This window comes from Alternaria rosae, assembly GCF_020736505.1.
Source record: "Alternaria rosae strain MPI-PUGE-AT-0040 chromosome Unknown BKA58scaffold_11, whole genome shotgun sequence".
In the NCBI taxonomy this organism is placed as follows: Eukaryota; Fungi; Ascomycota; class Dothideomycetes; order Pleosporales; family Pleosporaceae; genus Alternaria; species Alternaria rosae.
The window spans coordinates 1-939,425 of record NW_025763580.1 but is presented as its reverse complement, the minus strand read 5'-3'; the positions used below and the strand labels follow the sequence as shown (position 1 = coordinate 939,425).

The 939,425-nt window shown below is 52.2% G+C and overlaps 365 protein-coding genes and 2 non-coding genes across 367 annotated transcripts; 192 read left to right on the top strand and 175 right to left on the bottom strand.

Annotated features, from left to right (window-relative positions):
• Window positions 1-1,125: 1,125 nt before the first annotated feature.
• BKA58DRAFT_55001 (uncharacterized protein) lies at window positions 1,126-2,872 on the bottom strand. The gene is made up of 2 exons (XM_046175510.1): window positions 2,402-2,872; window positions 1,126-2,341 (listed from the first exon to the last, which is right to left on the bottom strand). The coding sequence occupies exons 1-2, from the start codon at window positions 2,439-2,441 to the stop codon at window positions 1,320-1,322; spliced, it is 1,062 nt and encodes a 353-aa protein (XP_046021036.1). The 5' UTR covers window positions 2,442-2,872; the 3' UTR covers window positions 1,126-1,319.
• A 108-nt stretch (window positions 2,873-2,980) lies between these two features.
• BKA58DRAFT_444342 (uncharacterized protein) lies at window positions 2,981-4,015 on the bottom strand (the record flags this gene model as incomplete). The annotated part of the gene is made up of 5 exons (XM_046174058.1): window positions 2,981-3,253; window positions 3,303-3,342; window positions 3,388-3,497; window positions 3,550-3,893; window positions 4,006-4,015. The coding sequence occupies 5 exons, from the start codon at window positions 4,013-4,015 to the stop codon at window positions 2,981-2,983; spliced, it is 777 nt and encodes a 258-aa protein (XP_046021035.1).
• Window positions 4,016-4,212: 197 nt separating this feature from the next.
• BKA58DRAFT_55015 (cytochrome oxidase c assembly-domain-containing protein) lies at window positions 4,213-5,430 on the top strand. The gene is made up of 2 exons (XM_046175511.1): window positions 4,213-4,606; window positions 4,687-5,430. Exons 1-2 carry the CDS (start codon window positions 4,339-4,341, stop codon window positions 5,208-5,210), a joined length of 792 nt encoding a protein of 263 aa, XP_046021034.1. The 5' UTR covers window positions 4,213-4,338; the 3' UTR covers window positions 5,211-5,430.
• On the bottom strand, window positions 5,413-5,943 carry BKA58DRAFT_298974 (uncharacterized protein; the record flags this gene model as incomplete). Its single annotated transcript, XM_046166905.1, has 3 exons — window positions 5,413-5,463; window positions 5,514-5,824; window positions 5,871-5,943. 3 exons carry the CDS (start codon window positions 5,941-5,943, stop codon window positions 5,413-5,415), a joined length of 435 nt encoding a protein of 144 aa, XP_046021033.1.
• A 344-nt stretch (window positions 5,944-6,287) lies between these two features.
• On the top strand, window positions 6,288-7,942 carry BKA58DRAFT_449654 (uncharacterized protein; the record flags this gene model as incomplete). Its single annotated transcript, XM_046174323.1, has 4 exons — window positions 6,288-6,961; window positions 7,018-7,156; window positions 7,224-7,571; window positions 7,634-7,942. 4 exons carry the CDS (start codon window positions 6,288-6,290, stop codon window positions 7,940-7,942), a joined length of 1,470 nt encoding a protein of 489 aa, XP_046021032.1.
• A 1,685-nt stretch (window positions 7,943-9,627) lies between these two features.
• BKA58DRAFT_54904 (uncharacterized protein) lies at window positions 9,628-11,162 on the bottom strand. The gene has a single exon (XM_046175508.1). The coding sequence runs from the start codon at window positions 10,777-10,779 to the stop codon at window positions 9,922-9,924; it is 858 nt and encodes a 285-aa protein (XP_046021031.1). The 5' UTR covers window positions 10,780-11,162; the 3' UTR covers window positions 9,628-9,921.
• A 384-nt stretch (window positions 11,163-11,546) lies between these two features.
• BKA58DRAFT_444337 (eukaryotic translation initiation factor 3) lies at window positions 11,547-13,086 on the bottom strand (the record flags this gene model as incomplete). Its single annotated transcript, XM_046174057.1, has 4 exons — window positions 11,547-11,627; window positions 11,676-12,500; window positions 12,559-12,714; window positions 12,766-13,086. The coding sequence occupies 4 exons, from the start codon at window positions 13,084-13,086 to the stop codon at window positions 11,547-11,549; spliced, it is 1,383 nt and encodes a 460-aa protein (XP_046021030.1).
• Window positions 13,087-13,377: 291 nt separating this feature from the next.
• Window positions 13,378-14,477, top strand: BKA58DRAFT_54910 (EthD domain-containing protein). Its single transcript, XM_046175509.1, has one exon. The coding sequence runs from the start codon at window positions 13,670-13,672 to the stop codon at window positions 14,156-14,158; it is 489 nt and encodes a 162-aa protein (XP_046021029.1). The 5' UTR covers window positions 13,378-13,669; the 3' UTR covers window positions 14,159-14,477.
• Window positions 14,478-14,764: 287 nt separating this feature from the next.
• BKA58DRAFT_324357 (carbon-nitrogen hydrolase) lies at window positions 14,765-17,938 on the bottom strand (the record flags this gene model as incomplete). Its single annotated transcript, XM_046167959.1, has 9 exons — window positions 14,765-15,405; window positions 15,473-15,671; window positions 15,759-15,803; window positions 16,117-16,274; window positions 16,413-16,890; window positions 16,939-17,483; window positions 17,536-17,557; window positions 17,675-17,774; window positions 17,889-17,938. 9 exons carry the CDS (start codon window positions 17,936-17,938, stop codon window positions 14,765-14,767), a joined length of 2,238 nt encoding a protein of 745 aa, XP_046021028.1.
• Window positions 17,939-18,202: 264 nt separating this feature from the next.
• Window positions 18,203-20,049, top strand: BKA58DRAFT_54874 (26S protease regulatory subunit 8). Its single transcript, XM_046175507.1, has 2 exons — window positions 18,203-18,509; window positions 18,569-20,049. Exons 1-2 carry the CDS (start codon window positions 18,396-18,398, stop codon window positions 19,910-19,912), a joined length of 1,458 nt encoding a protein of 485 aa, XP_046021027.1. The 5' UTR covers window positions 18,203-18,395; the 3' UTR covers window positions 19,913-20,049.
• Window positions 20,050-20,124: 75 nt separating this feature from the next.
• BKA58DRAFT_347326 (OPT oligopeptide transporter protein-domain-containing protein) lies at window positions 20,125-23,926 on the top strand. Its single transcript, XM_046168455.1, has 6 exons — window positions 20,125-20,649; window positions 20,782-21,596; window positions 21,643-22,002; window positions 22,049-22,202; window positions 22,249-23,597; window positions 23,656-23,926. Exons 1-6 carry the CDS (start codon window positions 20,364-20,366, stop codon window positions 23,725-23,727), a joined length of 3,036 nt encoding a protein of 1,011 aa, XP_046021026.1. The 5' UTR covers window positions 20,125-20,363; the 3' UTR covers window positions 23,728-23,926.
• Window positions 23,927-24,871: 945 nt separating this feature from the next.
• On the bottom strand, window positions 24,872-25,605 carry BKA58DRAFT_414765 (uncharacterized protein; the record flags this gene model as incomplete). Its single annotated transcript, XM_046172510.1, has 2 exons — window positions 24,872-25,162; window positions 25,213-25,605. 2 exons carry the CDS (start codon window positions 25,603-25,605, stop codon window positions 24,872-24,874), a joined length of 684 nt encoding a protein of 227 aa, XP_046021025.1.
• A 772-nt stretch (window positions 25,606-26,377) lies between these two features.
• BKA58DRAFT_449645 (uncharacterized protein) lies at window positions 26,378-27,133 on the bottom strand (the record flags this gene model as incomplete). The annotated part of the gene is made up of 2 exons (XM_046174321.1): window positions 26,378-26,693; window positions 26,762-27,133. 2 exons carry the CDS (start codon window positions 27,131-27,133, stop codon window positions 26,385-26,387), a joined length of 681 nt encoding a protein of 226 aa, XP_046021024.1. The 3' UTR covers window positions 26,378-26,384.
• Window positions 27,134-28,529: 1,396 nt separating this feature from the next.
• BKA58DRAFT_347325 (Lactonase, 7-bladed beta-propeller-domain-containing protein) lies at window positions 28,530-29,874 on the bottom strand. The gene is made up of 2 exons (XM_046168454.1): window positions 29,462-29,874; window positions 28,530-29,412 (listed from the first exon to the last, which is right to left on the bottom strand). Exons 1-2 carry the CDS (start codon window positions 29,827-29,829, stop codon window positions 28,602-28,604), a joined length of 1,179 nt encoding a protein of 392 aa, XP_046021023.1. The 5' UTR covers window positions 29,830-29,874; the 3' UTR covers window positions 28,530-28,601.
• A 705-nt stretch (window positions 29,875-30,579) lies between these two features.
• BKA58DRAFT_432407 (glucooligosaccharide oxidase) lies at window positions 30,580-32,281 on the top strand (the record flags this gene model as incomplete). Its single annotated transcript, XM_046173128.1, has 3 exons — window positions 30,580-30,619; window positions 30,781-31,213; window positions 31,267-32,281. 3 exons carry the CDS (start codon window positions 30,580-30,582, stop codon window positions 32,279-32,281), a joined length of 1,488 nt encoding a protein of 495 aa, XP_046021022.1.
• Window positions 32,262-34,176, bottom strand: BKA58DRAFT_393702 (surface antigen-domain-containing protein). Its single transcript, XM_046171114.1, has 4 exons — window positions 34,085-34,176; window positions 33,915-34,031; window positions 33,680-33,866; window positions 32,262-33,630 (listed from the first exon to the last, which is right to left on the bottom strand). Exons 1-4 carry the CDS (start codon window positions 34,106-34,108, stop codon window positions 32,423-32,425), a joined length of 1,536 nt encoding a protein of 511 aa, XP_046021021.1. The 5' UTR covers window positions 34,109-34,176; the 3' UTR covers window positions 32,262-32,422.
• A 285-nt stretch (window positions 34,177-34,461) lies between these two features.
• Window positions 34,462-35,299, top strand: BKA58DRAFT_414761 (ubiquitin-conjugating enzyme E2 6; the record flags this gene model as incomplete). Its single annotated transcript, XM_046172509.1, has 2 exons — window positions 34,462-34,718; window positions 34,750-35,299. The coding sequence occupies 2 exons, from the start codon at window positions 34,462-34,464 to the stop codon at window positions 35,297-35,299; spliced, it is 807 nt and encodes a 268-aa protein (XP_046021020.1).
• A 984-nt stretch (window positions 35,300-36,283) lies between these two features.
• BKA58DRAFT_54763 (uncharacterized protein) lies at window positions 36,284-37,211 on the top strand. The gene is made up of 2 exons (XM_046175506.1): window positions 36,284-36,542; window positions 36,600-37,211. Exons 1-2 carry the CDS (start codon window positions 36,384-36,386, stop codon window positions 36,957-36,959), a joined length of 519 nt encoding a protein of 172 aa, XP_046021019.1. The 5' UTR covers window positions 36,284-36,383; the 3' UTR covers window positions 36,960-37,211.
• Window positions 37,212-40,797: 3,586 nt separating this feature from the next.
• Window positions 40,798-42,499, top strand: BKA58DRAFT_324410 (high affinity glucose transporter; the record flags this gene model as incomplete). The annotated part of the gene is made up of 3 exons (XM_046167962.1): window positions 40,798-41,238; window positions 41,288-42,067; window positions 42,128-42,499. 3 exons carry the CDS (start codon window positions 40,798-40,800, stop codon window positions 42,497-42,499), a joined length of 1,593 nt encoding a protein of 530 aa, XP_046021018.1.
• A 1,420-nt stretch (window positions 42,500-43,919) lies between these two features.
• Window positions 43,920-45,210, top strand: BKA58DRAFT_54718 (uncharacterized protein). Its single transcript, XM_046175505.1, has 2 exons — window positions 43,920-44,519; window positions 44,577-45,210. The coding sequence occupies exons 1-2, from the start codon at window positions 44,012-44,014 to the stop codon at window positions 45,137-45,139; spliced, it is 1,071 nt and encodes a 356-aa protein (XP_046021017.1). The 5' UTR covers window positions 43,920-44,011; the 3' UTR covers window positions 45,140-45,210.
• Window positions 45,211-45,621: 411 nt separating this feature from the next.
• On the top strand, window positions 45,622-47,023 carry BKA58DRAFT_449634 (uncharacterized protein; the record flags this gene model as incomplete). Its single annotated transcript, XM_046174320.1, has 2 exons — window positions 45,622-45,731; window positions 45,781-47,023. 2 exons carry the CDS (start codon window positions 45,622-45,624, stop codon window positions 47,021-47,023), a joined length of 1,353 nt encoding a protein of 450 aa, XP_046021016.1.
• Window positions 47,024-47,178: 155 nt separating this feature from the next.
• On the bottom strand, window positions 47,179-49,835 carry BKA58DRAFT_369364 (uncharacterized protein). Its single transcript, XM_046168961.1, has 2 exons — window positions 47,922-49,835; window positions 47,179-47,873 (listed from the first exon to the last, which is right to left on the bottom strand). The coding sequence occupies exons 1-2, from the start codon at window positions 49,773-49,775 to the stop codon at window positions 47,334-47,336; spliced, it is 2,394 nt and encodes a 797-aa protein (XP_046021015.1). The 5' UTR covers window positions 49,776-49,835; the 3' UTR covers window positions 47,179-47,333.
• A 349-nt stretch (window positions 49,836-50,184) lies between these two features.
• Window positions 50,185-54,359, bottom strand: BKA58DRAFT_54672 (putative serine esterase-domain-containing protein). Its single transcript, XM_046175503.1, has 2 exons — window positions 54,009-54,359; window positions 50,185-53,888 (listed from the first exon to the last, which is right to left on the bottom strand). The coding sequence occupies exons 1-2, from the start codon at window positions 54,188-54,190 to the stop codon at window positions 50,594-50,596; spliced, it is 3,477 nt and encodes a 1,158-aa protein (XP_046021014.1). The 5' UTR covers window positions 54,191-54,359; the 3' UTR covers window positions 50,185-50,593.
• Window positions 54,360-55,004: 645 nt separating this feature from the next.
• BKA58DRAFT_54676 (uncharacterized protein) lies at window positions 55,005-56,274 on the bottom strand. The gene is made up of 3 exons (XM_046175504.1): window positions 55,626-56,274; window positions 55,496-55,573; window positions 55,005-55,437 (listed from the first exon to the last, which is right to left on the bottom strand). The coding sequence occupies exons 1-3, from the start codon at window positions 55,981-55,983 to the stop codon at window positions 55,271-55,273; spliced, it is 603 nt and encodes a 200-aa protein (XP_046021013.1). The 5' UTR covers window positions 55,984-56,274; the 3' UTR covers window positions 55,005-55,270.
• A 441-nt stretch (window positions 56,275-56,715) lies between these two features.
• BKA58DRAFT_347301 (acetyl-lysine deacetylase) lies at window positions 56,716-58,238 on the bottom strand. The gene is made up of 2 exons (XM_046168453.1): window positions 57,706-58,238; window positions 56,716-57,650 (listed from the first exon to the last, which is right to left on the bottom strand). The coding sequence occupies exons 1-2, from the start codon at window positions 58,069-58,071 to the stop codon at window positions 56,781-56,783; spliced, it is 1,236 nt and encodes a 411-aa protein (XP_046021012.1). The 5' UTR covers window positions 58,072-58,238; the 3' UTR covers window positions 56,716-56,780.
• Window positions 58,239-59,292: 1,054 nt separating this feature from the next.
• Window positions 59,293-60,882, top strand: BKA58DRAFT_54662 (TB2/DP1, HVA22 family-domain-containing protein). The gene is made up of 2 exons (XM_046175502.1): window positions 59,293-59,496; window positions 59,668-60,882. The coding sequence occupies exons 1-2, from the start codon at window positions 59,468-59,470 to the stop codon at window positions 60,677-60,679; spliced, it is 1,041 nt and encodes a 346-aa protein (XP_046021011.1). The 5' UTR covers window positions 59,293-59,467; the 3' UTR covers window positions 60,680-60,882.
• On the bottom strand, window positions 60,819-62,023 carry BKA58DRAFT_54653 (mitochondrial genome maintenance protein MGM101). The gene is made up of 2 exons (XM_046175501.1): window positions 61,289-62,023; window positions 60,819-61,228 (listed from the first exon to the last, which is right to left on the bottom strand). Exons 1-2 carry the CDS (start codon window positions 61,942-61,944, stop codon window positions 60,958-60,960), a joined length of 927 nt encoding a protein of 308 aa, XP_046021010.1. The 5' UTR covers window positions 61,945-62,023; the 3' UTR covers window positions 60,819-60,957.
• A 754-nt stretch (window positions 62,024-62,777) lies between these two features.
• On the top strand, window positions 62,778-64,858 carry BKA58DRAFT_54634 (cytochrome P450). The gene is made up of 4 exons (XM_046175500.1): window positions 62,778-63,076; window positions 63,136-63,360; window positions 63,496-64,562; window positions 64,618-64,858. Exons 1-4 carry the CDS (start codon window positions 62,984-62,986, stop codon window positions 64,769-64,771), a joined length of 1,539 nt encoding a protein of 512 aa, XP_046021009.1. The 5' UTR covers window positions 62,778-62,983; the 3' UTR covers window positions 64,772-64,858.
• Window positions 64,838-67,541, bottom strand: BKA58DRAFT_393679 (uncharacterized protein). The gene is made up of 2 exons (XM_046171113.1): window positions 67,502-67,541; window positions 64,838-67,308 (listed from the first exon to the last, which is right to left on the bottom strand). The coding sequence occupies exons 1-2, from the start codon at window positions 67,509-67,511 to the stop codon at window positions 64,946-64,948; spliced, it is 2,373 nt and encodes a 790-aa protein (XP_046021008.1). The 5' UTR covers window positions 67,512-67,541; the 3' UTR covers window positions 64,838-64,945.
• Window positions 67,542-68,808: 1,267 nt separating this feature from the next.
• BKA58DRAFT_449623 (uncharacterized protein) lies at window positions 68,809-69,537 on the bottom strand (the record flags this gene model as incomplete). The annotated part of the gene is made up of 3 exons (XM_046174319.1): window positions 68,809-68,864; window positions 68,916-68,975; window positions 69,024-69,537. 3 exons carry the CDS (start codon window positions 69,535-69,537, stop codon window positions 68,809-68,811), a joined length of 630 nt encoding a protein of 209 aa, XP_046021007.1.
• Window positions 69,538-71,164: 1,627 nt separating this feature from the next.
• Window positions 71,165-78,001, bottom strand: BKA58DRAFT_347285 (uncharacterized protein). Its single transcript, XM_046168452.1, has 2 exons — window positions 77,712-78,001; window positions 71,165-77,663 (listed from the first exon to the last, which is right to left on the bottom strand). The coding sequence occupies exons 1-2, from the start codon at window positions 77,712-77,714 to the stop codon at window positions 71,589-71,591; spliced, it is 6,078 nt and encodes a 2,025-aa protein (XP_046021006.1). The 5' UTR covers window positions 77,715-78,001; the 3' UTR covers window positions 71,165-71,588.
• A 2-nt stretch (window positions 78,002-78,003) lies between these two features.
• Window positions 78,004-80,905, top strand: BKA58DRAFT_54561 (Chs5p-Arf1p-binding proteins-domain-containing protein). The gene is made up of 6 exons (XM_046175498.1): window positions 78,004-78,157; window positions 78,292-78,418; window positions 78,475-78,599; window positions 78,646-78,926; window positions 78,973-80,324; window positions 80,386-80,905. Exons 1-6 carry the CDS (start codon window positions 78,132-78,134, stop codon window positions 80,551-80,553), a joined length of 2,079 nt encoding a protein of 692 aa, XP_046021005.1. The 5' UTR covers window positions 78,004-78,131; the 3' UTR covers window positions 80,554-80,905.
• On the top strand, window positions 80,612-81,225 carry BKA58DRAFT_54565 (uncharacterized protein). Its single transcript, XM_046175499.1, has one exon. It carries the CDS (start codon window positions 80,692-80,694, stop codon window positions 81,001-81,003), a length of 312 nt encoding a protein of 103 aa, XP_046021004.1. The 5' UTR covers window positions 80,612-80,691; the 3' UTR covers window positions 81,004-81,225.
• BKA58DRAFT_324894 (ribosomal protein S9) lies at window positions 81,112-81,741 on the bottom strand (the record flags this gene model as incomplete). Its single annotated transcript, XM_046167983.1, has 4 exons — window positions 81,112-81,362; window positions 81,434-81,545; window positions 81,608-81,624; window positions 81,693-81,741. 4 exons carry the CDS (start codon window positions 81,739-81,741, stop codon window positions 81,112-81,114), a joined length of 429 nt encoding a protein of 142 aa, XP_046021003.1.
• A 185-nt stretch (window positions 81,742-81,926) lies between these two features.
• BKA58DRAFT_54534 (regulator of chromosome condensation 1/beta-lactamase-inhibitor protein II) lies at window positions 81,927-83,831 on the top strand. The gene is made up of 2 exons (XM_046175497.1): window positions 81,927-82,080; window positions 82,138-83,831. The coding sequence occupies exon 2, from the start codon at window positions 82,298-82,300 to the stop codon at window positions 83,432-83,434; it is 1,137 nt and encodes a 378-aa protein (XP_046021002.1). The 5' UTR covers window positions 81,927-82,080; window positions 82,138-82,297; the 3' UTR covers window positions 83,435-83,831.
• Window positions 83,485-86,945, bottom strand: BKA58DRAFT_54490 (acid trehalase). Its single transcript, XM_046175496.1, has 2 exons — window positions 84,733-86,945; window positions 83,485-84,677 (listed from the first exon to the last, which is right to left on the bottom strand). The coding sequence occupies exons 1-2, from the start codon at window positions 86,639-86,641 to the stop codon at window positions 83,536-83,538; spliced, it is 3,051 nt and encodes a 1,016-aa protein (XP_046021001.1). The 5' UTR covers window positions 86,642-86,945; the 3' UTR covers window positions 83,485-83,535.
• Window positions 86,946-87,319: 374 nt separating this feature from the next.
• On the top strand, window positions 87,320-89,504 carry BKA58DRAFT_414747 (heterokaryon incompatibility protein-domain-containing protein; the record flags this gene model as incomplete). Its single annotated transcript, XM_046172508.1, has 2 exons — window positions 87,320-88,147; window positions 88,200-89,504. The coding sequence occupies 2 exons, from the start codon at window positions 87,320-87,322 to the stop codon at window positions 89,502-89,504; spliced, it is 2,133 nt and encodes a 710-aa protein (XP_046021000.1).
• A 100-nt stretch (window positions 89,505-89,604) lies between these two features.
• Window positions 89,605-90,994, bottom strand: BKA58DRAFT_54486 (uncharacterized protein). Its single transcript, XM_046175495.1, has 2 exons — window positions 89,888-90,994; window positions 89,605-89,839 (listed from the first exon to the last, which is right to left on the bottom strand). Exons 1-2 carry the CDS (start codon window positions 90,663-90,665, stop codon window positions 89,706-89,708), a joined length of 912 nt encoding a protein of 303 aa, XP_046020999.1. The 5' UTR covers window positions 90,666-90,994; the 3' UTR covers window positions 89,605-89,705.
• Window positions 90,995-91,685: 691 nt separating this feature from the next.
• Window positions 91,686-93,075, top strand: BKA58DRAFT_393661 (S-adenosyl-L-methionine-dependent methyltransferase). The gene has a single exon (XM_046171112.1). It carries the CDS (start codon window positions 92,060-92,062, stop codon window positions 92,957-92,959), a length of 900 nt encoding a protein of 299 aa, XP_046020998.1. The 5' UTR covers window positions 91,686-92,059; the 3' UTR covers window positions 92,960-93,075.
• A 533-nt stretch (window positions 93,076-93,608) lies between these two features.
• Window positions 93,609-94,907, top strand: BKA58DRAFT_54461 (heterokaryon incompatibility protein-domain-containing protein). The gene has a single exon (XM_046175494.1). The coding sequence runs from the start codon at window positions 93,706-93,708 to the stop codon at window positions 94,813-94,815; it is 1,110 nt and encodes a 369-aa protein (XP_046020997.1). The 5' UTR covers window positions 93,609-93,705; the 3' UTR covers window positions 94,816-94,907.
• Window positions 94,908-94,999: 92 nt separating this feature from the next.
• Window positions 95,000-96,466, bottom strand: BKA58DRAFT_444302 (uncharacterized protein; the record flags this gene model as incomplete). The annotated part of the gene is made up of 3 exons (XM_046174056.1): window positions 95,000-95,431; window positions 95,481-96,061; window positions 96,112-96,466. The coding sequence occupies 3 exons, from the start codon at window positions 96,464-96,466 to the stop codon at window positions 95,000-95,002; spliced, it is 1,368 nt and encodes a 455-aa protein (XP_046020996.1).
• A 227-nt stretch (window positions 96,467-96,693) lies between these two features.
• On the bottom strand, window positions 96,694-98,569 carry BKA58DRAFT_393656 (uncharacterized protein). The gene has a single exon (XM_046171111.1). The coding sequence runs from the start codon at window positions 98,395-98,397 to the stop codon at window positions 96,901-96,903; it is 1,497 nt and encodes a 498-aa protein (XP_046020995.1). The 5' UTR covers window positions 98,398-98,569; the 3' UTR covers window positions 96,694-96,900.
• On the bottom strand, window positions 98,570-101,111 carry BKA58DRAFT_473225 (actin-domain-containing protein). Its single transcript, XM_046175307.1, has 3 exons — window positions 101,028-101,111; window positions 99,544-100,978; window positions 98,570-99,488 (listed from the first exon to the last, which is right to left on the bottom strand). Exons 1-3 carry the CDS (start codon window positions 101,055-101,057, stop codon window positions 99,019-99,021), a joined length of 1,935 nt encoding a protein of 644 aa, XP_046020994.1. The 5' UTR covers window positions 101,058-101,111; the 3' UTR covers window positions 98,570-99,018.
• A 93-nt stretch (window positions 101,112-101,204) lies between these two features.
• On the top strand, window positions 101,205-106,327 carry BKA58DRAFT_393654 (uncharacterized protein). The gene is made up of 4 exons (XM_046171110.1): window positions 101,205-101,634; window positions 101,680-105,282; window positions 105,329-105,900; window positions 105,957-106,327. Exons 1-4 carry the CDS (start codon window positions 101,354-101,356, stop codon window positions 106,067-106,069), a joined length of 4,569 nt encoding a protein of 1,522 aa, XP_046020993.1. The 5' UTR covers window positions 101,205-101,353; the 3' UTR covers window positions 106,070-106,327.
• On the top strand, window positions 106,328-110,165 carry BKA58DRAFT_347262 (glycine dehydrogenase). The gene is made up of 2 exons (XM_046168451.1): window positions 106,328-109,727; window positions 109,782-110,165. Exons 1-2 carry the CDS (start codon window positions 106,592-106,594, stop codon window positions 109,871-109,873), a joined length of 3,228 nt encoding a protein of 1,075 aa, XP_046020992.1. The 5' UTR covers window positions 106,328-106,591; the 3' UTR covers window positions 109,874-110,165.
• Window positions 110,166-111,555: 1,390 nt separating this feature from the next.
• On the bottom strand, window positions 111,556-112,747 carry BKA58DRAFT_393650 (uncharacterized protein). Its single transcript, XM_046171109.1, has one exon. The coding sequence runs from the start codon at window positions 112,714-112,716 to the stop codon at window positions 111,853-111,855; it is 864 nt and encodes a 287-aa protein (XP_046020991.1). The 5' UTR covers window positions 112,717-112,747; the 3' UTR covers window positions 111,556-111,852.
• Window positions 112,748-112,998: 251 nt separating this feature from the next.
• BKA58DRAFT_444296 (uncharacterized protein) lies at window positions 112,999-113,637 on the top strand (the record flags this gene model as incomplete). The annotated part of the gene is made up of 2 exons (XM_046174055.1): window positions 112,999-113,237; window positions 113,298-113,637. 2 exons carry the CDS (start codon window positions 112,999-113,001, stop codon window positions 113,635-113,637), a joined length of 579 nt encoding a protein of 192 aa, XP_046020990.1.
• Window positions 113,638-117,170: 3,533 nt separating this feature from the next.
• Window positions 117,171-118,636, bottom strand: BKA58DRAFT_324601 (uncharacterized protein; the record flags this gene model as incomplete). The annotated part of the gene is made up of 3 exons (XM_046167968.1): window positions 117,171-117,805; window positions 118,086-118,488; window positions 118,592-118,636. The coding sequence occupies 3 exons, from the start codon at window positions 118,634-118,636 to the stop codon at window positions 117,171-117,173; spliced, it is 1,083 nt and encodes a 360-aa protein (XP_046020989.1).
• A 577-nt stretch (window positions 118,637-119,213) lies between these two features.
• BKA58DRAFT_347257 (uncharacterized protein) lies at window positions 119,214-121,095 on the bottom strand. Its single transcript, XM_046168450.1, has 6 exons — window positions 120,980-121,095; window positions 120,546-120,919; window positions 120,296-120,488; window positions 120,211-120,240; window positions 119,778-120,156; window positions 119,214-119,726 (listed from the first exon to the last, which is right to left on the bottom strand). Exons 1-6 carry the CDS (start codon window positions 121,003-121,005, stop codon window positions 119,649-119,651), a joined length of 1,080 nt encoding a protein of 359 aa, XP_046020988.1. The 5' UTR covers window positions 121,006-121,095; the 3' UTR covers window positions 119,214-119,648.
• Window positions 121,096-121,644: 549 nt separating this feature from the next.
• Window positions 121,645-122,967, bottom strand: BKA58DRAFT_54248 (uncharacterized protein). The gene is made up of 3 exons (XM_046175493.1): window positions 122,677-122,967; window positions 122,338-122,570; window positions 121,645-122,290 (listed from the first exon to the last, which is right to left on the bottom strand). The coding sequence occupies exons 1-3, from the start codon at window positions 122,858-122,860 to the stop codon at window positions 121,883-121,885; spliced, it is 825 nt and encodes a 274-aa protein (XP_046020987.1). The 5' UTR covers window positions 122,861-122,967; the 3' UTR covers window positions 121,645-121,882.
• On the top strand, window positions 122,923-125,302 carry BKA58DRAFT_393639 (uncharacterized protein). Its single transcript, XM_046171108.1, has one exon. The coding sequence runs from the start codon at window positions 123,215-123,217 to the stop codon at window positions 125,075-125,077; it is 1,863 nt and encodes a 620-aa protein (XP_046020986.1). The 5' UTR covers window positions 122,923-123,214; the 3' UTR covers window positions 125,078-125,302.
• A 354-nt stretch (window positions 125,303-125,656) lies between these two features.
• BKA58DRAFT_54203 (streptomycin biosynthesis protein StrI) lies at window positions 125,657-127,620 on the top strand. The gene is made up of 2 exons (XM_046175492.1): window positions 125,657-126,436; window positions 126,486-127,620. Exons 1-2 carry the CDS (start codon window positions 125,787-125,789, stop codon window positions 127,453-127,455), a joined length of 1,620 nt encoding a protein of 539 aa, XP_046020985.1. The 5' UTR covers window positions 125,657-125,786; the 3' UTR covers window positions 127,456-127,620.
• A 1,312-nt stretch (window positions 127,621-128,932) lies between these two features.
• BKA58DRAFT_54190 (uncharacterized protein) lies at window positions 128,933-131,230 on the top strand. The gene is made up of 2 exons (XM_046175491.1): window positions 128,933-129,104; window positions 129,158-131,230. The coding sequence occupies exon 2, from the start codon at window positions 129,182-129,184 to the stop codon at window positions 130,976-130,978; it is 1,797 nt and encodes a 598-aa protein (XP_046020984.1). The 5' UTR covers window positions 128,933-129,104; window positions 129,158-129,181; the 3' UTR covers window positions 130,979-131,230.
• A 4,024-nt stretch (window positions 131,231-135,254) lies between these two features.
• Window positions 135,255-139,117, top strand: BKA58DRAFT_54100 (armadillo-type protein). Its single transcript, XM_046175489.1, has 10 exons — window positions 135,255-135,424; window positions 135,481-135,559; window positions 135,617-136,077; window positions 136,127-136,311; window positions 136,364-137,553; window positions 137,606-137,737; window positions 137,789-138,334; window positions 138,386-138,549; window positions 138,598-138,715; window positions 138,766-139,117. The coding sequence occupies exons 1-10, from the start codon at window positions 135,335-135,337 to the stop codon at window positions 138,933-138,935; spliced, it is 3,135 nt and encodes a 1,044-aa protein (XP_046020983.1). The 5' UTR covers window positions 135,255-135,334; the 3' UTR covers window positions 138,936-139,117.
• A 539-nt stretch (window positions 139,118-139,656) lies between these two features.
• Window positions 139,657-140,175, bottom strand: BKA58DRAFT_393633 (uncharacterized protein). Its single transcript, XM_046171107.1, has one exon. The coding sequence runs from the start codon at window positions 139,973-139,975 to the stop codon at window positions 139,703-139,705; it is 273 nt and encodes a 90-aa protein (XP_046020982.1). The 5' UTR covers window positions 139,976-140,175; the 3' UTR covers window positions 139,657-139,702.
• Window positions 140,176-140,207: 32 nt separating this feature from the next.
• Window positions 140,208-142,538, top strand: BKA58DRAFT_54110 (uncharacterized protein). Its single transcript, XM_046175490.1, has 4 exons — window positions 140,208-140,517; window positions 140,567-140,577; window positions 140,639-141,646; window positions 141,695-142,538. Exons 1-4 carry the CDS (start codon window positions 140,424-140,426, stop codon window positions 142,454-142,456), a joined length of 1,875 nt encoding a protein of 624 aa, XP_046020981.1. The 5' UTR covers window positions 140,208-140,423; the 3' UTR covers window positions 142,457-142,538.
• Window positions 142,539-142,930: 392 nt separating this feature from the next.
• Window positions 142,931-150,521, top strand: BKA58DRAFT_54088 (armadillo-type protein). Its single transcript, XM_046175488.1, has 4 exons — window positions 142,931-143,088; window positions 143,138-143,202; window positions 143,258-149,988; window positions 150,046-150,521. The coding sequence occupies exons 1-4, from the start codon at window positions 143,027-143,029 to the stop codon at window positions 150,436-150,438; spliced, it is 7,251 nt and encodes a 2,416-aa protein (XP_046020980.1). The 5' UTR covers window positions 142,931-143,026; the 3' UTR covers window positions 150,439-150,521.
• A 2,045-nt stretch (window positions 150,522-152,566) lies between these two features.
• BKA58DRAFT_369293 (voltage-dependent anion channel-domain-containing protein) lies at window positions 152,567-154,752 on the top strand. Its single transcript, XM_046168960.1, has 2 exons — window positions 152,567-153,620; window positions 153,671-154,752. The coding sequence occupies exons 1-2, from the start codon at window positions 152,752-152,754 to the stop codon at window positions 154,593-154,595; spliced, it is 1,794 nt and encodes a 597-aa protein (XP_046020979.1). The 5' UTR covers window positions 152,567-152,751; the 3' UTR covers window positions 154,596-154,752.
• Window positions 154,753-155,813: 1,061 nt separating this feature from the next.
• On the top strand, window positions 155,814-156,521 carry BKA58DRAFT_299458 (kinase-like domain-containing protein; the record flags this gene model as incomplete). Its single annotated transcript, XM_046166907.1, has 1 exon — window positions 155,814-156,521. A coding segment is annotated over one exon (708 nt), but the record flags the coding sequence as incomplete, so codon positions are not given.
• Window positions 156,522-156,885: 364 nt separating this feature from the next.
• BKA58DRAFT_414732 (uncharacterized protein) lies at window positions 156,886-158,282 on the bottom strand (the record flags this gene model as incomplete). Its single annotated transcript, XM_046172507.1, has 7 exons — window positions 156,886-157,194; window positions 157,250-157,397; window positions 157,448-157,516; window positions 157,569-157,696; window positions 157,748-157,844; window positions 157,895-157,974; window positions 158,028-158,282. 7 exons carry the CDS (start codon window positions 158,280-158,282, stop codon window positions 156,886-156,888), a joined length of 1,086 nt encoding a protein of 361 aa, XP_046020977.1.
• A 518-nt stretch (window positions 158,283-158,800) lies between these two features.
• Window positions 158,801-159,910, bottom strand: BKA58DRAFT_54034 (SGNH hydrolase-type esterase domain-containing protein). The gene is made up of 3 exons (XM_046175487.1): window positions 159,625-159,910; window positions 158,975-159,572; window positions 158,801-158,923 (listed from the first exon to the last, which is right to left on the bottom strand). The coding sequence occupies exons 1-3, from the start codon at window positions 159,677-159,679 to the stop codon at window positions 158,839-158,841; spliced, it is 738 nt and encodes a 245-aa protein (XP_046020976.1). The 5' UTR covers window positions 159,680-159,910; the 3' UTR covers window positions 158,801-158,838.
• Window positions 159,911-160,465: 555 nt separating this feature from the next.
• Window positions 160,466-162,727, top strand: BKA58DRAFT_405928 (heterokaryon incompatibility protein-domain-containing protein; the record flags this gene model as incomplete). Its single annotated transcript, XM_046171930.1, has 3 exons — window positions 160,466-160,916; window positions 161,001-162,358; window positions 162,404-162,727. The coding sequence occupies 3 exons, from the start codon at window positions 160,466-160,468 to the stop codon at window positions 162,725-162,727; spliced, it is 2,133 nt and encodes a 710-aa protein (XP_046020975.1).
• Window positions 162,728-162,899: 172 nt separating this feature from the next.
• Window positions 162,900-164,947, bottom strand: BKA58DRAFT_393615 (uncharacterized protein). Its single transcript, XM_046171106.1, has one exon. It carries the CDS (start codon window positions 164,739-164,741, stop codon window positions 163,107-163,109), a length of 1,635 nt encoding a protein of 544 aa, XP_046020974.1. The 5' UTR covers window positions 164,742-164,947; the 3' UTR covers window positions 162,900-163,106.
• Window positions 164,948-165,400: 453 nt separating this feature from the next.
• BKA58DRAFT_473205 (uncharacterized protein) lies at window positions 165,401-168,071 on the top strand (the record flags this gene model as incomplete). Its single annotated transcript, XM_046175306.1, has 10 exons — window positions 165,401-165,422; window positions 165,522-165,707; window positions 165,871-165,952; window positions 166,008-166,614; window positions 166,668-166,734; window positions 166,789-167,056; window positions 167,114-167,213; window positions 167,260-167,369; window positions 167,429-167,681; window positions 167,736-168,071. The coding sequence occupies exons 3-10, from the start codon at window positions 165,885-165,887 to the stop codon at window positions 168,069-168,071; spliced, it is 1,809 nt and encodes a 602-aa protein (XP_046020973.1). The 5' UTR covers window positions 165,401-165,422; window positions 165,522-165,707; window positions 165,871-165,884.
• Window positions 168,072-168,711: 640 nt separating this feature from the next.
• On the top strand, window positions 168,712-169,922 carry BKA58DRAFT_53993 (uncharacterized protein). The gene is made up of 2 exons (XM_046175486.1): window positions 168,712-169,260; window positions 169,314-169,922. The coding sequence occupies exons 1-2, from the start codon at window positions 168,909-168,911 to the stop codon at window positions 169,715-169,717; spliced, it is 756 nt and encodes a 251-aa protein (XP_046020972.1). The 5' UTR covers window positions 168,712-168,908; the 3' UTR covers window positions 169,718-169,922.
• Window positions 169,922-171,360, bottom strand: BKA58DRAFT_53902 (phosphotransferase enzyme family protein). The gene is made up of 2 exons (XM_046175484.1): window positions 170,534-171,360; window positions 169,922-170,476 (listed from the first exon to the last, which is right to left on the bottom strand). The coding sequence occupies exons 1-2, from the start codon at window positions 171,039-171,041 to the stop codon at window positions 170,127-170,129; spliced, it is 858 nt and encodes a 285-aa protein (XP_046020971.1). The 5' UTR covers window positions 171,042-171,360; the 3' UTR covers window positions 169,922-170,126.
• Window positions 171,361-172,370: 1,010 nt separating this feature from the next.
• BKA58DRAFT_53954 (uncharacterized protein) lies at window positions 172,371-173,885 on the top strand. Its single transcript, XM_046175485.1, has 3 exons — window positions 172,371-172,667; window positions 172,762-173,381; window positions 173,433-173,885. Exons 1-3 carry the CDS (start codon window positions 172,603-172,605, stop codon window positions 173,726-173,728), a joined length of 981 nt encoding a protein of 326 aa, XP_046020970.1. The 5' UTR covers window positions 172,371-172,602; the 3' UTR covers window positions 173,729-173,885.
• BKA58DRAFT_414728 (uncharacterized protein) lies at window positions 173,856-175,373 on the bottom strand (the record flags this gene model as incomplete). The annotated part of the gene is made up of 4 exons (XM_046172506.1): window positions 173,856-174,024; window positions 174,068-174,743; window positions 174,799-175,155; window positions 175,241-175,373. 4 exons carry the CDS (start codon window positions 175,371-175,373, stop codon window positions 173,856-173,858), a joined length of 1,335 nt encoding a protein of 444 aa, XP_046020969.1.
• A 3,478-nt stretch (window positions 175,374-178,851) lies between these two features.
• BKA58DRAFT_53856 (uncharacterized protein) lies at window positions 178,852-180,626 on the bottom strand. The gene is made up of 3 exons (XM_046175483.1): window positions 179,919-180,626; window positions 179,744-179,860; window positions 178,852-179,599 (listed from the first exon to the last, which is right to left on the bottom strand). The coding sequence occupies exons 1-3, from the start codon at window positions 180,274-180,276 to the stop codon at window positions 178,986-178,988; spliced, it is 1,089 nt and encodes a 362-aa protein (XP_046020968.1). The 5' UTR covers window positions 180,277-180,626; the 3' UTR covers window positions 178,852-178,985.
• A 523-nt stretch (window positions 180,627-181,149) lies between these two features.
• Window positions 181,150-183,281, bottom strand: BKA58DRAFT_393570 (choline dehydrogenase). Its single transcript, XM_046171105.1, has 2 exons — window positions 183,101-183,281; window positions 181,150-183,048 (listed from the first exon to the last, which is right to left on the bottom strand). Exons 1-2 carry the CDS (start codon window positions 183,212-183,214, stop codon window positions 181,228-181,230), a joined length of 1,935 nt encoding a protein of 644 aa, XP_046020967.1. The 5' UTR covers window positions 183,215-183,281; the 3' UTR covers window positions 181,150-181,227.
• Window positions 183,282-184,022: 741 nt separating this feature from the next.
• On the bottom strand, window positions 184,023-185,783 carry BKA58DRAFT_53846 (5-methyltetrahydropteroyltriglutamate-homocysteine methyltransferase). The gene is made up of 3 exons (XM_046175482.1): window positions 185,411-185,783; window positions 184,702-185,359; window positions 184,023-184,654 (listed from the first exon to the last, which is right to left on the bottom strand). The coding sequence occupies exons 1-3, from the start codon at window positions 185,620-185,622 to the stop codon at window positions 184,304-184,306; spliced, it is 1,221 nt and encodes a 406-aa protein (XP_046020966.1). The 5' UTR covers window positions 185,623-185,783; the 3' UTR covers window positions 184,023-184,303.
• Window positions 185,784-186,322: 539 nt separating this feature from the next.
• Window positions 186,323-188,096, top strand: BKA58DRAFT_53513 (uncharacterized protein). The gene is made up of 4 exons (XM_046175479.1): window positions 186,323-186,826; window positions 186,878-186,940; window positions 186,998-187,252; window positions 187,301-188,096. The coding sequence occupies exons 1-4, from the start codon at window positions 186,536-186,538 to the stop codon at window positions 187,724-187,726; spliced, it is 1,035 nt and encodes a 344-aa protein (XP_046020965.1). The 5' UTR covers window positions 186,323-186,535; the 3' UTR covers window positions 187,727-188,096.
• Window positions 188,097-188,174: 78 nt separating this feature from the next.
• BKA58DRAFT_393567 (putative nuclear transport factor 2) lies at window positions 188,175-189,401 on the top strand. The gene is made up of 6 exons (XM_046171104.1): window positions 188,175-188,348; window positions 188,526-188,546; window positions 188,638-188,702; window positions 188,758-188,829; window positions 188,879-188,977; window positions 189,029-189,401. Exons 1-6 carry the CDS (start codon window positions 188,345-188,347, stop codon window positions 189,140-189,142), a joined length of 375 nt encoding a protein of 124 aa, XP_046020964.1. The 5' UTR covers window positions 188,175-188,344; the 3' UTR covers window positions 189,143-189,401.
• A 174-nt stretch (window positions 189,402-189,575) lies between these two features.
• Window positions 189,576-191,040, top strand: BKA58DRAFT_369266 (3-ketoacyl-CoA thiolase B). The gene is made up of 2 exons (XM_046168959.1): window positions 189,576-189,863; window positions 189,919-191,040. Exons 1-2 carry the CDS (start codon window positions 189,720-189,722, stop codon window positions 191,014-191,016), a joined length of 1,242 nt encoding a protein of 413 aa, XP_046020963.1. The 5' UTR covers window positions 189,576-189,719; the 3' UTR covers window positions 191,017-191,040.
• BKA58DRAFT_393564 (uncharacterized protein) lies at window positions 191,041-191,974 on the bottom strand. Its single transcript, XM_046171103.1, has 2 exons — window positions 191,754-191,974; window positions 191,041-191,703 (listed from the first exon to the last, which is right to left on the bottom strand). The coding sequence occupies exons 1-2, from the start codon at window positions 191,936-191,938 to the stop codon at window positions 191,157-191,159; spliced, it is 732 nt and encodes a 243-aa protein (XP_046020962.1). The 5' UTR covers window positions 191,939-191,974; the 3' UTR covers window positions 191,041-191,156.
• A 186-nt stretch (window positions 191,975-192,160) lies between these two features.
• BKA58DRAFT_324813 (uncharacterized protein) lies at window positions 192,161-193,806 on the top strand (the record flags this gene model as incomplete). The annotated part of the gene is made up of 6 exons (XM_046167979.1): window positions 192,161-192,214; window positions 192,303-192,386; window positions 192,450-192,522; window positions 192,571-192,670; window positions 192,727-193,612; window positions 193,672-193,806. 6 exons carry the CDS (start codon window positions 192,161-192,163, stop codon window positions 193,804-193,806), a joined length of 1,332 nt encoding a protein of 443 aa, XP_046020961.1.
• A 3,215-nt stretch (window positions 193,807-197,021) lies between these two features.
• Window positions 197,022-198,424, bottom strand: BKA58DRAFT_393561 (short-chain dehydrogenase/reductase-like protein). Its single transcript, XM_046171102.1, has 3 exons — window positions 197,977-198,424; window positions 197,604-197,891; window positions 197,022-197,528 (listed from the first exon to the last, which is right to left on the bottom strand). Exons 1-3 carry the CDS (start codon window positions 198,142-198,144, stop codon window positions 197,079-197,081), a joined length of 906 nt encoding a protein of 301 aa, XP_046020960.1. The 5' UTR covers window positions 198,145-198,424; the 3' UTR covers window positions 197,022-197,078.
• Window positions 198,425-198,866: 442 nt separating this feature from the next.
• Window positions 198,867-200,820, top strand: BKA58DRAFT_53500 (uncharacterized protein). The gene is made up of 8 exons (XM_046175478.1): window positions 198,867-199,092; window positions 199,142-199,276; window positions 199,331-199,447; window positions 199,501-199,691; window positions 199,747-199,869; window positions 199,918-199,998; window positions 200,049-200,116; window positions 200,168-200,820. Exons 1-8 carry the CDS (start codon window positions 199,078-199,080, stop codon window positions 200,554-200,556), a joined length of 1,119 nt encoding a protein of 372 aa, XP_046020959.1. The 5' UTR covers window positions 198,867-199,077; the 3' UTR covers window positions 200,557-200,820.
• A 642-nt stretch (window positions 200,821-201,462) lies between these two features.
• On the bottom strand, window positions 201,463-202,594 carry BKA58DRAFT_405911 (uncharacterized protein; the record flags this gene model as incomplete). Its single annotated transcript, XM_046171929.1, has 2 exons — window positions 201,463-201,840; window positions 202,241-202,594. 2 exons carry the CDS (start codon window positions 202,592-202,594, stop codon window positions 201,463-201,465), a joined length of 732 nt encoding a protein of 243 aa, XP_046020958.1.
• A 67-nt stretch (window positions 202,595-202,661) lies between these two features.
• BKA58DRAFT_473193 (uncharacterized protein) lies at window positions 202,662-203,704 on the bottom strand. Its single transcript, XM_046175305.1, has 3 exons — window positions 203,297-203,704; window positions 203,082-203,228; window positions 202,662-203,011 (listed from the first exon to the last, which is right to left on the bottom strand). The coding sequence occupies exons 1-3, from the start codon at window positions 203,352-203,354 to the stop codon at window positions 202,923-202,925; spliced, it is 294 nt and encodes a 97-aa protein (XP_046020957.1). The 5' UTR covers window positions 203,355-203,704; the 3' UTR covers window positions 202,662-202,922.
• A 430-nt stretch (window positions 203,705-204,134) lies between these two features.
• Window positions 204,135-209,221, bottom strand: BKA58DRAFT_53414 (uncharacterized protein). Its single transcript, XM_046175477.1, has 5 exons — window positions 208,424-209,221; window positions 207,977-208,360; window positions 207,349-207,727; window positions 204,564-207,297; window positions 204,135-204,512 (listed from the first exon to the last, which is right to left on the bottom strand). The coding sequence occupies exons 1-5, from the start codon at window positions 209,033-209,035 to the stop codon at window positions 204,410-204,412; spliced, it is 4,212 nt and encodes a 1,403-aa protein (XP_046020956.1). The 5' UTR covers window positions 209,036-209,221; the 3' UTR covers window positions 204,135-204,409.
• A 7,153-nt stretch (window positions 209,222-216,374) lies between these two features.
• Window positions 216,375-218,106, bottom strand: BKA58DRAFT_444266 (uncharacterized protein; the record flags this gene model as incomplete). The annotated part of the gene is made up of 3 exons (XM_046174054.1): window positions 216,375-216,721; window positions 216,771-217,384; window positions 217,436-218,106. The coding sequence occupies 3 exons, from the start codon at window positions 218,104-218,106 to the stop codon at window positions 216,375-216,377; spliced, it is 1,632 nt and encodes a 543-aa protein (XP_046020955.1).
• Window positions 218,107-221,338: 3,232 nt separating this feature from the next.
• BKA58DRAFT_53318 (nuclear matrix protein) lies at window positions 221,339-223,864 on the bottom strand. The gene is made up of 7 exons (XM_046175475.1): window positions 223,401-223,864; window positions 223,272-223,350; window positions 223,107-223,225; window positions 222,448-223,059; window positions 222,246-222,398; window positions 221,832-222,145; window positions 221,339-221,775 (listed from the first exon to the last, which is right to left on the bottom strand). Exons 1-7 carry the CDS (start codon window positions 223,623-223,625, stop codon window positions 221,421-221,423), a joined length of 1,857 nt encoding a protein of 618 aa, XP_046020954.1. The 5' UTR covers window positions 223,626-223,864; the 3' UTR covers window positions 221,339-221,420.
• A 1-nt stretch (window position 223,865) lies between these two features.
• Window positions 223,866-225,198, top strand: BKA58DRAFT_53311 (replication fork protection component Swi3). The gene is made up of 2 exons (XM_046175474.1): window positions 223,866-224,283; window positions 224,331-225,198. Exons 1-2 carry the CDS (start codon window positions 223,999-224,001, stop codon window positions 224,829-224,831), a joined length of 786 nt encoding a protein of 261 aa, XP_046020953.1. The 5' UTR covers window positions 223,866-223,998; the 3' UTR covers window positions 224,832-225,198.
• A 22-nt stretch (window positions 225,199-225,220) lies between these two features.
• BKA58DRAFT_393546 (NUC185 domain-containing protein) lies at window positions 225,221-229,418 on the top strand. Its single transcript, XM_046171101.1, has 5 exons — window positions 225,221-227,974; window positions 228,025-228,301; window positions 228,350-228,537; window positions 228,587-228,766; window positions 228,817-229,418. Exons 1-5 carry the CDS (start codon window positions 225,275-225,277, stop codon window positions 229,378-229,380), a joined length of 3,909 nt encoding a protein of 1,302 aa, XP_046020952.1. The 5' UTR covers window positions 225,221-225,274; the 3' UTR covers window positions 229,381-229,418.
• Window positions 229,419-233,222: 3,804 nt separating this feature from the next.
• Window positions 233,223-237,989, bottom strand: BKA58DRAFT_424442 (uncharacterized protein). Its single transcript, XM_046172892.1, has 3 exons — window positions 237,492-237,989; window positions 233,953-237,441; window positions 233,223-233,896 (listed from the first exon to the last, which is right to left on the bottom strand). The coding sequence occupies exons 1-3, from the start codon at window positions 237,895-237,897 to the stop codon at window positions 233,403-233,405; spliced, it is 4,389 nt and encodes a 1,462-aa protein (XP_046020951.1). The 5' UTR covers window positions 237,898-237,989; the 3' UTR covers window positions 233,223-233,402.
• A 145-nt stretch (window positions 237,990-238,134) lies between these two features.
• Window positions 238,135-238,873, top strand: BKA58DRAFT_444261 (C-terminal of NADH-ubiquinone oxidoreductase 21 kDa subunit-domain-containing protein; the record flags this gene model as incomplete). Its single annotated transcript, XM_046174053.1, has 4 exons — window positions 238,135-238,206; window positions 238,266-238,282; window positions 238,334-238,539; window positions 238,599-238,873. The coding sequence occupies 4 exons, from the start codon at window positions 238,135-238,137 to the stop codon at window positions 238,871-238,873; spliced, it is 570 nt and encodes a 189-aa protein (XP_046020950.1).
• Window positions 238,874-238,920: 47 nt separating this feature from the next.
• On the bottom strand, window positions 238,921-240,831 carry BKA58DRAFT_53284 (uncharacterized protein). Its single transcript, XM_046175473.1, has 2 exons — window positions 240,582-240,831; window positions 238,921-240,532 (listed from the first exon to the last, which is right to left on the bottom strand). Exons 1-2 carry the CDS (start codon window positions 240,660-240,662, stop codon window positions 239,075-239,077), a joined length of 1,539 nt encoding a protein of 512 aa, XP_046020949.1. The 5' UTR covers window positions 240,663-240,831; the 3' UTR covers window positions 238,921-239,074.
• Window positions 240,832-241,025: 194 nt separating this feature from the next.
• On the bottom strand, window positions 241,026-241,097 carry BKA58DRAFT_t87. Its single transcript has one exon. It is a non-coding gene; the product is annotated as a tRNA-Arg (tRNA).
• A 424-nt stretch (window positions 241,098-241,521) lies between these two features.
• Window positions 241,522-243,545, top strand: BKA58DRAFT_53267 (26S protease regulatory subunit 6A). Its single transcript, XM_046175472.1, has 3 exons — window positions 241,522-242,021; window positions 242,102-242,517; window positions 242,565-243,545. Exons 1-3 carry the CDS (start codon window positions 241,711-241,713, stop codon window positions 243,218-243,220), a joined length of 1,383 nt encoding a protein of 460 aa, XP_046020948.1. The 5' UTR covers window positions 241,522-241,710; the 3' UTR covers window positions 243,221-243,545.
• Window positions 243,546-246,101: 2,556 nt separating this feature from the next.
• On the top strand, window positions 246,102-249,311 carry BKA58DRAFT_53228 (uncharacterized protein). Its single transcript, XM_046175471.1, has 7 exons — window positions 246,102-246,506; window positions 246,556-246,705; window positions 246,754-246,776; window positions 246,827-246,879; window positions 246,926-247,380; window positions 247,428-248,977; window positions 249,036-249,311. Exons 1-7 carry the CDS (start codon window positions 246,285-246,287, stop codon window positions 249,166-249,168), a joined length of 2,586 nt encoding a protein of 861 aa, XP_046020947.1. The 5' UTR covers window positions 246,102-246,284; the 3' UTR covers window positions 249,169-249,311.
• Window positions 249,312-249,326: 15 nt separating this feature from the next.
• BKA58DRAFT_432358 (rer1 protein-like protein) lies at window positions 249,327-250,316 on the bottom strand. The gene is made up of 2 exons (XM_046173127.1): window positions 249,725-250,316; window positions 249,327-249,673 (listed from the first exon to the last, which is right to left on the bottom strand). Exons 1-2 carry the CDS (start codon window positions 250,203-250,205, stop codon window positions 249,591-249,593), a joined length of 564 nt encoding a protein of 187 aa, XP_046020946.1. The 5' UTR covers window positions 250,206-250,316; the 3' UTR covers window positions 249,327-249,590.
• A 126-nt stretch (window positions 250,317-250,442) lies between these two features.
• Window positions 250,443-251,748, top strand: BKA58DRAFT_347172 (enoyl-CoA hydratase mitochondrial precursor). The gene is made up of 2 exons (XM_046168448.1): window positions 250,443-250,729; window positions 250,807-251,748. Exons 1-2 carry the CDS (start codon window positions 250,591-250,593, stop codon window positions 251,535-251,537), a joined length of 870 nt encoding a protein of 289 aa, XP_046020945.1. The 5' UTR covers window positions 250,443-250,590; the 3' UTR covers window positions 251,538-251,748.
• A 119-nt stretch (window positions 251,749-251,867) lies between these two features.
• On the top strand, window positions 251,868-254,005 carry BKA58DRAFT_53190 (uncharacterized protein). Its single transcript, XM_046175470.1, has one exon. It carries the CDS (start codon window positions 251,942-251,944, stop codon window positions 253,907-253,909), a length of 1,968 nt encoding a protein of 655 aa, XP_046020944.1. The 5' UTR covers window positions 251,868-251,941; the 3' UTR covers window positions 253,910-254,005.
• Window positions 254,006-254,343: 338 nt separating this feature from the next.
• On the bottom strand, window positions 254,344-256,061 carry BKA58DRAFT_53188 (transcription factor Tfb2-domain-containing protein). The gene is made up of 3 exons (XM_046175469.1): window positions 255,846-256,061; window positions 255,251-255,798; window positions 254,344-255,160 (listed from the first exon to the last, which is right to left on the bottom strand). The coding sequence occupies exons 1-3, from the start codon at window positions 255,970-255,972 to the stop codon at window positions 254,384-254,386; spliced, it is 1,452 nt and encodes a 483-aa protein (XP_046020943.1). The 5' UTR covers window positions 255,973-256,061; the 3' UTR covers window positions 254,344-254,383.
• A 65-nt stretch (window positions 256,062-256,126) lies between these two features.
• On the top strand, window positions 256,127-257,250 carry BKA58DRAFT_53165 (acyl-coenzyme A thioesterase-like protein 13). The gene is made up of 7 exons (XM_046175468.1): window positions 256,127-256,286; window positions 256,343-256,383; window positions 256,438-256,450; window positions 256,502-256,567; window positions 256,625-256,667; window positions 256,725-256,862; window positions 256,925-257,250. The coding sequence occupies exons 1-7, from the start codon at window positions 256,260-256,262 to the stop codon at window positions 257,077-257,079; spliced, it is 483 nt and encodes a 160-aa protein (XP_046020942.1). The 5' UTR covers window positions 256,127-256,259; the 3' UTR covers window positions 257,080-257,250.
• A 505-nt stretch (window positions 257,251-257,755) lies between these two features.
• Window positions 257,756-260,090, bottom strand: BKA58DRAFT_324915 (uncharacterized protein; the record flags this gene model as incomplete). Its single annotated transcript, XM_046167984.1, has 2 exons — window positions 257,756-258,013; window positions 258,066-260,090. The coding sequence occupies 2 exons, from the start codon at window positions 260,088-260,090 to the stop codon at window positions 257,756-257,758; spliced, it is 2,283 nt and encodes a 760-aa protein (XP_046020941.1).
• A 384-nt stretch (window positions 260,091-260,474) lies between these two features.
• BKA58DRAFT_53161 (timeless protein-domain-containing protein) lies at window positions 260,475-264,253 on the bottom strand. The gene is made up of 4 exons (XM_046175467.1): window positions 264,118-264,253; window positions 263,839-264,070; window positions 261,621-263,792; window positions 260,475-261,573 (listed from the first exon to the last, which is right to left on the bottom strand). Exons 1-4 carry the CDS (start codon window positions 264,199-264,201, stop codon window positions 260,537-260,539), a joined length of 3,525 nt encoding a protein of 1,174 aa, XP_046020940.1. The 5' UTR covers window positions 264,202-264,253; the 3' UTR covers window positions 260,475-260,536.
• Window positions 264,254-264,461: 208 nt separating this feature from the next.
• On the top strand, window positions 264,462-265,471 carry BKA58DRAFT_324271 (3-hydroxybutyryl-CoA dehydrogenase; the record flags this gene model as incomplete). The annotated part of the gene is made up of 2 exons (XM_046167956.1): window positions 264,462-264,593; window positions 264,641-265,471. The coding sequence occupies 2 exons, from the start codon at window positions 264,462-264,464 to the stop codon at window positions 265,469-265,471; spliced, it is 963 nt and encodes a 320-aa protein (XP_046020939.1).
• A 169-nt stretch (window positions 265,472-265,640) lies between these two features.
• On the bottom strand, window positions 265,641-266,327 carry BKA58DRAFT_444250 (uncharacterized protein; the record flags this gene model as incomplete). The annotated part of the gene is made up of 1 exon (XM_046174052.1): window positions 265,641-266,327. One exon carries the CDS (start codon window positions 266,325-266,327, stop codon window positions 265,641-265,643), a length of 687 nt encoding a protein of 228 aa, XP_046020938.1.
• Window positions 266,328-266,928: 601 nt separating this feature from the next.
• Window positions 266,929-267,605, bottom strand: BKA58DRAFT_393523 (uncharacterized protein). The gene has a single exon (XM_046171100.1). The coding sequence runs from the start codon at window positions 267,554-267,556 to the stop codon at window positions 266,966-266,968; it is 591 nt and encodes a 196-aa protein (XP_046020937.1). The 5' UTR covers window positions 267,557-267,605; the 3' UTR covers window positions 266,929-266,965.
• Window positions 267,606-268,475: 870 nt separating this feature from the next.
• On the bottom strand, window positions 268,476-270,096 carry BKA58DRAFT_444247 (uncharacterized protein; the record flags this gene model as incomplete). Its single annotated transcript, XM_046174051.1, has 3 exons — window positions 268,476-268,846; window positions 269,017-269,553; window positions 269,607-270,096. The coding sequence occupies 3 exons, from the start codon at window positions 270,094-270,096 to the stop codon at window positions 268,476-268,478; spliced, it is 1,398 nt and encodes a 465-aa protein (XP_046020936.1).
• A 1,148-nt stretch (window positions 270,097-271,244) lies between these two features.
• On the top strand, window positions 271,245-272,869 carry BKA58DRAFT_369212 (peroxisomal membrane anchor protein). Its single transcript, XM_046168958.1, has 3 exons — window positions 271,245-271,362; window positions 271,412-271,658; window positions 271,707-272,869. Exons 1-3 carry the CDS (start codon window positions 271,326-271,328, stop codon window positions 272,530-272,532), a joined length of 1,110 nt encoding a protein of 369 aa, XP_046020935.1. The 5' UTR covers window positions 271,245-271,325; the 3' UTR covers window positions 272,533-272,869.
• An 893-nt stretch (window positions 272,870-273,762) lies between these two features.
• Window positions 273,763-274,286, top strand: BKA58DRAFT_53115 (uncharacterized protein). Its single transcript, XM_046175466.1, has 2 exons — window positions 273,763-274,013; window positions 274,067-274,286. Exons 1-2 carry the CDS (start codon window positions 273,866-273,868, stop codon window positions 274,219-274,221), a joined length of 303 nt encoding a protein of 100 aa, XP_046020934.1. The 5' UTR covers window positions 273,763-273,865; the 3' UTR covers window positions 274,222-274,286.
• Window positions 274,287-274,909: 623 nt separating this feature from the next.
• On the top strand, window positions 274,910-277,285 carry BKA58DRAFT_449489 (uncharacterized protein; the record flags this gene model as incomplete). Its single annotated transcript, XM_046174317.1, has 2 exons — window positions 274,910-274,946; window positions 275,057-277,285. The coding sequence occupies 2 exons, from the start codon at window positions 274,910-274,912 to the stop codon at window positions 276,985-276,987; spliced, it is 1,968 nt and encodes a 655-aa protein (XP_046020933.1). The 3' UTR covers window positions 276,988-277,285.
• Window positions 277,218-278,814, bottom strand: BKA58DRAFT_53096 (uncharacterized protein). The gene is made up of 6 exons (XM_046175465.1): window positions 278,630-278,814; window positions 278,390-278,525; window positions 278,184-278,340; window positions 277,716-278,123; window positions 277,534-277,601; window positions 277,218-277,482 (listed from the first exon to the last, which is right to left on the bottom strand). Exons 1-6 carry the CDS (start codon window positions 278,646-278,648, stop codon window positions 277,449-277,451), a joined length of 822 nt encoding a protein of 273 aa, XP_046020932.1. The 5' UTR covers window positions 278,649-278,814; the 3' UTR covers window positions 277,218-277,448.
• A 137-nt stretch (window positions 278,815-278,951) lies between these two features.
• BKA58DRAFT_53084 (uncharacterized protein) lies at window positions 278,952-282,179 on the top strand. Its single transcript, XM_046175464.1, has one exon. The coding sequence runs from the start codon at window positions 279,002-279,004 to the stop codon at window positions 281,993-281,995; it is 2,994 nt and encodes a 997-aa protein (XP_046020931.1). The 5' UTR covers window positions 278,952-279,001; the 3' UTR covers window positions 281,996-282,179.
• Window positions 282,180-284,467: 2,288 nt separating this feature from the next.
• BKA58DRAFT_405886 (uncharacterized protein) lies at window positions 284,468-286,842 on the top strand (the record flags this gene model as incomplete). The annotated part of the gene is made up of 2 exons (XM_046171928.1): window positions 284,468-285,686; window positions 285,740-286,842. 2 exons carry the CDS (start codon window positions 284,468-284,470, stop codon window positions 286,840-286,842), a joined length of 2,322 nt encoding a protein of 773 aa, XP_046020930.1.
• Window positions 286,843-287,775: 933 nt separating this feature from the next.
• Window positions 287,776-289,240, top strand: BKA58DRAFT_324600 (putative adipose-regulatory protein-domain-containing protein; the record flags this gene model as incomplete). The annotated part of the gene is made up of 2 exons (XM_046167967.1): window positions 287,776-287,832; window positions 287,912-289,240. 2 exons carry the CDS (start codon window positions 287,776-287,778, stop codon window positions 289,238-289,240), a joined length of 1,386 nt encoding a protein of 461 aa, XP_046020929.1.
• Window positions 289,224-290,632, bottom strand: BKA58DRAFT_393508 (uncharacterized protein). The gene is made up of 4 exons (XM_046171099.1): window positions 290,480-290,632; window positions 290,109-290,431; window positions 289,718-290,008; window positions 289,224-289,621 (listed from the first exon to the last, which is right to left on the bottom strand). The coding sequence occupies exons 2-4, from the start codon at window positions 290,286-290,288 to the stop codon at window positions 289,574-289,576; spliced, it is 519 nt and encodes a 172-aa protein (XP_046020928.1). The 5' UTR covers window positions 290,289-290,431; window positions 290,480-290,632; the 3' UTR covers window positions 289,224-289,573.
• Window positions 290,633-290,801: 169 nt separating this feature from the next.
• On the bottom strand, window positions 290,802-292,608 carry BKA58DRAFT_53021 (acetyl-hydrolase). Its single transcript, XM_046175462.1, has one exon. It carries the CDS (start codon window positions 292,428-292,430, stop codon window positions 290,961-290,963), a length of 1,470 nt encoding a protein of 489 aa, XP_046020927.1. The 5' UTR covers window positions 292,431-292,608; the 3' UTR covers window positions 290,802-290,960.
• Window positions 292,609-293,297: 689 nt separating this feature from the next.
• Window positions 293,298-294,350, bottom strand: BKA58DRAFT_324695 (cyclin Pch1; the record flags this gene model as incomplete). Its single annotated transcript, XM_046167974.1, has 2 exons — window positions 293,298-293,984; window positions 294,036-294,350. 2 exons carry the CDS (start codon window positions 294,348-294,350, stop codon window positions 293,298-293,300), a joined length of 1,002 nt encoding a protein of 333 aa, XP_046020926.1.
• A 332-nt stretch (window positions 294,351-294,682) lies between these two features.
• BKA58DRAFT_393506 (transmembrane protein PFT27) lies at window positions 294,683-297,110 on the bottom strand. Its single transcript, XM_046171098.1, has 3 exons — window positions 296,100-297,110; window positions 295,167-296,049; window positions 294,683-295,117 (listed from the first exon to the last, which is right to left on the bottom strand). Exons 1-3 carry the CDS (start codon window positions 296,700-296,702, stop codon window positions 295,044-295,046), a joined length of 1,560 nt encoding a protein of 519 aa, XP_046020925.1. The 5' UTR covers window positions 296,703-297,110; the 3' UTR covers window positions 294,683-295,043.
• Window positions 297,021-300,345, top strand: BKA58DRAFT_52991 (uncharacterized protein). Its single transcript, XM_046175461.1, has 3 exons — window positions 297,021-297,609; window positions 297,708-300,069; window positions 300,122-300,345. The coding sequence occupies exons 1-3, from the start codon at window positions 297,339-297,341 to the stop codon at window positions 300,243-300,245; spliced, it is 2,757 nt and encodes a 918-aa protein (XP_046020924.1). The 5' UTR covers window positions 297,021-297,338; the 3' UTR covers window positions 300,246-300,345.
• Window positions 300,346-300,445: 100 nt separating this feature from the next.
• Window positions 300,446-301,489, bottom strand: BKA58DRAFT_444234 (uncharacterized protein; the record flags this gene model as incomplete). The annotated part of the gene is made up of 1 exon (XM_046174050.1): window positions 300,446-301,489. One exon carries the CDS (start codon window positions 301,487-301,489, stop codon window positions 300,446-300,448), a length of 1,044 nt encoding a protein of 347 aa, XP_046020923.1.
• An 879-nt stretch (window positions 301,490-302,368) lies between these two features.
• Window positions 302,369-303,939, top strand: BKA58DRAFT_324787 (fumble-domain-containing protein; the record flags this gene model as incomplete). The annotated part of the gene is made up of 3 exons (XM_046167978.1): window positions 302,369-302,659; window positions 302,772-303,054; window positions 303,116-303,939. The coding sequence occupies 3 exons, from the start codon at window positions 302,369-302,371 to the stop codon at window positions 303,937-303,939; spliced, it is 1,398 nt and encodes a 465-aa protein (XP_046020922.1).
• A 3,121-nt stretch (window positions 303,940-307,060) lies between these two features.
• BKA58DRAFT_414712 (fungal-specific transcription factor domain-containing protein) lies at window positions 307,061-308,010 on the bottom strand (the record flags this gene model as incomplete). Its single annotated transcript, XM_046172505.1, has 2 exons — window positions 307,061-307,891; window positions 307,951-308,010. 2 exons carry the CDS (start codon window positions 308,008-308,010, stop codon window positions 307,061-307,063), a joined length of 891 nt encoding a protein of 296 aa, XP_046020921.1.
• Window positions 308,011-309,090: 1,080 nt separating this feature from the next.
• Window positions 309,091-310,397, top strand: BKA58DRAFT_432340 (uncharacterized protein). Its single transcript, XM_046173126.1, has 2 exons — window positions 309,091-309,748; window positions 309,799-310,397. The coding sequence occupies exons 1-2, from the start codon at window positions 309,453-309,455 to the stop codon at window positions 310,307-310,309; spliced, it is 807 nt and encodes a 268-aa protein (XP_046020920.1). The 5' UTR covers window positions 309,091-309,452; the 3' UTR covers window positions 310,310-310,397.
• A 23-nt stretch (window positions 310,398-310,420) lies between these two features.
• On the bottom strand, window positions 310,421-311,619 carry BKA58DRAFT_449479 (SGNH hydrolase-type esterase domain-containing protein; the record flags this gene model as incomplete). Its single annotated transcript, XM_046174316.1, has 2 exons — window positions 311,137-311,619; window positions 310,421-311,079 (listed from the first exon to the last, which is right to left on the bottom strand). The coding sequence occupies exons 1-2, from the start codon at window positions 311,276-311,278 to the stop codon at window positions 310,421-310,423; spliced, it is 801 nt and encodes a 266-aa protein (XP_046020919.1). The 5' UTR covers window positions 311,279-311,619.
• A 325-nt stretch (window positions 311,620-311,944) lies between these two features.
• BKA58DRAFT_347121 (uncharacterized protein) lies at window positions 311,945-316,274 on the bottom strand. The gene is made up of 3 exons (XM_046168447.1): window positions 314,937-316,274; window positions 313,326-314,888; window positions 311,945-313,274 (listed from the first exon to the last, which is right to left on the bottom strand). The coding sequence occupies exons 1-3, from the start codon at window positions 315,917-315,919 to the stop codon at window positions 312,404-312,406; spliced, it is 3,417 nt and encodes a 1,138-aa protein (XP_046020918.1). The 5' UTR covers window positions 315,920-316,274; the 3' UTR covers window positions 311,945-312,403.
• Window positions 316,275-317,796: 1,522 nt separating this feature from the next.
• Window positions 317,797-318,288, bottom strand: BKA58DRAFT_324546 (ATP synthase complex subunit H-domain-containing protein; the record flags this gene model as incomplete). Its single annotated transcript, XM_046167965.1, has 3 exons — window positions 317,797-318,071; window positions 318,128-318,212; window positions 318,262-318,288. 3 exons carry the CDS (start codon window positions 318,286-318,288, stop codon window positions 317,797-317,799), a joined length of 387 nt encoding a protein of 128 aa, XP_046020917.1.
• A 318-nt stretch (window positions 318,289-318,606) lies between these two features.
• BKA58DRAFT_414685 (cyclin-like protein) lies at window positions 318,607-319,773 on the top strand (the record flags this gene model as incomplete). Its single annotated transcript, XM_046172504.1, has 2 exons — window positions 318,607-318,826; window positions 318,923-319,773. 2 exons carry the CDS (start codon window positions 318,607-318,609, stop codon window positions 319,771-319,773), a joined length of 1,071 nt encoding a protein of 356 aa, XP_046020916.1.
• Window positions 319,774-320,807: 1,034 nt separating this feature from the next.
• Window positions 320,808-323,018, top strand: BKA58DRAFT_405872 (ribosomal protein S28e-domain-containing protein; the record flags this gene model as incomplete). Its single annotated transcript, XM_046171927.1, has 7 exons — window positions 320,808-321,192; window positions 321,243-321,416; window positions 321,477-321,617; window positions 321,675-322,008; window positions 322,545-322,708; window positions 322,814-322,897; window positions 322,957-323,018. The coding sequence occupies 7 exons, from the start codon at window positions 320,808-320,810 to the stop codon at window positions 323,016-323,018; spliced, it is 1,344 nt and encodes a 447-aa protein (XP_046020915.1).
• Window positions 323,019-324,521: 1,503 nt separating this feature from the next.
• BKA58DRAFT_473154 (uncharacterized protein) lies at window positions 324,522-326,017 on the top strand (the record flags this gene model as incomplete). Its single annotated transcript, XM_046175304.1, has 2 exons — window positions 324,522-325,451; window positions 325,538-326,017. 2 exons carry the CDS (start codon window positions 324,522-324,524, stop codon window positions 326,015-326,017), a joined length of 1,410 nt encoding a protein of 469 aa, XP_046020914.1.
• Window positions 326,018-326,210: 193 nt separating this feature from the next.
• BKA58DRAFT_52769 (HAD-type phosphatase) lies at window positions 326,211-328,183 on the bottom strand. The gene has a single exon (XM_046175457.1). It carries the CDS (start codon window positions 327,853-327,855, stop codon window positions 326,404-326,406), a length of 1,452 nt encoding a protein of 483 aa, XP_046020913.1. The 5' UTR covers window positions 327,856-328,183; the 3' UTR covers window positions 326,211-326,403.
• Window positions 328,184-329,055: 872 nt separating this feature from the next.
• On the top strand, window positions 329,056-330,232 carry BKA58DRAFT_393484 (aldehyde reductase 1). The gene has a single exon (XM_046171097.1). It carries the CDS (start codon window positions 329,149-329,151, stop codon window positions 330,136-330,138), a length of 990 nt encoding a protein of 329 aa, XP_046020912.1. The 5' UTR covers window positions 329,056-329,148; the 3' UTR covers window positions 330,139-330,232.
• On the bottom strand, window positions 330,233-331,955 carry BKA58DRAFT_393483 (uncharacterized protein). Its single transcript, XM_046171096.1, has one exon. It carries the CDS (start codon window positions 331,771-331,773, stop codon window positions 330,490-330,492), a length of 1,284 nt encoding a protein of 427 aa, XP_046020911.1. The 5' UTR covers window positions 331,774-331,955; the 3' UTR covers window positions 330,233-330,489.
• Window positions 331,956-332,182: 227 nt separating this feature from the next.
• BKA58DRAFT_324241 (uncharacterized protein) lies at window positions 332,183-335,182 on the top strand (the record flags this gene model as incomplete). Its single annotated transcript, XM_046167954.1, is given in 3 exon segments — window positions 332,183-332,465; window positions 332,523-334,338; window positions 334,351-335,182. 3 exon segments carry the CDS (start codon window positions 332,183-332,185, stop codon window positions 335,180-335,182), a joined length of 2,931 nt encoding a protein of 976 aa, XP_046020910.1.
• A 1,305-nt stretch (window positions 335,183-336,487) lies between these two features.
• BKA58DRAFT_52775 (uncharacterized protein) lies at window positions 336,488-338,368 on the top strand. Its single transcript, XM_046175458.1, has 2 exons — window positions 336,488-337,174; window positions 337,274-338,368. The coding sequence occupies exons 1-2, from the start codon at window positions 336,889-336,891 to the stop codon at window positions 337,957-337,959; spliced, it is 972 nt and encodes a 323-aa protein (XP_046020909.1). The 5' UTR covers window positions 336,488-336,888; the 3' UTR covers window positions 337,960-338,368.
• A 284-nt stretch (window positions 338,369-338,652) lies between these two features.
• On the bottom strand, window positions 338,653-340,337 carry BKA58DRAFT_393477 (hemolysin-III related-domain-containing protein). Its single transcript, XM_046171095.1, has 3 exons — window positions 339,640-340,337; window positions 339,347-339,577; window positions 338,653-339,278 (listed from the first exon to the last, which is right to left on the bottom strand). Exons 1-3 carry the CDS (start codon window positions 340,150-340,152, stop codon window positions 339,117-339,119), a joined length of 906 nt encoding a protein of 301 aa, XP_046020908.1. The 5' UTR covers window positions 340,153-340,337; the 3' UTR covers window positions 338,653-339,116.
• A 1,474-nt stretch (window positions 340,338-341,811) lies between these two features.
• BKA58DRAFT_405864 (uncharacterized protein) lies at window positions 341,812-342,150 on the top strand (the record flags this gene model as incomplete). Its single annotated transcript, XM_046171926.1, has 1 exon — window positions 341,812-342,150. The coding sequence occupies one exon, from the start codon at window positions 341,812-341,814 to the stop codon at window positions 342,148-342,150; it is 339 nt and encodes a 112-aa protein (XP_046020907.1).
• A 715-nt stretch (window positions 342,151-342,865) lies between these two features.
• Window positions 342,866-343,556, top strand: BKA58DRAFT_52753 (uncharacterized protein). The gene is made up of 2 exons (XM_046175456.1): window positions 342,866-343,137; window positions 343,196-343,556. Exons 1-2 carry the CDS (start codon window positions 342,991-342,993, stop codon window positions 343,520-343,522), a joined length of 474 nt encoding a protein of 157 aa, XP_046020906.1. The 5' UTR covers window positions 342,866-342,990; the 3' UTR covers window positions 343,523-343,556.
• A 2,224-nt stretch (window positions 343,557-345,780) lies between these two features.
• Window positions 345,781-346,733, top strand: BKA58DRAFT_473146 (uncharacterized protein). Its single transcript, XM_046175303.1, has 2 exons — window positions 345,781-345,861; window positions 345,933-346,733. The coding sequence occupies exon 2, from the start codon at window positions 345,968-345,970 to the stop codon at window positions 346,382-346,384; it is 417 nt and encodes a 138-aa protein (XP_046020905.1). The 5' UTR covers window positions 345,781-345,861; window positions 345,933-345,967; the 3' UTR covers window positions 346,385-346,733.
• Window positions 346,734-347,042: 309 nt separating this feature from the next.
• Window positions 347,043-347,560, bottom strand: BKA58DRAFT_52715 (uncharacterized protein). The gene is made up of 3 exons (XM_046175455.1): window positions 347,279-347,560; window positions 347,113-347,212; window positions 347,043-347,059 (listed from the first exon to the last, which is right to left on the bottom strand). Exons 1-2 carry the CDS (start codon window positions 347,431-347,433, stop codon window positions 347,143-347,145), a joined length of 225 nt encoding a protein of 74 aa, XP_046020904.1. The 5' UTR covers window positions 347,434-347,560; the 3' UTR covers window positions 347,043-347,059; window positions 347,113-347,142.
• Window positions 347,561-348,490: 930 nt separating this feature from the next.
• BKA58DRAFT_52668 (RNA polymerase II-associated) lies at window positions 348,491-350,288 on the bottom strand. Its single transcript, XM_046175454.1, has 2 exons — window positions 349,825-350,288; window positions 348,491-349,771 (listed from the first exon to the last, which is right to left on the bottom strand). Exons 1-2 carry the CDS (start codon window positions 350,078-350,080, stop codon window positions 348,678-348,680), a joined length of 1,350 nt encoding a protein of 449 aa, XP_046020903.1. The 5' UTR covers window positions 350,081-350,288; the 3' UTR covers window positions 348,491-348,677.
• A 359-nt stretch (window positions 350,289-350,647) lies between these two features.
• BKA58DRAFT_324393 (fatty acid hydroxylase superfamily-domain-containing protein) lies at window positions 350,648-351,584 on the bottom strand (the record flags this gene model as incomplete). The annotated part of the gene is made up of 2 exons (XM_046167961.1): window positions 350,648-351,304; window positions 351,357-351,584. 2 exons carry the CDS (start codon window positions 351,582-351,584, stop codon window positions 350,648-350,650), a joined length of 885 nt encoding a protein of 294 aa, XP_046020902.1.
• A 1,230-nt stretch (window positions 351,585-352,814) lies between these two features.
• On the bottom strand, window positions 352,815-353,831 carry BKA58DRAFT_52547 (uncharacterized protein). Its single transcript, XM_046175453.1, has 2 exons — window positions 353,172-353,831; window positions 352,815-353,076 (listed from the first exon to the last, which is right to left on the bottom strand). Exons 1-2 carry the CDS (start codon window positions 353,604-353,606, stop codon window positions 352,942-352,944), a joined length of 570 nt encoding a protein of 189 aa, XP_046020901.1. The 5' UTR covers window positions 353,607-353,831; the 3' UTR covers window positions 352,815-352,941.
• A 3-nt stretch (window positions 353,832-353,834) lies between these two features.
• Window positions 353,835-355,294, bottom strand: BKA58DRAFT_324340 (uncharacterized protein; the record flags this gene model as incomplete). The annotated part of the gene is made up of 6 exons (XM_046167958.1): window positions 353,835-354,601; window positions 354,764-354,875; window positions 354,926-354,983; window positions 355,044-355,054; window positions 355,102-355,168; window positions 355,218-355,294. The coding sequence occupies 6 exons, from the start codon at window positions 355,292-355,294 to the stop codon at window positions 353,835-353,837; spliced, it is 1,092 nt and encodes a 363-aa protein (XP_046020900.1).
• Window positions 355,295-356,933: 1,639 nt separating this feature from the next.
• On the top strand, window positions 356,934-361,171 carry BKA58DRAFT_52355 (SNF2 family N-terminal domain-containing protein). The gene has a single exon (XM_046175451.1). It carries the CDS (start codon window positions 357,220-357,222, stop codon window positions 360,943-360,945), a length of 3,726 nt encoding a protein of 1,241 aa, XP_046020899.1. The 5' UTR covers window positions 356,934-357,219; the 3' UTR covers window positions 360,946-361,171.
• Window positions 361,172-362,525: 1,354 nt separating this feature from the next.
• BKA58DRAFT_393451 (FAD dependent oxidoreductase) lies at window positions 362,526-364,589 on the bottom strand. Its single transcript, XM_046171094.1, has 3 exons — window positions 364,194-364,589; window positions 362,729-364,072; window positions 362,526-362,672 (listed from the first exon to the last, which is right to left on the bottom strand). Exons 1-2 carry the CDS (start codon window positions 364,377-364,379, stop codon window positions 362,903-362,905), a joined length of 1,356 nt encoding a protein of 451 aa, XP_046020898.1. The 5' UTR covers window positions 364,380-364,589; the 3' UTR covers window positions 362,526-362,672; window positions 362,729-362,902.
• Window positions 364,590-364,593: 4 nt separating this feature from the next.
• On the top strand, window positions 364,594-366,118 carry BKA58DRAFT_52386 (S-adenosyl-L-methionine-dependent methyltransferase). The gene has a single exon (XM_046175452.1). The coding sequence runs from the start codon at window positions 364,678-364,680 to the stop codon at window positions 365,779-365,781; it is 1,104 nt and encodes a 367-aa protein (XP_046020897.1). The 5' UTR covers window positions 364,594-364,677; the 3' UTR covers window positions 365,782-366,118.
• Window positions 366,119-368,173: 2,055 nt separating this feature from the next.
• On the top strand, window positions 368,174-369,442 carry BKA58DRAFT_444210 (uncharacterized protein; the record flags this gene model as incomplete). Its single annotated transcript, XM_046174049.1, has 2 exons — window positions 368,174-368,580; window positions 368,644-369,442. The coding sequence occupies 2 exons, from the start codon at window positions 368,174-368,176 to the stop codon at window positions 369,440-369,442; spliced, it is 1,206 nt and encodes a 401-aa protein (XP_046020896.1).
• A 1,302-nt stretch (window positions 369,443-370,744) lies between these two features.
• BKA58DRAFT_52324 (uncharacterized protein) lies at window positions 370,745-373,108 on the top strand. Its single transcript, XM_046175450.1, has 2 exons — window positions 370,745-372,230; window positions 372,283-373,108. Exons 1-2 carry the CDS (start codon window positions 370,995-370,997, stop codon window positions 372,955-372,957), a joined length of 1,911 nt encoding a protein of 636 aa, XP_046020895.1. The 5' UTR covers window positions 370,745-370,994; the 3' UTR covers window positions 372,958-373,108.
• A 1,217-nt stretch (window positions 373,109-374,325) lies between these two features.
• On the top strand, window positions 374,326-375,599 carry BKA58DRAFT_52312 (uncharacterized protein). The gene is made up of 2 exons (XM_046175449.1): window positions 374,326-374,562; window positions 374,618-375,599. The coding sequence occupies exons 1-2, from the start codon at window positions 374,427-374,429 to the stop codon at window positions 375,364-375,366; spliced, it is 885 nt and encodes a 294-aa protein (XP_046020894.1). The 5' UTR covers window positions 374,326-374,426; the 3' UTR covers window positions 375,367-375,599.
• Window positions 375,600-377,841: 2,242 nt separating this feature from the next.
• BKA58DRAFT_52279 (glycoside hydrolase family 5 protein) lies at window positions 377,842-379,612 on the bottom strand. Its single transcript, XM_046175446.1, has one exon. It carries the CDS (start codon window positions 379,186-379,188, stop codon window positions 377,932-377,934), a length of 1,257 nt encoding a protein of 418 aa, XP_046020893.1. The 5' UTR covers window positions 379,189-379,612; the 3' UTR covers window positions 377,842-377,931.
• Window positions 379,613-380,736: 1,124 nt separating this feature from the next.
• BKA58DRAFT_52281 (dihydroflavonol-4-reductase) lies at window positions 380,737-382,641 on the top strand. The gene is made up of 3 exons (XM_046175447.1): window positions 380,737-381,332; window positions 381,396-381,745; window positions 381,796-382,641. The coding sequence occupies exons 1-3, from the start codon at window positions 381,089-381,091 to the stop codon at window positions 382,222-382,224; spliced, it is 1,023 nt and encodes a 340-aa protein (XP_046020892.1). The 5' UTR covers window positions 380,737-381,088; the 3' UTR covers window positions 382,225-382,641.
• Window positions 382,642-383,058: 417 nt separating this feature from the next.
• BKA58DRAFT_473137 (pectin lyase fold/virulence factor) lies at window positions 383,059-384,310 on the top strand (the record flags this gene model as incomplete). The annotated part of the gene is made up of 3 exons (XM_046175302.1): window positions 383,059-383,461; window positions 383,515-383,774; window positions 383,829-384,310. 3 exons carry the CDS (start codon window positions 383,059-383,061, stop codon window positions 384,096-384,098), a joined length of 933 nt encoding a protein of 310 aa, XP_046020891.1. The 3' UTR covers window positions 384,099-384,310.
• Window positions 384,311-385,763: 1,453 nt separating this feature from the next.
• BKA58DRAFT_405850 (uncharacterized protein) lies at window positions 385,764-386,194 on the top strand (the record flags this gene model as incomplete). Its single annotated transcript, XM_046171925.1, has 2 exons — window positions 385,764-385,851; window positions 385,908-386,194. 2 exons carry the CDS (start codon window positions 385,764-385,766, stop codon window positions 386,192-386,194), a joined length of 375 nt encoding a protein of 124 aa, XP_046020890.1.
• On the top strand, window positions 386,015-387,129 carry BKA58DRAFT_52236 (uncharacterized protein). Its single transcript, XM_046175445.1, has 3 exons — window positions 386,015-386,354; window positions 386,492-386,770; window positions 386,824-387,129. Exons 1-3 carry the CDS (start codon window positions 386,218-386,220, stop codon window positions 386,969-386,971), a joined length of 564 nt encoding a protein of 187 aa, XP_046020889.1. The 5' UTR covers window positions 386,015-386,217; the 3' UTR covers window positions 386,972-387,129.
• Window positions 387,031-389,548, bottom strand: BKA58DRAFT_52220 (uncharacterized protein). The gene has a single exon (XM_046175443.1). The coding sequence runs from the start codon at window positions 389,147-389,149 to the stop codon at window positions 387,287-387,289; it is 1,863 nt and encodes a 620-aa protein (XP_046020888.1). The 5' UTR covers window positions 389,150-389,548; the 3' UTR covers window positions 387,031-387,286.
• BKA58DRAFT_432318 (DNA-directed RNA polymerase III, subunit Rpc31) lies at window positions 389,514-390,777 on the top strand (the record flags this gene model as incomplete). Its single annotated transcript, XM_046173125.1, has 3 exons — window positions 389,514-389,833; window positions 390,071-390,335; window positions 390,392-390,777. Exons 1-3 carry the CDS (start codon window positions 389,678-389,680, stop codon window positions 390,775-390,777), a joined length of 807 nt encoding a protein of 268 aa, XP_046020887.1. The 5' UTR covers window positions 389,514-389,677.
• Window positions 390,778-391,305: 528 nt separating this feature from the next.
• On the bottom strand, window positions 391,306-395,398 carry BKA58DRAFT_52226 (SH3 domain-containing protein). The gene is made up of 3 exons (XM_046175444.1): window positions 395,141-395,398; window positions 391,552-395,091; window positions 391,306-391,485 (listed from the first exon to the last, which is right to left on the bottom strand). The coding sequence occupies exons 1-3, from the start codon at window positions 395,181-395,183 to the stop codon at window positions 391,316-391,318; spliced, it is 3,753 nt and encodes a 1,250-aa protein (XP_046020886.1). The 5' UTR covers window positions 395,184-395,398; the 3' UTR covers window positions 391,306-391,315.
• A 776-nt stretch (window positions 395,399-396,174) lies between these two features.
• On the top strand, window positions 396,175-403,234 carry BKA58DRAFT_432316 (CCR4-Not complex component, Not1-domain-containing protein; the record flags this gene model as incomplete). The annotated part of the gene is made up of 5 exons (XM_046173124.1): window positions 396,175-396,831; window positions 396,905-397,220; window positions 397,292-398,844; window positions 398,906-400,558; window positions 400,589-403,234. Exons 1-5 carry the CDS (start codon window positions 396,238-396,240, stop codon window positions 403,232-403,234), a joined length of 6,762 nt encoding a protein of 2,253 aa, XP_046020885.1. The 5' UTR covers window positions 396,175-396,237.
• Window positions 403,235-404,254: 1,020 nt separating this feature from the next.
• BKA58DRAFT_405845 (uncharacterized protein) lies at window positions 404,255-405,704 on the top strand (the record flags this gene model as incomplete). Its single annotated transcript, XM_046171924.1, has 3 exons — window positions 404,255-404,386; window positions 404,451-404,762; window positions 404,838-405,704. 3 exons carry the CDS (start codon window positions 404,255-404,257, stop codon window positions 405,702-405,704), a joined length of 1,311 nt encoding a protein of 436 aa, XP_046020884.1.
• Window positions 405,705-407,945: 2,241 nt separating this feature from the next.
• On the bottom strand, window positions 407,946-408,257 carry BKA58DRAFT_444200 (uncharacterized protein; the record flags this gene model as incomplete). The annotated part of the gene is made up of 1 exon (XM_046174048.1): window positions 407,946-408,257. The coding sequence occupies one exon, from the start codon at window positions 408,255-408,257 to the stop codon at window positions 407,946-407,948; it is 312 nt and encodes a 103-aa protein (XP_046020883.1).
• A 1,921-nt stretch (window positions 408,258-410,178) lies between these two features.
• Window positions 410,179-410,949, top strand: BKA58DRAFT_52108 (uncharacterized protein). Its single transcript, XM_046175440.1, has 2 exons — window positions 410,179-410,418; window positions 410,469-410,949. The coding sequence occupies exons 1-2, from the start codon at window positions 410,367-410,369 to the stop codon at window positions 410,870-410,872; spliced, it is 456 nt and encodes a 151-aa protein (XP_046020882.1). The 5' UTR covers window positions 410,179-410,366; the 3' UTR covers window positions 410,873-410,949.
• A 510-nt stretch (window positions 410,950-411,459) lies between these two features.
• BKA58DRAFT_52110 (uncharacterized protein) lies at window positions 411,460-412,261 on the top strand. Its single transcript, XM_046175441.1, has one exon. The coding sequence runs from the start codon at window positions 411,652-411,654 to the stop codon at window positions 412,108-412,110; it is 459 nt and encodes a 152-aa protein (XP_046020881.1). The 5' UTR covers window positions 411,460-411,651; the 3' UTR covers window positions 412,111-412,261.
• Window positions 412,261-413,726, bottom strand: BKA58DRAFT_52131 (uncharacterized protein). Its single transcript, XM_046175442.1, has 3 exons — window positions 413,367-413,726; window positions 413,227-413,315; window positions 412,261-413,173 (listed from the first exon to the last, which is right to left on the bottom strand). Exons 1-3 carry the CDS (start codon window positions 413,374-413,376, stop codon window positions 412,412-412,414), a joined length of 861 nt encoding a protein of 286 aa, XP_046020880.1. The 5' UTR covers window positions 413,377-413,726; the 3' UTR covers window positions 412,261-412,411.
• Window positions 413,727-414,301: 575 nt separating this feature from the next.
• On the top strand, window positions 414,302-415,189 carry BKA58DRAFT_414661 (uncharacterized protein; the record flags this gene model as incomplete). Its single annotated transcript, XM_046172503.1, has 1 exon — window positions 414,302-415,189. The coding sequence occupies one exon, from the start codon at window positions 414,302-414,304 to the stop codon at window positions 415,187-415,189; it is 888 nt and encodes a 295-aa protein (XP_046020879.1).
• A 164-nt stretch (window positions 415,190-415,353) lies between these two features.
• On the top strand, window positions 415,354-417,488 carry BKA58DRAFT_449428 (major facilitator superfamily domain-containing protein; the record flags this gene model as incomplete). The annotated part of the gene is made up of 4 exons (XM_046174313.1): window positions 415,354-415,903; window positions 415,957-416,989; window positions 417,070-417,328; window positions 417,415-417,488. Exons 1-4 carry the CDS (start codon window positions 415,650-415,652, stop codon window positions 417,486-417,488), a joined length of 1,620 nt encoding a protein of 539 aa, XP_046020878.1. The 5' UTR covers window positions 415,354-415,649.
• An 8,352-nt stretch (window positions 417,489-425,840) lies between these two features.
• Window positions 425,841-427,364, top strand: BKA58DRAFT_51903 (negative regulator of sexual conjugation and meiosis). Its single transcript, XM_046175434.1, has 2 exons — window positions 425,841-426,513; window positions 426,566-427,364. The coding sequence occupies exons 1-2, from the start codon at window positions 425,925-425,927 to the stop codon at window positions 427,285-427,287; spliced, it is 1,311 nt and encodes a 436-aa protein (XP_046020877.1). The 5' UTR covers window positions 425,841-425,924; the 3' UTR covers window positions 427,288-427,364.
• A 4,056-nt stretch (window positions 427,365-431,420) lies between these two features.
• BKA58DRAFT_51944 (uncharacterized protein) lies at window positions 431,421-432,547 on the bottom strand. Its single transcript, XM_046175437.1, has one exon. The coding sequence runs from the start codon at window positions 432,126-432,128 to the stop codon at window positions 431,547-431,549; it is 582 nt and encodes a 193-aa protein (XP_046020876.1). The 5' UTR covers window positions 432,129-432,547; the 3' UTR covers window positions 431,421-431,546.
• Window positions 432,548-434,512, top strand: BKA58DRAFT_51943 (heterokaryon incompatibility protein-domain-containing protein). Its single transcript, XM_046175436.1, has one exon. The coding sequence runs from the start codon at window positions 432,967-432,969 to the stop codon at window positions 434,437-434,439; it is 1,473 nt and encodes a 490-aa protein (XP_046020875.1). The 5' UTR covers window positions 432,548-432,966; the 3' UTR covers window positions 434,440-434,512.
• On the bottom strand, window positions 434,166-435,599 carry BKA58DRAFT_52014 (uncharacterized protein). The gene has a single exon (XM_046175438.1). It carries the CDS (start codon window positions 435,411-435,413, stop codon window positions 434,586-434,588), a length of 828 nt encoding a protein of 275 aa, XP_046020874.1. The 5' UTR covers window positions 435,414-435,599; the 3' UTR covers window positions 434,166-434,585.
• BKA58DRAFT_51941 (uncharacterized protein) lies at window positions 435,599-437,477 on the bottom strand. The gene is made up of 2 exons (XM_046175435.1): window positions 436,717-437,477; window positions 435,599-436,664 (listed from the first exon to the last, which is right to left on the bottom strand). Exons 1-2 carry the CDS (start codon window positions 437,361-437,363, stop codon window positions 435,785-435,787), a joined length of 1,527 nt encoding a protein of 508 aa, XP_046020873.1. The 5' UTR covers window positions 437,364-437,477; the 3' UTR covers window positions 435,599-435,784.
• Window positions 437,478-437,697: 220 nt separating this feature from the next.
• On the top strand, window positions 437,698-438,512 carry BKA58DRAFT_324302 (oxidoreductase-like protein; the record flags this gene model as incomplete). Its single annotated transcript, XM_046167957.1, has 2 exons — window positions 437,698-437,899; window positions 437,950-438,512. 2 exons carry the CDS (start codon window positions 437,698-437,700, stop codon window positions 438,510-438,512), a joined length of 765 nt encoding a protein of 254 aa, XP_046020872.1.
• Window positions 438,513-438,576: 64 nt separating this feature from the next.
• BKA58DRAFT_51664 (dolichol-phosphate mannosyltransferase subunit 3) lies at window positions 438,577-439,257 on the bottom strand. The gene is made up of 3 exons (XM_046175432.1): window positions 438,993-439,257; window positions 438,872-438,940; window positions 438,577-438,809 (listed from the first exon to the last, which is right to left on the bottom strand). The coding sequence occupies exons 1-3, from the start codon at window positions 439,038-439,040 to the stop codon at window positions 438,642-438,644; spliced, it is 285 nt and encodes a 94-aa protein (XP_046020871.1). The 5' UTR covers window positions 439,041-439,257; the 3' UTR covers window positions 438,577-438,641.
• A 9-nt stretch (window positions 439,258-439,266) lies between these two features.
• Window positions 439,267-442,098, top strand: BKA58DRAFT_393402 (armadillo-type protein). Its single transcript, XM_046171093.1, has 4 exons — window positions 439,267-439,665; window positions 439,712-439,843; window positions 439,899-440,012; window positions 440,060-442,098. Exons 1-4 carry the CDS (start codon window positions 439,476-439,478, stop codon window positions 441,853-441,855), a joined length of 2,232 nt encoding a protein of 743 aa, XP_046020870.1. The 5' UTR covers window positions 439,267-439,475; the 3' UTR covers window positions 441,856-442,098.
• On the top strand, window positions 442,099-442,929 carry BKA58DRAFT_393399 (uncharacterized protein). The gene is made up of 2 exons (XM_046171092.1): window positions 442,099-442,555; window positions 442,637-442,929. Exons 1-2 carry the CDS (start codon window positions 442,423-442,425, stop codon window positions 442,780-442,782), a joined length of 279 nt encoding a protein of 92 aa, XP_046020869.1. The 5' UTR covers window positions 442,099-442,422; the 3' UTR covers window positions 442,783-442,929.
• A 478-nt stretch (window positions 442,930-443,407) lies between these two features.
• On the top strand, window positions 443,408-447,360 carry BKA58DRAFT_393396 (adaptin N terminal region-domain-containing protein). The gene is made up of 8 exons (XM_046171091.1): window positions 443,408-443,812; window positions 443,864-443,951; window positions 444,006-444,019; window positions 444,076-444,119; window positions 444,169-444,458; window positions 444,505-444,839; window positions 444,886-446,828; window positions 446,879-447,360. The coding sequence occupies exons 1-8, from the start codon at window positions 443,722-443,724 to the stop codon at window positions 446,978-446,980; spliced, it is 2,907 nt and encodes a 968-aa protein (XP_046020868.1). The 5' UTR covers window positions 443,408-443,721; the 3' UTR covers window positions 446,981-447,360.
• A 629-nt stretch (window positions 447,361-447,989) lies between these two features.
• On the top strand, window positions 447,990-449,393 carry BKA58DRAFT_51878 (uncharacterized protein). The gene is made up of 3 exons (XM_046175433.1): window positions 447,990-448,108; window positions 448,163-448,741; window positions 448,796-449,393. The coding sequence occupies exons 2-3, from the start codon at window positions 448,298-448,300 to the stop codon at window positions 449,285-449,287; spliced, it is 936 nt and encodes a 311-aa protein (XP_046020867.1). The 5' UTR covers window positions 447,990-448,108; window positions 448,163-448,297; the 3' UTR covers window positions 449,288-449,393.
• Window positions 449,394-449,428: 35 nt separating this feature from the next.
• BKA58DRAFT_432309 (fungal-specific transcription factor domain-containing protein) lies at window positions 449,429-451,927 on the bottom strand. Its single transcript, XM_046173123.1, has 4 exons — window positions 451,753-451,927; window positions 451,660-451,697; window positions 450,386-451,604; window positions 449,429-450,338 (listed from the first exon to the last, which is right to left on the bottom strand). The coding sequence occupies exons 1-4, from the start codon at window positions 451,805-451,807 to the stop codon at window positions 449,500-449,502; spliced, it is 2,151 nt and encodes a 716-aa protein (XP_046020866.1). The 5' UTR covers window positions 451,808-451,927; the 3' UTR covers window positions 449,429-449,499.
• A 1,069-nt stretch (window positions 451,928-452,996) lies between these two features.
• Window positions 452,997-453,883, top strand: BKA58DRAFT_444183 (uncharacterized protein; the record flags this gene model as incomplete). Its single annotated transcript, XM_046174047.1, has 2 exons — window positions 452,997-453,237; window positions 453,306-453,883. 2 exons carry the CDS (start codon window positions 452,997-452,999, stop codon window positions 453,881-453,883), a joined length of 819 nt encoding a protein of 272 aa, XP_046020865.1.
• Window positions 453,884-453,962: 79 nt separating this feature from the next.
• Window positions 453,963-455,017, bottom strand: BKA58DRAFT_51632 (uncharacterized protein). The gene is made up of 4 exons (XM_046175431.1): window positions 454,977-455,017; window positions 454,869-454,916; window positions 454,347-454,795; window positions 453,963-454,289 (listed from the first exon to the last, which is right to left on the bottom strand). Exons 3-4 carry the CDS (start codon window positions 454,648-454,650, stop codon window positions 454,042-454,044), a joined length of 552 nt encoding a protein of 183 aa, XP_046020864.1. The 5' UTR covers window positions 454,651-454,795; window positions 454,869-454,916; window positions 454,977-455,017; the 3' UTR covers window positions 453,963-454,041.
• A 781-nt stretch (window positions 455,018-455,798) lies between these two features.
• BKA58DRAFT_324690 (heterokaryon incompatibility protein-domain-containing protein) lies at window positions 455,799-456,965 on the top strand (the record flags this gene model as incomplete). The annotated part of the gene is made up of 2 exons (XM_046167973.1): window positions 455,799-456,207; window positions 456,280-456,965. The coding sequence occupies 2 exons, from the start codon at window positions 455,799-455,801 to the stop codon at window positions 456,963-456,965; spliced, it is 1,095 nt and encodes a 364-aa protein (XP_046020863.1).
• Window positions 456,966-458,148: 1,183 nt separating this feature from the next.
• On the bottom strand, window positions 458,149-459,245 carry BKA58DRAFT_51618 (uncharacterized protein). The gene is made up of 2 exons (XM_046175430.1): window positions 459,039-459,245; window positions 458,149-458,974 (listed from the first exon to the last, which is right to left on the bottom strand). The coding sequence occupies exons 1-2, from the start codon at window positions 459,141-459,143 to the stop codon at window positions 458,231-458,233; spliced, it is 849 nt and encodes a 282-aa protein (XP_046020862.1). The 5' UTR covers window positions 459,144-459,245; the 3' UTR covers window positions 458,149-458,230.
• Window positions 459,246-459,292: 47 nt separating this feature from the next.
• Window positions 459,293-460,286, bottom strand: BKA58DRAFT_393384 (uncharacterized protein). The gene has a single exon (XM_046171090.1). It carries the CDS (start codon window positions 460,212-460,214, stop codon window positions 459,348-459,350), a length of 867 nt encoding a protein of 288 aa, XP_046020861.1. The 5' UTR covers window positions 460,215-460,286; the 3' UTR covers window positions 459,293-459,347.
• An 821-nt stretch (window positions 460,287-461,107) lies between these two features.
• On the top strand, window positions 461,108-463,215 carry BKA58DRAFT_393382 (aldose 1-epimerase). The gene is made up of 5 exons (XM_046171089.1): window positions 461,108-461,610; window positions 461,658-461,714; window positions 461,762-462,265; window positions 462,318-462,648; window positions 462,699-463,215. Exons 1-5 carry the CDS (start codon window positions 461,445-461,447, stop codon window positions 462,784-462,786), a joined length of 1,146 nt encoding a protein of 381 aa, XP_046020860.1. The 5' UTR covers window positions 461,108-461,444; the 3' UTR covers window positions 462,787-463,215.
• A 256-nt stretch (window positions 463,216-463,471) lies between these two features.
• BKA58DRAFT_51530 (C2H2 zinc finger protein) lies at window positions 463,472-466,558 on the top strand. The gene is made up of 2 exons (XM_046175428.1): window positions 463,472-464,192; window positions 464,239-466,558. The coding sequence occupies exons 1-2, from the start codon at window positions 463,782-463,784 to the stop codon at window positions 466,411-466,413; spliced, it is 2,586 nt and encodes an 861-aa protein (XP_046020859.1). The 5' UTR covers window positions 463,472-463,781; the 3' UTR covers window positions 466,414-466,558.
• A 2,798-nt stretch (window positions 466,559-469,356) lies between these two features.
• Window positions 469,357-471,245, top strand: BKA58DRAFT_51535 (PLC-like phosphodiesterase). Its single transcript, XM_046175429.1, has 3 exons — window positions 469,357-469,469; window positions 469,661-469,996; window positions 470,043-471,245. The coding sequence occupies exons 2-3, from the start codon at window positions 469,668-469,670 to the stop codon at window positions 471,010-471,012; spliced, it is 1,299 nt and encodes a 432-aa protein (XP_046020858.1). The 5' UTR covers window positions 469,357-469,469; window positions 469,661-469,667; the 3' UTR covers window positions 471,013-471,245.
• A 1,444-nt stretch (window positions 471,246-472,689) lies between these two features.
• Window positions 472,690-475,478, top strand: BKA58DRAFT_405819 (uncharacterized protein; the record flags this gene model as incomplete). The annotated part of the gene is made up of 2 exons (XM_046171923.1): window positions 472,690-473,244; window positions 473,295-475,478. 2 exons carry the CDS (start codon window positions 472,690-472,692, stop codon window positions 475,476-475,478), a joined length of 2,739 nt encoding a protein of 912 aa, XP_046020857.1.
• Window positions 475,479-476,201: 723 nt separating this feature from the next.
• BKA58DRAFT_444175 (uncharacterized protein) lies at window positions 476,202-476,532 on the bottom strand (the record flags this gene model as incomplete). Its single annotated transcript, XM_046174046.1, has 2 exons — window positions 476,202-476,410; window positions 476,463-476,532. 2 exons carry the CDS (start codon window positions 476,530-476,532, stop codon window positions 476,202-476,204), a joined length of 279 nt encoding a protein of 92 aa, XP_046020856.1.
• Window positions 476,533-476,679: 147 nt separating this feature from the next.
• Window positions 476,680-477,939, top strand: BKA58DRAFT_51480 (uncharacterized protein). The gene is made up of 3 exons (XM_046175427.1): window positions 476,680-476,819; window positions 476,876-477,244; window positions 477,297-477,939. The coding sequence occupies exons 2-3, from the start codon at window positions 477,022-477,024 to the stop codon at window positions 477,884-477,886; spliced, it is 813 nt and encodes a 270-aa protein (XP_046020855.1). The 5' UTR covers window positions 476,680-476,819; window positions 476,876-477,021; the 3' UTR covers window positions 477,887-477,939.
• A 2,699-nt stretch (window positions 477,940-480,638) lies between these two features.
• BKA58DRAFT_369074 (uncharacterized protein) lies at window positions 480,639-483,994 on the top strand. Its single transcript, XM_046168956.1, has 2 exons — window positions 480,639-483,675; window positions 483,754-483,994. Exons 1-2 carry the CDS (start codon window positions 480,816-480,818, stop codon window positions 483,933-483,935), a joined length of 3,042 nt encoding a protein of 1,013 aa, XP_046020854.1. The 5' UTR covers window positions 480,639-480,815; the 3' UTR covers window positions 483,936-483,994.
• A 190-nt stretch (window positions 483,995-484,184) lies between these two features.
• On the top strand, window positions 484,185-485,781 carry BKA58DRAFT_324624 (cytochrome P450; the record flags this gene model as incomplete). Its single annotated transcript, XM_046167969.1, has 2 exons — window positions 484,185-485,277; window positions 485,363-485,781. 2 exons carry the CDS (start codon window positions 484,185-484,187, stop codon window positions 485,779-485,781), a joined length of 1,512 nt encoding a protein of 503 aa, XP_046020853.1.
• Window positions 485,782-486,862: 1,081 nt separating this feature from the next.
• Window positions 486,863-488,420, bottom strand: BKA58DRAFT_51407 (uncharacterized protein). The gene is made up of 3 exons (XM_046175425.1): window positions 488,399-488,420; window positions 488,043-488,302; window positions 486,863-487,966 (listed from the first exon to the last, which is right to left on the bottom strand). The coding sequence occupies exons 2-3, from the start codon at window positions 488,148-488,150 to the stop codon at window positions 486,953-486,955; spliced, it is 1,122 nt and encodes a 373-aa protein (XP_046020852.1). The 5' UTR covers window positions 488,151-488,302; window positions 488,399-488,420; the 3' UTR covers window positions 486,863-486,952.
• Window positions 488,221-489,782, bottom strand: BKA58DRAFT_51415 (uncharacterized protein). The gene is made up of 2 exons (XM_046175426.1): window positions 488,399-489,782; window positions 488,221-488,302 (listed from the first exon to the last, which is right to left on the bottom strand). The coding sequence occupies exon 1, from the start codon at window positions 489,628-489,630 to the stop codon at window positions 488,596-488,598; it is 1,035 nt and encodes a 344-aa protein (XP_046020851.1). The 5' UTR covers window positions 489,631-489,782; the 3' UTR covers window positions 488,221-488,302; window positions 488,399-488,595.
• A 267-nt stretch (window positions 489,783-490,049) lies between these two features.
• BKA58DRAFT_324488 (cation efflux family protein family) lies at window positions 490,050-491,442 on the top strand (the record flags this gene model as incomplete). The annotated part of the gene is made up of 2 exons (XM_046167963.1): window positions 490,050-490,325; window positions 490,372-491,442. The coding sequence occupies 2 exons, from the start codon at window positions 490,050-490,052 to the stop codon at window positions 491,440-491,442; spliced, it is 1,347 nt and encodes a 448-aa protein (XP_046020850.1).
• Window positions 491,443-492,019: 577 nt separating this feature from the next.
• On the top strand, window positions 492,020-494,199 carry BKA58DRAFT_405811 (IBR domain-containing protein; the record flags this gene model as incomplete). Its single annotated transcript, XM_046171922.1, has 3 exons — window positions 492,020-492,852; window positions 492,899-493,417; window positions 493,467-494,199. The coding sequence occupies 3 exons, from the start codon at window positions 492,020-492,022 to the stop codon at window positions 494,197-494,199; spliced, it is 2,085 nt and encodes a 694-aa protein (XP_046020849.1).
• Window positions 494,200-495,364: 1,165 nt separating this feature from the next.
• Window positions 495,365-495,451, bottom strand: BKA58DRAFT_t86. Its single transcript has one exon. It is a non-coding gene; the product is annotated as a tRNA-Phe (tRNA).
• A 278-nt stretch (window positions 495,452-495,729) lies between these two features.
• On the top strand, window positions 495,730-496,620 carry BKA58DRAFT_324738 (cyclin-like protein; the record flags this gene model as incomplete). Its single annotated transcript, XM_046167977.1, has 1 exon — window positions 495,730-496,620. One exon carries the CDS (start codon window positions 495,730-495,732, stop codon window positions 496,618-496,620), a length of 891 nt encoding a protein of 296 aa, XP_046020848.1.
• BKA58DRAFT_51388 (uncharacterized protein) lies at window positions 496,315-497,873 on the top strand. The gene has a single exon (XM_046175424.1). The coding sequence runs from the start codon at window positions 496,670-496,672 to the stop codon at window positions 497,672-497,674; it is 1,005 nt and encodes a 334-aa protein (XP_046020847.1). The 5' UTR covers window positions 496,315-496,669; the 3' UTR covers window positions 497,675-497,873.
• Window positions 497,874-498,932: 1,059 nt separating this feature from the next.
• Window positions 498,933-499,782, bottom strand: BKA58DRAFT_444166 (ankyrin repeat-containing domain protein; the record flags this gene model as incomplete). The annotated part of the gene is made up of 2 exons (XM_046174045.1): window positions 498,933-499,488; window positions 499,562-499,782. 2 exons carry the CDS (start codon window positions 499,780-499,782, stop codon window positions 498,933-498,935), a joined length of 777 nt encoding a protein of 258 aa, XP_046020846.1.
• An 840-nt stretch (window positions 499,783-500,622) lies between these two features.
• BKA58DRAFT_51372 (uncharacterized protein) lies at window positions 500,623-502,090 on the top strand. Its single transcript, XM_046175423.1, has 2 exons — window positions 500,623-501,577; window positions 501,715-502,090. Exons 1-2 carry the CDS (start codon window positions 500,745-500,747, stop codon window positions 501,719-501,721), a joined length of 840 nt encoding a protein of 279 aa, XP_046020845.1. The 5' UTR covers window positions 500,623-500,744; the 3' UTR covers window positions 501,722-502,090.
• On the top strand, window positions 501,234-504,315 carry BKA58DRAFT_51369 (uncharacterized protein). The gene is made up of 3 exons (XM_046175422.1): window positions 501,234-501,577; window positions 501,715-502,428; window positions 502,523-504,315. The coding sequence occupies exons 2-3, from the start codon at window positions 501,723-501,725 to the stop codon at window positions 504,031-504,033; spliced, it is 2,217 nt and encodes a 738-aa protein (XP_046020844.1). The 5' UTR covers window positions 501,234-501,577; window positions 501,715-501,722; the 3' UTR covers window positions 504,034-504,315.
• Window positions 504,316-504,630: 315 nt separating this feature from the next.
• On the top strand, window positions 504,631-505,470 carry BKA58DRAFT_369057 (uncharacterized protein). The gene is made up of 2 exons (XM_046168955.1): window positions 504,631-505,283; window positions 505,336-505,470. Exons 1-2 carry the CDS (start codon window positions 504,704-504,706, stop codon window positions 505,374-505,376), a joined length of 621 nt encoding a protein of 206 aa, XP_046020843.1. The 5' UTR covers window positions 504,631-504,703; the 3' UTR covers window positions 505,377-505,470.
• Window positions 505,471-505,644: 174 nt separating this feature from the next.
• Window positions 505,645-507,775, top strand: BKA58DRAFT_393354 (uncharacterized protein). Its single transcript, XM_046171088.1, has 3 exons — window positions 505,645-506,166; window positions 506,248-506,560; window positions 506,609-507,775. The coding sequence occupies exons 1-3, from the start codon at window positions 506,088-506,090 to the stop codon at window positions 507,504-507,506; spliced, it is 1,290 nt and encodes a 429-aa protein (XP_046020842.1). The 5' UTR covers window positions 505,645-506,087; the 3' UTR covers window positions 507,507-507,775.
• Window positions 507,776-510,077: 2,302 nt separating this feature from the next.
• Window positions 510,078-510,942, top strand: BKA58DRAFT_51350 (uncharacterized protein). The gene is made up of 2 exons (XM_046175421.1): window positions 510,078-510,544; window positions 510,595-510,942. The coding sequence occupies exons 1-2, from the start codon at window positions 510,306-510,308 to the stop codon at window positions 510,908-510,910; spliced, it is 555 nt and encodes a 184-aa protein (XP_046020841.1). The 5' UTR covers window positions 510,078-510,305; the 3' UTR covers window positions 510,911-510,942.
• Window positions 510,943-511,795: 853 nt separating this feature from the next.
• BKA58DRAFT_393350 (uncharacterized protein) lies at window positions 511,796-512,582 on the bottom strand. Its single transcript, XM_046171087.1, has 5 exons — window positions 512,320-512,582; window positions 512,226-512,240; window positions 512,059-512,163; window positions 511,989-512,000; window positions 511,796-511,939 (listed from the first exon to the last, which is right to left on the bottom strand). Exons 1-5 carry the CDS (start codon window positions 512,425-512,427, stop codon window positions 511,931-511,933), a joined length of 249 nt encoding a protein of 82 aa, XP_046020840.1. The 5' UTR covers window positions 512,428-512,582; the 3' UTR covers window positions 511,796-511,930.
• A 1,198-nt stretch (window positions 512,583-513,780) lies between these two features.
• BKA58DRAFT_324826 (uncharacterized protein) lies at window positions 513,781-515,468 on the bottom strand (the record flags this gene model as incomplete). The annotated part of the gene is made up of 2 exons (XM_046167980.1): window positions 513,781-515,387; window positions 515,441-515,468. 2 exons carry the CDS (start codon window positions 515,466-515,468, stop codon window positions 513,781-513,783), a joined length of 1,635 nt encoding a protein of 544 aa, XP_046020839.1.
• Window positions 515,469-516,399: 931 nt separating this feature from the next.
• On the bottom strand, window positions 516,400-519,099 carry BKA58DRAFT_51290 (uncharacterized protein). The gene is made up of 3 exons (XM_046175420.1): window positions 518,558-519,099; window positions 518,376-518,502; window positions 516,400-518,327 (listed from the first exon to the last, which is right to left on the bottom strand). Exons 1-3 carry the CDS (start codon window positions 518,986-518,988, stop codon window positions 516,498-516,500), a joined length of 2,388 nt encoding a protein of 795 aa, XP_046020838.1. The 5' UTR covers window positions 518,989-519,099; the 3' UTR covers window positions 516,400-516,497.
• Window positions 519,100-520,229: 1,130 nt separating this feature from the next.
• Window positions 520,230-522,725, bottom strand: BKA58DRAFT_393345 (uncharacterized protein). Its single transcript, XM_046171086.1, has 3 exons — window positions 521,993-522,725; window positions 521,017-521,909; window positions 520,230-520,961 (listed from the first exon to the last, which is right to left on the bottom strand). The coding sequence occupies exons 1-3, from the start codon at window positions 522,400-522,402 to the stop codon at window positions 520,627-520,629; spliced, it is 1,638 nt and encodes a 545-aa protein (XP_046020837.1). The 5' UTR covers window positions 522,403-522,725; the 3' UTR covers window positions 520,230-520,626.
• Window positions 522,726-524,149: 1,424 nt separating this feature from the next.
• BKA58DRAFT_51143 (uncharacterized protein) lies at window positions 524,150-525,549 on the bottom strand. Its single transcript, XM_046175418.1, has 3 exons — window positions 524,624-525,549; window positions 524,452-524,565; window positions 524,150-524,388 (listed from the first exon to the last, which is right to left on the bottom strand). Exons 1-3 carry the CDS (start codon window positions 525,257-525,259, stop codon window positions 524,245-524,247), a joined length of 894 nt encoding a protein of 297 aa, XP_046020836.1. The 5' UTR covers window positions 525,260-525,549; the 3' UTR covers window positions 524,150-524,244.
• A 220-nt stretch (window positions 525,550-525,769) lies between these two features.
• BKA58DRAFT_444157 (uncharacterized protein) lies at window positions 525,770-526,906 on the top strand (the record flags this gene model as incomplete). Its single annotated transcript, XM_046174044.1, has 2 exons — window positions 525,770-526,152; window positions 526,276-526,906. 2 exons carry the CDS (start codon window positions 525,770-525,772, stop codon window positions 526,904-526,906), a joined length of 1,014 nt encoding a protein of 337 aa, XP_046020835.1.
• Window positions 526,907-527,194: 288 nt separating this feature from the next.
• BKA58DRAFT_444156 (uncharacterized protein) lies at window positions 527,195-528,650 on the bottom strand (the record flags this gene model as incomplete). Its single annotated transcript, XM_046174043.1, has 4 exons — window positions 527,195-527,947; window positions 528,013-528,233; window positions 528,289-528,473; window positions 528,619-528,650. 4 exons carry the CDS (start codon window positions 528,648-528,650, stop codon window positions 527,195-527,197), a joined length of 1,191 nt encoding a protein of 396 aa, XP_046020834.1.
• A 1,690-nt stretch (window positions 528,651-530,340) lies between these two features.
• On the top strand, window positions 530,341-532,851 carry BKA58DRAFT_51231 (cytochrome P450). The gene is made up of 3 exons (XM_046175419.1): window positions 530,341-530,879; window positions 530,934-531,388; window positions 531,438-532,851. Exons 1-3 carry the CDS (start codon window positions 530,651-530,653, stop codon window positions 532,380-532,382), a joined length of 1,629 nt encoding a protein of 542 aa, XP_046020833.1. The 5' UTR covers window positions 530,341-530,650; the 3' UTR covers window positions 532,383-532,851.
• Window positions 532,852-533,539: 688 nt separating this feature from the next.
• Window positions 533,540-536,301, top strand: BKA58DRAFT_414634 (uncharacterized protein; the record flags this gene model as incomplete). Its single annotated transcript, XM_046172502.1, has 2 exons — window positions 533,540-534,554; window positions 534,608-536,301. The coding sequence occupies 2 exons, from the start codon at window positions 533,540-533,542 to the stop codon at window positions 536,299-536,301; spliced, it is 2,709 nt and encodes a 902-aa protein (XP_046020832.1).
• Window positions 536,302-536,340: 39 nt separating this feature from the next.
• On the bottom strand, window positions 536,341-537,526 carry BKA58DRAFT_393337 (ADP-ribosylation factor family-domain-containing protein). The gene is made up of 4 exons (XM_046171085.1): window positions 537,187-537,526; window positions 537,092-537,130; window positions 536,971-537,005; window positions 536,341-536,911 (listed from the first exon to the last, which is right to left on the bottom strand). Exons 1-4 carry the CDS (start codon window positions 537,259-537,261, stop codon window positions 536,518-536,520), a joined length of 543 nt encoding a protein of 180 aa, XP_046020831.1. The 5' UTR covers window positions 537,262-537,526; the 3' UTR covers window positions 536,341-536,517.
• A 97-nt stretch (window positions 537,527-537,623) lies between these two features.
• BKA58DRAFT_444152 (uncharacterized protein) lies at window positions 537,624-538,566 on the top strand (the record flags this gene model as incomplete). The annotated part of the gene is made up of 3 exons (XM_046174042.1): window positions 537,624-538,029; window positions 538,080-538,291; window positions 538,348-538,566. The coding sequence occupies 3 exons, from the start codon at window positions 537,624-537,626 to the stop codon at window positions 538,564-538,566; spliced, it is 837 nt and encodes a 278-aa protein (XP_046020830.1).
• Window positions 538,567-538,678: 112 nt separating this feature from the next.
• Window positions 538,679-540,807, bottom strand: BKA58DRAFT_405795 (LysM domain-containing protein; the record flags this gene model as incomplete). Its single annotated transcript, XM_046171921.1, has 4 exons — window positions 538,679-539,525; window positions 539,585-539,710; window positions 539,766-540,611; window positions 540,665-540,807. 4 exons carry the CDS (start codon window positions 540,805-540,807, stop codon window positions 538,679-538,681), a joined length of 1,962 nt encoding a protein of 653 aa, XP_046020829.1.
• A 536-nt stretch (window positions 540,808-541,343) lies between these two features.
• On the top strand, window positions 541,344-545,665 carry BKA58DRAFT_51088 (glycoside hydrolase family 18 protein). Its single transcript, XM_046175417.1, has 9 exons — window positions 541,344-541,947; window positions 541,994-542,136; window positions 542,190-542,548; window positions 542,601-542,738; window positions 542,792-543,118; window positions 543,173-543,361; window positions 543,417-543,506; window positions 543,559-544,161; window positions 544,214-545,665. The coding sequence occupies exons 1-9, from the start codon at window positions 541,675-541,677 to the stop codon at window positions 545,554-545,556; spliced, it is 3,465 nt and encodes a 1,154-aa protein (XP_046020828.1). The 5' UTR covers window positions 541,344-541,674; the 3' UTR covers window positions 545,557-545,665.
• A 944-nt stretch (window positions 545,666-546,609) lies between these two features.
• BKA58DRAFT_449324 (uncharacterized protein) lies at window positions 546,610-548,666 on the top strand (the record flags this gene model as incomplete). The annotated part of the gene is made up of 4 exons (XM_046174311.1): window positions 546,610-547,066; window positions 547,137-547,377; window positions 547,766-548,141; window positions 548,208-548,666. 4 exons carry the CDS (start codon window positions 546,610-546,612, stop codon window positions 548,664-548,666), a joined length of 1,533 nt encoding a protein of 510 aa, XP_046020827.1.
• Window positions 548,667-549,480: 814 nt separating this feature from the next.
• Window positions 549,481-550,642, top strand: BKA58DRAFT_369034 (uncharacterized protein; the record flags this gene model as incomplete). Its single annotated transcript, XM_046168954.1, has 2 exons — window positions 549,481-549,958; window positions 550,094-550,642. 2 exons carry the CDS (start codon window positions 549,481-549,483, stop codon window positions 550,474-550,476), a joined length of 861 nt encoding a protein of 286 aa, XP_046020826.1. The 3' UTR covers window positions 550,477-550,642.
• Window positions 550,643-552,292: 1,650 nt separating this feature from the next.
• Window positions 552,293-552,711, top strand: BKA58DRAFT_449321 (uncharacterized protein; the record flags this gene model as incomplete). Its single annotated transcript, XM_046174310.1, has 1 exon — window positions 552,293-552,711. One exon carries the CDS (start codon window positions 552,293-552,295, stop codon window positions 552,707-552,709), a length of 417 nt encoding a protein of 138 aa, XP_046020825.1.
• A 717-nt stretch (window positions 552,712-553,428) lies between these two features.
• On the bottom strand, window positions 553,429-555,854 carry BKA58DRAFT_449317 (FAD/FMN-containing isoamyl alcohol oxidase-like protein MreA). The gene is made up of 4 exons (XM_046174309.1): window positions 555,334-555,854; window positions 555,085-555,282; window positions 554,649-555,040; window positions 553,429-554,593 (listed from the first exon to the last, which is right to left on the bottom strand). The coding sequence occupies exons 1-4, from the start codon at window positions 555,669-555,671 to the stop codon at window positions 553,638-553,640; spliced, it is 1,884 nt and encodes a 627-aa protein (XP_046020824.1). The 5' UTR covers window positions 555,672-555,854; the 3' UTR covers window positions 553,429-553,637.
• A 551-nt stretch (window positions 555,855-556,405) lies between these two features.
• BKA58DRAFT_369029 (quinate permease) lies at window positions 556,406-558,785 on the bottom strand. The gene is made up of 5 exons (XM_046168953.1): window positions 558,364-558,785; window positions 557,616-558,314; window positions 557,464-557,565; window positions 556,967-557,414; window positions 556,406-556,908 (listed from the first exon to the last, which is right to left on the bottom strand). Exons 1-5 carry the CDS (start codon window positions 558,437-558,439, stop codon window positions 556,671-556,673), a joined length of 1,563 nt encoding a protein of 520 aa, XP_046020823.1. The 5' UTR covers window positions 558,440-558,785; the 3' UTR covers window positions 556,406-556,670.
• Window positions 558,786-559,537: 752 nt separating this feature from the next.
• Window positions 559,538-561,249, top strand: BKA58DRAFT_393322 (S-adenosyl-L-methionine-dependent methyltransferase). The gene is made up of 2 exons (XM_046171084.1): window positions 559,538-560,139; window positions 560,186-561,249. The coding sequence occupies exons 1-2, from the start codon at window positions 559,999-560,001 to the stop codon at window positions 561,188-561,190; spliced, it is 1,146 nt and encodes a 381-aa protein (XP_046020822.1). The 5' UTR covers window positions 559,538-559,998; the 3' UTR covers window positions 561,191-561,249.
• Window positions 561,250-561,596: 347 nt separating this feature from the next.
• BKA58DRAFT_51027 (major facilitator superfamily domain-containing protein) lies at window positions 561,597-563,546 on the top strand. Its single transcript, XM_046175415.1, has one exon. It carries the CDS (start codon window positions 561,826-561,828, stop codon window positions 563,317-563,319), a length of 1,494 nt encoding a protein of 497 aa, XP_046020821.1. The 5' UTR covers window positions 561,597-561,825; the 3' UTR covers window positions 563,320-563,546.
• A 319-nt stretch (window positions 563,547-563,865) lies between these two features.
• BKA58DRAFT_405785 (amino acid permease-like protein) lies at window positions 563,866-565,533 on the top strand (the record flags this gene model as incomplete). The annotated part of the gene is made up of 2 exons (XM_046171920.1): window positions 563,866-565,437; window positions 565,486-565,533. 2 exons carry the CDS (start codon window positions 563,866-563,868, stop codon window positions 565,531-565,533), a joined length of 1,620 nt encoding a protein of 539 aa, XP_046020820.1.
• Window positions 565,534-567,015: 1,482 nt separating this feature from the next.
• Window positions 567,016-567,708, bottom strand: BKA58DRAFT_299134 (heterokaryon incompatibility protein-domain-containing protein; the record flags this gene model as incomplete). The annotated part of the gene is made up of 1 exon (XM_046166906.1): window positions 567,016-567,708. A coding segment is annotated over one exon (693 nt), but the record flags the coding sequence as incomplete, so codon positions are not given.
• A 769-nt stretch (window positions 567,709-568,477) lies between these two features.
• BKA58DRAFT_50977 (uncharacterized protein) lies at window positions 568,478-570,100 on the bottom strand. The gene is made up of 2 exons (XM_046175412.1): window positions 569,821-570,100; window positions 568,478-569,638 (listed from the first exon to the last, which is right to left on the bottom strand). The coding sequence occupies exons 1-2, from the start codon at window positions 569,852-569,854 to the stop codon at window positions 568,851-568,853; spliced, it is 822 nt and encodes a 273-aa protein (XP_046020818.1). The 5' UTR covers window positions 569,855-570,100; the 3' UTR covers window positions 568,478-568,850.
• A 247-nt stretch (window positions 570,101-570,347) lies between these two features.
• Window positions 570,348-571,292, bottom strand: BKA58DRAFT_324380 (hemolysin-III related-domain-containing protein; the record flags this gene model as incomplete). The annotated part of the gene is made up of 1 exon (XM_046167960.1): window positions 570,348-571,292. One exon carries the CDS (start codon window positions 571,290-571,292, stop codon window positions 570,348-570,350), a length of 945 nt encoding a protein of 314 aa, XP_046020817.1.
• Window positions 571,293-571,533: 241 nt separating this feature from the next.
• On the top strand, window positions 571,534-572,978 carry BKA58DRAFT_50985 (uncharacterized protein). Its single transcript, XM_046175413.1, has 2 exons — window positions 571,534-571,899; window positions 571,949-572,978. Exons 1-2 carry the CDS (start codon window positions 571,775-571,777, stop codon window positions 572,856-572,858), a joined length of 1,035 nt encoding a protein of 344 aa, XP_046020816.1. The 5' UTR covers window positions 571,534-571,774; the 3' UTR covers window positions 572,859-572,978.
• A 13-nt stretch (window positions 572,979-572,991) lies between these two features.
• Window positions 572,992-574,514, bottom strand: BKA58DRAFT_324697 (Brix domain-containing protein; the record flags this gene model as incomplete). The annotated part of the gene is made up of 4 exons (XM_046167975.1): window positions 572,992-573,588; window positions 573,643-574,197; window positions 574,246-574,345; window positions 574,399-574,514. The coding sequence occupies 4 exons, from the start codon at window positions 574,512-574,514 to the stop codon at window positions 572,992-572,994; spliced, it is 1,368 nt and encodes a 455-aa protein (XP_046020815.1).
• Window positions 574,515-574,776: 262 nt separating this feature from the next.
• BKA58DRAFT_346952 (ATP-dependent rRNA helicase RRP3) lies at window positions 574,777-576,815 on the top strand. The gene is made up of 2 exons (XM_046168446.1): window positions 574,777-575,488; window positions 575,548-576,815. The coding sequence occupies exons 1-2, from the start codon at window positions 574,801-574,803 to the stop codon at window positions 576,447-576,449; spliced, it is 1,590 nt and encodes a 529-aa protein (XP_046020814.1). The 5' UTR covers window positions 574,777-574,800; the 3' UTR covers window positions 576,450-576,815.
• A 1,882-nt stretch (window positions 576,816-578,697) lies between these two features.
• BKA58DRAFT_393316 (uncharacterized protein) lies at window positions 578,698-579,589 on the bottom strand. The gene is made up of 2 exons (XM_046171083.1): window positions 579,187-579,589; window positions 578,698-579,110 (listed from the first exon to the last, which is right to left on the bottom strand). Exons 1-2 carry the CDS (start codon window positions 579,412-579,414, stop codon window positions 578,778-578,780), a joined length of 561 nt encoding a protein of 186 aa, XP_046020813.1. The 5' UTR covers window positions 579,415-579,589; the 3' UTR covers window positions 578,698-578,777.
• Window positions 579,590-580,463: 874 nt separating this feature from the next.
• BKA58DRAFT_50960 (peptidase S8/S53 domain-containing protein) lies at window positions 580,464-583,114 on the top strand. The gene is made up of 5 exons (XM_046175411.1): window positions 580,464-581,886; window positions 581,941-582,290; window positions 582,342-582,547; window positions 582,598-582,727; window positions 582,781-583,114. Exons 1-5 carry the CDS (start codon window positions 580,860-580,862, stop codon window positions 583,093-583,095), a joined length of 2,028 nt encoding a protein of 675 aa, XP_046020812.1. The 5' UTR covers window positions 580,464-580,859; the 3' UTR covers window positions 583,096-583,114.
• Window positions 583,115-584,344: 1,230 nt separating this feature from the next.
• On the top strand, window positions 584,345-586,109 carry BKA58DRAFT_369008 (GDSL-like Lipase/Acylhydrolase). Its single transcript, XM_046168952.1, has 5 exons — window positions 584,345-585,003; window positions 585,079-585,260; window positions 585,319-585,486; window positions 585,575-585,731; window positions 585,830-586,109. Exons 1-5 carry the CDS (start codon window positions 584,746-584,748, stop codon window positions 585,959-585,961), a joined length of 897 nt encoding a protein of 298 aa, XP_046020811.1. The 5' UTR covers window positions 584,345-584,745; the 3' UTR covers window positions 585,962-586,109.
• Window positions 586,110-587,658: 1,549 nt separating this feature from the next.
• On the bottom strand, window positions 587,659-588,790 carry BKA58DRAFT_393312 (uncharacterized protein). Its single transcript, XM_046171082.1, has one exon. It carries the CDS (start codon window positions 588,713-588,715, stop codon window positions 587,804-587,806), a length of 912 nt encoding a protein of 303 aa, XP_046020810.1. The 5' UTR covers window positions 588,716-588,790; the 3' UTR covers window positions 587,659-587,803.
• A 1,517-nt stretch (window positions 588,791-590,307) lies between these two features.
• Window positions 590,308-592,765, bottom strand: BKA58DRAFT_50940 (S-adenosyl-L-methionine-dependent methyltransferase). The gene has a single exon (XM_046175410.1). The coding sequence runs from the start codon at window positions 592,513-592,515 to the stop codon at window positions 590,440-590,442; it is 2,076 nt and encodes a 691-aa protein (XP_046020809.1). The 5' UTR covers window positions 592,516-592,765; the 3' UTR covers window positions 590,308-590,439.
• A 244-nt stretch (window positions 592,766-593,009) lies between these two features.
• BKA58DRAFT_50853 (uncharacterized protein) lies at window positions 593,010-594,479 on the top strand. Its single transcript, XM_046175408.1, has one exon. It carries the CDS (start codon window positions 593,128-593,130, stop codon window positions 594,364-594,366), a length of 1,239 nt encoding a protein of 412 aa, XP_046020808.1. The 5' UTR covers window positions 593,010-593,127; the 3' UTR covers window positions 594,367-594,479.
• On the bottom strand, window positions 594,480-596,302 carry BKA58DRAFT_50911 (uncharacterized protein). Its single transcript, XM_046175409.1, has 3 exons — window positions 596,076-596,302; window positions 595,871-595,923; window positions 594,480-595,801 (listed from the first exon to the last, which is right to left on the bottom strand). Exons 1-3 carry the CDS (start codon window positions 596,173-596,175, stop codon window positions 594,593-594,595), a joined length of 1,362 nt encoding a protein of 453 aa, XP_046020807.1. The 5' UTR covers window positions 596,176-596,302; the 3' UTR covers window positions 594,480-594,592.
• BKA58DRAFT_393304 (ribosomal protein L13e) lies at window positions 596,249-597,622 on the bottom strand. The gene is made up of 5 exons (XM_046171081.1): window positions 597,565-597,622; window positions 597,381-597,446; window positions 597,293-597,323; window positions 597,068-597,227; window positions 596,249-597,020 (listed from the first exon to the last, which is right to left on the bottom strand). The coding sequence occupies exons 2-5, from the start codon at window positions 597,431-597,433 to the stop codon at window positions 596,617-596,619; spliced, it is 648 nt and encodes a 215-aa protein (XP_046020806.1). The 5' UTR covers window positions 597,434-597,446; window positions 597,565-597,622; the 3' UTR covers window positions 596,249-596,616.
• Window positions 597,623-601,925: 4,303 nt separating this feature from the next.
• BKA58DRAFT_393297 (uncharacterized protein) lies at window positions 601,926-604,188 on the top strand. Its single transcript, XM_046171080.1, has 2 exons — window positions 601,926-603,763; window positions 603,830-604,188. Exons 1-2 carry the CDS (start codon window positions 602,264-602,266, stop codon window positions 603,848-603,850), a joined length of 1,521 nt encoding a protein of 506 aa, XP_046020805.1. The 5' UTR covers window positions 601,926-602,263; the 3' UTR covers window positions 603,851-604,188.
• Window positions 604,189-604,229: 41 nt separating this feature from the next.
• BKA58DRAFT_444124 (NAD-P-binding protein) lies at window positions 604,230-605,434 on the bottom strand (the record flags this gene model as incomplete). The annotated part of the gene is made up of 2 exons (XM_046174041.1): window positions 604,230-605,295; window positions 605,352-605,434. The coding sequence occupies 2 exons, from the start codon at window positions 605,432-605,434 to the stop codon at window positions 604,230-604,232; spliced, it is 1,149 nt and encodes a 382-aa protein (XP_046020804.1).
• Window positions 605,435-606,149: 715 nt separating this feature from the next.
• Window positions 606,150-607,782, top strand: BKA58DRAFT_50794 (2-nitropropane dioxygenase precursor). Its single transcript, XM_046175407.1, has 2 exons — window positions 606,150-607,566; window positions 607,662-607,782. The coding sequence occupies exon 1, from the start codon at window positions 606,384-606,386 to the stop codon at window positions 607,479-607,481; it is 1,098 nt and encodes a 365-aa protein (XP_046020803.1). The 5' UTR covers window positions 606,150-606,383; the 3' UTR covers window positions 607,482-607,566; window positions 607,662-607,782.
• Window positions 607,783-608,918: 1,136 nt separating this feature from the next.
• Window positions 608,919-609,701, top strand: BKA58DRAFT_473070 (uncharacterized protein; the record flags this gene model as incomplete). The annotated part of the gene is made up of 1 exon (XM_046175301.1): window positions 608,919-609,701. Exon 1 carries the CDS (start codon window positions 609,117-609,119, stop codon window positions 609,699-609,701), a length of 585 nt encoding a protein of 194 aa, XP_046020802.1. The 5' UTR covers window positions 608,919-609,116.
• A 1,778-nt stretch (window positions 609,702-611,479) lies between these two features.
• BKA58DRAFT_414610 (uncharacterized protein) lies at window positions 611,480-612,150 on the bottom strand (the record flags this gene model as incomplete). The annotated part of the gene is made up of 2 exons (XM_046172501.1): window positions 611,480-612,088; window positions 612,142-612,150. The coding sequence occupies 2 exons, from the start codon at window positions 612,148-612,150 to the stop codon at window positions 611,480-611,482; spliced, it is 618 nt and encodes a 205-aa protein (XP_046020801.1).
• A 289-nt stretch (window positions 612,151-612,439) lies between these two features.
• On the top strand, window positions 612,440-613,466 carry BKA58DRAFT_444120 (uncharacterized protein; the record flags this gene model as incomplete). The annotated part of the gene is made up of 2 exons (XM_046174040.1): window positions 612,440-612,668; window positions 612,724-613,466. 2 exons carry the CDS (start codon window positions 612,440-612,442, stop codon window positions 613,464-613,466), a joined length of 972 nt encoding a protein of 323 aa, XP_046020800.1.
• A 49-nt stretch (window positions 613,467-613,515) lies between these two features.
• On the bottom strand, window positions 613,516-615,617 carry BKA58DRAFT_50781 (alpha-glucosidase-like protein maltase). The gene is made up of 2 exons (XM_046175406.1): window positions 615,185-615,617; window positions 613,516-615,119 (listed from the first exon to the last, which is right to left on the bottom strand). The coding sequence occupies exons 1-2, from the start codon at window positions 615,392-615,394 to the stop codon at window positions 613,566-613,568; spliced, it is 1,764 nt and encodes a 587-aa protein (XP_046020799.1). The 5' UTR covers window positions 615,395-615,617; the 3' UTR covers window positions 613,516-613,565.
• A 495-nt stretch (window positions 615,618-616,112) lies between these two features.
• Window positions 616,113-619,899, top strand: BKA58DRAFT_414606 (uncharacterized protein; the record flags this gene model as incomplete). The annotated part of the gene is made up of 7 exons (XM_046172500.1): window positions 616,113-616,402; window positions 616,455-616,727; window positions 616,779-617,186; window positions 617,237-617,777; window positions 618,148-618,893; window positions 619,092-619,527; window positions 619,573-619,899. 7 exons carry the CDS (start codon window positions 616,113-616,115, stop codon window positions 619,897-619,899), a joined length of 3,021 nt encoding a protein of 1,006 aa, XP_046020798.1.
• Window positions 619,900-620,142: 243 nt separating this feature from the next.
• BKA58DRAFT_414605 (uncharacterized protein) lies at window positions 620,143-620,838 on the bottom strand (the record flags this gene model as incomplete). The annotated part of the gene is made up of 2 exons (XM_046172499.1): window positions 620,143-620,291; window positions 620,328-620,838. The coding sequence occupies 2 exons, from the start codon at window positions 620,836-620,838 to the stop codon at window positions 620,143-620,145; spliced, it is 660 nt and encodes a 219-aa protein (XP_046020797.1).
• A 241-nt stretch (window positions 620,839-621,079) lies between these two features.
• Window positions 621,080-622,323, bottom strand: BKA58DRAFT_449293 (uncharacterized protein; the record flags this gene model as incomplete). The annotated part of the gene is made up of 2 exons (XM_046174308.1): window positions 621,080-622,185; window positions 622,306-622,323. 2 exons carry the CDS (start codon window positions 622,321-622,323, stop codon window positions 621,322-621,324), a joined length of 882 nt encoding a protein of 293 aa, XP_046020796.1. The 3' UTR covers window positions 621,080-621,321.
• A 427-nt stretch (window positions 622,324-622,750) lies between these two features.
• On the bottom strand, window positions 622,751-623,631 carry BKA58DRAFT_444115 (uncharacterized protein; the record flags this gene model as incomplete). The annotated part of the gene is made up of 3 exons (XM_046174039.1): window positions 622,751-623,023; window positions 623,072-623,410; window positions 623,467-623,631. 3 exons carry the CDS (start codon window positions 623,629-623,631, stop codon window positions 622,751-622,753), a joined length of 777 nt encoding a protein of 258 aa, XP_046020795.1.
• Window positions 623,632-624,279: 648 nt separating this feature from the next.
• On the bottom strand, window positions 624,280-625,461 carry BKA58DRAFT_50674 (uncharacterized protein). The gene is made up of 2 exons (XM_046175405.1): window positions 625,231-625,461; window positions 624,280-625,169 (listed from the first exon to the last, which is right to left on the bottom strand). The coding sequence occupies exons 1-2, from the start codon at window positions 625,312-625,314 to the stop codon at window positions 624,489-624,491; spliced, it is 765 nt and encodes a 254-aa protein (XP_046020794.1). The 5' UTR covers window positions 625,315-625,461; the 3' UTR covers window positions 624,280-624,488.
• A 554-nt stretch (window positions 625,462-626,015) lies between these two features.
• BKA58DRAFT_50672 (pyruvate dehydrogenase E1 component subunit beta) lies at window positions 626,016-627,849 on the bottom strand. The gene is made up of 5 exons (XM_046175404.1): window positions 627,436-627,849; window positions 627,183-627,306; window positions 626,844-627,130; window positions 626,731-626,794; window positions 626,016-626,675 (listed from the first exon to the last, which is right to left on the bottom strand). The coding sequence occupies exons 1-5, from the start codon at window positions 627,675-627,677 to the stop codon at window positions 626,268-626,270; spliced, it is 1,125 nt and encodes a 374-aa protein (XP_046020793.1). The 5' UTR covers window positions 627,678-627,849; the 3' UTR covers window positions 626,016-626,267.
• Window positions 627,850-627,990: 141 nt separating this feature from the next.
• On the bottom strand, window positions 627,991-629,620 carry BKA58DRAFT_424317 (S-adenosyl-L-methionine-dependent methyltransferase). The gene is made up of 3 exons (XM_046172891.1): window positions 629,259-629,620; window positions 628,854-629,210; window positions 627,991-628,805 (listed from the first exon to the last, which is right to left on the bottom strand). The coding sequence occupies exons 1-3, from the start codon at window positions 629,460-629,462 to the stop codon at window positions 628,227-628,229; spliced, it is 1,140 nt and encodes a 379-aa protein (XP_046020792.1). The 5' UTR covers window positions 629,463-629,620; the 3' UTR covers window positions 627,991-628,226.
• A 289-nt stretch (window positions 629,621-629,909) lies between these two features.
• On the top strand, window positions 629,910-631,084 carry BKA58DRAFT_405755 (pre-mRNA-splicing factor slt11; the record flags this gene model as incomplete). The annotated part of the gene is made up of 2 exons (XM_046171919.1): window positions 629,910-629,940; window positions 629,991-631,084. 2 exons carry the CDS (start codon window positions 629,910-629,912, stop codon window positions 631,082-631,084), a joined length of 1,125 nt encoding a protein of 374 aa, XP_046020791.1.
• Window positions 631,085-631,156: 72 nt separating this feature from the next.
• Window positions 631,157-631,589, bottom strand: BKA58DRAFT_444110 (uncharacterized protein; the record flags this gene model as incomplete). Its single annotated transcript, XM_046174038.1, has 3 exons — window positions 631,157-631,257; window positions 631,306-631,488; window positions 631,535-631,589. The coding sequence occupies 3 exons, from the start codon at window positions 631,587-631,589 to the stop codon at window positions 631,157-631,159; spliced, it is 339 nt and encodes a 112-aa protein (XP_046020790.1).
• Window positions 631,590-631,634: 45 nt separating this feature from the next.
• BKA58DRAFT_50661 (uncharacterized protein) lies at window positions 631,635-633,251 on the top strand. Its single transcript, XM_046175403.1, has 3 exons — window positions 631,635-631,856; window positions 631,904-632,136; window positions 632,182-633,251. Exons 1-3 carry the CDS (start codon window positions 631,833-631,835, stop codon window positions 633,089-633,091), a joined length of 1,167 nt encoding a protein of 388 aa, XP_046020789.1. The 5' UTR covers window positions 631,635-631,832; the 3' UTR covers window positions 633,092-633,251.
• A 5,745-nt stretch (window positions 633,252-638,996) lies between these two features.
• On the bottom strand, window positions 638,997-640,571 carry BKA58DRAFT_393272 (ribonuclease H2, subunit B). Its single transcript, XM_046171079.1, has one exon. It carries the CDS (start codon window positions 640,504-640,506, stop codon window positions 639,253-639,255), a length of 1,254 nt encoding a protein of 417 aa, XP_046020788.1. The 5' UTR covers window positions 640,507-640,571; the 3' UTR covers window positions 638,997-639,252.
• Window positions 640,572-640,621: 50 nt separating this feature from the next.
• BKA58DRAFT_346899 (uncharacterized protein) lies at window positions 640,622-643,287 on the top strand. Its single transcript, XM_046168445.1, has 3 exons — window positions 640,622-640,856; window positions 640,906-642,897; window positions 642,946-643,287. Exons 1-3 carry the CDS (start codon window positions 640,826-640,828, stop codon window positions 643,203-643,205), a joined length of 2,283 nt encoding a protein of 760 aa, XP_046020787.1. The 5' UTR covers window positions 640,622-640,825; the 3' UTR covers window positions 643,206-643,287.
• A 101-nt stretch (window positions 643,288-643,388) lies between these two features.
• On the top strand, window positions 643,389-645,269 carry BKA58DRAFT_449285 (tubulin-tyrosine ligase family protein). Its single transcript, XM_046174307.1, has one exon. It carries the CDS (start codon window positions 643,571-643,573, stop codon window positions 644,951-644,953), a length of 1,383 nt encoding a protein of 460 aa, XP_046020786.1. The 5' UTR covers window positions 643,389-643,570; the 3' UTR covers window positions 644,954-645,269.
• A 281-nt stretch (window positions 645,270-645,550) lies between these two features.
• On the bottom strand, window positions 645,551-647,000 carry BKA58DRAFT_324263 (uncharacterized protein; the record flags this gene model as incomplete). The annotated part of the gene is made up of 3 exons (XM_046167955.1): window positions 645,551-645,714; window positions 645,765-646,497; window positions 646,614-647,000. 3 exons carry the CDS (start codon window positions 646,998-647,000, stop codon window positions 645,551-645,553), a joined length of 1,284 nt encoding a protein of 427 aa, XP_046020785.1.
• A 303-nt stretch (window positions 647,001-647,303) lies between these two features.
• Window positions 647,304-648,558, top strand: BKA58DRAFT_50617 (DASH complex subunit Duo1-domain-containing protein). Its single transcript, XM_046175402.1, has 2 exons — window positions 647,304-647,719; window positions 647,770-648,558. Exons 1-2 carry the CDS (start codon window positions 647,456-647,458, stop codon window positions 648,208-648,210), a joined length of 705 nt encoding a protein of 234 aa, XP_046020784.1. The 5' UTR covers window positions 647,304-647,455; the 3' UTR covers window positions 648,211-648,558.
• A 21-nt stretch (window positions 648,559-648,579) lies between these two features.
• On the top strand, window positions 648,580-650,594 carry BKA58DRAFT_346890 (galactokinase). Its single transcript, XM_046168444.1, has 3 exons — window positions 648,580-648,841; window positions 648,888-649,336; window positions 649,383-650,594. Exons 1-3 carry the CDS (start codon window positions 648,677-648,679, stop codon window positions 650,320-650,322), a joined length of 1,554 nt encoding a protein of 517 aa, XP_046020783.1. The 5' UTR covers window positions 648,580-648,676; the 3' UTR covers window positions 650,323-650,594.
• A 247-nt stretch (window positions 650,595-650,841) lies between these two features.
• BKA58DRAFT_449278 (uncharacterized protein) lies at window positions 650,842-651,663 on the top strand (the record flags this gene model as incomplete). The annotated part of the gene is made up of 2 exons (XM_046174306.1): window positions 650,842-650,977; window positions 651,038-651,663. 2 exons carry the CDS (start codon window positions 650,842-650,844, stop codon window positions 651,661-651,663), a joined length of 762 nt encoding a protein of 253 aa, XP_046020782.1.
• A 2,909-nt stretch (window positions 651,664-654,572) lies between these two features.
• BKA58DRAFT_393263 (uncharacterized protein) lies at window positions 654,573-657,244 on the top strand. The gene is made up of 4 exons (XM_046171078.1): window positions 654,573-654,677; window positions 654,841-654,977; window positions 655,031-656,533; window positions 656,582-657,244. The coding sequence occupies exons 1-4, from the start codon at window positions 654,627-654,629 to the stop codon at window positions 656,844-656,846; spliced, it is 1,956 nt and encodes a 651-aa protein (XP_046020781.1). The 5' UTR covers window positions 654,573-654,626; the 3' UTR covers window positions 656,847-657,244.
• Window positions 657,245-658,124: 880 nt separating this feature from the next.
• BKA58DRAFT_393258 (uncharacterized protein) lies at window positions 658,125-659,106 on the top strand. Its single transcript, XM_046171077.1, has 2 exons — window positions 658,125-658,375; window positions 658,435-659,106. The coding sequence occupies exons 1-2, from the start codon at window positions 658,159-658,161 to the stop codon at window positions 659,010-659,012; spliced, it is 795 nt and encodes a 264-aa protein (XP_046020780.1). The 5' UTR covers window positions 658,125-658,158; the 3' UTR covers window positions 659,013-659,106.
• A 626-nt stretch (window positions 659,107-659,732) lies between these two features.
• Window positions 659,733-661,060, top strand: BKA58DRAFT_414595 (uncharacterized protein; the record flags this gene model as incomplete). Its single annotated transcript, XM_046172498.1, has 4 exons — window positions 659,733-660,075; window positions 660,141-660,206; window positions 660,252-660,662; window positions 660,717-661,060. 4 exons carry the CDS (start codon window positions 659,733-659,735, stop codon window positions 661,058-661,060), a joined length of 1,164 nt encoding a protein of 387 aa, XP_046020779.1.
• A 546-nt stretch (window positions 661,061-661,606) lies between these two features.
• Window positions 661,607-662,298, bottom strand: BKA58DRAFT_50571 (uncharacterized protein). The gene is made up of 2 exons (XM_046175401.1): window positions 662,079-662,298; window positions 661,607-661,981 (listed from the first exon to the last, which is right to left on the bottom strand). Exons 1-2 carry the CDS (start codon window positions 662,121-662,123, stop codon window positions 661,706-661,708), a joined length of 321 nt encoding a protein of 106 aa, XP_046020778.1. The 5' UTR covers window positions 662,124-662,298; the 3' UTR covers window positions 661,607-661,705.
• On the top strand, window positions 662,299-663,641 carry BKA58DRAFT_50570 (uncharacterized protein). Its single transcript, XM_046175400.1, has one exon. The coding sequence runs from the start codon at window positions 662,474-662,476 to the stop codon at window positions 663,518-663,520; it is 1,047 nt and encodes a 348-aa protein (XP_046020777.1). The 5' UTR covers window positions 662,299-662,473; the 3' UTR covers window positions 663,521-663,641.
• Window positions 663,642-663,762: 121 nt separating this feature from the next.
• On the bottom strand, window positions 663,763-665,284 carry BKA58DRAFT_449271 (uncharacterized protein; the record flags this gene model as incomplete). The annotated part of the gene is made up of 3 exons (XM_046174305.1): window positions 664,551-665,284; window positions 664,356-664,501; window positions 663,763-664,309 (listed from the first exon to the last, which is right to left on the bottom strand). Exons 1-3 carry the CDS (start codon window positions 665,004-665,006, stop codon window positions 663,763-663,765), a joined length of 1,149 nt encoding a protein of 382 aa, XP_046020776.1. The 5' UTR covers window positions 665,007-665,284.
• On the top strand, window positions 665,285-667,255 carry BKA58DRAFT_50555 (dimethylaniline monooxygenase). The gene is made up of 5 exons (XM_046175399.1): window positions 665,285-665,692; window positions 665,743-665,865; window positions 665,923-666,193; window positions 666,247-666,393; window positions 666,450-667,255. The coding sequence occupies exons 1-5, from the start codon at window positions 665,562-665,564 to the stop codon at window positions 667,230-667,232; spliced, it is 1,455 nt and encodes a 484-aa protein (XP_046020775.1). The 5' UTR covers window positions 665,285-665,561; the 3' UTR covers window positions 667,233-667,255.
• A 403-nt stretch (window positions 667,256-667,658) lies between these two features.
• On the top strand, window positions 667,659-669,941 carry BKA58DRAFT_424305 (major facilitator superfamily domain-containing protein). The gene is made up of 4 exons (XM_046172890.1): window positions 667,659-668,009; window positions 668,057-668,195; window positions 668,247-668,840; window positions 668,893-669,941. Exons 1-4 carry the CDS (start codon window positions 667,759-667,761, stop codon window positions 669,445-669,447), a joined length of 1,539 nt encoding a protein of 512 aa, XP_046020774.1. The 5' UTR covers window positions 667,659-667,758; the 3' UTR covers window positions 669,448-669,941.
• Window positions 669,942-670,224: 283 nt separating this feature from the next.
• Window positions 670,225-671,867, top strand: BKA58DRAFT_424304 (heterokaryon incompatibility protein-domain-containing protein; the record flags this gene model as incomplete). The annotated part of the gene is made up of 2 exons (XM_046172889.1): window positions 670,225-671,713; window positions 671,785-671,867. The coding sequence occupies 2 exons, from the start codon at window positions 670,225-670,227 to the stop codon at window positions 671,832-671,834; spliced, it is 1,539 nt and encodes a 512-aa protein (XP_046020773.1). The 3' UTR covers window positions 671,835-671,867.
• On the bottom strand, window positions 671,860-674,524 carry BKA58DRAFT_393251 (heterokaryon incompatibility protein-domain-containing protein). Its single transcript, XM_046171076.1, has one exon. It carries the CDS (start codon window positions 674,146-674,148, stop codon window positions 672,190-672,192), a length of 1,959 nt encoding a protein of 652 aa, XP_046020772.1. The 5' UTR covers window positions 674,149-674,524; the 3' UTR covers window positions 671,860-672,189.
• Window positions 674,525-675,855: 1,331 nt separating this feature from the next.
• BKA58DRAFT_449256 (uncharacterized protein) lies at window positions 675,856-677,905 on the top strand (the record flags this gene model as incomplete). The annotated part of the gene is made up of 8 exons (XM_046174304.1): window positions 675,856-676,062; window positions 676,119-676,191; window positions 676,241-676,287; window positions 676,336-676,411; window positions 676,467-676,569; window positions 676,624-676,827; window positions 676,876-676,943; window positions 676,997-677,905. The coding sequence occupies 8 exons, from the start codon at window positions 675,856-675,858 to the stop codon at window positions 677,455-677,457; spliced, it is 1,239 nt and encodes a 412-aa protein (XP_046020771.1). The 3' UTR covers window positions 677,458-677,905.
• Window positions 677,906-677,947: 42 nt separating this feature from the next.
• BKA58DRAFT_405739 (heterokaryon incompatibility protein-domain-containing protein) lies at window positions 677,948-680,014 on the bottom strand (the record flags this gene model as incomplete). The annotated part of the gene is made up of 3 exons (XM_046171918.1): window positions 677,948-678,035; window positions 678,092-679,573; window positions 679,638-680,014. 3 exons carry the CDS (start codon window positions 680,012-680,014, stop codon window positions 677,948-677,950), a joined length of 1,947 nt encoding a protein of 648 aa, XP_046020770.1.
• Window positions 680,015-680,219: 205 nt separating this feature from the next.
• On the top strand, window positions 680,220-683,885 carry BKA58DRAFT_346867 (putative RNA interference and gene silencing protein). Its single transcript, XM_046168443.1, has 4 exons — window positions 680,220-680,624; window positions 680,674-681,803; window positions 681,852-682,099; window positions 682,147-683,885. Exons 1-4 carry the CDS (start codon window positions 680,404-680,406, stop codon window positions 683,647-683,649), a joined length of 3,102 nt encoding a protein of 1,033 aa, XP_046020769.1. The 5' UTR covers window positions 680,220-680,403; the 3' UTR covers window positions 683,650-683,885.
• Window positions 683,886-685,626, bottom strand: BKA58DRAFT_393242 (uncharacterized protein). The gene is made up of 2 exons (XM_046171075.1): window positions 685,234-685,626; window positions 683,886-685,176 (listed from the first exon to the last, which is right to left on the bottom strand). Exons 1-2 carry the CDS (start codon window positions 685,400-685,402, stop codon window positions 684,374-684,376), a joined length of 972 nt encoding a protein of 323 aa, XP_046020768.1. The 5' UTR covers window positions 685,403-685,626; the 3' UTR covers window positions 683,886-684,373.
• Window positions 685,627-686,261: 635 nt separating this feature from the next.
• Window positions 686,262-687,164, bottom strand: BKA58DRAFT_300182 (uncharacterized protein; the record flags this gene model as incomplete). The annotated part of the gene is made up of 2 exons (XM_046166913.1): window positions 686,262-686,745; window positions 686,968-687,164. Coding segments are annotated over 2 exons (681 nt in total), but the record flags the coding sequence as incomplete, so codon positions are not given.
• A 264-nt stretch (window positions 687,165-687,428) lies between these two features.
• On the top strand, window positions 687,429-688,529 carry BKA58DRAFT_50444 (GNAT domain-containing protein). The gene has a single exon (XM_046175398.1). The coding sequence runs from the start codon at window positions 687,792-687,794 to the stop codon at window positions 688,434-688,436; it is 645 nt and encodes a 214-aa protein (XP_046020766.1). The 5' UTR covers window positions 687,429-687,791; the 3' UTR covers window positions 688,437-688,529.
• BKA58DRAFT_50341 (permease for cytosine/purines, uracil, thiamine, allantoin-domain-containing protein) lies at window positions 688,530-690,901 on the bottom strand. Its single transcript, XM_046175395.1, has 3 exons — window positions 690,174-690,901; window positions 689,889-690,118; window positions 688,530-689,834 (listed from the first exon to the last, which is right to left on the bottom strand). Exons 1-3 carry the CDS (start codon window positions 690,430-690,432, stop codon window positions 688,623-688,625), a joined length of 1,701 nt encoding a protein of 566 aa, XP_046020765.1. The 5' UTR covers window positions 690,433-690,901; the 3' UTR covers window positions 688,530-688,622.
• Window position 690,902: 1 nt separating this feature from the next.
• On the top strand, window positions 690,903-693,246 carry BKA58DRAFT_50357 (c6 zinc finger domain-containing protein). The gene has a single exon (XM_046175396.1). The coding sequence runs from the start codon at window positions 691,107-691,109 to the stop codon at window positions 693,147-693,149; it is 2,043 nt and encodes a 680-aa protein (XP_046020764.1). The 5' UTR covers window positions 690,903-691,106; the 3' UTR covers window positions 693,150-693,246.
• BKA58DRAFT_50307 (Alpha/Beta hydrolase protein) lies at window positions 693,210-694,391 on the bottom strand. The gene is made up of 2 exons (XM_046175394.1): window positions 693,656-694,391; window positions 693,210-693,598 (listed from the first exon to the last, which is right to left on the bottom strand). Exons 1-2 carry the CDS (start codon window positions 694,189-694,191, stop codon window positions 693,271-693,273), a joined length of 864 nt encoding a protein of 287 aa, XP_046020763.1. The 5' UTR covers window positions 694,192-694,391; the 3' UTR covers window positions 693,210-693,270.
• A 124-nt stretch (window positions 694,392-694,515) lies between these two features.
• Window positions 694,516-696,114, top strand: BKA58DRAFT_393236 (TfdA family taurine catabolism dioxygenase TauD). The gene is made up of 4 exons (XM_046171074.1): window positions 694,516-694,884; window positions 694,933-695,703; window positions 695,753-695,852; window positions 695,916-696,114. The coding sequence occupies exons 1-4, from the start codon at window positions 694,592-694,594 to the stop codon at window positions 695,991-695,993; spliced, it is 1,242 nt and encodes a 413-aa protein (XP_046020762.1). The 5' UTR covers window positions 694,516-694,591; the 3' UTR covers window positions 695,994-696,114.
• A 939-nt stretch (window positions 696,115-697,053) lies between these two features.
• On the top strand, window positions 697,054-698,348 carry BKA58DRAFT_414583 (uncharacterized protein; the record flags this gene model as incomplete). Its single annotated transcript, XM_046172497.1, has 3 exons — window positions 697,054-697,174; window positions 697,231-697,412; window positions 697,464-698,348. The coding sequence occupies 3 exons, from the start codon at window positions 697,054-697,056 to the stop codon at window positions 698,346-698,348; spliced, it is 1,188 nt and encodes a 395-aa protein (XP_046020761.1).
• A 2,119-nt stretch (window positions 698,349-700,467) lies between these two features.
• On the bottom strand, window positions 700,468-701,157 carry BKA58DRAFT_393230 (uncharacterized protein). The gene has a single exon (XM_046171073.1). It carries the CDS (start codon window positions 701,072-701,074, stop codon window positions 700,751-700,753), a length of 324 nt encoding a protein of 107 aa, XP_046020760.1. The 5' UTR covers window positions 701,075-701,157; the 3' UTR covers window positions 700,468-700,750.
• A 45-nt stretch (window positions 701,158-701,202) lies between these two features.
• On the top strand, window positions 701,203-702,097 carry BKA58DRAFT_50292 (uncharacterized protein). The gene is made up of 2 exons (XM_046175393.1): window positions 701,203-701,378; window positions 701,432-702,097. Exon 2 carries the CDS (start codon window positions 701,485-701,487, stop codon window positions 701,920-701,922), a length of 438 nt encoding a protein of 145 aa, XP_046020759.1. The 5' UTR covers window positions 701,203-701,378; window positions 701,432-701,484; the 3' UTR covers window positions 701,923-702,097.
• Window positions 702,098-702,577: 480 nt separating this feature from the next.
• On the bottom strand, window positions 702,578-704,469 carry BKA58DRAFT_424293 (Abscisic acid G-protein coupled receptor-domain-containing protein; the record flags this gene model as incomplete). The annotated part of the gene is made up of 2 exons (XM_046172888.1): window positions 703,523-704,469; window positions 702,578-703,462 (listed from the first exon to the last, which is right to left on the bottom strand). The coding sequence occupies exons 1-2, from the start codon at window positions 704,243-704,245 to the stop codon at window positions 702,578-702,580; spliced, it is 1,608 nt and encodes a 535-aa protein (XP_046020758.1). The 5' UTR covers window positions 704,246-704,469.
• Window positions 704,470-704,547: 78 nt separating this feature from the next.
• BKA58DRAFT_393222 (uncharacterized protein) lies at window positions 704,548-706,871 on the bottom strand. The gene is made up of 3 exons (XM_046171072.1): window positions 706,155-706,871; window positions 705,544-705,937; window positions 704,548-705,494 (listed from the first exon to the last, which is right to left on the bottom strand). The coding sequence occupies exons 1-3, from the start codon at window positions 706,382-706,384 to the stop codon at window positions 704,808-704,810; spliced, it is 1,311 nt and encodes a 436-aa protein (XP_046020757.1). The 5' UTR covers window positions 706,385-706,871; the 3' UTR covers window positions 704,548-704,807.
• A 107-nt stretch (window positions 706,872-706,978) lies between these two features.
• BKA58DRAFT_324877 (DnaJ domain-containing protein) lies at window positions 706,979-708,411 on the bottom strand (the record flags this gene model as incomplete). Its single annotated transcript, XM_046167982.1, has 3 exons — window positions 706,979-708,022; window positions 708,071-708,211; window positions 708,262-708,411. 3 exons carry the CDS (start codon window positions 708,409-708,411, stop codon window positions 706,979-706,981), a joined length of 1,335 nt encoding a protein of 444 aa, XP_046020756.1.
• A 4,761-nt stretch (window positions 708,412-713,172) lies between these two features.
• Window positions 713,173-715,651, top strand: BKA58DRAFT_50199 (serine/threonine-protein kinase SRPK2). The gene is made up of 5 exons (XM_046175392.1): window positions 713,173-713,595; window positions 713,762-714,597; window positions 714,670-714,766; window positions 714,813-715,065; window positions 715,111-715,651. Exons 1-5 carry the CDS (start codon window positions 713,414-713,416, stop codon window positions 715,549-715,551), a joined length of 1,809 nt encoding a protein of 602 aa, XP_046020755.1. The 5' UTR covers window positions 713,173-713,413; the 3' UTR covers window positions 715,552-715,651.
• Window positions 715,652-716,696: 1,045 nt separating this feature from the next.
• Window positions 716,697-718,553, top strand: BKA58DRAFT_424289 (concanavalin A-like lectin/glucanase domain-containing protein). Its single transcript, XM_046172887.1, has 2 exons — window positions 716,697-717,566; window positions 717,628-718,553. The coding sequence occupies exons 1-2, from the start codon at window positions 717,155-717,157 to the stop codon at window positions 718,350-718,352; spliced, it is 1,137 nt and encodes a 378-aa protein (XP_046020754.1). The 5' UTR covers window positions 716,697-717,154; the 3' UTR covers window positions 718,353-718,553.
• Window positions 718,554-718,575: 22 nt separating this feature from the next.
• Window positions 718,576-719,306, bottom strand: BKA58DRAFT_444075 (uncharacterized protein; the record flags this gene model as incomplete). Its single annotated transcript, XM_046174037.1, has 2 exons — window positions 718,576-718,937; window positions 718,973-719,306. 2 exons carry the CDS (start codon window positions 719,304-719,306, stop codon window positions 718,576-718,578), a joined length of 696 nt encoding a protein of 231 aa, XP_046020753.1.
• Window positions 719,244-721,081, bottom strand: BKA58DRAFT_449234 (uncharacterized protein). The gene is made up of 4 exons (XM_046174303.1): window positions 720,714-721,081; window positions 720,419-720,659; window positions 720,078-720,350; window positions 719,244-719,840 (listed from the first exon to the last, which is right to left on the bottom strand). Exons 1-4 carry the CDS (start codon window positions 721,064-721,066, stop codon window positions 719,412-719,414), a joined length of 1,296 nt encoding a protein of 431 aa, XP_046020752.1. The 5' UTR covers window positions 721,067-721,081; the 3' UTR covers window positions 719,244-719,411.
• Window positions 721,082-723,110: 2,029 nt separating this feature from the next.
• On the top strand, window positions 723,111-725,928 carry BKA58DRAFT_405722 (heterokaryon incompatibility protein-domain-containing protein; the record flags this gene model as incomplete). The annotated part of the gene is made up of 6 exons (XM_046171917.1): window positions 723,111-723,624; window positions 723,709-723,914; window positions 724,145-724,237; window positions 724,376-724,476; window positions 724,658-725,772; window positions 725,873-725,928. 6 exons carry the CDS (start codon window positions 723,111-723,113, stop codon window positions 725,926-725,928), a joined length of 2,085 nt encoding a protein of 694 aa, XP_046020751.1.
• A 328-nt stretch (window positions 725,929-726,256) lies between these two features.
• Window positions 726,257-727,384, bottom strand: BKA58DRAFT_50113 (aflatoxin biosynthesis ketoreductase nor-1). The gene has a single exon (XM_046175391.1). It carries the CDS (start codon window positions 727,042-727,044, stop codon window positions 726,283-726,285), a length of 762 nt encoding a protein of 253 aa, XP_046020750.1. The 5' UTR covers window positions 727,045-727,384; the 3' UTR covers window positions 726,257-726,282.
• An 817-nt stretch (window positions 727,385-728,201) lies between these two features.
• BKA58DRAFT_50103 (heterokaryon incompatibility protein-domain-containing protein) lies at window positions 728,202-730,262 on the top strand. The gene has a single exon (XM_046175390.1). The coding sequence runs from the start codon at window positions 728,332-728,334 to the stop codon at window positions 729,841-729,843; it is 1,512 nt and encodes a 503-aa protein (XP_046020749.1). The 5' UTR covers window positions 728,202-728,331; the 3' UTR covers window positions 729,844-730,262.
• On the bottom strand, window positions 730,018-731,191 carry BKA58DRAFT_50031 (uncharacterized protein). Its single transcript, XM_046175388.1, has 3 exons — window positions 731,012-731,191; window positions 730,279-730,958; window positions 730,018-730,204 (listed from the first exon to the last, which is right to left on the bottom strand). Exons 1-3 carry the CDS (start codon window positions 731,079-731,081, stop codon window positions 730,193-730,195), a joined length of 762 nt encoding a protein of 253 aa, XP_046020748.1. The 5' UTR covers window positions 731,082-731,191; the 3' UTR covers window positions 730,018-730,192.
• Window positions 731,192-732,183: 992 nt separating this feature from the next.
• Window positions 732,184-732,830, bottom strand: BKA58DRAFT_444070 (uncharacterized protein; the record flags this gene model as incomplete). The annotated part of the gene is made up of 2 exons (XM_046174036.1): window positions 732,184-732,254; window positions 732,308-732,830. 2 exons carry the CDS (start codon window positions 732,828-732,830, stop codon window positions 732,184-732,186), a joined length of 594 nt encoding a protein of 197 aa, XP_046020747.1.
• Window positions 732,831-733,391: 561 nt separating this feature from the next.
• On the top strand, window positions 733,392-734,697 carry BKA58DRAFT_50084 (NRDE protein-domain-containing protein). The gene is made up of 2 exons (XM_046175389.1): window positions 733,392-733,540; window positions 733,593-734,697. Exons 1-2 carry the CDS (start codon window positions 733,475-733,477, stop codon window positions 734,484-734,486), a joined length of 960 nt encoding a protein of 319 aa, XP_046020746.1. The 5' UTR covers window positions 733,392-733,474; the 3' UTR covers window positions 734,487-734,697.
• A 1,477-nt stretch (window positions 734,698-736,174) lies between these two features.
• On the top strand, window positions 736,175-738,155 carry BKA58DRAFT_50005 (uncharacterized protein). The gene has a single exon (XM_046175386.1). It carries the CDS (start codon window positions 736,338-736,340, stop codon window positions 738,045-738,047), a length of 1,710 nt encoding a protein of 569 aa, XP_046020745.1. The 5' UTR covers window positions 736,175-736,337; the 3' UTR covers window positions 738,048-738,155.
• Window positions 738,155-739,695, bottom strand: BKA58DRAFT_50009 (uncharacterized protein). The gene is made up of 3 exons (XM_046175387.1): window positions 739,661-739,695; window positions 739,564-739,605; window positions 738,155-739,501 (listed from the first exon to the last, which is right to left on the bottom strand). The coding sequence occupies exon 3, from the start codon at window positions 739,295-739,297 to the stop codon at window positions 738,263-738,265; it is 1,035 nt and encodes a 344-aa protein (XP_046020744.1). The 5' UTR covers window positions 739,298-739,501; window positions 739,564-739,605; window positions 739,661-739,695; the 3' UTR covers window positions 738,155-738,262.
• Window positions 739,696-740,469: 774 nt separating this feature from the next.
• BKA58DRAFT_393202 (uncharacterized protein) lies at window positions 740,470-744,167 on the top strand. The gene is made up of 4 exons (XM_046171071.1): window positions 740,470-740,695; window positions 740,748-742,440; window positions 742,492-743,290; window positions 743,345-744,167. The coding sequence occupies exons 1-4, from the start codon at window positions 740,597-740,599 to the stop codon at window positions 744,057-744,059; spliced, it is 3,306 nt and encodes a 1,101-aa protein (XP_046020743.1). The 5' UTR covers window positions 740,470-740,596; the 3' UTR covers window positions 744,060-744,167.
• A 1,774-nt stretch (window positions 744,168-745,941) lies between these two features.
• On the top strand, window positions 745,942-747,205 carry BKA58DRAFT_473022 (uncharacterized protein). The gene is made up of 3 exons (XM_046175300.1): window positions 745,942-746,522; window positions 746,579-746,726; window positions 746,781-747,205. Exons 1-3 carry the CDS (start codon window positions 746,231-746,233, stop codon window positions 746,800-746,802), a joined length of 462 nt encoding a protein of 153 aa, XP_046020742.1. The 5' UTR covers window positions 745,942-746,230; the 3' UTR covers window positions 746,803-747,205.
• A 1,754-nt stretch (window positions 747,206-748,959) lies between these two features.
• BKA58DRAFT_368877 (cytochrome P450) lies at window positions 748,960-751,158 on the bottom strand. Its single transcript, XM_046168950.1, has 4 exons — window positions 750,608-751,158; window positions 750,247-750,559; window positions 749,667-750,195; window positions 748,960-749,621 (listed from the first exon to the last, which is right to left on the bottom strand). The coding sequence occupies exons 1-4, from the start codon at window positions 750,870-750,872 to the stop codon at window positions 749,181-749,183; spliced, it is 1,548 nt and encodes a 515-aa protein (XP_046020741.1). The 5' UTR covers window positions 750,873-751,158; the 3' UTR covers window positions 748,960-749,180.
• Window positions 751,159-751,197: 39 nt separating this feature from the next.
• On the bottom strand, window positions 751,198-752,669 carry BKA58DRAFT_346815 (uncharacterized protein). Its single transcript, XM_046168442.1, has 3 exons — window positions 751,982-752,669; window positions 751,668-751,936; window positions 751,198-751,606 (listed from the first exon to the last, which is right to left on the bottom strand). Exons 1-3 carry the CDS (start codon window positions 752,587-752,589, stop codon window positions 751,305-751,307), a joined length of 1,179 nt encoding a protein of 392 aa, XP_046020740.1. The 5' UTR covers window positions 752,590-752,669; the 3' UTR covers window positions 751,198-751,304.
• Window positions 752,670-753,734: 1,065 nt separating this feature from the next.
• BKA58DRAFT_449214 (uncharacterized protein) lies at window positions 753,735-754,688 on the bottom strand (the record flags this gene model as incomplete). The annotated part of the gene is made up of 3 exons (XM_046174302.1): window positions 753,735-754,340; window positions 754,440-754,500; window positions 754,552-754,688. 3 exons carry the CDS (start codon window positions 754,686-754,688, stop codon window positions 753,735-753,737), a joined length of 804 nt encoding a protein of 267 aa, XP_046020739.1.
• Window positions 754,689-754,969: 281 nt separating this feature from the next.
• On the top strand, window positions 754,970-755,599 carry BKA58DRAFT_405710 (uncharacterized protein; the record flags this gene model as incomplete). Its single annotated transcript, XM_046171916.1, has 1 exon — window positions 754,970-755,599. The coding sequence occupies one exon, from the start codon at window positions 754,970-754,972 to the stop codon at window positions 755,597-755,599; it is 630 nt and encodes a 209-aa protein (XP_046020738.1).
• An 883-nt stretch (window positions 755,600-756,482) lies between these two features.
• BKA58DRAFT_405709 (uncharacterized protein) lies at window positions 756,483-757,425 on the top strand (the record flags this gene model as incomplete). The annotated part of the gene is made up of 2 exons (XM_046171915.1): window positions 756,483-756,888; window positions 756,992-757,425. The coding sequence occupies 2 exons, from the start codon at window positions 756,483-756,485 to the stop codon at window positions 757,423-757,425; spliced, it is 840 nt and encodes a 279-aa protein (XP_046020737.1).
• Window positions 757,426-758,748: 1,323 nt separating this feature from the next.
• Window positions 758,749-759,168, top strand: BKA58DRAFT_444061 (uncharacterized protein; the record flags this gene model as incomplete). The annotated part of the gene is made up of 1 exon (XM_046174035.1): window positions 758,749-759,168. One exon carries the CDS (start codon window positions 758,749-758,751, stop codon window positions 759,166-759,168), a length of 420 nt encoding a protein of 139 aa, XP_046020736.1.
• A 103-nt stretch (window positions 759,169-759,271) lies between these two features.
• Window positions 759,272-760,707, bottom strand: BKA58DRAFT_49916 (uncharacterized protein). Its single transcript, XM_046175383.1, has one exon. It carries the CDS (start codon window positions 760,216-760,218, stop codon window positions 759,376-759,378), a length of 843 nt encoding a protein of 280 aa, XP_046020735.1. The 5' UTR covers window positions 760,219-760,707; the 3' UTR covers window positions 759,272-759,375.
• A 799-nt stretch (window positions 760,708-761,506) lies between these two features.
• On the bottom strand, window positions 761,507-761,991 carry BKA58DRAFT_444059 (uncharacterized protein; the record flags this gene model as incomplete). Its single annotated transcript, XM_046174034.1, has 2 exons — window positions 761,507-761,572; window positions 761,620-761,991. 2 exons carry the CDS (start codon window positions 761,989-761,991, stop codon window positions 761,507-761,509), a joined length of 438 nt encoding a protein of 145 aa, XP_046020734.1.
• A 183-nt stretch (window positions 761,992-762,174) lies between these two features.
• On the bottom strand, window positions 762,175-763,338 carry BKA58DRAFT_49922 (dolichol-phosphate mannosyltransferase). The gene is made up of 2 exons (XM_046175384.1): window positions 763,037-763,338; window positions 762,175-762,980 (listed from the first exon to the last, which is right to left on the bottom strand). The coding sequence occupies exons 1-2, from the start codon at window positions 763,135-763,137 to the stop codon at window positions 762,359-762,361; spliced, it is 723 nt and encodes a 240-aa protein (XP_046020733.1). The 5' UTR covers window positions 763,138-763,338; the 3' UTR covers window positions 762,175-762,358.
• A 1-nt stretch (window position 763,339) lies between these two features.
• BKA58DRAFT_49949 (haloacid dehalogenase) lies at window positions 763,340-764,951 on the top strand. Its single transcript, XM_046175385.1, has one exon. The coding sequence runs from the start codon at window positions 763,477-763,479 to the stop codon at window positions 764,566-764,568; it is 1,092 nt and encodes a 363-aa protein (XP_046020732.1). The 5' UTR covers window positions 763,340-763,476; the 3' UTR covers window positions 764,569-764,951.
• A 250-nt stretch (window positions 764,952-765,201) lies between these two features.
• Window positions 765,202-766,991, bottom strand: BKA58DRAFT_324857 (uncharacterized protein; the record flags this gene model as incomplete). The annotated part of the gene is made up of 3 exons (XM_046167981.1): window positions 765,202-765,537; window positions 765,584-765,912; window positions 765,959-766,991. The coding sequence occupies 3 exons, from the start codon at window positions 766,989-766,991 to the stop codon at window positions 765,202-765,204; spliced, it is 1,698 nt and encodes a 565-aa protein (XP_046020731.1).
• An 841-nt stretch (window positions 766,992-767,832) lies between these two features.
• On the bottom strand, window positions 767,833-770,207 carry BKA58DRAFT_49882 (uncharacterized protein). Its single transcript, XM_046175382.1, has one exon. The coding sequence runs from the start codon at window positions 770,122-770,124 to the stop codon at window positions 767,962-767,964; it is 2,163 nt and encodes a 720-aa protein (XP_046020730.1). The 5' UTR covers window positions 770,125-770,207; the 3' UTR covers window positions 767,833-767,961.
• A 101-nt stretch (window positions 770,208-770,308) lies between these two features.
• On the top strand, window positions 770,309-771,579 carry BKA58DRAFT_346804 (uncharacterized protein). The gene is made up of 2 exons (XM_046168441.1): window positions 770,309-770,453; window positions 770,509-771,579. Exons 1-2 carry the CDS (start codon window positions 770,338-770,340, stop codon window positions 771,530-771,532), a joined length of 1,140 nt encoding a protein of 379 aa, XP_046020729.1. The 5' UTR covers window positions 770,309-770,337; the 3' UTR covers window positions 771,533-771,579.
• A 1-nt stretch (window position 771,580) lies between these two features.
• BKA58DRAFT_393183 (uncharacterized protein) lies at window positions 771,581-773,054 on the bottom strand. The gene is made up of 3 exons (XM_046171070.1): window positions 772,966-773,054; window positions 772,853-772,913; window positions 771,581-772,784 (listed from the first exon to the last, which is right to left on the bottom strand). Exons 1-3 carry the CDS (start codon window positions 773,024-773,026, stop codon window positions 771,611-771,613), a joined length of 1,296 nt encoding a protein of 431 aa, XP_046020728.1. The 5' UTR covers window positions 773,027-773,054; the 3' UTR covers window positions 771,581-771,610.
• A 131-nt stretch (window positions 773,055-773,185) lies between these two features.
• BKA58DRAFT_346796 (thiamine diphosphate-binding protein) lies at window positions 773,186-775,884 on the top strand. Its single transcript, XM_046168440.1, has 3 exons — window positions 773,186-773,677; window positions 773,751-775,433; window positions 775,486-775,884. The coding sequence occupies exons 1-3, from the start codon at window positions 773,335-773,337 to the stop codon at window positions 775,533-775,535; spliced, it is 2,076 nt and encodes a 691-aa protein (XP_046020727.1). The 5' UTR covers window positions 773,186-773,334; the 3' UTR covers window positions 775,536-775,884.
• A 643-nt stretch (window positions 775,885-776,527) lies between these two features.
• BKA58DRAFT_444051 (uncharacterized protein) lies at window positions 776,528-777,364 on the top strand (the record flags this gene model as incomplete). Its single annotated transcript, XM_046174033.1, has 1 exon — window positions 776,528-777,364. One exon carries the CDS (start codon window positions 776,528-776,530, stop codon window positions 777,362-777,364), a length of 837 nt encoding a protein of 278 aa, XP_046020726.1.
• A 2,396-nt stretch (window positions 777,365-779,760) lies between these two features.
• BKA58DRAFT_444050 (uncharacterized protein) lies at window positions 779,761-780,402 on the top strand (the record flags this gene model as incomplete). The annotated part of the gene is made up of 2 exons (XM_046174032.1): window positions 779,761-779,938; window positions 780,038-780,402. 2 exons carry the CDS (start codon window positions 779,761-779,763, stop codon window positions 780,400-780,402), a joined length of 543 nt encoding a protein of 180 aa, XP_046020725.1.
• Window positions 780,403-782,379: 1,977 nt separating this feature from the next.
• BKA58DRAFT_444049 (uncharacterized protein) lies at window positions 782,380-782,790 on the top strand (the record flags this gene model as incomplete). The annotated part of the gene is made up of 1 exon (XM_046174031.1): window positions 782,380-782,790. One exon carries the CDS (start codon window positions 782,380-782,382, stop codon window positions 782,788-782,790), a length of 411 nt encoding a protein of 136 aa, XP_046020724.1.
• A 2,573-nt stretch (window positions 782,791-785,363) lies between these two features.
• On the top strand, window positions 785,364-786,167 carry BKA58DRAFT_405697 (uncharacterized protein; the record flags this gene model as incomplete). The annotated part of the gene is made up of 1 exon (XM_046171914.1): window positions 785,364-786,167. The coding sequence occupies one exon, from the start codon at window positions 785,364-785,366 to the stop codon at window positions 786,165-786,167; it is 804 nt and encodes a 267-aa protein (XP_046020723.1).
• Window positions 786,168-789,485: 3,318 nt separating this feature from the next.
• BKA58DRAFT_368855 (uncharacterized protein) lies at window positions 789,486-791,069 on the top strand. Its single transcript, XM_046168949.1, has one exon. The coding sequence runs from the start codon at window positions 789,886-789,888 to the stop codon at window positions 790,798-790,800; it is 915 nt and encodes a 304-aa protein (XP_046020722.1). The 5' UTR covers window positions 789,486-789,885; the 3' UTR covers window positions 790,801-791,069.
• A 1,008-nt stretch (window positions 791,070-792,077) lies between these two features.
• BKA58DRAFT_449188 (uncharacterized protein) lies at window positions 792,078-793,480 on the bottom strand (the record flags this gene model as incomplete). Its single annotated transcript, XM_046174301.1, has 3 exons — window positions 792,078-792,800; window positions 792,913-793,265; window positions 793,312-793,480. 3 exons carry the CDS (start codon window positions 793,478-793,480, stop codon window positions 792,207-792,209), a joined length of 1,116 nt encoding a protein of 371 aa, XP_046020721.1. The 3' UTR covers window positions 792,078-792,206.
• A 1,091-nt stretch (window positions 793,481-794,571) lies between these two features.
• BKA58DRAFT_444045 (uncharacterized protein) lies at window positions 794,572-795,183 on the top strand (the record flags this gene model as incomplete). Its single annotated transcript, XM_046174030.1, has 2 exons — window positions 794,572-794,634; window positions 794,692-795,183. 2 exons carry the CDS (start codon window positions 794,572-794,574, stop codon window positions 795,181-795,183), a joined length of 555 nt encoding a protein of 184 aa, XP_046020720.1.
• A 1,589-nt stretch (window positions 795,184-796,772) lies between these two features.
• Window positions 796,773-798,342, top strand: BKA58DRAFT_405692 (uncharacterized protein; the record flags this gene model as incomplete). The annotated part of the gene is made up of 2 exons (XM_046171913.1): window positions 796,773-796,834; window positions 797,019-798,342. The coding sequence occupies 2 exons, from the start codon at window positions 796,773-796,775 to the stop codon at window positions 798,340-798,342; spliced, it is 1,386 nt and encodes a 461-aa protein (XP_046020719.1).
• A 125-nt stretch (window positions 798,343-798,467) lies between these two features.
• Window positions 798,468-799,952, bottom strand: BKA58DRAFT_299583 (uncharacterized protein; the record flags this gene model as incomplete). The annotated part of the gene is made up of 4 exons (XM_046166908.1): window positions 798,468-798,509; window positions 798,560-798,939; window positions 799,021-799,524; window positions 799,574-799,952. Coding segments are annotated over 4 exons (1,305 nt in total), but the record flags the coding sequence as incomplete, so codon positions are not given.
• A 600-nt stretch (window positions 799,953-800,552) lies between these two features.
• BKA58DRAFT_414563 (uncharacterized protein) lies at window positions 800,553-801,695 on the bottom strand (the record flags this gene model as incomplete). Its single annotated transcript, XM_046172496.1, has 1 exon — window positions 800,553-801,695. The coding sequence occupies one exon, from the start codon at window positions 801,693-801,695 to the stop codon at window positions 800,553-800,555; it is 1,143 nt and encodes a 380-aa protein (XP_046020717.1).
• A 1,383-nt stretch (window positions 801,696-803,078) lies between these two features.
• Window positions 803,079-804,390, top strand: BKA58DRAFT_49539 (zinc finger protein-domain-containing protein). Its single transcript, XM_046175376.1, has one exon. It carries the CDS (start codon window positions 803,183-803,185, stop codon window positions 804,170-804,172), a length of 990 nt encoding a protein of 329 aa, XP_046020716.1. The 5' UTR covers window positions 803,079-803,182; the 3' UTR covers window positions 804,173-804,390.
• BKA58DRAFT_49540 (ATP-NAD kinase-like domain-containing protein) lies at window positions 804,391-806,156 on the bottom strand. The gene has a single exon (XM_046175377.1). The coding sequence runs from the start codon at window positions 805,872-805,874 to the stop codon at window positions 804,609-804,611; it is 1,266 nt and encodes a 421-aa protein (XP_046020715.1). The 5' UTR covers window positions 805,875-806,156; the 3' UTR covers window positions 804,391-804,608.
• Window position 806,157: 1 nt separating this feature from the next.
• BKA58DRAFT_49822 (uncharacterized protein) lies at window positions 806,158-807,586 on the top strand. Its single transcript, XM_046175381.1, has one exon. The coding sequence runs from the start codon at window positions 806,581-806,583 to the stop codon at window positions 807,319-807,321; it is 741 nt and encodes a 246-aa protein (XP_046020714.1). The 5' UTR covers window positions 806,158-806,580; the 3' UTR covers window positions 807,322-807,586.
• On the top strand, window positions 807,505-808,628 carry BKA58DRAFT_49566 (uncharacterized protein). Its single transcript, XM_046175379.1, has one exon. The coding sequence runs from the start codon at window positions 807,852-807,854 to the stop codon at window positions 808,569-808,571; it is 720 nt and encodes a 239-aa protein (XP_046020713.1). The 5' UTR covers window positions 807,505-807,851; the 3' UTR covers window positions 808,572-808,628.
• Window positions 808,629-811,285, bottom strand: BKA58DRAFT_49551 (uncharacterized protein). The gene is made up of 3 exons (XM_046175378.1): window positions 810,339-811,285; window positions 809,582-810,289; window positions 808,629-809,524 (listed from the first exon to the last, which is right to left on the bottom strand). The coding sequence occupies exons 1-3, from the start codon at window positions 811,019-811,021 to the stop codon at window positions 808,687-808,689; spliced, it is 2,229 nt and encodes a 742-aa protein (XP_046020712.1). The 5' UTR covers window positions 811,022-811,285; the 3' UTR covers window positions 808,629-808,686.
• Window positions 811,286-816,061: 4,776 nt separating this feature from the next.
• Window positions 816,062-817,077, top strand: BKA58DRAFT_49284 (uncharacterized protein). The gene is made up of 2 exons (XM_046175373.1): window positions 816,062-816,318; window positions 816,421-817,077. Exons 1-2 carry the CDS (start codon window positions 816,126-816,128, stop codon window positions 816,825-816,827), a joined length of 600 nt encoding a protein of 199 aa, XP_046020711.1. The 5' UTR covers window positions 816,062-816,125; the 3' UTR covers window positions 816,828-817,077.
• Window positions 817,078-817,224: 147 nt separating this feature from the next.
• On the bottom strand, window positions 817,225-818,673 carry BKA58DRAFT_49315 (GTP-binding protein rho2 precursor). The gene is made up of 3 exons (XM_046175375.1): window positions 818,489-818,673; window positions 817,927-818,005; window positions 817,225-817,872 (listed from the first exon to the last, which is right to left on the bottom strand). The coding sequence occupies exons 1-3, from the start codon at window positions 818,527-818,529 to the stop codon at window positions 817,381-817,383; spliced, it is 612 nt and encodes a 203-aa protein (XP_046020710.1). The 5' UTR covers window positions 818,530-818,673; the 3' UTR covers window positions 817,225-817,380.
• Window positions 818,674-819,552: 879 nt separating this feature from the next.
• Window positions 819,553-823,030, top strand: BKA58DRAFT_324720 (salt tolerance down-regulator-domain-containing protein; the record flags this gene model as incomplete). Its single annotated transcript, XM_046167976.1, has 3 exons — window positions 819,553-820,522; window positions 820,573-820,832; window positions 820,880-823,030. The coding sequence occupies 3 exons, from the start codon at window positions 819,553-819,555 to the stop codon at window positions 823,028-823,030; spliced, it is 3,381 nt and encodes a 1,126-aa protein (XP_046020709.1).
• A 1,214-nt stretch (window positions 823,031-824,244) lies between these two features.
• Window positions 824,245-826,468, top strand: BKA58DRAFT_49291 (uncharacterized protein). The gene is made up of 5 exons (XM_046175374.1): window positions 824,245-824,491; window positions 824,554-824,567; window positions 824,718-824,862; window positions 824,913-825,437; window positions 825,487-826,468. Exons 1-5 carry the CDS (start codon window positions 824,414-824,416, stop codon window positions 826,345-826,347), a joined length of 1,623 nt encoding a protein of 540 aa, XP_046020708.1. The 5' UTR covers window positions 824,245-824,413; the 3' UTR covers window positions 826,348-826,468.
• A 1,330-nt stretch (window positions 826,469-827,798) lies between these two features.
• BKA58DRAFT_346764 (uncharacterized protein) lies at window positions 827,799-831,428 on the top strand. Its single transcript, XM_046168439.1, has 4 exons — window positions 827,799-828,261; window positions 828,307-830,138; window positions 830,187-830,504; window positions 830,560-831,428. Exons 1-4 carry the CDS (start codon window positions 828,166-828,168, stop codon window positions 831,218-831,220), a joined length of 2,907 nt encoding a protein of 968 aa, XP_046020707.1. The 5' UTR covers window positions 827,799-828,165; the 3' UTR covers window positions 831,221-831,428.
• BKA58DRAFT_49151 (putative exoenzymes regulatory protein aepA precursor) lies at window positions 831,405-833,708 on the bottom strand. The gene has a single exon (XM_046175369.1). The coding sequence runs from the start codon at window positions 833,391-833,393 to the stop codon at window positions 831,723-831,725; it is 1,671 nt and encodes a 556-aa protein (XP_046020706.1). The 5' UTR covers window positions 833,394-833,708; the 3' UTR covers window positions 831,405-831,722.
• Window positions 833,709-836,195, bottom strand: BKA58DRAFT_49184 (XPG domain containing-domain-containing protein). Its single transcript, XM_046175370.1, has 2 exons — window positions 835,742-836,195; window positions 833,709-835,503 (listed from the first exon to the last, which is right to left on the bottom strand). Exons 1-2 carry the CDS (start codon window positions 835,966-835,968, stop codon window positions 834,024-834,026), a joined length of 1,707 nt encoding a protein of 568 aa, XP_046020705.1. The 5' UTR covers window positions 835,969-836,195; the 3' UTR covers window positions 833,709-834,023.
• Window position 836,196: 1 nt separating this feature from the next.
• On the top strand, window positions 836,197-838,332 carry BKA58DRAFT_49241 (uncharacterized protein). The gene is made up of 3 exons (XM_046175372.1): window positions 836,197-836,416; window positions 836,501-836,802; window positions 836,849-838,332. The coding sequence occupies exons 1-3, from the start codon at window positions 836,364-836,366 to the stop codon at window positions 838,156-838,158; spliced, it is 1,665 nt and encodes a 554-aa protein (XP_046020704.1). The 5' UTR covers window positions 836,197-836,363; the 3' UTR covers window positions 838,159-838,332.
• Window positions 838,333-838,532: 200 nt separating this feature from the next.
• Window positions 838,533-840,343, top strand: BKA58DRAFT_449170 (uncharacterized protein; the record flags this gene model as incomplete). The annotated part of the gene is made up of 5 exons (XM_046174300.1): window positions 838,533-838,598; window positions 838,719-838,801; window positions 838,852-839,088; window positions 839,176-839,308; window positions 839,331-840,343. 5 exons carry the CDS (start codon window positions 838,533-838,535, stop codon window positions 840,033-840,035), a joined length of 1,224 nt encoding a protein of 407 aa, XP_046020703.1. The 3' UTR covers window positions 840,036-840,343.
• A 58-nt stretch (window positions 840,344-840,401) lies between these two features.
• On the bottom strand, window positions 840,402-840,843 carry BKA58DRAFT_444027 (uncharacterized protein; the record flags this gene model as incomplete). The annotated part of the gene is made up of 3 exons (XM_046174029.1): window positions 840,402-840,473; window positions 840,588-840,684; window positions 840,776-840,843. 3 exons carry the CDS (start codon window positions 840,841-840,843, stop codon window positions 840,402-840,404), a joined length of 237 nt encoding a protein of 78 aa, XP_046020702.1.
• On the top strand, window positions 840,770-843,375 carry BKA58DRAFT_49221 (biotin-protein ligase). The gene is made up of 3 exons (XM_046175371.1): window positions 840,770-841,080; window positions 841,136-841,778; window positions 841,827-843,375. The coding sequence occupies exons 1-3, from the start codon at window positions 841,044-841,046 to the stop codon at window positions 843,316-843,318; spliced, it is 2,172 nt and encodes a 723-aa protein (XP_046020701.1). The 5' UTR covers window positions 840,770-841,043; the 3' UTR covers window positions 843,319-843,375.
• A 57-nt stretch (window positions 843,376-843,432) lies between these two features.
• BKA58DRAFT_444025 (uncharacterized protein) lies at window positions 843,433-844,242 on the bottom strand (the record flags this gene model as incomplete). Its single annotated transcript, XM_046174028.1, has 1 exon — window positions 843,433-844,242. One exon carries the CDS (start codon window positions 844,240-844,242, stop codon window positions 843,433-843,435), a length of 810 nt encoding a protein of 269 aa, XP_046020700.1.
• Window positions 844,243-844,266: 24 nt separating this feature from the next.
• BKA58DRAFT_444024 (uncharacterized protein) lies at window positions 844,267-844,797 on the bottom strand (the record flags this gene model as incomplete). Its single annotated transcript, XM_046174027.1, has 2 exons — window positions 844,267-844,424; window positions 844,473-844,797. 2 exons carry the CDS (start codon window positions 844,795-844,797, stop codon window positions 844,267-844,269), a joined length of 483 nt encoding a protein of 160 aa, XP_046020699.1.
• Window positions 844,798-845,180: 383 nt separating this feature from the next.
• Window positions 845,181-846,233, bottom strand: BKA58DRAFT_49146 (uncharacterized protein). The gene is made up of 2 exons (XM_046175368.1): window positions 845,889-846,233; window positions 845,181-845,839 (listed from the first exon to the last, which is right to left on the bottom strand). The coding sequence occupies exons 1-2, from the start codon at window positions 846,145-846,147 to the stop codon at window positions 845,226-845,228; spliced, it is 873 nt and encodes a 290-aa protein (XP_046020698.1). The 5' UTR covers window positions 846,148-846,233; the 3' UTR covers window positions 845,181-845,225.
• A 1,675-nt stretch (window positions 846,234-847,908) lies between these two features.
• On the top strand, window positions 847,909-850,297 carry BKA58DRAFT_49133 (fungal-specific transcription factor domain-containing protein). The gene is made up of 5 exons (XM_046175367.1): window positions 847,909-848,888; window positions 848,934-849,247; window positions 849,302-849,435; window positions 849,483-850,148; window positions 850,206-850,297. The coding sequence occupies exons 1-5, from the start codon at window positions 848,153-848,155 to the stop codon at window positions 850,237-850,239; spliced, it is 1,884 nt and encodes a 627-aa protein (XP_046020697.1). The 5' UTR covers window positions 847,909-848,152; the 3' UTR covers window positions 850,240-850,297.
• Window positions 850,298-851,049: 752 nt separating this feature from the next.
• Window positions 851,050-852,901, top strand: BKA58DRAFT_405672 (TAP-like protein-domain-containing protein; the record flags this gene model as incomplete). The annotated part of the gene is made up of 5 exons (XM_046171912.1): window positions 851,050-851,399; window positions 851,459-851,766; window positions 851,819-851,930; window positions 851,980-852,661; window positions 852,740-852,901. The coding sequence occupies 5 exons, from the start codon at window positions 851,050-851,052 to the stop codon at window positions 852,899-852,901; spliced, it is 1,614 nt and encodes a 537-aa protein (XP_046020696.1).
• Window positions 852,902-853,512: 611 nt separating this feature from the next.
• Window positions 853,513-854,183, bottom strand: BKA58DRAFT_444019 (uncharacterized protein; the record flags this gene model as incomplete). Its single annotated transcript, XM_046174026.1, has 2 exons — window positions 853,513-853,901; window positions 853,949-854,183. 2 exons carry the CDS (start codon window positions 854,181-854,183, stop codon window positions 853,513-853,515), a joined length of 624 nt encoding a protein of 207 aa, XP_046020695.1.
• Window positions 854,184-854,557: 374 nt separating this feature from the next.
• Window positions 854,558-855,034, bottom strand: BKA58DRAFT_414547 (uncharacterized protein; the record flags this gene model as incomplete). The annotated part of the gene is made up of 3 exons (XM_046172495.1): window positions 854,558-854,629; window positions 854,681-854,734; window positions 854,786-855,034. The coding sequence occupies 3 exons, from the start codon at window positions 855,032-855,034 to the stop codon at window positions 854,558-854,560; spliced, it is 375 nt and encodes a 124-aa protein (XP_046020694.1).
• Window positions 855,035-856,518: 1,484 nt separating this feature from the next.
• Window positions 856,519-857,752, bottom strand: BKA58DRAFT_444017 (uncharacterized protein; the record flags this gene model as incomplete). The annotated part of the gene is made up of 2 exons (XM_046174025.1): window positions 856,519-857,636; window positions 857,695-857,752. The coding sequence occupies 2 exons, from the start codon at window positions 857,750-857,752 to the stop codon at window positions 856,519-856,521; spliced, it is 1,176 nt and encodes a 391-aa protein (XP_046020693.1).
• Window positions 857,753-858,851: 1,099 nt separating this feature from the next.
• On the bottom strand, window positions 858,852-860,101 carry BKA58DRAFT_393134 (uncharacterized protein). The gene is made up of 2 exons (XM_046171069.1): window positions 860,071-860,101; window positions 858,852-860,010 (listed from the first exon to the last, which is right to left on the bottom strand). Exon 2 carries the CDS (start codon window positions 859,610-859,612, stop codon window positions 859,250-859,252), a length of 363 nt encoding a protein of 120 aa, XP_046020692.1. The 5' UTR covers window positions 859,613-860,010; window positions 860,071-860,101; the 3' UTR covers window positions 858,852-859,249.
• A 1,708-nt stretch (window positions 860,102-861,809) lies between these two features.
• Window positions 861,810-862,753, bottom strand: BKA58DRAFT_432211 (uncharacterized protein). The gene is made up of 2 exons (XM_046173121.1): window positions 862,610-862,753; window positions 861,810-862,545 (listed from the first exon to the last, which is right to left on the bottom strand). Exons 1-2 carry the CDS (start codon window positions 862,684-862,686, stop codon window positions 862,113-862,115), a joined length of 510 nt encoding a protein of 169 aa, XP_046020691.1. The 5' UTR covers window positions 862,687-862,753; the 3' UTR covers window positions 861,810-862,112.
• A 651-nt stretch (window positions 862,754-863,404) lies between these two features.
• BKA58DRAFT_393128 (uncharacterized protein) lies at window positions 863,405-864,624 on the top strand. Its single transcript, XM_046171068.1, has 3 exons — window positions 863,405-863,931; window positions 863,992-864,156; window positions 864,281-864,624. The coding sequence occupies exons 1-3, from the start codon at window positions 863,819-863,821 to the stop codon at window positions 864,522-864,524; spliced, it is 522 nt and encodes a 173-aa protein (XP_046020690.1). The 5' UTR covers window positions 863,405-863,818; the 3' UTR covers window positions 864,525-864,624.
• Window positions 864,625-864,701: 77 nt separating this feature from the next.
• On the bottom strand, window positions 864,702-867,324 carry BKA58DRAFT_346742 (choline dehydrogenase). The gene is made up of 2 exons (XM_046168438.1): window positions 865,761-867,324; window positions 864,702-865,710 (listed from the first exon to the last, which is right to left on the bottom strand). Exons 1-2 carry the CDS (start codon window positions 866,852-866,854, stop codon window positions 865,173-865,175), a joined length of 1,632 nt encoding a protein of 543 aa, XP_046020689.1. The 5' UTR covers window positions 866,855-867,324; the 3' UTR covers window positions 864,702-865,172.
• Window positions 867,325-867,780: 456 nt separating this feature from the next.
• BKA58DRAFT_49024 (betaine aldehyde dehydrogenase) lies at window positions 867,781-869,630 on the top strand. Its single transcript, XM_046175363.1, has one exon. It carries the CDS (start codon window positions 867,908-867,910, stop codon window positions 869,417-869,419), a length of 1,512 nt encoding a protein of 503 aa, XP_046020688.1. The 5' UTR covers window positions 867,781-867,907; the 3' UTR covers window positions 869,420-869,630.
• Window positions 869,631-872,328: 2,698 nt separating this feature from the next.
• BKA58DRAFT_48975 (heterokaryon incompatibility protein-domain-containing protein) lies at window positions 872,329-874,201 on the bottom strand. Its single transcript, XM_046175359.1, has 2 exons — window positions 873,677-874,201; window positions 872,329-873,630 (listed from the first exon to the last, which is right to left on the bottom strand). Exons 1-2 carry the CDS (start codon window positions 874,100-874,102, stop codon window positions 872,365-872,367), a joined length of 1,692 nt encoding a protein of 563 aa, XP_046020687.1. The 5' UTR covers window positions 874,103-874,201; the 3' UTR covers window positions 872,329-872,364.
• Window positions 874,202-874,729: 528 nt separating this feature from the next.
• On the top strand, window positions 874,730-876,848 carry BKA58DRAFT_49006 (uncharacterized protein). Its single transcript, XM_046175362.1, has one exon. The coding sequence runs from the start codon at window positions 874,989-874,991 to the stop codon at window positions 876,552-876,554; it is 1,566 nt and encodes a 521-aa protein (XP_046020686.1). The 5' UTR covers window positions 874,730-874,988; the 3' UTR covers window positions 876,555-876,848.
• Window positions 876,663-881,599, bottom strand: BKA58DRAFT_472977 (uncharacterized protein; the record flags this gene model as incomplete). The annotated part of the gene is made up of 4 exons (XM_046175299.1): window positions 881,154-881,599; window positions 880,912-881,107; window positions 878,648-880,866; window positions 876,663-878,603 (listed from the first exon to the last, which is right to left on the bottom strand). The coding sequence occupies exons 1-4, from the start codon at window positions 881,493-881,495 to the stop codon at window positions 876,663-876,665; spliced, it is 4,698 nt and encodes a 1,565-aa protein (XP_046020685.1). The 5' UTR covers window positions 881,496-881,599.
• Window positions 881,600-882,524: 925 nt separating this feature from the next.
• Window positions 882,525-884,359, top strand: BKA58DRAFT_393111 (L-galactose dehydrogenase (L-GalDH)). The gene has a single exon (XM_046171067.1). The coding sequence runs from the start codon at window positions 882,948-882,950 to the stop codon at window positions 884,322-884,324; it is 1,377 nt and encodes a 458-aa protein (XP_046020684.1). The 5' UTR covers window positions 882,525-882,947; the 3' UTR covers window positions 884,325-884,359.
• Window positions 884,360-885,430, bottom strand: BKA58DRAFT_393110 (uncharacterized protein). Its single transcript, XM_046171066.1, has one exon. The coding sequence runs from the start codon at window positions 885,077-885,079 to the stop codon at window positions 884,468-884,470; it is 612 nt and encodes a 203-aa protein (XP_046020683.1). The 5' UTR covers window positions 885,080-885,430; the 3' UTR covers window positions 884,360-884,467.
• Window positions 885,431-886,048: 618 nt separating this feature from the next.
• BKA58DRAFT_324669 (uncharacterized protein) lies at window positions 886,049-888,881 on the bottom strand (the record flags this gene model as incomplete). The annotated part of the gene is made up of 2 exons (XM_046167972.1): window positions 886,049-887,314; window positions 887,364-888,881. The coding sequence occupies 2 exons, from the start codon at window positions 888,879-888,881 to the stop codon at window positions 886,049-886,051; spliced, it is 2,784 nt and encodes a 927-aa protein (XP_046020682.1).
• A 3,894-nt stretch (window positions 888,882-892,775) lies between these two features.
• BKA58DRAFT_414542 (uncharacterized protein) lies at window positions 892,776-895,884 on the bottom strand (the record flags this gene model as incomplete). The annotated part of the gene is made up of 3 exons (XM_046172494.1): window positions 892,776-895,174; window positions 895,233-895,300; window positions 895,337-895,884. 3 exons carry the CDS (start codon window positions 895,882-895,884, stop codon window positions 892,776-892,778), a joined length of 3,015 nt encoding a protein of 1,004 aa, XP_046020681.1.
• A 408-nt stretch (window positions 895,885-896,292) lies between these two features.
• On the top strand, window positions 896,293-898,113 carry BKA58DRAFT_324505 (uncharacterized protein; the record flags this gene model as incomplete). Its single annotated transcript, XM_046167964.1, has 1 exon — window positions 896,293-898,113. The coding sequence occupies one exon, from the start codon at window positions 896,293-896,295 to the stop codon at window positions 898,111-898,113; it is 1,821 nt and encodes a 606-aa protein (XP_046020680.1).
• Window positions 898,114-900,310: 2,197 nt separating this feature from the next.
• BKA58DRAFT_368791 (uncharacterized protein) lies at window positions 900,311-901,605 on the bottom strand. The gene is made up of 4 exons (XM_046168948.1): window positions 901,435-901,605; window positions 900,960-901,385; window positions 900,457-900,903; window positions 900,311-900,384 (listed from the first exon to the last, which is right to left on the bottom strand). The coding sequence occupies exons 1-3, from the start codon at window positions 901,499-901,501 to the stop codon at window positions 900,539-900,541; spliced, it is 858 nt and encodes a 285-aa protein (XP_046020679.1). The 5' UTR covers window positions 901,502-901,605; the 3' UTR covers window positions 900,311-900,384; window positions 900,457-900,538.
• Window positions 901,606-902,770: 1,165 nt separating this feature from the next.
• BKA58DRAFT_432206 (uncharacterized protein) lies at window positions 902,771-903,810 on the top strand (the record flags this gene model as incomplete). Its single annotated transcript, XM_046173120.1, has 3 exons — window positions 902,771-902,869; window positions 902,924-902,987; window positions 903,080-903,810. Exons 1-3 carry the CDS (start codon window positions 902,831-902,833, stop codon window positions 903,808-903,810), a joined length of 834 nt encoding a protein of 277 aa, XP_046020678.1. The 5' UTR covers window positions 902,771-902,830.
• An 867-nt stretch (window positions 903,811-904,677) lies between these two features.
• On the top strand, window positions 904,678-905,730 carry BKA58DRAFT_405652 (NAD dependent epimerase/dehydratase; the record flags this gene model as incomplete). The annotated part of the gene is made up of 1 exon (XM_046171911.1): window positions 904,678-905,730. One exon carries the CDS (start codon window positions 904,678-904,680, stop codon window positions 905,728-905,730), a length of 1,053 nt encoding a protein of 350 aa, XP_046020677.1.
• Window positions 905,731-905,842: 112 nt separating this feature from the next.
• BKA58DRAFT_324572 (major facilitator superfamily domain-containing protein) lies at window positions 905,843-907,550 on the bottom strand (the record flags this gene model as incomplete). The annotated part of the gene is made up of 2 exons (XM_046167966.1): window positions 905,843-907,300; window positions 907,365-907,550. 2 exons carry the CDS (start codon window positions 907,548-907,550, stop codon window positions 905,843-905,845), a joined length of 1,644 nt encoding a protein of 547 aa, XP_046020676.1.
• Window positions 907,551-908,104: 554 nt separating this feature from the next.
• On the top strand, window positions 908,105-915,901 carry BKA58DRAFT_346728 (uncharacterized protein; the record flags this gene model as incomplete). Its single annotated transcript, XM_046168437.1, has 5 exons — window positions 908,105-908,167; window positions 908,360-913,645; window positions 913,700-913,984; window positions 914,036-914,451; window positions 914,503-915,901. Coding segments are annotated over 5 exons (7,449 nt in total), but the record flags the coding sequence as incomplete, so codon positions are not given.
• Window positions 915,902-916,568: 667 nt separating this feature from the next.
• On the bottom strand, window positions 916,569-917,433 carry BKA58DRAFT_443997 (uncharacterized protein; the record flags this gene model as incomplete). The annotated part of the gene is made up of 2 exons (XM_046174024.1): window positions 916,569-917,353; window positions 917,412-917,433. 2 exons carry the CDS (start codon window positions 917,431-917,433, stop codon window positions 916,569-916,571), a joined length of 807 nt encoding a protein of 268 aa, XP_046020674.1.
• A 916-nt stretch (window positions 917,434-918,349) lies between these two features.
• Window positions 918,350-919,872, top strand: BKA58DRAFT_405648 (8-amino-7-oxononanoate synthase; the record flags this gene model as incomplete). Its single annotated transcript, XM_046171910.1, has 3 exons — window positions 918,350-919,175; window positions 919,230-919,381; window positions 919,456-919,872. 3 exons carry the CDS (start codon window positions 918,350-918,352, stop codon window positions 919,870-919,872), a joined length of 1,395 nt encoding a protein of 464 aa, XP_046020673.1.
• A 570-nt stretch (window positions 919,873-920,442) lies between these two features.
• On the top strand, window positions 920,443-921,349 carry BKA58DRAFT_324651 (class I glutamine amidotransferase-like protein; the record flags this gene model as incomplete). Its single annotated transcript, XM_046167971.1, has 3 exons — window positions 920,443-920,680; window positions 920,755-920,990; window positions 921,062-921,349. 3 exons carry the CDS (start codon window positions 920,443-920,445, stop codon window positions 921,347-921,349), a joined length of 762 nt encoding a protein of 253 aa, XP_046020672.1.
• Window positions 921,350-939,425: the final 18,076 nt, after the last annotated feature.

Here is a 939,425-nt window from a genome sequence, read left to right as displayed (position 1 = left end):
ACTCCATTCGAGAAAATAGGCCTGGATTCTGAGGTCATTCAGTTGATAAGATCGATGCCCGCAATGCGCAGCGAAATCGTCGAAGGGTGGCAGTGGTTCGGCGTCGAAATGATCCCCCGCTCAAAAGCCGTGACATACTTCGCCGACTCCGGTGACACAGATTTCGTCGAGGATCTGCGATGGGGTGAGAGGGTGAAGCGAGATGAGGATACTAAGTTGCTGCCGCCTTACATGCTGAGGTTGACAAGCGGTGATACGCATAGCGGGCACTACGGTACTGACTTGATCTATGATACACAGGACCGTATGTTAATTGATTGCGTACCGATAGTTTAAACATTCACGGAATACAGAAACGACAATCGAGTGGTCTTCAGTTGGAACCTGACCGCGACGAATGGGAGAAAGCGCCTAGGAGACCAGTAGAGACTGTGCTCGATGAAATTATCTCAAGGTTTCAAAGCCTGGAATGGGCTCCATATTTCGATCCCCGAGAGGACGACGATCCTTCCCATCCACCCGCGCGCAAGATCTTGGAAGATCCTATTGTTATGCAGAACCTTTTTCCGGGAGGAATTCGCCTTCCTACTGATACAACCGCTGCGATCCAGCATTTGAGGCAGCAGCACGGCCCAGATGGTGCTGACTGGTTGCGGCGGGACATTAATCGAGTAAGAGCGTGGCAAAAGATCTACCGCGATTGTGGATGGAGCTCCGGGGCGTTTGACGGCGACGCCTTCGAACTGAAAAGAGCAGACTTTATTGAGGCTTTAGAAGAGCTCGATGATTTAGAGTCGAAGGCACGCAATCGCCCTTGGCTTATTTCTGTCGGTGCACAGCAGGTAGTTGGAGAAGATACTCCCACATTGGAGCAAGTTACTTTACGGCTTGATCACTTCCTTATGCAAGCTGCTGGAGAGCTCGCTGTTTGAAGTCGCTGCAGCCATCGCCGAGCCTATGCATATGGCACTCCATGTCACTTCGAAACCAAGAAGTATACATACAATCAAGCATCCATTTCCTGTGATGTCTCTATCTGCTTCAGAGGGCCGTTACACCGCCACTTCTTGCAAGAAAAAAGCCGAACAGTTCTGCGGACTACACTAGAATAAAGTGAGTAGACTGAGAAACTTTGTGGTAATGTAGGCTCCATGGCGTTCAGCTTATTCTTAGGTTGACGTGCCGCTATGATTATGTACATATTGTGTCATTCGTGAAAACACTCGACACATTGCATCGTAACACCGTCGCACGTGTAATCCAGAACATTCGTTCCTCACACTGCCATACCGCTATCCAAGAGAAGTAGCTATGCCTCCTTAGATAAGCCAGGTAGCAACCAACACGCCGAAGAACAGCGCAATGAACGAGGCCCGATTATCTCCCGCCTGGCCCTTCTTGGTCTCGGTGGCCGCAGCATGAGCGATGTCCAAGGCATGGGCAGAGTCCATGGCATGGTTAGAGGCATGGTGAGTGACCGTAGAGGTGATAGTCGTGGTGGACTTGTCGTTCCTTGCGTTCAGAGTGGGGAAGATGCCCGGGGTGTAGCTGATAGCGGTACCGTTCGCGAAAGGTGGAGCAAGATGACCACCCGACGGTAAAGCCGCCATCGAAGACGTGGAAGCAGCCGAAGACATGGGATCCAACGAAGACGTGGAAGCCGCCGAAGACGTCGAAGGTGACCAAGACGTGGAAGCCACCGAAGACGAGCTGCTAACAGTATGGCTAGGGAACAATCCAAACGACTTGCTCGTGCTAGATGACGGCGGACCGACGGACGACACTGTCGAAGGTAGCTCAATGCGAGACGCCGACGACGATCCGCCCGAGACATGAGAGGATTTGACATCGGTAGGAAGGACCGCCGTGAAGGACCAAGTGATCGATGGAGGAGGAAGAAGCGAAGACGTGGAGCTGGGGGCGACCTTGGTGACCGATCTAGTGATGGTAACCTGGACTGTTGACTGAATGATCACGGTTGTGGTGAGCTCCTCTGCGGGAGGACCTCTAGCGTCTGAAGTGGCTGAGACAGGAATGTTGGGGTTAGGCTGTCCTGAAGGAGAAGCTCCAACATCCGAGGTGGGAGCGGGAGCAACGCTAGAGGTCAGGCTCTTGTCAGCCGTGACCGTAGTCGTCCTGGTTGTAGTGACGGTGACAGTAGATGGGCCTTCGGTCTTCTCGGGACACAGGTAGGTCAGAGTCGTCTCATAGCCACGTAGCAGCACCGCATCTGTGCAGAGCTTTGGAAGCTCAGCGCAGTGGTCGTCACGTGTAGCTACAGCATGAGCGAGAACGTGGTTGATAGCGGGACTCCATTGGGCAGATTCCGCGGCAGCGCCTGCTACATTCGAGTTAGCAAGAATGATATAGTGGGTAAGTGGGCTGATTGGAAACTATTTACCGGCAACTGCGATCATGGTGAGTGCGCGTACAGTGTTCATCTTAGAGGGTGAACGTTTGTATCGGAAGGAACGACTGAGGTTGAAGTGAGTAGAGGGAAGGAGCGAGTGTGGGTAGCAAAAAGAATGTGGAATTGATCTGATACTTCAATGAGCGTGGTGAGGTGACTGGAAGCTGATGATTACAGAACAGGCGGATGTTTTGTTGTTATGAGAGTGATTGCTGCCAACAGAGACTAGCCCCATTTACCTTGAGTAGCCAATGATGTCGAGGCAATTACTTGGACCAGTGAATGGGAGATTCGCGTACGTTTGCACTCGCGCGCTCACTCTGCTCTCCACTGTTGCCGGTAACATCGCGCAGCTGACGTCATCACCATGGGCCGATGTCGCTTTATAGAAACGTTTGCAGCTAGAGGCTATCTGGGGTGGTGAATGCACGGATATGGTAAGGAAACAGAACGTTTTGGTCTAGGATCAGAAAGCTAAGTCCGAAGCCCGGCAACCACCCACCATTAGCACTGGCAGACTACTGATCGTTCTGTGGCGACGAAGCGTCTTCGTTTTGTAAAGAAGCCTCCTCAGTCCCCATACAGCTCCATCAAGTGGTTCAGCATCTTCCGCTGCAATTCGAGAAGCTGCTCTTTTGATATCTTACCACCCGTCGGTGTGGGCTGTGAGTCTCCCACTTCTGTCGGGTCGTAGCTGGAGCCTAGTACCAGATGTGGCTTTACACCGAAGAAGGGAACACCCAAAACTTTGAGTGACGATGTTTGTGATTCGACCATGGCTTTGGAAGCTCGGTATACCTTGGCGTCATACTGGTCAAGTTCTTCCTTTTCACGCTCTGGTGTCTGTGCCGCGTCAGTATTCATCCACAACGACAGATGTATTGACACATACTCGAAGCGCGGGTGTATTCTCTAAGAGACCTGGTAGAGACCTACAAACATTAGCCAGCTGTCATGGGAAGGTAGCTACAACGTACAACGCAGCTCTATGAGTTCGCTCATTCTCGCGCTTAAACTTGTGTTCATCAATGATATTCTTCCGTCCGGCCTCCCAAGACTTGACATTCGACTCTTGATCTTTCATTAACTGATTGTTTCGTAAGCATTATACGTGGGTTCATAAGAGACGTATGGCCTACCTTGCGAACTGCAGGAGCAAAGTCTGGGTTCTGAGAAGCTATCTTGCTCACACAGCGGAGACCTTGTTTCCATTCCGTGATGGTCGAAGGATCGATGAACGGAGAAGAAACTCTGTCCTGCGGTTTCGGGGGTGGCTGTCGATGTTGAAGAGACGCGCGACCAGCCAAGCGAGGATCAGTTGGTTGCTGATACTGGGTATTTTGCTGGTTCGGGTATGCCTGTTGAGTTTCTGGATATCCCTGCTGAGTCTGGTAGGGTTGGTATGGTTGTTGTTGTTGATCTTGAACCGGCTGAGCCTCCGGTTTGGGAAGGTTCGCAAGCGTAGCCAAAATTTGTTCCAAATCTAGATTTGATTGATGTTTCCCGCCATGTCTGCGACTGCACGTTTTGATGATGTCAAGGCGAATCTCCAACGCTAGGATGTTGCAAGAGTGGTGTTAATTGTAAGCGTGAACGTTGGAACATGGCGTGTTGTTTGCGCCCAGATCAAGTTGCAGAGAGAGAAGCAATCGTTGGCCTGCGATGCTCATGCTATATTTTGCTGCCCTCTAGGACTCAACGTACCAGCGACCCCCCAACCTAAACACGAGAAAGATCTGATAAGCAATCGAGCTTGGTATGGCTGGCGATGTACGTTAGCGGGCAGGTGGGCGGAAATCTCCGCATCGAACCCTAGTCCATCTCGACTTTTGGAAATCATCGAATCATTCGTTCTCCCGCTCCGATCTTCACGACATCTTCCTTCCACAACACTTGCCCCCCAAGCGCTTCTCCCACCGCCGCCCCCTATGTCAAAATCACCGAAGGAGTCGACGCGATTCACAGCCACTGGAGTATGGGCGCACACAAGACCTGGCGGGCGGGCAACGACGCTGCAATTCGCGGATCCCGCACCGAAAAACGAAACGCCACAACAGAAAGTCAAGCGGTTACGAGAGGCAGCAAACAGGGCGAAGATGGCGCAGGTGACGAGGTGGGATTACATGTACTTGTACGGTAGAATGGCGGCGGATGCGGCGCATAGATTTACCGTCTACGGCTTGATATTTGCAACGGGTATGTGGGCATACGAATAGCCAATGGCTGCACTGGCCACTGGGAAGCAATGATGCTAACTATTTAAACTATTTAAACAGGTTGCGTCGGTGTCCTCGCAGTCTTCTCAATAGGTGACATGATCGTCTACAACCGACGGAAACGAGCAATCTACTTCGCCGAAGAGGAACGGGTCCAAGCCAGGATCCTCGAAGCCGCCCGCAATGCCGTCGCATCAGGAACAGCTTCACCCGCACAAGCCGCTCTCGTCACAGGTATCGCCGAGGAGCAAGAAGCAATGGAGAGGAAGAAGGCAGAGCGAAAGGCCCCCTCTAAGCTGCTATGGTGGCTGCACGGCGACTGGAAGGAGGACCAAGCAATCGCAGAGCAGAGAAAGTTGGCGGTGGAGGAGATCAAGCGGCAAGAAGCCCAAGGCAACTCAAACCTGGGCATCGCTGCTGCGGTACAAGAAGCCAGGGCGAACGACACAACATCCACATTCACATCATCGACACCAGTAGTCGGAGGGCCGCTAGACAACACAGCAGAGAAGGCGGTGCACAAGGTGGAGGAGACCGGCAAGGGCTGGTTTGGATTCATGAAGGGTGGATCGAAGAAAGAGTAGAGAAAGGACAGCGGAGAGTGAAGCCAGACGCTTCAGTGTACTATATACGACCTCAGCCTGTACATTGCTGTCACATTAGATGTATGCATGATGGAGTTCTTCAGCAGTTACGAAGGAGTCAACGATCATCTTGGGTATCTTCGTTTCGTGTCCATATTGCACACGGAATACATGTTCAAACGATTTCCAAGCCTTCCACTCGCTAGTTCCCTTGACCAGCCACTGGTATATAGCTTCGACGTTCCCGTGCACGCTGCTTCCAGTCAGTCCCCGAGCAAGTCGGCCTCGCTCATCTACACGTACCTCTCTCCATCCCTCAACATAAGGCCGCAATGCCGCCCACCCCAATAGCCCCACCGTCGCTCCGATGAACACAAACACAACTGCCTGGTCCTTCGCAGAGTCCCTTTGAAAACAAGTTGTAAGCACGTTCTCCTCCTTCTCTCCTGCGCAGAAGCCATAACCGAGGCAGAATTGGCGGTTGCAGTCGTTACATGTCTTCTTGGAGGCGCGGGGTTTCAATTCGAGGGCGGCGGGCTTCTTCGTGCTGGGCGCGTCGAGGGCTACGATGGTGCTGTTGCCGAAGCAGGTGCATTTGCAGAAAGACGTTCGCGCTATAGTATGTAAGCAAGTGTCTGCGTATGAAGGGAGGAGACATACAGGCTGCAAGGGACAGGGAGAGGGATGAGAGAAAGGTAAGGAAAAGGAAGAGCAGGTACGGCGGTCTCCGCATCGTGGTGGTGGCAACGAGAGATAACGTATTGAGTCTGTACAAGCGACAAATCAATTGCAGTGTTAACAAGATGTCAATCTGATCTAAGTCTAGACGTCTATCGCGCGATGAACATAATAATGGTCAGAGTGGAGCTCCAAACCTCCGCCCGCATTCGCGCTAAGACCAGATAGCTGGGTCCCTTGTCGCGCTAAGCATTTTCCTTTCCCCTCCGCCCCGACACTTCTACACGACGCTTACAGGCGTCGCTCAACCTTGTAGCCCGTATTATTTGCTCCAGACGCCTTGGAGTCTTTGCGCACAGTCCTATACAACCTGTCGCACGCGCGCGAATCTGCGAACCAATGCCAGCAGCACAAGCGCCTAACTCTTCCGAAGCGCAAACCCGAAAGCAAGGTCGTCCGCCTGCATATCACGCCTTTCCGCCCCGAGCTGCTCAAGGTCTACGTCGCGCCGCTGTCCTTCCCTCTGCGCAGAATATCTCGTACCATACCGTTGCCACATTCCCCGAGAAAGGTTTCGGCTACGTAGAGCTACCCGAACCTGAAGCTCAAAAGATCAAGAAGAAGCTCAACGGCACAATCTTGAGAGGCGCGAAGGTGCGGATAGAGATGGCGAAACCAGAGAAGCGCAAGGTGCTGGCAGAAGCCGACGCGGCGAAGGAAGTGGCGGATACCGAACGCCCCTCGAAGCGCGCGAAGAAGGAGAAAAAAGAAAAGAAGGAGAAGAAAGAGAAGAAGAAGAGGGAAGAGGGCGTTCTGGAAGGTGTAGAGCTGCCAGACGACAGAAAGGTCAAGCGCGGTTGGACTGAGCCGTCGAAGAAGGACAGGAAGGATAAGAAGGATAAGAAAGACAAAAAGGACAAGCGTGGCAAGGATGAGAAGAAGGAGCGGAAGCCTTCAAAGTATACCAAAGATGCTGAGCTGCTCTTCAAGGCGAAGCTGACACCCGTGGCTGCGACCGAAGCCGCGCACAAGGACGAGAAGAAGGTGAAGAAGGAGAAAAAGGAGAAGAACAAGTCAAGATAAATGAAGTCGTTGTTCACGAGTTCGAGAAGAATATCAAGACCCCCAGCTTCCTGAAGCAACCACAGGTCGCCCTGTCAACGAAGCCTGCAGTCGACTATGTCAATGGTCAGGGTTGGGTCGACGAGGACGGTGTTGTTGTTGAGCCTGAGACTGGGAAGGCCAAGGCTAGGCGAGCTCTGGAACTGGTAGACGCCGCCCTCAGAGGCTCAAAGAGCCTGGATCGACGGCACAGGAAAGTCTACGACCACGAAGGACCAGAAGAAGAAGAAAGCTAGTCCTCCACCATCATCTTCTGAATCTGAGGACGAATCATCAGTAGTTTCGTCTTCTTCCGAAGATGAGGACTCTTCCGACTCCGAGTCTGAGTCGGAATCAGAATCAGAAGCCGAATCGTCTGCATCTTCTCCCGCTCGTCCTGTGGAAAGCAGGAAAACAACCCGAAGTCCAGCCAACTATATCCTCAGAGAAGGAGGTCCACCCCCTCGAAGCACTATTCAAGCGCGCAAGCCCGCAGATGGCGCAACGTCAACCCCCGCCAAGAAGCTCACTCCAATCGACACATCCTTCAGCTTCTTCGACAACAACGAAGACACGATGGAAGTCGACGACGAGCGCGGCCAGCCCATCGATGAAGCCCCCACTACCCCCCTTCACTCAACGAGACATTGAATGGCGCGGGCCTCCGCAGCGCGGCACCAACCCCCGACACCGCTGGCCTCGGTCGCCGCTTCTCTTCGACTGGCGCAAAGAACAGCCAAGAAGCCGACGACGACGAGGACATGGGCGACCTAGATTCCCTCGCCGAACAACGCCTATCTCAGAACACGCGCGCAAATGCCAAAGCCAAGCTAGCTGAGGTCGCAGAAGAAGACGAAGAAGAAGAGGAAGAGAATGCAGCGGCCGCTGGTGGTAAAGAGGAGAAGCCAGAGAGCGAGTTTAAGAAATGGTTCTGGAGAATCGGGGTGATTTGAATCGTGCGTGGAAGAAGAGGAGACGGGATGCGTTGAAGGCGAAGCGGCATAGTGAGAACAGGAAGATGACTGGTAGCAGGAGGGTGTGAGGAAAGACAAGGGGATTGTGATGGTATCGTTACTATTTTACGCGCTCTTCGATGTTGACGAATTGGGGCAGTTAAGAGATAGAAAGGAAGGATTCATCTCTTTCTTCCATGAAACCGAGACAAGAAAAACGTCTCTCAATCAAGACCCTCCACGTTATCGTACACCAACCCCTTCAACATACGCAATTCCAGACTCCATATCCAGACCTCACCCTATAACTCCATAACCCCTCCAACAAACCCCTAAACATCAACCCCCTTAAACATAACACACACCGCCCACCCTCCCTCTCTCCACCCACCCAACTACTCTTCCTCCCTCCCCACCACACGCCTCCTCCGCCCTCGTCAGCAACGTCCCTTCCCCGACCACATCTCTCGCCTCAGATTCATGCCCTTGGCTCGACGTCGTGGACGAGTCACTCGGTATGCAGAAGGGGGCGCCTATCATACCTTTTCCGTCGCAGTAATGATATCGGTAGGTATGCGAGGAATGGGCGGCCGTTGTGGCGCCGATGAGATGGTTGAAGGGTTGGAGGATGTGGGTGGGGGTGGTGAGACTGAAGTGGGTGGGTTATGCGCCGTAGTTGTTTTAGTTGTTGTTACCGCGCTCGGCGGGAAAGCTGAACATATAGTTAGCAAAGAAATCGCATCTCTCCGTGTCTAAATAGTTTTACATCGGCCGGGATATGTTATCCATGTACATACCATCGCTCCCGTCATCAACACGTTGGCTGCTACTCTTCCTCCTCTTCTTTTCCCCAATGCTATTCAGTTTACCGCGGAGGAGATTAGATAGCCAGTTCATATTGTATGATGGTTCTGAAAGTAGGTGTTCTGTTCCTGATTTCTTAACAAACATGATCTAAACGTCAAACACACAAATCATACCTGAGTAGTAACGGTAACAGCAGCCTCGCGCAATAATATATCTGTATCGTCCAAGAAAACCTATCGCTGCGAAACTCAAAAACTTGCAACTTCCAAACAAGCTCAGTCGTCCGCCTCACGTATATACCCCGAAATACCCCGACCTTCAGCCCCAATTTAAAACGAAACATCAGGCTCCTTCAAACCTGTGCCTCAATGTGAATGACGTACGCGGGGCTGCTTTTTTGCTTACATTCTCATGTCATGTCATCCCATGCCGTCCCATCGCATCCCATGCCAACACCGGCCCCCATGCCGATGCCCCATCCCGCCCGTCCTCCACAGCACAGCACAGCGCATCAGAGCGTTCGTAATGCGCGATGAGGGATTAAACCTGAACCTGCTTGCGCCATAAAAACACATCTCGCACATATGTCATCATCGTCACAGGATAGCCTTATCCAACTGAACGCCTCAGTCCCCTCTTTGCATCCCATCCCGCGTCCGCTGATCTGCCGGTCTGCGCTGCGAGTGTAAACTAGATCGACGGCTGGGATAGTGATGAGGGATGGGGGGTTTACGTGTACAGTTTTGGTTTAGGTTGCGTGTTGTGAGGATCAGCGGCGTTAGTCGGTAGATCTACGTATATGCCGTGGCGGGTGGAAAGAAGCAAGGTTTGTGATAATGATAAGGGGTGCAAGATGGTAACATGTGAAGTAACGGGATCTGGGGGGAAGGAGAATATAAATATTATCTAGATACATGGCCAGAGAAGGGTTTATTCAATTTGTTTGTTCATTTGATACTAATGGTAGAACTGGAATGGAAATGTTGTAAGCATGCCAATTGGCATACCCGTGCCGACTAATCGCTCAAACTCCATGTTGACAACTGATGATATGGCGGGAGCAATCATGTTCCACCCCATCGCACATGCAACTTGAGCATGACCTGCGCTATTAACACACCTTCTCAGTGCTACCCTACAAACACATCTCCTTCACCCTATTCACAGCTTTATTAGGGGACCCCTGCTGTCTCATTAGCAGGTACTTGCACAGTGTCAGAAGCGTTGCCAACCCCGCTGCTCTGCGACTGCGGTGCACCCCTCCGACCCCTCTGACCGTCAGCAGCGTCATTGCCGCCCCTGATCATGCGCTCGAGATCACGAATGCGCTGTTTCAAGGCCTCGTTTTCCTTTTTGACCTCCTCCAGCTCCGCTTTGTGTTGTGCCACTTCTTCGTAGCGTGGGGTGCTGACGACGCTCGAGCTGCGGTGACCGCGCTGGGAATCGCCCGTTGCAGGCTGCGAGGAGATCGAGTAACGGTGTGGAACGTGGCCTGGTGGTAGACCGCTGCGGGAGACGCTCGAGGAACTGCGGTGGCGGCGCGAGGATGTGGGATGCATTGGTCCGGTTGGAGCTTCGGCGTGGGCGACGGAAGAGTCGGCGGCGCTTGACATGGACGTGTTGGAGGCTACAGACGCGGAGTGCGCGCGTAGAGCCGAAAGTTCTCGCGTCAGACGGTTGACGACTGCTTCCTGCTCCTTCTCGAGCTCAAGGTGCAGCTCTGCTTGTGTCATAGGGCGTGGGTGTCTCATGGGGACGCCTGCTGAGTCGACGCTCGCCTGGATGTAGCCGCTCGCGCTGGGGCTGAGAGGCGGGAAACCGTGTACATGATGTGATGCTGACTGGGGCGGTGGTAAGGTACCTCCAGGCGATGCGAGAGGCAGCGGCGGGGGGCCCATCTGTGATGCTCGCCTAGAGCCCGGTGTAGATGCCTGACGTGACGATGTCTGACGCGACAAGGAGCCCGATGCCGGTTGCGTGCTCGACGTGTTGCCTGTGTTGGTCGGCACCTTGTTCAGATCCGGAGCCATCGTGCTTGTCTGGGTGCGAGTGTCGCGCTGGGTGTGGTTGGCGTGAAAGCGTTGACGGCTCGTGAGAGGCGCGCTGGCTTGGAATGTCTATCGAAGAAGCAGCTGGTGGCTGGTCGTGGAGGCGAGACTAATCTCGATTACTGGGCGTTGTTGTTGTGGTTTCGAGTACGTGGATGGGAGGAAAGTGCATCTGCGGAGCGCACGAGCGACCGAGAGGGGCAAGGACATTCACTCTATCGCCATGATCTTTCCGGACGTGCTTGCTCCGAACGATGCGCTTTAACTGGAATTTGCTCGTCAAGATTGTTTGGAAGGTGTTGGTCGAATAGAAGCGAAGATTACGCAGAACAGCCGTGTCCACTCAATGCGCTAGTTACTACCAGTCTGCTACGAAGGCTGAACCCTTGTTTCCCCACATGATGTGACGATGTCCAGGTGAAGTTCCAAGCATTCACACATCCACTTAGCGTCCACTTATTGATACGTGATTTGAAAGTCTGCAAAGTTTGTTGGTATTCTTCAACTCATTGTTCGTTCGCTCATCCTGTCCTTCCCCCGGCCCATTCGTCGCGCACGGCGGGCGGTATCCAGTCGTGGAATACCCTGACCTGGACCCTATATTCGCCTTCCCTATGCCTAAGCGTATCTTTAGATTTTGCAAACACGCTTTTGGATACACCCGTGAAATCCTCCAACTCCAAGCGCAATGCTCTATTGTGCGGGCCCCGAATGTGAATAGTCGCTCTCAGAAAACACTCGTGATCCGTCTAGTAAGTCCTGGCCAAGTTGCGGAGGTACCAGTCTACGAGCCTCCTGCCGACCTTTGCCTCCGAAACGTGGATAAGGTCCTGGTTTTGATTAGCTAATGTCTTGCTTCTGGGATGTGCTATACTTACACCCTCCATAGCGTAGTCGAGGTCGCTGGCCTGAATGATATCACCATCCAACAGACCACCCTCGGCCCACCTTATTTGCCTGCTCCTCTGCTTGTTGACGAGCAACCAGCACCTCAGCTTCTCTGGCTCAACCTCCAAAAATCCAGCGAGCTTCTTCAGGTCCATGGTAGTGTAGAGCTTGAGGTAGCTCTTGACGGTAGGAGACATCATGTTGTTCTTGACCTCGTCCATGAAGATGCGGAGGTGGTGCTCAACGGGGTCAATGTTGACCTCTGGGTTGTCAAAGTCGGGAGGTGTGGGGCTGATGAACTTGGGGCAGGCGGTGCGGAAGAGCTCCTCAAAGAGGGGAAGAGACTCGGGGCCGCCGCGCTGCAGCCTGTTGAACTGCTCGCCGTACTTCTCCCTCAGGGCAGTGTGGATGGTGTCGTCGAGCCTGGTGGGCTGGAAGGCTACACAGATGGCGACAAGTGCGTACATCTGGTCGTTCTTCTTGGTAATGGAATCGTACTGCGCGTTCTTCTGGAAGTTCTTTGTCCGCGAGACGTAGACGAGGATGTGGCTGAACATGCGGATGGCATCCGAGTATCGTCGCATCATCATGTAGGAGAATCCGACGTAGTAGTATGTGGTGAAGTGGGCGGCCATGACACGGGCGAACATGGCCTTCTTGTTGAGCTCGATATCGTCGAGCGTCTTGAGCGCGAGACTGAAGTCTCCGAGCAGGCAGTGCACGCGGAGCAGACCGATGATGGAGAAGTATCCCAGCATCTTGTATAGCGGCCTGTTGCCGTACTCTCCAGCGTACAGACTCGCGTCCTCGCCCCGCTTCAATCGCCGCCAGCTGCTCGCTGATCTGTGACCGCTGGATAAGCGAGTACAGAACGTTGAGGACGCTGTAGCAGCCCCATGTGTTTGGGTTCTCGCGCAGGAGCGCAATCTCCTCCTCATTCTCGTTTTTCTGGGCGACTCGTTGGCGGTAGCTGCAGAAGCTGTTGAATTGGTAGATGAACTCGTCGATGACATCCCACGCCCAGTAGTACTATGCCCAGCGTTAGCTCTGCCGTATTCCTCAGTATCCCATATTCCTTACATTTGGCACTTCCAGGTCGACGGGGCCCTCAGAGTTCAGGATGTAGTGGAAGAGGTTGCAGTAGCTGTCGTAACTCGCAAACTTGGTCTCTAGCGTGGCCTGGAATTCGAGGGGGGTGGCCGCGGCCTGCAGTTGCGCGTGGATGTCCTGGTTGCTGTTCATCGAGGGCATGCGGTCGAGGTCCTCCATGCCGTCGTATTGGACCTGCTCGCGGTAGTCGTTGGCCATGGCCTCCTCCTCGACGTCCGAGTCGTCGTCCGGGGCGCGCCTGGCAGCGTCGCCATTCTGGTACTGCGGCGGGACACGCTCGCGCAGACTCATGTTGGGTGTTCGTTCGGGCGACGGCACGGGTGCTTGTACGGGGGGTGAATGTCGTGTCGTGGTGCTGCTCCCCGCTTTGTCACGAAATTTGGCGTTCTGTGCGTTTGCTAGCGGCAGTCTGCTATCGATAGCGCGCCCAAGCAGAGGGCAGGCGCGACCGGGATCAGCGCTGTGAGGGGCAGTGCGCAACAGGCCTACTCCACTCAATCCTCGCGGCCTTCCTGCTGTTTTGACGCGTCCTGATTCGACTCACCGGCGATTTCCTCAGCGCTGGGTATCGTGACGGCGTTGAGAAAGTATGGCGAGCCCATGTCGTTTACCGGCGCCGGGTCCGTAGTCTCGCCCTAGAGCACGAGTAGCTGTGTGCATCAATAACGGAGGCTTTAGGCGCGCTCGGTGCCAGCATGATGTCTTCGCATGGAGTGTGGCTGATAAACTACAAAAGCCTGCCGTTCCTCTGTCTCTAGACGCTCTGGAAGCCACGCCGCTGTCAAAACCCTACTACTGTCCTTACCACCCACGCTACCCGTATTGTCGCAGTCAAGAGCCTCCCTGCCCTCTGACTCGCTTCCCACCCTCCAACATGACGTACACCATCGTCCTCTTCATCACGCGCAACCACGACCTTACCTCGGAAGAGTTCAGAGATCACTATGAGCACACGCACGTTCCCCTGGCCCATTCGCTGCTCGCCTCCTGCTGGCCGATCGATTTCAAACGTCGCTATCTCGCGCGGATATCGCGGAAAGGGTTCGGAGGACCGGCAAACCCCGACCGACCGCCTCTAATGCTAAGGGGCGAGATGAACGAGCTGGACTGTGACTGCATTGCAGAAATGACGTTTGACAGCGAAGCCCGCTTCCAAGAATTCTACCGAAAGATCTACGCCCCGGAGAATGCAGCCAAACTAGCAAGAGACGAAGAAAAGTTCCTGGAAAAAGGAAAAACGAGGGTCATTGTCGTTGGCGAGACCTGGAGTACGGACGAACACGGCGTCTCGACAAGGGAAATAGGCTACGTTCGCAAGGACGAGAGGTCCGACAGCGAAACCAGTGGTAGCGGCCAGAGTTGAATCAAGAGACGGATGCACACATGCGACCCGGAAATACCAGTCGACGCCCAGCATGCGATGGAGTCGAGGTATTTGCGTTAGGCGCAGGACCATAGTCGTGCTTCCGACCATAATGATCGGCGTTCAATAGTTTGGGAGAGGGGCTGGCGCTGCGCGCTACTAGGAACCCGTTCGCGCTGCGGGTAGGAGTTCACCGGTTTGCTTCCTCAAGCTTTTGTCAGATACCATGTCTTGCGACTTTGTGGCGCATTTGGACGAGCTCGATGTTGGTCGAGAGTAAATTGGATTAATCAAAATGAAGACATATTTCATTCGTTTTACTTAATTGATGCCAGCATGCGATGCCTAGATCGAGACTAGTGCTTTCCCGCTCATACATTCCAGACATGGTCACTTGATGTCAAAGGTAATACAAGAGTATCAAGTTAGAGCCTCACAATCACAATGCAGCTTCAGGATTGACTACAGCACTAATCGTACTCAACAAATTTCTCAGCATTCCCTTCTAACCAACAAACCGCTAGCAGTGTCGCTTCGACAATGAGCATCACAACAGCTTAACCTACATCCACCATATGCAATTCTCCTGAACTTTCCATCCATCCTTCAAAGCTTCCCATCCCCAGAATGCCTATAAACATAATGCCAATCTCCCCTCGCAATATCACTTCTAACCTGGTAATTGCTCTCCGCATCCTCAAGCACCTGCATATCCAAATCCACAACACACATGCCCTCCCCTGCACCCCCTAGTTTCCCCAACGCCCCAACAAACGGCACAGTAACCTGACTCAACCCCGCATACCCCATTCCGGGCGGACCCCCCGCATTCGCAAAAACAACCGCACACGTATTCTCAAATGCACGTGCCGTGAGCATAGAATCTAGGAACAGCGCCTCTGCAGCCGGATTCCGCGCAAGGCCCGCTTCGTTGCAATCGTTGAGTGTCCAGAAGGTGGGTATAATGATGATTTGCGCGCCACCTGCAATCAACTCACGGAAAGCTTCGGGGAAGGCGAGATCCCAGCAGATTAGTAGCCCGACTTTTCCGATGGGTGTGTCGAAGACTTCGTGCGGGTCGTGGCGGGAGCCGGTGAGGTGGTCGCGTTCAGGGCCCCAGAGGTTCTTTTTGATGTATTTTCCTGTTACGGCTCCTGAGGGCGAGATGTAGTAGCATACGTTGAGGAGTTTGTCTTCTGCTGCGGAGTTTTCTCTGTGGGATTCTACAATTGTGCCGGGGACGATGGCTAGATGAGAGATTAAGGAATTAGTTTTGGGGAATGTGTGGAGCTGTGAGTGGTGGGACGGTCTTACAGATGTTACATTCTTTGGCTAGAGAGCAGTATTTCTCTAGGTAGCCGGAGCATTGTTCGATGCAGTTTAGGAACTCGGGATCGTTGGGTTTCCAGCTTGTCAAGTGGTATTCGGGTAGGACGGCGAGTTGTGCGCCCTGAGCTGCTGCTGAGCGGATGAATGAAACAGCTTTGTTGAAATTGTGCTCTGGCTGTAGTGGCTAGCTGATGTTAGCAACTGATCCTGATGGTTGTAGATGTGGTCGACCATGATGGGTAATCAAGATGATGTGGGGTAGAGGAGATACCTCTGGGTAGAGTTGGATAACAGCAACTTTGATCGTCGGCGCCATCTTGATTCAACAAAGTTTGTTGGTATAGATCAACTAACTCAGGAGGATATCTGTGGTGAAGTTATGATCTAAGAAGTGAGGCTAATCAAAGGCGTATGACATAGCTGACGCATGCGCGTGGACGCAAGACTAGTGCTCGCTAAAAGTGACAAGCTTTCTGCCCAGGGGGTGAGCGAGTTCACCATCCCGGCAAAACGCTGATCATGGACTTCTCCTTCAAACGTGAAGGGATCAACGTGTTGTAAGTAAAACAATCATATTCCAGAGTAGCCGAGGGGTATCTATATAGGAAAAGAAGCATACTCCAACCAACACCTATCGAGAGCTGTACGACACGACCTTCTTCTCGAAAACATACCCATATTATTATTCTAATCGCCATGCCTTCACTCATGGTGATTCGACTTGAAGCTCTATAGCTGGCTTCCCTCTCTTCGCATGGAGAATGTAGCTTGGATAGTCGGAATTTTCCTCAGCTTGCTTTGAAACGTACCGCAACGCGAAGAAACTTGATAGAACGGAAAGGCCGGATTAAGTCACTGTAAGTCCTCGCCGACCCCACGGAATGGGCCAAGCTCTGATCCATGGGCACTGTTCATGCTACTACACCGTTAGCCCAATGGTAACCATCGACTTGCACACCGTTGGTCCTGTACAACTCCTCTTCAGACTCTGACCCATCGTCGGAGCCGGTATCCAGAAGAGCATACTGGTTGACCACAGGTGCAGGCTTCATAGGCACGCGAGTGACGGGAGTGTGGGCCTTTTTGGGCTGAGGTAGCGGTCCAGCGCATTCATCCGGATAGTACTCGATGCGCATCCCCTTGTATATAGTACGCGACATCATGCAGGTCCTGGCGAACAAAGCGTTATGGATAGAGTTGGTTGAGATGTATGCATCGCCATTCCTGAAGTAGACGTCCACCACGATGAGATTGTGGATGTGATCGAGATGGCCACGGATCTGATCTGTAGTGACCTTGCCTGCAACGCCTCGGACGACAAGATTCCGCGTAGCGCCGCCGGCGATCTTGTTAGACACATGCGGTGGTACGTGGAATTGCCGGTCGCTCCAACGGAATTCAAGCTGGCATGGTCAGCTTCTTTCATGCCTTGGGGTAGGTGCATATCTCACCCTCTTCATGTGCAGATATATGTCATTACGCTTAGCGTAAGCAAGGAATTCGGCAGCTCCTTCGATGAAGGATACCGTTGCAGATCGGTCATTGCGGAGGAAAATGTCCAGCAGTCTGCCGCCACGGACAATGCCGGCCAGGTCCTTATGTGTGGTACGCTCGGAAAGGTTGGTGATGAGCACAGTGCGCTGATCGTGGAGCGGTATACGCTGGGCTGGTCCGCGATCCCGGTCGTCATATTCGTCAGGTGGGCTGTCCAGGTCGCCTGTGAAAGACTCCGATTCCCCGTAGCTGACGACTCGACGGAACGATGCTGAAGGTCTAGGGTGGAGTCCGTGGCTGGCAGAGGTATGATCGGACCCTCTCGGGTAACGAGCTGACGCAGGCGCTGCTACAGTAGTAGCCTGCGATCTTGTATGTGTGTGTTGCGATTCATAATCGTAACTCGACGGCTCTTCGTTCGAAGCACCATTCTCGCCCTGTAGCAGTGTATCCAAGGTTTGGTTCGTCAGGCCTCCACGGAATAAAGCGCTCTTAAGAAGGTCTAGGTACGGTCAGAAACGAATAGTATTGCGCTGGAGCAGGAGTGTACGTACGGTACTCTCGCACTGCTTGGGTCTGTGGGCAAATGTATTGTTAGCATTTTTGCAGCCAAAAGCAGGAACCAGAGCGAGCTGTAGGGATGCTGAAGAAAGTTTGAAAGTGTGGAGTGATGTTGGGTGCAATAAAACGTACCATGTACTCATGTTCTGCCTTACTGATGGTGACGTTGTCCGAGAGATCAGTGCCGTAGCTGACAGGCTGGTTGGAAGTATGCTGTTGATAAGAGTCAGCTCTACAGGTGCCAAATGCATAGCTACTGCCTGAGGGACACGAACAAATTCAGCCCTAAAACTTTAATCAGCAAACAGCCCGGCGCATAGCCAAGTTCAAGATAGTGTGCACTCACTTGCGTAGAAGAGCGTCGAAATAGGATTTGCCTATGGTTACGGTGGCCATGGCGCATAGGTGAAGAAGAGCGCGGTGCTCGGGGCCGAAGATGTCTTCGCGACGTACTTTCAGGGTGTTGATCAGTGAATTGGGCAGGCTATGATAGTTATCAGTGACGGGCAGCAGGTCCAAGCTCGCCCTAGCGCTCCACAACTCCACAGGGCTGGGAAGGCGCCATGGATGGCCCTCCGCGACGCGACCCCGGATTGTTTATGCAGCCCTGTGCAGTCTGTACACGGCGATGTCAACGTCTATTTTTCTTTTTCTGTGCCGTTTGCACAACTCCCTGATGGTGTGACGAGAATAAGTCCACCAACCTTCCACGTTGCAAACGAACGCTGTACGACACCCATCGGTTGCGTGCGACATGGTGATAGGCACGAATGGGCGCGGCGTAGCGGCATCGATCCCCCGCTAGCGCCCATGGCGTATCAAATTTCTGGACAGGCGCGCCTCTCCGCCGCTCATGGAACCGAACACGCCTCAACACCAGCTGGCCAAGCAGATCGCTGCCGGCAATAGCAGCCCGGGTCTCAGCTCTCCCTGGTCGCAAATCACCGACAATCCCTTCTTCACCGCCGTATGATTCACCCTGGGGCCACTGCCTGCTTGCTGGACGTGTGCTCACTGATGCCATAGGGCTTCGGTCTCGCAGCGCTTGGGGTTGCGGCGCGGACGGGCCAGAAGGGACTCCAACATGGCGCCGCGTTTGTGCGCCGCCGCATGCTCGTCGATCTGGAAATAACTCGCCATGACGACGCCTATCCCTGGGTCCTCCAATGGATGACCAACTACCACCGCGCACAGCAAGCCGGCACCAGGCCACTCGTGCGCAACGGCGTCCTCTCCAAGGTGCTCAATCGCATCGACCCGCGCATGCACCACCTCCAAGTGCAGACGTACACGCCGCAGGATGGGCCCTCGCACGCGGCCCACTTCTCCTTCGTACCGGGGCCGGGCAAGCACTTCTTGCGCTACAAGAATGCTTTCATCCTCGTCGACCGGCAGCGAGAGCGCAACAGCCTGAACGTCAAGGATGGCGTACCCTTTGAGACGATCAATCTCACGACCCTCTACTCGCACCGCGACATCTTCGAAGACATCTTCGCCGAGGCACACCAGATATACCAGCAGTCGCAGGAGGGCAAGACTGTCATATACAACTCCATGGGCACCATGTGGCAGCCTTTTGGAGACGCCAAGCGAAAGCGACCCCTCGATTCGGTGGTCCTGGAGCGCGGTGTCAAGGAGCGCATTGTAGAGGACATGGAGGCTTTCATTGCATCACGCAAGTGGTACCTAGATCGCGGCATACCATACAGGCGAGGCTACTTGCTGTATGGGCCGCCGGGCACAGGGAAGAGCTCCTTCATCCAGGCTGTTGCAGGTCATCTCGACTTCAATATTGCCATTTTGAATGTCAGCGAGCGTGGTCTCACAGACGATAGGCTGAACCATTTGCTGACCAAGGTCCCGCGACGTACTGTAGTGCTGCTGGAAGATGTTGACGTCGCATTCATGAACCGTAAGACGCCTGGTGCAGACGGATTTGCTAGCGCCTCGGTCACCTTCTCCGGGCTGCTCAACGCTCTCGATGGTGTTGCCAGTGCTGAGGAGCGGATCATTTTCCTGACTACCAACCACGTCGAGAGACTAGACGAAGCGCTCATCCGACCTGGGCGCGTGGACATGACGGTAAGACTCGGTGAAGCAACAGAGTATCAGATCGAGCAGCTCTGGGACCGATTCTATGCAGAGTTCGATGCAGGCGGGGAAGCGAAGCAGAGATTTATGGCTAGAGTTAGAGAGTTGGGCCTCATCGACTCGGTGAGCACTGCAGCGCTACAGGGGTTGTTCCTCTACAACAAGGACGACACCGAGGGCGCTATTACTATGGTTGAGGGCCTCACCGCTGGTCGCAAAGCCGAAAACCACGTGGGGATACCCGGTCACGTTGACGTGAACGAGGTGACGTCACGTTGAGCGTTTGGATATTGTAGAAATATGTAAAACTCCGAATGCAAGCGCTGCGGCGTCCGCTCGGACGTGCAGCTGTCAATCAGTCTTGGTCTGTAAGGGTGCCGGGATTTTGAAGCATGCAGGTGTGTGATGGTATGCAGGCGGCTCGCGCGCGCGGGAGCGTGCGAGCTTTTTTCCTGGGAACTCCACATCGTCGCCCGGATCTAACCGCTTACCGTGAAGACACTGCACTCGCCATTGGATGACTCAACTAATATTCCATCATTGACCTAATTCTGGACCGCTTTCCGCGCTTCCATCTAATCAGATCATCGAAAAGAGTACGGCCCAACATATGGCTGCCGGTGGTTTTATCTGATCATCTGATTCCGACGTCGCGCGAGGCCGCTTTGGCGCGACAAACGGAGCACTTGTACACGCGCCCCTGGCCACACCCGGGCATCCACCCATACATATGGCTAACGAGGACGGGTGCGGGTCATCTTCGTCGCTTGCTCTCTCGCCTGCCCATCCTTCTGGAAACACGCGACACGACCGTCCTCCCGTCTCTCAAGGCAGCTACGAGTTGCAGCCTCTGCCTGACAAAGCAAAGAAAGCAAGGAACATAGCCACGTCCGAAACCCCTTCTGATGACGATCTTGATTCGCCAGCTGGCCGCCCCGAGACTCCTACACGATCCGTCAAGACAGCAATGTCAAGAGTACCTCTCTTGGTGAGATCGAGCCCGGCGCAGGGAACAGGTACGTAAACTACTCTTCGTTGTCAAGCGCCATGGCCATTGGTCGCCCCTCGGCCTTGGACGGGCGCACAGGAGCAACGATGCACACGGCGCACAGAACCTCATCTGCTACACGTGCTGACTCAAACCTCAGGTTCATATGGCGGCCTACCTATTCTTTCCTCCAGTCCAGAGGAGACTGATGAAAACAATGTGATTAAAAACTCAAGAAAGAAAAAAGGAAAGAGTAGACTTTCGCATAGTGAGCCCTCACTACTTTCGGATCACCATCAAAATGATTCGACACGAAGTGAGCCAATCCTTTCAGGCGCTACGAAATCACGTCACAGGACGGGTGACGCCAGTCGTAGCAGCACGACGCTCGGTGTAGCCTCTAGTGGCCAGGACTTTGAAGCTAGGTTCAACGCAAGCGGTCTTGATCCTTCTACCGCCGGCGCGCCACTGTTTGACAACTCAACCTCATCGAGCAGTACGCTAGACGATAATGAAACCTCCGAGGACGACGATTTACACGATATGAAGGGTAGCCCGTCTGATAATTCGCCCTACGCCCAAGTGAGGGCATCCGTCGCTGCTACCGATGACCTCTCCCTGTCCATTGATACCCCGCGCATGTGGTTCCTGTCGATTCTGTTTTCCATCGCCGGTTCTTCAACCAACTTGTTCTTTTCCCTACGATACCCCAGCGTTAGTCTTACTCCTATTATTGCACTACTACTCGTCCACCCTCTCGGTCTGCTTTGGGACCAACTCTTCAAACGACACGACGATCCTGAAGAAACCTTTGTCGATGGTTGCTCTCAGGCAACATCGCATCCTCCACAGGCAAAAGCCACTTGGAAACGCCGGTTACGGCTCTGGCTAGGCCAAGGCCGTTGGAATGAAAAGGAACATTGTTGCGTCTATGTCAGCAGCAATGTATCCTTTGGCTTTGCCTTCGCGACAGATGTAAGTATCATTTATGCAACCCTGTATGGTATGCTGACAATCCAAGGTCATCGTTGAGCAAGTCAAGTTTTACAAGCAAGACCTTGGCATCATGTACCAAATATTGCTTATTCTCTCCACACAAATACTTGGCTACTCCCTTGCCGGTATCACCAGACGTTACCTGGTCCGACCCAGCGGCATGATCTGGCCGAGCACACTGGTATCAACCGCCATGTTCACCGCGTTACATAAAGATGAAAACAAGCCTGCCGATGGCTGGACCATCGCTCCACGCAAGTTCTTTTCGCGCATATTCGCAGGATCCGTTGCCTTCTACTTCCTACCTGGTCTCCTATTCCCAGCATTGAGTTATTTCAATGTCATCACCTGGTTCGCGCCAAAGAGCGTTGTTGTTGCCAACCTGGTACGTTTGTTGCTTGTCTGAATGGACAGAGAGCTAACCTGAGCAGTTCGGAATCTCATCTGGTCTTGGGTTGTTCCCAGTGACTTTCGATTGGGCACAGATCGCATACATTGGCTCCCCGTTGATTACACCATTCTGGGCTGCTATGAACATTCTTGGAGGCCTTGTAGGCGTGATGTGGATTGCAGCGCCGATCATGTGTGAGTAGTTCCCGGAGGTTTGATTGCTAGTGCTGACAACTTGTAGACTACAAGAACGTCCTCTACTCTTCCTATATGCCCATCTTATCATCCGCTGTATGGGATAATCGCGGCAAGCCGTACGACGTTAGTAAGATCTTGACCGAGAACTTCCTCTTCGACGAAGAAGCGTACAAGCAATACAGTCGAGTCTACCTTCCGATTACTTACGTGCTGAGCTACGCCTTACAGTTCGCCGGTCTCACAGCTCTGCTTTCGCACACTGGCCTCTGGTACGGAAAGGACATCTGGAGACAATGGCGTCGCTCTTGGGCAGAGATCCGGAAAGAATCAGCAGCTGACTACCAGCCACTGGTGAATGGTGCCGACAACAACAGCCCCCCAACCTCGCCTGCGATATTGCGACACAGACCCAGTACGACTTCAGACCCAGACGTGGAAGACCTGCTATCTGCGGAAGATGTGCACAACCGACTTATGCGCAAATACGAGGATGTGCCGATAACATGGTACCTTTTGACTGGTATTAGCATGGCTGCTGTCGGCATGTTCGTCGTCGAGTACTATCCCGTCCATCTACCTTGGTACGGCCTCTTGCTAGCACTTGGCATCGGCGCAGTCCTCTTCGTCCCCATTGGCATCGTCATGGCCATCACAAACCAACAAAGCAGCATCTACCTCATCTGCCAACTGATTTGCGGTGTTGTGTTCCCTGGTCGACCCGTCGCAAACATGGTCTTTACGACTTTCGGCTACATCTCAGCAACCCAAGGCCTAAAGTTTGCTTCCGATCTCAAGCTAGGTCACTACATGAAGATCCCACCTAGAATCCTCTTTAAGCTCCAACTCTCCGTCACCATCATCTCAAGTCTAACACAGATCGGTGTTCTAAACTGGATGTTGAATAACATCCCCGGTATCTGCACACCCTCAGCCATTAACGGCTTCAACTGCCCCATCGCCCGCGTCCACTTCAACGGAAGTATCCTTTGGGGTGTCGTCGGACCAGGAAAGTTCTTCGGCCCTGGTGCACTCTACCAACACTTGATCTGGGCCTTCCCCATCGGCGCCATCGCACCTGTCATACTCTGGTACCTCGCTCGTGGCAACCGCAAGTCCATTCTCAGCAAAGTCAACCTCGCCGTTGTGTTTGGTAGTTTGAGTTGGATTCCGCCTGCTACCGGACTCAACTTCTCCGTTTGGGCGATTGTGTGTTATATCTTCAACTACGAGATTCGCAACCGGAGGAACGCTTGGTGGAAGAAGTACAATATGATGCTTAGCGCGGCTTTGGATTCTGGGCTTGCGTTTGGTGTTGTGGTCATCTTCTTTGGCATTGTGTACCCCGGTTGGATGAGTAACTTCAAGTGGTGGGGTACGGAAGTTTATAAGCAGGTAAGTCATCAACACATAAGCCGGCTTCATTGTATACAAGAACTAACACTATTGATAGGGTTGTGACTGGCAAGCCTGCCCATACAAAGAAGTACCCAAAGGCGGAACTTTTGGACCGGGGAGTTGGTGATTCCTTGATTACACGCGTTGAGCTTGCTTACTCACATTGGCATACGCATTAGACGACCGGCGTTCACGAGTGGAGTTTGGGGTAGACACGTTATTGGATACACTACATCGATCGTTTGAGCATTATGATCACGCTCGCGACTTGCATGTTATTTTTAGGTACTGTCGCTGGATACAATGAATCTCATTGCTATTCTCTCTTTAACGTTCTTGATGAGATTGAACGCTAGATAGGCCATTTCCATCAACGAACTCACCCACCCGCGATTCCGCCGCTCCCTTATGTCCATCCACGGCAACAACAACAACAAATACAGTAAAGCTCTTGTGTTGACGATACTTCTCTTTTTTCGAGAGGACTTGATTGGATGGGTACAAAATACAGTAAAACTACAGCACACAACACAAACATCTAGCAAAAGGTAATTGAGTACACCGCGACTTGAACGTGGACCCCCCACAATCTCGGCAAGGCTGTGTGCTATCGGTCATCTTTGACGGAAGCGGAATGAAAATGTGATACTGTAAGAGACTTTCACTTGGCGGGTCTCGTCAATGTGATACTTGCTGGGCGGAAGCTCGGACGGTTTCTCAGCCTTGTTCGTTCGCACGCTGAGAGGATGCGATGGCAGCCCTGCGCGGTTGAGATGTGGGTGTCTTACCGTTGGACTACGGGCTCCGAGGGTGGGTTTGATGGAGGAATGGGGAGTTGGAGGGGCTGTATAGTATGAGTTTTGGTATATTGGGAAAGTGGTGTTTGGAAGTTGATTGCTGGATGGGTGTGGAGGTGGTTGGATCGGTAAGGGTGCGATTGAAGAATTCGAGAAACTTTGGATAAAGATTGGGTGTAAAGGGTATGAAAAAGGGCTCCAGCACATTACCAAAAACAGATAGAAGGATCATTGGTACGTGTAACGTTCTTTATTAGATCCTATCTTCCAGTCAAAATTACTCGAGCTGACTACTAGTAGTGAAGCTCACTCGCTTTACAGTATCTCCGTCGTCGCATTACCACCGCCGTTCGCTACCTTCTCGCAAGGCCTCCAGACCCAAGAAATATCCCATATTACGCATACCAAATAGATCCCAGATTATATCCTTGCAAGCAACCTCCAGTGATCTCAATCGCCTGTGGTGGCTCCGCATCAGGTAATCTTGATATCAGTCTTCAACTCCCAGTATCTGCCACCGATCATCGCACTCGCCAAAGCCGAGGCTCGCTTCGCCATTCCCATCTCTCCAGTCTCAACCGTCATCTTCGCGACGCCACCATGGCACTCGAACTTGCCGCCCCACACATCGGGCCACTTGGGGGCGGAGTAGGCGTTGCTGGCAGTAACTTTTAGATGCCAGGATCCATCGTAGCCGATTAGGAAGCCGGCGACGTGTTCGAAGCGGTACGCCTTCATGGATGTGTGGTGCTCGAATGTGCCGATCTAAAGGGGTGTGAGCGACTGTCTGTTTGGAGGTGTATGTGATGACTTACGAAGACTTCAAGACCCTTGCGCCATACGACGAGCTGAACGTCCTTGTTACCGAATATAGCCTTGAAGGTGTTGACAGTGGGATTGACGAACGACTTGAGCGTCGCTGGCGAGATGTTGTACAGGGCGGTTACAACGGCATCTTGGAGCTTGAGGGTGGCGTCCTCTTTCATCGACGCAGCATGCTTGGCAAGATCGAGAATGTGAGCATGACTGGACGGGCCCCTTGAAGGTAGGGTCTCAAAGTCGTCGGTATAGGGAAGCGTGCTGCTATCGCTCTTGCCAGAGTCGCTCTTACCTGGCGAATCGGGACGGATGTCAGTACCAGCAGGGGACGGAAGACCGCTGCTGTCCGCGTCGATCTCCATAGGAGTGCTGTCGATATGGCTGGTCATTACAGCAGTACGGTGGATAGCTTTCGCGTGGTCTTTTGTATTTTTCCCGAGACCGTTGTCAATTTTAGAAGGCTGTAGCTGCAAGCGTTTGAATCTCGTAGTTACCGGCATGGTACAAGATATATGAGTACAACAACTAGACGCGCTAGCTTCCGGTGAGCGATGAGATCTAAGAAAGAGGAGTGGTGAGCATGAAGTTTAACGGGGAACGATGAAAGATGCCGCGGAAGAGGCTGCTCTACGTGAAGCGTGTAGACATTTGTCGTGCGGGTCACCCTAGTAGCGCTAGCGGGCGAGGTCGGTGAGGGCTGATCGAAGGCGCGACGGTGAGGAAAGAGAGGACATACCGATGATCGTACACGTTCCTAGCCGCTTCGGAGGTGATCTGGAAGCATTATTCCACGTTCTTTCAAGTCCTGCAAGCTGTAATTTTGGGATCTTGCAGTGTTGCAGAAGTGAGTGAGCCTGGTATCATAGTTTGGACAGACGTCGACAAAGGGTATGTAAGATGAAAGAGCGCCGTAAGTGAAACGTAAGACCGAATGTTGTTATTGCGAGAAACAAAATCATTGTTCAAAATGAGAACAGATTATTGTCCGTTAGCGCCACGAGAAAGTTATCGACAGTTTTGCAACAGCAGGGTCATGATGCATATTGACTACTCTAGCAGTAAGTGACAAGTCTCATCTGGATAGTCATTCGCTCAAAGTTTCCTCCATGTCAAAATGTTGAAGGAGCTTGAGTGCAGAGATTGCAGCCCAAACAAAGATGAGGATGCTTCAGTCAGCCATGGCGGTCTCGATGTTCCACTTGGAGCCCGACCCAGCGCTCCAGCACTCATTGACAATGATGTACTCGCTCAAGAGGCCTGCATACTCTGCCATTTGTTTCTCGTCACCAGCGACCAACTTTCGGTTGATACCGGTCCGTATGAACGTCTCAGACCATGCGTGCTCATGCTCTCGCCTAGTGTACCTACCGAAGCTGGCAGAATAGAGACCCCAAGATCCGTCGTAGTTGATAGTGCAACGAACGAGATTGTCCCATTCTAGACAATCCTGTTTCTCGTACTCGATGAACTGGCCAATCTAAAACGTGGAGACGATGTAAGTATGTATCTTGATGAGGTCTATCCTGTTTCATTTGGTTCACGTACCAGAACTTGAGTTCCCTGCTTCCAGATGATGAGCTGCATTTTGGATCGTCCCTCAAACGATTGAACGAGCTTGAAAGAATCAGTGACGCCGCTGAGAAACGTGTCTAGGGTGTCCTTGGAGATCTGGAACAGCAGAGTGGCCACTGCATCTTGGATCTTGAGATCGTATTGTTCTTCGCCCTCGAATAGGTCCTCCCTGAGGGGGCCAACCTTGATGATGTGTGCGTGGCTTGAGGGTAAGTGCGCGGGCAGTCGCTTGTAGACGTTGAGAAACGGCGCGGTGAGAAAATCGGGCTTGGTGTAGATGTTCCGGGCCTTGGTTGTGCTGGGAGGCTTGGGAGTGCCGCCTTCAGGGTCAGAAGTAGTAACCATGTTGTTGTCTGTAGATTGTCTGGTGAGGTTGAGGTGTTGTGGGCAAAGATAATCTTTGTTCTGGTTGGTTTGATTACGCGCAAAGAGCTTGGACCACAAAGGGTGTAAGCAAAAGGCGGTGATAGCACGCGCAAGTCGAGGTGAGCGAGGATACTCCGCTTCTGGCCGATCATGGAGAGAAACCTAGTTTGTGGCACGTGGTTAGAGATATCAGTTGGCGATCCAGATTAAGCAGTCATACTCGTATGAGCAGACATGAGCCTTACATTGATGGGCCAGTCTAGTCTTTGACGGCGTGATCCAAATCATTTGAAGACGGTTGAATGTGAAAACACACTGAAGTATTGTCAGTGACTTATGAACTCGTGACATCATGTGAGAGCCTATCGAAGCTCACGGCATCTGACGTGTGCACCGCAGGATCTCTTTCACTCACTTACTTGACTGGCAACGATATATCTCTAGCCAGTGGTGATTGCACAAGTCCATCGAGTAGTCTCCCAATACCTGCCCACCAACAAGTAGTCAGCGAACTTCCTGATCAGAGGTCCCCTGGTTGTGTCTCCCTCTGTAATCCTGTGGGGAGCAACCAACAAGTCAACATCGGTCGTCCTTCCCTCCCAGACTTCGTCCCAGTCCTGTGGAAAACAGTCGAGATAAGCTGCATACATAACCTTCCAGCCTTGGTGCGAATTAATAGTGAAACGGATAATTGTGTTGAAGTCAAATACATCTCGCGATGCATCAACGGTATATTGACCGACCTGTAAGCAGTTTCGTTAGTTATCTGTTTCTTACAGCCTTTGACCAGTTGTGACTTACTATAACCTTGTTTCCTTTCTTCATGAAAATAACACGAGTACTGCGAGGCCCAGTCTTGGATTCAAACTCGATTCGGAACGTCTACATAGATGTTAGGAAATTGATAAGAGTATTGCTGGAGACTGCATGAATAGTCGTAGCGACTGCGTCCTGTATCTGGACGCCTGTAACAACATCGCCCTCGGTTAATTTGAAGCAGCCTAGGTCGATGATGTGAGGGTGATCACGTAGAGCATTCGGGGGAAAGAGCAGGAACAACATCGACAAACTGAATGTTGTAAACTTTAACCATCGTGCTTGAATTGACTATGAAAATTCTGCTGGCGGACGCATACGCATGCATATATAGAGTAAGTTCATCTGCTTGCTTGACATAGAGTGGTTGATCTTGGGTTTCGCTTGCTCCAAGCGAAAACGCAACCAAATAAACATGAGGGTATCAAAGCTGTACTCTGTGCTCACAGTATACGGGGGGGGGGGGGGGGGGGGGGGCTCGTTTTTTCACACGCTCTTGGTTCTGCACACCTCAGTCACGAACGAACGCGTCATTGCCCAGGTGTCATATCGCAATCAGCCCGCGCAACCCTATATTTTCTACAAAAGTAATTGTATATACACAAATTTCTAATGACCAACGTGCGGACGCCTACTCGGCCCAGACAACCGCGCTGAGACCGTCCTCATTCTCCGGAATGCCGGTAGCCCCGATCCTAAGATCCGCAACACGCTCTCCCAACTTGCCAGTAGCCGGATCTCTCGGTACAATAGCCACGTTTGAAGTGGTTTGGTCGCCAATAGCGACGAAATCACCGGCCTTGTTGATGTCGAAAGTACGCGGGTATGTGCCGTAGGACGATGTGAGGGCAGTCCATGTCAGGCTTCCGTTAGGAGAGATGGTGAATTGGGTAATTGAATCGTTGGGCCTGAATTTCTTGTCGTTTCGGTTGCTGGTGTAAACAAAGTTTCCCTTGACCTTGATCTCACCAACCTTGGTACCGGAGACGGCGGTGGCGTTGCCTTGGTACGGTGTGAGCGTCTGCTTCAGAGTCAGAGACATGCAGCCTCCCGATGCGGGGTATGACACCGCCCATGCCGACACGCTGTTAGAGAGCTCGTTGGCGATGAAGAGGACTGTGCCGTCTGCAGCTCGGCGAACGCGCGAGTTCGCTCCTGATGGCGCCCAGAAGGCGCCGTGTCTTGGTCCTGTTCCAGGTGGCGGCAAAGCAGCACCGCATTCTGTAAGATTGCCGGTTGTCTGGTCAATCTTGTTAATCCTGATCTTGTCGGTTCCGAGGTCAGGTACGATCAAGAAGTCGCCAGACGGGTCCACGAAAGCATGATGTGGGTGGGGAGCTTCTTGTCGGTAAGGGTTGACACTCTTGCCAGTGTACTTGAGTGTCTGAAGCGGCTGTCCGCCAGTCAGTGGCAACTTGAAGGTCGTCAATTGCGAGGTTTGGCTTTCGTTTGATTAGCAAAGTTCGTGTCTACTCAATGATGCTGACTTACTAGTGGGCATTCGCGATGAAGCTTCGTCCATCTGGTCCACCATAGAGCGTTGTCGCAACCACACCTTGAGGTGTAGACCCCTTTCCGATTGAGCTCACGTTGCCGTTGGTGCCCACGGAGAAGGATACCAAGTTTCCGCCTCCTTGGCCCTGGAAGACCTCATCTGGGATGTAGAGCGCCTTTCCAGCACTGTCATACGTAATCCAACTAGGCAGCTTGTTGCCAGTAGAGGCCGAACTACTGAGAGTCAAGGCATTGCTGTTAAAAGACAGATAGTTGATGGTGCCGGAGTAGTGTGTCGCCCACAGGTTTGCCGCACTTGCGGCAGTGCCGAACAGCGGTAGAAGGAGTGAATGCGAATGGACCATGATGATTGTGGATGACGAGTCAGGACGTATATGTTACTGACTTTGAAGCACAGGGAAGTAGCATCGTTTGTATGTTCGACATGTGTTCTTTGGCATTTCCACCAGACCGCTTTGCGTCACGCGCCCGCACTCGACATTTCGGAGCTACCACGATGAAACACCTGACTACACCCTCTTAGACTAAACAACCGACCTCATCATGCGTCTTGCTGAAAGCGAGGGTGCCACTTCAGCCTCGGTGAGTATGCGATTTTCCAAGCCGGTTAAAGGCCGCACGTCGGACAATATATAGCAATCTACAGCCATGTTTCGAGCAGGGGTACAACGTTTCAGCCGGTTGCCGACCCCAGGTTGATCAACATGGTGAAATTACAGTAGCCTTGCATTTCGGTCTTTCATCTCGGACACACGCATCATAAGATCTCTTGGCCAGGCCTTATACCGGGAATGCAGCCGCCACGCCGCTGTCCAACGTCGGTACGTGGATGCGGCTGCCGCGCACTTGGACACGTGCGTGGGTATAGACGAGGTGGCATCTCTTAATCTTTCTGCGACCAATCTTTGCCAAGAGGTAAATAAAACTGAAGCCACCGCTTCTCACTATTGCCGTAGCTTGGAAGTCGTCGTGCGATAGAGGCAAGATCTGTTATTATCAGTACCAAATCCCCTTGGAATCTCCACGGCTCCGAAAAGGATCCAGGAAAAGAGCAAGGTTTTCACTCTGGGCATTCTCAACCGTTCATCGCAGTTATGTCTCCTGGGTCTATATGTTTTCTTCTCTTCAGCCGTAGTATATTGGGCCAATATGCACCTCATGATCACAATCCACCTCTAGGATTCAAGCAATCCATAAGTATCGCGAGGACGTTAGCGGATGAATTCTTTCTGGGCAGCCAAGCCACTTTCCGACTTCCAGAATGATGAAAGAATACTACACATGGTTGTTTGCAGCCTCCGCTCTCTTTTCTTGCACTACAGCTGCAAACTCTACATTGAGCGAATGCCTTGAGTCTCGCCAGGTTCCTGTATATGCTGCAGGCACCAAAAACTACACTCAGGCAGTCAAGCCCTTTAATCTTCGTTTACCATTCAAACCGGCTTCCTACGTTGTACCACAGACAGTCAAACATGTCCAAGATGCTGTATCTTGCGGAGTTGAGAGTGGTGTCCAAGTCACTCCCAAGTGCGGAGGCCACAGCTACGGATCACATGGTCTTGGAGGCGAAGATGGACATTTGATCGTCGACATGCGGCGCTTCAACAGTGTAACCGTTGACCAGGAAGCACACACAGCAGTCGTTGGAGCTGGTGGTAGATTGGGTAACATTGCTCTGGCACTGTACGATCAAGGCAAGCAAGCCATCAGCCACGGAACATGTCCTGGGTAGGTCCCCATCCTCACCGCCAACACCATATATATTTGCTAACACTCTCCAGCGTCGGTGTAAGCGGTCTCACTCTCCACGGAGGCTACGGCATGTCATCTCGCCTGCACGGCCTTACACTCGACCAACTCGTCTCCGCGACCGTGGTCCTCCACAACAGCAGCGTGGTAACCGCCTCACCAACCTCGTACCCAGACCTCTTCTGGGCCCTACGAGGCGCAGGCGCCGCCTTCGGCATCGTCACCGACTTCAAATTCAAGACCTTCAACGCCCCAGAGAGCAACCTAGTATTCTCCTATAGCCTCTCTCCATCCAACACATCGCAACTTGCCAACATCCTGACCGTCCTCCAAAACTTCACCATCCATGATCAGCCCCCGGAACTAAACATGCGCATGTTCCTTCCCAACCAACTAACCGGCGTATACTACGGCAACCGCAGCGCCTTTGATACCATCATGAACCCGTTGCTCACTAAATTAAACATCCCACTGGAGGGACGCGGTGCGGGTACCGTCTCAGCAAAAGGCTGGATCAACACATTGACATCTTTTTCCAACGGCCCATTGCCGCAACCGGAAATATACGACTACCATGAGAACTTCTACGCCAAGTCATTGATGCCCGAGTACCTCTCCCCCGCTGCCATGACCGCCCTCGCAGACTACTACTTCACGACCGCCCGCAACATCCGGGGTCGCTCATGGTACCTCCTCATCGACATGCACGGCGGGTCCGGCTCTGCCATTTCCAAAGTACCCGCAGACGAAACGTCATACTCGCACCGCAACGCCGTCTTCAAGATGCAATTCAACGACCGCATTTTCCCCGACAGCGCGACGTATACGCCCAAGATGATGGAGTTCTTGAACGGCTGGGTCGATGTGATTGAGAAGGCGAGTGAGGGCGAGCAGTTTGGCATGTATATCAATTATGCGGATACGAATCTTACCAAGGCGGACGCGCATTCGAGGTATTGGGGTGAGCATTACGAGAGGTTGGTGGGGATTAAGGGTGTGTATGATCCGCAGAAGGTGTTTGAGGGGCCGCAGTTGGTGGGCAGCTAGACCTTTTGGTCGTATGAGTAGATATTTGAGTTGAATACGAGACATGTGAACATGAGTATGAATGAGAAAGAAGTGATCTGCTTGCTCGAGAAGAAAGTCTATACGGCCTACAAATACACATTTACACAACTGGATTTGTGTCTACAAGAACTCGATGCCGACGCCGAAGCTCAGTCCTTTCCTGCCTTCCTCCTTGGCCCTCATAACAAGTGGGAGAGAGAAGTTGATCTCGAACCTCGCAACGGGATGTGCGTATACGAGGCCTAGACCAGCTGCCGCACTGGGAAGTTCGGCTGTCAGACTGGAGAAGGACTTTTGAATCGCGCCAGTTACGTCGCTTGAGCTGCCGAATGATCCGTCCTCTTTCTTAGAATTGGGATTCTTGAGTGCGAGGAGCCGGCCACCGTTGATGAAGGCTTGGAGACGGAGAGGTGTCTCTTTGCCGACGCGGGGGATGGGGAGGAGGAGCGATGCGCCACCAGCAGCGTAGATGTCGCCACCTAGTGCATCTGCGCCGTCACGCGGACCAAGACCAGCAATGCGGAAACCGCGGACGTTGTTGGGGCCGCCGAGCTGGAAGCGATCGTTGATGCGCGAGGCCTGTGGCTGGCTCTCTCCGCCCAGAGTCATGGGGTAGAGAAGTCCACCCCGAAGACCAGCAGTAAGCGTGATGCCTGTGTTGCCAAAGGGGAGAGCAACTTGCGACTCTGCCTCTGACTTCCAGTATGCGGTGTCGCCCTTCAATGGACCCCAACCTGCGAGTTCGGATACAGTCTTGAAGAAGTAGCCGCTGCTAGGTAGGAGAGGGTAGTCGCGCTTGTCGTTGACCCAGGTATGCGAGATGCTCGACTTGAACGAGTCACCAGCGTCTGCGCGAACAGAGGGTGATGCGTTCTCAGCCAGACTAGTCACCTGTCGCCAGATGCCGGAGTAGCCAAACTCGTGTGTCGCGCCGTTCTTCATCCTCCACAACAGCTTCGAATTTCCGCCCTTGAGGACTTCCTCATGGCTTGCCCAGCTCTTCAATGTCGAACTCGCGAATCCGTTGACCTGGAACTTGAGATCGGGGTTGCTGAGGATGGGACTGTCGAAGGCGAGGGAGTAGGCCGACCGTGTTCGCGTGCCCAGCGATCCGTGTGCATTCAGCGTCTCGGCTCCACCAAGCAAGTTTCGAAGTTCGGCGTGGACGTAGGCATCGGCTTCAGAGGCTCCAGCTTCGGTTCCAGTCTTGATGGTGTAGTTGCCGCGCTCCTGGGCCGAGATGTACACGTCGACATCAGTGGGGGAGGAAGAGGCGATGGTCTGGTTAGGACGGTCGAGGTAGACTGATATTGGTGACTTGAAGATACCTAGCCAATGTTAGACACATGCAAGCCCCTCTGTCGCGTACTGACGTACCAAAACGGTTGAGCTTATCGGTGGCTTCGCCAACTTCCTTTATCGCATCTTCGAGGGTGTATGGCTGGTCCCGGTTTGCGCTCAGCAAAGGGTCGACTACTCGCTCGAGGAAGGTCCTTCGTGTGCGGTTGGCGTGGAGGATGCGGACCGACGATATCGTCACCGGCAGGGACGAGTTGTCTTCAATCTAGCACAGCCTCAGCAACAGCCCCAATTGCATGTCCAGAATGCATACCAGCTCTCCTAGCCTCTCCTTCGACCTCTGCTGTTGGGCGTAGAGCCGCGCATTGAGCTCATCCTGCTGGCGCTTCTGCTCGTTCAGGTCCGTCTTGTTCTTGAGCCTTTCGAAGACCTTGAGGCCCAATTAGCGATGTGCCGTTACTGACATGATGCACGCCTACTCACATCGTCTTCATGCGGCGAAGCCATTGGGCTGTTTGTGTCTGCGTGCGTGATGCTTGGCGTTGTTCAGAAACCTTGAACTCTGGATCGCCGCGGGCGGCGGATGCACGTGCGCTTACTCTCCAACTGTTCCAAGGTCGTCTAGACGGGCGACCCAAACTCTTTCACTCACGACCTAATTCACCTATCGCGCCTGCCTTTGTGATTCTCGTACTTTGTCCACCGAGGGGTAGTCACTAAAAAACGTGCCACACCTCCTGCACTGTTGTCTGGCCGCCACCTATACAGCGCATCAGATAGTCGACGTCAACCATCTCCGCTCAGGAACACGTCGACGACTACAACCACCCACTCACCCTTACCCCACATTCACACACACCATGGCGACACCAGCAGCTACCAAGCGCCTTACAAGAGAATACGCTTCCATTTCCAAATCACCACCTCCATTCATTACTGCGCACCCTTCGGACAGGAACATCCTAGAATGGCACTACATCATCACTGGCCCACCAGACACACCCTATCACGGCGGCCAGTACTGGGGCACGCTGAACTTCCCGCCCGACTATCCCTTTGCGCCGCCCGCAATCCGCATGCACACACCGTCCGGTCGATTCCAGCCCAGCAGCCGGCTGTGTCTCAGCATCTCCGACTTCCATCCTAAGAGCTTCAAACCCCGCATGGGAGGTCAGCACGATTCTGACGGGCCTGCTGAGTTTCATGACCAGCGACGAGATTACTACTGGTAGCGTCCGGGCATCAGAAGCAGAGCGGAAACTCTTCGCCAAGCGCACACGGTGGTGGAACAGCACAGGCGGCGGCAGCAAAGCATCTGGGTCAGACAACGCCGGTGGTCGCCAGAACGGCAACATCAGGGCTGGAGATGGTGGCGCAAAGTTCAGACACGAGTGGCCGGACGTGGACGAGGAGAATCTCAAGTGGATGAAGGAGAACCGCATCGATCCCCTCACGGGCCTACCACGGCCGGCAGCACCAACCCCTTCGCAGCAGCCAGCCTGCTCGCCCGACGTATCTGGTCTGCGACGGCGCCCCGGCACAAGCGCAACGGTTGTTCAGGATGCAGCGCAAATAGCGCGCGATGCAGGTCAAGGCTGGCTGAGCCGCAACAAGTGGAGGATCGTTTTCGGAGCGATGATGCTGTACATCCTAGTCGCGAGGGTACTAGGCGACGGAGCAATCGCGACTCCTGCTTAGACAGACTGGTCATCACAGGATAGGGCATAGTACAAGGATAGTAGGGTAATGCGCATCAGCGGAAGACACAGATCACAATTCATTCAAATCGGCATTTACTTTGGCGTTGGTGGGCGCTCGGCATACCCAAGTTTCACTCAAGCGACCTGTATGATACCTTTGATAGTAGCAAACAAGGACAAGAATATGCTAATATTCTTTCTCCAATCCGTTCTCTTCTGGTCGGTAATGTTTGACTCTAGTGTTGCGTTACGCGGCACCAACTGCCACCGCCATGCCCTTGTATTACCCTGAGACTATCATAATGTCGACACACGGTACTCCGTACCTACCTTACTCCCTATCCACTCGAGCGGACCTGACAACCCAACCACCACAGCCTCGTCGCGTCGCCACAAGTACTGAGTGGAGCCAACCGGCAAAACTAGGCTCCTTACGGCCACGCTAGTCACGCGACAATGCGATGACGCAGTGGAGACCCCCACCAGCCACAGCATTTCCATGCCTCAATCTCAGGCAACTTCCCCATTCCAAGCCTGACGCTGAAATATTGTTTGCTCGGCCTAACATAGGATTTTACACTCGTGGTTCCAATGACACTTCTTCAGACGTCAGCAACCAGCCGACTTGGAAAGTCTAGCTCGCCCCATGTTTCGTGTCCCCCACCCATCCCCGTCCGGTTGGTCCCTAATGTTGAAAGCTCAAGCTTAACAAACGGATCTTCAGCTGTACATGCAGGGATCGCATAGCCGGTGACCAGCAGGGCCAGGGCCGGACGTGGCGAACTACGGCGACGATTGGGTGGCTGAAAAGCTTCAGGTAGGTTACGCTTTACGCGTAAACGTGCTTGATAGATCGCGCGGTGGCCTATGATGGTATGCATGCATGCTTTGTGGGACGTGGGATCGTCGTTTTTTCGTGCAGGGTTTCGGTCCCAATATCGCGGGCTCGAGGTTGAGGATATATAGGTAGGAGGGGTGGAACGCTGGTGGGTTTATTACGAAACATTTCGTCGACGTTTCTGCCGGTTTTCAAGTCATTTGTGTGTCTTTTTGTCTTGTCATCGCTGCTATTGCAATCAAGCATGCGCTTCTCATCTCTTCTCTCCTTCGCCATAGCGAGCGCATCCATCTGCGCTGCGCTGCCAACAGATTTGACCAACTTCCTTCTCGTCACCACCTCGCAGATAGATGCTAGTGCGAATACCTCCGAACTCAAAGCTGTATCCGCCACCTCGTTATTTGTAAGTCTTTACAGCGACGCTCCGAAATAACGTGTCAGAATATCTAACATCGCACAGGACCCCTTCCACCAACCCGCTCTTCTCCTCCGCTTAACAGGCCCCGGTTACGGTTCGCTCCCCAACTTCACTCTGACCGACGGGACGCTTTCCACCATCGCCTTAGCGCCTTTCGGTAACACATATCGTCGTTTCAACAGCACGGTTGTGACAACTGGGTCGGAGTTGCAGTTCCTCGCTTCGGTGCAGCCAACGGGCAATATCGCGTTGGACGAGGGATACCTCTTGACTGTCGACGGTCAGAGGGAAGGCTGGACGATATGTGAGGGTGCTTTGAGTAATGAGGTCTTGAGCTGGAGGGGCAATGCGAGTGATTGCACAAAGACGTATGTGCATGCTGTGTTGAAGGCACCGTACTAGACTCGAATATATTCGGGAGCGTGAATACCTTGGCCAATTCCAGTAAAACAGAAATGATGTCTGATGGCATAGTCCCATGAAAATTGTTTCTCATCCTGTGCCGTTGAGGAACTTGCGCCACCAGACTGTTTCCGCGTCCAGGAACCATGGACTCGCTGCTGCGATTAGTTCTTCTGGTGATGGCGCTGTTCGGGGATCCAAGTGTGCGAGAGCCATGACGAAGACGTCGCAAGTTGTTAGGCTTGTACGTGCAAAGACGCTGTTGGTAATGTGGTGTGGCATGGTGACCCTGACGCTTCTGGTGGTAATAGTGTGTTGGGATGGTATATGTTTGAGCGAAATCGTATCGGCTATACGGCGGTGGAGACCCGACGGCAGACTGAAGAAGGCGAGGGTGTTTGTCAAGATATCGGGATTTTCAAGGATGAAAAGCTCCGCAGTGTACTGAATGATATGTCTATCATCGGCCGTTGCATGGGTGATTTATTTCGTTTATGACGAGGGTCAGCCGTTCGCGCTTTCCATTCGATTCTCACAGGTGAGAGCACGGTGTAGTTCACCGCCTGTCCAGAGGGTTGTCGCCAGGTCTCGGCAGCGGCGATGCCAGCTGGAGATCCCACGCTTACTTCCTGATAGGGCAGTGCGCGATGCGTCCTCGTTGTTTGCCTCTTTCGACCTCCACTAACAGGCTGGAAGCTTGGGAGCGAGATATGTACTGTTTGCCGAGGCAAATGGCCAGTGATACCGACGTCGTGATAATTGGTGGGACTAGCACAAGCTGCGGCCCGTTGCACGCGTGCTGACAGTCCTGTGCGGTTCGCCACGGTAAGCCTCAACAAGTTGATGAAAGGCTGGCGTTGGCTTTGTCGCTTTGTTGGTTTGATGGCGGTTCGACGTCGAGAAAGCGGAAGCGAGTATATCAGAGTCGTGGTGTTGATGCGCAGTACGTACCTGCTAGTACATGTAGACATATGACATCTTGTCATGTTTATAGCAAGGGCAGCTGCCCGCGTCAGCAGGTCCACCCACGCGATCTCATGCAGGAGTATCACTCTGCCATCTCCACCAACCCAATAGTCAAGGCCCAACTAGGAAAGCAACGATGGGGTCTGGGTGCGGTACGACTCGAAAACATCGTTTTCCAAGATGATGTTGGTCTGTGACGAGGCCATAACTGTGCGATACTGTGATGCGCGTTGCGATTGGTAGGTGGTGTGGTGTCGCGTCGTGCTACTGGTTCGCTTACTCGCGGTGAGCAGCGAATAGAAGCCGAAAGCTTCAAGTTAGACACCTGAGAGGTACTCAAGTTGCTTTTTTCAGAGATGAGCGTGGAGACGACCATGGGTGGATATGCAAACTTAGGGGATGTGTGAATACTGAGGTCCGAGTTTCGTAGCGAAGCGAAGCGGATGTGGATGTCGCCGAAGATGGCGGAAGTTGGCAGGTTCAATCAAGAAGCTGGGATGCTGCTCAAGAGTGCTGACAAATGTTCCAGACTCCTCGGAGTCAGTCAAGGAGGTAATACGATAATAGAAGATTTTCATGGCGCAGTCTGAATCCAACGAGATAGGCTGTAGTATGTAGCGCGTGTGTCTGACGTTCTCTTCGAGAGTGATGCCAACATCTTCTGCTACATGGTGATGGATGAGTCCATTTTCTTACAATCCAAGGGCACCTTCAGCCTGATGGTCTGGGCTCAAGCCGAATTGGATTGGATATTGCGAGACGTGCGACTTCATTATGTCGCGACATAGCCCAACTCATGTCCTCAGCGTCAGTATATGACAAGACTTAGCTATCAAGTACCTGCAGCATAGCCCTCAAATTTCCGAAGGGTATCCGCTCGACAAATACCATCGGTTTGGTTACAAACCCCTTTCGGAAACTTCGAGAAAGACCATCCATGTCGGACAAGCCCTGTTCCCCAATGTTTAAGCTAAGCTCGGGATAGTAGAACCCTAGTAACAGTGCCTAGGACCCGCATAGGATGGCTGATGAGGGTGAGCTTATCATCACACCATATCAACGTATTGAAATGTAGTACAGGCTGGACGGTCAAAAGCGAAGCTCCGAGACCTACCTTAGATCCAGTCAGGCTGTCAAGACAACATTCGTATGCGGCCGTCGCTATACTCGGTATACTTAGCCAGCAGTCGTGTTTTTTTCCCAACTCTTACTCCCCTTATGCACTCTTGAAGCGTGGGCTCGGCAGTGGATGCCATACCGGAAAGCGAAGATACACGGCCCGGCGTTAGGAATCAGTATCATCTGGAGAACGCCCCGAATTACACAAGAGCTGCTAAGATCTCATCGACGCGAATTGCCGCCAAAAGGAGCATGCTTGTGATGCAATGGCGCGTCGTACGTCTTGCAAAGGCGGAAGCTGTAGAAGAAATGAGAAAGTTGTGGCCGCTTCTTACCATCTTGTACGGACGGAATTGCTGGTTGTGCTCAGGCTCATCCGCGCGGTGGTCATGGGTATACCTAAGGCACCTTGAAGATGCAGTAATCCTTAACGAGCCCCGCATCTTGATGGAATTGCTCTCCTTGGATCTCATCTTGGCTTCGCCGATTTCGAAACCAAGCCACAATGCTGCGCACGCCCGTCAGCAGAGAGGCCTCGGAACTGTCCTTAACTGACATCGCCGGCTGTGTTGCTCAAAACAGCACTCGATGCGCTCGTCTGTTTAGGCAGTCTTTACAGAGAAACGCCACTCCCATGGTCTAGTCGAGTTGTTCGCTGGTGTTGGTTTTTCCCAGGACGCGGAGTAAAGCCAGCCGAAAACTGGGGTCGACAGTTGGCGGCGCCGCTGCATGCTTGGCGCCTCCCGCCTCTTACGTCGCGATCGCAACCTCCTGGCCTCTCTTGCCATCTCATCTCGAAAACCACTGCACTTCCAGCGCGTTCTATGCATCACTTTGTATTCGAGGGTTGGAAAAGCATTTTCGCTTGCTGTGTACGTATTACTAATGTCAAAAATTGGCCGACAAGTATGTCCCCAAGATTTCACCTTCATTGTGCTCGTGAGAAGATCGTGCGATGCCGCGCCTCCGCCCAGGCTTGAGGCCAGCGCAGGATTCACGCTTCGGTCTATCTTTACAGTTGATGTCCAGCAACACGTGGAAAGTTGAGCGTTCGAACGTAGCGGAACCGAGTACCTGATCCTTGAATGCGGTTCGAACACGAAGGTCATCATCTGCGGATGATTTTCCATATTCAATTATGGTCCGAGATGATAACCAGTACCTGCTCATGTCCTTGTCTCTACACCTGCGGAGTGCCACACACATCAGGGCGGTTTCCATTCCACAACGTTATTGGCCTTTAGTACTTGGACGCCTTGCCAGTGCAACACCACGGGGCCGGAGTAGTATTGGCAGGTGCCATTGCACTGGGAACAAACACGGCGTGGTGTTTGCTCTTATTGGACGCCGTTATGCACAACCATTATGGAGGCCACCCATGCATGCACTACCCCAGGATGTGTTGCCGGTTTCCTGTAAGATCTGCATACGCCCTGGTTCAACACCGGTTTGCGGGGTCACAATGCTCTCACATGTAACCAACCACTTCTGCTGTCAGCAAGGCTACAATCGGGCGGTAAAGAGTGCTGTAGTGAATACTAAATCCCAAGACTTGCCGCACAGACTGCCTCCATTAGGATCACTCGCTCTCTCCGCGCTCTTGGGACCATAAATCTGCAGCTTCCCAGCTCTTGACTGTCCTCTCTCTCTCACATCGCCCCATAACTTTATCAACCCATACTCGTCACAGCGACTTGGCAAGATGAAGGTATGTCCTCGTTCTCCCAATTGCTCTGGAGTGCACTCGCTAACAATGGCGCTACAGTTCCCACAAATCTACAACGTCTACGCCATTTGCGGCTTTGCCGCGCTTGGTGGTATCCTCTTCGGTTTCGATATCTCGTCGATGTCGGGTGCGCTGGGTACTCCCGCGTACAAGAATTACTTTGGCAACCCCAGCGGCACTCGCCAAGGTGGTATCACTGCGTCGATGCCGGCGGGCTCTCTCGTCGGTGCTCTGTCTTCCTCCTTCCTCGCCGATCGCCTCTCGCGTAGGAACGCTGTCCAGATTGCTGCTCTCATTTGGATCATTGGCGCAATTCTGCAGGCCGCCTCCAACGGCGTTGCTCTCCTCTGTGTTGGTCGTCTTATCGGTGGGTACGCCATTGGTATCTGCTCCGCCATCGTCCCAGTTTACCAGGCCGAAATTGCGCCCAAAGAAATCCGCGGTAGAGTGGTGTCCTTGCAACAATGGGTATGTCACTTCTCGATACATGTATGGAACTCAGACTGACTCCAGCCAGGCCATTACCTGGGGTATTTTGATCCAGTACTTCATCCAGTACGGCTGTTCCTTCGTCGATGGAGGCGTCAACAACCCGAACCAGAGCACTGCGGCCTTCAGGATCCCATGGGGTGTACAAGCTGTTCCCGGCGCTATCCTCTTCATCGGATTCTTCTTCTTCCCTCGTTCCCCTCGATGGCTCGCCTCCAAGGACCGCTGGGAGGAGGCCCTCCATGTTCTTGCCAACCTCCACGGCGCCGGCAACGTCAACCACCCCAAGGTTCTTGCCGAATACAAGGAGATCGAAGAGGCGCTTGCGTTCGAGCGTGAGATTGCTGAGACTAGCTTCGCCGCTCTGGCCAAGCCCCGCATCGTCAAGCGTGTTATCCTTGGTATGTCCATCCAGATGTGGTCTCAACTTTGCGGTATGAACATCATGATGTATTACATCGTCTTCATCATGCGTGGAGCGGGTATCGCCGACGAGCTCCTCACTGCATCAATTCAGTACATCATCAACGTTGCCATGACCCTACCAGCTATCCTCTATCTCGACAAGTTTGGTCGTCGCCCAGCTTTACTTTGCGGATCCTTCATGATGGCTGTCTGGCTGTATACTACAGGTGCTCTGCAGGCTTCCTACGGTATTCCTAACCCAGACACTACCGATAAAGACATCTCCTGGGTGGTACCTCGCGAGCACAGCGCCGTTTCCAAGGGCATTGTCGCTTGCTCATACCTCTTTGTGGCCACGTTCGCGACCACGTGGGGCCCAACGTCATGGACGTATCCGTCCGAGGTAAGTTCCGACTGTGGGGAATCCATGTGAAACGTACGCTGACTTCGTCTACCTCTGTAGATCTTTCCTGCCAAGGTTCGCGCGAAGGCCGTGTCTCTCGCTACCGCCGCCAATTGGAGCTGGAACTGCATCCTCGCTTTTGCCGTTCCCCCTCTTCTGTGGTCGATTAACTGGAAGATGTACATGATCTTTGGTACCTTCAACGCCGTTGCCTTCATTCACATGTTCCTGACTGCCCCGGAAACCAAGGGCAAGACCCTTGAAGAGATGGACGACGTGTTCGACTCTGGTCTTCCTGCCTGGAAGGCTGGCAAGGTTGAGTCGCGTCTCGACCGTGTCACCCGCGACATCGAGGCCGGTAACCTCAAAGTTGGACGTCTCGGCCACGACCACGGTCATGTCGAGAATGTTCACACTGAGCCCAAGGTCTAAACGGACATCTTTAGCGATACCGTCTATAGAATGACGATTGCTGTATCTTGCCACCTTTGTTTCCGGGTTGCTGGGACTAGATAGGCTTTCCAGCGGTTTGTTGGGTTGCATTCGGTTATAGAGTTACGGCCATCGTCGATGACGCGGTTCACGACTCTTCCTGAGCAACTTCAAGTTATCTCTGACACGGGCAGCCACGTAGCATAGTCCGTGAATCCATTCACTAATCCCTTGTTCCCACAATCGTACCTTACTATTCGGGTTTAAAGTGTTGACAGCTTGCACTAATCACGGAAGGCCTACACATGTAGCTTAGCTGACATCGAGTGATAGGTTCGGGCTACAAGAGCGAAGCGATTATAGTCCGTCTTGGAAGGCAAAAGCGCCGACAAAGAGCCGCATATTCTTGGTGCTGCGATACTGCGTTTCGCGTCCATGCAGGGGCTGTGTGAACCAAATTCCATCGCTATCAACGATTCCCATTGCGGTTATGGGATGGCGCAAGCCCAAGATGCCGCAACACCAGGGCCAAGGGCGTTGGCGATATTAGGGCGCACGGGACCGGTGCAGCATGCTCAGCCGTCCACGGACCTCATGCTCTCGGCGAATACCGTGGCAAGGTGGTTGTAGCAAAGAGAACGAGTGGTTCGCTGTTCAGCGTAAGAATGTGAGTGAAAACCTTCTCATGCGCTGCATATGCAAGAAACGACCAGAAGCTCTTGACATGGACGCCTTATACCTGTTGATCCCTTCTGGAAATATCGCAGAACGGCACGGAGATGGACGATAATCTACCCAGGGTTTATTTCCATGATGGGGGCGACCGACAGAGTTTCGCTTCGGTTGAGTCGCCGATTTGACGCGAAAGCGAAGAAACCACTCAGGTACAGGTGCAACCCAACTGGGCAGCAAGGTAAGTTTAAACGCACGAGGGGCTGGTCGTTGGATTCCGACTGGTTGCTTTTTCGCTAAATTATGCTGATCCGATGTTATCGATGATGGGGAAGCAGATCCGGCGCCCCGTTGTGGAAATCCACGATCATGTCATGCGCCACTAGGTCCCCCGGGCCCAATCAACGATCACTAGGGACTAGCATTTGGGCTTGCAAATCCGCGCCCCCGTCTTGACCCTGTCTTCAGCTGTATGGTTCATGACATGGCCAAGTGTACCAAAAACGCCACGAACCCGTCAGGCATCCATGCACCGAGTCAGTCTCTGGGGTAGTGTCCGCAACGCCTTCTACTGTTTGCGTTCTCCTCATGGTGAACCGACTGCCACTACTGCAACCACACTGAATTATAGTTGCAACATGTTCGCTGATCAGCATCTTGCAGCCTCTGCGTCAATCAGCAAGGCCACCAACACTCTCTTTGATTGAAATACCCCAGGATTCCACGTGGATATCGGATTCTCCAGTTCAGTTCGCTATCTTAACGAATGCGCTCTTTACCTCACCCTCATTCATCTCATTACTTACAAAGGCGACGGAGAGACACCTGACTACCTTCACCATGTCAGACAAAGACTCCGAGTCCGGCGTCACTGGCGGTGTCCAGGCCAGTCTTCCTATCCTTATGACCATGTCTGCATTCCTCGCCATTGGAATGTACAACATGGTTGAGATTCTCTTCCTTATCTTCGCTGTCTTCAAACAACGCCGTGGGCTATACTTCTGGAGTATGCTCATTGCAACAGGAGGAATCGCCCCTCACGCCATCGGGTTCATCCTCAAGTTCTTCCAGGTCACGAAGCTTGACTTGCTCTCGAGCGCCATCATCGGTGTGGGCTGGGTCACCATGTGCCCGGGACAGTCTCTTGTACTGTATTCACGCCTGCATCTTGTTGTCGCGGACGCCAGGAAGATCAGATGGGTGCTCTATATGATCATCTTCACCGCGATCGCTCTCGGTGTCCCTCTATTCACCTTCGCCATGGGAGCGAACTCCAAAGACTCCGCGAAGTTTCTCCCGGGATTCGAGATCTATGACAAGGTCCAGATTGTTGCTATATCAGTCCAGGGTAAGTGTTTCTATCCAAGCCGCATGCGAGACATAAACTGACTTTGTACGCCTGTAGAAATGGCCATATCTGTCATCTACATCTATCGAACAGTAAAGATGCTCGATGGAGATTGTGGTCGACGACGGGGATCTCTACGAAAGCTTTTTATCCACTTGATCATCGTCAATGTCGCAGTCCTGGCGTTCGACATCACGCTTATCGCAGTTCAATTCTCCGGCCACTACGAAATCCAAACCACATACAAGACGGCAATTTACAGCATCAAGCTCAAGATTGAGTTCTCTGTCCTCAACCGCCTTGTCAATCTTCTACAACATAAGAACCTCTTCGGCGATGCAGCTACACGTTGCCAGGATGTGGATAGGTGGACGGACAGCAAGAGGACGTACAGTTCGAGCAACCGTGGCGGATTCACAAAGATGGAGGAGAGTAGCTCGATGGCGAATAGCGACAAACATTCTTCGGTCGTGACATGCCCGGCCAAGGTTGGTTTCCGCAGGACAGGGAAAGATGATGTGGAGTTGGACGACATCCTGGACGATGCCACGTTGTACTCGGAAGGCAGCAAGAGCCGAAACAACTCAGGTTGTCAGGGCGATTGTCGCAGTCAGTGTTGATACCCAGGTAGTGTACCCTAAAGGCGGATCGCTTACTTTATAACGAATTAAATAACGACATAATACACCCCACAACGCGTTCACTGTGCAGTTGAATGTAGCTATGGCATGTGTCTTGTCGCAAAGTATTTCTGGATCCACAGTGTATGGAGATGACCCTTAAACTTTCTCTCCCTCCCATGAGCCCGAGACAACAGCACTATTTGTCCACCAACAACTCATTGTGGTACCTGCCCTATGACATAGATATGCCGCAATATCGTCTTACCTGACCGGTCTCACCCTGATCCAGGCGAAGTTGTCTCTCACTCTCCACAGCCACGTTTGATCGCCACCCTTATCGGGTAGCTTCTTGCAATTCCGTCATGTATATAAGTCATCTATCGTGGGAGAAGCTTCTTCCATCCTCCATCAACCTGCTTGTACCTTAAAAGTCAATCCCTTCTAGCATAATTCGTTCATAAGCGACTCAAAAAGCCAGAATGGGCGTCACCGTGCAACAGCCAACCACTCTACAGCCAGCGCACGTTAGACCACCTCCACCAATGGCACCTCAGCAGAAGTTCACCTACTCTGACATGTTCCTCGAGATGTAAGCAGCTGATGTCGCAGCCTGAAGCGGCTCGTCTAACATCAATAAGGATCCAGGGCAACTCCGTCACAGTCGTCGTGGGCCAACACCCATCATCTCGGACCTACACCCTTCCTGCTGCTTTACTCTGCGTTCATTCCATTTACTTCCGCGATCAAATCGCTCGTATGAACGCCACAGAGTCAAAAGACCACGCAGCTAGCAAGAAGCGCAAACTCTCCACTTTGCAGGACGATAAGAATGCGAGAGACGATAAGGTGCTGATAAAAGAGGAAGATAGAGAGCCTTCTAAGGAAGAAACTACGAAGAATAACACAATGAACAAGGGAAATATCATCACGCTACCGGATGTGGAGCCTGCCATTTTTGGCCTCTTCCTCAAGTTCATCTACAAGGACTCATACCCACCCAACATCGACGCGAGGCCGATTTCAAGTAACTCTCATCGCTATCCACGAACAGCAGTCACAAAACTGACAACTCCCGTTCCAGCACCTCCCGTAACACCTCAGCAACTACCCTCTAAGACTCCGCTCCAAACATACGTACAATCTACTTCCATACCAGGCCACCCGCTCACCCACCTTCAAAGCCCAGTCCCAACGACCATGCCACCCCCTCCTATTCCACACAACATAACCTCTCCGCAAACCATCCCGCCCTCGATCCAAGCCTGGCTCCTCGCCCAACGCCTCGGCGCCCTCTCCTTCATGAACCACACTATCCAACACATCTACTCCGGTATAGGCTGTTACTTCGCCCTCACACCCACGCTCATCGACCACGTATGGCGGGAGACCACACCCTCATTCTCTCCCATAACGACGATCCTAACACCCTCCCCCCTCCGCAACCTCCTCCTCCACATCCTAACATCCTACTGGTCGCAACCCCCTTCTCATCAGCAGAACCCCAACTCTATTATCATGCGCTCGCTACCGGGGTACCATGCGAATGCCTCGAAGGGTCTCAAGGACGCGTGGGATAGGCTGTTTAATGAGCATAGGGATCTGAGGAATGAGTTCATTCATGGACTGCAGGCGGGTCCGGGGCAGCTGGGGGTTGTAGGGGCGTATTTTGCTAGTTCGACGCCGGTGGTCGTGAGTGGTGGAAGTGAACGTGGAGGCAGGAGTGAGGCTGCGAAGAGGAAGGAAGTCTTCAGGCCAGTGGTTCGGGAAGGAGCAAATGCTGCGGCTAGAAAAGAGAAGGGCCATGAGGACTGTGTGATTATCAAGGAGGAGAAAGATGATGAGACGAAGGTTTTGGGTGAGGCAAAGGAGTTTCAGGACTGAACGGATAGATTTCTCTGTCTTCTGGTGGATATCTTCTGGGGCGACATGAAAGGTTTTGTGAGCGGATTTGGGGTCAGAAGTATACAAAAGTGCAAAGCTCAGGCCAACTATGATTCTGGGCAAGGAAAAGTTGGCGCATCGATCATAGAGTCATTACTCCATCATATTATATCTACGGTGATCGTCGAGTGTTTACATTATCTTCTCATCTCCTCATTACTTTTACGCACCCCTTGATAACCTTACATTCCTGTCCAATCTTTTCATATGCACGTCGTCGCTTATCGCAAATACCGTGAATGTGCGACCCTTAGTGAGTCCAAGCATCAGCAACACGCTCTTGCCACTCATGTTCCATATCCTCTGCACACTGCTTACAGACTCCCATACGGCAGACACTAATGTCGCACTCCCAGAGCTCTTCTTTGACATCTTCGTCGCACCGGTCACAGAAAACAGGAACAGAGACATGCTGTTTGTAACCAACAGAGGTATGCAGGTAAGGTCGGACTTCCAAGCTGTTGATGGCGACCTCGTCGGGTACAGTCTTGAGGTTGATGGGGTGGAAGATATGGCCGTTATGGAGGCAGTAGTGCTCTCTTGACGAGGACCTGGGCGGATGAGGAGGTGTAGCGTGGTCTTCTTTGGGGAACGGGGCAGGAGGAATTTGCTGATCGGCAAGTACATCGAAGTCGAGACGTTCGGATAAAGGGCGTTGTTTGGTGTGGTCGTAGTCAGACATCCAGTCTTGGACAAGAAGACGTGACTCGTCGCGGGGCAGCTTCAATTTCTTGTCCTTGTCGAGGCGGTTGAACTCGCTAGCGGAAAGGGGGCCACACATTACGGTAGGCTGGACTTCGTTAGTTGCATTTGCAGTAGGTGAGAGATACTTACGCACCTCCACATGCTCACTGCGTTCGTTAAATGGACTGATCTTCTCGTCATGTTGAAAGTAGTACGTAGGCCTGAAGGGCGCCTTAAGCTGACTAGATAACGCCAGCATGGGCAGCGGGTTGGGCGGTGCAACCGGCGCGACTCGTGCAGGTGGTGCAGGTGGTGCAGGCGGTACAGCTGGTTTCTTCTTCCTAGGCAGAATGTCGACAAGCTTCACCATACCGGGTGTGACACGCATGAATGGTACGGACGTTGCGACATGTACGGTGGGCTCTTCGTCCAAGTCAATGCTACTGCAGATAGAGATCAAGTCATCGTCGTCGTCGCTGTCAACCTGGCTATCCGCACCACCGCAACGCTCACACTCTTCTGGGGCGGCGTTCCAACGTTGTGCGGCTGCGAAATCTGCTTTCATGGCTTCGTTAGACACCTTCAGGGTAGCGTATGTGGTGTCGAGAGTGAGTCTATCAACGTCGTTTTGGTTTTGCACAGCCTTGCTAACTGCTAGTCGCGCCTCTGCTTCGTCAAGCAAACGGTCTTCAACCATTTGCAGTGGGCCGCGGAGGCGGAACACTGTAGATTGCAGAGTTGCGCCATTTTTGACATCAATCTCGTTACCAGGATGGGCTATGAAGTCTTCTTGTTCGTCTTGAGCTGCCTCATCAATGACCTCGTCTATGAGCGAGAGGTCGTCCTCTTCCAACTCGTACCTGATATCTGTTGTGAGCAGTGACTCATTACGTGACCGAGATAGCGGTGCCTTGGGGGGAGCTTTTGCGTACTCGGAGGTAGCGTTCAGCTCAGGATCACGTTCGCCGGTTTTGTAGGAAGTGCGCAGCTCATCGTGTGAGGTCTCCGTAATGGGTGCCATCCTATCGAGCTCCTTAGGGAGCTTCTTGCGCATACGTCTTCTCGGAGCTTCGGGAACAACGGGCGGAACTGGTGGGAGCGAACGGAACTGACCATGGCGTTCGGCGTCGCTACTACGGTATGTATCAGTATGTTCTTCTGGACGTCGCGCTAGAGAAACAGCTGCGATGCGCCCCATATCAGCTTCACGGCTAGCATTGGATGGAGCAGATGGAAGTAAGCCTAACATTCGCTGAGCTTTCCGGTTAGTGTTATTCCAGAAGCCCTTGGGCTTTGATAGCTCCATGTCAAGGCCCTCTTCAGTGAATCTCGTCTGCCTATTCGATGCGCTCTTCTGAGTGGTTACTGCCGACATAGATCCTCGCCTTGTCGATACCGGGCGTATCGGTAGGCTATCGTAGCCGCCATCGTTTTGAGCTGGACGGCCTACAGAGGTACTCCGGGGTCTACCAAGGCTAGGTCCAGGGTCCACGCCCAGCAGTTGTGCAGCTTTGCTAGGTGTCAACGGCGGTAGAGGCGACAGCTGGAGAGTAGGCTCATGGGAGCTGCTCGGGCGGTCTTGATCCTTTGACTTGAAACCGAATTTGCCATGCCTCTTCTTGGCCTCCGTGACTGTTGTCGATGCGCTTCCTGTTGTGGGTGTAGGCGAATGGGCGGCCGGAATACTCGAAAAGCCATCAGATGGGCGCGATGGGAGAGGGCGATGACGATCGCCTGGAGAGCCACCGTTGTGTGCGTAGGAGTTGGCCATAGGACTTGAAGGCGCAGAAGAAGGTGAAACATGAGAATGTTCAACTTGATCCGTATGCTGTGCTGCGGTGATACCACTCGCATTCTCCCTCCCGGCGAGTGAGTCAAGACCGAGATTGGGCGTAGTGTTGGAGCGCGGTGCGTTGGAACGGCGCGTGTTGCGGCGTCTCTGACCGCCAACCATCACGGCGGCAGGGCGCATGCTCCAAGCGGGGTTGGCGGAATCAGGAACGACCATTATCCCAAAAGAGGTATCTTGTCGTGCACTGTAGGGTAGTGCCGGTTGGCGTTGGTGCAGATGCCGGAGTCGAGTGTGTCGAGGCAATCAACCCAGAACAAAACCACCGACCTAGACCAAAGAAGAAACGCGACAACTATCGGTGCATTGGGAAATCGCAATCGGGTTGTGGTTGTGGAATGTGGTGATCCGCTCAAGTGGTGACTCGACCACAACAAACCGAGCTTGGAGCTCTGTCCACCAACAAACGGAGCGTGTTGCCGCACAATAGCGGCAGTGAATGAGGAAGGCGCGGCATAAATGTGACGTGAGCGAGGAGAAACTCGAGATCAGCGAGTGAAGAAGGAAATGAGAGAATCAGTGGCTTCCGATATGTTTACTACGTACGGTGACGTCTGTTGAGAATACGCAGACTTGGGATAGAGCATGTAGCGACGGAAAGAACGACCCCGGCAAAGAGAATTATAGAGTTAATAGAGTTAAACCATGCTACGAGAAAAAGAAGACCTTTGCTCCTACAAACCATGTAATAAGATCTGGGGGTATCTTTGTGTACGCGATTGTGCTACGATCCATGACTTCGCTCGTGTAGCATCCGTCTCTGTGCATTGATCTCAAACCCAACGTCACGTAACACCCACTGCACCCGAGACCGAAAGCGCTTGACTGACCTTCAAAAGAAGTCGAAGTGTAGACGAGGGAATTTTTTTGAACGGGTGCTACACGCTAGAAACGCGGATATTGTCTCGACATTGCAACTTCGAACTCCTGCGTCTAAGGCCTGCCATCGCTTGTCTGAACCACCGACGAACTCCATGCTACGAGCCCGTTGTATGTTTGTCGCTCTTGGGGTTGCTAAGTCTCGCGACCTGCTCAGTGACAGTGCTCTCACTTCTTGCTCGCCCGGCCTCTGGCGACGCAGGAATATCGATGGAACTCCTCAACCCAACTCCGCTGATCCTACCAGCAGGGGTTACTGGTCTTGCTTCCTCAGAAGCCTTGGATGGGTCGTCAGTCGACTCCATTGAGTCCGGTTCGCGGGTCAATGTAGCTGACTTGGCCGACTTAGCCGACTTGCTGCTTGGACTTGCACCAAGACCTCGGTGAACCTCAACTGTGCTGGATCCATGGAGAAAGTCGGAGATGTCTGCATCGCTTGTGCCTCTGCCGTCCGGTGTCTTGGGTGGGCCTCCGGAAGGACTTCGAGGACTTCTGGGCATGTTAGGCTGGAAGAATTTCTGGACAGCGTTACGATCGTCCACTTCATCCTCCTCGTCGCTAGTCTCCCCAAAGTAAATACTGTCCCAATCGCCAGACCCCACACTACGGGTCGAGTCGGTCGTGTTCGATCTCTTGGGTATCCTCAGACTAGGCGGCTTGAGCGGAGCTAGTTCGTCGGCGACTTCCCTCATCTCACTATCAGTGCGCTCAATAGGCGGCTGTAATCGCTCCTGTCCCTTGACATGTTCACCGTCTTCGGTAATGGGCTTATTCACGGCTTGCGCACGGTCAAGGGCGGGCTCCTCTTCATCCCGCGTATTCGCCGAGTAAGTGTCTGCGAAATGCGTATCGCAAAGATGCTTGACGACAGGCCATCCGTAAGCATTAGCAAACATACGACGTACTATCATGTTGTTGTGAGCGTCGGGCTCAAGGCTGACAAGTACTTTACGCCAAGAAAGGTCTTTGTGGTAAGCGCGAGCGATCTTCTCTTCCACGCGCATCACACTTTCGTCGACACTTGTTGTCGATGCCTTGGAAGCAGTACTGTCACCAGAGAAATTGCGTGCTGGCTTCGTTTTCGTAGGTGGCGGTGGAATGTCTTCAGGATGGTAGATTCTGTCATGGAAGATGGTGCGTGCTCGTGTGGATGGGTCTGTGATCCAGGATTGGGGAGGAACAGGAGGGTTGATCAAGTCCCCAGCAGACTCGAAGATGGTGGTTTTGGGTGGTGCTAGATGGCTTTTGGGATTATCGACAATGGAGTCTCCTCGGGTTGCTTGAGGTCGCTTTCTTGGCTGTGCGCTATGTGACGACGTCGCGTGATCAGCTTCAGCCGGAGACAGCTCGTCTTCTTCGTCTTTGGAAATGGTCTGACTACGACTGAACATCTTCTTGTCGCGGGAAGTGTGCTTTCCAGTCGGCCTGATGTAGCTCCACCACTGCATCAAAGTATTTTGCGGTTGAAAGTACTGGTCGTTCGGCTCCTTGCCTTCTGGACTCTTTTGCCCACCTTCGATGGCCTGATGGGCTGTTGGTTCTGCAGTTGATACTTGCGCTTCGTCTTCTTGGTTTGTAACGTCGGCGCCTGGTAGAGGTACGGTGGTGTCGTTGCCGTTGTAGGTGGGCGATTCGACCCCAGAACCCTCATCATCCGAGAATCCAATTCTAGAGGGGTTGGGCGAAGAGTTTTGTCCAGTAATTTGACCGTAACCCCATACCGCCACTGTGCCGATGAGACCGTTCTCTCTGCGAGCCTTTTCAACCCGACCCAAGCCTCTCCAATCTAGAAACAGAAGGCAGCTTGTGCGTAATGGTACTATACCATCGTTGACAACATTGGAATACAAGGTACGGTTACGAAATCTTCGTAGGACTTGGTGGGCCGGACCAGTAGGAAGGATGCGCAGCAGCGGCTTTGCGCCGGGATCCTCTTGATGCTGATCCTGGGTCTGATTACCAAAAACGTTGCCCATAGCCGTCCAGCCACTCTTTGCCAACGTCGGTGCTCTCCAGGTAAGACCGAGATCCTGACCTGTCCTTCCTACTAGACCAAAGTCCAAAGCAAACTTGACATAGGTAGGATTCTCATTGCTCAGTCCCAGGAAAGGAGACGCCATAGCGATGAAGTTGATGGGCTTGATCGTGTCGAAGAAATTAGGTGAGTGCTTGTGGATGTACGCGATTGCGTACGTCTGTACCAGTCCTCCAAGAGAGTGGCCGATGAAGCTAATGCTTGTAAACTTGTATGGGCGCTTGTCGTGCCCTGAAGATGTGTGATGCACACTGCTGCCATGATGGGCCGGTATGCCTTCGTCTGGCTTGTCTTTTGTTGGGGAGAATGTATTAGACAACTTCTGTCCCATGGACTTCTTGATTGGCAGGTATGGTTGATCAGGGTAAGTCAGGTTCAACACGTACTTAGCGAGTCGCTTCCCTAGGTATTGGATGCCTCGTTCCGTACGTATTACGTTGCCGTCGAAACCACGAACAATCACATCTTCTTCGTCGTCATCCTCCTCATCATCTGGTATGTCCTCTTGACCGCCCGACAATGGTGCTGTCGACGCATCCTGATCTGACTCGGTCTTCTTGGCTCCTCTTTCCTCTCTTCGCCGCCGTCTTCGATCTTCTCGCGCTTGCTTTGCCGTCGCATCAATGCTCTCTTTCAGGTATAGCATGTCCGCGCCGAGATTGCTGTGTAGACCATGCGTTACTATCACAAGGTGTATGTTCTTCTTCTTCTGTCGGGTTTCCGTCGGACTACTGCGATCTTTCGACTTTCTTGAAGGGACCTCGTCCGCGTCTTTCCACTCGGGTAGCTCCGGTGTATTCCACAAGCTTGTAGTGTCATCAACCACTAGCTTAACCGCCTTCGAATATACCCCTTTAGGCTGTGCCGGATGGTGCGAAACATGTTTCTGACTGCCCTGTTGGTGATCCTGCACTTTCCCTGGCGTTCCATGGCTATTGCCAGTGACAGCAGTGAAGCCTAGGTCCAGCGATCGTTCGTCGCGTGCCACCAACAATTCGTAGTTTACAGACGCGGAATTGGAGAAGATGATTTGCGACGCGATCTCGATGATCCATGTGAGGCTCTTCGGGGTGCCGTCGTCCTCCTTAATGTCGCTTCTGTACTGTTCCGGAACAGTCAACTTGGTGTTCCAGTATCCGCCAGCCTTGACATTAGGCTCAAAGTCAGGCTCGCCGTAGGTTGCGTCGGACTTTTTGTTCGGGTTGAATGTTGAAGGATAGGCGGATACATGAATCGTGTATGGCCCGTGGAGGTATGCGGCGCGTAATGGTATGGCGGAAGAGTTTCGTATGCGAACGTGGAGGCAGGAAGGAGGCGGTAATATGCGGTCTTCGGAGGGGGTGTATGTGAGCGTATATCTGCATGGCGACTTAGTAACCAGTCCTATGACCTCCCTAGACGTTGTCGCGCCCTGTCCATCTCGTATAGAAAGTGCGTACAGCGTCCATGCATCCCGCCGGCAGACCCTGAGAACTTACCTCACAACCTCTCCCACCTTGACGCTCCCCTTTTGATGCAACAGCAACATCTTCAGCGCGCGCTTTTCCTCGGCTTCGCGTTCCTTCCGCGACTGTATACACACAAAGAACGAGGATTCAGGGCGTTTGCGGCCCGTGTCGGCGATGTGAGCGAGGGAGTAGGTGCGAGGCGTGAGCAGCATTTAGCGGATCCAGCGGAGACCGGTACGACCAATGGACAACAGCCACAGGCGCGTCATAGGACATGAGTAGTTGTGGCTGATCGCTCCGTACGAAATAAATATGGAGCACAGCGAATGTCGCGGAGGCCAGAAGGGATGATGTATGTCAACTGCGAAGTTTAGCAACCTGGCGATGGTCACGCACGCGCTCGTCGGAGATCGTCGCACGTCATTGCTCGCGTGGCAGGCACGCTGCACGAGGTCGCTGGCAGGTGTATCCCTCCCGAGAACGGTCCGCGTGGTTTCACCATCTTGTCAGGCTTACAGAAGCTTCACGGATATGTCAGATGCAGCATCAGATAAGCGATAATCTGTTGGTCGTATTTTACGCGTTCTCGGGTTCCAAGACACGCCCTGCGCCTTTGTCGGAACGCACCTCGGCCGCTTTCCGACCTCATTCCTTCAGCCTCCTTTCGACGCCTTCATCACGACTCATCCGCGTCATGCGTATGATACATCGAGGGATCGTAGACTTTCTTTTTGTCAATAATACCTTCAGATCTGAGTAACATGTATGCCTCATCATGCTTTCACATCGACGCGGTACCCTGCATGAGGACGCTTATGGACCCTCGGGTACTTATTAGCGCAGACACGTATTCGGCAGTTTACTTTTTAGATCATCGCAGTACGTATGCCTACGTATGCCTGAAGACCCTCGTGTACTTTCCAGGTCACGAAGTAATCACGAAAATGACGCGTGGAGAACTTCAATGAGATATCACGGAGTTGGACGCAGTCTGGCATCACATTCTTCTCACCAGCACTATCGTTTCAGGTTCGGCTTCAGATGGAAAACCAGGTGTATAATTCCGAGGTCTATCTCAAAAGTCTAGGGGTATTCGCCATTTTCCCAAACGCCTTGCTAGATCGACCCCGAATACAAGACGTCCTTCACCGACCGAGGCTCCAGAAAGCAAATATAAAGTATGATATCAGAAAACACCCTCCATCTCAAGCCGCTTCAGCGCTAGGAGAGCCAGCCGGACTCCTGCCCTTGCCGAAAGAGGGTGACGTCGGTGACTGTGGAGATCCTTGACCTCATCTGGAGCCGCCTGAGCCGCGACCTCGAGGAGTACTGGAGCCGCGACCAGCTGAACCACGGCCAGATCCTGGCTGACCGCCAGAGCTGGGGCTTTGTGGAGTTGAAGGACTGCCGCGACCGCGACCACCGGAGGGAGGAGAGATAGCTAGGTTTCCACGTGTATCTTGAAAGTATTAGCATTAGCTCGGTCTCAAGAGAGATGTGACGAGGTTGCTACTTACCTTTTGAAGGAGTCGAAGGTGCTTGTTCGACACGGTCGAACGCAGAATCTCCTGCAACCTCGTACTCTTCTTCTGCGTCTGTAACATGTCAGTATTGCTATCCTTTCCTCTTGATTAATATGGAACTAACCTTCACCCAGATCCTCTCCAGGCAAGCGATCACGCCTCACCAAGGAGGCGTGTTCCTCCATCTGAATCTCCCAGTACTGGTGGGCAAAAGCGCCGAACTGGGGACGACCAGAGCCCGTGTACTGGAACTTCACTCGGCGACCAGTAGGCGGGTCGAATACACGGTAGCCGGTGTCGTAGAACTGGAGAGCATCGCCCATGTTGCAGCGTACATAGTCTTTGCCCTGGAGTACAATGAAGCTCCTCGCGTTCTTGTTGCTGCTAGCAACCCAGGATGCCTTGTCCATGGTAGACCCATCACCGCCGTCGTTGGCACCTTGGGGTAGGGCAGTAGGACCATATTGAGGAGGGCTCGACATTTCGACTTGAACGTGTAGTAAGGAGGAAGTGTTGAAGGTCTGAAAGGTGTATATAGTAGTCGACTCGAAGGTTTGGGATAAGAGATGTGTTCGAGGTCTGAAAGAGGTATGTAGTAGTCGAAATGTACTGTATATATCAATTTATTGTTGATCAAGAAAAGAGTCAAGGAGGAACCAGATCGGCGGTTTATATGGACACATCAGTTCCGAAGACAGGAGCCCAAGACCGTTTGCTTCAGGCGTCAGGTGCATTATGGCGCCATCTCTTTCCTCTCTCACTTAGCAAAAGTGCCTCAATGAAAGGTCTGAAGGCGCGGTGAGAGAGCGTTGCGAACAGCCATCACTTGGAGAAGGGGCGATTACGGTATTAGTTCGCGGCGGAGGGCCAGGCGGTTCAAGAGCGGAGAGACATCAGGGAGGAAGCGGTGATGGTGCGCCCCTGACATCATCTCAATTTCCGCTCTGAAAGAGACGGAGTGGAGGTTGTGAGCTGATGTACTATGAGAACATCTGATGCGAGGTCATATATAGCTCTCTACGCTTACTTCTGATATGCATATGGCTTAGGCAGGCTGTTTTCCCATGTCACGCCTACGACAACCTCCTGGAGCAAGCTCACTTGGTTTCCAACATCCACATTACTGCACAAACGAGTGTAATATGATCAGTGTCACACAAGCATGTTGTCGTGGAGCAAATAGGCATCAATATGGTTGAGCGTACTGAGATACTGCACATGTATAGTACTTCAACAGTGATATCCACTTCCTACACCGGATCAATCTGATCGAATCTTCCTACTCAGAAAATAGACTCTCAAGAATCATGCCATATGCCTCCGCTGCCTGCACAAGTTCCTCCTGACTCAACATCTCATCAGGCGTATGCGCGACCTCAATAGTACCAGTGCCAAATAAATACTTCTTCTCCACTTGCGGCAAGCTGGGAATATCCGTTCCGAAGAACACAGGCGCAACCTCCAAGCCTTCAACGTCAGTGTCGAGAATGACCGCGGGGTACCTAGCATTCGAAAAGATGACTTCGAAAGTAGCATTCTCTTCCTTTGCGCGGGTTTCGAAAGGCGAGAGCATCCCAGCAATCATGTCTTGCACAACGTCGACAGCATCGTCTTCGCTACGAGCTATGCGGACGGCGATACTTGCATTAGCCTTGTCAGGAACGACATTGCTGGCGACGCCACCCGCAACAAGTCCAGCATTGAGCGTCGTTGCTCCCAACAGCTCACTCCTTGGTAGAGCCGGTTCGAGCATGTTCAGTCCGACAATGGCTTCGGCAAGATAGTTGACGGCGCTCACGCCGAGCCAGGGGTACGCGGAGTGAGAAGATCGGCCTGTAATGTCCAAGCTCACGCCTAGGTATCCTTTGTGTCCACTAGCTAGCTTGCCTTCCGTTGGTTCGCCGAAGATACCTGCTCGGAAAGTAGTGTTGGAAGCGTACTCAGCGAAGGCTCTCATTCCGGCGCCGCCAGTCTCCTCAGCGACAACGAATAGCATTCCCAGACTGGGCGTGTCAGTTCTGGATTGAAAGAGCTTATGGGATGCGATGATCATCGTTGCTACGGGGCCCTTGGCGTCGACTGAGCCACGACCAAAGTGATAGACTGTACCGTTCTCTTCCTTGCGCTCGAATGGGTAGAATGGTGGCACCTAATTTTGTGTCAGACGCTATTGTTGGAGCATGTCTCAGGTCGATTATTCTTACAGTGTCGATATGACTAGTGATCAGAACTTCCGGCCAAACCCCCTCATCTTTGAGCTCTTGAGGATAAGCGAAGACGTTGAAAGTTCCGGTGTCTCCAGCAGGGATCTCTTTGACGTAGTACCCCAAGTCCGATAGATATTTTGATATGAACTCTGCGCACTCAACCTCATCCCCAGAGATAGACGGGATATTGACTAGCTCTTCATGAAGACTAAACAGATTATCTGTCTCCTCAGTGGTAAGGGTCGCTGAGCTTGACGCCGATGGGCTAGGAGAGCTCACAGCCGATGATGATACTGGAGCCTGCGGTGCTGCAATGGTTAACCCAAAAGATGCGATAGCTGCTAGAGATTTAATGACGACCATGTCTGCGTTTGGTGTGGGTGTTGACACCTCGAGGAAGTTACTGCTACATGTGAGGCCAAGGGCATTCGCTTACTCTTATACCTTCAGCACGACCATTGGATCTCGGACATGTTCTCCAATCCGCTACGAGGAATTTCGCCCTAGTCAGTGCCTACACTGTATTGAGGTATCGTACGACAGGGTCCTACTAGAAATACGGATCCTCAAAGATTGGCATACGTCGTTCGGCCTTCTACTTCCCTCGCTTCGAGGTAGACGGGATGTTGTCTCCTGGCGAAGCCAAGAAGTCATGTCTTCTAGAGGTCCATTGGAGACGTTTCACTGGAGTATTACTCGCGGTAGAGGAACTACAAGCACAAGCCAAGAAGACCGTTGCATACTAATAGACATAGTATGATATCGGGGGAGAAGATAGCCGTTTTACGTAACCCTTGCCGCATTCCATTGTTCACGATAGCTTCTTCGTCCGCGGTTTAGAGAGGAACGGGATGATGTCAACCGCGACAACGGCCGCAAACGCGGGGTGCGGAGCTGTTATCGAGCGTAGAGCTCTGATAAGCGGTATCTTGGCGCCATGGCAGCATAAGAAGCGTCTTGGTAGTTTCCCCGGCCTGCCATTTCGGATGTTTGTAAGGCGAATATTGTAGACGCGGTACAAGTATCGGACGTAGGCGCGTGAAACGATGAATGACCGCGACAAGATTCAGAGCGCGATTAGATATGTAGACGAGCCGAACCTTCGCTAAACCTGCGGCATCTTTGTTTATCCAATCTTCGAAAAAGAGAATGATATAGTAGCTGCATCGTGCAGTCGCTAGAGAAGAGACAGTATCGTGATGATGCTATCGCGGCTACTCGCAGCTACTGCCTGTTATCAGGGCACCAGAACACGGCTGAAGACAGCCAAGCGAAAGGTATCGAAGCAAATCAAAGCAGTGGTGAATATAGGGCGATATGAAGAGATGGAGTCCGAAAAAGAGACCATATTTTGGAGTGGTAGTGGTAGCTGCTATGATCTGGTTGACACGCGTTCGCGACGTGAGTTCAATGGGGAAGTCGCAACCGCAACTACCAACAGCAGAATGCTGGGCACCCGCGTATAGCTAGTAAATGTGAGAGACCCATATCCCTGGTTATAATTCTTAGGATCGCGATTAGACTCTCTTCGCAGCAGCTGACGTTCGGAAGCTCACACACAAAGGACCGAAAGTGGATAGCGCGCCGCTCTTGACCGCCGACTGACGACTGACGTACATCGGATGGATCATCAGCCTGAGCCACTCCACACCTCCGCCCGCGTATCCGTGAGGCTTGAGCTTTCGCTACCTGTAGGTCCTGGGCCTGCATCTCTCACCTAAACACCTCCACCCAAAGAAGACGCTCAACGACTGCAATCATGTTCGGCTTTGTCGCCGACGGTTTGACGTAAGTATTACCCCGCCCCCGCCTGCAGCTGTCAATTCTCCAACAAACTTTGGGCCTGACGAGCTATCGTGAGCTCGCCGCTGGCTTTCTTGAAGCTCGCATGACTGCAATATGCAGTATTTTCTTTTTGCTGCGATGTGTTTGCAGAGCATCTAGCTAATATGGCGATAGCGTTGCAACCACCGTCTTCTTCCCTATCTTCGCCTCCTACAAAGCTCTTCACACCTCCGACCCAGCCCTTCTCGCACCTTGGCTGATCTACTTCGTCGTCCTCTCCGCTTTCACCGCCGTAGAAAACACCTTCGACTTCATTCTCAGCTGGGTGCCTTTCTACTCATGGATTCGTTTCTTCGCACACCTTTACTTGATCCTGCCCGGTTCGCAGGGCGCAAACTACCTGTACCAGGAGTACATGGAGCCTTTCCTTTACCACCATGAGCGAGAAATCGACGAGTTCATTACACAAAGTCATGATCGTGCCAAGTCGGCAGGCATGGCATATGTCGAGATGGGCATCGAGTGGGTCAAGGTGAACGTTCTGGGCTTCGCACCTGGAAAGCCGCAGTCACCAAGACCTGAAGGACAAACATACGCACAAAACCTCATGAGCAGGTTCCAGATGCCGTCGGCGAGGGGCAGCAACGATCTATACGGGCTTGTCAACCAGGCACTCAGCGGAGCCAGCGCACTTTACGGTGCTGGTAGCGCAGGCACTCGAGATGCGCAAGCCTCAGATCTGAGCCGCGGCGCCGGGAACCTCGTCCCAGACTCCATCCGCAACAACAACGACCGACTCGACTACGTTGCGTCACAACGCCAGCGCCTCGAGACCCTCCTGCAGGCATTCGACCGCGAGCAAGAAAACATCCGCACACAGCAAACAGGCGGAAGCAGATATCACGAAGTCAACAGGAGTACTGGAAGTCTCTCTGGTAGCCTCTCCCGCAACAGGAGCGAAGCGGAATTCGACAGGATCGAGCGCGACGAGCTGAGCTCGGGCTCCGACCGACCACCGTACCCCCTCACACCACCCGCACTTGGTCGAAGGACAAGCAGTGGCTGGATGCCGTGGAACTGGCAGCGTCAGGAACTCCCTCGGGACGATCCTCTGGCATATGGAAGGGAGCCAAGTGATGTGAGGAACAGATCAAGAACTTCTGGTTTCGATCTAGGCGACCGCTAGGAGAATATCCCTGGAGAACAAAATCGGGGATATGATGGTGATGTTTCACGGCGTTTGGGCAAGATAGTAGATGGCATTCTGCTAGGCTTCACAGGTACACTGAAGCTGTGTATATTTGGTATCCCAATTCATGAGTATGAGTAGGACTTGTTGTCCTGGTGATGTTACAACATAGTATACACCCACATCTGGCTGTGTGCGGGTTCTACGCCTGAGACATCTAAGATTGGGTCTATCGCCTTCCAGCCATATGCTCCCCAACGTAACTCAGAGCACATCTACAACTTCACCTCTTTGTACGGATACTTGGCTGTATCGTCCTTCCTCAGCACAATCTTCCTCTTCTTTTTCGTGCTCGTATGCTCCACCCACACTTCCTTTGTCATCTTATTCGTAAACTCCCGAATGAAGCGCGGATCCCAGAGTTCAGACGCAATACCAAGGTCTTTGCAACATCGCATCAGGGCATTTGATTTGCAGCCTTCGGTCGCAGTGGGGATGCCGTCGGGGTCGAAGTATTGTTGTTCGCCACGGGCGATGGAGACGAGACTAGAGTTTTGTTAGAATGAAGTTGGCTGAAGTATTCAAAGGGTAAGGAGAGCAACATACCGTCCCTGCACAATAAGTCCATACTCCCTCGTCACCAACTTTCCCGTGACAATACTCTCGCCTCTGGGTGCGAGTCCCCAGCCTCCAGGTCCAAACGCCTTGTTCAATATCCGCCTGTACTTGATCTCAGGTAGATATATGATACCATCGGGCTTCACTTCCACGTCATCCTGTGTAATGGGCGCAAGCAGCAATTCTCCTTGTTCCGGTGTGAAAGATACAGAGCCAAGACCGTGGTATGACCGAGTCCAGTCTATCGCTGGTACGCCTTCGAGCTCTGGTGGGGCATCGGAGAGTCCGTCGGTCAGCGAACGTTGTTTACGGGCTGCTGACGCTGCGGTCTCTGCTGTGGCATTACGTGTTGTTGGTACGGGCGGTTCTTTGGCGACAAACTGCGGTTGGACTGTTCGCTGTGTGGTAGCTGTGGTTGCAGGTTTCGCTGCGGTCGATGTTGTGGTCGTTGGTTTCGCGGCTGTGGAGGTACCGGTTGTGCTAGTCGTGCTTGTCGCTGCTGGTCTTGGTGCGGTCGCGTATGCGGCGAAGATGGGGGATGAAGAGAAGCTCCGTTGCTGTATCTGATTGGCAATTGAGGCTGTTCTGGGTGACGAGGCCGAGAGCAGGGCGGATACGCCTCTGCGTGCGGGGATCGCTGCCATTGTGACGTGCAAGGGTGGGCGGGGTCGATTTGTTGTTCTTGTCACAGAAACGCCTCAACGCGAAGTCACGACCGATAGGTGCACGGGCCAAGACTGCGCATGTGAAGGCGGTGCGCCGCACTACGTCGATTGCAGCCCAGACTAGTTCGTCACTGAACTCCATCATTCCCACGGGCGAATCATGTTGATTTGCATTAATTTTACACACTTCTAGATGATGACTACTTCTGGGCATCGCGCTCTTGCTTGAACTCTTTTCGCGAGTACCCATGGTTGTTTACGTTGGTGGTTCATGCAATCGATAACGGTGGCTGGATGACGGCACGTCGCTGCTACTAACATTTCTCGCAATATGTGCTCGATTGCGATGTTCGAATGTGCACTTTGGGAATGGCTTCTAACGAGGTGTACAGATCTGCCACTGGCCTTCTCCGAATGCGTATGCGATAGCGATTCGAAGGTCCGAAAGGGTACCCATGCTGATCACCCGATTTCCCCACAGCTACGTATGCAGAGTACAAACTTAATTCTCCGAGCGATGGGACAGTCGAGTCTTGAACGGACGAAAGTGTCCTGTGGGAACCTGCCACACTCTGAAACACATTTCCAAGGTTGGCAGGCTTCATATGTCACGTTGCGCCTGGATGTACGACACCTAAAAGCTGTGCTCAACCCCACAGTCAGCTGCCAGACCTTATTTCCGACCCTCCGAGGGAGTGCGTGCTTGGTGAACTTAATGATCCTGATTAGCCGGAGATGATCGTAGGACATATCCTCCCGTCGGATGGTCGAGTCGCTTCAAATACCTCATTAGGTGGGGCATTTGGGCTACTACAGCCCATCACTTAATACTGGGTGCCTGGCTACCAACGTCAACGACACTAGGTGAACAGGCCAGTGGCCCGTCTCGGCGTGGCACGCGCCAACCTACTCCGTTCCTTTTAGTGCGACGAATTGTAGTACTTGCGTTTCGTCTGTACTTAAAGCTTGCGCGTGCCCTTCATATGGACCATCGTGCAGTGGCTGAAGTCTAAGCATCATGTCTCCAACCTCGGCGAACGGTTCCTCAGGGCTCGCGAAAGTCTTCAACAACGCCTCGATACCGCATATCTTTGGCACTTTAATTGGTTTTGTAAGTTCTGCCTTGTATCGCTGAATCTTATCAGAGTGAAAGCTGCTAATTTGATATAGCTGGTTCTCCGCTTCATCGCTAGAGCCATCTACCGCATATACTTCCATCCTCTCCGACACTTTCCTGGACCTAAACTTTACGCTGCGACACGAATTCCATACCACATTGCTGCCTGGCAAGGAACACGAGACAAAGTCTTCCAAGACCTACATCGAAAGTATGGGCATGTTGTCCGTATCAACCACGACGAACTGAGTTTCACGGATCCAAATTCCTGGAAAGATGTAAGTTTTGCGTACCTTGATACAGATTCATCTGAATGCGCAATCGATGTTCCACGTTCGAATTGGAACTCTTTGCTGCCTACTTGGATGTTCGGCAAAGCATGCATTCTTCAACGCCGACTAACCACCTGCCAGATCTACGGTCATGGTTCGAAAGGCACGGTAGGACATGTTCCTCATAAGGCCTGGTCCAAATACGCCACACCACAGAACGGTGCAATCAGCCTCGTCGTCTCGTCCGACCAAGATCACAGTCGTCAGCGCAAAATCTTCACACCCGCGTTCTCGGATCGAGCCTTGAAACAACAAGAACCCCTCTTCGTCAAGTACGTTGACAAACTTGTCTCTGTCTTGAGGAACACCATCGAAAAGGATCCAAACGAGAAGATCGACATGGTCAGGATGTACAACTTCACCACCTTCGATGTCATGGGTGATCTGACCTTTGGTGAACCATTGCATATGCTCGACAATGCTGAATACGACCCCTGGGTCAGCATCATCTTTGGCAGTCTGAAGGTTCAATCGTACTTCGGCATCCTAATGTCGTATCCCTGGTTTTGGCAGGCATTCAAGAGATGCCTACCCGAGTCTTTCAACCAGAAGCGGGTGAACCATTTCAACCACTCCGTGACGCGCGTCACAAAGCGCCTTGAAAAAGGCCTCAATAGCGAGGGGGTCGATTTATGGGATCTGGTGCTAAGCCAAAAGGAAGGACGAGGCCTGACCCGAGGCGAAATGGACGCAAACTCCGCCCTCTTCATGATCGCCGGAACGGAAACAACAGCAACGCTAGTTTCAGGCATGACATACCTGCTCCTGCGCAACCCAGACTGCATGGAGAAGCTGAACAACGAGATCCGCAGCGCGTTCGACAGCGACGCTGACATGACCATGGAGCGACTCGCTGCGTTACCCTACCTAGCTGCCTGTATTAAAGAAGCTTTCCGTCTCTACCCGCCCGTTCCTCTTGGACTCCCGCGTCTCACACCGCAAGACGGCAGTACCGTTGTAGGCCAATACGTACCACCTGGCACTATTGTTTCGATCCCGCAACATGCCATGTACACGTCCGACAAGAATTTCAAGAAGCCTTTGGAGTTCCTTCCGCAGAGATGGTTGGGCGATTCCGAGTTTGATAGCGATGAGAAGCACTGTCTTCAGCCGTTCTCTGTTGGCTCGAGGGATTGTGTTGGCAAGAAGTAAGTTGGCTCTGGTTTCGCATGCCCGATTATAGTAAGCTAACAGTTGACTTAGCATGGCATACCACGAGATGCGCCTGCTTGCCGCCAAAGTCTTCTACAACTTCGATCTTGAGCTCTGCCCCGAGAGCCGCGATTGGATTGAGCAGAAAACATTCATCCTCTGGGAGAAACATCCTTTGATCTGCAAACTCAAGGCTGTGAATTAGATAGCGTCGTAGTCGGATTAGATTAAGGAGTTGGTGGAGCAATGCAATGTATTTTATAGAAGCCTTCGCGTCGTTCTCTCGAATTCGCACAGTGATTTGGTCCAAACAGCCCCTAGCCACTCTGTCTCATTTTCTGAGCTGCTAATACCGCAAGAGCAGCTCTACCTCTCCTTCCTAGATACCAACGTCTTCCACGCGCAACAACCCCGACGCCATACCCGCAACAGCCCACGTGCCGAATTTCAGGTTCGGGTTCCAAGCGAGCGCTGTGATAGCGGTCAGCTCTTCAAAAATACTGATTGACCTTCCCACCTCTGGATTGCCCCTCTTCGTCGCATTCGCAGATGTACTGTGCGCAATGCCTGTTTGGCCAGCCTTGTAGCCTTCGGTGATGCGGACGAGAGGTTGCGAGAGTACTTCTTGTGGCACCTTCTTGGTTCCATCAGCTGGCTCGCCAGCTTGCAATTCGGGTACGCTGTCGTTGCCAGGCTGCTCAACTGGCCCGCCTTCAGCCATAGTGACATCTCCATCCTGAGCAGGCTTGACTAGCATCCGGTCCACGGGTCCTCTCCACTCGTGGACAAACCATTTTTGCTGCCATGGCATGATTTTGTAGTTTGTAATACGCATGATAGGGTTGCTGGCTTGGATGTCTCCATCGACTCCGCCGATGAGAACGCCGGGGTGTACAGGGCTTGTCGCGACGCGTGTGATGCTGTTTTCTAATCGCATGCTGTAGAGGTTGTGGTAGTAGCGACGGATGGGTGTGTGTCTTAGTATGTAGTGTTCATCAGGCATGACGAAGGATTGTGTATGCTCGTGCCATGCTTGCGTTAAACAGAGTGTGCGGCCTCGTATCGAAGCAGTAGTGTCGGCGTTCGGGCTCCGCAGGTCGAAGAGACGCGCAAAACCATCTGCGGTGCTGATAGACAAGAATTGCGGGTTGGATGGCCATCCTGAGGATATGGTCAGGATGTATGTGTCTGCTAATTGCTGATAGAACCAGGGTCTGGGGCTTTGACGTGTGGCGTCAGGTGACCTGAGTGTGCCTGGGCGGTTCAAAGACCAGATGCCTACAGTGCCTGCTGCAGTCGCCACCGCGAGTGTATGTCCCGATAGCCAGTGTAAGCATGAAGGTACTGTTTGCGGGAACGACACTTCGAAGGCTGCGCGCGAAACATGAAGATACGTAGGAGTGTGTGTATCGGCCTGAGGAGGTGCGGATATGTCTAGGACACGCACTCGTCCATCGGACCAGATACCTGCAAGCATACCTACATGCCTGCTACTTGCGTCGTTCGTCTCTTCAGTCATATCCGTAGCAGCTACCGGGCACCACCGAAGATGTTTTGGTGCACCCCAGTCTGTGCAGATGACCAGCTCCAGTCGCGGCTCCTTCGATGCATCCAAGTCGCCTACATCGTCGGCTTCAAACGACCATATCTGAACCGACGCAGGGAATGGCTCAGTAGAGTTGAATGCAGGCGCTTTTGGCTGCTCCAGTGGCTTTGGCTGGTTGCCACCGGTAGGTCTCTGCTCGACGGCAACAGCAAGATATTGGGTAATGGAATCTTCGTTCGTCGCCCATTGAGCATCTTGCACCCAGGAGCCAAGGTTAAAAAGCCAGCCGCGTCGCTCTTGATCTCCCGGGAAGGGTTTCGCGATGTTCATGTATGAGCCTTTTGCCAAGGTGTTGACTTGGGGAGTGTTTACCGGTCCAGCCAATACGTTCATACTTTCCGATCCTGGGGTTATCATGTACTGTCTTGCTTCATCCGCAGTCAATATATTCGTCATCTGCGCTCTTGCAAAAGCAGACTTTCCGGTACTGGCATACCATGTTCTTAACACTTCATTTTCTTTCTCTCTCGCGCCTTCGGTTTCGAAGAAGCTTCTCCTCAGGCTACCCACCTCAGCGTCATCAGGTTTGTTCTTCTTATAACTCCGGATAGGAAAAGTTTCTTGTGGAAACCAATGGTCCCTCGATTCAAGCACTGGTCTAAGATGATGTCTATCTGGACCAAACAGGTTTTTCAGTCGTGGCTCATGACCACCAATCTTGTCGAAATCGGGAATACCTCGCGTCCGTAATTGGGTATCGGCATCGACGACACGTACTTTGACGCCGCCACCTTTGGCGAATATGACGGGTGATGGTATGTTGTCTGCCATGTCCTTGTATCGGGAATCATTGTACCGTCGTTTGGGAGGGACGTCTGGGGTAGCGGGGACGACGTTTGATGCACGCGCATTGCGTTTTGGAGTTGGTGCAGGACTTTCGTCGGAATTGACCTGCTCTTCCGCCGAGTCATCTTGTTCCACTACCACATCATCATCCTCTTCTTCATATTCAGCCTCTTCCTCTTGGGCATCTGGCATGAAGTCATCACCGTCGTCATCATCGCCGTTTCCAGGTGCTGGTGTCTGTGTGCCAGAGGGCGCAGAGCCGTCCTCGTCTTCATCAAGGAACGAGTATTTGTCCTCGACGCGATACGACTTGCGCGGCTTGCCTCGCGACTGCCGGGGTGATGAGTGCTCTGATGCGAGCGTTAGTGGAGTCCACTCTCGTTGAAGACGCAGGTAAAATCGCCAAATGCAGTACTAGCTCCAAGCGGTCTTTATTATGCAGAGCTCTAGCAGTCTTCAATGTCGATGAACTCACGGAAAAGCTGGAAGAGTCACGTTCTTTTAACGCGTAGCCGAGGCTGGAGAGCACTTCCAATCACATACCTATGGACATTTCGAGCACTCAGGTGTTCTGTGGTGGTTGACTGATTGGGTAAAGAAAGAGCAAGTCAGACGCGTCCTGAGAACCAGCCCCACCATTAGTGGCGAGCACAGACCTTTTGACCCCGCCATCGCGTCCAGATTTTACTGTCAGACCTCTGGTTCAGATGCCAATGGGAGACTTGACTACGGGAGTGATGGCCGTACCCACGTTTTTTAACGTCATCATATTTGCAATTTTTCTTCGTTTCTCCATCAAAACGAATCACTTCGGGTAAGCAGCTTTCCAAGCCACTCCTCGTATCACCGTACTAACGACCCTATCGTGGTATGGTCTAGTGGTATGACGTCGCGTTGTGGCTGGCGGACACTTAGTGTCCCGATCCAGATCCGCGCCAGCCTGGGTTCGAGTACGTTCATTCCCTCATTGGTGGTCCTGAGACATTCCTAACATGTCTACAGTTCCCAGTACCGCCAATTAATTGCGACATCTTTTTTGCCTTTTTCCTGGCCATGGCTGTGTGAGGTGAGGGCTATCAGCACTCGTTTTTGTCTATGCGTAGGCCACAAGTACAGCTGCAGAGGTACAAAGCAAGCAGCATGCTTTTGCTATGGTTTGCGGGTGTACTTGAGAGGATGCGCTACACGAATGCTGCGATAGAGATGCACGCGGCTTCTCTTACAGCAATGCGCTTTCCTTGCTTGACGATAGAAGAGCAAAGATAAGAGGCGTCCATGCACGTTTGTTAGATCTCTCTAGCTATTGCATAAGCTTTTACAAGTTTGTACAACTACTAAAGCACAGTGTAATTTAACGAGATCGATGTATGTATGTGAGGGTAGTAACCTACTAAGACCTGCGGAACGGGAGGACGCCAAAGATAAAGCAAGGCGGGTGGTAAGGTACCGCAGTGGATGTAAACGATACGTTGGCTCGTTGGTGGAATTACACAATAGAATCGCATCATGTCACACAACGTCTGTTTTCTCTTAGTAGTACGCACATTTTGATCGGATTTGATGTAAGAGGAAACCCAAGGATATCATGTCATCTTTCCACAGGCCATAGTCTCATTCGGTTGCCGTGTGAAGACGGAGTTCGACTCTCTATTCCATATGTTATCCTCTTCTATCCAAGGGTTATCTACCAACGCCGTGATGCCATGCAATGTCTACCATCGAAAGAGAAAACATGGAGAGTACTCCAGTCTATTCGAATTCATAGAATCCAGAAGGATGGTAGTGAAAATTGTTATGTAAAGACTCTTGGCCTTGCTTCGAAGTTAGAGCGCGGACCCGACAACCATGTCCTAATTTGTAGAGGAGGCACTATCAGAGCAGTCGTCAGACGAAGCGGAAGAAGATTCTGAGGAGTGATTAGTATGAGGTCGTCCAGTATATCATTGAACGGACTTACCAGCAGCGTCTTCCGATGAGTTACCAGTATTGAAGTTGTCGTCTACAAACGCGTCGCCGTCTACACAGTGTCAACCATGATAACGCGAGAGGGATACATCAAACTCACGGTGAGCCTGAAGCGCGTTGTAAGCATCAGTTGCTGGCCCCGAACCCGTAGCAAGAGCGTTCTCGTGCGCGAAAATCTCCTGCATCTGAGCTACGATACCCGCAGCGGGTGGCATCGACGGGTTACCAAGGGGGCCGGGAGGGATCTGAGACTCGGGGATGATCTCGTAGGTCTCACCGTCGAGGATTGTATACGACAGGCGAGCAAAGTCGCGCGCTTCATCGACACGAGTACGGCGGTAGCGAGGGAAGAGGCCAACGCCGTCGACTACATAGTTCTTGGTGATACTTGGGGGTTGGAACATGACTCCTGACCAGGCGGCGGACTGGGGAGTGCTTCCGTCTCCGGAAAGGGGGATCTTGAGGTTGGGGTACGAAGAAGTACTGTGACTAGTATTCTTGTCGACGGACTTGCCGCCAGGGGGAGGAGGAGGAGGAGAAGGAGGAGGAGGAGGAGGAGGAGGAGGAGGAGGAGGAGGAGGAGGAGGAGGAGAGGATTTGGCGGCGGCAGACATCTTTTCTTTAATCTGGATGGTTGGAGAGTAGCATATATAAATTCTGCTACACAGTTAGCAAAGTAAACAACAGCCAGTGTCTTCAAGAGAACTTACTAGGAATTAAAGTATATCATAGTGATATCTCTTCTTGTAGCAGTGGTGTATAGAAAGAAAGGACGATAAGCCCGCTCGAAACTAGTTACTTATACAACCAAGGTGGTTATACTCAGCGGTCACCTTGACCTTTACTCAAAGTCCAGGTGACGTTCGATCAAAGCCTCTCACTGCCAAAGTGAGAGAGCATATAGCGGAGTGAAGGAGCGCATTGTCGGCGAGGTAGTCAGGAGATTCGGCGATCTTAATGTGTGCTCGAAACAGCGCGGGAAACGAGGGATCTCATAATTCGAACGAGCATTTGAGTTTGCTGCTTGTGGTCGTGTGTCGTGCAAGGAAGACTTCGAATTTGCTGGGTGACGGACAAATCAACACCATGTGCTTGCGAAACGAGCAATCGCGGTTGGACATCGAGGGAGCCGGTGACTTATCGCGGAAGGCGCGACACCAAAGCCAACGATAGGAGACTCGGCGAGAAGCAGGAGCGTAATGGCACCCTGTACCGAGGCTCTTAACTTGGACACACGTTCTTTCCTTCGATTAACGCCATCCACCAATCGTACTCAGCAGACGTGCAGGTATTTGGTCACCCGTGTTAGACTTGGACGTTGATCTGCACGTTATGTGCGCAGTCATGTGTCATTGGTATTTAGATGAAACCAACGCTGACTCCAGTGACACAAAAGCGATCGGAAGCATGTCAAGGCTAAATTCCATCATGGCCTGCGGCAAGAGACAGGTCCTATTTAGGAGGTAGCGACACCAGATTTGGAAGCGGAAGCAGCACCAGCACTGACTGAACGATCGTTTTGACATGTATCGTCACCTTCTAATTGCAAACTATCAGTATGTACGTCTAGAAAGCAGCAAACACAACTTACCATCAAGCGCCTCAGATGAAGAATCTGGAATCAAGTTTCAACGCTTGGTGTACTTGGGCCTGAGGTCTTGCACATCTGGTTAGCAACTTAACACGAAATCTATCAATTCCGCGAACTTACCATCAACCTCCCCAGGAGAAAATTCTGGCGACGTGCGTCTGAAACGCTTGAAGTACTTGATCTCAGGGTCTTTGGCATATGGTTAGTAACCTCGCAAGGTACCTAGATACTTGTTGTTTTCACAATCTTACCATAGTAGATACTTTTGTGAGACGCCGCCTCCACCATAGCAGTCTTCATTTCAATGAATTCCCATTTCTGGTCGTTCAAGCGCAACAGGATTGTGCTAGCTATCCTTTGACCTTTTATCTTCATATGATAGAACCGGCCACCAGGCATAATTTGCATGCGAAGCCCGCTACTGTTGAGGATAGCGAAGGTTTCCGCTGGGTACTCAGGTACGCCCGCGTTGGTCGTCTGGATGACACCGCGAGTGGGATCCAAGATGTAGTAGCGCCGGGCAGCGGGGTCGCATTGGGCGTGGAAGTCGACTAGTGGGTTCTCGAAGGAGGTACCGGGGCTGTTGGTAGGAGCATCCAGCCAAGTGGAGAGTTGCCAAGACATCTTGTGGCTGTGTTTATATTTGACGTGTAGGTATGTGTACCCTCAACTGAGCTGTAATGATTCTAGAACAGAGAGAAGATCTCCTAATATATACGGCTCCAGCGTGCCCGCGTTTGCTGCCTAGCCATTGGGCCGCAATCGTAAAAGGCAAAGAATCTTGCAAGTGTGGTGTCAGAGCCAATATGAGACCCAAGTAAAGATGCAAAAAGTGAATAACCAAAATGACTTCGGGCCAAGGAAGGAGAGACTCACGAACAACTTCGCTTCATACTCCTGACATACACGTTATACACACAGCCCTATATGATGGGTATCTAGAAACAAACATAGTCCGACTCCTCAGTCGACGATCCTTCATAGCAACTCCAAAGGACACACCAGGTCTACAGTAGTACATAATACAGTGAGAACATTCTCCTAGGCGCCGTTCGAAACAAATGCACAAAGCCACTACTTCTTCTCACCATCAACATCCATCGCATCTTCATCCTTCTTCCCCGCACTGACATAGATAACATCGCCGTCCTCCTTCCTCGGCATAACGTGAATAATATCGCCATCATCATCCGCCGCCTCATCTCCAGCAGCAGTCTCATTCCTTTTTTCTGCGGAGCTAGCTCGATTAGCCGCCAAATTAGGAAAGAGAACCTTTCCTGCAATAGATACCGATCTACGCAAATTATCGTTTTGAACTTCCTGATGGATCTCTTCCACCTCGTCTTCGTCTAGTTCGCTGAGCTCGCTCTCGTCGTCCGCGTCGTCGTGTATAGAGGCGGGTGCGCTGCGTTCGGGCTCGTCGTTGTTTATACTGGCAGATGCAGTGCCTGTACCGCTCTTGTCGAATGAGGGATGTAGATGCTCGGTGGACGTGCCTGGTCCAGGTGCTAGTTGTGCGACGGCTTCGGGCGAGGCGGCTTGTCCGACGATGGATGGAAGCGTTGCTTCGCTGGGTGGAGGCGATCGGATTGGCATCGATGTTGGCTGAGTCGCCGTACCTGCAATCTTTTGTACACATGCTTCGGCTCGACGAGCGATTTCCCTGCGACCCACTGCCTTGGCTCTTGGTTTCGCGGGTTGCTCAGGCTGCGAGGGCATTTGCGGCATTGACGGAGGGTGCTGCGGCTGAAGCTGGTTGGGGTGATACATGTTGAATGGCGTACCGGAGCTTCCATCGACAGCACCGTCGACCTGGACTTGCATCAATGAGGATATAGGTACAGCACCTGTAACTGTTGCGGTTACACCGAAAGGCGATGGTCGAGGCTGTGCAGGCTGCAAGGGCTGCTGTGGTTGTTGCTCCGATTGCAACGGCGGTAGCGAAGGCCCAATTGAAGTGTACAACATTGCGTATGCGTCGCCAATCAGGTCGTCAATGAGAAGAGGCTTCATCATGCCGTTGTTTAGACGCTTGAGTTCAATGGCATCGCGGAGAACATCCAGCACGGGATGTTGGGTATCTGGGTTCTGACACCACGCTTCCAGCCGAAGAGCCAGCGTATTGAACTCCTCATGATTGACGGACTTGAAAGCAGAGTCTTCCTGTCCCTCAAGCACGTTGCCCATCTTTCGCAACATCCTGATGTACCGCAAGCATAGGTCTTGCCACAGCTTCTGGTGCTCGAAGAAGTCAGTCTGCTTGCGTCGTACACGCTTAGCAAGCGCCTCGAAGTTAGTCTTATCTCCAGTGAGATCCAATAGTTCGATGAAGAACTTGGTATACCGTGTAGTGTAGACAAAATGTCGGCCGGGTCGCTCATTCTCAGGTTTCCAGACCTGAACAGCCATGGTTTTTGTGAACATTTGCTGCGTAAGCTCATGTTTAGCCTCATTGGCCGATACTGGATCTCTGCCGTTGTCGTAGATAATATGGGCCACACGAGATATGATGCGATGGTGCCAACTTGATTTGTCGGCCGCTCGCAACGCTTTCAATACCGCGAGTACGTATCGCTGCCAGTCACCGTTGTTCTCTGGGGCTTTGACGTTCTGCGCGTAGGAAGTGTTCGCGAGGATCTCCGCCCCTTTCTCGTGGTCGATGGCTCCTCGCAGGAGTAGCTTGTGTGTGATGGAAACGAGCTTGTAATGCGGCTCAAGGACTGGCTCGCCGCTGCGCCCCTTCTTTCCAGGTAGTGTCTCGATCGCGCTGATGAATGCGTCCACAACTGACTCCCAAGAAGGACCGCGGGGAAGGGGTAGTGGTGCACCTATTGACTTGGCATATTGCGTCGCACCATCATTTGCTGCCCACATCTTCCAACCACACTTTCCAAGCATGAAGTGATTCCACCACTTGTTCGGATTGCCTTTGATGGCTCTCTTGTAGAGAGTGCTTGCGAATTTCCAAGCAGTGTAGGCATGCAATGGGGCAAACACGACCTCTTTGTATAAGGATGCGTTCGTTTGTAGGTTGCAGAATCGTTTTTCACTTTCCCGGATCTGGAATGCCTCCATACCAAATGGTTCTCTGGATGATGCGTACATGCGGTTTCCAAACTCAGTGTACATCTGTGCAATCTTGGTTTGATCGATCGGCGTGATGTTAGCATCGCGGGTAGCGCAGGCTACAGCCATAATGTAGCAATTGATCGCAGCACGCTGGAAGTTGACCACTTCGGCACTATTGCTGTTCATCTTATCTGCGTTCCAAGATACAGCCTCTTCAAGCTGCGTGTCGTTGGCTTGGGCAAGCCGATACCAGGTTTCCCACCGTTCAATAGAATGCTCCAAGTCCTGCACGAAGAATGCTTGGGCATAGTTGAGGTCTTCTGTTGGTCCCTGAGTCATACGTTTTTGTGATCGGAATTTGCTGAGCGCGATGTTTCCCATCATATAGTACCAGCCCTTCGACGCAGCCACGGCATCGTCAGCAGGGATATGCTTCGTAGCGAGCGAACCAACGCCTTTCAGACACCCAAACAGTGCCACTGGATTGACGGGCGATTTAAAGTAAGTGGAGATGACTTTGCGGTTAAAGGTGATATCCTCGTTCTGTTTAGGCCGACCAAGAGCAGCATGCACTTTCTCGATGGTACCTTTAAGTTCGGTCTTCGGTAGGTCCTTAAGATCGACCTTAGCAGCTTGGGACATTGCGAAAGGTAAGATGCTGAAGGCAGTCTTCTTGTCAAGGACGTCTGGGGTAGTCTGAAAGCTCTGACAGTCCAGAGGCTCGACGAACAACTTCAATCCATACAGATCGTTGAGTACCTGGCAGAGCTCGGTGGCGTGGCTGGGTCCATCAACGATGTCGTCCATGCGAAGTAGCTCGTCCTTTGCAAGCCTCAAGAATTGACGGTTGGAAAGGTGACAGAAGCCACGTACACCAGTCGCATGATGCACATGGCGAATGAAATCGAATAAGTCGTCAGAAGGAGTGGGGAAAGCTTCAGAATCTTGGGACATGCCGTCTTTGAACAGATGGTACTGTAGGATCCACAGTCGTAGGTGTATGTCATCGAGTCTTGACATCATATTGGCGAACGCCGCATTTGGCTGAGACTCAATTCGGGGCACGGTGATGTGATTAACACGAATCAGATCTCTGAGCATGTCTGCTGCTGAGATGATATGTAGCAGTTCTGCTATAGCGGACATGGACGATTGGACATGCTCATACGAGAGGCAGGCGAATGGTGTTTCGTCATCCCGGATGATGCGGATTATCTTGACGACCATGTCATCGATGACCCGATATCGGGTTAGGAGCTTGTGTTGACGGTCTAATAATGGAAGTTCCTGGAAGTTTGTAGACCTGAGGTCTTCCACAAGGGCCTCGATACTTCTAAGGAAACAGGACAAGACCTTCGAAGGATAATCGATGGCTTCGTATGCGACGCGCAGCCTGTTCCAGAGGGAGAGTCGGACATTGACATTTGCAGAGTCAAGGAACTTGCGCATTTCCAGAACGGGCGAGGCTCGATCGAGCTGCTGTTCTGAGCTAACGCTTACAGTGGGTGAGCTGCGTGTATCAACGCCGTCATGTTCTACTTCATCTGGCTTCGGAGAAGTACTAGACTCCTTTGCGTTGGCAAGCTCCAAAATTGGCTCCAAGCTTTCGATAACCGTCACTGGGTCCTGCTCTTCTTGGTCAAAGACTTTGAGGAAGAAGTCCTTCATGCTAATGCGCACTAGTTCTTGATCAATAGCGGTGACTGAAAGTTCCGGCATGACGGCGTTGTTCTGTATCTGTATGGTGTGATCGCCCAGAGGCTCGAACATTTCTTTCAACTGCGCCATGGCAGACAATACATGTTCCGGTAAAACCTCGTCGTTGACGCTCATCTGAAAGACTGTTGCCCATATATGACGCAAAACTAGATCATCATTGCCATGGCCTGGCCGGCAGTCTGACCGAAGTTGTAGAACTTCTCGTGCAAGCAAAGCCCATCGTTCTAGACGGTCGCTCTGGAGAATCTGAGTGTTGGCGTCTACTACACTTTGCGGGTGCTTGATAAGAGAGTAGACGTCGAGATGCAGCTCGAACAAGGCCTCCACCATCTCTATCTGCGACTTGTCAAAGTCAGAGAGCTCATACGTCTGAGACCGATATGTAGCGTCTAGTATCCGTCTATTGAGGCTATCGACGCGTTCAGACATGCGCTCGTATATGAACTCGTCGATACGAACGATGACTTGTACAACGTTTCGCTTGAGATCTTCCGCCCATCTAAACTGCAGGTAGCTTGACTGATCACTCGGCTGAGTCCCCACTTGGGAGCAAAAACCTGGGGTAAACAGAGATTCAATCCAGCCGAATGCGACTTCTTCGATCGAGAGCCAACCATTGTTGACAGACCTTACGAACGTGTTCAACCCTTGATTTTCCAGCAGAGGTTTGTTAGAGGCTTGACTAGAACTTGATTTGGAAAACCCCAGAAATGCATTTAGCCCGTGTTCCCTAGTCGCACCGAGGAGATCGAAAGACTCGGAGCTGAGAAGTATTTGCGCAGTTTTGACGTGCCCGCTCCTTAGTCCTGTGAAGAAATCGCAAGCCGCTTTGTCGATCGGATCTGTAGCAGTCGCGTCAGGGAGCGCCGTAACCAGCTTACGCAGCTCATCAGGGTCTTTCATGCCCTCAACACCAAGCTTCGCATACATATCCTTGAGGATCTCATAGAGGCATGAGTCTGCGTACGTGTACGGTTCAAGTTGTGCATCAAGCTGTTTACTAGCCTCCTGAGCTGCTCCACCAATGGTTGGCTCGAGTATGGACTCTCGACCCCGAATGCGTTTACTGCGTGACCTCCCACCCTCTGCGGTTTCAGGCAGGCCAGCAGAATCTGTCGAGCGTTTGCGCGATGGGACCGGTGCAACATTGGAAGGGCCAACAAGTGCAACTTCCTCGTTCTTAACTTCGCTGTCGGCCTCCTGCTCTTCCATGTTGGTATCTTCGCCATCCTTTTCCGGTACATGTTCCGATTGAGTCGCTGTGGCGTTCGGGTCTTCAATCTGTGGCGATGGAGTCGGAGCGGACGCAGGCGCGGGCATCAAGGCATCCTGTACAGGTGCGGGCGGTTCAGACTCGATGCGCTCAGGGGTCTCGCTTTCGGGCGGTATGCTGAAGACTATGTTGGAACCAGAAGGGACGTTAGGTGTCATTCCCTGTTGCTCCGAGAGGAACTGCCGTACAATGATATCACCTACTCCTGCCCAGTCCCACTTCGTCGGAGTCAAGGTCGTGCTCTCCGGTGCCACCTTCATATTGTGTAGATTTTCAGCGAGGGCGACATCGGCTGGGAGAGGCGCGAACGGAAACGGATTCAGGCGCCTCTTCAACGTCTCGGACAGCTTCTTGCGTTTGATGGAGGATAGTGGTGCCTGGCTCAGTGAGACATTGTCCTCCAAACGTTCTACAAGCTCGCGCAATTGTTGTCCGGCAAAACCCTCCTCCAGCCCAGGAAGTCGTAACAGGCTCTCCCACTGCTCGTCGTTTCCATCCAAGACTGCCTCCAGACAGTAGCGAGTAAGGCGCTTGCTGCCTAGCATAGCCGCAACAGACGCAGCACGCAACCAGAGATCTAGATCGGTGTCTTCCTTATCCAAAGCCTCGGCAAAGTAGTTCAGGGCGCCACGTGTGTTGTTCCATGCCTCCATCTGCGGTGACACGCCACTGGTAGCGATCCAATGCTGCATCGCCTCAAGCAGAAACTGGCCATGGTTCTTGTATGACAAGTGGAGTATTTGTTGGAGTGTGTTGGGGGCACTATCAGCAGCGCCTGTAGACTGGACGGGGCCTGCCTCGTAGTCATCCTCCAATATGGTGTCGAACACCAGGTCTTCGCCAAAGACCTCATGTCGCTGGTATTCGGAGAGGGATTCGGCGTATTTGAAAATTTCTGATTCGAAGAGAGCTTTGTAAGCCGCGGCGGTCTTGTCGAACGACGGAGGGCCTTCGGAGTGGTATTTGAGAGCAGTTTGATAGAGTTTCAGCGCCTCTTCAATCTGGATCTCCTGGGTATCGTCGACTTCTTCTTCGGCGGTCTCCTCAGGAAGCTCGACATTGTAGGGATGCCACGTAGAGGCCTTCGACTGCGAAATGTGAGCGGGCATGGTTGAGAATGCCGGGGTTGTACTTACCATGATGCGGAATGTGCGTGATTGTAGGCAGTTAGGAAAGGCCGACAGGCGAATGAGAGACGTTTCACAGCATTGGTAGTACAGACCCTGAGCAGCAGGCAACCATGGAGGCGCGACGATGGTTTGGGCAAAGAGGGTGGGATGCGACTGCGCTGTGGCCTATGACACGTTGTGAGGCCTCGGTGTGACGCGACGCGACAGTGAATGATGGAGCGCAGGGATGCCCCGTCTTGGCAGCTGCGGTCCTCCGCGATGAGCTACCGTGCGTGCCCTCCATGCTCAACGAGGACACCGAAGCCCTGACAAACATCCGCCTGGGCTGTGAAGTGTCTACTAGGCCCCTCCGCCAGCAATCCGCCCCCGCCATAGCATCCTTCTCACCGCCATCATCCCCCCGCATCTGCGGCGCCAATTGAAGTCATGGTCACTTCGCCAGCTGTTCCCGAGTACGCGCATCCTACTAGCTTTCAATCTATACATGTTTTACATATGCGCCCACCTGTATCCTTCCTTTTGTCACCGAGTCACAACACACCGTCATGGCGCATTCTGGCTGTGATCTCTTCTAACACGGCTCTAGGATCTACGAGGACGAGCTACACTCAGCAATCGAAGCGCGCTCAGAATCTCTGCAGACCCTACGAGAGCTGGGCCCGCCAGATCTGGTCCACCTCATAAAGCAGCCCATCAAGAATGCGACAAAACAGGTCCGTAGTACCTTCGACCGCACAGTGCCCGCGAACCCAATTTGACATGTGATTAGATTGGCGTCTACCACCACGTATCCGGCGTAGACGCTTCCTCGTCTGCCAGCTTGGCAGCCTACATCAACACCCTCACATACTCTGCGCACGACAAACAAAATAAGGTTGTCTCTGGGCTGTATTGGTAGGGGAATGTCTCCTTGCGGCGCTGGCAATTGCTGACCGAGCAGCTGCTACAATGCCTTCTCACGCTTGGATATGCGCGTGCAGGTCTACATCCCTGGCACTGTGGAGAGCTACTGCATCGATGAGCGCGGCGACAAACGAGTAGCCAGCGACGAACTTTGGCTGGAGACCTACCTGTGTAGCGTACTCCGCGCATATTCTTATGCTGACGATGGCTCCGGCGACACGATCAAGAAGATTGTTGGTGTGCGGAGATTCAATCCCATCACAAGTACCGAGAGCGAGCACAAGTTTCTGGATGCAGCAGAGCGCCTGTTCTTCAACGGTACGACACTCGCTTGCATGATGTTGTCTCCGCTAACGCAGTTTAGGTTGGCAATTAGGATCTGATCCTGAGATTCAAGTCCCAAATCTCGTCTCGAACCACTTGACTACGGGTCTTCTCGACTACATTCACACCACCGGTAGATACACTTCAGGCATTAACCTGTTCGAGAAATTGCGAACTCGCGATCCGGAGATCTCTTCCCTATTGGCGCGGGTATACATCGAGGCAGATGAAGAGGTGCAGGCAGTTCAGCTGCTACACGAGGCCATCCAAGAACTGCCCATGGACTACTCTCTGCTCGACTGCCAAGCCGAGTTTTGCAACAAGAAGGGCCGCGGCGACCTGGCGCTTGAGATTGCTAAGAGGAGCGTTGTGTCTGCACCTAGTGAGTTTGGCACATGGGCGCGCTTAGCAGAGATATACGTCAGTCTCGAACAGTGGGACATGGCGCTCTTGACCCTCAACTCATGTCCCATGTTCACCTACCAAGACAAGGACGCACCACGGATGCCGGAGCCACAGCGAGTTTTCCTGCCTGTCATGCCAGAAGCCATGTGCGACGAGATCGAAGATTCCAACGTCGACGATATGGAGCTTGTGCACCCAACTCTGAGGAAGCTGCACGCTGCAGGTTTCAAGGGTACTTTCCTCAAAGCCTACATCCTACTGACCGAGATTACAAAGAAGATTGGCTGGGATCAATTACTCAAGATACGCAGCCAAGTCTTCGTCATGGAGGAGGAATACCGTCATGAGAAGACCGCACAGCAACCGCATTCTCGCAGCGCCAGCACGACAGCACTTCGCTCTCCCTCCCCAAACACACACGCTCAGCAAACAAACGGTGATCATGGCGAAGTCGAGGAACGCTCCTCCGCAGAGATGTCCAACACGAACGGCGAACCATCGTCTGCGGCCGCCGAAGCAGTCCACGATCTCGAGAAGCCCATGCACACTGTCGCCTCTGAAGTTGTGAAAGCCGGCAGCGAAGACCCTCACGCACACGACGCCGCAAACAATGGCAACCCCTCGCAACCAAACTACACACACTTCCAGAACAAGCGCCTCTGCGAACGCTGGCTCGACAACCTCTTCATGGTCCTGTACGAGGACCTGCGCGTATACACAATCTGGCGGACTGAGATGGCGCAGTACAGGCAGCAGCAACTTCTATACAAGAAGAGCAGTGAGGAGTGGGAGATTCTGGGTGAACTCGCTGAGAGGCTGCATCACACAGAGGAGGCAGTGGAGGCGTATGAGAATTGTCTACAGATTAAGTTCTCACCAAAAGCCATGAGAGGTGTCCTAAAGCTAGGCGAGGAGAGGAGACAAGTCAGGGACGTTACCGCCGCATTGATCAGACTAGTCACCTGGCAGTACCGATGGTACTCCGAGGTAAGTCTACCCTTCATCCATTCATTCCCACAGGATAGCAAACTAACATTTAAACCCCCAGTTCTCCCCCTCCCTCCTCTACACAATCCGCAAACTCATCGAAGAAGAAGGCGCCGTCAAAATCCGCAGCATCATTCAGGGTACCTCGCTACCGCAGCACGTCCTCGATCTCACACACCAGTATGCCGCGCTGTGTGCGGCATTTAGGAGCAGCGGTAGCGATGGTTAGAAACCTTCGCCTCTCAAAATCTATGGCTATACCAACAACAGCATTGACCTCCGGGGGTCTTCTTACAAAGATGAGAAGGTGAAGTGGTTGGCTGGGGCATAGCTTTGTGTCAGTTTGTGTGTGTATGTGTGTTAATGCATGGAAGCGTTGGTGTTGGAGACGGTGAATGTTAGACCGTCAATAGAGTCCATTGCCCTCTTCATGATATGTCTTGACAGCTGTGTACTTGCTCTGCCTGTACCACTTCAGTGCCTAGGTATTCGTTGGGGGAAGAGTCGATTGACATTCATTTATCCTGCTTCACTGAGAATCTCATTACCATCCACATTCGACGTGCCGTTGTCCATGTTCTTGCAACCAATGTATTCATTTTGTATCGTCACAAGCCGGGGGATCGTACCAGGCAGCCGTTGCGCGCCATGTCACGTAACCTCGTCCTCAAGGAGATAGATAGTAGACAGTAGAAGACCCCATGTAAAAGCCCAGGATGAACACCGCTCCATGCTCCCCCATACACCGCTCCATCTTTCTCCTCTCCAAGCCCAAAAGTGATACCGCTTAACGGTAAGACTTCTGGTACCTGGCGCGCGCACCTGGACCACCGAACTTCTTGGGCTCGCACCGCCTGTTGTCGGCAACGAGCAGTGTGCGGTCGTACTGAATCAGGGCCTGCTTGAGCTGGTTCTTCGAGTGCTCGTCGACGTACTTTTGGTAGTAGGCGATGATGGATTTGGCGATGGCTTGGCGGATGGCGTAGACTTGCGAGGTGTGTCCACCACCGGAGACGCGGACGCGGATGTCGACATCGGCTGCCCATGTTGTTAGTACTCTGTCCGCAATTCCTCCGTACTTGCAGCCTGGGGGCTTCGTGTGTGCGTACCGAACTTGTCAACACCGAGGATGAGGATGGGCTCGTAGACCTTGAATCGCAAGATCTCGGGCTGGACGAGGGAAAGAGGCTTTCCGTTAACCTTGACGAGACCCTTTCCGGCCTAGAATTTTATCGTAAGTATGCTGTTCGGTTGCGCGTTCGATCGTGGCATTGCGTGTGTACCTTGCAGTGGGCGACAGCTGTGGGCGGTATTGTTAGCCTTGTTCTTCTTCTTGCTCTGGGAGGTCGGGCGGCGGGCTTTGCGTACCAGTCGCGGTCTTCTTCTTGCCGAAGCATTGCACGCTCTGGGAGGCCATGTTGGGCGACTGTGGAATGTGCGTGCGGTTAGTACGGGTGGGCGTGGTCGGTTTGGCTGTCGTCGATGGGTGGAAGTTCCCCGACGATGTTGCTTGTCGAAATTCAGTGGGCGCACGGACCCGCTATCCCTGTAAGCGATTAGCGTCGCGGCAGGCTAGCGCCGTCACCTCCAAAAGCCGCGCATCCTCAACCTCGCCACGAGCATTTTCAGATCTTCATCCGGAGCATCTTCTTCGTGGTGGTTTTGCCTTCTACGCTATCGCCTCTTATTCAACGTTGCGAGTGTGCGAGTCACTGTAGCCTGCGCAAATATATTCGCGAGGCAGCATTTAACAAAGGTAGCCGACACCATACATAATTTTAGTTCGCCAGTTGTGAGAGTAAAGGTTGCAAAGCTCGCAGCGTCGTACCTACCGAAAGCCTTTGGAAGAGTATATTGCTCTTACCCATTCTTTCTTGTTGACACTCACTCACATCGATTGTTTTCGTTACAAAACCGATTAATTATCACTCACTTGAATCTTCTGACTGGCATATAAGTGCTGAGATCCAGGCATGTCGAATCGTCTTCCACAATCTCAAGGAGCAGTTGCTGAGAATTCGTCTTTCCAACTCTATGTCTTCGGAAGCAATGGAGAAGGCCAACTAGGAATACCAGCAGCGGAGATAGTCAACACTCCAACCCGAGTTCTTCATTTTACAACCGACAGCTGCCCTTTTCCTCTTGATAAGATAAGATACATCAGAGGTGGCGATAATCACACGCTCTTTCTCACTCAGAGCGGCGTGGTCTACGGGGTTGGTGACAATCGCAAAGGTCAGCTGAGAAGGGACAAGTCCGTATCTCGACTCGAACCATTCCACGTATTGGCCCTCGATAACAGCTTCGCCGACGCTACATGCGAGTCATCAGCTTACGTCGAGCTCATCTCCGACCTTTCATCCAGCGGGGTCAAAATATACGGTTCTAACAGCTGGGGTGAGCTTGGCTCCTACGACGAAACCTCTTCCCAGCTTCTGCGCTCATCTGACGAAACCTTTGCCCACCTTCTGCTTCCAGGCAGGGTAGTTGATTTCGCCGCGGGAGTTTGGCACTATGTCGTCATAATGCAAGATGGTTCAGCCTACGGTTGGGGGAAAGGGCGGCTCGGTCAGCTCGGAGACGCGTTATCCGGCGGCAAAGTCATGGCGCCTACCAAGATCGAAGGCCTACCATTTAATCCCAAGAAGGTGGTATGTGGCAAAGACTTCACATACCTAGCCGGTGTTCCAGCCGAGGGTAAACATCATCTCCTCGGCAAAGACAAATTCAACATCATCTCGAATATGCCAGAACATGTCAAGAATTGGAAAGACATAGGCGCTACATGGCACGCCATCTTCGTGCTTTTCGATGACGGTACTCTTACCGCGTGGGGTAAAGAGAATATGTGGCAACTACTACCGCCCAATCTGCCGCTTCTGGATAAAATCGCTGTTGGGTCAGATCACATCCTCGCTGTGACAAAAGAGGGCAGATTGATATCATGGGGTTGGGGTAAACATGGGAACTGTGGCGATCTCTCAAATGTTGGGTTTGAAATGAAGAACGATATGGTCAGTGGTTTTTGGAACGAAATCAGCATACCAGGAGAGATCGAAACGATTGGAGCTGGATACTGCACCAGCTTCGTGGTTACGAAACAACGTTGAATATCCGCTAATTATGAGTCTATCATTTATAATCTACGAGTACCAACGGTGCGGTCGTTCCTTCATAGACGACAGCTTCATCAGGCACCAAACCCAACAATTCAAAATTCCTCCCTCACCAAACTCCACTCCGCAACCGTCCCCCCATCCGTGGCATTCTCTACGAAAAGATTCCCACTAATACCCAAATGCGCATACCGCCCGCTCCAAACACTCTGCTCAAGAGTGACATTCGTCTGATTACCAATGTACGTCTTGATTTCATACGCGGTAACTGGATCCCAAGGCGCACTTATCTTAACGTCTCCTACTATTACCTTCCTCACATCTTCATCGAGCTCTGAGTCGGGTTGACTTTTGAACGGTGGTAGAGTTCTGTTAGAGAAGTAGACCTGGAAGTGTGCGGGCGGCTGGTTGCCCCAATCCATTACGACCTTGTTGATAGGGTAGAATGATGAGTCGCCAAGATCTACGGTTAGGTAGCTGGTGATATTAGACCGTTCGGGTTGCCACTTCGTACTTGCGGCGCCATCGATAGCTGCGATGGGGAATTGACCAGGCTTATTGCCTTGCGGCGGGGAAAGGAGAGCTTTGCACTGCAGGATGTTGCCGCCGACTGTAGATATTTCGCCCATCGGTCGGTTGCGGACTACGAGTGGCTCATCACCGAGCTCGTACGTTACATTGTTGCGATTGCTGCGGGTACCGATCGTGACGGGGATGGGCTTATCAAAGTATGTCGTGTTCGCGGAGGGTAATGTATAATTCTCTCGTGGCAGACGTGTCAACGTTGTATGCGTCGAGTTGGAGGTAGCGTTGATACCATGACCCATCCAGTAGAAGGTGCGGTAGTTCAGATACGGGATCTGTGGCGGCAGCGTGGGATCGATATCCAATCTATCGTAGTACAAGCCGAGCCCAAGGTATCCGAAAATACCAACACGGTTGGTTCCTCCCATACCAGTCAGGAATGGGAAGGCTGGATGTGTCCCCCCGTTCTCCTCCACGTTGTCGATGAGCTGTTCGGAGTATTGGTACCACGGTGCGCGGACGTATGGCGAGGATGAGTAGACATCGTAGGTAAAGCTCGAGCATCCAGATGGTGATACTTCATTTGCAACAACGGCAAACGAAGAATATGTCATCGCAGGGCCATCGAGAGACTGTTTTGCTGCATAATAATCCAGGTTGGCTAAGCTGTATGGGTTGGGGTAATGTAGTAGGTCGTCTACCAGAACAACGTCTAATTAGAAGTTATGATTAGTGACTCAACTGTCGAAGAGTTGGATGCTACTTACCGGCCTGCTTAACCGCTACTGACCCATTCATTCCAGTATACTCAACAATGATGCCAGCATCCTCGTTAATTGGAATTCGCATCTTGGATGCCCTGTCTGCCCAGCTAGCATTGGGGCTGCGTCCAAACCAGCTGTTAAACTCATTCGTCTCGAGGAGATGGCGTTGCATGAGTGCAGTGGTAAAAGCAATGTTGTTGACCTGATTGGCGTATTCGTCCGGGTCCGTAGCATTCCAGAGCTCATATGCCCCGGATGTCTCGTTGAAGTCTAGCAACTGGCCAAAGAAATGCGCAATGGCATTCGAGATGGGTAGAAGAGTGTCGTTGAAGTATTCTCCATCTCCGGTGATGATCAAGTGATTGTTGAGCGCGAGGCTGATGTCGCCGTTGAGGTGGTACTCGTAGTCGAAGCAAGCGCCAGTCCCCGTGCAGTTGCCGAATCGCCCACTCGTCCATGGATACACAGCCCCTCCAGGCGTAAACCTACCTGTCTGGTTCTTGCTTGATTGGTACGCAGCTTCCACGTTGCGCTGCGCTTGATCGAAATGCTCTACGCGATACTTGATGACATTCTGAGCGTGTTGCGGATGCGATACTTGGACTCCCGGGGCCATCCATACGTCTGCATCCCAGAATATCATACCGCCGTAGCAGTCTGAGCCCAACCCACAGACGGGAATACTGTAGACATCGAGCTTTGTATTGTTGTTGGCTGCAGCTACAGCATTAGGTCCGACCATGTTCGATAACAAGTAGAAGGGATTGGTTCTTGCCATAATATGCAATGCTCGTACATCTGGATCCTCCGGGAGAGATCCATTCGGTAGGTGGTAGTCATCAACCGAGTCTGGTGTTAGAATGGACTCCCACTCCTCGATGTGAGAATGCAGCAGCTTGTAATAACCCTCTTCGGCACCGGATAGTGAAGCGTCGCGTGCTACACTCTGCGGGTTCAGGAAAGCATCCGTCGATGCGACTCCGATGAACTTGGTGATTTCGGTGGGACGGAAGGCGACAAGTTCGACCGGGAGAGACTGCGCAATCGTTGAACCATTGCCGTCACTGAAGATATCACCGGCTACTTCACTACGAGCAGTAAGATTGACCCAATCGCTGCCACTCAGAGTCGAATATACATAAGCCTTTACGTCGGTGATGTTTCCCGGGCTGACAGCGGACCAGATCGTAGGCGTGTCTTCTTCGAATTTCTTCTCAACGAAGTCCGAACGAACCGCACAGTCACCGTCAAGAATGTCGTACACCGTCACGTTGAGGTCGCGTGTCGCAGTGAGTCTTAGCCTGACTGCTGCTTTATTGACATAAAGCTTGTGCACGAACATCTGATAGTCCACATCAACTGTCCCATCTCCGGAACCACCAGGCCGCCAATTGTATCGCCAGCTCGCAATTCCAGCTTTTACATCTAGACTTGATACGAAATCCGATATGTGGTCGGGGTTGACTGACGCATTCAGGAATTCGCCGTTGGCCTCCACAACGATACCACTAGCATGTGGAATACCAGCAGTAAAGCTCTCCCACCCATATTGATACAGCCAAGGGTAGTTCGTTCCGTTTGTTCGTGGCTGACTATTCCAGAAGCCTGCGATGGTCGAGAAAGCTTGTCGTCTGCTGAACAGCGGCCACCCACTTATGACGTCGCCGTCCACTGGCTCATCCACTTCGAAAAAAGGTCCTGCCGATGCTACATTGATGCCAAAGTAACCGTTTGCAAGCGTTAGGCGGGACTGGTAGTGGCCTTGATCCAGGGCATGTGTCGCTATAACCCAGTTCTGGTCATCCCATGTTACGTCCTTGAATTGTTCATGTTCGCTGCTGGTGGAGCACAGAACTAAGCGAGTTGAAGCTAAAAGCGCAACGGTAGCTCGACGGAGGTTTGTCGATAGCATGTCCTGCTATCGAGAGAAGAGTAAGATCGTGATAACGGAGCAGCGCCCGACGTGTTCAAGGCACGCCGGCCTTAAAGCAGTCCTAAAACAAGGTACAAAGCCATGCCGATCAATTATTATTGGCACTAGAGACTTCCACTGGACGCCACCCGTTCGTCTCTCTTACCTTTTTCTACACCGCTAGGCACAGGCTAGCTGCTGCGATCGCTCGTCATACGCTCCTTTTGCGGGCGCTAGCTGAGCCGCCCAGCATGCTTGTGCGACAGCTTCATAGCTTCATTGAATGCTCATCAGGTAGCGAGAGAATCTGAGAAGGATGTGGTTGAACAAAGGTTTGATGCGTCAATGTGGTTCTTGGCAAACGATGAGGACGCGTCGATTTCGAGCACCGCAGGCGATTAGAGCCGAAGCCGTCGGGATCGTGCGCATATGACGTCACGGCTGACCTCTCAACGAAGACCAAACTTGTCGCCTCGTCGTTCATCGGATGCCAAATAGTGGCGATCGCATCAAACCAGCAATGTTTCCAGGATCCGTTCTATCGCGAGACTTTGAAGGTGGCCGTCAACTTTGGGGGTCAGGCCGCCCGCTCTGTGAGAGGCTGAGTCATGCTATCACGAAGCGTAAGCAGAGGGCATTTTCAGCTGGATGACAACTGTCCACGCTCCACCCGCTACCATGGCCCGGCGCATCGCGTCAAAGCTCAGAAGACGCGCCAGGAAGATTACCAAAGATATCTACCTACCTCTCGATGCTGCATCCCGTACAATCCGTGTGCTACAGCTCTACCCGGGCGCCTGGGGGGACGACATCCGCGCAGCGCTTCAGATCTCCTCTATCGACGATGTTCGAGGCCGCTACATCGCCCTTTCGTACACATGGGGTTCCGAAGGCGTCGCTCGCCAAATGCTGATACGGTGTAACGGGAAGTCAGTTTCAGTTTCTGAAAATCTTTTCACGGCTCTGCGCAGACTTCGACAACCTGACCATGAGGTCCTGCTTTGGGCGGACGCGCTATGTATCAACCAAGCAGATGCTTCGGAGAGAACCAAACAAGTTGGCATGATGGGTGATATATACAGCAACAGTCACGAGACGATCATATGGCTTGGCGAACCAGTGCCCGGTGAAGACATTGGCTCCCGCTTCTTGAAGGACAATACTTCCGAAATAGCGTGGACAGGTGATTTCAGAGACAGCGACCTGCGGGATGAGTTTATGCTAGATTTTGAGCTCTCGTGTAAGGCGGCGCCGTTGGTCGCATTGGCCGACACGCCCGCGGCGGATACAGGGCCGGATATCTTCGGTGCGTTTTGTTTAATCCAGGACTTTGCCGAAGACGTCTCGTACCCTCTACTCAAGTTGCTGGATCGCAACAAAGCCACTATATCGGAACGCATCGAATATCCCAGGAGACATGGCCTGATTGCGACAAACGGCCGTTGGCATGGGTCACAGTCTCTCAGAGTATGGGACGGTCTCGCAAAGTTAATGGATAGGGCTTGGGTGAATATGCACAGTGTCCTCGTCTGGTCTGAACTGACAATAGTACTGATAGTGGCAGCGCATTTGGGTCATTCAAGAGACCGTACTCTCAAGACACGCCACAGTACACTACGGCATGCTTTCAGCCCCCTGGTCAATGTTCGCTAGCGCTGCCGTGAGCTATGTCCAGCAGCGTCACACGTTGTGCCTGGACCTGGCTGGGACGCTCTATGGGCAAGATACCCTGGATAAGTTCAGTAACTTCGTGCTTCGAATCGAGGAGACCAGACTTTGTCACGAGAGTAGCTCCGAGAACGCGACGTTACTTGATCTACTTTGGAAGTTTCGACCCTTACAAGCGACTGACAAACGAGATAAAGTTTTTGCTCTCCTCGGATTGACTACAGACTGGCAAAACTTGCCAGCGTTGATCCCCGATTATAATAACGACGCTACAACAATCTTCACTCGAACGACTTGGGGCAACCTACGACGAGCAGGATCACTCTCAGTCCTCGCAGGAGACCTTGAAGCTGTTCTGAACCGCAAACGTCTTGAAGGCCTTCCTTCTTGGGTAATGGACTGGTCGCTACCATGTCTCCCGATTGAAATAGAAAGAGTTGGCTCATTGAACATGTACAGCGCAAGCGGTAACCGTGAAGGTCCGGTTCGGTACCATCCGGAGAACAATGCACTGGAGATCGAGGCTGTGTACATCGACTACGTGTCCACCATTGGCGAGGTTAGCCGACATACACAGATCAGCGATACATGCGCCGTCATAAAGTCCTGGAAGCTGCTCACTAATCCCTTCGTGCAAAGCTCAAAGTCATATCCTACTGGCGAGCTATATCAGGATGTCTTTTGGCGGACATTGATCGGGGATCTGATACGTGTGGGTACTGCTCCAAATACTCGTGAGATGAAGAGCTCTTATCGTCGAGCTACGAAAGACGATTACGAGTCCTTTAGGGCGTGGAGCATGTGGTCTCGATGCATCTCACGAGACACATTTTCTCGAACAGCGTCGTTTTCGCAGCGCGACCTCAACGAAGGCATATCTGGAATACATCACGCTCTCAAAACTGCGACAGCGTCCCGACGTTTTTTCCTTACCAAATCTGGATACATGGGTATTGGCCCAAGAACGACCGTCGTAGGCGATAGAGTATATGTTTTTAAGGGTGGAAATGTTCCGTTCATCGTTCGGAACGATGGATCAGTCACTACAGATGGTGACGGAAATGTCTCCAGCCTTAGCGATACTCCAGTTCGTGATGGTTTTCGCTTGATAGGTGACTGCTTCGTTTATGGATTGATGGACGGCGAGGCCTTTACGCAAACATCCCTGCAAGCTGGAAGAATCAATCTAGTTTGATCATCCTACTTAACGCTTTCTAAAGTCTCGCCATGACTTGGTGCTCCAGCGCCCCAAAGCTTATATCGCATACCAGACTAATAACAAATGTACAGGAGAACGAAATCAAAGCTTCTTACTATACCCCAGTCATCAGTACACTGAAGGAGTCCAAAGATCTAGCCATGCGCGAGGTACTGCTACTTCCACGAACATAGTAGCCTACCACTTGCGCTCCGCCTTCAACTTCCTCCACCAATCCCTCAGCATCCAAGCGTCGAACTCCGTAATCTCCATGGCGCTACCGGCCATCATGATGAAGTTGGTCTGGCCCTGAGGCACCCAATCGTAGAAGTCTAACACAGCTTTAGTGGCAATACTCACCAAATAGATGCAAAGCATACCTAGAAGACCGAAGCCGTGCCCCATTTCGTGGAGCAAGATGTGAATATTGTCCTGGTCAATATTGTTCAGGAAGTAATCCGGACCAATCTCCTCTCCCCAGTTATATCCATAGCCTCCCATTTGGCCCTCAAGACTCTTGTCAAGCCATAGGCTGATGTCGTAGCGGCTGGCGTCGCCACCGGGGCATTGGCTCATGTCGCCATCCAAATGAGCGGCGCGATAGCAGCGAGGATCGCACTCGGGTACGCCGTCACCATCGGTAGTGGTGTAGATGTCTAGATCAGCAACATCACCTTCGATGAGGTTCTTGTCCTTGACAGCATAGCCGACAACGTCGACATTGAGTTCAGTAAGTGGAAACCCTTCGAAACCGACGAGTACGTCAAACCACTTGTGCATCGAGCGCTGCAAAGCTTCGACGGTGGACGCGCGCGCACTAGCAGTGCTTTTGCCCGAGTGGTTCCAGCGAACGCAGTAGTTGATACTCCCGTTGTTGGCCATCATTTGATCGATGATCCAGTTCTTGTCTTGAAGACCTTGAGGGTTCTCCTTCATGGTTTGCTTCCATACTTGGTCTAGGCCGGTGACCATGTCGGAAGGCGGGTTCCATGTCGTCGCTTTGGGGATTGGTGCGGGCGAAGTCGGATCTTGCGAGCGAGCGAAGATGTTGCGTTGTTCGAGCGAACAAAAGCGTCGGTCGATATGCTTGATGGTCGGGTGTGCCAGCACACCCAGACCGAAAGCCGAGAATGCGATAATGGAATTGAAGGCCACCATGATGATGGTAAAAACGAGTGACAACGAAGATATAGGGATAAAGAGCACAATAAAACGAATGTAAGAGGTCGGTATCCTAGTTAACTAAGAAAAAAAAATGCACATCACGCCTGTTATACTATGAACATCGTATAAGCGTTGTTACGACGTACGCGTATAGAATCGTTGACCCTGAAGCAGTGGTGGGTCGAGTCGGACATTGCGAACCAAAGTAGGATTGTTCTCAATCCTCTGTCGCGTAATGCACACTTCGCGTTTGCGGGAACAACTACTACGTCCGTTTCGTGAATACTAAACATTTGAGGCTGAGCGTTTCAGCCGGAAGTGACTTATCGTGTGTTTGGATTAGAGGAAGGTGCACGTGGGGCTGTTGGCACGTGCGGACTAAAATTTCTCCGAAAGACGGGAGACGCGAAGGATCCCAGCACGGCATTGTGTTTCTGGCGAACATGCTCGAGTTCATACGGCATGCGCTTCGTTTGCATTGAGAGCCGGTCTAGTCTAGTATGATCAAAGAACCAGTTTGCCTTCGAAGTAGTACCTAGGTATCTGGGGACATCCGTCACATGCGGGTTATTTCCATTCTCGGTATATTCGCACACTCGGCGCATTCATTAAATCGGTGCATTACAAGACGAGTGTGGGCACGAGGTCTGTACATGTATCGCGGTAGGTTTGATAGGTTGGTGCACTTGGCGTAGTGTGAGCAAGTTAGGCGCAAGGCTGCTTTCGCCGCGATCTACGATAGATGGCCCAAGTTTGGTGAAAGTTGTAGGGCATGTCGAGAGCTGCCGTCCGGTGTAGGCTCGTCGTCTAGTTGGAATAGCTGTCTCTTTGCTGTCGATCAGGTTGAAGATACATACCGAGCGCGTTGGCATAAGTACTGCTTCAAGTGGCTGTAGGTCAAGAAAAATCTGCCAAAGTTACCCATCTTCCACTTCAAACGACAATAAATACAACATCGAGCATGACACTTACCCAGGATATTCTCGCCCTTGCCAGTAAGGGACCAGCAGGTCTCGATGAGGCTGACCGGCTCGCCTTACTGCAGGCCTCCGAGAAACTCACACAAGCCCTGGAGACTCCTATGGACAAGTTTCTACGTCATTTCTTCGTGCGTCTTTTCTATATTGGTATCCATTCTACATCCGAAATATATGCTCACTATACCATAACACAGGACTAATGATGCTAGGCAATTTACGACCCAATTGTGATCATTCTCGCCGTTGACCTCAACCTTGTCGACATCGCCATAGCAAACAATGGGCCTATCACCGCCGTCGAGCTGGCAGAGAAGAGCAAAGCAGATATCAGGTTAATCAGTAAGCTTTCTTCCATCGAAAATATCACGAGCTATCAATTACTGATCCAATCAAGACCGTATCCTCAAGATGCTCGTTCCCGAAGTCTTCACCTCCACAGCAGACTATCCACAGTGCTACACCCCAACTGCCTTCGGCCGTGCCATAGCAAAGGGTGCACCTCTTCGCAGCGCCATTATCCACTTCCATTACCACTTCCGCTCGGCTGCGAAGTTCCCCGATTACTTCGCTGCAAACGGGTACAAGCATCCCGTAGACGCCCGCGATAGCCCCTTCTGCTTCGCCTATGGCTGCAAAGGCGAGACCTATTTTGACTTCATGAACAAGCCGGAGAACGTGAAGATGTTCGACGCCTTCAACGAAACGATGACGCTGGTGAAGCCAGGTGAGCACAACAAATTTGTGCAATCGTACCCGGTCAAGGAGCGCCTCGCTATTACCGAGCCCTCGCGCCCCCTGTTCGTCGATGTCGGCGGCGGCGTAGGTCATCAAGTAGTAAAGTTCTGCGAGCGTGCAGAGGGGCTGCCAGGTGTGCGCATGCTGTTGGATCTTCCAAGCGTTATCGCACAGGCTAAGGGTCTGCCTGATGGCGTCGTAACCGTCGGACATAGTTTCTTCGATCCCTTCCCGCCGGTCGTCAAGGGCGCAAAAGCCTTTTACTTGCGCATGCTTCTACACGACTGGCCAGAGATGCAAGCCCTTACAATCTTGACAAACATTGTCAACTCGATGGCTGAGGATAGTGTAGTGCTAATTCATGAAGTCATTCTACCAGAGACGGAGACGGAGGTTGTGCATTTCGATGCCAAGATGGATTGGCAAATGATGAACTTGGGCTCTTCGGAACGCACTGAGGCGCAGTGGAAGGACTTGTTTGGAAAGGTAGGGTTGGAGATAAGAGGTCTGTGGTGGGAAGAAGAGGGTACGAAGGGTAAGAAGGCGTTGATGGAACTTGGATTGAAGAAATAAGAAAGTATTTTCTTTTTAATTGAAGTCATTACGCACGATATACAAGATGCGAAATCAAGAATCTGCTCTCAGCGTGGATGTTCTGACATGCACTGTGTCCGTGTAAAATTGTCGTGTCTTGGTATTTGTGATGCTGAGTGCTGGAGGACGTCAAGGGATCCAAGCTCGACCCCACATTAATCTCCTTGTCGAAGCCATTTCTGACTCCTTTCTCTGACTTTCACGACCAAGCATTCTACTTCGGTTCCTCGCGTGATGTTTTGATAGATTTTTCGTCGCAATTGAACCTAATTGGGTGTCTCGGTTCAGCCTGATCGCTGTGTCGCATCTGGGCATTGATACAAGCTGGCATGATTCCACCAGTAGCATTTGCGGCTGAAATGCATCTTTTCAGCCGCAGGAGGTATGTATCCCCGCACTGCATCGCTGTTGCCCCGCCCGAAAGATGCGTGCTGTCTTCGCCCATGAATCATATTTTCTCAGTGTACGACTCTCTACTCTTAATTGAATTGATGCGATATTCCTCACCTGCAAGTACCGTTCCCAGCACATTGCACAGGCGCCTTGCGATGTGTGCCGCCCCACGCACTGGCTAGGTCGACGCGATCATTCTAGCGTACCTTGTGTCCTGTATGACGTCTCACTCTGAAGTAGACCTGAGAGGTATTCAATTATCTCGACTAATGCCTCAAGGAAAATAGGGTGGACTTGCGCACGAAAGTCCAGCTTTAGTGGAAGTTGCAACCATGAACAACCCTTACGCGCCCAAGCGCAGCGCTTACGGCCCGTGGCCGCTCAATCAATTCAGCGAAGAGTTCAGGCTGCTGGAACTCCGACCCGGCAGGCTCTCTGATCCCATCAAATGCAGCACCCGAGTATACTCACTTCATTCGAGACTGCCAGAATTCACTGCGTTATCATACACGTGGGGCTCAGTCATCGCTTCCATCGATATCGAACTAAATGATGTGCCTTTCGCAGTTGGTCGCAATCTGTGGACTTTCCTAGAAGAGATGCGGTCGCAAAAGCAGTATCGTATGTACTGGATCGATGCTATCTGTATCAATCAGAGCAACGAATACGAACGAAGCCATCAGATTCCGATCATGCGCCGGATATATCGCAGAGCCACTTCAGTCTCCATCTGGCTGGGCGATTTCTACGACCTGTCCTATCTGAACCGCGGCATGGAGTTTCTCATAGAGCGCACACCTAATCCCTTTCTTATAGAACAAGAGGCAGAATTTGGCACCGAACCACAAGCAAAAGGCATCATCGAATTATGCGATAAAAGATACTGGCGTAGAGTCTGGATCATACAAGAGGTCATGCTCGCAAGACAGTGCACGATATGGTGTGGCAACATGCGTACTGAGTTGGGAAGTTTGTGGGCTCTGGCCAATCAAGTGCGAGGGTGGTATCAGCACTTCACGGGAAGTCGCTTGCGCTTACCTCGTACACTTCTTGATTCTCCGGCAGCTATCATAGTTTTTGCGAAAGCGGAGCGAGATGACCGCTATCAGAGCGTTGGTGGCTCTGGTGAACGCCAACCCGCATGCTTAATGGGCTTGCTAGAAACGTATCGCCATCAAGAAGCCACGAACGTTCTAGACAAAGTGTACGCTTTACAAGGGCTAGCACACGACGCTGAGGATATAGAGATCGACTACAGCATTTCCCCAGAGGGATTAGCCATGAAACTGCTGCGTCATGCATGCCGGACGATGGATACATTCCTCGAACTCGTTGAGAGGAGGAGGCAGCTCATGGAAATTGGCGAGATGCTTGCTCAGGTTCTAAACATTGAATGGTCTAAAGACGAGATTCGGTTTGGGGTGACGTTAATCGATGACTGAAATGTACAACGGTCAAAAGCAACAGCCATGGGATCGAGCTCTCATCATTTCCATACCACGAGACATTTCTGACATTGCATTCTATAGACGGCAACAATCCTCCAAAATTTCTGGATCCAATACCCCGCCTATACGTTCCGGTCCTCTCGAATGAATAGTATCGCAAACAAAGAAACTCGCTAGATCATAGCGCCTCAAATCCCGTGAACCATTCATGACCCTCCCAGCGACCCTTGATCACGTCAATGTTGAACATACACTGTGGCCAGTCGCCACCGTAAGGAAGGTCTTGAGCGTTGACTTCTCGCTCACCATCCTGACGGGCTCTCTTGCACTCGATTGCATTTGAGTAAACATCCTGGAGATTGAATCCGTATTTCCCAGTCATTGTATCCACCAAACTACCGTCGAGTGGGCGCATGATGTACCTGATGTCTTGTCGTTGCAGCTGTATATTGTTTCTCTCCGGGACGTGGTAGATACCCATGCACAGGTCGTTGTGCCATATGTTAGACTTTTTCTCGTCACCTACGCAATCTTCTTCCTTCTCAATACCGACATTGATGAAGACAAGGTAGCCCAATTCGCTCAGGAGACGGGTACCAAGTGCTTGTTGCTGCCACGTGTTAGCCAGAATTTGGTACAATGAGACTTTACTAACGTACCAATAGTTTATTACCAACACTGATGTAATCTTTCCATACACGGTCGACACTCGCTATAACGAACTTCCCTTCGTTGAAAGTTCGTCCCACCGGTGATTGGAAGTAGTTTCGATCACCTGATTGTCCAGCTTCGGGAAGCTTGTTTTGATCGCCTTCCCCGAACAGGTTCCGCGCCATGTCGGCAAGTGCGTTCCTGCTCTGATTGAAGTAATCAGCCAACATGGCCTCCATTGTTGCTCCGGGGTCGCTCGACTGGTACGTGGACGCGGCTACTCCAAAACCACCACTAATCACCGCAAGGGCTCCGCCGTAAGGTCCTGCGAGATTTGCGAGATTTGGGCTCCTGAGTCCCGCCATTCCGAAGACACCAGATGCCGAAGCAAAAGCACCATTAGCAACGCCATATGGATTGATTTTGGGGTCCGTAACACCGAAGTCTGTCTTGAGTTGATCAAGGCTAAGTGCGGTTAGAAGAACACTGCTATCGAGCTCCGTGTGTAGAGTCTTGAGGACGGTGTGCGCCTTGGAAACGGAGGACATGATCCAATAGTACTCCGGCCGGTCACGCGCGAAGAACTCATCTGTTGCAGTAAGTATTTGACATTCGTATTTGGCTGAGGGTAGAACTTACGGCAATCGGCGGCAGCTCCACAAATCCCATCAAGACTGGCGCAGTCCCAGGAGTCCGACTGTTGCTTATCAAAGACAGCTTGGTCCATGTTGCGAACCCAGTTGTCGTACATACCCAAGGCGATGATGTCGAGTGTGATGTCAGCGCCCGTCACACGCCAAATCTCTTCGGCGACATCAGGGTTGGCGTCGTCGGGGTCGTGCCCACAGATCTCTTCAAGGTTCTTGCGATCATCAAGCTTTTCTTGTCTGGCTTTGAGACTGACGAAAGTGTCCTCGAGCTCGGGCGAGAGGAATGGGCTGGCGAGGACTACTGAAGCGCATAGCATGGAAAGGGCGAGTTGAAGTTTTGCCATGGCGCGGAAATGTAAGAGAATGAGAGGGAAAAATTGAGGTGTAATGGGGGATGGTAAAATAACAAGACGCCTCCAGCGTAGACTAGTTATATATCTTTCGTAACGTTCTGATCTGATCGAGAACTGAAGTATACCTTGGAAGCATGTACTCGGAGTTCTCACCATCACACAGCATAGCCACGCTGACGAGGATTTCTTCCCTTTATCTTGGCGTTCACTTTGCCTAACACTCTGACTGATGTTCCGCCTTATGTTTAGTCTCATGTTGCGCGTCCTATGCTGACTCACATTCCGCCTGTCATTTGGACCCATTCTCTGCCTTACAGTGTGACCGGTATCTCACTTTCTATTTTGTCTTTTTTGTGTCTTATGATGAGAGATGATGTTAAGTGGTCTATATTGAGCACGAAAGGCAATTTGACAACTACGTCACATCAAGGCGTCGCAACCCTTTCTACACCAGTAAACCTCCCCGTCCGATGCACCAACGCCCCCTTCACCCACACCGCCACTGTATTCCGATCATCGCCACTATACACCCACTTCTCCACCAAATCCGACCAGCTCTCCCAGCCAAACACATCAACCGGCCCCTCTTCAAACGTCCCATCCTGACAACCATCCTTACTCACAACACCAAGACTAATCATCTGAGCATCCCACTCCATCCCAACCTCAAACCCACCCACTTTATCTTCCATCCCCAACACGGCTGCCCCACCCCTCGTAGCAAGAAACAACGCCTCCTCCGTCGAAAGCTTCGCGTTATCTTTCGAAGTCTGGAGACACAGATGCCGCGACACCCAAATCGCCTGCCGCACATTTTCTAATACCGACGGCGAATTACCACCCGAGACATCCGTGCCGAGACCGATGGTGTGCCCTTCATCCAGTAGATCGCGAATGGGCGCACACCCCGATGTAATCGCCGTATTCGACGCCGGACAATGCGATATTTTGCTCTTGCGCTGGAGAACTAATTTGCGCTCCTCGGGGGTGAGATGGACGGCGTGGGCTAGGATGGTTTTGTCTGTCAAGAGGCCGTGGGTGTCGTATACATCTGCATAACTCTTGCTATCAGGGAATAATTCCTTGACAAGTTCGATCTCGCCTTTATTCTCCGAGATGTGCGTTTGGACATGTGCATCTGTCTCTTTCGCCAGTCGGCCCATAGCAGACAGGCAATCCGGTGTACAACTCGGCGCAAAACGGGGTGTGATGACGGGCTTCACAATCTCGCCTTTGGGGTCGATGGAGCGGATGTAGTCGATACTGGCTTTTGAATCCGCGTAACTTGTTTCGGTGCTTGAGTCTCTGTAGTACTCGGGGCTTAAATCGCTGTTCATGCATACGCGTCCTACTAGTGCTCTCTGACCGCGTGCCAGACATATGTCTGCGAGTGCATTGGTGGCGGGGACGTGAATGGTGGCGAAGTACGCGGCTGTTGTTGTGCCGTGAGATAGGGTCCGTGAGACAAAGTTTTGGTATACGCGGTGTGCGAGGGGGAGTTTGGAGAAGGAGGATTCCATGGGGAATGTGTATTTTTGGAGCCAATCTAGTAATGTAGTTTTACCGAAGAGACCTGTGTTGGGGTGTTGGGGGGCGTGGACGTGAGTGTCTATGAAGCCGGGGAAGAAGAAGCCAGTGCCGGGTATCTCGACAATCTTCGCGTCTGTCCATGAGTCGCCTTTTTGTTGGATGAGAGTGGGGAGGTCGCCTTCTTGGATGTCTTTCTCGACGAAACGGATTATGCCGGAGGAGTCTACGAAGATGGCGCCGCGTTCCTGGATCTCGAGTGTTGAGAGTGATTTGCTGTGCACAAAGGGGCCGGTGTAAATCGTATTCGATATGGGTGTTGAAGCTGCCATGATAGTGTTTGTATGTATGTTTACTGTCTGGAAATCCTGCTTTTTAAGTACCAAGTTTCGCATTCGTGTCCCCTGGATGTGAAGACGTGTTCTAGCCGCGGCAGGAGATCGGAGCAGGTACCGAGATGCAGCCTCTAGTGTGGGACTTCGTGAACAGGGCAATTATCGAAATAAACTTATACTTCACACGACGCGTGAATGTCAGAGATTGGGCAAGATGAACAAAAAGGCAATCAAGACAAGAACGATATAAAGCGAGTGGCACTGGCGACCTTTATCAGTTGCCAGAAGTAAGAATGGCTAGATCCGGTTAGCCACTCGCTAATGCCTAGCACGTGGGGAGCGGAGCGGAGCCCCCAGGGCGATCGGCGTACTCCGATGCCTAACTACCAGAAGAAATGAGATGGGCGTTTCACTCCCACAAAGTTGGCGAGTGGAAAAGGAAAGAATGGGACGGATGGGTGGTCATGAAAATAGGATTTGGAGTAAGCATCTCGCAATACGCCGCTAGCCTATCGCGACAATCGCCTATTCCGTTTCATCAAACTTGACAGGCTTCCCTTTTTGGCAACGCCGGGATATCCATAAACCGTGCCTAAACTCCACAAATGGCGGGTTTGCAAAAGTAACACAAGGCCTTGCTTGTCAAAGCCAACTTCGTAATCCAAGGACCTAGATCTCGGATTATAGGCTGTAATCGTGGATGCCCTGTGGACCCTGGTCGTTGTAATCGGGACGGGTCATGTAACCCTTACTTTGACCCTGATCGACAACGAAGATAACCTTGGCTGCGACTTGAGCGCCTAAGAAGGCTGACTCATCGAAACCAACGTCTTTGAACTCAGGGAAGTACTCCGGCGGCTTGATGAATTTGATCGATGTGGGTGTTTGGCCGTGCGATGAGTGGGTGTTACCTCCCATGCCAGGCATGCCTCCATGTGGCATCATGTGTTGTGTCTGCGCGGTCGTTGCTGCGAGCAGAAGTGGGTTGACTTGTGAGCCGCCATGCGGGCCGAGTTGGGGCTGCGGTGTGTTCGCGCCGGTTCCCATGGGCGTTGACACGTTGGATGGGATCTCGGATGTGAAAATCGTGGCGGAGGACGGCGAGACCAGATACTTGGTCTGGATGGTTTGGAGGAGCGACTCTTTGAAACCTGTACATATGTCAGCAGATGCACGATGATCGTTCAAACGTGGCACAAGTCTTACCTCGTAGCTTGGAACCGTTACCACAGACGATGAGCTGTTCCCATAGGTCGCTTCGCTTCCCGACCTCGTCGATGGAGGATATAGCCCTGTGCACAGCGTCTGCGATCTTCTCCAGTGTGCCATCGCCATCTGCCATGAATCGCTCGGTGCCGACCTCGATCTCACGTCTTATTGATCCTGTGCGTTTACCGGTAGCACCAGATTCGCTGGTACCGTTCGCTTCGGTTGCGGATGTAGGCTCGCCGTTTTCTCCATTCTCTTGCCCCTTCCTGTTTGGCCCTTCGTCAAGAGCGCCCTTCGCATCTGCCATCTCCTGGGTATTGAGATTCATGTTCTTCAAGGTGTCCAGAAGCGCGTGGTCTTCGTATAGGAATGTGGCCTTCTCAAGTCGGGAGTTGGGTAATCTGACCGGCTTGTTGGCTGCCGGGGCCGGACCACCCTTCTTCTTCGCATTAGCCTTCTCCTGCTTCTCCTTCTCCTTCTTAGCTAGGTATTCCGACATCTTGCCGCCAGCGACGATGCTTGCCACGTCCAGAACACCTTCGCTCTCCTCAAGACTCGCGTCCTCGCCAACTTCGGTATCGATGCCAGGCCCTCTTGGCACGTTTCCGATGGAAGCTGCTGCTGCTGCGCCAGGACCTGTGGCGCCGGTTGATGCAAGTGCTGCAGGGTTGGTCGCCGCGTCTTTGGTAGGTGCATCTCCGGGGCCTGGAAGCGGAACTCCTGGGGGCAGAAGTTCACAAATTGGTGATCGCTTGAGTTGTTCGCACATGTCGCGATTAAGACCCTTGGACTTGAGCTTAGCCAAGAGCCCTTGGGTAAAGGCCTCGCCTCCACATCCTTCCAGTGAGATGACGCGACCCTGAGTGTGCGGGATGAACTCGCTGACAGCAGTGATGTCTGCCTTGTCTTTGCCAACGTCTATCACTGTCGCTGTGTGTACACCGTATGCCCATGTCGTTGCCAATGCTGCGTCCATGAGCCCAAAAGCAGGCACCTTGAACTTCTCGAAGAAGAACTGGGTGAGCTTCTCGTGCTCTCGCGGGGTCCATGCTGGTTGCGTGATGAGGAGGATCGGAGTGTGGAAGGGCGGGTTCAGAGAGTTGTAGGTGTGCGTAATGAGGGCGAAGAAGCATGGCCAGTCAACAATGCGACCTTGCTGAATGGGCCATATGGCACCTTCTTCCGAAACGCGGTCTTCTTCCCACACTACTTCATCGTCGCCCTCGGTGGGTTTCTTCTCTTGTTGCGACTCATCGGTGGGTTCGCCATTCGTCGCGGTGGGCTGATCTTGCTTTCTTCGGATCTTGTATGGTTCGAATTCACCTTCCTTCTCTGCGGGGAACATGCGCGATCTCACGCGAAGACGCGCGGGCGTGAAAGACTCGGGGAGCCCCAGCTGCGCGACCGTCGTCTCCGAGCCAGGCGCAATGATCTAACACGGTTAGCGCACGTGCGGCACGTCGAATGCACGTGAGACTCACGATTATCTGGTCATCTTTAAAAGGCGGCATCGTGGCGCAATGGGTGATGTTTACAAGCTCCGGCGCGAGTGACAGCTCCAGGCTTACCGCGGTGGAGTTTCGCGACTTCCACGCTAATCGATGCACGGGCCCGGCCTTTCACAAGCTGGCAGGCTGGCACCCCACATGCAAGCGCCCCCAGTACATACCCGCGGATTTCAACGTGCCCGCAGCACGGCACATCATGGGATTCCTGTCTTTACCGCACTAGATTAGCAACTCTAGAAACGTCTGGAAATATTGACTCGTGACGGTCCGAATTCGGCACTGATCTTTCTTCGCCCACCATGGCCACCATGGCAGTCCCGGGAACTGCCACATCTCGGTCACTGGCAGATGTTTCCAGAGCAGCTGTATATAACAAAGCAGAGGCGCTCTCCAACTCTATACTCGGCATGAAGCCCGCCGATACCACGCCGTCAACCAGCTTTGGTCTCTTGGGCCGTGTCATTCTGTCCATATTCAGTGTCCTGCCCACAGTCTTGTACTGGGTTACCTATACCCTGCCGACATGGCTGTTTACGCTCTTTTCCATGAGCTTGACCTTCACTATGAACTTCACAACTCTGTACGTTACCAGCGCTCTCTACCGATCTTAGCTAAACATTTGCAGGATGCTCGTCGTCGTCTTTGTTGTGTCTACCATCAGCTACTTCGTAAGGTACCGATACATGACCATGTACGCGCGACTACCGCCTGAGCCGCAGCGTGAAGAACCACAGGTTGAAGTCTTTCCCGACAGCGCCGAACATGATTCCAAGCGGGGGTTGTCCAACTACTTGGATGAATTTTTGAGCGCGATCAAAGTGTTCGGTTACTTGGAGCGTCCAGTCTTCCACGAATTAACACGCACTATGCAGACTCGTCGGTTGGTGGCTGGTGAGACCATTCTCTTGGAAGAAGAGAAAGGCTTTTGTCTGGTAGTAGATGGCTTGGTCCAGATCTTTGTCAAGTCAAACCGGAATGATTCAGACTCTGATGAGGATGACATGGGCGGGGAATCGTCCGGCGACTCCGCGAATCAGGGCCACCGGCAGGGCTATCAACTTCTTACTGAAGTCAAGAACGGAGCCCCAATGTCTTCGTTGTTCTCCATTCTCTCTCTGTTTACAGAAGATGTCAAGCTGCGTCATGACGATGATGAAGACCCAAGGCCAAGTGTTCCAGGGTCGCCTCAGCAAGACTTAAGGCCATCTATGTCACGGAACAGTAGCTTTGCATTCGACGATTCGAGACCGCATACACCAAACCAAGTTCCTGAGGCCAAGTTCGGGCATCGAAGAACATCTACTCTGAACAGTCCAACAGCAGACGGGCGCCTTCAAGCCGTGCCGCCTCTGTCGCTGGATCTAGACGGACTTGGTGATGAGCGACTCAAGCACAGCAAAACTCGAGGATCACCTTCGCGCCCTGCGAAGCCTAAATCTGCCCATCCAGACATTGTCGCGCGCGCGACCGTAGACACAACCATCGCTATAATCCCAGCCACTGCATTTCGTCGACTGACGCGCATATACCCCAAAGCAACGGCGCACATTGTTCAGGTCATCCTTACGCGCCTACAAAGAGTTACGCTCGCAACCAGCCATGCTTATCTCAGTTTGACGAATGAGGTCCTCCGCACGGAGAAGCTCATGAACAAGTATACTACATACGATCTTCCTGGCTTTTTGCGTGATGCTCCGCTCGAGCGACTGAAGGAGAAGTTCGCGAAGGAGACGGAGCGCATCGGCTCAGACGAGGGCATGAAAGGCATCGCGTTACACAACCCCGGCGCCGGCCGACGACGAAGGTCCAGTGTATCCCTTAGGAGAGGAACCGCTGCGCAAGCCCGCCTCGCCGCCGCTCGTGGGGCCAACGCGAACGCAAATAACGAAATATTACCCAAAATCACTTCGCCAGATCAAGGACCACGCAACGACCGAATCAGCGCAGGTGACCTGTTGACCAATTCGCAAATGGCACGGGGAACTGGTCGGAGTGGCCGCAGTAGCTTCTCTCAACCATACCAACATCAACAGGAACGTCGAGATAATCGTACACCGTTGGATGCCAGCAATTTCAACCCTTTCGCATCTCCATCGCTACGTCCGAAAACATTGCACCGACAGGAATCTATTGATGAAGCTACTGTGTTCAGGGAGTCTATACTGGGATGTATGTTCAAGGCTATTGGACTCATCAACCCAGAAAACCCCATGCCTAAGCCAACCGCGTCAGTCGAACAGTCACCTCAACTCGTCTCTTTCGATGCCAGGCGACAGAAGGCTGTGTTCACGAATGCATTTGGCTTCATGGATCCGTACGCGGGCTCTAAGGATGGAGACACAGAGTCTGTAGCATCAGCCTCTGGCATGTCGAGCATGAGCACTGCAGGGGCCCACAACATCCTGGAAGAGATCGTCAATGATGTGGAAATCGTCTTCTTCCCCAAGGATTCTGTGCTGGTGGAGCAGGGAGAAAGAAATCCTGGCCTGTACTACGTGATTGATGGGTTCTTGGACGTGAGCGTGCCTGTGGAGGAAGACTCGCCTGAGTCCAACGTACTGGGAACCCTTCCCAATGGGCCGGGCTACACCGAGGATGACCTCTTCGGCCCATCATCCCGCCCGCCCGGATCAAGCACGCCTTCGCGAACTGCTGCCGATGGTACCAAGAAGAAGCGCACAAGACGTAGTCTATTTATGACCAAGCCTGGTGGACTAGCCGGCTATCTTGGAGCAGTATCATCGAACCGCTCTTTCGTCGATGTCACAGCCAAGACCGATGTCTACGTAGGTTTCCTGCCTCGCTCAGCGATAGAGCGGATTGTCGAACGATACCCAGTTGTATTGCTCACAATCGCCAAACGTCTTACAACACTCCTACCACGGCTGATCCAGCATATTGACTTCGCCTTGGAATGGGTTCAAGTAAATGCGGGACAAGTGATCTACAACCAAGGTGATGAGAGCGATGCTATATACATCGTCTTGAACGGAAGACTGCGCGCTATCCGCGACGCCGAGAACAGCGCGGTAAAGGTCATTGGTGAATACGGTCAAGGTGACAGCGTTGGCGAACTCGAAGTACTCACAGAGTCATCACGACCGGGCTCGCTGCATGCCATCCGAGATACAGAGCTTGCGAAGTTTCCGAAGACACTATTCAACAGCCTGGCACTGGAACATCCTGGCATCACGATCAAGATCTCAAAGATCATCGCCTCCCGCATGCGAGCTTTGGTTGATGACCCACTTCATGAACAGAGTAAAGAGCGTGGGACGAAGGCCACCCGTGCGAACGTGTCCTCAACAGTTAATCTGCGCACTGTTGCCGTACTTCCAGTGACTGCTGGGATTCCGGTAGTGGACTTTGGAAGCCGACTAGTGAACGCGCTGACCCAGATTGGCATGCCACAAGGCGTGGTCTCTCTCAACCAGGCTGCCATTCTCAACCATCTCGGACGACACGCCTTCAGTCGAATGGGAAAACTCAAGCTTTCGCAATACCTCGCCGATTTGGAAGAAAGATATGGCATGGTCATCTATGTCGCCGACACGCCAGTAAAATCACCATGGACGCAGACATGCATCAACCAGGCCGATTGCATTCTTCTCGTTGGTCTAGCTGAGTCGTCTCCAAATATCGGCGAGTACGAGCGGTTCCTCTTGACAACGAAAACTACTGCGCGCAAAGAGTTGGTGCTTTTGCATTCGGAGAGATACTGTCCGTCGGGTCTCACACGGAAGTGGCTACGCAACCGCCCTTGGATCAATGGCAGTCATCATCACATCCAAATGTCGTTCCGCGCAACCTCGGAGCCAGTTCACCATGCCGGACGACGCTTTGGAAATGCTCTCAAGCAACGAGTGCAGGTAATTCAGGCGGAGATTCAGAAGTATACATCGAGAAAAGTCCGCCAGACGCCATTGTACTCGGCAGACACACCGTTCAAGGGCGATTTCCATCGCCTCGCACGACGTCTGTGCGGTCGCTCAGTCGGTCTCGTATTGGGCGGTGGCGGCGCACGTGGTATATCGCAAATCGGTATCATCCGCGCACTTGAAGAAGCTGGTATTCCAATCGATATTGTGGGCGGTACATCTATCGGTAGTTTCATAGGTGCACTGTATGCCTGGGATGCAGATGTCGTTCCCATGTATGGCCGCGCGAAGAAGTTTGCCGGTCGAATGGGTAGCATGTGGAGATTTGCACTCGATCTCACCTACCCTTCGTAAGTTTAACATGTCTACTCAAAGTTCAACGCTGACTTTCCCCAGTGCTTCGTACACCACTGGCCACGAGTTTAACCGCGGTATTTTCAAGACCTTTGGAAATTCTCAGATGGAAGACTTCTGGCTCGAATTCTACTGCAATACCACAAACATCAGCAAGTCGCGCTCAGAGATCCACACCAGTGGATACGTCTGGCGCTACGTTCGCGCATCAATGTCACTTGCAGGCTTGCTTCCTCCGCTATGTGATAATGGCAGCATGCTCTTGGATGGTGGCTATATCGACAACCTGACTGTCACACATATGAAGAGTCTTGGTGCCGACGTCATCTTCGCGGTCGACGTAGGCAGTCTTGATGACAACGCACCGCAGTCTTTCGGTGACTCATTGAGTGGTTTCTGGGCAACGTTCAATCGGTGGAATCCATTTTCTAGCTTCCCCAACCCCCCGACGTTATCGGAGATCCAGTCGCGCCTCGCATATGTGTCTAGTATCGATGCGCTGGAGCGGGCGAAGAATACGCCGGGATGCAGGTACATGCGCCCGCCAATCGATCCGTATGGCACGCTTGACTTTGCGAAATTCGAAGAGATCTACGAGGTGGGGTACAAATACGGTAAGTGAAGACGCAATCTTTGACTCTTGAAAATGTTTTGCTAACGTGGTGCACAGGCAAAGAGTACCTAGCGCAGCTCCGCGAGCAAGGAATCCTGCCCGTGACCGAAGAGACGGAGAAAGAAAAGAATCTCCGACGGACAATGGCACCGCGACGGGCGAGCATTTAGTCTGGTTGAACCGTGCCCAGAACACGCGGAGTCGAGTGCAATGCGGGTTATGTGGATATCAAGTAATAGAATGCAGCGGTGGTCAGCGTAGTTTTGCCCAATGGGTGCTAGGAATGCGTGTGGATGCAAGGACAGTCGGCTTGGGGTTTAGTGGCACGCGTCCGCTAGCTCGGCAAGGGTCAGCTTATCACCAACGCTGCGGATAATGACGGGTTAGAGTGTAGATAGCAATGAATGAAGGCGCGCTGTCACCGCTGTCAATTTCGAGCGTCTTGGGGTTTCGCGATCCAACTTCTTCTTTTCCTTGTGAATCCTCAGCTCTGCATTTTCCTGGGCTGTGAGCGTTGCACGCGTTTCCCCCGCCAACGTCACCACCATCGCAGTGGCGAGCCTCCCAGACTTTTGAGCAATCGGGCCAATTGCTCGCACAGGACTCGCTCAACAGAACACTAATCTCTCTGTTAAAAAATACTTGCTTCCTGGGGAGACTCCCCGTAGCATCACTGCACCCACACAGCCAACATGCGCACAGCGTGTCTTAGGGCAGCTAGCACTGCTAGCCGCCTCACACGATCGTCGTGTGTAGCCCAGCTACCGCGTCCCCAGCTCGCGGGCACGTCGTCGCGCGCCATCGCATACCAAACCCTGCAAACTCTCCAAAAGCGCGGGTTCCAGCAGCAGGCGCCGAATGCACAACAGGCGGCCGCAGCCGTCGAAGCCGCAGACGATGTATTCGACACCCCGCCCCAGCAGACCGACTCGGCGAGACCCTTCGATGCGCTCGACACCTTTCCCCGCCGTCACATTGGGCCATCTGCCGAGAGTGCGGAAGCCATGCTCAAGGCGCTGGATCCGCCCGTGGGCAGCCTAGACGAGTTCGTCCGCCAAGTTATACCCGCCGATATTCTGTCAGCGCGCGAGTTGAAGATTGGCAGAATGTCCGAGGGGCTGACTGTGGAGGAGTGGCAGGCCCATGGCGTGCCAGAGTCCGTCTTCCTCAACACCGCGAAGCAGATTATGAGCCAGAACAAGCCAGGCAAGAGTCTGATCGGACAGGGATACTATGGTACCAAAGTGCCCGAGGTCATCAAGAGGAATGTACTCGAGAACCCCGCTTGGTACACTAGCTATACCCCATACCAGCCTGAGATCAGTCAGGGACGTCTGGAGTCGTTGCTGAACTTCCAGACTATGGTGTCGGATCTGACTGGCCTGAGCATTGCGAATGCGTCGGTGCTGGATGAGCCTACTGCGGCGGCCGAGGCCATGACCATGTCCATGGGCATGATGCCTTTGTCCAAGCAGAAGAGCAAGAACAAGACTTTCCTCGTATCTGAAAGATGCCACCCCCAGACTCTCGCTGTTCTTTACTCGCGCGCTGAGGGTTTCGGTATCAAGATCGAGGTTGCGGATGTGCTCAAGGACAACAGCAAGAGGGTGGAGGAGCTGGGCCAGGATCTTGTCGGTGTGCTCGCGCAGTACCCAGACACTGACGGAGCTGTCAACGACTTCCGCGGACTCGCTGACAAGGTGCACAAGACTGGTGCGCTCTTCAGCGTTGCGACCGACCTCCTCGCCCTCACACTGCTTACTCCCCCGGGAGAGTTCGGTGCCGACATCGCTTTCGGAAACGCACAACGGTTCGGTGTGCCTCTGGGCTACGGTGGACCACACGCAGCCTTTTTCGCTTGCGACGAGAAGTACAAGCGCAAGATTCCAGGTCGTCTGATCGGTTTGTCGAAGGACAGGTTGGGAAACCCTGCGGCGCGACTCGCGCTGCAGACCCGAGAGCAACATATCCGCCGTGAGAAGGCTACCAGCAACATCTGCACAGCACAGGCACTGTTGGCAAACATGAGCGCCATGTATGCTGTGTACCATGGACCAAATGGCTTGACTGCCATCGCCAAGCAAGTCGTTGCAAAGGCTCGCACGATCCAACAAGCGCTCATCTCCAATGGTTACAAGACTGGTCAGCGCGGAAAGATGGACAATGCACCTGTCTTGTTCGACACAGTTGTTGTCGAGACAGGCGACAAGACCGACGCCATCATCTCCGCACTCGCGAAGAATGAAATATTTGTACGAAGAGTCGACGAACATCACGTCGGTATCTCCGTTGATGAGACCACTGGTGCGAATACGATCAACAAAGTATTGAACGTGTTCAACGGAACTCGGAACGACTGGTCTTTTGCCGAATCTGTCGACATTGAGGTTCCTGAGCCGTTCAAGAGGACTAGTGAATTCATGACCCACCCCGTATTCAACTCCCACCACTCTGAGACGGAACTTCTTCGTTACATCAACCACCTGTCTTCGAAGGATCTTTCTCTAGTACACTCGATGATTCCTCTTGGTTCCTGCACGATGAAGCTTAACTCCACCGCGGAGATGGCACCTGTCTCGTTCGATACTGTTTCCAACCTGCATCCCTTCCTGCCTCTGGACCGCGCCACCGGATATTCCGACATGATCAAGCAGCTGGAAGACGATTTGGCCGATATTACCGGTTTCCACTCGGTTTCGCTACAGCCCAACTCTGGTGCTCAGGGTGAGTTCACTGGTCTTCGTGTCATTCGTAAGTACCTCGAGCAGCAGCCTGGCAAGAAGCGCGACATCTGCTTGATTCCTGTCTCAGCCCACGGAACGAACCCTGCTAGTGCTGCCATGTGCGGTATGCGTGTTGTACCCATCAAGTGCGACCAAGCGACCGGAAACCTCGACATGGCCGACTTGAAGGCCAAGTGCGAGAAGCACAGCGAAGAGCTCGGTGCCTTCATGGTCACCTACCCCAGCACTTTCGGTGTCTTCGAGCCCAGTGTCAAGGCTGCTTGCGACCTCATCCACCAACACGGCGGCCAAGTCTACATGGACGGTGCGAACATGAACGCGCAGATCGGTCTCTGCTCACCCGGCGAGATCGGCGCCGACGTCTGCCACCTTAACCTCCACAAGACTTTCTGCATCCCCCACGGCGGCGGTGGTCCCGGTGTAGGACCCATCGGAGTAAAGGAACACCTCTCGCCCTTCCTCCCTGGCCATCTCCGCGGCGAGACCGGCGGCGCCCAAGCCATCCACCCCGTCAGCGGCGCCCCCTGGGGAAGCGCCAGCATCCTACCCATCAGCTGGGCCTACATCAAGATGATGGGCGCCGTGGGTCTTACCCAAGCGACCAAGATCACCCTCCTGAACGCAAACTACATCCTCTCCCGCCTGAAGCCGCACTACCCCATCCTCTACACCAATGACGAAGGCCGCTGCGCCCACGAATTCATCCTCGACGTCCGCGGCTTCAAGGAAACCGCTGGTATCGAAGCTATTGATATCGCCAAGCGCCTCCAAGACTACGGTTTCCACGCCCCAACTATGAGCTGGCCTGTCGCTAATACCCTCATGATTGAGCCTACCGAGTCGGAGAGCAAGGCTGAGCTAGACCGTTTCTGCGACGCGCTCATTAGCATTCGCAAGGAGATTAAGGAGGTTGAAGAGGGTGCTCAGCCCAAGGAGGGTAATGTGCTTAAGATGAGTCCGCATACGCAGCAGGATCTTATCACGGGAGAGTGGCAGAGGAGTTACTCGAGGGAGAAGGCCGCATATCCTCTGAGCTATCTCAAAGCGAAGAAGTTCTGGCCGAGTGTTGCGAGGTTGGATGATGGTAAGTTCTCTTCTGCTCTTTGGATGGTGAAGATTCGGACTAACAGTGCAATAGCATATGGCGACACAAACCTCTTCTGCACATGCGCGCCTGTTGAGGGCGAGGATAGCGATATCACGGGTGCGGCTGCGCCTACCCCGACTTAAGCCTTCCCATCCCAACTACGACAAACTACCGCCGGCGAGATCTTCTACACGATCTTTTCTTTACTCTTTGCATCAAAGGTGCGGGGCTCTATCGGATAGGCCTCTTTCTTCAACAAGCACCCCCAGCGTGGGTGTTCTGGCGTCTTGTTTACATCACCATGGCATGGCTTCAACACTTGCTGGTCGATGAATTTTTTTGTGGGCTTTATGAATGCATATGTGGCGTTTTCTTGCTGGGTATAGATAATGCTATGATAGGTATGGGAATGAGATGATACTTCATGATGCAAAACGTCGTATTTACTGAGTCTTTGTGGTTAATGTGGTTTCTGTGACGTGATGAAGATGGTTGCGAACAATCCCGGAGACCTCCGTGTCTGCATCGCGGCTAGTGTGCGGACTTCGTGGTTCACGTGCATGACCACAACTAGCTTGGCTGAATGCATATAAAAACCTCATTCAGGCTGTCGACTTGCTTCTTTCTCACATAACATCCTCCCGCGGTTTCCCAAAAAGGACCCCCGATCGAGACATGGTGCGGACAAAAACGTCGCAGTAGACGCGGTATGGCTGCTCGGTCTTTTCCTCCTCTTCGACATACCCTTGTCATAAAGTCTTGGACCTCTCTACCATGTCTCTTCCGCCCCCTTCCTTCTCAAAACATGAACCTGTTACCTGGATGGTGTCTTCGCCTGCCTTTTCTCGATACTTCAACGTCACTATGGCATCACGCATGTGCTTCGTCTGCCAGAACTCATTTGCAAACGTTTCTATGGCTGTGCGGTCTCTCTTCTCCTCTACAACATTACCAAGGTCAGCGACCAGAACATCACATCGTTGTCATCATGGTTGCTGCCTTCTCCTGATCAAAAAGAAAATCTTTGTGGGTTTGGAACATGGTGTTCTCCAACTCTCCCTGGAGTTTTCCAAAAGGGAACTCTGTATAGACTATGTGTTCGGCTCACGGAACCCACACCCCGAATGTTTCCATGGCAGGTCTTCTTTTCTTCTCTTCCCATATCTCTGAGAAGTGGCAACTAAGAATTAACTCAATATGGCCAATGATTCCTACCTCTCCTTTACCAAAAGACGAGAGACTACCGCATATGGCGTTCTTTTGCCTCTCCTGGAAAGTCAAAAAGGTTACAACGAGTACTGGATGTGCTTCCAGTATCGAAATCACCATACTATATGGCCATAGCTGTCTGCTCCTTCTTCTACCAAAATGGTCAAAGAGCATGCCAAATGGCCTCGGCGTTTCGAAAAACGTCCTTGCAGACTACATGAGTGTCTGCGCACCAAAGCAACCCTGGATCGTGGACATGTCTCCTGCAAAAATGCACCCACACCCGTTAAATGAACAGAAAGGTCATCATAGCTCACGCATGTCTGAAGGCAGTAGCGGAGAAACAACAAGGGTGTTGGGTATGCTTCATGATGGCTACATGTCCTGTGGATGTACCAAAAGATGACTGCGGTATATTTATGTCGGTAAAAGCTGAACCATCACAGCACATGACTGTGCTGCTTGCTCTTCTTATCACTCATGGCTCAACTTTGGTCGCCGGAAAGAGGCTAGTCGGCGACGAGGCCGGGTATAAAGATCGCGAGATCTTGTGCTCTCTCTTCTTTTTTATCCCTCACTGCTTCTGGCAGTTTACCAAAACGTGAACCATGTCTTCGGATGGAGTGACTGAAAGGTGAGATTACTCAACGAGGACTGCGGTGTGGAGAAAAGTTCACGATAAAAGCTAGAGACATTTCCTATATGAGTCTTCCTCTTCGGCGCCTGCTCATACTCATCTTATGACGAAGCTCAAGCTTTTCGCAGTTCATACTGAATAATCTGAGTATAAAGACGACATGTCGCGGTCAAAGTTGCGCCTTCCTCCACGATTGAAACCCACCTCACCTGCTTACATAAAGCCCATACGATGAATTCCATCATCTTGCTTGGTTCACATCTTCCGCAAACCCATCTAATCCACCTTTGGAAACAAGGCATTCCCAATCGCGGCAACCGCCTCATTACACAGCACTCTAACCTCCTCCTTCACATACAATTGTCCAGCAAAATGCTCAAACCTACTCTGCCACAATAGCCACCTTCCCCATGACAGCCCCGGTTCCCGTTCACCATTCCAAAAGTCCGTCTTCACCGCGATTCCTCTCTGCAAACCTTCTCCAAAGACTGAGTTGCCCAGACGGTACATGTGAGATGCGCCTATGATGGCCCATTTAGCAGCGGCTGTGAGGTCGTAGTTTAAAAGTTCTTCTGCGTCGATTGCAGAACGCTCGAGAAAACTCGGGCGAATATGTTTCTCGAATTCCGCCTCTCTCAATTGCCTGTTCGTCTCAAGCGTTTCCCTCAGACAGAAGAAGCCAAAAATGAAGTACCCATCGTCGAAATCCGACGTAGCCAGTTTGACAGTAAAGACGTTACAATTGACCCATCTATCACCTGGCGTAGTGGTCGCTTCCTTATCTTCTGGTTTCCAGAGATACCGTAGTCCGGATATACCGTCATAATTTTCCCGGTGCATGGATTCGAGGTGGTAGTAGACTGGATTTGGGGATGGTGATATGGCGCGGATGGCGGGAAGGAGGGCGATGATGGGGGAGTGTGAAGAGGGGAATTGAGCGACTGTGTCTAGGAGTAGGTTTGTGACTTCGAAGCCGGTATCTGCGGGTTTTGATGAGGCGTTCACAGAGTGCAGGAGGGCTTCTGCGGCTGAGGCGGGTGAGGTCTCTGTGGTGCTGGAGAGAGAATCTGAGAGAATTTTGGTGCATTCTTGGTATGTGTTATCACCGGCACTCGCCTTTTGACTGAGCCATTGTTCCATACTGGATAGTTTGGGCTGTGAAAGGTGTTGGTGTGGAAGTGATGTTGCAGCCGCGGCTCCTGCTCTCCCACCTCCGGGTACGGTACCTAGCCTCTTTGATGCGCCCTTGCTTGTTCCGGCAAGGGCAGGATGACTGCGCCACACTCGCATAGCAACATATATGCGCTCTTTCGCCCTTTAACACGACACCGTTCAATGCACCCGTGTACTCACATCAAGTCGGCCTATATCCATGCACCTGGGCGCTATTCGATATCGCCAACCGCAAATCTTCATAGGCGCATGGCAACCTTCCACCCCTTCCCCCGTCTGCCCTACGAGCTGCGCATGCAGATATGGGAGATGACAGTTGAATCCCGCATAGTAGACGTCAAAGTTTATTATGACCCAATTCCGAATGACTTCGGTCTTTCAACTACCACGCTGGTACCTCCCGTTCTCCAGGCCTGCCAAGAAGCGCGAAATCATGGACTGTATAAGAGATGTTTCTCTGAGCTAGCTCTTCCTAACTACCGAGCGCAGTAAGTATTCACATATAATAAGACAAGACGATGCATGCTAAGTAGCGATGCGGCATGTAGGTACGTGTGGGCTGACCTCAATATCGACACCATTGACATCGGAGATACCTATTTCGAAAGATACGAAAAAGTCGCCAAGTCCATCCGCTACCTCAAGTTCGCACGCGAAATGCAGTCAGAGTATTTCTACCACTCTGAGACTCACGACATTTCGCATTTCGTCAACGCAAAAGAGATTTGGATCGTGCCTCTCGATGGACTCGGTTGCTGTGTCGGAGCCGGAGAGGAGCATTATTGGCCATGTGGCCCGGAAAACTTATTTTACATCGATCCTGAAAACCCTGAGCGAGTGTTCAGAGGCTGGGATGGGGAAGTCGAGATTGATGCTCTGTATGCCTGAGGCACCAAGGTAATGCCATATTTCATCGCAAACGAGTTCGCTGATGGGCCCCTGAGCAGCGTTAATCAGTGGACTGTAGATTGGGGGCGCCGCCAGAACCGGAATGAATGACCTGCGTTCGACTGCAGAGGTAGGGGTACGAAGTCAGTATATGTCTCACATGCACTTCGTACAGCCAGAACTTACCTTGTTATGCTCAGACTCGGTATTAGTCGGGCAATGGAATTGATGCTGCGAAAAGTGAGTGCAAAATGGCTTTCGTCTGGATATGCGACGCTACACAGTGGCGACCAGAGTAAGCTCACTCTGTTCCTAAACTCGTTTCAGCGCGAAGGGTGCTTTGGAAAACTTCCTAGATGCAGACAAGCGCAGTCTTTCTGACATGGCGTACGGCTAGTAGCCTCTTGTTATCGTCTTCTCCTCGATGATATGGCCCTTGGCCGCTCAGCTCGTCCTGGCATACGTATTTCTCTGGCTCTTGCAAACGCTCAGACCTCAATCTCGTACACTGCAATGCAGTCGCTAGCACACAGCCTTTTATGCTGTACATGCCAAGCGAGGATAAAGTTGCTAACTATATGCGGCGTAGTTCTCGCGCATATACAGTAAGGGAGGTATGCGCCATGTCAAAGTCTGACCGTGCCGCACCCTGACTGTTCTGGACTTTATCGACCTTCCCGTTACGTCTACCAGATGTTGGATGTCGTGAATTCAGCATTGCACTAGGCGCTAATTACTGCCGTAACCGTTGCGCCCTTGTGACAGCTAACAATTTCCTGCGCGACTTTCAATCCAAAATTTACACTACACTCGGTTTATCCCACCAGAATCTCACCATGACTCTGTTTTTTTTTCCTACCGATCGCTCTGCTAGCCCGCGGAGTCATCTCCACAGGCTCGCCTCTATTTCAATACGACCCCAACACAGCGAAAGACTACGTAGAATGGTACGACAATGGCGAAGGCGATACCGGCGAGAATGTTCGCAAGTTCTTCGGTATCACGTCAGAGGAATTCGCAGCCTGGAATCCCTCCCTGAACCTTGACTGCGAGCCCTGGCACCCATCGGTATCATATTGCATCGTTACCGAAACAAAGCTGAACGCTACGAGCCCAACGACAACATACTCAACGACGATAGCTTCTAGTACCACCAGTACTACAACTACTGCTTCATCTCCAACTGTCTGGACGCCACTCGGCTGCTGCGTGGAGGATCCTGATATGCCAATACTCGAAGAGAACATGAGCCCGGACAGCGACTCTTCCCTTACTATACCAAAGTGAGAGGACAGCTGCTGCCGAGGTGGTTTTGCCTTCGCTGGTGTACAGAATGGCGATCAATGTTGGTGCGGCAGCTATGTTGGCGGAAACTGGGCGAGTGATCAAGCGAGCTGCAATAAGTCATGTGCTGGGAATGAGGACACCATTTGTGATGGAATTGGTTTTCTCAACATTTTTAAGGCTGAGGAAAACCGAGAAGTCATTTCAGCTACCATGTCTGCCACTGCAACTGATACTGTATCTGACACTGCCTCTGCATCCGCTGCGGTGTCTAGCGTTGCTGCCAATAAACTCGGTGTGATAGTGCTCAGTGGAGGCTTTTGGGGACTACGAGATATGTTTTAGTCGATCAATATTCTACTAGTAGCTGTTGTGATAGATACACTGAACGGTATGATCTATATCCTAATCAAACGTGAGAGCGGACGACGATGTCATTGCCTTTCGACACGAGCGCGCTCAACGTCCTCGAAATGTGTAGCCGGCTGGCACTAAGGATGAGGGTATAAAGGCCTTCATTCTGTGACCTGGATGCTGTTTCCTTATCACCTAAGCGTTCACTCGTTTCTCCAAAACAAAAGGCACCACAACGCATGGTCGTGGACTCAGAAAGACACCGGTTCAGAATCCATGTGGCTCTCTTCTCCGCTCGCCCGACACAAAACCAGTAAGGTTCATCTCTGACTCCTATGTTCCTCTCCTCTACTCTACCAAAAGGACTCAAAATACAAATCATTTGCCATGCTTTCTATGTCGGCGCACCAGAAAAGACAGGACCACACCGCCATGACTTCAACATCACAATCTGAGGCTACTAAAACCAGAGGGGGTGGGTATTATGTGTGCGCTGTCCACCCTTCTTCTCACTGATATCGAAAACTACTAGGATAAGCCGGAATGACCGTTGCTTCTCGTGTGCATAAGACCCACCGCTTCCGCTTCCTCTTCCTCTTTCCCTCTCTTACCAAGATACATCGCATCGATGTTTTACCAAAATCAAAGGCGAAATTGACGATGGCTTTGTTGCCAAAAATGGCCCGCAAACCCGCAATGTCCTTTCTCTTTCTTTCCAAAATACACAATCAAAAGCACCGTAGAATCAACGGATGCCTGTCTTCTCGCTCTTTCGTCCAGAAGCAAACGTGGAATTCAAAATCTCTTACTGGATAACCATGCAATCCGGAACCGAAAAGAAACACATTAGAGAACCATGTTGTTCGACTTCGACTCAGAATCTCATGCCAGCAGTACCATGATCTGTTCTCTCGTCACTTCAAGAGTCTAAACACACAATCCTCCGTGTTCACCTTTTATAATTAGGAACCACCAAACAACACAATCAAACGCCTGATGAAGATTTTTCCGCCCAAACAGCAGTCACTCCTTTTCATGCTCTTGCTTCCTCCTCTCCCGTCGTTACAATTAATCGATTAAACACGACATCAAACGACTCCATATCAATCGAAATCCATTGCACGATGTAATATGTGTGCCTCCGAAAAGCATCATAAACCATATGATGATGTGTTCCTAAATCTTGTTCTCCCTCGTATAAAGGATACCGAGTCCAAATAACAGGATTTCCTATCGCTTCACATCCCAAAGAGTAGCAAAAGGCGTAGGAAACCCTCTCATAGCTCCGCCTCAACACACGAGCTTAGTGCGTACTACGGAAGCAGAACAAAAGCAAGGACGTTCTTGTTCCATGTTGTTGTCATGAGCAGCGTTGAAGAATACATGTGCATTCGGTCGAGCTGAAAGAACCCTACGGTGTGGTGTATAGCTGCAGAGTTTACCGAGTACAGCTAGAAAATCTCGGAAAAAAGACATGTGACAGTCTTGCCGATATGTAGTATCGTGAGGTACCAGTATCGAGTCGATGATGCTAATCATCACCATGGTCATTCCTCGTAATTACTCGTATACGTCAATGGTTGTGGTGGCAATATCTCCAGCTTGTTCATACGACACAGATGAAGGGACAGTGAACTAGAAATACATTGTGTCATTTATGTCTCTACAGCATCACAACTGAGCTCGACATACTGCATCCGTCGCAGCCCCACTAGCACTCAACAGCCATGCCCGCTCAGCAACAATCACTCTTCTTCGACCTCTTAACCGCAGCGCGATCAACCCTAGGGTCCAATCTATTCAAGAGATCGCTTTTGTAAGGATTCCTCGTCGATCTCGGCTTGCCCCTCGAAGTGCCGGGTGGATCCACTCTTGCATCTAAAGATCACATTCTATTAGCAAAAGCTGTACGTTGAGGCTGCCACATGCTCAAAGCCTTTGCGAAAGACATGTGGCGAGCCACCTCCAACAAAAAAATGTGACAGTCTGCGGAGAATGAACTTACGGCTTCGGCGGCGAGATATGCGATGAAGTTCGTCGTCTGAGTCGGGCGAGTACCTTCCTGACTCTGGTTGTGCTGAGTTATCGGAGCCGTCATCGTACTGCGGTACGGGCTCTGCAGTAGCGCGATTCGGAGGAGGATATTGTTCTGGCTCGACATCCTCATCAAGCATGTTCAAAACGCTGCTTTGATGCGTAGGCTTCAGTTGGTGGTAGCAAGGGCCAGGTTGGCTGTAGCCAGGGCCACCAGCATATACCTCGTCAGGTGCATACGGTGCCGTCTGTTCAGGTGGGTCAAGCTTCTGAGCAGCCGCAAGACTTGAAGCGCCTCTTATCGAGCCGCGGAGACGGTGGATGTTGGGGTGATTTGTATACTTCATCGATTCCTCGTCTAACCCGACGGTGAATACAGGGTCGAGCTTGTTCGCAGTCTCTAGTCCGGATGAGCCGCCGATGGAACCGCGGTGCTCGTGTGGAGGGTTTGGGTCATGCTGGGATTCGTATGGCGGGTGCCAGGCATCGTCAAAGCCTTGTGATGGCTGCCATTCAGCAAAGTCTTTTTGATCAATATAGCATCAGCGTTGTTTTGGGCAGTGTGCTGATAAAGGAAGGTCGTATAGTATAAGTGGCCGTTCGGAATAATCAATCTCACCTGTTCCTCCTTTCTGCGCTCTATGACACAATGAGTGAACATGAGCTGTGACGTCAGCGGAAACAAGTAACAGAAGATCGGTAGGTACGAGGAAAAGGGGTATATTGATGTTGAAGCGCTCAATGTATAGTCTATCTACGCGTCTCGTAGCCCGTACCGCCAACTTTGGATGTGGGATCAGCGCGGTGGTCTACGTCCGAGTCGAAGCGCGGGTCCATCTTGTTGCCAACGTTTGTGGAATGCGGTCCAGCGTTTGTAGAGTCGGTCGCGGTACCGCTGTGGTCGAGGTCAGAGTCGTACCTGGGGTCGACCTTGTTGCCAATGTTCGAGTTATGCGAGCCGTAGTTTGTGGCCGTGGTGCCGGCCGTGTTCATGCGTTCGCGGTGGGCATCAGCGTCAGCAGGAGTAACACCGGCGTCGGCAGGGTGGCCTCGGTAGCCTCGATCCCACTCGTCGACTCCCTTGTTGGCAATCTCTTTGTTCTTGATTGCGCTCGCCTTGTCGCCGCTCGCTTCGTCGACCATGGACATGGCATTGCCTCGGATGGCCTCGCCAGTTCCCTATGTATTGTTAGTATGAGTGCGATATCGAAGTAGCTCGAGGGATTGGGATAGAGCGACGATGTAAAGCTAGGCGCGTATCGCGGTGATAGGGCTGACTTACGTGAACCATGCCCACGCCCTTACGGATGGAGTCGCCGAGAGTCATGTTGAGTGTATAGGTATTTGGTGTATCGCTAATAATCGTTGAGGGGTTTGTGTGTAGGTATGGAGAGACGCGTAAAGGTTGGTGTATCAGGGTATGTGTGGCTTAAAGCAGTGAATAGGAAGCGGGGAAGGGTGTCGAGATAAGTACTCGACGCAGGCGGTAGCTGCCACACAACCTGCTTCTGCGTTTGCCATGATTTGCATCGTTTGCGCGTAGTTTGGGAAAGCGCATTGCGACATAGGTTCGACGATGTGATGTCATGCTCGGGATTTCAGGGATTCGCTACCGGTAGGGCTGGACTAGGCCGCATTGGGGTTCCCACGTGTCGAGCATGACATCCGACACGTTGCGGTAGGCTGCATGGCTACGAGGGTATGTCATAGATGAATGCATTGAAACAGATACGGAGATCTAAATCTTTGCACTCACAGTTGAATGACAACATCTAGAGGTAACATGTCGGCCTTCGATGTCATTGTCAAGTCGGGCATGCCAACCTGCCAACTACACCCATACGCGCAAGTGGTAAGACGCTTTGTATTCGAGCACTTGAGGGGCATGAAATGACAAAGAGTTTTCGTTCTTTCATGCTACAGAACTCGATGAGAGCCAGCTTGTGGTATCAGGCTCAGCAATTTAAGTAAGGACTTTGGGAGTCATACTTTAATTGCTCTCCACTCCTGGCATTGTATACTTAGCATTTCATATCAAATATCTCCAGTATGTGATTGTACTCTTGGCTAATAGAACCATGTTGAGGCTAAAATATGGAAGGGGACAAACGTTACACCGAAGGAGCCAAGTATGGGGAAACTGAAATCGTATTCTCTCGAGGAGACTTTCGTAACGTTCATCAACATCTATGCCTAGGCATGCGACTTTTCTGTCTTCAACTCCTTGATTGCAACACCCCTAGACCGCATCCATGTCGCTGCCGTCTTCTCATGCCAATCCGCCAACGCCGTTCCCCAGTGACTGGAATCATCTCCGCTTCTTCATGTTCAGAAGCCTCTTAGGCCTTGCCGGCGGTGTAGAAGTCATCGAGTGCAGTTGTCAAGCGCTTCGACATAGTGACCTCACCAGCGCGCACCTGGCGAAGTTAGTATATGTATCACATGCACTTCGTACGATCAGAACTTACCCAGACCCTTGGGTCATAAAATTTCTTATTCGGCTTGTCCTCACCGTCCGGGTTGCCGACCTGGGTCATCAAGTAGTCCTTCTTGTTCAGGACGTAGTCGCGGACACCGGAGAGGTAAGCCCATTGCATATCGGTGTCGAGGTTCACCTTGACGACACCGTATGAGATAGCCTGACGGAAGTCATCAACAGAGCTGCCACTGCCACCGTGGAAAACGAGGAAGACGGGCTTGTCGTCCTTGGCGTTGGTCTTCTCCTTGACGAACTGCTGGTGCTTCTGGAGGAGCTCAGGGCGGAGCTTGACGTTTCCGGGCTTGTAGACACCGTGTACATTTCCGAAGCCGGCAGCAATGGAGAAGTACTTGGACACTTCCGAGAGGCTACGTACGAAGTCAGTATATGTCTTACATGCACTTCGAACGGTCAAAACTTACCTCTTGAAGATGTCGTAGATGTCCTCTGGTCTAGAGAGGAGTTAGTACGGTACTAAGGTGAGATTTGTAGAGGGGCGTGGCATACTGGGTGTACAAGCTGTTGTTGTCAACGTCCTCGTTGTTGACACCGTCCTCCTCACCACCAGTGATGCCGATTTCCATCTCGAGGAATTGCTTCATGGGGGCAGCGCGCTCCAGGTACTTGCGTGTTGTGGCGATGTTCTCCTCCTTGCTCTCCTCCGAGAGATCAATCATGTGGGAGCTGAAGAGAGGGACGCCTACAGAGATACCAAGTTAGTAGTTGTCTCCATGCACTTCGTACAGCCAGAACTTACCATTGGCCTTGAAGAACTTCTCATCCTCATCGAGCATGCCGTCCAACCATGGCAGAAGCTTCTTGGCGCAGTGGTCGGTGTGGAGGACAACTGGGATGCCGTATGCTGGAGCAATAGCGCGGATGTAGTGAGCACCAGCGATAGCACCCTGGATGGAAGCGCTCTGGTCCTTGTTGTCGACGCCCTTTCCGGCGAAGTATGCGGCACCACCCTGGCTCATCTGCAGGATGATGGGGGACTTCGCGTCTCTTGCGGCCTCTAGAGAGGCGACAACGGTCGAGGAGGAGGTGACGTTGATGGCAGGGATGGCGTAGCCCTCGGACTGGGCGTGCTTGAAGAGGTTGTAGACATCTTCACCGTAGATGACACCAGTCCTAGAGGGGGAGATGTTAGCTTCAGGTCGCGATCATGCGAGCGGGGTCGATGTAACGTACTTGCCGTTAAGGACCTTGGAAGCCATGTTGATTGTTGTATCGGGTGTGTACTGGGTTTGTGTTTGTGTGTGTAATAGAGGGTACAATTCAGTATCTGAAATTGCAGAAAGGTGTGGTATGGAGAGAGAAGTTTGCGCAGTGTTGAGAGCTATCTAGTTAAAGTTCAAACATGGTAGTGGGGTTGCCGGACCACAAAAACCACCCCGCTAATGACCGCAGCAGTGACGCAGCGTGCAGCGTCGCGCCAGCTTCCCTCACCCAAACTCGACCTACCCACGCTCGAGTAAAAGCAAACCTCACCCCACAAAAGTCCCGATACGCTATATCTGATGCGATGACTTTTGAGTCGTCAAATTCTTTCTATACCATGATGGCGCTGCGCTGTATCACTGCACTCCCGACAGTGGGTGATGGCTGTGCGCAGTGACATGCGCCTGGTCTCTTACACGATGATGCTTCACGGCCGCGCTCTGAAGTCATGGCGGGGCCGCTTTCGCTCGGCAGCGCGGAAGTAAAGTGGACTGTCTTTTTCACATTAGCTCGGTGAAGCATCATCGCAGTCCACAGGTGACATGTTGCCCGAGTCTCGCCGCAAAACGCTATCTCTTTACGCCTCGAATTACCGAGCCAGCCACTTCTTCCATGTTACTCAGCTCCGTCAGGGCAGGCGCCAGGTCCCACCAATTAAGTCGCTCTGATGATGCTGAACTAGACACATGCGCGATATCGTGATCGTGATTGAGGTGTTGTCTGATTTTTCCGATATGCGGAATTCTACATGACATGGATGGCACAGGTATATGTTTACAACGAGGCGGAGGGATCCTCGGAAGGTGTAGTTCTGGGCCTTTCCAGATGTCCGAGGTTAGGGTCTAGGACTCGTAACAACCGGCTGCTGCAGCCTCATGATTCCGATGTCTTTGCTCTAACTCGGATATTCCTCACGATAGGCTCCTCTACGCCGGGTAGCCGTATCTCCAACTTGAATGTGCCCAGCTGCTTCACACGCGATGTGTCGCCCTCCTCATGCCCTGAGAGGAACTTGACGTCCGCCTCGTTCAGTATTACGCGAGCCGCCTCATCGTTGTGGGCGAGCGCGCCTCTTATAGTTGAAACCAGATCTGCAGTCGAGACGGATCCGTAGATAGCGTCTACAGATGCCTTCTTGCCCATCGCAGCTGCGGTCAGGACGTCTGCCGCACCAGAAGCACCCATGCGATCTCTTGACTGGCTCTCCTGCTCGATTCGTTGGCGGTAGAAGTCGATCGTGGGTGGTACGAAGGCGTCGAGGAGTTCCATAGATCGTTCCGGCTGCTCTTGTTAGTATGCGTAGGAATGACGGTCGTATATGAACATACGCTGAGCACGTTGATCTCAATCGGCCGCACGTAGTGTTTCGGCTGCTTCGCGAAGTCGTCCTCCTCTTCCTCCACCTCCTCCAGATTCAGTCTGACGCCATACGAGAAGTCACGGGCAAGGTCCACGTCCTGCGCCTTGAGCTGCTTCATCTGGGTAGCGGGTACATAGTCGGCGACGCGTGCGGGAAACCATCGGTTGCGCATGAGAGACGGGTTGAGGGGAACATATGAGCCTTGATCGTATTAGCCATACTGACTGGTGATGTCTGTGGTCAGTTTGACAGCTTCAGTGGCTTGCCAGAGTGCACATGTCAAACTCGTGCAGTAGCTGCATCGTACCTGCGCGACCAAATCTTGGCACATCCTTCAGCAGCTTCACGATGATGTTGCGCTCTGCCTCCTTCGCCTTCTTTGAGATGCTGCGAGTCTGCTGGGACCCCCAAACGTCCAAATTTTGCCGCGTCACCCTCCGTATGCATGACGTGCACTGCGGGAGCAGCGTGGACGTCCTCAGCGAAGCCATTGCGCGTGTCGTGGTGAGATTGGATTAATCTCAAGAAAAATGCACGATGTTCATCAGATGTGGAGATCCTTGCGACGGAGGGCGGAAGGTGCGAGTGGCCGGTGCTACTTGCCGTAGGCTCGGCATACTTTGCGCCCGCCTCACAAGCAAACGACAGATGACGGCCAGCGCAATATCCCAAGCTGGCCAGCAGTCAGACCATGGCTTCTGCAGCAGCCAGACACACCCTACGCCTTGCCCATAGCATCTTCGCCGTACAACCTTAGCACGACCGAGCACAGCGTTCGCGACACCCTACACGACCCCAGTTTCTCCATCCAATCCCGCGGTAGCGGAAGTGACAAGCGCCGCAAGATGCCTGAGAAGCCCCTCACAATTGCAACCTACGCCGCAGGAGCCTCCCTCGCCGCCATTACCCTCGTCTATGTCTTTGGCCCGACGTATTTCCTCGACGACGACGCAAATGCAGCCAGCGGCAAGAAGAAGGGCGTAGTCGGCCTCAGCAATGCCGCCAACGACTGCTTCATCAATTCGGTGCTGCAGGCGCTCGCGGGCTTGCCAGACTTGCGCATATATCTCATAAGAGAGACGCATAGGCGCATGCTCGACGGACCCGAAGTTTATGATGTGGACCCCGACAGACTCAACGCCGAGACAGGGACCGCAAGGCCTGCAAAGCTAGAGGGTCTGCAGCGAGGCATCCTCACCCATGGACTCAAGGAGATTCTCGACCGGCTGAACGAGCGACCCATATACAAGAAGACGATATCTCCCCAGCCCTTCATCCGATCGCTCGAGCACGCATTTGGCACCCGCATCAGCCGGCAACAGCAGGATGCGCAAGAATTTCTCCAGATCGTCACCGAGCGCCTATGCGACGAGTACCACGCCGGCGGAAAGGCCAGGCGACAGGCTACACGGGCAGGCGCTACGATCACAACCGAAGACGGCGCATCAGAAAGGAGGGACATTGAACGTCAGTTCGGCGCGGCACCCCCTGAGGGTTCTGGTAGCAATGGTGCAGAGGAAGAGCCGGAGGACGATGAAGCACCCGCGGATGAGGAGGGCTTCCCGTTTGAAGGCAAGATCGAATCGCAGATTGAGTGCCAGACATGCCACTTCAAGCCGAAGCCTTCCGTATCGACCTTTGTCACCCTGACACTCAACGTACCGCAAGCCTCCTCCACCTCCCTCAACGCCTGTCTCGACGGAATGCTCAAGGTCGAATACATAGACGACTTCAAGTGCGAGCGCTGTCGGCTGGAGCATGCGCTGAGGAGCAAAGATCACCAGCTCTCGCGGGCCACCGACTCGGATGCACAAGCGCTCTTACAATCAGACATCGCGAAGATCCGACAAGCATTAGAGGACGACCCTGAGAACCCGCCTGAGGGCGTTGAACTTCCAGACTCAAGCCAGGCACCCAAGCGTCGCATAGCGCGCCACATGTACATTTCGCAATTCCCCAAGGTTCTTGCGATACATCTGTCGCGATCGACGTTCGCCATCGGTGCTGCCTCCACAAAGAATCTCGCCAAGGTCGCCTTCCCCGAAGCTCTACCATTGGGCGGAATACTACACCGGAAGAACTATCGTCTTCTTGGGATGGTCACACACAAGGGCAGCCATAACAGTGGTCACTACGAATCCTTCCGTCGTCAAGTCCAGCCTCTTCCGTTCTCCACGAATGCGACACTTGGTACTGAAGGCGCATACAGCCGACAAGCCAGCCCATACCCGTCAGCAGCACCCTCTGTAGCGCCCTCAGCTGTGCAAAGCCCTCGCATATCAGCACTAAATCTTCCCAACACCATCGACCGCGGATCGCCAGTCCCATCCACACCCACGTTGAATTCGCCTTCAACACGGTCGCTTTCCTCACAAGATACCGTACCTGCCTCGTCGAGAGGGCCAGCACCAACTTCTGCGCCGCGTATGTCCGAGTCTGATCCACTACAAATGGCATCTTCTTCCACTGAAACAGGAACCGGAAGCGATTCCTTGTCACGTACGAGAAGTGTGCGATCGCTTAAAGAGCGGGCTTCGGAGAAAGCTTCATCAATAAAAGAGTCAAATCCTCTCCGGCGAAAGTCAAAGAAGACGAGCAATAGGTGGTGGCGTATAAGTGATGACAAGATCAAGGAGAGTAAGACATCCGAGGTCTTGAACATGCAGAAGGATGTATATTTGCTATTTTATGAGTTGAACAAAGTCTGAGCTACTTCTGAGTGGCTATTGTATAAAGGAAGGACGGGCATGTGGCACTGCATCTTTGAGTGATGCCGGTGGTGACGATGTAGCAGGAAGGCTTGGATTAGATATCACTCGCTATGAAAGCGAAACACGAATGAAGACCGTGTGACATAATGCAATCGAAGCAAGCTATGACAATGTCCAGGTTTTCCCCACGTCGAAAGCTATGTGCACTTCCCCAAACCACTCATGCTGGCCATGAATGGTGGATGCTACCTCTATCTCGTGGCTTTATCAGCGATGATATCATTGGTTCAGACCCCACGTGGCGCTCCGTCCCCAACAGCAACATCCAGTAGTGAGAGTGCCTAGCCTGCAATGCAACCACGTCGATACTACACTCGTAGTTCAACCTCACATTTCCCCTCATCTGTGTTGACCAGTCACCTGAAAAGGCGATCACAGTGCGCATCTGCCAATTGGTCTGCCCTTCAAGTCGCCTAAACCCGCATTCATTACGACGAGTAGAAGGAAATAAACAAACACATAAGACACAAGCCTGATTGTTCTGCTTCTGATACCAGACTGTCGCTCATCAGGCTCACACAGACTGCGTCAAAGTTTTGAGCAACGACAGCCTTAGCAGTCCAAGTCTGCACTCCATTAGTCTCTAGTCTTACTCCGAACCGTTCCTTCCTCATCCCAATCCAATCTTCGATACTATCTCAAAAATATGCCAAGCCTCGAAGAAGACGAGAGCGCCTTCCTCCAAGCTGTGGGGAAAGAGACCTTCACCAATCCACCCCGCGTCCTCATCATCGGCGCAGGAAGTCGTGGCACAGCCTACGCTGAAGCGGCACTATCTTCAACCAACTCCATCATCGCAGCGGTATGCGAGCCTAACGATTACAAGCGCGCCGATTTAGGTCGCAAGTTCATCTGGGGCGACGGGAAAGAACCTAAAGATTGCCAAGTATTCCGCGGTTGGAAGGAATGGAAAGGGTACGAGACGAAGAGAAGAGAGCAAGAAAGTGCTGGTCATGACGTGGAGAAGGGCATCAATGCAGTGTTTGTATGCGTGCTTGATGAGATGCATGAGGAAGTCGTCTGTGGTATCGCAGATATGGGCGTGCACATCTCGTGCGAGAAACCGATGAGTACGAGATTGGATAGCTGCATGAGAATGTACAGGGCACTCAAAGCACCGGTCGGTAGAGGTGAGGCCAAAGAAACGATTTTCGGTATTTGCCACGTGTTACGGTACTCGCCTCATAACATGTTACTGAGACATTTGGTACTGGAGAAGGATGTCATTGGAGATGTTTTGAGTATTGAGCATGTTGAACCTGTGGGTTGGTGGCATTTCAGTCATTCCTACGTGAGGTACGGTGTCCATTTTCACTCCCATTTACCCTATCGCTAACGAGAGCAGAGGTAACTGGAGGAAAGAGTCCAAGACTGCGCCATCGCTGCTTACAAAGTCTTGCCACGACATCGATTTTCTAATGTGGATGCTCTGCTCGCCTGGACCGAACACTGAGAATGCGACACCTCATCTTCCATCACACATCACATCTACCGGTTCTCGTAAATTCTTCCGTAAAGATCGCAAGCCGAAAGCGGCTGGCTCAGCTACAAACTGCCTATCCTGCGCATACGAGCCGGAATGTGACTATAGTGCGAAGAAGATCTACCTCGAACGACACCTTAACAACGGCAATGCGGATTGGCCAGTGAAGATCGTAAACCCAGAGATTGAAGACATCTATAAGACCTCTGGCAAGGAAGCAGCCGGAAAGCAGCTTCTCAAAGACTTGGCCGAGGACTATAGCAATGAGAAACCGATTGGTAAAGTTGAACAGCGCCCATGGTTTGGCCGATGCGTCTGGGAGTCGGACAACGACGTTTGCGATGACCAGATGGTCACTATCACCTGGGATGATGATCCTATTGCAGAAGATGATGACGGTCTACCTATACTGCACGGTCGGGGCGCAAAGACTGCGCAATTCCACATGATCGCTTTTACAGAGAAGCAATGCGAACGACGGGGCCGCATCTACGGCACGAAGGGTGAGATTGAGTACGACAGCAAGAACATCAAAGTACACAACTTCTCAACCGGGCAGACCAAAACCCACAGCCCCCATCTCGCAGGCGGTGGTCACGGGGGCGGAGACGAGGGGCTTGCGCGACAATTCCTGGTGGCGGTTAACGCTGTCGACTCTGGCGCCATGCCCGCGTCAGACGCTCAGCGGAAGTATCTCGGATGCGACCTTGAGGAAGCGTTCCGGAGCCATGCCATGGTCTTCGCGGCCGAAGACGCTCGAACGAAGCGCCAGGTGGTCGACTGGAAGAAGTGGTGGACCGAGTCGGTGGAGTCGCAATTACACGAGCGGTAACTACCTGGCATGATGACAATTCAGGCGAGCAAGGAGAATACGAAAGCAGTTTCTTTTCGGTCGCCGAAGATGACGGCAAATGTACGTAGGCGCCTAGATCAAGGCATGACCATCATGACATCGGATGAGGCTCTTGCGAAGCTCATGAAACCGAAATGAGGGCTGCCAAACCTCGCGCCAATCCGCTGTCAGCGTTCGATGAAGCAATACTAGCCCCAGGCACGTTTGATAGTTAAGCTCCGCTTTCAGGCAATTAACGGCCATTTCTCAGCCGGTTTCGGCTCGTCTGGGCTATATTTGGTGATCATGCTAAAGGCTAATACTTCCGCTTAGGGGTGGACATGGGCGCTTAATAGACCATGAGGCTCAAGGAAGACTATGGGTAGGGCTGGAAATTTTCTCCACGAGAGCGTTTCCGGGTGCAACGTTTGATAGTACAGGCGCTTGGATTGGCAGATGGGTTGGGGCCAGTCAGATTGCCTGGTTCGTAGTACATTGGACGAGAACGACACTCGCGCTATCTTCGGGAGCGTCCGAACGTCAGTTTGCGCTGCTTCGTAGGTCATGCTCAAGACGCCGCTGGGGGCTGTGCATAGAGTCGAAGTCGCATGGCATGGTGGATGCCAGCGCAGCAGGTGGGCGAGGCCCGAGACCCGGAAGAAACTTGCTTGACAACAACGCGGTGAACGCGTCGACGTGTGGGCGGTCTAGGAAGCGTGTTATAGTCGTGAATACACTCTCTCCGCCCATTGTGAGTCACTCGTTCGTGCATGGCGGGCATGCGGGAAGACGCATATCGCTCCGCAGAAACGAAACGCTGGAGCGTCGTGGTCCAATCAAGCCACTCTCGTCCATCGATGACTCTTAACGGGCTGCAGCTGCCCCACGCAGCGCGGGACCCAGCACGGACGACACGGCAGGCGCTAAGCGGACAACACCACGACCGTCGATTCGTCCCTTCGCGCTGCCAACGTCAAACTGCCGCCCCAGCGCCCATCGAGAAAAGTCCCTCAGTGTACTACGACACTAGAAGTCTGCTATGCGGCGCCGAGGCTGCCGGTTTCAGGTTATCCAACCGCCCCATGTGCAGGCGCGTCGCTGGCCCGCTTACCGCTTCGGTATACCACTTCATCGCTGCAGCCATTGACAGCGCAGCATTCCATGCCGCCATACTACATCGAGTATGCAACACTGCAAGAATAGCAGACCCAGAGTCGTTCGCTAGCCACGTACTCGCCCAAGCCAAGCAGCAGCCACGCTATGTTTCAGGCGCCTCGTGAGGCTCGAATGCTGTAGAAGGATGCTCTGATACTGCCGCCAGACCGCCAGAACGTAGTCTACCGGTCCAAGTCCCCGGGTGCTGGCCCTTCGATGGATCGTGTTTCAGATGTTTTAGCGCGAAGTGGGCGTTGGTTCTCGTGTCTCTACGCGGGGAACAGTAAGGATAAGAAGTCTGTCTGCGCCGCAATCAGCCAGTCCATCAGCTTCTTCAAGCACTTCATTTAGAGCACTGCCCGACGAGTCGATCGTGTCTCATTTCCTTTTCTTTCTCCATCTTTTGCGCTTTTGTCTTAGACACCTAGAGCTGGCCTCTTCTATTAATCGCTATTCGATAATCTCTTCCTGTTACTATTCTCAGTCTCCACAGCGTAAGTCCTTGTTTCTACTCTCGGATTGATTCATTGGTGCTAATTAGAAGCAGTCCGGTAGCTTCACATCATTCATCATGTACAGCCGTCAAACAACACCCCCGACTGCTCCCTTCAACTACATCCCGGGCAGCGTCGGCTCGGACGTCACATACTACTCTCAGGCCTCATCACCAGAACCTCACATCTCTGGTCCTACTCCTCCACGGTCACCAGTTCGCCAATATGGACCTATCCTCCTCCCCAAGGTCCGTATGCAAGATCAGGTTGCCGAGCCCACCAGTGGCCCCATCAGACATCGCAGGACGACGTCTACTTCTTCCAGCATTGGCTATGCCTACAGCCCATACTCACGGCCGGCCTCGATGGTCCGCCGTGGATCCAGTCCTTTCAACCACAACATGCACAATGCTCACAGCCAGTTGACTTCTCCCGTGTCAACTGCTTCCTCATACGACTTCAACCTCTCCACTCTCAACTCTCCCATCACATTCGCACAGCAGCCCGAGCTTCCTCGCCGATCCTCGTATGTTGGATCGCAGTCTCGCTCCACTTCAGCTAGCCGAGCCCGCCATGATCGCTCCGGCTCTGCTGGAAGTATCGATGAGCAGGTCATCAGCCGGTATGGCTTCCCCACCTACCGCAACATGCCCAGCTATGTCACCGCTTCAAGTGCTCCCCAGTCCAACTTGAGCCTTGTCACCTCCCTTCCTTCTACATACTCCTCTGTCCAGGACATGCCCAGCTTCACCTCCACTTGCTCGCAAGACTTCACTATCCCTGAGTTTGAGGCTGCGCCAGCTGTTCAGTACCCCTCCTTCACCGATGTCAGCTTCGACAGCTTCCAGCAAGTCCCTGCTACATCTTCTCTGGTTGAGTATCTCTCCTCCACCAACCCCTCCCCATCTCTCGTTCGCCGCGTCACTAGCGCACCACGCGGCATCAACAACCATTTCTGGTGGGACATCCGCAACCTCCGCAGCTGGGAAGACTTCAACATCACCACCATCAAGTCGATTCCATCGGTGCTTCCTCTTCTGGAGGTTCCTGTCCCAGCGAACTACCTTCCCCAGCCTTGCCGCCAAAACCTGCAGCCAGAGAACGAGTCTGCGCTCCAAGACATCTGCACCAACTACTACGCCAACAAGGTCAACGCCGCTCTCAAGGTCGCTCAGGGTAACTCTCACATGGTCATGCGCGCCATCAAGCCCGTCGCCGGCCAACGCACACAACCCGAGTTCGTCTCCAACTACCCCTCCGACTACGAGAAGACTCTCTTCGGTGACAGCCGAGGCCGCGTGGTCGGTCTCGTCAAGTGCTACGATCAATGGAACACCGGCATGCGCAGCGAATCACCACCCAAGCAAGTTCTCTATCTCCAAGGTCTCGCTCACCTCCACCGTGTGATGCGCGAGCACGGCTGCCGCTATGGCTTCATCATGACCGAGATCGAGCTCCTCTGCGTCCGCTGCGGCGGCCCATCCTCATTCTCCACTCCCGACCCCACAACCGTCAATGCCCAAGCCGGTGTCCCCATCTACGGTTACCTAGAAACCTCTGCCCCCATCCGCCTCTCCACATCTGGGTCTCACCCTGAGACCGGCGACATCCAACTCACCGCCGCCCTTGCTCTTTGGTACCTCCACATGCTCGCCAAGGAGAACCCTTTCGAGGGCATGGGAACCTGGCGCATGGACGTTGGTGGCCCCGCGGCGTTGACGAGGCAGAACTACCTTGAGAAGGATACCTGGATTCCTAAGCCACAGCTTGGTGAGAAGAGGGAGGCGAAGAGGGTGAGGGGGTGGGTTTTCCCCGATGAGCCGCTCAGTAAGAGGGAGTGTGGCAAGGGCAAGAGGGGGAAGAGCATTGGTTAAGAGTTGTGTTTGGTAATTGCTTATGGGTTACGAGGTATGGCTATGAGGTATGATGGAATGACGGATGGGACATGAAAACACAGCTGCTGGTCAGCATAAGCTCTGCTTCTTTCTTGCATCGAGCGGCGTTTCTTTCTTGAGTTTAGCAGCATTGCACGGCGTTCTTCCATTGGGTAGCATTTACATGGCGCGCATTATTCTACAGATCAGATAGTATCTATTCTAGTTCAGAAGCAATGGTATTTCTCACCATCAATATCTTGGTTCTCATACTTGGTGTGACTGGTGTGACTGGTGCTTCCGAGTTGGCGCTCCTGAACGGTACCTTGGGCCCGCGGTACATCACGTGTGCTGGGGTTTGGGATGAGTCTTTGGGGTATGAATACTGCGCGGGATTCTGATACTTTGACTTCTTCATCATACTTCACATCCTGATTCACCAAAACTTCAAGTGGTGGCAACCATGAGAGTTTGGCTCCTTTCTCCAAAAGAAGCTCATGCAAGACATGTGACTGTCTTTCCGTCTTCCAAAAAGAACAGCAAGATACGCCAATGGCTACAAGTCTGCCAAACACGGCCTCCTATTACCAAAACTTCCACAAGGTCCTGCGGATGGACACGGAGAATCTGAGCGACCCCGGAAAACCAAAAATGCAGAGGATACACCAATGGCCTTCCGCCCTGCCTTGTCGCTTCCAAAAACCTACACAAACTTACGATATGTTTGGCGAACTCTCGAAAAAGTAGATCTTCGACTTGATATGACTGTGCTCTCTCCGTTGAGCTTATAAAATATCTCTCGATTACTCTGGGGTTTTCGCTTCTTCATTACACCTTCTTCTCAAAATACCGAAAACATTCTACGGTGACTCCTTGAAAATTTCCGCTGTTCAAACAACAATACAATACGAAAATATTGTCTTCTCTCCTCCTCTTCTCCACTGCGATTCTTCACCAAAAATCTGAAGGTCTTCTGGGAAGGAGAGCTCTGCGGCTCAGAATACAGCAGCGCTAACAACATGTTGTTCTTCTCGTCTCCTCCGGGCAAGAAAGATGTTCACCTTTTCCTTCGGCAAAACCCAGAAATAGGAAGCTTGAAGGACATGGAGAGATTCAGCGGTCCAAAATATAACATCGACAAATTCCATGTTGTGCTTCTCTCGTCTTCGGCCGGTAGATCAAGCGGTCAACCTTCATTGCCGCGAAACCCGAAACTTAGCACACCACATGTTATGGAGAGGTTCGTCGGTCCAAACAACAATAATGCCAACAGCATGTTGTCTTTCTTTCTTTTTTTCGCCCGGAAAGAAAGCTGATCAATTTCACTTTTGAAATTCAAAATGACAAGGCTATCTTCGTATGAGAAGCTCCTGCGACCCAAATACCAGAGACGACAATATCATGTTGTCCTCCTCTTTTTTCTCCCGGAAAGGAACTTGACAAGCATTATGTCTATGATCTGCCTGGTGCGACCAGAACCAAGATAGAGGCGTTTACATGTCTGTTGGAGAACCGACATGAAGAAAATAGTAGATCAGATCCCGACATGAAGTTGGCGTTTGGCTGATCTTGGACCAAAAATGGTTATAAGAAGCTGTGATGTCGGCGCTGCTTGTCCTGTCTGCCCTATATCTGGTCTCTTGAAACTACGCGTAAGGCTTCACATGTCTGCTAGCGCCTAGTCGACGGCCACATAACCTCCTCGCTTCTCTCGGTTTCTGGCTTTCGACATCACTTCCGCCTTTATCGTTTCCAAAATAAATCCAAAGAAAAAATGGTTCATGTGGCTGTCGGCCGTTTCAGATTCTTTCGAGAACGAACCTATGGAGTGTCGTGCGCGGTCCGAATTTCCAAAGGCATGAGAAAAGACTGGGTTGACCGAAAATCTGGAGTCGACGGATCCATGTGGGTGTGACGGAATATGCGCGTACTTTCTTAATACTACAAATCTAGCCTCCTATGATGCTGGAGTGTGCTGTCTGTCTTTCGACACAACGGAATATGCTTCAACGGAAAACAAGAATGAAGAAGTTCGTGTTGAAGCAGGAGACGTTGCGTCTCTCCACAGTCCGACTAGAGAAGCCACCGTACGCTTGTTAGCTATATAAACACCCTTACGGATCACTTCTTCTTTTCTTCGTCCCACCATCTTGAATCGAGTCCTCCAAAAAGCGCTCGAGAAAGGCCACATGTTCTCTCCTTCCTCTTCGCCTCCTTCAAAAACAAAAGATCCAAACAGCACCGTGATGGTGCTGGTCGGACTGATTTTCTGTCACTACATCAATGCGTCTGCTATGTTACTGAAAGTCTTCTGCGAGGCCGTGATGTCTTTGGCGTCTCGGCGCCTCTTTGAAATTGCGAGACAACATCCATATGGCGTCGATCGGGCGCTTCTTTCTCTCAAAAAACAACATCAGCGGCACATGGCTACTCGAAAAGCGTACTTGCGATATACGCCTGGCTTCTCCGTCCTCCGCTCAACGACCAAATGTATATCGAAACATGCCGTGATCCCCCCGGCGCATCCGATGTGGCGCTAGTATCCGTCTATCGGGTTGCGCATAAATACCACGTCTGCCAGCTCTTTTTCTCTTCATCATCTACATCCTCGATGAGATTACTAAAACTACTTTATTCAACTCCGATGACTGCGTCTGTTGCCTTTCTCCAAAATGCCCCATAGAACCATATGATGGCGCTGTCTTCCAACTTCTCTAAAACAAACATTGAGAGAATGTTGCCATGCGCGAGTCGGTCGGCAGCCCAAAAATTTCGTCAAACCACTGGACGGAACCGTATGCATGCATTAACATATTATGTTGGGTGCTGCTGTCAAGAACGACGAAGATGAAAAAGTCTGCTTCTCTGCTGCAGTTCTTACTGTACTACCTACATTCCATCGTGTTCCAAAAATGGGTTATCAGGGAAACTATGGAGAAGTTCCCTCGTCTGACCTGAAAAGGAAAATTGGTGAAGTTCATGTTCTCGCTGCCTCGTTGGGCGTTCAAAATGAAAGCATTACTGTCTGCTTTCATGTCGTTGTGCAGCTTTTGACATGCTATCATGCAGATGCTGCCGAATTTATTCAAAGTGTATGCTTCAAGAAAATGTCATCGTCTACTGGATGACTGACCGTTGCGATCTCTCAGTACGTAGATGTCCTCTTGACTCCACCTTTGCAACCTTCACACACTACATCCGTGGTTGGGATTGACAAAACAAAAAGGTACAGACCAAGGTCATGTGGCTCGTGTGAGAATCCTTCTAAAAGCATTCGAGCGTCGCTATGATGCATGTTGTGCGAATGCTAGTCACAGGTTCGCTGAACGTCTCCAATGTGTACTTGGACATTTCATGGGCAATAGCCGAGTGGCTCGATCGTGATGCCAATCAACATAACTTGAGCGTCGTGTCCATGGGGTTCATATTTTCTCGTTTCGCGGTTTCCTTGCAAAGAAGTAGCAGTCATGGATTTTGTTGACCGCGTTTTCGGACGTGACGTGCTGACATGTCGCTGGTACCTTAGCTGTGGCGCTGCGCACCCAGCGAGCATGCTTGCTGCATGTGCGAGCGCAAGCCTCGGGTGATTGTGGCAAAGATATAAGGTTGTGATGCGGATGCACTTGATCCGGCAGTGATATTATTTGCCGATAGGTTCTAGGCGCAGGCATGAAGGTCTAGATCCTGTACGAGGACGAACACGACGAATGGGTAGGAGTGTGGTTTGAGATGGGTGCTGCTTTGTGTATTGCTTCAGGGTCCTCCTCCCTATGTTAACGGTGCCTGCAGTGTACGCTACTTCGATGATGCAGGGTACTCAAGATCTAATGGTAAGTATGAGGCTGCAGGTACGGCTTTGTCTACGAGCTAAGGCGCCGCTATTCGCCGGTGAACGCTGTGCGCATTCTAAGCAGTCGGCATTTGGATGGTCGCCATGATTTCGCACGATGCACGTTGGGTCGCTGGAAGGAACGACCAAGGTCGCGTGTGGTGATGAGTAAAAGCATGCATCGTGGTGGTCAAAGACAGGGACAGTGCATTGACCGCCACGTGCGCTAACGATGCTAGGAGGGAAAGCCGCGATTCTGATCCACACAAAATTAACTACTGCCCCTCCATCATCACGTCCCGCACAAGCTGCACAAGCCCGACGAGGCGCAAAATCGAGGGAAAAAGCACGCGTGCCTTTATCCTGACACAGTCCCTCCCGCCAATTCTTACCCCAACGCGCTGCTTGCGGGTGCAAAGACAGCAGGAATCTCGCCCGAACCCCCACTGCCCTTTCTCACCGCACCCACCCGCCGTCTTGCTTAGGCCATCCCAGACCACCGCAGACGTTGACGCACATTCGCAACCATGGACGTTGCCGGCCTGCGGGACCGGATCCAGGCGACGCTTGACGCGAACGCCGCCATCAGACAGCAAGCCGAGCTCGATCTCAAGCATGTGCGTGTTGAATGCCGGAATGCTGCCTGCGAGACGGAAAACTGATAGACATATAGGCCGAAGAAAAGCCAGGCTTTGTCGATGGTCTGCTGAACGTCCTCGAGCAGGAACAGAACAACGCCGTGCGCCTGTCGAGTAAGGATGCGCCTGCTTTTGTCCCCGTAGGCCCTGGTTACTAACCTATATCCACAGCCGTCGTCTACCTCAAGAACCGCGTCTCCAAGGGCTGGTCGCCTGCCGAGGAATACAGCCAGGCCATCCCCATACCAGAAGAGGAGAAGGCCGCCTTCCGCAGTCGCCTCGTCCCTGTCCTCGTCGCCTCCCCGCCACAAGTGCGCATACAGCTCATTCCTACCCTCCAAAAGATACTCGCATACGATTTCCCCGCCAAATGGCCCGACTTCCTCGACATCACTGTACAACTGCTGAACGCGGGAAACATCGAGTCAGTCTTCGCCGGTGTCCAGTGCCTGCTAGCGATATGCAAAATCTACAGATTCAAGTCGGGCGAGAACCGGGCAGACTTCGACAAGATCGTCGCCATGACATTCCCCCAGCTGCTCAACATCGGTAACTCGCTAGCTGGCGAGACGAGTCTAGAGGCTGGAGAAATATTACGGACGGTGCTCAAGGTGTACAAGCATGCCATCTACGTACGATCCAGCAAACACAACATGTGGTCGGCAGCTAACAAGACCGCAGTTCGACCTCCCCGCATCCCTCCGCGAGCAGCAAGTCATGGTTGGTTGGTGTACACTCTTCTTGACCGTCGTCGGCAAGGAACCCCCGGAGACGTCTCTCCCCGAAGATCTCGACGATCGGGAAATAAACCACTGGTGGAAGGCGAAGAAGTGGTCGTACGCGAACTTGAACAGACTGTTCGTCAGGTACGCGACACGATACTGCACGCATCAAGCTGGCTCGGCTAACAGGGAACAGGTACGGCAACCCGTCCGCGCTCGGCAAGAACAACGAGATCGACTACACCGAAGTAGCCAAGACCTTCATCACGAACTTCGCTCCCGAGATCCTCAAGGTCTACCTCCAGCAGGTCGAGAAGTGGGTCGGGAAGCAAGTCTGGCTGTCAAAGGCCAGCTTGTACTACACACTCAACTTCCTCGACGAGTGCGTCAAGCCCAAGTCCATGTGGACTCTTCTCAAGCCACACACCGACAACCTCATCGCGCATCTCATCTTCCCAGTACTGTGCCAGTCGGACGAGGACATTGAGCTTTTCGAGGAAGAGCCACAAGAATACCTGCACCGGAAGCTGAACTTCTACGAGGACGTAACCGCACCCGATGTCGCAGCGACAAACTTCCTTGTCACACTCACGAAGAGCCGTCGTAAGCAGACGTTCACCGTGTTGAACTTTGTAAACGAGGTCGTCAACCGGTACGAGGCCGCCCCCGACAATGAGAAGAACCCACGAGAAAAGGAGGGTGCTCTGCGCATGATTGGCACACTCTCTGGTGTCATACTGGGAAAGAAGAGCCCGATCGCAGACCAGGTTGAATACTTCTTTGTCCGCCATGTCTTCCCCGAGTTCCGCAGCCCCCACGGTTTCCTTCGTGCGCGCGCATGCGACACGCTTGAGAAGTTCGAACAGCTCGATTTCAAGGACCCGAACAACCTCATCATCATCTACCGCAACATTCTCGAATCCATGGCCGACCCGACCCTCCCAGTCCGTGTCGCCGCTGCTCTGTCACTGCAGCCTCTCATCCGCCACGATGTCATTCGCACCAATATGAAGCAAAACATTCCCCAGGTCATGCAGCAACTCCTGAAGCTCGCCAACGAAGTCGATGTCGATGCGCTCGCAAACGTTATGGAGGACTTCGTCGAGGTCTTCGCCCCGGAACTTACACCCTTCGCTGTAGCGCTCAGCGAACAATTGCGTGACACCTACCTGCGTATTGTGCGGGAGTTGGTATCAAGGAACCAAGAGAAGGGCGAAGACAGCGAGTACGGCGACTTCCTTGATGAGAAGAGTATCACCGCGCTTGGTGTATTGCAGACGATTGGAACTCTTATCCTTACGCTCGAGAGCACTCCCGACGTCCTCCTGCATCTAGAGACCATTCTTATGCCTGTCATCACCATCACGCTCGAGAACAAACTCTATGGTACTTGACCCCGAAACTCAATCCTTCATCTCATATACTAATCCGATCACAGATCTATACAATGAGGTCTTTGAGATCATTGACAGCTGTACCTTCGCCGCCAAGAGCATTTCCGCCACCATGTGGCAAGCGTTTGAGCTAATACATCGGACGTTCAAGGCTGGTGCCGAGCTATATCTAGAGGGTATGCGCGATCTTCCCTGCAAACCACGATAATTTTGCTGACCATGTATAGACATGCTTCCCGCGCTCGAGAACTTCGTCAACTACGGTACCCCAACTTTGATCCAGAACCGGTCATACCTCGATGCCATTGTCGACATGGTCAGAACAATCTTCAAGGACGACAAGGTTGGCGGCGTTGATCGCATCTGCGGTTGCAAGCTGGCTGAGATCATCATGCTCAACATGCGTGGCCATGTTGATGACTACGTCCCGGAGTTCATTGGACTTACCATGCATGTCCTGATGAACGATGAACCTAAAGTTAAATCCTTGAGGATACATCTCATGGAAGTGGTCATCAACTCCATCTACTACAACCCTGCCCTGGCACTGCACGTACTGGAGACGAACGGTTGGACGAATAAGTTTTTCAGTCTCTGGTTCTCGAGCATCGACAACTTCACCCGAGTTCACGACAAGAAGCTGTGCATCTCCGCAATCTGCTCCCTCCTTACCCTATCAGCCCAGAATGTCCCTGTCAGTGTACAGCAAGGCTGGCCACGTCTATTGCAGGGTGTTACCCGGTTGTTCCAAACCCTCCCCGCAGCCTTGAAAAGTGAGTTTGCATTCTGAGTCATCCCACTCGCAATGACTAACAAGTGTACAGACCGTGAGGAAGCCAAGAAGGAAGACACCTTTGACTACTCCGCCGAATTCGAAGAAGAGGAAGACGAGGAGTGGGAACAAGAAGCCGACTGGAACAACGAGGCGGACGAGACTGAGGATGTCAAGGACGAGAGTGCCGCTTACCTGGATTTCCTTAACGAGGAGGCAAGTTCAGCATTTCTGATGTTCAAAGTTGCAAGCTGACCAAAACAGGCGCAAAAGTTCAGTTCGCTCGACGATGATGACGACGATGAGCTAGAAGAGGAGAGTCTCCTCGAGACACCGCTTGACAAAGTGGAGCCATATGGCATGTTCAAGCACGCATTGCTCCGTAAGTACTGCTCATCGAGTTACGCTAGAGCTCATACTGATCGTACTCAGGTCTTCAACAGGAGCAGCCCGCGCTTTACGAGAACCTCACCAAGAACCTCAGCGCAGAGGAGCAACAAGTGGTTCAGGGTGCTGTTCACCAAGCCGACATTATCGCCCAAGTCCACGCCGAAGCTCAAGCAGCTGCTGCCAACGGCCAGCCAGGCTTACCGCAGCAGTAGAGTTGCTCCATCGATAGCATGGCCTTCATCCTCCAGGAGTTTGCTGATCGAGCATGGGTCGCTCAAAACGCCACCCCAACAATCGCCCCAGATGCTTCTGGAGAAGCATGGCTCAAGGACGTAGCCACAAGGTTGTCTCATCCATGTTGGGACGATGTACAACTATATGGCAAAGAACTACTTGGAGCTCCGGCAAACACCACTCGGCGCACTTACAAGACCGAAAGGAGGAGGTACCACAAGTTATCTGTGGAGGGAGCTGTGCGACAGTTCAAAGAAGGGGCAAACTAAACACTGTGGAGCCTACATCGAGGCCAGATTTTTCAATTTGCATGTTTTATCTCAGTGTAGTCTGCAAACCTGTTAAGTCTCTTCTTGGTCAGGTGGGCCTACGTAGTAGCTGGACCCCCCCCCCTCCTTTTCTTTTAGCGAGCATTTTGGCGTTTTGATTCTTGCTGGGAAGAAGTTTTGGAACCGGAGGTCTGCTCCGGTGATAGTTGATGGAGGTGGTGTAGTTATGGCGTTGGTTTGGTTGGTACGAATGTTATGAAAAGAGGAGGACGATATCCACGAGAGGCACCATTGCTTTGGAATGAAATCATGTATGTGTGATGAGGTTGTTGCAAGGCCCATAGGCCACAATAGATAGTGTTTCCTCTTATAGGAGCAGATTATGTAAATCCGTTACCTTAATATGAGACTACTACCCCGTATGAGGCCGAGACTGAACAGGTGTCCTGTATCCAATGTCCAATCGTTCGATCATGTCAGTTCTGGTACGGTTTCCGCGGTACCATCTCCGTCGTGAGTTCGTGATCATGTGCTCGACGGTACCTTGGGTGTTTCTTCGCTACTATGAAGCCCTCTCCTGGCCACGTCGCGATTGCGCAGGCAGCAGCGAGCACAAAAGCAAAACCGAGTGTCTTCAATACACTGGATGACACGAATACTCCAGGCAATGTTGTATATCTTCTCGCATAGCTCTTGCCTGCTCCTTTATCCATCATCCTCATCTTCCTCATCTGAAGCTCCTCCATCATCACATACCCAACCACCCAAAGTACCACTCAAAGTCATTGCAATCAGATCATCACGAGACGAACGCGCACACAAGAAGCTCCTCCATCTTATCACTTCACTGCAACGCGAATTTCGTAATCGCCAGTGACAATCTGTACGCCAGATTGGCGAGTCGCTGTTGCCCTGCCGATCGCGAGGGAAAGTCGCGGCGCGCGCGCTATCGATAAGCCACGGGCTGGAACTATGACGCTTGTTTGATTATCGCAACCCGAAACGTGGTAACAAGCATCGCGCCCGCAGCCTCACTCGCACAACACCTATTGCTGCCTCGAAACAATTCCTCATCCCTACGCGACTCTCGAATCTCGCGACTATCTCTCCGGTCGATCTTTCCCCTTTCCTGCGACTACGCCTGGTTGAGAAGCGTGAACTAGTGAGGCACACGATTGCGCGCGCAGGAAACTAGATATGTCGCGTCCGACTGTTAGCAAGGCGAGGACGGAGTATCCGATATTCGCTGCTAATTTTGCGAGCAACAGGCCTGGGGTCCTCGTTGTAGGAGGTATGTTATCCTCATGCCGACATCGCCAACAAGACTGACTCGAACACAGGTGGTGGGGGTGTGAGTACCGACTCTATATCAAGACGCGATTGATACGCCTACTGACCACTTCTCATATCAGGCTGGACGATCCGGTGTCAAGAACCAAATCACAGCATTCGACTTCACCTCACGAGCGCCGACTGTACAACCATTCGCAGAAATCGAAGCGAGCAAGGATGACTCGATAACGTGTTTGGATAACCTGTCTACAAAAGATGGCCTCATCTTGTTCGCTGGAAACAACAGCAGTGAGAATGACCGGCTAAAGGGTAATAATGAACATCTGAGGGCATTCGAGCTGAAGTATTCGAATATTGCTGAAAAAAGAGATGGAAACGTTGAGTACCTCAGCAAGACAAAGCTCTTCACTGCACCACAATCGAGTTCCGCAAGAAAGGAAGCCTACCAACGTATCGTGAAACTCTCGAAACCACAACGATCGAACTCGAATACACCCAGCAGACGGATCGGAGCGATCGCATCAAGTCTTGGAGACGATAACGAGGTCGTGATCTTTACTGCTACATCTACGAGACCTACGGATCAGGACATAATAGGGCGGATCAGTTTACACAACGGCCAGGAAGCGAACGATTTGGACCTTTGGACACAAGAAGAAGGGAAATATCAGCTAGCTTACGTCACCGATTCGGAAGTCTTTGTGCAGGCTGTCAACTGGGATTTCGACACGAAGAAGTCCAAGGGGAAGAATGAGCACAGGAAGCTCTATACGATACCGCACATCGAGAAGGGCGCGAGGAGTAAGCTGCGGTGTGTACGATGGCTCTCGCCGAAACACTTGCTACTTCTGAAGAATAAGCCTGGCAGAACTGGTGTTGAGTTGCTTCTTATTCATATTTACGAAGAAGGCCCGGCGAGTGTCGTTTTGCGGAAAACACTGCCTAAGCATGTCAAAGCAGCTACAGACATGGACGTCAGCTTGCTAAATGCAGATAAGGATGGCGCCTATCAAATTGCGATTGCGATCGCAGCGATTGACATATCCTTGACGGTGTATACGATGGACTACCATGGACCTGCCAGAGATTCTCTGAGCTCGTTTCACGCATTCAACAGCTATGATAACGTAAGCGTAAAGACACCAGAAGAGTCCTACACATACTAACGAAAGCAGGTTCACGAGGTGCAAATGACTAAGGTTGTCTTTTCGCCATTCTACAAGCCCGAAGTGCCAGCTGGTCGTCAAGCGCCACCCCAGTATCTGCGTCTGGCGAGTACGTCTTTGGGAAACACAATCAGCGTGGAAACCTTCCAATTACAGGACATCGGATCGCGCTATGTCCTCCAGACGGCGCGTTCGAGAAACATGTTTACAGCAGCAACCTATCTCGTGATTGCGATGGTAGTCGCGGTGGCCGCTCTCCTGATTCAGTCACTCATAGATCCAGAGGGCAACCTTACCAAAGGCATACTTCCCGCCAGTCTGCAAAATGCAGCAAGCCAGCACAAGACGTTTGGTGAGACATTGCGCGAGAAACGCCACAACGCTGTCCTCAACAATGCGGACTCACCGGTAGTCAAGACATCCCATCGGATTGCCGACCTACTACATCTCCACCTCCCTCACGTTCTCACCGACACCAAGCCATCTGAGCCATCCGGTCAACAAAAGGCGCTCGTCATACATCACGACCCCGAATCTGACGGTACGCTCAGCACTGAGGTTCATGCTGGAGACGAGGATGTCCTGAAGAAGCACGCCTCTGCGAGAAAGTGGGAAGAGCTCAGCCACGAAGAGAAGAGCCAATGGAAGGAGAAGCTGAGTGATGCGGGTATGTGGGCTGTGGGTGAGGGCGAGACTATCTTGAAGTCCATATTTTTCGGACAGATCGGTGGAGTCATTGGCCATGTTGCGGAGGGTGTATTGGCTGGCTAAGACGTGTCACGGTGAAAGAACGACCGCCCAATAGCCACGGATAGCTGCTTATATGGGCTTCATAGCAAGTGATACCTAATTCCTACTACCTGACATTATGGAACTCTATCAACGTGACGGTGCTCGGTGAACGGATGTGTATTATGTTCAGCGGGAAGTGTCTCTAACACTGGAGTGTTATTGGATCATGATGTGCACAACATCGACGCCGGTACTTTGCATATACGAAAACAAGTGCAATAGATAGCATGTGGTGTGATTGACCCAAACTTTTACCTTTGATCGTGCAATAGGCCTGGCCACACTCACCCGTTATCCTCACCGCGTTGCTAATCACGGGCGCGTTGGCTTGTGTTGCGGATCCCCGGTGTGCGCTTTGGGTTAGCTCCCGAGGCTCGCGTGAGGTCCATGCGCTAGTCCGCGTTCGTGACATACGGCTGCAGCGTCCAGTAACTTTGGCAACACCAATTGTCCCCACGCGCCCCTCTACCACACTCTTTTCACTCCTTTTCATGGATGGAGTGAGACCACAAACTCTTGCTGCGAAAGGCTTCCGTTGAAGCAGTCAAGATGTCGCAGCAGGGTCCCCTTTCGGCCAACCTGGACCGTATAGTCCACGACCTACGGTCAAAGTGAGCTCTATGAAGTACAACGATTGCGACAGGCGGCTGACAAATTAAGAAATGACGAGACGCGACAGCGAGCAGCAACTGCGCTGCGACAGCAGGTTGAATCGGCGCATCGAGGTGAGAGATAACGCGAAGCACCCCGCCCAAGCTACGGGAAACTGATGTTGTGCAGAACTCGCGCCCAACGTCTTCACCACATTCAACAATGAAGTCTACACCAAGATCTCGGGCCTCATCGTCACTGGTACCGACTCAAACGAACGCATCGGCGGCATCCACGCGCTCAACGCCCTGATCGACTTCCGCGGCGACGATGCGGGCCAGAAGACGACGCGGTTCGCCTCATACCTTCGGGCGGTAATGCGGGGTCAGGACATCACAGCCATGGTGGTCGCGGCCAAGGCCCTGGGACGACTCGCGAAGCCCGGCGGTACACTCACGGCGGAGCTGGTGGAAGCAGAGGTCAAGGGCGCATTGGAGTGGCTGCAGCTGGAGCGCCTGGAGAATAGACGCTTCGCCGCTGTCCTCATCCTGCGGGAACTTGCCAAGAACTCACCTACGCTCATGTACCAATGGATTGCGCAGATCTTCGAGGTCATCTGGGTCGCCCTACGAGATCCAAAGGTCCTCATACGGGAGTCCGCCGCAGAAGCGATCAGCGCCTGCTTCGAGATCATATCCCCCCGCGACTCGCAGATGCGCCAGCTCTGGTTCGGAAAGGTCTACGACGAGATCCTACGCGGCTTTACCATCAACACGAACGAAGCGATTCACGGTTCGCTCCTCACCATGAAGGAGCTACTCGACAAGAGCGCCATGTTCATGAACGACCAGAAGTACAAGGAGACGGTTGAGCAGGTATTAAAGTACCGGGAGCACCGCGATGCGCTCGTACGGAGGGAGGTGGTGCTCATCATACCCATCCTCGCTGGTTATTCGCCAACCGAGTTTGCGACCAAGTACCTACACCAGTGCATGCTACATCTCCAGGGTCTCATTAGGAAGGACCGCGACAGGGACAAGGCATTCGTCGCCATTGGACAGATCGCAAACGCGGTCGGAGTCGCCATATCACCATACTTGGAGGGTATCCTAGGCTTCATCCAGGAAGGTCTCATTGCGAAGGCTCGGAACAAGGCTGCTATCAACGAAGCACCGATCTTCCAATGTCTCAGCATGGTCGCGGCCGCGGTTGGTCAGGCACTCACCAAGTCTGTGGAGCGATTACTGGACCCCATTTTCTCCTGCGGCTTGAGTGACGCGCTTTTCCAAGCTCTTGTGGACATGGCGCATTACGTGCCACCATCACGCCCTATGATCCAAGAAAAGCTCTTGGATCTTCTCAGCCAGATCCTTGCTGGACGACACTTCCTACCCCTCGGCAGTCCTTTCCAAATCTCACAACCTCCACAGATATGGACACGCGATCACAAGGACCCTCAGATCATCCCCCAGCGAGAAGCAGAAATCGCACTGGCACTACACACACTCGGTAGTTTTGACTTCACAGGCCACGTGCTGAACGAGTTCGTCCGCGATGTTGCTATCCGTTACGTCGAAGCCGATAACGCTGAGATCCGGAAGCGCGCCGCCCTGACGTGCTGTCAGCTTTTCGTCAAGGACCCTATTGTTCATCAGACTAGTACTCATGCGACAAAGGTGGTGGGCGACATCATCGAGAAGCTCTTGACTGTCGGTGTAGGCGATGTTGAACCCGACATCCGGTGGGATGTCCTCATGGCACTGGATGCGCGTTTCGACCGTCATCTCGGAAAGGCAGACAACGTCCGCACTCTGTTCCTCGCTCTCAATGACGAGGTCTTTGCTATTCGAGAGGCGGCCATGTCTATCATTGGTCGCCTGACGGCCGTCAACCCCGCCTACGTCTTTCCTTCCTTGCGCAAGGTCTTACTTCAGCTGCTGACTGAGGTCAACTACGCCAATAGCCCTCGCAGCAAGGAAGAGAGCGCCAAGTTGATTAGTAGTCTAGTCGGCGCCGCGGACAGCCTTATCAAACCCCTGATAGATCCCATTGTTGAGGTTCTGCTGCCCAAGTGCAAAGACTCAAACCCCGAGGTTGCTTCAACAACGCTCAAAGCTATTGGCGACCTTGCCACAGTCGGTGGCGAAGGTATGGTCAAATACATCAAGGATCTCATGCCAGTCATCCTAGACTTTATGCAAGATCAGACATCGGATGCTAAGCGTTTCTCCGCTCTGAAAGCTCTCGGACAGCTGGCGACAAATGCCGGCTATGTCATAGAGCCGTACAGGGAATATCCAGAGCTGATGAACATTCTGATGAGCATCGTCAAGACGGAACCGGAAGGTGAACTCAGAAGGGAAACTGTTAGGCTCATGGGTACCCTTGGAGCACTGGATCCAGACGAGTACCAGAAGATCATGGAACAGTCACCCGACAAGCATCTCATCCTGGAAGCGCAGGCTATCACTGATGTCTCGCTCATCATGCAGGGCACGACCCCCTCGAATGAGGAGTACTATCCGACGATCGTCATCAGCACGCTCATGGGACTACTTAAGGATCCGTCTCTTGTGCAGTATCACACTGCAATTGTCGAAGCTGTCATGAACATCTACGCGACAATGGGATTGAAGTGCGTTCCTTTCCTCAGCCAAGTTGTACCTGGCTTCCTTCACGTCATCCGATCAACGCCAGCTGGACGCTCGGAAGGCTACTTCAACCAGCTTAGCCAGCTTGTTCGAATTGTTCGCCAACACATCCGACCCTACCTGCCCAGCATCCTTGCGACAATCAAGGAGTACTGGAGTAGCAGTCCGCAGCTACAGGCGACCATTCTTTCTCTGATCGAAGCTATTGCCCGCTCGCTGGAAGGCGAGTTCAAAGTCTATCTGGCTGATGTTCTGCCTCTCATGTTGAGCGTTCTTGATTCCGACCAGACCGGCAAGCGGTTACCATCAGAGCGCGTGCTGCATGCGTTCCTCATCTTCGGCTCAAGCGCGGAAGAGTACATGCATCTCATCATTCCGGTCATGGTCACAATGTTCGACAAGCCAGGACAGCCCATTCAGATCCGGAGACATGCCATCGAAACACTAGGACGGTTATCGAAGCAAGTGAACGTCTCCGAGTTCGCTGCGCGTATCGTGCACCCCCTCTGCCGAGTACTTTCTGGTAGTGAACCAACGCTCAAGCAGACCGCGCTTGAGACGCTTTGCGCACTCATCTTCCAGCTTGGCCCAGATTACATCCACTTCGTACCGACGGTCAACAAGATTCTCATCGCGCACAAGGTACCCCATGAGAACTACGGACGCATCGTATCAAAGTTGCAGAAGGGTGAGCCGCTACCTCAAGATCTCAGTCCAGATGAGCGATACGGCGAAGACGATGAAGACTTGAACCCTGCGGAGATCCTCACTAAGAAGTTGGCGGTCAACCAGCAGCATCTTAAGCAGGCCTGGGAGGCTTCTAACAAGACCACCAAGGAAGACTGGATCGAATGGATGCGAAGGTTCAGTGTTGAGCTTCTCCGAGAGTCGCCACAGCAGGCACTACGCGCCTGCACACCACTCGGCAGCGTTTACAACCCCATCGCACGCACTTTGTTCAACTCAGCGTTCGTCTCATGTTGGACTGAGCTTTACGATCAGTATCAAGAAGAGCTCGTTCGATCCATCGAGACCGCTCTCACGTCGCCTAACATCCCACCTGAGATTCTGCAAGTCCTACTCAACTTGGCAGAATTCATGGAGCATGACGACAAAGCCCTACCCATCGATGTGCGGATACTTGGTATGTATGCTGGAAAGTGCCATGCTTTCGCCAAGGCGTTGCACTACAAGGAGCTCGAGTTCAACGCGGAACAGAATTCCAGCGCTGTAGAAGCCCTTATCAGTATCAACAACCAGCTACAGCAGACCGATGCGGCCTTCGGTATCTTGCGTAAGGCGCAAAACTACGCAGATGTAGAGTTGAAAGAGACTTGGTTCGAAAAGTTGCAAAAATGGGACGAAGCGCTTGCTGCATACCAGAGGCGTGAGCTCGAAGAACCAGACTCTTTCGACGTCACTATGGGCAAGATGCGCTGCTTGCATGCTCTGGGCGAGTGGGACCTGCTGTCCAGCTTGTCAAAGGAGAAGTGGGCCAACGCGACGCAGGAGTATCGTAAGGCGATAGCACCGCTTGCTGCGACGGCCGCCTGGGGTCTGGGTAAATTTGCAGATATGGACAACTACCTCGGTGTCATGAAGGAACAGTCGCCCGACCGCGCTTTCTTCGCCTCTATTCTCAACATCCACAACAACCGTTTCGAGATTGCTGTCGACGAGATCGCCAAGGCTAGGAAGGGCCTCGACACAGAGTTGAGCTCGCTTCTAGGAGAATCTTACCAGCGCGCCTACTTGCCGATGATTCGTGTGCAGATGCTGGCAGAGCTCGAGGAGATCATGCAGTACAAGCAGAACGAGGGCAATCTTGAGAAGCAGCGCAGCATGCGCAAGACTTGGATGAAGCGACTTAGAGGGCTGCAACCGAACCCAGAAGTCTGGCAGCGCATGATCAAGGTCCGACAGCTCGTTATCTCACCAAAGGAGGGTACCGATATGTGGATCAAGTACACCAACCTTTGCCGCAAGAGCAACAGGATGAACCTCGCGAACAAGGCGCTACAGAAGTTGCTCGACATTGAGAGTACCGGCGACAGCACTGTGGTTGAGTTTGTTCGCAACAACGCGCATGAGATCTCGCACCCAGTCGCATACACGACCTACAAGTACATGTGGGCCGATCAAAACTTCAAGCAGGAGGCTCTTGATAGTATGAAGGACTTCACCGGGCGACTATCTGAGGATCTCGCGATGCGAACTCGGGCTGCGGCGAATCCCATGATGGGGCAAAACGGAATGAACGGTATGTCCAATGGTCAGCACATGTTCACAAACATAAACCCTTTCGCTGCCACCAATGGACACAGCGGAATCAATGGTATGAATGGTTCAAGCATGCTGAACGGGTCATCGATAGGCGCTTCGCCTACTGAACTGGCCGAAAGCCATCGCCTGCTCGCCAAATGCTACCTTAAGCAAGGTGACTGGCAGCAAGAGCTACAAGACGGCGAGTGGGAGCACGAGTTCGTTCACGAAATCTTAGCGGCATATGCGGCTGCTACACGCTACAACAAGGACTGGTACAAGGCCTGGCACGCGTGGGCACTCGCCAACTTCGAAGTCATCAACTCCATCACATCCAAGTCTGACCGGGAGGCCACTGAAGTGCCTAATAACATCATTCACGACCACGTCATCCCGGCTATCCAGGGCTTCTTCAAGTCAATCGCACTGTCTTCAACTAGTTCGTTGCAGGACACGCTCAGGTTGCTTACCCTGTGGTTTAGCTATGGTGGCCGAGAAGGCGTCAATCGCACTATCACTGAGGGTACAAAGTCTGTACCTATCGATACATGGCTCGAGGTCATTCCGCAATTGCTTGCTAGGATCAACCAGCCCAACGCAGTTGTCAGACAATCAATTCATCAGCTGCTCATCGAAGTCGGCAAGGCGCATCCTCAGGCTTTGGTCTTCCCGTTGACTGTCTCGATGAAGTCAGACGTGTCGCGACGTCAGCGATCCGCCAAGGAGCTCATGGAAGCGATGCGCGAGCACTCGCCAAAGCTGGTCGAGCAAGCCGATCTCGTGAGTCACGAACTTATTCGTATTGCTGTACTATGGCACGAGCAATGGCACGAGGGTCTTGAGGAAGCCAGTAGGCTCTACTTTGGCGACCACAACATCGACGGCATGTTCGCTACTCTTGCGCCGCTCCATGCGATGCTCGACAAGGGACCCGAGACTCTACGCGAAATCTCGTTCATTCAATCATTCGGCCGCGAACTTCAAGAAGCCCGGGACTGGTGTAATACATTCAGGACATCCGGTGAAATAGGCGACCTCAATCAGGCATGGGATCTCTACTACCAGGTGTTCCGCAAGATTGCTCGCCAACTGCCGTCCTTGATGACGCTCGAATTGCAGTATGTCTCGCCAAAACTTAAGGATGCGCATGATCTTGAGCTTGCTGTTCCTGGAACGTACCAGGTTGGCAAGCCGGTCATTCGGATCATCTCGTTCGACCCTGTTGCATCCGTCATTCAGTCCAAGCAGCGACCCAGGAAGCTGGAAATGCGCGGAAGCGACGGGAAAGCACACACTCATGTTCTCAAGGGCCATGAAGACATTCGTCAAGACGAGCGTGTCATGCAACTCTTCGGTCTCTGCAACACCCTGCTCTCCAACGATGTGGAGTCTCGTAAGCGACATCTTAATATCCAAAGCTACGCCGCGGTCCCGCTTAGTACGCAATCCGGTCTGCTTGGTTGGGTCCCTAACAGCGACACTCTACATGTCCTCATCCGCGAGTATCGTGATAGTAGAAAGATTCTCCTCAACATTGAGCACCGCATCATGCTGCAGATGGCGCCTGATTACGACTGCCTTACGCTTATGCAAAAGGTCGAAGTCTTCGGCTACGCGCTCGATAACACAACAGGTCAGGATCTCTACCGCGTCTTGTGGCTCAAGTCCAAATCCTCAGAAGCCTGGCTCGACCGCCGCACAAACTACACGCGTTCGCTCGCCGTCATGTCCATGGTCGGTTACATCCTGGGTCTCGGCGATCGCCACCCTAGTAACTTGATGCTGGACCGGGTCACCGGCAACATCATCCACATTGATTTCGGCGACTGTTTCGAAGTAGCCATGCACCGGGAGAAGTACCCTGAACGCGTACCCTTCCGGCTCACGCGCATGTTGACGTATGCCATGGAAGTCAGTAATATCGAGGGTAGCTACCGGACGACTTGCGAGCATGTCATGCGCGTGTTGAGGAGTAACAAGGAGAGTGTCATGGCTGTGCTTGAAGCTGTAAGTTCTTTCCTTACCCCATATTCACAGACTTCGATTTACTAACGACCCGAACAGTTCATCCACGACCCCCTCCTAACCTGGCGCCTCAACCACCGCGACACCTCCCCCCCCGAACCAAACTACCCCTCCGAACGCCGCCAATCCATCATGGTCGCCGACCCTGCAAACCCCAACCCCAACGACCCTCACCAGATGCCCAGCATCGTCGGTCGCCCCCGCCACCGCTCCTCCATTGCTCCTCCCCAAAACAACGACGTCGATGCAAAGGAGGTGCAGAATGCGCGCGCGCTCCAGGTTCTCAGCCGTATTAAGGAGAAGTTGACGGGTAAGGACTTTGGCAAGGGCGAGGAGTTGAGGACGGAGATGCAGGTTGATCGGCTGATTAAGGAGGCGACGAATTTGGAAAATCTTTGTCAGCATTATATTGGGTGGTGTAGTTTTTGGTAGGCTGTTCGTTCTTGACATGACTTCATGGAGAGAGTTGGACGAGTGGTTTCATGGTTGGGTGTTCATTGGTAGCATTAGCGTTAGCATGGCATGGTTTGATATGGGCGTGGAGTTATAGGTCTTTCCATGGGCGAGTTTCGTGTACTATTACGAGAACCTTCTCTTTCAACCCAGCGGCATTGCACTGGTGCTTTTGGTGTTGAGGGATGTGTAACGTGTGGGGTTAATGATGAATTGCTGATTCTTCATGCTGAGGTCCAATCGTTGAGTGTGATTGTGTGGGTGGTTTGCAGTGATGTTGGACGTGAGTGAGATAGTACAGATGTTGGTATGTAGTGACTATAAGTCAAGTGTCTTGCACGTCGCTAAGACATCATGGAGTTGAGGGAATGTGGCTAACATATTGAAAACGTAGGGCGACGTGGTACATGTCATGCACCCCGCTCGCATGACAGAACGGGAGGTGAATATACTACAAGTCATACACGTCGCCAAGATGTCAGAAAAGGTAGGTGGGTATGCTCCGCACTCGTCATGCACATAGCTAAGAGATCAAAACGATAGGCGCATAATACGCTACCTTTAGTATCTTACCCTTGCCGTGTTTGCCGCCCAAGACGCCTCAGGGTCTGACTAGCCAATCCACCAGCTACGGTGATGTCTACATGAACTACTGGCCGTGCATAAAGGGTCTTTTGTGACGTTGCTTTACGTGGGGACACGCGTAGAAGGATTCGAAAGAACAGGTCCAGGTGCTGTTAAGAGTCGGTAAGAAGTTCATTGCCGAAGTGGAACGTGATTTGTGGATATAAAAGCATGGTTGCGTGTGCCTGAGAGGATACAGAGAGCGCGTAAGATCTAGATCCTCTCAGTGTGTAGCGCTTGTAGGACGGGTTCTTTTCTTTCTTGCCAGCTGCCGTGCTTGCCAGTACCCAGGCGGAACAACGGCAGATGGTGGAATGTGTTGCCAGCTGTACGGGTACGGTGTATTAGACGAGGACTGATTCAGAAATGTGTATGCCGATTGTTGTCCGCGGTCGTATGTACAACGCAAATTTCTCGGCGTTCGACAGATGTACCCTCTTCGACGGGTAAAAGTGGAGTAGATTACCGTCCTTAGCTTGGTGTTGTGTCACCACGTTCCATGCCAGTAACGTTTACGAACGGTCTGGACATCATGTCAGGGTAAAATGCTGCAGAATGTTTGACACTGCACTTCGACTGTAAGCCATTGACAAAACGATTACACATTCAAGAGTACATCATTGGATCCAACCCCCAGCCTATGTGCATTCGGGTACATGTCTCCATACGTCACGGTTCCGGACTAAGAACCGGCATGTAGCTAACGGCCTCCGCAGTGTAGTCGCAATCGAAGATGCCGTTCTTGCCAGCCCCGTTGCACGTGACAGAACAGAGATATCATAGAGAGATCTTCAGCCGTCATAACCGTAAGATCTACACCAGAACAGGCAAGAAACAGTGTTTCAAAAGCAACGGGTGAACTTGGAAGTTCACGGTCCCGCGCGCTGTTGCCCTGGGGGGTGTTTGCTAGTGAGCCTGGATGTCGTTTCCCGACAGAGACTTTCGGCACAATTACAGCAGTGATGACTCCTATATACAGCATGAACGAACTGAAATTGTAGAAGTGCTTATGTTGGGCCACTTGATGTTTTGAAATTTGGTGTTGGGCAGTAGTTCTCGGCCGGGTCGGCCCCTGGCCAGCTGAAACGTCAGAACCTCCGAGAACCCACTGGCACGTCAAATCCTTATCATGGAGGACAACTATTCCCGCCAGTAACGCGGAGGGAACGGGTGTAGAACACACTTACACAGCGATGGTGACGGTAACCTGCAGGTGGAACTTCTGAAACGCTTGGGTTTGCTCTTGAGTTATGTTCCGCTTTGCCGCTAACAACGCGTCTTCCAAGGGCACCGGCTAGATAGCCGAGATGGTGTGGCCGCTATGGCCATGTCTACGCAGTTTTGCTGGCCTCTGGTTTGTCGCGACTGGAAGTGCGGCAGATCGACGGGGTGGGGGGGCTGGTCAAAAACTGTTGTAGCGGTGCTCTTATGGGAGGCGCGTGCAGGTACATAGGGTTTCTTATCGCCGGGCTTTTTTGTTTCAGAATTCAGCAGTTCATCAGAGTGTTCTTTTTTGTGCAGTTTTTTCTTGTGTTTAGCGTCGAGCCAAAGATCTGGACACGTGCTGAAGCAAAAAGGGGTGGACATCATTGCGTCATTGCTGAACCACAATTTCCGACTGCCAATTCGCTCGCCCCGCATGTACCGCTGCGGCTTGACCTTGGCATCATGAACCGCAACACGCAGAATCTCGCGATAGGCCGCTTGCCTACTAACGACAGCTTTCCGCCTTTCTCCAGCGTCGTCCACAGACCAGCGTCGAGTTCTTCTACCGCCTCCGTGTCGAGTGCAGAGGAGAGACTGCAATGGCGCTCTCATCCGAATGTCGCGACGCCGCATCCGGATCCGACGAACCAGAATCCCTTCGATGATCCCAACCTCACCTTGGCAACGCCCCTGAGCCGCGATGAGCCCGAAGGCCTTGCCAACGACGTGCAGAAGCAGATTAAGCGCGAAGAGGAAGAGATAGAGTACCACGGCGACGAGAATGAGAGGACCGACACAAACTCTACGGAGAAGACTGACGATTCCATACGCGAGAACCCGGCGGTGTTAGCTACTGTAACCAGCAGAAGTACAAAGCGCAGCGCTCGAAATGGAGACGTACCGGAGAAGAGGACGAAGCTGAGCTTCAAGGAGCGGATACGGCATTTCACCTGGACCTGGTTCTGTCTTACCATGGCCACTGGCGGTATCGCCAACGTTCTGTATACCGTCCCATTCCGCTTCCGCGGCATCTACGCGCTTGGCTGTATCTTCTTCATCCTCAACATCGTTCTGTTCTTGTTCAACGTCGCTATGATCTCTTGCCGGTTCTACTTCTATCCGCGGACGTTCAAGGCCTCCTTTTTGCATCCTACAGAATCACTGTTTATTCCTGCCGCCATTGTCAGCTTTGGTATCATCCTGATCAATATCAGTCAGTTTGGAGTTGACATGGCTGGGGTGGGAGAGTGGTTGGAGCGATGCATGATTGTCTTGTTCTGGATGGACTGCGGTCTTGCTGTCTGCTTCTCAATCGGCATCTACCTGCTCATGTTCGTTTCTCTCTCACATCGTATGCTGACAGGTATGCTAACAATTTCAGGTGGTCCACCACAACTTTCACCATCTCTCAAATGACGCCTATTTGGATCTTCCCGGCATACCCTTTGCTCATCATCGGACCTCACGCTGGTAACCTTGCACCCAAGGTTGAAGATCCAACCATTTCCCTCACTATCATCCTGACTGGATATGTCATCCAAGGCATAGGCTTCCTCGTATCGCTCATGATCTACGCCGCCTTCATTTACCGTCTCATGACGCAGAAGCTTCCCAAGGAATCTCTTCGTCCGGGTATGTTCATTTCCGTCGGTCCGTCCGGCTTTACCATCGCCGGCGTCATCATGATGGGCCAAGAGCTCCCGAAGACCGTACCTAGCGACTTCATGGGCGAAGGCAACGGCGAGCTCGCAGGCAAGGTCGGCATGATTTGCGCAAATTACATGGGACTATGGCTCTGGGGTCTCGCACTGTGGTTCTTCTTCGTCAGCGTCGGTGCGCATTGGTCCTGTGCTAGGCGAGGAAAGATGGACTTCGCAATGACATGGTACTCCTTCATCTTCCCCAACACAGCCCTCACAACATCCACCTTCGCCATCGCCCGCGCCCTCAACGACAACAGAGCTATCGCCCTCATTGGCTGCGCAATGACCATCGCCCTCGTCATGATGTGGTTCTTCGTCATCTTCATGAACGTACGCGCTGTTCTCATTCACCAGATTCTGTGGCCAGAGAAGCAAGAGGATAGAACCGAAGGCGGATGGAAACAACAAAGTGCGGAAGAACAGCAGAGGAGGCAAAGAGAGAGGGAGTTGGCTGACGGTGGTGAGAGTATGAGAGGCAGGGCGTGGAGTCGTGCGAGAACGACGCTGACGAGGTCTGATCCTACGACTACGGCTATGCCGACGCTTGAGAGGTCGCAGACTGATATTGGGGCGAGGAGGAGGGGATGGAGCTTTAGGAGGTAGAGGCGATGGCGTGTTGGTGTGTGTGGAGAGGGTGAAAAGTATGAGAAGTTTGTTATCTGCATAGAGTTTGTCGTCGATACCCCTTAGAGCGATGCTTTGGTCGAGCGTTAGTATTAGTTTTCGGTAGATATGTATGTTAATTAGATGTTCTCTTCGGAAACCCGCATTACATTTGGCCTGAGTGTATGACTTGCTGGCAATTCATTCCCACTCGCGTAATGCCAGTAGAAAATTCAAGACTGCAACATGATGCTATTGGTGTATAGCAATTTCAGGTCTACTCTGTCGAAGTGTTCCAGCACTTGAGAGCTGCGAGTCGGGTGCGTTGGGGCTAGACCGAATCTAGTTAAAAGCCTGGGCACCTCCGAACACACGCACGCGAGTTCGTCGCGTCCCTACGTCGCACACGGCAACTTCTACGCGTGCATTCTGCTCGTCTTCATCTCTGCAAATATAAGATACACTCTCCATTGCGTTTATCACTATATTCATGTCTTTCAACATGCTGTACGCCACATTTTGTACTCACCTTGGGGCCTGTCAGGCTGTAGGGGGCGAAGCAGCGCCCATCGGACGCAGGCCAATCACTCATGCATGATGGCACTGATGACATGACCTGGCACGGCGGTCAGACTCAGCCTCCTCTCTCAATCTTTACTGCGACAGGCCACTTCTCTCGTCGCCATCTTCCGGCCTACCTTTGCGTATACATCCTCCTGCTCTGCGAAGATGGACCTCGAAAGGGAACAGGGCAGCCTGCACGGTATTCGAAGCACGCCCGCTGCCAAGCGACAACTTGGCCAAATGAACCTCGAGCACTCGTCGCAGGCCTACGATAATCGAGTAGTATCGAAGATGAATCCCCCAAGGCGTCTCCGAGATGTTTATCCTTCAAACGCCGATGATCGACCCAACGTATCTGGACCCTCTTCGATTGATCACGAATACCCGCAAATCTCTGAGCACTATTTTGACCCAGATCCTCGAGTTGGAACGATTGACCTGAGTCATGTTCCCAGAGTGCCGGGAAAATACAGACCTAGTAGTGGCATCCTCACTAAACTCGATGACGATAAGCATACCAGCATTCCCAGTCAGCTGCAGCTAGCAGCTGAGGAAAACGCCAGACCGGCGAATTTCCTCAACGTGCAGATCCCGGCCTCATACGTCACAGCTGAATCCATCCAAAATGAGGACCAAAGCAACAATGAACCAACATATCAACACATGCGTATGCTTGGCCATGGAGGAAGCGCAAGCGTGGAGCAAGTCCTCGATCTCGTCACGGGCTCGGTGTTTGCACGAAAGATTATCAGAAACGTCTATTCTCGTAATGTTGAGGACGCGAAACGAAAGCTTCTCAACGAAATTCGGATCATGCAACGCTTGCCCCATCATCACATTGTTAGGGTACACTCAACTCGTATCGAGGGGAGAGAGCTCACTATGATCCTCGACCCGGCTGCGGATGGTGGAGATCTGGCAAATTATTTGCAGAACTATCGCGACCAAGGCTTCCACTCGCTCGGCGAGGACATCAGCAAGGAGAATGCACGTCAGAATCGCGTTCTGCGTAGATCATTCGGCTGTTTAGCCTCCGCTCTGGATTTCATTCATCGTCAAACTGTCAGACACAAAGATATCAAGCCGCAAAACATATTGATCCACAAGGGAAAGGTCATGTATACCGACTTCGGCCTCTCGTACGATTTCGGGGTTACCGGGCGAAGCACGACCACTGGTAATCCACAAGGTATCACTAGGAGATACTGCGCACCGGAAGTGGCCGAGTGGGGGAGAAGGAATACCAAATCGGATGTATTTTCTCTTGGGTGTGTGTTCATCGAGATGGTTCTGGCGCTGGAGAATGATGCCTCCTATGACCAGATTTACGAAGGGAATTTCCAAGAGATTGTGCGGTCTTTTCCAGGTCGTTTATCGCTGCCATCTTTCGATTTGGAGGACGATTGGGGGATCAACGATGCCATTCAGGAGATGATGCGGACTGACTCTACATCGAGGCCTTCGGCTTCCAGGGTCACCGACATGATCCTCCAAAATGATCCTGGTCGGCAGATTCACTGTTCAAGGTGTCAGACAGCGTATTGGAATGCAAACTGAGTCTAGACAACCGCGATAGCCCTGTTTTAGGTCCAGGGGATGACTGCCAGCGTATACTCAGCGCGTTCAAAAAGAAGGATCTATTTGCCAGGAGTCTTTATCGTGTTAACATCGCAGATACAAGCAAGGAGTTGACTATGTTCATAATTTGATGTGAGGTTAAGCTTGACTACAACATCGGCATACCCTCCATACCCGGAAGCGCCGCCAACCAGCCATCGCGCTCCTCCTTTACGCGGTTGGGCACAAGACACTTGTTCCCATCAGCAGGCTGCTGCGTCTTCAAGCTACCGCAGTTGGCACCCATGCAGCCCTTGGCATCATCCATAGCCTTCTGCAGCGAGTCATCCTTCCAGCCGAAGACGTAGTCTCCATGCTGTCCATACCCAGTGTTGTCACCGGTGGAAAGGACAAACGGCTGTGAGCCATCGGCAGGCCATTCGGCTTTGTTGTTGAACTTGCTGGTGTCCCAGACGACCTGCAATCACATTAGCTTGGTCGCGATGAACAATGATGGATGTCTTGGGACTGACCTCGAGCATGACCTGTGGGATCTTCACGGGATGAGTCGATGGGCAGTTGCCACCGGTTCCGGTACCAGAGAACATAGCCGGGCCGTTGGTGGGGTATGCGACATGTGACTTGTGGTCAGGCGAGTCGAGGTTCTTTCCGTCCCAGCATCTGTTGCGAAGTCAGCTTGATGCGGAGTCATCGCGCGAAGGGTCACTTACGTTGGGTAGAGAACGTTGCTACGAATACCACCCGGGCAAGGTGTCGTAGGAAAGCCTTCAGTGTCAAGTCTTTGAGCGTTAGTATACCTAGTCATAAGTACAAGGAGACGTGCATGCTCACTTGGCATCCTGGCAAGGCGCGGCATTGTCGCCACCGAAGTTGGGCGCGTTGTAGCATCGGAAGCAAGTCTGAGTCTTCATACCCTTTGAGACGCGGTTGGTGGCATCACCAGTGAGCATGCGGAAACCCTGTATGCTGTGTTAGAGGTCGAATTTGCATGCACAGGGATGAAGGCTTACGGGCTTGAAGGCGGTGACTTGGCCCTTCCCGCCAGAGACGTAGTAGACGACGAAGCCTCCAGTAGTCTTTCCGGTGTACTTGTCGTTGAAGAGATCTCTGATTCAAGTCAGTACGAAGAACTTCGGACTTCTGACAGGAAGAAGTACCTGTTGGGAATTTGAGGTACGCGCTTGTATGTTCCGTTGCGTGCCTTGAAGTAAACGTTCGCAGTCCAGTAGTTGGAAAGCTGTCACCCAACCCGTCAGCCTCGATCGTACCCCCTTCATCATCTTGACTTACATCCTCCGAGTACCCACAAGTAGTGCATGTCGCAAGCTTGGAAATGTCTGTCGACTGCATCGTAATGTTGAATGCATTTCCGCCAACTACCTGATGCATGTGCGGCGAGGGTGCTTGGCCGGGGTTGACAAGAGGATCGATACGGTCGATGACATTCTGAGCGCACCCAAAACGCAACATGGTGAAGCCCTGAGAGCCACCGAATTGAGGCGCAGCCTGCGCGACGGCAGCGAGGAGAAGAGTGGGGAACAGCATGACGATTCGTAATGTCTCTTTACAGCAGGATGCGTAGGTGATGATGAAGTACAGAAGGATGCAAAGAAGACGCACTGGAAGATAAAGTACTCGAAAGAATGCTCTACGAAACTTTCATACGTACCCAATGCGACCCACACGCAAACGTTCGCCATCCATCTCGACTTCCACATTCGACATGCAACTGCCGACCCCGTCCGTACCAGAAAACGCATATTAGGGTCACCACAACTTCACCTAATGTGTACGACCTCGTGGCATCGAGGCAATGTCGGCAGTTGCGGAACTACTATGCTGATCCCGCATTCGGCTAAAGGCTTGAGATTACTTCACCAACACGACCACGTTCTTCGCGCGACATGTGGTACCGGAGCACGGGGATCGACGTCTCCTCGTGGAGAAGCTAGGGAACGTGCATTCAAGAACATGGGAACGGATGTGGCTTTTTCGGAAAGATCGGAGTCGTGGCATGTGGCATGAATTTATTGTTGTGTCCTACTCTACCACGCTACTACGTGTTGGCGCCTGAGCCCCACAAGTCCTTGAGTAGGAACGACTAAGCAGGCGCGGGAATCGAACCGGCAACAGCCTTGATGCCAGCATTCCAGATGTCACCCATGCGCGCATATCCAGCGACATTCCTATAAGATCAGTCAGCTGAGCGACCTCCAGAGAAACGGATCAATACTCACGGGTGCAGATTATCACTCAACTCGCTCGACGTGCTGAGGACGTTCATATCGACGATGGAAACCTTCGATCCCTTGCTAACCCTGGCGGCGACAATAGCAGGCAACGCATTGTTGAAAGTCTTGATGTTGGCGTTGAGACCCGATTGCTTCGATGGGATGATCTTAGCCACAATGACGACTGCGTTGGGGACTGCCTTCAGGACGTCATCAAGCAAAAGCCCAAGTCGTCTCGGCGCATCAGCATCTGGCTCTGAGGAAGGGTTTCCTCTGTTCAGATCGTTGGTACCGGCATGGAGCAAGACGACGTTGGGCTTCAGTGCAAGACCACCGGCAGCGACGCCGCGGATCTGGGAGATGGTGTAGCCAGGGAAACCTTGGTTGTCTTTGTCGGCCATTGTTCCGGACTTCTGCGTGCCGACGAAGTCAACGGTGTAGCCGCCAGACTTGAGGTCGGCCAGCAGCCGCTCACGGTACCCGTTTGAACCGCCGCCGTTGATGTAACCCCAGGTGATGGAGTCGCCTAGCGGCAGAATGCGGAGGTTTTTCGACTGGCGTGCGACGAGCGCATCGTGGGGAAGACCATTGACGAAGGAGAGGACTGCACCTCGTTAGTCACGTGTGCATGTGTACGATACGTGTAAGAGCCTTACAGAATGAGAGAATGGCCAATGGCAGAGCCAATCGCGTCATCATGTTTGACAGCATCGTGATCAGATATCGAGGTCCTGTCAATAACGCACAAGCGATACCATCGGAGGTAGGACGTCCTTTTGATGTAAAACGCCCAGCTTCATCGTACCCCAGATCTAGTCCATGCGTGCTTGTGCACCCTCAAAATGGCACACATGGCGTCAGTTTCTCCGTCGATTTGATGAAGCCGAGAGATTAGCGCGTGCCGATTCTGATTAATCTGCGACAGAGCTCGTGGACGCGAATTCTCCGTAGGCAGAACTACGGCTAAGATGGCGGCGGAGTGGAGCGAGGTTTGTGCGCCTTGTCGTCATCCGACGACGCGACTTCGAACGCGCGCGACATGATCACGTCTGCGGTTAGAGTCGATATTGCGACGCGCCATGCAGAGCCTCGCAATACGCATACAGTGACCACAACATCGCCGTTAACGCGCTCGGTGTCCCGGAGTCGCTTTTAGCCTCGGTTCCTCGCCTTGATGTTTCGATGTTTCAATGTGGAGAGCAATTTGGCCTTGACAGCTGTCCCTAAATCTCCCCGCATCCTAACTCGACTGGGTATGGCTCCTAAGACATTCTCCTGTCCACAACACCAAGGGCCCCTCAGCCTCATAATCTTTCGCATCGAGTGCGTGTTGCACAAGATATCCTGAACGGGTATGCGAATAGTCTTGATAGACTGCTTTGTTAGCACAACTGAAGCCTACCTGTCGGTCTCTTAGCTGAGCTTGGCAGTATCGCAATAGCTCATACTATAGCTGGAGTCGCGAATCTACCAGTTTGGTAATGCCATGGTGTAGCTATGGACATTCCATCCTATCAATACGAGAGCCTGCCTGCGCCCGATCATATCCGTCTCATCACCATCCTTCCTGGAGACTGCGGATTGACAATCAAACTTGGTATCGAGCATGCCGACATCAACTTGCATCCCAAATACGAGTGCCTGTCGTATGCCTGGGGAACAGATGACCATAAGCGGCCCGTCACGATCAACGCTTCTTCGCTACCGGTTACTGCCACTCTTCATGTCGCGCTCGAACACCTTCGCCATAGGTCACAAGAGCGCAAGATTTGGATAGACGCTATTTGTGTCAACCAAAGAGACATCGCTGAGCGCAATAGTCAAGTCGCTATCATGAGAAAGATTTACCAGAATGCGATGCGCGTGATTGTGTGGATTGGGCCAGCGACTGCGTCGAACGAAAAGGCCATGGAATTTTTGAAGATGATGGCCAAGACAAAGAAGAACCGTAATCGGAAAAGATGGCGGGACGGCTGCAGGGTAGCTAGCGAGAAGAGCTCAGAGCTGGGCCCTAAAGACTGACGGTCACCAGCAAGACTCCCTTCCCCTCCACGTGATCATGATGATCAACTAGATTTCCAAGATGGCCAGGCAGATCTTGATCATCACGATAAAGCGATGTCTAGTGATGAGAAACTCCTCTCCTTACATGTGCTCTCCCTAGAACTCGAAACTAACGAGAGGCCGCGTCCTCTACATTCTGCTGGAGCTTTGTGTAGTAGTCAGAATCGAGCTGACAGCCCAAACTACTTGAAGAAACTGAAAAGCCATCTTATGGAACTTTACAAATTACTGGGACAGACTTTCTTTCGCATCGAAGAACCTGGACTAGACCCGCACGAAGCCAAACGGCGCGAGCAACAAGAGGCGAGAGCCATAGAAGAAGCCATGAACAACGACTTTGCGGTATCGGGCTTTCCCAGACTCTATTACACACTCGTTAGACCTTATGACCAGTACTACCAGAATGCCCGGGAGCCCCATTGGAAGAGTCTAAATGAACTACTTGCTCGCCCTTGGTGGGGACGGACCTGGATAGTACAGGAAGTATGGTGTGCCTCAGATGCAGCACTTCAATGTGGTTCTACGATGATCAAATGGAAAACTTTTCAGAAGGCCATGGATTACACTGAAGCATGGGATGAGATGGGCGAAAGTGTGAAAGGCATGAAAAGACAGTTGCAGTGGGACACATTACGACGACGGTATACTTTGGCGATCCACCTAACCAAGGCCAGAGTCAATGGTAGCTCGCTTTTGTTGCTGCTCTGGAATACCTGGGATCGAGCGTCTACGGATCCAAGAGATAAGGTATTCGTTGTGCTGGGTCTAGTTGGCGACGCCGAAGGTGTCTCCATGGCGCCTGATTACCGCAAGCCGATGGAGCAGGTGTATAAGGAGACTGCGCGTGATATCATGGGAAGAGAGGGTAGGATGGACATTTTATTGACGGCAAGCGGCATCCACGGCGATGATGGTTTGCCATCATGGGTACCGGATTGGCGACGCGAGGCTAACGCAAAAGAACCAGTATTGCTTTTCATTCGGCATCTCCTGATGAAGTTGGCCCACGGAGAATCTACAGATCTGTTCGTGCTCCTAGGACACGGTTACCGTGCAGCTGGCAATTCAGAGGCGTTTGCTTCTTTCAGCGAGGGTTCGAGGGTGCTTACTGTGTTGAGCAGGAAGCTCGACAGTCTCGCGGAGGTTTGGTATGTAGACATTGTTGCGATACGTGATGATGAATTTATCAATCGAGCGTTCGACTTTATCCTACAATCAGAGTTCGTATCTACCAAGGCACGACGGAAAGTGTCGGTGGAAAGAGAGCAACCGCCTCATACCCGAGATGGTTCGCTCCTACTCATGACGCTTACTGGTGGCGGCAATGTATGATGCGATGGGTGGGCACCGATCATGAGAAACATCATGCAGCAACGGCGGCTTTTCGTGACGAAGAATGGGCACATTGGGATCTGTCCAGTAGATGCTCAGTCTCGCGACATGGTCTTCATCATCTCTGACTGTAATGTCACGATCGTATTTCGACCAAGCAACAGCATGTTCGCTGTTGTTGGTGAAGCTTACATGCACAGTTACATGGCCGGTGAGGCTCTAGCTCGCCCGTGGTACGAGAGATGGATGAGAACTTGGACGAAGATCTCGATGCTGTTAAACAAGACCAGCTTTCATCAACACCTATCCAAATGGGATAGTATGAGTTTTGTGATAGGTATGAGTGTGAGGAGCCTCGCATGATTTATGTGTTGGGTGGCAACTGGACAGTCTTGTGCCAAGCATGTGGATACACGAGGGGTTCGCCGAAGTTTGGCGTAATCTCATCGGGTCTAGGCCGTACTGTTAGTGCTCAGGTGCTATAAACGCACCTGTCTACAGCGCAAAGAGGAACATCATCATCAGCCTTCGCATCTGCTTTTTATCCCTTTCTATCGCATGAGATATTCCGTACAGGTGTCGGGAGACAGCGCGCTAGGTGATTCCGAATTTCCACGTTCTCCCTTTACACGCGGATTGAATAGCATCAATGACGTCAACGACTCCTCCACTACCCGCTCTCGAGGAAAGCCGAAACGACAAAAAGCCAGGTGAATGCCGTCTGTCTAAATATACCGTGAGATTACAGGCGAGATACAGATTTCTCACATGAGACCTCCATCTTCAACAAACATACGCTTGATTCAAAGCCCTCGCCAGTCGACTTGCCTTGCTTGATCACCCCCGGAGAGATCACTAACGTCACTTCCGAGTTTGGAATGAATGGTTCCCCTTTTCTGAGCTCCATGGTTGCAAGATCGAGAGTCTGCATACCGTTCCCAAAACCGAATGTCCATTCCACCCGGGAAACCTGCCTGCTGATCTCCTCATCGATCTTGACTGCCCCGTCAATGATGTCGAGGAAGTCCTGTTTACAACCTTTCTGATCCTTTGGCTTTAGAAGACGGAGGTTTCTGTGCATGTCATTGTGAAGCTCGACCTGCCACCTCTGGAGCTCGTTATCGGCTTGACGCCGCTTCAGCTGGCCCATGGAATCCAACAAAAGACTGACAGTAGTGGCCCTCCAGGTGTGCAATTTCTTCGTGGCCTCGGCATCAGCAGGAGATGATCCTCCTCCATGAAGGCACGATTCCAATTCTCTGAAAAGGTTCGTGATCGGGGATGACGCTGGTCCAGCCCATCTGAACTTGGAAAAGACCTCGTGAACGATCACTCTCCATAGGAAGGCTTGTATGACGCTGGGACGGGTTTCTGGATAGTTGACAAAATCCGCATAGCTTTCATCCCTCGTAGTAGACGCCATGTGCTCTTTCCATACCCAATTTTGTTCGAACTTGGGGCGCTTGGGAAGCTTCTCGGAGAAGTACTGGATACCGAAATCTCGGATCTTGTACCTCAGCTGTGTGATCAAACCACAGAGGTAATTGTCAGTGACTTGGTGATGGCCTTGACCTTGGGCTATCAGCCCATTGAGCTGTTTTGCCGCTTTCTTCCATTGAAACGTCAAGTCTCTTATATCGGCGGCGTACTGATTCTCTTTTGACTTCCACTCTTGCCTTTCAAACTCCCACTGTTGTCTATCAGACTCTTGCTGCTGCTTTTCGGCTATCCACTGCTCTCTCTCGTTGTCCAGCTGCTTTTCCTTGAGCTTCGTTTGCTCAAGGACGCTTGCCAAGTCTTTCGCTTTATTTTGCAGCTCATCCTCCAACAACTTGTGTATCTGACTGGTGCTCTGTGTATGAGCATCTAGATGAGAATTCCTTTCAGCGAAATCTTTCTCTGCCTTTGCCCTCCATTCAGTCGCAGCCGCCGGATGGATCTCAAACAATTGATGCGACTCTTGCAAGGCTATCGACCTGTCTTCCACATTCCTTGTGCGATCTTGCTCACGTTTGTACCTGTGATGATCGTCGTCGTCTCCATGGTCTCGCGCGAATCGATTCGGTGTGCCGTTTGCCGAGATTACCGACGCGTGCGGATCCTGCCTTGTATGCACAGACTGCCAAATTTGTGTGGTTTCGCATGTAGCGTGGGACGTATGGCTGTGGTCGTACATCTCCATAGTTTGAACATGGTTGTCGTTCTTACAAACATCCTGTGTTGTCTCTACGCTTCCATGTCTGTATTCAAGTTTTCGCGGTCGAAGCCGTGGGGGCCAAGGTGACTCTCTTGGCGGTGCGTCAACCATGTCAACATCTTGTCTTGCTGTACGCATCTGAGTAGATCTCTCGCCTTTTCGAGGGTCGTAAGTTGTCATAGCTGTACGTCTCGGCACTGACTACTCTATAAGATGATAACGACGTGGATGAGCAGGTTTAGATTGCCACCCAAGAAAATGCGTGCAGGATGGTATGCGACAGAATGGAGCAACTTCGTGGATGCGCGAAACTCAGCGTGCAGGAAGAGGCTCCTGCCTGCGACAATCCTACGCTATGTCGGGCTTGGGGACGAGGAACCACCAACACTCATCGTTTCGCTTTGCCGTCCCCACGAAAAGGATTAATGCAACTCGGCACCGGTCGGGGAAGAGACGGGAGATACCATGCAGCTCCAGCCAGCATGAGTGATCAGGGAGCAAATCATTCACGTAGCCCCGTGCAGATTTGGCTACGTGCAGCTTCTCAATACAACGCTAGGCTAAACCCGGCGCCAAGATTTCAGGCGTTCACCCATCACTACGCCTTTGCGTCTCAACGCCATGTATCTAAGCGCTATGGCTAGCAAGCGGACCAATTTGGAATCTGAAAGCAGAGTGACTTGTTCCCCAGCCAAGTTCAATCATGCTATAGTGTTACCTTAAACGTTCCAACCCCCACTCGGAACGCGAGGTTGAGAACAGATCACATTACACCCCTATTCAGTAGCACAAAGGCTCAGCACAAAATCTCAGCACAAAGGTTCAACACAGCCTTGTCCCAAGAGCTTTCGAAGTCATCGTGTGAGTGATGCCATAGCTTGCGAATAGTATAGGGAGGACGGTAATACCCGTTGTCCAAGGTGGTACTGGGCCGAGGCTGTCTAACTTGCTGGTGAACAGGTATCATTCATGAGACATGGAGTCATTCTAAGCGGCTTACTTATGAGAAACCTCTGATGAAGCTGAGACTCTATCATTTGATAGCGGTTTCAATACATTTAAATCCCAGGATTGCTTCCCGATCTTGCGCATACTCCGCCGGCATTACCGCCCGCCATCATCATCCTGCTTCAGCCTGATGCTAATGTGAGTCTGCCGCACGGGATCTGGAATTTCCTAATAAGGCTCCTCCTCAATCCCACCCAAAGCTCGAGATTCTAGCTCTTTTCTTGTTGCTCTCATTCCCCTTGTCTATCACCGCAAAACTATCAGGCGTTTGTTACTCGTTTACTCACAATGTCGTTTCAAGAAGACTTTCGCAAGATGATGAGGATTACTGCAGACGAGGATGATGATGACATCTTGGTCATCGGTATTGACTTTGGCACAACGTAAGCCTGTATCTGCCCTTACTACGCTTCACGACTGACAAAATCGTTTATGCAGTTACTCTGGTGTTGCCTGGGCTACCTTCGCCGACTTCGAGAGTGATCAGGTCAACCTCATTACTACCTGGCCTGGTACGGGCAGAGAAGAGGGTAAAGTACCGACCGAGTTGTTTTACGAAGATGGCGAGATGATGTGGGGCTACGAAATCCCGGTCGACGGCGATCCCATCCGTTGGTTCAAGCTCCTCTTGCTGAGAGACGAAGATTTAGCTGAAGAGTTGCGCTCCTCTGAATTCGTTCTCCGCGGCCGCAAGATGCTGAAAGAAAACAACAAGATGGCGACTGAACTCATCGCCGATTATCTCCGAGCACTATACACATACAGCCTTCAGCAGATCGTAAAGTCTCGCGGAGTCTCGGTAGTGGACGCTCTGAGATTTCACGTGGTCATCACAATACCCGCAATCTGGAAGGGATATGCTAGACAGAGTATGGTAGAGGCCGTAAAGAAATCTGGTATACTCAGGCGACGACTTGCCGGAGAAACAACACTGAGCTTTGCGCCGGAGCCTGAGGCCGCTGCTTTATCAACACTGTCTGAACCAGGTCGCAAGACAAAGCAAGGCGATGTATATATGATATGTGATGCCGGAGGCGGCACTGTGGTACGTATATTAACGTCTGAGATCTACTAGATTAATACATCTAATGAAAGAAGGACCTAATAAGTTATGAGGTCAATCAGACCAATCCAGTCAAGATGGGTGAGGCAGTCGAGGGCACAGGTACGCAAGGAGACACACCAGAAGTGATTCAACATGTCACTAACATGTATGCAGGTGGCCTTTACGGAGGTATCTTTATCGATGAAGGGTTTGAAGCCATGTGCAAAGCCCGGCTCGGTAGAAGATGGGATCGTTTGAGCAAAGCAGGCATCAAAGAGGTTTTGAAAGGCGAATGGGAACATGCCATCAAGCCTCAATTCAAGCAAGGCAACGATGGAAAGGAATACATCGTCGGAATCCCAGCTGAAGCCTTTGGGAAGACCAGTCTGGATGACGACAGCCGAGAGCCATTCATCAAGAGAGGACGCATTCATTTCAAAAGGTTGGTACCGCACATCAGGTTATATGGATAATAAGAAGACTGACCACGCCCGTGTAGTTCACACATACAGCAGGCATTTGTCTCCTCGTTCACTGGTATCGATCGTCTTGTAGACGAGCAAATTGGTAAAGCAGCACAGAAGGGTCTGAAGATGACGGTGAGCGACCAAAAGCATTCTGAAAACGGCCAGCTAATGAAATCAGGGGATCATACTTGTTGGGGGTCTGGGCGCAAGTCCATACTTGTATGATCATCTGCAGGCCAAGCATGCAAAGGCAGGAATGAGCGTATTGCAATCCGGTGGGATGAGGCCGTACGTGATTTTCACCCGATTTGATCCTGAACGCGGGACTTTGTTAACACTCATGCCAGTCGAACCGCTATTTGTCGCGGCGCGGTCTTCAAGGGCTTCCTCGATGGGGTCTGCAAAGGCGATCTCACCACTCCAAGCGGCGATATACTGGAAACCCCCATCATGATCTCGTCGACGGTTTCGAGAGCTAGCTTCGGGAGCGTGTTCAGATCCACATTTGATGCGACCGAGCATCTTCAAGAGGACAAAGTATGGTCTTCGGAAGAGCTCGAATGGAAAGCCGACAACCAGATGAGATGGTATCTCAAAAGGGTGTGTTTCACTGTGGCCTTCTTCTTGACCGAGAACGTGACTGATCTAATGTAGGGCGAAAACGTGTCCAAGAAGGACCCAGTTCAATCAAAATTCTACAAACTGCATAGAACAGATCCCGGACGCGACTTAACCATCGAATTCTTCCAATGTCACGACAGAGATGCGCCAACTCGGCGTACATCGAGCGTCGTTCCACTGTGTGCGTTGAACTGCACAATCGACAAACCCTTCTCGGAGTGGGACGACTTCGTCAATTCGAAAGGCGAGGTCATGAAGAAATTCGACTATATGGTCGAGATGACACCATCGGGTGCAGCTGTTGAGTTCGTGGTGTATCATGGCCAGAAGAAATTAGGTACGCAGAATATGAAGGTTTTGTTTCAGTGATTGGGCCGATTGTTCGTAGGGTAGACAGATATACTGGAAATGGGTCTCGATACTTCAGACACGACAGTTCACGGTCAGTGCTGTCCCAGCTTCAAGCGTAGAGGTTTTTGCCAGGTGTTCAAAATTCTCCCCATGGTTCTCCCTCTAACCCATGTTGGGTTTCTTACGTATATGAATGGCCTTCCCTTCGCATACAATCACAAGCTTTACCAACCAAGAACCTGACAAGTAGTACAAATCTGCTTGCGCGAATGTGAAGCCACATTTAGGCTACCTAGGTATGATTCTGACGACGACAATGTATGTTTTCGAGCGGGCGTGGTGGCTGTGTGAGGTCCTCCATGTGATCAGCTTCCCGCTTTGCCGACGGGCGCAGCGCCCTCAATACTTTCCTTCCCATCTTGAACAAAAAAAAAAGGATCACCTTCAGCAGGTACGACATCTCGCATCGCGATAAGGAATGATAGATCGAGATAAATAGCAACCGACGGTAAGGTGAGGGTTGAAGATGTGTTGATGTCTGCACGCGCAAAGAAGAGCGTTACGCCCATGCTCACCGAAATTTCGCGACTGCCTCTCTCGGATCAGCGCAAGCCACCACACATGCACAACAACACGTCCAACAGCCACACCAACTCAACGCGACGCAGCTCAGCCTCGAAGTTGGCTCCGTTATCGGTAACTAGGAAGATGCATGTGCCGACGTGTCCAGAAGGTTCTCACAGGCCGTCGAGGCGCAGCGCGCGAGTAGTCATGTACATACACACGCGCAAAGTATGGGTAACACGAATCTTCGTGCTATCTATATGACTTGTTACTCCTCAACAGTCACGACATATGCCGTTCTTCATCCGCCCCCTTTCTTCCATCTCTCTTGTAGACGGCATGGCGTCGCAGAGCGTCTCGCCACTTTTGGCCTTCGTCGCTTTCGCGCTCCTGTTCGCTCGCGCCTTCGGTACCACCAGCAGTTGCTACACAGGCGATGGAGACCTAGACACCAGTTCACAGCCCTGTCCCGGATCAAACATGTGTTGTTACCTAAACCGAAACGACGGCTACGCAGACGACGTGTGCATACAAGGCGCCTGTTACAGCAACTACTGGACAGGGCAGTACTTCGTGATCGGATGCACTTATCAAGACTGGGATGAGCCGGGCAGTAGTTGCAGTCCGTTATGGGACGCTTGCGGTACATACCGTCTTCCAACCCTACTGCGACGGACCCTTGACTGTAAATGCTAGGTCGTCAATCAGGATACACGCATGTTTCGCGCTGTGGGGATGGCAGTTTTTGCTGCGGCGAAGGGAACACTACGTGTTGTAGTGACTATTCTGGGATATATCTGAACGTATACGGGACGAAGATCCTGCAGCCAGACTCAGCGGAGATCGAGGACACCACGACATCGTCGTCATACGCGCCACACAGCAGTCCGATTCCAACATCGTTGGAAACACGAATCTCCACACCGACCCGTACACCAACAGCAAGCCAATCTCCTCAGATAGCCACAGCGACTACTGCACCGACTTCAGATACGCCAAAAGAGGGACTGAAGACAGCGGAAAAAGTTGGCATCGGGATTAGTGTGTCTGCTCTAGTCGTTGCAGTTCTTGGAGTTTGGAAGCAATACAGGAAGAGATGAAACACGTATCGTATCGACCGTTAACTTCGACATCACTGATTGCTTCATGCTTTCAGGCGCCGCCAATAGGAATACGCATGACCACGATGGCACCCAGATCGCGAAGGTCGCCCGCTACGATGCATTCACACCACCGGCTCCTAGCACCGCGGATTGCTGATCCGAGTTCCATCTGCGTGTCTAATCAACCGCCATAGCGAAATGACTGTACATGATTCACTGTAGAAGACGAACTCCTACATGATGCTTAGACACGTATGTTGCGCAAGTTGGAAGAGATGAGTGGTAGGAGAAGCACTGTTACCCCAAGATGAACCGAAATTGTGCCACCCGCCCTCAACCAGGCGATTATGGATCGCATTGGATTTACTCTAAGTCTTTCTATCTTTCACGGTAGGTATATCATCAGCTACCATAGTACTTCCATCAATCTGGCATGTATCAACTGCTCACAATAATAAGGTGTGAGCACCCCAAGTAAATGTGAACCCCAGTCATCAGCAAAGGCTTCGATATAAAATGCCTTGGCAAACTCCCAATATTCCGGGTACCATCCTGACAGCTCCCAGTCAATGATTGCTGCTACGAGACCATCTTTGACAATGATGTTGTCGGGTCTGAGATCTCCATGAGTAAAGACAATTCCATGCGTGTGTGTATCGACCATGCCACGAATGTACGGGCCGGCCTGGGTTTTGGATCTGGCAATGAAGGTTTCTACGATTGTAGCATTAAATTCCTCTAGACTTTTAAACGGACCTAGGTATCTGGTCAGAAACTCGCCATCCATTCTCTCACATGCGTGCGATGACTGACCTCGGGCAGATGTTGACCATTCTAACATAAGATCAGTGACTGGTCCTTCGTCCACTGATCCAATGTAGTTGGCTGGGGGAAGAGATCGAAGCTCAGTCATGTGCTTCTTGAGATCCGTCGAGATTGTTTGCTTCTCAGCAGCGCTGTACTTGCCCCATGACTTTCTTAGATCTTCGCCTTCGATGAACTCCATGAATATATATGTATCGTAGACACTCCCATAGTCATCGAGGTCTCGATCTAACGGTCCGTATGCGTATGCCGCATATAGTTTTGGGACGGGAATTGATGTCCTTTCAGCCACATACAGCATGTTCTTAGCTTCGATAAGAGAAGCATGGTTCCCCCATTTTACTACCATCGTTGGTGACATTTTCGCCAGCATACTTCCGATACTCTCTGGTTTTGATGCGTGGAATTGTTCTGGAGTGATGAGTTCTTGACCTGGGGCCAGATATTGCACATGGATCTGTGGACTGGAAGGCATCGAACTGTAAAGCTCGGGCATTGCGGCTGCTTGAATCGCAACGATAGGCTAGTAACTTACATGAGTAATACAATACACATTACAAATTTTCACTTACATGATGCATCTCTTCTTTTAACACTGCCATTCTTGGAGCGGCTTATGATAGCTTGCATCAGAAAAGGTCAGCTGTTCCTCTATTTGCTCAATGCAGCACCATAGATAATGTCGATTTTATTGTACGAAGCTTTGGCAGCGAAGGAACAAGCATCAGATAATTGACGTTAGTGCGGCGACGTTTTCTAGGTACTCCGTAATGCGCAGTCTAGGAAAAGACAAGAGAAGGTACGCTACGCTGCACGAGGTGCCGGTGCGGGGCAGCCTTCTTGCCTAGTTTACCCGAGGAATTACCGCGCCACGGCAGATTCAGTACGCCCACTCTTAAACCATCTAAATCAACACTCACAAAGTCCACAGATAGTAAGAGTGAATGAGAAATGCCGTCCGCAATTACATGAACCGAAGCGCTCTATACATTGTGGCAGCATGGGCCTCGGCGACTAATACACGGGGAGATGTACTGGAAAGATCTCCGAGAAAACAGCGAAGGAAGGGCACGCAAGGGCCGCCAACATGCATTGTTCTCATACAAGAACCGTTACTGCTCTTGCTCTACTCAGTCATACCTAGGTAGGGATATCGCATGTCACTCAGAGATGAGCGTCGCGTGCCTCATACAACGCCTACGTAGATGCATTTCTACGACAAACATGTTACCTCATACCATTTCAAACAACCAAGGACGAGCTGCTACAGAAGGAATATCTCCCACCATCAAGAAGGCATCGCGATGTAATAAAGAACGGTATAATTGTGGTTCCAGACGTCGCCCATCATTATGCCTTGGAGCTCATGAGCTATTAGCAGTGCGCTTTGCGCAGCTGAAGTCCAGCAATGCTTTCGAATCGCGTGAGAATGTGGACTTTTGGAACGGGAACATTCGTTATCTGGAAGGGCACCCCTTGCAGCAGACATACCGGTCGTACTCCAACTGTCGACCGCGCCCTTGCTTAACGCATGTATGATTATCTGGTAAAATGTATGCTCCCGCCAACCAGTCCGCTTTGGACGAATTACCGTATGTATCATGCTGAGGTCAGATCTACCAGAGTCCAGTCTGACAGGCCCCAGACTTTCGTCTTCGTCGGTCGCGGCACGTTCCAAACGCTTATAATGGGTGCTATCCCCTGTCCAGCGGCCTCTGGATTGCCGTGTGCAAACGCATCTAGTCGAGCAGCTCGCACGACAGCCCACTCTGCAGCTATGGGGAAACGACAGGCTGCCAGGGCGGCCCTTCACTGGACGATTCAGGCTACTCTTTGCCACAGCCGTTGCAACTGCGGCACAACAGCAGCGTCTTATCCTGGGTTGCAATATCTTGGCTTTCTTGGACCTGCAATTGCGAGCTGTTAAGTATGCCAGATGCCTCAGAGTTGCATGGCGCACATGTGTGCCTCAGTCCGATCCCTTGTTACATTATCTTCAGCGACCTTGAGTTGCTGCAAGTTTGTCGTTCTCCCACACTCCAAAACAGGAATTCGACATGACAGATCCCAGCTACGCAGCAGCTGAGCCGGGAGACTTCTTCTGTCCAGCCGGTGGTACTTGGTGCGTCAACAATCCGACATCAGAACGAACATGATCTTCAACGACCAAACCGTGACATCATAGCGGCACCAAGTAAGGAACTGACAGCCCCCAGGTACGTGTGCGAGACAGGCACAAAGTTTGTCGGATGCTGCATGTCGGATCCGTGCCAGCATGCCTGCTTCGGTGATGCTCTACGACCAGCGGGTCGCGATCCCAGACTCAACAATATATCACCCGGCGCATCCTGTGGTGGTACGACACCCTTCTGGACTTGTTCGATGGCTCCGACATTCTATGGATGTTGCAACGAAGATGCGTGCATGAACAATTCGACATGTCCAGAGGGGCAGCTAGAGCCAGCGTTCTGGGATCGACCAGACCAGTACTACTACTTCCATGACTTGAACGTTGCGCTTTCGTCCACTTTTCCTGCGCCCACGGCATTTTCAACTGCTGTCAGCACATCTACGCCCGCCAGTGATACGCCTACAGCCACAGCTTCCGCCAGTTCCGATGGAGTCTCTGGCGGGGTCATCGGAGGTGGCGTTGGAGGTTCACTGGCTGGTCTTATTGTTATCGCTGCTGTCGTTTTCTTTCTATTCCGCCGCCGCCGCCGCCGCAACAAGAAAGTCAATGCCGAAGCAGAGGCAGCGAACGGCCAGGTGATACCAAAAGCTGAACTGGCGTCGCCTACAACAACTACTGGTCTCGCACCGTCAAACGGATTCTCACGTACGCTTCTAGAACATGGAACAAATGAGCCTCATTACTGACTGTGTATAGCCCCTCCCACATATTCTTGGGACACTTCCGGCCACGAACAGAAATGGACACGACACCAAATTGGCACTGGGGAAATGATGAGAGACACAAGAAACCGTGAGGTTAATGCGAAATGCGCCGATGGTCATGGGCCTGCCGAGCTGTATGGGGCTCTGCCGGCAAATGAGCTTGAGTCGTCAGAGTATACTCCAAAAGTCGCGCGGGGAAAGTCCGCCCAGGACATGTCGGAGCAGCAACCACATGGCTCGGGTGTCACTGGTGATGAGAAAGCGGCGTCTGTGAATGCGCAAACGTAGAGGGTTTTTAGCTATCCGCAAAACGTGAGACTGAAGCCTTGCGGGGCTTTGTGTACCAAGATTCTGTAGGCCAGTATGTAATCGACTCCAACCCACCCATACGCGACGCTTCTACGTTCTTGGTTCATCACGACCGATCCAAGTACGGCCATATGCTCCTCATCTTCTCCGGCGTCATGCCAAATTCACTACTCCTGCGCACGAATTCTTCTAGTAGTTCTTGGTTTTGCTGTTGTTTCGCAGAGAAGTCCAGTCGCGGATTGATCCAACCTTCGAAATCCGTGCCAATGATCCCTCTCGCAAATTCGTGTACCTTATGGTAGTTGCTGTATTTCGAACTGTTGCTCGTGCTTTTGCAGGTCGTCTTCGCTAAAGTTGAGTGGGCATTCGCCTTTGAAGCTGATTCTGTTCCATACTGCGGCAACCTCGATGAGACATGCGCGAAGTGGTATCTCGCCCTCTTCCGAGGCTTCTGCACATCGTGTGAAGAGCTCCCGGAGGAATGCCGGTAATTTCAACGCCTTCCAAGCCGTTGTGTTCTGAGCTGCGCAGTTCATTTCATACGTCTTTGTTGCTTTTGCTTGCTCGTACTTGTACTCTGCTAATCTTTTGTCGCCAGCGTCCATCTTGTCCAGATCAAGCGGTGGCGGTGGGAGCTCCATAGTGCCTAATTCGTAGTCTTCGTCAACTGTTAGGAATTCCGGAAAGCGTGCCTGCAGGAACAATGGCGAGACTACAATTGATTGCCAATCAATGATCGACGTTATTTGGGGTGGATCTTGCCCTAAGACGTAGATGTTACCCATATGGAGGTCAGTGTGCCATAGCACTGGATTGGAGACCTTGCTAACGAGTGTGCGCTCGTGCAGTCGAGACATGACCTCTCTAGTCATATTAAGAACATCGATCTGCTCATCGAGAATTCCTCGTGGTGAACCAGATGTTGCGTTGGAGGAGCGATTTCGCAGAATCGCAAGCTCTCGGTCGGCTAGAGCGGTTCCGAAAGAAGATAAATCTGGCCCTGCGAAGTAAGATCAGCTACGGTATGGACTGTTCAGGATTGCACTCACATGGTCCTCGGTTGAAATGGCGGGATAGATTTGCACTTTCGTCGGGAACATGCCATCCTCGCTCGCACGATGGACCTATACAAAACTCTCCAGAAGGATCCATCTCTCGATTCAAAGAGACATGTGCATCATTTTCTGCCATGGATTCAGAAAGGTAAAGACTTCCGTTCGCTGGAAGGCGGATCTTCGTCATTTCGCCCTCGAATCTGGCCAATTGGCGTAGGAGGCATAACTGGTGCAAGTCATTCAGATCATCCCATACGTTAAATAGCTGAACCCCGGGGGCCATTTCCATTATGATGTACTCAGCACCGACCGGGTTTGACCGATCGGCGTTCCATGCTAAAACTTTCGGTACTGGGACTTGAGTGCATTTATTTACTGCCGACAGCGATAGGATGAGCCGATGTCCCGCAGGCTTTCCAGAATAACGAGGACGTACGGTATTTGAGAACAGCCACTTCCGACGCTGTGGTATACTTTGGTGGCCCTGCAATAGGAAAGGGTATTTTCGCAACAATCTCGCTACCATCCTCTTTGCGTAACAGGAGTCCTTTGCTGAACCCTCCTTCCATCTTGTCGATTGCGCAGACGGGTGAGTGCCGCGCACCGGTAGTCGCAGCTACGGCGCAAAGCTGATCTACGTCGAACGTTACATATCTGCGATCAACCGCTTTCTTCTCGTTTGCTAAGAAACGTCCGTTCGTGTATTTGAACAATTCTTCGCGGTTGATTGGTTTGCCTGCTTTTGTTGGCTTATTGACGAGGCTGGGGCCACGCAGTAGTTACCCCGACATGTTATGGTGAGGGCTCGAGAGGCCTGGGTCGCGGCAAGACGTGCATCGATCCTGAACGAATGTCGCTGTGTGATGTTGGGTCGAAGCGCGAACAGCATGACTGCATCGCGATGTAGTTTCGAGGAAGACCAGAGAGTACCGGCTGCGCTGGGTGACGCGCTCACGTGTCCCCCGCGCTAGCCCCGCGTCGCGAAGCCGCGCACTCTCGCTCGGCTGGTGGCCCGCCTGCGCAGCTGCGCAAAAGAAGAACGGGGAACGCGGGTTTTAGCTATACAACGAGAGACGAGAAGCGATTGCAATGAAAGTTACGTGAAACACTTACCGAAAAGAACATTAGGCAAAGATGATCAAAAGAATTGGTGAATTTCCCGAGGTTATGACGATAATCGTAAGTGCGCTAAAAGATACAGTAGCAACAACACCGAAAAAGACCAAACGACTGACACCTTACATCCGAACCCAGCCCGTCATAGCCTGACCTCTGCGAAAATGTTGTGCGACATGATTCATCCTCTTCGCGGTAGTCTCAAGCATACATCCGCAAAACCCACACCAGCGTGAGCCAGGTCCACCAGGCGAGACATCCAACCCTCTTGACCATTCCGTGGGTACCTCGAATGTCTTTTTGATCGACGGAGGTGCACCCGCGAGATGCGCAAGCAAGACGTGCTGTTTGAGAAGATCCTTGCGAGGAAAACTACGTTCGGCGGTGCATTTGTTCGAGCATGGATCGATTGCATGCTTGTCAAGATGATGGATCGAGTCCATTGGCTCCAAGCAGAAGACACATTCAGACTGCAGCTTGAATGCGTCCGTCAACACGCAGACCCACTCGCGATCGTTGTAGCCGTGTACACTAGCCTCATGTCTCTTCCACTCGGAAGCGTTCTTGAAGGCCTTGAAACATACAGTGCAGGGAAACCTGTTCTCTGGTTCCTGGGAACTAGGAGAAGACGGGTTCCTCTGTGTGGCAAAAGGCAGGTGCTCACTCGTGCCGTGTTCGGGTCGCTGAGCGTGATACCTCCGGCCTTTGCGCTTTGGCACGGCAGCTTCCCGCAGAGCGGAAACATTGGAGGGTATTTGATGCGCTGATCCTACCTCAGCGTATCGGTAGACCTGAGTTTCAGCGCCTTGACTGTTATCTGGCGTAGGATAGCCAAGGTCGGACGGTGAAGGCCGTGAATTGCTGTCGCTCGTCCCCATTGTAGGCGGAGAGATAACATTGCCAGGCGACGCATCGAGAGCGAAATCCGTGAAGCGCGACTGCGAGTAGCTTGAATCCACCCATATGCCGTCGTCCAGTCCTATGTTGGTCGTAGTCCTATCGTTACGTACAATGGGATTGCCGTCAAATACTAGGTGCATTATCAGAGCGGTAGTAGAAACATGATTCCACGAGCTTACAGTGCTTCTCGCGGGCTCGCATGTTTCTAAAACAGATGCTGAGTTGATCCACAGGGCATCCGGCAGATTCAGCAAGCTTTTCCTTTTCTGTTGGTGAAGGATAAGGCCGAGATACATGATCGGAAAGCCAGCGCCGAACAATTTGTCGCAGTCTTTGAGATTCAGTCGATCTGGAAAAGTTACGACACGGGCTGCGTTGTGACGTCGAGCTTTGCAGATGATCCTCTGATTGCTGGATGAGGCCTGCATGGATGAATCTTGCATCTTGTGTCCATGGACCAAACTCTGGTAGCCCTGCATGCATACAGTCCACGACATCAGCTTGATCAGTAGAGAAGCCATGCAGAGACCAGAGGTTAGTCAGGTCGCTTTTGTCTTGCACATCTCTGCAATACTGCCCGTCAAAGAGAGACTGAGGCAGCTGCGTATCGGTCACAGAAACACTAACCGTGTTGTCGATTTCCATATCACTAAGGGAAACGTAGCCGCCACGCGGATGATTTTGAGCAAACTCGCTGATAAAGCTGTCGGCGTGAGCGACATGATCATCGACATCGAAGACATGATCGGACAGAAAATGTGATACAACCGCGTTACGATGGAAGACTATATCGGTGTCCACGTCCAGTAAGGCTTCATCCCATATTTGTCTGTTACTAAGTATGATTAGCTGTGTACAAAAGGATTTCAAAGGTGTGAACGTGTTTGACAGTGTGCATACAGCCTTGGACAGGTCAGCCGCGATGAAGTGCGCGCGCAACGTCATACGCGAAGCTAGGAAAGCGATGATGCGATAATAAGATCGCTAGCGATACCTTTGTTCCTTGCAGTTTGCAGTATCAGAGTAACTACGTAATGTTATAGTATCATTCTGCTGGGAACCCTGGTGCGTTGTTAGAGTGTTCAATTGTAGATCCCTTCGAGGCGGCTCCAGGAACCTTGGAAGGGGCTCAGCGGGGCATGAGCCTGACGTACGCTGGTAGGGTCGGCCATCGTAGGCGAGAGGTCCATGCTCAGGTGGGTCCGTCGCCAAGCCTTTGCTATCCGAGTACAGAAGTGATTTTAGCACAGCAACAACCAACGTCCAGAAAAGTATTTCGAAAACGGGGAAAAGGTGACAGAGTCTCAGACGGCTTTCGAAACATGTTATGAGCATTTAGAACGAGTTTCAAGGCATCGCAGAAAACTTCTGTGTAAAGACCTTGAAGAGTTCAAATCTGGTTAGACGACATGCGATGACCTCCACCGCCATTCAAAGCCAGGCGGTGTCCAGATCACGTGCACATCAACCACCTCTACTTTGCTGATTCTGGTACTGCCTCACGTTTGGGAATTCCGTAAAGATGGCCGTACCCGGGTATTCAGCGTGGCGCGAGCAATCCACAAGAGAGACTGCTCTGGATAAGCTGCCTCTCCTCATCTACCGGCCCCTGTATCGCAGCAGTAGGCCCAAAGATCTCATCTGATCAACTGTGCGAAGTGTACCTAGGTATATCACAAAGGTAAGAGCAGTAGATCTCTGGAACGAGTCAACCAATTGTGTATCGGATATCATGTTCTTCTCATGACCAAGTCACTACACCATCAATACATACAGGCGATCTTATCCTATTCCATCCTGATCTAAGCCTCAGCAGCAGCCAGGATAATATCCGCCTCGTTTTCCTCAACCATGTAAGTGACCTCGGGGATGAACGTCTCAGATCAGGCACCTCCATTTTCTTACAAATGTTAGGTAGCACCCCCAGGTTATTCGCATGAATCAATTGGTCTTGTATCAGGTGCGTCCAGCCATAGCTGCGCAAAGTCGCGATCAAAATTGTTGCAAAGAGAGTACGAGACAGTCGCTTAAACCTACTTCATCGAAACAAGTCGCTCATAATGGTCATAACATGGGTCGGTCGCTCTATATATTCTCTGTACGCGGCCGCCCTAGAAGTGTTGATGCGAAAACAAGATACAAAGGGAAATCGTTAGTACATAAATTCAAGCCATCGCGCTGTTTGCAAGATCCAATCTTCGAACCCAGTCAACCATATCAACCCCATCCTGAAAGTGCTGTGCAACGTGTATCATCCTTTTGGCAACTGTTTCAAATGTGAGCTGACAGAAGCCACACCAGAGACCTTCAGGATTCGGCAAGAAACTGTCCTCCGTTTCTAGCCACGCGTCTGGAGGCTCAAATCCTCTTTTCGTGTAGTCGTTGGCTGAGGTGAGATGCACATACTGTACGTGCTGCTTGAGAAGGTCTTTGCGATCGAAGACTCGCTCAGCCTTGTCTTTTGCCAAGCAGATTTGGACGTTGTGTTGGTCGAAGTGGTCCATATTGTAAACGATTTCGGAGCAGAAGATGCACTTCGCACCTATCATGACTGTGCTGTCAAGTGTGCAGATCCATCGGGTACTACCGAAGCCATGAACTCCAGACTCGTGTCGCCTCCAAAGGTACGAGTTCTTGAAGGGCTTTAGACACATCGTGCAGTGAAACCGTTTGGCTGTAGTTCCACTGCTGTCGCTAGCTACGTGGGAGGAATGTCCTCGCACTAACTCCCTTACGGCAGATGAATGTCTTGATGAATACAGTCTCTTTCCCTTGCGACCTAGAAAGTCGTCAGCTCCCGGTGTACACAATGACGATAGAGGTTTGAAAAGACAATATTTGGTCGCAGCACCCGAAGCCCTTGCTATATGGTGTGCTGGTGTCGGGCTGTATGCTATCATCTCACAGACGAGAAAGGTCTTACCTTGGTGTGCATGCCCACATCCTGTTTGCGCGCTTCCGTAAAAGGGTTTTGTCCTTCTGTCGCGGCTCTCGAACCCCTGAAGCGCAGCCTCTGACTCGTTGCACAACTGGTCAAGTGCTAGAGGATAGTCAGCCCTTGATAGACGTTATGCATCGGCAAATTCGGCACTACTGACTGAGTCTCTCACGCTTCCTAAGATTAGTCAAGCGTCGCCTTAACTGGAGACTCGATAGCCCAGCTGCAGCAGCAAGGTCTGCCTTCTCCTCACGGGTAGGATATCGATCGAAGGGATGATCATGAAGCCAGCGCTTGACGGGATCCATGCGGCTATGGGGACTGCTATCCACACTGCCATCTGGCATCTCTTGCGTGTGCCATACAGGCGGTTCATCGTTGAGGGCGGCGAGGGACGAGTCATTTGTGCCGACTAAACTTGGAGGCGGAGAAGTAGAACCTGCATATACGAGGGAGTCGGCGGTATCGCAGCACTCCACAATAGGCTCAAGGGTTCCATAGTCGAACCAAGCTGGCATCAGCTCCACTTCCGGGAGCGCGATATATTCAGGCCTGATGCGCTGAGCTCGAACATGCTCATGGAACCAAGATATGTCGTCTGGCCCCAGGAACGAGGGACTTGAATGAGAGGTGTCAAAGCCATCAGGATTGACAGGTGCAGATTCAGCATGATTTGCAGACCATGGCCATGTGTATTGTTGATAGTCGGCATTGCAGGCCAGTGACGACGGCTCTTGATCGCGTGTCTCGTAACTTGAATGTGCTTAGCGGAGCTACGTAAGGAGTAAGGAAACACGCGCACCGAATGGCCGACAGTGCATAGAAAGGAATACTTACCTCAAGACAGGTTGGGTTAGTTGAGTCGAGGGAGACGTGGGCGAATGTGGTGGAAGGCCATTATGCACGAGGCTGAGGTGGCGTTCTTGGCGCCCGTCTCCTAGCTCTTCCATGTCCATGTATGTGGCCGACACCTGCGCGCGAGTTTACGCGCACGAGATCGTATTGAAACGAGCACAAAAAGTTATGGGGAGAAGAGCGAACTCAGGAGACTACTCTGACACTATTTCAGCCTGCTCAGATGAGTTTTAAGGTGCGAGTTTACATGAGAATGCTGCAGTTTTGTGGGCGCACGGACCACCTTCTATTGATCGATGAACCAAGGCCACCTACCAACATCACGGGTACTGAACCGCTCAGTGACGCAGCAGTTAATCACCATTGCTCACCAAACTCGCTAATACGTGAGAGGTATTGTGCCTCAATATTTCGAAGTCATAACCTGTCCGTAGTAACATATGTGCGAAGAAAAAGTACTGAAGTGAGGAACGCTGCAACGGATACGTTAGTGCAAGGTGCTCTGAACATTGCGGTTTATGGGAAGTCTAGGCGAATTGCAGTTGGAAACACATCATCATATTCTCTCGTCTATATACAGCAGGGTTCTTGACATGAACACATCAAACGACTTCTTAAGCCTCAACAGCAGCGAGGATAACATCCGCCGCCTTCTCCGCGACCATGTACGTAGACACAGCAGTGAAGGTACCAGGAATCTTGGGGAAGACACTGGCATCAACAACCCTCAATCCCTGAACACCACGGACCTGGAACTTCGAGTCAAGAACAGCCATCTTATCGTCATCAGCACCAATAGGGCAAGTAGACGAGCAGTGGTGGCCCCAAGCAGTGTCCTTGGCATACTGAGCAATCTTCTCGGGGGTGTTGGCGTCCTTGCCGGGGAGAACTTCGTCAATGGGGACAAGCTGGCGCTTGAAAGAGTCGCGGGCGAGGTCGACAGCCTCGGTGAGGGCAGTGAGATCCTTCTCGTAGTCGCCAACACCGGTGTCGAAGTAGTTGTAAGTGATCTCGGGGACGTCGAGAGGGTCGGCAGAGCGGAGAGCAACGGTTCCGGCGTTGTTGCGCGGGTGCGCCTTGAGGATGGCCCAGGTGAACCAGTCGTGCTCAGAGGTAGCGTTGTAGCTGTAGCCGGGGAAGTAACCACGGAAGTTGACGGGGCCACCGAAGGCGAAGATGTCGTACTCGTCGCGCTCGGAGACACTGGACTTGTAGAACATGGTGGCACCGAGACCGGGGGAAGCGTAGATGCCGCGGTTGCCGAGGATGGAGTTCTCCCAGCGGTCGATGCAAGCGTCGTCGTCGGTGTTGCCAAAGGTGCAGCCGTCCAGGGCGGAGAAGTCAGAAGGAGCCTTGCCCTGTACGTTGATCTCGTAGTGGTCTTGGAGGTTGGTTCCGACACCGGGGAGGTCAGCAACGACGGGGATGTCGAACTTGTTCAGCTCGTCGGCTGGGCCGACACCACTGAGCTTGAGGAGTTGGGGAGAGTTGTAGGTTCCTCCAGCGACAATGACCTCCTTGGAAGCGGTGGCGGAACCGGGCTCACCAGCAGCGCCGGTGTTCTTGGGGCTGGCCTTGTAGAGGTACTGGCCGTCGAGAAACTCAACACCGGTAGCGCGGGGAGGAGTAACGTCCTGGTCGAAGGTGATCTTGGTGACGTGGCAGTTGAGTCTGACATCGAGAGGGTACTGCTTGCTGCCGTCCTCGTTCTTTGCGTCGCGGACAGCGAGGACAAACTCGCGGGAACCAGTGCGCTTGCCATCGGTGGTGGAGAGAGGGATTTGGTAGAGAGCGTTGGACTTGTCACGGCTCTCAGTGTCGGCGTTAGCATCACCAGCGATGAGGGTGCCAAGGTTGACAATGGCATTGGTCATGTTGGAAAGGGCGAAAGCGGCACCGCCAACCAAGCTGAGAAGCTTGGGGTCAGAGGTAACGATGTCGATGGGTGCGTACGAGGTTCCGAGCCATCCCTCGTAACCGTGGCCCTTCTGGCCGGGGAGGAGGTAGTGGTTGGACTCGAGCTTCTCGAAGTACTTGCGCATGTTCTTGGCTGACCAGGAGTCGTCACCAGTGATGGCAGCAACATTGTCGAAGTCGGACTGGTGAGGGTAGACGGCGATGAGAGCATTGTGGGCTGTGCATCCACCGAGGGTACCAGTACGTGGGTATAGCGTACCCTTCATGGTGGAGCCCTCAGGTGGGCTGAGACCAGTGTACTCGCCTCCATCGACAGTCTCGTAGGAGGTCTTGTAGTCGCGAGCTTGGCGCTGCTCATCAGCGTAGTGCTTGACGTAGAAGTTCCAGCTCAGGTTGGGGTCTTCAGAAACCCTGGCGTTGAAAGCAGGAATGGTGTAGTTCTGGCTGGCACCTTGGTCGTCACCAGCTTCGATGAGAAGCGTCTTGTGACCGGCAAGGGCGAGGCGGGCGGCCAGAGGCTGAGACGAGGGTCAGTAATTGTTACATCCGGTCAGATCTTTTTCAACTTACACCACCACCTGCACCAGAGCCGACGACTACGTATTCATAGCCAGTCAGGTCGACAGCCACCGCAAGGGAAGCAAAGGCTGCGACTGAGTAGCCGATTAAGCGAGGGAAGAACATGGTGATTAGGTATTACTTTGCTGTTCGGGTGGGTATTTAAAGAAAGAATGACAGAGGCTGTAAATTGGCCTGCTTGATCTTACACTGAGCAGCCTTACCGAGCTTTATATCCTTTACGAACCGCGTAGGTCGTCATCCCCCTATTCTCCGGTGGTGGCTTGCAATGCCGAACGACTTCGACCTCGGACGAAAAACCATTGGTAGGATACTTACCAAACAGGTGGTGTTCAGTAGTCGCGGTGGTTGATCCCTTCTTGGTCTGGAAAACAATGCTTTCATTCGGTCCGGCACGTAGATCATACGAGTCGTTCTAGGGTACCTTGCAGGTTGCAATTTGCGCCACGGGACGGAACCATTGGGATCTGGAGAGTGACAACAGCGCTCATGGATCCGTGAGCTCAGTAGCGTCGGTAGTCGTATTTCCTTCGAAGAAACGTGTCTCATGGTGGCAGGTATACAGCTTGCTTCAACTGCCTTGGTTCTTTTGTTGTTCATCGTGCTATCTATGGATGTCGTGGCAACACGCATCCGCGGAGTGAAAACGCTTTCCCCGTTGCGTTCCGCACCGACCCAGGAGTCCAGGTCAGGAAATGATGATTTCTCCTGTCAAGGACGCTTACCCTGGTCTGTCAATTCCTAATTGCCGGACGTTCCTCCCGCTTCGGAAGGGAACTCCACGGATGTGGAGTCAACGGCCAGGGACAGCGGACGCTAGTGCCTAATGCAGGTTAGCAGCAACGTGCATTGAAAACCCTCTGGACCTGGACTTCACGATAGGCACTGCGATGTATGCGAACGGACTTAACGTGCTTCTGTAGATTGCCGACTTCTTCGCCGAGAACGATGACGGAATACCACGTGGTGCGATGCACTGCCGCAGGAACCGCCTTTTTCTTTTTCGCCACGAGGCACTGAGTGAACTGACTCAACTACGACTCCACCCACCGTACGAACGCCATGTTGAATTCGGCATTCGGCTAACTCCACAACACCTTCCAATGCTCGCTCTAGTCGCATGCGTTAAGGCTTACGTTCTGTCGCTCGGTACCTGCGCCTTCTCGAAAACTCCCCTATCAGTTATTCCCGCGTCTATGGTTGGCCCGGCCACACGGCATCGGCAATGCTCCTGACGAGTTGCAGCTTCTTCCTCATGTCTTCGTAACCGAGCGAATTGCCTTCCGCGTGTGATGCGAAACCGCATTGTGGACTGACACAGCATTGCTGAATGGCGTCCTCGCGCGATTGGCCGGTACCCTTTGCAATCCAATCAGCGGCTTGATTCACCCTGGCGATCATTTCGTCCTTGTCCTCGAGCTTGGGGAATTTTGACGTGATTACACCAAGCACGACGTTCTTGTGCTTGGGTAGATGCGCTAGCGGCTCGAATCCTCCGGCACGTGGTGTGTCGTATTCCAAATAGTATGTGTCGACGTTCAAGTCCTACAAAGATCAGCACTTCATAATTGTGCACAAGGAAACGAACATACCTGGAACATCTTCTTCGCAATGTTGTCGTATGCACCTTCAGAAAAGTGTCTGCTGCCTACGTAGTTACCGCGGCACAAGTGGATGCCGAGATGCATGTCTGCTGGACGTTCGAAACACTTGTTGTAGAACTTGACATAGGCCTCAAACATCCCGTCGGCAGTTTTCTCGTTTGTTGTGTCAGCCTTCCAGCCCGCAAGCATGTCTTCGGAGCAGAAGTAAGCGAGGTTGGGGTCATCAATCTGAATGTTCCTGATACCCTGCGAGTGGAGAATCTTAAGCTCCTCCTGGTATGCCTTTGCGACATCCTCAAAGTACTCCTCGTCATTCGCATAGACCTCCTTGGGGTATGCTCTCCCGTTCATGTAACGGAAGTGGTACCAGGATGGCGAGATCAGAGTAATCTTGATGTTCTTCCACTCGCTCTCGGGTAAAAGGCTCTTCATCAGGTCCACTTCACGCTGGTTGCTTGAAGTGCCAGGGTGTTTGATCTTGTCGACACAGACGGTGACATGGTTGGGCACCTCCTTCGCTTCCATGAAAGACTTGACGTCCGGCGCATAGGCGCGGAACATGTCCTTGTTGTAGCCCTTCAAAACGCCAAGCTGGAGTTCCTTCATGCCATGAAGTGTTTCGAAAAAGGTACCCCAGAACATGTGCCTGCATGAAAGGTCAGTCTAGACTCGGACTAGCAGCACCTGGACTATTGACCTAGTGTACTCTCCGCTGGACACAACCTTCAGTCCGCAGTCCTGCTGGAACTTGACGACCTCCGCGACAGACTTGTTCTCCAAAGGAACGAGATCCTCTGGCTTAGCTTTACCAGAGGCAACATCGTAGCGTTTTTGCACAAGCTCTTGGGGGCGGAGCAATGAGCCAACGTGCTCGGCGCGGAATGGAGGGCTTCTCTTGAGTGACGACATCTTCAATGCGATAGGTATGAATAGCTCAGGAAAGAACGAGTAATGAAAACGAAGCAATCGAACGGAAGAAAACTTTGCCCCTCATCATGTCCACTTGCCCCGCAATCACACGCCGCTCATCAAGGACCGTTGGACCCTTTCTCAGCCCCGATATATCCATGTTCAGGCGCCGGGAGCAGTTAAGCGAAGCTTAGAGTACAGAGCGGCGATGGGATTGGAAGAGTAATTGAGGGTGGCGGGTAAGCCATGTGGGAGGCATCTCGAGCTATGGTGGGGCCCTTGCTCAATAAGAGAGGCGCCACCCGATGTGACGCCGAGAGCCATGAGGTTACAAGGAAACTTGGAAGCCGCGAGCTACAAGGAGACCCTTTCCTCCCACGACTACGCCTCACACTGCGCATGCGCACTTCCAGTTCCCAAGTTTGTCGCAAAGCACGGCAAAATCCGCGAATACGTTGTTGGTGTGCAGGCGCGCAAGGCAGTTGAAGGCGGCCTCGACTTGTTGAACATGAAGATTTGGCTGTGCTGTGGGGTGTATTGGGAGGTCCACAGTCCGTTTGGAAAGCCAAAGAGACCAGAAGCTGCAGATCAGCAATTATTCGCTGTACCACGAGAAGGCGACACGAAGACGCAGTATGCCCCACCAAAAGTATCCCATCGATGAATGACGGGCATGACGCAATACTCTGGAGAACGAGCCGCGGATATAGCTACGAACGAACGCAAGTTTCGTAAGCGACGGCGGCAGTTACAACGGCGAAAGAGAGTAAATCCGAATTTCGGGGAAGCTCTACCCCGCGCTAGGTGGGATGTCATAGCTACATATATGCTGTCATTCCCTCGTAGCTTCAAGTCTAGACTTTGACGCCCAAAACACCTGAACTTTACGCCTTAACCACGCAAAAAGATTAAAATGACTCGAGTACTACTTACCGGAGGAAGCGGCTTCATCGCTGCGCATACGCTCGATATCCTCCTAGACCATGGACATAGTGTAGTCACCACGGTGCGCACCCAGGAGAAGGCGGACAAGATCAAGGAATCATACAAGAGCTACGTCGACAAGGGCCAATTGAGCTTCGCCATTGTTCCGGATATCGCTCAACCAGATGCTTTCGAGAAGGCTGTTATCTCAGACCCTCCATTCGAAGCTGTGCTTCACACTGCCAGCCCGTTCCACTTCAATGTCACTGATGTCCAGAAAGTGAGTGCGCTTGGGAAATGAAACATGGGGCAGCTGGCTAACAAGACCAAGGACCTGATTGACCCTGCTGTCATTGGAACAACTGGCATCTTGAAGTCAATCAAGAAGAGTGCGGTATGTTGAATCCGAAGAGTGTACATCTTCCATTCGCATGCTAATGATACTGTGTAGCCCTCCGTCAAGAATGTCGTCATCACATCCTCGTTCGCCGCCATTGTAAACGGAAGCAAAGGTTTCTGGCCAGGACACGCATACTCTGAGGACGACTGGAACCCGATCACACAAGAAGAAGCCACGGAGAACCCCATGATGGGATACCGTGCCAGCAAGACGTTCGCTGAGAAGGCTGCGTGGGAATTTGTTGAGAAGGAGAAGCCCAACTTCACCGTCTCCACGATTAACCCACCGATGGTATTTGGGCCAATTGTAAGTCATGCGATGCACGCTTCAATGCAATTGCTAACATAAATCAAGGTCCACGCTCTTGACAGCCTTGACAACATGAACACCTCGAACCAGCGCATTCTATCTGCGGCACAAGGCAAGTTTAAGGACGAAATCCCACCCAGTGGTGTGCATCTGTGGGTGGATGTTCGGGACGTCGCAGAGGCACACGTAGCTGCATTCGAGAAACCGGAAGCAGCCAACAAGCGCTTCTTCGTTACGGCCGGATACTTCTCCAACAAGGAGCTATGCCAGATCATTAAGAAGAACTTCCCCGACTTCAAGGACCTGCCAAGCGACTCAACACCTGGCGGCGACTACCCAGAAGGCACACCTGAGAAGGGCCTCTACACATACAACAATAAGCGCTCCATCGACATCCTTGGTCTCAAGTATAAGACTTTCGAGCAGTCGATCGTCGACTCTGTCAAGTCCTTCCAGAAGAAGGGATTGTAGATGGCCGCATCGATTATTCGGAAGGATAGATGAACGGGAACAACGGTATTCGATTGGCTATGTACCCTATTTGGATGGCGCGCTTGTTTGAGCGGCAAAGCATCGGTCGCGTGCATGGCAATCTGAAGAAGACATGTTAGCATATGCCATCTCCATGTAATAGACAATACAGAGTGTGTATGGGCAATCAGCCTGTTGAGCTTGAAATTTTTTGGACTTCACCGTCTTTGACTCGGAAGTTATCGTTTGTGTTGATCATCATAATGCAGGAGTGGAGAGAGATGGTGATAACTTACCGATGAGTATTGCGACGCGACGCTGACCACAACATAGGTGCTGCATAAAGCTGTTGATGGCCAGCGTTGATGTGAGAGAAAAGAGCAGGCGCGAAGCTTCGAAGAAAATGGCACGCTCCGGCTGAAGATCGGGCCGAGCCCTTCCAGGCCTAGCGGCTGCCCCACCAACGAAGCCCATCGATGGCGGGCAGTGACAGCAAAAGCCCAAACACTTTCTCGAGAATTCCACGTCACATCGCTCTATCGCCGTCGCGCACCTCTCAGCCACCTCGTAGCCAGCTCTTTTCTTGATCAGACAAGCCACGTTCGAGAAACCGCAAAGATGTGTAAGTTGCCTAGCACTACCCCACCACCGCCTCGATGCGCATTCGGCGGACATGTATAGCTTCCATTCGTGGGCGCACGGCTGTGTTAGGAAGATGCGGGACACCGAGGACATGATGCTATGTTCATACTCACTTCGCAACATCGTGTACTCTCTCCAGAACTGACGTTTTCTATAGCCGACTTCAACGCCATCGCTCGTATGTACCACCGCATACAGCAAGCACAACCCCGCCGACACCCTCTCCGCGATCGCTCCATCCATCAAACCGCGACTGACCCTTGCTTCAGAGCAGTTCGTCCAGTTCTACTACAAGACCTTCGATGAGAACCGCGCTGGTCTCGGTGCCCTTTACGTATGCGACCCGAAAGCGTGTGCGCAAAGCAGCAGTCGGCTGACAAATGCTATAGAAGGAGACTTCTATGCTCACCTTTGAGGCGCAAGGAACTCAGGGTTCAGCCGCCATTGTAGAGAAGCTCCAGGTAACGACGACTCTGCCCACGAAACAGGGACGGGGCTAATGCAGGGAAGAACCTGCCATTCCAGCAGATACAACACCGTACCGACACCGTCGACGCTCAGCCTTCGGCCGATGATGGTATCCTTGTGCTCGTCACTGGCGCGCTTTTGGCAAGTCGTTCTCAAATGTCGTTACACCCGGCTTTGACTAATACTGAATAGCTTGCGGGCGAGGACAAGCCAATGAGCTTCACCCAGGCCTTCCAGCTCAAGAACGCTGAGGGCAACTGGTTTGTTCTAAACGACGTTTTCCGCCTCGTATACCCCGCCGCGTAGGCCATCCACTCGCTCTTGAGCTTGACTTCACCATACCGGTGACTTCGGGGGCATGCATAGAGAGTCACTGAGTCTTAGCGACTTTGAACACGACTGACGCGATTTTCTTACGAGTTTTGAGCATTTTGGCGGAGGCAACATGGGTGCGGATGGGATCGAGGATCGATGCTTGACGCAGTCGTCTTTGGGAGTGTAGCTACTCACGAGTTCTACACAGGTAGATTGAGCTAAATCTTCAGAATCGACATTGCCTTCTTTGCACCTTTCCCTAGTATCTCAAACCCCATCAATCATCGTGCATATGCCCAGGCCTTTTCCATGCGGGTTTGTTTTCCGTGCATGACGCGGAAGAGAGCTTTGCCGCCATTCCTCCGCCCCGCGCTCACTTGCCGAAGCGAAGCTCCACGCTTTCCTCGGACCTGGAGCTTAGCTTACAACAACCATGGCCTCGTCGCGCGGCAAAAGCCAGGACATTCTGTCTTTTACTCGCAAGCATCGGCGTTACTTCACTTCGCCTCTCCTCTTTTCTTGATACCCTCCTGTCCTTTAGCGTTCCATCGCAGCCCGTCGTCTCACAATGGCTTTCATCCAGAAGGGTCTCAAGAACATTCTCCAAAAGAACCCCCACGATGTTGTCTTCTTATCAGCACTTCGGACGCCAGTCACAAGGGCAAAGAAGGGTGGACTGCGCGATGCATATGAGCATGAACTTCTAGGCGCGGTATGCCATCCTCAGCACCAGTGATGCACAGCTTCAAGTCCTAACAGCACCCCAGGTTCTCAAAGCCACGATGGCCAAATTCCCCAACCTCGACCCCGCGAAAATAGACGATATATGTGTTGGCACCGTACTTGCAGAGCTTGGTGGCTCGAAAGCTGGTCGTATGGCAGCGAACCACGTCGGAATCCCCACCACAACCTCCTTCAGCACCGTAAACCGCGCCTGCGCATCCGGTCTATCCGCTATAACTTCAATCGCAAACTCGATTGCAGTAGGACAAATAGACGTTGGTATTGCAGGAGGCATGGAAAGCATGACACGAAACTACGGCAGCAGGGCTGTACCTACAGAACTCTGGCCCGAGATGAAAGAAAGTCCCGTAAAAGAAGCCAGAGACTGCATAATGGCCATGGGTATAACATCCGAAAACGTCGCATCACGGTACGGAGTCAGTCGTGCCGACCAAGACGCCTTCGCCGCCGAATCGCAACAGCGGGCCGCCAAAGCACGGAGAAACGGCCTCTTCGACGACGAAATCGTACCCGTTACCACCCGCTGGATCGAGCCTGAAGTCCCCGAGAACACAAAGAGCATCACCGTAACAAAAGACGATGGAATCAGGCCTGGTACAACGGTCGAGAAACTCGCGGAGATGAAACCTGCGTTTATCAAAGACGGCACAAGCACAGCGGGAAACAGCAGTCAAGTCTCCGACGGCGCGTCTGCAGCGCTGATGATGCGTCGGTCCACCGCCACAACCCTCGGTCTGGAATCCCACATCATCGGTAAATGGGCGGGTACACAAGTCGTTGGCTGCTCCCCGGACGAAATGGGCATCGGACCCGCGTTAGCTATTCCCAAACTGCTCGACTACACTGGCCTGCAGACATCTGATGTGAATGTCTGGGAGATCAACGAGGCGTTTGCTAGTCAGGCGCTGCATTGCATTCGGACATTGGGGCTAGAGGGTAAGATGGACAAGGTGAATCCGAATGGAGGGGCTATCGCGTTGGGACATCCGTTGGGAGCGACGAGTGGTAGGATGTTGGCTACGCTGTTGAGTGACATGGGGAGGAGTGGGGAGCAGGTTGGTGTGCTGAGCAAGTGTATTGGGACGGGGATGGGGATGGCTAGTTTGATTGTTAGGGAGTAGAAGATGAAGGAGATAAGAAGTATAGCTTTGTTGTATTAAATTAGGGGTCCTCTGCTCAGAAGGAACTGGGTATCGAATCAAGACAAATGTTAACGCCGTGAAACATGCATCGCTCCTTCTCTCCCCGTCGCTGCTGGTCTCTATGCCTTGCCCTTCTTACTCTTCTTCTTTGACCGCTCTGCTAGAATCTCGTCGAGGAAGCTCTTTGGTTTTGTCCTCGCTTTCTTGGGTGCTGGCTGTGTGGCTTCCGCTTCATCATCATCGTCCTCCTTCTTGATAGGTTTTGCGTCTGCTTGAGCTTCTGCAGTCACTTCTTCTTTTATTACCTTCTCTTCTTCTTTCGCTGCACCGCCTTCTAACCTCTTCGCTCTCATTTCTTCATCTTCGTCATCGCTGTCCACTGACTTTGCTTCTTGCTTCACCTTCTTCTTCTGCCTTTTGGATTTGAACGTCGTAGCTCTCCCCTCTTCATCATCGTCCGACTCTTCTTTCTTTGCAGCAAGCTTCTTGTAATGTTGAGCTTTGGAGGCTGCATTCGGTCTCGCAGCTTCTTGTTTCGCAGTGATATGGGCCTTCGCCTTTTTCTTGCCGATCAGTTGTTGCAGGAGTTTGTCGTCTGATGTTCGTATCCTGCTGGTGAAGCTGCCATCTTCGATATCCTTGGGAACTATGCCGCCAACACCGATTCTAAATCCACTGTCAGAAATGCAATAGGCGACACAACAATACATATCTACCTGTCGTGAGCGTAATTTTGTTTCAGATCTTGATCATCGTCCTTATCTTGTGTTTTCGCATGACCATCCGCAGTGCCCCAGTCCGGCCGCGACCCATACAGCGATGCCAAGAGTTTCTGGCCCTTTGCCTCGAGCAGACTTATGCGATTTGCGATGACATCGCCCTCATTATCTCGCTTAGACATGGTTGCGCGATTACTTTGACGTGCATCAAGTTCCAGTCGCTTGGTGTTACAGAAGTTCCCGGCCGCGATATTTTTGAGAGGACCCGGTTCATTCTCGGCGCGCTAGCAGACGTCCGCAACAGCCCTGTGAAGCCGCAACACCAACGGAGCTGTGCACTCTAGCTCTACCCCCCTCCCAACTCCCCTCCATATACCCACACGTGTGTCTGCCGCTCAGACATCATGTACAACTTTGCCCGCGCCCGGCCGCTGGCTCGCGCTGTCCGCGCTGCTGCTGTATGTACACGGGCCTACTCCGCAAAGCTGCGAAAGCCTCTTACGCAGCGTGCACCACATTGGGGGGTCATGTACTAACACGGGCTAGGAGACACCGTTGAAGCGCTCTGTCGTCCAGCAAAGGAGAGGTCTCGCTATCCACGAATACAGGTCCGCTGCCCTGCTCGAGTCGGTACGACTACTCCACCGCATCTTCACCAATTTCGAGGGTCCAGATATCTAATGCGAATTTCAGTACGGCATCGGTGTGCCCAAGGGTGGTGTCGCTACCAGCGGCGCTGAGGCGGAGAAGATCGCCAAGGAGATTGGTATGCGACAGCAAGAGTGAATGCAGAATTGTGGGCTAATGCGCGCAGGCGGAGAGGATGCCGTTATCAAGGCCCAGGTTCTTGCTGGAGGCCGTGGAAAGGGTACCTTTGACAATGGCTTCAAGGGCGGTGTCAGAGTCGTCTACTCGTATGCTACTTCGCTACTACACATCCACGGCAGCTAGCCTCTAACACAACATGCAGTCCCCGCGAAGCCTCCATCCTCGCCGACCAGATGATCGGCCACAAGCTCATCACTAAGCAAACTGGAGCCGCCGGCCGGCTCTGCAACTCCGTCTTCATCGTCGACCGCAAGTTCGCCCGCCGCGAGTTCTACCTCGCCATCCTCATGGACCGCGCTTCACAAGGACCCGTAATCGTCGCTTCGTCGCAAGGTGGAATGGACATTGAGACTGTTGCCAAGGAGCACCCCGAGGCCATCATCACCACCCCCATTGACATCCACAAGGGTGTCACCGACGACATTGCCCGCAACATTGCGACCGAGCTCGGTTTCTCAGAGCAGTGCATCGAGGACGCCAAGGACACCATCCAGAAGCTGTACCAGGTCTTCATGGAGAAGGACGCTACCCAAATCGAGATCAACCCTCTCTCCGAGACCACCGACCACCAGGTCCTCGCCATGGACGCCAAGCTCAACTTCGACGACAACGCCGACTTCCGCCAGAAGGAGGTTTTCGACTGGAGGGACATCACCCAGGAGGACCCCGAGGAAGTCAAGGCCGCCAAGGTTGGCCTCAACTTCATCAAGCTCGACGGTGACATTGGCTGCCTCGTCAACGGTGCCGGTCTCGCCATGGCTACCATGGACATCATCAAGCTGAACGGCGGCGCGCCCGCTAACTTCCTTGACGTTGGTGGTGGTGCTACACCTGAGGCTATCAGGCAAGCGTTCGACTTGATCACCAGCGACCCCAAGGTTACTGCCATCTTCGTCAACATCTTTGGTGGTATCGTCCGTTGCGACGCTATCGCCAAGGGTCTCATCCAGGTTGTCAACGAGATGAACCTCAAGACCCCTGTCATTGCTAGGTTGCAGGGTACCAACATGGAGGCTGCTCACAAGCTCGTAAGTCACGCCAAAAGAACTAATTTAATATACATGCATGCTAACACGTTATGTTCTAGCTCAACGACTCAGGCCTCAAGATCTTCTCCATCGACGATCTCCAAGCCGCCGCCGAGAAGTCCGTCCAGTTCTCAAAGGTCGTCAAGATGGCTCGCGACATTGACGTCGGTGTCGAATTCACTCTTGGTATTTAAACTCTTTCAGCATGAACCCTTTGCTGGCTGACCACGTTTGTGCACGATAGGTTTGTAGATAGATGGAAGCCGAACTTGATCAATCGGTGTGTCTTATGAAAGCTTGTTTAGTCTTTGACTATTTTTGACTGGTGTATGGTGGTGTGTGGTGTATTTTGTCATGTGGTGTTCATGTCAAAGGAGGTGGTGCGATGCGCTTACTGCAGATTACCCCGCCGATGTGTGACCACTGACCCAGCCTGCTGCTGATGATTATCACCACCTTCACGACATCGCGTTATAGCCGAAATAACAGTTCGCAGACCTAATTATCGTGTACACGCTCATTGTTCAAGCGGACGAAACATCGGTCTAGACATGATGGCTTTTAGGAAGGGCGCGGAACGACCCAACGGACGCACCGCATCCGCTTTGTCTGTGTGGTACTTTGGACAACGGCACGACAGCACTCACCACATAGATTGAACGTCTGTGATTTTGAGAAGAACACACCTCATCCTCAGACCGGTTTGGAGTTTTGAAGAGGAGAACACAGCTCATGCCATCTCACAAAGTATTCTTGAAGAGAAGAGCACAGCTCATGTCGTGTAGGAACTGTAACTTTGGAAAGAAGCGCAGCAGACATCCCAAGCGTTGCCGTCGTTTTCTTTTGAGAAACGGAAGGAACTGTGGATGTTGAAGAGAAAGGGAGAAGAAAGTCAAGCGGAGGTTTTATTTTCCTTCACCCACGTGCCGCAGATCGTATACGCTCTCGTTCTTTTGGTAGTGAGTATATCGATGTAAGGTTTGAGAAGATGTCTCTCGTGTAAAGAGGTTGAGAAAATCTCAAGTAGGAGAGGAACAAGTCACTTCGCACCACATGAGGCTCTTGATGATTGTTTTGAAGAATTGAAGGTAGGAAGGTGTATGGAGAAGAAAGCAGAGAAGAGGCGGGAAGAGGTTTATATACCCAGGGCGCAATTTATCCGCAGCGCATGTGCTTTCCTTTGAAGTACCTTTGGTAATTGGAGTGATTTTCGAATAGTTGCGCGGGTGCTTCTCATGTTATCATATTGCACTCCTTTTGGAGTGGGGACTTTGCTCTTTGCGCAACATCCAAAGTAGATTGATCTTTTTGGAGAGAATGAGGTAAAGGTGAATGCGTTGGCGAAGGGAGGGGAAGAGCCATTTCGGAAGTAACATCTGTTTTTAACCAGCTCGCTACTCCACATCGTTGGTGTATTCAATCCTTTGTGGTACTCGATATGTTACTCGAAGGGTGGGGGAACAATCCTCACATGTCGAAACAAAGCCATGTTTGGACTTGGGGGGAACAGGGTCACATGTATAAACCTGATAGTTTTGGAAAATGCAAGAAGATCGTGGATGTGGAAAGAAGATAGAGAGAGGCGAGCGCGGCGTTTTATAATGTTTTGGTCGCTTGACGGACGCGCATACACAGTCTTTAGAAGTGTTTTGAGCACTCCATATATTTGTAGGAGCATAGAGGCAAGACTCTCATCCATCGTGTTGGATGTATTCTTAGAGAAGACGACAGCACCACAAACATTCCGCTTTGCTATGGTGACTTTGTAAAATTGGGAAGAGGCGTAGGTGGGGAGAGAAAAACGAGAGGGAGCAGCGAGCACAGACTTATATACCACGTTGCTGATGATCTTCTCGCACATGTTTGCCGCGAAGGGCACTTTTGTTGATAGTTGGTATGTAGATACAAATCGGAGAGCCGCTTTTCATGGGTAGCGTAAAGGTCACTTTGGAAGAAGCGCAGCAGTCGCGCACAGCATGTGCATATGCTACTTCGGCTTTAGAGAATGCACGAGAGGTATGGATAGTAAGAGAAGTCGTGGGACAGAGAGGGCCGAAAACGAGGTTTTAAACTGCGCGACTGAGCGTTGGGCGCACATGGCGGATGGTAGCCTGGTTTTCTTGTGTGTATTGGATATGTTCGTAGGGGTGGGAGAGACGACGCTCATCAAGTCTGCGTCGGCGATTTTTGGACAAGGAGAGAGCCAGGCGGAGCATGGAGGACTCTGCGTTTTCTTTCTAATAGTTTGAAGATTTTAGAAAGTAAAGAGGAGGGAAGTAGAAAGACTGGCAACTTCGGGTTTTATATAAGCTGGAAGAAGCGTTCACTGCGCATAAGCGCCTTGATTTTTCGATTGCTTAGATGTCAGGCAGGAAGATAGTACTCATATGGACACTTTTCATGTATACGCTGCTAGTAGTTTTTAGTCTTGCTCATGTCACGGCCTCGTTGGCAATTTTGTATGTCGCTATCTGGATCTGGCCACACGACACGAGAGTAGGCCATCAGGCAGCTGCATGTAGTTTTGAAACCAATGTATGGGCGGAGTCACAGAAAACTTTCCATGGCTCGACATTATCTGGTTTTCGAGAAAGGGTCGAAGTTGAGGTTGCGGAAGGATAAGAGTGGCAGACGATGAGGAAGTATTTACGGTTCCAACTCTCATAAGTTGAGCCACGACGACTTTTAGAGTGTCAGTGCATGGAACGGCGGGTAGTTTCGCATTTCGTCAGCGTGGCACGCTCTTGTTATTCAGACGCATGGCCATTTCGTCAAACGGAATGGCTTTTGGTAGACCGAGACTGGTTCTCGAAAACAGTCATCGAGATGTGCAGATAGGCTTTTTGGAGAAGGTAGGACAGCAAAACGCCATGGTAGCTTAGTATGGTGTTTTGGCATTCCCCGGGCAAAGTGGTGGATGGAGAAGAACAACTCTTCGAGGTGAACAACAGTTTATATACTCGTCCTCAATGGCAGTTGAACCACTCATGGACAAGAAGTCGAGATTATTGTGTGTTCTGGATGAGACTACCGCGTCCTGGGAATGCTAGTGCTTGTTGGATTTGTCTTACGTGTCTGAAATTTCACATCATCGTAGTTGTTGTAATATATTTTCGTAATGGTACCAGAGGTGATGGGCGGAATGCGTTCAACTTGTAGGTGTCGAAGCACATGAAATCTGAAAGGCGCATTTTGGAGCCGGCGGAGCTCTCACAGCCGGACACATGGTATTCAACATCTTTTTCTTTTGGGTATAGGAGGGAAAAACTGTAGAAGGAAAGCAAATAGCTCGACTGAAGGGTGTTTATACGTGGGGACGACTTCTCCGGTGCGCTAGTGCCACCCAGAGCTCTGACGTTTGGAATGACACCACTATCCATGTTCGCATGAGTCAGCACAGTAGTAAGATGGTAATAGTCATGGAATAGCATTGAAGTTCATCATACGATGCAGCTGCTTATAGAAATCATACACCGAAATCTCCTTTCAATGTCAGCTTGAGCAAATCGTCCTTCACAATCTCTTCCTTGCGACTGAGAAGATCCTCAACATCCCAGTTCGCAGCGATGAAGCGACCGCTCAAGAACTTCGCTTTCTCCTGACACAACCAAACGGCGGTACCGCCAACAAGCTCCGGGCTGTCTTGATTGAAGAGCGAGCGGAAGGGCTCACGCAGCATGTCGGTCGCGACAAGACCCGGATGCATCGACACGGCGGTAACATTCGGGTACTCAGCAGCGACGTACGTAGCCAACGCGTCGAGAATGAACTTCGACATGAAGTAGGCGCCAAGCGGCGGAACGGTAAAGAACGCCTGCCATGAGCTTACGTTGACGATCGTGGCAGGTGTATCGGGGCTAGGCAGTAGGCGAAGGAAAGAGCGGATGAGCAGATAGTTGCCTTTTCCGTTGATCTCCTACAATGGATGTATCAGTTCATACGCTTTCGACTCAGGCACTGCGGGATGAGCAGCGAACGGGACGGATCTTACGAAGTTCCTCCACCATTGATCGGGGTCCGTGTCGTGCAGTTTCGGTCCGTCTCCAGTCATGGCGCCGGCTGCGTTGACGAGGACATCCGCGTGCCCGAATTTCTGCCGGATTGCTTCGAAGGCGGCCTCGACGCCTTTCGTGTCGGAGATGTCGAGAGCGTATGTAAGCGTTTCGATGTTGGGGTTCGTCTCTTTGACCGACTTCTCAGTAGCTGCGAGCTTTTCGGCGTTGGATGCCAGCAACACAACACCCTTCACACCAGCTTTGACGAAGGCAGGTACCATTGCCTGCGAGACCAAGCCTTAGCAGACGCAATAATGACGCGAATTCATGGCGAAGGGGGAGCGTTTTCGGTCAATTGTTTCAACATACCATGGCTCCTATACCACGCGAAGCGCCCGTGATGACGGCTACCTTTCCTGCCAGGCTATGCTCTGGGATGCTGGGATCGATGGCAGGGTACGCGTCTTGGTGTGCATTCTTCGTGAACTGCATAGACGTGACATAGAAGTCTTTCGGGAGCTTGCTGAGGTCGGCCATGGTGAATGTGCTTTGGTTCCAAACGATACGAAGAATACGCTGTAGCAAGATAACGCAAAGATGCTAATCAGAGTCTAGAAGTACCACAGCCCACTGTGTTAACTTATGCGAGGCTCTGGGGACAGAGGCCCCGCATTCGGGCTGCGATAATCGCCTCGTCGTGTCTCCACTCATGGAGCACGACTTGGCCCCAGCAAACCATGTAATTAAAGCGTTGGCATGTTGACACCGGGGCGTCGGCAGTGCGGTGTTAAGGTTGCGGAACGTCCCAAGCGAAGCCGTTGGGAATGTTTGAGCGAACGAAGGCGATGATTGTCTCCGCTTAGAGATTAGCGTGGGATTGCGGACCCTGTTTTTGGCATTCACCTGAGATCGATGCAGAACACCCAATTTTCTCAGTCCGGCCCGAATCGTATCGACATCGCTATCGGCACGAAGTCATTCGTCTGGCGACTCATGTTTCCATTTGACAAGCTGAACTACACACATTCGCACGCGATATCTGTCTAACTCTGGAGATCTGCACACATCGGAATACCGAGGTGTGACGACGTCAGCAGGAATGCGGGTACCCGAAAACGATGGATCGTGATGGCAGTATCAGGGGCAGTAAGACATGTCGTGATAGCGGAACCCGTGCTGCATGTCCTTTCTCGGCGCCCTGATCGGCCGAATGCACACCCATGCGGGTGAAGGGGATGCGGGAAATTCTTTGGCGATCTTATACCAGGCTGTGAATGCAGAGTGTTCCATCCATTCTCTTGGAATCTTGGTCTCTGCAGCACTGTTTGTATACTTCAACAGCTCAAGAATGTCAAACTTCCCCCCACTCTAGCCACATTCAACTCCGCAAGTTGTTTGAGAGCACCAGCTGTAGCTCATCACGAAGAAGAAGTACTGAAAAGCAACTATAATTCACAAAGGCATCTCAGAATGACACTTCATGAGGTAAGCTGAACCAATTGAGACGCCTCGAGTGGAGCTGACTTTGATGCAGGATCTAGGCCCCAACCTCACGGCGACCGTCCTTGTGACGGGACTGCTTGCCTTCATCACGATGGGTATGCGAGCATATGTCAGAATCACCAAGCAGAGTTGGGCTCTCGAGGACTGGGTTATGGCAGTAGGATGCGTATGTATCCAACCTTCGCAGTTGTCGAGAATACACTGAGCTCACTCACCACAGTTGCCTCTCATGACACTGACCATCGTCACCACCATTGGCTCCTATTATGGCATCGGTGCCAAAGACAGTACTTTTGCTAAGCCTGGCAACCAAAAATACGTCGAGACAGCATACTTCGTGAGTCATCGTCCAGTGTATCTCGGAATTGGTCGGTCGCTAACGACATTTAGTGGTTCTTCCTCTATGAGGTCTTCTATTGCACATCAATCATCTTCGTCAAGTTGAGCATCGCCTTCATGCTGAACCGGATAGCTGGCAGGAGGATGGTTTACATCTACATCAACTACGGCATCATGGGCCTCTGCGCAGCGACCAATCTGGGAGCTATCCTGTATATCATCTTCCAGTGTTGGCCGGTCGAGTAAGTACATAATGATTCGGCGTCATGTGGGCAATGCTAACTGTATACTTTTCAGGGCTGCTTGGAGGGCTGATCTCATGGCCGAAGGGACTTACTGCCAGCCTCCAGTGTATCTGCAAAATGTCTACTTCTTCTGCACTTCGGTCAACATCTTCACAGACTGGGCTACTGCGCTCATGTAGGTCACACATGATTCTGCTATCGAATATGCGCTAACCATGACCAGGCCAATCGCTCTACTCTGGAATGTGCAAATGAACAGGAACACTAAGATCTCAGTCGGCGGCATCCTGAGCTTGGGGATTTTGTATGGCAACCCATGAATCTGATGTCTGCACACCGCTAACATTGCTGCAGCACATCTATCTCAGGCTTAGTCCGCCTGAAGTACACCGTTGGCCTGACGAGCAGCCACGACTATCTTTGTAAGCACTACCCATCCTCTCACCACACCACAACACTAACACCGCTCGCAGACGGCCTCGCCAACATCCTCATCTGGGGTTACGCCGAACCCGCCCTCGGTATGCTTGTCGGCAACATCGCAACCCTCCGCCCACTCTTCCAGCGCCTACTACACCTCGGCTCAAGCGGCTCTTACCAGCCTCGCTCGGGCACACCCCACGGTCTCAGCAACCCGGATCGCTCCCACCGCTACAAGCCTTTCGACCACGAACTCGAGCTCGGCACGGTCGCGGACAACCAGGAGACGCATATGCCGACGATCAAGGTTCATGCGGGACGCGTTAGTGTATCGAGCGATAGCGAGAGTCAGAAGGAAATTTTGGAGAAGAACGATCAGTTTCTGAGTAACAACAAGGATAGTATTGTTGTTAGTCGGCATGTGGAGATCAGCCGCTCGTAGAGACGGCTAGTTGATTATTTGAGTGTCGCGTGAGGAGAGCCAGTACGACAGGTTCATGACTGTATTATATTGTTCATATACCATGTCTCTCGTTATGATCGGAGGAATGTGAGTGTACTTATCCTGGAATTTCTACGTCATCAGCTTTAACGTAGGCACTCACTCCATTCTGGAAAGTTCCTTCACTATTTCAAAAGGATATGTATCTCGTATTCCATCTCGTGTATTACGACGACTCCCAAAGACAGTGGCCATGGAGTTGAGTCACGCTTATTTTCACCACATTGCGACATGTCACACGTGAGGAGGCTGTACTTGATCATTGCGTCAATTGAATTGAAACCAGGTGCAGTGGGGAAAGAATCACCAGATGTTCAGCCCCCCGGAAGCGGATTCCTGTGGCGTTCATCAATGTCACGACACGCCTGTCTTCTCATCTAGATAGCTCAAACCTGCAAAGAGAGAGAATCATAAAACCGCCTTCTTTTGGTTTCGTTTTGACTCCGAGAGCCGCAGCCCAACCAACTTTATGTTCATAAAAAGCTTTCGTTTTTGGATTAAAGTATAGCATTTTATTGTACAAACAACTACGTGAGGGCGTAGCTTTATACGTAAAAGAGGAAATGACACTAGTGATCTCGTCGCTAGATCCAAGAGCCAACATGAAACCGAGCTGTTGCGTTTTATTTTTGGGAAGACTGCCAGCAAAGCCAAACTGTACATCTACAAGCAGCCACCGACAACTACCTCATAAGACGTGACTACAACATCTCGCATATGCGAGCGTTCGAGTCGATGTTCACATCCTTCTACTCGTATGGTTTTTGGTGTCCACGTCCTGCCACATGGGTCGGATGTCGGGTAAATTTTGGAGAAAGGTGCTCGGCAGCATCATGAAAACGTATCTCAGCCACTGGAAGACACATGTAGTAATCGATGGCCAGTTTTAAAAGGGCAGGATACGCGCATGAGCTTATACCCGGCGAATTTGAGAAGGCGCGAGAGACAGCAGCCACGTGCCGATTCCTTTTTATCTTGGTAGATACACTCCTGGAGATGTAGAAGACGAAAGAGAACAGTCGAAGAAAAGACGCTTTGTATACAAGCAGTTCCGTGCGTCAGGGCCATCGCATAAGCTTCTTCAGTATTGAGACACGCGAAAGCAACATGACCCGATTGCTGTCGTGTTTCTTTGGTCAAATAAGGCCAGCACGTTCCTTCAACATCGATGGCTTTTTGAATGATAACAGCGGGAGAGGGTCCCTTAGAGCGCACCAGAACGCTCTAAAACGGTTTTTCGAGAACCCGACAGCGATCCATTGAGATGGAGGTGTGAGCCCTATGCGGGTGCAGAGCACTTTATAGTGCCGCAGGAAGAGAAACTCCACTCTTCCATCTAACCACTTGGGAATGACTTTTGAAAGACTTCAACTTCCATAGCCAATACGACTCGAGGTTTTTGGGAGAGAGGGCGGCACGCGGGAACATAAATGCTGCCGTGCAATCTTACAGAAAGGCGGAGGAGGCAGGACTCCATCCACCGTGGTTCTATCTTTTTTGGGAAAGGCCGAAAGGCTGTGGATATTAAGAGCAAGAATGAGGAGAACAGAGCGAAGTTTTTATACCGCCAGCGCACGGCTCGAGGATGTGATGTGAAGCCAGCGAGGTAACACACATTTCTTACATGGTTGTCATATTTGGCTCTGGTAAATATTGAGGGCTCGTACATGCGATCATGTACCAGGAGGCATCCGCTTTCAAAGATTGTGGACAGAGAGCCATGGCACTGTGCTCGGGCTCTTTTGCAAGCCATCCAAAGTTCATCACCAAGGAATTCCACATGGACAGCTTGTTGGGCCGTTTTGTTCACAGGACGGGACAAACATGCCATGCCATCGGATTCTTTTAGAGATAGCTCACTGAGAGCGTGGTTGGCAAGAAACGAGATGAAACTTGCGTTCCTAACTTTCTGGTTCAAGCAAGAACTCCATGAAAGACCTAGGACGAGCTTTTGAGTTTGGCGTCGACGCTCACCCATGGAGGGTTCTTCTGACACATTTGGAGAAATTGAACTGGAAGTAGAAGACGAAGCGAAAGGAAGGTTGGGAAAGAGGAAAGGCGGTATTTATACCCCTCAACGCGCACGGCACTCGAGCTAGCGTGGGTGATCAGTCTAGTGATGTAAGATCATGTTACGCCCAAAGAGTCCGCATGCACTGGCGCATCACGAATCTACATAGATATACTTTTCGTGTTCATATACTTTCATTGTTCATCGGCATGATACCGGCCGCAACAAAACTCGTTGGCTTTCTTCTCCTTCATGCCCGTCAACTCCGCCATCACCGTGAGGCTTCCCCATCCCCCTACTGTCCACCAGTCTGGTTATCCTTCTGCTCGATACCTACGCTCCTGCCGCCCGCCTTGGTGGTATCGCCAACGAAGTTGCCCGCCGCTGCTGCACGTTAGCCACATCTCCTCCCAACCTCGCACTTTCCACTACCGCAACACCCTGTGTTACTCACCTTTGGTAGTATCCCCAGCCCCCTGCGTAATCCCCGTGACAGCATCACCGAGTCCCTTTCCACCAGCCGCGACGACATTGCCGGTAGCGTCAGTGACGCCTTGGACGCCCTTGCCGACGGTGTTTGTTGCTGCGCCTAGGGTATTTCCTGGACTGTTAGCATATCTCCCACGGAGCTTAGGGTGCATGGGTTGAACGGGGGTTCGTAAAACGTACCAAGACCGCTGGCAGCGGTGCCGAAGAAGCCCTTTTGTTGGTTGTTCTGGTCGGACATGGTTGCTTCGTGCGATACGCTCGTACTTTGGGCTGGATCGTGATATGAGGATGTCTGAAGTTTCAAGTCAGGAAGTCGTAAGTGCAAAGTGTTGAGAGCGAGGTGTAATGTGTTTACTTCGACCAGCTTGATGTTCTGATATGTGGTTGACCACTCTGTCCTTATGACGTAGCCACTTGCGCCATCCTCACCTGCATCCCTGCGGTGCCCCTCACCTGGAAGTTGCGCAAAGACGCGCAACGCTCCTGCCGTCAGCCAACGCTACGCAGAAAGATCGACATTTGCATCACATCACATCATTGACGGAGAACGTGCGTTCAACGGTCACGGGGGCGTACGCAGACCTGCCCAGGCCGAGGCGCATTACAGACAGCATCACAGACAAAAGCAGAGTCATAAAATTTTACCAGTTTATTCTAACTAGATCAAGCTATTGCACAAAGAGTCATCTCCTCGTAAATCTTGCTCTCGTGTACGCAGGATCTTTTTCGCAAGTGCATGCCTAAGCAAGCTTGCTATCGTCGGCGGACACCGCATCACCAAGCCACCACTCTCTGTAAAAGGCACAAAGAAGGAAAGGAGGATAACATGCGCATGAAGGGGGAGCGGGATTGGAGATACCTCCACAGGAAGACACGGTACTCCTTCTACCTCTTGGTCCTCCCTACCCTAAGGAAATCGCAGCGCGAAAAAATGACGAACTGAGGAAAACTCGGCCAAAAAGCCCAACCAGGGCGCTCGTGAAAAGCGTGTGGTGTAGACCGTCCCCATCTTCAGATCCGGAACGCCGTCATGAAGCATGCGCATGAAAGAGTCGTCGGGGCTTGATCCGACCAATGGTTTGAACACCCAAACCCATTTCGTGAGACCGGCCGTCAGACAACAAGGAAACTTTTGAAATCCACCAGTCTTGAGAGTCGCAGTAATGAAACCCCGCGAAATGCAGAACAATGCGCGCGCTGATGCCCCCTTCTATGCAACGAAACAGGCGATTAGATTACCGCGTGCGGTGTGGTCTATGGGTATAACCGTCACGCGCTCGAAAGGAAAGGTAATCACTCGGAAGGCTTGGCCTCCGTGTCGGCAGCAGACTCATCTGCGGCGTTGGAAGTGGAGCCAGCCTCGCCGGCGTCTTCGTTGCTAAGAGCAGCAAGTGCACTATGACATTTGTTAGTAAAGATCTCAAGCACGATCAGTACAGGAACTTACCTGAAAGCGTTTGCATGAGCAGTGGCCTCCTTCTCCTTTTGGACTGGTGGTGTGCCGTTGCGCGAAGAGGCGTTGGAGTCTTCACGACTACCCATCATGCTGGGACCGAGGCCACGGCGGCTGCCGGTGCGGTTACCAAGCATGGACGGGCCGAGAGCTCCAGCATTGTTGAGATTGCGTCCAGAAGCACCCTTGGACAGCTTGCGGAGATCGTCCATTTGGACACGGCTGCCAGTGTCTGGAGGAGGCTGCATGCCACCACCTGAGAACGAGCGAGCGTCGCCGCGGCCCATAGGAAGACGGCCACCACCACCGCGTTGATTTGATCGTGTGCGCTCCATCTCGGCGGCCTGCTGGGCTGCCATGGCTTCTTGATGAATCTCGGCAATGGTCTTGGGGCCCTTGAGGATGTCCTTGGACTTCCAGCCGGACTTGCGCATGTCGACGGTGTCGAGCAACATGAAGTGCATACGCGAAGGAAGACCCTCCATGTTCATGACCTTCTCGATACGCTCGAAGTACATGTTGATCATCTTGGGGCCAGCCTCGGCGGACTCCATCGTGGCACCTACAGTGCGGAGCAGCTTGACCAAACTCTCAATAGCGGCCTCGTCGGGAAGACCCTCAAAGTCGAGAAGCTTGAGCACACACTCGTGCATAATGCGTAGAGTCAACATGCCTAGCTTATATAGCTCTCCGATGAACTGAATAAGACCGAGACCCTTACGCTTGGCTGCGGCGGCAACGTAGTACTCGTCCGACAGAAGCTTCGCCTCCTTCTCGCCTTCAGGCGCTTCGGGCAGGTTGACTTCCCAACCACGCTCAAACTCCTCTTGACAGCGGTTGAGGAGGTACTTACGGAAGAGAGCACCACCGACAACTGGCGCACCGTGCTTGTCGCGGACATTCTCATCCTTGATCTCGGTGCTCATAGTCTGCAACATGCGGCTGCAGAACTTGGCGTACATGGACGACCAATGAGACTCGTCACAAGCCTTCTCGAAGGTGAGCTGAATGACCTGGCGAAGAGTGCGTCCGTCAGTCTCATCCTTGGACTGTCCAGCGATCTCAAGGATTTGATCGGAGATCTTGTCGAACTTGTCGGGTGTCATCTTGTTGAGAGCGGCCTTGACCTTACGCTGTACCATGTCGGGAGCCAAGTGGCCCGCGCTCATTTGAGCCTGGACAGCAGCAGGCTGAGTAAGAGACGTAGGAACCCAACCAGTTTGCGAGCGTTGAAGTGCCTTGACTTCCTGGCCGGCGGTCAATGGCATTTGCTTGGCGTCTTGAGCGTTGCCGGGGCGACCACCGGGACGGCTGCTTTGGCTGCCGCCCTTGCGGCTGTTAACGCGAGGGGACTGGGGTCCATGCGAGCTTTGGTAGGAGCTTTGACGTCCTCCCATGCTACCGCCCATGGGGAAACCACCACGACCTCCACCTAGAACGACATGAGCAAGAGGATTCGTCATAGAGCCACCGCGTCCGCCTTGGGATTGCTGGAAACGCTGTTCGGATGTCGTACCTGCCGGGAGTGTGCGGCCGCCTGGCTGGAATCCACCACCTTGCCCAAAGGTACCCATTCCGCCGCCACCGCCTCCGCCAGGGCGAGAACCTTGACGTCCACCGGCGCCCAGATGCATAGAACCGGGACGAGCAGAAGGGGGACCGCGAGCCGATTGGGGCTCATCACCGACTGTCTCCTTGAGCTTCATGTCCCAGTCAACAGATGGCTTCTCCTTGAAGACATCCTGGAATTGCAAGAGGAAGTCCTTGTCGTACTGGCGACCCTTGCTTCGGTTACTGTTGTTGAGAGCCGGATTCGGGCTGGCTACGCCTTGAGGATACATGACCTCAGCACGAACTTCGAGGAAACGCGCAGTCTTGAGCGCCTGCATACCAGCAGTCGGCTGTGCTGGCTCGACGGACTTGTTCGTCTCGAGCTTGAGAGCAGCTGGCTTGGGCTTGGAGCCAGTGGGAGTCTTGGAAGGTGCAGGTGCGACGACAGGAGCTGCAGATTCAGCGGGAGCCGCCTCTTCCTCAGTCTGGGAGGCACCAGGACCGAACATGGTGTTCTTCTTCAGGCTTGCGAAGAGAGCTTTGTCCTTGGCCTCGCGTTCAGCCTTTTGCTCAGGAGTCTCTGCCGCGCGAGCGGCTTCAGCCTCTTCGGCTTCGCGCTCTAGCTTGCGCAGACGCTCTTCTTCCTGCTTGACCTTCTCGGCAGCGTTGGCCTTCTCAGCCTCAGCCTTCTTCGCCTTCTCCTCGGCGTAACGCTTCTCATCTTCTTCGCGCTTCTTCTCTTCTGCCTCCATCTCAGCAATCATGCGCTCCATCTCTTCGTCTTCGATGCGCTTCTTCTCAGCCTCGTCAGTCTCAGCCTTCTTGGCAGCTTCAGCATCCTCCTTCTCCTTGGCTTCAAGAGCAGCTTTAGCGTCCGCCTCTTCCTTAGCAGCAAGCTTTGCGTTGGCTTCGGCGTTGGCTTCTTCCTCTGTAGCTTCCTTGGCCTTCTTCTCGGCTTCCTCTTGGAGACGAAGCTTCTCCTGGAACTGCTTGACAAATTCGGCCTTTTTAGAAGCAGTATCTTCAGCACGAGTAGAGTCGGTGGCGCTCGGTGCGCGCGGAGGAGTGGGTGTGGCAGCAATGGCGGGAGAACGAGGGGCAGCAGGTGCAGCAGATGCTACAGCAGGCGGGGCGGGCGAGGCGCCCTTGGGCTTGAAGTCGACAACTTCACCATCAACTAGACGCTGTTAGTCTTGTGATATGATCGCATGCAGAGATCACAACTTACCAGTCTTAATCTGGATAGCCTTGCTTTGCCTCTTCGGACGTTCAAAGGTGGAGCTAGGTGCGGGGCTTGCCGACGTCATGCTAGGAGTATGCGTGTGCGAAATGTGATTGACGTTGGTCATCGCAGGTGTGGAAGGCTGAGGAACGGCTGATGACGGGCGCTCCGACATGTTGGAGGGAGTACGCGACATGCTCTGAGCCTGTGGCTGGTGACCGTAAGGAGCAACGCCGTAGGGAGACGGCTGCATCTGGGGAGGAAAGCCACGACCTGGGCTGGCGGGGACACCTGGGTAGTGGATAGACTGCTGAAGTCCGTAGCTCTGCGGGTAGAAGTTGTTGTACGGGTCTAAGCCTGGCTGGGGCATGCCTCCGTAGATGGCCTGTGAGGAAAGTTGTGTTAGGAATGATTCGATATTGGCACTTGAAAAGACTGAAACATTTGGGGACGGAACAATTTGTGTGGGGACATTTGCCGAATCCAATCGACCTTGGTTAGAAGGCCTCTCGTTCCCGACAGTAACACGGCTGGACATGGGAGAATTGGGAGAAACTCGTGATCCAGTCGATAAAACCAATCTGCAAGATGAAGAAACTGAGGGAGTAGCTAAGATAGTAGAGGGTGTACTTGCCTGTTGAGGATACTGTTGTCCCGGGTAGTATGGCATGCTCTGAGGATTAGCGAGGTGCTGCTGCTGATGCATAGTAGCAGGTGTCATAGCGGGGCTACGGTTCTGGGTGTAGGGAGAGCGCTGCGGGCCAGGAGGGTGGAATGGCGCAGCCTGGCCGCGGCCCATCTGAGGCATGGGGCGGAACGGCTGTGGCGAATGGTTTGCCATGTGCGGGTTGTATTGACCTTGGGGAGGGAACCCACCGCGGCCGCCTCGGTTGGAGTACGAGCCGCCGCGGCCCATGTTCGCGTTGCTCATGTCGCTGTGCGCTGACTGGGAGGACTCGCGACGCATGTGCTGAGGCATTGTATGGGAGTTGGGTTGAGGGGGCATGGCAGGGCGTGCCTGTGGTGGAGTCAGCATGTGAAGCGGAAAGAGGACTATATGGGGGGCAGGGCGCAAACTCACGTTAGGCTCAGTGCTTTCACCGCCCTGGCCACCGAACACAATGTTTGGCCTAGTGGGCAGTCCGTCAGGCTTGGGGCCTCCCGAGATAGGCGTAGGAATGGGCGACGGTGAATGAGCGGGTGAGGCGACGCGTGGGTTCTGCACCTGCGCCGGGTTCAGGTTTCCCTGGACTACGGGCGAGGCGTGGGCAGGCGCTGGTGAGCCGGCAAGCGATCCAAACTTGATACCAGAGGGCGGGCCGCCTGCAGTCGCAACAGGCGGGGTCTGCTTGATCTGGACAGACGACTTGCGCTCGTGGGCGCTGCCGTTGGGACCACCGCTGACGATGGTGGGCATGACGGGAATAGCAGGCTTGAGGGCGCCGTTGCCATTCACCGGGGAGACAGAGGAGCTCTTGCCATGCTGCGCATTCTGCGGTCCTCCCACTGCCACGGGCGGCGCTGCGCTAGACACGATCGTGGGTTTGGTCGCGTTGGCGTACGAGCTGCGGGCAGTGGGTTGAGCCGAACCGGCGGCCACGGTGGCGGACGATCCTGTAGAGGAGCTGTTCGCGGTCGCAGACGAGGAAGCGGCGATCGGCGGAGTTTGCGAAGTCGAGGCGGGATTACTCATGGACTCGGTGGTGGGTGAGGTGAGGTGCGGTGAGGGTGTGGAGGGCGGTCGGTAGGCTGCGCAATCGCTACCTAGCTGAGGGCGATGACGTTGGTGCTGGAATCCCAGATTCGAGCGATGGGACGAACTCTGCAGTATTAATGAGTTGCTGAGACAGCGACTCGGGTGGTGCAGAAAAGAGCGTCGTCCGCGTGGGGAAGGGAAGGTCAGAGGTCAACTCCTTGGAGAAGGGTGTTGAGGGCTGTCCGAGCGCTTCAATGAAGAGGTCTCTGAACAGGTTTCCGTGTCCGGGAGGGGGATTTCGCCGAATAAATTCGTGAAATCGACGGGGCGGCTCGTGTGAAGTTCACTGAGTCCGCTGCGTGTGTCGTGATGAGTGTTCTCGCAGTGGAGAGACGGGTGGGTGGAGGGACGGCGGTTGGGCTCTTTCGAAAATTGTTTGAGTGCCAGACTAAGCCGCAACAAGGATCTTGTCCTAGCCGAGCCCTTGAAGGCAGTCCCAACACCTCGAATTCCCACGGACAATTTGCCGCTTGCTCGTTTGGTGACTGCTTTGCTCAGGGTCACGAGATGATCATTTCACGATCGATTCATTGGTGCGCGCTCATAAACTATGGGTGCGGATTGTGCCTTCCTCGGATACATGAGGCAAGCGCGAGGGGCTGCCCACGCTGCCTCACCAATTCCATGTCGTTGATATCGTCATCACATACGCAGTAAGCAGGACATGACACATTGCTGCACTGCGCCCCAACGGCCTCGTCGTGACTCCTACTAGCAGGACGTGACTGTTGTTGCCGGAGGATGGAGACCAGGCTCTAGTACGTGGGGTGCCTTGCGCTGGGCCAGGCAGCGACAGCGAGTTGAGATACATCTTTTAGCAAACACCACCATTGCACAGACCCATATGTCTTCCGCGTACCAAACGCCCTGTTCTCACTCGCAGCATACAACCAGGTAGATGGTGACTTAATTTGACTATTATTATAGTTCAGCCCTGTGTCTCTCAGGATACACCCAGTTGCACAGCGAAGCACAGATGTAGCTATAACAAAGCAACAACAGACAAGGCGGTCCTAGTCCCACGATACTGCCAAAGTCCCGTCAGCCATACAATGTCGAGATGCATCTCCCCTCCTGCGCAGATCGAAGAAAAATGTAAACCCACTGACGTCTTGCTGCGCATCTATGCACGATGACGGCGTGTCTCGCGGAGGCGACCATTCACGTGAAAGGCACCTCCGCCTTAACTCCATTGTCATGTGCGAACCTCAGGTATCGTTGCCACAATCGATAAGGTTGATCAGACCACTCTGTGCACCACCTCCAAAGTTACTACTGACTACAAGGCCCGATTTGACTCAGGTACGGGCCTTGAGCTTTACACGGACTCTGTTCTGTTGACCGGACGATGCATCGACAATTTTGTCAGCGACATGACCGCGCTGCGCTGCGCAAGCGATGAATAATCAACAATCATGAGGCAGCGACAACATCATACTTACGACCGCTCTCAACAAAGGGTTTGTGGGGTAACAGGGTCTTTGGAAAAGCGCATGCTACGAGTGGCTTCTATCATCGCAGTACCGGTGTATGGAGTGGGTGGCAACCGACGTCGATGAAGGTGGATGCAGTGAAATATGCTCCTTCGATATTCTAGTCCCGAGATTGGTGTACTGCAGATTATGCTGTCAACTGTTGCTAGCAGTATAACTGCTGCAGCTGAAGAAGGGTGCTCGAGATGTAATGGCCCTGAACCATCGACCGCCAAGAGTGCAATCTGGACTACTTTGCTACCGTATCTTTGACAACTCCAAATCTCCCTGGTACCGGTATATGATGGGTGGTCCTTCCGTCGCAATATACAAATCTTGATTGTCACACTTGCAGAGCATACTGTAGGCCTAGCGTGTTCAGACGGTACAGACCACGTTATTACAGCGGGTAGGGCCATTCAAATCTGAGATCACCTCATGCAGGGAGAAAGTTGAGGTGCGCCGGCGTCTACATTAGTGCGAAGACACAAACTTGACAAACTCCCAAAGCAATGTAGACTCCTGGGAGATGATTGTGGAATTTCTTCCTTGTACAAGGTGGGTTTTGCTTTCGTGTGGAAGCAATGAGCTGCAACCGCGGGTCATTGCAAATGACCATGAAAATGTGGACGCATACCGCCAACAAGACGTACCCAGACAGATGCAGGCTCTCCCATTGACTATATGTCACATACCTGGAGATTACTGACATCAGTAACATGCCGCTTGGGCGGTCTACCCACCATCAATACCATCAACCCACACATCAACAGCCACCATCATTGCCCGTTACAATCCTTGACTCACACGAAACGAAACGGTGACACAACGGCACGGCATCTTCATCAACCGAGCGCAGCCAGCAGCTGCCGGAATCCTGTCATGCACACAGCCGACGGTTTTGCATGCGCCGGCAGCACAGCAGAAGCAATGTCGTGGTCGCAAAAGCAACGGACACGACCGATGCTGAAACCCTGCTGCGGGTGTAATGCAGCGGTCCGTACTGCTAGGTACCGAGGCCAGACCAAATGGCTTGGAGTCTCGGGCGGTTTGGTACAACCTCTTATACTTGCGTGTGGGCGAGTCGCCTCAGCGCTGAGGATTAAACCTCACGCGCCCTGCGAACGAAATAAAGCATGACGTCCGCTTTCTGTCGTGTTGCGACAAAAGAGGACAGCCATGTCTAATGATGCGTTGGCCATCGCAATTCCATCAATCGCATTCGCCCCACGGTTTTCGCCTCGGGATGCCGGAGATATGCAAGTCTGCGGTCTGCGCAATTCCCATAAATCTGGGGGTGTGGAGATGAAGGAGGAAACGAACGTCGCAGAGTCCCGCATACGGGCACTTGGAAGAGGAAACTTTGACCGTCAGCCGCGTCGAAAAGTTCCACCTCTCATCGTCAGCCACACCCACATTACCTCGGCGAAGTGCCACTCTTACGTTCCTGTTCAGAAAAGCCGCCGGCTGTGGCAGACCGCAGACCCTCCTCTTCGAGTAGTCCCCCAAGCCTGCATCTTGGGGCAAGCTCAGCTTTTAAAGCGTGCGCCAGCCTTCCGCATCTCGTATCTTGCTCCGGTGCCCGGACGCGTGAAAAGGCGGGTCAGAAGGTTTGTCGATGGCGCAAGCTTGCCGTCGTCCGATCGCTGGCCGCCATGGCCTCGCTCGTATCCTTCGAGGATCGCCCTGCGCCGTATCAACGCAGGTGCATAACGGCTGAGGAACCACCCTCGGGCACTAAAAGCGCCTCACAATCCTTTGGCGTTGATGGCATGTGACGGGTTGGAGTCAAAATTGACATCGTATCAAGCTGCCGTAGGATTCTTTGCTTTGCTCAAAGTACCGGCCGTGGCTGCAGATGAGGAAGTTACATGTGCGTGGGGAGATAGCAATGCAGGTGGAAGAAGAAATTTGGAAGGACGTGCTCTTCCCGTCTTTGTTGTCTGCATCATCCCGTCCCGCCCTTTGCTTCTTCTGGCATGCATCGTCATTCTCAGAGGCGCGAGAGCCTGACCCACCATGAGCGAACTTGTCCAAGAAGCATGACTGCCCAACGGCTCGCATTCTGCATCCATTCGCCATGCGTATCAGCCATTTCCAATACCTTACTGCATTTCGCTTCTCGACCGAGGCGCCGCCTTAGGTACGTATCTCTACATCATCATGGCAGCGCTACCAGAAGTCGCAGCATCCCTGCTGACCTGTGGAGCGAGACGCTGGCAGCGCAACCTCCACGTGATATGCGTCTTCCACCAATCGTCTCCCACACAGGCAATTCACTCCGCGCCAAAACAGGAAAGCGACCCTGATGCGACCTGGCCAATCGCACATCCGGAACTCAGGACCGACAACAATCACAACACGATGTCGCAGGGCTGACCCCGAGAAACCCAGTGCCCTCCATCTCGCCCGACTGCAGACTCCACGATCCTTCTCGGCTCTTGAAGTGCCAATAGGGTGTTTGTGGTGGGATAAGCCTCGAGCCTTCTCCGCACGTCACGATGGCTAAAAGTTCCTGTCGAACCAGTTCCAGCTCGTAATTCAGCCGGGATGGCAGTACCCTTACTCATCATTTCAGGCACGTCGTTCCGGACTCCTTTGACCGCGAAGGCGCGACTCATGTGTACCTTGCACCACACCACCGAGCTGACGGACAATATTTCTGGTAGCGCCATTGCCTAAGGTCCGGTCCGGTAAGCTCAGCGGCTAGCCTGCGATGCGAGGACGTTTGTGAAAGGAAGGAATGTGGAGGAACACAGTGGAGGGGCGTGGTGCAAAAGCAGCGACAGGGGACGCTAGCCAACGCTCGTCCTGCACATGATGCGCTCCGCAGGAGGTGAACGGTGGCCCTTGAGGGTTCTGTCGGAATGGCGTACCGCATTGCGGCGGCCTTACCCCATGGGTGAGCCACGATGACTTCAGCGCGGGCCTGCGTTGTTGTCAATGCCATGGTTGCTTTCGCTTGTGCTCGGTGTGGTCCGTCCTGAGTCGTGGGCCCTGGCGTGCGTTGACGTTTCTCTTACTTTCGTCTGGAGTAAGCTGCCCCGGCCCTGCCCTTGTCGATAAGTGGCCGAAGCTAGCGAGCTTAACTCGAGAATACAAGCTGCTAGAAACGTCTCTAGAGGGCGCCTATCACACCGCCGCGAAACCATGCACGGCGAGCCTCATCGCACACGTCGAGAGGCCGATCAACCTAGATCACACGCTCACGCTTCCGTACCTAGCACCGGCTGCAGCTCATCCTCTGCCCATTCACACGACGTCTCCGCTGAACCATGTACCATGGCCTTCTCGAAGACCACCGCTTGGAAGAAGGCGCTCTGTGAATCACCCAATTCGCCCGCGTAGCCCTTACCCCGGCCATGCCCAGCCTAGATTAAGCCTAAGATCTTTCTCTTGCCTTGACCAGAGCACCCGCGGCTCCTCAATCTAACAATGCCAGCAGGAGCCGTTTAATAACTCTAACAGAGTTAAGATCCACACCCAGCATTCGCTTCTTAGCGGAAACTCTCCAATCTGCCAAACCAGCCACTCAAACACGCCAGCCGCTGCAAGAAATTCATATCCAGTGTGTCACGCAGCTGCTGGCTTGTTCCCACCCTGTCTTTGTCCATCAACCCTTGGCCATAGTTCCATACTCTGTTGCTGATGTGTACACTGCAGCTCGACGTATACCGATCCTGACAACAGAGCATAACCGACCATCCATCTTCCCCGCAAAATGCACAAACCCCGATCTTCCAAAGCACACGATGAACGTCTATGCACCTGACGCGAAAAGCAGAAAGCGCATGGACCATACTATACTCTCCCTCTCTCTGCCATTTTTGCTCTCCACGTTTTTTCCTTCCATGTTGTACCACCTTGCACAAACCCACAAATAATCCTCCCGCACGTAAGGACCCATCATCCGAACCCAGCAAGTTTTCTGGTTCTGGTCCATCGGATGTCAGTATACGTAGGTCGTACTTACTTCAACCAATTTAACCACACATGCCATGGCTTTCCCTGTCACGATATGCACAAGCTATCAAGCATGTGTACATCATTTCTTCGCCCTTTTGATCCTCTCACACCACTGCGCCTTTGACACACCCTAGCTATACCCTACCCCTACCGTAGCCTGCCCTGCCTCGCGCTACCAAAAGAGTAGTAACGCACTAGAACACACACTGTACCGCACTACAACCCATGCAACCCATCGGTTCCTGAGCCTCAGAAGCCGAAATTAATCTGCTGCCAAGCCGTCCTGTACAGATACCTGCATGTAGTGACGACCAGTCCTGAGGCCATGCAGCCCACAAAGCAGGTAAAGTCTGGGGTAAAGTGTGGAGATCATGCCTTTCTTCCCCCCGTCTGTCTTCGCGTCCCTTTCCCGCCCCATTCACCCATTCCCACCACGCTATGCAGCTCGTGCGAGCAATCTAAACACGTTCGTGGTCATGTGGATGTTTGAGACTTTGATTAGGGATGGTCAGAGAGTCTGCATGGTGATGATTTCCACCAACTCCCCTCCACCTCCCCCACCCACCCGATGGCGAAATGGAAGGATCGACGGCTGGGGCGCTGAGGGGGGAAGCCGGCTTGGTGGTTTGTGGAAGCTTTTCTAGCTGAAGAAGATTCTAGTGCATGATACAGGTGGTGATGTGAAACTGTGTGTGTGGCTGCCATATGGGTGTGTGGGCGTTGACAGATGCAGTCTGCTGCTGTGGCTCACTCCCACGAGCGTCGTCACTGCCTCTTGACGAGATTAGTTGATTTCGCCTTCGCGCTGCACGCGGGAAGTTTTTCATTCGTAGGCTCAGCTCATTCGTAATCGTAGTATCCACTCCACCTGTCTAGATCTATCCGCCCAAATTTTCTCTTCGCCCGGAATTTCGGAACAAGTCCTCTACGCTGCGAGAGGTGCTCACGGCCCTTGATGTGACATCGTCCCGTTGTCCGGCCGTGTACAAGAAGTGCTTGTCAAGTTGCTTGAGCGACTACTTCTTTCTAGGCAAGCGCAGAGAGGGTATCCACATGATTTGGTGTCCGCTAGAGGCTCCGACATCGCCTCAGGTATGAGGCGGCTTGCTAGCCAGGTGATTTGGACTAGTTTCGCTTGGATATAGAGGTACATGTCGTTCGACGACGGTGGATTGCTTGGCGATGCTGCCGCCACCACCAGTGTGTCAATCGGTCCACCGTTGTGAAGTTAGTCAGGCACATGCAGGTAGTAGATCCACAGCAGCGACGGTAGCCGCCCTGCAAGATTGTATTGGAAGATGTGGGGTATCATTAACTTGTTCTGATGTGTGATCGGCCGTGTCATGTGGGTATTACTTTCGCCTCTTCGTAGTTTGTACAGGTATGGCTTTTTCCGAAGCGCCTCAAGTGTGGCCGTGTATATTAGGCATGGCAAAGTGGTGGCATGGCCAAGAAATGAGAAGTGGGCACAGTATTTGCGATGAAGAGGTTGAATTGCCACAATGAGATGTGGTGTTTGTAAGATAAGATGATACATAGAATGATAATACCAATATGCGCTGCAAACTCGAGCTGCGAAGGGTTGTTGTTGAAAGGAGACCGGAACCAAGGGGTAATCGCCTGCTTGCTATGATAAGATATGTCGAAACAACCACCGAAGAATTCGTATAGAGATGCGAGACTGGTATCGCAGAAGGTTGGTGATACAAGACAGTGGTCATGCCATCAATCCAGTCGAAACATATATCCCGTACCCATTTTTTTCTTGACAAAACATAACACGCTGTTCATAATCTTAACCGCCAAGTAAATTCAAAGTAATCAAAACATTCGAGCGCTTAGTACTGATCGTTGTGGTGGTCGTCGCTGTGTTGGCTGGTGTTCTCCATGACTTCTCCCAGGACGGAGCCGACGGCAGAATACGAGTCATTGTGCGCCGAGTCGTTCCGCATGTAGGAGTTTGGGAACGACGACATGTGGTGAGGTGCACTCATCTGAGGCATTGCATAGCTCTGAGGTGTTACGAGCGGTGAGCCAGAAAAGGATGGAAAGTGGGCTGTTTGTGGTGTCGATCCATTGCGTTGAGGGGTGTAGTGGGTGCTCAACTCAATGCGCCGGGGAACGCCGTTGGAGAAGGACCGCATTCTGTTGCCCGTGGAAGTTCCGAAGCCTGGTACTGGGGAGTCTGGTAAAGTCAGAACGATGGAAAGCCCACGTGGGTTATGTAAACTTACAGGAGTAGCCAATACCATAGGGCATCATAGAGCTCGAGTAGGACCGACTATCATGGTGGTTCTCGGAGCCATTGCTATCGTGACTACCAGTGTAGCTCATGCTAGTCCTCAATGGCGACTGCAAAGACTCGGCACGGCTTCTTGCGATTCGGTCGGCATGAAGCGAGAGGCGTGGGATGCTATGTTGTGCAGCATAAGCGGTAGGGTTGCTGACGGGCATGGAGAAAGGATTGGATGTTCTGGGGCTAGTGTCGAGCGGCGCTGAATGGAAGCCAAACGGGGATCCCTCGTGGGCTGATACCGGTGAAATGGTATCGGTTGCGGACTGGGGTGGAGTGAAGGTGAATCCGCCGAAAGCTGGGCTAATGCCCGTGGGTGACATGTGGGAATCGAGCGGCCCTCGTCGGAAGGTATCAATGCTTAGTGGTCGCATCATGTTGCCTTCGGGGAAACTTGACCCGTAAGATGCGGGTGATGCCAGCGGTGTGCCTAGACCATGGGAGTTTCCGAATGGTGAATGCAATGCTGAGGCCATATCGAAGTCGTCTGGCAAGGCTCGAGACCTCATCATACGCTCACGGTCGTCGCTTGTTAATCTCTTGAGCTTGGCACGCCTGTACATATGTCAGCAACTGCATTCTTCGGTGGTTTATGACACGACTCACCTGTTCTGGAACCAAACCTGGACCTGACGGGGGCTGAGACCGGGAATTTCTCGGGCAAGTCGTTCTCTGTGAGCCGCATCCGGGTGTGCTTGACGGGCGAATTCGCTCATGAGGAAACGAGTTTGGTTGTGGGTAAGTCTGAACCTCTTCATCTTCCGCTTGGCAGCACGTATCTCTGCGGCGGTCATGGGTTGCCTGTCTTCACCCTTGTCCTCTCCGTCGTCGCAGTCGTCCTTGTCGTCGAGGATGAGATCGTCGTCTTCTTGGTCCTCTAGCTTTTCCACATTGACACCGTCGTTGGTGGAGGGGGGTGTCAGTCTCGAGATTGGGCTGGTGGGTGCTGAACCTCCGAAGGTTACATTTGGTATGTCGTGCTGCTCGATCTCATCAAGTCCGGATGGTGTGTTGCTGCCGCTGTTCAGGTGGTTCTTACCGTCGAGTAGGTAAGGGAAGCTCTTGTGTGTTCGCATTGATGGTCGCTTCATGTCGAGGTTGTGTCCAGCGACCTCAGCTTGGAGCATGGCCATGTCGCTATCCGAATGTGGTGGGGTGTGTTCCAGAGTTCTGTATTCTGATGGTTGCCACTCGTTGTCTGCAGAAGTCGTGCTGTACGCAGACATGTGCGGCGAGCTAGGCGGAGACAAAGGAACGAGGAAGCTTCCGTCGACCATTGGCGCTTTTGAAATTGATGTAGTGGAGTAGATGTAGGCTTAACTGTATGGCTGATACCTCTCCTATGACTCGCTGTTAGTGGGAAGCGGGCCTTAAGCTGGACCGCTGCTTACCTAGTTACTGTGGTCACCAGGAAGGCCTCAAGACTGGTGATGTTGGCGTCCTTGTTCGAACTTGCACCAGACTGTTGGTTCCCCAAGGGGTAAGGATCTGATGAAGCTTGGTGTGGACAGTTGATCGTCGCTCGAACCCTGTGCGGGGTTTGATGCGAGTGATCAGCAAGAAAGAGTGAAGGCAGTCGCAGTACTTCGACGGCGAGTCCAGCACGCGTTATAGACGCGAGACTGTTACGAACGGGTGGTTCGAAGCTGGCGTGTTGGTGGGTCTAAGGATGGCGGGTATGCGAAGCCAGGCTGAAAGCTGCTGTCGTACCGACAGTAGGATTGGGGCGCGGAGTTTTGGTGCAACTTCAAGCTTGAAATAGAAGCTACCGGGGAGGTGATACTGTGAGCCAAATAAAGATAGAGGCTGACCGTGGGCGCTTGATGCTTGACAAGAAGTGAGGTGATGGACAGTCGACTTGCTTCGAAGAGTGAAAGCGTCGTCTGGTAGTCAGCGATGGGTAGGCCTTTGTAAAGAGGGTCAGGAACCGTCGGAGGCTATATCAGCGATGGCGGCAGGGGAGGGGAACAGATCATTCAGACAAAAAGGCTTGACGGTACTCTACTGACGACGATCCGGATAAAATCGAGGTTAAGACAAGTGCGAGGGACTAGGGTCAGACTACGCATGGACAGCGGTGCCTCTTAGGGAAACATGATATCCTTCGAGGATCTGGAAGCAGCTTGTTACACGACGAGAAGCGTGACTAACGTCAAGGGCTAGCAGACCCCAAAGGCTCAGGGCACAGGGATACGGTAGCTCGGGACGTGGGCCTACTACGAAGGAGAGACGGAGCGGGAACGGGCGAATCGAAAGGCTCTGGATCAGGTGTGCTGCATGCCAGGGTGCCCTCCCCTCGAAAGGGAAGGGGAGCGAGCGGTGCGTGAACATGGTGGGCTGCAGGCTACATGCATAGACCAGGGCCCGTGTAGAAAAATGGCCGACGAGCAAGGACTAATCCGTGGCGTCTCGCAGTCGAACGTCGAGGCAGGCGGCGGCGCCATTATTGGCCAGATGCGATGCGGGAAGTCCAAGGAACCCGCAGCGAGAAAGCGCAGGGATGCTACAGGGCTCGGCAACGCTTGCACGGCTTGTTGCGGGGTGTTGCTGTCAATGCTGCTTTAGTGTGGTTTATGAACGGACGAGATGGTGGTGTGGTGGTGAAGGTCGGACTTGGTGCCGCCAGGTTCGTGTACTCGATGCTACTGTCGTTGAACCACAAACCTTCACACAACGACGTCGCTCTAGCTGGTGGACCAGGCCGCCTTGGGCCGGTGGCTCCCCAGTGCTTCTTCTGGCACCTGTCAAATGTTACTGACGACGGACCGCAAATTGCGTATGCGTCAGGAACGCGGTGCATCAGCCTTGCCAGTGCCAGTGGTTTGAGCCGCCCATCGCGCCCGCTCAGATGCATGAACAACGAACCTTGGTCGTCTTCAGCCGTGACCCATGATGCTTGCCGGCACCCAAGGAACCGCGTCTAGCTACATGTGTGTTCCTGCTGCACACCTGCTTGATCCAGTGTGGTGAGTAGTCGAGCGCCTAGCAATGACGCCGTCGCCAATGAGCAGCGGGGGGTCACCAGCTCGCAACAGATCTGGCTGGGCTAACAACGATCTAACGGCCAAAAGCTCGGCCCGCGCCGGGAAAATGCTGAAGAGCACTGTTTCTCGAAGCCTGTTCTCGCTGTAGTGCGACTGTGTGCGACGCTGGTGGGCTGTCGGTAGTTGGATGACAGCGGTGGTTATCGTAACGTGTTTGGAAGGTGCGTGTCCAAGCAAGCGCGCTGAAACGGTGCTGGAGCGCGCGAATGACCTGTCAACGAGGCTGCGCGCACTGCAACTGTCTGCTCGGCCGCACTGCAGGGAAAAATGGGCGATGCGCAAGCCACCCCTGCTGCGCCGTTCCGTCGTGATCGCCATCGCCCGTGTCCAAAGCAGAAGACGAACGTGTAGCCGATACCGCGGCCAGCGCCCGTGACGAATGATGCACACTGTCCGCCTCGCGCCGTCTGCGGTCGCATTGCCTGAACCGGCGCATATTGTTTTTGGTCGCTGGCTGTGAAGCACGCGGGTAACCGCCAGCGTTTGGCTCGTTTCGCAACGACAAAAAGCACGTCTCCGGCTACGTACACGCAATCTCCAAAACGCGATGCCGGCAGGGCGTCGCGGTCGATTTCCCAAACAACGCCAAGACCGCCCGGATGGCGGATGAGGACGGCCTGTGGAAATGACAGGAGCAAGCGATAGCGAAACCGCGGATACGCTGGCGGGTCATTGGTGGGGGACGCAACATTTGTGTGGGTTTGATGAGCGCATGGGTGCCTGTCCAGTGTCGGCAGAACATGCCTGCCTCTTGTCCTTATGCTTCGGTCCCTCTCGCGAACATAATGCATTGAATATGATTGCGATCCGTTGCCAGCAGTCTGGGCCCGTGTCCGGCTGGTGGTTCGCAACTTGTCATGTCATCATGAGGTGGTCCCACCGCGTGCCAGACCACAGCAGAGAACCTCGGAGCCTCGGACTGCGTTGAACGGTCGTGTCAGGTTGTACAGGTCCCTTCATTTCGGAATCATGCAGCATCTCCCACGTAGGTGGGAATTGTGCTGACAACTCATTCAATGAGCCTGAAGACGGCCCCACCCCGGCGCATCACGGCACATCTGTGATCAGAGCATTCCTCAAGGGCCTGGACACTCCGTCATGCTTAGCCAGGGACGAGAGCCACAATCTTGCCATCGTGGTTACATCAGAGCGAGACCCGGGAAACGGCGTACATTCCCACGCGATGAGGCTATATTACGAAGACTTCTATTCATCAGCATGGGGCTCTTCATCTCCACAGCCTGCTTGCGCCGCACACAGCCTTCCGACCTCCAGTCGTGGCGTTGCAGATTGAGGGGCGCCGTTGGCGACCGGCTGTGCAGTCGCTCAGACTATGCGTGGGCTTCGATCTATCGATACGCTGAGAGTGGCTCGGGGAGATGAACCCCATGTTCTCTTCGCTTGCAGAGATAAATTCGATGGGAAAGCGCCACAATGCTCCCCATACTGCACAGTAACGTATGAGGAAAAGCTCTTGTGTTTCTCAAGAGCCGTCGATAATTCATACCAAGCTGGCGCAGGCGACAATGCCCCTGTCGCTGCCACCACTACGCCGCTGGTTCCGCAGTCACTTGACTACGCTGGTCGGGCCGCTGCTCCTCGACGCTCTGATGCTCGTCTTGCGGAATAGCCCCCTGGTCATCCGAAGCAGTGGGTGCAGCGTCAACGCCCGTCGCCTCAATGGAAGAGGTGGCCGGCTGAAGAGCCTCGAGGCCTTTGCCATGCTCGATCCTATCGAACGAGCTTAGCTGCGTCTTCGAAGCCACGCGAAGACCTCGCCAGATGTAGCTGGATTTCTTCTCCCCCGCTTGCCGCTTCTCGTCCTCTGCGTCAGTCATTTCCAGATCCAAGTCGGTCATCTTGACCTTTTTTGCATATGACTCTGCATTCGGCACATTGAACCTGACTGGACGTCAGAGGCTGTAATCGAGTGTCAGTCGGACGAGCGGAGCACGTACCTGTCGCTTTGCCGTAGCTGAGAGAGACCCTTATCCGCTTCATTGTTGTAGAGGAAATTCAAACTGCTAGGAACACCCATGGGTTTGGACGCCTTCTTACCAACAACAGCTTTCTGCGCCCCAGACTTGGCTTGTTGGAAGTCCGTTGTGGGGACTCTGTCTCTGGTGAATGGTTGGCAGTTCTCCATCTTCCATCGTACCCAGTTTTTGTCGCGGGAAAGCACGGTGTCCACCATCCGGTAGTAGAATTTGCCATCTGGGCCTTCCTGCAGGTAATTTGCAATAGCCGTCTTGATGCCCAATGCCCACTCGGTCTGTGCTTTGTGGTCAGCCGAGAAGATGATGATCACGGACAGCAACTCGAGCAAGAGAGCGTGACGGAGGTGTGAGAAGAGGCAAATGATAGGCACTTACGTCTTCCTCGCGCAGCGTGAAGCTGTATTGCATCGCTTTCTGCGCATTCTGGTAAAATGGCTTGCTCTTGGACCCCTCGGTCAGAGTCAACAAAAAGTCGATGAGAATTAGTGCTTGAACAAGGATGTGGCGTTGGAAGGCGAGATCGCTCAGCTGGAGATTGTCAGTCATAGCGCAGATTGATAGTGGCAATCTTGCGTACCTCGAGCTTGAAGAGATCACGGCTTGTGAGATACTTGGGATTAAAGGAGTTGGCGAATGCATCGTAGTCGTCATCGTCCCGCGACTTTTGTCCCTTCTTTCGTTCTGAATCTCCGGCCTGGATCACTTTTGGCACTTCCCTGAATTTGGCTAGCGTCGCCTCCAAGCTCTTCTGAAATTGCTTGAAATTATCTTCTTCGAAAAGCCTGGGTGGGTTCGAGAAAGAGTGCTGTAGTGACCAGAATACTGGATAGAGGGATTCGGTGTCAAGTGTCGTAGGTTTCGCGTCTTTGCTCTTGTCGATATCCTCAATTTGAATGACTGGTTCATCTGACTTTGATTCCTCTTTGGGAGCAGGAACAGGTCCATCAGCATCGATTTGCATAGAATCCTCGTCCGTGTTCGATTCCTTCAGGAAGTCCTCGAATGTCGTCACATTCTCCACGTGGAAATTGCCCCGCAGATTTACCGAACTCTTATCGCCCAAGGGAAAGCTCTGAAACATGAAGATGTAAACGCGGCCACAGAATACCGGATCCTCCGCGCGAGACAGCCGGCGGAGCAGCTCATTACATAGCCGCAAGATGACAAGATCCTTATTCTTGGAGTTGATCTGCGACGCGATGAGAATGATTAAAAATAGTAGCAGGGACGGCATACCGCGATAATGGTTTCTCTCCGGGATTCAAGGAAATTGAACACTGTGCGACATCCTGATATTGATTGGCTGTCAAGCAATTCTTCGATGAGCAACAGTACAAGCTGCGGATGGCAGAGGTCTGGGAAAGTCAGTCAGAATTCAGACAGTTCGGCAAAAGAACCTACCCCGATCTCCACAGTACTGGAGGATGTCGAGTAGATTCCAGACGGTTACGAAGGCCGGCTCCTCAATCTGAGTGGAACCCTGGACATGTAAGCAACTGGCGGAGGTGATACCGTAGCATAACAACTAACAAGATTGGCATAGAATACACTCTTGGCTGCACTCTCGACCGCAAGCGTTCGTACTTCCTTTCCTCCTTCGATCTCGCCGAGCAGAGGCTCGCTTTCCGGTACAAGCTCGGAAACTTGCAGTGGAGGATCGATCGCAGTACTCTGCTTGACAACACGGGCACGCCGTAATAAGTAGTCCAGCCTTGGAGCTACCGCGTCGGCGGACAGCACATCTGATGCTGCCATTGTATTGGTCTAGGGCGCGTTGGGCCTCGATCACGAGCCGGAAACCCGCTGTCGCAAAGGTAGTAGCACCACAGTACAGTTGCGATATGGGACGTCTGAGCAGCAAACGTATAGTCGCACTAGAATAAGCAATCGGAGAGGCGGTAGTTATGGTGTAAACATCTGGCCAGTGAAGGCGATGTCCGGTCGCAAAGCTCCAGTCGAGAGCTTATTTGGACCCTGCCTAGACAGAGATCTAGTTGCGCCACATGCGGCTAGTGACTCTAGGGCCCGTGCGTATGGCTGAACGCGTCAGACGCGTCGCGCGATGGGAACTCAACGATCCACGAAGACACCGACCTCGTAACACCCACAATAAACCTCACCAGATACAATGGCCACCCACGACTCCGACGATGACCTAGACGACATTCTCAAAGACGTCACGAATCCCGAAGAGCCCATTCAATCGACCGAGAACCCGCCGCAGCCGCAGTACCGAAGCAACAAGAACAGCGACACTGCGGGCGGCCTTGGCGTTGACGAAGAGATTGTCATCACAAAAAAGCGCCAGCCTGCGCCGAAACTCGATGACCAACGGTTGCTGTCCGATCCTGGCATTCCCCGCTTGCGCAGGATCTCAAAAGATCGCCTCCGCTTCAAAGGGAAGGGTCACGAGGTACGTTTATCCGGATCAAGTAGACCCACCGACTAACTCAATTGCAGTATGGAGACATTGCCCGCATGCTGAACATGTACCAGCTGTGGCTCGACGATCTCTACCCCCGCGCCAAGTTTGCAGACGCCCTAGCCATTATCGAGAAGGTCGGACATACGAAGCGCATGCAGTTGATGCGGAAGGATTGGATCGACGAGGGCAAACCGCGCCGCAACACGAGACAGGATGAAGACGACGAGGACGCAGCCCGAGAGAAGACCCCACAACAGAGCACCGAAGAGATAGACGGCGTCGAGAACGGCGGCCAAGAAGACTCGGGCAACCCAACAGGACGGGAGGCATCTACACGTAATGCAACAGGCGATGCAGCGGAACCACCAGAGAGTGGGGAACCCGACGACGACGAGTTGGATGCATTATTAGCTGAGAGCGAACAGCCCACCTACACAGCACCCAAGACACTCCCAACACGGCCGATGCCTACACAAGACGATCCTTTTGCGGACGACATGGAGGCAATGGCAGAGATGGACGACATGTGGGATTGAGCAGCTACGTGATGTAGCAGTCGGATTTGGTTAATCATAGCGCGGCGTTCGGGGATAATACCACAAGAGCGATTGCGCTCGGTCATGAAGTGACGATGAGCTATGATTCGCATTTGCAATTGGCTACCATGTAGCCTTCTATATCCAACTAGACACTATGTGCAGCTCAGAGATAGGATATCCTGCTATTCCTGGGCATACCCTACTATATCATGGTTTCATCGCAGGCTCTTCCAGGGTCCATCTTACTCGTAATGTATACGCAGGTACGACGTGTTGAATCTTACATGGTAGGAGCACCTGCGCTGTGTACACGGTAGCGGGGGAAGTGGGTCCTTTTGACACGGCTTGGCGTTCCAAACAACGTCATCCATTTTCTCACCCGGTCGCGCCACAATCCCACAGGCTCAGTACCCTACCAGATTCGCACTCGACTCGCGATCATGGAAGCTTTGTCTGGGGAATTGGAAAAGCTGCGGCTACATAGCAGCAACCTTCACGAAGATGGTATAGACTCGATAGCTGGCGAACAGCGGCCACCCAAGCGACAGCGGAAAACCAAAGAGGTCATCAAGAAGGAATTGGAGCAAGAATTTCTCACACCCTCCAAATCCTTCAACACGCAGTGGCTGAATCAGCTTCAGCAGCGCTGGGATGCACCCACCAATTACCGAAGCCTGTTCCAGATCGCCCCAACACAGACCCGGACCATCATCCGCTTCACGCGCGAGGGACTAGAAGGCCGCGTCACTGGATACAAGGAAGTTACAGTTCCAGCAAACTCAGCAACAGCCAAAAATTCAACCTCTCTTCTCAGGAAGCCTGCTAATAGAGCTGAATTCGTACGTGGTGCAGCTGGCTTCTTTCCATTCGCGCCCGGCGGCCTTGATGGCGTGGAAGCAGTAGCTGCTATCGAGGACGAAGCAATCCAGCAGCAAGAGAGTGCGAATGGAAAAAAGAGTGGCGGTCTCGACAGAGTCATCAACTTCAGTGCTGAAGGTGGCTTACTAGAAGTGCCACCTGGCTTCATGCGTGGGCTTGACTTTCAGAAGAAGCCGACTACGGACGCCAAGACTGCTCAAGAGGTCGAAGATACCTTGGGAGAAGCGTCTACAGCCCCCAAGGATACTGATGTGGATGACGAGGATGCCAACGACAAGACCGGCGCAAATGGGGAAGTACCTGATGAAGACCAGGACGCTGGAGACGAAGAGATCGATGCTTTGTTACCAGTAGAGTTTCCTGCTCTGGCGCCTCATGGTCCACTCGCCATGAGTGCTGGAAGGAAGGGTGGACGAGAGTGGGCTCACATGGTTGACATCAACCGCGACATTACTAACTTCCGGGAACTCGTTCCGGAAATGGCACGCGAGTATCCCTTTGAGCTCGATACATTCCAGAAAGAAGCAGTGTATCATCTTGAGCATGGCGATTCAGTGTTTGTAGCCGCACATACGTCCGCTGGCAAGACCGTGGTTGCGGAGTACGCCATCGCACTTGCTGCAAAGCATATGACGAAAGCTATATATACTTCTCCCATCAAAGCTCTCAGTAACCAAAAGTTCCGCGACTTTCGCCAAACGTTTGATGATGTCGGCATTCTCACGGGAGACGTGCAGATCAGGCCCGAGGCCAGTTGTCTCATCATGACTACCGAGATTCTCCGAAGTATGCTGTACCGAGGAGCAGATCTCATCAGAGACGTCGAGTTCGTCATCTTTGATGAAGTGCATTATGTAAATGATCTAGAGCGAGGTGTCGTCTGGGAGGAGGTCATCATTATGCTGCCAGAGCATGTAACACTCATTCTACTATCCGCCACTGTACCCAACACATATGAGTTTGCATCTTGGGTGGGTCGAACAAAGAAGAAGGACATTTACGTCATCTCTACTCCGAAGCGTCCAATCCCTCTGGAACATTATCTCTGGGCTGGCAAAGGCATTCACAAGATCGTCACAGCAGACAAGAAGTTCATCGATAACGGCTGGAAAGACGCGAACGATATCTTGTCCGGTAAAGACAAGGTCAAAGCACCTCCTTCAAACGATGCTCAAGCCGGCAGGGGCGGTGGTGGTCGTGGAGGCCCACCCGCTAGAGGAGGCCAGAACCAACGCGGACGAGGTCAACAAGGTGGCGGACGAGGAGGACCTCGCGGTGGAGGCCCGCCCGCTGCTAGAGGCCGAGGTAATATCGCAAGGACGGGCCGTGGTGGCGGTCGTACGACTGCCGCCCAGGATAGAAACATCTGGGTCCACCTCATACAGCATCTCCGGAGCAAGGATCTCCTGCCTGCTTGCATATTCGTCTTCTCCAAGAAGCGCTGCGAGGAAAATGCTGAAGCGCTCTCTAACATCGACTATTGCAATGCTGCGGAGAAGAGTGCGATACATATGACCATCGAGAAGTCACTGGCTAGACTTAGCAAGGAAGACCGTGAGCTTCCTCAGATCAAGCGGCTGAGAGAGCTGCTTAGTCGAGGCATTGCCGTTCATCACGGTGGCATGTTGCCGATCGTCAAGGAGGTTGTTGAGATCCTCTTTGCGAAGACGCTTGTCAAGGTTCTCTTTGCCACAGAAACTTTCGCCATGGGCCTTAATCTTCCTACCAGGACTGTTGTGTTCTCTGGGTTCCGTAAGCATGACGGCCGCGAGTTCCGTGATTTGTTGCCCGGCGAGTACACTCAGATGGCCGGTCGTGCAGGTCGGCGAGGACTTGACACTGTCGGCACTGTCATCATCTGCGCGCCCGGGGCCGATGAGGCGCCACCAGCAGCCAGACTCCGTCAGATGATGCTGGGAGAACCCACGAAGCTGAGATCACAGTTCCGTCTCACTTACAACATGATGCTGAACCTTCTACGTGTAGAAGCCCTGAAGATCGAAGAGATGATCAAGCGAAGTTTCAGTGAGAATGCCACTCAAGCATTACTGCCTGAACATCAAGGCAAGGTCAAGGTCTCGGAGGCTGAGCTGGAGAAGATCAAGCGAGAACCTTGTGACATCTGCGATGTTGATCTAGAGGCTTGCCATCAGTCCTGTGAGGACTACAAGCGACTGACCAATGAGATGCATCTGAGTCTTCTCATCAACCCTATTGGTAGGAAAGCTCTGTCAAAGAACAGGCTGATCGTATACAAGAAGGTACACGCTTCACTTTCGCTTTCAAATTGCCTCATTACTCACGCAGTCAGGACAACAAACGAACAGCGGGTATGTTAATGCAAGATGGCACTAGCAAGGGCAACGAGCCTACAGTCAAAGTCTTGGAAGTGGCGCAGCATCAAGATCGTCAGCCTGACGACCTTCTGCCGTATCTCGGTCCCTTTGCAAAGCATTTCCGCAAACTACCGAACAGCCCCAAGGACTTGATCCTGAAGGCAGCCTACGTACCCCTGAACGACATCGAGTGCTTCACCAAGACCATCATCGATGTTCCTGATTCTGTTCAGAATTTGAATCGCAAGAAGGGTAAGTGGGTGCGCTACGGTCTGGGTCCGGCGCTAACAGCCACGTCAGACACATTGAAGCTGGCTGAATCCCAATTCCTGCCCTTGTGTGGATCATGGGATTACGAAGACTGGGATGAGTACGATTACAGCAAGATCAAGAGCCTCAAGTTCCGTGAACTGGAGGAAGCCCGCAGGAAAGAAGGACTGAATGCGGTTAGCAAAGAATGTTTGAAATGCCCAAACTTCTTGAAACATGTACGTGTTCGCGTTCGGCAGTGTTCTCAACCCATGCTAATCTTCGTAGTTCACAATGGAGCACGACCAGTGGCTGATCAAGGAAAACATCCTTGCTCTCCGCCAGCTCATGTCAGACCAAAATCTACAGCTCCTCCCTGACTACGAACAGCGCATACACGTTCTCAAGGATCTCGGCTTTATTGACGAAGGTTCTCGCGTAGAGCTGAAGGGCAAGGTAGCCTGCGAGGTATGCTTGACACTGACTTCAAGCTCCACCCATCCACTGACAGCTTTCAGATCCACTCGGCCGATGAGCTGGTCCTTACCGAGCTCGTTTTAGAAAACGTCCTCGCCGAGTACGAACCGGAAGAAATCGTCGCACTACTCTCGGCGTTTGTCTTCCAAGAGAAGACCGACGTAGAGCCTACGCTAACTGCAAATCTGGAACGCGGCGTCGCAAAGATTGTTGAGATCTCCGAAAAGGTCAACAAGATACAGACTCTGCACCAGGTTATCCTCTCGGCTGATGATTCGAATGACTTTGTCAGCAAACCCCGCTTCGGTATGGTCGAAGTGGTGTACGAGTGGGCACGGGGCATGTCATTCAATCGCATAACAGACCTGACAGATGTCATGGAGGGCACCATTGTCCGCGTCATCACTCGACTAGACGAGACGTGCCGCGAAGTCAAGAACGCGGCTCGGATTATCGGTGACCCGACGCTGTTCCAAAAAATGGGAACGTGTCAGGAACTCATCAAACGGTACGTGCTCTGTTTTCTCTTGCTCCCGGATTCCGCACCGGCGGGTTATTCCTGGTGCTTGCGCCCTGGTGTTTGGGTTGTCTGGGATGTGCACTGACAAGTGTTTGAAACAGCGACATTTGCAACTGCGCAAGCTTGTACCTGTAATCGCATGTTCCAGAACATGACCAGCGATCCCGGTCTACGGGCGGGGTGGGGTAATTTGTGTTTCACGATCCTGCAGTTTTGACGGGAGGAGGTGGGGCCTCAGGACATTTGTTGCGTGACTCGCGCGTCTGGACATTGGGATCGACCGGCTTTCGCTTATCGGTTTCAGACTCCGTCTTTTAGGCTTAGCTTTTGGGCGTGGCATGAACATGACGAGAGAATTGGGCGTCTGCATAATTGGGCGCGATGGCTGCATGCGGGGAGGTGAATCGTGAAGTTTGTTGCAACATGTTCGGGTTGCAGCTGAGAAACAGTGTCTCGATGAGTACACGCGCGCGCATGCCTTCATCATATAGTGGGTTTGACTGCAACTTCAAGTATAAAAACCATCTTCTCTCTTAGCAAAGCTGTTCTTCTTTATTACACATGATATCGGTACATCTTCAAAAGTTTTGCGCTTCCACGAAGTGTGGCGGTCCTTGGGCCTGGCGCGCACTTCAAAAGACGCGAAAGCACTTTCTCATGTCTTCCTCTACCCAGACAGAACATTAAAAGCCAAACAACAACCGTGCATGTCTCTCCCAGCCGACTGAGCTCCCTCTACTATACAACATGTGTCCAAAAAAGCAAAATTTGGAATGCATGAAACACGGCGTCTTCGCACTTCTACATTTCATCTATCAGTCTTTGGCCTAAAATCCAAAAAGTCCACTACCAAAATCGACGGCTTGTCGGAGTTTGCACTTCGCACATATATATATTCATACATCAAGAATTGCTGGAGGATGTTGTATGTTTCTGTCCTTCCAAATTGAGGACACGCATCCACATGTTCCCTAAGAAGCTGGGCTTTGACTTGTATAAAGCACGCCGTGTACTCTCTTCCACTTTTCATCCACAATCATTTTGAAAAACAAACCCCCAAAACGGCTTCGGAAACCCCACATGTGCGAGTCTGTCTTCCTTGCCTTTGCACTAAAACATGATGTACGACTTTACCATCTTGCTGCTCGTGCTTCGAGGCGCCGAAAAAACAGCTCACAACAATCACATGGTGTTTTTCCCACTTGGCACGCAACGAATATATAATAGCCGATATCTGCGTCCAAAAGCGATTTCTTCTTACTTCAAATACCTTACTTATATTTCCCAAAAATGACTGGGATTCAATTTGATATTGGCGGCAGCAGTTTTGCTGCCTCTACTACAAAATCCGGGAAGTCCGCACCTAAAAGATAACAGAGTTGAAATATGTCTGCGTTCGTCGAGAGATCGGAAAAGTATTTCACGTGTTCTCATGTCTTTCGTCTCTCTGGCGAGCGATACGGTTAGACTTTCTGTCTTTAGTGCCTGGCATCGTGTATAAAAAATTCGCGGAATTCCGTCTTCCCTCGTCTACTACATCATACTACACTGTTCTCTGAAGAAGAAATCAAATTGCTCAAAAGTAACAGCATGACCTGCTGTCCCCCAGCTTTCCAAAACACGTTCGCAAAATTCCTGGTGGTTCCAGGCACTTCCTCAGCGGTCTCAAACTTCAGCCACTGGTTGATATGACTTGGCGTTTTGAGCGTTCTCTATAAAATCTCGTGTCGGTGCAGTTTACTTCTCTCTTTCGTATCACACCACCTTGTTATCCGAAAACTACTGCGCGATGAACGCATGATCTGCTGTGCCCCGTCTTCTCAAAACGCCTTCGCGTATCTTTATGACTCCGAGCACTCGCTCGGTCGCCTCAAACTTCAGCGACTCTTTGGTGTGACTTGGCGTCCCAGGCGTCGTCATGTATAAAACTTCGTGTTAGCGAGCTGAACTCCTATTCTATTTGATAGCACACATGACTACCCAGCATGAGCTGCTGTGCCTCTCCTTTCTAAAATCCGACTCGAAATTCGAAATGATACCGAGAAGTTACCCTGCTGTCTCAAATCAACGAGAATACATGACATGACTGCGCAGCTTGCTATATCAGCACATCATGTAGTACACAATAAGGTCTTACGGCGACATGCCATGTTCTCGTGCGAAAGATTTTGCTACAGTAACTTCACTGTTTCAAAGACCGGAACTACAACCACATGAAAGCTTTCCGATCTGGCTGGTGGTATGCAGATATGTGTATAAACAGCCACTCGCCGTGCTGTCTCCTGTTCTCTAGTACTCGAAAACTTCATTCTATCCACCAAATTCAGCTTTCGAGTCGCTGATGAGACTAGTAGCCTGGCCTGTCTCTACTTCCAACATCAAAAGCCGAGATCAAAAATGACCTGTTGCTTCTTTGCACCGAAGCCTTTCTTCAAGCCTACATAACCCTTAGCTTCGTATCAGCTAGTGGCACTAATGTGGAGATACAGAAGGCTACATACAACGCCATATACTCTTCATATCTACACACAGTTCTTTGTATTCTCCAAACGACAAAACTGTAGGCAACATGAAACCAAGCCTTCCCTTCCTCCTCCTCTGCCTTGACCAAAAGCCATACAGGCTCTTCAGATGTCGCTTTCCTGCACCAAAGTCCTAGTCCGCAGGACAAAAATATACCGTATGACAATGGTCATGGTTACCTGCGCTGTTCTCGACTTATGTGCACAATATGAAATTTACCTCCAAATCCCGCGACGAACAATTTGTGTGAGACGGGTGCAGTGCAACGGCGCCTACCGTATATATACAGCATCCATCTTTGCTGCTTCTCTCCTTCTATCCACACCACTCTTCTTATTCTACCTCAAAATGAGAAAGTAGTTTTCGATGAGGCGGAGTATTCCTCTGTCACCAAACTCATATTCGACAAGATCAACAATCTTCTCTATGTCGTTTCTCCGAACCAAAGCCTTCCTTTCAAAATACTGAGAACATCGAATCTTCTCTCAATGACGGCACACGCCGTCCTGTGCCTTCCTACGCACTTCGCGCTTATCCTAAAATGGAGATTGACGTTCCCATGAGATCTGCCCACGGCTTAACAGGCTGTACTACACGTGCGCTAGACGAAGACGCATATATAAACCCTCCTTCTCTTCGCCGACGACTTCTCTCCCCTCGAAAAACTTTTTGTTGTTTATTAAATTGGACATACGTACTGGCGATGGTCCAAGCCTCCCTGCCTCTTTCCTCGGAAATGCAGCGGGAATCTCTTCCATGCCGTCTTCCTGCGCGAGAAACTCAAAAAGCGCATACTCGAATACCACTTCTTCTTCTCCAAAAATGAGATCAAGACAAAATATAAGTCAGATTCTTCCTTCGCGCCTTCTCTAAAAATCACACTGTCCAGATTAGATGCTGTCTTCCGGCGCCCAAACTCGACAAAAACAGCTACAACGTTTTCTTGTCCATCAAAATTATCCTTGAACGCTTCAATGATCTGCGTCTTCCTCCTTCGCTCTGTCTTGAAGCACCGAAATTCCGACGACTTAGACATATGCCGTCTTCCTGCGCACAAGCTCTAAATCTTCAAAAATGGAAGCGCAGACGATATGAAAGATCTCTCGCTCTTCTCCAAAAAGGCTATTACGGAGTACTAATAATCGGAGTCTCCTGTGCCTTCTCTCAAAATCTAAGGCATCACCAAAACAGGTTTTCTTCCTGTGTTGTGTCTCCAAAACACGCTGACGACCTTGATGACTTCTCTCTCCTTTCGAGCCTTGGAATGAACAAAATCTATGCTGGATCGAATATTTGGCCCTGCGAAGAACGCCGGCCTTGGACAGCAAAATAGAAATTCGCACAGGTTATGAAAGCATCACAATCCCACGTAATCACATACTCAAGCAATTTTCGAGCAAAAAATGTGCATGCCACTCGGGCGATGATCGATCTGGTATCTTTCGTCTCCCTACTTCTACACTTCCAACTCATCGAAACTCCATCGAATAAGAACTAAACATACAAACATTACGCCAATTTATGCAATACCCAACCTTTCACTGCCATGCAATCCGCCTTCGAACCTTTTGACTAGCACGTTCTTCAAACCACAACCGCATCCTCCTCATCCTCATCATCGAACTCCTCATTCACCTCCTCAGGAATAAGCACATTCTCCGGGCGATCATCATCCTCATCCTCATCCTTAACCCCGCCATTCGCCTCACCCATCGTGACCTCCCTAGTGGGCATAACCCCTCCATTCGCCTTCATAGCCTCCACCTTCGCCTTGGTCATCTCATACACATATTTGCCCAAATGTTCTACATCCTGCATTTCGGCTTCACCCTCCACAGGCGCTGTTTGCTCGGCAGGTCGTTGTGTTTCGCCGAACATTTCGTTGGTGACGAGCGTGAGTTTGTCGGGGCGTTGGAGGAGGATGTCGAAGGCGGGTTTGAGCTCGAAGACGGATTCGAAGACGGAGCGGCGGCCGAGGATGTATAGGCCGAGACGCGCGCGGGAGAGCGCGACGGTTAGGCGGCGAATGTCGCGGAGGTAACCAATTGCGCGGGTGCGGACTAGGGAGAGGATGATGTCTGGACGTGATATGTTAGTACTTGTCAAGGTTGAGATGAGAGTGGGTGATACTTACAGTCATTCTGCTCACCCTGGTACTTGTCCACCGTCGCGACGATCTTTGGGCGACCGAAAAGCGGGTTGTTCTTGCACTTGTGCCCCAAGACGTCGTTAATCAGACTCTTCTGTCCCGCATAGGTGGTCAAAATAGATATCTTGTTCGCTGGGTAACCCAGTAGACGCATGTACATGAACAGCGCGACTGCATACTCAGCTTCACCCAGATTGATCATCCAGTGTGGTGTGGGTTGGTCTTCGCCCTTGCCCTTGTAGTCCTGGACGTCGATGAACTGATATTCGTGCTTGAAGCCTGGATTGGCGACTTGGAACTCGGGCTTGGTCATGACAGAGGGCAGGTTCGATAATGAGGGGTAGCGCCACTTGTAGAGTTCGGCGATTGAAGGGCGAGCACGACCTTGCTGGTCGAGCATGATGGTCGGCACGCCGAGACGGACGAGGCGCTGGAAGAGGGATTGCTCCAGGTTTGCGTACTGGCGGAAAGCGAGGTTTTGAATGACGGGCGAGTTTTGGAGATGGTCACCGCAGAGAACAATGCGCTGAAGAGGAAGTTCGCCATCCTTGGGGTTTTGCAGTGCGAGAGGAATGAAGTTCTCAATCTCGGTGATCTGGGCGGCTTCTTCCATGATGACATTGTCGTAGTGGAAGCCTAACGAAGCAATCTCTTGTCTTCGCATAGCGGCATGTGTCGATGTCATAGCAATGATACGGGCTTCCTTGATCAGCAGATAGTTTGCCTTATCCCGCGGGTTCCGCAGAATCTCAAAAGGACGAATGTCCTCAAGCTCAGTGAAGATCTTCTCGACATGGCGGTAGCACCCTTGCGCAATCTCAAGAATTTGCTCGCGATCTGCTGCTTGAGGGAAGAGAGGCTGCGGTGCGTTTGAGAAGTAGTCTCTGAATGGGAACTCAGTGATTATCTGGTCAACACTTGTGTCCTCGGTTGTAACACTATCCCAGTATTGCGTCCATGCTGGCTTCACATATACAAGGTTGAAATAGTCTGCAGTCTCGCACGAGCTACCATGAGCACCGGGCGCATTGAAGTTCTTCGCCAACCGATCAACTTCAGACAGATAGTACTGCCCTCTCTCGAGGAACGACTCTACACGTCCATGCTTGCTGTAGCTGACATCAGTCTCAAGGTCCTCTTCACCATGACCCAGACGCAGAAGATGACGCTCATCGATGTCAAGCGCAGTAATCTTTTGGAAGAGCTGGTTAAGCGCCTGATTGCTGTGCGCAACGAGCAAAGTCCGCTGGTCCGGGAAGTTATGGTATAGATTGGATATAATTTGGGTCGCAACGTCCGTCTTGCCGGTACCCGGGGGTCCGAGCACCACCGTGAGACCAGGTTGTGTGCCCGAGGTGATAGCTTCAATTTGGGCAGGTGTAAATCTGACAGCATTCAGCCTTGGCGCATCTGCAGGGTATGGTCCCATGTTCGGCGGTTTGTACGAGGATACATGAAGCGATTCATGCAAAGGTTGTGCAACCACCTTCTGGTCACGTCGCCGCTTTTTGGACGCTCGAGGAGGTGCGATGTTTGGTTCACCTGCAGCAGGGTACTCCACAACGTATGGAGGCCCAAAGGATGTCTGTGCTTCCTCGTGGGGTTCGAAAGACTTGCCGGGCATTGCCTCGATCAGGTGCTGCCAGTCTAAGAAGGTGTCCCGGAAATCTATCTTGTTCAGTCGATTTGGAAGTCGCTTGTACGTCGCCGATGCTGGATCACCATATCCTAGGAAGACCTCTTGAAGCCAAGATGGAGCTGGGATGTCTGAGAGGGTCAGGCGCTTGATGGATTCTAGGATGGGCAGGAAGTTGTTTTCCCGTCCTCTCCGACGGACAATCATGTTGATGTGCTCGTAAACGTCTGGCCTTCCTTCGGCAGTTTGGTCCATGTCTGTCTGGTACTGTTTCGCGTCGATGTTGACAAGGAGTCGACGTTGGCGCACCCGAGGTCCGAAGCCATCGTCACGGGCTTGTTCACGCAGAGGCCGCCCTTTGTCGTCCAGAACTTGTACCACCTGGGCGCATCTCATCCGGTGCAAGCCGAGTTGTTCTCCAGTTGTGACATCTTCGCTGTGACCATTGCGCATGGGAACGTCGTCTTTGCCCTCAACAGCAAGGAGGAAGACGACATCATCCGGTCTTAGCTGTTCCCAATCCCTTCGTACTGGGTGTTGCAGGCGACTGACATCCAATATGATCTCGGCACGAACGTATGCTGGGTGCTGCTCGCCTACCTTGGAAGGTGCTACGTCGACGATAGCAGGCTTCATGATAGGTAGTGACATCTTGGAAACGCCACCGAACTTAGTGTTGACGCCTTTACCCTTGGGTTTTACGCGCTTCACTACATCCTCCAGGTCCTTCCGGATACCGTAGAAAGATTCGGCGCGGTACAAAATGAAGGATCTCCACAAAAAGTCGCCCATGGTCAGGTACTGAAGGTTGAGTTTAGGTATAGCGAGCGGTCTTGATCCGTCGTATGACTCGTTCCGCAGGAATGTGGTCTCGTACAGGACCTTCTCTGTTGGCAGTACTGGCATCTCACGAACGGAGTCCTTGAAGGTAGGGCGCTTTTCTACAAGCGCGATCAGGGTCTCCATGTAGAAGGCTCGGTCGCGGACCAGGTAGGTTGAGGTGGGATACTCTGTTCGTAGACCCATGAGAGAGCAAAGCTCAACGAGCTCGGTGTCGCTCAGTGTGCGCAAATGGCCAGCTAGTTCTTCCCGGTTTCCGATGCTACTGTAGTTCGCCAAGGCCATCAACTGAAGCTTCTCTTGGAAGGCAGCATAGCCCGTCCGTTGCAACTTTGCCAGCGTGTCGTAATGCTGTTGGTCGTACTCTAGCTTGGACAACTGACGGCCTGTCTGATCCTCGATGGGGAAGTTGGTGAAGTGGCTTAGCAAGTCGAAAAGATCCCGGAAAAGGCCGTTGTCCTCGTCCGTGTACATTGGCGACAGTCGAATAGCTGGGAGCATGTTCAAGTCTTGTAGCAGCGTGTTGACATATCTCCTTGTTGGCAGTTGGCTCTGCAGATCTACCAGAAGCTCCATGAAGCGCTCGCAGTAAGCCATATTGTCCCTAACTGCTTCTCTGCTGGTGCTGTTGTATAATCTATCAATGAAGTCCAGCAGGAGTGTGTAGATCCACGATCGCTCGAAACGTAACCGAGCCTGTAGCGCTTCGTCGCCAGCATCGAATCGCTTGGACGCAGCTCTCCATGCCTTGCGCAACAGGCTGTGTTCCTCGAAGTACTGCTCGCGCACGGCGTCCGAGTGGAGGTTCTGCCATATCGATATACCGACCAGAGGTGCGCATTCTTTTCGCACAAGACCGCTGTCTAGTGATTGGAAGGCGCCGATGACGAAGGATACGAGCTGTGTTCGGATTTTGCTCGGCTGCGACGGGTCTACGGTCATGGATAGTATGCGGCGGAAGAAGGAGGAGAATTCGGCGGGCTTGCTAGCAAAGTGGTCTATATAACGTTAGTACATGTGGTGCATGCTAGGAATTGCAGCAACTCACCCCATGATGCCAGGTTCTCCCTCCTCTTGACATTTACCATAAGCGCCAACAGCAGATGGTGGTAGTTCGATGCATCCTCGGTAAAGCCAGGCCACAGATATCTCTCCAGAAGCTGTAGGTTCTCCAGAATCAAAAGCGACGAGTATGCGAAGTCGACATTCTCCAGCTCGTCCCATAGCTCTTTCTTAACCACTTCGGGTCGCACTTTCGGGGTCTTCTTGGCGGTAAGCCAGTTCTTCCTCGCTACCTGCGCGAAATGATTCTCTCCGTGCAAGTCGGCGACAGTCGGGCGGGCGTGTACGTTTGACGAGTCGGTCGCATGCGCAGCGGACGCGCCGTCGAGGCCATTTGACATTGACAAGCCCGTGGGCTTGACGTCCTCCATGTCATCCACTTTCATAGCCATGATCGCAATCTGAGTCGTTGTTGGGCGCACGTGAAGGGGCTGGCGCGCATTGTTGGCGCACGAAGTTCCGAGATGGGTGATGGGGTGTGACGCGCCAAGGAAATAAAAGTAGAGAGAATGGCGTCGCGGAAGCTCTGAGCCACTAGGCCAAAGCCCGCATGCGGCACTTGCCGCCCGTTCGAACCTCACTTCGCGATCCCGCCCAGACATCTCCGCAGTAGAGACCCCAACACCACCATGTCTGCACAGGACGCCTATGTCAGGCATCAGGCCGTTGTGCCGGACAAGATCCCCACCGGAGAGTATCCTGTGAGTCAATTGCAGCGCGATTCCATGCGCAATGGGCGGTGGTAGCTAATGCATGGCAGCTCATCGACAATGACCCGTACGCTCCTCTACGATACCGAACGCATGCGAGTACTGACTGCAGATGAAGACACTTTAAGCGAGTCATTCGCTATGCCCGTCCGTCTGACTGGGCGCAAGGTGCCGCGCTCGGAGCCTTGAGCCCCGGATTGATGCTCTACTGGGAGAAGATCTCGCCCTCCATGGTCGGCAAGGGCGGTTTCGCACCCATCATGCGATTGAGCGGTGCTGTCGGTGTTACCGGGGCCTTCCTTTTCGCCTACTCGAGGTCATGCAGTATGTGGAACCAGCCCGCATAAAGAGAAGATTGGATTGTATACTAACTTCTACGATAGTGCGCTTCTACGGTGCCCGCGAGAACCGCCGCGAGGTCGAGATGGACATGCGCGAGATGGTCGACAAGGTCAAGAAGGGCGAGTCGTTGTACGGAACTACCGAGATGACCGAGTACATGCAGGGAGTTGCACACAGGAACTCGCGTTACTCCTCCACATTTTCGCACATTCTTGCATGGCCGAACTTTGTCAACCACCCTTACCACGGTGTGGATACCGCCAAGTACTACCGCCAGGCTGAGTTGGAGCTGGAACAGGAGAAGGGTGGCCGGTAAACGTTTGATTCAAGAGAAGAGAATGGTTTCCTTGATATAGTGTGGGTGTACATAAGTTCTGAGGAACCAACATCAAGTTTCAGCACACGTTTTTTTGGTCCTTGAGACGATGTTCTATACAAACACGATCAGCGACATCCCGCGCCGTATTACGATATCTCGACACTTTCTATATCCCCATCATCCCCCTCATCTCCATCCTTAGTTTACAGCCAACCCCTTCAGCACATTCTCTTTTCCGAAATGCTGCATCTTAAACTTGCTGATCCAATCATCCCTATTGATGTACGCCCCACAAATCCTGCGCTTCCCTGTAAAGCTACTCCGCCCGTGCAACACCCTCCAGTTGTCGAAGATGAGTACTCTACCCGGCACAAGCTGTTCCCAATACTCATTTTCCTTCTTCTTGAGTATCGCGTCGAATTTGCGAGCTGCATCGTACCATGTCTCGACTTCCTCGATGGGGAGTTCAATGGATGCTCTATCTGACGAGTTCCACCGGACGCGGAGCAAGTCTCCCGTAGCGATATCGTGCTCGAGGACGGGAAAGCCGCGGTAGGGTTGTATTGAAATGCCTTCATTGCCTGAAGCGTGTCCGTGGACATTTACCGTTGAAAGGATCTCATATGCTTTGCGGTCGGTCTGCCAGAGCTCGTCCGCAGCTTTGAAGCCATCAACCAGGAGACTTGCACCGCCTTCACCGTCGGTGTGTGAGAGGAGGTGGAAAGCTTGTAGGCCGGCTGGATCGGAGAAGTAGGTAGTGTCAGTATGTGCTTCTAGTGCGATGTTGGTGTATGCGGTATCCTTGCTCGCTAGGTCGGCCGTGAAATCGTAGAAGCCGCCGTAGTGTGTTTCTCTAATGAAGGCAATCCTTTCCAGCATCTTCTTCGTGGCCTTTGGATCCTCGAAGGGCGTCTTATCGACGTAGCAGAATCCGAATTTGCGCAACCTTGAAAGTAGGTCGTTGTTCTTCTTAAGATTCATTGCGTAACGATACAGAGTCTTCGGTGGGTCCGAAGCGATGGACGAGTCCCAAAGTTTGATATCGGTAAGAGCTTGACGCTGTACGGCCTTCTCGCTCTCGTTGGCCATAGCTTGCGAGATAAAAGACCTCAAGTATTCGCTTTCATGTCCATCACTCCATTCAAGTCTGTGAATCGTCTCAGACCCTCTTGTTTCAGCCGAGTGCGACTTAATCGAGATGTCCTTGGGGATGGAAAATGTATCCAGAAGGCGTTGCTTGGTGGCGTCATGCGTGCAAACTTTGCATTGACAATTGTCCCGCAACCAGATATTTGGTATCAGTCTATCGAGAAGGAACATCTTCCCGTCTCGGACTTCAGGGTGCGTCTCAGTCTCGGCGCGCGCGTTGAACGCAGTGCGTTTAGCCCCAATTCGCACTCTGTATGGGCTTGCTTTCCGGATAATGCGTTGTCGACCATATATCCGATCAAGCTCATAGCCAAGTCTTCGAATGTCGGAGCTTAGTTGCTTGGCTTTGTTCATGTTCTTTACACCAAGGGAGGCGTTGAGACTAGGTGAATTCGGAACCAGCCGTTCAACCTCCTCCTGGTGCGGAGCCTCTGTTTGTTTATCATTTTGCGTTTTTTGCTCATTGGCCGTATCAATGGCGGACGACGAGTTCAGTCGAATTGACGCCTAGTAATTGGGTTAATATCGTGAAAAAACATAGTGTGTTTAAACCAACCTGTGGATATGGTGGGTGAAGCGCGGCACGTCGGGCGAGAGGTGTGGCATGAGCGCACCGGAGTGCTCTTGCCGTAAACATGACACTGATTCGTCAAGCACGAAAAGGAATTTATCAGAATCGCTACACACGGGATACCAAATTCAAGAGCATGTAGTGCAACAAAAGAATGTCGTGGCTTGGTGGTGAGCAGTTTGGTATGTCAGGAGCTTAGTATGGTAAGGGCGCTCTCTGCGACCTCGGATATTTGCACCACAACTTGAACACGGGAGGTTCGCTCAGTCATACGATCAAGACTATACTAGAATTGGGCTAGCTTTGATTCCAGTGAGCGGCTCGTTGGCATGCCTTACCATCCGAGGAGCGAATTCTGAGAAGGTGGGAAAGGAAGGCAAAAAGATACGGAAAGATGCAAAAAGATGCTGCTAAGAAGACGGCAAAAAACGACACCTGTGGGACTCGAACCCACAATCTTTGCCACCGGAAAGCAACGCCTTACCATTAGGCCAAGGTGCCTCGTTGGAGAGGAACGGATGGAAATTCTGAAACTTAAAAAAAATATATACGGGCCCTGCCGGTAATGGACCCCATAGAAATGTAAAGAGCAGAAGCTCAATTTCCGTAGCTGCCTTATGCTCCCCCCACCAATAACATCACTACCGGCTCTGCAGGGAGCAACCTCATTGATCCTCACTAACGTTGCTTAGCAGTCTGAACCTATTCAGTATCATTCTAGTAATCACATGTGTAGAATGCTGTCCATACCTGCAGGGCGAGCGTTCGCAAAGCTCCTTTCGTATAGTACTGCATAATCATGGAATATACTCTGTAGTACCAAGAGAATTCTCTTGATCAAGCTGCGTACAGAAAGAATGACACCTCCTATCTATCGCGCGTTGTTTCGCGCGACGGATCGGCGTTCACAGGCGCCAAGACAATCGGAGCTAGGGTCTCACTCACCGTGCGTAGTGCGTACCTTCGTAATCCATAGCTGCCTCTACAGCTCCACATCACCGCCGCATAACAACAACCTCTTTGTCGGCGTCATTCACCACCATCACTCTTGCACCGACCCACTCATCTCTATCACCCCTACACCGCGTAACTTCGCTCTCACAACACCGCCACCATGTCCACACTCGAAGATCTCGACGACCTTGAGCGCCACGAGAAGGAAGAGAAGAAGGACGATGACAAGAAAGACGGAGGCAAGGACGGGAAGAAGGCTGATGGCGATGCAGAGATGCAGGATGCGGAACCCGAGGAAGAGCAGCTCGACGAGGAGATCCTGAACTCAAGCACACGAGACATCGTCGCGCGCAGACGGTTACTGGAGAACGACATGCGCATCATGAAGAGCGAGTTCCAACGGCTCACACACGAGAAGGCTTCTATGAACGAGAAGATCAAGGACAACCTAGAGAAGATCGAGAACAACAGGTATGTCATTGATGCGACCTGTCACCCCGCAGCCCGCTGCTATGAGGCGACCTCCTGAACAACATACTGACATCTTATAGGCAACTACCATACCTTGTCGGAAACGTTGTCGAGATTCTTGATCTGGACGTCACCGAGGAGGCGGCTGAGGAGGGAGCAAACATTGACCTAGACGCCACCCGTGTCGGCAAGTCGGCAGTCATCAAGACCTCAACGCGACAAACCATCTTCTTGCCTCTCATCGGACTAGTAGACCATGAGAAGCTCAAGCCCGGTGACCTCATTGGTGTGAACAAGGACTCATATCTCGTTCTCGACACTCTGCCCGCAGAGTACGACAGTCGTGTGAAGGCTATGGAGGTCGATGAGAAGCCAACTGAGAAGTACACCGACGTTGGAGGTCTGGACAAGCAGATTGAAGAGCTCGTAGAGGCTGTAGTATGGCCCATGAAGGAGGCTGAGCGTTTCAAGAAGATTGGCATCAAGGCGCCGAAGGGTAAGCAACTCATATGCTCATCTCTAAACATGTACTAACGATCATAGGTGCACTGATGTACGGTCCCCCCGGAACCGGAAAGACCCTTCTCGCCCGAGCCTGCGCTGCCCAAACCGACGCCACATTCCTCAAGCTCGCCGGCCCACAGCTCGTACAAATGTTCATTGGAGATGGTGCAAAGTTGGTCCGTGACTGCTTCGCTCTGGCGAAAGAGAAGGCACCCTCGATCATCTTCATCGACGAATTGGATGCCGTTGGTACAAAGCGTTTCGATTCCGAGAAGTCCGGAGACAGGGAAGTGCAGCGAACCATGTTGGAGCTGCTGAACCAGCTGGACGGTTTCGCTTCCGATGACCGTGTCAAGGTTCTCGCTGCGACGAATCGAGTCGATGTCTTGGACCCCGCTCTGCTCCGTTCTGGACGTCTGGACAGGAAGATCGAGTTTCCGCTACCCAACGAGGAGGCCCGCGCACAGATCATGCGCATCCACTCGCGGAAGATGACTGTTGACGACGCTGTCAACTGGCAAGAGTTGGCTCGCAGCACTGACGAGTTTGGTGGTGCGCAGTTGAAGGCTGTGTGTGTTGAGGCTGGTATGATTGCTCTCCGGACTGGTCACCAGAAGATCAGCCACGAGCATTACGTCGATGCTATCGCTGAGGTACAGGCAAAGAAGAAGGACACCGTCAATTTCTACGCCTAAGGTGTAGTTGTGTGGTGGTGTAGTCGCTTGCATGCGTGCACTCTCATGCCGGGCTTGTAATAATACTTAGACCTTCAGCATAGTACCATAGCGGAAATGACGATTATGAACAGCAAGGGTTGGGTTTCAGTTATGTATTGTGTGAGTTGATTCAAAGATGGCATGGACATCACAGTCTGTGGAGATATCTGGGCTCTCTACAGTACGTCACCCCAATACTGATACGGATAATGGTTAAGTCGGGTTCAGGCAAGACGTCACTACCTGCAGGTGTTCAGAAACCTGAGAAACGAAGGCGGATGTTTCCAATGCCGGCCTAGATGACAGTTACCACGTGATCAAGTACGACGCCCGCGCACTACGCTTTGACGATACTGTCATTGTCGACAGGGCATTCCCATATCGTTTGAACGAGTACACTTCACCTTCACGCGCGCATCACTCAGTTTCGGTCATCGCCCCCAGGATTACACCACCGGCAGACCACTGCAGACCATCATACCCTTCCAGCAGTTTCCTGATCCGCTTTGTATCAGGCTGGATGATATTTCCGGCGTCAACGTCACGGTTGCTGTCAGCCACCGCTTGAGCGTCTGGTTGCGCTTCCTCTTGGTCTCGGCGCTGCTGTTCTCGAAACGTCCCCAGCGCTCCTACCCGGTAAGGCAGCACCATGGTTCGCAGAGCGTCCCCTGGTGTATTGAAACGTTCAATGAGCTTGCTTCGTTCGGCTGCGGTGAGGGCGCTGTGAACCGTGAGAATTTTGATGCCGATGAGGCTGAAGGTAAGGTCCCAATACCATGCGAGAAGAGAACCGTCCTCTGTGATTGGAATTCACCAGGTTTCTTATTTCTTATTTGTGACAAGACTTCATGGACAAGGCCTCTCAACATTGGCGAGCCGTCAATCGTGAAAGCTGCGTAGCCAGCTACCATCGTTGGGACGGGTTGGTTGCTCGCCCGACACATGAACTTGACGACGTCGAAGGCTGTTCACCCATGGAGTCGATGCTCGTGAAGCGTCTTAATGAGCGTATCCAGTTCAAGGTCTGCGCACATCATGTTGAACTTGCCTGCTTGGGCGGAGCGGGTGATGATGAACAGCTTCCATATCTCCGCTGTCCCGAAGATGATATTCTCAATATCCGCATGTGGTGAAAGAGTCTCTTCCCCGGTATTGGTCAGCGGCAGATGGCTTTGCTTCAAGATATCGCCTGGAGGGTTTGACTAGCAACGAACAAGGGGAGAAGCCCTACTTGCTGCGCTGCTTCGCCATGCACCCACTGGTACTTCATCTCGTCCTTTGCGCTGGCAATTTCACTGGGCTGCGCCTTTCCTGGGTGGGGGTGTTGGAGCATACGATGTGAGCTACAAGAGAGGATAACTAACCACAGAGAGTGTTACAGCATAAAATGCAATCTACAAGCTCTGAAGAAAATTTGGAAACTTCATGTAGTTGGTAAACTACTCTGTGACCTTGAGGATTTACTCGACAGTATGCCTGAAGTACATCTGGCTCTCGCGATGACACGAGGAAGGCTGGCAGGTGCTGATAAGTATATTTCTACTTCGAAATAGCTATTAATTCTTGTCTTAGGTTTGCAGATACCAAGGACGTATTGCAGGCTGACAGATTTGTAACTCGCACAAACAATTCTTAGAAGGCGTCACCAACCTGGCGACACGCAAGTTTAAGGACAGAATCAAAACAGCATAGCTATGGAGTAAGCAGCTACATTATCGAACATATCTGGCCCATTGATGACACTCGCTCTCCAGTCTACGAATACGCTCTCTGTTGGTGTGCCGTAGTGCTGGTCAAAGACTTCGGCTTGATCTGGCACCAGTGGCACGTTCAGGTCAGCCGGCATATCCACTAACTGGCAGTGCAAGAGCCCCTGAACACATGCTCATAGACGGAAATCAATATCCGCGACAGCGAGATAGTCATGATCTTCAGACACATTGAAGAGCAGCGCTACTATGTTGCGAACTTGAAGCAGCACTGGGCCGCATCAATGCTTGCGTGGCTCATGGCAGCGCGGCCGGAGTCTTTTACAGTCACTAAGGGGGATGAGATGGGGGGTCTTAGGTATGTTTGGAGCAAGAAAGTGCAGAGAGGTGCTAATAGAATGACCAGGTCTTCTAGACGAGCCGTGCGAAGTACACGAGACACTTCGCTGATCAGACGTCAACACCGCAAAGACACCAAAGTGCAACTTAAATGACCAACCAGAACCAAGACCATGCCTCAGTCTGACTCAAAGGCGGACTCTCCTCTTCTTCATCGTGAACACAACAGGTGCTGCTGGGTCCGCGCCACAGTCTCACAACCAGCCAACACAATCTTGCAAGGCTGGCAGCTGCCGACATCGTCCGGGATCATCACTTGCGCCAGATAACTCAAAGTGACTTGCATGTAGGAAACAACGCCGAGCCATGATCGCGCTCCTTCCATGCGTTCGACGTCCCTGCATTCTGGCACGCCCTCGCTCGCCCCCTCTGATTGGCCGCCGACCCCACCAAGCGCAACCTCAACCATCCCCGTCTCAACACCAACATGCCAGGCACGTCTCACCCACGCGCAACAAAACCACCACCCGATAGGTCGACTGACGTCTTCGTTCCCCCGTCTAGAGTCTTGCTATTCAAGATCTGGAGATACTTTCGGTTCTATTAGGACCCTGCATAGCCGCCTCTAGCGGTGGTGCGGTAGTCTACTCAGGGCAGTTCCGCAATGCTGATAGTAAGGAAGTAGGATTCTCTGGTAGGCTGTCTGGGCGCTGTTTGAGGATCTTCAGAACATGTGGTAAGGGTTATTGGCTGCTAGGTGACGCGAGACATGAGCACGAAGCCCTACGCAGGCTGCGCAGTGGGGTGACCTTGTCTATTGGGGCATGCGGGTATGTATGATGACCGAACCGAAGTCGGAATGATGCTTGGGGGACTCGGAATGAGGGCTCATATAACCCCTCCATGGTGTTTGTGGGGTTTCTTTTGTTTTGTTGTCGTTCCCCCCTCTCCTCTCTTGATCATTGCTTCTACTGTCCTGTTGTGAAGTCGCAGCTATGCTGAGCCTTTCAACTTTTGTTCCGAGTGACCCGTTTCACCAACTGACGGTCTCCCTTTGCGTCCTTGCTGTGTTCCTTGTGGTGACATTTGCTCTTGCGTTCAGACCGAAGAGCAAAGATCAGGCGCCTAGCACGTTCGAAGCATACCTCAAATTCATCTATGGGTGTTTCCTGAAGCCTCATACTGGAGACGGGTCTGGAAGTCAGCAAGATGCTTTGGTATGTACGAAGAAAGGAACACTAGGAAATTGTCTAATCAAACGAACAGGAAAGCTTCTACAAAGCTCAAGCCGACGTCTACGATGCCACCCGACTCAAGCTTCTTCGGGGCCGTGAGGATATGCTGGGACTAGTCGCTGCGCAGCTGAAGCACCGTACCGAAGCGGGCCTAATCTCGCAACGACCAGTCTGGGTTGATGTAGGTGACACTAGGCTTGGATGATGGTCGATGTGCTAATGATCGCAGATTGGCGGAGGAACTGGTCACAAGTAAGTAACCAGTAGCCACTATCAATATTGCCTTGCTGACGAAATCTCAGTGTTGAACAGATGAACACCTTCGTTCCTGTCGCGAGCTTCTTTCGCGCAGTCTGTAAGTCAGAAGGAATCAGTCCACAAAGCATTTCTGACACAAGAAGATGTCGTCGACCTCTCCCCCTCCCTCTGCGAGATGGCCCGGAAAAGGTTCGCCCGTCTCGGCTGGACAAACGTCAAGGTCATCTGCCAGGATGCGCGCGCATTCCGTCTCCACGAACACGAACCGCAAGCATACGAACGTAAGGAGATGATCTCTAAAGGTCAAACTGTTCGCGATCTCGACGAGAACGCGGATGCTGGGGGCGCTGAGCTCGTCACTATGAGCTATGCTCTCAGCATGATACCCGAGTTCTATCCCGTCATCGACTCGATCGATAGCTTGATGAGCCCCAACGGTGTTATCGGTGTTGTCGACTTCTACGTACAGAACCAGGTCGACTTCATGGGTAGGAACTACATGGGTGGTGCTATTGATCGTCACTGCATGTGGATTTCACGTGTGTTCTGGCGGACATGGTTTGAGATTGACCGTGTCAACCTTGAGCCTGCTCGACGAGTATGTCAAATCCCCATCAAACAAGCATAGCTTCTCACAACTTGTAGGACTACCTGGAGTACCGCTTTGGCACGGTCCTTAGTATCAACGCTCGCAACAACTTCTTCGGCACCGGTATCAAGCTTCCTTACTTCATCTGGCTCGGATGCTCGAAAGACCATGGCGCGTCTACCCAGAAACTCGCCGAGATTGATGCCGCTGCTACTGAATCGCCCTACCTTGCAGCTCTCGACCTCCAGACAGGAGCTACGCCGACTGACGTCGAGGTCCACTCGAAGGCCTACGAATCCGCGGTGGTGAACCTACAGTCTAGCCTCCCACTTCCTGCTACATGGTACCAGAACCACCACTGGCGCATCCACTACGACTCTTCCCTGCCCAAGCACACTCGCTTCAACGACTCATACATCTACGCATTCACCTGGGAAGACGACGTAGCAGACATGCGCCTCCTCAAGCCAACCTCCAACGACGTCGTGCTAGCAATCGGCTCAGCCGGCGACAACATCCTCGCCTTCTGTCTCGAGAACTGCCGCCGCGTCCACGCCGTCGACCTCAACCCATCTCAAAACCACCTCCTCGAGCTCAAAGTCGCCGCCTTCACCGCGCTCCCCTACCAAGACGTATGGAAGCTCTTCGGCGAAGGCAAGCACCCCGACTTCCACAACCTCCTGATCCAAAAGCTCAGCCCGCACCTCTCATCCGAAGCCTTCCAATTCTGGCTGCACAACGGGCCCTCTGTATTCTCATCTTCCTCCTCAAAAGGCCTCTACTACTCCGGTGGCTCCGGCAACGCCCTCTCCATCGCAGGCTGGCTCTTCCACCTCCTAGGCATGACCTCTGACGTTCAAAAACTCTGCACAGCCTCCACTCTCAACGAACAACGAGAGATCTGGCAACGCTCCATCAAAACCGTGCTCCACTCCAAGATCCTCACATGGGCTATCCTCGGCAACGAAAAGTGGCTCTGGAAAGCCCTCGGCGTCCCCCCCGCGCAGCGCGCCGTCATCGAAGCGGACTTCAAGAAAACCGACGACTTTGACGAGACAAAGACACCATCGGTGGCCAAGTCGGATGCAGCAGCAGATTACATGGCCTTCCACGAAGAGCCCTCCGACGACGCACTCAAATCGAGTTCTGGAAACGCGATTTACGAATACGTGCTCAACACCTTCGAGCCCGTCATCAACACCACGCTGCTCTCCACCTCCAACCACTACTACCTCCTCACCCTCCTGGGGCACTACACACCAACCTCCCACCCTACCTACCTCTCCCCCAAATCGCATATCAAACTAAGTAAACCCAGCGCGTTCAATGGTCTTCGCATCCACACGGATGAGATCTCCGAAGTCATTGCTAGAATGCGACCTGGTACGCTGACCATTGTCGTGGTGATGGATAGTATGGACTGGTTCCCGCCGAGTGGCCAACAAGCGCTCAAACAAATCCGGGCGTTGAACCGCGCGTTGAAGGTCAAGGGACGGGTTATGCTCAGGTCTGCGGGGTTGGAGCCGTGGTATATCAAGGTGTTTGGCGAGTGTGGGTTCGCGGTTAAGAGGGTGGCTGTTAGGGTGCCGGGAAGCTGTATTGATCGGTATGTTACCCCTTTGGATGTCCTGATGATGTGTTGATTGGCTGACTGACGATTATAGGGTTAATATGTATGCTTCTACGTGGATTTGCACAAAGGAGGTGGGGATTGAGCGTGAGGATGTCAAGGTGGGGTTGAGGAAGACGAGCTTGGCGGAGTTGAAGCTTGAGGCTCCTGCTTTGCGTATGGAGTAGAGGTCTCCTTCATCTCTTTCTTTTTGTTGCGTTGCCTTTTAGCATGGTGGCTGCTTGTCGTTCTTTTCCTTGCCCCAAAGCTGTTTTCCACATCAGTAGTTGTTGCCAGATACCTAGAATCCTCTGATTGCACGTTCATTCACCTGTGCACCTGCGTATGGTACTATTTTTCTGGTATTAAAGATATAAGCTTCTTGGCTTTCCTGCTACGTGTACACATCATAGAACATCCAACGCGTTATCGTGGCAGCACCCCCTTCCCTAAAGCAACCCCGAGTTGCGAGTAATGAAGCTCGAAGTCTATCGCGGACCGGAAAAAGACGCCCATGCCCAAAAACAGCCGTTGATGGCAACCTTCCCAAAGTTCCAGACCGTTATCCGACGAAGTGAAAGCAGATGGTCGGTCGATCGATCGACCCGACTTAGTTGGCGTTCTGGTACCGTGTCTTTCCGACGGTGAAGGGGACGTAGCGGTACTTGATCATGTGTTGAATCTGTCGTCGCACTACACCAATGTCAGCCTAGAACCCATGCGCTCATCTCAAAATCAACTTACTCGTCAAGCCAAAAAGAATCAACCAGTAAACGACCAACACTGGCCAGAAGACGGGCAAGTTGAAGATCTCGAACCAGCTGCAGAAGAAGCCAATAGCAATTGCCTTGGTGGTCGAGTACCAAAACTTGAACTCGGGCAGCCTGCGGACAAACGGCCTGAACTCCTGGTCCTCCTTGGTAGGCAAGCCGCTCGCATTGCCGTCCTCCATGCCCTCATCTTGCTCGAGCGCGGGGTCGAACTTGGGCGACAGGAAGGCGAGGAAGAGGTTCAGCAAGTAGATGCCGAGCGAGTATGCGACGATGTACCAGCCCTGGGCGAAGAAGATGCGTAGGCCAAAGAGCAGGAAGAGCGTCGCTGTGCCGCCCCATCGGTAAGGTGTGTAGGGCGTCGACTTGTCGAGGTAAGTTTGGAACAGGCGCCCGTACTTGGTCGTTTGTGCTGTTACGGCGCTGAAAGGGGTATCCGGCTCGGGGGAGTCCATGGTTGCGTCGCGGCGGGGGTGAGGAACTGCGTGGAGATGGCGGAGGGGCGAAGTAGGTGCGCCGCGTAGGAAGGCGTGGGTGGTGAATGCGGAGGCGACGTCTTGTTGAGGGAATCGTGTCAAAAAGTTGAGATGCGTCGCAAGGCTGGGGCTTAGATCGCCGGCGCCCGCCCAGAACGCGCTAGGACCAAGGTAGACGCAGCCACTAGTCGCGTCGAAGTGGGATGTTGGTACGGGCATCTTTTGGCGGGCGCGCTTTACCGAGGTGCCGATACTACCCACTTGTTGAAGCTCTGAGCTCTACCTGCTCTCTTTCGATGTAAACACTTGTTGCCTGAGCTGGACTCGTAGTCAAAGCTCAATTCTACACACACACACACACAAGATGCAGGCATTTCGATCAACACCGAGGGTAGCCTCTCAATTCCGGTCAACGGGTCTACCTAGACTTGCGAGGGGATATGCGACAGAAAGGTCATTCGAGCATTTGCTTGTATCGGTGGCCAGACCTGGTGTTGGTTTAAGTACGTTGCTATTGTCTACTTAAGTACTGTTATAGAGTCCAGAGAAATGTCCTGGCACATCAACTAACAACCTCAAGTCCAGATCAACCGTCCCAAAGCTCTCAACGCCCTGTCCACCCCCCTCATCCTCGAGATCAACCAAGCACTCCGCGACTTCCAAGCCTCCAAATCCATCGGCGCCATCGTCCTCACCGGATCGGAAAGGGCATTCGCAGCCGGTGCCGACATCAAGGAAATGAAGGACCTTACCTTCAGCGACGCATACGGCAAAGACTTTATAGAGTCCTGGTCCGACCTCATCACATTCCTTAAGAAGCCGCTCATCACTGCCGTCAACGGATACGCGCTAGGTGGAGGCTGTGAGCTCGCCATGATGGGAGACATCATGTACGCCGGACCCAAGGCCGTGTTCGGACAACCCGAGATCAAGCTAGGCGTCATACCCGGTGCAGGTGGCTCGCAGCGCCTTACCAAGGCAATTGGAAAGTCAAGAGCCATGGAAGTTATCCTCACCGGCGACAACATCACCGCGCAACAAGCAAGCGACTGGGGCCTTGTTGCCAAGGTGTTTGAGACACCCGAGGAGTGTGTTAGCGGTGCGATCAAGACGGCGGAGAAGATTGCGGGGTACAGCCAGATCGCTGTCAAGGCAGCGAAGGAGGTGGTGAATAAGAGCCAGGAACTTGGTATCAGAGAGGGTGTGGAGTATGAAAGGAGAGTGTTCCATGGTCTGTTTGGAAGCCAGGATCAGAAGATTGGTATGGCTGCTTTTGCGGCGAAGGAGCAAGCTAAGTGGACGAATAAATAGATGTTCGTAGGATAGATGAAAGAAAGCCGATGAAATGAAGTCGCCTTCATCATATTTGGTACTGCATCTGGTCTATCTACGAAGAGCTGTGTAACATAGGATACCGGATCAGGTTTAACACTCAGAGATGTGCTGAACTACGCGCTAGTTCTTCGATACAATTCCGGCATACGTATTAGAGAATAGCGACCCCAATTCCATCACTTTCGGCATGGAATGGCATCGCATCTCAATGAAGCTACGCGTGCCTCGGCAGCACCCGATAAGCTTATCGGCAGCACCTGACAACCCGCGCACGCGCGTGAGATGACGCGAGTACATGTGGGGAAACTCTGGAACACTACTCCATCTGATATGCCGCTACTCTCCTAGACATCCTCCTCTTCACATGCTCATCTCTCAAAATGGACACGACGCCTCCATGGCTACGCGACGCCCTCCGCTTCGCTCTAACAGCGACAGCATCAACTGAAGCCCCCTGGTGGGCGCACGACTACGACGCCTTTAAAGCCGCCGGCGGAGGCGATCTCGTCGATCCGGATGACCCTGGCAAAGACCCGCGGTTCCGCAAACTGGTTGAGGCCATACTGTTCAGTCGGAGATTTTTGAACACATACAACCTAGTGCTATTGGGTGTGCTGCTGGTCTTCACAGTATGGCATTGGTCCGAGAAGGTCGTGCTGCACCGGCGGAAGAGGCGCATAGTCAGTACAACGAAGGGGGGTGATGAGACGGCTCATGAAGAAGAGGCAGAGGCTTGGAGTAGCTCGAGTAGTACTATTGAAGGGAATGCGACGCCCCCCGATACCACCGGTTCGAAGAAAATAAACAATGCCGATGAAACGAGCCCTCTCCTTCCTTCGCAGCGACCCCGACGCGTGACGAGATCTGTAGTATGGCGACCTTACTACATGCTCAAGTCCGTACTGCAATACCAACCTCGCCCCATTCCTGTCGTCAACAAAACACTACCTACCAACGCCGTCTCGCTGCTCGTCGTCGCTTGGGTTGGCCTGAATATCTTCTACAACTTTTACCGCATGCCGCTCTCCTTCATGTACCTCTTCGTATTCGCCGACCGATGCGGAATCATCTTCATCACGAATCTGCCCCTGCTTTACCTCCTCGCTGCGAAGAACCAGCCGATAAAGTTGTTGACGGGATACTCGTATGAGAGTCTGAACATCTTTCATAGGAGAGTAGGAGAGCTTGTTTGTCTGGAAGCGTTCCTGCATTTCCTCGGCATGGTTGCCGTGTGGTATGGCATGTTGAGGCATCTGGGGTTTACGCTGGCGAGATTCATATTCAACCGCGTTGTGCTGTTGGGTCTAGCCGCACTAATCGCGTATGAGCTGATCTATTTCACCAGCCTGGGAAGCTTCCGAAAGCGGTGGTATGAAATCTTCCTGGGTCTGCATATCGTACTTCAGGTCGCTGGACTGGTGTTCCTCTGGTTCCATCATCACACCTCACGGCCATACGTTGGCATCTCCCTCGCCATCTTCCTCGTCGACCGACTCGTCTACCGTATGTGGTTAAAATCCAGCACCCATCCCGCCACACTAGAAATCCTCGAAGACGACGAAACGCTTCTGCTTTCAGCAAACTGGGAAGTCGATACGAAGAAATCTGCGGTCCTAGCCAAGAACATGACACAAGGCTGGAAACCAAACGAACACATCTTCATCTCCGTCCCGTCTCTCTCCCGCAAACACGGCGTCCAATCCCATCCTTTCACTATCTTCTCCGCCGCCCCAACAACGATAACGCAAGACGGCCAAGGAAAGCACGCCTGGTTCTCCCTTCTCATCCGCGCCCAATCTGAACCAGGCTTCACACACAGCCTCCTTCGCCATGCACGCGCCTCCCCAAATCCAACCACACAACTCCGCATCCGCCTCGACGGCCCCTACGGCTCATCTCATGCGCTCGATCTTCTAGAGTCCTCCTCAACAGCCATTCTCATTGCAGGAGGATCCGGCATAGCAGTCGCCTACCCCCTCCTCTACGCCCTCTTGCAACCCTCGCCCACCGACCCCGAATCCGTCGTCAGATCTGAGAGAAAAGTAAAATTACTTTGGATAACGCATTCGCTTGATCACCGCCTCTGGATCCCAGAGGATAAACTAAAGGAATTAGAAGATTGGGGTTTAGATGTCCTCATTACGCCACCGACGGCCCTTGCCGGACGACCGGATGCTGGCGGTATTGTGAGGGAGTGGATTGAAGAGGAGGATATGAATGGGAACGCGAGGAGTGGGGTTGTGGTTAGTGGACCGGATGGGTTGGTCAGGGATGTAAGGAATACGTGTGCGGAGTTGATTTGGAGCGGGAGGGATGTCGATGTGCAGGTTGAGAAGTTTGGGTGGTAGATGTCTCTCATTTCGACAACATCTGTGGAGTTGGTTGACTTTTTGGTTTTCTGGAGTTTATGATAGACTGGGTGGGTGGGAGTTCTATTGTTGCTTCTTCTAGCGTTGTCACATTCGCTTTGGTGGTCTCTTGTGAGAGAAACAGAGAGAGAGAGAGAGAGCATTTGGGGGATGACAGTGGCAATGAGTAGCCATGTCCGAGTATCCAATAGGTATTCAGCTCCAATGGAGTCGAACAGCTAGTGGATACTCGGACAGGGCATTGGGATCAGAAGATCCAACTGTCTTCAATTTCAGACCCATCAGCAAGACCCATGTCGTCTATCTTCACACAAAAGTTTCCCCACTAAACACCAATGCTTGCCCTCTCAAACGCCCGTGCCAATGCGACTAGCCAAAGCTAACTTTGTATCTCCAAGCCCTTCATGCATGCACCAAGAAAATCCGCAATAGAACTCAGTGCTCAGGGTAGAACTACCTTCCCCGAGCACTCTCCCTGTTCTCCTTCTTCTTCTTGAGATACGCACTAATCTGCTCAACATGACTCACAAAGAAACAGCGATTCGCATCGTTCTGCCAGACCAGCACACCCAGCGCACTCGCGTACCCCAACACATCTCTGTACTCCGCATCTGAGTTGAATTCCCGCATAAGGTATCCAGTCGTAGTTTCCACACGCTCGCCTTCGTATTCCCAAAGTCGGATTTGATCCATGACCGTAGGCGGGATATAAGGAATAGTCTTCTGCATCTGAGGATGCGCGTAGGTCGTCAGATAGGAGATTATTTGGCTTGACGTGATGCCTGATTGAACGGCTTTGTGAACGGATTCCTTGGTGAGTTTACCGGAAACGAGATTGGGGAAGCGATGTTGGAGTTTGGTGAAGAGGGACAAGATGGCGATTTGGATGAGGCTGTTGGTGTACGCGTAGAGGCGGTAGTTGGTTTCGATGATGATGAAGCCTTTGTTTGCGGATGCCGAAGGGCCCGCGTTGCCTTGGGAGGCTTGTGCGATGTCGTTGGAGGAGGCGGACATGGCACTGCCGGAGTCTGAGGTTAGAGTCGTGGCGAGGCGCGTGGGGTAGAAGGTTCGGGCGTTCTTGTCGGAGCGGTAGACAAGGCCCATTGAGGAGAGGTCCTCGAGCATCTGGGATTGGGTGGGGGAGAGGGTGGATGTGGAATAGTCCTGGCCTAGTTCTAGGGAACCAAGCATGAAGAGGAAGGATAAGACTTCGGTTTCGGACATGCCGAGCTGGGGGTCGATGTCAGATTCGATGTTCGTTGGCGTCGGCTGATCTCGAAGAGGACAGTCGTTGCAGGGTTCGTGGGGTTCAATACTTACTTCGTTGGTCATCTTTAGGTAGACGATGAGCAGACTCCAGACTTGGGCATTCGTCTCTTGCAGCACAAAAGAGAAGCCGTCTTTGGTAATCCTTGGACTTCCATGTACGGTCCTCACAAGATCACCGGTGTGCAGCAGCTTCTTCGTTCCAGGACCGACTTCTGCTCTCTCGATACTGTCTCTGCTGAGCCCGGCCGCACCGCTCACCAAGTAATACAATATGCCCTCCCATTGCGATCGCGAGTATTCGTCCAGGAAGTCTATGCTTAATCGCTTTCCGCCGCTCTCTTCCCTAGTCGCAGGTACACCGAACGATCGGTGCGTACCGGAGCCCTCGAGTGCGTTTCGTAGGCTGCCCTGGAAGTCTTTGCTTATTGTCCATGAGGAGGTACCGTCGTCCTGTTTCGCTGGGGCAATAATGTGTAGGCGCTCGAGGGTGAAGAGGGCCTGTTCTTTCTCTTTACGAGCGGAAGGTTTGAACCAGGCGTCTAGGTCAGCTGCGGGAAAGGATGAGGGTCTGTAGAGCATCGCCATTACTATGGATTTGGCTATGACTTGTTAGCGATAGCACGGCGAACATGAGCAGCCCACTCACCAAGATGCGGAAGCATGCAGCGGAATACCGCCAACACAGTCGAAGGCTGCTCATACAGCCTCCTGTGTGTCGCGACAGGCAGACCCTCTAGGTATTCCAGCGCCTGAGTCGAAGATGAAGCCGACATCGTGGGGGAATGTGGAGAGGAGGATGTTGGTCTACCGCCGTATTATCATGTTCGGAGAAGAAGAGTTCACGAGAACGGGCGGAAGAGACGCGTGCGTCGCGCCTTGGGTCTGCGCAAGTGGAGGTCGCAGGTCGCCAGTCGCCAAAGAAAGTAGATGACGCGCCGAGCGAGCGGAAAGCTCACCCCACAAATTCCGCTCCACCCTTGTCTAGCTTCCGAGGTACGAGAGTAACTGCCGAGCGGAACGACGACATCAATCTTCGCACATCAGGGAGTGAGTATCGAATATGCCGGCGCTGAAGTTTGTGAGATCCGTGAGTTAATCAGAGTGCCATTGACCAACCTTATGGATCTTCTGACGTGTCGCTAGGTCTGGGAATCATTCCGAGCCAACTCCGGCTTGGAGCCAAGGTACTTTCAGCGTCCAGTGGATGCCAATAGAACTAATAGACGATTACTTTAAAGGCTTCTAGACGGTGTGAGTATGCTTTGGTCAATACGAACAACTCGCGGCTGATCCTTGATCCAGCTCCGCGTGACCTCAGCAGTCCCAGGACGCGTCAAGTTTGAGCTAGACATTCAGAAAGAGCATACAGTTCGTGCTACCCCAACTACTGTCTCCTTCAATGTTCTCGCAACTCACCTATCTTAGAACCGCCTCAACATCCTCCACGGCGGAACCATAGCTAGCATGGGTAAGCCGTCTCTCCCAAAGACCCCCACTCTAACACTAGTATCTAACGAAGTCCCAGTCGACCTCGGCGGCTCCCTAGCAGTAGCCTCACGTGGGCTCTTCGCAACCGGCGTATCCACCGATCTAAACGTAACCTACCTCTCCTCCGGCGGCAAGATAGGCGACTTGATCAAGGCCGAGGTGACGTGTGATAAGTGTGAGTTGATCATGTCGGCATGCCTTGCCCAAGACACCTAGTTGCTGACTACATCACCCCAGTCGGGAAAACACTCGCTTTCACATCCATCAATTTCAGCAATAACAAGGGAGAGATCTTCGCACGGGGAAGTCATACCAAGTACGTTGCGTTGGCTTGGAAAGATCCCAACAATATCGTTGAGGAGCTATCGCCTAAGCCTGAGAAGAAGGAGTAGAGGCACAGATACGGTGATTATGATAGGTCACGGTGCATATCCTTTAATAGGACATGATGTCTGCTCATAGCACTATGAATACATACGTCTGGTCCTGGGCCTGGCGGCCCGGGATGAGCCGCTATTGAAAATCTCATCGAATTGTTGGAAGGTCAAACGATGAGGTCTTTCAACAATTCAATGGAATTTCCAATAGTGGCTCGATCCCCGATTGCTAAGCGCAAGGCTATCGACTAAGCCGTTCGAGAATGCGGGCAAGCAAGGGCCTTCTGATTCGTGAATTATATACGTGTGAAAGCTATTCAAAGCTTCAAATCTCTTGTCGTTACATCAGTTATACATATGTCATGCTCACAGCGGACAACACTTCGGTCAATGACTAACGCCGTTTCCCTGCGAGTTGGAACCCAGACTAATAATTACATTACTACTTCCTTCTGTGGATATCTAACAATGCATGCCTTCTGTGCAGATCACAAAGTTGATATCTTGACGTTCCCATGTCATGAACGAGGTCCCAAACTCTCGCACTCCCTTTTTGCCTTCGTTGTGTCTCGTAACATCTTTTACTCTTTGCAGGTTTCATATGATCGTAGCCTCATCCTCAGCTTCCGTGTTCTCGTCCAGGTCGTGACATGGCCCTCCGTCTTCAGCATGCTTCATCATCCTGGCAGGCTTACGGACCATCCGAGGACGTCTCCTGGTTTCGCTCAGTCGGGTCGCTGCTCCTCGCCTCGTCGGACTTGTTCCAGCCTTTGCCCTTCATCAGGTTGATCAGGCTAGCCTTGCGTGGGGTCAGCTTCCTCGCGGCCCTTCCAAATGCTCCGGCTCCTGCAGAAGTCGTGTTGTCGTCGTGCTTACGGAATGGCATTGGTGGAAGATCTGCGGGATTGCCGAGAAGTTTGTGATCTCTCCTGTATTTGCACTCGAACTCCTGGACGCAGTCAGTAAGACGGATTCATAATCACGAAGTAGGTACAACACACCCAAAGGCTATCTGCTGCTTGATCGGAAGTGCACAAATCGCGCAGTTGTCCGAGTATATAGCACGCCGCGAGCTTGTCTTGGTTCAATTTGCATTCTCCTAAGAGGCCGGAGGTATGATGGGCAGGGTCAAGTTCAGCTTTCATTGCATCGGTACGCCATTGATCGTATCGAGACTGGAATCTTCCAGCCCAGTAAAGCGGCGGCATATAGTCTTTGACCTGAAAGATCTCATTGTCAGCAACTTCGGACCCCTCTTGCACAGGTCTACTCCGGAAGTGGCTGGAAGAATTGGCCCACACGCTTCCAGTTGTGTTTGGTGCTCTGGTCGGAACTGTGGTTGGTACTGGGGGGAACGCCGCCAGACCGAAATTAGATCCGGTGATTTTCATGGACGACCCAAGCCCTCGTCCAGACTGACAAGGTTTATATGTCGGCGTGGCACTCAGTCTTTCTTCGTCCGTCTCCTCGGGTATCGATTCGCACGAGCTCGCGTCTGATCTGACCCCAACATGTTGAGACGGGACGGTGCTCTTCGGATCCATGCATACTGACTGGACCAAGTCCGACAAAGACGCTGTCCTGTACTGCTTCGGGATACGAGGCACTGGTGGAGCAAATTCCAAGTGGGTTCCAAAATTATGGAAGGTATGGGAATGTGGAAGTCTGCTCACCTCATGTGTAGTCATTGCCAAAGCGTGGGATGACCGCCAGACGCCACCCAAACCATTTGGTGTTCCTAGCGTTTTCCTTTGCTTTTCCCTGTCCGTGTGCGACCGGGGAAGAGCTGGCCTGGTATGATCGCTCGTATCTGGAGTTGGTGATGGAAGCTCGGTATTGCCAGGCCGCACAACTGCAGACTTTGACATCAGGGGTGATGCTGGTGATGCATCTTCCTGTTCCTCAAACTGTATCCGCTTTGCCGTCACCGGCGTCTGCTGTGCAAGCTGTGAACTCATCCTCTTCCTTACTGTAGGTAGAGTCGCGAAGCTAGGCTCCCTGCTCTGTGAATATTGTAGTCCCGGACCAAATGACCTTCTATTGTTCAGAGTACCAGGCACTGCAAGCGGTTCCCTCTTCAACGTTCTCTCTTGGATCTGCGACCGCCTGTGTGACATACGCCTATCCGTTGGTATGTTCTCTTGCAGAAGCGGCCTTTGAGCTATTGGAGATACCATAGACATCTTAGGTCCTGGCCGCCTCGGAGCCACATATCGCGCCGACTGTGGTCCGTTGGCTGTTTTGACGAGATTTGGTGTTGTACGTGAGCGCAACTGATAGGAATGCTTCACCGGAGAACCATTGTTGGCGGCCGCCAACGCGTGGGCAGTCGCGATCTGTTTGATCTGTTGAGAAGCGCGGTACGAGACATGTTGTTGAACGTGTTGGCGCGGACTAGAGCGACGGCGCTCCAGGGATGGCGGGCTGGGAGTAGGAATTTTCGAAGGTACCGAATCTGGCTCTGACTGAGGCATTACCGCAAGGGAATGGGATTTGACTGCGCCTTCTACGTCTGCGGCGAACGACTGAGGTTCAACTCTAACTGGGAGAGGGATGAAGCTCAGCGTACGCGATCGGGGTAATGGCTGCGGTATAGTATCGGTATCTGCGCTCTTGGGTAAAGTCCTGCTAAACGGGACTGTTGCGGACTCTTCGGTCGCATCGTTGGAGTGGTTGAATGGCGCAGAAATACGCATTGGCGAAAGCGCAGCTTCACATATAGGATTCGGTGTAGTAATGTCGGTTGCAGATGGTTCAGTAACAGCCAGTGACGGTACATTCACTTGATGACGTCCCGAGGTCGTCTTTCGTTGCGAGAGGGGATTTGAGATGAAAGCGAAGCCATAGCTGAGCTTCCTCCGGAATTTGCTGCCACTGTTCTCTTGAGGCTCACTACTCACCGCGTGGTGAATTGTCGGCTTTTCTCTCCAGCCCACCATCGCCGCTGTTCCGTCTTCACTTGGCCGAGCCGTCTCCCACTGAGCTCGGATTTGCTCGAATCTGTGTTGATCTGAATATGTTAGCATGGCTGTAGTGTGGTGAGCAGCGTTTGTGGAGAAGAAGGACTTACCCACTGAGTGTTGTTGTGGATGATGTTGACCTTAGGGTAGTAAACACGGAAAGCACGAAGCAGCCACCTCGGATCAACAACAACGTCATGGGACAAAAATATGCAGTCGCGGACAAACGAAACGCCCCCGGAAGCTACGATTATGTGGGTTTCTGGCGTCAAGCCTCCAATATTCTTGAAATCCTCCTCGCGTGCCTAGTCAACGGACAACTGCACTATACTCTGTATCGGCCAAGCTATGTCAATTTGGCACTTGAACCCACAACACGAACGAAATAAGACGATATTAAGATAACAAGATGATGGGTATTCAAACACTGAAAAGCACAAACCTAAGACACCATGCTATGCTATGCAATCATTTCCTTTAGATAAAACCGAAGGTGTCATCACCCGCACTCTTTACTCCGAGTCACTGTCAATTATAAAGCCAGCCCTCATGTTACGGGCCGCCGCAGGCCTGCGCGCTACCGGTGCATCGTCGTCATCATCGTCATCAGAATCTGCATCTGCCATTGTGGTATCCATCTTCTGCGTCGTACTACTTGCTGGTTTCTTGGGAGTATCGGCATCACTGACCGCCGTTGCGCCAGCGTTCTGCGATGAAAGCGGAGTATCTGTAGTTTCGTCATCGTCCTCATCTTCTTCCTCATTGCCATCAACCACGGAAAGAGCTTGGCTGCTCTCTGCATCTTCCATATCGTCGTCACTATCGGCGAATGGCGCTTTCCGTTTCGGTGGACTTTTTCTTCTCTTGCTCTTCTTCGCCGGTGCATCGGCTTTCCGTTTCTTAGAAACGGCTGGCTCCACGGTACCAAGTACAAGCGACTTCTTAAAGACTTTCATGTTTTCCTCGCGGATCGCTTGTTCTCGCGCGAAGAAGGCGGCATCCTTCTCAGCGTCCCAGTCCTCGTCGTCTGAGTCATGTACATACATAGTACTCAATGCTTTGGCTTGCTTCTCGATTTCCTTCTTGCGGCGTGCCTCAGCTCTGCGGTCCTTCTCCTCGTCGTCAAGCTCCACGGGGCTCCTCTCTCGGCGTTGTCGCTTCAGAGTCTTGCGAGGGGCGTCTGCGTCTCTCTCAGTGGGGCCACCCTTGGCGTACTCTCCGTGGTCCTCTTCCTCGTCGCGGTCTATGCCATCAGAGTCGTCGTCAAATTCGGCCCGGCGAGTAGAGCGTCGAGCTGATGCAGCCTTGCTACGAAGCAAGTCTTCTGGCGCTTTGCCGTCCTCATATGTTGGCGGATCGAACTCATACTTGCGAATGAGATCGATGGCTTCCTGCAGTTGCGTTGAAGTAAGGGATGAAGGTATGATCCATGAAGCGTCCGGATCGTGATGTTCTCCTAACCTCTCGAAGCCGACCAGGTTCATGAGCAGTCGTAGTTTGTTGTCTTTGAACATAGCGACGCGGCGTTCTTCGGTATCGTGCTTGATGACTAGACTCGGTTAGCAGACTTGTTTGCAGTGAGAGCAAGATGCTTACAGATCGATGGCGGCTTCGAGGTTTCAGTATCTGGAACCTCGGCTGCCTCGCCTTCTGGGCGCTCTTCTACGTCAGCTACCAACGCCTTTTGTGCTTCGGCCGCCTCTTCCCACGCCTTGCGCTCTTCAGCCGCTGATGTGAGCACATCTCGTACCCAGCGGAGAGCATCCGACTTTGATTGATTGACAAGAACACCAACAGCGACACCGATCTGATCGGGTAGCTCCATTCCAGGTTTGACCTCAAGCTCTGCCGGAGCTCGTGGTGCTCGAGTGTGTATCTCGCGATCATATCCGTGCTCAAGGAAGAAGATGGTTGCGGGGATCTTGTCAAACAGCATCTCCACAACCAGCTCCGGTCGTTCCTGTACTCTCTTGACTACTTGTCTGAAGAAGTGCTTGACAAAGTCATCCCACTCTCTATAAGCTGGCGACTCTGGATCAAGACCACCTGGACCTCTCATCATCTTGTTGAAAAGTGCCAGGATGTCCACCCTGCATAGCAAGACGCCAAGCTCCATCTTGAAAGCGACGCGATGGAAGAAGCGATGCGCACGCTTGAGCTGTTCGGTATCAAGATCGCTGAAATACTTGGCAAAGGCAACGAAAGTGTTGACGCTGCTTTGGTTCACAAACTTTGCCGAGAACTTCATGAAATCGAACTTCCGTTCAGAAACCGTCTTTTGGGCTTGTTGAAGATCTTCAGTTTCAGAGACGTTGCCCTCTTCCTCTCCGTCTTCGCCCTGCTTTTCAGCCTTCTTCTTCTTGATCTTTCGGGCTCGTCTTTTCGATCGGATTTGCATGTCAACGTTCTGCTTCGCATAGCGCTCGAGCATCCGCAGGAATACATGGGAAAGCTCTGTGACTGCGTCAAGGTAGCCAAAGCCTTGATCTTTGTATGACCTCAGGATCATGACTATCCTGTCATGTGTTGACTCTTCGTAGAAGATACGATTCTGAATATTCTCGGCAATCTCTTGGTCTTCCTCAAGCCCTGACTCGGACATCTCATGCACAGTGAGCAAGATTTGCGTAAAGCATTTCAGCCCAGCGTTAAGGTCTCGCCATGCCTTCTCATCTTGACTCTTCTGCATGAAGCGGTTGAGTAGAATGAAAGTCTCTTGGTTCATGACTTCGGCTACCAGTCCGTAGCTCTCGTCTTCAGCAGATAGAACTTCAGGACTCTTCGGGTCTGCGGCCCTCTCCTTCATCGTCCGCCGCCGTGCGCACTCTGCTCGTAGGAACCACGATACGAGGTAGAAGAACTGCCTGGAGTGGCGTGTTTCCACACGCTCCGTTTCGCGCTCGATAGCTTTCCGGAGATGCAGAAACAGAGGGTTAAAGGACGAGTCGAGGAACTCCTCGACGAACGCTTTGATATGTTTCCGCGCAGATGAGGTCAATGGTACCGGAAGATCGAATTCCTCCCTCTCTTCATCGCCGGCTTGCTTCTTTCCGGGACGACGGGGTTTGTTCCACTTCTTTGTATCGTCCATCTTCTGCATGCTAGCCTGAGCCTTTCCGAGCACATCCTGCCCAGATATGGTTGTGACCTTCTCGTCGTCCCGCTTCATCCAGATCATTGTTCCAAATCGGTTATGCCGGGTCGGTGCATTGCGAGCGTAGCCTGCAAGCATGGCCTTTTCTTTCTGAATCAAGCCCTTAAGCTCGTCCGTGTTCTTGGTGTTGAGTTTCTTGTCTTCCATGAACAGCTTCTCAGCATCGATGCCTTTGAGTAGGAAGAAAAGGATTTCGAGGATAACAACATCTTGGGTAACAAAGTCCTCTCCGATACTAGACGCCATACTCAGAATCACCTGAAATATGTCCTGCTCTTGGAAAGTATCAATTGTTGCAGATCGGGAGACTTCGGCTTCGTCGGTGTCCATGTGTGCGTTGTTTGGGGGCGAGAGCATGGCAATATTGCGTATGAAGTATAGCGCGATTCGGATGATACCCTCATCTCGTGGCGTACGTTCTCGGAGGGGTGCGGCCATGGAAGGGAGCGCAATCTTGACAGCAGTCTGCAGGGTTCTGTCTCGGTCGAATTGCAAAATAGCACGTTTGTAGCCAATTTGAGCGAGCCCGATATAAGGACCATGTCGGTGGTGGTTTACGGTCGCTTCGGTGGGGTCGATTTCGTTAGGCCACGTTAAAGGCACGAGAAGTTCCACTGCAATTGTCAGTACAGTCTCAGTACCTAGGAAATGCTTGCTCACGTGTCGCAACCGCAATCTTGTGCTTCCATGCGCTTTCCATGACAGTTGGCGATATCTTGGCCAGTATCTCAAGCAAGTCGCCCTTTACGAGGTTTGCTTCGGCCATGCATCGTGCTACGTCGCGCCGATTGTACTGCCCGTCGGCGAACTTTAGCCATTTTCGTAGGTCCTTAAGACACAGCAGAGCGTCGTGTCCGAGTGCATACGTGCCGTCATCGCCGATACCACCGAGCTGTTTCCATATCAGTAGCCATTATGTCAGTGAAAGAGAATACGTACGGCAGATATCAGACTGGAGACGTGGGCGCGAACTTCCGGGTTCACAGTGTCCTGCGCCCAATCGTCCAGCGTTGTCTGAGCCATTGTGGTGGTTGATGCTCAGATTGCCCGCCGGTGTCGCGATGACCCAAAAGACGCGTCGACGCGTAGAGTGCCACAAGCGGGACAAACCGCGCAAACCCGCCAAGCCAGGGCTGATCCTCGCGCCTTCCCGCCGCCAGTCAACGTCATGCCTCGGCTAGCCCGCCGCGGTTCTCATCGGCCTGGGGAAAGTCGTTTCGAATCACATGTTGATCGTCCGTATTCCACAATTTACTTGCGCTCCTTCTAGTAAACCGCATACAATGTTTTCCGTAGCCTCAAAACAAGTCGCACGATGCGCAGTGAGGCAGCAATGCCGCGCCTTCAGCTCAACTCCCTCTGTTGGTGCTGCCGCTGAGGTCAAGAAGCTGGGTGTTATTGGAGCAGGCCAAATGGTATGCATCAAAGTTTAACCCTACAGCTATGAATCTAACATGCTCAGGGTCTCGGAATAGCTCTAGTAGCAGCACAGAGAGCCTCAGTACCGGTCCGGTTGATTGACAACTCCCAAGCCTCAATCGACAAAGGCTTAAAGTTTGCGGACAAGCTCCTCGAAAAGGACGTTGGAAAAGGCAGGATCTCGAAAGATGATGCCTCCGCAGCAAGAGAGCGATTAACGTCCAGCACATCGATGGACGACCTATTGGACGTCGACTTCGTTATCGAGGCCGTACCCGAGATCCCAGACCTTAAGCACAAGATCTTCTCACAACTTGCGCAAATCTGCCCATCACACGCCATCCTGGCCACCAACACGTCGTCTATCTCGATCACTAAAATTGCGGCGAGCACTACCACCGACCCCACAGATCTCTCGGCTTCATCGCGCGTCATCAGCACACATTTCATGAACCCCGTACCCATCCAGAAGGGCGTCGAGATCATCACCGGCCTCCAGACCTCGCAGGCTACCGTCGAAACTGCAATCGCTTTTTGTGAGAAAATGGGAAAGATTCCCTCCAAGTCCGCCGACAGCCCCGGTTTCCTCGCAAACCGTATCCTCATGCCGTACATCAACGAGGCTGTCATCTGCCTGGAGACGGGTGTAGGCGCCAAGGAGGACATTGACAGCATCATGAAGAACGGAACGAATGTACCTATGGGCCCACTGCAACTAGCGGACTTCATCGGCATCGACACTTGCCTGGCGATCATGCAGGTCTTGTACCACGACACGGGTGATTCCAAGTACAGACCCGCAGTGCTGTTGAAGAAGATGGTGGATGCAGGATGGCTAGGAAAGAAGAGTGGAAAAGGATTTTACGATTACTAGAAGAAAGAATATGTAAACACAGAGGCCATCGCGCACAACCGTATACCCGAGTACCGGAATCATGCCCTGAAACCTGTCGCTGTAGTACCCTTAACCAACTGTCGTGCCCATGACATAGCCTGAAGGTGCTCTCCATCAAATCTCAGAAGCCCTCACATATCCAATCCTACTAACCATCCATCATGGCATTATCGTAAATGCCAGCGAACCTTGGAAACTCTCTTTTTGGTAACGGCCCGCCATCAATCTCGTCCTTGTTGAAGTCTTTGAAACTTGGGACCCCTCTGTGCATCACAGGTCCACCATTAATCTCCAACTCATCCTCGTCACCAAACCCCGGCACCTCCCTTCTCGCCAAACGCTCACGCTCCATCTCCATCTCCTCCTCCCTCACTCCCGTAACAGCCCAAGTCCCCTTCCCCCACAACTTCTCCTTCAACCAGATTACCTTCTTCCTCTTCCCCTCATCCTCCTCCTTCTCTAACCTCAACCCAATCCCAAACTCCTTCTCGCCCTTCTCCCCTCTCTCATCATCTTCCATCCACACGCCACTCAGTCCCAAATCGCCCATATCTTCACACTTGTGGATGAGAGGCGTAACACCTAGTTCTACGAACTCCATTTCGTTGAAGTCGCGTATGTCATTTTTGGCTTTCTTTATGCTGGGGAACCGGTAGGATTTATTGAAGGGTGTGCGTAGGTAGGTTGCTGTTGGTGGTTTTTGCTTGGGTGGATGGATGATTAGGCGGCATTTGCGTTTAGGTTTTCTGGTCCATGGTGTTGTGGGTGGTAATGAAGAGCCCATTTGGGGAGGCGATTCTGCGCACCATCGGGATGGCGATAGGATATGCTTCATGGTCTCTAATTTAGGGTTTTGTGTTGGTGTGAGATGATATAGTTGGGATTCAACTTCTTTGCGGAATCTTGATGTAGAGGTTTGGTGAGATGGTATGGCCCTTGGAAGTATTCACAGGACATGGACATATTTTCTTACATAGCTTAGCATGAAATATGTGAGAGTTCGTGCATATAATAGTGCGCATATGGTCAGCGGAACTAGTCATTACAGTACTATAGTTGGGTTGTGTGAATACGACACTTATTTGCTATATACATCCCACATCACTGGTTAGAAACGTCGAAGTGGAGACTGATGTATAACAATATCTGGTACTATAATTGCGTTGCGTGGATACTGCATTTTACTGCCATATACAATTTTTGTCACTGGTCAAAAACGTCAAAGTGGACCCTTGTGTACGGTAGTACCAAGTACCATAGTTGCCTCGACTAGTCGACATTTTTCTACCCCAACACTCAGCCAATCAACCCAACCCTTGAACAATCGCAACGTTTCCAAGCGCAACCGCCGCAATCCGCGACACCAAACACCATACTCCTCAAAACAAATGCCGCATCCCAAACAAAAATCGTAATATACGCTTCGTATCGCTGGACTCGGAGCCCTTCGCCGGACCCTGACCCCCCACCCTCCTATCCAGTGGACTTCGCGAACCGACCCGTCTTCACCTTTCTCCAGTCAGGCAACTTATTATCCTTGCCATTCCGTTCTTTCTGCATCTCCTCGACTTTCAGACCCGAAATCATCATCGAGTAGCGTTCGTGATTTTTGCGTTCTTGGTCGTTGGAGGAGAAAGCTTCCCACGCCAGCTTCTTAACGTAGTCACTTTCTGTGATGCGCTTGTTTTGCTGTAAGAGTATGGCTCGTCTGGCTTCTTCGCTGCGCTCGGCTTGTTTCTGACTGTATGACTTTTCGGATGCTTTTGCGGGTTGAAGTGGAAGGCTTGCCAGTAAGCTGTCGACTCGCGCGGATCTGTTGATCGGCGGTCTGATGAAAGTGTTTGACGGTGCTGCAGTCTCGTCGGTGTAATGCCTCATAAGCTTATTATTGTAGGCAGCGTTGATCTCTTTTAGCTGAGGCGGGGGCCTTTGGAGATTGGGGGCCCATCGTTTCGCAGCGGCTTTTTGGATTTTGAGCTTGCGCTCTTGCTCTTTGGAGATTTCGAGCTGTGGGATTTCGAGCACGTGATTCTCTGCTGCTTTCATCTCTGCTTTGCGCGGCATTGGTCTTTTGCGCTTGCGGACATCTTCTTTGGGAGTCTCTTGCTGCAGTGTTTCGAGCTTGTTCTCGTCTGCTGCGTTGCTCTCGCTTTTGCGCTTGCGGACATCCTCTTTGGCAGTCTCTTGCTGCGGTATCTCAAGCTTCAGACGCATTGTAGGCTTGTCTGGTGATGATGGTGTCTTTGACGGTGTCATCAAGCCCATGCCGCTGTCTCTTCTCGCTCCTGCCGAAGTGCGTTTGAGCGAGTGCACTGGCGTCATGCCTGAGTTGACGGCTGAGATCCCGTTTGTGCGCGAGGTGCTCATGATTTGCTCTTAGCGTATGATAATCGCTGTTGATGTAGTAGACAATGTGATTATGATTATGATTGTGACTTTGATGTCTGAGCTGATTTTGTGCCTTTGCTTAGCGCGCGAGATGTTCAGAGCGAAGACTTTGCTTTTGGCAGATGATGCTCTGTTTGTGAAGAAGAGATGAGAGATGAGTAGGAAGAGTAGAAACAGAGGGTTTATATTGCAGTAGTCCAAGTCGGGCAAGGCGTAGTGTCCGCAGTGACTTGTTACCAGAGTCCTATTTCAGCGGGCCCTTAGCGTTTGTAGTGATTGCAGGTGTCGTTATTGGTGAGGCGCCGTGGGAGAGGTAAGCGAGTGATGTAAGAAATCTCAAGCCTAGACACAGTCAGTAGGAGACTAGGAGTCTTGTACCAATATTTTCGCACACTTACCCTTAATAGGGTTTAGCATTGTGAGACATTTACAAGATATGAGCGTGGGGTGACTGACCCTTTCAGGCATCGAGTTGAAGTTTTTGAACATCTACATCTTGACCACCCGTGACCTATACATCCTTCGCATGCCGCAAGCTTCCGCATAACGATCGTGGAACATGCTTGCCGTATGCCAATAGAGATCTCCTTCACCATTACTCCTCCTCACTCTCATCCTCGTCTCTCACCTTCTCGCAGCCACAAGGCCACAAGTGGGCGACGGCATAGCCAGGGTACTTATTCGTGAACTCATCGTACCAAATTTGCCATGCATCCCATGTATCCTTGGTCTCAAGATCGAGTGGTATCCCCTGGCCCGGTTTCGGATAGTGTGGAAACTGCTCGTAAATTGTGCTGCGGAACTTTTTGAACTCTACCCATTTCAGGTGGTCGACCGGTTCAAACTGATGCCCTTCGCCCGTGCGCCGGTCGTTGTCGGCTCGAAAGTCACCTTTACGTCCGTGGTCTCCTTCTTTCAGATATGGGACGAAAGGAGATTGGTGGGCCTTGGTAGCGCGATGTGGTACTAGGTAGCTTGTTAGCGAGGTGTGCTGTATGAAGCAAGCGGAGTGAACAGCCGAGATAATTTCTGTTTCGACCGCCCCAGGAGGTATACAGATGACTACAAGGAAGTGTGCAGCGAATATAAATAACCCGAAGTATATCAGGAGTACCCAAAGGAAAGCTCTTGCTTACTTGTGGTCTCATGGAAGTAGGTCTCGCCCTTGCGAAAACCTTGGCCAGATGTGACCGTGAGTACATGATTCTCACCATCTCCACGAATGATTATCGAAGAGCGATCGGGATTGAAAGGGTTCATTCCAGTGCTTTGCGTAAACACATCTTGACGGAAGCTTCTGACGTTATATACCGTTGTTTGCCTTGCCGTTTGCGAAAGCGTTGGTATGTCGTAGTCAACTGGGGTCCTTATGAATGCATCCTTAGCCGAATGTCCGGTATTTGTAGCGGCCGTGTTTGTTAGTGCGTCACGCTTCTGAAGCTTCGCATGTAGCTGGCCGTCCGATGGACCGTCAGGTGCGCTCCTCTTCCGGTGAGTGAATTGACAGGAGGTAATACTGCCTTTGGTCGCAATTGGCGAGTCATATTTTTTGTTAATGGATGTACAGGGTGTATTGGCCTGTATTGGTGTTCTCATACTGGAAGATGTCGGGGTGGTGGGCGCCGGGAAGGAAACGGCGTCATCAGCATCATCGGCTTCTTCTTCATCTGCGACTTAGACTGTCAGTATACCTGCGCGCATTGGATACGATGGGAAAGAAACCTACTAGACAATGTCGACTTCGGATTGCGTCCAAAAGCAAGTGTCTCCTTCTCTTCGATCCAATTCGCGAGCCTTGATTTTGCTAATCCCTCGTCCTTCAGCTCTTGTCTCTTCTCCGCGCCTGCATACTGCTCTACAATGTCAAGTAATTTGTCCACGCTGTACTTGAGTAGACCCTTGGACAAGCGAGCATACGGCCTCTTCTTGTTGCCCAAGCCGTCTTTATTATATAACGGAATTTTCAAGCCGTTCGCCTCGTAAAACCTAGCCTCGGAAGCTCGCTGCGGAGTGGCAGCTGAAGTTGAGGTCGCGCTTCTCGTGGACTTTGCCTTTGCCCTCGCAGTCGGTACAGTCTTGATAATCTTCTGCTTTAGAGGACTGCTCGCGTGGGATTCAGGAGCTTTTTTCTTACCCTTTCCTTTGCCTTTGCCTGGAGAAGACAAAGCCATCACACGCGCGAGTTCGTTGCCTCCGATAATGTTCGTTCGGTCCATGTTGTTGCTGAGTTGGACGATAGCTGCAATTGCTATAGATATGCGAGAGTTTGAAGGAGATAAAACGAGGAATCTAGCAGTGTGAGATTGGTTGAGAGGCGGAGATCTGCGTTTGTCTCAAACTCCATTCACAATGAGGTGAAGGCCGTGGATACACCGCAAGAAAGCCTGAGATCCGCACAGTAAACGCCTTCACTTTCGAACCGACAAGATACCGGGCGCTCATAGTGCCACTGAACCAACCAATGAGCGGATGTTCATATGAGGGAGCGCACAGTACTCTAACTGGCCGGGCACAAAAGGGTCGCCTTATGTGGGCCATCCGAGCACAAAGCAATTGATAGACGTGATCAAACGGTAATCCTGAAAGCTGACGCAACTACAAAGAAATCGCGTTGACACAGTGCGACGATTGAAAATACCGAATATCGAGGTATGGATTCCTAAGGTACGTAGCGATATACTCTGAAGCTCTGGCAGCTTGCATGGTATCACGTGTCGAATGTCAGCCTTGGTTCCAGTGTATTGCAACCACGGTTCTCAGTAGCTTGCGTGATAATCTGTTCTTTTTCTCGTGCTGTCTGCCACGTTCTCGAAGGGACATTGCGTCGAAATATTGACAGAACATGGAATGAGACCGACATGTACCCACAATCTGTGGCCGTGATATCTCTTTTTACTGACACTATATTTGTCCCGCCCCACCTACCTGCTAAGTCAAAGTATTGTAGATGCTCTCCGGCGGGCGAAGTAATCAGAATTTCTTAAAGAGAAGAAGTAAAGAACGATAGAGTGATCGAAAAATGAACCGGTGGCATAAGTTAGTGTACAGACTTTGATGATTTCGCTAGAGCGTCTGATGCGTCACCGCAGTACCGTGTTTATTAGTGGAGGCTGACGATTTGGTGTGGCACGGCTCCCACCGTCATTTCCGTGGACATAGTGCCGATAGTGTAGACAGCTAGCATATCGTGTATTCGAAACCATAGGCCAGGGCATGTTGCGATGGAAAGTCAGAATCTGAAGTTGGGACGTCTCGCATCGCAGAGTCGAAGTTGGCAAAGAGTTGCGGTCGGCGAGCCACGTGAGACGAGGCGGAACCGACCGCCGATCTAAAGGAGCCGAGGCATACCCGCCTCCAGCTTTCGGATCGTCATTTCGCGACACTCCAGTTCCATCACCAACCTCAATCTGCGCGTGCTACTGGCATTGCGTATCGTGTAGCGAACATGGTCCGCGAGGATATAATACAGTCGGCGGTGTCTTGTAGGTCCACGCATGGCACGCTCTACGCGACGATACTAACAGCCGCCAGTCCTCCAGGACCCGTCCGTTGCCAGCGCGCCCCTTGAGAAGCGCATCGCTTTCCTCCAATCCAAGAACCTCACACAGGAAGAAGTCGATGTCTCGCTCGCGCGTGCGGCCGAAGACCCCAGCTATCCTTCATCGCCTCCACCCCAGACATCGGCAGTAGCCAGCAATGCATACAGACCACCACCGGCAGCCCCGTATGGGAGCTATCCTCCTCAACAATACTGGCAACCGCCTCCGCCGCCTCCAGAGTAAGCATGTGTATTGTACAGGTATGACTCCGATGCTGACGGATATAGACCGCCGAAACGCGACTGGCGCGACTACTTCATCATGGCGACGGTCATGGGCGGTGTAGGATACGGCCTCTACTTTACAGCGAAACGATATGTCTTGCCCCTGATACAACCACCCACGCAGCCTCAGCTGGAGCAAGACAAGGCTTCAGTCGACGAATCCTTCAAGCGCGCATTCGATCTCCTCGAGCAGCTCAACACCGACACAACCGCTCTCAAGGCATCGGAAGAGGCACGGACAACAAGACTGGATGACGCGCTCGGCGAAGTGGAGAGTGTCTTGGCGAGTCTCAAGGAGTCGTCGAAGAGACAGGGAGACGACAACAGACGTATCGAGGATGACGTTCGCGGCTTGAGGGACCTGATCCCAAAGGCATTGGACTCTCAGAAGGAGTCAACCGACAAGAGGCTGCAGGAGCTGTCTACTGAGCTGAAGAGCCTGAAGACATTGATCGGGAACAGGATGAGCTCTCCCGCACCACCACGCCCACAGAGCACCTCGGGCTACTACGGACAAGCGCAATCGCAGACACCCAACACCAACGGCACACCCGCTGCTTCGGCATCTACACCACAGCCGTCGTCCACTCCTGCGCCCAGTGAGCAGACCAACGGCACGAGCGCTACCGAGACCCAGACAAATGGTAGCGCAACATCCGCGCCTACTCCCAGCCCAGCCACCGAGAAGCCTCTCCCTGCGTACGGTAGGCCGTCGCCGGGACGCGCTGCCATCCCGGCATGGCAAATGGCCGCCGCGAAGAAGACTGAGGAGGCCAAGAAGGACACTAGCGAGAGCGGAACTGCGGTCGATGCCGGCGCCAGTGCGTAGATTGATCGTAGCTGTATTACCTGATGAACGTTGTGCATCTTTGGCGTAGTCAATTCTATTATGTATTATCTGGATAGGGACAATTTCATGGTTACGGGTTAAAAATGATATCATCTGCGAACTACAATTTAGCGTCTTGAAGATGATATACGACGTGGGCTGCACATGTATTTTCAGGCAATTCGCTACGTCTTCAAACCTATGCCCGGTAACAAAGCGAATACTCTCGGGTCTCGCCTTGACCCAGCGGAGTTTGGGGCAGCGCTGGAGAGTTGTGTCCCATGACACTGTGGCTATCATCAATAATAATAAAAACGGATGCGTATCTCAACTGCGATGATTTGATTGCCCAATTGCACACATCCCTCCCTACCCTAGTGCAGGCTAAGTCGCTTCCGGGCCAACGTGATGTCGTGACGTCGCGATGTCGCGTTTCGCGTCAATGCTCCCACCCAACGTCGACCAGCCATCTCAAAACAAACTTCCAGCCCCCAGCGTCATCGACATTGCACGAAAACCGATATCTCATGCACGATCGATCTCGCCAATCTGTGTCTCAGACAAGAGGCTCCACACTCCCCTGACACTACGCTTGTGTTGACGTCGACTGTCACCCTCTTTTGGCTGCAGGTGCGATGCTAGCTCTGGGTCCATGGGCTATCGTGCTGTCCCTTGCATGGCGGGTGTCCAGTTGCTGTCTCTCTGTGGAGGCATGACGCAGTACAGGATACGTTCTGCGAGACTACATCGACGTCTACATGGTTTCGCATAGGATCAATGGCATTGTAGGAACGCTGGCGCACTGCCAGTCACTCCGAAAGAGAAGAGATTGTGGAGGGCTGCATTTCATTCGTTGCATCCGCCTGCAGCACCACCACAGTATGACGCGGCGACTCTCACATGTGCTAGTCATTGCATCGCATACCTCCGACAAGCGCAATCAGGTCCCGCCTCTAGTAAGGGTTCCCGCTTCCCGGATCGCCATATGCCTATCCCTTTCCAGTGCACATCAAGCCCTTGCTGGTATGGTGCTTTGTGGAGGTCAGTATGGCATTCTGGACTATGCGGTCATAACTATGATCGCGGTATGGGATCTAGATCGCGGCCCTGCCTCCCTATTGTTTTGAACACCATGTTGCATCAGAGGCTTGAGAGGACATGGTTGACACCATGACGTAGCATATTTGTTCACATCGTCTACATAAAGAGGTAATCCCATCTGGTTTCTTCTACATCAGCACATCATCACATTTCAATCAACCACTCTCGTCTTCAAACACTTCCACCAACAATCCATCCACTACCCAATACCAACCACATCAACACCACCATCATGAGCTCCAACGAGATCCCCAACGGCAACGCCATGGACAACGACTACAAGTCCCGTACCGGCCAGACCGAGATTCCCGTCCAGAACGATGAGGCACCTGTTGAGGCGACCGAGTACACCAACGGTGGTGACTCTGACGCACAGTTGGGTATGTATCTCAACAAGTACTGATTTCTATGACACGGTCCTAATACAACGCAGAGCGCGATGAGAAGGACGCCATCGATGAGAGCAATATTCTCGACGAGCGCACACGTGGTGCTGCCAAGTCGGCTGGTACTTACACCGAGCCCGGTGACGAGGAGGGTCTTGGTGCCGCTGCTGACGGCTCTGACGGTACTTCTGCCACCCGATAGAGTGTGACAACCTGTAAAGAAAGAGGTGGAATTAATCGCGTGTTTTGATCAACCTGATATCCCATTTAGTTAAACATCTTCTTAATTTCAAGTTTGTGTCACTATCGCTTCTTGTTTTGCTTCATAAAAGATGTGCTGTGCTCAGTCTCCGTCCCTGACATATCCACGTGATACTATGTTGGCAAACTCATGTCTTTCGCTAAAGTCGCACATTAGGAGCCTTTTGGAAGCATACTTTCGTGCATGTCGTTCATTGTTCACCAGTCTCTCAAGTCAACTTCTACGGTTGCCTGTTTTGATACATGACACGCACGGGCGGTGTCGACTCTTGCGCGCAACTATCCTTACTATTGCTGTACTGCAAGAAAGCTGTGCCTCAATATACCAGTACCAGTTCATTCGAGATGCTCACTTTCATTTTCACCACTTCGCACACGGGGTCTTCCCGCATGGTCTTAGCTCAGCTGCCGTTTGCTGTTGGATATGTGGATCGAAAGTCACTTGCGATCACCACCAAACCACCTGATGATCATAAAGGAATAACTTTGCGACATACCTGCGCTGCTTCCGTGACTTGGTGTGATCGCTGCTTTCTCAGTCTACATCTGCGATTGTCGCGACGCTGTTGTGACATCACGTACCACCCCACCGCCAACGCATACTACTTCTCCTTCTAGCAGGCGCAAAGATGGTGGGCAGAGGATGTGCAAAGACTATCGCGAATGGTAAGTTGAGTCGAACGAGTGCGGTGTAGCGATCGCTACTTCCTGAAGTAGACACTAAGCTTGGGAAGACCCGCATGCAACATAAGATCTCTATACTGATAGTATCATAGAGCGTGCAGCCCGAATTAGAGCCACCAAACAGCGCGTCTTCATCTCCGGTCTAAAGGGTGACCACACGCTCGAAACAGGTGTCGCGTACCACTACCGAGGCCACTTCATTTATGCCTATCCGGCCGGTAACCCAATTGAGCCAGTGCCCTTCTCGACCAAAAAGGGCATCAACATCGTCGGAGTGGTTCAAGATCAAGCTCCGTTCTACGAATCCCAAAACTCAGATCTTGTGTCTGAAAACACTGTTGCTGCTTTACAGAGGTCATGCATTCACGAGTGGGAATGGCAGCAGGAACAAGAGAAGAGCAAGAAGCAAGAAACGAACGAAGCGCTAGAAGAGGAGAAATCTGGAAAGAAGAAGAAGGATAGCACGGCCGAGACTGAGGCTGTGGCAGGCAATGCAAAGGAGATTGATGCCGCTTCAACACCCGAGGCAAGCGCGCAGGACCCGTTACCCAGTCAGGCTCCTTCACGTGTCCCGTCATTCACGACACTGCTAGTACCCTCACAAGTATCTTCGAACATCGGCTCACGTCCCACCTCTCGCCCTCGACCAGTACCGCCTCACCGCACTTCATCCTCCTCAACCAACGTCCCACGCATCGGCGCCGTCGAAGCTCCTCCCACCACCAACTACACTCCGCAGACCTTCTTCCCGGTAACAAGCTACACACCGCACGACCGCGGCCACTACCTCGCCTACTCCGCTCCAGGTTCCCGCAACGCCTCCGTAGACAACACACCCTTTATCTCACGCCCTGTATCGCCAACCCACCGCCACGGTCTGAGCGTCCGCAGCGGACAGAACCATGCCTCGCTCCGATCCATAGCGAGCACCTCGCGTCTGAATCAACTTCTGGCCGCAGAAGGGATCCGGCGATCACTGAGCCCCCTCGCAGATTTTGCAGGAGGTGGAACTGGAAGTGCATCTCACCACCCTCCCCAATGGCAGGAAGAAGATATGGGAGCCAACCTCTCCGTCTCACAGGGCTGGATGCATCCCGAAGACATTTCCGCTTTCGTAGAAACTGTTTCACGCCGTCCAACTCCATCGCCATCCCGACTTTCGTCACGCTCGCACACGCGGAGCAGGTTTCGTAGCTGCAGTCCACGAGATACTTCACCCGATGATGGTGGTGAGAGTGGTTTGTATCTCCACGGTCTGGGTCATCCAGACGTGATTCGTAAGTCGAGGGCTCAGACTAGGGAGAATAGTCCGTTCCGTGCACCGGACTATCGGTCCCAGGAGAGTGCGGTGTATTTAAGGGGGTTGGCGCAGAGGGATTACGAGACGGGTGATACGGGGTATGAGTTGAATGCTCCGGCTAGACAGGATGATGGTGGGTATCCTGCGAGCACTGTTCAGCGCGATACTTCGTCATCGAGGGCGCAGACTCCCATCGGTCAGGCACCTGCCGGTCTACGCGGAGGCTCAGGTCAGCAGCGCGACATCACACCCGCATTCAGCTTTCCATCGGCCCGTCAGCCAGAAACATCCTCTTTCCCCGCGTTCATGGACCCCGTTCCGTCTCCCAGCTACATTGTACAGGCCGAGAAGAAACCTATAAACACCGGTCGACCACGCGCCGCTTCAAAAGCCCTAAACGAAGCTTACAACGCCGCGAACCCATCATCAACACCTCGACCTGTCTTCTCGTTCCCCTCACCCGACGAGCAGAAGGAAGGCAACAATACCAGCGTCGATGCCGATGTTGGCGTCAATACCGGGAACGCGGTATTCACCGCCCGTTGTCCGATCCATTCAGAGTCATGCAACGGTCAGGATGTAGTGCATACATACATCACGGAGCGTGCTAGAAATGGTGCTGGATTCAAGGATTTGTTTCCGACGATTGAGTGTGAGGATGGGAGAGTGATGGTAAATTGGGCGAGGATGAAGGATGAGGAGATGGAGAGGCTGAGGGGATGAAGTGAAGTCAGCTGATGGAGTTCATCGACTACACTGCCATGGAAAGTATTGAAGGAAGGAGCGATGTGGTAATGGAATGGAACATATGTGGAAGGGAAAACACACTGTACGATACATACACACACGAACGAGACGAAAACTGGATAGTAGCAGGCCATGTACGGACCTCATTTCAGTATAGACATACAAAGAAACAGATACCGATAGTGTAAGGAAACAAAAGCCAGCGATTATGATGCCGACATAAAAGAAAACGGCTTGCTGACATGCGCAGACAACACTGGGATTGTACTTATCCTGATTCCGCAAAATAGAACTTTTCTTTCCTCATAAACACGACGCTCTCCTGGGTATCTTTACTGTTTCAACAATACACTCCCCCATGACACCCCGCTAACGCCTCGAATCGAACTGGCTAGATTGTTCGGTAAAGCATGCTGCTCTTCGTGTGTAAGGCGAGCTTACTCGTCAGTTGCGACAGCCTTCTTGCGGCCCCTATGTACCGTTAGTAATGGGCATGTTGTTGGCTCGTTGGATCAGACGCACCTTTTCTGGGGAACCTTCTTAGGCTCAGGAGCTTCCTCGTCAACGTCACTGTTGGCCTCAGGCTCCACCTTGGCGGCTGCGACCTTCTTGCCTCGGGCCTTCTTGGGTGCCGGAGCATCCTCAGTCATCTCCTCGTCTTCGTCTACCGGCTCTTGCTTGGGCGCGACCTTCTTGCCGCGGGCCTTCTTGGGAGCGGGGGCTTCCTCTTCGCTGTCGTTGTACTTGGGGGCGTTCTTGGTCCTGCCGCTGGCCCGAGCCTTCTTAGCCGGAGGAGCTGCCTCTTCCTCGACGCCGTCTTCTTCATCAGCGACCTCCTTCTTGGCTGGCCGACCACGCTTCTTCGGGGCGGGAGCTGGCACATCCTCCTCCTCTTCATTTTTGACCTTCTTGGCTTTGGGTCCGCGCTTCTTCAGGGCTGGTGCAGGCGCGTCCTCCTCGTCTTCGTCTTTGACGGCGTTCTTCTTGGCCTTGGCTGCGGGCTTCTTCTTAGGTTTCTCGTCCGCGTCATTGCCGTCCTCCTCGTCAGTCTTCTTGGCTTTCTTCGCTCGAGGCTTCTTAGCACCTGGTCGGTTATATTCAACATCATCAGCCTGATGATGTCAGTAAAGCAATGTCTGAGTACTTAGTTGAGATGGTGTGAAAATACTTACATGCGTGCAGTCTTCATCTGGAATATGGCCGTTCTCCAGCGCGAATTTGACTTTCTCCTGAAACTCTGCAGGCAACTCGTCGTAGCCGTCGACCATGTCAGTGTCACCTCCGGACACCTCGATCAGATTCTCGATCTGCTTGGGAGTAACGCATCCCCTAGACACATTAGTAAGTGTACTGGCCAAAAGATCATGGCAGATCTTACCAATGGCGGTATTGCCAGCTGACATGCTCATGGATGGTGACCTGAACCGCAAAGCGGAACTGGCCCTTTGTGATCTTTGAGCCGGCGTCTTTGCATTCCTTGACTTGACAACCAGCGCGGTTGTTAGGGGAGGCCTCTGACATATGCTTAGTCTAGTCCTGATTGGCGTAAAACAGTATATCTTTCATGAGATAGGTAGATGATTGGCTGTGTAGTACTTGGGGTCATCCAGGCACTTACCGACGCGATAGACACCCATAGTCGCGTTATGTTAGCGTATGGTGTGGCTGGCAGAGGGTGAGTTGCAATGTATCTTGCGAAGACGTGCGGAAGTGATCTTTTATGTATGCGAATGTCTTAGACTGCAACGGTGAATTTGTTCAGTCTTGGTCCAACTGCTGGAAATGTCGCGAAATGTTTGCGCGGGTCGACGCGTGAGGTCACTGGAAGGCACTAGCGGCAGGCAGCCTGGAGCTCGGGCGCTGATCCCTGTCAGTCACTTTAGCGTGTCTCGGATCTGGAGAGTGCAGTTCGTCATGATCCCAGTCAGAAAAAGTCAAGACATGCCGCTGGCACGAGCACTCACCCTCACCCTTCACCCGCCACCCCTCAATGAGCGCTGCGCATACATGCTTTCGCAGCGCCCTCTCACAGGCTTTCCGTCCGAACCCTCGCGGAATCGCTGCTCCCTGTTCCGTTGCCGCCTTCCTCGTTCCCGCCCTCGGTAGACGCTCCAAGCGCACCTTCACATCTGGGAAACGCCGCCCCGCAGACGCTCAGTCACGAACCCAGCTTTCGACACAAGATGGAGAAGATGTGATTATCCCAGTATATCCGCCCAAGCCCAAGGAACGCATTCACTCATGCATACCCTATCCACCTCGAGAAGTCCGTGATGATGTCAACACATGGCTTGCTGCCATTGAGCCATTCCTTCCGAACCACTTGCGACAGGAGACCGATCAGAACTCGGAGAAGCCGATAACGTCACTCGACCTCGCCCTTTTCATCAACAAGGCCCAGGATGCCTCTGTGGACATTTTAAGCTACCTTGGTTTGGAGGCGGGGAAATGGCCAACGGTCATCTGGATGGTCAGGAAGCTCACGGAGGACGGGAAACGCTCGAACGACCTCACTGAACATCTCGAGCAGTATGCAAACGCTGTATTGAAAGGAGAAGAGCACCGGTCTATGAAAGAGCTGACTGAAAGTCCTATGCGCCTTCAACGAACCTTTCCGAATCGCAAGCTGCAGCGTACCCTAGACGTTGTAACCTCCGCTCCAGAGTCGATCCGATATCCGCATGTTCCTGTTAAGCGAGCCCTTGGACAGCTGTGGAGGAGCCTGGGCCACATGATATTGACAGCTGCGGAGCAAGACCGTGGCGGGCAGGAGACTGTCATGCCGCATGTCTTGGAGATGATTGCCTACCTGCACCATCTGGGTTTCATGCCTGACTCAGTCTACACATATCGAAATCCTCTGGACAAGCATGCACTCCAACAACCTCCGACCCTTCACATGCTTTCGACCAAGATCTTGACAGCCCTGTCTGACGCCACCTGGAATGCTCACGAAGCTTCCGTCAAGACTGCCAAGGATCGGGCAAATGCTCACTACTTCCTCGGTCATGAGATACCTGGGTCCCGTTACAAGGTTCAGGTCACAGAGGTGGCTCCGGAGCTGTGGCTAGAGCTTTGTTTGTGGTCATGTTTACATGGTGGTTGGACACTCGATGGTGCTTACATCCTGGAGAAAATGGCAGCCAAGGAAGGGAACCACAGCTGGGCGCTTATCAGCTGGAGGGAGATCATGGAAGCAGAGCAACAGAAAACACCAGCACCACCAAGTCCGTGGACCTTGCTTCCCATGAGCGGGAATGCTTTGCCACGTGCAGAAGACCGCGCCCGAACCCGAAGAACTATAAGCAGCGAAGTCGTTACGGCTTTTGTCGATGGGCTTGTCAACCATATGCGACTGGGAGTTGGAGCTCGTGGCGCTACACCAGAGAGCCTAGTAGCTTCTATCAAGACCTTGAAGGACTTCTTAGATAGGAACAACCTCAGTCTCGGTTCCTCAGCTTGGGATTCTATCATGGCCCGGCTTATCGAGTCCGGCGGCTTCGTACCAGAAAAGCGACCAGAGCTGCTCTTGCGCATCTTTGAGCTGGCTCCAGGGTTTGGCACTGAGGTAGGCGCTGTCAACGCGTCTGCTTCTTCAAGTACCGAAGTACCCTACTTTTATGAACCAACCACTATTCCACTCAGCATGTTGCATCGGGCCATGCGTGCTTTCATCAATAACGGTGATATCCAGGGAGCATTGACGACATTATCCATGCTTCAACAACATACTGATGACAACAAACAAAAGTCTGTACAAGAGTTCTTCGAAATCCTTCGAAATAGTCCGCAGCTACGACAAGACGAGCCATTCACAAGCCATCTTCCACCGGTTGACTTCCCAGCTTTCGATAACAAGATCCCTGTACCTCTCCTCGCGCGGTTGCTAGATTTGATTACCGAGTCGAAAACATATGATGTGGGCCGTTGGCTGCTGTTCTCCGATGACCTGGACGGTCCCCTTATCGGCCGCGAGTTGCACAGTCATCGCAACATGTCCGCGTCCGTCGTTCGCTTTGGCACAATGGCTGGGGAGAACGAACTCGTCTTGGATGTCATCAAAAGGGCTGGGATATGGAACGAGAAGCACCAGCAGCAACGTATGCCGGCTGAAATCTTGATAGCCTTGCTGTGTTCTCAGATCAAGCTTCAGAACTGGGATACCATCAGAGGCATGCAAAAGTATGTGGAAGAAGCATCTACCTTCAGGCCGCGACCTATCATCATCTCAAGCTTTGCTGCAGAACTTCTTCGAACTTCGAATGGTCCCCACGAAGCAAAGATACGTGCTCAGGACTGCTTCACTGGACTGCTCTTTGCATGGGAGCAGATGATACTCAGCAACATCCGCGAGGAATTGTACTGCACACTGTCCATACTGTCAACTGTAGATGATGAGTGGAAAGATTACTGCGCCCGCTTCCTTTCATTCTCATCCCGTCAAGCGGTCAATCTTTCCACAGATGACTTCAATCGCGTACTAAGCGGTGTGCTCGACGGATACGGCAGTGCCAAGGGCAAAGAGATCGTCGAGATATGGTGTCACCAGTTACGCAAGAATTTTGCGCCCTACAGAGCGCCTGGTGGACTACCCACAATGCCACAGTATCGCGTCACCAAGAGCAAAGAATACGAAGATCGACCAGAAGACATTGAGATTGTCCAGAATGGTGGCGCCACGCTCATCCTACAGGGGCGAATCCACCCTAACCGACAGACGATCTGGGCCATCATTCGGAAGGTCCAAAACGAGGTGGAGCTCGAAGAAAGACGTGGCAAGGGTTTAACAGAGGCCACGCGTGCAGAATTGCGCGATACGCTCAGGTGGGCTGCGCGGATGCTCTACAATCTGGGCTTCAATCACGAAGATATCATTCGTGGTCTAGGCAACCTCGCGCCGCTTGCCAAGCTTGAGGCTCTTGCCTCGCCTAGAGACATCTTCAGCATCGAAGGCGCCGAGCCGACACTGGGAGAGAATACATGAGCTGCTTACTGCCGTATTGACCAATCGCAACTGCACCGTAACCGGCTCATTTGTCCTTTCAGGGACAGAGAGCAGCTAAACGTTTGAAGTCCGCTGTTTCGGCCACTTGCATATAGCCTACCGGACTCTTGTACATACATACATTTGCGTAATGCTACCTCGAAGAAGAATGGGCCCGAAGATGATGACACCTAAAAGTATGGGGACCCCCTGTCGAGTTACCCCATTGAAGAAAGTGAAGATATGGTGCGCGTGATCCAGATTTTCCGTCCAGAAACCCTGAGTGTGTTCGTCGCTTCTAGGCTCCACCGGTACTCCACCTTGTACCAAGCAGAGCCATGTCAACGGCGGCTCGGCCAAACCGACCTTTAGGCTTCTGCTGGTTTGACCGACAACGTTGCAGCGAACAACCCAACAAAAGGAAATGTTGTCTTTTGATAACGGGCCATTCTGAAGCTACGAAAATCGCTAGATGGTGTGCAGCTGCAATAGCGTCTGGGGTATACTTGGGTGGTTAGACCAATGAAAAACCTGCTTTGCATGTATGTACTCCGTGTGTAGTGTTCACCGGCCAATGAGGAGCTTCCGACAGCCAATAGAAGCATATGCACATATGACATGTTGAAGATCTTGCAGTAAGCTCGAGAAAGAAAGTCTAGGGTGGGTGGGGGAGGCAGCGGGGAGGAGGTGTGGAGGCGGTGGAAGTCTCTTCTTTACATGTCTTCTGCATTCGGGCATGGGCTCACAGTAGAACTTGGGTGTACTCAACAGTGCATGTGAAGTTCGATGTGTTGTGTAATTTATTATTCTGATTATTGTAGTACGCAATTACGCGGCGTAGCTTTTGACGCCTACAAAGTTCGGATATACGTGGATGCCTCGAAAACATATTTGCTCTTCAGGTACATGCGCGGACGACCTATAGCCAATGAAAAGCATATGCACATGTGACTTGTCGAAGATCTGGGTATTGAATCCTGGTCCTAGGCTTAAAGAAACTCGACCCAACCGGAACGCAGTGGATCGGCCCACCAATGCATCCCAAGCAAGGTAAAGCTCAGCCTCAAAAAAAAAAAGTTGACGCAAAAGTTGACGCAAGGTGTCCAAAACAAACAAAGCGGTTCAGCGGAGAATGTTCCATAGTCATTGCACGGAAGTGGAAGATCAGAGCAAGGTAATTAATTCACGTGTGTGATACACAGACGAGTGTCTCAGGGACAGACACCTGCATTGTGACAAGCAGGAGCGGCCCGCAAGCTGCTGTACCTTTACTGTTTGAGGCGCCGGCTACGTTTGCACCTCTTCACCGCTTCTTTGCCAGCGGGCGCCAACGTCAATACCAGCCCAGTGCGTATCGATATGGGTGCATCTGGAGGGGCACAATGCCGGGCGACGTCAAGCGTGCTCCAGTTTTGGCAGATCACGATCACATCGCGAGGTCGGGGTCGCGTAGGCGCAAATTTCGTCTTGATGGGTTTACTAGGGCGGATATTAAAGATGACGATGTAAGGAGAACAAGCTCAGCGGTAATCTACTCTCTGCGTCGTGCTGTTCGTCGCAGCATGTGCAAACTCGGGGCCTGCGTCTTACTGTCAACCAATAGGCTGAAGCCGTTACCGTGTATTAGCCCCGTGTTGCCTCATCGCTGCACGCACTGCGCACGTCCAACTTAGTTTCAGTGGGCCAGTTCGGCGAGAAACCAAAATTTCCTGATGAGGGGCACGCGACAGGCGTTGGAGGACTGCGTTGGAGAGGCAATTGAAGAAGAAATTACGAAATACGTTGCGCTAGGTGTATAGAGCACCATGTCTCTGGCTGACTTGCATGTCGCATCGCCGCTGTTAATTGGTGCTGAATATGGAGTCATCGCTGCAAAGAGAACTAGACGCTCGGACATGCGATTTTACGCTAGTGCCGAACTAAAATTTGGACATATCCTCTGCCCTCGCCCGCGTTCTCTCTCCACACCAGCCCAAAGACGTCAAAGTCACACAGAAACATACCAGAAACACACAATAACCACATCCATACCCCTACAATCGTCGAGACAATGCCGCAGGCACTCGCTGAGCTCTAAACTCCTGGTGCAGCCCGCCCATGGGCTGCATCAGCCCGACAGCTCACGGAATTTCAACCTCTACGACGATACCAATATTACGACTGCGTGCAGTATCCCCTGCGCAAACTCGTCTCAACCAATTGGCAATCGTCTGGCCTGCGCCGCAAAACACCACCATTGTCATTTCTACTTGCTCAACGCTTGAAGATCGACGAAACACCAAGGGCTCAGCATAGTTCGCCAGCCCTTCCCCTCAGTACACCAAAGATCCAGTCACCGAACGCTATCACCCCTCACGATTCCCTATTCCGACCCGCCACCCACTCCGACACCACCCCGACTTGAAACCATCGCCCCGACCCTTCACCACGCCTCCATCACTATAAAGAAGAACTTCAAAGACATAACCCACCATGGCTCACTCTACGCACGCTCGGTCGCCTACTCTCGGTGGACATAACAACCAAAACCGCAAACTCGTACATGAGACCGCTACAAACACCAACGGCAGTGACCAGCGCTCTGCCTCGCCAGACACAGTCGCAGGCAGCACACCCCATACTCAAGGACGCGGCGGTGACCAGTCGGCTACCGAAGGTGCCGCGGACGAGGACGACGAAGAGGACAGTAGCACTGCCAAAGACATCGAGCTCGACGACGAGACGGATGCAGATGTACCGGCCATGCCCTATAGCTATCGCAGAGGAGGCAAGGGCAAGGGAAAGCGCCCTTCTATACGCGTCGAGCCTGCTGAGGATGACGAGTCTCACGCCGAAGACGACGAGACTGAGACAGTGCTCATGCCCAACAAGCACCCGGTAAACCAACTACTAATGAGTAACAAGAAGCGCACCTTTAGCAATCTCTCAAGCACATCAGTGCTCTTTGGTGACGATTCCACAGACCAAGAGTCGTTTCCCCGCCGCAAGCTGGCTAGGAAACTAAGCGCCGCCTCTAGCATACCGCTGTTAACCTACAAAGAGGACGACGAACCCCAAGTAAGCTATGAGAATGCTATTGAGAGCGACGATGAAGACTACAGCGGCGTCAATCTCGTCCCTGACGATGATGAGTCTGACATGGAGATGATGGAGCAACAAGAAGAGAGCTACATCCTCCAAGAAGAGCAACAAGCTACTACCCTTCTCAATGAGTATCGTGATGCTCGACGACTCAGTCTTGAGAGTTGTTTGAGCGACAACATCTTCGATGTCACTGCCCCCTTAGACGATACGTTCATGGCAGGTCTTCCAGACTATGGGTTCACTCCCTTCTTCGAGCCAGACGCTCTCCCTGCATCTCCTGTTCCCATGGCCAAGAGAAAGTTTTCAGACGGCTCAGCCAAGCGCGTCCGCTTTGACGATGACGTTCAAGTATCAGATAGTTCCAGTTCGGAATCTTCAGAACTCGACAGCAGTGTCTTCCCTGATCTCTTCATGGATCAAGATAAGATCCCTCCCAGTTTGCATCAACTTCTTGAGATGGACTACGATGATGACAACGGAGACATGGCTTCTCCGCAGTCCGACGCCTCATTCTGGGACTTTGAGCAGGGCGAGTCGCGCATCACTCAAGTCGATAACTCGGAAGAATCCGATGGCGAGTCATCTGGCGATTCCAGTGGCTATGAGTGTATGGTAGTGCCCTATAATTGCTTTTACTCAATGACTAACGTTTCTCATCAGCTGACATTGGTGACACCACTGACGAAGAAGACTTTGGCACCGACATACTACCACGCACGCCTAAGCACTCTGTTCTACAGCGACCGGCGTCAGCACCAGGCTCACGCGCTGCAACACCCAAGCCGTTTCAACGAAGCTCTCGTCCGGTTGGCCGCCAAATTCCGCCAACTCGCGGCATCTTCATCCACGACGAGTCTGACCAAGCCATTGCTGTCACTAACAGGTCGACTAAGGCTGTTGCCTTCTACCGTCCACGCACGGTAATGATTCCGTGGATTCCTTTGACCGATTACCAGAGTAGTACGAGTGGTACTGTCAACAACAGCCCTCGGAACTCCATTGCTCAACTCAACGCCTCCGACAGCGAAAACAGCAACGAAGTCTTCAACAACAATCTCAATACCGACATTATGCTTACTGGCATATTTGGGTCCGCTTCGGGCAACGACTTTGCTTTTGGAAACGAAAGTATTGGTCCCCCAGAGGCATTCTATCCCTTCGTAAGCATATCTTCCAATGGTAAAATGGGCCTCGTTGACGAAGATGAGGATGGTTCTTCGAGTGAAGAATACGATGAGGACCTCAACATCGCCGATTTCTTGGAGTTGGACGATACCGACGATACTGACGGAGATGACTTCGACGATGAATTCGAGTTTACTGATGTGCCGGCTACACCGGCAACCTCTAGCATGGCACATCACGGCTCCACCCCAGCGGCACCTTCTTCTGTCACGCCCAACGCACGCGCACGGGCTACATCAGACCTTATGCTTCAGCACTTTGACCGTGGCGTCGTTACTGCTTTCCGCAGCAACCAGAATCGTTACCGGGATGTTGCTTCTCTGCCATCGGATCCTGCAGCGCGCGCCTCCGTTTCCCGCCCGGTTCGATCTGGCAAGTCCGCCGAGGCTCTGATAACTCCTCTACGCAAGCGCACTCGGTCAAACAGAGTAGCCAAGTCGCCTTTGAAGAACGGCACGACTATGAACCGCAGCTCACCCCTCTCCGGTGTCACCAAGGCTACATCCCGGTTACAAAAGTCGGTCATGGGCTCTCCTACCAAACCCCACGGACCTCCTAAGATGGGGAAATTCTCTTGAGTGTGTCACCACTTCACAACCCGACATGCGGCAGATCGGAAGATGGAACGACGAGTATCTGGATGGAAGCATCAGTAGTCTTCCACGGGGATGTACCGACGACGTTACGATACCCACGACCTTTTGTATTCTAGCTGTTTCAGCGGCTATGTTGTTATTACGCACGTTACATGCACTTGCATATCTCTCAAAAGTTCTTGGATCTTTGTTAGATGGTCCCGGATAAAAGTTGAGCGAGGTGCCTGGCCTTAGAGCGGAACTTTCCATGCGGCAACGCGACGGCATCGTCCGGCTAGTGCAGCCTTATTTGCGTCTTCACGAATTTCCTTTGTCTGGTCGAAGCGTTCTGGTTAAGTACACTGTGTTTTTACATCGATCTTCGCTATTCACCTCGTCGCTTCCTTCGAAGGAGCTAGAGGCTTTTTGGGATGATACCATATGTTTTACGAGTACGATCTGATGGGTTCTGCTTCCTCTGGCGTTTGGGTTCACAGTTTGGCAGGCTGTTGACCTAATGGCGTTGAGGTCGATAGATGGCTCACAGTCACATCGCATTCGGGTCTCTTATGTATTTGGATTTCAACTGGACGGATATATCGTGTAGGATTATCGGCATGGCGAGGGTAGTTTCTTGCTTAATTTAAATGTGTTCATCAACTTCATCCTGAACAAACATGTGATCTGCAACACTATTTGATGTACCTTTGGATCTTCAATCACCTCCCGGCTGCTTTACAGGTTCATCCCTCTATTCCTGCATATGATGGCGCAATCATGGCGGGATTTCAGGATGCTGGCTGGGATGCTTAGCGTGGTGCTTCGTCTGTGCTCATACTACGTCACACCCTGGCCCAGCTCCTCCTGCATGTGAAGATCGACGCGCTCGACATGCCAACACCAAGCCATGTAGCCAGCCGTCCCCACTCGACTGCGATGGAGAAACTCAAGGATGACTTTCGCGAAGATAGATCATTTCTTCAGATCGCAACAGTAAGCCGCCTGCGCCACAAGCCGCGCAATCGCGTTCTGCTGCAGCACATATCCCACACGCATGCTCACCAATACCTAGGACGCCATCCTTCTACCCCTCCGTATAGCGACGTCGCCCGCCCTATTGCGAACCTATCTCCGCACCGTCCTCCTCTTCATCACCTCGACCATCCTCTTCGCCTTCGCAGTCGTCGCATACTCGTCCTTCTACTACAACTACATACCAGTGCGCGGCATCTCCGTACCCGTATACCTGCAATTCGACCACGGCCCGATAATACCCTATGCGGCCGCGCAGTCAAATGGCGTACCGACCGGCAAGCCAGCAAAATGGCCATATGGCCTCGCCAACATACCCGGTCTGGTGGACCGCCAGAAGTACGATGTCGTCGTCGAGATGGAAGTACCGCGTAGCGAAACAAACCTGAAAGCGGGGAACTGGATGGTGGGATTGGAGTTCCGGGGTCCTACGACGATCGGTCAGGGTGTCAAGCATCTACTCGGTTGGGACGAAGAATGGAGTGTCGAAGACCACAGTCAAGGCGGTACACCTGGTGCCACGGCGGAGAAGGTCGTCACGGAAGGTGCTACGAGTGAGACACCCACGGTACTAGCCAGAAGTCGGAGACCAGTTCTCTTAACGTATCGGAGTCGTATACTCGAGATCATCTACAGACTCATGCGGCTGCCATTGTATCTTATCGGCTGGCACACAGAGTCCGAACACATCGAGATTAGCATGATGGAATCCGTCATGTTCGAACCGGGATACCGCAACGTACCGTCTTCGCTCCGCTTGGAAATACGCTCAAAACTCCCTCTCGAAGTCTACCGCGCCAACGTACGCATCAGCGCCAGATTAGAAGGATTCCGCTGGCTGATGTACCGATACTGGGTCACCAGCGCCATAGTCGGCATCCTGGCCTTCTGGGGCATGGAAATGGCTGTCTTACTTTTCACATGGGGTATTTTTACCTTGCTATTCAGCAGCCCGAGTTCCAATTCTCCAGCCTCGGACACGCAACACCAGAAGATCAAGTCTGAAGAAGGTGAACCCTTTCCCAAACTCGAAAACGGAGACAACACAGAACCAGGAACGCCGTACAGCGATACAAGTCGTACTTTCCCCACTCTACCTTCCCAACAACCGCTCTCGTACAGCTCGCCTAGTCCGAAAGAAGAAGGCGGAGAGCCTAGGCTGGAAGATATTCCCACGAGAGAGGAACAGGAGGCTGATGATGAAGAGGACGATGATTTTATTCTGGAAGAGCCGGTGCCGAGGGGTGTCGAGAGGGAGGGCGTCTTTACGGATTCGGGGATTGGAACGAGCTTGGAGAGTAGTGTTGAGAGGGGGTTGGCGAGACGGAGGAGTGGGAGGGGGAGTGGGAAGGATAGGGATGGGGGTTAGTTGCCGACGAGTTGTAATGGTAGCGGTAGCGGTAGTGGGAAGGAGATTAGGTGGGTGAGGAGGTGTGGGGCTTGTGAGGCGAAGGATGCGAGGAAGGTGCGGTGAGGAAAGTTTGTATGCTGTGATAGGGGTTGTGTTGTAGGTGATACATCCATTCCTCTGTATTCATGCTATCTCTGTCCCCTGAGTACCCCCCACTATTACCTATCATTCTGCGTCAATACCCTTGCCAGCATCAGACATATCCTCTCAGCCCAGGTTCTTGCTCCTTCTCAGTCTCCCCTTCCTCTTCATCGCCCAGACATCCACTCCTCGTGGCACACACATCCTCACTTAAATGTCCTCATATACTGGTGTAACGCCCTCGGGACACATTGGCATCTATAGTCACAACTCGTTAGTTCATATCCCCATAGCGAAAAAGAAACCTTCCAGAACGATATCAAGACGAAAGCGAAGGAGAAGAGAAAAACTTACATAAACATTATCATTACACCACCTCACACACAGATCAGCCATTGGAGCTTCCTCTGGCCACCCTATCCAGCACGGGTCGCAGATGTTGTTGCATTCGAACTCGGAGCAGTAGGGTGTTGGAATGGAAAGTTTGGATGGCGGTGGGTTGGAGGTAGAATCGTCGCGGATAGGAATATGCACTTTCGCCGCGTCCTTGAGTAGATTTGAGATGGTATGATTCCGATGAATCCCAGGGAGGAAGGGGACGCGACTAGCATGTGGGGGCGTGGTGCCGATGGCGCAGAGGGGAAGCTTTGGGCATGTATTAGTATTGTTCTTCCTCTTCTTCTTCTTCTGCTTCTTCTTTTTTTTTTCTTGGTGAAGAGAAGCTTAGTTGATTAAGGTAACTTACGTCTTTGTCCCCCTGGCAGAGCGCATGACAAGCCTCTGGACTACGGAAACAGGCGGATTTGCAGTTTACAAGTGAACACGGAGTGCCGGATATGCTGCTGTGCTGTTCGGCTTGTAAGGCTAGTGGACGGGCTGCGACGGTGAGGAGGGTGAAGAGGAGGGTGGAGATTGTGAGCTTCATCTTGGTGGTTGTTTGTGTGGTTGGTGGGTTGGTGAGGGGTTGTTGAAATTTCTTTGGAATAGTTCAAAAGTTGATAGAGTTGGTCAAGTCTGCGATGTTCGGTGTAGAAGGAAGAGAGAGGGATGCGTAGGTTTATATAATTCCTTAGCGACTTAGATTAAATTTCGATGTTCATGAACGGGAAGCAGTACCGTGCCACTTAACTTTGGTTGAGTGAGTTAGCCTCATGCATTTTGCTACTACTTGCGACAAGAAGTTGTATGAATCCTCGTTCTATTGGTTGCGTTCTATGATAGACGCGTTCTGTGTGGTTGGAGAAAAGGGTGTGTGCTGAGGAACCCCGGTTTGGGTACCCGAACCAAACTTGGACTGTGGTGACGAACAACAACAACAACGGGGGCATCGAGCGGAGCGAAAAAGATTGGGCGTACTTAGTTCACGCCTTTGGAAACAAGACTGCTGCAGTGATTACTACGCAGAAAAGGTCGCTGTTGCAGACCAGAAAGGTTAAGAGCTCCATCCCGGCAGCGGGCGATGCAGTTTGTTATTTGTGTTCGACGTAGGAGTTCGGCTTGGAAATTTGATATATTACCAAAAGAAACGCTATATACAAAATCCTCACATCCACCTAAGTCCAGAGCTCAATTACCTACCACAGTCCCAACCATCAGCCTAAAGCATAGGCCTCTCACTCGCAGGATCCTGCCCCCTAGCAAACTTCCTCTCAATCCTCTCCTTCCCCTTCTGCATATACCCCTCCACCTCCTCAAACTGAATCTTCGTCAACCCAGTCTTAATATCCATCTCACTCCTCTCACAAGTCTTCGCTTTGATAAACACGCCATTACTCTCCATTTTCTTCTCTTCAACAACCTCTTTACAGAACTTAGCGTATTCGCTGAAATGCACAGCACTACTAGGATTACTCTCAAGCAGCATAGCGAAACAATGCGGCATAGCTTCAAAGTCGCGCCACACGACCGTTACACCCTGAGCGACGCACTGTTGCGCCATGACAGCATCTTCATCTCTTAGCATTTCCTCGCCCACGGAGAAGAATAACGGCGGGCTTTTGCTCCAGTCTTTTGCGATGAGAGGGGAAACAAGTGGATGCATCAGTGCACTTGCTTCCGCATAAAAGTCTGCGCGCGGGGGATCCGCCGGCCACACGCCTTCGTCTTTAGGGAATTCTCGGGCGTCGGTTGCGCTAGGCGGAGGGAGGTAATCGTACGTTACTCCACCCTCAATAGAAGGTAAGCTACGCGTGATATCGAGCCAAGGAGACGCGAGTGCTACACCAGCCGGAAGAGGGATGTCTACTTGTTTGCCGTGGAAATTGACGCGAGGGGTCTGGCCAGCGGGCGTGCTGCGGTGGATTTGAAGGAGCAGTTGGAGGAGCGCGGTGCAGCATGTTCCGCCAGCTGAGTCGCCTCCGAAGACGATTTCGCTGGCGGGAACGGGGGCGTGGAAGGAGCCCGGGGGTGGGTGCAGGAGGGTGAGGTATGCTGTGAAGCAATCTAGCAAGGCGGAGGGAAAGGGACCTTGCGGTGAGAGGCGGTATCGCACGGAGAAGACGCGGCCGCCTGTTTCTTTCGCGAGGCGACCCGTTAGGGGACGCGATGTCGCTGGGTCGAGCAGGTACATTGCGCCGCCGTGGAAATAAAGGAGCGTGACTTTGCTCGTCGTTTCTTTCATGAGGTTCTCGTATTTGTCTTTTTCGCTCATGTCGGCGGGTTCGGGTTCGTCGTCTTTTGCGGAGGCGCGGTAGCCGTCCCATTCTGCTTCTAGAGGTCGCTGTTCGGGCTTAGTCCATTGCTCTTCTCCGGTGCTCATGTCGTCGATGGCTTTGAACATTATTTGTCGGATGTCGTCTTCTGGTGGTACGTCTAGTTTGACTTTGCTGACCCAGATTTTGCCTTTGACGCCGGGGTCCTTGCAGGTTAGACGCTGCAGCTTAGAGATGGGCGTTGGTGTTGAGTTGGGGCCCATCATGTCGCGGAGCATGTTGACTGTGATTTCCGTCTTCAGATCCCATTTTGAACTTGTCGGTGACATGGATAGAGAGTGCCATAATGCTGTTTTCAACAGAAAAGGTGTTTTGGGCAGTAGAAGCTTGAGCAATGCTGAAGGTGAAGCGTCCATGTTGGTGTTGCTCCGCGGAGGGGTCGCGACTCAGGTCTCGATGACTGCGGATGTGCTCGGAAAGCTCACTCTCACTGCTTTGAAGATAGGGAACTTGAATTTTCGAGGTTTCCCAGGCTATACTCAAGGTTAAAGGAGAGAAGGAAGTCAGTTTAGTGGCAAAGAGGTAGTCTTGACGTCGCGCTACTAGACCAACGCGGCATATAACGATGCCTCGGCACGAGTCATGATCTCATGCACGATATACGGTCTATACGCCCACGTGGGGGAATCTACGAAGACCCGCAAGCCGCAACGATCAACGCTAGCGATGGTCTTTCCAGCACAACAAACTTCCCTCATATAGCTTTGGTGCAATGAGATGTCTTTGCATTTATCAGAGAGGAAACCTCCATCGTCTCCTTCACCCACCCAGAGTCGATCGCGCGACTGATCAGTCACTTGTCAACCTATCTATACGCAGTCTCCAATCCGTCAATCACAATACGAAACATCGTCTGTCAAAGAACAAGATAACACATTGCGTTATTGTCTAGTCATCAATAGTATTCAAGTACTATGCGCATCATAATAATGTGGTTATGCGGGGTTAGTGGTATCTTCCCATGTCGCCTTATACCAACCAAACGCCTAATATCTCAATTCCCCAAACAGACGATACTGTAAGCCATATCCTTCTTCTTCTTCCCAAAACGTTGTTGGTTTCCATGGCGCTCCATTTGTCAGGGGACTAGCAGTTTCGTCGGTGATCGTCGAATCACGACGAGAACGACGAGCTTCTGGGCCTGGCGATGGTGGTTTCCGATAATGGATCTTGAAGCCGGCGCGCTTGGCCAGGTTGATAATCTTCCGTCCTTGAAGTGTCTTCTAGCCATCCAATTCACCCTCTTCACTGCCCCTCTCTGTCGCGTTGCCATCGCCTGTGCCGTTGGCAGGAGGCTGACTTTGGCTTGTGGGTTGTACACCTTCCATACCATCGGGTGTGTCCCCGAAATCGATGCCGTCTTCTGGTGTCCGGAGCCCTGCGTACATGGACGGCTCTCCATCTTTGTCTGGCGACTTCTCGTACAGATCCGCCATGAGGTTGCATGCTTTCCTGATATCACGCAATTGAACGTGTTGTATTTCCCACCACGGTTTTCCATCGTCGTCCCCTAGCTCTACTTCCGCCATACGCGCGCCGGCGTACAAGGATGCTGCGGCGATCGCTCGCGATGTGAATAATAGGCACATCTGTGTAGACGTCGAGTCGGAGAGGAAGGCCCAGGCGGAGTTGCGCAGCTTCTTGTTATGCTCGACTCCATAGTATTTCATCATGTCGTACATGGTCTTGTATGGTGATTCCACGTTAAGGTCGAAGCACAAGGCTTCGAGTAGGACGTCTTCGCTGTACAGGATTGTGTCGCGCCATTTCCAAAAGTCTTTTGTCTGCTCATCGACGAGCTTGTTGGGATCCTTGAGCGCGACCCGGACGCAGGAAACGACTAGTTCTTTCATCTTGCGACAGTTTTCTTCGACTTTCGTCGCGAGGAATAACGCGGTTGCAGCGATTTGCTGGTAAAGTTAGACGCGTCCAGATCGCATCTATCCGCACGGAAGACTCACATAGTGGTGAAGTGGCTTATACCCCGGCCGTGGCTTCAAACTCATTCGCATCAGGTAACGATTGAAGAAGACGGCCGCTGTACTAAGCGTCGTTTGTGGTAATTTGAGCATCATGCCCACTTGTAGTATAAAGCCGACGCCCTTCCGCCGTAGTGTGCGCTCCTCTTCGGCGGGCATCCCATCGCATATGGAGGGCGCCAGTAGCAGTTCTTCTTCTGTGAAAATCCACTGCATCTCGGCTTCGATGACGGCCGGCGGTGGCGGTCTTGGGGGCTCACGCTGCGGCGCCATTGCGCTGGCTGCGGTCGATACCATCACCGAGGGTTGTAGCACTAGAGGTTGTGTTTCGATGCGCGATAGTGGTAGTACAGATGGCGCGCAAAGGATATGCTCCGATCTGGTATGGCGTCTCTGTCGTCGCTGCTGGGTATGATAGACGACAGTTGGAGAGTGCGATGAGGATTGTCCAACTGGCGTAAGAATTTGCGTAAGGTCGGGTGAATAGTGAAAGGTGACAATAGCAGTAGTATTGTTCGTCGAGGCGCAGCCATTGAAGCTTGAGAGCTGCAAGGGCCAACGGCTCTCTTCCGCGGCGAGTGCAGGGATCACTTCCGTCAACCTCCACCACCCCAACGCCCAAGGCTACCAGCACCACGTTCGGCAGCCCCAGAGCCGTACCGTTCCTGAAAGCTTGTATACTGTCAGATAGTCTGGGCATGGAACAACTTGAGCATGTTTCAAGCAAGGGGAACTCAAACATCGTTTCGAACTGTCAAGTCCCACATGAAACTACTATCAGATGTCAAATGTGAGAGATCTATTGTACCTTGTCCTTTGCTGTGCAGTCTAGAGAACGCCCTTGACCGTTTTCAGCCTGCTATGGTGATTTTAGGTACAATTAATATTACATAGGTAAGCCAACATGAGATAAAGATAGTTTGACTGCAACCCCGGATGTGTTTCCGTCCCGCCATGCGCGCCGTGCAATGCTGGAAGTGTGCATCCTGCTCAAGATGAGTAGAACGCTTCGAATGTGTAGATGATACCGAAAACGAGGAAAGCAATCGCTCCACCAAGCGTGACTGTCACGAGTTAGCATTACGTCAAGAACAAGGAATTGGATATGCTTACCGTTGCGCATGCTGATCTTTCCAGCAATGGCGCGGCCACCGATGACTGCACCGGCAGTACACAGACCGTGGCCAACTACAGCGCCGGCGGTGACATACCAGTAGTCAGATCCAGCAGCCATGGCAACAGTCGCAATCTGACTGCGGTCACCCCATTCTCCGAGGAAAGTCATAACAAATGTCTGTACCCACGCAGGGCTAAGGAGGAGAGAAAAAAGGTTGTTCACGGCGCCCAAAGTGCCGGACATAGAGCCTCCGCGCGGTGAGGGCATTCGATCAGGCGAGCTGGAAGGGCTTCGTGCGGGGGCAGGTAGTCGCGAGTTAGACCGGGAGCGTCGCACACCACGTCCAGACTCGAGGGCATACGGAGAGATGGAGGACTTCCGGCGGTTTTGGTGTCGGGCAAGCTGTTCCTTCTCTTCAAGTTCCTGCTCGACTTCAGCCATTTCCTCACCTACGCCATCGTCTGGGCTCATAGCGAGACCCTCTCTTATAAGGTTGACACCGAATACGAGGAAAAGAGCAGCCGCAGCGAAGTGCGTGAAGCGTTCCGAGAGGAGCGCGGGGACGGCGTGGCCCATGACAGCAGAAAGGACTGTCATGACGACCAGAGCGGAGTAGGCAGCCGAGAAGACAAGGAGTCGAGGGTGGCGCATAGCCATGAGCGCCGCCACGAGGAATGTTTTGTCCCCAATTTCGGAGACGATAATCATGGTGAAAGCAAGAATGAAGGAATGGAAAGGCTGTACGGCGCCGGCGTCGACATCGTCGAGTGTCGAAGAGGGTGTTTTGGGTGGTGAAGTGTCAAGGGGATCTTTGGTAGAGACGGAGCCTGGGACAGGAAGAGGGTTGTCGTGCAGGGAGTCGGGAAGGTCGGTGGGTTTCTGTAGTCTGGTTAATACTGAATTGACAGCACCGAAGCGTCACAACTCACCTCAAGTCCGCCAGCACCAAGTACACGAGTGGTGCTCGCAGTCTCTACGGCATCTCCACTCAGTTGCTTCTGGTCAGCAGGATGGGCGGGAGCCTCCTTTGGCGACTCGGGAACCTGTTCCATCTTCTCGCCTGTTTTCTCCTCGTGTGCCAGTCGCTCCTTGTCCTTTGCCGATACTCCTCCCTCGGTGCCTGTGCTGCCAGTGGCCGGTTTCCGTGCTGGGTCTTGCATAACGCTCTTGTCGCCATCCTTGACGTCGTCTACAAGAACAGTCTCCGTAGAAGCGCCAGGCTTCTTGGCTGCCCCGAGATCTTCCACAACATTGGGAGCCTTCTTCCCTTTGTATTTTGGGTCGTCGTCCACGTATGGCCCGGCGTGGGGCTTGCCGTCTAAACCATCGACAGGCGCATCTTTGGTTCCTTTTGGGACCGCCGTCGGGGCGAGTGAGGCATCAGGCGAGTAGGTGGCTTGCGTGTAGGCTGGCACAACGGCCCGCGCGACTGGCTTGTCGTCTGATGTGTCTACGGCAATGGATGTGGCGAGAACTCGTAAAGCGGGTAGGAGGAGAAGCAAAGTGTGCGGCCGTGGCTGTCGTAACCTCATGATGAATGCGATTCGAAGGTGAGCAGGGGTGCGGTGCGGCGAAGGTAAGAAACGTCAGCGGTAAAGGGAAGTGCCCAGAAATAATCCAAGGGCGGCAAAGAGTGACGTGAATAGAAGAGGTTGTTGTGAAGGAAACGTGGATGTTTCGCCAAGTTTATTGAACAGAACGGTGTAGGGGTCACTCTGATGTTGAGGCGTGTAAAGCAAGTCGAAGACGACCGAGATGCGCGCAAGGGGTGCGTGCAGACAGCCCACGTAATATGTCCAGGGCTACGTAAACCACAACGAGGGCTAGTTAAGGGGCCTTTCTGTCCGGAAGCCTGTGGGGAAGACCGGAAACATGGTGCAAATGCCGTGGTTCCGTCTCGAACTCAAACGCTTCGTATTCACCTCTACGCTGCAGGCCCCTTCTCCGTGCTGCGCCTTGAATGCTGAGGCCCACCCGGGCTCCGAACGGCAAAGGCGATTCACGACACCAATCACGTGAGCGCCCGTCAAGTCGCCTTAGTCAGCCACGATCGCGGAGCGTTGGCGTAAACAAGCCCGCACCCGCATCAACGCTACTGACATCACACCTTCACCCAACCTACGTCGCATGTAATACCAGCCGAGACCACGCGTTCCTACGACACTATAATGGCCGACCGCAGAAGTGTGCGGTCTGCAAACCGGCGCAAAACACCTACTCCACAACCACCGGCCAATGCGACTGCACAACTATCCGGACGCGCATCGCGAGCGAGAAGTTTGCGCAGCGCGAGCCGCGAAGTAGAAGATTTTGTCGACATCCAGAAACCCATACGTCGGAGCGCGCGACAGGCGAGCGTGACTACAAACGATGAAAGTGAACATGACGCACCAAAGGCGCGCAACACAAAGCGCAACCCCGTGAAAGAGCTCTTGGGAGGTCAGTAGCTACGGCCCAGTTGCTTGCTTGCGCAATTCCAATCAGCGCGATATTCACTACTGGCTAGAAAGAGCTCAGGCTAATTACGCATGCGCCAGACCTCACAGTGGTTGAGGAAATAGATACCGAGATTGCCCTTGAGGAAGACGAAGTCCCAGGTACACCCGCGCGTACCGAACCTGATGTAACCTTCCGCTCTCCGGGCGCCGCATCCGAGATGTCCGGAACCACCGCTATCACCTCCTTCAGTATGATAGAGGCCGAGTTTCTGGAGCCCAGATTCATCGTCAAGCATCTGCGCAAGCTATGCGAGGCTACAGAGGATTTCTTGGAGCACATCGCGCCAGATCATGCGACAATGGATGATGATGTGCGAAACATACAAGAGATGCAAAAACCCGGCTCAGTCTACGGCAAAGAATACCTGGACTTCGAATTCGACTTGAACACGCAGCTAAGGCACTACAAAGGCGAAGAATACAGCTACATACACATCAGAGCAATTCACCGCGCTCTTTTTGGGACAAGTGAGGATGTTACAGCATCGCAGAGTGGCCTCGACCTGATCCTCTACCTCGCCAATTTACTGGTGTTAGCGAAGCAGATAATGCATTCAGATCGAGATGATAAGAGTATCTGGGATGTGCTACGACAACTAGACATTTCGTTCCCAACTCAGTTCATGCAGTCGCTTGATCCGGACACACAACAGTCAGCTGCAGGAGAGAGTGCGCTATACAATGAAACCTTTGAGCTTGCGCTGGAACTGCGGACACAACTAGCAATACTCGTCCTCCAGAAGTCGGCCGGCAACCCCAGCTTTGATCCCAGAGAAACAATGGAGGAGGTTTTCTTTCGCTCTGACTCGTCACAGTCGGTAGAAGCTGGCTCGCCGATCCGTGGGTGGAGCACAGCAGCTTTGGGCGGCGACGAATCAGCGCTACCCGAGGAATTTGAAGACCGCATCGTGACCCGAGTAGAAGAGATCCGAGCATTTTTCTTTCAGGATGAGGAACATGACGAACCTGTTGACTTGCAACAACTGAAGTCAAACTTTCCGTGGGTAGCGACCGTCCTTCACTTATTAGACTGGGTGCGTCTTCGGCACAAGGAAATCAAAACGGCCATCGATAATCTTGGAGGACCAAACACGATCATGCGTAATGTCAAAGAAGCCCTAGAGGAACCTCAGCCCGTCACTCAAACAGCGCCATCAGTTCCACGCGAATCACTGCGTCGAAAACGAACTTCATTTGGACGAGAGAGGCGGCGCAGTAGCCGTAAATTCGACCCAAATGCGAAGGTGGATTTGCGTGCTATCGATGTTTTGAAAGAGAAAGAACGTGATTCGGGTGTAAATCTGGGGCTCGCGGCTTCTCAGCCTGATCGTGAAGAGACGCTTGTTCAGCCGCCAGTTGCGGAAGTGGAGAATACGCAACCGGAAATCGACGACCAACCACAAGACGAGCAACAGACCATGGTCGGAAGCGATACGGCTTCTCAGCAGGAGCGTGGGGATATCTCTCAGACAATCGAAAAAGCGCAGAACGAACAGCCAAGGACGGAAGACCGACAGGATGGAATGCAGGTGGAAGTTGAAAGCGACGTACAACAGCCCGAGGAAGAGCAGTCTGAAGAGCAGCAATCCCGACAACGACCAGTGCAAGGAACCCGGATGGAAGAGCCCGAAGAACATGTCGAAGAACCAGTCGAAGAGCAGGTCGAAGCACCTCAAGTATCGGGTCCACCGCAAAGCTCAGCGGCTCTACTAAAAGCTTTGAAAGCCCTTCCAAAGCCGCAGAAAGAGAATCGCCCAGTATCAATATTCGATCGCCAACCGACAGCACAACGCATCGAATTCGGCGACGGTTTCGACAGCACCCAGCCAACACCAGGCCCGTCAAATACAGCCAAAGGAAAGCAACCCGCATTGCCATCCCCACGCAAACGTAAGCGCGTAATCGACATCTCCGACTCCGACTCCGACTCCGACACCTTTGAAACCGCAGACCGTGGTTTTCGCGCTCCAGAACGCCGTCGCAACGCGCCGGTGGCAAAGAAACAGCGCACCGCAGAACCCATACCCTCTTCCTCCGCAGCGCCCACTAGCCACCAGCCCCCTGCCCGCGCAGAATCCGAACAGGAAGAATCAATCTCCGAAACCTCTGCGCCCTCCATGTCAGAAGAACCCCCCTCGTCCACCTGGCCCGACCAACGGCGTCTCGCAAAAGAGAACCGCGCTCTTGAAGTCACGCAGCAAGAACGAGTCGAGCGCAAAGGCCGCCAGAAGTGGTCGGACGACGAAGAAGATGCACTAATACAGTATATGAATACTTATCGGGGGAAATACGCGAAGATTCTGCAGTATGATCATGATGATCATGGGCCGCAAAGGTTGATCAATAGGAATCAGGTCAATTTGAAGGATAAGGCGAGGACTATGGCGTTGCATATGATCAGGTACGATTTACTGTTTCGGAAGACGATATGGTTATGCTGACAAAATATTTAGATCTGGCGCTGGACTAAGACCAGGTTTCGAAATGATTATCCACCCCGGCATGAAGGAAGGCAAAGCTTTAATGGCCGCTGGGTGGGTAATGCACGAAGATGGATCTTGGGAAAGGGCGCGGTGATCGCCTCAGGGATGTTCGCTTGGATACGATATCTCGGACGAAGGCGTTTTTTTGGTTGAATATTCTTGATACCCACTACCGCTATATCGGCGTCTTACTCAATCGTACAGTTGTTAGTTCTCAGACATTTGCCTTGGTTTATTAGCAATGTCCTTCACATTCGCACTTCTCCCTCCATCTACCTGTCTGTGATTAAATCATCAAACCATCTCCCTCCACCTAACCCCCCACTCCCCCTTGGCAAAACTACTCTCAACGACCACGCCCTTCATAACCGCCTCACACTTCTTCTTCTCACTTTCCCCCTCAACGCTAAACCCAAACGCACAACCCCTTCTCGCCGCCTTGCGCACCATCTCCCTCTCGTCCGCTTTCCGCTGCCCCTCCCTCCGCTTCAACTTCATCTCATCAGTTTCCTCAATGCGTTCAGCCCAACCTTTCTCTCCGCCTACGCTGCCGTTGACGTCGTTTTGCGCTTGGGGTGGGCGGATCTTTCCAGAGCCGTAGCCGTATTCTACGGTGTCTGGCAGAGCGGAGGGGTCTGCGTCAGCGTCTGCTGATGAGGCTGTTTTGGTGGGTTCGAGGACTATACCACCTTCGGCTTCGGCGTCGGAATCTGATACACTTTCCTCGTCGCTGGTGTAGTCTTGTGGGGGTTGCTGTGGTGCAGATGCTGGTGTTGCATCTGTGGCTGTAGTAGACGTAGGTTTATCGACCATGTCCACGCTCTTCCAATCCTCAGGTTTCTCGACGACAAACCGCGCTTTGCGATTCTTGCGTCGTCCGTACACCTTCTCGGGGTCTTTTTCCCGCTGGAATACTATCTCTTCAACTGTACCGCATTCGATGATGATCCTTGTTTCTCCCTTGACAGTCTTAGATGGCTTTTTCTTGTGTTGTTTCTTCTCGCCTTTGCCGAATTTGGCGTCCTCATGTGCATTCTCAGCATCTGTGTTGTTCTTGATGGGGTCTGCTCCAGCGTTTTCTTTCAGTGATTCTGGTGACGCGCCGTTGAGAAGGGCGGCGAACGTGGCTTCAATCTTGCGGTCCGTAGGACCTGGTTTGCTGTTTCGACAGCGTGATGAGCAGTACTTGACTGCCGTTGCGTTTTGAGTCTTGCGGCGCTCGCTGATTACTCGCCCGCAGCTGTGGCAGTAGGGGACTGTGTCGCCGACGGTGAGGTAGAGGGGAGGTGGGGTGACGGCGTGCTTGCTGGGCCGCGACCAGGAGTCCATCCACGACATCTTGCTGAAGTTTTTGGTAGTTTGTAGTGTCAACGATAGATATAGTTTGCTTGGGCTTAGTGTGTGAGGTTCGCGTCTTGTGAATGTGCGGTAGAAGACGGTCGTGCTTGTGAAGTTGGTAGAGAGGGTACGAGCGCACGACGTCATCGGCTTCTACTTACCTCGTACCTGGGAGTATGCAGGTACGAGACTACGAGTCGTGCCTTAAGAAGACGCAAACGGGGTGAAGCTTGAATCATGTGCATTTTGCAGCTATGAGTCGAAGTCTATAATGACGTACTCGAATTGAAGTTTCCCATCTGTGCACCTGGTGTGTCTGCACGTGTGCTTCCAGCTACTAAAAATGGCCCTTATCGTACCCTTTGCCTAATTATTACGATCGATACTTGATATCGAGTTATCCAAGTCTACTAAATGCACCGACGTTGGACAGCGGCATCCCCACAAACCTCCCCAGTCGGTCCTCGGATGTTCCCCATCACGCCTCAAGCCAGTTGCCGAGCTTAACATTGCCCCGATCTCGGTAATCAACGAGCGTCGCAAGATACACAGTCTCCATTCCGCCGACGATTATGGAGGATATATGTTCTTCTTCGGCGCTCCACCCTTTGTCGTTATATAGGGGCAGCGGGAGATTTGCATACCTTGGGCTCTATTCTGCGCAGAACTTCAGGTCACGTCTTGCCCAGGGCATAAGGTCCGTTACAAAGCGGACAAATGGAACGTCTATCGCTATCAGCAGCGACTCCAGTGCCCCATTCCCCCTTCGCACAATCGCCATCCCAACACCATCTCTCTGCTAGACGACGTCGACCTTTGAGCGTGCGCCATCGCTGTAAGAGGGCGAAGCTGCAGCCAAGACCCAGAACATCCGCATCCATGTCGCCTGCGTTGGACCCCGCGACGGGTGAAACCGGCACCAAAGGATCGCGTGCGCATCCTATAGAGACATCGTCGACACCGGAACCGGGACGCCCGAGACGGACCACCGCGCAAAGCGACATCCAAGACACGATACAACACCCGGGCAATGTGCGCATCAACGTTCAGGGGGCCTTTATCGTAGACGAAGAGCAGCCAGGGACGCCGCAGAGCGAGGACTACGAACACGACCCGCACGACATCAGACTGCCGAACCACACTTCGGTAGTCAGCCATGTAGCCGTCGATGTGAGTGTACCTGCGTGGTCGTGTGCTCGATTGGTTGTGGCACGCGACCATTCACAGCGACCAGCCCCTCGCAGAGTCACAGCAGCATGCTAATCCATCGTGCGCATCGCAGATAGGAGGCTCTTTAGCCAAACTCGTATACTTCTCGCGCGAACCTGGCGACGATGCGATTGGCGGACGCCTCAACTTCTTCAAGTTCGAGACAGATCGGATAGATGCGTGCATAGAGTTCATGCGCAAGCTCCAGGCCGACCAGAAGCACGACAATGGGTCCAGGTCGCCGGACTTGTGTATTATGGCGACTGGTGGTGGTGCGTTCAAGTACCACGATAAGATAAAGCAGGCGCTGGATGTAGAAGTCATACGGGAAGACGAGATGGAGTGCTTAATCATAGGTACGAAGATGACGTTATCTATGGTTGAAGGAACTGGCATGCTAACATGGACGTATTGTAGGCCTCGATTTCTTCATCAACGAGATACCAAACGAAGTATTCACATACAGCGAAGACAGCCCAATGACCTTCATGCCACACCCTCCCGACCCACCGAACATCTACCCCTACCTCCTCGTCAACATCGGCTCCGGCGTATCCATGATCAAAGTCTCAGGGCCGCGGCAATACGAGCGTATAGGCGGAACATCACTAGGAGGAGGAACACTCTGGGGCCTCCTATCGCTGCTCACCGGCGCACGCAGCTTCGACGACATGCTGCGACTTGCGGAGAATGGCGACAATTCGACCGTCGATTTACTCGTTGGCGACATTTACGGACAGGCGTACAATAAGATTGGGCTCAAGAGCACACACATTGCTTCGTCGTTCGGCAAGGTCTACAAGATGAAGCGCGCAGCGGAACGGGAAGCAGAAGATGGATGCAACGGCGATCTCAAGCGCAGAGAAGAAGCAGAGCACGTTGAAGGCTCCGCAGAACTCTCCCACGACCCGGGTTCTTTCCGTCCAGAAGATATGGCGCGTTCCCTCCTCTACGCCGTCTCGAACAACATCGGTCAGCTGGCGCATCTTCACGCTGAGAAACATGGGTTGCCAAGAATATACTTTGGAGGCTCCTTCATCGGCGGTCACTCACAAACTATGAATACGCTATCCTATGCTATCCGCTTCTGGTCCAAGGATACGCGGCAAGCGTACTTCTTGAGGCATGAGGGATACCTAGGCGCCGTGGGTGCGTTCTTGAAGAGGCAGCCCAGGAATTGGGGGAGGAGGGAGAGCGGCGCGGGGTCTGTTAGACCTACCTCAGTTTCTTCGCGCGCTTGAGATCTGACGACAAAGGATCTTGTCTCGGAAGAAGGTCTGGAGTCCCTTCGCGCTCTCATTTGAATGACATGGTTGATGTCTTGTCATCTTGACTTCTCTGGGTGGTAGCCAGCATATAGACGTAACGTTCTTGTTGTAGCATTGTTAATATCATGATTGATCTTGTTCAGCCCGGTGGCGCCGTGCTTGATTGACTATTTCCTAGATCCCCACTAACGAAGATAACAAGGACGGCCGCATATCTGTACACATCCTGATCAGTCACTCGCCCTAGCGAAACCAGAAGATGGTATACATACGCCGCCGTTGCACCGAACAGTTCCGCTCTGCGCGCATTCGTCAACAGGCCCACGCTCGCAGCGAACAAGGTGGTGAAAGTCGCTATCAGCCCCAGTCTCCAGTCTGGAGATGTTACTTTATAGAGCACGACAATTGCGCCTATGAGTAGTAACGCTGCTAAGAAAGTGCTGAAGTACGCTACGAAGGAGCTAATGGCGCGGTCCGAAGCGTAAGCGATGCCGTGGCGGGAGCGCTTGCGATCCTATACTCTTGTGTCAGCAAAGGCACGTCTGGTTTTGACTACGAGCCGTTCGCGCCAATGATTTCTGGGCCACATCGTACTGATCTCGGAAGCACTCAGCTTTGTATGAAGGGCTACTCACTGGAAACAAGAACGCTGAATGCTCATGCGCGAAGTTGGTCAATCGGTCTTGATCGTCTTTTACTCGCAATGCAACGATTTCCCATGAAAGCTCCAACATGGCAAAATCTAACAGCTACCAGCAATGCTCGCGCAAGGGCCCTCGTCAAAACTTTCCCGTAGACTCACTCACACGTGTCGCCTAATATCTCAACTGATCTGGCAGTCGCCTCCATGAGAATCTATAGCATTAGCGGTAGCACTTCTGAACCTATTGTATATCTGATACGACATGTAACGCCACCAATTTAATATTTGAGTGTACATCTTTATATTGCAGATGTATCTTTACAGATTTATTGACAGTGTGTCAGGATTGAACGTGGATGGGTGCGTCCGGCTTGAAGTTTTATGGAGATGACCGTAGCATACTGAGTTTCATTGAGACTGCAAAAGCTGATATGTATTCCTTAATTAAGACGCACTCAGCCTACAAATTAGCCTTGTACACTCGCCCAACCTAAATTATAGTCTCCAATCTTGACTAACATGAGGGTTGAGCTTCGTGTCCATGATTTATCGTGGCCATTGCCTGTCAACGACCGTGGGTACCTACGAGCCCACTACCTCCGAATAATAAGTTATTGTGCAGTATCTAGCTGCACGAGAAGTGAAGGAGGTGAAGTATTCAAGAGGCAGGTAGAGATGATGCGTAATGGTATTGTACATCAAAATCTGGCATTCACGTTGCTGCTCTGTGCCGCAGGATACCGACGACCCGACGGCCTTGCGCAGTAAGTCGGAGACAAGATTTTAAAATCCCTGTGTCCTGATACACTGCTAAGTCCCACGTTCTTAATAGGCGTGTTCGCGCAGATCAAGTCGACGTGAGATCGAACAATTCCAAACTCCTTGCGGCACTAGCGCATTGTGAAGAGAGGGGGAGCCGTAGGCATGATAGAAAGATAGCTGATTCTCGCCATTAACACGACTAATTACTCGGCTGAGGCCAAACCGTTTGGTACGTCCCTCGACGAGCAGTGTGTTGCGAGGCATTCCAATAGGCTTCTCAGTCTTGCGCCAGCTGTACCACTGTAACCATTGCCTCCGCCGCAATCTACAGGTGCATGAGAATAGAGGCATAACGGCCGGTAAAGCTTCTGGTTGGGCAGTGATGCGTGGCCTTCTGCCGTCCAGTAGTTTCTCATCCCGCTCGTAGCGTGCTTCTCGAGTGACACAACATATAAAGTCCATACGCTAGCCTTCCCTGACTGTTACACAACATCCTTCACGGCGGCATCTAGTCTTCTATTGGAAAGCTTATTACAAGTGCAGTCTAGCTCCCATACTTCCTGCAGCCGTACCGCCGAGGTGTTTGGCTTTGTGGTAAACCTTGTTCCTCTAATTAAGCAGCTGTTGGCGAGGGCGTTCATCGTCTTTGCCCTATTCCTAGCCGCTACATCTTTGCCATATGGCTTTCCGATATTAGATTCTCACAGTGTTTCCTGTGGCGCGCTAGTCTCGAAAGCGGATTCGCATCAGTTTCGATATGTCGCCGTCCAAAGCTTGAACACAGCTACTGGCCAAGTCTTCTCACCATTCGCTTTCGAACATGACATCAATCCGGTCATCCATCGGCCATACCTCAAGCATCTGCAGTATGTGGAAGCCACGGATCATGATCACTCAGCATCGATGGACTACTCACCGGTCCCTTTTGCCGCTCAGAACTTTGAAGCTATCTTGTCTGTACCCTCCACACCGTTAGCATCGTCCGACAACATCTCGGTTGACTGGATGGACACTCGAGCAACTAGTGTCTCAACAAACACGTCACCATATGATTCTGTCAGGGGTTCGATCACACCATCAGAAGGGCCGTACTTTGCCTGTCGCCTTTGCCGAGAGGAATTTTCTCGTCGTTGCGACCTAAAGTATGTGGTACATCCTTTCATGATCAACATCCTAGTTAACAGTGTCCCAGTAAACATGCCAACCGTATACACTACAAACGCGCTAAGTGCCCATATGAGGGTTGTACGCAAACGCCTTTTGGTTTCGAAGCAGACCTGCAGCGACACATCCAAGCAAAGCACAGTACGAAAGGAAAGACGGTGGTCAAGTGTATGGTGCACGGTTGCATGGAGAGTTTCTCAAGGAGAGACAACATGCTAAGACATATGAGAAAGAGACATCCTGAGGATTTGATGTGAGACAGTAACACTAGGGGCAGCAAAAATCCGTGTCGCATTTCTAAGGCCTACTGCATGTGTAGTATTTTATCTTAGTAAGTAAATAATCTCTGATATGATGTATACTGCTAGCAAGATAAACTCTTTGATGATGTTTTTAAAAATGCGACAGGAACTGTAGCCAACCCTAGTTACGGTAGTACGGCTAGCAACAAGTAACTTCATGAAAAGGTCATGTTTAATCATCGCTGTGTCCAATGCCTCATAAGCACTAGGACTAGTTGAAAGGCTACATGAAGCTCGGTATAACATTACGCGAGCTCAATACTAAGTTGAGCTTGTGAATATATTCAAGCCCGATCTCTGCCCCGAGGTCATGTTGAATCCAAGCAGTTTGTACCAAGCCTTTCGCTTCCAGTAAGCTATTCAAGTGAGGGCTTTGTTCCAGTCTCGTAAAGAAGTCAAGCATGACCATCCGCTCTTCGTCTGTATGAGTCTCGCAGCCGACGATGAACACAGCGAATGATGGCGGATATGTGTTCAGGCCGGCCAGTATGGAGATCGCATCTTTTTTCCAGCTGTCTAGCCTTGCAGATTCGCCTGAGAAGTTTCGAGATACACGCTCGAGGTAGATCAGGCCAGCTAGTCGGGTTAACTCTAGACAACGAGACTGGTCATCGTCTTCTCCGTCCTTGTAAATAACGTGATCAACCTCGCTCAGTCGAGTCTTGAGATCATCCAGAGACTGTTGATATTCCACCGAATGATATTGCGGGTCGGAGGCGTAAAGCTGTGTGTCTAAGACATCGGCGAGAAGTTGAACTACTGGATGAACGTATGTTGAGATAGCTGCCATATTTTTTGCAACCAATGTTCGAGCAATACGATATTGCATGACACAATGGGGGCTAGCACCATTGATGCCAAGCTCTTGCGAAGTTGCTCGAATCATATAGGTGCGCCAATGCCGGAAGCCAAAGCGCGTAAAGGTGACGAAGTAGTACAGCCACTCTAGCAGGACGGCTGCATCGCTGCCGATGTGGTATGCTTTCTGTTCGACAGTAGGAAGGACGTTTCTTGCGCCGCACAAATGACCTATCCAATCGCAGTCGAGATTTGTCTATGATTGTGACGGTAATGCGTTAGTGTCGTCCTTATCTTTTTCGGACGAGTACTCACTTCTACTAAACACAAAGTCAGACCAGTGGCAATATGCTCAATGCTGGCATCATGGTCCATTTCAGAGCTTGTGGCACTTATAAGCGCATCTATAGCTGCGTTCTTTGCACTAGCCGCATGCACCGCATCGTGTCCGCGATGACGTGAGGCCAGTGCAACAACCGATAGTAGCAAAGCCTTTGACGCTTTTGATCGACCGGATAAGGCCAGACGCAATAAAAGTCGTCCGACCGCTGTCTTCTCACGGCCCAGTGTCGGCAGGATACCGATCATAACTTTCTCAACTGCGACTAGTCAACATCGGGACAGTCATACCCCGTAAGAGGACATACAATACTGTATTAGATCCGCGTCGCTAGCAGTGATCATTTTCGGTACCGGAGCCATAGTCTGGGTAAGCCTAGGCAGTGCAAGCCTATATCTTTCAACATGCTCGCTCTTTACTAATCACATGTCAAGTCATGTCAACAGGTTGCTTCGAGACGCCGTACCTCCGCCTTTAGCATCTCTAGCAAGGATATGGAGGAGAACATCGGTCTGCGACACGTTGACCCATTGCTTAGTCCTCTGACGGCTTGTTGTGCGTTGCGTCCCCGAATTTGCGGACGCTGGCAGAGAGTTCTTTTGTTGATCCTTCTGGGACCATAGGAGACGAATGCCATAGCCACCACATGCTCGCTTGGACTTGGAACACTTGATGCATGCAGGAACAGTGCGGTCACACGAGACCTTGCGATCTACGAAGGATATTAACAAGGCAAACTACCCAAGACTTTACGAGATCAAGCGCTACCTTTGCATGTCCAACACCCCTTCGTCACAGTCATCCTAGATAGGTATCGTGTAGAGCTCGGGGCAGATAAAGGCGCGCACTGTTCGAGTAAGTGCTGCAAAGAGATCGTAACGCCGCATATTAGAAATCAAGAGTTCACGAGAGAAACACGCAAGCGAACAGCAGGCCGCTGGAAGTGCTAGGCGGGAGTTGCAGGTGGGAGATGGCCCAGCCCATATGGGCCCTAAAACGCTCCGCCCCGCACTTATCGACGAATCACACGTAAGCGACTCTAGCCGCGCCATACCAAAAATGGACGTGAAGCAACTATCTGCGAGCTCTTTGTCAGCCTCGTATACTGCCAAGCACACATCGTCAAGTCATCTCATGCAAGCCACAGGTACGATCCCTCTGGCGCATCCATCGCGGCAAGCTTAGTCGACCGCATATGCCTTCAAACAGAACTGTAGTCACAATCTGCGAGCTCAGTATCGTTGCTTACGAAGCTATGGTGGTAGAACGCTTCTGCCGCTCCAAAACGGAGGAATGGCATCGTCTCATAGTTTTGGTATAAAGGAGCTTGCTCAGCCTCGATAGTACCAGCATAAACTCACATCTCAGCATTAAACACTTCAGTCTACCAGACACTCAATCATCAACACTCTCAACCTTCAAAACACTCAATCTTCAGGACACTTCCATCTTCAGCATTCTTACTCACCAAATTAACATGCCTTCCTACCTCATCACCGGAGCCTCCCGAGGAATTGGCCTCGCCTTCCTTGAGAACATCTCCAGCAACTCCAACAACACTGTCATTGGCCTTGTCCGCAACGTAGCCGCCTCCGAAGCCAAGGTTGCCTCTTGGAACAGAAACAACATCCATTTCGTTCAGGGCGACCTCGAGGACTATGAGTCGCTAAAGAGCGCTGCCGCCGCTACAGCCAAGATCACCGGTGGAAACCTTGACTACCTGATCGCAAATGCCGGTTTGGTAGAGGGTGGTTTCGATTCTTTTTCTATGCTGTAAGTATTCCTGTAGGAATATATATTCGATTTTTCTAACACCATGATAGCGGAAAAGACCCAGAGAAGCTTACCGCCAGCCTAACCAAGTTGTTCAATGTCAATGTCACCGGCAACGTCCACCTCCTCAACCTGTTCATGCCCCTCGTTCTGAAGGGAACCGTCAAGAAGGTCGTCACCATCTCCAGCGGCATGGGCGACATGGAGCTAGTGCGCAAGTACAACATCTCCGAGGACGCACCCTACTCGATCAGTAAAGCGGCAGTCAGCATGGCCGTTGCGAAATTCAGCGCTGAATACGCCAAAGATGGAGTTTTATTCCTGAGCATGTCTCCTGGTGTTGTTGGCACGGATGTCTACGCCGATCTTTCGGAAGAAGACCAGCAAAAGCTTGGAATCATGTCGCAAAAGTTCGCAGCATATGCACCTGACTTCAAGGGCCCGATTACGCCAGAAGAGTCGGTCAAGGCTGTCTTGAGTGTTGTTGAGGCGTCCAGTGTTGCTAATGGAGATGGTGGTGCTTTTTACTCTCATCTTGGCAAGGGTGAGAAGTGGTTATAAATGAGTAGTAAGGTAGTCGTAGGATGGTACATAGACGAAGTTCAGTTAGTTTCTTCATTCGTCAATCCGATATTTACATGAGAGTCCTAACCTCTTCTCTTCCCCAACGTCTTACAAGCACTTTCCCGGAATGCTCGCAGTAGCGTTCTTAACAAAGCCATTCAAGAACCCACCACCACCACACTGCACCCCCTTAACGAAAGCCTTCGCGACCACATCCGCGCCAGCCGGGCTAGTATGCGTATGATCTTGTGGGAACAGCGCATCCACCTTCGTCTTACCCAGCGTCTTAAAGATATCCGCCGTATACGCTCCATGGTCCACATACATGGCATTGCTTCCCAGCGCCTTCGCCACATCCCTCGCATACCCAACGAACCTCCCCCCGTCCGTATACGAGAAACTACCTCCCTCCCACGGGTTGTTAGGCGTCTGACTGCTTACAATAACCTTAGCGCCCTTGGCAATAAGTTTCTTGCCCGCCTCAGTGAGGTAGTAAGGAAACGTGTGGACGGTAACCGCTTGGCCGTTGTACGTAGACTTGCACGTCTCAGATCCGGTGCCGGGGCAAACTGAGCGTCCGTTGTCGCCGCTGCCGAGACCGCCCCCGTCGTTGTGGCCGAATTCCATGATTACGACGTCGTTGGCTTTTACTAGGTTGACGATTTCGTCGAAGCGGCCTTCGACGGTGTAGGAGCGGGAGCTGCGGCCTCCGATGGCTTTGTTGACGACAGGGAGGGTGAGCGAGTTGGGGAGGAAGACGCCCCAGCCTGCGTGGGAGTTTGTTAGTCAAGGGTTTTGGTGTGGAAATGGGTGATGAGGTGTACCTGTAGTTACACCACTTGCTCGAGCCATTGTCGAGTCTCCGGCTAGGTATACGGTTTGCGCACGCTTGTCGACATGACCGCTTGGAGCACCCAAAACAGTCGCAGCCAGCGTAACCACCGTCAGTAGACTTGAAGAATGCATGACGAAGAAAATTATGATTTGATGATCTCTAAACAGAAATGTCAAGAGCGCTGAAGCCAAAACCACGTCCAAACACCCTACTATAAGCCGTACGACCAGCAGCCCTCACCTTCCCCATCCGTCTTCAACTCGACTAATCTTCCGCAAACCCCATCTCAGCACACTATCAGAAGCAACGAAGTACTACCGCGATCGACCCTGAAACATACTAATTAAAGGCTAAGTACCCCAGATTATATTACCTTGACTGCGGGGAGACATCCGGATGCGGGACCCCTTCCTACAAATAGAACAACATGTCAGGTCTCGTGGTAACCGGAGCCGGCACTTGCGGACGTCGTTTGGTGTAGATTGTTCCACCGGGGAAATACATGGCTGGGCGCGGATGAATTAGAGCCGAGGGGTACATCCGACGACGGGAGTGCGCGTGGCGGCGTGATGGTGCAGCTGTGGAGGCTCCATTATACTTCCGCTCGTGCGAAGGGTTCTGGTGAGTTAATGGTGTAGATGACGATGTGAGGATGGGTAGATCATGCTGGGCATGTATGTTACACATCGCGCTAGCGCTATGCGGGATATCTCTTTCCGAAGTGATCACCTTGACGCTAGCACATCGTGTTTGAACACCCAGACTTTGAAAGAAACACCCGTTAAAGCGCAGACATAGTAATGCAAAAGACGATATGATTCATGTATCTAATATTCGGCACATGAGGGGGTGGATGCCGTACTACAGACTCCGCGCCCCGGCACCTAAAGTGTATAATATCCCATTAAACTTTGCTCGACACGCCCACGCCAAGAGAGAAAAATCAAGACACCGAAGAGGACAAAGAAGAAGTATCAAAGTGGGGGCAATGCAAGAAGCGCACTGCCATGCATGCCAGATGTGGTGTAAACAAGAGAATGATGTGCTCGATGTGGTGGAAGAACGCCGTCGGGGGATGCTCGCGTCGAGTGTCCATATGCAATCGTCAAGGTAGGTGTGTGCTGAAGGAATGCTGAATGAGTATCGAGCCGGCCGAATGGTGTTGAAACATGACTGACGTGGCAATGCCAGTCGAAATATATACGAGATCCTGAAGTGAATGGTGTTTGCCACAAAGGCCTGCCTCCCTGTGTTGCTTAGCCAGGTCGTCGGAACGCTTCGACGTTCAACGTGGGTGTCTCGACTTGTCGGTTCGTCGGCACGCCTTCGTTCTTTCTCCTATCAAAGAAGTTCTGGCACTCGTGGCTGACAAAGGTCCATTCCGCGAGAGCACGACCGGCGTAGGTACTTGATGTTACAGCAGCGCCAGTTGGAGGGGTACTGAGGACGGGTTCCGTGTTGATGCCCTTTGCTTGTAGAAGGCTGTGTGCTGGCGCAGGAAGTTTCGGAGGTTGGAGGCGCATGTTGTGGTAGGTACCGAAGCGTTTGTCAACCCATTCTAGAGAGAAGCGGAAGTTGTACGTTCGATGAGTGGAAGGTGGCGGTGCTGGCGTAGATACGGGGGGCTGCGAAACCGCAGATGCATTGGTGGAGAGTGCCTCGGTCGACGAGTTGGCAGACGAGTTAGTAGACGATGTCTTGCTGCTATTCTCTTTCTCTTTGATCGATGCCGCAGGGCTCTTGGCTTTCGCAGTCTGCTTGGAGCCTCCACCAATGAGACTTCGCAGGATGTTCCACTTGCCCTTGCCAGGGTCTTCATCAGGAAAGTCGCTTGAATCCGCGGATAGGGCGGACGCAGGCCGGATCTCCGCTTCAGGGATGGTGGTGCTGGCAGGAGTTGGTTTTCGCTGATGGGGGTTTTGGACCACCCCGTCGAACGAAAGGAAAGGACCGTTGTTGGCCACAATAGGATTATCATTACGGATGATAAGGAAACGTCGACCTGGTGCAGGGTTGCACGCCTGCGTCGATGGGTACACGATCTGCTTACGCTCAGCTTCTTCTTGAAGCCAGAGGTAGTGAGACCAAATGGACCGAAGGCGGTCGCTCAAAGCCTTCTTAATGGCTCTGTTTCATTATTAGCATATATCATCATTATCAAGTTTCAAAGATACGTACACTTCAGTATCGGTCTCGTTTCCGTCATAGCGCGCAACCCGCCAGCAAATCAAACGCATAAAGTAAGATCGTACCATGGGACACCAATGGTTGAAGCGGCTCTCGAAGAAAGCTGGTTCCAGAAGAAAGTCAAGGCACAACCCAGCCTTTCTTCGCTCGTCCATAACTAGTGTGCACCAGCTACTGTAAAGGAAGGCATACAGCTTGATCTCAGTAGCTGTGTTGTGACTGGCGGCCATTGCCTTGAAGACAGTGAGCCAGAACGGCCAATCCATTACAGCGTGTTGATCACTGTCGTGCTGTTCGTAGCGGACCATGATGACAAGAGCCTCCTCGAGAAAGTCACAGAGTGTGTAACAGGCACTATTGTCGTATATCGAGATCTTACGCGCCTGCGCCTGTAGGAGACGAGCGAAACTGTCAGCGAACATGCGCCTGGCAATGTGAAGATGCGAGTTACGCTCAGAGAGGAAATCCCGAATTAGCATTATAAGTCGATTCTCTTGCATCATTCTTGTAGCATTCGCAGGTGGAATGGCGATACTCGATGCAGAAGCATCGGGTTCTAGAACGTCATCAAAGGTGATGTTTGCCGCGGTCGATGGATCTTCCTGCTGTTGCGGGGTAGCGTTCCTGTTGATAGTCGCATCGAGGTTGACCAAAATCTGGGCATGTACCATGATGAGTCCTGGCACACAGATGCGCTCCGCTTTGCTGGGCTCGACGGGTAGGAAATCGCTGACGAGAATATGGAAATGCTTGACAAAAACGTAGAAGAGGTCGCTCTCAGCACCAGACCAGCGCTTTGTCCAAAGACCGTACCAGTCAAGGTTCGCCATAGCGAGCGGGGGCAACACAGGCTTGTGTAATTGGCGCAGGAGTCGGTTGAGCGAAAGCAGCTTCAGCGAATGAAGCATGGGAGGGAAAGCCGCCACAACTCGATCAGAGACAGCATCTAGCCGATCAAGCTTGGACACACCAGACTCCTCCATGACGCGCTTCATCATGTCTAGAGATGGACCCCACAGGCGTACGAGAACGTCGGCCACGCCTGGACAGAAGCAAAAGGCGTACGCGCACGTCTTTCCGCAAAAGGTGACCAAGCTAGCTGCTGCGTTCCTCAACGACATCTTTTCCACGACAAAAGCCATCTGAGATTGTAGGTTCTGGGTAAAAATATTGCGAACGTTGTGGTAGACCGATTCGGCGAGGAAGTCGGAGTTGCCGGATGCGTTGGAGCTGGTCGTAGATGCAGACAGTGTCTCTACGCGGTCTGCAAGAGCACAGAAAGGGGAAGGATATAGTCTCCATTCAGGCCTCTCCATGACTGCGGCAATACCCTCCAGAATAACTGGGCGGTCCGTGCCAGAGATGGACTGGTTGTTCCGTCCTGCGACGAGTTCCAAGAGGCCGGTCCACCATCCATTGAGGATGTTCACTCGCCGATCAAGGTCTTCGGGCCTGAGCTTGTGATTCGATGGATGCGAGGAGTACTGTCGGAGGAAGGGCAATAGGGCAGTGCGGACGACGTTTGCTTTTAGGGAACTGGACTTGGATTGGAACCTGTTTTCTGTTAGCTCTGAATTCACTGTAGGAAGAGGGAGTCCTTACTTGCGCAGATCCCCGTCCAAGGTCCTGAATGCAGTCCATAGCTCGTCTTTCTTGCGGGGCTCCGTCTTGATGCCCTTGAGCTTCTCTGCAGATACGTTGCGTGGTAGTGGTGGAACAATGTGGGTCGGGCTGACTGGGTTGTGGTTCTGCGGGTAGTGGGGAAGCTTCTCTGTCGAGAAGGACTTGGGAACTGAGGGCAAGTTGGAAGCACTGCTCGACGCGGCGAAGAGACCACTAAGACGCTTGTTCTTCTTAGCGGCAGGCGCTGGTTGTTGAATTTCTTCCTTCACAGTGTCCCTGGCTTCGGACTCCTCTGAAATCCTGTCTGTGGTCGTGATTGTGGTTGTGAGTGTTTTCCGCTTGGCCGCCTCGGTAGTAGGCAGGGTCTGGTCGCCGAGACTCTTCTTCTTGAGCTTCTTTTCCTTGACCGGCGAAAGCGACTCATGCGGCTGCTCCTTCACAATCCATGACTTCCTCCGCAGGTTGGTCAAGGACCGTGAAGGGGAGCCAGCGGGCGAGTCTGATTGTTTCACAGCGTCGGTCCGGCCCCGTTCGGCCTTGCGGTCGGTCTTGCGTTCAGCGGATGGCTCTCTGCTCCTGCTGGAGAAAGGGAGAAATCGCGAGGAGCGACGCGAGAGGTTGTTGGGCCTGAGTTGCGGCATTTCCACGCCAGGGAGTTCGGGAGCCTCTTCTGAGGAGGGACTCGAGCCACCCGAGTGGCTTTCAGATGTGCGCTCTTCGCTCTTGCCGGTTTCGACATCGTCGTCAGAGCCTCCCCTCAGTTCCACCACGGGGGGCTCGTGGTCCAGATCCTTGACCTGGGGGAAGTACGTGTACGAGGCGGCCTTGGGAAGCTGGGCGCGCTCCGTATGGCTGGGGGGCTGCGGACCAGGACCAACCTCTGAGGCGGCTCTGCTCCTGCCTCGAATGGCATTCGCGAGGGAGTAGTGGCCGCGAGGAGCCGAAGCAACGGCGATGGGCATAGTGACGGGCGGGTTGGACGAGGGCGAGGCAGCAGGAAACAGCCGGGGATTCGTAAAGTTTGACGTGTTCCAGAAAGTTTACGGGCTCATGGCGGTGAATTGGGACGGTTGCGGCGTTGTGCTGTCAGGCGGGCCGTTGTGCAGCAGGCAGTGAACGGGCAAAGGTGCAGTATACTCCAGTCGGGGGCGCGCGAAGACGTCACAAACGAGGCTGTGGTACCGGAAGCGAACGGCAGCCGCTCAGAGGACGAGGGGGACTGCAAAGCGAGTGGAATCTGCTGCGATAGGATCGGGCAGTAAGTTCAGTAGCGACTGGCAGGCCTTGGGTTAGAGATTCCGCGCTCACTGACGCCGCTGGGGGCAGGTTGAGAGCTATTACTTTGACGCTTTCGCAAGCGGACGAACTGGGGCTAGCAGGGGTTGTCGCCTGCGCAGATCGCGTCGGAGCGATAATAATTCTATATTAAAAACGGGCGTATTCTTGGTATCATTTGCCTTTCGTCTACTGACCCGCGCCGCACCGTTTCTTTACATTTCCACGCTGGGAGGAGTACGAGCTTTAGCCCGCCACCCACCGCCAGCATGACGCCTTTCGGATCGTCGCAGCTGGCATGCCTGTCTGTGTGACGGTGCTGCGCATCTGATGCAGCGACACGGTCGGGGCAAGATGCGTCTGCTGCGCGGTGGGCCCCCGGCGAACCAACTTGTTTTTTCGCGACGTGAACTGTGAACACTGCAATCTCTCGCTGCCGTAATCTCCTGGCCGGTCCCTAGACATATCGCAGACCCCAGTACCTTACGGCCTCGTATAACGGCTCGAGTCTCTTGAGCTATCTTAACGTCTTGCTTGCCAGTCTACACTTCCAATACGGCTCACTACCGCAGACACTGGTGGACAGGTGCTAGTGCCTCAGGGTCAACCGAAAAAAAGTCCATGGGACGCATGGCACTAGGACGTCGATATGCAAAGCCGCAGATGCAGATGGTGCGATAGGCGACCGTGCCTGCAGCTACTGGGGCAGACTCCAATTGCGAGGCTCCTTCAGACCCACGCGTATCCTGTGCTTCGTCCGAAGTTCCGAACCGTGAGCATTGTCGGAACGGGACATGCCAGCCTGACGACTACTGTGTAGTGCACACGAGAGTGCGCAGCCCGGCTTATCTGAGGGGCCACGGTCGCTGCAGTCGCGTGTGCATGTGTGTAGCGATCATCATTCCGCGCATGCTTGTCGGAACAACGTGCATCAAGTCGGTCAGAATGCGACGCGTCGTGTGTGAATGCCATCTGAGGTAGGATTAGATGCGACATTCAGTCTCTCGTTACAGCCTGGCACGTAAAAGCAATCGGGCTGCTGCCAGAACCTCATGACGATCCTGGCACCCCACAAATCCCTCAATCCCTAACCCCTCGAGCACCCCTCTCCTGAACGTATGCCAAGTGCTAAGGTACTTGCTTCTCAAACAGCAATGCACATGCACAAAAAGTACACAGTTCAACAGCTGCGAGCCCCTCTTAGTTCCCAGAACATCAGCACGAGCACGGATGCCAGACCCTGAGCAGGCTAGTTGTACAACTCCCACGTCTCACGTATTTGTAGATCACGGTCCGCAACGAGTCAAAAAGAATCATATCCGCGAGCAGCTTAGTTCACCTTGTTGAGACAAAGACTGTGGTTTCGAACCAAGGCACTCAACCAACTAAGCTTAGCATCGATAGTCATAGCTTTATTTGTTCGTGAACCCCCACGTTGAACTCATAGTCACATCACGTGATTCACATGTTGCCGAACAGAGCTCCCGTTGGCTTCATCGCTCAATGGTATTGACACAGTCGCTAGTGTTTTGATACATGATCTCCCTCACCCGGCAACGCTCTTCTAATGGGTGGCACCGGCGGTGGTAATGCTCTCATCCTCCTCCTCGAACCAGTCCTCTTGCGGGAGCACAGCGTCGTCCTCGCCCTGAGCGCCCTCAACGTCAACTGCCTGTGTCTCGTATGACTTCAACTCGTTCGCAATGTCGGTCTCCTCGGGGGATGCGGGGGCCTTGGGGACGGTGAACTTCTGGACGTGGGCCTCAGCATCGGATGCCTTGACTTCGGGGACCTTGTAGGCCTTGAGCTCGCGGAGGTAGAGGTCCTGCACTAGGTCGGCTACGGCACCAATTGAGTCAGTACTGTCGCATCTTCAAGCATTCGGGATGAATCACCTGATCGGACGGCCGAGGGAGTGATGAAAGTGCGGCGAGCGACAAAGGCAGGTTGCTGCCGGGCAACGCGGACAAGCGCCTGGCGCTGTAGCAGGTCAGTATGTGTCCAGATTCCACCAGCAGTAGGAGCGTACCGAGGCCCTGATGGATTGCGCGATCATTGTGTAGGTGTAGTGACGTGGGGAAGCTGGCAATGGGAGCTACAGTGAAGGTCGATGTTGGGGAAAAACCGTGGACCGCCGCAGCTTGAGCGGCCACCCAAAACGGTTTAGCGTTGTGCCAAGCCTAGCAATGGTTGCCTGCGCGCCGAACTACAAGATCGTGCTCGCAGACTTTCCTTCAGTCTCGCAGCCTGTCTCATACCACCACACTCGCACATCCTGCTCCAGCCCGGACGCAGCCTACAAGTGTGTCGGTCGACCGCGCGCAATAGCTAGATAACGAAATACACTCTATAGCTTACCCGCAACTGCTCGAACATGTCGTACGCCCCCGATGGCCGTCTGCTGTCGCCTGGCGAGGTGTATGAAGCTGCACCCGCACTCGTGAAAGAAGAGGAGTGGCAGGAAGACCTGAACGTTGCCATGATCTGCCCCGACTGCAAAGAAAACCCTCCCAATCTAGTCGAAGAGTTCAGCGCTGGCGACACCATCTGCGGTTCTTGCGGTCGCGTACTCGCAGAGAGGACTATAGACACGCGTTCCGAGTGGCGCACCTTTTCCAACGACGGCAAGTACTTGCCTGCTTGTCGGAGATGCAAGTGACACACATGCTAACACTGCGCCCTGTATCTAGATCAAGGAAACGACGATCCCTCTCGTATCGGAGACGCCGCGAACCCCCTGCTACACGGCTCTCAGCTCCAGACTGAGATCAGTTTCGGTGACGGCGGTATGAGGTCCAGGGACTTGAGCCGCGCACTTAACAAGACCAACCACGACAAGGTCAACAAGGCGCTGCAGGCCGCGTATGGACAGATCTCAGCGCTCTGCGATTCACAGAACATCAGCCGCCCGACTGCTGAGACGGCCAAGATGCTGTTCAAGATGACCGACGACGCAAAACTCTTCAAGGGCAAATCACAAGACGCTATCATCGCCGGGTGCATCTTCATAGCCTGCAGAAAGCACGACCAGCAACGCAGTTTCCGCGAGATCTTCAAGATGACCAACGTGAGCAAGAAGGAAGTTGGCCGTACGTTCAAGGTGCTTGAGGCCTTCATACAAAAGTCACAGAATAACGGACCTTCAGTTGCAGGAAATGGTGCTGTCATCGATACTGTCAACCTTCTCAACCAGAAAGGAGGTACCACAGCCACCAGCGCCGCAAGTCTTATGCCCCGTGCCTGCGCCAAACTCGCCCTTGGAACACAAGTCCAGATGGTCGCAGAAGAGTGCGCGGATCAGGTCGCCCACTACGGAGTTGCAGCCGGACGCTCCCCACTCTCTATCGCGGGCGCCTGTCTCTACCTCGTCTCCCACCTCATGGGTCAGCCAAAATCGCCAAAGGAGATCGGCTTGGCTGTCGAGGTCAGCGACGGAACGATCCGTACAGCCTACAAGCTCATGCACTTGGAGCAGGACAAGCTCATCAAGGAGGAATGGATCGCCAAGGGTGGCGATCGCTCCAGGATTCCGCAAGCATGATTTTTTTGTACTGTCTTATTCTTTCCGTTCAAGTATGCATTTACACGGTAGGGCATTGCGACGGAGTTGACCAAATTGGGGCTTGATTATCAGTATTGCAAGCACGTTTTCCGCATTCCATTCAAGGAAAAAAATATTGCGAGGCCTACATTGACACTAGGTCTTCTCTTTTGCTCATTATCATCCTAATGTAGGCTTCAGGCCTGTCTAGTTTCTTCCTTGTATGGAATGCCACCTCAAATTGCTTTCGGCAGCAACACATGATACCCAATAGATAGGAAGACATCGAAAAAATTGAAATGGCGTTGGTTTGAAGAAAAAAATGGTCCCCAAAATCTACATTGCTCTCGCAATTGTATAAGCGCCTGTTTCTATGCTGATGTAGACTGCAGTATACCTGTTCGGTTTTCCTCCTTCTGTGAGGTTTTTCCTGTTGTGCTGAAGCGGCCTTTGTAGTTTGGTACCAGGGAGTTTAAGTAAGCACTGTTGAACGGATATTACCAGTACATTGTCCCAATGACAACGGCATCTGTTCCGCGACTGAGACTTCCAAAATACCACCCAGACGGTGACACGTTTTCTGTCCGTATGGTGAGAACAAGATTGAAGTTACTGTATTCCTCAAACTTAGGAGAGCCTGCGAAGAGTCATGGTCGTCACCTTCGACACTAGGGCCCGTAGTGTCTGGGACTCCATACGATACTCAAGTGACTATGATCGCGCGCATTGTTCGTTTCTACCCCTCCGGAGAAACCCGATCGACGCATCTACAGCATTTCGTGAAGCCGTAATGGATGCTCTCCCAAAGCCACTTCATTACAATGAGACCCTGAGAAGGGCCCGAACGAAGAAGACAAGCAGAAAAGAAGGGTATCTCGCACTCCCATAAAACCACACATGTCCCCTTCCTCTTCCCCGTAAAGCTCTCCTCTCGTTCATCCTCGAGCTTATCAGCAGTTACTCCCATTCTGCTCCTCTCAGAGCGTCCCACCTCATCCCATCCCTTCCCAACAACCTCGGCAACCTTCCCAACCATGAAGTCCACCGTCCATCTGACCATGCTCCTGAGCCTCACCCCCCTCGGTACCTCTGCCACATACGTCAAATTCATCAACCACTGCCCCTACAACATGTATTTTTGGGCCGTCGGCCCCCCAGCCTCGAACATTGACGGCAGCAACGCCTTCTGCAGCATGGTGCCCAGCCACGGCGGCTCCGTTATCCATGGCATGATTGACACAGAGAGGCTGGGAGGAGGGATTTCCTTGAAGATGAGAGATCTGCCGTACTATGCTGTTGCGCCTGCGGGCATCATTCAGGTCGAGTATCATCTTGAGGGGAGCAAGGGGAAGATGTGGTATGATCTTAGTGCTGTAGATTGTGATTTGAGGGTTGGGCCGGAGAATCCGAGGTATTGTCGTACGTGTTACCGTTTTTGGCGAGGAGAATTGGACTGACAGTGCTTTTAGCGCTCATTCGCGGTGGTGTGAAGCTCTACATTCCCAACGTACCCAACAAAAAGACTTGCCCAAAGGCGTACTGCAATAAGGACAAGTGTTGGAATACTTATGTCAGCCCGGGTGGGTTCCAAGACGAGCCGAGCTTCATGTGCTGGGCGGGTGCTGATATCTTTGTCGAGACTTGTAAGTCCGATGATATGTTTGAACGTCTTTGTTTGAACAGTTGCTGATGATCGATTGCAGGTACCGACAGCCCTGGAGTCCAAACGTTCTTTGGCAAGGAGCCAAAGGCTGCTGATTCCGTTCACCAGGCCATTCCTGAACAGGTTGTGCAGCCCCCTATCATCTCTCCCAATGGCCTCATTATCTCACCAAATGGTCAATGTAAGTCTTCCACCCACCTACCTCAACCTTCACACATCGCTAACCACATTCCATCAGGCGGCGGCACCACTGGCTTCACCTGCAACAGCTCGCAACACGGCGCCTGCTGCAGCCCCTACGGCTACTGCGGCGACACAGCCGCTCACTGCAACCCCGGCTGTCAATCTCCCTTCGGCTACTGCCATGATATATGGAAGATTCCTCCGATTCACCCCCGTGTTGCGGCCCCTGAGCGGTCCATTGTCACAAAGATTGCAAACGCCTTCACTTCGACGACCACTGCGACCGAGACCGAGGTCGATTGTGACACGGTTAAACATACTGTTACGAAGGTTGTGAAGGCCACGATGAAGCCGGGTGCGCAGTTTACGCCTCCGCCGCTGAGGAGGAGGTTTGCGACCATGTAGATCACGGCTGGTGAGATGGCTTGCTTCAGGTGCTTCTGCATCTTGATGGAGGAACCTGAGGTTTAGCAGGCTTGTTTACACTGAAGCCGATCCTCGGTCTGACTATGTTGGGTGCAGGCGGGCATGGCTAGAAGGGCTACGGAGGGTCGGGTGATTCCGAAGGCGTTGAACGGCGCTTTATACCCCTCTGAGCGATTTGGCGCTGGTTGGTTAGGCAGATAAATGGAATGAAAAATGTTGTTGAACACTGCTGCGCTTGATGAGTTGTGGGCGATGTCTGGTGATGGCGGCGATACCTATTCTTGCCACCTTGGTTCGAGTGAATAAGAGCCAACTGTAGCATTGCCGATGAATGATTAGTACGCAAAACTTTCGACAGCGTCGGAGCAAAGCTGCTTTCACGGTAGTGATGTTGATGTTGATGCTGCGTGCACCTCCCAAGGCAATGGACGGAGCACTAGCGCGCCGCACCCCTGCTCGCCTAACTAGCGCACTTTGCAAAATTGCCCACCGTTCGCAGCTGCCCTCACGCATCGCCAGCGACAACTCCATCTCCGAACGCCCAACCCAGCTCTTCCGCACACCGAACGACCGACTCCCGTCGAACTTCACAACCGCACAAAATGGACTCTGCTAAGGCCCCCGTCAACCTCGTCAAGGTCACCCGTGTCCTTGGCCGAACCGGTACGCGAACTTTCCGAATACCCCGAACTTTTCTGCAAGACGAGCGCATACAACAGTCGGGGGATGCACAACGTGAGAGAATGGCAGGCTGACGGATAATAACAGGCTCCCGTGGTGGTGTCACCCAATGCCGCGTCGAGTTCATGAACGACCAGACCCGTTCCATCATCCGCAACGTCAAGGGCCCAGGTACGCACGCTCTGCCTGCCTGCTGAACCAACCCCCGCATACTAACTGGGAAATCACAGTCCGCGAGAACGACATTCTCTGCCTGCTCGAGTCTGAGCGTGAGGCCAGGCGTCTGCGATAAGCGCAAGCAAACTCTCGGGGAAAAAGGGAAAGCGGCATTTTCTATTCGGTTACCGGAGTTCTTTGCGAAAGCTATGGGCATCTATACGGACTTCACGAGTATGGACAATATGATGGCGTGGTAGTTGCTCTTGCAGCGCTGCGAAGGAGGGGGATGGAGATGATGGATCTGTGGAGACCTACGATTACGACGACATATCAAGAGTCTGGGTTCTCTCCCTGAATGAATCGAAAATCTACCAACTCCCAACGAGCATCGCGTGGATGTGGATGTGATATATATGACGGCTGCTTGCAGGAATTGATAGGAATGTCGGAGATGTTGAATGAGGACTGACTCGATTGCAGGCATGTCTTGTGAGTGTTCGGCCGGTTTAAAGTCCTACTGACGCTCGAGCCACTAGGCATGCTTTCGCTCTGAGTCAAATGATAACCACCTTAGATGATACGCGACATCACGGAACGGCGTTAATGGAACCGTCTGTCAGCTTTACTGACACATACTGACAAGTGATTAGATTGAACAACTCTACAGTCACGACTGCCTAAACTTCATCATCGCCAGAACACTTCGCATCTCGCATACTCTCATTGCTGCAATAGTACTATCTCACAGTGATGCCCTACTACCTTGACTGTCATTCCTGTGGAGCCATTCACTGAAGCTGTAAGAGACATGTTTAAGGCAATCGTGAATCTGCCAGGTTCTACCGTCACTCTTATGACGAAGGCCCAATTGAGCACTCACCCTCACTGTTGCTCTTTCTCATTCCCCTTGCCTATACGCACAGCAAACGTTCCACTGTCAATACAGTCAACTTGCTAAGCTTCTTCGCTATCCCAGTACTCTTCGATCACCACCATGAAGGATAGCGACGCAGAAAAAACACTACGTGATGTACTTGCAAGGTCACACCCGAAGGCTCCTACACAACCCACGTTACAGCACCCGGAGAGTATCACACCTGTAGCATCCCCATCAGTAAACGCACAGGTATGTAGTATTCCACTCAAACCACTAGATTTGGAATACCCACGCGTTGGGGTATCTGGAAGTTCGCAATCATCAATATTGGTGCCAGCACCTCCAAGCTCGCCTAAGTCCATCTTCGGATCGGGTCTCTTTGGATGTTCGAGATCAGCTTCAAGGAAAAATCTACCGCGCTCACCGAGCAACAGTCAAAGTGAAGGCTTCTTCAACTCCCTGTTGAGTCGTTACACGGCAGACTATGGAGAAGATGGAATTGAAGACCAGGGCCACACTATCGCAGCATCAAAGCATGGCCAGTCAGTAGCTGTAGACTCGACCGCATTGTTATCGTCAAGCTCTTCGCACTATGTGGTGGGAAGTTCTATGAGCATGCTTCCAGGGCTAACATCGATCTTTCACTATGGCTCGCCTTCCAAAGTCGCTGGGGGGAATGCGCTGTTACGCGCTCGTACTCAAGATAGCATCAGTGCAAAAGACAATGATTTTGAGCATCGAAAATACTTGACCTCCAAGATGAGCAAGATCGCTCCGAGTTCACCGAAAATGCCATCGCCACGACCTGCCTCAAGACGCATTCGGACAATCAGTTGGGCGGACCAGATTCCAAAGCAAGCCGCAGAGTCACCGCCACCATCATCTGATCCCGATGTTGGGGGAGTGCAAACAAAGCACAGCTCCGAAATCGTACCACTGTTTGTGCAAGAAGACCTCGATAGCTCCCCGAGCAGCTCGACACTCTCCCTCAACTCACCTTTCTCTTCTAGCCCGCACCTCCCTACACAACCTCGCACACAACAAACCGACATCGCTAACATTATGCCAACTAGTCTCCACGACCTCTCTCCATTTAAAGGCAAATCCCTCTGGGAACCCGACGACGATGAATGGGCTGAGCTAGACGCTACCCACATCTCCTCCACTTTCAGAGCGACCTTCAAAGACTCCAGTCAAAACAGTCCGCAAAATCCAACAAACACCAGCACTCTATTCCCCTTCAGCGCCACACTGGCCTTCTTCCTCCCCTCCTCCTCCACAAAACGCGCTTCCGACGCCGTCCTCCGCGAAGAAGAAGCCCTGCGAAACAAATTGGATGAACTGCAAAATACATACTACTCCAACCCCGCCGGAGACCTCTGCGACAAAGTCATGACCTCTGTTTTCCTGCCTGGCTCCCAGTACTTCCACTATGACAAAACCGGAGATTTCGTCCGCGCTCCCCACGTCATCGACCTTGAGGCCTACTTCAATACTCAAGACCCGCTGGTCGGAGCCGCGTACCCGCGTCTCAGCGACGCTATCGCCACGGTCCTCAGTCACGCTGATAGAGAGTGTGTAGAAGCTTTTCTGGACCCCCGGGTAGACGAGTTTGTGTATCGGCGAGAGTTGGATAGGAATAAAGCGGGGAGTATTTTGGTTGTTAGGCGGAAGGGAAATGCGGTTGTCGTAAGTCCTCCCTGCATATCCGACATAACATATTATAACAACTACGACTACGACGAGGATAGAGACAAGGCTAACAGATACAACAGGCAGGCACTTACCGCAACCTAGGTTTCTCCCTCTCCTGGACCCTCTACGTCAAAGCCATGATCGGCGCAACAGGACTATGGTACGACACTTACGCGTCACCCGTAGCAGGCTCGACACCGATCGTCGATGGCGTACCGGCTTGGGACACTTTCATACCCATTGGCACCGAAGACCCATGCCTCCAACTGTCATCCGAGCCCAACCCGACTCAGCCCAACAGATCGCCCAGCAAGATTGTCCTAGCCATTCCTAGTCCGCAGAAGAAAGAGGTAGAGGATGAATATGATGACATTAGTCCGACGAATGAGAAGTTTGTGCTGTATCAAAGTAGGACGCTTGCGAGGTATCTATTGAGGGATGTTTGGGTTCGGTTCGAGGGGAGGTGGGAGTGTAAGGCTACGTGGGAGGTTGATGGGGTGGGGAAGGAGGTTAGACTGATGAGAACGTTGGTGGGGTTTGGGGAAGAAGAAGATGAGTAGTACTTTGCTTCGAGTATGAGATGTGTTACACGGAGATAGCGTCGCTTGATGAGACGGGTGATCCTGAGCATGAGCATCAAGAGCTGGTCGATAGAACAGAAGTTCATAGGTAAGCAAATTAGTCACATTTGGAGCGGAGAATGAAGAAGTTATCTAAGAGGTAGAAGACTTTTAGAATTCATAATCTATAAAAAACCGAAAACCCAGAATCCGTAGACCCAGTTGTATAGTAAACTCGTTGATCTATAAGAGTGATTTGCAAGCTTCGCTATGCAAGGATATAAACCCGAAAAAGAAACGCCAGAGAAATGCTTATGTACAAACGAACAACGACCACAGAAAAAGCAGAGCTTTTCATCGTACCGTCATTCCAACCATCAACCCACTTAAGCAATGGCAGAGACACCACCCTCAAGGTTGACAGGGTTAATCTTCTCGTCGAACTTGAACTTGAACTCCTCACCAAGCTCCTTCTTCATAGCAGTAGTAACAGCCTCGAAGACGTTCTTGAAGACACCGAAGGAAGCAGGGTTCTGCTCGTCGTTGTCACCACCCTGGAAGACACCAGTGCGGACAAGGCAAGTGTTCCAGCCGTACATGTTACCACCGACGATGTCGGAAGCGGGGTTGTCACCAATCATGTAGATGTTGGCAGGCAGCTTCTCGTCGTTGTGGATAGTCTCCATCCAGCTGGCAATGACCTCGTCGGCGTACTTGTAGGTAGCCAATTCGGGCTTGCCGTAGACGACACGCTCGAGTTCGACGCCGGTGAGCGACTTGTACATGGCCTCGAGACCAATGCGGAAGGCACCCTGGGACATGCGGGGGAAGGGGTGCTCGGTGGGGCACAGCATGTCGCCCTGGGAGAAGTAGATGGGGATGCGCTGGGAGACGGGGTCCTTGGCGCGGGTTCCGAACTTGCCGTTCTCAGACTGGAGGAGGTCCATGATGATCTGAATGTCGGTGGCGTAGTCACGGCTGTCGGAGAAGACCATGATGGCTTCGATGTTGACCTTGCTGAAGTCGCGGGGGCGGGAAGTCTTGCGCTCCTCGTCGGTGAAGACACGGTAGGGGGCGATGGTGGGGTCCCAGGCGATGATGTCGTTGGGGACGACAATGTCTTGGAAGCCGTATTGCTCAGCTACCTCACGGCACTTGTAGCCCTCACCGCCGACGACGAGGACGGTCTTGTAGTACTCGGCCAAAGCACGCATGGGAGTGTGCGACTGGATGAACTGCTCGGTCGAGATGGGGTTGTGAAGGATCTTGGAGAGCTGGTCGACACGAGCTTGCTCGGGCTTACCGGAACCGTTGGTAAGGAAGATGTGGGGGATCTTGATGCCGAGCTCGTTGTCTCCGTTCAGGATCTCGAGGACGCGCTGTCCCTCGGGGATCAGACGGTCACCGTGGACGAGGACACCGTCAATGTCGAAGACGAATGCCATGTCCTTGGCGGCGCGGACCTTCTCGCCAGCGAGATCTTGAAGCTGGGCAGCGATGATGTCGCGAGATGGCTGGATCGGGGGCATGCCAGGGCGGACAGCGGCACCACGGCCATCGGGGTAGTGAACAGACGATAGCCTCGACTGCCTCTTGGAGCGGGGGATGGGCAGGGAGGTACCGAAGGAGTTGCGGGATCCTCTCCTCTCCTTCATGGAAGGCGAGAGGGAGAGGTTGTGCATGTAGTTGGTGGTGTCGGCCATGGCACTTCGGGTTGCTGGGACTTCGACAGTGTTGTCGGTGCCATCTTGAGGATCAGCTGGGATGGGAAGCTCGACGTTCTTGTTGGAGGTAGTCTGAGCGAGAGGAGTCTCGTTCTCAACAGCGGAGGGAGACATGATGATGGTAGTTGAAGTTGGGATAAGAATGGGGTATCAGTCAAGAAAGTAGTAGTGTCAACTTCTCAGAAGCTGAATGTGAAGATGTGGAGTGTGTGATGATGAAAGAGCAGTCTCAGGGTCCTGGGGGAGGGGCTATATATCATATCACTCGTCACAGTGACAGGCAGCGACTTTCATTAACCCCAGATGCCATCATCATTCGCCAATCTCTTCTGGAAACTTTCGCAGGAGCTTTTCGCTATCCCGATTCAGGCCGGTGACACCAACCACGTTCTGGCACCCAGAGCGTTCAACAAGTACCTCTGTACCCACAGCGCGACATCATTACACTGCTGTAGTGGCCGTGCATAGCAGCACTAGTGGAGAAGTTTGCTGAACCAGAGAATGAGAACTGGATACCGTCACCGCCGTATTATCGCCGAAAACTGGGGACCGATAGCAGCGTAGTGCTGTGAGTCGCCACAACACCTGAAATGCGCGTTGTATACCCTTGGCCGATGCCGTGAAAGCTTAGCGCAGAGCCTCATTTGACCGGATGCAGAGCGCGGCCGGAAGATAAGGCACGGTACACCGCCTGTCAAAGGTGGTTGGCGTGCATACACCAAGTATGCGACATGTGGGAATCAGTAGAAACGAGTGTAGCAGAGTGTAGATGGTGCAGGTAGCTTGCAGACTGCCACGGCGGTACTTGCAGCAGCATGTGGGAGTGACGAAGGATGGGTGGGGCGAGGTAACCGCGGCTCGCCGAATTAGGGCGAAGGCAGCTAGTGATCTGCTTAAACGAGTGGCTGACAACGGCAGAGCCGCACGACTATTGGGACTACATCGTTCCACATTTTCACCTGTACGAATCTCAGGTCGGCAAAACTTCCGCGCCAGAAATTAAAATGGCAGCGCTCGGCCCGTGCTGTGGACCCTGAATCCACCGTCGACGTCATGGCTGCTGATGCAGACCAACTCTGAGGGTCTACGTGAAACTGTTGGATGGGACTATTATGGAGTTTTTTCGCAATGGGACCGATGCGTACGAGATGCTTCTGCGATCGGAATCTCTCGGTGTGAGGTCACGGCCGGCAACGTGGTTGGGGACTGTCCGAGCAGACGGGCGATGATGAAAGAGCGAAGAGATTTCAGACCAACCAAGGTTACGCTGGATATATGTAGCTTCATAGTCCCAGCACGCGCTGTTGCCGCTGTTAAAACATTTCAAAAGTTACTTGACCACTTTCATCTTTACTCTGCATTTTCAAGATACATTTTCAAACTTCAAGAATTACAAACACCGCAAATATGGCTCCCCTCGCGAACCAGAAGACGTTCAAGCTTTCCAATGGCGTCATCATGCCAGCCGTCGGATTCGGCACCTTCGCCAGCGAAGGCGCATCGGGCGAGACCTACGCCGCCGTAATGACCGCGCTCAAGACTGGCTACCGCCATCTCGACTGCGCGTGGTTCTACCAAAACGAGGGCGAAGTTGGCGACGCCGTCCGCGATTTCCTCAAGGAAAACACCAACGTCAAGCGCGAGGACCTTTTCATTGTCACAAAAGTATGGAACCACCTGCATGAGCCCGAGGAGGTCAAGTGGAGTTTTGAGTCTTCGCTGAAGAACCTGGGCGTCGACTACATCGACGCGTTCCTCGTCCACTGGCCCATTGCCGCGGAGAGCGACGACAACCACATGCCCAAGCTGGGAGCTGACGGCAAATACATCATCAAGAAGGAGCTCACCGAGAACCCGGAGCCAACATGGCGCGCCATGGAGGAGATTTACAACTCGGGCAAGGCCAAGGCCATCGGAGTTTCCAACTGGACCATCCCCGGCCTGAAGAAGCTGCTCAGCATCGCCAAGGTCAAGCCCATGATCAACCAGATCGAAGTCCACCCCTTCCTCCCCAACACCGAGCTCGTCAAGTACTGCCAGGAAAACGACATTCTCGTCGCCGCCTACTCCCCGCTCGGCTCCCAGAACCAGGTTCCCAGCACCGGCGAGAAGGTCCGCACCAACCCCAAGCTCAACGAAGTTGCCGAGCGAAGCGGCTACGACCTTGCGCAGGTTTTGCTCGCATGGGGTCTCCAGCGCGGCTACGTTGTCCTGCCCAAGAGCTCCACCCCTAAGCGCATCGAGAGCAACTGGCTCATCCCCGAGCTGAGCAAGGCCGACTTTGACGCCGTCGAGGAGGTCGCCAACGGAAGGCACACTCGTTTCGTCAACATGAAGGACACCTTCGGCTACGATGTCTGGCCAGAGGAGACCGACGGTGGTGAGCTCAAGGCATAGAGCGGGGCGATGAGATCACGATGACACGGCATATTTCGATATTTTGTTTTTAGCGATACCAAAAGTCAACGGGAGACTTATTTAGATCAGCTCATGGAGCAATGAATCGATCGTAAGATTTATTATGTCATGTCTTCGCATCTTTGCAGATCATTGTGATCGTGAGTTCGTGTGTTCGCGTGATATGACGCGGTTTGTAGGCGTTCCCCCGCACGCCCAGACCAGACCCCCGGTGCACTACCATAAGGCCTATACACAAACATAAGTATGCATGGAATCTTCGGGCTGCCTACCCAAAAATACCTGCGAACCAGTCGCGGCTATTTACAATTGATGGAATGAAGGGGTTGGTCAAGTCAGGACCAGGCGATCCAATAACCGCAGATTTTCCTGTTCCCTGCGTGCTCTCCTCTGTTCTTCCTTTGGCGGCTCAATGACTGCTTCTTTCGGTAGAACAATATCAGCGAAGTGATCCTTTGTGAACTGCATCACGATCTGCGCTTCAGCGAAATTCTCCTGCTCCATTAGCTGCCGGGCAGTCCCTAAGCAGAGCTGGACGAGGAAATTCCGTCGACTCCGGGATGCTTCAACGAATCTGACAGCGCCGTCAGGATTCTGAACGAAGTGAAGCCCAGGACCTGTGCTGGGCGCCGAAGGGTGATGTAGCCAGAGCATTGATTCGACTGCTGGACTCCATTCCCCGAGCCACCGTGGCGTTGACAACAGGAACAACTGATACAACTCGGGTTCGAGCATATCGTCGGTATTGGAGATGATCCGGTTCACCAGGTGGCCACCCGCGGATCTTAGAATATCATAAGCTGCTTCGTGTCCGGCATTCTCCACAAGGCGGAAGGCCTGCATGAACGTAGCCAGACCGCTCGCTAAGCTGTTGTCTGCCGCGAATACAACCATCTTGGCCAGTAGTTGTTGTCTGAAGGTCGCTATACGTGCCACGTCCAGCCCAGTCTCCTTGACGCGTTGTTCGTTTGGCCGGATAAACCAACGCCAGAGTGCCGTGGTCTCGCCTTCAGCCACGAACAGAGCCACCAACTTGTCCAGGAATTTACTGCCACGTCCGGTTTTCAAGATGGACATGTCGAGAAATTGCTTCGAGGTATCCGAGCCACTGGTTCGGAGCCATTCGGCGAGTACAGTTGCGGATGATCTGCCATCCTTGAGTGACGAGGTTTGGCTTGTAGTCTTCTCAAGGAGCTCTAGGCACATGGCTGCCTTTGGTAGAGTGGCAGAACCTGCAGCTATCTCATCGACGAACCAGACGAGGGGCTCTCGAAGTATATCGGAGGCAGCAGATCTCGAGCCTCTTCGACGCGGTTTGACAGCAAACAGAGGATTGTTCAAGATGGAGTCGATGTGCTGCGTCGCTGAGTCATACGAGGACGTCGGGCGGTTGGCGGAGGGGTTGCGCTGGCCATAGCCGATAGTCAACTCTCGCGTAGATTTCTTCGGGTTGCTTTCGGCGGGTGCGAGGGGGTGAGCGTGGTCGAGGTGGGCACGGAAGGAGTTGGTCAGCAGCGAGAGAAGCTGCTGACTCTCGCGCGGGGAGAGGGGAAGCTGTGGGTGGATCTTGGAGGCGAGAGTGCTCAGTACGCGTTTGCTCGCGGAAGACTGCATGGCTGCGTGTCGGTGTTGGTGTCGCAGTCGTGGGCGGTGCCTGATCGGTCGGGTGGTGGAGTGAGGCGATGACGAGAGTGGACCAGGCCCTACGGGAGCGCACGTGACAGTTTAACGCGCGCATCACGGCAGGCTGGGACAGGCACTCCAGCTATTCGTAGATCAATTGCCCTTCAGCCCTCCCCTCGCATCTGCACACCCGACAGCCTGCTCCAACCCCAGTCAACGCGACCCTGCCGCGTCCTCAGCCATTGGAAGCTCTAGCGCCAAGCCGACGTGGTCGCTTCCTTTAGCTGTTCCCCAACTTTACCTTCCCTCTACATCATCACCTCGCCTGCCCACCAATCCGCCCACATACACACACACCCAATAAGTCCCCCGCGGCTTGCCCACACATCACACACATCCAATGTCTGAAGCACAAACTCGGCCTGCGCGAGGCAGGAGCTCTGCCCGCGGCGGCAGGGCATCATACGGCTCCCGGGGCCCCAGAAAGACCAACGGCGACAGCGCGTCCTCCAACATTGACACATCGGCAGACCAGGGCGAACTGGGCGAACTTAAGAAGCGCTACCAGTCACAGCTATCCACACTGAAGGAGCTATTCCCCGACTGGACCGACGCCGATCTCGTCCTCGCAATCGAAGAATCTGACGGAGACCTGCAGACCACCATCGAGAAGATCAGTGAGGGTAAGCGACTGCATCTGCAACGTATGCATACGGCAATCATGTGACTAACTGCTACAGGCGCCGTCTCACAATTCTCAGAAGTCCCAAAGAAAGCAAAGGACAGGTCCCGCTCCAAGGCCAAGGAGAACGTCCCCCTCGATGGCGCGTCCAGCCTGCGTGGCCGGCCCGACGGAGCCCGTCGTGGAGTCGACAGCGGTCGCGGCGGCCGTGGCGGACGAGGCACTGATCGTGGTCGCGGTGGAATTCGTGGCGGTCGTGGAGGCGCCGCCGGTGGACCTCGTACGGCTGCTGGATCAGTCCCGACTACCGAGTCCGCTGCATGGGACACGCCCACAGTGCCAGAAGAGTCCAAGGAGACCAAACAGGACGACGAGACCGTACACGCGCCTGAAGCGACCCCCGAAGCCATAAAGCCTGTCGTAGAGGCTACTATGACAGCCGCGAAGAAGACTTGGGCGAGCATGTTTGCTGCACCCAAGCCCGTCCCCGCAGTCCCCAAGGCAGCTCCAAAGCCCGCCGCCGCTGCTGCCCCCGAAGTGCCCTCACAAGTACCCGACGAGACGCCCGCGCACCAAGTTGCCCAAGAGACCGCCGTGCAAGCAGAAGAACTGCCTATACCCCCAGTTGCAGATGAGGCTGTCCAGACACCGCCCATCACCGCCGAAGATACGTCCAAGATGACGCCGGACAAGAGTGTGGATGGTGCCCCTGACGTCACACTCACACCCTCCGGAGATCAACTTACACAAGAGAATGTTGAGCACCTGCCTGATACGTCCATCCCACCCAAGACGGAGACGGCTTTCAGCACTGTCGCAAGCTCGAAGGATGTTGGAAGTGCTGTAGCGACCCCCTTGAACGGTCCTACACAGGCACCCATCGGTCGCCCCGCCATTGGAGGATTCCAAACGACCGCACTAAAGGCGACTTCTGGAACCCCGAACCGAAGCGCAAGCTACCAGAGAAGGTTGATGGAGCAACAGGAGGCCGTGGTCATGCCCGGAGACCGCGCCGTGGACAGGGCAGCAGTCCAATTCGGTAGCATGGGATTGGGCGACGGCTCGGATCCAGATGTCGACGAAGACAGGGAAGAGGCGGAGACGAGAACTCAGCCGCCCCAACACTCTCCCGTCGCGCAGCCCAGGGCTTCCCTACCTCCCGCTCCCCGCCAAGCATCTCAAGATGCTCCCCAACAGGAGGTCGCTCCTACACCAAAGCAGGCCCCTGGACTGCCCCCCGTGCCCCAACATCAGCCCGGCCTACAGCAGTCTCCCTCGAATCCGCTTGCATCCCAGGCTATGCAGAACCAAGGATCCCAGTCCAACCAGCCATACAATCAGTTTGCTAGGTATGGTCAATCAGAGGCCTCCGCCCCACCGCAGAAGCCATACGATCCATTCGGCCAGCAGATCCCGCAGTCGAACCACTCGCAATCGCAAAACTACGACTACCCCGGCCAACAAAGCCAGGCCCCGTCCCAGCCTGGTGCCTTCTCGTCTGCCCCAGACGGTTACCCCTCCAACTACCTCACTGCCGAACAACGCGCGCAATACCAGAACTACTATGGAAGCTACGGTCAGCCTATCGCACAAAGCCAGCAGGAAGCTGGTTCTGCTCAGCAGCGCACTGGCAGTGCCTTTGGCTCTGGACCTACTGACTCTGCTTATTCGCAGAGCCAAATCCCACAGGTAAGTGCACTCTCTCAAGATCTGAAGAAGCTCGCCAAACTCAAAACCGATGATCTTGCCGACCAATCTGAACCATCTCATGTGAATGAGAAACTCTGGGCAGAGATGGCACATGACACGGGCAGAGTAAGGACAGCAGCTAAAATAGAACTCTATATCTTCTCCCATCATATACTAACAGAACCGTAGTCCCAGAGCCGTTACGGCGATGCTCAGAACAGCGGACACAACACTCCCAACCCCGCTGCCATGGCTGGCCAGCAAGGACACGCTGCTCAAGGCCAGCACGCGCACAACGCGCACAACGCAGGCTACCCATACAGTCACCCGTACTATGGCAGCCCCTACTACACTAACTACGTAAACCAATTCGGTGGTTATGGTCAGGGAGGAGCCGGATATGGCTCGTTCGGAAAGGGTGGCATGTACAACCAGCCTCACCACTACGGCATGTCTCCTCAGGCTTCATTTGACCAGCACTCGTCGTCCCCCGCCAATGCAGGCGGCTTCGGCGCTTCCTCTTTGCATGATCGCGGCAGCGGTATGGGCGCAGGCTTCGGCGACTATGGTCGCTCAGCCTCTGGAGCTTCTCAGAACCCCAGCGCCACTGCCGGCGCTGCTGCATTTGGCGCCATCCCCGATACCATTACCCGACCAGGGAATTTCCACCAGAGCTCCTACGGACAGCAGGGTAGCCAAGGGTTCAACGATGACGCCCTGAAGCCCTCCAGCGACTACAAGAGCGGTGGACCCAGCCCAGCGGCTCTTGGTGCTCAGCCTGGTCGCCCCGGTTCTGCCAACCAGAGCACTCCCGGACAGAGCGGTCCCCAACACTCCCAGCAAGGCTACGGCAACTACCCAAGCCACCTCGGCAACAGCCAATACGGCGGTCTCGGTGGTCTAGGTCACCAGAACTCCGGCAACCACCAGCAGCAGAGTGGCTACGGCAACTATGGCGGCTTTGGCGGAGGATATGGCGGCGGCAGCTACAACCGCGGAGGTTGGGGCGGAAACTATGGCCAGCACTAGGGTCCGTCTTCTGCAAATACAGGACGATTGAGAGGCTTGACGCGTTGTTAAGAGGAATATGGCCTATCCTTATCATCATGATGAGCTGGTACGACACGAGGTCATTGTTTTCTTTCTCACGTCCACTTTGAGTTGACTGATGGCACGAAAAGCATGTTTCCATGATACGCTTGATAGGCCTCAGATTTTGTATTATGACAATCTCCTTTCTTCTCCTCTTGTTCCTCTCCTCTTGCATCCTCTCTTTTTCCAGGTTCCATGTCACAATCCAATTGGGTCAACTTACGTGCTCAGTCGCGAGGCGTTTTGTAAATCCGCAAGGGAGGGATAAACTTAAAAAGATTCTTGTTTTGTTCTGGATTTTGCGTGTAGTCGGCTTGTTTTCCTTTCTCCGGTACTTTGAGAAAGGAAAATCTACTGTATTAGGGTATTAGTTAGGGAACTTGGGGGGCAAAGAGCAAATCTAGGTAGCTCGATGGCGTTCACAGTTGGGCTGCTACAGCTGAGCAATGCATATCGTTGAACATGACGCAATAATGTGCTTCTCTTGACTTAGATAGTGAACTCATGTCGTGCTTGTAGTAGCTTAACGGTACTCTTTAGGTCGAATACTTGGCACAGGGCCGAGCCTAGCAAATGCAGGTACGTACCGTTTGCTGGCCGCCGAGAAACCGGCGATCCTTCCTCCACTTTTTTTTCTTCCAACAACCTCGCGGATGCAACATTGACGCAAACTTGGGGACCTTGCAGGGCCTTAGCAAGGAAATTCTCTTCTCCTGACCATACGCGCGCTATGACACACATGCGCTCAGGCCAGGGCATGTATTCCGAGTCGTTTCCGAAAGGGCCGATAGAAAGCAGTTTATGCAAGCAATCGCGCGTCGGCCGGCCTTGGAACGGCATACGTTCACGTTATCAGGGTCTTGCGCGATAGCAGGCTTTTCTCATTCGATACGACGAGAGGTTCGGCGGGATGTCGTTATGCGTTGTCTTGGTGTACAGACACCGCTGCTTGCATCAACAGCACCGGCCTTGAAACTTTCCAGACACGAATGCCTGACCAAGAATAGAGATCAACGAAGAGCGCGATCAATGTCTTAAGTACAACAATAGAGGCACCGGCATATGTGTCAAAACAACGCTGCCGACATTGCTCACCGCCGCCAATATCAACGATAACGGTCTCGGAACGTCATCCATCTATCTGCGCGCTACCGGCGCCATGATCAACGACTAAGCCGTTGCAAGGATAGCAATCTGGCATCTTACCTATTACGGCAAAGCTGCCTCGGCGAATGCGTCAAGGTCATCATGGTGCTGGCGGAATTTATCTTTTGGCGAATGCACGCGTTGTTTTCAAGCGTCCATTCGCAACACCTTGATGGTCTGTCAGACACACAAGCAAAACCACATTGCGTCTACGTTGTGCGCTGATTGACTGCGTATTTCCTTTTTGAGTCGAGTCTTGTCGGTTGTGGAGTGTCCTATCTTGTTTAACTGGCTGAGGGTTTGATCAGCTGAAGATTGGGAAGACGTTTAGTTGGCTGCAGCGACACACCGATCGAGTGCAGGAGCTGAGGAACGTCAGCGACTGTACTTCAAGAAGGGAAGTGCATACAGTATCTGGAAGCGACTCGGACACGTATTGCACCTTTTTCACTCTCCATTCATATCTCGCAACTTCGACCTATTGGCAAACTTCTACCATGGAGTCATCAGCCTACCAAGCCGACGCTCTTCCAGCCTCGCCGTTACTTCGTCTTCCTTTTGAGATTCGTCTCATGATATACGAGTACCTACTTCTACCCTCGACGACCCCCACGACCGGAAACGGAACGTCAGTCGCAAACTTGATACCCGACTTTCACACATACCTTTCAGACGATACGAACAATGATGCTTTTACATTGAGCGTACGAACCATGGATCCATGGCTAGGGTCACAAGGTCCGAAGACGTGGAGACGAAGGAGTACATACCATATCAGAACCGGTACGTCGACAAAGACTGTCTTGGGGTAAACCTAGAGGAATATTCTAGGATACTGCTCCTCAAAATAGCAATACTGAATCCATACTAACAACTTCACAGGCCCCTTCTTGACAACCACAACACCAACAACCTACCGCGTCCTCCTCTCGCCCTACACATCACACCTCCGCTACACCGTCCCCTCGCTCCTATCCTTGAACCAACAAATCCACGCCGAAGCGAGCAAAATCCTCTACTCAACCTACACCTTCGCCTTCCACACCAGCATCGAAGCCGCAGTACCCTTCCTCTCTGACCTGACGCCCAGAAGCCGAGCGTCCATACGGCATATAAGCATAACGAAAAAGGCATTGCCATACAGCAAAGAATTCGATCGCGCAGAATGGGCAAGTCTATGCGAATACCTCGCTACGCCGTCTTCTCCCGTAGAAGAAGGCTCAGATGCAGCAGTACCTCCAATCTCCCTGCGCACCCTAGACCTGAACGTCATATCCGGCAAACCAGACCACGGCTGGGACGCCATCGCCCCCATCACACCCTCTGACTTCGATACCATGCTACGCATGAAGAACGAATGGCTCGGTGGGAACGGCGATTTCGGCGGCGTGGATCTAGAGTGGGTGGAGCAGGTGATGGCGATTAGAGGGTTGCAGGGGATTAATGTCAAGGCGATGGTGGAGAGGTGTGCGAGTCCTGTTAGTGAGAAGCAGGCGTTTTGGATTGCGTTTAGTAAGAGTGTTGATGAGGGGGGGTTTGGGGCGTGGGTTAGGGGGAGGATGATATGATGAGTAGAATGGGTATGATGAAGATGTGTAGGTTATGATTGGGTTTGCGGGAGTAGGTGGTTTCTTGGATTGAGTTCAGAATGCATAAATTGATCAGTCACCCTGGACTCTCACCCTATCCCACCATTCCCTCACATGTATCCACCAATTCCTCGTCATATCATCAACAAACCACACAGGACACATGGCTGATCGGTAAAGCACCCGCACACAAATACCTAGCGAACGCACGCTTAACGTAGTTCCGGCACGGGGCTGGTTCTAGCTCTGATCAAGCACCGACTTTGTTGTCCTGTCGCTAAAGGGCTATTGACGGCAACGTCGAGCCCTTTCAGTCGCCAGGAATGCTCTTTACTGAGTATCAGAGTCCGGTCGTTGGGCGTGCGAAAAGCCTGGCGAACTTAGTACTATGGGTCGCTACCACTGCTACTGATCTTGCTGAGCTATTTTGTGATGCACATCCTGGTAGGTAAGGTGAGACGGTGCAAACTGGCTCATTGATCCTACTAGGCGGTTCGTTTTGCGGGACGTGTAAGTTCGAGTCTTACTGTGTTCAGATCCAATTTCTTTTTGTTGTCTTTGATGGCGAGGGTTAGGTGGTGGCGGTGTAATGGTGGGCTGTTGGGAGGGAAACGGTAAATATGTAGTAAATGAAGACGTTTCATGTAGTAGTGAACATAAGTTGATAATCGGACAAAAGGCTTATGTTATGCTACTTTAGAACATTACTATCTCTCTCACCCTATCTACTGTCTTTCTACACATACCCAACATCTCCCCAGTCTCTCATCAAAACCCACACAGGACACATGGCCTAATGGTAAGGCGCTCACACACAGTGGCCACACGCCGCCCAGCAACCTCTAGCTCCGAGCTCTTACAAAGCTCTCCTCTAGTTCGTTGCCGGGCGTCCGGCAAGCATAGCTCCAAGCTCCAAGCTTTTCCAGCTTTAAGCTTATTGACTCAGCTCCGCTGGGTGGTTGTGGTGCGGGACATGCAAGTTCGAGTCTTGCTGTGTCCATTTATCTTTACTCTTCTTTTTTTTTTGACGACGAGGATTGGACTGTGGAGTGTGCACAGAAGCTGCGGAAGAGTAACATGTGTATCGAGGGTAAGAGGGGGTCTTGTAGTACACGGCTAATTAAGCGCGTGGGGCTTCAAGACCACTGACAGCGCTGGTTTACGTAGTTCCACTCCATAGCGCTCATGATACCGTACCAATGAGCGATAGCACTCAGAACGATGAACACATGGAACAGCTGATGTGATGCGCCCCAAATATCGTATCTCTTCGGTCTCCGAGATTCTGGGAAGTGAGTCTATTATACCAGTCAACGAAGGTTCGGTCTTGAGAAAAAGGACGTATCGATGAACATGCTAGCCTTACCGCATAGAATCCAACTCCAATCATTATCAAAATACCCTCGAGGTAATAGGACCGCAAGCCAGTTTGTCTGACAAGCTGATCATGACCGAAGATTGACATACCATGGAAGATCGGCGCAAATGCCGAAAAGCCCGTTGCGACGAATGTTGATAAACGTAAGGTCTTCCATCTCGGGCCGTGAAGACTGGGGTTGATAACCGTGGTTGCCGTCAGTGTTCCGAGGGTAATGATCTGGGGAAGTTAGTTCAGTCATACTACATCCCATCACCATCATTGTTTCCTCCACGACATACCATAGACCAGTACAGTTTCTGCAACCCGGGTTCGCAGTAGAATCCAAAATAGATGCCAGGTATAAATGATCCTATAATCTGCCCTATAATCGCGACATAGTCCGCTTTTACCCACAGACTCGCATACCCCTCCGAATGGCATATCAGCGTATGATATGCCGCCGAAGTACCAAAACAGACTACCGAGGCAGTAAGGAAGATACGGAAAACGAGTTCATCGGTCCACGTCGCTTGAGGAAATCGCGTAGTGAAGTAGCGGTCGAAGGAGTAACTGGCTAGCAGGATGAAGATGCCGGGGATGAGGTGCGTGTAGATGTTTACGGTTTCATTGTGCAGTTGGAGTAGGCTGCGAAGGCAGACAGGGATAGATTTGGTGACGGGTCGGTACCCTGTAAGAATGAAGGAGTTGTGCGCGTACCATGATGGTACCTCATGGCTATTGTGCAGTTTGACCGAGGTGTCAAGTCGCGAAGTTTCTTGAGGTTGTGAGTCTGTGGTGCCGCGCGTGGCCATGACGCAAGTACTCAACGAATAACGGTGTTGTAGCGACAAGAAAATAGACGTTGAAAAGAGAGGGGTTTGCGCGAAAATGGAATGACTTAGTATGGAAATTGAATCGCCGATAGAGATGCGAGGGTTCGGCAATTAAATCCGTCAATCATTGCGGTATCCTCACGTCGCTTGAGTCAGGACGTTGGGTGGACGGTCCGTTTGGCACGGACATGTTAGTCAGAAAACGGTGTATACACGCCTCTGCGACATCTATGCTGAGTTGCTCGTTTTCACAGAGTCAACAGTTGTGCGTTTTGGTGATAGTAATGTTGGCTGCGGAATCGCGCGGTTGTTGTGAGGGTTTAGAAATAATGACGTCAGGACACACCGGTCAGTTGTCAGGCGTCGCCACGACGCGACGGTGTTTTTCTTTTACCACCACGGATGTAGCGAATGCAGACCAACAAGGCATGTACTGTCGCGTCACACCTCCTAAGGGACGAGGCGTTTCTTCAGACCCAACGCCCCGATCATCACCCGCACGAGTGTCTGTGCGACCCAGGCGGCCTGGCGACTATTCAACGGCATGTAGCAAAGATGTGTTTACGATGATGATGATGATGATGCAGCCAACCATTACTGGGGTGGAGATTTGGTGGAAGGCTAACCATCAGACAACGACGGAGGCACGGGGCACAGCAGCCGACTAGGATGCAGTCTCAAGGCGGAACTAGGATATAGGCACTCCTGTTAGTGGTGCGCACTCTATCCGGCCTGCTGGAGACGCAGGTGCAGCTCCTGCGTCAATCTGCAGGGAGGCAGCGAGCTGTACACCAGCAAGCCTCTTTGTCCAAGTGTCTACACAGCCGACCACGCCTCCCACCAGTCAGCTCGTCATCATAGCCGGAATTCAACTGCCTGCCAACGCGCATCACCCGCATGCTAAAGGAGGGCCAGCATCGCACCCTCTAGAACCCCCACACTGCGCATGAGACCTTGTCCGTTCACACATGGGGCTAATACCCCGGTTTCACCTCGAGACCGCAGCCTAGTTGGCTGCTGTCGCTCTTCTTCTGCTATTCGCGCCTGCGCCTGAACGGTCTTCTGGCGAGGAACTTTGCTCGTATACACGAACCCCCACACTGCAAATGAGACGGCGAAGCGGTGCGACCTTTCACCCCTGCGGTCTATACCCCGGTTCCGCCTCGAGACCGCATCCTGGTCGGCTGCTACGGTCTCTTGCGTACCTTAAGTTAGATCAGTGCTTGCGGTCCTCGCATTCAACATATCGCTCGCAGCGAACTTCTGGTTGGCTTGAACTATATCTCACCGGCTGGATGTGCGATCTCCCCACCTGCTTTCAGTTAGACGAAGAGGCGTCTGGATTGGCCATCATGTACTACCGGTAGTATATATATGAACTTCTCAGTGCCGGACAAACGCTCTTGAGGAAACAAGAGCATTTTGTTCTCGGCCATATCGCAGTGGGGAGTATTCCTGAATCTGGAAGACCTTTCTGTTTTACGCGCTGCAACATATATTCCATCCTACTTTCACCAAGGTACGTAGCTTTTGCCTGGCCTTCAACAGCGCCAACAACGGCTCCATGAACCATGACGCCATGCTAACGAGGCCGGTCATGACTGGACCAAGTACTGCATCGCATCGCATCGCATCACAATGCCATTCTCCACTGGCACCACGGCTGTCGAGCAAGTCGATCAAGAAAGTGAATCTTTCAAGCTACCTAGGGACGACTTGCGACCACCTCAGCTGGTCAACGCCGATTCCACTCTGCCTACGCACATCCTACCGCCATGCAATCACACCGAGCCTCCTGCTTTCGGCATTCATCCTCTCCACAATCAAACAACAGTCTCGAGTACCAACTATACCGTGGCTACGCGTGATCAGACGAATACATGGTTCACTCATGTGAAGGAGTACGCGCCCGTCGTTGGAGTCGTTGGCACTATAATCGGTGTCGTTGTCGCTATCATTACTGTTGCGGTCAAGTGAGCCAGTAAAGAGAGCTGATTCAAACCTTCGGTCTATAGACCATTTGTTCATACCGAGAAGGCATATTCAACAAGAAAAGAAGACTGTCGGGAGTGCCTATGAAGAGTGCTCACACAATGGTAGTGGCTGGACTGATATCAATGCATAGCAGAGCGAGATCCGCAATGAAGTTTTGCGGGAAAAGAGCAAATTTGAATAATTCTACAAATACCACGAATCATCTTCGGGTACTGTACACCGGCTTATGTGAAGAAAGATGCTTTGGAAAAGAATTATGTTACGAGGCTCTTGTTTGCAGGATCGACGCGACCGGAAAGTGACATGCCGGTGGCGTTTTTGGCTCCGGAATTGCGCGCTCGTATTTGGGGACCCCACAGGCTTGCCCCAATCAAACACCTGCAAAGCCCGGAGAGTTAGGTCGCTACAGAATGTACAGGTGTAGAAATATACTAAGTGTTTACAGGTTTACACGACTGAGCTATAACGAAGAGGGCTAAACGCCTCCAGCCAGTCTTCTGCCTGACTTTCTTCCGCGCGCTGAGTATACGGATATCTCAACACAACAAAGCCGGACCGCGAGACCAGAACTCTTGCCAGGGTCTATGGTGCGTATATAACGACCCGTACTCCATTCTTTGGTGTACAATTTTGTCAATGTTCTTGCAACAAGATGAATGTGGAGCCAATTGTTATCTAGGGCAAAGAGTAAGATCGCTTCACTGCGGTGTGACGGAGGCGTCCGCTAACACAACCCTCAACTGGGCGTCATTGCTGTTTGGCCAGCATGCTAACATTGATACGGTGAGGCCAATTTCTCATGATATCACCATCCATTGGCAGATGCTGCTGGCACTCGTAGTCATAAGAACAGAACCGGCGCCTCTCAGCATAATCCTCTTATTCCTCCCCAGCTGTGCAAACCTACTTTACCCCAAGGCTGACCGCCAGATATACTTTGCAGCATCATCAAATATCTCTTTCAAGACTGTAGGGATCTGCGTTTGGTATGACCGGCTGAGCAACCCTATGTGCTAACTTACAATAGTCAAACGAGTTGTTCCATCTCGTTCTTTTGATTTCAATCGCCATGTCTTCCACTATGACTGCAGCTGAGCAGGTCAATCAGAACACCTTGCTACCCATGCATCACCAACCACCACGCGCCCAGCCATCGCCTACACTCAATGCCAATCCGTTTGATGAACAGCACACACTCTCAAGGGCTGATGCGTTGGTATCTGGCGTCTCAACGTGGTTTACTTGTATCAAAGAATACGCCCCGATCATTGGCATCTTCGTCGCCATCGTCACGCTCGTCGTGACGATCATCGGAATCGTGGTCGCTGCTGTTATTACTGTCGCAATCAAGTGAGCTACGAGTGCAGAAGGATCAACTCGAAGCAGCCCGCAGCATCTTATGTATATGAATCAAAGGGCGGACTAAGAGAGGATCAGCAGGGAATCATTTTGGAGAGCGTGATTGAGGGCGCTGTATATTGGGATGAGCCAGAAAGTCATAAATACTATCGCGTCGCGTAGACGTCTGGGTGGACTCGTCAGGCATCCGCCACATTTAGAGTACGCGTAGCATTTGTCTTTGGGTCCTACTGGTTGCATAGTCTCTTTCTTGTTGCACACATATATAGCCATACCATATGCCAGTCGCGCACATGCCTCATAACTGCAAACATGAGGTGAATGTCACCAACAGCCATAGGAGCTGACAGGTGATGAGTTCGGCATTATAAAGCGACCTAGAGATTCATGAGATCCACATACCTTAGAACTCTATCTCGATGCATTCGCTGTTACGTGGTCGAATATTTAGAGTCTGACACTTTCTGGCCTTGTTTCTTGAAGGCTTCTTGTGGCGAGCCATACAAGTCTTCTAGTCCTCCCAAGGCTGGGCAACACCTCCACCAAACAGTGACTAATGTCAGACTAGATCTACGACTGCAACCATCGATGAGCTACGCTGCATAAACTTAGTTGTCTCGAGCACCTGTAGGGCTGGCGCCAGGCCATGCTTCTTCCATTCGTCTGTGGAAGTGACGTTTCATTCGCATGGTTCTGCCAAGCAAGCGGTTTACGGGTCGACAGGGGCCAGTGCAGCTGTGTGGTCTGCACCTCCCAGCGAGCCTCGAACAGCCAATTTTAGGGAACGCATCTGTATGGTTGGAGTGCTGGACTGACCTGTATGCCTAACCAAGGTGGGCATGACAGGACGAACTGTGCGTCTTTGGCAGATAGCCTGAAAAATCTCAACGCCACATGCAATGATCAACGCCACACAGGCCCGATGATATTTTGAGGGGAAGAAAGCACTGAAATTCCCCATACATCTAAGACGAGTTGCCAAACACCTAGCGAGTTCTGAAGTCAATCCGGTGCTAAGTACATTCAATCACATATCAGATACACTGCGCAACTATCCGTTCTTGTCACTGTATGTGTATCTTAGCCGACCCACATCTGATTGGCTGTTATGTTGTGCTAACTCGCGGGTACTCGAAGCTTCGCCATGAATTCTCCCTTTGCTACTGCAGACGGGCGCATCAACATAGACTCTTTGCTACCTACGCACCTGCAACCACGACGCGCCTACACTTTGCCTTTCCTCGACCAAACGCTGCCACCAAGGCATCATCAACCAGTCAGACTCGTAGTCCTACCGGAATCTGGCACGAGACGGTGGTTCGCTTACATCGTCGGAGTCGCTACTATCATTGGGCTTGTCGTCGCTGTCATTGCTATTGTTGTTAAGTGAGTGGGTGGAACAGGTTGGGTGGTTGCTGCTTACCGAAAGTTCGTGGAGAACATGGCATGCTAGGCTATGGACTGAAATGGACCGGAGAGAGATACCTAATAAAGTTTCGCGAGAAACAAACATTCGAGTGTTGCGACTTATATACATGATTGATTTTAATGCTCTATTCCGTAGTTGCTTGATGCAGTGCTGAGCGAGGAATCAGCAGCGCTGCTCTCAGCTCGAATCCTAGGCCGAACAGCAGCTCATTGGTCGTTAGGCGGAGACAAAGATTGCATGGACATACCCGTCTGGGAGACTCGAGATGTCTCGCGCAACATCATATAGTTACATACTATCTTCTTCGTTTTACAGTCTTGTGAGATACCTAGGCAGTGTATAAACATGTCAGCTCCGGAGTCGCGCTGTCGTTAAGGATTCCGCGGGCATGGCGTAAGTGAGCATCCGTCGTCAGGCGCGCAGGAACAGGATGGTGTCTTTTACCACCATGCCACCACAGTGTAAAGAACACGTGATCAGGTTGTACACGCAAACGGAAACCCCGCCTGCAAAATCAGGCCCAGGGCACATCGGGTGGCTGTGAAGCGCAAGGCACATTTTGATGTGCCGCGCTATGTCCATCGTAGACTAGTGAAGAGACACTCTGTATTGATGTCCCGGTGTCCACCAATGTCAGCCTGAGTATGTTACCAAGATAGACTAGTGAGATGAGCTGTGCGCAACGTCTACATACAAGCACTAGCTGAAGTCTGGGCGTGCTCAATTCCGACCATCGCAGTAGGCATTTGACTTCTCTGATATAAGATGCAACATCACGCTTGTAAGATGTGCAGAAGGTCGAACATTGACTCTTCGCACCCAGCGAGGGACTCCGAAGAGAAAAGGTCCAAAATCTCACACAATAATAACTTTGGTCTACCTTCGACCCCATAACTGGTCTCGCTGTATGTAGTTTAGTCTCTCCTACATAGTTCTTGACCTCCGATTGGCTGCATTGGATGCTAATCCAGCATAGTCAAACAAAGTACCTAGGTACCGCATTGCAACGCGATGTCTTCTACCAACAGCACCGTAGTCGAGCAAGTCGACAAAGACATTGAACTAGCTCGACTAGTCAAAAAGGACTCTGAGCTCCCTCAGCCGGCTACCGATCCCACTCCACCTTCGCTGCAAGTGGTCAGCACCGATTCGACGCTACCTACGCCTCTCCCGCCACTAGGTGCCTACACTCTACCTTCGGCCATCGACCACGATCTCGAAGCCAATAACAACGACAGCATCAACATCAACAATCAAACACCAACCTCAAGGACCAGAGCTACCCTCCCAACCAGGCTCACCGAGCAAGTGTGGTTCCTTCATGTTGAAAGGCATGCCCCTTTCATCGGACTCGTTGTTGGCAATGCTGCATTTGGTGCTACCTGTGTTGGGATTGTCGTTGCCATCACCGTTGCGGTCGCTAAGTGAGCCCCACGGAGCAGGTGTGAGGGAAACAAACTGGAGAGGCGGGAAATACATAGGAGAAAAGCAACGGAGAATTACTGGAGTTGTTCTTTTGGGAGTGTTTTGATGTACGTTAGCGTTCCATGAAGAAAGACCAGTGAGATACCCAATGAACCATTTTCGCGACAGAAAAGACTTCAATTAAGGGGCGTGTATCTCTTTCAGTCTGCAGCTCCTGGCGTTCAGCCTTGAACTTTATGTCAATGTACTCATCGTGCGTGCCTACCACTTTGCAACGTGAGTCTTTTCCGTGCGAACAGTGTACGGGAAGTTCAGCGAAGATCACGAACAGTCAATGATGTATGCGCAGCCCTGTCTCTAGATGCATGGTCATATTCCAGAGCCGGCTAGATACATATGACATCGGGATGCAGCACGCCAACACAGATCGGGTATAGTCGTAGTCATCCTCCAGGTCCGTGCCTCGGCGCTGCTTCACACTTTGGTGCCATTGGCTGCGCTGGTGTTGAGGAGGCTGTGAAGCCTTCCAGCATATAACCAAAAAAACTGCGAGGATGGAAATTGTAAGTTCAATGAACAACATCACACTTACGATTTACTACGGTGCACGCTAGTAAACATTACTGTATTTCACTCCCATTGGGATTATAACGTTTGGAGCCACTTCCACCACAGTACCTAGGTACGCAATTTAGTCTCGATCGTCTCATCGGCTAAGTCAAGTTACTAACCCGTCGCAATCAGCTAAAGCTCCTATCGCATTACAGCCATCGCATCGCCATGTCCTTTCCAACGACCACGGCGGCCGAGCAGATCAACCTAAATACCATACTACCTATACACGTCAGAATACGACGCGCTCATACTTTTCCCACCCTCGAATCCCGTGACCCCTACCATGAGACGATACTGTCACGACACAACCCTATAGTGGCGTCTAGGGCGAGGAGGTGGTTTACATATGTCAAGGAGTATGCTACTGTTATCGGAGTCGTTGTCGGTATCATCGGAGTTATTGTCGCGATAATTACTGTTGTTGTCAAGTGATTCATGTAAGGCGAAGATTCTTGAGGATTGTGATGGACAATATCGTTACGAAAGAATAGAGTGGAGATACCCAATATAGATTCGCGAGAAGGAACCTTTTTGACGCGCTCTCGAGTTAATGCAGCAGTTGCAAAGAAGTATCTATACGACAATCGGGTTAACGCAAGGCTAAGTTAGCCTAATCCTTTCATGGCTGGGCCGAGGCTATCTGATCGGTGATTGTGGGTGCCTCTGAGTGGGCAACGATTTCTGGTACGAAATGACAGGGGTTCTGCAGAGAGAGAGTATACCTAGTTGCCTTTGGAATGGACGAGAGAAGAAACCTACATTGCACGAAAGGTCTACTACACTTTACAAATCCGGGTACCTTGGACTTTGGCTACTGGACTGGACTGGAATATACTATACTTCCTAACGTTACGAAAATTCACCGATATTGAGGTACGTAGTCTCGCCACCCGTATCTGATTGGTTGCATCGTTACGCTAACTTGTGAACAGCCGAAGCATATCTATACCTATCATGGCTCCCCATAGCATAACCGCCATCCTGGACAACGGCATTGCGGTCCAACTTGCGTCACTAGGGAACCAAGAACCGCACGTCTGGCTCCCGCTCCAGTATGTAGGAGCACTAGCCACGCCTGGTTGCCTTCTGTACCAGATCGGCTTTTTCGAATGGGTCAACCAGAAAGTGAAGTCGTATCTCCCGAAGACCAAAGACGAGGAGGAAATCAACGTAAGCAGAGGGGTTTTTATTTTACTTCTTTTGTTTTGTTCAAAGGGGGTTGTTTTAACGTGGGGTGAAGGCAGGAGAGCTGGAAGGCGGAATGGTGGAAGACGACGTGCGTGCAATCGCTCTAGAAGAGATGGGTAGAGACTAGTGTTCTTGTCGGGTGCACTGGGTATGGCTGAAGGCAGTGAAGCTGCGGGTACTGTTTCGACTTTCTTACTGTATGGGATAGAGTGGTGGTTCTGTTTTAATAGTATGCTCGTTTGGTTTGCTTGGGAATAGAACGGGTGCGCTGTTTTCTAGAATGAATCAAAGAATATCGAGTAGCAGACACCTGCTCATGCATTTAACACCATGAAAGAGCTGGTGCTGGAGTAGCTTTCCTTATATGCCACGATCCACGATATCTGTTGTTACATCTCTGTACCTCAATTAACGCCAACGCTGATGATAAATACCAATATCAATCCAGTTCAACCTCAACTTATCCTCTCATCCCAAACTCACATCACCCAACCTACTCAACACCCTCAGCCCTCTTCCTATACCCCTCCCTTCTCTCCAAACTCTCCGGCTCCTTACCAGCCGCCTCAATAATATCAACCTTCGGCTGTTCCTCCGTCATATCAATCCTACCCGGCCTCCTAGGCCTCAACTGAGTCCTCTGCGTAATCGGGTAAAAGTACGCCGCCCGCTGCATCTTACTGTCACGCAGCGGCTCATTCGCATGTTTCTCAGGATCATGCAGCGCAAGCGCAACAACATCGCCGTAGGTATCGCTGGGGTCACCGACTTGCTGGCTCGTCTCGTACGTACGCACGTTATCGTATTTGAAGCATTTGCGCGGCTGGCCTTCGTCGTCTTCGGCGATGTCGAAGTCGATGTCTGCTTCGTTGGTGGGGTCGTGCGTGGTGAAGTTGCGTTTGATGCCGCGGACCTTGGTCCTGTCGGAGGGGAGGAAGTATTCGAATTGCCAGCGGGGGATCGGGGGTGGGACGGTGGGGTCCAGGCGGTGCGCTTCGCGGTCTTCCATGTACTTTTCTTGATCTTGGATTGTTTGACCTGCGGGACGCAGGAGGGCGACGTCGAGACGCGGGTCGTAGGATGGGTCGAGCGGGTTGTTGATGGGGGGTGCGGTGAACTTGAAGACCATGTAGCCGCCGGTGTCGGGCATGGCGTCCCAGTCTGGGAGGAGTGGGTAGGAGTCCACGAGTGTCAGGTTGGGGTTCCGGGGGTTCTTGGGCTTGTTCCATGCCAGTCGCTCTTCGGGCGTTGATTCTGCTGCCCTGATGTTCTCGGCGCCGTCCTGGCCGTTGTAGGCATCTGCTGGGTACGCGATGTTGAAGCTCTTCAGGATGTGTCTCGCGATGTTGGTAGGGTCGTCTAATGAGGTTTCTACCTGCTTTCGCTTCCTCCGCAGGCGCATCGTATTGGACGAGTTACTAGACTCGAACTTGGAGCCGCCGGTTGTGCTTGAAGTGACATATTCGGTTCGTCGCAGGAAGGTCGCGCCAGAAGCATTAGTCTGCGTCTTGCCAAGCTGATTCGGCGGTCGCATCAGCGCTCTATCTGCTGTGCTGAGCGGCGGCGGGTGAGGCATCGCCTGGATAGCTATTGGACGCGTTAGTCTCTGCGAGGGCCTTGCGCCACGGGTTCGCTCTTACCAGACTCATCTCCATCGAATACCTTGGGGATACCGACCAGGTCGATGGGCATTCCCAGCTCAGCATCAGCCTCAATGTTCAGCGACTGCTCTCGCGCCAGTCTTGACGCAAAACCAGCTGATGTGTATTGACCGCTCGAAAGACCAGTGTTGGGGATGTCCAGCAGCTTTGGCGGACAGGGTGGAGGAGGCAGCGCATTCGAATATCGGATTTTTGCAATGTAGTCCTGGTGGACAACAGGGCGCCCGGAGCTCATGATGCCGTGTCTTCGCGCGCCGTCGTCTTGGGGTGGCGGAGGTGATTGCGCGGTTTGAGTGAGGTTAAAGAAAGTTGATGAGCTCGGAGTGTCGACGCGCCAGTCCTCACCGCGCCAAGACGGATTTCCGCGCTATCACCAGGGGCCTCTTCACCGTTCAGTAAATGTACACTCAGCGTGCTGTTATTTTCAATGCAGGTATCTTCGCGTCCGGAACCCGTGTATTCAACCAATAAAATGAGACCGAAAAGTGATGGAATAGGTTGACGTTCAACGTAGCGACCGTGATAATATATTAGGTAGATATTCTATAATGACCCAGCTCCTATTTACAAACACCTCTCTGCCACCCATTATCCAGAGTCCATACTGTCATACTGTCTATTACCGCGACCAATATGCATGGTTGCAGTTTCCTGTACCCAAAACGCCATGTCTCATGCCAGCTCCGCATCGAAGCGTGTGGGTAGTATCAGTCGGAAGAGGTTCTACCATCTCCCAACTATCAAGCGTGCGGCTAAAACCGACAAACACTCTAAAAATTGTAAACGTGCCAGCAAAGATCGCTCAGTTGGCCTTCTTGAGCTTGGCAGCGGCCATCTTGCGCTCACGGCGCTTCTTGGAGGCCTCAGCACCGGCCTCGGTGTCGAAGAGCAAGTCCCACCACCTGAAGCTGCTAGCGTAGTTGCCAATGAACTTCTCGTGGTGAACATCGTGGTGCTCAGCGCCGGCCCAGAAAGGCAGGAAGTGGTGCAGACTCCATGGGAACTCGTAGCCGCTGTGCGCGTCGATGGCCTGGAACACACGGAGGCAGATCCAAGCGTACATGGTCAAGATGTGAAGGTCCTTGGTGATGGCGCAGAATACGATTGGGACTCCGACAGTACCGAAGCCCAGAATCATGACTTCAATGGGCGAGGCGTACTCAGCGGCCAGACCGAAGGGAGCAGAGTATTGATGATGGATCTTGTGGATGTTCTTGTAGAGGAACGAGCTGGCGTGCATGGCGCGGTGCATCCAGTAGTGCCATGCGTCCTCGAAGACGAAGAAGATGGCAATCTGGTACGCCATCTTGTAGATGCTGGGGAAAGGAACGGAGGTCTGGAGGCCGAAGTATTGGCACATGGGGTGGAACATCCAGATCTGGGGAAGCTCGACGGTGAAGTGGGACAGGAGGACGAGTGCGGCGCATTGTGTTTGTTCCCAGGTAGTGGGGATTTTTTGCTGCGGCAAGTTAGCTATCGTTGCATTGAGCGGCTCAATCGCGGAGACGTACGTGTTGGAGCTTGTATCGGTTGAAGAAAGGTATGCAGTCGATGATGATCCAGGGAAGCGCGCGTCCGAAGTAAAAGAGCTCGTGGAAGACAAAAGACATGATTCCTGTCGCCAGGACATCGTTGCCCATCCATGCGTACCAGGCCATCCACATCTTCTCGAGGTAGTTGAGCTGCACATTGTACTTGGAGATCTCCTCAAAGGAGCCCCAGTAGGTGTCCTGCGCCATAGGCGTCAGGAGAGAGGTTGCGTTGTTCCTGTCATCTGTTAGTATCTAGGGCTATGCGAGTTCGGGGTACTTCGGGAGTGGGCGTACATTGTGGCTGCTCTCAATGTCCAGCAGTAAAAACAGAGGGCAGATGCGATGTGCAGATGTAGAGCGAAGGAACGACTGCAGGTTGCAGAGTGGTGAAGGAGCGATTGGCGGTGGTGCTGCAGTGAAGAAGAGCAGAAGCAGCAGCAAAGGAGGCGGATTAAATTGGAGATTGGCGGCCCTGATCGACGTTCGTACCACTTTTGCCACCCAAGGTTCACTCAGTTCCGAGCGGCCAACGCGTGGGCGCAAATGCACTAGTGCCTGCCGAGAAGACGCGCCAGGCCAATGACCCTTCGCCCCTGGGCCGTCTATGCCTCTTTCGTCGTTCACCGCCTGCTGAGCTTTCTGTTCGGCAGCGGCTCGAGTGTCCCCGGCTTCCACATCACACCAGCGCCGCCCTGCAAGGCGACTGTGGATCGTGTCACGGTGAGCCCACCGCAGGCTGATAAAGTCGCTCGCCCTAGGCTTCTAGAATTGCGGCATGACTGGACGGTATCGGCAGTGCTGACTAACGGCGAGAGCATGACGCGATCGGCCCGACGAATCACATCACCACGAGTACGACGATGTACTAAGCCACGTCCACGTTGTCACTCGACATCTGACATCGGCATGTGGTTATGGTCATGAGGTAATCCAGTGTAGCTATTTATTTGGTTATGCCCAGCACCTTCCACACACGTCCAACACGTTTTCGAAGCCATCTCCCTCCAGACAAGGAATCCCATAACAATCATCGGCCCTACCATCATGCGATTACTACAAGTTTCGCAAAGCGTCCATTCCAATACTGTTGTTTCACCTCCGACAGAGTCTTGAATTTAGTCTCACGCAGTCGCTTGAAAGCGCGAATTTCTCGAAGAACCGTGTTCCAACTACCAGACGTGAGATTGATGCTCCAACATATCGGGCGTGAATTGAGACGCTTATACTTCGCATCAAGTCTCATTGTCGAAAGCGCCCTGATGTTGTCCACGGGATGCGCGTGGTCCACATCTACGAAGTTGAGTTTCTGAAAGCTTGGGTGATCTAGGTATGGCCACACTCCGGGTAGAGACAATCGTTCAGTCCCGGTGAAGTTGCGTACATACAGGTGAATAATTTCCTTGTCGGAGCCAGTGTCTGACAATATCCGATGCAGCAAGCGCATGTGTCCCGCAGAACTATAGGTGCCAACCTCGCGGTTGTGGATACGTCGGAAAAGACAATGAACAAGAATAGTATCGGCGAAGCCGACCCCTATACTCATGATGAAACGTTCTGAAAGAAGTCATGGTTTATGAGCGCTACCCTTCGACCCGAAATGTATCTCCTCAAGGCCGTTCATGGTTTTGAACGCGGGGAAGATCTCTTTGAGAAGAACCGGGGCGTCTTTAGCCCAGAATAGCTGTTGTACAGGTGTAATCTGAACTTCGTTAGCACATGGTGACTTCGAACAACGCAACTAATGGGAAGAGCCCGCTCTCAAAGACGACAGTCTGCTCTATCTGTACGACGTACCTTGATCTGGATTTCCCGAAATTCGGCCGATCCAACGCTACAGCCGAGCCAGTGGTATATTCCTTGATCTCCTGTTTTGAATTCCATTATGGCGTCCATTCCAGGGTCGATAAACTCAACGCGTTGAATGCAATCTCGCCAATGAGTTACCGACGTGATCTCAAGAAACGCTTTCAGGCCGTCTTTTTTCATCAGCACTCGAATGTGTCTGAGTCTGCGCCTCATACGTGGGCGAAGGAAATCGGCGGCGACTACGCGAAAGAATCGACAGGTCCGACGTAACGCAAGCAGCTCGTGTACAGGCGAACCGAGTATAAACTTCACGATGTTTCTGATGAGCTCCACGGGAAGGTGATCGAGTGCTAGTTTGGGCGGAGGTACAGGTACGCATGGCATCGTAGCACAGGCGTCGGCCACGCTGTCGTCTCCAGTCATTGTCGTAGTCTCTAAAGTTGAGGTGTTGGTGTGGCCCGAGAAAGCAAATTGGCTATTCCAGAACTTGCTGTAAAGCTAGTCCCGACAGTGAATGGACAATCGTTGCCTTCACCCTGACTAAAGAGCTCCATACACACGCGGCAGCGCTGTTTCCTCGTGAGAATTCGGTGGTCTGCCCCGCCTCTTCAGCTCTTGGATAGGTTTGTGGGTCTATCAATCACCGATAGATCAGCTTGGAAGCACCTGCCGAACATGAGATCCATCCCAAATAGACGAGCCCCATGTCGACGTACTCGTAGGCTCGATAGGCGGAAGTGCGCTCCTGGGTGGCCTAAACTCCCGGCTACACCTGCTGAATGTCGGACTAGGCGATGGGATGATCGGCGTCCTAAACATGCCGGGAGTCCACTCCGGTGTGCCGTCTCCGACCAAGCGCCTTCCGGGACCTGGACTAGGCTGCTCTCTGCTCCTCACCTTGACCATCGCTCTGCGGAAGAGTGGTCGCAGAAATGGTATGGAGGCTGCGATGAGACCGACATGCTGTTCCACTTGGCTCCACAACAAGAGATCTGGTGTACTTAGTGCTTGCTGCGTGTAATCGGATAGCCAGAGGATTGTAGTGTGGAGTCGGAAGGCGGAAGCTATAACGGCCATGATGCCGACGGAGAAGATACCAATCAGCTCGAGACGGCGTCTCAGTGGCATTGTGGGAAGGTTCAGGAAGAACAATATGGGTAGCGTCCAGATGAGTACATCCGTTGCAAGATTGTAGATGGCGTTGAAAAGCCAGAACGGGTTCGGATTGTAACAATGAGCATCGAAGGTGTGTTGGAAGACCCCTCGAACCCATACTTCCCATGAGAACGCATCGGTGATGGGAATACACATGAGGATTGAGGCGATAATCATGGATATTCCTCCCAAGACTATGATGGCGAGGAGTACACGGACGACGACTTGGAAGCGTTTGTTTGATGCAGCGATGGAATTGTAAACTACGTCGATCCTGTTAGCTATACATATTCTTCGGAGCTAGGCGTTCCGAGCAGGGTGAAAAGCAGATGCGTACGTTGCGGTTTGACGCGCAATCGCCGCTACTTGTGCAGTACTCGAAGTTTTCTAGGACCCGCGCTGGGAAGATATCGCGTAGAACGTACATAGTAATATCGATGTCTTGATGAGAAAAAGATTGAGGATGAAGTTGACTCGGTATAGCCAGATCGACAGTAGTGATCCGGTAATTACTGGTCTCAACGTTTCTGGTCTGTCCTTCTATGCCTTGTTAGACTATAGTCGTCCAATAACTAGTAAATGCTTACCTCAACGTGGCTGTAATCGAGGAAATGAACCATGAAGCAATGAACTACCACTGATGGCCTATACATAGGAAGAGGTGAGTCAGTTCAGCTCCTCTCGGTTTCACAGAGATGTCCATACCATGTTGCGATCTGGGTCTGGTTAGCAGTAGCATCACATGAAGGGAGAGTTCACTCACAAGGGCCAGAAGCATGACCCAGTCAGAGGACGTGAGCTTTCCAACGTAGAAATATCGAGTGTAGAATCTGAACTGTCAACCAACAATGCGATCAGACTTGCAAACGACTGGCGCACCTGAGAGCTACAACTACAGTCGACGCAGAGGTAAGCACAAAAGCCAATATAATGGAAAGTCGGCCATGAGGGGCCATCGGACAGGTTTGAAGCTTGACACTGAATGTGTTTACACGAACAAAATGGGGTGCTGGCAGGAAAAAGGAACCACGGAAGCGACACTCATGATGTGTAAGGGTGCCGCAGCCACTGGCTATCAAACATCTAACGGCAATATCCACAATGCCAATCGCACGCAAGACAGCGGCGCTCTCTAACGCAATCATGCATCGGCGGGAGCTCCACATCAGGATCCGAGTCAGGTTCAGACTGTCCAAATTTGGGCGGGTGATGAATCGCGTCGCCCAGGTTGACCGAACGGTGTGGCGGGGAAGTGCCGGCATACAATGTTAGACCAAGGGTTATGCAACACCAACCGATGTGAGTAGTGCTGCACGGCTGTCAAACCGTCATTGCTTCCCCGCATTGTACCACGCGACGTTCATCTCAGCAGCAGTGTACACACCAGATGTTGGGCAGGGTATGGATAAATCTGCAAAGTGAAGCTTGGGCCGTCGCCGCCTCAGACAACCCGCCAACTCAATTGATCCTGCCTCAACTGGCCCAAAGAATAGCAGCTCAGATATTGATCTTAGCTCTCTTGATGTTCTGTGCACTCTTACCGCTTCTATATCGATCAGACCCTGTCCTGATTTGACGTAATTCGACCGATGTTTAGATGGCGAGTTTGCACTCGGCGCAGTTTGCTAGGCGTGCCATGTTCGTGACTTGGGGTTGAAACGGGTGTCCACTGTATATTTACCGGCTACTGCGGTAGTTTGAGGGCGACGCAGGCCTTGGCGACTTACCGCGGGCTTCAGCGATTGCCACGTGAAGACCGAGCTTGTAGAGACTTGCATGTGCGATGTGAAGAGCAAATGCTAGGGAAACCGTTAACCGTGTCAACAGGGATAGATCAGAGTCAGTCTGGAATGTTGAGGGCCGGGACTTGGGCGCAGAATCCAGCGTGCGCACGCGAAATAAGGGTGGCTTTCTTCGATAAGACGCCGGTGCCATGACTTGCATAGGGCTGAAAGCCGTCCGCATGAACGTGAGTCGTTGAAGGTCCGAATATGATATACATGGAAGGAGATCCCGAGTAATACCGCAAGGAGAAAGGTCAGAACCTGAATCTGCTGAAGACATGTTCTGGAAGCAAGGCATTGCGATGAGATGGTGTTGAGCGAGTCAGATGGATCGTAGGCGGCGGTGAAAAAAGATTGAGAGGATTGCGCTTGCCCGCCTCTTGGGCTGTGGCTTCCATCACCGCTGTGATGGAATAGTAATCCGGGGCACCGGGCAACCAGAGCACCGTTGGCAGAACCGCGATAGACGAGTATCAAAGGATCGCGATCAGTTCGCAACCTTGAAGGGGACGGAATGGGTGTCATGAACACGGCGTGTAGTAAGTAACATGAAGCGAAACAACGGAGACTAGCCCAGTGACGTCGACGACTACCTGGTCGACGCAGTTACCCATGACAGAGAATGTCGGTGAAATTGTTGAGTTCAGTTTGCAGGTTACAGTAATATGGGCTCCAGAAAAGGTGTCCGGAGTTGTGTTGTATTGTCAGATGGTTTGTGAGGTTGCTAGAGTAGGAGCAACGCGATATCGCGGAAGCTGCCCGCGGACTAGCGCGTTCAGTGATATCATCGCCTCGAGTGAAAGTGTCCACCACGGTCGCGCCTGTCGCCTACGACGTTTTCACCTCGACGCTGTGTGTCACAGCTCATGCGCGAACTGTCTGCTGTCTCGTGATGGATTACTCACGCCTCTAGTGCTTGTTCTTCTCGCTTCACGTTCTTCGACCGGCGGCTGTTGCCTTCGGCGCAACTTATCACGAATTCTTCTACCCACGAGGAGTCCGACACGCACCACGTACGGCGGTTCAAACTTCGCTCAAGACCCACGATCCCAATAGAACCTCTTTCGAAGCCCTCTTAGACTGCGACGGCTGTCGTCATGTCGTCGCCCTCCGAGAACGCTGCGCCCGCCACCGCGCCGGAGATCACCGTCACCAATCCAGACAACGCGAATGATGCAACCATGCACGATGGCGGGCAAGAATCAGGAGAGGAGATACCGTCAGATGCCGACGAAGAGGCACGGTTGAAGATGCTCACGACCGGCACACGAGCGCAGGATGACCTGGAACGCGATATCGGCAGGCAGGCGGACCAGATGATGACCGAGCAGGCGGATGCACGCGATAAGAAGCGCATAGAGAAGCTCGAGGGCGAAGCAAAGCGGGCGGAAGCTGCCATACAGAAGCTGAAGAACCGTCTGGCTCTACCAGCTTTGGATACGCAAAAAGCCAAACTTCGTGGCGAGATCGCAGCATATCGGGACAAGATCGATGGCCTAGATCAGGAGATGGATGGTATACAACAGCGTATCAACGATCGGCACAAGGCGCCTGAGGCGGACGAAGCAGCAGAAGAAGGCTCCAAGGGTCCTTTACCCAACGAGAGCCGGCGAGAATGGCTCATCCGCACAGGCAAGATCACACCTTTCTCCAAGCTGGCGCAAAACCAGCCAGATTCGGGGACGTTGGGCGAGGTTATGCTAGATGCTGAGGCGGAGGATATGGTGACGGACATTGCGAAAGAGCCAGTATCACATCGCAACCTCATGAAGCCTGGCTTCCAAGACGTCGAATCCAGTTCAGAGGCTCCAAGCCCCAAGCCTACGGTCCGTTCGAAGAAGCGACGAAAGGTCACTCCTGCCAGCGATACTGTAGGTTCGCGCGATTCGAGCGCGGCCCCGGGATTTACCGATCCTGATTCAGACGATGCTTTTGAGCCTGGTATGTCGGACCGCCAGCTTGCGACCCTGGATGAGTCGGACGAGGTTCCAGATGACATGGATGAAGACGACTCATACGCAGAAGATACTACTGGTCGCAAGCGCAAAGCCAAGGGCAAGACAACAAAGAAGTCAAAGGCTGCTCCTGCGCAAGAAGCTGTCGTCGAAGATCTAGCAGGTGTTGACGATGGCAATGAGCGATTGTATCGGAAACGTATAGAGACTTGGTCCAAGAGCCGTGCAGCTGCCAGGAGAAAGGCCAAGGCCAATAGTGGTGAGGCAACCGCTGATGAGGATGAAGAAGAAGAGTGCTATCAACCTCACCCTACAGAAGCTGACACTGAATTCGATGGCGGATTCCGCATTCCTGGAGATATCTACCCGGCATTGTTCGATTATCAAAAGACCGGTGTGCAGTGGCTCTGGGAGTTGTATTCGCAGAACGTTGGTGGCATCATTGGCGACGAGATGGGTCTGGGTAAAACCATTCAAGCCATAGGCTTTGTCGCCGGCCTTCATTATTCCAAGAAACTTACCAAGCCTGTCATCGTAGTTTGTCCCGCGACGGTCATGAAGCAATGGGTTAACGAGTTTCACCGCTGGTGGCCTGCGCTACGAGTCTCTATCCTACATACTTCCGGCAGCGGGATGCTGGACACTCACCGAGAAGATCGCATGGAGCGAGAACTTGAGCTTCGAAACTATGGCGATTACGACAACACCTTGACTGGCGCTGGAAAGGCTGCTAAGAAGATCCTCGAGAAGGTCAAGCGAGACGGTCATGTGCTGGTCACCACCTACTCCGGTCTACAGACATACTCTGAGTTTTTGATTCCTACTGATTGGGAATGCGCCATTCTAGACGAGGGCCACAAAATTAGGAATCCCAATACTGCCATCACGATCCACTGCAAGGAGTTACGGACACCTAACCGTATCATTCTCTCTGGCACGCCGATGCAGAACAACTTGACAGAGCTGTGGTCACTCTTTGACTTTGTGTTCCCAATGCGCTTGGGCACGCTGGTGAACTTTCGCAACCAGTTTGAATTTCCGATCAAGCGTGGTGGCTACGCAAACGCGTCAAATTTGGAGTTTGAGACAGCAGTACAGTGTGCCGAGACCCTTAAGGATGCTATCAGCCCTTACCTGCTACAGCGGTTCAAGGTTGATGTTGCAACCGATTTGCCACAGAAGAAAGAGCAGGTACTGTTTTGTAAGCTCACGCGTCAGCAGCGACAAGCGTACGAGGGTTTCCTGGCATCGGAAGACATGAAGTCGATTGCGAGCGGCAAGCGCCAGATGCTGTACGGTGTCGACTTCCTGCGCAAGATCTGTAATCATCCTGATCTGACGGAGCATAAGACCCTTTCGAAGAAGCTGGGATTTGACTATGGTAACCCTAATAAATCTGGCAAGATGCAGGTTGTCAAGGAGCTACTGTCGTTGTGGAAGAAGGGCGGACACAAGACCCTTCTCTTCGCTCAGCATCGAATCATGTTGGACATCTTGCAGAAGTTCGTCAGCCAGTTACCCGATATCAACTGGCGTCGCATGGACGGCGAAACGCCGATCAAGGACCGTCAGAATCTTGTTGACGAGTTCAACAACGACCCAAATCTGCACGTCTTTCTGCTCACAACGAAGGTCGGTGGTCTGGGAGTCAACCTTACAGGCGCCAATCGCGTTATAATCTATGACCCAGACTGGAATCCTTCAACCGACATACAGGCGCGAGAGCGTTCGTGGCGTCTAGGGCAGAAGCGAGAGGTTGAAATATACCGTCTCATGTCCGCAGGCACCATCGAAGAGAAGATCTATCATCGTCAAATCTTCAAGCAGTTCCTGACAAACAAGGTGTTGAAAGACCCTAAGCAGCGACAATCATTCCAGATGAGCGACCTGCACGATTTGTTTACGCTCGGTGTTGAGAATGTTGAGGGTGAAACCGAGACAGGTAACTTATTCCGTGGTTCGGAAGTCAAGTTCGAAGAGGACGGCAAGACTGCAGAGGCTTCGACAGATGCCACAGGAGCCGAAGAACTTGCCGCAGTGAAAGGCATCTCGCGATCCGAAGCCTTCCAAGCCCCCGTCTCCGACAATGAGGACACTGCTGCGACCACCAACGAAGACGGCACAACAAATCCCGACAAGCCCCCAACAGACTCCCGTCTGATGTCAACCATCTTCGCCAAAACGGGCGTCCACTCCGTCCTTGAACACGACGCAATCATGAACTCCACAGCCGGCGGACGAAAACGCAAAGTACAAGCCGACCCAGCCTACATACAACGCGAAGCCAAGCGACAAGCCGCCGTAGCAGCCGAGCAACTCAAGAAGAGCATGCAAGAAGCGCGAAACGTACCCGCTGGCACACCGACATGGACCGGACAATTCGGCGAAGCAGGCCGACCAGACGCACCGCGCGGTATGTCATCCAGCCGTGGCGGCAGAGGTGGACGAGGTGGTGGACGCGGCGGCGCCCCCTCATCAACCTCCATCCTCAACAACCTCGCCACCCGACAAGGTCGTCCCACGCTCCTCAACCCGGGCACAACCCTCAACACACCCACATCCGCCAGCTCATCCCGCGGCTCCACACCCTCTGCGCCCACAACACCACAGACCTTCCGTGGCCGCCGCATGCTCGAAATGATCCGCGACTTTATGCTTACCCATGGTGGTGTGGTACCTAGTCGTATGTTGGTCGATCATTTCGATCATTATTGCCGTGCGCAACCGGGGAGGAACGAGGAATTCAAGGAGATGCTTAAGTTAATTGCTACGCTTGAGAAGAGTGGGAGTGCGCAGAGGGGGAGGTGGGTGCTTAAGGATGAGTGGAGGACGCCTGCTGCGGGAGCAGTGGGTAGGGGAGGTAGATAGGAGATGGAGATGAGGAGATGGAGGAGGGCTTGATGGGTTGAATTAGCATGGCATTTTACGGCGTTTAATATCGTTTGATATAGGGAGATACCATTTGTAGTTTTCTGTTTTAGTTCTTCTTGCCAAGTGCTGGCATATCGTAGATGGAGAAGATCGTAATCTGTGAGTTACATAGATATAATTGTCAAAATACACTTTCGAGCATGAAATCCTTGATACAAATCGTTAGAAGCATGCCATCGATAAGTGTGCTACATGATAAAAAATGTGTGCGCCACGTTTGGACTCTGAAGGGTGAAAACTGAGAAGATTGACCGTTCATGTGTGAGAGCGATAAAAGACCATTTCGAGATAAGCAGCTGATACATAGAAGTAAAAAATTACAGATCCGAAACGCCTAAGGAAATATGGCGCTGAGCACCACTGTCAAGCTGTGCCCTACATTGCGTTGCATTAATTGCAGGGACTCTCTGAATACAAGGAACAAAATACTCAAACTCTTTTTGTTCTCCCTCGGTGGGAATGTTCTGATTATCTGGATTTTTTTTTTTGGATCTCTCAATTTTTTGTGGGGGGTTTTGGTTGTAAAGGTGACGGAATCGGGAGAGCGTGCTCGCTCAAAGGTTCAGCGAGGACGCCTCTTGGATAAGCTTCAAAAGCTCAACGAAAATGCTTTTTGACGTGTTTCTGCAGATTATCGTATCGTGTGAATGACCTCTGGCAGCCTCGGACCTGGCAGGGGAAGCGCGCTTGTGCTGAGGATGGTTGATGAGTCTTGGTGTGGCGGGTCAGATCAGCTCGAAGATGGAAAGATTTGGGGCAGCCAACAAAGTCGCACTTGTAGCGTCGTTGGTGCTTTCGGTTGATGTGGTCGCTGTGTATTAGGTTAGAGAATGCACCATCTGGGAACGTTGTTATCGTACTTGACGTCGCACCGCCGAGTAAAGCTGGCTTCGCAGAAGCAGCAAAGTAGCTCAACTGTGTCGTCTGCGTTGTTATTCTCGTTCTTTTCGTCGCGGCTTCTTGCCTGTCCTAGTTTTGGCGAGACTGGTGATCGGCTATCGTTGAGACTACTACCTGAAGTAGCAGGAGTATTCGAACGGGATGGTTCCTCGAGTACAGGCGACTCGATATTGTCGAGAAGGCTTGGGCTTGTGAACTCGTCGTCGGAGATCGAGTTAATGGTAAGATACGGAGCGTGTATGACTGGATTGATGTCCAGTTCAAAAGCAAATGGGCTAAAAACGGAAGTTGAGGCGTCGCGAGAGAGTCCAAATCTCGATAATGACGAAGTACAATGAGGCCGAGCGGAAATAAAAGAGAAAAAAGGCGAAGACTACACAGGCCTCCGCCCAAAGCTATGCGTGTTAGGGGGCTCTAAGAGCGTAAGGATGCGGAGTCCAAACGCCTTACGGCGCGACAGGGAGGGTTTGTGAAACAGAGATTGGAGGTGGTTCAAGGTTCGTTCGAGGGAAATTGACTGTGGTAAGAGTAATGACTAGAACTGATTGTCGAGGTTAGTCTTAGAAGCAGAGTATTTGCGTCCCGACTGTAAGTGTAGTTATATATTGAAGCCGTACCTGCGGAGGCATAGAACGGACAAGGCTGAAACTCAGCCTCGGCGCCTAACCCCCACCATAAACGAATCGCTGTTTCCCACCGAATACTGATCGGATGCAGTTCAACCAATGTGGTGTGCCTATCTTTGTATATGCCTCCATTCTGAGGTGAGGGGAGACTACAGATGCAGCCGGGGCAGGAAGCTGACAGCACGCGCGTGAAGCGCTTATCAGCATTAGGACCACATCCTTCGTTCTTGCGCGTCTTGCCACCATCTCACCACGCTTGCCTATCGAGTCCAAAGACATTTGCTCTTGAAATCAAAGGGCCTTGTTTTCGAAGAAAGGTTAATAAGCTAGGTATCCAGCATTGGGTCAGTACCTACGTACGCCGCCACCTACAACTTCCCCCGACTCTTGGCCGTCTCCTCTTCCAGGATCATACCAACAGGCCCACCACGACTCCCATCACCAGCCCACTGTTCCTCCGGTATACGTTCAGCCGGCCACTCCCAGCGGCCCTTGAAGTCCTCCGGTATCCTCCCCTCTATACACTCCACAATGCTATCACCAATAACAGGCAGAAACTTGAAGCCATGACCTGAACCACCCGTCGCCACGAACAGCCCTTTGTATTTGGGATGATACGAGATCAAGAAATCGCCATCCCTTGTATCAGTGTACCAGCAGATTTTCGATTTGGTAAATGGTCGCGAGGGTACGGCGAGCGAGGGGTGGATTGCAGTGAGGAAGTCTCGGCATTGGCGTTGGCCTTCTATAGGAACGGCTTGTGATGGGTCGTCGACGTGTGTGTAGGGAAGTGAGGTGGTGATTGTCTCGCTGGGGTCTTCGGATTCTGGGTGTGGAATTGTGGTTGGGTTGAGGTAGCCGTGGCCGTGGCGCGCTACTTTGAGCAGGCCTTTATGAGGCGGTATCATGAATAGGCCGTGGGAGAGGTTCAAGATAGTTGGTCGCGGAGCCATCTTCGTTTCCTCCTCCTTGGAAATGGGCATGTAGCACAGCGCTTGCCCGGTGGCTTTGCAGATGCCCCGGAGATCGATGAGCGATGCCGTCCATGCGCCTGCCGCCAGCATTGTAAGGTCCGCCTTCAGTTCGGTCGAATCGTCAAGCCGCACACCGGAGACGGTGTTGGTTTTGTGGTCGATCAACAGCTTCTTCACGCCCTTTGTGATGAACTTCACCCTACCCAGCTTCTCCACCTTTTCCCTGAGCCACATCATGGCACCCTCTGCGTCTGCCCAGCCTGAACTCCAGTTCACGTATCCAGTGCAGCCATTACCCCAGGGGTCTTTGCCTTCCAGACCACATGCTTTCTGTATGTCTTCCGCCGAGTTGAGCACTTCGACTTTGTCTGTCCCTATCGTGCGAACGTTTTCGAGCGAGCTGGAAACGTACTTTTGCTCTGGGCCCCATGCTGTTACACATAACCCGACCTCATGGTAGTGTTCGGTCGCGAAGTCGGCGCGCCAGCGGTTCTGTGCGACGGTCGCGAGACGGGTATAGCGGGCGGCAGCGTAGTCGGGACGGATGATTCGTGAGGCGTCGATCTGTATGCGTTCGTTTGAGTGTTTGGACTTGATTGAATGCGTTCTTTTCTTTCGATCACTGGGGGGTGTATCGCTCCAGGGTATGGCGTCGAGAAAATTTAGATTGAATTGCTCTACTTACACTCGAGCCATCAGGCGTAGGGAAAGGCTGACGGTCTACAACAGTAATTGAGGTATTCTTGTACTGCGGGTTTTGACATAATGAATAAGCTGTGGAAAGTCCGAATGCACCGCTGCCGACGATTAAGATGGATGAGGGTTTGTTAAGAGATGCAGGAGATGCCATTGCGCGCGAATTAAGATGCATGGAAATATAGCAACTGAACAAAAAGAAAAAGGAAGGTCATGAAGAAAAGTCTACCTACATGCGTCCGAACGGCGTGCAAGTGCCGCTGGTGGGCCGATATCGTTGACTGACTGATGATTTGAAGGGCGTGCGCCGGCTGGGCACGGTTGGACCTCGTCGCTGCAGGGAGCTTTGACGCTACCGAGCGCCTGGGTCGATGCATGGAAAGATTTGAGGCTTCAATTCCATATCGACAGCCTCACCAATCGCACCTCAACGTTATCCGCTGCTGAATTATTTGGGGTCTGCCTGCATCGCAATGGCAAAGTTACCGAAGCCCCCGAAGGCGTTCCCCGTAAAGCACACGATACCATCGAAGCCCGCGATACCACTGCATAGACGAATACAACGAGCGCAACACGATAACGAACTACCGCTACATGCCCCAGCGAACCAAACACCTGAACAAGCACTGAAGCGAGTGTTGGCAGCACGTCCGCGGCTCTCAGATCTACAGCGACTATCAGATGAGGAACTGAAGTCGGCGCAACACCAGGCAAAACTGCGGAGAGCAAGACAATGGCCAATGTTCGGTATTGGGTTGATCGCATTTGGATTGGGCACATACGGAACTATGCTCTACGCTTCGTTGACGCAGGATACGGATCTGAAGGACTTGCCTGAAGACCTGTCGGATCGATTTGACAAAGAGGCTGAGGGTTATGACGAGAAAGTGGACACGTCTGAGATGCTGCTCTTATTGACTTCTAAGCGCAAGAAGCTCACTGCTATGGCCAAGGGACATGTGCTAGAGGTGGCCGTTGGTACGGGCAGGAACATACCATACTACAAGACTAAGCAATGTGCGACAGTGACGCTGCTCGATGCGAGCGGGCCCATGCTGGCTGTTGCAAGGCGGAAGTGGAACGACACGCACAAGGAGTACTTTAGCCGTGTCTTCTTCAAGCAGCAATCTGCCTTAGATCCGATTACGCCCCCATTTGATGCCCAAGTTGGATACGACACGGTGATACAGACAATGGGACTCTGCTCCACTCCTGAGCCGGTGAAGCTGCTCCAGAATCTTGAGTCTTGCACCAACGAGAATGGACAGATCTTGCTTCTAGAGCACGGCAAGTCGCATTACGAGTGGCTCAACACCATACTGGATAAGTCGGCTCCAGCCCATGCCGACGAACATGGTTGCTGGTGGAATAAAGACATCGGCAAGATTGTCGAAGAAAGCGGGCTGGAAGTTGTCGACATAAAGCGCTACAACTTCGGCACGACATGGTGGTTACAATTGAGGCCCAGGAAGGGCATGCGGCAAAGATTGGCCGAGACCACCGCAGTCGAGCAGCCGCTTGCTGCACAAGCCGGATCCCCGGTAACACAAAAGTCCTGGTGGTCACTGTGGAGATGATAACTCGCCGTGGCACCTTCCCCACATTCACCATGATCGAGAATGACCGAAATGTTGCAGCTCTGCCGCTGTTGTAGACAGTGTGCCTAAAATTATGCCGAGTACACTGTCCAAGCTGTTGCGCTCTATCAGCCAGCTTAGTTTTGTCTAAAACGACGTCAACTTTACGCGTTGCTGTTGAAGGAGGGGAAGGCCCAAAGCGGCAATTTCCAGATCGCGACCATCGATAACCTGGGATCCAACAGAAGGTCAAGCGAGATCTGCGGTCGGGATCATGGGCAAAGGACAATCGCGTCACAGCAAACTGGAACGCGACATGGCTCGCCCGAACTTTGTTCTGTCTTATCGTCCGGGCACGCCATGCGTTTGCATGTGCATGGAATCTGATGCCATACCGTTGAGCACGATGGGCTCACACCTCGTAATCATCATGCCGACACACCCAACGACACGTCCTCGCTGACATGCATCTTTATCAGAGTCGACGAGGTTGCGTGTGGGAACAAGAAAACAAACAATGCATCTTCACCGTCTTTCACGACTTGCCAACTTCCTCATGCAGTCCACACTTCGTCTGGGGAAGATACGTAGCGCATCCGTAAATCTGTCTGCCCACAGGACAAGTGCGGCGCCATACCTTCCAGTTCCCCACAAAAGGTGACGCTGTGCTGCGCATGCAGACCGGACCTGGTTCCATGCGCCTGTCCCCATTGGGGAAAGACATATGCATGATCCCTGCGCAGCCATCGGAAGTGATGGCAACTCGCGTGCGCAATGTTTGGGGGTGTGGTCGCAAAGCGGAGTGGAGGCTGATGAAACTGATGTGCCAGAAGATCCAGCTCGGCATTCATCATCACTGTGCTTTTTCCGGGCTTCAATGCTTCCTCGCCATCAATGAACATGCAACGATGAAGCCACATGTGCTGAGAACGGTTTTTGTCGTTCGCGTATTAACGTTGCCGAGGGTTGGCCGCATGCCAGTAGGAAAACTTCCGTTAAAGAAAAATTCGAGAAAAGTGTGCTCACCGCCCTGGGGCATCCCGGTTCTGTCGTTGAGGCTAAATCCACTTTGACGGCTAGGCGAAACCTCAGAACAGGGATGTCTCCGCTCTGGAACAAGATGATATGCACGCTGCATCAGATCATGGCCGGCGCCCCGTCCACTCGCATCGTGGCCGTTTGAGTGTTTGGAGAACCGGAAGATATTATAGCGGTCAGCGTGCGGGACAACAGTGATGACCCGCCCAATTGCAGGTGGGAAGGATGCGCGATGCTCGAACCAGACGTGTTGAGCATGAGATCACTTGCGGGAAAGCCGTCTCAGGGCAGTAGACGTTCGTAATCGTTGGCGGAGGTTTGCCGGCAAGGAAGTATCCTTACCAGCATCCTCTAGCATGTGCCACTTATTGCGCGCTCGGAGCATGATGTAGAGAGATCCAAGTGCGGTGTTCACTGCTCCGGGCTCAGCAGAGACCATATGATGCCCGAAGCTTGACACGGGCAGAGGTGCAACACAGACGGCCCAGATTGATGGGATTGGTCAGGGCAACGAAGCCCATACAAGACGTTAGACAGGCAGCCGGAAGGTCATGCCTAGATGTGTGCGGCGAGTAAGTACCTACGTTAGAGGCCTCTACCGTGTGGTACATGCAGGCAGCCAACGGCATGTTGATAGGAGCGTTAGGCTCTAGCCCCTGGCCAACAAAGCAAAAACGGGCTCTAAAAGTAGTATGCTGTCATAACCAAAGAGGCGATCCCTGGATACATTCACCCTACTAAACGCACGGTCTCTTACCGGAGCCTAGTCGCTCCTTCTTCACTGTGTGCTCCACTACGCCTCCGTTCTTTCCCTCGTCGCATCCCCTCTTCCTTCACCACCCCTCGAACTACATCAGGGCCCGACATCAACTGTCCTGTCCCATTCCGTTTCCTCTTGCCTCTTCCTGTTTCTGCTCTCTGATTCCTGTGGTGTTGCAGCACTTGATTGTGTTGCCATAAGTTGTTGGTTCGAGCTCCAGGCAACCGGGCGCCATCGCCGAGTTACGTACTCACTCTTCAGGAGGCGAGCCGCGTAGCTGCGACAGGACGGGTGCCACTCAGCTTTCAACACCGCCAGACATCCTCTCGCAATAATCCGGCGCTCTTTTCGACGCCAAAGCCTGCAGTGCAGACAGAAGCGCACGCTACCTGCATCTCGGCGGCAGCGTTGGTGGTATAGGCTGCATTGCATTCCTACCGGACCAATCGACGACCCTGGCATTCGCGCAGTAACAAAACACTTTTTGGCTGCACACCCTCTGCCAGCCTCAATAATTATCTTGCCCCCCAGAAGCCTCCCTTCTTCCTTCTTCTCTCCTTGCGCGACGTTTGCGACTGCATCGCTGCTCCCAAGATGCCCTACAACACACGCCGGAAGTCGCTGTCGCTGCCGTCACTCGGCATCCAGCTGCCAGGAGGACCGCGATCCGCCCGCTCACCGCCTTCGACAAGCGACAGCCAGCACGCCGCAAAGAAACAGAAACGCTCCCACTCCGGCTCTCTCTCATCGGCACTCCCCTCACCATCACGCCCCGCCGCACTGCGCCTCGATGAGCAACGACCCAAAAGCTCAGGCCGGGTGGCAGACACCCCGCCACCTTCGCCAGGCGGCGAGTCCGGCACGACAAAGATCGATACCCAGGGCATCGACGACGAAATCGTGGTCGGCGTTATCGAACAGCTCCAGAAGACAGGCAACCGTCCCCACCTGCTGAAAGAACTCGCCCTCGTTCTATCGCCCATCATTCCCATTGTTGAGAGGTACGTGCCAAACTTTAGCCATCCACGCCCTGACCACCAGTTACTCATGCTGACGTACTCTAGCTCCGCCAACCCAGCTGCCATTATCTCGTCACGCTTAGCTACCTACCTCAAGCGCAATTGGACAGCCCTGTCGAGATGTCCCCTCGACAAGAAGCTCGTTGGTACCCACCCCAAGCGTGTCTACTACTTCCTCTCCACTTGCCCGCATCAGCCCATCCCAGCCGACGGAACTAGCACCGCCATGGCACCGCGTATCGTCACCCCATCGCTGTCGTCCGCAACTTCGGAAGAAGAGGACGCGGATGCGAGGTCAAGAGGTCGCATGTCACCGTCGCCAGAGCTAGACCTGTCCGACTACGACAGCCACGACAGCGACCCCTTCTCCAATCAGAGCCATCCTCCCACGACAGCAAACATCTCGCACAACCGCCGAGCTCAGTCGCCGCCTTTAGAAAAGGATGAGCGTGAGTTCACCCAGACTGCGTCGTTCCTGCAGCAACGCCGGATGAGCCAGGAAGCTGAGCGCGAGCGATCTGCCAGCGCATCTGCCGAGCCAACACAACAGAGCGATGTCAAAATGGAAGAAGTCACCGTCTCCATCGAGGAGACCGTAGAAAGCGCGGCACAAAAGGACTCGGAAGCCGCAGCCGCCCTCTTCGGCCAGATGGACCAGCTCATGAGCTTCCAGAGCGCTCTATCTCCCAGCAGCCCCGCGCTGAAACCAGTGCTCCACATCGAAATGCCCCCGCCGTCGCTCAAGCGCAAGTCGATAAAACTCGAGCTTGACGACGACTGGATCATGAAGAGCCCGGAGCTTATTGATCTTGACGAGCTTGATGACCTTTTCGGCGGCTACTAGGTCGCTATTTTCTTTGCGCGATTTCTCTCTGTATACGACATTTACGATTCTCCCGGGGCACGTCTCTCATCTATTCCTCCTCTATCTATTGTATTCTCTCCTCTTGTCGTTTCATCATAGCGTATGTCCTAGATGGATTCCATTTCGCCGCTCGCGCTGCACTACACACTCTAGGGATGTTGATTTATCGCATGGAGTTCTTGAGATCTGGGTGTCTAGGAAGGAATTCTGTAAGATAACTGTAGAGTGTAGCTGTGCGATTACCAGCCAAGGGATCTGGCTGAGGCGCTGGATTGTTACTCGGCGTCTGAATGCGCGAACCTGCGACTAGGTGTTGGCCAACATTTTCCAGAATGTTGCAGTCGCTCATAGCGACGAAGAATGAAGTAAAAGGAACGGAACTACTAGATAAAAGTTCATGAAATTGAAAAACAGTTGATATCCTTCAAAACAGCTGATCAAAACAAGTCTTGAACGAACGTGTCTGTGATGTCGGCAATCTCGATTGTTGCCGACCAGAGTTGGTAGGCCGGGTTGTCCCCTACCAACACGTACTCTGCGCTCACCGCCCGAGTTGCGCACTTGCTGCACCTAACACTACACCTGGCAGTGGTCTAACGCATAACAGCGCGAAAATTGGGCCCTCACCGGCAGGGCCATCTGCGCCCAATGCGGCTCCTACGATGCGGTGTATCCTAGCCCCAGAAGGGAAGTGAGCTCTACCTTGGCGCTGCGTTGTTGAAGAAGTTGCGGTCGAGCGAGATGCGCTGGAGAACAGCCTCACTTTTGACCGCACACGCGCACACCAGCGGGGTCAATGAGGAAATCTTTGCATACTGCTCCAGATTCTGCTCATCCGCCTGGTAGAATCAACAATCCCGAGGGGTAATCGCATGTTCGCAGACAAGAGGCTGGGTAAGCGAGTCCAATGACTTGGGCACCCCCAGCCCTGTACAGCAAAGCTTTGAAGCCGAAGCCCAACCACTCGACGTAAGAGTGCGCTGTGCGCTGCGCGACACGTCCGCCCTATTTCCTTTCCCATATTGACCATCCGACCCCCTCGGTTTCACGGATTCCTGTGCCCTGCGTCAAAGTGCTTGCTGCAGGTTCCCGAGGCTGATGAGGAAGCCCGTTGCCTCGCTTACTCCCGCCCATCAAGTTTGAAGAGTTGGAACGGAAGAGCTGGAATTTGTGAAAAGAGGAGGCTGGGGATCCGCGACACCCTCATCCACTGCCCATCAGACGTGCGATAGCTACGAAACGAAGCGCGTCTTTCCGGCGTCTTTTCAGTGGTATACGAAAGGCCATTCGCGGACATAGCCCAAGGCTGCCAGCAACACAACACCAGCAGAGTGGATAGTCGACACGTGGATACGCAACAACCGGGTTAGCCGCATTGCCAGTCACCAAACCTCGCCGCGGGCGTAAAAAGCTCACGCATATCGACGTAGCCCGCTCTAACTCCCCTTGGACTTGGGCTGCGTCTACACCACGACAGCAACTACCTTTTTCAAAGGCACATCAAGAAAGAGCCAGGAACCTCAAGAAAAGAATGTCTGTAGCACTATCCCGAGCGCGGAGCAGAAGTCGGGCGCCGAGCACCAGAGCGCCTCTAACATCACAGCCCATCGTTGTGGATGTTCCGCGAAGTGGGGCTAAATCACCACTCATCATTGATGTGCCAGCACCAGCACCCCGCGCAAGGAGCAGAAGCGTGCGTAGCATGCGCGAACCCATGGTCGACGCACCTGGGCTTAGTGGTGGAAGGGGGATGTTCAAGAGGTTGATTGTTGCGTGTGACGGAACTTGGCTAAACTCGGACGATGGAACCAAGAACGGGACTCTTTCTATCCCAAGCAACATCACTCGCATATCAAGAGCCATCAAGGCAGTCAGTCAGGATGGTATCCAGCAAATCGTCAACTATCACCAAGGTCTTGGAACGGAAGGCGGAAAGCTCTCGAGATTGGTTGGGGGTACTACGGGCAAGGGCCTGAGCGATGATGTTCGAGAGGCCTACTCGTTTCTTGCCAACAACTATCACCCAGGAGACGAAATCTTCTTGCTAGGGTTTTCGAGAGGCGCGTTTACCGCGCGTAGCATCGGCGGTTTGATTGGAGAGATTGGTCTTCTCACAAAGAAGGGTTTGAACACGCTACCAGAAGTGTATGAAGATGTTCAAAATCGGCGGAACCCCGACTACCGCCCAAAGCACGAGGACGTACCTTTCCCACGGAAACCAAGCGCAGATGACCCGCGATACGCAGAAGAACTAGAGCGTAGAGGACTCACCAGACTCGACATTCCAATCAAGTGCATAGCGGTGTGGGACACCGTTGGCAGTCTCGGCATACCGCGGATCGGGAAGCTGCAGCGCCTGGGTCTTCAAATGAAGCAGTCGAAGGCGACAACTTTCTACGACACCAAGTTGTCCAACTGCGTTGAGAACGCCTTCCAAGCGCTTGCTCTGGATGAGAATCGGTCGTCGTTTTCACCTGCCGTTTGGGAGAAGCCTGAGGGCAACCGAACGACGCTCCGCCAAGTATGGTTCCCGGGTGCGCATGCGAATGTTGGCGGTGGCTACGATGACATGCAGATTGCGAATATCAGTCTTGCGTGGATGATGAGTCAACTCGAGCCATTCCTGGATCTACGGTCTGAGTATCTGTTTGAACAGGACGATCTAAATGAGAAGTACTACAAGAAAGAGGAAGGTGCGATCCGACCATGGAGTTTTGGCAAGATCTACAGCGAGCTGAAGGGCGCTTTTGCAATCGGTGGTAGTACTGTAAGTTTCAATTTTTTGCAAGTACACGCATGCGTACTAACAGCAATGACAGCAACGCAAACCAGGCCAATACACCTCAGTAGACCCCTTCTCAGGCCGCTCAACAGAACGACCTCTCCGCCAAACCAACGAATACATCCACCCCTCAGTTCGCACGCGCTACCGTCTCGAAGGCCCCGGAATCCAAGACCGCGGCCTCTACGAAGCCCGCGCCCTAACCGACAGCTACAAACTCGTCGTCGACTATGGCGCCAACAACTCACGCGCCGGCGACGCAGAAGTCTACTGGAAAATCAAATGGAGAGACACCATGGCCGTCAAAGTCCTCCCCGAAGCCCCTCTCTGGCGCCTAGAACGCGAACTCGCAAAACGCGATCCAGCTACTTACGACTACATAAAAAAGCCGCCTGCCACCGCCACTACGCGCAGTAAACGCCGCACTGCACGGCCTCTTTCTGCAGATTTTTCAAACAGCAAAGTGGGAGGCGGACTTACTAGTCCTACTTCCACACGCAAAGCGAGGAGGGATACGTTTTCTCCGCGGTCGACGTTCCCCGCTGAGGACCGCGCGCCGCCTAGTCGGAGGAGTACGACGAAGATTGAGCGGCCGAGGAGTCGGAGTCGCGCGCGCAGTGTTGAGTTTGCGAGTGATCGTGAGACGGATATCAGAGAGAGTATGCCGCATCGGAGGGAGAAGGATAAGGCGTGGTGGGAGGGACGGCGGTAGTACGCACTTCCTACTGGGATGATATGAAAAGTTGGATTCAGCGCGTGATATTTCTTTAGACTATCTTCTTTTTCGGTTGACTTCATATGGAGGGTTGGATATATGCGGATACCCTTTTAGATGTAATACGATTCAATACTTGATTGTGAGAGTGGACTGTGCACGATACCGTTTACTATGGCCGCGAGTAACTCAGTGCTTTTCTTATATTCAGTAAGATGCTGGCATGTCACTCCTACTCTAATGCCACAACAAGCATATATATCGGTTGGTAAGTACCTTGGTACCGGTTGGTCATGCAATGCCCACGTTACCACTTCACCCGTCACCCGCAACCCAGCCTGACCAAACAACGAACACCCACCTAAAATCCAAACTCGCAATCCTCACGATCAGTTCATCACGAGATAAGGGCAAACAAAAGAAAGGCGATAATCCCACCCATCGACGTGGAATCTTGGATGATCGACCCCATCGGGCATACCCACAGATCTCCTTTCTAGACCCTGGCTCGTGAGGCTTCGATCTGCCAAGGGAATCCTGGCCCGGTCTTTGCAGTCAACGGTTTCAGTGAGTAATGCGCGGACCGATTGCTATTAATGTGCTATTTCTTCCACAATTGCGATGATGGCGATGATGGAGATGTGGTGACATGATATGATGTACTGTGTTGTGATGTTTGCGGCGGAGGTGCAGGAGGCGGGATGTGAGTGGCTAGACCCAAAGTCGATGATGGCTGCGCCGCCCGCCCATCGCTCGGGAAACGGACGTGCGGGAATATCGTTTTCGTGGGTGGAACGCGCAACGCTGCATGAGAAGGCCGTGTAAGCAGCCCGTGGACACGACGATATTCTCACGAGGTATAGCGATGACCGTCCATGGGATATCACCTTTTCGAAAAGTCATGTCCTCGTAATGTCCAAGACATCAATACGAAAAGCGCATTGATGCCTTGCTCGGAACAATATCGTGTTGCGGAGCCCTCATGTTATATTTAGGGTTGCATTGCCCTCTAGCGCTAGTGTCTCTCGGGCGCCCCCCTGCTTGTATCCCATTCGCCGCCCGCCGCTGGTGCTGAGCTGGGCTTTGGCTTTGCAGCTAACAGATACGACGCTGAGACCAACAAACCTCTCCTTTCACTTCCGCCGTTGAGACAAAAACCATCAATCGCTTTATCGCTTTATCGCTTACCTCGACTCGTCGCCTATCTTCACCCTTCGCCAGTCGCTCGTTTAACGGACGGAGAGGTGTTATTGTAATATCCATTCGTCGTTTCTCCGCGTAATACTTGTGTCGCGTCGCCTCCGAAGCTCTTCTCTCTCCCGTTCCGTCACGCCTGAGAGTTGCACCATTCCTGAGATTCCACGAGGAACTCTTCCCGCTTGCGAAACGAAGCTTTAGCCGGTACACACGTTTTTGGAGCTTCGAAAGGACGAAAGGAGACTTGTTTCAGGCACTATCCGGACAATATGAGGCCGTCTCAGCTCCTCGCTGCCGTAGTGGCCATGTCGTCGGTTACGCAGGCCATGAACGTCAAGCATGCATTCGACAATATCCATGGGTTGACTGATGTCAAGAACGTGCTCATGGGACGTCAGGACAACAGTAAGTTTGAGCATCTTTGAAGTTGAATGGGTTGGGTACTAATACCATGATTCAGACAACAATAACAACAACGACAATACCTCAGACGCACCCGCCAGCACACAGCCTGCAAAGACATCCGCCGCGGACAAACCCACCGAGACGGGCGACAACAACAATAACAACGATAATAACAACAACGACAACAAGTCCTCCGGCACCGCAAAGGAAACCGCCAGCGGCACCCAAAAGCCCAGCGGCTCCAAGACTACCGGCAAAGGCTCAAAGTCCACCAGCTTCGACGCCCGTCTCCCCGCCGGTGGCCTCACAATGGTGACCCCCAACGCCCTGGCCGGCACGCAATTTTACAAAGTCGGCGACTGGGTAACTTTCGCCTGGAACTACACCTCCCTCTCCGTGACCCCCTCGGCCATCGACGTCCTCGCTTCCTGCACCGCCAACCAAGCTACCTACACCATCGCCGTCAACATATCTGCGAAGCAGACGGAGGTTCTCTGGGATACCAAGAGTACTCCGGATGGCCAGGCACCGTTCTTGACCGAGAACTACAAGTTGCTCATCTACGACTCGGATCTTAGTGCTACTGCTGCGCCCAGGCCCGGATATCTTGGAGCGTTCACTGGGTTCACCTTTGGCATGTACCTGCCGCAGGAGTACATTTCGCTCAAGGATGGCTACACTTGCCCCAACTGCAATGGCGCGCTTTCTCTTACCGAGAAGAAGACACTTGCTGCTATGCTGCTTACCACTGGTACAACAATCGGCTCCATGCTCTACTTCACCTACCAGTTTGGTGTCTGGTAGATGAAGCACCTCTTCGATACACGTACACGTAGATCTACGAAACGCAAATCCGATAAAACGCAAGAACTCGACGCTTCACCGCTCACGATTACGGCATATCACAAAACATTCCTTTTACGCCACTTCACATCTGTCCATATTTTGCCACTCATTTACAAAAAGATCAGGCGCTTTCTGGTGGGGGAGCAGATACACGGGAGCATATGTGTGTTTACACTCCTTCTTTGGGACAACATGGGCATCTGGTGTTTGGGAGTTACCGTCGATTGAAAGACAATGTTCTGCATTTGGCTCGAGAGTATAAAGATATGTAATACTTGGATTGTTCTGGTAAAGTTACATACGCAGTGGAGATGTGTATATGGAAATGGATGGATGGATGTGAAGGGGATGGGGTGAAGTGTAACAAGTTCTTCACTTAGATTGAAAAGAGGGAAAACAAATGATAAAATATCTTAAGCCACTTCACTTTGGTCTGAGAATATGCCACGTGAGAAGTTTGTTGTCTGGAGCTAACAGGATCTCCAGAAGAGGATAAAGACGATATCGTTTCTTTGCAAGAAGACCACCAGTCGAGCGGGATTTGTATGATCTACTTGTATTACACACGTCAGTCTTCATCGGCTTTCTCATGCGCTTTGAAACAAGCGTTCTTGAACTGCGACTCAGAAGAAGACGATGATTCAGCTCTTCTTAGCGGCAGAGGTGCAGCTTCTTCAGGCGATGGTAATCATCATCATCACTTTCCTACTGTTTACACGACGGAGCTGGTAGCTCGTGCATCTCCACACTCGTATTAATGCCTCCTGTTCAACTTTTCGACTCTCTACCTCACATCTACACCCGTTCCTTGAATTTCCAAAATGCCGGCAACCAGGACCCATGTGTGGAGAGGACGTTCCTTGTCCACCAAAAGAGCGGCTGTCATCGAGTATGGAAACTCCACGGCAAATTTTCTACCTTCCAAAATACAGTCTCCATCACTCCTGATGTACCAGCTGCGATTTGCAACTTATACCAAGATCAGAGAAGCTCTCATCGATGGTCCTCTTTGTCCAAAAGAGCCGACGTAAAAGCTCATGTCTTTCGCCGGTCGTCAATAAAAACACAATTGTCCGACCGATAGTTAAGGGAAGTTGACGATTCCGACATGAGTGGCGCTGTCTCCGCAAGAAGCGATACCGCATGCGGTCTTGGTGTCGGTATAAATATCCACCGCTCATATCTTTTACGCTCTTCTCTGTACTCAGCTCTATACTCGATTTCCCAAAAACAACACTCTAACGGACCATGTTTGAGCCATTCTTCTGCATCTCTCAAAAGCACTTGGTTTTACCACTATGCAGACACTCCGAGCTATACCTGCTATTATATATAAAAACAGTATGGCTAAGGCTTATGTCTGTCTCCTCTGACGGGCCGCAAACTTCTTTGAAATGAGCGATATCTCGGTCATCTTCTGCAGCAAAAATGATTTTAAGCGCAGAACGTATGTCTTTCGCCTGCGATTGATAGAACTACACCAAAATTACGAATGACTTTCAAAAACACGAGGTCTTCCGCTAATGAGAATTAACGCTATGACGGAGACTTACATGTCCTATGCGTCTTCTTGCATATGAATATCCACTAATTGGACGCCTCGTATTCTTCTTCATCACAACAACACTTCACTGTCTTTCTAAAAGACGAAGGCTTTTGGTTCATTTTAGTTGCGCGACTCTCTTCCCACAAAGAATTGCGACTCAACTCAAAAACGGGCACTTCCAACGAATGGTCTCTTCTCCGTACCAACGCCACATCCCGTCCTTGGATTCTGTTCTGACTCTCTGCACTTAAATCCCTACCATCATACTCCTCCTTCTCTCCTTCGTTCCAACAAGTACTCATTTTCTTCAAAAACGATCCAATGACGTGCAAATGTCGCTGGCGCCTTCCGTCCTCCTCCAGAACATACCATGATCAAGTCATCAGAGCGCTCTCATCCCCATCCTCTATCTGCTCAAAACCACAGTGCGCTCTGCGATGTCCTCGTTCTCGACTGAGCTGAGGCTTAGTCCAAAGTCGCAAACATGATCTCAATGTGTCGACTGGGTTCGCTGTTCAAAAATGCGAAAGCGAAACATTCATGTTCTTTGCCTATTGTGACCAAAGTCCTGGCGGGCTATCGGAGCTTGATTAAAATATGGATTCTGGACTTCAATGATCGGAGCTGTGCTGAAAAGTCTTCTGTTAGATCTTGCAGGCTCTAACTTCATGTGTTGCCGTTGATTGTGAGAGCGCTCCTATCGGTCAGCTTGAAAGCAAAGTGCAGCTCGCCTACGCAAATAATTATGAAAGTAAAATTCATGTATTCGTCGGGTGATTTCGATCACTTTATCTAAAATGGAGGAATGCACAAAGATATGAGATTTGTTGCGCGGGTTTTGATACCATGGAAGATATCGAGGAAAGTTTGATTGTAAAAGATCTACAGAAGAAGAGAAGACGACTACCGAAAGTGACACCCACCAGAGACGATGAGATCCACCCTGCACCAAAGCTCAAGCCGATAGGCCTTCCACTCTACGCGCGGCTGAAGCACTTAGTAACCAACTCGCGATCAGTCGAGCCATTGGGCGTCAAACCAAGCACATAGCTCTGATCAAACGCACCAGCCGACCAGCCAATGTAACCAAGGTAAACATCGCTGTTCTTGTTCAGGCTATCAAGCGCAGCGCAAACATCCTTCTCGCACGAAGCAGTGTTACCGCCACCGACCTCAGACAAGATAGCCTGACGCTTGTTGTCACGGAGCCAGGTAGCAAGCGGGACGAAAGAGTCCTCGACGTGGTCGCTGGTGCACTCAGCGTGGGTGCCGGAGTTGTCGCTGTCGAGGTAACGGTGGACGTCGAAGATGAGCTTGTCGGTTGTGCCGTCGGCGTCCTTGACCTTGAGGAGGGAGGGGCCGCTGGCGGTGGGGAAGGTACCCGCGGATGTGTAGTCGGTTCCGGGGAGGAGGATCATTTGCGACTTGGCACCTGCCTTGCGGATGGCGGTTACGGCGGCCTGGCATGAGTCGGCCCAGGTGGACATTGTAAGGTCGTGGGGCTCGTTCATCAGGCCGAAGGCAACGTTCTTCTCGGATGCGTACTTGGTTGCGATCTTGGTCCAGACATCCGCGAACTGTGCGTTTGTGGGTCCGCCCTGGCCGACGATCTGGCCGTTCCAGCGGGCGTAGTTGTGGAGATCGAGGAGGCAGACTGCGCCGGTGGCCAGGCAGCCTTTAACGAGCTTGTCGTAGGCAGCGCTGACAGTCGCGTCGAGGTTACCGCCGAGGGTGTTGCCGGTCAGATGCTGCCAGCCGATGGGCAGACGGTAGATGTTGAGCTTGTCGTCCTTGGTGAAATGCTGCATCTGAGCAATTCCACTCGCGCCGGGGTCGACGTAGGCTCCGCTGCAGGATCCAGATGTGTCGCAGCCGAAGTCGAAACCGGCGATGTTCATACCGGCGTATTGGGTCTTTCCGGAGCTGGCTGCTGCGTTGGCGGCGACGGCAGCCTTGCTGGGGGCGGCGGCGGCAGCAGCTGCTGGAGAAGAGGTCTTCGCAGCGGGTGCCTTGGTCGCAGTCATCATGGTTGTAGGAACAGGGCTTGCCGCTCCGGCACCAGCTCCAGGAACACACTGCGAGTACCAGTCGTTCTGGACCTCACAGTGGTAGCCGGATACACATGCGGTCGCACCGGTGAACCCCTTTCCACCACACTGTGTGTATGCTGCGCTCTGCGCAGCGTAAGCACCGCTTGCTGCTAGAGCAGCGAATGCAAAGGAGTAACGAGCCATTGAAGCGAAGGTTGGATGGAGGAACTAAGGACTTGAATAGATGAAGGAGTGACAATGCGGTCTAGCACAAGAAGAAGTAAAGGATTGAAACTTCACAAATGTGATAGAGAACTATAGAGAGGGTGGGCAGCTGGCGCTTTTATCATCTCATGGTAAGAGTACCTAGGTAAGTACCTCCAGGGTCACGTCCTTGCGTTTCCAACCCGTTCGAGACCTACATTCCAGAAGACGGTGTGGCGGCACGTAGTCTCCGCATTGTTCCCACCGTTTCATGATCATTACCGAGAAGCTCGGTGGTATTCAGTGGCTGTGAGCAAGAAACACGGGAACTGGGTTGCTGTGCGACGTTTCCCGGCATCTGGAGCTGTCAGTGCTGTCATCGGAATGCGGCGGCTAGTCCAAGCGAGATGGTCGACCCGCTTTTCGTCTTGCTCACGAGCACGGCGAGCGGTTTCGAGCCCGTTCGTGGTGTTGGAGTGAAACGACTAGGCTGGGTTTTGTGGGGAACGGCGTAATGTTTCCTCATTTCGCCAAGATGAGAGGGGTGTGACAAGCTTCAGGATTCACGGAGAAGAGAAGCTTGGTATGCTTGTTCAAAGATGCATCATCGTGCTGGAAGGCTTGTTTTCAGAGGCGCAAGGGAGAAATATCTGGTCCTTGTGGTTCAGTGATTAGACTGTCGTACGTCTTTGCGACGTGGAGTTGGATCGTCAAAGTCGTGGGGTGAGCCGCGGTCCAGGTACCGCCGGGTTACAACCGGTGGAAGAAGTCGACATCGTGGAGTGCTTAGTTTGTTTTACAAACGTGCACATTCGTAACGGTTAGACAGCGATGATCTCATGTCATCATGCCGTACGGAGAAATTACGCGTGCTTCGTGGCTGCCATTCTGTTCATCTTTGTGGTATCGCCTTAGAAGTCTGAGACATTCTGTACCGATCTTCGTCCTCGGCTTCAGAGCGTCCCGATGCGCAAAGAAGTATCCAGACAGATTTGCATGTCTTTGTGAAGTCTGTACTCCTCAGGTGCGCCTTGTTTTCACCTGCTGGCCTTGCCGCCCATCTTCGAAACCATCTATGCAGTCGGAAGTAACATCACCACCCGTGCGCCATTATCTTCTTTTTCTTCATTGTTGACGTCGTGTATTCCCTCATATCCTTGTGTTGATAAGAACTCAGCCGCAGAGGCATCAGGTTTCGCCTCCTTATCAACCACGTGCCGTTTCCTCTGGTCATCGCCGTTTCTTTCTAGCCCTGCACATCACGCGGTGGGAATGGATGGCTGATTGTCCATCGATGATCGCATTCGTCTCGTTCCTCGTTCCTTTATACCGATATTGGATCATTTACTCAAGGTTGGCAAGTCCAGTCAAGCGCGGTTAGCATGTCTTCCGAATATCTTATATCTGTTACAGTCCACCATTCGGAGCTTGGTCTCCTGGAAGAAACTGTTCTCCACTCGAGTAGCGAGGTTGCAAAGAACTCGATAGTTATCATGCCAAGATGCTGTGGGCGACGATTAGAGGCGACAGCCTTCTCCGTAAAATCATCTACCGTCTCGTCAACTGATCGGTAGCTCGGAAAAGTCTCGATAAGTCTGTCGCAACATTATCCAATACTTTGCATGTGCGGTGAGTTCTTTTCATCCAGTATTGTAATCTGCATGTCGACCCCGCCTTTCCCAGAACAGTTAGCTTGTGTAACTTCGCAGCCATCGGTACAGTGTATATGAAGTGCTTCCTAGCCTTGTGACTGTTATCTCGTCTCCTTCTCGTTGCTCTCAGATCAGATTGAATTGTGGGATCGACGAGCAGGTCCTAAGGCACATTCAAGATATTCAAATCCAAAGCTATAGTCGCAAGCCTCACCCGCTGCAACCATCGATCGAGCTTACTTGACACCATGCCTACGGTCGCTATCAAACCTGGTGCGACAGTGTTTGTGACCGGCGTCAATGGGCTCGTCGGAAGCCATGTCGTCGATCAGCTCCTAAAGCGAGAATACAATGTCCGCGGTGCGGTGAGAGATGCCGAGAAACACAAATACATGATCAAATACTTCGACGACAAGTACAAGAAGGCGAAGTTTGAGTTGGCCGAGGTGCCGGATATGACAGTCGAAGGATGCTACGATGGCGTCGTTGATGGTACGTCGAACCTAAAGTCATCAGTGATGTCTTGACTCCAGATACTAAGTTACTATTGTATAGGTATCGAAGGCTTCATCCACGTCGCTTCTCCAATCGGAGGCATCTCCGACGTCAATGAAGCGATCTCGATTACCGTTAAGGCGGGTCTAAACGGCCTCAAGGCTTGTGCGAAGGTACCCTCATGCAAAGGCTTCGTCTTCACCTCGTCATCCCTTGCCGCGACGTTTCCTCATCCCAATGTTGAATTCTCAATCGATGAGAACACATACAATGACGAAGCGTTGAAAATTCTGGAGAAAGAGCCAGGTAAACCAGGGCTGTTCGTCTACGCCGCCATGAAGACCGAGACCGAGAAGGCGATGATGAAATGGATGGAAGAGAATCAGCCAGGCTTTGTGTTCAACCGCGTTGTAAGCGGAAAGTCGAATGCCCCGGAAAGAACATCACTGACCCCAGATAGTTGCCAAACGCCAATTTTGGCCCTGTCGTGATCCCTGAGCATCAAGGCTTTCCTTCAACCATTGGTTGGGCCCGTGCGGCATGGGAAGGCAAACAGCTCGACTTTTGGACAACTTCCGTTGGTCCACAATGGTATGTCCATCCAGTTGACTGTGCGCTCCTGCACATCTCCGCGTTGATCCACAGCGATGTTAAGAATGAGCGTCTCTTTGGCTTCGCGGAACCGTGGAGCTACAACCAGATGATGGATACATGGCGTAAGCTGTATCCTGAAAGGAAGTTCCTGGATAATATTGAAGGCATGGGTGTTGACCGAATGAGTTTACCAAATGCCAGAGCTGAGGAAGTCATGAGCTGGCTGAAGGGTCCGGGCTCGAGATGGGATAGTCTTGAGAAGGGCTTGCGAGAGATGACTGAAAACTGGGTTTGAGGTCCTATTGTTCTGTATCTTGCTTTGTGTTCGGCTTTCATCAGCTGCGTGATTGTTTAGCTGGACGTACCATGTTACCAATGGAGTCATGTCAGTTCCTCGAACAAACCCTACTCAAATCTCTCACAGTCAGCCTGCGAGTCTTTCCTCTTCTCTTTCGAGTTCAACCCTTCCGTATCGTGAGATTCTTTGTGTAACAGAGGATGGAAGATTTTGAAGCGCGGCCGCGGTAACCCAATCCCGTACGTCAAGCCACTACAACCCACGACCGCTCAGGGCGCAGGAAAATTAAACCCTTGTCCCCCGCAAAAGTAGCCTACGATACGCGGGGAGGCAAGTTGGGGTTGGCGAAAGCAGGTCGCCAAGTCGTGAGGCTATTCGTGGAGAAATGTCACCGGCTGCATCCAAGACGAGGCGTTCACTTGGCGACGCATCTCATAGTCTGGGGATACATCGGTTAAATCTGCGCCAAGTTTGCTACACCACCATCCTCGCATCTTCATTCACGGAAACGACCTGGATGCCAGTTCTTCCGCTGGCTTGGAGGCTGTGATGCCGGGGTAGCTTTGTGGAAGCTATGACCTTGTGCAGCTACACGAGCATATGGAAAATGGTCGCGCCAGGATTGTAAATGGAATCGTGCGAGAAGAATGCGCGTGATGAGGCTTCTGGACGAATGGAGAGCTGGGCGAGGAGGTCTTGTGGGAGATATAAAAGCTAGGGCGCCTGCGAGCAATGCAAAGTATCTCTCCTGCATCTTGACAGTCTTCAATTGACCTAGAATCTCGGTCAGAAGAGCTCAAATCCCCTCGTCTTCCACAATCAGCCGTCACGATGAAGCTCGCTACCTCTGTCATCCTCCCTCTACTTCCTGCGCTTTCATCGGCAGCAGTGATTCGTCGTCAGAATGGCGATGGACCGCAAGGAGGTGCAGACTCAACCCAGGGCGATCTCGGTGCACGACCTCTTCCACGATTTCCTTTCCCGGTTACCAAATTCCCGGTACCGACCGAGACTGTCGTTCTCAACGAGACAATGTATATCCAGCCAGGTCAGGTCTTCGATGGGCAGATGAAGCGTTATGAGCGTGTGGAAGGCTCGTGCAACGAACAGGCGGAAGGAACAGATGCCGATGCTGTCTTCAATCTTCTGCCTGGTGCTACGATTAGAAATGTGGTCATTGGAAAGCACCAGAGCGAGGGCATCCACGCGTTAGGCGATGCATGGGTCGAGAATGGTAAGCTTCGAGATCGCAGTTGATCTGACCAGTATACTAACTTCTTACTATAGTCTGGTGGGAGGACGTCTGCGAGGATGCCCTTACGTCCAAGGGCCTCAACACCCAGCTTCGCGTTATCGGAGGCGGTGCTCGATCCGCAACTGACAAGATCTTCCAGGATAATTCACTGGGCGGAAAGTTCAACATCACCGGGTTCTACGCTGAGACTTTCGGCACCTTCTACCAGTCGTGCGGCAACTGCTTGAACCAGGCGAAGCGCAATGTCACCATCCAGAACGTCATTGCCATAAATGGTACCAGGATGGGGATAGTAAGTTCTCTAAGGTCCTCCTCTTTTATCGTCATTTTGCTAACACGTTGGTAGATTTCACCCAACTACGGCGACGAGTACCGCATCAAGAACGCCCAGGTTGCCGACGTCGAGCGCTGGGTTGACAAGGAGATCGGAAACAACGTTCAGACCGTCCCATACACTGTTGGAACAGGCCCGGATGAGAAGTACGCGCTGTACAACCTCACACGCGACCACCTTACCGACTTTGAGGGTGAGATCTTGAACCAGTATGTTCCTGAGAACCCGTACGAGTGGCTGGAGGAGTTCTGGCCAGAGGGTACCGGTGCCGCGAGGAAGTAGAGCGTTGTAGTAATGATCTAGTCGATGTAATCAATAATGATAGCGTTTTATCGTGGAAATGTCCCGTCGATCAAGACTCGCGTTCGTGTTTGTCGGTTGCTGTGACTTCCAGCATCATGTACACTTCGGTAAAGCAATGTGCGGGTGGCGGTTCTGGTAGAGCCACCATCAATGAAGAATGCTTACCCTAATAGGCGCTATTGAGAGATATTGTGGATGATGAGTGATGTGGTAAGCGACGCGTGCGCGCGCGCAGGAGCTGTCTGCTCGGGAACTAGACTTGAGGCGGACAAGGGCCGCGAAAGCACAGACATCCCCGCCGTGCGTCTGCCCAAGGTGGTCCCGCTCAGCCTGCGTCCTCCTCATTACTTCCACGCCACAAGATGGAGGCATACAACCAGGCTGACTCTCATATGATGACGCTAGTTGGCCAGGCTATGCAACGCGTACATGCGCGACGAGCGTTGCGGCTTTATTGTGGCTGATCACTGCCTCACTCCTGTCGCTCAGCAGAAGGCATAGTACGCCTCCACATTTTCCAAGATTGGGTATAAACCAGTTAGCTTCCTGCAATAACCTCCTATTGCAACTTGACTTTCGAAGGAACCCTCAAAGACAAATAGTTAAACTTCAGTTACCTATACCAGCAAAACCTTCACACCTCTCAACCTCCTTCAAATTAAACAGCAAGCGCGAAGGACAGCCAAGAACCAACCTGAGCTGAGAACACTTTTCGGTTCGTCGAGGCTCTTGAGGCCCTATCACCACGCCATTGGGCGTCGGGTGCTGGGGGCGCCTTCTCCACGTTCGTCGACCATCATCCTGCCCTCTGATCTTGAAGCACACTGCTTCCACGACTATACCCTTTGGACTCGGCAGAACATCGCCTGCTTACTATCGCATATCTACAATCTATCAGCCCTATATGAAGCGATACCCCTAAGGGAGAAGGAGAAATATTGCAAACACAAGCAACTGCAGTCACAAACGGCTTAACCGAAAGATGATCTCAGACTTTCACCCTATTGTTTAAACGCCAATACACACCTTAATTCCAGGCCTGATGTCCTGCTGCTGACTGTTTGGCAAGGGTCTCATAGCCTTCGCCGTCTGTCTTCTTCATCACAACAAATCCAATTGAGCACACGCGAGCGCCGCGATTAGGGCTCTACATCTCATCTTTTGTTTCACCGCATGAGGTCGAGTACAACGTCAATCCCGTCATTCATGGTCCATATTTGCCTCCAAGCGCAGCGCCAAACAAGCAACTCGCAAGTACGGAAGCAAAGGAGGAATCTGAGGTCATTTCCTATCCAACGTCTGCTATTTGTTGTTCTTTAGCACATTCGGAAGAACTAATATCCAGAGCGCAATGGGACCAGCCATCACAAGCTCGTTCCCACGCTCGACCGGGAATCAACTCTAAGGATCGTACCCATCTCTTCTCTTCCATCACGCTTCTGAAAGGAACGCCCTCGCCCGAAAATTCGATCGATGTGGGAAGCACCCCTACTACAAATATCTGGGAATTATCCTCAAATGGTGGTACCGCCAACACTGACTCAAGCGACTACACGTCAACTACACGAAACATCGACTCCGTCGCCACTTCGCAAAGCCCAGAGCAAGTCTTATACTTTTTGGCCCCTTCTCTAGGAAATCAAGATGTATCTAAAAGGCAAAGTGAAGTTGACGATAAGCCTGTTCAGCATGGCTGCTGCGATCTCATCTTCAAACGCACATGCGATTTCAAGTAAGAATTCAATTCTGGACACCTTATGACTAGAGAGCTGACCATCTCTTTTACAGCAATCACATTCGTCGCAAACACGAAAAGCGACACGGCTGTACCTATCCAAGATGCTACAGCGCCTTCGGTCTGCGTGCAGATCTGGAGCGACACCGTCAAATTCACGAGTCACCACGCACCCGAAGTCGCTTTCGGTGCCCCGAGCCGGGCTGTAAGAAACTCTATCCAAGGAAGGACAACATGCTCAAGCACTTCAGCAAAAAGCATACATGACCAGTCGCACTCTATCAAAGCTGTCGCCTCCGTTATAAACGATCGACTCTCGCGACTCATGGGATACTATTGACCGTTGAGCTCTCATTCGCGGGCATGTTTCGATCGCTACTTTCTGTACAGCTCTTTCTGTGCTGCTATTCGTTGTACTTAACCGGATCGTTTTCATTTTCCGCCGCCGTCAGCTCTGCTACGGACAACTTCGACACCCTCAACTTGGCGTGGGCTCATAGGTACTAACTCACGTCCTGCACTTTACTTTGCTCACTTGAAGAGTTTCAATGAATCTGCGTTACAAAGAAATCGCTTCCATTCTATTCAAGACATTAGGATTGATGTTGCATTATCCTATCCCGCTGACAAGAATCAGGTCCAATGAAGATATGCACCAACCCACGGTCATATTTCGCAAGCAACCTTCAAATTCTTATTCACGCAAAGAAATACTAAAGTCGTTCCACTATGAGTCCCCTCCCCACATTCTCGCCGTCGCCGTCGCCCTAGCTTCCCAGCTCTTCCGCGGCCCACACCCCACCACAAAAATTCTCACCGCACCAACTCCACCATCTCCAACCACAAGCAAACAACATAATCATTACAATTCTCACGCCCTCCATCAACCAATCAAATACCCCCGGACAGATGGCCGGTAAGCTCAACAACACTCCTCTCTCCCTCACAAGTATCTGACAAAAATCACAGAGCTGGTTATGGCGCCAGGTTAAGGTTACTCTTAACATATATTCCTGGTCACGAAAGTGGCGTGGGTTCGAGTCCCACTCTGTTCAGCATTCGTCTGGCTATAGTCAGATACCCCAGGTATTCTTTTTTGGTGATTTTTTTTGGGTGAGGGATCGGGTCATGTGACTACTTTTTTTTGGCCATAGGTTCACCCTACTTAGTTATTATAATACATTCGAAGTACACATATATCTTATAGGAGGGGCCAAGATGATAGGGGTAGAGGAGGAGAGAGGACGTGGTGCGGCGACGTGATAAGGGTGCTCAATTATATTCGTCTGCACACGTTCTTGGTCTTGTCGTAGAGGGAGTACTTGCTTGATAGCACACATGATGTATACGTCTATTGTTATTGAGCCAGTTGCCAGGCGAACGTACCACACTCATCACATACTCTATCCTCTCTACTACAAACACCCCACCCTCACATCTCCAACGTCCCAATCCGACTCCCCACGTTCCCACTGTCACCCCAGACTCCATCACCAACCCTCCTCCTCACCATAGCTAGCACATCCTGCCTCCCACCATCCTGCTCCAGCTTCCTCCCCAGCGTCTTCAACACCTCAAACTTCGCTGTCGCAACGATATACGCCGCGTTCTCCGCATCGCCACGTCCGCCCACGAGGTTGGAAAAGGTTGTCGCTGGCTTGAGCAGTGAAGGGAGGACGCCGCCGCTGATAGTGGGATCTAAGATGAGATCGACACCGGATTCGGGGAAGGAGTTTAGACGGGCATAGGTCGGGTCGCTGGCGGGGATGTTGGGGAGTGGCTCGGTGGACCAAGTCGAGGTGATAAGGGCGCCGACGAGGGTCAGGGCTGCGAGGGCGTTTTCTTTCATGGCGATGGTTTCCATATGTGTGGTTATATCGGCGAACATGCTTGGTTTCTTGCTGTAAAAGAGGGCGGTGAGGAGGCGGGCGTATGCTGCTTCGGTCTGTGTGCGTTTGTTGTCTGAACCTATGGTTTCGGTTTGGGGAAATGTGATTTCTTCTTTTGGCGGACCGTGGAAGATCGTTGCAAGTGTTTTGAGCGCATCCTGGTTCGTCCGCGTTATTGGCATGTCGGTAATGACACAGTCATCCCAGGCTGGTCCTGAAGCTTTTCGCGGTATGAGCGTTGATCGAGGCATTGAAGCAATGATGTTCAGGTCGCTTGCTTCGCATTTGCGGATGTTGCGGTGGACGTAGTTTCGGATTGTAGGCATCTCGCTGCTTTTCTCGAAGTTCTCTGGATAATGCAATGCGTAGTCGCTGATGTACTGGGCTGTCCGACTGCTCAAGAAAGAGTGGTCAAGGCTGGGGTTGTTTGAGGTATGGAAGTCGACGATGCCTTTGTGTACGCCTTCTTCTATGAGGAAGTCTAGAGCAAGACTCGAGTCATAGTGAGAGAGATGAGGCTTTGCTTTGACCGTGGTGATCAATGTGCTGTAGAACTGAAGTAGAGTCATGTGCATGAGCATATCATCTTCTTTGTCGACCATCTTCAGTGCAGCGTAGTGAAGCAAGCCCTGGCCTTCCTTCAGTCCGACATCCTTTTCAGTATCAAGACCGTACGGGGACGTGACGGCATTCCAGTCCATAGCGGCGACGCGGGGTAGCCATGACAGTAGTCTAGCCTGTGAAATGGTTTTGTCACGTTTGTTCAGAAGTGGTTGAGGTGGCGATGTGAGGTTCTTGAGAGATGTGTAATGGTAGTACAGCGAACTGATGTCCCTGTCACTGAACAGGCGCCTCCACATAGGACCAGTGCCATATGTATGTAGCGAAGACTTGCCATCTATCGATACGGGCTCATTCTTCGACACTTCCAGTAATGAGATAAGAAGCTCTTCGGCCTGAGTAGCAACTCCAGCATCTTGGGTGCACAGCCACAGACGGACGATGGCCAACATGACCGCTGGCCGATTCGCAAGTGCTTGGGCATCGGTGCTACTTGTGGTGGCCTTCTCCAACAGTGTCAGGATGAGACTGTGAAATGGAGAAGCCTTTAAATCCAGTCCGATCTCGAAATCAATATCTTTGATATCGTCAAATCGATATGGTTCTGCCAACTTGATGATGAAGTGGGTGAGTGGCGTAGGGTCTTGTTGAAGGGTTGGCAGTAACGCCGCCATCTGCAGAAAGAGAGGTCTCGTCTCTTTCCATATCTGGCTACGGTATTCTGGGGTGTTGGTGGAGAGCTCGCATCGCTCAAGTAGATCTGTGTCGAGCGGAGTGGTAGGATCCTGGTCGACCTTTTGTAGATGCTCTGACAGCTCGCTGAGCGTAGCAGTCGATGCGGCCATTTTGGATGTTTGGTTGTAGTGTTTCTTGAGCAAGCTTGAAGAAGTTGGACTGTCGACGTTCTCGATGGTAGTCCTGGCTCGAGCGTGGCGGTTATAGTGTAAGAGAAGGTTCTAGGCCGCTCATGTGATTGCGCGTATAGGGCGAATCGAATGCACGCGTTCCTTGTAGCCTGATGCACGGTGATGGCGTCGATGCTGACTGCTTGGATTGCGACTGTACTTCGACCTGGATTACCCCTCGATATCAATCCAATCCGGGTTTGTAGATGCCTTGGTATCGCTTCGGATGTTCCTATTGTCGTCTACTAGAGTACGGGGGTCTAGTGTAGAGGTGGCGGGGCTGCGGGTGCAAGTTCGCTATTGGGACCCCACCCTCGAGCTCAGCCTAGCAAGCCGGTCGCAACTGCACCGAAATAATTTCTGACTCCACAACTCTCCCCAAACTCTCCTTCGACGACGCCGGATCGACTGTGCCGCGCAGAAACACTACACTAGACACAGCGACTCGTATAATACAAGAAATTTGACATGCCGCCAGCAAGAGGAGGACGAGGTGGTGGCCGCGGAGGTTCGCGCGGAGGTGCCTTCAATCCCGCGCGAGGAACCGTGACGATTGCGGGAACGGAGCTCAACTGGGATCTTACTGGCCTCGACATTCAGAAGGGGCCTGCCGAGCGCTTTCCAGTGAGCATTTCCCTTTCTTCGTCGCATACCCATCAGCCGAGTCGCGACTGCTTTGCGCACGTTTTGTAGCACTGCGCATGTCCATATAATGTTGTCGCAACCACCATGCCTCGCCAGTCGCAGTCACAGTCGCAGTCACAGTCGCAGTCACAGTCGCAGTCACAGTCGCAGTCGCAGCAATCTACCAGCACAACACTGAAGAGCGCATCTTTGATCCACCCACTAAGTCACACACAGGAAGCACCACCTCCCCAAGCGCCTCCACCAACCGACGATGAGCTAGCCATGGTAAAGCACCACCTCGCAGTCCGAGACCGCATCCACGAAGGCCCCTTCTACACTATCCTCAACGACGGCATGAAGAACGGGCTAAAGCGCAAGGCCAACGAGCCAGCCCCCACCGAAGCCTCGCTCTTCGACCCCTTCACCGGCAACCAAACCTACTCTGCAAAATACCTAAAAGTTCGCCGGCGGCTCCCAAAGCTAGACGCGCGACCATACGGCAAGTCTCCATGAACCATCACAAGACCGTTCATATAGAACTAACACCCCACGCAGTCGTCGACCTCTTCCCCACCGAACTCCGCACAACCCTCACCGGCACAACCAGCACCAGCACCTCCAATACCAAAAAGCCGCCCCGCCGCACTCTCGCCGTAACAAAAGTAAGCAGCGTCTCTCAAATCGAGCGGCTCATAAAATCCGAACAAGAGCGCACCAACGAAGCCGAGGCGCGCGCCGAAGAAGACGACGATGACGCCGAAGCCGAAGACGACGAGATTGACGAGGAGAAACCAGATGCGGTTGATGAGGAGGATAACTGGTCAGCGGCGAGCACGGACTCGGAGGAGAGCGATGACGATTATAATGCGGAGCAGTATTTTGATAATGGTGAGGATGAGGATATTGATGATGCGGATCCGTATGAGAATACATATGAGTAGGGGGATGTCAGTGGGAGGAGAGAGGATATGCAAAAAATATAGGCATGAGATTTGGCGTATGGATGGATGGCATATTGCGGGAAACAAGCAAGCGAGCATGACAGGCGTTCAGTTGAGTAGATACCCAAACTTTATTTTTACACAGCCAGCATTCAACTTGACTCTAAGCCATATCTTTTATAACCGTGTAGTGATCACAAACTCGCCGTAGCTCATATTTCCTCTTGAAGCAATGGAAATGTATGTCAAGAGTGGCATGTACAAGTTTCCATTCTGTTCGTTGTACGCTTAGGTGCTATGTACGTTTGGCTATCTAAGCCCTATACCATTCCATTCCATCTCATCTCATCTCATTCTTCTCCAATTCATCTCGCGTCCCCATTCGTGCATCCTTTCGTTCAAAACATACAATCCGAACGCCAAACAACAGAACGAGGGTATGTGCAAACGAAGTCGCTAGATCAACAAGAAACATCGACCGAAACCATCAAGAACATTCCTTCCTTCCATCCCTCGTGAATCCAGATAGTCGCATAGCTTAGCAAGGCTGCAAGTAGTTCGACGGCACAAGGCCAGGTCGACCAGTATTACCCACAGGTTCAGCTTCCCACCATCCATCATCCTGCAACCTAAGCACAGCCAAGATATCGCCCTTTTGGAAGCCCAGTTCCTCTGGGATCTGCGCTGCGTACGAGTACATTGCACGTGCTGTCATGATCATTAGCCAACGTTCCTCTTCATCAACATCAGTATATATAAAACGGTCAAACTTACAGTAGTTCAAAATCACCCTGCCCTGGCTATTATAGTTCTTCGGCTCCGCCAAACTCTTGCTCCTGGCCCTCGATTCCGCTCTCACGGAACCAACGCCAGACCCGCCGCTGAAGCCGAATTCGCTTCCTGCGCTGCCGCCGCCCATATACGAGCTTTGCGGGCGGGCGGTACTAGCGGTGCCTGGACGAGCTGAACTGGCGGTTGTGGGCCGGGCAGAGGAAGCTGTTCCAGGTCTACCACGTACGCTGCCTCCGTACTGGCTTCCGCCGTAGACACTACCGTCACCGCGCTCGCTGCCTGCGGTGGAGAGGGCGAGAGCCATGCCGCTGTGGGAGCTGCTGGGCCGTTCTTGGGATTGGCGGAATTGTGGGTTGGGGCTTGCGGCTCGGGAGACGGGGGCTGCTCGGGATGCTGGGCGGGATTGCGATTGCGCGTAAGCTGGTTGAGGGGGCTGTTGTGGAGGAAGGGGTGAGGCAGTTCGTGGAGTGGGGTTGACGCTGGGGGATGGGCCACGGTTCGAGGAGTACGAGTTACGTCCTACAGGTGTACCGTACGCTTGAGCAGCGGCCGTAGCTGTCTGTGCTCTGGGTCTTCCACCAGCATTGGATGCCGCATATGGATTTGGCGATGCTGTACGGCTGAACGAATTTGCGGGAGGGGCTTGTTGTTGAGGCCTTTGCTGCTGCTGCTGCTGCTGCTGTTGTTGCTGCTGCTGTAGCCTCGATGCCGGCCGTGGCGTTGGTTGTTGTGCCTGTTGTGGTCGTTGTGCAGGCTGAGCTACAGGTTGTTGGCGTGGAGCAGGCTGTGCTTGTGGTTGCGCTCTTGGTGCAGGCTGCGATGCTGGTGGTTGCTGTCGTTGCGCAGGTTGGTATGTCGAAGGCGATGATGGCTGTGATTGCCCTCCAGATGAGCGGTATGAGTTCTGAGAAGTATTGAGGGTTGGTCGAGGACTGATTGCACGAGGAGGTTGTGCAGGAGACGCAACACGTGGGGGCTCTTGCTTTGTTGGGCTGCGACTGGAGGATCGAGACGCCTGACTTCCGTTGAACATGTTCACCTTCTGATTGACATACATCTGCGTTGTCTTCTGCATAGCGCGCGAAGTATGCGCTGGCTTGGGAGCGCCCAGGTGAGACATGGGTGGTTGTTCGCGCGGCTGCTCACGAGGCTGGGGAGGCGGCTGCTCGCGTTTTGGCTGCTCGTATGTTGGTGGAGGCGTGCCTCGCTTTGCAGCGCTCAGGTCGACATTAGAAAGGGGAGTAGGTGCACCGCCTGCCAACTTTGACCCGACAGCAGGTGTACCCGGAGCAGGCGTTGCGAGACCATGGTAACGATCGGCAGTCTGGCGAGAAGAAGCCTGTTTGCGATCATCTGGCTGCTGACGAACAGACGTCTGCTTAGTGACACCTCTCAGCTCCTCAAGGGCCTGCGCAATTGGATCAAGATCCTCTTGCGACTCTTCCTGCTCTTGTTGCTTCTTCTTGTCCGGCGAGGCCACGTCGAAAACGTTGTTACCAACGTTGAGCTGGAAGTTGGCACGAGGATCAGCTGGTTCAGGGCTGGGCGAGGGAGCGCGGCTCTGTATAGCATTGCGAGGAGCAGCTCTAGTAGCAAAACTCTTGGTTGGACTGGCATTCTCCTCTGTGTTCCTGCGAGCGGGAGCTGCCCATGTGTTGCGGTTGCGATTGGCAGGAGTAAGAGCTGCTGGAGTCTCGACCTCGTGCTTGCTCTTTCTCCGTGCGAAGGGGCTGTTGAAGAAGCCCCTCTTCTTTGCCACTGAGCCCTCCTCGATTGGGCTGGGTTCAGGCAACGGTGACTGTGGCATTGGCTTGCCAGGAGAAGCTGAACCACTTGGAGGCTCAATGCTGGAGAAAGACGTGGGGTTGGAGTAATCGCTCTGTGAATCCCTGCTGGCAGGTCGAGCGGGACTTGGGATCGAGCTGCGATCAGACGGCGCATCGATGCGGCAGAACTGTGTCATACCATCCGCAGGATAGTCGTTCTGTGGGACCTGACTTTGCTGGTATTGTTGCCGGGCTTGTTGCTGTGCTTGTACCAATCGAGGATCTGGTTGTACTGCGCGAGCGACTTGCGGGGATGGAGGGGCTTGTTGTGGCTCTGGTTGCCTTGGTGGCTCCACATGTTGTCGCAGGGGTTCAATGTGGTGTTGTTGTCTCAGAGGCTCGATGTGGTGCTGCTGCTGCTGTCTTGGTGGGTCTGTATGTTGCCTCAAAGGCTGTACGTGCTGTTGTGGCTGTTCTGCACGTTGCCTCAGCGGTTCGACCTGCTGATGCTGGTAGTCCCCATTTGATCGGGATTGTGCACGCGACCGGGTCGATTGTGCATACTGTCGGGGAGATTCTGCCTGTTGATGGGGAGACTCTCCACGCCTGCGGGGTTCATCCATGAGTGGAGGCGGTGGTTCCACTGGCTGTCTGAATGATTCTACAGATTGTCGAGGCATATCTATAGACTGACGTTGTGGTGGACGGTCTAAGGACTGTCGCGGTAGTATATCGTCAGGAGCGATCGGGCGTGTTTCTTGTGGGAGACCTAGCTCTCGTACTAGTGGGTTGTTTGGATCGTGATGCGAGGAGAATGTAGATGGCGCTGGTGATGAAGCGCGATAGGATGGGTTCAAGGTCCTAGCAAACTGGGCGACTGAGTAGTTCTCGTCCTCGTCAACTTGCGATGAGGTCTCGGCGTCTCCTCTGCAGAAGTTGATGAACTTGGGAGGGTCGGGGATCTCCTGGCCAGTACCGGACTCCTTGATGAAGCCGCTGATGTCCTTCTCTACGTCGCAGTCCTCGAGGGACAAGCGCATCTTCTCGCATGAGGCATCGTCGCTGACGCATACTGTGGAGGCAATGTTGGCAAAGTTCCATAGACTGCTCTTTGTGTAGTCGATGCGCTCCTCTTCGAGATCCTGGAACTTGTCGCAGGCGGCTTTCCAGTCCCTGTTCCATCTGCCAGTGGTCTCTTCGAGCACCTTGACCGCGGCTTCGTATTCGCTGCTCGTTGTCGCCAGATTGATTTGTGTCTTCTCGAGCTTTGCCTTGTTCTTCCGCTCCTCATGTCCCATGACCATGTGCGCCTGCGCTAGGAAACCCTTGATCTTGAGACAGTCCTGCTCGTATCGGTCGCGTGCCTTGTTGACAGTCGACGTCTGCTGCATCTTCAGCTTGAGGAGCTTCTCGATGCCGTTCTGCACGATCTTCCTGCGCTCCTTCATTCCACCAGCGAAAGCGGCTAGTGGTTCTTCTAGCTCCGTCTTCATCTGCTGTGCTATGCTCTGGTGCGCCTTGCCCATGGATTCGACCTCGGCTCGGATGACATCGCACGACAGTCGTAGGGTGCCGGTTTCGCAGGATCCCAGGGGCTTGCGCGATAGGTTGAGGAGTTTCCGCGAGTATTCCTCTTCAATTGCTGAGCGGGCTGCGTAGAAGTTCTTGAGTTCGTCGTTGGTGACCTTGGCCGCATGCATGCGGTCGAGCATGGGACCGACGCCGGCGTCATCTTTGCCCCAGAAATTGTTGGCGACTGGAGGTGTTAGGTCAACTCTTATGGGAAAGTATAGAAGTCAACATACACGATAGGGAGACCGAAGGCGGCTCCGTCGCTGCACCACCCATGGCGCGTGTGTTTACTGCTTCAGCGAGGGGAAATGGAGGGGGCGGGGAGATTGAGCGAGAAAGCGAATGCTCGCATGTGGGTTGGGGAGGAATATGGGGATATCGGATATGCAGTCGAGCGACTGAGCCAGGTGTTGACGGTAAACCAGGATGTGCTGGCGGTGTACAGCTGTGTTGACGGCCAGCAACATCACCTAGGCGACGCGAGCGCCGAGGGGTACCTAGGGAGCGCTAACCTCAGCACTATGACGAACCTCCGCCTACAGGTCAGCCTATCACCCCTATTGATACTTCAGCCTGTTATTGGGAATATTCTTTTCTTGTGCTGCGTCTCTGAATGTGTTCGCGCGGACCAATGCATCGCGTGGCCGTGTGCAGAACCATCGTCATACTACAAATAAGCAAGCCGGCGCAAAGGGCTGCGTCGGGCATCAGCTCAATCTCTCCGAGAAACATACTTTAGCAGAGTGCATGGTCAGCAGTGTCAAGCCCTTGGGTGCTGCATGCATAATATGCATCGTGCCTGTGTCGTCCCTACTGTCGTGGGCTGGAAGTCGTGCAGCTGCAGTTCGCTGAGGATGCACTAGACTGCATCGCTGACAACTTGGAAGAACCATTGACAAACTTCAGATCATGTGATAACAAGTCGTCGAGGTCAGGGGACCCTCGCAGATGAGTTATGAATGTGGCATGGGAATTGGACAGGATGGGACACAGTCATGTCGTTAGGCGGAGTGTGGGGTATCAGCAGCAGGTAGCCCTGGAGCCTCATGAACAGCTTCATCGTCAGATTGCAGCGCAATAGTGGTGGCACGGGAGATCAATGTCATTAGTAAACAGAATGTTGTTAGCCAATTTATACACATGCCCTTCCAAGAATTCGTGGTGTTGAGTTGCTCTATCAAACGTGGCAGGTCCTCTACTAAACTCTGCCAAGAACATCGCTTTCCTACATGGGCGAGCGTGAACATCCATCCAGTCTATCACCACTCCCACCCCATCACCACCACCTCTCCCCCGCCTGCCACGCGCTACTCATGGAAAGACGCTTTCGATGAGCCAGCAACACCCCTGGGGCCCGAGACCAAACACAAGCACACGTCCCACGCCCATCTCGACCGCAATTGCCCACGAGCAGCGCAACACCAGCACGCCCTCGCCCACCAGCTCGCGGCCCAGCCAGTCGCCCGCCACGTCCAACTTCCCCTCCCTTCCGCCCGCCTCGGTGTCATCGCGCCTGGCCAGGTCCCGCAAGTCGTCGGCCGCCTCGATAACTTCGTCGCCCTTCCCGCCCGCCGCAGGACAGCAGCTCCCCGCCAGCCAGCTGCTGTCCTCTCGAGGATCCAGGACCATAGCGCCCCACGCTGCCTCGCAACTGGCTTCCTCCGCCGCAGCCGCTACCAACGGCGCCGGTGCACAGTCAAGTAGCGGCGGAGGAGCCTCCAAGCTTGTCCGCGCCTCGCCCTCGCTCTCCACCTCGAGCACCACGGGCTCGCCTAGCACCGCCAGCAACCCGTCCGGCGCGTCCTCGCAGAACCTCTCCCGCATTGTCATCGCCCAGATATTCCTGCTGCTCAGTCAGTTCGGCCCCGTAAAGGACGACAAAGACCGCGCCAAGTGGGACACGCAAACCGAGCAGATCAGGAAGGTTCGTTGTGACCCCGTTTGCGCACCCGCCCCATTGCACCTGCCCCATTGGTCCTTTACTGACGCGTCGCCAGCTGGTCGACTCCAACGGCATGGAGGTCTTTTCCAAATACTTCCGCCGCGTGCTGCAGAACAATGCAGCCACCATCTTCGGCACCGGCGCCCGCAACGCCGACTCCAACGGCAGCTACCAGATCCTCCTCACCGAGGTGCACAAGATACGGAAGGAGCCCGAGCAGGCAGACAAGATTGCAGAGTCAATTAGCTCCAGTGAGGGTGACCTGTTCCGCGACTTCGATCTCGCCGCCTTCATAGCCCACTTCAAGCTCGACTCTGTCGCAAAGACGATGCTAGCCCTCGCTTGCAGGAAGACAGATCTCCGGACCAAAGGTGGGCTCCCTCACTTCCCTATTGACCCTTGCGCTAACTCTCATCAGCCGATGCCGTCCTCTCCACCGTAGGCGACGACCTGCTAATGGCCGTTGCGCAACCCACTCAACCAGAGGACATGAGCCACGAATACCTCGCCGCCCTCGTCGAACGCCTACTACAAGACCCGCCACAGGGGTGGGACGAAGAGAAGAAGATGAGCCTCGCGTACGCCGTCCAGATGCGATACCAGCAGACACATCAACAGATCCCCGGCATCGTCGAATCGAAGCTGATACTCGTCGAGCTCACGGACGGCTCGCGGAACCCGCTGGTCAAGCTTGTAAGACAGGCAGGTCCGCAAGGCACAGCTACGGTGGAGGCATGCAAAGAGGTGCTCGCGTCGGCTGAAACGCGCGACATTAGCTACCAGCAAGTCGCGGCGGTGCTCCTCTACCTCGCCCTCTCCACCGGATACAACGCCAAGAACTTTGTAGCCGCACTGCGCGAACATCGGACCGGACAGCGAATAGACTGGCAGGACGTTGTTTTGGCATTCGACCGCGATCACCTGCGCATCGAGCGCCACCAGTTTCTGGCCATATACAACGCGCTGCTCCCCGTGGCCCAAGACAGCGAGAAGTTTGACATACAGGCACTATGGGGAGGACAATGGCAACACGACTTGACGCAGCTGTACTTTGTAGTCGCCTTCCTGTCTTCTACACGACAAGAGCTGGACGTTACCCAGATTCCCAGGTTGCGCACTTCGTACTCGATGAAGACGTTTGAAAACGCCTCCGACGACGCCAAGTCGTTCGCAGAAGAAGCCGTCAAGCACCCCTTTGTTTCGCTCGACGCGACCGCCGCGCTATTCAACATGATTTTCCAGACATCCGAGACGTATCACACCGCACAGCTCATGGGCATACCCGACTTGGTGATTAATCCACACACAGCGGAGTTCCTGGTAGCGGCAGCGGCAGTACCAAAACCCTGGGGTGCCTTGCAGGAACAAGCACTGAAACAGCTGTTTGATCCCTACTTCCAGAAGAAGCTGCCCATATACAACTTTGTCCTCTATGGTCTTTGGAAGCAGGATTTCCAATGGCTTACAGATCGCTTTGTTGACGCATACAACGCCGATTCGATGACCCTTACCCTGGTGCTCGAACACGCCGAGACGAACAACTGGTTAGAGCAACTGATTCGCAGTAATACTGACATCAGCTTGGACCTGGCTGCACAAGCTCATGCGCGCGGCAAGTTTGACCTCCAGCCCTGGCTGGAGCAGACATTCGACCAGGCAGGACCACTTTTCCGTCGCATCCTGACTAACTTTCTGAGTGCGCGGGCTGCGGAAGAAATGCAACGAGCACGAGACGACCATCTACCTCTCAATCTGCCACTCGCAGTGAAGACAGTATACCCATTGCTTGGATTCCTCTCAGACTGCGGTCTGCCCGAGCCTGAGCTGCTGCCCCTCCAAAGGAACTGCATTCAGGCGTACCCGCGATTAATTAACTATGGCGAAGGCGTGGATGACATCATCGACGCCAACGGGCAGAATGGAAACTCGCTTCCAGACGATGCCGACAAGAAGATGCAGGAGCATTTCAAGAACATGTACAGCGGCGATAGCGACGTCAGAGACATCATCTCGGCACTCAAGAAGTACAAAGAATCGCGCGACCCCCGCGGACCAGGAACTGTTCGCATGCATGATTCATGGCCTTTTCGACGAGTACAACTGCTTCGGGGAATATCCTCTAGAAGCCTTAGCCACGACTGCTGTGCTTTTCGGAGGTATCATCAACTTCAACCTCTTGTCCCGAATTGCACTCCAGGTTGGATTGGCTATGGTTCTAGAAGCTGTTCAGGAATACAGACCCGAAGACAGTATGTACAAGTTTGGTCTCCAAGCTCTGATTCATTTCTCGAACCGACTTTCTGAATGGCCTAACTACTGCGATCAGCTTCTCATTGTCCCCGGGCTCCAAGGAACTGAGATTTTTATCAAAGCTGAAGAAGTCGTAGGTCAGCAGCTCGGTGAAGTGAACGGTGAGGGCCACAACGGCATAGGCATGACGAACGGTAACGGCATCGATGAAGCTCTGCACCAGGAGCCGGCTGTACCCAAGTTCTCCTGCCTCTACGTCGACCCCCCTCTCCGCCCTGAGCTCTACGAGGATCCAGACGAGGATGTGCAGGACAAGGTTTTGTTCGTATTGAACAACGTTTCCGAGCGTAATCTGCGCGATAAGATCAACGACCTCACTGAAGCCGTCGAAGAAAGGCATCACCAATGGTTCGCAAACTATCTCGTCGAGGAGCGTGCTAAGATGCAGCCCAACTTCCAGCAGCTGTACCTCGATATGCTCGACCTCTTCAACGACAAGACACTCTGGGCCGAGGTGCTCCGTGAGACGTACTCAAGCGTCATTCGCATGCTCAATACCGACTCAACGCTGGGCTCTACAGAGCGTGGCCATCTTAAGAATTTGGGCTCTTGGCTTGGTTCACTGACAATCGCCCGCGACCAGCCGATCAAGTTCCGTAACATTTCGTTCAAGGATCTGTTGCACGAGGGCTATGACACCGACCGTCTTCTGCTTGTGATTCCCTTTACCTGCAAGGTACTTGTACAGGCTCAAAAGTCTACAATCTTCAAGCCCCCCAATCCTTGGCTTATGGAAATGTTGGGAGTGCTTATGGAACTCTACCACTTCGCCGATCTGAAACTTAACCAGAAATTCGAGATCGAAGTTCTTTGCAAAGGCTTGGAACTTGATCACAAGGACATTGATCCTACAAACAGTATCCGAGGACGACCACCAGCGGATGAGGAATTCCTTGGATCTATGGTTACTGACGGAATGGAAGCGTTTGGCGATCTTTCCATTATGAGCCTGAACCGTGGCACCCGAGGTCCCAACGAGCGCTTCTCGTCAGCGGCAATCACCGCAGCTCTGCCCGACTTCACGAACCAGCTCCAGTACCCACCGTCTGGAAACAGTGCGGTCCCTCCAGCGGCACTGAAGAAGATCTTCCTCACTGCTGTCAATCAAGCCATCCAGGAGATCATTGCACCTGTAGTAGAGCGCTCCGTTACCATCGCCGCCATCTCGACATCGCAGTTGATCAACAAAGACTTTGCCATGGAACCAGATGAGGAGAAGCTCCGCAACGCAGCACACACTGTCGTGAAGGCTCTCTCCGGCGCGTTGGCTCTCGTTACCTGCAAAGAGCCATTACGCATGAGTATCCAGAACAACATTCGCGTGACCGCCCGAGACCTCCCCGACCAAGCTCTGCCAGAGGGGCATATCCTTATGTTTGTCAACGACAACCTTGATCTAGTCTGCAACACGGTAGAACAAGCTGCTGAGATGTCGTCTCTCGCAGAGATTGACATGCAGATTGAGGATGCCGTCCGCGTGCGCCGAATGTTCCGCAGTTCCCGCCCGAATGAGCCTTTCAAGGATGCGAACATCAGTCCGTGGGCGTTCTATATCCCTGAACCGTACAAGCAGATGCCTGGTGGTCTGAATCGCGAACAACTGGCCATCTACGAGGAGTTTGGTAGACAATCGCGAGGTGCTAGTCACGTTAACAACGCCTCTCAAGACGGTGGACGTCAGCTCCCAGACGTTCTCCAAGACCAATTCGCGGCGGTACCGAACCTCCCAACTCCGGGTGCTGCGCCGGCAGAGCCGCGTCAACCCACACAGCAACCCCGGCTACAGAGCCTCCAGACACCCCATGCACCCTTGGCGCAACAACAACCCAACGGCTATATGGAGGCTCCAGGTCTAGAGCGCGGCCAGCGTGGTGTTGAGGACCTCCTGCTTGAGCTCACTCGTGTCATCAAGGAGGCACCAGAGGAACGCATCAGTGAACTTCAGCCTGGTAACAGCACTGTTCACCAAGTCTTCGATCAGCTCATCACAAGCGTTGAGTATGCAGGACCCAACAAAGAGACGTGGGCTTTCCGCATTGCAGGCCAGGTCACGAACCACCTCTTCTCCGACTCTTTGAGTCGTTTGGAGGTTGAGGTCATGGCGCATCTGCTGAGCCATCTCTGCCAGTTGTCCGTCCAGACTTCGCGGCAGGTACTCATGTGGCTGGCGACTCTGCACGACGATGACAGAATCTTCAAGTCCACGGTCATGATCGCTCTGATGGAGGTCAGCCTGATGGACATGCACCGTCTGAACACGACTATCGCCAAAGCCATTCAAGAACGACGCGTCGCTGCAGTAGAGATGCTGTCCAGTTTGATGGAGGAACTCCTACTCAACGACCACCCGAGTGCGTTCCGTGCCGACTTCGCCATGTCAATCGACGCTCTTACTACCTGGCTAGCAGAGGACCCATCCTTTGAGCTTGGAAAACGCGTCATCGCCAACCTGCAGCCATCCTCCAACGAGTCAATGCTTACACCGCCGCCGTCTGGGCACAAGGATCAGCTTGAGTATGTGTTCGATGAGTGGGTACATCTCCAGATGGAACCCATGCCGAAGAAGACAGTCGGCGCTTTCATCTACCAGCTCCATCAACAGAGAGTGATGGAGACTCAAGAGTCCTCAGTTGCTTTCATCCGCACCTGCATTGACTCTTCAGTGTCCGCATACGAACAGGAACACTCAGTGCCGTTCGGTAACGGTAACGAAGACATTGCAACAGTCAAGATCGATGCGCTTGGTCGGTTGGTCGTCGATCTCGTCGTCTACCAAGGCGAGCAGGACGGAGCTGTCAAAGAAAGCAAAGCAAGGTACCTGGATCAGATACTCGTCGTGGTAGTGCTCGTTCTTTGCAACCATCACAGCACACGAGGCGATGCCTTCAACCAGAAGGTCTTCTTCCGCCTGTTCTCTGCCATCCTTTTCCACCTGAACGATGCGGTAAAGGAAGAAGCTTTAGCAGACCAGAAGGCCGATGTCTTCCTTGCAGTTGCTAGGGCTCTCCTGGTCATCCAACCCTCGCACATCCAACGGTTTACGTTCTCTTGGCTGGCACTAGTTGCTCATCGCATCTTTGTGCCTGCCATGTTGGAAGAGGGTCAGGGAGACAAGCGATGGGACGTCTACGCTCAGCTTGTGGAGACACTTTTGATTTTTACCGGAAAACTCATCAAGCCAACTGGAGAAACTGTCATGGCTGAACAGTTCTACCGAGGTGTTTTGCGAGTTCTACTGGTGATCCACCATGACTTCCCCGAGTTCCTAGTCGAGAATCACTTCCGATTCTGCAACAGCATCCCTATGCACTGCACGCAATTGCGCAATCTAATCGTCAGTGCCTACCCTTCCACCATCCTCGAGATGCCAGACCCGTTCACGGCTGGGCTCAAGGCCGACCGACTGGAGCACGACCTTCAAGCACCAGTCATCCGTGCCGATATCGCGCAGGTACTTTCCGATGCGGGTATCAAGGGTGCCATAGACAATCTCCTCAAAGGCTCGGATCTGAAGAACCAGGATGTGGACAAAGTGTGTCAAGCTGTTTACTACGCAGAGGCTCAGTCGCCAGCTTTTGAGCTCGTTTCAACCACCGCAAACCCCACGTTGATCCACGCGATCACTCTGTACATCGGTATTTCATCTCTAGGTACCGGCCCAGCCAGCGTACCGATCTTTGACGCGGAGAGCCCAGCCACCAAGGTCATTGAGAGGCTCGTCAAGGACTTCCATCCTGAAGCCAGGTTCCACTTTATCAGCGCCATCGCGAACCAGCTCCGCTTCCCGAACACGCATACTCACTTCTACAGCTACACGCTGCTACACCTTTTCGGACCCCCGAACGACGATTCGTTGGCGTTGGAGATCCAAGAGACGATCACCCGAGTGTTGTTGGAGCGCCTGTTGGTCCACCGTCCTCACCCATGGGGACTTATCATCACCTTGTTGGAAATTCTGAAGAACCCAACATACACGTTCTGGGACTTGCCGTTTGTCAAAGCGGCTCCTGAAGTACGTAATCTTCTTATTACTCTTCTGTCCAATCATACTGACTCGTCTTCTCTTGAAGGTTGAGCGACTTCTCAATGCACTCTTCACGCATGCACAGTCGAGCCCACGACCGCTAGCTTAGGCAGCTGGTGGTAAGATCTCGACGTTTACAGCACGAGTGTATCTGCAAGGCACCAACAACCTTCCACCGTTATTCGTACGCCCAGCGTAGTCGGACGATGGGTGTATCTCCACTAGGATCAGCCATACGACTGTCTATCTCTTTCCTTCTCGATGTAATACCTTTTCTATACGCATCACTCGGCTACTTCTCAACCGCTTACGGGATCACGACTCATTGGGCTGGCTGGCAAAACAACGGGTCTACGATACACGTAGGGTGGCTTGGGAGACTGAGATGAATAATGGTGGGCACGGAAAGGTGAACGACGTTCAGGGTCTCCTTGGTATCGTTTTCTCAGTCTTTTGGTTTCCATGATACAGAAAAAGCAAGGGAGTTCTTCGGAAATCGTCTTTTGGGTATATGTAATATCCGTTCATGTATGTCTTTGCTGCGCATTTCATGTAGAATAAGCATTGCTCGGCGAAACTTGTACTGGGGACGGGATGGACGTAACTGGGTGTGGTTTCGAGGCGCGAATGCTCTTTACTTTAGCCGTCATCGTCAAAGTGCATACACTGTAGGATATTCATGAATGGTGTTTTCTGTCTTTATTGGTATGAGTGTTGGAAATATGTTGTCATGGTGATGTGGGCGTGAAAGGATGCTTAGGGAAGGTAAGATGAGATGATTCCCCACGCACCGCAATTGCGTTCTTCTTATCTTTCTCTGTTGGTCTTAGGGAGCGCGTTATCGACCTCTTCGCCGATACACGGCGCGACAAACGCATGCCTTGACAGCAACAAACGGATATCTTCACTCTCACTACTCACTATTCCTCGTCGCACAAAGGGCCCGAGCCCCCCACGCGCTCTCTCACCTCCAGCTTGTCTTTACCTCGTTCCCCTTATTCTCACCCACACACCTTTTACCTTTACTTCAAAATTACTCAAGACTCACGCGCGATCGCAACCGCGGTCGCAATGGAACCAACTCCAGGCACCCAGCATGACAACAACGCGATGGCATCGCAAGCTGATCCGAAGGCTCACGTCCCGTCCGGCTACCCTGTCGCATACTTCCTCTGTGATGGTTCCACTGAGAAGATGTTGAAAGTAAGTCCCAACCGCAATCACCACATACAAGCTACACGCTAATTCCAACTCCCCACTCCAACAGACCTCGCTCATGCTGCCCCGTGTGCCCAAGCTACGCAAAGCACGTATAGCAGGATACCGACGTTCCGTGCGCTCCGGCGATGGACCCAACACGCTCGCATTCGATGCCGTTAACTTCGGTGAGTGGAGTGGCGAGGAAGTCGTCAAAGGCGTTGCTTTCTATGCATTGAATTTGGAAGAGGAGCGTCGTGTGATTGAGTATGCGGGTGGTTCTGGCGAGGTGAAGCAGGTGGTCATGGAGGTTGCTTGTTCGAGTGTGCTAGGCCTAGTGGGGAAGATGGAGACGGTGTTTGGGAGGATCTTTGTTCCGGAGGTACGTCGAGTTTTTTTCTTTTCTTTTCTTTGGGGAAGGGGTGGAGGCTGGCTGGTAAGTTGCTAATGTGTATAGGGCGATGGCGATACACTTGTTGGAAGTGAAGACAGTAATCGCAGTGCGGAGGATCGCAACGAAGATTACATCGACGAATTCAGCGATGACGACTTCTCTGAGACCAGCTCGCAGGCCACCGTCGAGGGTCACCCGACTCCGCGAATCTCACCTTCGATCTCGACCCTCAACGACGCGGACATTCCGCACCGGTCCCTTGATGACCTTCCGCTTCCTGCTGTCGATGAGCACCCAGTCGACCCGATGATTGAAACTACCGATTGGGTGGCTACAAGACAGGTTGGGTCCACGGACGTCAACTGGATCGAAGAGCCTGAGCAAGTTCAAGACGTCGAGATAACCGAGACCGTAGCGACTACAGAGAGCTACCAAGTTCAAGTGTCCGAGGAGACCGAGGAGTCAGACGAAGACGATCAGGGGACTGAAGACACTCAAGAGACCGACGAGGTTGAGGGAGCCCAAGACAAGACTGAGACGAACTCCATGGACGACACTAAGTCTTTAAGACCATCAGACTTTCAGAGGTTCCTCGGAGCAGAATCCGGACGTGCATTACCCTCCTCCCCTTGGCAACCAACCGTTCCCTGGCGCAAAGAGTCCGCGTTCGAACCTGTCCGCAGTCATATCGTACGCGCCCCGAGCCAGTTCAGCGGTACTGAGACTAGGAGACGCAAGACCAGCGACAGCATCAAGTCGCTCGTCGATCACTTCGAGAACTTGTCGCCGATGAGTACACCTACCAAGGATGGGTTCAGCAAGGAGGGATCTGTCCAGGACGGCTCGACCAAGGACGGCTCCATCAAGAACAGCTCTATCAAGGACGGCCCCATCAAGGACGCCAGAAAGGACACCGACAAAGGCGTCTAGGTGACGCGAAAACTTCGCGCACTGTACAAAAGCACCAGGAAAAAGCACCTATCGGCACTGCTACGCTATTTGAAACAAAAGTTTCTTTGGAAGGAAAGGAAAGGTTATATACAGCTTCTGGATGTGTAGGAGAGGTATACGAGAGACTTTGTGTGTCTACTCAGCAAGGAGGGTTTCGGGGTCTTACTTGTATCTCTATGGCATTATCACGTGTACATTTGCTTGATTGCTTGCTTGAATGCTTGCTGACGTGCTTGCTTCTACGGTTGCCTGTTGGCCTTGGGCTCATGAGATACTGATGCATGACGCATGATGGGGGAGAATGTACTTGCTTGCTTCATATCACACCCTGCTCGTGTGCTGCTCTGCTTCCTCTGGACCCTTCATGCGATGGTTAAGCTGGTCGACGCCCCGCTTGACCCACACTTTAGACCCTTCCATGTCTCTGGTACGTCCTTAATCAACCTTTGCGAATGATTACACATCTGAAGTGATGATTGGGTCTAAGTTCCTCTCCACGGTCGCTACCAACAAGAGTCGCCCACACACCGAGACTGGTTACATTGGCACGAGAATCTCGCAGTAGACCTGCGTGCTACTTAAATTGACAACTGATGGGTGCTGTCAGAAATGCAGGTGGCAATTAAACCATTTTCAAGTTTATCTCTGGGACCATGAGCTTGAACGCGCACTCCTCAAGATCAAAAGCTTGGTCGTATTACCGGCATAGATAGATTAAGCTTTGTGGCTTTATAGGCTTAGGATGATCTCCTGCTGCGTGTTCGTCCTCCGTGGGTGTTGCATCACTTTGGCTGTCCTGAGGCCTTTGTATGCTCATGCCGAGAGATTCAGCGGTTTATAGAAAGCATACGAGCATATAAAACGGCAATCATGAGTGTCAAACAAAGTCAAGCAGTGCGAACAGTATCACGAGCAGCGAAATGGGCATATCAGGCGATGGCAGAGTGGCAAAACGCTGAAGTTCACGAGCTTCGCGCTTGACACCGTGACAACCTTCCCAAACCAAGACACCCGGCCTGGTATACGATAATACACTGGCTGAGACTCAAATAAGCATACCAGATGGCATGCGGTCAAGCCGGGCCATCGCTTCGGAGGCCACCTGCCCGTTCCGGCCTCCACACAGAAGTGGAGCGTTATGGACCGAAGTGAACGCCCATTGAGCGGCTGCTAGAGATATCGATATCGACTCTTACATCAGTATTCATAGTGCACCTGCTATCGCCGTCTCCTCGTTGCTGACCTCAGCATGTGCGCAGAGAGGGGGGCGTTCGTTCTCTCTTCCTGAGCAACAGCAGCTGCAACCACACGCTTTCCATCTAATTCCCTCAATTCTTTAATTCTTCATCTTCATCCCATAAATTCCGCAAGTGTACGACATCAATGTGCCCGGTCTACTTCGAACACACGCGTAAATTTGAGGTTCACCTCGATCACGGTTGCGGAAAACATTGACCGCCACTGACACCGCTTGCGTCGTGGCTACTCGATACGGGTAAGTAACTCTCTGAAACCCATGGCGGCTTTTTCCAGGCTTGCTAACGATAGTATCTTCAGGAACTGTGTAGGCGGCCATCACTGGAAAACAACTCCAGTCTGAGTCTTCACTTACGCACTCGTCGCCAACAAAGCTTCATCACATCACCTGCGCACCAAACAATCATGGCGTTGTCTGATGAGCTAATTTCTTTTCTCGGGTGGGATGATTCAGATGCATCATTACTTAGCAACTGTCCCTAATACAATACTCTTGAAGAAAAGCTCTTGGCTCTCGGCCGAATTGCATACACGTGCCACTTCCAAGAGCTTCGGAACAACGAGCCCGTTACCCGGCTACTCCAAAGCGCATATAGGCATTTAGCTCGAGACGCTTTCGAGTTTGGGGGAAGAGAGAGGTATCAGCGTCGCCAAGAGTGTATCGCGAGATTGCGCCTAAGAAAGCGAGGGTGGAATGATGCGGAAGGGATTGTAAGTGGCGAAATTCCTTCCCATCGGATTCTGGAGACAGTAGGTGCAACAAGACCCTTCTTCTCGATTATATTTACAATTACTGACAATATATCCAGCTATATTCGCAGGTTCTGTATCCCTTCTCTTATCCCTATCGCCGCCGACAGTCGCAACATCGCGAACCGTCTTTTCCAGTATCTCAAGTCATTAAGATCGTAAACGCCATTTTCGCCAACCCATCCAAATAACAACTTATAACCCCATCTTTATTTATTCTTCTGTGCTCCTCGCATAATACCTCGGTCGAGGCGTCGTCCTCCTCGACCTCCGCTCCTCACCCATATCCTCACTCTGCCTCTCTATCCTTAGCATCTCGCGCACCTTGCCATCGAATGTGACAATGATGTGGTACGGGACCTGTGGCGAGTTCGGCGCAGACGATGATGATCGTTGGAAGTAGCCGCTGCCTGCCGATGATGCGGGCGACGAAGGTGTGATGGGTGTGTTAGGCGACGAGTCTCGTGATGACGATGCAGATGATGTTTGCGTATTGATCGTCGTAGTTTGCGCCGACGAATCCATTTTTAGGTTTTTCGAGGGTTTGTGTCGATCGTATCGTGCTTTTGGTGGTAGTGGTTGCGGTACGGTACGATGCGGTAGGGCCGAGAGTTTAAGAATAGACAACAGTAGTAGTGTACCGAGTCTGTTCTGAATACGAAGGGAAAGCTACAACAACAATATTGATGCTCGTGTCCTGGCTAATAATATATTCGTATGTGCTCGGATGCAGGTGGCAGGTGGTAGATGCCTTTCGTTCCGTAACGTTTTGTTTACGGGTCTGTAGAGGGCCAAGAACAGGTTTGGTTGTCGGGGTGGCTGGCCGGAGTACTGGTGTGTGGACAGGTTCTAGATGGCCTTTTGAAGGTGGATCAGGGAAGATGTTGCGTAGACCCCTGGAAGCGCGTTAGGGATGATGCTTGTTGAGGGCTTTTCTGTTGCTCGGCCGGCGTTCCGCTGCGGGATGACAGGATGTGGAGGTGGTACGTACGAGAAAACTTGGAAGTGCTACGAACAACTTCTCTTCCTCTGTTAATCCGTGATGTATGCGAGAGAAGAAGGAATGACCCGTTGATAGTTGCGCAAATATATTGTATAGTAATAGAAGTATTCGAATCGATATATAGGTTCTTGATAATAGTAATAACAAAGCCCACCAAAAAAGTCAACAGCTCACCCACATTCCATGGTGAAACCCTCCTCCTATTTATCGAAAAGAACCCACATGGGCTGAGTGCGACGGTCGAGCGCTCGAAAAACACCGCGTCAGCGCCCTTCCATCATCATCTCGGAGGCCCACTTGTGGGACGCGTTGCGGTCAGGCATCCGAGGCCGACCGCCGGCCTGCTGTGCTGCGCCTCGGCCCTAACAGATCGCCATAGCATGCCTTGAGGGAAAACGTGAGGTGGCTGCACGTGTGTTACTATGTTTAGGTTGTGAGTTGTTCCATTGTTCGAGAAGGAAAAGTCAGGCGCGCGATGGTGCGCGCATCTTTGCTGTGTGGGAGAATTAGGGAAGGGCGGAGGACGTTGGCTGTGCTCGTTAGGAGAAGCGACGGGGGTGTGTGGAAGGAATTATTGCCACTTTGGGCTGTGCGAGGGTGCGAAGCGAGGGCAGAGGGGAAGATGAGATGAGCCCCTGCACATCAGGACGACGGAACTTGTTTGAGAGCTTCTTTCTTGCTCGCGAGATGAAGACGAATTTCGAAGATCGCACTTTGGAGAGATGAGGGTAAATTGTTCGATGGGGATTCGGCAGATGCTATTCGGTCCTACCCCCACAGTCTAATGTCGAGCTGTCCACCTGCAATGTCAATCCTTTTCCACCTTCACGAACGCTTTCTGGAAAAATGTTTGCACTACATGAGTTTCGCGTTACGATACTGAACAGTCCCGTATAGTCTCTACCGGTGCATTGTGATGGCATCTGAATTGCGTCTTGGCTGCTGCATGCGCCACCTCCCTTACATACCCCGAGTATGAGTGTCCGTCGACCAGTCGCATTTTTACCCCAATACCGTCATGATAATCCATCGCTCCGCCTTCGCAACACTTTACTCGTCAAAATGTCCATCTCACGATCACTCACAGCCATGTGCCGATCTCCTCGTATCTACACCGTGTATCGCTCGCGACATGGCTAAGGCTGCCCTGCATCCAACCCCGCCATTCACATCACCCAGCGCTCACTTCAGCCGCGGACTCGGTTCCCGGATGACACCAACACTACAAGTGCTATGCCATGCGAGGCAACCTTAAGTGGACATCAACGACCGCCAAGTTGGCAGTATGCGGGGCGCTCGAGGCTTAGGTTGACCGGTTACCCGTCTTGTTTCCGATCCGCGGTTTGAGTTCTGTAGTTTCTCGCGGGATCGACTTGATTGGGAGGTACAGTCGATGACGTGGGATTATGGTATTTTACCATGGTACCACGTGCATTGGGCGAAGTTACTTGATGGCTATGTTGATAAGTATGAAAAGGTGGGTGTTTTCCTGAGAATTCGAGGTTCTTGTTGTGTTTCATTGCGTTCAAGCGTTGCGCATCTCGTCTTCGCTACCCACGAAAGTGTTTGCGCAGGATTTACAGACTGCGCATCTTCATACGCTGCGGACTGTTCTATACGAGAAAGCGAGCATGGAAAAACAGAAGAGATCAGAGCAGCAAGAGAGGTCTCAGCAGCGACACCGTAAGCGATGGACCCCCTCTCCACCAATCCCTTCCTTAACTTCGTACTAGCGAGATACTCTATGAGCGATATACCTGAAGACCCAAACCAGCGCAGTGCATCGTTCATGCCATCATCCCGGAAGCGTGCAGACTCGCATCAACCGCGGACAACTGCACACCATACACCACGGTCATCCGACCAGGAGCAACTGTCTCAACAAGCCGTCATTTCAGCATATTTGAGGTCGTCGTATTCTGACGACGACACGGGACGTCCGAGGAGATTCTCATCAGCTGAGCCCTACTATTCGCCATCACCAGCGCACCACAACCCGCCTCGCGAGATCCGCAGAATAAGCGGCAACTTCAACGCGCCAACGGCCATGGAGCTAGAGCGACACAAATCCTACAAACGAAGTTCGCGGGGGTTGGGGAAGCTCAAGAACGCCGTCAGGGGTCTAGTCAGGGCATGAGGTTTGTTGGTTGGGACTCAGTACCTGCTTTTCGTCCTACCCACACATCTCCTACTTATGTCACGTTGTACGCATTGTCCGCTGCGTGGACCCAAGATACCCCATCGTTTCGTATGCCAATTATCGTTTCATCATGTCCTGTGATCTGCATGCTCAGCTTTCTGGTCTTTCCTGTGCGACACGGCACGGCTGATGGTGATGAGTGACATCATAGGACCCATCCATTTCGCAACGCCACACGTCCTTCGCTTCGCTTGCGCCTCGCTTTGCTCCGTGTCCGCCTCCCCGATAACGTTCATCCCCAACATCGTCTCCGCGAATTCGCCGCGGGCCGTTAAGCAGCTCATGACTGAGTTTGCCAGCTGTAGAATAATTTAGCCAGTCTGTAAGGCAAGCTGAGCACTGTTTGCACTCCTGCCCTCGAGGCATGGTCTTCTGATGAGCCACACATCATTTCCCCTTCTGGACAGCGATAGACAAAGCGTGGCTGGGCACGATGGCGCTGCAATGACGTCGTAGTATGACTTACAGGATTGTCAATGGGTCTGTGTCAGGTACATCATGTGCGTGGTTATGAGTAGGCAGCTGTTTAAATATCCCAGCCATCGACCGCAGCAGCAGAACACGCGCAACCAATAACACCTTCATCATCAAAGGACGCTAGTAGTCACACCACATTTCAAGTCATACAAAAGATCTCAGATCTTGCTTTCTAGATTCTACACTACTGCTACTGTTACTACCGCTATTACGAGATCGAGTCATTTTCAAACACGAAAATGGATCACTACCCCGAAGTCAGCGTCAACGAACGGGAAACCCCATCCTCGATGCTCTCTTCCCGCCACGACTCCGCCTCCTCTATCGCCAAAGCCGCCGCCGCTGGTCAAAGACCCTCAGGAGCCTCCACTACAGACGACTCCACAGCGCGTAACTCCTCATACCACTCCTTCCCCTCGCCATCAACGCACTCATCAAACCACTCCACCCACCGCAGCGACTCGAGCTCGTCGTCCAACTCAAACGTCCAGCGCATCGAAGCAGAGTACGCGCGGTATACGGATGCGCCGCCGCCGTACAGCGAGAAGGCGTATGAGGGCAAGAGCGACGACGAGAGGAATAGCATGCGCATGACGGATTATGCGAAGGAGATTTCACGGATGATGGGACGGCAGTTGGTTAGGGGGTTGAAGATTGATGAGAGGGAGAAGGGGAGAAAGGGGGATAAGGCAAGGTGAGGGGGTGCGAGGGATGGATGGGATACGTGGTGTGGTGTTGACATGACGGTTCGGCTGGTTCCTGTTATTGGTTTTGTTTGTATGATTAGCACGATTCTGTATTATTAGCACAGCGGTGGCGTTCAGTGATGCTATTGCAGCGCCTTGGAGTGTGCAACAGGCCTTCGGCTATGATACCACTAGTTCAAATTGAACTCTTCGACTTGTTCCTCCCCGAAGTCTTGTTGTGTTGCTCTGGAACCACATGTCAGATCGCTCACTAGCGAAGCCCGATTTATGCAGACAGTTTCCGTTGCTATCTCTAGTTCAGCTCTGCTGCTCGAATGTTTCTCATGGCTTCAACCAAAGGTGTTTCGACAATGGTGTCAAAGTCCAAATGCACCAGCTCCAGTTGCCGCGGCATCTTGACCTTCCTCCCATCACTCCAACACGAACCTCTGATGAACTTTTGAGATTCCTTAACTTGCTCTTTTCTGGTATTGCCGCGTAACCCGCACGCAGTCGCCCAAGTGTGGTCTAGGTAATCACTTGGGCAGATGCGATGAAGCACGCGTACGGTCTGTATCTTCGGGAATAGCTTTGCTAACTGCGTCGCGACTGTGACAACATGACGCCATTGCTCGTCGCCTGATGTGGATTGCTCGAGTCTACTCCTATGGTCGGGAATACCCGTGTGATGAAGAACTGCCACTTTCTTGACGAGATGTGCGTATGTTGGCGACAAGGGCAAGATGTGCGAGCCCGGTCGGACGAACTGAGTCTGAAATTCGTATATGGGGCTGCAAATCTGGAGAAGCTGCGCGTAGAGCGTTTCGGCGAATTCCCAATGCACCTGGCGGCACGTCCTCATGATATTGCAGTCCTGCAATGCATCGGCCTGAGCCTCAGTGGCCGCGGGGATGCCGTATTTTCCCTCGTCGTGCTTATCACGCCATCCGTCTCCGATTTGCGGCAGATCGATGCAGATGTAGTTGTAGATCATGTCTCTCAACTCTCGCGGTAGATCGAGAAACCCGACGCCATTGTCACCTGCCATCGCCTCCCAGGTTTTGGGTATAGGTCGCTGCCTCTTGTTAGGTCTAATCGACACTGGATTTGGTCCAGGTGTGTACGTACGGGCCTTCGATAGGCAAGAGCAAAGGTGTACTCGGGCGCGTCTGCTTTGGATGGAATGCGCGTATCCATCGTGATGAGATGGCATCGCTCTAATCCGGGGTCAGCAACCTGGAGAGTCATGATCAGTACGAGTGACGTACCCGCGAACATGTTGTTTTGAAGTTACTTCGCGCTGACTGGCTGTTACCGTGCTTGCTGTAGTCTTTTGAGTTAGTGTGAGTCCAGTTCTATAGGCCATCGAGAATTCAGTAGGAAATGGCCATAGCAAAGAGTTCTACAGTAATACGGAAGTTGCAGACGAGACAACCACTAGCTCCTGGACGAAGATGCGATACACCGATCCTCAGTCACACCGAATGGCGGGCGTGCCCTATCTGAGGCTACCTAGGTACCCATGTACTTACCAAAAGCTTTCCAAGATGTTCTCGAAGGCTCTATGAGTATTCTATATTCAGCAGCACTTCGTAAAGTTACGTAGTTGTCCGTGATGCGTATCTAGGGGTGCTGCGTAGTTCGAGAGTACTACTAGTTGACCCATAGTAAAGCGGAGGATCAGGCGGAGTGCTGACTCAGCGCGGCTGGGGAACGCTAACAACTTCAATGCTCTGGGGCTATGACGCAGGCGGGCAGCATCTTCGCGTCCAAACATGGGTTCACAGTATTCTTTCGCTAGTCATCTCGCGAAAATGTGGACAGCTTTTATCGATGTTAACGACACAGCAACACTCACGCAAATTGACGACAGCTAGCTGACATGACAAGTCGCGACGGCCCAGCCACGCGCAGAACACAACGCAACAAAACCTTCCATCCAGCCCGCGAACCCGTGAGACACGGCACCGGCCTACGCCTCGAAGACGATCGCGTCACCGGCCCGATTCCTTTCCTCAACCCTACCCGAGCCCACTACCGCCACGACGACCGTCCCGATATCCGCTACAAGTGGACTTCGCGCAATGACCGCAAGGGACGGCATGCCGTAGACATTGAACATGATCAGGCCGTCGTTTCGACGAAGCACGACACCCCACGCCCGACTTCCTCCTCTCGCAGCGTCGCACGCAATATCTGGCGTATGTTCACATATTTTCCCGTATGGGATATATCCTTCGACGTTGCCTTTGTCTTCACACTGGGCAGCGTAGTATGGCTATTCAATGCCTTCTTCGTGTTCCTGCCGCTGGTACAACCCGATTCGGAATTCGCGAACGAGGAATTGTATGGTGGGGGCATAACAGCGTTTGTCGGGGTCTGCATCTTCGAGGTGGGGTCATTCCTCCTCGTGGCAGAAGCTGTGAACGAGGGCCGATCGGGGTGCTTTGGATGGGCGGTGGAGCAGATTCTTTTGCATGAAGAGGAGGGGGACGTACGCGTAGAGCTGCGGCCGTCCAAGTCACATTGCACGCACCATCACAACAAACGGAATGCTGTCGGGACTCGACAAATCGCTGAACCAAAGCCCAATTTGGAGCCGCAAGAGCGTTCCTGGGTCTGGTGGCCGTCAAATGAAGAACTACGGACCCACTACATTCACAACCTCGGGTTTATAGCGTCCGTGTCCCAGCTGCTCGGCGCAACAATCTTTTGGGTCGCGGGCCTGACAGCACTTCCAGGCATATACGATCAGATGTCGCAGACCATTACCATTATCCTCTACTGGACTACTCAAGTTGTTGGCGGTATAGGATTCATCATTTCCGGAGCCCTCTTCATGATCGAGACTCAGTCCAAATGGTGGAAACCAGCTCCTCGAACGCTGGGATGGTGGGTTGGGGCCTGGAACCTCATAGGTGGCATCGGCTTCACGCTGTGTCCGGCGTTCGGATATGATACTAGGAGCTGGGCGCAATACCAGGCGTCGCTCAGTACCTTCTGGGGTAGTTGGGCGTTTATGATTGGAAGTACACTTCAGTGGTATGAGAGTCTGGAAAAGTATCCTGTGCAAGTTGAGAGTGCCAGGTAGTACTTGGTGGCCGATCCTAGATGGTTTCAGCCCCACGCTAATGTACAATGTAGTGTGGTTGTTGGGAGTAAGAGAGAAAGCCGGTATCGCACCGATTTTCCCATTCATGTGGCTCCGCAATACCAGCTGTTCGCAACGCTTTCCATCTCCTTCCCGATGTAAACCCGGAACAACCCGAGTTGCTCCTTCCCGTGAAGCATGCAGATGGAAAGCCCTGGGTACTAGGCTCCACTATGTGGCAAGGGCAACTCTTCAAACACACATTGATCTTGACTAAATGACGTACTCACCATATTGAATAACTCCATCACAGGGTTGTTCAAAAACCCTCGCATCAGGGACGTTACTCAAACGCAGACTAATTTGGCTTTCCTTTCCACTCCTTGCTCCCACTAACCCATGATCGGTAAATCTGAAACTCTTTGTTACTCGAAGCCACTCCCACCCTTGGTTGAACGTCATGAGTTACACGACGGCACGGAAAGAAGCCCTGGAGCTATATACCGGTGAGGAGCTACCGAGCATTTACAACGGCTACGATAAAAGTCCGGGCTTCGACATGCTAGACACACCCACCACGCTTGTGCATAGCAAAGAAAGGCAGTCGAACGTCGTCGACTGGCACGGCAACGACGATGCGGTGAACCCCAGAAATTTCCCTTTACGGAAGAAGATGGTCAACCTCGGTTGCATATTCATCATGTGTTTTGTATCGTGAGTAACCTGCTTCATCCATACTACAATCACAATCCACTAACTTTCAGTAGTCCATTCACATCCTCTGTCGTCGCACCAGCAATGTCAGATATAATGAGACACTTCGCATCAACCGATGCCTATCTCTCCGCCTTCGTCCTAAGCATCTACGTCCTAGGCTACGCCTTCGGCCCTCTTCTCATAAGTCCTCTTTCGGAGCAATACGGTCGCCTCCCTCTGTACCACGGATGTAATGTCCTCTTCACCATATGTACCTTCGTATGCGGCCGAGCCAGCTCCCTGAGCACCCTAGCCGTCTTCCGCTTCCTCGCTGGCGTGGGCGGTAGTAGCGTATTCGCTCTCGCGCCATCCAGCATCGGCGATTTCTGGGTGAAAGAAAAGCGCGGGGGTGTCATGGCGTTGATTGGCTTGGCGTATAATCTCGGTCCTGCGATTAGTCCTACAGCGGGCAGCTACCTCAATGCTGCAAGAGGTTGGCGATGTATCTTCTATCTGACAAGCATTCTGGGCGGGGTAGGCACGACGCTCAGCGTTCTTTTTTTGTCAGAGACGTATGAGCCTGTTCTGCTTCGGCGAAAAGCTGCGAGACTGCGGAAACAGACGGGGAATCAGGAGCTACGTGCTAGATCTGATCTGGACGCTGGAACGAGCAAAATAGTCGCGTTTCGTACGGCAATGGTTATACCGCTTCGTATGCTTTTCCTGTCTCGGCCGGTTTTCTTTACCTCGCTCCTCACGGCTATCGGGTACGGATACATGTACATCCTGTATATGACCATCCCCACCACCTTCGTCGAGACGTACAAATGGGCACCAAAAAATTTGGGTCTGGCTTATCTGGGTACTGCGGTTGGTAATCTCATTGGCATGCTTGGCGGCGGTGCGATTAGCGACGGTCTCGTCAAGCGGCGGGCACTTGAGGGCGACACGAGACCAGAGAACAGATTACTACCAATGATCTTCTGGTGGCCGCTTGTGAGTGTTGGGTTGTTTATCTATGCTTGGACAGCTCAGTATGGTGTGCATTGGATTGCGCCGTTGGTCGGGACGGCGGTGTTCTGTGCTGGAGCTATGAGCACTATCGTGAGTTTATCCTTCGTACTAATCCCTCGTCTTCAGCTGGTCTACAAGTTGAGAAATCCAACCGCTAACTTACCATCTAGTTCTTCACAGGCACATACATCCTCGATGCCTACCCACTCCACTCCGCATCCGGCATGGCCGCCTGCTCAGTCATGCGCTCGCTCGTCGGTGGTCTCGCGCCTCTCTTCTCGCATAAAATGTATCAGAAGCTTGATGTGGGTTGGTCCTTCTCGTTACTTGCGTTCATTGCCCTTGCTTTCGCGCCGGTACCGTGGGTGTTTTATACGTTCGGTGAGAAATGGTGTGCTAGCGAGCTTTATGGGGGGAGGGGCGAGGAGGGTGGGTTGGGGACAGAGCAGGTGAGATCAAGGGTTGTGGTGATGGAGGTAGATAGGAAGGCGCTTGCGTGATGATGATTATGGAAGTTGTTGTGTTCGGACTGGGTATCGTACTTCTTTCGGCAATCGCGAGTGGCCATCGCTCGGTCGCAGTACCATGAAATGCGGTCGTTGTCGCCCATGTTGCCTGGACCAGCGCCGCCCTCATAAGTCAACTTCTCTATCATCGCCACACATCTACCATGCTCTACACATTCATCCAACCACATTCCGTTACAATTACATACTTACTGCAACACGCACACATACTCGTTAACTTTGATTAGCAACGGAACGCTTATAATGGGGTCACTTTCACTATCGCTAGTCACCTAGAGAGCCCACGCGATATCGCGTTCGTTTGCGCACCGTCACTTGCACTCGAAACTCTCACATATCATGAGAATGTTCCACACCCGGTACATCACACATACTACACCGCATCCCACCCCACCTCGCCAGTGATCGGCCAACGAAGACACGCACAAGCCAAGACAGCGAATATGGCATTGCCTGCTAGAAGTACGAACATGTACAATAAACGCTACATCAGCACCGTCACTAACACGACGGGCGAAATGTTCAATCTGAAGCCCGAAACCACGCGTCCGTACCAATCCGGCGATCCATACGCCAAAAGTGCTTCAGAAATTCCAGGTACAATGAAGATCATCGTTGGACCAGAGTCACATCAACGAATCTGGCAAATTCACAAAGCACTTCTATTACGACATTCAGCCGCGTTCGACGAGATAATCGCCGCAGACGAAACGATATCCGAGATCCATCTCCCAACCATCGCTGCCAACGCCTTTGCCGATTTCGACTTGTATATGAAATCGAGCACATACAGTCCGAACACAAATGTTACCGGTTACCGTAGCCTACGAGCACATGCTGATGCCTGCCTCCTTGGGGCTAAGCTCGAAGCGGATGGATACTGGGAAGCCGGTATGCGGCAACTGTACCGTCTCGTCGAACCACTCGCCCGGTCGACAAGATCCGACGCGAAACAATCTTTCATTCGAGCGAGTGATATTGCGTATATCTGCGCTAACACCACCGCCGGGAGTCTACGTCGTATCGTGATCATCGGCCCTGTCACGTCAAACCCGTCCGTAGTCGCCTCGCCTCCCCCAAGACAAGATCGCCACAGTCAAGCCTTCGACTTCATGGATAGACTCCAAAGGCTCTTCTTCGACGCACTAGCCTCTCACTGGTCACAGCACGACATCATCTATATCGGCGCGCAAGACTCACCGCGTGGTGGCGGATTCAACAAAAATGATGTCCCGGGCGATAGCACCACGTGGCGAGAGCTATGTGAGACAAACCCGGACTTCAACGCTCATATGGCCAACACTAGCAATAGGCAAAACCGGTATCGGGGCAGTATACTGAGGGACGTCGAAGTCTACCTCAATTCTCCAGTTGAGCACCAAGCCGGCCCAGAAGATGAAGAAGATCGTGGAAGTCACAGCAGCAGTCGCAGCAGTGCCACGGTGGTCCAGAGAGAGGAGGTTGATGACCTCATGGAAGACGAGACACCACGCCCAAAACTCACGCTCAAACTGAAGGGTCTGAGGCGGAGTAACAGTAGGGTGTTCGGAGAGGAGGGGTTGAGGAACGTCAGGGAAGAGTACGGGGAGCGTCTTGGGCTTGAGGAGAGCGCGGATGGAGAGGACGCCGTTGACGACACCGCTGAAGAAAATGCGACCCAGGAGACTACGGAGGGTATGGACGCCGGGATTGACGAGGAGATTCTAGCCGGCTTTAGTATGCCGTTAAGGCGTTCATGATGGAGGTGGTGAACAACTTTGTGCTCGAGGTCTTGGACGCACTCTTTGACTTATGAGCTGGCCTCGCACTCGTTTACTCTCAGCATGTACGAGTACTCTGGCGACGTCTTTTCAAACACTCGTGTGAATTATATCATGTTGTGGCTTGAATGTTGCCAACTCTCTCGTATGTGCACAACATACAATGGAAGAATTAAACACACTACAGTCTACCTTAGTATTAAAACGAAAATTTGCGAATTCTTAACGTAATTTAGGCGCCTAGTTTGACAGCTTCTTCAGTATTATGTAGGTAGGTGTTTGGTTTTTCCCTTGTATAAGGCGTACAGCTACTTGCTGCTATCGCTCGTGTGGGTTTTATGAAACATACAACTCTACTTGTGTGTTTTCCTGATTGCTATGCTCATGAAGGAGGAGACTCTGTTTTCACAAGATATTAACGCAGTCAGGTAGTAATACCGCGGATCCGCATCATGACCTTCCGGCGATGAAGCATCGGCGCCCGCGAGGCTGCCATCAGCGTCAAGGCATCAGTTTGCCTTGTGGATGCATGACTTCACACATAATCGGGCGTTCTGATCCTCGTGTTAGGTCCTACGGCTTTGTCAATGTGATCAACACCTAATACATGCATCTAGCAGCGGCAACAGCAAAAGCCTCGCCACAAACACACATCTGCCATGAGCGTCTACGGACATCACTCCAATCTAACCCAGTCCTCCGTGAAGGTTGAGTCAGCCCATCCTCAACCACTCCTAAGACCACCGTCTCAGGACCACAGGAAAGATGGTGGTTGCTAAACTGGTCGCCCGCCACCTCGCCGCATCCACGCATCTGCCACCAGCGCCTACTTCCCGACCACCCACTTGTCCAAACCGCCTCCCTCCGCATCCGCATCCGCATCAGCAAGGCGGCGGCGGCCAGGCCACGAAACTCGCTCACCCACCTACTTTACTTACCCCAACCCACATACGCGCGCCTCTATTCATGGCGTTGAGAGATCGAGTGGCCCAAGTTGCCCGAAAGCGCATTACGCAAGCGCTGGGTCGCCCCCAAAGGATGAGGCGAGAGCGACTGGACCTTTTCTTAGGCCTAATCCCCGCCCGCAGCGCCGCGCAACCGCATCGATGACCTGCAGTAGTTTGCTACCCGTGCCGCTCCTTGGATCTTTCGAACGAACGAACGAACGAACGAACAAAATAGATCAAGGCTGGATTGATGATGGATTGTAAAGGTGAATGTTAGTGGTGGTGAGGCAATGTGTTGATCAGCTTCCGGGCGTAACGCGCATGCGACGTCGTGTTGGCGGCGTAATCTTCTTCGTCAGCACAGCGCGGTGCATGTTCGTTTTGTTTCTCCGCTGAACACGCAACGCAGCGCAAGGCAAGGCAAGGCAAGGCAAGGCAAGGCAGTCAGTCTATCAGGCCTCACGACGCAAGCACCAACATCATGTCGTCAGCTGATAGGATGCAGTCGGAAATGCGTTGCGGCTGTAAGATGTAGCAGATTATTTCTGCACTGCCGAGTGCGCGAGAACATTTTGTAAAGGTGAGGCTTGTTTCATCTTATGTTTTGCGCTGCTGGCCCACGGGTAGGTGGAGCTGCAGCGAGGGAAGAGGCGAGTGAGTTGGTGAGGCAGTGGAGACACGGCATTTGGCAGACCCATCTGTGCGAGGCGGCAGACGAGGATCCCGTGGCTATGTATGTAGACATGGGATAGTCGCCCAGTGTTCTGAGGCGCGAGGGTTGTCCTTGTGTGTGAGCTGGGTATGAGGCTGTCAATGCATGGTAGATGGCGAAACATGTGAGTAACGGCGGGCTGGCGCGGGTATTGGGCTTGATGGAGCTGGTAAGGTTAAGAGCCAAGAGTAGATGGCATTGTGTAAAGATGCCCATCAGATGATTACTGAGATACGGAAGGCGAAACATTGAAGGTTGTAAGATTTGTGCTGACGAGGCTGTCTTTGCTTCGTGATGTGGCACATGGTGTGAGCAGCTCACATGACTGCCGTCGTATTCAGAAGAAGTTTTTCTCCTCTCTACGGGAAATGGCATGGTTCCTATGCGACTGCGACATCTTCGTGCTGATTGTGATGTTCACATACACGTGACTGTGCATGTCTTTACGCAGACGAAGAGCTGTGTACGCCAAGTGCAAAACCCGAGTGCGCGAGAATTCTCGGGCTATGCGTCGAACATGCCCAACGCCTTTGACCACTTCACCATGCATACCGGTGTACGGTGTCTCGACGCCGGAGTTCTGCCCTGTAGTCGGACCTTACTGTGGAAGAAACTTCGCAGATTACTCGTGGCCGCTGTGATCTGCGGGACCCTCAGATCGAATCACCCCATAGCCACGACTAAGCTCAACGCGAGCGGCAGTACTCGTTCAGAAAAGCCATGGAACAACACAACAGAACCGCAGAAGGTCCGACACCCCTGCCAATCCAATCTCTTCTGGGATGCTAGAGTGTAGAGTTTGGTTCGGTGGATAGTTACCGCCGACTAGAGGGCTGCTAGAGCTGAGTGTTTCATCATCCATATCGATTACTCGCAACGCACGCGTGCGACCAGTATAGGGTCTTGCAAGCGACGCGTTAGAGTTCACGCTGCGCCAACGAGCCGGGCCCCAGACGGAGACTCCAGTTTCCTTTCCATGAACCATGGTGGAGCACACGGGTGGCTTGAATTCAAAGCTTTGGATGAAGCCGCTTGACGAAGTTTCCGAAGCGTCGTTATTGCTGCATATACTGTTGGGACTGACATGTGAAGGGGGTTTGTAGGCGGGTGATCTAAAGACGTGAGACATGTGGAATGAACTCCGGTTGCTGAGGCACCAGCCGGGAACAAACATCTTGTTGATGATGTTTGTCGATGTGTGAAGAACATTTCTAGAACGGCGAGCCTGACCCTGAATCTTCGTGGAAGTGGGCTCTCCTACGTAGTTACTACCTACGTATGCATGCGGTTGCTGATCGGACCCTGGGAAAGCGGTTTCTTCGGAAGCACGATGAGAGATCTGACCTCAGCGTGCTGTATCAGAATAAAGTGATGAACAGGGTCTTGCATCACCGACCGCCGATGATGACGTCTGAGCAGGCATCAGCAATGAAGCCGCGCAAGCTAACCCGAGAGATCATCAGCTAACAACGACGGCCTCCGTAAACCTTACAGAGCAACGTAGGATAGACAGATATCCGCTTCGTAGCCAAACTTGTTATGTCAGAACAGAACGCCGCCAGGGTGAAGTTCCCGCAATGCATAATGATATAACGACATGGCGCTGCAAGACTTGCGGAGTCTGGTCCTTCCTTAGTAACCGCGAAACGTTTGCTGCCTGCGCGCGGCCTGGAGATCGACGCGAAAAGCTTCGGACCGACTCAGAGCGGTGTGTACTATATTTTGGCATGCCTTCTGCTCGGCCAATGAAAGTGTACACAGCCGCAAAGCATGTCTTGCCAGCATTCTTAATTGCCACAGCCTACCAATTTCGGCGTGACCAAACAAGATCTGAGTAGGCACGAGTAAGACAAGGCTGATGTGCTGTCATTCGTTGGCCACAAACACAAAAGTTTTTAGGTGGCCACAAAGTCTGGATTTGACTGGGCCTGCAAGTGGGTGGTTCATCTGGTAGTATCGTCGTTGGCGTCGCCTGATGTTGCCTCCAGCCGCAGACGCCACGTCGCAGGATCTGTAAGCCATGGAGACACTTGTGGTGGGCACCGCATGTCGATTGGATGTTCCCTTGATCACACTGCCGCCGTTAGAGTTTGAGAGCGCAGGAGGTTGAGATGTCGGGGCATTTTAGTTTTGGCGGGTGTCTTATCGATGACTATCGATAACGGGCTTATCCTGAAATTCGCGCTGGTCAGGATTTGGCGGTGAATGCACTTGGAGGCTGCGACTCTCGACCACCTCCACTGAAACGCTCGAGCTTTGTGGAGAACGCCTGTCCGGCAAGGAAAGCATGCACGATTCTGAATCAGCAGGATCGAAAACGCACATAGAGCAGCCTACGGCGGGTCGGACGAATCAAGGCAGACAGCACGATGCTTGGAAACGACAGTTGGAGGCTGTTGCGGGTTACACTATTGCAAACTGCATGTTACTATGCAGCGCGCTCACAATTTACCAAGACACAAGATGTGCCCTCTATGAAGAGATTGCTAGCGTCTTGGACAAATTACCACGCGCATCGAACGGCTCAGCTCTCACCCGCGGCCATGCTCTTGGGAACGGCTCCTTCATCTCGAATACCAACAAAGTTTTCAGCCATGATATTGACCCGCAAAGGAACAATTTCGCTCAGGACATGATCTTCGGTCCCTTACACTCACAGACTCCCGCTCGTAAGTTTAGCCTACGGGAAGCGGACTTGGCTTGACTCTGTGCTCATGCACGGATGACGCCGGAGAGCAGAAAAAGAATTGAGAGCTGCAGGTGCTTGCACGGCTATCTCGCTTGCGCTGGGGTTAGCATCGCAATCTGGCGCACATCCCAGCTCCTACGACTCATATGCGGACAAGTCGAGTCGTTATCCCTTCAACGGGCATGGATACGGGATGAGATACGAACCGGTAGAATGCTCTGCTTCCTCGATCTGGAAGCCTTGGAAGACGTTTTACCGTTCCTACTCGTTGGGAGCTGCTACGACCGGCAAACCATAGATGAACAAAAGTTCGCCCCAACATATTGCGCAATAAGCCACGACAGCGACAGCTGAGCGAATGGCCGGTGTGAGTAGAACAGCGAGACAACGTTAGGCGGTGACTGCCAGGTCACAAGGCCATGACTGGATTGCAACAACACGTAGGTCTAGCAGGGCGTGAATGATGATTGGCACGAAAACACAGAATAATCTCCGCATTAATTGGCCAGGCGGAGCAGTCTGGAAAATTCTGGTGGACAATAGCGTGCCACTGGCGGGCCCAGCTCGTCCAGACAAAATTGCCCACGGAGCAGAGCGACAGGGAGCACACCTCGCTGCTCATGGCGAACGGTTCGGTTAGTCATCGTCGAGAAGCAATATATTGGAGAGGCCAATGACAGATGGCTACACAAACAGGGCGAAGTCCGGCGCAACAAGGTTGGCGGTCGTGGGATCGACTGGGCCCGATCGGGCATCAAGTGCCATGTGTCATCGCCAACGCTCTTTGGCGGTCCCCAAAGTTGGAAGCAGCTCGCCCTTGCACATCGCAGCAAAGGCTATGGCCATGGGCTTCAGATTGAAGGACAAAGAACGATGATCAGAAGCGCCGGAAAAGAAAAACAAGTCCACCAACACGAAACCCGAAACGTGACCGCGGGTTGCTGACAAGCACTGTGCCGTCCTCTAGACACAGCACCGGGTTCAGGCAGACGGGACGAAAGGTCGACTGGCGGCATGACAGTCAGAGATGCAGAGCAGTGCCGCAGCGTTGCGAGATCGTCGTTTGGGCGCGCTGCATTCGTCATGGGCCTCGGAGCCAGCGAAGAGTCTATCGAACGCCGCCCGTGCGCTCGCGTCTTTTCGAGACGTCGTAAGCCTGGACAGGCTTTGCAGAGGAGGCTAAGCAGCACTAGGCAAGGAACTGCATAGCTGCATCTGCTTGGGGCGAGGCGCGGGCGTTTTGGAGCCTGGGTGGGCCGTCTAATCGGCCGGTGACAAGATGCTGCGATCAGGGGGCCGCGCGAGGACAGAGGCTGGGGGAGGCAGCGAATCAGACGGGGGGCCCGTATTGCGCCCTGGACATGTGTCCTCTCTGCGAGCTGACGAGCGCTTGTGGAGCGAGCAGTGAGGGTAGCAGTGAATGGACACGACTGGCCGGGCACCCTTCGCGCCACACACACAGCGCGCGGGTCCGCTTGCACCATCGTGCACATCGCGCGCTGCATGGCTCCCTCTGGTGCCTCGAGGCTGCTGCACTTGTCGCGTCGAGAGCAGGCCTGTGTGTCACCCTCTCTGCGCTGACAGGCGTCTGATTCGCCCCAAGTCACAGCCGCCCGGTGAGCAGCGGAGTCGCAGGCGGCATGATTCAGGTGAATCAAGGACACGCCCCGGCCGCTCGGTAGCTGCATGACTGTCTTTGTTGGACACGGCCTAGCGTCCAACTGGGTAAAGACGGCTCACACCACTGCACCCCCCGGCCGCTTTCACTCTCGCCTCCCTGCGCGCGTTGAGACGAGCCATGGAGCCAGGGTGGGTTGCGCGAGTGGAACCACACGTTAGCGTCTGAATGTGCGTGCCGGAGGCCATGGCACACATCGCTGATGGCCTGCACTCGCTCTGTAGCCCCATCCTTCTTCGTCATAGCGCCGCTCCTTCCCTATATTTACGAAAAACCGGGGCCTCCAGGTCAGCCAATAGCCACCTGGGCCCTCCTAGGAAGCCTCTCTTTATCACTGCTGCCCAGCCGTCCTCATACACATACATCATATCCCGCCTCACCCTCTACCACCACCACAACAATCACCACTACCTCCTCATACTACTCTACTCTCCTCCCAACACATTCCTTCGTCAACTACAACAGCCTCTTCAGTCTTTGACAAGCACTCCTCACTCGACTGCTTGCTACTCACTTTACCGTCGCACCCTCCAAGTCACCTGACTTGCCGGATCCGGTTACTCTCTAATACCTTCTCTTTCTGACTCTTCCATCCGGGACTGTTTGCTGTTTCCACACGGACCAGGTCAACCTCCATCTTCCGGATCATCTAACATCGTCCTTGAGGCCTTCATTGGACCTACGAGGACTTCTTACCCTTCCCACTCACAATATGTACCCGACGCCCCCTGCTTCCCCAACTCAAAATGGATTCTGCGCGCCGGAAGACCGCCTAGGTCAACTTCTTGCTGGACGACTTCAATTGACCGGCATCCTTGGTGTAGGAGCTTACGGCGTGGTGTACACAGCCGTGGACATCCAAACCAACGTCCCATATGCCGTAAAGGCACTCAACAAGGTTGGTCTTGAGCCTCGCCAGAGGAAGTTCCAACAAAGAGAAATCCAGCTCCACCACCAGGCCAGCGCTCATCCCAACGTTGTCTCTCTAGTCAAAATCATGGACGCCCCTGACTGCACATACGTTGTCATTGAATACTGCCCAGAAGGTGACCTGTTCTCCAACATCACCGAGCAGGGCAAGTACGTTGGTAACGATGCCATGGCCAAGCGCGCTTTCCTCCAGGTCTTGGATGCCGTGGAATACTGCCACTCTATTGGAATCTACCACCGGGACTTGAAGCCAGAAAACGTTCTCGTCACTGACCAAGGAATGACCTGCAAACTGGCCGACTTTGGACTTGCCACTACCGACCATGTCACCTCCGACTTTGGATGTGGCTCGACTTTCTACATGTCCCCAGGTACGTCCGATCTAATCCGACTCAGCTGAAGTCACGTGCTAACTTTTGGCAGAATGTCAGACATCGGCACCCAAGGCCTACTCATGCTACGCCTCAGCGCCCAACGATGTCTGGAGTCTGGGAGTCATGCTTGTCAACCTCACTTGCGGACGCAACCCATGGAAGCGAGCATCCTTCGAGGACAGCACCTTCCGTGCCTTCATGAAGGACCCCAAGTTCTTGAGGACCATTCTTCCCGTCTCCACAGAGCTCGACGCCATTCTTAGGCGCATGTTCGAGTTCAACCCCGCCAACAGGGCGACCATTCCTGAGATTCGTGAGATGATCCTCCGATGCTCAGCCTTCACAGCCACCAAGTCAGCTGTCACAACGCCTCTATCTTCTCCTCCCTTCAGCCCCGTGGACTACAGCCGCGATGCTGCGTACAACGCCTACTACCAGGCTCCCGCAGTTCCCCAGTTCGCTCCTCTCCCTGGCTCCGCATACGCACCATCGCCCTTCCAGCACTCCACCTCCTCTGGAAGCTCAAACTCGGACAACGACTCGGTCTTCTCCGCTTGTTCATCAGCCTCCTCCGCATCCTCAACATCATCGTACCAACACGTTTCTTCTTCTCAGGTTCCCAAGTTTTCTTCCCGAGTACCGCAGCCTCAACAACAATACGTTTCCCAACCACCTGCCAATACGTGGTTCCAGCCATTCATCCATGCAGCCAACCTGGTTAAGCATGTGTCTTTCCAGCCATCGATGATGGCTCCGGTTCATGTCTACTAAGCCACCTTCTCTTCTGGACCTTCGGGCCCTTTCTATTACGATATGCTTCTTCACGATGTGTTTATACAATTTTCGAAAAAGTCACGATGACACGAACAGCGATTGATTTCTCGTTCGGTGTTGGTGCGGTTTGTTTTCTTCGGCGTTTCAAAACTAGACCAGTCCGGACGATACTCCGGTCTTGGATTTTAGAACTATCTGGTTACTACGTTTAACTCGGCGCCTTGATGGCACGGCGTTTGATTCTGGCGTGGCTATCTCAACGGTTTTTGCCACGTATAGTAGGAGTGGGGTCATCAGGCATTTTCCCGGAGTTGTTCTTGTTAGGCATTGGATCGGTAGAGATTCATCGCCATCACGTTCGTTCAAATTTCCCACCATCAAGAGATACCAGAGCACTAGCTCAACAATGTACGGTAGCAGGTCCCAAAAAGAAGGACACAAATTTTTGCCATCAGCAAACTCAAACAAATGCAAAAACATACCATATGGTCGCTGCGACGACAGTCGTACAGCAGACTAAACAAGCCACATCTTCGCACCTCATCACTTGACTGAATACGCTCTATTGACACTGCCCTTAGGTCTTGCCTTTGTCCACGATGCTCCCACCGAATGTGCGCATCGACCACATCAACGTTGTTGACCCACTCACACAACGCATCAACCTGCAGCCACCCTGCCGCAGTTCTGCACCCAGCCCAAAACATGCATACACTTGCGCGAGAAATCCATCTCGCAACCAACCACCTGCCTAGCCACCCCACCTAGGCTCCACGGCCTGGGCATCATCCATATGCACCCGCAAAGTCTCCATGGCGATGGTCGCTGTAAGCCCACCGCCACCAGCAAATCACAGGTTCCACCAAGACCGATGTGTGCATGGCCTTCTGCGTGCTGAGCGTGCAAGTGTGCAGTAGCCTGCCTTGACTCGGCGGGGACTATCACGCCGGGATTGCGCCCTGCCTCCACAACCTAACTGTTAAAAGGCTAAGCCGATGTGTAAGATTGCTAGGCGCACTTCCAAGGGGAATTATGGATGGAGAAGAGCGGATACCGGATGCAGGTCGTGGCCGGTTGATGACCTGAATGCAGGATCGAGACTCATCTCTGCGCTTTCTGTCATTCCCTTAGCGCAGATCTTTGTTGGGAGACAGGTGGCCGCCTAAACGGATTCCTCAGGCCACGCGATGTATTCACTACATGGAGGTAGGCGAGGCGAAGGCTGTGCTAAGCTACTCGTGGCTGAGATGGTGTAGTGTTGTTATTGACATGTTGTTGGACCTGCGCGGCAGTCGTCCTCCTGGATCGGATCTTGCTACCACAAGAGGCATACCACGAAATGACACGCAGGCAGCAGTAAACATGTCTCGGCCATACGAACGCCATTTCGAGGTCCCTGTCTCGCTTCGTGGCCGGTCAGCTGGCCTCCATGGAGGGCTGATTTTCTCCAGTCAACCACCAAACGTCCTCCAGCTTCCGTTGCCCTTGTGTCGTATCGGCTACCGATGCTCCCAAGACACATTAGCACGTCGCGTACAGTGTACATCCGCCTACACTTGCAGTGAGGCGTCACCGGAATCATTCAACGGAACCAATCGCGACACCCAAGCAAGCATGGAAGGGCACCGTTGCAGAGATTTTGTTTTTGCGGCCGCCAATCCTTCGTCATCTGACGAGCGTGACGAGGCGATCGAAAAAGGAAAATGTCGTCGCTACCGAAGCCATTTCAGCAATCAGCAAATACGCATTCATTTCGCAGAAGCACCGCGCGGGTAATGGCGTCGAGTGACGTGCAGAATGGCTGACGGAGCAAGACTGGTGTAAGGATGACATCCTGCCAAGGCCAGCGGCTGGTGTGTGGCAACAATCATCACCCAGCCCACGGGCGTCGTTTCCTTCTGCCGCTAGCCACGCTCCAGGAAGAAATCCCTCAACCCCATCCTTTTGCATCATACGCATCCCACCCCGCGGCCCTCTCGTCAGATTTGTGCATGCGACAAGCTTTCCGTTCGTTATTGATCCAGCATGCGCAAGTGTGGCGATGAAGGACCTGGGCACTCAACGTCTTACCGAAAAACCTGGTCCAGACTTATTGATGCGATGAAGATGTACTTGCCCCATTCGCTGGGTGAAGTGCATGCTTCCATAGCCACCCTAATTTCGTTCAGAGCTAGTCGACATTGAGCAGCAAAAACGGTCTTGGGCACCGTCTCAGGCGATGGGGAGAAGTGCCCTGGTCGCTCAACGGCATCAACGATCTGCTATCAGCTCATATGGGGGCTATATCGACGAAACCCACCCTGGAAGACGTTGAATCTCGCTTCAGTACGGGATGACATCGTCCCTCGGCTCTTGGATATTGTGGCTGTTCGCCAATACTTGCCTGAGGCATTCCTTGCTACCGTATACCGGACTTGCATCCAGTTCTTTCTTTCTTCCGACACCCGTACGCACCCCAGAAGTATGCTTTTTCGTGCGCTCCGGAAGTACCTCGAACTGGCTTCTGCTTAGGCGAAATCTGCAGAGGCTTTGCTCGCTTTCGTTTTGTGAGCATGTGACGTGCGAGGTTCGGCGTGACAGATAGACGAACGGGTTCGGTAAACAGCACACCGGATACTTACTTCTGCGTAGGGATTGTCGATCTTGAGACCTCACAGTAAGGAGCGGACCTTGCGCAGTAAGCTTCGTGGCTTGTTGTTTGTCGGTGTCACCATTCCGTCTCACGACAAACTGTCGGGTGTGTCGACTGACATCCACCTTGCGGGTACCAGTCTGTGCTGTGCTGTTGGAACCCGATGTTTGGAATCTCTTTGTTCCTTTAGCTGAGCACGTCCATCTCGACGTGATCGACCCTTCTTCTAGGCAGTCATCTCAAAAGCACGCTTCCATAGCAATGTGGTAATCCGTGGCGCTGCATATCAATGGTACTTTGAGTGTCTATCGCTCCAGACCAGCAAAAGTGTCGCTCCAAGCCATGAACCCAAAACCCTCCATCGTCAGTGCGCTTCCGTTCGTGGACACCGGAAATACATATCTAAGTCACTAATACCCAACATCTCCGTACCGGCGAGCATCTCCGCATAATTCCTTCTCCTCCTAATGCGATGCCAAACTTTGTCAGTCGCACAAAGAACATGCAATGGCGCTGCATCGTTACACGGTAGCCACCCAAGTCTGCTTCATCAGCCACTTGCGAGAAACCTTCCACAACATGATCCGATCGTTGCTCAATGCTAGCACGATATCCCCACAAGCGGTACAGCATTGCGCCGCTTCTCGACATGTGTTCGCCCGTTCCTGTGCTTCGGAACGCCCCTTACTGTAAAGGGCCCCTTTGACAACGCGAGTAACACAGTAATGGTCCCCGTCTAGCCTGCTGTAGAAACCCGCCATTTACGAGCGTATCACCGCGTCTAAGTTTGCTGCATCCTCCATACGAGCAACTCGACATGCCTTTCGTTCCGTCTTCCCGTCCAAGACACAAGCGGCTTCCCGTACACGTACGACTGGCCTGAGAAAAGGTGTTCACAGTAACACATTCCTCACGGCAAGCTACCACAGCACACTGACACCCGGCCGTGTACATAAGAAGGACAGGCGTAAGACTGACAGCGGGTAGGCGTTCCGAAGGGCGCATATGCAACTAGGCGGTCTCCGACAGTCACCCAGAGCGTTTCGCTGCTCAGCCTCTCCTTGCGCTGTACCAGTTCCAACGGCGTGACAGCTGAGCCTCTGTCTATGCTTTTCCCATTTTGGCGTTGTACTAACCAAGGCGAACGTCCACGATCGACCATGGTTGCCTTTTGCACACCTCCAAATAGCAAGGTTTATCATTAGGGTGCCATGTTGCCGGCATCCCACGCGAAGCTGCATGATCAGCCCATGAGCACAGGTCATTGGGCATACGAGAAGAGCGTCCGGGACAGCCCACTGGGTGGTAGGTGCCCAGCGCTTTAGACGACGGCTTGTATTCTTTTCCTTCCCACGGTTCTCTTCACGCGTCATACGCTACGATGTCTTTCCACTCCAAACCTTGCTGCGAACATGCATGAACCAGGTAGCGCGATATCCAGTCTTCGGAACGCTATTATCGTCGACTTCGCCTCCTAGGCAGAACGCACGTAGGCGATGCCCGACGCTGGGATTGCCGCATGGCATGGCATAGGAAGCTAGCTACAGGACTCGCGAGCTCGTACGAAGGCAAAACGAGGATGCAGCGAGGAAACATGGATCTAAGGTGGGCTAGCGAGGTGGAATCATGACTGTGGGCGCTCGCAGGCATCTATCCGAGTATATTTTACGGTCGGCTTCCTGCGTCTGCAGCGGACGAAGGAGAGGAAGAAGAAACGTTTGGGCGGAGATCCTGTCTTGGGCAGCAAGAGCTCGAAGGTTTGTCGGTGGAGTATGACTCTTATGGTACTGCTATACGGGCCAGGACCCGGAGTACCCAGCTCAGCCTCGTCATCGTATCGTGAGTCTGAACACGCCGAAAGGTCTTGCTCCAACATTATGTCATCGCGTCCGTATCTACATCCAGCATCCCATCCCCCACAAAAGTAAATCATCGCAAAGGCCAAAGCCCAAGCCCGCCAAAGCCCAGTTCTTTCCTGCATCGGCACTTTGCACCTTACACCCATGCGTTCTCTTCGCCCCACAAGCACCAGGCATCCACCGGCCATGCAGCTCACGGTGCAAGTACCCGGCTCAAACCAGGCTTTTGCTGTCGAGTCTTTGGTTGCACGACGCGAGGGATGCGGTGGGGATGCTTTCAGTGCTTGCATCGGAGAGTTATGTTGTGCTAGGGAGCTTGAGAGGTGAGGGTCGATGTTGTGCGACATCAGACTGTGGGGTGATGTAGGAGGTGGTTCATTGAGTGTTAAGCTGATAGCTGAGATTGTGGGGACTCGCTTTAAGCCAGCCCCTGGAATATCTCGACTTCAACACTTTTCGCATTGGAAGGTGTCTTTTTGCGGAAGTTTGGTGTGGTTCGTCTGCCTTAAGTTGCTACTATTGCAAGAGGTAGCGTATACATTACGGTGGTAAGCAATGTTAGCATCATGTACTTCTCAGGCAACGAGACGAAACCTCTCTGTCCATACGCGCTTGTCTATCTTGTCGGTGCCGTTGTGAGCTGGAGACCGCCCAGGCGTGTACGACGACGTAGGGAACCTCGGGTTCGCTGATAAGGACCAGACCCGATTTGGCGTAGTGCGCGTATTAGGAGATCACCACCTGGGCAGTTTCCTTGTGCAAGCTGCATCAATTCTCTGCGTGTCTATGTTTCGACGTCTGCATCATACAAGAGAATCTGTGAGCTTCTAATGTGGCTGTATGCACAGAATGCACTTGCATTGCCTGTTAATCATCAGGATAGTTCAACACAGCCCGCGATGTATATACTTGTGGCGTCATTGGATGCGAGCCTGAACATCAGCCGCACACGATGTCCAATTCAGCTCACATTGCCTATAACCTAACAACTATCTCAATCAGCCGTACACGTGCTTCAGCTCTCCTGAAATTACTCCGCCTCTTTTCTTTGCTCCGCCTCGACGCTGCCTGACCCTACAACTGCCTTCGTCGTTCCTGCAGCATAACAGCGTCCACGATGCAGACATCGCACATCAGTCCATCCCAACAGGCCACTGAAAACCCACACGCAAACTTATTACAACGATGGAGATAACGCCTCGAAACGTGCGGTTCACCCACACTCCGCTGAATCTCAAAAGTCGCGAGATACGCCTTCTCACGATCGAACGGAGTTCCGAACCGTCGAGCCCAATTCAGATCACCCTAAAGCACGTCGAACTTAATGGGCATATCAATGCTCTTACCCGCTACCGTGAGGAGGTAGCAAGACTTGAATCTATTGGATGGGCCAAAAAAGCGCGGAGAGAGGCTATATATGATAAGATGTTCCACGGAACTTTCGACTTCATCGCGTTATCTTACACTTGGGGCTCTGAGTTGCCAGTACAAGACATATTTGTTACAAGCCCAGAGTGCCGCGGCTGGCTTTCTGTTCGGCAGAACCTCTACGACTTTTTGAAGACAAGGCGAGGCTGTGACTCGGCTTGGTTCTGGATCGATCAGATATGCATTAATCAAGGACAAAACGACGAAAAAGCTCACCAGGTCAACCAAATGGCAGACATATACAGCGTAGCCGCCGTCGAAGTCTGGCTTGGTTCTGGATTTGAAGGAAGCGACGAATTTATGGATTTGATCCTCCGCGAAAGTGTTGACTCGATTCAGATCTCCAACCCAGAGCTCGTCATGAGTAAGCAGGAGATACTTGAGCTCGTCCCATCTTTAGACCGCTTCGTAAGTCTGCCATATTGGTCGAGACTATGGGTAATCCAGGAGGTGATACTGAGTAGAGTTGTTGATATACGCATCGGCTCAAAGACCATTTCATGGTATACATTCTTCTCGATTTTACAGAAATTGAGGTCAGCATGTCAAATTTTGGGCATTGCGGAAACAGTTGAAGCTCTGGGGTATAACTATGAAGCTGGAGGTACCCGAATATGGAGGATTGAGTTCAGCCGAGGTCGCACGGATCATCAGTGGGACTCTATTGGGAGATTGGTTTGGGGAGCAGAATGTTCAGATCTGCGAGATCGAGTGTTCGGTGCCATGGGTATGGTCCACCCTTCGCTTCGAGTATTTCCCGACTATTCGATGCAGCCGCAGGATGTGTTGCTGATGCTTCTCACCAAGCATGTAGAAGTCACGTATGCCGAAATCATGGGAACGGAAAGCCGGGTAGATGATTTTGACGAGGGGGACTCCGCGCATCTTCATGTTCCGGCCTTCAGACAAGACTGTGTTGATCTAGCAGCGTGTTGGCTTCCGCAACTCGAGGACGATAAGAACAGGATCAGTTCAAAATCTGTCCGGCGTCATTTCCTCAAGATTCTACCCTTGGATCCGCCTGCGCTCAACTACAGGTTTGGACGAACATGGCAATTAAAGTCTTATCTGTGGTACAAAATTCCCAACGAGCGGAGCATGCGGTGGCAGCTTTCAAGAGCAGGCGTCGTGCGGCTTGCACATGTATTAGACCGCATCAAGCCTAAAGCGAAGTACGGCCTTGCTGGCCATGATTGGCAGTTTGCAGACTCATATAGTATTTGCGGGTAATTGTTAGCGTCAAGCTTGTAGAAGTACCTCTTGGTATTTCCTGAGGTGCGATCGCTCACCTTTTGATACACGATACTTAGAGGGAAATATATGGGTAGCGGAGGTATATGGAACGGTCATCTTTTATTGATCAACTACACAAAACACTAAACATTCATCTTCCTCCTAATCCCCAACGGTCTCGCAAAATCCTTCTTAACCGTCTTCGCCGGCCTAGACACCGAGAACTTCACATCCGTCGACTCTCCAGCTGATACCAAATCCGGTGAACGCCTCTTCGTCCCCCTAAAAACAGCGCGCGCGATCTCCGCATCTTCCGCATCCTCAACCTCTCTCGACGACGAACGAGTGACCACGTTACCCTTCGCGTCTATGCCCTCCCTCCGTGCATTCGCCGCTATAATCTCATCCAACGCATTAGCATCAGCAACAGCAATCCCAACCCTCGCATCCTCAGTCTTCCGTTCCAGCGTCTCCAGCGTCGCTTTACCATCACCCTCTCTACCCCCTTCCCTCTCAAGCCTCTCCAAACGCTGCTCCTCAATATCCCCAGCGCGCTCCTCATCCCTCCAAACTTCAAACTCCCTCTGCGCCCCATTCACAATCCTATAATCCATATTCTTAGGATCGGTCTCGATAACGATTGCCGCGGCGCAGCCAGGACACTTGCAGTGCAGCATAACTTTCTTTACACCGAGGTAGCTTTTAGGCGAGATATGTTTGGGGCTGTTGCGGAAGACTTTGCCGCGGGCGGTGTAGTGGTTGCAGGTGAGGCAGCGCATGCTGCGGAAGGGGCAGGCGAAGTTTACGACGGTTCGGGTGGGAGGTTTTGAGGACTTTCTTGAGCGGGTGATTTTTGATGGGTCAAAGTCGGATGGGTCGTTTTTTGGAAGGTTTTGCGCTCGGCCATTGTAGTAAGGTGGAGGGTAGATCGTGGGGTTGGGGAATACGTGGGTGGTTGCGGCGGCAGACATTGTGTGAAGACGGAGCGGGGAGGTATTCGCGGTGTGTCTTGCTGTAGAAGGTTGGGAAGGGTAGGGGGATAAGAAGGCTAAAGTTTGCACATAAAGGGTATGAGTACGTAGGCGTTGACGGTACCATGGGCGAACAACTTGTTCTACCGAATGACAAGGACAAAGTTACATGCGCTCGACTTGCTGCCAGCGACAGCATAGCAATGCTCATACGTCACCCGTATTTTGATGGCAGTTGATGAATACAAAGAATGCCGTTCTCCAAGTTATGTCTGGGATAACGCACCTAGAAGTATACATTACACCCACATTTTCAGTACATCAACGTAGAGCATAGCGAGTACCTTCAGGCCTCATCAAAATAATGCATTCTATTGAGAAAACAACAGAGCCACCATAACGCTAGTAGCCTGGAAAGCACCCTTGGTACGGAGTAGAGAAGCGAAAGTTTGGGGTATCTTCTTAAATGCTGCGCCACCGCCGTCTGTTTCGGACCATACCTGGGGAAAGGCGGCTTCTACGTTGACGTCCGACTCCGCCTCGCCTGTCCAGTCAAAGTTGATATGCCAGTTGAGTTTCAGTAGGACGTGTTTGTCTTGCAGGATCAATGTATCACGACCCAAGTTCCTGCTCAAGTCTTTGCGCGTGATGCTGTTTGTGGGCTTGCCTGTTTGTAGTGGTTGGGCGTTTTCTGTATCCTCTGCAGTACGGCCTACGAGTAGATGCGCAAACGCAGTCTCGCACTTATGCCAGTGCTGTGCTCGTTTCTTCGCAATCTCCCAGTACGAGTCCATAGCCCAGGACGCATTGCCAAGATCTCTTTCTTGCGCTTTCGTGCGAATGAAGGTGCCCAGTTCACGCTCAGCCCACGGTGAGATTCTTAGAAGTTGCATTTCGATAATCTCGTTTGCTAGAGCATCGATGGTTATGGAGACTTGGGCTGTCAGCAGCTTCTGTGGGCCCGCGATGTCGATGGTATGCTTCTGGTGAACCCGCCGTGAGGTCGAGAATATCTTGCCGCTGGGCAGGCTGAGTTGTGTGGAGAAATTGAGTGAAGTAAACATCTGGAGGTATGGCAAGGGATCCGCGACTTCGACCGGGCGATGTGATGGCACGGGCTTTTCCTCTTGTTTCGCGCGTGGTGGAGGGACGGCGAGGGCGGCGAATGGTAGGAATGAACACAGCAGACTTGATACTGGTGCTAGCTTCTCTGGCTCTGTATCGATGCCGCTGATCTCCGATATGAACTTCCTGGTATTGTGTCAGTCACAATTTGGCTATCATAGGAGGGGTTTAGACTCACTTCAGACTATCGCGCTCTGTGGACCGCAGAGAGTCCTCCGGACCGCGGCGCTGCTCCTTGACGACCTCTTCAATGCATCTTGACACCTGAGACTCCAACTCTTCTACTTCACGCTGGAGACGTGCCTTTTCCTGCTTCCTTCTCTCAACTTCTGGGTCTGGAGGCTGTCTTTTCTGTACCACTTCTTGGGTTACATCTTCAGCTATGTCTTCTATAGGGCCATCTTCTACCGTCCCTGCGAAATCGTCTGATTGTACTGCTGGCGCTCTCGAACTCGGTGGAGGTTGCTTGATAGGATCTTTGACGCGCGGGGGACGCTTGCTTGGTGAGGAGAATAATATTGTTCTGCGCGGTTGCTTTGAAGTTGCGCGGTTGTTCTGTGATGGTGTCCCTGGGAGTTCTGGCAGGTCGCTCTCGCTGGGTAGTTCCACTTCGGTCTCTTCCCTTCCTCTGGAGCCATTTCTGGCTGATACAGGCCGGTTTGGGTTGCGCTTTGGAGATGCTGAGAGAAGGTTCGGGTAGTTACGCGCAAGACTGGCTTTGGTAGGTGACGCAAAAGACGGTCGTCGTGGAGGTTTCCTCAGAGGACTGGACGCTTGTTCGTTTGGCGAGCTGGTCCTCCTCCGCTTCGCCGGTGGCTCATTCATGCTGTTCGCATATGATGCTTTCGCAAGAATCGCAATTTTCGACGCGTATCTGAGGCGCTCTCGTGGTAGTAATATGTCCGGAATTGGGATAGATGTGCTGGTGGGGTATGCGACGATAACAGTGAATGCGACGCGTCGGCGCGTGTTGTTGCCCTGTCGGCGTTCGCTGCAGCTTTTGCCGACGTTCGGAAAGGCGGCGCAAAATGACGTCGAACCGTCAATCGCTACTTTCAATCAGCTGCGAATTAGCTATCGACGACAGTAGCCAACTTCGACATGTCATAACGAAGCGATTTGTGTGGCTGCTGTAACTCTTGACAATCTCTTGGGACCAATGGAACGCATCGCATACTCAGGTCCGCTGGCATTGCGCCAGAGGCTTTGCGCTTCATGCTGGAGGACGTGGCGCAGGTCGCGTGCTTCGACCGAGGCAGGGCGAATAGGACTGCAGAATAATAATCGGGTACAGCACCGCTTCAAGGGCTATATTGCCCCAGAAGGCGAACAAGCCAGACCCATCACCGGCTTCTATGCAGGTTGGACCCTCACCCACATTGTCTGCGAAACTACAACTAACAAGATCCAGACATGATGAAGAAACCACTATCCGAGGTTCAGCCACTATCCCACACAACGCCAGAACCTCCACACGAGCCACCGAAGACGCAGAAGGAAGAGACATTCGCAAAAGCCCGTATAATCTTCGGATCTACAACTGCATTGGAGGAACGCAAACAGGAGATCATGAATTCGTCCCAGAATATTGCCGGCGTACTAGTCCCTCCGCGACCCGAAGAACCAGACAACTGCTGCATGTCTGGATGTGTGAACTGTGTATGGGACATGTATCGAGACGAAATGGAAGAGTGGGCCGAGAAGAGCGCTCAAGCAAGAGCGGCGATGCAGGCACAACGGCAGGAAGGAAAGGGGACAGGGAGCATGGTGGCAGGAGAAACATCACCGAGTCATGTTGCTACAAGTATGGACGACGATGGCGGTGGAAGTGAGACGAATTGGGACACTGGTTTCGATGATGCGGAGAAGGACAAGTTGTTTGACGATATACCCGTAGGCATTCGGGAGTTTATGAGGACGGAGAAGAAGTTGAAGCAGGCGCAGAAGAAGGCCGAAGCTGCTGCGGCAGCGTGAGCTTGGAATCTGGCAATACCCATAGATCTATCTTGCCATTCAAATACCCATCCATTACAAATCTTGCGATATTCCATCCTATGCCCAAAAACGACACCAATTATGCTGCACCGCAATCTTCCATCTCGTCTAATCTTCGCCGACATCCACACCCTTTGCCTGAAGGTCTTTCCGCGCCTCTGCTATTTGCTGCATGAGCTCCTTGTGCGCGTCGGGTACGTCGTTGAAGGTGAAGACTCCCCAGCCGAGCTTGAAGAGAAGGTACGCGCCGAAGGAGATGAGAGCCCAGAAGGGGAGCTAGAGTTTTGTCAGCGGAAGCCCAGTACAATAATCATGGAGATGGTAAAGGTAAGACTTACGAAAGGCACAACCTCCTCTTGGATCTTCTGAGGTAGCGGGACGACTTGGAGGAACAGTGAGAGGTAGATCTTTCACATGTCAGCATCCAATCTCAATATGTAGAGGTAAGGGGCTGCATACGGAGGTGAGGAGCATGCCAATGCTGATGGTCTGCGTAGCGCGCGTCATGTTGGCGAATTGGTTGTTGTAAACGAGTTAAACGAGGGTCGGTGGTCGGAAGAAGTGCGGGTGAGGGCGTGATGCTTGACGTCTGTGGTGGTGAATGTTCGGTGCCAGATCGCTCAATTGCCGCCAAGGGATCTGTGTCCAGGGGTCCAACGGAACCGGCCAAAGGCAAGGCCAACCGCACGGTGGGTCGACGCTGCCGCAGGAACTCACCCCGTTTCTTTCCGCATCTGAAAAAACAAGTGGCTGAACTATTGATTGCACTTTTTCTGGAGTTCTCCTGAAACCAATCCGACTAGTAGCTATCACCTGTACGGCGGCTCCGGACGACTGCGAGTAGCCGTTTCATCCTTGCGCAATCTCTACCGCCACTATGCACACTTGAGCTTTGCCACGACTTTGAGCGATTGCGTTTCTTCATCTTCACACTTTTGCGATATGCCATTATCCAATGAGGAGCTTGGCGACTATATAGCGTCTTTAGAGCGCCTACTCCAAGGGAACCCTGCAGGCCAGACCGCTGCCCTCACAGGTTACGTGCATAAGCTCGATGCGTTTGCAGCAAGTGGGGACAATGAGGCCATAGAGAAGACCTTGCAGCTGTTTGGGACGGCTGTTGGCGGTCGTAGTACGTTATGCCTCTGTCCAAAGTCAACCCTGCTGACACTGTATAGAAAGATGGCAGGCCCCGTTCCGCGACAGCGGCATCCTTGCTTACGCTCTTCGTGGCTTGTCTGCCGTTCGCCATGAAGATCCCGTGGCAAAGCAATATCTGAGAGTCATCGGCAACTCGGTTGCTGATAACGGTACTGTAACCTGATGAGATCCTTGTACGACGCAAACAGTCTGACTGGAGTCAAGATACCAACAGAGAGCTCGCCGTGAGAGAGCTCGGTGCCATCGCTGGCTGCCTTCCCTCGCCAGAACTACGCTTGACCACTTTGGCCGTACTTTTCAACCTTTGTAATGACTTTGGTGAGCAATGCCACAGGATCCTCCAGACATGCAGCTCATGCAGATAGAACCCGCCAAAGCTGCGGCGGCCGCTCTCAGACTGGATGCCACAATATGCACCTTCCTAGTACTGGACAGAATTCCGGAAGCAGCGCTAGATTACGCCACGGACCTACTGAGCTGGACTACGAGCAACCTGAGCGACGCCCAGTTCAAAGACGAAGTTTCGCTGGAAACATTCAAGAGTCTGCTGAATGTAGCACTGCAATACGATGAAGACCATCATCTGGAGTACGTGGCCATCCTGGTACATTATCTCCAAGATCCAGAGTTCCAGCAAAGGATAGCAACACCGAAACTTCTCGACGACCTTGTGACCCTGATGCTGGAGTTTGAGGCTCGATTGGAGCCAGAGGACATCGAAGCCGTCTTCCAGGAACTCGCAACAAGCAAAAACGCGGATACCACCACATCAGACGAAGCGCAGGTTCTTCTAATGGCTCAACTCATTGGGCTGCTATCTGCCGCTTCAGCAACAGATGTGTTTGCACGAAGCTTCAACGTCAGAAGTCCTGTTATCGAAAGGCTGGAAGCAAAGCTCCGCGCACCTTGGGAGAGCGCATACCCATCTACGATATGCGCTTGTGTCATGGTCGGAAACCTGGCCATGTCTGATGAGGTTTGCATAGATATGGTTAAGATCATGGAACTTCACGTTCGATTGATTGTGATTCTTAAGAAGAGCACTAAGCCTGCGCTTCTTTATGCTGCCGCTGGTTTTATGCGGCATCTTACGTTTCCAGAGGCTAACAGGGCTTTGCTTGCAGATGCCGGACTCATGGAAGCGTGTTGTCGCATGCTCGTACTAGACGACCCTTCAGTTCGAGGCGAGGCGGCAGCTATGCTGTGCAAGCTCGTTACCGGCAACTTCTACAACATCGAGAAAGTCATGTACGAGACCGTCGGTCCTGACACAGAAGCCATCGACCCAGACATCTCAGCCGATACCGTAATCTTCTCACACATTGTCGAGCAAGCCCTCGCTCCGTCCGCACCACTCCCAAGTACTACGATGAAGAACCCAATGATCGAGCTTGGCCGTACCATCGTCGCCATGCTGCGATATCTTGGACGGCCAAACGCCGAAAAAGACGTTGAAGCAGTGCAAATACAGATCTTACAAGTACCCCAGATAGCCAAACCAATTGCCCAACTTGTACGGCAGCGCTTCTACCCCGAAGCCCGATCCGAAGGACTACTCGGCCTAGGCCTGCTGGCCCAAACTCTCGAAGGCGCCGCAGCCATCGCCGAAGAGATAAAAGAGGACAGCGGCCTCCTCGAAACAATCAAAGAGCACGCCAACGCAACGGAAGTTGGTCTCGCGCAGCAATCCCCATCAACAGCTAGCCGAGACCACCAAAACGCGATTGTGCTGCTCCAGGCGCTGCAGAACAATGCGGTAAGAGAACTCCAAGAAGCCGTCGGGGAAGTACTAAGGACTTCCAGACTGACCAAATGGACGCAATACTCTCGCATTAGACAGTCTCTGTCTAAACACCAAGGGCGTCGCTCTTCTGGCGACGTCAGCACACTAGGTAGCCCTGGAGGCGCCTCGCCGGGGAGAGTTAGAGAGTTGGCTCGCAGAGCTACTACTGATTCTCCTGGCATGTCTCCGGGGAGGGCTAGGGGGTCTACGCTTGCGAGTGAGACCAACTCAGATGAGCGGCCACGGACCCCTGTGAGGGTTCGGGAGGTTATTGGCGAAATTGAAGAGGTTTCTCCGAAGACGATGGTTAAGGAGTCACCGGCGAGGGAACGGTTAAAGGGTAAAGGCATGAAGCGGACGAACACGGCACCACAATGATTTTGATGATGGGTTATGTCTTATGTTTTTAGTATCTACTCTACTTCTTCTTAATAATGCACTCTCCACTTATGAATACTATAACACTGGCATCGCTTTTGCTGAGAGCCGTACTCGAATATTGTAGTCGCCACTTCAACTAAACCATGTGTGCTGGGTGGAAACCCTCACTTAACACCACATCACGCCACGTCCAAACCACCATATCAATCAGATAAACCCTCAAACGATCTCCAACAAATGGAAGACAAGCGAAAAGCAGTGAATAATCAGCGCAGTGGCGTCTGCCTATCCTCAGCCTCACTCCGCAGCATCAGCGTAATCAAGAGCGCTCTGATTGGCCAGACGAGCCACTCACGTGCTTTCTCCCGCTAGCAATCCAGGGTCCATGACATAGTATGCAGAGGAGAGTTGGGGTATAAAGAAGAGCTGTCTGTCGATTGAATACAGCTATTCACAAGACAAACTCTACCAACCTACTATACACTACTTCTCGATCTCGCAAACCTACAACTACAACTACAACTACATCCTCAACTCTACCAACCAACCACCACAACATCCAAGATGGTCTGCTGCGGACGTAACAACGGCACCTGCGTGTGCGCTCAAGAGGCAAAGTGCTCGTGTGGAAAGCAGCCAGCGCTTCAATGCAGTATGTCGCTCCCTTCTTTCCTTCACCTTATGCCCTCTCTCCCCAGTCCGTATACCCAATATCCACCACCTACCGCCTACTACTCACCATCATATAACCGATACATGTATACTAACGTATCAACAGCCTGCGACAAGGCCGCCACCGAGAACAAGCTTCCCGCCGACTCCTCAGCTTGCGCGTGCGGAAAGCGGACAGAGGATGCGTGCAACTGCGGTCGCGCTGACAACGGATCGTCGAACCTCGAGACCGACTTCACTACTAGCAAGTAGATGGTGTGATTGTGTGGTGTGACAAGGATGGAGCCTCTGGATCGTGGCGTGAGGGTGGCATGGAAGGGAGTTTTCGGCGTTTATATGGGACGATCGAAGGATCGAGGGTATACCTGATATCAGTGAATGATGATTTGAAAGTTCAAAGCTGTCCTATGCCTATGATGTCTCATACTGTTCGTGATGGGCGCGTTGACGCGTCTTGCTACGGATGCGCGTGTTCATCTCCACTGAGTTCCTTGCCCTAGGTATTGACCGTACGATATGTCTTAGGAGCTGTGTTGGAAGCTTTCGCGTGTTTGAGAAACATTGTATAGTGGATGTAGCCGCTGCCTTCTTGGTCCCTGTGCACCTAATCGTGTTGCGTGTGGCATCTCATCGATAGCTTGCGGAGCTCGGGGGAGAGCGATGGGACGGTCGGAGCTGGATACACAGTAGATCTCAAGGCTGCTACGGCATTGCTGAAAGGTGCCTGATTCAGTACTGCCCAAGGTCGAGTGCATGGAGCTGCACTTGCCATAAGGGTCAAGATCGCGATGTCTTGATCCTACTTTGACTCGCACGGGCAGGAGCTACCACGCTAGACCCTGTTTGCTTGGCATCCATGTGTAGAACATCCACTTCTTCCCACCGTCAGTTGTGCATCCAGAGAAACAACTAGATAGCTTGCCGGGGTGTTGTGCGTCTTCCTTGCTTGTTCCAATTCCATGTCCTGCTCTCGATTGCGCCATAAGCCTGCAGCCAGCGTCTAGAAAGCGCTGACAGGCGCCCCTTTCGCGAACTATCGACCTCCGCTCCGCAGCGCGCACGCCGGCATAAACCCTGCCTCGAGGCCCGTACCGCACCATTCCATAGCGCACCACCACTACCGCCGCCGCATTGTCGGGCTACTTACCAGGTGGGAACCGCCCACCCACCACGTCGTCTACTACCACCAGCATGGCGGCCTCGGTCACTTCCAAGATGGCAGCGAGGGCTGGTGGAGGCCTCTTCAGCCGGGAGCAGTCGGGCAACGTGCCCACGATGCGAGGTACATGACGGCATGCCCACAGACAACGGACCGAAGCTCACACGCGGACAGGATTGGTTTCATTCATCGCAGACCTCAGGAATGCTCGCGCGAGAGAACTGGAAGAGAAGCGCATCAACAAGGAATTGGCCAACATACGGTGGGTACACGCTGCCGAGTTCTAAGCATATCCGGAAGGCTAACAGTGCTGCAGGCAAAAGTTCAGAGGTACCTCTCCATGGATACACCTTCCCAATGACCTGCTCTGACAGAACTCCCCCCAGATGCCGGCCTAAATGGCTACCAGAAGAAGAAATACGTCTGCAAGGTACATACGCCACTCACCGACTCTCCTGGCCTATTGCTGACCCTCGCAGCTCCTCTACATATACATCCTCGGTTGGAACGTCGATTTCGGACATCTCGAAGCGGTCAACCTCATCTCCGCGACCAAATACTCGGAGAAGCAGATCGGATATCTCGCCGTTACCCTATTCCTGCACGAGGAGCACGAACTGCTACACCTGGTCGTTAACAGCATCAGGAAGGACTTGCTGGACCACAATGAGCTCAACAACTGTCTGGCACTGCATGCGATTGCGAACGTGGGTGGAAAAGAGTTGGGAGAGGCACTAAGCGCCGAGGTCCATAGGCTTCTTATATCACCGTGAGTGGCATGAGCTGGATTCCGTGGCCAAGCTGACGTCGGACAGGGCCTCCAAGGCATTCGTGAAGAAGAAGGCCGCCCTTACCCTCCTGCGACTATACCGGAAACACCCTGCGATCGTACAGCACGAATGGGCGGAACGGATAATATCTCTTATGGACGATCCCGACATGGGCGTGGCGCTCTCGGTCACATCCTTGGTCACAGCACTCGTTCAGGACAACACCGAACAGTACAAGGGAAGCTACAACAAAGCCGCGAATAGGCTGAAGCGCATAGTCGTGGACAACGAGTGTGCCGAAGGCTACTTCTACTACAAGGTGCCATGTCCGTGGATACTGGTCAAGCTGCTCAAGTTGCTGCAGTACTACCCACCTCCCGGTTCGTATCGTCACTAGCTACTGCGAGCTCATGCTGACTGAAACAGAGGACTCACATATCCGGAAACTGATTCGCGAAGCGCTCCAGAAGATCATGGACTCCGCCCTCGAAATGCCCAAGAACGTACAGCAGAACAACGCGCAAAATGCCGTCCTCTTCGAAGCGATCAACCTCGTAATACACCTCGACACAGAGCAAGATTTGATGGTACAAATATCGCAACGGCTGGGCAAATTCATTGCATCTCGGGAAACCAACGTGCGTTATCTTGGATTGGAGGCCATGACACATCTGGCTGCTCGATCGGAGAATCTGGACCCCATCAAGAAGCACCAAGCAATCATCATCGGATCGTTAAGAGACAGGGATATCAGTGTGCGAAGGCAAGGTCTGGACTTGCTCTACAGCATGTGTGATCCGACGAATGCGCAAGCCATCGTGAACGAACTCCTCCGATACCTACAATCCGCCGACTACGCGATACGAGAAGAGATGGTACTGAAAATTGCGATCCTTACAGAGAAGTACGCTACGGATGTTCAGTGGTATGTGGATATATCGCTACGACTGATCGCCATGGCTGGAGACCACGTTAGCGACGAAGTCTGGCAACGAGTTATCCAGATCACGACGAACAACGAAGAGCTACAAGTGTACGCCGCGCAAACGATCCTGCAGTACATCAAGTCGGACTGCCATGAGACGCTTGTGAAGATTGGCGGTTACCTGCTTGGAGAGTTTGGCCACTTGATCGCGGATAGCAAAGGATGCAGCCCAATTGAGCAGTTCATGGCGTTGAGTGCGAAGATGCGAGGCTGCTCGTCAACGACACGGGCGATACTTTTGTCATGTTACGTCAAGTACGTGAACTTGTTCCCTGAGATCAAGCCTCAGCTTCTTCAGGCTTTCCGCGCCTACAGCCACTCGCTCGACTCTGAACTCCAGCAAAGAGCATGCGAGTACCTTACACTCGCCACCATGCCGACGGACGATCTATTGCGCACCGTATGCGACGAGATGCCTCCTTACCCAGAACGGACATCAGCACTGCTTTCGCGGTTACACCAGAAGCATGCCACTACTAGCGATAAGCGAACGTGGGTGATTGGTGGCAAGGATGCGAATGCAGACCTCAAAGAATTTGGTCTTGCGAGGCAAAATACGTCTGCTGGTGTGAAGCGAAGCTTCACCGAACCCGTACCAAAGGATGCCAAGACCGGCGCGGCAAATGGCGCCAACGGTGTCACAGCGATATCAAGCGATTTGGAGGGGCTGGATCTCAACATGGATTTGAGCAAGGCTTCCAAAGCACCAAACCTCGCAAGCGCGGCTCATCTCAGTCCCGACTGGGAGGTTGGGTACACTCGTCTCTTACTACGACCGGAAGGTGTCCTCTACGAAGACCAGCAAATACAGATCGGCCTACGAACAGAATATCGCGGACAATTGGGCGCTCTTATCTTCTACTTCACGAACAAGTCACAGTTCTCCATGGGATCTTTCACAACGACGCTCGACAATAGGTCATCGGAAACCTTGAAAACAGACATCAAGGGTCTACCCGACACCTCCATTGCGCCCGAAGGCCAAACGCAGCAAACCATCATGTTCGAATGCAAGAACGTCTTCATCGACCCGCCAACCATCCGTATATCCTACCTCGCCGGAGCACTACAGGGTCTGACCCTCCAACTACCAGTCCTCCTACACAAGTACATGGAAGGCGCTGAACTCAGCGCAGAAGACTTTTTCAAACGCTGGAAGCAGATCGGCGGTGCCCCCCGCGAACATCAGAGTATTTTCGGCCTGATCAACAAGAACCGAACGATGGACTCTGAGTTCGTGCAAAAGGTGGTCAAGGGCTTCAAGTGGGGTATTGTGACTGGTGTGGATCCTAATGTTAAGAATATCGTCGGTGCGACGGTGTTGCATTCGAGTGAGGGCAAGTTTGGGTGCTTGTTGAGGCTGGAACCGAACTTCGAAACACAGGTATGTTGGTGTGCGTTGACAAGGGAAAAGAGAAAGCTAACGAGAAACAGATGTACCGGATTACGATTCGTGCGACTGATGAGTCGGTTCCGCCTGTTTTGGTCAAGGCTATGCAAGACCGCCTTTCGCAGGGTATTGAGGGCATGGCTTAGATACCAGCTCTCATCTCGATCACCGCCATCACCAACACCACTTATTCTTACACCATCACCTCACTGATGTGTACACACTTGGAACCTTTTGTTCATATACTAATGTTTTTGTCTGGGAACTTTGGGCTGTTGAGATAGAGCGAAAGAGTCTGAGCTAGGCTGCATGTGTAGCGTTCATTCTTGAGGAGAAGGAGGAAAACATTGAGATATGGCGCATACCCTTGTTTCTGGCTCATGTAGCATGATTACATATATATTGGAGCGTTTTTTGTTTCGTGGTAACTTGGGTTTGGTGTGAAGTGATGATAGTACTTTGCTGATGCTGATAGGTGATCTGAATGCTCGTAGATGATGTTAATGCTTGAGTGAGCTTGAGGTTCTTCGCGGAGGAAGGTTGCAGCTTCCTTTGACCTTGGTTGGATGACCACTTGACTTAGTCACTCATCAGAAACAGGCCCGAGCCCGAGCCAAAGATGTAATCTGGTTTTTATTGATTATTTGCTCATAGTGATCGCTCATTCGTAGCGAACGGTGGCTCGTTAGCCAGTGTTGCAGCATTGGGCAGTGCATGCGTGCGGGTGCTTACCCCACCAAGGCTGAGTACGGCTTGGCTCAGGTGCGACTCCGCCCTACGCTGCTTTCTTAAGATTTCTTGTGCCGATGTTTGCATTGTAGTTCTCCGTCCGTTTCTGTTCACTCTTTCACCATGTCTTTTGGCTTCTCTGTTGGTGACTTCATCGGTGCAGCCGCCTTAACACAGCGTTTGATCCAAGCGATCAATGGTAGCCATGACGCAGGCGAAGATTATCGAGGAGCACTCCGTGAGCTAAGATGTATGCAGGAAGCATTCATCCGAGTCAGCTGTTTAGGCGAAAGTCGACATGTCGCCCAAGCTACGTTTAAATCGGCTTCGTGGATAGCCATGGAGACTATGAAGATTATTGAATTATTTCTAGACAAAACGAAGAAGTACGACAAAAGACTTGGTGGACTAGGGAGTCCTGGTATGGCGCAAAATTGCAGGAAAGTTGGGTGGGCCTTGTATAAGGCAGATGATATGAAGAAGCTGAGAGAAACATTGCACGCAAGGTTAAATTCGTTGAACCTATTGCTGGTGGCCGCTAATCTGTAAGTGAAGACGTCAGCATGCTTCGTGCATTCATTGACTTAGATTGAAGTGAGCCCATCGGTACTGGCGACATCACAACGTACGTAGCAAGTGACGAGCAATCAGTTCCGGAAGAGCACCGCGCGTCGACCACCCGAAACGACTCATTGCAGCCAGATATTCCGCACGTGCTGGCCGCATCGAGTATCATGGAGCCGGCTCCCGCTACAATACCACAGCCTATTATTTCAGGCATTGACAACGCGGCAACGGTGTTGGATGTCGATGTCCAATCGCCTATCTCATCAACGGAAGCTCAATCGGCACGGGATGCTGTAAGCATGTCCTATGCACCTATCTCTCTGACGACGTTCTCGCCTACAGAGATAGTATCATTGGTCACCGACTCTTCCCGGCGCTCGACGAGAATAAAAGAGATCGCAATGCTATTGCGTACATTGATGCGAATGGGAGAGTGTCAACTAGACCTAGTCGATTCCAACGAATTTACCTCGCTAGTGGATCAAATCTGTGAGAAAGATATACCCCTTTACAACCGACCTGCAGTAGTCTTGTCAAAAGCACCCATCAAGTTCAAGGATGCGGTCGGCCGAAAGTTTAGCTTCCCATGGAACTCATGCAAGACATGGAAGGTAATACTCAGTATGTTCGCCATCAATTGATCATCTTACTGACTTGAAGCCAAGGGGATGGAAGAATTGATTAATCAAGCTTTCTTACATGTCGATGTGATTGGACCACACGTACACGAAGGACACTATGATCTCGTCGGCCCTGATGGTGAGATTATCCTTCCACAAGTGTGGGAAGAAATGATACAGCCCGACTGGGCTATCACCATGCATATGTGGCCGATGCCTGAACTGCCATCTCTACCGCCTGGTGGTCCTCTACCCCCTCCTCCTCCTCCGCCCCCCAACACGGAAATGTTCAAGTCTTCACACCTGCTGATAGGAAAGCGAAGACCACGAAGAAGACGACAGCCATCGGTTGACGCAGGTTCATATCATGAGACACCTCTGGTAGACTTGCAAACGCCGCAATCCCCTTCACTCACAGGAACATTAGTCATGAACACTGGTTACCGACTGTCTTCAGAAACTGACCACGGGTCTACTCAATCAGCGTCGCAAACGAGCTGCACGTCCATATCAGATGAGGACGTCGTGGAAGAATGAGCAAAAGACTGGAACGTGAAGTTGTAGCAGAAAGCAGCGTGGCAAATACATCACTGTAAAATGGAAGCTTTCATGCCCACACATCGGAGCGCGGCGGAGACAATACACAGGCGCGCCACATGCAACGCCACCAAAGTCAATCAACATGCCTACATTTCATTATTACGTAGCCCCTAGTTACTCGCATACAACCAGTATAATACAAACAATACCTAAGCAGCAGGATCCAAGAATCCCTCCAACGTCTCATAGTTCAACGGCTTGAACAACTCGTTACTCAAATCCGCGCCGCTACTTCCCAGCAAGCCTTCGAAGTTCTCGAATGCTGCGTCGAAATTCAACCAGTCCGGTGACTGTTCTGCGAAACCGAAACCGGCGGGAGGGCCCGTCATAGGCGCGCGATCTGCGCGTTCGCTGCTTGTGGGGTGTTGACCGGGTGTCGGAGCGGGTATGGGGTTGAGGAGACTGGTCATAGGCGAGTTGGCGTGAGTATGGTTTTGATGTTGTTGTTGTAGCCGAGGGTCGATGGGCGTTTCTCCCATATTTTGCGACCATGGCTGCGACTGGTTCTGTGGTGGCAGCTGGTTGTTGTGTGTGTTTTGCGGTGCTGGCGGCTCCGTCTTCGGCTCGGTCGGACGGGGTTCGGCTGGCACAGGTACAGGCGTGTTGACAGCGTTGGTATTACGTCCTGCCGCATTGCTAAGCACAGCTCGTCCCAGATCAGCTGTCGTGCCTGCAGACCACCATGCGTTTCGCAAACGGTCGAGGAGGCGGACGCATTGCTTGAGCTCTTCGGTGGCGCGGTTGACGTGGACCTTTAGGCGGCGAGAGCGGAAGTGACGATATACCACGCTGAGGGCTACACCGAGTGCGTAGGGTACTATCGGAAGCGGTGGGAGTAGCTCGGGGGATTCAGCGTTGAGAAGATGGATCACTCGTGTAGCCGAGAGACTCTGTCGGACGTAAGAGGGTGTTGACTTGACCGGCGCGTTGATGGAGAGGGATTTGTGGGAGGCCATGCACATGGTATGATGGAAGAGCGATAGAAGACCTGAGGAAATTAGCAAAACTGGAACTTCAGTATTTGGAGCAGCTTACTCATGATAGGGCCATCGAGCTTATCTTCGCCGTCTCCAACCATCTCTTCAAACCCTAAGAAGTCATCACCTTCCCAGCCTGTCTCTTCAGCGGCTCTGCCAGGCCTATAGTAGTCGATGACCTTGTCCAACATCTCGGAGATTTGAAGCCAAATACCGAATGGGCTTGACCTTTTCTCTGGATCTTGGGGGAGCTGTCTCAAGCTGTTGTCGCGGTCGTGCATCAGTAAAGGTCTCCCGTTCATACAAGCATTGATCTTGTCCAGACTCCAGAGGCACCAAAAGACATCTTCCAAGTTGCCTTGAGATTCTGAACTCTGGTTCTTCCACTGATGTCCAAATTGGAGGCCAAAGGTATGTGCGTGATGAATTGCTTGTGCTAGATGCATAGAAGCTTGCTCAGCGCCATCTGGACCTTCGCAATGAAGTGATATCAGAGCAAGCACTTGGATGAGCACGACGCGATTCTTCTCTAGCTTTGCTTCGATCCCAACAATGACGGCATTGTAGAGCCTTTGAGAGAACTCGCGTGGATTGAGTGGCTGCGTTTCGTTACCCAAGTAAAGGTGCTTGGCGGCTGTTGCGTGTTTTGAAGCGACGATACAAATCGCTTGCATCAGAATTCGAGGTTCCCGACCATAGTTGTACTGCTCGTAGAACAACTCCTTGTCCACAAGCGGGAGCAGTGGATGGACGTAGCTGAAGTAGATCTCGAGAAGCGCAGTTTGGTTCATACGAGAAGGGAGTATATCAACTCCGACCGCGTCTAGGTAGGTTAGGAGAGCCCTAGATACCTGAGCCTCCTGGTTGGAATGCGGACCTGTTTCTACTATCCGCGAAGCGCCTGAGCCCACTTGCGACGATGTCTGTCTCTGATCTCGTTCTTCGATCCATTGTCCAATGGGAGGGTGACTGGGCGACTGAGCAGTCTTTCCACGCTCGGAATGAACTTGCTCCCGCAAGACGGCTTCAGGGTTGAGATAGCCCAAAAAGTTGGGTGGTGTTTGGACTGTATGGTCCGAGGCCGGGCTTTGCGGCGGCGGCATTGTGGATTGAGCATGGCCGTAGTCTCCACGCGCCCCCCTGGGATCATGGGGATGATAATGTCCGTTCGTTGAAGGGCTGTCTGAGGATGGATTGCTTCCGCCACCACTTTGGGGAACGCTACCGCCACCGCCCGTTGCTCCTTCGTCATCATCAAAGGTGTGCGAGCACCTTTTCTAGTATAGCGTTAGATGAATACCTTGATAGGTTTACGGTACTACTGTAGCTTACTCTGCGCTTCTTGCATGATTCGCATGCGCGATGGACTCCTACGCGACGCTGTTAGCTGCTGCTTGTTGTGTGCTGCGCACGGCCTATACGCACTTTTGCGCTTTCGGAAAAACTCGTTGTTCGCGGCAAATGTTATCATTGTCGACATGTCGGTGGCCTGTGAGCGCGCTTCGTTCCGACAGCGCAGCAGGTCGTGTATCGCAAGTAAGAGTTGCTTGTTCTCCGTAAGACAACACGAGGTTGACGTTGCCAAGGTGGTGTTTCGTACACGTGATGACGGTCGCGCGCCTGCCGCCTCCGCATTTGCTGGCGCTTGTGGAGCCGAGGCGATGGTTTGGCCGCCAAAACCGTGAAACCGCAGGTATTACGAAACCTGCTCTCTACCGTTCGCACGTTGCGGAGCAGCCCGGCTCGTCAACGTGGCTTACACCAACCCATATCCTGAAGCATACGCTGTGTTTTATTGTTTATGTGCTAACAGGCAGAAGCCGATGTAGCCCTCATAATGCGCTTTCGTCGATAACGAGCTTTTGCGGAGCTCATCTCGATACGGTCTCTCACTGCGTCGCTCCCCTTCCGTCCGTCCCGTCTCGCTCTATCACCGATACGGTTGCGCCTCCTATCACCGATAGTGCTGCTAATCAGAGTCGCTCTAGTCGACTTGACGTATCCCCGCACCGAGAGACACGAGTACTCCCGTCTCTCACCTTGTTTCACAATTGCATCCGAGGGTTCCTTTCAATATCATTCGCAAAAGCTATGGATAGCTCGTTACAATGCGACATCGCAGTATCTGTGGATGGCGAATGAAGCAGCCCTGGAGGGCGTCCCGCACCTGTTCCAATCTTACGTACCTTTCTCGGGCCTTCGTATACAATGCGCGGACCACGTGCCTAGAGAAGACATGTTAGTAGTATCTGACAGCCCTTACCGCACGCTTGATCGATATGAGTTGGATGACATGGCAGGCCTCCAATTACCAGCGCGCGTTCCACAGCGTGCGAAATGAATAAATACACCAACAAGCCAATTCAAAAACAGGACATCCGGGAGGGACTTACGAACGTTTCATGGCTTGTCGAACTCGCAATGTTAGAGTCTGGATATCTTCGCTACACCTGAACAAGTTCATGTGCTCGGCGCAACCGGCATGTATTTGTCTGAAGGTGCCCTCATCGCATTCTCAGCTCGATTCAATACTGCACATACCAAGCTGTTTGGCGCTCGCTAGGTTTGCTTCTTCGTTTGACGTGACAAGGAAGGTCACAAACTGTTTAGACTCCCCAGTATAAGTAGATCCACATAAGAGCTACTGATGCACCCAAAGCACTCCTAGAATGGTCAAGACGGAAATAGGTCTTACGGACCTTGCACGCGAGACACGCCAGAGAATTTACGATTTTGTTTCCAACGACGCCGGAGATCAGACTATCAAGGTGACGCTAGACCAGCACGACAAGCTCCGATTCGAGAATGGCAACACGATCTTTGACCTTGTCCTGACGGCCAAGATCTTTGCAAAGGAGGTTTTATCCTATCTGTTTCAATACATCACCTTCACATTGACAGACAGTCTGCGTACCTGCAGCCCCATCGTCCAAGCTTTCTTCCATGCATTCAAGCCCGATGCGAAGATTCGCGCTAAGAAGAGTGCCATACCATTCGCGGCCTCCTCGATCTGGCACACTTCACGCATCCATTCGTCCTCGAATCCGACCAGAGGCATCATGGAGGCACCATTCCTAGCGCCGAATCCAACTCATACGTACTCTCAAAGCTAGGTTCAGACTTTGGCAATGACCTCGCTCAGACAACATGGGTCTTGCTAAGGGATCTTGAATATGCAATCCAGCTACTAAACCAAATGTCAGGTCTCAAGAGCGTCAAACTTGGTGTCGACGTCATTGAGTTCATAGCCTGTAGTATCCGTCGCGATCCAAGGGAACGCTCTTCTAACCTCGCTGGTCTTCTTGAACAGGTCAGTCAAGGTACGAGTGGAGTAGACCCCGCAAGCCACCATCTGCTTAGAGCTCTGCTCATATTCAATGGGGTGGGCAAATTACGCAAGGTTCAATTGGAACTACATTGGAACAACTTTGTATTGGAAAGGTACCGAGAGGCCGGCGTAGTCTTTGGACCCCCATGGACGAATGCAGTGAGACAAGAGATGGAAGAGTGCTTCGAGGACATGGTCTTCGCATGGAACACGGGCTTAATTGAGTAGAGACACATTGCATCCCCGTTGAGCTTATGCGTTCCTTGCTCGGCAGGAAGAGCATACTGTCAAGTATCTGATGTGCTTTGGCCTATTAATAACGATCTAATCCCTCTACAGATCAGCGAAACCACTCTGTGAAGTCTCTCAGGGCCCTTCACAAGCGATCAATATCCCTCCTCCCTCAACCTCTTCCTGACATCCATCAACGCCCTCCCCAGAAGATTCTGTCCCCACCGATACCGATTCTTCTCCGCATCTCTCTCCGCAAAACCCACCCCCCAGATCCTATCATGCGGACTAGCCTCGACCAACTCGCGGTCACCAGTAGCCAAAAGCATCTTCCTCAAATTCTCCGCGTCCTCACTAATCGTAAACTTGTGATATGTGCCCTGCTTCACAATCTCCAGCTTTTCTATCATCTAGTCAGCGTCCTCTTCTAGAAGTACCGCGAAGAACTTGGAGTACATACGCTCGTCCCAAACCTTCTCATCAAACCCCTTGACCTTCCGTCCCAGATCTTTGTGCTCTTTTGGGCTGGTAGTCTCCAGCATTTGTTTCGCAATCTCTTCATCGCTGAAACAACGCGCTTTGTGCACCATCATCCACATTTCGGCAGTCGCGTAGGTTTCGTCATTGATCGTGAACTTGGACCAGTACCATTGGCAGAGGTAGCCGTGGCCGTCGCGCGGCTTCCAGAAGAAGACTGGTTTGGCGGAGGGTGTGAGAAAGGTAGAGGATGATGTGGAGGGGTGCGGGGTCGTTGTTACAGGCATCTTTGATGTATGGTAATGCTTTTGGAGATAGAAAATGGTATGGCGTATTCTAGGGTTATCGAGAGAACTGAGATGACTCCAGCGAGATGTGTGTGGTGAATATCCAGAAGTCGTAGGTTTTGCGGAAGAAATACTGTGCGAAGAACTTGAGAACAGCGTTATTAACTATCGTTCCACGTTGATATGTGACTCAAGGACAGTACGGTCTTCCTAGGTACCATTGATGATTTAGGCGCTAAGCGGGATGTTGTACCATGGCTCGATTGCTGTTGCGCCCTTTTGTTCAGCACTTGCTCTATAAAGGCGCTCGCGTTCTCTTGGCCTACCCTGTCATAATAGTCAGAACAACGGCACCACGCATCGTTCGGTTTACTCGCAAGTCCGCATAACACGTGCGAGCGTCCTTGGTGGCCTCGCGCCTGCACCCCGCATACACGTGATAAGGCTGAGTGCCCAGGTGGTGGCTTCCTTATCTTTCCCTCAGTAAGTCAGCTTCAGAGTTCCCACCTTCTCCCCAAAATAACCCTTATAATCCTTGCGTGTCTGGCCGCCACTCCTTTTTAGTCCTTTTCGCGGCATTGGGTCCGCACAAACGTACAAGATGGCTGACGAAGCGGGCGCTCGAGAGCTCGAAGCCTTCAGCCTTGCCACACCATCGAGTCGTAAAAGGAAGCGGAGGCCTTCACCTGTTTCAGGAGAGCTTGCAGCCGATGCAGTTGAAAATCTTTCCAAGTCGATATGTCAGGTGTGTCTCAACCTCGGAAACGAGGTCTGGGATCCTAGATATCGCGTTGAGCATGGTCTCTCATGGGTACCGAAACACCTGGCAGACGCGAAAGAGATCAGCCGTGCTGTTGAGCGAGGCTGCTCTGGTTGCGAGATCGTCTCTTGGATACTAGAGCCTTACATGACGTATATTGAAGGACGTGGGAACGTGATACGTCTTAAGTTCGGTGACGGCTATTGTGCCTTTTCTGGTGGAACCTTTTTCCGCGAATTGAACTTCTATGGGAACATTGTACCGAAAGAACATATTCTCACGAATATCATCGTTCAGAGTACACCCTTAGCATCGGAGAAAAATATCCTCTTACCTTGGAGAAGTACGTCTCACTTGTTGTTTACTCGGAAACTTCCATCCCAAATCGATGTTAACGTCTGCAGATCCTTCATGTCCCTGGAAGTACATAGAGCCTGATCTGGTAATCACAGGCCCTCTGGGCTCCCTAGCTTCCGTTGCAAAGGTGAAGAAATGGTTATCCCGGTGTCTTTCTAAACACAGTCGGTGTGAGCAGGCTTCAAGCACGCAGCTGCCCACAAGGGTAATCAAGATCGAAGGGCCCGCGGATGTCGAGCTGTATACCACAAAGGATGAAGTGGCTACATACGCCTGTCTCAGCCACTGTTGGGGCAGAAATCCCATTCGATTTACAACTACGGAAAACTTCAAACAATACTCAACCAGCATTCCCTGCGAGGATCTACCTGCAGCTTTCCAGCATGCCATTGAGTTTGCTTACTATCTTGAAATCCGTTACCTATGGATAGATTCCCTCTGTAAGCTTCGCGTGTCTAGCTGCTGGTTAAGGAACTCGCGCCCTTTTCGATCAGCACGCTGACTACAACTAGGCATCGTCCAGGATTCCATCGATGATTGGCGTCATGAAGGGAGCAAAATGTCGAAAATATACGAGAACGCGGCAATTACTCTGTCAGCAACAGGGTTCGTTGACTCTCACCAAGGTTGCTTTCCTGGGACTGATGAACGGTTCATATCTCGTCAGAAGACGTTCATGAATCACGACGACGAGGAATATGAGATTCACTGCCGCGAATCGCTCCCTCAATGGAAAGCACCTCTTTACGCGAGGGGTTGGGTGTTCCAAGAGCGGATGCTATCTAGGAGGATAGTTCACTTTATGGACGAAGAAATATGGTGGGAGTGTCGAGAATCTTTCCATTGCGAATGCGGCAGTCTTGAGCACAACGGAAATGTTTTCGGATTGAACAAGAACTCAGCAGCTGAGATGAGTGAATTTTCCTCGCTCGGAATGATCGAAACCAGATGGAAGGAGTTGGTGACGACATACTCATCAAAATCACTCACATATCTAAGCGACGTTTTCCCCGCCATACAAGCACTGGCTAAGCTTGTTCCCTCAAAGATGGGTAGATACCTGGCGGGACACTGGGAGAGTACTTTGATCTCGAGCCTCGGCTGGTGTGCTTTCATGCCAGTACCAGTACGGAAAGAACACAGGGAATGGCACGCTCCGTCTTGGTCATGGGCTGCAATCCAAGGGAAAGTGTACTAGATCCTGCCGTTTTACAATCACCCAACGTGGACATCTGCTACTGTTCTCAGCGCCGTAACGATACCTAAAGGAAAGGATCCTATGGGACAATTATCGAATGGGTTCGTTTCCTTACGGGGAAAACTTCTAGCTGGGGAGATACAAAACCTGGATTGTATTTCCGATCTTAGTGGCCTTGTACTAGAAGGGGAGCATGTTGGCGATCGAGTCCATGACTGCGAAGTCCATTGGGATGCGATTTTTCATCACGAGGTTGGCAAGCGGGTCTTCGCGTTCAAGCTCCTTGAGACAACATTTGACCCCGTGACTGCTGGTAAGATTATAACGATAAAGCAAATTTGGTTGATTCTAGAGGCCGTAGAAGGAGAACAAGGCGAATATATGCGTATTGGTATGCTTTTGATGAGTCGTACTCAGCATCAGCCCGCAGACTTATACACAAGAGTATTCGACGCAATGAACGAGAAGGCAGTGGAGACGGACGTGAAAATAGTTTGAACGCGCGATTACACGTATTATAGTCACAGGCATATCATTAGAACGAACATTCAGATCCTCCACTTTCGTGTATTCTGAAAGAGACCCGGCCGCTCATATCTTTCCCTCACATGATACACGAACACACTTCCTATCATCTCACAGATATGCTCCACGCTAGATCCCTAACCAGGGCATGCACGCTAGTATCACAATGAGAGCTAGATGTAGCCCTAGCGGTCTCGCACTTTACTATCCAAGTCCTAGGCTGTCAGAAGTTTGAAATAATTCTTTGCAAAAGGTAAGTCAGACATTTCTGTAAAAATCTTTAGAAGGTAGATACTTGGAGTAGCTACCTCCGGCTCTTCGCGACGAAACGAGAGCACGCGTCCAACTGCCCGTGTTCGAAGTCTTCCTTGCTTGGTATTTCGGAAAAGGTGGCAGAGTGGTTGTAACTCTGGTGATGAGTAGTAGTAGTACGCTCAGAAACAGACATGAACACGATTCAATGAGATGTCTGGTCAGGAAAGCCAACATAGGTCTCTCGTCTCACAGCTACCTTGCGCCGGTAATTGTATTTCATCAGCTTAATTCACGATTTTTTTTGCAGTCGCAACACTTCTGATTCGAAAAGACCTCTATGCATGGGTGTGGTTCGCTCGTCGGCGATGCGTCGATGTTTGGCACGAGATGAGGAAGGTGGCTCATCGCGGTGATCATACTTCACTCCCCACTCAGATCATACACGTACTTGTTTACGTACATCCCACTCTTGACAATCACGCCCCTCAGCTCTCCCCCTGCATCTCCTTCTCCATAACGACCGCATCCTTCTTCTGCGGCCTCTCCCCAAAAATCTGACTCCCCACCCTAACCTCATCACTCCCCATTTTGATCGCCCCCTCAAAATCCGCACTCATGCCCATACTCAACTCCAACTGCCCCTCTTCCCATCCCAGTTCCTTGACCACCTGATCCCTAACCTCCTTCAACTTGACGAAATCCTCGTTTTCGGTCTCGGGGGTCGTGGCTTGACTTCGCGCAATCGCACCGATAGTCATGAGGCCGTGGAGGAGGAGATGCGGACATTTTTCTATAATGTGTTTGCAGAGAGCGAGTGTCTCTGAGGGCTCGACGCCGGATTTATTCTCCTCGCCCGATGTATTAACCTGCACCTTCACGCGCAATTTCCCCTCCACTTTATCATCTCCTTCTTTCTCAACCAACCCTCTCCTCCCCTTCTCCAGCTCATTCGCCTTCTTCTCACTATCCACACTACTCACACACCACAGATTCGGCACCTGCTCAGCAAGCTGCTTGCACTTGTTCGATTGCAACCCGCCGATCATGTGCCATTTTATGGAGCGGGGCAGGATTTTGTGCTTCTCGAGGAGTTCTTGGACGTAGTTCTCGCCGAAGTGGGTTTGCAGTGGTTGGTTGGAGGAGGGAGAAGAGGAGGAAGAGGAAGAGGGTTTATGTAGTGCGAGGATGTCGTTTGCGGGTTTGAGTTTGGAGACGGCGATGAGGCGGACCTGGAGTGTCGCGTTGTTAGCAGGTGGGTTTTGGGGGAATTGGAGAGGTGGGGAGGGTGTTTACTTCTTTGCTGCCTTGGCGGGCGGCGTTGATGCGCGAGGTTATGCTCGCAATGTTCTCGGTGAGCTGCTTCGCGCGTTGGGGGTTTATGTGCATGTCTTCGGCCATGGCTGATGCAGGGCTATGATGGTGTTCGCGTGTTCAGCCCTGCGACTCGCTTGGATGAAGACGTCAGATCGGTGTTACGACATGGTGCCGTGTTATCTCCGTTGCATGCACGAGTCATCACTTTTGCATGCTAGAATAGGAAAACCAAAGGCTTGAATATCGATTAACGTACTTCTGTGCGACGGTGCAAAGGTAGATTTGATGCTAAGGAGGCGCTACGACAGGCTGCGAAGTCTGCCAGGATTCGCTGACCCGCTGCAACCATTTCTCGCTCCCACCAAAGGCAGGGTCCACCAACAAGTCGTGATCGGTACGTGGGAGCACTTCATTTTTGTACTCATAGCTTTGGCTTGGTACCCATATCGCGTTGAACCAATCCCTGCCTTTATCGCCGACCAGTTGGTCCTGTTCTGCGTGCATGCAGTCGATATCCCAGACCCGTCTGTTTCCTGCCAGTCGATCATCTTCGCCAATGGTCTTGGACAGGAGCTGTACTGCGTCGTCAAGATCTTCCCATTTGACTATGGGAGTACTCCATGGAACAGAGCGTCTCAAGAACATCTGTGTGTCTGCTGAGACGCCGTCTACGGACTCTGCGAAAACGAACTTGGTGATGTGGTTTCGCAGGTCATCCACGACTTTTGGATCGTCAAGTGCGAGAGTGTAGAGAGTGTCGCGAGGGCCATCATTTGGCTCTCTAGGTTCAGTTGTTTCAGACGCTGCAAGAGCAACTGGGCCTGCAGTAGAGCTTGAGCGCGACAATGAAGTGGATATTCCCTGAACGAGGGTGCCGCTCAAGCCAACCAGAGGAACGACATTCTGATTAATGAATCTGGCGACGGGGCCCATTCTCCCTATTAGAGACGCGGGAAGAAGCCCAGTAGCCTGCAGATGCGTCATCTTCGTGTGCGAGTAGTGTACCCACGGAGCGAAGAAACAGATGTATGGATGGTTGGGATTCAGCAAATGTGGATAGGCGAGGATAAGGTTCATGAGGTAGATGTCGCCTCCACTGTGACTAGCAACCGAAACATGCTCGATATTCAAATGCGCCAGGAGTTGGGGAACCATTTCTACGTGGATGAGTTAGCCGCCTTGATAAGAGAACACGTTCACTAACCGAGCCAGGTCTGAATCCGCTTCTCAGGCTTCACAGCATCACTACCACCAACACCCGGACGATCCGGATGGATGATTCGGACATGATGCCTTTTTGCTAATTGATCCAAAGGGGAGTAAGACAGGCGCTGCCCAAACATAGCTCCACAGAATAAAACGACTGCGTTGCTGTCGGCGTCGCCAAAGTCGGAGTAGGATACATGATAGGGTTTGGGTCGGTCGGCGTCAGGGTTGGCGGGAAGCACAAAACTGCGGTGGAACCTTCGGTCGCAGATGAATTCAATTGCGCCCATGGTTGCGGGACAAGAAGAGTAGTTTGTTGGTAGGGATGGTTGCGAGGAGTAAGTTCGATCCTTCCAGTGTACCTCCAGCCCATCAGCTGCCAAGCATGGGTATGTCAGGCAACCAGACACGCGGCAGGATGCTGTAGGTGCTATTGGATGACAAGGGACGAATCCCACCTTTGCGTACGTCCTACAATCGCAATGCCCACCAGGAGTGCCGCGATTTGGTGTAACATGTCAAGACATAGCCTATAATCTTTTGATTGTTGCTGAGCGTAAGTGCAACTCCAATCGAGCAGGCACAGAACCGAAGCTTTGTTATGCGGAAGAGCAAGGTGACAACACCAATTCTCCAGGAAAAAGAATGTCGAAGGGCGAGTCGATTGTATTCCACAGATGCCAAAGATTCAGCTGCTATGAACCGTGGTGACGTCGAAGGCTCGCTGCAGGCGGAACAAATGCATCCCCGGAGCAAGCCTCATCACATCCGGCTCGTCGCCCCACATGGCAAGTAGCGTGCCGCAGAACCGCCTGCGCGTCTTGTCCTCCACACCCTATCAAAGACCAACTACAGATTTGATCTAGTTGACAAGACACAATGCACTCAAGTGTCTACTTAGAGCATGGAGACGCCCGGCTAAGGCACCTAGTACCTGCAGGAGGTGCCGGAGTAATACTTCAGACAGATTGCTTTATATGGCCAAGCCCCCGCTTAACCCCGGATACACCCATGACACCAGTGAGGATTAATATCAAAGCGAACTTCTAGAAATGAAGGTGCATGCGGTTTGGAGGGGCGCCTTTGAATTGCAATGTATAAAGATGTGGGTGCTGTAGGTTGAATGTTTGTTGGCGCGGTTGCTCTTTCCCACTACAGTACTTCTTAGCCTACTTTACAATGAGGTATCTTCCAATTGCTCTCGCCGCTGCTGCTGCACGAAGTGTGCTTGCGCACCCAGGTTCCCCACATCCAGATGCGCAAGGAAGGTACACGATTGAGGCCGAGGGGATTAGGGCGCAATTCATTCCCTATGCTGCTACACTCACCAACCTTTTCGTCAAAGGTAGAATACGCCTACAATACTAGATAGTATCTACTAATAGAATGTAGACCCGGCAGGCCAGGAGCTAGATATCGTTCTAGGTTACGACAACACGTCTTACTACGGTAAGCTACTATCGCGCGTTCATCTCACACCAACTAACGATCTTCAGCCGTCGACCCTGGACACCCCGTCTACAATGCCATCCCAGGACGATATGTCAACCGCATTGGCAACGGCGAATACTCCATTGACAACGTAACCTACCACACTGAGAAGAACGATGGCCCAAACACCCTCCACAGCGGTACAAACAACTGGTCCTACAGGATGTGGAACGTCAGCGCCGTGACAAACTCGTCCATCACCTTCTCCATCAGCGATGCCTCCAACTCTTCGCTCGGTATGATCGGGCGTGTGGATGCGAGCGTCACGTACTCGGTCTCGAAGAACAAGTGGCACATCTCTATGGATGCCACATCCCCCGAGGCCAAGACGCCTCTCATGCTAACGCAGCATACTTACTTCCAGCTTGATGCCTTCAAACGCCCTGACAACCGCACGGTCTGGAACCACACTGTGTACATGCCAGAGGCTAAGCGTGCGCTCGTCGCCGATGCGAACGCTCTTCCCACCGGCGAGATTGCGCAAATCCCCGCCGGAGCCATTGATGATTGTGAGTAATCTTATACTACCAGATATACCCGAGGCACATGCTGATTGTCCAGTCTGGTCTGCACCGCATGAACTTGGGTTCGCGTCAGGCAACGAGGAATTCGAGAACCACTGCGGCAACGGATGCCACGGCTACAACGGCGCGTGGGCGTTCAACGAGGCCAGGAACAAGAGCGCAGCGGTGCTCACGCTATCGAGCGCATACAGTGGCATCGAGGCCAAGCTGACGACGAACCAAGACGCCGTTGTCCTCTACACGTGCAACTGGAACGACGGAAAGAGCGAGTTCAAGAGTACGCAGGGTGTTGTGGACCAAGACAAATTTATCCCGCGCGACGGGTGCATTGCTATTGAGGCCCAAGACTATGTTGATGGCATCAACCAGTAAGTCGATGATGACGTCGTTTCAGGCACAAGCTAATATTGTTGAACAGTCCGGAGTGGGGTCGGCTGGGCAAGCAGATCTCGGGCCCTGGAGACAAATACCACTGGGAGTCGTCGTGGGAATTTGGAACGATCTGACATGAGACGGTAGCGGCCTTTGAAGGGGCAAGAGGGTGGTGAGGCTAGAAGTGGGCACTGCGTAGGACGGGATGTAGTAAGCAACATGTTATGCAACCCCATTGACCAAGTGTCAATATCTGGAGCCCCGCATTTGGGCGGGGTGTGATGCTCGCGTGTCGCCCGACGTCTACTTGGTAGCGAACAGCACAGTGATGGAGGAAGAATTTCGCGTGTATGTTGATAATGAAGCGACAATGTTGGTGGTCGCCGATTGCGGGCGGGAATAGCACTGGGACAAGGCCCAAGGTTGGTTCCTGGTATTGGTATCGTGGCGGCGCGGGCTAAGCGGCACAAGCTCCAGGACCTAGCTGCATGCCATGGCTGCATATACATAGGCCCAGATGTCGCCAGCACGCAGCCTGTTTGCTCTTCAATCGTGCACCCTCGTCACTACTCGACTTTGTGAATGATCGTGAAGGCATGCTGAGCTGACATGATCGACGACTGCTCCTGACGCCTGATTGCCTTTTCCATCGCCCCGCCCATTCGGCCCTAACCTTCCTACATACGCAACATTCATTTGCGATCGACAGTCCGCTGCGTAGCTGCCAAGCAACGACATCATTCCGGAATCGTCGACTCCAGGGCTCCATCACTCCAGGGTTGCTCGCCCACACCCACGCCCAACTGCACTTGCCTCTGCCTGCCTCGCCCATGCGCCCCTTTTGTCGATCGCGACTACTCTGTCTATCTAATCGCATCTCGTGAGGCGCGTTGGAAAGGGCCACCCACGGCCAGTCCCCAGCATCGATGTCCTTGTGACACCGGCTATCTTGCACCGGACACGCCCACCACCTCTCCCTCGCTAGCCGTCGCGATAACGACCTGATCCCTGCCCGCACAGACTGCGTCACTGGCACTTGGGCATCCACGGCCCGCCCTGCTACGAGCCCGGCGCGATCCGCTTTCACCATCGATAATCCAATTCCTCCATCCATCCTTCCACCCGCACCATGGGCAACTCGCAGGGCAAAGAGGCCGCCCCAGAGCGGAGAGGCCACGCCCGCCGCTCCAGTGCCCACCAGCCCACCTCGCCCTCGACTGCCGGGCCCGCCGCTTCCACACACGACAGGCCGGGGAACAGTCCCTATGGCAACTCGCGGAGAGACAGAGGCAGCAGACCGGATCTCTCTTTCCTCGGCATCCGCACCGGCGACAATGCCGAACGCGACCCCGCCCTCGAACCGCGCCGGGAGACAAAGGCGGAGCGCGAGGCCCGCAAGCTGGAGAAGGACCGCATACTGAGGGCCCAGGAGCGCGAGAGGAGTCTGAAAGAGGAAGGCGTCGACGGAGGATACCTGGTCACGCTCGGGGTGTACACGGGACCAGAGGACTTTAGCAAGCCCACGGTGCGGCAGCTACAGGTATGCCTCTCACTCGTGATATAACAACTGAACTCACACGTGCTAGATTGAGCGACGACTCGCTCCCTTCTGGCGGGGTCTCGATGACCACGAAGATACTTGGACTGAGCACCAGCTTGTCGAGGTCGTCAACGGCCGCCCGCTGCCCGCCGCAGACGACATTCCTCCCGAAGAGCCGCCTCGAACGAACACGAGCAACCACCTCAGCACAGCATGGAACCCGCGCAGCTCAGAGCCGAGCCTCAACAAGCTCACGGTGCCCATGGGCGCGCGCTCAATGTCTCAAGAGCCAGAGCGCGGAGGTGGTCTCTCGCCGTCGAATCCCACCTTCTCTCTCCCTTCGCCTGGGTCTCCGATCGCGAACAACTCCTCGTCCTCCCCATTCTTCCGTGGCCGTGCCAAAACACTCGCTTCTCTCGCGACCGGTTCCCGTAACGCTTCGCAGGCTGACATGGCCCCACAAGAACTACACCTCCCCAAAGACCCGTACGTTAATGGCCAACGGGTCGAGGCTTTTCTCTACAAGAATGCCTCTGAGTGCCCCATCTGCTTCATGTACTACCCGCCACATCTGAACAAGACGCGTTGCTGCGATCAGCCCATCTGCTCAGAGTGCTTCGTCCAGATCAAGAGACCCGATCCGCATCCACCAGAACATCACGGAGAGCCGGGCGCTGAGGGTGCGTCATCTGCTGAACCGGAGGAAGAGGTCCAGCTAGTCTCGGAAGCAGCTGCTTGCCCCTACTGCACACAGACCGAGTTTGGAGTGACCTACGAGCCACCGCCTTTTAGGAGAGGGCTCGTCTACAATGGTCAGGGTCATAATGGTATGGGTAGCGCCACGTCTGCAATGTCATCCACCTCGTCTCTGAACTCGCCTACTGCGGCCGGCCCTGGTAGAAGAAGGGCGACGTCATTGGCAGTCACGGACAAGACTGTGATAACAACCGACATGGTGCGGCCTGATTGGGCCAAGAAGCTGGCAGACGCGAAATCCCACGCTTTGCGAAGGGCTGCTGCGGCCACTGCCCTACACAACGCTGCATACATGATGGGAAACCTTCCACAAGGCGAGAGTCGATTCGGTCTTGGAAGACGAAGGCGGATATTCACAACCGACAGTGCTGGTAGCAGTGGGCACGGAACACCCCGACGCGAGGGTGAAAGTTCGTCTGGTCAGCCAGGAAACTCAGGCGACCTATATCCCAGCCGAATCAGCTCAAGGAGGGGCAACAGGATTGATGACCTCGAGGAGCTCATGATGATGGAAGCAATACGTCTTAGTCTGGCAGCCGAAGAAGACCGCAAGAAGAGGGAAGAGAAGGACGCCGCCAAGGAAGCCAAGAAAGAGGGCAAGAAGAAGGCCAAGGAGATCAAGAAAGTCGCCAAAGCCCAGCGGAATATTACCAGTGGCTTCCACCCCATAGAGATTGATGGCATCGACGAAACGGAAGCGGGGAGCTCTTCTGCGGCTGGGAAAGGCAAGGGAGTTGATCGATCTGGTGGCGCCGGTGGCTTCAATCCCATGTCAGAACCGACGTCGACTTTGAACACGCCATCTACCAAGGAAGACCCGCAGAAACATCTCGAAGCTAGTCGCGCCCAGATTCAGCGGGAGACGTCTGACACCAGCAATCCAGCTCCTTCTCATCCCGAGCGCAATAAATCCAACGCCTCCTCCTCCTCCTCGTCGTTCGCCGAGTCATTCCAAAACTCATTACAACAGCAAGAAACCCAGCATACCCTCGCGCCCGGGTCTTCTTACGTACCTAGTTCAAACGCATCAGGTATCAGCTTAGCCCAGGGTGACACCGACACTCCTCCACAGGACTCGAATAGCACGGAGCCCATGTTCAACTTCCAAAGTCTTACCAAGGCCATCACCCCCGAAGACGACAACAAGAACGAGAATAAACCTCAATATATCGAGGACGTGGGCGAGACGCATACCGAAGAGAAATCAACAGCTGCCAACGGCAAGGCGCCTGAAGCCCCAACAGCCGCAGAGAGCCAGACTTCAGATCCGCTAGCTGAGAGCACGATGACGCTGAAGCCAAGCGAAGAAACACCAAAGACGCAAGACACACACTCCAACGACGACGACGAAATCAGCCCCGCGCCACCCATCCAACTCGTTTCAGATGACCACTCCCATTTCGACCAGAAGCACCTTGGCGAAGTAAGCATGATGCACGAGTTGAACCACCAAGCCACGCAGTGAAATCTTTTTTGCCAGTGAAGGATCACAACAACATGACCAATTTTCCTTTGTCAGGACTTCATATCAACATGCATTCGAATCGGTGTTTATCAAATCAATCAATCAAACGGCGCAAACGGTGGAAAGGGAGTTAAACAATCGCTACAGGTTTCTAGTGTCTACTCTCTGTTTCCGTCATCTCGGGCTCTGTGGCTTCATCGGGGCGTGGGAAGGTCTATTACTTTTCTGGGATGAAATTGCTGGGATTAAGCGGACGGGCAGTGAAAGCCTGTCTGTTGAGCTAGATTTCATGGAAAGAGAATGCATTTTATCACAACATCATCTTTCATGTGGAGTCTTTGGAAGTGAGCATGTACTGTGGAGTGATGCATGTAGTTTGATGGGTATGGGGTATTCATATCAATATAAAGACAGCAAAGATCAAACTCATTCCTGCATACGACCTGCGTGTGCGATTTCCCTTGTTCCGACGGCGCGATAACCGGGTTGAATGGGATATGATGAAGCCATGCGCCGAACTGTACTCCAATAACCGATAAACGCCGTTGGTATCATGCCATGCCATAGTATCCATCCGTGTCGTGTCGTGAAAAGTCGTCAAGTCGTGGAAAGCCCTCTTCTCTCCCTAGTCTTTCTTGCTCCCACCTGTGATTTATGAAAGAAATTCCGGCATCGTTCGCGTCGTTGATATTGCGATGGGCACAAGTGCACCCTCGTCCCCGTCCACTCAATAAACCAACGCCGTGATATCCCTCACACTCAGATGCTGCAACGCGGCGCTACTCTGGCCTCCTAGCCTTGTGAAGTAAAGTGATGCTAGATCCATGGTTGTGCGTAAAAGGGCTGTGGGCTTGCCGGGGTGGTAGAGGTCGAGGAGGGTGAGGGCCCAGCAGGCGATTTGGATTATGAGGAGGGAGGCTATGCAGAGGCGGAAGGACGAGTCTTTGCCCATTGTGTGTGGGTTGTTTGGTGGTTTTGTGAGGTGTTGTGGTAGAGTGTTGGTGATTTGCGTAGTGACGGGAGGTAGTAGATAGTGGAGTGTGGGGTTCCCAATTTCCTTGTTGTATTAATTCGTGACGTCCGTTCGTTTCGTGATCGTTTATTATCGTGAAGCTCGGATGCTCTCTCACTCTTCTCGCCGAAATACTCAATCAAAGAAAGAATGTTCAAAATGACAAAAGTTGTGCCGTGCGAAATTCGTGCAACGCCGTGATGTTTTAAGCCAAAGCGAAAATTAAACGAGGCTGGGCCTGTGTTATTGTTGATCTGTTGACCCCATAACTAACGGCGGGTGGAAAAAGAGTCGGTGTGGTGAGTTGGCATACCGCATGCATACAACCATCCCCAATCTTAGTCTAGAACAAAACGAAATTGTGGAAAGACGTCGACGATAAAGTCAACAATCGACACAGCGATGAAGAACAAGCGACAAAGTGGTCTGTCCATCACGTCTTCCCACCTTACCGTCACGCGTCACGCAATCACATCACCCACCATCTCTCCCCATAACCTCCAGCCCTCGAAGCACCGACGGGAGACCATTTCGTGAAAATCGTCCGTGAATGTCGGTGTGTAGCCGTGATCTGCTCGGTTTGTAGTAGCCCACTTCCTTCCCATCGGGCCTCCTGTCAACATGCAGAACCCCATAAAAACTAGCCTGCAAGGGGTTAAGACTGAGAGGAGACAGGTGCATGTGAGCCGTCCGCAGCCTCGCTGGCAACAATACGCGTGGGGCTCTAAGACCCTTCGCGCAAGGTTGTGCGCGGGCTGCGGGTGTTTATCCGGGTTGCAAGGGATGGTTGGGTGTGGGTTGGTGGTTGGTGATAGGTGGTAGGTGTTGAGGGTTTGTGGGCGGGCCGGAGGTTTGTAGGCGCGCGTATGTGCAGCATCTTTTTTCTTTGCTGGGCGCCTCGGATTGTTTTGCGGAACTTGCGGACTTTCACATGCGAAGATCGTGTAGGGCGTTAGGTAGTCGCGCAACGCACTTTGAGTGCGCCTTTCCCGCATTCCCGCCCCTCTATTCTTTTTTCTGAGACGTCATCTTTGATGTTTCGATGGAGGATGCAGATAGGACCGCGCGGCCGGGCAACCACGCCGCCAAGGCAACAACGAAACCGTCCCGACAACACCACCATCGGTCTGCGAGATGATGTAGCCAGGCAACACCAGACCAGACCATCGTCGTCGTAATATACAATCTACGGACGAGGGAGAGGTCAAGCCTTTACAAGGCGTACTGAAGGAACATCAAGATATAACCACTGGAGCAAATCACATATCAGCACCGAGTTCGGTAAACAACCCATCACAGCTGCCTACGGCAGCTATTTACAGTATAGGCATAAAACACGGGTATTATACGCGAAGCTTTCTGCAAGGAACCGTGCTGAAGGCTTAGATGGATGACACAAACTTCACCATATTCCCACTATCCGCGTTTGGTCGTATACGCGCTTAGTCGCCGAGGATACCTAGCAGAGTGAACCTGAGTTCATGCCATGACGACGCAATCTATATTCCTTCGTACATCCCTTAAGGCTTTGGCATTCGTATCCGGACGAAGCATACGCGCGGTTGTGTAACGGAACGGGACCTCCGTTCGAGGCACCTGCACCAGAAAGTTCAGTGCGTCTGCAATAGAGAGTGCCGCGCGTCGTGAGCCCATCGTCAAGGCGTTATCTCATTGTAAGTGTATGAGAAGATGTGACGGCTTACGGATACCTTTACGGGCGTAATTGAAGATGATGCTGCTCCCTCCCGAGGCGATGGTCCGCTTTCCTAAGGCGGTAATAGGGACGTGCTAATCTGGGTCACGATGATGTGGTTTTGGTCGAGGAGTAAGCTGCGAAAACGCGTGCCTTGCGGAGAGCCTTGGACGTAAGTGCTATGCTGTGCGATGTTAATTCGACTTCTCACGATCAGGCAGACACAATGGGGTGGTGTTGAGTCGGGCCGGGGTGTAGGTGGGAGTGTATATGAAAGAGTGCGTGTTCGGGGTGAAGATGCAATGCCACAGCGGAAGACAACGAGCTTGAAGTGAAGAAGAACAGCAAAAGGTATGTGAAAATTGGTTCCTTCGTGTTTCACGGTCAAAACAACGGACACTGGATAAAGTGAGATATCCTATCGTGGTTTACCTCATTTGGCTAGCGCTGGTTTGCCTGGTGCAACTCTACACTGTGCTTGTTTGCTACGGGCACAAGTACTACCTTCAGATCGAGCGCTGTCGTATCTAACAGTGACACAGTCATTTCATGTCGAGGGCACACACTGCAATAGAACTACAGCCTTTTTATACAGACATGGCTCGCGGAGATACCACTACACGAACGTATCGCGATGATGAAAGCGATGCTGTCAGTCAAATGTCTAGTCCGATGAGTCTTGAGGAACTAGAGCTTCAAAGGCAAGCACATCGACGTACTACATCGCAGCGCTGGTGGAACAGACTAAACTGCTGCGGTTTGCTATCTCGACGACCTGGAGAGACTGAAGCCCATCGAAGACAACGCAAGAGACGCTGTTGTCTTTGGTTCGGAATCGTTGCTGTTACTTTGACGATCTTCGGTGCTATTGCTGGAGGGTAAGGATATACAGTCAAGATGAAAAGAGAAACTAACATACATCAGTGTTTACATCACCTTTGTCTCCATTCTGCTAAAGCGACTCGCTCCTTCCCCCAGGAACAGTGGCCTACAGCACATTGTCGATACCTGGAAAGAGCCAGATTCCGGTAAAGCATTCCAATTCGACTGGAGAGATGACTTCAGCCGTGATATCGTACCGAAAAGCTGCCACTCCCACAACGACTACTGGCGCTCTGTTCCCCTCTATGCTGCCCTCGCCGCGGGATGTACCAGCATCGAAGCCGATATCTGGCTAACAGAAGATGGCGAACTGCGAGTCAGTCACTCATGGGAGTCTACGACCAGCGACCGAACGTTGAGGAGCTTATACATTGACCCACTGCTCAACATCCTCTCCCAGCGAAATGCAACAACAGCAGACGAACCAGACAAGAAAACAGGTGTTTTCGACATGGACCCAAGCGCAACCACCGTCCTGCTCATAGACTTCAAATCCGACCCGGAAGCAACATGGCCAATCCTCCTCTCACAACTCGCTCTCCTCCGCTCCAAGAACTGGCTAACATACTACAACGGATCAACCATCCGCAAAGGCCCCCTCACCATCGTCGGCACGGGGAATGCTCCTTTCAATTTCATTCAGTCTATGACAAACCGGTACATCTTCTTCGACGCACCACTCCTCTCCGTCTCAGATGCAAAGTACAACACCACAAATTCTTACTACGCGTCTGCTGCCATGAGCGACGCAGTAGGCAAGCTCTGGTTCGCAAGTATGTCGTCAAAACAGGTTGGAACAGTTCAGCAGCAAGTTGAAGCAGCGGGTGCGAAGGGGTTGGAGGGTCGGTACTGGGGTACTCCGAACTGGCCGATTGGAAGGAGGGATAAGGTTTGGGAGGTGTTGATTGGACTGGGTATTGGGGTGCTGAATGTAGATGATTTGGCCAGTGCGACAATGTGGAATTGGGGGTTTTGTGTTGTGGCTGGTATTGCGCTCTGTGGGAATAGCTAGATAAGTCTGTCGTTATGCTTGCATCATTGATGCAGCTCATAAATAGGTCCGTGTATAGTTTGAAGATCTCTGAAGAGCATCCGGGATGCTTGTGCAATGCTATGCTCATCCAATGTCCAAGTGTTGGCTGGCTCGTTTGTGTCGGTTCTTGCGATGCTCAGTGCTGTTTGCCGCGATCAGCACAACGTCATGGCCATGTTGATCAATGGCTGAAACTCGGGTTACGTGCGGCTCCATACAGTGCCTATCCCACCCACACAATCTACGTCATCTTCAAACTCCCCGTTTACCGTATCAATCGTGGTTTTAGACACGAACTCTGGAGCCCTAGTATCTTAGGAACAACGACGGTTCTGTTTGGACCCTGGCTGTGGGGACATCTAGTGGTTGATCATAAGAAGCTTCGCCTCGGATCCGCAAAAGCTAAGAATAGCCCCATTCCGTCTCGCGTTTGCCGGACAGCTGTCAGTATCGCAGCAAACACGCTGGTGCAAATGTCGTCGACTCCTGAGAAGAAGGGCTCATTTCACCGCCACAGGGTTCGCAGCCATTTAACGGCCAAATGTACCTGACATGCTTGATGCGTGTGGCTGAAACAACTCTGGGCAGGCACGATGCAAGCCTCAACAGGGGGTAAGGGATTACGTGGACAGTATCTCGATTTGGGGTATCTCCACCAGGATGCTCGGAAATAGGCGAGCTGTGGACCTATGGTAGTCATGCGACATCGCGTTTGTGGTTTCCGCGGCCTGGCTGCCCTGCAACAAAGGGATTAGTTGCTTTTTCATCGGCTGAAAGTCTGGACGGCCGTCCCGAATGAACAGCCGGCGATGCTGCTACACGATCGCGATTGTACGAGCTGGACACAAATTTTCCCTCTGTTGGGGCGTATCGATACGCGTGTACCTGCATCTGCACCGGGTATTTTGGCCAGAACCGATCAACGGCAAGGATGGCGGATCGGGTCCATCATGCTCATCGCTGCATGAGGCTCAACGAAAACCACATCCTCACAAACGACTATACATGAGTTGCTCCCCAACGGCCTGTCCGACATGTGCAGAAATACGGTAATTAAGGCATTGGCCTCAGTTTTATGTGCAGCCAGCGGTGACGATATTTCCTCTCGGTGATTCGTTGTGGCGAGTAGCTAGCGGTTTCAGTGGCATGTGGCTTTCCCGCTAACCCCTCCCTGCATACAGCTAGGCATGGTCTGGGGACCGGCGCGCGGCGTTGTTCGTCAAAGTAACTCCTTGCACTGCTACCTTTTCTTCACTCGCTCTCCCACCCTGACTTTGCTGCTATTGTGTCCCGAGAGCCTCTTCGCTCGTTCCTCTATCTCATTGTTTCCTTACCTTGCACAGAGAACCGACGGCAGGCCTTCGTTCAATCGCTGTCGTTACACGTCTCTATTGTACTACTCGTTCAAACGGCTCTCAAAAAGGAAGTGCTCGACGCACACTCTTCCGCCAGCTTCGTTTTGGCAAAACACTCCGGGATCTGCATTCCCATTCACAATTTCACAATACCCACAATACCCCGCCTGCGCATTCGCAGTGACGAATCGGCTCCTACGAACAACTACTAGATTTCCTTTACATGACAAGCAAACGAGCCTCTTCTCAGAGGTCCTTTCGACTCTCCAACCACGGTTTCCAGCCTCTCGACAACGGAAACATGGAGAACCGCGGCGATATACCCCTCCAGACTGTCGTCAGTCACACCCCCACGCAATCGTCCCCTACATCTGGCAATGAGAAATCGGAGAAGTCACACATGTTCTCGCGGGGGCGCAGGAAGGTGGCATTGGCGCCGGTGGACTCCAGGACAGGAGCGCCATTGCCTCCACGCCCCCATGAGGAGAAGACGGCTCTCAACCGCATGGGCAGGATCTACACCAAGATTCTGAACTGGAGCATCGTCACGCGCTACATGATCTACGTCGCTCCAGTTGCGTTGCTACTGGCCATTCCCATTATCCTCTCGCAGACAGGTACCATCACAGGCTCAATCGGCGGCACAGGCCAGAAGAAGTTCTGGATCTGGATCGAGATCATCTGGCTTAGTTTCTGGGTCATGAAGATTGTGGCACACTTCCTCCCCAACATTTTCGAATTCCTCATCGGTGTCGTCAGTCCTGGTGTCAAGAAATATGCGCTGCTCCTGAGAGCTCTCGAGAAGCCTCTGTCTTTCGTTTTCTGGATGATTGTTAACCAGGCCACATTCCCTGCAGTAAGATGAGAGAATCGCTCCTGAGACGAACCGCCACTAATGCCGTTTAGCTTATCAGACCTGTTGCTGGAAGAACTGGCGAGAACTATCCAGGATGGATTGGCACGATGCAGTCCGTTCTGCTTGCCCTTCTCGTCTGCACCATCATCATCCTCGCCGAGCGCGTCCTGATCCAGCTCATCAGTATCAGCTACCACCGCAAGCAGTTTGACGACAAGATTAAGGAGTCGAAGCGCAACATCTACCTCCTCGGTATCCTCTACGACACTTCGCGAGCGTTATTCCCCGCATACTGCAACGAGTTCGCCGAAGAGGATTACATCATCCAGGACACAATTCTGGATCTCGGGTTTGGCAGCAAGTCCAAGGGTACGGCTAAGCATGGTCGCTCAGGCAGTCGCACTCCCATGCGTCTCATCCAAGAAGTTGGGCGAGATGCTGGTCGCATTGGTGATAAAATCACATCCGTCTTTGGTACCATCGCTTCTGAGATTACCGGCAAGAAGGTCTTCGACCCCAACTCTGCTCACTCCGTCGTCTTGACTGCTTTGGAGAGGAACAAGAGCGCCGAGGCTCTGGCTAGGCGTATCTGGATGTCTATGGTCGTCGAAGGCAAGAACGAGCTTTACCTAGAGGATCTCGTTGAAGTCATGGGCCCTGGTCGCCAGGAAGAGGCGGAAGAGTGCTTCGCTGCAATCGACCGCGACGGAAACGGCGACATCAGTTTGGAAGAAATGATCTTGACTGTGACTGACTACGCTAGACAGCGCAAGTCCATCAACTCCAGCATGCACGATGTCGACCAAGCTATCAACGCCCTCGACGGTCTCATCATGACTATCGCCGTCATTGTCTGCATCTTCGTTTTTGTCGCTTTCCTCGCCCCGGCTTTCCGCACCACCCTCGCTACATCCGCGACTGCTCTTCTATCGCTTTCCTTCGTATTCGCGACCACTGCCCAAGAAGTCCTCGGTTCCTGTATCTTCCTCTTCGTCAAGCACCCGTACGATATCGGCGATCGTGTCGACATTACCACCGAACAGCTCACTGTAGAACACATTGCCCTGCTCTACACCGTGTTCAAGCGCGTTACCAACGGAAAGACTGTTCAGATTCCCAATATTGTCCTGAACTCGCTGTGGGTGGAGAACATTACACGAAGCAAGGCCATGCGAGAGCAAGTATCGGTATTCTGCGACTTCGGTACCTCGTTCGAGGATATCAATCTGCTCAAGATGGAGATGATGAGCTTCGTTCGCGACCCTGCCAACGCCCGCGAGTTCCACTCTGATATCGACATCGAAGTGGTTAGCATTGCCGAGATGAACAAGCTGGAGCTCCGCGTCGAGATCCGCCACAAGAGCAACTGGTCTAACGAGTCACTTCGCGCTTCTCGCCGATCCAAGTTCATGTGCGCGCTCGTCGTCGCTTTGCGCAAGGTCCCGATCAATGGTCCGGCTGGAGGCGACGCTGCTCTGGGCTCGCAAGACAAGCCTACATGGTCCGTCGCAGTCCCACCCGCTGAGGCCGTCGCCGCGTACGAGAAATACAAGGCCAGCGCTGATGCCGGCCGTCTGCGCCCACTCAACCCCAAGGAGGAGGATACTGGCAGGACTTCTGGTGTTGACTACTTGGGCGTCGGCACGGAAGGCAACGCAATCAGTGCGCTCAACAACAGGAAGCCCGGTCTGGACACTATTCGCGACGACACCTGGGAAGCTCGCGGCGACGACTCCAGTACCATTGGCCGTCCCAGCACAGACCAAAGACCCGACCTCGACGAAGTCCGCGGTCTACTCCGCAAGGCCAGTTCCGCCGGAAAGCGAAAGGGCGGAACCACACTCTCACCATTCGGCTCGCGCGTCTTCGTCGATACACCTCGCCAGAACCCGCCTCCACCTCTACCGCTCCACGTAGTACCCTCCGGCAGCCAAAGCACGTATGCGCCTCCACCAGGCGGTCCCCTGCCACCGCCATCCATGCCTCGCAGCACCGCACCCGGATCGCCTAGTTCTATTTCTACAGGACAGGTAGAGGAGTACTCGTATCAGACGATGGCCCCACCGCCTCGCTCACGCAGTCGACCTCGTGCACCACAAGTAGAAGAGGATGAGGGCGAGAGGCGATGGGATATCAATGCCAATGCGCCACAACGCGCCCCGTCGAATAATAACCCTTATCGCAGTCCGGGGTCGCCGCAGCAGGGTGGGTTTCAGCAGTTTAAGAGGGAGTAGAACTTCCTGATGGATGTATCTGATCATAGTATATGGTACACTTGTGATCTTCAACCAGATTGAGGTTCAAAATTCGTGTAATATCTTTTTCTTTATATCTATTTAGATGGAAATCTTAGCATGGCATTGGTGGTGGTGATGATGTCTTGAAGACGCTTACCTCACTGTGGCGTTTTATATTGCTTAGTAGGTGTGCTCACGAGATGAGCGCAATATCAATTATTACTGTTTAACACTTCGTCTCATCCTCATCTCGCATTGAAGTGTTTGTCATGTGAGTAACTATCGCCGGTCGAGTCTGCGGAGCTACGGAGTTGCGCACGTGAGTTGACACTGGATCTACGGGTATATAAACCCCTCTTCTGTCTTCTGGACTTGACTTTTTTTGTTCCACACTTCCTCCTCTGTTTTCCAAACAGGATCAACGTCCGAGGCATGGAGAAATGCTTGCTTGCTTGCTCACAACCCTGCCAACGACTTATCGGCTCGGGTCTCGACAGCGAGCGATAAGACACGGCTGAATGGGCACGGCCATTCGACGATCATACTGCACTTCGTGCCACTCGATTGGGCTCACAGGTACAGTAATATAGAAACGCAACTATACGACGGTCACAATCATGAAAGACAGGGCTGTTTCAACGGTGGTAGTGATCGGCAGCATGTTATTGTTGATTAGGCAGCTAATAACGTTGAACTAACGAGCATCCAGTTCTACCCTGCTCACTCTGCGTACGAAGATTCCGGGTCCCTCGCAACAGCTAGCATCGCATCAGCCTCGAACTTGGCGCGTTTCTCTGCATAGGACGATTTTGGGGCTCTTGCCACAGCAAGCATTGCATCAGCTTCGAAATGAGCACGCTCGCCACGCTTGTTGGCGTAAGATGACTCTGGGGATCGCGCAACGGCCAGCATAGCATCAGCCTCAAAATCTAGGGTGTCAAATTAGCCCAGGTGGTGCTGTGATAAAGGCTGCTGACTCACTGGCTGGCTGAGCTACGGGCGCAGCATGTGCAAGAGCGAGTAAGACTGGTGCGAAGACAAGTAACTTCATGTCTGCGATTCCTTACGTGGGGTATGTTGTGAATGGAATCGTGTAGCAAATAATGACTCAGTACAGTATAGTAAGATGGTTGAAATGAAGACCGGTGGCTTCTCATCATCCTTTTGTATCTTTTCCTAAGCCTCAACGCATTGCCCACTTTTGCACCATCACATGGTCCTTATCTTGAATTGACGACGAGAACAGTCAGCCTAAACATCTTTGATAAGCCCACATGGCATCGAAATGCGGGCACCATGCTCATTGGCTCATGAAAAGCGTGCCAATACCTCGAGTCGGTGGGTGAACCAGTAGCTAGAGTAAGCGCAATCAAATGTATTAACAGTGCAGTCAGTGACGATAGCATCATCTGATAAGTCAACATTCAAGACCCCGAGTTTCAAGAGCTCAGAACTTTTCGACGGATGCTGGAATCTCACGTCACATCCGAAATCATTCCCTTGATCACAACAATACGCCTGCTCTTTACGAAGCATCAAGATGTTTCCAAAGCCCACCATCACCTATCTACCTTTGTCGAGCATCTCTCGGTCTGAAAATGATGAAGCCAGTTACATGTATTCGAGACCAGCCAAAAGTCTCACAAAATATCATTGGCTTGCGCACGGCGTAAGTTTAAGCATGATACTTGTGCTTCTTGCGCTTCGGAACCAAGTCGGCCAAGTCTCCTGGACTTCATGCTGGAATTTACACAACTACTACTGTACGCTCACCATATCTGATCGGAACATAGATCTACTGACTGAACTCCACAGCTCCCATTGATGAAGGTGTGGCTGCCATTCCCTACATCGAAACGCGCTTCAATGGCTCTCTTTGGCACTTGTCTCCCTTCAAAGGCCCCCCAAGCCCGGATACCAAGGCAGCCTGGCATTCAGTCATGGAATACGGCATGATCGGGGTGGAAGCCTCCCAGATTGAGGCCGTCGGCCACAATCTCAGTACTGCATCTCGCTTCACAAATGCAGTCGGAGGAGGATATATTGCGGTGGCTGTGGGGACGCATCAGCTGCACTGCCTGCATTACATCTGGCAGGACCACCATCAATCATATTTCAAGGAAGTGCAGCAAAAGATCAAGGATATCCCTGACATGTACGAGCGTCACTATGAACACTGCGTCGACTACATTAGGCAGAGTCTCATGTGCAACTTCGATGCTACGCTCGTAACATACGACTGGGTGCTTGACCATCAAAATCCCACTCCAAACTCAAACGCTATGCACAAGTGCGTTGATTGGGATGGCGTCCAGGACTGGCTGAAGAGCAGGGTAGTCGAGATACCTGAGGGGTTTATCTGGTCCCAGCCCGAAGGGCAGGAGAGCTTACCGTGGAATCCCTGAAAGATAGCACCATATATGTACCTAGGTATGCAACTTAAAAAGCGACCACACACATTATATCGTATGCATGGCCCCCACGTTGTGCAACGCTGCGAAACGCAAGGTTGTTATCGAGCCGGCCTAGGGGTCTGCTACCTGAGTGGCTTGCACCCCACTCCGGACTGCATGATTGCCTTCTTTCCTACTCGGCATGGATAGAAGCGCGGTGTGAACTGGCAGGCTCCTGTGTGTCGTGTAACGTCAACACGGCTCTGCAATGAAGCCAGCCTGTCGCCTTGTTTGCTCACTTTCGTGCACGCACCAGCGTCCCAACGATTTCGTGTCGCAACCCCCCACATAGCTCAGAAGATGGAAGATTGACGCTCAAGGAAGTCCATATCACCTTTTTTTTTTCAGTGTAAGGCCAGTACCGTGGCATATGCAACGAAAGAGTGCAACACGCTACACACCTGGAACGTTCTAGAATTGATGACTATTAGAAACGATCTTTGATGTGCTGGAGCAGTAGTTGTCGCATCCCTTTCAACTTTCTTCGCGACTTAGAGGATTCTGTGCGTGACACGTGTTGTTCTTCGTCCTCTTCAACTGAATCCTCAAATTTCCAACCGACAATGGTGCATCCTGCACCACACAGAATTTGCCTCTCCGTTGAGAACATACAAAACACTACTCCGCTAGATAGCGCTGCGATTTCTATGCCTGTTACGACTGCATTCCGAACACTTTCGGTGAGATCGTGACTTTGTTGCTGCTGCTTGAGGTCCAGGCCCAGAACTCTCTGAGTTTCTTTAATATCCAGGCAGCGCTCTTTTCTCCTTGTTCCTTCATCGCCATAGGCCCATATCGCTACTGACTCATCATATGATCCGGTGACGATCAAGTTCTCCTTGTGTATGAACATCAGGGCGCGGACGAGGTCATTGTGGCTTTTCCATCGTGAAATTGGACGCCCTGACTGCTTGTGACGGATGAGAATATCTAAATCGCCTCCTGCCGAAATAATTTATTGACCATCCTGAGAAAGCACTAGAGACACAATCTTTTTTCGGGGGGGAAAGAAATCTGTTTGATGCAGGTGCCACTTTCGATGTTAAAGACGCGAATTATCCTGTCTCCACTAGCGGTAATGGTTTCGGTTTCTGTGAGAACCGCTGCATCAGCAGCTCCTGTATGTCCACGGAGTACGCTATGAGGAAACGGCTCGCTACCTCGCCGTTCCCCGAGGCTCTCCAGGAAGCTGCGAGCCCACAATTTCGCTGTGCAATCTTCCGAAGTCGTCACAACATATTGTGAGTTAATCTTGATGCTCAAAATACTGTCTCCGTGCGCTTGCTTGATGTTATTCTTCATGTCCCCTGTTGAGAGTTGCCACACGATAAGACTGCCATTCCCTACGCAACTGAACAACATGTCAGTCTCGTGATCCGCGACCATGCCGAAGACGGACGAATTGTGGCCCAATAAAGGTGAGTAGGCCAAGCGCCGCGTCGATGCGTTCCAGACTCGAATTGAGCCATCCCTACTGCCGCTTATTATGAAGTTTCTTGTCTGACATAACGCGTACACCAGGTCGGTGTGCCCTTCTGATGCATGCTGAGAAGGAGGAACGGAAATGGGATTCGCGCGACCCTTGCACCATGATACATCTGAAGGTGCAAAAGCGGGTTCGAGAGTTGGTTCAGTGTCGTTTGAGAGAGCTTGTAGTGAAGGTTCTTCATGGTGTGACTTATGATAGGTCACAGGTTGACGAAATGGCCCCGACCCGTAAGTCGACACGGAAGGATAAGAACTTTTTTCAGCAGAAGAAGATGTTGCAAAATGTAGTGGAGGGTCGTCGTCAATCAGAGCGAGTTTTTCTTCCAGGGGCGATGGTTTTGAGGATTCATCCTCAAGATTCTGAGTAGATCCACGACCAAATGAGCTTTCTACTTAGCTAGTAAGGCTGTCGAGATATCTTTGCAGAATAAAATGAGTACCATTGCGGCCTTGATCCGGTAGTTTTGCTTGGAGTTTTGCGATCTCCTGGAGTATCGATGAGTAGATTTGCCGTGTCAACCTTGATATCTGTACGCATGGGGTGTTGCCGATTGCAACGAGGGCATTGCCCATAGGTAGCGAGCTAGCCATGATTAGGATGAGATGAGTGGGTTGGCGTATCTCCAGGTGTATCGGGTTTCAGGCGTCCTTTATTTTTCGGGTCGTACAGCTTGGGAATCCTTGCGGCTGCGCGTAACATTATATATGCTGTCTGGTTGTTCAGCAGTATTTCTGCTTCTGTCGGCGTTGAGATCCACCTAATTGGCATTTACCTAACGGGCGCGTTGGGGACTATCCCGAGGTTAGCTGCAGCTGCTATCTAGCACCGGGGCTGATACTCAGCCTCCGAGCTCAGGATCACGACAGGAGATCACGACAATTCCGATTCTACTGGAGAGCGTCTGCAAGTCGACTGGTCATTTCGCTTCCGGGCACGGTCTTTTGCAGCTGAAGCAGGAGCAAGTGGCACTACATGGTAGCCGTAAAATGCAGATCCCAGGCGCGAACGGTCGCGCGAACTCAGAGAGATCATTGTATACTGACGGTAGGTACAAGGCCTGAGGCGCGTGCGATGCGCATAGCTTGGCACGTTTATGAACAAGCCAATAACAAGATGCCGGCTGTGTCAACCCATGTAAGCACTTCCCGCTGACAGCTCGTGACAGGAACATAAGCGTTAAGCGGGCCCATCCTGATTCTGCCATGCTTGTCTGGCGCTATCACCAGCCTTGTTCCCATTTCACAACCGACAACTTTGACCGGGGTTGAAGAATACCGTCACCAGATCTACGATAAACCGCATGATACGGAGAAGACTGAATCGAGATTACTGGGCGGTCGCGCGACTAACCTGTGCGAAAGAAATGCAAGAGAAGAGCGATCAACAGCAAAGATGGGGGTTATAAACAGCAAAACAAATCGCGATCCCCAGCAAACATTAAAGGATATAGCGCATGGTCGGTGTGAAGATAAGGTTGTGTTGCGGAAACTGCTTGAAAGCAATTATGTGAGACCGGACGAACGAGATGAAGATGAATCAAGCCGAACCTTGCTATCGTTCGCCGTAAGCAATGCATCCGCAGCGGTCGTCAAGACTTTTCTGGATAGTGGCAAGGTGGATCCAGATTTGCGTGATACGAAAGGACGTACGCCTCTATCGTATGCCGCAAAGGACGATCGTGGAGCAACTTTAAGAATACTTCTCGAGAGTGAGCGGGTGGATCCAGACTCTCGAGATAACAAAGGTCGAACGCCTCTGTCGTACGCTATGGATGAGAAGAACTGTTGGACCGAAGCAATTGCAAAGATGCTTCTCGAGACCGACAGAGTGGATCCAGACTCTCGAGATAACAAAGGTCGAACACCTCTGTCGTACGCTGCGGATGCGGGGGCCAATACGATCGTTGAAAAGCTTCTCTCAAGTAACAGGGTAGATCCCGACTCTCGAGACGACAACGGTCGAACGCCTCTGTCGTACGCTGCAGGCAAGTGGTGCAACACGGTCGTGAGAATGTTGCTTGACAACGAAAAGGTTGACCCAGATTCGAGGGATGCAAGTGGCCGTACCCCGCTGTTATGGGCTGTACGAAGAGAGACTCGAGATCTTACGATACCGCTGGGTTTGCTGCAAACTGGGAAGGTAAATCCTGCCTCTCGGGATGAGCAAGGCTACACAGCCCTTTGGTGGGCTATTGGGGGTGGATGCGAAGAACTCGTTACACTGTTACTTGAAACAGGGCAAGTGGATGTAGAGGCAAAGGAAAAGTCGACCGGTCGATCTCCACTGTCCCATGCGGTACGAGTCGGAAACGAACCAATCGTGAAGGCGTTACTAGGCACCAATAGCGTGAATGTGAATTCGAAAGATAACCGGGGAATCACGCCGCTCATGTGGGCGGTTGAGCGCAAAAATCTCCATATTGTGGACTTGCTACTGGGCGATGGGAGGCTTCTCGAGCGCTCTACAGATGATAGCGGTCTCGAGATCGATGCTCGATATCTCGCGCACTGGCAAAATTCATGCAACCAAGACCATGGCAAGTACTGTGCATCATCACCGATCGAGCACCGACTGCCTCGCCAGATTCCTGATTGGGTCATTGACACAGCGGAAGGTTGTCTAGTATCCGGTCGTACCGCATCAAGATACATAGCTTTGAGCTATGTGTGGGTCGCCCCAGATACGAGTACCGACGTGTCCACAGCGGAGAGGCTAATGCTAACACAGAAAAGTCTGAACCAGTTTCAAGAGCGGGGCTATCTGCAAGGGGATGCACTCGCACGTCTTCCATGTACGGTGAAAGACGCGATTGTTCTTGTGCAGAAGTACGGGGAAAGATACCTGTGGGTTGATTGCCTATGTATTGTGCAGGACAATGACAGAACACGCGATCAGGTCGACAACATGGGTGAAATATACGCTGGCGCGTACCTTACCATAATTGCTGCGACCACTGCGGGACGTCTAAATACCCGGAAATCCACAAGATGTCATAGCCTGGACTCTACTACCCAACTTTATGAGAAGCTTTTCAAGACCAAGTGGGCCACTCGTGGGTGGACCTTTCAGGAACAAATGCTCTCTAAGAGAGTAATTATCTTCCTTGACAGAGAAGTATTCTGGGATTGCCAGAGATGCGTCTGGAATAGGGACGACCTTACCCCAGAATCTGCTCCGGGTACTACATTGACCAGACCGTACTATGAGACCGCTCGGCGAATATCCACCATGTCTCAGCCAGATCTCGATATGTACATCGAGATGATTAGCTTGTACAACAGTCGCGATCTGACTTACCCGCAGGACGCGCTACCGGCGATATCTGGAGTATTAAGTACACTGAAGCGTACCTTCACTTCTGGTTTCGTCAGTGGCCTCCCCTGTACATTCCTAGACCTCGCACTATTATGGCAGCCCTACAGTATAGCGAGTCGTAGGGTTGCTAGGGATGGAGGCAATATCGCGTCAACAAAAAGTCTACCATCATGGTCCTGGTGCGGTTGGCAATGCCCCGTGGATCCCCACAACCTCCGTTCGAGGTTTGACTACTTTGAGGAAGACTCTTCCGGGGAACATACGATCAACCCTACTCCATCAACTTGGCAAACACACAGACTTGTGCAGTGGTATGCTTTGTCTGAAGATATGCAGCACACGTCGCGCATTGACGAATTTGATTCTCTCTTGACGCGCCCAGAACCTGCTCTCCATAGAAGTTCTGTATCACCTGGCACACAAACATCTCATCATCAAAGTAAATACGAATCATTGAGAGAAGGCAAAGATGCTGGATCCGTAGATACAACCATGGCTTCGAGCTCGCACCGTTTGTCCGTAACTTCCCACCACGATTCAAGTTCTGCGTTGCAACTTCGAAAAGATTGGCCATTCCTCTCATGCAAAACACGTACGGCTTCACTCCGTCTCAAAGCTGTCCTCAAGAAACGCCAATATATTAATCCCTGCTATATGGGTCCATCGGTATTCGAACTTCGTCGATTTGCTGGTGAGCCAGCAAATTCTGGCATGTGTCATCTCATATGCCTGGAAGACAAACGAGGGAATCAAGCAGGCGTACTACGCCATATGAATCGTGATAGAGCCGAGCCAGGCGACGCGATTGAGCTGATCGCTTTGTCCACCGGGACTATACGGTCGGAACACCTTCGGAACGTTGGAGGTAATAGCGGGCCTTTGTTCAAACAGGAGATGGTATCAAACATTGATGGGAAATGCTCTTCTGAATATCTGGGTAAGTAGGATATGGGCTGAGAATATTGATATAGCCCCACAAGCACAACGGAAGGAATCCAGTGCTGACAATTCCTAGAACTGAGAAGCGAAGTGGAGAGATACGGTGTGCAAAGTACATCTGGCTGGGAATATCACTTCTACAATGTTCTTTGGATTGAACGTAAGGGCGAAATCGTGTATCGGAAGGCAGCTGGGCGTGTACCAAAAGTCATCTGGGAGGCAAATTGCACGGAGCCCGCAAAAATCATTCTTGGCTGATACTTCGCAAGAGCCGCGAGTCACTCAAATTACGTCAATAAATGTTATGAATAGATACCAGACTTCAGTCGCACTGTATATGCGTAAATATTTACAAGCTCAGGATGACACATAATGAGTCATTTCGCGCTAACCAGCTAAGATCCGGCCATATCCAAACACAAAAGTGAATGTCCAAGATCGAAAGGATCCAATAAGCAAATAGTCGACTTCAAGTTCAACTATTCCAACACTCGCAACTTTCAAAAAATGATAGTAGATATCCTCCACGACATCCGCATCTGGACCTTATTTGCCATCCTCAGCGGCGTCTACGTCTACATCCAAAATCACCGGCGCCGCCCACCCTTCCCTGTGATAAACACGCACGCAAACGATTTCCTCGGCCGAAAAGCCAACCAAGACTACGCCACCAATGCCTCCGCCCTAATAACCAACGCCCTCACCGCCCACCCCACCCTCCCCTTCGCCCTCACCCTCCCCAACGCCTACAAAGTTGTCCTCCCAGCTTCCCTATCCAATTTCGTCAAATCGAATCGAGACCTAGATCACAGGGAGCTAGTACGTCAAGACTTCTACGCAGGATACCCCGGTTTCGAAGCTCAGGATGTGTTGCACGCGTCTGGGGATATGTTGCTAGACATCATCAAGACGAAGCTAGGGCAGAACGATAGTGTTATGCCTGTTCTGAGCATGAATTTGGATAGTGCATTGCGTGTGCACTGGGGTGAAGAGAGTGAGTGGCGGATGCTGAACTGGCATGCTGATACAACGGTTATAATTGCATGCGCTGCTTCGTCGGTTTTTGTTGGACCGGAGAAGTGTGAGGACGAGGAGTGGTTGAAGCTTGTGCAGGAATATGTCATGGTATATTTCTCTGCGGTGGGCGAATTGCATGCGTATCCAGCATGGTCGCGACGCATTATCCAGCGATTCTTCTCACCCAATGCATCTGCTTGCCGGAGACATGTCGCCCGCGCGAGGGAAATCATGAGAGACGTCCTCGCGGATAGGGAACGCCGAGTTGAAGAAGCGAAGGCAGAAGGTAGAGATATACCCGTTTGGAACGATGCACTTGCGTGGACGCAGGCTGCTCCAGGAGGGAAAGAAGCGGAGGCGGGCGACTTGCAGCTGTCGCTTGCTATGGCGGCCATGTTCACTACGAGCGAGCTGTTCAGACAGGTTCTGATTGATGTGGCATCGCATCCGGACATCATCGCGCCGTTGCGGGAAGAGTCGCAGCAGCAGATTGCTAAGCACGGCATCTCGGTCGCTGCGACAAATGGAATGGTGTTTATGGACAGTGTCTTGAAAGAAAGTCAGAGAAGGAGTGCGGCCGCAGGTATGTATTCCCCTCGTTCCATTCATACCTCCATGCGACTCTCTGGATAATATGGAAAGGAAACAAGAGCTCATACGTCGAATAGTCGCCCTGGAGCGCGTCGCTTTGAGAGACGTCAAACTCCCAACCGGACATACACTCCAGCGAGGCACACACATAATGGTCGACTCCACCTCGCTCTTTTCTCCCGCGCACTACTCCGACCCCGACTCTTTCGTTGCAGATCGCTTCCTTCGGAAGCGTGAAGCGGGCGACAAGTCTAGCCAATTCGTGCAATCAGGTCCTGATTATAGTGTTTTTGGAGGTGGAAGACATATTTGTCCGGGAAGATTTTTTGCAGGGAATGAATTGAAGATGGCGATGGCACATGTGCTGGAAAAGTATGATATCAGAGTGAAGGAGGGTTATGTCTCGAAGCCATTGGAGATGGGAGTCTACAAGGTTGTAGATCCGATGATGAAGTTTGAGGTCAGGAGGAGGAAAAGAGATGAATGTGTACTATAGAAAGTCACTCTTGGCTGATACTTTGCAAAAGCAGCGAGCCACTCACAATTTATAAGGTTTGTAGACCCATGCGTACAATGAACCAGCTATAAAGTCTCCAACACCCACTCACCCTCCACTTCTTCTTTAGTACACTTCCCTCTTATTCTCCGAAAGAGCTTATTGAACATGTGATGTAGAGTCTTTCATCCAAAAGCTATTTGTCAACAAGTGATGCTACTGTTTTCCGACTTACACCAAAACAAAGATCATTGTGAACGATGTAATGATCGCGCGGAGCAAAAGAGGTTACATTTTGCGCATGTGAAGGTCGACCACGAGGAGTACAGACAAACAACGACACTACGTGGAGAGCCATGGGGGAACATCCAAAATTCGAATGCCTAATGGCTACGTGTTTGTCGTGCAGCGTCATTCAAGTGATGGGATAGAGAGCTCGATATCCTGGGTCAAGGTGTATAAATAGCCCTAGTCTTCCAGCACTTTTTTTTTCTCAATACCACCACATTTCTCTTCTTTTCCAGATGCACTATGAACTCTCGCCATGACTGCGGCGCTGAGACTCAAAATTACCAAGACACTTGAAATGTCGGTTCTGTCTGTCGCCGCAAAACCTGTACCTTGGTACGAGTACTTCAAAAACGATGCCCGATTTCGTGATGAGAGACATCAAAAAGGATCGAATGAACTGTACATGGAGTGGAAGAGTCGAGCTTTCTCCACATCAAAGTCCAAAACTCTGGGAGTGGACTGCCACAACGAGACGCTAGCGCATCGGTCGCGAAATGTGGCTATAAAGTCTTCGCCGCGCATCTTTGTACGATGCATCCTCTCAGTACCTTCTTTCCTCTTGTCTCCAAAAGCTAAAGGGATACTTTCAATGGCTCGAGATTATTTCCAAAAACAACGCACGAGCAAGGCTATGAGGTGGCGGAGTACATACGCCCTTATTCTGCAACAAAAATCCGATCAACATGAGCCATGTGTCTAGCTTCTCGTTGGCACTCAGAACAACGTTCAACAACGGCTCAATGACGCACAAAAGGAAACACCGGAAGAATGCATGCGTCTGTCCAAAATAAAAACAAAACTATAGGCTCCCGCGCAGAAATAGATAAGACCCATAATATACATACGCTTTTCGTAAATGCAGAATAACTCCGTCATCATGCTATGATACAATCCTCTCCACTCCGATCCGCCTACCCGCGCCATCCGTCCTACTCCCCAACTCCGCATACATGTCCCAAAGATACTTTCGATGCAGAAAGACTTCTCCTTGCATCTGTACGTCATCGCTCGCATCTCCCATCGCTCGGCCGATCTTCAGATCTACATAGGCCGGTATAGCGGCTAGTAGTTCCCGAAAAAAGGCCTTGTGGACAAATGGGGTGGTTGACCATTCATGGAATTCTGGATGCGACCATTCGTAGTACCGGGTATGGAGCGTGGGGACGATGCGGAGAAATTGTAATGAGGGGAGCGCGGAGAAGAAAGAAGCCCAGTCGACGTATCGGTTCATTCGTATAGCGTCTTTCAGCTGAAGTTCCACTTGTAGGCGTTTGACGCGTGAAAGGTCCCAGCCGTGTGGGATCTCGTAGGTCGGAACTGGGAGTTTATTGAGGGAGATGGCAAACCAGTTGTTGGTGTACATGCAGTCTGTTGCTTCGCCGGCTAGTCTTTGAGATGCTCTGAGGAGTTCTAGGTGAAGAAGCGGCTCTGGTTCGGCTGTCCGGGGACATACTGGGCGTTTTCCTGTCGAAAGTCGCCGTTGGTTCAGTCGTTCTCGTGACTTGAGTGCGGCTAAGCGTTTCTTCCGGTCATTGAGTATGGTCGTTGCGTCGAGTATGGGTAAAGAGCGCGATGTCCTGCGCACCACGAGGTGTGAGTAGACTTCATCCCTGATTTCCTGCGGTAGTTCGAAGAAGCGAAAGGGCCTGCCGTTGGTGATGCGTTGCGTCACCACTGCGTTGGATACGCGACGAGGCCTCCGGGGCGGTATCGTTCTCGGCCGTCGTTCATGCTGTACCCCGTGAAGCGTGCGACTGAGCTCGGCGTCTTTCTTCGAGATATCCCCAGACTCCAGGCCCTTGAGGATGAGTAAACTTGGTAGTAGCTCCTCCAGCATGGAACCTCCCCGACGACGTTGTGGTGCGGCCATCACAGACCAATTGCATGATACAATCTGCTCCTATCAGCCACATGTTGGCGACCATTTTGTTTATGAAGTCGCCTGGACGGGGAAATTGCCTTCATCTTACACTACTGTCAAAATTGCACCAACATGTGGGACCCTGGCTCCCGCGCTGCAGGTCCTGCAGGATCGGAGGTTGCAGGGTGATACCGTGTCGTCGAGGTGTTCGCACCATGTTCAGTACGGCCCTGGTTACCGAGTGACGGGGTCGAAGGATTGTGGTGGAGAGGAGGAGCCGGGCGCGGAGATTGTGGTCCAAGCCGCTGAATCACGACGAGCAATGCGGGAAAGATGCGGCATCCTCAGCTTTTATTCTGCCAAAACTGTCTGCCGTTCTGTCAGCCATTCCAATATCTGAGATGGTAGCTGCATTTATTAGGGCGAGTGTCGAAGAAACAATAGCAGAAGAAGTAATTGTATTACCGTAGAGTGCGGTATAGCGAGGCTATGATGTGTCTTAACAGAGGTATTATAGCTTAGTGTTTCAGCCCAAGAAGATATTGCGCATGGCGGAACGCTTAAGCGAAAGCACTAGAGTAGAATAAGTCGTTCCCAGGACCTTGGTACGTTCATGCGATCGGTGGTGGGTGGTTATTTTGGTGCTTTGCTTCTGGTGGCTGCTAGCCGTCCACGCCTACTTTGGCGTGGCGGAAATATTTCATGCCCACCCAGGCCACGACAACCCACACCCAGCTCGTAACTGCCGTGCAGACAATCAATGCAGGATAGTAGCCCGTAATGGGCAGGGTTGCGTCGTCTTCCAAATCGGGTGGAGCATACGGTGTCTCGCCCACGTCCCAAGCCCAGCTCCAGATTCCGAGGCAAGAGCCCATGCCGACGACGAAAACAATCCACGTTGCTATGAGCACGACCCAGCCCCACCACTCTGTCTCGCTGTAATCCCACTCATCATCAGGGTCAGCCTCGGCAGGTGTCAGGACGGCCGAGATGGAAGTGCGTCGGTTGCTCCGAGTTGAACGGCGGTGTGCAAGAGATGTCGCAGAGCCCTGGTTGGCACCACTGAAGGAGAAGTCATTGCCGGCGGGAGAGGGGCGGTAGAAGGACATGGTGTCGTCTTCGTCGGTAGTCGAAGCGTAAGGCGCGACCGGGCTCGTCATGGGTGATGCAAGAAGTGAAGGAGCAGCCCGTTCAGGACCATCGGGTGGGGTGTAAATAAGCGCGGGTGACGACGGGGACAGGTGCGCGGCGGGTAGCCATCCACTGTCAGACGAAGAGTTGAGGGGAGCGTTCTCGTAGCTGAAGCGTCCTGGGGCTGTGGCTTCGTCCGAGGGGTCTAAGCTTGTGCTGGTGGTGATTGTGGGTGTTTTGGCCTTGCGCAGAGAGCTGCTCCGTTCACGCATCTTGGCCATGGCGGCTTTCCTAAGAGATCCCTTTCTCTGCCTCCCTTGGCTCTGGCGCAGGGCAGTCGCGATGGAGGACGCCCTCTTCGCACCTTCCGTATCCTGATCGTACTCCTCGTCGTTGCCTAGTTGTGTCGATGGCGCCTTCCCCATGGCATCCATGGAGGACCTGAGGAAGGCGCCCAGTATGCCTCCCGACTTGCTGCGTCTATGGCTAGACGAGCCGTCCGCGTCGTGCTTCACATCCGCTCCCTCAGCACGACCCTCATTGCGCGCACCGTTTCCGTCTGGCATGGTTCCCACGTGCGCCAACAACCATGGAGGACCGAGGTGGTGAATCAAGTGTCATGTTTCGGAGCCAGACTGTCAACGTCAGTGTCATGTTGCGCTCTAGGGTACCAAGGGTAGCGTTCCCTTGCATGCGGGCTAGTCGGGGCCGGATTGGTCGATTCACCGAGTATGGGCCGCCGCATACAGAAGGCCTCCCTCAATTTCCCCTCCACCTCCCGTCCGGGGTTCAACTGCGCTGGTTATCTCGTTAAGCCTGGATTGCGCATTCGCTAACCGTCACTCATTACCGTCACTCATTTACCACCGTCATGGCCGCGAAAATGCCTCTGCCTGCTCCACCACGGACCCCTACGCCGCCTCCTGACGAGAACGCGCCCCAGCCCGTAGGACTAGGATTCCGAAGCGATCTGGCTGTGGACGATATGGGGCCTAACAATAATGCGCTGCTGTCGCCCATGTCGGCCACGTTTCCCTCCAAGCAGTATGCGACTCTCGGACCCAGTGACTCAGTCTCGCAGAGGGCGTCGCCGGCGACTCTGTATACACCCGCGAGCGCGACCTTTCCACAGACACCCGCGAGTGCTGCCAGTGGAACCATGGATCTCGACGCGCCCTCTATGAGCGGGTCCGAGAACCCCGGTCCCTTCAACTTTCAATCTGTCGCCTACCAACCTGGTCGACCGCAGGTCAAGGCCAATGTGCGTCCTTCTATATGACCCGATGCGCTTATACTGACTTTCGCAGGACATCGGCCGACGACGAGGACACAAGTACAAGCACAGTAGTGTATCGCATCAGATCTTCCTAGAACCCGCACCGCGCGCCCCGCTCCAGCTTCCCGCCTCGCTCCCGATCCCGACTTTCAAAGAGTATCGCTCGTCCATGTCCAAGGATCAGAAGCTGAGGCTGGCATGGTGTTTCTGCCATTTGGTAGTCGCTGGTCTCGTACAGTGGGGCGCGCACGAATCCCTTGCTCTCACGGTGTTGTCACGGCTGATCTTCTACGATGCGCTCGGCGCATTTCTATGTGTGGCCGTTGACGTTGGATCCAACTTTGAGGTATGGAAGCGATCAAGCATACGACACCCGTTTGGCTTTGAGCGTCTGGAGGTTATTGCAGGACTGGGCATGTCTGTTGGGCTACTGTTCATGGGACTGGACCTCATATCGCATGGCTTGACGCACGCGCTCGAGAACAGTGGAGGACACGAGGCGCATCATGCAGACTCGCATGAACGAGTATCGCCTGGCAGCATTGATCTTGCTGCTTTGTGTGGCATTGTCTCGACACTCGTCTCCGCGATCCTGCTGAAGAACCATGCGCGCATAGGCAAGGTCATGAGGCTGAGCGCCATCGCTAACCTACCCTCGGTGCTGAGCAACCCTTCGCATTTTCTGACATTATCGTGCTCGACACTGCTCCTTCTGCTGCCACTGCTGAGCATTCAGATGTATGTGTGGCTTGATCGGACCCTTTCATTTTCAGTAGCGTTCTCCATGGTAGCACTGGGGTGGATTCAGGGATGGACGCTGGGGAAGATGCTGCTCATGTCCTACTCGGGTCCCGGCGTTTCGGACATTATGTACGACCTCGAGACGGACCCAGCCATCAGGGCGGTCGACGAGGCAAAGTTTTGGCAGGTACACTACGGCCTCTGCCAGGCGAACCTCAAACTACGAGTGCGGAATTTGGAAGAAATCGGGCGCCTGCGCGATCGCATTGGCAGTATGGTGCGGAACCGCTTGGGCGGCGGATACGGGAGCGGCGGGCACAGATGGGAAATTTCGACCCAAATTACACTCGAGAAGGACTGAGGACGCTGGGCGCCGTTGCATATCCGCGATTAGATTCTGCAATAAATCTTCGAACCCCTGTGGCGGGATCATCTCACTAAGACTCAACCGCAGCCCGAACGTTGCCCCAAAAAGCAGTGCGACGCCAGAAAGTTGGTCGGCTACGAACATACTTTTGCGGCAACGCAACGCTGCATGATAACTGTGCACCCGCTGGTTCCGATGGCAGGTTTGCTGCGGAAAAACGACATCATCTGCGCCTGCGAGACAGCTGGCACTGACGCCTGACGAATACCCCTGGGCCGACTAAAAGTCTTAGCGAAAGCCCTGCCGACGCTTTCGATCAACAGGCACCCAGTGCGCGCACACCGCTGGCGGCTTGCCCCGTGCGACTGGCCGACTTTGGTCTGATCCGGCTTGGGCTGCCTGCAGGTGCTTGCTGTTCGCTCGTCACGCCCACCGCAACTCTCCACACACCCGTTCGCTTTTGTGCGTCGCCTGCACAGCGTCCTGAAGTTTTGCGAGAGCCTGCGAGAGCCTGTGACCTGCGCGGCTGGCAGAAGGCAGATAAAATACCGCCCGCATGCCCTGGCTGGGCATGGCGAGAGGACGCGATGACCGGGCCACACGACACCGTGACGACGGCGAATATCTCGACGACAGAGAGCGGAGGCACCGGCGCCGCCACAAATCTCGCGACCACGACGACGAACCCACAGCTTCCACACGCGAAAGGAGAGAGCGCCGACGGGCAGAGGAGGCAAGACGGCAGGCCGAGGTCGACATCGAGGACATCCGGGCGCGCAGAGAGTCCTACTACTCACGCAACGAGGCTGAGAAGAGGCGCGACCGCGATCGCATGGCATCAGACAGCAAACGCACACCGGCCAAGGAAAAGCCACGGAGCAGCCGCGAGAAGGAGGTGCGACGGGACAGCACGCGGAAGCCAAAGAGAGCTGTGATACCTGATGACCACGATGACTTCGTCTTTGGCCGCCCCAAGTCCATGGGTCACGTTGAAGAAGTCACTGTGCGACGATCATCTGGGCGCAAGAGAAGCGAGGAAGGCGGCTCTTCTAGCAGGACTGCCTACACTCCGCATTCAGGTTCTGGATCTGCGTCAGTCCGCAGGGTCGAAGTTCCGCCATTGACCAGGTTAGTCCCGTCTCCACTTGTACACGTAGCTCAGCTAATGAGGGCCAGGAATTCATCTACACGCGAGCCAAAAGCACATACTTCAGCCAGAGAACGAGAGCCCAGGCCGACAGTACGACGCAGCAACACTGTCAAGTCGCCTCCCCCGACGCCACTCACCAGGACGCAGTCGGTCAAGGATGCTGCCCGTCGGAGCACCGGGGGCATATTGTCAAGCTTCTTCTCCAAGGCGCCTCCAATCTCGCGAACGCCTTCGCGCAAGGATGAAGAGAAACGGTTAGTATTTCTGTCACGTTACCCCTACAAAGCTAACCTCGATTAGGGTCGACTGTCTCGTGTGCATGAACGATGACCTACCCATCACCAAGACCGTCAAGCTCGCATGTGGCCATCGCATGTGCTACTCGTGCCTCAAACGCCAATTCACCCTTTCCGTAAAGGACCCTGCTCACATGCCACCAAGATGCTGCACCTCAGAGCACATCCCATTGAAGTATGCCGACCGTCTCTTCGATGACAAGTTCAAGGTCCAATGGAACCGGAAGTTCCAGGAGTACACGACTGCCAACCGCCTATACTGCCCCCAGAAAGGGTGTGGCCAGTGGATCAAACCTTCCAAGATCAAGATGGACCCGACATACGGTCGCAAGTACGCACGCTGCAGCACGTGCAACACCAAGGTCTGCGTACTCTGCAACAGCAAGTTCCACACGAAGCGCGAATGTCCCAAGGACGAGGAGACCAACCGCCTGGTAGAGATGGCCAAGGAGAAGGGCTGGCAACGATGCTACAGCTGCAAGGCTGTAGTTGAGCTGAAAGAAGGTTGTAATCACATGACCTGGTACGTTCATTATATCACTCACATACAACAATATCTAACAACATCCCAGCCGCTGCACAGCACAATTCTGCATGGTCTGCGCCGCCCCATGGAAGACCTGCAACTGCCCCTGGTTCAACTACCAACACATCCCCGACGGCGACCAGCTCAACGACATGCGCGTCCCTTACCCGCAACAAGCCCGCTACGCCGATGTTGAAGTCATCGAAATCCCCGACCAGCCCTCGCCACCCCTCGCCCGCCGCTCCAGCATCCGCACCCCACGCAACCGCAGCGAACGCGACCTCCCCCGACCGGAATCCCGCCGCCTGTCCGCTCACCTCCGCGACTCACTGCACCTCAACCCCACGCCCACCGTCTCTTCCATCCGCCGCACCGAGCCCGAGGTGCAAATGTACGGCGTCGGCAACGCAGGTGGCCACCACATGAACGACTCGTACGCCATCCGCTCCATGCCCGCATCCGTTGCGCGCACCGCAGCCCGCACTTCCACTCCACGCACGTCAACCCCACGTGGTGCCTTCTTTACCAGCAGTAGCACACGCCGTGCTGCGCCCGCGCCTGCCCCCGTTGCCGCCCCTCGCGTCCGACCCGCATCCACACCTGTCGTCACCTCATCCACCATGGCCGGTCTCTCTCGCGACGGCCGCAAGGTCGGTCAGAACCGTGTAGGCACCTGGCTCACTCACGTCCAAATCGACCCCGAAGCTACCAACACGGCAGCCCGGGACGTCGAGGTGGACGAATGGAGGTGCGATGGTACCATGATTGGTATCGACTAGATCATATCGCATTCTGTTGCACACATAACGACCGGCGTTTTTGCTACATCTGGGTTTTACATCTCCTTCCAGTCCTCTACACGTTCCTCTTCTTCACTCAGCATCTACTTTCTGGGCTTTGCGTTTTTGGGATTATACATCGGATTGTTTTCCTTTTCTCTCGGTTATTGGGTTGGTCATCTTTTGAAGTTTTGGGAATGTTTAGAGTTACCCTTCTCCCTCCTTTATCTTTCGCGAGCGAAAAACCGCGAAAGGTTCTTTTTCTTTTGTGTGTATTAGTCGTGTTGATTAGCGGTTTTTGGATAGCATTTAGCCGGCAAGATACCCACCCTTTACGCCCTCGTTTAATCAGTTATTTTATTGCGTTAATGCTATTGTAACTTTGTTCGATTTCAGAAAAGTATTTCAGATTGTCCTGCTATTGGTGATGTAATGTGATGTAGTTTAGCGGGAGTCAGGGAGAGGTCAAAAAGTCATCTGTCGCAGAGTCCAGGAACAGTAATAATATCGTTATCCACGTCCTACTGTCGCTGTAAATTGTTTCACAGTGTATACACCAGTCTTATTCCAAATCCTGTATTACTAATTGATATCAAGCCCATAGCAGCGCAGTGATTTGAAACCTTTCTATCAAATACTTGTCAAACATGTTTGATGATTTTAGACATCGTGTTTGAATATCAGCCGAACTATGTGTGCGAAGCCAAGACATGCAGAAGGCTACATACACCTCACACTAAGAAGAGACTGGGCACTTCTGCTGCCTACAACAGGGCAAAACGTGCAGATTGGAAAGCGTAGCGTCGTTGTAAGCTTCAAAGTCTTCATCCTTTCCCTTGATAGGAGTGCTTAGGCAATCGTCCTTTTGACTCCACATCCTAATCGTAACCACCTCCCCGAGCGAGTAAGCCAAAGGAGATCCTTAGATCCACCTCGTCATCGTGAGGCGTATGCAGAGTACGTGGCACCAGCGCAATGGCTGAGTGACTCTCGCTTGATATGTACAAAAAAATGAGGCAGTGAGCAGAGAGGGGTAACGGACCTACTGCCCCAGCCCCCTCAACCCTGTACCCTGATCGTCTACTGGCGGTGAAGCCCGTTGGATTTGCAAAAGTTGAGCAAAAAGATTGGTTCGAAAGATCTTGAGCAAGCTCAAGCACGGTGATGTCCCCTTCGTGGATCGAACACGATACCTCCAGATTTAGTGACTGATGACTTCAGTCTGGCGCTCTCCCAATTGAGCTAAGGAGACGGTTTCTTGATGGAAGCTTGCCAGATCATAACCATTATAATACAAACAAATATGGCTGCTGAAGGGCCTCGTTTTACGAAGAACGCAAACTGGAACTGTAATATGTCTCTGCCGTGTGTGGAGTTGATGTCGTTGACTAAGAAAGATGACCGTTAGTGTACCGAGGCTCATCCATCTCCAGCAACTCCATAGCATCAACCCAAATTCTTTCCGCGCGAAACCTCCCACACCATCAAACCGCCGTCGCGTTCGCTCCTACCCCACTCCAACCCTCCAAAATGCAACTCTCACCCCTCGCAAACCCATTGGCAACCGTCGCCCAGCTCGAAACCTCCGGCTCCCAACTCGATGGCATCCCACCCGCTCTCGAAGACTCCGTCCGCTTCGCCGGCGCGCGCCTCACCCAAGCAGCAGGCATCCTGCTGCGCCTCCCGCAAGAAGTAATCGCACAAGCCATCGTAGTCTTCATGCGCTTCTGGCTCGGCCCCGAAGGCGGCAGTCTCGCTGAATTCGGCGCAGAACAAGTCTCAGCCGCGTCGCTGTACCTCACCACGAAGCTCTCTGCGTATCCAAAGTCTGCGCGGAGTCTTGTGAATGTATACGCGTATCTGGATTCGCTGCCGGTGACATACTTCGATATGGAACAGCTTCAGAAAACGGGCGAAGATACAAAGGGATACTACGTCAGCGAGGGGACATACGAGCGCCGTCGCGCAACGCTGTTTACAACCGAACAACGCATCCTACGTACCCTCGGCTTCAATACGCACGTCCAACACCCATACACGCTTTGTATAACATACATGCAAGCCCTCGACATCTTCACGCACCCGCGCGCGTCCGAATTAGCGAAACGCGCGATTGCACATCTCAATACCGCATTGTTGAGTCCGCAATGCCTGTACCTGACGCACCAGCCGACGGAGCTGGCGACAGCGAGTATATATCTTGCGGCAAGGGAGACGGGGATTAAGATGCCGGAGTGTGAGTGGTGGGAGGTGTTTGATACGGATAGAGAGGTACTGGGTTTCCTGTGCGTGGGGCTGTTGAGTTTGGAGGGCTGGGTGAATGAGGAGCGGAAGAGGTGGGAGGGACGAAGGGTTCCGATGAGTGTAGAGGGAGTGGAGAGGGAGGTTAGGTGGAGGAAGGAGGAGGAGGCTGACACTTGAAAGACCCAGCACCGTTCGCTCTTACCTTGGACCTCATGAGATCTCCGCCATGACATTACAGACCTCGCATCGATCCTCTACACGACTCTTGAACATGCGTGACGAACCTCAGAATCATAAACTGTTCGCGATGTTGCGCAAACTTCTGGAAAACATAATATCTTCACGATGTTTCTTGTACGCAAACAACGTGTCGATTCGAAGAGCAAGGCGATCATACGGAGCATTGCGATATATTCCCCTTACTACGATCGACGAACATTCGTATCATATCGACATGGCATCGAGAGAAACACCACTTCAGAGGAACGTGTCGCCGGTTGCAGATTTTCTGAGGGGGAATAGTGACCGCGATATTGAAGTGCGATATGATTGGTTCGTGAATGATAATGGGTATGAGCAGCGCATTGCCAATCTACCGTCAAGTTCGGGCAGCCAACAAAAAGGGTCTTCACATGTGGAAGCTGAAAAGCATCGAAGTGCCCCTGCACGGCTGGAGAAAACACATGAGGGCTTTAGCATCGATAAAACTACGGACACCAGCATGGACGCCACAATCGACAGCATTGAGAACCATGACTCCGTTCTTGGTCCTCGCAGCAACCCCGTCAGAGTGAGTCGCAAAGCTGCCGTGAAGCGGAATAGCACGAAAGAGAAGAAGAAAGAGGCTGAGAGACACGACGGCACGGTGCAGAGCACCCATGTCCGTGCGAAGACTTCTTCGAACGCTCTAGTTATCCGAATCACTGCGAGCACGCCACCAGTTTTACGCCGCTTTATCTTTGATCAAACACCCAATGAGCTTTCGTTTAACCTCGCCAAACTCTCAAATTCGCCAGATTTCGAAGATGTTCCGCTAACTCCTGTGGCCGGTCGTGAGCTGGGACACAGCGCGACATCGGTTCTGGATACACATCAGCACATACGAGAGTCCACTAGTGAGGAACGAGAAAAACCGTTGAAACTTTGGGATATGAAGAAAGAGCAACGCCGGGTCCCGACGACATTTAATCAGATATTGGGAGAGAAGAAGACTCCTACCGCACTGTTGTAAGTGTCGTGGAACAAGATTGAATGCCAAAGCTAGATCGTCCGGTACTGGCAAACATCATCTCGCGCAGAGCCGGACACATCATCCCGAAATCAGGAGCACGCTGTCCATCAACACGTGCTCGAATTCAAACGCAATTTCACAACGCAATCGCTTGCTACAATGTACATCCTCACCTCATGTTTCTTCATTACTGTCGCAAGAGCTAGATAAGACTGTCCTCTTCTCGAAGTGAGCCATTGTAGCGTGACCACAATGTATTGTTCCTCTGACCCATACCTTCACACTGCAGTGAAGTACTCCCTGGCGTAACACGTATTATCTAGGCCATATAACACTAATATCCTACAAACCCCTCCTCTTCAGACAGAGCAACAGCTCACTTTCCAGAGAACGAACTATGCCACGCGCCCTAGTCGCCCTACCAACAGGAACCCACACATCATGGCTCGACCTACTCCCTCCTTCCCCACCCAAGCCTAAGCGCCAACCCCGCGCAACTCCCCAAATGCTACTCCGCATTACCGCCCTCCACCACTCCCTATCCATAATAAAAGCATCCCTCGTAACCCGCACACACATGCACCACCTCTACCGCACCCTCGGCGCCTACTGTCTTCACTGCACACCCCTTGCCACCCGCGGGTCTTGCGGTCCCACATGCCCCCTTCTACGTCCTTCTGCTTCCAGTTGTGCGTTTTACGGGGCGGTGGAAGCGGATAGGGGGTGGGTGAGGCGGCTGGTCGCTGATAAGGCGAAGTATAGGGAGGTTGTTGGGGATATGACAACTAGGGGTACGGCGGTTTATGCAGCTACAGTTACGAGGTGGGAGAGGGCTGTAGGGGCGCTGAGGGAGGGGTGTGAGGTGCCGAGTGAGAGGTGGGAGAAGGAGGGGTGGCCTAGTGGGAGGGGGAATAAAGGGGAGGGGAAGGTAGTGTTTAAAGAGGGCTGGAGGTTTGAGGGGGCTTGGGAAACGGGTAGGACGGTGGATGGAGATGGAGGTGTGGCGCCTGAGTTGAGAAGTATGGTGTTGAGGGAGGTTAAGAGGAAGTTCGAGGAGTGTGATGGTGGGCATGAAGATGGGAAGAATGTGTTGCTTGAGGGTAGCAGAAAGCGTGTTAAGCGTGTGTAGCAGTCTTCGTTTGGTGAGCTGGGTACTAGTAACTTTCTTTGCTATGTTTCCACAAAACCACATTGCTAACGGTACAATCTCATTGACTCAATGATACATACATCTGACTCTAGCAGTCCAACCTGTTCATCAGAAGCGAGCGATGGCCCCCGCGTTCTTTCGATACTTTCGAAGCAGGGTCACAAGTTCGTTCTCATCAGGGAGGTGGTTAATCCATATTCTTGCTGACATTCCGTACAAGCTGCAACCTTTATCAGGGTCGGCGCCATGCTCCAGTAGCCATTTAGCCGTTTCGTATCGCTTCCAGTGGAGAGCACAGTGCAGTGGTGTTCCTTCGCGTCCGCAACACTCGTCCGGAATAGGTGGTCCACTGTCCATACCGTGGATATCGAGGCCTAGCTCTCCAACTAGGTACTCAAGCATCGGAATTCTGTTCTCGCTTTTACTGCCCGCTGCATGGTGGAGCGGTGCGGAGTTGGATAGCACAGCACCGTGAGCGAGCAAAAGAGCGAATATTTCTGGGCTACAATGTGCGGCTGCTTCGTTGAGTGTGTGGCCACAGTTGGATATGGGACGCATGTTCATAGCTGGCGCTGTTGTCTTGTTCGATGGCCCGAGGTTGGGGTTCGCTCCTAGTTTTAAGAGCAATCGAATGCTCGGTTCGTCGTTACGCTTGACAACTAATCTATCTTTGGTAAGCTAGTTGTTGCAGTCTTCGTAAAAATCGGCGTCGTAGTGGCTTCGTCGCGCAGACTTACGGGAGCAGCACAGCGCCGTAGGCGATGCTGGTATTGACGTCGTACCCCCACTCTAACAACCACTTCACCCCTTCGTGGGAGTCTGATGCGTAGTGTACTGTGCGTGTGTCCCACTTGGCACCTGCGGTGTGGAGTTGTGTGGCCAGATCGAGATAATCGCATTCAATAGCTTTATTGAGCCCGTATGTCAACAGCTCAGGCTCTCTACCAGACGCCAGCATTAACGCAACGGCCGCATTATTGGTCCCGCACGCTCGCAAGAAGATTGCACAACACGGATTGTTACTTTGATCTCCAAGTTTATAGTATGCGAGATGGGGTGGCATAATGAATCCAGCCTTGGAGGAATGTCCCCAGGTAGCTAGGTATGCAGCCCAGAGGATGAAGTCAAGTGGTGTGATCGAGTGACGGTCTGCGTCACCCTGTGGTATAAATACATTTAATCGAATCCTATGATATCTACGCTTCCATGCGGCGTATGCGGCGTTTTATTCCAGATGCTACCCAGGGACGGCAAATGGGGTCGCGATAGGGTTAGCGCTGGAATTATGGTCCGTGCCGCTGGTAAGCGGCCATCCTTCCTGCCTCTCAACCGCTGCCTTCCTTCCGACATCCACTTCTCCTCGTCTAATGAGTTTGCGACGCCATTTTGTGTTTTTGATCTCAAAGGCGAATTTGGGCCCAGTCAGGGTGCAGTAAGGCTGTACATTCCACAAGCATGACGGATGACATCGTCAAATCACTTGGGCAGCCCCCAATGACCATTAAGGCCTATCCCAAAAATGTTCTGTCGCTACGCCACGGGCCAAAACTCTTCGGATACAGAGGATCCGCCTCTGTCTTTGCTTGGATTCGGTGACCGGTCTGACAAGATGTCACCTTGCAGCAACGCTGTTTTGCGGCGTAGAAAGCGACAGCGCAACGCAAGGCAGAATGCATGTCATCAGTCCCGAGTTTAGAACATCTGCGACAAGTTCTTACAACCGCTATGGATTTCTTGCAACTTCTGGACGAAACGCATGCAATGACGCCGCAGGGCAGTGCGAGAAGGTCTCAATTGAACTGTAGGTGGATGAAAGCGTAAGCACACTGTCCATCCAGATGACACATAAAGCTGAACATCGATCATGATCTTGGGAGAGTTCAAAACGCTTCCCCATCATTCCATTCGTATCCCGTCACTATGCAATTGCTACGCAGCGGTAATACACTGGTTTTGCTTTTCATCTATCCCGCAATCATCACGGCACAGATCAGTACGGGTACCGGAGGCAGCAATGTGGGCTCTCAAAGTCGGGCGCCATTCCCCGTCTCGGTAAATAGCAGTAATATCGCTATTGCCAGACCTTCCACTCAGCTCACTGGATCAACTACCACAGTATCCTCAGGCCTTTCGTTGGCTACTCTCCCTTTGGTGACACAGAAGAATGATACGGTTGTGGATAACATCACGGGCACGTATTTGTCAACGGCATCTACTACTTCTTCCAATTCTTCAGGCTTCCTTTCGGTCGCGCCTATCGCCTCGTCTTCCACGCTATCTCCAGTCCTGTCGGGTGCCGCCACTTTTCATTCGGGAGGGACCAGTACTACCAACGTAACGACTGCATCAAGCTCCAATACCGAAGCTACGGCCAGTAGCGCAACAAGCCTCAATCCGACTGCGCAACCTACTGCAGTTAGTTCAGTATCCGACGTTGTCTCCTCACTGCTATCGGTAACGTCAACTAGCCTAGTACTACCTCCTGGAATTACCAATCCTCCGTTGCCAGTCACTACTCTGGTACCTACTGGAACTGAAGTTCAGTCAAGCGCGTCGGATCTCCCCATAGCCATCGCAGAAATTTTTCCCATTCTTCAGAATTGGATAGAGGATCCTGCTGCTCATGTTATTAGTGTGACAGACGAGCTGAACGTTATCCTACCCGCAGCGGTTGGCTTCTTGGCCAAACTACCAAAGCCAACAGACGGAGTCGAGCTGTGTGTTTCTGGGAAACGCCGAAGAAGCGAACAAGGGTGAAGTAGCCGCCACGCATAGCTTTTGAGATATCTTGCTAACTTCTTACTAGTATGCATCCCTCTTACTACGCTTTGGCTGCGCAGCGATCAAGCCGTTCTAACACATCTTACTGTTCTTGCTAACAACTTAATAGATCGTGACATGCCCAATATACTCGGCGAGCGCGATTTGCTTGGTGGCTTGTTCAAGACAGCATTCTCGCTCGTGAACTGTGTCATCAACACGACCAACAAGGTGAAAGATGCAGTTGTCGGCGGAACGACTGCTGCAGTAAATACTATCAAGGGCCTGCAAGACGACCTCAAGCCATTGCTCGATGCTCTCAACGACGTCGTGCCGAATGAAAATTCCGATCCCTCTGACTCGGCATCAGAGACAGAAGAACCTACGCAGACTTCCTCCTCTACCTGTACCCTAACGACAGTTAGCAACTGCGACATCACATGTACAGCGACTGCAACTACAACTATAGAAGGGCCAAACAGGCGGGCGCAAGGCCACGTTTGTACCACAGTCTGCGGGGTGCTTGTCACGAAATGCGATGTTACTGGTGTCACTTCTTCATCCACAGTGACGACTACAACAACAGCTAGTCGACAGGTATGCGCCCGCGATTGCGACAACTGTAATGGTAATGTACGAAGATTGGCGACTAATGCACCTGATACGACCGAATTACCCATAGCTTTTGAGAACACTGCCCTTTTCTCAACTTCGATGATCGTTGCATCGTATTTCAGTAAGCCACAATCGATTACACGTGAGCTCGCACCCGTGGAGACAAGTCAGTCTACCAGCCACATATCGAAGCGAACTCTTTCAAGCCCTCCCCAAGGGGGTGACGAAGGTATGTACTCAAGCCCAAGTACTACTTGGGATGACTACATCCAGCCAAATATATCTGAATACCATATGCACTGAGGGTTTATTAACTTGTTTAGGTGCTGTTGGGACTTGGCTTGTCGTCCAGATCGCCACAAGTCCTAAAGGCTCTCTTCCACTCGGAGTCGGAACGACTGGCTTAACGTTCCCATTGGGCAGTACAGCGGACGATTGGCACCTGGTAAACTTATATGGTTGCACATCCGTTGTGGTCATCTCACGCAAACGGATGTATCTTACCCACATCTGGGAAATACCTTCCATGAAATACCCACAGAATTTTCAAGGTGATGTCTTGAACGTTCTACGAGATGGAAGTCCAGAGTTCCCCGAAGGTCTCACAACATTCACTGGACCCGGCGGTGACTTTGAAAACATCCAAGCGAACAAAGTACGTGCGTTCATCATCACGCCGTATCGGGATCATGCCTTAAATCCGGCCAGAGACGATGTTCAATTTCCATCCGAAGTCACTAAGATCAAAGATTTGTTGACCAGCATTCTTGGGCGAAGTGACACACTTACCATTCCCTACTTTCCGGCTGGGAGAGATGACGATAATAGAACCCCCAAAGGCAAAATTTACATTCAGTATGACCCAGCGGCAGCAGCTCTCGTATCAGCAGAAGGCGACTGCAATCAGCAGCAAGCTGCGGCGATAGAGCTTTGGTTTGAGGATGCTCTTACCTACCGTTACAGAGACACATGGCAGCCATTCCAGCATCAGGTCGTGCAGGCAAAGAAACGGTCCGTCGCATCCAGTGGTAAAGACACGCGCTTGCTCAGAGGGAGGGAGGTGACGGATGGGGACGAAGTAGAGTGGAAAGAGTACGAGTCTTTGATGGGACGTCAAGATGACGACACTTGTGCTCGACCCAGTAACAGCTTGTCGGTATCACCGGTACCATCCATCCCATCACCAGCTTCGACTGTGCCTACTCCGTCCACCCTCCAGACAACAGTCAAGCCATCAATGATCAGCTTCATTGGTGGAAGCTCAAGCCTACCGCCGTCGTCGATAGTCACATCATCACCATCTTCAAAGTCTTCTATAAAGTCGGAGACTCCGTCTCTTACGTGGGCACCAGCCCAGCCTAGCACGACGAAATCATCTTCAGCAGCGCTCGAGCCACCCTCTACATCGCAACCTCCGCCGCCACCTCAACCCAAGCCTGCGACTAAAGCTTTATCGGTGATATTCCGGAACACGAAGGGTCGTGGCGAAGACTACAACAACTGGACATTCTTCGAAACCAAGCCCAACACTCAGGCTGACGGCTGCAGTGTACCCATCCTCAACGATGTCTCGCGACAATGGTCAGAGCCATCTCACCTGTCAGACCCGCCGTGGCCGTATGGCACCTTCACCATGCCACTATTTGGAGAAGAGGACTGCGAATACCTGAGCGATGGGACTAATCAGGGTGTGCTTTACTGTCCTAGTATGGGTGAAGGGAAGAATGTGGGATGTGAAGAGGCTGAAGAGAAGAAGGATCCTGGTGATATCACGGATTGTCATTATCCGGGTCTTGAGAGGAAGGTTCATCGTGTTGTTTACTGTGAGTGGTAGGGTAGTCCCATCCTAAGAGTGTTCGAGTATATCTTGCACATGCCGGCGACCGTCGTCTCATTATTGATCTCCGGTCATTGTGTGATCCTTTCTCTTAGAGCAACTTTGTTCATAGAAACGTATGTATTGCAGACATCGTAAGTGGCTCGCTGTTCGCTCCGCGTCATCGCAGTACTAGTGCACGCTTATCACAGCATGGCATCGCACGCCCCATGGATAGTCTACGCCTGCGGTAGACTTAATTCAGTGAGCTCGAAGACGGAGAGTTTGCTATGATATTCCTCGATGGTCATTGGCATGTGTTTGGCTACTGCAGAAGAGAAGCTTGAGATGCAATGCACCTCTCCGTCACCATAACAGGCTTCAAAATCCCACAAACAAGGTCTTATCTACACTAAGTGGCGGCTGAAGTGCAGTATCGTGTGAATGGCTGATGCTTGAGAGGCTAGTCGATCGTCGCTGCGGCACTGCAGATGTGGTTATGCGAGCCTCCTGTGACGTGCGTTGCCGCTGGAAGCTTAGCACTTGAGGAAACCATGACGTCAACAACGAGCTTGGACTTATTGCAGCTCTAGAACACTACGTTTGGCGGGCAACCTCAACTTTAAACTACACATCTCACAATACAAGAATCTTCGTCGATTTCAATTGCATCCTACCAATTCACATCATGAGCTTCCTACGACCCATGTCAATGCTGCGCTCGGCAGCACTACGGCCCGCAGCCCTCTCGGCGGCTCCCCGTGCCCGCGTCCAAGTTCGTTTCGCGACTTCAGATTACGGCTCTGGTAAGGGCAACCCAGCTGGAGAGAACCCCGAGAAGCAGGGCGCCAACCCCAGCGAGAACCTCGAGCACCCCGGCCCCGCACCCCCCAAGGTCGCCCAAGGCAAATCTTCGTCGTCGCCGAACAAGGACAGCAACTCGAGCCAGAATGACTCTCCCAAGCCTACATCAGAGTCACCAGCTCCTTCCTCGAACAAGGGCAAGCGCGAATTCTCGACATCGGCCCGCCAAATGAAGGACAGCAAAGAGCCAGCCGTCAAGCAGGCCCAGGACAACAAACCCTCACCCAGCGAAGTCAAAGGTGCGAAACCCAAAATACTCAACGAAAACCCTCCCGCTCCTGGAGAAGAGAGCGAGGACGTCAAGCAACACAACAAGGACATGGATAACAGGGCGGAACAGGCGCATGAAAAGGTCAGCAATGAGGAGGCAGAGAAAGACAAAGTCCCCGGTGGCTTCTGGAAAGGTATGACATAGCTTTACCAAGGGCATTATGCATGTTGCTAATACATCTACAGGCGAAGGTGGACGAAGCGGCTCCGAAGGCGTACGAGGATAAGCAAGGGGCGGGTGAATGTTCGGACATTAGGATAGTGTACAGTTAGCTGGAATTGACTCGCCGAAGTCTCGTGAAATGTACAACATTCATCAAACCTAGGCTGCGACATAAACGTGTTTTTGTACCATGTATTCGTCGCTAGAACGCTGGAAGTAGGCTTGGCTTCATAAGTTTTGTGCATGTTTAGGCATGACGTAGGGGGCTAGCGTGTGGATCGCCCCCGCATTTGTCGTCGTGATGGGAATTTTTTGAAATGCCATTGCGACACAACGCCCAACAGAGGGGCGCTATTTTGCACTACTTGTGCCACGATGATGCTTTCTATCTTTCCAAACAAGAATGACAGGCCTCGGAGTTCTCTTACTGCGAAAACGTTCAACATATGCAGGGCCTAGACCGAGCTCCTGAAAGGCGATCTCACAATTGCGCACAGCCAAAAGACGCGGTTGCATGTGGCCATAGCTCCTCATTGGCTGCTCTGGGAGGCAGGCGCGTTGGGGATCTTGTTTGCCCAAGCTCCATACGTGCAGCACTACGTCACTCCCACGCACACAATCTAGCCGCCATTGTCTGTTCCCTCCCCTCATAAACTCGCAGCTCACCACTACCCTCTGACCCTCACCCTTCTACCGAGTTTGCCTACCCTTCAAACCCTCGTCTTTGCTTCATTAATCGATATCAAGCACATCCTCACATCGGCAGCCACATATCATGAGGTTCTCCCTTACATCCACCTTCGTGGTGTCCCTTGCTGCCTCGGCAACGGCCAACAGCTGGTTTGGAAGCGCCGGTGCGTATAGTACAGAACCCCTCCCGTTTGTTTTGATTAGCCCATAGCGTCATGCAGCAGGATACTGACGCCAGGAAGCAGTCTACGACAAGTGGCACGAGACCGAGCTTGAGCGCTGGCTCAGCGACAACGGCATTCCCCACCCCAGCCCCTCTGACCGCAAGAACCTCCAGTCGACTGTCAAGGCCAACTGGAACGACAAGGTTGTCACTCCCTACACAAGCTGGGATGCGCAGACCCTTCAGAACTACCTGACCCTCAAGGGCCAGCAGGCGAAGAAGGGCACCGAGAAGGACGCCAAGAGCCTCGCTGAGCAGGTCAAGGTGTACTGGACCGAGACCGAGGACTCCGCGAACCAGGCCTATGGTAGTGTCAAGGACTGGATCTTCGACTCGTGAGTACCCAGAAACCTATCTTCAACACAGATACTAACAATCTGCAGTTGGTCGGACTCTCAGCTCAAGGCTTTCGCCGATAAGCACGGCATTCCCGTTCCCCAGCCCCGCCAGCGTGACTCTCTCCTCGCTGCCGTCCGTGACAACTACCAGTCTGTAGCCGAGAAGGCCAAGGAGACTGCCAACTACCCCGGTGACTGGCTCTACGCTTCCTGGTCTGACTCTGACCTCAAATCTTGGTTCGATGAGCGCGGCTACAACGTCCCCCAGCCCAACACCCGCGACTCGATGATCGCTGCTCTCCGCCGCCAGTCTCGTCTTGCCAGCCAGCAGTCCCAGGGCGCCTACGCTTCCGTCTCTTCCGCTGCTGCCAACGCTCAGCAGAGCCTCAGCGACGCTCTTCTCGACTCCTGGTCTGACAGCCAGATCAAGGAGTGGGCTGACAAGAACGGTATCAAGGTTCCCCAGGGCTCCAAGCGCAACGAGCTCATGGCTCTCGCCCGCAAGCACCGTGCCCGTCTTTACGGTGACAGCGCCTCTGCCTCTGCCGGCTCCGTCTCTGCCTCTGGTGCTTCCGCTTACGGTGCCGCTACCTCCAACGTCGGTCAACAGTACGCTGCTGCCACTGGTGGCTTTGCCTACTACACCGACTTGGTCAAGCAGCAGATCGGTCTCGCTCAGGCCAGCGTTACCTCTGCTACTGACGCTGCTGGATCCAGCGCCAGCTCTGCTTCCGTCCGCGCCGCTTCCAGCGCCAGCTCCCTTAGCGGTGCTGCTGCCAAGGCCGCGTCCTCATCCTCTTCCTCCATCTCCAAGTCTGCTGCCAGCGCTAACGCCGCTGCCTCCTCCTCCGCTTCCAGCGCCTCGTCGGTTGCCTCCAAGTCTGCTCAGAGCGGATACGATGCTGCCGCCGCTAGCGCCAGCTCTGCTAAGCAGGAGTTGTAAGCATCTCACAACATTCCGATAAGCAGCGTTCAGTCATATCTTCTCTCGATATGACTGCCATACGCATCACTTCACGACCTTACGATCTGCGTACGGATAGGCGGAAAATGGAAACCTGTAACATTAGCATCACGACGATATCCCCTCTGCGACCTCCTGGTAGGCTTGAGGAGGGTCTTGTAGTTTTTCTTATTCCTTCGGAATTGGGATGGATGGATGGCGTCTCACGTAGCTTAGTATGCGCTTGATAATAAAAAGTATAATTGCAATGGTGTTCAGACGGTGATGTGTGATTGATACAAGAATTGATATTCATGTGTCGCTTGCTGACGGGGTTGGAGTGTCGGTACTATGGGAATGATGATGGTGGTTATCATCATCATTCCTTATCACATCCAGTCTATGGACTTGGCGTAAGTCGTACTCAACATTTGTGATTCGTATAAGGATTTCGCACACCACCAGCAGGGTCATGAGCATGAAATCAAAGGTTTTTGATCACGAACTCTTCGATCCAAGTGGTTTGAACGAGTAGATCGTAACACTGGACTCGCGGGATCTTTTATAGTATGCCGTTGTCACGAGAGCGCGAGCCACGTGCCGTCATGAAGACGTGTTTTGAAGATCAATATGCGGAGACGACCGCAGGCAAAGCCATGAAGCTGTGGGTCCTCACCTTTGGAAGCAGACATGTGAGTAGAGGCGGAACTTTATGGTGTTTCGGGGCTCACGCCGAACCGCGGACACATAAACTTGACCAGGTTCTCTTTTTGTGTCTTGCAGGTTGCAGCTCGACGGGTAACGTTCTCTTCATGTCGCAGTTCTCGCCGGTGTTTGATGTATCCCCAGAGAAGGAGGTTCTCCTCATGCGAAGGTGGCATGGATGTTTTGATGCATCGGCGCAGAAGAGGATGAGAGGCACCCATTGCTACGAGTTCTCTGGCTTTTTGGACAACACAGCGCAGCCATGAAGATGGGGTTTTTGGTATTTCGGATACATAAGTGTAGAGAAGATACCCAGAGGAAGAGGGGCAAAGGGAGCGTTTATATACCCATACACTAGTCGTGACACTCTCCATATCGTCGACGGTCTTGATCTTAGGTTTCTTTGACATCGCATAGTGCTTGGTGTCTTTGAGACATGAGTTCGAGTTGTCGCTGCTTTGCACATCGGCTGTAGGGTACGACGACTTTTAGTGGATCGGGCTGCTGGACGGACATGGCCATAAGCAAGGGTATATTTTGGCTAGATGGACCCTATGTGTGAGAGGTGTAAGGAAGAAGCGACGACATGGAGCGTTGTTGGGGTATTTTTCCGGTCGACGAGCGCGCTCATGGGACAATGATTCGGTTGTTTTGGTATGCAATGATGGCGGACGAGCCTTCTCATTCAGTCGGTTTGCATAGTTTTGGAGAAAGGAGAGAACGTCGCCATTCTTCTGTTCGGATACAGTTTCTGATTTCCTTACCCTACTCAGAGTCCGCAAGCGCGCTCATCGGTAGGCAATTTCTTGGATTTGGTAGGTAATGTCGATTAAGCGAGCCCTCTCATGCTCGAGAATGTCTGCAGTTTTCGAGGAAGAGAGGAACTCGCCATAGGCGAAACTCAGCATGGGGTTTCCGTTCGTAGATTTTGGAGATAAACATGCAGATGTGGTATAAAGAGGATGAAGAGGAGAGGATGGAAGGACGGATTTATAGACATCTCGCGGTAGTAGCGTCATGGGTATGGTAGGAGTGCATGCCGTGCGCAAGAATGGATTTTTAATTAGAACACGAGAAAACAGAACATGGAATGATCTTGAGATCATCTCGATTTGCGTCATGTCATTGAATGGATACACAATGTTATGGTACACGTAGCTCAGCAGCTCCATGAAAAGTACGATGATAGGTTTTTGTAAAGAGAACCTCCGCGTGGGAAAGGTAGCAGTAAACCCAAGTCAGACGGCCGCACCATAAGGCTAGCTCCTCCAGCTTTTGATAATTTTGAAAAGCGCCCAGGTGTTGTTGTGGTGATGCAGAAGACGCAGCAGCCTCGAAGTAAGCGCCTGGTGCCCAGGTTCCGCGCGCCATCCCAATGCGTCCTAGACCCTTTCTCGCCGCCAACCCGCATCCTCAAACTCCACCTCACCATCCCCAACTCTATCCCGCACACGTCAACCCATCACGAACACGTCTCGAACACCTTCTCGAACGTTTCGCTCAGCCATCTGACAAGCTTTCATAAGCCTCGTGCACCCGCATCCACCGGCCCACCACGGCCCGATTTGTTTCCACTCCAGATCTGCGACGCTGACTCCCCCGTTTCCCGTCTCACGGCCGTCTCCAATTTTTTCTGACCGCGCGAATCCAACGACAGAGCTACGAACTCCGCATTAATTGCTCTCCTTGAGATGGAGAGATGGAGAGAGATGTGAAGAAGGCCCGTTTCGGGCAAGTAGGTAGAGGTAGGTGATAAGGTTGACGGGTGGTGGTGCTGAGGTGCATGTTGTGAGAGGGTTGCGCGGCGAGGTGATGAGAGTTGTGTCGGTCCGAGTTTGCTGACGTACCGACGTGTTGGGCGGGTGAGTTTGGAGAGGGACGGGAAGGGAGATGGGGATGTATAAGAGAGGGATGGGATGTCGAAGGATGGAGATATTCATTCCAAATCCACTCTCAAATACTTCGCCTACTTCTACGATCGCTTCCTACTCACCTGGTGTGAGCTGAGCTTTAGTTTATTTACACTCTTTCAACACCATCTATCTTTATTCTAATATTTTATATTGTTCTCCATCGCTTTATACATACGTCAACATGAAGACCTTCGCCATCCTCTGCCTCTTGGGTGCCGCTCTCGCTGCACCGGCTCCTCAGGCTCCCAAGATGCCTCAAGCTCCCCAGGCTCCCCAGGCTCCCCAGGCTCCTCAAGCACCTCAGGCTCCCCAAGCGCCTCAAGCTGGCCAGGGAGCTGGCGGCAACTGCGCCGACATCCAGTCCAAGCTCGCAAAGGGCATCCAAGCCAACCTCGACATCCAAGCCGCCGAACTCAAAGGGTAAGCCATCACTTCTCCCTCCAACTCCTCTCTCTCTAACATCCCCACAGCGTCTACGCCCTAAAGCTCCAAGCCGGCACCGCGGGCTTCAACACAACTCAAACCTCCGTGCTCGCTATTCAAAAGCGGGGCGTCGACATCCGAGCCAACAACCAGAAGCTTGCCGCTCAAATCAAGAGCCCCGCAGCTGACGGCCTGGCTATTGTAGCTGGAGCCCAGACCAAGGAGATTGGACAGGTGCAGAGTCTCAAGGGAACGGCCGCTGATGCGCCGACGATTGCTATGTTGGTCCAGGAGGTTATGGATGGCACGATGCAGAATCAGAAGAACCTTGCTGCGGCTAAGGGACAGGTTTGTGCGAAGTAGGTGGTTATGGGTAGGTGGTGCATGGGACAGGGTGTAAAGTGAATGATAAATTTTGGTAATTGGGTTAGGAGTCGCCTTTGTGTTTCGGAAGTAGTGTAAATGTAATAGGAATACTATGCGAGGAGAATTTAGAATTGCCAACATAGAATTTTCGTCTTGCCATATTGGAAGTACGCCCAGACATTTATGAAATTGATGCCCTTTTTCGTGCTCAAGTCGTATCGAGCTAAGAGATGACAGGATACGATATGACAGCCATCTTTGTTTCTTTCGAGAGGACGAAAAAATCATGCATAGATGCAAATTTTCTTTTGGTTTTTAGGGTAAGAGTCTGGAAGTGTAGGAAAGAGGAATGAGCAGCCAGAAGAGAGTCTTTCATGCTCACTGGAGATCAAGCTCGTTGATAAAAGAGAAGCGGTACAATCAACGGCAGAGACCTTCTAAGAACAGAGAAGACGGGTTTTGTTGCATCGATTGCCGACCAGCTCATCTTGAACGCACGCACAACCATGTATGCCATTTCGGCTTTCTTTTTGGATCTACCCACGACATTGGGTTCATACTTAAAAAAAAATACGACATGTGCAAGACTTCTGTTCTTTGGAAAGAACAGAGGAGACATGGTCCTCTTGGTTTATGTTTTTTGATTTTGGAGACAGGACGTTGACAGGGTAGGAAAGAGAAGTGAACAGCCGGTAAAGAGGTTTTTATACCCACTGGATGCGGAGCTAGTCATGGAGAGACCAGATGGTATGATCATCGACAGGGACATGGTTCCCTCTCGACATGATTTTGGAGAAGACGTTGGCTGTGATCAGTACATCGACCCACAACCTTTTCGCACATATGAGTTTACTCCACTGAGAAACCGAATGTAAACACATTGCAACGAAGTAACACAGCACAATCTATTAAAAAGGTGAAGTCTAATGTCTAGAAGCCTTTCTGCCCAAGCAGCAAGTTGGAAGTCACACCAACAGCGAGAACGTCTCGAAAGATCCACAATAACGAGCGACGGAATCAACCGCACTACAATCATTAGCACACCACCACTCAAAACCTTCGCTTTATTACTCACGCAGCTGATAGTCTATCCACAAAATCATTAGCCTCTTCCTTTCCACGATAAACAAGATTGGATCACTTACACCACCAGCACCACACCCATTCAGACTCGGCCTCCCCCCACTACCAGGGTAAACGCAATTCCTAAAGGTAGGAAAGTTCCTGCTAGGCGCTCCAGGGCTCTGGCACTACACATATGTCATGTTAGAGGTTGAAACTTGTTTCGTTTGCGGTTCTATTGGAGACTCACGCAGAAGGAGTTTGGCTGAGAGATGGGTTAGCTGGGTTGTTTTCGGTGAATAGGCGTAGATGTCAGGTGTGGAAGGGAATTGGACTAGACTTACGTAGGCACCAGGACATGTAGAACCACCCGGTAATCCCCAACCGCCATTACAAAACGCGGCTTCGGACGCGGCGGCCAAGGCAAGAATGATAGGAGCGAAAAGTTTCATATTGCTGTTTTAACTGACGTGTAGTTGGTTTTCGAAGATGATCAGCATTGTGTGACGGGACGAAGGCGTATATATGTCGTCTGCAGCCAAAACGATTCCCACTCAGGGCCACAAGCGGTGCACGCACGCATCGCATGAGTAATAACCCGAGGTCTAGTGCGTGTGTTTGGTATTAACAGTGGTTCGTACTTTCGTTGTAAAGCCGCGGTTGAACCGTGTGCTAGCTCCACACAGCTAGCTGGTTCCGTATTCCTGCTCTCATGAGGTAGCGCAGGTACGCGGCTAGTAGAGACATTTGACAGGAGAAACGTGAGGTGCTGATACTGACATCCATGGAAGGTTCGAGTGTCTGTGTTTCAGCTGACATTCCGCTGATCTCACGGTACTGAAGGCAACTGCCGGTGGTGGTGATGGGGAATCAAATTGCGATGTGAATCAAAGCTCCGAACCAAATCGCCGGTTCAATTAAGGCTGGTATCTCGATCGGCAACGCGATAGTAGTAGGGACATGGCTGGAGATAAGTTGAACAGTGCAGCTTACGCTAGCACTAGGTTCAAACGTAGTTAGAACCGGTACTAATATGTAGACTTTTGTGGTAAATTCCCAGTGGCTAAGGTGAAGGGCCGAAGACGAGGCTGAAGTGATGCATTGCTTTCATGAACATTGAAATGCTCAAGTAAAAGCATAACGCGCAGTGCAGGTGTCTTCTGTATTACAATCTTGATCTCCGAACATCGCCACCCTACCTAGGGATATATCCAAGTAGTCACCCCCGAAACAGCCCTCCTCATGCCATCCACTTGGCAACTACAGTGGCGATATATGGAGCGGAAGCGTTACTCTCCGGCGAGCCGGACATCGATGTGTACACTTGCGCGAGCGCGGCCGAGATCGTGGAGAGGAATGTAGACTCTAGGGAATCTGGTGACTTGAGGTTCGAGAGGGAGGTAGGGAATGTAGTCGTGAATGTGAATGTGGACAAGGACTCACAGAGAAAGATATGGTGAGAAGACATATAGAAAAGGCAACAATCAGCGGATGCTGAAGACGAGAAAATAACCTCGAGACAGACAAGTACCGTGCCAAAGAAGTAGAAAGCTGAGTAGTAGTGCCCTACACCACATAACCCACACATCCGCCCAACGAAACTCTCAACGCCCGCCCAATTCATCTTTAGAAGGAAAGTCAAATTCATTCTATACATTCACAGACAACAGAGCCACATTCGACGAGTGTGGACTAGATCGATTCCTCACTTCTGGTACGATTTCTTCGATGCCATTTCAACAATGACTTGGACATTGAATAATAAACTCAACTCACCCTCACCCTCACCCTCACCAAGTCCACTCTCACGACTTATCTTTATCCAAAGCCCCAGCAGATACTTTCGTCGCTTGCACTCCATGCACGCTCGACTTCTCAACCTGTTTTTTAGTAAGCAGAGGACCTTCTTGTAACTCCGCCACTTCTGCCGTTGCCGGAACAATACCATCTCTCCTCTCGCGTCCCTCCTCTGCCTCTTTCTGTTCCACCACCATCTCCTTATCCACCCCCGCTTCCACGATCCCACCACGTCGTCCATCAACTCTCTCCCTCGCCCTCAGCAACGTAAACAATACAGCATCCGCCGCCCTCAAAATCTTCCTCCCATCCTCCGCATCCTTCTTCCACCTCTCCCTCTTATCCCTCGGATGTCTATCATCTTTCCAACCATCCTCAAACGTCTTGACCTCTGCGGAGATCTGCCAATGCATCTTTTCTATCTCGCCTATTGAGTATGTCGGTTTGTGTGTGGCGGGGGCCATGGCTCCGGTCGCGGATGATACGTATTGGGGCTCGGGTACCCAGTCGGCAGGTCTATCCGTCCCTGTCGCGGTGGTTTGGCCTGCTTCCCAGATGGCTTTATGTCTGAGGGACATGCGCCAGTGTGTGAGCTTGACGTCGATTTCGTGGGCCGTGGCGCGGAGACGGTTATATGCTACGTCGACGAGGTGGATTTGCTGGAGGCGGGTTTGACGTTCATCATCGTCCGTGGGGTTCATGTGGCAGTACTCGTATTTCTGCTGTGCATTGATATGCATCAGGTACTCAGCTTCCTGGAGTAGTTCTCTCTTGTCCGCTTCCATGGCTTCCATGCTAGCCAGCGTGCTTTCTATGTTGATGCGTCGCAGGTCTTCGGCATAGTCGACGGGCGTGATGTAAAACGGTGGCTGCTGCTCGATACGTGCTGCGAGAACCTTCGTGTGCTCATCGCTGCTGTCTCGGAGTTCCACGTCCTGTTCTGCTCGCTCAAAGGCCTCCTGTGGCAGCCACTGTGTGTACCAGAGGCTGTTGTGTCGAACGTATTGCTGCATGATGGGGTCGAGGCTCGCCATGAGCTCCGGGTCCCAGAAAATGCTCCAGAACTCGAGTGACCGTCGCTTGACATGTCGACCAAAGTGTTTATAAGCCTCCTGCCTCTCTCCAGTGTACTGAAAATATGCATGCGCTCCCAGCACACCTGCGCAAGCGCCGATATTCGTCATGCCTAAGCAGCGCGTCCACCTAGGTATAGCAGGCCGGCGCATAAACAGCGAAGGCACCGAGACAGCCAGCCCCAAAGCCACACCTGCCAGAGCACCATCGTCAACGGTATATTTCTCCGTCCGCTCATACAGCTTCCAGGGTTTGACCTCGGGTACGTTCTTCGACACAACCACATCCGCAAAGGCAGAGTAGTAATACCAGTTCAGCGTCGCTCCAGCCACGCCTGCCCAAACACCCAGGCGTGCCGAAGCCCGTATGAACACCGCCGGCCTCGACATCGGCCTCGTAGGCGTCACACTCTGTGCATATCTCGAGGCGAAGGACGTATACGCGGCGGCGAGGACGGTCGAGGAAATAACGGCATACTGAGGAGTTGCATTCGCACCGATGGGATCAGGGCGTTTGGGAATAAGGCGATGTTGCCCTTCACCTGCACCACTTTATTAGCAACTGCTTCTCTACATCATGTTCTGTAAGACATACCAGGCGGCACAAAGAGTCTCAGCACCATAGCGCCAAAACTACGCGTGTAGTATAAGACAAGCGAGAGACGGTGGGATCATATGCCGTCCATGATACACAGCTATGAATTGGTGTGCGGCTACAGCGAGCGCGTGGGGCATCCACGAGGCCGCTCATGGCAGTAAGGGTGCGTGGGCACTACCGGTGAGTGCCCGGATGGGCGCGCCTCGAGGGTGTCATGAGGCAGATGGGAAGGAACAAGGTTCCGGAAGCAGCTACGGCGGGCGGCCGCCGGGAAGGCGCATCGCAGCGGGACAGGTTTAATCCCTGTTAAGTTCGCATGAGAAGGCTGAGGGGGGGCGCAAGGGGCGAGGACGCGTAAAGATGGTGTCGTCGTTGGGGGTGGGTGGGCGGAACTCGCGATGATGCGTATTGGCTAGGTTCCATGAAGCGCACGTGAGGACGTGTGGTCAGACGACCTCATAGGTCCAGACCGCCAATAGACGATCACGTCTAGTCATTGCGCGAGTGGGAGACGGGGTCTCGTAGCATGCAGCATTGAACAAAATATAATTTCACAACTTCGGTACATGCATACTGTGATTGATGCAAGCTTCATTCCCCGATAGGAGCCGACTACACCACCTCCGTATCGCACAATCATTACCACGCACCACAATCTCGATCCCACCACCCGATTACAACGACTATTCGTACCAATTTAGTAACACAAGCTATATCGAAACCCACACCCGCTTTTCGTATTGAACACAGAAAAAGAAAAAGTAATAGTCGAACGAAAGAGGTAATCCCAAACGCCATCGCTAATACGTTTAAAAGCAAGCAACGCCAGAAAACGAGGGAACATGCGCAAGGACCCCATCCACCCACGCTAAGTGGCATTAGTACAAGGTAACGAAAGATCGGAATCGAGAAGAGAAATGGCATGCGAACGGGTACGAGAACCGAAGCAGATCGCAGAAGCAAAGAAACAGAGGATGAGAGAAGATGAAAGAAGGAACACAAGGAGAAGAGCGCCAGAGAACGCCAGACTGCCTCAAACCCCACCAACTTCACATTACCCCGCCCTCGTATCCCTCCGCTGCATGACAATCTTCGCATCCTCGCTCCTCAAGAACTCAAACACACCCAGCTCCAGCCTCGCCAACCCATCTTTAAACATATACTCGCTCCCCTCTGTATTCGTCATGACCCTAAAAGCCATGCAAAGTAGATCCTCAGGACTCAATCCATCAATACTACTCATATTCTTCCATTTCAACCGCATAGCCCTGAGATCGTTCATAGCAAGCAGCCGATCCACAAGACCAATGTGAGACACGCCCGGGTTGGCAGCCATGCTGTGACGCAGGGAAGCGATGGCTTGACGTTCGTGTAGCCATGCAGTCAGGATCTTGGACACGAGATCGTAGTGTGTGGATAGTTCGGTGCGGAAGAGCGGTTCTCCGTGGTACCAGAGTGTGTGCATGCGGACGAGGAGGCTGGCTTCGTCGGGCGGCATTGTGGAGCGCGGGTAGAAGAAGGTGAAGAGGCCGGCGGTGACTTCGCATTGGAGGAGGCGGAGGTCGGCGGTTGAGACGGAGCCGCGGGGGAAGGTTTGTGTTTGTGGGGGCTGGACGACGTGTGCGGTTTCGGGGGGTTGAGGCGGTTGTTGGTGGCTTTTCAGCACGGGTTGGTGCGGTGAGGTGTGTTGGGGTACAGCGGCGGCGGGTTGGCTGTGGTTTGAGGGGGCTCGGGGTTTGCTCGAGGGCGCAGGGGGTGCGTCTTGGGTTGGGACGAGTTGTATGCCGTATGCGGGTGCGCTTTGGATCGCGGGTGCAGAGGTAACCTGCTTATTAGGTGCCATGGAAGGCGGATTAGGTGCGGCCTGCGCATGTGGTGTACTAGATCTACTGCGAGGGTGTGGTGCAAGAGAACGGCCGAAGGGGTGGCTCGGGGTATTAGATCGACTCGGTGGTTGGGGAGGCTGTTGCTGAGCCTGGATGTGCGGATGTGACGGTAGCTGCGTATGCTGAGGATGATGTGCATGCGGTGATGCCTGATGTGGGTGTGAAGGGTGAGACGGTGTCTGTTGCTGCTGTGGTTGTGCTTGAGGTTGCGCTTGCGATTGCTGTGGCTGTGGAGCGATATGCGTATGCTGAGGAGGCTGAACGGCAGGAGACTCCCTCTTCATATGTCCACCTGCTCCATTAGCTGCTGAAGATGCGTTCACTGCTTGGAACCCTTGATTCGAGGCTGGAGTAGGAGTAGCTGGCGGTGCAGATCGAGGAGTTTCTGTAGCAGATCGAGCCATGGCAGCACTGCGTGAAGACGGCTCATATGGGCTCGTATAACTGTTGCTGTGACGATGTCCAATAGCAGGAGGGGGTCGATGCACTTCTCTCGACGGTTCTCGGGATACTTCCCGTGTTGGCTCTCGAGGTGGCTCACTGGGTGGGGGCGTGTTGTTAACAGCAGTGAAACCTCCATTGTTGACAGCCGTGAAGCCTGCGGGTGCGGAGCTTTGGGTGATAGCAGAAGGTCTTGACACGCCGTTCAAGTCGTTGTTTGACAGAGGACTGAGCTGTATCCGTGCAGGTTCGGATGCGCTTCCTGGTGCTGGCGAGAACCGATGCATGTGCGTCGGCATGGGAGGTATGTTCTCCATGCTGCCCGGGCCGGCAGGATACAGTGACTTGAGTGACTTCCTTGGGCTGCCCTTACGGCTCACAGGCATGGTGCTGTATGGCCTTTTGACAGGCGAAGCCTCAGGATCTTCATCGTCAGACATGGTGAGGTGAGCATTGCTCTTGCGCTTCTTCAGATTAATGGGTTTAACGTCAAGGTCAGCGCCTGCAACAGTATCCGGATCTGGTGGGGTGAGTGACTGTGGCGTCCCATGCGGTGACTACCGTGTATTAGCCATGACAACACCAACCATGACATGAAAACTTACAAGGCCTTCTGCATCAATATCGGCAAGCTGATCATACTCATTCGCACCCGACGGCCTCTTCAGCTTCATGTTGCGAATGTAATAGCAAGCTTTGATGATGATCCACCGATGCAGATGAATCTTGAGACTAAAACAGGATTAGCGCGCGTTCTGACACCTGACACCTGACCATCCCAACTTACATATCCTTATGCTCCGGCTCTTCGTAAAACAGATCTTTGTTATACGTCTTCTTAGTCGGATCCGGCGTGAGTAAACAGCTGCGATCCGCATCCCTGCCCCAAATAGCGGGTCCGTAATTCGCTAGCAGGTCCTCGAGCTCCTGGTTCAGGGAACTCGGATCCGCCGCGAAATCCAGCAACAAATCTCTTTCTTTTGGCAATTCCTTTGACAGCTTCGTCACCTCACTCGAGAGCTTGCGGTAGTCTGGGTTGTCGAACTTCGGAATGCCGCGGTTGGTCGTGGACGAAGACGCCGATAAGCCCAGGCCCAAGCATTCCGTCACCTCGCGTATAGTCGGGTTATGCGAGCTGAAGACGGATATCCAGCGAGCACGATCCCAGCGTCGCACGCCGTGCTCCAGATCCAGGGCCAAGTTATCCTTTGAGCTCATGGCGCCACATGGGTGACGACGGGCACGTCAACAGTTGAAATGGGAAGTAGGAAAATGACGATGGAAAAGTAAGCGGATGGAATGGGGAATGACAATCAATGGCGCGTGCGCCAAAGTGTGATGGATCCGCTCGACGTTCCAAGGTTGGGGTGATTGATGGTAGCTCGCTCGGCAAAGGTAAAAGGAGTACGTTCCACTAGGCCGTCTTGGAACAAAGTTTTCTTATTGCCAGCTGCTGCTACCCCAAGAAAAACTTTGTCCAGTCTCAGATGCCGATCGTGCTACCAAACTAGACAAAGAATTGAAAGCCCCTGTACACACAAGAAGAACAAACTGCGCAGCAATTGTATTCTGGAGTAGAGACCGACAGGCGCTGGTTGAAGGGGGGGGGGCGTTGGGCGGCGAAAAGAGGGATTGGTGATGATGATTGATGCCGGTGACGTGTAGAAGGGCGAACGACGGTACGCTGCGTCGAAAAGATACCCAGAAAAGAGGTGTGTCCAGTAGCGAGACAATGACCCGGCAGGGGCCGCAACAAAACATGTGCAGAGGTAATACGCGTCCGCACTCCGAAGTTAATGACTCGCACGCCAATAAATCCCCATCAGGTGTAATCATAGTACCGCCCCGTCCTCATTCGTTCACACCCAGCGGGTCCCCTTTGCCCTTGCTCGTTCATTGTACGACACTTGCACTATGAGCGTGGTGCTCATTTGCTGCATTATGCTAATCATATCTATCGCAGGGGTCTCCATCATACACGAGGTACAAATGAATATGTCGCTAGCAGCACAACTCTTACTCGCATAGGCCAAAACATCCGATCCTCTTACTCAAAGCCTCCATTAGCCGCCACATGCAATCAGCGAATAAGCGGCACTATCACCGTTTCGTATAGCCGGGGATAGATGTCGTTGGTATCATGGTCAGGAGTTACAACTACACATGCATCTATGACGCGCTCGTCCCTCATCCTTAGATTTGTACTGCCGGGCTGCGATTACTCAACTGTGCGCCCGGTTCCTATCTAGACTGCGCGTCGCATAATATTGATGGGAGGTACACCGACATCTGATATTAACGCCACAGCTCGAAAGAAAAAAATGTGAGGCAATGTGACGAATGTGCGGCGCGGTCACTCCACTCTAAAATAGGAACGTGGCAATAGGGAGATTTACGGCGCAGTGCGGAGCCTGAAGACACGCCCCTTGGCTGCAGGGAATACACTAAGCGAAAAGGTATACTGCGAAGTGCTGCCGAGCCGTGTATTCATTCGGATACTAGCTGCCGAACTATTGAAGCTGCGTACAGTCGCGCGTTCCAGGCGATCGCAAAACTAAAGCAAATCACGCGTCGCAGAGTCCCGTACTGCATGGTGATGAGGTGTGGCACATCTGAGCTAGTCTAATCCTACACGGTCCTGTAACATGATCAAGTAGCTGAAACCACCACTTTACGGCTGACCTACCCGAATAGCTTGATTTTCCCGAACTGGACACCTACTAGTGGGGGCCTCGACCCTGGCGATCGATCGTCGCCCTGAAAACCTGAACGCCTGTATGATCCTCGTACACAGTTTTTTTACGACTACAGCTCCGCGCGCATGATACGTGCATATCTTCATCGTGGTGTTCGCGACTAGCGTCGTGACTCGCCGATATACCAGAGCATACCCTTTCCGTCTTCCTCTTCTTCTTTGCGGAAGCTTTCCAGGTGGTCGTGCAGCCAACCCATTACCTGCGTAAAATCTACTGGCTTCCACTGCATCTCTACTGCATACTTTTCTCCGGCCAATACCACAATCGCTTGTCGCAGTAGCTCATCGCGGTCGACAGCGACGTTGGGGCCGAGACCAAACCCTCGACCCACGTCTTCAAAATTGGCGATGATGGTTTGTGTGCAGCCCATGAGGGTGCGGTGCTGTTGGATGCGTCGCTCGATCTCGGCGGCTGTGTGGCCTTCGGCTGACCAACCTGCAGTAAGATAAGTATAGATAGAATAGATGCGAATGCAGTTGGTAGAACCTACGTTCGTTTGCTCGTAATAGAGCTGCCAGGTGGCGCTTAAGTTCCACCCATGTCAGAAATGCTCGTTCCCTCGCAATGAAGACGGGTATGTTCTCGATCATCTTGTTGTAGTCGGCGCGAACGCCTTCTCGCCATGTTCTTTCGAGTTGGTTGAGGAGAGCTTCTTCGTCCATTGAAATACCTCGCTCCTCTCCATATATGTACTGCCGTAGCGCCCGTAAGCCATCGTAGTCCAGACCACGGTAGGGTATACTGTTATTTGCCTGTGGGAGCTCTTCTGGGACACCGTCATCCGACCGAAAGCTTGCTACCAGCGCGGCCATTTGTACGCTGACCTGTCGATCAGCAGCCGCTTGGGTCGCGTCGGTGATTTGCTGTTGTGCCGCTGCTTTGGTCTCTGGAGGATGTGCAGCGTGGGTTGGAGCAGGGCCTGACAGCGTACTGAGATATCGAGACTTGTTTGCTTCAGCTGTGAGTTTATTCCAGACACCCTCAGCGATGTTAGACTGTTGTGTAGCCTGCTGTTCGTGGGTTTTCGCCGATGTAAAGGCCGCATTCCCATTTGTCGCGTGTCCACCGCCGTTGACAGCTATAAATCCGCCTCCTTCCCGCGGTCCCATAATGGGACTTTCCCCCGATTCTGGAGGTGTGAGCATTGCACTTGACGACATCGGGCTTCCACGTGACGCTGTATCGCCGTCGTGCAACACCGAATTTGGCGCAAGCGCAACAAACGATGCTGGCGTGCCGCCCTCTTGCTGGCCAGAAAACTCGGCATCAGCTCGCGCCTGGCGATTTTCTGCCTTCTTTCGTCTCTCGCGATCCAGGCGTTCGCGCGCAAGAATGACGTTGCATGCCTTCAGCCCGATCCACCAGTGGAGAAGTTTGTGAATTCTGCGTGGTGGGTCAGTAGCTATTCGGCAATATTGCGAGGGTCCAAATTCAAGACAGATGTGCTCTAGAACTTATGTACTTACAATGCTCTGTCTTCCTCGTTCTCCAAGTAAAGATCCCGCGGGTAAAGTCCTTCTTCGACTCCGGGTTCATTCGCGGTGATTAGATGCTCACGATCGCCCACTCTTCCCCAGACTTTGGCCCCATGCTTCTCAAGTAAGCCATCCACCTGCTCTTTCAAACTTCCCTCGTCGCTCAAAAACTTCATTAGCTCATCCGGCTCTTTTGGTAGTGTGGAGACGACATCGCCCATGTCTGCAACCAGCTCGCGTACGAGGGCGGATTCAAAGTTTGTTTTACCGCGTTTGTTCGATGACCACTTTGCGCGCAGTCCAAGACGCTCGATCAGCTCGTGCATACGCACTTTTGATCGATTCTTCATGATGTCCAGCCAGTCCTTGGACGTTGCGTATGCGATAGCTGAGCCGTCCATGGCGTCTGGCCTAGATGCATGAATCGCGAAATTTCGCCAGGTGAATTGAATTCAAACTAGCTTTGATGCTGTAGAGAGTCGTATGATCTCCGAGCGTTGTGGTGTCGCGACTATGCAAGGGAGGCGTGATGTGTAGTGCTGATTTTCTCGGGTATGATTACATGCAGATGCTCTCAGGATTGGGGCAGCCAGATCGTGCAATTTCGCCAAAGGGCCGTCTAGAGCATGCACGAGTCAGTGATGGGGCGCGCAAGGCAAACGAACGACATCCTTAAAGATGAATCGAGAACACAATAGATGATAAGAGTACAGATGAAGAAACCATAGCGGCGTATGAAAGCTTCGTCTACAGGGTTAGCGGCGCCCGCCTGGGAATGGCAGGCGGAACCAGAGGGCAATTGCTGCCGATTGGCTGGAATGTCGCGTTAGCCGACGATCCCCCCAACTACTTACACAATGCATTGTGCACGTTGTTCTTCGTCTACAAAGTGGCGGAAACGCAGCTCACCGCTGCTGACTGTGGCGTTCGGTAACTTAAAGCCTATGCATACAACTGCACTTCCCTCTCCACTCATTGGCGCAACTGACATTAGATGCGCAGTGGCGCGCAGACTTCGCTGGTGTACAGGCAGTAGGAATTGTTTCATCTTCGCATGTGCTGTGACATACGTACACACTCAAACAGGGGCTTTTGAGGTTGTCCGAGAAAATTCCATATAGGGGTCGTCATTAGCATTCATATAGATACATATTATGAATTGCCTGGATCCTACCCAGCTTCGCCAAGCACCAATGCTATATAACCACCAGCCTGGTATCGATTCTTTCGACTAACTCGCTCGCAAAAGATAAAAAATGATTGGGGTATATGTAGGACAACGCAAAAAGCCATCGATGTACCCCATGATACACAGATGCTAGAGAAAGTGAGGAAGAGCACACCTTCGAAAAACGCCGAGGCTGCAATTCTAGGAAGAGGGTTATCGATGATTGTTATCGATGCCGCTCAAGCAGGATCTGGTCGGCTCAAGGATCTGAGTTCGATATCGATTTTCGCCTGAGGATTGTCTGCCCAAACAGACGCTTGAGCAAGTGTAGTCTGTAGACGATCGAATGCGATCTCCGTGCCTTTGCGGGCTACGATCGCTTTGTTCACACCGTCACCAAGACGATATGTCAGTTTCCAGGTTTTTGTTTTCTCCAATATACTCGCGACAGAGGGTAGATCCTCGCTCTCTTCCTCCAGTAGGCCGAGCAGGCCTCCAAAAGACTTGCACTCGCGCAGCGTGTGAATGAACTCCATCTCCATGCCTTCGTCGTCGACCGACCAGATAAAGTATACACGTTCAGCCTGTTCGTCGGTTAGGTCAAGAGATATGACCTTGGAAAATACTGTGGGTCTGATGACCCGAAGGGGAGGTTTGGATGTATCAGCGGACGTTGAAGTATGTCGTTTGATATCATCAGCAGGCGTTTCTCTCGTTTGATGCGTCTGTGTATGTATATGTGGCTGCGGTTGCGGTTCCGGATGCGATTCCGGTTGCGGTTGCGGTTCAGGTACAGGTACAGGTACAAGTGCAGATTCAAGTGGCGGTTGTGGCTGTGACTCTGGAGGGCATGCACTGCTTTCTTTGGGGACCACCTCGATCGCATCCGTTATCTGCGTTCTGTTTTCGCTAGGCTTTCGCCGCTTCCTTGCTGCGGGCTGCTTAGTATGAGCATCGCTTTCATCGTTATCGACCTTTGCCATGGCATTCGATGCTGAAGGTGCAACATCTTCGTCGGTAGATTTTGAGAGCTTGGGGGTAGAAGATAGACGCTGTCTTGGTTCCGGTATTCCTCTCAACTTCGAGACGATGTCAGCACGTTCTTCCGGAGACAACACTGAGAGGACTGCTCCAATGTGCCAGCGTCGCTGTCAGGGTTGCGAAGTGTGAGCATCATGAAATTGTTGACAAATTTGTCTCCTAAACCACCTCCACTAATCTGCAGAACGGGAGTGTGAGGTCAGCGTGTCTTCCATGTACCAGTCGTAGACGTGGGTCTTACCTCGTAGGGGCGATAGGATTGAAGGCCGTGTAAGGACCTATCAGTCGTCTGAGGTATCATGATAGCAAAAACCCCAGCATCGTCGTCGCCATCGAGCGGCATGATAACAGCCTTCTGTATATTGTCAATATCCTGAACTATGTGGAATATGTGCATTCTCGGTACAACTCACAACCTTCGGTCCGAACTGCACTTCGCTGAAGGCAATAACAGCTGAATCTTCCCTAGCACAGCCTCGGCAGACAGCGTTGCGATTCTCCCTAGGACTCCCTTGGACTATCGGAGGGTGCGGAGGGTTGAACTTTTTGTAATTGGCCTTCAAGTCGTGGAAGGAGGGTAGCCCTCGGAATGACTGGGATTGCCTGTCCGGAGCTAGGTAGCCAATCCAAACGCCCCGCGCAAAGAGTTGATTGGCCGAATAAAAGTGGCCCTTCAGATGAGGTTGCGAGTTGAAGCAACAATACGAGATGGAGTTTTTCCTAGGACTGGTGTTTCGAGATTCTTCCATTGATGTCTGCAGTGCACGCAACCCAGGTGATATCATAGGCGAAGTCAGTTCGCTCGACGCGCTACGGCGTGCCGGCTGCGCATCGCTTTCGGGAGCTGCTGCCTTGAAGTTGGCGTTTACTTCATTTGAGTTGGAGGGTATTTGCAACCGGATTGTGTCATCAGGCTGAGGGCTGTTGTTATCGAGACTGGGCTCGCGGGCGCGCTTGCAGCTTGTCGATGGGGCCCTCGAAACGGGTGTGCGCACACTCTTCCGAGCTCTTTGAGGCTGCGGCGGCATGCCAGAGGTTTTGGATGGCATGCCGGCGAGATGTCGGATCGCGACTGGTAGGCGGTGATGGCGGTTTGTTGTTGCAACATGCGGCTGCGCGCGCTAGCGCCCATGCAGGACTTTAATTGGCCTGCAATTCTGGATGGCATTTAAGTACGTCGGGGCACCACCATGGTACACCTCATGACCCTTTTCACTTTGACGCGAACAACCGTTTTGCGATACGTATAGCACGCGACATCGGGGTGTGGGAGTTTGATCAGTGAGCGCGAAGAAGAAAAAAGTTCCCCCTTGCCAATTGCGGACGCGCCAAGTAGACGACGGAAGGAGCGAGTACGCGTCTGTCTCGACTGGAGTCTAGGAGCGCTCGGAACTATACCGCTGCCTACCACATTATCACCGCTTCCAGAATGTATTCGCAAGCTCTCATCGCTTGATACAGACGTCGCCAGCTACGGTGTATATACTACAATTGATATTCAGTTTTTTGTCCATCAAGCACTACTTTTGCACGCTTCCATCAAACCACTATACCCAACGATGGCGCATGCCCGGCGAGTAAATTTCGTCAGAGTTGGTCATCACATCGAATCTCTTGGACTTCAGACGTATGGGAAGGAGAGAGTGGACGCCAGCACATACGTACGCAGACGACCAGTGTTCAGATATGAGCCGGTCTTTGCACTCAGCGAAATCGAGCTACCGGCTCTGTTTGGTCAACTACTACGCGATGAACGCGAAAAGAACACTGTCGTCAATCGAAATGATCCCACCCTACTCGATAAAGAGCTCGACCAGCTGTTAGTCGAGTATGGTCCTCTGATCTGGCCTCAACCGGGTGAAGGAAGTAGAGACCATCTCCGAGAACCACAAGAGGGTACCCAGTATCCGGCTGCTTTGATCTATCCGAGAGATAGTGCCACGTAAGTCCGCTCATCCAGGTGCTGGGTGCGCGCTAATGAAACCGGCCTCAAGAAACACCTGCGGGGCATGATTCTCTGCGAGAGGGCTCGCCCCCATGTTGATGTAGAAGCCTACAGAAACAGGACAAACAGAAAAGCCCGAGATTACAAGCCAAGAGATCTGAATATCGATGGTAAGCCATGGCTTCAAGGTTCCACAACCATAAACCGAAGCAAGGACATACCTGTGAGAAAGAGACGCAGCACTGGTACCAATACAAGAGCAGACGAACCCCCTCCGCAACGCGCACGTTCCAAGGAAGACCAAACAGACGATGACTCCGATACGTCTGACGATTCGGTGCTGGGCACCAAGATAGGGTGTCCGACCCGCAGGACAAGCGCGCATTCACCCGACCCGATGCTCTTTAAAGTCGAATTGCGAATTTATCGCACCAAACCACCGGGCCAGCCAATCGGCCCTGGTCCAACCTGGTCCTACGGCAGTTTGATGTTCATCGGCAAAGAAACAACATGTGAAGAATTCTTCGGTCTCATATGCAATTACACCAAGGCCGACTGCAGCTTCATCATTTCCCACTTGCCCGAAGATATGTCCATGGACGGAAGGGTGTGCATCGACCGAGGATCCAAGGAATCTGAGATGGTCTACCGACGTACTCTGGGTATTTTGCAAAGGGCAAGGCGATTTCCATGCGGTCCTTTGCACCGTTCGGTTGAGCTGGAGATTGGGTTCGAGATTGTCGTGGATTAGTGTTTTGAGATACCACGTCCTTTCCGCCTCGCGACTTCCAGCTCTTCTGTACGTATTGCATTTGTGCGATTATTCTTCACTGTATTTTTCTTTTCAATATCGACGAGGCGACAACAAAACGTCAAATACTCAAGCTTGGCATCTCAAGCACACGGGTGCATCGACGTAGCTTTGTGGCATGACAAGATGTATATAACATGACCTCGTTATTCGTGGTGTAATTAGTGTATCCATATATCCAACCTTTTCTTTTTGTACAAAACACGTCCTTGTGTATTCCATCTGATACTACCGGTGCTGACCCACCCTCCTCTCATCAACTAGCACACTCCAGTTCTTCTGGACACTAATGCCACCCGTCGCAGTCCTCTGCGCACTATCATCGCTAACCCTCCCCATCTCAATCTCCACATTATGCTTCCCCTGCGTGTCCTCCCCCACAAACTTAAATTCCTCTTCATCTTCCAACCGACTCATACCCGCGAGCGTCGAAAACAACCCACCCGTCGCACCCTTCTTCCTCGGCCTGCTTCCCGAGTTCTTCGAGTCATGCATATACCCATCCAAACCGCCATTCGAGCTCGGGCCCGGACTCTTCATATCGCTCGGCCGCGAAGAAGCAAAAGAGAACAATCTATCTAGGCCGATCCAGCGGAAAGCCGGTTTCAAGCTAGGCAAGCACGCACATGTGAGACCGATGTTGACCTCAACAATCGACCAGACGATGATCTCGCGGAAATTGTAGGTTACGTCGCCCTGGGCCGAGATGGGGATTTGCAGGAAGATGATCAGGCGCACGAGCGAGACGACGGCGATGAAGGTGCCCAGTGCGAACATGCCGGCGAGCACGATGCGTTGAGCGAGGGGCGCGTGCAGGCGCCAGACGTGCGGGATGGGCATGATGACGATGAAGAAGTCGAGTATTACGTTGGGGACGGAGCCGCCGAGGTAGATGTCGCGCGTTTCGATGCAGGTTTTTTGCGTGATGGTTATGTCCCACGCGGCGCGTACGGGGAGGCAGTTGAAGATTACGCAGAGCATCTGTGAGGCGTTGCTGTTAGCTTGTTGCGCTGAGGGTGTCAGTGCTGGTGAGATGAGTGGCTTACAATAGCGATACACCATGCGATGGACGCGGCGGTAACCACGTAGATGGTAATGCGGGACTTGATCTCGAAGAGTCGCCAGTAGAAAGCGAGGACCGATAGCTTGATACTCGTGATGCTCAGCGTATACAGGATTTGGCCGACGTAGATATTCCGCAGGAAAGCAATGATTTGTAGCGGGTTCGTTATCTCGTTGATGTGCAGTCCCAGTGACTCTCGCATGCCTGCAAGCACTGAGTGTTAGCCTATGATTTGTATCTAAGGTCGAAAGATGCGTACCTATTATGCACACGTAGAAGAAACCGTTAGCCATAGCCAGTGCCACCATGGACATGTAGTCGTCCATCTGAACATTGCGCCATCCCCCGTGCCGTTTCCGACAGTAGACCTTAAGGGGGACGAGCAGCATGATCAGGATATAAGTCGATATGGCCACTCCATCGAGACGTCGGCGGTAGGTTTGGCTGGATGCAGTGTCAGTGGTATGTTACCCAAGGTACTGTTTTCTGGTCGAGATATAGCATGGGGTGTGGTTCTAAACCACGGAGACCGGGTATGGAAAGGGTAGAGATAAAGAAAGGGCGAGTAGACAACTGCCGAACAACTTACACGCTCTCCTGTGGATCGATGATAGGCGCCATGATGCACAAACTACACACACTCTCTTTCCTATCTCCGATGGCGTATACACCAGGTATATCACACGAACAGCGAAGAAACAAGAGATCGCAGTGGCGTTGACGATGGTGCACGAAACTCTCGCATGAAAAATGCGAGACAAGCACCCATGATATATCAGAAGACGAGAACACGGCACACGACGCGATGCCCAGAAGGAAAGAAAAACCTTTCCTGACATCCCATGCAGACGCCCTGACCAGAGCTCCCCAGATGTTCCCAAATCCACCTATACCGCTACCGCCGCGACCGGGAGCGGGACCCCCTTTAGGTCTGTAAATCATCCACCCTCCAAACCCATGACGGTTTACTTGCTTATTTAGCTGTGCATCAGCCAATTACCATCGCGGCATCAGGCACAGAGAAGTAATAATCCGACGTCGCTGGAGCTGTTGGGCAAAGCATAAAGTTGAGAAGCGAGGCACTGACACACGGGGAGCATCTGGGAAGTGGATCGTCAGTTACAGGTTAGGGGGTCCTAGTCGGCCTAGAGGGTCCCTCGTCTTCACATGTGAGTGGGTGGGGGTTGATCCGGCACTTGCTCCCAACGGGGACGGCGTCGTGCTACGCGGGAACGAAATGGGAAGTCTCTCCACTTCCATTATGCAATACTCCAATCTGCGCGTACATCGCCCACCCTCTCGTTCGGCAAGCGCGTCGCGGCTTGAGACACAAGATCAGTAGGAGAGGGGTAGATATTTACATCTTGCAAAAAAGCAGAATACGAACGTATTTGTTTATTTGTTTCCGCGGGGTTGACTCTACGTGTGTACCCAAACGTTCACCCGACAATCACTACGGTCGTCGATCTAAATCCTCCGGGGTAGCCGTGGATGGATAAACTCCGAGCTGTGCGTTATTCTAAATGGCCGACTCGAGCAGATCATCCCACTTCTTGGTGTTGCGCATGTGCCTGGACGTGGTTTTGGTCGTAAACGGCCTAGTTCGCTGATCAGTTGCGAGTCAGAAATGAGGCTTCGGCAATGGTATACGAGCCAATTGATGATGGACATAATTCGATGAGGGTATCAGGCGTCTTGCGGCTCTTCGGAGGTGCGCGCACTGCGTCTGTTTTGTGGCGTCGATTTCTCTGTATGTCGTGCATTGCCGCAATCCTGCTATGCCGAATTGCAGGGCTCTGGAAGGATCGTGAGCCGCAAACCTGTGCGCAAGCATTGTGGTGGCGTAGGAACCAAAACGTTCTAAGCTCTCGTTGGAGGGCAATCACCGTTTGCCAATCATACGACATGCATGGCAACGGCAAGGGTCGCGGAAGCGGAAGTAGCCTCGCGCGCTTTGCTGTGCCGTGGAAGCGTGAGGGATACACGCCGTCGTCTTGGTAGTTTTAGCACTGCAGCAACGAGTCGAGAAGCTCGAAGACCCTGTCGAGTTCCATCAGGTTATTGACGCTTGTTGTCTCAAACCTGACCAGGGCAAATGCAGTGAATATCCCATGGGGCTTAGCGAGAGCCCCACCTATTCGGGGGGGGGGGGGTGGCCGGCACATGCGCCATCTTCCACGTGGATGCGAGGAACGCGATATGCGAGCTTATTAACGTCAGCAAAACAAAAAGTCAATGATGCAGCGTGATAGTGGCGCCGCTCAGTAAGCATCAGCAGCTGTTTGATAGTCAGAGTGTATCTCGAGGATAGTTGGTGCGGGAGGTGCGGCTCGTCATCGGTCCTTCTTTAGGACAGCCGAGAAGCAAAACTCCACATTTCAGAGTCGTTTCTGACAGGCGCCCCGGCTGCTAGCTAGCGACCTAAGGGCTTAGGAGACCAATCAACGGGCACTAATTTGGGCGCTCTCAGTGTCAGATACCGCGGAGCGAGACAGCATTGCCCATGTGCGATGGAAAAGTCGGCGAGGATAGGAGAGGCGTAAAAGAGGCCCCACGCTCTGCATTTCGCTTTCGGATTCCTGTCAAACTTTCCTTCTTCCTCTGATTAAGCCAGGTGCATAATGGCATTTCAAGATAACCAAGGCAATGGTTCATACCCAGGCCTTCTCGTTTTGTCATCTCTGTTAGTATCGACATACGTAATCGCTACTGGAATCTATCGCCTCTACTTCCATCCACTCGCGGCGTTCCCGGGGCCACTCTGGGCCCGCTTGACCGTATTCCCGTCATGGTGGCATACTCGCACTGGTGACCGACACATCTGGCTGTATAGTTTACAGGAGAAGTATGGTATGGTTGCCTGATCTTATGCCCCAGAGTCAGTCAGTTGCTAACGGAAGCCAGGGCCCAAGTTCCGGTATCGTCCGGACAGTGTCGTGCTCAACACGCCTGCTGCTTTCAAGAGAATATTTGGACCAAAGGGAAATGTTAAGAAAAGCATCTACTACGAAGTATGGCCACGCAATGTTCACACTATCAACACTTGGAGCAGCACCAGTGTTGAGGTGCACTCACGCAAGCGTCGTGTGCTGAACTACGCTTTCTCGGAGGCAGCGCTGCGAGATGCTGAGGTCTTCCTTCATTCGAACATTGATCGATGGCTGGAACTGATTGGCCAACAAGCGCCCAAAGCTGGCGAGTGGACGACTTCTATCAACATGTGTGACTGGATGAACTGGCTTGTTTTTGATATCCTTGGTGACCTGTGCTTCGGTAAGAATTTCGACATGAAGGAGCCTGGAAGTGATCTCCGTCACATCCCAGAAGTCATGGTCAATTTCATGGAAATTCTCCATCCGGTGAGTCCACTGCGACGGATCATTGATTGACCGTGCTGATTTTGTGAAGATCGCATTCGGCCCGTTAGCCAATGCCTGGGTATGGCTTAAGCCTCGTGGTCTCGACAAGCTTCTAGAGGTCGCCTCACCGCCAGTAGTCAAGAAGTGGCAGGATTTTGTTGAGGGGTGCCTTGAGAAACGGTCCAAGGTCGAGCATGAATTGGAGGAGAATCCCAAGCCTGAGGGTGAGGTCCGAAAGGACTTCTTTCACTGGCTCTTCAAGGCTGTCGACCCCGAGACTGGCAAGCGTGGCTACAGCGAGAACGAACTTTTCGCCGAGTGCGAGTTGCTGACTATCGCTGGATCCGACACGACATCTGTCGTAATGTCTGCGGCTTTCTTCTACCTGGCTCGTCGACCGGAGGTGCAGGCCAAGATCGCTCAAGAGGTCAAGTCCGTCTTCTCAAGCTACAACGAGATCAAGTCTGGCACCAAGATCATGTCCTGCAAATACCTGACAGCGTTCCTTCAAGAAGCCATGCGCATGACGCCTCCAGTCGCAGCAGAGCCCAGCCGTGAGGTACTCCCTGGCGGAACAACGGTCGGCGATCACTACTTTCCCGCAGGCCTCCACGTCAGCACCGGTCTTTACTGTCTCAGCTACAACGAGAACGTCTTCCCCGAACCCTTCAACTTCCGTCCTGAGCGCTGGATTGTAGACGAGTCTGGAAAGGAAGGATCCTCGGCTGAAAGTGTGGCATTGGCTGAGAACGGTTTCTGTGCCTTCTCCTTTGGAACCAGAGGCTGCGTCGGAAAGAACCTTGCCTGGCTAGAGATGCGACTTGTCATTGCCAAGACGCTCTGGATGTACGAGGTTCAGGCTGATCCCAAGAACGGACTTGGTGGAGGTAGCCGACATGGAAAGCCTGGGCGACAGACGGAGGATCAATATCAGATCTACGACATCTTCGTGGCCGGCAGGAAGGGGCCGATGCTGCAGATGCGCAAGAGGTAACGTTGAGTGAGATGAGCCCATTTGTGCAGGCGGCCGAAGTAAAGCCTGCAACGTACGATAGTCATCCTGGCCAGCCAATTGAGCATATTCTGATCCCTTTGAGAACGTAGTCCGTGTACAACACCACGTGTCGCCAGGTGCGTGCGTGGCTGTGGTGCAAACGGTGGTGCGACCATTCAGTCCCTGACGATCCCCCCAAAAAAACTAACAGCCGTTGTGCATGTACTGCACATCGTTAGTGGTGTTGTCGCACAGCCTCGCTAGGTGAGGTTGTGTTGTTGTCCGGGGTCACTTCACAAGATTTGCTGCGACCGTCAGCGCCTGCCCAGAGGACGTCCCTGCGTCATTCGACTAGCGGTGTCGCTCAGCGAAGCTTCCTCAAGCTCCGAGTCCGGTCCTTCTTCTCCATCTCCTTAACACCAACATCATCGAGTCTGTATATTCTCGTAGGACCATCTTTGTGCCCAATACAACATGACGATGTTTTTGGCCCCCATCGCAAGCCACCGGCATGCCTCAAACAGCAATGCCAGGCGAGACTCGAATGCCATGCGACCGCAGCGGCACAGCGCCGTATTTTTTAGCTCAGCTGGCCCCCAAATCTTGACCGGTCGATTGTTGTGACGGCATGTTGCTGCTTGCAACACCTTTCATTCTTTCTTTTCATGCTCGACATACTGAGCTCTTCTGTAGTCGCAAAGCTCCGCATTTCGCTGTCTTTCCGACGCCAAACATACAGCCATTGGCATTCGATCTGGAGTGACGCGGGTTGATCAGCATAGGGCTGAGCGGCTCGTAAAGCCCCGCGACGCCAGCGTAAATCAAAGGCACGTCGAGCTTGGTTCCACGACTTTCGTTCGCCTCGCCTGGACTGCACATGGTGAGCCGCCCTAGAGCAACTTTCATGCCCGAGTAGGGCGAAGGCGTCCGTGGGCGCATATTGGTGTGATGGAATCAGGCTGACCGGTGCAACGCATAGGCTGCAAGGTACCGTCAGCCTCGTGCAACATCTTGTGCGATTTAGTGACTTCTCGCGTTTCTTGTGGCTTCTCTCTTTTCTTTGCCTCTGTTTGCTTTCGTCCGACGGTCGCTACACATTGCAAACATCGTCGTGCAGTACACGAATGTCAGCGCACGCGACGCATACGCGAAACGAAATGCGGTCACCGACCGTGGAAGGAGTGCCAACTCCCCTCCAGATTGGCTCCCCTAGCAGTAGAAGACCCTCCGATATCACAGTCCCTTCTGCTTTGCGCGTTGGCTCCCCGACAACAGGCGGTACCCCGCCGTCCCATGCTCGGCCTCCCTTACGGCGCAAGAACACGTCGGGCGCCTCCGATAGGCTTTCGCAACTCTTTCCGTCCCGGCCGTCCTCAGTCGCCTCAATCGCATCTCCTAGCAGCACCCCTGCATCAAGACGACAGTCGGTTCCTTCGCCTCTGCTACCGGCCGCAGAGCCCTCGTACCGCATACCTCCCGCTCCTGCGCCGCCCTCATTTCCCCAAGAGACATCATACAACCCTGTCGCATACGTTTTCAGTCAAGATCACGCTTCACCATCTTTGAGCCAGAGCAATAGTAGGACCAAACGGGTCTTGGACCGGATCGCATCTTTGCGCAGGGGAACGTCTCATGGAGGTCATTACAACCGACTTGATGATGAGGAATCACAACCCGGCAGAAAACGGCTTGTGGGAGTCGATGAGGGGGGCGAGGCAGTCGGATATGATCTGAGCTCGTTAGGCGGTCTGCCGCTGAAGACATTCGAGGCGCAATTGCGGACACAGGACACACGCGAAGGGCAAGAACGCGACAGGGAGATAGATGAAGCTAGTCACGCCGCAGAATTTGAGCGTCTCGAGGCGCAACTCGGAGGTGGGATGACTTCCGTACTCCATGTTCCGTTTGAGCACACCCCAGCTGGACCAGTACCAGGCTTCTTTCCAGGTCACCGACGAATTCTGTCCAGAGCAGATGTAGTAGACGAGCAGGCCAAAAAAGCACAAGACGAGGCCGAAAATACTGGCAAAGTCGTTGCTGTTGCAACAGATGTTCCAGTCGATATCAGCGAATTCACAGGAGTCGCTCGCGACTTCGACTCTATGAGAAATCTGACTGCTGAGGCTGGTTTCATTAGCAGTGGTGCACAGACCAGCTACTTCTTTCCTGAAGGCAAGTTTCCCATACATGTATGTGTCTAGGGATAGGATCTAACACGCATGCAGATCCCCAGATGCCTGCATGGCGACCCCTCACTATGAGCTCGTGGTGGATCCTTATGCTCGTCATCCTTGCACTCGCACTCGCTGGCGTACAAGAGTATCTTTGCCAGATTTCCTTACGCGATGTCAAAAAGCATCCTGACAAAGGCGGGTTGATGCGTTTCGAGAAAGTTGGCGACCTGACTGTTACGCAGTACTTCACCTGGCAGTACGCTCCCATCATCATTTCAGTCTGTTATGGCGTCCTCTGGCAAATGTCGGATTTCGAGGTGAAACGCCTGGAGCCGTTCTACCAGCTCTCCAAGAAGACCGGCGCAACTGCGGGAGAATCGCTGAACATGGACTATCTGACCTTTTTGAGTTTCTTGGTACCACTGAGAGCACTTCGTCACAGACAATACGCCGTTATTTACAGCTCGCTGGGCACATTGGTTGCTAGTAGTCTTGTGCCTGTCTTGCAGAGTGCCTCCATGACTATGTGGCCACCAGAGGAAGACCGTAAGCTTGGCCAGTGGAAGGCTGTGAGAGTCGAACCAGCTTGGTCCCGAGCGCTTTCGGCGTGCCTTTTGATTGTTGCAGCCTGTGGAGGAGCGCTAGTGTACGCAATGCAGAGGAAAAGCGGCTTACAGTCGGACCCCAAGGGCATTGCGGGTATCGCGGCCATGGCTACGAAAAGCCATATTCTTACGGACTTCAAGGGCCTCGACCAGGCTTCCTTGCCACAGATACACAAGCAGCTTCGCCAGCGAAGATACATCTTGCACAAAAGCTCACTTTGGCAAGGAGAGTACATAAAGAGCAAGGAAAAGATCCACGAACAGGGCTCGGATCCCAGGCCACTGATGCTTCGTCTCTGGGCCGGTGTCCCCTTCATTGGCTTTCTCTTCCTGTTCACCTTTGCAGTACCATTCTTCACATTCGTCGAGGAGGTGGCTATAGTCACACAAACGGTACCTTGGATGATGACGGGCCTGGCAACCATCATCCGTATACTCTGGAATACCATGAACAGCGACGTTCGCATGCTGCAACCTTTTTACATCCTTTCTCTTCGACACGCCCCGGCCAAAACGCTTACACTGGACTATGCTGGTACCAATCCTCTCTGGTTGCCATTTGAAGCTTTCTTCAACGGGCATTACCTTGTCATGCTCGTCGCCTGGGGATCTATTTTTGCCGAGATCTTAACAGTCTGCGTCACTTCGATCAGCGTCGATGGCAAGAAATTCATACCCGGATTCGGCGGTCAAAACCAGGACGACGACCATGACGGCAAAATGAGTGACCCATCTGATCGCTACAACACTGAGCAGACCTTTCGCAGTTTCTGGTCTAGCTTCACCCTCACCATGCTCATCCTGATCTACCTCATCGGCATCGCTCTCCTCACCTATGCGAAGCGCAGTCGGAAGTTTATGCCCCGTGAAATCGGCACCATGGCCTCCGTCCTCGCGTTCATCCACCAGTCCAAGATGCTATTCAGCTTCATTGACACGGAAAAGATGAACTCAAGGGAGATGACGAAACACCTCGAGAAGAGTGGGAAGACGTACGCGTTGGGCTGGTTCCAAGGCAGAGATGGCGAAGATCACTTGGGTATCGACGAAGAAGAGATCAGCAGCGCGTACGTCTTTGGCAAGGATTGGACTGAAGGGCGGCTGAGACCAGGTAGAGATCTGACGTGGGAGGTTTATTAGACGCGTCTCGTCACGCAATTCAATGCATTTTCATCAACATCAAGAACGCGCATGCAATTACTGACGCTAACCCCCCGTATTCACAACCCTAGCGCCGGGACGCCACTATGCTGGTATAATAATCCCTTCTGACGCGTGTATGCCGCGTCATATGTCCCCGCTACCCGTCTCATCCTCATCCCATGTATATCCCCCTCCCATTCCATAGCACCCCTCCTAACTCTGCTCCCCAACATTCCCCACCAGCCAATCCATACCCTCCTGGACACCCCTTCCATCCACCGCACTACAAGCCACAATACTCCAATTCCGGTCTTTCAGCTCCCCCAACTTGAGCGCCTCGCTGATCTCTCCCGCGCCCTTTGCACCCGGCTGATCTTGTTTGTTTGCGAAGACGAGGAGGGCGGCGTCGCGCAGCTCTTCTTCGTTGAGCATGCCGCGGAGTTCTTCCGACGCGGTGGTTAGGCGCTCGATGTCTGTGCTGTCGATTACGAAGATTACGGCCGCCGTGTTGGCGTAGTAGCAGCGCCAGTAGGGGCGGATGGAGGTTTGGCCGCCGAGGTCCTGGGTGGGGAGTGTTAGATGGTGGTTGTGGGTGATTGGGAGGGAGGTGAGCTTACCCAGACGTTGAAATTGAGGTTCTTGTATGTTACTGATTCGACGTTGAAGCCTATTGTTGGTATCGTTGTGACTACCTCGCCAATCTGTCGTAGTCGTTAGACTCCGTACTTCTGACCATCCCGACCCAGGATCTATATGCTTCCATGTAGTCATGCCAGATATCGCGTACCTTCAGTCTGTATAGTAGCGTTGTCTTTCCAGCGTTATCCTGCATTTGTAATCAGCGCCATGCCCCCCATACTGGCCATGTTGAGGTATTCATACCAGCCCCAGAATCAATATCCGTATCTCCTTCTTCGCCCATATCAGCTTTGTAAACGTCGATAAGTAGCCGCCCATGTTGTTCTCCCTGTGTATTGTCCGCCCGCTCGTGAGGTCCGTTTGTATGCGGCGTTGACCGCTGGTCTGATGGTTTCGGCGAAAGGGACGGTTTCGAGGATGTCGGCGATATGGCGGTTCCGTGAAAGTGTTTTGGTTGTTATGCGACTAGGTTGGAGAGAGTTGGGCGTATGTTGTCTTATGGGTTGGAGTGTTTCAGTGTTGCTGTCTGGCCATAAAGTTAGGCCGTCGCATGCAAACAGGACAAACAGACCGAGGTCGTCGGCGGCAACTTTTGCCGATGTTCAGGCGGACCACGGGTGGAATTGATCTAGCCACGTTCCACTTGTCTAGCGTTACACTACAACCCCATCATCCACACAATGCCTTACGATCGCGATGTAGTCGTCAGTTGCATCGAGAGACACTATGATCTGCTCGTGCGCATGGCCTACCTCGACCCGGATGTGATCCTCCGCCCGCCGCCTGAAGGTTGGAGTGATGAGCAGCTCGCTGTCGATACATTACAAGAGTGGAAACGGTCGGACAGCGTCATTGATCTCTTGCGTCACTTGCCTTATCTAAGTAAGAATATGTTTGACGCTAAATACGAGGTCTACATCGAAACGGAAGCATGCATCTACCTTCGCAATTATGGCTGGCTGCAAGATGAGTACAAAAAGGACGCTATCAGCCTTATGATGCCATTCGAGGAGGAAGCACCTGCTGGGATGATACCGTTGAGCCAGGGCAATGACGCGACGGTGTGGATGGTCGATACGGACGGAGGTATGAGCGACATACAACGTGCATCACCAGATATTGACAGCTTTCACTAGGGATAATCTGGCCCATGGGAACGTTCGTTGTAGACCGTAGTGCGCCAGAAGACCAGCCTTGGCGGCGATGCGCAAAACCTCGAGAGATTCAGCAGTACTTCGATGAGCTCTACAACGAGATCGAGACCTTAGCCACCGTTCCTGTACCATTGACGCAAGGAAGCTCGATGTGGTATAACGAGATATTATCGTGTCAAGAGGAGAATGCAAAGGTGAGTGCGATCCTCTCGGCGAACGTGACCTGAAGACTCATCAAGCAAATGAACAGCTACCCAAGCGCTTGCTGAAACAGTATGGTTGGCCCTCAGCCCTCAGAAAGGCAGAGTATCTCAAAGCTCTCGAACAAGAACGTATTGACGCTAAACGCAAGGAAGTGGAACGGAAGGAGGAAGCCGTGAAGAAACATGAACAAAGGCGCTTTATAGCAGATGGCAAGACGTATAATTTGCGTTCCAAGAGTGGAAGCGCCGACAGCACAGAGGAGTGACAACTCTCACGATAGATCACTACGCATTCTCCTATCTTCTTATTTGGATCGGTCACACGCAAAACCACCGCTTCCAAACGTCCAAAACGAACAAACAGCTTCGTGTACAAAGTTATATAGCAAGACAGTAAGCATACTCTGGCCAGATCTGAGTTCCGCAGTTCTCTCCGTTCGAGCCCAGGACCGGGTTCAAGGCATACAGCACTTCGAGGGCAACACCGTTATCGTTACCGATACTCCAGCAGGTATCGCCCCGCTTGGTAACCATCCACCTCTTACAGTTTGCGGGAAAACCTCCCTGAGTCTGCGTAGGGAGCGGGGCAACCACTGTGCTTGTTGCCGGCTGGCTTGTCGTGGGGGTGGCACTGCCAACACAGTAGTAATATCCGGGCCAAATCTGAGTTCCGCAGTTCTCTCCGTTAGCGCCCAACATGGTATTCCATTTGTAGAGCTGTGACAGCTCAATTCCGGCACTGTTGGCAATCTCCCAACAGCTTTCTCCTGTCGCAAATTTGTTGCAATTGGGATCGATACCCGATTGTGTTTGTGTCGGCTTTGTGACCGGCGTTGTCGAACTTGGGATCGTGCTAGGCCTCGTAGATGTAGGTGATGGTGACGTGCCATCACCACTCGTGGCAATGCAGTAGTAGTAGCCTAGCCAGACTTGCGAAGCGCATCTCTCGCCAGCACTACCGAGCACAGGATTCAGCTCCCACAATCTCTGTACGCTAATCTTGGCATCGTACGCAAGCTTCCAACATGCGGCCTGGGTGTCATTGGCCATGATCCAGCGGGTACAGTCGGATGCTATGCCCTCTTGTATGCTATCTGCAGGTATTTCCCCAGCGTCTTCGATGATGGGAAGGGATGCCGTACTTCCTGGACCGCCGCGAATCGGTCCCTCGCCATCGTCGGGGATTTCTGAGGCTGGTGGACTGATCCACGCACCGCCTGGAGGACTAAAGGTATGCTTTCTCAGCTTCTTTTCAATGAACGGGAGACTACGTGGCTGACATACGTTGTGCAGATTGCCTGACCAACCAACAGGTGGTCACAAGCACCCATAATGTTGGGATTCCAGCTTGCGAGCTGAGCGAGCGTGACTTCGTTTGTCGTGTTTGAAAGTCCTTGAGCAATTGAGTCGCTAATTCACAGTAGTAAGCAGCTGATACGAGATAGCGTGTAGCAGAGATACTTACCACGTGTCGTTGGTTAAGACTCGGTACAATGTGCAAGCAAGAGGTATGCACACCTCTCCATCTGCATCGCAGAACTCATCCTTCGTTGCGACAGCCGCTTCCAGCGAGGCGATCTGGTACTTTTCCGCAATCTCATCACAGTTGAGTTCCTCTTCACGATCGGGTCGTAAATCCACCATGCGACCTGTGCATACTGTCGAGGTGGGCGTGGGCGCACTGCTAGTAGTCGATACGGTAGTTGACGGGAGTGCGAGCTCGGGCTCATCCGTCACGCGTGCATAGGCTGGCCCAATCCTGGTAACGAGTTCGCCGACAGTAGTCTTGCAGACATCTTGAACATCTTGAAACTGTTCGACGAGATAGTCGCCAAAGTCTGTGTCTTGCAGGTAATCCGATGTTACGCGGGCATGCAACATCTTGAGAAAGCACTCGGAGCACAACAAGTCGTCATCGTATAGCGTCGACATTCGGCTTTGGTTTGCGCCAAAGTCGGCGCGGTTGAGACACCATGGGTCATTGGGGTTTGCTTCGCAATCCATTTGGATTACATCTGAACCGGTCCATTCGTAGGACTCGACTAGACACCACTCATTAGACGATGAGCGCAAACAGGCCATGTCGAGTCCCTCTAAAATACGACCGCTCAGCGATTCGGCGGGCACGTATCGGTCGCCCGAGCGGTAATAGTCGTCAACGCAAGCTGTTGCGACATTCTGCCGCCACTCTGCTGCATCGGATATACAGCTTGCGGTGCAAAGTGTGGTAACATCGGTTGATTGCCAGTACACTTCGTCGACCTTGTGCGTCCATTGCATCAAGTCGTTATCGCATGGCAGCGTGGTGTTTCTAAAAGGAATCAGTTGATGTTCATGAAGCATGCGTTGAAAAAAACGACATACAAGGCGGATACACATCCGGAAGATATTCCTAAAATTTGTGACATGGTTTCTGCCGGAACAAGGGGATAGAGGTTGAAGGCTGAGGCCGAAGCCATCAAGCCCACGTTGACCAGCACGCGGCGGACAGAGTTTTGAGAAGACATTGTGGCCTCTAGACCTATCTGCAAAGAGCTGCGAACTAAGCAGAAGATGAATTGGAACACTTCTTGAAGCTGAGTATCCGGCGATGAAAGAGTGCTTGGATTGGGAATCGATCGAGGGAGCATGACCAGCCTTCCGAGGTTTGGTACCCAAGGAAGACTCCGCGGGTACCCCGGCCGAGCCATCAGAACACCAGAAACAAATCATTACAGGGCAATATGAGTATGCCACTAGTCTGTAACGCTCTGTCAGAAGTTAAGTTTCCCTGATCTTCACTTTGGCTAGGTTATCACTTAGCAGCTGTGCAGGAAGGTTGAAGGTGGTCAGCTAGGTTCTTGGCATCCTCCAGTACCTTGCATACCTGATGGGTATGCGTTCAGGAACCCGCTCGCGCGCGTCCTGGCATCTCTGTGCAGCCAGTCGTAGGCTGTTGCGTATTTAGGCTGTTGCGCGGTTACGCCCGTGGCGAGGCTGGCACGGATCTTCCGCTCGATTTTTGTCTGATCCATGTTCCGCCCAGCCTTGTCGTCAGGCGACCCACTATACTACCTTGCCTCACGCTAGCACTTGAGTATGAATTTGTGCATTAGTATACCGGCGGTCATTCTCTTTTGGAAGGAGCTTCAATTCTAGGATCCTCGGTCTTACTTTCCATCTATCGGCCGCTGGGCGACACGAACGGTGGCGTGAGCCCAATACATACATCGACATGTGTGAGTGTTGATCTGCTTTGGCGAGAACACTATCAATGCAGATTTGACGGGTCTACTCCGGACGCCCCAACGTTTGACCATACGGACCACATTCTCCTCATATTTACATTCTTTACCGGCTTTCGCCATGCTTTTTGAGCAGTGAGAAAACCCTCAATGACTCTCCTTTATACCTGGTCACTCAAGATGCGGTCTGCACTTTTTCATAGCTTAGTCCTCGGCTTTTGGCTCACAAGTAGCCTTGTGAGCGGTCAAAATGGCTCTTCTATCCAGAACGAGACATTTGACGGCGAGGTGGAACAATCGTACTTCCTTGTCAATTCGGCGTTTGGCATCTTGAGGAATGACATCCCAGCTCAAGCTCTGGAACTTCCCACCGGTACCTGCAACGATCAAACGCCATGTGTGAATGGTGCATGCTGCAGCAGTGTAAGTAGCTGGTATCGACCCAAGACCAGACACTGACATGAGATAGGTCTCCGGACTGTGCGGCTACTCTCCTTCGGAGTGCGGAGCCGGAAACTGCTCTTCTAACTGCGATGCCAAAGCAGAGTGCGGCCAGTACGGCAAGCCTGGCAAGCAGCAGTGTCCGCTCGGAGTCTGTTGCTCCGAGTTTGGGTATGTGTGATTTCTCCGACCGCTCCTTTCTTGCAGCTGACATCGGCATGTAGATTTTGCGGCTCGACATCCTTGTTTTGCGACAATGGATGCCAGAAGGACTTTGGAGGCTGCGGCGACGTCAAGCGACCTTCTTGCAGCAAAGATGGTGGTAGTGTCGAGGGCATAAACATCGGCTACTACGAGTCGTGGGCCAACACCAGGGCGTGCAGCAAGGTGTCTCCTGAAGACCTCAATCTTGATGGTTTCACGCATCTCAACTTTGCCTTTGTCTTCTTCGATCCCACCACTTTCGACATCGTTCCAATGGATAAGAATGCGGGCACGCTGCTAAGTCGCTTCACCAAGTTGAAAGAGAAGAAGCCTGGACTGCAAACTTGGGTCAGCGTGGGTGGATGGTCCTTCAACGATCGTAAGTGATACTTGTTCGAACCCACCAGTATTCGCTGACTTTGGCAATCTAGCCGGCCCATACCAACAGGCTTTCAGCAACATGGCCAGTACAGGAGCAAACCGCAAGACCTTCATTAACAAGCTCATCAAGTTTATGGACACTTATGGATTCGATGGAGTTGACTTGGACTGGGAATATCCTACCGCTGGTGAGCCGAAAATTGCATTTCCGTCGTTTTCATCTGGTACTGACCTTTGGAAGATGATCGCGGAGGCAAAGCCGGCGATTCAGCCAACTTTGTCCTACTGTCGAAAGACATCAAGGATGCCTTTGGTGGCAAGTACGGCTACACCTTAACGCTGCCGGCATCCTATTGGTACTTGCAACACTTCGACGTGTCCAAGCATCAGGAGTCTGTTGATTGGCTCAACTTGATGTCATATGACCTTCACGGTGTCTGGGACGCCGCATCGAGATACACTGGGCCCAAACTCGCAACTCACACCAACATCACCGAGATCAACATGGCCTTGGACCTCCTTTGGCGCGCTGGTGTCAAACCAAACAAAGTCGTTTTGGGAAAGGGCTGTAGGTTTGCCTTCGCTCCTATTATGCTTCTACATGATCTGACTTGTTGGACAGATTACGGCCGCTCGTTTACCCTCACCGATCCGAGCTGCAACAAGCCAGACGGCTCATGCACGTTCTCTGGAGGTGCTAAAGAGGGTCGGTGTTCGAAGGCTTCCGGCATTCTTACTCTACAGGAGATCCAAGACCTCATCAAGGAGAAGAACCTCAAGCCGGTACATGATCAGAAAGCCGGAGTCAAATGTACGAGGAAACAGCCGAAAAAGCCCCATGAACGATTCACTAACCATCACGACAGGGATACAGTGGGACAACGATCAATGGGTGTCCTACGACGATCAAGATACTTTCAAGCAGAAGAAGGAATTCGCGAACTCACGGTGCTTACGTAAGAAGTCCCAAGGATATGCGCAACTTTCATACTAACGACGCGTTTGCAGACGGACTCATGGTTTGGGCTATCGATCAAGTCGACCAGAACGACAAAAGCCTGAATTACCCTGACGAATGGACCGAAGACGACATTGCAGAAGCCGAGGTGATCATCCAAGACGAAGCAGCCCAAGGTGTTTGCTACACGACGCCATGCGGCGACAAATGCGCGTCAGGAGAATACGAGGCTGCGCAAGCAAACGGCCAGCCCGGAACACTCTCGACAATGGACCGCTGTGCCAAAGGACAATTCCGTCGGCTGTGCTGCGCCAAAGGCACTATTATGGGCAAGTGCCGATGGCGCGGCTACCGAGGTCTTGGCCTGAGCTGCACCGGTGGCTGTGCCAAGGATGAAACGGAGATTACGCAAAACACCAATCATCACTCGAGCACCGAGGATCAGACGTGTTCTGGAGGAACACAGAGCTACTGCTGCGCTGGCTTCAAGCCTCCCATCATCAAAGAGCAGATCGAAGATGAGGTCAAGGACAAGGCCAAAGAGGCCGCTTTGGAAGCTGCCGAAGCGTTAGCCTTGGAGGTCGCTGCTAAGGCTTTCTGCAGAATCGCCATCACGGCCGCCTTGACACCGCTTACTTTTATTCCCTTTATTGGTGAGTTGCTTCATTCTTTGACCGGAGCTTTTCGCTAACGTGAGTGATGCAGGATGGATCATACGACTCGCCGTCCAAGCCGCCGTTCCAGCTCTTGCTCAAGTGTGCGCCAAGGGCATTGCAAAAGCAGGCAAATCCGTCTTCAAGTTCCGCGGGAAGGACTACGATGTGAAGCTCGACAAACCATTGACATCCAAAAAGGACCGCAGTCCAGCCGCCACGCCCACGAAACCTGCGGGAAGGTGCGCCAAGGTCGACCCTAAGGTTAACCCAAAGCTCGCGGAACGTGCCCCTAGGGCCCGAACGGTCATCAACAAGATACGAGGAGACCCTGATGAAGAGATCAAGACAAAGACTTGTGTCTACAGTAAAGACAACGGGGATATTCACATGGGCCAGGCTTGTCTGCACTATAGCTCTGTTATAAGCCGCCGACCTGCTCTCAGAAGGTTGACGTGTTTAGGTAAAGGCGGCGTCAACGTTCGCGAGGTACGAAACTCTTATGCCAAGGAACACGCGACCGAGTGGATCAACGGCCATATGCAAGGTGGCGTGAACTGCGAGCGAGACGAATTTCCACCCGCCGCCATTTGGCAAGGTCGCGATAGGAATGTGTGGATTCGTCTCCAGCCCTCTTCTCACAACAACCAGGCCGGGAAAATGTTCAGCCGCATCTGCGACGACCGGGTAGCTACTGTGACGGAAAAGAACCTGGATCGAAGAGTCAAGTGTGACAACGGCAAAGTCATCGAGTATTGGGACCACATCGAGCGCGAACAGCTCCAGATCTTCAGCCTGGAATTCTCAAACATGCCGGGAAATATTGTTGACCAAGGGATCACGGCCAACCCGTGCTGGCCCAGGGACCTCGTCGACGACCCGGGCTTCGCTCTCATGACCAACGATCCTTGGTACAATCGCGCAGCCAACCGCCCCCGCAAGAGACACACGGCAAACTACGGAAACCCAGACTATGCTGCTCTGGGCTACCCTCCGGGGCCCGCAGCCGTCAAGATGAAGCGAGGCCTCGGCCTCGGCCCCGAAGACCTATACGTCGACGAAGGAAACTCGTCCCGGCTACCCACCGAAGAAGAGCTACGCACCGAATTTGGCCTCGTGCGCTGTCAAGGCGAAGACTGCGAGCCCGAGATGAAGCAGCTTGGTTTTGCCTCTCTGCCCATTATCCCAAATTCGTTTGCCTGGCCTCCCAAGTCTCACGAGCCGAGTACAACGCCGGCGGTTACGGCGGCGGTTACTGTGGCTGCCACTGCGTCTGGGTATGCGCCGACGACTACGAGTACGGTTGTTCAGGCTGTTACGCAGGTTCTTTCTGCGGCGCGCGAGTTGATTACCGAGTCGGTAGAGTATGCGTTCTATGACGAGGAAGACGATTAGGAGATCTATTAGAAAGGATACAAGAATGTATCTGAGTAGAATAGAATAGTGTAGATGGATAGTTTCGCTTTACAAGAAGCTCATAGTATATATATATATTAAATGTCAGCTTTAACTTGTTATATTATATCAGCTCTGGTATTGATGATGCTTCTCTCTTCAAGAGGACTAAACTATATGGGTGCATGTGGATTTCGGAAGTTGTGAGTCGCTCGTCACCGTCGCGTCACCGCAGTACCATGGTTATAATATAGTAGACAAAAGGCTTGTGTTAAAGTGATTGAAAAACCTCGCAACAGAACGGGCCTCGACCGATATTCCTGTCCCTCGAACGGACTGTAGACAATAGAAAAGACAAGGAAAGAGGTTGCTGGGTAGGCGTCATGGTCGCGATTCCGGTTCGCTGAGCTCGAGACGGCCGTCTGTTCGCCTGCGGAGGTAATGGCCGAGAGCACGCTTACGCTGAACATCGATGTTGGCAGCCATTCTATGGGTAACCTTTCCGAAAAGCTTCGACCGATTCGACAGGCTTACAACTCTCGGCAACCATGGTCTTGCATGATGAACCAAGTGTCAGCTTTGACAAAACAGCTGAAACCCCTGTCAGACCGTCGTCATTGTTTGACAGCAGGTGCCTGTACCCAAGTTTACCCTCGCTTTTGCTCATCGCTACACATCCTGAGTCACTGCGTGTCTTGCTCTGAGGCACCTCCCTCGCTTAAGGCCCCATTTGTAAGTGTTGTATCATTCTTTGGTCTTGCGACTGGCTGTCTTGAAGGAAGAGGAATACTTATCACTGGTAGAGGTGAAAGGTATACGGTAAGGGTGAGTCCATCCGCTGATGTTTCTGATGCTCGAACATGGAACGCGACATCATTCCTCTTCTACAAGATTCTTCAAATAGTATATAAACTCACATCGCCTGCCTCTTGCTTCCTCCCCTTCAACTCTATCTGCACATACTCCAAAGCCCAAAGATATACCATTTCAAACTTTTCTTGCAAAGCGCAACCACTTCCACAACACAAGCAAGCACAACACCATAACCACAAAATGTCTTGCCAACGCCTCTCAACCGTCCAAGGTCTCGCACCCGAAAAGCTCATCAAACTCGCTTTCAAGTTCCTCCCCTTCCGCACTCTCCAAGTCGTCTTCGCGACGCTTCACCCCACTCAACATCGCATCTTGATGCAACAACAGCGCCGCGGCGTGAGTCTGCACCACCTAGCAAACACACTATACTACCACCAAGGCGCCACACTGTCTCGCCTGTCGCGCTGGAACGAAATGTCGAAACTGCAAATGCAGCATGAACTCTTCAAACGAGAACAACTTGATGAACGAGAGGAAAAGAGCTTGAGTAAGTGGGGGTTGAGGATCAAATTAGTGTGTGTTATGGCTGGGGAGAGGAAGACGCGGGAAGAGGGGAAGGAGCAGAGGAGGTTGAAAGAGGAGGAGATTAGGAGGGCATGGATCGCGCAGTGCAGGGTGTATGAGGAGGAGGATGAAGGTGAATCTATGGATACTGTCGTCGCCGCTTCGCAGGAGAGAGTTCAGGTGGTATGCTGAACTAATGATAGGCCGGGGGCTTGAGAGCGACAACGCTCAAAGAAGAGAACAGGGAGGTCGCTACGGAGTCAAGCCTTGTCGAGTTCCAAATCGAATTCACCGCGGACCAGAATACCGCGATGGCTCGCGCTCTATGCGAGAAAGACGCGATGATCAAGAAACAGGAACTTGGGATCGAGGCCAGAACTTTGAGGTCGGGCTGCCTTTGTTGGAGTTCGTGCTGGTCATCGCAGGAGGTCTATCGGTGTTCATGTAATCGTCCCACATTTTCACCAAGGAGGTCATCTTTACTCAAACGATATCATCACCAGATTCAAATTACCACTGGGCCTATTACAATCCCATTGATGGCGAAAGTACAGCCCACGCTGGGAAATATCTCTTTCTTCCTTCCCTCCCCCCCTACTCCACCGCACCCTCCGAACGTGATACATTCATTTTCACTCCCAGAGATCAAGTTATCACATCACCTGCATATACTAACCTGAGTGAGAACTCTCCCTGATGAATACAGTTCCTCCCTTCTTCGCCGTACACTTGCCTTTTCCCTCTACCTACCGCGCCAGAACCTCTTGGATTGCTTTCAACAATCCTGTTGCCGCAACGACAAGCACTCTTTCTCAGCTAATTTTTCACACAGCAAGATGTTTACATCACTCATCGCAGAGATCAAGGGCGTGAAACCCTCCATTAAGAAGAGTACAGCCCAGGTCAAGTCAGCGACTGCGCGAAAGCGTGCCGACGCGGAGACTACATCAACTTCGACACCACCACTTCGACAGCGCGCAATCGCTCGTCATCCGCAACAGCGTCAAGCCATCGATATATACAGACTTGTCGCTCAAAAACCAGGGAGGAAGCCAAAGCGCTTAGCAAAATCATCATACAAGGTACTGAAGCAACAAGAGCTTTTGGATGAGGCACGGGTTCGAGGGCTTGAGATCGACGACGAGGATAAGACACATCTCGTAAACATCTTGATCATCGACGACAAGGCCTATGCCAAGCTAATGGAGGTACTTGGTTGCCGCTTGAAAGCCGTCGACTTTGCATAGGGCGAAGTGAAGCTCTACAACCACAAGTTGAAGCGCAAACGAGGTGAAGCGGAGGCATCACAGCAGCACATTTTACTCGAAGTCAACAGGAACAAGAATCGGGATGCGCGCGTCGAGGCTCAGAGGCTGGTATGGGAGAAGAAGCAGGCTGAGAATAAGGCTGCCAGAGCCAAAGAGCAAGAGCAGCGGAAACGAAAGAGAAGTAACAACAGCGGCTCTGGCTACTCTTCTCTCCCTAAGAGGTTCGAGTCCAACCGTGCACCACCAGTTCCGCCAGGCTCAAGGAAGACTGGCGCCGACAAGATACCATCAGGCGACAGAAAATCTGTCAAGATGAGTGCTGCCGACGACATGGAGGATACGCACGATGTTGACGAGGATGAAGATGGACTTGGCGACTTTATCGTCGATGACATGCCGCAGAAGCCGAAGCGCAAGAGCGATGTAGGCGGAATGGCGAGAAGCAGACTCATTGCTGGACTCTGATAGATGGCACGTCTTCTTGTTCCCTGCTATTGTTGTTACCTTTCTAGTATACGACAGCCGTAGATTATAGTTCCTACGCACAGTGTTCTTGGAGGAAAACTTATCCTACCGATAAAGGCTAATTACTTGGTGCCCAGCTGATTACGGTATATATCGTCGCTTCTTTGTTGCGCTAGCAGCTAAGGAAAGAGAACTCTTGGCTACACAGATATGCGCCGCAATACCGTTCATCACGTGTAGTACGGCACAGTCAATGGTGCCGTCGGGGTCCGCTAGCGCTTACGGGCACTCCAGTTGACTGTGTATTTTCAACGTTATCGCGCCATGGATTTGATGTTCACAATACTCGTTTAGACGGATACGGCATGCCGAACTCTGTCGATCGGGTCGAGTTTAACCACAACACCATGAAAACTGGCAAATCAGAGTTAATGTGCACGTCATTACTCTTGGCTAGTGCACCATTCCAACATCCCCACATCCCCACATCCCCTGGTCGGGTGCCTGATGACTCTTGGCAGAAATCCGGAGGTCTCATTTGTTGATTCCCTGGCTTATAGCTATTCCGCCTTGCTCGCATCACTCGCCCTCTCGCAGAGAGGGTAATCAAGCAAATAAACCCTTGTTTAGAAGGATTTATCCCCTGCAAAGGTGCCCTATCTACTCTTCCATTGGCTACAACCACGTCAGGCACCCGAACAGGGGACGTGTGGGTAAGGTGCCTAACCGCCACATACACTGGTATACATATAGATGTATTCTCACAAGTCTGAACGAACAATAGCCCAAGGCTTTAACCTTATGCCAAGTCAATATGTGGACATCTGACAGCCCAACCTTGCTGCTCCTTACAATATCAGGACTCCTCACCACAGCGGTTGTCAATGCGCAAAACTCCTCCTGCCGAGGCTATTTCGAGGAATTCACGGCCGTGAACTCGACCGGCCAGCACGAATTTACTTGGAACTCTTCCTACGCAGGCGACGACCCGTGGTATGTCTCTGTCCTCGTCGGATCTCGCTATGACGACGTCAGAGGACATGTCTACATCTCCGTACCTGGAAACGTGCCCAACGACACCGAACTCTGCAGCTACCAATACACCAACCTCAATGCGACGTTAGAAGCCGGAGGGGAGAACAGCTGTAGCGGCGTGATCAGCTCGGACTGCATGGACCACCTAGATAAGGCACTAAGTGATACCTCCGCGGGTTACTGTCCTGGCATCTACACTTCGTCCGTATCAGAAGAGTTCAGGAAAGCGTGTCCAATGTTGAGTGGCGGCTCACACAGTACGTTCCTTCCGTTGTCTCTGTTTAAGCCTTCCTTATGCACTTTGTTTTTCCATCTCCCGCACAGAACAGATACAATTGACTTGCGGCTCGGGGTCTGCAGCTTTTGTACATCCAGCTAATAAGTTCGCACAGACACGGTCCGTCAAGACGTGACCAACAGCACGTGCGCCTACACCAACATGCCCGAGGAGGTGCAGATTCCAGACAACTACAACACGTTCGGGACAAACGCAGGCGTCAGCGTGTCCGATAATACCGATCCCGATGCAAATGAGCAGTATGATCTCTTGACGCGCCAGACGATTCCACTCGTCCTACTGGGACGATTTGCTGACCCAGAATCAAATCTGGTGCAAACCGGCCTCAAATTCGTATGCATGACTGCGAACAACACAGTGGAGGGAAGCCGTGTATCAGAGGAAGAGACGCCGTGGGAGAGTGCCGGGGCTGATATTAGTGCGAGGATGGTGGGATGGGCGGCTGGTATTGCGACGGCGGTAATGCTCATGTTGTAAGACTGCAGTTTATGGTGGTGGTCTTCGGAGGATGAAATCGATAAAGCTGGAGCAGAGAGACCACCTGCATAAATTCAATGATACATGTATTGACTATTGGTAACGGAAGTATGAGTAAACTTATTGTTGGGGGTTGAGTCTGGGGACGGATGGCACGCAGCTGGTGGCTTCGTTCGGAGATCGGCAAAACTCTGGCGCTGATTTCTGAGACGCGGGCATCGCGTTACCTTAATTCGATCAAACTTACTACTCCCAACTTCCTTGTCTTTCTTTGTAATTTACAAGCTCTCTGATGCTATATTCTCGCTGTAATATCAATGCTCATGTGCGGGATCGTACCACTCAAGTTGATAATCGCGACGATTGCGCCGCACGCGTAACGCGCTCGCACGACGCGCTCTTGCCCAGCCTTATCCTATGGGATCTATGGGCGAACCGCCTTGACCATGTCGAGCTGTTGCGCTACCGGTGTCTCGCGCCTGGTGCTCGTCTTTGCGGGCTGTGTGGGTTGGACAGAGTTGTTGACGTTTTCTGGTACCGAGATGGAAGGCACCCGCATCATACGCTGACGCAGTCACAACGTGCCGAAATGTGCCTCCTTTCTCTCTTTTCCGTGGCGGTTTGCTCTCACCACATCGCACGACAAATTCACAGGAATCGAAAGCACAGCTCCTCACCTATACATTACCACCGCCAAGATGGCGTCAACGCTTACCGCTACTCAACAAGCCCTGGGCATTGCGGAAATCCTCCAGAACATTTTGCAACATCTGAGTCCGACAGATGGTGTCTCGTACCTTCCACAACTGCATCAAAAGATCATCTGTTCTGAGACGGATTTTCTTTCTTGACGCCAGTCGAGTCGAAGAGGATGAAGCCGATAGCAAGCTCTACCTCTCCTTAAGTACCATCTTTTGTACGTATGTATCTCACGAAGAGTGCGTAGATCTCATATATGGGAACGAATACCGACCTTTTAGTTTTCTCATTCTCGCACACATCAGACGTTTTGTTCCTGCGTATTCCTACTACATAGATCCGGCTGCGGTCACGGGAGCTTTCATTCCATCAAGGAGAGATCGACTCCCAATATTGAAACCTGGCAGTCAAACTTGGGCTTGGTAAGCGCCTACAACCCAAGTCCGTCCATCTGCCACTCACCCATTCATCGTCCGCGACCTTTGGATTGCAAATGGTTTCTTTCTGAGTGGCTTTGGCCATCACGCGGTGATATTCGTGGAGAACCCCTTCTCTTCCAAGATCTTTCGAGCGATTGAGAACTTACTTCTCCAAGTACAGAGGAGCCCCACTGCTAGTTGGATCAAACCTCCGCTCTCAAATCCCGCGTTCACTACCGTCAGCTTGGTTATGCACGGAAAAGTTTCGAATCTTTCCACCTCGATATACTTCGTTAATCGTTCTGAGATCTTCCGTCACGAGACCGGTGCATTACTTGACGGTCTCTTGATACTTCTCGCCAAGCACTTTGTCGAGCGGTTCGAAGCTGCTGGGGGTTCTAACGCACTCTACGTCTTCCAACAAGATCTCGCCGCGGCTAAAGATTTCACGAAACTACTGGGCCGACAGGCGAATTCTGCTTGAGTCAAGCTTGAGCCAAGTTTGTGTTAGTACAAGTAGTCTCACTGTAAACGTTGGTTTGTCTCACCTGTTGTCTTTCACTTTGCTGGCTCGTGCTCAGGCTTGGCAGTCAAGACAAACGATTGTCGCACACCTGGACTATTTCCCTCTCAGAATACAATCTGCACGCCTTATCAACTGATCGCGTTCGATCATCGACAGGCTCACAACAATCGCTATGAATAACACAGTCTCTCCACCGCTCGCCTACGGCCGCCATCCCGGGGATGTATTGGGCGTGACCGAACTCCTCGAGAATGTGCTCTGCAACCTGAGCCCCGGCGATATCCTCAAGAACTCTCAAGCAGTCTCAAAGTTCTGGCGAGATTGTGTGCAGGGATCAACTGCAATCAAGAAGAAGTGCTTTTTGATCGCCAACAACATGAGCGAAGAGGAAACAGACCGTCGACTATTTTTGGGGGCGGGTCTTCCTGACTTGGGCAAATCTCTAGTTGCAGAATGGCGCCAATGGGGACATACTAGGGATATTGCCCAAATGACAGTGGTGACACCGGCTACTCTTCGCGCCTTCTTCGCCGACAACTCAATGGCTCATCGCGGTCAATACAAATCGGGCACCCAAGATTATTTCTAGAGGTTGGACAACGAAGAAGAGTCCATGCGGTTGTCGACTAACATGGGCAGTGGAGGTCGCATCTACGATGACGATACCGAATACGACGCGCGTACCTACGAGTCCCTGCTCGACATGTCACGGGCGAACCCGTTACTTCGCCGGTCGTGGAAAGGAAAAGGCTCAGCTGTCTTCACTGGCCACGGAAAACACCTCATCTTCGCTCTTGGCGACAACTACCCTGAGGCATGTGATTACTTCACGCATATCCGAACATTCCTCGAAACCGTCGTTCACGCCAGGAGCACCGAACAGTCGAAAGAAGCTTGGAGGGCTGTCCAAATCTGCTCACCTGCCGTCACCAAACTCACCGTTGCTATCTGGTTACCTGGAGGCCCGGACATAGCTCAGGGCTTTCTTAACCCATCCGGCGTCACAATGCTTGACTTTGCACATATGTTCATCATAATGGTACGACTAGCATTACAAAGCTACGATTCAGTTGATATGGAGCACTGGCTTGGCAACATCCATCAAAACAAGCGAGGTGGCGCAACTTGGAAGAGGTCGATGCGCATATACAGAAAACAGAGGGAACTTATCGAGGGGATGGTGGACCAGCTCGAGAGAGGCAAATGGTAGTGCCACTGAAGGCCATCGGTCTAGTCTGCTAAGGCAGTTTTTTAGAGTCACGACGTCTGGGTCTCAAAAACTTCCTGGTACATGGTCTGTGTTATTTGGGCAAGACTAATGTAAGCGTGCACTTCTATGTAGATAGTCAAGTGTCTCAAAGCATATATACCTAATAAGACATTGTATGTCACAATGATTTCTTTGTCCATATTGCTAACAGTCGTGTGGAGCGTTTCCGCTTCACTCAGTTTCGTATCGTGGCTACGTGCATGACAGCCAATGCACAACATCTGGCAAGTTACCCACCCAATGTACCCTATGCACCAACCTTACATAGTCGACCCTGCTGAGTGGGCAATCCTTCTGTCCCTTCGACAAACCAGTCCTCGCTGCCCACACCCGTAACCGCATAGAACAAACCCCAAGGATCTCTTCCCCTTTTGACCTTCAGCAACCTTTTGTAGTTGTCACCATACATACTATACTGAAAATCCGGCTCCGCAACATCCGCCTCATTCATATACGCACCACTAAGCGGCGTCGCATCTCTCAGCTTCTGCACATACGAGTTGAGGCGAGCATGCGATGACTTCCAGAGCTCGTCAGAGAGGCTAGCATCATATTGCCGACTATCGAAGCCGGTCATATGCATGACTGCGTTGCGCAAGTGCGGTGAGACAGCGGAGTCGGAGCCAGGGTAGCCGGCTGTTTCGTAGGTTGGTGCGTAGTCGACGGAGTGAAAGCTGTAGCCGCCTTCTTCTACGAATGAGCGGATCGCCGCCATGGTAGCGTTGAAGGTTTGGGAGGTTGGGTTTTCGAAATTGGAACGGGGGACCAAGCGAGATACGAGACGGCTGTTACTTATTCCTCCACTTGGACCGCCGGGCAGGGCACCGAACTCTGCATAAGTATTCCAGAATTTTGGCTCGGGGTTGGTCAGAGGAATGCCAATATCGTTGAGGTCTTTGATGAGTGGCTTCATGAGCGCTTTCATCTCTTCGGCGGTGATGCCAGGCTTGGTGATTTGGTTTGATAGGGTGAAGGTGCGAGCGGTTGTGGTTATGAAGTTCGACATGATACCCTTAGCATCGTTGATGCGTAGGTTGTGCGCGAAGTATACCTCCATGCCCTTCCAGAAGGTTTCGTTAGATACACGAACGGTGGTCTTGTCGTTGCTAGACACTGGGCCGGTTTGGAATGTGAAGTCGCTTCGCGCGACTGTCGTGGGCGGATACGCTTTTACAATCGCAGATGTAACGATGCCGAAGTTTCCTTGGTTTGTAGGTCAGGAGCTGTAAATAGTTGTAAAGATATTGTGATGTCATACCAGGTCCGCCACCTCTAACGGCGAAGAACAGATCCGTGTTCTCCGTCGGATCTGCATGTACGAACCTGCCATCCGCAGTGACAATTTCTAGGGCAAGTATCTGGTCCGCCATTAGGCCGTACTTTGATGTGATGTACGAGAACCCTCCGCCTTGCATGTAACCGCCATAAGCTCCAACAGTAGAAGACCCTGGAGCTAAAAGCGTTATGCCATGTGTACCCATGGCGTCGTAGACTTCATGCTGTTCGAGCGCTGCTCCAACTTGGGCCGCTTGACCACTGTACTGACCAACTCTGTAAGTCGGTAAGTACTCAAATGCTTTCATGCGATGCACCCAGACTTGAAGTGCGCCACCGCCAGTGTTTCGGCCGAGGAAGTCATGACCGGTGTTTCTACAACTGTCAGTCTGTGAATGACATCTATCTTGATGGCTTACTTGATCGTCAACCGGACATTGTTATTTCTTGCAAAATTGACCGCAAGCTGCACGTCTTTGACCGTGGTAGCATTGACGACATATGCAGGAAAGCTGATGAGTTTGCAGTCAGACAGCGGACGCGCGGTGCTAGCTGCAGGTACGGGACACGGGTTATGTAGAGTCCACTGCCCAAACGGTATCAATGGGTCTTCCTTGCTAAATCAACAAGTTAGTTTCCAAGAGAGAATGGGTCTAGCAAGTGCATACGCGAAGAGAGCATCGGCTTGACGTCGCCTGACGTTTGAACACTTTGCAGCATCCTTATACTCGCCCTCATAGCAGGCGGCAGCAGGTGGGACACCCCTGAGCAATGTGCCTCCAAGACTGACGTTCAGACTACTCCACTGCGGCGATGATGGCCAGCCGTCATAACCTGGGTAGCTCTTGCACGATGGTAGGTCGCCCGTCCTTGCGCTGCCAAAAGCTAGATCAGGGTTGTCCCCGACATCCAAGTCGGTCAACTGTATACCTTCGTATGCGAAGTTGTATGCAAAAGCAGCTTGCGCCACAAGAAGGATTGAAAGAAGTGAGGGCCCGGAGACCATTTCGGAAAGCGTGAATTCAGAATCGAAATTGATGATATCAAAAGGCCTACAGGACGAGGCTTGCTCTCTTGGAGGCTATCACGACGACGCCTTATACAGGCTTCTGGTAACTGTGCTGGCAACGCCCCTCTTCTCTACTGCTCGCGATATGCCCCACAAGCATGCAAGCTGGTGATGACCAGAATCTTGGGATGGTACAAAGATTGTAACACCCATCTCTTAACTCGTACAGTCCTGTATTATGCGGCCTAATTCTCTTCTTGGCTATCCGATACGGCCTGGCCCAGACGTGTCTCCATATCGGGCGCGCAGTCAGCATGCAGTCATGGAGCTTACCCGGTCTGAAACTGCTGTATAACTCTTGTGATCAATACGTCGCGCATATTGTGGAATGAGTGAGGCGTTTGTGGCGTCCGTAATCATACAGTGGTCCCGGCTTCATGGTAAACAGTCGATGCTGATGGCTGCGAGGCTGCATGTTAAGTTTTCCCGTTGGTCGTAACAAGCGAATCACATTGAACTGCGACCGCACACTGGCGATAAGAGCTCTTGAACGCACATAAGCTGATTTGGGTGTCTCCCCACACTGAGCGCACAGCATGGCCTTCTTGGACACATGATGCAAATAGATGTGGAGAAGGAAGCATGGGGGATGGCAGGATGTTAAACAGCGGTGCAGCACCCACAATTTTAATGAAAATCGTGATGGCCGTGATGCGAAGACGAAAGAGCCTGTTGAGTTGAGTGAGACTTCTCCTTGATGACGACGCTAGCCCACTTAGGCAGTGACTGAGCTTCTCTGTTCCGGTTCTCGGAAGGTTCCGAGATTTCCGTCATCCACCATCACAGCGTCTCCGCAAGTCGCCATACACCAGAGAGGTCATGGTCATTATTGAAGCCCGACTACAGCTTGTCGACCAGCTTTCTTGTTATCTGATAAAGCATTTTAGATGATCTACGAACACCCTCAAAGCTCGCTATTCATCGTGAAATCACCGTTCAGTCCTTGTCCACTCTGTTCTCGAGCTCGGTAGCATCTTCCATATACTTCACCGAGTGCTTTCGCTGTTCCTCCTTCATTCCCGCCTCGACATCCTGGCGACGCTGTTCAGCCGACACATCACCGAACAGAATATCAATCTCCTCCAGTGTCTTTCCCTTGGTCTCTTTGATAAAGAAAGTAGCAAAGATTCCCATGGAAAGGCAGAAGATGCCAAACATGAGAAAGGTTTTCCATCTACAATGGACAAAGTCAGTATACGTCTTACACGCAGTTTGAACAGTCAAGCTCTTACCCGATTGAGTTGATGGCCGCGGGCGTAATCTTCGTGATAACGAAATTGAAGAGCCATTGCGTGGCTGCTCCCATTCCCACACCGTACGAACGAAGTCGCGTCGGGAATATTTCCCCAAGGTAAACCCATGGGACGGGACCCCAAGAAGCTGAGTAACCGATGACATACAGGTAGATCATGGCGACCATGGCGATGGACGCGGATGAAACCGAGCCAGAATCAGGATCTGGTGGGTTTGTAGCAAGAACAGCTCCGATGATGAACATCATACACGCCATCCATGCTGCACCAGCCATGAGCGAGTACTTCCGGCCGATAAAGTCGATACCAACGATCAAGAAGATTCCAGTCGTAATGACTTTGACTGTGCCATAAATACCCGTTGCGAACAGCGAAGCGTTGGACGCGGAGACGCCGACGGTCTGGAAGATTTGGGGAGCGTAGTAACCTGGAGGGGGGTCAGATGGCGATCACAACTCCGAAGATCGTCATCTTACCGATTGAGTTCGTTCCGCTAAACTGCTGCCAGAACATGAGCACGAAACCAGTTATGAATCGGTATCGGTTGCCAGGAAGGAGGACTTCCTTCCATGTGATGCCTAGAAACTTAGTATGTATCTTCCATGAGTTCGTAAACTAAGTCACTTACCCTCTGTTTGGTTCAACTCCTCTTCGACTGCAGCGCGAATCTCTGCTAGTTCTTTCTGGAGCTCAGGGCTATCGTGTTGCTCGCAACGAATGAACGCAAGCGATTGCGCAGCTTCCTCTTGTCGACCCTTTGACATGAGCCACCGTGGAGACTCTTTGAGAAAGAAAAGCCCGATCAACATGAAACCACCTGGGATGAGTTGAATCGATACCGGGACTCTCCATTGCTTTGTTGAAGTGGGCATGTGGAGCGCAACACCGTAATCCAGCCAGTAAGCAAAAGTACTACCAATGACTAGGAATTCTTGGAAGAGACCAGCGATGCGTCCGCGAAGAGCTGGGGGTGCGTTTTCCGAGACGAACACAGGGGTGATAGACGACATGCCACCAATACCGAGACCTGCAATAACGCGACCAGCGTAGATCATGCCAATCTCATGATGAGCGGCAGTTTGGATTGCGGCACCGATAAGGAAGACGAGTGAGAAGCCCATGAGAGATAATCGTCTGCCGAACCGCTCGTTAATCCAAGCAGCCCCGATGGCACCAAAAAAGCAACCTGCGGTAAGGAGCGACACGACGTTCGATGATACCGATGCGTTTCTCGAATCGGAGAATCCAGATGAGTCTGTTGGCAGGCCAAAGTCTTGCTTGAAAGCTTTGAGCGCAAGAACGCTGCCCATTACTCCGGTGTCATAACCTTTCATAGTGTTAGCTCTTGTTCGTTGGGAAAGGAAGCGTGCGCCTACCGAACAGCAGCGAGCCCATGTAGGCTACGCTGGTCAGTAAGTAGACCCTGCGGTTCTTGAAGAATTTTGACGGCATCTTCTATGTCGTCGCAGCTCTTTGGGTTGACTGGTCTGCCTACAAAGAGAGAGAGAGAGGTAAGCTTATGAATAAAACCCGGATCGAACCACCAGACGCCGAGGGTGGCACTATCGGCAGTGCCGTCCCCGAGCATTGCGTCGTTATCATGTGGAGGAACCTTTCCGACCCCAGACTCCACCTTTGGCCTCCGCAGACCCAATTATCTGTTCTTCCACCAGTCATTTGTTCGCATCTGGGATCGTTTAGGCCTACTATTCGACTCGATTGCTACATACTCATGGGACAGAGTCGTTGCGACGTTTGCAAGCATTCTTAATGGTGATTACGTTGCGCGACGCTACACCATGCGGCTCAAAATTTGTGAAGATAAGCCTTCCAAGCCGTGTTCACGAGAGCGCCCGAATGCTTGGTGCTGCATGTGTTGAGCCTAGCGCTTCCTTGTGAATGGCGGTCTTTTTTAAGCGTCGGCGGAAAATTGAGCTCCACTGGGATCTCGAGCGCTAAGCTTGCCAGCAATGGTAGCGCTTGCATCCCAAGACCCTTCACTTTCACATACTCAAAGTCCTGGAAAACATCAGATTGGGAAGGCGTCTAAGTCGTGTGGGAGTATAGCAAACGTCCGTCACATCCGGGCCGCTGCACAATGCCCAGATGGCTATACGTCACAGACGCGACTGCAACGTCAAAATGACGGGCCTCAACATTACGGCAGCGCTCTAAAGGATGAGCGCTGGACGCCTATAACAATTCGATTATAGTCTTCTGACTGGCTTGTCTTTAAAACCACCTTTTAGGTGATACCATAATGTGCACCCATTCAGAGGCCCCATCGATTTGAGCTGGCCTAGGGGGCGACGTTCAGTCAACTCGTGTCCAACATTAGTGACCGCGACGATGAACGTGGCTGGAATGCTGGGATGAGATGCATGAAACTGCGTACGCGCTTTAAAACACGTATAATGGGCCCGTAATGCTGCGTTGTGATGCCGAGATTTAGTGGAGGACAAGTTCGTAGTGTTGAACGAGCGCGGTCAGCGTGCCATGAATGACGGGCGTGGCGGCCATGCTAGGCGTGGCAGGCATGGGCGACATTGGGCCAACATTAGCGACCATTGAGCGAAAGTGCTGTCATCCACGCCAAAGCAGAATCTTCCTATTTAGGCAACTGGACTCACCACCGTCATTTCGCCTTAAGTCATCAGGGATGAATTAACATATTCACAGTGAATTTCAGAGCCAAGAAACAGCTTCTGAAAGGTTTCAGCGGCAAATTCTGTTTCGTAGGTAAAGAAGTACTGGTCTTCTCGGTCTTTTCGGTCATCTCGCTGCCGCCTACGGACATCCTCACCACCACTACCTGGAGCTCGCACATTTCGGCCAACGAAGAGTCCCGGAAATAGATATACGATGTAAGTCCGAGAGCAAAGGAGCGGTATTTCGAGCAAAGATAGAGTATAAAGATCGAAGCTTGCCGTAGCGGATGTGCACCAAATCAGCAATTGCAACGCCTCTTCTTTCCAACAGAGACCCTAGTGTACAGCTTTAAGCCCGCAATCATGGAAGCAGCAACAGAGCAAATCCGCGAGATATACGCTAAGAGCGATGCCCGCGGACGACAGCAAATTCAGGAAAAGATCCGCGACCTGCAAACGGATCTCTACAGCGACTGGGAGACGATGTTCAGCCTAGCTATGGCAGTGAGTCCTCCCTATCCATCGCATGCGTTTACTGATCCGTCGCCAGCCTCTTCAATGGGCTCTTGTCGACGCCGGTATCGACCTCAACATCTTTACCTCGCTCTCCTCATCGGCAACAGCAGTAACACACAATGAGTTTCAGCAGAAGACTGGCGCTGCGCCAAATCTACTCGCACATTTGCTCCGGTCTATGGCATCGTTCGGACTCATCGCAGAAGTTCAGAAGGACACCTTTACAGCGAACCGTGTGACGCGCATCTTTGCCAATCCTCATGTCAACGGCGCCGCGCCACATCTTTCAAAACTTCATCTACCGGTTATGCAAGCGCTGCCTGGCTATTTGAAGGAGCACAAGTACCAAGATATGACCGATTCGAAAGACTTGCCTTTCCAGAAGGCCATGAAGACGAATCTCACAGCGTTCGAGTGGATGAAGCAGGACGGCGAGCAGATGAAAGCACTCGGTCACATCATGGTGCTTGACTCCGTCGATAGCTGGGTCTCTTCATACCCTGCACAAGACATTGTCGGCGACTTTAAGCCTGGAGAAGAATCCGCACTCCTGGTTGACATCGGCGGAGGCTTTGGCCAACACTCCGTCGCGTTTAAGAAAAAGTTTCCCGAACTACCCGGTCGTATCGTTGTCCAAGACGTCCCTTCAACACTCATGCATGCGCCTAGCGTGGACGGTATTGAATTTCAAGCCCATGACTTCTTCACTGCGCAACCTATCCGCGAAGCAAAGTTTTACTACCTCAGGCACATTTTGCATGACTGGACAGATGAAGACTGCGTTCGCATCCTCTCGAACATCGTTCCTGCTATGGGTTCCGAATCGCGCATCCTGATCGATGAGGTGGTGCTACCAGAGACCAAGGTGCCTTGGCAAGTCGCGATGATGGATATTGCAATGATGGCGTCGCTAGGCGGTATTGAGCGGAGCAGGGAGGACTGGACGAAGTTGTTGGAGAGCGCGGGACTGAAGATCGCAGATGTGCATCGCTATGACGATGTGAGATACCATACTGTCATTACGGCTGTGCCGAAATGAGGTGCAGGCTTGTAGGTAGCGAAGCGGAAATTTGTAGTAGTATAGTAGAACAATGGGATGCGCTCAACTCAGTCATTGCATGGGTGGCTTACTCATCCACCAGCCACCAACTCCGCGGCCTTCTGCCGACCTTGCAAGTGCAACCATCACGAAAATCGCAGTCACGACCATCTCTAACCACACCTGCGCCCTGGTGAACTTCATACGCCTTCCGCCCTTTTCTCCACCATGGCGATCTCGGAGTATTAGCACGTGCATCTAGGAATATTCGGAGTATGCAAAAAAGCTCCGAAGATGCAAATCAACGGTTGAAGGCGGGGCAGGCCCAGACACGCTGCTCCACTAACCGTCGCTCCGCCGATAGGGTAGGGCGCATCGAGCGTCAACACGCCCTATGCATCGGGTCGCTGTCATAGATGCGTTTTTTACGCCAAGCTACTCTGCTCGATGAGGCATGCGAATCCGGGTGTTCTTCGTTGTCGTATTAAGGCACAGTGGCCTCGTGTGGTCGACGACCAAACTTCTGAACAAACGGATAAGATATCTTTCTGGTCCACGCTACGAGCGCTTCACGCAATCTGCTGTGTTATATTTTTCGAAAGACGACAAGAGGATAGAAGGAGGGTTTCTCGAAGATGGATCCAATCGCCAACCCCGTTGTCCAGATGCAGGACATTCCGACTACGAGCGACGGAAGACCCTATGCTTATGAGGAGCCTGATGAGATCTGGGACGGCTTGAGGAGGACAGTATCGAAGATGACGGGACGATCGAAGGCGGGGAGCGAGGCGAAGCAGTCTGTGCATCACGAGATGGAAGTCAGATCGCATGGGCGCACACGGTCGCATCGGACGCAGCCCATTGACGAGCTTGACGAAGAGCCTGGGATACCCATTGTGGACGCTGAAGACGATTTCCCCGAGGGTGGGTTGCGCGCGTGGCTCGTTGTCGCATCGGCCTGGTTGATGCTGTTCCCTTCTTTCGGCTTCATGGTGTCTATCGGCACGCTTCAAGACTACTGGGGCCAGAATCAGCTTTCGTATATGTCGGCACGTGATATTGGATGGATCCCGTCGGTTTTTGTCTACCTATCTCTTGCGCTGGGCATCTGGGTGGGACCGCTCTTCGACCGGTATGGGCCGCGATGGATCGCTTTGACAGGGAGCGTCATGTTTCTCCTTATGATCTTCCTGCTTGCTGAGTGCAACCAATTCTGGCAGATGATCCTTTGCTGTGGCGTACTGGGAGGGTTTTCTGGTGCCATGCTGACCACTACAAGCCTCGCAGTAGTTGCGCACTGGTTCAAGGAACGACGAGGTCTTACGCAAGGCATTGCCATGATGGGCAGCTCTGCTGGTGGTCTGACGATTCCGCTGGTCTTGCGGACTACTCTTCCGAAGTATGGATACGCGTGGTCGCTTCGGATACTGGGTTTCGTGTTCCTCTTCTGCTTCATCATCGCCAATATTTTGATGAAAGCTCGCATCCCGCCGTCTGCCGCCGCAAAGAAGAAAGCCATCATCTCACTTTCTATCTACGGCGATCTGAGATTGAGCTTGTTCACTTTGAGTGTCTTCGGTTTCGAGGTCGTTCTCTTTGGTGGGCTGGGCATCATGCCTACCTACGCAACGTTGAGCACGAACTTTCCGCCTGACACTGGCTTCTACCTCATTGCTGTACTCAACGGTGTCTCCTGCCTCGGACGACTACTACCCGGGTATGCCGCGGACAAGATTGGTCGATTCAACACTCTGTTCATCATGATCGTCTTCACCTTACTCTGGATGCTAGTCCTATGGCTGCCACTCGGTACGACATCGCTGCCAGCACTGTATGCGTTCGCAGCGCTCTTCGGCTTCGGAACAGGGTCCTGGATGGCGTTGACACCCGCATGCGTGGGACAGCTTTGTAGGGCAGAAGAGTTTGGCCGGTACTACGGAAGTATGTACTTCATTGCCTCCCTCGCAACGCTGGTCTGCATTCCAATCAGTGGAGAGCTTGTTGAAACAGTCGGACCTCAACCGATGGTAGCTTTCTTCTGCGCGATTCTCGGTTTGAGTCTGATCAGCTTCTTATTCAGTCGGTGGGCATGTTTGGGAAGGCGATGGACGCTGAAAGTGAAAGTTTGAGCGATTTGATAGATGAATTCGTCATGCTAGGAAACAAGCACGCTATGATCTTACCCACAATTCTGTTGTTGAGCGTTTTGAACTAGCGTAAAACAGTCCTGGTAGTGCGAACATCAAGAAAACTTCATCGCGCTAAGATCGGCCCCTTCCGAAATTTCACGATTTAGTGGAAACTAGTTCGTCTAACAAATCACATGGCTACACTTTACATTTGTCAAGAAAGATTCTATAACTGAGCAAGTCTATCGATAATGTGTGTTAGATGGCTAGTCATTCAAGCACTTTGACGAGCTTCAAACCTCGTAAACCAAGCACTATGATGAAGCCTCGTGAAACACCTCTCAACTACATGCAGCGCCACCACATAGTGGTCCAGGCTTACCACAAATTTACATGACGTGCTTTGATAGCGCCGAAAAGAATTTCAGGGTTCAATGGACACAAGAGTACACTACATTGCACCAAGAAACGACTTTATAGTGCGAACCCTTACCTAGCATCCCCGCCTGTGCGTCTCCAACATACCCCAGGGCCCTTGTCTCCGCCATGTTGGACCAAATCCACGACATCGAAAGCTCACCGCACATCGACCACCATGGCTCCGACGACGGCAAACCCATCCTCGAACCGCAACTCAATGTCGGTGGGCATGGTGCTACGCAGCGGCGGCTTAAGAACTATCATGTCACCATGATAGGATTTTGTTCAGGGATCGGGACAGGGTTATTCATCGGAACAGGATCTGCGTATGCGAGTGCTGGGCCTGCGGGCTTGTTGCTTGCATATCTGGTTGTGGGGAGTGTGCTTTGGTGTGTTATGCAGAGTATTGCGGAGTTAGCTACAGTGGTTTGTAACTCTTTGGCGTTTCTGTTCGAGGGGGAGTTGCTTACTATGATACAGATTCCCACTGCTGGGTCGTTCCCGCATTTTGCGAGCCGTTTTATTGATCCAGCTGTTGGTTTTTCTCTGGCTATCAGCTATGGGTATTGTTATACTATATCCATTGCAGCTGAATGCTCGGCATCCGCGATCCTAGTGGGCTATTGGACTGACATGTCGCCTGCCGTTGTCATTTCCATCAGTCTGGTTCTCATCCTGGCTACCAACTTGCTGAGCGTACGTTGGTTCGGCGAATCCGAAGTCATCGCTGGTGCGATCAAGATTGCATGCTTCCTCGGTCTCGTCCTGGTTTCGATCGTCATTACGTCTGGAGGAGCGCCAAACGGTGAGACCATTGGCTTCCGCTATTGGAATAACCCAGGCGCATGGGTGGACTACAACGGCATCTCGGGACCAACAGGCCACTTCCTGGGATTCCTCGCCTCATTTGTCAACGCAGCTTTCTCCTTCATCGGTGTTGAGGTGGTTGTTATCACCGCTGCCGAGAGTATCAACCCGCACTCGGCCATACCCAAGTCGGCCAAACGGGTTACATTCCGCATCGCTCTCTTCTACATTCTGGGCGCTCTTCTCATTGGAATCATTGTCGACCCTAGGAACCCCGGTCTCGTGTCAGGCACTGGAAACGCCAACTCCTCGCCATGGGTTATTGCCATCAAACAAGCTGGCATAAGCGTCCTTCCTTCGATCGTCAACGCTTGCATTCTCATCTCTGCCTGGTCGGCAGGAAACTCATACTGCTGGGTCGGATCTCGGATCATCGTCGCCATGACCACGGATCGCCAGCTTCCCCAAATCTTTGGTCGTACATGGAAGAACGGAGTACCATACTACGCGGTCCTTGCGTCTTGGCTCTTCGGGCCTCTCGCATATCTCAGCCTGGGCGAGGGAGGCGCAGCGCAAGCTTTTGGATGGCTAGTGAGTCTCAGCACTGTCGCAGGCTTGATCGCCTGGGCAACATTATGTTTCTGTTTCATTCGCTTCCACGCTGCTATGAAAGCGCAAGGACTCAGCCGGGATAGCTTACCTTGGAAGAGCCCCTTCCAACCTTTTACCGCGTGGTACGGTTTCATCGGATCTACTATCATTACGTTGATCACTGGATTCCCTGTCTTCTTGAAGGGAAACTGGAGCACGGGCGACTTCATCGCCTCATATATTGGCATACCGCTTTTCATCGTGCCGATCATCATCTGGAAGTTGGTGCATAAGACCAAAGTGAGCACCTCTCTTCTTCTGTGAGTTGTATGAGCTAACATGATATAGTTTGCTCGTGCTAACATCATCGATCTCCATTCCGGACGTCTTCGGTGAGCATAAATCATGCAGATCCGAGTCGTTCAGAGCCGGGTGTTTGTGATTGATCAAAAACAGGTTGACGCGCTCAGGTGGGCTTTGAACACTGGGGACGAAAGTCTAGTCGTTTTTCTAGAGATCTCGGTTATGCTATGAGAGCGTGTCTCTCAAGTTTGCTACCTCTTCTACGTGTATATATTTTAGTGTTAGGGCTGTGCCCGAAAAGCCGGGACGAGAGCGTTCCTAGGTACGGGAACGAGTACTGCCGACTCGTGCTACTCCGAAGAAACAATCGCCATCGGAGACCAAGACAATGAAGAAAAAGGGTGACAGTAAGGAGAGATCTGCGGCATCGAGGTGAACGTGCAGTACTCATACGTTAACTTCAAAACGATATCAGATGTCCATAACTCTCAGCTCCGGAACATCATGCATCGGGGGACTAGAGTAAGATGTACTAGGAGGCAACAGTTGTCCATACGAATCAAGTGCAGCTGTAGTATAACGACGTTGAACTTCCGCGTGGTGAAAGTCCACGACGAACATGTCTTGCGAAAGGACTTTGGTAGGCGTGATAGATACCTTGAGGCTAAGGTCTGTCCTGATCAAGTCGCCTGCTCGAAATCGCTTAACCTCGTATTGTGCTGGCTTTGACGATGCAGTAGCGTGGAACGCTTCCAGGTTCATGGCGCCTCGCCGCCAGATCGCGTCGTTAATATGACACCAGGGTTTTGGTTTCTTTGCGATGGCATCATGCTTACATCCCATAGATATGAACATCATGTACTTAGCAGACTGCCCTGTTTTGGTGGCCAGGCTGAAGCTCAGCTCGAAGGATGCGTGCCAGGACGAAGGCCCACTGTCGTCGTCCTTGCCCTGCAAGATGTTGTCTTTCGCATTCCAGGCTTCTCTGGGCCAGCATTGTCGTATCTCAATGCCATCTGGGGGTTTTCGAATAAGAAATCCCCATCGGCGCCGGACGCTGTTCGGGATGGTTGAGGTACGAGTGTTCCGAATGTAGATTTCTCTAGAAAAGGCAGAAGGCGGTATGCATTCGAATGGAATCAACGACACACTCGTACTGATATCTCGAAGATAAACATCAGCAGATAAGTGCCGCAATGGAACGATTACAAAGTGCTGGAAGTCGTGGATAACGTGACATCTTAAGATTCCCCAAACGATGTCATGACCAGACCAGATCATGATTGGGGAGCGAAGTGGCCGAAGCATTCTTCGTCCATACTTGTCGAGCTGGTGAGTGTGGAAGAGTGTTTGCCATATGCGTAGGCCTCTGTGGGTGATAGTATAAGGAGGCACAGGGTCTTCCGAAGCGAATGGTATCAGATCCCGTGTTTCTCGAAAATCATTCGGACCAATGGCGAGTACATCTGCGGTCAACTCATTCATACCGTCTGAAGCTTCCCATGCAAATAGTGTCTCGTCCTCGGAGATCTTCATGATCTCTTCCTGCAATCTTCTGAATGCCTTTGTCTTTCCCTCGCCATACAGCAAAGGCATGTTGACATCGAAAATTCCAAGCAGACTGTACGCGATATCTTCAGATCTTGTCGCCTGTCTGTCTGCAGCCCATGACATTCGCATACTGATGCTCGCGGTTTCAAGGCTCTGGCCCTCGAGATACTCCATGGGAATGCCTGTGATCTGCGATATTCGCCTGCCAATACTGGCCTTGCTTCCCAGAAGTTGCCAGTCGCGAGAGTAGAATTTCATGCCCTCGTCTCTACCAGATTGCAGATTACTAGGAGCCAGTAACTCTTGCAACGTCCAAGCGCGCGTGAACCATTTGCTGAGTGAGAAGATGTTCTGATGCCTCGCCGCTTCCCCTTGCGCAAACGCGCCTTGAAGTTCAACGTCGGCGAGATACGCATAGCATTGCTCTGAGTCTCTGTACCATGCAAACATGCTGTTGATAGCTTCCGAGAGTTCAGCACTACTACTTTTGTCGATGCAGCAGGTATCAATCCATGCGTAATCAAATCCATCCCCAATCGCAAGTTCGCATGTCTTTTCAATTTTTGAGAATCCCTTCTTCTTCCTAGCCTGTTCCAAGTCGGCTAGGTCGGAGAATACAACTTCATCGTCGGTCCAACAATGAGAGAGTATGGCATACGGCGGGATGCTATCGACAAAAGCCTTCAGCTCCAGGGTACGTGTATCCAGAAGACGCATTATGAAAGTATGCCGCTGTAGTAGGGCATCGAGTTACTTGGAGCAATTGTCTGCTCGGGACTTTGGGGCGGGCGCCGTCGAGGGACAGGATAACTTCTTATCGTGAGCATTACATTGAGGGTGACGAGACATGGAGTCAGTATCTTCGATCGTATTGACGACAGGAAGATTGTAGTTCAGGTAACAGTCGAAATCATGTTGAGGGAAGTAAGTTGCGTTGCGAAGGAAGGTGGGGGAGGCACAGAGGGGTCCCTGCGTCTTGCCAAGCCTTCTCGCTTCAAAACTTCTCGCAGCTTCACCCAGCGGCTTCCCTCACCACAACTGCGCAGGTACGGCATGAGTTGTCAAACGTCTGGAAAATGGCGTCCCACCCACGATCAATACATCGTGGATTTCACGTCAGAGACTGCGGACGTCTTCGACGATATGAAGCGCAGCCAGAACTAACAGCAGAACTAATGAAGCACTCCGCCCTCAGCCTTCAGCTTAATCTTCTACCAAGTAAGCCCCCTACCCTCCTTCCTCTACCCACAAACCCTGCACCCCATCTCAACATGATGAACACAATACAAATCACAAGTTTCAAGACGGATCGGAAAAGGTTTCACGGCCTTTATTGAATGAGTATTTCCTGTCTGAATGAGAGATTCCACATACATGTCGCGTCGCTTCATTATGTTTGGAGCAAGTTACTGACGAGTCATCATAGGAAGCAAACAGTGTTTGGTAGTTGAGTGCAGTAGGTGAGGAAGATGGTAGTTCATAGTTATATTATGCAATACAATATCTTTGAAGCACGATTCTTCGTTCATGCCGTATCGTTAATGACACGCCATCATAGCATGTTGGCAGAATTAGCAAGCACGTGGAAGTTTGCAGTTGACTTTGACATTGTTGATTCATTCCATGTTACAGTTACATACAAGACCAGAAAAGCAGACGTACGGTACGATACCGAAGTAAAAGCAGAGCCGAAAAAGGAAATGAAAGTCGAAATCATCCTTTGAGCGCCGCCACCGATGAATACAAATCCTTTTCCACCCCATATCCGTTTTTCATTGCTGTTCATTGTTACCCTTGCGTCGCATCGCATCCGTGACTATATATTTTGAACCTGTGAGGAGAGTTTGCGTGTCGCGTATCTAGTCTTCCGCCATTGATGCGGTGTTCTTGGTGGCCCTGCCGCTGCGGCGTGGTGTGCCGTCGGCGGTGGCAGCCTTCTTGGGTGCCTTCTTCTTTGCGGGTTCCTTCTTCTCCTTCTTGGGACGGCCGCTTTTCTTGGGGGTGGGCTTTGTCTCTGTTTCTTCCTTGTCTTCGGCATCATCGTCGTCAGCCTCGTCGGTCTTTGCCTTCTTCTCGGCAGGCTTCTCGTCGGCGTCAGCATCGCCACCGTTAGTCTTATCCGCGGAAACTTCGTCAGCCTTGCGCTTGTCGCCGGCTTGGGGTTCGTCATCCTTCTCATCAGACTTGTCTTCTGTCCCGTCGTCCTTGGCCTCTTCTTTTGCCTCTTCCTTGGACTCCTCCTTGGACTCCTCCTCCTTGGACTCGCCGTTGGTTTGCGCCTCGTCCTTCTTCTCGTCACTCTCTGGCGCATCCTTCATCTCCTCGTCCTTCTTCTCGGCTTCAGAGGGCTTCTCGTCCTCCTTCTTATCTGAGTCAGCCGACTTGTCGTCATCCTTCTTCTCTGACTCTGCCGACTTGTCCTCTTCTTTTGAGTCGCCGTTAGCACCGTCGGCCTTCTCGTCGATCTGGAGTTCGGAAGCGCGCTTCACGACGTCGTTGCCAGAGCGCTCGACGTGAACAGCGGGGTTGTCGGGCGAGGCGTTTTTCTTGATGGTGTTGCCTTTCTTGGATTCAATAGCAATCTCGCCTTGCTCCTTGACCTCGGCAGCGGTGCCACCGGGCTGTCCGGAGCCCCAGTTCCATGAGACTGTTTACATGTTAGCAATGAGTTCCTGAGTCTTTTGCGAAGGTACCGATCGCGACAAAGAAGACGCGCGCGGATGGACAATCGCTACGCGCCAGTGAGCGCAATGCGCCTGGCGAAATCTCGTGATGCGCAGCCACTGAACGGCTGAGGGAGCTGAGAATTGAGGATTGAGAGGCACGTACCCTTATCTCCTTGTTGGATCTCGGTGTCGGTCATTGTGTGTAGGGTAGCTTAGCAGTGGCAGGTGGTAAGAGATGACGTTATGCTTCGCAAAACCGCGTGTAAAGGCGCGAAAGCGGGGCTAGACAGCAATTGATGCGCGTTAAGCTGCAATGGATACGGTGATGCGTGGAAATGATGCGCAAGCGGTTGGAAGAGACGCGACGGGCGGTGTGGAAGAGAAAAGAAGAATGGAAGCTGGGAAACCTGAGTGCTGGGAAAGAGAGCTCAAAGATCGGAAGCTGCAGTTCTGAGGCGTGATTGGTTGCCCTGACCCACAAACGTGCCAATCTGCGCAATCTATGGGGAAGGTGGCTGGCGATCGAGCCACGGCGTCATCTGCCGGTCTGTGCGCGGTTCGCTTGCATTCTCGAAATACATCCTTGTCGATCACATCCTGGACGGCTCATGGCATCCGAGAATGGGATGTTTAAACATTATTGACTGCGCGTTACCATATCATTGTGTGCTCTGCCATACCATCGTGCACTCATGTCCAGTTCTTGCCTCCCATGCCATCCACCACACTGCCCATCCTCTGCGTATGAGCGTAGTCAAATGCCGTTACCAAAGCGACGAGATGACTAGTTGCCGCAAGAACAACCAAGACGTGAAAGATCTGATGGCTTGATCCCCAGATATCGTACTTCCCAGGACTCCACTTCTCAGGTATCCTCGCAGCATAGATAGCCGCGCCAGCAATATACAGTGCGCCCTGCAACAGAACCCAATCCAAGCCAATGCTCTTGCGCAGATGTTCGACACCATACAGTTGAACGCCATGGAGTACGGGGAAGACGGCGGAAAGTCCCATGAGCACGAACATGAGCGCTCGAAAGGGTCGCAATGCCGGAGTGCGGAACTTGGGATGTGTGGCTGCGACAGATGTGCCGGCAGCCAGCGTCGTGATCATAGTCCAGTATGTCCTTCGCAATTCTGGTTCGCTGGCAAAGGCGTAATAGACGACCGGTATGAAGCTGCCCCAGATTAAGAAGACAATGCCCAGATAATCGAGTTTGTTTCCCCAGACAGCGACTTCGTGCGAATGGTTTTGTATCGTATGATACGTCGCGCTCATGCCCAGACATGCCACCGCTCCTGCGAAGTAGCAGCTGAAGGCCCAGACGTCCACTCGCGTTGCTGTATCATAGCGATGAGCCAAGGTATTGTAGAGCGCGACGGAAGAAATGGCGGCCATTACAGCTCCGATGAGATGGGTGTAGATGTTGACGGTTTCGTTGTGTAGATATCCTAGGCTCTTCCATGACTTGACAAAGGAATTGGATTGGGCGCGGTATCCCGATTGAATGTAGTGGTTGTCTTGCTGCCATGGCGAGAGTTCGTCCCATAGTAATATCAACTTTTCTTCGACTTTTTGCTCCAACTCTTTCCCGGTTTGCGCGGCTTTGGAGGTTGCTACCTTCGCAGCGTCCATGTTAAGATTATCTGATGTGTATCTTCGAATTCAGAATTGAGAGAGAAGGCATGTAATATATTAGTGTTTGTTGGGAGTTCACATGTCACGAAGCGGCCTCGGGGAATCCGCGAATACCCTCAGGGACTACATGCGAGCTGGGTAGACTATGCCGCGTTCGGTGAGGCTTGCGAGGACAACACGTCGCTTCAGACGCAAAGCAATGACAGTAACAGCTCAGTCGCCCCTTATAGGCAATATCGTCACTGACCAGGTGGTCTTGCTGTTGTCACGAGACAGGGCATGTCCGACGCGTCGAGCTCTCGAGTTCGGGCACTGCCCCTCCATCCCACCTTCTTCGCCCTCCAACGCGGTTGCATTCACTACCGCACACCATGTGTCGCAAATACGCTAGATGATATACAGCCATGATTGTTAGAATCTTTGACATAACTTGACCTCCCGCGCTCTCCACCAGAACGCCCAACCTCACCACCAGCACAATGAAGGCCTCAGATCCCGGCCGACCCAGCAGCCGTCGCGCCGCCTCAGGTGCATGGAACCGGCTGAAGCCCGTCCGCGAAGATGTCCTGGAGACATACGGACTGCCTTCCAAAGGAGAGACACGGTACATCCCTCTCGCCCTACACGTCTCCGCGCAATGGCTAACCCCCCAGGCTGAACGACTTCAAAACGCAAGAAATCTACTTCAACCGCATAATAGAACGGTACATGAAACTCTGCGCGCTCAACCGCGACGAACTAGACCGTCTCTTCATATCCGTCAGCATCCCCCCAACCGAAACGACCACCACGACCAAGTCGACGACGGCGCCCACCGCCAATTCCAAACTCACATCCTCCTTCTCCTCGCTCTCCCTCTCCAAACACGCACCCCCAGAAGCCCGACAACAAACTACCAGTCGCCCACCCCTCGCATCAACGTCAACGAATACACCACACCACCCCATACCACAAAAGGCCTTCACGCCATCCATCCAAGAACTTTCCACAGTCCTCGCCTCCCTGCGCAAACTGCGCGAAGCCATAACCGCGTCCTCACGCACCGACGCCTTCGCCCTGCGCGCCTACACCTTCGCCATCCATGTCAGCATCCTGTGCCACGACTGGTCCTCCTACCTCCCGTCTCTCCTCTCTCTCCTCGGGAAAATCCACCCTGTCAACCCATTATCCCCATCTACCCTCCACGAAATCGTCGGCTTGTTAATCCTCGACCAAGCATGCCGACAATCCGATTACTCTGGCGCCCGCGCCACAAAACTACGCTACGGATACAAAGATTGGAGGGTGGAGAAGGTGTTAAGGTGTCTGGTAGCGGATGATTATGTGGGGTTTTGGCGGGTAAGGAGGAGTGTGGATGGGTATCAGAGGAGGGTTATGGAGTGGGCGGATGGAGGGGTGAGGGTGCATGCGTTGAAGTGTTTGGGTAGGGCGTATTTGAGTGCTGATAAGGGGTTTGTGGAGAGGTGTGCGGAGAGGAGTTGGGAGGAGTTGGTGCAGGAGGGTGTTGGGTGGGAATTGAGTGCGGATGGGGAGAGGGTTTTGATTAAGAAGATGAAAGGGTGAGTGGGACTTGAGGGAGTTGTATGAGATTTGATACCCGCTTGATAGAGAGGTCATGGATTGGTTGTATTTAGGATGAAGCGTTGAATGGGGTATCATTAAGACTTTTCTATAAGACGTTTTTTATCAGACCATATCACTCATCCTCCATCTCTTCGTCCTCATCTTCATCTTCTTCCTCGCCAGCATCAGCAGCATCCTGCCAAACATCATCATCCATATCATACGCATCCAAAAGATCATCATCCATCTCCTCATCCTCATCTTCCTCGCCTTCTCCCTCACCCTCGCCAGTCTCCCCTCTAGCAGCAGCCCGCTCCTTACGCTTCTTCTCCACATTCTCCTTTTGAATACGTCTCCTCTCCTCCTTCTCCTTATTCCTCTGTGTCCATTTCTTCTCCAACTCCTGCTCCTCTTTCTTGCTCTTCTTGATGTATTCATGCCACATAATCTTGCCGCCACAGACATCTTCTTCGACTTTTGTAAGGCGCAGCTTCATGCGTGGACCCAGTTCGACGAGCTTGACGGCGCGTTTCTCGACGCGGGGTTTTGAGCCGCGGGCTCGGGCGTGCGAGGTTTCGTCGCCGGCTTTTAGCTTCTCTTTTTCTTTGCGGGAGAGGACTTTTTGGCGGACGGGTTGCGCAACTTCGACTTCGGCATCGGTGTCTTGTTCCGTGTCTGAGGCGGATGTGTAGCCCGCTGCTGAGGGGTCGAGCATGTAGTCTGCGACGTCCTGAAGATGGAGTTAGTGTATGGTCTACATGCATTTTGGGGAGTTACTGCTTACCTCGAGCTTGCCCAGGTTGGGCAGTGCGCTCTTCTTCTTTTCTTTGCTGCCAATGAGCTTCTCGGCTGCGTATAACCGGCGGATGGCTTTCGGTACGCCTGTGACTTTGGTTGTGATGGCGTAATGTCGCAGGCTAATTGTGACGGAGCCATTCTCTTCCGAAGGAGGTTCGCGGTTGAGAAGGAGGACGCGCTTGATCGAATGTAGAGGGGTAGTGTGCGGTTGGATGGGCGGGAACAAGCCCTGGAACATGTCTGTCACCAGCTTCTCCAGATGCTTAGGAGGTGCCTTGTCGCCGAGTCGTTCTCTTTCCGCATCGCTGGTAAGAAAGTTGTTCATCACAAGCAGAGGCGCAACTAGGTAGTCGTTTGCGCCGGCTCGGGGGCGTCTCATTGACTTGAGAATGTCTTTGCACAGACTGTAGTTTTCGACTCGGAAATGGAGGGTAGGTCCGCGGGGGACGCGGCACAATCTGAGGTTGACGTTTCCGACTTCTGAGCGTGAGAAGAGGAGAAGATGGCTGACACCGAGCGGTCCACACATGACGAGGAAGTCCTTGGAGATTGTCAGCCTAGATCATGCTGGTGAAAATGTATGCTGTACCTTAAGCTTATTCGCCCTTCGCTCCTTCAGACGGATAGCGGTATCGGGCTCCAGGCAGTGGCGCACATCGTTTACGAGGTCCGAAACAGATCTTCCTACTCTAGAGTTCGTTAGCAAACGACTCAAGCTTTTACTCGAACCGACGCAACTCACTCCTGCGCACCGATGCGGATGACCATGGATTTGGGGGTCCCTGCTATCGGTTTCTTGGATAGCTCCTTGTCGCGTACCGACTGCTTCTTCCTCGCGGTTCCTTTCCCACGAGCCATTGCGAAAACTCAGTTGTTTCTGACCGAGCTGAAGTCCTGACGTGTATTGTGAATGACTCAATCTGTGGTCTTTATATCGCGATCGTATCCTTTACTTGAATAACCTGGAGGAAAGTGTGGTGGTGTTGTCGAGCGATTGGTTCTGTCGCATGCAGTCGCAAACTAGAGCTGGCCGGCTGTCGAACTTTTAGGTGGGTCCGCCAAGATTTCGCGGTTTCTTTGGTTCCAGCCGCGGTACATGATTCTGTCGCACGACTTTTCCAGACTCGACAAACACGACAACATCATGCCTGGAGTCACGAAAAGAAAGCTTCACGCGGACGCGGCCACTGCCGCCGGTGCGTCGGCGAAGAAATTGCGACCATCGAATGCACCTGCGAAGAAAGTCCAGAAGAAGCCTGCACTACCACCGGAATCCGAGTCCGGCGATGACGATGACGCTGAAGAGAGGGACTCCACGGATGCCCAAGAAGACCAAGATGCAGTGGGCAACGTCAGTTCAGGAGACGAAGCAGGACCCTCTACCTCCGCCGACGCAACGAGCGAACAAGCGCAACCCGCCACGAACGAACCGAAGAAAACGTTCGCCGATCTAGGCGTGCGCGAGGAGCTCTGCGACGCAGTAGAAAACTTGAAATATGTACACCCGACTCCGATTCAAGAACAAGCTATACCGCTCGCCCTTCAAGGTCGGGACGTTATCGGATTGGCTGAGACGGGTTCTGGAAAGACGGCAGCGTTCGTCCTACCTATCCTTCAGTCGCTGCTCGAAAAGCCGCAGCCGTTGTTCGGTCTGATCCTGGCCCCGACACGAGAGTTGGCATACCAAATCGCACAACAGGTGGATGCTCTGGGTAGCATTATCAACGTCAAGTGTGCGACGTTGGTAGGAGGAATGGATATGGTACCACAAGCCATATCGCTGTCCAAGAAGCCGCACATCGTAGTGGCGACACCTGGGCGTCTGCTTGATCGTAAGTAACGTCCCTAGAAACTCCATGTAAAACAAATACTGACCATACCCCACACGTAGATCTGGAGAACACGAAGGGCTTCAGTTTGAAGCACTTGAAGTACATGGTCCTCGACGAAGCCGATCGCCTGCTCGACCTAGATTTCGGCCCCGTGCTAGACAAGATCCTGAAGGTACTCCCTCGGGAAGGACGACACACATACCTATTCTCTGCGACCATGTCCTCCAAAGTCGAGAGTCTTCAACGCGCAGCCCTACAAAATCCCGTCCGTGTGAGCATCAGCAGCTCCTCGCATCAAGTCGTCTCAACCCTACTACAGCGCTACATCTTCCTCCCCTTCAAATGGAAGGACCTCTACCTCATTCACCTCCTCAACGACAACATCGGCCACCCCACTATCATCTTCACCCGCACAGTCAACGAAACACAACGTATCTCCATCCTCCTCCGCACCCTCGGCTTCGGCGCCATCCCGCTACACGGTCAGCTAGGCCAGTCCGCCCGTCTGGGTGCCCTCAACAAATTCAAGTCAAAGAGCCGCGACATCCTCGTCGCTACCGACGTCGCAGCCCGCGGTCTCGATATCCCCGCCGTTGACCTCGTCGTCAACTTTGACTTGCCCAGCGACTCTCAGACATATGTCCATCGTGTGGGTCGAACGGCAAGAGCAGGAAAGTCGGGTAAGGCTGTGTCGTTCGTTACACAGTACGATCTGGAGATCTGGCTCAGGATTGAGAATGCGCTTGGTAAGAAGATCCCGGAAGAAGTCATCAACAAGGATGAAGCGATGGTGTATGCCGAGCGCGTCGGTGATGCGCAGAGGATAGCTGTCAGAGAAATGAAAGACTACCACGAGCAAAGAGGTAGCAGGGGTGGTCGCGGTGGTCGAGGTGGATCAAGAGGAGGTCGTGGCGGAGGCCGGGGCAGAGGTCGTGACACGATGGATACTGAGGAGGGTTAGATGCCGTGTGCCCAGGTATGAGCTGTCGGTTTTGGCGTTTTGATCTTTTCGCGTATACCCTACGAGTTGCTTGATCCCCGACCATGTCTTGGAGAAGATGGCACCCTTGGTCAGGACCGAAAAGTTTGGGCTGCTTTTGTTCTGGATGGATGGGCGCGTAGATTATGATGGTATATGCTCAAGTCGAACATGATATATGAACTCGTCGCTTTATCTTAGATACTTTGATGGACCTAGCGGCTAGTGTAGAGGGTATAAAAGGCGTCTTTCGAGCTCACTTCTCTTGTCTTTGCTACATCCATAGCGCTTTTTTCTCTCTATTTCAAAAAGCGAAATCCAACAGGATGGTTCCAAAGAATCGTACCCTCTTCGGCGATGTCTTCTCCCAGAAGCACACTTCCAATTCTCCATGGCTCTGCCTGCTGCTTCCAGAACTCCATGATTATACGACCAAAGGATCTTCCACGAACGAGGCTCGAAAAAGTCATTTAAATCCCATATCCCCATTCGAAGAGCGCTTTGAACAAGGCTGACGAGATTGAGAGTAAGAGGTTTAAGCTGACGTGTGTTTCTATCCCGACACCAACCTTACTCACATAAGCTTGAACCCCGGTAATTTTAGTTGAGATCTTAAAGCATGGACTAGATCAGACGTTGTCAATGGAGCTCCTTTTGGAGACGACGTCATTCTGTTCGGCGGCGTCTCTCGATCATTTGGCACATTGTCGTCTTTTTGGAGTGCGGTAGACTGAATGAGGTTTTTGAGTCAATACGCAGAATGCGGGAAAGCAGACATCAGTTTTTCGATGTAAGATTTCCGGAAAAGAACGGCAACGATCCATGAGAGCCTCAGCGCTCTTTTTTGATCACTCAAGCTTGAGCGAATTGATAATGAAGTGGAAGAAGAAGAAAGCCTGGGGGGTATTTATAAGTCTCAGTGCCACGTCGAGCCATGGCTATGCTGTAATAAGCCTAGTGAAAGTGCCGAGAGATATACCAACCCTTGAACAGGCTTTGGAATCGAGGCAGTTGCAGACGACAAATACATTTCAGCCTTTTTTGCGTGATTTAGAAAGATCACGTATTTGCATATCCCAGCTGTTTTAAGGCTTTGGACAGAAGTGAGAGACATTAATGCTCCGACGCTCACAGTGAAGGAGATGGAAGTAGAGTACGGTCAGGAACGGACGGTGATGCGTAGGCGGTAAACATTTTTGGAAACTTCCTGGGAGGGAACATGTTGAGGGGACAACAGAGTTTGGATCTTGAGAGTGTTGTTAAGAACCTTTGAGATGGTAGAGAGCCTCATGCTATGATTGGCAGCGACATGCTTGTTTGCTTGCTAGTTTTGCCAACTGCCGACGCAGTACATGGCTGATCAGGGTGAATGTTTTGAGAGATGAGACCGCCACAGGAGACAGCGAATGCATGGACGGTGAATTCAGGAATTTTTGGATCTATCGATAGGGAAATGACGATTTTTGAAACCTCAGAAATTGGGAGTAGATGGTAGGTGGAAAAGTTGATCCCTATGAGGTTCTCAGGTAGACGAGAAAGAGACTGGAAAACTGAACATGGCTACCTCTTGTGTGGTTTTGAGAGAGAAGCACAGGAAGTCAATACCCTTCATTCCAGCGTCTTTTGGTATCCTTGTGCAAAGGAGTGGATGGTAGAGGGAAGGAATCAGGTGACTGTGCGAGCTTTTATATCTGGCCGGGCGCTATAGTGCACTAGCTTTGATGGATACGCTGAGAAACATAGATCTGTAATGTGTCGTTTTGAAGAATGCGTAGATTTCTTCGATGCCGAAAGACATGGTTAGGTGCCATGGTAGTTTTCGGAAGGGCCAGGTACTCGCATGCGCTGAAGTTTTCGAAAGTTGGAAGGAAGATCGATCTGTCAACGCTCGCACCGAGGGAGGAGAAAGTAGCGTTCGGTAGAGGCAAAGGGGCAAAGTCATGTCATAATCAGTGTGGCGTTTTGGAGACTCTGAAGTTGGAAATGCCACATGCGTTAGGATAAACGAAGTTTTGTTCGAGTACGAAAGGGCTCTTTGAATCAGCAAAGAGTGACATCGGAATTGAAACCCAGGTCTTTGGTTTCCATGTTCCAGTCTTCTGGAAGGCCGACGCCGCACATACAGCGTGCTATAACGGAATTTTGGACAGAATGAGTCCTCGGCAGGACAAAATAGCCATATGGTTTTCGGATTTAGCTTTCTTGCACGAATTGGTCCTTAGGCGTTCGGTTTTGGAAAATGGTAGAATTGAGTAGATGGTGGAAGGAAGACTCGGTCCAAATCAGCTCTACTTATATAGCCCTCTCCCCCTAGATCGGCGTACCCCCATGCCCACTCTCCATCTCCTTACAAAGCTTACCCAACTCCTCAACCACGACCTGATGATCATCCCACTGCTTCAACCCACTCACAACAACCACCGCAACCGGCCCATCACAGTTCTTGATGTAAATCGGCACGCCGCCACCATGGATAGCATAGTCTTTCGCCGTCTCGCCCAATCCCATCTTGGCCTTGAACTTCTCCTCATCGCCCTCGAATTGGTTCTGCAGACGCCATGTGCTTGCGTTGAAGCGGATGACGGCTGCGCGTTTGCGGCTGACCCAGAAGTCGTTGTCTAGGGCCGTGCCGGAGTGTGTTACCTGGTTCGTATCAGTATAGCAATCATACACATTGACATCGGCGTCCGAAAGCGACGATACTGATCATGGTACTCACGGCGTGGAAAAGCACATGGCCTGGCGTGCTAATGGTAGAAATGTCTACAACAGCCGGTCGCTCAAAAGTAAGCAGGCGTGTGCGGAGGTTGTAGCCGAGCTTGAACGCGATGCCAGAATCCCAGTGCGGCAGCAGAGCGGCCTTTTCTTGCTTCTTGATAGCTTCGACATCGCGGGGTGCTTCTGAGAGGCCCACGTACTGTGGTATCTGGATATCGTCTGTCGCCATTGTGAATGTGATGTGCTGCAAAGGTTAAAGTCGTGTAGTTGTGCGATCAAAGTATGTGGTAGCAGGATTCAAGTAATTGCTGTTCTGCCCGCAAATTAGTGGCTGATGCAGAAGGGTGTATCTCCGATAACATGTTGAGATGCCATGGCCGAATTCTAGATCGCCGATGTCATCCGTTGGCAGAGCTTTTCACAAATGTGGCTCTGCCGGCAGGCGGAGGCTCCGCATTGTTGCGCTAATTCCCCGCCATCATCGATCTGCCGCAGAGCCGCGTCGGCGTTGCACTCGCACTCTCGACACGTACAGCCATCAACATGGTCTTCCGACGCGTTCTCACGCGTGATCTGTGTCGCAGCGATCTAGGCATGTCTTTGGAGGGCCAGAGAGCGATGCGACGCGAGAACTACCTAGATATACGTGTTTACTCGGTTCAGAGGTTACGATGTCGGCCCTGCCTTCCCCAAGGCAACCTCGATCAGGGCTCACGACAGCCTCCAGCTTACATTATTAGCCTGGTCTCGTCAAGTGAGAGATCTAGCGACTCGCGATATTTGTGCGGCGCTCGTAATGGGCCCTCGCTACGCTGCACAGAGCATGAGAAAGAGCAGGACAGAACATTGCGGCCGCTGAGTCCACCGCGAACACTCACGTAATCATTGCTGTCCCCATATGGGGACTTGAAACGACACATTGATCCGGACATAGTGTGCCTTCGCGAGACGCCGACGCTATTCATATCCGCTATCCGACGTGCTCCGCTGACATCAGCGAACGCAAATACCTGATACTCGACGGCAAGGCGAACGTACGTTTCATCGATACGGCTATGCAGACTGCGTGAGCCTCAGCACAACATAGTTTTCGAAGTCCACTATTCCGGGCCACTGGAATCACATTCTTTGGATGTTTCCGTTGAAAGATGCATCTCCATCAGACAGCGGGACTCGTCTCCAAGCTGTTGAGCAAAGCTCTCCCTCATTAACATGGACCTTGTGCCGTACAACAGTATTTTTTGCGAATTCTACACAATTTTCACACTAATTTCCGTGCCATAAAGCGGGTATTCCACTTTATCCAAAGATAAACCACTTTAACATGCCTTACGCCCTTCGACCCCGTACAGGCTGACTGCTTCAAATCTTAGGCAGGAGTCAAGCATCAAACCGAAATTCTTACGTTGGCGGCATGGATCTATTTTGCATGCCACTGAGGGATGATCCAGCCGGTTACTCTATACTCTGTTCATGCTTTTAAGTATAAGAAGAACAGGATACGGTGCTTCAAGCCTCAGATCATACACACGCATTCAGCAACGTCTACTCTCATACCATCTCCTACCTATCATTCTTTTCGCATACATCAGAACATAACTCCAGTGATTGGGCAATCGAACGCCTCTTTACCCGATTCGCTGTGAACTTCCCCGCTTCGCCAAGCCATCCGACATGGTTCGCATTTCGCACTTTACTCTGGGAGCCATTGTGGCCTTCCTGGCACACACATCTATCGGAGCTTCTACAAGTGGCCCTGGTGTCGCCCTCCATCGCAGAATGGGTACAAGTGACAAAGCAGGAACTGTATTAGCCAGCCCCATCGATTCGGTCAACCCGCCAAAGGATACCGGGAAACAAGTCAAGAGAGAAGAAGACATCCCCAAGGCATATCTGGTCAGCACGGTGAACGGGATAACACGAGCCCAGTACGAGGAGTTCGCCAAAAAGCCACCACTTGGGGACAAAGAGGGCGATATTATCGCTTTCGATGGAGTCGAATGGGTTTCTTGCCAATACCTGAACCTCACTGACGCTGAAGCCGCGATCGTCCGCGAGGATCCTATCATAGCATGGGCCAACCCGATCACTGAAGAATCTGGCGAATTACTCGTCATCCCTCGGTACGGCGACCCGAGTTCACTAACCACGAGAGCCGAACTGCCTACATTCCTCAACCAGAGAGATGACAGTGCAGGTCATCTCAAGTTACTTTCAGCGAGGAACCAGAGGAATGATCCCACACAGCTACCGAATTATGTGTTTGAGCCTTCTCTTGGGCAAGGCCAAACTATCTATGTGCTCGATAGCGGTTATCGCAAGACTCACCAGGATTTCGATTCCTCCGAGCGCGAAGTTAGGGACTTTTTCGTTCCTAATCGCCACACGCTAGCCGGGATCCCACTTAGAGATGATCAGAAGGGACCAGAGGATATGACAGACATCACTGGACACGGCACGATGGTTGCGAGTATTGCAGCTGGATATGTCAGTGGCGTGGCTTCCAAAGCTAACCTCGTTGTCGTGAAATTGAGGAATTCAGCTACAAACCCTTTGAAGCCAGACGAAACTACTCTTCTACCGCGAGGTGTTACCGACTCCGCATTGGAATTTGCTCTCGCATGGACTTTCAAAGACATCGCTGACCAGAGAACCAAAAATACCGACCCCAACGCAAGGTACATTATCAACCTATCCTACGGTGAGTATTGTCATTCATGAACCCTGCAGTGAAAAGTACTGATGGAGAATACAGGTTGGACGAAAGCTCAAAACCCTAATAAAGTGAATGCAATGGAGCGTGCACTTCAAAAATGTAAGGAAGAGGACATCACATTTGTTACCGCCGCAGGCAATGAGGGGCGATCTCGTACCCTGGATTCCATCGTACCGCAATCCTTTGGCACCGACGATAGATTCAGCATGATCACCGTGGGCGGCGTGGATAATGCTGGGAAATACTATGTGCCAACCATTCAAGGTAACGGTCAAGGTGGTCAGGTCGACATATACGCAGGGGCAGTCGACGTTGTTTGCGCGAAGCATAACGAAGCAGATGACTCCACCATAACGGAAGACGGAACATCCCTTGCGGCCCCAGCAATCGTGAGTATTCGTCATCACCTTCAGTTCAACAAAAGATGCTAATGACGACAGGCCGGACTTGCTGCATACTATTTCGGCATCCCTGCGCTACGCAGCAACTGGCATGACGGCAGTGTACCAGCAGATATGAAAAAGTTCATTTTAGATCATGCAGAAATCAGGAATGACAACCCCTTCGACGAAAGTGACGATCCTTTTGCGTCGCCAAGGCCCGAAAAGGAGAGTCTCAAAGTGCCGTACAACTTGGCGCTTAACCAGTACGATGCGTCCTTCCATTCAATATATCTCGAGACTAATTTGAGACTAGGCTTTGCGATCTCCCAGATGCGGCAGCCAAGCGTTCTCTCTTCACCAAGAGAGCTCTTACACCTGAGCAATCAGTCCCAGGCCGTCCGATCGTCGAGGGCGGTGAGGTCACGAACGAAGATCTCAAGAACGTTCGTGTTCTCCTCCAAACCCTGCCTAAGACCACTGGCTAACAACACCACAGGAAATCTGTAACGTCCACAACCGCCCCTCACCCGAGACCGAACCAGAACCCGAGCCGACGCCAGAAGCACCAGCACCACCTCCAAACACAGCAGCTTGCAAGGTTCTCGAGCAGGGCCTTGGCGGCGGGAAATGGGAGGTCACCGGATCTGGTTGGGGCGACGAAGCTTCGCTTAAGGACAAGTTCGGAGATGATTCGTTTAGCTACACCGGCGGAGATTCCTTCACGGCTATGTTTGTGAGTAGTATGAGTGTAGGGGATGTTGAAAATGCTGTGAGGGAGATGTCGGGGCTTGGTGATGTTACTTGTACTTAGATGATGGTTGGGATTGAAGGACAGAGTATATGAGGGTTTTATTTGATGGCGAAGGGGGTGTTTGGTACACGGGTTGCGCGGGCAAGTATACGGATGGCGTGATGGCCATTATGGAATTCTATCACTGCGCACAATCCTGTCGAATTTTCATGATCTTTTCTCTCATATGCTGGTTCTGCTCCGTGCTTGGTGACATGGTTGCGTGAATACCAGCTTTTGCACCAAAGAAACACAGAAGACTGCTTGCCAAACATGTAGTTGCCGCGTGCACGCTTTGGAAGTTGTATCGAATTCTTTGATTGAGAGTATAAAGAGGAAGAAAAAGCTGGAAGACTGAGAGTTTAGACGACGCGCACTGTAACACGCATTTGATCTGGAAGCGCTCTGAAAATATGCGAAATCAGAGTCCGCATGTGATTGCAAGGTAGTCTTTTCTTAGTCGGCGCAAACACCTAACAAAGCGATACCGTTGTTTTGAAGTACTTTAAGTGTTGGCTGCGAGCAACCGGACGACATCATCATGTTGACCTTTATTTTAGAGAACAGTGAATGCGCAATGTTAATGGAAGAAGACGAAGGAGAAAAGAGGTAGCATTTTATATCGAACGTCAACGCACGACCGCTGGGAGGTAATACGCCAAGCCGAACATGTCTGCCGCCATGAAGAATCATCTCGAACCTTTCACATGCAAAATCAAGACCCATGTCCTATTTCGCGGTCGTTTCGATAATGGTATATTTAAAGATGCCTGACAGGCAGGAAATCACATGGCGGTTGATTTTCTTTGTTTAGGAGAGAATTAAGATCCAGTGGTGTGTTGAGGAAGATGGTAGCCAAACAGCAGAAGCTTTCATAGCCGAAAGGCACCAGTCTTCCCGAGACGTGTGCAGCGTCTACGATGGTTGTTGTACGAAGGTAGTCGTCATATCCAAGTTTGCAGATAGAATTCGAGGAGGCATGGAGACAGGAAGACACGTCCAGGTGCAGCTGAGATTTCTATGGCATGAACGCCAAAGGAGGCCGCGCAACTCATAACGCCTGAGGACCACATTTTTGTTGTTTCGTTCTGCGCAAGATGTAGTTAGAAGACAGAACACTCAGCCTGATTAGATCAGGTTTTGTACAAAGTGTCCGTACTTCTGCATCCTCCGCGACCCCCTTGTTTGTCGATGTGTGCCGATGACGTCAGAGACCTCGTCCTCGCGTCGCGTCACGCTCCCGAAGTCATCCATACTCTTTGCATCGCCGGTCCGTCAACACCACAGCTCTTTCCCTACGCGCTCTGTGTTCTTGTTTCCTCCTTTCGAGCGACGGAAGATTCGGACTGTTCGGTAATTGCTTCCCCGACGACCGAGTGCGGGTTGACCCTGGACGATGCGGGGACTCCGCATCGGCGTCATTCCTTGATGCTATTTCCGCAACTTCTAACGTGTTTGAACTGCGGAGATGAGCTAGCCTGCCGATGGCGTTGCTAAACCCCTTGCGACAAGTTGGAGAGATGATATCTTCCGGTGGCGTTGTGGAGGTGTCGGTATAAGTACTGAGCGCTTGGCGCAATGTCTGCGGACGTGTGAGGTTGATACTCGCTGGTGTCGCATTGAATCGGATCTTATTGCTACTGTTTAGACGCTTAAGTAAACCCGTTCAGTATGAAGCTCCAAACATCGTTACCATATCTCCTAGGCTTCAGCAGCGCGGCCTCGGCGCTACCACAGAGCCCCTCCGAGCGAGACACAGGTGCAGCCGCAAGAGCAACCGTACCAACCATCTGGATCGCAGGCGACTCTACGACCGCGCCAGATGGCGGTCACAACGGTACAGAAGGCTGGGGTCAATACCTCCAGTACTCATTCGGCACCAACGCCAAAGTGAACAACTCCGCATATGCCGGACGATCCGCGCGCTCGGTCCGTCTCTTCTCGTTCTATTTCTTTTACAGCACAAAATGATGAGGGAAATTGGCTAATGCTTGACTACTACAGTTCACACGCGAAGGTCGCTTCGACAGAATAGCCAAAGCCCTCCAACCCGGCGACTGGGTGATAATCGAATTCGGCATTAACGACGCCGGCGCCCTTCAAAATGGCTCCACCAGCTCAACAGGCGACAAAGGCCGACCACCTTGCCCTGGTGTAGGCGATGAAACGTGTACAGTGACATTCAAGTGAGTCGTTCCATATCATGGTTACCCACAGACGCTGATAGATGTGCCCACGTAACAGCAACGCTACAGAGGTTGTCCACACATTCCCCTCCTACATCAAATCCGCAGCATCCAATTTCCTCTCTCTAGGCGCCTCCGGCATCGTCATATCATCGCAGCTCCCCACCAACGTATGGGAGTCTGGAAGTTACAGCTTCACGCCTTCGAGATTTGCTTATTACAACATGTATGTGGAATCACTAGGTCGACCACATCAAAATCTGCTCTCTTGATTTGGGAAAGTAGGGAATGAGTCTAACTGACGTGTCGCGTAGGCTATCGGCCCTTGAATTGGGCGGTCCGTCGTCACATGTCTACTTCGTGCAACATGGAAGTTACGCCGCACAAGCTCAACGTTTACTGGGGAAAGAAGTGGTGGATAAGGTGTATCCGATGGATCATACGCATACGGCGCCATTTTTGGCAGATGTGGTACGTTCTCCTCTCTTCCCACACATGGCTGGTTCTCTTTGCGTTTTTTGTTCGGTCATGACACTGGATATAGGCCATTTTGGCTAACAAAGGAACAGCATAGCCAGGCATTTGTACTGGGTTTGAAGTGCGGAACTAGCCCGTTGGCGGGATTGGTGGTCAATGCCACCGCGAGGATTGAGATGGAGAGGGGCAGTTGTTTGCCTGCTAATGCTACCCTGCCGATTTAGATATCAAGTATAGTCTCAAATGCGTGGTCAACCTCAGCAGAAGACATGGTTTCTTCAGTTCTGCCATTTTGGAAAAGATTCGGGAAGCCGAACGCGCAGTTCTCATCGTGCATGACCTTGGTTTCCTTTCGGACTCCGCGGAACCGTGAATGGCGTGGCCATGTTCTTCAGTGATACAGCGCACTACTGTATAGTAGGGGCAATGGAGCGAGAGGAGCGAAAATGGTCATGGATTTGTCACCAACTTTTTTTGGAATTCAGTTCCCACTGTTTGAGGTATGCGAGCTTCAGAATAGAAGTGGAAGTAGAGAGGTGGTCTCGTGGGTACTTTCCAAGAAACGCCAGAAACAGGGCCGTAGCTCCTGAAAAGGTTTGAGAATGGCGAACGCGCAGCTCTCATCAGCTCACCGAAGAGCTCTTTTGGACTCGGCAGAACATGTATGCGGACGGGTGTGTTTTCGGTTTCATGACTGGAAGTGCAGGCGTTTTAAAGTAGAAGTGAGGAACGCGGTATTTGTTGTATATGGCAGACAGCGGAGGATAAGGTACGATTTTGGCAAGACGAGAGGAGAGCATATCGCCCATGGCTTAGGTCTGTTCGGATTTTGGAGAACCAAAATTCATGGTTGTGAGTATCATAGATTTTGGAGTAAAAGGAGCACAGTGTTAGGTGGTAATCATTTTATTGAGAAGGCAGCCAAGAGACATCTGCGGGTTCTGGACGATTTACAGGGAGACGAGCGCACGACTACCATGACCGGCGAGAGGAGCGTTTTGGATCTCAGACGGACATTTGCAAAGTCTGCGTGGAATTCTGTAGTACACCTGAGTAAAGCGCATATGGTTTTGATGGAACAGAAAGCGATAAGCCAAAAGCCAACATGGGGTTCCCGTGGTCGATTTTTGGAACGACTGGCGGGTTTTTTTGAAGTGTTGGAAAATACAGGGAAGTAAATGGAGCCGGAGATGTTTCTATACGTAAGGCCAAAGGACTATAGTACACCTTCCAATAACTTTGCAAAGGGCGAGTGCACACCTCTCATCGCCATCGTGTCAAGCAGTTTCGGGTCTGGGACAAGCATGCGCATGCTCGATGTCTTTTTGGTAATATATAAACGCGACAGTTGCTGCAACCTTGAGGAACAGCAGAGAAGGGCAGCGACAGCCATATGTGCATATCTCTCATTATTTTTGAGGTTTGAAGCTCGCTGTATTGGAGTGAGGATAGAACAAGAGAAGTGAGAGCGTGCTGTCGTAGAAGTTTTATATGGAAAACCCCGGAACCTAAGAACGATTTGATAGTGTTTTTGGAGAGGCGAGCGCACTGCTCATGGATAAGTGTACCGATGGTGTTGCGGTTCGAACATACGTGCAGCTATCATGTATGCTTTTTGGGGTCTCGGGCAAACACGCATTGCTGGACGATGATTTTCTGTACATATGTTGAATGGATAGCGGATTCTGGGAGGAGAGAACGGAGGCACAGACACCCATGATATCCATGTCGCTCGTTTTTGGAAAATTGAACCAGAGTCAAAGAGTATAGGAAGGTAAGGAATGTTAAAGGGAAAGCAGGTTTCATACGCACTGCCAAGTGCAAATACATGAAGCAAGGTTAGTGTAGTGCCGCATAATATGCGCATCAGATCACTTGGGCACAGCAGCAAGACGCTTGTTGACGAAGAATTGGTATCATTACGCATTACTTCCTTCTCAATCATCCATTGCCTATCTCTATCATACAAAACATTCCCTCAACTAATTACATGGCTCATAGGCCTCATCCAATCTTTATGCATCGCTGCAGTAGCGTTCTCACACTGTCGTTCCTGACCGACAGACTTAACCGGCCTGGTAAAGACCAAGAGCAACAACGTGGGGGTTGATCATGCTCAAGTTGAAGGGAGTCAAGAACGGGTTGGCATCAGTCAGAGCAACGAACATAGTACCGTTGACGGATGGGTCACCCTCGTAGACCTCAGCAGCGGGCTGGTACGTGAAACCAGTGTTCTCACCGGTGACCTCAAGGGGCGTGTATGTCAAGTTCAGTTGGCTGACCCACGCAACGTACGCGGGGGCGCCGGCACTGGTATCCGTGACGTAAGAGTTGTTGGGGCCGACAGCCTGACCGGGCTTCTCCCAGGTAAAGTTGATCTTCTTGCCGGGGAAGGAGAGGGGTTCGCTGTGGTTGCGCGCGATAGCAGGTCCACAGGAGTAACCTGGGTGCTCGGTGCCGTTGATGTTGACGCAGGACTCATCGGCGGGGATGGTGGAGTCAGAGGGGTCAGCGATGCGGTCGCCAACTACCTCGTGTGGCTTGGTATCATTGGGCGAGAAGCGGTTGGGGTTGGACTGGTTGTCGATGAGCAACGTGGGGAAGTTTTGCCATGCGAGACGAGTTGTGTTCTCAGGGCACGAGCTGATGTAGGGTGCGAGGTAGGTCCATGCCCAAGACTGCGGGATGCCAGTCTCGAACCATACGGGTTGGGGCGCAAGGCCGAGCATTTGGCGGAAAGACATTTGCTGGCGGGCCTCGGTGGCAATGGATTGCGAGAGGAGGGAGGCGACCTCGCGGGAGTCCAAGTGGGCGAGGAAGCCCCAGACACCGGACTCACCCCAGCGGGTGAGCTTCTGGTTGAAGTCGATGAACTCGCGAACAGTGCGGTAAGGGTAGTTGTAGGTGCACTGGGGAGGAGCAGTCTCGCCAAGCATGTTGGTCAGGAGGGTGGCGTGGCCACTCTCTTGCTGGGCCATGAAGGCAATGTAGGCGCGGTCCTCAGCAGTCAGACCGGCGTCGAGGAAATCCTCTGCGGAAAAGATGGCGAGACCGTTGTTGAACAGGTCCAGCTCAATCCATTCCTGGTAAAGACCCAGGGTGATGGACTCGTAGTCAAAGTCGCTGTTCACCATGTAGCGGGGCTCACTACCGTTGGTACCGAGACCACCAGCGGGCGTGTAAGGGATGGGCATGGGGTTCTGGGGCTTGCCATTGGTGTTGTAGTAGGTGGCTGTGGGGTTCGGGGGCATAGGAGCGATGGCAGTGCCGATGGTGGTAGGCGCCTTAGCAGCTCCGGTGGTGGTGGGAGTACCATCATATGGGCCATGGCTGGTGGCGCCAGTGACATCTGAGCTCCTTCGTGGAGGAGCTGAGCCAGGTGCGGTGGGGATGGCAGCGACCTGGGAGTCAGGACCGAAAACCGAAGCGGGTGTAGCAGCTGGCGTAAAGGTAACGGAGAAGCTGGCATCCGCGTTGGTGTAGCCTGGGACGTCCTCAGTAGGCTTAGCAGCGCTGTAGCCGTCCTGGGGCGCAGGAGCGGCAGCAGCAAAAGCTGCGAGTACCGAAGTGGTGAAGAGGCTCTTGGTCAACATCTTGAAGTCGATTGTCGGGTCGAGGTGTTGTGCGGTTGGAACAATGGACGGCGTCTGTAATAGTTATATACACGCGTCGCGCATCAGTGACCGCATCGCGTCAACGCTACTTCCTACTGATTTCACATCGATGACCACAAGCATCGCCGCCGAAATAGGTCTAACAGCTATGATTTCATGACTGAACGGATGCGGTAGTGCAAGCCGCAGATATCGAAAAGTCGGCCACAACATGGGAATCTCGGAACTGGCATCGGGAAGCTATTTCGGACGAATCAGAGGATGCGCTGCTGAATCTTGCCTGCACCGTGCTCCTCAATGCCTGCTGGAAAACCTCGGCGCTGCGTGAACGCGTGCACGCAGGAGGCGTGTTTTCCACGATTTGCCGCGTGCAGACAACGTGACGACGTGATGACATGGTGGAGCGTTTAAGTTTTGAGCCGCTAGCACTCCCGCCCCGCAAGAGATCAACAGCTCCAATTAACAAAACCGGGTTCCTTCCAAGGCTTCGGCGATGTCGCCAGTGCGCTTTGGGAGTAGTGCAACGCTTAAGCATACACCCGGTCTACATTTGTTTGCTGAGAAATCGCGAGCCGGTACATCCAGATACTCGCCCCCGCGGAGCGGCAGCCTCGCGTGGCGGCGAACCCAGTAACTCAAATGGCACTCGCCCAGTAGCCTCAGGCTCGGGTAAACATGAGAATCTGCAGGTACAGAAACAGGCTCAGCTCCGCTTGGTTGTTTACCGATGCGGCCATATGAGCGCTCTCCACGCATCCCATCGCATGCTGCAGGATGTGCATCGCAGTTGTGGATGCAAAAGCATTGGCCGCAAAAAAAAATAACGTGCATCTGCAATATGGGCAAGGAACATGGCAATTACCGATGCAGCTTGCATGTCTACCCCTTACCTAAGCACATGGACGATGACGTTAGATCTGCGCAACATCCGCCGATGTTTGACGAACGGCGAACATCATGGTGCCACGCAAGATGATTATTGGAGAGATGCGCGTAAACAACGCGTTCTGCATAGCGCAGTATGTGGAGCGATAAACGTGCGAGCTGGGATCTCATAGTGGAATTGTTGTTATTCGCTGATGATGGAATTATTTCGCGCGCGACATCGGACCCCAATTCTCCCTGGGCGCAAGCTGGTAGCGGACATATTTGCCCCTGTCGTGATCCTTGCCGAGCTTCTCGTCAAAGTTGACCTCGAACTTGGTGTTGAGGTAAGCTGGCAGATCTTTTGCGGGTGTCGTCGCCGAACCATCACCGCTGTTGTCTTCATTGCTTTGCGCTTCAGGCGCCGGATCGGCCGGTACTTGAGCAGGTGCTACGTCGGCAGTTGAGGTTTTTGTGTACCCTGTTGCGTTTGACTTTGCCAGAATGGCGGCGCCTGGGCTTCCTGCCTTGGGCAGATTCTTCAGCGGCGCTCTTTGCCGCACCCATTCGAGCATAATGTGCCAGATGTCATTCCACGATGCGTCGGTCTTGATGGAGCCAGGTTTGCAATGGCTCATCGTCACCCTAAACCCCGCATGTCGTAGCGCACCCCGCATGGCTGCCAACGGCGGCGCTGAACAGTGAACTATCTTCGCTACCGAACTTGGGATGATAAAGAATGGGTGGTGGTCTACCTCTGCAGGATCGGACTTCGGGATGAGGGGATCTAGGACCTGAGTCTTTTGCGCCCCGTTTGACTTGTCCAGCTTGGTGCCAAATGTGATCTCCTCCAATGCTGTATGCAGCATTCCTTCGATACGATCCGTTGTCGCGTACGTCTGCTTGTCAACTTCATTTAGCTGCGCTAGGATTCTTTCGATAAAACCGACATTATGCAACGGCCCGCCGTACATTGGTCCTGACAGGTGGGTCTTGTGGCCGCAGTGCTCACAGTGCTGGTCCGCGGAGGGCCCTTGTGCAAAGCCATGCTTGTACATTGGATCGCCATTCTTGTTCTTCAACACTTTGTTGCGAGCAAGGAACTGGGTGGTCCATGCACCGCAGCCGCTTTCGCAGTGATAGACGAGCATGGTCTTGCCGGCGAGCAGCTTGACATCTGTGGGCGCTTTGCGCACTCGTACGAACACTCGTATATAGTAGTCGATGGAAAGTGAAAGTAAGGGCTCGATAGCCATTCCATATCGGCCCGCCGAAGATGCGATGGCGTGTAGAACCAAGCGTAAGCCGCCTTCGTGGCAGGGCTCGCCCTTGAATGGCAATCCACCATACTGCGAGTAGGTCTTCTCGAGGTAGCCGTGCGACGCAAAGATGGCGGAGTCGGTGCACGTTACACACAGTAATCCGTCGTCGTTGATGGCTTGTATGGCCGAGTCGATGAAGGGAGCGGCAGTGCCGTATGGATCGAGATCAATGACATCGTAGCCCTTCTTATCACAATAGCTGTACATGTAGGCTATGGCATTGCCAGTCTTCGCTGTTACCGTCTCTTCGAGCTTATTATGCTTTACGTTGAGCTTGATAGAGTCGACGGCGTTCTGTGACATGTCGTTTGCTGTAACGGCGGTTGCAAATGGAACCTCTTTCGCGAATCGCAGGGCACGGAGACCGGTCGCGGATAGGGCATCGAGGATACTGAAGGATGGTCTCCAGGGCGTGCGTCCTCCATTTGCACCAGTAGAGTCTTCCTGAGCCTCTGCACCTTCCATTTCCTCCTCGTTGTCACCATTCTCCAATGTCTTCTGCCTCTTCGGATGAACCGCGCCTTCTTCACCATTAGCCTCTGGAAGCTTCCTCTTCTTAGACAAAGTTTCGTCTGCGGTAGGAGCCTCAGTCTCACCGTTCCCACGATTCGGAGCGCCTCCCGCCGCCCGTTCTGCTTGTATTCGTAATCGCGTGCGTTCCCTCCTCTGTTTGAACTGCTCGTGCTTCTTCAGTTTCCGCTGTATTGAGTCCAGGCCGAATGTCTTGATCGCAAGTACAGTTAGGTCACGATTGAATTGCTGTATAGGGTTGTAGAAGACTTGTTGCTTTGCATGCTCCTCTTTGGATAGCCTTGGGTCGGTGGACGTGGGGATGTCATGGGGGACGAGAATATGCGCAAGGCCTTCCTTGATGGTGGTGTATTCTTTGCCGTCGTGGCTGATATGTTGGTCGGCCTGCGGCGTCGCATCGATAGTCTGCGCAGTTGCGTCGGTCATGGGAACGTCGGCAGAGGCCATGGTGAGGGAAGTGTGAAATGCGCGTGGGAAAGAGCTACTGATTGCCCATGCTCTGCGGGGAAGGTGTGAAGGGGCTCGAGAGGCGCGCGAGCAGCGTATCCAAAATATAATGGAGGCCAGATTGGTGGTGAATCTGGAGGTCGATCTGAATCCAGCGATAGTTGTGGCTTGAGTAAAGAGTCACGGCGCATCCACGGTCCTGTCGCGTCGAGCTCCAAAATTTTGGCTTCGGAGTTAAGCTTAAATTTAGCGTCACCGCGCGACTTCCCCGCGTCACAACTCTCGACTATCACTACCCATTTCACACGACGGATATGCCAAATGCGCATTGTCGTAATTCTCTTGCACTGACGCACAAAACGGCGCCACTATTCTAGGAATATGAGATCATAGTAAGGTATATTCATCGCGTGCACTAGGATTCCGTGTAGACCAATGGATGAGTTGCTGCCTGGAAATGGGCTGAGACTCCTGTTCCGTCTCACCGGCCCCTTGAACGCCTCATCCACACCTGAGTATTGTCTTTCCTCCTTCATCTCAATCGCAATTTCTATCTCATCACTCTCTCATATCTTTCCTTGATATTTCCCCACACACTCGAGAATCTACACCATGGGCAGACCTTCCGACCCCCCGCCCAGCTACCGCGACGACCCAGACGCCGTCTCCCTCCACACCACCCCCGACGACTACACCTACGACGATGCGCCCGAAATCTCCGGCCTCCCACCCTCCTACACCGACAGCGAAGCAGGAACCAGCAACACGCCCGCATCCTCGATCCCCATCCACCACATCGCGCCCCCAACCTCATCAACGAACCACGCGAAACCATGTTTCAAGAACGGAAACCCCGTCGTAAACACTACCATAAACGTCCAAGAACCGCTCTACGACACCGACCCCGCCGCCCTCGAAAACGCCATCCGTGTCCTCGCCGAAGCCGCCCCAATACCCCTCATCTACATAATGGGCACGCACCGCGAAACCACCAAGAAGAACAATAAGACCGAGTCGCGCTGTGTAACCGACTTCCGACTCGTAATAAACCTGTCCAAATACATCCACGCGCACTACATTGCAAACAACTCAGGCACCATGACCCTTAGCACGGCCGAAAACAGCGAGAAAACGCACCGCGGCACGATTCTCAAGTGTAGGGCTCCGGGCTCGAGACAGGATATTGAAGTAGGTGGTGTTCAGAAACCAGGCTTGACGGAATGGTGCCATAGATACTGCGCTTCCCCGCGTGCTTTGCGTATCTTCCGTCTAAGGCGCGAGGTTGCCGGTCTGGATGAAGCATACCTTCGTAATAGAATCGAAGGCATAATCCGATCTACAAACTACCGGGGCAACATATCCATAACCTTCCCCGTCGAAGATGCAAACGTCGATTTCTACACGTCCCACCGTGTGAATGCTTGGAGGCTGAAAACGTGGCTTCGTTGGGTATTCTACCTGACCTTCCTGTGGATATTCAGCTGGCCGATCTTGTTCTTTGCGACGCGACGCTGGAGCGTTGTGCGTGCTACGTGGCCGTTTTCGAAGACTGATCATTCGGGACGGAAAGTGTATACGACGGTTACGGAGGAGGAGTGGATGGGAGAGTGGCATGTAGCGATAAGGCGGCTGGTGCTGGAGAGGTACGAGGGCGAGGCGAGTGAGGAGATGATGAGAGCGGTTATGGCGAGGGGTGAGGATCCGCCTGTGCCCGGGACGTTTAGGAGTGGGCATGTTGGTGTGGATAATGCGGTTGGTGTGCTGACGCAGGGGTTTCAGGTTGCGAGGGCGTTGAGTAATGGGGAGGGAGTAGGGAGGGCGGCGCAAGGTGGGTGGGGGTATGATTATTGATGGATGTATAGGCTTAGATGTCCGAATGCAGTTTGGGTGTTTTTCAGAAATTCAGAATTTCATGGCTGTCAGTTACATGATGTAGCCATCGTAACTTGTCAGCGATCTCATACTATCATACAAACCATATTTCGTCCTCGTCCTCGTCCGCTCAGGTGCATACTCATCTCAGCCTCGTCGTGTCAGCTCCTCACGCATACCATCCTAACCCACTCAGCACCTCCACCTACTTCCACTCCCAACACTCCTCAACCACCCACTCAAAGTCCTGAAACTTGACCACCGCACCCACACTCAGAATCTCAGGCCTAAACGTAACGCCGCAAGGCAAAAAGCCATCACCCACCCTCACAGTCCTCTTCCACGGATTTACCTCTTCCTTTGCTGTCTTTCCACCAACCACGTCCTTGTTGTCCTTAGCATTGTGCCACTCCCACCGCTCAACAGTAACCTTGTCTCCCCACATGACGATACCCTGACAATACTGTCCCAACCTAACAACCACGCCCCTAACACCCGGTCCATCATGTTGGCACCGCATCACAATACAGGTCTTACTACCGCTCTTCTCCGTGGACTCGGCATCAACATCCCTCCACATCTCCTCGTGCGTCTTGACAGCTCCTAGCGCCGGATGGTATCCATGCCCAACCTCGAGCGTCAACCCGGGAGCAATGGGGTACATGTCGCCCTCATCAACGGGGATGTCTTTGTGGCCGACGGGGAAGCGCGAGTCGAGCCAGTGCGTCCAGGTAGAGTGTGTGACGTTACTCCAAGTTTCATTCGTGACCTTCTTGGCAGACTTTCCGTGCTGCGGGCCTGTGGGGGGAGGCGTGACGGGTACGCTGGTCGAGGTGCCGGCGAAGGCCCAGTCTAGGTGAGCGGAGTTTCCCTGGTTGGTGGACTCAGTGGAAAGGAGAAGGGAGGGGGTATTGGCGTTCTTGTTCTTGTTGAGCTTGGAGAAGGACTTGTAGATACGAACATCGACAAAGGTATGGTTGGGGCTTGTTAGTACCAAGGTAGATGTAGGCTCAAACTGGTGAGATGGTAGGTTTAGCGGGTTCTTGTGCGGGAGGTGGATGGAGTAAGGAATCTCGGTGTTTGGCGGCAGAGGGTAAGGCAGGAAGTAGATGTACTCGCGCTTGCTAATGTTGGCAGCGCTGGGGTCTTGGAGGACGGGCTTGGGACTGTGGGTCGTGGTAATGGTGAAGGACATGTCGCCGGCTTCTAGTCCTGTACCCGCTGGGAGGGAAGGTGAAGCGGCTTTGTTGCCTGCAGTTGAAGCCATGTTGTCGTTTTCGGTGCCGGAGTCTGGGGGCGTGTAGATGACGAGGCTGGCGCTGGAGCTTGATTGATCGCTGAGATCACAGGATACTTCGTTTGCGGGCGAGGCTTCGGTGGTGTTTGCCTGTGCCGCGGCGAAATGTTTCTTAGCCTTGAGCACCATTGTAGATTTGAGTCTGATTTCTCTTGAAAGGGAAGAGGGAAGTTCGGAGAGACTAACAGTTACTGTAGTATTGAGATAGCTCGGCGTGAAAGCGAAAGAGATATTGAGATCTAGAAAATGAGTGAGTGACTGTAGTGCTTACTATGGATACCTCCCAGAGTTAGACAATGCGAGGAGAAAACATCAGCCTTTCACAGTGTATATGGATGCCAATTCAACACTAAGATGTATACGACGTGGGAGTTGAGCGGGCAGGAATTACCTTTGCGGAGCGTGCCGACTACCGGCTCACTGGAAACTGTTGGGAGTGCTTCCAAATGAGTGCTGAAGACTTCGTAGCTTGTACCGCGCACTTGTTGCATAATGTTGTGGTATTATGATGGAGATGATGTGAGGTGGGGGAGCTCATAGCAGCACGAACCACGCTAGCGATGTCCGTTTGTAAAGGTGATCATCAATACTAAAATCTAGGTGAACGGTGATACCAGGGATTCAACTCCAGGTGAAGAGTATTACGCGCTCGAATATCACATCACGAACAATCCGATAGTGCCCTACGGTAAAGAGGGTGTGTCTTGTGAGAGAACGATAGAGAAAACGATGAGGAGATGAATGGGAGGCACGGCTTGCATTTGCAAAACTAGGTATCATTCACATGCTGTCATTTATTTGACAGACCTAACCATGACGCCGCCCATGCTGGGAAAGCCCACGCTGGGAATACCCATCGCCGAATCGTAATTCTGACTTTTATATTGTCGTAAGCCATAGCAAAGAACCAAGCAACTACTTCAGCGAGTAGTTTATTTCTTCTTGGAGTCGGCCTCCTCGGCCTTAGCCTTCGCGCGCTTCTCACGGAGACCGACGAGGCGGGCCTCGGAGCGGGCGTCACGGAGCTTCCTGTAGGCGTTCTCGGTGGCCTCGTAGTTGCCGATGGGGCCCTCCTCGAGTTGGACGACGTTCTTGATGGGCAGAGCAGCGGCGGTGGACTGGACAAGGTTGTCGGCGCTCTTGGCGGCCTTGACGTCCTCGGCGGAAGCGTCACCAGACTTGGTCTTGCCGTTGCGGCGGGGGAAGAGGATGAGGCGCTTGCGGTACTCCTGGAGGCGCTCGACGTTGGCCTTGAGGCCCTCCTCGGAGAGGTTCTGGCGGCGGGGGTCGACAGAGATACCGATGGTGCGGGCGAACTTGCGGGGGATACCGGCGGCTGCTACATGTTAGGAACGCTTTGCGCAATTTGATAGAGCAACATACCCTTCAGCTCAACGAGAGAGAAACCACGGCCGGGGCGGACACGGCGGTTGTACTTGATGGTAGGGCAGCGGACGACGGGCCTGAGCTTGTCGACGGGCCTGGGGGCTACCTTCGCAGCCTTGGCAACGCGAGCATTGCGTCTGGACGTCTTCTTGCCAGGCTATCGTACTGTCAGAAATCTGAACACAGGCGCCACTACTCTCAGCGACGTGAGAGGGGAATTACCTGGTCGAAGTGGCAGCGGACGTAGCGTTGCCTACGGAATGTTAGCCCAATGCCATCAAAGTTCCCAGTTTCCCAATCGCAAACTCACCAGTCCTTGTGGAAATGATTCTTCTGAATCTGCTGGTTGTGCTTGATCGCCATTGTGTCGGATTGTCTGCCCTAATCAGCCTTCGTCCTTCGCTCGTGGGGGTGTATGGAAGCGCGCAGTGTCGACGGCGAATTCGTTTTGATTGCGCTCGTTCGATTGCGCACTCCGAAGATGGTAGACGTACCTCGATGGCTGACCTGTGGGTTAGTTATCGTACGGCTGTCGAGGAAGAAATCTTGAAGTTCGCTCGCCAATTTCGACAGCATTCCTAGCGCTAGTGGGCCAACCGAGTTTCCGGCGGTACGTTTTGCCGACGCCGACGTTAGCGTGATAGGCTGCGAACCTTGGCTTGCGCAGCAACACCAACAGTAAGTCCACCCCAGATACCTAGGTAAGGAAAAGATCAAATGACTACTTCTTTTAAGGTCTTGTCAGTAATCGATTTTCTAATCATGGAAATGGCAGTGCACGTTTCGGTTGCTTCCTGACTTGAGGTGAGTCGTTGTTGCGCAAGTTCAACTTCCTTCCAGACGAATTGCTTGAAACCATATGGCATTTTGTTTATTTAGACTCAGCTGTCTTTAGTGTTTTCGTCATACATGCCAGTGTAGTGATACTTCACCCCTTCGATGATGATGTAAGACCTTGTCACACCTTAATACTGTTGACTGGGAACCGCTCTTTTCCGAAAGTATCGCTACATCCATTCGAAATAAACTGTAAACAATAATCTAAACACCCCTATAGTACTCTCCTGTAGTGAGTACATAATGTACACGAAGACATTACAAAACGCTAAAGTGTATCCAAAGAAGTGAAACCGCACAAGTGCACTCTAAACCAAACCCGGCACAACAAGAAGCCCTAAACCACCACCCCATTGAGAAGAATCAAGATTCAAAAGCCACCATCATCCGCATCGAAGAACTCGGTGTTGGAGCTCTCCGCGCTCTTCCAACTCTCCCTGGGAATCTTGTCTCTGAGCCAGGTCAAAACAGCATCGGTACCCTTTTGAAGTACCTGTCGGTTGGGTACCCTGAACTTGTTTCCTTCGACCTCGAAACCTGTCAGGGTGCCTTGCAGCAAGCCGATACGCGGTTCCAGACGCTCGATATCGTTGTTGCCCAGGTTCACAATTCTAAGATTGTGCAAGCTCTCAGGCGATACCTCGGAGATCCTGTTGTCGGATGCGAGGAGCGTTGTGAGCGCGGGGAAAGCTACATGGAGGGTCGGAAGAGCACCTGCGAGACGGTTGATCGACACGTCCAAGGTTACAAGCAGAGGCGCCGTGAGATATGTTGTCAAGTGCGTGAGAGAGTTGATCTTGTTGCTGGCGAGACGGAGATCGCGCAGCTGGGGAAGTTCGATGGACGCTGACAGAGGAACTTCAATGCTGTTCCTAGACAGATCGAGTAATGTCAGGTGTTCGAACTGCGCCGCTATAGACGGGATAGTCTCGAACTTGTTTCGCTGCAATTGCAATTGACGCAGTCCGTTGACCATGACTTCCATGGTGACTTCATCGAGCTCTAAATCGGACATGCTCTTGTCTGCTAGGTCTAATGTGCCCGATGGTGTAAGTTGCCACATCGGCTGAGCCTCTTCTGTAACACCATTCTCGAATTCGTCATTCACATCGGCTGAGACCTCGGCCGGTAGTCGCGATGCCAGATCGCGCTTGATGTCATCGGTGCCCATGGTAAGGAATTTACGATCGCGCAACGGGTTCGCTGCGACTGTGAGATGTTCCAGATTCTCCATCAAGGCTATCTTCTCATCAAGCTGAGTGATATCGTTGCCCGTGAAGTCTGCAGTACGTAGTTGTTGAAGCATCACGAAACCCTCTGGTAAGGTTGAGAGTTTGTTCTCGCCGATTAGAAGCGTCGTCATACTGATCCAAGTCGACACTTCCGGAAACGACGTAAGCTTATTCGTTGAGACATTCAGCGTCTTGAGGGCAGGCAGTTCAATCACATCGCCATCGTACAGAGACGTGAGCGAGTTTTGTGCGACGTTGAGTTCCTGTAGATGTGGTACTGAGCTCAGGTTGAGAAGTGTACCCTCCAGGCGGTTCTTCGACGCTTGAAGCTCGATAAGGGTTGCAGAAAAGACCTCGCTAGGCAGGGATCGGAGCTGGTTGTCCGACACATTCAGTGTCCGCAACTGCGTCAAACGCTGCATGTCTGCCGGTATGCTTGTCAACTTGTTCGATTGCAGCTCGAGGATCTCTAATGCCGTGAGATCGCATAGCGCTGAGGAGAGATCTCCGTTGAGATCGTTTTCTGCTAGCTTCAATTCCCTCAAGGTCGGGATCTGAGCGATTACGTCTAGCATCTCCATGGGCAACTTGTTCCGTGACTAGGCGATGTTAGCTCCAAGATATCGTGGAATCTTACTGATAGTGTGACTTACAAGGTTCAACTTCGAGAGCTGCGTAAGTCGCTTCAGGCCTACAGGCAACTCTCGCAGCATGTTACCGTGAAAGTCAATGCTCTGTACACCTCCGAATTGAGGACCTGCCTCATCCGAATCGATCATGTCTTCAACTGACACATCAGGGAACATGCTGTCGGGAAGAATCTCAAGCTCATTGTCCGCAGCAAGGATAGTAGACAGGTCTACTACCTCGCCCCATGCCACCTTGGTATCGTTGGGGTCGTAAATGTACATGGAAAGTACGTCGTCAGGGATCTCCTTCAGTCCCATCGCAGCAATGTTTAAGCGGCCATCTGATCGGGCGGCATCAATCCGTCTGCGCAGCACGGACTTGCCCCCCTTGGGCCGCTGGTTGAAGGGATCGTCATCAAGACCAAAGTCAAAGGTCGCAATCTCGGCAGGATCGGGCACGATGACATCGGTGGGTGGAGTGCTGTTCCTCACCGGCTCAGCCTTTGCCTGCTTCGCAGCTGCCCTAGCCTTTGCAATCTGCTCTCTCAGCGCATTGGAAGAGCTGGCGGGTTTCGGCGGTGCCTCAACTGGTGCTTCTTCGACGTCTGCTTTCTTCGCAGCTCTGGCCTTCGCGATTTGATCGCGCAAGGCAGTGGAAGAGCTTGGAACCCTTCGGACGGTATCGGGTGTTTTCTTAACCGGAGTATCCCGGGCTGGTGAGGATGTAGCAGTGCCGGGCGGTGATATTGCTTGGCCGAAGACGTTGCTCAGGGACGGCCGAGACCGGGGTGTTCGCATGCCCGTGAGACTCTTACTATTCGTCAGCGGGCGTGGTTTGGGTGTGTTTTGCAGGTTCTGCGCCGGAGCCAATGGCTGCTTCTTGACAGTCGACACAGGCTGTAGCATCGAAGTACGCCTACTTGGCGTTGCAGCGGGTGTGCCAACATTTGCACTAACGCTTCTCTTTCCAGGTGCGGTCATAGACAGCCTGTTCGAAGGCGCACCGAAACGCTTCGGTGTAGCTGGTATTGGGTGCGGGGCACCATCACTCGTGGATGGTCTACTGCCGTTACTATTTGACATGGCGGATCCCGGCCGCACCGGAGGGGCCATGTTATTGTCGGCATTGAAGAAGCTCGATCTACGTCTTCCTTTGCCTGGTGCTGGCGAGGATGGCAGGTTGGACAGAGTCTCTGCCGTCCGTTCTGAGAGCGACGGGCGGCCCTTCCTCTTCTCCAGCTTCACAGGACTGATGGGACTGGACAAATCGTCGATAGCTGAGTCCGCATGTTCCGGTTCGGGCTCATTGTCGCGGAATCCGGCTCTCGAACTTGCTCGCGAAGATGCCCTCGAGGCTGACCTAAAGCCCTCTAGGCTACCCAGTGTATCGTCTTCCTTGGCCGGAGCGATCGAGGATGACCGCGATGCATTCGTCTGGCGTGACGGTGGACGGGCAAATGGGCGCTTGAAGACGGGCGCGTCATTAGTACTTGAGGCGGCGGTCGAGGTCCGCCGTTGGCCGAAGTTGGGAATACCGCTCGCTCTGCGGTTCGAAGAGGGTGCGATGGATGACCGTTTGGAGGCTGTATTGTCAGGCACAGGGCTCGAGGCCGTCAGGGGGTTACTGGAGTAAGCAAGGGATGCTCTCGATGTCTTCTTCTGCAGCGTCGACGTGGTCGGGCGCGATATGGACGACAGCGACGGCTTCTTACGCAATTGTTCCGTCGAGGCGGGCTGGCGCAGCTGGGAAACACTGTTGGACGGCCTGAGCACTGGTAGTCGAGAAGCCGGTGCCGGCCGCGGTATCCCAGACGGGCGCGGGATGGACGAGGACTGGTCCATGGTGATGCTGTCAGACAGCGCGCTATACGATACAACGCCTAAGGGTTGGGAAGTCGTTCATGCAAGACTGCACAGGCGAAACACACGTCCAACCAAATTAAGGGTCCTCCACTTGTCGCCAGGTTGCTTTTCGAGAACCAATTCTCCGCGCCGGGTCCAGCTGAGCGTCTGAGCGAGCGGGAGGCGACCGTTGCCCCGTGAAACCAAAGGGAGGGCCATGTTTCTGCTGCACTGACAGGTCAGGCCTAGCGCCGGTTGGTATTGAGCAAGGACGACCGGCGGGTCCTTCCTCAACCTCGCTCCACGCGCCTTCCGCACCGACGACAGCGTCACCCACACACCCAACACACCCGTTACGAGAGCCACGTCTTCCGCAAACACCTGTTCGCTGCCGTTTGCACGCTATCACGGTCGCATAAACCCCGCGACTTCTTTTTGGCAAACGCGCATCGACGCGCACCCCTGCTCCTACCGTATCGTATTCGTCACCTCTACCGCGTCGCCCACCACGCCAGCTCCCCCAGCTCTTTGACACCTCTCTCCCCGCGTGTCAGAGTTGGACTGGACAAAGCGCAATTCTTCTCGACCAAATACCGCCTCCATATCTTCCTGACGTGTGTCGCACTGCTTAGGCCAGTTGCGCCTGAGGCAAGATGGAGTCCCACGCAACGTCGTACCAAGATTCATTGATGCCTACGACCGAGAACGCACTCCCCGAAACACCACCCAAGCTTTGTTCTCCATCGCCCGCTGAGTCCGCAGCACTCGCAATGTCAAAACTCGCATCCCCAGACCACAAGTTTACCTCCCCCGCACCCCGGACTACCTCTTCCATGACCCCTCCACCCTCTTCTCAAATCCCAAACACTCGTGCAGTCATGAGGACGCCTACTCCCCCGACTCCACAACTCACGTCTCCCCCACCAACCAGCAAACTGCCCAATCAGCCGTCTGCTTTGACAGACATGGGTGCAGGTCTGTACCCGCAGGATCAGGTGAACAGTGCCTCTGCCGAGGAGCTGAGAACCATGGTCAACAGTCTTTCCAATGCATTACGCGACATGCGACTCTCCGCAGCCCACTACAAGCTTCAATACAACATGGCTGTAATGGAGAGTCAAGAGTCTGCAAGCCGAATGGCTGTTGAGCTAGCCATGGCGCAGAGAGAGCTTGACGTTCTTCAGCAAGCTGAAGAGAAGCGCCGCAACAACATGGTCACCCCAGAGCAGACCTACCATGAGTCTGCAAATGCAGCCAATGCTGTCTTGCTATCAGAGATGGGCCGCCAGAACCAGATGCTGCAGAGTGAGAATGAAGAGCTTCGCGACATGCTTGAGCAGCAGAAACGTCTGACTGAGCATCGCGAGGGCGAGCTTGCTAGCCTCTTGGATGAGAATGACCGTTTGAAGACGAGGATTCGCAAGAACCGCGATCACATCGCACCTCTTCTTGAGCAGATCGAACAATCTTCACCGCGTTCAAATTACGGCACACCTCATCAGCCAACCCCCAGGAATCGTGTCAACAGGGTGCCGCCAGCCCTCTCCGAAGAAAGTAGAAGTCAGAACAACTTCGAAGCTCTTCTCTTAGCCGACAAGATGCTGAGTCAGGAGGTCGCTACTGCGCCCACAACCCCCATCAGACAACACGCGCCCAGATCACGCTTCAGTCATCAGCGCGGCGCGCAGTCCATGTCGTCGCTGCCACAGACCCCGAATCGCAGAGCCGCCTACCCTCAGGTACCCCGCACACCGCCACTTTTCGTGCCAACCAACATCCCTCAATCTGCACCACCAGCGCACTACCAAGCCAAGCCCTCAAACACCCGCCGCCAAAGCAGCAATTCCACCATCACTGCCTCCAGCGTCGACGAAGAAGAAGCCTTCACCGACCGTGAGGAAGATGAAGTCCCAGAATCCCAGGCCAGCCAAATGGCACGAAATCTCCTGCAAAGAGCACCGCCCACCAAAGGCATGATGTCTGCCCCACCGTCAGCCCAGCCAGCCAACCTCGTCCAAAGCAAAATCTTCGGCCAAGTCAAGAAAGGCTCCGGTCTAACCCGTGCCGGCGAGCTAAAGCGCGGCCGCATGCCCTCGACAGCGGATCTCCGCACTCAGACAAGTCCGCCGAAGCGCGGACGCGTCGATCAAGGTGTAGGTCTCGGCATTGGCGGCTTGCTGCGAGATTAGAAGAATATTGTTCCTGACCATATGCGGCAGGGAGTTTATCAAGCTTATTGAAAGTTTGGTGTTTTACGATTCTGATGGTTTGGGCGGCCGTTCTGAGGGAGGGGTCGTTTCTTTTTTTTTGCTTTTTTGCTTTTTGCTTTTGGAACGCAAGGTTTGGATACCCTTCATGCAAATGAATGCTGTTTGAGCATGGCGCTAGCTAGCGCGGCTGACTTTGAGGTTGGCTGATACTTTATGATTGTTTATGCAATATAGCCCTTGACATGTGGGGCTTTTTTGGACACTATGTGGAGGGACATGAGAGTGTGGGGAAGTTTAGTCTAGACAGAACTTGAAGTCAATGTATATGCGCATTATTCGCTCAAGCGAGAGATCATAAACTACAAACGAATGTAATTCACTCTAACACTATGCTCACCGTCCCATCCCCTCAGCCCACAATCTTTACCCACTTCCTCCCCTCACTAGCCTTCTCCATCTGATCAATAACCCCATGCCACTCCACCGCCTCCCCAAAATCCACAAATCCCTCCTCTACACTCTTCCCCTTAACAAAACCCTCATACAACATGCCCACATTCTTTGCCATTGGCGTCAACTCCCTAACCACCTCTTCATACTCAGCCTCCACCGTCTCCACAATATCCTTCTCATGATCGTACACCTCGATCTTCTCTCCGCCCATAGAAGTGTTCAGCATCGTGGCAGAAGTAAGTCGGATCTCGCCTTTCGTGCCGAAAACGCGCCAGGTGAGACCGGGTGTGTCTTTGAACGTTTTTCCGTGTCGGAGGGCCATAGAGATGGGCGCGGAGTTGTTAAGGAGAATGCCTTGGAGCATGACGTGATCGGATGTCTCGCGCTTGGCGACGCGATCGAAACTGCCATCTGCTTTGAGCAGTTTCGTCTCCGGCCAGCGTGTCGTCAATAGCGCGGAACACTCTTCCAGGCCGCCCAATGCGTGGAACACGGCATCCGCCGTATGTCCGACAATGATACTGAGGAAGCTCCCGCCGCTTTCTTTCTTGGTCATGAAGTCGTTGGCAGGTGGTTCGACATCACCCGGCCATCCCATTTCGAATGTTAGGGTCGAGCTGAGTACATCACCAATGGTCTTCTCCGCGACGAGCTGCTTCATCTTGCGGATAAAGGGGCTGGAGCGGGATTGCAGGCCGACGATGGTTTTGGATCCGCTCTTCTGGGCTGCGGCGTGCATCTCTTGGGCTTGACTTAGGTTGGATGCCAGGGGCCATTCGACGAAGACGTCTTTGCCTGCCTTGATAGAGGGCATCAGGAGCGCGTAGTGCCTGTCTACTCGGACGGAGCAGACGACAAGGTCGACATCTGGGTCCTGTGCAAGATCATCGGGGCTGCCGTAGGATTTGGTGGTTGGGGGCAGGTTGTAGCGTTTGATAGCGGCTTGGGCGGATGGGATGCTGGAGTTGCACAGGGCGGTTATCTCGTAATGGAGTGAGGCGAGAAGATAGGGCAGATGGGCGCTGCGTGCGTGCATTAGTTGGAGTTGGGTTGGGAAGATGGGAAGTGGTGTATATACCTGGCGGCCCAGCTGTCTCCTGGACTGGCGGAAATTTCGCCAGTGACGGAACTGAGGCCGATGAGTCCGACTCTGGTAGGCATGTTGATGAAATGAGGTTTTTGCTGTTGTGAGATAAATTGCTGTGAGGTGAGGATGGACTGTAAAATCTATCCTGCCGATGATGGATATATAAATCAGCAGAGCAGTGTCGTTTATTCGTCCGGTTTCAACTTAACTAGAATCCAGATACATAGCCAAAACCAAGTGAAGAGGTACGCAATACGGTCGATACGGTGATGCTAGTTGATAGTCGCTTGGGGTACGTAGTGCGGAGTTAGGATATTGTTGCTACTTGTCAGGCTAACCAGGGTACGATTATGTACTTTCTGACTATCTGACATCTCTGACATGTCGACGTAACGACAGCTCACGACGTGTCCCCACTGGGTGTCTCAAGAAACCACCGCGGAGGGTTTTCTCTCATCTGTGCTGAACCTAATGAGTAGTACTAATGTATGTTGGTGCCATGCCTCGGACGAACAAACCGGAGGATCTGGTGGATGCTTCGCGGAATGAGGTTACTCCGCCGATCAAGGAAAAGCGCGTTCATAGTGAGCCTCTTCAGACACTCAGGTCTCTCGGTATTACCACGGCACTTCGACTCACAAAGGTTACTGTACGGCATTGCCTAGGCCGGGCCGGAGGATGTAGGTGCTTCGAGGGCAGGTGTGTTCGGCTAACATGAGGAGTCGGCCCGACACTGCCCCCTCATTAGTCATCTCAACGCGCCCCAGACGCGAGCGCGTTCTTTTCGTGCTTTTCCGTGTGCCTTGACGTAATCACAACCATGGAAGGGGCTTTCTCCGTGGAAAACGTTCCATCGTTTTCCAGCACCGCTAGGAAATGTGAAGCGGCATGGCATGGCGAGTTGCGATGTGCGCACTGCAGGTAGGTACCCACGTGGTGATACAAAACTATCGACTCTCCTGATTACAACGTCCATGATCCTCCTCCCAGAAACATAGTCTCGGATAACGGTAGTATATTCAGATGAACGCAGTACGCAACACGATGACTGCTGGTGCAGCGCGTAGACACCTCAGCAATGTCTTCCCTTGGGTCACATCACCCCTTGTTGTCGGAGCGCCGATGCGCGTCATGTCTGGTCCGCATCTAGCACTCTCGGTGTCCAAGGCTGGTGGTTTAGGTTTCATTGGTCCTAGCGCGAAACCTGAAGACACCGCTACCGATCTGAACACATTGCGCAAACTGCTACAGGAGACACAAGGCTCTACTTTTCCAGACGAATTTCAAGCTGGAATGCGATTACCGGTAGGTGTTGGATTCCAGCTCTGGAATGGGGACCTTAATTCAGCAACCAATGCAGTGGAAGAACACCACCCCTGCGCTGCTTGGCTGTTCGCGCCTGGACGAGGGCAGGAAGAGTTGGATGAATGGACGGCTCGCCTCCGAGAGGCATCACCTGGTATACATATCTGGATTCAGGTCGGCACCCTGAAAGAGAGTATAGAAGCTGCGAAGAGCGCCAATCGACCAGACGTACTAGTCATCCAAGGCGCGGAAGCAGGCGGGCATGGAAGAGCCACAGACGGCATGGGCATCATGACGCTCTTCCCCGAAGTCGCCGACAGCATTCGCGATTCCGGTATGTCACTGATAGCTGCTGGAGGCATCGCCGATGGTCGCGGTGTAGCTGCTGCACTTGCTCTGGGAGCACAGGGCGTAGCGATGGGCACTCGTTTTCTCGCATCTACCGAAGCCCGTATCAGCAAAGGCTATCAGAACGAAGTTGTACGCGCTACAGATGGTGCTCAGAGTACCACCAAGACTATGCTGTACAATCATCTAAGGGGTACTGTGGGATGGCCAGAGCAGTACAGCCCGCGCGGTATCACGAATAAGAGCTGGCATGATCACCAAGCGGGTGTTCCGTTTGAGGAACTGAAGAAGCGACATGAAGAGGCTGAGAAGTTGGGGGATGCAGGATGGGGCCCAGAGGGACGACTGGCTACATATGCAGGGGCTGCGGTGGGCCTTGTGCATAGTGTTGAAGATGCTGGAAGTCTGGTCAAGAGACTACAGGAAGAGGCAACAACGATTGTCAAGGGTTTGCACGATAATGTTTAGATTGTCACAACGATATCGCTGATGTGTTGATAAAGCATAAGTACCGCGTTCCTACGTGCTACTTGACTCCAATATCGAGAAAGCCGTCTATCTCTTCAGTCCGATTGAGAGTCCTCTCCAGCTTCTATGGACTGGTGCTCGTAGCGTTCTGGATTCCTGGGTTGGATAAGATGGCCGGAGTGTGTGCGGTGCAGAAGCGGAGCGGGTTTGCTGCGGTCGATGGGATTCCCGTTGAGATAGAGGACAGTCCACGAATTATCAATTTGTGCAATTCTGGAATCATTCCTCTGCTCTGCCATGGATTTTTTTTAACTATCCTGATGCAGAATTGGCCGCTTGCTGTGGTGTAGGGCTGTGAGTCCGCGCAGATTCGGTGCGATCTAAGATTCTGCCAATGACCTCGTTGAACTGTGCGGCTGTTAGCTGCCGTATGAAAGTGGCGCGAGCGTTGCTAAAGGACGGCCAATCACTTGTTTGTATAGCTTCCGTTAGGCTATGAAGTATGTTCAGAGCTGCTGTGATGTCAGACTCATTGAGGGATGGGTTGCCATTGTACGCTCCGCGATAGTATAGACGGAAGCGATAGTGACCATGTTAATCACCTTTGAACCCACGGGATTGATTAGGTTTGCTGCAGCCATTGTATCACATGGTCAATTTCCTGGAAGCAACAAGAATCTGAGTCATCCCCCATTCGAAGGGTGTAGGCACTTGACTGTTTGGATTACAGAACCATCCCTAGTACAACGAACGGTGTAGAGCCCCACCCCCACGACAAACGATGAACCCGCCGCTTGAGCTCAGACCCAAAAACATACAAAATGTTCAAAATCGCGCTATTACAGGTATGCTTGTTACGCTGGAACTACAATCAATATCGGAGGTTCCAGGAGCTGGGACATGTCAATACGATACCCTGGCGTTCCCTCAGTGAAGCACTGCAAATCATCATGCATTCCATAAGTGTCTACCTTCTCCTTGCCTTGTGGCAGCGACGCACATATCAGTATCAGTCCCGCTGCTTCTAGTCAAGCGACAGGTGAACTTGGAGATTTTGCCTTCGCGAGTGGTGTCGCTGAGTTAGGCGCTCTGTCCTACAAGCTCTTTCAGGAGGTTGCTTTTCCGAACGGAACAGAAGAGTTCAGCTTTAGCGAGTCTACCATTTACCGCATCATATCCGACGACTTCACGATTACACCCAAGCCACCTGACAGTTGGGGTCCAGGCGCTGCTGTCGAAGAGCCTCTATCTGCGCTCCCCGATTGGATTAGACCAAAAGGCCAATGGCCAGTGCAGCGTATGGCCAGTGCAGCGTATGGCTGGGCCCACTGACGCATTGCATCTGTACATCTACCTCTCGATCACGATGACTTGGACTAACCGAGAAGCGACCCCGCCCCATTCTGCCAATTTCTCTTTAATGAGTGCAAGAAGCTGGGCGTCGAGTTTGTGTTCGACGCAAACGCAACATCAGTTCAGGCGGCACCACGATCGAAACATTTCACTAGTATTCAGCTCGAGCGACAAGTTGGCGAGCCACTCAATATATCTTGTAGGAGTCTAGTCATAGCAGCAGGACCTTAGTCCCCACGCATCTTCTCGACAATCTTCCCAAACACATCTCTCTAATTACCAATGAACTCCACAGCCTCCGCCGGAAACCACCTCCGCGTCCGCACACCCAACGGGAAGCCAGAGGACGATCAGAAAGGAAGCGAGCAAGTCTTCTTCCAAAGCGCCATCCCGGGTAGACAAGGTCTCGATATCGCCAGTTCCCCCAGAGGTCAGTGGTATGTAGGCGGATGGGCAAATATACCGGAAGAACTCCAGCAACTTGCAAAGGATATGCACGCACAATCGTCTGAGATTGAGAATATGAAGGAGGTTGTGAAGAGGTGTTTTCACGTACCGGAGGATGAAGATTGGGAAATCTTTGCGGAGGGAAGGTGCTATAGGCCGCTTACGACGTTTGAACATCCTATCATGACGAAGGTGGACTGGGATTTGGTCAGTATGGGTGAGAGCTCCCAGGCTATGCCGCTTCTTTCGAAGCAAAAGGGGGATTCAGTGGATGGCCGCTATGAAATTGGTGGTCTGTTTCTGAAAACGGCCCACTTCGATGATGGTATCACATTGTCGCTCGAGAGTGGGAAAGTCATGAGCGAGCTACTGTTGTATTTACCACCTTCAGTTGACGTTTGGGTACTGGGAATGAGCTGAGTACGCTCTGCGGTCTCACTAATGAGGAGAAATAGTCGTCCTCGCACAATAAACATAAGATACAAGTCAAGAGATACCAAGCTCTCAGCACCCGAGCGAGTGAGGCAGTGATCGAAAGCTGGTAAAGTGAAGGCATCCCAACGACTATCAAGCTTTGTGCATACGAAACTGCCTAGAAGCCGAAAATTGAACGATATCTTGACAAGATGTCCGATTTCCAAATCGTCTGCTATTTACTATTGGCGAGGTGACCGGCAGTCCACTGCTCCTTCCCCGTGGGTCGAGCGCCAAGAGTACCTGATCGTCAACAAACGACATGTAAACAATCTCGCCAGATTGACGCGCTCTCGCTTACCATCTTCCATCGCCAGCTCCAAGACCCGGATCAACCATAGAGAGCGCTTCACCGTCTTCAGACGTTTGACGGCAGCATGAACGAGCACGTCGGAACCGAGGGTCTGCTCAAGGCCTTGCAAAAACTAGACGATGCGAGTCGCGGCCATGTCTTGGAACACCAGCCGCTCGGTGTGGTGAAGAATGTCCTCTTACTTCTTCTTCGTGAGCAAGACGGAAATGTTCCATGTAGGTTCAGAAATGCCGCATATGGTAACTCCACTGACCCAGGTTCACTGTGTGTAGTTCTACAAGATCAACAGCTCGCCCGTTCTTCCTTGACCACACATCATACTGTCCCCACCCACGATCCGATTGCTGGCCCCAAGAAGCGGGGTATTTCTGAAATGATCCTGGGTGACTCGAAGCGAGCGAAGATGGATACAACTGTGCAGCAAGACACCAGGGACCTCGCAGCGCATGTGATGATAAAGAAAGAGCCGGGGACGATCGAAATCACTAGCGATAGCGAAGAGCCTAAGTCTGACGACACTGATTACTTCGACACTAAACGGAGACGGCAGCCCAGTGGACCTACCCATACGTTTGCAAGTCCGTACCAGGTCGGGATCCAACTTGGTGAGACAAATAGAGGAACTGTCTGCTCCAGTTCAAGCCGAGCTAAGGCGCCGCTTCAAAGACATGTGGTCTTGCAATAAACAAAGGCTACAAAGATATGCACCTTGTACACTTGAGCCAGCAAAGTACGCGGAAAAGGCGCGTTGCATTCGGAACACGATCGCAAGTAGTGGATGTGACCAAAGCACAATGTATAGCCAAGGTGGCAAGTGCAGGGAGGCCGCAGACAATAGATGCATGAAAGCTCAGCAGTGGTCGGAAGCTTCTTGCTTCGTTGTGTTGACTAGGCATTGAGGACCTGCTGTGGAGGAGTTCACGAGATATGTACCGCCTTCTGGCGATCATGATGGAAGCACATCACCTGACTGAGTCTGATATGTCAAACGACTGGGAAGAGTCAGGATTACAAGGACCATTAAGTAATTGAACTGCACTTACGAATCTTCAAACTGTGACGAGTGTATACCTCGATTCATTCCTTAATCGCCGCCCCAAGATCTCGAAAGTCTGATGTTTCGTTGAGGTAATCAACACTAAGAAGGTACACTGCGAGCGCGTGAGGGCGTCCATGTATATTCCCAATTACCCTCAACGTTTCCCAACTCCGGAAAGTACCATGTATTCCTCGAACACGGTGAAAAGCAGGAACAACACTGCTCGAACCGATGGTCTACTTGGGGATCTGAATACTGACTCCCTGAACGCCGATGCTATGCAATGTGAACAAGTCCCGAATATGACCTTACCCTGGGTATGAGTACAGTGACAGTTTCAATGTCAACATAAGAACGATGAAAGCGTGTCTTTCAAACAGCATCCACAGCCACCCATCCTCCACTCCAGATGCCATCTGTCTTGCAGCCAGTACAACTCGCGTGGTCGCATCCGGTTGGCTTTGTGAAGTCGTACTCCTCCCAGGTAATCTCGTCTGCATTTCCCTCATCCGCCATGACCGTGTCCTCTTCCTTTTTGACTTCGGCCTCTGCAATAGGCATCGCAGCCGCAACCGGTACTTCTATACTCTTCTCAGGCATGTCCTCCGTCTTCACCACCACCACCTCCGTCTTTTCTTCCACTGCATCTTTCCCCCCAACCGCAACCCCAACCTTCTTAAACCTACCCCCCGCCGTCCCCGCTGCAGCATTACCACCACCCCCAATCTTCGTAAACCGACTCCCAACCCCCGGCTTCTTATTCGCGTTCTCCACATCTATACTCCGCATCTCCAGACCCTGTTTTGGCTTGTTGCTCTCGGTGTCGTTGGAAGCTGTGAGCTTCTTCATGTCGGCGAGTCGTTGGCGGTGGTTGTGGTCGTAGGAGCGGAGGTGGTTTTCATAGTCGAGTTGGCGTGGGTAGCCTTTGTCGCAGATTGTGCAGTTGAAGAGGCGGACGGCGGCGGGGAGGGGGTTGTTCCGCTGAGAGGGGGGTTAGTGATGCGTGGGTGAGGATTGGGTTGGGGGAGACGTACTGGAGGCATGGTCGCGACTATGTGGAGCGTGTCACGATGTAGGGATGTGAGCAAGGTGATATATCACCAGTAACAGCGACTCCGTAAACGATTCGTGGGATCGTGTGGTAGCGGGGTCGTGCAGTCGTGAAGTCGCGTAGTCGCGTGTAGTGATAGAACATTTGGTGTTGCGGCTCAACTGCACGCGCCTCGGCTCAGCGTGCAGCGCCCCACTTATATCTTCACCGAATCAACGTCATTCCATGTCTCAGCAACGTAGCATTTCCCGACCTCGCAACACCACGACACAGACCACAAGATGGAGAAGAGTCCGGGCCTACCACCGGTAGAGGATGAAGAGATGGGCGTCATGGGCCTCACCGAAGTCGACCCCTCGCCTGTCGACACACCAGAAGAGTTGAAAGTGAATCAATATTTCCCGGTTCCAGATGAAGAACGGCCTGAGAAAGAGACAGAAGAGATGAGAGGCATAAGGCGGATGAACACACTAGGATTGCGGTTGGGTGATCACGGGCCTGCTTGGTGGCGTACGTCTTCCTCCGACCGTCAAATACAGAGCTGCAATGCTGACACCAGTCCCAGTTCTCCGCATACAAAAGTACTCCTCCTACACCTTCACGGCCTTCGCCGCCCTCCACATAACAAACGTCTCCATAATACCGCTCGCCACCCGCTCCGTCCTAGAATCAAACCGCTACCTCCTGCTCACACGACCATACTACCAATCTGCTCTCACGGAACCCCTCCTCGTTGGCCTCCCGCTCGTCGCACACGTTACATCTGGCATCGCACTACGGCTATGGAGAAGGCGACAAGCGCTGAAGAGATACGGCGCTGAGACACGAACGGATAAGCGCACGATTCCATGGCCAGCATTAAGTGGGACGAGTGCGTTGGGTTATGCTCTGGTGCCTTTTGCTAGTTTCCATATCTGGACTACGAGGATTCTCCCGTTGTATGCGCATGGTGACTCGTCGCTGATTAACCTTCAATACATCTCCCACGGCTTCGCACTGCATCCTGCCGTTTCCTTTACCGGGTTCACAGCGCTGGTAGGAGTCGGGGTGTGGCATTTCGTCTGGGGTGCAGCCAAATGGCTAGGCTTCGCACCGAGTCAAGTCAAGCACACAGAAGAGAACAGAGCATTGATCCGGAAGAGGAGGTGGTACACGATCAACGGCATCAGCGCGGCTCTGACAGCACTATGGCTAGCGGGCGGTCTGGGTGTTGTTGGACGCGACGGCAAGATGGTGGGATGGGTAGGCAAGGAGTACGATGAGCTGTACAAGTATCTTCCCGTTGTAGGGCGATGGGTAGGCCAGTAAGAGGAGAGTGAACTGCGAGTTTTGCATTGTAGTATACCCCCTTGATAGCGCGTCGACAAACGTCTACACTTTCTCGCCGACATCCTCCACTCCACTTTCTCAGTAGTCGATATAAATCCTCCCTTCTAGCGGTCGCAGCACTGATCCCGTCGCCTTCCCATACGAACTCACAAGCAGCTTCAATCCCTTAACATCACACCTCATCACCTGTTCCTCCGTCGTAAAATTCAACATCACAAGCGCCATCTTCCCCTCCCACCTCTTCCGATAAACAAATAGATCTTTCCCTTTCGGATCCACCAACTCAAACGAGCCATACACAAAAACATCTCTATGCTCCTTCCTCAGCCTAAGTACATGCTTGTAAAACGAAAGCACACTCCCCTCATCCCCCTCCTGCGCTGCCGCATTGATAGTCGCATACTCATCATGCACCCTCATCCACGGCTTTCCCGTCGAAAACCCACTGTTGGCACTGTCATCCCATTGGAAGGGTAACCGCGCATGATCCCTAGCCATACGCTGTAAACCCCTCTTTATCCTCTCTTTGCGGGTAGGATCCGTCCCGTTCTCCGCCAGCCTCACGGCTTCGGCCCAGTAGTTCTGGCTTTCGACGTCTTTGTACTCTTTTTCTATGTCCCACGACGCTGGCGCGTTGATCATACCGATTTCTTGGCCTTGATACAGGAATAGACTGCCCGATTGGCCGATGAGCCATAACGCGAGTAGTTTGCCGCTGGCTACCCGCCATTCCGGTGCGTCGTTTGCGAAACGAGAGATGCTGCGTCCATTGTCGTGGTTCTCGTTGAAGACGGTTGTCCAGGCGTCTGTGCCTTCGATGAAACATTGCCATTTTTCTACTATGCGCTTCATGTCTGGTAAGGTCCAGGGAGCGAGGTCGTATTTGTTGTCAGAGCCTGGTGGTCCTTGGCCGAGATGTGTAATGTCGAATTGGAATACCATGTCTAGTTCTTTTTGTGCGGCGCTGATGTAGGGGAGGACGGAGGAGGGGTCTGGACAGAGGGAGAGTTCGCCAACTGTTACGACGGGTTGGTTGTCGTAGGTGCGGTAGTGGGAAAGGACGGTGCGGTTCATTTCCTTGATGAAATCGTGGATTCGTGGGCCGTTGCACCACTTTTGGGCGGCGGGTTGGATGTGGCTGGTTGGATCGGTGATGGGTGCGTCGGTGAAAGGGAGGACTTTGGAGTACTTATTCACGGTGTCTACGCGGAAGCCATCGATGCCTTTGTTGAGCCAGAAGCGCATTGCTGAGTCGTATATCGCTTGCCGACAATCTTCGTTTTCCCAGTTTAGATCTGGTTGAGACTTATCATAGAGGTGGAGGTAGTACTCTTCTGTATGCTTATCCCACGTCCAGGTTCCACCAGCGAAGTATGAACGGTAGTTAGTGGGCGGCATGCGGTTCCCTTGCTCGTCGTAGCGTGCTGGTTCCCAGAAGTACCAGTTCCTTTTTGGGTTATCTTTCGAGCTCCGACTTTCCTTGAACCAAGCGTGCTGATCACTCGTATGGTTTACAACCAGGTCGAGGATAAGCTTCATATCGTTATCGTGGCAGGCTTTGATGAGTTTCTCCACATCCTTGACAGTGCCGTACGGTGCATATACGCCTTCATAATCGGATACATCATAGCCCTGAGACATTGACGCACGAGGTTAGCGACGGTCTATATGTATCTCGTATATCATGTGCTTCTTACCATATCGATCTGCGGTGAGTCGAACATGGGCGACAGCCATACCACATCTACTCCGAGGGACGCGATGTAGCTGATCTTTTCAAGTATACCTGGGATATCTCCCCACCCGTCACCATCGCTATCCTTGAAAGATGCCGGGTAGATTTGGTAGAATGACGCTTCCTTCCACCAGACGTGTTTGTGGTAAGAGAGGTCCACATGTGGTGACATGGTAGTCGACGGATAGACTATGTGCACTGAACTTCAAGTATCTTTGACTTTACAAGTTGGTGAATGCAGACAGGTTATGAGCAGATATGACCCACGGGGTCGATGCGAAGTTGCTAATGGAAGCTAGGCAGTATCAAGATGATGACCGCTTGGGGCATGAGTTGGATGATGGAGGAGGAAAGTTGGACATTCCAGGCTCCAGAATTCTGCACTTTGGCCTGTACTCCATCCGAACGATCATCTTCATGCACCCCATCGTGATAATCTCTATGATTGGTGGTTATACTGGCCGGTCGTAAACGGTTGGCACCCTGACGCGAGTCAAGCTAGCCCCGCAATGTGGCGCGTCCGTGTTACTTCCGCATTGCTTCCGCATCGCCTCCGCCTTGGCTCCGTGAAATTCCATCGCTTCGCCGCACCACCATAGGCCCTCCGCGTTGCTTCCGATCATCTGGCAAGAAGGAACTCGTGTGCACGAAGAGAGTGGCGTCCTCTAGTGCCGTTTGAGTAATATTGAGCGTAGTATGAGCGGTTTTCGTACCGAAGCTGGGGCACCATGGGGAGGTCCGAGTAGCTGGGCTCGCTAACCCGCATCAAAGGCAACCCTGCCATGACTACAATCATCTCTGTTCGTAGATGGTTATAAAGCCGACACGGGTCCTCATGAACATGGCATCGATTCCAGTCGCTTCCACCCGAGCTGCTACTCATTGCGACGATGACAGACAAGGACTTTCAGCAACCTACGGCGACGCAGCTCGCAGCGCCTAATGAAGAGGCGCAACATGCTGCTGACGATGAGAAGTCCATGAGCCTCATTCAAGCGATCAAACTCTACCCAAAAGCTGTCGGTTGGTCTGTCGTTCTATCGAGTGCTCTGATAATGGAGGGTTACGACCTTGCATTGTTGGGGAGCTTGTATGGAAGCCCTCAGTTCAATCGCAAATACGGAGTCTTCAACGCCGCTACGGGCAAATACGGTGTTCAAGCCAGTTGGCAGAGTGCTTTGTAAGTATTGAGAATGTTATTCAGAATCTTGCGTCGTGTCTGATCGCATTAGATCTAACGGAGCGCGAGCTGGCGAGGTCATCGGTCTAGTCATCAATGGCTTTGTCAGTGAGCGGTACGGGTATCGGAAGACCATGATAGGCGCCCTGATATCGATGACTGCTTTCATCTTTATCCTCTTCTTTGCACCCAATGTTCAGACATTGGTCATCGGCGAAGTCTTCTGCGGCATACCCTGGGGCATGTTTCAGACCCTCACAACGCAGTACGCATCAGAAGTTGCGCCTGTACGCTTGAGGCCGATCCTGACCACGTTCGTTAACATGTAAGTACCTGCGGTGGCCTTCTCAAAGATTGAATGCTGATACTCGACCAGGTGCTGGGTGATGGGACAGTTCATTGCTGCAGGTGTCAACCGCGGCTGCGTTCAACGTCCAGACCAATGGGCGTATCGTATTCCCTTCGCTGTGCAATGGGTCTGGCCCATACCAATCATGGTCGGAGTCTTTCTCGCACCTGAGAGCCCTTGGTGGCATGTCCGCAGAGGCGACAAGGCAGGTGCCAAAGCTGCATTGCTTCGCCTAACCTCGCCGGACAAGGACCCAAACTTCAATGCCGACGAGACGATTGCCATGATTGAGCATACCAACGAAATGGAGAAGAACATGTCAGAAGGGACTCGATGGACGGACCTGTTCAAGGGAACAGATCTCCGACGAACAGAGATCGTATGCTTCACCTGGATTGCTCAGACGATCTGCGGGACCAACATCATGGGCTACTTGTCAGTATAGGACCTGATCTCAGTAAGCAGTCTGAGCTAATATCAAGCAGTGCATACTTCATGCAAAAGGCAGGCCTTCCGACCGTACAATCTTTCAACATGTCGATGATCTCACTCGCCCTTGGCCTAGTCGGTACTGCTGGCTCGTGGTACCTCATGCAGAAGTTCGGTCGACGAACGATCCATTTCTCCGGCGGCTGCACACTCTTCATCATTCTGATCATCGTCGGATCATGCTCCTTTGCGGGTACGCAGGCCTCTAACTGGGCTATTGGAGCAGTGTTGATTCTCTTCGTCTTCGTTTACGACTTCACGATCGGTCCAGTGACGTACTCAATCGTATCAGAGATGTCGTCCACAAGGTTGAAAGCAAAGACGATCGTTCTTGCCCGAGCGCTATACAATATCTCCAATATCGTTGTCAACGTGTTGACGAACTACCAGCTTGGAGATGCCAACTGGGCCTGGGGTGCGAAGACAGCATTCTTCTGGGCTGGTACTTGCGGCTGCGTTGTGGTATGGGTGTACTTTAGGCTTCCGGAACCGAAGGGTCGGACGTATGGTGAGCTCGATATGCTGTTCGAGCAGAGGGTCAGCGCAAGGAAGTTTGCTAGCACGCAGGTCGATCCGTACGGGCATGGGCGTGTCGCCGATGAGAAGGCTGCCGTGGGTCCGGAATGGAAGGAGTAAGGCTAGCCACAGCTGCGGAGCGGGTGAAATAGTTTTACGCGTCTCGAAAGCTGACGATCCATGTTCACAATTGTTGTTCGTGTTAATCATGTCCTTCCTTCTCCGTGACGCGCACCTGCTTGATGGTTAGTGTGTTGATATGACGTAAGCAGCCTCGGCTATCACGCGACGCGTCTGAACAGCCCACTGGCGACCAGCCATTCCTCACCACGCCTCCTAACATCTCTGATCAGGATCATGAACTCCGCGTAGACACTCGAACTTGATGCAGAACAACACGCCTAGAACGCTTTTCCGGAAACCTGTTGCAAAAGCATGTGACCCGTGTCGCCGCCGCAAAACCAAGTGCAATGGTTCGCAACCTTGCGCAGGATGTTTATCGGCAAAAATAGCGTGCACTTTCAGTGCACCGCGAGGTCAAGGAGGTCGCAAAGGCTCCAAGGCAAACGTACTCAGCGAATTGAGAGCGACTTCCCAGAGTGACACCGACGCCTTCGACCCACAAGATCCTTTCCCAACTGCGGCCGTCGCCATCGCTGTAAAAGTTACGCGAGATGTCTTCACAACTTTGATCGATATCTACGAGGAGCGCGTACACAGGATAGTATCTCTTATACCGGGCGACAGGTTGCGAGAAGAATTTGTACGGATGCAAACTTCGCCGACATCTCAACAGCTCATATTTGCCTTTTGCGCATACATGGCAAAGTTTGCGGATTACTCCACTGAAACCAATCGGGGATCTACACAGTCTTCACAGATGAACCCAGAAACCTACTACTTAGAACATACCTTGCTCTCCCTGCAGCGAGACAGGGTTACGCAGCTTGACCATCGATCAGTCTACACATCCTTCTTTCTGTACGGAGCTTATGCTGGCAGAGGAGACTATCGCCAAGCATGGTTCTACTTGAGAGAGGCAACGACCCTGTTCCTGATGCTCAAAGACGAGGACAGGGATTGGTTTGATATGAAAACAAGAACACGGCTATTTTGGATACTGGTCGTCTCGGAAAGGTACGCTAGAACCTCTCCATTTTCCTCACGTCGCCTTCGCTACCTGCATGCCTCATAGCTCATCATGTACATTTCTGACTTCATCGCATTCTTTCTGTGTCTTCCTTGCTCGTTCGGCTCCAAACGTGAGCAGGGATAGAGACGCTTAGTAGTAACTAAGTGTATCATAATTGAAGCATATCGCTTACCTTCTGTAAGAGCGCATGGCGTTCGTAGGAACCGGCCCATTACGCTACCCGTCACGTCTTCAAGCTTTCCACTTGATGGATATGCAGACCTTGGCTTGCGCCACCTTACATCAGTCTTCCGACCCCTCGATGAAGCCTTCTTCGCAGTGTGGAACGGTTCTGCGCAAAATTGCAGCAAAGAGTGGCTGCTCCAGCTTGAGAACGATGTTCGCACTGCGCTACCCACTGATCTCGAACTGTCGAACGAAGAGATTGCAAACGTTCGTATATCGCAGTTCTGGCTACAGATCAAGCTGTGGGAGTTGTTCCCCCGCTTCGGCTATCTCTCTACAGAATCTGTTTATGATTGCTTAACATTCAGATATCCCATCTTGGTGGGCAAAGACCTGACCATTCTCTCGATGAAGCTACCTATTCAGAGTCTGCAGATACATGGCGTCGGCATGGTACGTCATTCGGCCGCAGGCTTATCCCGTTGCTAACGACATTAGACGGAAAAAGTATTTGACATAGCCTGCGCTTTAGCGGACGTTCTTCATTTCGTGCCTCGCTCTGCATCACATGCGGAACTCAGCCCGCCAGATTACTTGACTCAATTGATGCTGTTGATCGCAAAGTTGCCGGGCGGCTCATCGAAGTTCATGCCTTTGCTGCTAGCCAAAGTCAATGAACTACTTCCGGATCTGCTGGAGCACGTATGTGAAGCGATTCAGATGCCCATCCCCACTAATCGCAACCCAATGAGCCCAGACACACGGTTCATATATGAAGAAGAAGTCGGCAGAGGCCTCCAGGCAGATTTGAGGAGAACACTGTAGCGGGGAGGAAGAAAGATGCATTCGAAGACTGCAATCAGGACGAGCCAGACTGGGTCTCACAAATATATCTAGTTATAGGACTTCAGACACAACACCAAAGTACTATCCCATCCGCCGATCTACATAACGAGTACCGACCGGTCTGGACTACCCAACGACCAGCGCTAGGACAGCTCGCCGTCGACAACACTCAAACCCAACCCAAACAAAACAAGAAATCCCGACCATCTCAACGACCAGCGCTCATGCGAACGTCGGCCTCAGTGCCCGCCGACGAGGGATCGCGCCCTCGATGCCTCCATCGATCACCGTCTCCAGCCCACCACCAGGGCCACACACGAAGATGAGCTCGCTGCTCAGGCGATTGTATCTTGTGTCACTCTTGGACACCACTGTGGCCTCTGGCTGCTTGTACAACTAGGGAAGACGCTCGCCCGGGTGGTCCTGTATGTACGCGAAAGCCCGCTCCAGTTTTGTGGTCTCACTCTCGTGAGTGGCGAACCAGCAGGCAAGCGGAACAGCAACGGCGACGAAAACGGCGACGAACGACCAGAAAAGCGCGGCGCGAAGGAATTGCCAAACGAGATCGATCTCGTATGTCTTTCGGCGGCGGAAGGTTTCGTGCCAGTCTGTGAAGCCTGACCCAGGCACGTCTGGGTCGAATTGGCATTGGTCGAAGAAGAGGTCGAGGAGACGGCGGAAGGCGTTTTCCCAAAATGGGTCGTTTAGGCCTGCCAGCAGGCCAAACGACACCATCGTGTAGGTGTTGTGGGCTTGTCGGAAGGAGACCGACAAAGAGAGTCGGCGGATGAGCATGTGGCCTAGGGCCCAAGAGAAGAGGGTGCCGATGGCGATGCGAAGCTCATTTGAGCTCGCGGTGAAGATGGTGATGAGCACCAGGCTCAGGAAGATGCGCAGCTTGTTCTGCGGGGACAGCATTGTTGCTGTTGTGGTGGTGATGATGATGATGATGATGGTGATGATGGTGGGAAGAGGGAACTTGGAAATGTCTTGAAATTGAGCAGGTGCGGTATTTGCTAAAGAGCAAGAGTTGGAGATGGACGAGCTATTTATATAGTACTGGCTTCTGTGCGAAGATGAGATGGTTGACAATACCTACTATTGTGACAATAGGTACGTTGCTGTCTTCACTTCCACTCCCTACAATACCAACTGAACGATAGCGGACTTATACGTATCCCGTCTTCACCCAGGAACGCCAACAAAGATCACAATAACAAGAAGCTGACAGAAGACAGGGATCCAGTTGTACCTCGCCTTCACCTTCACCCAGCTCCACATAGACCCTAGATATATATATCTGCGCCGCTTATACCTCTACACATACCCATGTATACCCCAGCCCTCATTATCTCCCACACCACCACCCCTTAATCCCCGTCGTATACCCCAACCACCCTCCTAATAATCATTGTACCTCCTCTTCGACATCACACTAACCCTCGATACCCGCTTATCCGCCTCATTCAACCCCTCCGCCTGAACAAATAACCTATTATGCACTATCCAATCTTCAAACTCCTGCTCCCTCTTCTGTTCATCTGGATCAATCCAATCACCCATCTCACTCGCACTCCCTTTCATGGTGGTATCGGTGTCGCTCATCCTGTTCATGTTCACAACACCTTCGCGCGATTGTGAGACCGAGGAGCCGGATTGCTCACGCCAGTGATGCGGGAGCGGACTCCTTCCTCTTCCGTCGTCCGTGGCGGCATCGACGTCATTGGGGTTGAGTCTACGTATCTGGCTTTTCTTGTACTCGTGCGCTGTCTCCGCGAGGGCTTTTGCACTGACACCGGTGCAGTTTTTACTTCTCCAGTTCCGCGGCAGAGTGTATGAGACGGCTGAGCGCATGCCGCCTGGCTTGCGGCGGAGGGAGCCGCCTACGTGGCTGAGCCAGGTTTTGGGGCTGGTGTCTTGGTTCTGGGTTGAGGCTGCGTCGGCGGGTGGGGGTGTGGCGAAGGGGGATCTACGGGGTAGCTCTTCTCCGCTGGGACATTGCATTAGGTGGTAGGAGTGGTCTATGAGTGTAGGCTCTACGCCGTTGGGGAGTTGCTCGTATGTGGACATGCCGATGCTTACGCCGCGTTTGCGGCGAAAGGAGATGAATCGCGTGGGGCCTGTGAAGGGGAGGTGCTGGGTTGGAGAAGGTGTCGTGGGTTCGACATGTGCCTGGTTGGTGTTGGCTTTGAGCTGTTCATTCCGCTGTGCGGTCTGACGGACTGCCTTCTTCTTGTCTTTACGTTCTTGGTGGCGCTTTCGAATCTGTTGTTTTGTTAGTAACTGGCCTTCTTCGACAGCGATACGAGGGCTTCTATCGACAGTAGACCTAGCACAAATGTAAAAAAGGTCTTTGGATGCTGGCTAGCCAAGTACGTTACTTACCGTACTGATCAAACTCATCTTGAGCATACTGGGCAAACGCCTCACGGTGTTCTGGCTGTTGAAGATCAAGAATGAGTTTGGAGAGGAGAGCAGCGCATGTTCCTGAGTACAGCTGTCAAGTGTAACATCAGGGTATTCATCGACGGCTTGTAAAGTTCGGTACCGTGAGTGGGGATACCGCTAACCAGAGGGTGTGGGTGATCGAGGGTCTATGGACATGTCATGTTTTCCACCTCAACGAAATGTAAGCATGGTCGAGATGTATTTTTGAGGGTTCGATTACTTTTACTTCGGGAGTATACTTCAATGGTGACCATGTAACTCTCTGCACAGTCTGCATATCATCGCATCTCAGCGCTTCCGCGGCTTATAATGTACAGCCCAAACTCATTCTGTCCTGGTAAACTACCAATAACGCTCTTCAGGAAGTACTTTCCTTGATACTTCACGGCTTTGCCTGTCCACAAGGTAGCCCACGGCCACGACCAACACCGCCGAGACCACGAACGCCACCACGGAAAGAGAAACTACCGCGACAACCGCGACCAGCAGGAGAAGGAGCAAGACTCATATGAGCGACTTGCGGTTCCTGGAACGACACACGATCTGACGCCTCGTCCCGACTCGTAGCTTTGAGGTCAATCCTCGCTATCCTGGCGATGAGCTTAAGATTTGCGATCTGCTCCTTGAACTCGTTTTTCTCTTTCTCGTATGTGTCCTTTATCTATTTGTACCGGCTCACTCTTCTAGCTGCTCCGTCTGCTACTGCGTCCCTGTAAGATTGTCGAAGTTTGCGAAGAAGGTTATCCTCTTCCGTACGAAACTTTGTCAGGGAGACATGGATGTCGGACTTCTCAGGCGTGGCGTCCATGGTTTTGTTTCTCTCAATACATATATGGATTTGATCATTGAGATGATTGCAAATGATGTTCCTAGTCTTTATCTCCGCTTGGAACGCGGCTTTCGCTTGCCCGACCCCCCTCTTCTCTTTGCGATCATTGGTGATCATAGCTCGCTCGCAGCTGGAGATAGCGTCTTTGATGACCTTCGTAAGATGAACTCTCTGCTCCGCCGTGAAGTTCGCCGCTGTCGTGCTCATATCCTCCTACGCATCAAGGTCAGTTCAACGTTCGTCAAGAGATCCGACATAACTCTACGCACGAGTTGTACCTTCTCCATAAGATCGCTCAATGCGTCGCTACGATTGTAGCATTCCCTGAGCATCCCATCAAGGACAGAGGTCATGCCCCCCTTCACTTCCTCGATCGTGGCCATTTCAATGGCGTTGCCTTGCTTCAGGCCTTTGATAATCGCGTCGGACGACATGGTGGGTTAGCGTGACCGTCGCGGGCGACACCGCAGTATTCGTTTCAGTTGGTGTTGTGGTCGCGTTGTGGCGTTGAGAGCCAGAGAGCCTTCCAGAAAGAGCAGGAGCGACTAGCGCGAAATCGCTAGGCCATCGGTGAAGGTGAACGTGAAAAAAGTGACTGACGATTTCTGCGTTCTGGACTTGAAGGGCTCCGGTAATTTCCCAGATGCTATCTTATGCTATGTACCCTCATCAGGATATGAGAATTCGCTGCGTCCAGTCTTTCGTCCTTACGGCCAGGTCCGTCGCTACCGTGTCGAGCACACCCCCATCCATCTTAATCCTCAAGAGAGATTCCCAGCATTGAGACGAGGCGCTCCAGACTGTCCTCCCGTATGTCCAGGCATTCCTCAATACTATCATATGATTTTGTAGCAAATTCGGCCCGCTTTTCATAATGCTCTTTGCCAGAACCTAACTCTGAAACGACGAATTCGCGAAATGCCGCAATGTGTTTGCACTCTTCGGTTACCCCAGAGAATAGACTGAAGTAACTTACTGAAGCGGCAAGAACTGCTGCTAGGCCTTTGATTGACTGAGCCCTCTCATCGAGCATTTTTGACCGTTCCGTTAGGAGAGTAAGGCTCTTCAATCGGAGACCTATATCAGCATGCCGACGATCAATCGCATCGGTAGTCTCTTGCTTGAGTCGGGCTAGATTAAGCGACCTCTCGGCTTTACAGCGGCGGATAGCTGCCTTGATGATGACTTTGATTTGACGACGCTGGTCCACGGAGATATTCATAGCTGTAGAGGTAGCGGCCGAAGCGCCCTAAACCCAGAAGTCAGTCACTGTTTCAAGTCTGAAGAGAGATCAACAAACAGGTGAGTTTCTCAGCTCACCCATCAAACCACTGCGGTTGTTCAGACCCGCCAATGCTGCACTGTTGTCGATCTGAGTGTGAAACGACGTGGTAATTGGAGGTGCACGCGCTGCGGTCTGAGAGTAAGATGCCGGAGCAGGCGACCTGACAGCTGCCGACAGACCAGTAGCTCGACTTTCCTGCTCAGCGACTCTTCGCTCAAGCGCCGTCTTCTCCGCCATATCAATCCAGCCTTCAATCAACTTCATGAATGCCCTCCGCTGCCTCAGATACACCTCTTTAGCTTTGGCCAGTCCCTCAACCTGCGCAGCTCTCATATCCACCTTCCCCATCTTGACCGCCCTGAACGTATCCGCGTTGAGCACTCGCTCATGCGCATGTTCCGCAAGCAGCGCATTATGAACTGGGTTGACGACCTGGTTCGTAGGCAAGCCGATGCAGAGCGCTTTTCTCTTTTCGAAGGCGGCTTCTTGGGCTTTGGCTCTGGCGTGCTGTTCATCTAGGGAGAGTTTCTGGGCGTCGAATGCGGTGTTGATGGTCCCGATGGCGTCTTGATACTCGGAGTAGCTGGTCTGAATGGCTTGGATGCAGAAGTTGATGTTGTCGCGGATGGGCTTTGGGAGGTGTGCATAGGTTTCTGCTGTTGGGGTTGTGAACATGTTGTAGCTCTCCTAGAATCTCAACATCAGCCCCAGTCTTGTGTGTTTTTCAGTGCTGACATGTGTCTCATACCTCTTCGCCTTCCAGGTCATCTGGTACTTTGTCACTGTCGTGCTCCTCGTCTGGCATTGCGATGGCACTCGTCAGTGCAGGCATCGTTGCGCTCTTGCGAAGTTCGTGACTAATGTCGCACTGCTATGTGCAGGTGTGGCGCGCGGTCGAGAGATTGCAGAGTTGCAAGTTGCTTCTAGAAGTAGAAGGAGCCCACTAGCGCGAGACGCGGGTTCATCGATGAAAGTGAAGATGAAAGACAGCAGCCTCATCGTTTCCGGCATAGCCAGCGCGCAGCCAGCTGCATCTTTCCCTCTTTGCTAACAGTAGCAGTTATGCTGGTGCATGTCGATCGGAGCAAATGAACCTGTCTGTTCATGGTCCTGGGCATATGCGCACTGCAATCTGAGCAGCGTAGCGGCCTGACCGTAGCTGCGGAGCATCGCAGACATGTTCACCTCTTTCTCCTAGAGATCTTGGTTGGGAGCAACTCATCCCGCTCAAGCATAGAGTTGAGTAAGCGAGCGTGGTATAGAAAGGAAGGGAGGAAGTAAAGTGAGATTTCAATGAAGAAGTAGATATATGAAAAACCTGAAGCAGGCATACAACACTCCCAGCTTCGAGATGAGAGAACTCTAGATGCTCGCCGCCAAAGAGAAGCGGTGAGATACTGATATCGTAAGCCTTAGAAACAGCATGTGATAGAAAAATACGAGAACAATCGAACTGAGATGGAAACAACGACGGCTTGACCACGTCAGCCGAAGACCTCTCATCCACTTACCTCGCAAAGCTACATCCAGTCACTGCTTCCAGACTTCGTATGTCTCAAAGTCGTTAGATAGAGTTGCAATAGGAATACTTGTACATGCAATCGAAAATGCTCTAACCCAGCACCTACGTGTCTACCTCAACCGAAAATGGCCATCTGAATCATACAAAGTCTCATTCCAGTCCAGCACCAAACATAAACCCTCATTTCCCTACGCAATGCACCGATCGAGTACAAAAACGCTGGAATAGCTGCGTCACCGAACTCCTGTCCTTACAGTCCGGATCTATACGCGGAGAAGCTTGGCGGCATAATCCACAATCAAGCTCTCACTGGGGAAGCTCATCTCCTCCAACTTCTGGGCATACGGCGTGGGCACCTCAGCACCGGTAACACGCGCAGGAGGCGCCTCCAAGTAGTCGAAGGCGTACTCGCAAGTGAGCGCCATAATCTCAGACGCAACACCGAATGAGGGGAAACCAGATTCTACGCAGAGCATGTGGCCGGTCTTCTTGACGGACTTGACAATGGCTTCGACGTCGAGGGGCTTGATGGAGCGCAGGTTGATGACTTCGGCTTCGACGCCGTACTTGGACTTGAGTTGTTCGGCGGCGACGAGGGATTGGCCGACGCAGCGGGAGAGGGTGACGATGGTGAGGTCCTTGCCGGGGCGCTCGATCTTGGCCTTTCCAAACTATAAGGGGAGTCAGTTTGTGGGTGTGGTGAGGATGTTGGTGGGGGTGTCTTACGGGAATGACAAAGTCGTCTCTCTGGGCCTCCTCGCTCATGGGGAAGGAAAGACCGTACAGAAGTCTGGGATCGTTAGTACGAGGTCTTCCATCTAGTGTCTGTTGTGACCTACTCGTTCTCGAGAACCACGACCGGGTTAGGGTCGCGGATAGCAGCCTTCAACAGACCCTTGGCGTCCTCGGCGCTGTATGGCGAAACGACCTTCAATCCAGGAATGCTTCCGTACCACGCAGTGTAATCTTGCGAATGCTGTGCAGCGACACCGGAAGCGAAACCGTTGGGGCCACGGAAGGTGATGTTGCAGGGCTGGATACCACCGGACATGTAGTGGGTCTTTGCGGCGGAGTTGATAATCTGGTCAATGGCCTGCATGGCGAAGTTGAAGGTCATGAACTCGCACTGTCGTCGCTGTCAGCTTTGCTTTTTCAGACGTGGAGACTGGGAAACTCACAATGGGGTGGAGACCAGCGAGCGCAGCACCGACGGTCAGACCGGCGAAACCTGACTCTGTGATGGGAGAGTCGATTACCCTCTTCTCACCGAAGCGGTCGAGCAGGCCCTTTGTGACCTTGTAACTGTGGGCTCAGTCAGCACCGTCCATTGATGTCTCGTGGTGTATAGCCTGCGATGCATGTTCTGTCCAATTGAACCCTCCTCTTTCTTATCGCAGACATGACATCTTTCATGTTTGTGGTGGGACGTACGCTCCGTTGTATTGCGCGACTTCCTCTCCGAGCACGAAAACCTTGTCGTTGCGCTCCATCTCCTCGGCCATGGCCTCGTTGAGCGCCTCTCGCACTGTCATCTCCTTCTGGCCCGACGCATATCCTCTCCTCGCAATTGACGGTGTGATGGCTGCGGCGCGGAAAGCTGGTCGGAAGGCGGGCGCTGGCCGCGACGCCGACACGAGGCGGGAGGTGGGTCGGAGGAGCCTTGAAGCAGCCATTGTGGGGTGGGTGTGAGGGTGAAGGTGTGGTGTGGAAGTGCCGTGGGCGAGTGATGGCCGCTGAGGCTTGTGGTGGTTGCTGGGGCTTGCTGGACAATTTCTTGATGCGAAGATCCGAGTCGTTGGGGCCGGCGCTAGCGATCAAAGCTCTTGAGCAGGGACCACACTATAGCGAGAACACCCGACGTGCGGATGGTCCCTGGATTGTCCGCCTCAACAACGTCGTCCGATATCACTCCCAGCGGCCTTGTGCATCTTAAGAGTATCTTTCACTGGCAGAGATGGAGTAGTCACTTGCTACTTGCAGTATAATGGTCAAAATATTCAGATGAGGATTACTTCTATTCTCTATAGCACCACATTTCGCGTTACCATGACCGTCCCTAGCCGTGCCCTACTTCCAAATATTACAGTATATATGCGCGTCTCCAATGCGCGTGATGCAAATGCCAGGAGATGATGCTCCTATATCGAAGGAATAGCTCGCAGACCCACGAGATTTTAGATGCGAAGAGAAGTCTAATGCAAAGGGAAGCGAGAATCGAAGGCTTATGCGTCGGCCGGTTTCCTTCCGACCATGAGATACATGGGCGTGAAGAGCTTCTCCTTGCCACCAGCGACAAGGCAGTCTGCTGCAAGAGCAAGACTGTCGGCAGTCTTCTGGGTACCCCTGGGGGCGAGACCGATCATCTCAAGACCACCGACGAACTTGTGGATGAGGCCACGTCCGACCTTGGTCATGCGAAGGATGGTGGGAATGTCGCCAATGGTGCTGATGTACTTCAGCTGACCGGACAGAGGCCAGTACCATGGGTAAGGGTCGTCCCTGTCTGCCAGATCCTCGTTGTGCTCCATGACGAAGCCGGCCTTCTTCATGGCATCGAGCGCAACCTCAATCTTCTCCATGTTCGAGATACCGTCACCAATCTCGATTCCGAGACGGATCTCGCGGTGGTGGGGGTTGTCGTTGTCGTACTTGTCGGTCATGAGCCATTCGTAGACACCAAAGACACCGCCGGGCTTGAGAACGCGGAAGATCTCGCTGTAGATGCCCTCGAGCGATGGTGCGTGGACAGTGGCCTCGATGGCGTAGACGGCATCGAAAGAGTTGTCGGGGAAAGACATTTGCTACCACGAGTTAGTGAGGGGTACTCGGGATGTGAGGATATATCATACCATGAAGTCACCCTTGGTGAACTTGAGCTTGTCCGAGAGACCCTCCTTCTCGGCGTAGGCAGTGGCACGCTCAATCTGGTAGTCGTTGTTGTTCAATCCAACGACGTTGACACCAGCGAACTTGACAATCTCGCGGGCGGGTCCACCCACACCACAGCCAACATCCAACACGCGCATGTTGTCCTGGAGGTTCATCTTGTGGGCAAGGTAGTGCTCGTGGCGGGCAATGGCCTTGTAGAAGGACTCGCCATATGCGTAGCGGGCAAAGTGGAAAGACTGTCCCCAACCGTACTCGTACAGGTCGGTTGCGAGGTTGTAGTAGTGTCTTGTGAGCGTGGCGTATTCGTCTCGTCGTTCCTGGGTTTGTTAGTAAACACGGTATGTAACAATGCCACATATGCGTACTTTGCGGGTCTCCTCAGTCTCGTCGCCAGCGGCCTTGTTGTCCCAATGCTTGAAGTACTCGTCGACAGCGGCTTGCTGGGCAGCCTTGTCCTTTTGCAACATAGCAGTCATGCCACCGCGAGCCTTTGCAGACTTGCCGTGCATGGCTTTGTTGAACTCGGCATCGCGAGTATGGTCTTCCTTTTCGAGCGCAGCGGGAGACATGATGGATATTAAGAGTGATATAAAGTTATGCGGGGAGTGAAGTGAATGAAACGGATAGTAGAATAAACAATTCGAAGAGGACAGGACCCTGAAACTTTATAAAGACGACCCTGGAGTGGAAAGAGCGGTATGGGTAGGAGATTGGGACTTGAATTTCTTAGGGGGTAACTGGCGTCGCCCAATCACGACCGACTCTGTACGCGGCCCTGGTCAACAGCGCTAGCGGTCGGTCGTCGCCACCCGAACGCGTGAAAGCCAAGACCGTAAGAGCCGTATAGTGTAGTGCCTAGATTTCTACTACCGTCACTCCCATACCATCTGTCGCAACAACCACCGCGCCCCACTACCACGTACTCGACGACCCCGGATTCGCTCGGTGAAGTCGCGAGATTACATCTAAGACTCAGCCACTACCATTCATCATATACCCTCACATCAGGCCTCACCATGCCGCCGCAAATCAAGAGCGACCTGAACCGTACGTCATGTTCTTTCTTCACTGCGCGTAGCCTATGCTAACTTTTCTAGGATCGGGCTGGGAGACGACTGACTTCCCCTCCGTCTGCGAGAAATGCTTGCCTGACAGCACCTATGTGCAGATGCTGAAGGAGGACTACGGCGCTGAATGCAAGATCTGCACGCGACCCTTCACCATCTTTCGCTGGAAGGCCGACCGCACCGCGCGACAAAAGCGAACCAACATCTGTCTCACATGCGCCCGCCTCAAGAACTGCTGCCAGCACTGCATGCTCGATTTGTCATTCGGTCTGCCCATCGTAGTCCGTGATGCTGCGCTGAAGATGGTGGCGCCCGGCCCACAGAGCGACATCAACCGACAGTACTATGCGCAGGAGCACGAGAGAGAGATTGAGGAAGGACGTGGAGCGATGGAGGCATACGAGAAGACGGATGAGAAGGCGCGCGATCTGCTCAAGCGTTTGGCGCAGAGCGAGCCCTACTACAAGAAGCAGCGACGGATAGAGGCTGAGGAGGGCGAGAGTGGGCAAAAGGCGTTACCCGCGCTTGGTGGAGGTGGCGCAGCGGGCGAGAGCAGTCACGTCCCCGGACCGATCAGAACGCGAGATTCACGAGGTACACCTGCGCGAGGAGGCATGAGGCCTGGAAGAGGAGGTCGCATGGGTGGCGCATCCGCAGAGCCAAACCCGCAAGACTGGCTACCACCTTCGGACCCCAACGTCGCATCACTTTTTGTCACTGGTGTGGAAGACGACCTTCCCGAACACGAGCTCCGCAAACACTTTTCACAATACGGACAACTCCGGTCGCTGGTGTGCTCACATCGAGCGCATTGCGCATACGTCAACTTCGTCAAGCGAGAAGATGCCGAGACAGCAGCGGGTACGCTAAAGGGCAAGGTAGTTATCAAGGGCTGCCCTATGCGCGTCACATGGGGCAAGCCGAAGCAGCTGGACAGCTTGGATCAGAACGTCAGGATGCAATACGCAAAGGAGGGAAGACAAGTCGCTGGCTCATCACGACGGGCAGCTGCTTCTCAAGCTGCTATTGAGGCTGCACCACAGAACAGTCTCGATAGCATGGTCGTTGCACCTCCACCAGGTGCAGACGACGACGTTCAGTACGCCAGTTTGGCCGGAAACTAGGTCTGCATTTCTTGCATCGGGTCGGCGTTTGAACTATATGGGTATCATGATTCATTCGATGTGCATAAAAGCCTAGGAGGAACAGCATTTTGTGCCTCCCAATGTACTCTTTCCTTTTCCCTTTTTGATATCTTCGTTGTCGCCTCGCTCGGTGTGCTCGTGTATCCGCAGTTCTGCCTGCATTAGCCATGCACTTCCAATTCCATCCATAGGAATCATACTGTAGCTCTCGCCTTCTGTGTCCGCTGCTTGTCCTTGAACCACGTTTTCCCGTAGGAACTTGGCCACTTCCTCGGCATGTACTAACGACGATTGCAACTCCTCGCTTCCGATTCGCAGGTCGCGGTTCGCTTCGAACTTCTTGCGGGCTTCAGTGCGGGCGGCGAAGAGGGTGTTCATGTCGCCTGTGCCATGTGAGCGCTGGAAGTAGTTTAACATAGTAGTGCGTACCTTGAAAGGCGATGCGCGCCGATCGCAGCAGGTTTCGATATGCTACTAGCGCCATCTTGTGTAGAGTCGGTGCGGTATGTAGTGAATAGAGCGTGGTGAAGAACGATCAGTTCCGCTCGGAACTTCCGCGAGGAAAGTTGCTACACGTGACATCGTTCCCGCCAGGGTCACCCCGGCTGGCGATCCGACACCCGCTGACGTCGCGCAGCTGAAAGTGGTCCACACACGAGCAACGCTTCGGTGGCCTCAACGGTAGAAATCTAGCTCCCACACCGGGCTGCGATCTACCAGAGCCAACATGGTGTCCTTCTGGCCTTGGAAGGTACGTCGAATCTTACCACGCGCTAATACACTTGCTGACTATGGCAGGGTAGCGAAGATGCTGCCTCGTTCGAGAGAACGCTCAACACTCTTACTGGCAAGATCAACAGAGCCGCCGCGCGCAATGACAAACAGAAGCAGCTCTCGCGACGCGCTCGCGTCATGTGGACGCTGTATACCGGCTTCGCGTATATCCTGGTCGCGGTGGTGCTCACTTTCGTGACGGGCTGGCAGAATTGGGGTCCCATTGAGGGAAGTGTGGTGGCTGGCGGGCCTGTCTTGTATGTCCATTGTCATCCCAGCATGGAATTTATCTAACCCTCCAGGATCTACGGCATCCGCTACGCGCTCATGAGCTACTTCGACTACCGCATCCGCAACACCGAGGCCTACCTCAAGAAGCTGAACAAGGAACGCGACGCTACCATCGAGCGCCTCAAGGAAGCCACCAAGTACAACTCGACCCAGCAGTTGCTCGAGAAATATGGCGCCTCGCCCAAACAACCCGAGCAGCCACAACAAGGCAACTCTCCCGGTCGCAGAAAGTCCCAAGGCCCTCAGAAGCCAGCGGCGCCGCCAGGTCCCCGGACTGGCATGCCTCCTCCCCCAACGGCCAACATCCAGCGACCTCAGCCACAGCAACTCCCGCATACCCCGCAGAAAGCGCCATCGAACGTCTCGTCCCCTCAGGGCCCGTCCCCGCCACAGCAACTGCCCCCACCAGAAGCCCCAGGCGCCGAATTCGCTCCCAACGCATTCAACACCGGTGCCGTCGACCTAACCAAGCAGTATACCGCCGACTCCCCCGCTGCCTTCACACAAACCCATTGGTACGACCGTATCCTCGACGCTCTCCTCGGCGAAGATGAAACTCAGGCTAAGAACCGCTTCGTCTTGATCTGCTCAGAGTGCCGACTCGTCAACGGGCAAGCACCACCTGGCGCCCGCACACTCGAAGATGTTGGTAGATGGCGCTGCGGGGGGTGCAGTGCGTGGAACGGGAAGGAGAAGCCGCGTGAAGATGATGTTACGAGGCTTGTTAGGGATTGGGAGGAGGAAAGGAAAGCGAAGGATGGGCAGGGCGTTGATGGGGGTGTGAGGGAGATGGAAGAGGTAGGTGTGGAGGATGAGAGCGAGGGGGTTGTAGTTGAGGCTGAGGCGGACAGCAGTGGTGAGGATACACCCCCTCCTAGTCGGAATACGAGGAGTAAATCCAAGGGGAGGGGGAAGAAGTAGAGAGGGTATGGTGGGCATGGGCGTCTGGGTGTGTCGGAATGGCATAAAAAGGCGTGGAAAAGGAGGGGTTATGTATACTAAATATCGATATGGCTTACAGCATGACAGTAAGCCTTCCTAGAAGATATCGAAACACCTGAAGATTTTGAATCATCCGAACTTCTTCTCGTTGATTTTGCACATGCTGCGCTGGTTGTGTATAAAAACCTCGCTTTACTCCCTCCCTTCATGTCTTCTATCCCTCCTTATCCGGGTTTTACAAAAGAGGTTGCGCCAAGAGTTCCGTGGTGGGCGTCTCCTCCTGTGTCTCTCCAACATTTTTACCAAAATCCCTACGGCTGTTTTCCATGGGGTGTGCTTCTCCCTCCGCCTCTTCCTCCGGGTTTTTCCAAAAACTGTCCCGATCTCATGCCATGGTGTGCTTTCTCCTACGCCTTACCATCATTTCTTGAAAGAAAAAAACAGGTTGACCTTGGAATGTTGTGCGCTCCCTCTCGCGCATCTTTGTTATTTTCTCAGAAAACTCATGACTGCCATCCATGGGGTGCGTTCCGTCCTACGCTCTTCATCATCGTCTCCAAAAGAGACATCGCAGCGATAATTTGAGCTTCCTCCCGCGCTTCTTCATTGTTTCGTCAAAAATACGAGACAGCGATGACATGATTCGCGCTTCCTCTCGCGCCTCTTCATACTTCCCTTTACCCAAAAACTGCTTTGGTTGAGGACATGTGTTGGCGACTGTCCTGTCTTTTCGAAAAAGGCACACTTGTAGGCGGCATGTCTCCGTTCCCGGGATTACCAAAACATTATGGCCAAAAAAACATGGTGGTGGGAGAGTCGAGAAATCGTGAAAAATCAGGTTGATGGCTGGTCAGAAACATTATCACCGCCGCACTCATTGCCGTTTGCTGTTCTTCAAAGCTGTAGAAAGAGGAAGCGTATGATGTCCAGAGTTCCCGCTTTACGCTGGGATGACTGAGAAGCAGCCAAAAGCCATTCATGAATACATCACCAGCAGTCGGTTTCCAAAAGAATCCAGCGATTCCAGTATGCTGTGAGAAAAGATTCTTTCGACGACTCTATGTGTCGGTCTGGCGGATATATAAACCTCACAGCGTCCTCTGGATTCTTGTCTTCTATAATGCACAACTCTATGTGATTCTTACCAAAACTTTAATGTCAGCCGTGCATGGTGCGCGCTCCTCCTTCTTCTTCCTGAATTTGGCCAAAACAGTATGGACAACATCTGATGGTGTGCGCTCCTCCTTCCGTGGACTTGAAAACTCAGCAAAGCAACCCATGTGCGCGCGTATCGCTTCGGAAACAAGAGATCTGCGATTTCATCCTATGTGTGTCTGTCCTTGACTTTTTCTACTCTCAAATAATGAGAACAAAGGAACATGTGAGAACCTGTGTTTTTATAAATGCTATCAGAAACTCTCAATGTGTCGATGCTGACCCTACTATTATAAATGAGCAACGATTCAAAAACCTGTCTGCCGTCGTCGCGATGGGTAATGCTTGGCGCGTGGTTGTGATGTATAAGAACCTCGTCTTCGCCGTCTCTTCTTGTCTTCATGATCCCACACATCCGGTTCCTTCTACCAAAAATTCCATGATTTTACGTTGATGGTGTTCTTCTGCCTCCTCCGTCTCAAAATCGCATCCTCGGCAAAGATATGTGTGGTTGTGGTCCACCAAAGTGCCTGCAAACATCAATAATGCTGTCCTGCCTGAAGACCACCAAAATCTCGGTACCGGCAATTAATGGCTGTCTGGACGCTTGGAAGAACTACAAATCGGTCGAGCTCGCAGCCATGTTCACAAAACATGAGAAGAGTGGTGCATGCTGCGGACTTGCGAAATCCAACAAAACAAGACTGATGACTGCTCTGATGTACAGAAGTGTATAAAGCTTTACTCAGCTGCTGTGTTTCTTACTTCTTTATCACTACACATTTCCAAGACTATGCTTCATTCAAAAGTTCAGGGTTTGAATATCATGTCTGCCTATTCGCTTCCTTCTTTCTACACCTAAAGTCTAGAGAATATCTCAGCATGAGTGCGCTCCTCCGCTCTAAACGAACCAGATTTTGATACATGGTCTCTGTCTCTCGCCAACCCCGGGAACCACCAACACAAAACGCCCAACAAAGCGTAGAATGATCGAGCGGTCGACTCCTCAAAACGATGTATGGATGTGTGATGGGTCTTGCGCTTTCTCTCTTCCCTCAAAAAAAGATGGCGGTGCTGGTACATGGTCTTTCGGCCTTGCGCACCGGGGAAGATGTATATAAACGCTTCAGCTGGGTTGTGTTTTCCTACTTCTTTATACTTACAATTTCTTGTGCTTTACTCCAAAAGCGCGAGACGGTGTCGGCATGGCTCTACCTCTGCGGTTCTGCTCTTGTATTACCAAAGCCCCCGTGAGAAAGTCTTAGGGAAAGTGTCGAGTCTCTTCGCCCAACATACCAAAACGTCAAAGAGGCTTGGAATGACCTGAGTTCAGCGCCTGTTTTTGCATCATAAAAACGACAGGATATTGCTAAGATGGACTCGTCTATCTGCCTCTGTCTTCATAATACCAAAAATATAGTCCTACCTACTTACGAAAGACGAGAAGGGCAGTCCAAAAAATTATGAGATCCTGGACTGTTCTTCGCTCTGCCCAAAACTCTGCGAAAGTCAAAGTCGAAGGTTGCATGGAAGCGAGAGAGAATTTTTACTGTTAATCGCACTTCCGCGGCATTCCGACTGTGGAGTTGCATATAAAAGCTCCTTTCCGCTTCTACTCCTGCCTTTCTTTTACACACCAACTCCAAAAGTTCTATTTCTCCAAAAGCGGCACAATTGTCAGCTATGTGCGGCTCCTTTCTTCCTCTTCCACACGCAACTCTAAAGCCATTATTCATGACATGATCCAGCAGACGCGAACACTAAGTCATGCTGCGTCGCTGAGAAGTGTCGGCAGACTGTGTACAAATCTTTCCACTGGAACTGCTCCTCAGTCTCTCATTCACACACTCCTATTCTCGTTACTTTACCAAAAAAAAAACCCTACCAAGATGGCATACGGTGTCTGTCTCCCCGGGCTTTTTAACAATTCAAAATATGCGATGCTGTATCTGATGTGTCGAGCATCTCCGCGCGGTTCAAAAAGACGAGCTTTGCATCCGACATGCATTCCACCGATATCAAAACCTCATCGGAGATTACGATGTAGCAGACCTTCGAGATGATTCTTTCGCATAGTTATCAAAATGTGTGAACTTTCATCAAATGAGCGCGCTACATTTGTCACGCCCTGTGTAAAAGGACCGTTCCTTCTCTTCTAAACTATCAAAAATACCAAAAGTTCGAAAGTTGCTTAGATAACTCTTGATGTGTTAAAAGCTGTAAGAGTTCTAGATACCTCAATACGGCGAAAAAGATTGGCATGTTCTGGAAAACAAAATTCGTCACCAACATCAATGGGACTGATCTTCTCTCGTGCGGCGAGATCGATGGGGGGAGGAGCTATGTCGAAACCCAGCAACAACTTCTAAATGAACAGCTTCCGGTGTATTCTGCCGCTAGCTATGATTGATCCAGTATTGGCTCTCAATCTGACGTGCATAGATATCATGGTTCGAGTCTCACGAAGTGGCTGTGCACATGCTTGTGTGAATCCCTCGGACGCTTTCAGACGACCAAAAATGGTAACCCATAACCTCAACAAGAGTTGGCGTCCTCGCTGAGCAGATATAAGAGCCACAGCTTCTGCTCTCGTTCGTATTTGATTGTTCATTTCACCCATTTCTACAATCAAAAACGCTTCGCGACATATGGATGTCTGGCTTCCGCGAGAGCCAGCACCAAAACCGAATCAAGTACATGAAATGTCTTCTTCTCCTGCTCTCCTTCCACTTCCCTTCTCGGCATAAATGACAAAAAGCCGCCAAAAAGAAAGACATGCTTTATGAGTCTCTCTGAAGCCACGCGGGAAATGCACAAAGAACAACGCGATGTCCAGCATTCCGTAAGAATCACCCCCATGACATATTTCCCAGGTTTCTGCGGTCTAGACCGAAAATTACATGAAAAGTGATAATGTCCTCTGTTCTTCCAGTGTACATTCCACGTATTAAAATTGAGCAATGCCATATCCATGTTGTTCGACTCCAGATTATCCCATCGCCTCGTCGGGCTGCTGTTCTCGAAGATCTTTCAAACTTCTAGCTCACAAAAATTGGAATGGGGCCTTGATATGCATGTTGCGCTCCTCTTCCGACTCGAACACGTCAAGTCTCCGACATGTACGTTCGTAGCAACCACACCTACGATCACAGCCCAGATTTCAAGGCCATGTTATCTTCACTAGCCTTGATATGAATTCAAAAGTGATGACCTAGTTATGATGCCTTCCTCAGTGCAGTCGTTTCTGGTCATGACGTATTACTTAAGTACCAGGGACTGCAAATATACTCACAAGCTAGGGATATAAAACACGGTGGAAGTTGCGAGCTTTCTTTCTACTCACAACCTACTCTATTATACCAAAACTTCGCGAAAAAGAGGCTACGTCGTCTGGTCTAGAAGCTCCAAAAGCATTGGCAATGTCTGCTCCAAAAGCATTGGCAATGTCTGCTCCCTCGATCAAGTCCAGAAGGACTTACGCATCCGCCACAAGTGTCCAAAAAGTTCTATTAATTTGCCTTATGGCCTTTTCGGGTGGTATACCTTCTTGTATACCAAACGGCTGTCTCAAATGGAGTCTGCGGCATGTGTCCAAAAAGTGCTGTTCACTGGGAAATGTCCCTTTTCGGACAGTCTTCTTTTCTTCCATATTAGAAGACGACAGTAAACTGGGGATACAACATCGCTATTAAAGCCATGAATGTCTCTCTTCTGAAACATTCCTCCAACATACCAGAATGAACTCGTGTTGGGCACATGTCGTTCGGCCCAGAATCCAACACGGCCTCATGCATGTCTGCTCCTCCGTTCGACTTCCAAAATAACAACGGTTCCTAACTACGTTGGGGATGCCAGAAAGCTATCGAACAACTGGCTGATGTGCTTTTCGGGTCGCTCTCCTTTCTTCTACACCAAAGATACGCTTTCGCAGCCAAAAGATGGAGCCACGCATTCGATGGCTCTGTTGGCTGGACTGCATCTACTTCATCAAAACTCCTGCCAATATCCAGCATGGTTCTGAGACGCTTCAAAAGAATCCACGAAGTTCTGTATGAGTGAGAGCAGAGAAAGAGGGGAGTTGAAATGACCGACAAGGTCCACCACGGCGAAAAGATGGAGACGCCGAAAACATCAAATGCGTTCCCGCAGCATCACATGAGAAAGCAGTGTTCGCGCTGTAGAAACCCGAGTAGAAGACACATGTTCCCTGACAAGCAACGGAACGTGTATAAACACCGCTCCAGGGTTTACCTTTCTCTTCTCTACAACACCTCCATTTCTGGAGTCCAAAAGAGAAAGCAATTGCCTGGCATGAGTTTGTCCGTCTTTCTGGGGTGTTCTCCAAAACCGAATTTCGAGCTCATTATGAAGTGTGCTGCTCGCGATGTTCAAACTTTATGATCGGAAGCCCATGTTCTTGACACGGCTGAGGACGTGTACAAATAGCGCTCTGGGTTCTGTTTCTCTCTTCTTCACAACACCTCCAGTTCTAGAGACCAAAATCAAGGAGCGAGAATGCGATGGCTTCGGCGCTGCTCTTCCTTCCCGGAATTTTGCAAACCTATACACACAACGGATATGAAGTGCGCTGCTCTCGTTCTTTAAACTATACCACGAGATATAAATGCTCTTGACGCAGGACTGGGGCCTGTATTAATACCCCTATGAGTCTCTGTTCTACTCTCCTTTACAGTACATCCATTGCTGGAGTCCAAAAATGGCAATCGGTAGAACGTATGATTTTGGTTGTGCTCTTTCTTTCAGGGCTTTTGCAAAACAAATCGTGGACATCGAAATGAGGTGTGCTGCTCGTTCGCAGAACTACTGAATGCGATTTCCTATAGAGATGATGATGATCATCATCATCATCGTCAACTCTCAAATGCATCAACCACACGCCATCAAAACTTCCCTACTATCGTACACAGACAATCCAACCTCCCTTCCTCACCAAATCTCCTACCTCCTCCTACATCTCAACCCCCCTACTTCCCCTTCGGCTTCACACTAAAAAAACTACTCATCTTCTTCATGCCACTTGTATCCACCTTCTTCAGCGCCTTAACCCCCCTCCCCTCACTCTTTTTCTTCCTTTCCTCATCCTCCTTCTTCCGCTTCTTCTCTTCCCTCTCAGCGATCTTCTCTTCGTCCTCTTCAATCGCGCGTTTGCGGGATATGTTATCTGAGATGGAGCGCAGGGATAGCGCTTCGGACTTCAGAGCTGCGATGGCCGAGAGGTGGGTGTCGAGGGGTATGAAGCGTGCGGATAGGAGGCCGAGTAGAGGGGCGCGCAGGGATGGTGGGGTGTAGGACGCGAGGAGGTAGGTTAGAGATGTGCGGAGGCGGAGGAGGTGGGGGATTTCGGTGGGGGTTGTGAGGGTGGGTTTTGAGGGGGCGTCGTCGGGGGTTGTGATGGTTGTTGTGATGCTCGTTTGCGAGTTTACTGCTGTGCTGTTCTCCCTCTCTGATGTATCGTCTGGCGTTGTTGAAATGGCGCTCAGTGTGCTTTCCTCGCGTTTTATGCTCATGACAGGTATCTCCAGGGCTGTCTTTATGAACTTCTCCTCCATTGACGGCGGAAGCCCTTTCTTGACCATGCGTTCTGCCTTCGCGAGGAGCACTTCGAGAAGCTTGGGGTGGGACAGGCGGTACATGGATTCTTCGCCTGCATCGACTGTGTCGCATATCCTTCGCATCTTTGTTTCTGTCATAGTCTTGAGGGTGGGGTATTGTGACAGCAGCGTTTTCCAATGTGGCGAAGAAGATGAGAGTGTGTCAAGGTAGTCATCGAAGGCGAGGAAGTGCTGTTTCGTGTCTTTTGCTGACTTTGGCGTGAGGGCGGGGAGGATGAGGAAGAGGATGTCGATGGGTGTTGCGATGAAGAGGTCGGCGGATTTGGTGATGTGGCCGCTGCCTATCCGTGAGGTGTCTGCTTCTTCTGTGGTGTCATCCTCGCTCTTCTCTCCTGTTATCAACCAACTCTTGAAGTCTTTCTTTGGCGCTGCGATGCGCGTGAACTCGTAGAAGCCTTTCTGGGGGCAGAAGTAGTATCTTGATGGTGTTTCGTTGGCGGGATTGTCGAGAGTGACTATGCGCGCGTCTTTGGATGTGTCTTTTGGTAGAACGAACAGTTTCGGGGGGTTCGATGTGCTTGCGGGCAGCGGTTTGGCTGTGGTGGTGGGTTCGGGCGTGGATTCTTTGGGCGCAGCTTTTGCGGGTTTCGAACGTGTGCGCGCCATTGTGATATGTATGTTGGTCCAATTGGTATTATACGGGATGGCAAGCGGTATATCGAATTCGTGGTAGCGGAAACGAAGTTCAGGCGCGTCGCGTGGGCGCAACCTTACACGCGCAATCCCTGTCACGTCACGGTTTCGGATTAGATTAGTCTGGGGTGAACCACAGTCCGGTGTCAACAAACGCTACGGAGCCGGGCTATGCGCTTGTGAGACCTGCCTGACGATCGACTGTTTCCCATCTTGCTTTTTCCCGACTGTAGTGTTGGCGTTGCTATGGGCCACTGCGAGATAGCGCATCCGATATTGCACCATCACAACAATGATCGTGCGGGAGAGCCCCAAGTCAAAAGGTAAGTCGCCCATGCGAAGGTGCCGGGCGTGCGCTGACTCTAGTGACAGTCAAGAACAACCAGCCCAACTGGCCCCCGCAATCTCCAGTCGAAGCGCTGCTCAGCTCGCCGTCCGGTCGTAAGAGGTACGAGAGCCGCCGCCAGCGCGACTCAGCATCGCCGTCCCCTTCGAAACGCCGCCCAATGTCGCGCGGAGGTGTGCCAGCCGGCAGCGACGGAGAGGAGGATGAGGAGACGCTCCAGCTGCAACTCCAGGCCATCGAGGCCAAGCTGAAGCTGAAGGCGCTGCAGAAGAAGAGGAACGAGTCTCAGGACGTGGATCGCAACGGAGCATCATCACGAGCGAGCATGGCCACCAGCATGCGCAGAATCGACCTGCCGCGACCCGAGAACAGGCAAGAGACCGACGTCGAGGTACCCCGATCACCAGTCCGGATGCGACAGGCGCCCACCGAGCCGAAGAGTCCTGCGCGGGTCATGTTGGGCATAGACAAAGGACTCACAGCCCGCGACGTTAGTCTCAAGCGGCCGGGAAGTGCTGTGAGCGGGCGCATGTCGCGGCTGGGCTCGTCGAAGGACGTCGAGCCGCCCAAGATTAAGTCCTTCAGTGAGCGCATCGCCGAGAGCAGGAACAAGGAAAAGGAACGTGAAGAGAAAGAGGATAAGGCCGAACAGAGACGGAGTAGGGGATTTGGGCTGCAGAACATCGAAGCGCTGAAAGACCGGCCGTCACTATCGCGAACCAGCTCTTCTCAGAGTACCGACACCAAGACCTCTCGTGATATGCCTCCGCCGGCCCTGAGGAATCACAGCCGAACGCAAAGTCTACAGAATCGCTCGTTTGGGAACCCGCCCACCCCACGACCAGGCTCGACATTATCCTTTAGGCCCGAGAGTTCACGCCCAACCTCGTCCTCCTCCAAGGCCACGTCTAGCAGCTTTGGCTCAACACCGACCGCCACAAAGTACGCCGAGATCTCATCGCGCGACGAAAGCACCGATGCTCCTAGTTTTGAATCCTTCTCTGGTCTCCACCTCAAGTCGAGAGAAATGCAACACAATGTAGTCACCCGCACCCTGGAAGGCAAGACCGTCCTCACTATACCTCAACTCCTGAAGACTGTGAAAGCGCCAGAATACGATCCGCCAGATTGGGAGAACGACTATGTTGTTCTAGGGGTTATCTGCTCCAAGTCGACACCACAAAACTCCAAGAACGCCGCGAAGGATCAGAGTAAGGGCAACCAAGACAAGAATCTGGACCAGAACGGCAAGTTCATGGTTATTCGCCTGACTGATCTTAAATGGGAGCTCGATCTCTTCCTGTTCGACACCGGCTTTTCGCAGTTCTGGAAACTCCCTCTCGGCACGCTTGTTGCTATTCTCAACCCGGACATCATGCCACCACGGAATCGTGACACCGGCAAATTCTCACTGAAGTTGTCAAGTTCTGACGACACCATCCTTGAGCTTGGCACCGCGCGAGATCTAGACTTCTGTCATGCACAACGGAAAGACGGCAAAGAATGTGGTCAGTGGATCGATGGTCGCAAGACTGAGTTCTGCGAATTCCACATTCAACTTCAGGTCGACAAGGCCAAGAAAGGCCGCATGCAAGTCAACACCATGACTGGGTTTGGTGGAGGACCAGGCGGCGGCATGTTTGGCCGACGCGGTGGCCCGAAAGGTGATGAACTCAAAAGGGAAGGCAAGTACCACGACCGCGAACTCCACGAGACCGTCTACATCGCACCACGTCCCGGCGGGGCAGCAAAGCTCATTGACCGCGATCATCAAAACTGGGAAGGCGGAGCAGGCCGAGAAGACCGCTTCCGCAAGCAACTCGCCGAAAAGGAGAAGGAAAGAGAACTAGCAAAGAAGCTCGGCACAATGGGAGATGGCAGTACCGGAGGCGACTACATGAAGCTCAAGGGTGCTGGTACCCAGAACCTCCCCGCAAGAGGCTACACATCGTCGCAAGGTTCCTCAGGCGCAAAGCCCGACAAGCCAGCCGACGTGGACTTTACCAGTCTACTGAACCGTACGTCAGCCGATGTTTCTTTGGCGCCTGTTAAACGTAAACGAACAGCATCGGCGAAATCGTCAAACTCGAGCGACCCCGTCGGCTGGGGCTTCAAGTACGGCCGTATCCCGTCACCGAAGAAGGAAACTTCTTTCCCTTCTGCATTCCGCGGTACACGAGAAGCCAGCCCAGCAAAGAAGAAAGCTCGTCTCTTGTTAGCCGGAAAGGGGATCCGCGAGCCAGGACGAGAGAGTCTGGGTGGTCTTGATGCTGGTCTTATTGCTGCCATGGACGACGACGATGATGATGATTTGGAAGTTGTTTAATTCTTTCGGAAAACATTAGGGGAGGCATACAAAAAAACATGAAGGGGAGGGCGTTTGGGTCACAAGCTCGCTGATTGGCTAGAGCTAAGCGAGCAACGGGACGGGGCATTTCGACTTTTCTGGGCTGATGGATACCAAAGGCTTTAGCGTGGAGCGAAGCGGCATAACGACTTTCTTTTGTGTTACTTGTACAATATTATACCCGCTTTGTTACGCTGAATTATATACTGCGTTCACTTTCCAAGGTTCTGAAACTTAACATCCGCAGAGGCGCGCGGGATCTTTGACCATACCAACAACGTACGTGCAGTCACACAATTCAAGGAAAGAGCAAGACCACACCTCCCAGGACCGATCACACCAAAATGGCGACCACAGACTCCGTCGCCACGGACAACAAAATCTACGCCCTCATCAACTACGAAGACCCTTACGTCCAACCCCTCATCCTGTCCGCCCTCAAAAAGCGCTTACCGGGATCGTCATACCAGTTGATCACTTCATCATCCCAACTCCCCTCGTCATCTTGTCGTCTTCTTCAGTGGGTGCAGTATGAGTCAATTGACTTTGACCACCTCATGGAAAACTCCTCTGGTGGTCTCGCCAACGCCTACGTGATTCGCAAAGCACTGATCCGGAAACATTATCTGAGTACTACTATCGCGAATTGGATCACCAAATACCCCGAGAGCGTACTCAAGAAACATGTAAAACCAAGCGTGGAATTTGAAGTCGATTACGCCGAATTTTTAGATGACGCGCTGGTCGAAGCGTGGGAGTTGAAGGAGAGTTGGGCTAGGAACGAAGACCAAGAAGATGAGAAGAAGAAGGAATGGTGGATTCTCAAGCCGGGCATGAGTGAGAGGGGGCAGGGGATTAGGCTGTTTTCTAGTGAAGAGGAACTGACTGAGATTTTTGAGGAGTGGGATCCTGAGAGTGATGATGAGGATGAAGATGAAGATGCAAGAAGTGATGCTGGCGGTGGAGATGGTGACAGGAATCAAGTACAAGAGAAAGATGAGGGAAACGGCATCATAACATCCCAACTCCGCCACTTCATCGCACAACCTTACATCCACCCACCTTTACTCCTCTCCCCTCCCAACGCGCCCTCTTCAAAACTGCGCAAATTCCACATCCGTACCTACGTCCTCGCCACCTCCGCGCTTCAAGTATTCGTCTATCGCCCCATGCTCGCTCTCTTCGCTGCACGGCCCTACGTCCCGCCTTGGGACGACGTGTTACAGGAAGATCGCGATGAGGCTATGCGGGCACATCTGACAAATACGTGTTTACAAGAGAGTGGAGATAGGGAGGGCAGTGTCGGGTTATTCTGGGATTTACCGTCTGTTTTACCTTCGCAACCCTCCTCTCCCCCACTGACTGTGTCATCTGACTGGAAAGATGAGGTGTTTAAACAAATAAAGGAAACGACGGGTGAGACATTCGAAGCCGCAGCGAGGGGTATGTCGATCCATTTCCAGCCTTTACCTAACAGTTTCGAAATCTTTGGCTTGGACTTCATGGTGGGCATTGAATCGGATGGCGAGCTCAATACGTATCTGCTAGAGGTAAATGCGTTTCCGGATTTTAGGCAGACCGGGGAGGAGTTGAGCGGGATGATTGAGGGGCTTTTTGAGGGGGTGGTGAAAAGGGGGCTTGTGCCTTTCTTTGGGGTTGAGGGGGAGGGTGGGGAGGCTGATGATGGGATGGTCAAGGTGTTGGATATTGATCTGGGACGGCGGTGAGAGGGTATCTTAGAGAGAAAGAGGTTAGACGACATTGCATGTTCACGTCAAATAAGCACGATCAGAGTTATCACTCATATTTTCCTTGATCTATACTACGTTCCCTGTCCCATCCCCCCATTACCATTGATTCGACCGCCAATCACCGTACACCAGCTGGACATCTGTTCGTCGAAAACGCCCAGACACCAAGCACCTGCATACCGTGATCCCGCAGTCAAGCCTATTCCCTACTTACTAACTAAGTTACTCTGAACAACGCACATATGCGTGTTGTCCAGTAAGTGTCCCAGAAGAAACACCGATTACAATGCCCTCTCAGCAAATCCAGGGTTCCATCCCCCTTCAATGCCAAACAAACATTAAAGGCCGTCAGAAATGCGCACCTCTTCGTAATGTAATCGTGGGTATCCTGATCCTGTTCCTCGACTTGAATAGACCAAGGAACACAAAAAGCAAACGCTCGCTATGCAAACAATCAGTCACAAAGGACCTGATGGCAAAAGAGGAGTTGGAAACGCTTTGTGGTAGCATCTCAACACAAGCTGCAGAGATGATGACATCGATACTTGTTCAAGACGAACGGGCTAAGAGCCGTTAGATATTGTCAATTGACATGGATGAGGTGGAGTGCTCACTGCGAGCCCGCTTGTCTGCTGCCTCGCGCTCGAGCGGCTCACCGCCGCGCTTCTTGGACGTCTTGGTTGAGCTACTGGAGCTGTGCACTGACTTGACACGCGACCATGAATCGAACGAGATCTCTGTTACTGTATAAGCGGGGGTTTCACTGGCGAAAATTGAAGAGACTTACCCTTCTTGAGCTTGCGAGTTGTGGGCGGCGGCGATGTGAGCAGCGACGGAGTTGGGACGACGTTCTTGCCCTTCCTGCGGCTAGGGGTCGCGACGGACGCATCAATGTCGGTGGTCGCCTCCTCGTCGTCGGTGTCGATACCATTGGCGCGGTTGCGCTCCTTGATCTCTGCTTGGAACAAGAGACGTGGTTTGATTGACGAACGAGTGAGTGGGCGGCGAGCCTCGTGACCAATCTGGCGGCGGACTTGCTTGTCATCGGCGGAGAAGTCGTCGTCCTGCTCTGCCTCTGAGGCGCCGGAGGGTGCGTCGTCGTGGAACTTGCGGAAGACCTTGCGACCCCGGAAGATGTATACCATGCCTTCGTCACGGTCGACAGCCGTCTCCATCTTGGCAGTCTTTCGGTCGACGACTTTCCTTGACTTTTGAGGAGTGGCCTTTGCCTTGCCCTTGCCTTTGACGGTGATGAATGGGTTCTCTTCAGTCTGGGCACCGGGAGTGGGTACGCGCTCCTTGGAGTCAGTGTAGATGGGGATCTTTTCGGTGTTCTCGTCCATCTGCTGGGCGAAGCTCTCTAGGGTGTAGAGGTTCTTGGTCTTGCGGCCCTTGCGCGGGGTCGGCATAGCTTCGTCGATAGTTGAGGGACGGTTGGTAGGGAACAACACACGAGCGGCGGAGCTGACGTCTTCGATGCGACGCTTGCGCGGCGTCTTTGCGGGAGTGGGGAGCATGCCCTGTGTATACGTTAGCATGTTGCTCATGAGAGGTGTTATACTGGAGGCGCTCTCGCACCCGACGCGGTTGTTTGTCAACCGCACCCGGTCCGAGGCGGTCACCTCAGGTAACATACCGGAGCCATGTTTGCGAACAAGGTGCGCCGAGAGGAGCTCGGTGCAGCCGTGTCAGAGTCAGAGTCGAGCGGGTTGAGGTCCAAGGGCGCGCGACGGGTCGAGCGTGGGGAGCGGAGTTGTTGGTGTTGTGGGGATGCAGGCGACGATGGGGGTGAGAGTGCAAAGGAAGCGTTTGCGCGGGCGGCAGAACGCTTGGAGTGAGAAGAGGCCGTTGGGGTGATATCGCGCCTGGTCCGTGGGCTTGACCGCTCCTGTTGGTGAGTGTGAGCGTCGTGCTGTGCGGCCACTCTGCGCGATCGGCGCGGTGAAAACGGCTCATAGTTGTCTCCATACAGCGGCGCGGGCGGCGTGTGGACGCGGCGGGGCGGGGACGGCGTGCGCTCCATGTTGGGTGGGATGATGCGGGTGTTTGTTTGGGACAGGGCAGTTGTGGTGTTGTTGTAGCAATGTAGGGCGAATTGTGGGTATCCAAAATCAAAACAATGCCACAGCAAGCTCGATGTCGCAGCGCCTCAACGTTGGGATGACAATGGATGCAGTATCGATATGCGCGCAAGTGGAGATGACGGTAGGGCTGGTGATGGTGAAGGTGAAGGACAAAGCCGGGTGGAGACAACGGGCTATGTCACGACGGGGAATGAAGGAAGTCGCGAGGTTGGGACGGCAGGTGCAGATGGCTGGTGCTCCTTCCTTGGCGCAACGCGGAACATCAACAAACCCCTGCTAACCGCTGGCCCCGCCAAACCAAATACGTCAAACACGCCAACACCTGTCAGTCGACATGCTGCCGTATCAATTCGTTTAGACAAGTCCGACACAACACACAACACGTTAACACAACATGGACCCGCCGAACCTGGGCGCGCTTGACCTCTCCGACTCGGACACGGACGCGTTGTTTGACACGCCCGCGGCGCGCAAGACCAAGAAGCAGACAAAAGATGCAGACAATGAGACAGCAAAGACACGGTCAAAGGAGTCGCATTACACGACAGAAGAGGCGCGAGAAGCAGCATTGCGCAGGGAGCTGGAGAGCATACGAAACGTCAACAAGGTCATCGAGGGCGTGGTAGAAAGCCTGCAGAAGGCCAAGGACAACATGGCTGTAAGGGACAATAGTAGAACTGCCGCAGTCTCTAGACTGACGATGAATAGACTGTATCACGCACCGTCCAGAATGCGTCTACCTTGCTCCAAACATGGACGCGCATACTTTCCCAAACAGAACATAATCAGCGTCTGATCTTGAATCCGCAATGGCAGGGTGCGTCGCAAGATTTGGTTGATATCGAGGAGGAAGAAGTACACCGTCAGCAGGCTGCACAACGTCGGGCGGCAGACGAGCAGGCACGGAGAGAAGCTGCGGCTAGGAAGATAGAGGAAGATCGTAGGAAGGCAGAAGCTGCTCCACGAGCAGGTACACGAGGTAGAGGCAGGGGCGTCCGACCACGCGGTGCTTCGACTTCATCCACAGGGAATTACACCGGCGTAGGTGGACAAACAGGACGTGGTGTCAGTCGTAGCGACTCAAGAGGTCGAGCGGGCAGCGGCATCGGACGAGGGCTTCCACGGGGAAGAGGAAGAGGCTTGGGTTAACGAGCTTGCGCCACGTCTTCGCCATACCTCGAACGCGTACATGCCATATTCAATCGACATTGATACCTAAATCGTGAACTTCTCAGTCTGGTGGTATCGAATGCTGAGGTCAGCATAATTTATCGTGCAATTTCGAGTCGTCTCACTGAGTCTAACTCATTTTATCATCGCCGGGCATCCATAGCTTATCTTGCCACGGCGCTTTTCCCCCGAGCAACTGCGAACGAGCCCCCGAATCCGTACCTGCAGCTCGATGCAGCTCACGGGCCGTTGGTGATGCGGATGCGCTTCTCAAAACGGCAAGGTCTGAGGACCCCACTTGTCGTCAGTTGGACCCCGCCGTACATTTACTTGAGATCTTGCGACGATCCGGGGATTAAATAGATTCTGCTTTTCCTGCCCGTTCGATTGTTTTCCCATTTCTCCTTCTATTGCTCCCTCGAACTCTAGAAATCTAGATCGCGCAATGGAAGTCCCCACAGCAACGTCGCTACGCGACATCTACCCTGAAGACGCGCTCCCGGTCGAGACAAAGCGATGGGAGAGCCTACTGGCCAAGTTCAAGGACCTTTATGGCAAGCAAGCAGACTTTGTTGCCAGAAGCCCTGGACGCGTCAACATCATTGGCGAGGTAACTTACCTGCTAGGAGTCTATTATTCTTAGCTTACAGCTGCAGCACATCGACTACTCCCTGTACGAGGTCCTGCCCATGGCTATCACCGCCGATTTCATCATGGCCGTGGCTGTGCGACCAACCGAGGGGAAGCCTCGTGTACGGATAGCGAACCTCAACTCAGAGAAATTCCCCACCCGCGAGTTCGACATTCCCGAGGGAGAGATCCCAATCGATGCGACCGAGCATGAGTGGACCAACTACTTCAAGTCTGGACTGAAGGGCGTGTCACAGCTACTACAAAAGAAACGGGGAAAGTTCACATCCGTCGGCATGGACATTGTATGTGACGGCACAGTACCGAGCGGTGGCGGCCTCTCAAGTTCAGCCTCCGTCGTCTGCACAAGCTCTTTGGCTGTGCTGGCTGCAAATGGCGAGGAGAAGATTGACAAGACCGAACTTTGCGAGCTTGCTATTGTCTCCGAGCGCGCAGTCGGTGTCAACTCTGGAGGGTGAGTCTTGCCTGACTTTTGCATTACCACGGCTGACAAGTCGTAGTATGGACCAAGCAGCCTCCGTCTTCTCCCTCCGCGGCTCGGCCCTATACGTATCGTTCAAGCCCAGCCTAAACTACACAAACATCGAGTTCCCCAAGACAGACCCCGAACTCGTCTTCGTCACCGCTCAGAGTTTCGTCGCCGCAGATAAGCACGTCACAGCCCCTGTATGCTACAACCTGCGTGTCGTAGAATGCACATTAGCAGCCGTCTTCCTAGCCAAAGCCTTCGGCCTAAAGAAAGATCTCCCAACCGACTCCTCTCCCCTCGGGGTCAGCCTCCGCGGCTTCCACGACACCTACTTCGAAGACAAAGAGAACGTCTCCGACAACACAAAGATCTCCGTCTCAGACTTCGAAACGCAACTCACAAAGCTCATCCAACACACCGAAGACTACCTCCCCCAAGAAGACGGCTACACCCGCGCGCAAATCAGCGGGCTGCTGGGTATATCAGAAGACGAATTGAATGAACGCTACATGTCCAAGTTCCCAGTTCGCGCCGAGAAATTCATGCTCCGCCAACGCGCCCTACACGTCTTCACAGAAGCTCTCCGCGTGATTAAATTCCGATCGCTACTTGCGTCCCCACCATCAAACGACCGCGCGTACCTCCAATCCCTCGGCGACCTCATGAACACGACACAGGATTCGTGCCGCGAAATTTACGACTGCAGTTGTCCCGAGCTGGACGAGTTGTGCGATTTAGCACGTGCGGCTGGGAGCTGTGGTAGTAGGTTGACGGGGGCTGGGTGGGGTGGATGTAGTGTGCATCTTGTGCCTAAGGACAAGGTTGAGAGTGTGAAGAAAGCGTGGGTAGAGAAGTATTATAAGAAGAGATTCCCGGATATTAGTGAGGAAAAGTTGAAGGGGGCGATCGTGGTTAGTGAGCCTGGGAGTGGGTCTACTCTTTTCAAGGTGAAGGATGGGAAACTTGCGTAGATGAAGATGTGTGGATGGGAGTGTGGGCCCGCATGTCTTCGTGTGAGTTCGACGCGGCGACGCTGAATGAGCCCGGCCGTTTGATAGCTTATAGTCACGGCTTTGAATACGTGACAAAGACGTTGGCTGTGTTGTCTTGCTCCATCATCATAGTCCCATGGATGTGAAATGTCTCACACAGTCAATTTGATGATGCTTTTCTATCAGAGTCCGGTTCATGTTACGTTGTCTACCTGAGTTCTCTTCACAGCTTTCCCCAGGTTGAATGCGACGCGGGACCGTGTTCATTGTTTAAGAACGTTGAATGATATGACAAGAATCTGCGACACACACAACTAGATTTCTACACAAGTCTTCCCTTTAACAACGTCGATCTTGCAGCCCCTACGTCCCTCGATACTCTACCTGTTCACCAGCCTCCCTTAAAAACAGCACAAGGCCTATCTTCACGCCCACTTTCACGTCCACAATCCTATCACACAGTCCCTGCCCAACCGCCCTGATCAAATCACATCAAACATGCCAAAGCGCAACCCGAACCGTCCCAGGAAATCCTCTCGCAAGTCAGGCGCCAAGAACACTATACCTGACATGCACTATCACGGCACAGCAAATGGTCAAACGGGATATCAACCGTACAATATGGCCACTTTCAGTGAGGATAGCATATAACGACAATTGGGGTATATGGTACCAACACTACCCACAAGTCAAGCTCAACCTGGATATTGGTACACGTACACTCATCCCGTCACCCGCGAAGATGTGGTTGTGTGGTATGACGGGCGGTACGCAGATACTGGGGAGGAGTACTACTTGTACGGTGGTGGAGGCGGAGGTAACTACCACGAGGAATCGCAGCAACGCTTCTCGCCGCCGCTGTACAGGTACATTGAGGGATATCACGACCCCATATTGGAGGACCAGACAGATCATTGGTGGAGACTATTCGGCCACGATGTGCCCGCTCAGTTTATCCTTGCGCCGATAAAGACACCCGGCCATGGGGAGGTGAATGAAGACGACGGTCAAGCAGAAGAAGCAACGAGATTGGTAGAGGGAGGAGGAAGCGAGGGGAAGTGGGACGCTGCAGCGTATTTTGGGCCGTATCGTATGCTTTTCCGAGAGCCAAGTCGTGGGCTTGAGAGAGCTTATGGTGAAGAGAATGGTAATGGAAAAGACAGAAGAGAAGAGGGTGGGAACTGTGCAGATGGTAGCACAACAAGGGGGCCTATTGACAGCTGTAAGCGAGAACACAGGGGAAGAGCTGACTGGGAGTGCGACTTCTGCGGTATGGAATGCTTTTGCTGGACTGTTGATGTGAAGGTGACAGAAGTCTGATGAGATTATACAGGTGTGGAGTAGTAGACTGTCCGCATAGCGCGTGTTTTGGTATGGGAATGGCGAGATGCAATAACCAAATATCTTTCTGACGGAAGAGATCCGAATTCTCCTTCAGTTTCCTAGCCGATGCGGATCAGAACTAAACTCGTTACGAACTACCCTTCGTATTAGTCGGCGACTGGAGCTGGCGTTCTAGCGTAGTGGAGGCGTCAAGGTATATGTGATGGTGCTGTATCGCTTGAGCGAAGCGACTCGTACGCCCTTGAGGCGTCCATCTCGTGTGCGGTCTTGTCCGGGGTGGCTGGTACCACGTCGTGATGGCCACGAGCGTGAATGGTTCTAGACACTCTGGCGTAATCTATGTTCTGATGCGTTCATCGCGATTTGGAAAGTGCATGTCGTTTGATGGCGTGGCAGGCGTGGAGCATGGCATGGCATGGCGATGAGTTTTCCGCGAGTTGAAGAAGCATGCGATACTCTTTACTATCTTAGATAAATCTATCAATGTTACCTCCGAGTTACTCGGGTATAGTGTGTTGGTCCCATGTCAGTGATGTGGCTCAGGCGTCGGGGACTGGTAGTCGATAGAGCGGAAGTACGATGTTTGGTCATCATGGAATGCTTCGACGCGGTTCTAGCCGGCGCTCGAACTCAAAGGTTGACGTTGCGTCGTCTCTTGCGAACCGACACGGTTTGCCTTTGCTTTTGTTATGAACATGGGACCAATCTGCTATAACGAATGTGGCATGGACCGCGAACCATTGGCTAATCGGAAGAACTTTAAATGTGGCTTATCCGCTTCCGTCCCAATTTTCGCATTCTCCAAGACTACGAATACGAATGACTTCCAGACAGGCTCTCCAACATTATACTGGAACGCTACCTTGGGAACTGGGGTCGGATATCCCCATCACTGCATACTTGGAGGACCTTCATCGCAAGTATGTGCCCAATCCGCATGTGAGAACCAAGCGAGTGAACGCCGCGCTACCTTGTAGGACACAACAGGCTGTCAGGAAATGGCACCACGTATCGTACGACCTGCGTAAGATATCTTCAGGACTACTTGCCTATGATCTTCAGCGTATGCAGACCTTATCATGGACCACTATAAGGTTTTGGCTACTTCTGATGAGGCAATGGCTTCAGTTATTCATGGCCAATCATCGAAGATATAGATGAGCAGATTTCGGCAAAGTCTCCGGCAGGTGTTCGCTCGAGGAGAGTGACAGCCTGATCCATGAAATATCTACTCGGCCAACTCACGAGAGGTGTTGAGAATGTGAACATCCTGCGCCTCGGACATAACACAATCCAGGTGCTGGTTTGGCATCCACAACAAGCTTGAATCGACCTCTGAAAGCGGTCACAAACCGTCGCTCATCGGCACTTTGGCCCCATTCAGTCGAACTATGACGCCACGTGTTCTGTTCGTTACCGATACTGCTGAAATCAAACATGATCATTTCCAGACTTGGGCTGTTCTTGGACACTCGTCGCGATGTTCTGTATTGTAACGATGGGCTATCGGCTGTTCAACGATTTCCCTAATACGCCAAATCTAGGCCTCGCTGAATGCTTTACCTATATGCCGAAGATCTATAAAGCTCAAGGTATTTCCAGCGATCACGGACGTGGTACATCGGGCTTGTCAAAGTCTAGTTTTATGGTACTTCCAGTTTATTTCACAGCTCAGCATACAACTCCTCCTACACCATGTAGTTGACAATCTCCATCACGCATTTCATCCTCATTGAACAGCCTTCTACTGGAAGAACTTCCTGCGCATACCCGAGATTATCTTTATATTCATAACAGCACTCGGACAGCATCGCAGATAGCAGTATATCGCACACGCGTAGCTAGATTTTGGAAAAAGCTCACACGTCACGGCATACGGGCAACAACAGTTCGATACCATCCATGGCAGCTCATCCTCAGAAAATCACTTCTTTCCTGAGTCTACCAGCGAAATTGCGAGAGCAAATCTACTGCGACATCTTGACATCGTCCGAACAAGGCCCAAAGATGCTTCAGACTTGTCGTCAGATCGAGCAGGAAGCACGTAAGCTCCTTTACCAGCGACCTATCAGCTTCACAAACCAAGTCTCGCTCTACACCTGGGTTGAAGCAACGCCTCTCAATCTCCTCTCGCATGTCATCAACATATCAGTGACAATTAAAGACATAGACCTTCGATCTATACTGCGTCCATATGCGTTCACACCACAGTCATTATCACGGCCTCAGCTGCTCAGCTGGGGATCATACAGAGCGGAAATCGGCAAGCTCGTCTCCACACTGGAAAAACTGCAGCATATCAAGACCATAACCATCAACTCACTTGCGATATGCCAATCTCATCTCTATGGCGAGTTCGTATCCAGAATCTTGGGCGGGCTACATTCAACATTATCAAATGTCCGGTTTATACACGTCGCCAGCCTACAATCCTGAGTCCTGGTGGAGCAGCAAAGGACGTCCAAACTCCAACGAGCCACACCAAATCAAGACTTTCTGAGCAAGTAGGGAAAGCATGACGTGCGCAGGCTGATGAATAAAGCTTATGGTGCCGGTATTAGGGGTTGATTTACCAATGTAATGGATCGTTCTCGGTCTCGGTCTCGCGCACTAGCGGAGCATGTAGTGCGCATTTGGCCACACAGGCATTCGTCTCGTTTGTAGCTTCATGATGAAATTTTCCTTGTTTAGGTACTGAGGCTGAACTCAATAAGTAGCCAATCGTTGTATCGTGTCGTTGATCGTTACTTCCAATCGATGCTCTTACCAAGTCGTAGTCAAAATCGTTCGAAGAGAGCGAACTTTGAATGGCAATAGTGACTAGTTCGCATTTGTCAGCGCGCTGGGCGGCGGGGTTCGGCCACTCTGCTAGCGACAAGAGATATCAGACCGATCAGCATATCAGCATATCTGAGTATCGTTCTTTGACAAATCTACTCATGATGTCAAGCGGAGGCGTCGAGAAACGCGGGTCTGCGTCCACGGTGCGAGTAAGTAGATTTGCTAGGTTATTATCCGGTTAGGCCGGCTGCGGCTCCTTGCATCCGCCCCAGACGCGACTCTGCCACGACATCCGCCCACAGCTATAAAGCATCGAATATCGCATCTCGAGCGCTCAATACGCGTCTAACAGCAGACTAACGCGTCTTCTAGGCTTGTGATCTGTGTCGCAAACGGAAGCGAAGATGCGTGTGGAACTCCGGTTCTCAGGGCTGCTCGCCGTGCACCAATCTGAAAGAAACATGCATGACCACGTACACGCGCAAACAAAGGTCGAAACCACAAAGAGGGTATGACCTGAACGCATTCACCAAAGCTAAAGATATTGTTGACGACGACCCAGCACGCGCATAGCCGAGTATGAGGATCGCATAAAGAGATTGGAGTCGCTGCTACATGAGCGGAACGTGGCACAACCACACGTGCGCCAACAACCTGTCATGCAAGCAACAGAACATTCACCTCCAATCTCAGCATGGGTAAATTCATTGCGTCATGAGGTGGAGGCGGGCCCTCATCCCCAACTTCCAGACTTCGACCCTTTTGACATAGAGAGCTTCCTACCAGACAATGATGGCCTGTTTGCAGACGGCCTGGGCGCACTGTCTACTGGCGATTCCATTCATGACTCTTCAACATTGGATCCCCCCTTGCAGGTTCCTTTGGATGGCATTTATTCCTCCGCTGACTTCCAGGAGGATGCTGCCTTCCTACAAGCTGCACAATTTGGGCCGGAACCGACCGAGGATGTCAGTCTACTACCGCTGCCAACAGTAACCAGTCTAACCAGTGACTGGTATCTGCCACCCCCAGAGCTCGGAACTACACTGCTTGCGGAGTTCCTGACTGACCTAAACACCGCATATCCGCTCTACCAGCCGCATGTCATAGCCGATCACCTTCGAACATGCTATGCAGGGCTGCCTGATGATTCGGCCATCGCTTGGACGAGTGCGTACATTGTATTTGGTATGGCACATCATATGCGTGGCATGAGCGTAAATGGTGCCAACTATAATATGGACATGGCTCAGTATTACCTTGCCCGCGCCTACTCGACACTTGACACTCTTCTCACAGCGCCGCCATCCCTAGGACAGGTCCAATGTCTTATCGGCATTGCGCTACTAATCGTCGCCAGCCCATGCAGTAACAAGAAGCCAGCGGGTCAATTTGTCTCTACCGCCCTCCGTGTCATTAGAAGTCTAGCCAACGAAGGCAGGAAAAGCAATGCAACAGCGCAGGAGCTAAGTGACGGCGCACAACAGCGTCGTGTTTTCTGGATCTGCTTCACCAATGACATCAGTCTGAGCATCTTGAGCAACACGCAACCAACCCATCAACTCCAAGACGTAGCCAACTGCTCCGACTTTGTAGCCGACGAGCTCGGCGCGCTCACTGCGACCGAGGGTACCTGGCGAGCGCATATATTCTGGCTCTTCACAAGGATAGCCTTACTTCAGACCGAAGCCATCGACCAGGTGCTCTCTCGCAGGACATGTAACACAACTCCGCTGGACTTAAGCGCTGCATCAACTATCGTGCTCGCACGCTTGCAGGCCTTTCACGAGCAACATCACATTTTCCAACTTTCCGCTGGCCAGTTGGAACAGATATTGTATCAAGCAGATATCTGTCATTGTGTTGCGCTGGAGGCTTACTACTTCGGGACTGTATATCGACTACATGCGTTCATGGCGTTAGACATGAGTTCGGAGACGAATCCCTTCGAGCTGGACGGCTTGATCAGGATGTCGAAGATGAAGCAACACAAAGCATATCTGGAGGCACAACGGCTGCTGAGTCTACTGCCAGTAGCACCTCGCGGCAATGTTGCCTTGTACTGGTCAGTGGCGTCGTTATCTCGTTGCAACATATACTAATCTCTTCACAGGATGGTATATCCCTATCTCATCGCAGCACTCGTCACCATTCTTGCGCATCATATCCAGAATCCAGCTGAGATGGCTCCATCGGCTGCCGAAATGCGTATCTATGGGCAGCTACTCGCTGATCTCGATACTATGGTTCTTGCAGGCGACGACCCGGACATGGAAGCGAAAAGAAACCTTTGCAAGTGCTTGTTATCGACCTTCGAGGCGCGGCACCGTGCTTACGATATGGGCGAAGCTCCAGGATGTATTACAGTGACGAGTTGAGGACTATGAGAACTTGACGATCGCGCAGGGGTGCTGGCAATGTCGCCGTGTTAATCAATCGCAGTGCCGCGAAAGAGATCGAATATTTCATGGGAGTTACTATTAGCGATAGGTAGCTGCGTTATTGGTAACGCTTTCGTCTTTGCAGATACAGCGCAGTGCTAGTGATCCTGGGCCCGATGGGAGTGACGTAGCTTGATTATATTCCGATCTGTGAACAGTTCTAATCAACAACGGAAGCAGTGAAGAGATTTCACTCTTATCACTAAGACTTGCTTAAAGGCTCTTCTTTGGCGATACCCTATGTTGAGCTCCAGCGCTCTGATACGTCATGCCACGGTCTGTCAAGCCACCACTGACTTCGATTCACATATAAGAGTAGTACATTCTGCGATAACTAGTTGTACATATTGGACTCATGATAGATCGACTCTTGACTCGTAATACTCAGTACTTAGGACAAGTAAACAAAAAGACACCCAGAAGCCAGAGAGGGATCATCGTTTGATTAAGTGCGTGCCATCTTCCAGGCGCTCACTATATCGCTTCCGGTCGTAGGTCCAGCCCTCTCCCATTCCTGTCTGGCGAGGCTTTCAACCTTACCGCTTAAGCGTTGCACTTCAATGGTACTGGCAGCGATCTTAGCGATCCCTATTTTGGACTTTATCCACCGCTCTGCCCTTTTAGAAGCTACCTTAATGTCCTCGTATATCACAACAAGACTTGAGTCAAGCTCTACTTTCCTGTCAGCTACGTGCACTCGCTAGTAGTCGCGGATCGATTCTACTCACCTTCCCAACCTCTGTTTTTCATGTCGATATCGAGTTTCGATACCTTCTCGAAAAGTTCCGATAGTGCCGCTTCTAATCGTACCAAGGCAACGCTGTAACCCTTCAAGCTGTTCTCATGCCCAAGGATGTTTTCGCCAAAGATCCTGGGTTTCACCGCAGATCGCAGAATGCGGGTGTGAGTATCGAGAAGACGATCGATCATTGTGCCAGTAGTCGATGCAGGATTGGATACCATGCGACTTGAGACACCCGCCGGGACGTGCGCCCAGACGTTATTGGGAAGCGTGGGCAGACATTGGCGTGAATGCACGGGAGTGGACTGAGAAACCCCCATTAAGCTCGTGGTTGATTGCAGTACTCTTGAGACAGGAGAAGTTATGTCTGAAAGGTGAGGGGCTGCACGAGCGGGGGTTGCGGCTGAGATGCATGAGGTGGAAAATGTATTGGACGCGACGCCGCCCCCAAAACAGGCTGCCACCGGAAGACGCTGCAAAGTTCAGCTTACATCCTGTTACGCGCTCATGGAAAACCCAGACGACAACGCCGACTTGTTGAAATACGTTGCGCGATCGATTGAAGAGGAAGAGGAATTTCACTTCTTACGATTTGAGAAGCTCCAGCGGATCAATATCGTCACACAGCAGGTAGAGCTATTTCAGCTCAAACTGAAGTTTGAGAATGCACAAAACGCCTCAGCCGATGACCTCAAAGATCTCAAGAATACCCTGAGAGATTATGGTATGAGCCAGTAGGACCAACAGTGAGCCACACGCATCACATAGCTAACAGGGTAGTAGTCACCGCGATTCGAGACTACCAGTTCCTCCGAAGCCGAAAGAGTGTGCCAACGGAAGATAAGGATAAGAGGAGAGTTTTGCTGCAAGCATGGTTCCAGCATAGATTTGGGAGTGGCGACGTGTTCTGGTCTCACTACGCCTATTTCGACGAAGGGTCTCCGAGAATCGACCCTTTCCGCAGTTTTTTGATGAGAAGACTGCCTGTCTACATCACGTACTCGGAAGAAGAGCGAACGGCTCGCCGCATGGAATATGAAGGGGGCAAGGAACCACCCAAAGATGTGTCACCATTCGTCGATCACCTTGCCCGCTTCGTAATAGCAATCACGGGTGGACTATTTCTCATCGTCCCGATGCTAGTCATGGCCATTGACACATCGCAAAAGAAAAGCCTCATTACGGTGTCAGTGTCGGTCTTGTTGTTCGCGCTTGCACTATCGTTCGGAGTCAGAACTTCCAACGTCGAGGCGCTTGTCTCAACAGCGACGTATGCTGCAGTTCTGGTGGTATTTGTGGGGACCAATTCTGGCGATGGAGGCACCGTGGCAGCTGCAAGTAACTCTACTATGGCGTCGTAGCGAGTGGAAGTGAACGGAGGCCGGATAGTACAAGAACAGACACTCAGTTCTACTACACTATCTTATGACAGCTTGACGAACAATCTTTGATCCGACGATTGCTTTATCGTACACGAGATGTACCCTTTCATACAGAATGTCGTCTGCGGCTTTGTCGATGCCGCTCACCGTGCATCGCGACTGTGTCAAGTACGCGGGAGTTACGAGCCCATACTAAGCAGCACAATATCGGAATGCGCTGCTAGTGTTACATTGTCAAAGTGCGTACATGTGCGACATCGATGGGTCACACCCACTTACTTATAAGTTCAGGCCGTGCTTATCGTACCGCAAGGCTGTCATTCATCCGGAGAACAAACCTACCTAGGTAAGAATACTACCAGGGTTGGCCTTTCTCCATATCGAAGGTCAAGCACAGCTTGGTGGCATTATGAATTGTATTATTTGGTCCTCTCTCTGCATAGCTATAAATGATCCTGCATTCCATGTTGAGTCTTGAGGATTGTGCTGCTCAGCTGAAAATCATGCTTGCCGAGGTGAGATCGTGAGATCATCAGGCAGCCGAGATATTATCCATTGGCTCTCGACATCTCTCGACATCCAAGCGCCCTGCACGTTCCTGTGGCCTGCCCGGTCCAGAGGTGCAGTTCTGCCTGACCGAACACATCTCTCCTCAACTTCCTTCACAGACTTATCAATTTCACGCAATCGCTCCGGGCGATGGGCCGCGGCGGTTACAACGGTGGTAGCGCAGCTGTAGACGGGCCAAAAGTCGACGACATTTATATTTTCACGGCGGACCGGGGTTTAGATGCTGATCTCATTCAACGCTCGCGGATCGTAGACGCTGGATTTTCGTTGAAGAACGAGCACGGCGCCGTGCAAAGGGAGTTCGGATATCTTCTTAGGGTGGATTCGGTCGCAATAAGCACGCAGCCTTCAAGGACAAGCCTTGTAAAGAAAATTTTCGCGGCTTTCGGAAGAAGAGACAAGTCTCGAAGGAAGCGCACATCACACATCAAGTGGGTATCGGCATCGCATTTGCTTCACACCGCGCCAGGAGGTACTATCTGGACCATCTAGAAGCGAAGCGACCTTTTGAAGGGTACAACTAGTCGAGTCAGACAGCACAGATGCAGTACGGAGGATGTGCACCGAAGTCGACCTGGCGACATCGGCAGTTCCCACCTGATGGTACTTCTGTCATGCCTTGGGATGGCAGCTAACAACGATAACCAGCATTTATAGATGACGTATCGAAAACAAGGGTCGACTTTGATGCTTTTATCAACTCCATGGATGATCAATCTTTTGCATACCTATGCTTGATACGCGAATACGCCACTCGTGCTCTTCAAGGAAAAGCAGCAGAATACAGTGGATTATATCAGGCTATGGTATCGCAGAATATTGACGAAGAAGCTTCATCACGTATATCGACCATCGAATTCCTAGCCCATGGTCTACGCTCGAGAACCTTTGCGGCGTTCGAGGAATTCAAGAGCTACATGGATGAACCGTCGGCAAGAAGCGACTCACCATTCAGATGTCTGTTTGTATTGGAAGATATGCCTGTGCGATACATCTGCCTGTTAGGATCAAGGCTGCGTATTCATCCTACAGTCTTCGCGGTCCATTACACAACCGGGGGTAATAGCACGATATCGGATAACATTAATAGTCTCCCTCGATAATCCAAACCAGTACCTGCGACGGCCTCGACTTCGAAAGTGGTGACGAAGAACTCCACACGCCACGTAAAAGAAGAAGTTTCATTTGTTGGTATCCAGTACTCATGCCGCATGTTTCTGCCAAAAAAAAACTCAGACCCGTTCAAATGTCCGACGTGGCTCAAGCCGAATGCGAGACTGAGGGACCGGAGGGCAAATCCACAATTCGTAGTTGCGAAGAACCTGGAAACACCGAGTAAATATGATCAGTGGGACGCAAGGGGCGAGATTTCTGAGCTGGGGGGCCAAATCACATATTGGTACCATACGCTGTCAGGAGGCGGTTGGGAAGGTCAGTCAGAATCCCTACCTTGCTAAATCCAGTCTAGACACTCATGGTACACGTGCAGGCCTAGCGCTTGTTGACCCATGCCTCAAAGACCCAGCCCATCTCGCTGTTATCAATGGCAGTCCATATCCTAACCTCAGTCGTATAATTCGATATCCAGAACTGGAAGATCACGAGAAATCTGACTTGGACCCTCATCCGCTGCAATGGCACCCTAGTGCAACCTTCACAAAATACGTTTTGCACGATGACATATTGATCCATTTCTCGGTGGCCAACATTGGTCCAGGAGGTAATCCACTATCTGTAACGCCCTTTCTACGTGGTTTTGTGATCAGCAAATGGACCGCCGAATTAAATCACATTCGCAGAAGCTACGGCCATACACGAGCGGCGCTCTTCTCAATCTCTTCGTCGCATTATTCTGGAAGTAGGCGTACTTCAGCGCCGCACACAGTGCGCTGGGGAGCGGATTGAAAAGAGTGGCTCTTCGAGACGATGGCCAAATTCACAACGGACCTGTATCTCTATCGTTTCGAAGCCGAGACCAACATGTGTGCTCGGGGGATTGACGTTGAAGATGCGCAAAGTTATGGCTTTGTTGGCAAACGAGAGGCGCAGATATGGCGACTCTTGCGTATCAGTTGTATCGATTTACAGGAGATGTTCCAGTATTAGACCGATTCATACACCCAGGTTATCGCGCTAAGAGAGGCACAGGCGAGTAATGCGCAAGCCAACTCTGTGCGTTGGCTCACAGTATTGGGTACGCTTTTTGTGCCTTTGTCCGTGGTCGCGGGTATCATGTCCATGGGAGGTGATTTCTTGCCAGGAGAGAGCAAGCTCTGGGTGTTCTTCGCTGTGGTGTGCCCTATTCTGCTGATAATAGGCGTAGTCCCGGTGATGACCATGGAATAGTAGACATGATCGCCGTGGCGGAGATTCAGGTGCTGGTGCGGTATGAGTAGCTGAAGGTATCAATGAAGCAAGCGTGTAAGCGCAAGCTGACATGTTTCTTCGACGGAAGTCAAAACTCAGTTTGCTCACCTGAAAGCTGATCCAGCTACGCCGGAGGACCACCGATTCGGCCATAGCCTTGCCATACAGACTCCGCTTTCAACACTCCTCTATCTCTCACGATCTAGATCCGTATCCAAAGGGTCGCCTGAACGCCTCGCTTAGGGCGCCACGCGGGGATGTGAGAGGCTCAACCAATGATGCGCTATGAAACTAAGACGTGCGCGGATAAGTGCGACGAGGCTTCTTCATGCTGAGCTGAGCAATGCACTACGGTAGAATGCATGTCTATACCAAGATAGCACAGGTGCTGCCGTAAGGTCTGAGGAAGCCAGTGAGACTCAGACACGCGTCCAGGTATATCAATCCGCGCATCCGCACGCGATGTGTCCGGCTTGAGCACATCTATTTCTCTTCTGCCAAGCATGCGCATCACATACCTCAGCATTCTCCTTACCCTTGGTATAGGCGCGAATGGTATACCCACACCTGCCTCCAGCTTCAAGCCATACTACCTTCCAAAGCGCCTGATCGCTCTCGAAGAACACGTTGTCTCGCCGTCACTAGAAGCAGAGGTGATCGCCGGAGGTGTGGTGCAGCGCAGCCCGCCGGGTACGCTCGATAAGCTAAAGGATGTCGGTGCCGGGCGCATCGCCGCTATGGATGCCGGTCACCTGTCTATGCAAGTTCTCGCCCAACAGTCGGCCTCGGGCTTGGAAGACCCTGAGGGGTGCCGCGCAGCAAACGATGCTGTTCGCTCTGTGATCGTATCCAGACCCCAACGATTCGCCGGATTCGCGGTGCTGCCTATGTCACTACCAGAAGAAGCCGCGGCGGAGTTGAATCGCAGTGTCACGACACTTGGGTTCAAAGGCGCGATGATCTGGAACCATCTTAAAGATGGTACATACTACGACGCCGCACGCTTCGATCCCGTCTTCGACATGGCGCAGACACTCGATGTACCATTGTACCTGCACCCTGCTGCCCCGACCGCGGATATCGCATCCAAATTATTCGTGGGTAACTACCCAGCCGCCGTGGCGGGAAAGCTTGGGGTAAACTCGTGGGGTTGGCATGTCGATGTGGGAACGCATGTATTGCGTCTCTACAGCGCTGGGCTGTTCGATCGCTTCCCGGAGCTGAAGCTTATAATCGGACACAACGGCGAAGGGCTGCCCATGTTCATTGACCGTATCGATTCGACGGGACTACGCAACGACACGACGTTCGATCGGGTATGGAAGACGAATATTTGGAGCACGACGAGTGCATTCTTTACTGTGAGACAGTTCGAGCAGCTTCGGCAGGTGAGCCCAGTTGATAGGATCATGTATTCGGTCGATTATCCGTTCAGTACCAATACGGATGGCTGGGCGTTCGTGGAGAAGTTGGCGCAAGCGCAGGTTCTAAGCGACGCTGAGATGGACATGTTTGCGTGGAGGAATGCTGAGAAGTTGCTGGGATTGTGAACAGCTGACATTGATGGAACGACAAGTAAAGATAATCGGATAATGATAGTATTTGCCTATGGACACGCGTTGGCACATGCACAGAGGACCTCGGGAGCATCAAGGGGTCGATAATGCCATGCCATGACATGTGACGCTTGTTCATGATAGGGATAGCGTAGTAGCTAGCGCATCCAGCTCGCGCCTTCGCGCTGGAACGCGGTTCTCCTACAGCCCAGCGTCACACATCCACCATCTACCACCTAAACATCTTCAGGTCCTGCGAGGCCCAATGCTTGTCTACGAGTCGGTGCATCCTCCTTGAAATACGGCTTCTCCGCCAATGACGTAACCCTTGTTCCGTGCCTCGGCTCAATTCCTCCATAATCCCAACTCGCGTTGTGGATGGTAATTCTGTTATCCCACAATGCCGAAGTTCCTGGAGTCCAGCGGAACCGAACCTGGATATCGACGTTGTTTTCGTACACATCGAAGAGGTAGTTGAGAATGACGTCGCTTTCAGCTTTGTCTAATCCGACAATGCGATCTGTAAAGGCGCGGTTGACCCACAGAGCTTTCCATCCGGTTGCCGGGTGGACACGAACGATCGGATGAACGCGTTCGATGTGCTTAGGGCCAGCACTAGTATCGTCACGATCAAGGTACGGGTGCGCACTGCGGTACACTGCTTCTCTGCCATCGATGATCTTTCGAAAAGCAGGAGAAAGCTTCTCGTATGCAGCGTAGCCTGAAGCCCAGAGGGTGTCACCTCCAATCTTCGGAATGGTATCGTTGTGGAGATGGGTTACGCTAAAAGAGTCAGAAACAAACATCCTTCCAAAATACTACCACTTACCCAGCAGGTTGGCGTTCGTGTACCAGATCAGTGTGCCATCTAGATGCACCACCCGTCTTCCGGAAGCTGGCTGGCACTTCCGTCGCCTGCAGAGCGGGCCATAGAACCGTCACCCCAGGCACACCGGGCACGAATGGAACTTGCGGCTTCAGTCGATGTCAGCGCGTAAATTGTCTCATGAGAAGAACTACTCACATGGACTTCAATCTCGCCATAGTACTCGCCCAGCTTCTTTTGCTCTTGAGGCGAGAGATCCTGATCACGGAAGAATACTACGCTTCTTTCAGCAATTAGAAGACCAAGCTCGTCCTTTTGTTGGTCTGTAAGATCCTTCAGTTGTAGTCCGACGATCTCGGTTCCGATGTGCGAGGTCAAATGAATGACTTCCTTTGCAGCGCCAAACAGCGCTTGCTTCTCTGGATCGGCTCGGGCACCTGGATCGATGTGCTCACGATCATAGTCTCTGATCTTGTACACATCGTCAAGGTAGAGTGGTTTTGCTGGTCTGTACGGATAGCCGGCCGACAGATCGATTCCTGCCTTCTCGAGTCGCTTCCTGGCTGGCTCTGGCAATCCTAGCGAGTCTTTCCGCGGTTGAACGGTATCCTTCTCCTGGATGTGTTCGTGAACGGGGATTGCGATTGGAGCCATTATCAAAGTCGTTTGCGATGCAGTTGCGCAGACCTCATCGCTCGCGGTCCGACCAATTTTATATCCGGAACTCTACTACCCCACTTCTCAAACAGCTCGCTCACAAATCCGACTCCCATGCATGGTAGACTGATGTGGCTGCGTCGCGTGCTGTTTGCGACATATGTTGCGGGGTTGCGATCACATCATAATCTTGCAGATGACGAATACCCAGTCAACGCTTCTCCTGTTATCGCTCGGACAAACTTCGCTTCATTTCAAATGTATCGAAACCTGGACTCACATCTTAGTCGCAAATAGTCGCGTCGAATTTGGTTGCTTGTATTCCACGCGAACATGACCGCCCATGATGCCATTCGTATCCACCATCACGCTTCCACTGCTGACAAGCGCTATAGCCGAGGCACAAGCAAGAAATGCTGACAGTGGGTAGATGGCATTCATGATTGAGTGTTGGGAGACTTGCGTGTGTTGCTGTCGGCTGAAGAGTCGCGTCACATTTGCACGCGCGAAGCTGCGAAAAGCTTCCTCCAGCATACAAGCAGTATTCTGAACATGTCGTTCCGCTGCAAAAGTGTTGCTGTAATCGGTGCAGGCATCAGTGGCGTGGTAGCTGCAGCTCATCTTCAAAGAGAGGGTATCGAAGTCACCGTTTTTGAGCGCTCGAGTGCCGCAGGAGGCATATGGTATTTGACCCATCGTCCATGCCCCTCAAACATGACTGACGGCATGGAAGGCTCTACGATGAGCGACAGCCTCTCGAACCGCCGTATCCGAGAACCAAAGTTTGCAGAGCTGATAGTGTTCATGCGATCGAAGAGACGGAGATTACAGAGAGACTGCTTCATGCGCCACCTGGGTAAGTTCCACAGACATAATCGTCAAACGCTACGTTGGATTGACTGACCACATACAGTCCATGTTATGTAGGCCTCAAGAACAACGTGAGCACGCGCTTGTTGGAAACCACCTTGAATCCGTTCCCGCCTGGGACTGAGGATTATGTGACGCATCAAGTCTTGTGCGACTATATACAAGCTACTGCTGCCTCGACGGGGGTGCATGGGTTGACACAGTACGACACCGACGTGAGACACGTTACGAAGAACGGCAAATCGTGGACGGTCGAGACTGTGACTCTGCAAATTGATCTGGACGGTGCGCTAAAGCGACATGTATCCTCTCGTGTCAGTATTATTCTGATGCTGGCTGCACCTGCAGGTTGCTAATTTTGGGCTAGGACTTTGATGCCGTAGTGATTGCTTCTGGTCATTACCACACACCAAGAGTTCCTGACACGCCTGGACTGGCAGAGTGGAAGCGACGATTTCCTGATAGAGTACAGCATTCGAAAAGCTACCGAAGGCCCGAGAATGCCCAAGATAAGGTACGTACGCGTTAGAATGAGCGAAGCGACGTCGTTTTGATCTGATACTAGTCCAGAACTATCTACTCGTTGGTGCAAGTGTATCCGCAACGGACATTGCTCGCGAACTGAGCCCGTACGCAAAAAGGATTCTACAGAGCCAAAGAAATGGCAAATTCGATCTACCTCCTAGCATGCTTCCAGAGAATGCATTTCGCATCGAAGAGGTTGTGTCGTACGATGAACCACGCGCGGAATCACTGGACCCCGACGAAGCGATCCCGGCCACCGTCACACTGAAGTCAGGCGCAAAGATCTGTGATATCCACCATGTTATACTTTGCACCGGCTACTTTCTCACCCTGCCCTTTCTACCACAGCTCAGCTCGGACGAGACGCCAGTCGAGCTTGCGGACGACGCGGTGTTGATGACGGATGGAACACAATTCCACAATCTACACAAAGATATCTTCTACATCAACGACCCTACCCTCGCCTTTGTTGGCGTGCCGTTCTTCACGGCCACTTTCACACTGTTTGAGTTTCAAGCCATGGTCGTTGCGAAGGTACTCTCAGGCCAGTCCAAGCTTCCAAGCAAAGATGCTATGCGGGCGGAATATGACGCACGTGTGAATAGTAAAGGCTATGGCAAGGCTTTTCATAGTCTGCGAGATCAAGAAGCGAGCTATGTCAACGAGCTTATGGACTGGGTCAATGTTGATCTAGAAGCAGCCGGCAAGGATAAGCTACATGGTCATAGCGAAAAGTGGCATCGCGCAAGGGCAGAGCAGCTTGAGAGGATGAAAGCGTTCTTTGTCAACCCTGAAACTGAGAAGCGGTTTGAAGCGACGTGTATTTGATCTACTGGATGAATACAACATGTCTCAATCGCAATGACCAGTCTGCCTAGATAGTCAACAGCGCAGACGAGCCTTCTACAGTCACATGATCAAATGCAATGTGTTGAGGATCCCCGCGTCTTTCGGCATGGTTATTGCGCGACTCAGGCACGCAATTTGCATGCCTGATCACGACACATGACGCCACACGATTGCCATGCATCACGACGATCTTGAACCTACAAATACCGGAAGCGCATTTCGCATTCGAGCTTATCAGATCTAGGCTGTCTACATGTACTACGAACCCCACGCGAACCCTGTCATAACGCCATACCGGCCCCAGTATGTCGAATCGCGCTACGAACCCTACCGCGCATTATCGACTCGCCACTGACGCGCCGAGCGCCATGCTGAACGGCAACCTCGTACAAGATGCTTAGCGATGGTAAAGAAGGCCTTGTGCTGCTTGTTCAATAAAGCTGAGGCTTGTGCCAGCACCGCTTCACACAAGATATACGCTTCACACGCTTCACACTGAAGCCGCATGAAGATGGGTCGACCTCAGGATATATCAACGGAAGCAGTCGCAGCTACAACCGTCATCCAAACCAATGAAGAGCTGAAAGCGAAGCCGCACAAGTGGTACTACTACCTCTGGGATACCTTGGACAAGCCGAAAGAAGAGCGATGGTTCATGTTCAAGCTCGATGCCGCTCTACTCACTTTCGCATCGTTGGGTTACTTCATCAAGTACCTTGATCAGATGAACATCAATAGCGCTTTCGTGTCTGGAATGTATGTATTGGTTTTCCTTTAGCAAGCATTGGCTGACATCGGAGTAGGAAGGAGGATCTTGGGCTTTACGGCAACCAGCTCAACTACATGCAGACTTGTTGGACTGTGGGCTATGTCATCGGCGAGATACCCAGCAACATCATTCTGACTCGCATTCGACCGTCAATATGGATACCTGCTATGGAGGTATGGTCTTGCAGAAATATACCTGTGCAGAATACATGCTGATGACGCTAGCTTACTTGGGCTGTATTAACGTTCTGCCTTTGCCGTGCCAACAACGCCGAAACTATCTACGCTCTACGCTTCCTCATCGGCCTTGCCGAGAGCACATTCTACCCAGGCATGCAATACATCATCGGATCGTGGTATCGAAAGGAAGAGCTCGCCAAGAGATCTTGTATCTTCCATACCAGCGGTGCTATCGCGACCATGTTCTCCGGCTACCTGATGGCCGGCGTGTACAAGCTCGACGGCAAAGGCGGTTTCAGAGGCTGGCAATGGCTCTTCATCGTGGACGGGATAATCTCTCTCCCCATCGCGGTCCTCGGCTTCTTCTGTCTGCCCGATCTTCCAGAGATCTCCAAGCCTTTCTACCTGACCAAAGAAGAGGTAGCCTTTGCGCAGGAGCGCATGCGACTCGAAGGACGACAAAAACGGAAGCCGTACACTAGGGCCAAGATACGGAAGATCTTCACGTCATGGCATATCTGGGCTCTTGTCCCGCTTTATGTGTTCTTCAATAACGCAAGTATGGGATCACAGCCGATATTCCAGCAGTTTCTTAAGACTAGTAAAGACCCAAAGTATACCATCAGTGAGATTAACACTGTGAGTTCCGCTGCTCTCTTGTATCATCGGGTAGGGCTGACATTATCAATAGTATCCGACAACTACCAACGCTGTACAAGTCGTCACAACACTCCTCTACGCATGGACGAGCGACAGCATCCTCAAAGGCTCCAGATGGCAACCGATCGTCTTCGGCGGATGCATGAACATCCTTTGCTCTACCAGCCTCGCCATCTGGGATATACCCATCAAATGGAAGTGGGCTTGCTACATCCTCTCCGGATTCGGCGGCGGGCTTTCCGGCTTATGTTTCGCATGGGCCCACGAGATATGCACGCACGATAATGAAGAGCGGGCCATTGTTGTCGCAGCGATGAATGAGATGGCCTATGTGATACAGGCTTGGCTGCCGCTTCTTGTTTGGAGGCAGGTCGAGGCGCCGCAGTATCGTAAGGGGTTTATTACGGTGGCGTTCTTGAGTGCGGCATTGATTGCGACTGCGCTTACGATCCGGCTGCTGTATGCGAGAGAGCTATCGCATAGCCGTGGTGCTGGCGATCATCATCACGATGACCGAACCAGCTCTAGTGATGGAGAATCTGAGTCAGGTCTTGGTGCCGAGGTTGGTCACACCAAGGGGACTTAAGCCTCCGCAGGCGGGAAGGCTGTGCTGGACGATGGAGTTGGGGTATTGGACAGCAGACAATATTGGGAGGTATTCAGGTGTCCTGTCGCACGCGTCATATTGCAGCGCGTGAATCAGCTTCTCATAGGTACGCGGCTTTGATGGTATAGGTTGGTACGTGGCTTGATACTGTCACCATTCCACATCTGGTGTTCTTTCTCAAGGATTCTGGGCCCAGCTTTGCGACACGGCATGAGCTACTAAAAGTGACATCATGTGGCTTGAGGCTTGCGCAAACAACAGCACTGATTGACTCTGATTCAATGTAGAGATCTTGGCTGTCTTGAGATTTTCCGGCTTCATGGCTGCGCTGGAGGTCTCTGATATGAGGGGTAGCAACTACGGCAGGGCAACACCGAGAAGGCTGAGGTTCCAGAGTGCCCGATGTACGAGCGCATGCATGAGCTACGTGTATCCAGTAGCGACCTGCGAAAGACGCCATTGATACAGTCAGCCGCAATTTTGGCGCAATGCAGACCGTATGTGAAGAGAGTGGTTGATAGTTAAAGTGTAGTCGAATTCACCAAAATGTGCTGCGTACTGGCGAGCACGGACTCTAGAAACGACCCAGCCTATCGAAAGAACTCTGATAGTACGCATTTGTCTTTTCTGGCTCAAATAATTCAAAATATCACTCTTGGTCCCTCAAATATCTCGGACTGAGCTTACTGAGCGCGCTCAGAACACCTCTCCCCTCAGGATTCCTTCCCTTCCACGAAACTCCACTGATCCATCGAGATGCCTAGCAACCGAATAGGTCGCAATCACCCTGATGAGCCACGCGTTACTCACTACTATGTAGAGGAGAGTGACCCTGAATCAGATTCAGATTCATGGAGTAGCGAATCAGATTCAGACGAATGGAGCAGCGAGTCAGATTCGGACGAATCGAGTAGCGAATCAGACTCCGAAAGTGAATATTACATTACTCGCCCGAGGCGAGACGAGAGGGCTAGCTATCAGGTCTACACCGAGCGTCCATCTCGTCACTACCGAAAACCTAGGACATCTCGAGAGTATGAATACAAACCTCTCAAAGATGCAGAGTGTTACACTCGACTCCTCACAGTGCTGCCATTGCGACGTAATATCATTGAATGTGAGCTTCGACGCGTACTCAAAAAGCAAGCCTATCGAGAGGGATACCGTGCATTGTCCTATGAATGGGGCGATTCTGAGCGTGACAAGCGCGCGATTTATATTGATGGCAAGCTACACGAAGTCACCAAAAATCTTCATCGATTCCTACAGCATGCAGCGGTGGCTCGAATGGAAGGAACCCCCGGTTGGAACTCGGGCGTTTACTGGATCGACGCACTTTGTATAGACCAGAAAGACGAAAAGGAAAAGCTCACGCAGCTGAAACATATCCGAAATATCTACAGCTGTGCCTACGAGACTCTCGCATGGCTTGGCAGCGGGCCGTCTTACGTGGCCAGTGCGGTCGGCCTTCTCGGAAACCTTCGGGAAAGCATCCACCGAGGACCGGAGTCTGAAGAGGACGCTGTGAATCGATGGGCACAAATAATCAGGAGACGGCCTGACGCCATTAATGAAAAGCAGATAAGCGCCCTGAAAACCATACTGGACTGCCAATACTGGACGCGACTCTGGATAGTACAAGAAATTGTCGCTTCAGACCAGATGCGGTCGGCGTTTGGAAGGGAGAGAGTTCGTTTAATTTGTGGAAGGTCTGAATGTCCGTGGAGCTTCTTCATGTGCCTACCGCTGGTAATTCAGCTACATCCCAGCCAAAGCCTCACTGCTAAGGCTCTGATGACGAGGATCAAAGAGACTCAACGCATTTGGTTACTGTTCCAACTTGCGACAGGTTCGCTACGAGTGTTGACGTCTTCACAAGGAGGACGCAGGCACTTCGAGACGAAACAGCTTCCACTACCGCTATTGATCCACTTGACGGAGAACTCAGCTGCTACTCGTGGTGAAGACTACGTTTATGCGTTGCTTGGACTCGCTGACGGACGTTCCCGCCATCGGATCAAACCCGAGAACAATCTCACTGGATGCGAGTTGTTGACACAATTGATGAGGCGCATGTTGAAGAGCCAAGAGAAGCTCACCGACCCTGATGAACGCGACGAATACAAAGCAATGGCACGAATGGCTAGGCGGGCTCTCCATCGGCCTTTAGACAACAGTGAACGAACTTTCAGAGAGCGCAGGGAGTGCTGTGGCACCTACTGCGAATCGAGCAACAGCACAAAGTGTAAGGAAAAGTGGGGAAGCTATTGCGAATGCGACGCGCTGTTGACTTGTCGCATGATGGCGGCAACACAGTGGGAGAAGGAAAATCTGCTTACACTCGATTCTGGGCAAGGATGGAGTAAGAAACGCCTCCGTTTTGCTAGTAATGAGACGAGGGCGGGTATGAGTAGAGGTCTATTGGCAGTTTCAATGGTGGCGATTCTTGGATCGCAATACTTAAGAAACAAGGCACTTCAGCAGTAGGGCTATAGAATCCATTTTGGGCTCCTAGCGCCGAAGATCAGAGTTCGCTGATCCTGGTTGCCAGAGCTAGCAATTCTATGGACTGCGAAGGCTGATGACGGACATAGCCTTGGCGACAGAATTCTCGAGTTTTATCCATGTTGGTAGGGTACGCACAAGGTTTTAAGATCAGTGGGCTGGAATCTTTATTCGTGCGTTACTTTGTCAGATTGACCTTGTGAGATATGGTTATACCTAGATGAGACAAAACGTCTGCTCCTCTGGTATATCCCCTGTTGAACGCTGGAAAATCTCTCCGTTCATGATCTCGTCGACGTACGCCTGACCCATGAAGATGTATTCATTTCCCCTCGGTCTTAGCACGTAAGGTGTGTTACCTCCATACAGCACAACCACGATGTCACCGGCTCGCATGCATTGTGGGCCGAGACCATATGAGCTTTTCTCTGTCCAGAACATGCGCCGTTGTTGGCAGGCAAAGTAAGCTTCTTTTTCGAATTGGGCTGAATCGTTGTTGTGAGCGAAAGCACCCTCCGCGCCGAACTCTTGGAGGTACAATAACCTCTGGAGAGCATGATAGCAAGCGTCACGGTGTCTTAATTGCACTGACTCGCCTGAACGTTGCAGGTATTCATCCTCTTCATCACCCACCTGATACTGCGAACAGCCTCTCGTTAACGTACGAGCAAATCTTTCCGGAGCTGCTTCTACATCCGCCTTCTCGAAAGCCTTGATGAATGGATGCCTTTCGGTTGGATCGCTGATGGCGTATATGTCCTTAGCATCAGGGATGTTTTCGTCATCGTCTTCTGAATGTTCGGTAAACTTCGGATCGCAGACGTAATCAGGATCTGTCAGGTTGTAGAAGTCCATGATGTCTCCAACCTCACACACTTCGCTGTATACGACACCTTTGAGATAGAGTTGTTCTGGTAGTGAGGAACTTTCGTTCGCTATGACCGCTCCATGTTCTCCACATGCACTCCAGGGACATGATGCTTCAGGTACCCCCAGAGGTGGGGCGACTGCTATGTCATCCCACCGCGGGGCCCATGATCTGTATCCAGACATTGCATTATCCTTAGGGTTACCAGCACCTTGGAACGTAGGCCCGTTATAGTCGACATGGTGTGTGATGTAGGCGAATGCGGTCAACCTTGAGTAAAGTTGAATGACGGTCAATACTGTGTCGGCATACACCTGACCGACGCATTTCTCGTAGCTGACCCCCAGGGTTTCAACCTCGGATCTTGGCGAGACTATGTTCAGTAGGCCATACACTTTGTCTCTTAAATCGGAAGATTCGGATTCGCGAAAGTGCTGCAACGCCTCTAGTAAGTGATAGTTGTCTTTGTCGCGCAGCATATCCGCGTTCTTAACAGGAATGCCGTCGAGGAGGGATGCTACAAGATCTCCGCTATTTTCAAATACCATTTCATGGGTACCTGTTTTGTCAAAGATCCACGATGCACTCATACCCAGGACTCGCCAGGAGATCTCCTCGTCTCCCCAGATGACTTGAGCGTCTGAGGCTAAGCGGATCTCCTGAATACACCATATTCTAGAAAACCAAGGCCGACCAAATAACTCTTTTAGGCTGCTCACTATACGGGGAGTGAACACCTCCGCCGATAATTCAACTTCCTTATGCCTGGTCGAATGATCCGAAAGTAATCCCTTTCTCTGATCATACTTAAGACAATGAATGCCAATGACCTTGATGCACATAAACGCTAGCTGGGTTTGTTCCGCGTCTCCCTGTCCCAACGATACAACAACTCTTCTTGCTAATGAATAGATGCTTCCCATCATCGGAACTTGGTGACTCTTCTCAGCCGGATCTTGTTGGTTAATGCAAATTGCATCCACCCAGACGATACGCGTACTTTCTCGATAACGTAGCCTTCTCAATGCGTGCGAGAGAGATGGACCGATAGAAGTTGACTGTCCATTGCATAGAAGCACGTCAGGTGGGTTTGGATTGCCCCATACGTATGACAACGCTTCATAAGGAGGGGCTTCATCGATGTTGTACGGCAGGCAGGCACATTCCAGCAGACAGCTCTGGTCCAGCGCGGGAGCAATATGGAGAAGTCGGAATGTACGGCCGCTTAGAAGCTTCTGCGCGTAGCTGAGAGGGGCTGACATTAGGTATTTGGAAAAATTTCGAATGCGAAATGTGTTTACGAGCATGAACCTTGACAAATATCTCTAGAGCATTCTGACTCATGCTACGCTGGTTCGCATATGTCCGGTACGTGTGTATCGCAATTCGGTACGTGCGTTGCGTATACCCAAATTACAATAAAGTGGCTGATAGACGCCGGTGATCGAGGACGGCAGACCAGCCGCGCAGGGCTGGCAAGTCACAGGTCGCGGTAACGGGGGTCGTGTCGATACTCAACAGCGTGTGAAAACCCGGACAACACCGATGACGTACACAGCCTTCGTGACGAAGTTTGCATGCGGTGTCCTAGGTGGGTAGGTGGGAAGCAGAGGTGCGTCTTGTAGGAGGTTGGGAAGTGGCACTACGATAAGACCTCGGCAATGTGCCGCAAATGGTACTGACATGTGGACATATACGCTAACGTAGAATTTCATTGTCGCGCTCGTGGGGAGCTGAGAGGCGCGCCAAGCAACGTCATCTACCGCAACTTCAACCGTAGCTTGATTCGCGCCGCTGTCACCTACCACTGCCATAACGCATTTCGGTCAATTGCCGGACCATGATACCCCTTTGCGCTTCCTTGATCTTTACTCTCACCGTTGCTATGCGCGGGCCTGCTGAACGCGACGAAGGCCGTCTGAGAATCTTGCCTAGCCACGTTCCCGCCCCCAATGCTGGCCTCAGGCGATCCACGAGCCGAGTGCGCGGTATGGTGACCCGCTTCCTTCATCTCAAGTCGCACGTGCGTCGTTCAAACGACGGTGCCTGGGTGCGGGACACATCCACCTACTAGCATCCATGTCATTATGGGAGCATACTATAGGGCATTTATACGAAGTTTCACTAAATCTCCAGCCTTATCTCTGACGCCCCCGTTCTAGCTAATGCGGGCTGGTCAGACTAAGCGAAACCACCTGCCCTTTTGCGAAGCCTTACCACCACGCTCAAGCACGTTGGGACTTGCCAGTTTATTGTAATATTTCGATTGGTCCACAGGTAAAGAGGTGCTGGAGGATTTCTCTCCTCGCCGACCTTCACCGTGATGCAAACGGTCACGATCATCCTGCTGATACCGATACTGATGCTCCTTCGGACGTCAAGTGAGAATGTGGTAAGGGCGCTTTGGTCTGCCAACGGTTTTGCGGCCACGTGCGCTACTGTGGGAACTATGGGAAGATCAGTACGATCACTGCGGCACGCTCCATGAGTGGAGTGTACAACCACGGCTACTGACGATCGCAAAAGAAAGCACTGCGCATCATGTCGGACTTCTACAGCTTCTGGAACCCAAGGCGCAATTAGATTTTGTTACTTGGAGTTGAATGTTTCCGTTATAGACTTCCCGATCGGCCATTCAGAAGGACCGTATGATGACCCAAGAAGCCGAAAAGCCACATGGAAAACATGGAAGACCTGGCTTCGGGTGCCCTCAGCCGCACAAGCATGAGTAAGTGTCTGGACCAGTCGCGACCCTCGGGCGATGGTGTCGTTTCAAGCAGGTGGCAGGCGAAGCGCCACTCACACTATGCGCGGGACGTGCGTAGCTCACTTCAAGTAAGTTTCAACTCCTGCTCCTACGGGTCGCGGGGTAGTTGGTGTGTATGCCGGCTCCTAATTCTACTATGCCGGTTATAATGGCCGCGGGCGCTCCCGAGTGATTCAGGAATGCTTTTCTGGTACCCGCGGAGGACTTATGTTGTTTTTGCGCCTGTCTCTGCTTGCGTTTACTCATCATGACTTCGAGATTTCCTACGCCGGAGGAGTTCGCATCGTTTCCGCCGCCTAACTATGTCGACCCGGCGAACCACTTGACATTGGCATTGGCGATACTGGTTCCACTGACTGTCCTTGTCATTGGGTTCATATCATGTCGCTTCTACTGTCGGACAGTGCTCGTTAATACATTGGGATGGGACGACTGGACGATGCTGATGGCAGCGGTAAGTGACGGAATATCTCGTCTGGCAACCTCAGAGTAGAACGCTGACCTGTGTAGGTGATGTCGGTTGGAAGCAACGTTATGCTCATTATATCGATGCTGCCAGATTACCAAATGGGCTACCATCTATGTGAGTAGGCTGTGGCTATGTTGTTTGTGCCATATCTAATATTAATTAGGGGATATCAAACCATTGCGACTCTTTGGGACGATGAAGGCCGCTCAAGTCAGTTGCGCGTCACAACCCGATGTACTCAAGCTCACAGCAGTATAGATGGGCATGGCGACTCAATTGCTCTTCACTGCCATCATAACATTCATGAAGGTCGCAATTCTTCTTACCTATATACGTAAGTGCGCAGCATGTGAGACAACTCTGGTACTCTGTTGACTGATGGCTTACAGGCATATTTCCATCCAAGCTCGATAAGTGGTTCTGCCGCTTGATGATCTTCTACACGGTCACTCTGAACACGGCCTGCTTCTTCATCACCTTATTTCAATGCTCGTAAGTATCTGCGCCTAATTCAACTGTGGCGCATCGTGCTAACAACCAGTTCAGACCTGCAAGCACATACTGGGAGATCTTCAAATACATCGACACCGCCAAGTGCCTCAACATCAAGGCCATCTACTATTTCCACTCGGCACAGAACACCTTCAGCGACTTCGTTATATTCCTATGGCCCGCGAGAAATCTTTTGAACGTCCAAGTATCGCTCCGTCAGCGCGTGACGTTGACGAGCATGTTTTCGCTTGGTGTTATGTAAGTCAGCCGCTCGATCTACCTTGAACCGTTCTGACGTGCGGTTAGTGTTTGCATCGCCGGCGTTGTGCGACTATACTACACGCACCTATACCTTGTATCATTCGACGTCTTTTGTGGGTCACCATCAAATAACAGCTGCACACAACCACCGACTAACATTACGCAGGGTATGGAGCTACCACCTTCATCATCATGTCTGTGGAGAGCGGTGTAGGCGTCGTATGTGGCTGTCTCCCAGGCTGCAAACCCCTGATGAACAAAATGTTCCCACGCGTCTTCGGCAACACATCGCAAGCATCGTCCCGTCGCCGCCCATCAAATAACTTCCTCGGAGGCAAGTTTGCACCGACATCGTCTTCTTCGGCAGGAAAATCTGAACAGGGATCATACCGCATGAAGCCTATCCATCCTCGTCCCGAGATAGGGCGCGGTGCGACAATGGAGAAGCGACCCCAACCAGACGTTGAGAAGCAGCTCCCCCCGCCACCACCACCACCGTCACACCACGGGCTGCGGCCGCCCAGCCGATCAGCGTTTACCGGACGGAGGCAAGGAGACGCGTACAGAGAGCTCCAGGGCAATGGAAGTGACTCCAGTATAGAGATATTCCTTTTACAGCGTCATTAAACCATGTTATCCCTACCTGAGGAACAGAAGGAATTGAGATAGACAAAAGAATGCTCGTGCTTTTCAGTGTCGCACCGCCCTAATGACCCAGAAGTTCATTATGCCGCTGATGTCATCGACCGCACGTCTTTTGTCACATTTGCGTTTGTACTACTGTGGACGCTAGAAGCCCGTTTGACCCCGCCCCTGAGCGCACAAATAGAGTCGCGTCCCGTGTTAAAAGAGTCGGCGGGGAAGGCGGCATGGCGGATAGCTTGCGGTTACCCCACTTCGCGTGTTTGCTACCTCGCCTCATTGCGTCTCAGTGTCTCGTCATTTCTCCGTTTAGCCTGGCCGCTTCTGCCTTCCGAACAACAAACAAGGCTTTGCAAGCACAACATGGGATGTCTCTCGCTTCGACGGATCGGAAAGAGAACGAGACAGTACTGATGGTAAAGAACTAACGATGGTGTATTAAGCAATGGCAATATTCCTCTGCTCCCAGCGACGGTCACCCTCCATGTATGCGTCCAGCCGGAAGATACCAACGCGCGTGTACTTCTTTGTATGCGGCTGCATTGCCAGAATAAGTCCCCGATCTATGGTGATACGAGCCAGTAACACAGTATGGCATCCCGCAGTGTATTCGTCGCACTGGCCAGACAGGTCGGTCCACGCTTTTCCAGACTTCGGATTTAAGAAAGTAGGATTCCAAGACGACCAATCATCTCTCGAATCTTCTTGTGCCCCAGCCGTCCTTTCTTCGTCGGGTCGATGGCGCGTAGCTGTGTTTCTGAACCCCCATGATTGAGGAGCTCTTTCCTGTCTTCCCAGTTTTGCGTGTAGGGTTAACGTTCGAAGTCTAAGCTCAGCATCAAAGACGTCGCTGAAGTCGTCTTTAGACGTAGCATTCTCGACGATGACGTTTAGCCGCTGGCAGGTAATCGAATCACTATCATTCCATGAGTAGATGATAGGTCCCTCGATCGACGCCCAAGACCATGACGGAGCCACCCATTCAGGGGCTCGGGTGGCTTTATGGGAGCTCCGGTCGTCACAGTCTACTTCCCAAAGTAATTGGCTCGGCAGGTGTTTTGCCCAGAGCCCAGCGTAGTATCGCACAGATGAGGACTGTCCAAACTTTCTGGCAACAGCCGAGATAGCGCGGAGCTTGTCAGTGTTGTTGCTCAAACTTAGGTGACTGTAGTGCATGACGATACGTTTCCAAAGATCCAGAAACTCGTTTCCATCCGCTGGTAGAGTGTACCAATGAGCCGGTAAGTCAAGCGAATGACCAGTTCCATGTTGCGCAAACGTTTCAGAATTCGTGATCCACCCATCTGTTTCCGGAACGACTTCATCAGTGCGATTAGCGGTGCATAGATACCGCAGCTGATGGGTACCGAACTCTAGGATGCGGGGTGAAAGGATTTGTTCTTGGAAGCACCACCCACGTTGGTGGATTGGCTCAGCATTTCCCATGCATCTGCCTGCCCAGAGGATTACGGAACCTATCTGGCCGTTTTTGCAAAGGTAGGGTAAGCGAAAACCTCTTTCCTGGGGGATATATCTGGATTGTAGAAACCCATCTTGCACCCTGGGACTTCGTGAAGCTAGCAGGGTAACATGCGCAAGGGAGTATATATCGCCCATCCGGGCGAGCTCGACAATCTTGTCATCATTATCGTCCTGAACTATGCAAAGAGCGTCTATCCAGATGTACTCAAGCCCTAGTTCAGCCGTCACTAGTATGGCATCCTTAAGCGTAAGTGGAAGATCGCTGAACGAGATCCTGGACCGCCATGAGATTAAATTGTCTCTTTTCAGTTTCACTAGCTGATCTCCTCCCCAACAGTAGCTCAAGGTAGCATACTTTGGCCGTTCGATGTGTGCTGTTTCCACCAGGCATAGCTCTGGATCCGTAGATATGGCTGAGCCCTTGGGCCTTTTAAATATCTTGATGAGACGGCGAGGTTTCAAGACACCAGAGCCCGTGGTCAGCCGCCGGGATTTGTTGCCGCACGCATGGTGTGTGGTGGTGCACGTCTGCAGCCACGTACGAGCCTTAGACATGGTTTCGGCGGATGCAGGATTCAGATTTGGCAGCCTGTGTTTGATGTCCGCAGCGGCCACGTTACTGAGCCACATTCATTATTAGTGCATTGATCTAGCAAAGAAGCCGTGTTCCACGGAGGACGTACTCAGGCTCGACGCACAGGACTAGCTTGCGAGCAAAATCTCTACCGTCCGTGTATTGATTGATATCATCCACCCAGTCTAGCACAAGCTGTTCTTCGGAGTTATGTGTGAAGTAACCGCGCAATTGACTGTTTACTGTGGTGTCCCGCCGGTGAAGGGTGACAAGCCACATCATCCATTCGCAGCCACCCTTTGCCAATGCGACGGCCTCTCCATAATAAAGATTGAACCAGTACCCATACTCATTGCCGGTCGAAGATTCGTTTTCGGTAATGAGCTCCCATGAGCCCTTTTCTGGGCAGCGGTTGTAGCCATGGAGGTAGAGGAGCAGTTTTGATTGGCACACCTTACAGGCGTGGGGCAGAACAGGCACCAGCATACTTGATAGGCATCTGCAAGGTTTATACAGCGTAACAAAGTGGTCAGTATGCAGTCAGGCAGCTGGAAAAGTGAAAGGAATTGAAGTCGCGCGGCGGCGTTCGACGTGGAACGAGACGACGCGGGGCGGGATGTGGGTCGGCGTTTAGCTTGCCCCACTTAGCGTGTTTGCTCCATTGCCTCGCCTCATCGCTTTGTCGTCATTTCTCAGTCTTGGGGGTCTTGCGAGCATTCCCATCGGAACAGTGTGGCTGTTTCATACAAAAGTTGTTATACAGAACCTTATCGGATAGAACCTGGCTCACGAGGGCAGCGAATCGCACAGATCGCAGAGCTCATCGCGCGTCACGCCAAATCTTTAGTCCGAAAGCCTCACTAAGCCATTCAACTATGTCCAACGCACCTCGAGGCGGTGATAGAGGAAGAGGTGGATTTCGCGGAGATCATGGAGGTGGACGCGGAGGAGGAGGGAGAGGCGACTACAGAGGTGGCGGCTTCCGAGGGGATCGAGGCGGTGGGTTTCGGGGTGACAGAGGTGGAGGCCGTGGTGGCGGCAGAGGAGGGTATGGCGGACCGCCCCGCGGTGGCCAGCAAGGCATCCAGATCTTCCCGTAAGATGTTTACCAATATTTGGTCCATCCAGAATTAATATTTGTACAGCAACACTCATCCGCAAGACAAAAACGTCGCAAAAGTTGAAGATGCTTTGCATCCAGTTGAAAAGAAAGGCCTTGATCTTAGCACCCTGAAGCTATCAGAAGGAAATCCAACGAGACCCGGATATGGCACCAAAGGTGTCGAGGTAGAGCTCACAGCGAACTATGTTGAGCTGCTGCCACCTTCGAATATGGTGTTGTATCGCTACGACGTTGACGTCCAACCGGAAGCGACTGGAAGGAAGCGTCACCGAATATTGGAGCTCTTGCTTCAGTCATCCGAGATGGTTCCTCACAAAGGCGACGTCGCGACTGATTTCCGTCAAACTCTCGTCTCCAAGACGAAATTCAAGCACGATGAAGATATCGTCGAGATTCAGTACCGCACCGAAGGCGAAGATGACCCAGCTGCAAACGCCATCGTTTACAGGATCAAGATCAAGTATATCAGGACGTACAGCATCGGTGAGCTAGTTGACTGGATGAACTCCACCAACCTCAGTCAGTCATTTGGCGACAAGCAAGAACTGACGCAGGCACTCAACATCTTCCTGAACCACTACGTCAAGTCGTCGAATAACCTTGCGACGATTGGCTCATCGAAGAGCTTCTCCCTCAATCAGAACGCAACTCGAGGAGATCTCGGCGCTGGCCTGGAAGTTATCCGTGGCTTCTTCTCGAGCGTGCGCGTTGCGACTTGCCGCATCTTGGTCAATATCAATGTCAGTCACGGAGCCTTCTATCATTCTGGTCCTCTACCAGGTCTCATGCGCAGCTACGGTACACGAAACACTATCGCTCTGGAAAAGTTTCTCAAGCTGGTCCGCGTCCAAACGACTCATTTGGCTGAGAAGCGGAACAAAGCCAAGCAGGTCATTCCTCGCATCAAGACTATATTTGGGCTTGCTAGGAAGGATGACGGTCATAAGCTGGCTAACAGGCCACGCATCAAGGGCCACGGTGCAGGCGCCAAGGACGTTGAGTTCTGGCTTGATGCCGACGCCGGCTCTTCCGATGCACCCAAGGCGGAGGCGGGTGCTGCAAAGGGCAAGGGCAAAGGAAAGCCCCAGCCTAAGGGCCCAGCGCCTGCTGGATCGGGAAGATACATCAGCGTTTTCGACTTCTTTAAGACGAGTATATTACTCTCTTCTTCCATGTTGTCACTGTACTAACGGCATGTAGCATACAACCGGGTCCTCCAGCAACCCGAGCTGCCAGTCGTCAACTGCGGCAATCGAGAAAACCCCATGTACCTCCCGGCAGAGGTCTGCATTGTTGTTCCCGGCCAGCCATCCAGGACCAAGCTTGATAGTGGCCAAACACAGACTATGATTCAATACGCTGTACGCAAGCCGTGGGAGAACGCGAAATCCATTCTCAACGAGGGTGTATCGACCGTTGGTCTGGATGAGAACACCAACGTTTTGCTGGTAAGTTCCTAGTCGCGCTGTGAAATCCATTCGCTGACCATTCCAAGCGCTCTTTCGGTCTTACCATCACACCGGGTCTGATCAAAGTACCAGGTCGAATCCTCGCCTGTCCAAGGGTCATCTACAAAGGTGACAAGACTGCTCCTGTCGACCAGAATTTTGGCCGTTGGAACATGATGAACATCAAGTTCAATACTGGCGCATCCCTAACGAAATGGTCTACAGTCATGATATCTCTTCCAGGTAAACGCGACTCTTTCGATCGCCAAGCTCTCGGTGCGGTGATGCAGGAGTTCTACCAAGGCTTGCTCAAGATTGGTATCCATGCCCAGCCGCCCCTTGCCCCACAACCTCTTCAACTCAAACATCCAGACGATCCCTCTCTCGGCCCGTTTCTACAGAGGGCGGCTAGTTCTTTGAATCTCCTATTCATTGTGCTACCAGAGGCAAACATCCCCTTGTACAAGCGCATCAAGACACTCGCCGACAGAGACTATGGCCTTCACACGATCTGTTCTGTTGGCTCTAAGCTCTGGAAGGAGCGTGGTCGCGATCAGTACATTGCGAATATCGCATTGAAGTGCAATCTAAAGCTCGGTGGCATCAACCAGATTGTCGAAAACAAGAGCCTTGGCATCATCGATCAAAACAAGACGATGGTGGTTGGTATCGATGTGACCCACCCTTCTCCAGGCTCGGCTTCCAACGCTCCTTCTGTATCGGCGATGGTTGCTTCTGTCGACAAATTTCTTGGACAATGGCCTGCGACGCTGCGGATCCAGCGCGGAAGGCAGGAAAATGTCGACGATCTCGCTGAAATGTTGAAGTCGCGTCTCAACCTCTGGAGGACCAAGGGCAAGCACCCCGCATTCCCCGAGAACATTCTCATTTATCGCGACGGAGTATCAGAAGGACAATATGACATGGTGCTGTCACAGGAGCTTCCCCAGCTGCGAAAGGCATGCGAGGCACTGTATCCCGCAACTGACACCAAGAAGGGTCTTCCACGCTTCACGGTTGTCGTCTGTGGTAAGCGACATAAGACACGCTTCTATCCAACGGCGGAGAAAGATTGCGATGGCGTGGGGGACAAGAGCTCTGGCAATACGAAGCCTGGCACCGTCGTCGATCGCGGCGTGACAGAGGCCCGCAACTGGGATTTCTTCCTTCAAGCTCACGCCGCACTCCAAGGAACAGCGCGTCCTTGCCATTACTATATCGTTCACGACGAGATCTTCCGCCAGATCTACGCTAAACAGATCCCGCCACAGTTCTGCAACATTGCCGATATCGTGGAAGACCTTACCCATAACATGTGTTATCTGTTCGGTCGTGCGACGAAGGCTGTAAGTCTGTGCCCGCCAGCATACTACGCCGATCTGGCTTGTGAGCGGGCTCGTTGCTACTTAGCAAACCTGTTCGATACGCCGACGGCAAGTGCTGCGCCTTCCGTTGCTGGAACTTCCGTAGCTGGGGGTGCGTCGCTGGACCCGAGCGCGTCGGATGTTCAGATCCATCCCAGGCTCAAGGACACTATGTTCTACATCTAGGCAATGGCGGCATGGGTAGTCACTTACATACAGCTATCACCCCTGGTACAAGATGTAGATTGCAAAGTTAAAAAAGGACGTCTAGGTGAGGAAGAACCTACCCGGCATTGAGTGGCAATTCATCGCTACAACATCCATCGATATGGCAACGTGTCGGTGATCCAAGATCATACTGTTCATTATTACTAGATACACAGCTCCATAACAGCCAAATACACTCATTCATCAGCCCCGACCCACACCCCTTCTCAAGTCCTACGCCTCTCCCACTAATGACCTCGGCGCATACTCCACACTTCTAAACTGCGCATAGTTCCCAGCCGCCATCTGATACATCGCCTGATCCGCCACCCTCAACCTCCTGCTATGCTGCTTATCCATTACCGCCGACATTCCGCCAGTATATGTATATCGAATACATACCATTGATTCCGAGCTTGCTTAGACTGGTGCACATGGAGACTTGCATGCTTTTTGCGCTCGTTCGCTTAATGTTGCTTTGTAGCGACTCGTTATCGCGATGCCGTCCGAAGTGGTCTTTGGCTTCTGCGGTCGTGCGAACAGAGTCCATGGAAGTCGCAAGTAGCCATGCAAGTGCAATCACGAACCATTCCGTGCAACACAGTCATAAAGTATATGCGTCTCGCATATCTAACCCATGGCGCCATGCACGCAGGATCTAGATCTACCGGTGCGCTCTGCTGACACACCAGCCATATATCCGCTAGTGCAGCTCCTCCGGCAAACTGCTTCGTATCGCGTTATTCCACTGCTGTGGCGTAAACAGCTTCTCGCCACGGGTCGCGCGCCAATAGTTTGTCGTTTCGTACACTTCAGGGCATCCACTTAGCAGCCAACCCCACTTCTCCAGGAACACCGGATCGATCTCCCAGCTCCGGTAATCTTCGGGTGGCCCCCAGACGATCAATATCGGATTGCGATCCAAATGATTGTACTCGCAGATATCGTGGCATAGCGCGTCTTCGTAGTCGACAGGTTCCGTTCGTTGGAAAGCTTGCAGCATGTTATCTCGCACTTTTGGCCATGGGAACACATCAAGCCAAGGGTGGTGTTCTATAGAGGTTTGTAGCTCGGTGGGCTGGAGACATGCGGGCCATTCTGCTCCTGCGTCTGCGCCTAGGAGCGGGCCCTGTTTGTTGAGTGGCGAGATACCATACCAATCGTAATATTGTGCAGTGACTCCTAAGAGATCGGCATTCCGTGCGAGACCGCTGGCGACGTTGTATTTAAGTAGCAGCGGTAAGTGGGACAGGGCGGGTGTGCCTTGCATGTAGCTGGCGTATGCATGTTCGGAAAAGCGGCGCATGAGTTCCTGCACCTTGGGGTGGGCGGCCATGCATGAATTCTGCGCTATTGCAACATCTCGGTCGCTAATATCGTCCAGGGATAGGTCAGATGTGCTACAGCTATCTTCGCGAACGGACGTATCGCTCTCGTTGGCTTCGTCTGGTATGACAACACGGCGGGGCTGTTTGGCAATAGCGTTCTTCTTTTGTGCGCGGTTCCCTAGCAAAGTATCAGCACATTACTTCCTTTTAGCGATCCATATCCAAGGCGACTTACTCCGTGCTCTTTGGTTCAAGCGGTTTTGTAGTTTTCGCCTCTCGATCGGATTCGTCACGCCCATCCAATCCTCCGTCTCATCGCGTAGCTCAGGCCGCTGAGACGACCAAGCTAACTCAATAGACGCATCTGCATGGCCGAAAATGAATGGCATCGGAGTTGCTGACATGGCGGCAGGTGAAGATCGTGTGCGGAAAGGACACCCTCCGAGTGCGTGCCAGCATATATGCAGATTGATGACGGCTCGCAAATCGGACCTAAACAACTAAGCCCCGCTTCGAGAAGCAGCATAGCCGCATCACATTTCGTAGTGTTGATGAAGTTTCGATGTCTAGTCTGGGTCCATGCTGCTTCGATGGGTGTCAGCAGCCTGCGTAAAGTCCGCGTTAGCTCCCTTTAGCGCCTGGGCTGATGCACCAATGCCATCTAGACAGCGGCAGGGCCCACTTTCTTGTCGCTCTCGCTCTCGCTCTCGTGCTCGGAGTTTAATAGATCGGAGGTCTAAGAAGGTAGTTGATGAAATTCTGGGTGCAATATCTAGACTTCGCGACGACTGCACATCTCATTCATTAGGACATGTGAGGCTTCGGCTTGCAAAAAGCTATGGCAGTCGGGCATTCAGCAATGCCCTTTCACTGGATAGTCCCACTAAGACTCATGACCTTATTGTCACTTCCGCTTCCCAAGCAGGATGATTGAATAATTGCGCACGCTTCGTGGCGAAGTCAACATCATACGTGATATTTTGCATCGGATCCGCAGCTCATGTAGCGTTGAATTGTTTCAGCTGAGACTAGTCGCTTTTCATTCATTGTATTTATTGCTTCGTCATCGAGAAATGAGTAATCATCTTCGATCGCCTGCACGTAGCTTTTCGATTCTTTCATAAGCTATAGTGAGCGCCGCATCTTTTGCGAAGCGACGTCTTCGGGCTTGTCCCCAGGATCTTCTCATCGGGTCTGCAGTGACTGTTCCGCTCAAAGCCGCACAGATCTCGCTCAAGTGACCGTGCCTCATTTATCAGCCGCAGGGACGCGGTCGAGTGGGATAGTCTCCATGTCTCGGATAAGCACAGCTGGCCTGTCATATTCGAAAACGATCTCCAGCGCAGGCCTGCATTTTGTAAGGAACTCGAGGAACTCGCGGCGGAATGCTTCATGGTAGACGCCGCGGAATTCGAGATACCTCAACTTCGGCACGAAGGTCTTGTCTGTCAACCAATCCATTGTGCTGTTGAGACGAATGCGCTTGGACTTTTGACCTTGGACAACAGTCAGAGTAACGGATTCGATGTTTGCGCAATTCTTGAGGATCGTTGGGAATGCGGTACGCGTGAGCTTCGATGTACCGTGGAGGGCGATGACCTCTAACTGAGGCAAAGCTTTGGTCAACTTCTCTACACCTGCGCTGGTGATCTCAATGGCTTCCTTCCTCTCAGCATCTCCGGCGATGAAGACGCGGACGGCGCTTCGGAAAGTGGCATCTGCATTCGCAATGACGTCAACAATGGTGCTGAGTATTATCAGCAGAAGTTAACACAATTCCCGAACAGGTTGGACGTACTCGTCCACGTTAATGCCAGAAGCGAAAACGATCTTTTGAACGGGCTTCGCAGTGCTATCGAACTTGGTCGATGCATCTACGTGCATAGTTTGCTCATCTGAGATTGCAGCAGGCTGGTACTCGATGGCCTTCCCTTTCCTTGCCTTTGCACGTTTCTCGAAGGCGTCCCACGAAGCGTCGGCCTGAGGCTGAGCTTCCAGACGAGCATCCCACTTCTCCTTGGGTTCATCCCAGGGTCCGTAGGCCTGTGTAGCGGGAATATCATCATCGGGGCTGGTGTCCGACCCCGCTTGGCGCTCCTCAATCACCTTGAGCCTTTGGATCTCTCTCTCCTTCTCCTTCTGCTTCTTTTTCTTGGCGGATCCCGACAGTGGTGCCATGATGTCTTTTTTTTGGTATATGACGTTGGATGACTAGAAGAAGCCAGGTGTCGAGGTGTCGAACGAAGAGATCATCGGAAGGCGGGGGTTCCCCACTGTCATCTCGCGCTTTACCGCATCAAACCTAGTGGCTTTGCGGCCCTTTCGTACCTTCACTCTCGTGTCTCACTGCGTGTTATCTGTAACACGACAAAAGGCGACCGCGCCGGCACCAATATCCTGAGGCATGTCTACGATACATGCCTGACTCTTCAGATATGCCCGACTCGGTCGCAGTATCGAAAGACCAGGGGCGCGCATGTCCGGAACAAAGTTCCCGGACATAAGATCGAATGAACGCGAGCCCGGAGTAGAGTCACCCGGGATTTCATGTAGAAGAACGCTTCATCTGGGAAAGGGAGCATAGAATGCCAGTAACACCGCATAAGAGCTTCCTCATACTACCTAGCGCTGAGCGTTCTGGTTGCCCGGAGGGTCAGCCTAGGTGACTCATCCGAGTCTAGGCCGGTGTGAACAATCCGTCGACGCGTCGAAGATATGCTTATAATAAAGCTTGAAAGCGTAGGTGCTTGAATACCACTACCAAGCATCAATCATCCAGCTCTTAGCCTCAAAATGTCACCATACGACTTCCACATCTCAACTCCCCGTCTCTACCTCTCCTACCTCGATCCCTCCTCTGACGAACAGTGCGACTTCACTCTTGCACTTTACCATGGTGCTCCATCTGTCAGGCGGTACCCTGGCGTAATCAAAGACGTACCAGATCGCGAAGCAGCGCGGAAGATCGCCGCTTCTGGGGATGAGAAGCTTCGTGCGACGGGTTATGGGCGGTACATTATCAGCTTGAAATCAGAATCACCTGAAGGTGACGAGGAGACCGGAGTTCCATTCTCTCAGAAGAAACTAGAACGCATTGGGATTGTTAGCATGCAACTAGGACGTGTTGCGGGCGAGCAAGCACCCACCATGCCGGATGTCGGCTTTAACATGATGGAGCGGTACCACGGGAAGGGGTATGCAACGGAAGCTGCGCAGGGATTGATCAAGTACTTTCGCGAGGAGAAAGGTGCGAAGGAGATTGCGGGTTTGACCGATGACACGAACGAAGAGGCAAAGAGACTCTTCCGCAGACTGGGGTTCACGAATCATGGAGTCAGGACCGTACGTGGTATTCGATGGTCGGGTGAAGAGCTTGACGTGGATCTCTGGACTTTGGGACTAGAGGATGGGAAGAAACTGGAAGATTTTGGATTCTGATCCGACACGGCTGCCGCGTATGCTTTCCACTTCGTACTGGCGTTCTTTCGCTATGGGTTATCTTTAAATGGGGGATTTTCCATGCTTGAAGGGGATGGATTATGATATCGAAGTATTAATGCGCAACCTCTGCTATGCTGCAGGACGTCATATCATGTGACTACTCTAATTGCTGTAGTTTTGAGCTTAGCTCGAAGACCGAGGAGACACTTTCGCCTCAGGCATATCTTTACACTCCCCAGCCTTCCCGTCTTGCGACAGGCTTCCCGCCTCAGTGTCAACGTCAATCCCATCCAGATACTCGAATCCAGTGACAACACGTGAAATCAGAGTCTGCTGAGCCGGGAAGAAAAGGTTGCAAAAGTAGTACAAGAAAATGGACAAAAAGAACCCATACAACCAGTTGAACGTGAAGAGATTCTGGAGGCCAGCCGAGAGCTTCAACTCCGGATTGACTTTGTTGGCTAGGCCTGGCAACAGAGGGATGATGGTAACGAACGTTGCGACAACAGCGCGCCAGTTTGTACCGTAGCGACCATATCGGTAGATGCCTCTTGGGTCGTACAAAGCGGGGACGTCGTACTTCCTGTGCTTCACCAGCCAGTAGTCCGTGAAAAGGATGCCTGCCATGGGCGCCATGAAGATGGCATATGCGCTCATGAAGTTAAGGAACGCCTTGCCTGACGCTACGATGATCCAAGGACATAGCGCCCAGCCGCCGATGAACGCGACGAGAATGGAACCTCGACGCACGTTGAGGTACTTTGGCGCTAGCGTTGTGACGTCGTTGGCAAAAGAAACGGCGTTCGCACTAATGTTGACGCTGAGCTGCCCAAGCAGCCAGATGGAAGCGCAGAAGAAGGCTGCTGCACGGCCGCCAGGCGTGTCCCATGTATCGATAATCTGTAGTGGCGTCCAATAGGCCGTGCCCCAGATCTCTTGGGCGGCGGATGCAGAGACGATCCCCATCAGAGCGACCATAGTCTTGAAGAACGGGATCACCGGCATCTGCCAGTATTGCGCGGTAGGATCTTTGCTGAAACGTGAGAAGTCGGGGATGTTGACAGCGAGAGTGCTATATCCACCAGTGATGCTAGTCATGCTTGATAGCCAGAGCCAAGCCCTCTCAGCACCATGTACCGAGGCCGGGCGTGTGAAGAAAGTGCCATTACCACCAGCTTTGACAGCAACCCATATTGTCATTCCGATAGCTACGGGCGGCAACAGAACTGTCTTCACCCAGAACATGTACTGTAGCCTGTGCGTTGGGATAAGGAGGAATGGGAACTGAATGAGCCAATACAGGAAGTATGAGACCATCCCGGCCGTGGTAAGCCCGACCGACGCAGGTAGGTGGTTGGGGATATCACGAAAGCTTGGCCAGATTGCATTCAGAATCTAGGAGGATATGTCAGAAGATGCATTCATCAGGGAATACTCAGTATAACGTACCGCAGTCACACATGTACCTCCATTGGCTGTTTGAACCCCGAACCAAAACATGGCCAAGACACCTCTGCTCACAATGGCAAAGTAGCTGAACCAGTAACCAAAGCTAGCGCGAGAGGCGATAGGGAATGGGATGTGTAGATTCGAGCCGATGGCGCCGTTCAATACTGTGGGTATAGCGTTGCATATACCCGCAACGAGCGTTATGAGCACAGCGTCAGTTGCCGTAAGCCCTACTTCGATCAATATGATATCCCACTATAATGAATCTGATAGTCAAGCTCTTACCTAGTGTGAAAATAGCAGATCCTGAACTCCAAGTCGATATAGTAACGAGGTCACTGAACCAGTACGTTACGAATGCGCTCTTACCCCAAGTGCGCTTCTCCGGTGGCACTGGCTCCATATCCGCATTGGTCCATACATCGGGCGGTGCGATACTGCTGTTTTGCTTGGGAAGCTGCCAGCTCGATGGCTGTGTCAGACGAAGCTTGACCTTCTCCTTCGCCGCATGGCTGCGAGCGCTTATATTGCCCGGAATGGGCATGATGAGGAGGCTCTGTCTTGAAGCGCTTCCACGCAGTGTGATGCTCTCTATCTCTGAGCGCGTGAAAGACTGAACAAGGATGAAAGGATCTGGCGGCTTTTTCAGTGTGATGACGCTCCTCGATGGTATTCGCGAAAGATGTGTGATCGACAAGGTACAGCGGAGTTGCGTCCGAGCCCGATCTAAGACGGAAAGAAGCTGGACATCGTCCTCACCTTATGAGGTTCAGGATGTCTGTGCTGCATCTCGCGGCAAGTGTCAAAGATGGACAGCTGTGCTTACGTCGCACCTCGCTGAGGAAAAGATGGGGTAGTCTGGGCTGATCTTATCATTCATCTTGACGTGATTGGACCGAATCTCGTCGCTATCGAAGATAAGTATACGTTCCTTGCGCATATCGCTATCGTGTTGCTGCAATCGATGGATGTTTCCTATGCTGTGATGAGACGCGTTGGGATGATATGCACCTGGGCAAGCGCACGCCACCTGGATAGGATAATGGGGGCCGAAGCCTCGGCCGGACTCGCGCTAGTGTCGACGCTTATCAGTCCGCTCCAGGGCTGTCTCCAGCCGACCGTCTCGCATCGTCCGTGCTTATCACTGGAGACCTCACCCTTCTCGACTATGGCGGCAACAGAACCCACACCGAATTGTTCGCTCGTTTTCGTGTCGGCATGGCGTCTCATTCGCGAAGCAGGTTGACTTGCGCGGCTTGTGCGAAACGGAAAGTCAAGTGCAGCAAGACGGTACCCTGCGACAACTGCATCAGACGAGGTCAAAAAGATACGTGCGGCATCGGCGAATCGCATGGCGACATAAGCTCTCCAACGCGTTCTTCCGACCCGAGATCATGTGAGCTTGACTATCTGCGACAACGGGTCGCACAGCTCGAAAGCGAAACCTGTCAGCGAAGCCCGACGAACATCAGAACTCCACCTGGAACTCTGCAGCCTGGAACACCAAGCGATAGGCCTGCCGATGAGTCCGCAGATGAGCCCGACGACGCTACTGTTTCTCGAGACACCGCGACGGTACTGGAGTTCCTCGCTTGGGGGAGAAGGAAAGAGCCTCACTGTCACACAGTCGCGTCCCTCGAGCCCGCGGATGATGTCCCGATTGAAGTTGGTTCAGGTATATTTGATGACTTGTCCCAACTTTCGGTGCTTCAACTGCTTCTTCCAAGCCCTCAGCAAGTTCGACGATTGGTGGAATACCACCATGAAAGCTTGTTGTGGTACCATGGCAGCTACTTCGTTCCTACTTTCCAGGCGCAACTCCGAGATTTCTACGACAGAGATAATGGAATTATCGAACGAGCGTCCACAGATCTCCAATGGGTGGCTCTGCTGTTTGCTATCCTGACTGCTAGTCTAGTATGCGCACCTGATCTACAAGTGCAGTCATGGGGATTTGACAAGGTGGAGCGACAGAAGCTCTCGCGACGATGGTATCAAGCTATCTTCACTTGCCTCAATCGGGCGGATTATACGAGTAACTTGAAAATCCTTTCTTGTCAAGCTATAGCCACGGGAACTGTTTCAGCTCACCTCCTGGGGTTCAGTACAAAGCAAAGCATCCATCTCGCAACCGCTGTACGTATTGCTCAATCTTTGGGCATTCATCGCTTAGGGCCAGACGCCAGTGGAGGTGTCGTGGCAAATGAGACCGGCCGCAGAGTTTGGTGCCAACTTTGCAGCCAGGACTGGTTCAGCATACCGTTCTCCGAGAGCTACCTGGTAATTCCAAAATACTCGACATCAATCCCGCCGCTCAACAGCCACGACAAAAATCTAGTCGCCATTGACCCGGATGTCCCTACTACCACAAGCTATTCGTTATTTTTACGCAACATCGCGATAATCATGCCCCAGCTTCAAGACGGCCTCGTGTCATGCAATACGCCTTACACACGTTACGAAACGGTCTTGCATTGGGATGCGCGACTTCGAGAACTGGCCACCCGTGGAAGGCCACTTTTCATGGCGAACGCACCGTTAGATCCGAGCTGGCCCACGTGGGTGCCATATGCGCGGCGCGCTCTAGCCATTACGTCGAGTCACAAGATCATCATGATTCATCGTTCTTTTCTACTGGATAGTTTCATCAATCCTGCTTTCGCATTTACCCGCCGAACATGTCTCGCAGCCTCCAAAACGATCGTCAAGGAGTACAAGGCCTTGATCGAGGAAGATGGTCCGACCCTGTGGATCCACCAAGCATTCGCCGTCGCTGCATCCATCACCCTTTTGCTTGATGTTCTGCACCGCGAGATCAACGAGAACGAGAGTTTTGAACATCGCGCACTTGTCGAAGACATCGTAGAGATTCTGCAGCGGCGCCCAGAGAGTATGATTGCGGTCAGAGGTGTCAAACTCCTCAAAGCTTTGCTTGCTCGGGCGTCGCACGAGAGTTTGTCTCAAAGGAGAAGAAAGCGTAATCGTGACGGAACACCCGCTTCCAATTTCGATGTGTCGGCCCTCGTTAGGGACTTTTGTCAGACCAACAATGGTGATAACTACCCTTTACCACGGCATGGGGCAGCATCGCCATCTACTACCGATCAACCTCCTACGTATGACTCGGAAGCGACCAACCCTCTTGCCACAACTTTTGAACAGCCGCAGTCTACATTTCCTTTCTCGGCGCCGGGTCTAGCAGGTACCAACAGTTTCGACGATCTTCTGTACCTAGCAAATTATGACTTCACGTTAGCGTAATGTGTAGCAAATGTTCTTTCCACTGAGTAGTCACTAGCGCGACGTGGCTCAATGCAGCATCGAGATTGCATTGCACATTACTTGCATGGGCCGTTTCCGCAACTGTAAGAGTCCATATGTCTCATTCAACAATGGCTTCCATTAGTTGCTGCGCCGCCTTCTCAACACCGGGAAGATCCTCCAATATCGGCTGATGACCACTTTTCACAACATGCACACAGCTCCTTCCTCCAACCGATGCACTGATATCTTGCGACCGCTGCACTGGACTAATCATATCCTTATCTCCTGCCACGAAGACTACAGGACATGTGATGGCTTGGTACCGCGGATCTTTGTGGCTACTATCCACGATAGCTTCACATGTTTGCGCATAGGCCTCGGGATCAGCAGAGCTCACGTCGAGCCTCACAGCTTCTCGAGCTGCTAGATTCACCGTTCGGTCTTGGCTGCGAGGTCTTTGTTAGCATGATTTGGACATCTTTCCGGGCTTCATATGAGCGTACCTATCGTCGTAGAAGTTAGACTTGGCCGCAATGTCCGCTGCATACTTGATGCCTTCCTTCCTCACCGCGGCCGCGAGATCGAGCATGCGCTGTCGAACAGCGGGGATGTGACCAGCTGCTCGACCAGGACCAAGGAGTAAGAGACCTGCAGTAGACTGTGGATGTCTTGCGGCATATTGCAGAGCGATAATGGCACCTAGGGAATGTCCAACGATGACAACCTTAGACGAGGCTGAGCTATTCGAGCTTGCTTGAAAAGATGTGATGAGGTCGGCCAAGTCGACAACAAGCCCTTCAACGGAAAGTGGTTTCGTGACACCTGCTAGTGGCGTCTTTCCGTAGCCAGGAAAGTCGACAAGAATGATGTTGTACGTGGGAGGTAGAGAGGGCACAAGCGGCGAAAATGTCTCGGTAGAGCCTCCGAGTCCGTGGAGGCATATCAGAAGCGGGCCTGAAGAGTCGCCAGCTTGTAGGTAATGCGTATTTGTACCTGAGTTAGTCTTGAAGTGCGAGGATCTGAGAGTGCGAGCAATCATTGTGAAAGCGTGAGAGTCGGGTCTTTGATCGTGAAAGAGAATAGACCTGTACCTATTACGAGCGCGGCGTGTACATAGACATATGCACGATACCTTAAGGCGGTATAGTCGGCCTCGCGAGCGTTCGGCTATATCTGAAAGTGGTGGAAGTGGATACTCGGCCGAGATCCCGAGTCTGGCTGATAGGAGCCCGAGGTGGTATCAATGCACCCACACCAAGACGTGGAGCTCCGAGTATCACTTTGCAAGCATGCTCGGGGCTGGTAGTTCAATTGTGTATAACTGAGCTATACTTGATAGGTGATATAGTCAACGATACGCTCAAAACTATTCCCGTCTCTCCTTGCATGCAAATTGTAGAGGCTCTTCAAACTCGATTTCTACTCAGCTACTAAACACCATGGTCGTTACAGCAGTCATAACCGAGGAGACCAACTGTCTGCGCCTCAAAGCAGAGAAGCCTATCCTCGATCTTCCACATGCCGACAAGACCACCGGACGGGTCGTACCCATCAAGCACGCAGAAGGTAGCCAAGTAGACTTTGGCGCCGAGATCTACGGCATTGATTTGAACAACTTCACGGATGCAGACTTCGAGTTCGTTTCCGATGCTTTGCACAAGTGGAAGTTGTTAGTGTTCAAAGAGCAACCGCAAATGCTCAAGCCGCAGCAGCAATATCTGCTTACTGCAAAGTGAGTAGCTGAACATCTTTGAGCTCGATCGATCTAACTCCATATCAGCTTCGACCGCGAGGAAACAACCGGTGGCTTCGCTCATGGCCATGACCCTTTCCTCACTCATCACAACGGCGTCGACTTCTACGGCATCCCCAAGCGTCCAGCAATTCCAGTACAGCCACAAGTCCACATCCTCGGACGCGGACCCGTTCCGGAAGGTCACTTCGGCTTTCCGCCAGGCTTCGAAGTCCAAGGCATCGATCACGAAGAGTTCCATCTTCCACCGCACATACCAGCGGAAGAGCGCGAAGCTGGTGCCTCCCGTTTCTACCAATGGCATTTCGACGGCTCGCTGTATGACATTCCTCCTCCGCGTGTAGGTTGCCTCCTAGCTGTTCGAACTCCCAAGGGCCCAGATGTGACTGTGCGATGGGAGGATGAGGCTGGGACTCAGATGAAGATGGCACCGGGTGCCACGGCAATGGTCGCTGGCAGCCGTGCACTGGCATTGCTAGACGAGGAGACACGGAATGTCGTGATGAACAGCAAGATCGAGTACGCGCCACACGCCTTCGTCTGGATGTCCAAAGCGCACAGTACCCGACTCGGTCATTCCCTCGAGACCGAAGGGCTTGAGAAGTCACTGGACGAATTGCCGAAATGGGAGAGGAGCAAAGTCTGTGTTTATCCGATGGTATGGACGAATCCGAAGACTGGTGAGAAGTCGTTGCAGGTCCATGGTCAGGGCGCTCTCAAGCTACATCTCAAGAGCAGCCCGGATGGAGCTGAGACGGTCGTTGAGGACTTGGGAGAAGTCAGGAAGTTTCTTGATAAGTATGTATCGACGTCACACACTTCGTTCATGCACTGACTGGGCACGCAGGCTCATGCGACCGGCGTTGCAGCCTGAGAACATATATGCGCATCCGCATCAAGAGCAAGATGTCATCTTGTGGTACAACCGCGCGCTATGGCACAGTATCGTAAGTCATCAACTTCATGAAAACCTCGAAGTGCAACAAGGGCTAATTCTTTCTTGCCTGCAGACCGAGTTTCCCAAGTCGTATGGGCCGCGTGTGATGCATCAGTGCAACATTGCGGCGAGCGATCATCCTTCGAGTTGAGGGGGCCACGGCGGGTGTGTGTAAGTTCGAGTAGTAATCAGCGCGCGATGTACGACTTCATGATGAGGCAGCTGCAATATTACACAAAGTTTCACGCGCAACTTGTTGAGATGTCCTGGAGTTGTTTGTGCATGAGTGTCCGTGACAGCCCAAATCGATGACGCGCGGCGAGTCATGCCACGTCACGTGCTCATACCCGTGCCCATCAAATGAGGTTTGCTTCAGCAGCGCCCCAGGGCTCTTCGATACCTCATCACAGATCATGATGATGTCGCAACCATCTCCCGCAGGTTCCACCAAGATCATCGCAAGGCTACAGGAGCTGTGGCGCGTTCTAACAGCAAAAATCACGTTAAGGAGCCCGACGCGTCATGAATGTCCTCGAAGGCTCAATCTCGCGTGACGCGAACACCACATGCAATGATCGCGAAAGCAGCTGACTGCATCTCGTATCTCGCGTTCTGGTGGCTGCGCTCATCAGCCGTGCACTGAGAGTGGGTCGCTCGCTCAGCGATTGTTATCTCACAACATCGTAGTCGGATACGAACAGGCACCCACTGCTTTCCAAGGTTCGACTGACCCGGCTATCAGCCACTGCGCTCGCATAGATCACGGATTGCGAAGAAGTCGGCCGAGCATAGCATCTTCCATGAGTTGAGTCTCGGCCGGGACCTTGGCTGCTGATAAGATAACAGCCGTGGATCTTAGCGAAGGGCGCCTCTTAGGGAACCTCGGGGATATTCCCCGCAGGTTCGGTGGATGAATGGCCATAGTATTAAGCGCAGCTCAGATAGGGTTCATGATAACAACCGAGCGCTTAGAAGGGAATGCGGGGATGGCCGTTGAGTAAGAGTGGGTGAATGAACATGGTCTCGCCTTTGAGCATATATGTGGCGTGGGAATTATACATCCAGAGTTGAGAGCGTAGACGCTTATGACATCCGGCTTTGCATTCTCACCACTTGAACTTTCGCTTCTTCTGTTCAAAACCCACCGCAAGAGACCACCGCCCAGAAGGAAGATCGCTGGTCACCAGTTTCCTCGACATCTGCGAAGAATCATGGCACCAGGTATCCTGGCCCCTGAGCCCACCTTTACGGTGAAGGAGATGGAGAAGACTGCCAAAGAGAAGCACAATTTTGGAGCGGTGATCGATGACATCGATCTCGCCAACATCAGTGGTAAGCACACCGGCACCATGACGATGGCATTGCGATTAGCTAACGTTGTGTTCCAGATTCCGACGTCAAAGCGCTCTCAGACGCGATCTGGACACACAAGCTTGTTGTTGTCAAGGGTCAGGAGAACCTTGCGCCCATCAAGCAATGGGAGCTTGTCACACGCTTCGATCCTAAAGCACCACATGTGCATTCTCATGGCGATGTCAAGACCTTCCACAAACAGGGTGGCCTACTATCGGTAAGAGTCACTTCCAGCCGGGTGGCCCTTTTCGCTAATCCAACTCCGCAGAGAGGACGCGATGTTGTCGGTATACCTGGCGCAGAGAACGTCCGTCTAATCGGCAAAGGCTACCAGGGATCAGACCACTACGGTCTCAAAGACGCAACGATCAAAAAAGAACTCGCGCACGCATGGCACGACAAGCCGCTCCCAGAAGAAGAGTACGCTCAAGGTCACACACGCTTCCAACGCTGGCATATAGATGCGCCACTTTACGCGCGTGAGCCAGCTTGGTTCACCACCCTTCGCTGCATCAAGCGACCCACATCTCCAGAACTGACCGTACACTGGGACGACGGCAGTGGCTTGACTATGAAGACCGAACCTGGTCTGACCGCCTTCTTCAGCAACGTACAGACATACGACATGATGACAGAGCAAGAGAAGAAGATTGCCGACCACTCATGGGTTGAGTACGCACCCCACCCTTACCAGTGGATGGGCGACTGCAAAGGCCAGTCTCACGGTCTAGGCCTAGTGAGTCAAGGTAAAGAGAAGTCAACGGAGGACCTTGGACCCTACGACGAAAAAGACATCAAGCGCTACCCCATGGTATGGGTGAACCCCGTAACAGGCGAGCGCGCATTCATGGTCCACGGTATTTGCGTCCGGCGCGCATTCGTTCGGTCAAGCGAAGATGAGGAACCCACTATCATCGATGACGTTGCCGAGATAAGAGCTTGGCTTAAGCCTATACAAGAACGCGTTTTGAAGCCGGAATACATCATGCTGCCGAAGGTAGAGGAAGGAGATATCATCATGTGGGCCAACTACCAGATGTTTCATACTGCCGTGGATTACCCGGATCAATGGGGTGCGAGGACGATGCATCAAGCAAATATTGGGGCGAGTAGTGGGCCGGTTGGTCCAGTGGCTATTCCTGGTGTTGCGTAGGAGAAGGGAGCAGTGTGGTATACTTATATAGGAATGCGATATGAGAATACGATGTTTTTCCAAGCCTTTTGTCAACCGTTTCACCCCTGCCTGTAGCTGGCATGGAGGAGTATCGTGTCGCCCGCGACAAGTGACATCCATCATGCCGTCTCCTGACCTATCAATACAGTCGTCTTGAAATAACCCTACACCTGGGTAGTCTCCCGACGTAGCATCAGCATTTTGTATCCATCGCGTCCCGAGCGCTTCCACCAACTTCCGTGTACTCGATATGAGTGCTTAGGATCGAACGGGTAGGTAGACGAAGGAGTTCAACGCGGTTTACTGTGGGTCTTTCAGCGAAATGTCCACATCATGACATGAAATTGTGAGGCTTACTGTGCTCGTTCTGGTTTGGGTCGACGCGACGCGTGCGCCTAATAATAGCGTGCCGGATGGCGAGGACGCATGAAGGCAACACCACTAGGATGCCAACAATTGCAATGATAGCTTCGCTGGAGAGTGGAACCATGGTGTATCGCTTTCCAGCCTGAGTTGTAGTGGCTTCGGTGTCCTGAACGAAGGTATTTGTGGTTCTATGGTGATAAGATGGGGGAGGGTGTAGAGAGTCGAATCTGGATATCTCGCGGGAGATGCAGTAGTTGCAAAAAGGACTGTCGGGAGCGATTTGATGTGTATTGATACTATGTGAGTTAGTCGTGGATGTCTACCTAGGTAGTTATATGGTCGGGAGGAGATCACGTGGAATACCCAGCCTCCCCGATGCATGTTTATGTTTTGATGGCGAGCCGGTAAGGCGGAATTGCTGATGCTTTCCGGAGTTGCTTACGCATTTCGCATTCAGTAGGTCTGCTCGATAGGCTATAGTGACCCGGGAGCGCTTGTGACACAGTCTGCACGACCCATGTTCGCCCGTGGCGGGTGGTGGACGGAGTGAACCAATAGTCATCCCCGTTACTGGTTGTTGAGATGAACAGTGAAAAGGACAAATAACATAGCACATGTGGTATACGACCACCACTGTGTCCAGGCAGGGACTCCCGCCGATGTATACATGCCGGACTGTGGACTCACTAGGTCATTAGAAACCACCGTATCGATCTTACTTTGGCTTCTATCTCCTTCCCCTTGAAATCCCACTGTACGGCTTTCGCGATTGGGTGAGATATTTGGGCGTCGGGATCAGAGACTACAGCAGTCTCGAGACCTACGTCGGCATGGTTAGCCAAGACATAGTAGCCCCCTGTCATCGGTCATGGAGTCTCACGTTCCAGGTGCAGAGCTTCGGTTGCGACTTAGCCTTCCGATAGGATGTCATAGACGTACGCCGATAGGCAGAGTCGGGGTGTTCCGATCCATGCAGCATCGCCTCTCCGCAGGAGTCATTGGAAACCATGGCAACGCAGGCCTCCGCAGACTTCTTGATCCGTGCATGCAGCCCGGTTGGATTACCAACAGACAGGTTGCTCTCGGTAGCATCTCTATGTCCGGGTGATTGGATGCCAATGTATCGAGGGAAGATGATGGTGGGAACTTGTGAGTCCAAAGTTTGTGCGGTAGAGGACTTGAGGTTCTTGGAGTTGCGACACTTCTCGTAATTGAGTATCCGAGTCGTTGAAAATGCGCAAGGTATGGTTGCCTCGTCGTCGCTGGGTCGCCTCTGGGTCATCGCAGTACCATGGGAGAAGAGGACTTGACACGGATGATACTTTTAACACCCGGCCTCGAAACAGAACACAAGGCCGATCGTTTTGTGGTAGAGCGAAATTGCAGAAGCTCGACTATTATCTAGGTAGCTGAAATTCTGATTTTTGCAACTACCGAACCTTCGGGGGTCCATCATTATTCTTTGCTTTACAACAAGGGGGTCACGACTTGTCTGGTCATGAGCGAAAAGGGTCCGAGCAAGAGACTTTGGACATTACCATTGAAGAGTCAATACAGGAAGTATGGGGCAGAATTTCTGATTGGGATGACTAAAGGTTTTTGGGCAGCTCCGGAGTTGTAGGGAGTCATCAGTTAGGGCGAGTAGTTGTTTGGTAGGACCAAAAGCCATGTCTGCAACAACCCGATGTAACAGATAAGCAATCAAACTACAGCATAGCGCACGCTTCTATGAGTCAGAGCCAAAATATATATTTTCATGTCATCCCCTCTGTTGGTCCTCAGAATTCCAAAGAAGAAAGAAAGAATGCTGACTGTCGACTAGGAAGAACATCAACATGGTTATGAAAGCAGAAGCGAAGAACTGGAAAGGAAGACATACCTATGCTATGCCAGTAAGTAACAACAGTGTTAGGAAGAAGAAATTAAACACTAAGTACAAGCATGAACAGATACCAGAATGTCTACAAACAGGCAAAGGAGAACCAGAAGTAAGCAAGACAACTACAACGAGAACGCTAACTATTATATATGAGAGCAGAGACGAGATTGAAGAAGACAGAGTGGTGGAGAAGGCAGAAAGTAGAAACGAAAAGAGTGTGAAGTGGATCAAGGAGAATGTTTTGTGTATGGGATAGAAGCGAGTAGAGAAGGTACATAAAGAAGGACAGAATGAGATAGCATAAATGCACAGTTCCCTTCCCCATCACTATCGTATACATCGTAACCCCTGTCCGTGTTGTGAACAAAAAGGTGCAAAAAAGAAGACTTTGGACGCTGTGGGAATTGAACCCACGACCTTTCACAAGTACGCAAGAGGATGCGAAGCGACTATATAACATGTTAGGAAACTTCTTGAGAGTGTATTTAACAAGATTGCTTACAAATCATACCCCTAGACCAAGCGCCCATTCGATTGTGATGCAGTAAATGCCATGGAAAAAAAATATATTGCAATTATATTTTTGACGTTGAGGCGTACATGGCGGGGTTTGGTGGGGTCAAACCAGATCTTGACCGGCCGACGCTTGGAAAACCAACATAGATCTCCCAATGTATGCACCAAGCAGGATGTATAGCACAAAATTCCAACAGTATATACACAACAATGTTGCGGATGATTTGAGGTGGTGAGACCCAACAAAGGTAATACACTTGACATATCCAGCAGTTAAACATTACTCACGCAATGCATATAGAAAACATAAGCACAGTTGCATCACAGTGGATTAGATCAAGGCAATGTTCGTTCATGTATTCTATTCATTTCATTTCATTTCATCCTCAGACTGCCTCTTGTTTCATAGGTCTCATGTCCGATTCCTCAACTACAACGTCCGCCAAGTACGACTTCTCGCACTATATACAGCATCGCCTGTCCGTACCCACCATCTCATCATTCCCCTCCGATCTAGACCTTCTTGCTAGTAACCTCCTCAGCATGCTTCTCGAGAGTGTGCGTGGGGTTGCTGCTCAGGCTGTCCTTGGTGTTGTCGCTAGCCTTCTCAGCGCCCTCCTTGGGTCCTGCGCCTTGGCTGTTGACGTTGTCGGAGGTCTGACCGGCTTGCGCTCCGGATTGGCGCTCGGGCTCGGGAGACTGACGGCCGGCGTTGGGGGCGGACATGGTTGTGGTTTGGGGGTTGTGTGGGGTGTGAGGTTTGGTTGCTTTGATATGTTAGATGTGTGTTGAATGTGTAGGAGTGAATGGGTAGGTAAGGGGGTAGGTGAGTGCTCGCTCGCCGTCGTGACGCTCGCAACGCCAACTCCCTCTCCCATCATCCGCATAGGTACAACGTACAGGTTTGTAGGTTTGTTTGTGGTCTGCCCTTCAATTAGCCAACGCTCCTTAACACCCCTCTCAATCCTGTCACATACCTGTAGGATAGAGCTTGTGGAAAGTCGTGTGTATGAAGATGTCTCGAGAAAGGCCCCCTCTATGTGTTTTCATGGGCGAACCACCTGCCCCACCAAACCTGACGTCACAACGCGAACGCGCCTGGATCGGGCAACATCGACGTCAACCTTCAATCAAAGAAGGCCAGCAAACGGGTCGCGCATGGCGCGTTATTGCGGGTCTAGAGGTGATGCATGCTTAGCAAGCGCGGGTGGGCGGCTCAGGCTTGCTAAATGGGTTCATTTGGCGTTCATGCAGCGATACTCGGTGGTTATCACTCAACGCGTTGGGCGCGGCTTCTTTGCTGGAGGGTATGATGGCATTCGCCGAGCTGGTCCGCAGACATCGGTGGACGCGCCGAAGGTGTGGATATGATTGCAGGTGCAATTTTCGTACTGTAAAAACATTGTGATCAATGTATTTATGACATAACAACCCCCAACTATCAATCCTACGTACTCCTCTTCCCCATCTCAACATCCCCCTCCCCGCCATCACCATCATCATCCCACTCCCCACCCTTCAACCTCTTCCCCAACCACAAGCCCAACACGGTTGCCGCACTCGCAGCCAAGAACCAGCCCTCAAACCATCTTTCCGTGAAACCTGGTTCGAGCGGCGCGCCCAACGCATCGCCAATCTTGCTCTTCATCTCAGGCGGCAAATTGCTCCTAAGAAGTAATGCGGAGCTGATAACATATGTCGCGGCGATCTGCGAGATGATGAGAGCAAAGTTGGTGCGGGCGTGGTGGAGGAGGCCGGGGACAACGCGGGCGAAGAGGTAGAAGGTTTGCAGGACGCTGTTGAAGGATAGGAGGAGCATGACGCCGGAGAGGAGGAAGGAGATGGTTCGACTCCAGGCGACGCGGTCGATGGTTGGGTCCCAGTGCTTTGCTAGTAGGGCGAGGACGTTATTAATGGGATCGCTACTTGCGAAGCTTGCATTGGGTGATGAAAAGCGGCGTAGAGTTGTGACTGTGGTAGCGATGATGCGGTATGCGCAATATACTGCGAAGACATACGAGACGATGTTGAATAACCTCCCATTTGCGGTATGCGATCGCAGTTGGTTCTGCCGACGGTTTTGGAGAACTGTCAGAGAGTTCTGGAGTGTATGGCGCATAGTCTCAAGGCCTTGTATCTCGAGTTGCAAAGTATTCCGCTCCTGGATATCGGGATTTCCACGAATCGATCCTACTACGCGGCCCATGAAGCCTTGTTGAGGGTTGTCCGCAAGCTTTCGTTCGACCGCACGAAGTCGGCTCTCCTTCGTCAGGAGCATGTCGTTCGTAGCTTGTATGCCAGCTTGCTTTCGACCGATGTCTGATTCGGTGACCTGTAGAGCATTAGTATGACTGGCAAGGGCTTCTATTCCTGGGAGACGATGAGGACTTACCGGACGGTATTTGACGCCAAATGTGTGCCAAAGGGCAGATATAGCAGCAAACCCAGCTAATGAAGCCATCAAGCTAATACCAATAATGCCTATCCGCTCCAAACAGCCTTCGCTGAACGTATGATCATGCTCATACGACGCTTCATGCAGATACGAGCCCAGCAGCCCTCGACCAAGGTACCAAAACCCTGCCAGCCATGCCGCCAGCCCACAAAGCTCCAACACCCATGCTGCTCGTCGCCGACTCTTCTGTTCTCCACCAATGTTCAGCCCAGTCCCCGATATGATCGAGTGAATCTCGATCGCCGGTGTCGCGACGACAAGCAGGAAGAGCAAGGAAGGTAGTGTGATCTTGAGCGCTAGCGTTCGCGTGGCGCGGTTGACAGTGTTGGAGATTTCGCAGAGGATGAGCTCAGCCAATACGGCGGAAAGGGCGAAGTTGGTCGAGAAGGCGATGCTGGCAAGTGAGCGCGCCTTGGGGCGTATGCTACTCAGTATCGTGGGTTGTGCACGCTGTGGTGCTCCAGGCAGTCGCGCGCTGTCATGGTGCCCTTTGCGATCCGCATTGCCTGACAAGATAGGGAACAGCTTTTGCGCCGCCACAGAAGCAACGAGGAAGGTGACGATAAAGGGAAGCGCCGATATGGCGATCGTCATCGGACTCCGGTGCAGGGCATAGTCCGGCATGCACTCATTGCAGTCGTCTTGGAGAGTCGGGATCATCGGATGGGCGGTCTTGTTATTCGGCAGCTAATGCGTGGCTGGTGGCTATTGCCAGTTTGTCCTGGTTATGGGCGAGGTGCGGATACCCATTGATTACGCGGCGCGGTATGGATACGTTGACACATGGAGGTCTTGGGAATGGGGAAGGTTACGCAAGTGAGGCAATCAGTCAATGAGGGACTGGGGCCGGGAACGCGCATGCATGTCGCGGCGCTGCAGCCACACGAAACGTCATCGCGTCGATCAAACCGGGGTCCGGCAGGCGCGCCGAAACACCACAATCTCCATCTTTGGGGCTGATGTGAGAGACGAGATATCTTGGGTATTGAATGCTAAAACTATGCGCCCCCAATTCCCTGTGCGCCAAAATGTGCGGGTGTGTCTTTGGGGGCTCTTCAAGTTGCCCCCGTAGTCTATTCATGTACGACACAGACGATCTCTACCTCCTATGTCTCCATCGCCAACCTTCGTGACGCGGTCCAGGGTTAGTCTGGCCAAACGACATATCTCCCTCGAGTATCACATTTCCTCCTCTCATATCAACCCTTGGTCGATGCTCCCACTATGCGTCCTTTGATTCCTTCGATTCCTTCGCTCCACCTGTAAGACTGTCCATGTACGACATGGATGCATTCCCACTGCCTGTATCTCCTTCGCCAACGCTTGATTGCCCCGTTGCGATCGATGCTTTCTCTACTGCCGAAGTTCCCGAAGTCGAGACTCCGCCTTCGCCATCTTCGTCGTCACTACCAGATTGGCTACTAAGCTCTGGACTGCTTAGGTTCTGTAGATGCGGGCTCTTCATCATCGGGCCAGGGCTTCGTGGATCATCATTGACCAGATCATTGACCACAGTGGTGGTACGAGTGTCTTCCTCGTCCCCGCTGCTGTCTGGCGCTTGTTCCACTTGCGCTAGAGGATGCGCCTCCACGGCAGGTTTCGGTGCGGTCGCCGCTCCTCCGACTATCGCTGCCTCGTCTTCATTCGCGAAGAAGCTATTACGAGGGCTGTTGAATTCAGGAAGGCTCTCGCTCTTCGCGAGAATTTCTCTGTAACCCTGGCGGTCTGGGTCGTTGGTGCGCTTGCTCTTCGCCTTGTCGCGTTTCGATGTGGGGCGTACAACAATGACAGGTACTGGCGAATGTTGTAGACAGTATTTCGACACACTGCCGGGGAGCAATCCCTGGAATCCGCCCAAGCTCTTGCCTCGTGTCCCGACTACCAGAATTGCGGGTTCATAGAGATTGATCTGTCTCATTATTAGACATGAAACAGCTCACCGACCGCGGAAGACTCACCATGTCGTCGATAACTTTGTTAACCTTACCGATCGAAAACTCCAATATCAGGTTGATGGCCTTGTTATCGTGATTTCGACTTTGTATATCGGCCATGGTGTTGTCAGCCTCCACGCGATACCGCCCAGTCTCTACGCTGCGGTCTCCCGCTATCGCATCTTCCTTCTCGACCACTCTGAGGCAGACAATCTCGTCTCCGTCATCGACTAGCTCGTTGATGAGCCATTGCAGGGCGTATACCGAATACTCGTTCTCGTCGAAACCGCAGAGGAACGTCCGTGAACGCTTTGTGTATTCGTAGTCCTTGTGCTTGGCGATGAGTGTGAATGAGCTCTCCTCGATGAAGTCTGCGGGCTTGTCGAAGGTGTCGAAAGATACCCGAGGTTGGAAGACGCTGAAGTGAATTGTCAGAATGGAGGTCCGTGGCAGGGTAATCGCAAGAGTTGAGGACCACCAAGCCTAGCGCCTCTCTGAGCCCTGGGGTGCTGGAAGCATACTTTTCCATTTTCGCGCGCCATAGGTACGGGGAAAGAGGAAGACGGGCGCAAAGCAGCGCAAAAAAACTTAGATATACCCGGGAGTGCATGAAGTATAAGCAAATCAATACTTACGGTGGAGGCGGCGGTGACGACAGCCGGCGTCGTTCACGGGGCCTGGGTTGGCCTCTGGGGAGCGACTGATTCCTGTGCGCCAGGAACTGTATCGACGGCCGCCGTACCTCATCCTGCGCGAGATGTCCGCCAGTGGGGAGCTGCAGCGGGCTTACTTTGTAAGGCGCTGAGGACTTTCGAGGCGCTGGAGACGCATGTCGGCCGTCTCTGGACGTGGGGGACGCGCTCATGGTGATGTCGTAGTAAGATTGCGGGCACGAGGTCGTCCGCAGAATCCAATCAGGCGAGCGCAGTGCCAGTGAGGTCCGACCGCGAGAAACCTGCTGGCTGCGTGGGCTTGCGCAGGCGGTCGGTGCTGCTGTGCGTCGTGTATGGGTCCTTGGCGCGGGGAAATGGCTGCTCGCGGGGTAAGTGGGCGATTAACGATGGCGGAGGGTATTGCGGTGGAAGTTGTCGCAGTTGTCGTGAGAAAGGAATGCCGGCTCAAGCCAAACTTTGGGGTGTCGTTAATGCACTGCCTGTTCCGGGTGACGGCAGCGCTTGGCTTCTTGGTGGTGTGTCGCGCGATCCGCATCCACGCCATCATGCTCAGACCCTGGTACCGCCGCGGAAACGCCCGCTGGATGCATTTGACACATGTGAAGGCATGACATCAGATGGGTGAATAAGCTAAGAGTTGCTGTAATGCTGGCTGCGAATTCGAGTTGAGTTTGAGATGAAAGATAAGAGGGTTTGTCACAAATGGAATCACGCATATCATTATTCCCGTTACGTCCAAGTCTAAACAACGTCTATCAAGAAGTGGGTGCAGCCTGGGCCGCTTTTCAAGCCAGAGCCTTGAGCTCGCCCTGCGTAAGCTTTGCATCACCAATGAGACGCTGAGCCTCCTCCTGGAAGATCTCCTTGATCTTACCGGCATCCTTGACACCATTGAGCTTGCTGGTCAATGCAGCCAACTCCTCGTTGTCCTGCTTTACGATGATGAGATCGACGTCGCTGAGAGCGGCATCGACCTGGGAAGCAGGCGCATCGCCGGCACCGTGGAAGTAGTTGGCGTCCTTGACGGCACCACGTACAACACGCTTGTTCTTCTTTGCCGCGTTCTTCGCTGCCTCCTTGGCCTTCTTGTTGTCGGCCTTTGCAGCCTTTTCGGCAGCCTCCTTCTCAGCTGCAGCTGCAGCCTCCTCGGCCTTCTTCTTCTCGGCCTCCTCCTTTGCAGCCTTCTCGGCAGCCTCCTTTTCGAGACGGCGCTTGTTCTTCTGGGCGTTCTCAGCCTGGCGGAACTTCTTGATACGCTCGTCAAGCGCCAGACAATCGTCGACCATGTGCCTCAGACGAGTGGTATCCTCAGTCTTCTTCTTGCGACGCGCGTTCTGGTTCTTGCGTTCGACGTGACGCTTCTGGTCACGGTTCTCGTTGTCATCGGGCACGTCCTCGTCGAGGTACTCAAAGGTCCTCCAGCTGTCGAAGTTGTACCAGAAGTTGTAGAAGTGCTCGACTTCCTCCTTGGTGCTGTTGGCATTGCCGAGCTTGGGCACAGGCTGCTTGTTTGAGAAGCGTCCCTCGGCCTCAAAGACCTTGCCCCAGAGCTTGTAGAAGTTGCCCTTCTGTGTGTCCTTCTTGGATGGTGGCTCAACCTCGGCGCCCTCGTCGACGGAGTCGAACTGCCTCCTCTTGACGGGGTCGGAGAGCACCTCGTGGGCCTTTTGGATGCACTTGAAGAATTGGTCGTCCTCAGTTCCGCCCTTGGCCGCCTTCTTGTCGGGGTGATGCTTGAGCACCTTCCTGCGGTGGGCGCGCTTGATCTGTTCGTCGGTGGCACGCCATCGGTAGCGGGTTATGCCGAGCACAGCGTAGTGATCTTGTGACTGGGCAATATTAGTAGGAGCTTACGATAGCCTGAAGTACCGCCTTACCTTCCAGTCCTTGGCCTCACGCTGCAGCATGACGGGGTCCTCGGGCTCGTCAACATCGTCGGGGTCCTCCTCCTCAACGCTCTTGACGTTGGCCTGTGCCTGGATGCGGTCATCCTCGGAGAAAGTGCGCTTGTTGCGCTTCTGTAGAATTCGTCAGTACTGCACATGCCAATCATCGTCGAAGCACATACTCTGCGGGCGTAGGCGAGGAAGTGCGGGCCAACAGGCTCGATCTTGCGGTCGTTGGCGTCGCTCAGCTGACCGATGGCCTTGAAGTCCTTCTCGCCGGCCCAGCCCTCAGGCAGGACCGGCAGCGGCAGTGAAATCTCCACGTTTGCCATTGTGCTTTATTTGCGTTGTCGTTCTGGTGGGGGAAATGGCCAGCGAGAGAAAAAGTGAGGATTCCCGCCGCACTAGCTTACCGAAGGCTGATCTTAGCGCCCTGTCCAGCGTCCCCGATCCATGTCACCTAGCCGCGACGGACCCCAGAACGTGTCAGAATAGTGTTCGTCCCCATGGTTTCGTGTTTGGTATTCCATTAGGAAAGTGTATTACTTGTCTACTTTGCATGGTTTTCTATACTTCTTCATAATTCAGCAGCATCATGTTCCAGGTAACCCATCCCCATCCACGTTGCATCATAGACATGCTGACAAGACATAGCGCATTCGGGGGGCCATCGACGCCAGAATAGCAGAAGAGCAAGCGCGCCAGAAAGCCACCTCACCATCGAATACTCCGCGATCTAGCTCCACAACACGACGATCAAACTCACGCAACCTCTCGCCCTCGAAACGCACAGCGAGATCGAAAGATGGCGACAGTAGCAAGGCCGCGCCGGCAGGAAAGGGCCCTGACCCCTCAGAGTTTGACCCCGAGTTCGTCGTAGGAGAAGAAGATGACCTGCCGAGTCGAGCCGGCACGCCGCGACCAAAGGAGAAGGCGCAACCCGCCGAGGCTGGTGCTGAGAATGGTGAAGGCAAGAAGGAGGAGGAAGAGGGGCCGAGTGCCGAAGTGGAAGTGAAGCCAGAACAGCCACCAGAGCTACCGCGCGAGATTCAATTGCGATTGCGCAGGCTGGACAAGCTGGACCCCAAGTATACGGGTGAGTGACGCCTTCCCTTTGTATGCGCCAAGCTAACCCCCCCTCCAGAACTCCTTCGGTCGTACCGCATCGCACACGCCAGAGTGGGCGCAATCGAGGCCTTTGAGAGCTCCCTCCGTGAATACACCCCTCTCACGTCCATCAGCGACACGGGCGCATTCGTCGAATACCTCGGCCAACTGAACGTCAAGAGCGACATGCTCATGGAGGAGCTCAAGCGGGTATCCAAGGAGCGCGATGAGCTCAACAAGAAGCTGGAGGACGCCGAGAAGCGCGCGAAGGAGGCCACGGCTGAGGTCAAGACGCTGAAGTCCCAGGCGCCGGCTGCCAGCGAGGCTGTACCTGACGATTCCACAACACAGACCGAGTCTGTCGCGCCATCGTCACCCTCCAAAACGTCCAAGCAAACTGAGAGCACCGAAGACACGGAAGACTTTTTCTCGTACGACAGCGAGCTGCCCCGCTTGCAGACACAATTACAAGAAAGCGAGGAGAAGGTTGGGAAGCTCGAGGAGGAGAACAAGTCGCTCAAGGAAGAGCTTTCTACGGCTCAGGAATCGGCACAGTCTTTCATGCAGAATCTGGAGACTACGACGAACGATCTGAACACATTCAAGGACACCCATCAACGACTACAAAGGGACGCTGACGACCGCGAAAAGGAGCTCAACAACACCATCGTGGATCTCAAGTCGAAGGTTGAAAGCGCCGAGGAAGAGCTACACAAGCACAAAGATACTCATGACCAGAATGAGAGGACCATCGCTGAACTCAAGGCGAAACTTGACGCAACGTCCAAGGAACTAGAAGAGCTACATGCGGACAAGGGAGAGAAGATTGTAGAAGATGATCAGGTGCAAGAACTCAAGCAGCGAATCGAGGAACTCCAAGGTGAAGTTTCGCAATTGCGCGAAACCCATGCCAAGGCTGAGAGACGGAACGAGACTATGGACGGATTGCTCGGCAAAGTTCGCGAGCAGCTGAAGACTACTGAGTCGAAACGCGACAGCGCTTTGGCCGAGCTTGAGCAAGCGAAGAAGGATCTGCAAAAAGCCAACGACGACAAGAAGTCGACAAAACCAGAACCAGTCCAGCAGCCGCAGGCGACCCCAGCACAACCTCCTCAGAGCGCAGCAGCAAAGAAGAGAGCCCGTGCCAAAGAGAACAAGAAGAACAAGAAGGGAGGAAAGGGACCTGAGGCCAGTGGAACGTTAACACCTGAAGCAACACCCAGTGAAGCTGGAGACACCGACGGCCTTCTCAGCCCTCGCGATGCAGAGTTTTCGCCGTCCCAACTTGAGGATGCTTTGAAGAATGTTGCGCAGCTCAGGTCTGACCTCGAGGAGAAGGTTGCTGCCATCGAAACATTGCAGACCGAGGTTGCAGAGAAAGCGTCGACGATTGACCGTCTCAGCAAGAGGGCAAAGGACCAAGAAGACATGCAAGAAGAGATCGATACACTGCGTCAAGATCTTCTTGACTATGGTCTTGAACATACTGAAGCCAAGGACAAGGTCAAGGAGCTGCAAGCCGAGAAGGCGGCGCTGCAAGAGAACCTCGGCAAGCTTGAGGCTGAAATCGCCGAGTTGAAGACGAGCAGAACGTCCAATGAATCGTCGCAGCAAGAAAGAGAGGCATTGACAGCCGAGTTTACAGAGCTCAAGTCAAAGGCGGAGACGCTGCAGACGGATCTTTCGGTTGCAGAGAAGCTCGCGGCGTCCCGCTTTAAAGACCTCACCGAAATGCGAGAGGTGCTGCAGAAGGCACAACCGGAGCTGACATCATTGCGCAAGGAGGTAGTAGAGCTGCGCACTACCAAGGACGAGCTTTCTACAAAGACTACAGAAGTCCGCCGATTGGAGAATCGCGAGAAAGACCTCAGATCGGAGATCACTGAATACAAGTCTCAGCTATCGACCAAGGAGGGCGATATCAAGACGCTCAACGACAAGATCAAACAAGAAACCAGCCAGAGGCTTGCGCTGGAAGAGACTAACAAGAAGATCCAGCGAGACCTCCAGAACTCCGAGTCAGAGCGGAAGGATGTCATCGAAAACCGGGACAAGTTGACCAAAGATGCCAAAAAGGCACAAGACGAGCTCAAGACATCACGCCAGAAGGTTCACGATCTGGAAGAAGAAGTCGCGAAGCTTACTCGTGAGGTCAGCAGCCTACGTGAAGAGATACAGATGAAGTCGGCGCAGTCTGCAAGTGCGCAGGACTTTGTGAGCAGCATGCAGGACCAGGTACAAGAGATGAGCACCCAGATGAAGGAGGTTCGCGCCCGAAGCGAGAGTCTGGAAGAGGAGCTTGCTGATGCGCATCGTTTACTCAGTGAACGTGGACGCGAGGCTGAAACGATGAGAAGACTCTTGAACGATGCGCAGGGGCGGGCTGATACGCGAGTACGCGAGATGCAAGAGCGCCTCGACCTTGCCGTCGAGGAACGCGAACGTGCAGAGGAGCAAGCTAGTACATTCAGCCGCCGACGAGCTCGAGAGCTTGAAGAATTGAAACAGAAGGTTCGCGACGCCGAACGCGCACAGGCGCGCGCTGTGGAAGACAAAGAAGATCTTGTGGCTTCCGAAGGGGCGCTCCGCAAGCAGACAGAGGATCTTGAGAAACGAGCAGCGCAAGCTAGCGAAGAAGCTTCTGAAGTCAGACTTGCGATGAGCCAACTCCGCGACGCGCTGGACGAAAGCGAGAAACAAGCCCACGAGCTAGAAAAAGAAAAGAGCGATCTGCGACGAGCATTCGACGAGACTCAGAGTCGCCTCGAGAAGCTCCAAAAGTCCAGCAAGGTACGTACTCCCACAACCCTTCACATGCTTCATATTAACCTACCCACAGACAATGTCCGACGAGCTCCGCACCCTAAAAGCTCGCGGCTCCAGCTCCACCCCTGTCCCGCAATCCTCGCGTTCCTCAGTCGAGTCATCACGATCACGCCTCGCTTCACCGATACCAAAGGGCGGTGGAGCCATCCAAGAAGCAATCGACTATGTGTACCTGAAAAACGTGCTTCTGCAATTTTTAGAGCAACGAGACAAGAAATATCAGCAACAGCTGATTCCGGTGCTGGGCATGCTGCTGCATTTCGACAAGCAGGACGAGCAGAAGTGGATGGCTGCTGTGTCGGCGAAGTGAGTGTAGTGGTGGTGGTGCTGAGATGCGGCTCTCCGCAATGAGGGATATGCGAGGTGGCATGCTTTGGGCATGACTTGCAGGTCAGATGTTACATGGCTGCTAATGGATGGCGCGCGAATGTAGGATACGGGACATTTATAGTTTTGCATAGCGGTTTTTTCTTTGAAGGTCAGGCTTGGGTGCGGATGTATTATATAGTGGTGGGGTTATGGTGGCTCCTTCCTGCTCCGAGAGGTTGGGCATGGCTCTTTCTCGAATATGTGCTTCCATTGCAGATATTGGTAGCAATAGCTAAATAGGACGGCACAGGTGATGCATGTCGCATCTTTCCCATCTTCAGGTGCGGTATTAACTATGGATTGGAAGGTACAGATGATGTGGTATGATGTGGTCCAGGGTCTTCAGGTGCAGTCGGTATGCGTGATGTTGACATCCCACGTGTGCTGCAGATCGGGTCGCAACAACAAGCATTCCTAGCAGCTGGCAGCCTCTCGAGTTGCTACCGGCCCGGTATGTCTAGGCAAGGTGCTCGCTGCGCTAATTTAACCAGACGCAAGGCTTTGGGCAAAACTGGCTTCCAAGGTTGCGTGGACGAACTAATGTGGTAGCAGGCGACTATTTGTAGGCGTCGACTGATGTCATAATTCGTCTGGCCTGCTTCCTTACCGCTCCCTCCGGCTTTGACGCGCTCCAGCCATCCGTCACCATCTCTATCATCATCCCAAGTCGCATCGAATTCTCCGAGAAGCGAGTCCGACTTGATTAACCACGCATCCCTCCAAGCGAGTCATCTCCCGTGGTTGTCGCAGCATCGCGCATCCGTGCAAACCCCCACCAAAGCACCAATCAGAAGCCCTACATCGATAGGCTGGCGAGGGGAGCGCTAAGCCCGTGTCCAGCAATTGAAGAAATCGCGAGGCAGTGCGACAGAAGAGCCACACTGCCCTCATTATACACCTGCAAGCCCATAGTCTGCGTCTGCCCATGAGCGCTGCCCAACGCGTCCGGAGCGCCTAACCGCACACGCACATCCCAGCAACCCTCGAGCCTCAGTCCCGCCCACAGCCCAGCGCGTGGCGGGGAAAGCCACCATGAATGGCACCGACATGAAGAAGGCGGCCATCAACAAGGCCAAGCAGGTCGCGCAGGCTGCCAACAGCAACGGCGGAAAGAAGCGACGGAAGGGCCAGGACCTCAAGCCCATAATCACGACGGAGAACCAGGGCAACCAGAACGCTTCGCCCGCAGGTTCGACGGGCTCCTTTCAGTACAAGTACGTTCACAACCACCACCACCTTCAACCACCGCTTGCAGCCCTCAACCTTCCCGCCCGCCCAGCCTGCGCCCCCCTCTTTCACTTATTTTAATGCGCCCGCACATGTGCTAGCCCCGAGACATGACCTGACTGCAGCAACCTTATACTGACCTCAACCCCGCAGTGTGCAGAACGCCAATTCGCCGCTCGCCCAACACAAGATGTACGGAAACCAATTAAGCCACTCGCCCGACTCGTCGTCGTCGTCGGTCGATGAGGCCGAAAACACAGCCGACGAGGAGGACTCAGAGGACTACTGCAAGGGCGGCTACCACCCGGTGCAGGTCGGTGAGGAGTACAAGGACGGCAAGTACACGATTGTGCGCAAGCTTGGGTGGGGCCATTTCTCGACCGTCTGGCTGTCGAGGGATAACGCCAGCGGCAAGCACGTCGCCCTCAAGGTTGTGCGCTCCGCTGCGCACTACACAGAAACCGCCCTCGACGAGATTAAGCTACTCAAGAAAGTGGTCGACGCGAACGAGAACCACCCCGGCCGGAAACATGTCGTCAGCCTCCTCGATTCCTTCAACCACAAGGGCCCGAACGGCGTCCACGTCTGCATGGTGTTTGAGGTGCTAGGAGAGAATTTATTGGGCTTGATCAAGAGGTGGAACCACCGCGGAATACCAATGCCGCTGGTCAAGCAGATCACAAAACAGGTCTTGCTAGGCCTCGATTACCTCCATCGCGAATGCGGCATCATTCACACCGACCTGAAGCCTGAGAACGTTCTCATCGAAATCGGCGACGTCGAGCAGATCGTAAAAACATACGTGAAGGACGAACCGAAGAAGAAGGACAGCGAAGACAGCGTTAGAAACGGCAGGCGGAGACGGAGGACCCTCATTACAGGAAGTCAGCCGCTCCCCAGCCCGCTCAACGCGAGCTTCAACCACGCCGAGCTCTCTAGCTTTCCCGGCAACACACAAAGTCTCAACAAGGTTATGAGCGAGGGTACAGGTAAAGACTCCCCCACGACTATCCCGAGTCCTCCTTCTTCGTCAGACGGTGTCGTAATGAGTGGTGCTCTAGCAACTCCATCCGCCGGCCCCAGCCTGTCCATGGCAGAACGGCTCGGAATAAAGTCCGCGAACGAAGACGACGCGCAAAAGCAACGAGAAAAGTCCGCGTAAGTCATCTCATGTCCATGTTCGAGTGTATACTAATCTTGTTAGCGATCTCCTTACGAAGGAGGTATCGGGTATCAGCCTCGACAAACCCAGCAGCTCATCCGGCAAGACCGAGCTCGAGCAGCAAGTCGAAAACGCCTTCGAAACTATTTCAGTCAAGATTGCAGATCTTGGAAACGCCTGCTGGGTTGGACACCACTTTACGAACGATATCCAGACTAGGCAATATAGGTCACCAGAAGTCATTTTGGGTAGCAAATGGGGTGCCAGTACCGATGTCTGGAGTATGGCCGCGATGGTATGGACGCCACCAAACCTGAAAGACGTGAACTAACAATACTAGACATTCGAATTAATCACCGGCGACTACCTCTTTGACCCACAATCTGGCACAAAGTACGGCAAAGACGACGACCACATCGCACAAATCATCGAGCTTCTAGGCACCTTCCCGAAGGGCCTCTGCATGTCGGGAAAATGGTCACAGGAGATCTTCAACCGCAAAGGCGAGCTCCGCAACATCCACCGATTACGACACTGGGCCCTTCCCGACGTCCTCCACGAGAAATATCATTTCAGCTCAGAGGAGAGTAAGAAGATTGCCGGTTTCCTGTTACCCATGTTGGAACTACTACCTGTCGACCGCGCAAATGCAGGCGGAATGGCAGGACACGAATTCCTGAAAGACACAAAAGGCATGGAGGGTGTAGATTTGAATATCCCGGTTGGTAGTAAGGGCGAGGGGATTGAGGGGTGGGCGACGGAGATCAAGAAGACGCGGTAGAACGCGGTGAGGAAAGTGCTGTCGGCCTATTTGTAGAGGTGGAGTGGAATGAAATGGAATTGTGCGACTGGTTAGCCTGGCTTTTGTGTGAGCAAATGGAGAGGACTATGCGCTCGCTTATCATCATTGGAGGGAGGTGAGGTTGTTTGAGATGGGATGGGATGGGAAGGGGCGGGGATACCGCGATAGAAGCATTACGATCATGACTCAATTGTATAGTGCGCTTTTAAGTGCAAGTTCGCAATCTGGCTGTCGAGACGTAGATGTGCGCTTTTGCCTGAGGATGCTCTAAACGTGGTGGTGCGAACTTGTAATGTGGTTTCAAGGTGCTCTAGAAACGCTCGTACATCGCTCCAAATATAGGCCAACGTAAGGACTAATGTTGAGCATGGCTTCATTCGACGGATATGTGATGTGCATTGGCCTGGACTCGACGGCGACTGTGTTGCTCGATTTCGTGTTCGGCCCTCATTCTTACTCGTATCTGTTCCTTTCATGTTTCGCCGACGCCGTTCTATCGAAAGGCGAGATGCGGTGCGCTGCTAACAAGCTGACTCGGGCGTACCAATTGTGAAGGAAGGGGGTCTGTGATGTGATGAATGAGAGTCCGCGAGTATAGCTCCTGCGCGATGTCGAAACCACGTCGTATGGCAATGCATCAGCATAGGGGGAAGCCGGTATGGCTAGCTGTGCTACAAATTGTCTTGCCTCGCAAGAGAGATGATGCCTGTAAATGTATCTGCTGTCCACGTTCTTTTCGCGGTGGTCGTTCAAGTAGTCCTTGGGTACTGCGATGTCTCCGGGTGAAAGGCGTATGCAACCTCATTGTGTGACGACGGCAATCGATGCAACACCGTACATCGCTCGCACTTATTATGTACATCGTACCTTTTGTACAAGAAAAACCTCGGTACTGCGATGACCCATGCAACAACCCGTACGAGGCTACATGCAAGATGCGCAGTACGCCACCACTCACAACTCACGCATTATCATCGGCACAAGCAATGTCTAGAACCTCCTGTCCAATGAAGCGAATAGTAACTCGATGTCGCTGGAAAGCTAGATGCTTACTATCGTGTTCGCGAGCTATACTTAGCCAGCACCAGCCACAGCAGATATTGAGTTTCGGATCGCCCGGTGGGGCGAGCGTCGTCATTAACCCACGCGGCTTTAACACGGGCCGAGACATGGTACCTGCAATTCGCGACCCTCTCGTTCCCGGCAGCTGCTTGCTATCGATGCTGGCCCTGGCACACGTATCTTTGGGTACAGGGAGTGATCTGGGAGCTGACGATGATAATTGAAGGGACCCACAGTGACGGGGGCTGTGGAGAGTGGTGTGGTTTGGTTCCCCCTTGATTGCGGCCACGCGAGGGAGGTGCGTGCCACGCGGAGGGTTGGGCACTTCAAGCTTTGTAGATTGTGATTAAAGTAGGTGGGTACGCGGGTTCTCCTGGTGCTTATCTTCTTGCTTCAACTCCAAGACTATTTCCTTACTTCGTTGAGTTCACTGTCGCTGTCTCTGTCCCTTCTCTATCTTTTTCCAAGTCATTCGTTCACAACATCGGCAGAAGAGCGACTTCACTCTACATCTTCCATAATGCATCTCCTCAACGTCTCGTTACTCCCTCTCTCCCTCATCCTCTTCTCAACTACTCAAACTCTCGCCCAAACATCCACAGACTGCGATCCAACCAAGAAGTCTTGTCCGGCAGATACCGCACTCTCCTCGTCAGTCTACACCCACGACTTCACCACCGGCGCCGATGATGAGAACTGGAAAGTCACCGCTGGCGATGTGAAGTACACTTCGAAGGGTGCGGAGTTCACTATCAACAAAGCCGGCGATGCACCCACTATCCAATCGAACTGGTACATCTTCTTCGGCAGCGTGAGCTTCGTCATGAAAGCTGCGCCCGGCAAGGGCGTAGTGAGCAGTGCCATTCTCGAGAGTGACGATCTGGATGAGGTGGATTGGGAGTGGCTGGGTGGACAAGCCGGGAATGTACAAAGTAAGTCTATTCCCCATCCCTACATCCTTATACAAAAGAATCCCCTCCCAACACCCCCTAGCCAACTACTTCGGCAAAGGCAACACCACAACCCATGACCGCGAGGTCGACGCCCCCATCTCCGACACACAAGGCACATCCCACAACTACACCATCGCCTGGACCTCCTCATCCACAACCTGGCTCGTCGACGGCGACGTAAAACGCACGCTCCGCTACTCCGACGCCAACGGCGGATCAAACTACCCCCAAACCCCCATGAACGTCCGCATCGGCATCTGGGCCGGCGGCGACCCCAACAACGCCGAAGGCACCATCGAGTGGGCTGGCGGCGAAACGGACTACAGTGCTGCGCCTTTTACGATGGTGGTGGAGAAGGTGGAAGTTCGGAATGAGAATCCAGGGGGTAGCTATCAGTATGGGGATATGACTGGGTCGTTTGAGAGTATTGTTGTTGATGGGGGGGATGGTAAGGTGAAGAAGAGTGGGAGTGAGGATGGGGAGAAGAGTGCTTCGAGTACTACTTCGAGTGGGTTGAAGACAGAGGCTAGTGCGAGTGCAAGTGCGACGGTTAATGTTAATGTGGATGGGGGTGTCGGGGGTGAGCATGCGATGGAGACGGGGAGTAGCACGGGAGCGATGAGCACAGCGAGCGCGACGCCTACGGGTAGTGCTACGGGCAGTGCGGCTGTGGCCGAGCAGACGGGTGAGTCTGGTGCGGTCTTGGGCAAGAGTCTCGGTGGAGGGCTCTTGGTGCTCAGCGCCATGGCCATGCTGTTGATCTAGATTAATGTCAATCCAATAGATACACAATAGCAGTTCCATTACAATGCAGAGAAGCGGTTTCAATCTGTCGTTCACATTGCTAGCCTACATACTTTGCAACCTGTTTGCTTCACGCATATGGTTCAACGTTACAAGCTGCCCAATGTGACTGACCACCAATTCTCTTCTCCTTTCGTCTCTATAAACGCTCCAAGACACGGGTCACCAGAGTCTACAGCTTCGATCAAGCCAAAAAATAATGCGTGAAGCTCACTTCGTTCCAAAAGGAACCGTAAAATTTCCCCTTCTGATCCATGCACATGATGGTAACAAACTTCTTGCGCAAATGAAGGCCGATTCTATCTGCATCAGGATTCTCAAAGCTGGGTTCATCCATACCCTTGAAGTCTTCCACCTTGAGCTTCGTCTTCTCTTGCCATACTCTAGCCTTTGTGAGTGTAGTGTCTCCTTCATTCTGAATGACCTTGCGCAGGATGGTGGCGGCGACGGGGAATATGCTTGGTTGAAGGCGTTGCGCACCGCCCAAGTCATATAGCATCTCGCAGACAACGGTGTTCATGGGCAAGCCCCGACTAAACGTTGACTCTGAGTAATCGAGTGGCGCAATGGCAAGAGCGTACTTCTGAATATCCTGCAGAATTCGAAGGCATCGGAGATAGAGCTCCATAACGTCGAAGGCAAGAGACCGAGTCTCTCGAGAGAAGATAGTCCTTTGCCATCGTCGCGAGCCTCGCCTTGATAATCCTTAACCAGCGACTCGACCATGGTGATGATGTCATTCTTTGCCTTGCTCTCCCTGATGGGCTTCTTGTGCCGTGGCTCTTTGTCGGAGCTCAGCTCAGAGTATCGGGAGTGATACTCGAAGCGCCGCACCCCGCCAAGGTTGGTCTCCCACTCTTTACCGGGCATACGGGATTTGTAGTTCTTAGTAAACTTATGGGCAGAAAAACCCATGACGATGTTCAAGTGCTTTCCGAATTCACTACCATGCTCTGGCTTTTTGCCCAGGAAAATCCGGTCGCTGCCTTGCCGGTGGACGAGCCAGTCCATGTCCGTCCACTATAGATCTTTGGGTAGGTATCCGGTACTCTTTGCAGCGTGGTAGAGATGAGCTGTAAAGAGGATCTGTCCCTGATTGTATGCAATGTCAACGGTTGTCCTGTGGTATTCATCGCGGATACCAGCAACATATAAGCCGCAGAGCGCAGGGTCGCACTTCAGAAGTGAGAAGTCGGGGATGCTGCCGAGCTTCCAGTGGGCTTGTTGTTTAAGTTCATCGAACATTTCCTGCTTTTGAGTCTCGTTCAAAGCGTCGATGTAGATTTGGCGTTCCTCCATGCCATGACGATAAAGCTTGTGTGTTTTACCGACGTCTTCGAGGCCTTCGACGTCGAGGTAGACTTGATAGTATGCGGAGAGCTGATGTGCGCTCTTCTGGAGAAGCAACTCACCAGCTGACAAGCGAGACCCCAGCTCTCTCTGCATGTCCTACAGGATTTGTAGCGAGAAGACGATCCAGCTGTCTAGGCGTCCCTTGTATAGCATGGCATTCGCGGCCTTATGCACCATATAGCTGCCAATACAAGGCTGTCCCTCGGGTATTGACGCTAGCTATGAAACGCATTTCAGGAATCTTCGTTCGTCGCGGGAGAGCCGGAAGTCGTTCTGCTCTTGTTCACTGCCAAAAACAGTAGTAGCCAGGTCCACCGTATGTGCGCACATTACGGTGTCGGCACGTAACATCTGATTGCCTTCTTTGTAGGTGAACGGATCGCTGTCCTCGTCGCCCACGTCGATAAAAGCTGAACCCTCCCCACTCTTACCGTAACCGAAATTTGTGAAGTTGACGATCTCCACGTGCATATAGACTTCTGCCGTGTCCTTGAATCGGGGATTTGCTTGCTCGAATTCATTGCTCAGTGCCTCAATTATAGCGATCGCGGCGTTCATGGTCTGCGCAGCCGCTTGAAGATCAATTTCGCCCTTTGCAAACTCGCGCTAAGTGCGCCTAACAGCGAGTCTGAGGTGAGTAGAGTCTTTGGAAAAGCAACAGATGCGAAAGAGACGTCGGTATCAGACGCTTCGAGCTTGTACGTGACCTTCCCTTTGGTAGGTCGAACTGGGCTCTCAATGACCTCTGGCATTCCTCCACTGTCGGAGAGCTCTTTGTCTTGCAGGAGCTCATACATATTGGTGCTGTGTGCAGGACCTGTCTTGTCTGTCTTGAGTGGTCGATGTTGAGCTTGCGGCTGCTTGGCCCTGAGTATCTCTAAGACGTTTTCCACGACCTTGATGAAGTATTGGTGCCTAGCGTTGTTCACTTTGGTGGCAATATCCTCACGATCGGAGGTCATCGCCTACCAAACTGCGCAGTCTCTACGACCTTCAATTACTGCGCGCAATTTCGTGAACACCGAGAGCGGGACGGATGCGTGTGTGTCACCGGCGATAGCGGTCGCGAGGGTGAGGGATGACTTGGCCGGGATCTGACATGTGGCGGTAGCGTTTTGCGTCAATCCAGCTTTCTTGGCCTCTTTTCTGGCAGCGCACTTAAGTCTCCCTCCAGCAGGCGGCACTGCTTCTTGATGGTTGTCCTTGAAGATGTTGTTGACGGTGCCAGTGGCGCGGGCTGTCTCCGCAAGCCATTGGACGAAGTTGCTAGTACCGTTCTTGTACGTGCGATAGGTATCAACGAGCAAAGGCGCGAACCCCATCTTCAGGAATTCAACGCGTCCGACTGTGGTGAAGTTGTGTAGTGGCTGTGCCGCAAGCTGGCTGGAGTCAAAAGTTGGTGGTGGTGAGAGGAAAAGGCAGCGTTGAAATGTGAGACCAAATTCGTTTGTGCGCACTCACGGTGAAGGTGGGCTCCGGACGTGGGAACTGTTGCGTGGGCAACGGTGACGAAAGAAGGCCATAGAAGTCTTGCGCAAGACGCGGTGACGGAGCGGCACCGCACACGTGCAAGTAAACTAGACCAATATACGGTTTGAGAAATACGCGAAATGGGTATATATTGGCGCTGCGATCTTTCGACGTCCTTACTCTATTTATGGTATGAAAAAACGGAATGGAAAGTACAATAAGTGAGTCCACTTCTAACAGTGTAGTATCTGATACAGGTGACCTTGGCAGAAAGCTGTCTTGCATCGCCATCTGGAAAGGCATAGGTGTGAGATGACATTAATGAGATGAAAGAAGACGAGAAGAACGAGCTTTCGTTTGATTGACGAGACTAGTAGTTTCGTCGTATTGGCAAGAGACCGCTGCGATTCGAGCATGTGCTCCTGGAGGGGCTTCATGAAGAGTGGCAAGACTGTACACCCGTAAGAACGCAACATTTTGCTATACTCCAAGAGCCTTGACATCCTTCGTGCCATGTTCTGGTCAGGGCTGGCACCTCCGGACGTCATCAATCCGGGCTTCCAGCCACGCTGCAAAGCAGCACCAATGTCTACAAGCTGACTCTCTCAGTGTCGAGGAGATTGTGCGGATTTCAGTCGTTAGTTGAGTTGTTAGAGGTGGAGTCTCCTAAGGTTTGAGGCAGTCGCTCCTCTTCGTCTGGAAAGGAGTATCAGGCGCACGGGCCCGTCAAAGTGGCGAATGTGGGGCCGGGGCGCGCAGGCTACGTCACGCACATACATTCGTTCAACCATCACCTTTGATGACAATCCTTGCGGCGCCGGGCTGACCTGATCGCTTGAGGTTCACCGGGAATCATCTTGACGTTACCGATCATGCGTACTGCAGACCGTTCTAAGCGTGCTCGGGTTATTGCGCGGCAGAACCAAAGCAAGCACGAAGACGTGTCCATCATGCCTGATTTACATGCTACAACACATCGATGATTAGCCAGATGGCGACAATCATGAAGCAGATGGCTTTTAATTGAGATTGCTGGAGTGCAAGGCGCTCTTGCGCAATGTCGACGTAAGCAGTATGATTGGATCCAGCATGGCTTCCAACCGTTCAGCCTTACACTGCCCCGCTCAGCACTTATATACTACGTTTCCATCGCGCGTACGGCTCTCTTCCTTGTCAGTCGTGCCCTGGGATCGCCGCGATCCTATCGACTCGCACTAACATCAAATCCACGTCTTCGATACTAGCTCTTTCCGTGCGGAACTCTGGACAGACCAGCGCCACCCCGGGAGTGGACTCTAGAGTGTCCAGATAAGCATGTCGCGTCCATTCCAGTATGAGCCTATCGACCAGCAGAGCTCGTCAATCAGACTCATCAGACTGCTGAGGGAAAGGTCACCAGACGGTCATGTACAGTGCAGAATCAAACACGCGTCCACAGAAACCTCGTACATCTGTCTCTCCTACGTATGGGGTGACGGGGACGAATGCTACACAATCCTCATCAACGGCAGATACTTCAGAGTTCGTCACAATCTGCATCGGTTCCTTGTACAGGCAAGACGAAGTAAACACTTACCGCGTACTTGGATCTGGATAGACGCCCTCTGTATCAATCAAAGCGACTCCCTAGAGCGAAATCACCAGGTACAGCAAATGGGTGTGGTATTCAGCCGAGCTAGGAATGTGGTGTCATGGCTGGGAGATGAGAAAAATATCGCCAGGTTCCTCCTGTATGTTGGGCAGCGCGCTAAACGCAAGGTTTGCGCACAAGGAACTGGAACAACTCCCTTGAAACGGCTCGACCTGGGGTTAAGCTTCCATTACCTCTGCGTTGCTGAATATTGGAACCGAGCATGGATTACTCAAGAAGTAGTGCTTGCACGTAGTATCACGCTCATGGCTGCCAACATCGAACTGGACCGCTCACTGTTCCCTGTACTTTCACATTGGGGCGAAGGTTATCTTGCACGACTCGAACTCCTTCGGCCCTTGCATGATACCAACTGGAAGGGTAGGAGTCTTGTTTATCTGATGAACAAGTTCAAGCTCAAAGAATCCCGCATTCGTCGTGATCGTGTCTATTCACTACTCTCGCTCTGCGAAGAAGGAAAGGATTTACAAGTCGACTACGACGCTACAGATTTGGACGTGGCAAAGGAGATCATAAGACGCTGCAAACAATCCTTCTGCTTGTGCGCTGTCAACACCATCACGTTCATCTTGCAGCTGGAGTCTCTCAACCGGAGCGATGTCACTTTGGACTCGGGGCTGCAACCTTTTGGAGTAATGACGCTGCCAGTCTTCTCACAGGACTTGCATGGGACACTTTGTTCAGCTCGACCCTGTCTATACAGAAGCTGTGACGGTACAGAGAACTCTCACCTACCAGGATTTGTCGAGATAGTCTCATGTACGATACTGACTATTCACCTCTATCTGGGCAGAATCTGTACTTCATATAACAGATCTTTCGCCAAGCTTGATGGGGTTGCAGATAACTCTGGTGTCGTACACCATTGGAATCTACGCGGCTCGGGTGAAGACAGACCCGTTGAATTCATCGCTACACACTACGAATGCTCCTGGTCATTGATGGATGGTGGAAAGAGCTGCACAGTCATGTTCTCTTTCGAGCTCCTTGTCGAGATCGCCCGACTCGGTCGAGGCTCCTCTAGCGGACTTTGTGCTCGTGTTGCTGATGTAGGTAGAAGATTCGCGCAGTTGTCACACGATCCTGTGATGTAGATGTACTCTTGGGATCCTTCTGAGCATGCCCATGGTGTTAGACATGGGGTCATTTTATAAATCGCTGACAGCTGGTGGATTTTGGCTCCCCTGTTGAGTTGGATGATATTAGATAGCCTATTGGCCATAATAGACAACATGAATTTTACTACCTCTTGTTCATTACTTTTACTGTTGATCTTCAGACTTCGAGCGCGTATGTGAAGCCTGGAAGACTACTCTCGAAGGAAAGTCGTGTTAAACGCACCGACCTATCAGACTGGGCAGCGCTAGCCAATGTGGGGCCAAGAGCTCGCATCACAGGCTGACGTGCTTTCGCCTCCGTCCAACTTTCTACTTAGGGATTACCTGTCTATCATACCATCTTGTACCTTTGCGTGCCGAATGCTGCACACGTAAACTTGATTGCGACGCAGACCCGTGCAGACCTGGGCACTACCGGGTCGTGTAGACCCAAGACCGGCTATGCGCAAGTCAAGCCACAAGCTGCTTTCTCCTCTTCTGTTTGGTGCACGAGGTAGTGGGCTCAGCTGGTCCGTGAACAGCCACAGAAGTCCTTCAGAATCAGGTTTATGGGCAGGATGCTACATCATCTCGCACTGCCCCGCTTAGAGTATTCTCATTACATTCGCTGATCTCACACCTCATATTTGTCCACAGTTCAACCTCCATGTTCCTTTAACACACGTCTTCTATAGACTGCGTGTTGGTACCTATGCGGCAAGTCGTTCTGTCATGGCAGATGATCTCCAGCAAAACTCCCCTGTCGTACCGCGGCCGGAGCCAGCATTGGAACCGTTCGCATACGCGCCACTTGATCATCAGAGAAGATCAATTCGCTTGATTCGCGTTCTTGCGACAAAGTCCAAAGAAGGCAAAATTCGGTGCGATATTCGCCACGCCTCCGTTTCCGATTCGTACATATGCCTCTCTTATGTGTGGGGGGAGCAAGATTGTGGGCACACAGTGCTTCTCAATAGCAAACCTTTCAAAGTACGAAGCAATCTTTTCGACTTTCTTGCAAGAGCAAGGCAAAATAACCGATTGCTTGGAGAATGGCTCTGGGTTGATGCGATGTGCATTGATCAGGCAAACGTCGGCGAGCGCAACCAACAAGTGCAACAGATGGGTCGTATCTATTCCTACGCCAAAGAAGTTATATCGTGGTTTGGAGAAGACAAAGACTCAATAGCTGCATATTTTGTCGAGCAGACATCCCCATCGGAAATTGCGGTCAATCCCAATCTTGCCGACCTGCGGCTCAAATTTACCTACGCTCCTTACTGGAACCGTGCTTGGATTACACAGGAAGTTCAACTCGCTCAAAAGGTCACTCTATTAGCTAAGACCGTAGAGGTTGATTACCGCTTATTACGCTCTACAGACAGGAAATTTCTGACCATAGAACATCATGACCGACGCAGCAGAATCCCGACACACTGGATGGTGCCGCCACGCCGTCCAAGTTGGCTACCTAGCAAACCAAGCCTGATCTATGTAATGAGTGAGTTCGGTTATAAGAGATGCCACGATATACGAGACCGCGTATATTCCTTGCTCGCTCTTTGCGATGACGGATCAGACGTCCAAGTCGACTACAACACGTCAGTAGAGCGACTTGCGAGACACACCCTAGAGTGCTGCGGACGGTCGTTTTGTCTCTGCTCTATGCGCATCGTCCACGATGTCTTACATCTCGGACAACAGCTTTCCTACGGCCCATTGGAAGACGCGTCTTCAAAGCCTTTTGCATACATGACCCTTCCCTATCATCAAGGTGTTCTTTCGTCGCGGAAATGCACATCGAAACCCTGTCAGTTTTCGAATTGCGATGGAACTGAGTGGTCGCATACCCCAGGCTTGGTTCATCGGGCTTCACAGCACGATGATCCCTCAATTACCATCTATCCCAGCCGCATTTGCAGATCTGCTTTCCACAACCTCACCCGTATCGAGATGGTTGCAGTAGGAGAGTCTCGATATAGGTGCGATAAAGTGGGGTTTGACATGGAAAAACATTATACACGTCCAACGCCGAAATTTCGGAACGATAATGAAGCGCGAACATGGTGGTGGAGTCCACCGCAGAGGAGTCGGTATCATCATCTTACTCTGATACCTACAGGCGATATCTGGAGAATCGAGTTCCACTTCAGCTCTTTGATTGAGATGGCACGCGACTCAGCAACAGCAGATCCATGCGCAATCGTTAGGCTTCAACGCGCAAAGCTCAACGAGCCTGTATTGCGACTTTGTTCTCCACCAGAATAGTTGGAAGCATCTTTGTTCTATACTCGTCTATTCTCTATGTGCAATTCAGTCCTTACCATGGCAGCGTGGTCCCATCCCAATTCTGAAACGTCCCCGAGATCGTCCTCTCCGCCTTGTCCAGAGTGCTTAGAACCCCCTTCACACTCTGCTCAACAGTAATAGCACCCGCAGCCTTCAGCGCCTCAGGCGAACCCATAGTATTCCCCATATCTGTCACCACCAAACCAGGATGCGTCACGTATGATGTGAGCCACGGCTCCTCGAAGTGCATCCTTGTCACAGCCCAGTTCAATGCAGCCTTGCTAGATCCATACGGGCTGAAGACCTCCGGAAAGCCAGCAAGAGCTGCCTGGGCACCCATGCTGCCGATGACCGTGGAGATGCCGAGGAAAATGGGGTTGCCGGACTTGCTAGCTTGGAGAAGCGGCTTGACAGCCTGGAAGAGAAGAATCGGACCGATGGTGTTGACGGCGAAGTGGTCGTGGAGTGCGTCGGAGGATGTATTGACGATGGTGGTTCCTGAGTGTGCGATTCCGGCGTTGGCAATCACGATGTCGAGAGAAGTGATGCCGTGCTCAGATTTGAGCTGAGCGACAGCATTCTTGGGGTCTGCTTCGGCGGATGAGTCGAGTTTGACGATGATGAGTTTAGAACCTGAGGCCTTGGGCAGAGAGTCTAGTGTTGGAGTGGACTTGGCGACATCCCGGACTGCGGCAATCACAGTCGTGTTAGGACGTTGAAGCAAGCTTTCTGTGAAGCCTTGACCAATGCCGCGGTTGGCTCCGGTGATCAGATAGGTAATGGATGAAGACATGTTTCGTTTTGGGGTGGCTATGATGATGTCCAGGCTGAAGGAATTGATAGAGAGCTGTAAAGTTCTGATGCACACGACACACTTCTTCCTTAAGTATGCTCCGACCTGGAATAGAACAGCTGGTAAACCCCGAGGCCGAGCATGATTAACAATCCTTTGGTTTTCTTTTTCGAGCACGAAATGCTTGTGAGGAGTAGGCTAATACGAATGATGCAATGTAGCCAGAAGGAGTTTTCGTTCGTCCGGTTCTGAGAGTTACGGACGCCATCTACTGAAGCACGTAGGCTGATCACTCGATGTCAGCATGGCGCGGTGGATGATTAGTGAACGTTGAGATTCTTGGTGACCGGACCGATGTTTAGTGAGCATCATGCTAGATGCGCTAGTCTACCGTGTACCGTCTGCTCGAGCTACGCGGCCTGATTTTAGTCATTTTCGCGTCTTGATTATGTCTTTGATCATTTGTCGTGCTGAGACTATAAGCTGGTAAACGATGAACATCACATAACAGCGCATATATTGTGGGCAAAGACAGACCTTGCGAACGATCTTCAATGAACCAGCCCTTTGTTTCTATGCTTTAGTGGCACTCGGGGGCACGTCGATCTCCTGCAAGATATGGTATAGACTTTCGCGCGTGCAAAGTTACTGTTTCCAGGCGAAGATTCCCTGCAATTTTGTCACTTCCCGAGGTCTGAGGTTGAGATGAGATGATTACCTATGTTTGAGGTAGAGCGGCCATAGCTGGAGCGAGTGCCGAGGTTGCCGAATTACGGCCGAGTCGAAGTCGTCCACGGCGCCCGGGTGGCTTTACAAGCGTCCTCTTTCTATCGCTTTGCCTCTGAAACTACACATGGGCAAACATCGGTTTGCCTGCTCCTGTCGCTTATTGATGCATCGCGGAACCCGTTTAGTCCTCACCGCTACCTACAACAGGCATCATGATCCCCTGCTACTGATAGATATACATCGCACCATCAACAAGCTACCAATATTCGCAAATACATTTATCCTAGAGTCTTGCTGATCGTAAGAGAAGGTTGGGCCGCAGTAATGATAGGCGAGGCTGATTTGGAGATGCGCATGCAGGCTGCAGCTATGGGCTTCCAGCAGCTTGCACTGCCCCGCTCGATGTGATGCCTACAACAAGCAGCCACTTTCTGGCAGCCTATTCAGATGGTCACTCCTCTTCTACACTGCGGTTTTACCTCCTAAGGTACTCACATTCTGGTTGATTATCAGTACTAGCACTTTCGCCAAATTTGATCTCAATCCCTCCACACTACGATGAGTACGGGAGACCTGTCACCGTCGGCCAATCAGAGTCATACACCGCCAACAGAATTCGCCCATACGCCCCTGGACTATTGCGCGCCTTCCATTCGTCTACTTCGCATACAAGCCTCAAAATCATCAGACGGCTTCATCCAATGCCAAATGCGGCATGCATCAACAACAAGCATTTACTTCTGCCTGTCCTACGTGTGGGGCGCCGATGATAGCTGCCAATGGATTCTCGTGAACGGTCAGCGGTTTCGCATCCGACAGAACCTGTACAACTTCTTGGAAGAGGCAGTGCAGCAGCCGCAATTACAACCTCATTGGTTCTGGATCGATGCTATCTGCATAGATCAGATCAACTCTGACGAGAGGAACCATCAGGTCAATCAGATGGGTGCAATCTTTGCAGGAGCAGTACAGGTCGTAGCTTGGCTTGGTACAGAAAAGCAGATCGTCACCTTCCTAGAGACCTCAAGAACTCTGAAAAAGAAAGCCGAGATTAGACGAAAGGAATTGAAAAAACGGATGCAAAGAGCAGGAGTTACAGAAGAAAACATGGGTGCGATCCTTAGCGCTTCAGACAAAAAAAGTTACCGCAAAGATAGAGGAATTGTGGAAACCAATATTGATGGATTCCGCCATTTCTGTTACGCTGATTATTGGGATCGAGCCTGGATAACTCAGGAAGTCGCGCTTGCCCGCCACATCACATTCATGGCCGGGAAGGCAAGCCTGGTAGCAAAGTCAATCTCTTTCGAGTATCAGCAATTCTGCCAACTGCGGGTCGCCGCACTAGACCCGCGCACAACACAAGAGCTTCGAGGTAGGAGCCTAATATACCTGATGGATCGATTCAAGTCCAGGAAATCAGGCATCGCACGTGATCGCGTCTTCTCGCTGCTGTCATTATGTGGCGAGGGCTCAGATGTGCTTGTGGATTATAACGCGACAGATTTACAGGTCGCCGAAAACATTCTGAACTGCTGTAAACGCTCGTTCTGCCTATGTTCCATAGGCATAGTTGCGTTTGTGTTGCGCGTCCAAACTCAACTTACGACCTCGCAATACGTTCTCAGATCGCCATTGGACTTCGCGCGAATAACCCTTCCAGTGACAATGGATTTGACGGAATTTGGCGAAGATTCGGCAACGCGACCTGTTTTACATAAGCCTAGTCGGTTTTATGGCTCAACGATGACACTCGATGTTCGCTCTCTTTGCCCCTTGTACCATGGACGGATTGAATTGTCCTCTGGTTGGATGCGGACCAATTTCTCAATTCACTACGCTAATGGGTTTTGTTATGCTGAAGGGAAATGGAGTTTGTCCGTACCTGAACGATGTCACATTGATCTCTCATCTGACCAGCAGTCCTGCACCGCAACATTTTCTTTAGAGTTTCTGTATGAGATCGTCCAGTGCAATCGATCACTGAAGCCGTGCTGTGAGCGAATCACGTGCGAAGGGACAACGTCAGCGTGGCCACCTAGTATGCCCGCATTAACTGTGTGCGACTGAGGGTCTTGTGCTATCAAATAGCTGTGTTTCTGCCTCTGGAGGTGTATGTATATTTACAAGATCGACGCACTTCAAGCTCAGAGTTAATACGCACGTACTACCAGTGGTCTACGAATCCATCGTATCTCAATGTCTCCAACTCTTCTGGCTGGAATTATGTGCAGTATGCTCATCAAAATGCCTCTTAAGCAAGTCATACGACTCATTTGTCGTCCACCCATCCCGACTGACAAGACCTTGCTTCGACTTCCACTAGTCGGCGTCTTCGTTCCAACCTCTCCTGTCGCGGAGATGCGCTCTAATTTCCTCCCATGCAAAAGATATAAGACACGTTATACAATCGTTGATCTCATTCCAATGCCTGTAATGACCTCACGTTAGCTCATACTCAAAACCGATAAAAGGTATGGACGTAGGGGCTCAGTGACGACATACCGGGCTAAATTCATCAGACACTGCCGAAGAGGTATAATATTCCATCCCAAGTCTTTCGAAAAAAAAAGTAACCAAGTAACGTCTATTTTGTCCTTGTGGTAGATGCATGACATCATTCATAAGTGGTCTCGCAGCCTGCATCTCGCTCTCGTAGCAGTGGAGCATGAGCGAGCGCTGAACCTGATGTTGTAATCGTTTTCTATCTCCACGGTCGCGCACTTTATCCAAGCTTTCGTAACGATAAAGGATCCGCACCATCGTCTCGTCTTTATCTACTATCAGCTGTGTATGCCGCGCTTGGTGGAACAGCGGGCCAACCCATGCGTGTTGCGAGCCGATCATGCTGATTACGCGATCGTTCTCAACGAATGTATTCGCGGGACGGAGATATGGGTGCCAGAGTACAGGCTTGCTTAGTTCGCCTTTGGGTAGTATGTAACCAGTGACCTCCAGAAATTTCTTGTATAGATCAATGTGGACTGCTGGATCTTCTTGGGATTTTGATCGACTGCCAAGAGGCTGCGGTGGTGAGCTGTCAAGACACTTCCATGGTGCTTCGTCGAGAGGGTTCAGCGGTGATTCGCCAAGGATACTCTGCATTGATTCGCGGGTGGTGTATTCTTTCAACGAGTTGATCTCTCGTATGGCTATCTCTTCGAGGTAATGGGAAGGTCCTGTCCCTGGAGAAGGTCAGTAGATCTTAGGGAAAATGTCTTTGCAAAATGCGACACACAAGGTCCTCGATCAGTATTCTTGACTCGTCTTCCCTGAGCCCTAAATGCTGGCTGAGAGGTGGGACCCATATTAAGTACTCTCCTCAAATGTTCCTTTATCGACTCTGGAACGTCGCCTACTAACTCAGCAGCCTTGAGCTCCGATGGCAATATCCCATCGAAATACAAACTACCGTAATGCGCAAAAGACGTTGGTATAAGTTTCCTTTATATCTCAATGACCTCATCCACGATTTTGAGCTTGGGCCGAATTTCGAGGTCGCCCCAGACCTCGCTGAGCTACGTGCACTTAGCTTCTTCCACTAGTATGTACTTTGAGTCTATGGGATTGTGTACACTGTCTTGCCATTGGCAGACCTGGGGTATTGGTACGTTGAGAATATTTCTGGCCTGTGTAGCTCAAGCTATTAACCGTCCGCTCTGACGCTGAAGGCAATGTAAAGAAGACATACGAAGGTCATGGTAGCAGCCTCCGAGGCAGCTGCCCAATACTTGGAAGTACACAGGCATGGCATACGCGCGATGAGGATCTTGCCGTTGTCCATGACAAGTCGGGAGCCTCAGCTCGATTCGCCCTTCGCAAGTTTGATCATTGATGAGCAATGTTGTGCGCCCGTCTTCTTGACAGCAAGCTTCTTTAGTTCTGGAACATTAAACCTATTGCATCGCTCGCGAAAGCGTTCCTCCTCGTTCCAGAGCCAGCGGCCGCTGTCGTAGCGGTAGAAATTCTCGTATTCATCGATTGACGCGCTTGTGGTGTGGTTGTGACGGATGATGAATCGCTAGTTTCTAGGCTTCAATGATGAGAAAGCGATAAATCTTGGGATGTTCGCCGTACGGCTTTTTCGATAGCGCAAGAAAGACATGGTAGTGGGATGATCTGCGGTCCGTGCTGCGCCGTTGCTGAACTTTATTGTTCACTGCTCATGAATGCGGCGTAGCAGGCTTATCGAGTGACGCGATCCTTCGAAGGCCTATTGGCTCATCCAATGAGCATTGATAACAAACTTCAAAGACGATAATCGCCAGCTTGTCACAAATGCAAATAGAATTGTTAAAGTCTATGTCACCAAATCGACTAGATATCGTCGTTGGCAGAAACTCCGTAAACGCCATGCTTATACATCATGTGTTGCCGTATCCACATCATTCCCCGTGCCTATATGCCATCCTATTCGTCGTCGAGTATCGAGCTGGCCAGCGGACCAAAAAAGGGTACTTCGTATCGATCGAGTGTTGCGGCTGTCCATGTGTTAGCGCCTGGCTCCATTCTAGCATTCACACCTTGGACCCACCATCCAGATACGCCCTCCAAGTCAGCCACCCTATCCCCGCCAAATCTCCAATGAACAGCACCCAGGAAATGAAGCTCGACCAGCTGAATATGATGTGCACCACAAAGATGAAGGCGAACAGCAAGCTGCTTTGCCATGCGTGGAACCGTACATAGTCACTTTGGTGCTCTAGAACCAGCAGTAACACACCACCAGCTGGTGGTAGCAGAAGATATGCCAGGCACGCTTCATAGTCCAGTCGCCAGCCCAAAGACGTTGTGAACATATCTACATCCTCGCGGGACCGGCCGAAGCCTGTGCTACGAGACGGCTGATCCCATGCTATGCGCTCTGTATCGGGTTCTGCAGGTGGTGATATAGGCGATTGACCCTGGAAGTAGTCATGCTGTTCGTATGCGCGTGTTGTGGGTGATGTGATATTACGTGTGCGGTCGATAGATGTCCTCGGCGAGTGGACGGGCGGTGGAGAGAGCGCGCGTGACGATTCGGGAATGTCTTGGTATGGGGCAAAGTTGGCTGCCATTATGCTTTCTTTACTTGGGAGACGTATGCGGTATATGAGGGGCTTGTCGCTCAATTCCTGGGTATTGCGAAGTTTAGTGCAAGAGATAGGGCAGACGCAGAGGCAGGTGTAACCGGGGCTGTGACGTTTGGCAGGGATCCGAGCTCGAGATCGGGGGCCGGGGTTTTGCCGCTGGCACGTGAATGATCGTTTTCGGCCATCTCCGCCGTGTCACTCCGCTGCAGGAACAGTCATGTTGTGCGACGTCTCTAGAGAATGACGGCTCACACAACTCTCGAGTACCTTGCATTTAACAGCATGTTAACGCAAGTGCGACGAGTCAATGTCAAGTAAAATAACGCCGTCTTCCCCATCGCTGGCCCGAGGTCGCACTTTCCTTATGTCACAGGGACATCAGATTCCGCCTCCGTCCAACCTTTATCTCGCCATGTGTTGTCCTACCTCACTCCACGTCCTGTACGGTTGGAACCACGTATAAAATTGAGTGTTGAAGCACTTGTTGGCATTCATTCACACCGCTCACACTGCACTTCGGTAAACTTTACGCTTATTCCGTCGTTCCCCGAAACTTCAACGCCACCGAACACAGCATTGTCACACTTCAACTCACAAACCCCTCTTGCAGCCAGAACACATCCATCAACATGTGTATCGCTATACTTACAACTGCGCATCCAGACTACCCATTCATCCTGCTCAACAACCGAGACGTACGTTTGGCAGGCTCCAGCGACCCCTGACTACGACTAATACGCACATCAGGAATATCTTCACCGTCCAACGGCAGAAGCAACATGGTGGCCATCTCCAGATTCCCAAGTCCTAGGCGGCTACGATCTACACCGCCCTGCTCATGGCACCTGGCTAGGTGTGACTCGCCAAGGCCGAATCGCAGTATTGACCAACTACCGTGAGGAAGATCAGACCATCGTTGAGGGAGCACGAAGCAGAGGGCTGATTCCAAACGCTTGGTTGAAAATCGACCCAAAGAAAGACGAGAGTACGGAGGATTTTGCGAGGCGAATGATTGAAGAAGATGGTGTTGAGGGCGTAGGTGGATTCTCTCTATGCTACGGGTTCATTCAGGATGTCATCAAAGAAGAAGGAAAAGGTCTAGCAATTGTCAGCAACCGCACTCCAGACGTACACGGCGTGGTCCATCTCCTGCAGCAGCAAAACGAGACCCGAGCTCTCAGCAACGCCGCCTACAGCGACCGCAGCTGGCCCAAAGTAACGAACGGAGAAACCTGGACGCGCACCGCTATCGCTGAATCCGTCGCTGCAAACGAATCCCGCGATCAACTTATCAATCGTCTCCTTGATATCCTGACCACTGACACCATGCCTCGGCAGAAAGAGAATGAGGAGTGGGACATGTATCTCAACCAGCTACGTCACAGCATCTTCATACCGGCCATCGGACGAGGCCATCTTGAAGAGCACAAGATGCCTGCGCATGAGATTGGCGACTTGGTCAAGGCGAAAGCGGTGGATGCTACGAGTGGGTGCTATGGTACGCAGAAGAACATCGTAGTGTTATGTGACAAGGATGGCAAGGTGACGTATTTCGAGAGGACACTGTATGACGGCGACGCGAAACCCATTGAGAAGGGCAAGGGTGACAGGGTGTTTGATTTCACGATCGAGGGGTGGTAAGACGATAACGATGACAACTCGTCGGTGCTAGGGTCTTCGTTCCATTCACTTCCATCTCAACTTCAATCATCAACATGTCATGTCCACATTCTGTTCTTTTCCACGTTCTTCCGGTTAGAGCAGTCGAAGCCGCCAGTATATCTTGACTCCAAGAGCTCGGATTATCTGTTGCCAACGCGTCAGTGAAGCCCGTCCATTTTGGTCGCTCCGTTTGCTCCCCGCGATATCGCGCTACATATTTGGTCCGTGCAGCTGTTCAATTCGTTACTACGTTCGACTATCGCTTGATCAACAACAACAGCTTGCCTCCTCAGTTGACCTTGAGCGCAATCATCTCGCAACAACCACTCTTGGCCGCATTCAGTCCGGTTCAACAATCGCCTTTTCTACTCCCACGTTTCCATCCTATCACAACTGCTACCATGTGTATCATCTTCTTCAAATCCCACCACGACGGCCCACGCGAGCACTATGTCGGTTCACTTCATTGCGCCCATATTGACTGCGCTGGAACGTTCGAAGCTCACAGCAAGTATCTGCTCGAAGAGCCCCGCGCCGATTGTGCGGATTGTCTAGCCGCAGATGGCGATCAGGTGGACCAAGATGTATGTTCGTATGCTGCTATTCCGCATTGCGAGTTGGCGTACGTAGAAGGGACGGGTTGGGTCAAGGTCGGTGAGAAGGCGGGAGCGGAAGGGGCAGGGCAGGGGGAAGAGAATGCTGAGGCAGGAGGACAGGGTCAAGAGGAAGGATACGACGAAGGAGGCTCGTACCATAGCTTCCGAAGCCTCTCGGACGTCGACAGCATCACATCACACTGGCGCTTTGATCCACCAAGGCGCGCTCAAAGAAACGCTGCAGCTCCCGGGGAGACATCGCCAGCCCCAGCTCCCTACGCTTCTTCAGCAGCTGCAGAGCCATTCGAAACCCACTCTGCCCACGACCCACACGAAATGCAAGAAGTAGGCTCGCGATATCACGAAAATGGCTCCAACCAGGACCCGAACATACCAGACTGTGCAGACTCACCCAACACCCTCGAGCACCGCCATCTCGTCAACAAACAGCTGAAAGCGCACACCAAGCGCATATCTCGCCATCGGCGTCAAAACAGTCGACCCGGGCGCCTACAACAGCGTCATGGACGTCAAAACAGCAGACCGGCCTTTGATGTAGTCGCTCCGCATTATTATACGTTCGCAATGGGTGTAAACTCAGTGCATCAAAGCCTGCCAGGAAGTCATGTACCTGGGTACCTGGCAGTGCCTCAACCAGGCCAGGCGCTGACGTGGGTTTGGGGACCGGTCCCGCCGCCTCATTTAAGGGGGATGTGTCCGCCTGTGAGTAATTCGTTATGCCGAATTGCTGTACTTGCTGACATGTATAGTTCTAGGGGTGATGAGATTGTAGAGGAGATTTAGTTGTGGAGGGCATCTGGTAGTAGACAAGACCTCGGGATGGATGCTTGTGTATTGTAGTCCTGTTCTGTTAATTGAATACGTACCTCCCAAATGTTTACATTGCCTTGGAACGTTTCAAACTTCAGTTTTCATACCGACACAGACTTCTTGGATAACTCATTCTAACGGATGTTTCGATGAAGTTATGATGCACGTGCTTAGTCTTGGCACGCTACAGGTGACAGGGAGTTAGTGACGTCTTGTAGATCTTTCGGCAACTCTAATCAACAAACACCGAGCCGCAGTTCAACCTCCGCACCCGTTTTCGCGACAATCTGACAGCACCTACTTTCTCGTGTCATACGTCTTAGAAAGTAGAGTTACAGTCTATAAACTGCCTGTTGGACCGTTTTTGCGCCTTCCCGATCCTCTCAGTACACACTCAGCCGTCATGGCGTCTCTACCGCCTCAGCGCCCCGCGTCGCAACATAGACCCGCACCTCCTGCCGAATCGTCGGCTTCGCAGCAAGAGCAGACAGAGCGAACGAACAGCTTCTCCGGTCAGTCGGTAGATTCGCAGACGCTACTGCTCAATACGCCATCTTCACAATCAGCCTCTTCTACGCCTCAGGAACAGACCGAGGTACCCACACAAACCACCGCGCCACAATTAGAGGAAGACGATGAACCGCGAAGATGTTGGATTTGCTTCAACGACGAGACGGAAGACGACGAAACGACATCGGAATGGCGGTCGCCTTGCGCGTGCTCACTAGTGGCACACGAAAGGTGTCTGCTAGACTGGATAGCGGATATGGAGGCGCCCAGCTCGCGGCGACGGGCTGGTAAAGCGGCAGGACAAATATTGTGTCCTCAATGCAAGAGCGAGATCAAAATAGAGCGACCAAGGAGCTACGTGGTGGACATGGTTCGGGGCGTTGAGAAGCTTACGGGCAGCCTCCTGCTCCCAGGCTTCGCCCTCGTCACAGGCACAGCGCTATACTCGACCCTGACGCTATCCGGTACGGCGACGATATATCAGATCTTTGGCACGCAAGATGCGCTCCAGATTCTTGGGCCTTTATACGAGGCCCCGAGTCGGTCGGTGAACTCAGTAACATTGCAGTGGCTGGAACATCTGAGGCAACATTGGAGGTTGGACCTTGGATTGCCGTTGATCCCGACAGTTCTGGTCGCAAGCCGAACGTCATTCGCCGACTCCTTCCTACCCTTCCTTCCGCTCATTTTCTTCGTTAGCTCCGGACAACCAGGCGATGATATGCTACAACTACAATGGCCACCGAGCGCCGCTTTCACCTTCGCCGCACTACCGTATCTCCGAGGTTTTTACAATGCATACTACGAGCGCGTGTGGTTACCACGAGAGCAGCAGTGGCTGAAGGAGATCCAACCTCGAGCTGGCGAAGACGTAACCGCAGATGCCCAAGTACAACACAACCACGACCATGACCATGACCATGTAGGCGACGAGGATGTAATAGAAGAGGTGGAGATTGAGCTCGACTTCGACATCTTCGCAGACTGGAATAACAATGGCGAAGCCGATAACAACGACGACGACGATGACGACGCGCCCGAGGCCCCTCCCGTACCCATCGTGCGAGGCCCAGCAGGACCCATTGACGCGCCACCACAGGACGACCAAGATGATGCTGAGATGCCTGAACTCGCCGACGTCGAACCCCAGCAACACGCAGCACCTCCGCCCAACATTCCCATGCAACCCGCCGCCCCTCGACCCCGACGCGTCCGTCGCGAACGCGGCGTTACCTTCTCCACCACCTCCCTCGCAGATACCATCCTCGGCGCACTCATCTTCCCTACCATAGCCGCCGCCATGGGCGAGATCCTCAGACTCAGCTTACCCAGCTCGTGGGTCACACCTCCGAATGGCGCACCAGCGACATCTTGGCTCGGCGGGTGGATCAATACTGGCTGCAAGGCCGGTGGCGTGGGCAAGCCAACGGGGTTTCTGCAGACGCGTTGGGGAAGGAGTGTAGTGGGTGGATGTATGTTTGTTGGGTTGAAGGATATGATTATGCTGTATGTTCGGTGGAAGACGGCGCAGAATCATCGGAAGAGGGGCATTGTGGATCATGATAGGAAGAAGCCAAGGGGCGGTGCTAGGGCGTCGGCTTGAGCGTGGGTGGGTTTTGGGTGTATAAGCGTGAGCTCAGGAGTATGGGTACACGATGATGGTATGCATGCGTCTGAGCACTTTGTGGAGTAAACCTATTCGGGTGGTTTACCATTTGTACATTACACTCAATCACACTAAACCGACGCCAATCAGTCGGTTCGGACTATCATCTCTTGAACTATCTTCCCGTTAAATATACCCCTCCTATCCCACCACTACCCGAACCTCTCCGCAGCAATCCTCTTCAGAAACTCCATAGTCCCCGCTTCCTTCTCCCTCCGTTCCGCCAGTCTCTCATTCCTCTCCGCCTCCCTCGCCCGCGCGATCTCCTCCCGTCGTATCTCCCTCTCATTCTTCTGTCTCTCCTGCTCTTTCTTCTTCTTCTTGTACACATCGATGCCGTCATCGCCCATGAGGTCTGACTCTGGGACGTCTACTTCGCCCGCTTCTTTGGCATCGCGGAAGGAGTTTAGGGTGCTGGTGACTTCGCGTTTCTTCTCTAGTTGGCGCTCGCGGGAGTTCGGCTCTGCGCGGGGTACTAGGTCGTCTAGAGCTTCTTTCTGCGATTTACGATCGGTTTTGCGGGCGTGCCGGATGTCGTCGATGTAGTTTGATTGGCCATTTGCACGGTCTTCGGAGACGAGTTCGTTGCGGTATGTCAGATCGTCCATCTTCGGTATCGTGGGACCGTGGCCGGTATTTCTGGGGAGGTTTGTAGGCGGTGCGGGACCAAAGTCATCGTCGCTTGCATCTGATTCCTCCTCTCCTTCCTTCCGCGCATAGCTAGGCGACGCTCTTCTCCTAGGCACCCCAGGAGAAGTCTCACGATACGTATGCACAGTCTCCTGCGCCGTCTTCAACATCGAAGGATCATACCAGCTTCTTGCCAGCTCCCCACGATTCCAGCGACTGACGAAGCTCTTCCATCGCCCTTTTATCTCCCGCTTGTCTAGGCTGTCTAGTTGGATGGACTTTTGTATGTCGAGGTAGGATTGGAAGAGCGGTTTGTAGTCGTCGTAGTGGCGCTTTGATAGAGGCTTTGCTTTGTAGGGTAGGGCTATGGGTCTGGATGCGGCTGGTGAGCGCGAGCGGTGGCGCTTGTGTCGGTGCGTGTCATCGTCGCGACGGGGGGAGCGCGAGCGGTGCGAGCGGTGGTGTTTGCTGTGGGTGCGCGGTTCACGTGACTTCGAATCGGCATGCGATGGTAACTGCGCAGTGGATTCTTCGGGTGTGTAGCTGTGGCGCGGCATCGTGGAGGTTTGGCGGTTGAAAGTTAATGTGGAGATGGAGCGTGAAGAAGTTCATATGTCATAGCGGGCCGCTTCCGCGCGCTTGGGTTCACTAGCACGAGGCCTGTCGATTCCTCCCCTTGCCCACGTTGCGTACGCTCGTCAACCTACATGCACTCACAACAGCAATCGACTAGCCGATCCTCATCCGTGGGAAATTTTGTCCTATGCACACGAATTTCAGCTTCGGGCGTCACACCTTCGGTCTTCTGAACAAACAGGCTTACTCCGTCTTTCCATGGATGATGAACTCAGGCTTTGCGCGCTGCCTTCTAAATCAGCATAGGAATCCTTCTTCCCTAATGTACAGGAAGAGATCCTCACCACAAGAGCTCTGAAGCGGTAATTAGATGATTTATACAGAATAGCGACGTCTTCATGTTGATCAAGTGAGTGCTTCCTGGACTCTGATGAGTAATAGGTATCTCTCCAGCCGCCGATCTGACCTAGATGTGGCTGATGATACCCAGCCTGTTTTACGGACATGCAAAGTAAGCTGCATATCCATGATGACGTTGCTCTGTTCATGGAGCTGGGCAACACTCGTAGACCCCGCACATTGCGCTTCCATGCTTAAGATCCACCTGTTCAACAACTTCGTTTGATGGAACAGGGAGTGACACACCGAATCCCACACCTATTTGTGCATTCCACCAGCGTACAGCTGACAGCCTTCGCTCTATGGATCCAGTCAAATCTCCCGGAAATTCGGAAGAAGACGAAGACGAAGACGAAATCTCGATTATCTATACCCTCTACGACAGTATGGAAAACAGTGAATTCTTGGAGACTAGGCGCAGTTTTCTGCCCGCAGACGTGATTGACAAAATGTTTAAACGCGGTGCTTTCGGGGGAGATGTGTCTGCCGATCCACGCCAGCGAGTCTTGAAACTCCTTCACGCCACATCAACTACAGTGCAGTATGAACCGTTAGTAGATTTCATTCTGACGCGAGCTAGGCGACTGTTCCTCATCTGCCTATTTGGTGATGAGCGTGGAATTCGTGCGAAGATGAGCGCGTTCATGAAAGATGGATTTGATGATGATCAACTACCAATTGAACGCCTTGGTCCTACATGGTCGGAGGTTGAGAATCCTTCAAGCATTCGCTTTTATGCCATTGCTGATAGGAGAACTCGTGAGCGGGGACGTAGATTGTGGGGGCCCAGGGTAATCAATTCCTTCCTTGAAGACCAGTGGAGGTTCTTGGCACCTATCATCTCCACATCCACACTGTTACACGATTTTGGGGAGCGTACGATGCCTTTCATATCCGGGGGCTCATTGAGTCGACACGGTGCTTTCAGCACGGTGATACAATACGAAGTACATTCCGCTCATTTCGACAGCACAGAAGAGGTAATATCGATCAAGCTTCCGAAGTCAATGTGTCGCTGACATGAAACTTCAGTCTTCACCTGCTAGCCGTATAATGGCGGTGAAAATGTTCAGAAAGGACCGAAACCGAAAACACAGGACAAGTCATTGGGAAAACGAAGTCAGGGTCCTTGAGAAAATGAAGTATCTGGGCCACGATCACATCGTTCGCTTTCTCACAGCTTTTCGACATGGCAAAGGGCTAACTCTAAATCATTACATTTGCTTCGAGTGGGCTAGTAGCGGCAATCTTTTCGACCTTTGGAACGAAGACCCGCAACCGAGGTTATCAGCACCTCTGATTCAAGCCGTCATTAAGCAAATCGATGGACTTGCACAGGCTCTGAATGCAATTCATTACTTCAAAGGATCGAACGGCGAAACGACTGAAGCATCGCTCATCCATGGTGATATCAAGCCAAAGAATATACTTTGGTTCAGAGACGGCGGGGAAATAGGCACCCTAAAACTTGGTGACTGGGGCGAGGCAAGACTGTATGGCGATGAAGACTCTGAAGGGGCAACCACAGCAACACGTAACAATGACCAGAGCAGATATGGTACCCGTCGGTATGAGCCACCAGAGGTCGAGACAGGATTGGACATTGGTGGTTCCGGCGCCATCAAGAATGGTCGTTCCCGACTATACGACACTTGGTCCTTTGGGTGCTTAACCCTCGAGTTCATCATTTGGCTTCTTCACGGAATGCAGGGACTGGAAAACTTTCACCATGACAATGTAGGAGATTACGGCTTGTCGGACTCATTCTACGAGATCAATCATGAGAGGCTTGCCAAGGTGCACGGCGTTGTGAGTCACTGGATGGAACACCTGGGGAAGGATGCGCTCTGTGAGTACGAGTCCTCGGCACTCGGTGACCTCCTCGATATTGTTCGAAACGGACTCCTCGTGGTCAAGCTTCCCCAAGGTGGCGGAAGTACTAAAACCAAGGTCAAAAGTTACTCACGGTTCATACTCCGAGACTATCAGGAAACCAAGGGGGAGACGGCTGGAGCTATCATGCACGAAACTGTCATGGCGAAATGTGCACCGGTAGCCGCTGACACGCCGTCGATCGTCATCATCAGTCCTGCGCAGGATGAGGGGGCAACGCCTGTGGGATACGAATGCAGCGATGGAGATCGGTTAGCGCATCAGAACAATGTGCCTTTGTCAGAACCAGATCTAGAGCGTTTCCGTGCCATTGAGCTGGTTCAAAATCTGGACCGATTACGTCAAAGGGAACACTCGGACGGTTACTGGTTCCAGGATCTCCCTCGCTGCCCGATGCCCCCAACTTTCAGAGGGAGGGCCTCACTGAGCAAGATACCACTGCGGGTGAGAGGGAACTATGATTATCCCGATCTTGACCCAGAGGACTGGCAGATACGTCCGGATAATGACTTCGCCGCCAGCATATTTGACCGTCTCGTTAAGTCTGGCGTCTTGTCGCCACCATCCACAACGCAAGTCACGAGCCACCTGTGCGACAAATGTCATGAATTCGAGCGAGAAATTTGGAGTCCTTTTTTCAGCATGACTTACGAAACGAAGCTGTTGTATCAGAATGCAGCATCGCACACTTGCGACCTGTGCGCTCTATTGTCGCAGGTCTGTCAGGATAACGCTAGCTCAACCCACTCTAGCGTGAACTTCGAGCGACGAAACTCTACAGTCAGGATGAGTAATATTAGACTCCCGGTTCTATCACTATTCCGTAACTATGGTAAGTTACCGTTCGAAAATGAACGAAAAGTCTCTGACTGCCCCTTTCTAGACCCCCATAGCATCGTCAATGATGTTCAGACAGGCTTTGATGCGCTCCCGAAAGCCGGAACCGCCCTTCATCTTGAGTTGTTATGTGGCTGGCTTGAACACTGCGATAACGAACATTGGAAGGACCCAAAATGCAAACCCTCAAGGTTTAAGAAATCCGCAGCCGGTTCGATCATCAAGCCTCCGACCCGCCTGATTGACGTCGGCACCGCGGCAGATAGGACTGTAAAGCTGCAGGAGATGAAAGATGATGAAGGCGGGGATTGGATCGCCTTGTCTTATCAATGGGGCTCGCCACCTCACTTCTCAACAACTCGGCGTAACATTAGCGATATGTATGCTGGCGTAGAAGTTGAAGTACTCCCCCAGACCTTTAGAGACGCCATCACCATGACAAGAGCATTAGGGAGACGGTATCTCTGGATCGACTCCGTCTGTATCATACAGGGACCGGATGGTGACTTTGAAAGGGAAGCCAGAACTATGGAAGACGTCTACAACGGCGCGTATTGCGTACTGGCTGCTTGCTGCGCCGAGGGTCAGACTTCGGGCTTTCTAACGCCTAGAGTGACTCGACATCAAGTTACACTGGACTCAAAGCATCAAAACCACGGCATCATCCATGTGTGCCAAATGATCGATGACTTTGACAAACACGTCCTCAACGGAGACCTCGCAAAGCGTGGCTGGGTCCTCCAAGAGCACGCACTTGCTCGCCGAACGATCTTCTTCACCAAGTACCAGACATACTGGGAGTGCGGCCATGGCATACGTTGCGAGACGATGGCGACGCTTTCCAAGTAAGTCGCTTGTACACCTGATCACACGATGTATACAGCTGACATCGATGGTAGCGATCATGCGTCTTTCCTTGGCGACCCTGACTTTCCCAAACGCCTGGAACCAGCCGAACATGGCGAATTTGTCCTACGGCTCCAAGAATTGCTGAAGCAATATTCGCGGCTGGGCTTATCAAAGGAGCACGATCGCTCCACAGCGATTGCTAGCCTCCAGCAACGTCTGATGAGAGTAATGAACCTTCAAGGCGAATATGGAACATTCGATAGTAGCGACAACCCAGGTCTACTTCGTCGCAGTCTCCTCTGGCATCGGTCCTTGGACGTGAAGAGCTTAGCTACGATATCCTACCCAAGGCATTATGAAGTTCCCTCCTGGTCTTGGATGTCATGTTCCGGGCCTATAGACTACTTCCCGCTGACATTCTACGGCTTCGATTGGCAACGCTTGGAAGTGACATGGTCGGATACGAAGGTTGCAGGTGGGAAGACGCGTCTCGGTGCTGCGGTGCAGCAGCTCGATCTGACTGCAGTCAACCCTTTCGAAGCGGATATCATCTTTGACATCCCTGCCAAGGTGGATGAGAAAAAGATGATGGCGGTGGTTCTGGGTGTCGAGAAGGGAGACGCCACACTAGGAGACAAGAAACACTATGTCCTAGTTGTAACCTCGAAAGAAGCTTGGGGACATGCATTGTACGGACGGGTTGGCGCGGGTCACGTTCCTGGGAGATGCTTAGTAGGGGAGCCGGAAGATTGCTTGCTCATCTGACGGATGGACTTTGTTGTACTGGGCATACTTCTACTGTCGTTACATCTTATTGAGACAAAGGCCACGTCTACCTTCCAAGGGTTTCAAGAATACATTAGATTCTTCTCGTACTACACAAGGCGTCTTTTTGCCAGACGTGTTGCATTGAGTTAACAGGTTGAAATGTCATGGTGTCAACAGGCGGTGTAAAGCACATATACTGGACGTGCGATTGAACCAAGCCCTGGAATGCAGAAGGAGGTAGGGGGTACCGGTTTCAGAGTCTGCATAATATCCTCCAATCAGCAAAAACCTAGAATTTGTAGTGCAGAAGCGAGAGCCCACACGGGTCAGCAGTATCCATCGCCGGTGAAGACTTGAGAAGGCTGTGTAATTCATCCCGCAGCACAGCCACCAATGAGACAAAACCTGGAATCGAGGCCAGTGAGCAAGCCCTATCCACCTGAAGACTAAAAGACGCACTCTACTGACCATCCATGCGCAGAGCCACACTTTGAGTTGATCTCGCATGCGCAATCATTGCTAGAAGCGTGCATGTATGGTAACGACGTAGAAGCCGAAATGATAAGTCACCTGGCAAGGCTGCCCTTGCGCTATCATGTGCCCAGGTGGATTCGCGAAAGGCCTTCTTCTCTAGACGCTCCCATAACACGACTACGTGTGTCTACGACGCATGTACATATGGCAAGAATAGCCGTCCATACGATGCTTTGTTAAAAACCACTCCTACTTACCTCTCTCGACCATGAACATCACTCACCTCGCCGGCTTAGGCTCAAGAACAATGCCACAAAGCTCTTCCACAAACTAAAGGCAAAGACGGACTCTTATACGTGGCGCACCAGAGACTTTCTCAAGTCCTTTGAGCAGTGAATCCGGGTTGGCTTGGGAAAATGGGGTATTTGTAGGGGCTTTTGGCTCTTGGCTCGAAAAGAGATGTTGCTGATGATGAGACACAGGGAGAGCGGCATCTAGACAAGCACAGTAATAATGCCACAAGGCCATTTACAATACACTCTCATCTCGACAAGCTTCTGGTAACGCAGATTCTTGCTCATTATTTATGAACAGCAACATTTGCGATACCGTCTGATCCGTCCACACCGAAGACCAGCGTAGGACTGTGCGATCGTGTCACATGCACGTGGATGAGAAACTGTGCGTCGCGCCCCGTATTTCATCTTGCGATTGTAACTCGTATTAGAAAATATGAATCAATATTAATGGGGAAGATGGGAGTTGGGAGTCGTCCAGTTTTGCCGTTTTGGAGTCGTAGGGTTGGAAGGAAGGTGGTTCTGGCGGTGTAGGCCTGTCGACGACTGGCGCTGAGCGGGCCGCTTCGGGGATCTCGGCCCCACTTGGCTAAGAGCGCTCGTCACGACTTCAAGCTGCTAATCTATCAACCCTCCTTCACACCTCCAATGGGTCTACTGCGCTCCAAACACACTTACGACTAAGGACAACGGATTGTTTTGTACGCTTCACGGTATGAATTGAGCAAAGAGCTCTGCAGCTATAGGCCGACTGTATGCCACCCATCTTCGAGACAACATGCGACCCCAAGGACGTCAATCACATACGCGGTTGCTTTAAAAACATCGCTTTCGAGGGTCGCAAAGCTCAGTTTTGGACAAACGAAAAACATCAGGCTGGGTAAGACGGAGCTTGTCGCGATTCGCGTAAGCTATCGACGTCACTTCCCACCCACCGTGTTCAGCCATCTCTCCTACACCTGCACCTTGCCTTGCCTATTTCTTCACAACAAGAATACTGCATGAGACTTAGAAACTCTATGCATTTACTGATATTCTAGAGTGAGTTTGTAACACCGCGGGCCTGCAGTCGCTACCTTGTATCGTAGTCGAGCCGCATCGATGCATATGAAGCCCAGCTGCATCGCTTATTGGGAACCATCATGAGACGAGCGAGAGAACAAGAAAATATAATACTCGCCTGCGTTTGGTATCGCCACGCCCGTACCGACCTGCGTCAGGAAAGAAAGCCTTGGCAAAGGCTTAAGGTTGCGAATCTTCTAGCATAGCATGTTCTGCACTGCCCTGCCAGGTGGTAGATCATCTCATCAATGCTGTCGATGACCATAGCCATCACCCTCACAGCGCGCAAATGCGGATGCAAAAAATTAACGCGCCACAGCCCACCAGCACACACTTATGACATGTTCGTTGCCGGCTGTTCCCATAACTTTCACAAATCACACGAACCAGTTTCAACAGTATTTACACAGACATCCACTTCGCGCATCAACCGTGTCCATCGAAGACTTTCTAGCACTGCTTACGTTACATTTCCCATATCACCTCGCCGACCAAACACACACCAAAATCATGTCGAATGGGGCGGTAACCGCTATTGTCACTCTTGTCGCAACATGTCCCCTTTCGATCGCGCTCTTGTTCCACTTGATCAAACGAGCCTGTCTCCATAACCAGCCCAAAAAGACTGGTATGTAAATCTTGGCTACAAGCCTGTATGGTGACTTTCGACTAACAACATCCTAGATGTCGAGCTCGCCAATCGCCCAACTCCGCCAACTATCAACATACTCGTCAATGATCAGCTCGACCTCCTTGTACCTTGGCCGGGTCTTGCCTATGTACCTGGGCGTCAATCGCCTACCTCTGTTGGGTCATCTGGAAGGAAGCACAAGTTAGTATTTCAATATATCGAACTTAGTTGTACTGTTTTAACGTCTGTGGATAGGGAGCAACGCCAGAGACTGTGACCCACGGTAGTGGGCTACCCTTAATCGCAAGGCGACACAACGCACCGAAACAAGCATTCGCGACCAATGGTAGATTGATAAAGTATCTTCAACCAAGGCCGTCGGCTCCCGCCCTTCAAGCCCCTCAGTGCGGGCCACATACTCAATACACTAAAAAGCTGGACCCGGATAGAACAAATAAAATGACGCCACCATGGGAATCAGGGATATACATGCAGAGAAACAAGAGAGGTGGCTTTTTACAAACAGTCATGGTTGGCACGCCCAATAGCTTTCATAGGTTTCCGGCGCAGGGAAAAGACAGATGGTTCTATACGCACAGCCTTTTTTGGCACCCAGTAGCTTTCATATATTTGAACACGTATCCCACACCCCAACCTCATGAAAACATGATTTCGTGCCGCCCTCCACCACTTCCTCGCCTCGATATGTTTATCCCTCTGTCTTCGACCTCGTGCGGCTGGATGATTATACTGAGAGGAGCAATGGCTCTGGCGCTGTGAGTCTGTCAACAATCGTTTGGCGCTAGACGGGCCGCTTCGGAGATCCTGACACCAGCCGCAAGTCCGATCTACTTAGGCAGTGATCGTTGATCTATCATTACCGTGAGCGAGAACTTGACCACAAGATCAGCAAATCATACGATTGGACAAAATGGTAAGCGGACAGAAAGTCTGGGACGAGAAAAGCGGAAAAAGCTTTTTGAAAGCTATTGCAGTCAAACGAACTATGTAGTACCTACCCAAATGGCTTCGGCCGGCGGACAAACCATACGTCGCAAGATGTAAGACCGCGCGCACGCAGTTCGAGGTGTTTCGGCGGCCCGTGTGAGCAGTTACAGCCGTTGGCCCTGGAAGGTGCACATAACAGATTGCAGCCTTACGGCTTTCCGGCCTGCTGCAGAGTCGCTAAGCTCCATGAGGCGTACGGTCTTTCGTACCAAGGCTGCCTTTGATCCTGCAAGCGGCTAGGTTTCACACCTATGATCTTGTGCATCTGTCCTGTGGCAACCAGACATGTCAACAATCAATCTGATCAATCTGGTCTAACTGAATTAAGTAAGATCTTAACTTAAACGAGCTAGTCAATTTCTATATTAGGTTAGACCAGATTGATCAGATTGATTGTTGACATGTCTGGTGGCAACATCATAGCTACGTCTACAATAGTTTTACAGCATATCCAAACTCCGTGGGACAGATTGTGTCCAAGCATGGCAGAATCTTGCAAGAATGAACCGCCGTGTGATATTTATCGAAGGGAAGTAGGTTTCTTGGATAGCAGGGAGTATACCTAATCTTGAAAAACAGGTTTCTGGGTGCGTGTCGAATTGTCACCCGTTGAGACAATAGTTTCTCACTGAGCTATCGCTTTTACGGGCCTTAGGAACTGGCTGCGAAGAGCAGTCAGACGAGGCTGAGCCACTTCTATCTACTTCATTGGATGCTTCCACACCCATGCCACATTTCAATTCTGATCCACAACCTAATTGGTTACCTACTGACCGACGGATCTCTGCCAAGTAATCACTAACAACTCGCCAATCAAGAGCAGAATGCTGTAAAACGCCTTATTTCTGCTTCTTACTATGTATAAGAGCTCAAGTCGTTCATCATGAGCTGTTGGGAATTCAAAGCTGTCTCGGGTGACCTCAGAATCTACATATTTTCCTCTCCGACCCAACGATTCCCATTGCTTACTGCTACCTTAACCCGACACTATGTTACCTCTGTCCAATGAGTCCATCATTGCAATCGTCACGCTCGTGGCAACGTGCCCTCCGTCAACACTCCTTATCGGGCATATTCTCCGACGCAAATACTTTGAAGTCCAGCGCGAAGTACAGGGTGCGTCTGCACAGATATGCCAATGATATGACTCGCATCCTGACTTGATACTAGATGTTGAGCGCACCTCTCGCTCTAGGATCAACCTTGAAGTCATCAGACACGTTAAGGATACGATACTTCAACCTGTTAACGCATACTTGACTATCCGGTAACCAGCGATCACTGCCCTCAAGTTCAACAAACTACCCGAATATTTGACGACCCCACTCACGATAAACACAAAAATGTTTTGACGTCACAGTACCCACCATTAGCTCGCATCCATATTCACATGTACTTGGACTATATCTTTTAATTTAATATACTACTATCCATACCACGAATGCCCAAATACCAATGCTTTCAAACAAACCGCTATCGCACATGCACGTTTCTTTGCTAATCAAGACACTGCACCCCACATTCCAGCACTTCTTCCTCTCGCTCTATCCTCGTAACGAGCAGAGGCAAGGAAGGCATGTGTTGGACTGAATGTGTAAAGCCGTCCTCACAGTCCCAATCCAATGCTCAAGTCTCAAAGAGTGAGCTCTAGTCCTCATGGACGATAGCACGAACCCCACTTCCTTCAAACTCATATGTAAAGTGATCCAAACGTCGCATGTCAGATTCCGTCATCGTCTTGTCGGGTTCGAAGCGAAATCGATTGACAAGCATGGCAAGCGTGAGAGTAATCTCTGCGTATGCAAGATTGATCCCAAGACATTGCCTTGCACCCTTGGAAAAGGTCACGAGATACCTCTCCAGCTCTTTTGCGTCTTCAGTCAGCCAACCAGCGGGGTTAAAGCTTCTGGTGTCTTCACCCCATATGCTTTCGTCAAAGTGCATGCTGTACGCAGACATGCCGACAACGGTCCCAGCTGGGACGATCTTCTGGTCAACGATGAGAGGCGTTGCTGCATGCGGTACGACACGTGGAAGTCGCCCTGGCACGGGCATATCATAGCGCAACGCTTCTTTGACGCATACAGTCTGACAACGTTAGCTTCGTATTGCGATCTCATTGAGGTCGCATACCAGATATGGAAGCTGCTCCAGTCTCAAAAGCCCAAGATCTTCGTTTGTAGTAATGCCACTTTCCCTCAACTCCTTTCTTAACTTTACGAAGACGGCAGGATTTCCAGTCATCTGTTGGACAACAATCGCGAGTGTGAAAGCTGTGGTGTCAGAGCCTGCGACCAAGATACTTATGGCTTCGGCCAAGACCAATTCATCGTCCAAATGTTCCAAAGAGTTGAACACTAGTTCATGGTCAAAGGACTTGCCGGAAGTCTTCAAGCGTCTGAGATTGGCGACAGTGCTCGCGACGGTGCTAACGAGTGCCTGGAACCTCACGGCTGCTGTACTGAACATGGCGGCCACACCGGGCGGGCATGTGAAGGCGATAGTCCGGAGAGATGGGAAGTATAGCATGTCCCAGAGTGATTCAGCGGCGTGGTCAAAACACCTGTGGAAGGGAGCGTCGAAAGTATTGTCTTCGGCTTCAGTAAGTAGATTGAAGGATTCTCCAAAAGCCATCTGCGTGATGAGATCGACCGTTAGGCACCTGTGATGACTTCAGCGTCTATATCGCACCCGGTAGGATTGGGAGGGCTACCTGAAAGCATAGTAAAAGTTAATCGCGCCGTTGCCTTTAGTCTCCGATATCCTGTCACATAAGAGAGTGGCTTTGGAAAGCAAAGTTTTCTCCATGGACCTTATGTGCGTCTTCGAGAAGAAGTTGCTGAGAAGCTTACGTCGTACACGGTGTAATTCTTTGTTGCCCTCGACGAACACTGAGTGTGGTGCGCCAAAAGCCTCATAAAAGTACTGCTGTTTGGAAAAGGCATAGCTCTGCGAGTAGATTGTATGATAGAGCCTGGGTTCAGTAATGTGGAGCTCATTTGGCCCGATTCTGAGTGCTCGTGTGCCTGTTCAAGCTGTCAATGTCTGGACGTGTAATCAGTAATGAGACATACCATATGCTTTGTGCAGTTGCTCAAGCGTCTCTTCTTGTTTGCCAGTCTTGCTTGGGGTGTACTGCCACCAATTGGAAAGTGCAGCCTGGTACGGACCAGGAAAGGTTGCTGGTGAATGAAAGTAGAGTAGGTAGACTGTGCGCAAAAGGCCCAGGATGAGCGCAAAGAGGAATATACTGGCTTCAAGCTCGGAGAAGGAGCGTGTCTCCAGAAAAGACAGATTCCAAGCCTCCCTGAGTTGAGCGAAGATACTTGTGGACATCATCTTGAGCTATGGTAGCGTGATAGACGAAGATACTCAGCTACACTTATATGGTTCGTCATTTCGCACATCGTTTCGTACATCGCATAGTATGCGAAGAGGTTCCCCAGATCTGTTCGCTCAATGTAGATTTGGTAAGTCGTGAGTAGGCGGTCTCGCGTCGAACGTTAGACCGACCGTCCGCTCGCGGGAAAGTCAACGCCGACGATAGCAGGATTATGTTGATCTCTGAACGACCGTCTGCTGCTAGAGATAATGAGTATCCGTGCTTTGCTGCGATGAGCAAATGTGATGGAAAGAAATGTTGCGCAAGTGTGCAAGAAGCATCCAACTGAATTCGATTAGGCCGTTCGCTAGTGCCGGGGCCAACATCTGAGCATCTCCTACGTCATCGCCCCCTTGTCTTCTTCCCTTCACACGGCAAGCTTCACCCCTTCAAACCATCACCTCTTCAGAGAATTTTGCCGCAGACTCTGCTGCATAGCCTTCCGGCCATTGTCCCGTCATGCCAAAGACTCCAGTGGCCCTGCTTCCGATCGCTTTTTCCATGGCGTGCTTACCGACTTTCTTTTCCCATTCTTCCAGACTCATTTCTCCGCCCAGAACCTGCGGCAATGTAATCGCCGATAACCCTGCAATATCGCAGCTTGCCCCAAGATGTGGGCGAAGCTGAATGAGCGCCTCGCCTGCCAGCAGTAACTTGCCTCCGAAGAACGAAGCTTTTGTATTGTCAAACGCTAGATGGGAGCACAAGTCAGCACATTATTGCCATCCAATGGGTATGTGGATGACACATACAACAAACGGCTGTGAGAAGCGGCATGCTTGACTCATGGAAGATCTTCCTCCACATTGGGGACAGTACTTCGTCTCTTCGCCGGAGCTGCGCCTCCCAGATGTCTGGGCGCAACAGGTTCCCGGGTACGGTGACGTTATGTCGGACACCATTAACGTCGGTCATGTAATCTGCAAATACGGGTGTTGAAGCGTCGCAGGCGTCATACCAGCACCATTCGATCACACGATTCCCGGGGCGCATGTCTCCGATAGTACTAGGCGATAGATAGCTACGACCTGTTAGTCGTGGTCATCAGCATTCCACCCAAACTTACACCACTATGTAGCTTCCATCGAGCATGCAAAGAGGCATCTTTCCGTCTATCGCGCAGCGCAGCTCCTCAGGCGCATCGTTTTCTGGAAACTGTGACCTCCACGCCACATAGCCAACATAATCGGTCTTCACATCAGGAAGCACAAGACTACGGAGATGGGATCGTGCACCATCGGCCGCCACGATAATGTCTGCCGTCATCTGTTCCTCAACGCCATCTTCGCCTTTGTACGCTACCACGAGGTGGTCAGCTTGCTCAGCCAGCCCGCATACCTGGTATCCACACCGCATGGTGACAGGCCCATGGCCGTCGACGTCTTTCTCGCAGGCCATCCTTAGCAGACCGTGAAGACCAGCCCAGCACGAGGTGCGCACGTCTTCCGTGAACGGCACTTCAACCAAGGCCTTACCATCCTTGTCAAGGATTGGAAATGCGGGGTTGCGGAAAACGATATCGTCAAGCTCAACATCAGGTAAGTATGTTGTGAACACTTTCTGTGCGTTTGACCATAGACTCAAGCCTGCAGCTCGGGCTTGTAGCTGCTGTTCAGTTCGCATCTCAAGAACGACAACGCTGTGGCCATGAGACTTGAGCGCCACGGCATGCATAAGCCCAGCTATCGAGCCACCAACCTATTGGGTATGTCAGCCTCATACTAGCCAAGGGGTGTAAGGTAACTTACCACAACAACGTGTTTTTTTACTGGTCCTGCCATGATTCTTGCAATGAAGCGCACGAATAAATATAGACGGATGATACTCTGGGGGACGCCTTCTGAAGCGGAAACGGCCCTTTTATCGCGTTGCAGTCCAAAGATGGGTTCTATCGACTACTCAACTGCCACCGACTCAGTACGAAACGTCGTCCGTTGCACAATCATTCATTCAGGCACTATTATGAGGTGAACGGGCAGCGAACAATGCCTGCTCATACATGAGTGGTTAGCTTGCATACCGGCATGCAGCGCAGTCGCATCGTGGCTTCGCCTATCTTCTTGTCCACTTCCATCTACCAGTAAGACACATGTCTTGCGCGATCCTCCAGATTCTCTCCGCTTTAGCAAACCTCATGTTCGAAGTCCTTGACTGAGATGAACCAGCGGCCCGTTCACGGGTACCGAGCACGTTACGTGAGGCGGCTTGTATGTTCGATGTTCTTGGCCCCTTGTCGACTTCTGTTACGCGAGCTGCTGTCCAAGTCACTTCTCCACAAATATCCCGGGTTGATACTGAGGTTCCGCGTACCTTGCTCTCCATTAGCCTCTTCATACATACGGTCGTCTGCGGAGGATCTCATTGTCGGTGAGAACGACCCTGAAGTCTGTACCTCTCGATGACTTTGGACTGCACCTCGCTGTTCTTTCCACATATCTTGCAAGCGCATGCATGACAGGAGCAATAATACTTTCCTCGGCATATAATATGATGGGTCTCTACGCTTGCCTCGTTGGCGGTGGATCAGACTAGGAATAGTGGACACATCTCAAGCAATCGGCATTAGCTCTCATCATGCTAAGGAGTCTGCTATCAAAAGGTGTTGTATGTGAGGCAAAGAACGCCAAATATGAGGAGCCACTTAGTCAACATCCGCTATGTATGTCCCAGAATGCCTACAGGTTCATCTCCCGCCATGCCGAGCTGGCCTTCCGTACGGAGTTTGCTCCGCCAACTGCCTCAGTCTTACCATTTGCACCATCTTCTGACACTTTTCACCGCCATCATCACCACATTCATATCCCGACCTGATCTCTGCTTCAACGCCTTTCGGCCCGGGGTCCAGTAGGAGGGTACAGGTCTGGGACGAAGCAATCGTTGGTAGAAGACCTGTTCCGTGCGTTTCGATCACGATCGCGCTCCCGGCGAGCTCCTCGTTGATGACCACCGCGCTCGTAGAATCCACTCGACCTTCTCCGATGCTCAACGTATACCGCCTCGCTGTACCGCGATTCTCGCTCTCGATCTGAACCCTGGTGCGGAGAGTTGGCGTTGACGTTCATCATCGGGCGTTGCGTCGAGTCCCTCCTACCGACCCCGGTGTTTCCATCAGTTGCATCCGAAGGTCGATCCTGTTCCTTCTCAAACTCCAGGTTGTAGATATGACACTGTAGCCTATGGGCCTCTGTCTCTAACGTAGTAACGCGACATTGTAACTCCGTATTCTCGTCCTCGTATGCTTGGATCTGGGCCTCCATCTCTTGTATCTTCATCGTCATATCGCTGATCTCGCGGGCGGACCTGGCGGTGTCTTTCTCCATTAACATCTGGCGTTGTTCAATCGCGGCGTTCTCGCTGAGCACGGCGTTCTTCTCCTCCAGGCGCTTCGAGTACGAGACCGTCAGATCCCCCAGGGACTTGGTTGCCTGCGTCAGGCGGTCATGTTAGTCGCTGGCCATCTTTTTCGCAGCCGTCTTCTCTTCTTGGAGTCTTGCGTTTTCAGCTTCTTGGTCTGCGATGCGTACAATAAGCTCAGGAACCCGCCTCATTAGTGCCAAATTGCCATCGATCAAAGGCGGCGCCGCACTGTGATGAAGTCAGCAAGAGCTCTTTGGGAGATCGTTTCAGGGTGCTTACAGATCTTGAGGCTGCATCGGAACTGACTGGCGGTTCGGCGTTGGGATAGCGGATACTTCATCAGGCATGTCGACATTGCTAGGCTGACGACTGAGCCTAGGGTCACGGGCACTGCCGTAGGTGTTGTTGAACGCCATCTGAATATCTTTAGGGGCAGATGGGAGGTCACGAGAAGAAGAGAAAATCCGTGGTGTTGTGCGATTACATGAGAAATCGAGCGTTTGTCGATATGGCCTTGGCTAGCGCGACAATATCATAGGTGAGCAAGTGGTTCCTGCGACTGCGGTAAGGCCGTCACCCAACCACTCTCCCGCTTCCACGCCGAATCCTTACACTGGGAGTCATGTTTTATTCGCGTCGGTATACTCGCGGCGACCTGACTCCCGCGGACTTGGTCAAATCAACCACAGCCGCCGCGATGACGCGAGGAAGTCTTTTGCGACACATCTTCAAACATGGTCCAAATTTCATACTCAAGCGCGACGCAGTTCCATCCAAGATCGATGAGAATGACAGGTCGCTCCTCATCGCAAAGCGAGTTGAGACCCCACTGAAGGCGTCATCGCAAGATCCATCACCGCCACGAACACCCGAGCCATATACGGTGAACATTCTTCCTGAGATTACCGAAGAAGAAAACACCTCACCAACCAACAACTCTCCTTCTGCCTCCTCGGACACAGGCAGTACGGTGTCCGACCTCGCATCCATAGTCACTGTCCTCGCCGCGCACACGCCTCTCATCAACGCCACAACTCTCACGACGCGCGACCTCCTCTACGCTGCCATGGATGAAGCGATTTCAGCGACGAAGGACCATCTCGACACACTAGCAACTACATGGGCCCTGCTTGAAGCCCTCGCTGGCTTCAGCGCGACGGTTGAGGTGCTGAAGCAGGAGATGGGAGTGAAGATTACGGCGTCCGAGGCCAAGCTTGCGGAGCTCGAAAGATTTGAAGAGGCTGTCGAGGGTATGAAGTTTCTGGATGAGCAGGAGAACGTCGGTGCGGAGGAGGTGAGTGATGTGGACGGTTCACCAGGCCGTTAGTTGGGACATGGTCGCATAAGCCATGTGTAGGTCGAGTCTATGACTCCGCGAGTTCGTCTGTTCTGGTATACCGTCGCAATTTGAACAGAGGAACAGCGATTGAGAGACCGTGTGAGAGGATTTCCTACGGCTGAGTGGCGGTATAAAAGACTTGAGCGACGACATCACGGACTTATGGAATGCATCCACGGATACGCGCAATAGAACCAGACTAGTGAACTTGCAAAGGAAAGACTTGTGGGTGACGCCGTTAAATCCGAAGTTTGGAAAGTCCGGACTAAACAATGGACTACGAACCACACAAAAGCTTCGAACGCGCACCCAACCTCTTGATGTAGTCAGCCCACACGGTTACCATACACGATTGTTTCCGCTACTATACCGTCTCGACGTACTTCAAATCGTGAGCGAATCATATTGAAGATGAATGAAGCGATGATGTACGGTACCGAACACTGAGCAGCCAGTGATGTGACGCGCATATGTGTCGTGTGCTCATATATGGGATGTGCCGATATACTACCGCGGGCGCCTTCCATAATTTGATTTCAATCATTTTGAGCTCCGTACTCGACGAGTTCCGCGAAGAAAGGTATGCACTCCATGTTCACATATAGTCTTCATCTCTTCACCAGCACAATATCGCCTCGCATCATCTAACCACAGCAAACCTTCGTCCTCGGTTAATATGGTGCCTGCTAAGCACTACCACGAGAATCTCATACTATGCGAAATCGAAGCAGACAAGGACAAGTATATACGCTTCCTATAACGACTCGTACGAGCAGCAAGCCCCAACCCACCAGGCGACACCCGAGCCGCCGCAGATGTCGTCACGAAATTCCTTGCAGCCAACAGCATATACGCATATATCATTGCTTCGATGGCTCACATGCCCAACGTGGTGTCGGACTTCAACGGCCACCTGAATGACGGTCCTCGCGTCGTCTTCAATGGCCACATGGATACTTTTCCGGTCAATAACCTTGAGGGTTGGCGGGTTCCGCCGTACTCTGGATACAACGATGGCACCTCGATACACGGGCTCGGGTCTGTCGACATGAAGGCAGGTACCGCAGCTTCCATCATCGCGTTCACGTTGCTGAAGAAGCGGGCATCGCATCTTGTTGGCAGCGTAGCCTTGACTGTGGTCTCGGACGAAGAGACGGGAGGAAAATGGGGAACGAAGTATCTGCTTGATCACTGTGATGAAAAGTTACCTTGGCTAGGCGATTGTGTCATGAAAGGCGGGCCTGGTGGTCTGCAGTCTATCCGCTTCGGCAAGAAGGGTAAGTGATATTGATCTAGAAACGACTGTCAAAACATGCACTGACCTTACTTTGTAGGTACACTGCGCCTAACTTTCACTGTCACCACTGCAGGTGGCAATAGGGCGTATACACAACAGCTTTGAAGCCATTGTATACGCTGCCTGCTTGATGACAATACTCAAACACATGGTCGAGTCGATACGCGCGAACGTGCCGCCGGAACTTGGAGCCTATCTTCGGTCCGATGAAGTAAGGGCAGTTACCGACGAGATAATGGGATCCGGGGCAGCAGCAAATATGCTCTCACCCACGTTGAACGTGGGCGTCATCCACGGCGGCGTCAAAGTCAACATGATTTCTTCGAAGTGCGTCTTTGAAGCCGACATTCGCCTCCCCATCGGTCTCAAGGCAGAGGCTGTACTCAGGAATATTGACGAAAGGCTGCTCCTGTTATTCCCTAGCGTGAGCTACTCTATACAGGAAGCGGCTAGTGATCCGGCAAGTTTTTCGGGTTTCAATCACCCGCTTTCTGGGTACATGTCTGATGTTGCGTAAAGCATTACCGGAAGGGATCCGGTACAAATTATCGGCCTGGGTGGTACAAATTGTAAATTCTATTGCTATCGCGATGTACAAGCGTTTGTTTTTGGGCCTTCTCCAAGTGGGACGGGTGCAAATGGCGAAGCTGTGCTCATTGACGAGTTTTGAATGTCATGAAGACACATACACTGGGGGTCTTCCGGTATCTTTGGGACAACAAAAGATGGGATCTCAGTAGGGGATTGGAAGAAGATACTCCTACGGGTGAGGGAAATGGCAAGTAGAGTACGCTGTAGAGGGTTGGCCTGGAGCTTTCCCAGGTTCGCTGTAGTTACGTCAGAATTTATGCGCTTGGATGAGACACTTCTCCAAAGAGTTCCGATATGTCGCTGTAGATGTGATGACTCTGAGAAGTTTATGACGTCTATGGACTTGGCCCTGCGCATGTGGGGTGAAGTAGTGACGGTCCGCGCCGATGCACAAGCGCAAAGAGCATGACGAGCAACCATGTGGAGGCTACAGCGGGCCAGCAGCTCATAGACAACACGCCATGCGATAGAACTCGAGAAGGTACTATGATGTGTTAGTACTAGATGACAGCTGTTGCAAAACTTTGTTAATCATGGCGGCGACGATCAATACAACATACCGAAAGACTCTGCGGACCTAAGGAAGTACCTCTCACTACTTCCGCGAACTTCCGTCTGATCTACGGTCTGACAACGACGTCCAAACCCCAAAGCAGCCATCGGCAGATGAAACTAGCGGTGTCTGGAGGCCTAACGTCATACCCGATGACACTCAAGGCCCCTCTCAGTACAAACGAGATGACAGGCACGAGATCAAACACCACAACGGCATTGACATGTCGCAACTGAATCGGCGGCAGCACCAGAAAAGGCAGCAAGTACAGAAGTTCAGGAAAGGCTCGACGCTTCGCTTCGACGGTAGTCCAGACCCAGCTAGCGCACGACCCCCAGCGATCGGCCCTCGTGGTAACCGAGCGGGAAGTGGGACCAATAAAATACAGGGGTTCAGCTGCCCTTAGCTGACACCGGCACACACGGTTGGACTGACGGGACCAGCCTGCATATGGAAGGCATCCGTTCTCCTGTTTTCCTGCCTGAAATTTCGGTTTCCGTTTCGTTCTCTTCCCGTTGCTCAAAATCCCCAATACCCTCAATCCCCAGAAAGATCCTTCTTTGCTTTTTCTGCGAATCCTTTCAATCCTTCAATCCTTTCGCTACAAAAGTTCCATGCCAATCATCGGCCGCATATCTCTACACCGCCGACATACCTCCGCCTGCATACCCTGAACACCGAGAATCCAGAACCAAAATGCCGGGAACTACAATGACCAAAACGAGTGCATACCCCTACATCCTCACCACAGTCGCAACCCGCAAAGAAGGCGTTTCACGCGCAGAATTCTACCGGCACAACGAGGAAAAGTATGCACCCTTACTCAAAAAAATCGCGGGAAAAGTGCATCCATTGTCGTGGACGCGGCACTACCATGTTGACGATGAGGAGTGTCCGATTGGGATTCCGAGGGTGTTGATTGGGGTGGATGACGGGATGGATTGGGATTGCATGGGTACGATGGCGTTCGAGGATGAATTGCATTTGCAGCAGTTTATTGCGTTTATGCATAGCGATGCGGCGATTCCGGTGCTGGAGGAGGAGGAAAAGTTTGCCGAGCCGACGAAGACGAAGTTGTTGGTTATGAAGAAGGGGGTTAGTGTTCGGGAGGGTTAGATGGGTGGCGGATCTGGGGCGTTTGGGACGGAAAAGTGCAATTGGAAGCGAGGATGCGATACGACCTCTGGGAATGCGGTTTGATCGAAATGGAACCTTTGGTATTGGATGGTATCGATTACTTGACTGAAGACATGATACAATACAGCAATCAACGTAGTTCACGCGAATCGCAGTACAAACATCCACCCCTCTGCCACGACATGCCTACGAAGGAAGCCACTCCCCATCCCAATCCGCCCTCGCCATAGCCGGCCCCCACGAATCCTCCACATTCCCAGTTCTCTTACCCCAGTCATCATAGCCATCATGACACAACATCGGGACCCTATCAACAGCCATCTTCAAAGACGAACCTTCTTCACTTTGTATCATCCCCCCATCGCGAATCCATACATCGTACGGGAAGAGCTTCATCTCCCTGTGATGGTACATATGTCGAATATGTCTGTGGTTGATCTCGGCGAAGCATTTGGCCTCTTCCTCGTTCTTGTAAGGTGTGCAGGTGACGAAGACTGTGACGACAGTGTTATTCCATAGACCGCCCGCAGCGTCGTGGAAATGGTCGTCACTAGGACGGTATCTAGCCCTAGCAGCTTGATGGAAGAAGCGAGCAACGTTGGGCGTCACAGTGGGGTCGGTAGGTTGGAGTCCGCCCGACTTGGGGAGTCTCTGGAGAATGGATTGGATGTCGTACTTCTCATCATCTTCCAATGCCATGCGCTCCCGGGGGATCTGTGACATGAGATAGTGGAGTATCTTGCTATGTCTCATCTTTGTTCCAGCTTTGCCGAACTCGATGAGCTTGGTTGGTGACTCTTCGATGAACTGTCGGACTAGGTTCGCTACGATAGCGCGGGCTTCGAGGTAGATTTGCTTGCTCGTACGTAGTATGGCGGTCGGCAGGTGTCTTGTGACCAAGATAGCGATGGAGCCGTCTATAGAGACTTCGGTGTGTTTGGTCTGGCGTGGCAGCCGCTCGTAGACCATCAGGCGTAGTTCGACGGGAAGATTCATGAATGACAAGGGGTTGGGTTGGTCAAACGACATGTCGGTGGCTGAGATGATTTATGGGTTGCTCTTGGGAACAAGAAATCGTATGCAATGACTGATATCGAAGATACTAATGTGCCCATTGTACTCATCACGCCAGCGACTGCAAGCTTCAACGCCTTGAAATCGTTCAACACAATTATGAATTCGCAATAAGAACATATATGACAGCGTCAATAATGAAACGATAAGACCTGAATAGATACGGCAGCGAAAGATACCCTATCGGAAGATCCAAAGGCCGTTGCCGTGCCGTCACCAAGACCACGGGTAAGCCGGAAAGAGCGATGCGGAGAAATTTGTAAGATGGCTGGCGAACTCTGGACCAACAAACGGACAATTAATGTCGGATCGCCGAAATGAGATGTATAGCGAGAGCCAGCCAGAGTATGTTAGCAGCGAAGGTGAATACTAATGCGCGTCGGGAGAATGTGAAATTTGGGAGAATCGAGTGACGATTGTAAGATTCATATAAGAATTGCGAAATACATAAGAGCGATATTCGGATAGCATGGTATACCTTTCCGTCCGGGCGAATCTTCGGCCGAAGCCAGAGGCCCTTGGCTGTACCACGTCAAGCTAGAAAGAAACTAAAAACCCTAGAGCCTGCATTGACGTTAAGTTGCCTACTTTGCATGCTCTTATCTTAATGTGGTCTCTAGACCTGCTTAGCTTTTCCCATGAATAAGGTGCCACTGTGACAAGGATCTCCGTGAAAAGGTATTTTATAAGCCAGCTGGTATCTCTTGAGTTCTGACTACCCAAACTGCACTAACGATATCCGCGGTATCGTGTCACAAGACTGCGTTGATACGACAGTCCGCGAATGCCTCCAGCATGCTCCATAATCCCATTGCTACCAGGAACGCCATATCCGTATTCTTCACGAGGAAGGCAACCAATCCTGAGTCCAAGTTGCTTGACTGATAGAAGTGTCGAAGGTCCAGATCCGATCCGATGAGAACTTGGCCAGGTTGACTTTGACAGGGAAGTTGTTTGCTGTAAGCATGAACTCCCCATTGGGGCTGTGTATGAGCGTGCCATCATTTCTGGTTTGAACAAACACCTTCACGTCAGTGTCTTGGGACCGCTGAAGATCGTCTAATGCGTGGGCTGGGATTCTTGGATGTGGGTCGCGGCGAAAGTGAAGCAGCGTGTCTAGATCCGTCTCAAAATTCGCGAAGCATACTGTAGCAATACTACGGAGCGAGATACATCCGCCTGTCATCTTCGCCAGCGTGGTTTGACTAAGGAAGATTGCGATGTCGTGTGGTCGTGTGGTTTCCTATGGATAAGAGGCCAGGTCCGGGTGTCGCTGGATGACGTCGCTCTCACGGTATGTTTGACCATTCTACAGTTACTTTAGATTCGAACTTGAGAAGTAATGTGATAATTTACGGTTTGGCACACCAGAAATACTCCACACTCTGTTGAAAGCGATCGTGTGAGTACTTGAAGCGCCATCGCACGGATCTCATGAGCTATGGCGCGGGGCTGCGACTCTGTCACGGATGTCTGAACCAGATCCGTGACAATACTGTCTGCCTCAAACCAGATTTGGCGACCCATACCCAAGATAGCTACTGGGAGGTGGCGTGTTATCAAGATCACTGTTAAATCGACTTTCTCGGCTGGGAAGGGGTATTTCCCACCCACGTAGCGAGCCTTAGTGTGCTTGATCTGGCGGGGCAGGCGCTTATAGATCGTAAGGCGCAGCTCCGTGGGGAGGTCCATGAAGCGGTAGGGCTTGGTGATATCCTGCGTAGACATCGTGGTAGTGCAGTCCACAGCGTGGGTGAGAGACGGGTTTGCTGCTGTGTGGGTTGCGCAATCTCGGATGGGCTTGCTTGCGCGGACTAGTAATTGGGGGTTTGTTAAGGTCGAAATGAGGACGAGGACGAAAATGAAGGCAGCTCTGGTAGGAGCAAGGGACTCTAGCGCCTGTTGGCGTACTAAATAGGTAGTCGCAGTCGCGACACGCCGCAACAGGTGCACGAAGATTCTGGTGAGAAGATTAAGAGTTAAACATACTAATCAGACGAGGCGGAGAAAGATCAAATATACCATGTCCTTGCCTGCCCGAGATACCGCCAAGGCCAGCAATCATTCCCGGCCACCGACACCCCACACAACCCATCTAAACCTTCATCCACAGCGCCAAAACGCCCTTCGCGTACTCAACAATCTCATCACCACCAAGCTTGCTCTCGCCATACAGCCTGTCGACGAACGAGATGGGCACCTCCGCAACCGTACACCCCATAGCCTTTGCGCGCACCATCATCTCCATTTGAAACGTATACCCCTTACTCTCCGTCTGCCTAATCACCTTCTGCAACACCTCTTTCTTATACAACCTGAACGAGCCCGTAAGATCACTCACACCAGGCCTAAGCACCGTATCCGCAAAAAGATTCGCGCCCCTCGACACAAACTTGCGCTTGAGGTCCCAGCCAAATACACCACCGTCGCCGGCATACCGTGTGCCGGTCACGATGTCGTAGTTCTTGGTCTTTTGGAGGGCGATCATGGGCGCGATGAACTTGGGGTGGTGGCTGAAATCCGCGTCCATAATAATGACGAAGTTTCCGGTTGCGAATTGTAGGCCGTGGACGTAGGCGGTTCCGAGGCCTAGTTTACCGGCGCGGGCGCGGATTTGGATGCGTGCGGGTGTGTAGACTTTTTGGAGCTGCGCGGCGATTTCTTGAGTTCCGTCGGGGGAGCCGTCGTCGATGATGATGAGTTCCCAGTCGAGTTTGCTAATCATGTAGTGTCAGCATTGGGAATGTGGTGCAGGATGGGTGTTGCGACGTACTTCTCCTCGAACGTCTTGGCCAGCAGCCATGTTATTATGGGCAGGTTGCGGCGCTCGTTGTAGGTGGGCAGGAGCACCGAGTACTTGTTGGTGTTTGCCATCTTTGCAATGTGCGTTATGTGTGGTGTGTCTGCGGAATTGGGTGAATGAGCGACTGCAGGTGAGGGTTGACGTTGGGGAGTTGAGGATTCGCGGAGGTGATCGTGTCCGCAAGTAGCTCGGGGCTGCCGGACCCTGGACTAGCCTCTTTGGACCATCTCCTTCCGCAACGACATGGGCGAGTTTGGGTGGCCTTACACGTCGATGTAATATTCAATCGACATTCCCGCGCCAATTAGAAGGACTTTGGATTGGTGCGGTCGGATCTGTAGGGTAATGCCGGTCAATACGCCGGATACCGTCTCATAAAACCCACCCTACATCTCGCCCGCATCTTCACGATGTCACCATGGAAACCCATGCCCCAGAGGAAAAACCTCTTCCTCTGTCTCGACGCCTTCGGCACCCTCTTCACACCCAGCAAACCCATCCCAGTATCCTACGCGCAAGCCGCCCTCCGCCACGGCATCAACATAGGCAACCCCAACAACCCCACCCAAGTATCCTCATCCTTCAAATCCGCATTCAAGCGCCTGTCATCGGAGCACCCAAACTATGGCCGAGCGACAGGTATGGGTGCAGAAAAATGGTGGGCCAAAGTAATAAAGGAAACATTCACGCCTTTCCTCTCTCCAAACCAGGCCTTCCCCAAGTACCTCGTCCCAGAACTCCTCCACACCTACTCGTCACGTAAGGGCTACACCATGTACCCAGACGTCCTCCCTTTCTTCCGTATGATACGGCACATGAAAACCCACCAGATACGCCACGGCGCTCATCATGGACTCTGGCCCTGGGAAAAGACTATAGTAGGCATCATAACGAATTCAGACGACCGCGTTCCGGGGATATTGTCGTCCTTCGGTGTCAATATGAGTCCCGAGCGTTACCCTGGTATCTCGGATCGTCGTTCTGGGGCCGATGTGGACGCGCCAGGCTCCAAGGGCGAAGAGTATGATATCGATTTCACAGTCCTGTCCTACGATGTGGGAGCCGAAAAACCTGATCGACAGATCTTTGCAGCGGCGGAAGACATGCTGGATAAGAAGCTAAAAGGCGTCTCGTTTGGCGACGGCATAAAACCCGGAGTAGAGGAGTTTGAGAAATTGTACGTAGGCGACGACCTCTACAAAGACGTATTCGGAGCTCAAGACGCAGGCTGGTCGAGCGTTTTGCTAGAGAGAGACGCAAACGCGCTGGGCGGCCAAGGGTACGGGTTCAAGATGGAAGACAAGGGAGAAGAGAGAGGAGAGGCGGGAGAAGCAATTGGTCAGAACAGGTTGGTGCCACATGTGGGCTCTTTGCTCGATCTGTGTGCGTGGCCACGAAGACCTGCACAGCGTGAGGTATCGCCCGTGAGATATGTGTATATAAAGGGCCCTGAGGATGTATCGTCAGGGCAGGACAAGCGTCGACCACGAAGCCAGACGTAATTTGCATGGCGCTGCTCTGTAACTTCATATAATGACTAGCCGATTACAAGTCCACCGATAATTCACATCATTCAAACATCACTCTTCCTCGCTCCCCAATCACATACCCATCGCATCAGCAAACACCATCTATTGCATCATACGTCTCGTTGCAGTTCAGTTCATTCCATGTCACTCGACAATCCAACCCGCAACCCACCAGAACAAAGACACTTCACGCATCTTGCCCATCCGATCCTCATACCCCCATCCATACCACCGACTCATCTTGCCATTCGTGCCGAAGCCCCACCGCAAAAAGAAACATACGAAACATGATCATGTACAGAATCCACCAAATTAACCAGCCAAGCCAGCCAGCCCAGAGCCAAAAAAGGCCACCGGGCCAAGTAGTTATTCAAAGTCCCCAATACCCTTGATTTTCGCAGGATTCCGTTTGCCAATTTTTGCGCCTGAAAAGGTTATGCCTGACTGTCCGCGTGGTATTAAGGTTTTGGGTGACATCGTGGTATTGTTGTAGTAATTCGACTGACTCGTGGTGGACCGTTATAATGCAAAACAAAATTGTGTGTCGTTGCTACACGATGAGAAACTACCTCATTCGAAAGCGCGTTGGAAACAAATATTCTTGTGTCACAACTCCTCGTCTTCTTCCATCTTGGTTTCGATGGTGGGGATGTTTCCGTCAGAGTTGGCTCGACCTTGGTTGTGGGCGTCCATGAGGGCTTGGCCCAGGCTCTTGCGCACGTTGTCGTCGAAACCGGGTAATGAAGCGCGCTGCTTCTTGTAGGGTGACGCGATTGAGTTTGTACTGGGCTCTCCAGAGGTGTTCGCGGCGCCGGATGATGATGCCTCTCCTGTTGACGCGTTTTCTGGTACTGGTGTACCGGAAAGAGGAGATCCAGTCGAGTCGGAGTGGGAAGGTCCTGCGGGGCGGCCGAGAGGTTCTGCGGAATGTTGACGCTTAAGCTGTGATGTGTTAGTAGACGAATTTCGAGCGATGAAAGGCACATACCTTGATCTTGCGCACGCCCTCTGCGAGTTCGCCCTGTCTGTGAGCATCCTCAGGCGACAGCAAACCCTTGTCGAGAACCTCCTTGTCATCATCCGCGTCCTCCACCTTGACATCGTCCTCGTCGTCTGCGTCGCTATCCATGGCGTCTTCTGTCTTCTTCTTGGACTTGGGCGACGTCTCGCGGTAACCCCCAAAGTTCTTTGTTCCAGCGGCCGCGTTCAGAGGCTTCAGGCTGCCAAAGTCGAGTGCGCCAGATTTCCGCTTGGCTTGTGGCGAGGTGATCTTGGGCGTCTCCTTTGTGTTCAGAATACCCATCTTGCGCAGTTGACCTGTCATTGGTTAGCGGAAATCTAGTATCCCTTATTGTAAACTTACGCTCTCCACGGTACAAAAAGGTAAACACTGCGTAGGGCTTGTCCGGGGGATCTATGCCAGTCACAGTCTGGGTGCTGATAGACTTGGGGTCCAGCGTCTTGGGCTTTGCAAAACTCGTTGTGTGGTCAACGTCCTCGCCCTCTCCTCCACCATTTTGTTCGTCGTCATCGTGTGCGTCGAACTGGGGTGAGTACTCGCCGCGCTTGATCTCCCCAGACGCCAGGACGCGGAACAGAGCGACCTTGATTTGTCCGGCTGCCTCGGGCATTGGGGGCTCGTCGTCCGAATCGGAGTCGGTGGTGAAGAACTCGTCGTTGCCGGAAAGCGTCTCGACGGGCGCGTCCTTACTTTCGCTGTAGCGCAGTACACCGTTGCTCGATGCCTTCTTGTCCTCGTCGCTGCTGTCAATGGCCTCTCTCCGCTTTGCCCGCTTCTTTTCTAGACGCTGCTTTCTCCGCTCAATCTTTGCGGCCACGTCCTTGTCCTTGCCCTCGAGATCCAGGCCGTTGAGCCATCTCTCAAGACCGACCTCGCGGAAGAGGAACTCGCGCTCTGCGAGACCCCCGCCTTCTGACTCTGGCACGCTGACCCACCGTGAGTTGACCCACGTCTCTTCGCCACGTCGCAGCAGTGTCGCTACTTCCTCCTTTGCCCGGCCGTCAAAGTATATGTATGCAGCGATTGTCTCGTTCGGCGAGGTGGTCAAGGGCTTGTACGGGGCTATCGTGGGACCGTACTTGCCCCGCTCTCCGGTTTGACCTGGGAGGCCCCCGACAATCTTCGCTTTTGGGTTGGGGTCATCGTCAGTTGGCTTGGGCGTCGAGTAGGGCACGTGAAGACCTGGAGTGAGCAGAGTAATCGATATCGCGAAAGAAGACTGTTCAGGCTTGGTAGCGCCCGGCGGTATCTTTGCGGGTGGGACAGGGATGTACGAGGTGATACGGTGATGTTTAGATTGCTTCTGTATCGAGTATTCTGGGAGCGGGTTACTGTCGGCATGGATGCTGACGGCGAGGCCTAGAAAGGTCGGCATTTTGAATTAGGCGTGGTGAGGACGGCTGCGAAGCTGCGGAGATGGCAGCGGAAGAGCCCTAACACAGTAGTCTTGGCAAAGTTGGGAGGGAGAAAATATCCCTGCGATAGAGCGGCCGCCGGAGGGGCAGCTGCGCGAGTAAGTAGGCGAAGATGGGCTAGGAGGCGGTGTGAGGTAGCGACTCTGAAGGTCTGTGTTGTTGGTTTAGGCGGAGAGCTTCCGTAGCGGGCGCTCCACGATGTTGGGGTCCACAAGTCAACGAGCCAAGTCACGAGCCAATCACGCGTGCACCTGATTGTTTCCTGCGAACTTCAAAGAGCCGCCATCTTTCACGGATGTATCTGTCAATACCACGTCAAAGGAACATGCTGCGACCATGCGTTTGGGCAGGGGATCGAATCAAGGGGCGTGCCTGTCGCCGATCGAACGTGGGGTCATGACTAGCGGCATGGCACCTACCTGTTCGTGCCTTCCAAGGTTGAAGGGGTGCCCTGATGGTTCACATTCAGACTCCATGTGTACGAACAATTCAACATTCATCATCACGCCTTACCCATACATCCCTATGCCATGAACTATCGGTATGTGGGGTCAGCCTCTCGTACTATCTGAGAATTTCAAAGACAGCGGTCGGGTTCTGCACATTTCATCACCGCTCTTTACTCGCCGATGTCTCCACTTCTCTCTATCTAGGGTATTATACAGTTCCTTAGTCGGCTGGCGCAAACACGTCCTCTGGTTGCGAGTCCACCCGACGAGTTTGAGAGGATGAGAAGCATCTTTGTGATGATATGCCACCACCACCTGTCATGTCGACCGATCACTTACTTGATGCCCTCTGTCGACCCTGGCCAAACCAGACCTCATCGTTGAACAAGAACATGTTCTCTGCTTTTGGGGTCGACCTCGTTGCTCTCCCAGGGAAAGTCTCCGTTTGCGCATCCGAAATGTCACAAAGACGATCAGATTTCTAATCTTCCTCATCCAAAGCAAACATATCCTCAGCCTTCGGTCTTAACCGCCTCGCCCTCGCCACAGCTGTCTCTCCAGGGATCTCAACGATCTTTGGCGGATCTGCAGGCACGACAGGGTCAGGCACGACCACTTCTTCTTTGACCACAGCCTCAGCCTCAACCTCAGCAACAGGTCTCTCAGGCTCCGGCGATGCAAGTTGACTCGCAGTAGGACTCGGACTCCTAAACTCCTCCTTTGCATCCTCTGCACCCTCATCAACATCCATGCCCTGCTCATCTTGCTCACCCTCTTTGTGTGCGCCAGAAGATGACGGTTTTCTGATAACGTTACCTTTCCTCTTCCTCTTCTCCGCCGCTCTTTTCTGCTGCTCCAGCTCCTCCCTCTCCCTCTCCCTCGCATTGAACGCATCTTCTAAATACTTCAACGTCGCCTCATCAAAAAGATGATCTCCCGTCCACACCGCCAGGATGCCATTAACATCTTCCCTATACGTCCTCTCCGTCATACGCCCCATCTCCAGTTTCTGCGGCAGTTGCTCAAGATGTTCAAAGACTTTGCGTTCTACAAGCTCTGTTCCGATGGCTAGACGGTATTTGTAGGAGACGCCGGATTCTTTGGCTGTGACGAGGAGGACGTCGGAGACGATGCGTAGCGCGTTTAGGGTGACTTGTCGGAGGTCTGGGCGACGTATGTCGTCTTTACCATCCGCATCGCCTGCACGATTCCGTGTGTTGGCGTCCGTGAGCTGGAAGGGGTTGATGATGTTGGAGACGAGGATGCTGGTGACTTCGTCCATGCCCTGGGCGGCGTGTTCGACTGCAAAGGTTGAGATAGCGGCGAGGTCGTCGTAGACGATGCTGCCAGGTGGGATTGCGTTGATCATCCATAGAAGCATCGCTCGTGATCTGGGGTTCATGATGCCGTGCCCATTGTCCACGCGGCCTGGATAGTTGTCACCCACCGGTAGAGGCTTGAATTGCGGCTTCTCTTTCTCCTCCTCGTCATCGCTATCTAGACTTTCGTCGTCTGATTCAAAAGCTCCCACGTGGTCGACGAATTCGTGACGAAGCGGATCGACGGGGCCTTTCCAGGCGCCTTGCCCCGCAAAGATTTCGGAATCGGTGCTGTTGGTCACGATCTGGTGTAGACGCCAACGGTAGTACCGGTTGACGGGATGCTTCTGGTCATATAACCACGCGAAACGCTCCTCGTCTTGGACTTGCGGCTCGTTCATCAAAGCCGCTTCGAACTCCACACCACCAAGAATAACGCCCTCAATAGTCTGGTGTACTAATCTGAGTGTCGCGAGATCGGGAGGCTGGTTTGCAGTGATGATGAGATCTTCAGTATTCTCGCGCGGCCCTCTACCTCCGCCTCCTCCACCAAGATCTGGTGGCGGTGCAAAGCCCTTGGGTAGCTCGGGTGCCTGCCATCGTGCGCCGAATGCCTTCGTCTGTTGTGTGGTGTCTGCTGTGCGACTGCCCAGATATCTGTCCAGATGCAGATAGTAGCCCTTACCCAGGTACTTCTTATCATTGAGTTTATTCATCGCAGCGTCGAGGTCCCGCGCGTTGGCATCCTTGTCAAAGGTGATATTCATCGTCGCTGAAGGCCTGCCCTCCGCCCTTGAACCTTGCGGTATCCTGTCGACCCGCGCGATCTTGAGTGAGGGAAAATCGGCGAACAGCTCTTCGACGCGTCGCGAGTCTATTTCAGGCGGGAGGTTCGACGCTTTCGCTACGACGGTGGTGTAGAAGTTCTCGGTCTGCTTTGGGCCATCGAGTGCAGCTGGGCCTGTGGGTACTGAGCCTCCGAAGCGTGACTGTGTCTGTGGCGCGAGTCGTCCTGGCGGTGCACCTGGTCTGTTATAGCCATCGAGAGGTTCGGTTTCGAGGGTGCCGGGGCCGCTCTTCATCGTCCGCTGTCTGCCTGTGAAATGTCTCTTGCTTCCCGTTGGAACAAAGACATCTTCCTCTTCCTGCTGCTCAACCTCCCCCAATATACTCTTCTCGGCTCCGTGCTCCGCCTCGAAATCGGCCATGACCTTGTCGAGCGCATTCTTCTCCTCGCGCGCCTTCGCTTCCTCTTCCTCCTTGGCTTTGGCATTCAATTGCGCCTTGGAGGCTTTCGCAGCGCCTAGAGAGAATTTGAAGGCCATGTTGGCGTGCGATTATCGTACAGTCGTGTCACGGTCTTTCATGAGGTGATTGCGGCATGAGGTGGTGTTGAGGTTTCGCGCAGTGTCAACCAGAAAGTTAAGCTTGCGCGTGAGGGCCCAGACTAGCGTCACGCCCAGGGCTTCCCCACGGCCTCGGGAATCTCGAACAACGTCATTCTAAGCTCTCAGTACCGCGGAATCCAGACAATCACAATGACCTCGGCGCAAGACGTTCAATCGCTCCTCCGCTTCCTGTCACAAGACGCCAAAGTACCTCTCGCGCAAGCTTTGTCCAAAATCAAAGACCTCCAAGCAGCGAACCTGATCACGTAAGCACGTGACAGCGTACCATCGCGTCACGTCATTGTACTGACATCCGCGCAGCCCATCAGACCTATCTAAATCCTCGCACGAGACCCTCAAAACCATTTTCGCCGACGACAAAGTCGCGCGTTCAGTCCTCAATGCCGCAAAACGCCATTCCAAAAAGCGCACCGCAGATGCTTCCTCTGCTACACCTGCGCCTTTACCAAAGAAAGCTAAACCGAGCTTTGGTCAACCCCTCAATGGCGCAGATCTCGAAGCATCGCTCGCGCTTCCAGAGCCAGAATTAGATGAAGACATACTTAGTTCATCTGTCGTCTACACCAACCGCGCCCCCCTCGTCCTCGCTTTCGCAGTAACACTCCTCAAATTCACGATGCCAAGCCAACCCATATCCAGTCGGCTCAGCCTAGCACAAGCCGTAACGTCCATGAATAGTAAGACGAAAGCCGTCAACATCGGGCTTGAGAAGGGTAAGCCTGCGGAAGAAGAAGGCTGGGGTGAGGGGCAGCCGCTGGTACGGATTATGACGAGGGATGTCAGGGTGATGAAGAGGTGGGGGTATGAGTGGGAAGATGAGGGGATGCAGCAGAGGGTTAAGTCTGAGGGAGGTGAGGAGAAGGAGGAGGACGCCAGGGAACCTGCGCTTTGGGGTGTTGATCTTGAAGCTTTGAAGAAGGCACAGAACTCGAGGGTTGGCTCTAGTAATCTGCCTATATATACTGCACAGAGCGCAAGGGCGTATCTTATGAGGGCGTTTGAGACACCTGCCGCGGGACTAATCAAGAAGGAAGATGGCGATGTCGACGTCAAGGTCGAGGGAGCGCCAGCATCGAAACCGAAAGGGAAGAGAACAGCTGCTACCATCGCAACGGAGAAAGAGCGGAACCTAGGGCTTTTACTGGGCGCACTGGAACTATTGTACGAGTCGTGGGCAAAAGTGGTGGGTAAAGAAGACCTGGATAAGCGGGCTTGGGGTTGGTATGTTCGCGTACGGCCAGAGGTAGCTTACGGAGCTGCGGGCTGGGGTAGCAAGGGCAATGTCAAGTTGTCCGATATCCTCGCCTTGAGAAGACCTAGTTGAAGCGAAGACACAAATATATGGAATTCAGGATACCCCGATTGATTGACAACCTCTTTCATTATCTTGAATCTCTTATTTCTACAGCTTGAACTCAGCATTACTACGCTCCCACCCCACTCCACCACCATCCCTCCTCCCAGCCAATCTATCCGCCAGCCCCAATTTCTTCTCCCTATTTCTTTCCGTACACAACTCATACACCGTGCTCAGATTCAGCACGAGTGAGTGGAACGGCGAACTATCGTCTACCAGCTGACTAAGTATGTCTCTAGCATCCGATATACGTCCTATGTATAGCAAACACACGGCCAGATTCTGCGCTATCATCCCATCTTCGGGGAATTCTTCGTGCAGAGCTTGGAAAGATTCGGCGGCTGCAGCGTAGTCTGAGTCAGCGAGCTGGATGAGCGCGTTCAACGTGCCGTCTACGAGAGCGTCTGATGAGGCGGAAGATGCACGAGCGAGACAGCGTCGTGCTGATGCCATGTCCCCGACTCTGAGCCAAACGAGTGTTTCCATCAGAGATATCTCCCTAGTCTGATCGCCTTCTGCAGCAAGGGTTGCCAGATGTCTTCCCGCGCCTTCGAAATCGCCCATTTCTACAAGCACATTCGCAACACGAATACCGCAGTCTCGGAGTCGCGACCGCCAAACCGCTTTATCCTCGTCTGACCCTGCCTTGAGAATACTCTCCCTGCATTCGCGTGCGAGTTCGTAGTACCCCATTATACCCTTCCTCCACTCTCCGTATCCCAATGCTGCTAGTCGTACGACGAGGAGGCGTAGATCCCAGGGTACAAGATGGGCGTTTGTGAGGGGGTGGAGGTAGAAGGCGCTGTTGAGGTCACCTAAAACTTTGGATTCCTGCGCCGCAAGGGCGTGTTCTTGGAGTAGGCAGAGACATGCTAGGCGCACGTGGATGAGGTGGAGGAGTGTATCGTGGTCGCCTGGCGCAGCGGAGATGAGGTTTCGCGCTGCGGCAATGGCGGCGAGACGGTAGTGTCCTGACAAGAGGAGCGTGTCTATGGGCGAGGATATTGGCGGGGCATGCGGCGCATTGAGAAACGGGGGCGGGACATTGGTGACTGGTAGGACGTGATACGCCTGCGGGTCTTGGAGGAAGCTGAAGTCTTTATGGGGAATGTCGTCGATGCCGCGGGTTGGGCCCTCGTGCGACGGCTGCGGGGAAGCTTGAGGCCGTGCTGGCGACCGAACGCGCGCAGGTAGGGTGGCGGTACTTTCTGCGAGAGGGCTACATCGTTGTGTAAGCGTGTGTCTTGTACCCGTATTATCTGCCGGCTGAATAAACTGGGCGCATACTCGTCTATAACGATGTCATCGGCGTCGAGTGGACCCTTTGTCGTACGGCGCGTCAGGGCGGCTGTTTTCTCGATTAGTCATGCCAGAGCACACGTGAAGAAATGTCAACGCACTTCGTCGTCGCTCATCGCCCGAGGCAGCGCGGCCATGACCTCGTCCAGGTGGAACTTGCATCGTGTCTATGGTGTCCCCAGCTACCAAGACGGCTGTCACAGCGCTCCGATGTTCGGCAGCACTCCATGGAATTGCGGGGATCGCCCAATCAAGACCCCTGCCACCGGGGCCAAACGACTCCACTAACTTTTCATATGCGCCACGAACCTGGGCCCGACGAAGACTCAAAGGCGAACGGCCAATTGACTCAAAAGCGTCCGTCAGCTTCCTGTTTCCTCCCACTCTCTCTCCCACGTCGCTCTTGCTTTTGCTGAATCTCCCCTCTGTGCGTTATTAATACATCGTCCTGAGTGGACGTCATAATCGCCATGCAGCAGTCACGCACACGAGCTGTAAATGCTCTCAAGGGCAACCGCAACTTTTCCTCTTCCACACAACGACTAGCCGTCTCACCCTTCCGCAGACCCGCGCAGGCTGTCTCGAGTAAAATCACCCAAGAAGATGCGAAGCGACCTCAGAGCACCCAGGCGGCGGCGGCCACACAGACACAACCGCGTTCAAGACCGTCGCCCGCCTTCAACCGTGAAGACTACAAGGATGTCCAGCCGCTGAAGCAGTATCGCTCGCCTGCAATGGACCACTCGTTCGTTGGCATGACCGGTGGAGAGATCTTCCACGAGATGATGCTCCGCCAGGGCGTCAAGCACATCTGTATGACACATCTCACATGCTTACATGAATTGTGTGCACCAAACTTCAAGTACTGAATACTAACACCTCCCAGTCGGCTACCCCGGTGGTGCGATTCTTCCCGTCTTCGATGCGATCTACCAGTCAAAACACTTCGACTTCATTCTGCCACGACATGAACAAGGCGCCGGCCACATGGCAGAGGGTTACGCCCGCGCGAGTGGAAAGCCCGGTGTTGTGCTCGTTACCTCTGGACCTGGTGCCACCAACGTCGTCACACCCATGCAGGATGCGCTGATGGACGGAACACCCTTGATTGTCTTCTGCGGTCAGGTCGTTACCAGCGCAATTGGCTCCGATGCTTTCCAGGAAGCTGACATGGTCGGCATTACAAGGCCGTGCACAAAGTGGAACGTCCTCGTCAAGAACGTTGCGGAACTCCCGCGGAGAATCAACGAAGCTTTCGAGATTGCGACAAGTGGACGGCCCGGACCCGTTCTTGTCGACCTACCCAAAGATGTTACCGCCAGTGTTCTCCAAAGAGCTATTCCCATGAGTAGCACCCTTCCCACCACTGTCAGTGCTGCGACCATTGCCGCGCGCGAGCTCAGCAAGCAACAGCTGGACCACTCCATCCGCCGATCGGCAGACTTGATTAACATGGCGAAGAAGCCCGTCATCTACGCTGGACAGGGTATCCTCCAGACCGAGAACGGACCCCAGCTTCTCAAAGAGCTCTCGGACAAGGTCAACATTCCCGTAACTACCACCCTGCAAGGTCTGGGAGGCTACGATGAGCTTGAGCCCAAGTCCCTCCACATGCTCGGTATGCACGGTTCCGCCTATGCCAACATGGCCATGCAGGAGGCCGATTTGATCCTCGCTCTCGGTGCTCGTTTTGATGACCGTATCACTGGCGCAATCTCAAAGTTCGCACCCGCGGCGAAAGCTGCAGCGGCTGAGGGTCGTGGTGGTATCATCCACTTCGAGATCATGCCCAAGAACATCAACAAGGTTGTGCAGGCGACCGAGGCCGTCGAGGGTGACCTTGGTACCAACCTGAAGCAGCTCCTGCCTCTCGTTAACGAAGTTCCCGAGAGACCAGAATGGCTCGGACAGATTGCCGCCTGGAAGGAGCGCTTCCCATGGGCCTACGAGAAGGAGGGCGAGAACGGCCTCATCAAGCCGCAAACCGTCATGGAGAAGCTCTCCGACCTCACAGCCCACCGCAAAGAGGAGACTATCCTCACCACCGGTGTCGGCCAACATCAAATGTGGTGCGCCCAGCACTACCGCTGGCGATACCCCCGCACGATGATCACCTCCGGTGGTCTGGGAACCATGGGCTACGGTCTCCCCGCCGCCATCGGCGCCAAGGTCGCGCGCCCAGAATGCACCGTCATCGACATTGACGGCGACTCCTCCTTCAGCATGACGCTCACCGAACTCTCCACCGCCGCCGAGTTCAACATCGGCGTCAAGATCATCATTCTCAACAACGAAGAGCAGGGTATGGTCACACAATGGCAAACCCTCTTCTACACCGACCGTTTCGCGCATACCCATCAGCGCAACGCCGATTTCGTTAAGCTCGGTGATGCTATGGGTGTTCAGGCTAAGCGCTGCATTAAGCCTGAGGAGCTTGAGGACTCCCTGAAGTGGCTCTTGGAGTCTGATGGTCCCGCACTGTTGGAGGTTGTTACTGACCAGAAGGTTCCTGTGCTGCCGATGGTACCTGCTGGAAGTGCGCTGCACGAGTTTATGATTTACGACGAGAGTAGGTGATATCGAATGACGTATTGTGGTAATCAATGCTAACATAATCGTAGAAACTATCAAGGACCGCAGAAAGCAAACCAAGGAGCGATCGGGTCGTTAAGGCTTGAGATGTCTTGTCCCGTGTAACTTCATTCGTTGTGTATATTCTTGGGTCGGTACCGGCGTTTTCCTTTTAATTTAGCATATTCTTGGTTGGTTGCACTAATGCAACTTCGTTTCCATCGGGGAAAAGTGGGATAAATCAAAAGCGAGATATCAGTCGCGTTTTTTTTTATTATGCAACGAGAGGAGGACAGGGGAAGAGTAGTGGGAGTGGAATGACTCGAAGAGAATACTATTGTTTGACTGCATGCATGTTTTGTGTTGGCTTAATCTTGTGTGGCTTGGGTACGTTGAACTGTGGTATAATACTGAACATACGAATTGAAAGGATGTTGACTTGACGGAACCAAAATTTCGCCATTTGGGCGATGTTCGTCTTTCGTGGTACTTGAATCCTGCGCCACATTCATCGCTTCACAAACAAGGTACACAACATACGATGATTCCGCATCGCCTCTATCTTACCCTATCAGACTATACGAAGATACACATTCGTTTCACAACACGCCTCCCAAATTCGGTCAGGTCAAAAAAGAGAAGGGAGTTTGGAGGTTGGGTAGAGGGTATTGATGATGCGGTTGTGTGAGGTTTAGGTAGGATGAACCGTGTTATAAGCTCGAAAATGAGAATTGCGAGGACGTTGACTCGATGGACCAGAAAGTATACTTCTTGTGTGAGTGATGTCCAGATACGCTGTGAATGGCCTTTCTACTACGCAGGATCCACCATACCTCATCACACTATCACGGTATGTTATAGACGAAAACTCCCATCAGTTTTAGATTCATATAAGAGATGTGCGAAGATAGTAATTATTCTAGAACCTCTGTTACTCCCAAATCACATCCAAAAGCACATTCACACAGAAACCCTCGTCTACACGCCCATCAAGCAAGTCAACTACACATAACTCGACCGTTATTCAGCACCCCTGGAAATAACGAAGCCACACACACTATACAACCCACTACCACCTGCAACATAACACCCATGGGTTCAACAGCAACAATCCGCTGCTGGCGCGGCCGCAGCACCTCCGTCTTCTCCAACCTCCCTCAAGCGGATTCATCTGAAGCGGGAATCTCCCCTGTAGTTGGCAACACAGAATCCTCTTCGCCGCATTCATCTTCACCTTCAACTACGTCAGTGTTCTCCAACTTACCTCATGCAGAGTCATCTGGAGCAAAACCCGACCTCGTAGTCGGCAACCCAGAAGTTTCCTGGTCGCCTTCAAATTCCAAGGTCATCAAGAAACGAAACGACCTCTCCGTTTTCGCTACGCCTCTTCCTGATCTTGTGTTGGAACGGCGCCAACGTCGGATTTCGAAAGAGTCAGATGGAAGTATAGGTGGAGGTCGATCTGCTGGGTCATGTGACACCCATACTATTACGATTTTTGAAGAAGGGAGGGAGTGGTACGGGTATAGAGACGAAGGGATTCGTCAAGCGGCGGAGATGTTTGGCTTGACTGGGCCGTGGGTCAGGCCTGGTGCTGGTGTTGGTGCTGGTCTTCAAGATGTGGATGGGAATGGGAGTAAGGGGGTAAAGGGAGAGTTGAAGGGAGGGAAGGCGTTTTGGCATGGGAATGGGAGGAAGGTGAAGGTGGAGGAGAGGCTTTTGCATGTTAATGGTAGTGGCCGAGATGATGAGTTCGGTATTGTCGATGAGGGTGCGGAGGAGGACAGAGTGGAAAGTGAGGCGAGTGAGGATAGTGTAGACAGTGACGATAGCAGACAGGAAGGGGACGAAGACGGTGAAGAGAAGCCGTGGTGGAGTGTAAGGTGGAAGAACATCTTCATGATGCTGGGGTATGGTGTTTTGGAGTAGATACACGACTGTGGGAATAACTATCGCGAAGCGGCACTGTCTATATGAGTCTATGGTATACGTCTATTCCATGAAGGAGGTGTATCTGAGGCGATTATGGGTTAGAGGCGTGAACCTGTGATGTCTTGTGTTGGAATGCTATATCATCGATAGGAAATGTAAAATGCAGTGTTGATCGTCCATGTCCGTCCTGCCGGGTTTTGATTATCTCGTAGGGAAATGAGCGATTACGGGTCGGAGGACGGTGTCCTTCACATGCTGGATGATGTGAAGGTTTATATTGGAACGAGTGGCGAGCTCGACATCTGCTCGATGATCAGTGAGCTATTACAAGAGTCGGAGCTAGAAGCACAAACGTACCCTAATATTCGCGATGGTCGTTGCGGCCATTTCGGTTGCGACCTCTGAGATGATAGATAACGGCCAGTGAAGGGGGCAAAGCGAGGAAGAGGGCAGCGATAGCAATGATGGCTTCACCTGACAAGGAAGGCATGATGTCGGAATTGATGCAACAGATGATGGTTCAGAAGGTTGTAGATAGTGTGGGATGGGAAAGAAATCGGGGCGTGGGGGCTCCAGCCATCTTGATCTCATCAGGAGAGCCGCATTGAGAAGTCTCAAAGCACAAACCTGAAGGCATTAGGTCTACAAAAACTCTGAATCCGCCGTCGGCCATGATAATGCAGTCCCGATTGGCCAAAGAGTTCTGATCACGACTTCGCCTTCTCGCGGGTCAACACTGTAGAAGAAGACGTGGTTCGTTGTTGTCCAGTGAATAAAGGCCGCCGACGACTGAACTTACGAGCAGGGACTGCCCAGCTGGATCCCAGACTTGATAAATGCGCGGTGATGGTGTCATGTGATCTAGAGTCCTCCTCTTATCGATGGGGGCGCAGATGCGGTTGTGGCTGAACGGTCCACGGTCTGATTCGACAATGTTCTGAAATGCGTAGCTCCATGATACGAATCAACGAATCGGAAGATAAAGTACGTGAAGGCGTTGTTAAAATTATGCAAGGTGTGATGGACACTGTCACACAACAGACTGCATGCAGGGTGCTTCATCGAGCGGTGTATACGCAGGCGCCGGTGGCTTACCTAGGTACCATGTACACCAATCGCTGCCAGGCTGACGAATCCTCAATGTGTCCCGCAACTCAAATCGCTGGCCATCCGACCGCCGAATCAGCCCTATGACAGCACGTGAGTTGTTTCGTTCGGAATTCACTCAAGGATAACGTTCGGGTACGGAGCCGGCAGAAAGGAATGCCAATCTGAGAATAATGCGTTTCGGCTTCCCTGCTATTGTGCATCTCTCGATGGTCTCAATCTCTTCTGCTGTCTGGTCCTATCGTGATCGTCATAATTACCAATGTTGGGTTGTCGTGTGTGCCAAAGCAAGTTTGGTGGATTGGTACGAGGGACACATGATGACAGCATTCGAAGGCTTACTGGAGTCGTGAAATGGACGTCTCAAAATCAGCCCACCGGTTCGGGTCGGCGCCACAGAGCCATTACGTACATGCTAGCTCAGCCCTGCTGACACTCTACTCATTCCATTCGCTCATGAGCTGGAAGGCTACCAGCGGCACAGGTCGGTACAGTGAGGCCGAGTGTTTTGAAACCACATCATGTTTCAACAGCTACTTTTCCATTGTGAGTCCTTATCTTTGCTTCTCATCCCGCGTTCTGCAACTACAAGGCCACCTTTGCCACGTACTGCGCTTACTCGCCGTCGACCTGTTGTGTGACATTAGGGGCATCGGCTTTCGCAAGCTCATGTAAGAAAGGATGAAGAAGTAAAAGACAACAATAGAGTATCAACGTCCCATTCAACTGTATGATTCTCGTGCGCGTTCATACCTTGCGGTATCATTGATCCAACTCATGTCCTTTGTTCAAAGCTACCTTTTCCGTTCGTTGTGGGCACAGCTGATACCAGAAGGTCTGCGGAGGAATTCCAGGGGCCCGGAAGAACAGCACATCAAGCGCGTTGTAATAGGATCCAGCGCCCGAGTTCACGTGCAAGCGTATTCATCCCGTCCTACCGACGAATATGTACCAACCTCGTGATCAACGTTGATCCATGGCTTGATTCGCTGATATGTTCCAAATATGGTTGGATGGTGAAGGGAAGTAGTGGAAAGTGACTACATCCGCGCATTCAGCCTGTCGAGGTCTTGTCTCGTTCGATCCAGCACTACCTACCCCCGGCTGGCCCTTACTACGACATAATGCAGTTCGAGAAAGTATTCAGCAAGAGTCTCATGAAGAAATCGAACAAGTGCATGTCTTGTTGGCAACCAAAGCACGTGAACAGCCTCCGTGAATGCGAGCAGGAGTGCGCGATATGTCGAACTGGTGATCATGCCGGAAGTGGATGTCATGCCCCATACATGCCGATGACACTTTGGGAGTTACATGGACACATGCCTCCGCGTGGCTGTCAGATCCGTCCAAAGGCTGTTGACCAGGTTTACCTCGTTCTCGCCGGTATCATTAAGCCCCAAGAGAACAAGGCCTGGCCCATCCGTCCGAATACGGACCATCCGCTGGTGCGAGAGTTCTACGAGGGTTGAGACGATCCGGAGCCGCTTTTCAGGAAGGCCATGATTCCGGCGAGGGTAGCTAGGACGAGTGAGACCCGAGTGAAGCTGATCACAATACACGCAGCGACCGTCAACGAGATGGAAACAGCGCCTGTCCTGGCAACTGCCCTGTCGACTACGGGTGCTGCATCGGTCGAGTTCTCACCTCCAAAAATCGCGCAGCCATATACAGCGGCCGAGATCAGCATCGAGCAAGAGCAGGAAGAGGTATCTAGATATCAACAGGATGTTGTGGACGATGAGAACGGGGCAGAGAAACGCGCGTTGCCGCAGATGACGGTTGAGCAGCTGCTTGATGTGATTGGAGAGAAGGATGCGAAGCTGGCAGAACAGGGCAAAGAGCTTGAAGAGGTGAAAGCTATGATCGGAATAAGGGACGAATACCACCGGAGGTGGATGGACGAGAAATATGACCGGATTCGTGAGTAAGATAATCAGATCCGTGAATTGGAGAACGTGGTAGAGAACGTGCGATCCAGTATTGCGAACGAATAGAACGAGCGCGCGAGGCGTTGATGCATACATCGAGTGGCACGAATACGAGACTGAGGTACAACGGACGTTCGAAGTATACAGTAGTAAGAACCGGCGTTGGCGTCAATAGCACTAGAGGCATGTAGGAGGAAAGACAGCGCATAATGTCGCGAAATGCATCCTCTACGCAGATGGATAACTCCAGCCATGCACGATAAAGTGAGTGAAAACAACGAAAGCACATTGAAGTGAAGCTCGCTGTGATTGGCAAGAAGAGCAGAAGAGAGCAAAAAAAGGCAAAAATCGAATTACTGACAATTGAGCTTTCGCTAGTGATCACCCATCAAGCTAATAACCCACGAAGTCGCTGCTGCGATGCCGTTTTACGGGCTTCCTGGCAGCGCTTCTTCATGTTTTCTCGATGACAATTCGTAGAATCAATACTACCGTAAATGCACCGCCACCGTTGCCCCACCTAGAAGAAAGTACTACGGCTACGTAACTCACCGTGACGTTTTATTAAGCGCCCTAATGTATATGAAGACTCGTCACTCGTCGTCGCCATGTTGTCGGACATAGCTGCTGCGATCAATAATTCTTCTCGCTCCTGTGGTTGTTGTGCACACCCACTCGCCTGGTGAATAACACATGTCGTGAAGCAAGTAGATTGGCTGCGCCCAAAGACGGTGATGAAAGGTGACGATGCGCAAAATTTGAGGAGGGAGAAGGGTAATGAAGACATGTGGTCGGAACATCGGGAAGATGGCAACCTTGGTCTAAGTGCGCCTAGCCCCTTCCAGGGCATAACGTCGGCACTTCCGACCATGAAACTTCCATGCCACCACGCCACGCAGATTTGAGATCGTCCCTCAAGTAAGCTGCAACGTCTACTTTCTGTCACAAATCATCACCATCAGCCGAATTCGACACCGCGCAGTCGCTCGGTTGATATTCAACACCATTTTAATTGCAGGAAGAGTCCCGAAGCAAGGTGCGGGATCGGACTCTTCATGACGGCACTTTCATCTGCGCGGCTTTTATCCCGGCCCCGAATAGCTTCGAAAGCCGGTATCGCTTCGAGGCCACAACGGGCGTCTCTTAGATGCTATTGACATACATTAAGAAGGAAGAAGATATGCGCTGTTCAGCCACCGTGGAGAGACGCAATGCAAGCGCATTTCTTTTTCCAGTCAATTAGCATCCGTAAAGCACGTGAATACACAGTTGGCGGTGTACGGTAAGCTTCACGTATCGGCCATGTCGACAACACTGTATGTAATAGCTGTTCGTGAACAAAGTGGCTTATCACATCGTTTACCTGGTGTACAATCGCTCTATCGTGCCATATTTACTCACCACACCCGAACACCACCTTAGTTCCATCGCGACATGTTTCACAAGATACTTCAAAAGATAACATCAAATCCTCAAACCCGTGCGCTTGAAGATTCAAGCCCAGCTCCCAGCGAGAATTCAAACTTATCACTGTTTGAGGAGCTTGTGGTGTCACTAAAAGTTGACACTAGTAGCTTGAGCGATGCGAAACAAGTTGCTTGCTGGTGCGCAAACGAAAAGTTTGAGAAGCTGGTTGCGAAAGGCGCCCGTCTATCTGAACTAATGATTGCAGCACCATCCGAATCGACAGAAAGTAATTTCACAGCTGTTCGAGACCTTCACAAGTGGGGATACGCGCAAGACAGATATATCTACTCAACCGCCTCAAATGAAAGGATCGGCAAAACCTTTGAGCTCATTGGACTCAGCGGGGACTTTGCGAAGGATGAAGGCCCCAATTTTCGCGTCGACTACTCACACGAGTACGTGGTAGTAGTGGAAGGTCAATATTATGAAGCAACGGACGCGCTTCTCCGCCAGGTCATTAACCCCTCGGATGGAATTATAGTCGCGTATGACAACCACACAGCCTAAGCCATGGCTAGAAAGTCCGAACACCACTGCCCGTATGTCCCCAAGTTGAATCACTGGTCGGATATAGCGTATCTCCAATGGTTATCGAAAGCCAATGAGAACTTAGAGTTACGTTACGTACTTCGATACAGCGTGATGGACGATGTTACGCGCTTTGTGCTTACTTATCTCAGCTTACAGGGTAGATTTGCCCTGAAGGAATGGCGTGGGACGACATACAGTGCAGGCTCGGTGGAGTTCAATGCATTGTTAGGCTCACCCAATGGGGCTGGTGTCGCTTATCTCCTCATACAGCACAAGAAGGGACTAGGCCACAAGACTGTTGATAAGGTTACTGTCTTCAAGAAGAAGTGGGATACCATGTTGCTGTTCCATATCACGGATGTTGACAGTGCTGATGTCGAACACGTTTGAAGATCGGACTCGTACAATTATGTGGCGCTGATATGCATTATGTACGACTCACGGTATAGATAGCACGCTCCGAACAAAGACATGTACAGAGATAACAGAATGTACGAGGTGTGGTATTGCTAGTGGTGCACTTTACGATGGGTCACATGTTGTGATGATCTCTGCATTGAAGTGTCAACAATCAAGCTACCCGAGCACAGCAGATCGAATCGACACTAAAGTAGAGCGCGAGGCCGGTTGGCATCAGGCAATGGCTTCGTCCATAAGTGACAAAGCGCAAGACTGATACGTACCAGACAATGGCTCTATGGTTGGTGCATCGCATGATCATGGCAACTATAAGATCTCTCAGAGAGCGATCAAGACATCCCAGATCGCACGATGACGACCCCTATTCAGATCGTAGATCTCTACCTGTTCTTTTCTCAAGTTGGTGCGAACTGATGACGTCAAATGCTTCACATGACGTGAGAACAATAGGTGGTGACGTTAGGTTGCTCGAGCATAACACCGATCGGCATCAGACAGCGGCTCCGTCATGAATGACGAACCCAAGATAGATTACTAACAAGCAGTTGCTCATTCACCTCGATAGTCACATGATCATCATAGTTTCATGTCTCTCCATGAGCGACAGACAGACTACAAAGATCGCATGACTATCTGTAATGTAGAGGCTCAGTAGCTATCGGGCTAATAATTGAGCTTCTATAAGATCACATAGCTCCTGCTGTGATCGCGTGCACTCCGCTACGCATAGGTGCGCCATGTTGAAGTGGCTCGTGGAGATCTCTGCACGTGGGCGGCGATTATGATGTCATGTTGGGCGCGATGTGCTCGTAGACGGCCTTCTGACTGAGCACCGACTTGACCCCGATGCAGTATTGTGTAACGTTCGGCGAGAATTTGGCTCGTCGAACACGAGGTAGTATGCCAGGAGTAGTATTTTCCATCAAGGAGAATCGCGCATTGATGGGGAAAATGTACGGGTGGTGGCTAACCGCTCAACCAAGCGTGCTCATTGCCCATCCATCCAATGGTAACGCTACAACGAACAATCGCGCTGCAGGCGACTTATTTCCATGTTCTAAACTGCAACGCAACAGCAGGGCCGTTTCCGCGTCGAAAGGCGTCCCTGGAGTGTCATCCGTTCTTTTCTATCTCAATGGGACCGCTGAACTATAGTTGTGACTTGCCCGCGGTTGTTACAAAGACGGGAGACGGGATGATAAACTACGCAATCTCCACGAGGGAGCAGAACGCCCAAGCGCCAACAAAAGTTGATTTTGACATGACAAAAGGTTCACGACTGCGTCTTCTAAAATCATGTGAACCGCTAAGTCACCAGGGTAATACTTCAAAGAGAGATTTCTTGATAGTCCAAACTCCCTTTGAGTAGCTTCCCGGTGATATACTGGTGCAAATAAGGGACGCAAGTAGTGTCTAGCAGGTGCGCATCTGTGGGTCGGTCGGATCGCGCCCGTGCTCAGAGGCATAATCTTCATCCGAATACCTGATCAATCACCCGCCGCGTAGACTGGTAGATACCGCCTTCTCCATTACGATCCCCTGCATATCTAAGCTACTGCTCCTTAAAGCCTAGCCTTTACAGTCCAGCCGACTGCATTCAGTGTACATGCCCATTTGCTCCTTCACGTTAGTCACAAGCCGATCCTTTCGCACATCGCCGCATAACTAGGATACTAAGATGCACAGGAAAACGATGTGACTACTTGTGGTTTGGGAGCAAATGCGCCGGCTCCCCTCAACGATGTACTCGACTGCATGGCTGCACCCTCAGCCATCTCAACGGGGCTGCAATCGTCTTCGTCCTCAATGCAAACTCCAATGCCGAGCGCAAACATGAGAAAACTAACCCTAGTCGCGGTCGTACACCATCTGCTAGAAAAGAAAGTTGACCCTGCCAGCGCAACGGTCCGTACCGAGTAAGTACGCTAAAAGCGGGGTGTGGTAAGACCCGATTGGACAGTAATCTACTCCGCTCTGACAGTACCCGCTGTGGCGAGCCACTGATCGAGATTCCACCAGAAACTGATAAGCTCATGTCGTCCCTTCTCGCACAACTCCCGGCCAAACAATTTAGCTAGTGTAAGGACGGAAAACAATCGTAGTTCATAACAGAAGCAGTGTCAAGGTCATCTGCTTCTACAGCCAAATACTTTGTCTCTATGAGGATTGACACAAATAGCTTACTGCTCACCGCTGGCTCATGCTTGAGACACACATGCAGAGGTGGGTGGATTAGCGAATCATGAGGAGGTAGATCTGTTGAGCAAAACAAATGTGGAAAATCTGGTGGTGTAGTACAAATGTGGAAAAGCTGATGGTGTAGTGTTCATCTATCTTGTGACCATTTGCATTAGTGAAGTAACAGTAGCAGACGGGGTGCAGAGTGCGTAGTTTGCACTGGAAGCAGTATATTAGGCGTCTGATTCCAGTGTGTTGTGTTCCATCGCAACTTCAAACAACTATCTCGCTCAACATTATTGCTTCTAGCCTTCGTTCTCCTATCTTCATCAAATCCACATCCTCAAGTGCTTCATCTAGCCACAATGTCATCCACCAAGGTCGATCTTGAGGCGGGTATGACGCCCGTTGAGGTGCAGGCGATTGAAAAGACGCCAAAGGAGAACAAGCCTGCATCTTCTGCGGGTGCTTTCAAGCCAAAATACACACTCTACAAGCCTTCGGGACAAACTCTAGTGGGACAGTTAGTGAATCCCCTCTACAGTTGGGATCGCTGGACCTTCACGGCGTATCACGATGTCCACTTCGTGAAAGAGGAGTGGGTGAGAATCACAGTGGTTCACAACAATACCGAAGCGACAGCCAACGAAAAGAGGACATACGAACTGGGATCTAACGTCATCCACGGGTCTGAAAAGGTCAATAGTGTTAGCGCAAGCGCTGGCTTCTCTGGCTGGGGTTTCAGCTTGAACGTGGGCGCATCAAGTGAGAGTAAAACGTTCCAATCGAACGAGGTCTCGCGAAAAGAAACCCATGAGCGCAATATCACGGTTTCACCAAACAAGAGCGTTTACATCTATCAAAAGGTCTTTACGTTTCGACTCTCCATCTTCTTTGTGTGGAGAGACACTCAGCAGTTTGGTGGCAAAGAGTTGAAGTATTCGAGCAGTTCTCGATGGGAGGATGCTGTGTTTTTGGAATGCATTCAGACTATCAACTGTGATGAGTTCTGCTGGATCGACCACGAAATAGAGGCCGGTGAGACCACCGTTACCATCCCGAAACCTTCTCGACGAGAAGCCCCACCCTCTATCTGTCAGTGGAAGAATCTGAATGGAGGATCACAAGAAGCCCTATCTGCAAACTACCCTGGTGCTCCAAGAGGTTGAGGTTCTTGGAGATGCGATACTTCTCTCTTTCGTAGAGTATCCCCTTGTGTATGAGTCGTATGAAATGCGGGAGGCGTGGATGGCTCGTCGTCTCTAGGTCGCCTCTAGGTCGCCTCTGGGTCATCGCAGCAGGTGCTCCAAGATAAGTTCAGGGAAGGCGTATGACTTGGTACACTGGAATCACTCTCTTGGAAATTATCTCTGTAAGGGTAAATACCATTTACCACTCTATCTATGCACCTACGAGACAAATCTGTTGTTGTATCTGAATACAGATATGTAGCATAGAAATACATTCGCTTGTGGTCAGTATCATATACCTAGTGTATGTAGCGCGACGAGAAAGACTTTCTTCAATGAAACTTTGTATTACTTGAAATGACCGAAGCACGATGAAAAGATTGCGGCTGAGTATCTGTATCTCTACTCCACCGTACCCGCTTTCGTCATCGGCCCCGCACTCCTCGGCAACCGCATACACACTCGCGCTCAGATGGCCCTAACCAAAACAGCTTGCTGTGCCCGTCCGTCGATCTCTCTTCCACCTGTCTTGACTCCTCTTCTCGAAACAATGGCGCGTCATTCATCTCCCGGTCTCGCTGCACTTCTGCTGCAGCAGCCGTCACGTTCGTTTCGCTCAGGCAATCGACTAGTTCACGCGTTAGACTCTTTTGGGTAGCAGTCTCGGACACGATTTGGGCCATCTTCAGCGTTGCGCGGTCTTCAAGTGTGCTGGCTAGGAGAAGCGACTGATTTGCTTTTGCGCAGTGTGCGAGGGCTTGCGTGCGTATCTGCTGATATGTGAAATGCATCCAGTGCCGCGCTCGCTGAAGCTGGACGACGCAGTCGGGATATGGGTTAGATCTAGTGGGAGTGATTCATGAATCTTGTCCTCGTGCATCTCATTGGCGAGACATGTGACCACTTCAACCCGAAATGCAGGAACTCAGTCATCAACTCTCGATCAAGTAGATCTGCATCGGTTTCAACCCGCTCAGTCCAAGGTTGATACGATCGATTTTGCTGGATACATTCAGAAGAAACTTAGATCTATGAGAGGTCCTGCCAGACAAAGGAAGACAACAAACTTTTGGCACCTGGCTTCTCTATGACCAATTCTCTCTAGATCATCCAATTTAGCAACAAAGCCTATTTTTGGTGGAAAATGTACTCTCCAGATGCGCGATAGTACCTGCAAGGAGTGAGTCGTAGTCGAATCTCTCTTTGCTTGCGCGTTATCAATCTTGACGAAGACAGTACCGCTGTTGGGACCCGCCATCAATTTGGTGAAGTAGAGCTGCACACTCGGTGCTCTCGAAGCCCGCTGTCGGAAGAATTCTTGCACGTCTGTATGTATAGCATGAAGAATCGTCCACGGTCTCGGAAAAGTTCGGTGCTGGACTGTGGGCAAATCCTGATTAGGAGGGAGATTAGAGTCAAACCCCTCGAGCGGTGGACTGGAGATGCTCCAAAAGACGCAGACACTCATGCCAATATAAAAAAGCTAGATATCAGTCTTAAATAAGATGCTGAAGGACAAGACCGATCATTTCGTGAGGCGGCTCCTTTAGGATAGCGTTTACTTTGCCGTCAGCGGATTTCATGTAGTCGCAGCCATGTGAGAATGCATAGATGATCTCATGTATGCGAAGTATCTGGAGTCCATGGCCCGGATGCACTCCTTGGCCACTGTAGACCACCCATCGGGCATCTTGCCGGTCCGTCCAGTGCTTCATCTGACCATAGTCGTTTCGCGTATTGCGTCCGACGATGACCATTGTGGATTCCGGAAGATACTGATGGAGGCAAGAGTCGGGTCACCGGGCGATTGGGCAGTTCAGAAGTTCCATCTGACTGAAGGATTCGATTGGGGCGTGACCGCACGAGTTGAGGAGCGTAAAAAGGGTCCTCGGTTGTATAAGATTCTCCAAGTTCAGAGAAGGCACCAAGCAGTATGCACTGTTCCGTGCCACATATACTGGAAGCGTGAGAACCTGTTCGTCATCTAGGTATTTGGCTGGCACAGCGAGGTCGACCGCGATGTCTGGGCGATGGCCGTTTGCCATATCTGGCCTTGCCGTAAGTAGAAGCCATTTCTTCTTTGAAGTACTTTTCTTGCCCCATCTCTTTCGAATCGTGTCTTCGTGTCGCTCAAGTCTATAGCATAGCTCTTCGAAGCATGCAAATATACCGTTCGAATAATTGTCAGTCAGATGCTGCACTTCTTTATGAGAAGAGAAGAACTTGATAGCAGGGTAAAGATCTAAGAAGCGGTATAGATTTTTCCCACCGAGAGGGTTGTCCCCAAATCTGTCGAGAAATTCCTGGTTGTCCGATCGCTTACGACTGGGGACTATCTCTAGAACGTGAGGCCCATGTGGCCAGACGCTTGGCGTCATTTCCAGCGTCCAAAAGGCGGCTCGATATGCTGCCGATGGTCGTTTAGATTGAGAGAGACGAAAGGACGAGGCTCTGCTTCAAGAGCCTAGGTGAAAGAAACGCGTCGAGTCTAGCCCGATGGAGACAGTATTAGTGCGTCAATCACCAGTGACTTGGGGGCGCACACGGAGCTAGAAGGGAGCCAAAACGCAGTATCGATTGGTAAATTGGCTGTAACGCAGCTGGGTACGATATTGTACTCTCAAGGGCTTTGTTCAGCGTAGCAGTTGGGCGATGTCACGAGCGGAGAGTATGCGGCGTTTTCATGTCACGATATTGGAGACGGGCGAGCTATTATCATTTGCGTTCTCGTGATCGCGATACCCCGTATCCGGTTAAAATATCGCATGTTGAAATACTTCGGCTGCTGTTGTCACCGAAGACTAGTGCGAAGATTTCCGATCTATTTTGTGGTAATGAGTTGCGCAGCGTCATTCGGTTGTGGCTATCGAGCCACTTGTCGTGACATGCGTCTCTTTGGGCACAGATCTGGAGTCGCTTGGCAACTTCATTGGATCCGCTGCGACTATGGCTAACAGTGTGAGCTCCTGGCATCCTCGCTACTGTGATCATGACAGCAAAATCTCTTTTGGTCATATATGCCACCCGGTCGCATCTGCGGTATAGTTACTCGAGCGACAGAAAGGAGATATGGCCTCTATCAGACTCTTGTTGCGCTCATGTCATGATGGGGTAGCTGTCGCGTCTTCGTGTCAGCCGGCGACGGACATCTTGACTGACATGATTCCAAAGTAGATCAGATGGTGAAAGAGACAACGTGAAAGTTTCTGCGCGTGACGTCAAGTGGTGATATGAAAATATCGCGCCATAGTCGCACATTGCCCAACACCTCCCACCCATCTTCTACCGCACCGTTCGCATCGAACCCCGCCCACACTTCATCCTCCCACGTTCAACGCGCGACCTCTTTAGTCTAATATCGACGCGATGTGGGAATAGCGCGACACCGCTTCTGTGTATGGCCGCCGCGATAGAGCTCCCGACCCGCAACGGAACGCAACCTCGGAGACAGCAAGGAGGACAGATAGTGGCGGAGAGTGTAAGTAAAAGTATACATTGTGCTTTTAAGTGACTGGCAAAACGCCATGAGGGAGCGCGATACCCCTCAAGCAGCCTGCGGTGGCTGCGTACGAACGCGCAACGAACTTATATGCGCCAGGGTCACTTGTCTCCTCTCTCGACCAGTTTTGCTGACATTGTATTCGCAGACGACCTTTCCAAGTAATGCGAACTACAGTTGCTCAGTGTACGAGTAGAGATGGAGCCCGGTGTCTTCAAGTCTATTGGTCCGGTGAAGGGCCTGAAGGTATCAATAGCCAACTGCCTGCCGCCATCTGGACCGTACTTTGACGAGTATACCCTCGGAAACCATTTCGAGGAAGCCATGTTCGACGTGCACGCCAACGGCGAGATCTGCGTGTGTATTGTTTGTTGGGGGGCCAAGCATGAAGATACCCACAAGAGGTCTAGGAAGAACTGTCGGGTTTGCAAGACGAATGACCATCTGGGGCAGACTTGTGGCCAAATATACGTGACAATGGCCCGGTGGAGGGCTCGGGGCTACAATGTGGTCAAGACAATGCGCGTACGTCCCAACGTCAAGGAGTTGGTGTACCTCGTCGCAGTTGGAGTCGTGCACAGCTTCAAAAAGCTTACGGACGTCATCGTTCTGAACGACAATCATCCGCTCGTGCGAGAGCTTTACCGAACGACCTCGATGCCGCAATATTCGCCGGGAAAAATCGTCTGGCCCAAGCCGAAAAGGCTTCAGGGGCAGTCAAGGTTAGGTGTTCTGAAGCAGCATGTCAGTGCAGCTGCGGAAGGTGTTGCACCTTCAGATCTGGACTCCACCCACAGCGTACACCCCGCTCGCGATCCCCGCCTTATGGCTCGACGCGTGGTGGTCGAAGTGGAGGAGGTACTTCGTGGTGACATCGTTTCCATCACCAATCAACCAGTCACACATGAGCCTGCAGATAGCGTCGGAGAAGTGAGCACCTCTGTTCAAGAGTCTCCTCATCAGTCTGAGCGAATCCGCTTTCTAGAAGCCGAGAATAGGCGCCTAGCCGGAGCACTTGAGCGAGCTCTCGCGGAGCTGGTTGCGAAAGACGATTGGATTGCTGAGTTGACGGGTGACGGCGTTTCAACAGGCACAAAGAGGCCCAGGATCTAGGAAGTGGACGCTTGCGGCGATGGATGGTAGGTATGAGTCGAATCTAAGGCGATGTGTCGTCACTTTCGCGAGTTAGATAGCTAAAGCATTGATACTCGCGACAACAGTTTTGGAGCGGATTCAAACATATACTATAGCACTACTAGACACTCGTGATACATGCACAGTGACTAAGTTATACAAGCGTGAAACCTCTGGTAGAACTTCTCGTACTCTGAAACGATTGTCTCCGCGTGGCAATAATTAATACAAGAAAAAAGGAATTGACTTGTACAGCGCGATAAAGACGCGAAGCTACTTCACGGCTTAAAGATATACTGGAGAGGCGTAAGTCCGCGCACGTGAGAATGACATGCAAAAGTCTGCAGTGCAGGCAGCTGCGCAAAAAAGAAAAGAGAAAGAACAAAAAGAAGAGATCGTGCTCTGATAGATGCTCGCCCAATGCGTGACAGTCGTTAATGGTCATCCGCCCAGCTACGGATGCGTTGGAGCAAGCTGGTAAAGCCCAGATGGACCAGTCCCAGAAGGAGTTACATGTCCGGTGTCACACGATGGGAAACTGCAGCATTATAAGCGATATGACGTAGGTGTACCGTGAATAGCAAATATTGAGGCCTTTGGTAGATCAGGCGACTGTCGAAATATGCGGGCGAATCCACGCTCCCTTTGCACACTCGATGCGCAAACCGAACCATGATCGAGCTGCAGTTGTCACCAGGCAACAGCCACCAACTCTTTCGGATGCTATGTAGTCGCTGTCATCGCTATGAAGTCCCTTGCAGACATAAGCGCAAGGACTCTCTTATCGTGTGTGGTTGTGGAGATGTGTTGCGATGCACGACCAGGCGAGTGTGTGAAAAGAGTGATGAAGACGCGTCGTCAGAAGATCGGGGATGGAGGTTTGCCGCTAGATTACCGGTACTCATCCTACCTCCACTTTAGCAATCCTCCGAGCACATCGGCCTGCCTCAGAATATCACACTCCCACCGCGTTCAGGAACATCAGCACCGAGCCTTCACAGAGGGCAACATACATAGCTCAGAGGTCTACATCGCGGTAAATTGCTGTCAATGCGCGTTCATATACATGTGTAGACTCCAGGACGCCTTTTTATTTTCCTTCCTCACATTGCCATACTCCCACACCATCCGAGCAAAGGACTCGTTACCTGCTCTCTAAAGAGCCAGACGAAATTGATTTAGAGGTCTACATTGCTTTGGCATTTTGCAAACTTTCATTCCTATACACGTGTAGTCTCCAAAGACTGGATAAATTTGTCTTCCTATACATACATGCACATCCTTCCAGGTCCATCATCAGCCCATTCGTACGCAGTATCCAAAGAACAAGGCCACTTTCTGACGATCTATTATGCGCCACCAGTACTAGCAGTTTGAGCGCGCAGCTACTCAAGCTCCGACCTGAGCTTCCGAATCTCACGATCTTTCACGACTGCCTGCATTCTCAAGTTCAGATTCTCGACTTCCTGCTCCTGAAGCTTCTTTTCGATGTCTTCCGGGTCAGTCGGGATCTCGCAGCTGTTGGGGGTGTCGGGCTGCGGAAGTGTCAATTGGGCAGGCGCGCCATGGGAGACGCGACCCTGGAGACGCGGGTCGAGGCGGTTGTCCACGGCTGTCCTCGACATACTGTATGGCATCGGATGCGGGAGCGGTTGCTGCGGAGGGGCGTTCGCTACAAGCGTTGGCCCACTTCGAGATGGAATGGACGTCGAACGATGCATTGGGTCTGCCTCAAAGATCTTCCGCATCATTGCCTTCGACCTTGGCTTGTCTTTGTAGAAGTCTTGCACAATAGGATGCATCGAGTTTATGAGGACAGTGTTGTTTGGACCACGTGCTTGGAATAAGACACCGATACGACTGAGAACAGCAAGCTCTTGTTTGTCGGGACGAATTTGTCGATCTCGAACAGTCCCTGGACCGCATGGGATTTCCTGCTGGCGATACCAATCTCTGTTACAGTAGAACAGGGAACAGTTCTAGCACCTATGTCAGCATTGCTACTAAAAGATACGCTGAGCTTTGGTACAGCAAATTGGGGACAACTCTTACCTCGTCCGGGTGGCGGCGGGTTCTGCAGACCTTGCATACCTTCCCGCAAGACGTGGTCGAATAGCCTGCGGCGGGGTGGCAGGTCCAACAAATCATGCAGGGTTTGTACTTGAAAAAGATCGCGCCAAAGATGGGAAGGAGAGCGTTCTGGTCGTAGTATGGTCCCGCGGGTGGTAGGTATCGCTCAATCGGGTACGTGAGGCCAGCAGGCAGTCTTATTGACGAGGGCGAAGAAGGCGTAACAGCAATGTCGCCAGGAAAAGACGGGAGCGATTGCAAGAATCTGTCCGCAGCGTCGGATCTCGGGGATTCGCTCTTGATGCCGACTGGCTGGACATTGGCACCAGTCGGTTCCCAGCGCTCAACCGCTTCAGAGTCGGGGTCAGGCGATTCTGCTATGGGTCAGCAGAGTGTGCAATTGCTTCTCGGGGCTCTTACCTTCGAATTTCATAAGCTTCCGGCGCCCATCGTGTATTGCCTGCTCGGGCGTTGCAGACTGTCTCGACTGACTCGCCTCGCCTCCCTCGAGCGCAAGAGCATCGGGCGTGGGTGTCGGGAGAGGCGGCTTCGGGGCGTACAAGGCTTGCATCAGGTACAGATTGGCCATCGCGATGTTTCGGGGTGGGTCAAGTCTGTGGGCATGGGTATCTCGAGTGTTTGGGTGTTTGTTCACAACAACGAGTCTTGGCTTGGCGTGTTGCTCTCACCTACGTACCCGAACAAGTAGGCACGACTGTGACCCGGGATCACGTGGCTGTGACATCATCTTACTCATTCTCTTACTACAGACCGTCACAACTTCTCATTTAACGCCAGGTCAACTAGGTTTAAAGCTAATGGATTCACGGTGAGTGTGCCGTATTGAACAAGATAGTCATAGCCTTCAGAGAAGACGAAGGCTCAACAGAAACGGTGATACGTGATAATGATCCCAGATCACAGAAATGACCTTAACCGCAACGAACGTAAGACGACCTATAAGCAGTGAAAGCGTAGTGAGAGTCTGTATGTAGGACTATTACGTATCGTGAAGGTGTCTTGTACTATGCCAGATGAGCCAAAGATACCAACATCTGGTGGTAGAAACTGCGTGGGCGAGCGAGCTCTGAGACTTTTGAGCGATATTACAGCAAGAAGGACTACGGGGTTACGTTAACACATGCAGTTTACGACGATAGTGAGGCGGGGAGATACAACGTACTAATGGGAGGATGTTGGTGGGCGATGGATGCCTTGGAGTACAATACAGGATGCGAAGTCGTTCACGCAAGGGCTTCTTTGTTTGGTCCGCGGCGGCATCCCCACGCACTTATAGAAAAAACACCTATAGCCACAGCTCACCGGATGGAGGCTTGCGACGTCTAGATTCCGACCATGGAGGGCTTGGTTTCGAATCTGCCATAACCCCAGTCGGCCGTGCAGTCCTCGTCAGCTCGTATGGTAAGCTGGTGCTTTGCGCGTGGAGTCAGATCAAGTCAACATAGGTAGCGAGAGGAAAGGTGGGAGAGGGAAGCAGGGCTGAAACATACAGAGAAGTGCGCTAGCAGACGCTAACGCAGGCGCTCACTTAGCAAGCACGTGAGTATAGTACTCTATCACCAACGCGTCTCCGCCTTCGCAGCGCCTTTCCTGGCGTAGTTGCGATACCCACGTTCATACAGGTACCGCAATCATCTTGGAAGAAGCCATCGCGTCGGGATGGAGCCGAATCGTGTTGATACCGATAGGATGGAGGACGATGGAGAAGAGACTGCTGCCAATGTAAGTCTTTCACTGACACATCTTCATATCAAAACAACAGAGCTGACCAAAAGTTAGCAGCGATACACCCAAGCCACCGTCTCTGGTCATACGAGCCTCCAAAATCCCGAACGCACCATTAGTCTCACATTTCGTCCCGCACATCAAGAGGATCATGCGTATCAGGTGAACGACTGGTTAGATTCACTCGGCAGCGCCAGCAATGGTCCATACTCCATGGCTCCGGCTTTCCCTGTTCCACACAGCCGCGCTCCACCGTCCATGTTCCGATCCACAGCGCCCGCAGTTGGATCCGACCGCATCATCAAGGAGGAGCATGAGCGTATTCTAGAGCAGAACGCGAAGTTGAAGCAGGAGCTAGAGTTGGCGAGGGAGGCACGGGATAAGGCGAGTAAAGCATGTCGCGATCTTGCCACCTGGACTTTGTGGGAGCGGGACAGGTTGATGCGCGAGTTGGGAGAGGCCATAGAGATTCATCGCGCTTTCATTGAGGACGAGGTCGACAAGCTTATCGCCGAAGAGACAGGCTGTCTGCCTATAGATCATTAAGAAGATGGCGATTAAACGCCATTCTGGTCTACCGCGGTCAGCATTAGCGAAGTACCTATGTAGTATTTTACTGTCATGCGGCTGCCAGATGGCCTTCGATAGATTGTTTCTGTCCCCAAGGATATGCCGCGATAGCACGCAGACTACAACTCACCAATTCACCGGCTCTTGCTGGCATGAAAAGTGATGTAAAAGGCCTCTTGCTACTTCCCGATTATATTTCACGGTGAGATTGGTTCACTTTCACCGCCCCGTAGCTCCGCTATACAAGGGACCACGTTGGCGACCTGACACCGCACATGTCCTTGACGCCATTTCCTTCCGACACAAACGCGACATCGCAGAGCTATTCATGAATCGATTGTTTGCGATGCCACGAGCTATGCGAACAGCTACCGGAGCAGAGCCTGTCCCACGACAGCAGCCAGACACTGAGTACGAGGCTCCCCACGAATAAGAGAAGCCAGAAACGGTGGCACAAACGAATGAACATCCCGCAGACGAGAGTGAAGACAGTGACGAGCCGGTGGCAGCAGCGGAAGATGCTAGAGGTAACGCCCACACGCTGCGAATTCTCTCCGGAGACGGCGACCTCTGCGCGACATGGACTACTGGTATCAACAGCCTCTGGAGGTGCGCCGTCGATGAGGCCGCACTTCTAGCCGCGCAAATAAAAAACGCCGCACTAGATGCTGTCTAGAAGGTCTCGCAGCTTGGATTCATTGGTACTGCAAATGCCATTGGCTATTAGATCGATTTGCATCCTTGGGGGTTTGCACTGATCGTGGTGCCTTCCGTTGCGGTTGCGGCCACAACGATAGCGCTCTTGACCATAGGCTTTGGGCCAGGTGGAACCGTTGTAGGTATGTAACGTCAGGGAATGCGTCGTGAACGGGAGGTACTGACGTCTCATAGGCAGTACAGCAGCTGCCATCCAAGCGAGTAAGCGTTGCCGCAGGTTCGGCCTTCGCAACATGCACCAGCCCCATGATGGGCGGTTATGGCTCTTTGATCATCTTCGATCGTCTTTGGAGGCGTTCGGCTTGTGTCAACAGCTTTCATGATAGGTTTCGCGGCGGCTTGGAAGTCCTGGAAGGGCCAATCGCAGCGTGCACTTGCACCCCTAGGGACCAACTATACCGAAGTCTTCAACCGATGTTGCGAGGCAAGCCGCATCCGACGCTGCCTTCTGGACCATGGTCGCCGCAGCCTACGCGGTATACAGGATGAAGAGTTGGTACCGAGGACACGCTAAGAGGAGCTCGTCAGAAAGCGAGCTGGAAGATGAGTGAGTCTACAGATGCATTGAATCGTCGTGGCGGACAAGCTGTCGAGGGAGAAGTAGGAATGATGACAAAAGAAACGATAGTCATAGATCCAGCGAGTTTGGTGTAGAAAGGGTAGATAGCAACGTAATCCACCCTGCTAGCCCGACTCTGTTTAATTTTGCATGAACCCTTGACAAATGTTATTTTGTTAGAAGTCACGTCGCGCAAAAGTTTTCTTGTGCTGCACTAGCTACAGCACAAAGGTTGTCAACGGAACGCCGCATCTCTCATGTTCTGAGAATACACTTCCTCATTCCCACCATGGGTAGCTGGCGCCTTGATACACGAGGGCAATTCTTCCTCGTCTCTGTCATGTGCGGTGCGTATGATATAACCTGAAGTTGGTATCTCGCGAGGACAGAGCGCCCCGTTGTTGATAGTAATTGCTGAAGCGGGCACTCATAGATCGAGAAATCGAGGGAAGGGGGATTCGGAGGTCGTCAAGAGTTCAAGAGTCGTCCGGGCCGAAATGAGACGACCCACTAGCGCTGACTAACGATGATGCAGGCCAAGAACCGCGGCGTGGCAAGCATCACCTCCTTCCTCGCCAGCGACAGACGAGTCCATCATGCCACCAGATCGATCACGCACCGCCAACTCCCAAGGCAGACAGAAGTCATGCTCAGAATGCGCAAAGGCAAAACGGAAATGTGGTCTCGAGCAGCCTCACTGCGCACGATGCGCCAGGCAGCACTTATCATGCGTCTACCCTCCGCAGCCTCGGTCGCAGGCCCCAATTCCACAGGCCAGCACATCTGCGACTCCTCCTTACTTGAGCCCATCCAATGCGCCAATGGAGATGCTAGAAATAGATGATGGCGGTCTTGCTTTCGACTTCGACCTGCCTGCAATGCCAGCCGACTCCACCGCAGACATCTTAGACTTTGACTTTTGTACCGCGACAAGTTCTCTCGACGCGCTTACAGACATGCTGAACACGCCAGCTCCTCAGGAAAATCAAGGGACCTTACAAAAGTCTTTTATCCCCTTGAAACAGCCCTTCTCATCGAGACACCTGTCGCCTTTCGCAAAGTCTAGAGTGGAATACTCAATTGAGCTCGTCAAACTCGCGCCAAAGATGATGGTCGAGCAATGTTGCACACCATGGGCTCATCCTTTGCTTTACGAAGACCATATGCCAAGATCACTACAAGATGCACACGCTGCATGTGCCCTTTACATTACGATGAACGATAACAATGCTGAGCACGTCGCACGGTTCATCACGAGTCGCGCAGAAGAACTCATAACCACTGCTATACCAACTACACCCATTGAGATACTAGCTCGTACACAGGCTCTGATGTTGTACGAGATCATGCTCATCTTTGGGGGCGACATACGACTATACGCCCGAGCCGACGCCCTGATACCGCATCTTGAAGATGTCGGCGTCGTCCTTCTACCCATCGCAGCAGAAGATCCCGAGCTTCCAGCAACTCTTCCACTCTATCCCAGTACAGCCGCTCGCTCAGCCTGGAAATCGTACATCTTCCGCGAGTCAGCCAGACGCACGGCCTTGGTAGCTTTTCACATTACCGTCATATACACTCTGTTGAGCGGGCAGATGAGATCTTGCGCTAAAGAGCTTTCTTTGAAGAACCGCGTCACGCTTTCTGCGCACTTGTGGAAAGCATCGAGCGCTTTCGACTTTGCCATGGCGTGGAATAGCAAGAGTCACTTCGTCATCAAGGAGCTGGATTTCACGGATGTCTTGAGGGGCGCGCAGCCTGATGACCTTGATGCATTTGCTAATATGATGCTCATTGGACTTCAAGGCATCGACGATATACGGGGCTGGTATCATACACGAGGCGGGGCTCTCACGTAGCCTTCAATCAACGCCAGCGCGCCCAAACTAACTCGTCTCACTATCGTCTCAAGACCGCTGAAGAGGCCACTCGCTCCAGTCTCCCTATATCTAACATCTCTGGATGAGCAAGGCAACTAGTTATCGTCATCACCCAGGCCCTGCATAGTCGCACCCGGTACCGGTACCTTATCAGAGTCAGCGAAGCCCAACAAAAGCACAGTATCAAACGGCTTACCTCAGGAAATGACCACCACCTATCAACATTTTCAATGAACTCCTTTCCCTTCTGCTTGCCGTATACAATGATCCAAGCGCGCTCAGAATTCGAAAGCGGATGATGGCGCCAAGGACAGCGGACTCCCATCTCACAGCGTTTCTTCGTAAGGTATGTGGTGAAGCAAAGTCCCAGATCATGGCGCTGCTCGGAGCCGTACATTCCTGGTGCGACCTTCCCGTTGGCGCCGTTGACGAAGCGCTGAGGTTTGGGCTTGCTGGCGTACGTGGTGAAGATACGGTAGTCGTAGCCGCGGAGGTCGTGGGCTGTCGGTGGGAACTCCTCTGTGTCAGCATCCTGGAGGTGCGGCAGGCCTAGCTTGGGCTCTTTGGCTGACTTTGCTGTACTGGGCGTTTGGCTGGATTTGCGGTGCGTTGACTGAACTGGTGCATGCTGGGCGGTCGGAATATGCGCTTCTGAACCTTGATGATGGCGGTGAGGCCCCTCGTGCGTCAGTTGTTCAGGCTGCGGAATCTTGCGCCCTGTGCTCATTCTCACTGCGGGAGCTATATCGTCCGTCTCCAGTGCGTCGTCGTCCCAGTCCACTTCGTCCTCGACGAAGTAGCCTGAACGCGAAGGCCCCTCACTAGACTGATCCCGATGATGTTGCTGTGCATCTTGATCTTGGCCGTACACATGCTGGATATGAGCGTCCAGTCGACTCGCATCTCTCATGCGACCGGTTCGGAAGGCGTAATCGGCAATGTGTCCATCAACAGCATCCTGCTTGGGCGACCGATACCTATCGTCATCCCGGTCACCGTATCGACCGGCCATACCCTTCGACTCATTGGCAGCAACCCCAACATCCGTCTTGATCTGGCCAACTCGAACCTTGCAAGCACGGGCAATATGTCCTCGTTCTCCACATCGAAAGCAACCCTTCTTGTCGGTGAAGGCGGCTTTACAATCAGCAACTCTATGGCCTTGACAATCTTAGCAAGGAGGAGTTGAGAGTCTGCAGTTACCACAAACCTTTCTTGTTACAAGCAAAGCACCGTTGGTACTCTGCCTTCTCTGGCCTCCGATCGTCTCGCTGCTGGTCCACCTCCACGGGCTCACGACGCAGCGGTGAGCGTTCTCGATACCGGGCTCGCTCACCACGGCGACCTTTCTCATCCCAGATATCCTGATGACGGGCAGGCGAACGACTGCGATCACAATCTCGTTGTCTTACTCGCAGTTCTTCTTCGGCCCGGGCGTAATCACGCTTTCGTACAACTAGCTGTGGACGGCGCCGACCTTGCATTCTCTCACCATCCACATCATCGGAACTTCGACCCCGAATTTCGCTTGCTCTGGGCGGGGGCTCGGACGGAGGCGGCGGAGGGTTGTTTGGACCATAGGGACCTGGTTGTACTGCGCAGTCTCGCATGTTGGGTTGCCGCGACATATGCGGGCAAAGTCAATGTAGATGGTACGTTAGCCAAGATCAAATGCGAGGTATCAAGCTGGTGTATTGTGGACCAAACGGCGAGCTCTGTTGCGTGGACGCAGTAAGTCTACGTGACCGTGTATTAGCGCACGGGCCACGAGCGTACTCACGCAGCGTAGTAACGAGGGTCTCTTATTACGTTGCGACGTCGATCTATTTAGGCTACAGGTGCTGTCACATGCAATTCGTCCTTCGATGCTGGTGTGCAAGTTAGGCGTTGGGAAAGTACCAGAACTACTTCGATGTCAAACAAAGTACAAGACCGATGAACCCGAAGACCTATAATCCCATTTCCGGATAGTCAATTTGTACAAGAACACACTGTAAATTGCGAGTCTGTGGATATGGAAATAGTATCATTGCATTACTTAACGGAAGGGGATATCTGAAAAGCATTTCGCAGAAAGTCGTAAATCGTGATAGAGGTAGACGAACAGCCAACATACAAACACCGAACTCTTTAAAAACATTACTGCCTGTGTACGTCCAAGAAACACCAAAGTGTGACGCATTCGTCAATTACCGTGGCCCATACGCCGGGTATGGAGGATTGGCATACTGCTGTTGCCCAGGCGCCCGCGCATAGTCCTGCGGGTTGTATGCATATCCCTGATGACCACTTTGGCCACTTGGCTGCCTCTGGTGACCATTGTGCTCTTCTTTTGTTTCTTCCATCGTTGGCAGCTCAGCTGCGAAGGCCTTTTGCTCTAGCCCTGGCGATCGCATACCTTCTGAAGGCGCATACGAACTGGGACGTGAGCTGGCGGTGCTGTGCGATGCGGTCGACCAGCGTGCATCTTGTGGCTGTGGGGAGTATTGCGATGGCTCAGAGGCAGAAGATGCGCGGTTGTCGTGAGGGGAGAGGTGGGATGGGGACGGCTGAGGGTGGTAGAAGTCGCCTGGTAGTTCCATTACGACGTCGTTCGTACCTAGGAGCTGCTTTGGCGGCACAGGAGGACCATGCTGCTGGGCGGGCTGCGCCCATTGTTGGCTTTGCCTGTGCGGTGACATGGGCATCTGGTAGGGTTGGGTTGGGGATGGCTGCGGAGGCGTGTGGCCGTAAGTAAAGCGATCAGCTGGATTGACCGTCTTCATGCGCCCATTCTCCATCATCGCTTGGAGCGCGCCCGAGTCGAGCAACTCCGCCTTCTTGACTAATCGCTCGATCATGATCGTGCAAGCTGCCTTCATTTCCTTCTTGACAAAGTTCATCATGGCGACGTTGCATTTGATCTCTACATCCTGTCGAATGTAGAGTCCCTCTGGTGGCGCGCCCGAACCCAGCTCTTTCGGCTCAGGTGGCTCGCCAATCTGGTTGCCGCCAATATGCCACTTCTGGCGCAGGTCGACGTTCGCAGGCGCATACGTGTGTGTCTGAAGCCCGAACGGCAGGTCGTGGAAGACACCGCGGAACTTGATTGCGCCGCTGCCCATCTTGCCAATGCCTGGTATGTATTGTATGCGCTGCGATATTTCGTACCATGTTGAGTAATATTCGTCTGCGGGGGCGTCGCGCGGTGCTTTGATGGGCTCGTGGCCGGTGACGAGGGGGTTCAGCTCGATGATCTCGCCGTGGCTGTGGAGGAAGTCGATTGCGAGCTGGCGCGGTATAAAACTAGGTATTGGCGTGATTTGCACATACTGCGTCTTCTTGCGCATCATATTCATGGCGGGCGATCAGTGTCGAGTAGGGCCGATGTAAGTGTGAGGATTCTGGGTCAATTGCTTGAGGGTACGATCTGAGAGCAGAAGCTGCGCCACGACGGCAAAGGTGGGAAGTAATAAGGACGTTGCTGACGGTACCCCTGCTTGTGTAGGTAGGTTTGCAGGCGCTGAGCCGTGGCCGGGTTGTCAGCCAAAGATCGCCGTGACGAAACGCGTCATGCACGTGCATGTGATGTCAGAAACACCCAAGATGCGCGAGTAATCTTCTTTTTCTTCTACCCTGCTGCAACTGATGCGATCAATGACTTGCGAGCGCTGTTTGCTTGACAATGCGGTCTGCTTTCGATCGCTTTCATCATGGCGGCCCTGTAGGGCGGTTGGCGCCCGCTGTGGATCAGCCTAATTATAGGCTTGCAGCTTGGTCGCCGGCAACTATCAGCTCCATGCAGGTGCTGGTGGGGGCAGGAAATCTGAACTTCATCAGCTTCTCACCGTCGCAAGCCATACATGGCTTCGAATCACCAAGCCGAAGCTCGACACATGCCGCGACGCCAGTGCTGATGTCCTTGGTGCCTTTCTTTGCTTTTGCCTAACGCCGGAATCGTCACCTTCCGAAGACGTAGCGTGACTGCGCCAAGTTGTGCTCCTGGGCGGACGCGACGACTGGCATCCAAGCGGCTGAGCCTAGGACAAATGATCCTACTGTCGTTCCTCTAGTCCGATGCCACGTTCACGGCGGCGATGGACCCTTGGGAGTTGAGATGGGAGAGATTGAGATCCTCGACGAGACGGCATAATCATGTTTCGGAAACAACAAGACCTGAGGCATCAAATCTCCTCGACCCCGCGGAGCCCCTGGACGCCGGCAAGTATGGGAGTGTAGCCAAGGGTTCAAGAGTCGCGGGCTGTCGTTCTCGTGAAAGCGCAGATGGCTCGCATTGATAAAGAGTCAAGAGTGTACTTTCTTTTGACGATCTTGGTAGCCTGTTCGGTCGTACTTGTAGCAGCTAAGAAAAGATCCCTTATTGACATGCAACACAGGGTCGATGGAAGCAGGACGATGCATGAACGCTACTGCTACTGTGCTGTCTGTAAACCAAGGGAGCGTGTTCTAGTGGCATTCGAGACGTGCTGGAGTATCCACAGGAACGATCTGGCTGCAAAAATGAAAACAGAAACAATGCAGATGCGTGAGAACGAAGATGAAGAGCGGAGGGTGGGGAAACATCTGGGAGGAAATCGCAGAGTTTTGTCCCTGCCTCTGTCGAGACCCTGACGCTTGTTTGGCTCGATGGGCAGGAGCTATCGCGACCTCGACCGTGGTTCGTGCTATGCGGCTCCTAACGGCAACGGCACAACGCTCTGCCAAAGAATGGCTACCAAACTTCAGTCTTGCGGGTACGCTCGCATGTCGGCTGTGAGTCAAAGGCGAGTATACATCCCATCAGCTGCGCACCTGCGTTGCTCAACCACTCATCTAAAACATGAACACACCAACTTCCAACTCAAGCACCTTCCGTGAAATAGGCCGAGGCTGCTGCGGCAGCATCTGGACACTCGCAGACGCCAACTGGGTGATCAAACGCGAACTCATGCATACGAACCGCTCCGTCTTCAACGACCAAATTATGCACCGACGAGTCATCGCAGCAGACACCACACACACGTTGCCTGTGCGAATACCGCAGTCTTATGAGGTCCTGGAGGCTGATGATGCATGGTGGGATAGTAATCTCTCTCGCTTTCCTCCGGGCGAAGAGGTGAGCAGAAGCTATAGGCAGGAGAGAGTACCTGCTGTAGGATTACCCAATCGCGAGATGCTTGTTGACAAGTACTGCCGTGAGTCGTTGAGGGATGCCACAAGGAAGAGTAAGAGGGGTGAAGATTGCCTTATCAGGCTGTACACAGGGAAGCGGAGACCAAAAGGACGCCCGCCAGGAATGTTCTTCAATCTGCGCAACTACGGTCTTTGCGTTGACCAAATGGAAGAGCTAGGTCTGGATCCTGTGTCTATCGCGAAGGCTCCCGCTGAGGCGCTCGCGCACTGCTATTGGAAAGCCGAAGTCGATGCGAACGATGTTGAGTTTGTGCTTGCGCCAGCTACCGCTACTGTTACAGTCGACTCGTCAATTCCCATCTTCAGACTGCTGGACCAAGGCCTCGTCATATGGATGTTGGACTACGACTGTGTACGTCACATGACTCAAGACGCTGACGGAATTGCCCAAGCAGTCCACGCATTCTGGCGCAACGACCCGTACTTTCCGCGACCCTTCGCGTACGGCCATACGAGTGTTGAAACTGAACTGTGGCAAGCGTTTAAGGCGCATTTCCTGGGCGTGAGCAGGCGAATGTTGATAGATAAAGAGAGAAGTGTAGGTGAGAAGATATTGTACCTCCCGCAGGAATGGGTGATGCAAGTCGAAGCTGAAGGAAGTCGGCGTGCAGCAAGGCAAGAAGAGCGACGTGAGTGAATGGAAGGGGCGACATTGTGCTCCGTGATTCTGCAAAGCCAAAATAAGAGGTGGAAAAAAATGAGCAACGACCTGAGTCTCGAACTCGGCTGTTTGATTGCGGAGGGCCCAATGAAGGGAAGAAACGGGAGGGGGCCCGATGAAGGGGAGACGGCGGGGGACCAAATTGCTCTTCGGCCGCAGTCGCGTTTGATGATTAATTCGATAATCGGGTATCACATGTACTGCATGAGATGTCGGTGTGAAAATGGAAGCTAGAAGGTGGAGGAAGCAATATAGAGATAATGCTAACGTGCACTCCGGTGATTGAGCCAGCAACTAGGAAGGACGCCACTCTGAACATCCTCGCTTCCGTAAAAATCCAGATCAGTCGTTCATTCGTTCGTTCATGGCCTGTATTGTTGCTCATCGAACGTAAACGCCCTCCCGATCCATATCACTGCCCTGACACAACAATATTCAACACCCTCTTTTCCTTGACTCGCCTAACCTCCACCCACCCATCCTCCTCCAACCGTACAATCTTCCCATCAATACATATCCTCCTCCACCTTTCGTCCTCTTCCTTACCCTCAAACTTAATCCTCAACCCATCGATACTCTCGTATCTAACGTCCTCATCGTCAACATGTTTACCCCCATCATACGCTTTGTTCATGATACCCATGACCTCATCGCCACTCCGCGGGGTGAAATGAACAAGATGCAAACTACCATCTAGGGGTTTGGTAGCAGGGGAGATGCAAAAAGGTTTCTCGAGGTGCGAGACCATGCTTGCAAGGACGTACATGTGCTCTTCTTCCGGTAGACTAGTCCACTGATCTTCTTCTCTCAAGACGGAAATTTTGCCTTTGTAGGGATGCGGTGGTGACCCATCAGCTGGGTATAAAGCTTCTTTCGCGGCCATCTTGAAGCGTTCGACGCCGTGCTTGCGGTACTCGGTTGTGTCGCTGTCGCCGACGAGGGAGGCGTGCATGCCCCAGGATGCTACGACCGCACCATGTAAGATTCCATTACCCTGCGAATCTTTTGGTAATGCCTGCTCTTGTCGTGCTTCGTCGACGAGGAGGCGTGCGCCAGGGGAGAACGTCGCTGTGAAAATGGGTAGTGGTTTTGCTTCCCATGATGTCAGAGCGGGGAGGCCCCATGTGTCGTTCCCTCCGGCGTTGATGGAGTGATAAAGCGCGTTTGCTGTTCCTAGAGGGAGGATGACGACTTGTGGGGGGATATATGTTTGTGAATTTGGTGTTTCGGACGAAAGACCGTTCACAAGGTCTACGATGCCGCCGTCTCCTGAGAGGAGAATGATGCGGATAGGTTTTCCCTCATTGGCGGCTGGAAAGAGGATGTTGTCTGTGATCTCCAAGATGCTAGTTGGCGATTCCGTGGTATGTATTCTCGTCTCTTTTGACCCCTTCTCCCCATATATGCTTTCAAGGATCGGACGGACCGCGCTTGAGAAGAAGTCATCTGCGAGTCCATGACCGGAGCCACTAGAGATGATAACATGGGTTTCGCGCTGTTCTGGTAGGAAGAATGGGAGTTGTTGATTGCGAGGTCGTGTTGATACGTTGATCAAGAAAGGTGGTCTCGTGAGATCTTTGTGCTCTTGCAATGTAACAACAGCCTCTGACTCGCCGTCGACGCTTTGAGTCGTGAATACGATCTTGCGATGCTGATCGTCCCCGCCAGATCTGTCCATGGTGGATGCCTTGACCTGGTGCGATGAATGATTCGGGCGGACTTTTTGGTGTAGTGCGATCGCGAACGAGTAAGATGATGATCAATGTAACTATTGCCAGAAGTTGATCCGAGGGACAAACATCCAGATCTCACGGTATGCAATGTCACCCACTTCATGGTGTGGAGATAGGCGTGATAGGCTCGCTGCCCAATCGCGCAATCCCACCTGCCCCATTTTTCGTTACGGTAGACGCTAGTCCGCGTGCGTCATCTTCAATAACGGCCTCGTCGTGAGACGAAAAGCACGCATCAATCTGAAACTTTTCTGCCCAAACAGATCTTGATGATAGGGGCTAGACATTCCTTCCCGTCGTTGTTAAGATCGCAAGGAATTTCTCCGTCGTATTCACAGTTGTTATATTTGGGCAGCGGCGTCAGCAAGGGTTACGTCATCACTTGGCGATACGAAGCAGCCGCCCGGGCTGGAGGAACTCAGCCGCGCCTGTCAGCTACACCAACAAATTGACATTGCGGCGCAGCCAGCCGACGTCGCATTCTACGCCTGTCGGGATACCATCAGGCCCATCGCCTCCCGCTCTTGGAGACACGACTGTCCGCCTCAGCGACAGCAAACCCATCGGATCCGCGCAATCGCGCCCACCATAAGCAAACCGCACATGCGACCCTAATCCCTCCCCACAACAACCCACACGACCACCGCAACCATGAACGGCTGGCTAGTCTTCATCATAATCCTGCTCCTCCTCCTCTCCTTCTCCTACTTCGGATGGTACTTCTACGCCCGCTGGAACGCATCCCGCAATGGCCTGCCACCACCCTCCATGAACCCAATGGTAGCCTTCAGCCGCTCCTCTGACGCTGGCGCAACCTCAAACTACCCGGGTCCTGCCCCCACCGGCATCAAAGGCTGGTTCGACACCCAAGTGCGCAAGTTTAAGAACAGAAACAACCGGTACACAACGGGGAGCGGCTACGAAGACGCCGGCTACAGCGGAGGACGCGGCGTCGGTGGGGGCCGCGGCGCGGGAAGTCGTCTTGATCCTGATGAGGCGTGGAGTTCGCGCGTGGGCGACGAGGCATACTACGAAGAGCAGGAACTTGGTCTGCATGAACCTGCGCCTACCCACGGTGGACAGACCGCGAATCCTTACGCCAATCCTACGCCGTACAACAACGCCGAGCCAAGTCGCGGTCGTAGCCGCACACGCGATTCGTACGATGAACATCTTGATGCGCAGAGTGGGAGGAATCCGTTTGGCGACGACAACGCGGCGAGTCTGAGGGGTGTGAGTCCCAGACCGGTGCTCGATGCGGACACAAGTTATCGAGGTGGTGCCACCGCGACTATGCCGAGCGTGAGCAAGCATAGGAAAGCGGGCAGTGTGGACAGTGTCGAGAATAGCCCGACGGAGAGCCGGAGAAGTGTGTTCAGGGAAGGGTTGTAACGTGATGGAGAGTTTGGACGAGGATTTTTTGATATTATACCTATGTTGGACTGGACTGGTGTTTCGAACTGGGGTCTTACTCTCCGGAATGGGCTTGAATGATATTTAGTTGCATTTCATAATCGGCGGGCATTGCGTGATGTCAGATTGACTAACAGCACATAGGAGACAAGCATCTTAACAAACATTTGACAGCAAAGACCAAATAAATGTTACCTCTCGCACGTCCGGGTCAAACACTGTTTATCCAGAACTTTATCCTAGACCAATATTACCTCACGTTAGTCAAGATGGGCAACTATCTCTCTCGCCCTGCAAAGAACAAGACACCATCCAAACTTTTAGCCCTCTCGCGCGAACTCCGAAACAACATCTACGACAGGATTTCCCGCGACCTACAAATTGAATGACTCTGGGATACCCAGGGGTACAATGATACCAGTTACGCTACTTTCGACGTGGTCAAAGTGGCATTCCAGAACGCGCCGGAGCCCGGCGTACTAGAGGCATGTACTCGTCTCCGAAAGGAAATGCTGGAGCAGGATCAATTGCTCAATAAAGCGCTATCCGTGTCCATCACCATGATGACTCGCGTGACAAAATCACTGTCTCCAGAGCAGATAGAAGTACAGCAGGAGAAAGATAACACCACCCGCGCCCGTATCAAAACCGCGTTCCGCAATGTCCATCACGCCATCCTCTGCATACAGCATCTCACCCCAAGTCCACCCTGGGGACCAAGCAGCACAACTAGACTCCTCCGATGGTCTTCCCTCGGCATACCGGTATTACAGACCTTCCGCCTCGCCCTGTGTAAGTCTTTCACTATGCGGGATGAAAAGCTTATCCGTCAGATTCTACTGCGCGGTCCGCAGAATCACACATTCACTTCTATTACAGCGCCTCCTCTGGTGTTGTTGCAACGGGGTTGTGGGCTGCGCATTGGATTTGACTCGTGGAGGGCGGAAGAGGAGGTTTGGCTGAGCTGGCGGTTTCAGCGGGTTCTGCGACATGGGGTTTGTTTGGTGGAGGTGTATATGTATGCGAGGGAGGGGGAAGGGAGGGAGTGTCTGATGTATTGGACGGTGGAGGACATTGCGGAGTATTTTCCTGTTGAAGGGTGTCCTGAGGCGGTACTGGGAGACGTAAGCGGAGCAACCGCTGAGCGGCTGCGAGGGTATGAATCGGAGGTGACAAATCAATTTGAGCAGCGGTGGGCAACGCGGAGTGGAGATTGGGTTGCAGTGTAGTAGATCCTTGATCGTTCAGTTTGTTCCATAGATACAACAGAGGTATATCAGGTTCCAGAAACCGCTACATGATTGAGCTTACTCTATAACGCATGCGATTCGCTTCTTCGAAAACCTAAGAAGACCTAGGATGCGTCTTATCAAAAGACGCATCTTCCCCAACCACCACTCGATACACCAGACGTGCATACAGATCCGCCTGTTTCGCCTTGTCCCCCAACTTCAACTGCTCAAGTGCCAATCGTGCATGTAGGAAAGCTTCCACCAAGTGGTCCACTATATGACCCCACCTTGTGACCACGAAAGCTGCGGGCGTGCGATCGAGCCCAGTAGTGCTGAAGCCCAGAATCCGGAGGACATTACCCACTGATTCCAGGCCTTTGGCAAGATCAGGCTGTCTCATGTAGATTCGGGTCAACAACAGTTGCGGATCCCAGAGCAGGAGTCGAGGCACCTCTTCCGCCGGACGAGCATAGGTTTCGTTTAGCGCCTCAAGCAAACGTTGAAATTTTGCATTGAAAGCATTTCCTCTCGACGACGACGACTTACAGAGTCGATCCAACTGCTCGAACAAGGTTCGCCGCTTGGTGACTTCAGAAGATTTAGTACTCTTGATGTCCTCGCACAGGGCACAGTTGCAGACGAAACCCCAGTTCTTGAACTTTTGACCAATCTTGGAAGTGTAGTCGCCATCCGGGGCCTCGTATGGAAACGACAACTCCATACCAGCTTCCATGTCTTTCTTCGCGCGTACGATCATCATGTCGCCGATGAATGACCGACGGACGTTGCCGAGACAGTTGTGGTTAATGTATGAGGCTTTGATCCATATGCCACAGGAATGGTGTGCCTTTTCCTTCGATTCCTTGTTATCTTTGAGCATTTTGTAGCTATTCAGGCTTGTGATAGGACTACCGAAGACGTTGAGGGTCATTGTTCGTTCGACGAGGAAACTGAAAAGTGAAGTGTTAATACCAAGTCGCTTGTCTTCGGGTTCAGGACGTACTTACGTGTCTACAATTGGCTGTCCATCAACGGATTCTGCATCAACAGCTCCATAAGCGCCATGATAGAGGTCGGTGAAAGCAGAGGCCGTTGAATGATTTTTGAACGTTTTTTGCGTGATCAGCTGAATGAGATCAGCCTGGCCGCCCAAGAAGCCTTTGTCCGTCTCGACGTTCATTAAAAGAGAAATGCGTGCGTTGCCTTCGTTCTCTTCGTCAACATGAGCATGGCTGAATGCTTTCTCGCAGAGGAGCAGATCTCCAACTTTCACGGGCTTGGTAACAAACAAGCCACGGCCTTTCCCTTTCACTTTCCGAACCTCCAGCGGACCCACGTACGTAGCATGATCGAGATGAGGAGGACGATACTTCTTTGCTTCGGCTTGGAGAAGTTTGAAGTCGAATTCACCGGTGCTACTCTCAGCACATCGACGTTGAGCACGAGTAAGTGTGGCAACTGCTTCTTTGTTGGCCGGGAAGTGTTCGCAAAGTTTTTCGAGAGTTTGACGGCAATCATCATAACGAGCGAGATGGTAAAGTGCCTCAGCTGCACGGAACACTCCTTTCTCCGACGGCTCTTCGCTGAAGGATGGGTAGCCGGTGTCAGCAAGCGCAGCATCGTATTGTTTGGTTTTGAGGTATGCGAGTGATCTGTTCCGCCTGATCACTTCGACTTCTTTGGGCATAGCTGTTTGGGCTAGAGCGTCCGAGTACCTGGCATGTATATTAGCACAGTCACTTGTTCAATGTAGATCCCACTAACTTTTCGATAGCTCGCCAGTATCTCCCTCTCCCTACGAGTATGTTCCCCTCCAGCTTCAATGAATCCGCTGTTCTGCTCATCTCTCGCAGTCTCGGTCTCCACGACGTGGGAGTCATGGTTTCCTCGTCGGTGAGGAATATGATATCGGAAAGGTGATCCACTCGCAGACTGTAGTCTCCAGATGCCGTAACCTTGAAGAAGGGCTCTTTAACAATAAGTATCGAGCCCTTATCGACGACATCAACGGCTGGATGACTGGTCTCATCCTCCTGCTGGTACATTTGCAATAATGTGACATCCTCGCGTTCGTCTTCCACGATGACCAAAATTGCTGTCATGCGATTCGGCGGCGTGATGGCTCTCAACGTCAGATAGCGACCGCGGTGATGCGTCTCAAGTAGGAGGTCTTCGATCATGATAGACTTCAAATCGTCGAGAGGGGTGGTGCAAGGTGGATAAGCTGATGGAACGAACGACGACTGTATCTGTTGTTCGCCATTGCTACTAGCCCTACCACTCATTCGTACAGTTGACATCGACGCCATCATGAACTCAAACAGCATTTTGTCTCTATCTTTGCGATCGCGAGGACGCTGGCCTTGCTTGCTCTTGGCGTCCTGGAGCACGCGCCTTTGCTTTTGCATGAACTGCGCATATTGATCGATGTCTTTGCAAACATCCATTGCTACGGATAGCGGAGTAGAGGAAGTCCGGCAGGTTGGAAGTGTTTGCGATGCGTGGGGATCTGGAGCACCAGAAATCGGGGTTCTAGGGGCACGCTCGTTGTGCTTTAGAGCGCTCTTACACAAAGTGGGGCAGTCGTAACTAACCCGACCGTGATACGTTGTTGAACTATCTAGAGTTCAAGAGGATAGCGGGCCATGTATACCCTTGGATGCGCCCTCGTTGAATTTTACATGGCGCGTCAGCGCGCGCCTAAGTGCAAGAGGATTCGTTGGCTAAGAGCGTAACACGTAGGTTTGTACCACGCCACTCATGCGCAGAGACGAACGAGGCTGTGTGTAACACCAACCGGAAGCATCAACCCGCTATGCAAGATGCACGCTCGGCCCGGCAAGCTTCGGAGTAGGCTGAGCAGGAACATCGGACCGGAATATGGCGTGTCGAGAATTGCATCCCATACATCGTTCATGTGAGCAAGCATAGATATCGGAAACTCTTTAAATCTCTAATTGCCGTCCGGCCAGTTGATGAACAAGCTATCGGTCAATTCTTTGAGCAGCCTTCGTTTCAGTTCCTCGTCTGAAGGCACCAGCTCATCATCAGGGCCATCTATGAGCTCGGCCGGCGCTGGCTGCGGCGCTGACTTCGATATACGAACCAGATTGCCTCTCTTGCTGTATTTGAACCCTCCCGGTGGGGGCGGTGTTCCGGGTCGTGGCAGCGGTTCGGGACTCTCCACTTCTCGTGGCGGACATGTGCGGTTGATGCCGTAGAATGTAAGATGTCTTCTTTATTCTTTCTTTTCAGCAATGTATTTGCCTGGTATCCGCATTTTCAAGTAGCCGTTTCCTAAGAAGGATATGCCGAGTCGAACCTCCGTATCTCCAGCACCTTCGCAGTCTTTTCGAACGCCTTGGAGGGGTTGCACTCCAGATGGGAGTTTGACCAGGTTGAGGGGAAAGTGCCAGTCATTCTTGAGACCGTTGAGAGAAAGCTGTGCAGTGGCTTCTAAAATAGTCCGTACAGCCCGTAAACGGAGCTGAAGAGGGTGCAGCTTCAGCGCATAAGTTGTACTTCTCCTGCAATGCTTATTTGTTAGAGAGCTCTATACTAAATAGCATAGTAAGAGAATAGAGGCAGGTGGTGCCTGTAAAGGAAGCTTTCCTCTAGCTTAGTGTTCGTTACGTGTTTTAGAGCTAGGCTTAAAAAAGGAAGAGCTAAGCCTAATAGAGGCGTACTGACATCTTGGCGGCTTGTTGTCCAATGAGAGACGAGCTTAATGGGCCAATGAGAAGCTGTTTCTTCCAACAATCAAAGCCCTAGGAGGACCAACCGTAATATGCAGCTAAAGCTGCAATCAAAGAGAGCGCGATACCGTCGCTATGCCCTTCAATGACCAGTTTCCCCGAGTTCCACTGACGGAAGTTAAACCGCCCCTGGTAGATCAATGCTCGATTATCGACTTCGTGAAGGTCTAAGATAGTTGGGAGAGTAGAGATCCCATTCGCCTCGTACGTTACCAATTTGCACTTCCTCTTCCTCTTCCTCCTCGCATTGGGTTCCGATCGCTAGATGTCTATGCGCACTCTCGACGCGCTTCTCATGCTCTTCCTCCATCTTGATGGCTGCATCATAGCCATAACCTTCAACCTCGAAATCGGCGAGATCTGAGTCGTCGGAATCTGATTCGTCCGACACCGGTTGGCCGGCATTGGTTAGAAGTGAAGACTCGAGCGCATTCTTTGTTCATTTTGTGGCCTCCATTGGCCACTCTCTTGGAGTACTGAAGTTCGTATTCTCCTGCGCGACTCTCTTGGCCGTGTTGGCGTTGCCACTGGCTGTTGCATCATCGGTTGCCTTGGGTTTGGGAGCTGGTCACGGCGATTCGATCCGGCTTGATGTTCTTGGTCGTATACGCACCTCTATTGGGCGGCATTGCGACCCATGAGCATCTTGACAGGTGTGGGAAGCGTGGGGTCGCGTCCACGGCGCTTGTGTGATAGGTGGTGATTACGTCATCTCGTCTCATTTCATTCCTGTTTGGGTGGACAAGACAAGGACGCCTCTTCTTCTGCACTCAACACGTTCGTCAGATCAGCAGACGCATTCGAATTATACCAAAGATATTTTACTCTCTGTTCCTTCGAATGTCCCACATCTGCTGTTCTCTGCTCTGATGTGATCGAGGACGTCCCAGATTTGCGGCTTCATGTTTGCTGGAAAAAAAAACCACAGATGCCAATGCAATATCTCGGATCGATTTAAGATTTAATTTAGATCCAGGATCGAGTTCCACATGGTCTCGCAACCAAGCTTTGATGACATGGATCATTTTGTTGCAGATGATAAGCAAGGTCATGATGTCAAAATTGATAAGGAATCCATTCCCCTTCGTGGCGTCTCGGTACTTCTCAAGTGTCTGGAGAGAACTGACTTCTTATTTACGATGCTTGCATTGCTTTGACGTCCTCGATTCATGTTCCAACCGATGTCGGACTACGCGCTCCAGAAGCCAGATCGGCTCGTTCTCGTTTTCACCGTTCTCGTCCGTCTTCAGCATGACCCTTTTGAGGCCGTGAAAGGCGGAAGCCTGTTTGATTCTCATGTGAGACTGCTTCGCCCTGGCAGTTTTTCTGTCAGACTGGTAATCGATCATCACCTCTCTCCTTTCGTCGTGATCGAAAAGATGGTCTCGGAAATATACGTTGTACGTGTCTTTGCAAACAAACGTTTGCGGCGAGAGCTTAAAGTCATCGAGATCGTACTAGCCCCTCTCGTCTTTATGGGTAACGCCGTTAGTCACTCGATCTTCGAACCCTTGGAGAAACTTGATCACTTTGTGGTGGCTTTCAAACTCCGAAAAGTCTTTGAGAAAGGCATCATCAACCCGTCTCAAGATCTCAATGGCGACGTTAGCGGTCGTAGCTGCTGTGGTGAGCGCAAGGCTACGTTACTTGTATCGGCGCCAGGTCTTGTAAACGAGTAAACGAATTGCTATCATGTCTTTGAGGAAACAGAACAGCGCAAAGCCCTTCTCACTCTTTCGATCGGCGGACTTCTTGATGCGGTAGCTTCGGCTCTGCGTGTCTGTCGACCCTGAAGGCACGTAGCCCAATGGCGTATCATGCGCGTGAACTAGACTGAGGTGTTCGAACAGATTAGATGTGCGACTATGCATACATGCTCCTTTCTCGCGTTCATTCTTGGTTTTGCCTGCTGTCGGCGCTTTCAGCGCGCGATAATAGTAGTCGAGGATGTCGATGAAGGACTGATAGCTTTCATTATCGATGTCGTCATCAGCGTCTCGCTCTGATTTCGTTTGATGAAAGCCCGCACATTCCCTACGAGCGGTGATGACGCTCCACAGGGTAGCTTCGATATCGGTCGGCAAATTGATCTTGGCCTGTGCGAGGATGTCGACCAAGGTCTTGAAAGCATGTAGAGGAACCTCGCTCACACGGTTCTGGCGGTCATATAGTCCTCAGGAATCTCTGCCTGATGTTGCTACATGTGAATGACACACCACAAAAATATTTACATGTTAGTAAAGCAGTGCAACAAACGCGTCCGCTGAATCTGTGAGCATGTTTGGTTTCATCGTGAAAACGGGCACTAGTTCGTTCGCACGATCGATATACAACCTAAAAGATCTTGTATGCTAGCAGGTGCTAGACGGTGCCACGGAGTCCCCAGCTATCTCTTCCAACCGCCCTCATCTGCTGGAGCTACTCAGTCATATCAGCCGCAACGATACCGAAATATGTTCAGACTGTGGTCTTCTTGTCAACGAATGCCTAACAGAGGAAGTCTCGACGCTTACCATATCTCTGCCTAGCAGTGATCTATCGTCCGATGCAGTGTGCGGAGGCGGTCTCGCAGTATTGCGGATAGGGGCACCCGTAGTTCCTCTGCCAAACGCCATTGACGCAGACCTGAACCGCGTTACCGCCGGGGGAGCACCTGGTTGCGGCGCGGTGGGAGCATTTGTCTGGCTTTGATCCTGAACTGGCGAGAACGGGCACGGTGATGGTAAGGAGGGCCAGGACGGCGAAGGTTAATTGCGCGGGGGTCTTCATAGTGTCGACTTCCTTGATGTCGGAGTTCTTGAGGTAGGTGCGAAAGTAGATTCAGTTGAGAACGGTGGGTGGAAAGTGCAGTCGCAGATGGGGGAATGAAAAAAGACAGAGCTGAAGGACTGGTGATGTGGGACTCGCGCGACAGTGAATGCTGTTCGTGTGTGCGTGAAGGTGCATTCTGTGACATCAGCGGTATGGCGACGCGATGCACGTTAACTTGGCTGTTGTACTTGAGGCAGGTGCGTTCGACCTGACCAATCTCGTCATACCCAGGTTCAAAGGTCTTGGAGTACATCAGTCTGATAATGTTGCATACTTGATGAAGCGCTGAAGTGTGGAGGTGGTATACCTAGTTTGAGGCATACCTCGTTCGCGATCATGTGAAAAGTCTAGAGTTCTGAATGCGGACGTCGGGGCCCGTCTGCCATCACGAAGACATCGGAAATATCGTCAACGAACCTCAACCGAAGCGGCCCAACACACTTAACGTCGCATTACCCTGCAAAACTCAATTCTGTTACCTGACTAGGAAGGTTTCTGACAGGTGTGGATAATTTCAAGGTGTTTTCTCGCTCCTGCTCGTCGTGGAGGGCCTGCAGACCGCGCCCTCGAGCCGACAGCATTATCGTGCTTTCATGACTGGAGGCAGCCAGGGTCATTCTTAAGACAAGATTAATGTTCTTGGTCTCTAAAGGGACTAAGTGCTATAGACCTTGTTCGGATCTGGAGGGGTCCTGGATATGGTGTGTAAAGTCGCCGCCAATGACATACGAACCATCACGACATCGTTGGCCAGAGCTAGAAGCTTAACATGCTAGTTTTCGGTGTATGGCCGGACCCGTCGGAAGATCAATGATTGTTACGCAGCGATGTCCATCATCTCGAGTCGTTCTTACCCAATCCACTAGCTTCCTTGGCGGACAAGGGTCTCTCCGCGCATCGCGAATTTCCAGTCCGACTATCATCACCAACATCAACAACCCACCTCCGCCTTGCACCCGCCATTGCACCTCACACAACACCCACAATGAATCTCTCAGCATTCCGACCGGTCTTCCGGCCCTACAAGCCTGCCCAAATACTCCAAGCGACAAACATCTGGCAAAGAACCGCACAATGGACATGTCCGCAGCAGCAGAAGTCGCAACGAGCAGCCTTCTCATCAACACCGAATATGCAGAAGAGGAGTAAAAAGGGACCTGGAAATGATCCCAGGATAAGTACGTCTCTTCCGCCTCACAACCCCATCAAACCTGCCCCATCCAATCGATTCCACCCACCCTCCTCCGGACTCAAAAGACAAAGCTAACACCCCCCACCAGCAAACATCCGCTACCACCTCTCCCACCCCCTAACCCCGCGCCCACTCCACTTCTCCCGCAACCGCTCCCTCCGCCACTGGACAATCCACCGCGCCTGGCTGCTCTTCCTACGCAAACGCCGGTGGGCCGAAGAACGCGAGTTAGAACGACAATACATGGCCATGCGGTCAGCGTGCGAACACCTGCGCCTCATGGACAACAACGGCAATCTGGTTAAAGAGGAGGAGGCTGGTGGGCGGGGCGCTGATCCGAGCAGACTGGGTACGAAGGGCAGGGAGGTGGGGAGGTTGTATAGGAGTGCGATGCTCAAGAGGGGGATCTGGGGGAGTGTGCCGGTGGAGTATGGGAGGGTGCAGACGGATTTCCCAGCGAGGGAGGGGTGGAATCATGCGTGGACGAGGGATTAGGCTCGCGAGCGATAGGGATGTACCATATGTGTATAGCAAAAAGACGGTCGATGTCATTCTTGGCATCTTTTGTACATGGTCGCGTCACGTTTCCGGAAGAGGAAGAAGTGTTTGTATGATGTCTCGATTGTGAATTACTGCCTTCTAGTTGCCAGACTTGCCAATCATTCCTCAAGAATATACAACTAATTGCCAAAGTAGCCGAATGAGTGGACGATGAAGGCGCTTTCTCGTCAATCATTAAGCCAACATCTTCAGATAGATAGAGCCCAACAAACGTATGTTTCCAACTAGCTGTCAGAAGCCAGCCTTTTCTCTTTCGCAAGCTCAATCAAAAAGAAAGGTAATGTGTAATGCAGTTATAAGCGCTCAAACAAGACAACGCCCTTGAAGGATAAGAAGAAGAAAGAAGAAAAGAATCGAGAGCTGAAAATTGAAGAGCCCCAAATGTATCGTACCAACTCCAGTTTGTCGTGACTCCGCCCAATGCAGTGTGTGATATGAAGATAAGAAGAAGATATAAGATGCAGCGAGAGACTCTTGATGAAAAGTCTCACAGAACAACGCATCCGCACCCAGGATTCTCCTTCTTATCCACACTCAGCAGCGCGGCCCTCGTCGCCGCTTCAAAAACATCGTCCACGCCATCCCCCGTCAGGGAACTGCATTCTAGGTATTTCCTCGCGCCAATCATATCTTTCATATCTGCGCCTTGTTTCGGTGTGATAAACCGTAGACTCTTCTTGCGCATTTCTTCCTGTGCTAGGGGGTCATCACGGAGATCTTTTTTGAGGCCGACGAGGATGATGGGGACGGTGGGACAGCGTTCGCGGGCCTCCTCTGCCCACTTGTGCTTGACGTTATCGAGGGAGTCGGGGGAGTCGACGCTGAAGCCGATGAGGATGACGTGCGCTTTGGAGTAGGCAAGGGGACGGAGGCGCTCATAGTCTTCTTGGCCGGCGGTATCCCAAAGGGCGAGTTGTACGGATTTGCCGTCTACTCTGCAGTCGGTGACGTAGTTTTCAAAAACGGTTGGGACGTAGCGCTATGACAGGTTAGGATTTGGAGGGCGGGTTATCGGTGGATGTATTGGACGTACTGTTGGAAAGTATCCGAGAGTGAAGACGCTCAGAAGACTAGTCTTGCCGCAAGCACCGTCGCCAATAATGACCAACTTCCTAAAGACACAAGATCAGCATACTGTGCGGGTGAAGGGTGCATGGTGTGACAGCGTCGGCGTGACCGAGAGTGGATGTTGGCGCAAACAAGAGGATGGGAGTGCAGTGCATGACCAAAAAGAGGAAGAATTGAGCGCGAGTCGATAAAAAAGTGGACATGGGGAGCATGTAGGGTGGCCTATTTTTAGTCGGACGTGTCGTCGGACCGGGTGCGCCAATGCAAGCTATGGCGCAAAGCCGGGGTGCCTCAGCTCCAGGTCTTGGTCGTACCATTGCAGGAAGGAGAAGTAAAGCAGAATTTGACGGAGAAATTGGAGAAATTGGAGAAATTGCTGGGGAGACGCAGAGATCTTGTCGTCAGAGTAAAGTCGGACGGAATGAAATAACGTTGGGAAAAGCAATTGCGCGCGTAAGAAAACGGTCGTGAGCGATCGACATGAGATAAGTTTTGACCAGGGTCCAGAAAGTGAAGATCAAACGTACCTGCGCATTACAGGCTCGCCATTCTGCTGCTGCTGTGCCATTGTGGGGAGGTGTTTGGGAAAATGCCGCAATCAGCGGGAGTCTTGTCCGGAGATGCTGGGTCGTGTTATTGGCCGGAGGAGCGCGTTCGCAGTTGCGGTCGTGGGAGAGTGGGAGTCGAGGGGGAGTGGTGAGCGGGTGGGGGGATACAGTGAAGTAGCCTTGTTTGCGCGAGGGTGTTGTCGGGGTAATGCGAGTGTAATGGCGCGAGCGACGTGTCTCCGGCGGTTGTGAGTCGCGACGGGCGAGCGAGAGTATCAATGGCGCGCTGGGGCGGAGAGAAGCGACAGACTACCAGCGGAGGGGTAGTGAGTGTCGGCGGGTGGGTGTCGAGGTGAAGGTGAAAGTAACGGGTGTGCCCTGCGACAGCAACGGGTGCAATGGGAGAGAAGCAAAAAGCGGTGGTGCAGTAATGAAGTGGACGGGCCGGTGTTTAAGAATGAAGCTTGGGGGACGATCACAGCGGAGACAGGCACGAGCTAAAGCTACAGACGGCTGGGCTGGGGGACGGGGGACGCTGGCGTGTGGGCGGGTGCGGTGAACGAGAGCGAGTGTGTTGAGATACGAATGAATGGCCGTCGCAGAGCACTTGCCTGCACAGCCTCTCGCCCAGTTCCTTCCGTTCCAGAAGACGCCAAGACGTGGCACCTGCGGCAGTGCGAATCGCAACATCGGTACCACAATGGGCCGTCGACCATCAACAAGAGGCTACGACAGCGCGGCATGTGCTAACAAGACCCGAGCACACGACCGCCAGAGTGAACGCCCGTCTACCGCGACATCCCCCGGACACTCGCATCTTCGCATCTCCCGCATCTGGTGTGCGTGACGGCCCCTCCAATTCCTCCACCTCCACCTCTCACTTTTGCTCCCCGAGTGGCTGTACGCTAGTCTTCCCGCGCCATCGTCCGAGCTGTCACCCACTCGACTCCCCAGACCCGCGCTCTAACTCGTCGTGCAGCAGGACACAGCGACACATATCCCCCTACATGGCCCAGGGAACACGCGGGCCCGCCCCGGCTCAAATGCCGCCCAACGGCACTGCGACCCACGATCCCACCCCGACCGCCGTCAACCGCAAGAAGCAGAAGCGACGCGAGAAGGAGGCCGCCAAACGAGCCGCACAGGAGCCGCCTGCGCCTGCGCCCGCGCGGAATGGCGTGTCGCCTGCCCGAGGGCCCCCAGGCCAGCAGCAGTACGTTGACCCGGAACTGGACGAGCCGCCATATGACGAGGGGGAGTACTACTCGGACGAGGAGTATGAGCACACGTACGGCACAAATGGCGACTACCAGCAGGGCTACGGCCATGCCCCAATGCGCAGCGCCCAGGGCAAGAAGACCCGGCGGAAGAAGAAGGCGCCCTCAGCACCCCCTCCGCTGGCCTACACCCAGCACGTCGCATCACGCCTCAGCCCCGCACCCGGCCACGCCATGTCGCCCACCCACTCCGTCGCGCGATCCGGCTCCCGAGGCGACCGCATATGGAACACCACGATGCAGGACGAGCGGGACCGCATACGCGAGTTCTGGCTGTCCCTCGGCGAGGACGAGCGCAAGTCGCTCGTCAAGATCGAAAAGGAGGCGGTCCTGCGCAAGATGAAGGAGCAGCAGAAGCACTCGTGCAGCTGCACCGTGTGCGGGCGGAAGCGCACCGCCATCGAGGAGGAGCTGGAGGTTCTATATGATGCATATTACGAAGAACTCGAGCAGTACGCGCACCACCAGCAAGACGTCGGTAGTTTCATTCCCGAGGCTAATTATGGTTATGCGTCCAGTGCTCCTCACCACCCGCGCCCCATGCTGAACCCCCACCCACCCCCCGGCCCCTACGACGACGACGAAGAAGAGTACGACTCGGGCGAGGAAGAGGAGGAAGATTCCGAATACGACAGCGAGATCTCGTCAGAGGGCGGCTACAGCTCAGGCGAGCGCAGTCTGCCGCCGCCCGAGCCCTCAGACTTCCTCCAGTTTGGCAGTAGTCTGCAGGTCAAAGGTATGCCCGCCCCCTACCCGTGCTGGGAGCATGCTGATTCATCCTTTTAGGTGGCATACTTACGGTTGCTGACGATTTGCTCAAGAACGATGGGAAGAAGTTCATCGAGATGATGGAGCAGCTCGCTGAGCGTAGGATGCAACGAGAAGAAGATGCTCAAGTCCAGGCTCACCCCGGCGCCCAGCACCGATCCTATAGCGGCCACAGTCACAGCGCTCCTCCGCCCGACGAAGACGACTACGACGAAGAGGGCGAAGACGAGGAAGAGTACGACGACGACGACTACGAGGAGGACGAAGAGGATGAGGAAGTGCGTATTCTAGGCTGGACTATCTATCTGCAACTAACCCCGCCTAGGGCGCCATGACCGAGGAGCAACGGATGGAGGAAGGCCGGCGAATGTTTCAGATCTTCGCAGCGCGAATGTTTGAGCAGAGGGTACTCCAGGCGTATCGAGAAAAGGTGGCCGCGGAACGACAGCAAAAGTTACTCGAAGAACTGGCAGAGGAGGATGTGCGGAAGGATGCGAAAGAGGCAAAGAAAGCAAAGGAGGCCCAGAAGCGCAAGGAGAAGAAGGATAAGCAAAGGCAGCTGAAGGCGGAGCAGGAGGCCCGCAAGGAAGCCGAGCGAGCAGCCAAAGAAGCCGAGGCCAAGGCCGCGGAGGAGAAGCGACTGGAGGAGCAGCGGAAGAAGCGAGAAGAGCAGCGCAAGAAGAAAGAGGCCGAACGCAAAGCCCAGGAGGAAGAGAAGCAGCGCAAGGAGGCCGAGCGTCTGAAACGACAGCAGGAAGAGCGCGAGCGGCAACAGGAAGCAGAGAGAAAAGCACGCGAACAGAAAGCCCTTGAGAAGAAGGCCAAAGACGAGGCGAAACGAAAGGAGCGGGAAGAGCGGGAAGCGAGGGAGAGAGAAGCGAAAGAGAAGAAGGCGCAGGAGGACAAGGACCGCAAGGAACGGGACTCGAAGACCAAAGGCGGCAAAGACCAAATACGTAAGGAGGACCAAGCTGCCGCTGCCGCTGCCCACAACGCTATTGCTGGTGCGAAGAAGGCCTCACAGCCAGTAGCTGTCGCGCTACCTCCTCAATTGCTAAAGCAAAATTCGTCTACGGGAATGCCATCGCCGCAGGTTACGCCAGCTGTACCGAAGGCTCCAACTCCTAACCGACCGCGCCAAACATCACACCAGACCTCCCACGGCTCATCGCCAAAGACTCCCCATGCTACTCTAGGAACAAGCAAGTCGACATCTCCAAGCTCCCAGTTGCCAAATCAGTCGATACCAAGGTCTATACTGACGAAACCACCAATCCAACAGCAAGGTCTAGGGACTCCGCATGGGCAGCCGTCGTCTCCAATGCCTCCTATGGGACCACCGCCGGGCATGCAAGGGCCGCCAGGACTGGGTATGAACATGCCTCCAGGCTTGAACGGCTTCCCTGGTCATGGATCCATGATGCCTGGAATGATGGGACCACGTCCAAACATGCCGTTCTTCCCTCAGCCAGCGCCCCAGAGCTTCCGTGGATTTCCACCACCCGGAATGCACACACCAGGTGCACTTCCAATCGGCCGTGGTTTCCCGATGGAAGGACCGCCAGGCTTCCCAGCACCTCCAGGCTTTACTGCGCCAATGCCGTCCGCCTTTCCGATGGGTATGCCGACGCATTCGCGGCAGGGCTCGGGATCTTTTGAACGACTCTCAAACGAGAGCCCCATCACTGGTCCTCAAGCACAACCCATACAACGGCCAACGCCTATCAAGCGCCCTTCAAGCGTGAAAGCGGGCGATGAACCCGGACAGCAGGGATCTGATGTAGACGAACTTGCGAATCACCTAGGCAGTAAAGCGCTACTGGACGACGATGACGACATCCCCGAACTGCCTGATCGACGCCCAAGCATGCAACAGCACGGCTCAGTGAGAGCGCCCTCATTCGGCTTCGCAGACATACCCGGGTCGCAGTATGGATCGTTCGGCGCACCAGGCGGCGGCAGCATCTGGGGCACGCCACCCCTACAGGGCTTCCACTCCGGCGCCAACTGGGGCAACTCGCCCACCTCCAACATCTTCAACAGCCCCTTCTCCATGAACACCACGCGAACCCTCGAACGCAACGCAAACGAGCAGCGCATAGTCTGGCTCCGCCGTACCATCTGCGCCGCATGCAAGACCCTCGCTCCCCGCGCCTCCGACGCAGACGGCTACGTCGACGCGGCCGAAGTGCATCGTCAAGTCGAGGCTTCGCGCGGTGCGATGGATCCTGCTGTTTCGGTTGATGAGATTAAGGAGGCGTGCGATATCCTTGATGTTACGCATACTAATGGCGGTGGGAGTCTGCAGTACAAAGAAGATGCCAATGGCATGTTGTCGCATATCAAGTTTAGTGATGGCGCGATACAAGCGCCTCCGAGCTCTCTTGGTGAGATCGGTAGCCCAGTTCCTGGTCACAGCGTTCTTGTTGGTGGGTTTGGGGGCAGGTTTCCTGGATTGGGGCCGCAGGGTTTCTGAGATGTTGGACTCATCTGTTCTGTTGGGCTGTCCCATTCTTTTTCTTTTGGCCGAACAGGTCTTGTCAGCCTACGTATGCTGAGTCTCTGTCTCTGTTGATGAAGCTCCTCCTTCATACTTGTTCCTTTGTAGATGAGAGACGAGTTGTCGGTCTAGTCTAGTGTCTTCCTCTTGTGATTGATGGATGCCAAGTCGAGGTAATCTAGCTGCTGAGGGAGTGCCATGATGGGATTTCGATGTGCTCTGCATACGGTGACGTGGTGATGTTGTTGATGTTGACGTTCATTATCACGATACTAACGATACTTCTAACTCGAACATCAAGGCAATGTCCGGGAAACTTGATACATATACAGGAACCACTCTGAGAAGAAGGTGACTTCGAGTAATCAGACGCTTCTCCGTAGGATTTTCAGGTCTTACTACTGTGAACAGGTTTCATCTCACGATCTATGATGTACCAATGTCAATACGGCGAGACTTCGATATACGAGAAATCAGCTATAGCTATAGCAGCGACCGCACTAATCCTACGGAGTACGGTCAATTACAAAGGAACCTTTGTTACACTAATTTTGGGAACACCATGTGATCATCAGTCGCCAGGGAGACGTCAAGAATGATCTCGGATCATATTATCTAAGAGAGTTGGAAGATTGTGACGGGACCTCATGTATTCTGCCATATGTCACTTCTGCTATGTCAACAAAGCGTGTGTTGGACTCGAAATTGTTTGGCTCTAGAATATAAGCTGCCTTAGACATCACCAGCATCGTTTCCCAAATTTGATGTTTGCCCCTCTTGTCCATCTGATGTCATGGGTCAAGAAAACCGTGTAGATAGACACCGTTCTACGTAGTTCGACGTTGACGGGTAGTGTCGGACGATCTCCACCCAGTACACCGGAACACAGCACGTTGTGGCAACGTTGTAAGAGGAGCGGTCAAGCTCGCCGCCTCGTACCAGTGTCGCAAAACCCCGCAATTGCGACATCCCACCACCTCGCAGAATGCATCTAGCTAGAGTAACGTAATCATGTAACATCGGACAGACGTTCAGATTATTGAGTTCCAGCAGCCTCGTAGTCTGGTCAAGCAGACGTCGAGTTCCTGCGCCTTCTACTCTACTCTATTAATAGGATGAAGCTGGCAGAAACGTGGTTAGCCAGGTACGCATCATCATCGTCGGTCCTGCATCGTCATCCCTGCATTCAGCATCCCTGCTAGCGCGTGTCGGCCGGCGGGGTCGTGGGAGCCTCATAGCTTGCTACAACACCGAATGTTCTACGTCTTTTCTCGCTTCAATTGAACCAGCTACTTTACACCACCCGTTTTCTTTGTACCATTTATATCCCGTACCCTTCGCTTGCATACACTATTCATCATGTCCGACCCCATCGCCGACGCTGCGCAAAAGCACCCTGCGCCCGAGGGCCTCAAGTACACGTACGGAACTGCTGGTGTAAGTGACAGGGGAGAGTGATTCGAGAGATTGAGGCATTCAGAGGCTGACGTATAATCTAGTTCAGAACAAAAGCGTAAGCCATCCCCTGCATCTCATACGGTAGATGGCTACTGTCCCAGCTATCGACTACCTCCACGCGTCGCAGCTGGCGACGCTTCCCCCACCACTCCGAACACCCACCCTTTCCACGTGCAACACTCCCGAATTCCACTTACCATAGCAGTGATGTCCTCGATTCCGTCCTCACTCGCGTTGGTCTCATTGCGGCGCTGCGGTCGCGGGCGCTCAAGGGAAAATGGATCGGTGTCATGATCACCGCTTCGCATAACCCTCCTCAAGACAATGGCGTAAAGCTCGTCGAACCAATGGTACGTTCCTCTCCATATATGAGAAACAAGGTCAGCTAATGGTTAGATAGGGCAACATGCTGCAAGAGGAGTGGGAGGTCATCAGCACCGAGATGGCGAACAAGGCCACCCCCGAAGACGTCTCGAAATACTACCGCGACATCGCAACCCAGTACAAGATCGACCTCAACACACCGGCACGCGTTGTCGTAGCTCGCGACACAAGAGCCTCGGGTTCAAGGCTTCTCGGATGCCTTGTCGATGGCCTGAACAGCGCCGGTGCTGAAGTCAAGGACTATGGCTTCCTCACCACGCCACAACTACACTACATGGTCAGGTGCTTGAACACCGAAGGTACCAAGGATGCCTACGGTACACCTACCGAGAAGGGCTACTACGAGAAGTTCGGCGCGGCTTTCAAGACTGCGCTCCGTGGAAAGAAGCCTTCTGGTAGTTTGACAGTCGACGGTGCCAATGGTGTTGGTGGACCGAAGCTGAACGAGCTCATCAAGTACCTTCCCACCAAGGAAGAGGGTGGTCTCGAGATTTCGGTTATCAACGACAACGTTATCAAGCCCGAGAGCCTGAACGTCGACGTAAGCAAACATTGCTACAAGTGCTAGAAATTTGCTGACACATGAACAGTGCGGTGCAGACTACGTCAAGACCAACCAGCGCGCGCCACCTTCGTCCAAGGCTGGACCTGGCGACCGATGCTGCTCGCTCGATGGTGACGCTGATCGCGTAGTATACTACTTCAAAGACGAGAAGAATGTGTTCCGACTACTCGATGGTGACCGCATCGCAACTCTTGTAGCCTCCTTTCTCGGCGACACCGTCCGTCAAAGCGGATTGGCAGACAAGCTCAAGATCGGAGTTGTGCAGACCGCCTACGCCAATGGCGCCGCCACTAAGTACGTTGAAGACAACCTCAAGCTGAAAGTCGACTGCACACCCACCGGCGTCAAGTACCTGCACCACGCAGCTGAGAAGCTAGACATTGGTGTCTACTTCGAAGCTAACGGCCACGGCACTGTCATCTTCTCGCACGACACCCTCGACACTATCGAGAAGCACGAGCCCCGCAACCCAGGCGAGAAGGAAGCCCTCGATGTTCTCCGTGCCTGCATCAACCTCATCAACCAGTCCGTCGGCGACGCCCTTTCCGACTTCCTCCTCGTCGAAGTTGTCCTTGCACACAAGCACTGGGGCTGCCAAGAATGGCTCTCAACATACAGCGACCTACCCAACCGCCTCCTCAAAGTCCTGGTCAACGACCGCACTATCTTTAAGACAACAGATGCGGAGCGCAAACTCACAAGCCCTGAGGGTCTCCAGGCGCAAATCGACAGGGAAGTACAAAAGGTCCGCCAAGGTCGCTCGTTCGCTCGTGCCAGTGGAACAGAAGACGCTGTCCGCGTCTACGCCGAAGCCGAGACAAGGGCTGAAGCTGATGATCTAGCGAGGAAGGTCAGTGAGCTTGTCAAATCTGCCGGTGGCGCTTAGAGAGACGTCTCGGATTCTATGGAGATGGCTGCCATCTTGAGGATGCTGATGGGGAAAATGTCGTATATGGGTGCAAACGAAGAAAACGAATAATTCATTGCTTGGATAAGCTGAATGGTAGATAGATCATGGTAGTAGGGTAGATAAGAAAGGGAAAAGCGAATAATCATTGATTTGTTGAAGATGTCGGTACGATTGTGTAAGAGTGGTTGTTGATCAAGGTTTTGGTGAATTTGCATGCATGCACAGGTGTCGCGATGAGATCTCATACCCACCCATGTCTATGCTCTACGCGAGGAAGATGACTACACAATCCGGTTTGCCGAACACGCTAGGTATCAATCTAAAGTCAGATGTAAGATTTAACACTAATGTATCTGTCAGATTCGGTGTGGGACGAGTTGGACGTCGATGGTCGCGCTCTGTTTTGTTTGGCGTCCAGTCCGAATCGGGTAACTTGTGGAAACTTGTTGATTGCAGTTCAGGGTGCCTCCAATATTACCACAGGGCCATACGGTGTCTGGACGTCACATACATGTGCTTGCGGGTATGATGGAGGAGAACATGTGTAGCCCGAAGGAAGCTTCTGATAAAGAATTGCAGCTCAGAAACAATGTGGGTTGACAAGAGATGTGCTTCTCAAATACTTCGAAGGATGTATTGGTGAGCTCGTGGTGAAGGTTTTATGTAGACGCGTCTTTGTTGTCTTTTCCTTTTTGCTTTCAACGAGACCTCTCAAACCAACACCAGCAAGATCAATAACCTGGACCAAGTCGACGGCATTGCAAAGACGAGTATCTCCAAGATGGCTCAGTGTTTTTCCCCTCCTCCCCACTTCCCACACACATCGCATTTCACTGCTGACCAGGATCTCGGCAGCACCGAGTTCACGGATTATCGGCACCCAATAAAACTCCACACAACCCACGATCCATCTCCAGGCATAAACGTGGCCCATTTCATATCGTCCGAAACATGCATATTTGAAACGAGAGTGGACTGGACAAGCCTCGTCGAATCCGAAGAGCCGCCTGCGCACCGCCACATTTCCACATCTCATTCGTCAAGTTATGCATCAACGTCACGATACGTAAACTTGATCGAACTTGCGCGAGCGGGTGGCAGTGCAAAAGCATAGTGCAGCTTCATTTTCCCGTTCTCCGCAAACTACTCCGAGCTCACTAAGGGGCGATCTCTCTCGAAAATCTTAGGACAGCTGGCCAGGCCTTGAAAGCCAAAAATAAAATCCACCCGCCAGAGCTGCCATGGCAGAGCCGCGTACCCGGCGTTAAAACGGCGCGTTGGGACAGCCAATCGCTGGGCGTGCCTGGCGCGCTGGCAAGGGAGGGCGGCTAGGGTCTGGCTTTGGCGAGGCGTCACAGCTCCCTCTAGCGCCTCCATCTTGACAGGGCCTGACAGGGATCGACGGCCCTTTTCCATCCGCTCTCGCGGGCAAAGGACGCGAGGCACTGCTCGTATCTCTGAACTCTCTCTCACTACTGTCACTGCTTACTGTTGCCGTTGCTTGCTTCACTCTTGGCTTTCCTTACACTTTGCTTTGTACACTCTTTCTGCTTTGCGCGTATATACCCTGTCATTTTTTATTGTGAAGAGCAGGCAGCCGAATACAACCGAATACGACAAACGGCGATCTTGACGATAGAGCAGATCTTACCGTGAGAGAGAGGGGAGTGACCACAGGAAGACATGCGCTGAGCTTCCCGACCCGAGATCGACCTCCATCACCACGTGTACCCGTCACACGTACTACCACACTCGCTATCGCACCTTCGCTACACGTTACACCCGTCATTCGCTATGGCATCCACAGTACCGAATGTGCTGCTCCGGCGGGACCTGAGCATAGAGCAGAAGTTCGAGCAGCTGATGACAGATAATGCCCTGGGCGCTTCGGTACATACAGCCTCAATCATTCGCATACAACTCTAACACCTCCAGGTATCCCAAGACTCCGTCCTCGTTGCTATCGGCACGTCGTTCGGCATCACCGCCGCCATATTCATACTTTTCCTCCTACTACGTCCTTTTAATACTATCGTTTACGCGCCCCGTCTCCGACACACTGATGAGAAACACCGACCGCCGCCTCTCGACAAATCGCTGTTTGCGTGGTACAAGCCCGTGTTCAAGACAAACGAGCCGGAGTATGTTGAGAAGATTGGCCTGGATGCGACCATCTTCCTGCGCTTTGCGCGCATGTGCAGGAACATGTTCGTCGTACTCGCCATCGTCGGCTGTGCGATCATCGTCCCCGTCAACGTTATAAAATCAGTGGAATTCCAGAAGAACTTTCAAGGAGATATGGGCGGCAAGATCATCTTCCTGATGACACCCAGAGATTTGTTTGGACAGGTCTTCTGGGCTTTTGTCGTGCTGGCATACATTATTGACATCATTGTTTGCGGCTTCCTGTGGTGGATGTACCGCGCTGTACACCGGATGAGACGCCAGTATCTGGAGCACCCGGACTACCAGAACAGTCTGCACGCGCGAACGCTGATGGTTACGGATATCGACCGCAGCTTTCGCAGCGACCAGGGTATCGTGGAGGTTACCGATAGCTTGAAGACTACGCCAGAGGTTCCCCGCGCATCCATCGGACGCAACGTGAAGGATATCCCAGACCTTATCGAGGCACATGAGGAGGCAGTCATTGAGCTGGAGAAGGTCTTGGCGAAATACCTGAAGAACCCAAACAAGCTGCCCGCAGAGCGACCGTTGTGTACTCCTTCAAAGAAGGATCCAGAGTTTACCGACAAGGCGCAAAAGGTGGATGCGATTGACTATCTCACAGCGCGCATTCAGCGACTGGAAAGCAAGATCAAAGAGGTGCGCGAGACAATCGACAAGCGCGATGCTCTATCGTACGGATTCGCTAGCTATGAGAGTATCGACTCTGCGCATATGGTCGCCTTCGCAGCCCGCAGCAAGCATGTAAAAGGCACCACCGTCCGACTTGCACCCAAACCAAAGGACATCATCTGGAAGAACCTCACCCTCGATCCCAAGACGCGACGCTGGAGACGGATGGTGAACAACTTCTGGATTACCCTACTCACACTCCTGTACTTCATTCCCAACGCCCTAATCGCCGTATTCCTGTCCAAACTCTCCAACTTGGGTTTTGTATGGCCTACCTTCCAGACCGAATTGGCCGCACACGCCGATTTCTGGGCCGTCGTTCAAGGTCTCGCAGCTCCGGCGCTCACCTCGCTCTTTTACTACTTTCTCCCCATCATCTTCCGCCGCCTGTCCATCAAAGCCGGAGACACAACCAAGACATCCCGAGAGCGCCATGTCACAGCACAATTATACGCTTTCTTTGTCTTCAACAACCTGTTCGTATTCTCGCTCTTCAGCGCCGTCTTTGGTATGATTGTCATGATTGTCAATCTCGCGACGCAAGAGCACGTCCCTTTCATGGATATTCTACGACAAATCAAATTCTTCGACACGACCATGCGTACGCTGTGCGAAGTCTCGCCTTTTTGGGTTACATGGCTCGTCCAACGTAACTTGGGTGCTGCCATCGATCTGGCTCAGGCTGTCAACCTTGCGTGGGGCAGTTTCTCGCGCAAGTTCTTGAACCCAACGCCCAGGGAGCTGATTAGTCGGACTGCGCCGCCGCCATTTGACTACGCGAGTTACTACAATTACTTCTTGTTCTACTCGACGGTTGCGTTGTGCTTTGCCCCGTTGCAGCCTATTACGCTGGTTATTGTGGCGATTTACTTTACACTCGATAGCTGGATGAAGAAGTATCTACTGATGTAAGCCTTGACCCTAACTCCTCATGGACCTCAGCTAATCTGTCTTAGGTACGTCTTCTGCACCAAAAACGAGTCTGGTGGTGCGTTCTGGCGTGTGCTCTTCAATCGCATGCTCGTTGGCACTTTCTTCTCCAACTGCATCGTTGCGCTGCTTGTCGTAGCCCGCGGTTACGAACATAAGTGGACTATGTTGGCTGCCATGGCACCTCTTCCCCTCGGATTGATCGCGTTCAAGTTCTATTGCAAGAATGCTTTCGACAACTCGCTCAAGTACTACACGCAAGGCACGCGGGCCAAGGGTACCGAAGCACCTACACCAATCGACAAGGAGTCCAGACGAAGGGATCGTGTTGCTGTGCGATTCGGGTAAGTCACCTTTATACTCCCAAGACAAAGACAAATCACTAACACATCACCCCAGCCACCCCGCCCTCTACCAAAAGCTCACCGTCCCCATGGTCCACGAAAAATCCAAACACCTCCTCGCGGAAGTCTACCGTGGCCGCCTCGACGGCGACATCGGCGACACCGCCGCCTTCAGCGACGTCTACACCATGAAACGCATGTCCAAAGAACACCCTGGAAAAACCGCCGCCTCAGCCAACATCTCTAGCGGCGGGACCGGCCCCTTCGAATTCGTCTCGGAATCGAACATGGATTTTGAAAATTATAAAAACAGACCTGAGTTCAGCGATGAACACGGCGGCGAGGGTTCGCTTTACGGTGGCAGTGCGACTGGGCGTCCAGATACACCTGGGAGTCACTGGGGCCGCGATAATTCCACTAATAACAGCGATCGTGGCCGCAGTACAAGTCGCGATTCGGAACGTACTATGCGAGATGATCCTGGCGTTTTGTACCCACAGGGGTATCATCAAACACCCAGTGCGTTGCGGGAATACAGTCCTAGTCCTAGTTTAGATTTACGAGGGGTGGATAGCAGAGGTGAGAGTCCTTACGAAGTCGGAGATCAGGGGAGGTTAGTCAGTGGGGCTGCGCCTATGGGTATAGGTCATGGGCAACAGCAGTATACGCCGTATAGTCCTAGTAGGGATGGGGCGAGGGATTACTTTGCGAGGTAGTAAGAGAGGAGGAGGATGTGTGTAGATGACGAATTTCTTTGTGTTCTATATAAGTGTCTGTTAAGAGCGGCATTTAGATGGGCGTTATGGTTTTAGATACCAGAATCTTATTGAGTCCATTGTTTCAACTGGCCTGGTAGCTGAATATACGTGTGACGCTGGATCACAAATACATATTAAACTACGAAGAACCTCTGAGAATGGGTGGGGGGAGGGAAGGTGAAGGCTTCTTGTCATGCTAACCTCGAGTAGCTGTCACGTCTCGGCTTGAACCAGCGTTCGCAAGAGCTTAGACAGGCAATATTCAAGTATGCGTATAATTGTAAGTGTGGAGAGGACTGCATCGTAAGAGTTGTTGACAATGTGCATTCGGGCACATGTTAGAGAGTCTGTTACAGTAGAATCGTAATGCATAGCAGGGCAACAAAACCCAGTCAGATAGATCTGATGTATTGTCCTCAATGCCGGTCCACTTGCCAAACACCTCGTACACAAGAGCGCGCTAGATCGTCACAAACTTCGTCCCCACAGAGATATGACTCGGCATCATATCCCTCAACACCTCCAAATCATCCACCTCCAATGGGTTAACATTCCAAACCGCCAGATCTGCCACAAAACCAGGTAGAAGACGTCCCCTCTCACCCTCCTCCCGCAGCAGTTCAGCAGCCTTAGTAGTATGCAACGCAACCGCCTCGTTCACCGTAATCGCATGCTCAACCCCCCTAACACCAACCGTCGTCTCACGCGTAGCCATCCCCCAAACCGACCGCATAGCCGCAAAACTACCAACAGGGTAATCACTCCCGCCCGCAATAAGCGCTCCAGCATCCAACCAAGTACGTGCTGGGAAAGTGCGAGATAATCGATCACGTCCCCAGTAAACCTCCTGTATCCCCGCCGCATTATGCAAAAGCGGATGTTGGATCGTCGTCGCAATCCCCAGTTTCACAGCACGCCGCTGCTCACTCGGCGACACCAACGCCCCATGTTCCATAACCAGTGTGCCAGGCGTTAGATAAGGGAAGCGCTGCATGAGTATCTCGTATACATCCAATACCAATTTCACAGCCCGATCTCCATAAGCATGCGTGCCTATTTTCCAGCCTCGACGTACGACTGCAGACATGGCTTCTATGAGACTGGGTTTCTCCCACGTGAGCATACCGTGGTAACTAGGTAGCCCGCAACAATTGCAAGCGGCGTCTTTTTCTCGGCCGGGCGGGATGGAGAGGAAGGGTTTGGATACGGCGCCTGCTTCGATTCCGCCGTCGACCATGAATTTCACGCCCCAGACGGAGAGGTAGGGATCGCGTTGTAGATACCGATATAATTCCATTTTGTCGAGGAGGCTTTCGACTTGTGCTGCGGATGTCATGCCCACGGCGGGGACCAGGGCATGGACACGCACGTGAAGTTTTCCAGCTGCGTGCGTTGCGATGAGGGCGTCTAGGTCGGCGAGCGGGACGTAGCAGTCTCTCACGCAAGATGTGCCTGTTGCGGCGTATGCAGCGGATGCGGCTTGAAGACCGCAGATTCGTTCGGAGAGGGTGGCGGAGGGTTTTAGTTTTAGGACGGGTATGGTGGCGGAGTCTTGGAAAAGGCCGGTTAGGGCGCCGGAGGGGGATCTTCCGATGAGGCCGCCCGGTGGTGATGGTGTGTCAGACGTCACGTTCAGCATTCCTGCAACGACCGAATTGACGACTATGTTATGCCCGCCCCGCATCACCATAACGGGATGTTTGGTGGATATGGCATCGAGTTCCTTTAGCGTAGGCAGTCGTTGCTCTTTGATGTTGTACTCTAGCCAGTCCGTTGCCGTACATATCCATTCTCCCTCTGGCGTCTCGGTAGCCCGCTTCTTCAATCGCGCAAATAGTTCGTCAAGATTCTTGATGTCGTGGACTGGAACGTCGAAATAGGTCAATCCGGCGAGGATAAGGTGTGTATGCGTATCTGTAAATGCGGGGAGGACGGTGGAGCCTGGTACGTCGATGATTTGGGTCTCGCTGCCGATGAAGTCGTCTGAGCCGGCGGGGTCCTCGGAGAGAGCAATGATACGTCCGGAGAGGAGGGCTATGGAGCGCTGTGGTGGCATGTCTGGTTCGAGAGTTGAAATTGTGCTGGCGCGGATTAGGGTGTCTGCTTGGGGTTGAAAGGTGGATATAGCCATGATGGATGTATCACGCTGTGTGAATCTGATAGTGGTGATGCTGGTCTGAAGTCATAGCAGACAAGTAGTTGTTTTGATCATATAGTAGTGCAAGACTCTCAAGCACTTGCTCGTTCTACTTGTACCCAGGTGTTCGGCCGAAGGTCAGTCGCGAACGTTACTGTCCATTGACTTGCGTTACAGTCTACCCATGGATTTTTGGGAACGCATGACATCGTGTTCGTATAGCGTGGCATTCTCAAGTCGTGGCTTGACCGACACCGTGAATAAGTTTGTGCCGATCAATGGTTGGTGTGGATGTTCTAGCTAGAGGCCGGTGGTCGCGTGCTCAGCAGGCCGAAAACGGTGTTCGGGCTAACAACGCGCCGTACGTCACTACGGCTAATTGTTGATCTGAAACTCTGAAGTTGTGGAGTCGGTACTACCTAGGTACAAAGGTTGTACGAAGCGCAAACGAAACCGTGCGAACCCAATTTGAGACATTGCACATCATGTCTCCGCAGGTTGTGTGCGCGCGCACGACGAGGCAAGGACGGCTGACAGCTCAGTAATTGTATGAGGACTTTAATCAAGGAAGTGAGGACAGTCTCGAAACGGTCAATCTCGTTTTTTCAGTCCTTACATTTACCATCAACCATCACCCAGTAATGTATAAGCATTACTCCCCTGTGGCTTTGCCTGCAGTCGTTGCTCAGTCTTCTTCCTCTTTCTTTCCGCCTCTCTCACCTGCCTCTTCTTCTTCTTGTTTGAGACCTGTTCCGTCGGCACTGCCACACCAGCCACTTTGTATATCTCTTCAATACACGACTTCATCATGTCGGGTTCTTCTAGGACGCGTTTTGCCTGCCCTGGAACGCCGATAAGGTCTGGTATGGAAGGGAAGTCGGCCATGTGACCGGCGATCTTAGACATCTTCTTGCGCAGGTTAAGATTATGCGATTGCTGTCGGTTGCACTCATCTGCTGGAATTTGTTCACCCTCAGGGTCAATCGCTTGCCCTATCTTTATCGACTGACTCAGCATGCGTAGAGAGTAAAGAGCAGCATGTATCCTAGCCGTGAGATGTACGAAGTCCCAGCTGTTGTCAAAGTCGCCGTTCAAGACGCGCTGAACTAGTGGAATCGGAGGTGGCGTATTGAGTTCGGCAAGAACCAGCCTAAGAGCATAGAGCGGCCATGAGACCTCTGGTCCGATCTCACATGCGACCGCCCATTCCTGCAAATAGCTCATCTGTTCCTCTAGGATCTGAACGGGGTCTGGGTGTTCGGGAAAGTATCGCGGGTATATGACGACTTCCTGGATGGAGATACCTTGGGCTTTTCTCCTGTACTCTTGGACCACCGTATACTCCGTTGTTGCGAGGAGAGTGTATGCCAGTCTGCGAATGTCAAGGCCTATGTTCCATGCGGATGCTTGATTGGGCTCTTCGATGAGGAGAGGCAGATACACATGCGGAGTTTGGAGGTGGTCAAAAGCTTGATGTACAAATTCGGATAGCCGGACATCAATCTGAGGCGGATCTACGAGATCCGGCTCACCCAGGTAAGCAGGTCTTGTCACCATCGCGACGTATCGGCTAGCGAAGTCAAGGTACCGTGCAGACTTCTGGTCCACGTCTCGGGCTTGGTGAGCTAGAAGCTTCGCACTATCCTGCGGGTTCTCGATAAGAGTGTATGCAAACGTCACTAGACTCGTTACTTGTAACTGATCCCTGATTTCGTTTGGTGAGTACGCTTTGATGCCAGCAGATACGTCTGCATCGTGGAGGAATACTATCAGCGTATCTACCGAGTAGTCATACAGAACAAGGTCCGTGTCGCTCGTGAAGATGATGGATCGCACATGTTCTTTGGCGTGCGAGGCGCACCAGTCGTCTGCTTCGCCAGGTACGGTATGTGTCTTTGAGGCAAAGGGCGAATTTAGTAGCGCTTCTTGTAGCGCAGGCGCGAGGAATGCGTATGATATCGAGCCTAAGTATGTGGGTACAGGGCACGAAACGGTAGCATAGTTGTTGCGAAATTGCTGCACTCGTCTGTTGTTCGCCTCGGTCCTGGACAGTCTCTCGGCTCGCTTTGAAGTAGGCAAGGCTCCATCGAAGTAGATGGCAGACCTGAGAGCGTGCGATCAGCAATGGACGGCATAAGCTCACATCAGCACTCGCTTAATGTGCATAGAACGGTCACGGTCAAGTGCAATTGAGCAACTTTCCCATATCGACTCTGCGATAAGTGAAGTTTTCGCAACCCCTGCAGCAATGGCGGTGAAGTGAAGAACATATGTGCGCACCTTATTGGCTTGCCGTGGCGGTTCCGTGTCCGGGCGCTGAAAAGCAACTGTGGTTTACTCACACCTTGATGTTGCTATTCTCCAACGAGGTCAGCCAGCGAAGTGCTTCAGCGACGATGTCTGCATAAGACGGGATTCGGATGGCGCTAGCGGCTGAAGCGAGGGCCAATTTGTGAGCGTAGTAGGCGAGTGCAGGGCCGTCTATCACAGCGGAGTAGCCGTCTAGCTGCTCGGAGGAAAGCCGCGTCGCATAGGGTTCGAGACGCCTAGCGAGGCCTTGTATACCCATTTTGACCAGGTGGTTGAGGGTGTTGGGAAGGAAGGTGTGCTCTAGTCGAGACGGAAGGAACTGTGGTATGCACGCAACCAGGATACCCCCGCAAAGGGTCTGGGGCGAAGCGAGGCGGGGAGTGGTCAGTCAAGAGCGTTGTGCAGTGTCTTACCCTCGGATGCAGGGCTAGCGCATGGGCGCAGCGAGTGTTGGGACGTTGACGAGAAAAAGTCGAGAGATGATAGCCAGCGTGGCGTTGGTCTTTCCGCTGATGAGCTAGCGCCGGCGTCATCCCGCGTGGTGGGGGAAGCTGGGCCCCTCACCAGCTCAAAAGTTGCCAGCTGCCACATCGCCCGACTCTCCAATTGCTTCAATCTTTCACTCAAAAAGCTCCAAAAACATAGACAGTCAATATGAGCGTCCGAACAGTCGAGTTGAAGCCTTTCCAGGACCAGAAGCCCGGAACGTAAGTCTGACGCACCCCAAAGAGCTGAGGAAGGCTGATGAAGCTATGGCGTGGATGGATGATAGCTGACATTCTCTATCACAGTTCTGGTCTCCGCAAGAAGGTCAAGGTCTTCCAACAAGAGCACTACTCAGAGTCTTTCGTTGCTAGCATCCTCCAATCTATCCCCGAGGGTGTTGAGGGCGCATTCCTCGTCGTTGGTGGTGATGGCCGTTACTGGAACCCCGAGGTCACCCAGACCATTGCCAAGATGAGCGCTGCCTATGGCGTCAAGAAGCTCCTCATCGGCCAGAATGGTATCATGAGCACACCCGCCGCCAGCCACATCATCCGGATACGCAAGGCGACAGGTGGTATCCTCCTGACTGCCAGCCACAACCCCGGTGGTAAGTCCTCCACAACCCATACACTGTTCCCATCTAACACATCTAGGTCCCGATGAGGACTTTGGTATGAAGTACAACCTCGCCAACGGTGCTCCGGCCCCCGAGAGCGTCACCAACAAGATCTACGAAACCTCCAAGACCCTCAGCTCGTACAAGATCGCCGACATCCCCGACATCGACCTCAGCACCATCGGTACACAAAAGTACGGAAACCTCGAGGTTGAGATTGTCCACTCCACCGAGGACTACCTCAAGATGCTGAAGGATATCTTCGACTTTGACCTCATCAAGTCGTTCCTCAAGGAGCACTCCGACTTCAAGGTCCTCTTCGATGGCCTGAGCGGTGTAACTGGCTCATACGGTGTCGACATTTTCGAGAAGGAGCTCGGCATCCCCAATAGCACACAAAACTGCATCCCCAAGCCAGACTTTGGCGGCCACCACCCCGACCCCAACCTTGTCTACGCCAAGTCGCTGGTCGACGCCGTTGACAAGAACGGAATCCAGTTCGGTGCTGCCAGCGACGGCGATGGTGACCGAAACATGATCTACGGCGCAAACTCTTTCGTCTCGCCCGGTGACAGCTTAGCCATCATCGCACACCATGCCGAGCTCATCCCATACTTTAAGAAGCAGGGCATCTACGGTCTTGCCCGCAGTATGCCTACCTCTGGCGCCATTGACCTTGTCGCCAAGAAGAAGGGCGTCGAGTGCTACGAGGTGCCCACCGGCTGGAAGTTCTTCTGCGGTCTCTTCGACTCTGACAAGATGAACATTTGCGGTGAGGAGAGTTTCGGAACTGGCAGCAACCACATCCGTGAGAAGGACGGTCTGTGGGCTGTCGTCGCCTGGTTGAACATCTTGGCTGGTGTCGGACAGCAGACTGGTACCACACCCAGCATCGCGTCGATCCAAAAGGACTTCTGGAAGACCTACGGCCGCACATTCTTCACCCGCTACGACTACGAGGGCTGCGAGACCGAGGGCGCTAACAAGGTCACCGCCCACATGAAGGAGCTCATCACCACCAAGAAGGACGAGTTCATCGGCTCCACCATCGCTGGCCGCAAGGTGCTCGAGGCCGACGACTTCTCCTACACCGACCTCGACGGCAGCGTCAGCAAGAACCAGGGTATCTTTGTCAAGTTTGACGACGGTAGCCGCATCGTCGTCCGTCTGTCCGGCACAGGCAGCAGCGGCGCTACCATCCGTCTCTACATCGAGAAGCACACCAGCGACGAGTCGACATACGACATGGATGCGCAGGACTACCTCAAAGACAACGTCAAGCTCGCGACCGACCTCCTCAAGCTCCAGGAGTACGTTGGCCGCACCGAGCCCGATGTCAAGACCTAAGCGCGTTGTTGTAATGGGGAACGCGTAGATGTAATAAGCATGATTAGACGAAATGTACACGAGATATCACAATAGTATCATAGCACCAAGAAATGGAACAGCATGGCTGACAGCTCCGTGGCAATAATGTTGTTCGTCATGACCTCGTTGTGTTTGGGCGGGTGTGTGGCTTAGCTCCGACGTCATTGCCCAATCTAAGCATGCTCCGTCCGCAGCGTCTCCATAACAGCCCTCAGGTCCCCACTGCGAAGGTCCCTAGTCTTCGACACCCCCCGCCTTTCACACATCCCTACACGCGCGTCTACACCTGTGGACGATTTCTTCTCACTTTCCCCACCTCTTCAACTTATACCTCGCACACGTGCATCGCAATCATGGCCGAGAAAGAAGGATCGGCGGTGCCACCCCAGGCTAGAGGCTCTTGGACGAGCTTCCTGAAGGTATGGAATTATCCCAGCGTCCTCACGTGTACAGAGATATTCGCGCATTGCGAAATGCTCGTAGCTTCAGGAAATCATGGTGTTTTGACTCGGACATGGCATTTGACTAACACAGGACAGTCCATTGCGTCCTTCAATGGCGACCTGTCCACGATGACGGCGCCTGCCTTTATCCTCTCCACAAAGTCGCTCACCGAGTTCTCGTATGACCCTCCGTACCTACTACCTAGGAGCCAATACTAACCCACAGCAGCTCATACTGGACCGAACACCCCTCCGTCTTTGTCGCACCGGCCGCCGAGAAGGACCCTGCCAAGCGGACCATGCTGGTGCTGAAGTGGTTCCTGAGCACACTGAAGCAGCAGTACGCCAGTCGGTCAGAAAAGCTGGGTAGCGAGAAGAAGCCTCTGAACCCCTTCCTGGGCGAGCTCTTCCTGGGCAAGTGGGAGGACCAGGCAGGCACAACACAGCTCGTCAGCGAGCAAGTCAGGTACGCGCACACACGCGTTTGCGATGGCTAAGCCTGTCGTAAGCATGCCACGCGTATAGTACGGGAGAGCTAATGCAATGCGCGCAGTCATCATCCACCCGTCACGGCTTACTCCATCTGGAACGACCAACACGGCGTCCGGCTAGAGGGTTACAACGCGCAAAAAGCGTCCTTCAAGACCACCATTAATGTCAAGGTGAGTATTCGTGGCATCTTTCATGTACACTGCTGACATTTCATAGCAAATCGGACATGCCATGCTCCATCTCGACAACTACAACGAAAGCTACCTCATCACCCTCCCCGCCCTCCACATCGAAGGCCTCATCACAGGCTCCCCCTACGTCGAGCTCAACAGTAGCACCTACATCCAATCCTCCACCGGCTACACTGCGCGCATCGACTACAGCGGTAAGGGCTGGGTCTCTGGAAAGAAGAACTCGTTCACCGCAGTGCTATACCCGGAGGGCAAAGAGAAGGAAGCCATCTACAAGGCTGACGGCCAGTGGACCGACTCGTTCCAGATCAAGGATGCCAAGACCAAGGCCGTCGTGGACACATTCGACCACAAGTCCACAAAGACAACACCCCTCGCCGTCGCCGCCATCGAGCAACAAGACGACTTCGAAACCAGACGCGCATGGAAGAAGGTGTCGGATGCGATTAACAGTGGCAACATGGACCTGACAAGTGCGGAGAAGACCATCATCGAGACCCGCCAGCGCGAGATGCGACAACAGGAGAAGGACGCTGGGAAGGAGTGGGAGCGCAAGTTCTTCTCAAGAGCACCGAAGTACCCGTTGTTCGAGCAGCTGGCCAAGAAGATTGGCGAGGGTATCAATGATGGGCAGACGAATGGTGTGTGGAACTTTGATAAGCAGAAGGCGGATGCGGCGAAGAGTCCGTTCCATCCGGATGTTGTGCCGCCGATTTATGAGAGGAAGTGAGGCTGGGATGTCTTCGCTCTATCACGCATACGTGTAGTCAGCTCATCATGATGGATGAGTATAATGATGCTTTCAGTGGGACTAAAACTCCACGGAAGCGGTTCTTGGCTGAGGCAAAATCGTGGTACATAGGTATCAGGGCCTCATGTGGAATCAAGCTGTTCAAGCTATGACGGTTGCAGTAAAATGGCCTGACGAGCATCTCTTTCATTGCTATAAGTAGTCTCAGTATACCGAAGAACGAAAAGATTTGTCTTTCCCAAATGTGTCGTTGATTTTTCAGTCTAGTTTACACGTCTTCTGCTTTGGTAACGATACAGGTACTCTTACACATGCACTCGCGGAGCTTGACTACTGACTCAGCCACTATGAAGCGTCTTTCGAGTCTGTTCTCTTATCATTACCATGTCGCTGCCAGCATTGCCGGAAGATTTCCATCTACACAACATGTCAGTTTGGGTGAATCTCAAAGCCGCCTTATTACTTTCGGCGAATCCTCGGCTTCCGCAAGTCCAGAAGGAAGAGGCAACAGCGCTGGTTGACAAAACTTACCTCTTGCTTACACGCTCGCCAATCCTTCTTCTCGTAGTAGCAATCTGTCAACTTTGCATTTTCGTCTGCGCAGCCGGTGCTGTAGATGCGCTTGTCCCTGGTTGGAGTATCGTTAGCTTACTTCGCTGGTTTTCCTCGCTTCTCCAGATCGGATCTCCGCATCTCACAGAAAGACTACAACTACGCACCAGTCATCCGGTTCATCATCGATCAACAGCTGCGCTGCTGCTGCCCGTGCTTTATCTTCTTTTGACATATTTGAAAGAGTTAGAAGAGAGGAATTGCGACGTCTGGTGTGAAGATATCGAGTCGCGGAAGCTTTCGCAGGTTCATTGAGAAAGTTAACGTTACTTTGAGCACGGTCGGCCAATCTCGGTCCGCACTACAGTACCGTGAACGTCACCGTCAGTCAGTCAGCATACGAATCGCACATCACATATCGAAATCGCCAACATTATGGCGAGCAAAAAAATGAATGTGCTGGTTTACTCCGGTACGCCTTTTCAAGCCTCCTCACCACCCCCACCAAGATGACTAAACCAGCCCAGGCAACGGCAGCACCACAGAGTCCGTCCGCCACTGCCTCTACACTCTGCGGCGCCTCCTATCCCCTTCTTACGCCGTCATCCCCATCACAGGCGATACTCTGATCAAAGAACCCTGGTTCAGCACCTGCGCCTTACTCGTCTTCCCCGGCGGCGCTGATCTAGGCTACTGCCGCACGCTCAACGGCGAAGGGAACAGGCGCATTAGTCGGTATGTGAACGCCGGTGGTTCTTATCTTGGTTTCTGCGCTGGAGGATACTATGGCAGTAGTAGATGTGAATTTGAAGTCAACGACCCCAAGATGGCTGTAGAAGGGGAGAGGGAATTAGGTTTCTTCCCTGGGACGTGTAGGGGATTGGCGTTTGAGGGTTTCAAGTATGCGAGTGAAGCTGGGGCGAGGGCGGCGGAGATTAAGATTGAGAAAGGTGCTTTTGAGGGGGTGGATGAGGGAGTAGGGGAGAGTTTCAAGAGCTATTACAATGGCGGGGGTGTTTTTGTTGATGCGAAGAAGTTGGAGAGTAGGGGGGTGCAGATTTTGGCGAGTTATACGGAGGATTTGCATGTTGAGTCTGGAGAGGGCAAGGCCGCGGTTGTGTACCGGAAGGTGGGCGAGGGGCATGCTGTGGTTACTGGGCCGCATCCGGAGTAAGTCTGCTTTGATCCATGTAACACGTTCTTACTAACGCGCCATAGATTTGCGCCCCAGAACTTGAGCAAGATCCCCAGCTTACCTTCCTATGCTACTGTCATCAGCGACATCACAGCTACAGATGCTACTCGACTCGACTTTATGCGCTTGATCCTCCGCAAACTTGGGCTGCAGGTCAACGAGCAGGAACAAGCGGTACCGTCCCTTTCCCGTCTGCATCTCACCGCTCATAACCTATCAGACGTTGCTGACCTCATTGCTACCTGGAGCGAGATCATCACTGTAGTCGATGGCGATGAGTACATCAAGGGCGAGAACGACGTGTTTCGCATCGAGAAGGAGGGTAGCGCGTGGAGTGTGAAGGAGTTGAAGAGGGCGGTGAGCGCTGTGTCGGAGAAGTTGCCTACCCTTGCTTCTGTGACGAACAGTACCAAAGAAGGCGTCGAGGAAAAAAGCCAAGAGAAGGCGGAAAACAAAAAGAAGGTACCCAAGACCCCAGAAGAAGAAATCCAAGAGTGCGTCGAGTACACATCCAGCACATCTCCCGACCAAATCGTCTCCTACGAAAAGGTTGTGAAGGTCATAATACCTCACGAGAAAGCGTTGCCATCCGCCGAAGAGACGAAATTCCACCACGAATCCTTCTACGCAAACCTCCACCACTACCACACCAAACTGCGCAACCCCAACGCCTCCTTCGGCAAACACCTCATCTACGGCGAAGTCGTAACATCCACCAACACACTCCTCGAGAAGAACCCGTCCCTCCTCCGCAGTCTCCCAAACGGCTTCACCATAACAGCAACCACGCAAATTGCGGGTCGCGGAAGGGGGAACAACGTTTGGATCGCTCCGCCCGGCGCGCTGATGTTTAGTACCGTGCTCCACCATTCCTTCACGCTGAGTCAGAGCGCGCCCGTGGTGTTTATCCAATACCTCGCTGCCCTCGCCATCGTCCAAGGAATCCAAAACTACGCCCCAGGCTACGAAAAGATTCCCGTGAAGCTAAAGTGGCCAAACGATATTTACGCTCAGTTACCTGGCTCCTCCAACAACCCCGTTGTGAAAATCGGCGGCATTCTGGTGAATAGCAGTTATTCGGGGAGTACGTATGATGTCGTTACGGGGATTGGACTTAATTTGAGTAATGCGCTGCCAACAACAAGTCTCAACCTCCTCGCCAAATCCCTAAACCCGCCACTCAAAGATTTCACACCCGAAAAACTCCTCGCATCCATCCTCGCACACTTCGAAACTCTCTACTCCACATTCACACAGTCCGGTTTCACGCGCGAGATGGAAGAGTTTTACTATGCGAACTGGCTGCATACGGATCAGCTTGTTACGCTGGAGAGTGTAGATGGGGTAGAGACGGGTATGAAGGCGAGGATCAAGGGGATTACGAGGGATTGGGGTCTTTTGCTGGCGGAGGAGGTGAGGGAGGTGGATGGACGGGGGACGGGGAGGGTAGTGCAGGTGCAGAGTGATGGTAATAGCTTTGATTTTTTTAGGGGGTTAGTGAAACGGAAGGTCTGAGTGGGTGAGGCTGGAAGGAAGGACTAGATGCCAGAGAATGTTTTTCATGGATGTTGAAGCACTATACGAGGTCATTTAGTCTTCGTTGATTTTGGTGCCAGGAACCATGTCGCTCTAACGCTCCCGTCCAGGTTTGCGTACCCAGAACCGCATACCCCGCCAGTCTCCACCATTCATCTCTGCAGGCCCCAACGGGTAGATCACCAGCCTGGGTTCATCCTCGACAGTTTTGATGAATCTGGCACATAGCCTTCTCTTAGTGTAGCAATCGTCGCAAGCCTTCTTCCCGTACACTTCCTTGAGTCTTTGTTGCATCCGTTGGTGTCGTTCTTCACACCTCTCTTCCTCTTCTTCATCATACATGCTCAGCATTGGATCGTCATACCAGTCCTTCCGTGGTTCTGGTTGAGCAGGCATAACAATTTCTCCCTTTGGTTTGGGGTTCAGTTCACGGTACACACATGTCTCTGCATCGTCCACCTCTTCCATCATTTTCCGATACTGCTTCCTGTGCTTCGACTTCCCGAGGTAATCTTTGTTGAACTTGCGTGTCATCTCTTTGACGAACGCGACCGGGAACTCGTCCAGTTCTTTGAGCTCTTGGCCTTGGGCGGTGGGTATCCGGAAAACTACATCGACATCGCGTAGGAGCGAACTTTCGGATGTAGACCTTTTCCTCCTTATTCCGTACGATAGCTCTGTATCGGCAAGATCTTCCGTGTAGTCTTCGTCGCTGCCGCACCCATCCTCGCTGTCGGTGAGGCTTATGTCGAGCATGGTTGAGGATTCCTGAACTTCTTTCCAGGGTGTGGGTACAACTTCACCGGGGGTAGCGTCGGTATCGCTGTTTGTGTCGGCGACAGAATTGGCATCTCCTTCTGGTTCATCACCGACGATGATATCCGCCTCCCCCTCATTGAACATTTGGGCGTTGACCTGATGATCTTCTTATTCCGCCTCTGACTCTAGGTTTACGATTCCTGTCTTCTTCCCTGTTCTGGCAAGATTACTTCCTCTTCTCTTCCGGTTCGCAGTCGATGATTGAGTTGTTCTCGCTTTTGGGGTCTGGACTGGCTGGTAATGTGAAACTTGCGTGGGTCGCGGCTCTGATTAGCTGTCAGCAGTTGATTGCGACTAATCGCAATTGCAATTACCTCTGCTTCCGCGTTCCGCACGCCTGCGGGGAGTTTGACTATCGTTGCGGACAACGTTGTTGCTATCATCCGTGACGTCGCCGCCATCTTTGTCTTCCACCGGCGCTATAACGCCGCCTGCTTGAGTCGCTGCAATTTCTTCGAACACCTGTGTCGCGATGATGTTGAGGAACCCTCTAGTAACGCCAGTTCTGAGTCCACAGGTGATGACGTCGATGAGTTCTTCGCTGCTCATGCCTATGAGAAGACCACTCCTTGCAGCCACAAGGGCAGGGTTACCCGATAGCGCCAAGAGCGCGTCGTGGTATCTTTGTGCCGTTGACATGGTGATGTCGCGGATGAAATGGGGCTGGCGGGGGTTTGTGGAGGTAAAGTGTGTTGAAGTTAGGGAAGAGATTGGCGAGTGGTTATGAGGAGAACCTGAGTATGAAGGTGGCGCTAGTATAGTCGGTGAGAGACACGGCGATGAGTGCACCTTTACTTGTGCAATGATTCTGGTATCGAGCTTTCTATATACTCATGCTGTGCACGGTGACAGGAGGTTTAGAGTTGCTCCTGAAATGCTTACCCTTCTATTCCGTCGCTTAATGCACGAAGAAAAGTATTAAATATAAGTTGTGTCTACACAGTCATTGAGCGAAACGGACCCCAAAAGACTACACCGTCTGTTTTAGTCTAGAAACGCAGTCTGAAAGTTCATGTATACATCGAGAGTAGTCGTACTTATGTGCTAGTCACATCTATCGCAAGTTCTCAAGGACGCACCCAATAGTCCAGCGAATTCCCCCTTGCATCACCGCGAAATTCGAGAGGTAAGGGGACAAAGGCAAGCTTGATCACACCCTTATGTAGCATCAGCCGAGTGCACAGACGCTTCACCCTAATACAGCGATCGCAGGCCTCGTTCATGTGTCCTGTTCGTCCACCAGGCTGCTTCGCTCTCATGATGACGGTATCATTGACACAGCTTTGGGTGGCGACTCCCTTTTCTCGTAGTCTTAGCAACTTACCCCACTCTGATCTATGGAGATCGGTAGAGAGGTAATCTTCATCAAATTTTGAGTCGAATAAGGTAGACATGTTGGCGTCACCATAAATATTGTAGTGTACACTCCAGCGGACGATATCGATGCGCGGAACGATCTTGTTATCTATGATTTGCTCCATCTTACAGTCTCGAAGGCTCATATTGCCGGCGGAGGCACCAGCCTGCGTGGCGACTACAGGAGGTGTATCGAGTCTGGAACGTTTGCGGGTCGCAATGCCGGGAGACGGTGAAGGTGATCGCTTGCTTGCTGTCGACATGGCTGACGTAGCTGGTCCGCCCGATGCTGGATGATCGTTGATCACCATGATCTCGTTCATGGCTAGTGCATGGTCAGGAAGTCCTTTCAAAATCTTCTTCAGGGTGCTCACATTGCTGCTGGATGCTGTTTCCTTGCACTTGCTCATTCTTGACGCTAGCTGTCGCGTGATCCCTTGCGATGACGTCCAGGATGACCGTAACGATGTCTTCCAAGCCGCCGCGCGCGAACTCCCTCCCCACGGCTTTCTTCAGTAGCTCCGAAAGGTCGTCGTCATCAATACCTTGAAGTAGATGTTGGCGGGGTGTGACGAGCTGCTCGTTTCCGGAGAGCGCGAGCAAAGCCTTGAGATAGGAATCGACGGTCGACATGGCGAGTAATGCTGACGGGAAGACGATGTATAGTGGAAGGTGGGAGAGCCGTGTTGCTGTTGACTGTGCCGCGCACCCTAATAGAGCTAGCAGTGGAAACGCGTGGATTGGGAAAGTGCAAACGGACGGAGTAACGCACATGCATCGAAAGAAGATGAACACCATTGAATCAGGTAAAAAATATCAGAAAATGGTGGAAGAGCGATCCTCATCAACCAAGTCATCATAAGCGCCGTATTCGTCCTTCCTCTACTAGCTTTCTCAGCCCGTAAATCAATTCCCATGGGGCCGGGGTTTTCGTATTTGACCTCCATCTTGCAGTCTGGTTACCAGAACCTCATGTCGACGGCCGGGCAGAAGCTTCATAGACGCCAGCGAGGCTTTTTTTTTAGAACCGCTGGTAGACCTGTGTAGCATCTCTACCGCGACGGCGAGCTTTATCCTTGGCCCTGAAACCCCTAGATGCTTCTTCGGCTCCCTCTGCATGTGTCGGAGGTTTCTGAATACTATTAGGGTGTTTTTGCGGCTGCCGGCCTTGTTTGGCGCTTGAATTGGTGGACACCGATGCTATCGTTAACGGACCCGGGTCTGCAGCAAGCTCTCTATCATCTGGTGTAACGTTGACGTTAGCATATGTCACGGCAGCCTGGGGATAATTACATAGTCTCACGCTCGGATGCCTTCATGATGGCCCCATCGTCGTCGTCTAGCTCTTGTTCCATCTTGATCATGACCTCAATCTCTCCATTGGCTTCTCCATCATTCACCACGACTTCATTCTCTCTATTTACATCATGCATAAGCTTCAAGCACGGATCGCTTGAGATGGTATGCAGCATGACTAGCGCAATATCCTCCAATTCTTGTCTTTCGAACTTCTATCTCATGCCTTGGATGACTACACGCGACAGCTAATTATCGCTGAAGTTCTTGGGTATGTCCTCGTGCGTGTCGGTATCTGCATGGTTGTTGAACCGCGCGAGTATGGCTTTGAGATCGCTATCGTAGTATGACAAGGTAGGTAGAGATGGAGGAAAGAGTCTTGTTGTGTTGTTGTTTACTACGCAGCGACACCAACGCGTTCCCTGCGATGTCTCATAGGTAGACAAGAGACAAGTGATGACCCGGCGAAGGCGTCAGTGGAGGAGAATTGGCGTCACCAGCTTTCAAAACCATTCAAGCTGCGACTTTGGTGGGCAGGAGAAGTTGTTATTGATTGTCTTCCTTTCTCGAAATGTTTGTCTGAATGCTGTAACCGCCAGGCAGCTGCACCGGGATCAAGCGGGCGCGCGAGCACATGACGTCCATAATGCGGGATCGCCAACGATAACCCCAATCCGCACAATGTTCCAGGAATGGAGTAAATCATCCTGAGCTTTTCGAGAAACGCAAGAGTATTGGTCTTGGCGAATGCATTCTGTTGCGAGATAACAATTGGAAGTACGTCGACGATGAAATTCTGGGTGGAAGAAGTGCCTACTTGGGTATGGTCACCTACATGGTTTAGCCTTATGCGACAGCGTGAGCAACCGTACACGCGGCGCCATGACGTCAACAATGTCTTGTCTCAGTATGTAGGTGGGTTCGAAGTTCTTGTCGAATTGAGAGGTATTCTTTTGTCTTTTCGAAAGTAAAAGTGCGCCTGGCGCGAGCGGGGCGAAATCCCCGCCCCCGCATCTAAGATCAGTTTAGACCGCAACATACCTAGGTGGCTTCCACGCCGAACATTTACTTCAACACGCACAGTATGATGGTGGCGCAGATTGACAAGGCTGAGTTAGGCAGACTTCGCTTAGTTCGTCCGTATTTGGGCAGGAACTTGGCCAAGCATTTGGCTGCTGACACTGCCCCAGCCCCGCCCTCGTCGAGTGCTCACATACTACTACTGAGGGTGACAAGATGCCGAAGAGAGTGCATCGACCGTTCAGACCAGTACCAGATCACAAACGAACCGAATTGACATTACATCGCGCAATATCCGAAGTCGCTGCACGTGGATGACGTCATGCCAGACGCTAAGACCGGCGATAGAATAGCGGCCCGTCAGTGTTGGGAGTGCTTCAAACGACGCCTGGTATGCGATCGCACCCTACCGTCATGCAAGAAATGTACCAAGACTGGTAAGAAATGCCCCGGATATAACGAGCAGAAGCCGTTGCAATGGGTGGAACCGGGAACTGTGACGCTTCGGCGGAAGAAGAAGGAAAGTCGGCCAACAACATCCACCATCAGCACAAGGAAATCCGGGAGGACCGCGCCTGCTGTTTCAAGTGGGCCCGATGCTGCTCCTGAGGTAATCAGGGAGACAAGTCCGCTAGAGCTTCTCGGACAAGGAAGGTGCTTGTCTTTCCAGTGGCCCGTCGTCGAAGAGCTTCAGCTTTCCCCAGAGGCAATCGAGCTATCCAAGAGCCAACTTGCAAATCTGTTGGTGCAAGAAGACAAGCCAGCATGGTGGCGCAAACTTGAAATCGAGAAGCATGTAGACCCCGTTGAGCTAATAGCTGCAGAGGCCGGAGCGGGCTGTGGGGTGGGCGAACGCATCATGTGCATTGGCAACAAAGACCAGATCAAGGAAGTAGTAGAAAGAGGCCAGCACTGGGAAGCCGCACTACTTTTGCAGTCGAATCAGAGGCCTCTCGCCAAGATACAAAGACTGCTCGAGGTCATGGAGATGAACAGACTTCCATCGTACGATTTCTTGTCGGATGAGACGCACGACGTGGTACAAGCTGTCAATTACTGTATGTGTGCAAAATAAAACTGAGTACATGTACTAAGCCCGCTAGTCAACACTAGGATTTATCCTGATATCCAAGAAACGGACTGCCTAGCACCCAATCCAGCGGTGGTTCACTTCCCGGTATGGGCATTGCATATATTGGCTCCGCCAATGCATTATACCACGGTCTGCCTGAGTCTCAACTACCATTTGACCTCGTCGTCTCTAGGCAAGGACCGTGCGACTGTTGCAGACAATCGCCTGAAGATCTACCATTATCGAGGCCTTGCTATCCGCGCTCTCAATGAGAATGTCGCGAGGAAGGAAACCCGCAGTAGCGATCAGACAATCGCCAGTATTCTCATGTTCATGGCAATGGAGGTATATCTTGACAATCTCGACATGCCATGCTCCAAACGCTAATGATGCTTGTAGGTACATAGCTCTACAGATGTAGACTGGAGATTGCATGCAGATGGAATGAAGCGACTTATAGATATGCGTGGTGGATTTGAACCACTACGACACGCAGTTCCTCACCTGACGTCAGCGCTAGTGATCTTCGTCCTGTTGGTATAACTCGAGCATTGCGACGAATGTAGCTGACATCATGCAGCATTGTAACGTTTTCGAACAGTCTTGGTCCAGCATCGCGTCAAATAAGTATCACTGAGCCACTCGAACAGCATATCGAGGAGGTGGAGAAGTTGTACAGCCTTATACTCCCTTACACACTGTGTCCGTCAACACTCTTCATTGAGATCATCCGCATCAACCGCCTACGTAAACAGCTCAGCCGCTCGTCCATCGTGGAACCGCACCAGTACACCCAATACGCACAAAGCATTCTTTCTCGTACCGAATCCTTCGTCCCAAGAGAATGGGCGCAGTCTAAAGACCAAGTAGATGGCTGGCAGCTGATCGGATCGATTTGGCAGTCTGCAATCGTACTCTACTGCATAATGTCGTTGCAAGCTTTTGACGTTCTTCCCAGCACCACAGAGATCGACACCATGCGAATGCGACATCGTGATCGTCTCTTTAAAGATCTGAAGGCTGCCACACGATTAAAACAGCTCAAGAAGATATCGACATTTCCACTGTGTGTACTTGGGGTGGAAGCGGGCTATCATGTTCAGCAAAGCACTCAGATCTGGATTGAACGGCACTTGGAGGAGCATGCTCGCCTTCTCGGCAGTAATAGCCCTTTGAAGGCGCGAGAAGTGCTCCGACGATACTGGCGGCGAAAGAAACCTGGTTGGAATGAGTGCTTTGATGAGCCGTAAGTGTTTCATTCGTGACGTTTCCAGAGAGATGCACTAATGAGATCGTGTCGCAGGTCCACAACTCTTGTGCCAGCGGGTGTCTGTTGATCTTTCTGACGAATCGATGCCGTCCTGACGTTATGCATCGGCCAACTGAAGCATATTTAGTTGACTGCTTAGGCAACCTCCCAACCCAGTTCCAATGAATCATCGATCATTACGTGCTACAGTGCTTCCCACCACCGATATCTGCACATTTGATGGATCGCCGAGATGCCGAAGTGCATGCACACTTGTCTTGTTTCGGGAGTAAAGTAGCGAGCTGGGCTGACTGCATACAACGGACTGAAGCACCATCTGGTGCTGGCCAATGTCAATCTCAGAATGCGATCGCCGCCATTGCTTCTCCTGATTCGTGGCTGTTCGCCTTGGCCCTCTTTGCTTCCTAATCGGGTTAGCGCTGATGACAAGCGGTCTCCGTGCATTCCCAAGGCTATACCGAAACAGTAAGACGTTCAAGGATGAGCATCGATCAGGAAGAAAGCTTGGCCATTTGGCAGTCTATTTCAGTATAGTCGCGCAGCATATGCCTCATAACGTATACGCGAATCAGATTAGCCACGTCTGCGCTCTACCTCCATTCTTGCTGGCTATTGCCGCGTACCGATTCCCACTGACAACAGTGCTCAAGATTTCGATGGCACTGTGGCTTTGTGCATCATGTCTGACAATGACGAAGTCTTGCTTTCGATGCGGCCCCCACGACTAGCACTGCGCGAAAGACGCCTCATCTTCTTCTATTGCATCTGCAAGGCTGACTAGGCAAGATATTAGGTTTCAAGAAACGCATATATATTGCAATGAATTCTCAAAGAGCAGCTGGACACCATCGACAATCGTCGCAATTACCGCACCAAGATGTTTCCAAAGACGACCTTTTACCTAGCGTTAAACGCATGCCTGAACCTCGCTGCGACGGCGTCACAAGCATCTTCTGAATATATCAAGTACCCTGAGAATTCTGAGAAAGTGGCCATCAACTGGACAGATGCGTCCAGCGTTCTGGGTAGACCCGACACTTACCTCGGAAAGCTGGCTGTACCCCTTGACTACACGTTGCCCCAATCGAAGAACAACACACTCACCCTCAACATTCTGAAAGTCAAAGCGACCAAAGAGCCTAAGCTGGGGAGTGTGTTGACAAATTGGGGCGGTCCCGGTTTGCCTGCAACTGACTGGCTGTTGGCGCAGGCTCGTTATGTTCTTGCGTAAGTTGCTTCTCGATGATCAACGCTATGGCGAGATACTAACGACTCTTCTCGCGCAGCATGACAGGCGGTCAGTACGACATTATCGGTCCTGACCCCAGGGGCACTGGAACGACTTTGCCCGTGGATTGCTACAAAGACGAAATGGAAAGGATGGTCGCGACGTTACGAACACCCACGAGGACCAATTCGTCTGAAGTTGCGTTGGGCGCTGTTTGGTCTTACACAAAGCAATATGCTGCACGCTGCTTCCAGAACGAGGCAGTAAATGGGTCTTTGATGAGCACAGCGTTCGTGGCCAGAGATTTCATGAAAGTCGTTGATGCCCTGACTGTGGAAGGCGAGGATGGTTTTCTCAGATACTGGGGTGAGTTTGAGATAAAATCTGGCGTTTGGTGCTATTGACTAATCGACCCCAGGCATCTCCTATGGCACATACCTCGGCCAGGTCTTAGCTGCCATGTTTCCTAACAGAGTCGAAAGAATGATGCTTGACGGAGTTCTTAATTCGCTCGAATACCAGCAAGGATGGTTGGTGAATTCCTTTACATGATGGTGGCACAAGCTGACTGAGAACTAGGGAAACCGGTCCAGCTGCCTCTGCGCCCGTTGCTTTGAGACAGTTCACCAAACAGTGCATTGATGCCGGAGCCTCCTGCTCCCTCTTTCGCCCAAACCTGACCGCAGACGCACTGTATGATCATATCCACAGCCTTAGCGAAGAAGCTAGGCGAGTGCCGATCGTTATGGGCCCCAACGTCACAACCGATATCGTCACCTACGAGAAAATTGCCGAGGCCAGTGACACAGCTCTACGCATGGGTCTGGCATCCGGTTCTTACTTAGCTGGTTATCTCAACAGCATCATGATCCGTGATACTCCAGAATACAACCACACCCAGTACCTGGTCAACCGCTCCTTCATTGTGCAGGACGCCGCGATCAATGCGGACAATACACAGCTAATCCGCTGCTCCGATGCCATGTTCCGTGCTGATGAGCTCACTGACATCGAGGAACGCGTCCAGTACATAACGGAGTTGAGTGATTGGAACAGCGATTACATTATCGGCTCGTATATCATGTGCTCGCTGTGGAAGGTTCAGGCGAAAGAACGGTACGAGGGTGACTTCAAAGCGAAGACGAGGAAACCCGTGTTGCTCATCGGCTCGCCGTATGACGTCCGGACTCCGATCTCTGGGGCTTATGCGGCGAATAAGACGCTAGAAGAAAGCGTTGTGCTTCAACATAATGGTCTCGGAGTAAGTTGAACAGCATTTCTTTGCTTCATGGAAGGGTGGGGTTTATCCGAGAGAGACAATCGCTAACGAGATTGGTAGCACACGGTTATGTACAGCCCCGGAGCCTGCGCCATTACCGCAACCGCTGCGTATTTTGTGAACGGAACTATGCCGGAAGAAGGGACGGTATGCGAGCAAGACTTTGGTATCTTCTCCGGAAAAGGCTTGAATGAGACTCTGGACCTATTTGGTGAGCCTTAGTCTGGCAAGGTGAGGAGTGTGAGACTCCCAAGCCAAGCTTCGGAATAGTAACGAAGGACAAGGTTGGATCGTGGTGAGAACCAGATGGTGTGCTCGGAAGACCATGGCGGGTGATTGCTCATGCATGAACATTGAATAAACATCTCGTAGCTGCTCGTCATTATTCTGACCAATACCCCCGGTGTGGTTGGGTGTGCCGAACTCGGCTCCATTTTCCGAGTCTCTCCAATATGCGTTGGCATATGACTGCTCATTGAGACGGAGGCATGCTGGCGCTAATGCGTGATATCTCTTGATCCCGCGTCTGCGTCTGGAATCGCATAAGAACTCCGTCAGACATGATATACGCGCCAAGCGACGCCCAATTTTGGCCTTCACGATACATATCGTGCAAAGGGAAAGCGCGAAGCTTTGGGCCTACAGCATCCATGATGACTCTTATACAGAGACGCAGCCGGTCATTGCAATGGTCACAAGTCTTGTCTTTATCTTCTTCAGCCGCAGTCTATTTCGAAGCTGCTACACCATGATACAGATAGTTGTTGACACCCATCCCTCTCTGAATGAACCGTTCTGCACACCTCACTATCGAACGATACATTGTCCATACTTTAGCATGAGAAATGTAACAACAGCGCTCCTATCTCAAGAATGGATATAGCGGTCGATGAAGTGCATATGTTGATCAGGTTGATGTTGTCGTCGGCGCTCTTGGGTGCCTCTTCCCGTTTAAAGTTGCCGTCTTTCGCTGTCAACATGTTCCGCGGAGCAGTACTGTGGTTCGCGATCACCTTCTGCCAATGCGCCGCCTCGATGTCGCCCTCGCCGGATAGGCGAACAACTCTTCCGTTTGTCGATATCGGAGCGAATGTTCTGTGTACGCGATGGCCGAAACTATCCGCCTTTCCCGTAGCCTTCCTTGTAGATTGAACTGTTTGCGACGCCGGATTGGAGACCGGCGTTGCGCCAGCAAAGGGAAGTTGCTTGGGCTGCCAGGAGCCTGCATTCTTTAGTGACCATTGTATACGCACGAACTTGATACTTTACCTTCGGTATCCTGAAGCAACTCAGACTTTGTGCTTTGCTCATCTCTTAGGCAGTCAAGCATTCCGACGCCTAGCTTCTCGAATATCTTGCGAGGAGTTGTAGAGAACATTAATCCTTCTTGAACCAGGGAGTCAAGCTCCTCATCGCTAAGAATCTCGGTATACTGCATGCTTGCACAGGCGAACCTGGCTTCGCCGGAAAATCCAAGAGGTAGCTCCAGGTACAATTGCGCCATTGTTATTGGAAATGAGACGTGACGCTACGATCGAGGTCTAGATATTCGGGGCTGTTTACACTGAGGCCGATGCTATAGGTTAACGCGACGAGTGGGGGTTGGTCAGCGCAAATGGGGACACGCAGAGATATGGAAACATCATCGGGCAGGTCTTTGTCTCCCTCAACTCCAATTTCTGCAAGTCATGTCTTTATTGCCCTCCGATAAAGGCATACCTCACGCCCAACGACACTATGAACTGGAAGAATTTCGGTCGCATTGCTGTATGCTCAGTACTACATTCCAAAAAGTAGACACTGTCAGTGGTAATGTATAATTCCGGTTTCATTGCAATGCCCGGATACGCGACATGAGGTTTGCTATCCGTAATTCTCCTACCACCCTAGGTTCGGTTGCGCAACAAAGTCATACACAAACACTTGCTCGAGCAACGGGTCCGTCTCATTCTTCCGTGGAGTTAGCCTGCACTTTCATGCGATGATATAAATACCACATACCTTCAACCTATCATGCCCAGGATCTTTATCAAAAACCTGTCTCGCGGCTTCATCCTACTCATTATTAGCACTCACATCTCGGTTGCGGCGACGTCTACTCCATACTTTGAAGATCACGATAAAACCCATATCCCACACGCTCTCCCTCTTCACATTTGTCAGGTTCAACGGCGTATTCAGTGGCCTCCCTCCTTTCGGCCCTTCGACCAGCAGCTCCGGATGTTCGGCATAGAGCGCGAGAAAGGCGGATGCGCGATCGCCTTTCTGCTCCGCAGTGACATTGGGATGGAAGCGGAATGTTGCTATGCGCGTCACAGGGGATGAGTCGGTAGTATTTGTGGTTGATGAGGACATTGCGAACGATGAGACGGGTGCCAAGATAGCGAGGAAGGCCACGAGGATGTGGAAGTGGAGTTGCATTGTGATGAGATAAGACCGGCGGGGTATGCGATTTAAGCAATGCAAGGCGGAATAATGCTGTGCGGCTTTAATCAGGGCGTAACATCGTAAAAGAGGAAAGACGTTATGCATGTAGTCGTGATGCTCACCGCGTATTGGTGCGCTAAACTCTAATCTGACCTGCATGCGGAGATGGAGACACGCGGGCGGAGAGCCGAGATCATCACATCACATTCGTATCGACACACGCTGACTGCCATTATGAACTTTTATTGTACTATCACTCTTAAGAATATATGTAACAATGCTAACAAGACGTCTTCGTAATAATCTAAGTGACACTGGAAACGACAAAAGAAAGACTCAGACAAGGGTATACAACCGGAAAGCAATCGCAAAAGGGAAGAACGTTCAAAAGTGGCGCCGGATACAGAAAAGAGATAGATAGACTGCAGGGCAAGCCTTTTAGACCTGCGCTCAGTGCGATAGCGATGAGAGCCCTGTGAACTTCCAGTCGACTCAAGATCGCTTAACGATGAGGGTCGGTGAGAGGGTGGCAGATGCGCCAAGCCACCTTTGTGGACTTGACTTCATCGCAGCTGAGTGTTGAAAGCACTAATGTGTTCCAGATAACTTCAGGCAGTATCTACCAGGTGTCTTGGTGGGAAGTCGCCGATGAGTCAAGACCTTTGGACTTGCGCTCATCCCGACCGAGTGAGTCAAGCCTCTCTGGACCTTTCATTCATCTCGGTCATCAGCTCTCGAGTCTCTTTAGACAAGATCAGCTGAGTCACATTGGCAGGTGTGACCCCGATGGGCGCGCGTCTTGGAGGCGGCGAGGGGTAAGTAGATGAGATGAGCTCTTTGAGCTTGCACCTGGCCGACTGGGTGGTGAAGACTCTGTGGACTTTTGACCAGCTCAACCGACGACCGTCAATGTTCTCTGACACGATCCGCCTAGATATATGCCGGCAGATCTCGGCTCGAGGGATGCGCGTTCTGTGGCAGGGAAGTAGATGGAGAAAGCTCATTTGGCTTTAGTTCAGAAGGGAGGTCGCACTGACTCAGCGAAGATGTGGCGAGCCATGAAAGCTGTTTAGACTTCAATGCATATGGTTTGTTGAACGGGTGATGGGTGAATGTGGGCCCTAGGCGGTATGGCGTCTTGCGAGGAGGAGCAGGCTCAGTGGCCTAAGAAGAAAACTCGTCTTGACGTGAGCTCTAGAGGCTGCGACGGTCAAGCACTGAGCGAGCACGCTTAAAGCTACTGCGCGGGGTAGCCTTCGCATCCTCGTTGCGGCGAGCCTCGCGCTGTTTCGCGACCACCTCCTTGGTCACGACCTTCTTGTTGCGACCTTGGCGCTCAACTCGCTCTACTTCGTCTGCAAGGCTGGCGGTGCGACGGCGTTTGACACCAACGGCAGGAGCGGAAGACGACATCACCGGAGGAGGCGAAGGAATTGAGGAAGCGGGAGCTGGCGGGGCGTGTCCTGGACCTCCTGCTTGACATCTGAAGGCGATGACTGGAAGCCGGGGGACATAAACGAGCTGAGGGAGCTCTGAGGGCCAGGGGCGACGTCCTCGGTCTTGATAGCAGGGACGGACGGTGGTGTCTGGTTGACAGCAGGGCGGGTATTGCTGATAACGTCGAGGTTGTCAGAAGTGAAGGAGACGGCCTCGGAGTTTATCTCTTCAAAAGCATCGAGGGCGCGCTTAGCGCTCGTGGTCATGGCGTTCTCAATCTTGATGACAGGGGCAGGTGTAGGCTTGGAGTTGACCTCAGGATCGAGTTTGCTACGACCATTGGCGTTGCTGTCCGTACCATCTTTCAGCTTCACCAAGTCGTCCTTCGTGATAGAGAGGGGTGCACGCTCAATGGGTTCTTCTTCAACTACATCGAGGGAGTCGGCGCACTCCTGGATCAAAGACGGCTTGTCGTATGCGGATTGGTCGACTTGCAGAAGTAACTTCTTGAAGGCCGGACAGTCATGGTGGAGGTAGAAAGACCCGTTCAAGTCCTCTGGACCGTGCTCGAAGGTCTCAGCCTTGGTAGACCTCTTGGACGCGACAGGAGCCTCCTTGAAGCTGTATGGAGAATGGGCCCGGTTGGCGACCTCATCGAATGGGCCTCTCCGATACATGGTATCGTACTTTACCGTCTCGTTGGCCCTAGCACGCTTCAACAAAGTCCTCGGTGTCGGTACTGCCGGAGCTGTTTGGACATTCGAGGAGACATCCATAAAAGACTCGTCGACGTTTCGCGGGTTGGTGTTGAAACCGTTGCGCTTGTCGGTGTTGGCTGAGGGAAACGACTCTGAAGTCGCGCCCTGGCCCTTGAGTTGAGCCCTCCTAACGCGAAGACGAGCAATGTTGTCGAGATTAGCCTGGAGGTTGGGACGCTTCGCACCATATGGAAGCGAGTAAGGCTCAAGCTTTCCGTCTAAAAACCGCTTGAGCTCTTGGGAGCAGCTTTCGGACAGTGTGACGCCGCTATTCTTGATGATTTCCTTGATGTCGTGGAAAAGATGGATGGGCCTCTGCTTCAGCAAATAGGACCCTATGCGATGTCAGTAACGAAAGTATCGGGCAAGGAGCGCGGACGCGGGTGTGCCTACCTGTAACGGGACGCATCTTGGGCGCAGCGTGCTGGTTATTGGAAGGGATAGAAGACATCTTATGTGTGTACGTAAAGTAATGTCAATATGAGCGTGTAGAGGGTGAACCCTGGTGAGGAGCGTGCTTCCGAGTGCGAGCGGGTGTGGGAATACGTAGAATTCAGGGAGTGGGTTGTATATAGAAGAGTGATGGTCCGAGCTATCGCGATGTTTTTTCAGGGACGGAGTGTCGCGTTCTCATATCGAACTGGTGTCGTGATTACCTGGGCGAAAGTTTTCACTACGCAGTCATGGGTCGCAAGCACAATGTAGAGCGCGATATCGGCGCAGGCGACACCGAAAGCAACGAATGTGTCGCAACTCTTGTCCAAGTCGCGCTTCCAAATGTTCCATTGCAACAATGTTCCTCGTTCTGGCGCTGGGTGGGGCAGCTAGATAACGACCCACGAAGTCACGTGCTGCAACATTCACTGCGACGATACTGCGTTTGGTGGTCTACCCCTCAACCGCCTTAGCAAAGCTGCTGCGATACCTTCGTATCTACGAAGAGCACGTATGGATTGCTTAGCGCAGAACCTCGTGCTAAGCGCGCAGCTTCAGTGTACTGACCTACCACAGGCCCGTATAATGAAACCATCAACCAGCTTTCCGGTCGCGAAGCCATGGCCCAGAATATATACCGAAAGAATCTGGTACATTCGTGGCAATGCACATCTTGGCCGTTTGACCGCCAGCTTTCCGCTTCCGTCTTCTCGCAGGGGGCCAGAACGGTAAGGCAGTGACGTTGCTGTAGGCGTTTGCACTACTCTATTCCGATTGAAACGCGCGTGAAAGTTCTCGCATTCACCACATGCGGCAACCACAACTTTCGTTCCCCACGATACGAAGTGCAGTCACCCACCTCTTTCGTGTACTCTACGGACCATCTTTGCGTTTTGCTGGTATATCATCGCGCAACTGTATTCGGCAACCTTATACTAACACTATGCCGCATAGTCCCAGCACTTCCTGTAATCTAGCAACATTCGAGATGGTTGACAAGATCGGGCGCCCACGCAAGGCTGTAGGCAGCAGCGACCCTTCCGAGAAGAGTAAGAGCAATCGGGGAGGCCGCCCACAAGTCGAGGCCTCTTCCCGACCCGAAGAATTCCACAGCGCCCACGATGGGTTCGAAGATGTGCCCATGCCACTCGCAGCGCTAAGCGCTTCACAACTCCGCGACTTCGCAGAAGCTCAAGCGGAGCCGGAGTCACCAGCTCGTACGTCCAATATCCGCACCAGCACCGCCGATGCGTTGCAAACCGGCGCTGACGAAGACGAAACGACCTGCCAGGCTACATCTGCTTCCTCTTCCTCCTCATCCAGCTGGGAAGACCTCCATTCCTCAGCATCAACATCCTTCCAAACAGCGACACCCTTCCCCGGCACCTGGCCCGCCGCCCTCCACGACACCAGCGCCGCGCTATGACAGATCTCTGCCGCGACCCTCTCCTACGCCAGCGCCATCGCATCATCAGGCCTTGGTCGTGCATCATGGAGTGTCGGCACAGCAGCCTTATCCTCCACCAATCAACTCGCACTCTCCTTCACTACTTGGGGCATGGCGAAGACAGGCGTCATGCCGAATGAGCTTCCCGCACCAGTGAGGCAGTGGATTCAAGGGAAGGAAGAGCGTGATCGGCGGCGGAGGAGAGCTGAGCAGAGGAGACGAGAGAGGAGAAGGAAGGATGGAGAGGTCGTGGTCCGGGGAGTGGATGAGGAAGGTGGCTTTGTGTTGGCGACGCATGAGATGGACAACACGCTGAACTTCGAGGACAGGGGGCCTCAAGGTATGCGGGAAGACACAGGTGAACAGGATAAAGTGCAAGAACTTGCGACGGGAGAACGGCAAGAGATCGAGGAGCAGGAGGACGAACATGAAGACTTGTGAGAGTCGGCGGTAGATAGACGAGGGGCCATGCGATGTACGTGTAAACCATAACGATATATAACGAAATTTGTTAGTACTGCGACATCCACTGCCTCGGTCATCCCTCGCGAACAGTATCACAAGTCCAGGCAAGGAGGCGACGATGCTGGTGAGGGCCAGTTCGGCAATGCTCGGGATGTCTATGAAGCACCTGAGTTAGTACACAAGTCCAATACGCCCATCTAGAAAGTGAGGGTGTCGCAAATGACCAGACCTAGGGTATCAAGGGCAGAGGCCATCAGCAACACTTTAGACTATTTCAGTCTCTTGCAATAGCAGTAAACGTGCGCGTAGATATGCAGAACAGCAAAAGCGTACGTAACAACTAAGCAAATCTATTCTGCGAACTAGAAAGGTTTCGTTTTGTTAGCAATGCTATGTTAAACTTAATCCTAGCAGCAACCTACTATGTAGTCTCTGCTATTAATAAAATATGCCATAGCGGCGACGCAGAGTAGCTAGGTAGAAGATGGCACTAATGCTAAAACTACTAGGAAAGCAACAGCTCTTACTTGTTAGGCCAGGGCCAAGCACAAGTAAGATAGAAACGCTAGCCCTAGCAGCCTAACTACTTTGTGATAGTTTTATACGCGTTTACCCCTCTAGGCAAAGTCCTTGGTTGGCGCACTAGGGACCCTTGTCGCGCGAGTATCTTGCACCTTGCAAAACCCGGAAGCCAGCTATGCAAACCAGTGTACAGTCGCTAGCGATGGCAGTTTTACCTCTGCCCACAGCTGCAACATCATTTACACCAGCATCAGGATAGGGTTGCGCAGCCCTACCTACTCTATACGTGCTTACAATTGAATAGACAGCTTTTGGCTCGCTGCCAACGATAGTCAAGTATGGTTACAGCTTAAGTTGTGAATGAAAGGGATTTTTTTTGGCACATAGTCAATAAGGGGTTGAGCTCGGTGCGGGTTAATCAAGTAAATAATCCCGCTTGCTGCCTGAATGATCGCGGTCTGAGGCCAAGTCTGAGGTAAGCCGTCTACGTGTCTGGCGTAATGTACCGCCATAGCACCGAATTGCCGTAAGCTCTCGCTCAGCCAGTCCTCCATCACTGCTTCATCAGAAACACGCATGCCGCTAGAGCAGAGTTTAGTTAAGGCTTTGTAGACCTGCTTTAAGCTCTTATAGCTTAGAGAGCAAGTCTCTTTAACGTTTGATAGACATTTGCACAATCCGTACTAGTAGCGAGTTTCTGTAGTATTCCGTCTACTAGGTATATATAAGCTGAATGACGTGGCTATATTAAATTAAGAAGGGTATCCTCACTTACTTAATAAATTTGCATCTAATTAGTCGGCCCTACGATGTCCGCGAGGTTCCGAGCCAAGTGAGAAAAAGGTGACCTATGTATATATTAAAAGCTCTAGCCCATCGAGAAGCACTTCAGTATCCTCACCCAATATCTACCAACGCAAACCACACCAACAGAACTCCTCCCCTTCAACAACCATTCCCAAGATGCTTCGACACTACCTCAGCCTTTTACTTGTAACTGCCATGACAGCTACGACGGTTAATGCAGGGTGCTGTGTTTTACCAAATGGTCTTGGATGCGCAGATTTTGATAGTCAGAGCCAGTGTAATTCAGTTGCCGGGGCTACATACAGGAGTTCTGCTTGCACTGCTAATTGCTAAACGTAAGCAGCCCAGCGTTTGTTAGGATTCTAGATCTAACAGGCTTTACAGGCGGCTTCCAAGCAAGCTAAGCGAGTCACCCTGAAGTCGGTTTACAACATGCCAGTCGAATGTTACGGTCTAGGCAGGGGCGGCGCAATCAAAAGGGCAATCAGAACCGTGACCCAATGACTGGATAAGTTGTCACGGCCAGCATCAACGCCAAGGGGGCTTCCTGCTAGCTTATGTAATTCCAGTACTCACAATGGAATCTGAAACTCGAAATAGCCCACCCATCTCATCCTCGCTCAATCTATTTCTATACATTTGTAAACATTTCACCATGTGTCTCTCTACGTCCGCGTTAAGCTAAGTTTACTATGCCGTACTAAAGCGAGCAGCGCTAAGATAACGTAGCAAAGTTTGCGTAGAAGTAATAATTTAGAAGCAGTCTACCCTAAAATAGAAATCTGTATCTCTAGAGCATTACATAGTTTGCTTACTCTAATTAATACAATTACATACGCTAGGTCTAGAGTTTCACTATACAGTCTATGCTTTAAAAGTGCTTGTCCGCGTGTCTAGCATTTAAAGATCTAGCTACACAACAACTACTAATAGAGTGTCTTGCGCACTCCCTTAAACACATGCCCTTCTTTAGACTTGCTCAGTAGCAGCCGTCGGCATATTGTCTAACTCCGACGACTTCGCGTATTCTATTGTGACCGTCAAACTTCTTCTACCCAGAACGAGATCGATGATAGCTTCTACAAAAGCCCATACTACCAATTCTGCTCTCCATCCCAACCACTATACAACGCATCTACAGCCCAACATACTTGACAGCATTGCACTGCGTGTCACTCGCAATCGGCTTTCCATTAAACGCAATCTTGAGATGCCCCTCCCAAGTACCCCCATGATCCATCTTGAAACAAGCAGCATCATACCCATTCTCCTGCATCCACTTAAGCTCGCGCTCCACCGCATTCCTAATCGTCTTCGACTCAGACGTAGTGTCGCACTTCGGACCAGAAGTTGTCGCGTAGTATTGCCACGCAGCGCCGTCGACGTTTCCAGAGATTACGGAGCAGCTGTTGACGTCGGATTGGCCTTTGATGTAGACGGCGAGGTAGTTGGCGATGGAGACGATGGCCAGAGTGGCGGTTGCGCCGTTGCTGACGAAGCCGGCGGCGACTTCGATGTCGGTGCGGCGGTCGAGAGGAGCTGCGACATCCTTTGAGAGCAGGGCGTAGCTAGAGCTTTCATGTCAGTAGATTGCAATAACCGATATATGTTGATGGAAAGGCGACAACGTACTCTTTCTCGGGACTACCAATAGCGATGGCCTCGGCAGCGCCGAGCAAACAGAAGATGTGGGCGAGTTGGAAGCGCATCGTGAACAAGTGAGGTATAGCAAATGGGGTACTTTGATGTTGAACTGTGACTTGAGAGGAACTGATGAGATGAATTGATACCTTTATTTCGACGCCTCAATTACTTATATACATCATCAAATGGACACAAGGCCTACGTCAGGCCTGCGCTCTACCTCCCCTCTTCGTCAAGATTCAAGCACTCGACAAGCGTTTCTGCCTCGTCGGCCTGATCTTGACGAGGCCTCCAAACATACTGCCCGCCTCGATCACAAAAGAAGAGAGAAAGTTGGATAGACGGCGACGTGAATCCATGTAGTAGTGCTGTATCAACGGACCGAGACAGATGATCGCGGGGTGCCTGATGTACGATACATGGAGTCGATCGGGTATTGCAGTCAAAATAAGAGCGCAGCTACAAAGCTTAGGTTGATCCTTGAGTGTCTTGATCCTGGTGCCGGAAAATCGGTCGGTGCAAAGACATGGTTCGTTTACGGACCGATCTGGAACGCCTTAGATACACAGCCTCGTGCGGCTATGTGCAACGACTAAACATGGAACGCCTAAGCGATTCTGACGTAGATAGTCTACCTAAAACGGCTATTTTTGAGCGCGGGAAGTTTGCGGAGGCTAAGATTACTGAAACGCCGCGACGAGATGGGGTCCAACATCGTGATTCGGCCCGCTGCACAGACCTGAGAAGGAACGCCTTGGAGACGGCGAAGTGCAACACCACGATCATCATTGTATAGACGCTGATCCAAGAAGGGCGCCTTACACATGCAGTATTGTGCGGCGATTTGCACGGAATGAAACGAAGATAGCATCGGTCTACTTGCTAGTGGACACATGCATCCTGCCTCTATCCAGTATACTCGGGTCATATCGCGAGGCTGATCTGGGTACTCTTTCCAACCACGCACGTCTTCAGGCGTGCAGGCAGTAGATCACAGGATCCCAGGGCGTGCTTCCAGTCAATCTGTGCTCAACTATCACCAACTCCATCATCGGAACGATCCAGTATGCGAGTGTATATATAGCGGGCAGGATACACACTTCTATCGCACCATCCTCATCACTCAAGCATCACTACTCTCCTGTGCTTCAACAATCTACAACATTCATCTACCACATCCTTATTCTACTTCCCATCATGCGTTTCTCAACCATCGCCGCTACCGCTCTCTGCCTCGGCTACAATGCCATGGCCATATCTCTTCCGGAGCGGGAGGCTCTGCCACTCTTGAGCGAGGAAACACAGTCTGAGTATGATGCACAAGCTCTTTTCAACCCATTCTTCATCCCCTACTAACAACTTGTGTCCAGCGACAGCCTCGCAAAACGCCTCACCATCGAAGAGGCAGTCGCTATCCTAGGTGCAGGCTCCATGGTCGCGCTCAACGTGAACGCCATCGCGACCTACGTTTCAAACTTGATGAAGGCACAGAGCGATGCCAACACTTGTGGTGTTATCACCGGCACCGTTGACGGGTACGTGTTTGCCTTCCCTCTTTGCCCCCACCTTGAAACCCCCTCCCCAAAGCTTCGACGCTCGTTTCATCTTCCTATCCCCTTCCCCCTTTGACATACGGCCACTGAAGTATCACCCTCACAGCGTAAACTACCAATACCACGCGGCCACGACCGGAAAAAACTGCGACACAACCGCCGAAGTCAAAACCATGAAAGACGCCGTGTCTCGCGGCCTAGAATTCATGACTACGCACAACATTAACCAAGCCTGCTTCAACATGCAGCATGGCGGCACCTGGAGGGGTTTGCTGCAGTTGGCGAGTGGGGATAGACAGATTGTTAATGGCAAGTGCGATAGTGTGACTTATACTTTGACCGTCACTTAGGTGGTCGGAGTGGGGATTGGGGGGATGAGTAACGAGTGGCGGTGGTGGTGGATGGGTAGTGTAGATGGGAGATGGAATTTGACGTTGCTTGATGCCTTCAATGTGTTGTTTGTCGATCGTGAGCCTTGCTTCCCTTTCATTCACCTTCTGATGTACTCGTCCTTTCGATATGATGATGCTGATGATGATATATTTACTGTTCGAGTAGGCTCACAAAACATCGCCACAATCTTTCGTCTCATGAACAATAGTGTGCAAAGCCAAATCCAACATAAGCACAAGCCAGCGGACGATGGAGTCACTAGCAATTACGCCTCAGTCCGTCCTCTGGCTCACGCATCCAGATAGCTTACCCTTCCGTCAATCTAGGGGGTCGGGCAGTAATGCGTCAATAGGAGAAACGTCGAGCTCGGGAGAAACATGACGACGATCAAGTCAGACGGTCGCAAAAACCCGGCCCCTATCCAGTGTACTCACACATGCACTTGACTCACTTACAAATTCATATATGATATCTTGCTGCAAAGGGTATTGTCGCATTGGGGTGACCGTTCAAAGTCGTCACTCATTATGTTATCAACTTACAGCTATCTTACCAGCTTACCAACACATATCTACCCACCAACGCACTTCTCTTGAAATGCGCTTCTACAACCTCTCCTTCTGGAGACCCTTCCATCCCCACTCTTGTGCAATCAACTCAGCGGCACGCTCGCCGATACCCAAGACTGTCAACATAGGGTTGATGGTGGGCATCTCGGGGAAGCATCCCGCATCCGCAATCCTGACGCTCTTGAGACCGCGAATCTTCAACTCGGGGTCTACAACAGCCATCTCGTCCTTTGTCACATCACCCATCTTGGTTGTGCCAGCGGGGTGGTATACAGTGTGCGCGACGCGGCGACCGTACTCGGACAGCTCTTCGTCGGTGTTGACCTTGGGACCGGGCGCAACCTCGCGCTTGATCCAGTTGGAGAAAGGTGCCTGCTTGGCGATCTCGCGGGCGGCTTTCAGACCGGCGACGATGGTGGCTGCGTCGTAGCCCTCAGGGTCGGTGAAGTAGCGGAAGTCGAGCGCGGGCTTGACGGTGGGGTCAGATGAGGTGAGATAGATGCGGCCGCGGGAGCGGGGTCGGGGGATGTTGGGCGTCATGCAGAATGCGTCGATGGGGGAGTCGTAACCCATGCTGGTGATCACGTTAGTTGCAGTGCGGAAATGTGGGGTCGTTGGGCTTACCGAGCAGTGTTGAGGCAGAAGGGAATCTGGTAGCAGTGAGCCATGATGTCGGCGATGTCGCCGTCACCACCTGCTGCGTTTGGAATTTCACGGCGCAGGAAGATACCAGCGTCAGAGTCCATAGTGGTCTGGTTCGCGGGTACGGGCTTGTTCAGCTCCCAGAGGATGATGCTCTCGGGGTGGTCTAGCAAGTTCTCACCAACACCGGGAATGTCTTTTACGACAGGGATGCCGAGGTCGGAAAGTTGTTGCTTGGGACCAAGACCGGAGAGGAGCATCAGTCGCGGGGTGTCGACTGCGCCTGCGCAGAGAATAGTCTCACACTTGGGGTTGAGTGTGCGCTTCTCGCCGCTCTGGAATGTGAGGTCGATGCCGGTGACCTTGTCGCCGTTGACATTGACCTTGCTGACCCACGCGTTGGTGAGAACAGTCAGGTTGTCGCGCTTCTCCTCACCGCGGAGAATGGGGTGGATGTAGGCGACACTAGCGCTGCTCCGGCGGCCATCGTCGGGGTTATATGATACTGAGAAGAAACCGACGGAAGGCTTGAGGGCGCCCTTGGTCTTGATTTCGTGGTTGAAGTCGTGGATCACGGGAATGTCCATGGCAGTGGAGCAGGAGTCGATCCAGTCGAGGCAGAGCTGGTTGCGGTGCTTCTCGTGAACAGGCTGCACGGTGTTGCGCAGGTTGTCAAGCACACGCATGAAGGTCTTGAAGCTCCAGCCCTTGCAGCCTTGGGCCTCCCATCGCTTGCAGTCGTACTCAAACGGCCTGAAGGAGATGAGGGTGTTGTGTGATGAGCAGCCACCAAGGACCTTTGCACGTGAGTGTCGGATGTGTGAGTTGCCATTGGGCTGTTCGGTGGTGCCGTAGTCGTAGTCGAGCTCCCCTCCGAGAAGGTTGAGCCAGTCCTTGAGCAGCAGCACACGGTCGTCCATGAAGTCGCTTGGGCCGGCCTCAATCAAGAGGACCTTCTTGTTGGGGAGATATTCGGTAAGTCGCGAGGCAATGACACAGCCAGCTGTGCCTCCTCCGACAATGACAAAGTCATACTCGGCATCCTTGGGAATGGAGGTCACGGTCTCGAAAGCCATTGTTGCGTGTGGGTGGTGTGCTTGGGGTGATGGCGAGAATATACTTCTGCTGAAGAGAGCTTTTCACGTCAGGGCAAGCTTATATATCCAACCGGACTATCGCTCGAAGGAGACGATGTTGTCTAGATGGGCCGGGCGTCGCGATCGGGCGGTCGGCAGAAGGTCGGACCAGCAAAAGTGAGCTGGCGATGAGGCTGGGGAATGAAGAGTCGTGCACAGCTGCAAGATGTGTCGTTCGCCTTCCAGATAAGACTGTGCTAAATAGGGCCGTTTACGGTTGGACCGGACGAGTGCACGTGCTCAACCAACGCCTCAGGACGTCAGCGATGTTGCGACGGGTACGCGAGGATGGATACGCGATGGGCCGATAGTAAACTTAGAGCACGCTGTAAGCAGGTAGTGAGTAAGTTTGATCAATTGGGTCCAACAACGACTATGATGGTGCCGGCGACGACGTAGATATGGCGCGCGTGGCCGTCAGTGAAAGAAAAAAAGGCGTCGTAAAACCGTCCGATGATGTGATGGGCGCGTTGGGCCTAGCGCGACCCCGCTGGGCTGCAGCTTCCGAGCTGGCGATCCCTGTCGCTTCATGCCGCACCTTCCCCGATCTCTGGGCGGTGAGGGCGGCAGCCATCGGAGCGACGTTTTTGTGCCAGACAGCAGCAGCGACAGGAAACGACGCCATCCCGCTGAAAAGCGAGCTTTGCTGCTATCACTGTCGTTGCGACAATTCTTGCTCGCACCCCTTGCATATCCCTCAGCTGACGCATCCCGTCGGCGACGTCCCGAAGGATTACTGATCGTGAAAGGAAGTAGAGGCGCAACAGCTGCATCCAAGCTCCCCGCCGCTATCGCTTCATCAAATGTTCGTTCACGTTACATCACCGCGCCAATCTTGACCACTTGGCTGACATGTGCAGATCAAACTGTGCATAAAGATTCACCGGTATATCTCGCTCATCGTGACCATAGTAGCGACCAAACTCCCGCGCCATCGCGTCAACCCCAGAAGCAACCCATCGCACTCTCCCATTGCGCCAACAAGTCACCACCATGTCTCTCCCATATGCGCCCCGATCAGCCTACTACGACGGCAAGCTTCAATCAGGCTCATCCACTTCCACCTTCCAGACCATTGATCCCGCGACCGCCCAACCTGTCGCAAACATCCACACAACATCCAACGCTGGCATAGACGCTGCGATAGCCTCGGCGCAAAGAGCCTTCCCCGCATGGTCAGCGACACCACCCATCGAGCGCGCGCGCATCCTCCAGCGAGCGGCTGCCCTGCTTCGCGCACGCAATGACGAACTTGCCCGGATCGAGACCAGCGACACCGGCAAGCCCTTCTCCGAGACCTCGACTGTAGATGTAGTCACCGGCGCCGATGTCCTCGAATACTTCGCGAACCTCGTAGGCGGAGGCGGCATGAACGGTGAGACGGCACAACTGCGACCAGATGCGTGGGTATACACGACCAAGAATTCTTTGGGCGTGTGTGCAGGCATTGGCGCGTGGAACTACCCAATCCAGATTGCGCTTTGGAAGTCTGCGCCGTGCCTGGCAGCCGGCAACTGCATGGTCTACAAGCCTTCGGAGTTCACACCGCTGCACTCCACAGTGCTAGCGGACATCTACGCAGAAGCTGGTGTGCCGCCGGGTGTCTTCAACGTCGTCCAGGGCGGCGGTGAGGTCGGCGCATACCTGACCAAGCACTCTGGCATCGTCAAGGTCAGCTTCACCGGACAAGTCTCGACAGGCAAGAAGGTCGCAGGCAGCGCATCTGGCGAGATGAAATACGTGACAATGGAGCTGGGCGGGAAGTCGGCATGCGTCATCCTCCCAGATGCGGACGTGGACCAGGCAGTTGACGGTGCGATGCTGGCCAACTTCTTCTCAACAGGGCAAGTCTGCACCAACGGTACAAGGGTCTTCATTCCCGAAGCAATCAAGTCAGAATTCGAGAAGCGACTATTAGAGAAGATGCAATACATCCGCCCCGGCAACCTCCACGACATGAACACCAACTTCGGCCCGCTAGTTTCCAAGCCGCACTACGAAAAGGTCATACAATACATCAAGCACGGCCGCGACAACGACAAGGCGAAGATGCTTTGCGGAGGCCCTGAAACTCCATCATGGGTTGCGTCACACAGCGACAAAGCCTACCAAAAAGGCTACTGGGTCCAACCCACCGTCTTCACAAACTGCACCGACGACATGAAGATTGTGCGCGAAGAGATCTTTGGCCCTGTCATGTCCATCCTCACTTACAAGACCGTCGAGGAAGTCGTCCAACGCGCCAACAATACCGATGTCGGTCTTGCGGCGGGTGTCTTCACCAAGGACCTCAACCTAGCGCACAAGGTCATCGCTCAGCTTGAGGCGGGTATCACATGGGTAAACACTTGGGGTGAGAGCCCCGCTGAGATGAGTGTGGGAGGCTGGAAGCAGAGCGGTGTTGGTGTTGAGAATGGTAAGAAGGGTCTTGAGGCTTGGGTCCGGAATAAGAGTACGCTTGTTGAGATGGGTGGGGCTGTGCCGACTGTGTTTGCGAAGTTGTAGTAGCCTCGTAGACACGAGAGAATGTATGTATATAGTTGATACCGATTCAAGTTCAATGCCACAATCCGGGAAAACTCGGGCTGTATCCCTTGTTTTAGTGTGAAGGGGTCTAGTTAGCTGCACCAGTGGCGATGGCTCTCGTGAGATAGGCCGCTGATGTTTATCTATCGACCTTGGCTTGCATGGTGATGTACCATGTATAGAACAAAGGCGAGCCTTCTGTTGCTTTTAATCCGCGTCAGCGCCTCGCATCTGGTGGAGCCCTATCCGCCACACATAACAGGTCGAGTTTAAGTTAGACTCTTTTAGCTGCATAATTCGTGGCACAATAGCAAATGTAAAGACAAGCCTACGAAACACTTAACAGCGGTCTGACATCCCTTGCCTTCCGTTCACTCCCAGCAACTCCCCAACACACCAACATGTCAAACGGAAGCCAAAGCCAAAGCTTCCTCGTCGAAGTGAACGGTCGATTCGTTACTACACCATCGCCTGCTAGTGAACTCGACGATCGCGATAAGAAGCTCGCGGTCACCTTGGGGGGTCAGAACGATGCCGCAGCAATTTACATGCTGGGCGGCTTTTTGTGTACTGGCTCTAAACCCAATGTCCTCTTCCTGGGGCGTTTGATAGATGAGCCGCGTAATTCTGAACCTCCCGCGATGTACTGGACCGTACGATCCGACATGCTGAAGCCGTATCAATCTGGAGAAATCCCAAGTTCTCTTGCGATGGGATCGGACGGTATGTCACACTATAGCTACGTCCAACACAGCTCTTCGCCTCCTTGTGAGAATGCTTGGTTAACTATCATGCAGACTCTCGCCTGCGTGCCAATTCGGGATACGATGGGATAAAGCTAGTTCCCTCATTGTCGGACGTTGGTAAGTCAGATGCCACTACACATGGTCAACCAAGAGTTCGATTAACATAAACGTGCTAATAATGGTAGGAAGCGCACCGACGTTGGCCTGCCCGCCGGGATTTCGCATGGAAGGTGATCAGGCTGTAAGAATCGAAGACGCGTGAATGAAGTATGGCCTGTAAATGATGCGATGTCAGATTGAGGCATTCACGAAAAGCGGGACGGGCAAGAACAAAGTGATGGTGGTTGCCAGGCTGGAAGCGAAAAATATTAGGAGTAGTGACCGAGCTTACGATGGACGATGGACGCGAGGAATAAGCCACTCCCACTGCACGACGTGTGTTTCTTCGTTGTGATATATGTGGTAACGGAGGCCCGCACGAAAGAAGAAATGGGCTTGCAACTTAGAAAGCGGGGTCGCATCGCGCACCTGCATCACGCAACCTGTGCAGCTTCCAACTCCACCGCTCCAAGTATACACCTCGCGCAAGAGGTCTCATAGTTCCCGAAAACCTCGTAGTGACAGGATGTCGAGCCTGTCAGTCCAAGCATACATGACATTCGACTAGCCCCCTTATGACATACAGCACAAGCCACCATTATATCGCGGCAGAACCCGAGCATCTGCGCAAATGGGCTTATCGTAGATTTATTTAGTGTCAAGCTGATCAACCTGATGAATCCAACATACTAGAGTAGATGACGCCCAGCGTGCGCTCGTACTTGCATACCGCTGGCACTACTCGTATTCGGATACCGTACTACTCTGTGAATGTGCGGTAGGGTGATACTATGTCCACCTTAGCAATAAGGTTCATTGTGCGCTGTCACCACACCAAGAAGTCGTTACCTATTAGCAATTTGAAACGACTGAGAGCGGTGAAGAGACGTCGAAGGCATTTGAGATAGGCGAATTTTCCGCAAAACAGTGCGTATCGCATCACATGGAACAACCAAGTCAAGATCGCGCAAGGGTACGGGCGGGGATGGTGCAGGCGAATGGAATCCACAACGAATGCTCCTACAATCACCCAAACTTCACCGTTGAGGCTTTCCCGAACCCTCCCATCCTCCCCTCAACTATCCAAAAGATTGCCAAAATGGGCGAAGTTGACCTTCCTAACGCAATTGTCATTGAGGTCAACGGTCACTTGATCGTTGACCGTCCTGAGCCCGACGGTGATGAGGCCGATGGTGGAACAAGGAGTGCATCTCCAGCGCACATGGGTGAGCTGAAAGACGCCGCGGTCTTCAAATTGGTAGGCTGCCGCATGATCAGTGGAGACTGAATGATGGCCGTTGTCGAGGGCGGTTACGGAGATCACTATTCACCCAAGGGTGTGCGGTGGATTGACGGCCATGACGAGTACGGACAGGCGCTAAGGTTTAATTATGCTCGTGAGAAGCATCAAGACGTGTTGTACTGTGGCACTCGTACGTACTTGTATCGCTCGCCCAAACCGCGTCATTAGCTAAATCCTTGCAGATGGCCTGATGCCTGCTCCGCCAAAGGATAACGAGGATTGGATGCATATTCAGCTTCCTCAATTTTCCAGCAGCTACGTGATAGGCCTTAAGGGATCTGTTCTAGCAGTACTGGAGCTAACTTTGCTAATTGGGGTGATGAAGATGCAGTAGCAGAAGATATAATTGGACCATTATGCGTAGAGTTCGCGTTGGGAAGACTAGTGGTGTAAGACGCGATGCGCAGTGCCAGCGATACTCAGATCTGATGTCAGCATTGGCAAATCTTCGAGACGCGTCGCTTCAAGTTTGGAGATTGGACCGTATTCGCAGCATGTGCTGCCCTTGTCTCTTCAATGCGAGCTTGTGCTGATTCCCGCGAGCTTTGATGACCATGACCATGGAATGTGAGTTGATACGAATAGACATTGACAGCGTCTCCCGTTGCATTAAATCTTTCTTGCACATGCGACCAAGTCGTAGTTTCAGATCTTATACAAAGCTTTTGAACTCTGGCTACCTGAACCAAACGATCGCAAGATGACCGCATGAGCTCTGCGCCATCAGAACATGTGCGAGGCATGTATTGAATTTCCTTTACCACTTCCTCGCTCGACTAACCCAAGAGAAATGTAGTTTGAACACCGTTCCTCCGCCAGTATCTACTATCGTCTTTCTCCCAATACTTCGAAATATACATAGGATTAATTACCTCCCGGCCTTGCTTGTCGCAAGCGAACCCACCTCTACCGCCTGGCTCCCAAGAAAAACATCCGATACGTTCATAATAGTTTACGTGTTGCTGCAGGATAATGATCTGCATTTCATCCTCGAATCGATGGTTCTCTATAGGCGAAAACAGTATCCGGCCGTTAGAGTTGAATACAGGGTCCTTCCCATGCCACATCCGAGCTTCGTTCTGGAGAACTACAACACAGGGAAGTTCAATCCGTCCAGTTTGAAGGTCCGGTTCGGCTATCTGGTCAACATCCCAGAAAGGATAAATGAAGAGATCGACCGTCGGATTATAAGGGACTTTAACATACAGTCCAGCAGGGCGCCTATTGTCAACTTGAATGAACTCAAGCATCACGATTTGAGTCGTCAGTCTTAGGAACTTAGAGTGCTCTTCTACAGGCATTTGGTGTTGTAGTCGTAGTCTGCCGATGTTCTGCGGAACGGCCGCGTAAGTAGCATTATGCCAGACTTCCATTGAACAGTTGTGTGAGAGGCTAGGAAGTTGCTTCTCATAATCCACCTGTCCACGCCAGCCGATGGGGGACCAACTAGGAAAGCCTTTGCGCCGGGGAACTGGTGATGAATGTTTCCAATGCATGAACACGTATGCTTTGTGGTCACTTTTCGCAACATTTACACCCCAGATATGATCAACGTCTTGCGTTTCGAGCGCGCCAAGCACAGCGTTCAGCGCATCGTGATCGTTTGTGAGATGACGTTTAGTGTATTCGCGCATCATCTGAACCGCGGTTCCAAAAGTTGTCGTCGTGGATGTATTGCGCAGTGAAGCCGAGATCTTGCTAAAGGATTCTTTGTGGCGATTCTCATCACACAGACACACTGCACCGACATCCGTGAAGTACATTCGTCGTCTTGACAAGTAGCCTTCTTGGTATGTCCACGCTCTAGTGTACCAGACAGATTCCGATATCGACTTGACGATCGATCCCCTGTAGGGTAGCATAGAATCGGAACTAGGGCCTGCGTACGTGAAAGGGTTCTCAAAGTCACTTGTCACTCCCGGGAGCCCATAAGTAGCGCCCGTACCAGCTGCTGCGACTAGAGTCACTTGTGCCCCAGAGTAGATATCCCCCATCTGATTGATCTGGTGTTGCTGGGCTACACTATTGTTCTGATCGATACACTGTTCTAATCAGCCACTAGGTAGGATGGAAAACAGACGATCATACATATCTGTCAACCCAGAGGTACCGACAACCAAGCTTGTTTGTAGCCTCGATGCTGTCTTCAATAGTGCGAGGAAGGTTGTCCGGCAGCCGAGGAAATTGTGTTCCACCTCCAGATGCCTGTGGGCCCCAAACGTATGACAGCGCGACGTATTTGCAATCGCTCGGTGCTGGAACAACGACTCTATGATGGCAATCAAGCACCCATAGGTCTACTAGTGTTATCCGTGTCGATGCTTTGCACCCGGCGTGCGTAGACACGCAATTGTGTACATAACGCTTTGCGTCTTCGAAGTTGACACGCTTCATCAAGCCACCGAATACATTGATGGGTGCTTCCACATTTTTGCTTTTCAGTGGTCTGCTTTTGCCGCCACGTGTCCTGTTCGCGGCGTGTCTGAGTTCGATCCATTGGTGTGAGCCGGGCATTGCTCAAACTGTGCGTGGTTCAAGTAGCAATTGAAGCTGCAGGCGTCAAGCCTTCGTTGTGCAGTCAGAATCTGTCCGGGAGCTGAGGTTCGCAAACAAAAGCGACCAGCTTGCCTATCTCTGCGAACCTGAGGTATCCAGGTGCTCTTGCCTGGCGCTAGTGTTGAAGCAATGCAGGCGAAGCAACAAGGGCTGAGCCTCAGGAACAGAGACTGTCACCCACGCTGCACGTGTCATCTGCATCGCACGACTGGCCCCCCCAATACCTTGGTATGATCTTCGCGCAACTTCCATACTGACCTGTGTATGACCAGGCCGGCTTGTGCACTGCCCCAACACCGTGGTTGCCTGGCGGCATCTGCTCAGCCACCAAGCGTCTCTATTCGCGCTCTACACCCGCGCCCGAATTAGTCACGCAATCATCTTGATCCGCTCCTTGTGATAGGAAAGACAGTTACGAATCATGCCAGGATGATTCGTCGCTGTACGAGCGCATCTGTTAGGAGCTGAAGAGCCGCACCGGAGGGGGGCTACTGGGGCCGGGCCCGACACTGCCCAGGTGGTGCCGATGAGCTATGCACGAGTAGCGGCATTGTCGCTAACACAACGGTGACGGGCAAACCTCGCTAAGTGACACCACCCTGTCTCACGGCACAATCCTGCTGGGAAGGACTCAGGCGACCACCCAACAGAAAGCGCGCCTAAGATGTCATGGCGTCGCAATCGAATCTCCCGAGCCTGCAGTGTGCACCTATGTGCGCTGCGACCTCTTCGAAAAGACGGCTGACGTCCGTACTTCTTATCCAAAACTCCCGACGAGCCACTCCTGCTCGACAAACTCGATGGGACTAAGGGTATTGTGACGCGACGCCTACGCTCACTTTTGATGATGCTTGCAGGCTCAAGCCGCTTCTTACCAAGTTCCAGGTCTTTCGCCACCGGGCGCACGCTTCGGGTGCTGATCGCATTCGTCGGCATAGCCATTGGAATTAATCTTCTTGTCCTCTTCGACTGGACTTATGTCGAATCCTTACCAAGCGATATTCTAGGCAAACAAGCTTTTCACCCCAAGCCATTCGCGCCGTTACCGCATGAACACAACGCGCAAGCCGACAATGGACTGGACTTCTGGACTTGGAACACTACGACACAATTCAGAAGGAAAGAAGACATTGACTGGCGGGACGGCGTCACAGACGAATGCGCTCTCTTTCCAGTGCATCTGCTCTCGAAGGTTCAGGTCATCCTGAAGACCGGATCAGCGGATGACAAGTCACGAACCGATGCTCAGCTTTCGACAGTCATTAAGTGCATCTCCAATGTTCTCATCGTTTCAGATGGCAGTCATACCTATGGCCGCGACCATCGAACTATCGACGTTCTCGCAGATTTGCCACCGAATACGTACCTGAAGGAAGAGGACTATATCGTCTACGAGGCGCAAAAGAACGCAAGCCGACACGGCACGCATCTACAGCAGGGTCATGAAGGGTGGAGGATAGACAAGTACAAGTTTCTGCCGGAAGTGGAAAAGGCGATTGATCACAATAACGCGGCCGAGTGGTACGTCTTCCTTGAGAGCGACACATACATCTTCTGGGACAATGTTTTTCGCCTCTTGGAGAACTACAACAGCTCACTGCCCTACTATTTTGGATCGCCTTCACCGGGAAGGACGTACCATCCTGACGCGCAGTCTGAAGTGGAGAATCAAGTCTGGTTCGCGTATGGAGGTGCCGGGTTTATACTATCAAAGGCCGCTGCGCATCGACTCGTTGATCGCCACCGCAATGCCCTCGGTCTTAAGGGTCCTCGTCTCACTACGGAATACAAAGAAGATATCAGGGCCGATTGTTGTGGCGACAGCATATTAGGGTGGGCGCTGCACGACAAAGCCGGGATAGATATCAGCGGTCTGTGGCCCATGTTCAGCCCTCATAAGCTCGAAAACATTCCATTCGGTAAGGACTACTGGTGCGAGCCCGTCATCAGCCTACACAAAACCGACCCAGCTCTCTACAAAGAGCTCTGGTCATGGGAGAACGAATGGAGAGCGAAGTTTGAAGATCCCATGCGCTATCGCAACTTGTTATACCGCGCCCTGCTCTTCTCCTTGCAAGGCGAATACCCGCAGCGCGAAAATTGGGATGCAGCTTTCGACGCGGGATTTCAGCTCCCAGATAGCTCCACAGTCCATACGAACCTCGATGCTTGCAGGGTCGGGTGTTCCGAACACGACGAATGCATCCAGTACACCTGGCATGGACGACATTGCTACTATGCCAAGGCGTTGTATATTGGTCATGCGAAGCAGCCGGATGGTCATCATGACCCAGAGTACAGGACATATGTCAGTGGCTGGGATTTGACGAAACTAAACGCTCTGGACTTTGGAAACACGTGCGCAGAGGGGGCGCATTGGGTGAAACCAAGTATCGAACGGAAGTATTGAACGCCTGAGATATGCATGCGAGTAGCGACAAGAAGATTACAGGTATTGCACGTTGGGGATTACGATTCTATCATAGAGTGCGACATTGATGTTGGTCATACCTCGACCTCAGTCTTCAACCCCGATATCCTTCAACCCTCCTTGCCTCGTCCAAAAGATCTTCCAAGCATTAGGCCACCGTTCTTCCTTGAGCCCCCGAAGCCATTCCGTCACGGTGATCTCCGTATCGCAATACCGGATAACGCCATTCTTGATGCCCTTCCATCCCTTCATCGGACCTTTGATATAGCGATGGTTCGTGCCGCAGAAGCTAAGCCATGGCGCTTCGATCTCTCCCTTGGTTTGCTTGATGCGCTTAGAGTGGCAGTCCTCACACAAATCACAGCTGGGGCATACGAGACAGTAGTAGATCGGGCGCGTCCAGGAATAGATGTCCACCCCACACTGGCCGTCGCAGTAAACACCTCCTCCGGTAAGGTCTTCGTCCAGTTCATCAGGTTTTGACTCATCCGAATCCGTGCCCTCTTCCCCTGCAGAGTCCTGCTTTTCCTCAACTGGCTCCTCCGTAACGATCTTGACTTCGTTGTTATGTACCTCGTCCGTCGGAGAGTCGTTCCGAACAAGTTCGCTTGTAGCTACTGGACCATGCTCCCTTGCAGTGTCTTGTCCCGCATCTGGTTCTGCATCAGGTCCCGCGTTTGTTTCGCCGACATCTTTGTCGGAAGTAGTCTCCGATTGCTCGGACTCTGTATCTTGCCCATGTATTGCGCGGTCCAGGACTGAGAACTGGGCACTTATCGCGATTCGTGCATCATGCTCTAGGCTGTCCAGAGACGCCAGAACCTTGGACAATAGTCGCAGGCTTGACAAGTCGTTCCAAGAGACACTATCTTCGAGACCAGCGATGCACTTGCTGAATAAATCGTCCATGTATCTCTGATAATCTTTCGCAGGGCCCATGATACGAAGCATGTTTGCGCGAAGCACATCGACATGAGATTCTCTAATGTGTTTGTCGTCACCTTCGTCATCGTGGGCGCTGGGCAACAGTCGTAGGGTTTCCATGATCTCTTCCTTCTTCGCCGGGTCCGCGGTCGTCTGGAACTCATAAAACAGAATGTCTGCCAACTGCATCCGATGACGCGTCCTCGTCTCGTTCATGGTGTCTTCATATGCAGGATCGGGCTTCGTCTTCGTGGTCAAGAGCTCTTGACGCAGCGTCTTACCCTTCTCGATGTCGCCCAGCATGGGGTAGTAGATGTGCGCGATTGCGCCCCGGATGTTGAACAAATGGAGGCTTTGCGCCGGAAGCGTGTTGGCTAGGGCTCTTAGCCAGCCGATGAGTAGATCGGTCTCGCCAGTCAAATGTGCTGCTCTTTGCAATCGAGCTACCGCGTCGATAGGCACCCAGTCCACGAAGAGGTAGGTGAACCAACTGTTGCGCTCCTTTTCGGTCCAGCTTTTGAGTACTTCCATGAGCCTAGGTCCATCAATTTCATCTTCCTTCTTGAATAATAGTGTTATATTGTCTAGGATCGTTCCGGCTAGTGGCTGCTCGCCCTGCAGTCTTCTTGCTTCGTTGAATGCTTGCAAAGCTTCGTCGCTTTGCTCCAGCGTAGAAAGGACGGAAGCTTTCTCGGTCAAGATCTCCACACGTATAGATTTGATCTTCTCGCGCTCTTGTTCGGAAGACCCCTCGGCCTCGTGATCTGGTAGCATGTTGTAGGCGTCTTCGTAGCGCTTTATTGCGTCGGATGGCTGGTCGCATCGCCCACATACCGACGCAAGTAGGCGAACTGTAGCGACGTTGTCCAGAACGTCTCCCTGCATACAGTCCACTGATCTTTTCAGATACAGGCGAGCGTCAGTGAACAGCGCTGCTTTCTGATCCATGTCATCCCACGCTACGTAACCATAGTCTGCCAAAGTGCCACCGATCGCTCGTAGAGTCTTGTAGTCATCGGATGGGATGTCCCATCTGGTGATAGTGGCATTGATGTAATCGAGTGGCTCAAGGTCCTTGGAATCCTTGGTTTCAAAAGCGTTCGACTAAAGGGTATTAGAATTGCGATCGCATAGAAAGACCGACTTACACGAAACAGCGCGGCCTTGAGGAATCTGAACTTCTCGGGTATCCACCATTCATCGCTGGCGTCTAACCAATTATGGACATGACCGCGAGCAAGTGGAAGCAGAACATTGTCTCGGTCGACCACGAGCGTCCAATCCTTGACTTTGTCACCCAAAGATTTGTCTGGTAGCGTTGATGCCCTAGCTGTCCAACTCAGAAGTGCATCGAACCAAGGGGTGGGCACGTCGTCCGCGGGTTCTGGGTATATATCCGTATGTTGCGCCAGCTTTTCGAACAAATTGGCGATGTTGTATGTATTGTCTGTAACGCAGTGCAAGAGTGTCACGACATCTCGAACAGTTTCGGGGGTCGCGTTCGCTGCGTCCAACTCTTTGAGGTGCTCATACCAATAGCTAATCGCGTAGAGTGTTAACCCAGAACTTTTCGCTTCGAAAGGCTCTTGGGCCGCTTTCATCATTACATCCACGCACATCTGGAGAATTGTCAGGTGCGCAGCGGTAGCAGGTGTCCGAAATTCTGTCACGCCGTCATTTTCGACGCTCACGCTCTTGAAGTATTGCCTTAGTGACCGGTCTTGGAAGCAGAGAGGAGAGTCTCCGTATCCGAGCTCTGGAATATCCTCGTCTTTTGGTTCATCGTTCTCGTCGTCGTCTTTATCGTCGTCTTTGGCGTCCTCCTCAAGCTGCCGTGATTGGGTAAGCTCGAGGATGCGGGAGGAACGTCCGATGATTTCCTCCTCGATGTCGAAGGTGTCGTCGGACAGTGCGAGTTGAATCAAGCTAGATGCCTCACCCAGGCTAAGCGGTCGCTTCGAGAACGCCAGCCACGCGAACAGCTTCTTCAACGCTTGGTATTGCGCTTCCGATCGATTTTGTCGGCACTCGTCTAGCAGGAGTTTGTAAAGTGCATGCAGGCCGGAAGGGAGCCTCCCCAGTGCTTGCAAAACCGCCCTTTCTCGACCAATGTAAGAGAATCTCCTAAGCATGTGCTCAACGTAGAGCATACTATCTGCGTGTTTGATAACTTCGCGAAGAATTGCTATTTTGGTAGCTTTGGTAAATTTGCGTACACGTGAAAGTGTGCGGAGACGATCCCTCACGAGTGTCTTCATATCATGCTTAATCTCATGCTTGGTAACCTCGAGGATTGAAGGCTGAAGTAGCTGCAATGTGGGCTTATCTTCGGGTCTGCTCGTCGCAAAGACTGACACACTGGCGTTTAGGCGCTTGAGGTCCGACAGAAACCGCGTAAAGGTCCCGCCTTCTTGCACACGCGCCTCATCTAGGCCATCAAAGACAAGGAAAAGGCGGCCACCGAGTTTGTTGTCACTTGGAAACACCGAGAGGAAGAACCGTTCCCAGGTGGACATCGCTGCGGACTCACTGGGCTCCTGTTTGATCTTGGCCGCTACCTGTTCAGCATATCTGTTGTTTGATCCGGCGATTTGTAGTGCAGCCGAAGCGAACGCGTTCTGCATTGACTGTTGGTATGGACGCTCCTCCTTGAAGTAGAAGTAGGCCAAGCAGTCGTGCTCGTTTTGATGTAGTCGCAGCTCTTGGACAGCCGAGTAGGCTAGGAATGACTTTCCGATCCCCTCGTCGCCTCGTAGCCAAAGCAGAGGGGTCTCTCCACGTACCCAACTCTTGAAGCTTGCATGCTCACGGAGCCATCCGGCTGTTTTGCTCACCTTCGTATCGCGCAAATCTTCCTCTTGGAGCAGATTCTCTTGGTGAGCAACTTGCCACGAAGGGAAGACGTCGTATTTATCAGCGAAGAACTTCTTTAGTTCCCGCAGTGCTTGGAACTTCCGGTCACCGATGTCGCCCTTCGGCTTTTGAGCGAGCTTCTTTTTCTCCTCGATTTCCGGCGCCCTGCTCGTCTTGTCCTGGTTCTTGATGATTTGCAGGAGTAGAGCACGATCTTCCAGCCGCTCGTTCCGTAGGGTGACAATTCCCTCGGTGATGATAAGATGCAGACTGATCGTGCTTGCGTAGACCTCCTGGATACCTTTGTCCAGGCTCGAACGATAGGATTGTAATTTCTCATCGAGCTCATCCAGCTTGGAACTGCTGGCAAGCACCGTAGTGCTAACGGTTGTGAGAGTGCCGTGAGTTTCGTAACTCACTGTTTCGTTGAGTTCCTGTATTGAGGCTTGCATTCCAGCATATGCTGCTATGAGCTCTTCATCTACTTCGTTCCACAGTGTCTTCAGCCAATGCTCTACAACATGTCAGCACCTCCTTACGACCAGAGAAGTTATCTTACTGAATCGTTTCTCCTTTATCAGCTGTTTAGCCCTGCCGCATACCGAAAGCTGCATCGAGAAGACTCTCTCGATAGCAATAGCAAGCGGGCCGGACTGTGCTTTATTCTCAAGGATAGAAAGTCGTTGGAAGAAACGGGCTGAGTATGCGAAGAACTCCTCGACACGGTCGTAGTCTGCTCGCACTCCTGCAAATGCCTGTCCATATTTAGTGCGGAATGACAAAAGGATCCTAATTACTCACGGAAATCAGGCGACTTGCGGCAGTGAACACAAGGCCTACGGGCATCGCTGGTGGGAATGCACTGACAGCGGCCCCGACGGCAGCAAAGCCGTCAATACACAACTGTAGATCACCAAGATGATCACCCATAGCCGAGCGAAAGCTTGCCTTCTTGCTACCGTCATCGCGAAAACCTTTGAACTCGTCCATGGCCGCATTCGTTTGTCGCATCACATCGGCGACGTTTCTCACTCCCATCGTCGAAAGATCCTCCCCAGTACGTTCTTTGTAGTCTCGTACGGCGCCTCTCCATAGTCGACCGAGATCAGTAGATGTACTTGGCTGCACGATCTTAGTCGCCATAATGCGGCAACGAGAGCGCGACTCGTGAAGCCGGCGAGGAGACGCTATGTGTGAACTTGCGAAACGACGCAGACAAGCATCGGGGTTCTAGTGGGAACACCCATCGTCTTCAAGGCGGCAGCACCAAGGCGGCTTCGGATAAGCATGGTTCAGCCTCACGATGCATGCGCTGGTGGGGGCTAAAACGAGGTATCATCTGTGGAGAGATGCGGCGCCCAGCTACTATACCCATGGCACGAGGTGGGTATCTTATAGGATGAGTGTGACTGTTGAGAGCAGCAGCTGGCTACATTGGGAAGCTGTGTGCAACTCAGTCACTCAGCTCCTTGTTAACGTACTGTTCAGCGATGTCCAACACTTGCGCGCCTCTCCAAGGCAACAGTAAGCATCGACTGTGTCGACCCGTTCGCTGTTGCGCAGTCGCAAAGAGCATTCCGCAAAAAGTTGCATCGAAGTTTGTCATGAGAACGCGGTGGTGTGGAAGAAGACAGTGCGAGGAAAGCCTTTCAAAGCTTGCGATGCGACGGCCACTGCCACTGCCTACATAATCAGGATCAAAAGGGATGGCGGAATACGTTGAGCTGAGGCACGAGGAGGTGTGCAGCGTCCTGCTCGTACTGCACTAGGAGCATGGGACAGTGTACAGATGCTCAACATCAAGGCTGCCTTTCAAAGACGACGAAGACAGGAATGGAAGTCCGCGATGCTCATCCCTGCCGCATGCTTGCACCATTTTATGGAGGTATGGCGGCCCGATTCGCTGCGAAAATACTGTGCGGTACCGGTAGCTGTGCCCTGTCACTGTTAGTGTTGAGCTCGCACAAAAAGTCCAGACGGCATCGGAACGGACAAGGCAGTAGGCTAGCAAACATCTCAGTCTTTCAAGCCTGTTTGAAAGTAGCTTGCTGGCGTTCGCGTGTTGAGATGCGCGCCCGGTGCTTTGGCGCTAATCAAGATTGGCGGCCGAGGCAGGCACGTGTGCAGGGTCCTTGAGCGGTGGACCCTTTGTTTGATCGCACAACATCCATGAATCATCCTTTTGACTTTTGCATCTCGGCCAATTACCGTCGCCCCAGCGCCAGAAACATGTTCCAGACGCAGATGGCGTCATGCGGGTCGACCGTTAGTCCATCTGTTCCTGCCATCGCGGTACGGCGCCTTACCACAACCGAAACGGTGGATGGTGAGGCATAGATTTCACGCTTTCGGAGCGTGGCATGCGCGAGCCTAAACCGAAGGCTGCCGACTGTTTCTCTTCTTCCACCTTCTACATACTCAACTTTACGACTGCAAAGACTACATACGAGCTACTTGCCACGACTTCTTATCCTGCTTTGCGCGCATTGCTTGCATCCTCCCGCGAAGCGAACACCCCGCTATAGACATCGCAGCAGCGACGCGACGGTAGTCGGCCCGCCAATAGCATTTCCAGCAGCCCGGACAATCGCAACCATGGCGACAACGCCCATCGAACATCCCTCGACTGTCAGCAGTCTTCCCACGCGCCAGAAGCCCATCCCATACTCCTTTGCCAATGGCCGGCGCACTCCGCTGTCGTCCATCCTCCCTCCCCTCGTCTTCGGCACGGCCACGTTCAACTCCCAATACAACACCGATCCCTTCGCGCTCGACACAACTGGTCTCGTGACCTCAGCGCTCACACATGGCATTCGCGCCTTCGACACATCGCCCTACTACGGCCCCTCCGAACAATTGCTCGGCGATGCGCTCGCAACACCCTTTGTCCGGGAGACCTTCCCGCGCAACTCATACATGATCCTGACCAAGGTCGGGCGGATAGCGGGCGAGGAGTTTGACTACAGCAAGGAGTGGGTGCGCCAGAGCGTCAACAGGAGTCTGGAGAGGCTACACACCGAATACTTGGACCTGGTGTACTGCCACGACGTCGAGTTTGTGAGCCCAGCGGAGGTCCTGGAAGCAGTCAAGGAACTCCGCCGCCTTAGGGACGAGGAGGGCACGATCCGGTACATTGGTATCTGTGGATACCCATTACATGTGCTGGGCGACATGGCTGAGCTCATCCTCCGCGAGACCGGCGAGCCACTCGATGCGGTGCAGTCCTATGCCAACTTCACCCTCCAGAACCAGACGCTCGCCGGTCCGCGCGGTATCTTGCGCCTGAAGAATGCAGGCGTCGATGTCGTCCCGAACGCCTCCATTCTCGGTATGGGCCTCCTCCGACACGAAGGCATACCCGTTGGTGGCCTCGGAGACTGGCACCCCGCCCCATCCTCTCTCCGCGAGGCAGTGCGCAAAGCGAGCCACTTCTGCGACGACTACGGCGAGCGCATCGAGGTCATCGCCATCCGCTTCGCGCTCGAGACATGGATATCTGCTGGCGCGCTGTGTGGATCTCGCGGAGATCCCGCATCAGGTGTGCCATGGACGCACGAGTCCATTGACGACGTCGGCGGCTCCAAGCTGGGTGTCAGTGTCATCGGTGTGTCACGCGCTCCCGAGTTGGAGAAGACCATGCTCGTCTGGCGATCCATCCTCGATGGGTTGGAGGGCGGCAAGGAAACGGCCGTACAAGCAGGCCGCTGGTACCGCGCGTGGGAGTGGAGCAGGAACCGCAGGAAGGCAGTGCAAATCCTCGCCGAAGGTGTACAGGAGGTGCTTGGTGACGGCTTCGACTACGCATGGGCGAGCCCAGACCCGGATTTCGTGAACAAGAGGGTGAAGGACGCGACAAAAGCAAGCCAAGGCAATACGCCTGCAGCGTGGTTGACGCCAGCTGCGAGCCCGGAGGCGGTGCCGGTAAAGGATGCAGGCGAGGTCGCTGAGGACAAGTCCTTGCCGCTACGGTAACAACGGAGATGATGCACATGTATATAGTGAATAGAATCGCACATTTCCTGAGACCCAGCTACTCCATCGTCGACTTGTCGCTTCGTGACCGCGATGAGAGAAAACCCTTAGCCACCATTCCACCCAGACAATAAGTGATCCGTCTACTTGTTCACCAAAACACCAACCGCCGACGTCTTACTTTGCCTAATCATCCTCTTATACCCCTCAATCTGCGCAACACCCACAACAACAAGTTCCTCCACCGTCTGCGCATCCAGGCCCTCTTTCCAAAGCGTGATCCACCCACCCACCTGCTGATGATCAACCTGCGCGACCATCACAAGACTCGTCTCGTCCCTCAACTCCCACGATGCTGCGCCCGCAACCTCCATACCCGTGCCCTTCCAATGCAATTCCCCCAACCCACCGCTCGCAGCAACATTCTGCTTCGACGTACTAATCTCAATGCGATGGCTGTTGCGAAGAGGAAAGCCAATAGTCGCGGAGAACATGTGGTAGTCGATGAGCGCGACTTCTTGGTTCGAGCTCATGGGTGACGTAACGTGTATCTTGCTTCCCCATGCGCCGAGGATGGACTGCCGTTTCATCTCGTACAGTGGTGTCTTCTCGCCCTCTGCCGTTAGGATGCGGCGGTGTTCAGCGAGGCTTGTGTACTTGAGCTTCAGCACTGGGGTGTCGGTCCCGCGGCGCGAGTCGGGTGTTGGGGATTCGTCGTTGCGGACGATAAACTTCTCGAGCCAGGCTGATGCCATTCTTTGATCGTGAAGGCGTGGGGGAATTTGTGGAGAGGCGTCGTGATTTGAGGTGCAGATTCAGGTTGGGTTTGGAACGGCGTGCTGTCAGGTATCGTGAAGTATCTCCATCGCGACACCAGTTACTCTTTATACAGCGTTCAGCTCAGCTGCAACGACTCGCCTTACGTTCTATTTCATTTCTCAAGTAGTACCATCAAGGATGTTGTCGTGACTTCGCCAGCCTAGACCAAGACGGCGAGCAAGTATCGCGCTGGTACCTCGTGGCGCAGTCTCGAGATTAAGGATGCATGCGCGACATCACGCTCACGCTCGTGGCGCAGGCTTGGTACAAGCGTCCGTACCGAGGGCTTGGTAAGAAATATGTCTTGGTATTCGGCCGTACTTTATGGCAGGCGGTGTAGTTACGCCGGTTGTTTCCCGCAGTTCTCTCGCCACACGAAGAGCGAAGATGCAAGAGAAGGTATCGCGAACAGAGAGAAGGCATAGCAAAAAAAGTTCTAAAAAAACAACAGAGACGTGCGCGTAAGCCTAGCTATATTAGAATTAAGAATAGAGAACCTGTTGTAACGTAGGTGCATAGCAATGTAACTGCTACGTGCGAGAGTAAGATATAAATCGTAGGTAGTCTACGTTAAGCTTCCTACTCGGCTTGCATTTTATTTTACCTGAATAGCGTAAGATTAGGCATTTGTATTTGTTGCTCTTTCTACACTAAAATCTACCGGCTCCCTAGAAGACTTATACACGTGAGATACAATGTCCAAATGCGAATCGAGCGCACCACACCTTGATATGAAAGTGGAAAATTAGAGATCATTATGATATTTGTGGCGAGCGGAAGAGCATTCTGAGCTTCTGCAAAGAGGTATCTGAATGAATCGCGCGTTGTAAACGAACAGTGACAGTTCGATGCTTTGTTGCTTCGCTTATGTGAGAGCATAATGGCTGAACTCACACGAGTGAACTTCAGTCTGCCAGTCTGCTCCGATCCAGCCCTCGTATTCTTGGCGTAACCAACCATCTTGCCAGTGTGCGTCTCAGCTCATCTCTAGCCGCCGGCTTAGTCAAATAGTCGTCCATACCTGCATCCCAACACCTCTCTCTATCGCCCTTGATTGCGCTAGCGGTCAACGCAATGATCGGCAGCTCCCGTACTTGCTCATTGAACATAGTCTTGTCGTTGCGGATGCGCCGCGTGGCCTCATATCCATCGACAACTGGCATCATGCAGTCCATCAGTATGACATCAGGCCGAGGTTCTGTCGACTTCTTGCAGAGGAAATCGAGTGCCTCTTGGCCGTTCCATACGGCTGAGACGACAAAGCCTAGCTTTTTCAATGCGATAGAGATCACTTTCCGGTTGATGGGATTGTCCTCCACGAGTAGGATGTGGTTGCCGATCCCTGGTGTGTTCGTGATAGCGAAGGGTTCGGACGTCATGCCGTTCGTACCATCGGGAGGACTGAGGTGGCGAGCCTTCTTGGTGTTCGCTTTCTCTTCGGGATCATGTATCTGTGCCCGGTCAGGTAAAGCGGTCGATATGAGTAGGCCATGAGTTGGCCCATGGTAGATCTGAAAAGGAATCCTGCAAGTTGCGGTGGTGCTTTCTGCATGAACGGATTCCAGCCCGATGTGCCCACCCATAAGCTCAACTAATTGTCGGCAAATTGCCAAGCCTAACCCAGTGCCGCCATAGAGTCTTGCTGTTGAGCCATCGGCTTGGCTGAACGGTTTGAAGAGTAGTTTGATCGTTTCTTCCGAAATGCCTACTCCGCTGTCCTTCACAACGAATTTGAGGATGACTTGGTTGTCCTTCTTTTCTGCCTCGTGAACGCTAAGTGCAATGTGACCCTCCTGTGTAAACTTGAGACTATTTCCAATCAAGTTGGTGAGAATCTGGCGCAATCTCCAGGGATCTCCCAGGAAGAGTGCATCAGGCTTGAGATCGCACCTAAAGTTTAGAGACAGGCCTCGTTCCCTTGCTTGAAGTCGCAATGGGATGAGTGTGTCGCTAATGAGCTTGTAAGGCGAAAAGGGTATCTGCTCAATATCCATGTGACCAGATTCCATCTTGCTGAAGTCCAACACATCGTTGACGAGAGTGAGGAGGAATTTTGCGCTTTCTTCAATGGAGTTGCTGAATTCCAATTGTTCTTCATTGAGCCCGCAATCGGAAAGGTGCTCACTCAGACCAATAATTCCGGATATTGGAGTACGGATTTCGTGAGACATCTAGGTAATTTTTAGCTCTAGTTGCGGATCCATTTAGAGCGCGACCTACATTTGCGAGAAATCTACTCTTCAAATTGCTGGCATCGAGCGCGGCTTTCTCTTTGGCGACGAGTCTCTTGTTCTCCGTCAGTAAGACAGACCGCGCCTTCTCTTCGGTGATGTCAAATGTGAGAGCTAGTGCAGCCTGCACAACATCCTCACTTGTTGCGCTCCCATCCACGCATGGAGGGACATGCTCTGCAACAAAACGAGTCCGGAAATAACGATCATCTTCCCAATGTTCCACGATCGGACTGAAGGTGCGTCCCTTGAGAACTCCTTGGATAGTATGAACCAATTCTTGGTCTGGGTTGCGATAGGTCTCTTCCGGTGATTCAATGTACGGTACATCTTGTTCTCCTCTGGTACCTTCCAAAAGTTTCACGACCCTACTAGGGTCCCACTTTAAGCGCCCCTCGCATATATACATTTGATTTGTCTTGTCGATTCCCCACAACATAACATCCGTTTGCGCGAAAAGTGTGATAATTGACTGCCGTCGTATGTCCGCCTTAAGCCGAGCAACGACCCATTCGTGAATGTCCATCATGGACACGTACCAGCGAAGGACGTTTCCTTTGGCATCTCGATATGGTTCGGCGCGTATCAAGAACCAGCAGAAGGTTCCGTCTGAGGCTCTCCGAAAACGAGCTTGATGCGTCCAATGCGAGCGTTCATGCCGGATAACATCAGCCCAGGCCGATGTCATTTCCTGAACATCATCGGGAAACATTGTGGATATCCATCCACTTCCTAAACTCTGTTCTTCATTCAACCCTGAGAACGAATACCAAGACTTGGATAATTTGACAACCTGCCCATCTGTGTCCATTGTTGCGACAATGTGAGGAATGATGGCGTAGGCGACGTCCGATGCATCAGTTTTGTCCAAGATGTCATTGCTATCCAAGGACTGATAATCATTTTGTCGTTCGAAAGCATTGATTGAGTCTTTCACTGCAGCTGGTGAAGTCGGTGCTGTTTGATGTGGCAAGGACGTCCGGTTGAAGATGATCAAGAAGACGCCGTCAAGATTGGACGATAACCAGTGAACAGATGCTCGGGCTCTAACTACACTGGTAGCGTCATCGGAGTCGTTGGCCCTAGGTATGCCCGCTTGTGAGGAATAACGGGCAACGTGTACATCGCTTTCGATGATTGCTTGTTGCTCAGCTTCATCGTCCCAAAAGTCATCGGTGTTTTGATAGAGATATGTCGTAGAAAGGTATCCGCGGAAACTTTGTCTATTGGCAGCACCTGATTCGCTGATATCGATGGCAGCAGCTAGAATAGAACTCCAGGTCCGCAGAACTGGTGAAGCACCAGGCAGTGGAATCAGTGCAAGATCGGCGATACTTTTGCCAAGTAATGAGCCTTCTGTGGCAAAAGACGCGTTTTGTCGAAACGGCAACAGGAGTCGGACGCTGCCTTCGTTTGCAGCGACGACGGTGCCGGAGCGGTTGAGTATCAGCGCTGGCGTTATCTGATGCGCAAGAATCGCTTGGGCATTAGGCATATCGCGCGCCATCTTGGGAGAGATAGACAATAAGGCGATCAGACTGCGGCAATCTAGTGGTGGTGGTGATAACCGCGAAGGTGGGTATTGAGTACAACACGTGCTGTAGTACAAGCTCTTACGTGGGGCCGTCGGAAGCGTTGCCCTAGCCAATACAATAGGCGTTCGCGTAACGAGCTAGTTCGCGTTCCAAGCCACCCGCCGAACATTAGACGATTAAGAAAATAACGTAGGTGCATATTAAGTAACGTGAATAAGCGAGCGACGCACTTTTGCTAAGACCTAATGTACTAGCGTACGGAGTGTACACTCTGTACGTAACTAAGTCTGTGCGCAACCTAGGTTTTAGAGCTTCAGCCGCTTGATGTAGGGTGTTTTGCGCCATTAAAGCGGAAAGAGATCAGAGGCTTAGCAAACAGTGACATCGACCATATCAAAAAGAAGGCATTCCTAGCCTCCTTTAAGAAGGTATTAAGCGGCTCGTTTTCGATAAAGAACATCCAGTCAAGCTTCCAAGCAACTAGTATAGTCCCAAATAACCCAGATATTGTGTTGTCCAACCTTGAAGTGGAGCCTCGCACGCCTACACCTCCTACACCAGCGGCTGCTGAATGGAACCCTAAAACACCAAGCAACGCCCGTGAGATAGAGGCTCAATCAACGCTTATTTGCGATCGGATTCGACAGCACAAGGGCTCCTCGCCAGCTTCTATCATTGAAATGCTAGACCAGCTGAAGAAAAGCGCGCAGATGATGGTGCATTCGCAGGCGTTGCTAGCAGGTCAGGTCGCACGTCTTGAGAAGGCAAACAAGGCTCAGACGCGTTTACGCATTTGAGCGAGTTACGAACGGACGCGCTGACAGAGCGCTGATACCGTTCAGGAAGGCGGTACAGCGCAGCACTATGTGGATGAGGCGAGCCGACCCCTGCATTACTGATACAAAGGCCATTACCGATTTGATAATAGGGCGTCAGGCCTGATTTGTCTCCTCATATTGGTTAGGCGAAGATCAAGGGTGCTGCGGAGTACATGGACGCCAAGGGCATCACATACTTTCACAGCGACTTGTTTCGCTTCTATGGCGTCAAGAAGCATGAGGGATGGGCAACATTGAACGATAAGAGCGATGAGAGCAGCCGGAGGCATCACAATCGTCAACCCTCACTAGAAAACAGAGACAGGAAACCTCTTTTGAGCCCGTCTCAAGTCCGGCAAGCTGACAGATTCCTCTAAGATGTTGGATGGGATGCAAGAGTACTTACTTGGTCAAAATTGGCTCAAGAACTAGACTTTTGAGTCTCTGGGAGAACACTACAACGTGCTCTTGGCTCTCTTGAGTATTCAAAATGTATTGCTTGTACAAAGGAACGGGTATCTCAACGTTGTGCAAAGATACGGGTGAAGAATGCCGAAACGCTCCTTGCACTCAAGCCAGAACCTCAGGATTGGCATGACGAACGCTTTTTAGATAAAATATACTGCCGTGTAGGTCCCCAAGGCAAGCTTCGCATTGTTCGGAAGCCTGGGGAGCGTTATTGTGGCGATTGTATTTAAGAACAGCTTAATCGGGATAAGGAGAAAGATTGGGAAACCTCCTACATCTGGGGACTTGTTGGCTACGGCTTTAATTCAAACCTTACCTTTTACAAGTTCGTCGGCAACCGCAATGGCAAGCTCTTATTGAGTGTGTACAGGGACCAAATCTTTGAGCCTGTGGTGAAGAAACGGCTCTAAACTGACCCCCCATTTATTCTGGAAGAAGATAACGACAGCGGCTACGGCGGAGGCAGTACTATAAACCGCGTGGCTCGCTGGAAACTCTAAAACGGACTTGATTACTACTTCAACTCACCTATCAGTCCTGATCTTTCACCCATAAAAAACTGCTGGCAAGTGATGAAGCAACATCTCAAGAAGTTTCCCCATTGGGATGAGTTTGAGACGAGAGAATTAGCTTGTGAAGGCTGGGGAAATTTATTACAAGGCTTCATTAATGATCGCGTCAATCAGATGCCCGAAAGACTTCAATCTTGTATTGATATGGAGGGTAGAATGACTGGGTACTGAAGAAAATTGTGCGAAAACAACCCCTGAATGCTCCTTTTGAGCTACAACCCCCAGAAAAAAACTTGGATATATAGCTTTTCTATAAAACTGAATAGCTTTAAGCTTTGATTTGAGCCCAAATATGTGATATTACAAGTTGTTTTGGTTGTGCTGCAGTACTAATCGTAATAGTACAGGATCGAGAAACTAAAATCGTAGAATCCCAGAAGTGTACAAAAATAGAATAGAATTAGAGATATAAAGATGTAAGAGCAGAATTAAGCCTCTACAATCTAATAGTTAAGTTAGTATAATACTTATAATATTATACTAGGCACTAGCCTTAGACCTAATTTATTACTAATAGATTAAGTTAAGTAATTAAGAGGCCTATTTTTAATATATTTCTTTATATATTTAGAGTATAATATTAGAAAAGTACTATAGACTACACGTAGATAAAAGTTAGAGAATATAGCTCTTAACTTTTAGCTTCTTAACCTTACTCTTTATAGTCTTAAATTTTTATAATCTGTAGTAGTGTATTCTTAGTCTTCTACTATAATACTATATTAAATAGTTTTATATATGTTAGAGCTAGAGAGACCTAATTAGTTCGGTTAAAATAAGTGTATTAATTAGATAACTACTAAAGAGAACTTAGAATAAAATCCTCTGCTATATATCCGCTTGCTAAGCGATCACGTGGCTTAGATCGTCGCGATTAGGTAATTAGAGCAGGAATCTATAGATTCCTGCTCTAACAATATATTATCTTAAAACTATAAAGTTAAGCTCTACTTTAAGTTTAAATTTTATCTACTAGCTACTCTCTTAATTTTTAACCTCTTAGTATTACTTTTAAAGCTAATTACTACTATTTACTAAACTTTTTTAGTCTTTCTAGATAGACTTATTACTATCTTAACTAAGTACTTATATCTTAATACTACGCCTAGTAAGAATATATTCTGTAATAGTAATAGATACTTACTAGAACTTATAATTTCTTCTATCTAATAAGTAGATAGCTCTATGAAAGTACTTAACCTCTAGCCTATAAAGTGTATTACGTTCTACTAGATATAAGGCAACCTCGATCTTGCTATTCACAGAAATTATACGCATCGTATTTCAAGCCGATACTATCGATCACTGCTTTGCAGTATGTAGCACTGAATTAAACTAAACTCTGATCCTCACCACGACTCAACCCTCTCTTTAGCTATAATACACGCGAACGCTCTTATGGGAATCGAAAATGCAAGGAGAGGCGTCACTCGATACTGCTGCGCAACAAGTTAATGGTGGTAATTGTGCCCCACTATACAGCCCGCCCAGCAAGGGGTATGAGCCCCTATCCTTCGACCAGATGAGATCCTCACAAGCTACAGACGGCCTCTGTGCGGCTTGAATCATTCCCGATGAGGACAGCTCACCCAATTTTCCCAGTCCTTGTTGTCCACTCGCTGCTGTCCGCGATATGGTTGATACGCGCGACGCTCCCAAGCAACACCCTCTTAAACGATACTTGGACCTGCTTAGCCTATGCAGCAAAAAGACTCGCTCAGAGCACATGTAGGCCTCTGTCTCCATCCAGGAAAGCCGTATGTAGCGTGCCGCAACAGCATACCGCACTCCAACTCTTGCTCGCGCAGCGGCGGAAGCGTTGCGGCCAGTAACACAATCGGGCACCCAATTAACCGCAAATCATTCATCGAGAGCAGAGTCTTTCGCCAGTGCCGTGCAGAGAACACCAGATAGCACTCGCCTACCACCACTCGTCGCAGCAGCCCTTTGGTCTTTAGCAAATCTAGCAGAATAATGTAAAAAATAGAGTAAGTTTCATAGCCTAATTCTAGCCTTTTGTCAAGATACTTAATCTAGCACCAGTCTGAGCATTTACCAGCTTTTCTAGCATCTGCACAGCAGTTGTACCAACTTCCTTTGCCCACTCGACGTCGACTACTTTTTGATTGATCTCTAGGAATGCTTCCACACGCATTTCACTGGTTTGCTGAACTTTCCAGACCATCCCTTGTGGCTCTGCCTGTCCGGTAATTTTATCGTGAATCTCCCAGCTAGGCGATGCTTGTGGCATGTAGAGAAAAGCCTGTACCGCAGAATTGAAGTACTTTGCAGGGCAAATTGAAGCGTCGAGGGACTGGCACAAGTTTTCAAGCTCAGCAACACCAAGCAGTGCATTGTGCATTTCCCCCAGCCACTCATGTAGCGTTTGCTCGGCGGGAATGCTCGTAACGAATGGTACGCGGCAGTTAATAGCTGCTACAAGCGATGGTGTTGGGGGCCAAGGGGCCATCCGACCAGATCGACTGAGGAAAAACGGGACAAAATCGGAGCGCGTATACTTCTGTAAAGTGAGCGCCCACGCAGCGAAGATTATTGTCGCACTTGATACGTTATACATACGCACTGCCGCCTCAATGGAATCGACGCTTTCACTAGTTTTGAATGGCAGAGATCGCCAGCCTTCGCCCTCAAAAGATATTTGTGGTGGTTGAAATCCAAACAAAGACTGTTCACGAAGAGGATTCATCATTCGCTTCCAGAAATCAGTAGCTGTGTCCAGCTTCTCGGCTTTGTACTTGCGCATGAAGCGCGCGAAGTCTTGAATGGAAGGTCCTGGGTTGACTTTGTTTCTAGCCAGAGCTTGATCCAAGTCACGAAGGACGGTTATGGTTGAGAAAATGTCCGTGAGAACGTGATGTAGATGCCAAACGAAACCTATGGTCTTACGGTCGGGCGCATAGACGCAGGTGATACGGCAATACGGTACCTCAAGGTCGGAGCTGTGGAGACTCTTGAGGCTCTTTTGACGTGCCCAAACTTGGTTTTCAACGGACAAGAGAGCTTTGTCAAACTTTTCGGCTTCAACGGTGACCTCATCCCAGGCGAGGTTGATACGTCCAAGGTCATGAAGTGTCCAAGTTTGCATGTCGTATCGCGTTTTGAAGATCTCGTGCGCTGAAAGGACAGTTATCCAAGCGGCATGCAGTTCGTTTGGTGTTGGGACAGAATTTTGTGCGCCGGTAAACTTGACTCTAAGTAGCTGGGAATTGATTATTGGTTTACGTTGAGACTGGGATAGCATAAGTCTATGCATGTCGGTAACTGGCACTGCCTCAGGTTCAGTCGAGACAGTGCCATTGGAAACGTCAATTGTTGTAAGTTTCTCTTCCAATCGATCAATGGTGTCTTCTCTGAGAATTTCGATGATGCGGATGGCATAGCCTTGTTTCCTCAGGAAGTCTGAAAGGCGTATAGCCGCCAAAGAATTGCCTCCAAGTCGAACGAACGACGATGATTTGTCAAGATTTCGGAAAGGAACTTGAAGGCATTTGCTGAAAGCCCACCGTAGTGCATCGTAAGGTGAGTAATATACCATGGTGTCCATAAACGCGTCCTCTTCCGCCATTCTATCTTCCAGTCGAGCGTGTAGGGCAGCTCGATCGACCTTTGCATGTGCTGTAAGAGGAAATTGATCCAATGCTAGAATCTCGTCTGGGACCACGAAGGGGTCTACATTCTCCTTCAAGAACACACGAAGCTCCTCCAGGTTTATAGTTGCAGGCCGCACGAATCCCATAAGCTTATTGCGCCACATAAAAGCGGTTGCGGCTTGGACGCTGGAGAATCGTAGCATGGCAGATTCCACTTCCGTCTCCAAGTTCACAAGAAACCCTCGATTCTTTACCATACTGTCAGCTCGGCCTACCCACGATAATCTGTTTTCGTTTCTCCGCGCCAAGTCGCCAGTGCGATATATGCGCTTTCCATTCCAGTCAATGAACTTTTGAGCTGTAAGCTCGGGATTATTGAGGTATCCTGCAGCCAGACATGGACCGCTTATCAATATCTCGCCAATATCGCTTTCTTGCAAGTTTTCGTCGACGAGAAAGACTTCCACCCCAGGGCTAATCGTACCCAGGTTTGACTCAGTGTCTTCAAGGATTTCACCTTGAGAAATGTGGATGGTCGCCTCTGATGGGCCGTACGTGTACATTACTTTGCGCGTAGAAGTGACCCATTGGCGTGCAATGTCGAAGTTAGGTGCTTCAGCACCTAACCAAATTGTGCGGACCTGAGCATAAGGCCCAGCTGGATCTAGGGAGGCCAACATAGATGGCGTCAGGATCAAAACATCGCAGGTAGTGGCAATTTCAGGAAAATTTGCCGATGAAGCCATGACCAAGGCTGCGCCCTCTGTGATTGTTGGCCAAATAGTGGCAGCACATGCTGTAGTGATTTTTAGCTACCGGAAAATGTTGATACTGAGGATAATTTTGAGGCTCACCATCAAATGAAATAGAGAAGGCCAGCAACACACGATCGCCAGGTTTCAGTTTCGGAGTAGCATCAGTTCTCGGTAGAGAAAGCTCATGCAGAGCTTGATGATACTTTATGAGAGCTCGATGATATATCATCACCCCCTTTGGCTTCCCGGTGGTTCCGGAAGTAAAAGTGATATAGACAAGAGCATTCGTATCGAGACTCCGGCGAATGGTGTCCAGATGGCTGTGCATATCATCCATGTCATGGAATGGCGATCGAAGCCAGTGTTTCTGAAACAATACAATCGCTGGCACGCGGTGCGTGTCTGGCTGAACGGTCGCAATGGCTACTTGTGGCGAGATTTCCTCGATTGTGGCATCAATTCTCGCCTTGCTCCAGGAAGCTATGTCGATGGGTACGTAGCAGCCACCTACTCTGAGGACACCTAAGATGGCAGGTAGAAGCTCGAGGGACATCTGAGACAAGATAGGAATCTTGTCGCCGGATCGAACACCTTTGGATAGCAGAGCTTTGCTGACATGGAATGATGCATTTCGTATTTCGGCGAAAGTAAGCGTTTGCCCGTTATACTCGACTACAGTGGCTTCTGGCGTGCGCGTTGTCCAAGTGTCGAAGAGGTCAACAACGGTTGTCTCCAAGTGTTCGGTCGCCATTACGAAGTGGTTTTGTTTTCTTCCAATCTAGCTAATACCGTCAGCAGCGGAGTTTGAGAAAACATGCAGCTTCTGCTACCAAACTATAAGGCAGAGAAGTTACGTTCGGATCAATTGAAGGCGAGAATGCCCATAAAGTATAGTAATAGCATACTAGAGGAGTGTAGTGCTTAGTACGCCTCACTAAGCGGAGCAAGCTTCACTAATCGAAACAAACTACACTAAGCGGAACAAGCTTCACTAAGCGGAACAAGCTTCACTAAGCGGAACAAGAAATGGATAGTCAGCATCGCAGTTACGCAAATATCGAAAATCACACATTTTAGAATGAGATTTCATATAAGCTTTATGCTTAATAACTTGAAAAGAAAATACATCTGTACATCATTCCATTCAAACGACTTCATGATGAAAATCCTCATCAGCACGAACCTACCAACATTCCGTTCTGTGCTTGGAGATGACTCTTCACAAGTTTGCTTTTCCCTACCCGATTCCAATATTGCCCAACGATTGAATGGCCTCATCCCGATAGATCTCTGGATATGCCAAGGTAGCGAGGTTACCGAAGAGCTAGTGGATCAGTGGTCACATCGGAATTGGAACTCGCCAAAAGTGCTCCTAGTGCACGACGCCGAACTTGTACCCCATCTTCAGAACCTATCTAAGGGTCGTGTGGCTGAGATTCAAGCAATTCCTAAGCAAGAGCAAGACGAGCCGTCATGGGTGGTGTCGACTCTTCAAGCTGGAGAAAGGCTTTACGCCCGCAGTTGTGCTCGCGGCGCAGTTCGTCCGAAAGAAGTCATCCTTGACCTCCCAGCCAAAAGAACAGTGGTACTCGTCGGAGCGGGGATCATGAATCTTGTGACAGCAGATTTCCTTGCGACCCGCGGTTTTCGAGTACGGGTTGTAGATGCCGGCCCAGATCCCCGTACTTGCGAAGACTGGACTCGCCTAGGTACCACGCATGGGGGAGGCGATGCTCGTATGTTTACGTTCACCGAAGCGGATTGCTACAACGAAAGAGGCAGTGATATATATCATAATATGCGGCAAGTCTTTCGCAAAACTGCTCTTAATGGCGGCTGGAGTTTGAAATCAAATACCAATTTCAACACCGCCGAAATTGCCTGGGTTAAAACTTTTGAGCAACTTCCAGCTTGGTTAGCGAAGGCCTTCAAAGAAGACATTTACTATGTCAATAAAGTAGCTGGAAAGCTCTGGACTGAATACAAGGACCGCTCTCCGGAGCTCTTCGGAGGGGTTTCGTTTCACGCCAATATTCTACGCTTATATGTCGAAGAAACCGCCCTGACTGAGGCTTATAAGCTGAACCGACGGCTTGGAGCAGTTGTAGAGGAGTTTTCTCAATCAGAGCTTCTAAGTGAATACACCGGGTTTCGCGCCGCTGCCGAATCAGGCGAGCTTGCTGGTGGACTCACCGTACAAGGGTTTACACTCGCCATTCACTCGTTCGTGGATAAGTTAATCAACCGTATCATGGGGCTTGGTGGAGATTTCACTTGGAATTGCCGCGTGGAGCGAATTCAACGCAATGCTTCAGGTGAGGTTACTTTGCTGGAATCTCAGCATGGAGCTCTCCACGCGGACAATTTCGTGATAAGTGCAGGGGTTCCGCAAAATGGATTGCTAGAAGGAACGGCTTCGGAGAACCTTATCCATGGCGTGTTGGGAGTATGGCTACGAATTCCTAACTTGAATCCTATGATAAACAGGTCCATCAAAATTCATCGCCGCGGTTGTCTTGTCGAAGATATCAATGTTACTGTATCTAGAGACATCAAGACAGGCGAGGATATTCTCATCTTTGGTGGTGGGTACGGTTACGTCGGGTCGGGTCGCCCGCCACCGGAGTGTCCTGAATTGCAAGCACTTTTCGATGAGCTTGAGAAAGTGGCACAGATATACTTCCCCGAGGCTTATCAGGTGGCGAAAGAGCAAGGCGCACTGTGGCCAGACGGAGAACGAAATTTTTGTATACGGCCATTTACTTGTACAAGTTTGGGCATCTTTGAAGACATTCCCACTACAAGTGGTGGACGTCTTGTCATAACTGGTGGAAATAACACAGGGGGTTTTGCCCAAGCCCCGGCCATTGCAAGAGCGGTATGTTGCGCTATGGTAGGTGAGCACGATCCAATTCATGCTCTATTTAGTCCTCATCGCGGCAGACTGGCAACCCAACAGGAAAATGTTTCGCATTTATAAGTCATGATATACCTTGATATGCCTGAATTTTCCAAATTATACTTAGGCACTCAGAACCTTTCTCTTAGCAAATTATATTCGAGCTTTTACAATGATCTGGCACTTCCATCTCCATGTAAGCCGAAATTCTGAGCGACTCGCTTCGTCCGGGCGCTTTGGACGCAGATACTGTCACCTTCGAGACTACGTGTCCGTCCACTTGATGTGCCACCTGTAAGAAATCACCAAATCTCCATAACCTCGTAGCTCAGCATACATACGCTGAAGCTTGTCAGCTATTAAAACAACATTTGACAGGTACAATAATGGTAGGTAACTTCGATCATTAAGAAGAGTGAATGAAGGCTCTGAGTCGAAAATATGAGAGACTTCCTTAATGTGTTGCCCTCTACTCTAGTGATAAATGATACGGCGTGTAAGCCTGCCCCAGTAATAGCAATAGTCTGGGCCTTTAGTTGTTCTAATGAACACGAAGCATTTTTGGGAGCTCAAACTGATTATTTGATACTTAGTGTTTGTGCTCGAGCTCATTTCGAACCTTTGAGCTACTTTTGCAATTCAATTTTGCTGTTTGGGTAGTAATAACCATCGCTGCGACTCTATCGCGTAAGATGAGATATTCTGGTAGTCTATTAGCCTAAACATAGGGTTAATTGTCTATTTCATGGTGTTGCTCTCTTGCAGGTCGTTTAGTTCAAAGCCGCCTGCATGTGGCTCTTGGGCCGACGGTGGATTGACTACGGGCTGTCCCTCGGACTCCTCTTATTGTAGAAGGAGCTAGTGGGGCGTCATCGGTATTCGAGGCGTCCCTCTAATGACCACGGATGGCTGCACTAGTAATACCGACAGCTAATTGATCTTCTACAACGAGGACGCCTTTCCAAAGGGTTGGATAGAAGAATAGACGATCGAATGCGTTCTACTATATCTTTGCGAGCTTTCATTTTTCTTACTATCCCTAGTCCTAGATTATTCTTGCTTAGGTCTCTATAGCCTCTGTAGTATTCTACATTGCATCTTAGATGATTCTTTACCTTACTAATAATTTCTCTTTCGGTCTATCTATATTTTTCAAGCTATATTTTCTATCTTCTTAATTAGATTTATTCTTTCTTTAGCATTCTAGCGTTATATTTATGCCCGCTAGCGTTCTTTATAGATATTAGCGCTACTAGGTTCTTAGATATTAATTAACTACCTACTTGTGTAGTACTTTGTATGGTAATAATATGTTTCTAACTAAGTTTAGAGACATAGGATGTGGGATTTTGTGCCGTTGCTTTAACTGCAGCTGCTCTTTCTTAGTTGATTAATTGTTCTTTGTTCTTTGTTTCTTAAGTTACGTCGTAAAGACTTCTATATCTTTCTCAAAGGCCTTTATCCTAGCTTTTAAGAGATCTGATGAATAGCGATGCAGAAGTGGTAGGCCGCCTTTATGCTGCTTAAGGTTGTTGCACGTCTTGTACATCTCGATCGCTAGTTCGTTTGATGGGACAGGCTCTGCCTTTAGTCGTTTTATGTTCTAAGTAGATCTAGTCTTACACTTAGAGCGCTAAAAGTTAACTTTACACTTTGTTAGGATAGTAGTAGGTAAGAATTAGAGATAAGTTAAGTAGAAATTAGAGACATAACACCTTTAGAAGCATGGAATCGAAGCAAGGCATAGCTGAGGGATCTGGGGGGCTCTGGGTCAACTAAGAAACCCGGACTCAAGTGGCGACTTCTACGTAGGAAGCCAGTCTAGCCTCAGAACCTTAATTGACCGAAATAGTCAAATCTTAATCTACTCGAATCCTTTCTTGCCTCTGTATATATACATATATTGTTGAAGATATTATCCTCTACACAGAACTAGCACAAAGAACCCTGCTTAATTCCGGTTTTTTTGATAGATGAGAGTTAGGTGATGTGTCGATCTAGGCGAGGAAGAGATGAGGAGATGATGTCACCCTCCATGTAGCCTGAGTGAGCTCTCTAGCAAGAGCAAAGACAGTGCTACAAACTCACTACAACCACGTGCCACAACGACCATCAATCGATAGATTCGAATAACTACTGTTTAAGACTGTTCCAACTGCTCTCGCCACTATAAAACGAGCTCATGATAAACTCGTCAAGAAGTTTTGGAAACACCGAGCGATGACACGCATCTTGAAAATGTCTACTAGAGCCTGGATCGCCATCGGCGAAATTGAATAAAGTGGTAGATAAGACTTCATTAAACGACTGGTTACCTTGCTAGTTAGCATGGTTTCAGGCCGATACCAAATTCTGGAGGCACAACGTTAAACCCAGTCAAATCAAGATAGCTTTTCCAATCAATGGTGTCGTCTTCTCACTCACCATGCTACACTACAATAGTAGACAGTGCGCGCACATTATCTCTCATCAAGTGCATTGTCGACGCCTTTCCCCACTGGAGCGTTCAGAAAATTCCCGCACTCTTCAACTGATCCATTGCTGCGATTCCCATCCCATCCGTAACCCCGAGCGTCTTCTTTGAAAACGCAAGAAAACCCCCCTCTCCGTGCTCTATCTCCTTGAACTTGCCGACTTCGCTGTAAATCAGTTCACCATGGCGAGTTTCATCCGCCATCAACAATGCAACAGAGCGCGCCGGGACATCGGCAGATTGGTAATTTGCCTTGCCAATCGCATTGAGCAGGTCGTCAGTGACGATGCCTGACGCAGTCCAGGACGGAGCGATGGCGTTGATCCGGATAGGCAGAGCGGGGTGCAGTTGCGGCCCAAGAGAACGGAGCAAACCCAGGACGCCGTGTTTGGCAGTTGCTATTAGCTTTGAGTCAACTGCGAGGTATCACTCTTTGACCACGTAAGAGACGTACTATAGTCGGTAGTAGGGAGCCTGGCGAAGCTGGACACAGAAGCAGTCATGACGACACTGCCTCCGTTTGGGTTCTTTTTCAGGTAGTAAAGGCCTAGCTTAACAGTATAGACACACCCCGTCATGTTCACATTGAATGTTTCCATTCTAGGTGGTAAGAGGTCGTCATTGTCATCGACGTCGTCTTCAAGCAACGTAATAGTAGGACCAATGCCAGCATTAGCAAAGACATGATCAATAGCGCCGAATTCTTTTTCCGCCGCTTTAAAGAAGGCGACTTGCTCAGTCCATACAGCAACGTCGACTCTTAGAAACGGCACACTATCGTATTCAGGCGAAGGCAGAGGGTTAATATCGCTGGCGAAGACTTTACCACCGTGCTGAAGAACTCGGCGAAGAGTTGCGAGACCAATGCCGGAAGATGCTCCTGTGCGAAATGAGCCAAAATGGTGGTTTGGGAATCGACAGATCTCTACCTGTAATGACCACTACTTGATCCTTGATACCATTTAGTTGATCATCAGAAATGGTAAAACTGGTCATGGTTTGGTGATCGAATGGTTGTCAGTGGCAATGGTCTTGATAAGAAATAATAAAAACAATGTATGATATTTTATCGATAAGGAGACTGAGGTAAAATTATTTACTTGGCCTCGCTCTTGCTAGCTGTGAATGGCCAATCTATATTTACTGGCAAGCGATGTTAAACGTACAGAGGTTAGACAAGCCATAGCAACGATGGTGTGCTAGATTAGAGTAAGCTGACGTCCTCTGTAGACTAAATGCGCATTGCAATCACACCGCGGGAACAGTCACACATCCGCGCTGCCGGGGGCCTGAAATTCGACATCTTTTGCCTCGACTTACGCAGAGCTAGCGGGAGAACCCGCCTCTTTAGCCTCTCGGCTAGAGTGGAGGGGAAATGATAGATAACGATGCGAGGGCTAAGTCGAGGCAAAAGATATCGAATTTCAGGCCCCCGGCAGCGCGGATGTGTGACTATTCCCGCGGTGTGATTGCAATGCGCATTTTAACTTTAGCGCCTCGCGGGCTGACTTTAACCGACGCCCTTGCTTGGTACACCCTGCCTGTAGAATCACAGCCTACACCAATGAATGAACACAAATACAACATCGCGTCTACCGACTAACCAAGATCGCTAAGCCCAAGTAATCGGCTTAGTATCTAGTTTTATGCAATGTAAACACCAGTTAGTCTAGTGCATCTTATCACGGCGAATCTTCCCTCGCTATCATTTGCTGAAAGGCTGCGCATAGAAAAAGAATATCTGATTAGTCTACAGAGGACGTCAGCTTACTCTAATCCAGCACACTATCGTCGCTATGGCTTGTCTAACCTGTACTCGTGCTGTCGGCTGTACGTTTAACATCGCTTGCTAGTAAATATAGATTGGCTATTCACGGTTAGTAAGAGCGAGCCTCCTATGGAAACTAATCTCTCTGTCGACAAGATTGTAACAAGAAACATTTTACGTATACTATATATGATTGTTTCGAAAACAATAATTGCTGCGGCTGGCTCCAAAGCAAACGCTCATCGAACGCTATCGCAGAGTGTGTTGGACAACGCCCCGTCCATCCTACATAGATCCACAGCGCACCCCTACACCTAGCCAATAGTAATTGCTGCGCCACTCCTCTGCATTCCATGAGATTGGATATTGCGCGATACCACAGTGGCATGACTATAAATCAAGATATGGCAACTCCTACTTTGCTTCGTGAGAACATATCGACCGGGCGCCTGGCTCTCTATTCCCCTTGCGCTTCATGGAAAAAAATAGAAACGTGTCTTGATCCTATAACGGGAAACAAGGTAAACATCGAAGTTTCAATACATTTTAGATGGACGATGCAGGACCCAGAGCTTACGAGGCCGGACGAGGATTGGGTGAGTTCAATTGATGAACTTTTATGATTTCTTAGGTCACTGACAATGTATGAGAGGGCACTAGAAGATCCCTTAGCACGAAGGAAAATTCAGAATCGCATAGCGCAGCGTGCCTATAGTGCGTATCCCAATTATCACGCCAGAATCCTTGATCATCACAACGATGAGTGATTCGACGGATTATATGCTAACACTTGAATGTGACTTTAGGACGCAGCATGCGCGAAAGAGCAAACAAGATCGAACAATTAAAGGAGCAGCTTAGAATGTATGAAGCGTCAAGCAGCTCAAACTTGATCAACACGCGGGACGAGGAAGACCCACGGCAACAGAGCAGCAGCCCGACAACACTAGCAGCTAATAATCGGAATGTTGGAGGCTGGGTTCCTCTGCATGAAACTACTCTGCCAGTAGAATCAAACGAAGAATGGTGTCAATTATCACTTCTCGACAACTCTCAGCTCAGCTGCGTGCAAGAGCAAGTCTCGCCAGGTCACATGAAGCAGCAGTCAGCAAACAGTTCCGGAGGGACACAGCAGCGACTGGAGCGTTGGGCGCCAGCAGACAGCCAAAGGACTATTACAAGAGCTCAATTGCCTACACCAAATCTTACGATAGAAGGTGGAGTTAGCTCGAGCGGTAGTAGCATACTGCCGCTGAACGCAGTCGACTTTTCAGCCAATCTCTACGAGGATCAAGGTTTTGACATGACTGAACCACTTAATGAGAGCACACACTCGATGTCATTTCTACATATGGCGGTTGCGGGCAATCACATAGACACCGTCAAGGTGTTGCTGCAGGACAAAAGGATAAAGGTCGACGATGTAGACAGTGGCGGCTTCACACCTTTGCAGCGGGCTATTATGCATGGGAAATCGGAAATAGTGAAACTATTACTAGAGAAGAGTACTATAGGTGAATCGGGGACGAATTCTTGAGTCTTCTAATGTTAGCATATGATTAATGTCGGAGGTATATATAGAAGGCATTACAAATGTGCAGTCACTAGGCCTCAAACAATAAGTTTTGGCCATCGGCCACCTAAGCATGAAGTAGCTTACAAGTGTAAAATATCTTCGAAAGACTACAAGAAACGGTTTAAAGCTCGTCACGCATCCATGTGGGAAATGGCTAAAACTTATGTAGGGTATCACAGTACAGCCCGTGATGCATATTTGATTTTCTCTCCTAAAGACGGAATCCTTGCATACTTGTGTTTGTATCCAGCGACGCAGCTTGTTGTTCCTCGCCTGATAGATTATATACAGCACTAGCTAGATATTATCAAGAAGAATAGTGCTCTGACAACGGTCAGTGTACATTTTGTACATATTGAGTGACTAGCGCACTATGAGTGCACTGCAGTGGCTGTGGGGACATGAGGATACTTTGGCCGCTAAAAGCCGCTTATTTGTTCGCAGCGTAGATCTTTGTCGCATTACTCTATGCTGAATTAACAAGGTTGTGGTGCAGGGGAAGGGGCGTAGAGCTATTCAATCTCATTAGGGACGTGACAGCTGTTATGCAAAACATATTTGAAGCTATGCCTGATCTTACTAGGTCACAGAAGACTCTAAGGCACTGCTTACTAGATTACAGTCAGACATAATCGCAAGGATCAACTAGAGCGTGATTACAAAGATTGATTAGAAAATTTCAAGGTAAAGTACAAAAATACACTTGAAACGAATGCAACCACATTGGCATCACCATCTCCAGACCAAAGTTGACCAGCAAGGGAAGTCGCCAGGAGTTCCAGACTTGGCTTTGAGGAATTTTCCATGACCTCAGTTTTTGAAAAATCCATGGCTTCAGAAACTATACTTTTGACCGGGGCAACAGGTTTCGTAGGCTTCCGCATTCTCGTTTTCTGTCTGCGCAGAGGCTATCGAGTCCGGGTTGTGTTACGAGATCTTTCCAAGAAAGCACACATCCTCAGCACTCGGTCGATCCAGCAGCTAGGCACTGCGGCCAATCTGACTTTCGTTGAGATTCCCGACATTTCCATCCCCGCGGCATTTGATCAGGCGCTCCACGATGTCGACTATGTAATCCATGTTGCCGCCCCCGTCGTTTCAGTAGATCCATCATCAATCAGTCCAGACCTAGCATCACATTACGTCCAACCGACTGTAGATGGTGTGCTGCACTTGCTTCACTCGGCGAAAGCACATGGCACGATCAAACGCATCATTATTACCAATTCGCTTGCCGCCCTCGTCGACTATGTCACAGACACCCCAGAGACTATCCACACCGAGTCAACGAGAGTATCGAACATCCTGCCGCCACCCTACCCTTATCCCTTCAGAGCTTACGCCGCCGCCAAAGCAAGCACGCTGAAGGTAGCTGAAGATTGGGTCGAGTCAGAGAAGCCTGCCTTTGATCTCGTGCACATAGCACCAGGCCACGTTTTCGGACCTAACGAGCTTGTCACCGACCCTGCTGAACTATTGCAAGCAGCGTCAAATCGAATCATTCTCATGCCCGTCACCGGCTCAACATACCCCATGGAAGCAGGAGTAACGGTACACCTTGACGATGTGGCCGAGGCCCACCTTCGCGCTTTGAATCCATCAATCCCCGGAAATCGACTATATCTCCTGAGCTCGGGAGGGGTGGAGGGAACAAAGCTAGATGACTGCTTCGAAATTGTGGCGCGCAACTTCCCGCATTATGTTGGGAGTACGTTGCCCAACAACGGATCTCTGCCTTCCTCGGTTTTCAGGGTGGATGCGAGCGAGTCGGCCCGGCTTCTGGATATTGACTGGATTCTGTATGAGCAGCAGGTTCGTGATCTGGTCGCCTATTACATCGAGTGTGTTCAACGGCGAGCTAGCCTGACAACTTCAGACTAGGCAAGCCAGGTGGTACGTAGTGAGTATTAGCGCCAGATTAAAAACCCCAATCTACTTCATAGAACATCTTTTGGAGGCCAAGGTTAACATTATGTATCAAATGTACAACGAATTACTCTGAAGACGGTGCTTTGAATCCTTGCCGACCAGTATCCTCTTTCTCCAGAGATCGCTCTTTCATGCAAAGCGCCGCCAGCACTCCCAGCGCTGCAAGAGCCGCCAATACCACCCAGATAGTTTGAAAAGCATCTTCGTACGCCCCTATCACGCGATGCATGATGTCCTCTGGCACTTGAATCTCCCTGAGCCGTGGTATGAAACCTACAGCTTGGCTGGCATCCTCCAATACGGCAACTTGCTCAGGTAGAGTCTTGAGCGAAGAGAGACTTTTGTGAAACATGGAGCTGAAGACAGTTGAACAGATAGTCAAGCCTATCAATGAGCCTAAGAAACGCGCTGTGACAAGCATCCCTACAACCTGTCCTTCGTCATCAACCTTTTCCACGTTTGCAAGGACTGCTATCAGTCCCGCCATCATAGATATGCCAAGACCAGCTCCAAGTAAAGCTTGAAAGGCATAAGCGTGAGCTCTACTGCTTTCAGCGCCTATTGTGTAGCTCAGGCCCAGGAATATGGTTGTAAGGGTCCAGCCGGTCCACAATGCAAGACGATATTTGCGAATCCGATCAATCAACACAGAGACAATGATGCTCATCGCGACGACTAGGCAACAGAGAGGTAGAGTTGACTTGGCGGCTTCGAGAGGGGTTTCGAGGTACACCGCCTGATAAAACAGCGGGAGATAAAGGAGTATAGAGTTCAGTAATGAGCCGTAGACAAAGCCGCCCATACACCCCGCGATAATGGAGATGTTCTTCGCGGCTTGGTATGGAATCATAGGCGCTGCCGACCTTCTCTCAATGAATCCAAACGGAATAAGCAGGAGCAATCCCGTCAGGAGCGGAACGAGGGTCTGCCAGGATCCCCAAGGATACAGTGTCGTGGCCCAACTCAGTGGCAGTGCTATCGTTGTCCCAATAATTGTGAAAAGGGCGAATCCACACCAGTCAAGTTTACGCATATTCTCCATGAGGTTACCCTCGATAGGCGTCAAGTGGAGAAAGAAGAAGGTCAACACACCAGTGATGCCCACTACAACCAGATTTATCCAGCCAAGCCATGGCCACCCAATATGTTGGGCAAATACACCTCCAATGAATGGCCCAGTCACAGCTCCTACCGCATTTGCCATGGACATGACGCCCAGCCAGCGTGGCCGCTCCTTCATGGTTGTAATGTCGCAGAGGATGATAGATTGTAAGACGTCTAGTCCGCCAGCACCCAGACCTTTGATTAGTCGGCCGGCAACAACAATGTTCATATCTTTGGCGGTAGCAAAGACAACGGAGCCAATGCCAAAGAGTATGACAGAAGCGTAGAGAGTAGGTTTACGGCCCACAACATCTGAGATACTGGCATAGATGGGCTGAGTGACGGCTATGCCGAGGATAAAGGCTATGCTGGCCCAAAAAGACTGGAAATTTGTTGCATGCAGCTGTTCGGCAATGACCTGTGCGAGTTCGTGTTAGCCATGGCCACCGCTGATAAGTTGGCGTTTGGAGAGTGAGACTCACGGGCAAAGCCAAAGATAGGGCTGTCGCATCCCAAGCCACGATTAGAGCGATCATGGTTAACATCAATATCGACAGGTAGAATGAATGATGCTTTTTTGCTTGAGGCCTTGTGACATCATCTTCCCGCGTCGCAGATAGCTCCGGCTGTGCAGCAGAATAGTCATTGCTGCTTGAGGCTTTCTCCATGCTGAAATTCAGACAATGTCAACCTTTGGGGATGGAAGAAGGGAAAATAGAGTGATGTGGGGACAGAGGAAACGGGGACGTGGGGGAAGCGTGTTAGATTACTATGGTGAAGGGGCGCTAGTGCTAGCGTTGCTGTGCCTCAAACAACAAGTCCTTTAGGAAGGTAGCATCTTCATGTGCTTACTACATTTACATTGCACAGTGAGATATGTAGAAGTCGGATTACTATCTCGCTTACGCATGCATCTTTACTCCGATTACTCCGATTACTCCCATGCTATCGTCATTTCGTAATAAGGATTACGCTTTGTAGTAAGCATAATCGCAATGATACAGTGAGACTGATTATCATTACCCCCAGTCTTAATCATGATGCAGGGGTTCCTCGAAGCCACGGACTCTCCATGGCGTTGCGATGCAGAGTGTCTATACCAAGGGTCCGGTAATAGTGACCTTGGTCCGTCTCCCATCACAACGCTGGGAAATCAGGACAGAGAAGGGTCTCTCTATCCACACCACAAGCAATCATTTCATTTTGAAAGATTCAGACTATCATGAATAGTCACTCCAACGGGATCAATGGGTCTGAGGACCATGTGCACTTTGGCCAGGATAATGTGACTGAGTCGAACGAGGTTACGGGCATCCATATTGCAGACACGCCGGCGAATGGTGTCAATGGACACGGTGCAAATGGCCATGGAGCACACGGCTTCGGAGCAAACGGCCTCGGAACAAATGGACACGGAGCAAATGCCAAGATTAACAACAGCAAGACGAATGGAGAAAGCGAGCAAAAGGGTGCAAAGGCTCCACCTATTGCTATCTGTGGCATGGCATGTCGACTCCCTGGAGGAGTGCATTCACCGTCGGAGTTATGGGACTTTCTCCACGCCGGTCGGGATGCTCGCGATACGGTGCCAGCCTCGCGGTACAATATGTCGGCTTACTATTCGCCGGATAGAAAGCCTGGTACCATTGTCACCCAGCAAGGGTATTTTCTCGATTCCACCAACGACCTGGCGGCACTGGACACGTCATTTTTCTCCATGCCTCGCAAGGAAGTAGAGGCACTGGATCCGCAGCAGCGCTTGCTTCTCGAAGTGGCGCGCGAGGCCCTGGATGATTCGGGCGAGACAGGGTGGAAGGGGTCCAACACTGGCGTTTACGTTGGCAGCTTCGGTCAGGATTGGTATGATACGTACTATCGAGACACGGAGGTGCATGGCATCTATCAAGTGCTTGGCCCACATGACTTCATGGTGTCGAATCGCCTGTCCCACGAGCTGGACTTGCACGGGCCCAGTATGACGGTGCGCACAGCTTGCTCTGCCTCTCTCGTGGGGGTCAACGAGGCATGCATGGCCATGGCGCGCGGGGACTGCACGGCGGCCATTGTGGGTGGCAGCAGTATCCTCATGGCCCCGTCGTCGACGGCTGCAGCGTCCGAGACAGGCGTGCTCAGTCCCGAAGGCTCGTGCAGTACCTTTTCCGCCAATGCAAACGGCTTCGCGCGCGGTGAGGCTATTGTTGCAATCTACCTCAAGCCGTTAGCCAGCGCCATTCGGGACGGGAACCCCATCCGCGCTGTTATTACCGGCACTGCAACAAACCACAACGGGCGCACACCCACCATCTCGAGACCCAGCGCCTCAGGCCAGGAGACGCTCATTCGCCAAGCATACCAGAATGCGGGCATTGCCGCTGCTGACATTGCCCAAACGGGCTACTTCGAGTGCCACGGCACCGGAACACGGACCGGCGACCCGATCGAGGCAGCTGGCGTGGCGGCCTGTTTCGGCAAGGCAGGCGTGCATATCGGCTCAGTCAAGCCGAATTTCGGTCATGCCGAGGGTGCGGCGGGCCTGGTCAGCATGCTCAAGGCTGTTCTTGCCTTGCAGCACCGCACCATCCCCCCAAGCATCAAGTCCCTGCCGCCTAACCCGCTGATCCCGTTCAAGGAGGCCAATCTCGTCGTCCCCACCGAACCCACACCCTGGCCTGAAGGTCGTCATGAGCGTGTGAGCGTGAACAGCTTTGGTTTTGGCGGTTCCAATGCCCACGTGATCGTCGAGTCGGCAGCAAGCTTCAATTTGACACCCAAGTCCAAGTCTGAGACAAGTGCCCAAAGCCAACGAGACGCGCCGCAGCTGTTGCTCTTCTCTGCCAACACCCCGCCATCTCTCGACGTCATGGTCGACAGGTACAAAACCTTCCTAGACAAATCCCCACACTTGCTTCCCCATGTCGCCTACACCCTTGCCAATAAGCGAGAGCACTTGCCGCATCGAGCATTTGCCGTCTCCACAGTCGACAAGATAGCGCCGGCTACACCCGCACTCTCCACCTCCACCTCTACCTCCACCAAACCCCAAGCCCAAGCCCAAGCAAATGCACCTTCTCTGGTCTTCGTCTTCACCGGCCAGGGCGCCCAATGGGCACGCATGGGCTATGAGCTCCTCCGTTCAAACGCCAGCCCCGTCTTCAGCAACACAATTGCTTCCCTCGACAAGTCCCTCCAAGATCTAGGCTCGCTGGCCCCATCATGGTCCATTGCCCAAGAGCTCAGCAAACTTGCTCGCAAAAGCCGTGTCGATGAAGCTGAGTTCTCCCAGCCGTTGTGCACAGCCCTGCAGATTGCCTTGGTGGACACCTATGCTTCGATAGGCATCCGCCCTGCCGCAGTGCTTGGCCACTCCAGCGGCGAGATTGCTGCGGCATACGCTGCCGGTGGTCTCACTGCCCGCGAGGCTATTGTTGTGGCTTTTCTGCGTGGCCTGGTCACCACCCGCCAGAGTCGCAAGGGCGCCATGGGAGCTTTGGGCATGAGTTGGGAGGCTGCCAAGGAGCATTTGGTCCCTGGAGTGGTGCTCGCATGTGACAACGCCCCAAACAGTGTAACAATATCCGGAGATGTGGCTCCGTTGGAAGAAACAATCAGCCGCATCAAGCAGTCGGGCTCTGGAGTCTTGGCCACTGTGCTCAAAGTTGAAAAGGCCTACCACTCACCACACATGCAAGAAATCGGCCCTGAATACTGCGAGAGCATGACCGACGCTGGCGTCGCGGGCAGTGTACATACTGTTCCATTCTTCTCAAGCGTTTCAGGCGAGTTTTTTGCCCCTGCCGCTAAGGGGAGATTCGGACCCAAATACTGGCAGACTAACCTAGAATGCCCCGTGTTGTTTACATCAGCCGTAGGCTCCGCTATCAAACATCACCTGGACTCTTCGAAGCAAATATTCTTAGAGATTGGCCCTCATTCAGCCTTGGCAGGGCCGCTTCGTCAAATCATCACCCATAACGCGAGCAGCGCGTCGTACACTTCCACTTTGACCCGACGAGCTGACAGCGCTGAAAGCTGGCTTTCCGCACTTGGCCGACTGTTTACTCACCATGTATCTTTTGATCTCCAGGCTTTGATGCCAACTGGCAACACTCTATCAGATCTGCCCACCTACCCGTGGGATCATAATCGCACTTACTGGAACGAATCTCGTATCGCCCGTGAGTGGCGTATGCGCAAATACGCACATCATGACCTTTTAGGTGCAAGGATTCCTGACACCACAGACCTCGAGCCCACGTGGCGGAACTTGCTGCATATTGAAAACGCTCCATGGCTACGTGACCATAAGGTCAGAGGGGATCTTATATTTCCCTTTGTTGCGTACATGGCCATGGCGGCTGAGGCTATCCGTCAGATTACTGGTGTTCAAGAAGCAGTTGAGTATCGAAACGTTGCCGCGCGTACCGCCTTAGTTCTCAACGAGGGTTCGCCCAAGGAGCTAGTGACTACCTTCCATAGGCTCCGTTTAACAGACTCACTGGACAGCGAATGGTGGGAGTTCAGTATCACGTCACACAACGGACACACTTGGACAAAACACTGCACTGGCGAGATTCAGGCTCGGTACGACAAAGACTGCAAATTTGATTCTGCTGTTGCGCACGACAATCTGCCACGGAAAGCTTCCACTAAGAAGTGGTATGATGCCATGGGCCGTGAGGGTTTCGACTTTGGTCATCACTTCAAGAGTCTTGATGATATCACGACGACGACAACGGGCCCACGAGGCGCTCGCGCCAAAGTTCGCAACAATTGGCATGGAGACGAGCAATTCTACTACCTTCACCCTGCCATAATAGACTCATGCTTCCAACTTTCCAGTATTGCTGCTCGACACGGACTCACACATGACTCGCGTCCAATTATCATCGCCAGCGTGGGCTCAATGATCCTCCGCCGCTCCAATGTCGACAATCTTGTAGTGTCTGCCACAGCTGAGTTGGACGGCAGTGGGGTTTGTGGGTCAAGCACGATCAGAAGTGGTGACGGATTCATTGTGAGTCTCTCAAATGTTCGTCTGGTATCCTTTGAGAATGGTCATGAGGAAGAAAGCGTACCTATTACTGCGCGAAATGAGTGGGTACCACATATTGAGACGGAAGCTCTCAGCACTCTTGTGAAACCTATACAAGAGAATCAAGCCTACGCTACAGCGTTAGATGAGCTTGCCGGCCTTGCAATTACTGCCTCTCGGAGATCGACTACTGGTCTCGATGTCATTCCAGAACTTCAACGATACAAAACATGGCTTGATGAGGCCTCATCGTGCTCGGAAGAATTGGCTGACGCCACTTTGACCGCGCGTATTGAATCTCTAGCAACATCTTTAGCTTCAACCTCCGTCGCTCACATTGCGAAAGCCATCGCCATGGTTAAAGATAATACACCAGCTATCCTTTCCGGTCAAAAGAAGGCTGTCGAGATTCTGGATACAGAAGACAGTCTTGGAAAATTCAACCAATTCTTACGGGAATTTGACGGATCGGCATTTTTCAGCCGCCTTGGCCACAATAAGCCCAACCTTCGGATTCTGGAGCTAGGCGCAGGAACCGGCTCTGCCACGGCTGGCATTATTAGGGATCTGACACGGCCAGACGGCCAGATGCTTTTCTCGCAGTACGTGGTGTCTGACCCATCCTTTGGCATGGTTGAAGCTCTAAAGACGCGTTTCACCCGCGTTCCCAACATGAGTTTTGAGATGTTCGACATCGGGGTTAAGGCTGAGCTCCAGGACTTCAGTGAGAGTGAGTTTGATCTTATCATTGCAGCAGGAGTGGTTCACAGTACGCCCAAGCTTTTTGATTCACTGGTCCGGATCCGCCGGCTTCTTGCTCCATCAGGAAGACTTGTGCTGCAGTCCTTGCGGCCCGGTCTGTCCTGGTCCAAATATGTTCTTGGCCTTTTCCCCGATTGGGAGATAGGTCTCGATGACGGTAGAGCTGGCGAGCCATATGTCGATCTGAAGACTTGGCAAGAGAGACTAGTGGCGGCAGATATAGAGGCTGCATTCGATCCCGACGAGTCAAGTCATTTATCTCAAGTTATCGTAGGGAGGCCCCGTCGCGACCACCTTCCAGCGAAGAAGGTCACTATTCTTTCGGACCTTTCCGATGAAACGTCCAGGTCTCATCCAATTACCGAAGAACTACTCTCACGTGGATATGAGATTTCTTACTCCTGCCTTACAGATATGCCTGTGTCCTGTCAGGATATTATCGTTCTTCTCGATCGGCACAAATCCTTCCTTGAAGACCTGCATGCCACCAAATTAGAGCAGCTGCGAACCTTCATCGACAGCATGTCTAATTCAGGGCTTTTATGGATCACCCAACCTTCCAAGAGCCAAGGTGCAGATCCAAGCTTCGCTCAGATTCACGGCCTGGCCCGATGTATCCGTTCAGAGCTAGGTATTGCTTTTGCTACCTGTGAGGCAGATGACATGGAGACCCTTGGCGGATGTCAAGCGGTTGCTGATGTGTTCCGGATCTTCTCAGAACGCGTCGATGATGGAGATATTGAGCCTGATTTCGAATACACTATTGACAAGGGTATGATACGAATCAATAGATTCTTCCCAGTCTCCTCTGCAGGTGAGGATGCAGTCTTAGAGACAACCAAAGATGCAAGATTAGTCATCGGTCAGCAAGGACATCTAGATAGCCTCCATTGGGAAGGCGAGATTGTGAGGGAACCCGAAGGAGATGAGGTGCAAGTAGAGATTCATGCCACAGGTCTAAACTTCCGGGTAAGTCATCTGTCCGCCAACTCTTTCTTTTTTAAATACTAACAATATCTCTAGGATGTCTTGGTAGCAATGGGAATCATTGATATAATCCCTGTTTCCATAGGCTATGAGGCAACGGGAATCGTGCGTCGCGTCGGGCCGCAGGTAGAGAGGCTCAGCGTTGGAGACAGAGTGGCCCTTTTGGGAACTCATCTCTTTGCATCGACCGTTACAACAACGGAGAAGCTGTGCGGGAAGATACCAGATGAACTTGACTTTACCAACGGAGCTTCCATGCCGCTGGTCTTCGCTACAGCCATCTATTCGCTCATCAACGTGGGTGCGCTTACACAAGGCCAGGTATGTAGAACTTGTCCCTGAAAGACACAATGATACTGACAGGGATTGCAGTCTGTTCTCATTCACAGCGGCTGTGGTGGTGTAGGTCTAGCTGCAATTCAACTTGCCCGCATGATAGGCGCCGAAATATACACCACTGTCAGCAGTGAGAAGAAGAGAGAGTTTCTTGTACGCGAATTCGGAATACCAAGGGATCACATCTTCAACTCGCGGAGTATGAGCTTTGAACAAGACTTACTGCGAGAAACTAAAGGCAAGGGTGTTGACCTGGCGCTCAACTCGCTCTCAGGCGAGTTGCTACATGCAACCTGGCGCTGCATAGCCAAATGGGGCACTTTGGTAGAAATTGGTAAGCGTGACTTGCTTGGCGCTGGGAAACTGGACATGGAAGTGTTCCTTGCCAATCGAAGCTATCGATGTGTCGACGTTGGCGACATGTGTACGCAGAGGCCTGAGATGATCAGTCGGTGAGTTTTGGTCGTTGCTTACATGATGAACCGGGCTAATATGGCTGAAAGCTTGATTGAATCCACAATGGACTTGTTCCGCGATGGGCATATCAAGGCCATCGCAATCGACCGGGTTTTCTCTGGCTCCAAGATGCCAGAAGCATTCCTACACATGCAGCAGGGCAGCCACATTGGCAAAGTTGTGTTTAAATTTCGCAACCCGGCAGGTGGGGAACTTCAGCTTGGGCAAATCCAGCCTATGAATACCTCTCCTACAGCCGTTCTTGATAGTTCAGCTTCGTATCTGCTCGTCGGTGGTCTTGGTGGTCTAGGCCGTTCCGTAGCGTTGTGGATGGTCCAGCACGGAGCCAGATATCTCACGTTTCTGTCCCGCAGCGCTGGAGAAAGCAACAAAGACAGACCCTTCGTTGAGGAGCTTCGGAGCATGGGTTGCGAGGCGCATCTAGTACGTGGAAGCGTCACTAAAAAGGAAGACGTTGCGCGAGCTGTTGCTGAGTCGCCTCGCACACTCAAAGGAATACTCCAGATGACAATGGTGCTCCACGACCAAGCCTGGTCGAAGATGACAATCGACGAATGGAACGGAGCGACGGCCCCCAAGGTGGTGGGGACCTGGAATCTCCACAACGAGACCCAGTCGCTAGACCTCGAATTCTTCATCCTGTTCAGCTCACTCTCCGGCATCGTCGGCCAGCCCGGCCAAGCCAACTACGCCAGCGCAAACACCTTCCTCGACGCATTCGCCACGTTCCGCACAACCAACGGCCTCACCTGCACGTCGCTCAACATCGGCGCTGTCGAAGGCGTCGGCTACTTCGTCGACGACGACGAACTGCTCAAGAAGATGAAGGCAATCGGCTGGCGCGCAGTACAAGAAGCCGAGCTCCTAGACGTGCTGGGAACTGTCATGCGACGACCATCACATCTCGCATCTTCGAATGCCAGGCCCCAACAACAACAACTCCAAGGGTCGGTGGTGGCCGACAATCTCGTCAACCCTTACAACACACTCATCGGCATCGCCCCCATCATCCCCCTCAGCAGCCCAGACAGCAGCGCCAAACTCCGCAAGGACGTCCGCATGTCCGTCTTCCGCAATATGCGCGCCAACACCAGCGGCTCTGCATCCTCCACCGACAGTCTCCGCCACTTCCTCGCCTCTGCCAAAGCCAACCCTGAGGCGCTCCGGAAGCCCGAATCCGTCGTGCTGCTCGCGCAAGGAATCGGCAGGAAGCTGATGGGCCTGGTGTTGAGGGGTGGCGATGACGAGGTGGATGTGACCATGTCGCCGGCGCAGTTGGGCTTGGATTCGATGGTTGCGGTGGAGATGCGGGCGTGGTGGAAGCAGGTGTTTGGGTTGAATTTGAGTGTGTTGGAGATGGTGAGTATAGGGAGTTTGGAGGCGTTAGGGAAGTTGGCCGCCGAGGGGTTAGGGGCGATGTATGGCGCGTGAAAGGTGAACTGGACTGGAGAGTTTTGAGGTTAGTAGGTGTGTTTGAGCGTGATGAGCTGCAAAGTATTTTTGATGGTGGTTTTGTGGAGGATTCATGCTGGTAAGCTGGTTTATGCTCGTGTGGCGAAATAGCTAAAGCTTATAGGGGGTATCACGGCAAATAGGGTGTATGGTTAGGTGGTGTCCGTGACTGTTGCTTGGGACTGGAATATGTTATGTTTCAACTCTATGATTACTCTTTTCTTTTTAAATTCCTAGAGTATACTACTTTAGAACGATCTTACCACAACAGTGTATTCATTTTACGGAAGCGTTGTGTTGCCAGATAAATATACTAGTCACAGGAGGCTAAAGCACATTATGGTAGAAGGCTTTTTTGAAAATTTAGACTTGGATACTGTATGTAGTGCGACCATAAGCAGAAGATCGATTTGTCGATATCCTCTGGTCCGGGCCGTGCGGAAGGAAGTCTCAATCAATCAATTTCTTTCTAGCTACTTTGATAAAGCTAGAAATGTAACTCCCCCATAGCTCACAGCATACTCGTACAGCCCCATTTCATGACGCCCACCATAGCTATTCCAGCATATATACCATCCAATTCACGACCTTACCCTTTCCAACATACATACCCATCCACACCACACCCCAATTCCAAAATCTACAATCCGCCCTCCTTATCCTTATCCGCAGCTACAGCATCCCTCACCTCCCCCATCGACCTAACCTGCCTCCCCTGCGCATCAAAATTCTCCCCCCCCAACCACCCCTCCAACACCCTTTTATTCCTTACCCACTCGCTATCCAGCATGCTCAGACAATGCGAATCCCTCGCTGTCCCCCACCGCGTCACGTTATCTTTCCGCAACACCCCTTCGTGCACGTACCCCAACCGCTCCAAGTGTCGCCGCGACGCCACGTTCGCTGTGCTGCATCTCACCCAGACGCGGGCGTACGAGCTTGGTGTTTGTGATGATTCGAAGAGGTGGCGGAGCAGTAGGTAGGAGGCTTCGGTGGAGGCGTAGGTGCGTTGTAGTGCTGGGGAGAATAACACGTCGTCCAGGGCGATGGTGTGCGAAGGTGGGTGGAGGCGGTAGCCGATGAGGCCTAGGACGGAGGTGTCGGCGTGGGTGTCGGCGTCAGGTAGAGATAGTGGGGATGATGGGGGGCCGAGATGGTTAGGACAGGCTTTGATGGCGAAGATGGTGAGGTCGGGGTTAAGGTCCAGGTAGCTGAAGATGTGGGTGGAGAGCGCTTCGGCGGTGGAGACGTAGGGGAAGCCGGTGATGTGGTCGACGAGGTGGTTGGTTTGGGGGAAGCCGAGATGGGTGAAGAGGGAGGGGATGGCCTGGGGGGTGATGGGTTCGAGGGTTACGCGTTGACCGGAGATTGGTGGTGGTGGTGATGGCGGAGTTATGGGCTGGGTTGAGTTCGGCGAGTCGAGACCTGGTGGGTTCTAGTAGATGGAGATTTAGGGAGATCATGTGTGTAGTATGGGACGTACCGTTGCTCCCTTTTCTTGGCATTGTGAAGCACGTGACGTTTCAAGACACTGATGATTGAACGAGGTTGCACTGATCATAACGGTTGAGGGGCAACAGTCGAGCTACAACTCAATGTATGTATATACGTCGAGACATCTCGCACGTACAAATCTTATGAATATGCTTGTACGGAGTACAGAGGATTGTGTCCTAGCCTTTGGTCGCAGGGGACAGGAGTATCTGACCAATGCTGAATTGTCCGTTGGCTGTGGACCCAGTAACTACACATGCCGCTTCTTCTTGTCGTACTAAGCAATGCTAGCATGCGAAGTTGTCTTAGTAGACAAGTGTAAGTAGGCCAGGGGATAGTAAGCTAAGAGAATGTACTAAGCGTGGGACCAGTCTCTTTCGTAGTGCATAGTAAGCTAGACGCTCCTACCACTACATGAAAGTACTCATGCATTCGCCATCCTGGCTCTGGGTCAACTCAAAAACCCGAAGTTAAGCACCGACTTCTGCGTACTCGAGTAGTAAGCCAGCATAATCTCAGAACCTTGATAGACCAAAATAGTCAGATCTCAACCTATCTGAATCCCACCCCGCCTATACACTTTTGCTTAGTGTCTTAAAAAATAATTCTATACCTGTGAAAAAAAAAAATGAGCACAGTGGACCCTGCTTACGGTAATTTTGGGTTCTTCAGTTGGCCCGGAGTGTGGATCCTAGTAAGCAGACATCACCAAAGCTCCACACCGAAGACTTCGTTTCCAGCGACAGAAGTAATATTCCATCTTTTGAGAATCTTGCATGGTGAAATTGGCAAGCGCCAAAATCCCCAGTTCAAGACGAGAGGATGCTGATGACTTGGACCGTGCCACATCATCTCAAGTATCGACACCGAACAAGATTCAACACCAAAGTTACCAGCTCGAGCGCGGCTGACACCAAAATATCCAACATGTACGCAAACACTATGCTCACGAAATGGCTCCAGGACCTCAAGCCCCGGGCTGCTGCCATGAAGGATAAACCAGCTTTCTATCGCAACCTCGAACAAGCCATGGATATCAGCCGCACGGATCACAACATCCAGACCGCCAAGCCTCGCTGGGACGACTCCGTTCTAGACTTTACCTCAAGTGACTTCTTGTCCTTTAGCCGCTCTGGCCGCATCCGCGAAGCTTTCTTGGAGGAGATAGATCGCCATGAGAATTTCCGCCTTAGCGCCTCAGGCTCTCGCATTCAGTACGGAAATTATGACTATCTTATCCAAATGGAGCAGGAGATCGCAGAGTTTCACGGAGCGGAAACAGCATACATTGCACATTCGGGCTATATGGCCAACGCCGGGACGGTAGCGGCTGTACCTTTGCCTGGTGATGCGATTGTATACGATGATGCTGTCCACGCAAGCACTCACGAAGGCATGAAGCTTTCGCTGGCTTCGCATCGGTTGGCCTTCCGACACAATGACCCAGACTCTCTCCACGAGGTTCTAAGCTCACTCAAGGACTCACATCCGGCCTTTGGAGCAGGGAAATGCTCAATTTTGATCGCGGTGGAGTCTGTCTACAGCATGGATGGAGACATCGCACCGCTCGAAGAGTTGGTGCAGGTGGCCAAAGAGCTATTTCCCCTTGGCAACGCTCAATTCATCATTGATGAAGCTCATAGCAACGGCGTTATTGGACCAAAGGGCAGAGGGCTCGTAAACATGCTGGGACTAGAAAAAGAAATGGCTATTCGCATTCACATGTGCAGCAAAGCCTTGGGATCGACTGGAGGTAAATCAATGCTCCCCAATAATACACATAGGACGTGAGAAAGGCTGATTGTAGCGAAACAAGGCATCATCTTATGTAACAAAACTATTCGTGATCGATTGATCAGCAACGCTCGTTTCGCCGTCTACAGCGGTGCGCCATCATTTCCAATGGTGGCATGTATGCGCGCTGGATACCGGTTATTGGAGAACGGTGAAGCCGAAAAGGTACGACTCTTTGCTTGCTACTCGTTTGATCCCTTGCAGATTTGGAAAAGGGACAACTTGCTAATCAAGCCCAGGGAATGGAACAGATTCAAAAAGGTGTCAGGCACTTTCTTCAAACCATCACCTCACACCCCGTATGGGATGAAGCAATGAGCAAAGGCATTCTCAACATACCTATCGTTGAGGATGCCGAGGACATGGAGGTCCTCACTCATATCGTGCCAGTATTGACGCGTACGAAACACGAACTCTTCCTCTTCTTCCATCTGATGCTCAACAATATCAACGCATATTGTATCTCTTTTCCTATCGTTCCCAAGGGGCAAAGTCGTGTACGTTTGGTGTTCCATGCCCACAACGGCCTAGACCAAGTGGAGAAGCTGGCAAATGTCATCTGCGAGTGGGCGCAAGAGATGTTGGACATTGAAGCTGGCAAGACTGAAAACACTATTCCAAGCGCAGCGCGTCAGGTTTATGCCATGAAGATTTGAGAGAGTTGGCTTCGGGGGGAATGAGTGGGTTCTTGTGATGAGATATAGTATGATTAAGAGCAGGAAATATAACCAAAAGCTTTCAATTGATCCATTTCTATGCCAAGATGAATCATGGTAGATTTAAGCTACTCATTCTTCTCTAGTATGTTGTTTCTCATTACACTGGCGGATGATCAGTGCACAAATTCCGAAGGCTGCTCTGCTTTTAGACACTTTTGAACGGAGTGCTATCAAGTCAATAATGCAGGAAATATTAGCAACGTTCAATGCTACGCCTTTTGGAGAAGCCATGGCGGGATCTGGATTTGAGTGCGCAAATGAGTTGTTTGATGGTGATTACCCCGCCAAGTCAGACGGTAGTAATACTACGTTTACACTTAGTGAGTTATAGTAAGCTAAGATAATTGGTATAGCGGTGAGCAGTCAGAGTGAAGATGGTGTTTCCAAGGTTTCGTGGCCCAGATAACTAAAGTAAAACTAACTCTTTCGGAAAAGAGGGAAATGACCTTCCTTAAGAGAGAGATCTGAAACAGGCAATCCTAGAAAATCATTACTCAACTAAGCACCATGTCTTCGCCGTTGCGGATTGCTATCCTCGAGTGTGATGAATTTGTCGAAGAGGTCAAAGAAAAGTGTGGTAGCCTTCGTAATCTCTATACACGATATCTCGAGAGCAGTGCGTTGAAACTCGAAGAGAGCGGTCTCTACAAGCGACCAGATATCAAGTTTTCCTACTATGATGTGGTACAAAAGCAAGAATACCCAGATATTGGAAATATCGATGCAGTTTTATTGACAGGTAGCCGTAAGTGACTGACAAGAACGCCTCGCCCAGTCGCTTGTAGAGTAACACGACTGACTCTATGTTCTTGGTGTAAGGATATGACTCTTTCACCTCAGGTCTGAATAACTGGATACTCAAGCTCGTCGACTTCATCAAAGCAATACTGCAAGACCAAAGGCGGGTCCGAATCATGGCTGTCTGTTTTGGACACCAAGTCATTGCACGCGCACTTGGAGCTATGCCGGAGAGAAGTGATGCTGGTTGGGAAGTCTCTGTTACTCCCTTGTCACTAACGGAACGAGGGAAGCAAGTCTTCGGACAGGACTCACTAGTATGTCAAGTTAAATCTGTGAAGATACGGCTCCTGAGATTGTGGGAATCTTAATGACAATTTCCTCATAGGTGCTCCATCAAATGCATCGCGACGTTGTTCCGTATTATCCCTCGTTTGTTGAGAAGCTTGGTCACTCGAAGATCTGCGAGGTACAAGGAATGTACGTCAAGAACCGTATCATTACCTTGCAAGGACATCCGGAGTATAACGAAAAGATTGCAAACATACTGCTCGATCGAAGACGCGGAACATTGATGGATGACACGACGTACCAAGATGGAAAGAAACGAGCAAATGACTCCCATGATGGCTTGACGGTTGGGTTTGCCTTTTTAAGATTCTTGTTAGAAGAATAATCTATAAGTGTCGTATTCGAACGAGAGGCAGTAACTTGAAGATCCCTGCTAGCAGTTGTGCACAGAGTTTCTGAATAATAAATAACTTGTGTGAACGGACTGGTTAGCTGTATCTCTAGAGAAACACTTGGCATTTCAATACACGTTGACCTCTATTATGTATTTTCGGTGTTTGGCAGAAGAACACGAACATTAGGCTAGTATGCTTTAATGTAGCTGCTTCTTCGTCTAAAGTAGTCCGCTATGTGTAGCCTAAAATAATCTTAGCCTAACTGTCACAAGACGCTACGAGCACGTGTTTAAGAGCTTACAAGAAGCGTTAATTGTAGCTACGTACGATATCTGGTGTAATACAAGACGTTGCGTAAGGAACAGAGCAGAATGAGAAGCGGTGAAAGATATAGCTAGGGCCGTGCGCGGCGCTCAGGCCTTAGCTGGCCAATTAACAGATTTCGGGTGGACTGGCGAGCCACCCGAAATCTGTGCGTTCAGGTGTTAAGGGAACCACGGTGGTTACCGTAACAGTACCCCCCTCTTACTCTTAAGCTCCTGTGAGTAGAGATCATGTCATGTAGTGTAGCAGTTTAGTTGTCTTGCATCACTTCGGGTGGCTCCAAGATGTCAGAAAACCTCTCATGGAAACCGGCTACGGCTGCGTTATCCTTCAGGTCTGCAGCGGGTTCCCAGGTCATCTCATCATAGCCTGTCCATTTAACGTAGTATTCATGTCGTCTACGACGCTTATTGTAACGGAGGTCTTCGATACTCTCTACAAAGTATTCTTCTTCGTTGTCTACAACAACAGGTTCGGGCGGTAGGACAAGTTGTCCTGGCAGGTACTCCTGTTTTGGCGCAGCAGGCCGGAGTAAGGACACATGAAATACTGGGTGTATCTTCATGGAATCGGGCAGTTCGAGACGGTACGCGTGGGAAGAGATCTTTTTAGCTACTCGGTACGGGCCTAGATTCTTCCAATCAAGCTTCTTAGATGCCCGTTGCGTTCGGATGTTACGCGCGTCTAACCATACCTCGTCGCCAATTTCGTATGTTGGCGCAGGTAGGCGTTTGCGGTTCGCGTACTCTTGCTGTAGGGCTTGAGCCCATGTCATTTCTTCACGGATGAACTCAGTAATGTCGCGCATCTTATCCACCATCGCGTTCACCTCACGAGCTTGGAGAGCTTGGTAGGCGGGACGTGTCTTGTTGGTAGGCGGCTCGAAGCCCATTCGGGGATTCTGACCGTAGCAGGCCATCATCGGGGTTACTCCAGTAGACTCAGAGACGGTATTATTGGCTTCGAACTGAGCGGTGGGGAGCCATTGAACCCAATCGTCTTGTTGATAGTTCGTATACGCGCGTAGGACTTGTTCCATCGCAGCATTAGCGTTCTCTGTTTGTCCATCTGTCTCAGGATGGTAGCCGGTTGAGAAGCGCGGGTCTATCCTTAGTTGAGCACACAGCTCATCATGGAAAGCAGATACGAACTGTCTGCCACGGTCCGAGACTATCGTATCAGGGAGGCCATGATTACACCAGACGTAGCGCAGGAACATACGTGCTACGTCGGAAGCCTCCATCTTATCGCAGGGGATCATGTATCGGTACTTAGACAGGCGGTCTACTACAACCATGATGTTCTTGCATCCTTCGGATTCTGGCAGGTCAACGACGAAGTCGACAGAGACGTCTGCCCAACGTCGTTCAGGTACGGGTAGCGGCTTCAGCAGGCCGTGGTACTTCTCACGAGAAGCCTTCGAGCGTCGGCAGACGTGGCAGCAAGAAACATAACGGCGAACGGTCTCAAACAGTCGGGGCCAGTAGTATTCCCGCTGGATTAGTTCAAGTGTTTTCCCTCGGCCAGGGTGGCCTCCTGATGGGGAATCGTGGACTGTTCGCAGGATCTTGATCTTAAGTTCGTCGCTGTCAGGTATCACTAACTTGTTGCGATAGTAGAGGCGACCCTCACGGTCTTCGCAGTCACCAAGTGTAACTGTCTTAGACCGTCGTGCGCCGTCGCGCAACAGCTTCAGCGTTTCTCGAATAAACAGGTCTTCAGGTAGCCCATCGCCTGTAGGACGGTACTCATCGTCGATAATCTGCTGGATAGATCTATCTGTCTCTACCAGTCTAATTGCTACGGGTTCTCGAAACAGGTCAGGACGCAGTAGGGTCTGTTTCCGAGCTTGTCTCGCTTCCTCCTGAGCAAGCTGGTCCTGAGAGCGACGGGTAAGAGCGTCAGGCTTCTCACCGTGCTTGCCGGGTCGGTATGTAATCGTAAACTGGAATCGTGATAGGTATTCAGACCAGCGGGCTTGACGGTGGCTCAGTTGCTTCGTAGTGGCGAAGTACTGCAGGTTCTTATGGTCGCTGAGCACGTCGATAGGGAAGGCAGCGCCTTCTAATTCTGGTCTCCACTGTTCGAAACAGCGAACAATAGCAAGTAGCTCCTTGTCGTAGATCTCGTAGTTGTTCTCAGCGGGGTTCATTCTTTTCGAGTAGTACGCGACCGGACGGAGGACGCCGTCAGGTCCAGATTGGGACAGCACTCCTGCTGTAACATAGTCGGAAGCGTCAGCTTCAATAACAATTGGCAGGTCTGGGTCGAAGTGTCGTAATATTGGTGCAGTAGTGAAGGCATGCTTCAAAGCATCAAAAGCCTTCTGGCAGTCGTCATTGAAGAGGAACTTAGTATCCTTCTTAGTCAGCGCTACTAGCGGAGCAGCTAGGTAGGAGAAACCGTCTATAAACCGTCGGTAGAAGTTTGCGAAGCCTAGAAATGCTCTGACGTCCTTAACGTTGTTTGGGTACTCCCAATTTACAATAGCTTGCACCTTCTTCGGATCCATTTGTATTCCGTCTACTCCAACTACGTAGCCAAGGTAAGTCACCTCAGTCTGGTGAAACTCGCATTTGTCTACGTCTAGTTGGAGTCCAGCTTCTCGAAGGGCGTTTAGAACAGATCGTACATGCTCCTTATGTTCATGGAGATTCTCACTGTAAATCAGGATATCGTCGAGGTAGGCCGTGCAGAAGACGTCTAGGAACGGGCGTAGTACATCGTTCACGAAGTGTTGGAACGTGCTCGGCGCATTAGCTAGTCCAAAGGGCATCACTAGATATTCGAACAACCCATATCGAGTGCGGAAGGCTGTTAGCCATTCGTCTCCTTCAGCAATTCTCAATCGGTTGAAGGCAGCAATAATATCGAGCTTCGTGTAATACTTGGCCTTGCTCAGTCGGCTCAAGGTCTCTTGGATCAACGGGATTGGGTAACGGTTCTTAACAGTGGCGGCGTTTAAGGCACGGTAATCGACGCAGAAGCGTAGTCCGCCGCCGGGTTTCTTAACAAAGATAACAGGGGAGGCGACTGGGGAGGAGCTTGCGCGAATGAATCCCTTCGACAGGTGATCTTCGAGGTACTTGCGCAACACTTTGAGTTCGTTCTGAGACATGCCATACAGTGGGCCGAACCCGTGCTGTTTGCCGGGTATTAGTTTAATCTTGTGGTCGTAAGGCCGTCGTACAGGCAGCTTATCAGACTCTTCTCGTGAAAAGACGTCTATCAGGTCATGATACTCCTGAGGGACTTTCGTGAGTGGATCGGTGTGCTTCTTCTCAGTTAGTGCCTTGTCAATGTCGGCAATGCTAACAGCACAGATTTCATAGCCTCTTTTGCGTGCTAGGCTCATAAACGGAGCAGCACCTATACAGTAGATGTCGAGTTCTGGCTGCAACTTCGACGAGTCGTTCTGTTCGTCTGTTGGCTGGGCACTATCAGGGTCGGGTACAGGTTCGGGTACAAGTTCGTTCAACTGGCGCTTCATCTTAGGTAGCCAGTGGTCGTGCCGTTGTCGTGGCACATGCTTAAGTTTTGGGTTTTGAGGGTAGGCTTCATCATGCTTGTTGTTGCTCCACTGTACCTCAGGAGAGAGAACAGGAGTTCTAGTAGTTCTAAGACAACGTTCTTTACATCGTTGAGCGGTGAAGATTAGTCCTTCCTTGTCGTAGTCTAGGTTTACTCGGTGCTTGTTCATCCAGGGTTGGCCAAGTATTAAATTATGACGGCCGGTGTTCGTGACGTAGAGTCGTATAGATTCGTTGTGATTGTTGTGTTGTAGCTTCAGGGTGACAGTGTGAGACACTTCTCCACCGTCGAGTACAGTTCCAGTAAATCCAGTCGGGTAAATAACGTAGGGCAGCGGGTCTTGACGTAGTTTCAGGTTGCGCGCGAGGTCTCTGTGAATGTATCCAATACCAGTAGCTCCAGTGTCAACTAAGGCTTTAAGGTTACTCTTAACACCGCCTTGTTGAACCGTACAAGGTATTGTAATACAACGTTTCCAGGTATCAGTCTGAGGTTCAGACCAGAGTTCAGCAGAGATTCGGTGGGTGCGCAGTCCCGGGGAGCGACTTATCCTCGGGACGAGGCTTTTCCCTTCTGGGATCGGTTACGAGAACGTCGTCCTCGGGATCGCGAAGGTCGCGAGGATCCTGACGAGACAGAACTAGTAGACTGGGTACGGTCGTGGTCACGCGCGCTATAGGATCGGATATGCTGAGTAGGTAGGGGAGCGCTGCAATCCTTAGAGATGTGACCTTTCTGGTTGCACTTAAAGCAGCGGCCTTCCTTGATCCTCTTCTGTCGTTCGGAGGAACTAGCGGGGGCGTATGCTGACGCGTCTATCTCCATTGCGTCGGGGTGGGTTACAGGGTAGCGTCGTGGGCGGTCTGGTAGGAAACGGAGGTTATTATCGTACGTGGATATCAGGTTAGCGTAATCGTTAAGGTCGCTAGGCAAGGCTTCTCCAACCATTGCACGTTGAAGTTCGTGGGATAGAGAGTTCCGGAGGGACGCGATCAGGCCAATCTCATTTAATCCAGTGTCAGCAGCTAGTCGTCGGAATTCGGCGAAGTGGGAGGTGAAGCTGCGCTTTCCTTGACGGAGTCCGCTTAATCGACTAAGAGCTGTCAGCTCCTTGTTTGGGTCTCCGTAGGTAGCTTCAAGAAAGGTAACAAGCTGGTCTACATTATGGATATCCTTGTCCATAAGCGGGTCGATAAGAGCTACTGCGTCCTTCTCAAGTCTAGAGTGAGCGTATAGCAGGCGGAATCTTTCGTTCGGGTATCGGTCTGCGTTTCCCTCGAGCTTGTACCTAAGCTTGCGGACGAAGGCAGGGAGGTCCTTTCGTCGGCCATTGAACAGAGGCGGGTCAGGCAGACGGTCGGTTCGGGGAAGGTCCTTCAGGTTCGCGTTGGGCGGCGTCGCAGGATTCGAGCCAATTCCAGATAGCTCTTCTAGACGAACTTGATCTCCCTCAGCGCTGGTTCGAGTAATGGCTGGGGTAGCAGCAGGAGCAGACCTAGTCTTAATAGACTCAAGCTCTTGGCGAAGCTCTAGAATCTGTTGAGAGTGTCGGTTTTCTTGTTCAGCTAGATTGGCAAGTAGTGCTTCGTTGCTAGCTTTTAATGCAGCGGAATCAGCTTGGATAGCATTTAGCTGATTCAGGATCAATTGCAACGCGTCAGGTTGCCCTTGAGTAGTCATAGTGGTGTGACGCAACGTAATGTCACAAGACGCTACGAGCACGTGTTTAAGAGCTTACAAGAAGCGTTAATTGTAGCTACGTACGATATCTGGTGTAATACAAGACGTTGCGTAAGGAACAGAGCAGAATGAGAAGCGGTGAAAGATATAGCTAGGGCCGTGCGCGGCGCTCAGGCCTTAGCTGGCCAATTAACAGATTTCGGGTGGACTGGCGAGCCACCCGAAATCTGTGCGTTCAGGTGTTAAGGGAACCACGGTGGTTACCGTAACACTAACTAATATAAGGCGACAGATTATGCACAATCTACGCTTAATTAGGTATCGCGTTAGAGTTTGCTAACTAAGAAAGAAAATTTAGAGAGTATAATCTATGCGTATAATCTATAGGCTTTAATAGTATTATAACATGCTATAACTTACCTAAAAGATATAAGATAACGCTCTAAATCTATTCTATCTTTTAGAATATCTATAGCTAGCACTATTATTAAGATATTTATGCGTAAACTTTAGCTAGAGAGACTTAATATTTCTTACTAAAGTTAGAGCTTATAACCTCTAACTATAGGCCTATCTCTAAGTAACTATATAGAATTCTACTACGTTTTAAAATTAGCGCAGGTTCTACTCTCTATTAGTTGTGTTAGCGCGGGTTCTACACCTCTATTCTTGCCTCTCTTTTTCTTCTCTACTGCAACACTCTCTACTCTGTTCTTGCCTCTTCTACTTTCTCTACTACCTCTCTACTACCTTACTACTACTTTACTACTACCTTACTACTACCTTACTACGTGCTATAAAGCTCTCTACACTCTCTTCTATAATATTAATACCTATTATCTACCTAACCAATATGAGGCGACGGATTATGCACAATCCGCGCTCGATTAGGTATCGCGTTAGGGTTCGCTAACCAAGAAAGGAAATCTAGAGGGCATAATCCGTGCGCATAATCCGCGGGCTTTACTAGTATCGCAACGTGCTGCAACTTACCCAAAAGATGCAAGACAACGCTCCAAATCTATTCCATCTTTCAGAATACCTGCAGCTAGCACTGTTGTTAAGATATTTATGCGTGAACTTTGGCTGGAGAGACTTGACGTTCCTCGCTGAAGTCGGAGCTTGTAACCTCCGACTACAGGCCTGTGCGCGAAGTCAGGAAGTTCAAGACTTGAGCCATACTACTGTAGGTACGTTCGTAGATTAGATAACAGCAAGATAGAGGGACTTCTTACGCTTGTAAGAATATGAAGAATGCGATCTAGATAGCGATTGTGGTCTGCAAGTAGGCACAGAGGAACGAAACTGGTGCGCGGCAAGTCCCGCGAGCCTTTACGTGCGGATCTGGTAGATCCAGAAGTTAAGGTAGTAGCTAATAAGAACGTTAGACTGTACGTTACCTCGCGATAGGTAAAAGATGCGTCTTCTTCTATAGCCTTCCAAGTTAGAGTTATAATAGTAGAGCTATAGCACGTCGACGTTGGAACAATAGTACTGTCACGATGTTCAGGCCGGTCGACACAAAAGAGGTAGGAAAGAAAGAGGTAGAATTGGATCTTAGAGTCATGCTATCTACCGCAAGGTACTGCTACCTGTAAGTCCTCAAAGCCCCTACTCCGCCTCCGCCTGAAGCTCTTGAACAAGGGAATCATACACAAAACGCCAGCGCGGAACTAGGCCCTCGCACTCGCCCGCGATGTATCCATCCCACTCATTAACCTGCTCAAGACTAGAAAGACACTGAACTACGCCACCACTACTGACAGCTTGGAACAAGATAAATGCGCGTTGAGGGCGATCACAGAGGACCTTGTTGCCGTAGGCGCGATGGATGTGGGCCCAGATGCGATCGCCATTCTCTGACTTGCCAACGAGCATGCCTTCCTTGTTGTTGTAGACGATAGGGTAGGTGCGCGCGGGATTAGCGAAGACGAACTTGCCGGGGGTGCGGTCGTAGTCGTTGGGAAGCGTGGTGTTGGGCAGCAAAGGGAGGGAGCGGAGTTCAGCGGGAGTTGGCAGCTCGATAGCGTCCTAGAGACAAGGTCAGCTTGTTGCGTGTTGGTGAAGTAGCGATGTGAAGGTACATACACTGAGGCCAACCTTGCTGATCAGCTCATAGTGTAGGCCTTGGACACCGTCGGTAGATAGGTGTTCGGAGGTCAAGGCGTTGGAGAGGTATGCCATGGTAAGAGAAGTGTGTTGGAATTGTGTTGATGTAGAGAAGTTGTGAAGTTGCAACGAAGGAGCAGCGGAAAGGCGCCAATATATACCCAGGGAAGCACGAGCCACTTGAATGAGAAGAATGGTAAAGTGGAACAATCTGCGGTGAAGGCAGCAGCTACTCCGAGCGTTGGACTGAGCAAGATATCTGCAGTGAAGTCGAAATGACCGCAGCGACGTCGCGCGGCAAGTCCCGCAGAACTTCACATGCGGATCTGGCTAATTGGGGTGTGAAGGCGGCAGCCAATCGCAGCGCCAGGATGCTGGAGATGTCCGCGACGAAGGTGAGTTGATTGTCGCGGTGATGCTGCGTTGACTGTCGAGGTGAAGTCGCGCAGACGCAGGCCTTCACATGCGGATCTGGCCGATCCAGATGTGAAGGCGGCAGCCAATGGGAGCGCCAGGTCGCTGGAGATGTTTGCGGCGAAGGCGAGCTTATTGTCGCCTTGACGCTGGGCTGGGTGCTGTCAAGGTGGGCCGATTGTTGAGGTGACGCGGGGTCGATTGTCGCCGTGAAGAGGAGTTGCTTGTCGAGGTGAAGTCGCGCGGGCCGCCAGCCTTCACGTGCGGATCTGGCAGATCCAGATGTGAAGGCGGCAGCCAATCGGAGCGCTAGGATGCGGGGCATCCCCGTGGTGAAGGGGACTTGATCGCTGTGACGCTGAGCTCGTTGTCGCTGTGAAGGTGGGTTGATTGTCGAGGTGAAGTCGCGCGGCAAGTCCCGCCAGCCTCCACGTGTGGATCTGGCAGATCCAGATGTGAAGGCGGCAGCCAATCGGAGCGCCAAGCTGTTGGAGATATCCGCAGCTAAGGCGAGTGGATTGTCGCTGTGATGCTGCGTTGACTGTCGAGGTGAAGGCAGCAGTCAATCCGGGCGTCAGACGTGTGAAGATATCCATAGTGAAGGGGGCGGTGATGGAACAACCCACGGTGAAGGCCACACGTGCGATTATCGACGAGGGGATAGTACGTATTTAAAGCTAGACGTCCTTTGTTACCTTGGCTCTTTCTTCCTCCAACTACCAGAGAATTGGTCAGCCACTACACACTTTTCGACCACTCTTTCCAAGTACCATGTCCGCCTCCACGTCCCTCCCCAGCGACGATCAGATCAAGGCGTTCTTCGCGAACGACTCGTCTCTCGATCGATTTGTCAAGTTCTGTAAGCATTACCTCACGCGCTATATCTACAACAGCTAACAAGGCATGAAGTGGAGACCTACCTCTTTAGTGTCCGCATCACTCCCCGCGCCTGCGCCATCATCTTCGAGGCCGCCAACTGCATCAACCCGTCTACGTTTCCGAGCCCAGCCTCCGAGTTCTTCGCCTGCGAGACAATCGAGTCCTACCTTACCGACCCTGTCCGCACTAACGCCAATCTCATCCACACTTCTCAACCTGACCTGCCGACATTCAGGTGGCTTCTTACCCAGTACAACCCAGCCCAAAGCAGCGGGATCAACTTCGAGGCGCTTACGGCTGTGTTGGCAACCGCAAGCCGCACAAGCTACCCTCCTGGTGACGGTGCGGTATGCGACGGCTGTCTTCGGAGTAGCGCGCGACTTATAGATGAGTGTCGGAATATCGGCGCTGAGAATCTGCTCGAGGGCCTAGGCCTTGGTGCTCCAACCTGTACAAACTGCTTCGCTGCTGGTGTGGCATGCGAGTGGCAAAAGGCAGATGAGGAGGCTGCTTCTGAGGGATGCTAGGAGTTGGAGGGAAAGAGAGCTACGAAGAAGACACTTGTTGAGTTGGGGTGGACAAGAGATGGTACTTAGTTGATTACAATTCTATCCACTTGCCACTCTTTCCATTTGCATCGTACTTCACGGTAATAGGTCCTCATCGCAACGAGCAGGTTCGACGTAGTCTTTCGTTCTGCAGCATCCGAGCTCTGGTAGAGTCAGCTGGCGCTTGTCCTTGGCTGCCACTGCCAAATCGACCTTCTCGACGTCTTCCAACTCGTCGCTCTCATTGCTCTCCTCGTCCGAGTCGGGAATCGCACAGATGCGCAAGGCTTGACTCGCCTCTATGCCAGATCGCTCTGCGCATGGAATCGGGCCGCCGCTAAGACCACCAGGACCTAACCAGGCATCGAACTCGCGGCCGAGCTGCACTGCAGGCGCATTGACACGCTGCACAAGTTGTAGCCATACTGTCCACTCCGCGACTCGCAGCGTCTGCTCCACCCAACAGGATGTTACTGTATCCGCCGGCATAAGCAAGAGACAGCCCCAACCCAGCACCTGAGCGGCTTCGTACCATCGACGAGATCGCTTCAGCCGGTTGTTGTACGCCACCCACGTACCAGAAGGTTGTTCTTGTTCCCAGAGGATCCGCTTGGCTTGGGCACGCACATGGCCCTCTCCCTCCCGCCGGCTTTTACCCCGGCCCTTTCGAAGATCCGCTTTCTCCAGCATGTCCACCGTCTGCTGGTATCTCTGACCAATGCTAGCCAAACCCCATCGAACAACAATGGCCGCGGTGGACTTTACGTTTTCGGCCTGCGTTACTGCGTCCCAGATGAGGTTGAAGGGAGACCTTGTCTGACCTGCTGTGTTTGATGGCAAGGCAATACAAACCGGTTGACCTGATTGTCGCCAGTTCTGCATAAACTGCGTCGCATCGCGTCTTGCCGTAGGGCTGCCAAGCTGCCGGGCATTGCGAAGCATCGTCGTGGCGGTGACGTAGGGGAGCCGCGCAGTATAAAAGAAGTCGAGCTGGCCTATCCTCTGCCCTAGGATCCAGGCGATATCAGGCACGTCACCTGTCGCTTATTGCACGATGCGCTAGCTGCTCGGCAGCAGCAGCATTTGGTTTCGGAGCCACAAGCCCGCGTTCTTCTCTCCGCTTCGCCTGCAACTGCCTGCCTGTTTCTTCTCGCGTGCTACCTCTGCTTTGCGATTGTTGTTGGAGACGCGGCTGGTATAAAGAGGGGGTGTAGCGTCATCTTCCCCATCGTCATGAGCACCCTCCTCCTCGGCCCTATGGTCATGAGCAACTTCTTCTTCGTCTTCCGTCTCGTCTGCATCCTGCCCAGCACTATAGCTTCTCCTCCGTCTGCCTCGCCTCTGGTGATGGCCTGCAACAGGGTCCTCCTCGCTCTCGCTGGCAGAGGCGAGGCATGTGCGCTTTGGAGAGGGTTCGGGGGCTCCTGCCCAAGCTGCCGTACGTTTCTGCGCCGACGGAGGGGAATGTAGGCTTACTCCAGAACTCTCCAAGACTCTTGCTGCGCTAAAAAGTCGGTGCCAGGTATTATCGAGCAGAATGTCTTCTGGAAGGCTGGTACGCAGTAGTCTAAGTGCCCCTAGAAGAGAATGCGCGATAAAAAGAGGGGGACAGTCCACTGTGTCCACGCTAAACCAGCCAGCATGGTATGCAAGCGAGTTAGGTATGGGGGAAAGCAGGGAAGTTGTCGCAGCAGCTCGCAACAGGTCACGATAGGCTTGCGTAGGAGGAGTATACGGAATGCGCGATCTATTCGCTGTAGACTGACTACTCGCTGCGTTGCCAGGCGCCAGGGTAGGCTGATGAGAGATGACCATCGTGACAAAGTATACTGGTGAAGAGAGCTTTGTGGCTGGCCCGGATGGGGGAGGCAGCGAGACGAAGTCGCGTGGCTGGGAAATTACGCCGGGCTACTCAGGGCCTATTACGCCTATTGTCTTCCCGCCTTCCCCCAACCTCAGCTTACGACTACAATGGAGTTTGTATGGACCGCACACACAGAGCTAGCTACCGCTTCTACGCGCCGTGCTCCACAAGCAGCCGCATCTACTGCCACTATTGAAGAGAAGATTGTCTATTTACCAGCGTACCATGTACTCGTCTGCAAAGAGCATGCGACAGCTGTCCAGAATATTGATACCCACCTGCGCGTCCAGCATGCCGTCCCACCCAAGCGCAGAGCGCAGATTGCGACTGTGTTCCGCCAGCATGGATGGGCTCAGCAGCCAGAAGATGTCACGCTGCCTGCACCGTTAGGGCCGCCCATTCCCGAACTTGGCCCACCGCTAGACGGGCTGCACTGCGCAGAAGAGGATTGCGACTTCCTTACTGTCCATCAAGATGCGCTGCGGAAACACCGCAAGCGCAAGCATAATGCGTCATGGAACGCTAAGGATAGAGTTGGCTACACAGCGGTGAAAGTGCAGACGTTCTTCCAAAAACATGCATTGCGGCGTTACTTTGTTGTCCACGCAAGCAACGACATTAGCCAGCCGTCTAGTACCCGCGAGGAAGCTGGGGTAGTAGAAGCCCAACTAGCGAATTGGAAAGAGACTAGAAAGAAAGAAGAGGAGAGGGCGTACGTCATGGAGGAAGAGGCAGCCAAGACAGACAAGACGGGTTGGTTCAAGCGGACAGGATGGTTGGAGCATCTTGCGAAACGGAACCGAAAGCATCTTGCGCACCAGATGCGGCTGCCTGACCGTAACGAAATAAAGCTACAGCGGGCGGGGAAATTAGTAGAGCTGCTAATTGAGAGGAGCGTCAAGGGCTTGTCAACGCTAGCACGGGAGTCACGGCGATGGGTACGAAGCGCAAAGATGTCGGAGGCAGATGTGCGGCCGTTGGCTCGACTGCAGAACCCAGAGAGTCAGGCAACGTACGCAAGCTACATGGTGAAGTTTGTGTGCTACTTGCTGCGCATACTTGCCGACGAAGAGCGCAGGATTGCCCAGTTTCGACAGGGTAGTGTGGATGATAGCGATGCGGCAGAGGAGAGTGATACTACTTCTTCTGGGTCTAGCAGATCCGGAAGTGAAGCCGACAGCGACAGCCGCCCGCGCCGTCCAACGCGCCGGAAAAAGGAACCCGACTTTATGAAAGATGCCCGCGAGCTCTTCTGCTGGCAAGGAGAGCAGAAGGGACTGGCGATTACGTTGTGGGACATGTTAGATGGGGCCGACACGGAGGCTCAGGTGGATGCATTACTCGACGTGCTTGCATCGTTTATCTTTCAGTCTGTTAGCAACAACTTATTCTGCAGCGGGTTGCTACATTTTCTCGCTGTGCTAGGCATTGATGGCGAGATGGATCGTCTGCGCACAGCGAAACACTATTCGTACATGCTTGCTGGCATGGTGTACTGCGTCCGTGTGCTTGCGGTGGAAAAGCTACTTCCCGCAGCAGAGCGTGACGAGCAGACCGACAAGGACCGCGATTGTTTCCTCGCAGAGAGACAAAAGTTTCTCGCGGATGGATCCTTTAGTCCGATGAGCGAAATGATTAGTTTACTCGCATACAGCAAATCGGTTGCGTTAGCCGCTGGTAACTCGGGCAATGCGTACTGGTCTAAGGACAAGAAGATCTTTTATCTAAACGGTCGCCCCATCTATATCAGCCGCTTCTGTCAGATGGCTCAAGATGTAGTAGCCGAGGCGGAGCGTATGCTTTGGCAGGAGCTTCTCTGGGTGGCTCAGCCGAGCGAGCGCTTTGAGATTTCGCTTGATCAGCTTACGGACGACGTTACCTTTACACGACGTGGCGAGTCTTTTATTACTCGTCGCGACAACAGACTCCACAATGGGCTCAAGTGGATGCTGACTTGGGCACGACAGAGAGAACCAGGTCAGAGGATGCAGTCTAGTACTGGTACATGGAGTCGGTGGCGGATAAAGCGATACTTACGTCAGGTCGACCGCTTTTTGGAGCTGTTGCTCGTCTGTGTGCACATGACGTCGGGGCAGCCAGGCAGGGGGTCTGAGGTTACAACGATGCGGCATCGAAATGGCGTACTGCAGGACCGTAATATCTTTGTCACAGACGGGCAGATTATGACGGTAGTCCGCTATCACAAGTCGCAGTCGCAATGGGACAAACCCAAGATAGTGCCGCGCTTTCTGCCGCCGCAGGTTGGGCAGATCATGGCCGTTTACTTGGCGTACTTGCAGCCGTTTCAAGAGTATCTTACGGTGGAGGTGCTAGGGGGCAGCTTCAGCGACTATGTATGGGGCGATGAGCAGGGGCCGTGGAAGACAGATCGATTAACGCGCTTGCTAAAGCGAGAGACGGGCAAGCGTCTTGGGGTTGAACTACACACGCTTGACTACCGACACACAGCGGTTGGGATTGGGCGGGAGGTAGTGGGCGAGTCGTTTAGTAAAGGGTATCAAGACGAAGTGGGAGAAGTAGAGGAGGCGGAGATGGATGAAGAAGAAGAGAGTGCGCTGGAGCTGCAGAACTCGCGAACAACGGTTATGGGCGTTGGATACTACAGCGTACGGTTGGATATTGTTAAGCATCTAAGCGTGCGCTCGGTGGAGACGTTCCGGCCGCTAAGCACGAGGTGGCATCAGTTTTTGGGGTTAGCGGGGGGAGACGGGGCGCAGGCAACATGGACAGGCGAACGCGTAGTAGAGAGGACGAGGATGAGGAAGAGGCAGCGGCAAGAGGAGAACAGAAGAGAAGGGCCGGGGCGAAGGGTGTTGGCGGTAACCACGCGGGAAGAGAGGGTTCGCAGGGCCATGCAGCAGGTGCTTAGGCAAGAAGAGGTTGGCTTCCGGTCGGTGCAGCAGGAGCAGGCAATGTACGCTGTACTAGACGGACAGACGCCGCTTGTTGTAGTGCTTCTGACGGGTGGGGGGAAGAGCTTGCTGTTTACCGTGCCGGCAGTCTTAGAGGCGGGTGGGGTTACTGTAGTAGTGGTGCCGTACCGAGCGCTGATTGAGGATCTGGTGCAGCGGATACAGGGCTGCGGGGTAGACTGCATGGAGTGGAAGCACGGCGAGACGAACCCGGCCGCTGTTGTTGTAGTGAGTGCAGACGTAGCAGGGGACGTGACAAGCAGCGACAACTTTATTAGCTATGCCGGCATGCTTAGTAGCAAGGGGCTACTGCGGCGAGTAGTAGTAGACGAGTGTCATCTCGTCTTTACGTCGAGCGACTGGCGACCAAAGCTAGCGAAGCTGAAGAATCTGCGGTTGCTACCGTGCCCGATAGTACTACTTACCGCGACGCTGCCGCCGGTGCGAGAAGAAGAGCTGGGAGAGAGCATGCAGGTACGGATAGCAACACACATCCGAGCTAGTACTGTACGGCCGAACACGCGGTACTTTGTGTCGTGGTGCGAGAAGAGCAAGGCAGAAGAGACGGCGCTATCTATGTGCCGGCGACAGCAGGTGCGGTTAAAGAGAAAGCGGCAGAGAGGGATTGTATACAGCCGCAGTAAAGCGCAGTGCGAAGCGTTAGCTACAGCACTAGGCTGCGGGTACTATCACGCTGGGGTAATAGATCGAGCCGAGAGGCTCGAAGCGTGGCTGAAAGATGGAGGATTGATTGTGGCTACATCCGCATTGGGCACTGGGGTTGATTTTCCGGGCATTGTATTGATTGTGCACGTAGGGATGCCGTGGAGTATGATTGACTTTGCTCAAGAGAGCGGGCGCGGAGGACGAGCGGGGGAGATGGTAGACTCGGTACTTGTTGTAGAGCAGGGAGAGGTAGAGCGACGGATCGAGCAGCAGAAGGGAGAACTGGACGTGCAAGCGATGGGGCTATTTATTCTAGGGAATGGGTGTCGCAGGGGGCTGATGAGCGGTTATCTTGATGAGAAGAGCATAGGCTGCAACGACATTGAGAGCGCAGGGTGCGACCGGTGCGGGGAGGGGATGGGAGAAGTGCAGGAAGCGCAGGGTCAGGCGAGTGCCGAGTGGGAGGATGTGCGGGCGATAATGGATGAGATTCGGCATGGATGTGGGGTGTGCTTTGTAGCTGGAGAGAGCGGGAGCGAGGGATGGAAGCGGCATAAGGCGGTGCAGTGCACAGCACACGTAGGGCTTACCGCAACGGATGTGGACCGGTTTCGACGGTTTGTGTGCGACAGCGGAGAGAGGATTCATAGCTGCCGACGGTGCTGGGTAAGTCAGAAGTATTGCGCGACCAGGGAGAGCATGAGTCAGCGGTGTCAGTGGCCGAACGTAGTGATACCGGTGGTTCGAGCGATTGCGAGTGAAGCGGCGGGCGTAGGGCTGGTGCGAGAGCTAGGGTATACAGGAGAGCTAGGAGGAGATTGGAAGGAGTATGCAGGATGGTTAGCCAAGCGACATGCGGTGCGGGTTTGGGGGGAGTATTTTAGCAACGCGATGGTAGTTGCGATACGGGTGTTATTGTTCTGCCGTAGGGTGTTTTTTGGTAGAGAAGGATGTAGCGGATAGAAATGTAGCGGATTTATTTCTTGTCGAGACGTAGTACTCCTACGTTAGGAGGAATTCCATGGCTGCCACGTCGCCGACGCTGCCTCTGCTTTTACCAAAGGCCGGTTAGCTGTGCCGTGTAAGCCTTGTGTTGGACTAATAACAGTCCGCGGATAATGCTTGTAGAGTACGTGGCACAACGCAGCAATACGTGCTAGGGGCCCCGCGTTACTGCGCTACTAGTAGCCTAGTTGTGCGGCGTGGTTCCGTAGTTCTAGGCAGGCAGTTTTCTCGCTAGCTCTTCGGGGGGCGTCTCTTATTTAGTAACTCTTAGGGCTAGGTTAGATGTTGTTCTTCGTTTCTATTCATCTACCTACTACCTATGTCTGCCACTATATACAACTACGTTAGCATCTATTCTTCGCTCCAGACCTCCAACTGTTGGCACGTAAAAGACAGCCTTGGACGACCCATAGCACAGAGACTACCTGTCTCTAGTCCTTGGTCAAACCACACAGACACGCCCCCAAGGTGTAAGGACAACTTGCCAGTAGCCTCCAATTCTATCCTAGTTTGGGGCCAGTTCCCTCTTAGCACGCTGTGGGTTGGGCTACTCTGGACAAGACAGTCCGAGTACGCGGTTGGAGGCAGAAGAGCTTGAGCCCCTCGCCGAATCTCTGCTAGGCAGTTCGCCCGTACCATGGGCGCATTCAAACAGCAAGCGAATAGTAGCGGCCCTTCCTGTGTAGTGCTATATACATATAAGAGCCGATGTGTTGGCGCTAGAGCGAGTAATGGCCATATAGCGTAGCACGATAGCTCAGGAGGGCTACCCTGAGACAGCAGCGTTAACCTCGTAAGGATAGCAGCGGGGGTTACAAGACGGAGTTGGCAGAGCTGGAGGATGCTTAGGCGGGACTGCTTAGGTAAAGGCTCTGTTGTAACGGACTACCTTGGTTAGCGGCTTTGGCTTGATGCTGCGAGGGTGTGATAGCCTACTGCAGGTGATACACTCTATAACTGCTAAACCTCGTACTGGCTAGTTCTGTGGCTTGGAAAAGCATGCTACACAAAAGCAGCTAATTCCGCGAGTAGAAGGGGCTTACTACTCAGTTAGCGTAGTAGATGAAACGGCAGTAAAAGAGTAGCGTACTGCAGCGTTTGATGCAACTTGGTAAACTGCTGCCAATCTACCTTGGTACTGTCTGCCTGGAGAGAGTAAGCAATAGTTCTTGCTGTGCTGTATAGCCCTTCTTGCCTGTCTATACTGGAGCCAGGGAGTGGTAGTGTAGCAGCTACAAGTAGTAGCTCCAGCAATACTTGGACAGATTGGATTGGTACCTCTCTCGCTACTTTTGTAGCATAGGAGCTTGGGAGTGTAGCTGCTACAGGCAGAAAGCGTTCTCTATTTGGCTTTTGCCGCTGTGGCATGCTCTTATAGAGCACAGCAACCAGATCTTTGTTGTTACCGCCCGCCTCTACAAGTTTTGAGTAGCCTCCTCTGCCAGTTTGTGTTGCTACAGAGACTTTGGAAGAGCAGCCTGCCTCTATCTACCCAGTTGCGAGGTCGCTCTACAGCGTAGGAACAGCTGTGACGGTTCTCAAAGCGGATGTAGAACTGGTCTTGTCCTGTTAGCAGCGCTATGGCAATAGCTAGGCTGTCTAGCGTGAGCGTAGTAGTACAATCTAGCTTGAAGGGCTAGGCGCTGTAGTGTAAGAGGATCTGGTACACAATAGGCGCGGCTGTACGCGCTATCGTCTGGTTGTCCGAGCATACGCTAGCAAGCCATGTCCTCTACTGAAGAGATGGACTAGTCTGGCGTATGTTAGCAAAGGACTTGGGATGCAAAGAATGTGTCTCCTACAATGGCAGCAGCTATTCTCTACACTGTGTTTGTAGAAGCGCTCTATAGTAGAGCTAGGAATCCCTGCTATAAACAGGTGCTTAAGCAACATCTTCTGGACATGTTCTGTTCTAGTTAGCTAGTAGACAAAAGAACAAGGTGGTAGACGTGTACGAGGTGATGCGTAGAGCTTGCAGAGATTAGTTGTGCTAGCTGCGTACATGCTGTATAGGTTACTACTGCTAGAGCGCACGTGAGAGAGTACTTAGTAGTTAGTAAGATCTAGTGTGTGCCACACTAAGAAGAGGGGAGGCTGCTTAGAACTTTTTAGA

Excerpts from the sequence above, each read along its gene's own strand:
- BKA58DRAFT_55001 (XM_046175510.1), bottom strand. The coding sequence starts at position 2,441 with ATGAACACTGTACGCGCACTCACCATGATCGCAGTTGCCG. Across the intron at positions 2,342-2,401 it reads CACCATGATCGCAGTTGCCG|CAGGCGCTGCCGCGGAATCT; the intron begins GTAAATAGTTTC and ends ACTCGAATGTAG.
- BKA58DRAFT_55015 (XM_046175511.1), top strand. The coding sequence starts at position 4,339 with ATGTCAAAATCACCGAAGGAGTCGACGCGATTCACAGCCACTGGAGTA. Across the intron at positions 4,607-4,686 it reads CGGCTTGATATTTGCAACGG|GTTGCGTCGGTGTCCTCGCA; the intron begins GTATGTGGGCAT and ends CTATTTAAACAG.
- BKA58DRAFT_54904 (XM_046175508.1), bottom strand. The coding sequence starts at position 10,779 with ATGGCTCCGGATCTGAACAAGGTGCCGACCAACACAGGCAACACGTCG.
- BKA58DRAFT_54910 (XM_046175509.1), top strand. The coding sequence starts at position 13,670 with ATGACGTACACCATCGTCCTCTTCATCACGCGCAACCACGACCTTACC.
- BKA58DRAFT_54874 (XM_046175507.1), top strand. The coding sequence starts at position 18,396 with ATGGAACCGAACACGCCTCAACACCAGCTGGCCAAGCAGATCGCTGCC. Across the intron at positions 18,510-18,568 it reads ACAATCCCTTCTTCACCGCC|GGCTTCGGTCTCGCAGCGCT; the intron begins GTATGATTCACC and ends CTGATGCCATAG.
- BKA58DRAFT_347326 (XM_046168455.1), top strand. The coding sequence starts at position 20,364 with ATGGCTAACGAGGACGGGTGCGGGTCATCTTCGTCGCTTGCTCTCTCG. Across the intron at positions 22,203-22,248 it reads GATTGCAGCGCCGATCATGT|ACTACAAGAACGTCCTCTAC; the intron begins GTGAGTAGTTCC and ends GACAACTTGTAG. Across the intron at positions 23,598-23,655 it reads GTACGGAAGTTTATAAGCAG|GGTTGTGACTGGCAAGCCTG; the intron begins GTAAGTCATCAA and ends CACTATTGATAG.
- BKA58DRAFT_347325 (XM_046168454.1), bottom strand. The coding sequence starts at position 29,829 with ATGGTCCATTCGCATTCACTCCTTCTACCGCTGTTCGGCACTGCCGCA. Across the intron at positions 29,413-29,461 it reads TTCATCGCGAATGCCCACTA|CCAAACCTCGCAATTGACGA; the intron begins GTAAGTCAGCAT and ends ATCAAACGAAAG.
- BKA58DRAFT_393702 (XM_046171114.1), bottom strand. The coding sequence starts at position 34,108 with ATGGCTTCGCCGCATGAAGACGAT. Across the intron at positions 34,032-34,084 it reads CTTCGCCGCATGAAGACGAT|GTCTTCGAAAGGCTCAAGAA; the intron begins GTGAGTAGGCGT and ends TTGGGCCTCAAG. Across the intron at positions 33,867-33,914 it reads AGGAGAGGCTAGGAGAGCTG|ATTGAAGACAACTCGTCCCT; the intron begins GTATGCATTCTG and ends AGGCTGTGCTAG.
- BKA58DRAFT_54763 (XM_046175506.1), top strand. The coding sequence starts at position 36,384 with ATGCGCTTCTCATCTCTTCTCTCCTTCGCCATAGCGAGCGCATCCATC. Across the intron at positions 36,543-36,599 it reads TATCCGCCACCTCGTTATTT|GACCCCTTCCACCAACCCGC; the intron begins GTAAGTCTTTAC and ends AACATCGCACAG.
- BKA58DRAFT_54718 (XM_046175505.1), top strand. The coding sequence starts at position 44,012 with ATGTCAGACAAAGACTCCGAGTCCGGCGTCACTGGCGGTGTCCAGGCC. Across the intron at positions 44,520-44,576 it reads TGTTGCTATATCAGTCCAGG|AAATGGCCATATCTGTCATC; the intron begins GTAAGTGTTTCT and ends GTACGCCTGTAG.
- BKA58DRAFT_369364 (XM_046168961.1), bottom strand. The coding sequence starts at position 49,775 with ATGGTCGTTCCTGATTCCGCCAACCCCGCTTGGAGCATGCGCCCTGCC. Across the intron at positions 47,874-47,921 it reads AACGCAGTGAGCATGTGGAG|CCTACCGTAATGTGTGGCCC; the intron begins GTGCGTAAGTAT and ends AACGAAGTCCAG.
- BKA58DRAFT_54672 (XM_046175503.1), bottom strand. The coding sequence starts at position 54,190 with ATGCTGCTCACGCCTCGCACCTACTCCCTCGCTCACATCGCCGACACG. Across the intron at positions 53,889-54,008 it reads AAGGTGGGAGAGGTTGTGAG|ATATACGCTCACATACACCC; the intron begins GTAAGTTCTCAG and ends GTCGCCATGCAG.
- BKA58DRAFT_54676 (XM_046175504.1), bottom strand. The coding sequence starts at position 55,983 with ATGTCGAGCCCTCCTCAATATGGTCCTACTGCCCTACCCCAAGGTGCC. Across the intron at positions 55,574-55,625 it reads TGGAGAGGATCTGGGTGAAG|ACGCAGAAGAAGAGTACGAG; the intron begins GTTAGTTCCATA and ends GACATGTTACAG. Across the intron at positions 55,438-55,495 it reads ACCTTCGACTCCTTCAAAAG|ATACACGTGGAAACCTAGCT; the intron begins GTAAGTAGCAAC and ends AATACTTTCAAG.
- BKA58DRAFT_347301 (XM_046168453.1), bottom strand. The coding sequence starts at position 58,071 with ATGGTCGTCATTAAATCTCTAGCAGCTATCGCATCTTTTGGGTTAACC. Across the intron at positions 57,651-57,705 it reads TCACTAGTCATATCGACACT|GTGCCACCATTCTACCCATT; the intron begins GTAAGAATAATC and ends ACACAAAATTAG.
- BKA58DRAFT_54662 (XM_046175502.1), top strand. The coding sequence starts at position 59,468 with ATGTTCGGCTTTGTCGCCGACGGTTTGAC. Across the intron at positions 59,497-59,667 it reads TTTGTCGCCGACGGTTTGAC|CGTTGCAACCACCGTCTTCT; the intron begins GTAAGTATTACC and ends ATATGGCGATAG.
- BKA58DRAFT_54653 (XM_046175501.1), bottom strand. The coding sequence starts at position 61,944 with ATGGCAGCGATCCCCGCACGCAGAGGCGTATCCGCCCTGCTCTCGGCC. Across the intron at positions 61,229-61,288 it reads GGACTTATTGTGCAGGGACG|TCTCGTCTCCATCGCCCGTG; the intron begins GTATGTTGCTCT and ends ACAAAACTCTAG.
- BKA58DRAFT_54634 (XM_046175500.1), top strand. The coding sequence starts at position 62,984 with ATGTCTCCAACCTCGGCGAACGGTTCCTCAGGGCTCGCGAAAGTCTTC. Across the intron at positions 63,361-63,495 it reads ATCCAAATTCCTGGAAAGAT|ATCTACGGTCATGGTTCGAA; the intron begins GTAAGTTTTGCG and ends ACCACCTGCCAG. Across the intron at positions 64,563-64,617 it reads AGGGATTGTGTTGGCAAGAA|CATGGCATACCACGAGATGC; the intron begins GTAAGTTGGCTC and ends CAGTTGACTTAG.
- BKA58DRAFT_54561 (XM_046175498.1), top strand. The coding sequence starts at position 78,132 with ATGGTCACTTCGCCAGCTGTTCCCGA. Across the intron at positions 78,158-78,291 it reads ACTTCGCCAGCTGTTCCCGA|GATCTACGAGGACGAGCTAC; the intron begins GTACGCGCATCC and ends ACACGGCTCTAG. Across the intron at positions 78,927-78,972 it reads AGAGCGCCTGTTCTTCAACG|GTTGGCAATTAGGATCTGAT; the intron begins GTACGACACTCG and ends AACGCAGTTTAG.
- BKA58DRAFT_54565 (XM_046175499.1), top strand. The coding sequence starts at position 80,692 with ATGGAAGCGTTGGTGTTGGAGACGGTGAATGTTAGACCGTCAATAGAG.
- BKA58DRAFT_54534 (XM_046175497.1), top strand. The coding sequence starts at position 82,298 with ATGTCGAATCGTCTTCCACAATCTCAAGGAGCAGTTGCTGAGAATTCG.
- BKA58DRAFT_54490 (XM_046175496.1), bottom strand. The coding sequence starts at position 86,641 with ATGCTATCGACAAACCTCCGTCGAGCTACCGTTGCGCTTTTAGCTTCA. Across the intron at positions 84,678-84,732 it reads AGTAGCGGTTAAGCAGGCCG|ACGTTGTTCTGGTAGACGAC; the intron begins GTAAGTAGCATC and ends ACTTCTAATTAG.
- BKA58DRAFT_54486 (XM_046175495.1), bottom strand. The coding sequence starts at position 90,665 with ATGGTGGCCTTCAATTCCATTATCGCATTCTCGGCTTTCGGTCTGGGT. Across the intron at positions 89,840-89,887 it reads GCACGGCTTCGGTCTTCTAG|ACTTCTACGATTGGGTGCCT; the intron begins GTATGCTTTGCA and ends AAGCTGTGTTAG.
- BKA58DRAFT_393661 (XM_046171112.1), top strand. The coding sequence starts at position 92,060 with ATGCTCGTTCCCGAAGTCTTCACCTCCACAGCAGACTATCCACAGTGC.
- BKA58DRAFT_54461 (XM_046175494.1), top strand. The coding sequence starts at position 93,706 with ATGAACAACCCTTACGCGCCCAAGCGCAGCGCTTACGGCCCGTGGCCG.
- BKA58DRAFT_393656 (XM_046171111.1), bottom strand. The coding sequence starts at position 98,397 with ATGCGAAACTTGGTACTTAAAAAGCAGGATTTCCAGACAGTAAACATA.
- BKA58DRAFT_473225 (XM_046175307.1), bottom strand. The coding sequence starts at position 101,057 with ATGCCGCCTTTTAAAGATGACCAGATAATC. Across the intron at positions 100,979-101,027 it reads TTAAAGATGACCAGATAATC|ATCATTGCGCCTGGCTCGGA; the intron begins GTGAGTCTCACG and ends TAACCGTGTTAG. Across the intron at positions 99,489-99,543 it reads TAACGGTTCCAAGCTACGAG|GTTTCAAAGAGTCGCTCCTC; the intron begins GTAAGACTTGTG and ends ACATATGTACAG.
- BKA58DRAFT_393654 (XM_046171110.1), top strand. The coding sequence starts at position 101,354 with ATGGCCACCATGGCAGTCCCGGGAACTGCCACATCTCGGTCACTGGCA. Across the intron at positions 101,635-101,679 it reads ACTATGAACTTCACAACTCT|GATGCTCGTCGTCGTCTTTG; the intron begins GTACGTTACCAG and ends AAACATTTGCAG. Across the intron at positions 105,901-105,956 it reads CGAGGTGGGGTACAAATACG|GCAAAGAGTACCTAGCGCAG; the intron begins GTAAGTGAAGAC and ends CGTGGTGCACAG.
- BKA58DRAFT_347262 (XM_046168451.1), top strand. The coding sequence starts at position 106,592 with ATGCGCACAGCGTGTCTTAGGGCAGCTAGCACTGCTAGCCGCCTCACA. Across the intron at positions 109,728-109,781 it reads TGTTGCGAGGTTGGATGATG|CATATGGCGACACAAACCTC; the intron begins GTAAGTTCTCTT and ends ACAGTGCAATAG.
- BKA58DRAFT_393650 (XM_046171109.1), bottom strand. The coding sequence starts at position 112,716 with ATGGAACAATGGCTCAGTCAAAAGGCGAGTGCCGGTGATAACACATAC.
- BKA58DRAFT_347257 (XM_046168450.1), bottom strand. The coding sequence starts at position 121,005 with ATGGCTTCCAAGGTCCTTAACGGCAA. Across the intron at positions 120,241-120,295 it reads AACAACAGCTTGTACACCCA|ACCAGAGGACATCTACGACA; the intron begins GTATGCCACGCC and ends ACTCCTCTCTAG. Across the intron at positions 120,157-120,210 it reads ATCTACGACATCTTCAAGAG|CCTCTCGGAAGTGTCCAAGT; the intron begins GTAAGTTTTGAC and ends CTTCGTACGTAG.
- BKA58DRAFT_54248 (XM_046175493.1), bottom strand. The coding sequence starts at position 122,860 with ATGGCTTCGCTGAGGACGTCCACGCTGCTCCCGCAGTGCACGTCATGC. Across the intron at positions 122,571-122,676 it reads GCCAAGATTTGGTCGCGCAG|GCTCATATGTTCCCCTCAAC; the intron begins GTACGATGCAGC and ends AATACGATCAAG. Across the intron at positions 122,291-122,337 it reads TTGAGATCAACGTGCTCAGC|CCGGAACGATCTATGGAACT; the intron begins GTATGTTCATAT and ends TAACAAGAGCAG.
- BKA58DRAFT_393639 (XM_046171108.1), top strand. The coding sequence starts at position 123,215 with ATGCCTGAGAAGCCCCTCACAATTGCAACCTACGCCGCAGGAGCCTCC.
- BKA58DRAFT_54203 (XM_046175492.1), top strand. The coding sequence starts at position 125,787 with ATGCCAAGCCTCGAAGAAGACGAGAGCGCCTTCCTCCAAGCTGTGGGG. Across the intron at positions 126,437-126,485 it reads TTCAGTCATTCCTACGTGAG|AGGTAACTGGAGGAAAGAGT; the intron begins GTACGGTGTCCA and ends TAACGAGAGCAG.
- BKA58DRAFT_54190 (XM_046175491.1), top strand. The coding sequence starts at position 129,182 with ATGTACAGCCGTCAAACAACACCCCCGACTGCTCCCTTCAACTACATC.
- BKA58DRAFT_54100 (XM_046175489.1), top strand. The coding sequence starts at position 135,335 with ATGGACGTTGCCGGCCTGCGGGACCGGATCCAGGCGACGCTTGACGCG. Across the intron at positions 137,554-137,605 it reads GCTCGAGAACAAACTCTATG|ATCTATACAATGAGGTCTTT; the intron begins GTACTTGACCCC and ends ATCCGATCACAG. Across the intron at positions 138,716-138,765 it reads GTTCAAGCACGCATTGCTCC|GTCTTCAACAGGAGCAGCCC; the intron begins GTAAGTACTGCT and ends GATCGTACTCAG.
- BKA58DRAFT_393633 (XM_046171107.1), bottom strand. The coding sequence starts at position 139,975 with ATGATGGAGGAGCTTCAGATGAGGAAGATGAGGATGATGGATAAAGGA.
- BKA58DRAFT_54110 (XM_046175490.1), top strand. The coding sequence starts at position 140,424 with ATGTCGCGTCCGACTGTTAGCAAGGCGAGGACGGAGTATCCGATATTC. Across the intron at positions 141,647-141,694 it reads CATTCAACAGCTATGATAAC|GTTCACGAGGTGCAAATGAC; the intron begins GTAAGCGTAAAG and ends TAACGAAAGCAG.
- BKA58DRAFT_54088 (XM_046175488.1), top strand. The coding sequence starts at position 143,027 with ATGTCGCAGCAGGGTCCCCTTTCGGCCAACCTGGACCGTATAGTCCAC. Across the intron at positions 143,203-143,257 it reads GGTTGAATCGGCGCATCGAG|AACTCGCGCCCAACGTCTTC; the intron begins GTGAGAGATAAC and ends GATGTTGTGCAG. Across the intron at positions 149,989-150,045 it reads TCATGGCTGTGCTTGAAGCT|TTCATCCACGACCCCCTCCT; the intron begins GTAAGTTCTTTC and ends CGACCCGAACAG.
- BKA58DRAFT_369293 (XM_046168960.1), top strand. The coding sequence starts at position 152,752 with ATGAACCGCAACACGCAGAATCTCGCGATAGGCCGCTTGCCTACTAAC. Across the intron at positions 153,621-153,670 it reads ATCGGCATCTACCTGCTCAT|GTGGTCCACCACAACTTTCA; the intron begins GTTCGTTTCTCT and ends TAACAATTTCAG.
- BKA58DRAFT_54034 (XM_046175487.1), bottom strand. The coding sequence starts at position 159,679 with ATGCTGTCAAACATGATGACGCGATTGGCTCTGCCATTGGCCATTCTC. Across the intron at positions 159,573-159,624 it reads ATTGGCCATTCTCTCATTCT|TCCTCTCCTTCGTCAATGGT; the intron begins GTAAGGCTCTTA and ends AACGAGGTGCAG. Across the intron at positions 158,924-158,974 it reads TTGAGTGATAATCTGCACCC|GAATGTCGCTGGATATGCGC; the intron begins GTGAGTATTGAT and ends CTGATCTTATAG.
- BKA58DRAFT_393615 (XM_046171106.1), bottom strand. The coding sequence starts at position 164,741 with ATGACAACTTACGACCCTCGAAAAGGCGAGAGATCTACTCAGATGCGT.
- BKA58DRAFT_53993 (XM_046175486.1), top strand. The coding sequence starts at position 168,909 with ATGCCGTTCTTCATCCGCCCCCTTTCTTCCATCTCTCTTGTAGACGGC. Across the intron at positions 169,261-169,313 it reads TCCGTTATGGGACGCTTGCG|GTCGTCAATCAGGATACACG; the intron begins GTACATACCGTC and ends TGTAAATGCTAG.
- BKA58DRAFT_53902 (XM_046175484.1), bottom strand. The coding sequence starts at position 171,041 with ATGCCCGAGCTTTACAGTTCGATGCCTTCCAGTCCACAGATCCATGTG. Across the intron at positions 170,477-170,533 it reads ATGGTCAACATCTGCCCGAG|GTCCGTTTAAAAGTCTAGAG; the intron begins GTCAGTCATCGC and ends CCAGATACCTAG.
- BKA58DRAFT_53954 (XM_046175485.1), top strand. The coding sequence starts at position 172,603 with ATGACAGATCCCAGCTACGCAGCAGCTGAGCCGGGAGACTTCTTCTGT. Across the intron at positions 172,668-172,761 it reads TGTCCAGCCGGTGGTACTTG|GTACGTGTGCGAGACAGGCA; the intron begins GTGCGTCAACAA and ends GACAGCCCCCAG. Across the intron at positions 173,382-173,432 it reads ACCGTCAAACGGATTCTCAC|CCCCTCCCACATATTCTTGG; the intron begins GTACGCTTCTAG and ends GACTGTGTATAG.
- BKA58DRAFT_53856 (XM_046175483.1), bottom strand. The coding sequence starts at position 180,276 with ATGCCAGCTTGGTTCGACTATGGAACCCTTGAGCCTATTGTGGAGTGC. Across the intron at positions 179,861-179,918 it reads TAGGAAGCGTGAGAGACTCA|CACTTGACCAGTTGTGCAAC; the intron begins GTCAGTAGTGCC and ends ACTATCCTCTAG. Across the intron at positions 179,600-179,743 it reads ATGTGGGCATGCACACCAAG|GTCGCAAGGGAAAGAGACTG; the intron begins GTAAGACCTTTC and ends ACGACTTTCTAG.
- BKA58DRAFT_393570 (XM_046171105.1), bottom strand. The coding sequence starts at position 183,214 with ATGTTCTTCCCTCGCTTAATCGGCTACTCAGTCGCAGCCTTTGCTTCC. Across the intron at positions 183,049-183,100 it reads GCTCTGGTGCAGGTGGTGGT|CCTCTGGCCGCCCGCCTCGC; the intron begins GTAAGTTGAAAA and ends CCCTCGTCTCAG.
- BKA58DRAFT_53846 (XM_046175482.1), bottom strand. The coding sequence starts at position 185,622 with ATGTCGTCACTCAAGAGAAGCCCTCCATTCCGCGCCGAGCACGTTGGC. Across the intron at positions 185,360-185,410 it reads TCCAGCGGAGAGTACACTAG|GCACATGTTCTGGGGTACCT; the intron begins GTCAATAGTCCA and ends CCTTTCATGCAG. Across the intron at positions 184,655-184,701 it reads TTGCGAAGAAGATGTTCCAG|GACTTGAACGTCGACACATA; the intron begins GTATGTTCGTTT and ends TGATCTTTGTAG.
- BKA58DRAFT_53513 (XM_046175479.1), top strand. The coding sequence starts at position 186,536 with ATGACTCGAGTACTACTTACCGGAGGAAGCGGCTTCATCGCTGCGCAT. Across the intron at positions 186,827-186,877 it reads ATGTCACTGATGTCCAGAAA|GACCTGATTGACCCTGCTGT; the intron begins GTGAGTGCGCTT and ends AACAAGACCAAG. Across the intron at positions 187,253-187,300 it reads CGATGGTATTTGGGCCAATT|GTCCACGCTCTTGACAGCCT; the intron begins GTAAGTCATGCG and ends ACATAAATCAAG.
- BKA58DRAFT_393567 (XM_046171104.1), top strand. Across the intron at positions 188,830-188,878 it reads CCATTGTAGAGAAGCTCCAG|AACCTGCCATTCCAGCAGAT; the intron begins GTAACGACGACT and ends AATGCAGGGAAG. Across the intron at positions 188,978-189,028 it reads TCGTCACTGGCGCGCTTTTG|CTTGCGGGCGAGGACAAGCC; the intron begins GCAAGTCGTTCT and ends AATACTGAATAG.
- BKA58DRAFT_369266 (XM_046168959.1), top strand. The coding sequence starts at position 189,720 with ATGGCTTTCATCCAGAAGGGTCTCAAGAACATTCTCCAAAAGAACCCC. Across the intron at positions 189,864-189,918 it reads AGCATGAACTTCTAGGCGCG|GTTCTCAAAGCCACGATGGC; the intron begins GTATGCCATCCT and ends ACAGCACCCCAG.
- BKA58DRAFT_393564 (XM_046171103.1), bottom strand. The coding sequence starts at position 191,938 with ATGTCTAAGCGAGATAATGAGGGCGATGTCATCGCAAATCGCATAAGT. Across the intron at positions 191,704-191,753 it reads CAAAATTACGCTCACGACAG|AATCGGTGTTGGCGGCATAG; the intron begins GTAGATATGTAT and ends CAGTGGATTTAG.
- BKA58DRAFT_393561 (XM_046171102.1), bottom strand. The coding sequence starts at position 198,144 with ATGGCCGACCTCAGCAAGCTCCCGAAAGACTTCTATGTCACGTCTATG. Across the intron at positions 197,892-197,976 it reads CGCGTGGTATAGGAGCCATG|GCAATGGTACCTGCCTTCGT; the intron begins GTATGTTGAAAC and ends TTGGTCTCGCAG. Across the intron at positions 197,529-197,603 it reads ATCAATGGTGGAGGAACTTC|GAGATCAACGGAAAAGGCAA; the intron begins GTAAGATCCGTC and ends CATCCATTGTAG.
- BKA58DRAFT_53500 (XM_046175478.1), top strand. Across the intron at positions 199,277-199,330 it reads GGGTTATGGCAGTAGGATGC|TTGCCTCTCATGACACTGAC; the intron begins GTATGTATCCAA and ends CACTCACCACAG. Across the intron at positions 199,870-199,917 it reads GACTGGGCTACTGCGCTCAT|GCCAATCGCTCTACTCTGGA; the intron begins GTAGGTCACACA and ends AACCATGACCAG.
- BKA58DRAFT_473193 (XM_046175305.1), bottom strand. The coding sequence starts at position 203,354 with ATGTCCGACCAGAACAACCAACAAAAGGGCTTCTTCGGCACCGCTGCC. Across the intron at positions 203,229-203,296 it reads CACCGCTGCCAGCGGTCTTG|GAAATACCCTAGGCGCAGCA; the intron begins GTACGTTTTACG and ends CTAACAGTCCAG. Across the intron at positions 203,012-203,081 it reads GGCTGGGGATACTACCAAAG|CGGCGGGCAACTTCGTTGGC; the intron begins GTGAGTAACACA and ends AACGTGCAGCAG.
- BKA58DRAFT_53414 (XM_046175477.1), bottom strand. The coding sequence starts at position 209,035 with ATGAGTAATCCCGCCTCGACTTCGCAAACTCCGCCGATCGCCGCTTCC. Across the intron at positions 207,728-207,976 it reads GACAACAGTATCCTCAACAG|GCCATCTACGGAGGCATGCC; the intron begins GCAAGTACACCC and ends CTTTCCTCACAG. Across the intron at positions 207,298-207,348 it reads GGCTATCCAGATTAAGACTG|TTGATGGTGAAGTTGTCGAC; the intron begins GTAAGTTGTGAT and ends AACAGCGTCTAG.
- BKA58DRAFT_53318 (XM_046175475.1), bottom strand. The coding sequence starts at position 223,625 with ATGGCAGCATCAGATGTGCTGTCCGCCGACGCGGTAGCTCCAAGGCTG. Across the intron at positions 222,399-222,447 it reads GTGATCTCTTCAAGCTCGAG|CTGAGCGATCTCGCCTTCCA; the intron begins GTACGCAAGATT and ends GACAATCTCCAG. Across the intron at positions 221,776-221,831 it reads CAGCTACGGCAAAGCGACAG|GTTCAATGTGCCGAATGCAG; the intron begins GTACGTGCTCCG and ends ACGTCCAGTCAG.
- BKA58DRAFT_53311 (XM_046175474.1), top strand. The coding sequence starts at position 223,999 with ATGGCCACCCACGACTCCGACGATGACCTAGACGACATTCTCAAAGAC. Across the intron at positions 224,284-224,330 it reads TCAAAGGGAAGGGTCACGAG|TATGGAGACATTGCCCGCAT; the intron begins GTACGTTTATCC and ends ACTCAATTGCAG.
- BKA58DRAFT_393546 (XM_046171101.1), top strand. The coding sequence starts at position 225,275 with ATGGAAGCTTTGTCTGGGGAATTGGAAAAGCTGCGGCTACATAGCAGC. Across the intron at positions 227,975-228,024 it reads GGCTGATCGTATACAAGAAG|GACAACAAACGAACAGCGGG; the intron begins GTACACGCTTCA and ends TCACGCAGTCAG. Across the intron at positions 228,538-228,586 it reads GCCCAAACTTCTTGAAACAT|TTCACAATGGAGCACGACCA; the intron begins GTACGTGTTCGC and ends TAATCTTCGTAG.
- BKA58DRAFT_424442 (XM_046172892.1), bottom strand. The coding sequence starts at position 237,897 with ATGGCTATGAAAGTGGATGACATGGAGGACGTCAAGCCCACGGGCTTG. Across the intron at positions 237,442-237,491 it reads GGAGAACCTGGCATCATGGG|ACCACTTTGCTAGCAAGCCC; the intron begins GTGAGTTGCTGC and ends AACGTTATATAG. Across the intron at positions 233,897-233,952 it reads CCAGGGTGAGCAGAATGACT|ACATCATCCTCTCCCTAGTC; the intron begins GTAAGTATCACC and ends TATCACGTCCAG.
- BKA58DRAFT_53284 (XM_046175473.1), bottom strand. The coding sequence starts at position 240,662 with ATGTTTACGGCAAGAGCACTCCGGTGCGCTCATGCCACACCTCTCGCC. Across the intron at positions 240,533-240,581 it reads TTCACCCACCATATCCACAG|GCGTCAATTCGACTGAACTC; the intron begins GTTGGTTTAAAC and ends CCCAATTACTAG.
- BKA58DRAFT_53267 (XM_046175472.1), top strand. The coding sequence starts at position 241,711 with ATGTCCACACTCGAAGATCTCGACGACCTTGAGCGCCACGAGAAGGAA. Across the intron at positions 242,022-242,101 it reads GAGAAGATCGAGAACAACAG|GCAACTACCATACCTTGTCG; the intron begins GTATGTCATTGA and ends GACATCTTATAG. Across the intron at positions 242,518-242,564 it reads TGGCATCAAGGCGCCGAAGG|GTGCACTGATGTACGGTCCC; the intron begins GTAAGCAACTCA and ends TAACGATCATAG.
- BKA58DRAFT_53228 (XM_046175471.1), top strand. The coding sequence starts at position 246,285 with ATGCTGAGCCTTTCAACTTTTGTTCCGAGTGACCCGTTTCACCAACTG. Across the intron at positions 246,777-246,826 it reads GGCGGAGGAACTGGTCACAA|TGTTGAACAGATGAACACCT; the intron begins GTAAGTAACCAG and ends ACGAAATCTCAG. Across the intron at positions 248,978-249,035 it reads CCGGGAAGCTGTATTGATCG|GGTTAATATGTATGCTTCTA; the intron begins GTATGTTACCCC and ends TGACGATTATAG.
- BKA58DRAFT_432358 (XM_046173127.1), bottom strand. The coding sequence starts at position 250,205 with ATGGACTCCCCCGAGCCGGATACCCCTTTCAGCGCCGTAACAGCACAA. Across the intron at positions 249,674-249,724 it reads GATTCTTTTTGGCTTGACGA|TGCGACGACAGATTCAACAC; the intron begins GTAAGTTGATTT and ends ACATTGGTGTAG.
- BKA58DRAFT_347172 (XM_046168448.1), top strand. The coding sequence starts at position 250,591 with ATGCAGGCATTTCGATCAACACCGAGGGTAGCCTCTCAATTCCGGTCA. Across the intron at positions 250,730-250,806 it reads CAGACCTGGTGTTGGTTTAA|TCCAGATCAACCGTCCCAAA; the intron begins GTACGTTGCTAT and ends AACAACCTCAAG.
- BKA58DRAFT_53190 (XM_046175470.1), top strand. The coding sequence starts at position 251,942 with ATGGACACGACGCCTCCATGGCTACGCGACGCCCTCCGCTTCGCTCTA.
- BKA58DRAFT_53188 (XM_046175469.1), bottom strand. The coding sequence starts at position 255,972 with ATGTCGGCTTCATCTTCGACTCAGGCGCTGGAATACCTAGAGGGTCTG. Across the intron at positions 255,799-255,845 it reads CTGCATGCTTCCGCATCTTG|CCAAATCCATAGTAATGGCG; the intron begins GTGAGTGGGCTG and ends AACAAGTCATAG. Across the intron at positions 255,161-255,250 it reads ACCTAAAGATGACCAACGAA|CTCGGCATGTCCGAAACCGA; the intron begins GTAAGTATTGAA and ends ATCGACCCCCAG.
- BKA58DRAFT_53165 (XM_046175468.1), top strand. The coding sequence starts at position 256,260 with ATGCCGGCGCTGAAGTTTGTGAGATCC. Across the intron at positions 256,287-256,342 it reads CGCTGAAGTTTGTGAGATCC|GTCTGGGAATCATTCCGAGC; the intron begins GTGAGTTAATCA and ends ACGTGTCGCTAG. Across the intron at positions 256,668-256,724 it reads CGGAACCATAGCTAGCATGG|TCGACCTCGGCGGCTCCCTA; the intron begins GTAAGCCGTCTC and ends ACGAAGTCCCAG.
- BKA58DRAFT_53161 (XM_046175467.1), bottom strand. The coding sequence starts at position 264,201 with ATGGCTCAGACAACGCTGGACGATTGGGCGCAGGACACTGTGAACCCG. Across the intron at positions 264,071-264,117 it reads TCTCCAGTCTGATATCTGCC|CTCGGTGGTATCGGCGATGA; the intron begins GTACGTATTCTC and ends ATATGGAAACAG. Across the intron at positions 263,793-263,838 it reads CAAGATTGCGGTTGCGACAC|TGGAACTTCTCGTGCCTTTA; the intron begins GTGAGCAAGCAT and ends TGACAATTGCAG.
- BKA58DRAFT_393523 (XM_046171100.1), bottom strand. The coding sequence starts at position 267,556 with ATGCCGCGCAAAGCAGAGATGAAAGCAGCAGAGAATCACGTGCTCGAA.
- BKA58DRAFT_369212 (XM_046168958.1), top strand. The coding sequence starts at position 271,326 with ATGGTCCGCGAGGATATAATACAGTCGGCGGTGTCTT. Across the intron at positions 271,363-271,411 it reads AATACAGTCGGCGGTGTCTT|TCCTCCAGGACCCGTCCGTT; the intron begins GTAGGTCCACGC and ends AACAGCCGCCAG. Across the intron at positions 271,659-271,706 it reads CCGCCTCCGCCGCCTCCAGA|ACCGCCGAAACGCGACTGGC; the intron begins GTAAGCATGTGT and ends TGACGGATATAG.
- BKA58DRAFT_53115 (XM_046175466.1), top strand. The coding sequence starts at position 273,866 with ATGAGCTCCAACGAGATCCCCAACGGCAACGCCATGGACAACGACTAC. Across the intron at positions 274,014-274,066 it reads TGACTCTGACGCACAGTTGG|AGCGCGATGAGAAGGACGCC; the intron begins GTATGTATCTCA and ends AATACAACGCAG.
- BKA58DRAFT_53096 (XM_046175465.1), bottom strand. Across the intron at positions 278,341-278,389 it reads AGCTGGCAATACCGCCATTG|GGGATGCGTTACTCCCAAGC; the intron begins GTAAGATCTGCC and ends TAATGTGTCTAG. Across the intron at positions 277,602-277,715 it reads AAGCCCCCGCTCCCAAGAAG|GTGGAGCCTGAGGCCAACAG; the intron begins GCCCGCGGCAAG and ends GCAGCCGCCAAG.
- BKA58DRAFT_53084 (XM_046175464.1), top strand. The coding sequence starts at position 279,002 with ATGAGCGCTGCGCATACATGCTTTCGCAGCGCCCTCTCACAGGCTTTC.
- BKA58DRAFT_393508 (XM_046171099.1), bottom strand. The coding sequence starts at position 290,288 with ATGAAGCTCACAATCTCCACCCTCCTCTTCACCCTCCTCACCGTCGCA. Across the intron at positions 290,009-290,108 it reads TCTGCCAGGGGGACAAAGAC|CTTCCCCTCTGCGCCATCGG; the intron begins GTAAGTTACCTT and ends ACATGCCCAAAG. Across the intron at positions 289,622-289,717 it reads GGTGTAATGATAATGTTTAT|ATGCCAATGTGTCCCGAGGG; the intron begins GTAAGTTTTTCT and ends TTGTGACTATAG.
- BKA58DRAFT_53021 (XM_046175462.1), bottom strand. The coding sequence starts at position 292,430 with ATGGACGCTTCACCTTCAGCATTGCTCAAGCTTCTACTGCCCAAAACA.
- BKA58DRAFT_393506 (XM_046171098.1), bottom strand. The coding sequence starts at position 296,702 with ATGAGGTTACGACAGCCACGGCCGCACACTTTGCTTCTCCTCCTACCC. Across the intron at positions 296,050-296,099 it reads TTGGTGCTGGCGGACTTGAG|AAACCCACCGACCTTCCCGA; the intron begins GTGAGTTGTGAC and ends ACCAGACTACAG. Across the intron at positions 295,118-295,166 it reads AAAGATCAGCATGCGCAACG|TCACGCTTGGTGGAGCGATT; the intron begins GTAAGCATATCC and ends AACTCGTGACAG.
- BKA58DRAFT_52991 (XM_046175461.1), top strand. The coding sequence starts at position 297,339 with ATGGCCGACCGCAGAAGTGTGCGGTCTGCAAACCGGCGCAAAACACCT. Across the intron at positions 297,610-297,707 it reads CGTGAAAGAGCTCTTGGGAG|ACCTCACAGTGGTTGAGGAA; the intron begins GTCAGTAGCTAC and ends CGCATGCGCCAG. Across the intron at positions 300,070-300,121 it reads ATGGCGTTGCATATGATCAG|ATCTGGCGCTGGACTAAGAC; the intron begins GTACGATTTACT and ends CAAAATATTTAG.
- BKA58DRAFT_432340 (XM_046173126.1), top strand. The coding sequence starts at position 309,453 with ATGCCTTCCTACCTCATCACCGGAGCCTCCCGAGGAATTGGCCTCGCC. Across the intron at positions 309,749-309,798 it reads TTCGATTCTTTTTCTATGCT|CGGAAAAGACCCAGAGAAGC; the intron begins GTAAGTATTCCT and ends ACACCATGATAG.
- BKA58DRAFT_347121 (XM_046168447.1), bottom strand. The coding sequence starts at position 315,919 with ATGCCCATCGCCGTTGCTTCGGCTCCTCGCGGCCACTACTCCCTCGCG. Across the intron at positions 314,889-314,936 it reads TTGGACGGGGATCTGCGCAA|GTTCCAATCCAAGTCCAGTT; the intron begins GTAAGGACTCCC and ends AACAGAAAACAG. Across the intron at positions 313,275-313,325 it reads AACGAGACCGATACTGAAGT|AGCCATTAAGAAGGCTTTGA; the intron begins GTACGTATCTTT and ends ATAATGAAACAG.
- BKA58DRAFT_52769 (XM_046175457.1), bottom strand. The coding sequence starts at position 327,855 with ATGTCTCCCTCCGCTGTTGAGAACGAGACTCCTCTCGCTCAGACTACC.
- BKA58DRAFT_393484 (XM_046171097.1), top strand. The coding sequence starts at position 329,149 with ATGGCTCCCCTCGCGAACCAGAAGACGTTCAAGCTTTCCAATGGCGTC.
- BKA58DRAFT_393483 (XM_046171096.1), bottom strand. The coding sequence starts at position 331,773 with ATGCAGTCTTCCGCGAGCAAACGCGTACTGAGCACTCTCGCCTCCAAG.
- BKA58DRAFT_52775 (XM_046175458.1), top strand. The coding sequence starts at position 336,889 with ATGGAGTCATCAGCCTACCAAGCCGACGCTCTTCCAGCCTCGCCGTTA. Across the intron at positions 337,175-337,273 it reads TACATACCATATCAGAACCG|GCCCCTTCTTGACAACCACA; the intron begins GTACGTCGACAA and ends ACAACTTCACAG.
- BKA58DRAFT_393477 (XM_046171095.1), bottom strand. The coding sequence starts at position 340,152 with ATGGCCACGCGCGGCACCACAGACTCACAACCTCAAGAAACTTCGCGA. Across the intron at positions 339,578-339,639 it reads AGAAACTGTACTGGTCTATG|ATCATTACCCTCGGAACACT; the intron begins GTATGTCGTGGA and ends TAACTTCCCCAG. Across the intron at positions 339,279-339,346 it reads TTGGAGTTGGATTCTATGCG|ACTCACTTCCCAGAATCTCG; the intron begins GTAAGGCTAGCA and ends CTGGTATAATAG.
- BKA58DRAFT_52753 (XM_046175456.1), top strand. The coding sequence starts at position 342,991 with ATGCTGCTGGCACTCGTAGTCATAAGAACAGAACCGGCGCCTCTCAGC. Across the intron at positions 343,138-343,195 it reads CAAATATCTCTTTCAAGACT|TCAAACGAGTTGTTCCATCT; the intron begins GTAGGGATCTGC and ends AACTTACAATAG.
- BKA58DRAFT_473146 (XM_046175303.1), top strand. The coding sequence starts at position 345,968 with ATGTCTTCTACCAACAGCACCGTAGTCGAGCAAGTCGACAAAGACATT.
- BKA58DRAFT_52715 (XM_046175455.1), bottom strand. The coding sequence starts at position 347,433 with ATGAATCACTTGACAACAACAGTAATTATCGCGACAATAACTCCGATG. Across the intron at positions 347,213-347,278 it reads CGTGACAGTATCGTCTCATG|TATGGTATTTAGGTTGATCT; the intron begins GTAGGGGTCACG and ends GTGTATAGGTAG.
- BKA58DRAFT_52668 (XM_046175454.1), bottom strand. The coding sequence starts at position 350,080 with ATGAGCTCCGGGCGCCCTGTTGTCCACCAGGACTACATTGCAAAAATC. Across the intron at positions 349,772-349,824 it reads ATTCGATGGAGATGAGTCTG|CTATCCAGGCGATGCCTCAC; the intron begins GTAAGAGCGAAC and ends CGCGTCCAATAG.
- BKA58DRAFT_52547 (XM_046175453.1), bottom strand. The coding sequence starts at position 353,606 with ATGACTGGAGACGACAGCGTGGCCGACGCCTGTGCTACGATGCCATGC. Across the intron at positions 353,077-353,171 it reads TTCGGGAAATCCAGATCAAG|ATTACACCTGTACAACAGCT; the intron begins GTACGTCGTACA and ends AACGAAGTTCAG.
- BKA58DRAFT_52355 (XM_046175451.1), top strand. The coding sequence starts at position 357,220 with ATGTCGTCGCCCTCCGAGAACGCTGCGCCCGCCACCGCGCCGGAGATC.
- BKA58DRAFT_393451 (XM_046171094.1), bottom strand. The coding sequence starts at position 364,379 with ATGCATCTTAATTCGCGCGCAATGGCATCTCCTGCATCTCTTAACAAA. Across the intron at positions 364,073-364,193 it reads CTACGCCTGATGGCTCGAGT|ATCGACGCCTCACGAATCAT; the intron begins GTAAGTAGAGCA and ends GAACGCATACAG.
- BKA58DRAFT_52386 (XM_046175452.1), top strand. The coding sequence starts at position 364,678 with ATGGCAAAGTTACCGAAGCCCCCGAAGGCGTTCCCCGTAAAGCACACG.
- BKA58DRAFT_52324 (XM_046175450.1), top strand. The coding sequence starts at position 370,995 with ATGTCTGTAGCACTATCCCGAGCGCGGAGCAGAAGTCGGGCGCCGAGC. Across the intron at positions 372,231-372,282 it reads TTGCAATCGGTGGTAGTACT|CAACGCAAACCAGGCCAATA; the intron begins GTAAGTTTCAAT and ends CAGCAATGACAG.
- BKA58DRAFT_52312 (XM_046175449.1), top strand. The coding sequence starts at position 374,427 with ATGAGGCCGTCTCAGCTCCTCGCTGCCGTAGTGGCCATGTCGTCGGTT. Across the intron at positions 374,563-374,617 it reads CATGGGACGTCAGGACAACA|ACAACAATAACAACAACGAC; the intron begins GTAAGTTTGAGC and ends ACCATGATTCAG.
- BKA58DRAFT_52279 (XM_046175446.1), bottom strand. The coding sequence starts at position 379,188 with ATGGCTCGTTACTCCTTTGCATTCGCTGCTCTAGCAGCAAGCGGTGCT.
- BKA58DRAFT_52281 (XM_046175447.1), top strand. The coding sequence starts at position 381,089 with ATGCCTACGGTCGCTATCAAACCTGGTGCGACAGTGTTTGTGACCGGC. Across the intron at positions 381,333-381,395 it reads CTACGATGGCGTCGTTGATG|GTATCGAAGGCTTCATCCAC; the intron begins GTACGTCGAACC and ends ACTATTGTATAG. Across the intron at positions 381,746-381,795 it reads GCTTTGTGTTCAACCGCGTT|TTGCCAAACGCCAATTTTGG; the intron begins GTAAGCGGAAAG and ends GACCCCAGATAG.
- BKA58DRAFT_52236 (XM_046175445.1), top strand. The coding sequence starts at position 386,218 with ATGTTTCGATCGCTACTTTCTGTACAGCTCTTTCTGTGCTGCTATTCG. Across the intron at positions 386,355-386,491 it reads AACTTGGCGTGGGCTCATAG|GTCCAATGAAGATATGCACC; the intron begins GTACTAACTCAC and ends GACAAGAATCAG. Across the intron at positions 386,771-386,823 it reads TACCCCCGGACAGATGGCCG|AGCTGGTTATGGCGCCAGGT; the intron begins GTAAGCTCAACA and ends CAAAAATCACAG.
- BKA58DRAFT_52220 (XM_046175443.1), bottom strand. The coding sequence starts at position 389,149 with ATGGCCGCATCGACTGCTACGCTCAGCGAGCTGTCAGAGCATCTACAA.
- BKA58DRAFT_52226 (XM_046175444.1), bottom strand. The coding sequence starts at position 395,183 with ATGGGTGGTGCAGCGACGGAGCCGCCTTCGGTCTCCCTATCGT. Across the intron at positions 395,092-395,140 it reads GCCTTCGGTCTCCCTATCGT|TCGCCAACAATTTCTGGGGC; the intron begins GTATGTTGACTT and ends TAACACCTCCAG. Across the intron at positions 391,486-391,551 it reads CAGGGTGATTTTGAACTACT|CACGTGCAATGTACTCGTAC; the intron begins GTAAGTTTGACC and ends TGATCATGACAG.
- BKA58DRAFT_52108 (XM_046175440.1), top strand. The coding sequence starts at position 410,367 with ATGGAAAAACAGAAGAGATCAGAGCAGCAAGAGAGGTCTCAGCAGCGA. Across the intron at positions 410,419-410,468 it reads GAGGTCTCAGCAGCGACACC|CGAGATACTCTATGAGCGAT; the intron begins GTAAGCGATGGA and ends ACTTCGTACTAG.
- BKA58DRAFT_52110 (XM_046175441.1), top strand. The coding sequence starts at position 411,652 with ATGGATCACTACCCCGAAGTCAGCGTCAACGAACGGGAAACCCCATCC.
- BKA58DRAFT_52131 (XM_046175442.1), bottom strand. Across the intron at positions 413,174-413,226 it reads CTCTTGCCTATCGAAGGCCC|CGACCTATACCCAAAACCTG; the intron begins GTACGTACACAC and ends AACAAGAGGCAG.
- BKA58DRAFT_51903 (XM_046175434.1), top strand. The coding sequence starts at position 425,925 with ATGTACCCGACGCCCCCTGCTTCCCCAACTCAAAATGGATTCTGCGCG. Across the intron at positions 426,514-426,565 it reads GACTTTCTACATGTCCCCAG|AATGTCAGACATCGGCACCC; the intron begins GTACGTCCGATC and ends AACTTTTGGCAG.
- BKA58DRAFT_51944 (XM_046175437.1), bottom strand. The coding sequence starts at position 432,128 with ATGTCGCACAACATCGACCCTCACCTCTCAAGCTCCCTAGCACAACAT.
- BKA58DRAFT_51943 (XM_046175436.1), top strand. The coding sequence starts at position 432,967 with ATGGAGATAACGCCTCGAAACGTGCGGTTCACCCACACTCCGCTGAAT.
- BKA58DRAFT_52014 (XM_046175438.1), bottom strand. The coding sequence starts at position 435,413 with ATGTCTGCCGCCGCAACCACCCACGTATTCCCCAACCCCACGATCTAC.
- BKA58DRAFT_51941 (XM_046175435.1), bottom strand. The coding sequence starts at position 437,363 with ATGAATGAGCCACCGGCGAAGCGGAGGAGGACCAGCTCGCCAAACGAA. Across the intron at positions 436,665-436,716 it reads ACAGAGCGCGATAGTCTGAA|GAAGTTCATATCGGAGATCA; the intron begins GTGAGTCTAAAC and ends ACACAATACCAG.
- BKA58DRAFT_51664 (XM_046175432.1), bottom strand. The coding sequence starts at position 439,040 with ATGACGCGCGCTACGCAGACCATCAGCATTGGCATGCTCCTCACCTCC. Across the intron at positions 438,941-438,992 it reads TTGGCATGCTCCTCACCTCC|ATCTACCTCTCACTGTTCCT; the intron begins GTATGCAGCCCC and ends GACATGTGAAAG. Across the intron at positions 438,810-438,871 it reads AAGAGGAGGTTGTGCCTTTC|CTCCCCTTCTGGGCTCTCAT; the intron begins GTAAGTCTTACC and ends ACAAAACTCTAG.
- BKA58DRAFT_393402 (XM_046171093.1), top strand. The coding sequence starts at position 439,476 with ATGCCATTATCCAATGAGGAGCTTGGCGACTATATAGCGTCTTTAGAG. Across the intron at positions 439,666-439,711 it reads GACGGCTGTTGGCGGTCGTA|AAAGATGGCAGGCCCCGTTC; the intron begins GTACGTTATGCC and ends GACACTGTATAG. Across the intron at positions 440,013-440,059 it reads CAACCTTTGTAATGACTTTG|AACCCGCCAAAGCTGCGGCG; the intron begins GTGAGCAATGCC and ends TCATGCAGATAG.
- BKA58DRAFT_393399 (XM_046171092.1), top strand. The coding sequence starts at position 442,423 with ATGGTCTGCTGCGGACGTAACAACGGCACCTGCGTGTGCGCTCAAGAG. Across the intron at positions 442,556-442,636 it reads CCTTATGCCCTCTCTCCCCA|CCTGCGACAAGGCCGCCACC; the intron begins GTCCGTATACCC and ends ACGTATCAACAG.
- BKA58DRAFT_393396 (XM_046171091.1), top strand. The coding sequence starts at position 443,722 with ATGGCGGCCTCGGTCACTTCCAAGATGGCAGCGAGGGCTGGTGGAGGC. Across the intron at positions 444,120-444,168 it reads AGAAGAAATACGTCTGCAAG|CTCCTCTACATATACATCCT; the intron begins GTACATACGCCA and ends TGACCCTCGCAG. Across the intron at positions 446,829-446,878 it reads AACCGAACTTCGAAACACAG|ATGTACCGGATTACGATTCG; the intron begins GTATGTTGGTGT and ends AACGAGAAACAG.
- BKA58DRAFT_51878 (XM_046175433.1), top strand. The coding sequence starts at position 448,298 with ATGGAGCCGGCTCCCGCTACAATACCACAGCCTATTATTTCAGGCATT. Across the intron at positions 448,742-448,795 it reads ACTCATGCAAGACATGGAAG|GGGATGGAAGAATTGATTAA; the intron begins GTAATACTCAGT and ends CTTGAAGCCAAG.
- BKA58DRAFT_432309 (XM_046173123.1), bottom strand. The coding sequence starts at position 451,807 with ATGTCGACAATGATAACATTTGCCGCGAACAACGAGTTTTTCCGAAAG. Across the intron at positions 451,605-451,659 it reads AATCATGCAAGAAGCGCAGA|AAAAGGTGCTCGCACACCTT; the intron begins GTAAGCTACAGT and ends ACGCTATACTAG. Across the intron at positions 450,339-450,385 it reads GCTCGATGGCCCTATCATGA|GTCTTCTATCGCTCTTCCAT; the intron begins GTAAGCTGCTCC and ends TAATTTCCTCAG.
- BKA58DRAFT_51632 (XM_046175431.1), bottom strand. The coding sequence starts at position 454,650 with ATGCCTGTAACAACGACCCCGCACCCCTCCACATCATCCTCTACCTTT. Across the intron at positions 454,290-454,346 it reads TGAGAAGGTTTGGGACGAGC|AAAAGCTGGAGATTGTGAAG; the intron begins GTATGTACTCCA and ends ACTAGATGATAG.
- BKA58DRAFT_51618 (XM_046175430.1), bottom strand. The coding sequence starts at position 459,143 with ATGGCCGAAGACATGCACATAAACCCCCAACGCGCGAAGCAGCTCACC. Across the intron at positions 458,975-459,038 it reads CCCGCCAAGGCAGCAAAGAA|GTCCGCCTCATCGCCGTCTC; the intron begins GTAAACACCCTC and ends GCGACACTCCAG.
- BKA58DRAFT_393384 (XM_046171090.1), bottom strand. The coding sequence starts at position 460,214 with ATGGTTCCCCAACTCCTGGCGCATTTGAATATCGAGCATGTTTCGGTT.
- BKA58DRAFT_393382 (XM_046171089.1), top strand. The coding sequence starts at position 461,445 with ATGAGGTATCTTCCAATTGCTCTCGCCGCTGCTGCTGCACGAAGTGTG. Across the intron at positions 461,611-461,657 it reads CACCAACCTTTTCGTCAAAG|ACCCGGCAGGCCAGGAGCTA; the intron begins GTAGAATACGCC and ends AATAGAATGTAG. Across the intron at positions 461,715-461,761 it reads CGACAACACGTCTTACTACG|CCGTCGACCCTGGACACCCC; the intron begins GTAAGCTACTAT and ends AACGATCTTCAG.
- BKA58DRAFT_51530 (XM_046175428.1), top strand. The coding sequence starts at position 463,782 with ATGGGCAACTCGCAGGGCAAAGAGGCCGCCCCAGAGCGGAGAGGCCAC. Across the intron at positions 464,193-464,238 it reads CCACGGTGCGGCAGCTACAG|ATTGAGCGACGACTCGCTCC; the intron begins GTATGCCTCTCA and ends CACACGTGCTAG.
- BKA58DRAFT_51535 (XM_046175429.1), top strand. The coding sequence starts at position 469,668 with ATGTCGAGGGCACACACTGCAATAGAACTACAGCCTTTTTATACAGAC. Across the intron at positions 469,997-470,042 it reads TTCGGTGCTATTGCTGGAGG|TGTTTACATCACCTTTGTCT; the intron begins GTAAGGATATAC and ends AACATACATCAG.
- BKA58DRAFT_51480 (XM_046175427.1), top strand. The coding sequence starts at position 477,022 with ATGTTTCCAAAGCCCACCATCACCTATCTACCTTTGTCGAGCATCTCT. Across the intron at positions 477,245-477,296 it reads GAATTTACACAACTACTACT|CTCCCATTGATGAAGGTGTG; the intron begins GTACGCTCACCA and ends TGAACTCCACAG.
- BKA58DRAFT_369074 (XM_046168956.1), top strand. The coding sequence starts at position 480,816 with ATGGGGGTTATAAACAGCAAAACAAATCGCGATCCCCAGCAAACATTA. Across the intron at positions 483,676-483,753 it reads ATGCTCTTCTGAATATCTGG|AACTGAGAAGCGAAGTGGAG; the intron begins GTAAGTAGGATA and ends GACAATTCCTAG.
- BKA58DRAFT_51407 (XM_046175425.1), bottom strand. The coding sequence starts at position 488,150 with ATGGTGCGAACACCTCGACGACACGGTATCACCCTGCAACCTCCGATC. Across the intron at positions 487,967-488,042 it reads GGTGCAATTTTGACAGTAGT|ATTGTATCATGCAATTGGTC; the intron begins GTAAGATGAAGG and ends TGATAGGAGCAG.
- BKA58DRAFT_51415 (XM_046175426.1), bottom strand. The coding sequence starts at position 489,630 with ATGCCAGACGGAAACGGTGCGCGCAATGAGGGTCGTGCTGAGGGAGCG.
- BKA58DRAFT_51388 (XM_046175424.1), top strand. The coding sequence starts at position 496,670 with ATGACATTACAGACCTCGCATCGATCCTCTACACGACTCTTGAACATG.
- BKA58DRAFT_51372 (XM_046175423.1), top strand. The coding sequence starts at position 500,745 with ATGCAATTGCTACGCAGCGGTAATACACTGGTTTTGCTTTTCATCTAT.
- BKA58DRAFT_51369 (XM_046175422.1), top strand. The coding sequence starts at position 501,723 with ATGCCCAATATACTCGGCGAGCGCGATTTGCTTGGTGGCTTGTTCAAG. Across the intron at positions 502,429-502,522 it reads TCCCCAAGGGGGTGACGAAG|GTGCTGTTGGGACTTGGCTT; the intron begins GTATGTACTCAA and ends TAACTTGTTTAG.
- BKA58DRAFT_369057 (XM_046168955.1), top strand. The coding sequence starts at position 504,704 with ATGAGCTTCCTACGACCCATGTCAATGCTGCGCTCGGCAGCACTACGG. Across the intron at positions 505,284-505,335 it reads CCCCGGTGGCTTCTGGAAAG|GCGAAGGTGGACGAAGCGGC; the intron begins GTATGACATAGC and ends ATACATCTACAG.
- BKA58DRAFT_393354 (XM_046171088.1), top strand. The coding sequence starts at position 506,088 with ATGAGGTTCTCCCTTACATCCACCTTCGTGGTGTCCCTTGCTGCCTCG. Across the intron at positions 506,167-506,247 it reads CAGCTGGTTTGGAAGCGCCG|TCTACGACAAGTGGCACGAG; the intron begins GTGCGTATAGTA and ends GCCAGGAAGCAG. Across the intron at positions 506,561-506,608 it reads AAGGACTGGATCTTCGACTC|TTGGTCGGACTCTCAGCTCA; the intron begins GTGAGTACCCAG and ends AACAATCTGCAG.
- BKA58DRAFT_51350 (XM_046175421.1), top strand. The coding sequence starts at position 510,306 with ATGAAGACCTTCGCCATCCTCTGCCTCTTGGGTGCCGCTCTCGCTGCA. Across the intron at positions 510,545-510,594 it reads CAAGCCGCCGAACTCAAAGG|CGTCTACGCCCTAAAGCTCC; the intron begins GTAAGCCATCAC and ends ACATCCCCACAG.
- BKA58DRAFT_393350 (XM_046171087.1), bottom strand. The coding sequence starts at position 512,427 with ATGAAACTTTTCGCTCCTATCATTCTTGCCTTGGCCGCCGCGTCCGAA.
- BKA58DRAFT_51290 (XM_046175420.1), bottom strand. The coding sequence starts at position 518,988 with ATGAGCTCAAAGGATAACTTGGCCCTGGATCTGGAGCACGGCGTGCGA. Across the intron at positions 518,503-518,557 it reads GAGCCGGAGCATAAGGATAT|TCTCAAGATTCATCTGCATC; the intron begins GTAAGTTGGGAT and ends ATCCTGTTTTAG. Across the intron at positions 518,328-518,375 it reads ATATTGATGCAGAAGGCCTT|TCACCGCATGGGACGCCACA; the intron begins GTAAGTTTTCAT and ends AATACACGGTAG.
- BKA58DRAFT_393345 (XM_046171086.1), bottom strand. The coding sequence starts at position 522,402 with ATGGACGGCTCAGCTATCGCATACGCAACGTCCAAGGACTGGCTGGAC. Across the intron at positions 521,910-521,992 it reads AACGAGGAAGACAGAGCATT|AATTCACAAACTTCTCCACT; the intron begins GTAAGTACATAA and ends CCCACCACGCAG. Across the intron at positions 520,962-521,016 it reads TCTATTACGAGCAAACGAAC|GTTGGTCAGCCGAAGGCCAC; the intron begins GTAGGTTCTACC and ends ATCTTACTGCAG.
- BKA58DRAFT_51143 (XM_046175418.1), bottom strand. The coding sequence starts at position 525,259 with ATGCCATCCAAAACCTCTGGCATGCCGCCGCAGCCTCAAAGAGCTCGG. Across the intron at positions 524,566-524,623 it reads TGCAGTTCGGACCGAAGGTT|AAGGCTGTTATCATGCCGCT; the intron begins GTGAGTTGTACC and ends GACAATATACAG. Across the intron at positions 524,389-524,451 it reads AATCCTATCGCCCCTACGAG|ATTAGTGGAGGTGGTTTAGG; the intron begins GTAAGACCCACG and ends CCCGTTCTGCAG.
- BKA58DRAFT_51231 (XM_046175419.1), top strand. The coding sequence starts at position 530,651 with ATGGCATTTCAAGATAACCAAGGCAATGGTTCATACCCAGGCCTTCTC. Across the intron at positions 530,880-530,933 it reads TAGTTTACAGGAGAAGTATG|GGCCCAAGTTCCGGTATCGT; the intron begins GTATGGTTGCCT and ends AACGGAAGCCAG. Across the intron at positions 531,389-531,437 it reads TCATGGAAATTCTCCATCCG|ATCGCATTCGGCCCGTTAGC; the intron begins GTGAGTCCACTG and ends GATTTTGTGAAG.
- BKA58DRAFT_393337 (XM_046171085.1), bottom strand. The coding sequence starts at position 537,261 with ATGGGCGGCTACTTATCGACGTTTACAAAGCTGATATGGGCGAAGAAG. Across the intron at positions 537,131-537,186 it reads GGATATTGATTCTGGGGCTG|GATAACGCTGGAAAGACAAC; the intron begins GTATGAATACCT and ends TTACAAATGCAG. Across the intron at positions 537,006-537,091 it reads CGCTACTATACAGACTGAAG|ATTGGCGAGGTAGTCACAAC; the intron begins GTACGCGATATC and ends CGACTACGACAG.
- BKA58DRAFT_51088 (XM_046175417.1), top strand. The coding sequence starts at position 541,675 with ATGACTCTCCTTTATACCTGGTCACTCAAGATGCGGTCTGCACTTTTT. Across the intron at positions 542,739-542,791 it reads CTGGGAATATCCTACCGCTG|ATGATCGCGGAGGCAAAGCC; the intron begins GTGAGCCGAAAA and ends GACCTTTGGAAG. Across the intron at positions 543,119-543,172 it reads AGTCGTTTTGGGAAAGGGCT|ATTACGGCCGCTCGTTTACC; the intron begins GTAGGTTTGCCT and ends CTTGTTGGACAG.
- BKA58DRAFT_449317 (XM_046174309.1), bottom strand. The coding sequence starts at position 555,671 with ATGGTCTCCGGGCCCTCACTTCTTTCAATCCTTCTTGTGGCGCAAGCT. Across the intron at positions 555,283-555,333 it reads CAAGCCGATGCTCTCTTCGC|CAAGGAAGACCCATTGATAC; the intron begins GTATGCACTTGC and ends TTGTTGATTTAG. Across the intron at positions 555,041-555,084 it reads AATGTCCGGTTGACGATCAA|AAACACCGGTCATGACTTCC; the intron begins GTAAGCCATCAA and ends TGACAGTTGTAG.
- BKA58DRAFT_369029 (XM_046168953.1), bottom strand. The coding sequence starts at position 558,439 with ATGCCGTCAAAATTCTTCAAGAACCGCAGGGTCTACTTACTGACCAGC. Across the intron at positions 558,315-558,363 it reads CATGGGCTCGCTGCTGTTCG|GTTATGACACCGGAGTAATG; the intron begins GTAGGCGCACGC and ends ACACTATGAAAG. Across the intron at positions 556,909-556,966 it reads GCGGCCATCAACTCAATCGG|ATGGAAAACCTTTCTCATGT; the intron begins GTAAGAGCTTGA and ends TGTCCATTGTAG.
- BKA58DRAFT_393322 (XM_046171084.1), top strand. The coding sequence starts at position 559,999 with ATGGAAGCAGCAACAGAGCAAATCCGCGAGATATACGCTAAGAGCGAT. Across the intron at positions 560,140-560,185 it reads TGTTCAGCCTAGCTATGGCA|CCTCTTCAATGGGCTCTTGT; the intron begins GTGAGTCCTCCC and ends ATCCGTCGCCAG.
- BKA58DRAFT_51027 (XM_046175415.1), top strand. The coding sequence starts at position 561,826 with ATGGATCCAATCGCCAACCCCGTTGTCCAGATGCAGGACATTCCGACT.
- BKA58DRAFT_50977 (XM_046175412.1), bottom strand. The coding sequence starts at position 569,854 with ATGACCGACACCGAGATCCAACAAGGAGATAAGG. Across the intron at positions 569,639-569,820 it reads GATCCAACAAGGAGATAAGG|TCTCATGGAACTGGGGCTCC; the intron begins GTACGTGCCTCT and ends ACATGTAAACAG.
- BKA58DRAFT_50985 (XM_046175413.1), top strand. The coding sequence starts at position 571,775 with ATGAAGGCCTCAGATCCCGGCCGACCCAGCAGCCGTCGCGCCGCCTCA. Across the intron at positions 571,900-571,948 it reads CCTTCCAAAGGAGAGACACG|GCTGAACGACTTCAAAACGC; the intron begins GTACATCCCTCT and ends CTAACCCCCCAG.
- BKA58DRAFT_346952 (XM_046168446.1), top strand. The coding sequence starts at position 574,801 with ATGCCTGGAGTCACGAAAAGAAAGCTTCACGCGGACGCGGCCACTGCC. Across the intron at positions 575,489-575,547 it reads ACCTGGGCGTCTGCTTGATC|ATCTGGAGAACACGAAGGGC; the intron begins GTAAGTAACGTC and ends CCCCACACGTAG.
- BKA58DRAFT_393316 (XM_046171083.1), bottom strand. The coding sequence starts at position 579,414 with ATGGCGACAGACGATATCCAGATACCACAGTACGTGGGCCTCTCAGAA. Across the intron at positions 579,111-579,186 it reads GCCATGTGCTTTTCCACGCC|GTAACACACTCCGGCACGGC; the intron begins GTGAGTACCATG and ends GATACGAACCAG.
- BKA58DRAFT_50960 (XM_046175411.1), top strand. The coding sequence starts at position 580,860 with ATGGTTCGCATTTCGCACTTTACTCTGGGAGCCATTGTGGCCTTCCTG. Across the intron at positions 581,887-581,940 it reads CATTATCAACCTATCCTACG|GTTGGACGAAAGCTCAAAAC; the intron begins GTGAGTATTGTC and ends TGGAGAATACAG. Across the intron at positions 582,291-582,341 it reads CCCTTGCGGCCCCAGCAATC|GCCGGACTTGCTGCATACTA; the intron begins GTGAGTATTCGT and ends TAATGACGACAG.
- BKA58DRAFT_369008 (XM_046168952.1), top strand. The coding sequence starts at position 584,746 with ATGAAGCTCCAAACATCGTTACCATATCTCCTAGGCTTCAGCAGCGCG. Across the intron at positions 585,004-585,078 it reads CCGGACGATCCGCGCGCTCG|TTCACACGCGAAGGTCGCTT; the intron begins GTCCGTCTCTTC and ends TGACTACTACAG. Across the intron at positions 585,261-585,318 it reads ACGTGTACAGTGACATTCAA|CAACGCTACAGAGGTTGTCC; the intron begins GTGAGTCGTTCC and ends CCCACGTAACAG.
- BKA58DRAFT_393312 (XM_046171082.1), bottom strand. The coding sequence starts at position 588,715 with ATGGCCCAGCAAGAGAGTGGCCACGCCACCCTCCTGACCAACATGCTT.
- BKA58DRAFT_50940 (XM_046175410.1), bottom strand. The coding sequence starts at position 592,515 with ATGGCCTCTGCCGACGTTCCCATGACCGACGCAACTGCGCAGACTATC.
- BKA58DRAFT_50853 (XM_046175408.1), top strand. The coding sequence starts at position 593,128 with ATGGGCAGACCTTCCGACCCCCCGCCCAGCTACCGCGACGACCCAGAC.
- BKA58DRAFT_50911 (XM_046175409.1), bottom strand. The coding sequence starts at position 596,175 with ATGCAACAAGTGCGCGGTACAAGCTACGAAGTCTTCAGCACTCATTTG. Across the intron at positions 595,924-596,075 it reads AGTCGGCACGCTCCGCAAAG|ATCTCAATATCTCTTTCGCT; the intron begins GTAATTCCTGCC and ends CTCATTTTCTAG. Across the intron at positions 595,802-595,870 it reads ATCTCAATACTACAGTAACT|GCTAAGAAACATTTCGCCGC; the intron begins GTTAGTCTCTCC and ends ATGGTGCTCAAG.
- BKA58DRAFT_393304 (XM_046171081.1), bottom strand. The coding sequence starts at position 597,433 with ATGGCGATCAAGCACAACCAGCAGATTCAGAAGAATCATTTCCACAAG. Across the intron at positions 597,324-597,380 it reads AATCATTTCCACAAGGACTG|GCAACGCTACGTCCGCTGCC; the intron begins GTGAGTTTGCGA and ends AACATTCCGTAG. Across the intron at positions 597,021-597,067 it reads CTCTCTCGTTGAGCTGAAGG|CCGCCGGTATCCCCCGCAAG; the intron begins GTATGTTGCTCT and ends AACATGTAGCAG.
- BKA58DRAFT_393297 (XM_046171080.1), top strand. The coding sequence starts at position 602,264 with ATGGAGTCCCACGCAACGTCGTACCAAGATTCATTGATGCCTACGACC. Across the intron at positions 603,764-603,829 it reads GCGGACGCGTCGATCAAGGT|GGAGTTTATCAAGCTTATTG; the intron begins GTAGGTCTCGGC and ends CATATGCGGCAG.
- BKA58DRAFT_50794 (XM_046175407.1), top strand. The coding sequence starts at position 606,384 with ATGAACGCAGTACGCAACACGATGACTGCTGGTGCAGCGCGTAGACAC.
- BKA58DRAFT_50781 (XM_046175406.1), bottom strand. The coding sequence starts at position 615,394 with ATGTCACCACATGTGGACCTCTCTTACCACAAACACGTCTGGTGGAAG. Across the intron at positions 615,120-615,184 it reads ACTCACCGCAGATCGATATG|GGCTATGATGTATCCGATTA; the intron begins GTAAGAAGCACA and ends TCAATGTCTCAG.
- BKA58DRAFT_50674 (XM_046175405.1), bottom strand. The coding sequence starts at position 625,314 with ATGCCTGCACTGACGAGTGCCATCGCAATGCCAGACGAGGAGCACGAC. Across the intron at positions 625,170-625,230 it reads ATGACCTGGAAGGCGAAGAG|GAGAGCTACAACATGTTCAC; the intron begins GTATGAGACACA and ends TTGAGATTCTAG.
- BKA58DRAFT_50672 (XM_046175404.1), bottom strand. The coding sequence starts at position 627,677 with ATGGCTGCTTCAAGGCTCCTCCGACCCACCTCCCGCCTCGTGTCGGCG. Across the intron at positions 626,795-626,843 it reads GTCGTGGTTCTCGAGAACGA|ACTTCTGTACGGTCTTTCCT; the intron begins GTAGGTCACAAC and ends TAACGATCCCAG. Across the intron at positions 626,676-626,730 it reads GAGACGACTTTGTCATTCCC|TTTGGAAAGGCCAAGATCGA; the intron begins GTAAGACACCCC and ends CTCCCCTTATAG.
- BKA58DRAFT_424317 (XM_046172891.1), bottom strand. The coding sequence starts at position 629,462 with ATGTCTCCCGCTGCGCTCGAAAAGGAAGACCATACTCGCGATGCCGAG. Across the intron at positions 629,211-629,258 it reads AGACTGAGGAGACCCGCAAA|GAACGACGAGACGAATACGC; the intron begins GTACGCATATGT and ends TAACAAACCCAG. Across the intron at positions 628,806-628,853 it reads TCACCAAGGGTGACTTCATG|CAAATGTCTTTCCCCGACAA; the intron begins GTATGATATATC and ends AACTCGTGGTAG.
- BKA58DRAFT_50661 (XM_046175403.1), top strand. The coding sequence starts at position 631,833 with ATGGTGTCCTTCTGGCCTTGGAAG. Across the intron at positions 631,857-631,903 it reads TGTCCTTCTGGCCTTGGAAG|GGTAGCGAAGATGCTGCCTC; the intron begins GTACGTCGAATC and ends TGACTATGGCAG. Across the intron at positions 632,137-632,181 it reads GTGGCTGGCGGGCCTGTCTT|GATCTACGGCATCCGCTACG; the intron begins GTATGTCCATTG and ends CTAACCCTCCAG.
- BKA58DRAFT_393272 (XM_046171079.1), bottom strand. The coding sequence starts at position 640,506 with ATGGCGCGCACACGTTCGAAACCCGCAAAAGCTGCGCCCAAAGAATCC.
- BKA58DRAFT_346899 (XM_046168445.1), top strand. The coding sequence starts at position 640,826 with ATGATCGTGCGGGAGAGCCCCAAGTCAAAAG. Across the intron at positions 640,857-640,905 it reads GGAGAGCCCCAAGTCAAAAG|TCAAGAACAACCAGCCCAAC; the intron begins GTAAGTCGCCCA and ends CTCTAGTGACAG. Across the intron at positions 642,898-642,945 it reads CTTTACCAGTCTACTGAACC|CATCGGCGAAATCGTCAAAC; the intron begins GTACGTCAGCCG and ends GTAAACGAACAG.
- BKA58DRAFT_449285 (XM_046174307.1), top strand. The coding sequence starts at position 643,571 with ATGGCGACCACAGACTCCGTCGCCACGGACAACAAAATCTACGCCCTC.
- BKA58DRAFT_50617 (XM_046175402.1), top strand. The coding sequence starts at position 647,456 with ATGGACCCGCCGAACCTGGGCGCGCTTGACCTCTCCGACTCGGACACG. Across the intron at positions 647,720-647,769 it reads AGGCCAAGGACAACATGGCT|ACTGTATCACGCACCGTCCA; the intron begins GTAAGGGACAAT and ends GACGATGAATAG.
- BKA58DRAFT_346890 (XM_046168444.1), top strand. The coding sequence starts at position 648,677 with ATGGAAGTCCCCACAGCAACGTCGCTACGCGACATCTACCCTGAAGAC. Across the intron at positions 648,842-648,887 it reads GCGTCAACATCATTGGCGAG|CACATCGACTACTCCCTGTA; the intron begins GTAACTTACCTG and ends TTACAGCTGCAG. Across the intron at positions 649,337-649,382 it reads GTCGGTGTCAACTCTGGAGG|TATGGACCAAGCAGCCTCCG; the intron begins GTGAGTCTTGCC and ends GACAAGTCGTAG.
- BKA58DRAFT_393263 (XM_046171078.1), top strand. The coding sequence starts at position 654,627 with ATGATGTCAAGCGGAGGCGTCGAGAAACGCGGGTCTGCGTCCACGGTG. Across the intron at positions 654,978-655,030 it reads AGGTCGAAACCACAAAGAGG|CACGCGCATAGCCGAGTATG; the intron begins GTATGACCTGAA and ends ACGACGACCCAG. Across the intron at positions 656,534-656,581 it reads GGCAATGTTGCCTTGTACTG|GATGGTATATCCCTATCTCA; the intron begins GTCAGTGGCGTC and ends ATCTCTTCACAG.
- BKA58DRAFT_393258 (XM_046171077.1), top strand. The coding sequence starts at position 658,159 with ATGGAAAACCCAGACGACAACGCCGACTTGTTGAAATACGTTGCGCGA. Across the intron at positions 658,376-658,434 it reads GAATACCCTGAGAGATTATG|TCACCGCGATTCGAGACTAC; the intron begins GTATGAGCCAGT and ends ACAGGGTAGTAG.
- BKA58DRAFT_50571 (XM_046175401.1), bottom strand. The coding sequence starts at position 662,123 with ATGGCCGAATCGGTGGTCCTCCGGCGTAGCTGGATCAGCTTTCAG. Across the intron at positions 661,982-662,078 it reads GTAGCTGGATCAGCTTTCAG|CACCTGAATCTCCGCCACGG; the intron begins GTGAGCAAACTG and ends ATACCGCACCAG.
- BKA58DRAFT_50570 (XM_046175400.1), top strand. The coding sequence starts at position 662,474 with ATGCGCATCACATACCTCAGCATTCTCCTTACCCTTGGTATAGGCGCG.
- BKA58DRAFT_50555 (XM_046175399.1), top strand. The coding sequence starts at position 665,562 with ATGTCGTTCCGCTGCAAAAGTGTTGCTGTAATCGGTGCAGGCATCAGT. Across the intron at positions 665,866-665,922 it reads CTGCTTCATGCGCCACCTGG|TCCATGTTATGTAGGCCTCA; the intron begins GTAAGTTCCACA and ends GACCACATACAG. Across the intron at positions 666,394-666,449 it reads CCGAGAATGCCCAAGATAAG|AACTATCTACTCGTTGGTGC; the intron begins GTACGTACGCGT and ends ATACTAGTCCAG.
- BKA58DRAFT_424305 (XM_046172890.1), top strand. The coding sequence starts at position 667,759 with ATGAAGATGGGTCGACCTCAGGATATATCAACGGAAGCAGTCGCAGCT. Across the intron at positions 668,010-668,056 it reads AGCGCTTTCGTGTCTGGAAT|GAAGGAGGATCTTGGGCTTT; the intron begins GTATGTATTGGT and ends ACATCGGAGTAG. Across the intron at positions 668,196-668,246 it reads TATGGATACCTGCTATGGAG|CTTACTTGGGCTGTATTAAC; the intron begins GTATGGTCTTGC and ends TGATGACGCTAG.
- BKA58DRAFT_393251 (XM_046171076.1), bottom strand. The coding sequence starts at position 674,148 with ATGCTCGTAAACACATTTCGCATTCGAAATTTTTCCAAATACCTAATG.
- BKA58DRAFT_346867 (XM_046168443.1), top strand. The coding sequence starts at position 680,404 with ATGTCCAACGCACCTCGAGGCGGTGATAGAGGAAGAGGTGGATTTCGC. Across the intron at positions 681,804-681,851 it reads TTTCGACTTCTTTAAGACGA|CATACAACCGGGTCCTCCAG; the intron begins GTATATTACTCT and ends AACGGCATGTAG. Across the intron at positions 682,100-682,146 it reads AGAACACCAACGTTTTGCTG|CGCTCTTTCGGTCTTACCAT; the intron begins GTAAGTTCCTAG and ends GACCATTCCAAG.
- BKA58DRAFT_393242 (XM_046171075.1), bottom strand. The coding sequence starts at position 685,402 with ATGTCAGCAACTCCGATGCCATTCATTTTCGGCCATGCAGATGCGTCT. Across the intron at positions 685,177-685,233 it reads CTTGAACCAAAGAGCACGGA|GGAACCGCGCACAAAAGAAG; the intron begins GTAAGTCGCCTT and ends ATACTTTGCTAG.
- BKA58DRAFT_50444 (XM_046175398.1), top strand. The coding sequence starts at position 687,792 with ATGTCACCATACGACTTCCACATCTCAACTCCCCGTCTCTACCTCTCC.
- BKA58DRAFT_50341 (XM_046175395.1), bottom strand. The coding sequence starts at position 690,432 with ATGCCCATTCCGGGCAATATAAGCGCTCGCAGCCATGCGGCGAAGGAG. Across the intron at positions 690,119-690,173 it reads ATCTGCTATTTTCACACTAG|GGCTTACGGCAACTGACGCT; the intron begins GTAAGAGCTTGA and ends TGATCGAAGTAG. Across the intron at positions 689,835-689,888 it reads GAGGTACATGTGTGACTGCG|ATTCTGAATGCAATCTGGCC; the intron begins GTACGTTATACT and ends ATATCCTCCTAG.
- BKA58DRAFT_50357 (XM_046175396.1), top strand. The coding sequence starts at position 691,107 with ATGGCGTCTCATTCGCGAAGCAGGTTGACTTGCGCGGCTTGTGCGAAA.
- BKA58DRAFT_50307 (XM_046175394.1), bottom strand. The coding sequence starts at position 694,191 with ATGATTGCTCGCACTCTCAGATCCTCGCACTTCAAGACTAACTCAGGT. Across the intron at positions 693,599-693,655 it reads TCTAACTTCTACGACGATAG|CCAAGACCGAACGGTGAATC; the intron begins GTACGCTCATAT and ends AAGACCTCGCAG.
- BKA58DRAFT_393236 (XM_046171074.1), top strand. The coding sequence starts at position 694,592 with ATGGTCGTTACAGCAGTCATAACCGAGGAGACCAACTGTCTGCGCCTC. Across the intron at positions 695,704-695,752 it reads GTCAGGAAGTTTCTTGATAA|GCTCATGCGACCGGCGTTGC; the intron begins GTATGTATCGAC and ends CTGGGCACGCAG. Across the intron at positions 695,853-695,915 it reads GCGCGCTATGGCACAGTATC|ACCGAGTTTCCCAAGTCGTA; the intron begins GTAAGTCATCAA and ends TCTTGCCTGCAG.
- BKA58DRAFT_393230 (XM_046171073.1), bottom strand. The coding sequence starts at position 701,074 with ATGTTATATAGTCGCTTCGCATCCTCTTGCGTACTTGTGAAAGGTCGT.
- BKA58DRAFT_50292 (XM_046175393.1), top strand. The coding sequence starts at position 701,485 with ATGTATTCTATTCATTTCATTTCATTTCATCCTCAGACTGCCTCTTGT.
- BKA58DRAFT_393222 (XM_046171072.1), bottom strand. The coding sequence starts at position 706,384 with ATGAGCGCGTCCCCCACGTCCAGAGACGGCCGACATGCGTCTCCAGCG. Across the intron at positions 705,938-706,154 it reads TCGTCACCGCCGCCTCCACC|CGTCTTCCAACCTCGGGTAT; the intron begins GTAAGTATTGAT and ends AATTCACTTCAG. Across the intron at positions 705,495-705,543 it reads ACAAAGTTATCGACGACATG|ATCAATCTCTATGAACCCGC; the intron begins GTGAGTCTTCCG and ends ATAATGAGACAG.
- BKA58DRAFT_50199 (XM_046175392.1), top strand. The coding sequence starts at position 713,414 with ATGAATGGCACCGACATGAAGAAGGCGGCCATCAACAAGGCCAAGCAG. Across the intron at positions 714,767-714,812 it reads AAGCAACGAGAAAAGTCCGC|CGATCTCCTTACGAAGGAGG; the intron begins GTAAGTCATCTC and ends TAATCTTGTTAG. Across the intron at positions 715,066-715,110 it reads TCTGGAGTATGGCCGCGATG|ACATTCGAATTAATCACCGG; the intron begins GTATGGACGCCA and ends TAACAATACTAG.
- BKA58DRAFT_424289 (XM_046172887.1), top strand. The coding sequence starts at position 717,155 with ATGCATCTCCTCAACGTCTCGTTACTCCCTCTCTCCCTCATCCTCTTC. Across the intron at positions 717,567-717,627 it reads ACAAGCCGGGAATGTACAAA|CCAACTACTTCGGCAAAGGC; the intron begins GTAAGTCTATTC and ends AACACCCCCTAG.
- BKA58DRAFT_449234 (XM_046174303.1), bottom strand. The coding sequence starts at position 721,066 with ATGGGGTTCGCGCCTTTGCTCGTTGATACCTATCGCACGTACAAGAAC. Across the intron at positions 720,660-720,713 it reads CGTAGAGACTGCGCAGTTTG|GCACCAATACTTCATCAAGG; the intron begins GTAGGCGATGAC and ends GAACAACGCTAG. Across the intron at positions 720,351-720,418 it reads TCGAAGCGTCTGATACCGAC|CGCGAGTTTGCAAAGGGCGA; the intron begins GTCTCTTTCGCA and ends AGGCGCACTTAG.
- BKA58DRAFT_50113 (XM_046175391.1), bottom strand. The coding sequence starts at position 727,044 with ATGTCTTCATCCATTACCTATCTGATCACCGGAGCCAACCGCGGCATT.
- BKA58DRAFT_50103 (XM_046175390.1), top strand. The coding sequence starts at position 728,332 with ATGAGTACGGGAGACCTGTCACCGTCGGCCAATCAGAGTCATACACCG.
- BKA58DRAFT_50031 (XM_046175388.1), bottom strand. The coding sequence starts at position 731,081 with ATGGGTCCCACCTCTCAGCCAGCATTTAGGGCTCAGGGAAGACGAGTC. Across the intron at positions 730,959-731,011 it reads GAATACTGATCGAGGACCTT|GGACAGGACCTTCCCATTAC; the intron begins GTGTGTCGCATT and ends GACCTTCTCCAG.
- BKA58DRAFT_50084 (XM_046175389.1), top strand. The coding sequence starts at position 733,475 with ATGTGTATCGCTATACTTACAACTGCGCATCCAGACTACCCATTCATC. Across the intron at positions 733,541-733,592 it reads TCCTGCTCAACAACCGAGAC|GAATATCTTCACCGTCCAAC; the intron begins GTACGTTTGGCA and ends TACGCACATCAG.
- BKA58DRAFT_50005 (XM_046175386.1), top strand. The coding sequence starts at position 736,338 with ATGGCGTCTCTACCGCCTCAGCGCCCCGCGTCGCAACATAGACCCGCA.
- BKA58DRAFT_50009 (XM_046175387.1), bottom strand. The coding sequence starts at position 739,297 with ATGCCGCGCCACAGCTACACACCCGAAGAATCCACTGCGCAGTTACCA.
- BKA58DRAFT_393202 (XM_046171071.1), top strand. The coding sequence starts at position 740,597 with ATGCCTTTCATATCCGGGGGCTCATTGAGTCGACACGGTGCTTTCAGC. Across the intron at positions 740,696-740,747 it reads ATTTCGACAGCACAGAAGAG|TCTTCACCTGCTAGCCGTAT; the intron begins GTAATATCGATC and ends ATGAAACTTCAG. Across the intron at positions 742,441-742,491 it reads ATCACTATTCCGTAACTATG|ACCCCCATAGCATCGTCAAT; the intron begins GTAAGTTACCGT and ends GCCCCTTTCTAG.
- BKA58DRAFT_473022 (XM_046175300.1), top strand. The coding sequence starts at position 746,231 with ATGACATGTTCGTTGCCGGCTGTTCCCATAACTTTCACAAATCACACG. Across the intron at positions 746,523-746,578 it reads TAACCAGCCCAAAAAGACTG|ATGTCGAGCTCGCCAATCGC; the intron begins GTATGTAAATCT and ends ACAACATCCTAG. Across the intron at positions 746,727-746,780 it reads TCATCTGGAAGGAAGCACAA|GGAGCAACGCCAGAGACTGT; the intron begins GTTAGTATTTCA and ends GTCTGTGGATAG.
- BKA58DRAFT_368877 (XM_046168950.1), bottom strand. The coding sequence starts at position 750,872 with ATGATGTCCACAAGTATCTTCGCTCAACTCAGGGAGGCTTGGAATCTG. Across the intron at positions 750,196-750,246 it reads AACTTTTACTATGCTTTCAG|GTGCCTAACGGTCGATCTCA; the intron begins GTAGCCCTCCCA and ends AAGTCATCACAG. Across the intron at positions 749,622-749,666 it reads TGGAGCAGCTTCCATATCTG|ACTGTATGCGTCAAAGAAGC; the intron begins GTATGCGACCTC and ends TAACGTTGTCAG.
- BKA58DRAFT_346815 (XM_046168442.1), bottom strand. The coding sequence starts at position 752,589 with ATGCATGCCGTGGCGCTCAAGTCTCATGGCCACAGCGTTGTCGTTCTT. Across the intron at positions 751,937-751,981 it reads GATGGAAGCTACATAGTGGT|CTATCTATCGCCTAGTACTA; the intron begins GTAAGTTTGGGT and ends AACAGGTCGTAG. Across the intron at positions 751,607-751,667 it reads GCTTCTCACAGCCGTTTGTT|CGTTTGACAATACAAAAGCT; the intron begins GTATGTGTCATC and ends GCTCCCATCTAG.
- BKA58DRAFT_49916 (XM_046175383.1), bottom strand. The coding sequence starts at position 760,218 with ATGTCGTTTGACCAACCCAACCCCTTGTCATTCATGAATCTTCCCGTC.
- BKA58DRAFT_49922 (XM_046175384.1), bottom strand. The coding sequence starts at position 763,137 with ATGGCAAACACCAACAAGTACTCGGTGCTCCTGCCCACCTACAACGAG. Across the intron at positions 762,981-763,036 it reads GCCAAGACGTTCGAGGAGAA|CAAACTCGACTGGGAACTCA; the intron begins GTACGTCGCAAC and ends CTACATGATTAG.
- BKA58DRAFT_49949 (XM_046175385.1), top strand. The coding sequence starts at position 763,477 with ATGTCACCATGGAAACCCATGCCCCAGAGGAAAAACCTCTTCCTCTGT.
- BKA58DRAFT_49882 (XM_046175382.1), bottom strand. The coding sequence starts at position 770,124 with ATGGCCTTCAAATTCTCTCTAGGCGCTGCGAAAGCCTCCAAGGCGCAA.
- BKA58DRAFT_346804 (XM_046168441.1), top strand. The coding sequence starts at position 770,338 with ATGACCTCGGCGCAAGACGTTCAATCGCTCCTCCGCTTCCTGTCACAA. Across the intron at positions 770,454-770,508 it reads CAAGCAGCGAACCTGATCAC|CCCATCAGACCTATCTAAAT; the intron begins GTAAGCACGTGA and ends ACATCCGCGCAG.
- BKA58DRAFT_393183 (XM_046171070.1), bottom strand. The coding sequence starts at position 773,026 with ATGCAAGTTCCACCTGGACGAGGTCATGGCCGCGCTGCCTCGGGCGAT. Across the intron at positions 772,914-772,965 it reads GGGCGATGAGCGACGACGAA|CCGCCCTGACGCGCCGTACG; the intron begins GTGCGTTGACAT and ends TCGAGAAAACAG. Across the intron at positions 772,785-772,852 it reads GATGACATCGTTATAGACGA|CCCTCTCGCAGAAAGTACCG; the intron begins GTATGCGCCCAG and ends ACAACGATGTAG.
- BKA58DRAFT_346796 (XM_046168440.1), top strand. The coding sequence starts at position 773,335 with ATGCAGCAGTCACGCACACGAGCTGTAAATGCTCTCAAGGGCAACCGC. Across the intron at positions 773,678-773,750 it reads CCAGGGCGTCAAGCACATCT|TCGGCTACCCCGGTGGTGCG; the intron begins GTATGACACATC and ends AACACCTCCCAG. Across the intron at positions 775,434-775,485 it reads GTTTATGATTTACGACGAGA|AAACTATCAAGGACCGCAGA; the intron begins GTAGGTGATATC and ends ACATAATCGTAG.
- BKA58DRAFT_368855 (XM_046168949.1), top strand. The coding sequence starts at position 789,886 with ATGGAGCCCGGTGTCTTCAAGTCTATTGGTCCGGTGAAGGGCCTGAAG.
- BKA58DRAFT_49539 (XM_046175376.1), top strand. The coding sequence starts at position 803,183 with ATGAACACACCAACTTCCAACTCAAGCACCTTCCGTGAAATAGGCCGA.
- BKA58DRAFT_49540 (XM_046175377.1), bottom strand. The coding sequence starts at position 805,874 with ATGGACAGATCTGGCGGGGACGATCAGCATCGCAAGATCGTATTCACG.
- BKA58DRAFT_49822 (XM_046175381.1), top strand. The coding sequence starts at position 806,581 with ATGAACGGCTGGCTAGTCTTCATCATAATCCTGCTCCTCCTCCTCTCC.
- BKA58DRAFT_49566 (XM_046175379.1), top strand. The coding sequence starts at position 807,852 with ATGCTGGAGCAGGATCAATTGCTCAATAAAGCGCTATCCGTGTCCATC.
- BKA58DRAFT_49551 (XM_046175378.1), bottom strand. The coding sequence starts at position 811,021 with ATGGATGTTTGCAAAGACATCGATCAATATGCGCAGTTCATGCAAAAG. Across the intron at positions 810,290-810,338 it reads TACTGGCGAGCTATCGAAAA|GTACTCGGACGCTCTAGCCC; the intron begins GTTAGTGGGATC and ends TATACATGCCAG. Across the intron at positions 809,525-809,581 it reads GGACAGCCAATTGTAGACAC|TTTCCTCGTCGAACGAACAA; the intron begins GTAAGTACGTCC and ends TTCACTTTTCAG.
- BKA58DRAFT_49284 (XM_046175373.1), top strand. The coding sequence starts at position 816,126 with ATGAATCTCTCAGCATTCCGACCGGTCTTCCGGCCCTACAAGCCTGCC. Across the intron at positions 816,319-816,420 it reads TGGAAATGATCCCAGGATAA|CAAACATCCGCTACCACCTC; the intron begins GTACGTCTCTTC and ends ACCCCCCACCAG.
- BKA58DRAFT_49315 (XM_046175375.1), bottom strand. The coding sequence starts at position 818,529 with ATGGCACAGCAGCAGCAGAATGGCGAGCCTGTAATGCGCAG. Across the intron at positions 818,006-818,488 it reads GGCGAGCCTGTAATGCGCAG|GAAGTTGGTCATTATTGGCG; the intron begins GTACGTTTGATC and ends TTGTGTCTTTAG. Across the intron at positions 817,873-817,926 it reads CTCTCGGATACTTTCCAACA|CGCTACGTCCCAACCGTTTT; the intron begins GTACGTCCAATA and ends AACCTGTCATAG.
- BKA58DRAFT_49291 (XM_046175374.1), top strand. The coding sequence starts at position 824,414 with ATGTCCGACCCCATCGCCGACGCTGCGCAAAAGCACCCTGCGCCCGAG. Across the intron at positions 824,863-824,912 it reads TAAAGCTCGTCGAACCAATG|GGCAACATGCTGCAAGAGGA; the intron begins GTACGTTCCTCT and ends ATGGTTAGATAG. Across the intron at positions 825,438-825,486 it reads CCGAGAGCCTGAACGTCGAC|TGCGGTGCAGACTACGTCAA; the intron begins GTAAGCAAACAT and ends ACACATGAACAG.
- BKA58DRAFT_346764 (XM_046168439.1), top strand. The coding sequence starts at position 828,166 with ATGGCATCCACAGTACCGAATGTGCTGCTCCGGCGGGACCTGAGCATA. Across the intron at positions 828,262-828,306 it reads ATAATGCCCTGGGCGCTTCG|GTATCCCAAGACTCCGTCCT; the intron begins GTACATACAGCC and ends TAACACCTCCAG. Across the intron at positions 830,139-830,186 it reads ATGAAGAAGTATCTACTGAT|GTACGTCTTCTGCACCAAAA; the intron begins GTAAGCCTTGAC and ends AATCTGTCTTAG.
- BKA58DRAFT_49151 (XM_046175369.1), bottom strand. The coding sequence starts at position 833,393 with ATGGCTATATCCACCTTTCAACCCCAAGCAGACACCCTAATCCGCGCC.
- BKA58DRAFT_49184 (XM_046175370.1), bottom strand. The coding sequence starts at position 835,968 with ATGGGTATACAAGGCCTCGCTAGGCGTCTCGAACCCTATGCGACGCGG. Across the intron at positions 835,504-835,741 it reads GAGAATAGCAACATCAAGGT|GTCTGCCATCTACTTCGATG; the intron begins GTGAGTAAACCA and ends GCACGCTCTCAG.
- BKA58DRAFT_49241 (XM_046175372.1), top strand. The coding sequence starts at position 836,364 with ATGAGCGTCCGAACAGTCGAGTTGAAGCCTTTCCAGGACCAGAAGCCC. Across the intron at positions 836,417-836,500 it reads CAGGACCAGAAGCCCGGAAC|TTCTGGTCTCCGCAAGAAGG; the intron begins GTAAGTCTGACG and ends TCTCTATCACAG. Across the intron at positions 836,803-836,848 it reads TGCCAGCCACAACCCCGGTG|GTCCCGATGAGGACTTTGGT; the intron begins GTAAGTCCTCCA and ends TAACACATCTAG.
- BKA58DRAFT_49221 (XM_046175371.1), top strand. The coding sequence starts at position 841,044 with ATGGCGAGCAAAAAAATGAATGTGCTGGTTTACTCCG. Across the intron at positions 841,081-841,135 it reads GAATGTGCTGGTTTACTCCG|GCAACGGCAGCACCACAGAG; the intron begins GTACGCCTTTTC and ends AAACCAGCCCAG. Across the intron at positions 841,779-841,826 it reads GTTACTGGGCCGCATCCGGA|ATTTGCGCCCCAGAACTTGA; the intron begins GTAAGTCTGCTT and ends AACGCGCCATAG.
- BKA58DRAFT_49146 (XM_046175368.1), bottom strand. The coding sequence starts at position 846,147 with ATGTCGACCGTCGATTCCTATCTCAAGGCTTTGCTCGCGCTCTCCGGA. Across the intron at positions 845,840-845,888 it reads AAACAGCATCCAGCAGCAAT|CCATGAACGAGATCATGGTG; the intron begins GTGAGCACCCTG and ends ACCATGCACTAG.
- BKA58DRAFT_49133 (XM_046175367.1), top strand. The coding sequence starts at position 848,153 with ATGCCAGACGCTAAGACCGGCGATAGAATAGCGGCCCGTCAGTGTTGG. Across the intron at positions 849,248-849,301 it reads TCATGTTCATGGCAATGGAG|GTACATAGCTCTACAGATGT; the intron begins GTATATCTTGAC and ends TGATGCTTGTAG. Across the intron at positions 849,436-849,482 it reads GCGCTAGTGATCTTCGTCCT|CATTGTAACGTTTTCGAACA; the intron begins GTTGGTATAACT and ends GACATCATGCAG.
- BKA58DRAFT_393134 (XM_046171069.1), bottom strand. The coding sequence starts at position 859,612 with ATGTTCGTCCTCCTGCTCCTCGATCTCTTGCCGTTCTCCCGTCGCAAG.
- BKA58DRAFT_432211 (XM_046173121.1), bottom strand. The coding sequence starts at position 862,686 with ATGCGCTTCCAACTCGCCCACATCTTCTGTTTGCTCGGCGCTGCCGAG. Across the intron at positions 862,546-862,609 it reads ATTGGTAGTCCCGAGAAAGA|CTACGCCCTGCTCTCAAAGG; the intron begins GTACGTTGTCGC and ends TGAAAGCTCTAG.
- BKA58DRAFT_393128 (XM_046171068.1), top strand. The coding sequence starts at position 863,819 with ATGCGTTTCTCAACCATCGCCGCTACCGCTCTCTGCCTCGGCTACAAT. Across the intron at positions 863,932-863,991 it reads AGCGAGGAAACACAGTCTGA|CGACAGCCTCGCAAAACGCC; the intron begins GTATGATGCACA and ends ACTTGTGTCCAG. Across the intron at positions 864,157-864,280 it reads ATCACCGGCACCGTTGACGG|CGTAAACTACCAATACCACG; the intron begins GTACGTGTTTGC and ends TCACCCTCACAG.
- BKA58DRAFT_346742 (XM_046168438.1), bottom strand. The coding sequence starts at position 866,854 with ATGGCTTTCGAGACCGTGACCTCCATTCCCAAGGATGCCGAGTATGAC. Across the intron at positions 865,711-865,760 it reads TTCTGCCTCAACACTGCTCG|CATGGGTTACGACTCCCCCA; the intron begins GTAAGCCCAACG and ends CGTGATCACCAG.
- BKA58DRAFT_49024 (XM_046175363.1), top strand. The coding sequence starts at position 867,908 with ATGTCTCTCCCATATGCGCCCCGATCAGCCTACTACGACGGCAAGCTT.
- BKA58DRAFT_48975 (XM_046175359.1), bottom strand. The coding sequence starts at position 874,102 with ATGCCCGGCTCACACCAATGGATCGAACTCAGACACGCCGCGAACAGG. Across the intron at positions 873,631-873,676 it reads ACCTCTGGGTTGACAGATAT|TGTATCGATCAGAACAATAG; the intron begins GTATGATCGTCT and ends TGATTAGAACAG.
- BKA58DRAFT_49006 (XM_046175362.1), top strand. The coding sequence starts at position 874,989 with ATGATGCTTGCAGGCTCAAGCCGCTTCTTACCAAGTTCCAGGTCTTTC.
- BKA58DRAFT_393111 (XM_046171067.1), top strand. The coding sequence starts at position 882,948 with ATGGCGACAACGCCCATCGAACATCCCTCGACTGTCAGCAGTCTTCCC.
- BKA58DRAFT_393110 (XM_046171066.1), bottom strand. The coding sequence starts at position 885,079 with ATGGCATCAGCCTGGCTCGAGAAGTTTATCGTCCGCAACGACGAATCC.
- BKA58DRAFT_368791 (XM_046168948.1), bottom strand. The coding sequence starts at position 901,501 with ATGACCAGTTTTACCATTTCTGATGATCAACTAAATGGTATCAAGGAT. Across the intron at positions 901,386-901,434 it reads TCAAGTAGTGGTCATTACAG|GAGCATCTTCCGGCATTGGT; the intron begins GTAGAGATCTGT and ends CATTTCGCACAG. Across the intron at positions 900,904-900,959 it reads GCTCCCTACTACCGACTATA|CAACTGCCAAACACGGCGTC; the intron begins GTACGTCTCTTA and ends CAAAGCTAATAG.